The sequence below is a fragment of the Phyllostomus hastatus genome, unplaced genomic scaffold, assembly GCF_019186645.2.
Source record: "Phyllostomus hastatus isolate PE091 unplaced genomic scaffold, TTU_PhHast_1.1 phas_contig_40, whole genome shotgun sequence".
Classification (NCBI taxonomy): Eukaryota; Metazoa; Chordata; class Mammalia; order Chiroptera; family Phyllostomidae; genus Phyllostomus; species Phyllostomus hastatus.
Genome location: NW_025333872.1, coordinates 72,505,128 through 73,562,409, shown reverse-complemented (window position 1 = coordinate 73,562,409; position 1,057,282 = coordinate 72,505,128). Strand labels below are relative to the sequence as shown.

The following is a 1,057,282-nucleotide window of genomic DNA, read 5'->3' as shown; positions in this document are numbered from 1 at the left end:
AATGGCTAGTTAGTTTTGATCTGTTCCATAGATACAAGTCATTTCCTAACCCAGTCCCCCATGTTGTAATGTGTACTAGTGGTCACAAGTCTTAAGGTAAAAATTAAATCTTTCTATAGCAGTTTTCTAAGTGAATACTACTTGAAATCACCCTGCTGAGTCAAGTTTTTATTTTTTTAGCCTACATAATTGTGTTTCATGTTTTTCCAAATACAAAATGACATTAACATTGGTTTGGTTAGATTCACATTATTGATATTTATAAGAGCTAAGTTTGATTTTCTTGTTACTATTCTGGATGACACCAAAATGTTCGAACAGATAGTCTAATTTGAATCCTGGTTATATTTCTGTGACACATCTGCATGTAATCTTAGAATGAAGCTTGTGATACTGAGTGTAATTGAAATGCTGAGGGTGAAAGGAAAAGGGCATATTATTTATCAGATAAGGAAAGGATTATAATGTGTATCACATTCTCAACACCTTAAGGAAATTAGTATATAAAGAGCTTATGGCCAGCCAAGATGGAGGTATAGGTAGACACACTGTGCCTCTTTGTACAACCAAAAGAAGGACAACAGCAAGTTTAAAAACAAACAAACAAAAAAAACAACCAGAACTGCCAGGAAATCAAACTGTATGCAAGTTCAACAACCAAGGAGTTAGAGAAGAAACATTCATTCCCGAGCAGTAGGAGGGGCGGGGATGGGGCAGCTGGGTTGGAGAAGACAAACGGCAAGGCCGCAGCTGGAGGACCTGGTGAGGTCATAGCAGCTGGTGGACTGGGCAATCCCACATCTGTGTGTGGAAAAACCAGGAGGAACAACAAAAGAGCAAGACAGACCATGCAACCCAGGGTTCCAGCACAGGGAAATAAAGCCTCAAAGCCTCTGACTGAAAAAACCTGTGGGGGTTGAGGCAGCAGGAAAAACTCCCAGCCTCACAGAGGAATTCGTTGGAGAGACCCACAGGGTCCTAGAACGTACATAAACCCACCCACCTGGCAATCAGCACCAGAAAGGCCCAATTTGCTTGTGGGAAGCAGGGGAAGTCACTGAAAGCCAGGAGAGAGCTGAACAAGCAGCATTGTTCCCTCTAGGACCCCTCCCCCATATACAGAATCACAACTCAGTGACATGGGTTGCTCTGCCCTGATGAACACCTAAGGCTCTGCCCCTTACTACCTAACAGGTGCGCTGAGACCAAAAAATATGGCTCAAATGAAAGAACAAATCAAAGCTCCAGAAAAAAATATATCTCAGTGAAGAAGAGATAGCCACCCTATCAGAAGTAGAGTTTAAAACACTGGTAATCAGGATACTCACAGAAATGGTTGAGTATGGTCATAAAATAGGGGAAAAAGTGAAGACTATGAAAAGTGAAGTAAAGAAAAATATACAGGGAACCAACAGTAAAGGGAAGGAAACCAGGATGCAGATCAACGGTTTGGACTAGAAGGAAGAAAGAAACATTCAACCAGAACTGAGTGAAGAAACAAGAATTCAAAATAATGAGGAAAAATATCCCAAAATAATGTCTGAGACAACTTTGAATGTTCCAACATCCGAATGATAAGGGTGCCAGAAGGAGAAGAGGAAGAGCAAGAAATTGAATACTTATTTGAAAACATATTAAAGGAGAACTTCCCTAATCTGGCAAAAGAAATAGACTTCCAGGAAGCCCAGGAAGCTCAGACAGTCCCAAAAATGTTGGACCCAAGGAAGCACTCACCAAGGCACATCATAATTATATTACCCAAGATTAAAGATAAGGAGAGAATCTTAAAAGCAGCAAGAGAAAGGGAGACAGTTACCTACAAAGGAATTCCCATGAGACTATCAGCTGATTTCTCAAAAGAAACCTTATAGGCAGGAAGGGGCTGGAAAGAAATATTCAAGGTCATGAAAGGCAAGGACCTACATCCAAGATTATCCATCAAAGCTATCATTTAGAATGGAAGGGCAGATGAAGTGCTTCCCAGATAAAGCCAAGATAAAGGAGTTCATCATCACCAAGCCCTTATTATATGAAATATTAAAGGAACTTACCTAAGAAAAAGAAGAAATTAAAAATATGAACAGTGAAATGACAACAAACTCACAAGTATCAACAACTGGACCTAAAAAAACAAGAACAAAAATGAACTAAACAAATAACTAGAACAGGAATAGATTCACAGAACAGAGATCACACGGAGGGTTATCAGTAGGGAAGGGGGTGGGGGAGAATGGGGGAAAAGATACGGGGAATAAGAAGCCTAAGTGGTAGGTACAAAATAGAGCGGGGCAGAGGGAGAGAGAGGTGTTAAGAATAGTATAGGAAGTGGAGAAGCCAAAGAACTTACATGTATGACCCATGGACATGACCTGAGGTGGGGGAGTGATGGTAGGGGGGTACAGGGTGGAGGGGAATAAAGGGAAGAATAAATGGGACAACTATAATAGTGTAATCATAAAATATATTTAAAAATGTAAAAAATGAGGTTATCATTTGATGTGAATATTTCTTATCATTTTTAGATGCAAAAATAAATATAGAATTATGACAGACATATTCAAAAGTGTGGAATAATATGAGACTGTAAATCAACTCCTAAATTAGAAGGAAAAGAAGACAATTTTTAATTCTCCTTAACACACTCATTTAAAGCCTAAATCCAGAAGCCTCATACTAAATAATTAATAGTAGAGGGGAGAAGGCAGACTTAGAACATGTCTGTGATAACAGCCCCAGATACCCTTAGAGCCTGGATCTAGAACGTTCTTTCCATGTAACCTGGCCTCCTGACCACAGATGGCTGGTCCAGGAGTGGGCATTTGATCCAAGGACTGAACTGAGCAGCAAGGGGTGGCCTGTGAGTCAGTCAGCAGGAAGCACCTCTCCATATGAATGAAAATGATGAAATGGACCAGTCATATTCTCATGCGTGGCCTCATGAACTGGAAATACTGGAAATAAAGTTAGTTGATAGTCATTACAAAAACTAAATGATTCACAGAGAGAAAAAGGTAGAGTGCAGGTTCATTAGCCATTCACCATTGGAAACTGCATAAGTAGAAATCACAAGGTAGATGGAGCAGGGGTTAGCTAGCCACATAAAGATAATATTGCCAGAGCTGCACTGGGCTCTGGATGACTTCCTATTCCCAAATGCCTAGCCTTGGGAAGGAAGGTCATTCTATGGTCACTGTGAAGACTGCCTGCACAACTAGAACTTCTGCTTTCACTAGTATCACCATAATAACTCTCCATCCTGCATGGAAAATTGAGTTATTTTTTGAATTAAGTAGATAAAAGACCCCAAGCAACAGCAGCACGTATGAGTTGTTCTTTATAGCCTTACAGAATTAAATGGGACTAAGTCAAAGTCAATTTAGTCACTCCAGTACCCAACCACTTTATATATTCTTGTAGGGGAGCACACGGGCCAGATAGTAAAGGTCTAATCCCAACTCCGCTAGTTGCTAATATGTGATACTGGGAAAATTGCTGAAGCTCTCCTACCTCAGTTTCTATATCTGCAAAGAGGGGCTATTAACAGTACCTTGCTCATGGGTTGTTTGAGGGCTCAATGGATTAATGCAAGACTAAATCTCAGCACATGGTTAGTAATCAATAAATGTTAGCTTGTGAGTCATGGTCTTTGCCTGTTTTGTTCCCTGCAATATTCCTAGCACCCTGAATTGTATGTGTACACAGTTAAGTATGCAATAAATATTTATTGAATGACTTATGGAAATAGTACTGTGTGAATTACTACATCTGCTCTTCTACTTGCCCCTTTCCCAGCTGGTTACTAGGTCATGGGTGTCGTGCCACAGGCGCACTCATGGACAACATCCTCCTAAAAGTTCCTAAAAGCATGTAAACAGAGAGTGCTAATGAATTCATAGACCCTATTTCAAAGGAGCCTGCTGTTCAGAATACATTATCTTTATTTAGCATTTATATTACACTTTTACATCTTCTAAGCCCTTCTCAGTTTTTTAACTAAATATTTGTTATACCATTCCTTTATTATCTACCATAAGGGAGGTAACTGAGGTGTGATCCTAATCATCAATACCTATATCTGGAATAGAATTCATCACATAAATACAGTAAGTGTAACTGTACATAAAAAAAAATCTGGAACATTACTTCGTTCATGTAGAATGTCGAATGGAATGTCAGTGTTTGAGAAGACAATCTGTTACTTTAAATTATACTAGCTATGCCTTTCACTTGGTTCTATTTCAGAAACTAGAATCAATAGAAGGTTTTTAAACTGAGGTTTCTCAATGAGTTTGAAGTCTTTAAAGAATAAAATTTTTAAATTTGGTGTTGGAACATTTTATTATTTCCCAGCAATTTCCCAATCTTTTTTTTTATGAAAGGCTTCAAGAAAGTAGTTGTTTCCCTGTGTTACTATGTCGAGAGTTTCTGTATGCAAGCTCTTAAAATTAGTAGACAGTGAAGAATGAAATAGGTAAAAATCAGTGTACTATTGATGAAATTAGTCAAGAGCAATCTAGCTTAACGGTCTATAAGAGGGCAAAAGGGATTTGGTAAGTAGCCAAATCCAATCAAGTATCCATTGAGTTTCAGGAAAGTTTGAAAATGTTTTGGACCAAGAAGATACTGAGTTTTTGGTCACTAATCCATCTGATTGACTTCACTACAGATGAAAACAATCCTAAGAGTAGCCCCCAATAAACTATTCATTTGACTCTAGTTGACTCCTCCTCTTCCACGGCCCAACCAAGGCCAAATTCTCTGTTGGTTCCCTGTGTCCCAGTGCAGGCTCCTTCCAACTTTTCCCTTCCTCTTGCAAATCTCTCTCTCTTCCTCTCCTACCTCCAGGAGAAAATATCCCTGCCTGTCCTCCAAGCTGTCCCTCTAAATGTGCTCTTGATCACATTCTCTCTCTTTCCTCCATGAATTTTCATCATTCTCCCAAAATTTATAGTCCATTATTCTCCACTGGCTCGTCAATAGCCAAAACACATGTTCATATCTTCCCAGCCCTAAAATAGTTTTGGTCAATTCTACACCTTTTCAAATACTGTGCCATAATTTGTCCTTTCCATTGGTGCTCAACTTCCTGAACACGGAGTTTATATTTGCCGTTTAAATTTCCCTACATCCTATTTATTCCTCAGTCCATGGACAGGGCTGAGTGTGCTTTCCTGTCTGTGCAGTCTCGAGTGATATCCTAAATGTCAAATGCAGCGGCCACAGCCCACTTCCGATTTAAGATTCTAGAAGCATCTGGCAGTGTTAACTAATCCCTTTCTTAAAACTGTCTTCTCATGCATCTTCTTGGTCAGTTCACTGTTGTGGTTATTCTCGTGTCCCTCAGATCAAGTCCTTCTCCTCCGCCCACCTGATGAATTTAACTGCTTCTGGAATTAAGTTCTGGCTTTTTCTTCTGTCTTTAGATTATCTCCTGAGTGAACTCCTGGACTCCTTCTCCATCATTTGAACGTATCTTTGTATAAAGAATCCTGGACAATTTTTGTTCTTGAGCATTCTACAGAGCTTCAGACTTACATTTCCAATTTGTTGAGAGAGGAATTCACGTGGATATTCTAATGTGTTTAAACATAATGGAATAGTGTGATTAAAAAAAAATTTTTTTTTTCAAGCTTGAACTTTGGGGTTAGATCTGGGTAAGAATTCCATTTCTACCACTTAAATAGATATTAGTAACTTAATCTAACTCAACTGAATTTCCTCCCAGGTACAGTAACCCCTGCTTTTCTGGGCCATTATTAAGATTAAATGAGAAAATGCCTGTGAGATATCTAACACATAAGAGCTTAGTTAATAGTAACTATTGTTTTTGCCTGCTTCTTCTCCCTTCTCCATTCTTCATCTCACTTGATAATGTCGCCCCTGCTCCCAGTCACCGATTTAACTACAACTTCCTCTTCCTGCCACCCTCATCCAGCTGGTCGACAGGCCCTATTGATTGTTCCTGTATAATATTTCTCCTCTATTCTCTCACTTCTTCCCCTGCCACTGCCCTACTCTGTCTCCTGCCAGGATAATTACCTTATATTTATAACTACACCCTTGCTAGTATAATCTTCCTCAAGTATAGAGTTGGTAATATTACTCCCCTAAATGGTTTCTCATAACTTGAGAAAAAGTTTGCTTATCTCCTTGGTATGCAACTTACTGCCCTTCAAGCACTGGCACAGACTGGCCTTTCCGTCTTCAGCCCTGTGCCCCACAACTCCATTGTACGCCGTGTCAAGCAAGCCCAGGCCATTGTCATCCATCTTCACTTTTGTTTATGCTATTTCCTAAGCTTGAGATGCCCTCTTTCTGCCCCACACAGGACCCATCAAAATTTTTATCTCACTACCACAGATATTTGTATGCCCATGTTTATAGCTGCATAGTTACAATAGTCAAAAGATGGAAAAAGCAAAAGATGAATGGATAAACTATATACATATTACACAAATATATTGTGTAACTAGCTACACAAAATATGGTGAAATTAGTCAAAAACAATATCGAGTAGTTTGTTTTTAAAGTGGCAGTGCCATCGTAAAGCAGTGGCTTTAATGACTATACGGGAAAATCACACAAAAGCACATAGAAATATATCTTGAAGAGATAATATGCAAATTTTCATTTTTCCATGTGTAATTTCAAAATTCAGCTCTATCATATATGTATGTATATACACACATACATGTATATACATTTATACATAAGTTTAAATATATATAAGTTTATCCAAAGAACAGGAAGGAGATCCTGATACATACTGTAACAGGGATAGACCTTGAAGACATTATGCTAGGTGAAATAAACCAATCACAAAAGGACAAATAAAGCAAGATTCCACTTATAGAACATATGTAGAGTAGTCAAATTCACAGAGACAGAAAAATAGTCGTTGCTAGGCCTGAGGAAAGAGAAATGGGAAGTCTTTGTTTAATTGGTGAAGAGTTTCAGTTTTGCAAGATGATAAAAGGTCTGGAGAGGGATAGAGGTAATAGTTTTGCAACAATGTGAATGCAGTTAATGTCACTGAGCTGTACTCTTAAAAATGATTAAAGTAATCAATTTTATGTATATTTTATCACAATTTAAAGTTTTTCTAACTCACTTCTAGTTTGTTATATTAAGTCCCTCGGGAGATGCTAGATGCTAGGCACGGGGATACAGAAGGAGGTGAATAAAGTGCTGCCTGCCCCATTGAGAAAGAAGCTTAAATTCTACCGCTACCATGAACAACTCCAGGTGATTACACTGGAAATTTAAAGCCTTCTTCTGTCTCTGTATCTATTTTAACACTTGTTATATCTTGCTCTATATGGTGTCTGGTCCTTGTAAACGTTTGTCTCTCTTTGGAGATGATAAAATACCCTAAGGTCGGGAGCTCTGTCTTATCTATTCACTTCTTTAAAAAAATCTATCATAACGTTTAATACAGTTCATTGCACATAATGGGAGCTCAATAAATACTTGTGGAGTAGAACAGAATATAATGGAAGCTAAATTCAGACATCAGTGCGATTCTGTGCCGGAAATGACACCACCTGGTAGACAGGCCTTCCTCAGAACGAGTGTACGGACCAACAACATTCAACAAAAGCAACAACCCTTGAAAGGAGAGCTACGCCTCAAAAACACAATTACATCACGCGACACCTGGTATTCTAGCTGTTTTGGATTCTATTTATGATCTTTAGTAAGGGTGGCTATCATTGCATATCTGGATTAATTTTTTAAAATTCTAATTTAAAGCTGTGATTTAAACATGGATGAATGGGCTTAGTCACTGTCTGGATACTTACAGCCACAAGTGTGAGCCAGCCATTGAGAGTTTTGTAAGAGGAGGTTTGGCCACCAACAGTTGGCTTCCCTGCCTGACCCACTGAAGTTTGGAAGAGTCTGTCTCATAGCTGGTTTGGTTTTGAATACAAGGCAATAATCAGCACAAATAGCAATTCAGAATCTGTGACTTTCTATTCTCTGATAAACCTTTAATTATAAATAATTAGGTAGCAACAGTGACTTAGACCATTTTCCTGAATGCAAGGAAAAATTTTCCCTCATAAGATAGAACTTTTCATCTTTAGGGGATGTCTTTATTTTACTGTCTAGATGAGGATTGGGCCCCATGGTGCTTAACAATGATGGTTCAAGTTTACATTGTGATTACCGTGTGCTAAGAATGGTGCTGAGCATGTTATTCGTACTTTCATGTCTTCCTGACAACCCCATGAGGTAGCAAGGTGGATCTCTTGTTTGTGACTGCTCCCAACTTCCTTTTCTCTTCTCTCTTTAATAGCACCACACTTTCCCTTTAAGGAACTCCTGGCCTCATTCTATGTAGTCTGGGAGGCCTCTTGATTCTAAAGCTTTCTGACATCAAGAAGTGGATATGTGATGGAAGGGAGGCAATTAGACTCATCAGGAGTATCTGATTCACAGGCCAAGTGACAAGGGTATGGTGGCTGTAGGTAGATTATTTCCAAGTGCACTCCCTAAAATTCCTGGAGCCTGTTATCCCCAAGGCCTAAGCATTTATCTTTTCCTTCAATTCCTTGATGTACCAAATTTTGTTCCAGTAAGTTTCACCTTCTTTAAAAAGAAATCTAACTTTAGCCAGAACCAGTTGCTTATAACCTAAAAATCTTCCTAATAAAGTAGTATATTCATTTTCTATTGTTATGTACTACATTATGACAAATGTGGCTGTGGAAAACAACATACACTTATTATCTCATGATTGCTCTGGGTCAGGGCTCCAGGCACAGGTAAGCCGGGTCCTCAGCTCAGGGCCCCACAAGGCTACAGTCAAGGTGTTGACCAGGGCTAAGGTCTCACTGAGGTTTTGAGTCCTCTTTCGAGATCACCTGATTGTTGGCAGAATTCTGCTCTTTGAGGTGGTAGAAGTGAAGTCCCTTTTTTTGCTGGCTGTCAGGTGGGACTTGCCTGCCATTTGTTCCTAAAGGCCCCTGTAGTTCCTGCCATGTGATCCTGTCCCTAGGCTTTCCCCAACATGGCAGCTCACTTCTGCAAGCCCAGCAGGAAAGTCTCTCACTTTGAATGTCTCTTTTTACAGAAGCCCCGACTTCCTTTAAAAGGTTCACCTGATTAGGTCATGCTCACCCAGAATAATCTCTCTTATGATCAACTCAAAGCGAGTGATTTAGAACCTTAATTAGATCTGAAAAAATCCCTCCACATTTGTCCCACAACATAAACCAATCACCAAAGTTAAAATCTCATAGTCAAGAAGGGGCAATTATATAGAAAATATACACCAGTGGATGGGTGTGGCTTTTGAGGAGGATCTAACAATTTTTCCTAACACAAGTAGCTATTCTTATTATCCCCATTTTACAAATGAGTAAGATTTAGAGAGGCTGAGTCATCTGCCCAAGATTACAATCTTTTAAATGTCCATGTGAAGATTTGAACAGGCCTGTCATCAATGTATAAACTAAGTCATGATATTCTTGTTTTTTTAAACATTTAAACATTTTATTTTAGAGAGAGGGGAAAGGAGGGAGAAAGAGAGGGAGGAAACAACCACGTGAGAGAAAGAACCTTCAGTTCACTGCCTTCCACACACTGATGTGGAGGCCTGAGGCCAAACCTGCAACCCAGGCATGTGCAGTGCTCAGGAACTGAATCAGTGACCTTTGGGTTTATGGGATGACGCCCTACCAACTGAACCACACCGGCTGGGGCAGTCACGATATTCTTGAAATAATTTGAATCTTCATCTAAATCTTCTTAGTACTTGCAAAAACTTTTCTGGACTTTTAAGAATTTGTCTAGCTTCCTCTTTTCACATATTCTGAATACCTTAGTCCTCTACATCACACATCTTACCAACCACAGGGGCAATTCAATGAGAGACACTAAGGCATTTGATAAACATCTATGGAGCACTGGCTTACTTGAGTGAATGCGCTAGGTGGTTTGAAAAACACCCAAGGTAGGCCCATAAGGACCCATTTTCTTTCAGAAGACACAAGGATAATCACAAAGATATGGGAAGGAAATAAAGGGGTTCGCAGAAGAGGGAATAATGAATTCTGTCTGTAGTGAAAGAATGAGAGTGAAGTCTTCTCAAAGAAAATAAATAGGATTTTGCCTTACAGAAAAGTGAGGAGGTGGCAGGGAGCATGGAGGGTATTTTTGGAGCTCTATCTTTTTCTGAGTTCTTCCTCACGTCATCCTTACTCATTGTAAGTGGACACAGTAAGCTTTTTCAGAATTAAAAGATGGTAAGTTACCCCACATCTTGAGATTCTGTTTTCTTTTGTTGACCAAAGGCAGTTTAGGAATCAAGAAAAATAAATTAATCTTGATCAAAATGTAGAAAATAATTTCATGCTTAATAATACCATCTAAACCACATTTTCACTGGGCTATTATATATATATATCATACCAGTTTATTGATTTATCTTACCACTTTTCTTATGTGATTTATCTTATTGCTTCTCGGAGATTCCATTTATTTTTCCTTAGGCCAAAGATGCCATTAATGGCCAATAAGGTAAATGGCACTAATACCACTAAAGAAGGTAGAGAAAATAGATGAGAAAATAGCATCCTGTATAACATCAAGCCATAGTATATATCCACATTGGAAATATTATGTGTATTTGTATCACTAGAAATTTTATATTAAGCAGTAACTCAAATGATATTAAAGATAGTGCTGTTTAAAGTAGTTGCTGAGAGATTTGGGATTTTCAAATGAAAATTTCCGTATACCCAGAGCCTGTATTCCAGCTAAACTTGTCCTTCTATTTATTCATTATTTCAATAAATATTTATTTATTAAGTACCTCCTACATATGCCAGGCACTATACTAGGTTCTGGGAATAAAGCATTGAATAAGACACATATTATCACTCAAGTTAGGAAGTAAAATGTAATGGAGATATTGTCAATAAATAGGCATTATAATATGTTGTAACAAGTGCTGTTGTGGAGAAAGACAAAGTACTATGGAAATATGAAGGGACATAATTTTGTTGAGTTTAAGGGAGACATGAGCTTTTCCAGAGGAGGTGGTATTTAAGCTGATATGTGAAGAAAGAATGGAAGATATGCGGCAGCCTGTCGTGAGCAGATCAATGGGTTCCCCCTCCCCCAAAATGTGATTGTTATCTGGGAACAGGGAGAAGGTAACTGAAGGTTTTCATTTCTTTTAGCTATTTGTAAATGTTAAGATTTTAAAAAATCTATCTCCCTACACAAAGGTGCTTCACTAAATCACCAGCTCCCATCTGTGAAGTACACTGACTTACCTGCAGAGTCTACGCAAGAACTCCGGACATTATCTTGCTTATCTATGGCAGCCTTTGCCTGGAATCCACCTCCAACTGCTCTGCAATCTTGTCTCTGTGGCGACGAACACCCTCCTTTCCACTGGCCACTGTGAAGTCAGAATTTACAAACGCTGGGAACTCGTGTTCACTGGTGCATTCAGGGCCAGCTGCTTCACGGCCTCTGGAAGAAGTTGCCAAATGATTTCAACTATATACCAGGCGAATGCGAAAAACTTATGACTTCTCTCAATTTACATTTATGATATAGGACATTTATGGGAAATCGGTAATGTAGCTTATATATTACCATAAACCTGAGAGTTTTAATTTTTACTTTTTAGTCAACTTTCACTCCAAACATGTATAGTGCATGTGTTTATGTACATACCGTTCAACTCTGCTGTGTTCGCCTGACCACAACTTACATACAATGATGATGTAGTTTACTTTTGAAAAGTCATAATAGATAACATTTTTAAAAATGAGCTTAAGGGGAGGGGAAAAAACAAAAATTAAAAATAAGTAAAAAAGCGTGAGCTTATACATTTTGTGACATATATCAACATTACAGAAGCAGTTAAATCTTTGACCAGCATTTCCACCACTGTCCTATAGACCTTCACGTACATGCATGACCTGACATAGCTAGAAGTTTCCTCACTGTGGCATGGTCTATCTACAAGAACAAAAGAACACATTCATTGATAGGAGACTAGTGTAAATTGTGAAAAATTTTTATGAGAAGGCAATATGTAGCCATAAAAAAGAATGAGGAAGATCTATATGCCCTGACATGGAATAATTCTGAAGACAGAGTGTTTCATATGAAAAAAGTAGAATACACAAATATGCTGCTATAGACTGAATGTTTGTGATCTCCCAGATTTTGTACATGGGAACCCAATCCCCAATGAAATGGTATTAGGAGGTGGGGCCTTTGGGAGGTGACTGGGCCTTGAGGGCAGAGCTTTAGGAATAAAATCCAGGCCCTTATCAGAGACTCTAGAGAGCTTCCGTGAGTGAAGACACAGCAATGATAAACTCATTACATGTTAACATAAATAATGTTTTTATGGAAAAAAACCTAGGTTTTCCAAAATTAAAAAAAAATGAGTGGTGTATTTTTGCAAATATTTTGAATGTCTGCCTTAATAGAAGACATCTAGAATCTCCTATCTGCTTCTGCATTTGACCTATTGTGAAATGTTTTCAGGTAGAAGTATCAGAAGAAAATCTGGTTTCACACAGATTAGAAGTTGAAAACAAATATTTCAAAAAACTTTTTGGATAATTATAGCTATTCTTCTTTAATATTACACCCAAACTCAACAACTAGTAAAAAAAAAGATTTTATGTATTTATTTTTAGATAGAGGGAAAGGGAGAAAGAGAGAGAGAAACATTGATGGGTTGCCTCTTGCTCATGATCTGACTAGGGACCAAACCAATGACCTTTTGCTTTGCAGGATGACCCCAACCAACTGAGCCACACCAGTCAGGGTGCTAGTAGTTTCTTAAAATTTAATTGCAACATAGTTTCTAAAACTCTATCAAAGAACTAGTTATATACCATAATACATTGAAATTCAGTGGTCTGCCTTCCACTTTGAATGGTTCTTTTTTTACCCATGTATGATTTTTTAAGGGCATGCATTGGTCATTTGTAAAATATTGATCCACTAAATTATACAAATCTTTTAAAGGTTAACAGGTCATTTACTATATTAAAAAATTTCATTTGCTGCAATGAAAATTACAGCAAATGAAATGTCCAGGAACAGTTTCATCAGAATGTTTCTGGATTTTGGGAAGCTATTGAGCTTACGTTGTTAGATGTACATTTTCCAAAATTCTAATTTTTACTTACAAGCTCAAATTTTATAGTTTGTGGCTCATGCTGTCACTTTTTTTTTCTTGAATTAACAGGCACATTTTGTGCATTTTAAAGAAAAACGTTTGCTAAACATTTATATGAATAACCATACTTTGTCATTCTTTCAAGTAAAAATGGTGCTCCATGAAAAATGTAGCTGGTTGGGTTTACAACTCAAACAACCAGCAAGTGCATCTCCTTGAGACAGCCTGATTCTTTGGCGACAGCAAAGTGTTTTATATGTACTTCCCTATGCATCAGACAGAATATTAAAAAGGTACTCATGGGTCAAGGTTTAATAAAATTATTAGGTTTTCCTGCTTTGTCAAGGACATTCTTAAGTGAAACTGTAATGCTTTTGTCTGTGAGTTTATGGCAGAGAAGAATACAATGTGCCACACTGTCTTGATTCATGTCAAGATGTCAGTGGTTTTATCCACCATTATTTTTGGATCACCAGTGCAAATGCCGATGGTGAGAATGGCAAATCATATCTCAATATCATTATGAAAATAGTTTTTATCTCACAGACCCCTTCAGAGCATCATGGGGAACCCTCAGAGGTCCACAGAACACATTTTGAGAAATATTGGCATGAACAGTTTCTAGAATAATGTATTAGAAATTGGCAACATTATTTGCCTTCAATGAAGAGCACTGGATAATTAGGGGGCAGGTGTGGAGGAAGATCTTACTATATGTGCTATTTACTTTTTGAATTTGAACAAAGGGAATATAGTCGTTTCAAGATAAATTTAAAAACGATCTTAAAGACCATAAGAAATTTGAAAGCTGGACCAAGAAAAGCAAGGTGACAACTTGTACTTATACAAGGACAGTATTTTGCATGGGTGCCTCATTGCAAAGGGGTGGCAGGTACAGAACTCAGATGATTTTGGAATCTAGCTCACAAGGATTCATAGCCTAGAGTCATTGGTTAGGCTCACACTCAAACTGCTAATTGGCACATTTCAGGCATGAAGAGTAAGCAGGAGACTTGCCATAAATCGCGTCACACTTTCATAATAATAAAACTCAAGGAGGAAAATCAGAAAGCTATATGTACTGAAAACAATTAAGAACATGAAATAGTTCCTGATTACCATTGACTTTTCTCCCCCCAGTAGCCCCGTACCTACTCCCAAGTAATAAATCTACATGACAAAGGTTAAGTAGTGGTCACCCAGAAGTAGCTGCCCTTTTCCATAAACTAACCACCATGTTTACCTGCATCCTCATCTTGGCCTACCTGACCCAGCTTGCCCTTCCATCATCTAAAGCAACAGTCATAAACTAATATGCTCAGAGGCTCCCAGCAGGTAATGTCAATGCTTAAAGCAGCCTAAAAAAAGGAAATTCATTTTCCTCTCAGTCTGTCTTGCATATTTCTACTTACAATAGAGGTAGAACGTAGCAAATATGTTAGGTTCCTCATGACTCTACCGTAGAGAAAAACAAAAGTTCAGGTGTGACAATAAATGGGAACGACAGCTGGCCTCTGGGTCAGAAGGGTAGTGACTGGTGGGAACCCTGGAGAACTGGAGAGCATAGGCCAGTGTCCCGAGGATACTTGCTCCTTGGCTCTCTGTAGCAGCTCTGGATCTGGCGTTGCCATCGGAAAGGTTCATTTGGAACGATTATCATACCTCTCACTTTAAAAGAGGATGAAATCTAGATTGTCATGGGATATTTTCTAATTTTTTATTTAATTATTTGAGAGAGAGACAGACAGACAGATAGAGACAGAAAGAGAGAGAGAACATCAATTTGTTGTTCTACTTAGTTATGCATTCATTGGTTGATTTTTGTATGTGTCCTGACCAGGGATCAAACCTGCAACCTTAGTGTGTTGGGACGATGCTCTAACCAATTGAGCTACCTGGCTAGGGCTCCTAATTTTTAAAAATAAGAAACTAATTGAAAAAATTCTTTTAATGACTATGCCATCTTTGTATGTAGGTAAACACTATGTTGGCCAAAGAAAATGTGGCTGTGGGCTTACAGCTGGTCATCTCTAATCTAAATTAACTTTCTAATATCATTGTGAATACCATTTGGGCCTGAAGAGGATTCCAATGTAACTGACCTCTTTCTCTTCATCAGGGCAGCTCATTTCAGCCAAGGCTAACTCCTCAGTGAGGGAAAGAGAACCACTGACAATTAAAGTACTTTAGTAAATTAAAGGGGCTCAGGATCCTGATGGATCCACACCTCACTTGAAGGCTGTGAGTAGCACAGGCAGACTTGAGAGCTATACCTGCATCGGAGGAAGAGAACTCTGTTTTGATATCATATCACTAATAAGAGACAGAAGCTCAAACAACCAGACAGATATACTGCTCTATAAGACATAATACTAGTCCCTCGCAAGAAATAATCCAATATAAGAACTTGGTGATCTCTCAGCCTCAGAGTTAAGGAAGGCAATCCAAGGGAAGCCAACTAATGCCTATAGTGCCCAGCACTTGGCCAGTACCCAGGGCCCCCAGTAGTGTGGTCCAGTGACAGGAAAAAGACTTCTTAATCAAACCAATTAGATATGTATCTTGGCATAAAATGCCCACTCACAAATTCTGTGCCTCTGAATGTGGGGTCACTGTGGGCCACTGGAAACATTTAAAATGGTCCTCTGGGATTTCTGGTGACTCTGCCTTTTGTTTATTAACATCCAAAATACAAACACATATATCACATGCACATGTACAGGATAGGTCTACAGGTTCAGAATGATTATTTCCAGTCCCCCTGAGCCTTAGGCACCTTTAAGATAGTATCACTATATATTTTATCACTGACTGCTTCCCTTTTTCTTCATAAGGTACAAAATCATCTCAGCAGGAATAGATGGCCTCACGAAAATAACACATTATTTCTGCAGAGAAGGACTGTGCAGAGGTACTTCTCTCCCATGGCCTCCTAGCCACTTCATCTATTCAGACCACATCTGTATCTATCTATCTATCTATCTATCTATCTATCTATCTATCTATCTATCTATCTATAGTAAATCATGGACTATTGGGCAGACAGAAGGAATCTTAGAAAACACATCATCCTAACAAGACATCTGGTCTACCACACTTGCTATGCAGTGCTCACTACAACTTTCCACCAAGAGCACTCTCTTCCACAGCAACAGTTAAGTTCTACTCCTGTTACATCTTTACCTTACTGTTTCTCCAGCAACTGTTGGGTGCATAGAATCATTTCAAGCTGCCCAAGAGGAGCTTCAGGATGTCTTGAACATAAGACGGAAGAAAAAAAATCAAAGACAAGGGACCTAGAAGACAAAACCAGAATTAGAGATACCATCTGGCATTGTTTTTGACACTTCGTACTCCCCACCTTTTCAAAGTTGCTGGGAAAATGTTTCTCAGGACTGCCAAAGTCCCGAGAGCAATGGTCATCCTCAAATAGTAATAAGAATTATTAGACAAGGAATCCTCAACCCCAGGGAACTTCTGGTTTACTGGTTGAGCTCGAAAATGAATAGTCTGATATTGAGGCAAACAACTAAGTCATCGACAAAGAGAAAAAAAGTTGACATTTTCAACTTTTTTTAACTCAGCAGCTTCAATGCCAGAGACAATGGAGCACAGTAGAAAGAGTTCTGAAGTACAGAAAGCACGTTTCTATTTTATTTCTGGTGTCACCCCAATGACTTTATTAAAAAAGGGGGTGGGGAGAAGAAGGCACTTTTTTGGGCTTTCAGCTTGGAGGAGGCTTAGGTACAATCTTCATTGGTTGTCCTGAATCACCTGACATCAGTTGTGCCTTCACTAGGCCACCAAATTTCAACCCCAAGATGGTCAAAGTTGTATATCTGAGGTACACTCCTGGGGAAGTTGGTGCCACATCTCCCCTGGCCCCCAAGATCATTCCCCTGAACCTGTCTTCAAAAAAGTTTGGTGATGACATTGACAAAGCAATGGGTGACTGGAAGCATCTGAGGATGACAAGAAACCGGACCATTTGAGGTAGTGCCCCTGCCTCTTCCCAGGTTATTAAAGCTCTGAAAGAATGGCCAAGAGCCAGAAAGAAGCAAAAAGACATGAAGCATGGTGGACATATCACTCTTGATGAGGTTGTCAACATTGCCCTACAGTTGTGGCGCCCATCTTTAGCTAGAGAGCCCTGGAACCAGGAAAGAGGTGATGGGGACGGCCCAGTCTGTGGGCTGCAGTGTTGATGGCTGCCACCTGCGTGACATCATAGATGACATCAGCTGTGGTGCAGTGGAATGCTGGGCTGGTTAGCAATGACAAAGAAAAAAAGTGTTTTAGTTAAAGATCATTTGACAACAACAACAAAAATGAAACTACTTTTCTTTAAATGCTTTAAGTAGGACAAAAGAGTATTTTCCCAAACATGGTGTCATATATGAGTAAGTAAAAAGAAACATATTTAAATATGAAAGACCTCAGGAATTCTAATACAACTGAGTGAAGGCAAATATATTTTGTGACAAAAATCCAGCTGACTAAGAAATGAATCAAAATTAAAAACCGAGGAATGGATAGTGGGAGCAAAAGAACACATGGTGAGCAATTAACCCATTTCCTTGTAGAATACTGAAAAATACCAACTGAATATAAGTAGGGTGGACAAGAGTAGGTCAACAGTTGTTCATATGGACAAATAATATAATAATTAGTAAATAGTAATACAAAAATAAACTCTGTTTCGTGTTACTCACAATTGTAAAGCTACTTTTGCCCCTCTCTGTATAATAAATCTTGACAGTATAAAAATAAAACAATTTGCAAGCATGGCAAAATTAAGAGGGGGAGCTGACAAGAAGATGAAGTTCTCATTTTTTGTAAGGTTGAATCAGTTGATACTCTCTAAACCCAAAACTTTTAATTTAAAAAAACTAATTTTACCTCTTTATTTCTTTAACAAACTCTTTTTCAACCTTACAGAGTTTATTAAAGGAGAATGTAATGTATTCTGTGATGAACAAACACATTTGAAGTTCACCAATTAAAAATGTTTTTCTTCTATTAGTTGAAAGTATTACTTTTATTTTAATAATGAGACCACTTAACTAAGTTTCTCCATTCACCCATGCACAAAATTAATTATCCTTATCATGTGCATTTTATAGAAATCGTGACCACTGGAATGGTGCAATTCGGTAGCCCAGATGCTAGGTGTATATATTTTCTACACACCTGCTATGTGTAGAAAGATGGTTAGAATGATGATCCTCTAGTGTTAATGGTTATTTCTTGGAGGTAGGATTTGAAGTGATTGCTTAAACTTTCTTTGCATTTTTCAATATTGCTGAAGATTTTTTAAAGCTTCTACTCTTACAAAGATGACTTTTCCTTAAATAAAAACAAAAAAAATTGAAGTGAACAAATTAACATTGACTACTTGTTCATATGTGAGGCCATCATGTAGAACGTATGGTTGTGTTTACACTCTGGCTTCAATTACTAACGAACTCGCTAGCTACAAACTCTTGATTCTGAAATCCCAACCTTAAGTCCACCCCTGTCCTCTCTGTTCCAGGTGTTTACAACCAGACTTTCTCCTCTAGATTTCTATTCACTCTCCAAGTGTCCTGGAGGAATCTATGCTGCAGCTTTTGCTACCTTAAAACTTCTTAGAATCCGATGTGATAGCATGTAGTGAATGTAATTGTACTCAGAAATTACTTTAACAGAATGCTAGGATGTTAATTAATTTTACCATTACATAATGCTATTAGAAACAACTTTTAAAAAATTTGTCTACCTAGTACTGGAGCTTCTGCCTTTATTTGGGGCATTTTCCAAAGCAGCACTTTTGCTCCATGTGTATACAAGGATGTGCAGTCCAGAAGTGTTTCCACAGCCATCTCTCTCTCACAAACACCTGGACCTACGTTTTTCCAGTCACTTGAATCACCGAGATTTGAACCTAGGGTGTGTAAGGTAAAGAAATAGGGTAAGTGGAGAATTCATTCTAATGTCAGCAGCCACAGCAACAGTCATCAGGAACAGTGCCAACAGCAGAATTGGTGCCTTGTGCTAGTGGACGGTAAGCTGCAGCCTCTTTTGTGCTTAAACCTTCTTTTGTTCCTGCCTATTTGCAGAACCTGACATTTTTAGTCTTACTTCAAATTCTGTGGAAAACCAACAACTTCTCAATAAATTCTTTTTCTGTTTTGATCATTCTCCATTAATGTCTATTAAAAACTTTGATACTGTATTTACACTGTGATTCTCTCTATATATATCTACTTGTATTTTAACTCATTGGTATAGGACTTCTGTATAGGGCTTCTTGCGGACTCCCACGCAAGAAATAGAGGCGGGAGAAACTGCATGACCTGATCCAAATGCCTTTATTTGATGCTGAACTTTATCAAAAGAAGCAGGAGGGCTGAGTCAGAGTGACTGCAGGCCCAGGGGAAGGCAAGAGTGGGTTTTCTAAAAGAAAAAGCATGGGTGTGTTGGGGGGATAGGGGAGGGTGCTTGGGTGCATGGGTGACAATGACAAAGAAAAAAAATGTTTTAGTTAAAGATCATTTGACAACAACAACAAAAATGAAACTACTTTTCTTTAAATGCTTTAAGTAGGACAAAAGAGTATTTTCCCAAACATGGTGTCATATATGAGTAAGTAAAAAGAAACATATTTAAATATGAAAGACCTCAGGAATTCTAATACAACTGAGTGAAGGCAAAAGAAAAAGCATGGGTGCTTCAGAGTTTGGGGATGTGAGCTGGGACTATGGGTTAGGTAAAAGGCCGAGCTATTCCCAGGTACAGGAGGGTCAGTCTGACCACAGGCCATTCTGGCTGGAGTCAGAGGTCTGCTGTGAGCGGTGGGGGCTACCAAGCGAGTCGGGATAACGTGGGCAGTCCAGCGGGTTGGAAAACTGGCCTGACTGGGTCATGAGCAGAATGGCGGGCTGGGAACCTGGCCTTGACCCTTTCAACCTCCAGTTTTAAACCCAAATTCTGACAGTTGTCCATATTGCAAACTCAGTCTAGGCTTTTGACAATTCTCTCTGTGTAACAGAGTACTCCTCCATTTTAATTTTCTAGTAATTCATTCAACAAATACTTACTATGCTAAACATTGTACTAGAATCTGGGATAAAAAGGGAAAAGCAAGGCATTGTATTTACTACCAAAGCATTTGAATTCTCTAGTGAGGAAGGTAGATAAGATAATAACAGTGTGGAATGAGGTGGAACCGGGATGGGTGTGGGGTATTTCGGAAATACAAAGGAGGAGGACAGAAGAGTGGCATCTGAAGAGTTGGGAAGACTCTGGCCCATGAGGAGACCTTGGGGTAGTAGAAGTTAGAGAGGTGGAAGGCACAGGCAAACAGCACGGTAAGACGTGACACTGTGCTTTACTCGTGAAGCCTCATAGTGGCAGTGAAATGGGTATGCCTGAGGCCTGTGTTTCTCAGTAGAATCACCCAGGCTTTTTAAACATTAGACGTCTAGGGTTCTTCCTCCAGGGAATCTGATTCAGTAGGTCTGGAATGGGGCCTTAGGTGCTTTAGGTAAGTCCCATGGAAACTTTATCCCATGGAATGAGGTGGAGGCAAAACTCAGGAAGGGCCTTAAGGCTAAAAAGTTTGCATTTTATCATAATGGTGAGGTGGAGCCGTTAAGAGATTTTAAGCCTATTAGTGATAAGATAATTTTAGAAATTTCATTCAAACAGCAGGAAAAAAAAAAAAGGAGGAAAACTGCAGTTAGCTGTCAGAAAATTATCACCAGGAGGACCAATTAGATTGTTAGAAGTCTGCTGGCTTAAAGATACTATGGATTTGAACTAAGTCTGTAATCTTCAAAACAGAGAGAATGAGCAGATAGAATTTAGTGTAGCAGACTTGGTGACTGTTGGCTGTGGAGTTAAGAGAAGAGCCGTCAAAGATGGTGACTAGATTTAGGACTTCTATACCTGTGTAGATAGGGTGATGTTTACCTGGATGAGATCAAAGAGAAACAAAGCAAAAAAATTAGTGATTTCCATTGTGGCCACGTTACATTTGAAGTGCCTATGCAATGACAGTCTGGCTTCTGATACATATGAGTCTAGAGGATAGAACATGGATCAGGAGAGAAGCTGCCCTCCAGACGTATGTAGAAAGTAAGTCAATGTGCCATTCAAAACACTGGAATGAGGACAGTGGTAATCCCACCGCAGAGGCCTATTCCAAGTTGCATATAGGGCAGGGCGCCGGTTTCTTCTGAGTAAAAGAAGTTAAATAAGAGGTTCAGATTCTCCTATTTCGTGCACTAACAGATGAAATGTTCTAAGTGAATTTATTTGAGATTGTACCAGAAGCAAACAGAGGGAAAAATGAAGAATGCTGAGCAAACCTTGGGTTCCATGGTTTGGCAGGACAAGGAACTGATACTTAAGGGGAATGGAAAGGCGAGTTGGAAAGATAAGAGGAAAATCAGTAGGAATAGTACTGCGGAAGTTAATGGCAGAGAGAACTTCAAGGAGGGAATAATCAGTAGAGTTGCATGCTGAAGAAGTGTTAGGATATCTGGAAAATGTCAGTTGGACATAGCTCTTCATTCATGTTAGAAACTATTGGAGGGAAGTGTGCTATTTCTCCTGCAAGCTGCTTGATAACCACTACCCTAACCTCCTGATTTGTGAATGGCTGAGGGATTCTTGAAGTGTAAAGCTCATTAGCATCATCCTTTCTCAAGCCCACACTGCACAAGAATGATTGCAACTCTAACAGAAGCATCCAGAAACAGGCCTCTAAAATAATCAATAGGAAAGGAATAAAAGGCTGCCTGTGGACTTTAACTAAAGGGGTAAAACCCTATAGAGACTCGAAGGCTGAAGAGGGCTATGATTGAGGCATCCAGTTAGTCATCAAGTCTTCTGTATTCTAACTCTGCAATGTATCTCTTTTCCCCTCTCTTATCCCATTCTCACTCCCACTGGTCTTGTCCCAGTCCCCAGTGAACAACTCCTTCCCTCAATGTGCTTCCAGAGCCTGGCTTAGCCAATCCGTCCCTCACACTCACCGTGCTCCCACACTTCTCTCCTCCTCCCATGCCCCTTGGCATCCTATTCCCACCCACAATGAAACAACTAAGGACTTGAACTTTAAGATTGCCTTGGTTTGTGTCCCTGTTCTGCCTCTATCTGTCATTGTGACCTTGACACAAAAAAATTACACCCTCTCTGCCTTATTTTTTATCACCTGTAAAAAGGGTGATAACGGTGCTTATTTCATAGGAATATTATGACAATTAAATGAGCTACATATAGAAGGTGTGTGGTGATAGCTGTGTGACGGTAAGCAATTAATTTTGCTCAGATTCCTGCTTTCCAATCTATAAAATGCCTATGAGAATCTTATCTACTCATATTGTTACAATGATTAAATTAGAAAATGCACTTAAAATAAATCAGTATAGTGCTTAATACATACTAAATATCAAAAAATGGTTGCTGTTACAGGTTTTAACCCCAAGCAAATTGGGGCCTGTGTGTTATGAAGTATTTCACAATGTCAGTAGAAATAAATCACTTCTTCCTCTAAGCTCCATTCTTCATTTAAGTTTTACATGGCAGTTATTTTCCTCTCTTTGTCACTCTTTTTCTTTTCTATTCTTTTTTTTGTATTATTGTTACTTGTTTACATCTTCCTGCCTTCCAGATTACTAGATTCAGGAGAGACTGAGAACCATATTCTACTAATCTTTCTGATTGTCATACAGTGTAGTACAATGCCAGGATTTTTGTTACCATGCCATGACTTTTAAATTCACATTGTAGGCTCTCATTAATTGGTGGTTTAATGACTTTATTTTAAATACACATTGTAAATTTTAATGATAGTACAGATGCAGTGAAAATGCAGGAAAACTCTGTAAATTGGAGTGTAAATTGGAACAATCTTTTGGAATAAAAATATGGCAACTAGAGTTTCCAAAAATAAGATATATTAACATGATGTTGATATGAAATCATGTAGAATATTATCTATGCCTTATAAAATATATACACATACAAACATATATATACGCTAATACTGGAAAATCTCTACAATGTGTCATAAATATAAAAAAGCTATAAAGCAATGTAAATTGTAGGCTTCTTTTTCTTAAAATTTTCAAAAGATAGATGTGAATTTATGCAGATTTATGCTTTTTTAAATTAGGAAGTATAATAAGCAATTGTTCACTTGGAGAGAGTGGTGGGAGAAAGGAAGAAGGAAGCTGAGGCCTCTCACTTTCCTTTTAGTAACTTTCTCCATTATTTAAATTTTATAACCTTATACATGCATTACTCTTTATTAGAGTGTTGATGGAGAGGGAGATTAGGGTCTAGCCTTTTTGGTTGTTTTATTCTTTGTACCTCAGTGTATTTAAAAATATATATAGCCAAAATTTCCCCATAGTAAATGTTTTTTAAAACCGTATTTTAATAGGTGTATAAAATTCTATCATGTGACTTATGTCATGATGTATTAACCCTTTTGCCTAGTATTTAAATTGTTTACAATGTTTTTGTGGTTAAAGTACTGAAATGAATATCTGATTATTTCTTTAGTTCTGGAAATGGACTTGCTGAGGCAGTGGTAAAATTTGCCATTGGTAACCCTTCTAAGACCAGGAGGTTTAGAATACTCTCCAGAGTTCCTTAAAGGGCTTACTATGCAACTTTGGAATTAGAAATTTGGAAGAGCTGAAATGCTCTATACAACAGAGAAGAATTTTAAGCCTCCAGAGGCTATGTGGGAACAGGACAGCAGGAGAGACAGAAATACATCTTGTGTTATCTAAGGATGTGACCCCACCCCTATGAGTGGATTTCGGAGACTCGTGAAGAAGCTGAATGGTTGGAAAGAGAAACAAAGACAGCATACAAACAGGAGCCTGAGGCCAATTACACCACCAAGCATAAAGCTGGGAATTAACAGGAACCATGGGGAGGCTTTGGGAGTTTCACCAATCAGAATCCTGGGGATGGAATGAAATGTTTAACCAACTAGTTTTCCAGGGGGCAGAACTTTCCACCCCTCTCTTTATAGCACACATCTCCCCCGTGAGGGCCTCTGAGTTACTGGTAAAATAAAATCTTGGGAATCCTCTGACCACATTGCCTCCTGGAGAGGACGTCCATATTATGTTTCTGCCGGATGTGGAGGAATAGGCCTGAATTTCCTTACTGTCACCAATAGTGGACATTATAGTTTTAAAATCTTTAGCAATTTAATAGCTCAAGGTTTGTAGTATTATTAATAAAGTGGCTATAATTATTCTTGTGTAAACTCTGTGTAGGAATTTGCTTCCATTTCTCATAGTTAAATGTTTAGAATTAGAATTGGTAGATCATATATATAGTAGCACCTATTTAGTTTTTTTAAAAATTGTCAAATTCTTTTTCAAAGTGGGTTGTATCATTTTACATGAGAGTTCCAGTTGCTTTATATCTTTCTAAATACCTGGGAGGTCAATCTTTATGACTTTAGCTATTTTAGTGGCTATGTAGTAGTATTGCACTGTGGTTTCACTTTGCATTTCCCTAATGGATAATAATGGTGAGCATTTTTGTATGTTCATTTGCCATCTGTATATCTTCTTTTTATTGCTAAGTAGTATTACATTGCATGAACATACCATAAGTTTTTATACGTTCATATGTTTTGAAGTTCATTTATTAAGTGTGTACATTTGTTTCTTCCTAACAAATTGTGCTTTTTATCATTATGAAACACCTTTCTTTATCTCTGTTAATAAACTTTGTCATGAGGACTATTTATCTAGATATGAATATAACCATTCCAGCCTTCTTGTGCTGGTTCTTCGCACAGCCTATTTCCTATTTCTTCTATTTACTTTAAATCTAATTCTGCTTTTATATGTCAAGTGTGTCCCTTATAGGCAGATCTAATTGGGTCTCTTTTGTCCAATCTGAACATATCTTTTTTTTTTAGTTTTTAAAAAGATAAATTTCTTTATTTATTCTTAGAGAGGGGAAAAGAAGAAGAAAAAGAGAGAGGGAAACATCAACTAGTCGCCTAGGATGGGCCCTCAACCTAAGTACATGCTCTAACCAGGAATCAAGCCAGTGACCTTAAACTTTGCAGGACAATGCCCTGCAAATACCAACTAAGGTATACCAGTCAGGTTTTTTTTGTTGTTGTTGTTGTTTGTTTAAATAGGAGGGTATTTGGGCTCCAATTAACATTTAATACAATTATTGATATAGATGGATTTAGTCAGCCAGCTTTTTTTTGTTCCTCTATTCATCTTTTCCTGCCTAATTTTGGATTATTTTAAATTTTTTAGTATTTCATTTTAATTTATCTGAGGGTTCTTAAGATATACTTCCTTGTGTATGTCTTTTAAGGATTGATGTAGGAATTATTTTATCTATCTTTCTATCTACCTGTCATGTTTCATAGTGTACCAAAAGCTAATATTTTACTAACAACATCATGTAAAATATAGAAACCTTTCAACAATATAGACTGTTTATCCTCTCCATCATCTTTTCTGTTACAGATATCATGTATATTATATCTATATACATTGAAAATAACACATGACAATATTATAGTTTTTACTTTAAAAAGTCATGTGAATTTTAAAACACTCAAGAGGATAATATAGACTCTAATACTTATTTAGATATTTATCATTTTTGATGTTTGTCATTGTATCTGGAATCTAAATTTCCCTTTAGCATCATGCTTCAGCCTGTGGGACTTTTTTTTTTTTTTAGCATATTTAATAATGCATCGCAACTGGTAAAAAAATTCTTTTAGTTTTCCTTCATATGAAAATGTCTTGCCTTGGCTGGAGTGGCTCAGTTGGTTGGAGTATTGTCCTCTAAACCAAAAACTCACCAGTTCAATTCCCTGCTGGGGCACATGCCTAGGTTGTGGGGTCAGAAGGCAACCAATCAATGTTTCTATTACATTGATGTTTTTCTTTTTCTCTCTCTCCCTTCCCCTCTGTGTTGAATGAGAATAAAGTAAGCCTCTAAAAAAGAAGAAGAAGAAAAGAAATGTCTTTATCTTGCCTGACCCTGCAGGATATTTTGGCTGGATATAGAATTTTGGGTTGATAATTTTTTCCTTCTTTTAGCAGTTTATTGTTCCTTGTCACCTGACCTAATTTGTAGTCGTTCAAATCATTGCTACTCCATGAATGTTTTATTTTTTTATGACTACTCTTAAGATTAAAAGAGTCTTTGTTTGCAGTATGATCATGATGTTTCTAGGCATGATTTTCTTTGAATTTCCCCTGTTTGGAGTTCTTTGAACTTCTTGAATCTGTTAATTTATATCTTTCACAAAATTGAGGAAATTTTTGACCATTATTTCTTCAAAAATTTTTTATGTTCTACTCTTTCTTATACTTGGATTCCAGTTACAAATACAATAGATCTTTTGATATTTTTTCATAGGTTTCTTAGGGGTTTTTTTTGTTTTTGTTTTGTTTTGTTTTACTTTTTCTCTCTCTCTGTTCTCCAGATTGGAATTTATTTTTTAAGATTTTATTTGTTTATCTTTAGAGAGGGAAGGGCGGGAGAAAGAAAGAGAGAGAGAAACATCAATCTGTGGTTGCTGGGGGTCATGGCCTGCAACCCAGGCATGTACCCTGACTGGGGATCGAACCTGCGACACTTTGGTTCACAGCTCATGCTCAATCCACTGAGCTATGCCAGCCAGGCGGAAAATTTTTATTGATCTAGTTAAAGTTCACTCATATTTTTCCTGTCAAACTGTATTCTGCTATTGGGCCTAGCCAGTGAAACTTTTATTGTTTTTGTATGTTTTAACTCTAAAACTTTCCATTTGGTTATTTTTTGCAATATATTTCTCTGCTGAGATTCCCTTTATTTTATTCACTAGAGGTGTGTTCATCTTTACTTCATTGAAAATTATATTACTACTATGTAGTCCTTGTCTGATAAATCTGATATCTTGATAATCTCAAAGTTGGCATTTGATTATTGCCTTTTCTCCTGAGAATAGGTCAGATATTCCTGGTTATTTTTATGAGAAGTAATTTTGGATTGTATCTTGGACATTGTGACTCATATGATGTGTAGATTTTGGGTTCTATTATAATCTTCTAGAGAATATTGACATTTTTGTTTTAGCAGGCAATTAATCTAGCTGGGTTCAGATGGTAAGCTCTTTTTATTGTTTTTGAGTGGTGGTCCAAATCTCAATTTACTTCTTTGAGCCTTGGCCGTGCTGTTTTGTTTCTGCTCCAAGCATACACAGTTCAAGGAAATGACAGACTCTTAGTGTGTTTATAAGCAAAATTAGGTAATTCCCTTCTCCAGCTCTCTTCTGTTCAAGATTCATTCTCACTCTCTGGCTTGCTGAGACTACTTTCCATGTTTCCTTTACCAAGAAATATGTCAGAGTTTCTCTGGGGGATTTGGCTGTTCACCCTGTTCCATGACTGTGACTCTATCTTGGGAAACCTGCAAATGACAGCAGCAGCAACAGCAGCCATCACAGTAAACTCATCCCAATAGCCACAGTACATTTGTCCTGTGCCTGTCACTTCCCTATGTGTTATTGTTCTCCACAATCTGCCTGTTTTTCTTTTACTCTTTAGAACTCTCAGGTAGTTGTTTTAAATATTTTGTTTACATTTCATCATTGTTATCGATGGCAGAATAAGGTGTTAGGAGGTTTATATTGCCTTAGCAGAATTGCAATCAATTTTAATAATGAAGATCAGAAGGCTTTAATTTTGATGAAGTCTTCTAAATTTCTTTTTGTTTAAATTTTATGGTTGGTGGGTTTTGTGTCTTGTAAATGATAGCTTTGCCTATTGAGAAGATCATGAAGATTTTCATTTATGTTTTTCTTTAGAAGTATATTTTATGCTTTCTGGTTTCTCTACGATCTGTTTCAAGTTAATTTCTGTGTGTGGTACAAGTTAAGGATCAAAGTTTATTTTTTACCTCAGATGGATATTCAATTTTTTCAACATTATTTCTTTGAAAGACAATTCTTTCTCCATGAAACTACTTTTGGGAACTACTTTGGAAACTCATCAATTGATCATATATGTATAAATCTCCTTCTGGATTCTGGATTCTGATCCATTAACCTATATGTTTATCCACACACAATTTTTTTGGCATAAATATTTCCTTTGGTGTGAAATATTTTTGTAGAATTCTAAGTTGTCAGCCATTCAACTACCTCTTGTTTTTACAAGCTGTTTTTTCCAATCCTTTTGTCTGTTTTTAAAATTGAGCTTATTATATTTTTATTATTACTTGTAGGAGATTTTTATAGATGATGACTACCAATCCTTTATACAGTTTGCAGACATTTTCCTTGTTTGTGGCTTGACAGTTCATTTTCTTAATAATGTTTTTTGATAAGTAGTAAATTTTAATTTGGTCAATATTTAGTTTATGCTTATTGCCTCCTATTACCTAAGAAGATTGTGCCTTCCACCAGATCACAAAGATATTGTCATATGTGTTTTTCTAAAAGTATTATGGATTTAACTTTTATGTGTGGGTCTGTGACCCTTCTTGAGTTAATTTTTGTATATGGTGTGAGAGATGTATCTACTCAGTTTTAATTCTGTTAATTTCTTTAAGTGGTAGAAATTCTATTTGGTCCATTATTGTATCTGCAATATCATTCATTCTAATTCTTTTTTCTTTAAAAATATCTTCAAAATTTTTAATCTTTCTTTGAACATAGTGAGAATTGTTATTTTAGAATTTGTGTCTAATAATTTTAATATCTGAAGTATCTGTGTATCTCTGCTCTTTGTTGTTTCTGTTGGCTCTTAGTCATAGAGTTTCATTTCCTTATTTGCCTCCATATCATTTATTGTGTGTTGGATATGGTAATTTTTGGGTGTGGGAATAATCTGGGATCTACAATGAGGGTGCCTTCTTCTAGACAGGATTTATACATCCTTCTGTCAGCCTAAGGCTGTCTTAAATCACCACTGCAAGTAATCTGAACTTGGGTTTTAAATTTACTTTGGAGTTTCATTTTGTTTTAACTTCTGGTTCACCCTAACCTTAATGTACTAGCTCTTTGGGGTGCCAGGTTATTGTAGTGAGAGCTCCTATCTTGAATGAGTTATGGGTTTTGATTTCCTTTCCCTTCACCCACAAGTTGTCAAAACTAAACTTTTACCTTTCAAAGACCAGAAAATGCCCTAAGGGCAAAGGCATTTTTGAGTTAACAGAACTATCTTGGTTCTTATTTTCTTTCAATATGGGCCTTGACACTTTTTACAGTCCTATAATATTCTCTATGCTTTTAGAAAGATATTATTTTACATTTTATCTGGGCTCTGTGGTTATGTCTGTATGTGGTTGTTACAGGAGTTGATCTGAGGTTAGCTGAACAACACAATCTACAACTGCTATGTGACAATCTCTCCCCCAAATGATTAACCACTTAGTCAACAACATTTGTTAAAAAATATGTCCTTTCCACATAGGTTTCAAATGCCACATTTATGTTTTGCTCAACAAATACATTGGTGTGTTTTTTACCCTCTTCTCTGTCCCATTCACTTCTCACTATTCCCAGTGGAAACCACCACAAGAAGTCTTTCTATCCTGACTCCATTTTTCTGCCTTTTTAAACTAATAGACTAGACTTTTTGGGTGATGGGAAAGTGCTTGCCTCAAATGTTGGCCTAAAACACTCACATATTTGCTTGTGGGAATGCAAAATAATACAAGCTTTATTACAGAGAATTCAGCTATATTCAAAAAAAAAAAGTACTTAGGGATTATTGCACTGATGCAAAAATACCACTTCTAGGAATTTACCCAAAATTTAAACCTAGAAAATAAAAAATGCATAAGTATAATACTCTTTATTGCAGCATTATCTGTAATTGGAAAATATTGAAATTCCATACACAAGGAAATGGTTGGGTAAACTATTATAAAATCACACAGTGGAGAACTGTGAAGTGGTAAAAAAAAGAGTGAAGAAGAAAGATCTCTATGAGCTTATATGACTTCTATGAAATATAGTTAAATAAAAAAACACAAAGTGCAAAAGAGTTTATTAGTATATTACCTGTTTCATAAGATGAAAAATGAGAGCATATACATGTATCCACATATTTTTGCAAAGAGAAACAAAAAGAATAAACCATAAACTTAAAAATTTGTCTCCATTAGTGGTTGATGGAAACAGGGTGAACCATTTAATATTTTAAGTATTCAAAATGGAAAATTAAACTTAAAAGGGCCAACAGGTAAATCATTAACCAGTACGTAAATAGAAGCAAACAAACCTAAGTGAATGCCAATATAATAAATTAATCACACATTTGACTTCACTTTGCAGCACTCTGTACATCTTTGATAGGACATAATTTATCATAAAAAATTCTAAAATTGTCTTTGAACTACGTCTACCCATTTTACACCCTGGTACTCATAGTCGGTCATCAGTTAAATATTTCATATCTAAATACTGTCCTCTGAACCTTGTTTCTCTCACCAAAGCCTGACTCTCCCCAGAGGACTCAGCTTCCCTTGACAAGTGCTGCCTGTTGATTCTTTTGTGCTCCACAAACCACTTCGTCTTGGCGTCGGATGGAAGTCCACATTCTTGTTTCCCATTGCCATTTCTAGAAAAACTCTCCTTATTACTTAAAACAAACAAACATACAAAAATAACCCCTCAAGCCTATTGTTTGGAAAACACACGCCACCTGATTGAGGGTGACAGCATAGTGTTGTGCAGACAGGACCTGTGCAACACAATGTGGATGACGGCTGTGATCAGTGGGAGGGTGCCGTTCGCTAGTGTGCAGAGACATAAACCATCTGCCAAGCCTAGTTTAAAGCAAGATGGCAAGAGGGTGATTTTCTGATTTCTGTGAAGCCACCCACTGTATGGACGGGCAGCCACGCTGATCCACCTGTGACACCTCCTCACTGCGGTCATCTACAACGTTCTCCTCATTCACTGGAGGTTTTGTCGCTGACATTACTTCTCTCTCTGCCACTGCCTTGGTCATCATTCTTGGTGACATCAATATTCACATAGGGACCAAATACCAACAAGGTTATCACTTCTAAAATTTCAGTTTCAAGCATTTTGTTGTTAAACCAGTCTCTTACACCTTTTCAGATCACACCCTGTAGTATGCCTATTTCAACAACTCTTCTATCCCCCCAAATATCCTTTCAACATTCTCACTTTGGATAAAACCCTAGTTCCTAGTTAAATCTGATTTCCTGTTCCTTCTTTTTTTGCACCCCAGTTGCTGAATGTGGCTAGAGAAAAATGATTGGCTCTACAAATTTCTGGCAATTTATGTTAAAAAATACTCAGCTATGTCCCCAATATGAGTTGGCAATGTTATTATAAGCCTTGATCTCTTCACTCTCTGATATGTTTATAGCATACCTGCTCTTTGGTCTTTTAACTTCCAAACTACCATTCCCTCTTTCAGTCTTAGCCTATGACTTTGCTTTTTATTTTATACATGGAATGTGCTCATAATCCCATCACCAAATTTACCAGCCTATGTATCAAGGACTGTGCACGATCTGAGATTTTACCTTACTTTCGAGCTAACAGGTTAGCCTACTACAGTGTCTGCCATGAATGCCAGCAGAAAATACAAGACTACTGGGTCAGAAACAAAAACTTTATTACTCACAGCAGAAAGCAACATGAGCATTAGCGTATGCCCCCGTCAGTTTCCCCTGCCCCACCTCCCTCCCAGATGAGCCCAGATAGATGCCTGCACAGGCATCCCTGTATTATAGGAGAGAAATCTGAGATTAAGGACCCATATCTTTTATAATAGGCAGTGAGAATGACCACTTTTTCTTCAGAGGGAGAAAATAGCTTTTTCCCCCAAGGCTTTTCATTATACAAATACCCTTGAAAATATACTTAGAAACAAAAGGAGTCAATGCCCCTATTTGCATGTGTTGCAAAACTGTAAGAAACCTATGCACTGTCTCCCAATATTACTTGGATTTGAACTATAATTTCTTTTTTTCTGTGGCTCAACTGTCTATCCTCTTATCTAAGGCTCTTATGCAAGTTCTCCACTTATGCATGGAATGCCCTCTCTTTTACCTACTTCTTGGTATCTCTTAATTTTTCTCTGCACTGGATTATTCACACCATCAACCACAACTACATGCTGTAATAATTCTCATAATTAAAGAAGTGTTAAGAAAATTCTTGACCTCATGTTTTCCTCTAGCATCTGACTCATTTCTCTTTTCTTCCTCAAAAAGCCACCTGTACTCTATCCTCAGTCTCATTTTCTTCACACTAGTCTTGTTTTCTTCACCTTTTACCTTTCCCTTTCTCTTGAATCTATTCTAATCAGGTTGTGTTCCCACCTTTCCGCTGCAACTATTCTTGTCACATGCCACTGCTGACCTTCACATTGCTTAATCCAGTGGTCAATTCTCCAGTCTCATTTTAATGGACCTCTCAGCAACATTTGACACAATCTCATCCTGAAACACTTTCTTTATTTGGTTTCTAAATTCTCCTGACTTTCCCTCGAGTCACTGGCTGCCTGCCTCTCTTCAGTCTCCTTTACTCACTCCCGTGGTGAGCTAATCCTCTCCAATGGCTTTAAATACCACCCATACTCTGATGACTCCTAAATGTGTTTCTACAGCCTTAGCTTCTCCCTGACTAAAGATTTTTATATATAACTGTATACTTGCTTTTCCCTCTTAGGTGCTCAAACTTACACATGTCCAAAATAAAAGTCTTAATCTATGAATTCCCTCCCCAACATCCTCCGCAGATACTAATTTTCCTAGAGCCTCACCCATTTCAGTCAGATCACCACCATATAATGAGGTGTTCAGGCCAAAAAGCTTGGAACCATTCTTCATTTTTTCCTCTCTCTCACATTTCCATATATAACCCATCAACAAATGCTGTGGATTTGACCTCCAAACTGTATTCAAACTGCAGTTACTATCTCTACCACTAATCTTCTAGTATAAACTGCCATCACGTCTTTGGTAGATGATTGCACTATTCTCTTAACTTGCTCTCTACTCTATTCTCCATGCAGTATTCAGAGTGTTAAAAATCCGCGATGATTTTCCACCCCAGTTAGAATAAAATCCAAGGTCTTCGCCATGGTCTGCAAGGTCCTCCATAATGTGTACCTCCTGCTACCTCTCTGACTTCACTCTCACCCTTCCTCGCTATGCTGCAGCCACAGAAAACTCTCTGCGATTCTTCAAACACTTCGCACATGCTCTCTCCTCAGAACCTTTCCTTTTGTAATTCCTTCCGTGAGGAAAAGCCCTCCCCTAGATAACTGCATGGCTCACTTTCTCACTTCTTTCGGATTTCTGCTCTAATGCCTATTTAGTTGAAAGGCCTTTCTTGAACATCACATCCAAAAATAGTATAATCTACCCATTACTCTCTCTCCCCTTATCTGCCTTATTTTTCTTTATGGCACTTAGCACTGACATTATATAGCTACTGAATTTCAGCAACTCTGAGATGTTAACAGTTGAAACATATGCCATTATTTTATATACCCATTAAAAAAAAGAAACTCTGACAAATAAAATTCATATCATCTTTCTTATCACTTAGAATTTTATTTTATATTCATTGAAAGAGTTCTTTTAGACTTATTTAGACATGTTTTTTTTTAAATCATATGTCCTTCACAGAAAAAAGGAAACTGTAAGCATAATAAATCAATTAAATTATACCTAAGACATCTTTACATTCAGAATTTAATACTCAGATATATCTTCAACTTATACTCAATGTCAGTGTTTTCTTACACAATATCTCTCTAATAAAATGTAACACAGCTTCATCTACTTGTGGGTGTTTTCCTTTCTTAGAATCCATAAAGCAAGAAATATGGAATTGTGGCCATACTTCAAATGGTATTACTTGCTTCTCTAATAGCAAATTTATGTCTCTTTGCTCTATTTCTTAGTCCTGCTGCCTAAAAAAGAAGTTTTTATTTTTCAGCTATATAAATGTATCATCTTTTGAAGACAGTTTAAACAGTATTGAAACTGTACATGTATAGTACCAACAATACACATAACTTAATTGTTTTGTGGTTATAAACAGATACAAAACTAAGTTCAAGTAGAAAAATGACTCTGTGGCTGCCATTGGGCTAGGACTGTGGTTGTAAGATGCCAGGAACTGTAAGATGTGTTCCATTTTCAGAAATCTGAAAATGTGAGAAAGTGCATATCTTCAAATCAAATATAGTATGCGCTTGTCTCTCCCACCAGAATAGGAGAACTGGGAGGACAGGCTATGTTCTCATCGTCTAGAAGCGTATGTGGGAAATTGAAACTCAAGAAGTGTTGGCTGAAGAAATGAAAGGATAGGCACCCACCTCTATTACTAACAGCTCACTCTAGTAATTTGTACTTAAAATTCCCAAGACAGAGCACTCCACTGACTTAGTCACCATGTAGAATAAGGTGTTCCTGCTGGGGGTGAATTTGCCCTACAGAATGCTGACTGGACACCTGGTCACTTACACCTGTGGACATGGCCATTTTTGACATCGGCGCCCACCCTAGGACCTTGCCAGCAGTCACACGGTTTCAAAGGGAAACCTAGAAAAAGCAAGACAAATTGAGCTCTCAGAAACGTGAGGTTTTATTACAACTGTGGAGGCTTCAGAGAGGGTCAAGGCAAGCCCTTCACAGCCTCAAAGAAAAGAGTAGAGAAACTGGAAGGAACCTCATCTGGTCTGCCTAGTGATCACTGTGTTTTGTCATTTAATTCCCATGACAACCTTCTGAGGTAAAAATTCTTTTCAATGTTTTAGAGATAAGATAATTTAATCGAAAAAAATGTAGGTCTTTTATTCAATGTCACACATGACAGATTTTAACGGAGATTTCTTGTATCTCTATTTTACTATGCCTCTTCTAGGCACCAAGCATTGAGGATCCAAGGAATTACAAAGCCTGGCTACTTCTGTGAATGAAATAGTGTACGAGAAGCACACAGGAGAACAAACAAATTGGCAGTCTCCCCATTCAGGTGTCGTCCAAGCGGGTGGGATGCAGGGTCCTGTTCCAAATTGGTTTCTCCACATTTTCACACACAGGGCAGCACCTGCTCTGAGACTTGACTTGACTTTATTTCTTGCTGCTCAGGTGTGATGCCTCCCCTGTGCTGTTGCTGTGCTTTCCTGGGCGATGTGGGTGTCCCCGGAGGTATGTGATCCAGTCAGAGGAGGAAGGCCAGGGGTGCCAGGGTTATCTGATATTTCCTATAATTCTCAAATATTAAATTATGTTTCCTACAAACCATATTAAAGTGGGAAATGACATATACTTAATTTAATTTAATTTATATACTTCCTAATTCCAAAAGGAATTTAAGGCAGCTAAGGAATTTAAGGAAGATATTTAATCACAGACATTAAAACCAAGCGAAGTTGCTGCTTAACCTGAAAATTCAATTTAGCAGAGTGGTTTATTCAAAATGCTAGTTAAGCAAGATTTAATTGTGTTTGCATGTTTGCATTTACTAATACAACATTTGTTCTTACTCATACAATGGAGAGAGTTCTTGAATGATTTGTCAAGCTAGAGAGGACCAGGGGAAGTAGCAATGTTAGTACCATGATTTAAAATATACTACTTGGATCATTTAAAAAATAATGTAAACTAAAACATTCCACTTCATGTGGAAAGAATTGTACTAACAGGTTGTTTTTTTTTTAAATATTCTTAGTTTTAGCTGAGGTAACAAAGACCAACAACAACACAATGGTTTCCAAATCTCCGATGCTCTAAGCAGAGCTGCCTGACCCACCCCTATAAGAACCAATTGCTGAAACCCTTATTTCATTAAAGGTGGACAGAGAAAGAGAGCATTTCTTTGGAGAGTGTGGCTGCAAACTTTAGGGTATCTCTGCTCACACCTTGTGAGAGGGAAGATGGTACCTTGTCAGTTCTGCCTCACCTTCCACCAAGCTGGCACTGGACCAGCGCTTCCTGAAGCGGAGAGGCATGAATCCTGGTGAGGTACCCAGAGCAGCTGAAGGTGGCAGAGCAAGAGTGGGAAAGGGCTGTACTGGAGGCCGACTGCTTTGTCAGCAATGGCGGATCAAGATTCCTGAGTAGTTCTTGGGGGACTGGCTTCAGGCCACATTTCGGGGAGCTGGCTAGAGACTTTTGAGTCAGGTTCAATAGCAGTGCCTGGAAGGAAGTCCTGGTGGTGTGCTGTGACTGAGTTATGATGTGTATGTAGCCTGCAAAATTGGTGGCATTGCCTAGGTCTAGGCAGCTGCAGTGGGAAACCTACAGGGAGAAGTGCCTTCAAGGAATCCAGAAAATCACCCCATTAGAAGGTGTTATGCTTTGAATGTTTATGTATTGCCACCCAAAATAATATGTTGAAGTCCTAATGCCCCAATGTGATGGTATTAGGAAGTGGGACTTTTGGAAGGTACTTAGGGCATAAGGGTGGTTTGCTCATGAATGGGATTCATGCCTTTATCAAAGTGACCCCCGCAGAGCTCCCTAGCCCATTCCACTATGTGAGGATATGACAAGAATGTGGAAAAGGCCCTCATCTGACCGTATTGGCAGACTGTTTTGGATTTTCAGCCTCCAGAACTCTGAGCAATAAAATTCGGTTGTGTGTAAGTTACCTGGTCTGTGATATTATGTTACAGGACTAAGTGAGAGGAAGTATCACCATTGGGAATGCTCCCCATCCTTGGGCACCATGGCCTGATTACATCACTGCTAGCCCAGCAGAGTCTTCCCTGTTCCTTACCTCTTCTAGCTCTCCTCAACCCCAGCCTGTGGCTTACTAAGGGCAAAGGGAAAGGGAAGAAAGGCAGGGAATGTGGAAGCCTTTTGGGACCCCGAGGGCCTAAGCTGAGGTTGGGAAGCAACTCTAATTTTAAATGAATCTTGGAAACTAGACTGCACATTTTTTTAAACCTAAAATACATTTTCTCTGATGACTAAACCCAGCTTGAGTTCATCATCTACAAATAATGGGAAAAAAGCCAAGATCAGATTTGAAGGGAGAGATGGATGGATAATCCACCCAGGGATAATCAATTTTTTTGTCTCTCATCCAGTAGAGTTCTCCTTGTAAAACCACTAGAATTATCACTGCCTGATGCTGTCGAGACTTCAGTGTGCCGAGGCCTAATAGTCAAAACTTACTTAGTTTACTTAACACAATGTCCTCCATGTTCATCCATGATTGTTACATATGGCAGAATTTCTTTATTTTTTTGTGGCTAAATAATGTTCCATTGGATATGTATATTCCTATGGATATAGACACCACATTTTCTTTATCCATTCATCTGTCAGTGCCAGTTGTGTTGTTTCCATATCTTGCTTATTGTAAACAGTGCTACAAATAAATATGAGAGGGTATAGATCTCTTCAAGATCCTGATTTCAGTTCTTTTGGGTGGATAACCAGGAGTAGGATTGTTGGATCATACGGTAGTTCATGTTTACATTTTCGAGAAGTATCTATGCTGTTCCCATAGTTGCTGCACCATTTTACATTCTCACCAATAGCATACAAAGGTTCCAATTTTTACACACCCTTGGCATCACTTATCTTTTTCTTTTTTGTTAATAGCTGTCCTAATTGTACTAAGTGAAATAATCCAGTCAGAGAAGGACAAATATTGCATGTGATTGCACTCACAGGAGGTACCCACAATTGTGAAACTCCTAGAGAGGCAGAGTAGAAAGGTAGTTGCCAGAGGGTAGGATAGGGGTCAATGGGGAGTTGGTGTTTGATGGGCATAAAGTTTCAGTAATGCAGGATGAATAAATTACAGAATCTGCTCTACAATATTGTGTTTATAGTTAACAATACTGTGCTGTGCACTTAAAATTGTGTTAAGTGGCTTGATCTCATTTAGTTTTCTTACCAAAGACACACAAAAAATGTGTGTGGGGGGTTCTGTCTGGGTGGCTTAGTTGGTGGGAGTGTTGCCCCGCACCCTGGTTCCACCCTGGTTGGAGGACGGGCGGGAGGCAACCAATCGATGTTTCTTCTCACACTGATGTTTCTCTTTTTCTCTCTTCCCCTTCCTCCTTCTCTAAGAAGCAATAAATGTATTCTCAGGTAAGGATTTTTAAAAACGGTGTAGGGGGAAAGATGAGGAAACTTTTTCAGGTAATGGGTGTGTTTATAACATTGATTGTGGTATATGTGTATGTCCAAACTCATCAAATTGTATAAATTAAATATCGGCAGGTTTTTGCATATCAATTATACTTCAATAAAGCCATTTTTTAAAAAGACACACTTAGAGTGAACTCTGCAGATTAATAGCAAAACACGATCTAATCCCACCCTCCTTCCCAGTCGTACCACAATCTGACACTATTTCCTTGAAACAATATAAAATAGCCTTGAATGACTATGTAACTGCATAATTACTTTTCTTTGTTCTTTTTTCCAGTTTATTGTGTTAGATTGCCCAGGCTTCTTCCAACACATATCTTTGTCTTTTGTGGTCATCACCTACATACTTTTTGCCACCACAATGTGAAGTCTAGATAAATCGTGTTTTTAAAAAATAAACTATTTTCAGAACAGTTTTAGATTCACAGAAAAACTGAGCAGAAGGGAGTTGTGATATACTCTCTAAATATATATGTGTGTATATATATGTATGTAAAACATACATAACAACATTTACTGTTTAAATTACTCTTAGGTGTACAGTTCAGGACATCAAGCACATCCACAGTGTTGTGCCACCATCACTATCATCCATCTTCAGAATTCTTCATCATCCTAAACTGAAATTCTGCATCCACTAAACAGTTACTCCTATGTCCCCTTCCCTCAGCCCCTGGTAACCACTCTTCTACTTTCTGTCTCTATTAATTTGACTATGCTGGGTACCTAGCACCAGTGAAATCATACAATAGTTGACCTTTTGTGTCTGTTATTTTTCACCTACTATATATAATACTTTAAAGGTTTGTCGGTGTTGTAGCATGTCAAAATTACTTCTTTTTTAAAGTTGAATACTATACTATTGTATGTATATACCACATTTTGTTTGTCCATTCATCTGACAGTGGACATTTGGGTTGTTTCCATCTTTTGACTATTGTGAGGAAATTGTGTCACTTTAACTGAGAGTCTTCCACTCTGCTTCCTCCAAGCAGACTTCCCAAACACATTCATCCCTCACCATCTCTGCTAGTGGGCTCACTGAGGGCTTACTTGGGAATGAATCTTCATGTCCCACACAACACCTAGTTGTTCTTCATTCAGAACATTTCAATGGTTTCTTAGCTCATCCAGAGTACAAAATTGAATGCTTTATTTTTTCCACAAGACGGTACACCCTGGGATTTCAGAAAGAAATTAATGCCTCCAAAATGACAGCTGTCCAGTTTCCTTTTATTCTCCATAGTCTGGAAAGGAGTCGTTTGCTGCTTTGCTATGACAGAAAGTTTCTGCTTTGCCTCACACCATTTGAGGATCTCACTGCTCTTGGGGTCCCTCAGCCTGCCCTGCATGGGTGCTGCAGGAACACACCCCACGATCAGGCACACAGCTCCCTGGGGGCACAGCTCCTGCTGAGAAGCAAATTAGCAGGGTGGAAAATCTACTGGAAAAACATATCAGGACCCAGAGCAGGATGCTAAGAGGTGGAGTTAATGAAGGAAAAGAAAATAAAGGGCAAACCCAGGAAACCCAACGAGGAACTAATTCAACATGTGGAACTCCTTCTGGAACTCAAAAGGAGGCAAATTGGAAGTAAAAATTTAATTATGAGATGAAATTTCCCTAAGTATCAAGAGATGCAAGGGTATGAATGAACAGTTTTAGCAAATTTTAGGAAAGATTTATTTTTTTAAAAAAAGGCACACACTTTCACTTCTAGCTGTGTTGGAATTAGCAGAACTAGATTTACCCTCCCACACCAAATAACTAGAAAACCAGGCAATACATGAGCAACAACGGTGATCCCTGGGAAAAAGGAAATGTAAGCAGAGCTCTGTGAATGTCCTTCCTTGCTGCCTGGAGAGAGTTTATTATCTTACTGAAATTCCTGAAAAAATTCAGAAGACAGAAAAACAGAACTTATGGCAGAGTGAGGAAGTAAAACCATTCTAATTCTCAGGTATGAGGAACAGAGAAATTAAAAAATAAGGTATATAGAATTAGATATAGTTGTTATGTTCTGGTGTTGTAATAGATAAGTAAAAAATTAACTGTAGATTTAACAACCAGAACAATTTGAAAGAGAGAAGAAATTCTAAATTACTGAATTTGAAAAGGCAATGAAGAAAAATTTGACATAGCAGGACTAGGTAATAAAGAGAGAGAACAATAAAAAGATAGTAAAATATGAAGAAAACATATAACATAATGGATAAAATAAAAATAAAAGTACATAGATTCTCACTAAATTTTTTATCATTGCCATATTAAAAATAACTGAAAAATGAAACTCATCTAAAACAAAGTTGCAAAGAAATGTTGAAAATGAAGATGTGGGCAAAGATACGAAGCAAGTTCAAACAGTGCAGGAGTTAAAATACCAATAAGCAACAAGGCCAAAAACATTAAACAGAACTGAGACATTATTTAATGGTAAGAGATTCAATTCACCTAGACTCAGGAGAATTTTCTCCCATAATTTATGTGTCAAATTTTAGGCACAAAACAACAAGCCTTCAAATACATAAACAGGTTCTATAAGTACAGTTAGACCTTTGAAGAAATATAGTGAAAGAAATTAATATACCTCTTCCAGAATTTTATAGCTCAAGTAGATAAATAATAAGGGCATAGATTATTTTAATAATACAATCAACAAGCTATAAAAAACAATGTCTAACATCAGAGAACATATATTCTCCTCTTAGCTGCATGGAACACATACAATAATTAATAATGTTCTTGGCCACAATGAGGACAATAAATTCTAAAAAGTACAGATTTTACAGCCTATATTTGTGTTAATAATTCAATATAAAGATAAACAAACTTAACTCCTTTGAAATAAAAACGTGTTATTTTAAAAATCCTAAATCAAAGAAGAAATAATAGGGAAAAAATCTAGACCTCTCACCGGCCCCGCCCAGGTGGCTGCCCATGACCTGCTTGGTCACAGGGAATGAAAAGTGGGAAGGGGCAAGACAAGTACAGTAAACAATGGGGCTGTTTGGAAAAACCCAAGAGAAGCCGCCCAAAGAGCTGGTCAGTGAGTGGTCATTGAAGATAAGAAAGGAAATGAGAGTTGTCGACCGGCCAATGAGAGATATTCAAAGAGAAGAATAAAAAGTGAAACGGTCTGCGAAAGATGCCGCCAAGAAGGGTCAGAAAGATGTCTGTGTGGCTCTGTCCAAGGAGATGATCAGGTCAGGGGGGCTGTAAGCAAGCTCTATGCATCCACAGCTCACATGAACTCTGTGCTCATGGGCATGAAGAACCAGCTGGCGGTTTTGTGCATGGCTGGTTTCCTGCAGAAGAACACAGAAGTGATGAAGGCTCTGCAGAGTCTAGTGAAGATCCCAGAAATCCAGGCCACCAAGCGGGAACTGTCCAAAGAGATGACGAAAGCTGGGATCATAGAAGAGATGTTAGAGACTCTTTTAAAAGCATGGATGATCAGGAAGAAATGGAAGAAGCAGCAGAAATGGAAATCGACAAAATTCTGTTTGAAATTACAGCAGGAGCCTTGGGCAAAGCACCTAGTAAAGTGACTGATGCCCTTCCAGAGCCTGAACCTCCAGGACCAATGTCCACCTCAGAAGATGAGGAGGAGGAGGCCCTGAGGGCCACGCAGTCCCAGCTGGCCACACTCTGCACCTAGGGGCCACCCAGCTGGGCCCTCAAGCTCTTCTTATGGCTTATCCGCCAGGTGTGCGCACACTCCTCTGAAACAGCAGCCATTTATGTACCTCTTCCACTGCACCTCTGTGAGGAGGCTTTGCATTCTAAAGAAGGTTTTCTTCACTCCGCAGGGGTTTTGGGGATTGTTCTTGAGAGGCGGTGTAATAAACACGTCACTTTCAGGAGTATAAACAGAAGTATCTTTTTTGGAGGAAGGGCAAAGAATTTGGTCGTTTCACAAAACACTTCTGAGAATGGAGTTCATTGACTGAATGTTGAAGACTGTACATTTTTTTTGTCTGTAAAACACTATATAAATGGATTTTAATTAAAAAAGGGAAAAAACCTAAAATGAAAATGAGACCATTTAATATCAAAACTTATAAAACACAGTTAAAATTGAAATTAACTGTATAGTTTTAGAAGCTTTTATTTTTTATTTTTAAAAGATTTATTTTATTTTTTAGAGATGGGAAGGGAGACAGAAAGAGAGGGAGAGAAGCATCAATGTGTGGTTGCCTCTTGTGTGCTCCCTACTGGGGACCTGACCTGCAACCCAGGCATTTGCCCGAGACTGGGAATTGAACCGGTGACCCTTGATTCACAGGCTGGCACTCAACCACTGAGCTGCACCAGCCAGGGCTAGAAGATTTTATTAAAAGTAAAAACAATTAAATATAAATGAAAAAAGCACTTCTTTTTTATGTTAAAAAGTAGACTGAAAGAAAGCAGGAGTAAATAAGTTCCACAGGGGCAGAAGCTCTTTTGCTTATTGCCACAGGCTATTCACTTAGAACAGTACTGAGAAAGTAATATCAAGAGAAAGAGTAAGTAAAAAAAAAAACCTTGCCTTTATTTTTTGGTAAGGACCAATGTATGAATATCAGGTAAACACAGAGTAGGATAAAAAAGATAAAATAAATACACAAAATTAAGATTGACAAGAAAGGTGATTTCCAGTCAAGATGGCAGTATAGGTGGACATGGCTTGCCTCTTCACACAATCACACCAAAATTACAACTAAAATGTAGACCAACCATCACTCAGAACCATCAGAAATTGAGTTGAATGGAAGTCTGACAACTACAGAATTAAAGAACCACATTCATCCAGATTGCTAGGAGTGGAGCAGATGCAGAATGGGCTAGTCCCACACCAGTGTGTGGTGGATGAAATGTTGGTAGGGATATGTCAGAAGCAAAGAGTCCCAGCCCCTCACCAAGCCCCCATGCAGGGTTCCAGTGCCAGGAAGATAAGTCCCTGTAACTTCTGGCTGCAAAAACCAGCAGGGATTGAGTTGGTAGAAGAAACTTCTAGAGCCTCAAGCAGGTCCTCTTAAAGAACCCACATATGGTCATACCTACTCAGACTCACTCCCTCTGAGCTCTAGCACTGGAGTAGCAGCTTGAAAGGCACCAGGGGCATACTGGGAGAAACTGAAGTGTCTGACATCAAGACAAGCAGAGGCCATTGTCCCTTTTCTAAACCCTCCCCCAACAGAGCCAAAGAGCTGGCAAGCTGGTGCCATAACTGAGACTCAATCAACCTGGCCAAAAATGTTTGCCCTGCACTGGAGAGCCCCTGAGACTCTGTCCCAATCAACTTACAGGCCCACTTAAGCTGCTTTTTCATATGAGTGGCTGGTGTTGGCTCCTGGTTCACAACTTCCTAAATCCTCTCAAACAAGCAAAAGCTGGCCACAGTGAGCTCCAGACCTGGTATTAGTAGCAGCCAGCCTAGATTCACAGCTTGGCTTTGCCTGGGAATCTCCACATCCAGCACAAGGAGTAGCCATCTTAGATTGCTTTATAACTTAGGCAGGGTGGCTCCAAGCAAAACACAGGTGGGGGCTGACCTTGGCCTGCACCACCTGAGAAACCTTAGGGACAGTGTACCCAGTGGACAGCTACAGACCATGTCGGAGCACCACCACCCTGCCCCTGCACAGCAGATCCTCCACAGAGGGTGGAAGTTTGTGGTCAGTGGTCACAGCCAATCGTTTCAACTGAATGGCCTGGGTAAATCCCCCCCATTGATCTGCTGGGAGCAACCAAGGCTCAACTACAAGAGGAGGGTGTACTCTGCCCATATGAAGGATGTACCACAAATATCCAGCTTGGGGGATACTGTAGGCTATGCCACTGGACCCTATAAAACACTTACTACATTAGGCCACACTGCCAAGACATGGAGTCAAAACAGCTCTACCTATACATAGAAATAAACACAGAGAGGCTGGCAAAATGAGGAGACAAAGAAACATTGCCGAAATGAATGAACAAATAAAAACTCAAGAAAAAAAGCTAAATGAAATGGAGATAAGCAATCTATTAGATGCAGAGTTCAAAACACTGGTTATAAGGATACTCAAGGAATTTACTGAGGACCTCAGCAGCATAAAAAAGGTCCAGTCAGAAATGAAGGATACACTAGTTGAAACAAAGAACAACTTTCTGGGAAACAACAGTAGAGTGGATGAAATTGAGTATCATATCAATGATTTGGAATATAAGGAAGAAAAAAACATTCAATCATAACAGCAAGAAAAAAAAAGAATAAAACAAAACAAAAACCAAGGAAAGGATAGGGAGCCTCTGGGACAACTTCAAATATACCAATATCTGAATCACAGGGGTGCCAGAAGGAGAAGAAAAAGGGTAAGAAATGGAAAACTTATTTGAAAAAATAGTGAAAGAAAACGTCCCCAGTTTGGTGAAGGAAATAGACATGCAAGTCCAGGAATCAGAGTCCCAACAAAATGGATGCAAAGAGTCCTACTCCAATATATATCATAATTAAAATGCCAAAGTTTAAAGATAAAGAGAGAATCTTAAAAGCAGCAAGAGAAAAATAGTTAGTTATTTCAGGGGAGTTCCCATAAGGCTGTCAGCTGATTTTTCAAAAGAAACTTTGCAGACTAGAAGGGATTGTCAAGACATATTCAAAGTCATGAAAAGCAGAGACCTACAGCCAAGACTGCTCTATGCAGCAACGCTATCCTTTAGAATTGAAGGGCAGATAAAGAGCTTCCCAGACAAGAAAAAACTAAAGGAGTTCATCATCATCAAACCCTTTTTATATGAAATGTTAAAGGGACTTATTTAAGAAGAAGAATAAGATCAAAACTATGAACTATAAAATGGCAAAAATAGCCCTGGCTGGTGTGGCTCAGTGGATTGAGTGTCAGTCTGTGAATCAAAGGGTTGCCAGTTCAATTCCCAGTCAGGGGTCATGCCTGGGTTGTGGGCCAGGCATGGAAGGCAACCACATACTGATGTTCCTCTCCTTCTTTCTCCTCCCCTTCCCCTTTCTCTAATAATAAGTAAATATTTTTTTAAATGGCAGAAATACATATCTCTAACAATTGAATAAAAAAAACTAAGTGAGCAAGAAGGGAGACTGAATCATGGACAAAGAGAGCGTTTTGATGGTCCTCTGATGGGAGAAGGGTGTGGGAGAATTTGTGAGGACGTGAGGGGATTAAGAAGTACAAACAGGTAGTTACAGAATAGCCAGGAGGATGTAAAGTACAGTATAGGTAATAGAGGAGCCAAAGAACTTATATGCAGGACTCATGGGCATGAACAATTGTGGGGGGATTGCCCGAGGGAGTGAGGGATGCTTGATGAAAGGGAGAAAGGGGGAAAAGTCAGGACAACTGTAATAGCATGATCCATAAAATATAATTAAAAATAAAGAAAAAGATTGACAAGGAAGATATAATTATATATATATATATATATTGCATTGAAAATTATAAAAGAACATTATGTGCAATTCTCTGGTAATGAGTTTGAAAAATCTGTAGAAAGTAGATGACTTGTGAGTGAAATGTAACTACTACAGCAGAGAGATACTATTTTTTAAAATTTTTTCTTCATGGACACAGAGCCTTCCTGTTATGAGGTTGAGACCCTGAGACTGAGATCTGGCTAAAGGAGTGAGAATACAAGTGACATAAGCCACTTCCAAGGCCTGATACCTAAAAATGTCTTGTTCATCCTTCTAGTGCTCTTATGCAATGATTTTAGAAGACATACTTTAGATAGCAAAGCTACAACTGGAGAATGGTTCTCTGATCTACCTCAGACTATGATGTGAGCCAGAAGAAACTTTTATTGTATTAAGCTTCTGATACTTAGTGTGTTGTTACTGCAGCCGAGCACAGCGTATTCTTACTGGTCCAGCTCCCACCTCTGACCAAGAAAAAATGGAAACTTGAACAGAAAAAAAAATCCCTTCTAAGCATTTAAAAGGATGATAAAACAGCCATTAAAAAAGCATCAGTTGATTTTCAACTGATAGAGACATTTGAAATATTAATCATATTTTAATGCTAATGTCTATTTGTCGAAACAAACACAATTGTCACATTAATCATGAAATACTGGTGCCAGTTGAAAACATTGAAAGGCCAGGTCCTCCATAATCAATAGATACTCTAAAAGTTGAAAATCTCAACTATTAAAAAACTTTAATGTGGTACTCTCCTGGTTAAAAACTGTGAGTACTTTATATAGACTAAATGTATGAGTATGACAGCTTTCAAATATGTGTTATTAGTATCTCTTTTAAGTGACCTTTTTCAAATGTCCTAACTTATGATGGGGTCCATCTTCTGTCCTTGGGATCTCTATACACTTATCATGTGTTTTACATGAAACTCTCATGAGTCAGCCTTGGTTTTCTGATATGTGAAACAGCATTAGTTTTGTAATCCACCTGAACTGAGAAATATAAAACAGTTTAATATAATAGCAGCTGAAATAGAGGCCCTCTACCATACACATAAAGAATTGAAAAGACTAGTGCAAATAGAAACAATTTCAACATATTCTCTTATTGTTTTTTTTTGTTATAAATAGCTTGAGCCTTTGGGTCTCTTATAAGTCAATGTTCTCCACAACTATTTTTGTGAATTCCTCCAGGAGATAAGTGAAATTTTGTGAGAAAAACATAACATGTACAACAGAAGTTACTTATGCATTCATATTCATACATGAATCAAAGATGTTTAACCACAGACCTACAAATGTTTTCACAGAATTATAAAATCACATAGAATGTTTGATCTAAAAGGCAATGGAACTATCACATTTGACATTTCCCCAATAACAATAGGAAAATAAAATCAAATATGCTGTCTTTTTCTTTGGAGTGCCATTTCTTAGAGGAATCCTCAGGCCTTCACTGAGCTTCAAACCTGGAAGTTTCACCACATCCACCTTAGAATCTTCTCCATAATGTTCTTTAGGCATGTGCAGTCACATCTCAATCTCAGTGATGACAAAAATACTTAATCTTACACTGACACCATCACAACCCCCACACAAAAGAGGACATTGGAGATCACTTATAATAATTAGCACTGATAATATTTTGGGTTATATTTCTGGGCATCTAGGTACATGTGTGTATAACCCGAGTTTCATCAAATCACCCCAGTGTGGAGTTAAATCAAAGATCACTTCAACAGCATCACCTGTGTTTTGCTGCCTTGTAGTAAAAGTGCAGGACCTCACCTGCCTGGAAAATCTTGTCCTACTCCCAATGTGTTTCTACTGTTTCGAGTGGGAGTCTTGCAGGTGCCCGGGAACCGGGGCAGGCAGCTCCCACATGGCAAGCCCCAGACCCTGGTGTTATTTAGGCAGGGCCTGCTGCCTTTGGCTATCAAGAACTGCCCTGACACACTGAAGCCTCAAAGCTCCCACCAGGGAGCAGGCCAAGCAGAGCAGCAGCAAAGAAAGCCTCCCTTCAGATTTTCTGTTACATCCTGTTATGGGCAAACTAAGAACATTGTTGCTGGTGGTCCATGTTTTGCAAGGCTTTCATTTAAGTAGCTCTTTCTACCTTTGCATGCAGTCCTGTCTCCACGAACCAGTTCAAAGTCCACAGAGACTAAGCAGGGGCAGATGCAAAGGCAGTAATTGGACTCAGACTCCCATCCCTCGGCTTCGACTCATAGTCAGATTTGTTTTCCACAACTCTCTTTTCCCTCGGAGTGAGTTATTTTCTAGGAGGTTCCTTCATTCCCCCAAGCAAACCGAGAGAAGCCCAGAAGGCCACCCACCAGTTCCTTCGGCCTGTCCAGACTTGTTTACGTCTCAGAAGGTGACACACAGGCTCAAACTGATACAGCCCTCCCACAGCATCGCACTCAGACTGTTGTTTACAGAAGTGGGATCATGCTATAATGCACCGTCTTTATCCTGCGTTTTGAAATGGAATGCTGTGTCATGCATGTTTTCCACATCATTCAAAATGAATTATCATTACTACATAAAACTTTTGTGAACATGCCATCAACATGTAACTAGATTCCTATTGTTAGACATGGAAGTTTCCAATTTTCCCATAAAACATAATTGCAATGAACATCCCTTAATAAAAAAAATTTTTTGTGTTTCTCTCTGGTTATTTCCATAAAACAAACACCTAGGACTGTATTACTTTGCCTTGATTTGTACATCAAGTTTCCTTCCAGAAAGTTTGAAATAATTTGTATTTCTAGCAGCGTATAAGAGTGTGAATTCACTACGCCTTAGCGAACACTGGTTGTTGTTTTAAAATTTTCCAGTTTGATAGAAAAAATTGTATCACTTAAATTTATATTTCTTTTGGTAAAAACAAGTTTGAATATTTTCCCCAATAGCTATTGCTCAGCTTTATTTTATATTCGTTAAAAACATGTGCTTGTACTTAAAAAATTTGGAGACAGAACACTTAAAAATGTTAAGTACAAAGTGATAATTAAAATGCACAAAATTAATACATAATAATATGTCAATCACCACTTTATGGCCCACCCTTTACGAGAAATGAATATTAGTGGCAGAGTTGTTGGCCCCATGAACTTCTTCCTGGTCACACTCTTCTTCTCTACCCACAGAGGTCAGCTTTACGCTCTCACACACAAAATCCATGTATTCAGGTATCCACATGAATATTTTTCAAATATGATCATTTTCATAAGCTATAGTATACTTTATATATTCTTGTTATGGAAAATTTCAAACATGATACAGCCCCTCATGCATCTTTAAAAATGATCAAATCATGGTTAATCTTACTTAAGTTATACCTCCAATTCATCCACCCCCCCATATTATTTTGAAGTAAGTCATACATCATACTATTTTATCTATAAATGTCTTAGAATGTATTTTTGAAAAGTTATTAATCATACCTGAAAAATGGAGAATTTTTTTTCAGCAAATATTGTTTTCCAATTTCTAGTTGTCTTCACCTCTATTTTTTGAATTTTGTTTATTAAATCAAGATCCAAGTAAAGTCCATAGATTGTGGTTGGTGTCATGTTATTTATTCACTTTTATATTGGTGTTTTTATCCTTTTTATTGACTTAAAGAATTGTTTACACTGTATACATATTTCTTATGTTCATATTATACATATTATTGTGCTGTTTGCTTTTATATTTTCTTAAGTTTTTGATTTATAGGAGTTACTTTTAAAATTTCCATAATCAACTCAACTTTTTCCTTACTGAGATGTTTCTTGAGAAGAACCTTTCACCCCAAATATCAAATATTCATGTATGCTTTGGGCTGGTATTTTAATTAAGTTTACATTAAACTCTTCTTATATATAGAACTTAAAATTATGTATGTTATATTATGAATTAGTGCTCAAATAGAATTATTTTCAAAGTAGCTTCTTTGTATTTTTGGATGAGGAAATTGAATTTCAGAGTTGTTGTTTTTTTATACACAGCCAAATAAAGCTTAAAATTTAAACCTCCCTCTTAAACCAAGTCCATTACTCTTACCTTCTCTCATTTTTGTTTACAACCCATAAAGAAATCAGTGAGGATCTCAATGATCTTAACAAAGTTTCCCAGTTCAGAAGAAAGTTAACTTCCAGAACAATTGTAGAGTTTTTCTCCAGAAAACTGAAGGAATATTATTATTGTATTCTAAATCAGTGTTCATAACAAAGTCAAATATAAAACACATAACTTTTAAAAAAAATAAGTTTTGTTCTAGCCTTCAGTAAAACAAACCAAGAACTTCTTAAAAATCTGGTTAATAATAATGAACCCTAATTAAGTACTCACTATATGTCAACTACTATTCTGAGGGGCTTATCTGTATTAATTCATCGAAGTCTCACAGCAACTCTCTCTATGATGTAGGTTCTTTCTTTAATGACCCCCCCCCAATGTACAGGTAAGGAAACTGAGGCATACAGGAAATACGTAACTCATACCAGGTTTATAAACAGATGGTAAGCAGTAAAGCTAAGATTTGAACTTTGACAGTTCCTTTTTATAGTCTGCACATTTCGTCTCCTATAGTAATTGTAATATGTGGCCTCGAGGCAGTGGTCACAGGTGCTAATCTGGCAGAAATCGGGTTTGGAGCAATCTTGGGCTCTCCGTGCCTGGCGGATGCATTTAGTCATGCCAGGCCAGGGAGATCGATTCTGATTTCAGACAATGTGATGTCTTCCAGTTGCCTATTGACATACACACATGCTCTTTTCTTAGAACTAGATGCAGATAAGAAAACAAAAACCAAAAACCCAAAGACACAATATGACAACCTTTATAGAAAGCAGCTCTCTAAAGAAAACAATCAGAATATAGAAAATATTAACTACAAAAGCAAATAAATAATGAGAGCAATAGCAAAAGCAAGAGAAAGAGAGAGTTAGTGACACATGAAGCTGACAGTTTTATTATGACCCTAAGGGACAAGGGTTATTATAGGCAGTGAACTATACTGGCTTACAGTTTTAATTTTATTTTGATCAAAAGCAGATATTTTCTCAAGCAATTTCCAGCCACAGCCTTCTTGGCTGAAAGACCAAATGGCCAGCTACTCACAGACTGTTGAATGTCTGAGTATGTTTGGACAACTGAGTGCAACAGGAGAAAAGTCACAAGTCAGCCTTTTTTGCTCCTGTATCAGCAGAAGAAATAAGCTTACATAATGAGCCCATGAGATCGATAGGAAGAGCCCAAGTCCTAATGCTGCAGCAGGAAACCCCGTTCTGCATTGTCCTTCCACTGAGCTGGTAAACTTAAAAAAAAAAAAGTACGGAGATTATTCATCAAGAAGAGAAAAAAAGCAGTTCTATTTTGTAGAACTTTCTAACCACTGATGCCAGGTGGTACCCACTAAATTTCAAACTTGGACTATGTTACACATTTCAGAAGGGACCTTCTTCCCTCCAAAGCCTGTGGCTGAGTGTCTGGAGGAAGCGGAGGCTGCCAATAGCCACAGAGACTGTGATCCATTTAAGCATTAAATCCCAACCTGCCATTTCATATTGAAGTAGCAAAGCCTATGCAACACCAGGGCCTCTGTGAATCTGTGCACAAATATTCACAGCTTACAGTCAGGTGTCAGGTGAAGGTGGGGGAGGGTTCTGGCATCAGATAGAATCTTACTCTTTTTATGAGTGTTTTGGGGAACTTGAGAAAGCCATTTAACCTCTTTGGGTCCTGGCTCCTTAACACATCAAACAGGATAATTTAATGAGAACTTAGTTAATGTCTGTTCTCACATACGTAGAATCATTGAAGGAATAAAAGGGTAATGTTTTAGTACTTAGTGCCAAGCTTTTGTGTTCTCCGTCTGCTGCCCAAGGGGAAATAAATAACTTTCCTTCTTAAATATACCCCTACTCAGATCCTTGGTAAGAGGTCATTGGTTTTGCCCAAGGTGGGGAAACTCAGGGGGGTGGGTGGGAAAACATGGGTTCCCATACTTGGACATGAAGGTAGTGGGTGGGGGGATGACTCAACCCCAGGACAGAGCTGGATTTCCAATGGCTGAGAAGACAGAGGAACAGTGAGACCCTAGTGTGGCACAGACCAGCACTCTGCCATTGCATGACACTCTGGCTGGTTAGGGTGTGGGGTCCCAGGACTGAACACCAAAGGCGCCTGCCTTGAGGACCAGAGCAAGCATCATGGTGTCTGGGGCAGCGGAAAGGGAATGGGTGTGGAGAGCAGCTAAATAGCCCCACTTTGAAGGCAACACATGGTCAGTGAACACCTCAGTGGGCTACTCAAGGGGCTTTTAAATCAGGTACTAACTAGGGTTTTTCAGAGAAATGGAATGAATGTGAAGGGAACCAAAACTCTGCCACCCTACAACTGCCCTTTTGAGATATTGATTTTAAGCTGTTTATTAAGAAAACAGAAGAATCCTTTGACCCTGCCCTCTTTCCTGCCCAAGAGATTTAGACAAACTCGTTTCAGGAGAAGCTCTTATAATGTCAACTTAGCCTAACTTGAATTAATTACGGTAAGCAAGAGGGCTTCAAGTAGATGCTAGATACCCGCTGTGTCCCATTCCTTCTGAGTTGCCTAGCAAGAATTTGCCTGCCTTGTGGATTCTGCTCTCCCGCCACTACCTGTAAATCACCCCTTCTCCCTACCGAAATCTAGTGCCCCATCCCCCTTTCTCTCTTGTCCAAAAATGTCATAGATATCCAATGTTACCTCACTGTCTTGGAATTGTAATGCCTTTGTGAATTCCCCATGTGTATGTGTTAAAAACTTGATTTTCTTCTGTTAATCTGTCTCTGATAATTTGATGATTAGCCCAGTAGAAAGAACTTGGACAGCTGAAGGAAAAGTATTAATTTTTTTAGCCCCTACAAATATGTACCTACTCATATGATCATGGGCTGGTGAGTTTGAAGTTTGTAGAGCACACTGGCAGCCTGGAAATTCCGGGAGAGTCGAGGATGCAATGGTCAGAACTCTGCAGGCAGGAACCAGGCAGGATTTCTGTGCTTCTTCATCAGGAACCCTCAGTTTTCCCTCCTACTGCCTTCAACTATTTAGATGAGTTGGATAAACTACTCATCCAAATTTTGGAGAATAAACTGCTTTACTCAAAGTCTACTGATTTAAATATTAATCACATCTTTAAAAAATACCTTCACAGCAGCATGTAGACTGGTACTTAAGCAAACAAATGGGCACCATAGCTTTGCCAAGCTGACACATAAAACAACCTAGAGTCCTTAATGGGAGGCCAGAAGATCTCCCCTGGAGAACGCTGGACTGTGTACGACCCTGAGTCAAGGAAGCAGCCACTGCTCCAAATAACAGAATAGATGTTCAGTAATCCTAATAGGCTGTGGGCTTAGAAAGATTTTATTCTATTTGATTTGGAAATATTAAGAGATATTTTTTCATATGCTCAAGGGTCATGGAAAAAATCCACAATTGTACACACCAAATGGGACTAAATGATCTTCAGGGTAATTTTCATCTATAGACAACCCATGATTTCACAATGTTTTGTTGCTTTGACAAGTCTGTCCTGAAGCACTGGGTAGATTTTTCTGTTTCCTGCAGCAGTACTTTCTGGTTAAACTGGAATTACATATCTATTTTCAAAAAAAAAGTTGCTCTTTTTTTTCAAGTACTATTCTAAACACAGACTAGTGAAAGACTAATTAATTTAAAATGTTTATTGGTAACTACTTACCTAATATGGGGTAAATATATTCAATTTTGTCAAAATCTGAAAACATTCCAGATTCCTTCTAATAGTAAGAGGAACAAAGACACACACAACAGTATGGTGATTACCAGAGCGAGAGGGGTGGGGGAGGCGAGAGGAGGCAGATTGAAGAGGGAACAGCAGTGATGAATGATGACAGAAGGAAACTTGACTGGAAGTGATGAACGCACAATAAAATATACAGGTGATGTATTACAGAATGGTTCATCATTGTACACCTGAAACCTATATAATTTTATTTACCAAAGTCACCTCAGTAAATTCAATAAAAAATAGAAATAAAAATAAAATAAAATATCTTTAAAATACTAAGAGGAAATTACTGTATATGTCAATTAAAGTTTTATTCATAAGATAATGTCTTTTATGTACAATGTCAGTACGGCCTTATCTATATTATGTGATGTGATACTAATCCATTAATTACCATTCTGGGGTAATAATCACATTTATATTATTCTTTAAAAAAAAAGACATAAGCACCACAAACTTCTAACTCACAAATTTATGTTTAGAGTTTACATTACAAAAAAGTAAGAAAACACAAATGACAAGAAAAGCCAACAAAAATATTTTGCTGAGTTCAGCTTATCATCCATATTAAACATGTCAACCAAATAATGACTGGCAAGTAAAATAACATCCATTTACCTATGGTAAGATGTTGGTGAACAAATGGATTAACATCAAAGTGTATTTTAGAAAGATCACTTGTGATCACCACAATGTAGCAATTAGGTTCAAAACCCCATGGTTGTTATGCTGCTTGAACAAAACATAAAAGGACCATTTTAGCCTTCTTTGGAAAAATGACCATATTCTAGGAAACCGGTGGCTTGCCAATTCAGAGTTCTTCCTAACTCTGATGTTAAATTTTAAAACAACAAACAGCATGCCCTACACACTGGCTACCCACTGCAACCAATCCCACCCACCCCCTCCACAGCATTTGACCAGAATCTTTTTTCTTTGCAAAGGCACAAAAGGCCAGGAATCTAATAAAGTTTACAACATAATCAGGGAGGTGATATGGGCTTTACTTTATTAGTCTAATAAGGTACACAATAGCAAAGGAGGAAGGGGTGAAGCTATTTAAGCTACGTCCTGAAGCGCTAATGTAAGAAGTGATGTTTATGTGAGTTGTTAGGAATTCTGCCATTATCAACTATAGTCAGACTTCTTTTCACTTGTCTTTGTTTAAGAGACTATTGGAAGAAAAGCCTTGACAAAGCAAACAGCCTGAGAAACTTCATGGAAAGAGCACTCCAGTAGAAGTCAGCCTGGTCCCCATCTTAGTTTGGTCACTAGCTGTATAAATCTGCACCAAATCCTTCAGAGGTCTTGTTACTGAGTTTCTGCATCTTTTGGATTGTGCATAAAATAATATTATATTCATGTATCCATTTAACCAATGTTTATGGAATGCTTACTGTGATTGAAGCAATGTGGTGCCTTAAGGTTATAAATAGCATGTAAGAGGAATAGCATCCTTGTTCTCACAAGCAGTGATTTAAACCACAGTTACACAGGTTTAACTGTGAAACAATAGAGGAAATTCAGAGTGACATGAGAGCATAACAAGGGTGCCTAACTTAGTCCCTACTTTGTCCATCAAGTTATTTACTTATTTGGATTATTCTCTTTAGTTCAGTATAAATGTACTTAAAGAAGGGACCATCTAAAAATGGTGGAATAGTGTACAAGTACACATTCTTTTTCAATTCATTGTTTTAGGAAATGCCAGGAAAGGTTTTGTTTGTTTCTCAAGAATAAATCTGTATCCGTGATGGAAAATGAGAAAGGATGCCCAGAAAATTAAAGTTTCTAAGAAGATAAATAGAAACAAAATGGAATCAGGTTGGTGAAGAAACAGGGTAGAGAAAACTTCAGGCTAAAACACCAGGAAGAGAAATTTTATAGTGTTGAAGGAATTTCAGTGATTTTTTTCTAAGCTTAGAGTCAACACATTCTTGAAATAGCTAGGCCAGTTGAGCACCTTCTTTCTCTCTCCCTTCCCACTTATTCTGAATGGCAGGGATTAGCAGTGTTTGTCCCTGGATACCATCAGCAAAACCCTCTCTGAAGAGTGAATAATCTCCCACAGGAGGCTGAGGGCTCACCAGAGAACTACCTGGCCTTGGAAAAGCCCAACGGGCTGGGGATGACTCATTTGGAATGCTACCACAGATAACAGTGGGAAGCAAAAAGAAAATGTGTGTAAAGATACTAATGGGATCCATCTAAGTTTTGGCAACAGAACAGAGGAGGTCACCATCCTCTCTGACTTCTTCCTGCCTGGAATAGAACATGGAAGACGGAATGTCCTGCCAACTTCACATAGTGCATAAGTAGGTCTTTCTTTCAGGGAATGGGCTAGTGAGGGAAGAGCAGCAACACAATTCAGAGGAGACTTTCGCTAGCTTCCTAGGTTCTAATCAACAAATCTTTTGTCATATCTAATTAAGAAAAAAGTTGAAAAGACAAAATTATCAACCAGAAAAAATCATAAGGAAGGGAGGCTGTCTTATACAAATCTAGATAGAAGGAGAGGTTTTCTAGAGAATACAAGTGGTTGTGTTTGATTGAAGAAGAAATAGACAACCTGGATAACAATAACCTAGAAGCTATCAGGAGTCAAAGATCAGTATTAGAAAGGCACTGTTCCCAGATGGTTTTACAGGTGAGTTTTTCCAATTCATCTGTAGGAATTTTTCCATATTTGTCTCTACATTCAATGAAATTTTATTAAAAATTCCTGCAGAAGATTGCAAGAAAATTAGAAAGGAATCCAAAATGATGCCTATGGAACTTAGCTAGAAGAAATTTAAATTTTCTGAAAGAAAATTTTCTGAAAGAAAAAATATAAAAGAATGTCACGAAAAGTTGAAAAAAGGACAACTGTACATCAAAACATAACAAAGTTATGGCAAATGAAACAGCATACCATCGTGAAAACAGTAGAAAAGGGTATACAGGAAATGAGATCTGGAAAGAGACCCTTATATATGAGAATTCAATTTGTTGGAAGGACAGATTTTCAAACATGGGTAGATATTAGCTAACTGTATAACTGATCAGACAATTGGCCATTCATTTAGAAAAATGAACAGTTAGCTTCCACTTTACAACATAGACACAGATAATTCTAAATTGTTTTATAAATTAAACTTTCAAAACATAATACACAAATAGCTTCATATTGTTTTATAAGTTAAACCTTTAAAATATATCAATGCATTTATGAAAATTTTTCATAGTCTTGGGTGGTAAGGAATTCCTACAAAAATTCACAATATCTAGAAACCATAAAGGAAAGGAATAAAAGTACTGACAACTTAAAAACTTAAAACTTCATATGATAAAACCATCAAGAACAAACTCAAAACTGGGAAATATTTTCAAAATATGTAATGACAGAAAAATAAACTGCTCTTACAAATTGATTTAAAAAATATGGTAAAAATAATCCAAGATAAATAAAAGAAATATGTAATATATGAATAGACAATTAAAAAAGAAATATAAATGATAAATGAACATATAAAGAGATGCAAATTCTCACTAATGACTAGGGAAACACAAATAAAACAAGAGAATGAAATTACGTTTTTTACTCTTCATATAGGCAAAAATTACAAAGGATTGTTGACATCCAGGTTGGCGAGGTTGTGTGGAAGTCAACATTCTCATACATTATTATGGAAATGAAATTATTACAGCTTTTTCTGGAGGACCTTTTTGTAATACTGATTTTTTTTGACATAGAAGTCATATTCTCATATGTGCTTGAAAGAATATGTATAGCTATATTTATCACAATATTTTAATAGTGAAAATTTAAAAGCAATAAATATACACGAGTAAAGGAATAATTCAATTATAATATATCTATATTATGGAATGACAGGCAGAACTTAAAAAGTCTATATATACTTATGTGAAACCATCTGCAACAAATAGCTATGAATTAAAAATAGCAAAATTCTGCTTAATTTCTATACTTGTATCCAAATTATGTTAAAATAAAAAACCCCAATTATATATTGTTATTTGAGTGTATATATAAAAACACATAGAAAAATCCAGAAGAGTATATAACACATTGTCAATAGCAATTTTGAAAAAAAGCAAGTTAGATTGTTATAGAAGGAGGGTGTTGAAAGGGGATTCTATTTTTTACCATGCATATGTATTTTTAAATTATGTTTGTTAAGTAATGTGTTTTTAAATAATAAATACATATTTATGCATTAATTCAAGTTGCAGAGCAATATGTATAACCTGTGGTGCTAGCAAGGTAAAAATATAATTCAGGAGTTGTGTGACACAGAACTTTGACTTTTACATCCATTTGGTCTGTAGCACTAGATTTTTTTATGTGATAAAATGCACTTTTGAGTTACCTGTGGAACTGGAAGAATTATATCATTAAAAAAATATACCACTATAATATCAAAGACATATTTGTTAAGTGACAAAACAGAAGCAAATTGCAGAACAATACTTGCAGTCAGATCCCCCAAAGAAAAAAGTCTAGAAGTTTACATACCGTATATAAGGAATGTGTATTTGTGTGCTACTAATATAATCGTCTAAAATAAAAAAAATTAAAAAAATATCCTTACACCTATTCAGAAGCTACTGTTTAGTTACCTGGTGGCAGTCTTCAGTATCATAGGCATTGCTGGCCTCTGCCTCAGTAACCAGGGGGGATTCAGAGCACCCAGGTGTGTCCAAGGTGACTCTGCACCCTGGTCAGTTGATGGGCACAGGCTTGGGCACCTGAGCCCAGCTAATTACCTGGTGTCTTTGTTCATCTTGCTCTAACAGAATACCGTAGGCTGGCTGGCATAAACAGCAAGTACTGATTTCCCTCCATTTGGATACTGGGAAGTCTAAGATCAAGGTGCTACCAAATCCAGTGTCTGGTGGGGTCCTGCTTCTTGGTTAGCAGATGCCCATCTTCTCATGTCATCCTCCCATAGTGCAGAGCTGAGAGAGAGAGCAAGCTCTCTAGTGTGTGTTCTCACAAGGGTACTAATCCTAGATGAGGGCTCCACCCTCGTGACCTAATCATCTCCCAAAAGTTGCATCTCTACCTACTATCACATTGGGGTTTAGAGTTTCAACATATGAATTCTGGGGAGGGGACACAAATATTCAGTGCATAGAATCTAACAAATGGTAGTGACTGGAATTTGTTCCTCCTGGGGGCTGGACTTGTACTCATATGTATCTTCTGAGTCTTGGCACCACTGTTGGTGTCATCTGTCTCCTTTCTCCTTTGGGCTAAGGCACAGAGAAACTGCTGGCAGGAAGAGAAGCATGAATCAAGTGGCAGAGAGATGCCGAAATGAGGTTTCTGGGAAAGGAAAGGACTTCCTAGTTTTCTCAAAATCTTTGTAATTCTGGTTTCCAAACTTCCTGGTCCTCTGTTGTGTTTGTCCTCCTGGGTGGGGGCCTTCTCTAACCTACTATAAACTTCTTCCCCTCACTGCCACTTACACTGAAAGGCAATGTCAGTATCTCCCAGTCTGACCAGGAGACATATTCCAGTAGACTGGGTTTGTCAGACGTAATGGTCTCTGTGCTGTCTCTCTCCTCTGCAGGTAGAATCTGCTATGTGATACTTTTTCAAAGTTGAAATAATAGAATTACGGGTATATGTAAAATGAGTAATGCCCATGTGCAGGCTGCTCTCTGACCATCATATGCCAAAGTGGCAAACGATGTTTGAAATTTCACACTACACTCTTCCTGGGAAATTAAGAGCCAAAGTATAGGGCAAGCCCACCCCAATTCTCTTTCAGAAGTTAGTTGTTTTAGGATTTACTCCCTACAAGAGGTCTTGATTACTCTATTAGACATACGAAAATGTGTTTGGTGAGGGCTAATTAGTTTGAACCAACCTTAGTCAATTCTGGATGCTTATAGAAATCACCTGATAAAATTAGTAAAAAGGTCCATAAGGAAATTTAACATTGTTTTAGTTACTATTTTTTGAGGGGTGCAGTATAACTTCACAATTGTAAGTCTTGGATTAGTTACGAACAACACAAATCACTTAAACAGGAACGAGGTGGTTGTTTTGGAGACTCTCATAAATCTACTACACATAAAACAAATTTAAAAAAATAGCTGATGATATGGGGAGAAGTAACAAAGCATACAAAACCAAACATAATGGAATCCAAATTCAGTTTTTAAAAAATTGTAAATAAAACAACATACAAAAAGATTATAAATAAATATTAGTGATTTTCATCTGTTTAATTCTTTTTTAAATCTACTCTTCATTTTTTAAGAGAAAACATGCATTACTTTGGTAATCATAAGTTAGTTGTGAAATATTAACATAAAAATTTTGAAAATGTGATTTCAAGGGAGAATCTGCATCCTTGATACATGGGATTAATATGCAACTTTCATACAAAAATATGTTTTTATTTATGAATTATGAATTAAACATTAGAAGTTATTTGCTTTATATTCTGTTAGATATTTCTGTTACCATGAGAAAATTTGGGTTAATGGTAATGTTACAGAAAAATAATCTGTATGTAATCCATATGTAAGATTTATTTTTGATAAGGTTGATATATAATGTTTAAAATGTTTTAACTTATTTTTTAATTTTATAGAGCACAAAGTATTATTAAAATTGAGTAATTAGTGGTATTTTCAGAAAGTTATGGCATATGAAGTGAATGCTTAATAACTTAATTGGTTAGCAATTTTTTTGTATTTGTATCCCTAATGTAATTATGTTTTTCATAATAAACAAGCAGTTTATCTGTACTGAATTCAGATTAAGGTCGCTTAAAGATTAAGTAGAACAAATCTGAGGGGAAACCATATAGTGCTAAAATGAAATTTGATTTTTGATACTGGTTTGTGGATAAGATGTATTTTGTTGTATTTGAGAAAAGGAAAAAAGATTGAGCCATGACTCCTGGATCAACTACGTCCTCTCCAAAAGGCATGGGAACAATGTGGAGAAGCACACAGTAGGCGCTCAGCCCAGGCTGTGCAGTGAGTGGCCTGAAGCGCCGACAGGGTGCAGACAGGGTGCAGGGGTCATCCTGTTCAGCTTCTGACCGTGAGTCTGTGTTCACGTTGTCCCCTCGGCCTGAAATACCTTCTCCCTCCCTCTTACTCCTCCTCCAAAGCACCTGTCTCCCCAATCCCCCAGATAATTCTTCCCCTCTGGGAAGCTTTTCCTTCTGGAGGTTCCCTCCTCTAAAACCCCGTGCTCACCTTTTTCCTGACACTTAAGTTGTGTGATGTTTTTAACACAGGTATTTCAAAACCTCAGAAGACTGTGGTCACAGAGGGGAACAGAGTGGGAGATCTTGCTCCTTGTGTGTCTGGAGTGTCAGGAGAGCATGTCCCGTGTGCCCTGGGTGCGTGACAGGTCCATGGGGCTGTTTGGGCAGTCATTTGGATGCATCCGTGTTGAGGCAGCCGCTATGATGCAGCTGTGTTTGACTGGGACATTTTGATGAAATAGTTGGATGAAGTTTTATTTCTACTTCTTTTTCGCCTTTTAACCATTTGCACCACTAGGTAGTAGTGAAAAATAAACTGCTTCACCCCCTGCCTTGGAAAAACTCATCCCACTTTCCCCCTCTACTAATAGAAGGTGGTTTAAGTTGGAAGGGGCCCGAGGCAGGAGAACTGGGCTGGAACTTCTGGCAGAAGCACGGTCAGAAAAACCTTCTGTTTCCTGTGCTCACTCATCTCAGAAAAGGCCATCAATCGTGCCAAGCAACGCATCTGCTCACCTCTGAGAATTTACTCGCACCTTGAGCAAGCTGCACAAAGTTTCCTCGGCTCTCCCTTGAAGTTCGAGACACCAGGGGGAAGAACATGAGATCCCTTGTTTTCAGGACAAGAAGGCACAGCAATGCTCAATTAAATTTTTGACATCTCTCCTTCACCTCAATAATATCAATAAAGCATATTTTTTATTTTAAAACTTTATTATTAATGATGCATTTGAGGGGCAGTGCTAATTATTTCCTTAGCAGTTAACCCAGTTACATCCAATTATGGGTTAAGTCATTTTTTTTTCATTTATAAAAGGAGTACAAACCCATAACATTCCAACCCTACTCAATTAAGTGGAAAATGTAAATCTTTTATAATCTTGGTGTGCCTAGAGACCAGCAAAGGAAATTTTGGAGGCATGAGATGCACGGTTTGGGGAAACGCTGTGCTTTCACTGTGCTATCAGAATGTCTCCTGCATCAGAACAACCGGCCATTAAGCTGTATTGGCACGTTGAGCTTCATAAACATTTCCCGTGAAGTATCTGGGTTACACTTCTTCTCTTGTTTCACTCCGCCCATCACCCTACTCCTGAAACACCTCTCTTTGTCATAGTCCTTGGCTTCTGAAGGTAGCAGAGGATGTCTCAGGGTGGCCATAACCCAGATGACAGCAACAGTGTCCATGCTGATTCGACTACTTGTCAGGGCTTCCAAATCCATCACCTTCAAGGAGCTGTGCTAAGCTTTAGGTCCCCTTTTGTTATGTAAAGTACCTAGGCGGCACTCCTTGTGCTCCCCACGCCTCCCTTCTTCCCTGTTACTACTTGTCTAGTGCAGCCCTTTGGAAAAACAGCTTCTGCAGCAAGTAGTGTAGATAATCATTACGATGGGAGAGGGGCTTGGAGCTTATGCCAGATTTACATCCTGGCTATGACATTTGGGGCTGTGTGATCTAAGTTTAATTACTTAAGTGTTCTGTGCTTCAGTTTCCTCCTCTGCAAAATGGAATGGGAGCTCAAGTGCCTACTTGGGACCACCACATACAGTCTGTCTCAGTGTGTAGTTGTTGGGATGAACTCTTTTGAAGAAATGAGTTAATTAAGGACCCACAAAATCCCTAGAACAGAGTCTAGACTTGAGCAAGGACATGATAAATGTTAATTGCTATTTAAAAAGGAATAAAGAAAAAGCTAGTGGCCAGAGACAAGACTGCAGGCTGTCTCAGTTCCCACCTACTCCATTTGTTGTGCACCTGCGCACAATATGTTACCCTTGCAGGCTCCTCACACAAACTCGTATAACCAGACATCAGGGTGTATCCAGATGTGATGCTCTCCTCAACTCAGCCAGGACCATCTTGCTACATTACACAGTTTGTTTTTACTCCATCCCCACTAACCATTGAAATCAGGAACCTATCTTTCCCACCCCTGTTTCCCCAGCACTGGATGGCAATGGACACAGCAGCTTCAATAAGTCATGAATGAATGAATGAATGAATGAATGAATGAATGAGTAAATGGTGGGTGGTGGTGGTATTCATATATCTAAAGCCCAAAAAGCTTCCTCAAAAAACTTTCATTCAAGATACTCAGTTCTTAAATTATATTTAAATGATTTTATAAAATTGTATTAGAGCAGAATAAAATAGAACATACAAGAAGAGAACCTTCTTTTAAATGGGAAATTGAAAGTAACAATATAAGGAAGATACAGAATAAAATGCATGTTTTCCACAGAAAGAATGAACACCAAATGAATACTTTTTCTTCTATAGAGTTTTGTTTCAGCATCATTATCTTACTACTTACAAGATATGATGACTTATGGCCTTAAAATGAAACACTGTATCATTAAAGGCTTATTTTCATGAAGATATTTTCTTCTAATTAAATTCAATACCATCTAGTGAAAGAATAGCTTATTCAACACTATACATAGAAATGCTTTTCCGTGTAACAGAGAACTCAAATAAAGAGTTCATGTTTTACTGTGAACCAAGGAAAAACACACTCAGGTTTTATGGGCTTTCTTAGGCCAAGCATGTTCTCTTAAATGAACACTTTGGACCTTATTTCTCCAGTGAAAAAGAAGCCTGAAACCGATTAACTTATTGTTGCTCATGATAAAACATTACCAGAGGGATGAAAACAGTTCCCACTAAAATACCGTGATAGCAACGACTATTCTTTTAATTGGTGGCCCTGCAGCCCTCTCAAGCAAAATCAAGCAAATAAGTAACAAAAACAAATAAAAAAACATAAGAAAATGTTAGACACATTTACATTATTGATGATAGATTTTACCATATTCTAGTAGTTCCTATAATTTATTCAGCAAATGTTTCGGAAAGCTCTGGATTATGTCAAGCATGAGCTAAACCCTGGAAATGTGAAGATGATGGAGAAAACACACAGGTGCTGCTTTCAAGCGAATCACAGTCTAGTAATTTTGGCACATTTCTCCTAGAAATGTGGTCCAATAAGAAGCCTAAAGGGAAACACCTGTATGCATAGATACACATAGCTCTGTTTATTCACTACGGAAACATATTTGTTAGCGGATGATTTAGTGAAAAATAACATAGTGAGAAAGAGTGCATACATAATTTATAATTTTCCTCCAGAAAGCTTTTATCCTGCATTTATACCTGAGAGTGACAAAGCCTACAAATAGTGATGGCGGAGTGTTAACAGTAGCAATGATCAAAAATCATAGTTAAAAAGTGAAATAAGCCTTGTTAACCAAACTACTCTTCAAATTTTCAAGGCTCTTTAAAATTATCTCAGTTTTAAGATGATTAAGGCATGAAGACAAAAATATTTATGTAAACACGTGCAGAGAAAAGATTCAAAGTAAACAGAAACCACACCTAGTGCCCAGATCTTGATTTCTTATATCATTCTCCTAAAAAAGGAGCTGGAGCTCTTCGGTGAAATGGTTGATTCTAAGGCTGGGGCAGGACATGCACAAGGTGCGGGTGGAGCACGCCTCGCAAGGCAGAAAGGAAGGAAGTCTTTCAAAACCGAAATGATGGGCATGTAAAAGGGATGCACAGGCCAATCTGAAGGAGCTCCTCATGGAGTGCCACACCTGGAACAGTTTCAGCATTAGAGTAAGTAACATAGTGTTGAATGATAACCCAGAGTATAAAAATATGTATCTAGGTTCATATTTCATAAATAAATGACTGACAGCTTAATCAATGGAAGAGAAGAGAAAAAATACCTCATGCAAAAGACTTCCAAATAATTTATGTGCATAATCCCCACTTATGGAGGTGAAACGAACTCCCTACCTGGTAAGTGTGTGCTTTGCATAGCCACTTCCTTCTAAGGAGTACTGTCTAGAAGGAGGAGAAGCAGCGTAAGTGAAGAAACATGGCAAACACCATCCTGACCTGGCGATCAAGGTTAATGTCAAGAGTGATAAGTAAATGTGAGCAGTATGAACCCTTGATGTGATGCGATGAGAAAGCACCTTCCCTCTGAGGTCTTCTTCTTAGAAAACCATAACCTCAGTCTAATCATGAGAGAAGCATCAAACAAACCCAAACTGAGGAACACTTAACAAAATACCTGCACAGTACTTTTCAAACTTACCAGTCTTCAGAAGCAAGGAAAATCTGAGAAGTTATCAAAGCTAGGAGGAGCACGGAGACATGACTAAATGTAATATCATGCCCTCGATGGGATCCTGGAACAACAACAACAACAACAAAAAAGACATTAAGTGAAAACTAAGAAAATTTGAATAAAGTATGGACTTTAGTTAATAATAATGTAACCCCTCCTTCTTTTAGTTCTGACAAATGTACCGTAGTAATGTAGAATATTCACGAAGGAAGCTGAGTACAAAGTCCACAAGATTTGCCTTTGTCCTGTATTTGCAACTTTTCTATGAACCCAAAATTATTCTAAAATTTAAAATGTACTTAAAAATAAACAAAAATTAAATGTCTAAAGTGAGTAAAAGGTTGATACAACTATTTTCAATAATTAATAATAGATGCATAAATGCTAGAATAAATAAAAATTGACATTATACTAGACTGTATAATGAGCTTTAATTTAGTGTATGTCTCAAACATTCTGAAGACTGAACAATTATAGAGAACCCTATTACACTGCCTTGTACCTTTCTACCCCATTTTGACCCTAATTTCTCTGGCTCCTCCCACCTCCTGACTTCAGAGACTTTGAAAAGTTTTCCAACCATATAACAGTCAAAACTGCTGCATTTTACTTAAAATACATTCTTATAATACGAATGACTTTCTCTGATTATTGTGCTTTCCCCATTTTAGCATATGATTACTACTCTACGGTATAGAAACAATGTTGGAGGTCAAAACTATTCTGACCATACCTAGTGAGGTCGCATCTTTTTTGGAGCTTGAAATAGTGAAAAATAAGCATGTTAGAAAATTTCAATTTATGTGAAATATTTGAAATAATGTTAATTCTTCAAATTAATCGCTGAAGAATCGTAATTTGAAAGCTAATGAATCAAATACATTTAAAACTGTGTTTACACTGCCACCACATGGTGGCGCCACATCAGCTGGTGAATTGTAAATCCTTGACAAACCTCAGATCAGTCTTGAACTGACTGAGGTTTGAATTAATATTGTACATGACTTCATCAGGAACACAGCCTATATCCTAATTCTATCCTACATTTTTCAAATGAGGTAACTGGAGTCTGGAAGGTAAATTATTTCCCCAAGTCCACACAGCTGGGAATAGAACTGAATGTACTTTCTGTCACTTGGTTCTGTGCTCTATCTGTCTGTATTCACTTACAGATTAATTTCTACAACAAGAAAACCTTAGCAGGGAAAGTGAACCTCTTAATGTCAACATAAGGTTCATGCATATAAATAATTACATTTATTTATTAAGTGTATTTATTCAATACATTTATTAAATGTATTAAATCCAAAATACATTATTAACATCTTGACTAAGTACAATTATCCTTTTTTAAGTTCCTGAAAGTGTAGGTAGCTTTTGCTTAGCAAAATTTTTTCTGATACAAATAGGAGCCATTAAAAGAATGAGTTAGAACTATACTCATTCTTGAGTATAGATCTTGAGTATCCCTCAAGTTGACTTGGAGGGATTTTCATTGTTAAGTAAAAATATAAAAAATAAAAGAAAATTATGTTAGCATAATCCTATGTTTAGAAAGCAAATCACGACAAAAATTTAAATACCCTGCATTCTATGAATACAAGTGCACATGTCTGTAAATATATGTTTAGATAGAAGTATTTGAATACAGTGAAATATATAAATGATAAAGTCTTTAATATGAGTTATTTTTTTAAATTGAAATCTAGGGGTGAGCAAAAATAGGTTTACATTTGTTCACATGGAAAAAGACATGCAGGTTAATTACTACAATAGCTTTATCAACTCAAAAGAATGTCATAATGTAAATCTACTTTTCCCACCTCTGTATAATTGATGTGCAACTGTGTAAGTTTAAGGTATACAACATGTTGATTTGTACACATTTATATATTGCAATATGATTACCACCATAGTATTAGTTAACACCTCTATCTCATTACATAATTATCTTTTCTAATTTAAATTTTATTTTAAATTACAGTTTACATTCAATATTATTTTGTGTTAGTTTTAGATGTACAGCATAGTGGTTAGACAAGTGTATACTTTAAAAATTGTTCCTCCTGATATTTCCAGTACCCACCTGGCACCTTTCATAGTTATTACTATCTTTTAAAAAAAATGAATTACCTTTGCAGGGAGAAGGAAGAAGTTCACACGAGGGGGAAAGTAGAAAAGAACAAGTAGAAAATCAAACAAAAACAGAAAAATTGCACACACACGGCATTCTTATATTTGGTAATATTTACACATTTATATAATATTGTTTATGTGAACATATGTATAAATATATAAATTTAAATAATCCATTTAAAAATAAATATAATTTACTATAAATAAGGATATGTGAATACAACCTACTATAAAGAAAAATAAAAATCTAGAAAAATAATTTGTGATGAAAATGACAGCTAAGCTAGCTTATCTTCTAAAGAAAACAAACCTCCTACAAAACAATGAAAAATGAAGCAAAAACAATAACCAAATAGAAGAAAATGAGCTAAGACCACAAAGAAGCAGTTTAAATAAAAGAAAAAGACAAATGCTTTTATATAAAAATTCTTATTTCCATTTGTAATCAGCAAATGCAAATTACACCACAATGAGATTCTGTTTCAAACTCGTTGTATTGGCAAAGAATTAATCTCTCTGAATGCCAACTTTTGGCAAGGATATGAAACAACAGCAACTCTTCCAGACTGCTGATGAGAGTATAAATTGGGACAATTACTTTCAAAGGCAAACTAGCAATATGCAGTAAAGTTGAAGATGCCCAAATCCCAGGTATGTCTGCTCATGTGTTGATGAAGAGACTTTTACAGGAATGGTTACAATAGCATCGTCTGAAAGAACCACAACTGGAAACAAACCACATGAACATCGGTAGTTGAATAGACAAATTGTGATGTATTTTTTCAATGGAATACTGAGTGGTAGGATAAGTGAATGAATTTGAGCTACAAAGACATGAATGAATTCTCACAAAATAATGTTGTGGGTGAAAAGTACACTTCAGAGGAATGGAAATGACACTATTTACATGAACTTTAAAACAGGCAGACAAATGATACACACATTCATACAGTTTGGGAATACATATGTGTGTTATAAGACATAAATAAACACATGCAAATGAAAAGTATTGAATTCAGAGCGGCTAATACTGTTGAAAAGAAGAAAAGGGGAAATTCAGTTAGAGAAGGGCATTCGACGGTCTTCATCTGATTGATACTACTTTTTAAAACCAAACAGTGTGTGCTTGTTATTTATCATGATTATCATGATTATTAGTGTAATTATTACTATATTGAAAATATATTTATGATGCTTATAATTATTATAATACTTTAGTATAGTCATATTACTTATTAATAGCATTTAAACATATACTCAATGCCCTCCTATGAGGAGTGCTTATTAAGATGCCAGTGAGAAAGTATTTTTCATCTGTGACAACGGTAAAGATAAACATTTTGAGAAAATGGTCTGGCCCAGGGGCATGGGCACCAGCAGTGTCAGGAACTGTCAGGAGAACACGCTTGAAAAACTTCTACCAATGAGGCAGTTTGGTAATAGTGTTTAGCAAAATTAAATTCAGACACATACCATTGACCTAGCTCATTCATTTTTAAGAATATATTCCAAGACATACTGCAGCAAGTACTCAAGGTCATAGATGCACAGGTATTCATTGCCACACTGTCTGTGACAGCAGATGACTAGAAACCCAAGAACCTTGGTAACCAGGAGCTGGTTAAAAAAATTGTTCATCTGTACAATGGATATTATGCAAGACATAACATAGAATGGGGTACCATACTATAAACTGATATGGAATAATGGCTAGAATAAATAGTAAATGAGAGGGAAAAGGTGAGACAAAGAACACTGGTCTGGTAATCCAGTTTTTGGTAACACAGGTGGCCTCTGCTACTTGGAACTGGGGCTTGGGGGACAGACAGAAAGATGGATTTTATAATATTTCCATGTGTGTACTTAGAATCTTGTGTATCATGCATGTATTACCATTAAACAAACTTCCAAAGGCTCAGAAGCAAATACATTAAAAATAAATAAGACTAAAAATGAAAGTAAAAATAGGAGGTGCCACTCTTACATTTCATTTCAAAGATAGTATTGGCACAGATTTTAGTGCCATAATTAAGTTGCATCATCTGCTTTATATCCCAGGCATAAGGCTTCAATTAACTTAGGGAAGAGGACCAAAGAAGGAGTTTCCTTAAAGAGTGGCATTGTTTGGCAGGCCCTGGGCCTCAGGGAGGATCTCTAACCAAGGCAAAAGATTTCTAGCTCCTTCTCACAAGGGAGATAAGTACCATGAACATAAACTTCAGTAATTTGAGTGGGATCCCACTCTGTGAGAGTTTTAAAAATCAATTAATTAGCTATATACTGCTTGTTTTGAAAAGATTTAAAAATCAGCTAAGAATAAGCACAAAATATAGCAACAGAAAATACCCTCTGTTGTTTGCCCCCAACCTGTGAGACCCACCAGGGTAACTGAATCATTAGAAAATCTTACCTTCAAGCAGAGCAATGGAGCAATATGGGGACTACCTGGACATTTGGACACTATCTGGTGTTCCAGTTGATAGAGAATAAAGAAAGAATGAAATATTCTCTCTCTCTCTCTCTCCATATATATATAATTCATAGACTATATATTCAATGAATTAAAATAAGACAATGAACCAAATATTTATTTTAAACATTTTGTTCTTGTAATTCATATTAATTTTTATTTTATAGACTTTAAGGAAAATACAAATTTAAAATTCTTATACATTCCCTGCTAGTTTTCTCTGGTGGAATTATAGTTACATAGAAACTGGATATTTGAATATTTTCTACCCTGCACGGCCCCAACCATGCATTGCATTAAACTATGATGTGAGTGAGAAATAAACTTGTGCTGTGTTTCTGAGGATCGGAAGTTGTTTGTTTTATAATAGTTGACCCATCCTGATGATAGGAAACTACCCCAGAAATCTGGGCACGAGGCAATAAAGTCCTGACTTAGAAAGGACCTGTAAGTAGAGGGACAAGAAAGACATGAACCACATTTTGAATAAAAAATCCAGACTTGTGTTCAGTTAGATGTGAGAGAGAGGGGAGTCTATTACACAGGGTTGTTATAAGGATCAAGTAGAGAAAAGTATGTAAAAAGTGTTTAAAAACACAAGATGATGGTCAGCTGTCAGAAAGAGGAGGAGGTCATAAGAAAGAGGAGGGACTGACTCTCAGGGATAAGCAGGACTACCTGTCCCTGAGGCAGCCTTGGGCTGTCATTGTAGGTCACCCATCTGTCCTGTCCCTTCTGTGGTAGCACCTCTACAGGGTGAATACAATGGCCTGATTGGCAGTGTGTGTAGCTGGCTCTGGGCCTCTCCATAAAGCTGTTTGCGTGGTTTTGCTTTATTTCTACTCCCGAGAAAGAAAGGGTACCATGACTTATGTTTCATAATTTATGTAGCTAATTTAAATATTTTTTAAATTCAATCACTCTTCCAATAAATACTAACTTACTTTTTCCCCAGGAATGTCAAGCCATTATTATATGACGATGTGAGAGAGATGAATTCTGATGTGCGGATGCAGGAGACACTCCCTATACTTCCCAACACTGTGCTTATACTTGTCACTACAGCCTTTCTTTAGGACTCAAGTGATTGCTTGATTAATATCTCTCCCTTCCCTTTAGCAAAACCTAGCTTTGAAAAATGATCTGAAAGTTATTTTTCCTAAAATATAAATGATTGTCAACAGTTTAAACATGGCTCTTCCCAAGAATGTTTTTTATATTAGTAAGTCATAGCTTTAAGATAAAAAGGATGAAGATTTAGAAACAAATGCATTAAGAAACAGAAAAAAGAAATACTAAGTAAATCTAAAAGTTAATTATTTAAAAGAAAAAAAACAATAGAGAAGACATTAGCTAATGTTACCAACATAATAAGGAAGAAGTATGCCAGTAAGGGAAGAAAATGGGAAAGTAACTCAATACAGAGTGAATTTAAATAAAGGGTTATTTTGCCCGATGGTGCAAAAACTAATTTGAAAACCTCTGTGATATATAGCGATTTATAAGAAAGTACAAATTATGAAAACAAACCACAAAAGAGTTATAAAATAGAAATAAAAACAGGGAAATGAGCAAAGAGCCATCTTGTTCTCACCCTCCTCCCTAAAGGTGTTCAAGGCCCAGGAATTTCACCAGGGTAATCTCTGAAACTTTAAAATCAGAGGACTCCAGGATGATTAAACTCTTTTAGAATGTAGACAAGTAGGAAAAACTTCAAAATTATTTTTAAGGAACAAGAATAATATTATGACCCAAACCTGACAGATAATATAAAAAACAGAAAACAGAGGTTTATTTTACTTACAAGAATTGATTTTTAAAATTCTAAGAAATAAGTAAGTAAAATACATTGTATCTTAAAATAATAATAATAGGTCTTGACTAGATCAGGTACATATTAGAAATGCAAAAATGTTTCAGCATGAACAACTCTAATAACATATTTCACTGTTAATAAATCTAATAAGAAAAATAATATACTCATCTTTACAGATGCTGAAAATATATTTGATAAAATACTAACATTTGCTTATGACAAAAGTTCTTGCTAAAATAATACTAGGTACATTTAAAATTCTTTACTTGATAATTTAGTAAAGTCACTGGGATGTACTCTTTCTACAGTCACGTGCTACAGAATGACATTTCAGTCAATGATGAACCTAGTGACTTCACGGCTGTCATAACGTCACAGCTGTCATAATGTCACAGCGCAGTGAATTACTCATGTGCTTGTGGCAATTCTGGCGTAAGCAAACCTACTGCGCTGCCAGTCGTACAAAAGTACAGCACATACAATTATGTACAAACAGTACCTAACACTTGCTAATGATAATAAACAATTACGCTACTGGTTTATTTATTATATTTTTTATTGCTATTTCTACTTATAAAAACGTTTGTTGTGAAGCAGTATGCCCTGTTACCCTGGCGGCAGCCTCAGGCATCTCGTGTTCCCCTCCTCCGTGGACTGCGTCACTTTCTCCTGTGCTTGATTTACTCTCGTGTTGTTTGGTTCATCATGGCCCTGAAGCCTGTAAAATCCACTGTTAATGTTGCCAGTTAAGGGGCCACATGGAGTGCGCAGGAATGTCCTAAGTCTTCACGTTCCCTCGCTGCTCACTCACTGACTCACCCAGAGCAACTTCCAGTCCTGCAAGCTCCATTTATGGTATGTGCTCTATACGGATGTATCATTTTAGAAAATCTTTTATACCATATTTTTTATTGTACCATTTCTGTGTTTGGATATATTCAGATACACAAACACCTTTGTGTTACAATTGCCTGCAGTATTCAGCACAATAATATGCTGTGCGGGTCAGTAGCCTAGGAGCTATATAGGCTATATCATCTAACCTAGGTGTGCAGCAGGCTGTGCCCCATCCAGGTTTGAGTAAGTGCACTCTGTGATGTTTACACAAAGACAAATTCACCTAATGGTGCATTTCTTGGAACATATCTCTGTAATTAAGCAACACATTATGGTATATACAAAGAGTACCCTTTTGAAATGTAAAAGACAAACTGTAATAGCAACAAAAGAATCAAATACTTGAGAATAAACAATAAGAAATGTGTAAAACTCGGTAAAGGCAAGTTTAAAAATGCTAGTAAAGGAAAAATACATAAATATGCACAAGCTACATTCTAGTCTTAAAGAGAATAGGTAGGATATAACTGTCTCTATTGTACCTGAGTAACCTATTATTTTATCATGATCTCAATAACATTCCAATAGATGTTTTTTTAACTAAAAAAGCTTGTAAACATCAGATGTGAAAATAAGCATGCATGAATAATTAGAAAAATTATGTGAAAAAAATTCAGCCACGGGGGAAGGTTAGCCCTATCAATTATAATAATTGAAATAGTGGTGTACTGGCACATGCATGTATAAATAGACCAATGAAATAGAGTGGGTTTATAAATAGAATCCCCAAATAAAACTTAGTAAATGACAACGGTGGTATTTCACATCACAAGAGAAAAACATAATGTTCAATAAATAATTCTAGGATAATTGAATATCTGAAAAAATAAAGTTGAATTTTCATCTTATCCTTACATCAAAATAAATGCAGATGGATCAAAAATTCATAAATTAAAAAATGCAACATTATTATAAAAACTGGAAAGGCTTTTATGTAAACTCACAGAAACCTTCTCTAACTTTAAATACATTTTTAAAATATGCATGCCAAAAAATTCTTTAGCTAAAGATATCTAAAACTGAGAGAAAATATTTGTGTCATATTATGGACTGAATGTTAATAGCTTCACATATAAGTGCTACAAATGAATCTTTTAAAAAGATCTTTAAACTCAATAGAAAACAGATACAAACTGTTCAGTAATGAAAAAGGAAATGCTTGCAACCATTAAGCATTTAAAAAGATGTTCAACATCACTATTACAAAATCGCCAAGTTTAAAATGAAAATGAGTTACATCTCACTGTATTTCACCCTTACGCTGTCCAAGATCAACCAATTTCATAATATGCTATTTTGGCAAGTACTGTATGTGAAGAAATTCACACGTTGTACAGATTCTCTGGAGTCTCTAGCATCTTTTAAATTAAAAAATGTGCATGCAAATCAATGGAAAATAAATAAACAATGTAGTGCTTATAATAAATAAATAAATAAATAAATTAAGTGTTATATGCTGTTTGATATGTCATCACCATTTTTTGGTAATTAATTTTACAGGTATATATATGCATATTAATGAAAAAAAATACAGTAAGTTCTCACTTAAGGGCCTGTGACTTTAAGTGAAACAATGTATGACGAAACCAATTTTAAAATAAGCTAATGATGTAAACAAGAGTTAAGCCACTATGACATCTTACCAACATTACAACAAAAGAACACTGAACAAGAACCTGTTGTGTATACAGATATTCACTGTAGCACTGTTTTTACTAGCAAAAGACTGAAAACAACCAGAATGTCTAACAATGGCAGACTGTTAAAGATAATACCAGAGCACGATGGATATTTTAACAGAATAGGGGAGTTCTATGTTGTCACAAAATGATCTCCAAGATATAGTGTTACAATTCATGCACAAAAGTTAGTCTACAGTTACATATATAGTCACATATTTATAGAGTATCTCTGGAAGTCTGCAAAAGAAACTTGGTATCAGTCAAAGCCTTTGGGGCATTCCTGGGAGGTTGGGGGTTTGGGTCACAGGGAGGTTATTGTTTATTATATGTTATTGGTATCTTTTGAATTTTATACTATGTGTATGCATTACATATTCAAAAATCAATTTAATAGTAGATTTTTAAAGATATTCAAGAACAGATCAGGTTAGTATTGATAAGTAGAATGTTTCCTTTTTTCTGTTGTTATATCGAAGAATGGGATAGTAACTGTTTACTTTTATTTGGATCCTGAGGAGTTAACATCAGGAATAAAACTAGTATTGCTAGTATAAATAGGGACAGTGGAGAAATCCCAGCTAAGAGCGAGCCTTGGAAATTCTGGAAATCTACATTACGTTTTAGGTGTTATCATCATTATAATTCTTTGATCAAATATCTGGTGGCTCTGTGTGTGTGTGTGTGTGTGTGTGTGTGATATTGTAGAGAGAGGTGAAGGGAAGAAGAAAGAGAGGGAGAGAAACCTCAATGTGAGAGAGAAACAATGATTGGTTGCTCTCCAAAGGCTCTCCAACCAGTGACCAAACCCACAAGTTAGCATGTACCCCAACTGGGAATTGAACCAGTGACCCTTTAGTTTGCAGAACAACCTCCAACCAACTGATTCACACCAGCCTGGGCCTGGTGGCTTTTTCAAAATACAACTTTTAAAAAGAAAATTTATTCCCAAGTTTTCCTAACACTTGCATTATCTAATGCTAGCTAGGTCACTGTGTTGGTATATGCTCTTTGAATCCTATCTGCAGACCACGTTAAGAAATCAGCAAAACTAGCCATTGGTCTATCCAGAAGAGTAAGAAGATGGGGGCGGGGGCATCAAAAGTAATGTCAAATAACAAATGACTGAAGAAGATTACTTCTATTCTGTGTAGCTTCAGAGGAAAGAATGAGGATCAGTGGGTATAGTTACTGGAAGCAGAATTTGACTCACTGAAAGGAAGACATTTCCAGTGATGAGAACAATGGGGGAAAACTTACTGGGCTCCTTTATTGTGATTTGAGTGTTCCCTCTCTAGAAATGTTCAATCAGATCATATGACAGCAAGAAATAGCCGTGCACATTAGAAGTGTCATCAGTCCACAATATGATTACGTCTTTGAGCAATGTGTTAAAAATAAAGTCCACTCCCTGCCCAGTTTCTTATTCTATTACCTCATTTCTAGGTCAAGGTATCCAGAATTGTGACAGTTCAGCAATAAAGCAAATGTTTATCTCTTGTAAATTTAATTCACTCCTTTGACCTAAAAGGTGCCTGAATAATGCTATTATTGACATACTGGAAGTTCAAGGATGTGGTCAGCACTATTTGTCACTTACTGTGCTATGACCAAACTTTCTGAGGTTAATAGGCTCAGAAGACAGGGCATCATTCACCTGAAGTTATTTAGCAATAAAGTAGATTTTATTTATTCACATTTGAAATTTATTTAACAGGTAACCTTTTCATCCACTGTTCAGCTATATTCCAAAAGGAAGAAGTTTGCAAAGATCCTCATTTATAATTTAGTCTTGCCTTAGGAATTTTCTCTGCCCATTTACAAGAAAATCCAGGCAGATAATATCTTCAGCTTATTCTCTAAAGATCAATAATGTAATTCATCATAGTTCACTGCCCCCGCCCCCCACTTTATTTTGGCTAACAATACTACTTTTCTTCCAGATGTCAAGGCTTGAATTCTGAACTTCCACAGAAACAGTTGTGAGCCACGGTTGATAAGATATGTTTTGAGGTATCTGGCCCTTCCTTCCCAATTCACCACGATCTCTGAAGAAAGCGGCAGGCCTAGACTACTGTGTTCCATGTCGTGTGCCTGGTACTGACTCCGCCCTGGCACTGACCTCAGCTGTTTAAGACATATTGTCCACCCACATCAAGGACAGGCCATCCACAGTTGGCCAGTGATGTGGGGAGAAAAGACCATCTGGCCCAATCAGCTGTTGCTTGCTGGGATTTTAGAACTAGGAAGCTGAGAGACTTGTCAATTAGCTGGAGAAGTTATAGCTGAGGGCTTACATGATCAAGTCGGAGCTGTAGAATTCTGAGGCAAATGCGCAAGTTCAAGTTATGAGCTGGAGATCTCAAGCAGAGGAACGTGGTCAAGAGGGCATGGAAAAAGGAGGAAGCCTGTGGAGAGAGGCAAGCAGTGAGGCCTGTCTGCAGACCTGTGTGAAGCGGCCTTGGGGCATGTTGCAGTGTGGGTTTCTAATTTCAATTTCTAGGAGATCCATCTGAATTAGAGCTCTCTTTTCTAATTCTCATGAAAAGGCCTTCTGCCATAAAATACTCCCACAGATTTTAGTTTTAGCTGGCTTGAATGACTTTTTCCTCCTAGCCTCCCAAAGAGTTCCAGTTAAAACAATGTCATTCACAGCTATCCTGTTCCCTGTGTCTGGCTGTCACCGTAGTTTAAACCATCACGATCTTTCATCTCTTCAGTGAAACTATTGTAATAACCTCAACACTATATTCCTAGTGAACCTCCATGCTTCCAGTTTCCTGATTCCCCCCACCAGGCTGATCTTCAAAAAGCCCAACTTTAGCCCTGGCTGGGTAGCTCAGCTGGTTAGAACATCATCCCGATACACTAAGGTTGCTGGTTTGATCCCCAGTCAGGGCACATACAAGAATCAACCAGTGAATGCATAAATAAGTGGAACAACAAATTGATATTTCTCTTTCTCTCTCTCTTCTATCTTCTCTCTCTCTAAAATTAACAAATGAAAAAAATTTTAAAAAGACCCAACTTTAATGACATCACTCCCTTGCTTGGAAACCTTCCATGAGTCCCTATTGTCTCGCAAATGAAGCACAGAATACCTCCATCCAAGGCCAGCTTATCTCTGCTGCTTGGTCTTTCACTACTCACACACACACCGCACACACAGGTTCTCTCTCTTGTTTGATTGTTTTTGCTCTCTGGGCCTTCGTCAAAGCACCCTGTTGTGCTCACCATACACGCTCACTGTCGCCCAGGGCCTACAGAAATCTCCCCCATTATTCTTCATTTTTCTAGAGCAGTCTGATATCCTTTATTTCAAGTACCTATAGGTCTTTTCTCTAAATTTAAGCAGTACTTAGAAAATAATAAAAACTTATTCAAATTAGCTACTCAAAAGTTATCTCTCTCTATATATAAAACCCCTCCTAAAATTCTCCTTTTCTTTGAGACTTTCCTGATTAATAAAGTCAGCTCTGATTTCCCTACTAAAACCCCACGTTTCTTTTTCTTCTATGACACTTATTTTATTCTTCCTTACCTTAAGCTTATTTTCATAGGAATCCTAGCTATCTTTTCAGATTTAACGCCTTCAAAGTCAGGCCTTTCATCTTATTCACAGTGATGGCCCCTGAAGTACCTAATAGTGTTGTGTCCGTAATAGTAGTTCAATAAATAATTTATGCATAATTTTCCTTAACTCACATCGATCAAGTAGATATGAGTCTGGGTGGCATATTGTTAGTAAACAAAGCTGGTTCGTCTACATCTCTGGGGATTATATCTACTAATTAATAGAACAAACACACCAATTAATGCCAGTTAAAGTATGGCCAGGGCTGCAAATGGTACTGAGAAAAGTTATTTGGCTTATCAGCACATTTTAATCGTGTTGTTCAAAGCATGTACAACTCAGAAAATAAGAGTAGAGTGGATTCCAACGGATGTGATTTGATCAACGGAGATAAAGATAAATTCCACATCTCTTCTCTAACATTTACAGAAAGTGCCCTTGTTCACTGACTCCAGAATATTTGCATTTTTGCATGTCAATAGACCTGTTTCTGTGCCTACCAATCATGATAGTGACTTTGCTGGCCATGAAAATATCTGTGCCTTATTTAAGAAATATTTATCACCTAGCAACTGTTAGTAAAGCACTGGATTGAATCCTCTGCAGAATACGAAACATTTAGGATCTGTACTGTTTGCTGAAAAAAAGTGTGGAATCTAACTGAACAAAATATAGGCACCTGAAAAGACTGCACGTGGCTGCAGGGTTGGTCTACTCATCACTGCATAATAAACCACCTGTTACATAAAGAGCCAAAGATGGTCCCTCTATGTTGGCCCCTCTGTTGTTTATTTCATTACAGTAATCTGTTAGATTACAGCCTGCTAGCACTAACTCAAACATTTCCACATCAAATTTTTAAAAATAGAGCCCAAGCAGCATATTTTGGCCCATTTAGAGGCTGCCTGTTTTGCATACCCTATAAGCATCACTCAGTATCCGCTAGCCACACCTAAGGCAAGCCCAGGCGCTGTAAAAGACCCCAAACTGCCCCACACAGGGAGCTGCTGACAACATCATCTAAACATGTAAGTGTGCTCTCTGATTCCCGCCCCCGCCCCGGGAATCCCTGCATCCTCTTTCCCCTCTGGGGGTGGCCCTGGGTCACTGTCTCAGGAAGGTATCTTGCTGTGATTTCTCCTCAACTGGTCAGGCACCCCCCCCCGATGAAGCTCATGGCACACTAGTGTTGCTGCACGGTCCTGTTTTTTCCTTCATTAGTCCTGAATGTCTCAAATTCACCATACCACCCCAAATGTGATGGCTGAAAATGGCAAAAACATTTATTTGGGCCAATTTCCAATTTGAATAGAATGTAGTCAGGGTGCCTTATTTCTAGTCACCTTGGCTCTAGTTGGAGAGGCTCATCGGGTGAGCCATGCACTTCCAATAGCTTCTTTATTCACATGCTCCTGACCTGCCCACCCCCCACCCCCGCCCCAGGGCCTTGTCAAGTGTCTTGAGCCCATTTGCCACATGGCTGTGTCAGGGTTGTCAGCCTTGTCACAGGTTACTGGCTTTCCTAAAACCAGCATGCCAAGAGGCCCAGGAGGAAATCCCAGAATGACCCTCGAGCAGCCTTCTGTTGGTCACACGAGTCACTAAAAACAACTCCAACTCAAGGGGCGAGAATTAGACTCCACTTGTCAGTGAGAGAAATAGTAGCAAATAATTTGCTGCCATCTTTGATCGACCACAGTGATTACTTATTTATTAACGTACACTGAATCACACAAACAAGAATTGCTTACACAGCCCCACGGGGGTTAGCAAACTGCAGCCTGTGGGCCAAATCTGGCCCACTGCTTGTTTCTGAAAATAAAGTTTTGTTAGACCATGACCACACCAATTTGTTTACATATCATCTATGGCTGTTTTTGTGCCACACAGAGTTGAGTAGTCACAACTGAGACCCAAATACCGGCACAGTGTGAAATATTTACTGTCTCATCCTTTACAGGATACGTTTGCTAACCTTTTCTCTAACATGTGGTTATAGTATGCTAATGTTTGATTTGAATTGCTTTTGACAAGTGTGCTTGCTAATGACAGAAATTCCTTATGAAAATTCAACTTACAAACTTGCAACTTCCACTCCGCCGTAGGTGCACAAAGAACTACTCTCTGGAGCAGTAGTGAGTCTGTTTTGCCTTTTGCTAACAGATGGTGTCAATAGTTGTACTGTTTACTTTAGTTTGGACTACTGTCCATGTGAGTTTACTGCATATTTGCTGAATGCATTTAGTTTTAATACGTTCAATCAATAGTTACCTTGTCACAACCAGCAAGAGCAAAAAACAGTGTGTGTTAAAAAGAGTAAAAAGAGAGAATCCTAGAAGAAGCAAGAGATAAGGATACAGTAACCTACAAAGGAGCTCCCATCAGACTGTCAGCTGATTTCTCAAAAGACACCTTGCAGGCAAGAAAGGGCTGGAAAGAAGTATTCGAAGTCATGAAAGGTAAGGACCTACATACAAGATTGTTCTATCCAGCAAAGCTTTCATTTAGAATGGAAGGGCAGATAAAGTGCTTCTCAGATAAGGTTAAGTTAAAGGAGTTCATCATCACGAAGCCCTTATTTTATGAAATGTTAGAGGGACTTATCTAAGAAAAAGAAGATAAAAAACATGTATAGTAAAATGACAGCAAACTCACAATGACTAACAACCACACTTAAAACAAAAACAAAAACAAACTAAGCAAACAACTAGAACAGGAACAGAACCACAGAGATGGAGATCACACAGAGGGTTAGCAACAGGGGAGTGGGACTAGGAGAGAGGGGGAAAGATACAGAGAACAAGTAGCATAGATGGTAGGTAGAAAATAGACAGGGGGAGGGCAAGAATAGTATGGGAAATGTAGAAGCTAAAGAACTTATGACACATGGACATGAACTAAAGGGGAGAATGTGGATGGGAGAGGGTGTGCAGGGTGGAGGGTAGTGAAGGGGGGTAATGGGACAACTGTAATAGCATAATCAATAAAATATATTTTAAAAAGAGTAACAAAAAGTGACAGATGATTAAGACAAAAAGTAAAAATAATTTTTAAAAATGAAAGTGATATGAAATGCACTTGAATTTGTGCATATAGGATAAATCATTAGAAGGATAGGTTCTGAGGAATTAAGAGTGAATTATACAACATGTAAAAACTGCTTTGCCTCTGTGATTGACGATAATCAGCAAACGACATAAAAATGACACACTGCAAAAACGCATCTGAGGCTAAAGAAGCAATCTCACAGCTTTCCATCTATTAGCCTAATGTTTGTACAGGAGACGATGACTAGATTTTGTGAATCTGAAGGCCAAGTAAGTAAAAGGATGGTCTTGGAACTTTTGATGAAAGATATTTCTATATGTTCAAGGCCCTACTGAAGTCTGCACAATAGCAAAGTGAGAAGAATGTGAATAACACAGAAATAATTCCTTACACTTGTAGAGACCAACAAAGAAGGATGTTCCTCATCTCAGCAGACTTTCAGGGTGGACAAAACAGGTCCTTTTATGGAAAAAGATGGCTGACAACATAGGATCAAGAGGGAAAAAAGAATGCCTACTTTTAAGATACAAAGAACCAGCCAACTCTCATTCATTGAAAATCCTTCCATGAACTAAGAAGGTCTTTTGGAGAAACCTGATCTTTAATAATTTAAAAACATTTTTTTCTGAATTTCAAGTCATGTAGCTGAAAGAAACAAGGAAACAGACAAAGAAACCAGCATCCACACTTGAATGTGTGATGTTTGTCAACCTGGTGACTTCCACCAATGCGTTCACTTTCACCGCAAATCTCGGAGTCAACTTTTGATGTAGTTTTGTGATTCGCTGTGATTGTAAGCCCAGCTATTACGAAGACTTTTATTAACAGCACCTACTTATTTTTATAAATTGTGATTTTTCTCAGATCTGTGCAACCAGAATAAAATACAGAAATATTTTGAAAGCTGAAGACTTTCAGGGTCAACCGTAACACTCAAAGCTCTTTTTGTGTGCATCAGAATAGCCTCCTGTTTTTCACTGATTGACTTTATTGTAAGTTCTATAAAATACTACCTTCACCTGTTTTTTTTTTTTAAATGGGATTCTACATAAGGCATCCTGTGGGGGAAAGTGTGCTACTATTTAAAAACTTAAAAATTATGACTATAAATAACAGAAACTACTGAAGATTTTTGAGCAGGAAGGTTACATAATGAAAGTGGTATTTTAGGAATATATTAATCTGGTTATATGTCAGATGGATTGTCCAGAGACCAGTTAAGAAGATACTGTGAACAGTGTCCTGTGAAAATAACCATTATAATCCAATAGAAAATAGAACTACGACCTATTATAGCTGCTGGAAATTATGAGAAGCATAAAACAAAGTGGTTGAAAAATTATGTTTACACACAAATAGGTATATTGAAAGGCTTTTCACCTTCAAGCTTTGTGATTTCTCCTATTTTGTGTTCAAATAAGAAATGCAAAATGAGCAAAGAATAGTACTGTAAAAGTGTTCAAATAGATCCCTAATAAAGGAAAAAGCACCTAGCAATTGTTATTCTATTTCATCTAAAATGCCTCTGGTTGGTTTAAGAGCACTGACTAGATATGAGCTTCTTCCACTGAACTTTTAACAGTGAAACTTACCCTAGGCTCCATTTTAAACTTCAAGGTATTTTTTTCTTGATTTTGTAAAAATACTTTCAAAGATAACAAATGATCATTGTAGAAAAATGATAGTAATACCTATAAGTAAGAAAAAATAAAATTATTTTTAATTCTACAATCTGGATAGGATGGGTCTGAAGACTATATGTTTTTTAGTGTGTAGTCTCTGTGATGTTATTTTATACAAGTTGCCAATAAGCAAATAAGTTTTCAAATAGAATTGTACTCTACGTTCAGCTAAGTGTTTCAGAAATGTGTCCCTTATAAATGTGGCCCAAATATATTAAAAATTTGGCAGCCAGGAAATAATTACTTAATAAATATCAATGGCCAGACATTTAACATATAATTTTAAGCAAACTAATTTAGAATTTAAATTTAACTCAAATTATGGTCATAAGATGTGTATGATCTCCAAAATAAAATAAATTGTATATGTATCCAATCATAGGTTTTTAAAGTTGAATGTTTACAAATACCAGTCCCTTTTTAACTTTAAGATGGCTAGACACCCCATGAGTCCATCTGAGTATCTACCATAATGGAACTAAAATTGACTCTAGAGTATGTCCACTTCATTCCCCAGGTTTTCACTAGTCCCATATTTCCAATTGATGGTATCAGCCAGGCACATTTTTGCTCCTTTAAATTGGTGTCTTCTCACATACTCTTCCTTCCTCAGCAGCAGTCATTAAAACTTTGTTTCTCTCCATTCCTATTACTCTGCTTACTGATACTCCCACCACATGAGGATGCGGAGCCCTTAGCGAGTCAATGGCTGGCTCAAAGCAAGTAATCAGTTACTGGCAAATCCAGGACTTGACTCCTTGCTCCTGAGTTTTTCTCCTACCAGTGCTCAAAGCCTCTTGCCATCACATCTACTACCTCATACTGAAGGGTCAACAATATAAATCTTGGAAGCCTCATTAATATGGTTCCACTTACAGCACTGGTTCTGTGGCCCGAGACCTCAGGACAGTATGAGGTAAAGAGAGAGGTTACATTAACACACATACGTGCATGTCCCAAGAAACCACTTGCATTACTCAAAATAGCATGATATCTCTGTAAATTAAAACCATGCTATAGTAACCAACATTATTTTTTCAATGATCAGCTTGGCAACAATAAAAAAGCTGAGCAACAGTGTCCTTCCAAGGCCATGGGATAATAGCACTCTTATTCGTTGTTAGCTGGAGGACACAATGATACAACCCCCATGAAGGACATTTTAGCAATATTTTTAATAGCTACAAATGTATTTATCCTTTGACCCAGCAATCTTACTTCTGGGAATATATCTTACTGACAAATCTGCACACATCAAAATGATTTCTGCTCAAGGTTATTCACTATTGCTTTGTTTGTAAAAGCAAAACATTGGAAACAACCCAAGTATCTATTAACAGAGGAGTGTTACTCAAACTCTGGTGCATGCACAGGTGGAATATTAGGTAGCCGTACAAAAACAACGAGGAAGCATGAGATGCACTAAGAAAGAAAGAGCTTCAGGGACTATTGTTAAGGGTGAAACTCAAGGTGTAAAAGAGGGTAAATGTATGTCACATTTTATATAAGAAAAATAGGAAATATTACCAGCAGTGAATGTAAGTGGTTGACCATGAGGGAGTAGAGAGTGAGGTGGACAGAGGCGATGTGGTAACATGTCTTCTCAGTGGCTTCTTTGTTAAGCTTTTTCTCTTAGTTAAAAAAGCATTACAGTATATTACTGATTAAAAATGAAAACTAAAAAAATTTTAGAAGAAACACATTTTAGTTTCATTGTTTTAGTTAAATGAAAATTCAGGAAAAGAGGGCCTTAATTCTTCTTGGTTTAATCATTTTGAATAACAACATTGAGGTATCTTCTTCTTTTTTTTTTAAAGATTTTATTTATTTATTTTTAGGGAGGGAGAGAGAGAGAGAGAGAGAGAGAGAGAGAGACATCAATGTGCGGTTGCTGGGGGTTATGGCCTGCAACCCAGGAATGTACCCTGGCTGGGAATCGAACCTGGGATACTTTGGTTCCCAGCCCGCGCTCAATCCACTGAGCTACGCCAGCCAGGGCTGAGGTATCTTCTTAGATGAGCTTTTCTGCTGTAAGAAAAAAAGTAAAGAAAAATATTAAATCAATGTACTAGTAGATTCCCATAATAATCATTTAGTAATTTGCTACTATGGCCTTAAGAGTCTCAGAATATCCTAAGTAACACTGACTTTTCTCACTTTTCTAACTTTGTTCTGGAAAGAGTGATAGGTCATCAAAACCTATGATACCTAATATACCGTCAATGTTGTGCCTTAAAGGAAAGATGGTAAAACCATTCAAACTTTGGTGTGGATAACTCTTGTTTCAGTAAACACCACAAAATAGAGCAGGAAAATGTAACATGAGTAAGCTGAGATGCAGAGAATTGTCAACTATATAAGAATTTTTTTAAAATCTTGTTTACTCATCAAAGTGAAATAATAATTTGATCAGAATAGATGGTCCAATTAGATAAAACAGACATAATTCATTAACTTGACAGGATAATTTTCAAATAATCATTTAACATGTTACCAGATGACACATTTTGCTTCTCATAGTCACACTTTTATGAACCCTGCTTCAAAAGATTTCTATAATAAAGTTGAAGCCAAAAACACAATAATTTTGGTGTTGTAGATAAACTTCACATTAATGTTATATTATCAGAATTATAACTTATTATCATACGTATCATAATTTTTTAAAGATGAAATGAAGTAGCGGTGTGATTTTAAGAAGGCCACTTAACCATCTCTGAGTGCCAGTTTCCTTACTTGTTCATGGGGACAAAAACAGTACTTTGCTCGTAGGGTCATTGTAAGAAATAAATGAGATCATGTACTTGACAATATGCTCCAGTCATACCTGGTGCGCAGTAAGTGCTCACTAAATGGTGGCTATTATTTTGGTCTTATTTGCATGTCAACAATCTTATAAGATGGAATGTATTGATGTTTACTATTTAGTTGTATGACTAAATACATATGTATATATGTTATGATATAATTGTATTATTTTTGTAATAACAGAAGAATGCTTATGATATGTGAATTGTAAAATTGGGATGTGATATTCAATTAACACTATAATTGCTAAAATCCCTGGTAAAACAATAGCAAGAAACACATAAGCATATTAACAGTGGAAATATTAGAGTAGTAAAACTATGAGTTCCTATCCTTTCTTTTCTCTATTTCCTAAATGTTTTTAAAAAATATTTTGTAACTTTATAATGACGATAAAAATAAATATAATAAACTGGGCTGCGGGCAGGAAGAAGAGAAGTGGTCGGAAGTAATGAACTACCTTGATTCGGGTTCTAATTGAGTGTTTGTCTCCACCCCACTCCCAACACACAAATACCCTCCATGTACTACTGCAACTGAAAGTAAACTTGCCAGGTTTTCGACAGAAGACAGTGACTATACTGGAGGATGAAAGAGAATATACTGAAGATGAAAGAGAATAAAAATGTTAAATTTTTACTGTTGTCTCATACTGCTAGTTCCCTTCCCAATCTCCCCGAAATTGAGAACAGAATCTCAATTTTGTTCATGATGGCGGTCTGTTCTGTTAAAAAATACCTTCTTAGATTCCCTTGCAGCTAGGGCTGGCCATGACCCATTCTGGCTAATGAAGTATAATCAAAAATCACCAGGAGAGACTCAGGTGGGTTTCTGCCCTTTCCTCCTCCTTCCTGCCAGGAAGGCAGATATGTTGTCTGGTTACAGCAATCATTTTGCAATTGTGCTTATGAAAGTCACCAGCTAAGCATGGCGGGATGGAAGTGTGTGAGTGTGGGTCCCTGCCAGGCTCACCAAGGAGCTGCTTCTTCCTGGATCAGCCTTCTTGTTAAGTGAGAAAAATGAGTTCCTGTATGTGAAAGTTACTGTGAGAGTGCTCTGCTTTTTGCAGCCAAATAAATCCTAACCGATATACACGAATGTCCAGTTATGCCTAAAGCTGTTCAGAGGGAAGGACCCTTTTTGAATCTTGGCTTACGACACACAGAGTCAGAATTCAAAGGAGACCCGAAACAGGCCACACTGACTCCACTTAGTCATCGTGTCTTCGTTCAGTTGTGGGCTGCACTTAGCTGTGTGGACTCTGTTCTGGAATATCATGCAGGACCCATTGTACTTTAGACCTTTCTTTATTTAATATGGAAAAGTATACACTAAAAAGGCCCACAGGAGACAATGCCTTCTTTAACAGCCCGAGTCTTTATCTAAATACAGCCCTTGGACTGTGTGCATGAATGCTAATCAGCTACAACACGTGTGCTTCAGGCCGAGGATCTTGTTCCACAGTGTCACACAGGAAGTACCGCAGAACCAGTGATTTCTGCAAGCCAGAAGACACACTTCCAAGGAATATTCCCCCAGAAGCTCTCATTGTCTCCCCGCCAAATTTAGACTAGCCTATAAAACCCCTCCCATCACTACAGCAGAATGGAAACAACACAAAGAAGACCCAGAAAGACAGAAGTCATCATTCCCGAATACAAGGTAACTGTGATGTGCCTGTCACAGAGTGGAGATCTCTTCCAGCAGAGGTAGCACTTGTGTTGGTGTGAGGCTGTTGTCAGGCCATGGTAGTTGGAGAGTTGGGACTCACAGCCCCTGAGTCCCATGCTCCCACCACCACACAGCATGGCCTCATTCTCTAACTAACAACTGTGTTAAAGATGAACCTTAAGCAGTTACAGGTTAGAGATGAAGAATTCTCAGCATAACAACAGGAAACGCTGTCTCACACAGACCTGAGGTCTGTACCGACCCCCGCTCAGCCCAGCAGAGCAGATGGGACCTCGAGGTGTGGCACAGAGAGCCGCACAGACCAGGGCACACCGAGGACCAGAACCTGCGTTAGGAGAAACCTCATGTGGAACAGAGCGGCAGCATCTTCCCGTTCTTCCCACAACTGGATCCAGATCTCTGAGTCTGACCCAGTCACTACCACTTAGTGAGAGAGGAGAAATAGAATAACAATCACAATCCTCTGCACTAAAATAAATTAATACGCACAGACAGCTCAGCTGGAGAGACATTATCGGATGTGGTAATGGGGGAGCCTCACCTCATTTGCCAGGCAGGGTCCTGGCAGGGAACATATGGCACAATCAAAGTGAGTAATTTGAAGAGAGTTTAATAAAGGGACTAAATGCAAAGACATGGGCAAAGCTTAGGAAGTACCAGAAGGGACAGGACAACCCCCTGCCTCTTGCAGCAGCAGTGAGACTTACACAGCTCTAGGTCTAAAGGGAGAGAGTGAGCTTCCTGACGGGACCTAAGTCCCATAGGGGGGAAAGGCACTCACTTGGAGACAACCTGGCAGCTAGAGAAGGGGGATAAATACCCTGAGTTCCCTTTTCTCCTGCCTTTGATTTCCTGCTGTTATTTCCCTTTAGCTGAACTCAGCTGAAAGCTGTTGGCCAAGGGACTCCATTGGTAAATTCTATATGTTTCAGCTTCCTATCGCACAAAACATAGTGGGAAAAGGTGAAGAGTGGATTTTGAAGGGCAGGCAGAAGGCATCCAGAATATGCTAAATGAAGAGACTTTTAATGAAAGACTACCTACAGAGTTTGGGGTGGGATTAGAAGACCTAAGAGAGATGTTGGAGCACTCACAAACTGGCAACATCAAGAATTACCTCCACACCCCGCCCCAACTCTCCAGGATGGAAGGAATCAGTGGTAGAAATAGTGTTATTGTAGCTCAGTGAGCCCTGCAGGGTGGGGAGGAGGTGATTGTCATTTTAGGGAAATTCAGTCCTTGTCAGAGCTGTGGGCCTGAAGCAACCAGGAAGAAAGAGGGGAATACTTTTGTCTCTCCTATTTGCCCATCTCCTGCCAGTACCCCCTGCTGACCCAGTCCAACCAGAAACCAGAAAGGAAGGGACCAGAATGTTGACGTCTCACAAGGTTAGGCCTACCAGGACACAGAACAATTCTAGGAAGGGTACACAATGCACCTGGAGAATAGCAACTAGCACAGCACCGAAATGATATTAGTTATTCCCTCGATTGTATTATCTATCTCTTCTTTACTTTGAGAATTACTCATTCATTTGTATTCAACAAATATTCACCAGGCACCTATTATGTGCCAGCCAATCTTCTCAGCTGTAGAGATAGAACATGAAAAAGACACACAGGGTCTTGGATTTCATGAAGCTTATTATACAGTGGGATAGAGAAATAAAATGGACAAATACTAAAATAATACAAAATAACTTTAGTTGGTGAAAAGTGCTAAGAAGACAATAAAACAAGATAATACAATTGAGAATGAGGTGATACTTTAGATGTTGTCAGGGCACATCTCTGAGAAGGGGTCATTTGAGCTGAGACTAGGTGGTAAGAGCCAGCCATTCAAGGAACTGGGGGATGAAAAGCATTCCGGGCAAAACAAAGAGCAAGCACTAAGACTGGGGGGTAGGGGATGGGTGGACAGTAAGATCGATATATTCAAGGATCAGAGTAGAAAACAATTTATAGATAAAATTAGTGAGGCAAGTAGAGACTGGGTCAAGGACTGCTTTTTAGGGTAGGTAAAGGCAAAGAAAATGTATTAGCAGGCTTATTGCAGTATAGGGATGTGTTCTGATTTATATTCCCATATCACTCCGACTGCTGTGTGGAGAACAGACTCAGGGGAAGGTGGGGAGGAGGTGCAGAAGGGCAGCAAGAATGGAAGCAAGGGGACAAGTCTTCCCCTTTGGGGCTGCTGTAGTAGTCCACATGAGGAGTGGTGAGTGAAAGTAGTAAGATGTAATTGTATTCGGATATATTTTGAAGAGACAGGTATCAGGACTCACTGACAGATGGGATAGGGGGGTGAAAGAAGGAAGTATGCCTTAATTTATTCCTAAGCTTTTGGTTTGAACACGTGAGTGCATGGTTCTGCCACTTTGTGAGCTGAGACGGGAATGAAGAGTTCCAATTTTGAAACTTCTACATAGACACACAAACAAATACTCAAATCAATCTACTCCTGCTCTTTTGAAGAGGGTAACCTAACTGTATGGGGTCAAGCGGTGCCTCTCAAAAGTTCCTGTCCATCCAGCACTTCTGAATGTGACCTAATTTGGAAATACAGACTTAACAAAGGCAGCAAGTTCAGGATCTCAAAACAAAACCATCCTGGTGGGCCCTAAATCTGGTAATGTTTGTCCTTAGAAGAAGAGGAGAGGATACACAAAGACCCAGAGAGGAGGATGCCCTGTGAAGCAGTGATGCCACAGCAAGCCAAGGAATGTCAAGGATGGCCAGTAGCTGGCAGAAGCTGGGAGAGAGTCATGAAACAGATTCTCCCTTGGTGCTTCCAGGAAGAATCATCCCTGCCAACACCTTGACTTCAGATTTCTGACCTCCAGAAATGTGAGAGAATAAATTTCTGTTGCTGTAAGCCCCCCAGTTTGTGTTGATTTGTTATAACAACTCTAAGGAGCTGATACAGGTTTTGATACTGGGGGGGTAAGGTGCTACTGTAACAGATACTCTAAAACGCTATACACAGATAACTACAAATGTTCTCTTTTTTTATAGTGGTTTTCCAATTGGGTAATGAGTGCAGGCTGGAAGAATTTTAAGATGCTTAATAGGAAATCTTAGATTGCCTTAAAAAGACAATTAGTAGAAATACCAATTTTAAGCTTCTTTTGAAAACTCGGTAGGAAATGCCAGTTATGTCATTGAAAACTAAAGGAAAGGCAACCCTTGTTATAAAGTGGCAGGAAACTTGCCTGGATTGTGTTTCATGGATGGATGGAAAGCAGAACTTATAAGTGCTGATCTTGGATCTTTAACTGAGGGGATTTCCCAGCAAAGTGTGAAAGGTGCAGCCTGGCTCTTAACCGGAAAGAGGTAAGTCGGGGAAGGGACTGTTACGCGAAAAGGAATCAGGATGTGCTAAACCATTAAACAAATAAGAATCAGGAACCAGCATGCAGCTGGATGGAATACTAAGGGTGTGGCTGGCAACCTTTTGCTGGAGAGATTAGGTGCGTGACTCATAAAACCAGTTGCCCATCTTAGCAGAAACCAGAAATAGAGATACGGTCACCCAGGAAGGCTCTGGGCAGGATGCTCCTGTCTAATGATGTGGAACTTGTTGGAGAAGGAGAAACCCACAACATTTTTGATAATGTTCTATCAGCAGAAACACTGGCAACTTGGACTGAGAGGAACAGAGACTGGACAAAATGAAGAAAGGCCATTAGACTTTCGGGATTCTACAGTCAGGAAATAAGATAATAGAACTAGTCGGCTGTAAGCCTGCATTAGGATTCAGGAAAAAGGAGAATGAGTCTGAGAACACAGCTGTGAACACAGAAGCCAGAGAAGTGGGTCCCAGGGCTTCCATGGGCCCAGACAGTGGACTGAGCCACAGATGATGGTTGCTGAGTCTTGAAACTTAATGGAATTTGTCTTGCTGGGAACTTTGTTGGGACCACTGACCCTTTTATTCCTTCCATTTTCTCTCTTTTGAAACAGCAATGTCCAACCTATGTCTGACTCATTATTGTATTGTGGAAGAAGGTCATTTGCTTTGTAGTTCATACATCCATACATGGAGAACAATTTTCCCCTACAAAGGCCCCTAACTGGTTTGTCATTCATATTTGGTATATATGAAGAGATCTGGGGCTTTTGATGCTAAGATGAGTTGTCTTTTAAGGATGTTTTGCTAGGGCGAACGAATGTATTTTGTACATGGAAAGAAAGACATGAATTTTGGGGGATCAAAGGGAGGACTATAGTGAGTTGAATGATGTCCCCCCAACATTTATGCCTACCTCCCAAAATTTAAGTTCACATGAGATAATAAATTCTGTTGTTTTAGGCCACTTAGTTTGTGGCCATTTTTTATGGCAGCCCTATATTTATTTTTCTGATTGCTTCAAGCATTGTTTTTCTTTGTTTTTGGTGGTCTGCAGCTTCACTATGATATATCTAATCAGGTTTCTTGTGATTTATGCTGCTTGGAATTCTTTGGGTTACTTGGGACTCTCAAAATTCCCATTTTTAAAAAATCTGGCTTTGGCCTGGAAGTTCTTTATTCATTTGTTGGCTTTTCAGTGCTGTTGAGAGATTTTTAAAAATGATTTTCTATAAGTTTTGATTGTTTTAAGTGGGAATGTTGTTGTAATTAGCATAGCCTGGCTTTATCCGAAAGAGATGTTTCTGCCAAAATTATCTTTTAATAACCAAGTCAGGTCATGTCAATATTCTGATTACTATTCTTTAATGGCCATGTATTATATTTAGGATCAAATCCCAAATCCTATACCCAACCCTGGTGATCATCCTGGGTCAAACCCTTGTTCTTCTGGAACATTCTCTCCCTTGCAGGCCTTAATCCCCGCCATGTTCCTGCAACATCTGCAATATTGTTGCAGAGATTGTTCCCACTGTAGGGAACAATTTCTTTCTTTCTTATTACTATTTTTCCAGCTATTTCATATTTCATTTTTTAATATTAAGATTCCAGGAGATGAAAAAAGCTTTATCAAACAAATTAAGAATAGCTGGGAGAGTTAATATTTCAGGGCAGAAGTTTTCTCTGTATTTCTCACCTCATGCCATGCAAATATAACTGTCTCTACCTCACTCAGTAGAGTTCATTTCAATACACATGTACTGAGCACCTCTATATAGAAAGTATTGTGCAGAAGTTAGAGCGGCAAAGATCAATGTGACATAATCCCTTTGCCTCCAGGATTTCATAGTTTGATGAAGAAGACATATAATAAGAAAGTAATTTTAATATCTTTTTGTTAAAGATCTGCAGAAGGAATTGTGGATGCCTAGAAGAGGGAAGCTTAGCCAAGGCTGGAATTGCAAGGCAGACTTTCTCAGCAGCTTTCTACCTAGTCCTGTGCAGAGCAGTGCAGTGCACAGTTCTGCGTGAGAGTCTAGGGCAGAGTTTGGTCTGATTAAACCGGGTAGCAGAAAAGGTAATTTCAGAAATAAAGATGGTTTTGTCCTTCGACAAGAACATAATCATTTACATTACTTAACTTAACCAAGAGCTCTCTTTTTGCACACAGTAACTAATGAGTTGTCCATCCTGTCTCAAAAGAGCAACCTGAAAATAATGACATTATTAAGCCCATTAACTGGGAAGTGGACTTTGATAAACTTGTAAAGCAAAGCCTTTTCTATTTGTCTCAGAAAAGAACTACTCTCCTCAGAGAGGAGCAGTGATCTTCAAATTGGTATTGTGTGTGCCTAGGAGTGGTCCAGACACTTTCCAAGGCCCACACAGGTCCATGGTTGCAAGGGAATCAGTTTCTAGATCTTCAGCTTCCATATGCACACACTCCTGAAACTCTGTTAAAACTGTCTTCTGTGCTTTCCCATTTTGCATGTCTCCTTTTAGAATCCTCCTTCTCACACTTCGTAAACGAAAAGCAAACAACTCACCTTTCTTGAACTGAATTTTACTGTATCATCCATTCCTTGGTTGAAAAAACATCACCAAAATAATGACAGGACAATGATAAATATTGGCAGTGGTGTTGAGAGAACAAATAACTCAAATGACTGGTTAAAAGGTTTTTTCCAAACTAGAAATTTCCTTTTTTTTTTAAAAATCAAAATTCAATGATAGTCCAACAAAGTACTGAATCAATACACCAATTAAAACCTAATTTTGATGATAGATCATTATGGACTTTGTTATGTAATTCAGAAGAAGTTAAAGTAATTGAATAACAGAGCCACAGTGAATTCCTTTCCAGTTGTGTTTACTTATTTAGGTGAACTGTGTTCCTCAGTGCTCACATCTATAAAAAGGAAAAGTGGAAATACAATTTTCATTTTAATAATAAGTAATATTCATAGATAAATATAGCCCCATCTGTCTCATTAAAAGATGTATTTCCAAGTTTTAAAATATCCAATGAATATTTATCACATTTATAATAAATGTTGTTTTGATCAATTGTACACTAATAACCACAATGATAGCTAAATCTAGATGAAATTTTTAACACTTAGAGCCTCTGTTTACAGAATTTTAAAATTCAAGTTATATACATAAAGTATTATAAACTAATAAAAGACTTTTAATGATTAAGTATGCATCATTAATATATATGTTAAAATTATCATGAAGGAATAAATTAGAAATATGTCTTGCAAGAGAAAAAGGAAAGATGTGAAATTTCCTGCATTAAAGGAAGAGCTGGTCTATATATTTTATATTTATACGGGTAGATAAAGTTGCTTTGGTTAAAAAAATTCCATTGGATACAATTAAAAGAGCAAAGCAACTGCTTTATTTTAAAATGCTAATGTTTTCAATATATGAATAATATATGCTCTGCATTTTTTGAAAAAACTTATGATAGTCAATATAATAAAACAATTTAAAATATCTGAAACAATAAAAATATTTCAAAATTGATTAAGGGAGCTCATGAGCAAAATCTCTGAAGCTGCCGGAGTAAGAGATGCCTCTTGACATGTTCCCCGTACCACCCGGAGAAAGCTAAGCTTCCCAGGTGCGGAAGCTGGATGCTGTTAGAGGGAACCCAAATTCTGCCACCATGATGCTGCCTTTTTGAGATATTGATTTTAAGATTTTTATTAAGAAACAAAATACTAGAAATTACCTTTGACCCTTCCCCCTTTCCTGCCTAAGGTTCACAAAGAAACCTGCTGCTTCAGGAAGGAGAGCTTAGAATGCCACCTTAACCTAATCTGAATTAAATCTGGTAGATGAGGCCTTTAGACAGGAGACTGTTGGCTATGTTCCCTGTGCCCCATCAGTTCTGAGTGGCCTAGCAAAAAATTTGCTGCCATGTATGTTCTGCTTTCCCTCAACTCCCTGTGAATTGTACATTCTCACTTCCAAATCTAATACCCAGTTCCCCCTTACCTCCTTTGTCCAAAAATGTCTTCTATACCCAGTGCTGCTTCACTGACTTTGGACTTGTAATGCTTATGTAAATTACCCACACACGTATTAAAACTTTCATTTCTCCTGTTAATCTCTCTATTAAATTTGATTATTAGGCCAGCCAGAAGAACTTAGAAGATGGGAGAAAAAGTATTAATATTTTTTAGCCCCTCACTGTATATGACTTATGTTCTTAGTTCTCATCTTTGTAACATGTGAAAACTCTTTTAACGAATAAAACAAAGTGTTGCTGCTTGTCTTCATACTAAGTATTACTGTCTGGGGGAAACAGACAAAGTAAAGGGAACCAGTTTTTTAAGAAAGCACAACTCAAATCTAACTTGTAACACCTGTCCATTTCTATGACTAAGAAACAAAAAAGACAATATGTTAGTTAAATTGATTCTATTACTATAAAATGAAAATATTTAATACTACAAACCTTTGACATTTTAAATTACTCTTAGTAGAAATAAATGAAGGTAAGACCCCTCACAACTGGGTGTTTAAAGGAGACTAAAATTAATAATAGAATAAATGATTATTTGGTAATTTTAATTAATCAACAAAACTATTTCAATATTTACAGCTATGTAATAATTATATTAATTATAATTATTAGTAAACAAACAATCAAACTTCCTTAACTTACACAAGTCCATGTTGAATAAGAAATAACAGTTTATTTCAACTCTTGCTCTTTTTTCAAGAGATATCGAGTTAGGAAAATACATCAAGGAGACTTATGGTGACTTGATCCAAAAGCGATTGTAGGAGTGAAAGATGACTAGTGTCTAGCCCTGGCACCGAGACAGAAGTTAACTGGACTCCCGGCCAAGATGCAGGTGTAGGTAAATGTGCCTTGCCTACTTGCACAACCAAAGGGATAACAACCAATTTAAGAACAAAAACAACCAGAACTGCCAGAAAATCGAACAGTATGGAATTCTGAGAACCAAGGAGTTAAGAAACACTTGTTTAGACTGGTAGAAGGGGTGGAAATAGGTAGCCAGGGCAGAGAAGATGTATGGCAAGGCGGCAGCTGGTGGACCAGGTGGTCCCACATTTGAGTGTGGATAAGTCAGGGGAAACAACTGGGGAGTGAGACAGACCATGCAACCCAGGGTTACCTACAAAGGGGTTCCTGTAAGACTATCAGCTGATTTCTCAAAAGAAACCTTGCAGGTAAGAAAGGGCTGGAAAGAAGTATTCAAAGTTGTGAAAAGCAAGGACTTACATTCAAGATTACTCTATCCAGCAAAGCTATCATGTAGAATGGAAGGGCAGATAAAGTGCTTCCCAGAGAAGGTCAAGTTAAAGCAGTTCATCATCACTACACCATTGTTATATGAAATGTTAAAGTGATTTGTGTAAGAAAAAGAAGAAGATCAAAACTATGAACAGTAAAATGACAACAAACACAACTATCAACAACTGAACCTAAAAAACCAAAACCAAAAACACGCTAAGCAAACAACTAGAATAGGAACAGAATCACTGAAATGGAGATCACATGGAGAGTTATCAATGGGGAATGGGAAAGGGGAGAATAAGGAAAGGGTACAGGGAATAAGAAGCATAAATGGTAGGTACAAAATAGTCAGGAAGAGGTTAAGAATAGTATAGGAAATGGAGAAGCCAAAGAACTTTTATGTACGACCCATGGACATGAACTAAGGGGAATGATGGTGCGAGGGGATTACAGGGCGGAGGAGGATAAAGGGTAGAAGCAAAAGGGGACAACTGTAATAGCATAATCAATAATATACACTTAAAAAAGAAATAGCAATTTATTTAAATTCAATGACTTTGTATTTACTCTACAAATTCCTTGCATTTTAAAACAGAATTCATAGTAAATTGAACTGGGGCTTTAAAAAAATGTCCTGATGACCCCTGTGGCTCGGCTGGCTGGGCATCCTTCTGCAAAGCAAAAGTCTCCGTTTGTTTCCTGGTCCAGGCACTTGCCTGGGTTGTGGGTGTGGTCCCCATTAGGGGTGAGTGTGGAGGCAACCTATCCATGTTTCTCTCTCACATCGCTCTTTCTCTCCCTCTTTGGGTCTCGCCCTCCCCATTGCTCTAAAAGTAAATAAATAAAATCTTAAAAAATAAAATAATGCCCTGATCCTAATTGTGAGTAATGAAGTAAGTTTTGAATCTTTCAATTCTTTCCAAATTCCTCTGCTTGTGCCTGCGTGTTGTTTCCTAGAATGGCATATTTGTCAATTTTTCCATTAAGAAACTTCAGCTTTTTTTTCAATGCAGGAAATTAAGTCATAATTTGAGCTTATTTAGGTTGCCAATACATTTTTGGATGCCATAACTAACCAAGACAACCAACTAGTCAGCCAACTAATCGGTCAATCAATTACACATGTATACAGATTTCCAGAACCACTTAAAATTTTAAGTCTGTCATCAAAGAGTTTGCAATACAATTTGGCAACTACACTGACAATTCAAAAAGAATCGGGTCTCAATGTTACTTCTGGGGTCTGAAATGCAGACAGCAATATTTATTTAATACAGTACACACTTCAATCTGTAGGTACACACAGGCATTATCCACATACTCATTAAACCGATCATCCTCTCTGTGCCTGGCCCTAGGCTATTGTGAGCCAGCTGCTCCTACCCGGCAGTAGAGGGAGTAGAACAAATACAATCCACAGTGCGGATGATCTGTTTACAGATAAGCAACTTCCAGTGGAGAAAGGATCTTATACAACTGAGGGAGACAAGTCAGCCAGACTGGGGTTTGAAATGTGTTACCTAGGCCAGCGCTTTTCAAGATATGTTTCACAGAAGAATGTTGTCAGCACATTGTTTGTTGTTGGTCTGCAAAGATACATTCAGAAAATAAATGTAGGTGTTTAGAAAATTGCTGAAACTTACAAGCATGTGTTCAGTTCATTCATTTCAATCAAGAGGGTACACAACAGTTCTTGAAATCACATGACGAGTCTTACATGGGCTCATACTACATTGACTCGAAGATGCCTACTAATGGTGCCCTGTAGGGCCTGGGTCCAGCATGGTATTTTAAGGTTATTGTGCCAACTGCAATCCAGAGTGTTAAATCTATCATTTATTCCTTTCACTAAAAAATAATTTAACTATAAATCTGCAGAATAAATTGTTGAATCAGCTTCTGATGATTTATAAATATAAATTCTGAATATACAGCATCATTTGCTTCATTTTGGATAAAAGCTTAAAGTAAATATTCTGAAATTGCTGTAAAATCTTTTCTTCCATTCTTGTCAATATAGATCTGTGAGACTTGCTTTTTTACTATGAGTGTTATTAAAACAAAAGTAGATTAGATAAATTAACAAGTAAGAAGCAAGATAACCTGTCACATTAGAAAATGTGTGTAGCTTAAAGTATGTATATTGGTATTTAATTTGGGAAATTGCTTTTCATTTATAGTTTTTAGTCGTAGTTATGAAATGATAAAAAAGGCACAAGTCAAACAGTGATTTTCTATTTTAATCTCATATGTATATTTTCACTGAATAATGTGGCTAGTTTTTGTAATTTAAAAAATTTTAATGTGATGTTTGTTCCAGTGATATTAATTAACACATAATTAACATATAATTTTTGAATGCAATAATAAAAAATTAGAATTGTACTTTATATTTCTTTTTGAATTTGTTCTTTTTATTTGATTTTCTAGTAACTCATTTTTATTGTATTTTCTGAAAGTATTAGACTGTGACTAATGAGAAGAAAAAATACAAAAAAAAAATGGCTCTTAGCCACAAATGGTTTGAGAATCATTGAACTATAAAAACTTTCTGAGTCTCAGTTTCCTCTTATAGAAAATAAGAATGTCAATATTTTATGATTGAATAAAATCATGAGGAAAACTTTCCAAGACTAGTCATTCAGTAATGAAAGTTCTTATTGTATATACATTTAGACTACTTTAATAATAATATCTAAACACTATGATGCAATGCACTGTTCTAAATTCTTTATATGTATTAACTAACATAATCGTCCAAGTCTTGTGAGATAACTAGTATTATCAGCTTCCTTTTATAGGTGAAGAAACTGAAATTCATTTTAATAGTCAGTTTTCACTAGGAAATGCTTTGAAACAACCAACCTCTAAATTCCAGTAGTTTATAATACCACATATTTATTTCTCACTCATTATGCTTTGGTAGCTGTGAATCATTTTGCTTATGGGTCTTCACTATGAGTCTTCTCAATCCAGACCTAGAGCTGAAGAAGTAGCAAGTTCTTTTTAGGGATGCACCATTTTCTTGGTTGGGGGAAAGAGCCAGAGAGATGGTAGAAACCTACAACAGCTCTTAAAACTTCTTGCTAGATATGATATATGTCATGTTTCCTCATGTGCCAGAGCAAATACATAGTCAAGCTCAAGGTCAACAGTGTGAGGAAAGAGCCATTCTTCTACCAGAAGGGGGAATTATTATTTGAGAACAATAACACAATCTACCACAGTTATACAACTTGTAAGTAATTGTGCTAATATTTAAAGCTGACGGTATAACACCAGAGTCTGCATTCTTCACAATAGCATTTTATTTCCTACTTCCAAAAGGGTAGAATAAAATGGAGAAAGAAAAATCCCAGCATTATGTCTCTTCCTCTACATCCAACATGGTATAAAAATTGATAATCACGTAGAACCCATAAAACCAGACAATAAGTCCTAGGACAAGTTCAAGGTCACCCACATCTATCGTATTTCATCATCAATGTATCTTCAACAAGAGAGATATCTTATTAGAAAGTATGGATGAGATAAATATTAAATGTCTGTGTAACAGTTCCACAATAATGGCAAATGTTAAATTTTAAGACAAAATATCTGCTATCCTCATTCCCTTAAAAAAAAAGATTTTGCTTAAAACAAAAGAAAGCTGAATCATAAAGTGCATTTGTCACTTTGTACTATTTGCCACTCTTTGTACCATTAAGCTTATGTTTCCAGTGATAATGTCACTAACAATACATAGAATTTACTGTATTAACCAGAGATTTTTACACTGTCTAGTATAATATGCAAATATAATGTAGTATATTTATAATTTTCTTTTTTGTATAACTCTGTGTAGATTGTTTGCCACCTAGTGGCAGTTGTTTTCAACTTAAATATTAATATTCATGGCCAATTCTAAACACTTTGATGATATGCTTTTTCTTTTTTAAGGAAAGATCTCAAAGTCATAAAATGTTTAAAAGTGTTGACAATGACATTTTTCTGCTCTAGCAAACTTAAAAAAATACCTTGCATATTTGATTCTATTTAATCTTCGACAATGACAGATGAAGCAGTGTATTTAGAAGTCATTTCCTGTTGCAAGAAGAATTTAGAGAATGATAAAATGACAATTTCAATTTTTAGCAAATAACACTAGGATGTTATTTGAATGTGGTGATTTTCCGTTTTGAATTTAATATTGCTTAGCAAAGTATACACACACAATTGTAAAACTTATTATTATAAGCACATTTTGATCTGTGTGACTCTAGGGATGTAATTGTTATCTCTGGTAGGCAAAATACCATAAAATCCTGGGCAGCAGGGTTGAAATAATTCTCATGAGATCTTAATCCATATCATTAGACTAGCAAAAATTAGAATATGGCTAATGAAAAATTTTGGCAAGGATGTGGTATGCTACAGAGCCTCATGCATTGCTGGTAGGGGTGTGGACTAGTACAGTCATTCAAGCCAGCAATGTGACAACACCTACATATATATTTATTCTGCCTCCTCCTGGATTTATAATCCAAAGTCTACCTCACACAACTGCATAAGGGACATACAAGAAGATGTTCATCATAGTGTTGTTTGTTAAAGAAGGAAGTTGGAAAAGTCTAGGTGTCCATTACTGCAGAAGTGAATAGGCAGAAATGAATGAAATTTCACCATGAACAATTTAAAGACACAGCTATGTATATACTTATCACATAGTGAATCTTAAAAAACATAGTGCTGAGTAAAGAGGTTAAGACAGGAATAAATTTTACAACATAAACCATTTTAGAAATGAAAATACATAATATAAAACAAGCCACATTTTACACAAATATAAAATCCCCACATTATGTATTTAATGTATTTAAATACATTAGAATGGTTGAGGGATGGAAATAGAATTGAGAATGGACATAAAAGGGAATAAGTGAAGGAATAAATTAATAACTAAGCTAATGAGAAAGGATTTTGCAGGGATCAATGATGATAATATGCCTTAAACTGAGAACTCAGTTCTGATGATCAACCCAGTCTCTGAACAACCCAGTCTCTGAAATAATAATGATCTTGTGTCAAAATTAAGAATCATATTTAAAAGTTCTCAAAACAGCCCTGGCTGGCGTAGCTCAGTGGATTGAGGATGGTCTGTGAATCAAAGCATCGCAGGTTCAATTCCCGGTCAGGGCACATGCCTGGGTTGCGGGCTGCAGCCCCCAGCAACCACACATTGATGTTTCTCTCTCTCTTTCTCCCTCCCTTCCCTCTCTAAAAGTAAATAAATAAAATCTTAAAAAAAAATTCTCAAAGCAAAACAAAACAATAAAACCCACGCCAAAATTTTCTCTCCTAAGCAAAGGTGATATTTCTCCCAACCAGAGGAACTATCTATCTTAGCTAGATGATGTTTGTTTTGGGCTAATTGTAAATAGCCTGAGTTTATTTAGATTTCAAGTTCACTGGACATTGAGATTTTGAATGAAAACTAATGGTGAGCATGCTCTGTAGCAAAAGATGGTGGTGTCAGAACACCATCTACTCTCTGCTTTGCACTCACAGGGGACACGAGTACATTAAAGCCTCAGAGATATCCTGAGTTAAACAAACCTGTTGTCTTCTCCCAACTTAGTGTTTCTCGGAGTTGTTGGCTAAGCGTCTTTGGTTCTATGAAAGAAAGCACTAACATCTGCCAAGCTTGCCTTCCACGGCCACTTGGGAAGATGCTAATCTCGGCAGACTCCCTGTCACTCTCACTGCATTTTAACTCTTATTTCCCATTTTACCAGAGCCTTTATAATGCCTGTAACTTACACCAATTTCCTCAAAATACATACCCTCAATGGTAAAATGGTAGTACAGGCTTACTGAAAAATTGTAAATGATAAAGAAGCGTATTTATTTTTAAAGTGAGATCCTATCATTCATCTTGATCTATATCTCCCTTCTTCCCTTTAGTAGTAAGTCTTAGATACCCCTCCTTGTCAGGATATTCACATCTTGTATCTTGTCCTTTTTTCCCAGCCACAGTGCACCCAGAGTAGGAATGTAAATAAGGCCTGAGGGCAGGTTTTAGTAACAACACATTAGAACGGGGCAAACCCAGCCCACACAGGGTTGGGACTGAGGGGTGGGCTGAGGGTCATAGGGTGCTGAGCAGGTGTGAGGGAGTCAAGAAGCAGTTTTCAACAGAGAGGGGTGAGCATAAGGCTGCAAAAAAGAGAAATGAAATGAGAAGCAATAGATATTAAGGACAGAGCAGAGAGGAGAATGGCAGGTGCATAGAGGAAAAACAACATTAAATACAATGTTTGAATATTTGCCATATGCCAGGCACCAGCTAAGTGCTTTACATGTATGTGTGTGTGTGTGTGTATATATATATATATATATATATATATATAATCTTCACAAAAAAACTCTATGAAATAGCTCTGGTTGGTGTGGCTCAGTGGATTGAGCACTAGCCTGAGAATCAAAGGGTTGCCGGTTTGATTCCCAGTCAGGGCACATGCCTGAGTTGCAGGCCAGGTCCCCAGTAGGGGGTGAGTGAGAGGCAACTACACATTGATGTTTCCCTCCCCCCCCACTTCCTCTCTCTAAAAACAAACAAATAAAATCTTTTAAAAATTTTGTGAAATAGGTATTAATACCTTCATTATATCTCTGAGAAAACCAAGGATTAGGAAATTCAAGAGAATTGACATAAGTCATCATACTAGCTAATGGCAGACAGAGATGACTATCCAGTGTCTGACTTGAACAGGTGGGCCCCCACCTGTTGCTGCAGCTCAGGGCCAGCGCACACACAGGTGAAGGAGGCTGTGATTGCTTTTTCTTGGGTGGCCTGACTACGTGGCTCAGGACAAACCTCAGAGACAGATATTTTCAGTACCACAGGAAATGGAGGAATTTCAGAATGGAGGTGGGAAAGATGCTTCAACGCCCAGCTCTTCTTCTGAATGTAGAGGATGTTTTTTAATATTTTTTCCTTTCTTTTTTTTTTAATCCGCACCCAAAGATAGGTGATTTTAGAGAGAGAGGAAGGGAAAGAGAGAGAGAAATATTGATGTGAGAGAGGAACGGTGATTGGTTGCCTCCCACACCCGCCTCCACCAAGGATCAAAACTGCAACCTAGGATTGTGCCCTGACCACAGTGCAACCCACACTCATCTGGTGTACCTGACCATGCTCCAACTAACTGAACCACCTGGCCAGGACTAATCTCTTTCCTTTCAAAACCCTTTTAAGAACGCTATGAATCCATATGGCTGGAGGCCCTTTAAAATCACATTCTTCTGCTGTCATCTCGGCTCTCACACCTTCTCAAAAAAATCATCACTGGCCCTTCTGCCTTGACAGGGTCTTCGGAATAGGACTTCCCATCCTTCAGCTTCCCGGCATGGGCAGTTCTCTTAGCTGCGCCCATCATCACCACCCACACCTCCGTGCAGTGCTTCCCTGCGCTCCCCCCCCCCCCCCCGCCCCCGCCCCCGCCCCGGCCTGCTTCCCGCGCAGTGACTGGCGCGAGAGTAGGGGCTTGGGAATGTTTGTTGAGTAGATAGTAAGACACTTGGCCACATTAAAGGAGGAAGAAGAGACAGGAGTGTAAGATACACTTTTTTGATTTCCATGGGAAAACAAGAGTGGGAAAGGCAAAATAATGTGAATGGACATATGCTCTAATGATTCTCTGTGACACTAGCAGGAAGCTGTGCAGTTCACTTTACAAAGTGAAACAAAAAAGAATTTAATTTTCCCACTTTTGAAATGTTTTACTCAATCTTAGCTATCAATAGGTATGTATAAAGTACATAAATTATACTTCATATATATTGTACTTTTAAAAAGACACTTATAAAAAGCATACTTTATAAAAGTATAAAAGGTCAATAAGTATAAAGAGTAAACATATAAAAGTATACTTATAAAGTATATAAAGTATAATTGAGTCCAACCATATACCCTTTTTGTATTATAATATGTAATCCTATATATGTAATAGCTATATAGAACATACTTTATACACCTCCAATAAGCTTAATCACTTATGTCAAAAAATACACCTATTGCTGGTATATATATCTATAGTCATTGACATATCATGGTTTTATTTTATAAAACACTTCATCATAAATTAGTCCCTTCCATATTGAAGGAAGATTTCCAGAACAAAAAGTTCCCACAATAGAGATGTTAGTGAGTCACCCCATTTTGGTGACTCATGACACTTTGATTTGATAACCTTTTTAGTAATAAGATAATAGTCACGCTTAAATTGTACATGCCTCCACAGACCCCTGAGGCTCACATAGGCAGCGTGGAGCAGCAAACAGAGGCTTAGAATTTTAATTCCAGCTCTCTTACTCCTAAGGAGGTGCCTTTGGGCAAGCTCTAAATTTTAATCTCTATATGAATAAAGGATCTACCTTAAACAGCTATTTTGAGGCTTAAAGTAGGTAATTAACCAAAGAACCTAGCTCATATTATGTTTTCAAAAATGTTAGATATATTTTTATCCTTCTGCTTCTCCTCCCAGTGATCATAAAGTGTTAGGCAACAGGCACAAGCAGCATTTACATTCAATGAAGTTAAACCATGAATTTATATATATTAGCCTATGTTTGATTAGCGAAATGAGGCTTAGATTAGATGCCCACCTAGGTAGTACTTGTTAAAGGCAAAACTTGAATTTCTGTTTATTATCGAGGGTTTCATGTACAGTCTACTCTCACATCCAACCTTCCTTGTGAAGAGAAGGAAGGCAAGGAGGAAGGCAAGGAGGAAAAAAGAAGCATGGAATTTAGTATTTTAAGCCCTGACTTTTCACAGTAACCTGGTAGGGTAGATCATATTGAGTAGACAATAAAGCGAGACACAGAAAATTTAAGTAAACTTACCCAAGGTTATAACAAAGGTAGAAAACATGCGTGGGTAGACAACATTGGAAAACTGGTGTTTTATATTCCAGAAGTCTCTGTGGTTTCCCCTCACTGTCGTGACTCATTTGACATCCTATGGTTTGTACATTGTAACAATTTGCAATGATAAAAGGAAGATATATTGAAGGCCTTTTTGTGCCAGTCTCCAAATACTTCAATTCAACCAATGTTTATAGAGCGCAAACTGCACATGTTAACTAAATGTTTCCTCCATCCTACTCAATGCTTCTCTTGTTCTTCTTTCTGCTTATTGAAAACCTACCACTGGAAATTCAACCTGTGGATAAATGGTTTGTTCCTGGTTGAAATGCAAAATCACTTTTTTTCCATATCAGTATTTTTTTCCCCACCATCTCGGTAATTTGTGCTTTAAAGTGAACTAGCTTGCCAGGTCTTTGCCTGCTTTTTAAATCACGGTGAGGAAGGAATGTCACAAGACTGAAAATGAGAAGGACAGCCACAGATACATTGTGCAGGTCTTCCTCACAGGGCACCCTGACTTCCTTCTGTTCTGAACTAGGCCCTGAAAAACAGTTCACGATGTGGTGGTGTATGTACATGGCAGAGCACAGTGTAGTTATTAAAATCATATTTTCAAAGAAAATTTAATAAAATGATATAACACTCCTAATGTATCATTAACTAAAAAGAATAACAACAAAAAATTGTATTTGACAGAGGCATAGTGTATGAATCTTGATGTATATGTAGACATAATCTTTCTTAATAACAAAGTGATATTTTATTGCATGAATGACCACAATTTATACATCTAATGTCCAATTTATAAGTACTTAGGTTGTTTTCAGTTTTTTATTGTTATAAAACATTATTACAAAAATTACTGCACATATCATCTATCTCTGTGTAAATGTGCAATTATAGCTTCAGGATAAATGCTTAGAAGGGATGTTCCAAAATCAAAAGGCAAGCCCTTTAAACATTTGATAAATACTGCCAATTATTTTACAAAAGTTTATGGCAAGTTTTCTATTATTAACAGCCTATTTGAGTGCTTATTTCCCAGGTATCCAAATACTTTTGCTTGCCAATTTATCAACAGGCACTTGCATTTTTAAAATTAAAACTGAAGTTTGGCATATTTTTATTTGTTTATAGAGTGATAGTACTTTTTATTCCATGAACTACCTTTTATGTCTTTTATCCTTTGCCAGTTTCTCTAGTGAGTTTTATTCTTATTGATTGCCAAGTATTTTTTTGTTTTTTAAGGCTATAAGCCCTTGTTTTTCATGTGTAGTGCATGTGTATTTCCTAGGTTGGAGGAAGTTGGTGTCAGCCAAGTGAACATTGTGGAATCAGTGGTCTGGAAACTTTTGGCAACTGGACATCAACATACACAGTGATACATAATAAAGAAGTCGGGACAGCCCCAGAGCATAGAGGTGCGGAGCTGAAGGCAAGGCCTTGAATATGCACAACAGTGTACTCTGCCCAACCCTCCCAGAACTTCTCAGAGGGTCTGTGCCATGAAGTTCACCTCCTTAGTTGAGCTTCCAACTAATCAAGTACTTTGAAGGAGGTACAGTACCTTGAACTCAGAAGGATTATTTAATAATTGTGACAATTGTTCTCAATGGCAGCACAGAGCAGAGGTGAGGCACATACTTTCAAATCAACGTTCCTAAACTCAAACCAGAGCATTGATATTATTAGGTCTGGGCCAATTTTACAGTCTCTCTGTGCCTGAGTTTCTTCACTCACGGTTGGTGAAAGGAAAGTAGTAGTACCCTATATGCAGTACCCCTAGATGTGAGAATGATGTGCTGTTTTATGAGAACTGCCTCAGCCTGGGCCTGTGTGTAATGAGTGCTCAGTAAGAGAGGGGTTCCCACAGGGCAGCCAGCCCAGGAGGCTAAGAGGCGCATCTGATCCATATCCTTCATTGAGACAAAATACTGAGCAGAACTACACCAAAAGGGTAACAGCAGATGTCTCTGGCAGGTGGGAGTATGGGAATTTTGTCTTCTTTTTTTTTAACTTGTCTGCATTTTCATTAATGAACATTATACTTTTACCATCTGCATAAAATATTACTTTTAATAACCTGTTCCCTCCCAGTAGACTTTGTTTATTAACCTCAACTAACTCTGATTCCCAGCAAGTTCCTCTGATCTATCAATCATATCTAGCTAGCTGACTAGCTATCCAGGCACGACCTTTGTCTACAAAGAATTTATTAAACACCAAAGTAAAAACAGCTCCAGCGGAGGAAAAAAGAGAACACGATGTCAAAATACACGTAAGTATGTCCTAAGATCCAACAGAGCTGTTATATTTTGAGAACAATTTTGGCTCTGAACTTCCAGGAAGATGAAGGAAAAAAAGAAGAGAAATTATCTCATTTTCTTTAGAGAAAAAAGAAGTTCCCTAGGGAGATGAGCTTTTCCTAGAGGAAGAGGCAGTGGGAGATAAAGCAGGTAGTATTTCCAGGAATGGCAGCTTCCACCAGTGTTTCTTAAAATGTCTCTCAGTGAAAAGTAAGGTAACAACACAATCCAGTTAACACAATTTTGTGGGTCAGTAAAATAACATGGCCCAAGTACATGGTTTCTGGGTAGTCATCCATGATTAGAATTAGACTGTGTAGTAAGTACATGGAGACATCGTTTACCCTTCAAAGGAACCCACTTAATTAGCATTTTGAATCTTTACCTTAATGCTTGCATCTTTATACTCGTAACTCTTAATTGAGATGTTGGCTTGAGCCATACATTTCATATATGTATGGGTTATCCTGAGAACAGAATCCTATTTCCTATTTTTGTTTTGTTACACCACACATCACATATTTGGCAATTTGTGTTTCACTACCTGCTTTGATCCAGTGTCACATACATATGGCTTTTTATCTTTAGCTGTCAGCATATGAATTCCAAATGCAATTTATTTTTATATTTACTTTGGACAAAATTAATTAGATGATTTGAATCATATGAAGCTTTATGAGAGCACATTAAGGTTAAGGTCCATTTATTTCATGAAATTCAGAAATGCTTTACTATCAAAAATTGGGATTGAAATACTCCTTTAATTTACATCTTCCTATCACTTCACATATTTAAAAAACACTTCAAATTGATGAGTAGTTATACTCATCAGAATGCTTGATGTTAAAATTTAGTTATTGCTCTGATTTCCCTACATTGTGTGTTTTAAATCTGAAATTTAAAATAATCCTCCAATTTACTTAGGTATGATAAATAGGGAGTTAAGAATACACCGAGTCATACCTTTTTACATTTGGGTTAAAGCAAATAATCATAAATTATAATTACTTCAATTACTTATCTCAAAAATGAATATTATAATATTTTGAAAAAAAAATCTATTCTTCCCTAACCAAGTGGAGGCAGAGAGAATCTTTTCTCCAAGAGTGTTTTTTTTTTAATCCTGTTGATATAAATCTAGGAAAAATAACTTCCTAAAATATCACAGATTAGGATGGTGAGAGATTTATCTTTTATCTCTAGTATAATTAGGTAGGTAGGTAGATAGATAGATAGATGTAGATTCTTCTTGCATCTATTTTATTACTTGCCACCCTTTTATCAACTCCAATAATAGATGCTTTTAATGCCTTGAATTGTTTTAACATATTTCTTCTTGACATGGAAGACTAGTCCACCATCAAAATACTATGACCTATACTGGGCCATACTTGCATTTATATTGATAGCATATTTAGTTTTACTTTTATCACATGACAACTGAAGTAATTTAAGATGTGGAATTAAATTTTGGATACTAATACAAATTCTTTGTACTTGAATAACATTATTTTTACACTAAAGCCTTGCTTGTTAGTCAATTGCCCTGTGGAAACAGCTGAAGGAGCCCATTTGGTGTGAGTCCTTTTGTAATGAGGCATCTCTGCCTCCTTGATAAACTACTGGCCCTTAGAAGCAGCCCCAAAGGGAGACACACGAAGCTCAATTTCAATGCCATAGTGCATGTGTAGTCTAAATTTTTATTCAATGGAACAACTGATATGATGTAAAATAACTTTTCAAAACTAAGGTACAAATTTTAGGCCCTCGTGAAATTGAAGTTTATTTTAAAAGTTAATTGAATATAATTATATTATTGGTATAAGCAACTTTTTCAGTATTTTTTGAAAGCAGGTCTGGAACAAAAAGTTAAAGATAAAAATGAAGGCCTCTCTAAGTAGAAAAAAAGTTATTTAAAAAGTGAAGCAGATTTAACCATGAGACATAAAAGCAAATCATAACCGCTAGTCAAGATACAGAGCTAGAGGAAATACTACTGAAATAGATGCAATAAAGACATTAATCCAAAGGATCCCTAAATTAGAATAATTGAAGGGTCTTATGTAATAATTTTCTGCTATATTATGATGAGTATATACAATGACAGCAGCAGGTAGTGAGTGCTTACCATATGACAGGCGAGAAGTGCATCGCTAGATTCTCACATGAACTCTCAGAGGATGCCATGATTATTCACGTGTCACAGATGAGGAGTCTGACAGACAGAGGCCGAGCAGATTTCCCAAAGCCATGTGGTTAGTAAGCGGTACAAGGCCAGGATTTGAACCTGTAATCAGACTTCACAGTCAAGTACCTTAATCACCACAACAGGCTAAACTGGCTCACATCTGTATTGATTAGTGGTATTTTCTGGTTCTAAGTTACTGTATGACCAATTAAAAAACTGCAAACCAGAAAGGTTAAGGGAATTATCCCAAGCCATTTAGTTCATTAGTAGCAAAGCCAAGAATCCTGGTTTCCCAGCCCAGTGCGCTCCTCCAAACTGTGCTGTCTCCCACTGACATGATACGTGAAGAAAGCCAGAAAGTAAACTGAGAAAGATAACCTAGGGTAAACTGACCACAGAATAATTAAACATGACTAAAGTGATTTAATCATTTCAATTTACATTGCCTGTCTGGGTGTGTGCCCCTCCCCTGCACTTTTCTGTTCGTCAGGGCATTTAAAAAAGACTCAGGATATTGATCTGGCTAAATTTCTTAGACATGTGCAGTTCCGCCATCGTCCTGAGTTACGCCTGTGGAGAGGACACCGCTTTGGTTCACTTGTGAGTGATGTTATTAGAAGCCTGCTATTGTTCTGATCGTAGATTAAGAAGGTAGAAGCCTTCTGAGCTATTCATCTGATATCTTTTATTAATTTTAAATTAACCTAGAAATTAAACTGAGTAACCCTTTTGGAAAGAAAAATTGGCTTGGTAATTATCTAAATAGTCACTAGCCTGCATTTTATTCTTAGGTCATGTCTTGAGCTGCTCATATAACCTTTAGAAAGTCCATAAATTCCTCCCAGTCTTTAGATAAAAATTATGGAGCTTAATTTTCATCCTGCATTCTGCCACTTAGGCCTGCCTAACAATTCTCCTCTGTACAATGTGCTCCCCGTATAAGACGGTACGCGAGGAGCAGAGGAAACTGAAGAAGCGTGATTATACATGTGTTTAGCTGGGCTTTCCTCTCTGTCTCCTGAGTTCTGGGCCTCGGGCACTGCCCCTGTGAGGCTCACAGAGGCACAGTCGCAGGGCCTGGGACCCAAGTGGTGCAAAGAGCCCCACCTCACCTGCACTGCTGGTTATCAGTCAGACACCTTTCTAGAGGAACATACTCAGTACTCCACAGGCACCTGAAAAGCTGTGCAAACCCACATATGGGACTACTAATTCCACTTTTAGTAATTTGCCTATACAAAGATTCATTCACAATCATAAAAGAATTTACATCACAGCATCATTTAAAATAGTATAAGAGCAACTACTCCAACCAAACCTGTGTATGATAGAGTCCAGCAATAAGAAGTTTATTAAGTAAAATAGTACTTCCATACCATGCAGCCATGGTAAATACAGAATAGTTACTAGCACTTGAAAGTGTAAGAAGTGTATGAAATATTACCTTTATTTTAAAAAAATAACAAGAAAAGTTATATTCAAACTCTGAAATTTTATGAAGATTATATCTGAGGGGTGACATTACATATATTTTACTTTCTTCTTTGTGAATTTTCATATTACCCTAATTTATCTAATTTGACACATTTTCTGGTGTTTTCTCTAAGTGTCAATTCCAGGTTACCATTACATTTGGTTTATTTTTTTTTCTGATTCCCACCCTGGCCAGGGGCTGCTGCCTTTCCGTCTGTCCTAGGCAATGGAGGGTCAGGCCTGTTCTTCCTGGTCCGTGTGTGGCTGGGCTTGTTTGGAGTTCGTGTTGGTCGCTGTGATTTCATCATGTTCTGCTGGTAAGCTCAAGGGGAGAGTCTGATAGAATTGTTTTCCTTTCAGTGATCTTGAGCGTCTAACTCAACACTGTGAGTTGAGTGATTCATAATTTATTCAAAGCAAAACTTTGGAGTAACTAAAAGGAAGAGAAATCTTTCTCAAATGAGTTTGACTGATGTCATGTATGTCCAGGTACATTATGTTCTGGGGATGACCAGGCCTGTGAATGAATATTTACATAAACATTGGCAAGGAAACTGGTATGTTTTGAAAAAAACTGTTCAAAGTCTTGCTCTTTCTTATATAATGAATGTGCTCTCAACAGTAAGTGGGCATAAAGAACAAATTGTGACTTTGCACTTTGAAGGAACAAAGAACTTCTTATAAGATACATTTAAATTTTCTAATTGATGTTTAAATGTCAAAATACTACTAAACATTTAATATCTTTGAGAAGGGTACGGTACAGCTTTTGTGGAGGAAACTGGCCTGAGTAACTTCAGTTTTGTGTGGGTTCAGTTTTATGCAATTAAGTTTCACTTCCTGAAAATAGATTATTTTTTTTTACTCATGATGAAGAAACTGTGTCAGTTTATATCATAGCAATTTTCAGGCTACCTAATTTAATTAACATTTCCAGCCTGACCTCACCTGGCATTTTATGCAAATTATCAGATTGTCCAGGAATGTCATTGCTATATATAAACCTAAGTCCTCTCTGCACACAAAATTTCCATGTAAATTAAAAAAAAATTTCCCTATGTAGTACATTCTTTTTTACATTATATTTTATTGATCATGCTATTGTAGGTGTCACAATTTCCCCCTTTGCAGCCCTCCTTCCATAACCTCCCACTCCCTCAGGCAATGCCCACACCATTGTCCATGTCCATGGGTCCTGCATATAAGTTCTTTGGCTCCTCCATTTCCTACACTGTACTTTACACCCCCATGGCTCTTCTGTAACTACCTGTTTGTACTTCTTAATCCTCTCACCTCTTCACCCATTCCCCCACACTCCCCTCCTATTCAGCAACCATCAAAACGCTCTCCATATCCCTAATTCTGTCTCTGTTCTTGTTTGCGTGATTCATTTTTTTAAACTTCAATTGTTGATAGATATATATTTATTGCCATTTTATTGTTCATAATTTTGATCCTCTTTTTCTTAAATAAGCCCCTTTAACATTTCATATAATAATAGTTTGATGATGATGGACTTTCCTTGTTTTTTCTTGCCTTGGGAAGTACTTTATCTGCCCTTCAATTCTAAATGATAGCTTTGCTGGGTAGAGCAGTCTTGGCTGTAGGTCCTTGTTTTTCATGACTTTGAATATTTCTTGCCAATCCCTTCTAGTCTGAAAAGTTTCTTTTGAGAAATCAGCTCACAGTTTTATTGGAACTCCCTAAGTGGAGCTGCTTTGACTCCTAGTCTTCGTAGTGTGGCCTAATGTAGCAAATGTCTTGTAGGGTCCAGTGGCACAGCCTCCCCTATCACCCAAGATGGGTACTAGAGATGTGTCCCTTGTGTGGGTTGAGTACACCCTCCTCTCATAGTTGAGACTTGGTTGCTGTTGGCAGATCAATGGAAAAGATTTACCCAGGCCAGTCAGCTGTAAGAACTGGTTGTAACCACTGACCACTAACCTCTGCCCTCTGTGTGGGGACAGGTTGGTGGTGTTCTGACATGGTCTGTAGCTGTCCACTGGTGCATAGAGTCTGGGGTTTCCTGGGTGGTGCAGGTCAAGGTCAGCCCTGACCTGTGTTTTGCCTAGGGCTACTGCACATGAGCTATAAAGCAATCTGAGATGGCTACTACTTGTGCTAGGCTTGGAGATTCCCAGGAAAAGCCAAGCTGTAAATCTATCCTGGCTGCTCTAGTGCCAGGCCTGGAGCTTATTGAGGCCAGCTGTTGCTTGTTTGAGAGGATTTAGGAAGTTGTGAAGCATGAATCAAGACCAGCCATTCATATAGAAAAGCAACTTGAATGGGCCCAGAAGTTGGGTGGGACAGAGTCTTAGGGGATCTCCAGGGCGGGGCAAACAGTGTTAGCCAGGTTGATTGAGTCTCAGATGTGGTACCACACAGCTGGCTCTGTGGCTCTGTTGGGGAGACTGTTTAGAAAAGGGACAATGGCCTCTGCCTGCCTTTCTGTCTTGGAGAAAGCTGTCCCCCTGCTCTTGCCTTGATGGCAGACACTTGAGTGCCTTTCAGTCTGCTACCCTGGTGATGGAGCTCAGAGCAGTGAGTCTGCATAAGTCTGTATGTGGGTTATTTAAGAGGAATTGCTGGGTACTCTTATCTGTTTCTTTCACAACTCAATCCCCATTGGTTTTTGCAGCCAGAAGTTATAGGGACTTATCTCCCTGGCACTGGAACCTTGGGCTGGAAGGCCTGGTGTGCGGCTGGGACTCCTTGCTCCTGGGGTATCCTTCTTGAATTTTTATCCACCAGACGTGGATGTGGGATCAGCCTGTTCCCTCCTACAAGTCTGGATGGATGTGGTTTCTTTAATTCCATAGTAGTCAGACTTTCATTCAACTCAATTTCTGATGGTTCTGAGTGATGGTTCTTCTGTATTTTAGTTGTAATTTTGATGTGGTTGTGCAAGGAGGCAAACCATGTTTACCTATGCCACCATCTTGACTGGAAGTTCTATGTCAGTTTGTATGTATTTTACTCTATTCAGCTAAGTTGCTAGCCTCAGGAGCCTTTATGATTGAATTTCACAAGAACACCAGACTGGAAATGCAAATACAGAGCTTAGGTACTTATTTATGGAACCACTATCTGCAATGTGGCAGTCAGTATTATTGAATGGTTCTTTTCATGAATTTTGAATATGCTCAATTCTGTAACACAGTATCTGTTATATATCCAGTGGTATATTAGGCTCATGTATTTCCAGATAGTTTTCAAATGCTTCATATATGGTAAAACTCTAAAGAACTTCACCAAATATCCTCCTATTCCCACCTGTTTGGAACTGCGTATTCATACCTTCAAGGGTAATTGAATCCTTCTACAGATAGATGCTAAATTAACAATCATATTATCAGGGTGATGTTTTATCTGTTTAATTTCTAAGAAGTTGTAGAAATTATTTCACAAACTGCTGCTACTCTTTCTCCTCTTTGCCTTCTTTTAAATTATTGGAAAGATATACTCCCCGGCGCCAGGCAAAGTAAAATCTGGAGAGACTTAAAAATTTTTGTTTATTCTAAACTTAGATTTCATGAGGCTTTGAGTGGGTCTAAATTTGGTGAAAACTCTTCTCTCATTCTTACCATCAGCTTAGCTTGTTTTAGAGTCATTTGGACTTGATTTTCAGAGAGAAGAACCTGACGATCAAAATTCAGCTGCACAGCTGCACAACTTGTTGCCAACCCAACACTTTACAGGGATGTGCATGTGTGTGTGCGCACATGCATGTGTCTTTACATGAGAAACAAGCTGTACTTACACCTTGTGATTATTAAATCGTGTTTTAATGCTCTCAGCCCACCTCCCGGTGCCGACTGTGGGTTTGCACTGGATGGAACAGTGGAAAATTATCAGGAAATAGGTTTCAATGTTCCAAAACTTTTTTGGAATTATTTTTTAAGGCAGCAATTTATACAAAGAGTCATTTCTTTCTATAATTTATGGGCCTAAGTTACTTTTGAAAAAATGATGACAAAAATCACTTTTTCACAGTTGCTTGCACTGAACTATGTATATAATTGTTATTCAATAAATTTTAGTAAAGAGGATGCTTAGAGAAGTGAAAGAATGAATGGATGAATGAATGATCCCATCTGTAAAGATAGTTGGAATTTTCTATAATTAGTATAGTTTTGTATTCTCTTATGCAATTAAGTATTTTCATGTTAAGAATAAAACTTTATTTAAAACTTTTAAAAGTTTATAAGTATGAAAAACATTTAAAAAATTATAATACTGACTGCTGGAATTGATTTGCTTTTCTTTATTGTCCTTGGGCATCTTTTAAGCATGTTATCTACCCCAAATGTTAGTATTTAATGATATTTGCATTAACAAGCTTCCAAAATGGCCCCCCAAATGGCCAGCAGTGATCCACACTCCCTGGTATTTACACACTTGTGCCGTTCTCTCTCACAGTGACTCTAGACTAGGCTTGTGCGGCCAATAGAGTACAGAAATGACAGGGTAGGACTCTCAAGATTGTAAAAGGCATTGGGACCTTCCCCACCCCATCTCTTGGATCACGCACACTGGGGGAACCTGGCCTCCATACTGTGAGTGCACTACAGCAGCCCCTTGGAGAGGCCATATGGGGAAGAACTGAGACACCTTGTCGACTTGCCACACTTGTGAGGAAGCCGCCTTGGAAGAACATCCTTAGGCCCCAGTCAAGCCTTCAGATGACTGTCCCCCACCCCCCACCCCACCCCCCTGCCCATCAAAACCTGACTGCAGCTGCGAAGGAGCACGAAGTGACGACTAGCAAACAGGGCTACAGGGCTCTTCTTGGATGACTTACCTAGAGTTTGTGAAGGTAATAAATCACGATTTTATGCTGTCATGCCGTTAATTTGGGGTAATTTTTATACCACGATAGTAACTAGAATAATATTCAAATGTACATGTATCCAGCAGATTTATAGATTTAATTCTGACTTTTAAGAGAATAGACATTCAATAGTGATTCTAAGATCTAAGCACATGCTTAGATCCTCCAACATTCTTCTATCAAATTTCTTTTTTTAGTAAAGTTTTTATGTTGAGTATGTTCAATTCCATTTAAGTTCCTTACTGGCTTTTTGAGCCTTTAACTGCTTTGGTGGGTCTACTTCTTACCCCTCTCTGAAGACAGACTCCTTTAATCAATGTCTGCTGGTGGCCCCTGGCTCGGTGAACTGCATCTAGTGATGAGTGAATAAGGAATCACTGAACAACCACGCTAAATGTAAAAATCAATGAAGAGACTTCGGTGCCTCACATGTGTCAGGTATTGTGTTCAATGTTTTTGCATGTTACATTCTGTGTTTCCCCTTTACCGCTCTGTGTGTGTGCGGTCTTTTTTTGTAGTACTTCTCATGCATTTGATCCTAAATCCTATGTAGTCAAGGAAAAAGAAAGGAGTCTCATGGACAAAAGGGGCTTGTTAGTATTTAGAATCTTCTTGACATGATTTTCTTTTTAAGGATGTAATCAGTTTTTGGTTTGCGGAAAGAAAATCTGAGAACTACTCATTAACCAATAGCTTCAACTTCCCCAAAAGACACAGGCTCCTGTTCTCAAAGAGCTTCATTTTTATGAGGAAACTGGCAATCAACAAAAAGAAGAAAATTACTACATCTGTGCAGAGATGCAAATTAGGATGATACGCTTGAGTCATTAGCAGGCTGCTCTGGGGGTGGATGGCCCGAGCTCTGGCCAGAGGGACAGACATGAAGAGCAGCCTCACAGGCAGAAGGGGCAGAGTGCAGGGCTACAGATGGGGCAGAGCTTGGCATATTGGGGACAAAATAAGTGTTGACGGGCAGGAGGAGAGCAAACCAGGGTGGTACAAGATGTGTTCAGAGAGACTGGCCCTTTGTACAAATGAATAAGAAATCAGAATCTTTTTCTCTAAAAGCAGTGAGAAGCCATTGAGGATTTTAAACCAGCGATTTGACTGATATTTCTGAAGTATCCTTCTGGCTCCTCTGTGGTAAGTGGGGTACCGTGGAGGCAAAAATAAAAACAGAGGTTGTTAGGAGACTAGTACAGTAGGCTAGGGAGGGATGATGGTGGCTTGACCAGGGTTGCTGTGAGAGAGGGGAAGAAAATCAGATACGTGCAAGGCCTGCTTTGGAGGCAGATCCAGAGGACCCGGCTGAGGGACTGCCTGTGGGGTCCACCGCTGCCTTCCGAACATCAGCTGTCTGGGCACTACCACTTTCTGGCCTAGAAAGCATAGTTTGTACCCTCATTTTAGTTTCTACCAGCCTTTCTCTTATTGATTCACAAAATAGAGGTCAGAAAAAATGAAAATGTTAACAATAAAAGCATGGGTTTCTGACATGTAATATCTTGAGATATGGATGGATATCTTAGTAAGCTGAAAAAGGCATGTCTTACCTTCAATTGGCTTCTCAATGAAATTTAAAGTATTCAACAGTGTAGTCAATGTTGGGGAATAAAAGAAAATGAAGAATTTGTAAAATGGATTAATGTAACTGTCTAAAAGAAAAGATACATGTTTAAACTGCTCTATCATGTTTAAGCTTACTGTTCAACTTTTGTACATTCTCGACACTATTCGTGTTTTCCCTCTCTCAACTATATATAGTCCTTTATAAATATGACTTTAATAATGACTTTAAATGAGGACTTAATTTTTTAAAGATTTTATTTATCTATTTTTAGAGGGAGAGGAGGGGGGTGGAGAAAGAGAGGGAGAGAAACATCGATGTGTGAGAGAAACATGGATTGGCTGCCTCCCAACCAGGGACCAGGCCTGCAGCCCAGGCATGTGCCCTGCCAGGGAATTACACCAGTGACCTTTTGGTTTGCAGGATGATGCCCAGTCCACTGAGCCACACCAATCAGGACTAGTAAAGACTTTGAATATTTGAGTGTCACCCAGATACATTTATGTATGTATTAAAACAGTTGAGTTCCAATTATGTGGTTGGCATTTTCTTATGTGCTTCAGTCAGTTAGACACAGTATTTGCCTTCATAGGGCTTACGATCTAGTGGGGATAAAAATCAGTAAACAGGCAACTACATTGAAAAGTGACAAGATGGGCAATCAATATTCAGGGGGTCATAGGAGCCCGCAAGTAGAAGCACTAACTAAGAAGGCAGGTGACTTGGTTGGGAGAGAAGGGTCCCCTCAGTGCAACATCATTTCTTTCTCTAACATGGTACATGGAAGAAGTTTGATAAAGAGACAGAAATTGAACTTGTTTTAAAAAATAGGCCTTGGAAAAGAAGTCCATTGTGAAAGTTAATGTGGAAGTGAAGATGAAGTAGGCTGGTATAGGGAATTAATGGCTGTTAGCCGAAAGAACAAAACAAAACAGAAATCTCTGATAGATTGAAAAGTGGTGTTTTGAGGTTCACAGTGGCTCTGCTCTGTGAGGTAACTGATTTCCCCTGTGGGTTCTGTGAGAAAACAAGTCAAAGCAGATTGTAAAACAGATTCAGAAATAGTAAAAATATACTTACTAAGTGAGAGGTATAAATCATTGTGTGTCTGAAGAGGTATATAAAAGTTCCCATGTGCTTTTGGTTTTGTTTTGTGGGAAAATAGTATATCATGGGGGAATTCACAAATTTTGACATTCATGAAAGGATCAGGCCCTCCCTGCTAAAATATAAAGGAAGGCCCCTAGCACCTTTGCAGGGACATGCTATTTTTCTCCCAGGAAACACTGTACACAGCCAGCATTTGGATTATGGGTCTCTCTTACCATCTCAGGAGTGACTTTCAAATATTTCAAATGTTATTTATACAACTAATTTAGTTTGCCCAAGTTATAATGTACACACCCAGCAGGATCTGCTCCTTAAATGACTCCCTAGTTCATCTTGGATTCCACTTAAAAATTGCCTTTCTCACCAGCTTATTAGTCAGAAATTGAGGTGCTTATGATAGATCTCATTATGCTGGCAGGAGCCTTCCATCTGGGGAGCTGAAACCCAGCTGCAGAGTCAGGACAGGGAATTCACATGCCCAGGGTCAAGACCTAATTTGGAGTCTGTCAAGGTCTGAGATCATTGTTTGTATCATGATATAAATGTAAATTTTAGGCCCGCAGGTAAAGTACTACAAAGATCATCATATTTTCTCATCTCCGTCTCCACAGAAGCTCTCACTATGCATTCTATTGCTCTCCGCCTCTCTTTTTGACTAATCAGCAAATATTTAGAAAATGTCTATCTTTATATAGTTAGTGTCTAAACTATTGGATGAGTAATTATTGAATAGGGTCTTACAGGAATCTCTGTATGAATGGGATGTTGGTATTTGATCTACCGGAAAAGGGCATGGTAAAAAAATGTTACATGAAGAACTTTTCTAAGGTTGAAAGATATTTAGCACAATGAAGACAACAGAACCGACTTTTTGGAAAGTATTTTCCTCATAAATCATTTTGTTAATGCTTTACCCATGCTAACAAAGCAACTGGAAGCGTATTTTGACTTGAAAAAGTGCCAGAGTTTGTGTAAATCCAGCTCTGTCACCGCTGATAGTAGGGCTACCGGAGGCCATTACAGCGCAGCCTCAGCCCCAGAGCAGCAGCTCCTTCGTGAGCTGTGGACTAAAACCCAGCAAACGATAAGTCAGTAGTGCATCCAGACAAGCATCACTATGTGTTTTTCTCAATGTTTTAGTGATTCTTGTTGACTTCCATTTCATTTAGGGGAGGAGAAATGGCCACAAAAACAAAACCTTCTCTTGGAGCACCAGGCTGTCCTCCCGCTGTGCGTCTGAGCATTCGTAAACATCCCCCTGCCGCTGGGCCCTTGGACGTGCTCTTCCGCACCCTGCAGCGATCCCGGGGAGAGCTGGTGCTTATCTTGCTGGCCGCTGCACAGGCAGCATTCCATGTCTTCGTTAAACTACAATTGGGTCACTTCCATTATTTTTTAAATTGTAGTATAGCTTATAAAAATGAAAGAATTTGACACAGTTTTTGTGTTCACCAAAGCTCCTCAGATTATTTCTCAAATATCGGCTGGGTAAAATCTCAACTGTATCCTGCCAAGTGCCCTACTCTCCATGACTTTCAAATCCATGCAAATTTCAGGGGAAATTTAATCCGTATGTTTCTGATTGATTCACTCTTAAGTCATCATATTGTTGTTTTCAAAAAACAATTTTATATCCAAGAAACCCTGGGGGTATTTTTTAAAATATAATCTGTTTTTAGTCAAATTTTCTCCCAATTGGAACATGGGAGTTGTTAATTTTCAAGTATGAAACATTGAACTTGAACTTATTCCCACCCCTTTTTTTAATTTTAAATTATTCTTGTAAGAGGTAAGTTCCAATCAGAATACAGAGAATGTGAAGTGACTGCACATTTCTGCCAGCAGTTGCCGTGCCAGAACTGAGGCTGACTCAGTCAGCCCGAGCCTGCCGAACAAAGCCAAGTTCACCCCTTAATCGTCCTGTGTGCTCTGAGTCTCAGGAGAATTTCCCTCTGTTGAGTCACCCATTTAAAAAGTTCAACTCATAGATCTGAATTTTGTAAAAAGCCTGAGCTGAGGCATGTCTGAGCCCTTTTGGGACGAATGAAGTGTCACACTTGGTAGCCATTATCTTTGACAGGGAGGAGTAAAGTCTGCACTCACTACAGTATAGTTTGTTTACTTTTTACACATCATTTTAGGTTCATCAAATCACATTACAGAGGACTTTAGGTTTCTCGCAAAAAAACACCAAAATACTTTGAGATGCAGGACACATTAACAAGTAAATAACAAATACACGTTTATGCATTGGCTTTTAGGGGAAGCAATCTGGTTGGCGTTTTCTCAAGGGAGTTATTTAAATTTTAAATAGAACAACATCTCATTTAGATTTCTGCAAATGTGCTAGGGCACAGAAGTAATTTATATGTGCATGAAACTCTTCACTGAAGCACCTGGGTACTTGACAATAATTAAAATACAAAGTAGCCTTATTAACTTTTCCTTTTAACTTTCTACCTTTTTGCCTCTTCACTGATAGTGTGAAGAAATTCTGGAGTAGACTGTCAAGTACCAGGGGGTCATTTCTCCTACTACTCCGATCACGCCTGACTGCAGTGTACTCTTACATCTTTTTCTGTCACATCCTTCAAAAGCTATGCTCTAATCTTCCATTGCACATTCACAGTCTATTTTCAGAAACTGTGTGTTTGTTTCTCAAACTTTCAGTCCCCTTTAATCCAACTGCCAGGGACTGAACACTTATCTCACTTTAATGCCAGCAATATGATTAAGGACACAGATGATAGAGAATATAAAAATGATGGAAATGCTGTAAATCAGAAATTTCCACAGCATAGTTTCAACAATGACCTGGGTATGGATAATTCCCATACTTACTGTCGTTGGCCCCACATCTTCATCCCTGGAGGACATAATTTGAATTAGTGGTTTTCGTCATGTGGTACCCAGAAATGCAAACACTGGGTCCACCCCAGACCTAGAGAATCAGAAACACTGTGAGTGGTCCCTGAATTCCGTGTTAACAAGCCCTTCCGGGGATTCTGATGCTTGCTGAAATTTTAACTGGCCCTGAAGCTTAATGTGTTGAATCCAACAGTTTGCTTCTTTTATTTCCTATTTTATTTTTTAAATGTTTTTTAAAAATTAAATTTACTGGGGTTGGGGGTGACAGTGGTTAATAACATTACATAAATTTCAAGTGTATAATTCTACAATAATGCATCATCTGTATAATGGTTGTGCACTCACCACCTGTAGTTTAATCTCCTTTCATCACCATACATTTGACCCCCTTTACCCTCTTCTCTCCCTTAGCCACCTTCTCCTCTGGTAACCACCATCCTGCTGTCTGTGTCTGTGAGTTTGTTTGATTGTTCTTTTGTTGCTTTCTGTTTTACATCACACATTTGAGTGAGATCATATATGGTTCTTGTCCTATTCTGCCTGAATTAGGCAGATACTCTCAAGATCCCTCATATGGTCCAAAATGGCAGGATTTCATCCTTTCTTATGGCTGGATGGTATTCCATTATGTTAGAAATACGCAAGAGACAGAGGCAGGAGGAACCAGATGATCTGATCCAAGTGCCCTTATTTGATCCTGCACTTACAGGCGAGCTGAGTTGGGATTGACCCTAGCCTAGCCCCAGGGGAAAGCAAGCCTGGGGTTTTTAAAAGAAAAAGCTTGTGGTTTGGGGTGGGGGTAGGGGAGGGGTTAGTCTCTTGTTCTTTTGGGTGGGTAACTCAGGGTTTCAGGATGTGAGCCGGGACTGTGGTTTAGGTAAAGGCCGGGATGTTCCCCAGTGCAGGAGGGTCAGTCTGACCACAGGCCATTCTGGCTGGCGCCAGATGTCTGCTGTGTGAGGTGGGGGAGAGTTTCGATAAAGCCTCGGGCTACCAAGCGAGCGGGGATAACTGAGCCCTGGGTAGTCCTGCGGGTTGGAAAACTGGCCTGACTGGGCCCAGAGCAGTCTGGTGGGCTGGGAAACTGGCCTGACCCTTTCACATTGCATATCTATACCACATTTTCTTTATTTGAGCGTCCACCAAAGGACATTTAGGTTGTTTTCATATTTTGGCTACCATAAAAATGTTGCAAAAATGTTGCAAAAGACATAGGAGTAGACATATATTTATGAATAAATGTTTTCAAATTTTTCAGGTAGATACCCAGAAGAGAAATTTCTGGGTCATAAGATTGCTCTATTCTTAATTTTTTTGAGGGACCTCCATACTGTTTTCCACAGTGGCTATCCCAGTATACCTTCCCACCAGCAGTGCATGAGGGTTCCTTTTTCTCCACAACCTTTCCAACAGTTGTTATTTCTTATCTTGTTGATAATAATAATTCTAACATTATTTCCTGTTTTCTTAATCTTACCATTCTTATCAGTGGCATCACAATTGCCTTACTCTGAAGTTGCGAAAATCTTGAAGTCATTTTTACTCTTTAATTTTTTTTCTTTTTCAAGCCCTCATTATGAAGGCTGTCCATTTTTGTAACTGCAGTGTTTTTGAAAATCTAATTCTTCTTACTTCATCTAGGCCCACCAACATCAAATCACAAGGCCTTCCCAATAGACCCATAGATATCCTCTCTGTAGTCCTTTATTCTATATTGTTATTAAAATATTTTTCTTATATGCTGATTTTATCTGTCATGCTGCTACTCATCTACAGTGCTACTTTATTTTGAACCAAGATACAATTCTCTTCCTTGTCCTTTTGGCCTCCACAAATCAGCATTCCTCCACTGCCTTAGTTTCATTTCTCATTTTCTGGCAAAGCAGGCCTCATCGGCTTGTTCTTGTTCTCACTTCCTTTACACTTTATGTTTCTCTGCTTTAGAATGCCTCCCTTTCCCACCACTCTGTGTTCTCTTCTCATTGAGAATCCAATTCTTCTTCTTTGAATCAGGACACTAAATTTATCATTCAATATTTGCTTTTGCTCTGTGACCACTGTATTACATTTGCCCTTACTTGTATGTTTCTTTCCTAGGCATTATTTCAAGTTGATAAAATGTATGTGTCCCTCCAGCTCTTTTTTAAAAATATTTTATTTATTTATTTTTAGAGAGGGAAGGGAGGGAGATAGAGAGAGAGAGAGAGAAACATCAATGTGCGGTTGCTGGGGGTTATGGCCTGCAACCCAGACATGTACCCTGGCTGGGAATCGAACCTGGGACACTTTGGTTCCCAGCCCGTGCTCAATCCACTGAGCTATACCAGCCAGGGCTCTCTTTTTTTTTTATAACCTCATAATGTTCTTACACTCTGTATGGCCCATTCGAAGGCCCAGAACTGTGATCAACTAACTTTAAGGTAGGTAAGGTGAGAGACTGAAACTCACATCCGTATTTGCAGTTATTAGTGATCCTGGTTTATGTTTATGGGAGAAAGGACGAAAATTACTGTCTAATAAAGGTTTGGAAATTCATAAATTCTCAGCCATACCAACTGTTTTTTGATTTGGTGCCATTACTATTTAGAGGTGTTGTCCCTTAGTGTGACTTTATCTTTCAAGAGAAAGTTTATTACTCAATAAAACCATGAAATAAATGTGTAATTATACATGTATACATATATCTTCTTTTTAATGTGGGCCTAATCCCAAAGGAAACTCCATTAAGGACATATACAGAAAAAAAAATTACCTTGACTTTGATTGGTATTTCCATAGCTCTCTGAAATAAAATAGAGGTTGTTTGTTCTTAAGTTTTTTATGATTTAGTAATATCTTGTAGAGTACTATACCTTAATTTCAAAGAGGTAGTGACCAAGAAATGGGTAAAGGCCAGGAAAGAAAGAAATGTGTTAGAGAGAACCAGTAAAACTAAAAATATATAGTGCCAGGCTCCTGAGGCAAAGCCAGCTATGAGAGAAGAAGCAGATAGCATTAGTGGGAACTGGTTTCATTTAATCCTAACACTGGGGGCAAAAGAATTCTACTTTTTTACTTCTTATAAGTAATTGATTTTGTTAAAGTTACATCTTTATCATCATCACTTAAAATTTTATTTGAATGAGATCCAAGATGGCAAAGGAGTAAGTGGAAACTACACTAACCTCCTCCCAGTGCCAATCTAGAATTACAGCGAAATTGTAGAGAAATCATCTTGAACAACCAACTGAACACTAGCTGGAGAGAAGCCTTACAACCACGGACAGACAGAAGAAAACACTTCAGCACAATGTGACTGGTAGGAAGTGCGGAGGAGACATGAGAGGGCTGGCTGGGCTCCCAGAGGAGGCAACTGAGTGCCAGAGGGGTATTTCAGCAGCCAAGGGTTTCCCCTGAGAATGGTGGGATCTAACCCCCAAGCTGGGCTCCCTAGCCTACAGCACCAGAGCTGAAAAGGAACCCAGAAAACATCCAGCTGTGAAAAGCAGCAGAGGTTCTGTCTGCCAGGAAGAGATAGCTGGCAATGCAGAGAGTCTTTTAGAGGGCAAAAGAACATTTTTTTGTAGCCACTTACCATGAGTGCCAGCAAAGAGAAGGTAGAGTGGACTAGAGACTCTTGAGGAGAGTCTGGGGCCAATACCTCTGAAGAGAGAACTGAAAGAACAGCTGCTAGGATCCATGTACTGAGTCATTCCCCATACTGAAGAAGCCATCTCACTCAGGCAGAGCACTTCTCTCTGAATAGCATCAGCCTGAGGGGAAGCAGTAGCCCTGCCTACAAGAATTATTCTGTCCAATCCTGTGGTGCTTACACCTGACTGCTGATTACAAAGTGATTAGATTAACAGCTGATCAGATTAACTACCAATTAGTTTAAGGTCTAAGGCAGAAAATACAAAGCAGCCAAAATGGGAAGACAAAGAAACAGACTCCAAATGACAGAACAAGAGAATTTTCCAAAATAACTAGATGAAATAGAAGTCAGCAATTTATCAGATAGAGAATTTAAAATAATGATTATAAGGATACTCAACAGCATAAAAAAAGGCATAGAAATCATAAAAAAGGATCAGTCAGAAATAAAAAATGCAATATCTGAGGTAAATAATGTACTGGAAGGAATAAACAGTAGGCTAGATGAAGCAGAAGATCGAATCAGTGCTTTGGAAGATAAGGTGGAAAAAACAATCTGGCAGAGCAGCAAAAAATAAAAATAAAAATAAAATAATGAAGAGCACCTAAGAAACATCTTGGACAACACGAAGCATAAAAACATCTGCATCATGGGAATACCAGAAGGAGAAGAGAGTGGCAAGGGATTGAGAATCTATTTAAAGAAATAATAACTGAAAACTTCCCAAATCCTGTAAAGGAAAAAGTCATAGAAGTTCAGGAAGCTCATAGAGTCCCAAACAAGTTGGACCCAAGGAGGCCTACACTGAGACACATCATAATTAAAATGACAAGGCTTAAAGACAAGGAGAGAATCCTAATAGCTGCAAGAGAAAAGCAGGTAGTTACATACAAGCGAGCACCAATTAGACTGTCATCTGATTATACATCAGAAACATTTCAGAAAAGAGTGCTGTGAAATATTCAAGGTAATGAAAAGCAAGGACTTACAACCAAGTTACTTTACCCAGCCAGGCTATCATTTAAAATCAAAGGAGAAATAAGGAGCTTCCTAGACAAGAAAAAGCTAAAGGAGTTTGTTAACACTAAACCAATATTGCAACAAGTGTTAAAGGGCTTGTTTAAGAAGAAGAAGAAAAAGAGAAAGGAAAAACAAGAAAGAAAAACCAGAGGAAAAAGTGTAACAATAAAATGGCACTACATATATATCTATCAATAATCACCTTAAATGTAACTGGCTTAAATGCTCCAACCAAAAGACAGAGGGTCGCTGAATGGGTAAGAAAACAAGACACATATATATGCTGCCTCCAAAAGACCCACTCCAGATTGAAAGATACACACAAACTAAAAGTAAAGGGTTAGAATAAGATATATCATGCAAATGGAAAACAAACAAACAAAAAAGGTAAGGTAGCAGTACTTACATCTGATAAAATAGACTTCGAAACCAAGCCTATAGTAAGAGGCAAAGAAGGACACTACATAATGATAAAGGGAAAAGTCCAACAAGAAAATATGACCCTAGTAAACATTTATGCACCAAAAACAGGAGAACCTAAACATGTAAAGCAAATCTTGATGGACATAAAAGGAGAGTTTGACAGAAATACAGTCATGCTTGGGGATTTTAACACCTCTTTGACTTCAATGGATAGATCTTCCAGGCAGAAAATCAACAAGGAGACAGCTACCTTAAATGGCACACTAGATCAAATGGATTTAATTGATATCTTCAGTGCATTTCACCCCAAAGCAGCAGAATATACATACCTTTCAGGTACACATGGAATGTTTTCTAGAATAGGCCACATGCTAGGACACAAAACTAGTCTCAATAAATATAAGAAGATTGAAACATTTCAAGCATCTTCTCTGACCACAATGCTATGAAACTAGAAAATAACCACAAGAAGAATACTGAAAAACATGCAAAGACATGGAAGCTAAATAACATGTTATTAAACAATGAATGGGTCAACAATGAGATCAAGGAAGAAATCAAAAGATACCTTGAAATAAATGAAAATGAGGACACAACAATCCAAAATCTGTGGGACACTGGGAGAATAATCCTGAGAGGGAAATTCAGAGCATTACAGGCCTATCTCAAAAAAGAAGAAAAAGCTCAAATAAACAATCTAACTTCATACTTAAAGGAACTTGCAAAGGAACAACAGACAAACTCCAATGTGAGTAGAATGAAGGAAATAATTAAGATCAGAGCAGAAATAAATGAAACAGTCTGAAAAAAAATACAAAAGATCAATGAATCCAAGAATTTGTTCTTTGAAAAGATAAACAAGATCGATAAACTTTTAACCAGACTCATCAAGAAAAAAGAGAGAAAGGACCCAAATAAATAAAATCAGAAATGAAAGAGGAGAAATAACAACTGACGCCAAAAATACAAAGGATTGTAAGAAAATATTATAAACAACTGTATGCTAACAAACTGGATAACCTGGGTGAAATGGATAAATTTCTAGAAACATATAATCTTCCAAAGATGAATCAGGAAGAATCAGAAAATCTGAAAAGACACGTTACACCTGGTGAAATTGAGGCAGTAATCAAAAAACTCCCAACAAACAAAAGCCCTGGACCAGATGGCTTCACAGGTAAATTTTATCAAACATTCCGAGAAGAACTAACACCTCTCCTCCTCAAACTATTTCATAAATTCAAGAGAAGGGAAAGCTCCCAAACTCATTTTACAAAGCCAACATTATCCTAATTCCAAAATTACATGAAGATACTAGAAAGAAAGAAAATTATAGGCCATTGTCACTGATGAACATAGATGCTAAAATCCTCAACAAAATATTAGCAAACCAAATACAGCAATCCATCAAAAAGATCATACACCATGATCAAGTGGGATCTATTCCAGGAATTCCAGGTTGATGTGACATTTGCAAATCAATAAATGTGATTCACCACATAAGTGAAATGAAGGATGAAAAACACCATTATTATATCAATAGATACAGAAAAAGTTTTTGATAAAATCTAGCACCCATTTATGATAAAAACTCTCAGCAAAGTGGGAATAAAGGCACCATATTTAAACATAATAAAGGCCATATGTGACAAACCCATTGCCAGCATCATACTCAATGGGGATAGACTGCAAGTGTTCTCCTAAGGTCAGAAACAAGACAGGGATGTCTGCCTTTACCTCTCTTATTCAACATAGTACTGGGATTCCTAGCCACAGCAATCAGAGAAGAAAAAGAAATAAAAGGCATTCAAATTGGAAAGGAAGATGTAAAACTGTCTTTATTTGCAGATGACATGATACTGTACACAGAGAACCCCAAAGATTCCACCAAGAAACTACTAGAACTGGTAGATGAATTCAGCAAAGTAGCAGGATACAGAATTAATATTCAGTAATCAGTTGCAATTTTTAAATGCCAATAGCAAACTTACATATAGGGAAATTAAGAAGACAATCCCATTCACAATTGCTTCAAAAAGAATAAAATACCTAGGGTTAAACCTAACCAAGAATATAAAATACCTTTACTAAGAAAATTATCAGACACTGAAGAAAGAAATTGAAGAAGATACAGACAAGTGGAAGCACATACCATGTTCATGGATAGGAAGAATTAACTATATTAAAATGTTTATACTACCCAAAGCAATCTATAGATTCAACACAATTCCTATCAAAATTCCAATGATATATTTCACAGATCTAGAACAAATATTTAAAAAATTTATATGAAACCACAAAAGGCCCCTCATAGCAACTCCAATCTTGAAAAAGAAGAACAAAGTTGGAAGAATCATGTTACATAATATCAAACGATACTACAAGGCCATAACAATCAAAACAGCCTGGTACTGGCATAAAGACAGACACATAGATCAACGGAACAGAATAGAGAGCCCAGAAATAAACCCACACCTTTATAGTGGATTAATATTCAGCAAAGGAAGCAAGTACATATGGTGGGCTAGAGATAGTTTATTCAATAAAAAGCATTGGAAAAATTGGACAGATACATGTAGAAAATGAAACTAAACCACCTTCTTACACCACACACAAGAATAAATTCTAAATGGATCAAAGACTTAATTGTCAGACCTGGTACCATAAAAATTGTAGAAGAAAACATAGGCAGCAAAATCTTGGATATTGCTCATAGAATTTTTTTATCAGATACACTTCCCCAGGCAAGGGAAACAAAAGAAAAAAAATAAACAAATGTGACTTCATCAAACTAAAAGTTTCTGCACAGCAAAGGAGAGCATCAACAAAATAAAAAGACAACCCACAGAATAGGAGAACATATTCCCTGATACATCTGATAAGGAGTTAATATCCAAAATTTATAAATTACTTACAAAACTCAACATCAAAAAAGCAAACAATCCAATTAAAAAATAGATGAAGGACCTGAATAGACACTTCTCTGAAGAGGATGTACAAATGGCCAACAGACAAATGAAAAAATGCTCAGTGTCACTATCATCAGAGAAATGCAAATAAAGAACACAATGAGATACCATCTCACACCTGCCAGAATGGCTATCATCAATAAAACAAACAAAAAACAACAAGTGCTTTTGCTGGGAGAAAAGAGAACACTCCTGCACTGTTGGTGGGAATGCAGACTGGTGCAGCCACTGTGAAAAGCAGTATGGAGATACCTCAAAAATTTAAAATGGATCTGCCTTTTGACCCAGCAATCCCACTTCTGGAAATATATTTGAAGGAACCCAAACCACTAATTCTCCATCCACTGCACAAATCTTTTTTGTGTTTCAGTTGCATTTTTACCTGTCTTGAAATAATAAAGCACAATACGCCAAAAATGTTGCTTATTTTCTTCCATCTTCAATATTAAAATGGCTACACAAAAATTCACCCATTTTGATAAGTTTTTTTATATGCACACAGATATGACAGCTGTCACAATACAATCTGACAAAATTGTTTTGAATGAAGTTAAAGACAACTAAGCACTAGTAGAGCCATCTTATGGGGAAAAAAAAACAATAAATGAACTTTTTGGCCAACTAGTATATTAAAAATTCAGTGGCAACTTCAAAGGTGTCAAGTACAATGATGGAATCACACAGGAAGCACAGAGGGGACCCCTTCCTTAGTCTGGGGTTCCTGGTTTGTACTCTACTTCCCAAAGAGTATTGGAGTCCAACCTGAACTTGAATCTGCCTGCCAACCTGTCAGCCTTTGCCTCTCTCTGTGTAAAGCTGAACCATGTCACTCTACCCCAAACCACTGACTAGAACCCCACTTCAGCCAAGGCCCTACCACTATTATGATCATGAGTAGATATTGCTCTTGACCAGAAGAGGCACTCACACCTAGCCAAACTCCTTAGAGAAATGAATGCCAGTCCCAATGGTTCCTGATTAGACATAACATAAGCACCCCTATGTTCATCAATGTTATTTACAATCGCCAAGATATGGAAGCAGCTCAAGTGTCCATCAATAGATGAATGGATAAAACAACTATGGGACATTTACACAATGGAATTTTACTCAGCCATAAAAAAGAAAAAAATTTTACCCTTTGCAACAGTATGGATGGACCTGGAGAACATTATGCTAAATGAAATAAACCAGTCAGAGAAAGACAAATACCATATGATTTCACTCATATGTAGAATATAATGAACAAACTGATTTAACAAGCAAAAGCAGAGACAGACTCATAGATGGAGAACAGCTAGTAGGGTGTGGGGACGTTAGGGGGTGGAAAGATTGAGCAAAAAAGAGAAAGGACTCAGGGACGTGGACGACAGTGTGGTGATTGCTGGGGGGAGGGGGGTGTAAGGGGACTAAATGGTATGGAAAATATATAATCAAGATCATGTATTTAAAAAATATGTATTTGGAGTTTAGTCATTAACCCCAATCTTTAGATTCTTATGATTAAATTTGTTCTTGCTCACAATTGTTGTTTATGGAGCCAAAACCTAAGAAGTTCTAAAATTACTTTTATCTCTCTTCTGGTGGTAGAAAAGTGCTTGATCTGAGCTAGCTTGGTGGCAGAACCTTACCTGAATTGACATAAAATTATTTACCTGTTTTATTTATCCCACTTGGAATAAATATTCGTGTTTTGCCACTTGAACAATGTGTCTGAATACAGAGTAAAGTTCCAGACCCCTTGCATGTGTGATACGATATATTATATTAATCCTATTACTTGTCTAAAATTCAAAATTTTCTGGATTTAGAAACATCTGGCCTCAAAGATTCAGATTTGGTGATTGTGGACTGAAATTCCTTCTCCCATCTGCATTTATGAGGAAGAAGTTGTAACTTAGGTATTGTTGTCTTGGAAATCTCTCTTTAAAGCTTTTGTTTCAGAATGTCTCTATCTAGTAGCTAAGTTAGGTTTTACTAAAAAGAACTCTGGGTACAAATGATACAAAGGGGCTGAAAATACTTTAAAACATGATAAAATGTCAAGGAGCACAATTCAGAATCCAAGAATTAGAAGAGTTTTCCATATTTTATTCTTTCACTTCCATATGAGTGTGCTGAATAAAAAGAAATGTATGTATGTGCAGGTACATATATGTACATATACATTCATATATACTATTTACTTGTGTACACATTTTATCAGTCTGGTGGCAAACTCGGAAAGCAGAATTAGAGTGACTGAATGTACACGGCGTTTGTCTCCATATCATGCCTAACTTTCAAAACAGATCATAAGAGTCATTCAGATAAAAAGTGTTTATTGTTGTACTTGTAACCACACTCAGATACACACAATCTCTCCCCAATATGCTAATTTTTCTAATGTGATAATAGAAAATTAAAATCTCCTTTTTTTAATTACCATTTGTCACCACATGGATGGAACTAGAGGGTATTATGCTCTGAGAACTTGTCAAAGAAAGATGAGTACCATATAATCTCACTTCTTTGTGGAATCTGAAGAACAGTATAAATGAACAAACAAAACAGAAAATTATTACTTTTCAATATTTTATCCACTGGAGTGGTTGCAGTGAAATTAGTGTGGGCTTCCTATGTATCAAGAGGCTAAATCTTGGGTGGTTTCTGTTGAGCCGAAGTCCACTGGGATCTGAGCCGTACACAGAACACTGAAGGTGTTGAGTAGAGGAAGTGAAGCACAGGATCTGCGCTCAGCACTGGACTACGTCTCACATCCGGGGAGCTCTCTCTGCCCTTTTTAGGGGGGGAAAAAAAAAAAGCTGGCCCACTGCTGTTACAAACAGGGCAAGGCACAGGATCTGAGCAATCAAACCACATTTACTGAGGGTCCACTGTGCCAACATCTGAAGCAGATACTGGGAGCAGTTACAAAGTTATTAGCAGGCAGAAGAGGGAGTCTTTCTCTGCAAAAACTCACAATGTAAGCAGAGACACAGGGCACCTACAAATTAAAGGAATTGTCTGATGCTTATCAGTACAAGAACACTGATAGTGTTATTAATATACCTCATGAAACTCAGATTTAAAAATATTCCCAGAAGAAAAACAGTAAATCCTGGGCTTGTTGAAAACATATTTTGCAGAATGTACTCTGTATGAAAGTTAGGATGCTACAACTGGGAGAAGGACCACAAAACACAGGTAAATTCCCACCTACAAGAGGGTGTCTATCGAAAGAGGAAGGGCCTCTGAGATATGGTCAGGGAAAGACTGGTTCTGGATTGGAGCCTCGGGCCACAGAGAGACCTCCAGTACTGCACGTGGGCAGTTCTCAAAACATGGCACTGGCTGTAGCAAGGCTGCCATTTTAGAGCATGAAATCTTTCTGTTTTCCAACAGTCAGAATTTTTATATTGCTTTACCATGATGTAAGAGGGTTTAATGATTTCTCTTTCTGGAAGTCTGTGGTCCTGGGGAAGGAAACACAGGGGACAGGCCACGCTTCACCATGAATGGCAGCAGCATCCTTTGAAGACAATCTCAAGACCTCCTAACTGAAAACCCATGTTTCTAATTTAAGTATGAGACAGACATTAATCATACAGCCAGGGAGAATTTCAAGTCCTTGCCTATTTGCAGCAGTGTCTAAAAACAATCAGCTCATCTTTCAAATCTGACCAAACTACAAATGGTATGAGAACTCAGTTTTCTAATAAGGATGTTCATTTTGGCACTCAGTAGCTTACGGATGGCTCACAGATGGCTTCTGTCTCATTTTGTGTAATCCAATCATCCTGCTCTATTGCATCTCACGCTTAGTCTTCAAGAGTAATTGAAAAGCTCACAGTGACAATTGTCTCTGTTTCCAGATGTCGTTGACATAAGGAGTGTGGCTCTCACCACTTCATTGACATAGGATGTGTACATGGCTCTCCAGGTCAGAGTTGCTCCAAGCAAGGTAAAGAGAATTCTTCTTTGCATTCTCTCTCTGTTACTGCCTAGCACTGATGTAAGCAAATATGTTCTATAAATGTTCTCTCTTTCAGTAGCAACTTGTTTCACTTTTGGCTAGGTACTATGCAGAAAACATTTTGCAGCTCTCTTGCTGGTATGAGAATGGCGACCACAGAGCGGCACCTACGGCCCAGGAAGGATCTAAAACGTTTAAATAGTAGCGATTTTGAAGGGACCACGTTACTCACAGACGAACTTTCTAGTATTAGCACCTGTAGTTCAGCTCTTGTTTTCTGAAATCATGACAGTTTGTCTTCAGTCTTTTTTTGTGGCAAGAGGCAGCTTTTATTTTTCCAACTTCTAAAGGATGCACAAGATCTTTAGAGGCAAAGTATTCAAACATTTTTAAGCTGTAGCTGTGTTAGTTTATTTCCCCCCTCAGGCTAGTAGTGTTCATCGCTGTATTTTATTTCTGCATAAAAATACACCCTTTAAAAAAATCAAAACACCTAAAACAAGGAAACATGCAAAGTCTCAGAGCAGCTGAATGATTTCACACGAGCTTATAAAGACCTGGCCTGCAGGGAATTGACACTGGAAAATCAGATTTTTACTTAAAAATTAAATTATGATTTCAGATTGATGTTGTATTCATTTTAGTAAAACATCAGCACTGTGTGCACTTTCTCAAGTGTTTTCTGCTCACTGCCATCCTCACAACACACATCATCAGTAAGAATTGTGACGTATGGCAACAGCTAGGAAACATTTTCTAAATCAGTAAAAAAAAAATTGTATCAGGAAAGATATTTTAGATAAAAACATATTTTTAAAAGGATTTTAAACTGTTTATAATTGATGTATAGTTTTGGTATCAAACTAGCAATATAACTTGGCTGGAGAGAGAATAATTAAAAGATAATATCCTTTCCTTTAAGTAGCTTACGTAAAGAATGGGGACTAAGGACTCTATATTTAGTCTGGGCTTACATATGCACACCTTCTGGGGAAAATGTTTAGGTAATTGCTGCAGTTTTTTCACCTTTTTAGAATCCCAGAGTTTTATATGTGAAATCACAGACTTAGAACATTAGACCAATAGTGAATATGTTGAAAATAAGCGAGTTGTTGAAATTTCATCTGAACTCTTATGATAGATCCCTGTAAGTTATGAGTTAACTTTTCTTAAGTCCTGTTCAGTGTCAATAATATCAGCACAGGAATCACTGATATGCTCATAAATTAATAGTAATAGCAAAAGCAACCTTTGTCTAGAGAGAGTTCCAAGACTCCACAAATATTTATTGAGTGCATGCAATGTGCCAGGCATTGGGCTAATTAAATCCCCCCTATCCTTACATTTTAAATGAGAGAAAAGCTGACTCAAGGGAAAGACTCATGGCCAAAGGCCATTTAATTAATTTGCTGTCTGGGGAAATTGCACAGGAACTGGGAAGAAAGCCCAGGTATGAGGACTGCTACGTTGTTGTTCAGAATACAATGCATTGTTGTTCAGAACTCCAGTAGAATACACATTTCATAACTACATTAAACTAATATAAAATTACAATTGTAAAACAAATGTTGCAAGTAAAAATGTCAGAGGCACAACACGTTCCTGCATTTCCTAGCGGTTGTTGACCTGAACTGGAGAATTCACCAGTACAGACACTTTCAGAAGAGAGCACTGTTAGCAAACTGGATCCTGTGCTAGGATACTACAGGTCGGGGAGCCGTATTTCACGGTCACCCTAGGAACTGTCTGAAGAACCAAGCAGCAGGCTTTCATGTGGGAGAAGTAGAGGCAGGTGATCTGCTAAGCACATAGAGTACTTATGCTGGGAATTTCACACGTGTGCTGAAAACAGAACTCCTGCAAGATTTTACAGATGAGTAGAACAAAATGCAGAGTGTAAGTGGCCAATGTCATACCTTGCCAGTGAGGAACTGAAAAAGAAATCCTAGCGTTATCTGACCCTAGGGTCCACATTTTAAACAAATAGACTATAGACTAAGTGGGTTTTCATTGTTTTTCTTCTCTTCATTTGTTATTATTAAAAATATATGTATTGAACACTTACCAAGAGCTACACATTATTTTTGTGGCTGAAGAATCAAACTGATTAAATCACTGTCTCTGTCTTTGAGAGTCTAGAGAAGTGGGCACCTCCATAAACAAGTACGCCACAACACAGGTGATCAAATCTGTAAGACAGATGCACAATGCTATGGATGCAAAGAAGTACGGCAGGATCGATTTTGACCTTGACTTGGGGTGAAGTGTGAATATAACATTGAGCTAGACTTTGAAGAATATATTGTATTCCCTCTGTGGAGAAGAGTAAATCTGCCGTAGTTAATGGGAGCATTCTGCTTTGTAAAATCATGTAAGAGCTCCCAGGTTTCATAGACCAAGTACAAGAGGTTATTGTAAAAGAGGCAGGCACAGGTTGCACAGGGGAGTTCTCCTAAATCTGCAAAGGCCATATACTCCCAATGCTACTTCAATTATTTCTAAGTATAGAAAAGAAAAACTGCAAGATACTTTTATGAAACAAGCATTCCATTGCCATCTAAACTTTGTAAAGATACCACAAAAAATAAACTACACATCAATCTCACTTAACAATATGGAGAAACACTAGATGAAATATTAGCAAACAGAAGGCAAGAGCTCATTACAAAAATAAAACATCATGACCAAGTGATTTTCCTCCAAAATACAAAGATGGCTCAATGTTAGGTAATCTACTAACATATCCACCATGTATGTGAGTCTAAGTGGAAAATCACATGATTATATTTATAGAAGCTAAAATGGCTTTTGTCAAAATTTGAAAACCATTCCTAATTAAAACATTGAATAAAGTAGAAACTGATTATTTATTATTTAGTGTTAATATGTATCTAAAACTACACACACACATATACCCACAAACACACACACATAGTGCAGCTGTAAAGCCACTAAACTACCTAACAGAATACTGGAGGCATTCACAATACAGCCAAAAATAAGGAACAGACACCCACTAACTCTATTACTATTTAAACATATATTAGAGGTACTAATAATGTAATTGGGCTAGACAAAACAATAAATCCATAAGAACTGAAATAGAAGCTTCAAATAATAGCTAATTAGGTAATGTAACAGGAGATAAAACTTTGGTTATGTTGCTAGCAAAAAGAATTTAAGAATACATTTAACGGAAAGTGTATAATATGTGTTTAAGAAAAAATGAAGTACTTTTCAAAAGATACAAAAATATATTTGAATAAATTTGGAAATTTTTCTTGGTTTTGGATAACATAACATTATAAACTTGTATTTATTCCCATGTTAATAATACATTTAGCATAATCCCAATAAAAATAACATAAAGTTGTTTTATGGAGCTATTGAAGTAGATTTTGAAGTATATATGACAAAGTAAACATAAAAATAACAAAGAGAAGCCTGAAAAAAGAACAATGGGGAAAGGGTGTATTAAAACTTACTATAAAGCTTTCATAATTAAAACAGTGTGGTATTGATTCACAAATAGATAGGAGGCCAGGGAGATCAATGGAAAAGGATAGAAAGCTCACAAATAGAAAAAATGCAAATGGCAATACAGTGATGACATTTTTAGAATGCCAGGTTGTGAGAGAGACCAAGGAAGCACAAAGAAAATAATGAGGATGTGTAAACTAAACACAGACAGTATCTTGTAGTTGCTCAGACTAGTCAAATCTGGGGCAATGTTAGCATTAAGAGTTATGATATTAATGCATTATAGTATAAAGGAAAATAAAAAAGACCACAGGTTACCCAAAATAAACTAATAAACAATAAATACAGAACATCAAGGGTAAGAAGGAAAATATCTTTATGGAAGACTGTGTATTAAACCAAGTTTACTCCTTACACCAGCTGCTAAAGAACTGGGACATTCCTCAAATTTTCATTAATAAAACCACATTTTAAGGATTTGTAAATATGTTCACTGCTAAATAGATTTATTGAGAATTTTTATTACAAAATTATTATTGAAAAGTAAACATGCAAATATAAATATAATAGTATCATGAATTTCATTCACACGTCATGTCGTTCCACAATTACCAATCAAGTTCAACCTTGTTTCACCTGTATGTCCACCTGTTTTCCCTCCTTTTTATTTTGAAGCTACCAGTCATCATGCCATTATACTTGCAAATATTTCCATAAGTATCTTTAAAAATAAGGACTCAAAACCCCACAATATCACTATAACACCCTAAAATATTAATAATTCTTTAACATCATCAAATATTAGTCAAGATCAAGTTGTCAAATGTCTCATAAATGTCATCATAATTATTCTACAGTTTCTTTGATTTGGGATCCAAATACATTTTTAAAGAATAAAAAATTTGGTAGTAGCTAAATCTAGACTTACAGATTCTGATTCTTAAATTCTGGATTTTGCTAAAGTGCAATAATAATTGTTTCATACTGAAGTTTTGTGTTCAGTCATTTGGGTGGCGTCTAAAGTGTTTTTTCTTTAGTCATTCAGTACAATTATTTTTTTATTTTAAAAATTTTTTGTATTGTTGTTCAATGACAGGTGTCCCCTTCCCCCGCCATTACTCTCTCCTACCCTACCCATGTCTCACCTCCCACATTCAATCCTGAAGGGATTCTGAAGGGAACCTGTAGTCCTGGTTTCCTATGGCCTCTTAGGCCCAAGAGTTTGCCCGTTTTTAGATAGTTGGAACAAATAAGTTCGTGGTAAATCTGTACATTTGGTCCATTTGGCCAGTTGGTTGTTGTGTGCTCCGTGCCACCTCTTTCGTCTTCTAGCCTTTAGGGGAGGGCTCCTTGTGTACCCAGGGTAAAGTAGAAGACTTGGTAAATTTGGTGACTTGGTCATTCAGAGACAAAGAATACTTGTGAGGTGTTAAAGCATTGATTGAACAAAATGATTTTCTTTAAAGATCCAAAAGGGAAAAAAATAAACTGAAAAACCCCCATGTGACATACTGACATTTTTATTATATTCACAAGAATATATTCTAAAAGATTAATAGTAAAGTGCAGCACATTTTCAATTGTGTATTGCCTTTTTAAATGTTTAGGCAGGTAAACCCCCTATTTTTATATTTTGTCCATGTTTCTATTGGTTTGTCTTGTTTTTATTGTAAATATCAATCCTTTGCCTATGATACATGTTACAAATATTTTCTCCCATTCTATTTCTTGGCATTTAATACTTTAATGCATTTGAAGTTTATGTTGGTGTTTGGTGAAAGACTAGAATCTAAAGGAATTTTTCTATCTAGAAGTTAAACAATTTTCACCGTGCTATCTGTTGAATAACTCACCTTGTTCCCATTGATCTGCCATGCTTTTTTCTTAAGTTTTGTTAAGTGGTAGGGTCCATTTCAGGATCATCTATTGTGTTTCAGCCAATTGTTCTGTGAGTTCTTACATACAGGTTTAATTACTGTCGTGCTATTATGTATTTTTTGGTTCATATGTTTCAAAATTTCTTAGCCACCATCATATTTTCACTATTTTGACAACTGAGATTTAGAATCATTTTTATCATTTTTATCATCATTTATCAAAACATAAATATTGGCATTTAGGAAGTTTGTTGTGGTAGATGGAGGGTAAGAGGCATGGATCTGTATGTGGCATTAACCCTTGGTGCAAACGTGAAATATGCCAGCCCTGCTGGTCAGCAGCACTTTCACTGGGGTCCATCCCACCCCGTGCGTGGGTCTCCGAGCAAAGCCAGGCCAGCCAGTACTATGGAGTAGTCATTCATTGTCTCTGGTTTGTCCGACTTGTTACCAACAACCGTGGGAAGAAGCTCAGGCTCTTGGGTCTCACACCTGTCTTCTCTGCAGGTTGTTTTGCAGAACCTTCTCATATGTGTCATCCTCTTCTACACTGTATACTACGTGGTCCTCAGCGTGGGCTGCATGGCGCTCCAGTAAGTAGCACGTTGCCTTCACACAGCATTAGAAAGCTCAAGTCGACCATGGAAGGAGTTCATATTTAATACTTCACATGCCTTTATGAACTAGAGGATGCAGACTTTTAAAAAATGTGTATCTTCTCACTTTTGTAAAAGTGAAAATGAGCAAATGTACCATCACTGAAAATGATAAAAGTAACACTCATGAAACGCAGTGGATAGAACCAGGCAGGACTCATCTTTTTACCTCCGGAGAATCGTCATGGAAAAAAGTGAAGCTCTCACTCCCTCCGCGTGTGTTGGATCAGAAGATGTTTGAACTAGAAGAGAATTTAGAGATAATATACATTCAAAGGAAATATTTCCTGTATGTGCTGGAAATAGCTTTGGGTTGTAAGTTAGGAGATCTGCATTTTGGCCCAGGTTCTTAAAATCTTCCTGCTCTTATTGACCAAGTGATAGAGCTTCTCCGATTTCACTTGTCTTCATTTGTCTAATGAAGGTCATAATCCAAAAGGGGGTTATTGTGAGGACAAAGTAATCCATGTAATTTTAATACCATTTTTACTTAAATGTGTAATCTTTCCCCCCCCAGGAAATTTCTTTGTCTTGCTATGGTTGAATTTTGTCTTTACAAATTTACATTGTCAATACATTGATTTACTTGAAACACATTATGTATTTTGACAAATAATTCCCTAGAAATCAATTGTTTATACAATTTAATTTTATTTTGTGAGCAAGGAGTTAGGCTTTACCATTTCAATATGAAATTTAGTGCCAAAACTAATTATACCAAGTTTTGCAATGGGAAGAATGTTATGAAGCATGCTTGCCGGCAAACCCACTGAGGAAGCTTCTGGAGCTGACACACTCGCCTTAGCGGTCGCCTGGGACTGGAGGTGGGGAGGCTGTGCCTGGAGCAGAGAAGGGCTGAGAATCTTCAGGGCTCTCTGAGCATGGGGTTTCCAGGGTTTGTAGTTAATGTGAGTCAGAGGCCAGGGATTTGAAGTAAAAGCTCCAAAAGCAGCTAACTGATTGATCAGCTGCACACAACTGCAAACTTAGGTACAGCAGAAGATGTGTACTTAATAGACTCAGATTTTGGAACAGGAAGGGATCTCAGAGATTAATCGTTTCAATTTACAGATAAGAAACTAAGCCCAGGGGGTTCCGTGACATGCCCAAGCTCACAGTGAACAACTCCATCAGGATTAGAGCCTGGTTCTTGTTTCTAAACCCTGTGCTCTTGCCACAGTATTGGGTTTTCCTCCCACATTTGATGGAAGGGACTTCCAAGATTGCAGCGGGGATCTCAAGTACAATGAAATACACTTGGTGGACACTGTGGACTTAATTGGACAAAGAAGGCAATATAGATAAAGAGGTTATTTGGCTGCCATCCAAGTCAGCCTGTTTTTAAATGTGCCACAAAGAGGGTAAAGCTAATGTGTGTGAAGAGCACTGTGCAAACTTTGTCGTGCAAAGCCATGTACTGCCTGCTCCAGAGTAAACTGTTTTCATTTGCCACATCTTCAGGGTGTATGAACTCAGTCTCCTGGCACCGTTTGACTTCAAAACATGCCCCTCATGGCTCAACACAAGTTATCAAGGTAATCAGTTTTCATTTTGAATCTTTGTCAGTTAGTGAGCTAAATACCTCCAAAAATCAAAACAGTTTTCTGCTTTATAAAATGTTTTTAAATATCAGCCCTTTCTGTCAGCCATATGTATCTTAGACTGGACTTCACAATTTAATATGGGAAAGTGCTATAAAATTTTTTAAAATGTTTATTCCTAAAAGAATGGCATGGAATAACTGCAATAAGTAGATAGTACTATTATCTGAAATTTTATTTGGAGGCATTATGGGTAAAATTTTGTGCAGTAAGTATTTTTCCATAAAAAGGGAAGAATGATTTGATGTGAGGATATAGAAAGATGATTGTGAGGTATGAAATGGAAAATTAAGATTACAGAAGAATTTGTATAGTATAGTTATTCATTTTTGTAGAAGAGTAAAATTCATGGTGTCAGTACTAAGAAATTATGCAAAAAAACTGTTATTTTCCAGCTGGGATGACAGAGGTCTTTCATTTTCTGCTTCACACATTTCTGCTTTGTTTGATTGTTCTCCCCCAAATAGTATAAAACTTGTTGCAAAGGTAATGATAAGAAAAAATGTACTAAGAAAAGAAAATTCTTTTTTAAGTTTATTATTTTTTGAAGGAATAATTATGAATAGCTACTATGTTCATAAACCTTATGTATATTAATAATAACACCTGTTTGTATTGAATATGCACCACCCATACTTGTCTTAGGGGCATTCATGGTGAGTTTGCTCCATCTTTAGAAAAATTAGATTTGAATGTCATTTTCCATTATAAAATAATGCATGTAAATTAATGAAAGCTTATAAAAAGCATACAATTTCGGAAGATGGTTTGACTTTAGGTGGTGAGCACACAATGCAGTATACAGATCATTTATCATAGAAATGTACACTTGAAACCTATATAATTTTACTATCCAATGTCACCCCAGTAAATTCAATCAACACGTGTACACACAAAGGCAAAAATTAGTATAAAAGTAATGAGAGTTAAATGCATTCTTTACTAGTGTAAAAAATAAATATTTTCAGCAAAAAATAAAGTATATGCAATTAGAAAAGAGAAAAAGAAGAAAATCAATTCCAAACTTGCTTTCTAAATATCATTTCCCTTAACATTCTGTTAAATGTCTTTCTACTTTTAAGAAATAAACTGAATTCTTTAAACATTACATTTTTTAAGAAATTACTGGATGTCTTTTTTTGGAAAATATATGCAAAAATACAAAAATGGCCTGCAACCAAAGAAATCAGATTTCAAATGTGATTTGCATAGGAAGTTTGGTCTGCTGGAACTACTGAATTCAAACAAAATGCTTTAAAACAACCCCCTCACATGGGTAACATTGTTCAATCAACAATGGCACCTGGGACTTGCTTACTTGGTGGCTTGCTCATCCAATGGGCAATTGCTGGCTTGCTGGTTAATAAATTACTTCTGCATAATAGAACATAATGTGGTGTGGTGGTTTTTTTTTTTTTGCTTCTAAAAAATATGAGTTTACCTGCCTAGATTTATCGACTCCTGACCTATATGAACTTACCAATCATTTGCCATATTTAAAGAGAAAAGAGATAATAGTTATGGAAAGTGATATTATTATAAAGGGAACTTGGGGGTATATCACATCTATTTATCACTTTACAGTTTGATGAATCTTCTTTCAAACCACTACAGTCTTAAAGTTCCATGTTAAAAACAAAGGCAAACCCTTCGCATGTTGAAGGCTGTCAGAGAATTGTGATCCTGACCTGTATGTGGTCCTGGCTCTTCGTGCGTGTTCAGGGAAACCAGTCTGAGACAACTGGTGGGTTTGGAAGAGTGCCTCCATCCACATGAGTCCTTTGTGAGGCTTTCTTTCATCCACGGCTGTCGGTTATTTTTCCCAGGTGACTATCTGAAGGCACGCACCACTTTATTAAAAGATACCAAAGAACTTATTTCCGAGTTAGGTTATGATTGATATCAAAAACACCTTATAGTTTACCACATTTTTACATTTTCTTTTTATTTTTGAAAACTCAGAATTGAAGTTTTCATTAGTTTTTCAATACATCTTAAAAATGAGACTTGCAATCCAAGTACAGATCGACATGCATTGGTTACATTGTAACTTTTCTAAAATGCTAAGTATAAAGAAAGTGAAACAGAAATTATATATTGTTATTTTTCTATAAGTCTAATGATTATTTAAAGATGGAATATATGAAAAGTTCTTTTCCAAATCTGAGGGTTGTTAAGAGAAGGAGTATTAAGAAAATTCCTACTGAATTTGTTTTGCTGAAAGACTTGTAATAGTCCTGTTACTAATTGTATTTCAGAATTATTAGTTACTCTTATCCCAAATAGTTATATTCTTCTTTTTATTTTCAGTTCTTTTAATCTCAACAGAAGTCACCTACTTCATCTGTGGATTGCTTTTTGCTCTTATTGTGGAAGAATGGGTGTGGGATTATGCTATTTCAGTAACTATTCTCCATGTTGCCATCACTTCAACAGGTAAGCAAAACAAAATAAAGTACACAAAACTTTGTTGTATGCAGATGGTACTCTGATGGCTAAATAACAAAAAATGATGGTGAAAGATTTTCACCCCCCTCGCCTTATTCATCTTCCCCACCAAATTCTTCTATCACTTTCTCAGCAAGGTATTGCTTAGCTACATCTTCCAATTCAAAGCTGTACTGAAATGTAGGTGCTTCCAATTCTAGTTCCACATTCAACTTATTAACTTGTAGAGAGTTTGCCTGTGTTAAGAATACTCTTCTACAAAATCCTCCCTAAGGCAGAAATTGACCGAAGACTGGGACCTGGAACCCGAGACCTGTGCTCAAAGGATTGCAAACTTTTCAACACCAGATAGTTATTTTAGAAAAGTTACTGTGTTCTTAGACTGAAGGGCTTTTATTTCTACCTGTAATCTTTGGAGTCAGAAGAAAATGGATTCAAATTCTCATCCTACTTTTTTATTAGGTGGTTACCCTTAGGCAAATAACAGTATTGCTTACATTATTAGTTGCCTCCTCTACTAAGTGGGGGATAATTAGTGAAGTTTCAGTGAGGATGATAAATTATGTGACAGTGTTTAGCATATAATAATTTCTGAGTAAATGATAGCTTTATCCATTTCTTCAAAATTGGTACTTCCATTGTAACTTTTTCTCCCTTGTCTAACCATTTTTTTAAAAAAAGCATGCTAATCAAAGTATGGGTGGTAATCAACCACAAGTTTTAATTCAAAGTTATTATTACTAACAACTTAAATCACTCATATTTTTAGTGCCCTGGTCTATTCAAGGTTTAATCAGTCTTCAACTTAAGAACACACAATTTTCAAATGAATTGCTACATTCCCGCATCACTGCTATTGGAAAATGCCAGAATCTCCATACCCTAGCATCAATTTCCTGAGACATAAAACTTGCAGTAACTTGGAGGACCATTGAACTCCCACCATCTTCGATCTCTAATTTAGTTGGGGGCTTAATATTTTGTGGATGGTAGCCACAGGATACTCACAAAAGGGCTTAGGGCATCAGGTGGTTCAGTCTTCAAGGTCGAGATAAGCAGTTGATTCTGGATCCAGAAAAGTCACAAGTTAACTGCCTAACACGTGGAACAGAGAAAATGCTTCACAAATATCTCTCAACAGAATGGAGTTCACAGTGACACGGCATGGAACTTCAGAAAGAGCCAGGCATTGAGGGTGCAGGATGGTTTTGGGACCGTCCTCGCTGACTGTCCCTTCAAATCAACGTGGTGAGCTGGCCTGAGACTTGATCATTATAACGTCATTTCTAGGAGAGAAGTTTAAACTATCTGACTTGACAAATGACCTTTTTAGACTATGACTTAAGGGCAAATTTAGGGATACCTGATTTCATGGATGGAAATAAAATTTCTCTGTTTTATGTGGATATGTTTTGCCCAAACAGAAGTATTTCTTTATGAGTAACAAAATAATGTATGTTTTGAAAATGAACACATTTTTTTCTATTGCAGTTATGTTGGAATTCCCTTTGGCATCACACTGGTGGGCTGCTTTAGGTATTTATATATATGTTACCTATATAGATTTTATATATACATATATAATATTTGTGTAATATAAATATATATTTATATATAAACTGGGGGCATACAAATTCTTTAGATGGGTCAGGTAATTGAACCAAAAGACTGATCATAGGCTTTATCATTCTAAAATTACAGCGACTAAAACACTGGATATATTTTTGTGACATATTCTTTTGGGTCTTTTTCCATATGAATGACATTACTGTCACTTCAGTAGTCCAAGAAGAAGAGAAACTACTTTCATATTTTTCTCTGCCCACAAATTGAACAACTGAATTCATCAATCATATACCTAGCAAGAACATTAGCCAAGTGAATGTGGACTTTTCTAAAGCTTTTTCTTTATGTGAAGCCAGGTATTGACCACAAAATACTTCTTAAGTTTTCTCTTTTCAGTAAATTTTACAATATTTTTTATTTAATCAGTGTCCTTCTTAGTGATGAAAAATGGAAATGCAGCACTTCGCCACATTCTTTTCCCTGAAGCCGAGTGTTTCTAGTACCAGCATTAGCAATACTCACGTTACTTACCAATCTCTTCACTAGAATTTAGTTCTCTACTTACCTTGCGTATCCATATGCCTTAGATGTACACTTTTCTGCAATATTATTTAGAGCATACAAGAAACATATGTAGAAAGTTTTATCATTTTTATCTAATAATATTTTATCTTGTATAAATTGTTCAAAGTGTAAATTTTTAGTAAATTGGAAAAAAGATACTGAAAGACATGCTGTAATTGCAAGTGGAAATTATCTTTTCTCTATGAAAAACAGGAACTTCTTTGGGTTTTACTGGCAATGCCACAAAATTTACTGAGCCCTAGAGAGTTAAGTCATGTAACAAACATCACTTTGACATCAAGGAGAGTCAACTTTAGCATAGTGGAACAGCCAATAGAATTGGGTAAAACAGTTTAGTGACTACTTTAGTCTCAATAATCAGGGCTGGATTACTCAGAGGACAGTCATCAAATGATGTCTGAGCTCATCTTTTTTTGTTTTCTCTTGATTTAAAAATTTAGATAAAAGAATAGTGGCTCAACCTCTTGAAAATCCTGTCTCTTGGTGTCGCATTGGGTGCGTGTCCATGTCTGAGGAGTTTAGATGGGCTTGTTAGGCCTCTGATTCACTAAGGGCTCATCCCTCAGAGAGCTTTGTCTTTCTTTGAAGTCATACTCTGACTGCCATTCAGAGAACAACAGGTATATGAAAGCTCTGTAAGGCGGGATTAATATTTTAAAACAAACTGGAGTTATTGGGCCAATGAAACCAGAGCCAAAGGCATTTTCATATAACTAAATCACTCAGGTAGGTGAAAAACTCTGGGTGTTTATTGTTCCTAAAACTTTGGCCCAAGTCAGAGATAATTGCCTATACTGAGAATCCGTGCTGCAGAATATAGTATATCAAAAACATCGTTTTCTTTAAAATTAAGTGTTTGTTATACATCATTAAAATCATTGTTAGCCTTCTTCCCAGGTTTTAGTAAGCTGGCATTAAGCTTAAAGGATAGGAAAAAGGCAGATAGTAACTTCTTATAGATGAGAAGACAGATAAGTGGGTAAAACCTGGCCATGGTTGTCAAAAGGCATTGAACTATGAATACCTGCATTCTTCATTATAGATTTTTTCAAATAAGCCCCCGTTATGAAGCGCCTCTTTTTGGGGGGGGGGAGTTCTAACCAAGTTTATTGAAACAAATTTCATTGTGTTAAAGTTGATTTGACTCAACATGCAGAGAAGTCAAAGGGTCAAGAAGTACAATTTACCTACTGAAATACAAATATTTGTTAGGGAACTGGTTGAGCTTTGAAGCTTCCAACTTCTCAGAATGATTCTGTTTTTTAGAAGTCCATATTTAACAGCAATTTATGACAACTGAGATTTTGTACTAGGAACATCTATAAAGATTGTGCAGTTTTACATAATGGCTTGCGATGCAGACAAGAAAAATAAGTTTAATAATATGAAAAGTAGGGCAAAATGTGAGGTGGAAAAGATTATCTAAAAATTGGGATTTTAGTTGGAAGCATTTGTGTCAGACAATAATTGTAAACTTTTATTGTAAAGATGTTAATAATAACTTAGTTGGCTGCCTGATTACAGAGTTTCCTACATATTTAGTGACAAAGCATCAAAAATATCCAGAAACAGGAAACCCTCATGTGCCCTTACTGTTGATGTTTTATCTGGTATGATGTAACTCAGCTAGAATGGAAGTGTTTGTTGAGATGTTAATAAAAAGCTTAAAAACAGGACAACTGAATTTGTTGGCACGTGAAATAATAGTGGCTACAGAGAAAAGCTGGCGACCTTGTGTTGCTGTTTATACTGCGCTCCGATCAGACTAGCAACTAGACAAGTGGAGTTTTTCTAACGTGCCTTAAAACAATTATAGTTTGATTCAAAGACCCACTTTTTTTTAGCTATTATGATAAGTTGTTTTTGTTTTGTCGTGTTTACTTTTATACAAAGGTGGTTTCTGCTCAAGTGTTTACTTCTTTCATGTTGTAACTATTTTTGGTTCTTTTAAACTGTGATAGCAATGGTGACTAATGGTTTTCATTTTATTCAACTTACACAAAACAAGCCAGCATCTGATCAAAGTAATACTTAAAGTCTTCCTTGAACTAATGAAAGGTGTTGATGATTTACTCCTGCAGTCTGCAGAATTAGGACTGCGGTCAGTACAGTTGTCATTACTTTTCTGTGGTAAAACTTCTACTGATATTTGCCTTTCTACATAAAACATGTTGCCTAAGGATGTCTGCTATTCATTTTCAAGAGTTGTCCAGTGGGAATGTTGTCTGTTTATGTGTGAATATGAAAGTGCTTATTTTGTTTGTTACTGTTGGTTTTTTGTTTGTTCATTTTGTTTTTTAGTTTTTTGTTCTTCTCAGTAGTCTTGTGTTAGCACTGGGTAACCTTTGTCTCCTAAGCCAATCAAATGTTAGAGACTGTAGGCGTCTTCCCTTTTTTTTAATTAACATGTCATTGTTCATCTGTTAAAACTTGATCAGTGTTTCAAGAATGACTACAGTGGGCATTGGAAACAGACTTATCATTATTGATTTGGGGTTTCCTAGAGATAAATATAGTTCACAGTTAATTGTTGAGCTCTAATACAACTGATGATGTAAAATTGAAAGTAGTTTATTGTTTTGTAACAATGTCAGTTGTTAAACCTTGACATTTCAATTAAAACATGAATTGTAGTTACAACAATGCAAATTCAGCAGTTGCATTTGTAGTTATTTTTGCAAATAAATTTATTTAATAAAAATCTGAAAACTATATTTAAAATACTTCCAAGTGAATAAGATGTTTTCCTTTTATAATTAGAGAGAAATGCCTTATAAAATACATTTAAATATCAACAACACAAAGGAAAGACAGGTCTGAAAAGCTACAAGAAGAATTGAGAATTGTGAATTCCTTGGCACATGCTTTGACTTGATTGCCTTTGAGTTTCTGAGGTTTAAGAGCTCCCTACTATTAACTTGACAGAACCATGCACCTATTCTTCCGTGAAGGAAGTTTTGAATTTCGACAATTTACCAGCACAAAATATATACCTACCCTCTCTTAGCTCAATCGATAAATGCTATGTCAGTTTTAGGAACATTATCTTAGTCACAACAATTGTTCTTATTCATCATCTCACCAATGAATTATTCATTATTGGTAGTTAACCCAAACTTTCCTTTCATTACTTGCAGGATCCGGCTTAATTTCAATGATATGTGGGGGCCAAGCTTTAGCATGCTGTTTGTTCAAAGACAACTTTATCTATCCAGAGCTGGATGGTTTTTAACAGAAAGGCTGAATTAATTTGCCTCAGATTTTCTATATTATTATGTACATTGTGTCAGAATTAAATTGTATTTTTTGTTCACACCTATATTCAAGGTTAAATTTATTCAGGAGACTTTCTAACTATGAAAAGAAAAAAGAGAAGTTAATGGAGAGCAGAAGAATCCAAGTCAAGAATTCATGAGCAAAATGTTGCAAACTCATAAACGCAGTGTTCCTTAGTGTGTTCCATAAAATGTTAGTTCTGAAGGATGTTAATGATGCCATGCAAAGAAAATAAAAGTTTCCTTAAGTATATTTGTGGAATCCTGGGCTTAACTAAAACAGACTTATTTATTTCAGGACTTCTTAAAATCCTTAACATACTACTGTAAACACAGCAGTGGTAAGCCTCATGCATGGTTTCTCAAATGTATTTGACCAGGAACATACCTTTAGGAGATGCTAATGCATCTCTGGAAAGTATAACACAGAAGAAGGCAGATTCAAAACTGCAGCAAATCCCTGTAACCAGAATTCGATTCTATTATTATCTCTAATAACTTCTTCTGTGTTTGAGTATTTCTTATGAAATTATTGCTTTTAAAAACAGTATCTATTTATTTCCTTAGATAATGATCTTCTAACGGTGCTTTGCAAAATTTATGTACATTTAGCCCTGGCTGGCGTAGCTCAGTGGACTGAGCATGGGCTGCGAACCAGTGTCGCAGGTTCGATTCCCAGTCAGGGTACATGCCTGGGTTGCAGGCCATGACCCCCAGCGACCACACATTGATGTTTCTCTCTCTCTCTCTTTCTCCCTCCCTTCCCTCTCTAAAAAATAAATAAATAAAATCTTAAAGAAGAAGAGATTTAAAAAACATATGTACATTTGAGTCACCAGAGGTTCTTGTTACAATGCTGATTTTGGTTTTGAAGGACTGGGTGGAGGCTGAAAGTCTGTATTTCTAGCAATTCCTGGGAAATGCCTGTGTTGCCGGTTCATGTTGCTGCTTTAAGTAAGCGAGGTCTAAGGGCTTGGGACCATACAGGTTTTCAGGTAGTGTAGCTCTATATTGCCAATCACATGTTTTTTATATCACTGTTTTCAATAAATGCTTGTTGAATCACATTACAAATGAAGAGCATTAAATTTGTATGTGTCTTAAATATTTACCACTTTTTATATAGTTTACATATCTCCTGATACAAAAGAAGTGCATACAATGTTTACAGCTAAAATATAAATAGCATACACTCCCCAACACACACACACACGCACACACATACACAGGCTCATTCCTACATTCCTGCACACAAACATTCTGGGAAACAATTAGAAACCAAACAAAACCATCTCTAGATTTTTTCCCTAGATGACTCTAGGGAAATAGATTTTACCCTAAAGTCTATTTCTTTCACAAAGATATGCATTTTACCATTAAGCTATGTCTTGCTAATTATACATACTGCAGGTAACATCCCCAAAACTACCTTGTGTGGATTGGTGACTGATGAGGTAATTTAAGTTTCTCATGGACATGTAAGTATGAAAATAACAAAGCTGTCTCCGTTGCTGATTCTCATATTTACTTACTAACACATGTTGTCTTCTGTCCGTTATTCTCATTCTTCCTGTTCAATTTCTCCAAAATGTTCAATCACAGATGTATCAAAAAATATAACTCATCTAAACCAGTCCAAGGAATGCAAATTTTAATTACTAATAAGGATTATTTTTGTCTCTAAAAGAAGGCAACATAAGGTAGCTCTGAAAGGGTCAGCATTATGATCTTTCATTCTCCAGTTAATACCCATTGACAACATTCAGAAAAAAGTGTCTCATTAGAAACACAACAAAACTGAATCCTGCTCTATGGAAAATGCAAATATTGAGCAAACCATGAATACACTAATGACAAAGTCTATCCCTATAGAAACTCACACATGGAAGGAATTTACAGAAACACTGAAACTGCCTAAATAAATTTGATAATTAAAAAAAGATTTGGTTGATTAAGTACTTTTTAATATAATGAGAATTAAGTTACACTAGTAAATTAGAATGCAATCTCTCTAGATTCAGAAGACCTTAATGTCTTGTCATATCGTAGTGTAGCTTAATTAGCATGTTTATTTTTAGGATTAGGAATCCATCTGCTCAGGTAATTACTATTGTGTTAATCCTCCTTATTGTTTCTCCTGATCACAAGAATAATCTGTGGTTTTCTTCTTTTATTCATTAAAATGATTATTATTATCTATTTGATGACACTGCTTGACAAAAATTAAAAATACAATTAGGTTGCATATTTTAGCTTAAAAATAATATGTATCACACATAGCAACTAAATATTCACTTTAGTTTTTATTGCCTAAAGCTATATATAAACTTCTCGAAGAGTCAAGACCATTTAATTTATTCTTCTAGTGCCTCACATGGAATCATAAATTGGTAGGACCCTATGTGGTATTTTGATACATATTTTTCATATTTTTTAAAAAGGTAACACTTCTATATTGTGCATAACTTTTTTATAAGTATGCTTTGTGAATCAATTCACATATTCCTTTAATGTTTATTTAAAATAATTATCTTCCCAGTGAATGAACAGTATCTTTACTGTTGCTGACAGTAGTCCCAAAATCTCTCTCTCTCTCTCTCTCTCTCTCTCTCTCTCTCCATATATATGTGGACTCCTATCATATTATTACAAAGTTTAGATTGCAGAATCTAAACTTTAGACTCTAATCTAAAATTTTACAGGTTCTGTTCAACCAATTTACCCTTGTGGTTGAATTGATTGGGTCAAAAGCTGTTTGGTACCACTCTAGAGGCACAGAGATTATCATATAGAAGTGACAAGATATAAATATATACTATGAGATAGAAAATTTTATGACAAACATCCTAAGAGAAAACATAGTCACTTTCTGAAGTTGTTCCATAAACTTTAGAAACCTGAATTGCTAGCTAAATAAATCTATACCAAAAGCATCCATAGATATGGCTGTGGTGAAAAAAAAAGTCAGAAAAGGGAGGAAATACAATTTGGTTCATATGGATAAAAGTAATTCTTCAAAATCAAAATGCAATTCTTCAAATGAATATTTCTACTACAGAAAAAAAGCCCCATAAAAGATGTAAGGATTTGGAAATATTTCACACTTTTAATATAGGAAAATAAAGTTACAAGTTTTCTAAGTGTTATGCATTATTTATGTTAGCTGTTTCTTTTAAATTTTTCCATATTCTACTTAAATGTTCCTGGTAGTTCAGTAACAAGAAGACCAAATCACCTTTTAAAAACAGAAGGAGAAGTGTCTATTCAGGTCCTTTGTGCATTGTTTAATTGGATGGTCTGGGTTTTTTTTTGGTGTTGAGTTTTGTACGTTTTTAATAAATTTTGGGTATTAACCCCTTATCGGATGTGTTGGTGAATATGTTCTCCCATTCTGTGGATTTTACCCTTTGTAGCAGCAAGGACGGACCTGGAGAACATTAAGTTAAGTGAAATAAGCCAGTCAGAGAGACAGATAAATACCATATGATCTCACTTATGTGTGGAATCTAATGAACAAATTGAACTAACAAGCAAAATAGAGACATTCTCATAGGTGGAAAGCAAGTTGACAGCTATGGTGGGGGGCAGTTAGCGGGTGGAGGGATCAAGCAAAAAGGCAAAGACTCATGTTCATGTACATGGACAAAAGTGTGGTGGTTGCAAGGTGAAGGAGAGTATAAGGGGGATAAATGTTAGTGTGCAAAATACAATAAAAAATTTTTAAAAACCAGAAGGAATTATCACCTATTTTTCCTCTTGGTGAAGAATATTTACCCTCTACCCTAGGCCCAGTACTCCAAATAGGAAAGCCATTTGCAATAATTATAATAATAATGGATTCATCTAGTTTAAGGAGTAGTAGAGATCTTCAAATGATCTTTCTTTAATTGCAAAAGATAAAATATTATTACATTAGGGAAAACTGGCAGATACCACCTTAGACAAATGAACCAGGTTAACATTGCTAGTAATGGGGCTAACCAACAACATGTACCTTCTTGAACAAATATGAATTGAGAACCCAGCATCACTTCTGTGGCACTACTGCCAAAACTGAATAATTTGACTCTAACCTTAAAAGTACATCAGACAAGGCCAACATTAGGGGCATTTTACAAAATAATTGGGCTATACTTTTCAAAAATGCCAATATCATAGGATTTAAAGAAACACTCAGAAATGTTTCCAGATTAAAGAAAATTTAAGCCCCGGCTGGTGTGGCTCAGTAGTTGAGTGCAGGCCTGCGAATCAAAGGGTCACCATTTTGAGTCCCAGTCTAGGGCACATGCCTGGGTTCTAGGGCACATAGGTCCCCAGTAGGGGGTGAGCGAGAGGCAACCACACAGTGATGTTTCTCTCCCTCTCAGTCTCCTTTCCTTCTGCTCTCTAAAAAATAAATAAATAAAATCTTTTAAAAAAGAAAATTTAAAAGACACAATCTGGGCTTTTCTTTTGCTTTAACAGAAACATTAGGACAATTGACAGAATCTCAATACTGTATATTAATAATTGCATTGTTTCTATGTTGATTTCTTGATTTTGATCATTGTACTGTGGTTTGTTTTAAAAAAATCCTTGGTTTTTGAAAATATCATCTAAAGTATTTAGGGGAAAGAGAGCATGGCACCTGCAACTTAAGTGGTTCAGAGAAAAACTGTTACGTGTGGTGTGTGTGTACACAAGCACATGCCTTTATACAGAGACTGAGAAAAGGGGAAAACAACTGTGGAAACTGAAAACTTTTTGGAAATCTGGATGAAGGGTACATGGGAATGCTTTGTAGTATTCTTGCGACTTTTCTCTAAGTTTGATAAGTCAAAATAGAGAAAAATTAATGGAAGAGAGAAGAGATGAAGAATCAGAATTTTAAGAGATTGTCCAAAGTCATATAAAAGAGGCAGAAAGCTCTCTGGGACTGAAAGTCATGTTCTTTTCACCATCCTTCTTCCTCTTTCCCTCTGTGATGACATTTCATTCTGTAACCGTAGAAATATGGAAGAGGGAATGAACTGGGCTAGCAGCTGGGTTGCTAATTCTTAGAAAACCTGCTTGAACACTTTGTGAATCACACTGGCATTCTCAGGCAGCCAGCACAGGGGGCAGGAGCATGGCCAGAGCTACAGACACTGTGTTGGCAGTGTGCCTTGACCTCTAGAAGCTTGTCTAGCTGTCCAAGACACAATGTCTAATCAGGAACCATTGGGACTGGCATTCATTTCTCTAAGGAGTTTGGCTAGGTGTGAGTGCCTCTTCTGGTCAGGAGCAATATCCATTCATGATCATAATAGCAGCAGGGCCTTGACTGAAGTGGGGTTCTAGCCAGTGGTTTGGGGTAGAGTGACATGGTTCAGCTTTACATAGAGAGAGGCAAAGGCTGACAGGATGGCAGGCAGATTCAAGTTCAGGTTGGACTCCAATACTCTTTGGGAAGTAGAGTACAAACCAGGAACCCCAGACTGAGGAAGGTGCCTCCTCTGTGCTTCCTGTGTGATTTTCCATCGTTGTACTTGACACCTTTGAAATTGCCACTGAATTTTTAATATACTAGTTGGCCAAAATATTCATTTGTGTTTTTTTTCCTATAAGATGGCTCTACTAGTGCTTAGTTGTCTTTAACTTCATTCAAAACAATTTTGTCAGATTGTATTGTGACAGCTGTCATATCAGTGGGCATATAAAAAAACTTATCAAAATGGGTGAATTTTTGTGTAGCCATTTTAATATTGAAGATGGAAGAAAATAAGCAACATTTTTGGCATATTGTGCTTTATTATTTCAAGACAGGTAAAAATGCAACTGAAAAACACAAAAAAGATTTGTGCAGTGGATGGAGAAGGTGCTGTGACTGATCAAATGTGTAAAAAGTGCTTTGAGAAGTTTCATGCTGGAGATTTCTCACTGGACGATGCTACACCATTGATAGAACAGTTGACATTGACAGCAGTCAAACTGAGGTGTTAACTGAGAACAATCAACCCTGTGGAAGATAGCCAACATAATCAAAATATCCAAATCAATAAAGTTATTGGTGAAAGTGAAAAATGTATATTTTAGTTTATGGAAAAAAACTATGGGGACTTTTTGGCCAACCCAATATATGCTTGTCTTGTCTACTAGATTCAAGGCAACTTAAAGGCAAGCCTGTGCTTTTCATTGAACAAATAGGCATTAAGGCTGGTGTTGTCCCAGGCATTGTTTTAGGTACTGGAAACACATCAGGGAACTGTTCTCAGACAAAATCTGTATCCTTATGGAGCTCACTTTCATCACCGTCATCATATTCAGCACACAGTATCTGGAACATAGTAGGTGATCAGTAATAAATGAGAGGATGCCCAGTTGCAATGAACACTTGTGGTGACTAGGAAGAAAAGCTACAGTGTCATGGGCATTTAGAGACCCAAGGTGCTCAACTGACATGCTGGAAACTGAGCACAGGTCAGAAGACTAATTCCAGCCCCACTCTGGAGATGGCAGAGTTCCCAGGTCTGATATACTTGGGACAGCCTCCGGATCTGGAGGTTCAGTCTGCAGAATGCAATGTTTACCCCCATCGGCTGGGAAGTGCTCTAAGAATTCTAGGAAACTACTCAGTGCATGATAGGCTTGCTGTAGTTTCCAGAGTTGAATGTCAAGGACAGGAGGGGATACTAGAAAGCATGTACTCTCTCTTCTTGATCTTTAGAAATGCTGTTTCTTCCACTGGAATACTTTTCAATACACCAAGCCTCTTATCTTTACCCAACACCTGCCTTTGCAGCTACTCAGGCTCATCCTTTGCCTGGTAACTCTGCTTGGTCTCAGCTTGCATGTCCCTCCCTTCAGGAAAATCTCTGTTATGCCTTCCTTAGATCACACCACTGATAGAACCCCTTCTGTGCATCCACATAGCTCCCTAGTCTTTTTCCACCAAAGCATTTGCCATATGACACTGGAATTGGCTACACTCCTTATTACTCTACAACCTGTGAGGGTGGGAATAAGTCTGTCTTGTTTACAGAGGTGTCTTGGAGTCTAGCACAGTAGTTACCCTAAAATAGCTGTCAAGAAATAGTTACTAATTGAAAAATCATATTTCAAAAAATTATCTGACTTACAAATACATTCTCAAATCACAAAGGAAAGCTTATTTTATTCTCTAAAGGAGTAGTTTACAGTCTGCCTCTTGGAACACTGGGGGTTCCACGGAGATGCTTAGGGACTATGACAACGAGGACAGAGGAGGTGGAGTGGCCAGGTCAACTTTTTACTGCTTTGTGTAGTAAAGGAATACTTTTGCTGTTTTCTAAAGCTACACTCTCATATATTCCAAAACAGGGCATGTGTGCACATAGCTGAATCCTATTTGGGGCTACATGAATAGTGTATTACTTTCCTACTTCTGCTGTAACAAATTACCATAAACTTAGTGGGTTAAAACAACACAAATTTTTTTTCTTGTTTCTGGAGGTCAGAAGTCTCAGACAAGTCTCCCAGGCTCAAATCAAAGATGAGGCTGGGGACATCTCTGGGGACCATTGTCCAGCTTCCCAAAATGGGGCTCCCTCCAAAGGTATGCGGACACATGCATTTTCTTGACTGCACATTGTCAGAAAGATGGAAGTCCATATTTTCAAGAATTATCCAAAAGGGCCATGGACTCTTCTAAAACATAAATCACTATCCTAGTTAACTTAATAGAAAATCTATTTCAATTTATTTACATACATGGTTTCAGGACCCTATCCAAATGCACAAAATACCACTAAAATATGTTAGTGTAAACAAATTAGAGAGGGTAATTTGGCAAACTATATCAAAGTCGAAAACACACATATACTTTAATTCACAAATTCTACTGCTAGGACTTTTTCTTACAGACATAATTGCAAAGACCAAAACTACAAAAGGAGATCAGTTAGTTATATGACTTATAGCATTTATGCAAGAGAACATGACACAGTTATTATAAAGAATGAGGGTAATGTATAGGTGTGTAGAAAGAAAGACATTCAAGATAAATTCTTATGTGACAAAAATTCAAGACAGAGTACAAAGTCTAATACCTACTTTTACTTTCAGAATGCATATATGCTGGTTCCCAAACTAATTTTTGGTCAGGATACATAATGAACTATTAATAGAGAGGGATGGCAGAGGCTGGAAAAGAAGACTATTTTATGCTTTTCTACCATCTGTATTTTCTATGGTGGGTATGTAGTACCTTATTTTATAAAAGGTCAGAGGAAGTTAATAATAATAAATTATAATTATAGTAAGAGTAGAATCAGTAATGTTCACATGCCTCACACAATTCTAAGCACTTTACACAGATGCTTCTAATTCTCACATCTCTATGAGATAGGAACATTATTATACCCTCTTTTTATTGAATGTATTGGGGTGATGCTGGTTAACAAAGTTATATAGATTTCAGGTACACAATTCTATAATACATTGTCTGTATAATGGTACTGTGTGTTCACCACCCTAAGGCAAGTCTCCTTCCATCACCATTTATCCCCCTCGACTCTCTTCCACCCTCTTGGTGATGAGGAAATTCAGGTTCACGAAGGTTAAGCCAGTTGTTCAATGTCACACAACTGGTAAAGGAAGAGCTCAGATTACATTGTGGTCTATTTGACTTAAACCAGTGCTCTCAACTGTCGCTACTATTTTTGTTTACTTGCTTATACCTTTTCATGTTAAAATAAAAATTCTAATAAAGATGATCACATATGTTTTACTACTGGTTAAAACTTTCTCAAATGTCAAACTGAAACTATTCTTTTTCCTAACATGTTGTAAATCCAAACAGAAATGACTATATCAAAAAAGCTCTGAATTTTTTAGGTTTAATATGTTCAAAATATTAAAATACATTTTTTTAAATTTTTAATGAGAGGCATGACTCAAAATGACAGCATGCATAAACATTTTTAAGAAGTACAATAAAAAGTAGGAGAGGAGGGGGAATGTAAACAGGAGAAGAAGAATGAGAAAGGAATGAGAAGAAAATTTATGAGATTCTGCTAACTCTGGTGATTTACACTTTAAGAAAATGCTTTATAAAAGTAGTCTAAGCTATCATTTTTGACAGCTGTAATTTTTTTCCATTATATGTGCTAAATAAATACTCTATTTCCATTACAGATAGGATGAGGCTGGGGTATTTTTCAATGAGAAGATGATGCCACTAAGTTATATGTAACATGCTTTATTGCAGTTACTTCCATGTTCCAGCATCATTCATTTTTTTAGATAAAAAAGTAACAAATATAAATGAGCAACTCATTGCCACTCCATGTTTGTGTGTAATCTAAAAATAATTTGCCCAGACTTTTTCCGGTGAAAATTGTATCTTGTCCTATCCACTCTATTCAATGTTTCATAAATGTTCTGACAAGAACCAGTGATTTAGGGATGATCTTACGTGCATCCTTCACTCTGATATCCTTTGCCCTGGCTGACTCTCTTAGGTACACTTGCTTGCACTGTTGCTTTCCAAACGATCCCAGTGTGGTAGTAAGTGTGGTTATCAGGTAGTTCTCCAGCATCCTTTGGTTAACTTAGTGAACCCACATGCAGTTAGGTTAATTGGTTGACTTAGCAACTGTTGACCAGTCTCTGCAGGGCCACATGGAGCATATAAACATATAAACATAAACTATAAAACTATAAAATTGTTCGATAAAATATATTTATACCTTATCTTGACAAAAAAATCTTTAAAATAATACATATCTTTAAAAATGTGTTAAACCAACTATATTAAGTATAACTGAAAGAAAAAATTTCAAGAAAATGTAATAGTATTATTATGGCACAAATTTGAGTGTTTTGGTGATTGCTAGTGATGTTTGAATGAGTAATAAAGTGAAGATACTCCATAATTCATGAATTATTATATACTTATTCCATATAATTGATGTATCTTGCCTTCATTTTAGGAAAAAATTACTATTTATGTTGTTAAAATGAGGATTATCTCACAATTTGTATTCTATTAACAGTAATGCCATATCAGGTCACTCTAGTTGGTAGACTGGTGTTTATTTAAATTTGGAGAAACTGTTCAGCTGAGGAATGGCTAATGAAATTGTTAAGAAAATTTGAAATATGTATATGTGGGGATGAAAGAAAAATTTACACAATTTAAACATTACTAAAGAGAAATTTGTGATGTATTTTATCATATAATACCTATAACTTATATAGTGATTTTCACTATCCCCTACAGTAATTTCTTCATTAAATCTCCATTTATATAAAATTTCTGGGATTCCATTTGATTTACTCAAGTTGTAGATCTAATAAAAATAACATTACTTCATTCTCATTGTTTTGGTCAGTAATTAAATCTGCTTTTAATAAAGAATTTATAATGTCCTGTTTCCAAATTTTATGTGGGTCACATTCAATATAAATCTCAGTTTTATTGTTTCAAGTTCTTAAAAACTTGAGCAAGCTACCTCTTTGAATATTTTGTTTCTTTATGCTTCTTATTTTTTTCTCCCTAGCCCCACTTTTGTGTTTTCTGTTATTAGTATGATCTCCACATGAACTTGTTCTCACTAATCTAAAAGGTTAAGAAATAAAATGCAATTATATTCAAAGTAAACTCAGTTTAACTGTATTTTCATTAAAAATGTAAATTAAACTTCTGTTTATATGTTTTCAAAAATGTTATGTTCTAAAATATTTAGGAAGATATATTAAAAATTAAGATGCAAAATAAAATTGTAATCATCAATAGCACAAATTTTAATGTAAGTTATATAAATGAATCTAAAATTATTTATTTTGGGGAAATCAATAAGATTTTATTAAATACTTTCACAAACAAAATTATTTGCAATTTTAGTATTTAATATCCACTTAGTCATCATTAAAAAAAATCTAGATTATACTTGACTCATGCTATGTCTTGACTCATGTATCTGTAGATACATCTATAAACAGAAAGAAACATGAGAGTGATATAAACTGTTGAATACTGTATGTTCCTGAGGTACCGTGTGCAACAATGAGTGTGGACTAGGAAAGCAAGAACAGAACCTGGATGCTTGATACTACTTCATTAGGGGAGAGTCTAATGCAATAGCCCTACCTGAGAGGAAGGATTTAACAAATTGGCTAATTTGCCTTTTCTGTTTCCTAAGTGCTTACACATTCAAAAATCTTCCCTGCACTCAGAAGCAGTGTCAGTGACAACCCAGAAACCATGACAACATTCAGTGGTGGCCAGCATGTATCTAGGAAAAGAGGGACAGAGTGCTTCCCCGAGGATGGGAAAGTGTCACTCCAACCAGCTCATGCTCAGGATAATGGGTTCTGCCATGTCAGCACTGAGAGAGCTGCGTGAATCGTAAGTGATGGAAGTGCCCATGAATTCTTTCACAGAATTTTGTGATAAACGAGGCCTTCTGAACAGCAAGGCCCAGGGCAGACGCCTTTCTCGCCCAAGTCCTATCAGAGGACGACTGGAAATCCTGTCCCCATAGCATGACCCATCTATGACTGGAATGCTGAGACCTTCATCAGGCTGCCTTCCCCAGAGGTACACTGATCAATCACATAGAGTGTTTAGGGCAAGACACGATAACAAGTGTAGCTCTTCCATAGTGATAAGAGCTTAACATCAGTATTTATGTGTGTCTCTGATGTACCAGAAACCATGCTCTTTCTATTATGATGCAAGGGTCTGTCTGCCATTTCCTGCTGAGAGATTTTGGGCAAGTTATTCTCTGAGTCTTGGTTGCTTCAGACATAATATAGGCTCAATATAACTACTTTCTATTGCCCTAGCTGGTGTCGTGCAGTCGGTTGGAGCACCATCCCAAGCACCAAAATGTTGAGGGTTTGATTCTTGGTCAGGGCACATGCCCAGGTTGTGGGTTCAGTCCCTATTTGGGGTGTGCGCTTGATGCCACTAATTGATGTTTCTCACATTGATGTTTTTCTCTCTCCCTTCCTCTCTCTCTAAAATCAATAAACATATTTATTTTAAAAAAGCGACTTCCTACAGTTGTTATGAAGATTAGAGAAGTTGATGAATCATCAAATAAACTGTTCATTGTCTGGTAGATCCTATTATCATTATTCCCATTGTGGGATCTATCTCTCCACTCTCCATCCTACTGTTCAACCCATAAACTCTATCAATTCTACCCAACATACCCTCAAATTAAAAAAATAGATGGTCCTGGCTGGAGTAGCTCAGTGGATTGAGCACGGGCTGTGAACCAAAGCATCACAGGTTTGATTCCCAGTCAGGGCACATGCCTGGGTTGCAGGCCACAGCCCCCAGCAACCGCACATTGATGTTTCTCTCTCTCTCTCTCTTTCTCCCTCTCTTCCCTCTTTAAAAATAAATAAATAAAATAAAATAAAATAGATGGGAATTTTTTTAAAAGAAGTTCTATGCCCAAGAAATTTATTCTGTTTTCCCCAAACTTTGTAAGAAACAGTGATTGCCATTCGATGTCAACCCTGGACCAATTCAGCTTTCCCTTTCTCCCTGTCTACACCCTGACTGCCCCCCACTTTTGCAGCAGCTCCTTCAACTCTGCAGGATACATTTCTTTAAATTCATTCATACAACCTTACGTAGTAGGCCCTCAACCCAATGAACAATCCTGTTACGTGTTCTTGTTAGCTCGGTGACTATCTCAGATCTTGTCTGCCTCAGTCTCATGTTCTACCCCTCCTTATTCTCAGTAGATATCCCTGCCCCTTCAGTGCAAATAAATGCATAAGATAGGAGCTATCTTATCCAGGCTATAAAGTCAACTTCATTGTACTCACCATTGTCTCCACCTTCTCTCTTTTTATTTATTCTTATTTTTTCGACTTGTGCTCCTGATCACATCTCCCTCAGTGTCTCATGGATTTCCCATCATAAATTATTAGACTTCTGTACTTCAGTTCCTCTCTTTGCATTAGATCCTTCCAATTGATGTTTAGTGATATCCATGACCAATATTCCTTTCAAATAAACAAAAGGAAGCACTCTGTAGGACTGTCCCTGCTAGCGTCTACGCTCTTTCCTGTCCGCAAACCCTACTTCTTGAATGAGTAGTCTCTAGTCACTGCCTCACTTTCTCCACCCTTCACACACTTTTCAAGTCATTTCTATCAGGTTCCAGTACACTAAAATTACTCTCACCAGCATCCTCAAGGCCAGCTCCACAGGGCCAAAGCCCACTTTTCAAGATGTTGATTGATTTTGGGCAGCATCTAATTTTGTTGATCCCTCTTCGCTTCTTGAAACAGTGTTTTCTCATGGCTGTCATGGCATAGCCTTCTTTTCCTTTTTTTTTATCTACCCAGCAGCTTCCTCTCAGTCTTCCCCGAAGCTCCTCCTCCACTCACAGTTCTCAGCCTTGTAAGGTCGGCTCTTCTAGACACTGTCTTTATCTACTCCTCTCAGTCTCACATGGCAATCTGATCTACTCCCACTCACAAGACAGGGCACTGTCAGGGGCAACACAAACCACCTTTGGAAGGGATATTATCAGCTCACCTACCTGGGGAATCCAAAGGACAGGATTCAGCTCTATCCAGGAAGGTGACTAAGGATAGTTAGAATCTGTCCTGTTTTTGTTTAGTTGAATTTATTAGGGTGACATTGGTTCACAAAACCATACAGGTTTCAAGTGTATGACTCAATAAAACATCATCTGCATTTTGCATCGTCTGCCCATCACCCCAAGCAAAGTCTTATTCTGTTCCCATTTTCTCCCCTTTGTCCACATTCACCTAGCCTCTGTCCCCCTTCCCCTCCAGCTATCACCACACTGTTGTCTGTGTCTATGTGTTTGTTATATACGTATGTGTATTTTTTCTTAATCCCTTCACCTTCTTTCATCCAGCCTATCAGCCCCCTCCCCTCTGGCAGCTGTCAGTCTGTTCCATGTATCCATACCTCTGTTTCTATTTTGTTCAGTTTACTTTGAATTTATCCTGCTTTCCATGTCCCTTAGCCTTGCATTCCACAGTGTTGTCATTCTCAGCTCAGGTTTTTTCTGTAATGGCCAGAAGAACCACTGGCAGCTCCAGACTTCCATGGCCTATGATTCAAGAAAAGAAAGATACCAACATTCTCATTCTCCCCAGAGGTTTCCGTTAACACACTTCAGTTGACATGCTCACCCTAAACTGAATACTGAGGCCAGATGATGGGGAACTTCAAGGGTCCCACCCCTGTGGTAGAAGTAGAGCAGGATGAGTCCCAGCCAGAACATACGAATATCCTTACAGGAACTCTGAGGAAAAGAAGGAGTATTGGATCCTGACTGGTGTGGCTCAGTGGGTTGAACATCATCCCACAAACTGAACGGTCACTTTCTGGTCAGGGCACATGCCTGGGTTGTGGGCCAGGTCCTCATTTGTGGGCATGTGAGAGGCAATCAATAAATGTATCTCCCGCATGTAGATATCTCTCTCCCTCTCTTTCATCCTCCTGTCCCCTCTCTCTAAAAATAAATAAATAAAATGTTTTTTTAAAGAAAGGGATATTGAGCAAAAACCACAAAATATGCACCTATGGCTTTGTTTAATTACTGTTTGTCAATAATTTTACTGCCTATATTTCAAGTTTAATTATGGGTCTTGAGCTCCAGAACTACACGTCCAGCAATCTCCTAGCTATACCTCTTTCGAAAAGATATATAGGCCAATTAAATTAAACTGTTCTAAAAGTGAACTCATCATTTACTTCCCCCAAATTAGCTCCTTCCCTTCAATCCTCTTCTTCAGCAAATGCCACTGCCATCTATCCAGTTGTTCAAGCCAAGTACCTAGTGGTCATCCTGGATGCCTCCCCCATCACCCCAGCCAGAGATCCATATCTAAATGATTTTCAGGTGCTGTGACTCTTGAATAGTTCATCTGCCAAATCACATCGAGCATCTTTTCTGACCATAGTGGTATGAAACCAGAAATCAATTAAATATTTCATCTGTCCATTTCTTTCCATTTCTTCTACTATGACCCTAATTCAAGCCACCGTGAATTTTGCATAGAACTTTTAAAAAGTTTTCTAATTTATATGCCACTTTTAGCTTTTTATTTTCTTCTCCTCTTTACACTTAATTTTTTAAAAATATTGAAATTATGCATGCACATAAAATGACAAAAGTTTTCATAAAGTTTCTTATGAGAACAACACCAGTCCCCTATTCACACTTCCTTTATTCCCCTCCAGACAGCTACTGTCACCAGTTTGAGCTGATTATTTAGGTGTGTGCCTTCCAAATGCTATAATATGTTCCTCCTTTTTGGTATTTTTTATTGTAGGCATTTCCTGTTGACTTCCCACTAGGAAAGATGAGAAATTAACTTGCTTTCTTCTTCTCCCTAGACACACACATACTGTGTGCCATCTCCCTCCCCCCAGTATATCTGAATTATCACTCTGGCTTGATATTTTGGCTTGATTGTCAATTTTGTACATTATTAAAACTACATTAAAGCTATTCACGGCTGAAGATATTATTGATAGCCTTTTTTTCCTTCTTATCATTTAATATATATCTTTCCTAAGTGACTTCTTTCTGCTTTTTTTTTCTTACTTTTTTGGGTCTATGCCTTTCATCCCAGAGGCTCTTCTCAGATGCCCACTGATACCTGCCTGTCTGTGCACACTGAAGCGGAGGATGATGAGAAGCACTCAGTTCATGAGTGGGGCTCTGAACAGTGAGCATCATTGTCAGGAGATCGGGCTGGGCAATTTCATTGTTGATGTTGGTATTTTTAAGACCTTCCTCTGGTCCAGGAAGTTACCCTGAAGGAGAGACCATTTGACTTTTCTGCCTTATGAACAGAGGCCTGACTTTCAGCACTCTGGGAGTTCCAGTATCCAGTCTGCTTACACCTTCTCATTGGCCCATTTTTAGTGGGTTGCGCCTTCCTCTCAGCCATGCCTGTGTATCTCCCAGTCCAGAGTCACTCTCTCCAGAGAACAAGCCCCCAGACTTCCCCCATCTGGGTGAGGGTCAGTTGTCCAGATACATGGAATGGAGGAGTGGTTTGACTGCTTCTTAACAGTTGTTAGACTACTCCAGGTTATTAAATGAACAAATGGTGCTCGTGGCTAGCAAAAATGCAGCAAAGGGCTAGCCTGAACTGGAAGGGGTAACCCTGAGGACAGCCTACGATAAGTCAAAACAAAATTATGATGACACCAAAATACCAAAGTTCTAAGTCAGGGGAGACTAATGTGATGGAGAAATACAAGGACAAAAGTTGCAGGTTGAACAGCAAGTTTGTTAGATGAGGGAAGAAAATGTAATGAGACTCAAGACGCAGAATGGATTAGTATTTTCTTCCTGCTGCAAGAAGGGCCGTAACAGCTACTTTGTGGAGCCTTTGTGACAGTAACAGATTGTGTAGCCTGTTTTACATTTTAAGCTTTGAATAACTGGTAGTAGTATATCATCTTTAGTTAAGATGTTACCCCATGCACATTTTTTAGCAACAGGCATATTTTTAGGTTACAACCAAGAACACATCTGGAAAATACTTATGAAGGGAGATATATGCTTCTGGAAACAGATACCAGCAGTATATTTTAGCAGGAACTCATAGACATCTGTGTTTGAGATGACTCATTATGTTTCCCTTCCTGTCTGTTGCATCTCCAGTGCAGATTCAAACACTCGACAAGGGAGAGTCTAGATAGTGTGAGTCTTAGTGTTCACATCAAAAGGGTAGTGCAAGTAATAATAATAACAACAATAACAATAATAATACAACCCAAAGTTCCATATATGAATTCACACTTAAAAAGGAAGCATCAATAAAATGTGCAAAAATAAGTGCTATAACTGTGTGTGTGTTCTCTTAATTACTAGAAACTGAGTCACCTCAAGTTAGTATTTTTATACTTTACTTGCAAGTCACATTCTAGGTACAGTAATAGTTTTCAAGGGCCTGAAGAGAATGCTTTTCAAAAGCCTTTCTGAAATTCACTCTCCTTCCTGGACATCACACATGACAGTAGGCAGAAAGGCTGAATGATGCCCAAAACCTTCATCTCTCCCAGTCCCCACTTAGATGCAAGCAAAATCTTGACATAGGACCTCAGTTCACTCCAGTTTGGGGGGAAATTTGTCTTTTGAGTTAGGGCAAAAAACATAGGTTATTTTTTTTTGCTATATTATTCTATTTATCATGACTACCCAATGCTTTGTTTACATTTTAGTTACATAATGCCTTATTAAATGATTATCTCACTTCACTTTAGAGAAATTTTTTAATCATCTGTTAGTGAACAAAGAAATGTTTCTAATTCAGTAAGTGTTCAAAAATCAGTTACAAAACTCATGTTATTGTTTCATCCAAACAAAAATGATAGAAAAGAAGTCAGATTACATATTTTTTTAAAAAAGGAAAGATGCCAGGTGGGGATGATGTTGAGGGCCAGTCTATTATCTCCCTTATTGACTTGAGCTGCTATTGTTGTCATCTATATCTACGTTCTGTTCATTTTAAAACCATATCAATTTTATTGATAAAAATAACTGGGTTCAACTGAATTTTTAGTAGTATTAAATGCATTTCTGATATTTATACTCACATACCATTGAACATTTTATACCATGTTGAAATTTGCTAGTTTCATCCCAAAAATAAATAAATAAATAAAAATAACAGTGATCTAAAACAAAGAATTTCTCACTGTATACAAATGACAAAACTTTGTTCTTATCAAGTGTGATCATATGTGCATGTATGATAGCAAAAAACTTCTACAGAAGTGTCAGAGGAGAAATTGGCAGTCTTCCTTCTGTTTGTTTTCACATTGTTAATGTGGTGACCTTGATTTAATTGATTTTCAGTTTTAAATGATAAACCGACCTTGCATTTTGGGGCTAAGCTCAACTTTGGTCATGATGGCCTCTTATTTTTTATTTATTTATTTTGTATTGTTGTTCAATTACAGTTGTCCCCCTTTTCTCCTACTACTCCCCCCTGCCCTAACCATCCCCCACCTCCCACATTCAATCCTCCCCTTCTGCTGTTGTCCTTGTCCATGGCGACATTTTAAACAAAAGTGATAGAAAAGAAATCAGATTACATATTTTTCTATTGGGTTCTATTCTCTACTCTCCAAACACTCTTAATGTCTTGGAGAACATGAGAATGTAGTTATCTTCATTTTGGTAAAGTCTGTCTAATTTGGGGGTGAGGATCATGATGATGTTATCAAATCAATTTGGGATTCTTTCCCTCCTCTTCTAATTTCTGGAAGTGTTTGTGTATAATTAAGATTATTTATATCTAAGTGCCTGGTAGGATTTACCAGAGAAGCCTTTGAGCTTCAAGTTTTTTTGTGGGTACATTTTAAATGATGACTTTTATCTCTTCAACACCTATATGGCTTTTCACATCATTTATTTTTTCTTGAGTAAACTTTTTCAGCTTTTGTGTTTCAAGGCAAAAACTGACTTCATTTTAGTTATCAGATTTATTGCCATTGTGTTTTCCATAATAATTCCTTGCTGTTTTTTTAATATCTGTAGGGCACACAGTGGTGTTCTCTCATTCCCAATACTGGTGATTTGTGTTTTCTCACCTTTATTTTCCTAACCAATGTATTCAGAAGGTCTATTATCATTTAGAAAATGATCATAAAGGGATTTATTTAGGAAAAAGAAGACCAAAACTATGAACATTAAAATGACAACAAATTCACAACTATCAACAACTGAATCTAAAAAACAAAAACAAACTATGCAAACAACTAGAACAGGAACAGAAGCATAAATATGGAGATCATTTGAGGGTTATCCACTGGGAATGGGAATGGGGAGAATTCGGAAAAGGGTACAGGGATTTAGAAGCATAATTGGGTAGGTACAGAATAGACAGGGGGATATTAAGAATAGTATAGGAATGAAAAAGCCAAAGAACTTATATATATCACCCATGGACATGAACTAAGGGAGGGGATTGCTGGAGGGAAGGGGGGAACCACACAAAGGGGGCAAAGGGAGAAAATTGGGACAACTGTAATAGCATAATCAATAAAATATACTTAAAATAAAAAATAAAAAATAAGCTTTTAGTTTCATTGATTTTTCTATGCTGTCATTATTTTTATTTTATTAATGCCAGCCTTTGTCTTTATCATTTTCTTACTTCTTCATACTTTTAGGTTTAATTTGCTCTTCTCTTTTCTAGTTTCTTAAGCTGGAAGTTTAGATAACTGGTTTGAATTTTTTTTCTTCTCTTTTACTGTAAGCCTGTGATAAGTTATCTTCTTACCACTGCCCTTTCTGCACTCTATAAGTTTTGATATGTTGGTTTTAATTTTTACTCCATTCAAAATATTTTCTAATATTTTCTTGTGATTTCCTCTGTTCCATGACTTACTAGAATACATTTTACTGGTGTTTTTCAGTGATTGATTTCTAGTTTAATGTATTTGTGGTCAGACACCAAAATTTTGTAGAATTTGGATCTTTTTAAACTTATCAAAACTTGTTATATGGCTCAGAATATGGTCTCTTGTTGGGAACCGCCCTGACTGGTATCAGAGGCTGAAACCCCTGCCTAGCTAAAGCTAAGGGAACGCCCTTGGAACCGTAAGCGGGCAAGGAGATAAAAGCTTATCTTCCTGGCAGGAATGCTGCTTCTGCTGCTTTATTCATAACTGAACCTGAAAAAGCTTGGTCGGTTAGCCAAAGACGGGTAAGATTCCCCACGGGGGGAACGACCTAAGCCAGGCACGATCACTTTGGGAGGCCCCCCAAAAGAAGGACTTGGGGGGGCTGCAGCAAAAGGGGGTGATGGACCCTCGCTCCTCGGCTTTGACAAAGTCTGAGTTCTCATTGTCTGGGAGAAAATCTCCTTATCTCTTGGTTACCTAGTTCCCTTGCTCCACCTAAGCCTGAAACAATGACAGGGTGGTGCAGCTCGGTACTGAGAAGTGCGGATTTCCCGGGGTGATCAGGCCTAAGAAAGAATATGTAAATTACTGTGAAACCTTCTTTGTTTAGAATGCTCTCAGTTGAATGAGAAGGGTCTTAGGAGGAAGTTAGTTTGTTCCTCAGTCTTACAGGTTCTTTGACCCCCAACTCAATAGACCGGCAGAGTTCTTTGTTTTCTATAGTTCCTTACTTCCCCTAATGAGTACTGTACTTTACCTGAATTATTATGCAGCATGAGCCCAATAAAAGCAGGTATGGACTGTAAATCGGGGCGCTCCCCACTTGGGGGGTGGCCATTCTGTCCCTACTTCCCCACAGAAACTAGTCTGTCTCTGTGCATGTGTGTTGTTATTTCTCGCGTGTTTATCGTCGAGCCATCCACAGCGTTCTGTGGTCACTGCTGGCCAGTGACCCATGCGCAACAGTCTCTTTTGGTGGCTGTCCCTGTGCTCTTGAAAAGAATGTGCACCTTTGCTGGGTGCAGTGCTCAGTAAACCCTGATTAGGAGTAGCTGGCTGATGGCGATGTTCAAGTATTCTGTACCCTCACGATGACCCGTCTATGGTCTCTATCAAATGTTGAGAAAGGGGTGTAGTGGTGGTTTTGTTTCTTTCTTCTTTGAGCTTTATCATTTTTTTTTTGGTGTATTTTGAAGTTCTGTGTCCAGATGAATATATCTTATAATTTTTACATGTTCCTGCTGAACATTTAATGCTTATCATTAAGAAACATCCTTCTTTATTCCCGATATTTCATGCTCTGAAATTTACCTTGCCTAGTAGAAATTATCAATCCTAATTTTTCTTTGAATAATGTTAGCATGATACATATACTTTTTGTCATTATACTTTTCACCTCTCTGCTGCAAGTGTCATTGTCTTTATAGCTAAAGCAGGTTTTCTCTTGCAAACAGTATAGTTGTCCCTTGTTTTTTATTGAATCAAATAATTTTAACTATATGATTTATCTCATGTGCAGGATATAAAACAAATGCATGGACATAGGCAGCAACGTGGTGGCTGCAAGAGGGAAGGGGGTGGGATGGGGGCAGAGGAAGGCCTAATATGTGGTGACAGAGGATGGTTTGGCTTTAGGTGGCGGGCACACAGTGCATTATATAGATCTAGTATCACAGAAATGTACACTTGCAATCTATATGATCTTATTACCCAATGTCACCTCAGTAAATTTCATTTAAAAAAAAAAAGGAAAAAGAGCCCTGGCTGATGTAGCTTAGTGGATTGAGGGTGGGCCTGTGAACCAGAGGGTCACGGTTTGATTCCCAGTCTAGGGCACATGCCTGTTTTGGAGGCCGAGTTCCCAGCAGGGGGAGTGGGAGAGGCAACCACACACTGATGTTTCTCTCCCTCTCTCCTTCCCTTCCCCTCTAAAAATAAATAAATAAAATCTTTTTAAAAAAAGAAAGAAAAAATAATTTTTCCTCTTCAATGGAGTGCTAGGTCATTTATATTTAATTAAATAATTGATACATTAGTTTAAACATACTGTTTTGCCATTTGTTTTCTGTTTGTCTTATCTGATTTCTGTTTCTTTTGGTCTGCCTTTTTAAATTAATTTAGTAATTTTCAAGATTTCATTCTATCTCTTCTATTGATTTATTAGCTCTAAAATATTTTAAGTATTTGTTCTAAGTTTACAATGTAAGTATTTAATTTGTAGCAGTCTACCTTCAAATGACTTCTTAAAATGGTATACTTTCATTTTCTCTTCCTAGCCTTTATTGGAAACTTTTTTGTCATATATTTTACTTCCACATGTGTTATTAATCCCACAATATGTTATTTTGCTTTAGATCATTGGTGATCTTTTGAGTGGGTTTTTAATGGGGAAATAGTATTTTATATTCACCCACACTTGTATAATTTCTGGTGTTTTTCACCCCTTTGTATATATCCAGATTTCCATCTGGTGTCATTTCCCTCCTACCTGAAGAACTTTCTTTAACATTTCTTGTAGTGTAGGTCTACAATAAATAATTTTTTCAGTTTTGTTTGTCTGAAAAGAACTTTACCTCCCCCCACTCCCCCCTCACATTCTTTCTTTTTTACAAAAGCTATTTTCATTGGATAAAAAAATCTAGGGTGAGATTATTATTGTCCTCCTCCCATCACCCCCTGTACTTTAAAGATATGCTTCCTTTGTCTTGTGATGTTGACACAGTTTGGATGTTTGGATCTGTGAGATTTCCGATTAACATTCTTATGTAGGTAGTATGCCTTTCCTCCTCGCTGCTTTGAAGATTTTCTCATTATCACTGGTTTTCAGTAATTTGATGATAATATAACAGTATAATTTTCTTTGTTTTTTTTTTCTACTTGAAGTCTGTTGAAATTTTTGGATTTATGGATCTGTTGTTTTCATTATATTTGGAAATTTATTGGTGTTTATTGGTGACTTTTTCTATGCCCTTGTCTTTTCTGGGACTCCAATTACATATGTTTAGACAGGTTGGTATTATTCACATGTCACTGTGCTGTTTATCATTTTCTGTCTTTTATCTCCTTATACTTCGTTTTGGGTAGGTTCTGTTGCTAGCTCTTCCAGTTCACTATTTTTCTTTTTAAATCCCTGCAGTGTCTAATATGCAGTTCACTCCCACCAGTGTATTTTTCAATTCAGATATTGTTTTTTATATTTAGGAATTGTGTTCAGTGTTTTTATACTTTCAATTTCTCTTATCATGATCATACTATTTTTTAAATATCATATTTGTACCATATTTCTAGTATCATATTTATAATAGATGTTCAGGGGTGGGGAACAGTAGGTTTCCAGTTGTTCGTATGGAAGAAGACAGGCAGGTTATAATTATTACAACAGCTTTTTAACTCAGTGTTTTGCATACTCACAACTGGAAACCCACTTTTGCCCACCCCTATGTAATCTAACATTAATTGTTTCACTACAGAATTCAGTATTGTGCTGGCAGCTTTCCAATACTTAGAAATAGTTTTCTCCTATAGTTTTCAATGTTAGATATTTATGGCTAGAAGTTCATTTTGATTCATTACATCCTCATGGCAGAATTCCACATATTCATTTTTCATGCTATTATTGTATTCCTTTGTGTTGATGTTTGAGGAGCTTATGTGGGAAAGTTTCCTTGCTTCTAATATCTTTGTAGACACTTCATTTGTGGGGCGGCCAGGGTGGGAGTATACACATAGGAGAGGAAGCCTGTTAGATAATTAGGCCTATGGTTTCTGAAGGGAAGGAATCATATCTAGATGATTTTTTACTTACATAATAATCATAATGCATGGCACGTAATCAGCTCCTCCAACACTGTCGGTCAATGAACAAAAAAGGGAAGATATAAAAGAAGGAACATAGAAGAAAGCTATATCATTATAAGTACTATTCTTTTGTCAAATGATGGAAATATATTTTTAAGATCTTGTTACATATTGCCTTCTTACTCTTTAGAAAATGACACCCATTTATATTACTATCATCTATGGAAGCATTTACTCATTTCCTTGGCAGCCCGGCCAACATTGAGCTAAATCATCTTCATGTCTATAAGAACTGATGAACAGCAAATATCCAGAACCATGGATTTGTACACTAGACCTTTACATTTCTAGGCCAATTTTCTTGCTAGAATTAGGATCTCTTAATAAAAAAGTTTTCCTGCGACAAATTCAAGTTATTTACACAATTATCCCATCCTATCTTTTTTATTCACTGTTTTTCTTTGAAAGGTGGTAGTTACAAAAATTATGTATTACTACATTGTTTATTAACCTAATATCAACAACTTATTCTTTTCACATGAGCCATTTATTGGCCATGAAGCTATTAAAATACTCTCAGAATTAATGCCAAAGCATTTTGAAGAGTTTTTAAAGATGTGGGCAAATTAATGTGTTTTAAAATCATCTATTTTTTTCTGAAAATAAGGCAATAAACAGAAAATTTTTCTGACACAAAATAACAGAAATGATGAGTAAAATATAGGAAACATCATTTTAACACACACAACTATACTTTAAAACAAGTGACAGAAAAATCCAGAGAACAAAAATATGAAGGTAACTGAACACAAAAAGAGCGAGTTGATACTTCAGCTTTCTTAGTGGGTATGTGAATCTTGATAAAACAGAGGCTTGGAAATTAACTGAACATAAATCCATGCTGAAATAGCCTGTAGGACTATCTCATACAGAAAGATAAGGAGTTAGAAATTATATTCACATATGGGCAAAGGTAGATTAAAAATTATCTGTCCTGACCACAGGTGGGTGACAAGAAAAACTTTTGGTCTCAGCCAAGGCTCTAGATGAAAAAAATAATTTCCTGTAAATTTATCATCACAAACCTGATCACAAAAGTTTAAGGTTTGAAATGCCATCATCTCTGTAGGCTGGGAACTACATACCAATAAATGAACATAAATTTTGGTGCTAACTATAATTTTGGCAGACCTCAAATCAGGTCACATAGGATTAGCATACATAAAGTCCTGGAAGATAAGCTCACACAACAAATTCACTGTTGTACAGTTCTGAATTTTAACAAATGCATGGAATCACATAGTCACACCACCAAATACAGAATAGTTCCCTTTCTCAGAAACTTCTACTGTGCTCCTCCTTTGTAGTCAGTGATTCTCCGTACCCCTAATCACTGGTGACCACCAATTTGTCCAGCATCTCTGTAGTGTTGTCTCTCCCAGACTACCACATAAGTAACATCACACAGAATGTATGTACCCTGTTGCATGCGTAACACGCCCTATTGATATGCATCCATACTGTTGCAGCCATCACTACTCCAGTCTGTTTTTTATTCCTAGGTAGTGGTCTTTAATAATTCTAACATCTGGTCCACTCAGGGTTGTACTGTTCAGATTTTTCTAGTATTTTGAACATTATGTCATGAGGTCCTAGGTCCCATTAAAATTCTGTGGAGAGTGTTGACTAAAGTCAGCGATCCGTAAACATTGAGACTAAAAGTTTTATCTTGCAGTCTGTAGGCTGGGGTGCCAGTGTGATGTCATTTCAGTTTTCAAAGCTTTGCAGTGCTGTGTATGTCTACCAGGCATGTGCACCACCATGGGCCAGTCTGGGAATGGATACTGCTTTACATTACGGTTCAGTTCTCAAAGCCTCTGCTGTGTGTTTGTACACACACACCACACACACTGCCATGGACTGAAGTTGCACCCCAAATATAATTCATATGTTGAAATAACAATCCCCAATATGATGGTATTTGAATATGGGTTCTTTGGAAAACAGTTAGTTTTAGGTGAGGTCATGAGAGTGGGCCCGCACGAGGAGATTAGTGCCCTTATAGGAAGAGACACCAGAGAACTTGCTTTCTCTCTCTATCAGGTGAGAAGACATTTGAAGGTGACCATCTGCAAGCCTGGAAGAGAGCTCTCGCCACAATCTGACCAAGCTGGCACCATGAGCTCCGACTTCCAGCCTCCAGCGGGTTAAGCCATCCAGTCTATGGTACTTTATCATGGTGCCTAAGATGACTAATGCACACATCCTACTGATGCTGTTTCTCTGACTAATACAGGTGTCTTACCTTTTATGATCTGAAACAATTTAAATAACATTAAAATTCTCTGTATTCTGAACACTTAAAAGAATCGTCCACAAAACCATTTTTTTTTTTTTGTCTAGAGTTTCTTTGATTATTTTCTGGGTTTCTTACATGATTGTTGTCTGTTTAGCCTTTCTCTCTTCTGGGGTCAATTATTTTTAATTTGTAAAACATCATCTATTTCACTCAGGTTTTCAATCTGTATTGTTTTGTAAAGTATTGTCATATAGTATTTTATGCTCCTTTTTCAATTGTGATTATACCTGCCATTATTTTACCTTCACATTTAGTGTATCAAAGTGAGATTTCAAAAGAATTTTAACTGGCATATCTGTTCCTGTTCTTAATACCTTTGGTTAATTCCTGGATGACATCTTTCAAATATTGATAAATGATGCTACTGCCCCCCCTTGAAGGTTATTGGTGCACATTTTGCTGTTGTTAAATAAGTTTTGTCTTTCAAATTAACTCCTGTACCTCTGCTTCTATTCTGCTATATTTCTTTAGAAATTCTTTTCTTTCTTTTTTCTGTGCCTTTTGTTTCTTGACACTTGCATTACCAATTTATTTGTTAAAGATGAATGCTTTATATTTTTTAGCAGCCTGTGTATTAATTTAATGAAACCAGGTAACAGAAACTGTGAAGACTGACCTTGATTCTCTTGCCTAACCACTTAACATATTTAAAGTAGGTGTAGTATTTTATGCTTAATATTAATAACTATTTAAAACTCAGCAAAAAGTTTAATGATCTCAGAATAATAAGTTTTTGTGTAGTAGAGACTGCTAACTTTCTCTCAGTAGCTCTTCTTCCTTCCTTTTTAATAATATAAGCTCTTTTCCAGTAGCACCTACATTTCCCATCCTACCTTGCAAAAAGTGGTGACCAGGGGACAATGCTCTAGCCAATGGAATTGCCTGGAAGTGCACTATCATTTCCTTCAAGGGTACTAAATGTGGTACTCAATTTGGGCACACCTATTTGTCAGACCAAGTAAGTCTTTTAGTACAGGATGCTATAGTTGTATATGCAGTGTCATATTTTGATAGATGTTTATTAAACATATAATATGTGCCAGGCACTATGCTACACATAAAATATAAAGATCATTTTTTACCTTTGAAACTCTTATCTGCTGCTCATGGAAGAGACAAATGAGTGAAAAGATAATTTCAATATAACGTAATCATTTTTACAAAAGCACTGTGCCAGTCAGTTATCAATTTATTGCCTCTCAGCTCCAAGTCCATCCTTCACTGCCTGCATGTGATAGGGAAACATTTATCTCTTGCCAGCTGGCACAATGTTAAGGTTTGTCAGTAGAGGGCGCTGGAGGGACACTGCAGGTGGTAGGGATGTCTCTTCCTGGTTCTGTTGTGCATTCCAGCATTCCTGTCCCTGCTGGGCTAGCCTGCAGGACATCCAGTGGAACTCACCTTCACTGATTTCAGTGATTTCAGTGATTTTCAGCAGCACCCTGTGGAAGTCTTTGCAGTGAGATCCAAAAGTGCCCCACTAGGTTTTCCGGGGGTAAGTGTGGCAGTGCCTCCCGAGGCAGTTTGCAGGTGAAGTGCTACAGTCACCTTAGCTGGCTCTCTGTGGGGGAATTGGGTGGTATCTCCCCATCTCCAGGCAGCAACTTTTAGCTGAGTTCTGAGGGTACTGTAGCTAGCTTTACACTACTAAATTCACTGGCACTCTCTCCAGGGTGGGTTTATTACTGTGGGGTTTCTGCCTCCCTACCAGACCCTGACTTATAAGCACTCTTATCTTAACCATAAATAAACTAGTTGGCCCTAAATTAACAATGACACATAGAACACTATTTATATGGAGTTTCCTTATATGCCACAATACCTATATTTGCATGGTTTTCCTCTTTGCTTAATAATGTAGACTATACCTTAAATAATCAGTTTTTTGTAATTGACTTTTCACCCATAGGGAATCACTATTAATTTCTTTTTGTCTGAACAATGTACCTGAAAGATCCATTTGCATATCACCTAAAAATAAATTTTGAGAAAATAGTAGAGAGTGTATCATGCCAGAGGAACTTATTTTCTTAGTTAAGAAATGAGTGAATTATAAATTTAACCCAAAAGTTCAACAGTCCATTGGCCTTGGGGATTAAGTTTGTGAAAAATGGGTTATTGATCAGTCAACGCTCCACTTCACTGCCTCATGGATACTGGGGTTTCAGTATAGACCTTGTATGTGCAGACACAGGAGTTCAGGAGCCAGGTGAGTGAGGCTGAATTCATTGTTTCTTTAAAATATCAGTCATGGAATAGCATTTTACATCTTCTGGAAGCAAGTACTCAGGGATTTTCGAGGGGCATTATCTGTACTAATTTTGTAAAAAATTACTACTACAGCAGTTTGAGGCAATGCATTCCAGACTTCAGTTCAGTAACACAGCAACACTCCACATGGATCCTACAGTGTGAAACATACAGTGGGACACAAAGATGAACCTAGTTCCTGCCCTTACGGAGTTCATATTCCAGTAAGTAAGAGGCCATGCACATAACAAGGAGAACTTAGGACAAGGCCAAATGAGTGCCAAATGAGGAGTGTGGCAGCCATGAGAAAGGCCCTCCCAACCCTCCAGCTGCAGGGAGTTTAGCTGACCTAGGCCCTGCTGCCCAGCACTGACAGCCATCACAGCTTTTATGCTGAAACCACACTTTCTATGGGCTGCTCTCAGTCAACAGCTGACAGTGGCAGCGGTACCAAGGCAGGCCACTTCTGGGAGAAGCCACACTCCTGTGATGGAAGATGTTGGCTTGAGATCCTACCAAACTTTTCTTAGAACTGTACTGCATCCAGCTTTCCTTCCTTCTTTCTCTCTCTGCACTCATCTTAGCTGGCACTCCATGGGGGAGTTGAGTGCCATAGTCTTATGGCTCACCCAACCTCCCTGGTCTCCCTTCTCATTTTTTCAGAGATATTTCCTCTAGTAAAGATGTTGCACGTTTAATTCCATCATGGTTCTATTTCTTGGAAGACTCAGACTTACACACAGACAAGTGACATGTATGAAAATATAGACAGAAATCTTCATTCTGAAAATTCACTTCCAAGAAAGTATCTTTTAATTAGGACCCTGAAGGAAGAGTTGGATTTTGGTAGGAGAAATAAAGGACAGGCCTGGGTTGTGGGAGAGCAAACAACAGTTACAGCAAGTAGCTCATTGTGGCCAGATGTAAAATGTATAACAATAAAATGAAGACAAAGGTGTACAAAACAAGGTGGGTAATGGAAAGTTCTCAGAGATTGTGCTAAGAAATTTAGTTAATCCTTAGTCATTTTAGGATTCTGAATAGAAAAGCAGAATAAGCTTATCTCAGACAGGAGGCTTTTGGCTGCAAGGAAAACCCAATTTAAAGTGACTTTAAGACATCTGGTCAAACTGACAGCATAGGTAAACATGGCTTGCCTCCTCCCACAACCACATCAAAATTACAACTAAATATAGAACAACCATCACTCTGACTGGCAGAAACTGAGTTGAATGGGAGTTTGATAACTACGGAATTAAGGAATCCACAACCATCCAGATTGGTAGGAGGGGTAGAGATGTGGAATGGGCTGCTCCCACACCCACATGTGCTGGATAAAAATTCCAGAGGGATATATTGAAAGTGAGGAGTCCCAGCTCCACACCAGGCCCCACAACCCATGGTTCCAGTGCCAGGAAGATAAGTCCCTGTAATTCTGGCTGCAAAAACCAGTGGGGATTGAGTCAGTGGAAGAAATGTCTGAAGTCCCAAGTTCCTCTTAAAGAACCCACACAGGGACTTACTCAGACTCCCTCCATCTGAGCTCCATACCAGGGTAGCACCTTGAAAGGCACCAGTGGCATACAGGGAGAAAGTGAAGTGTCTGGCATCAAAGTGAGAGCTGGGGGACAACTTTCACCCAGACAGAAAGGTGGGCAGAGTCCACTGTCCTTTTTCTGAGTCCTTCCCCCACAGAGCCACATAGTTGGTAGGCCGGTACTGTATTTGAGACTCCATCAGCTTGGCTAACACTATTTGTCCCACCCTGAAGATTCCCTGAGATTCCATCCCACCCAAATTACAGGCCCACCCAAGCTGTTAATAGAGGCTATTCCATATGAATGGCTGGTCTACACTCATGCTTCACAACATCATGAATCTCCTCAAACAAACAACAGCCAGCCTCAGTGAGACCCCAACCCCTGTACCTCTTGCTAAGTGGACCCAGGCCTGGCACTAGCAGCAGCCAGCTTAGATTCATAGTCTGACTTCACCTGGAAACCTTCAAGCCCAGCACAAGTAGTAGCCATCTCACTTTGCTATATAGTTTGTGTAGGGTTGTTCTGAGCAGAACACAGGTGGGCGCTGACCTTGGCCTGTACCACCAGGGATACCCTAGAGCCTGAATGCCCAGTGGATGGCTACAGACCATGCCAGAGCACCACCACCCTGTCCCTGAACAGCTGATCCTCCATGGAGTGTGGAGGTTGATGGTCAGTGGTCATAGTCAGTCCTTGCAGCTGAGTGGCCTGGGTAAATCCCTCCCATTGATCTGCCAACAGCAATCAAGGTTCAACAGCAAGAGGAGGGTGTACTCAGCCCACATGAAAGGCACATCTCGAGTACCCAGCTTTGGTGCTATGGGAGGCTGTGTCACTGGACCCTACAGGACACCTACTACATTAGACCACACTACCAAGACATGGAGTTGAAGAAGCTCTACCTAATACATAGAAACAAACACAGAGAGACTGCTAAAATGAGGAGACAAAGAAACATGGCCCAAATGAAAGAACAGACCAAAACTCAAGAAAAAAAAAAAACTAAACAAAATGGGTATAAGCAATCTATCAGATGAATAGTTCAAAACACTGGTTATAAGGATGCTTGCAGAACTTAGTGAGGACTTCAACAGCATTAAGAAAGGTCCAGTCAGAAATGAAGGATACACTAATGGAAATAAAGAACAATTTATAGGGAAACAACTGTAGAGTGAATGAAGCTGAGAATCAAATCAATGACTTGGAACATAAGGAAGCAAAAACAACTAATCTGAACAACAACAACAAAAAAAGAATCCAAAAAAAACAAAACCCAAAAAATGAGGATAGTGGAAGCAGCCTCTAGGACAACTTTAAATATTCCAACATTCACACCATAGGGGTGCCAGAAGAAGAGAAGGAACAAGAAATTGGAAATCTATTTGAAAGAAAACTTCTCCAATTAGGTGAAGGAAATAGACATGCAAGTCCAGGAAGCACTGCGAGTGAGATGCAAACAAGATGGATGCAAAGAGGCCCACTCCAAGTCACATCATAGTTAAAATGCCAAAGGTTAAAGATAAAGAGAGAATCTTAAAAGCAGCAAGAGAAAAGCAATTAGTTACCTACAGGGAAGTTCCCATAAGACTGTTACCTGACTTCTCAAAAAATACTCTGCAGGCTAGAAGGGACTGGCAAGAAATATTGAAAGTGATGAAAACCAGAGACCTGTAGCCAAGATTGCTCTACCCAGGAAAGATACCATTTAGAATCAAAGGGCAATTAAAGAGCTTCCCAGACAAGGAAAAACTAAAGGAGTTCATCATCACCAAACCATTATTATATGAAATGTTAAAGGGACTTATTTAAAAAAAGATCAAAATCATGAACAATAAAATGGCAATAAATACATATCTATCAACAATTGACTCTAGAAAGCAAACTAAGCAAACAAAAACAGAGACAGAATCATAGACATGAAGAGCAATTTAATGATTGCCAGATGGGAGGGGATTGTGGGAGAGTGGGTGAAGAGGTGAGGGGATTAAGACATACAAATATGGAGTTACAGAATAGCCATGGTAATGTACAGTATAGGAAATGGAGTAGTCTAAGAACTTACATGCATGACCCATGGACATGAACAATGGTGGGGAGATTGCCTGAGTGAGTGGGGGATGCTGGGTGGAGGGGGCAAAGGGGAAAAATTTAGACAACTGTAACAGCATAATCAATAAAATATAATTAAAAAACAAAGTGACTTTAAACAGATTTTATTGGCTCACATTCAATTTAATTTAATGCTATTTTACAAGGACCCAGGTTTCCCACCTCTGCTCATCACTTTTCAAAATGAAAACACATCAGTGATGTGTTCTTTCCCCAAATCCCTGCAATGTCGAGGGCCCCAGCCAAAGAGCTAAACCTTTTCCTTCGCATTGTTTATCAGCTTGATGTTGTGTTAATAATTATCTGAGCTGAGACAAGTAACTAGAGCTTATAAGTACCGAGTGCTTCCTATGTGTCCGGAACTATTCTGAACACTTTGTATATTTATTCCTATAATGTTCTCAACAATTGTGATAGGTACCATTATTGTCATCTTTTTATAATTAAGGAAACTGAGGCCCAGAGGATGTAGGTTATGCGTTTCAAGTCACTTAGCTGTGAATAGTGGCCAAACCCAGGGTTCTAACCCAAGCAGCCTGACTAAAGAGACTGACTTTGAACCTCTAGACTGATCCTTTGGTATCAACAGGAATGCACTCGACACTCAAGCATAAGCTCAAAAGCTGTTATGCTCAAAACAATGCAACTGTTAAAATATTTTCCATTCTTTTTTACCAACATAGTTAAAATAGACTCTGTAGGTGTGAACACCCCCAAATTTAACTTGGTAATGAAACCCACCCAAACTAAGGTGTTGATGGGCAGTAGGTAGTAATATCTACCAACCAGATGTGGGGCCAGCTTGTTTTGAGTTTCGAGGCTGTAGGGATTTCATTTGGATTTTCATTTGGATTTCTACCCAAGAGGAGCTTACCCAGGATTGCTACTATGTAAACAATGATCAGTTTCTTAATTCCAAAGTACTGGGCTGAAGGCAGCGCCGTTTTTGAACGTGCAGTGGCTGCGGGCTTGGGGAGGGCGGGGTAGTGACCATCTCACAGTTTTGTTTGGCTTTCTCCTTTCCAGTACCTTCTCCATACGGAGGCACGGAGCCGCAGACATATCTTTAGGGTTGGCTGCAGCCCGAGGCGAAGCCCTCCGATGATGCTGAAAGGATACTTGAAGCAAGTCAGAATTGAGAAAAAACCCAGCCTGCCTGCACGCTCTTGAATCAGCAGCGGGGAGTGAGCCGGCGCTGCCATGGCGCTTGTGCTGGCTGGGGAGACCACGCCACCCACTCCTGCTCCCGCGGAGGAGCGCCAGGACGAGGAGGCGGGCCTCACCATCGATATCAGGAGCTTCCTCAAGCCGGGCGAGAAGACATACACGCAGCGCTACCACCTCTTTGTGGGCAACCTGCCTACGGATATCACGGAGGAGGACCTCAAGCGGCTCTTCGAGCGTTATGGTGAGCCTAGTGAGGTCTTCATCAACCGCGACCGCGGCTTCGGCTTCGGCTTCATCTGCCTGGAATCCAGAATGCTGGCTGACACTGCAAAAGCAGAGCTTGATGGCATCATTTTGAAGAGCAGACCTTTCCGGATTCGTTTTACTACACATGGAGCAGCCCTAATGTCAAGAACCTTTCTCCAGTTGTTTCCAATGAGCTTCTAGAGCAAGCATTTTCCCAGTTTGGTTCAGTAGAGAAAGCCGTTGTGGTTGTGGATGGTCGTGGTAGAGCTACAGGAAAAGGTTTTGTAGAATTTGCAGCAAAACCTCCTGCACGAAAGGCTCTGGAAAGATGTGGTGATGGGGCGTTCTTGCTAACAACGACCCCGTGGCCAATTATTGTGGAGCCAATGGAGCAATTTGATGATGAAGATGGCTTGCCAGAGAAGCTAATGCAGAAAACTCAACAATATCATTAGGAACGAGAACAACCACCATGTTTTGCTCATCCTGGGACATTTGAATTTGAGTATGCATCTCGATGGAAAGCTCTTGATGAAATGGAGAAGCAGCAGCGTGAGCAGATTGACAGAAACATCAGAGAAGCCAAAGAGAAGCTGGAGGCAGAAATGGAAGCAGCCAGGCACGTGCACCAGTTAATGCTGATGAGGCAAGACCTCATGAGGCATCAAGAAGAACTGAGACGCCTGGAAGAAGTCAGGAACCAAGAGCTGCAAAAACGAAAGCAAATACAACTGAGACATGAAGAAGAGCATTGTCGTCGTGAGGAAGAAATGATTCGACACGGAGAACAGGAGGAACTGAGACGACAGCAAGAAGGCTTTAAGCCAAACTATATGGAAAATAGAGAACAGGAAATGAGAATGGGTGATATGGGTCCCCGTGGAGCAATAAACATGGGAGATGCGTTTAGCCCAGCACCTGCTGGTAACCAAGGCCGCCCTCCAATGATGGGTATGAATATGAACAACAGAGGAACTATACCTGGCCCACCAATGGGTCCTGGTCCTGCCATGGAACCAGAAGGAGCAGCAAATATGGGAACTCCAATGATGACAGATAATGGAGCAGTGCTCAATGATAGATTTCCGCAAGGACCACCATCTCAGATGGGATCACCTGTGGGTAGTAAAACAGTTTCTGAAACCCCTCAAGCACCCATTAGTGGTGTAGGTCCTGTTAGTGGTGGTCCTGGTGGTTTTGGTAGAGGAAGCCAAGAGGGCAACTTTGAAGGCCCTAATAAGCATCGTAGATATTAAGCATTTCTTAATCATAACTAGAGAAGAAAATTCAGTGGTATGCCTTTACCCTTTAACCTGTTACCTTGGAAGAAATGGTTTAATTGTTAATGTATGTAGAATTTAAAGTATTTCTTTTGTAAAACTTAAGGTTTTTGTATTTTTCTTTATTTATGAGCTTTGTAGATTAGAATGGCAATGCTTATGCTCACCGTTGTGAATGTTAAAATGTGTTTGTGACCTTAGATAAGTAAATGTGCCATAGTACTGTGAAATCTATGTAGTTACTTCAATAAAGAAATAATTTTGGATAATTTACGAATGTTATTAGTGGTATTCTCTTACAGTTTTAATAAACTTTGCCGTAACAGTAGTACTTGAGTTGCTTTAACTAATCCCATTCATTTAAAAATGAAAATAAAAATGAAAATAGACTTTCTGCTTTTTAGTTTGTCCAAGTAGCACTAAAGATAGCAGCTTAGTGAAAGCTAACGTCAGTAAGGCTCCGGCCTGGGAGTTTACATGTGTAAACCATTGATGTTCTGTGAAATGAGAGTTGCTGTCAAATTTCATATAGATTCTGAATATTCAGATATTCTGAGAGGAATATTAAGGATATCTATGTCCTGTGCTGATTTTTTTTTTCAAATAAATCTTTCAGTCTTGGGAAAAAAAAAAATTTCCAAAGTACTTTGAGGCAAATAGGTTTTTTTTTTCTAATCCATTAACTTTTATCAGTTTATTAAATATGTGGGATGAGATCTGTGGAAGTGAATTCATAACTTGCTTTTGGTAAAATTCCATTTTCTGCAATATTTTGTCTCTAGATCAACAAAAAGAGCAGTGGTAATATCTTTCCAGAGGCAAAATTGGTCTGGATTTTTTCCCTCTTGCAAAACTTTAGACTCCGAAGAAATATTTTATGATGCTTCTTGAAGGAACAGGTACATTTACTGCCAAATAGCTCTTCATAAAAGACATGCAAATACAGCAGGGTAAGCGAGATAATTCTCTTTCATTTGAAAAACACTTTCTTAATTATGTGAACTTGTTTGGAAGAATATGAAATGCTATGCATTTAGTTCTGTAAGAAGTTTGTGACATTTATGATGTAATCATAGCCAGGAGTTGAAAGTTATATTAATATCAAATGTAAAACCAGTTTTCCTCTCTTCTTATATTTTTAATAAATGAAAATGTTAATTAAAACTGATCACAAAGAATAATGTTGGCTTCTTTACAAAGCAGATCCTTTCAAGCTGAAAAGATGTTCCCAGTAGCAATAGGGTCTACATGCTTATTTGTTTAAAAATGAGACATCAGTAGATTTTCAATCTTTTTTCCCTGAAGCCTGTTGTCAATTTGCCTGTTCTCTGTGAGTTACAATTGGGTCACATACCCATTCCTTAACTGATGAATGGCAAGGGTGTGGCATTACCATTAGACCAATCAGACCAGACAACTTCTCCTTGAGCAATTGGGCTATTTGAAAAATAAATGGATAAATAATTATAATGGGGGATCTGTTAGGAGAAAGTTGGGAAAACTCTGCCAAGGCAACCAACAGCGTTCACTAAAATGGAAGAGAAATTTCATGAAGAGACTTTCAGGGAGAGTATAGAAACAGAACTGAAGAGTCAGAGATTAAAATGCGTGGCTAGTTGGAAAGCAGCAGTTGCAAGAACTGATAACCAAAGTAATGACAATAAAATGAATAAATGGATAGGCTATAAACCTTAATTTAAAACACACACACAAGAAATACAGAATCAGAAAGGTATAATGTAAGAGAATTCAAAAGAGGAAAGACTTTTACAGAAGAGTGGGACAATGAGGCAGTTAAAGCCTAGGTTTTGGCGTCAGGCTGCCTGGTAACTGACGCCACCTCCAGCTTTAACTAGCCACACTTGCTTAAGGAATAAGTCTATGATCCAGATTGGCTAAGCACTGTGAACTTTGGCACCATGAACTTCACAGCTGACTCCACCTATTAGGTATGTTACCTTGAACTCTCAAAGCCTTGCTTTCATCATCAGAATTATATATTTTGTGTCCTTATTCATTATCAATTATTGTTTGTGGGCCTGTTTTCTTTTGACATCAGCAAACATTTTGTACTGTAAATTCAAAATGTACAATTGTGATATATGCTATAAAAAGATACTTCTTGTGGTGATGAAATGTGGTTTTTAAAAAGAATTTTAGCTGTGCTTGGCAGAGAATAAGGTGCCAAAGAAATGATAGCTGTGAGTTTGTCATGAAAATAGGAAATTGTTGACTTTGATGATTAGGACACCATGGGTAGCCTTTGAGAACCAGATTCACTGTAACACTATAATCAACAGGAAAAAAAAGTAGGAGCTAAATGAGGAAGTTGATGTAAGAAATCTCTGCTATAAAATATGGCAAGGGCAGATATGCTTCTATTTCTATTCAGGATAGAGAAGCAGGGATTAAAGACCACCAACACCATTTATCAAGTTGGCACAAATAGGTCTGCATCTTCCTGCCAAATTATGAAATCTTTGACTTGGCTACATTGAAAAAAACTATTTTTTTCTTCTGGAATCACTTGCTTTAGGAAATGTTTCCAACTTAATTCCTCCAATTTTCTCACTGGTCACCACAATTAGGACTCTCTCCCGTACCTCAAACTAACCTGAAAATAGAGGCGAACCAGCGATTATACAGATAGATACACTGACATAGATGTAAACAGCCAGTGTTGTCTCTAACCTTAAGGAATTTATGGCTGGTGGTAGCTGGGGCATGATTTAGCTAAAGGCCACCCCCCAAAAATGTGGTGATAAAAGTATGCACCGGAGACAGCACAGTGGAGGACAGCCAGGAAGGGGTTTGGGCTCTGGAGACACTCAGGTATAAGGTAGTCAGAGGTAGAGGAAGAAGGAGAGAGGGGGGGAGAAAGAGAGCTAGAGCAAGGACTTTCCTGGCCAAAGGGATTGGATCAATGGGCCAAGGTATCACCTGGTATGGATTCAAGAAACACCTGATCCCTAGTTCACCCATGTTTTCTGTATGGACTCTCACCAGCCCTTCTTTCAAGCTATAGCTCCATGAAAACCTGTTAGGTTCACCTTGCACAGACGTGGCAGAAATGATTAGCTAGAATTTCTCAAAAGGAAATAATTTTGTTACCTGCAAACCATGAAGAGTCAATGTCTTTGGCAGAAAGAACATGGTCTGGATTTGGCTCAACTTGGCAAAGAACATCTTAGAGGGATGGAAAAAAAAAGAATAGGGGACACCCTCAAAAACCACCACCACAACAACAACAACACAGAAATGAATAGCATATTTAAAAGCCAATTTGCTTATGCATTGGACACTTACATGACAAAAATTTAGTGTATTCCTATTTGCAAATACTTGGTCAGCCTCAAATGCAAAGCTGAGAAGCTCAAGAGTCAGAACTTAGGTCCATATCAAATTCAAGAACTCCAGCCTTCCTGGGAGTGCCTTTTACAGATTATCTAACAAACCCACAATTTATTCTCACACAGGCATTTATGGAGCACCTGACATTTACCAAGCCCTGAGAAAGGATTTGGGTTTAGTTACGAATAACCAGCATTCCCTGCGTTCACTGAACTTCTCATCTGAAAGATTTAAATTTCAAAATGCCTGTTTGGATCATTAACATTAAATTTCAAACATTGCACAATTACTTTATAAAATACTTGTTTTACTTAGAAAATCATTGTCTATAGGCAGATTTCCCTTGCGTAGAGATCAATTAATTTGTGACACATTGCCTAGAGTTTCAAATACAGGCAATTCCCCACCTAATCCTTGAGCGACAGTAATTTGCTAGGATTAAAAGCCTTTCGCTGCCTACACCACATACTTGACCCCAGAGGCAACTTAATTGTGCAGGGAGAGAGTTAAAGACTAAACACTACTATTAGCTTCCAAACATCTCCATAAATCTATCCATCAAAAATATTTACTAAGTGCAGTGCTATGTGTCATTTTCCTTTCTATATATTTTTCTTTCCTCCCTCTCTGTCTCTCTCTCCCTTTCTCTCTCCCCCCTCCACTCCTGCCCCCCTTTGCAGGGGGAGTTGGGGACGAGGTCATCTCCTTGTTCTAGAAATTACCTCCGCTAAATCTCACACGCTCTGCCCACTTCTCCTTTCTCCCTTTCTCAAATCCACAGAGAAATCACCTTTCCCCAACGAAAGGTCCTGGTGGAGCATGCTCAGTAGCTGGGGCCGCTTTCGGAGCTCGCGGCAAGCTTCGGTTGGGCTTGCTTTAGGCTTGGGGAACCGTCAGGGATCCAGCCGCAGCTGAAGATCCTGTGGCTGAAAAGCTGATCTTTGCCCAATAAGGAAGGTGCGGCTCTAGCATCCATCCTCAGCTGTAGCCGTGCTTCAGAGGGCTCCCGGGGAGTCCGCCAGCCCCGAGACAATTTGCCCACTCAGCGCTGGACTCAACCTCCTGGTGCCCGCGTTTCAGCCCGGTGCTTCTAGCAGCTGCTGGATGATTGAGCAGAAATGACAGGCTTGTGGTTAACTGTGATTGGCTCTTGAATGAAACTTCTAAATCAGAGAGAGGTGTGTCTCGGAAGAAAGTGCCCTAGGAATATTTTTGCAGCAGCTCAAATCATCGTTTCTTTCTTCACTTCTTGTCACCCTGCGCTTGCCCTGGGAAAGATGGTTACAGTAGTCACGAAGCTGGTGCATTGCTTTCACCTCCGGTAAGGAGAGCACCTTTGCGTGCTGTTCTCTTTTCAATGCATTTGTTAGCTCTGAAGTTCACAGATGGGAAAGGTCTTTTGCCTGTTGGCCTTGTTCCCACTTTACAAGTTTGTTTTTAACGGAGGCTGAGAAAAGGGGACTTTTTGTGTGATTTCAAAAATCCTTTCAGGTTGAAGTTAAAAATAAGCATTAGTGTTCTTTCTTACTTCGGTCATTGTTGACCCTGTTCTGGACCAGCTTGGTTAAATTTCAGTTTCTATTTGAAAGATGAAGTTGAAAGTATTTTTCTATAAGAGTCTTGTCATATTTTGGAAAAAGTTACTTCATGTCATATAGGCAAACAGATGTCATAATTGGTTCAAGATGAGTATGATTTCAGTTACAGCCAACAGAGAATAATTAATGATACTAAAATTCAGCATCACCCTTGATCAGCATTGAACTTGAACTGACTAGAAAGGAAATATTCATTCTACAGTCATCTGGTTGTTTGTAAAATCGAGTGTTCAGGGTTTACTCTTGAGATAAATAGGCGCTCGCAGATGTAAAGAAAAGTAAAATATTAGTACCAACCCCCCCCGTCTTCTTTGGGCGTCGAGCAGGATAGCTTCTTCCCAGGGGCATCAGTTCGGATGTAAAGAAACATATTTGGAATGCAGCTTTGTGGTTGCACACTGACATTTTCTATGGCAGCTGTGGAGCCAACATCTTCAGATGGCTCTTCGTGTAAAAGCAAAAAGAAAACAAAAAACAACAAACAAACCTTTTTGGAACATAAACCAAGAGTTTTCAAATAAATGGATTTAACTCTGTGCTATCAAGGAAAAACTATCTAAAATGTCATGAAATAATAGCTAGTTTTAATTACTATTAATTTGGCTGGAAGCTTTGAAAGGATCACTTTTCCAAGTAAATCCCAAATTAATAAGCAATAGTAGCTTTACAAGTATTGCTTGACATTCAGCAATTGTAATCAAATGAGGCAGAAAAAATGTTTTCTTTCTAATCTGATAGTAGATTTATTTCCTGCTTATAATAGACATAAATTTATTAGTAACAATTTATTTAAAACAGTAGCTATATGTTATTTCTCTGAAACAATAGAGTTTTTCTTATCAAAACTAAAACAACAGAATTACAAATTAGGCAGTGATGAAGAGGAAGATAAGAGACAAGAAAATAGTGCTGAGTGGCAAATATTTGACTGAAAAGAAGTTGGAATTTCTGGACAGGTAATTGCTTTTAAAGCCTTCTTTTAAATGTAATTTAGTGTTTGTGATACACTCTCTTGTGGGTCCCTTTAACTGTGGCCGAGTGAACAAACTCTAGTAAGAAAGGGTGAGGGATCAAACTGTGTAGAGGTAAAAATTTCTATTTTTAGTTTATTCTGTAAGGACTGGAATCCAAATGCATTCAGTCCAATAGGCCTTCTACAGTAGGGGCAAAGTCCTTTAAAGTCTCATTACTAGCCTGGGAGCTAGGAGAAATCCATTCTTTCACTCCTTTTCTGATAGAAGGACTTCAACTCTGTGCATTTGCAGCACCCCAAGTTCTGAGCTCTCAGCCAGCCTGTGGCAAGACAAAAACTGCCCAGCATTCTCTGATGTTACTCCTCTGGCTTCTGACCTTTACTGTTTCTTCTGGCTCACCTCAAGCCCACCCCAAACCAGGTGGCCCTCAGCGCAGGTAATATATGAAGCACCCTTTTCAGAAGCTCCCAATGACCCAACATTTTACTAAGGAAAACTGACTTCCAAAACCTGTCTCTACTTGTTCTTGGTGGTCTCATTATGTGAATGGTGTCTGGGAGGTGCTTCCCCCCCACATACTCAACAGTGATATAGTCAAACTTAAAACATGTTCTAATGCTAGGAACTGCCATTAGCAATCTCCTAGAATAGTGCCATAACAATCAGTTGGGAGAAGAAAACAGGAAAAAAGTTTTTCCCACATTTGGATATCAAGGAGTGGGTAGGCGGTTCTCGTTCTCTGCCCTCTCAGCCAAATATGACATGAGATGAAAAGTAAACCCATTTCAGTGCAAGTCACTCTGTCTCCCTCTCTGAGAGGTAAGAATAATGACGGGGCCATCGCACCCTCCGTGTCTGTCCCTAACCTGTTCCAACCTCACTGTCCACTGTCAGTATCTCTTCCACGTCAGAGAGACAAAAAGTGAGACTACAAATTCTCTTAGAGTGCTTTTGTCTGTGAAGCAGACACTTGAAATAGAATGAGTTTTATTTTTCCTTTAACAAGCAGACAGTACCAGAACTTAAGTCCTAATACGTATGTTTTTTTCCCTGCCTTTTCCTCCATTAAGGAGGAACTTACATTTGCTTTTTTTGTTTCTACCACTCTCTCTGATGTAGATTTAATTAGTGTTTAGAGTTAGATCACAGTACAGCTGTAGCTTATTATTATTATTATTCTCAAAACCTGGACCAAGATAATAACCTAAGTTTCAATATTGATATTGATATTTTCAGCAGAGAAGCCACATGCTCAGTAATGTTTTTATTTTGATAATAATAAAATATAGAACTTTCTTAGCTACCCCCACATCAGATTTCTTTTGCATCAACCTTAAAGGAACTAATCAACCCTATTTGTATAGCATGAAAGGTGTAAGCCCTGATTGCTTTTGATTTAATAAATGAATTTTCCACTACTTTGGGTGACTTCTAGCTTTGGATTTAGCAATGTGGGGAAAGGATAATTGTACCTGCACAGAACTAGAAATGCTCAAATTTTAACTGGAGTCTAGTCAAGAAGCCAGAAATATCAAGCTAGCTCTAGGGTTGATATATTCATGGCCAAAATTCCAGGGATTCTGTACCTTCTTCAAGGGCATAGTTAACTTTTAGCCCTGCCCGCCACTTTCAGGTAGTCAATGCTAGGAATTCATCTTGAGAATACAGAGACATCCTGAGTTTTGAGAAGATAAGACTGGTATTGTTTCTCTGTGACATTGTTTTCTGTGGAATGGGTGGGATAAAGCAGGCCATGACTAATTTCTTTACAATGGTGCAAGTCCAGTTGGACTCTGAATATCTGCATTTCATGGAACAAATCACTCCGTATTTCCCACTTCCTCCTCCTGCATCTTTAAGTTTCTTGTATTATTGTATTTGAATGTCTTGGTTATATCACTTTTAAAAAGTTTTAAGTCATTGCAGAGTTAATGTGATGAACCGCTTAGAGACCTTCAGTTCCAAGAAGTACCCCCAATAAAAGCATGCAAAGGAACAACCCTAATGAAATCCCTATTTTCTGCTTCCACTTCAGTATACCACACAAACTAGCAATGGTGATGTCATGACATGCTGAGAAAGAAGATGTGCAATCTCAATCACTTTCTTGAGCACATCATAAAATAAGCTTGAAGGCAGTGGTCAGATAAAATCCTTCCAGTTGATGCCTTTTTTCCTTCCCCCACACTTTCCTTACCATATGGTTATTGAGCACCTATATGATGAGCTCTGTAGGAATAATTAAAGAGAGACTTTTGAACAAAATGGCTTAGGTTCCTGGTCTCAAGGGTCTTGTATTAATTACAGTATGGTTGGAGAGGATGCTGGTTCTCATGGAGAACGAGACAATAAGTAAGATAATATTGGGGTAGTTGCAAGTGGTGTGAAGAGCAGACAGAGAAATGATTGAGTGTGACTTTCAGTGGTGTGCTCAGGGAAGCCCTCTCTAAAGATATAGTATTTGATCTGGGATGAGAATAGAACTGAAGTCTGTGTACATGTATGTTCCTGGTTGCTTGGTTTATTTTAGAGATGATGTAGCCAGAACAGAGAAAGGCACCGGGGATCGGGGAGGGTTAGGGAAAGTATGGTGGTGGAGAGGGGAAGATTTAGGGACCAGCATGGGGAGAGGGGGAAGTTAAGAGATAAGATTAGACGGATAGGCCAAAGCCAGGTCAATGGGTCTCCTAAGGCAGAATTTTTTAAGTGCATTGAACCCACTGGAGGACTTTTAAACTTTCAAGGAGCACTACAGCTGCTAAATGGATAATGCACTGTAGGGCTAAAAAACAGAGGGGAAAAAACGGAGATCAAGGAAGATGCTACAGCAGTAGATGGAGAGAAGATACTGGCAACTTGAACGCAGAAGGAAGCAGTGAGGGTAGAAGTCAGCACCTGCAGACTCTCTTTGTTAAGTTATATTTTATTTCCATTACAGAAGTAATATATTTTTGTGGTAGAAAACCTGGAAAATGCATGGAATGTCCCCCCGAATAGTAAATCATAATCCTACCACTCAAACTTAATCACTTAATGTTTTTGGTATCTGTCTTGTAGGAAACCTAGAAAACCCTGGGACCTGCCACCTCCAAATGAAATATTTTATCATCTTACCACTTAATTTTACATAGGATATTTTTTGTATCCTGTGAACTCTTTATGAAGCCAATATATTATTTTTATTTTTTAAGATTTTATTTATTTATTTTTGGAGAGAGGGGAAGGGAAGGAGAAAGAGAGGGAGAGAAACATCAATGTGTGGTTGCCTCTCGCATGCCCCCAACTGGAGACCAGGTCTGCAACCCAGGCATGTGCTCTGACTGGGAATCAAACCAGCGAACCCTTGGTTTGCAGATCAGTGCTCAATTCACTGATCCACACCAGCCAGGCTGAAGCCAATATATTATTTTTATGAAACTGATTTAGTCTGGATATTCTGATAAAACATTGCTTTTGGCTTAAATAAACTGGGAAACAGCTTGCTCTAAGTCTGGATGAAAAATAAATAAATTAATGTGCCATAGAGTCACTTTCTTCATTTGTTCACTAGCTACTTTACTGTACACCAGGTGCTGGGGTGCTATGATCTTTGGTGTACACTCCCTTTATTTACTATCACCTCCCACGTCTCAACTTGGTACCTCTACATTCCATGGGGCTGGGAAGACTGAATTTGACTTTCTGACTGTATCTGTAAATTGTATTGTTCACCATCCCTGCTTTTGTAAAGACTTTCCTACTGGAACTCCCGTGCCATTTTTTGGAATCTTCTCACTAGAAGCAGCCTGGTAAGAGGCTGCACTTGGGAGGTCTGCCCTGGCTGGTAGTGGGCCAAGTTTGGTAGTGGACTATGAGCACCAAACATTAATATTTTTTCTAGGTTTTCGCTCATAGACCCTTCACCTTTCAGAAGTACTTACCAGCAAGAAAAAAGAACTGGACTTCCTCCAGGTGGGGATTCCTGAAACATGAAAGGGAGTAATCTCACAGTAGTCTCTTGCAGCTTTCTGAGAATGTGCCCTTTGTGCCTCTTCTTCTGGTTTAAAAATGTGATACATTTTACAAGTGTGCCATATCTTGTTTATTGTTTAAAATTATTAGTAGTTTGTTTGCCTTGTGCTTTAAAGCTTTCAGAATGGTCTTATATAAGTTACTCTATAAAATAAATATTTGAGACTTCATTTGACCTTTTCCCAAATACCTGAAGTTCAGCAGAATGGGATTTATCTTTGTCTTCTAAGATGGGTTCTCCCATTGTCTTTCTTGACTCAGGTAAACATTTTACCTGTTCTAAAGTCTCCTGACTGAGAAAGGGGAGAATCTTTTTTCACTCATTTCATCTATTAGGAAAGAACATCTATGCAAGTTCAGAAAAGCCTCCCTAATCTTTTCCTCCCATCCATTCTGCTGAACACTACTTTGGTTCAATAAATTTCTTCCATCTTTAACTGGGTCTCTTAAGCGTTCATCTGCAATATTTGTTTGATCATCCTGTTTGATCCTCTGTGTTATAGCTAGAGTGATCTATTGGACCTTTTTTTTTCTTTTTTCTTTTTTTTAAGTATTTGATGATGACAATTTCCAAATTATATAATACAGTACCACATATCCAGATAATCTCTGAACTTCTGAGACTTACAATTGCCCTTCATTTTCTACATCTATCTTCTTCCCTTTCCCATCATTTCACCCCTTGGTCTAGCTATATTGATCTTCTCATTATTTCTTCAGTGTGTTAAATTTTGAACTTTATACCTTGGCACCTGCTGTTTTCTCTACCCAGAATATCTTTCTCCTCCTTCCCCAAGTTTCATAATCCTATTCATTCCTGGAGAGCCAGCCCTAACATTAGCTTTTTCAGAGCTCACCAGGCACCCCTTTTACATTCCTGGAGTAATTTGATCAGTATTAAAGTGTTGTTTCTTTTTTGTTTTTGGAAACCAATCAATGGTAATTTATTCATTCATGTTGTGCCTCCTATGTGCCAGATCCTATATTAGTTCTGGAAGATACAGGGATGAATAAAATAAGGACTTGCCCTCCATGAATATATGACAGTCTAATGACAAGATACCTACAAAGAGAGAGACTATGATAAGGTAAAAGCAGGCTGCCATTTGGGGATCATTATTGCTATTATTATGGATTTTGGTCCCTCTTTGTATCAGGCTTCTTTCTTCAGCCCTGTGGGCTCACTTAGGCAATTGGTTCCCCTAATCCTGGTATCATGAACTGAGATCTGTGAATTGATGGGCAGAGACTATGACTTACTGGAATTCAACCATCACCATTGGGACACCAATATAGAATCAGCTATCTCACTGGCAGTATTTTTACATTCTAAGATCCCTCAAATGGTAATCCTGTCAGAGCTCTGTTCTCATTCCCTGCATGAAGAAAAATTATTTTTATTTTTAAAGTGGACTTTATTTTTTAAAAGAACTTTTAGGTTCACAGCAAAATTGAGAGAAAGGTGCAGACATTTCTCATGTACCCCCTGCCCTCACATATGCCTAACTTCCCTATTATCAACATGTCCCACCAGAGTGGCGCATTTGTTACAACTGATGAACCTGCACTGATGCATCATAATCTCCCAGAGTCCAGAGTTAACGCTAGGGTTCACTCTTGGTGTGGGTTTGGACAAATGTATTATGCATGTATCCAAGATCATAGCATCATACATAGTGTTTTCATTACTTTAAAAACCCTCTGTGCTTTTCTGATTCGTCCTTCCCTCTCCCCAACCCCTGACAACCACTTATATTTTTTATGTCTCCATAGTTTTGTCTTTTCCAGAATGTCAGATACTTAAAATTATACAGTATGTAGTCTTTTCAGATTGGCTTCACTCATTTTGTAATATGCATTTGTTTTCCCATTTTTTTATATTTATTTTTTTAATTTTATTTTAATCATTGTTCAAGTACAGTTTTCTCCCTTTTACTCCCAATCCAGCCCACCCTCCCTACCCTACCCATTTCCCTCCCATTACCACCCTCCCCTTAGTTTTTGACCATGTGTCCTTTAAGTTTGTTCCCGTGAACCCTTCCCACTGTCCCCTGAAATTCCCTCTTCTCTCCCCTGTGGTCACTGTCAGCCTGTCCTCTGTTTCAGTGTCTTTGGTTATATTTTGCTTGTTTCTTTGTTTTGTTGTTTAGGTTCCTGTTAAAGGTGAGGTCATATGGTATTTGTCTTTCACTGCCTGGCTTGTTTCGCTTCGCACAATGCTTTCCAGCTCCATCTAAGCTATTGCAAAGGGTAGGAGCTCCTTCTTTCTTTCTGGTGCATAGAATTCCATTGTGTAAATGTACCATAGTTTTTTGATCCATTCATTTACTGATGGGCATCTTGGTTGCTTCCAGCATCTAGCTATTGTAAATTGTGCAGCTATGAACATTGGGATGCATAGGTTTTTTTGGATTGGTGTTTTAGTGTTCTTAGGATAGAGTCCCAGCAGTGGAATTGCTGGGTCAAAAGGCAGATCCATTTTTAGTTTTCTGAGGAAGTTCCATACTGCTTTCCATAGTTGTTTTCACATTTTCTTTTCATGACTTATTAGCTCATTCTTGCTAATGCTGAATGTTCCATTGTCATGGTGTAGCACAGCACACTGTTTATTTATTTCTAATTATTTGCTTATTTTTTTCCTGTTGCACTTAGGTTTGTGGGGGTAGGGCTTTGATGTTTGGTTCCAGGCAGGCACATAGTAGGAACCTACTTAGTATTTACTGTGTGAAAAAGTGATAAATGAGTAAATGAGACACAATGCTTTCTCTTTGTCTCCTTTTCCTTATAGTTTGTTCTTCTTCACCTGGAAGCAGCTTCCGTATTTATGGGTGAGAGATGATGTTTCATTTTGTTTCCTTCCCAACTAGTCTGCCACCATTTCTTAAACTCAAGGGTGAGCAAACTTATTAACCCTTTGGCCAAATCTCGCCTGACACCTGTTTTTTGTCAATAAAGTTTTTTTGGAATACAGACACACCCATTCATTGATGTATTGTGAGTGACAGAGTGGAGTGTTTGTGACAGAGACCACAGGAGCTGCAGGGCCTAAGACACAGACATCTGGGCTTTTACAGCAAAAGTTTGCTGACCTCTACTCTAGCCCAGGGAAGGAGCTGGAGGTCAAGATCAAAGTGGCAGATCACATGTAGGAACATTTCTACAGCAGCAGCCATTATATCCTTTTGTAGAGAAATAAATTTCTGAGATTTATTTTGATTTGTGTGTTGAATATAGAAATTATAAAAGAAGACCTGGTGAAAGGTCTGGTTGCTTTGCTTTAGTAATTACAGACAATGATTTTGACCTAATTTATTTTAGGATTAAAAAGCTGTTCTCAAAGTAATGTGAATCAGAATGACCTGGGGGCTCGTTAAACTGCAGAGTGCTGTCTCTCTCCCGGGATGCTTCTAATTCAGGAGGTCTGGGTGGGGATCTGGAAGCTGCATTTCAAACAAGTTCCCAGATGTTGCCAATGCTGCTAGTCTGGGGACCATGTTTTGAGAACCATTAATTGAAAACAATGGCTGTAAGCCTTAGCTGTCTCAGAACCATCTAAGGAGTTCTAAATGTTTTGTTTCAAAAATAAAATATGCTTGGACCTCACCCCAGACTTACCAGATCAGTTTCTTCAAGGTTGTTCTGTATTTTTAAAAGGATGATTCTGAAGAATACTTATTTAATTATCATGCTATTTAGGACTATCGTATGGGCTTCACTGCTTAAGATATACATAATATGTTTTGACTAATACATTTGAAGTACCAATTAGGTAGAGATTTTGTTACATCCTCAGTTTGAAGAAAAATTGTAAACTGAAATGTTGTTTGTTGTATGTACATTGCATTTAGCTATCAGTGGACTTTAAGAAAACTGTAGTCCAAAAAGTATGTTGTATTCAATTTAGCAAAATTCATATTTTCCCTAGTAAATACATTTTGATAAGTATTAGTTTGTAAGTTTAGTTTTTTCACTATGTAAAATTAATTGTAATTCTATACTTGATAATATCCCTTTCCACTTTTTCTGAAAGTGAGTGAGGCTTAATTTTGAAGGGAAGGATAAACATCTCACATTTCATCACCCATTCATGGTTTTATGGTAGCAAGTTTAAATGTACAAGTCCCTTCTAGAAGGAGCTAGAAATGGCACAAGAGAGGTTTTCTTTCCTGGCTCCTCCTCATGTGTGTGCGGGGAGAAAACATCCCTCAACATCTGGGTGAATGCTTTTTTAAAACATTATAAAGCCCTGTTGTTCTGGATGTGCTTTTGTGTGGAGATCTGCTTCTCCTCTGTCATCATTTCAGCATACCATATAGCTGTGTTCATTTTGTAATGTTCTAAAGCTCAGTATTATGTCAGAATACAAATCAGGAAAAACAACTATGCACACAGGAAGTGTAGAAGAACCAAATTTTTGGTACGTTGGCAGCTAATGTAGTAACCTTGCGACAATCATGGGCCATACAAAGAGCCCTTAAGCACCATGTTTATGAAGACCAAGCATTTTTGTCATGCTTTTGGTCTGTACATTTAAAAGAAACAACAACAAAACAAAGCAAAAAACCAACTGGTGTTTTGGTGTTTTGGCTTTAAAAGGATAGGAATAAATAGGAAGATTTGGGTTTATAGATCCCCAAATCCATATAACAAAATAACCATCAACTTCTCCAACTACAGAATTCTTACAGAATCATGAAGATTACTAACATGCAGTGTCAGAATATGAGTTTCACAACTAGCTTAACCAGAATAATGTTCTGAAGTATGAAAAGGCTCATTTTTAAGTACATGTGGATTAATTCAGGTTTCAAGCTGGCTGTCTTGAGTGAAAAATTTTAACTTTTTTTCCTACATTTCATTAGGAGATTAGAAAAGACATTTAGAAGTTATTGTGGGTTAAGCAGAAATGAAGACTTGTTATTCTTTCCCTTTCATGAATCCACAGATATCACTTGCTATGCCTCAGTCAGCTCTACAAAAAGAAGCTTTTATTCCTGAGGATTTATTTTTATAGCTTCTAGAAGGCAATAGCACCCAGGAAACACCCAACATAATGGAGAAGAGTAATTCTTTATCCTATGATTGTTATTATTTTAAGTACATTCATTGGAAATACAAGGACTAGTTATTCAACTAGAAGAATTGATTAAAATGGGGACTACTATTGATAATAATTTTGTATTAGCTCATCACTTTTGCCTGTATGAACTTCATTTCTCAGCTGAGAATGTTCTAGATTCCTCCTTCATACACAGGCAGGACCAGTGTCATGGGCATAGCTTAGGGCTCTGCTTGTTTTGAGAGCAAATCAACGTACTTCCTGTTTCTTTCTGCTTCACTCATAGGAATGTCACTGAGGTCAGTGGATTCCAAAAATGATTGTGCTTCAGACACAGCGGGCGGGTGAGTGGTTTGGGCAAAGTGGCAATAGTGAATGAACTTTTAAAGAATACAGATTCTCTGGCCCCACTTTAATCTTCCTGAATCAAAACTTTTTGAGAATAAAGGTCAGGAATCTGTGTATTTCAAAAGGTCCTTACGCACTTGCGTGCCTGTGCACAGATATGATCTCCGACAAAGCCCTGTAAGGCCTGCGGGTCTGTCTGTACCCGGCAGTGGGTATAGGTTTCTGGTTTATCTAAGTTTCGGGGAAAAGGCCTATTTCAGGTAACCTCAAGTAAAATTCAGGAGGAAGTAGAAATAGTGATACTACGAATTAGTCCAACACAGCCAAGTCCAGGATAATGTCGTGTGATACCAACAGAGCTACCGTTTGTCCAGTTGCTTCTGCCCGCCTTGGAAGGGATATGATACTCTGTGCAGCTCACGTTCACCAACTCACTAAGCAGGAGGGGAAGGCTGGCCTTACAACCGTGCTGCGGTGCAAAGCACCGGACCGCTCTCACTTGCTGGTCTCTTCTCAGGTCTGGCAGCATAATGAGACCTCCTTCCAAGTGGAAGTAATCAGAGGGGAATGGAGTATAAAAAGACTTGATGGTTAGCTTAGTGCCTTCATGTGTAGTTTGGATGTGGGCCTTGCCAGAACTACTAAGGATTTGGGGCATGGAGGTGGTGGTGGGGGAGATGAGTTAGGGGTGAAAGACGAGGCTCTGAAGGGTGCTGTGCATGTGGGCTGGTCCATCCCTCACAGTAGTAAAGGATTCCCAAGTTTTCATTTAGAAAGAGAGGCTTCAGTGTGGGAGTACATCTTATGTACATCATGGGGCAGAATGGGGAAGCTTATATGCATTTCAGTGAAGATGCTTATACAAACCTCAGCATATAAAGTACCTTGTAACTCCAGATATGATGGAGATGTACAAAGTCCATGTTGCTGAATGAGAGTATCTAGTCTATGAAAATACCTAAGAAAGGAGTTTCAAGAGGAGAGATGGAGCCATCCTTAAATGTCTCCTGCCCTGAAGGGAAACTGTGTCTTTCAAGGGCAAGCATCTCGGAGCTTAGGAGAGGACCACTACCAGCTCAGCAGTAAACCACCACTGTCTGTCCTTGTCAAAGAAGAGTTTTCAGGTTAAGACATACTTGATTTCCTGATGACATGGAACCTGGATTTTGCTGAGGAAACAGAGATAGTTGATAGACATGACAGAGTTATGAGTGCCGTGGAGAGAACACAGCTAGTGTTACGTGAAAGATTATGGGCATTGCAATGGGTGGTCAGAGGTGTGGGGATGTCCTCTTCCTTCCTCCCACATGTAATTATGACAGTTGTATGCCAATTTGTCAAGGGCTCAGGTCCCTTATCGTAGGAACCACTACCAAATTCATTCTTGGCCAGGCCACTGAGCATGGTTGGCTGGACAGGATGGTTTCTGAGGGCTTGGACCCAGTTTAGAACTGCCTGTTATGTCAGCTCTCGAAGAGCAAGTAGCCCCTTCCCAGCTGTGGGATGTGTGTTGGTGGAGGGCTAAAGACTATAAGGCTGCACTAACATTACTGTCTTCCTTTTTATTACAAACATGTTTGGCTGACTTCAGGAAGATAAAAACAAAAGGCAGCAGGGGATATTTCTTCTGCCGACGTTCAGGTGGATTTGTAGCAGATTTCCCCTTGTTTGATATTTACCAAAATAAAGAATTTGGGACTGGCTAATGAGTAAACAAAGAGGTTTTCACATTAAATATTTATATATTATAGAATAAGAAAAGAATATGTGGAACTAATCAATAAGCAATTTTTATAATATCACATAATTTGTTACAGATTTAATACATTGTGTATTTTTATTGAGATGCTAGGTCCTAGGATAACAATCATCATCATCATCATCATCTGAGTATATATAGATGTCATTAAAATAACCAAATGCAGAGCGAATATGTTATGCACATAAGAATAGATATTTTTATGCTTTTTGAATTCTGAAGTAAATAATATTGCATCCAACCTTTACTTACATGGATCTAGATGAATTATCATTTTTAGAACATCAATCCAAACCAGTCCAACCAAAATATCATGAGAAAATATATTTTTAAATTTCAAATAAATATATTTCCAGATTTATAAATCAGATTCATGAAGTAACAGTATTTGTTTTAAAATCTAGAGTTTTCAGCATCTTGGACCATCTAATTCAATCACTTTCATTTTATACCTAAGGAAAACAAACTTAGAGAAGTTAAGCAATTTCATTGAGGATCTGGGGATTACTTCACTTTGAAGTATTTAAAAGAGCATTTTTGTAAGTGGAGAGGCTAATTTACACAGTGGTTATAAACATTCCTGGACTGGGATTCTGGTTATTTATTTTTTTCCATACATATGAGCTCCATGAATGTAGGTAAGTTTCTTAATTTCTCCAAGGCTTTGGGTCCTCGTCTGTACAGTCTGGAAAATGGTCATGCCTCCTCCTCCAACATCGTCTTAGGGATTCGGTGCCATAATAAGCACAAGCGTGCAGCACAGTATGGGCCATAGAGAGAGAAATCGGGGAAGATTATTATTATTGTTTAGACTGCAACAGAAACATTGCTATCAGAGAGATTTATCAAGAAGATGACATTTGTAAACAATGTATGTCAGAAACACCTAGAGTATAGAAGTTTTCCTGGTTATTTCTGATTAAGGAAATCAGTGCCTTTATTATAGCAATCTTTTTCTTGAAAACTTAGGTTTAGTTAAATATCAATAGTTCTATAACCATTTTACTGGTACTTGTGCCAAGTAAATGGCTTTTGTCATTTATATAGCTTGCTATGTGCCAGGTACATATATGCACACACTTAATCCTCACCAAGAAACCAATGAGATAGGTATTGTCATTAGTGCTTTATGACAGATGTTACAGCTTTACCACAGAAATTCAGTCGGGAAGTCCGAGGTGCCTCGGCTGGTGAGTGGAGAAGCTGGGTTCTGAGCCCTGCCTGCCAGCGTTAGAGCTGCAACTCTTATGTATCACCCTGTATCACATGTGCGAGGGTGAACTGTTAGTAGAAAAGAGGATACTCCACTTATTATACAAATCTGAATTTGATTTGCCCGGATGGGTGTTGATCCAACCAATTATTGGCTACTGAGAACTCCATTTTATGGGGCTGCTAATACAATATTCAAACTAGCTGCCATTAAGCCATGGCTTCTGTGGATTGTAAACTCTACTAGGGATTTTATATATTCTTTTTCTTTTCTGCATAGCAACCTTCTGAGATAGATATGATGATGATGTAAATATGACGGTCCCCATTTTACAGATGATGGAATTAAAGCTGAATGAAGTATATAACTTTCTCCAAATCACAGTCATTTGTCTCACTCCAAAGCCACTGTATGATTTGTTTCTATAATGAACATGGTGTATATCTCAGTTCTATGCTACTGAAACTGTTAATAATTGATGATTAGGAACAGTAAAAAAGGTAAGTCAATAGGACATTATGGGGAATGCCTTTCGTTATCCCAAATTAAAACTGAATTCCATGCCTATCAAAAGTTATCTGTGTTTTACCTCCAGGAAGCAATGAGTCACTTCATACAAAAAAATGAGGGCTGGGCTCTGACTAGATGTTCTCTTTCCCAACTAAGGCGTTCCTTTTCCCAGCCGGGAGTGAATTTAGCTAAATATTTCCTTAAAGTAGCACTAGGTGGCGTGTGAGAACAAAAGAGAAGAGAGACGCTTATAGGATACAAGCAACCTCTTACTTCAATTTGCAGTAGAATTTATTTTCTGAAATGAATCATTAATGATTCAGGCCACTGATAACTAATGCGAGGAACACCTGACCTGATATTTTGCGAATATAAACCTCTGCATTATCTCCAATTTGGAGTACAACTTTGATAAACCTAAGTAGAAAGCCAGTTCCTTTATTTTTACAGAAGATTAACCAAATGGATCTCCTGGCATTATTTCTATTCAGTAACTCTGTCCTTGTTGTAGCAAAATTAAACCAAAAATATGAAAACATGGTATAGTCAAGGAACATTATAAACTCTATAAAATTAACTTTTATGCTTTTTTGGAATTAAAATATATGTTACCAGGAATGCAGGGCTTGTGACATTATGCAAGGCACAAAGAAAATAACCAAAAAGGGCACACTTTTATCCTCCAGAGATCTTTTTTTGTGGGGTCATGAAACTTCCAGACCTTGGGCTCTATTAACTCAATTTATTTGTATTTTCAACTACCACTGATATTTTTTTCCATTTCTCTTTTAATCATCTGTGCCTTTTTTAAGGAGTTGTAGAGCCTAGTGAGGCAGAATAGAAGAGGAAGAAAAACAAAGGAAAGAAATTGCAAGGGCCGAGGCAAAGAATGAAGTATTCAGTTTAGGTGCCCTACAGGGGTGTCCAGCTGCGGCCTGCAGGCCACATGCAGCCCAGGATGGCTATGAATGTGGCCCAACACAAAATCGTAAATTTACTTAAAATACTGAGCTTTTTTTGTTGTTGTTTTCGATAGTGTTTGTTGTGTACTTAATGTGTGGTCCATGACAACTCTTCTTCTTCTAGTGTGGCCCAGAGACCCCCAAATAGTTGGACACCCCTACATGAAACCCAAGTCAATACAATTTTGCCTCATTTTCTAAATGTCTCTAAATAAATAATAATAATAATAATAAAAAGTTGACAGAAGAACTACTTTAAGCCCTGTGCCTTCAAATTAAAAAAAAAAATTGAAAGGGACACATTAGTCTATGCGAGTTCTGTTTTTTTAAAAAAAATTATTTTATTTTTTATGTATTGATTTTAGAGAGAGTGAGGGGTGAAGGGAATGAGAGAAAGAAAGAGTTGCTGTTCACTTATTTGTGCATTCATTATTGACTCTTAAATGTACCCTGATGGGGGATTGATCTTGCAACCTTGGCATATCGGGATGATGCTCTAACCAAGTGAGCTATCCAACCAGGGCCTAGCCTATGCTAATTCTTAAAAACAGCTTTCCAGTAGAGAAGAAAAATAGCATCCTTAGGGGAAAAAGCCTCATGAGTGTCTCTACTTCACAGCTACAGAAACTATTAAGAGCTAAATACATGGAGTAAAGATGGACCACTTGTTTTAAAGCAAGTTTAAGAGCTAATTTATTGAATACTAACCATATGCCTAACATTTGCTGCTGTTTATTTGTATGATCTTATTTAATTTCCTGACAGTTTTGTGAGAAGGAGGTTTCTGCTACTAGCAACACTTTATGGATGAGAAACCTGAGGCTTAAGGAGGTAAAGGGAAAAAGCACAGGGTCTAACGACTACCAAGAGGAAGAGCCGGGTCTCTCTGATTCTTAATGCCTAACTTTGAACCAAGTCACATATGGCCTCCCCTTGAGAGAGTGTGGCATTTGAGGGCCAGACCCGTGCTGTAGTGTGAGTTACTTGAAATATTCTTTAGTTTTCCTCTCAATGTTCTCCTCTTTTCTCGCCCATACTTCTGTGTCCTCATCTTCCACTGAAGTGGTCCACTGTTTCCCAGGGAAACTTGGGCCCTACAGGTCACTTCAAAAAAATGCAGCGATGTCACCAGTTATTGTGATCTTTACAGGTCACATGTGCTCCAACCCCAGTTCTAGTGTAAATAGCCACAGAATGTGGACTTTCTGATGTTTAGAGGCTGCTGTCTCAAAATTGAACACACTCCATCTCATTACACTCCAAAATGGTATGCAATTCATTTTGTAGAGATGAGTAACCCAATTTTGATGACCCTAATTTTGAGAGGGTAACACAAGTATTGAGAATTTCGGGAAGGAAAAAAACATTTTGTTTAGGTTCCCACATCATCATCACAAGGCAGCAGACACTCCCACTTACCTACTGGCCTTGTGTCTAAGAAAGTTATCTATAAGTTAATATTTTAGTAACCTAGGAGATGAACGGGCAAAAGATTATTGTGAAATATGTTATTTTGGCACAGGCTGAAGTGAGACCTTGGAGAACAGGATGTGGTTCGTCGTGTAGCTGAGTCTGCTTCGTGACTAATATTGAGCACATCTCTGAACCTCTTAGTCTCTGAACCTCATCTGTAAAATGTGAGGGTGGGGCTCGGTGAGCTCTAATGGCTGTTCAAGCTCTAACCTTCTAGGATTTTTTTTAGGCTCCACACCTGAAGAGAGTGTTCGAAAGTAGGGCATGTAATTTTAATCACAGCCACAAATTATTTGAGGACAGTGTTATAATAATTAATATTAAAAAGTTCTTATAGGTACTTAGACGAAAGCTCAAAAGGAAAAATGATCATGGCTTAGAAAATTCACTGAGTAATTAATTGCAGATGACTAACGCTCTTCCTCTTGCCGTCCTTCCCCTTCAGAGGCACAAGAATAGGGTAAGCAATGCAAGTGAATTTCATTCTTTCTAGTGTGCCTAAAATAGCCAAAGGAAGTTTCTGATGTGATTTAGCATGCTTAGATTTGTATTCCTGTTAATTGTTGTGAAATATCATCTGCTTAATATCTTACCTCATTTGCAATTCTAAATGGTCTATTAACATCCTTTGTCAGCAACGTCAAATACCCGCAAATTTCCTTTCTCTCAGAAGTGGGCAGTACTTCATCTCTCCTGCTTCCTCAGTTCTATATTTCTTTATTGTCCCTGTACAGTCTCACGTATATGTGAAATTAAAATAAAAATGAAACTCATAGAACCAGAACAGATTGGTGGTTGCTGGGGAATGGGGGGGGGCAGGGTGATGGTGGTCAAAGGTACAAACTTCCAGGTGTAAGATAAGTACATTCTGGGAATAGAATATGTACAGAATAGTGACTATAATTAACAACACTGCACTGTATATTTGAAAGTTACTAACACAGTAGATCTTAAAAGTTCTCATCACTAGAAGAAAAATTGTAACTACGTGAGGTGATGGATGTTAACTGAACTTATTGCAGTAATCATTTTACAATATATATGTTTATCAAATTATTATATTGTATACTTTAACACGATAAATCAGTTACATCTTAATAAAACAGGGAAAAATTAGAGCAGATGTTTGGTCAGTCTTGTAACAGAGTGATTTTTTCTTCTAATGGGGGAGCTGGATAATGGTCACAAAAATTCACATTTAGTCTAATGTAGGGAAGCATTGTCATAGGCAGGGTCAGTGGGCTCCAAAGTGGAACTATAATTGGAGGGGATTAGACTGGATGAGGTCTTAAAAGTCATGTGTTCATTCTTGTTACCTTTTACGTATAAAGAAACTAAGGCCAAAGGAGTGAAGGTCTTTGCCCGTGGTCATATGATAGGTTACTGTTAGAGCCAGAACTAGAACCCAGGACTTCTGATGCCCAAGTTCAGAATTCTTCCTCCACACTGCATTGTCTGTCTTTTCAGTAATTGGATATAGAGAATAAAAATGGAAAGCAGATAATTTGCAACCTGTGGAATTCTGCCAAATTAGTTGATTTCTGTGGTTGACTTCTATTTTTGACACCATAATATTCAAAGTTCTGCTTTTGTGCATTACAGAGCATACAAGATCTGAATAACCTAATTATTAGTTTTAGGAGAAAAGGTGTGTGTGATTAACTATATTTTCTTCCCAGGGAAGAATAATTGCATTTTTGATGGGCTTAGAACATATGCTCTTGACATTAATATTTAATATTAGATATAGTAATAACAACTTCTAGTGATACATTTGTGTGGTCTGTATGTTTGTGTGGAAGTTAAAGTAAAACCAAATAAATTATTAAGGCAGGATGAGGAGAGCCATGAAGTGAGACAGGCTGGGTCAGTACCTGTCAGGACTCTTGCTTAAGTCAAAGGCAGCACAGTGCTGAGACGAACTCCGATTTCTACCGCCTGGAGCCTTTTAATGAAACAGCGTCCGTTATGGTCTGGTATCAAGTAAAGCAACACTTCAGAAAGGTTTCTTCTCAGTCCTGATCCTTTTAACTAAGTGTGGATGGATGCATGTTTGCTGTGGACCTGGAAAATCGTGTCAGTCTGTAGTAGCCCAAGAATACACTATTTTTCTTTCTTAAATCATGCTGGGGAAATTTGGAGACAAAGGGTTCTAGATCACAACCAAGGTGATGGAACCTTTGCAAAGGAAGTCTCATCTTACAGGATCTATGTCTAAGGCAGATTTTCATTTAGTGAGTGATTAGCAAAAATGGAGGGTGGGAGGACTCATGAGCCTGTTGTAGACTTTGTACCTGTTCTCACCTAGAATGCAGGGGGTTTCACGGGGGTCTGAATTCTAGTTTTTCCTCTTATATCTGTATAAAAACATGGACAAATTCAGTAACTTCTGTGAGCCAGGGTTCTCCTACACACGAGTTAACATTAAGGAAAGTAACTGATGCATGCAATATGTGTAAATGGTAACCACCATTCAACCTGTCTAATAAATGATTGGATTAGTAGGGAAGAAAGAATAGACTATGAGGAGGGGTAGCCTTCTGTTGTTGTTGTTAAGCAGAACTGAAATCTAAGGATTTAAATGTATTTGAAAAAGGGAGAAATGTGTTAGAAAAAATATTCAAGAATACCTGAGTGATTGCTTCTCAAGATCTCCAAGGGATTTCTGGAAAATTGTAAGAGCTGGATTCTTCTCCCAGGTTCCAGATCTTGTTGAAGTATTAGTTTGCATTATAGCAATATTATAACTTTTCTTTTAGAATGTCTTCCCCATTACATTTTTTCCCTTTTAAGTGAATTTTTTAAAAATCAGGACTTTTGTAGGTTTTTTTCTGTTTTTGACACCATGAGACCCAAAATTCTAGTCTTGTGCATTACAAAGTATACAGTATTTGAATAATATAATTATTATTTCCAGGAGACAAGGTGTATATAATTAACTATATTTTCTTCCCAGTGAGAAATAATTGCACTTACATACTTTGTAATGTATCATTGGAATTTAAAGTCCTGTAACCCTTGCAATTAATACCTTCCAATAAGACACTTCCTGTCTATTGTGAAGCCAATGGTTAATATATTGCTTTTACATCTAAACTATAACATCTGACAGGGATTGCTTGAATAAAGCACTGGCCCAGAGTTCAATACTGGCAACCCACCAGAAGGCAAGCTGGCTTGGATTATAAGTAGGTCTGTGGGCTATAGATTTATAAAAGCCGATGTTAATTTTCTATTAAAACAGTTCAGCTGAAGGTGGACAAGAGAGTGTGGAGCTAAGGCCAAGTGTTGCCAACTCAGAGTGCAAGTGGTTTGAAGCAACAAGTCTTTTGGTTCCCTGAAGAGTGAAATTTTAGATTTTGGGAATGAGATGGCAAAGGAGGTTCACTGCAGTCTTTCTGTAAGAGTGGGTCAGCAAGGATCAAAGGTCATTTTCATGCAACGTCCAGTCATTGATTTTTTCTCCTAACATTAGTGTCATAGTTTTTCTTCTGTCTTTTATGAACAGTAAAAAAAGAATACAAAATTGTCTTATCTCTCATGTGACTATGTAAAGTAATTCTCACTTTAAAATACTCAGATACAAAGAAATAGATGAAAGGAAGTAAAATTGCTCCAAGATAGCAACCATTAGCATTTTGATGACTGTCCTTCATGATTCTCTCTGTATATGGTGTTATTTATTGTGCAGCATTTTTCTAGCATGCAGTCTTATTTTTCCTTACCTCTTCCCCCATAACTGCATTCAAAGGAAAAATAATACAAAAACAGGTAACAGGTATTGACAACCTTTTTATTTCTTTCTTCATGTTCATATAATCCTATGGAGTCACATGGACATAATATATTTTGAGATGAATTGTTTTATAAGAAGTAAGGCTTTTATAATACTAGAGCTTAAAACCTTTTCTGACATGAGTGGAGAATTCTAGATTTTTACATATTTCCCTCTAATTTTTTATAGTTATCTTATTCTTACCCAATTCAATGGTTTTTATAAAAGATCCTCAAGACATTCAACTTAGTTTTCATGGAAATGGTTCTTTTTTGAACTCATACTTTAACAATTTAAATAATATGGAAGTAAATTAGTTAATTTAAATAATAAGTCTCACCTACTCAAATAGGATACTAATTCTTGGTAAACATATAACTCAGGTGGTGAGAAAAGAGCTCCACCACCCTTGACAGAAGCCCACAAGTTTCAAACATTCTGCTTCTGCCAGTGGCTTTACAAAGGGTTAGACTTTCTGTCCTCCTGACATGTCCGTTCTCTGCTAACGTGGCAGGGACTGGATGAGCTGTTGTGTGTCTTCCCCCACCACCACCCCATGCAACATTATCCGAGGATCCTTTCAAATTTCTGGTTATATGAAGAAAACAAGATATGTTGAGAAGAACCAAACTTACACTCCCTTTACTGACTTTACATACTTTCAATAATATACACAGTTCTTTAAATAATATACAATGCTCTGTTACCTGTTCCCAGTTTCTCTTATGCATTGATTATGCACCTTTTTTTTATGTTGAATCTGTAGGATCTCTCACATGTTTCACACTTACTAACAAGATGTAGTCATTCCCTTGATATATGTCTCTTCATGCACCAGAGTCCTTATTATCAAGTTGCAATCTTTGGCCATACAAAGGTGCCTATTTTCCCACCTCCCAAAATAGCTTAGAGAATTACTGCAAAAATAACTTTAGACCCATTATTTTGTGAGTTATCTAGTTTGGAAATTACAGTTTAAGTGAAACACCAGGGATGCCATTGTCAGCAAGAAAATGGGCTGGGCAGTATCCTAAGTCTGGCATGTCAGATGTCAAGTTTGGGGGAAATTAGCTAAGCTGTGAGTGATGAGCTGCGACTTAGCAGACAAATTGTCAATTCCACTGAATTAACAGGCAGAAATGAGGCAGAAATTCAAGTTCAGAACCTGAAGAGAGAGGGTCATGGGACCAGGCAGGGAAATGCACAGTGAGGAGAACGGAAGACCTGTATGCGTCCATGTGTCGGGATCCAAACACGAGGCTCTCGAGGTAGATGTAATGGCGTTTAGTACTGGAGCCATCTGGGGAAACCTATGTCCCCATGAGTGAAAGGGTGTGACAGGTCATGCAGAGCTGTTAATACATTTTACTTTATACACCTCTTGGTAGTTATTTAGGTACCTGCAAAAGCTACCTCTTTGGTCTAAGTCTTTAAAGGGGACAGAAGCTGGAAACAGAAATGAGAGGTGTTGATGATGTTCTGTTTGTGTCTGTGGAGCTCAAATGTTCAGTAATCGCTCAGTGGGACAAAGGAATGAGCTGCTGGCCGCTTGAATGCACTTACTTCTACATGCATTGGTTTCTTCTAGTTTATCATCCTGGATTATCTATCACCCTGGATTATTTAGTCACAAAAAATAAGGGGAAAAATAGATTCATTGACTCAGTGCACTCTATAGCAGATCACAAGGTAAAGATTAAAATTACATCTGCAATATTGTCAACAATAAAAATAAAGGTAAAAAAGCATTTCCCATAAAAAAGTACAGAAATTTTTGGTCTTAGTTTTAATAAAAACAATGTAACAGAAAATGTCAAATTTATTGTCTCTTGTCCAAATCATGAAGCTCAGGGATGATGCTTCTTTCTTTTTATCTTTTTCACATATGATTAAGAAAAACAGCAGCTACAAGTTACGAACAGAGAAAATTCTAGAACTTTTTTGTTTGTTTCAGAAAGTTGTTGCTAATGCTCTTTAACCTGCTATGCAGTAACTTTCTAGTAGAGTGTCTTTTGTTTTGGGCCAGGCACATTTTATGTGATTATTATGTATTAATTTCTTCTTCATTGATTGTTTTTTTCATTATAGTTTCATGTTACCTCAGTTACCTAGAGTGTCTGGAAAATCTTAGTGAAGCCAATTAAAAAAATGCTTTATTTTTTGAGAATGACAAAAATAAACTTACCAGTCTGATCTCTGTACTTATGTCATGTGACCAAATCAAGTTTAAATGGAGTTTATTTTTCTTCATATTTTATAAATCCTAGAGCTTTTGATTAAGGTTCTAGAATAAAGAAGCAGTTTGCCTATAAAGTTACTACAGATTATTCTAAAACAAACCAGAAACATTGTCCCCTTTGAAGAAAATTTATAAGGAGTGAATGCCTTGGGGATCCATTATTACAAGTTTTTCTCATAGATCAAAAGTATGCTGAAAACCCCTATACTGGGATATCTTTTGGAATGGGCTCATGAGTCACATAAAAGTCTCCCTCATAGACAGTTCTTATGTGGTATTAGAATGTGTTTTATTGTAAAACCAGTTAACTTACTTTATAGTCACATGTGAGCTGTAAGCTGTTTCTTGCAATTTAAGTGGTACTAATGGGGATGTCACTTGAGGTAATGTTTTTCTATTTTCTCTAATTAAGGAGCTCTTTGTGTTTTAATTTCATAATAAAATCAGGTATCTTTGCTTTATAAATGTTTTTACTTCTTTAATCCCCCCCCTCAGTTTGTTTTCAATTTTTAGCTCAACACATTTTAAAATTGCTGGTTTACCCAAAGAAAATGTTTTTTAAAATATAGGAATTGTATTACTCTACCCTGAAATACTTCTACCTCCCAATGATCAGAAAAAAACTTCTAAATATTTTATGATTCTATTTGCTTCTTAAAAACTTTTTAAATATGTATAATATCAAGTTGATCTCTTTAACCATTTTAAGTATATAATTCAGTGGCATTAAGTCCATTTGCTTTTCTACTGGATAAAAATATGGGGAGATCTGGAGTCATTCAGAAATGTACTTTTAGTAAGAAGTCTAACACCACAAGTTAGCTGATGAAATAAAAATACAGCTACATTAATCTAACCACTATTTCATTTTGATTTATATCATAATTTGCTATTCACTTTTCATTCATTTAACCAATTATGTTAAGAATCTCCTGTCAGTCTACCTTAGTAAAAGAAAAGAAGAAAAGGAAGAAATCCTACCACCTATGGAGGAATCTCACTTAGACCTGTGTGTAGGTAGTCCCACAAGAAGACAACCCATTATCATATACTGCAGAAATATCTAGAATGAAGAAAACAGGACTGTACAATGAAAGCCTCGTGGAAGGGTTGCACAGGCTTTCCTGGCCAGGCAGAGCAGAGCAGAGCAGGTTTTAGTCTCACATAAAGGATGAGCAGGCACTCACGAGCTAGGAGGGCCAAAGGAGGGTTGACTAAGGAAACAGCATGCACCAAGGTGTGGCCTTTGTGAGCTACTTGGTGTCAGTGGGGAGTGACTGCGGGCTTGCCGTGGTGGCAGACTGGAGTGTCTGAAGAAGAATGTTGAGATGATGTTTAGAGCGTTGAGGGAAACCAGCATGAAGGGCCTGATGAGCTGATAATACTGACGTTTCTAAACCATGGCCTTAGTCTGAGGTGTTCTTAGTTGGCAGTGGGAGGAGGGTGGCCCAGGTAGCCAAAAAACTTGGGAAATGTTCAGTTAAAACAAGGTTTTTGTTTTTTGTTGGAGGACTTCTTAGAGCCTTGCTTTGTTAGGTGAGTTCTGATTTTCCTCAGGTAAACCATGGCATGGCCTGGTTTCTAGCGTACACTGAGTGCAGAACAGCGGGCCTCCTCCCAGCCCTTACGGGGATTGCTGCTGCTGCACACCCGGTGACCCATTAGAGCACCTTCCCCACTTTCTCTGTAAACCCATGGGTTCTTCGGGCATCGAAAATTTACAAAAGCCAGTGACTACATTAAGGATCCTCAGTGCCAAACAAGTTTTGTTTGACTTAGTATATTTTCACGTGACCAAATTTACTTTGTAAATATGGTGGAGATCCTTATTCCTTTTATTTATTGTGATAAGTGGTAATTAAAATATATCTCAGTTCAGTTTCTTGTTTTGTTGTTTTTGATGAGAGACGAATTGATTAGAATGGAATATTTTCAACATTAAAGGGATTCTGGAATTTAGGTTAGAAAGTCCTCGTTAACTCAGGCATAGCCCAGTAGTTGGACAAATAATTTATTTAACCAGTATAAAAAAAATATTCTCTGGGTTATGGATAATTAGTTTTCTTTATGCTTATTTGGAATTACTATGTATTTGACAGTGAGTATTTACTGCTGTGTATTAAGAAAACATACTAATAAAGACATTAAGCTGTAATAAAAACAAGAAAATAACAAGGAGTGCTTCTAAAAGGTTGCCATTTAAATTACATTACTAGCTGTATATTTTGCTCTGGTCAAAAGAAATTTACAATCACAATATGTCACTCATTTCTCCCTCCTTTATCACATAGAGTTTTGCTGACTGCTGCACCTTCAGTGCACAGACTAGTGCCTAGTAGATTTTCTAAATGCTGCATATTTTTTCCTGTTCACTTTAATTTTTGAGACATAATTTACCAATGGCAAATAGTAAGCATGTTAAGTACACAGCTTCATGAATGTACACAAATGTACACACCTGTGTAACCATCAACCCAGATCAAGGTAAAGCATACACCTGTCATCTCAGAAAGTTCCCATGTGCTGTTTTTGGTCAAATCTTGCCCTGACTTCTCACTTATTCTGATTTCTATGATGATAGATTATTATTGTCTATTATTGTACTTCACTTAAAATGAAATACATGAATACTTTTGTGTCTGGCTTTTTTTTTTTGGTATCTGACTTTTTTAATATCATGCTTTTAAGATTCACCTGCATTACCTCATGTGTCAAGATCTACTTTTTAAAAAATTGTTGACTGAATATACCATAGCTTGTCCATATTTCTATAAGTGGGCATTTGAATGGTTTCCAGGTTTTGGCTAATATAAATAAAATCAGGGTCTCATCTAGGGTTAGATTATTCAAGAAATAAATAGGACAATGAAAAGAAAATATCACAGGCAATTTTTTTCATTCATTTAGTTGATTGGGAAAAGATGGATAAAATTTTAGATGATAAAGTTTTCCAGATACAAAGTTAATTAAAAATTTTAACAAATATTTATTGAACTATTTTTTCATGCTTCATGACATACAAAGATGAGTAAAGCTTTATACAAATTTAATCATCTATTTATAAGGCTAGTATATCAATATCCATAATAGAAAACCCAACATGATAAATGTAATAAGAGAAATATATTGCTATAGGGATCAAGAGAAGGAAACAGTTATGTTTCTTATGAAAATGATTGTATCATTTACAGAAATAGTAAAGTTTGGGGAAAAAGATACTTGAGAGATGGGGTTATTATGATTTTGCTTTTATTTTAAACTGAAGAATGAGAAATAGCAAGAGTGAGCAAGGGGAAGAAAGAAAAACATGTAAGAATGAGAACTGAATAAACAGAAGTTATTGAGTTAGAGATGAGAACACTAACAGCACTTTTTAAAAGGTTGACTTTCAATCTGACAACCTGAATGAAGCAGAGGTTCTTAGCATATGGTCCAGGAACACAAGTCCCTTAACATGTAGAATTCAGGGTGCCTACGAACTTGGACAGTTTAAATTTATTTTTATTAATGTCTCACTGAAATTGAACATTTCCTTTAAGAATGTAGGCAGCAAACCACAGTACTATTAGCAGTATATGCTTCCTTTGTCACTAATAGATATCACAGAGATCTTCATACCACACAAGAATTTTTGCAAATATCTTGAAAAGCTATTTGTGCTTATCATTAGTTTGATATTAGGGAGGTTATAAGAACTATCATTAGGTTTTATTAGTCAATGTACTAGTTAAAAGATAATTGTTACAATATCACAATTGTTTTTAACATTTTAATAACTGTTTCTTAAAGGAATTTATTTCATTGGTTATCCCATTATTTTACACATTTGTAAACATTATTTCAAGACAATGTCCACAGATTTCACTAGACTGACAAAGGGATTCAGGACACAAAGTTTGAGAACTTCTGACCCAGCTTTCAAAGCTCAAAGCCTCAGTTGCTCTATCAAAATAACATTCATAGAAGGCTGAACTAAAGATCAGAAGGCCAGCTCATCAATTTGCAATACGAAGAAACTGCCACACAAAATTTTCAGAACTAGAGGAGAAATGTACAGATCCAGAACTATGGGGAGGGGTGATTTTAACATGTCTCTTTGAGTAACTAATAGAATAAACAGAGATATAAAAGATAAAAACAACAACAAAAAATGACAAAACCCAGCAATGATGTATAAAATCTGAACAGCATGACTTGCAGAACTTGACTTAGCAAGCATGTATGGAGCCCAACAACTGCAGCACATACATGTTCTTCAGCTCATGCAAAACATTTATTGAAATTGACTATATACTGGGTCAAGGACAAGTCACAACAAATTTCAAAGGACGGAAATCCTACTGAGTATGTTCTCTGATCACAATGCACATAAGTTAGAAATCACCAGCAACAACAAACTATAAAAATCCCTTATGGTTGGAAATAAATATACTTCTAAGTAATTCTCAGGTCTAATCTAAGATGAGATAATATTTTGCACTGAATTATATAAAAATACTGGATATTACTATATGTGAGATGCAGCTAAATCTGTGCCCTGTGCCTTAGCAGGGCACAGAAGGAAATATAGAGCTTGACATGCATTGTTAGAATAGAAGAAAGTCTGTATACTAATGAGTTAAGCAATTCAATCTGAGAAATAGAAAAAGGACGAGCAAATTTAGTCTACAAACATAGAAGAAAAATTAAGATTGATAATAGAAATTAATGACATGAAAAATGAAAGTACAACAAATAACAATTATATATCCTAAAGTAGATTCTTTGAAAAGACAAATAAAATGGATAATCTCTTGGAAAGACTAAGATTAAGAAAAGAGAAGACACAAATAACCAAAATAAAGAAAGAAAATAAAACAACTCTAAACTTTGAAGACATTAGAAAGATAAAAGGATACCATGAACAACTTTATATAAATATATTTGAAAATTTAGTTGAAATAAATAAACTTCTAGAAAATATAAGCTGACAGAGCTAACACAAGGAGAAATAAAACATTGGAATTATCCTATAATGATAAAATAAGTTAAATTTGCAATTAAAACTTTCACCCATTGATGGACACTTAGGTTGTTTCTGTTCTCAATCTTATGCCTGTTATGAATAAACCTGCTTTAAATGTCTTTGATGCTTCATCATCTTGAATGTGCATGCACCACTAGGTCCTCATTTGGGGGAATCTGATGAAATACTCCTCCTTTTACTCAATAAGGAGGAGTATTTACCCACTTCATAGTCATCACGACTACAGGTTCTGTTCCCAACAACCTTAACTACCACAGGTGATGTGGATGAATATCCTCCATGCTTGTTGTGTCATTATTCTTATTTTTAGGAGCAACATGATGGTAGTAGTTGAGAACTGCACCAAAATAGTTGGAAAGGAAATTCCATTTCTGGTTATTTAATTGTGCAAAGTCTGATAAGTCACCTGACCTTTATGTTCCTCTTCTTTTTTGAAACCATAATGTTTGAAATTGCTTTTACTGACGAGTCTCACAGTATTTTCATTGCACCTTACTTTGAGTAATCATTGCTGTCTATTCCTGCCAAATTTATAAAGTGATTATCTGGCTTGTTTCTTCTCAATCTGTGCAATATCATGAAGGCTCTGTGACTCTATGAAGGTTATATGGCCTAGTCTTTAAATCTGTGAACTATGGAGCAAAATGCCTGGGTTTGAACACCGTTCTATCACTTAAGATACCTGTGTGATTCATGTCATTGTTTACTCTTGGCTAGAAAAAAGAGATTAAAGATACTAGTCGTCTCACACCATTGTAAGAAGATTAATTTAGTGAATATATGTAAAGTGCTTACAAGAGTGTTTGGCACAGTCAGACAGTAGCCGTTGTTATTTTGAGTGATAGTGCCTCTCCGAGACACAGGAGACAGTAGATGGGAAAGGGGCTCTTAGCACTGACACTTCCTTTTACAGTCACATCAGCAACTAGAAAGAGAGCAACTTGAGGCCAGGAGAGGCGTGATGTGGAGGAGCCACATGGCATGCAGTACAGATGGCCATGAGGAGGTGACGGGTGCACAAGTATTTCCTAAATAGATCACAGAAAAATACCTAAACTTCTTTTTAAAAATTTTTTTTGCTAAAAAGACTGAATGTTTGAAATGATAACTTACAATTCATTTTTTTCCCCAGTCTTCTGAAATCGCTTTTACTGATGGCTCCCTACAGTATTTTCATTCTGTCTTACTTTCACTAATCATTATGGCTCTCCCTGCCAAATTTACAAAGTGATTTTCTAGTTTGTCTGTCCTTAATATGACATCTCATGAAGGCTTTGTGACTATGCAGTGATTTGTAACTCTCCTTCTGAGCCTCAATGCATCAGTGTTTTCTGTACAATGTAAGATTACTTGGACATAACATGGTAAGCAAGAATCATGGAAGAATGGAGAGAGCATGTGTTCAAGATGAAGAAAAGCTGATGTGTGAGAGCTGGTTTTGAATTTGTTGTTGCTTTTTAGCTGTGGAATCTGAAACCAGTTAAAATGGTAGTGTTGATACTCAGGTCAGTCGCATGGTTGGGAGCTGATTATATGTAATAGTACATCTGAAGCACTTCCTGTCACTGGACAGGGGCTGGGCCTGCAGTGTGTGGGTTCTTGACTTCATGCAGGAAAGAGTTCACAACGCAAGTCCAGGTGATTTTGAAAGTATGTTTATAAAGCTGGGGGCAGTAAAACAAGGAAGGGCTTAGGATAGAAGAAGCAACAGAGGGTGCTTTGGAGACAGGTTCTGGGGGTTAGCCCCAGACGAGCTGCCACTGCCTATTGCCCCCTTGGTTGCAAGTCTTGTGGGGTCTCTTAGAGTTTAGGAGGTGCATGCCTGTGGGGAAGAAGACGGGAAGAAGACGGGAAGAGGAAAGGCATGGCTGGAGTGTGCAGTGAGTCCTTCATCTTGAGGGTTTTAAAGGCCGGGAGTTTAGGGGAGGTCTTAGGGAAGGACCTCAATAGAATATTCATCAGCTTTTTCAGGTGTATCCTTTCATGGTCGTGGTCACCGTTGATTGGTCGGCACCAAGGCAGCTTGTCCCTTCCGGGTGTTGTCCACCTGGTTTTGCTGCTTCTCTGGGCCTGGAGCTGAAATACATCTGAGGCCTAGATGTTATCTCTAGGGAGGAGAGGTCAGGGGGTCTAAATCGCATGGCCAGCCATATGCCAGGGAAGGAAAGGTCACCCTGGGGGCGAGTACTGGTACCTGTTTTGCCTGTTGCTAGGCACCTGGGGCTTTCAATCCTGATGACTTCTGTATCCGGCTGTAAATTGCTTGGCCAATTTGGCAATCTGTCTCAGTTTCCCCATTCCACTTGCCAACATATTTTTCTAGCTTCTTAACTATCCTGCCTCACTACCACGATACCTGGCATACAGTAGACACATTAAATATTAGCTTCCTCCCCCTTTATTAGATAATCTGACGTCACCCAGTCTGGCTTTGCCAATGATAGAGCATTCATTTGTTTACATTTGTCCTGGGTTACTAAGCAGTTTTTGTTGCAGAGGGAAGGTTTTGTCTTTTAGCCAGCAGGTGGCAACCAAATTAAAGCTAAAAAGTTCTCATTAAGACAACCTTTTGGTATCAAAACTTGATGGAAACGACAGGTGGATGAAAAACATCGGTGGGCTCGAAGTGGAGTCGCCCTGGCTAAGGCACTCTGACACTGGGCCCCAGATACAGGTTAGTTTCCCTCAGGCTGCTTTGCTTTTCACCAGAACATCATGTGGCACAGTGTTTAAAATAATGAATCTGCTCACTTTGATTTGACAGTTTAAAAGGCAGAGTAAAATGTAAAGTCATCAGTTAACAAAATAGAATGGTTACAAAAATACTATTTTTTATTTTTAGCTTGCTTTTATGTGACTTTTTTTGGAGGGGATTGCCCACTGTGGATTTGTGTGTGATTTTTAAACAAGGCACACCTTTTGACTCAAAAGACTTAAGGCATAAGCACAATAGAGACCTTTGTAAACCCAGGTCTTTGAGTCTTACCTTTGTTTTGTTTTTGTTTTTAACCTGCAAAGTGGAGATATCACCACATATTGTTGTAAGGATTAAGTAGATAATGTATGAAAGGCACTTAGTAAGGTGCATGGTGTGCAGTAAGCAAACATAATAAAATGGTACTGTTTAGAGGATTTATTACTGCTAAGCTTTCTAATAATATCACTATAATAATACTGACATTATTTTCATGGAGTTGTGAAGGGTGGAGGAGATCCCAGGGCCCAAGGGATCTAACACTTTCATTTACGGTGAGGAAACTAAGGCACGGAAAAGTTAACTTACACAAAGTCACAGTGCTGATTAGCATTGGCGTCGGTTCCAGACACCAGATCTCCTGAAGCCACTGTTCCTTTTAAGGCCCATATCCCTGGATTAATCATTAGCTCTGGCTGGAAGAGGATGGCTGTTGAGAATTGCCTACCCCTTTTTTGGGGACTGTGGGCAGGGCAGTGGGAGTGGCAGGTGTGTGATGACTGCCTTGACCAGAGACATCAGGATCAAACGACAGTCACCTGATATATATGCTGCTGCTCTGAGACAAAGCCAACTCTACACAGTAAATCCCTGATGCTAGCTTTCTTTTCCCAAGCAAGTCTCTGCTACATCACTTTTCTCTCTATAGGAAGCCCATACCTACGAACCATTATACTTGACGTATGTTTAGCATCCTGTGATTATCAGGAATGGCTAACCATGTTACAGGATAAAAGAATTAGTGCCTCTCAATTGCTAAAGGTATTATCTTTGAGCTCCCCTTAATGATTTGCAGTTTCCTCTAAAAGGCCTTTCAAAGAATAGAAGGCTAGAGGAGCAAACATTCCACCCCCCCACCCCTTTAACTTGATGAGTGCTGCTCTTCGCCATCCAGTATCTCTAGAGGTCAGGGATTTTTGGACACCATGCCTTAAATAATTAGTAACTATTACCATTATATCTATGCAACTTGCCAATGTGCCAAGTGTGGTCTATCACACCGTCAGGGCAATTCATGCACTGATATACCCCAGACTTATTCTGGAGCTAAAAGGAGCATGGAGTTCCCCGTGTGCATGGCAATGTACACATCAGAAGGCTCAGTGGGGCCTCCCTGGGCTCTCACATCCTGAATGACCACGGTGGTTTCTGCTTCCTGTTTTATCCCCATACTTATACCTGATAAAGATAGTTCTGTTGTCTGATTTCCAAATTTACAATACTTATTTGGTCAATTTTTGCCTCCTTTTTTTCCCTTCCTCAGTATAATGATTATTACAGGTGCTAAGAGGACTTTGAATGTTTCTTTTTATTCCTGATGAACCCTTTTAGTTGCTAAGCTATTATCAGCCAGTTCCTTCTAGAATGTGTGTACTTTGGTCATCTCCATTCTGTTTGGGATTGTTTGAAACCCAACCAAAACAGAAATGATGGTGATTCAAAGCTGGAAGGAAGGGGCTTGCACAATCTTCCATGCACTTGAGTGTATTCTGTAGTGCACTTGTTTCTTCTTTTCTGACACTTCTGTTCCCATTTAAGGGTTTCTCCCTGCTCAGGTCTTTGTTAAACCATTGGGGGTTGAATTTACCATATGTCCTGATACTATTCACATCAAAAATCATACCAGGACCACAGGGGAGCAACTGAAAGGAAATCTGAAATTCAAGGGGGATGTTTCAGGTATAATGAGAAGAGATTTGGGTGGGCAGCATACAAGTTGCCTTTTTAGAGATGCTCAACTCAGACCAGGGGATCACTCACTGCTCCTGACCCCTGGCAGCCTGAGGACAGGATCCTGATTACAGGACTGTTTCTAGGCCAGGTACCTGAGGCAAGAACACATGAAGGATGTTTCCAGACATGGAATAATTTCAAGTAGCTAAATTTGATAATGATTCTATGTCTAGGATTTATAGAGCAAAAGTCTTCTAAAATTAGATTCTCGTAATTTATAATTAGACTTAATTATAGTTGTTGATTAGTGATGCCAGTGGTAGTTTACTGCTGTGCGGCAGGGAATTATGGACTTTGAGTTCTTCACTTGATGCATTCTTATCATGTATTCTGAAGCTCAGCAAGATAAAGACAGGTTGGGACTATTGACAAATTAGTCAATTCTAGTGTGAAAGTGATTCTGGCTTCTTTAGGAAAGGGGAGGTCACAGACTAGAGTGAAAATGATTATTTTTTCCTTCCTGTTTCAGAATGCATAGTTGATGTTGCTTTTTCTTCACTGGTGATACAGTGTTTTATTAACAATGACGGATTCAGTAGAATAGTTTATTCTTACCACAGACTTCCAGCATTTATTTTATCAGCTATAAAACAAGTCTAGCAGAGACCCAAATCTACTGCATTTCTCTCTATTATGCTGTTCTGGCATTGCACCGACTAGTCTACCCCCTGCTGTGGGGAAGCTGGACTCTTGAGGCTTGTACTTGTGTCCTTGTTCAGATCACTGGCTTTTTACATGGCTACTTCGGCATGTCCACAAATACTACTGACTATGTTCAGACCTTCCTTTAAGAGGATAGAGGTGCTTAGAACTGTCTGCCCTCAAGAGACATATAATCTCAGAGAGTCCTCCTGTGTGGGGATGGGGGGGCGGGAGAGACAGTTGTCAGACATACAAATAAGTTCAGTCTAACAGGATGAGTGATAGCGTAAGTGACCAGACATATTCTACGAGAACATGTTACAGGTGAAATGACCACACAGTGAAGTGCTGCTTGCGCTTCAGTAGTCGGATGTTTCTAGAGAATGTCCAAGGGAAATCTAAGTTAGAACGTAGTTGTTCCCTGTGAGAAATAAAGGCTTTCACTTCATGCTCAGCTACGTATGTGTCTTAGTGGTACACATTTAACTAAAATGCCTAAAAGAGCACCCTTGAATTCCTCCTATAGTGGAACAAGGAACAGAGAGAGAAGGAAAATAAGCAAGTAAGTAAGTGCTTTGCTCCATAGCTGCCTTTTACATGGGAATTTAGTTATTGGGACCAGGTATCAGCTCAGTATACAGATCAGTCACTTGGGAACAATCCTTTGTTATGAACCCAGAATTCATTATAATAAGGTTTCAATGACTATATTATAACTTTAACTCATACAACGTCTGAGAAGTATTAATAGTTTAATTTTTCCCTTGAAAGGATAAGGCTACCTCATTACAGAGAAAATGTGAAGCACACTTGTATGATTAAAATATGGCTCCATGATGTTTCTTTTGTCAAATTAAAATAAATTTGAGGGTCTCTTAATTGTCTTCTTATTTAATTGAAAGTCTTAATAGTGTTCAGAGTACTGTTGCCCTAGTACCGGGCATGACTGCTGGTAATTTGTGCTTCAGGTTTCCATTAATGACACAACAATGCTCAAAACAACTCAAAACAAATCTGCCTGGGATTGGAACTTCTAAATGAACTGTAATATTTTTTAAACAGATGCTATAAGCAGCCTGCCTTAGTAAAAAGATTGGATGATTGTTTTAAAGCCAGGAGACCTGGGTTCGAATGTGAGTCTTGCCTGTTCTCTCACAAATTGCTTAATATTTCTGACTAATCTGTTAGTTGCTTCCCTCATTTGTCAAATAGAGGCAAAAAAGTAAAGATTAATTAAGACAACAGAAATGAAATAGCAAAGAGCAGTATGTAATTGGCATTTAATGAATGCAAATATATATATATTTTTTTCAACTGGGGGATCCAAGGATTGGGGGCCGCTAGCTTATTGCAAATTATTATTTTATTCTTACTCATCAATTTATTACCACCATCTAATACAGTGCCTGGCTCTAGTAGGTGCATGGTACAAGTATTTGCTGAATGAATCACTGATGAGTGGCTAAGAACACAATCTCATAGAACAATAAACAAATAAACTAACACTATTTATGCTATGAGTGATGTCTTAGGGCCAGTTTAGTGACCCTCACATTAATCCTGGAAATGGACAGTAAAGAGAGAATTTCCAAGCTATCAAAAGTTATTTAGGAATTGTCTTCTTTTATTTATTAATTTAGTTCACTGTCTCAATGAATGGGGCAGATAAGTGGCTTTGTTGTTATGAATGAAATGATTGTTTTTATCTGAGATCCATCAGGCTACCACGAGTTCATTGCTTGTTGTGGAACAAAAATTGAAAAGGAAGTAGCTGCATCCTTGCCAAATGATCCAGAACATGTCAGATGATTTCTAGGACTTTCCCGGGCCATTATGTGCATACCTAGAAACAATGGAATCTTGTCCTAACAAAACCAGCTCAGTGAAAATGCTGATATGTGGGTCACCCAATGAACAATCCCAGAGGCTTTTCAGCAGCCCCCAAACCAAGCTGTGGAACATGATGGGTATGGGAGTGACATGCAAAGTCTGGAAGAGTCCCGCCCTGGGCAGGTTCCAGTTAAGCCATGCCCCATTGCAAGGACTTCTGGGCCTCTCTGGAAGGGCCTTGAACCTTCTTAATATTGAAGAAGGATAAATAGAGTGTAGGTTTTCATATTTAAAATGAGAACTTTGCATATGAGGTCAGTTGTTTTGTAAGAGAGATAAGCAGGCAAGTAACTACAGCAAGTAACTCAACCTTTGTGTTTCCATGAAGAGACTGACAACTGGTTCCACTCCTGGAAAAACAGGCTACCCTTGCTTTGTGTTCCCTCTTACCTTTGCAGTCCTCTGTCCCCCTGCCCAGTCTGTTACACCATTGCCATCTTTTTGTAACATTAACATTTTCTGATAACATGTTTTTGGTAATATGTTTGGTAACTTGATGATATTTTTTTGGTACCATATTCTTTGGATTGAGACAGTGCTAACCACATAACAGTTAAATAACAATTACTGACTGAATCAATGACTATCAGTATCATTTATTGAAAACTAGATATATCTGGCAAATCTTAAAGGAACCAAATTTGTGACTTTCTGTGGGATTTCAATAAAATGGTTCCTTTTTATTCTCTTTCTGTTTCATCAAGTCTAAGTTGTATATTAGTTTCATTCTGGGATGCAATTTACCATTGACAGTGGTCCTAATTTATTGGTAGTATTTTTTCTTGACCAGTGATTTGCAAAATAATGAATGGTAAGCCTAATAAGAGTTAGGTTTCTTAGATTTGGTATATGATAATAAGACTGAACTCATCTTAATATGCATATGCAGCTTTATACCTATGGTCGAATAATGGAAAAGCATGGATTTTTAGATCAAAGGGATTTTATTGTGAATCCTGGCTCTGCCTTTATTTTTTTCTTTTTAATCTGAGCACAGAGCTGGCCCTGATGTTAATTAATCTTTGGGTTTCAGTATTCCCATCTGTATGATGGGCATGAAGCATTCATATTAGGATTCTGCTATATAGGCATTCAATGAACTAATTCAGTGAATGCTTCTTCCTTTATTCCCTTCACCACCTCCACCAGCTTGTTTGTACCTTAGAAGAGCTTTGTCTGGTAGGAACATGTAATTTCCATTTTATAGGTTCAGAAACAGAGGTTCAGTATCATGAATGAGTTAAGAGAGAGCTTTGTGGAGCCTCTGATTTTCCATATTTCTCCATGTTCCATTAAGCTGTCTTACAAGTAACTAGTAACATAGGTGAGAGCTTAGCTACTTTTTTGTTGATAAATTTCCTTAGGCAGCCTGTGTGACAGGTTTACACAATGCCTTCATAACAATATCGCATACTACATCCTTTTTGGAAAGGATTTTACCTCTTGTCCTCATCCTGTAAACAAGGATGGGCCTCTATTTAAAGAAAAGGAAAAGGAAGAGGGAAAAGGATATTATATCACCTGGCCTAGCATTTTTGGGAGCAGATGTTTTCCTCGTTTCATTGTTCATAGAAAATTGGTTCAAGATGGTATAAACCAAATGCTCAAAAATACTATGATTCATAAATCAATTCATACTACTTTTCTGTTTAGATATAAGAAAACTATGAGGACAGATTGAAGTTAAAGATTGGTACCGAAACCTCAGGTCTTGATGCAAAACCAAAAGCAACTTATCACTCCTGCACTATGATAGACCAATAGACAGTAGATGTTAGACCTCCAGGGCTTAAACATCTGAAGTGGAATCACTGGTAGGCGCTGCAGAAACTTGCTTTTATTTTTTCACAATTTGGCCTGAAAAATTTCAATGACCAGATTTGTTTTTAGCCTCAGCAGCATTTCCTTTCACTATTTGATAATCATGTTTTGATAATCATGTTTAAAATAGATTACAAATGGATCAAATAACAAGGAAATAGACAGATTTCAGTAATGAAATACCATCAAACTCAAATGAAGAGGAGATGAGTGCCTGTTGTTTGAAATGTAGTGGGGTTTCTTAGCGAGCCCAGGCCTGGCCAAGGGCTAGATGCATGATAGGTTCAGGGCACTGACGAATAATTAATATCCTTATAAATAAGATGGTGATTGAGAGAGAAAATATTTTAAGGGGTCTAGCAAATGTCTGAAACTTGATAGGTACTCAGTAAATTCACCTGTCCCGTCTTTGTTCTTCCTTCCTTTTTAATTTTTTATCCTTGATTAAACAGTTCTGAAATTTAATGGATCTAAGTGGACTCCCAGTGTGGAAATTAAGCATCCCTCAGGAATGGTAAATGCTCATCCATGAGGCGGGCATGGGGGAAAAACCTTTGGGAGAACTAGTTCTCTAAGGGACAGCTGACTAGAGATCCAAAAGCTGGAGAGAAAGCTTTCAACACATTTTCCTTACCTATTGGTGGTTCTACTCAGCCCTTTCCAGGTAACTTATTCAGAGCATCGCCTCAAGCCTTCCCGCTGTGAGACCTTATCAGACACAGCCTGTCCTCAAAGCATCTTTGCTTAAAGCATTTGTTAGGCATCTCCATTTATCTAGGTTAGAGCTCACGGGGTAATTATGAACCCCTCCCTGTTCCATTGTCACTTCTACAACTCTATCAGGTCCCAAAGAATCTATTGCCACAAGGTCTCTGTGCATTGCCCCTGAGTACGCAGAATGGACTAGGAGAGAGATGAAGAAGGAACAGGTCTGCACACTGCTGGAGTATTTAAGCTCCCTCCTAACTGGCACGCTTACTGTCATCACCTCCCAATGGATTGCTCTTCTCCGTTCTTTCCTCCCATTTCTGCTATTTATAGCCACCATAGTGCTCTTTCTTCTAGTAGAGCTGATTATAGTACTATCTTGTTCAGTAACCTTTCATTATTCCCCACTGCTTATGGAATACAAAATAAATACTTGCAAGGCCCTAAAAGGCCATTAAACACCTGGTATGAATTTACATGTTTTTATGTTGGGTCTTCCTATCCTGGCTTCCCTTGGCCATCTTGCATTCCTTACAGCACATTGGCTGTGAACACACCTTGACTTTGTGGAAGCAGTCAGGCGGAATTTGCCTTAGCTTCTTTTGTTTTCCCTCTTGCGGAAAGCCCTGCACAGCCCACCCTAATTCAAGACCCAGTGGGTTGTTATTACTTGATATATGTTTACTAGAATTTTCTCTAACTGTAGAATAATAAATGTTTAAAATGGAAAGCTCAGGGGGAAAAAATAAGCACACATGCACATTACTTTAATTGTGCCCTCTTTCTTAAAACCTGAATAGATCTTGGAATTATTTACCTCATTTTAGTTGTTTCCCTCAGTATCTAATCATTCTCTTTTACATTTGTTATACAATGCCTGGTGTTATAAATACAAATGGCCTTCGACTTTTGACAAACTCCTGGGGCCTGTGTTGTATCCCACTCCTGTATACGTCCCTCAGGTTATCCATCTGAAAGGAGCCAGTGGCTGCAAGATTACACCACACCTGACATCAGCGGAGGTGGGGATTTTTAGAGGCTGGCCTCCTAGTCTCCCTGAGACTTCTCCAGCAGACAGCTCTGGTGCCTAGTACCTGCTCCTGGGACGTTTGAGGAGTCACCATGTGGCTCATTTTGTGCCTCTAGTTCACATTGAGGTGGTAGAATGTTTTCACTGGACAGAAACCTTTGAAAAAGTCTTTTTTTTTTTAAATAAATGTTTGATGGTGGCTCTAAGTTTCTTTTTGTAGTCCTCTAAAAGTGAATGCTCATAATAGACTGCATGAAATACTGTAAAGACAATCTCTCTCTGTGTTTTTAAAAAAGATTTTATTTATTTATTTTTAGAGAGACAGGGAGGGAGAGAGAAAAACATTGATGTGAGAGAGAAACATCGATCAGTTGCCTCTTGTAGGTACCCCAACTGGAGACTGAACTTGCAACCCAAGCATGTGCCCTGACCTGGAATTCACTGTGCTTTGGGGGATGATACCCAACCAGCTGAGCCACACCGGTCAGGGCAAGGCAGTGTCTCTTGAAAGAAATAAAAGCTTAGAGGTCTCTGCCCATTCCATTTTGTTTTCTGCTGCAGGAGTATCCAATCTTTTGGCATCTCTGGGCCACAATGGAAGAAGAGTTGTCTTGGGCCACACATTAAATACACAAACATCAATGAAAACTGATGAGCCAAAAAAAGGTTTTAAGTAAATTTACGATTTTATGTTGGGCCACATTCATAGCCATGCTGGGCTGCATGTGGCCTGTGGGCCATGGATTGGACACTCCTGCATGTAAAGGATGTCCTCATTATCTTTGCAAGGAAAGACAAGTACTCCTTTAAAGAAGGGCAGACTGGCCACAAGGAGAATTCTGATATGTCTCATTTTTTTGACCAAAAATGTGGCTCTACTGCCTTGCTTCGAATGATTTATAATCGATAGTGGTGAAATTTCCCAGAACCTCACAGACTGTGATTTAAACTCAAAAAGACTGGGAAGGTCATATTCACCTTCTGGAAAAATTTGGAAAAACAACTTCTCTTTAAGAGGAAGAGGTGATGTGATATAATGTGTATGTGGAGAAACTGACGAAAGAATCTACCTTTGTCCCACCAAGGTGCTTTCTCTTCCTGCTTTTCTTCTCTGGCATGCCGATTTGTAATAAAAGCTGTTCTTGGTGAATATACCCGGGCTACGATGTCTGCGAGCATTGATGTGCGTATCAGATGTGTCGTGACATGCTGGGAAGGGTGATGGCTGGAAGGCGTTTTATTATGTTTATTGTTACGTATTCATCCTTACTGGCAGGTATTTGACATATCTGATATTAAGCACACAATTTCATTATTGGGAAAGGAAAAATATATATCTCATGTATTTTTAAAGAAAAATACAAAAATGAAATATAGTTAGTGGGAAAACAGGTTGATAGAAAATAATATATTTTCTATTCTATATAGTGGAATTCAAATTTTTTCACTACTTGGATTGTAGAAAACTTTATGGGATTCTTTGGTGGAGGTTGGGTAGGAATTTTGAAGATGTTATTTAGGAGTGATTCATAAGAGCTGGACATGAGGCCTTACAAAAGGCATTTAGATTGAGGCAGGGACTGTGTGTTGAGGTAGTCTCTGTGTTTGAACAGTTTCTACTGCAGAAAATGTTCTGGTGGCAGGGTATGGTGTTTTCCTCAAACCTTAAGAGTCCTGGCTCTGCAAGGATCTGGCCAACGAGCTGTTGCATAACCTTTTTTCCTTAGCATCTGCTTCTGTAAAAAAAAAAAAAAGAAAAAAAGTCCTTTGGACTAGATATAAACTTGGATTGGACAACTTCAACCCTGTAATTTTGAGTCTGTTTTAAAGTTTCAGAAGGTCAAGAGCCTCATGATTATAGCTATGTTCTTTGAATCTTTGTGACAAAATAGCTAGCCAAATTATTAAGTAGAATTAAGGCAAATAACTTTTCTAGATAATTTCAGAGTATATCAGGAGCATGAACAGTTTGGGACGCGGATATTATAGAAAGAGATTTTTCTCAGTCAGAGTGAGGCATGGGGCAAGCCAGACACCACGGCTTCTTTTACTTGACAAGGAGATCAGCCTCCTTCCGTATTCTACTTCAGGACAAGTTTTTTTTATACTAGAGCAAATCCAAGCATTGCTACAATTCTAGACGTTTTAAGTTGAGTCTTCATTTGTGCCTATGTCCAGAATGTGCTTCACTCTATCTAACTTTGTGCTTTCAATTGAAGTGTTTGCAACATGGGTCCCCATGTAGCAAAGAGAAAGAGAGCAAAGAGAGCAAAGAGAGCAAAGAGATTCAGTAGCAAAGAGAAAGCCAATGAAGAGCTAGGGTCGTTGCACCTCCTTGCCTTGACTGATTTCGAATATAGGCTAGTTTTGGTATAAGAGGTGGATTTGCCTCTTATACCAAAGCTAAGTGAAGCTAAGTGAAGTCAATTGAAGTTAAACTTTCAGAGTCTTGCTTTTGCAAGGCCTTTCTGTAAAATTAAGACGCCATAAATCTAGCTCTATCTCTGCCTCATACATTTTTAAAGGGAATGTTTATAATTATAGTGGTCAGAATACTTTTATTTCTGTGCGCAGAAACAATCTTAGATATGTTGGCATAATGATGATAACACACAGTTGTATGTATACTATGCCACACCCCCCAGTAATATGATATAAAAAAGAAGTGGCAAAGAACCAGAACAGAAACTAATAATGTGTTTGTGCCTGGCTGAATGTTAATCTCCATAGCACTGCATTTACATCAATATTCCATTTGGTTAAACAGTATAGATTTGCTGTAGATGATTTTACCTCATTAAGTATTCATGTGGATTTTTTCATGAACAAAACACAGTCAGTTCCAGGATAGCTGTGACCTGTAATATTTAAGAACTCAAGCTTAATGGTTACATTAATTCAGGTTTACATGTGCTGGTCTGCCACCTACTAGCTGGGTGACCTCATATTCCTCATCTGTAAAGTAGGCATAATTCTAATATTTACCTCTCAGTGCTATTGTGACAATTAAATGAGAGACTGGGTGTGCCATGTCGAGCAAAGAGTAAACACTTAAGTATTAGCTATTATTATTTACTGGTAGTAAACTCTTTAACTCTTTAATTGTAAGAAAGGTCTTTATTAGATATTTGCCAGAAAGCTGAAATTAGCCTCTGGCAATAGCAGTTATAAATTGTCCCAGCATGGACAGTATTTTCTCCCTGGAGGAACAGTTAAAAAAAAAAACAAAAAAACTACTGATAATAATGCAGAATTTTTAGAGCTGTCGGGAGGAAGGGAAAAGGTTTTTTCCTTATTGCTTCAGAGGCAGAATTAGTAACAATGATCCAGTTTCCAAGAAAGTACGTTTAGATGCAGTATACGGAATAATTTTCAGTCACAGCTCCTCAGGATAGAATCGGCTTGCTTGCAAGCTTACAAAAACTATTCATGAAAAGCTGTGGCAGAACAGCAGGTAGAGGATACTAGAACACGCTTCTTCATTGGTCACTGCTACCGTATAAATCTAGGTTTTATCACCTTTGTAAAACTTTAACTTCGCAGTTGATGATTAATTTATTTAAGTTCTTATTGTATTATTGTAAGTTGAGTTTAACTTTGCCAGTTGAAAGGTCAGCTTTCACTTGGCCTCGTGTCACTGTACAGGCTTTCCGACATCTTATAGTTTGAGTGTACACATTCTTCCTAGTCAATTCCATTTAAAGTGACAGAAACCGATTAAGAATAATTTTGATAACTATGTTGATTACATTGCAATCATGGTACCCTGAAAATAAGATTCCATATTACTTAGTAGATTTCTAAATCAAAATATGAAAACCAGTTAATAACATTTTTGATACTACCAAATTTTTTCCCATTATTTCTTTTCTTTCTTTTTCTTTACCCTCACCCAAGGACATGCTTATTGACTTTAGAGAGAGAGAAAAGGAGGGGGAGAGAGAGGGAGATAAACATCGATGTAAGAGAGAAACATAGATCATTGATCTTGCACGTGCCCCCACTAGGACAAAACCTGCAACCCAGTCATGTGCCCTGACTGGGAATTGAACTGACCTTTCGCTTTACAGGATGATGCCCAACCAGCTGAGCCACAGAGGTCAGGGCTCTCCACCCTATTTTTAATAGCTTATTTGGGTACATAAATTACAGCTTCCTTCTTCCTCCCTATGTCATCTAGTACACCCATTTAAAAAGAGTGAATAAAATGAATGTTTAAACTTCTTGATGTTATTTAATTACTTTGTAAGATGTTTCATAACAACAAAGTATTTGGTATGAGATTAATAGCTTAGAATATTAATATCTTCAAGAACATTAGGTTCTTGGCGTTTGTTTAAAGTGGTTGCAGAAGAGAGTACTTTAAAAAAACATATCTCTGTGAGGAAGGGTGGTGTGGTGTAAGGGATGAACTCTAGCTAAATCTTGGTAGTGTTTAGGGTGTGAAAAAGAAGAACCTTTCAAGAGATCACATTAATACTAAGGCTTGCTTTCATCGTGGTCCTAAGAAAATTCCGAAAACTTTTTAATCTACTTGTACCTATATGTGAAGCTGTTTATGCCAGGGCACAATCCTACCAGCTGTCTGCCTGTGATAGGTAATGTCCTCAGGGCTTACTCAGTGGGAGGGAAGGAGGAGGAGCCCAGGGGATTTCCATGTACTTGAAAGTTAAATTAGTATGATTCAAATTTTATGTTTTCAGCTATGCAAATCAATTTATGCCACATCTTATTGTCTGCCTCAAAAATGAAAAACCATGGTCATTGTGAACTCCAAAATTATTTTGAATGTGTAAAATAGTTTCAATGAAAATTGAAACTATTTCAATCTTCATATTGTGATTTATTTGTTATTTATTAGGTGGAGAGTATAAATAGACAAAGATACAACTTAATCATCATTTTGGCTAAAACTAGACAAAAGCTCCCTTTTTCATGAATTAGCTCAGAGTTGGCAGTGCTCACGGCTGTCAATGGGCACATGTGACAATAACAGGCTGAGGATATAGCAAAGGAGGAAGGAAAAATAGTATAAAAATAAAGGATGAATACAAAAATATCTAGGGAAGTAAGGGAAAAATAGAAGTGGAAGGGAGAAACAGAGAAGAAAAGAGTTTCCAAGAGAGTGTATGGCTTTCCGTTGATAATTTTACAAGGTGGGGAACGCCTGTATTTTTTGCATTTCAGAGCAGCTGCGTAAAAAAGAAGCGTGAACGTGGGGGTCGTTAACCATTTTCCACATAAGGACGTTAAAAATGACAGAACTCGTACATACACTTCAATCAGTTTCCCTCTTGCCCCCGTGAACGTATCATCATAGGTTCACACACTGGTATGGGCATGGAAACCACTTGTCTAATATTATCAATTCTAATTTTAAAATCCAGTATCCTTTCTAAGGACACATCCAATCCATTGAATTCATCATCCAGCCAACATTCAGTGAAGGCCCCCTGTGTCGAGGGATTAAGTTAGATGTGGAAAAGAAGAGATGAGAATGAGAGTGGGCCCAGAGGGAATGGTGTCTGACAGATGAAGATGTGGGTGAGGTAACAAGAACATTCAGTGGTCTCTTTAAGTTTGGAACTTGTTCTGGCAGTGATGGGGAGCCGGTGAAAGTTTTTTAAGCAAAGAGAGACATCATTAGGGCTGTGCTTGGTTGTGGTAACATACAAAACAATTTAGAGGAGAAGGCAGGGAAATGAGCTAAAAGAGCTGTTGTAAGTTTGAGCTAAGACTTAATGATAGGGTGTGGAGGGGCCTGGGCAATGCGGGGATAGAAAGGAGAAAACAGGTAGAGCCCTAAGAAGGTGGAAATGCAAAGACTGAATACCTAATTGTGGAGGGGGAGGAAGGAAGCTATGATATACTCTTTTTTAAAAGGAATAGTTTTGTGAATGACAGTTTCTTGTAGATATGAGAGGATTAAAAATCAATTTAAGTACTTTGTGTGTAAGTATGTGTAATTATTTCTCATGATAACTTTAAATAATGACAAAAGTATAAATCATATACTTATGGAATGACAAAGTTGAAAAGTTGTTCATGACGAATTTTAGATAGGTCATAAAGGTCAAAAATAACCAAAAAGTCACTTCAATTCAAGCTAGTAGGTATATAGAAGAGAGTGGAACTTTGTAGGGGAGAAAGAATAGAAATACCTTCTGTATTTTAAAAAAACTTTTGAGCTCATTTCCTGATTTCCAAGAAAAAGAAAGGGTGCTGGTTAAAAAGAGTGGAATTTAGCCTAGAACTCTGTTCAAATCCAGCTTCTGGCACAGAACAATTGTGTTATAGTAGACAAGTTAGTTACTTAACCTGTCCCTCCACTTCACTTTCGTCATACTTTGCAAAATGCAGATGGTGGTACCTATGTTGTAGGGTATGTGTATGGTAGAGAGATCAAGACAGACAGAGAGAACAGAGAGATTAAGATAGAGAGATAGAGCATTGAACTGCACTGAATGAGATAATACAGGTAAAACACCTGTCACTGTCACTGTCATGGAGAGAGCCTGGTATGTAGGTGCTCAACGAATAACAGGTTCTTTTTTTATTTTTAGCAATAGCATTTACATGTTGGTAGAGATGTGTCTCCTATTGATACTGGAGGGTGTTTTGAAACTTGGCATTGGCTTTTATGTGAAAGAAGAAGACATTACAGGTACACCGTCATTTTTATTCAGATATTTTAAACCAGACACAAGAGGTAAAGCCTTTCTTGTGACCTGCAATTGCACAGTTTTGCAGCAGGTTTATTAGTTTCTGCTATGGTTAATTTTCACTATAGCAGAAGAGGAAGGGGTTAAGAAATGCCCTTACTCATGTTACATGAAGTAGCAGAAATTATCAGATGGAAACAGGAATTGGGAAGGGAAAAAAGGCTCCGCAGTAACTCATTGTTTCCCAGCCAAGACGGCTTGTACTTAAACTGATGACAGGATTCTACAGTCCGACAGTCTAATCAGATCTGAATTTCTCCTAGATGGTGGCAACAAGTAATCCCCCACCACAAAGCCCTTAACTAAAGCCACTCAAGCTGGAAGGGCCCCGGGTTGAAACAATACTGAGTCACAGCTCTTCTCATTGGAGATCCCAGCAGCCCTTCAGTGCAGAGGCCCCGCCCCTCCCGTGCGAATCGCTGGCCTTGGGAGGAGGAGCTGGCCGATGCTAATGAACGGAGTTGCCGGGCGAGCCGGGAACTTCACTCCCCTCTCAGACTCAGGATCGCAGAAATTATGCCCCTTCTTTCACCATGAGCTGGCTCTCCAATTCCCAGGGAGTGGTGCTAACTGCCTACCACCACAGTGGCAAGGACCGGGCTGTGGCGGGGAGCCATGGCCAGGGAGGGGAGGAAGCCACCTCGAGGTAAGCCCTGGCATTTGAAAGCCAGAGAACAAAACAAAAACCTCTTACCTGCTCCAGGAAAAAAAAAAAAAAAAAGTGACGGGGAAGTTGACGCGGGGAGAAAGGAATGACTCCGCGTGTGTAACCTAACCTCTGCAGCAGCAGGAGTGCTTCGCGGGGGTTTTATTTACTTTGCATCTCGTCTAGTCCAAGTCTGAAATAGCCCGTGTAATTACTAGTAAAGATAGAGGGAAAAGGCTGGGGCCATGCCTGTCAGACTTGTTGCTTAGCAGGTGCATTTCAAATGCTGAAAGATCAAATGACTATATTTGAAACACTTCCTACGAGGTGGAATTCTTGAATGGGCTCAAGGCTCAGCGCTGCAACTGTTAGTTGGGAAAGTGTGCCAACACCAGGGGGCGGAGGAGAGGGGGCCGGCCAGCGGGCGGTTGAGGGGGAGGTTGCAGTGTTCACTGTACAAGCTGTTGTTAGAGTCTGGTGTTTCTCCAGTGTCCTTGCCGAAAGCACATTTCTTAGGCAAAAAGCCTAAGACACTGGCCTGTGGTAGTATGTTTTATGTTCTTTTGTGTTTGTGAATTTTGTTGCGTGTGTTGGGGGGGGGTGCATTTTTTGGTCAGGAGATAGTACTCTGAGGCCACCAGAAAAATGTGGTTAATGTTAAATCACTTTGTAGGTGAAGAGGGCAAATGTTTTACAAACCACTGAGGTGCAGAGTACCTTTCCCACTACCTGTGTACTTTGCTCCATTTTCCAAGGACTTTTTTTTTCATTTTTTTCCTAATGACCTTTTCACTAGACAGATTAATGTTTTCACCTTAGTCTGAGATATAAATTGTAAATATTGGCCTAAATGCTTGCAAAAAAACAAATGCTAACCTAATTGTGTAGGACACTAAATTAGTTGTCAGTAAGTATGTTTCCTCCTTGACTTTTCATGTGATAATAAAACCTTTGTTCTTGTGTAACTGACTTATGCTTATGCCTTAAGTTAAAATAATGCCTTCTTTCATTTGTTTTAAAATCCCCACATATGGGGGAGGGGAGTAAAAAATCAAAAGAACTGTAATGCTTTGCCTCAGATCCCCAGGCTGGTCAGAACTTCTCTTTAGATAGCAACTACAGTATGCATTCCATTAAGAGTTAATTCATTTCTAAAGATAAAAGAGGATTGCCTCCTGGTGTATTTACATCTTATTTTCTGTGGTTGTAAGTATTTTCTGTGAGCAGTCATCTATTTTTCTGTAGAACACCAGCCCCATAACTTTCATAACTTGGAGTCCACATGACAGTCAAGACTGCCAGAATTGTGCAAGCTTAGCATATTCTCCTGTGACTTTATTCTGGGTGGCCTGAGGAGCTGAGCTGAATCTTGGGTCTTTATTGTGAGAGTGGAAAGAACCTTAGGGACAGTGAGTCCAGACTTCTTCTGTTCACTTTGAGGGCTCCACCCCCAGGAGGGTGTTAGGTTGTTACAAGGTCTGTGGTTCTAGGCCTTTGCCTGGGGCTGCATATCTCTTTCTGGAGACTTCATCCTGTGTTAGTACTTTTGCAGCCTGTTGTGGGTGGCCTGTACTTGAGTGGGTTGAGAGAACAGAAGAGAGGAACGGATCGTTCTTAGCCTATGCGAAAGCTGAGTCCAGAGGTACTCATGTGGCAGACTGGGCAGGTGCTCACACAGGGAGTGATCCTTGGAAAGCGGCAGCACTAGGTCTGAGCCCACGTGCCTTCTTTGCTGGCTGCCATATTGCTCGTCCATACTGACCCCAAATCCTCACTACCGAGGTAGAGTCCTAGAGCTGAAGAAGCTGGGAGTTCTGGTTTGAAGGCAGGGAGGGCAGGAGGGAGGGGAGCCAGTCCTTGTTAGCTTTTACCCGTGATAAGCTTTTATGTCCATGTTGGGAGGTTCCCTGTTTGGCCTGGAAGGCTAGAGATACTGAAGTGGGAGGGACAGGGTGGATGCTGGGAGGAGTGATTTGAGGGTGGGATGGGGTCAGGATTTGACTTGCCAAAGACGGTGGTGGAGGAGCGGGTGGGTGCACATGGCTTAGGCTCTGGCTGGGTTGGTCAACTAGGGAAGCTGCTCAGAGGCACAGGGTTGATAGTTGCTGCCAATTTTAAAAAGCTCCTGAAAGGGCAAAACCAAACCAGAACAAATAAAACTTAAAAAAATGTTTATTGATTTTAGAGAGAGAAGGCAGCGTGGAGGAGAGAGAGAGAAACCGATTTGTTCCTCCACTGATTTATGCAGTCAGCTCTTGTGTGTGCCCTGACCAGGATCAAACCTGAAACCTTGGTGTATCAGTACGATGCTCTAACCAACTGAGCTACCCCATGAGGGAACAAACAAAAGTCTAAGAGAAAAAGTTAGACTCTGTCTACTCTCCCCCATCCTTGCCCCCATCACCATCTATTTAAAAGTTGTTGGAAGGCTCACAGAAATCTAACTTGGCTTATTGCAAGACTTTTGTGTCTTCAAAATAATATTCCCTTTGATGAATTATTTAATCAAATGTTTAGTTTAATAAGATGAACTCATGCATGTACCATTTGAAAAGTATAAAAGACTATGTATATGATTAAGAATATTTATAGAAAGTTTTTGATTTTAGTCTTGCCTTACCAAGTCCTATTTTATTTGGTCTTTAGGGAAGCTGAGAGAGTAGGGAATTAATCTTTTTATAAGTTATGTTAGTCTAAATTCCTCTCATTCCATTATCCCTCTTTATCAGGAAACACTCATTAGATGCCAGATAAAGGAATTTCTCCTACTCTTAATTAAAGCTGCTCAAATATTTATGGAATCCGTTTTTAATTTTTTTGTTGTATTTCCTCAAAACATTAGGATTTAAAGAAATATGCTAACATTAGTTGTTCTGACTGGCTTGTACATGGTCAGATATTTGCAAAAGAAACCACTTTATGAGTAGCTATATTTATAAGACTTCATTTACTTGTTAATTTTCAAGCAAATTTCTTAATGTTTGTTTCTGCCAAGCTGTTTTTCCAATAATACTGTATTTTGTCTATTCTTACTGTTCTCCCTGGACTTTCCTTCCATTTTAAGAAAAACTATTTTGTTTGCTTTGTTTCATTTTTGCTGATATTTTGGTAAATGTGAATGTAAAAGAGATTTTCCTTCTTAGTGGACCTTTTAGCTCAAGTTGATATATGAGTTATTTTTCATGTCTCTTACGAATAAATGTATGGCATTCGTCATGGAGGGTCTTGTTTTGTTGACCCCATTTGCCACTGGTGTTGGATAAGCAGAACCAAGAGGCACTATGTCATGGCGACATACACCCTGAAACTCTGGGCTCTGGGGCTAGTCTGCCTGGGTTCACACCCTGGCTCTGCCTCGTCGGCAGTGTGGTCATGGAGCAGTTACTTAACTCTCTGTTTGTGAATTGAACTTCATAATAGCTCTCACTTCATTGGGAAAATTAAGTGGGATGATCCATGTAGCCCACAAAACAGTGCTTGGCTCATAGCTAGCTCCTCCTTTCCTTAACACTAGGTAAACTAAAGGAAATAAATGTTTGAGCCTTGCAGCATATAAATATTATGTTACATTTTCATCAATATTTTGTTATGTGTTAAGAAACATGGGCGCGATCCATGTACTTAACTAAAAATGGCTTAACTGAAAATTAATCATAATGTAAAAGTTCAGGCCTTTGAAATTTGAAAGACCTTGGAAATGTCCTTTTGAACTAGAGAAACATAGACAATTTGCACTAGTGATAGCCACTTACAGCAGGCCTGCCTTGGGGCATTGGTGGGCCCCACTGAGGCCTGTGAACCTACTTTTATGGCAAGATGAAATGTGGGCAGGTCCTTTTTTGGCCACTGGACTTGTTACTGCCTCCACTGTCCCCTCCTCCTTTAGGAACTCAACTCTACTGCCCAGTTTGCCGAATGGAAGACGACCACCATTTTCATATGCTTAGCTTAGTTCTAGATTGTTTCAAATCTTTCAAGGTATAGAACCTGTTTCTGGGTTCTATAAATTTACTTAGCAAGTATAATCATTCGGTCACTCATTCCACATAATTACTGAGTCCAGGAGCTGGGGCTACAATGAAGACAAACACCTGCATGGGGGAGGTGGGGCCTGGGGTGGAAAATGAGGACCTGATGAGCCTTGTAGATATAGATGGGGTTAAGAGTTAGGGAAGAGCTCCCAAGGCAGACAGGGATAGGGAGTATAGAAGCCATAAGCCTGGTATTAGCCCAGCAGCAACACACAAAAACCCAGAAGAGCCAAGAGCCCTGCAGGACTCCAGTGGTGGGAGGAGGTGAGGGTAAGGAGGAGAAAACAAGTGGGCCAGGTAGATCTGATAGCTTTGTAGAGCGCTTGAGAATGGGATTGTTGCTCTGAGTGTGATGGGGAGCCAGTGGGGAGAGTTTTGAGCGTGGGAGAACTAGCATATTTTGGTTATAAAAGGTCTTTCTGGCTGTTTTGTTGACTGCAGACTATAGTAGAAAGGACACTAATCAGGAGGGTAAGGTGATGGTGCCTTGGGCCAAGATTTCAGTCATTATAGGTAGTGGAGATGGTGAGCAGTGAAATATTTTGAAGGTAGAGCCTGTAGGATTTCCTGACAGTTGCGGTGTATGAGCTAATGAGACTAGTTAAAGGCTATTACAAGGTTTGGCCTATACAACTCTAATGATTTAGATGCGGAAGACTCCCAGAGTGAAAGCGGGTGGATGGGGTAAGACCTGAAGGTCAGTTTTGGACATGCAACTCAGAAGGATCTTGAAAGTAGATTTAAGGAAAAGGCATCGCCTTTCCTGATGAGGTCAACATTTTTACATAAATTCATAGCACTAAAAAAGAAAACCTGTGCATTTTCCTTCTAAATTTGTGTATTATCTGAAATGATGTGTAATTTTGGTGAAGGAAGGGATGGTGAGGAGGTTTTATAATGCAATTATGTAATAAGTGAAGTAACATGTCTTTTTATTTTGTTAACCTTACCATTTAAGGGATGTTTTCTCATCCTAATTTTGTAGGATTTGGTGACCAAATACTTTTTAACCTGTCTATATAGATAACTATTTTCTAAATCAATCTAGTCCTCTACTTCATGACATAAAAGTACTTTTATAAAAACTTATTTTTTATCATGTCTTTTAGAAGCCTTATCTATCACTTCCTCTTGAATTGTAAAAAGACACACCCAGCATTCCAAATGGGCAGGTCTTACTTTTATTTAGAGTTATGTTATTTGACTTTTAACTGCCCTCATCTGTGAGGCTTATGATTTTTGTGGGCCTGTTTAAAGTTTTCTTCGTAAAACTTATGTTATCATTATCTCTTTCATACGTAAGGGTTTATAAATCTCAAGACACCCCTCCCCCCAAGAAAGCTGCTAAAAACTTTCCTTGTTTTCTGTGGCACACTTCTTCCACTGTCCGCCTGCATGGTGCACCTGTGTCTCTCTTTTCTTAGTGGGACTTGTGTTTATTTAAAGGTTTATCCTTGTTCTTTTTATGTTTTAAGTTCTTAGTATTTGTCGTGCTTTTAAGAATGCTGCAGCAAAACGACCTCATAACAATGGATGCTTTCATGATGCATAAGACTGCTACTGGATTGAATGGCAGTTAGGCTTAAATAGTTTTTAATCATTGGACAAGGAAAATGAATTATTTTATTCTCTTATTTTAAATTCCCTGTTAGCTACAAACATGAGTATCATTCACATATTAGAAAAAGAACCCAGCACTGGCCAGGTAGCTCGGCTGGTTAGGGCATCGTCTCGATGTGCCAAGGCTGCAGGTTTGATCTCTAGTCAGGGCACATAGAAGAACCAACCAGTGAGTGCATGGGTGGGTGGAATAACAAATCGATGCTTCTCTCTCTTTCTGTCTGTCTCTCTCTCACAAGTCAATGAATAAATTAAAAAAAAAAAAAGCACTAGCTGGTGTGGCTCAGTGGATGGAGGCTGGCCTGTGAACCAAAGGGTCACTGGTTGGGTTCCCAGTCTAGGCACATGCCTGGGTTTCAGGCCAGGCCAGGGAGTGGGCATATGAGAAGCAACCATACACTGATGTTTCTTTCCCTCTTTCTCCCTCCCTTCCCCTCTCTCTAAAAATAAATAATTAAAATCTTTAAAAAAAACCCATAAAAAAAAAAGAAGAAGGAGAAGAAAGGAAGAAAAAGAAACCAGTATCCTATAGGCCAAGGCTGCCCTTATCTCAAGTGGAAGTTCCCTGCACTCCATGGTCATGGTCAGAAGTCTGTGAGGTCCCACTCCCTTTGGTTGCCTTCTCTCTCCTGCTTCTTGATTTAGTCACCCAAGGGTCCTGAGAAGCCTCCCTGCTGGTCATCCTGAAGATGGCCAGGTGAGAGAGCGCAGAACTGCAGAAACTTGAGGCATCTGGGGTTTTTTCAGGGGTGGGATTGGTTTTGGGGTGGAGGTTGGGAGAGGGTAACAACATCATCCACATGCCAGGCTTGGAGATGTCAGTCCTCTTCTGAATTCTCTCTCTTTGGGGTGATTTCTGTCCTGGTCCAGACCTTTCATTTTATACAAATACTCTGAGATAGAACTGTTTGCTGTGAAAGCTTTAGTTGGTGTTGATATTTAATGAATTTATTCTTTTGATAGGAGGAGATAAAGAATACAAGTTATCTTATTTGAAGAGAGTGGGAGAGTGGATTAGGGCAGAGGGGGCAGAAGGGAGGACATCTAGATAACTGAAGATCAGCTCTTTAGACTTCTATTTGTGACTGTTGCTATAACCTATGAGCTGGCCAAGTTAATCCCCCACCTTTTTTTTTTTTTTTTTTGCAAGAAGTAAACAGAAACCATAGAGACCAGTGTGACCAGTTTCTACATCTGGAGTCTTCCTCATTCTCAGGTTCACTGAGTATCTGACTTTCTGTGTTGAGAAATGTGAAACATCTTCTCCTTTACACATGCTATTTGGTAGTTGCTTTTTTGGCTGCAAAGAACACTTAAATGTCTTTAGTGAAAATGAGGTTTCTTGCAGACATCTGGGCCATTGGGAAAGGAAACATCACCTGTCTTATTTCCTCAGTGACTGGTCACTGTAAGTGTTTGTTCTGTCTTAGAGACTGTTCTTTTCTGTCCAATAGCCTTATGATCTCATCATTCTGAGCCTGAGCATGGCTCTTAGTGGAGGCCCAGCCCCATTGCCCTCTCTCATCTCACATCTATAACGAGAAGACCCGTCTTGCTCTTTTCTAACTTCAACTTTTTGAAGGGGGGTCAGATTTTCCCAGTGAATCTTTTTGAGCTGCCCCAGGCAGCCTATGATATGACTATTTGGGATCTTTTTTTTTTCATTTGGGGTCTTTTTAGAGAAACAGAGTCTGTGAGTAGGGCAGATTCCTATAGAAGGGATGTGGCATCTTTGCCACGCTGTGTAGGATGTCATACCTTAGTATGACATACTATCATATCATATCTTACCTATGAAATGAGCATGACAAAGCTCTGTGCTCCACAAAGGTAACTATAAAGATGAAATATGTAGCTTTGGAGACTTTTCAAAAAGTACAGAGATGAGAAGTATTTTTATAAATCCTTTTCAATAGAGTATCTAAATTTTCCCTAGACATTTCACTAAACCAGAGTGATCATGCTAATACAAGTTTGAATGAATGAATGAATGAATGAATGAATGTGAGAGGGAGTGGGTGTAGTGATCACACACACACACACACTTCGGGGACAGACTGTCCAGGTTGGAGTCCTGGACAGGTTATTTAATGTCATGGGGCCTCTGTTTATTTTTCTGCTACAAACTGGGGATAACATACATTACTCGAGGGTTTATGAGTCTTGAATGAGTTAATATAGGTAATGTACTTAGAAGAGCACTTTATATAAAGCACAACAACTTGCTATGATGATTCAGGGCAGTCAAAAGATAGTTACCTGGTTTTGAATTGATTTGGAAGTACCGTTAGAAAGCATTTTTGAGATTGATTTGTGAATGGTTGGGAAGAGATTTGCTTTAATACATATGGAGTATAACATCTCAATTTTAAAAATAACATTTGTGAAATGAGTTATAAAAATATCTCAGAATATATTTATTTCAATAACTACTAAGAATACCAAAATGGTATCTTAAAAGGGCTTTATAATATTGAACACTAGGCCCAGGCAATTATTTTGAATAGCTTTTTATAGTTTAGTTTGAGCAGATGTAAATTTTTAAATCATTTGTTACCCTTAATAAGATGGAATATAATGTCATGAAGAGCAAGAAAAAATTATTTGCTTATGTTCCTCAAAGAGCAAATTGACTTTAGGTTATTTGAATTCTTGCAGGTAGTAGTAATCACTATAGCTGAAGTATTTGCAGAGAGGATAGTTTTTCTCACTTTTGTTCCCTTTAAACTCCCCTTAAAATGTATTTATGTACTTTATGAACAACTCTTCATCTCATAACCAAGAAGTGATGTTTCATGCAGCAGAGCTAAGTGTGCTATTCACGGCATGGATTGGGGGGATGTTCCCCCATCCCATTCCCGGGGTCCCTGTGTCCTACCCCCTTTCCCATTTAGTGCACAAATTTGAAAATTTTACTGTTGATTTTTCTCTTCCTCTATACTACACAAAATAAACTAACTGTAAATGCCTACTGTGCACTGGGCCCTGGGCTAGGAAACTGTTTGCTTAGCCAGTTCTTCTCAAATCCCTCCCTACCCCTGTACTTGAGGCTGCTATGAACTTGCAGCTCCTGCTTATAAATGGCTCACCAGAGCAGCCTGTTTGCTTCCAGCTCTAAGAGACTGGGGGTTTTTCAAAGGTGGAAGCCGCTAGAGGAAGGAATGAGATGGTGAACTGGAGGGAGGAGAGAGACATATGCCAATTAGGACTGCAGAAATCATCTTCCATGGGGGGAAATAGCATAAATGATATTAAAATTTGTGAAGCTGTAGCTTATCCAATGGTGACATTTTATGGATTAATATATTTCTTTTTACTAGCCAGAAAATTCCAAATGGCATTTATTTGTGGCATTGCTGCATGGGAAAATGTGTTTTGACTTCCCAAGAACATGCTTAGAAATAAATGTTTCAAACCCAAATAAAATCTTTAACTAAATAGGAGATTACTGTTCAATGTTTCTTTGTTGCCTTTCAGGACCTTTGTGTACTGAGGAGTAAAAATGTTTTTTTTTTCCTGCCTTTAGTTTTATCTTTTCATAGTACAATGTGTTTCCCAAGATATAGGCGAGCTCTGCAAACCCCAGTAAATATGTCTTCCACATCTCGTAAGCATGTGTCTGTCTTCCACAGGGATTATGGAAGTGTCATTTATTTTGGAAGATTTAAGAAGGTGGAAATTGCCCTGGCTGGTGTGGCTCAGTGGGTTGAGCACCAGCCTGTGAACTAAAGGGTCACTGGTTCAATTCCCAGTCAGGGCACATGCCTGGGTTGTGGTCCAGGTCCCCAGCAGGGGCACATGAGGGGCAACCACACATTGATGTTTCTCTCCCTCTCCTTCTCCTTCCATTCCCCTCTCTAAATAAATAAATAAAATCTTAAAAAGAAAGTGGAAATTGATCGATGTTCTTATGATGCTAGCTGTATCAGATTAGAACTAGGCAATGTAATTAATTTAATAAATAGGGAAATACATAGCTTGACATCTTGTTGCTGTCAAACTGGAAATATTTAGAGAAATATTGAGATTCACACTGACAGCAAGAATGTCGGCATTTGGGTGGTTTGGCTGTAGCGATCTGGTGTCTGTCTGAATGCTGGTGTCTGCCATATCCTGTTTCTATTTGGCGGCAAGTAGTGGGGATTATATATTGTTGGTGAGCAGCATAAAATTAAAATCCTACCTAGAAAGACAGCTGGGTAGGTTAGACAGACATCAAGGATATGTAAATATGGAATTTCTTAATTTTTAAATTATTTTTCAAAATATGTATTTTAACTAAACAACAGTGAGGGGTTTTGCTGGGTGTAAACGATAAGCCTAGAATGAAATAAATGTAAGAATTCCTGTTCTGAAGAGCTTCCCGCATAAATCGAATGGATCTAAAACAGCTTTTTCAGTATCATATTTAGGAAGCTACAGCAAGTTTCTGTCTTTTAAGGTATAAAGCGTCAACAGGATTTGTTGAGCAATTGAGATTTGGTTTGGGTAAGGAAAAATATTTGGCAACTTCAACTTGAAGGGAACTTTGGCTATTTATAGGTGGTCTAGAAACATGTAACTTGACCAACTTATTCTATAATTAATGTTTTTACTAGAGTTACTAAGTGTGTGTCTGTTTATTTCTCTCTGGTCCAAACAATGCAGTCAAAGCTATGACCTGTCATCTGATGGAAGTTATTTGGATCACGGTAGAAGTAAATTTGTTTATATTTTTACAACTAAATCATTGGTTATTAATTTTTATTTATTACTATATTTAAAATGTGGGTATACATACTTTAGAATTTCGAGATGAAAATTCTTTTGAATTATAGCATTTTTACATCATTCTGTGTGATAGTGTAATCACACAGTGTCATCACACTGGATGTATTTAGGCAATTATGTACGTGTATCTGTCCTTTGCTCTGGTTCTTTAGAGAAAGGTTTATATGCTAAAGGACAGAGGGCTGGTAGGTTATGTAATAAATGAGTGCAGCAGATGATTGAAAAATGTAAGCCTCATAAAAACTTGGGTTTTGGTAGAAAATATTCACTAGATTTTTCAAAATTTGGTGTAAACACCACCCACCCAATTCTGCCTGCAGGTGAGACCCGGCCAGGGCACCATGCGTTTGCAGAGCCCTATCCTGCCAGTCAAGGGGGCAGTCTCAGTTACCTGTTATGTAACACACCACCCCAAAACTTAGGGGCTTAAAATATTTTCTTTTCTTGGCCCTGGCTGGCATAGCTCAGTGGATTGAGCGCGGGCTGCGAACCAAAGTGTCGCAGGTTCGATTCCCAGCCAAGGTACATGCCTGGGTTGCAGGCCATGACCCCCAGTAACCGCACACTGATGTTTCTCTCTCTCTCTCTCTGTCTCTCTCTCTCTCTCTCTCTCTCTCTCTTTCTCCCTCCCTTCCCTCTCTAAAAATAAATAAATAAAATATTTAAAAAATATATTTTCTTGATTCTGGAGGATTATAATAAAATTGTCTCTTGGGTTCCATCCAGTAAAATGGGCTGAGATTGGGGTCATCGAGGCTTCTTACATCCAGGTTTGTTTGGGTCATCTTTCTCCTCGTGCACCTTGCCCCCAGGACTACCTTGGGCTTCCTCCTAGCAGGGCGGTGTCAGAGCATCAGAGTTCCTGCACTCTTGCTGGTTTAGCCCACAGTGAGCATCTACAAGGTTCAGGTGGAACCTGCCAGGCTTCTCAGGGCCCAGCTTCAGAAGTTACTCAGTGCCACATGGCGATATGGTATTGGCAACTGAATCATTGGCCAGCTCAGATTCAAGAGTGTGGAGTCAGTAGTAGGCCTCACCTCTCAGGGAGGGAATGGTTCGCACATAGGGGAGCCGTTGTCAGCAACAACTACTCAGTTATCGTTCCAGTCTCCTTTTGCATCTGTCCCTGTCTGCCTTTCCTGGGCTTAGTGTCTCTGTAATACAGAAACCTCCATTCCTTGGAGCTTGACTTCAAAATTCTCCACTAGTAATATGCATATTTTATGTGCATTTATCCCATTACCTTGCTTTGTTAAGTTTTCATTGGAGCATTTTTTCTTTTCATCAAGAACATAAATGCCTTAAGCATTTTTCTTTATCCTAGTGTTTGTTTATTCTAGTAATTATATAGATTTAGAATCCTATATTTAAGAATTGGTATTTGATATTTTGGAAGTGTTGGGTTTTTATTGTTTGCAGTTCAACATGGGACTATTTTTTTCTTTCCACCAAAAGCTTATGCTTGATTCTTAAAAATATTTTTCAAAGAAGATGCACATTTGAATTTGAAAAGAATAGAGTCCTGAGAAATGAAATACTCCTTGCAAAGAACATGTTCCTTTTATTTGATAGCAGCCAAGTTGCCAAAGGCCCTTATTTTGTTTACATCCATCTGGTGATATTTATACTCAAGGGCTCTTGGACACAAATGTAGTATTTTGGATTAGATAATATTTTTTGAGATCATATAGTACATATGGGAGACATCCCAGAGGCTATATAAAAATTAATTACTGGTGTTTGAGTTACTTGGTTTTCTCACTCCTGGTGTAAGTTGCATTTAGCAGTCGACCAGTGACTGTGGTCATTGAGGCTTCATACCTAAGTGTCATCACTATAGGGTTTCCTTTCTTCCTTGTTCACAAACCTGTGCTTTCTTGTAACTACTACTTAACTCTATGGGCTTCTCGCCACACTTCCTTCAAAGCAAGGAGGGAGATAAATGGCTAGGACAACCTCTAAACTCTGGGGGACTGGGCGGGGGCGGGGGGCAGGGGGGGAATTCCCTTACAGAAGGGAAATTTTTTTAAAACAGTGCCTTAAGATTAGCATATGTTTACATTTCTTTAAAAATACACTGAATCTCCAGGTTAAGGTTGCCACTGTTTTTGTGAGAACCTACTGCGTCAATTAAATTATTTATTTATAGAAAGGATTGCAATGTTTTATCAGATGACTCAATTAGTAAGACTTTGGCGTCATTTAGAGAACTACATTTTCACTAACTTTTCCATTCTTATACTATAGATTGATAATCATATCATCTCCATTTTGTGGGCAAAGGACATACACTGCAGTTGACTCCCCCCACCTCACCCTGGGGTAACTGGCATCAGATACAATTTATTAAAAGCTCTCAAATGAGTGATTTTATTCCTATCCATGACTGCAGACATTAAAAAAGCCATAACAACTGAGTACACCTTATAAAGTAAGTTATATAAAGCAGTGATATTCACAGCACAAAATAGTTCAGGGAGGGGCAGGAACAACTTCTAATAATTAAAATGTAAATGTGAAAAAATGGAACAAAAGTCACGACTTATTTCTACTTCACATATCATGTGATTAATATTTTACAGTGTCCTGTGGGTCAGTGTATGCATGTGTATAGGTCTATATATTGTACACATATACAATGCATTGTCTTTCTCACACATACATACACAGATAATCATTTTGCAGCTCATTTGAGGGCAATTCCAATATGCCGCTCTGTACAGTTGTTGGAATCATGTTTGGACCCGCTTTCTTTACAAAACAGGGGAGAGAGCAGGAAATAAAGAGGTTCATTTGGTATAACTGGATTCTTTTGTTTAACTGTACACTCTGATGAATAATTTTCTTCCCTACCAGTTCTGTGAATAGCTGACTCACTGTGGTTTTCATGAGACTTGGTGATGGATCACACACTCATTGTCATGCTAGGGAAGTACTTGGAAATACTGTCCATATCTCCTGAGCCTGAAGGGCCGTTCATGTGATGTGACTCCATTCCTCCAATCCACCCTTGGGTCCATCTGAATCAGGGCCTGTTAAAAAAAATTAGGCCTGTTAGGCCCACGAGGTACTGCATTCATTAATGGGCTGATATCGTCTCCAGAGTTGGCATGATGGGTGTTCCTGGAGGCCCTCCACCTCCCAGAAGACCTACATAAGTCCCAGGGGATGCTGAGGAGTATGGTATTGCACTGGCATTTGTTGGGTTTGGTACAGGTCTACCAACACTTGCACTCTGTTCATTCCAGGCATTCCAGGGCCACCTAAAGCATCCAGTGGGGTTCTCATGGTGCCTCCATCATTCTGAGGTCCTAAGGGCACCATTCCTCTGGGAGGAGTCATTCCCCGCATTTACCCACCCACTGAATGGAAGTAGTTGGGTCCACTGTACTTGGAAGTAGTTGCTGACTTCCTGGGACACCTCCAAGTGCCTGGTTACATATCCTGAGTGGGGAATTTGGACCTCCAGGGTACCGAGGTGACAAAAAAAGTTGAAAGGACCCTGGTGATACAAGACCTCACTGGCATGCCACCTCCCGTGGAATGTTTCCTAGCACTGGCTTGGGAGCTGCTGCGGCACCATGATCATGGAAGGCTTTTGCTTCACTTGAATGTTCACAGTTTCCTGTCTTTTTGGAATTGCACAGTAGAGACCCCAAAATATGTTCTGCCCAGAATGCAAGAATCCTGGTGGTTCTTCCCTCCCTACCACGTGATGTTTTTTTCCCCCTTCATCTTTTCATTGATAAAGATGTTTGGGCTGATTTCTGAGCTTCTACATGGAGCAGATGTTCATATACACAGATTGCTACCTTCTCCTGGGCCTGGGTGTCGGATGGGGCGGTGTTGCTGTTACTCTGACCTTTGCCCTGCGTGCTTGTGCCGAGGGCAGTGCCCACTGCTGACTGCTGTAGGGCATGTGTTTGACTTGCACAGGTCCACGTGTATGCAGATTTTTTTCAGTAAATATATTGGAAAAATTTTCGGAGATTTGTGACAATTTGAAGAATCTCATACATGAACCTTACGATTTTCTTAAAATTTTTCCTCTAGCTTACTTTAATGTAAGAATACTGTATATAACACATGTAGCATAGAAAATATGCAGGAATCAGCTGTTTATGTTATAGGTAAGACTTCAGCTCAATAGTAGCCTATTAGCAGTTAAGTTTGGGGGGAGTCAAACATTATAAGTGGGTTTTTTACTGTGTGGGTAGGGGTCAATCCCCCTAACTCCCCTGCCCCATAGTTCAAGGATCAACTATCTTCCCTCTTGAGCTTAGAAACCTGAAGCTTGAAAACACAGTCCAGGCTTGGTGTCCATAAAACAAAAGGCCCATTTTAATAGTTTGTGATATGTTTCAGAAGAGGCTAAGACTTTGTTAGTCTGCTTAATGGAAAATTTCATCAAAAAAGAAATCAAATTGTTAGACCTTTCTTTCCCAAATTGTATGTGGAACACTGTTACTAGGTGTTCTATTAAAAAAGGGTTTTGTGATCTAATATTTTGGTGTAAGCAAAGTTGACTGCAGGACTTCTTGAAGCATATCTTAGCATGTATTATGGATTTTTAAAACATTTTGTAGCAAGAAGCATATTCCTAGGAGCCTTTTTTCTTTTTTGAACACTTGTTACTGATGTTGCAGGGAACACAGTTTGTGAAATCCCAAAATCTTGCTTTCTGCCTACATGCAGAAGCATTGCACACTTTGGAATCAGTGGCATATTTTAGTAGCTGTTGACGTTAAATCTCCCTTCTCTGTCTGGTCACCAGGCATGTCACCAATGCAGGCACACACCCAGCAGGGGCTCCCTTTGGTGGACTTCTTTCCACCGTAAAAATATTTTTTACTTCGTAGTACCCAGGCTTCACAGCACATAAGTCTTTTAAAACAACAATTTTTAGCTTATTTTTTTTGGAAGGAACATTTATGTGTATGCCTGCAAACCCAATACGACATTTTAAACACAAATGTGGGAGAAATATCTCGAGTTACAATTCAGGATGATGTGGGCACCTTGACAACATGCTTGGTGTCAGCCCAGAGGATGCTGTCACGTCTCTGCCCAGAAACAGCACTTAATCTTACTAGTTGTTTGATCTTCGACGAGATAGTTTGCTGATTGTGTTGGAGTTTTGCTGTGTTATGTTTTAGAAAACTGGTTGAAGGTTTTGGACACACATGTGATATATTGCGTTTTCCTTTTAAAAGATTAGGACAACTTCAGCGGTGGGGTTTTTTTGTTGTTGTTTTTTGGCACGCGGGATTTTAGGTAAGGGTTACTGCCACTGAGTTAGAGAGGCTGCATGAACTCATTTAAGCGTCATAACTCCCCACGTGGGTGGTGATGTTATCTCCAGTTTATGCGGGAAGACAAGGAGGCACGGAGGGCACAGGAACTCACTCGGGATCCTACAGCTAGAACGGGGCAGGGCTGGGATTTGGGCCTGGGCAGCCTGTCGTTGGAGCCTTCACCTCTGTGCCGTGCAGGGGAATTGTTTCCAACTTTCGTAGGCTGAATGTGATTTCTAGAAGTATATCCGAAGCAAGTTAAACCAAAACAGAGCGCTTGATTGGCAGGTAGCTTGTGTTCATTTTTACCATAAAAACTCTGCCCTCTCTGGTGTTGGGGGAAGCTTGTTCTGATCTGGATTCTAAGCAGTCTGCTGGTAGTGAAAGAGGCACTTGGGGAGATCACCCTGACTACTTTCAGGCTCCCAGACACCATTTACTGCAACGTGGTAATAAGTAGTTTTACTAAATTCTGCCATTTAGTAAATAAGTTTGTGTGACCCTGAGGAGTCTTCTGGCATTTTGCAGTGAGCTATTCATGTAACTGGAGCAAATTAGATCATAGAAGAAAAGAAAAACAAATATTTATTGAGTACTGCCTGTGTTCAAATGTTTAAAAGAGAATTTGTTTAATCCTTGTAAGGTGAGAATTATTATCCTTGTCTTAAAGAGGAGAAAGCTCGTGTACATGGAGCTGCTGGCCTCGGACCACACAGCTTGCCTGTAGTTCAATTCTGCTCGGAACCCTGGTCATTTGCATTCTACCGAGGGGTGTAGTGTGAGTGTGGTTGCCGCCCTTCAGTTTTTCTCCCTTCAGAGCGCGCATGTCTGAATGACAGTGGGCCTCAGTGAGTGGGAAGAATGTCTTTGGTGGAAGGCCCCCATCTGGTTCTTTCAAAGCTGAAGTCTGGGTTGTAGCGTGGTCAGCAGGAACTGATGGGGCAGTAGAGGTACCTGCAAATAGAATGGAACAGAAAGCCCCAGGCAGGGGCCTCTCCTCTCTATCGGTTGACATTTATAAATTGGAAACTTCCTTTAAATGCATTAAAAATCTCCCAGGGCCAGTATGACACAGTAACAGGTATGTCTTTATTACAGCTACTAATTGCCACCAGCGCCATTGCCATTCGATGGCTGTGTTTTTCTACAAAAGCTGAATAATCAGATTGAGCCCTAGAAATAGGACAGTAAGACAGCAGTGAGCCTGCATTGTCTGTAGGTCTTCCCTAGCAATAGCGATGGTCTCAGCACCCTTTCTGTTGCATGAGAACTTTCCACTGAAGTCCACATGCACAATTCGCTTTCACTGGAAAAGTGTGGGAATGTCACAGGAGTGAATGAACAGCCCCTTTCCACTTAATAAAGTCGTTCAAATACTTCAGAAGCCACAAAGACATTAAAGGCTTAGCCTGCCACCAACCCAAAAGTATCAAAATAAAATGGCCTATTTGGTGTTTCAAAAGTGCTTTTGATGAAATTACAGAAAGTATTCAGGAAGGTAGTGAGTGAGGGCAGGCTGGCTGGAGAGCATATACTGGTAACCATCTTTTAGCCATGGCTATTTTTCACAGCAAATAAATTTTCTTAGTTTATAACTATGAACCAGGTGATCAACTCACCACAGCTGTTTCTGGAGCTTCCCCGCTTTTAGGCAAAGTAATTCGGAACTTGCCAGAAAGCCAAAGGCTAGGGGATTGCCTTTTTCTTGGTCCTAAACCTAGACCTGTTTTATAAACAGTTGATTCCCAGGCCAAGGTGTCCCTGAATGACATGTTCCCATAAATGTCCTGCTGCCACAAATTGCTAATCTTAGCAGAAACAGAATTCTGTGTCCACTCCAAGCTCTCCTGCTCTCCTAGGGATGCCATCCCTGTACTGCTTTACCAGGTAGAGTTCTTGGGGTGAGCCTGCATGCTTTCCTAGGTGTTTTCCAAGATTCTGCACATTTTTAAGCTTCCTGACAATATATCCTTATGCAATGTTGACATTATATCCATTATATCTGCACCTGGGCACATGGTTTGCATGGATCGATCTCCCAAAGCTGTCCAGTCTGTGGATCCAGTACAGGTAACACAGGGAAGGGGATGGAAACCCAGACTGTGTGCTGACGGGAACCCAGACATGATGGGGCAGCTTTGAAAGGGGCCCTTTCAGGCCCCTGAACACCTTGGACAACCTGCCTTTTTAGGGAGAAGAAAGGAAGGAAGCATGCATTTTGTAAAAAGTAAAACACTTCATAAACTGAAAACAATGGTTTCATAAAAGCCTAGGCTGCCCCATTCCCCCTTGTCTTGGTCCAGTGGGCCTAGTGGTCTCAGTCTAGGGAAGGAGGGGGTTCCTGGGCTTTAGGATCAAGAATGGAAATGAGCAGAGCACTAGAAAAGGAGAGCAGTTATGGAAGTAAGGGGCAGCTGCTTTTCTGACCTTGCAGAGATGCTGGCAGGGTTGGCACGAGGGCAGCCCCTGGTGGCTGCAAGAGGAGGCTGTACCTGAGGCACAGGTGGCCATGGAGGTGGCCTGAAGGAGCCTCCAAGGACTCTAGAAGCGGGCTGACCAGGAAGGCGTATGAACATCAGGTCAGTGGGCACAGCAGTTACCAGAGCTCTTGGCTGCAGGGAGGCAAGTATACAGCCTCCTGGTGGCTTTGTGGAGACCTAAAAACGGACTGTGGCTGGGAGCAGATGCCTGTAGTGTCCGCTAGAGACCTTTCATTTGTTGCCATTGTAGGGTAATTCACATCCTCTCAAATGTGCTTCCTGGGCAGGTGGCCACAGAAACACCTGTGCAGGTGTACCTTCTTTTATTTTTTAATTGATAATACTGAAATTTAAAAAAGTTATTATACTTGAAAACAATTAAAATAAAATTAAGAAAAATATTTATTATAAAAAATTTGTTCTGAGAAACCTTTGGCCAGTAAGTTTTAAATCTTGGAGAGAGCCAGTCTTCAAACTTTCACTTGAAATTTTAATAATTCAAGCATATTGAAGAAATGATTGACAGAGTGAATTTTATTAGGGATTTGTTTGGTTCCTCATGAATCTTCTAAATTGTGACATGTTGTTAGGCTCATGAAATCACAGTACAAAGTGTTTTCCTTCTTTTTGAGAGGAATATTAAATGCTACAAATCTATATAATGCTGCATTATTGATATGCATGAATATTTTCAAGCTGAATACATTATTTAATGTTTTATTTGCATTACCTCTTGGGTGAAAAGTAAACAAGGACAATATTAATTATTTGTTTGAAAATAAACCTTATCTACAGATGCTGAAATTGCACCCGTGAGTGACAGAGACAATCCACTGTTTCCTTACTTCCTGAATTGTCATCGTGTTTATTGCATTTGGAACATGAATCTTTTACATTTGGAGAATTTATATGTTATATGTAGTGACAGATGACTTGAGACTAGTGAAAAAATCTATCACTTTTGCTTAAGACACATCAGATATTTAAGAGTTTTTCATTTTAAGTATAGCATTTGCAGGAATATATGTGATAAGCATTATTTACTTCAGCAGTGATTTTATTCATTTTAATGGCATGTACCACTTTATGCACTGTACATATATGAAGATAATATTATGACTTTGTGAATAACTTCATCTACCGGTAATTCCCATATGGAGCATTTCACATGCATATACATTTCAGTTTTCCAAGGCAGGGAATTTGTGTTGATCTTGTGATGAATAAAATCTTATAAATGGACTTTGTAGCCAAAGCAATCCCATGTTTTCTTGTTACTAGCCTTAGAGTCATAATGTAATCCTATATAATTATTTTAAAAACAGACATTAACTAACCCCCCTTTTAGAATTAAATGACAAGTTGATTTAAATGGCCATACTCCTTGGTAGTGTTAGAATTCAGAACGGAAATTCGAATGCTGGGGTGCCAGGAGTGAGGCAGGTACAGCAAGCATTGTTTTTCCAGGGATGCTGTTGTCTCAGGTCCCCATGAGAAGTAAATGAAGAACTGTATAATTCTTGTGAATAATGAAAAAAAGAGGAATAGAAAGACGTCTATATGTATGTCTTTTGCCTTCACACTTAGCATGGCTTCTGAAACTATGCCAAAAGGACATCTTAGTGCAAAAAAAAACAAAAATAAAATCAACAACCAGACAAACAAAACATATGCATGGATTATCATCCCTGTCTCTTTCACTGAGGTAAAATTGAGGTCCTCTGGTGAAATTTTTAAATGTAAGAACATTATCTGTTCATTTTCCCTCCTGGGGGAAGCTCCATCTTCATCTGAGAGAATCATTGTGTTTCTGCGGTCAGTTTTCAGCTTGTTGTTGGCTTTCAGAATGCAGAGTGACCAGGTTGTTCCCAAGCTGCTGACCAGGCCTCAGAGGCTCGTCTGGAGAGGGATCATTAGTGGTAGCCACCGTTTATTCCTCTTGAAATTTAAGATCAGCCCCCTTGGTTCAGCTTGTTTGTTAAATTCCAGGTAAAGAAAAGTAAACAGCACATACATTTTTGGGGATGGAAGAAAAATTACCTAGAATCTGCCCCTTCTTAGCCTTGTGACATTGAGATTCTCAGGGAAGTAGAACATAGAGTGTTTCATATTAGACAGTAGTTAGATACTATGTATTAGAATGAGTCCTACAGAATCTCCAAACGATGGAATTATTGTCACTGGTAGGAGCTACATTTGTTTCATTATCCAGTACAGCTGTCAATGATGAGCCATCTGTCTTAAAAAGTGTGCTATGATGCCTCCTTGAAGTTTATTGAACAGATGCTCTGTGCTCTGCCCTCTGCTAGGAATACTGTGCTAGTCAGAAATCAGCTCCTAGAAGGTTTTTAATTTCTACTACAGATGATGAGCTGTGTCACATATCTGATGCAGGACAGGAAGTTACAACCACCATAACGGAGGTTAAAAAGAATCAACAAGCCTGCTGTAGGCATTTGCAGAAGGAGGACATCTTATGTTTTTAACCAAAAGGATCAGAGAAAGTTTCATCTTGTTGGAGGGGTTTGGGTAAAATTTGACTTCAGGGTAGGAAAGTAAATGCACTGAGGAGAGGGAGGTTCAGGTGGGAGTTAATTCTATGAAGATTCTAATTGGCTAGAGGACAGGATGCTTGAGAGAGGAAGAAGGAAAGGATGGAGAGGGAGGTTGAGGTCAATTTGTGGCAAGCCTTAACGGTCTAACTCAATGGAAACAATGGGATTTTTTCAGTCACTCTGCTTGTGGCCTGCCCACTTTTCAGAATACCTGACTCCTCTATCATGGACCCTGGGACTGAATGATGTAATGTAAGAGGTACAATGTAATGGCATTGTGGTGAAAAGAAGGAGCTCTGGATTGTAAAATACCATGGACTGTGTCTTGGGCCCATCACTAGTTATGTGCCATTGGGCAAAGTGCTAAACCTATCTGTACCTTGGTGGCAGTATGACGGTTAGATGAGGTAAAAAGTCACCGTGTAAAGCACAGAGGCCCCTTGCAAATAGCCACCAAAAAATGCTTGATCCCTAGTGGACTTGTTTTGCTATCTGAGACGGTCTCTCCCATCTGTTCTCCTATGAGTATAACTCACAATACATCTGTGAAGCAATCCAGAGACAGACCAAGTGTGAATGGAGATAGGGAGATGGTGGACACAGGTAGAGAGGTAGGGTAGAAGAAAGAATGGCTTTTTGTAGGAAATGTCAGTAGCTGCTTGTAAGTTCATTTCCTGTGGTAAACAACCAAGAGGCTCATCCCCTCTCTCCCCACACTCAGGGAAGAGAATGAAAGAAGTGTCCGAAGGCCAGGCTGCTTTGGTACCTTGAGCCTGAGCTGGGGCATCTTGATGAGTCCGGATTGGTGCCTGAGGAGAGGAAAGAGGTTATGGCTAAGGCAGGCAGAAAACACTTTCATAACTCCATGGAGCTGAGGCTTTATCCACAAGCTCTGTCAGGAGACCCTCAGACCCTTTGCATTTCCATAGTTGGCACTTGTAGTTTACCATCTGAAGTTACTGGGAAGGTTGGAGACTGGTAGTTGACAGTTCCTCTGAGACCTGTGAATTAGTGTTGCAAGTCCTGAGGATGTGGTATATAGAAGCTGGGCTGATGATCCCCAGCAAGTAAGCATAATGCATGCTCAGCATTTGTAGCCATTTGACATGGTAAAGTGATGAAAGTGTGTGTTTATGAAGAATGGTTTTTAGGAATCATTCAGTGACAGTTGACAATGTGACTCCCCTGATTTCTGAAAGAAATGTGAATCTGGAGAAAGCCAGAGTCTGTATAAATCCTTCTGTAGTTGCAGTTCTGAGGATTCTGGAAGTTCTCGGCCCATATTTTGCTAGAATATCCAAGTGGTTGGCTCTTCTAGTATCCCATTGAAGAGGCTGACTTTGGAAGAAATCAATTACCTGTGAGGAGCCAAGGGAATTCTGTGTAAGCCTCTGGCATTTGTCAGCTTACCTAGCAAGGAACCTGTGGCTTAGCATCTTATTGGTTGAGTGCTAGGCTAGAAACTACTCTCATTGGTCAGATTTGGTGGTGGACTGGGTTGGCTTTCTAGTGCTCCAAGATAATTACATGTAGAGTGCTCAGGGAGCCTCCAGTGAATGGGTGCGAAAGACAAGTTCACAAGGAGGAAATTCTCTGAATTAGGTTCTGGGAGGTTGTGTTGCAATGAGGGAGATTAGTTATAACAGCCTTTTGTTTTATATGTATCATATATACTATATATATATATACACACACACATATACATATATATAATTTTACTTTCTTACACAATTTTCTTTTATAGTGAGTCAACTTGCATTTGATTTTAAAAGTTGTTGCCAACATACTGGATTGTTGAGTAGAGAAGTTTCCTTGGTTTCCTAGGGGAGGGTTCAAGTAAGGGAGAGCATGATTCATTGGGGAGAAGACCACCAAGGCCTCTCACTCCTGGGGTGCCAATATTTTTGAGGAACTCTAGTATCAACCATATTAATTTTTGTATGTAGTTTGGAGATGGGCAGAATAAGAGGAAGTAAGAAGGGAAAAAAGCCACTTTGTATTTATGAATATGGCAAAACTGTATGAAATGACCACCAATGTGATGTCCACAGTTTATGGATGCTTTTAAGTATCATTTTTGACAGTGCTGGGCCTTTCCACATCTTGCTTTATGATGAAAAATACACAGCAATAGCTAGTCCTCACACAGTGCTCTGTATTTGCCCTATGTGCTTTCTAATAGTCATATATGGATATTGATTCCTATATACTTTACCTTACCAGGAATGTAGGAATAATTATTATCTCTGTTTTACGTTTGAGGCAACCAAGGCACAGAGGTTAAGAAACTTGCTCAAAATGACACTCCAGGAAATTGGTAGAAAAGGGTTCATAACCCTGGCAGTCTGTTTTCTAAAGTCTGTTTTCTTAATGACTTCACTATGTCTCCTGTCCACAGCCTGAGCTGGAGGTAGGAATAATTGCCATTCTCTATTTTAATGACCTTGCATGCTGGATCGGCCCTGTTTATTATGAAAGTGCCCATTCCACTTTATGACCACTAAGTACCTTATTTAATACTAGAAAATGTTAGTGCTGCTATCATCTATGATTCTGAAAGAGCTTCATACAGATCTTGGTAAGAAGTTCCTTGTGATATTGATCTGTGACATCGTCAGGCTTTAGGTTAAGTAACTTATTTATTGGGCTGACATTTCTTGGCTTTTATGATTAAATTTGGCTGCAGTGTGACCAGTATGTGTACTTCTGACACATGTTTTGTACGTGAAAGTCACCAGATGGCTGGCCACGATGATCTCTATGACATCCATGGGTACACTAGTGGTGTGAGTGCCCCCAGTGTGTTGAAAGTCCCAGAATACTTAAAGTAGGAGGACACATTTTATGTGTGTCCATGAAACTCCCAAACACACAACATTCTAACATGCAGTTAGAAAATTGAAGAAATTCTACCAACAAAATTTTATTTCCTTCTTTTTACAGTTATTTATTTTTCCCATTTGAGAAAATTTGAAAAAACATAAATAACAGAGAAAATAAGGAGATAAAGGTCACATGCACTACTACTGAAGAGCTGGCCACTACTGAGCTCCACTTTCCCACAGGATATTTATCCCTGTTCACACGTTCCTAGACGTGCTATCCCAGAGCAGCTGTCTGTGTTGTCAACGTGCTGTTGTTCTCCCAGTTATATTTTAACTGAGGTGTAGCATGCAGGATGCATTTTTGCTGGAGAAACCACAGAAATGTAACTATTTATTACGTTTCCTAGCTATCGCACGCATCATTTCCTCCCTTACTTCCTCCCTGTCACTGGCGGTCCCCGCTGCCAGCCTGCCTGTTCTCCACTCGTGACGTCTGACTCACTGCTGACACTCAGTCCTCAGGCCTGCTCCGGGGGCCTGTTACTGAGCTGGCAACTTCTCTCCTCGCAGTTCCTCAGATCTGCACTTTGTTCTTCCGCGGCGGCAACCCTAGCCTGCACTTCACTGCCTCATGCTGTCAGTGCCCATTTCTTGGCCTCTGGCTTCTTCTCGTTTTCCGGCCACTCTTAAAAAGGACTTTTCTTGCAAGTGTTTTTCTCAGCATTCCATTCTTAGCACAACTGTCCTGTGGTAACACCTCTGTGTTACTTTCCAGTTATCCCAGCATCACTTTAGGGTTCTTCATGGTGTCTCCCTTCATCTCATGTGCTCCATGCGAGACAAAGACACACCTTGGTTCTTTGTTACTGCATAGCTGAAGGTAAATTGGGCTGGCCCTGGAAAAAAGTGTGGAAAAAGAAAGATCTTTGCCATCTCTAACCTCTACTCTCCATTACATTTTTGACCCTTCAGGGTTTCTCTCTCCTCCCATTTGTTACTTAGTCTTCTTCTTGCTCTATAATTCACACTTTTAACCAAATATGAAAGGATCTGATACTGGTGGTTTATACTTGAATGCCTGTGATCACATATTCTTTTTTTGTAATTGAATGTCTTAATTAAATAAAGCTAGTGCAATTTGATATAGGTTTGTTTTTTTTTTTAACCTTTTGGCAAATAAAAACTTTCCAGCTCTGTGTTGATTTCCTCTACCCCAAATTAAAAAAAAATTTTTTTCTGGCATATGTAAGTCTGAGAACAACTGTTTTAAATCATAGAAGTAAGGAAGGAAAAGAGAAGCAAAAGGGAAAGAGATGAAATAGAACAGCTTATAGGGAGAGTAATATTATTAAGCTATGTCCTTTGATAAAAATGCATTACTATGTTTTTCTTTCATAAAACTGCATTATGTGTGTGATTAAAAATGTATTTTTTTGAGGGGGGAAGGTGGGGAGAAAATACATACAACTGTAATTGAACAACAATAAAATAAGTTAAATAAATAAAATATATTTTTTGTGTGTAGTTGCTTGTTTCTTCACAGCCACGTGCATGCATTTATTGTATCCATCTTAGAAGATAGACCGCAAAAGCACTGAACATCTTATTTTCTTTATTTATCCTTGAATCCCACCATCTAGACAATGCCAAACATGCTGTGTACAGTGAGTAAGTGATTGCTGATTATATGACCGTGTTTTGAGACATAAATTTTTTTCTTGTATCTCCGGGGTTTTAGTGTCCTGCTCCCTGCAACAGAGAACGAGAGAATTTGATTCTCTAACACCAGTGTCAGGCATTTATGTTTCAACATCTACCCACAGATAATCACATCTGGTTGTCCATGAGAAGATTTCATTTGCAACCTGTGTTGGTGGCAGCTGTCATTTCATTTCTCTGGTGCTGCTACTTGGCTCTAAAACCTCATCTTTTGCTTTGGGAACTGGGCCAGAAAGGGAAGCTAGCCTGAGGCCACATGGAAATGAGGCAAGCGTGCTTCAGGGGCCCTGTCAGTATTCTGGCTGGGGTAAGAGCAATTGCATGGGTTGCTTTATATTCCAAAACTGGAGTTACCTCTTCTGTGACCCTGGCGTGCTTTCATACTTACAGATGCCAATCTTGTTCTCTGCTTGACTCAGCCAAAGTTGGGGAGGTGGGGAGAGGTGGAAAGACTTTGGTCCAGAAAATGTGACGGGGCTTGATGCACATCTGCTTTCTTACAGTGGTTCTCCAGCGACCTTTCCTTTTAAAAAGTCTGATTCTGTAATTACAGTATATTCTATTGGCACAATTGTTGCGTTACAAGTCCAGTAAGTTAAAGTGACTTCTATAAGAGAATACAGGCTTATATAGTCCACTGGAGTAAAAGAATGATGCATGGTGGGATAGGAGAGAGGAAACAATGGGGGTCTGATGGAGTGACCTAGAACATCTGCTGCCTGAAGGTAAGCCAGTAAATGAGGAGGAGGAGATGACAGGCTGCATAACTGGCGAGCTTGCTCACCCTATTCTGAAAAACATGTGAAATGCAGTGTTTTAGGTTTTTGCACTATCCCATGGGGCTTGTCCTACATCAGACAACTATTAACTAATATGGTGTGGATTTTAGTTTGTGACTCATTTTGCATTTTCTTTCATGTTGCTATATTTTAAGGCACTGCAGCAATGAAATTAATTATTTTAGTTATTCTGTTTGCAAAAACAAAACATGCTAATAGCCCAAATGCAATGCAAGTATATTTGTAATGGTGTCATCATGGTATGATGTGGTATTTTTATTCTTGCTTGAAAGGCTAGGGGTTGAGTTTATGTGCTCGTGCACATCTGGAGTGGGAAGAAAGTACATGGAGTTTGTACGCAAGCAATTACTGATTGATGTCAGCTTTTCTACATCAGGATGTTTTCTTTTGCACAAGAGACTGTTTTGTATTAACAATATTAAGAAATACTTCTGAGTGAGAATTTTGACAAAAGATCACTGGCTTAGTGGATTCTAGAATGTTACCTTCTTTGGAAGAAAGGTCTTTGGAGATGCAATCAAGTTAAAGATCTTGAAGTGGGAGATTATCTAGGATTATCTAGTTGGACCCAAAATGGGGGCACAATCATCCTTGTGAAAGAAAGGGAGATCTCATGCGCACACACAGAAGGCATGCGAAAGGAAGCAGAGACTGGAGTCTCGTGGCCACTAGCAAAAACAATGCTGGTGTCCACAGATGTTGGAAGAGGCAAGGAATGGATCCCTTAGAGGCCTGGAGGGAGTACAGCTTCACTGACCTCTTGGCACCAGTGGTTCTGATTTTGAACTTCTAGCCTCCAGGACTATGAGAGAATAAACTTCTGTTATTTTAAGTCACCATGTATGTTGTCATTTGCAGCCACATGAAGCTAATACAAAAAGGAAAGAAATAAAAATGTAATGGAAAGCAACTCAGTCAAGAGGACTATATTATCAAATTTAATTTTTAAATACAAGCATAATATACACTTTTAATGCAATCCTGGTCTAGGTCATTTTAATTTTGATCATCAAATTATCATTGCAAAAGCAACACCCTAATTGTTTTATTCATGTTTGTATTCCCAACATGACCATAAATGGGGGATCCTGTCTGGCTTGTTTATAATTGTACCCATGTTACTTGGTGCATAGTAGGTTCTCAGTAAATATTTTCTAAAGGAATACAATCTTAAGTATGAATATCTTTCTAATCAGGGCTCCAATTTACTCTCACAGCTATGTTTCTCACTATTCTTTTTTTTATGTTCTTGCCAGGAAAAGAAAAATCAAGTTGGAGGGATATAAATAATGAATAATAAGTACAGTTTCCCTTATGAATAATAACTGTCCAGATGACAGATGGCACTAGAATAGACTGAATTGTATCATATTGATTGGGAGGTTTTCCTACATCTTTAGGAGAAAGAAGCAAATTAGGACAAATAAAATATTTTATATTTTTATTTTAAAATGCAGTTTGAAGTGTGTTTTTAGGGTCCGTACAGACACAGCCCACAGGCTTCCTGGGCCTGCAGCACTCAACGGCGGCAGTCACTATTCAGAGCAAAGTCAGTGAGCCACTGTTATTGCAAAGATAGGATAATTTTGGACTAAACCCTTTACAAGCATCTTTAAATAAGCATGGAAACAAAAAGAGTTTATAGTAAAATTATCTCAGTACGTTGAAATTAAGCTTCTTGGTGAATTCTGGAACAGGTCCTATTCTCTGAAAGTAGTTTTCTGCTTGTGAGTTGTAGAATTTTGTATTCAGGCCCATATCCTGTCTTAGATGATCAAGTGAACAAGACGATTGATTTTGTTTCCCCAACTTTAATCATGAAAAATTTTAGCGCTTAGAAATGTTTTAAAATGGATAATGAATACACATAAATTTTACAGCTGGAATCAAAGTTTGAATTTTCAAAAGCTTAACCAGGGGTGTCAAACTCATTTTCACCTGGGGGCCATATCAGCCTTGCGGTTGCCTTCGAAGGGCCAAATGTAGTTTTAGGACTGTCTAACTGTACTACTCCTTAACAGTTAAGTGGGAGCTTGGCGCTGCCGCCGGGTAGAAAGCAAGGTGCCGGGCTGGATTCAGCCTGTGGGCCTCGTGTTTGCCACCTGTGGCTTAAACTTTCAAAGCTCAGGCCAAACTCCAGACTAATTAAATCTAAATCCCTGGTGGGTCGGCAGCATCAGTATCTTTTCTGAAGGTCCTTGGGTGATTCTAATGTACAGGCAAGTTTGAAGACCACTGTGCCATATACTATTATCACAACAAAGGTAATTATAGCCTAGTACTCAATCTATATTAAAGTTTCCACAATGTTTCCCCAGATGCCCTTTAGAGCTGTTTTTGTTTCTAAACCACAATGTATTTGGTTGCTATGTCTCCACAAGGGCAGGGAATTTTGTCTGTTCTGTTCACTGCTGGGTGCTGCTCAGGGCCTAAAAGAGAGACTGGGTGGAGTAGATAATTGGTAAGTATTTGTAGGTTACATGGATTTAATCAATAGCTGGGCATCTGTTGAGCGTTCATATGTCTAAGTGAAGTCTTTACATGTAGAGTTTTTCTTGAGCACAAATGTGTCACCTGGATGTAGAAAGATTAACAGAGAGCTGCAACTTTTTCATCAATGATTCATTTAGGTTCAGATATATGTGCAGAGTTGTAAGGTGGAATTCAGTTTTGTGTTTTGTGTACACATTGCTCAGAGACCCAAAAGGGCTTACCTGTAGCGATGTCTGGGGTTCAGTGGGGCAAGTTTGAAAACACCCTGGCTTGCAGGCTGCCCCTCCCTGAGAACCAGCTACTCTTCTTATCCTCGTGGGATCACCTGTCTATTTTCTTACAACAACATATTTAATCCCACATTGTGGGAATGTAAACTATAACTAGTAAAGAAAATTTAGATGGCGCTCAATACACAAGTTTTATTTCTTAACTTTCAGTGATTGCTTCTGACATCTCCTTTCCCCCTCACACGTTAAAATTGCCCATAGCTTTCAGAGTAGTAGTATTCCTGTGTGGAAAGGGTACGCTCTAGTTATTGGTGGAAGTGGCAGAGTTTGGGGAAGAGGTTTTGTGAGGACAAGAAAACCTGATGATAGGAAGAAGCAACTTGTGAATGTCATTGGTAACGGACGAGAAGATTGGGATTAGGACTTCCCGTAAAGATGGCAGCATCGGCAGACACGACTGGCCTCTCTGCATAACCACATCAAAATTACAACTAATATGTAGAACAGCCATCACTCAGAATAGTCAGAAATTGAGTTGACTGGAAGTCCGACAACTATGGAATTAAAGAACCCACATCCTTCTAGCCTGGTGGGAAGGGTGCAGGTGTGGAACAGGCTGGTCCCACATCCACCTGTGGTGGATAAATATTCAGGAGGGATATCTCTGGAACAGATAAAGAAATTCCCAGTTAAGAAAAAACTAAGGGAGCTTATTATCACCAAACCATTGTTATATGAAATGTTAAAGGGACTTATTTAAGAAAAAGAAGAACATCAAAACCATGAATAATAAAATGGCAAAAAATACACATCTATCAACAATTGAATCTAAAAACAAACTAAGCACAAAAGAAGAACAGAGAGAATCATGGATACAGAGAACATTTTGATGGTTGGTAGATGTGGGGGGGTGTGGGGGAATGAGTGAGAGGTGAGGGGATTAAGAAATACAAATAGGTAGTTACAGAACAGCCATGGGAATGTCAAGTACAGGAGAGGAAATGGAGAAACCAAAGAACTTGTATGCATGACCCATGGACATGAGCAATGGTGGGGGGATTGCCTGAGGGGGTCGGGATGCTGGGTGGAGGGGGCAAAGGGAAAAAATCCAGACAACTGTAGCAGCATAATCAATACAGTATAATTAAAAATAAATGGGTATTAGAAAAAAAAAGACAAGATTGAGAATGTATATCTAAGGAAAGAGACAGTGAGCCTTTCAATGCCTCTTAGTGTTGACAAAACTCTGGGAAATATTATAGCCATTTTTACTTTGTGCCATCACGAAATATTCTCCAAGCATCAATACTCAATTTTAGGACAGCTCTGAAGTTGGACAAATAGTACACATGAATCTGATCTAACCAAAAGGTAGAATCTAAATGTTTTGAAACTGTGCCTCATTTATTTTAGAACCAGAATTTTCAGTTGTCTATCATGTTTAGTGAAAGAAGGCACCACCAAACCAGCTAAAACTCACCCTTGTAAGCAAGTATGGTTTTTATGCACAAGAAAATAAGGTAGTAAAGAGCATATTGGCCAACAAAAGTAACTGTTTATTTAAACTTGACCTTTGGGACTAGGACCCTGACCATTTCTCTCTATTTTTTTTAAAATTTTATTTTAATTGTTGTTCAAGTACAGTTTTTACAGTTTTAGATTGGCCTTGTGATTTATTTATGCAGGTTTGGCAATATAAAAATTCGATGGTGTTATTGTCTCAGAATATTTTATTTTCTTTTAAAAAATGTACAAGCAATTCCTCATCTGTTTTTAGATAAATCACTGATTCATAGATCATTTCAAGGATAGTACTTTTTCCTTGTTATGGATTTTTGTGTTTAAGGGATGTGCAGTGTCAATTGGTCTAACTCTCTTACACATGAGGAGATGGGGGTTGGAGAGGTAAGAGAACTACTCAAGGTAACACAGAGCTAGCTGGTGATGGAACCAAGAAGAGAACCTGGAATCCCTGATGAGTGTTTAATGGCTATTCAAGGTCTCTCACATCCAGCTGGTGTTGGAGGGACAGAACCCCAAATCCCTGATGAATGTTAAATGATGTGGCTACTGCATGCATCTTGTTTTCCAGGCATTTTAAAGAATATTATTGCAACCCTATAACATTAAAGGTCTGCAAAGTTGTAGTATTATAGTTATATTGAGTTTGATGGATGGGTAGAGTGTTTTCATTCCATCTTCATAAAGCATGGAAAAGAAATGTTTCCTAGCATGATCTCTAACTTTGGGAATGCTGAGGGTATGAGTACATGGCATGCATACCCCTTCTTAGAGAATCAGTAGTTGATTTTGGATGGTTTGGTGGTTGCATATACTTGCGAATATTCAATGACTAGATATTGACACCTTGAGCCTTCTTTAGTGGATTACCCAGTGATGTAGGTTTTAGTGGTGGTGTTTGATGTATTGCCCCCTTTGTGGCTCGTGCAGGTCATTTGACCTTACGGGTAGTCAGAAAGCAGAAGTAACCATCGTTTCCACTTCCACTTGTTATGAAGACACTGGCTGCTTTTGCTGCTGATTTATTTCTTTCGCATCTACTGCAGAACACTGACCAACTGTATCAGATGTGAGGAGGCGTGGCCTCATGACCTCTCCCCATTCTCTCCCATTTTTCTCACTGTTGAACAGCCTCTTCTGGATACAGCCAAGAAAGAATCAGAATTTGACACTCGATACACTAAATCAAGTACCTGACCCCAGTGACACTAGCCAGGTTTCTTTCTTTTTTTTTTTTTTTTGGTGGATCTGTTTTATATTTTTGGCAAAAAAAAAAAGCTGCCATTTAAAATGACCCCTGGCCACGTAATTGGTCAGCCTTTACATGGGACATAGTTGCTGCTCCAGTTGTGGGTGAGCGCTGAAAAGGGTGAGGTGGAGTAGGGGGGTGTGAGGGGGCTATTGGTTGAACTTGGGTGAGTTGGTCTGGAATTGAGAGCTATTTGATTGGCAGCACAGGTAATCATAGGGACGTAGGGAGGAGAATTGATTATAAGTATTGTCCAGAGAACAAGGGGTGAAGAAAACAGCTAAGTATCTGTCTCTTCTTCCTCATAAAATACTTTCTCATACTCTCTCAGGGCTGGAACCAAGGAAGCAGCCTTGGTTATGCATCCATTTATACCAAGTAGGGCAACAGGCAGGTGGCTTAGCTTCATAGAGAAATGCCAGTCTTTTTAGATGTCTGTGGTAAATATAAACTTATATGGACTTTCCAGATTAAAGCACCATGTAGTGGAATGCTAAAACTGCTCCAACATCCACTCTTACTGCAGATGTTGGAAATGTGTTCCAGGGTTACATAGCTGGTTAGTGTCAGACTGAACTAAACTTCATATTGCCGCCCAGCCTTTTAATTACATGTAGTAAGGTGGAGAGGCTAGCCTGCATGAGCTGAAGGTGCATCCCTGGTGTCCAGGTAGAGCTTTCCTATGTGTGATGTAACCTTGGGGGTTATTTACCTGTACAAATGTTTAAAGAGCTCCGGGCTGGTGGTGAGGGCTCGGTTAAGTGCAAGCTACTGCTATTGTTATTCTGTTTCCTCCTGGCTACTTGGTCTCTTTACTAGCAATTTTGCCAAAATTTTTAAGATAAAAAGAAATGACATCTTATGAAAATAAAACTTGTGAATTATTTATAGATTCAGTTGGCCACACTTAATAAGTGATAATTAGCTGATGTTATAAGCAAAGGGGATTCATAGTTTAGCTCTTAGGCAATGCCTCTATTGAGAGGCCAAATATATATTCTTCATTTAGGTATGTTACAGAAAAGTGTTAGTATTTTTTTTTGTAATTGCTCAGTACCATAGAATTTCAAAACTTAAATGTTACATTTAAGATGCCACACTCACGTTCTGTACTCCCTTGACTGATGAGAAAGGAAGTGGCCAGAGAGAGAAGTGATAGATTACATGGTTAACAATAGAGCCAGGCAGGCCGCCTGTGGCGCCTCTCTTGTGAGCCACAGACAGGTATTACAGATCTTCTAGTGTATCACCTGCTCAACAAACATCTTACACTACTTTGCTTACCTGGGTGGGTGTAATAATGAGAATTTTACCGACACTCACATAGATAGAATTTCACATGGATAAAACTGGAATTTTTAGACAGTTTATGAAATACTTCAATAAGGTGTATTTCTTTAATGATGAAGGAGAGATTAAAAGCTTAAAGCAGTTGGGAAGAAGCTAAAAACCAATCGCTGACCTTTTTCAAAGAGAGAAGTGTGTGTGTGTGTGTATGTGTGTGTCTGTGAGAATTGCTCGGTGAATCTACAGATTCAGAAAATGAAATTTGAGACAGTATCTTTGAAACCTTTCCCTCTTTTGTTGTTCAGCTGAGTGGCTTTGGGAGAATATCCACTTTCTTTTTGCACATTTTGATTGTGTTTAATGTAGAGCATAAAATAGCTTAAAATGATAGAAGTTCTTCAAAGTATAGAAATAGCAGATTTTTAAGGCTGGTGAAGTGCATTCAGCACTGTAACAAGTACCTGGTGGTCTGAAATGAGACTAGATTTTGAGTGTGATCTTCTCCTCAGATACCATTAGAAAGAGTCAACTGATGATGTTTAATTTAAAAGAAGCAAATAGTAACAATAAGGTCTTGAAAAGAATAGCAATAATCTAATCTGACCATTCAGATGTTTACCACCTAAATGGGTGGAGGACTAAAAAATTGCAAAGAGACAGATCAAGAGTTTAAAAATATGTTAATCATTGTTGACTAATTAACAATAGTTAACACATACAAAGCACACTTTTAGAAATTTCAAAAATGATTTCAGATTAAATGTGAATTTTCTGTTCTCTATTCTTCCTATTTAGTCAAAAAATAAAGAGGAAAAACACTCGTAAAATAAACCTGGTTTGAATGTGAAATGAAGTAAAACTTAAAAGCTTCATTTAGGACATTCATTTGGCTACTCCATTGAATATTTTTGGCATGGTTATATTGTCCTGGAAAGCAAACTAGAGATAGGTTTTGACTTGAAAAAAAAATTGAAACAAATAAGGGAAATAGGAACAGGACTGAAGCTGTCCTACTTCAGGGACATTATGAGAAGGCTGGGGTTCTCGGAAAGACAATGATGCTGGGAAAATAGAAAGCAGCAGGAAAAGAGGAGGATGAACTAGAAGATGGACTGACTTCATAGGAGAAGCCGTAGGCAGGAGTCTGAGGGAGCTGAGCAGGGCCGCTGGTGATGGGACTCTGAGCATCACTCATTCACAGGGTCGGCAGGAGTCAGATCTGATTAAATGGCGTGGTGCAGAACATATTTGCATTAAATTTTCATGTAGTATGAAAATGTATAGCAAATAAAATATTTCCATTTTAGAATACTGAATAAATGACAGTGTGAAGCACAGTAGAACTACCTTTGTAAAATTTCCCTAAAGCATGTTTTTAAAGGAAAAAAGACCTAATTTTTTCACAAGGAATGTTACATGTTATCAGATTATTCATTGGCATATTGGAAGGAAACCGGGCCGGAAGAGGGAGACCCGAGTTGCAGCCTTGTCTGCAAACAACCGGTTGTGTGACCGGAGACTGTTTCCTCACCTCTGAGTCCCGTTTCCTTCATCTGTGAAATAAAATGATTTGACTGGGTCATCTAAAAATTTCTTTCATCTCTGCAAACCTGTCATTATTAAATAATTTGAGAATTCAGAAATCCAGATGGCCAAGAGCTTGAAAGCTTTACTGAGGATATTAATAAGAACCAGATTTTAAAGGAAATATAAAACTTGGTTTTTCAAAAAGAGGGCATTCCACTTGGACAAATGGCGTGAACAGAGACATTATTGGCAAGACCTTCTCTTAACTTACTGCCTGATTATTATAAAAGCAAAGTCCTTTACTCTATAGGTAGATAGAATCAAGGATAGCTCAGCAGATTGGGGACAGCCATTAAAAAAATCTTCTAGCTGCTGGAAAGGACTACTTTGAATACAGTTGTATTGTAGCTGATGAATAAGAAGTATCTTAGTTCTGCTGAGATAGGGACATTAGCACACTTTCCAATTCTGTGCAGAGAGGACTAAAGAAAAGTTGACTGTGGGCCATGGGAGCAAGACTGAAGACATAAAATGGGCAAAGCTGAGGGAGCAGCGTCGAATGAGTTCCAGGTGCTGAGAGAGGGAGATGTGGGAAGGAAGAGGGACTGACCTAATGGACTGGCTGGGAACTGGCAAATCCCAAAGATAGGAAGGAGTTTGGTCATGGGTCAGGAAGGGGGACACTGAATTAGAGAGCTTTGTGATTTGCGTTAATAAGGCTCAGGCTTTGACGGATAACGGGACTTGATGTGCAGTGGGGACAAGTCAGCATACACAATTAAGGAAGAAATGTGAAGTGTGGGGTCAGAGTGACGCAGATGTTGAAATTGTAAGGGTGATGATTACAGAGGGCAGGGGTGAAAAATCTGGTCCCCGAATAGGAAAGAGAAGAGAGGGGAGGAAGAATGTGCATGGGGACACGTGCGCTCGTGGGCACGTGTGCCTGTGCCTGTGGGTGTGCGTGCGTGTGTGCGTGTGGTGATTATGAAACCAGCTGTGTCACCATCAGTAACCTGCTGTGGATGTAATCACCGAACCTCTGTGTGTTCTCAAAAACAAAATGAGGGTGAAGAAAGTTGAATTGTGTCTGCTTCTCAGTGGGGGCAATGTTGCGCTCTCAAGGGCATTTTGGGAATTCGTGGGGGTGTTTTCTGTTGTCTCATTGTTTGCAGGGCAGGTTCCAGTTGCATTAGACGTCCTATGGTTTCAAGACGGGCTTGCCAAACAAAGAAATTGTCTGGTGTTTTCTCTGACTTTAGAATGACTCAGTGGGCACTCCTGAAGGATGTCATATTAAAATGTCTCATCTCTCCTTATCTTTACTTAAGTTTTTAATTCCATGCACCACCTTCCCTTTATTCTCTTATTTTATGTATTTTTTAAAATAAGGAGTGTTTTCTAATCTTGTTTGTTTCCGAATCTAAGCACATTCATTATTAGTAGATTGAAGCGGTTGACCTCATGCCTTGCCGTCTCAGAGCTCTAATTCATTTATTGAAGTGCATAATCCTTTAAATTATATTTCTTTATTTCTCTTAATATGATTGAGGGCTTGTGTACATGCACACATTTTCTTGTATTAAAATTACATAGAGATAAATGATCTGAATTTCACTTCCGTATGGTAATGATAGAGTGGATAAATGAATATTATGTTAAGAGCAAGTCTGTTAAGGTTAAGGATCACTTAACTAGTTGATCTCCAAGGCCTCTCACTTTTGACATCTCTAAAATGCTGCAGCTTCATGAATATTAGGATTTGAAGAAGTAGAGTTTACCATACTGGAAAGTGTTTCTAACAGGCAGTGTCAGTATGGGTACTGGGTTGAAGTCAGCAATTCCTTGTGAATCTAGGAGGGCTGAAGGGCTGAAGAGGCTGAGATCTGCAGGGGAGGGACAAGATGGGCTTTTGGGGAGGACCTGCTGATAGATGACAGCAAAGGGACTTTTGGTTTGGCAGCTCAGAGAGGAGGAGGCTTTGAGCAGAGGGCTCAAGATGAGGAAGGCATTAAAAATATAGGAATTATTGAGCGTGGGCTGCGAACCAAAGTGTTGCAGGTTTGATTCCCAGCCAGGGTACATGCCTGGGTTGCAGGCCATGACCCCCAGCAACCCCATATTGGTATTTCTCTCTCTTTCTCCCTCCCTTTCCTCTCTAAAAAATAAAAATAAAACAAAATCTTAAAAAAAATACAGGAATTAAGTTATGACTTCACAGTCATTGTTTTAGCTGCATCTGGATGATCCTCTGTTTGATATAATGTAGGTGATGTAAGAGGTTTTTCAAATAATCTAGCTGCCCACCAATGTGTTTTTTTCTTTAGGAACTTTACTTTTAAATTATGGTGTTATTATCCATCATTAGTGTGACGGTCCTCTACCAGAACGCAGGAAAATAGTTACCCATGCCAGGTGATCTCCCTTTTTATTTTAACAGGCACACGATTGCCACGTCAGTTTCGAATTACAAAGTTTATTTTCTATATGAAAGATTATATAATATATTAAAGAACGTTTAAAATTTCAAAATTGCAAGTGATTGTACAACTTGCTGTATGAGAAAGTAGGAATGTCAAAATGATAAAACATCTTTTAAAATATAAGGTGAGATCTTAGGTTTACTTTTATTTCTAAAGTTGGTTCCAGACCAGAGAAAGCTTGAACTTGATATTGAACGTTAACATTCACTATGGTCAGAAATGAAATTCTGAGGAGATATTTTGGAGTTAAATTTAAAGGAGACTTTTAATTAAAAAATTCTTGTTCTAGTCTTGAATAGGTTGCTTTATGTAAATGTGAGTGCTTCGGGAGAAAAATCAGACAAAGTGTGAAAGGAGAGATGGGTGTAAAGTCAAGTGAAACGGAAACAGTTGTTAATGTTGTTTATGTTTGTAATGTGTGACGAAGATTGGGGCTCCCAAATTATGGTCGGATATTGAGTACATTCTGCATAACTTATGATAATTGTTCACTCTGGAAGATTTAGTTAGTACTGAAAAGCAGAACTAAAATGCCAATAAAACCAGTGCCCAAAGATGGTCACATTCATGTTTTGGTGAATGTTATTTTAGTCATTTTTTTCTGTTGCTCTTTGAAAAGTGCACGTTGGTGGTGAAGCATGGTGGTGGAGCACTGCTTCAGGGAGAGGAAGGGACAGACCCTGTTTGCCTGGAGTCCACTGCTGGTGCCACAGCCACCTGTGTCATTGCTTCATTTCAGTGGACTTGAGGCACTCACAGTGCCATTTCCTCTTTAAACCATGATCTTCATTTACTGAGTATCCACTCTGTAGTATTTGGCCCTTTACAAGAATTATTTCCAATCCTTATAACAGTCTTACAAGGTAGGCATTGTTATTTTCATTTGAGGATAAGGAAAAGGAGGTCAAAGAGGGTAGATGTTTTGCCCAAGGTTCTACATGCAGTGAGTGGCATGCAGGACTGTTGGACTCACACCTGCATTTGTTCAAAAACACTCATCTAAAAAGATATATGAGCCCCTATGTTCATTGCAGCATTACTTAACAATAGCCAAGGTATTGAACCAACCCCAGTGCCTATCAATAGACAAGTGGATAAAGAAGAGGTTTTATACACAAACATAAACACATACACAATGGAATAATTTTCAGCCTTAAGAAAGAATGAAATCTTACCATTTGCAACAGCATGGATAGACCTAGAAAGTATTATGCTAAGTGAAATAAGTCACATAGAGGCAGACAAAACCATATGATTTCAGTTATATGTGGAATCTAAAGAACAAAATAAATGGACAAACCAACTCTTAGATACAAAGAACGAACTGCTGGTGGCCAGGTGGGATAGGGCGTGGAGAACTGGGTGAAAATATGAAGGGGTTAAGAAGTACAGACAGGTAGTTAAGAAATAGTCATGGGGATGTAAAGTGCAGCATAGGGAATATAGTCAGCAGGGTAGAGTTATATATGGTGCCTGCTGGGCACTAGAATTATCAAGGGATTACTTTGTAAGTTACATAAATGTCTAACTCCTATGTTATACACCAGAAAGAGACTAATAGTGAATGTCAAGTGTAATTGAAAAACATTTTTTAAAAGCCTGCATATGTCCCTGTGGCCCCAGACTCTTTGAGGACGGGTATCTCCTCAGCATTGTGGATTGCATCCAATGGCCGTGGTGTTCCTTAGGAACAGCAGGAAGGGTGTGAGGAGTGGGAACTGTACAGAGGAGGCTCCTGGGGCAGGAGAGGCACCTGGGTCAGGCGGGCTCAGCAAGCCCAGCACTGTTGGACCAGTTGGGTCCTTGAAGAGAGGTGTGGGAGATGGACCTCAACCCAGATGGGAGAGAAGCTGGGGCAGCAGAGGATTTTGGATGGGAGGTGGTCTCGGAACCGATAAAGCAGGTTGTTCCTGTACTGACTGCTTTCATGGTTTACAAAGTGATTGAAAAGAAAAGTTGGAGATGAAGATACCCGTTGAATTTAGGATGTTTTTATATATTTCTGGGGAATACTTGGATAAAATGATGGTTTGGGGACAAATGGTTGAGGATGCTGCATTTATTCTGCATGTGTTCTCCGCATTGCGGTGATAACCTTCTTTAACAGGAAAGGTTGTTCTGAAATAAATGATGGCTGAAAACAGGGGGTTGAGATCATGTCTGGCTTGGGAAGCACAATTCCCCTGTCTCTAGTAAAAGACTGTTTGAATGAAAGAAAATGAACATAAGCAAGACTGAATAAGCTCGTTGCATGATAGCTGTAAAAGGATGGAAGACAGTGACAAGGGAACTTGAAATATCTGTGGTACCCGTAAGTCGCAGACTTGCTCGAATTCCCAAGCCACATTTGAAGTGCACAGAAGAGAGATGGACATTGTTCTCAGCCTCTTTTCTCACTTTTCACTTTACTTTTTTTTTGCTAGATGTACATGTCTTTTCTTCCCCTGGATGAAAAGGATATCACCAATGCTTCCTCCTCTTGCTTGCCCATTGTTCCATTGTTTGACCACCTCCTCTCCCTGCTTGTTTTTCAACTTTGCTGCATACACCTATTCTGAATGCCTGCTAACCTTCCTTCTCTTGGACAAGAGCCCAGGCAGACTTTATTAGCCTCCTGCCCACGGCCAGGAGCCTGCTGGGAACCTCTGAAGTTCTTGTCAGTTTCTCTTTGACCTTCACATATGTATTGCCTTCTGCCCGGCAGATCCTGACCTGAGTAGAGTAGCCAACCCTGTCCTAGATAGCTGTGTCTCAATAAATGTTTCCTGAATGAGTTCATTACTCACTGGGAGAAGAGAACCCCATTCATGGGAGGACTTCCTCTTTAGGTATCTCTGAATCCAATATTTATCTATCTATCTATCTATCTATCTATCTATCTTCTTTTTTTTGTAGACCTGTTTGATGCCTCACTCAATATTGTAGGCTTTTAATTATTTTAAATTTGTAAGTGTTCTTTGCAGAAAGCATTTATTAAAGACGTAGGGGACTTCTGGCTTCTGGACCAAATAGGGGTTGTAGTTTAATTCCATCTAACCCTGAGCAGTATTCGTAGATGTCACAGTCACCAGGATTTTTTAACACATTGAGCAATAATGCCCACAAGATGGGGATATTATTCCATGGTGGGGGAGGGCTGTCCTTTTTCTTGGTAAAATTGGAGCAGTGTGGGATTCTTCACTTTTCAGAGTGAGAAGATCTTTTTTTTTTTAATCTGAAAATAAGGAGTAAAAATAATTTTATAACATTATCATAATTTTGTAAGTGCTTCAATATTTTGTGAAATTTGTTGACACTGATTACTTTATGCACTCTGCATGGGAATTTGAATCTATTTTTCTTAACAAAAGAGTATTTTTTGATGAATTAGATACTTGACCCTCAATATAAAAACTGTGGTACATCCAAGATTTAAAGGAGTTACTAAGCATTGGCAAAGAACAGGAAACGAGCTTCTAACAGGTACAGGAGAAAAGGACATGTTCCCTGTCAACAAGGAGTTATAACCTCATTGGTGTGTTGAGATATACACACATTAAATGATGAGTGAAACAGGAAGTGTCATTTATAAGCACATATGCATTTATTTTTAATCTCTACCCTGTGTATTTCCAAAAGAATTTGTGTCTGTTTATATTTGCATATATATATAATCAGGGTGTAAATCAGTTTATAATGAGGTCTCTTGTAAGGGAATTAGCTGGGGAAGGGAAGAAGCAGGCGCCAGACTCAGGCTGGAAGGCATCCCAGAGCAGGAGCATCTAGGATGGGGCTGAGCAGTCTGGAGAGGGGTGGGGGGCATTCTGGGCGAGATAAGGTTCATGAGCAAACTATTAATAATACATGCTTCCAAGGATGTGTATATTGTAATAGTGGTGTGATTGGACCCCTGCCTTTTTGCTGCTTTGGGGAATTTCTTACTTCCAGAGCTTTGCTAGGAGGGAGGGCCCCCGCTCCCTGACAAACAGGGTGATATCTAGTGCTGCAGGCACAGGGGGTTGAGCTGCATCATCCACTGCTCCAGTGTGCCGGGACCACCCCAGGGCATGATTTGGGGCACTATTCCTGGCTTCTGGACATTTGGGGAGCCAGCCAGTAAGATTTTAAAACAATTCTCTTTTGTTTAATCAGCGCTAATGTCTGTAACTTGCAAACAGAAGCCCTGATAGAAATAGATACTCATCACTCGCTACTATCCTCTGGGCCAAGAAAGTTCCAGGTGTTTCATGGACATAAGCTCACTCAGGCTGCACTACAACCTTGAAAAAGAGCTAACACTGTTACCCCTCCATTCACAGGTGAAAGACAGATTCAGAGGGGCTGAGTAACTTGCCCAAGGTCATACAGGCAGCAGCAGGGAGCCCGGATGTCATCCAGGTTGTTCTGGCTTGGAGACTATGAGGCTAGCCTCTCTGCTCTGTCCCCGACTCTTCGAGAAGAACAGATCATAAATATTAACTACCTGCATGTATATTGGAGTACTTCATTATGAAAGATTTTTTTTTTTCCTCAGAACACAGCCAAGGAAGGATTTGAAGCTCTTTCTTCAGTATCAAAAATAGGAGTTGACAGTTGCAGATTGTCATTGGTTAGGACATGGAATGAGAGGAGAGGTTTTTTCACCTTGGTTTGCTTTACTTCTGTCTTCGGTGTTGATACAAAGGCAGACAGTACCTCTTGAGGACTATACCTGTTTAGAGGAAGGAGAGTGGGGGGTTGAGGGGAGGGAGAAAGCAGCGTATCACAAGAATGCTTTCAGGAGTTCTGCTCACCACATCATTAAGTTTTTACAACTCCTAGAATAATCTATACCCAATTTATTTTGCCTGGGACAATTATACCCAAATATCTGCACGGCTAAGCCCCCCTCTCCCCCCCACACACACACTTCATTCAGGTCTCTGCTCCAGTGTCTTCTCAGAGAGATCTTCTCTTCCCATCTCTAATAATCCAACCAACTTCTGCCTCCCATCTCTTAACCCACCTATTTTATTTTCATAGCATTTCTTACCATCTGGAAGATTATAAGTATTTGTTTATTTTCTGTCTCCTTGCCACTAGAATGTAAACTTCATGAGAGCAGGGATTTTACTCCCTGCAGAATCCTCAGCATTTAGAAGGTATCTGATACATAGTAGATGCTCAATAAATTATTTTGAGTAAATGAAAGAATGTGAGAGAACCGAGGCTCGGAGAATTTTAGATAACTTGCCTAAGATCCCACAGAAGATGCACAGTTATATATAAAATTCTAGTCTATGTGACTGTGAAAATTCCTTATGTTTCCCCTTCACTAAGGTCCCTCTATCTGGGAAAAAGCCTATATTTGTATACAATTGGACATGTATACATGACAAGAGACATGTCACAGGATTTTTTTTTTAAGTTGGAAAAATAAAAATCTTAAACAGCAAGTCCAACCTCTCTATTTTACAAATGAGGAAATGACTGTGATCCATTGAGGTTAGGTGACTTGATCAAAGTAATATCAATGTTTACTCATGGAGGAAGGACAAAAATCAAGATACAACAATCTCCCAGGTCAGTCCTATCTCCCTACATCCTGCTGCACTTACTTCCTTCTAGATAAGTGAGCCCTATTTTGATGCAGAATTTAGATGTTGATCATTGGTGATAGGTTTGAAATAGTGAGTCATGTTATCTTAATGCCATAATATTAATGCAGGAAAGCAGAGACTGCAAACCAGCTGCCCACAGGGACCAGCAGATTGTATAACATCCAGATAGTACTGGTGGGAACTGTGACAAACTAGAGGTACAGTCCATCCTCGAACAATGTGGGGATTGAAGTGTCAACCACCTGCACAGTTGACAATCTACTTATAACTTAAGTTAGCCCTCTGCATATGTGGATTCCCAACTACAAATGAAAAATTACATCCCCCTGTTCATAGGGCCCAGTCCCCTAGCACCTGCTGACTGCCCAGAAGAACATACTACAAGAGAAAAATGTGGTAAGCCAATCTAAAAATGTCTGAAACACCCTGCTGGCCAAACAGACATTTCTGCCAACCCGATCTAGCCAGAAGCTTCCCAGCGACAGCTTGAAGTCTTACTATTAACAGTTCTGTGCCTTCCAAAGCAGTTAGTTTTAAAGGTGGGAATATACTGGCGAAATTGTGAAGTTGTATCACTGTGGTTGATTGTTTTTTAGACTAGCCAAAGGATCAGTGGTTTAGGCTCTCAAAGTTCACAGAGGGAAAATAATTATCAATAAAAGAGTATTTATTGCCTGTCCTTATTATTCTGGTGATAAAGTTGGAGAGTAATGTGTTTTCTCTGTCATAATACCATCTGTCCTAATGGAAGGTGGTTGGTTATGTTATTTACTGACTGGGAATCAGAAACCATTTTAGAGATTTGGTGCAGCAGTTAACTACTTGAATGTCACTGGGCAAATCACCCAGTTTTCTACTCTGCCATAGTCCCATTTGAGTAATTAAAACCTGGACTTTACGAGACCTGGAAAACTAAGGATGCAGAAGATTTTATGCTGGACTTGAGCTCAGTTCTTTGTCTGTTAAAAAAAAGCCCAGATTAGAGAAAGACAGATTGGATTGCTTGCATATATCACTTACGTCTTTAAGCACATCGGTAATTCCAGTGGATCTGCTGCCCCTCCCCTCATGATCCAGCTGGGAGGCTCAGACAGGTTAACAATGATTTGACTTGGTGATCTCCAGATTATTCTAGTTCTAACTCCATCATATTTTGAAGACCCTTTCTGAGGACAGGTTTCAGTGGCTTTTGTCACATAGAGACAGAGAGCATGGGGCTGGGCTCTCGGCCTGGGTGGTGCCCTTGCTTTCCTTGTCTGGTCAGTGTCTTTCTCTTAGCCTCAGTCTCCTCATCCTTAAACTGGGGATAATTGTGGGGACTACCTCATTGTCTCATTGTGATCGCTGTTCCTGGCAAATGATCAAATGCTCCTTTAATTCTTATAATGCAACAACTGTGTGCTGTAGATAATGAAAATTTAATAAACATTTACATTTGAAATAGAGAGTGAAAATTCCCCCCTTTCCCAGCATATTCAGGGATTTTCGATTTCTTTGTAGGAACTGAGCTGTGTTGGAAATAAAAGTGGCAGGGTTTGTGTGCCTCTGTGTTCAAATGGTACCAAGTAATTAAGGCTCAGAGGTAAAGACAGATGAATCATGTGTAAGGTGGGTGTGAGCTGTAGCTATCCTGGATGTTAACTGAAGAGCTAACTTTTGGACAAATGGCTAGGCAGCCCTGCCTGGGACCCCATGCACAGTGGAACAGAAGAAGGCTTGCACGCGTGGGTTTGGTATCACTCAGAGGAGACCGTCTGATGCAGCTGTGCTGTGGCGGGAAGAGTTCATTGCAGGAGAAGATGCTTCTGTAGCTTTCACATGCTAATGTAAGGGCTTCTGCTCTGGAAGAACAAAAACACCTCTCTGGATTCATATTGGAGCATGATTGAAGGCAAGAGGATGGCAACAGATAAATTGCGCTCGCTTCAAAAGGAGAGTGCAGGTTCACATTGAGTGCTCCAAGTTGCCTAGGAGTAGGCATCGTGCCCTGATGGGCCATTCACACTGGGCCGCCCTCACTACTGAAAGAGCAGCCTGTCCTTGTCTGCTGCGCTTTCATCTCTGCCGTGTTTGTATTCATGTGCACTGTTCCCCACATGAAAGTACCGCATGCTGTTCCTGGCTTGGCTTCTGTGACCTGCAGTAAAACCAAATCTTAAAAAATATTTTAAGGCTTTTACATGGAATGCTAATTATGCACAGTGGTATTTAATCATTTGGCATCGCGCCAGAAGCATTCAGAAGGTCTTGCAGCTCAGGAAGCAGCAGCAGTGTGTATAGGGCATGGGAGGGGCTTTTGATTGCAAGGCCTCAGCCCTTTGAGTGTGTGCATGGCAACAAGGGATAGTGGCGTCAGTGTCACCTGGGAAACAGAGGACACAGAAGACCTCTTGGTAGGCTGAAAATCAGCTCTGCACACTGTTGGATTCCGAACAAACTTCAGGAAAGTTGTTCACTGGGTGAGCTTGGTGGGATGAGTTGGTTGGAATGGGTTGAGACTGGGAAATGGAACACTCTCCATGGTATTGCCAAGAATGCTTTGGAGGCCACATGTGAATCTTGCCTTTAACCAGTTTAAATTGTAGCCTTTCAGAAGTGGACATCTTGTTAGAAGAGAACGTCTTGTTTTCTTGCCCCCTCATTATACAGCAGGGTAGACCTGCGTGCAGGGGTGAAGCTGGCCTAGAACCCGGGCCTTCTGATTCTCTCACAGGTTCTGCTGACTCTGCCCAACAGGCAGTGGCCTTGAAGCTTCTGTTTAATTCTTCCTTCATTAACATCAAGTATGTTTTTCACAAATTTATTGTTCAGTAGCCTTGAATATTCAGGAACATCAATATGAGTTTATCTTTAAGATAAATAGAAGTTCTTTAAAATTTTGATGTACTCCAACTTCTTTTTTTAAAATATATTTTATAGATTATGCTATTATACTTGTCCCAATTTTCCCCCCTTTGCCTCGCTATGCCTGGTACCCCCTTTCTCACCAGTAATCCCTCCTCAGTTCATGTTCATAGGTATTGCATATAAATTCTGTGGCATCTCTATTTCCTATATTGTTCTTAACATCCCCCTGTCTGTTTTGTACCTACTTAATCCCTGCTCTTTTTCCCCCATTCTTTCCCTTCCCCCTCCCAGCCGATAATCCTCCAAATGATCCCCGCATCTATGAATCTGTTCCTGTTCTGCTTGTTTAATTAGTTTGTATTTTAGATTCAGTTGTTGATAGTTGTGAATTTGTTGCCATTTTAATATTCATACTTCTGATCTTCTTTTTCTTAAATAAGTCCCTTTAACATTTCACGTAATAATGGCTTGGTGATGATGGACTCCTTCAACTTTATCTTTTCTGGAAAGCACTTTATCTGCCCTTCCATTCTAAATGATAGCCTTGCTGGATAGAGTGATCTTGGATGTATGTCCTTGCTTTTCATGATCTTTGAATACTTCTTGCTAGTCCCTTCTAGCCTGCAAAGTTTATTTGAGTAATCAGCTGACAGTCTCATGGGAACTCCTTTGGAGGTAATTGTCTGCTTTTCTCTTGCTGCTTTTAAGATTCTTTCTTTATCTTTAACTTCTGGCATTTTAATTATGATGTGTCCTGGTGTGGTCCTCTTTGGGTCCAACTTGTTTGGGACTCTCTGTGCTTCCTGGACTTCCATGTCTATTTCCTTCACCAAATTAAGGAAGTTTTCTTTCATTATTTTTTCAAATAAGTTTTCAATTTCTTGCTCTTCCTCTTCTCCTTCTGGTATCCCTATAATTTGGATATTGGTAAATTTGGAGATGTCCCAGAAGCTTCATAGACTATACTCATATATTTTAGTTCTTTTTTCTTTTTGTTCTTCTGATTGAATGCTTTTTTCTTCCTTATGTTCCAAATCATTGATTTGATTCTCAGCTTTATCCTCTCCATGGTTGGCTCCCTATAGATTTTTCTTTATTTCACTTAATGTAACCTTAACTTCTGCCTGGGTCTTTTTTATGCTGTTGCTGTACTGAGTGAGTTCTCTGGACACCCTTATCACCAGTGTTTTCAACTCTGCCTCTGATAGGTTGGTTATCCTCATTTCATTTTGTTCTTTCTCTGGAGTTTTATTTTGTTCTTTCATTTGGGCCATATTTCTTTGTCTCCTCAATTTGGCAGCCTCTCTGATTTGTTTCTATGTATTAGTAGAGCTGCTTTGACTCCCTGTCTTAGTAGCGTGGCCCATTGTAGAGAAGGCACCTGTAAATTGTGTGGGGTGGAGCCTTAGGTAATCACCTAAGGGTGGGGAAACTCGCTTAACTGCTTTGTGGCTCTGTGTGGAAAGGAGAACACAGAGAGGGGGCAATGTTGCTGCCTGGCTTCTGAAGGTTTGCCTGAATGGAAGCTGTCTCCCAGCACTCACCCTCTTTCCAGTCACTTCACTTTCTGCCAGTATGCAACTGGTGCCCTTCCAGCTGTTGCCCTGGTGCTGAATACCAGAGGAGATGGCTCTGTGTGAGTCCTAAGTCCATGTGGGCCCTTTAAGAGGGGTGTCCTGAAAATCCAGGGGTTTCTTCTGCTGTATCTACCCTCACTGTTTTTTATAGCCAGAAGTTATGGCTATTTATCTTCCCATAACTTGGTGCTGGAACCCTGGCCTGTGTGGTCTGGCCTGGGGCTGGGATTACTTGTTTCTGAGATAACCCTCCTGATTTTTATCTACCGCATGTGACTGTAGGATGGCCTGTTCCTCCACCTCTCTTGCCACACTGTGTCTCTGCGCCTCTCTGCCTATCTTTGTGTCTCCGCCTCTCCTACCTGTTTGGATGAATGTGGCTTCCTTAAATCCTTGACTGTCAGACTTTCATACAGCTCAGTTTCCTGATGGTTCTGGGTGACATTTGTTTTGTGATTTAGTTGTAATTTTTTCTGTAGTCGTACAAGGAGGTAAAGCGTGTTTACCTGTACCTCCATCTTGATCGGAAACCCAATGTTTTTTCTTTCTTACTGAATATATTGAGGTGACATTCGTTAATAAAATTATATAGGTTTCAGGTGTACAATTCTTTTTTTTTTTTAAAGATTTTATTTATTTATTTTTAGAGAGGGAAGGGGGGGAGGGAGAGAGAGAGAGAGACAGACAGACAGACAGACAGACATCAATGTGCGGTTGCTGGGGGTTATGGCCTGCAACCCAGGAATGTACCCTGGCTGGGAATCAAACCTGGGACACTTTAGTTCCCAGCCCGAGCTCAATCCACTGAGCTACGCCAGCCAGGGCACAATTCTTTAATATATTATCTGTATATTGTATTGCGTGTTCACCACCCCGAGTCAAATCTCCCATTACCATTTATTCCCTCATACAATCTTTTACCTCCCTCTACCACCCATTCCCCCTGGTAATTGCCATACTATTATCTGTGTCTATGTTTTTATATTTCTTTTCTCCTAAATCTCTTCACCATTTTCACCCAGTCCCACAACCCACCATCCCCTCTGACAGCTGTCAGTCTGTTCTCTTTCTATGAGTCAGTTTCTTCATTAGATTCCACATATGAGTGAAATCATGTTGTTTTTGTCTTTCTCTGATTGGCTTATTTTCCTTAGCATAATGATCTCCAGGTCTATCCACACTGTCACAAAGGGTAAGATTCCCTTCTTTTTTCACAGCCAAGTAGTATTCCATTGTGTCAATGTACCACAGCTTTTTTACCCACTCATCTACTGATGGACACCTGGGCTGCTTCCAAACCTTGGCTGCTGTAAATAACACTGCAGTGAACATAGGGGTGCATATACTCTTTTGCATAGTGTTTCAGGTTTCTTCAGTTAAAGTCCCAGAAGTGGAATTGCTGGGTCATAAGACAGTTCCATTTTTAATTCTCTGAGGTAACTCCATACTGTTTTCCACAGTTGCTACATGAACCCATATTCCCCCCAACATGCCAAAGGGTTGTGTTTTCTCTACATTCTCTCCAACACTTGTTGTTTGTTGATTTATTAATGATAGCCATTCTGACAGGCCATCCTGACAGGAGTAAGGTGTTATCTCATTGTGGATTTAATTTGCATTTGTCTGATGATTAGTGGCATTGAGTATCTGTTTATATGTCTATTGGTTATCAGTATGCCCTCCTTGCAGAAATGTCTATTCGGATCCTTTGCCCATTTTTTAATTGGATTATTTGATTTTTTGGTGTTGAGTTTTGTAAGTTCTTTATAAATTCTGGATGTGAACCTCTTATCAGATATTTCAACAAATATGTTCTCCTATTCAGTGGGTTGTTTTTTTTTTCCCCCGCATTTGGGAGGATCGTCTTTATTTTAATTGGATAGCACTGCTGTAAAATGACAATTTACTGTCACAGTCAAAACAACTCAGGAAGATTTCCTGCCACTGCCCAATTGTCTTAAGAGTCTGTCAATTATTTAATGAGTTGGGTGAAGTTTTTAATTACTATGACTTATTGATTTGAAAATAAAATCATGTATGTGAAGGTACTACAATTGCATCCAGTTCAAGTTGTAGTGCCTTCTGAGACAATCCTATTGATTTTTACTGAACTATCAAACTGAATCCATGACCCCCAACCCTACTGCCCACATAATTTCTCACAGCTTCTGCTGGTTCAAAAATCATATCATTGCATATCATCATGAAAACCACCTATTTAGTTAATTTTTCATATGTAAAGCCTATGGATTCTATAACTTTGAACTTTTAAATTTAAATGTGACGTGCCTAAAGCAGTTGTTTTTCTACTTTTCTGTAGTCATAGAATCCTTTTCCAGAGCATTCTTAATTGGATTTCCAAATAACAAATTGAAGTGAAGCTGCCATGGTTGAGGGGTAAGTGAGGGACCTAGAGAGGCCCTTCCCCACCCCACCTTCATTTCTCCTTTGAAAAATGCAACACTTAAGTAAAGTGGCAGGTTAAGTTAAGGCTTTATAGGTGAAAAATTAGTGTGAACAGGTCGGAGTTATATAATTTTTAGAATTCGAAGAGGCTTGTGATATTACCCTTCTTTTTGTAGGGTGAGTGTATCTGCTGTGCTCACACAATGCACAGTAGAGCTGGCGACAGCCCAAGTTCTGCTGTCTGCCAGTGGAATTTTCTTTCCTGCACTATCTGGTGATAATAACCTAAGAAATGCTCTTTCATGGTACATTAGTATGCACTGAGAATGATGGCAGCACTGCAGGCGTGATTAAGATCCTGTTAGAGATAAGGTGAGGGGACCTGTGCTATGATTCACGGAGATCAGCCCAAAGTGAGAGCTAGGTGAATGCTTAGATGGTAGCCAGTAACTGTCAGTCTTTCTTTCCTCCTGTGTGCTTACTCCATAGCTTATTGCAATTCACTGATTAGGGTTTAAAATGATGCAATGAATTATGCAAAGCTATTTTTGCTGGAGGGGCTGTCTTGCAGCCTAATGCAGTGCAGATGGAAAGATCCTCTTTTAATTATTGTTCTCGCAATACTTGGAAGTTTTTTAAGGAATAAGCACTCAGAAGTGAAAGTGAATGGCCTTCAACAGTAAATGAATTCCTTTTGCAGAGGGGAACTGAAATGTATTTACAATGCAGATCGCTGCCCTGTGTTTGAATGTTCATCCTTGTCATCTGAGAGTCATACTTTGAAGCAAAATGTCTCTTGAAATACTTGGGTTTTAGATGGTTCCACTGGAGAAATTACTTCTGCCCAGGCTGGCCCAACATATATTGTTATTCTTCAGAAATTGTGACAAGTATTTAAATGTCGATTTACTCTAATCATGAAAATATGTAAATTACCCCTCTTCCCTTTCTCTGTCTCTCTGATCCTTAGTTACTACTGAAGAGGCTGAATTAGTTAGCATCCCCTTACTTTTATTAGCATAATATTAATGTGAATGATCAGCAAAGGCTTTTTAAAAAAGAAAGCAGAACCATGCGGAACAATAGCAATGCTCACTTCTTCAGTGAGGAAGGAAAAATATTTATGATTAGGTTTCTAGCTTTGATGTCTGTGCCAAGGACCACCCACGTGGGCCTAAACTGGTACTTGTTTTTAAAATCAACATCGGCTTAGACGGTTCACTTGCAGAGCAAGAGCTAATCTGAGAAAGGCCCAAAGGGAAAGTTTCAAAACAATGATAATATGCTATTATCTATAGGTAGTTCTTCATGACTCAGATGCTATTAAGAATGTTTACTAATAGGGTATATTTCTAAGACACCGCTTTGTAAAACAGAGGAGGAAAAAGAAAAGGAAGGACAGTCACTGGACAATTCAAGGTATAGCAAAGGACTGACTTAATGTCCTTTCCAGCAAAGGGGTTGATGTAAAAATGGCACTGATTAATTCTTTATTTGCTCAGAGGAAATGGACATAAATTAGAGGAAAGTGAATCATATAACAGGAAGACATTGTAGGCTCTGGAGAGAGCTTTATACAATTAGAATGAGGTATAGCAAGGGCCTGGAATCTCTCTTCTTAACTTCCTCTCACTGTGCTACAAACATGTGCTACACTCCCTGGCATCTGCGTCGGCCTCTGTTTAAGTGGAAGTGAGCACCGCCGCACCTGCGGTCTGCACCGCTCACATAGTCTGGAGCCCGTGCTGCCCTGCATTGTCATTTTCCTGCGTGATTCATTCCGCCAGAATGTGGACTCTCAGGGATCAGAGGTGAAGGCTTGTCCTTCTCTGGACCTTGGACATCAACACGGATAGCACCTTGCTATTAATGAGGAGTCAGTATTTACTGAATGAATGTATGAATCACCACTTAATTATATGTTTATTATTAACAAGCAAGAACCCGAGCTCCATAGCATCACTCCTTCAAAACTCTGAAGTCCTGACTGCACTCCTGTGTCAGTGTTCTTTCTAGTGTCCACTTCATTGCTTGAAATAGAAGTAGACTTTGTTATGGGGCTTAATTCGATTGCTAAGCCATAACCATTTGATTTTTGAAAACAAAACTTACGGAGTTTTGACTGATATCTGTAATGAGGAAGGCTAATGAATGAATGTATGGGTTGTTTTTCAGTGAAACCTTCTATTCACTCAGTTACTGGATTGAGAAATTAACATTCTTGTATTAGATTTGTTGGCATTACCTAGAGTTTCATAAAAATTTCTTATAAAAGGTATGCATTTTACTTTACAGAATTAATGCTGAAATGCAAATGACTAAAGTCCTTTATGAGATGGGCTTGTTTCAATTCCCACATGGAATGGCATTTTGGTTGTCCTAAGTCTCATGTGAGCCTGAGACTCAGGGGCTCCTAAGGTGACCAGGATAGGAATTAAACTAGGACAGTTACAGAAACTGCCAGTTTGGGAGATTGAATCCTCCCAGAACTGCATGTGCTCCGTGTGCCCACAACTGTGTTAGAGTATGTGGCAATGCTAAGGAATAGCATTAGTTATGCTTTCTTATTAAAATCCCTTTTTTCCCCTTTACCTTCTGTATGTCCTTTCCCCACCCACTGCAGGTTTCCATTAATTTCTTTCTGTATAATCCTTGCTCATGCCTCATGGTCACTGCCCTCTGAGCACTGGTCTTGTCCTCTGAACAGAAAGCTCAGTGGCTTTTACTGAAAACACTTGTTAGTTGAGCATTGTCCTGTATGCCAAAAGGTTGCAGGTTCTGTTCCCAGTCAGTGCACACACCTAGGCTGCAGGTTTGATCTCCGGTGGGGATGCATACAAGAGGCAACTGAGCGATGTTTCTCTCTGACATCGATGTTTCTCTCTCTCTCTCTCTCCCTCCCTCCCTCTCATTCTGTAAAATAAATAGGCATGTCCTCTAGTGAGGATTTTTAAAAAAACCCACTTGTTTTTGTGAGATTTTACATTTTTTTTGTTTTTTCCTTCAAATGTGAAGCTTGAAGTCCTCATCTCCAAGTACTATTTTACAATTGGAAATAGCATTTGTTTTTTCTGTTTCATGTATCTTTTAGGCTACTTGCATTCCCATCTGTCTTGTGCTGGGTCAGCTCAGATTCTAAAACATACTAAGAAAGAAGCAGCCTTAGATAATCACATTTAAAAAGGCAAAATTGTTCTGTAATATTCACATATTCTACTTCGTAACTGGCTTGCTGAAGACATTTAGAGGAAGACATTATGGATGAATTGTTCCCAAGCTTGACTCAATTATTTGATTAGCTGGAAATTATTTCTCCACCCCTTCCATCTTCTCAGTAGAGCTGACTTTTAGCACCTGGCTTATAAAATGCTTCCTGGCCTTCAGTACTTATCAGTGAAGCATTGTGGTATTGGAAGGTCGTTTGGAGCTATCAGTAAAATTACTCTTTGCTGTTCCTGTGAAGCAGCTGTTGTTGCTGTTTCCAGCTCTTCTACTCTGACAATTCACCAGCATTACTTTGAATAATGTTTAAATGTCCTCTCCCTTTTTCATTGTGTAATGTAAACACAGATATCTTTCCATCTTTAAATAATGATTTTGTCCCAGTGTTTCTCTATGGTCTTGCTTTGCCTGGCTGGTGGAAGTTTGGTTTTATGCCTCTGTGGCCCACTGAGATGTGAGATTATTTCTCTACTTTATTGCAATAAGTAATCACAACAACTAAGAAGAACTTAATAATAATGCCCCCATCTCTTCCATAACATGTCCACTTACTTAGCTTTAGTGATTATTCAAAGGTTTTTTTTTTTTAATCCAGTTTTGCCTTTTGTCCAATGTTGGTGTTAATATGGATATAAAAGTCTTGGGGAAGGACAAAAAATTTGCCCATAGGAAACAGGTAAAACCAGTTGTATATCCAATACTATTCTAAGTTAAGGTAAAATATCAGTTTATATTTTTGTATGATATTGACCAATATATTGTTAGAGCCCATATGATGGTAGGCACTAAGAATCAATAGCAACCTACTTCACAAACGGGAGAGGGTATCAAAAAATGGTAATTTGTCAATGTGTGTTCAGCCCAAATGAAATTCCTGGCCAACAGTTAAACATCTATCCTGGATTCCAGATCTTGATGTATATTGTTACGTTTAGTAAGTGAAAGAGTTGCACACTGGTGAAAATGTATCTGTATTAATATTGTCTAAGGTGTATAGGTTGGTAAACTGTAATAATGATGTTCCAAGCTCATAGAAGGAATGATAGAGGACTTTTGAATGATAAATTCAAGAATATCAGAGAAGATGAGAAGACTTTCGTTCTTTGTTAGTGAATCCTTTTCTGCATTTCACCACAGCAGATGTATTGAGAATTTTATTGATTCTTCAGAAAGAACAGAGGAGCACAGATTTGCAACTGAAAAGGCAAAAAATTTGATTAGTCAGGAGCACTAAAGATAAATGGGTAAAATGTTGGTGAAAATTTGGGGTGCTGATAACTACCTTTAAAGCCCCGTGACTGCTGTGAAACAAGAACCAGGTACAGACAACTGTTGGGGGGAAGCCAGCCCCCAACTCTGGGAAGAACAACCCTAATAATGGACCAGTGAGTGAGTGCGCTTCAGGCAAGCCCAGGAGGACTGTGAGAAACAGAGCAGGGAGAGAGAGGGGTCCTAGGATGGGTTGTAGAGGTACCCCTCAAATTGTTGGTCTCCATATGTGGAAATGAGTGAGCAGGGGGTGAGGCGGCGGTGAGGGGGGAGCAGTGTTGGTCAGGGAGGAAGTGAAAGTTTACTGAGGAAGGAATGGTGCACCACAGCAGGGCCTGAATCGTGTTAGAGACCATCTGAAGGAGAGGTCATGACCCAGAGGCGCCTGCTGGAGAGTTGTCTGGGCCACTAGTTGAGTGAGGAACTGGAAAATTTTCCCCATACTTGGTGTTAGTGTCGTGTATAATCTCTCTCCTGACAAAGGCTCGAATAGCTTGGCTGAACTGACATCTCAGATAAGTTGCTCAATAGGTAGTTGGTATCCAGTAAATAGTTTAAAATTTGTTTTAGAGATTAAGTTGACAGCTTGGAACCAGGGAATGTATCTTAACACACTGTATGCCAGTGTTTGTTTATGACTTGATATTAGATAACAGTCTGATATGAAATCAGCCCCCTCTTTGGTATGTTTTCACTCCCTCATACAGAAGTCTGCTTTCAAACTAAACACCCAAGAGTTACAGAGGCATAGAACAATTATTTACTAATGACCTTTTAGGGCTTCCTGATGACTAATTTCTTTACTGTCTACTTTTCATGGCCCTGTCTTATTAATTTATAATTTTGTGCAATTAAATTTAAAAAAACCTTAGGAATTAAGTAGAGGTGGTTGTTCTGGAGGTAGCAATAATTAATTGGACAATGGCAAGCTGTTTGCTGAACCCAGGAATGCCTGATGAAAAACACTTGCCCCAAGGAACACACAGTTTAGGTGTAGAGAGACAAGTGTGAGCATCTCAGCACAGGATGTGGTGAGGGCTGTGGAGAGACTGACGAAGGGAGGAAATGCCTTTCTTTATTCCATCCCCCATGGAGAAAGGTACCAAGTTATGAAATTAAGTAATGACAGCTGGAAGACAGGTCTAGCTGGAGAGCTCAAGCTCAGAATGCAAACTAACTGCTTATATCTAATCTCTAGGTAGCGCTCTCACTAAGCAGAGCAAGAAATGGAAAGAGTTTTGGAAATGAACTTGCAGGTGCAGGTGTCAGGTGGATGCAAGTTGTGGTGATAAATTTTTTTTTTTAATGGTAGCAGCATGGTTCATTAAACTGTGCCTTAGTGCAGGCTCTGGGGCTTGCCTGTGGTGTTCTTGATGTATACAGCCCGGACATTCTGCCAGTTCTCTTTGAGCAATGACACAAGGAAATTGACGGCTAAGTGGATGTTGTATACCAGCTCATCATCTGTCATCTTCATGCAGCTCACAGCTACTGCCAGACACAGCCCCCTCTTCTGGAACTTGATCAAGAGGTTTCATTCCATGACTTTGGCCACATGGTCTTGTTGCGGGTCAGCAAGGTCCAGAACCTGCCAGCCTTATTTGGGCCTGGGCCCAGGTTTTGTGGGATCTGTTTGGTCAGAGACTCCGAAGTCAAAAAGTCATCCTACTTTTTGACCAGTGTCTTGATCAGTTTCTTCTTTTTTTAAATCCTCACCCAAGGATATGTTTTCTTTGCTATAAAAGAGAGGAAGAGAAACATTGATGTGAGAAAGAAACATTGATTGATTGCCTCCGGTACCCACCCTGACCAAACTTAGAGTTTAGGCATGTGCCCTGACTGGGAATTGAACCAGCAATGTTTTGGAGCACAGGGCAATGCTCCAACCAACTGAACCACCCAGCCAAGGCCCAGTTTCTTATTCTTGAGTTTCTTCAGCACCTCAGTGCCCATGTGGAGGATATCCATGGCATTGGCCTTGTCGCAGTGCTGCTGGTCCCTCCGAACACAGAGAACTTGGGGGCAGGGAGTGGATGTAAACCTGATGGTGCCCAAGAAGTGTTTGTCCTTCTTAGGTTCACAGATCTTCAAGCTGATATGCATCTCCACTGTCTCCAAAAACTAGAGCTCATGCTAGTTTCTGTGCAAGACCGCCTCCTAGAGTGTGTCCCAGGAAACTTTGTTACTGGTGGTTCCTCCCACAGCAAAAGCCGGAAAGGAGTGGTGATAGATAACTGAAATGTATAAGCACACTCAGTCTGTTGTGCTGAACCAGTGCTCCAAGATCTTGATATTGTATGTCAAAGCCCCACTGCATATCCTTTCATCCTCTTCTTAGAAGAAGATTTTAATGTTAAGATCCCCTGCCTCTCACTTAGCTACTTGTTTTCCCCCAGCTGAGGAGGAAGAACTACCTCCTGAGAGAGATTTGGGGAACAAAGAGGATCTCACTTTTACCCAGAACTAGAGCTCTGAAGTAGGAAAGACCTATGTCTGGTGGCCAGAGATAGCCCCTAAGTTCCCCTTTCTGTGCCCTGCGCCCACACTTAAATGGGAAGAGAGTGTTTCCAACTTGACTTGACCACCTCTGGGCCTTCCCACATGTCTTTCCGTCTGGTGCTTTCCCTTCTTTTTTTGTTACTGGACTCAGGTGGTGCTCCCTGCCTATATCCCTATTCTTTTGCTGATGTTCTCATACAAATTGGTTTTGCCATGGTTTCCTGTAAAAGGAATAATGCCAGGTTTTCAAAGCTCTCTCTCCCCAGGGTCCCTAATGGTCTCTCAGTGTCACTGAGGCAATGTTGTGTTTCTAAGAGGATAGTTCATTTGCTCACTGATTTGCTGTGTGGCAAAGTTGAGTGGCCACTTTGAAAGACCAAGTGCTATACAGATGTAAAGTGACTTTTATTTTTAAAGGAAAAGAAAGGTGAACAAACCAATTGGGAAATTTTATTGTTCCCTCCAAATGAAAGGGATAATATACGCAAAAAGTAACAGTAAGTTTCCTTGAAGTATGAAAATCAACATTGTATCTTTTAAACTGTAGCACTTGGGTGGCATAGAAGAGATGAGGAATCCTTTCCCTGCTTTGCAAAGGCAGTGGGTCGGTCGCCTGGGTCTGAGGAGGGGCCAGTGTGGTTGCTTTCTAATCACCTTCTCACTGCTTGCAGGCACAGTCAGTGTTCTTTCTTCCTGGTTGTCAGTACCACTTCTCATAATTACTGCTTTCAGCTAAACAATAGTAAGCATTCACTTCCAACGGGGTAAAAATGACTTGGGTCATTCATAGGCTGCAGCTCTTCATAGTCATTCAAATTCAGTGTGTTCTGATGGACGGGGCCATTACAGAGTATTAATAGCTGCGCCATCTCCTGACGGCCGTGATTACTCTTTTAATGTCACTGCCAAAGTGAAAGAGAAAAAGCTCCGTGTCAGAAATACACAATGTTTTTTTCCAATATAGAGGTAATGTAGATGGAGAAGCAGAATGAATTTTTAAGAACAAATTTTAGACATCTTCAAACCAGTTTTTTAAAAAATGGTACATTTGAAGTTATGCTCCAGTGCGAACGAACCATATTTTAGAAAATGCATCGGAAAAGGTTTCTGTGCGTTGTAGAGGCATGGTGTGATGTTCAATGTATTTTTCTCTAGATAAGTGCAGTGGTCATTCAAAAACACTAATTATAGACTGTTAACAGGATCGCCTTTTTTTTTTTTATGTGAAACACAGACCAGAGAGATTGGAGCATTTGATACAAAAAAGTGAATTCCACTCTTTCTTGTCTGTTTAGTATAATAAGATGACCACTGAAGAGGAAATGAGAACAGTAATCTTGGATCTGCCATCACTTTGCTGGATGACTTTGGGGAAAATATAACCCTGGGGCCTCATTATCTTACCAAGAAAATGATGGGATGGGTTTAAATCTCTAGGGTCCAATATCATTTTAAAGTGTACACATCAACAGATAAGACTTTATCTAAAATATACTTGGTCATTATGGCTGATGATAAATCTAATCTGAGTAAGAACTTCTTTTCAATATTAAAAAGAAAACAACATAAAATAAAAATAAACCTTTATTTTTGGTCTTTATCTCCCAACCCAGTCACTTCTTTTCCTGCTTTGGAAATACATGTAGGATAAGGAGCATGAAAGAAAGTGTACCTCTTTAGGAAAAGATCTTGTAAGAAAACAAACAAACCAACAAACAAAGAAGAATCCTAGCATCAAAAGACTTCAAGGAAGCAGACTTTGGGCCACAGAAATACCCTGGAAGGGACAGAACCAGGAGACTGAATAGGAAGTGCAGTAACAAGACTCCTGATAGGGTAGGTACATTCAAAAAGTAGAGATTGGACCGGACAGTTCAAAGAAATTCTCTAGTTCCAAATAAGTCTGCCCTGAGACAGTTGTAGGAAGAGATATGGACGACTGAGCAGCATTAAGGAAAACACACACTTTCAGATGCACTGGCCAAAAGGGGAAGCTTAGAGAGGGCTTCTTCCTCTTATACTGGACAGATAAAAGCAAATGATGAAAGACGTTAGCATGGCAGGGGCTTTAACTGACGTTTTTATTCCTTTTCACTGTAGTATAAATTATCTATGGATATATAATTGGAGTAAGTCCCAGCTTTGATGAAAGGCTGTAAAACTAAACTAAAATAAACAAAGAAGTAGGTCAAGAGTCAGTAGGAAAACATGTCTGTTCCTTTCAGTAAGGCTTTCTGGACTGTTGCCCACAGAATTAAAAAGTGCTTTTTGAGATCCATTAGGTATTGTTTTTGAGAAATCCTAGAGCAGCGGTTTTCAAAATGTGGTCCAGGAACAACTGGGGGTCTCAAGACCCTTTCAGAGGTCTAGCGATCAAAACTATTTTCATAATAACACCAAGGCATTATTGGCCTTTTACACTCTCATTCTCTCATGAGAATACAGTGGAGTTTTCCAGAGGCTACATGACATGCAATATGGCAAGAGATTGAATGCAGAAGCAGATGTGAGAATCCAGATGTCTTCTATTAAACCAGGCATTAAAGACAGTTTCAGAAATGTGAAACAATCCTACTCATCTCACTATATTTTTTTGGAATGTAAAACATAGATTTTTCCTCAAAAAATGTTATTTATATTAAGATGTTTATTGTTATTAAACTAGTAGTTAATTTTTTCCATTTTAATATCTAATGGTATACAGGTCAATAAATAGAGACTCGATAAACAAAAGCTCTTTGGGGGTACTTTAAATTTTTGAAGTGTGTGAAGCAGTCCCGAGACCGAAAGGTTTAAGAACGGCTGCCCTAGAGGATAAATACATGTCTGAAGCTTTGAGGAGGGCAAAGGTGACCTTATGAAACCATGGGAGGGGGAGTTCTGCGTAGTTTGGAGTTATACAGATGCTAGCACTGACACTGACTTGAGTGCCCTCTCCATGCTTATCTATGAGGCACTTCAGGAGAAATTCTCACTTGATAACTGAAAAAACAAAACAGTCGAGTCTTTTGGTACTCTGGCCATTTTATAGATGGAAAAAGTTAGGATCAGGGAAGTTAGGAAATTTTCTGAAGTCATGGAGGTTATCATAAACAGAGCTGGAACCATTTGGTACTGTGGCCCCGCGTCTGCATGTCATTTTGCCGATTGCATTGGTACTAGGATGACTGTTCAGTCAGCTTGTTTTCTTCCAGTGGGGCTCAGCGTAATCTGTTGCAGCCTCCACCTCTTTGTGAGGCAGACCAGTTTACTATTCTCTATGACAAAATAAATAACAGGCACTACTAAGACCATGAATAATACCAGTTCATTTGAAATTCACTGATCAGGTGAAAAATAGCACAGAAAATATCCTGGGGAAAATATAGGGAAACAAAGACTCACTTAAAAAAATAAATAAACACAGCATAATGGGCTTATGCTAGCAAGATGGAAAAGAAAGAACATTTCTTGAATGAGGGTCTGTAAAGTTAGGCTTTGCTGGTGATGCTCTTGCCCATGAAAAAAGGGCAAAGTAATCACACTGTGATGTGTGGGAATGCAGGTTGCATAGGATCGTGACTTCTGCAGTTAGCTAGGAAGCAACTTCTTTTAGAGGCTCTTGCTGCATTTTGTCGTTGTAGTTGTAAAAGATGAGAAATGAGAGTGTTTGAAGTGTGGCAGTGGATTAGCACCTCGGACTCTGGAGGAGGGAGGAAGAAAGAATGCAGACCCGTCGTTTGCCAGTAAGTCAGTGTGGGGAACTGGTAGTTGCCTATGGAACAGACTGTGTTTCTTCGATTTCAGCACCACGTGTTGGCTTAGATCTTCTGGAAATATAAAATGTATCTGCTCTGCACTTCGTTATGTGTGGCAGATGTTGCTTTATGTTCTTGGACCCAATTTGCAGAATGAACATGGTATCATATAACATACTTCTAAACACAGAAGAGAGGAAACTGGTTAACTGGCCTCTTACCAGGACGGCTTTAAGAAGGGCCAGACTTTTAGCCATTGCCTGTCTGGGGTTCAGAAGTGGAATGTATTCGGAGAATAAAAGAAGTGACATGACATGTTTATTGATATAAATTGTAATTAAAGAATGTTCAGCCCTGGCTGGTGTGGCTCAGTGGACTGAGCGCTGGCCTGTGAACCAAAGGGTCCCTGGTTCAATTCCCAGTCAGGGCACATGCCTGGGTTGTGGGCCAGATCCCTGGTGAGGGGCGTATGTGAGAGGTAACCACGCATTGATGTTTCTCTCCGTCTCTTTCTCCCTCCCTTCCCCTCTCTAAAAAAATAAATAAAATATATTTTTTAAAAGAATGTTCGGTTACATGGCATGCTGACCAAGGAGGGTAGTCTTATCACTGAATGGTTGCCCCTCTCCAGTCCATTTCCTCTAATATTAAAAAAAAGAATGTTTTCTTGTAACGTTTACCAGTGATCAAAAAAAAAAAATCCATCTGTCCATGACTCAGTATCTGTTTCAGGTTGTCAAAACAAACCTATTCAGCTTTTGAATCTTATTAAAGTCCAAATATTCACGGACAACAGTGTGGTGAATGTGGGCAAGGGGGAGGGGGAGGTGGGGGGAGTTAGAGGAGGGGGTGGGAGGATAAATGGTGATGGAAGGAGTCTTGGAGTGGCCAACAAAAATTAACTAATAAATAAATAAAAGTAAAGGCCAAATATTGAGTGGATTCATCAGCACAACTGATTATTGAATCTTTGCTTTGTGTATGTTCTGAAAGCAGGGCTCGATAGAGAAGTTGTTTTTATGTAACAATGCTGTTGTTCAATGCCCTTGCATTTTTTTTGCATGTGTTGTCTTAATGGAAATTTACTGGAAAGTTCTTGCCAGAATAAACAGACTCTTTTAGGAGTGAAAGACTTCATGTACTTCAGGTTCAACTGCACCTCTTTCCTGTGAGCAGATAAACCAAACTCTGGCACTAGTCATAATAATTTACACATCCCACAGTACTTGTTGTGGCCTCCCGTGGGCTGAGGGTTGTAGAAGACAGGAAGAAGGTAAACAATCTTACATTACAATGAGACAAAACAAAAACAAGGGTGAGGTCTCTGTATAATGGACATGAGGTAAATCCATCTGAATCTGGAGACATTCTGTAAATTACCTTAGCCACCCTGGCAGAGCAGAATTAAGGAATATGGCTCACGGGGAAGTCGAGCTGCTGATCACAGAAATTGAAAAAACAAAAAACAAAAAATAATAATACACTTTGTTTTGAAGAGAGAGAGAACTTTCTCATTCACTTTTTTTAAAAATATATTTTTGCAGTTGTCCCAACTTTTCCCCCTTTGCCCCCTCCACCTGGTACCCCTGATTCCCTCTGGCAATACCCCCCTTAGTTCCTGTCCATGGGCATGCATATCCTATCCTGTTTTTAACATCCTCCCGCCTATTCTGTATCCTTCACAATTTAATTTAAGAAGCAGGAGTGTAAACTCTCAAATGGGGACAGTGACTTCATGGAAGCGAGAGAAGGGGACCAGGCTGGGATACAGGGATGTAAACAGGACAGTTGGGGCAGGGAGGGAGGAAGTGCCCCTTGAATTAGGGGATGGGGGAGGCAAACAATGCACAATGGAGACCGGAGGAAAGAGATCACACAAACAGGCCTGGACTTCTTCCTGTTGGCCCTTGTCCTGACACCCATCCATCACCACTCCACCGATGCTTTTGAGGAGAGATCCTAGCCGTTGTTCACTCATTAATGCAACCAGCACTAATAAAGTGCATAATCAAGGCAGAGAGAACCATCCTTAAAGGAATAAAACTAGCCTATTAGCATATTACAGTTTAGCAGTCAGTTAGATTGCAATTATTTGTGGCAATAGGGAATTAAGTTCTTTGACTTTTGCTAAGAGACCGTTGAAAGTTAACTGCTGTGTAGTGTTGACTAGAGTGCAGTGGCCCTTCCCCTTAGGTGACATTAAATCTGACTATTGTAAGTAATTATAGGAAAGGCCAGTTTAAATGTGGAAATCTTCACATGCTATTAAAGAATTTTGTTTTATTGTATTTCTTTTTATTTCTCTATGTGCAGTAAGTAAAACCAACCTAGCAAAGTATTACTTCCTAATATCTTTTTGGGAGATAAAAGAGCAGCATGAAATTAGGATAACAAAACAATAGTTCAATTATTGTTCCCACTCAAATTATATTTTTTTTAAAAAATTCTTAAATATAAAGGGAAAGCACCATAACTCATAATTTTCATCTTTTAAGTAATTAGGCTTTGTCCCTCTATCTCAGTGTAAGTGATATGAAACAAGAATTTAATATTTCTAATGTGTGTGGGTTTTTATTATAAAGCCCTTTAATTCAATTTCAGTAGAAGGCAAGATGTGACTTATACCGAAAAAATATAGTTAACTTGAAGCCATAAAAATGCCTTCATTTATTCAATTTATCCTTTTCTTCATAGGTGATATTTGAGATAAATGTTTAAGAGGTAATCCTAGATATTTATTCAGAATCACCAATGAATGCATTTTTCCAATAAGTGAAGTTTTATCACTTTTAAAAATACATGTTAATGCATAATTTATAAGTAAAGATTAGACGTTGCTTTCTATAGTAAAATGTAACAGTGAATTTAAAATATCATTCTTCTATTTATGTTTTGGTTTCAAGAATAAAATTTAAATTCAAAAACTCCTTAACTTATTGATTACAAGTATTTGCTATATAAAGGTTGGCTGAGTTTGGTTTACAGATATAAATGATATATATAAAATATTGCATAAAACTGCAATCCTAATTTAATTAACTAGTAGCCTCTAATCAACATTTGGTCTGTTGTTTTATAGGAACAAAATTTTAGGCTTAAAGAAGTCAAATAATTTAAGTGAAATGGAAATGGAAAAATTATTTCTCACACTGCTATTGGTGCTTCACCGTACTTCTTTTTCTTGGGTGGGGGGCGGTAAAGAATAAAACTGTTCCTTCTACAAGAATATTGTAACTAGTAGCATCTCAAGGTAAATAGTTTCAAATATGTACCTCCAGTTTTGTTAGGGAGAATTTAAGGAGTTCCCAGATTTTTTTAGCTCAGTGCTGGATACTTTGAAATTGTGCTACTTCCTTATGTAATAAAATGAACCATGTTTTTTTTTTTTTAATTTATAGTCGTAGATGTGGCCAGTACACTATGAACCAAGAAATCACCAAAGCAAAAGAGAAGCCTCCATTTGATCGCTCAAGTTCCCAGGATTCTGTGGATGAACTACATATGGAGGACTACTGGACTGAAGTGGAAAATATCAAGAAATCTAGTGAGAACAGACAAGATCAAGAGGTTGTGGTTGTCAAAGAACCTGATGGTAATCACTAGTTAGACATTTTTTTTCTTTTCCTTTTGCTTTTTGGTTTGTATATATATTTATGGGAGATGAATACATGGAAAAGAAGAGGAGAACAGCAATAAAAAATTAAAGATAGAGCAACCCCCCAAAACATAATGCAGTTTACCTTTCAACTTGAAAATTACGGTTTGTGGCAGATTTATGAATGCGGCTGCCAAGTACAAGTGGCACAAGTAAATTCCTTTAGGCTTATGTGGCTACAGGCTTGTTGGCTAAGTGCACTGTATCATAGAATTTTAACATTAGACTTGATATTTTGAAATCATCTAACATCTCTTTGAATTCTTGCTGTGGTAGCCTAGCCAAATAAGCTCACAGCTTTGCAGTGATACTGTTTCTCTGCTGGCCAGTCAGCTCCAGTTGTTTTGATGTTCTATATGTTTTATTGATTACAATCTGCTGTATCCCCTTTGACTCACATGCTGTAGTTTTGCTTTTTGGAAGAGCAGAACGAATCTGTTCTATTTTTACCTGATAGCATTTCATATGTTCGAAGGTAGTTATTCTGTTGCTCAGCAAGTCCTTTCTGGAAGAGAAAAATATTCACATGAACCATTCCTTGTAGGTGATTTTCCGAACTATCCCAGTCCTGGTTCCTCATATCTTTCAAAGTATAGTACCCCGGATTGGATGCATTGCTAAGGTTTAGCCAGCTTACCTAAGTGTATAGATCTGAACAGTGGAAAGATGGAATTAGCATTATTTTTCAGCCTCTATATTTGTTTCTTCCTTGTGTTTGGTCCATATTTTTTCTCAAGTCTCTTTCCAGCTGTATTTCCCACAGTCTCCACTACTACACTTGATATCCTGGAAGAAAAATGTAAAACTTTTCTCCCTCCCTACCCTTAAATGTCATACTGTTTCTTTTAATCTTTTAAAGTCAAGCAGTCATCAAGTTTTGATGGCCAATTTTGGCATCTTTTATATGGTTTTCTTTTGATGCCTTGGGCCAGTCCTAAGTTTGTAAGTATGTCTTTGATATATAAGTTAATATATATCCCAAAACAATAGGAGCCACCCATATTCAGTGCCTTATGATCCACTAATAGTGATCTCCTTTCCAATAGATTTCTGAATTATATAACTTAGCATTGAGATGTTTTAGCAGCAAAACCCACCTAAAAGGGCTTTTGTCCTTTGCTATAATGTTGCTTGAAAAATTTACCAATAATACTTTAAAAAGTTGGAGGTTTTTCTTAATTTAACATTTCTTACTTTTGTAGAAGAAAATTATAATCCATTTGTTCTTTCTTTGGGGTTTACTCTCATTGTAGTCTCGCTTTGTTCTCACTTCACCAGCAGAGTCAGGCTTGTTTGTGATAACAGTATCTCCACAGTTCTGCCTCATCGCTGGAAGGTGGACGCAGTGTACCCGTGATCTGCTGAGGGAGGAGAAAACATGCTACAGGAGACAGCATTCGGGCCTGACGCATAGCTATGTGTCATTAGCTATTTCATAATTTTCCAAGATTAAAATGAATTCATAGACTGTTGTTCATTATGTGATTATCAAGAAGAATTGGAAATGTTTTTACATGTCCATGACTTTTCTTTGACTGTAAATCGAGTTTTACTGCTACTTTTAATGGAACAAATGATTAAATATTGTAACATTGTTTACTTCACCTGCTTTTTTTCCTGGCAGTTTGGTTTTATGCACTTTACTGAGTTCTACCTTAAGAGCATTAGCAATAATGGCTGACTTGATGTCAGTAGTAAACAGTTTTTGTTCCCTGGCATGCAGAATGTCTGGCAGTACATTGTGTTTCTTGAAGCCAAGGTTATTAATACTTGATTTCTACCCTCCGGGAGTTTATATAGAAGGATAGACAGGCAGAACCAGTCAGTCCTGCACCACGTGACGCAGGCTGTAACGGAGCCCTGCCGGCTCCTCCCCTGTAACATTCTCGCTTTCCGTCATGAGGCAGCCGGGACAGCTGTGCTGCAGGTTACAGATGAGCAAACAAAGTCAGCTTGTGGTCAAGTGACTTATCCAAAGTGACGTGGCTCTCAGGGTGCAGAAATGGGATATGGATGCAGGTCTTTTGTGTCCCAAGTAACTGGTCTTTCACTTTCCTCTATGAACTTGGTGCTTGGTGTGAATCTATTCTAGTTACTTTTCTGTTTTTCTGTATTTCTTATTAGAGCTCCAACAGTATTCGCTTTACCATTTACATCTCTGCTTTTAGTGTTTTAAATATATCTAGTTATATAATTTGTTGCCTATAATAATAAGATACTTTTTTTTGCTTGAAATAGTGGTGTTTTTTAATTTGTAAAAAGATATGCATAAGTCTGATGTGCTGACTAGGGGAATTAAAAAAATTAATTTGAAATTGATTAATTCCTAATGTTCAGATGCTCTCTGCTTCTTTGTCACACTCCCCATCAGGGACAGTGAACAGTAAAAACAAACCTTTCCATCAATTAGTGTTGAACTCAGGGACATGGAATTTAAGCCAAGAAACAGAGCTTTAATGAATATCTCCAGAATTGACTTCCTTCTATAACTTGATGCAGATAAGTTATATTTTCATTGCTAGCTCATCTCTGGAAAGGGAACAGTATTATCTTCTTAGTTAATCTGCAGAGAAGTTAAAGAGGTTAATTACATGTGAAGTCATTTAAATTTTTTAATTGAGTATGTATGAAATGGATCTACAATTTGATATCTCTGTAGCTGGAATTTATGGCAGTTGTCCAAGTTTCAGATAATGATTCTGAGCACTGTGGTTTGGTTGCAATATAAGAGTTTCAGTAAGAGTATTTTAAAAGCTTAAAAATGTGCAAGTTCTCATATTGTGTGATCTTATATACCATTTTTCTCTACTGTCTCAGAGGGCGAGTTGGAAGAAGAGTGGCTTAAGGAGGCTGGTTTGTCTAATCTCTTTGGAGAGTCTGCTGGAGACCCCCAAGATAGCATGGTGTTTTTATCAACATTAACCCGGACCCAGGCAGCAGCTGTTCAGAAACGGGTAGAGACCGTCTCCCAGACCTTGAGGAAAAAAAACAAACAGTACCACATTCCCGACGTCAGAGACATATTTGCTCAACAGACAGAGTCAAAAGAAAAAGTAGGTTTTCTTTCTTTCTTTCTTTCTTTCTTTCTTTCTTTCTTTCTTTCTTTCTTTCTTTCTTTCTTTCTTTCTCTTTCTTTCATGCTAAAGCAAATGAATAATTGCTTAGGATTAACTAGACTGATCCAGGTTATTTAAATCACGAAAAATATAATGAGCACATTGCATGGCAGGCACTGAAGCTCTGTGCTGGCAGGGATCTAGAGAGACTCAATCCCTGTCCTTCTAGAAGTCAATGCTGATGGTGCAGAAAATTAAACAAGTTGCAATTCAGAGAGATAATCCTTGTGCGAGGTGTCCTCGGAGCACCAGGAGTGGCCCTGTACCTCACCCCACCCCCAACAATGTGACTACCAATTGTTACTTACAGAAAAGTAGGAGGTAGGGGATTCTTCCTTATCTGTTAACTCTTGGAGGGATATTTGCTTTTTCCTAGACTCATTTGAGGGTGATTGGAAGTGAGGTGGGAGGGAGCTCAGTGCAGCCTAATCACAAAGCAGGGACCCTGAAACATGAAGTAACTTCCCTTCTGTGTCTAGCTTTTAGCATGCTGCTTAGCACATGGAAGGTTTGATTAAATATTTGTCAGGATGATTAATTTATTAGTGGAAGCTGTTGGAGTCTGGTCGAAGCTATGGGACTCATGAATGAAAAGATGTCAGGGAAGACATGGTAAAGCAAAGGACCTACACTGCCTAGAACAGTACTCCTCAAAACAGCCAGCTGGTGGGCTGTGTATTACTGGTGCATGAGGACATAAGGAGCTTGCACAAAATATAAATATCATTGCTCTTTCATCTGGAAAATCTTACTACCAAAAAACAAAACAACAACAACAAAGAAACAAAGAAACAAACACAAAGAGAACTGAACTAAATGGTGTTGGGGTTAAAGATGATTTCTATTCCGGCCTGTTTTCAGATGACACTGAACAGCTCTTGCCTAGAAAACCCAGTAGGGTGGTTGGAATGAGAGCAAACAAAAGGGATTTTGAACAATGATGGCAACGATAGTAGTAGTAATGATAGTTGCCACCACTGAACACTTACTGTGCTAACTATGTTCCTTGCCTTATTTCCTTTAATCCCCATGGCTGTCTTTTGAGTGAAGTATTACCATTTTCATCCTTTGGCTGAGGCTCATAGTCTTTAAGTAAGTGGCTCAGTGTTCTGTAGATAGGAAACCCAAATTTGTTTGTCTCTATTATGAGCTTTTAACCACTACGCATCCTGCTGTATTTGGGTTTTCATACATGATTCTGATATTGAGTAGTCTTTGAGACTCTAGTCACACTGTAAGTAAAAATAACAAATGTTTCATGGCTCTTTACAGAATTGAAGTAACGAGAGGACTTGTTTTTGAGGTATCTTTCTGTCACGTAGAGGTTTTTTGCTTTTTGTAGACATTTCATTCTTCTAAGAAATCCTGATTAGCTGCAGATTTCTGCTCCATTTGCGTGGTCGATTGTGGATCAAATCCAGTCTACTTTACAGTTTGGGGTCACTGGATGGTTCCAGGCAAGTCTCTTGCTTACCACCCAGTGGTTATTTGGTACATCCCCTGGAATGGAAGGACTGTACTAAGTGTCCAGCTGCTAGAAAAATAAATGGTAAGGAAATGTATATTGTGACATTTCCTTCCCAACTAAAGGAGGTAAGAGGAAGTAAAAGTGGGGAGGGGCAGAGAACTGAGACCAAGGAAAGTATCAACACATACCATGGGACTGAAGCCAGTTTCCAAGAGGATGCTGCTACTCGGTGCTAGAAGCAGGATTTTTCAGGAGACCCCTGATAATGCCTAAACTACATGGTTTCAGGCCAAGGCAATTGGTGGGTTGTATCATTGGGTAGAGTCATGAAAAAAGAAATAGCACAAGTAATTTAAAATAATGTGGATCTGCGTACACTGCATGCCTTTAATTGAAACACTGCCACCCGTTAGAGCCACCCCTCCATCCCTCCCTCACTCTGGCAAATGTGAGCCAGCCATCTTCACCTGCAGTTCTCCCATTCTCAGACAAGTACATGTTCATCTCTTCCATTTCATGTGCTTCCTCATGAAGCCCTTGCTGACACTAGGAAATATAATACAGAAATGAGTACCATCTGCACTGTCAACTTCAATTGCTAAGGGAAACACTTCCAACCACATGCTCTAAAATATGTGTTCATGTGTAAGATTAGAATCACTCGCTGTGTTCGTTGTGCTATACAGGGCTAACCTCCCGTGGGCTTGTGGGCAGAGGAAGGAGGGTGGTATTGCTCAGTCCTGTGGGGGATTGAAGTAGTGCCACGATCCCCATATCACACCTGCCATTTGGTAGTCACCATACACTGTCCCGGCTGCCGTCAGTCTCTGAGCAGTACAGTAATGGTCTCTGTGTACCTGACCCTATGCTTTTCTAGCCTCTTCTTAGACTGCAGAGAGGGAGGAGTCCTTCTTGGCTCACAATTCAAGGTGAAGTGTATGGTGAGGACAACTACAAAGGCCACCCTTCTTTTGTGTAAAGATGAAAATCCAATCGAATGATATTTAAAAAATAATTCATTCAGTTAGATGTCTGTGTGTGACCGATTTTCCCTTCCTGATTATTGAGTACCTCCTGAAGCCTGACTTGGAGAGGAGGAAGTACTGCCTGGCCAGTACACTTACTGGTGAGGAGAGTCAATGTGTTTTACTGAGTCCGTAATCCCTCGGAGGGTAGCATTCCCCAAATGTCACTGTTTTGACCCCTTGACAAAGGAGCTCCCTTGCCTGTCTGTGCTCTTAAGAACTGTTTGCTAATTTAGTTTTAGTTGATCTCACATTTATCACTAGCTTTTAAAAAAATTTTGAAGATTTCTATTTTATTAGCTACATCTTACCTTGTAGTTTTGTTTTATAATAGCCCTATGGAGATGTAAGTCACATACTATCCAATTCACCCATTTAAAGCCTATGATTCAGTGACTTTTTAGAGTATTCACATATTTGCAACCATCACCACAATCAATGTTAGTACACTTTCATCATTCTCAAGAGAAAGCCTATACCCATTGGCAGTCATTCCCTATATTTTCCTCTTTACCCCCTAGACAACCACTAATCTGTTTTCTGTCTTTATGGTTTGCCTTTTCTAGACATTTCATGGGAAATGATGTTTTCAAGGTTCATCCATGTTGTAGTACATCTATCAGTATCTTTTTATTGCCAGATAATATCCCATTGTGTGGATATATCATCTTGTTTATTTACTTATCTATTGATGGATATTGCTAGCTCTTTGATATGTTTGTCTTTTCCCCTCAGCTAAGTAGCGGCACCCTTTGTAGCAGGGACACTCTCGACATTTTTCCTATTCCCCATGCTGCTTAGTATTGTGTCTATTGAGTTGTGAGTAATCAAATATTTGTTGATTACAAGCATAGTACATTTTCCCCTGTGATCACTATAATTCTGAATACATTTCTTACATTCTAAAGGTTAGTAATGGAATTACTCATAATTCTGTTCTTCTGGTTGTGTGTTGGAGATGACTAAATGGCCCATTTTCTATCTTTAGGCTCCAGATGGCACTGAATCGCAGTCAGTCAGAACAAATGAAAACAAATACCAAGGAAAAGATGGTATGTTGGACCTGTTCTCTTGTATTCTTCTGTTTATTAGTATGACAAATAGATACAGCCTTTTAAAACATTCACTTTCAATTCTAGCAAGAAAATGACACTAAAATAGTAATATAAAGTACCCAAGTAGATAATTACAGAGGGCTGAGCATCTGAGATCTGTCCATGAAATATCCAGCCATGTACTATGAAAAATGGAGACATTTATTGAAGAAGATAAGAGGTACAAGAAACACTGTACATAGGGCAATGATGCCTCAGTCCCCTTCAAAGTAGGTACTTTGGGACCTCACACAGTTCTCTCAATTGCCATCAGCTGCCCCGTCGTATTTTCCTGAATCTCACTGAAGGTCTGAAATCTCTTCCTTTTCAAAGGTGATTTTACTTTTGGGAAAAGACAGAAGTCTCAGGGTACCAAATCTGGGCTGTAGAGGACTGAGTTACCTGAGTGATTTGATGTTTCACCAAAAAACTCTGCATGAGACATGATGCATGAGTGGGCATGTTATGATGAAGCTGCCAACCACCAGTTGCCCACAGCTGTGGCCTTCTGAATGATCCAAATAGTTTCCATGGAGGAATGTTTGAGCCTAAATGCAAAATTTGATGCAGATTCATTGATCTACTCGCTCACTCGTTTTGAATGCAACAGCCACAGAGTACACATGTTCACTGAACAGAGTCTGTCACCCCCACTGACTAGTATAGTGATGTCATCATTGTTCACACATGTACGTTCCAGTGCACTCTCCTTGGCTGCCAGGTTACATCAGTGTGGGGCAGACTATTCTTGTTATATTAACAGTGGTTGGATTTTTTCTGGACACACCTCCTATACTGAGCCTTTGATGATAATGATGTTAATTGTTTTATATTTGTGTATCTGTTCTAACATCTTTATACATAGTCACTTTTCCCGAATGCTTACCATGTGCAGGTACTATGTGGAGATGTTCACCTAATTAAATATACTCAAGAACCCTATATGGAAGGTATTGTTCTTAACGTATTTTACAGTTGAGAGAACTGGTGAAGTTGCTTTCCGAAGGCCATAGAGCTGTAAGTGGAGCCAGTGAATTTGAGGCCTTGTGCTCAAATCATAAGGTCTTAATTTATAAGTGAATTACTTTTCAGAAAATTTAGAAAAACTTTAAAGAATACTTAAGATGTTTTGGACAATTGATTATAATTCTCCTTTACATGACATACTTTTCCTCTTCTGTATCTGTTACCTGAGAAATGGATTAGAAATTCAGGGCATGGATGAAAAGAAATATTAAGACTTCATTAGTACTTACCAAGAAAGAATCTATAGCTGTTTCATTTATTTACAAAAAGGAAAAGCATTCTCAAAGTAATAGACTTAAGGTTAAAAATTTATTTTTTAATGTGTTGCTGCTTAAAAACTATAAATAAAGGTGGTCTTTGGGACTCTAACTCGGGGACTTGTTTTTTTGTTTATGTTCTTAAGACTTGGTGCCTGGAGGGTCCAAGCCATTAGTATTGTTGTGTTTTGATTGGAAATAGTTGGGCAGGAGGGATCAGGTAGACTGTGGAGAACTGGGAAGGGTACGCAAATGTCCTATAAAAATTAGGAGTTAGTCCAAGATTATATAGAGCATTTTGGTGTCTTGGAGCATCTGGTATATGTATTTTTTCATTCTTCCATACTTTTCTGAGAACTCTCCTACACATCTGTGTATATATGTAATTGTATACGTGTCTATAAATTTATATCTATAGAAGCACTTGCTTCTACTATTCTGCAGAGGTTTCTTTAGTTGCATGTTTTTTATCAGGATGAAATTAGTAGGTGTTTCCAAGTCTACATACAAGCAAATAGTGAAATGGTAAGTGAACCAGAAAGCCTAGTGCTGGCCTGCTAGAGAGCTAGGTCGTCAAGAGAAGCAGATGAACCTTTTGTGCCAAAGTCAATATGCTTTAGGCTTTGGGCAACAGTGACTGGCAATCTCTAAATGAACACTGAGGAAATATTGTCTTTTCTAGATGTTTTCCTCTCTTGCCAGAGATGGTGATGAAGGCTGTATAAATAGATGTTCCAGAAGACAAGTTCATTATGTGAGCACTTTCCAGCCTAGCTTGCAGCAGGCGAGTGAAGTGTGGCAAGCTTGCCGCCTGATTCACATCTGCCTTTGCTGGAATGCTATGAAGGGCCTCCAATTCTGATAGAGCCTCTAATCAGCATAATAAGAGAGTGTGTGTAATGCCATCCAAATCACTGAGTATTTACTACTGCACCTGTTCTGGGCAATGCCATGCTCTTTCTCTAGCCAGTGAATTAACCAGTGTTAGGCAAGCATTGAAACTGTCTGAATGAAATGCATGGAAAACACTGTCTAGAGGTCGAATGTGGAGCTGTTTCTGCTCAAAATCTGAAGGCATGCATGACATAGTCTATTGTAAATGTTTCCCCTAAACTTGGGCTTTTATATATGCCCCATGAAAGATATTTATTCTAAATGAAAAGATGCAAAGTGGTAATGTTGCAAGTGCTGTCACATTTCAAATTAACCTACTGTTAAATAGTAATCTTAACTTTTCATCAAATCGTTCAACTCTGTGTATGTGAAACACCCAATGTTTAACACTTGCATTTAGATATATTAATAATACCCTACTAATTTTTAAAACTTTCATATTAATAAGTATATATTTTTTCTCTCTCTCCCTCTTCTATTTTATTTTATGTCTATGGAGAAATGAAACAAGTTTTTTTAAATAAGGGCACTTGAGCTATTTTGGACAATTGAAAAACTTCAAGGAGTTTTGTAAAATATTTGTAACCTAGTGCTATTGACCACTTCAAAACCAAAGGAGAACAGGTTAAAGAAATTACATCCTGTTGAGGACTTTGAGAGCTAGAAGTGTTATCTCAGCATTCTTTTAACTTTTCCCTTTGAGAGTAGGTAATTGATTCAGATACGTTTGTCAACCGATTAACTACCCATTTCTTGTAGCAGCACCCCTACTTCACCTCTGCAACCGTTTTTTCTGCTATCTTCTCTGACTTGATTTATCAATTGAGCTTTTATGCTTTTATTTACCTGTTTTTATGTCACATTTCACAGAAAATCTATGCTTTAAATATATTAGCTTGTGACTTGATTATAATTTTTCTACTCAGTTTTTAATTCAGTACAGGACATGGGTGGGGGATGGTATTTATTGTAAGTCTACCGTGGGGATGTTGAAGAGAAAAGGGAATAGTTGTACAATTCTTATCCATAAACAGTCACATTCTTGAAAGGTAGCTTCTAATTCAAGAAAATGGCTAATCTTTTTTCCCTCTTAAAATGGTCTCTTAAGAAAACAACGTACATAGTCACAGTAAAACATAAAGCAGTGTAAACCAGTGGGAAAATAAAACGAAAATTGGGCTTTGTCATTTTAAGTTAATACTGTGAAATTAACTGAATGAAGGTCTAGTTATTCTAACTTAAAAAAAAGTCACAGGCTATTGAAGAGCATGTCACCTGGCACAGATGAGACAGCAGATAAATACAGTCAAGGAGCTTCCAATTTATTTCCATTTTTGGAATTAATGTAGGTGAATTTTGGTTGCTTTCTTAATTGTGAGATACTGCTGGGACCAAGTTTGCAATTCGCAGGGCCCAGTGCAAACTGAAAAGGTGCTTGTTCAGACTTTAAGATGTAACAGCAGAGCACCGCCCCCACCCACCCCCCGGCCTGTGCAGGGCCTCTCTGAGCCCGGAGTCCTATGTGGTTGCTCATGTCCCACGACCTTGAGCTCGCCCTGCTCACCAAGTGGAAATGAACTAGGCTAGATTTATATTTATTCTTAATTTTCTTTTGGGTAAAACAAACATTTTTTATTTTAAATTTTAATGACTATAAATATATTTTTTATACTTTTAATATGTATATATGACATATTTACTAAATTTTAAAATTAACTTTACCTTTCATCACCTTATTGTATTAGTATATAATATGAAAATGTACCATGTAAGTTTATTTTGTAATTCACTTCTGCTCCACATGAATTATAGGTCTGCAGTGAGAAAATAATAGTAGTCCTGTCATTGCTCCCAGGGTTTCTTTAAAATGTGAGTTGCATTAAAACCAAAAACTTTTCAAACAGTAAAGTTTAGAATTATTTTCTCCAAAGCTCAAAGCTGGTGTGTTTGGCAAAGAGGTTTTCAAATATATTTTTCCCTGTAGAATTAACAGCAAACAAACAAACAAAATATTTAACTTATATTCTTGAAATGTTGATGTAAATGTCTGGAAGTTATTTGAGTAGCTTTATAGTTGTAGGTCCTTTTATCATCTTTGATAGAATCAGATGCCAAATCTATTGATTCTTGTACCAGGTACCTCCAGAACTGACTCCTACAGTGATAAGTTTTTGGCAGTAACTCTTGTTTTGAAATTTTTGCTATGATAGGAAGGTAGCATTCCAGAATGAAAAAAATGCAGTGCATGAGACAGGCCTTATTCCAGGAATCTGTTCTGTGAGGCAATGAAATAGCATATCACTAGTTCTAAGACAGATTACAACTAACTTAAATAAAAGAACAATTAAGTCTATGCAGTTTTTGTGAGGTTTTTCATTCAGAGTTTGAGATTATCCAGCAATGTTTTGGAAGTGGACCCAGTCTAAGAATTGGGACCTCAAAGAAAGATTCCACAACTGAACTATGGATTTCTACTCACCACATTTCTCCCTTACATGCCCCCCAACTTCCATTTCTGCTCCCCCATACCCTACCACACACAACCTGCACCATTGGAAGAATTCCTTGGGCATGCTTTTCTGAGAGGTTTTTATGTAGTCAATGTACTAAATATATAAAAAAAGGAATAAAGAATGTGAATTGTGTATTTGTTTTTTCCCCCCTCAGACCAGGCATCTGGCCTAGTTGATGGTGAAAAGAAGCTTACACCACTGGTGCCTGAGGAGGCACCTGCTTCTGAAACAGACATCAACCTGGAGGTATCGTTCGCGGAGCAAGCTGTCAATCAGAAAGAGAGCTCCAAGGATAAGACGCAGAAGAGCAAAGGCCACGATGCCCCAATACCTGTACGTAGTGCACGATTCAGATGTCACTGACCAGTCTTTATTTTTAACTAGCTTTTTGTTTTCAAAACTTCACCATAGAAAAGTTGAAAGAATAGGATAGCAAGTACCCATATCGTGTAGATCCATTCATCAGTTAGCATTTTACAACCTATGCTTTCTCTCTTTTTACATCTACCTGTGCATATGCTGTGCTATCAGATGTGAACTAACATTTTTTGGTTTAACAAAACAGAAATATAATACTTAAGAAATTGAACAATAAAACAAAATTATATTTATAAAAGGTAATATTCAAATTTTCCTAATTGTCACATTTTGCTTTATAGCTTCTCCTTTCTCCACCTCCATCCAGGTTCAAACAATGATTATGTGTTGCATTTGATGTCATCCTTTTGTTTCCTTGAATCTAGATCAGATCCCCTGCTTTCTGTTTAATATTTTTGAAGACTCCAAATCAGATTTCTGATTTTGTTCCTTTCTTTATTATTAGGTTCTGGTTAAACATTTTTGGCCAAATACTGCATAGGTGATGTTTACACCTCCAACTACATCATCAGAGGAAGGGCATGATGTCACATGGTTCCTTTATTGGTGATGGAAATTTGACCACCTGGTTGAGGAGATGTTCCCCAGATCTCCCCATTATAAAGATACCTTTTCCTATGTGTACCTAATGTTAATTTATGATCCTTGAGACTGGGTGAATATCCTGTTTGTCAGTGAAAATCTATTCCTCAGAGAATTCATCACGCACTTGTCATTCCTACCTGAAGCAACGTTTAAACTGGTGTGCAGAAATAGTGATTTTCTAATTTGATTATTTCTTTTACATGGATTGGCTGGCAATCTGCTGTAATACTTGGTTTTTCTCCCTTTTCTCTTTTTTTGTGATTGAATATCACTGTGAATTGAAGGCTTCCTTTTTTCATTCAATGTTTTATAAATCATTATTTTTTTGATGTCTAAATTTACCCAAAGTTGACCAATAGGAGTCCTTCAGTGTAGTCCTGTGTCATTTGGCCTGCCCCCATCATTCATTCATGACTTGACTTTCCTGGTATGAGATGTTCCAGGCTCACCTTGTGCTTTTCTCCCCTCAGACTTGAGGAAATCCATTTACTTTTAGTAATAGATTGCATTTCAAAATGAAGCTGTATGTACTGAGTGTTCACATTGCTACTGAATGTCTCATTTTTTAAAAAGTATTTATTTATGTATTTTGTAGAATTTCACACATGCAAGCATTAAAAAGAATAGTATATGTAACGAACCCCAAATACTCATCACTTAGCCAACATTTATTAACCCATGGCTAGTCCTGACCTATCCATACCCCTAACAAGTTTCCTATTCTGTATTGTTTTGAAACACATCTCTGAATTATATTTTATCTATAAATTTTTTCAGTATATATTTCTAAAAGCGTAAAGAGGGGTTTTTAGAAACATCTATATTATCATTATGATAGCTAAAAAGTGCTAACAATTCTCAATTTAAAATATTCAGGCAGTGTATAGATTTCAAATTGTATTACTCATTTTATAAGTTTTAAACACTTTGTTTGACTCAGGGATCAAATAAGATTTATGTATTGCAGTTGGTTGATATGTCTTTAAGACTTTTTTAAATCCCTCCTTTCCTCTCTCTGCTCTGTCTCTCTCTGTCTCTCCATCGCTTACTCCCCTCCTCACTCCCTTTCATTACATTCCGTCTTATTCTCTATTCTTTCTTTAGCTTCTCCTTCCCTCTCTCCCTTGAAATTTATTTGTTAAAGATACCTAGTTATTAAGTCATGGACAGTTTCCCCTGTGCATATTTCTTTTCCCATTTTCTTCCATTTTCCTGTTAATTGATCAACTCTAGATTCATAATATTCAAGTTCATTTTTGTGTGTGTATGAGAACTATTTCAAGTGTGACTGTGTATCGAGAGACACAAATGTCTGGTTGTCTTCCTCTTTGTAAAGTAGCAGCTCTTTCTGATCAATGCTTGGATCTATTAGTTTATTAATGGTTACACAATGATGTTCTCATTTCTTTTTTTAATTTATTAATTTGAATAATTCTTTTAAGAAAAACATCCCCAAAGTGGTTACTTCCTTTGCTTCACCACTTTTCAATTTTTCTTTGTTCCCTAGCATCTTTCACTAGTGACCAATTAGTGTCATTTTATTTTAATTTTCTTGTAAAAATAAGATCTTAATTCATGGATTTAGACACATATAACATGACATCAGAAAAAGTTTTCCATCTGTAGCTGGTATATTTTATCCTGCAGAGCTAAACTTGTCTGGTGTAAGAAACGTTGGTTCTGTTTAGTAGAAATATACTTTATGACTACGATCAGGGCACTAGGAGCATTCCTTATCTGGGCTGCTTTTGCTTAAAGCCTTTTCAGAGGACAGCAGTATATCTGGATCTTCTTTATTCCATGCTGAGAATGGTGGTTCTTAAGGACCATCAGGTAATACGATTAGAGTGTCACAAAATTACTTGTTTTATCTTCCATTAATATACACAGAGTATTCTCAAACAATAATACTAATACTGTCATCAATGATATGATTATGAGAAAACAGTTTAAACTTGCTTTTCTTTTCTTTAGTTGTTTGTATTCTTGGGGTATATCTCAAAAGGAATATAACAATAAAATTTCTGTGTTTTAGGTTTCTTAGGATAGTTATTCACCGTGTGGTTAAATCACCACCTGCATACCTGGTTGGGTTAACTTGTGTCATTTTATTTACAATTCTTAAGATAGATTTTTAAATTTATTTAAATTTATTTAAATTTAAATTTATTTATTTACATGCTTACTTTTTATAAGCATGTAAAATATTTACATGGTCCAAAAGTCAAATCTAAAACCAAGGTGTATTCAAAACCTGGTTTCTATCCCTGAGCCATCGCTCTGTTCTCTCCCTCCCCTCACAGGTAAATTTCCTTCTTTAAATTTATGGTTTATCCTTCCGTTCTCAGATAAATGGTACCCACTATGCATACTTTTCTCCACCTTGAGTTTTTTGTTTGTTTTGATTTAGTGTTATGTTTTGGAGATTACAGTATAGAGAATAGTAGTATGGAGAAATATTTCTCATTCCTTTTTATAGTAGATACATTACACTCTATTGTGAAAATGTATTATAATTACAATTTATTCACCAGTTTCCTAATGGTGGACATCCAGGTAGTTTCCAGACTTTATCATAGATTTTTAACAAATGCCTTTAAGTATTTTTATGCTCAGGGGGGAAAGTAAAGGACTATGCATCATTTGGCCTAAAGACATGATCCACACTCCCAAACTATTCTTAGCAAAAGTGTCTTCTGAAAGTGACAATCTTCATCTCAACAGATGGAAAGGTTTCAAAGTGACAGGAAAGTCTAATTAAACAAAATGAAGACATTGTTGACTTTTAAGTTGTTTCAAACAATGGAATGAAATAAATTAATTATTCTCCTTTTGATGGACTTAAAAGCAAAACTTCCTCTATGATTTTATTCTCCACTTATTTCACTAATCTACTCTCTGACACCCTTTTGATTTTATTCATGTAGTGTCTCACGCTTAGAATGACCTTCCTATTTCTACTCCTTTGTTGTTCCACGTTTACCAAGGAAACCTTAGCCAATTCTTTGTGGTCTAGCTCAGCATTTGACTTTACTCTTATAAGTCTTTCCTGACTGAACTTACATTAGATGAAATATGTAAAATCATCTCTGAAATTATTAGATGCCATGCTTTTGATAATCACTGCCAATTGATCCATGCATTTATTTATGCATGTATGCATCTGCTCATCTCTAGCATTCAGTTATCCATGTGTCTTCTTGAAGGCATGGACAAGTAAGGTGTCCACCTGTCCTCAGCATGGTTAATGAAGTGAATACTCATATTCACCATCTGAGGCAGGTATGTAAGCAGGTAAAAGCTTAAATTCCATTTCTATTCCATGCTCCTCTGCTTCTGTAAATTAGCAGTAAACTTTATGTAATACATTGTTCTCTGTTGACCTCATTTTATATTCACTTCCTTTTTCTTACATCAAGCTGTTTTTGTTAATTCTTTATGATGTCACAGTGGATTCAAATTTCTCTTAAATTTGGAGATCACCTTTTATAACCTTGAATATGCTTTAGTTTGAAAATTTAGCTACTATTAATTGTGTTTTTGTGCACCCACTAAATCTCAGAATGTATGCTCTGTAATTATTTCATTTCTTATCAAATGATCTCTATGTGGTAGATATTCTGATTCTTATTACTCATTCAAGGCAGTGGGCTAGAGATGTTACATGCTGAGGCTTGGTGTCAGTGACTAAGTTCTTTCTGGAAGATTGTGTTGGCTCCATTTAATGTGTCCTAAAGGTATATATGCATTTAATTTAAATTTGTGAGTTTGTGTCCTTCAAAAAATATTTATTTATTTAATTTTTCAATTAGTTTCCATTTACAATGGCATGAAGCTGGAGGGTAGTATGCTAAGTGAAATAAGTAAGTTAGAGAAAAACAAATACCATATGATTTTGCTTATATGTAGACTCCAAAGAACAAAACAAACAAACAAACAAAATTAAAACAGACTCATAGATACAGAAAACAGATTGAAGTTTGCTGGAGGGGAGGAGGGTTTGGGTAATGGGTAAAAAGTTGAAGAGATTAAGAAGTACACACTGGTAGTGATAGAATAGTCATAAAGATGTAAAGTACAGCACAGAGAATATAGTCAATAATACTATGATAACTATGTAAGGTACTAGAACTATCAGAGGGAACACTTTGTGTTATTGTATTGGAGTTATTGACAACTTATTTAGGATAACTTTGAATGTTATGTAAATAAGATTCTAGTTTCTTGGGTCTGTCATATAAAATAAAAATTTAATATCACGCCTTCATTCTATCTTGGAGACTAAAACCATTAAGGATTTATGTAGGAATTTTTAAGATCATAGCTTTAAAATGATCTCTAAGATAACTATTTGTATTCTAAATACAAGTCTGTATTTTAATTCGTAGGTTCTTTTTCATCAGTCTTTTGGACTCCTATTGAATTATGTTTAATTCAAATAGATTCTCATTTTATAACAACTTTGGTTGTCTGGCAACACAACTAACTCTGTGCATACTGAAGGCCAGAAAATTGATGTGGGGGCCCAAGTTGAGAATTTGCTAGAGAATGAAACAGCTCTGGAGGACACTGAAGGACAGCAGAAGAAAAGGTGGTGCAGGACTGAGTTAGGAAACTGAATATCTAAGGCAGACACAGACTTGTACACAATATAAAAATTAGTGTTTAAAGTCATAATCCTGAATTGTCAAGAAAAGGTTAAATTATGGCTATTGCTGTCCATTAAGAAAATATGAACATATTAAAAAAAAACTGCAAATATGAAAGATTCCTAAAAGTTCATTTATCTAGAAAAGTATCCATTTTCTTGAAATTACAATGAATGAAATATTATAATAAAATCACATTTTACACATGAAAAGAAATCTTAAGTAAGAAATGAATCTCCTAGCAGAGGATATGAGAGTCATCTTGTGGAAATTGCCCCACGGAGAGTAGATTCCCTTTCTTTCCAAGTTGAAATTCAAGTGACTTGATGAGTGGAAGAGTCAGCTTCATCATAACTAATGAGATGCCTCAGGGACCCCTCGTATTGCAGGGCCTACAAAAGACCGATGCAGCCCCAAAGGCTATCTGATGAATTTACGGTAACACATGAGAACCAAAGACCTTATAGTTTTCAAAAAATTATATTTCACTCTTTTCTTTAATCACATTTTTCAAAAGATAAAGAGCTTCCTCTTCCTGAAATTGCACTGCCTTCTCTTAGCCAACAAGCTGAACCATCTAGCCTGTTAACTAAACAAAATGACAGGAAGCTTCATAAATATTTAATGCTGCTATGAATTAAACATTGGGATAAAAAAAACTAAGTCCTTTCATTAAGCACAATGTTAAATAAATAAATAAAGCTTATGACATGTATTGCTAGGTAAATCAAATGTTTGAACTAATAATATTTCAGGTTTCTTTAAACATTTACCTCGGGTAATGCTTTGAATAATTATATTACATGTGCTTGGATTATTAGACCAAAAGCAACTAATTTTAATGAAACATTTAGGACTTAAAAAAAAAAAGTAAATGGTTGTTAAATAGGATGGGGTCTAGTCCTTCAAAAACAAAGCAATTAGCAGAACTCTGGGGCCAAGCATGAGGAAACTGTGAAGAGGTTTGTGTAATTTTAAAGGCGAAGCTCAGTACAAATCACAGGAGAGGAGGGGAGCCGCCAGCCAGTGGTCCTGCCCCTCGCTGAGTCTGATTCTGCGCCTTCTCCCTGAGGGTGTCTTCATGCACTGAATAGACTGGGACTCAGCACCCACAGTGTGCCAGGCCTCTGGTGCTGGAGGGTCGCAGAGCTGATCAGGCCATGGCTCTTCTTGAGGGCCTCACAGTCCTCTATCTACACCCATCAACCTAGATTCCCTTCTGCATGCTGTGGCGGATGAAAAAGAGGAGCAGAACAGCATGATTACTGGGCTTAGGATTTAGAAGATCTGAATTTATATCCTTATTACGTCACTGGCTGCTATTGAATTCTCTTTACTGAGCTTCAGTTTCCCCACTTAGAGTATGCTGTAATAACACTTATCATATGGGGACTTGTGAAGGATAGAGTGAGAAATCGTTGATCAAATTATGAGTACTATCCTTTTTTCTTACCTTCCAGTAATATTTAGGAGAAAAGGAAAACCATGAAATCTTGAAATTATTGAGAAAGTTCTGTGAAAAAAAATGTAGTGATAATACTTTGTGCGAGCTCAGTGTTTGCCCTTTGATCCCCACCACAACCTTACCACACAGGTTCTATTATTATTCCTGTTTTATAGATGAAGAGGGTAAGACACAGAGGTGATGTAATTTGCCAAAGTTCACATAGGTAGTAAGTGATGGAGATGAGATTTGCCGCCTGTCGTCTGGCTCCACATTCTCAGCCCCTTCGCACTGCACCTGGAGGCCAGTAACTCTTCTGGCTGGAAATTCACATGGGACCCACATTGAATCGTGTCTATTACTCCTCATTTAATGTTCTCACAAGAAAAATAATTGTTACAAAATGTTAAGAAATAACTTCCTTCTCCTATAATGGTCTTAAAGGTTTTTTCTTGGAGCTGAGTTTGCTTGAAAAAAATTAGCTGCTCAATTACCAAAAGTGGTGGGGGTTAGGAAGTGCTCTAGGGCAGCGACTCTCAATCATTTTGGTCCCATAATCCCTTTAAGCTCTGAAAAACTACTGAGGACCTCAGAACGCTTTTGTTTTATCAGTCAGGAAGGATGCTGGTGTTGAGAGTACCTACCACGGTTTCTAGCGCTTTGACGAAACCTCGGGTGTGCGGCCTTTCGGCCTGGTGTCTCCAAATTCGTGTTGTTAGGGCATTGGCTGTCTCCCTGGGGCTTGCAGCTCTCTAAGTCTGTGACTGAACCAAGAAAGAAGGCATGTGAAGATTTTTATAGAAATTATGAGTTCACGAAGGATTTTGAGAATGGTGAATAAGACCGGTTCAAAGTGATTTTGGAATGTAAAGAATTTCTTTGGATTGAGTTCCATGGAAGGTGCTCACTGACCTGGGGATCTTAAACTATGAAAGAGGAATATGTAGGCAAAGATACAGTTCTTTGATAAATAAACAATTAAAAAATGGGAGGGCAGCTTTCATTTATCTGAGTTATACCTATGGATATTTACCATATTAGAAATTAAAATTGAGAAATTTAAAAAATGTTTATTATTCCATTTAAAATGCAATAGTGCAGTTAATATTTTTATGAAAAATAGCTATATTTATAGAACAAAAATTATTAAGAAATGGTTTCACCCTGGCTGGCATAGCTCTGTGGATTGAGCGCGGGCTGGAAACCAAAGTGTCCCAGGTTCGATTCCCAGCCAGGGTACATGCCTGGGTTGCAGGCCATGACCCCCAGCAACCACACATTGATGTTTCTCTCTCTCTCTCTCTCTCTCTCCCTCCCTTTATTCTCTAAAATAAATAAAATCTAAAAAAAAAAAGAAAAAAGAAATGGTTTCATATTCTAGCCACTTCTTACATCTACATCTGCATTTTCAGGTGCAATAGCACAGGTGTTGTACCTCTGGAAAACTCCACTGTACATTCGTGGGAGGAGGAGAGGGAAAAGGCAAACAGTGTCTTAATGTCAATTATTAAAACACTTTTTGACCTCTTGGACTCCTTGAAAGGGCATTGGGATCCCCCAGTGTTCCTTGGATTATGCTTTGAGAACTGCACTTTAGGACATGTCTTTTGCAATAGTTTTTAGATTATGAAACACTAATGATATGGCACAAAACTGAGCAAAGCAAAGCAAATAAAAAGAAATCAATTGAACATCCTTGGCCATTAAATTAGGGAGTCAAGGATAAGCCCAAAAGATATCAATCACCTTGGTAAGATTTTGAACAAACAGAATAGTTATTGTTTTAATAATCAGTAAATACAGTGGGACTATAATTTATATTAAATGTTTTCTTATATTTAAGGTATTTAATATTAAAACAGGCAGAATAGGTAGTAGATGATACTTGAGAAAAGTAAGCAACAACAAAAATACCACTTACCTGCCTATGATAGCAATATCTCTAAGTCTCAGTTCACTTCCTCAGTGGTGAAAGTAGTAATAAAAGCAACCACATAAAAGTGCTTTGGAAGTGTCAGGCAATTAAACCTCACAACAGCCCTCTGAATTAGGTTGCTTTCTCCCCTTCCCTCCTCCTTTCCCTATTCCTCTCTTCCATCCTTCACTCCTTCTTCCTTTCTCTCCCCAGCCCCTTCCCCATCTCCTCCTCCATCCGCTCCTCCTATTTTGCAGAAAGGAGGGTTAATTTAAGCAATCCCCAGACATGACAGAGCTTAGTCATTGGCCAGATGACTGGTAGGCGGTCTGGCTCTTAAGTCCATGCTCTTAAGTCTCCCATCTGCTCTTCCCTTCCCCCATGTTATACAGCCCCTCCCCCATGCTATACAGCCCTCTGTATCTACTGTATTTGGGTTTTAATGACAATATTGCTATATTGTATTTCATGTTTTATATATATATGGCACTTAATAATAATGTAGGTAAAGGGCACCTGGAACATTGTAAGCACTCACCTATGGCTACTATTCTTTTTTCTTCTTCTCCTCTTTCACTTTTCCTCACTCTTCTTTCTCTTCATGGTTTGTACTGGACTCCTAATCCCCCTGGTTCTTGAAGGTCAGTTAACTAGAGTTCTTTTTCTCCTTTGGGTTTACTGTCTCTTTTCTCCTCTTAGCCACTGGTGTGAATACGCCCAGTACTTGGTCTGGTTCCACTGTTTGTCTGACTTCAGAGACTGACTCCTGAACGCCCCGAGGTCTGGGGCACGTCATCGGGGCAGTGTCGTTCTCTATTCTGGCTGGAGAAGGTGTGCCATAGCTTTGCATGTCACTCTTCTATATTTATAATTTTAATTTAAGAAAAGGTTATTGTACTACTGATATTAATGATACTAATAATGTTACTGTACTGTTACATTAAGAAAAGGTTACTGTACTGATGATATTACTATATTAATAGTATTTACTTTAGAATTTACTATATCACACCTTTACTATATTAACGATATTTATTTTAGAATTTCAGAGTGCCAAAAGACAAAACAGGAACCACCAGGATTGGTGACCTAGCGCCCCAGGACATGAAGAAAGTTTGCTATTTAGCCCTAATTGAACTGACAGCCCTCTATGATGTACTGGGTGTTGAACTGAAACAGCAAAAAGCTGTGAAAATTAAAACAAAAGGTAAGTTGACATGAAAAACAGTTGGATTTACTTCTAAAGGAGCAAGGATGAGACTGACTTTTAACAGTATTTTTAAGGGCAAAACATCTATAGAACAAACACTAAGATAGCCTGAAGTTTAGACTCTAAAACATTGCCTTAAAAAATTTTATACCTTGATAAAAATGCATTGTCTTCTGGGCTATAGAAAATAAAGGCATGATCAAATATTAAATTACCATAGAGGGAATTTAGAAGGAAATTTGGAATCAAGGAATGTTAACTCACATGCTTACTCCTTTAAAACTGTACATTAAAAATAATGCATTTGTGCCCTGGCTGGTGTGGCTCAGTGAATTGAGTGCTGACCTGAGAACCAAAGGTTCACCGATTTGATTCCCAGTCAGGGCACATGTCTGAGTTGCAGGCCAGGTCCCCAGTAGTGGGTGCACAAGAGGCAACCACACATTGATGTTTCTCCCCCCCACCCCTCTCTCCTTTCCCATCTCTCTGCAAATAAGTAAATAAAATATTTTTTAAAATAGGGTATTTGTTACATATATTTATTTCCAAAATGAGATCTTGAAAAATGGTTGATCCTGATCAATTGCTTTTGCTTATTTATTTGAGGGAAAATACATAGGGTAGTTAGTAATCATTTTGTTCATTAACATTCTACTTCTAAATATTTTGCAAACACATTCTTCACTTTTAATAAAATAATGCCAGTGTGGCACAGCACTGCTAAATTGTATTCACCATGTATATGTGCAGTTTTTCTTTTGTAATCAGCTTTATCCATTTTATAAAGTTACTATATATTTTTTATAATGTAATAAGAGAACAGGCAGCTTCTCAGTTTTTGTTTTTCTACAACATTATTGGTCTGGAAATCCAGATAATTCTCTGTTGTCAAAGCTTTACTGTGTAGGAATTTCAGACCTCTTGTTTAACCTTAACGGTATTTCCTAAGGAGAAACCAAGAAAGAATGAGGAATTTTGAGTTGCTATGGTAACATTAGCAAAGACAAGTATTCACCTGATTTAAGTTTTGGAGGCAGTGTCTCTGTAGGGCTGAAATGTGCCTTCCCTTCAGGCCCTCTTCCACGCTGGGCCCCAGAAGACCTCATTCCATGCTCATTTCCTTTGAGTATTTTAGCTTCAAGCACGGAAAGGTGAATTTCTGCGTTAAATGATGCTTCTGGTTTTCCACAAGTCCATTGTGGGTAATGAAGACATCAGATCTTTCTTTAGAAGTTTATCACAAAGCCTTCTCCAAATATAAAGCAAACGTAATTTGAATATCTGTGCTCAAGACTTTAAATTTGGCTTGAAGAGGTTTTTTTTTTATGTTTTAGAATTGCATCTTAGCACTATTAAGCCAATATTAAGAGAAGTATTGTTGTTCTTATTAAGAGTCTCACTATTAATACATTTTCTTTCCATCTTTTTGAGTATTTTTTTAAAAATATTTTATTTATTTATTTTTTAGAGAGGGAAGGGAGGGAGAGAGAGAGAGAGAGAGAGAGAGAGAGAAACATCAATGTGCGGTTGCTGGGGGTTATGGCCTGCAACCCAGGAATGTACCCTGGCTGGGAATCGAACCTGGGACATTTCGGTTCCCAGCCCGTGCTCAATCCACTGAGCTATGCCAGCCAGGGATTTTTTGAGTATTTTTTATCTTATCTAAGCTATTTACCTCATAAACTAGGCTTGAGTATTCTTGAAGATTGCATTGTTTTCTTAACTTTTAAACTACAAGTTACTTACTGGATTACTGGCATCCTCTTGAATGGCATCTCTACCAAGTGTCGTAGTATGCAAAGTCTGTGTTCATACCTTGAAGATCATTCCCCTTTCCACATTCACAAATGACTTATCCCTCCCCCGGATGATGTTGTGACACCTCCGTGCTAGCTGTTCACTCAGTCTTGGGGGTGGGTGGGAGGCCCTGGGTACAAGCTATACTCGTACCAGACTTAAGGCTTATGATTTTAATTTAGACAAATTAGAAATTATTGTCTGTCCTTTCTGGAGTTATTCCCAAATCTATAAAACTATGAATTTAAATTCAAGAATACTAAGTATCTACTGTGTTTTCTAAAAGAAAAACTTTTGTAGAACAAGGTCATAATATTGGCTGATTTCTCAAAAGGCAGGTATTTATATTTTGATGTATTGTAGAATGTTAAATGTCAATTAAATAGGTAAGAGATGAATGATATTTACTTGAAGTCAACACTTTTAATTTGACTACCTTTAGCAAATGTTTGCATATTTATGTACTTTCACATAAATTTTAAAAATAAATATTCTTATTTCTCTTACGTATCAGTTTATACTTTTCTAGTTATTTCAGGGGGATTATTTGCAATTATTTGTCCTGTTATTTTTCTGCTAGATTGCTCTATAAGGCAAGGGCAGGATTTTTCTATTAGGGTGTATATGCCTAATGACTAGACAGTGTCATTCACTTAGTAGGTGCTCAGTAATTAATCTGATTGAATGACAGCATCAGGAATCCTGTGCCTGTACATTTTACATTCATATTTTATGGATTGATTGAAATGAAGAAATTTTATTTTACTTTTTATTGCAGATTCTGGCCTTTTTTGTGTTCCATTAACAGTACTGTTAGAACTTGATCAGAGAAAAGTACCAGGAACTCGAATACCCTTGATATTTCAAAAAGTAAGTAGGCCTGAGTGGGTCAGCGTGGAGAGAGCATACTTCAACTAATAGTGTTTTTATTTTCAGTTTTACATTCATATTATTATAATATAGTTTTCCGATTGACATGCTCTTTTATTTTGTACTTTGAATTTCTATTCAGGAAACAAATTTGTTTCAAGGGCTCATAATTTTTATTTCATGGAGGTGCTTTCTGTGTTATTACTGTAACAGTGATTACCTGGCATCATTTTCCTGTCTTCTATTAGCTGGCTTTGTGTAATTGAGATTTCAATTCTATAATACATAGAAATGGAAACTGCTTATAAATTTCTTGGGAATTGAATCCTCATGAATATTTCATGCCTGTGTGTATTTCCCAGGCTTTCTTATTTACAGTGAGGATGTCCAATTTAATTTACCAATGTCTACTTCCAAACTAGGCAAAGAAACCATAAAGTAGAATCAGAAAATGATTGCTAAACTGTCAAGTCACTTGTGTATCCAACACTCAATTATTCATAAGGGCATTACCTATGGCAATGTAAGAATTTCGGTCTAACCTCTGAGCCATCATTATTCAGAAACACAGATTACACATGATAAAAGCCAGGGAATGCACAATGAGGAAGGCAGGTCAAATCAGTTATGGACAACCCAAGCTATAGATTCTTTGCAACACCTGAGGTATATCACAGTTTCAGGAAGTTCTGGCAATAACAAGAGTGGCAGTGGGAACTTTGACAATTGATTAACTCAATATACTCATCGATACTAAAGCTCAAATAGACTAGGCACTGACTCTTCTTGTCACTTATTCTTCTGCTATTCCAAGCCAGGTGTTTACCTGTCTTGCCTACTAACCTCTGATTCCTTTATTCTTCATGTTCTCTATTACATCCAAACCTGTTTCTTAGTGTTTCTCCTGATGAACAGTGCTCTACAGAGTTAATCTTGCTCATCAGCCTACTAGCCACTACCAGTAGAACTTGTATTTGTTTGAATAGTTGTCCACAGTGCCAGGGATTAACAGAGAGGTGCTAACAAGTATAGGCCATCTATTCAAGTTCTTTTAATGTTAATAAAAGGTGCCAGTTACTCTGCACAGATGACTGTACAAAGAAGCAAGGATCTCAACACCATCCCTTCTAAAAATTATGTGTGTGTGTATGTGTGTGTGTGTGAATATATAAATGAGAGTTATTTTTAAAAATTGGCTTATGCAAGTGTAGGGTATGGCAATTCTGCAATATGTAGAGCAGGCCAGCAAACTGAAACTTGGGCAGGAGTTGATGTTGCAGTCTTGAATTCACTGACTGCCAGTTGAAATCACAGGCAGGGTTCCTATGTCACTGTCTTGAGGCAGAAATGCTTTTCCTTTAGGGAACCTTGGTCTTTGCTCTTATGGCCTTCAGGACTACATGAGACCCATTCATGTTATGGGGAGTAATCTGCTTTACTCAGACTCTACTGATTTAAATGTTAATTACAGGTAAAAAAAAAAGTCACAGGAGAATCTAGACTAGTGCTTCAGCAAACAACTGGGCACAATAGCCAAGCTGACACTTTGAATTTACCATCCTAGCCATGAAGGGTAATGTTCCATCTCCACGAAGGTTCAGTAATACCTCCTGGCCAGATTCAGGATTGCATCCAGTCCCTTGTTGTTTTTTCTTGAAGTTGTTTTCTTATGTACTTAGTTATTTTACATTTGTGGTTTCTTCTGGAGATTCTGACTGCCCACCAGTTTGAGGTTATTAGACAACAGCCCTGAAATATTTTGGTTCATTTAAAAAGTAAAAGGGCATATAAAGAGCTTACTATTAGATAAACACTTATCCGTTTGTATCCTCTCTGAATTATAAACAAAAAAAAATCACAGCGATTTATCACAAAAAATATTTTTTGGTTGATAAGCTAAAAAATTGGAACCCAGTGATTTGCAAAAAAGATTTCTTAGTTGTCTTTAGAGTATCATATTTTCTCAATTATTGAGACACATACTCAAAAAGGGCTTTATCAAAACTTATCTGTGAACTGTGCCTGTTTTTTTTTTGAATCTTCAGAAGCACATTGTTTAAACAATATTTTCAGAAAGATTTGGGGAAATAGAAATATTCTTAATTTTTATCTATGAAAAAATTTTGCCTAACAGCAAATTCTTTTCTCACTGTCAAACTAATCAGCCATATCAAACATATGTTGTGTCAAAAAGTCTGACTTCATTTTCAATTTGTTTTTTAATTCATATAAGTATGTTGTATATATTTTGGAAAATGCAATGTAAATTGCTGATAAATGTAGAATGTATCCAGAAAAATAAATTACTAAGAGCATGTTGATTAAAATATATAGATTAATATATTGCTCATGTCTCTATTTTGTCTTGGAAATGAAAGAAAAGCTGTGGTATGTGATTATGTTTTAATAATGCAATATAATGTAGGGCTAAAAATACGTTATTTTCAAAGTAAAAAATGTGAGAAAACACATGACATTCCTTCAGACAATATACTCATACCCATACCTCAGTTCAGTGCTAGTATTCAGCTTTAGAGAATAATAAAAATGACAACTATAAAAATTCAGAAATTACTCTCATTGAGTTATTTAGAAATCATGGCCAGTTTTTCCTTTGTATTTAATGAAAGCAAAAGGTGTATGCTGCTACAAACTAATTTGCTCCAGCAGCTAGCATGTAACATTTTCTATTGAAAAAATGTTCTATTGAACATTTTAAACATTTTATAAGATTAAATAAAGGAAAATTGCTTATACATTAAATAACTTTTGCATGGTATTATTTGATAAATTTGGCTTTAAATACTTTATTGAATAATACCCATCTAATGTAGGATAATTATGTAAATTACTTTGATGTAGGTTTTTATCCAGTGTAATTTGAAAAATAGTGTCTTGGAAAATATTTCAGTTGAATTTCAAAAACTCTTGTACTGCATTGATTGGTTGGTTAAAGCTACTTCTCTTGTCAGTGGATAATAAATCCTTGGGAACATTTTGAAACTACTCTTTGCTTTATTCTTACCTGACTCCCTCAAGATTAGTTCATTCTTTGGCCATAATCCAGGGATAGAAGAGGTGAGGTCATTAAAGGAAAATTTCCAGCTTGTCCAGTGTCTACATGCTATACAATACAGCTGATTTCAGAACATCCAGACAAGGTCAAAAGACCTCATTTATGATGCCATGCTTTGCTCCTGAGACACTTTTATAACTAAGGGGAAAACAGTAAGCTTTATGTAGTTTGTAGAGCCTTGGTTAATCATTAAAGGAGGTTTCTTTGAAAAAAAAATTGCAATTTTAGATTCTTGGCACTCTGGACGATTTTATGGCTTAGGGTGTTTGGAGAGTACTGTTGAAGGGACAGTGATGAGTGAAGAGTATATCTGGCTTTTATAAAGCCAGAGAAGGCTATTCTGAAAGGAGGGTGAGTGGTGGGAAGGAAAACCTACATGACGCGAGTAAGTACCTTATATTGAAACTGAGGAACATGGAAACTGATTTTCTTAAAATAGCGGAGTGCCCCCTGTAATGTCTTTGTGCACTGCCTAGGGAATGCCTATTACAACCGGAAGATTGCTCTGCCCAGAAACTAACCGCTCTTTTCCCATCTTCCTAGCTTCTAACAGTATGCTCTTGCAGTGTCTTCATTTACCTTATTCTTGCGGGTTTCTGCCTTATTTTTTTTTTTAAAAGTCTTTCTTATTCTCATGGGGTCCTGGAGGTAGAAAGATCTACATGCATTAATAGGGCATCAGGTATGATTTAGAAACCTTATACAAGAACTGTTTTTTACTTACTTTTACCACCAAAGCTTGCTTAAACACTTTAAAATGAGTATTTGTAGTTTTTAAAAAATTTCATATCATAAATAATTGTTTTTTTTGAACAAACTGAAAATGAGATGTAAATGTGCAAATACTAGAATTTCATGTGATGTATTCGACTGTGGAATCGTATGTTTTGGGAAGAGCAAAAGAAATGGATGGTTTTAGTTGCTTTTAAACAATGAACATTTTTAGTTTCTGTTTGTTTGGAGTTCCACAGCTGCTGTGTGAAATTATATACGTCTGTTACAAAGGAGAATGAGACCCAACTTTTTCTAAATTCTAAATTATAACTAAAGTTTTGGCAACTACTGGTTAAAGCATAGTGGTAGTGCAATTGCATTCAAAACTTATAAAATCCAGTTTGTGTGTCATTGTAATCAGTCTTCACTGATTTGTATGTGAAACAGATGTTAAATTTGGAATTGTACCTGTTAACATATACCTAAATCAGCATGCTCTTTTGTTTATACACAGCTGATTTCTCGAATTGAAGAGGGAGGTTTGGAAACAGAAGGCCTCTTAAGAATACCTGGAGCTGCTGTTAGAATCAAGGTAACTCCTTGGTTGTACTCATATAAAACTTTATTGTTTAATTACACTTTTGCATTTTTAAAAGCTAACTTTCCCTTCCACCCCCTTTTCCCATTGTTAGTGGATTAAATATAGCAATAAAGCCTCTTGACATTCAGCTTATATTTAGTTATTCTGTAGTCTTTTCTAAATTGTATTAAGTTTTGATTTTTTTTTGGAAAATCACCACATTACCTATAATAATACTATGATAAACAAAAGGGCAGATAATCTATGCAAACATAACATAGGAACAGAAGTCAACAGGCAGAAGACAAGAGTAGTTTCATCCTTCTAATGAGAAGAGAACATGATGAGTCAAAATATTAATAGGGGGCTGGTGATAGATTTAGTCAGCATGAATAATAGCAGTTGAGTTTTTTAAAAAGGTAGGATGATAAACTCCATTAGCTGAGCAGAGTAGGAGACTTGACATAATTCGTTTCAGTGAGCTGCCAAAATGAGACTCTGTCTCAGCCACTTTCCTGACTTGTCTCACTGGGTTCAGGGCATCGCGAGTCTGGCTTGTAAAACAGGTCATTCCCAGAGGTCCTGGGTGGAACCCCCTCGCTCCCTTCCCCCACTGCCTGTTCTCGCCACAGGCATTTCCTTCTCACTATCTTAGGATACTGTGTATGCTCCTCCCTTTCTCTCTGTCGCCCAGCCCCGATCCAGGGAATAAAACATCCAATGTGTGCATGGTCAGGGCTGCCCCAGAGACGATGCATAATTCACATGCCTATCAGGGAATTTGCACTTCATGGAGCCTCTTGGAAATGTAGCTTTGTCTGGAAACTTCATCTAGGAAAGTTTTGATTAACAGTCGTTAACAATGTTCTTTACCTTATCCTCCAAATTCAGCTGTGGCTCTAAACTGAGATAGTACAAGTCACTGCCCACATTCAATATATTGTCTTCCTGAGTTTGCAAATCCAAGAGAAATTGGGTAGAGGGAAGAGATTTTCTCTGTCTGTTTCCTTAAGACCTATCCCATATGACATCTTTAGTGCTGGATCAGAAAGAAATGACTCTTGTGGGGTGCACACCCTCCTTGCCTGGGACTGTGGCCGTGGAGCTGCCAGGAGTGGAATTACTATTCATACGTCCCACATTTCCATCACCTGCTTATTTTGATAAGCTTCCTCAATTTAGGAGGCTAGTTTCGGCCTACTTGGCTCTTACTGCATCGCAATCTCAGTTTAATTGGCTCCGAGTAACCTGATATATCCTGCTCACAAATTTCATTCAGCCCGTGTCCCCTGGGTTTGGTGTCTGGTGCACAGAGGTCCCGAAACGGTTCTGGTACTCTGTGAGTTTGATAAGTTGCCATTGTCTCTATTCGTTTGCAAACACCTACGGCAATTTCACCACCAGTCAATCATGGACATGGTATGTGATTCCGAGATAAGTTCTGTTGAGAAGTACATTCTCGTACAGAGACAGACTCAGAAACAGGTAATGCGACTTCGTATTACCCCTATCAGCAAGAACACTTCTTCTCAGTTCACTGTTCACAGCATTCATTAGCAGAATGTAATGGCCAACTCACAAGTCATAAACACGTTTACTTAAGTACACAATGGCAAATCTAGAGTGTGTTGTATAAATATTTTGACTGGGTTGCTGGCAGAAGGATGAGTTCAACTGAGTGTAGTTTCTGAGAAGGTCAATGAAATGAGCTCAGCCAGCTGTGCTCTTCAAGTCAGCCCCGTGTCACAGACCAAATTATGCAGGAGTTGGTCCTTTTATAAATAAATAATATGCAAAACTTGTGGTTGTCTTTCTCCCGTGCCCCACCAAATTTCTTAGACTCTTCTCCCTTTCTGTGTCTCTCTCCCTGCTCCCTCTTTTTTCACCCATCTCTCCGCCCACCTCTCCTTCTCCTGCTCCCCATTTTCAAGTTTACCTTTATGTACTCACCAGTTATAGAAATAATTGGGGTAGAGAAGGGAGTTGAATTGGAAAGAGCAAGTGTAATAGATTTACCTTATAAAAAGAACAAAGGACATTAATTTGGGATAACAGTTTCAAATAATAGAAGAAAGTGACAGGGACTTGGAAAGATTTCTGACATAATAAGATTTACACCCCAGTAAGAAAGCATATAGAAAATAGTGATTGTGGAACTAAATTGATTTATTACTAATAATTTGTCTGGCAAAACTCATAGAGTCCTTGAGGTAAACGAACTAGATATTTCTCATTCTACATGGATCAAACTGCTTTCTGCAGCCGGCAGCAGGGTGCTACGTGACTTAAGGCCCCTGCGTCGAAGACAGGTGTATTGATGTCTTTCATGCCTCATTAGCCACAGAGTTTGGTTTTCCCTCTCCCAGGGGTGACTAATCAGAGTAGCCTTCTGCTTTAGGCCCAGGGATGGATTATGCCTTTTGCTATGGAATGTACTTCTAAATGACTTAAAACATATACTGGTTTTTTTTTAAATGATTCTTTTAATTTAACAAAAAATTATAGCATCTAAATAATACCCCCTGACGTAAAGATGATTTTAACTAATCTTTCAATTAAACCTTTAACTGTTTAAGGTTTGATTTGTGTCCAGAAATATGTAAAGTTTCTGAATTCGGGGGTGGGGGGGTGCTTAGGTATCATTTTTATTGGGCGAAGCACACCGGGGGGTAGGGGAGTAGCACTTTGCTGCATGACAGAGAAGTGTTGGCCTTTGGTACTCTCAGATGTCTTTCTAAAAAGTAGAATCTCTTGTAAAGTGGGAAGTGGATCACATTCTCAGCAGGAAAAAAAAAAAGAATGCACTTACTGGTAGCCTTTTTATTTTTCTTCTGCCTTTCAGAATCTTTGCCAAGAACTAGAAGCAAAATTTTATGAAGGGGCTTTTAATTGGGAGAGTGTCAAGCAGCATGATGCGGCTAGCCTGCTGAAGCTCTTCATCCGGGAGCTGCCCCAGCCGCTGCTCAGTGTAGAGTACCTCCAAGCTTTTCAGGCGGTCCAGAGTAAGTCTTGTCTCTTCTTGAGGCAATCTCTGCGCTTCTGCCATCCTTGTTAATTGTTTTAGCAACATTTTGCATTGTAGGGAATGTCACCAGATATATTTGGGTACACATATTGACTCACTGATGTCAACGGGTGCCACGCGATCCCCTTTTCCTTTATAAATACACATCTCGGAGTAAACAGAAAACAGAATGTTCTCTTTGGGTACAAATTAATTACATGCACTTTAAGCAATACAGTATATTTTCATGTTAAAACTTGGAAGCTTCACATTTCTCTTATAATAGAATGAGTCACGTAAGATCTCTGATACAGTTTCCTTGCCAAGTGTTAAAAGCAACATTTACTGGAGAAGCTGTGGATTAACAGTTATCATAAAAGCATGAGAAGATGGGGCAGCATCTGTGGTTATTTTCTGAAAAATTAACTCTCTGAAATGGCCCTGCAGAAACACGGAACAAATCACGTGACTGCCTCATTGGTGGACGACAAGAGACTTCTTAAATCTTGCCATTTTGTACTCTTGGGCAAGCTCCAAATTAATGTTTCAGATAGTTCTCAATTCCTTTCTACTGAACACAGAGATCATATGAGATTTATGTACTGGCATAATTATGCCTTATAGTCCACAGAGGCCAACAGAAAAGGAAAGATGTCACATTCTGGTGACCACATGTTTCACTTGCAAATTTGGACACATTTGAGAGTACAAACGGGCCACAATTAATGATTATGATGAGCTGCAGTGTCAACCAAAACCATTCCCAGCTATTCCTTTTTAAAATTTTATTGAGGTACAATTGATATACAATCCCATATTAGTTTTAGGTGTACTAGGTAATGATTCAATATTTGTATATGTTGTGAAAGATCACTGTAAGTCTAATTAATATCCGTCACTATACATAGTGAGGACATTTTTTTCTTGTGATGAAAAACTTTTTAGATCTACTCTCATTATCTTCCAAATATGCAACACAGCATTATGAACTGTAGCCACCATGTGCCGTGCTACCTCCCCGTGATGTATTTATGCCGTGACTGGACATTTGCATCTCTGGAGCCCCTTCACGCATTTGTCCCTGCCCCAGCAAAACCCACCCATCTCTTCTCCGTACCTATGATCTTGGCTTTAAAAAAAATAGATTCCATATATAGGAAAAATCATATGTTACTTGTCTTTCTTTAACTTATTCCACTTAGCCTACTGCCCTCCAGTCCATCCATGCTGTGCAAATGGTGAGATGCTAGTTCTTAATGACCGCATAATATTCCATGTGTGCCTGGCTATTCTTAAAGCATGTCACAGTGGGAGGATTCCTGTGGGTCATAGCATAACATTTCTTCAGAACTTCCAGGGCAGATGTTACTGAAACCATCTGCTTAAAATATTTCTTAATGGTTGAGTTGTGCTATTTTACATGCATTCTTTGGATGTGGATTAAAGGACCAAATTTATCCCTGAAAAACAAATGCCAGAATGACTCCAAAATCTGTAAGTGTTAAGCAGGATATAGGCTACCCAAAATGATAAATGATAAATGCCTCCTCCACTCTTTCATTGCTGGTTGGTTTCCCTGTTCACTCCACTGCTGTTTATTAAACACCCGGTGTGCTCCGGAATCTGTGTTCCACATTCCTGTAGGAACCAATGGACTTTCACCACTGATTTGTGCACTCGCCATTAAAAGAAACAGGCTTGGTTGTTACGGGTTCACCCTGACACCGTATCATGCAGGGTCCGGTCTTCCAGGCCTTTTTATGGGGGAAGGATGCCCATGCAGCAAGTGAAATGATTGTCCACGCACTGTTGTGTGTCAGCAAACACCAGGTCATGGGGCACGTGATCATGTGGGAACTGAGGATTCTGAGAGGGAAACTGAAGCAGCAGCTGCTACCCCTGATCGCCCGCAAACATTCTCACAGCAAGGCTTGCTGCTCGGTCACTTTCTTACAATTCACAGAGACGTTTATTCCAAATAACTTTTTTTCTCACAAAATGAAAAAAAGAAAATAATGGAAAATGTTCAGTAAAGAAAAGAGTTCCAATTTGTTTAATCTGTCTGCAGATCTTCCAACCAAGAAGCAACAGCTACAGGCTTTGAACCTCCTTGTCATCCTCCTGCCCGACTCGAACCGAGACACACTGAAGGTCAGCAGGCCCATTTACCTTCCATATCCCTCCGCTGGGAGCGAGGAGCAGAGTCCCTTTTCCTTACTGCAAAACAGTATGCTATTGTCATGGAAATAATAGTAGTAATGCATAAAGAAAGGACCTGTTTTTAAGAGACGGTGAAAGTCTAGCTCTTCATTCATTTACGCACTATGTTAGTCATGCTAATGGTATTTTGTGTTTTAATTTTTACTATACCATTTCTTCTACTGAAACAGATGATTTGACGTTTATTTGTTAATAGGAACATGGGATCTGTCTACTTTTTTCCCTTCTTTCTATTTTTCTGCATTTTCCAAATTTTGTTTAATGAATATGTATTAGTAAGGTGAAAAAATGAATGTTTACAAAGAAAATCCTGAGTCATCACATAAAACCCACTATTAACTAAATGTTACATTTGTTTGGAATTTGGAATAAGCCATCATGTTGATTTTTAAAATGTTTGGTTAGCCAAAAGATAGACCAACTCAAATAAATTCTACTTATCTCTCTAAGGGCTTACCCTGAGTTGCTGATTTATATCATGATTTCAAAGTGTTTTGGTCTAATATTATACAATTTAATACCATTTATTATAAGTGTTATCATAGTCTTTTATAATAATCAGTGGATTGCTCCACATTGATTTATTTTCCTTAATGACAAGAGTTCATAGATTTATGAAGCATTTAGTTATAAACTTTTTAAAACAAGAGGAGAAAAACTTCAAAAGTATAATTTACCTTAAGTTTCACTGTTGCCTTAAGAAGATTTTTTTTATACAGTTAAGAGGGTGACCCTTACCCTTTTACTCCCTACATTTCTTCCTATTTAAAAAGAAATATCATGTCAAGAAATTTCATGTCAAGGAAACAAAACCACCATTTGGTAAATCTTGGAAATGTTTTCCTGTATCTCATTGAGATTCCTTGACTTGAAACTAGGTGAGTGGTAGGTACTTCTTGCATGCCCTGGGAATGAACACTAGCACTGCACTGATCTGGATTAAAGCAGTGTATGAGGATTACGGTGTGGAAACACTGCATCGCTACAGGAGACCTTCCAAAGAGTTACTCCCATCACTAAGTCAGGAAAAAAACTCCCAAACAATCTGTGGCTTAAATGATTGTCAAACAAATCACTGAGAATGCAGCTTTGGGTGATGTTTTGTTCTTGGGGCAGAGGCCAACTCCAGAGAGGGTCACTTTCAAATACTATGTGGCTGTGCAGCTGGGCAAGGAGGTACAGTTGGTGGTCAGACAGGAGCATCTGGTCCAGGACAAAGTGGGGACTGATTTCCAAGTCTGTTCTCTGCTTGCCAGCGGTGCCCTTGAAACTCAGGGCTTCAACTGCCCGGAAAGAGGAGTTTAATCCATTTTTTTCTTATTCACATAAAGGTGGCTGTCTGTGTGCGCCCCTGTGAATGACCAATATAAGGTGGGGACTCAAAGACACATGATTGACTTAAAATATGCCTGCATTCAAACGAGTTCAACCAGTCATGGGAGGAAATGCTTATTCTGATATGGTTACTGTTAGGCAAGGCTGGTCTAGAACTCATTTTTGCACTTTACCTTCAAAATCTGAGGCACATTATTTTAAAAATTTTGTTTCAAAATATATTTTTAAAAATGTTGGGTAGTTTTAATTTTTGTATATAAGTTACTGGGAGTACAATTTTATAAGCAAGGTTGGAAATACTTTGGTGGGGGGTGAAAAATCAGAAAACGCGAACAAGTCATTTTACTAATTTACATAAGCTTTAGGAGCTTAATTAGCCAGCTCTGATGAAGGTTTCAAACAAGAATTCTGATAATAGAAACACTGAAACAAGCATGCCATAGGTAAGAGAATAGACCACTTAAATTCAAGTCCACAGGAGACCAGGGAAACTCCATTAGAAGGTCCTTCCAGGACACGCAAGAGGAGCTTCCCCAGTGTCTGCAGCCCTCACGCTGCCCCTCAGTCGCATTGGGAGGGCCAGGGTTATGTGCGGGACAGGCGTAGACTATTCTACAGCACACTCAAGGGTTCCGAGGCGCCGTGTGAAACACCACACCCTTGTTTAAGCATAAAGCTATGGGTGTCTTTGGGCAAGTTGCTTGACCAGGGATTTTTTTTTTTTAACCTGGGAATATTGTGCATTTGGATCAATGATCACACCTTTCTTTGACTTAGAAGAATAACGAAGACTGATGTTAAGATATCAACAATGAATCCATATAAATATAATGATTGGATTTATCCTTTTTATAGTTTTTTAAAATATTAAGTGTATGGGGTAACATTAGCCAATGAACATTATATGAATTTCAGGTGCACAACCTCATAACACAACATCTCTGTGCTCTGTGTGTGCTCACCTCCCGACGTCCAGTCTCCTTCCATCACCGTGTACTTGACCCCTTGCACCTTCTTATCCTCTCCCACCCTCTTCCCCTCTGGTAGCTTCCATTCTGTTGACTATGAGTTTATTTAGTTTTGTTTGTTCATGTGTTGCTTTTTTATACCCCACATATGAGTGAAATCATGTGGTTCTTTTCTGACTTATTTCACTTAGTATAATACTCTCAAGATCCATCCATGTTGTCCCAAAGGGCAGAATTTTATCCTTCCTTATGGCTGAGTAGTATTCCATGGTATACACGAACCACAGCTTCTTTAACCAATCATCCATCAGAGGACACTTCGGTTGTTTCCATGTCTGGGCAGTTGTGCATAATGGTTAATGGACACAGAGGTACATCTGTCTTTACAAATAAGTGTTTTTAAAATTTTTGAGTAGATACTTAGAAGGGGATTGCTGGGTCATATGGTAGCTCTAGTCTTAATTTTTTGAGGAAGTTTGTTAATATACATTGGGTCCATTAGTCCTGGAAGGCTAGGAGATTAGTATTTCCACCTAGCCAATGGGAAGGCTTCAAAGAGCAGAGATATCAAAAAGATACACTAAAATCACACAGAGCGAGTAAGTAACTGTACTGGAATTTAAACTAGGTTTTCAGAGAGTGTGTCCAGTGATACTATAAAATACCAGACCAATGATAAATACTTTTTAAAAGCTCAGTTCTTAAAGTCCATTGGAAGACAAAGTACATTTGAAGATGAAGTTCTTTCAGCAAGGGCTAGGCTAACATTTTATTAATTTTATATCTATACACACATTCTAATATTCTAAGAGTAATATTTTGAATAATCTTATTGTATATGCATACCATGATTAAAATGGTTCATTACCTAATCTTTGTAATTTATGCTCATAAAGAAAGAGATACACTGATCCCTAGGTAATTATTCTGCCCTCTGGAAAAAATTAAATATTTTTTCCAAACCTCACCAATTAATCTTTTGTCCTCATTTGAGAAGGTATTACTTCTATAAAACATCATGCACAGATTACAATTTAACTTTCTGAGTACTGCACCAGAAATTAGATACATAAATCTTATTGTTAGATACTAAGGCTATGCCTTTAATTTGTTTCAGATTTTTGAGATCTATATAGCAGCCAAATTTCACTCAAGATCAACGTGCTGGGAGGTTCCCCCCACCCCTCTCACCCCCCCACCCCGAAATGCTGTGAAAGATGAATACTTTCTCCTGCTTTTTTCATTTTGGTGTAGTTTACTTGACACTTTTCAGGTAGGGGTTTTAAGCTAAATCAGAAAATGTGATTCTTTTACTAGCTAAGAGTTCAGAAACAAAAGCCCAATAGACCTGACATTAAATTGCTTCTCCACCGTTAGCTCGCTATATGACCCCCCAGTAAGTCACGTGCACTCGCTCAGACATTGCTTTGTCATCTGCAAGTGGGGGCAATCGCAGCCTCTCTCTCCAGGAGGGATTAAGTGGGATGAGCTCCCTGATGTGCGAAAAACAATGCCTCGCCCCCAGAGAACATTGAATACCTGTGCGGTTTTTGCTGTTGGTCTGGACCCAAATAATTCAAGAAAGAAGGCAAAAGAAGAACTTAGAGCTCTAAGCCCTATGAGGAGGAGGGTCACCTGCCTGTGGCTTTGGGGGCAGGACAGGCTCAGAGGACACCTGATGTTGGCAGTAGAGGTCAGAAGTGGGTGGCATCAAACTGAGGATAAACTAGCTCATTCTGGTGAAAAAGTTCCTTTTTACTCATTTGTTCATTTTTTAAGACTCGCTCCTTTGTCTCTCTTCATTCACTTTTCACCCCGTCATAATCTCCATTGTTTCAGATTTCATGTCAGCTAGCTATTGGGTACCCCGAAGCAAATGAAATTGAGGTTAAATGAGCCTTTTTAAGGGAATCTTTTTTTAAAAAAAATTCCTGGAGATAAAAGCAAACATTCCTGAAGCAAGTGAATAGTTGTATGATATTCTAAATGGCTTTTCAGTGCTTTATGGCTCTGGGAGACTATTGGTCTGACACTTATCCATGCCTGTCCCCACCTCTTGGTTCAGACGTGTGTCTTCTGCCCTGTTCCCCAGCAGCACGGCCCTAGGCACGAACACAGCACCTGCTCAGGGCGAGTTAACTGAACGGGGAAGCTTTGGTCACAAGGCCTGCTGCATGTCAGCTGGCTGATCATGGTTTTGCACAACTTATTTTTTTTTTTAATAAAAATCCCATGTGCTGCAGTGCTCTAATCTCTTACCTTTATGTACAACACAAATCTCAGACTCATTTCTGTTTTAGGTCCTGCTTGAATTTCTCCAAAGAGTAATAGACAATAAGGAGAAAAATAAGATGACAACCATGAATGTGGCAATGGTCATGGCCCCGAATCTCTTCATGTGTCATGGGTTGGGTTTGAAGTCCAGCGAACAGCGAGAATTTGTAATGGCAGCCGGGACAGCTAACATCATGTACTTACTGATTAAGTATCAAAAACTTCTTTGGACAGTAAGTATATTTATATTTTTAAGCTCTGTTAATGAGTGCTGATACCTAGATTCTGAAGTCTTTTTATTAATTATTATATTCTCTATAAGGAGGTAACCAGATAGGTGATTTCAAACGTGATTTAAAAAAATTAATATCTATTTTTTAAATGGCAACACTATTTTATTATTTCTATTTGCTAAAATATTTTATTTGCTAATGTAATTTTTGAGGACTAATTGTTCCTGGATTACTGCTAGACACCTGTCAACTCCTGCGTATTTGTGAGTTTTTTCTTTCTCTTTTGCCAGGAAAGGCTAGCTGGCCATTAGAAGGGGACTGTGGGTTAGCTAGAGGCTAAGTTGTGGAAAGGTGGCCCCTGAAGGGACCAGCCACCAAGGTGGTGGCTCCCATTGCAAGTCACCTCAGCCTGTCTCCAGCCTTAGCATACCAGGCCTAGATGAAGGCCACTATGTCCTTGAACCTCGCCAAGCCTCTCTGGGAACCTACACAGATCAGTGGTAGACTGCGTCCTGTGGACGCCCTGGGCACGTGGTGAATGGGCAACACAATGCCTTTCGTTTGACTGGTTTGATGAACAGTGCACGCACAATGGCACAGTCTCGTCAAAGAGACAAAGCCTTTACTTCTTCCGATTAAATAAATAAATGTAATTATTTCCATATTTTGTAAATGGTGCCGCTTCTCTTTCCTCTCCAAACTTGATTTCATGTCTCCATAGATTCCCAAGTTTCTTGTCAACCAAGTGAGGAAGCAAAACACCGAAAATCTTAAAAAGGATAAAAAGACAATGAAGAAATTGCTGAAGAAAATGGCTTACGACCGAGAAAAATATGAAAAGCAAGATAGGAGTACAAATGATGTAAGAGAAACTTGAAGCTATGTATTTCTATAGATTTCAGTAGTGTTTTCAATGTCCCACAACAGAGAGTTCTCCATGTTTTTATTGTATGGCTTTGCACACTCACTAGGTCCTGGAACCACTTGTCAGGTAAAGGTACCAAGAGTGAGTGAGTGGTAAGTGCACTCCTATGAGTCCCAAAGCTCAGGCTTGGCGGTGGCTCAGAAGGGAGATGTGAATTGGTAACGAAGGGAGATGAGAGCGGAAAGTCTCAGCACCCACCCACCCACACACAGACAACAGCAAAGGGCTCCTGGGAGACTCCAGCCTCCCAGTGGATGGGCAATGTCTAGCCAGTAAGGAGTCCCTTGTGTGAACCATTGATCTTTTCTCTTCAGTGTTCTCATCTGTAAAATGGGAAAAAATAACTTATCCAGAGAGACAAATAGGCCAGTGTTTGTGTTGTGCCTGGGGCACTTCCTGGATTTTAGTAAGTATGTAAAGGTTCTAAATTGGATCCTAAGAAGAATTTGGAGAAAGTTAGAATAGAGAAAATTACAATATTTTTAAAAAGAAATACCTAAATATTAGTATTTACACACTTCTGGAAGAATACATTAAAAACTGGGTTTAAAATAATGAAGTATACATGGAAACACATTTACAAAGTGAGCTACCAAAGCTCTGACTTGAAACCTTAGCATGAAATGAAAGGGTTTCCATTGTTCTATTTTTGGTGAAGACAGCCCCACCACTTTGCCATTGAGGTTATTCGGTTACATGCTGCCATCTTGTGGAATAATTTGGAAATTCAGTTATCAGCCTTGGATATTTCTGCCTTGGCCTACTTTAGGGATCCAGTAATTGAAAACAAACAAAAAAATCTCTTTTATTTATTGACAGCTCTCACTGTTACAAAATGAAGTTTTCTTGTTTATTAAAGATTTTTTGTCAATTTTTAAGTATCTTTTTAAGAAAGATTTTATTTCTTTTTAGAGAGAGGGAGAGGGAAGGAGAAAGGGAGAAAAACATCAAGGTGTGGTTGCCTCTTGTGCGTCCTCTGCTATGGACCTGGGCCACAACCAAAGGCGTGTGCCTGACTGGGAATCAAACTGGTGACTCTTTGGTTTGCAGGTTGGCACTCAATCCAGTGAGCCACACCAGCCAGGGCTCAATTTTTAAGTATCTTTAAGAACAAAATTTAATAAAGGGAAATTATAAATAGTGTTCATGTTTTTCGAGAAAAGGCTTGATATCATAGGTCAGAAAGGATTTTTGAGATAAATCATTTTTGTTTAACAGAGGATGTTTGTTCCTTCTAAAACCATTATAAATATGTGACTTCTTGTTTAGAAGCCCTGCTTTTCGAATTAACTTAGGTGACTTCATAACCTTGTTTCTTTTGTAAGGCAGTTATAGCGTGATATTCTAAGGCCCAGTATATATCTAAAGAAACAAAATTTGTGTTTTACCTTTTTAACAACAGACTTTTAAGTAAAAATTAAAAGTTACCTTTTCGGTAACATTTCTTTGAATTTTTTTAGTTTTTACTTTGGGTTAATAAGATGTGAGCTGGTCTGAGATTTATCTCTGTACTAGTTAGAAGCTGTGTCTTCATTTTAAAGTTTGGGATTTAAACCTAGATTGAAATCTCAGTTTTATCATGTATTAACTGTGACTCAGTTTATCCGAGTTTTGGTTTTCTCTCCGAAGAAATTCAGCAATTCTTTTCTCCAAATGCTACTAAGTACCTCCTTGCTTCTTCCCACACTCCCTGCGAACTCTTAGAAGGGGGATGGGGCCGGGGCCGGGGCTGGGGCTGGGAGGGCCTTGAGCAGAGGGGCTGGAGGTGTGCGACGTCAGCCTGACCCGGGAACACTAGGCCACAACACGGAGTGGCCTCTGGAAGCAGCCTCAGAGACGCTTCACTGGGGAGTGGAGCTGAGCTGCGAGGAACGCACAGGGTTTGTTCAGGCAGCAAATTGAAGAGCGAGGTCGCGCCAGCAGAGGAAGCTGTGCGCAGGGGCGTAGCCTCTATGTGATCCTAGCCCACACTAGAGGTTTGTTTAGGCTGTCGTTTTGGTTGAGAAATTTTGATCAATTGCTAGGATTTTGTTTTCAAGTTACTATTAGTTTATTAGGGGGAACAAATAAACAGAACAATAAAGTACAAGATAATGTCCTGTAGTATAAATATGTGGTAAGTCACTAAATCATCTTCTGCATACGTTTCTATCAGTTGCCAGAGTTTTAAAACAAAAAGACTTAACATAAAAGCCTGGATTTCCATCTTAACTTGACAAATGGGATGTAGGAGCATACCCCTGTGTCCCCTTGCAGTAGGGGACCTGCTTTCCTGCTGGGTAGCAGTTGTTTGGGTCTGAGTAGCATCGGTTCCCTTTGGTGGAACTTGGTGGCCACCTGCTCTGCTATAAGCCACTGCACACCCCCCTTTCTGGCTTGTTGCTGTACGTTTCTTGGCTCTTTCCCCACATCATTTAAATATGCAGCACAGAACTATAGGGCCTGAGACTGCCTGGGCTATTTTATTTTATAGTTCTTAAACTACTAGTCAGTGTGTGCCTACTGTGTGCCAGTCAATGTGTTCTGAGCACTTGTAATATATTATGGAACAAAGCAAATAAAGATCACCGCTCTTGGGCAACTTAAATTCTATCAGTAAAAATAAGTAGAATGCATGATTATGTGGTATCTTGATATGTGGGAAAACACTCTAAAATAATAAAAATAATAGAGCAGGAAAAAGGGATCTGGTGGTAGTGGGGGGGCCCTCTTACAGTTCTGACTTGGGTGGTCCGAGCACTATTCAGCAGAGTGGGGTGTGAAGCAGGGCAGGGCGCTGAGCTGTGCTTGTACCTGAGGAAGCACATTCCAGGCGGAGCAAACAGTCTACGCAAAAGCCCTAAGGCAGGACGTGCTTGGGATATTTAAGGACCAGAGAGGAATGATTGGGGCTGGTGTGGCGCCAGCAAGAGGAACAATACTAAGAAATGAGGTCAGAGGGGCTGGAGAGCCTGATTGTGTAAGGCCTTGTTAGGAATTTGGATTTACCCGGAGTGAGATAGGATCATGGCAGGATTTTGAGCAAAGGCTTGAAAATCTAAGCTTTAAAAATGATCTTTGGGGCTGTTGAGTTGAGAATGGATTCTAAGAGAGTAGGTATAGAATAAGGAGACTGTTTAAGGAGTCTGTCCTAATCCCAGGGAGAGACCAGAGTGTTTTGCCCTAGAGGTGGAGAAGTGGTCAGATTCTGCGTATTTTTTGAAGTTAGAGACATTGGGATTTCTTGATGCTGAAATGATAGGAGGTGTAAGAGAAAGAAATCAAGAATGACTTGAAAGGTTTTGTCCTGAGAAATTGGAAGGGTGGAATTGGCACATGGGGAAGATCACGATTTCAATTTGGGGCCTGTTGAATGTGAGCTGCCTATCAGATATGTGCAGAGATGTTTGAGTGTGTGTGGACGGAAAGTTAGGTTGGATTGAGTGGACAGGGAGATGCATGAAGGGGCAGGGGCGGACGAAAGGCAGGCATGGGACCCAAGGGGGAGCTGGGCTTCTGTTCTGCACGTGACAGAACTGCTGAGAGCTGTGCCCAGAGGGACATGATTTTACAGGTGACCCTTGAACAACACAGGTTTAAACTGCACAGGTCCCCTTATATGCAGATTTTTTTTCCCAGTAAATACAGTCGGCCCTCTGTATCCGCTGGCTTCACACTTATAGATTTAACTAACTACTGACTGAAAACGGTATTTTTGACCTGCAGATGTGGAGGGCCAACTGTACCGACTGTTCCGTGATACTTTATATAAGGGACTTGAGCCTCCTTGGGTTTGGTATCTGCAGGGGGTCCTGGACCTTAGAACAGTTGCTGTGAAGGCAGGTGAAGGAAGTGCTGGAGGAGTGAAAGATAGGAGGCTGGGGAGGAGACCTCGGCTAATTCCATTGTTGACGGGCGCATACAGGGTCCGGCAGAGGTAACGCCACCGAATGTGGTGGGTGGGGTACCTGAATGTCTTACGTGAGTTGGACAACAATCTGAACATTTCACCTGGAATGTCATAGGGGGTGCTTGAGTGTGATATTGTTGTGTTGCAGAATTACATGCTTATAATTTTGTAACAAAAGATGTGGTATAGATCACCAACTCATAAAAAGGGGTGTTATTGGTGCTGGACCCCGTATGTATGAATTTGTAGAATTCCTCTGGTGAGCATTTGGCATGTGGCAAAAGCCTGAAAACCATGTTCCTCATTGTACTGAGAGATTCTTTCAAAGGCAATAATACGACAAGCATGCAAACAGTTACGCCTGACTTAATTGCCATTTTCTTTATACTGGCCCGAATTAGAAATCAACCAAAAAGATACAGGTGGTTAGGTAAACATGTTATGGCATATCTGTAGAATGCAATACCAGGAAAATGTAACAATGTATGTATATTGACCCTGGAAGATATTCATAACATGTTGAAAGAAGCTTTAAATTGGTAAATATTACATTGTGATAGTTGTAATAATTGTCATTATGTTGACTGCTTACCACAGGTCAGCAATGATGCTAAACATTTTATGAACATTACGTCATTTAATACTCATGTAATTTGATTGGCGTATATTGTTGTCTCATGTTTTACAGATTAGGAAAGTGAAGATCAGCAATCTTAAGTAATTTGTGGTTATCTAGACAGGAAGTGGTGGAACTTGAAACCAAATCTATGTGACTTCATGTCCAGGTTTCTTCACTGTTGCCCTTCATTTCCCCATAGAATGCAGCAAACTCTAAGAAGCGATGTACACCAATCCTGGACTTATGGGTGGTGATACAATGAACATGTATTATTGCCGTTATAAAATGTTTAACGTAGAGCTTTTAAAAAAGTCCTGGGCTAAGCCAAGGGCCAGTAATAGGAATGGAAAAAAGTGTTAAATATGAGCCAGTAGGATCCACAAGATGTGGAAACTGATTGGAGGTGAGGAGTGTGGAAGAAGGACTCTAGAATGACTCACCAATTTCACCATGGGTGATTTTATTTCAAAAATTTATAAGGAATCACAAATGGCCTCACATAGCAATAGCAATTCTGAGAAAGAAGAACAAAGTTGGAGGAAACCTTTGATATGATGCCTCATATCAAACTATACTATAATGCCGTAGTAATCAAAACAGCATGGTACTTGCATAAAAACAGACACATAGATCAATGGAACAACATAGAGAGCCCAGAAATAAACCCACACCTTTATAGACAGAGGAAGCAAACACATACAATGGGCTAAAGATAGTATATTCAATAAATGGTGTTGGGGAAATTGGACAGATACATGCAGAAAAGTGAAACTAGACCACCTTCTTATGCCACATACAAAGAATATATTTGAAATGGATTAAAAACTTAAATGTTAAACCCAAAACCATAGCAATCCTAGATAAAAACATAGGCAGCAAAATCTTGGACATTGCTTGTAGCAATATTTTATCTGATGTGTCTCCTTGGGCAAGGAAAACAAAAGAAAAAATAAACAAATGAGACTACATCAAACTAAAAAGTTTTTGCACAGCAAGGAAACCATCAACAAAATAAAAAGACAACCTGCAGAATGGGAGATTATATTTGCTGATACATCTGACAAAGGGTTAATTTCCAAAATTTATAAAGAACTTATAGAACTCAACAGCAAAAATACCCAATCTAATTAAAAAATGGGCAAATGATCTAAATAGACACTTCTCCAAAGAGGACATACCAAAGGCCAATAGACATATGAAAAAATGCTCAACATCACTGATCATCAGAGAAATACAAATTAAAACCGCAATGAGATACCACGTCACACTGGTCAGAATGGCTATCATCAACAAATCAACAAGTGCTGGTGAGGATGTGGAGAAAAGGGAACCCTTTGCACTATTGGTGAGAATGCAGATTGGAGCAGTCACTGTGAAAAGCAGTATGGAGATACCTCAAAAAATTAAAAATGGACTTATCTTTTGATCTAGTGATTCCATTTCCAGGAATATAGCTGAAGAAACCTGAGACACTAATTCAAAAGAATATAAGCACCCTATGTCCCTTGCAGAATTATTTACAATTGCTAAGATATGGAAGCAGCCCCAGTGCCCGTCAGTACCTGAGTGGTTAAAACAACTGTGGGACATTTAGATAATGGAATACTCCTTGGCCATAAAAAAGAAGAAAATTTTACCCTTTGTGGCATGAATGGACCTGGAGAACACTATGCTAAGTGAAATAAGCCAGTCAGAAAAAGACAAATACCATATGATTTCACTCATATATGGAATCTAATGAACAAACTGAACTAACAAGGAAAATAGAGACAGACTCACAGAGAGCAGGATGACATCTAAGAGGGGAGAAGCTGGTGGTAGGGGGACTGGGCAAAAAGGAAAAAGGTCATGGGCATGGGCAACAGTGTGGTGACTGTGGTGGGGAGAATGGTATAATGGGAATAAATGCTAATAAGAAAAAATACAATAAAAATTTTCTCAAAAAAAAAAAGGCACCATGTAAAAGGGACAAACCCTTTGACAAGTAGTAGTTTGGGGTTGACTGGCCTGTGTGAAAGTTGGCTGCATGGGCTGGCCTGAGGGGAGGTGTGCATTTGGGATCAGCATGGAGATTGTAGTTGAAGCCACAGAGTATTTCCTGTTATACAAAGTGAATGTGTTGTGTGAAAACACGAGAAGGCAAAGACAGCCCTTGCCTGTGGGGCCACCAGTTTTCGTAGTTGGCCATGGGTGAGAAACGGGTAAAAGAAACCAACAAATGGGAGAAAGTTGGAGGTTGTAGTGTCTCAGATGCTCGGGAGGAAGAGTAAAGAAAGGAGCTTGGTTAGTAGCACCAAATTCTGCAGAGAAGTTGCATAAATTTGACACTGGATAGAAGACCCTGGAATTTGCATTTGAAAGGTTAGTTGTGACTTTCTCCAAAGCACTGGTAGTGAGTGTTGATGGAAGAAGCCAGGTTGTCAGAGATTGAAGAATGTAAGAGAGGAGTCATATTGTTTCAAGCACTCTGTGTGCTATTAATGCTAACTGTATATAATCAAGGACTTGTGTTATTAAGACATGCTTGACTAGGTAAATAAATAATATAAACCAGGTTGTATGGGACACCCTCAACCTACTTAATAAGGCAAATATTTTTAATGACTACAGCATATTGTTTGACACAAACATAAATTCCTGAATTTCTTCAATACTAATGAGATTCATCTCTTAATTACAGCAGGAGGAAACACTTGGTGAGAAATAACAAAAATGTAGACTATTACAAATAACCATTTAATGGTAGCCTTCAATTTATAGTTGGTGTTGATATCATACCCTCCCACACATAAACACACCATGCAGGCATGTATACATACACACCACCATCACATATCAGAGTCATGTGCTTGGAGACATTAATGACAAGTCACTTTATGTCTCTAGACCTCAGTGTCCTTCACAGAATGAGAGGGTAAGACCAGATTAATGGGGCTTAACCAAAAGTATGGCTTGCAGTATCTTGTACTGTGATATTCCTGTACATATTTATTATGAGATTATTCTAACACACAAAAATAGAATAGCGTATGAACTCCCATAAGCCCATCGCCAATAATTTAACTAATTATTCTGACCATGTTCCATCTTGTCCTCTACACCTTTTTTCCTTTCTGTATTTTTAAGGAAATCAGAGACATCCCATCACCTCACCCATCATCGCCTTAGATTGCATCTTTGCCTGATAAGGATCCAGGGCAGCTCTGATGGGCATCTGATTATGAATTGCCAAATCATGCAGGTTTCAAGTTCATTGCGGACTTAGGCTTGTGTGATTCTTTTTTCTGTCAGTCAAGCTCACCTGTTCAAAGTGAAGGGAAGCTGTACCTTTATGAGAGCACGTGGGCACAGAGCAGGGCTCTGGGAGATTCTGTGGAATAAGCCAAACGACTCAGCACATTGGTCGAAGGAGCAAAAGTTCACTCTCGTGTGGTTACCTTGTTGTTAACTTGAGTTAACACCGAGTGTCATACTCGTCATTTATCGTTGAGGAACTCCAGTTTTGGAGAGCTTACATGGCTTGCCGAAAGTTCCAGAATAGTCTTGTAATGTTGGAAGGTTTAGGGCTTTGGACGTGGAAAAGAAGTCTGTTGCTGCCCCCTTTTGCTGCTCCCTTTTGCTGCTCCCTTCTGCCCTTCTTCAGGAGAATCTTGGAGCTGATAGCAGTGCAGTGTGGGCTCCAGATTGTTTGTGACGGGCTGTGTGTCTTCAGTCACTTCTCGTCTTAGAAAGTCCATCTCTGATGTCACTGACTAGCCCTGACCTGGGGCTGTGCTGCAGGTAGCGTTTCAAGCATCTGCTTTGGGTTTGAAAACAGTGTTTGGATCTACGTGGGGACCCATGTGGAAAATCAAATTACAATATCAAGCACAATATCATGTTTCTGTTTAAGATTCTTTGATTCTTTTTATAGTGCATAAAAATACCATATTAAAAGAGGAAAATATCAGAGCGCATTTCATTGTAAATTAAATGCTTATTAACTCTGGAAATTTATCTGGATTGGTGAGTTAGGTAACAGTTTCAGGATTTGGATAACCAAAGCCCAATCATACCCAAAACAGAGACAGCTCAAGGTAGTCGAGAATGCCTTCTATACTTTTACTTCCAATCAGACTAAGGTGATGAATATGCCATTCTAGTTTAAGATAACTTGCTAGAATGTCCTTGTTTAATCTTCTAAAATATGTGTTATGATGTCTGCCCTTTTTTTGAGGTAGCTGTATTTCTGATTTGCCCTTTTGAAGATAAAAGGTTTCTCTGTAACATTAAAAATGTTGGCTTTACATTTAAATTAGCTTTTAACTATAAAAGAAATTAGCGTTTCTTCTAAAGCTCTGACATTACATTTCTAATGTCTAGAATGCAAAAAAATATGAACAATGTAGTTCTTATCTACCCCTTATGAAAAACATCATTGTTTATTTAACCAAATAATAAAGAATAAAATCACATTTTTAAAAATGTACTTCAGTTCAAAATGTAATACATGTAAGGACCCTTAGCAGATCGCTTTCTCTATGATAGTAGTCTTTGCACAATAAGCAATTAACTGACATTTTGTAAGTTGTAACATTCTTGTGACTCAATTTTCATGGTGTGTTAGTCAAATACTGGTCTCCTCCAGTCTTGCTGCACATCACATAACTTCAGTTCACAGCATAACAACAACAAAAAAGAAATGAAAATGGAAGGGTGCAAAGATAATGTATTCACAGATTCCATTATTATTATGGCTGAAGTTAAGAACAGACTGTCTGGCTTAATGATCAGGCGTGTTGTGTCTGTTCAAAGCTTGGCAGCTCAATGTAATTTGTATACTAATAGCTTTAGTATTTGATACAGCATGATTCTGGAGCTTAATAGTAATTGTCGTACACCAGAGTTTAAATGAGAACTTTGGCATATTTGTTGTTTATCATCTTTAGGAGATATCATTTGGCCACCCTTGTCAAGATATCCAGGAAAAACTTTCCAGAAAAAAAACTTTATCCTTGACCGTTGTCTACCAGTTAAACTCTGACAGTAAAGGAACTGAGTCACCCTTAATCTTTATATTGTTGCGAGAATTTGGCTGGGGTGTGTTACCATAGCAATGAACACTCTGAGAATTATTCCTGTCTCCACCCCCGATGCACACCTTCCTGCTGGACCACAGGTTCCCCAGTCATCAGGGGGTGTGGCCAGTCCACCCAGGATGGGTCTACCGTTATTGGCTCAGTGAAAAGATTTCCAAGGGCAGCGATATTCCATTACTGTATGAAATGAGTCCAAACCATACAGTTAGTCACTCAAGAAGCATTAAACCTGTTCCAGAGCCAACCTAGCTTCACCCCTGCTTACTGAGGAGAAGGTGTGAGAAATGTTTAATTTCTGAGCCATAAGGTACCTGCAGAGACGCCACTCCCTGTCTGCAGGCCAAAGCCATAACATGGGAGTCATGTAACATTTCACCCATACACTGTGGAGGATACCGGCCAGCAGCAGTATCCATCTTAGCTGCGGATGTTCGTCAACACGCAAGAAAAACATACACAGAGACAACCAGGTCCTGTAGGGGAATAGGAACAGCAGGGCCACTCTTCACGTGGGGATCACCTTGGCCACCCTCTCTCCTGGAGGGCATGATGGCCACTCCTCACGTGGGGAGCACCCCGCTTGGTCACCCTCCCTGATGGGGAGAGCAAGTGCCATTCCCCCTCTGGAGAGGCTTTTTATTGGTTTCATTTGAATAAGAATTCAGGTAAAAGCTCATTACTCATTGCTAGGAAGTAAGGATCAAACAATAGATAACAAGGAAGTCTGAGAGCCTATTTTGAGTCAGGGTCAAAGAGCTGTAAAACTTTGAAGAACAAATTTACTTCTTCCTTGGACCCTTATCATTCACCTGAGAGCATTCTAAACAAAACAGGTTTCACAGGATTTTACATATTCTTTCTTAGGCCTGATCACCCGGGGAACCTGCCCTTTTCAGCACAGAGCCGCACCACCCTGCCATTGTTTTAGGCTTAAGTGGAGCAAGGGAACTAAGGCAACCAAGAGATAAGGAGATTTTCTCCCAGACAACGAGGACTCAGGCTGTGTCAAAGCCGAGGAGCAAGGGTTCATCACCCTCTTTTGCTGTAGCCCTCTAAGTCCTTCCTTGGGGGCCTCCCACGTGATCGTGCCTGTCTTAGGTCGTTCCCCCCTTGGGGAATCTTACCCGTCATTGGCTAACCGACCAAGCTTTGGGGTTCAGTTATGAATGAAGCAGCAGAAGCAGCGCTCCTGCCAGGGAGATAAGCTTTTGTCTCCTTGCTGTCTTAGGGTCCAAGGCCACTCCCTCAGCCTTAGCCTAGGCAGGGGTTACAGCTTCTGATACCAGGCAGGGCAGTTCCGAACAACACAGGAGAACTCTGAGTGCCCTTGGAAGCTGGTGTCGGGACCTCTTCCTTCCCAACTCTGATGATCAGAGAGGCTCTGGATTCCTGTGTCAGCTGTGTTGCTTTTGGGGGAGACCCCGATGCCACACTGACCTTAGGGCTGCGTGTTGTAAGAATCCATGGCCTTACTCTGCGAAGGATGACCCCTGAGCCCACAGAGAAAGTGAAGGCTGTGGTCGTATTAGTACTGGAGGCAGCAGTTCCCAAGATGTCTGGGGGCAAAGGGGCCTGCATCTGTAAGCAGACGCCTGCTGATGCTGGTGGCTCCCTGCAGGAGTGACCATTATCTCTGGTGGCTTTGTTTTTTTCCTCTTTTTTTTACTGGTGTTCAAGTACAGTTGTCTCCATTTCCCCCCACCACCTCCCCCATACCAGCCATCCCCACCTTCCACCCTTGGTCATACCAGCACTTTGGCTTTGTCCCTGTGTCCCTTATACACTTGGAACCCTTCACCACCCCCATTATCCCCTCCCTTCTTGAATCCCTTTTTTCCCACTCTCTTTTCCCTCCTGTCCTCAGGAGTAGAGGCAATACCTTGTGGTTGACAGAGAAAACTGGTGTTCTTTTAGACAATGTTCCTAAAATTATTTTTTACTATTAAGGAAATATGCATTGATATAATTTATTTTATTTTAGAGAAATTGTACTATTATAAGCATATCAATTTTGAATGGTTCATTTAATCAATAAACATTGATAGGTAGCTACAAATGTGACTCCGACATTGGCATGTGACTAGAATCCTGGTGACATATATTAGGGTCTCCATTATCAGACAAATTCAGTGCACATTTTAGTGGAGGAAGGAATTTCCTTTCACCCCATGGATCATGGAAGTTTCCATGGAGTTTGAGGTATTTGAGCTGGGCCTTGAAAATTTATAGTGGGGTATTTCAGAAATGAAATAGAGCATACATAAAGATAGGAAATTGTGGTGTTTGTAGTGAATTTTGACTAGCCTTTTTTTTTTTAATTTGAACAGTAGAATGTGCCACATAGAATGGTGGGAATAAAGGCAGGGAGGAGAGTAAGGTTGCCGTGTGTCTGACCTCTCAATGATAATATGTCATTTTTCTGGGTCATTTTGGCTCTTATAACTCATTTATTTGCTGTCTTTCTGATATTCTAGGGTTGGATAAGATGAGGTTATCAGAATAATGTTTGTCTATATTGTTTCGCCAAGAAAACCTATATGTAAGAGTATCGGGCTCTATGACTCTAGCAGAGAAGCTGACTGTCTGCAAACCCTACCTGCTGTTCCAGGCCCTCTATAACAATAATAGGCTAACAGAACCCAGAACACCAAAATTTGTTTCCTTGAACAGAGTAGACAAGGTGGATTAGGTTTATGGACACAGGCTCTGCGCTTCAATTGTCGCTATTACAATTTGCACTCCAGCATTCAAGTGGTCAGGGCCAGCTCATTGTTTCCCACGTCCTCTGAGGAAACACACGGTGGAGGCCAGGCCAGCAGGTCATGAGTTAGAGCGGAAACTCTTAGGAGAGGTGCATGGAGCGTAATCCCTGAGTTATAAAATACACCATTAATGTAACAACTGGTTTGTTACATTACCTTAGAAAAAGGTAATGCCACTCCCATGTGAAATGCTTCATCCATTGTAAGAAGCAGCTCATTTTCAAAAATGTTACAAATGAAAATAAAATCTGTCACAGAATTAAAGAAAAAGGTAAATTAGACTTGTGTTCTGGAAGCAAGGTGGAGGTCAGAGGCTAGACTAGGTGGACGGTGCTACAATACGTACCTCAGGAATTGGAAGTCAGCAAACCATGTCAGGGGCCCAGGCTGGGAGGGAGAGGTGAAGCGGGAGATGGGGGATCTGGGTACTGGTTAGCACTGAGACATCTTTTGGGAATCAGGTTGAGCACAAAACCCCCAGGGAGCAAAGTTTGACGAGGATGCTAGGAATGCAGCCCCTCACCCAGAGGATAGCGACTGGACAGCCGCAAATGCTTTGTCTTTGTCCAGTCAGGGGAGGGCGGCAGGGGGTCTGCGTTTGGCGCCAGGCTGTGCACAGTCTCTCTGCAGGTGTGACAGGTGTGTGCTGCGGGGGGTGGGAGTGGGCCTTAAACAATCCCATGCTCCCTTGTACCCTTTTGTGCGGTATAGCTTCTTTTCTTATTCCCACACTACATATTTCAGATGTTACTGAGAAGCAGTTTTAAATCTTTTGGAGACACCTACATTTTTATACAGCCTAATTCTGAAGCCAGTCCTTTTTTTGTTGAACTTTGAAATCATGTTAATTCCCCCTGTGTCATCCCATGCTTTATGCTAAAACAAGCACCCCCGCCCCCGCAAAAATAAAAGCAATGCAAGACCAGGTACATTAAAAAAAGATAATGTAAGCCCCAAAATAATAGTGTTCAAGAAAGGATCTGTATCTTATTTATCTACTAGATAAGTAGATCTAGCCCAATGACTGGTACTTAGTAGACACTTAATAAATTTAAGTTTGTTCAATAGGACATTTGTAATGTGTAAGGTGTTATCTTTAAACATTTGTTCATGCTGTTCTAGAGTCTAAGACATATTGGTTATAAAGAATAAATTAGAATTTATTTTAGCAGAATGATTAGGAGTTAGATAAGCCCAATATTTCAAATGCTATGGCTGATATTTTGATATCACAATCCTCAAAATATTTCCTTGCTATCCCTCCAAACACATAAAATGTTCTTAACATCAATTAGCAAAGGATTTAGAATTGGTTATCCTAAATTTAAAATGTGTGGTCACAGGGTAAGCTCAATAGGAAAGCAAGAACCAGACACAATACCAATGTATTAGAACAGTATGTTTCTTTCTTTCTTTCTTTTTTTTTTTAATACTCCCAGGAACAAAATTTTTTGTCAGGTTTTATAAATTTGCTGGAAGATTTTAAAAATGCATACATTGAAATAACACACAAAATAACTTTTCTGATTCAATTTCATAAATTGCTACATGAAGAAGCACCCTCTAGTAGATAATACTCTGAAATCAGCACTTAATATGGCAGTAATGGTTATTGCTGTCATTCTTTACATCTTTAAAAATAATTAAGCATTACTGCACAGGCATTATAAAGTTCCCCTATCACCATTAAGAGGATATTTGAGGTTTGATGTAATTTAGCAAATTACATTATACAGTAGTTAAGGTTTTTATGTAGTGAAGTAAAATGCGTAGCAGTTAAGCACACTTACCATATAATGCATTGTACAGAGTCCCATGTTCCAGCTGCTGCCAGCTTTGTTCCAGTGTCATTATTGCTTTGCAGGCTGACGTTCCTCAGGGAGTGATTCGAGTGCAAGCTCCCCATCTTTCGAAAGTTTCCATGGCAATACAGCTAACTGAAGAACTAAAAGCCAGTGATGTACTTGCCAGGTTTCTCAGCCAAGAAAGGTAGAGGCCTGTTTTGTTTTAACTATTTCATGGTATAAGTCACTTGTTCCCTCCCTCCTCCTTTTTTTTTTTCCTTAGCTATGGGTGGTGTCATATGCATACAATTTTGTCTTTTCAGCAGAAAAGAGAGAAAATTTAATAATTAGACTGTTGAAATGAGTTGAGTTCATTTGATGCAGTTCATGTTCAAGTTGAGCCTGTTTCATGCAGGATGCCTGAGCATCCCTTCCCGGGCCTGGGCCTGTGGTGGGCCTGGCACCCGAGGCCACCCAGTAGTCTTTCTGGAGTATGTTGATTAGAGGTTAATTACTGTGTGTTAGGATAATCACTAATTAGGATACAGTGGGATTAAAATAAACAAATAAACAATACAACTATTCCTATAGCATATAATGAATAAAAAAAGGCTTATGTTTAAACACAGAAGGTATAAAGGATTAAGGGAGGATAACCAGTCCCTTGAGCCCTAAAGTCTCCAGGACAAAGCACAGTGCCCTTGGTAGGGATGCCCACCCCCCCCTTTATTCTGGGGCAGGGGCGGGAGGAGTCCTTTGAAAGCGATTGGCATTCCTCTGATGACATTAGAGCTTACACTTTACGAGATATTTGCAATATCTTTTCTTGAATTTTAAAGGTTCAAACAAGTGTACTAGGTTTTTACTGTGTAGCCTTTGAATTCTTATTTTTAGCTAAAGTTATATTTAATGTTCCCCCACCCCCCATTTCTGATCAGTGAAATGAGCTAACCTGAGTTTTTATAAAGTCTGGGAAAGCAGGGGCATTGCTGTCTTGGCTTACAAATACTCCATTTTAGCCTCCCATAGAATTTTATCTCTTCATTTTAACATTTAGGGGCCCCAGTGCAGTTTTCTTCCAAACCTCTCCGATTTTAATACAGTACCACCAGTACCTTATATGTCTCTGCTCCATTTAAGGCCCTCTGCTAGATGTTGGAAGGGGTGTTATGTTAAAGTGTCTCCCCTCAGGGTTCATAATTTGGGAGAAGAGATGAGCCTATGCCATGAACAGATGGGGATGAAATAAAAGAGAGGCTCATCAGTAACATCTGGGCTTTCAGTAAGCCAGCATAAACTCCCCTCTCAGCGACACTCAGAAGTCAGCACTCACAGTACTTCTGTTTTCCTGATAAGAAAACAGAGACTTTCCAAGGTCACACATTTCATAGGTGGTGGAGCCGAATTCTGGATCCGTGGTGTCTGTCTTCACAGATGGCCCTCAACCACTCTCCAGCTTGGCCAGGGGTTCTAGAGGTCATCACGGATCTGGGGGTCATTGATGCAGAGTCTGGGAGTAGATGGAATTTTAGTGGATAAGGTTCAGAGGCAGTTGGAATTTTTCAGGACAAAGTCCTGGGAGCAGTTGGAATTTCTCAGATGTCTTTGCTCCCCAAAGGGTGTCTGATCTAAAATGAAGTCAATCGGCTTCCGTTCTACTCCCTGCCATGACTTAGTAGATACCAGCTGTTGCTGTCTTCCCACAAGAATGTGCACCTGAGGTTGTGGCCAGACTTCAGATGGAGGCCGTTCTTCCAGGCTAGACCTGTTAATTTACACATTTACTTTCAGGGCCCAAGTGCTCTATTTAGTCAGTACTTTTGTTCCTCTACTTGCAGATAATATAAGATGTGACGATGAAGTTGCACAGTAGTTTCAACTGTGACTTTAATATTTACGGTACCAAAGGACAGCAGTAGTCATTACATGGTTGGTTAGGAAAGCTTCTACCATACCGTATTTTTCATAACAGTTTGGATAAAAGTCAGGCTTGGTTTTCTCTCCTCAGTTCCAGGGAATGTGTCTTCAGGGCCTTATATCAACGGTTCACAAACTCTTTTCCGTGCATCAGAATCCACGATAGAGCATTTAAAAAGATTCTTGGGCTTTACCTAGACATATTAAGTCAGAATTTCCAGAATTCTGTAACTGAATTTTTAGCAGATTTTTCAGGTAATTAGTATACAAAGAATTTTGAAAACCACCAGATTTCACCAATTTTTATTGTTTGAACCTAATGCCTGGAAGAGTTTATTTTATTGAAGAGTTCAAACCTGTAAACACACCCTACTTGCAAAGTCTTCATAATGAGTATTTGCTTCCACTTTGAGTGCATACACCTCCCACATTTGGACAGCTGACTTGGGGGTCTGAACCACGCCCAGTTCTTCACACCACCTCACATACCAGTGGGGCTGTCAGTACAGCCACCCGTGCTGAATGCTCATCAAATAAATGCACTGGGAAAATGAAGGCAAAAACATTTCTTTTCACAATTTTATGAAGACCTTTTTGGCCTCTATGCTAGTAGATAATCATATTAGTAATTTCATTGGCAACTAAAATGTTATTTTCTTTCTGATTTTGCACATTAAGATATTAATTTATTATTTTGACTTCAGATGTATGGTTCCATTTATTTCCATTTACAGGTGTGACATTTTTATTACCTATTAGGAACATTTAACAGATGGGAAAATACAAATGTGTAGATAATTACAGCTTATCTAAGTTATGAATTTTCCATACAAGCTAGAATTCCCCAAGCACATTAAAGTGATGTACTTGCAAGCTGTCTGATGATATAACTAATTGGTTTGTTTTGCCCCTGATAGTGGGATTGCCCAGACTCTCAAGAAAGGGGAAGTTTTTTTGTATGAAGTCGGAGGAAATATTGGTAAGTGTGTGTTTTCTCTTTATACTTCATATGCTGATTTGACATTGCCAATGTTTATTATTTATATCTACTAGGGGAGAGGGACATTAGTAGAAGTAAAATATAGCCCACTGCAGAGAGTCGATCAGTATTGTAGATTTGTTTAGTGGTCTGGCCTTCCTCCTCAGACTTTGTTTGTTCTGTACAAATTTGTTATGTGCAAATTCCCAGCTATGCTGAGTTTCAGCCAAGGCAAGTTCCCTAAAATTGATACAATTTCTTGAGTGGTTAATGAAGTTTTTCAAAACTTTTTCCTCTTTTATATGCTTATATCACATTTCTTTAAAATAATGACAGTTTTTTCTGACAATTTCTTAACAGATTTTATTTATTTATTTTTAGAGTAGGGGAAGGGAGGGAGAAGGAGAGGCAGAGAAATATTGATGTGTGAGAGATACATTGATCAGTTGCCTCTTGCATGCCCCCAACTGGGGACCTTGCCTGCAACCCAGGCATATGCCCTGACTAGGAATCGAACTGGTGACCTCTTGCTTCACAAGCCAGCATTCAATCCACTGAGCCACACCAGCCAAAGCCTTATGTCACGTTTTAATAAAGGAAGCAGCTGAGCTTATTTAAGACCAAGATAACACTTTTATTGTGGTACAGTACTAGATATTCTTAGTGAAAGCAGAAGTTATTTTTTGCCATTGTTAATTGTCTACTAAATAGTACACACACACACACACACACACATTGGTAATTTAGGAACTAGAAATAAGATAAATGGATTAATTTTGACCATGTCTTATATTTTATTTGCCCATTTGTCATTCTCATGTCTTTATTAAAATTGAAAATAAACTTTTTCCCCTTTTTTTGACCCTTATATGGTAAGAATAAAATTGTTAACAAATAAATGAAATTGTGTTCATTTCAAAATTATTGAAAACATATTGTGGTAAGTTTTGCAGAAGTTTTTCTGAAACTTAAAAACATTAGTAAATATTAAAAGTTGAATTCAGAAATGTGAAGACTCATATTTTAAATTTAAAAACTACTAGTCCATTAGAAACCTGGAATTGTTACCTTTATTAGTAAGGATTATTTAAATGTTAATATATTTGATTTTATATTTTCCTTCTAGACTTTGGGAGTTCAGTGTGATTTCTTTCTTAGAAATGGATTCAGAACTGTTGCCACTTTAATAAAGGGGAATATGCTTTTAAGGAGCCCTTTGAAAGTCTAATAACACAAAGTATTTTCAGGTCCCTAAATTAATTTGAAACTTGTGCATGTATAGAAAGGCTACAAGAGTGACTTCTCCAATATTTTTGGCTATGTTTTATACTACTACAGGAGATAACAAAGAATGGAAAACATTTGAGTCTAAGACCTAGGCTTAGGTTTCAAAGTGCATCATCACGGTTGCCCACTGTATTAAACAAATGCAACACGTCTTTCCTAGGGGAGCGCTGCCTCGATGATGACACTTACATGGAGGACTTGTACCAGCTCAACCCGCACGCTGAGTGGGTGATCAAGTCCAAGCCGTCATAGAAGCCTTAGGCTGCGGATAACCACCAGGACTTCCTTCGTGATGCCGGCTGGGCCACAGTTGTAAATAAAAGAAACAGCAGGACTCTTATTATTTGAATGTACTGGACCGTGGAACAGTGACACTCTCAAGCCTTAAGAAGTTATAGATTTGTGCTGCTGCCAGAATTGTGTTGTTATTATGAATATTATTAGAGAATAATTATCTCTGGAGAGAGGAGAAAGTGGTTTAATTAGCTTGTAGTCTGTTTTCATATACTCTGTCAAATGTTTCCAGATGTGACAGTTTTTTTATATATATATATATGAAATATACCCCTCTTCCCTTTCACTTTTTTTTTGTAAAATCATATATACAGTAATATATGCTTTCTTCTCTTTCTCTCCTCCTCACATCTGCATTCCCCCCGATTAGGTTTGCTTTTTAACTAAAATGGTAACAAATACTAGGTATGGCAAAGTTGCGAAAACAGTACATCCTAAAGCAGCCCCCATTCAACAGTATTCCTGTGACTACGGAGTGCTGAATATTCATCTCTTTGAATCATTTGCTCAAACAATAACATTCCGCTTCTCCCTGCTGTATTGTATGAAGTGATTTGCATTTTTTTCCGTTCATCTGACATATGTGCACAGAACTGTATCCACTATCAAGAAAATAGAACTGTCAGAAACTGCCAGTTATTACTGAACCATTAAAGACTTGTATACTAAGAATAAATAAAATATATCCACGTGGAGTAACTGGATTATGGATAATAAGAGAGTGAAAGCCAAATCACTGCATGGATGCTGCCCTCTTCTAATGAAATCTAAAAAGTCGTAGCTAGCTTTACCTATTGTCATACTAGCAAGATAAATATGCATAAGCGTCTAATCCAGTAATGGGTAAGAATATATTCTACAGAAAGGTATTTTTTAAAACTCATAAGTAAGTCTGTAGGAAGAATTATTCTTCTGGGCATGATACAGTCAGATGGACAAGGTTTTGTTTGCGTACTTATTTTCAATAACCAGAGTAAATTTATTAAAATGCTGTGGAAAGTACTATTCCCAGGGATTTTAATGAACAAACCATACTGTGACAAGAGATGAGCCTTTGTACTGTAAATAAGAGGAATAAAGTGAGAGAAAAGTGTTCAATATTTTATGAGTTTAGAGTGTAGTAAATAAAAGGTGATGTAAATGAATGCTGCACAAACTGTGTTTGATACTTTCAGTAGTACTTTAGGAAAAATTACACATTCTCAGAAGCTCTTGATGTCACTCTAATTAGGGAAAATGCTGTTAATGGGAACAGTCATAAATTTTTAGCATATATTACAACACCAGCCTGTGGATATGATCATTTAACATTTTGGTGATTTGTGCCATTGCTTTTTTATTTAAAAATTTTTTATAATTAAATGCATTTTTCTAAATTACTTTCTCTTGGAATTATTACTTTTCATCCTATGTGTTCATGGGTGTTCTAATGGGCTATTTTTGTTTTTGTTAAAAGCTACTTCTACTCTTTTATTGCTTCTAGTGCTCCTGTGTAATTTTTAAAGTGGGAAGACAGGTGGGAGATAAAAACTTGTTTCTTTCTTTAATTTTTTTTCTTAGCAAATTTCTGTCCTTTAGGATTTTTCAAAACATACTGTATCCTGTTTCTGATCTTGACAATATATATTAATTTCCCATTCAGCAAACTCTTTTTATGGTTTAATTTAATGAAAACAATTAACAATATAAAAGCAAAATCAAGTGCTTAAAACAGTTTAGGTATACAGCTTCAAAAAAGAGAGTAGTAAATATAATGATTTATATAAGTGTTTTCCTGAAGTATTTGCTAATTTTCACCACATTTATTACCCATAGGGAAGGTAGGGGAGGGTTAGGCTTTTGATAATAAAGAAGTCCCAGATCTTGGTAGATAAATATGAAAATGTCATTTTATTTGGAGTTTTTTTAGAACTCATGACCCATGTTCATTGACATTGAACCATATAGCATTTAAATAACCAACATAGATGTCTACCCACACTTCTAAAGAGGAGAAACTTGAATGTGTAGAGCCTCATATGTAAATGCGCTGGAATTAACTTAGATGCTTTTCCTGTAATTTTCTTTTTCTCATAAATTTTAAATCTCAGGATAGATTAGTTTTGATTTGCTTGTGTGTGAGGGGAAATAAAAATGACAAATATATTTTCTTTGAGTCTCAAATACCCTAACTTTTAAGGGAGTTGCTGGTGAAAGTGGAGAGACAGTATTTACAGAAAACTGGTTGCCCTATTAATTTTTCAGAGATGCTGCTTCTTTTTGAAAGGGGTTTTTGTAATTCTTTATGATTTCACAGTATTTGTTTACAGCTGCAGTAGGATTCAGTGTACACTCCTTGTTAGCACTCTGGGAAAAGCAGTTTATTTTCTGACTTCCTGGGATTTTTTCATTATTGTCTTTTCCTACTTTTCTTTAAACTGGGCTGCACTTTGAACCTCATTGTCCTGATTTCTCACCTATTGATCAGTAGGTGGCAGTATTGGTCAGGGATTCCTTTGCAGTTGAACTGAGAAGCTTTGAAAGTGAACTTGAGTTCAAAGCTAAGTGGTTCAGACTCAGTGCAGGCACCTGCAAGGCAGTTAGGTAAGAACACCATTGGTCTATCATTTTGATCACCGATTCTTAAAATTGTAAATAATAATTCATTTCAGAATTTTTGTGTTCAGTCTCTTAGTGTGCTTTTATCCTTAACCTGATGAATGGAGAAGGAGGAGAAGAGATTTTTCTGAGCTGGAATTAAACATTTTGGCAATGTCTGTTTCAAGCAGAAGGCTGATAATGAGAAAATACTGCACCAGGAAGGTGAAAAGAGGGATGCCTAAGAAGCACATAACGGCCTCTGTCTTAATTTTAGTATATACATGTTTGTTTTTTTCATTTAACAAATATTTACTGGTCACCAACATATATGTGCCAGGCACGGTGTACCCTTGAAGTACATCAGTGAGCAAAATAGCTCTGTTGTCATAGAGCTTACAGCCTAGTGGAGGGAGACAAATAATGAATGAAATAAAATGGATTAATCAGTAAATACAATTATTTGTATGTTGAAAGGATGTAAGTACAATGGAACAACAACAACAACAAAGATGAGCTCTAATTGGGTTGAGCATCATCATCCCTCAAGTCAAAAGGATGGTGGTTCGACACTCAGTCAGGGCATGTGCCTGGGTTGCGGGCCAGGTCCCTGGTTGGGGGTGTGCAAGAGGCAGCTGATTAGTGTTGCTCTCCCTCTTTCTCTCTCTTGCTTCCCTCTCTCTAAGAATACATAAGTAAAATTTTTTTTTCAAAAGATGAGCAAAATTAAATGGGACAAAGAGAGGATGGATAGGCTTAATGCAGCAGTAAACAAGATCTCGTTGAACGTATAACAACTGAGCAAAGACTTGAGAGAAGTGAGGAACTTGCCACATGGATGGCTGGGAGAAGAGAATTCCAGACAGAGGGAAAAACTAGTGCAAAGGCCCAAGGGCAGGTGTGTACCTGGCTTACCAAAGATTAGCAAGGACACCAACGTCACTGCTGGAGTGAGGGCCAGTGAAAGTAGTAGATGAGGTCCAAGAGATTACAAGGGTGGTGATGGGGGTGTGACCATGGGGAGCCATGTATTAGGTGGCTATAATTTATTCAAACTGGGACATTTTTGAGAGTGGGGCAGAACACTGTTGGTGAGGACAGTAGCTATGGAGTGATGAGAAGTGGCAGACTCTGGATGTATTTTTAAAGGCAGAACCTACTAGTCTGGTATCAGAGAAAGAGAATGCATTTTTAATGGAGCATGACCACCAGATATTTGATATGAGCAATTGGAAGGATAGAGTTTTTAACAACAGAAATAAGGAAGTTGAAAGTAATGCAGGTACTCGGAGGAAGGAGGGGTTTAGGATGTGTTGAATCTGAGGTGCCTATTGGACATCCAAGTGACAATGCCGAGTAGACAATTATCTGTGCAGAAGTTTGGAGAGAGGTCTGGGCTGGAGTCACTGGAATGTAATGGACCTTTGACTTGGACCATGAGCTTGTGTGACATCACCAAGGGAGTGTGTCCACATGGATATGATAAAAAACATCACCAAGAGGCGAGCCTTGAAGCTACTCAGCTAAGGAAGTTAGAAAGACCAGAAGGAACCAGCAAGGCAATTGAAAGAAGGGACCATGGAGAAACCAAGAGATTGTGAGGTGCCAGAGACAAGTGAAGAAAGGCTGTCAAGGGAAAAGGAGCGATGTAATGTCAGATCCTAATTATAGCTCAAGTGAGCTAAAGTGGAGGAATTGACCCCGGCTTTGCCTCTGTGGAGGTCATTGTTGACCTAGCTGAGCAGTTTAGGTGAAGTGGTAATGATGAAAGACTCATTTTAGCAGGGCTGAGAGAGTGGGAGGGGAAAAAAATCAAAGACTGTGAGTATGGACAACTCTTACAAGGACGTTCTTCTGCTACACAAAGGCAAATAAATGAGATACTAACAGGCAGAAGAAGTAGGAGGTGTATTGAGGGTCTTGAATGCTGGGTTCACTCGGTTTTTCAAATCATGCAGTTAAGAGAGATTTTAAGAGGAAACATAGGCACTGTGCTAGACTACCTGGGTTAACTAATGTGACCTACACTTCTTCCTTGTACCTCATTTTCTACTTTGTATAATGAGAACTAACAGAAAATGCATTCCATAGAAGCTTACTAGAATTAATCAATATAAAGGGCTCAGGCATATATTTTCCTGTTAGTAGGTATTCAATACACTTCAGTATTTTTATAACTGGGGCTATGATCAATATCATCGGTTATCAATGCTATCTCTATCTCACTGAGGACTATTGGTTCTCGTGGCATGTTACATTACTTTTCCACCTGGAAATCGGTGCCAGTAACTCTTCCTCAGGGTGTCTGTGACACTGTGAAGGGCTCGGAAATAATTCCAGAACACTTTTTCTCTATTTCAAGTGACATCAACCCAACTTTAAATGTAATTTCAATCATTGAAGGCAAACATACGGGCATAAGGGACAGAGATCTCTCCTTGCATCCCAGACCAAAAGGCTCAGGAAGAAACAAACTCCTACCCAGTGTACTTTCCATGCTGGGGATCTTTTTCACTCTTGGACTCATCCGGGGTATTTTCCGTTGGGGCTATAGGTGCCTGCTGACAGAGGTCCCACTTCACTGTCTTGCTTCTTTCCGGGTCAGTAAGTTTTCAAATGTTGTATTTAATAAATAGAGCAATAAAAATTTTCCCTCCGTTTCAATTGGCCTCACATCTTAGAATCTGGCCTTGGCACCTGGCTTCTTTTACACGTCTGACCTAAAGTAGTGAGTGGGGCAACTTGGCGCTGGTAGAAAGGGTTTTATATGAAACATGAGAACTTCTTTGAAGGGTTTCATGAATTATTTTCACATGTAGCTGCAACACTGTATGAGGGAAACAGATTAGTTGCAAGAAAAGCACTGCTTCTATATTTCCAACTAAAGCCAATGCAAACTGGCTTTATTACCAGCAAGCTTTTTATCTTGAGATGTGAAGTCTTGACTTCTCAGCCAATGGCGCTCAGATCAGCTTCAGGGAAAGCAGCCCCACTCTTTGTGGTTTCACTCCTCGTTTGATGCCCACCTCTCATTGCACCGCAGGAGTTCAGTTCTGTTTCTTGTTGCATCTCCTATAACCTTTACAAATTGAGGGCTTTCATGTAATCTCTGACTGAAGTCCCATTTCAGGGCTGCAGTGAAGAGGAGTTTCCCCACCCCCAGGAGAGAACTTCATAAGGACAGTTACAGAGAGTGGTCCAGTTCTGAATAAGTCAATCAGTTAAAATTTTCTGTCACCTGACAGTAGCCTTCTCACAAAAACAAAAAGGAAATGATTTCACCATTACCTGTGCCTTTAAAACTCATTTCAATGGGAGAAATCTTAGAGCATCTTAGTTTTGGTTGCTTTTATTACCCAGTTTGTATTTGGCAAAAAAGAATTCTACTGAGGCCTCAAAGAGTTAACTATTGAGCCCTGACTGGTGTGACTCAGCTGGTTGGGCATCATCTGGCAAAGCGAAAGGGCACGGGTTCTATTCCCAGTCAGGGCACATTGGTTGCCGGTGTGATCCCCGGTTGGGATACCAGAGGCAACCAATGTTTCTCACATCAATGTTTCTCTCCCTCTTTTTCTCTCTCCCTTCCCCTCTCTCTAAAAAATAAATACATTTTCAAAAAAGAAGAATTAACTACTGAGAGATTATGTATCACCTTTTGTCCAGGAATCTTGAAACACATTTAAGAATGTGCCTTTCCATTCTCATCCTTGTCTTCATGTTAAGGAGGAAGAAAGGATTAACATTCTTGATTGCTAAGAAATTATTAGGCATTACTCAATAATACCTTAAGAAAATGTTGCTATGATAGGCATACTTTAAAGGTTCAGAAAGAAACAAGGTTATCCATTTATTCCACTTTCTTCCCTGTCTTACCTGTGTCTTTCCAAACATTTAAGTACTTGCTGTGTGCTACACTGTAGTTTAGATTGTGGTGATAAAAATCAATTGTATTATGCATTCCCAGAGGCGATTAGATTTAGATTTGTCGCCAGCATTGATACAAACTGGTGATAGGGAATGTATTCACAGCAAATGGACTCTGATTTGCGGGAGGCAGAACAGGTACAACTAACTGGAGCATAGAGAAAGGGCAGCCTTAATTGGATAATTGTTAAAGGAGGCAGTGGTATTTAAGCTGGAAGCTGAGTTAAGATACCAAAAACTGGACCAGGCTGGAAAGGATGAAACTCAGAACTAGGTCTATGGCAATGAAGATGAGCAAGTGTGGGTTATGCTGAAATTGCAGAGTTGGGGTCCAAAGGACATATGTGACAGTTATCCTGGATGTAAAGAAATGAGAGAGGCAGATGTTAAGGACCCCTCAGAGAACAGGGAAAGCCCTGGTTTTGGGGTAAAGGGATTGGGACAGAGTAAGGGGGTATTATGGGTGTAGAAGGGGGAAAATGAGAACTTTTATGTTGGGCTTGAGGTGTGTGAAGAGCCTGAACAGTTAGAAATTAGACCTCTGTAGGTAATAGAGCTTTGAAAGATATGTTGAAATATTTGCGTGGAGGTGATCGTTAAAACCATTGGAGCACAGGGACGGTCACCTGAGAGTATAAGGACAAAAGAGGGCTAAGGGCAGCACTGAGGTGTGTTTCCTTTCACTTAAGGAATGCACAAAAAAAGAGATTGTTGGAAGGAGCAATTCACACCATAGTAGTAGTGTCAGAAGAGTAAAAATCCTAGATGCCAGGAAAGATAGGTGTAGTGGAGGTAATGGTCAACTATGCCAAATAGTGAGAGAAGTAAACCAGACGAAGATTAAGTAGAGACCACAGGAGCTGAAGTTCGTAAGTTCAGGGCTGACCTGAGAGCAGGTTGTTTTGGATTGATGGAATAGCAGCTGGTTGCAGTTGGCCAGAATGTGGATAGGTGTTGGAGGTTATGAATATTTTGGGGGGAGGGGCAGAAGGAATAAGGTTTATCAGGGTGTTTTTTTTTTCTTTGATATTCTGCAGAGAGGGAACTTGATCATAAAATAGCTTTCATATATAATTTCTAATATTACCTGAATGTCTAGATTTAGTTATTTCAAGAGCTTCTTATTCTGTTATCAAAAATATTACTCAAAGTAAAATAACTGAATCAGTCTTGAAGAAAATTGACCATGCTGAAGGTGAAAAATCTTCCAAGAATTATGCCAATCCTTAAAAAGAGATAAGTTTTATTTTTGTAATTTTTAAATTTAAGGCTGTTTCCTAAGTTTAAAACAACTTATAAGTTCAAAAATATGGTGCTATGCCAAACAAGATTTCGAACAAGTGTTATAAGCTTTGTTTCCAAATCCTAATTATTGATAAGCAAACAGAGTGCATTAAAGTGCTGGATAACTACTGTTTTCATTTTTTTTCATTTACATACCCTCTAAAATGATTTTATACACTATATATCACCTGGCATAATTTTTAATTTAAATCTAAAATTTTTCATTATAAGTTTAAATATTGCAAAGGACATGTTGATATTTTACTTCAATTGGAATTTTAATACTACAGTGACTTAATGCCTTATTATATTTTTAAAAATGCATGAGAGTTCTTAATTAACAATAAGAGATTTTACATTGCTTCTTTCTTTCTTGAACACCTACTTCCATTGTATTTTCTCCTTAGAAATTTACCCGAAAGTAATATTTAATGGTACAAATAAATTACATTTTTCCTGCAATAAATTAAATGTACATATTGAAGTGATAGGTGATCAAACAACAATATTATATCACAAATTTTGGTAAAGTTAATAAATAGCAAAGTTTAACTTTATTGATATTGGAATTCTTAATGAGAACAGAGTTTTTAGGTTTTCTTCCTTAGTTTTACCATCTATGGTAAACTAACCATCTATCCATCATGAATGGGTAGATATTACCCATTCCTAATAAATTTAGCATCAGACCTACTTCTATTTTTCAAATATATATGTATACATATACATACAAATGTAAATAGGAATTTTAAAACTTAGTTATAGCAGTGTCCTAGTTTTTAACTATTTTAAAGTTCATAACATACCGAAAATCACAATGACCTACCATCAAAATGATTTGTGGTGATCTGCTCCCTAATAGGTCCTTCTTCATAATTGTTGAGAGCTAACAATTTGAAGCAATCTGACTTATACACAGATGTGTTGCCCAGCTGTTACAGTAATCCATTTCCCCAATTTCTGAAAAGTATACCAGAAAATGATTATTGGCCCATCAGAAGGAGTATGGTCTCTCACCGCAGACATGGTTTTGTACTGCACCAGTTTACATCAACTGAAAACCATCCCAAGTGAGGGTGAAGAGACATTTGAGTAGAGGAAAACTGGTACAGGTATTTGATATGGAGAAGTGGTTTCTAAAACTTTTATACTCATCTATATCTAAGTACCAGATATAGCTAAGTGCACATTTTATAGAACTGTCCTAATCAGTTGGTTAGCGAACTACCTACTGTGACAATAATAAAGAACAAGAAAAATAAACTTCTCTATGCAGAGAATGCAATGACTAAGATTCCAGGATATATGGTTAGTACCTGAAAATTAGTAAAAAACAAGGCCTTTGAGTTCTAGGACAACATACAACTCTTTTAGAATGAGGACCCTTTGGTACCTGACATCCACTATAAGAGAACTTGCAAATCACTGAATGGGTACAAAGGTAGCAGATGACCTCCTTGGGTGGTAAGCCCATGGTAAGCACAGAGCCAAGGATCAGGGAGAAATGTTAATTCAAACGTAAAACATAAAGTGTATTACCCTGGATCTGAACTTAAAGTAGACATGTGATCCGATGCTATGTAGGTTGTTCCATGAAGAAAAAGAGCCAGTGATCTATTCTGGCCAAAAGCATACTGAGCACCTAGGCTTATCAGAGGAAATACTAACCCCGCAGAAACTATACTCCATGGAGAGATGGTAAACCAATCCATATGTGAAGTTGTGGATACAGTAAATGAGATAATCTGTATAAACACACTTTGTCAGTTGTGTGCATCACTGTGTGAGTATCAGTCATGAGGATGGCAGGGGTGATGATGCTGTCTTAGTGGAACCAGAGCAAGTCCAGGGTAAGGCTTGCAGTAGGAAGAGCTCTGTCATTTGGAAAAGATCAAGATTCTTCAGTTTGAGAATGTTAATACTGAGAGGTGAAATCATTACAAATTATTAAGCTGTGCAAATTGTGGATTTGTGTCTGTGAAGTGAACATGAACTAAGTGTTCAAGTAAATAACGCACCCAGCAATGAGATTGTCAGCATATCGAGAACAGAGTCTGTTTCCTTCTCATCTGGCATGTTCAGTGTTTAATGCAGTAATTGGCCATGGTAGACACTCAGTGAATGTTTGTGGCTCATAAACACCTAGAGCTTATGAGCATTTGATTTAGGTAGGGTTCTAAAGTGATTCAAAGAAAATAGGCAAGTCTAGCCACAACAGAGGCATAATTATCTAAAACGAGCTGATATCTTTGTCATGTTTATCAGTTGTCATAAGGGAAGATGTCTATGTCATAACACTAGGTGGGACTCTGGGCTAGATGGCAGGAGGTATTATCCTGGTGTGGCCACTTTTCTATTTAATTCACTCATTATTCTTGTACTTAGTATATGCAATGTACTCAAATAGCAGTAAGATATAGACTATCTTCTCAAAAAATAATAATGATGTTATTAGCTTTATTAGATCTGAATGATGTTAATAGATTTATTGGGTAGTTATGATGTACCAGGCAGTGTGCTTTATATACACTGCCGTTTAATTTTTACACCTCATGTAAGCGGGTGATATTTTTATCCCTATTTTACCAGTGAGAAGCTTCCTCCACTAGGTCAGTTAAGTGGCTGTGCCAGGATTCATACCGACAACAAAGCACATGCTACTCACAATGTGTCATAATGCTCCTGACCTAATCCGGAAGATGAATCCGCAAATGCTCTGGGGATAAGAGGGAGCTATTATATCACCTGAATGAAGAAGAAGTGTCTTCACAAGATGCTGCTGAGTTGGGTCCGCGTGGCGGGTCAGGCCTGTCACACTCAGCATCTCGGAGGCCCCGCAGTTCTGCAGATGAGTAATCACTAGTAGCTAGTTGTCACTCTGCAACTATATGCTTAGTCAACACATCAGTGGGGACTCATTCAACAACATAACACTGGTGATCTTTTTAAGAAAATGCTGTGATTTGAAAATGAGTGGCTGATTAAATGATATGAAAATACCCCAGGACCAGGCTTCCATGACACGTATGCTAATAGGCATACATGTTTCTGGTAAGGGACCAGCATGCCACCAACCACACGTCTTGTAATCTTTACTAAGATCCATGTCTTTTAAGTTTACCACAGTAAAATGTGATTGAAGATCTTTGAGTCTAAGTTTTTATTTTGACCAGTTCCTAACCTAGTCCTTGAAAGGTGCATCTGGTCTGTTTGCACCAGGTAGACCGATAGAGAGAGGGCATTCCATTGTGAGGGCACCCAGAGCGGGGAGTGGTGGTACCCCTCTAATGTGGTGGAGTGCAGGCAACAGGAGAGGAAGTGAGGGGAGAGGTAGGCTGCGCACACTTTGGGCCCCCTACCAAATTCACAGTTTCTCTTCCCTGAGGCATGTTTGCGGTGTGTGACTTGCCCCGTCTATTTGGACCAAAAGTGGATGACTGAATTGAAAATGGACAGTCAGTTTTTCTTCAGAATTTAGAATTTAGACTGAGCATCCTTTTAGTAGTTTCTCCACCCAGTAGGGATTGTACTCAATCATGGGGGGCGGGCAGCAGAGAAAGAGAAGCTTTTCCAAAATGAGGGCAAGGAACTTGTAATCGGTAGGCAATGGGGAGCCACTGAACTCTTTTTTTTGTACGAGAGTGACACGTAATCAATCATATCTATTCTGCCAAAGACATGCAATACTTCTTAGTTCTAAAAATTGCTAAATTCATCTTATGACAGCCATTCCAAGTGCCTGCTCTAATGTATTTGCTAAGATGAAACCAAAGTACTTCTCTTCCATAGAATTAAATGCACTCATCTTTGCCTGAATTCACAAGGCATCAAAAGAGAAGATGTCAGCCAGGCTCGGTCATGTTGACATCCCTTCCTTTTCTTATTCTTGACTTGCACTTACCCCCTTGGCTTTGGAAAATTAGATTATCTCCTTTTTTCTTCCCCCCTAACCATATGTAACTTATAAACCTTGGCAGTCCAAATCTGTTGGAAAGCTCAGAAACATGGGCTCTCTTAGTCTTGATAATATCTAATAAGATTTTCTTTGGAATTTTATTTGTTGACAAAGCCATCATGTTATTTTTAAGTGGTTCTTTTTCATCTTCTGACAATGCCCGCTGGAGAAGGCTACACACAGCTTCTCACCGCCTTTCATTTAAGGAGGGTTAATGTGGCTGTGTTTCCACAGAGCGGGCAGCTGCAGCCCTGAGAGGGCAGCCAGTGTTCTCATTTATCTTCCCCTTCCTCGCCTGCTGTCGAATTCCCGGGGACAGTGAGCCAGGCACTCCAGGAGATGAGCTTCTCTTGGCGCGTCGATACAGTCACTCTCTCTCTGTTTGGCACCCACCTACATCTTCCCTTGCCTGCTCTTAGTCTGCTGTTTGCTAACACAGTTTAATCCTTGCTGTAACCGTAGGCGAGCATGTTCTGTACTTGGTAGAGATGACTGGGCATTGACCCTGACATTCCCTGTGCTGCTTCCTTGCTGGCCTCTTTTCTGCCTTTCTTACCTTTCGGGATGCTATTTGCAATTCCTTGAAATATACTGGGCATAGAAAAAGGCTACCGCAATGAATAACATTCATAATAACAATAACAACCATTTAGATTCCCACTCTACTCCATGCACTTTTAGCACTTCATAGACACTTTCTCATGAAATTCTGACCCATGTGTGAGGTATTTTATATTTATCTCAATTTTCAGAAAGAGTAGCTGAAACTTAGGAAGTTTGCATGACTTCCAGAGACAAACCTACTAAGAGATAGAGCCAGGACTTGAACTCTCTTGTCATGCCCAAGTCCATGCACTACTATCACAATGCATGGGTTGGTGACACTAACAACAACACTTCTGAGAAGGCTCCATGTTCTTAATTTTTATAATAGTTTTTGGCAGCCAAAACTCCAGTGGTGATTTTGTTTCTCCTTGTTTCACTGTTGTTGAAATCCAGGACCCAAAGTTCTCTCTGAGCTTTTGGTCATCTCTTACCTCCTTCATCAGGAGGCATTGCCAGACATGTCTTCTTGACCTAATCAGACTGTGTAGAGATCCTCCCTTGATCCCACTGTGCTTATGCTAATGTTTTATTGGTTTTTAAATACCTTGCGTTAGATATAAGCAATACCTCATTTCCTCTTAAGCAGTATCTCTGTAGTTTTCTGTTAGGAATGGATAGCTGAGTCTGGCTCAGTTACAATGCCAGTAGCCAGCAGAGTTTCCATGCCCAACACGGTGCTTTATGTGTATCCCTGTCAAATCATTGCAATAGCCGGGTGAGACTGGTAACAATATGATCTTCATTTTACAGAAAGGAAACTAGGCTCAGTAGAAGAGCAAGCCACTGCCATCTAGAGTACTGCATCATTCTTTCAATTGGTCTTTTCACATATCCTCTTGCTCTCCCATTCTTCTTCAACTTCATTGCAAGAGAGATATATTTTAAAATGTAAATCTGATCAGGCCATTTCCCTATGTACATTCCCTCAGTAGTCTCCAATTTCCTTTAGAGCAAAGTCCAGAATCTTTACTATGGCTTAGGAGAATTGCCATGTCTCACCCCTGGTTAAATTCTCAGCCTTATATCTTAACTCTTTGCTTGAAACTTTTCTAAACCAATTCTACTGGTTTTCTTTCCTTGTCTAGTATATGCCTACTTAAATAAATACTGTAGTGTCTTTCTCCCAAGTTATCTGACTAAAATTTGATCTCTGATTTGACTATTACTTATTGAGCCTCATATACTGGCAAATACTGTAGTTTCATTCACATCTCTTCAGCTGTTGCTTAGTTATGCTATGTTTCATATACCCAACCCATAAAGCTATCTTCCACATATTGTGGGCTGAGTTATGGTCCCCCGGTGATGTCCATATCTTAGTCCCCAGGAACAGGGATTGCTACTTTATATAGCAAAAAGGACTTCGCAATGTGATTGAATTAAAGATCTTGATTAGGAGATTGTTTTAGGTTATCTGAGTTGGTCTAATGCAATCATATAGCAAGTAGAAGAAGTGACCACAGAAACAAGAGGTAGGAGTGATTTAAGGAAGAGGCTATGAGCCAAGGAATATAGGTAACCTCTAGAAGCAAAAAATGGCAAGGAAGCAGATTCTTCCTCAAGCCTCAAGAAAAAACACAGCCCTTCTGACACTTGGATTTTGGACACCTAACTCTAGAACTTTAAGAGAATACTTCTGGGTTGTTTTGCACCACTAAGTTTGTGGTGATTTGTTAAAGTAGCATTGGAAACTAATATACCACACTTTCAGGATTCTACATAACTGAGAGACTAAAGTCATTCATTCAACGATTACATATTGCGTGTCAGGCACTCTCCTTAGGATATTGCCCTCCTGGTCCTTATACTCTAATAGAGGGAGACAGAAAATAAACAATAAATATCACATTGGAATTACAAGTGTTATGCATTTAGAGAGAAAATAAAAGGACAGGAGGAGAACTGTGATTTTAAATCAGGTGGTTAGTGTGGGCCTCATTGAAAAAAGGAATGATATGAAGGTGTTAGCTATATGGACTTAGAGATGGTCACTCACCAGGCAGTTAGACAAAAATGAACAAAGGCCATATGAGGGGAATGTGCCTGATGTGTTTCTAAAATAGTGAGAAGGTCAGTGTGGCTGTGGCAGAGTGAACTAGAGTCGAGTAGTAGCATGATGAGGTCGGAGAGATGATAATGGAGCCAGGTCTGCTAAGAATTTTCTTGGAAGAAAATGGGTTAGGCTTGGAGCTTTTGAACAGAGCTGTAGGGTGCACTGATGCAGGCTTTAAAGAATCACTCTGTTGCTGTTTTGAAAATAAATTCCAAGTTGATGGCAGGGATGAGGGATACAAGGATGAACACAGAGATACCAGTAAGAAGCCTGTTATGGTAACCTAGGCAAGAGATACTGTGAACTCTGACCAAAATAGCAGCTGTGGGACTGGTGAGAGGTAGTCAGATTGAGGATTTATTCTGAAAGGTAGGGCCAACGAGATTTCCTGAAAGATTGAATGTGGAAATGCAACTCCAAGATTTTTGTCTAATCAAAGGGAGAATGGAGCAGCCATTGACAAACATGAAGAACACTATGAATAAGTGGGACTTAGGGCAAAGATCGGGAGTTCAGTGTGGGGAATAGTAAGTCTGAGTCATGTTAGACATCCAAGTGGAGGTAAGGAGTGGCAGTCAGATATTAATGTCTGTCCATCAAGAGAAGTCTGAGCTGGAGACATTGTTTGGGATTTGACAGGAGGTATTAACATTTTGAATAATGACACAAAGGAGAAACAGGTGATGGAGGCAGGATGGGGGGATCCAGAGGCCCCCTGGGTCGGGGGTGGTTAGAGTACAAAAACTAAACAGTGATCAGAAAGTCTGAATTTCAAATGATTGCCACATGTATAGAAAGAAAGTATTTTGCCTTAGAAATTTAGCTGTCTATTTTAAATAGAGGGGGATATTCATTCTCTTTGAGAAAAGACAGTTTTATATAAATTTTTGGGTTCTTTTACTAGTTAACTCTAACAAAAATGCAATGCAATGAGTCCACTTAAATATCAGTATTTGTGTATTTTTCCTATACTTAGAGCAGTAGTATCATTTTCCAGAGCCCCATTAATCTCTACACATTGTCACTGAAGATATCTATTCCTTGAGAAGTAAAAAGAATGAGAACAGTGACTTGAAACGGGGATAATTTTGTGGGTTGGGGAGCGAAACCCCCAGTGCACACTTTGTCATCTCACACCTCATCTGACAGGCTGCCCTTCCACTCTAATCTTTTGCTGGAGTTGGATGATCGCGCTTACCATGAGTCTGGCACCTTATATTTTATGAAGTGTTTTCACATAAACTTTCACTTATTCCTCATGATAGTTTTAGGAAGCGGATACTGTTATTCTCGTTTATAGAGGAGGAAATTTAGGCTCAAAACAGCAAAGCAATTTACCCAAGGTCATCAAGCAGATTTTTGACTTGGCTCAAACTTAGAACCCCCAGTTCTTTTTTTCCCCCAGGATTTTTCCATTTATTTGTAGAGAGAGGGAAAGGGAGGGAGAAAAAGAGCGAGAGGAACATCAAAGCAAGAGAGAAACATTGACCAGTTGCCTCACGCAGTCACCCCAACTGGGACCAAACTGCAACCCAGGCATGTGCCCTGACCAGGAATCACCGGCGACCCTTTACCTTGAGGGATGATGCCCAAGCAACTGAGCCACACTGGTCAGGACAGAAGCCCCAGTTCTCTTCCTATTTTTTAAAGATACATAGTACATAGAAACCTTTCAATTTATTAGCTTTTTTTAAAATGTCATTTCAAGATAAGAAAGAGAATAAAGAACATTTTCTGAGTGTGTTAGAAATGGTTTCTAGTAGCCATTAACAAGCTATATAAGGTTGTACAGAATACCACCTAAAGAAAACTAAGCTGCTATAAATTTCTTTTAGGAACATCTCTTTTAGTTCTTGCATGATTGCCTCTTGCATAGATTAGTTGGCATATAGGACATAATTCCTTGATTGTTCCATGCTGCATTGACATTGGTTGAAATTGGAAAGCATGATGTAATGGCCATTGGAGAAGACTAGTTGTATACCTCAGCTCACTAAAATGAAGTTTGCTAAAGGTCTCAATTAGTTCATTTTGTCCAAAAGTTCCTGTACTTCTTCTCTCTTAGGTTTTCTCAAGTCTTTACCATGTGAATACCTTAAAGAAAATTAAAAACAATATCTGAGAATCCTTGGATACATCTCTGAGTATTGCTGAGAAGAGAGCATAGTACTGGAAATAAGTGGTACCATTATTGTTATAAGCAAGTTAGCAGGTGGGTAGATTTCTAACTTGATTATTTGCTGCCATGGGCAAAAAGTTTGGCTTTATGAGGATGAAGAAAAGGGGGAGGCTTTGGGGAGCAAAAGGGACAGGACAGATAAGCTACTCCTGATGGTTGGGAACCCAATATGTAGAAAGTATTAAAGTGTGACTCTGAAAGGAGGTGGGAATATGGAAATAATATTTATTAATAAGGTACACATGCAAATGGAGATGAAAAAATATACTTCAAGACAGTATCTAGGCATAATTAGATGCTTCCATGTAAAAAAAAATGAGATGCCAGAGACTTTGGTGACAGTGTAACTCAGGCATAACCATCATAGAGAACAGTGAAAAAAACAGGCTGCTGTTGGGGGCACATTTAGAGTCTTAGAAAGCATCAAATTGAGTGTATCTGCTTTCTACCCCAACACCCATGGGAGAATGCCATTGGTGCAGCATAATCAATATTCTCCATGTAGACAAAGCAGGATATTCCTCGAAGCATTAAATGGGTACTTTATGGCACTTGTAGTCACCAAGGAGTCTATACTTACTTCATTCTTTTTCCTAAGTTTATCTGTGGCTGAAAATAATAAAAAAGTGATATATTTTTTGGTTAGGTTGGAAAATAGTAGAAAATTATAATGGTATGCAATCAAAATTTCTATAAAAAGTTTGTTCTATTATAAGAAACAGGAAACCAAGTCTTACGAAGCTTCAGATGTAGTATTTGGGAGAACATTGATTTGCGAGTTAGAAGACCCCTTACTGCTGATTATTAGTCTGAGTATATTGAGCAAGTCATTTGAGTTTTATTTTTGTCATCTATAAAATGAGGACAATAAGCCTACATCAGTGAGTTGGTCCATTCAACAAACATTTCCTGGGCAGCCACGGTGCCAGGCCCTGTGCTAGCCATTGGAGATGCAAAGCTTATCTGTGTTCACCAGGACTTCAGGATTAACTGGATGATAGGATGGTTATAAAGAGAAAATAGGTTTAATGAGATGCATATAACAACACTGTGCACATGGCGGTGAATCACTACAGAAATGGAAGATAGTACTATTTCTGTCAATGAGCGCTCATTAAGCACCAAATGTGACAGACCCAGCACGCTGTAAGCACTCTAGAGTCTTACATTGCTTCTAATTTTACTTCCTGTTAAGTGCTTGTATTTCTAACCATAACTTCCTTGAAAACAAAGACATTCTAACACACAATTAGAGTTTCACACCCACACCATGGCCTGCTATTCATTAGCTCTCTCTTTTTTCTTATTTTGAAAATACCCAAGTTGAGGGAGAGAAACTGCCAGGAGGAAGGGCCAGGCAGGTGTCACAGCACATGCTTCCATTTATGGAAGGGCAGAAATTCATAAGCAAAATGCAACTCTGGTTATCTTTTGAAGGTAGAACAAATAGGATTTTCTGGTGAGTTGGATATAAAGCATGAGAGAAATATAAGGTTCAAGGATGGTTACAATGATTTTGGCTTCAGAATCTGCAAAGATACATTTGTCATCATTTATGATGGGGGAAGCCTTGAGGGAGAGAAGGTTGAAATAGAGTGGTAGAGATCATATTTTCTGTTTGGGATATGTTATATCTGAGATGTCTATTAACTTCTAGGCAGAGATACTAATTAGGGAGTTAACATGTGCAAATCTGAAGTTCAGGTGAGGTGTGGGTTGAAGATGTAAATTTGAGAATCATCAGCATCACCATTTTTCCAGTCTAGTAGTAATCAAGATTATCAGTTAAGGGTAAGGGTAGGGATGCAGTGTGGGAGGTTTAAAGAATGAATAGGTATGAAATAATCATTCAGGGGAGTAGAAGAGTGAATGGACCAGGGAAATACAGTGTGATTGCAAGGTACTATCAAGGGCCCATTTTTGGTATGATGTTTCCATTTGCCCAGGTCCCAGGGGTTTCTGGGACTTCGACTTCCTGTGCTAAAACTGGGAGAGTTGTGGACAAACCAGGGTGGTCACTCACACTAGCTCTTAGTCATGAACTGAAAGAATTTGTGGTTTGTTTTTCTGCAACCATGAATAGCTGTATAAGTGCAGGGTTAAATTAGGTAGGTAGAGATTGAGATTTAATCAGGGTTGTAGTTCTGTTAAAAAAAAACTAGACAAACAATATGATCTACCAATTCCACTTCTAGGTTTATACCCAAAAGAATTGAAATTGGCATCATTAAGAGATATTTGCACTCCGATGTTCACAGCAGTATTGTTCAAATGCCCAAAAGGTGGGAGTAACCCAGGTGTCCAGGGACAGAAGGGTGGATACACAAAATGTAGTATATACACACAATAGAATATTATTAAGCTTTGAAAATGAAGGTAATTTGGATACATGCTACAACACAGATGAGTCTGAGGACAATGAGCTACGTGAAATAAGCCAGTAATGAAAAGACAAATACTGTCTGATTCCACTTTTATGAGGTGAAATCTGGAATACTCAGAAAACCCTAGAATAGTCAAATTCATAGAGAGAGAAATTTGAATGGTGGTGTCTGGGGTCCGGGGAAAAGGGGGAATGGGGAGTTATTTTTTAGTGGGTAGGAATGTTGGGGTCAGATGGACCAGAGAATTGGAAAGTTGTGATCTGAGGGACCATCAGTATTTGGGAAAGCAAGGAGAACAAGCAACTTGGCCTCAGAAAGAAGTGTGTCTTTGATTGGAAGCTGTGATCTTTGTGAGCAGCCAGACCGGTTCACACAGTGTTCTGTTCTCCATGTTGGTAGAAATGTTTTTCACTGGGAGGGCAGCAGTGTGGCTGCTTCTCAATAACTCTGTGTGGAAGGAGGAGAGAATTAGATTAGCTAACTGAATATTCCTGTTCAAAAGAACTTATAGAAATGGAGTCTTGGGTGCAGGGAACTTGGTGACTGCCAGGAAGAGGAACCAAAACACATCCATTGGAAATCTGAGTCTGAATGGGAATATTCAAAGGAGCAAAAATAGGGCACTAACCAGCCTGAAGTTAATGAAGTGAATTTACATGAGGAGTCAGAGCAGACCCTCAACTCTTGGTGTTTCTCAGCAATAGCTGCTTCCTCCATCACGTTACCCCATCTCAAACAGTAGTAGCTCCTCCCCCAGAGTCCCTAGCTTAAAATCTGAGTAATTTCCATCTTGTCCCTCTTTGCTTTCTGTTACCATTGTCTCTTCTGTGAGACGACTGTGCTCTCTCTGCAATCCAGGGACACTCACTTGTGTGCTGTACCAATGGTGCCTTTTGGAAGTGTGTCAGTTGGGGTGCTGGCCTTGGGCAACATGAGGAGTCTGGTGTGCCTAAGGTGGATTGAAGGGGGGATCAGCAAGAATACGGTCGTCATAAAAATGAGACTTGCATTTGCAAGCACATTAATACAATATCTGTGCAGACTTCAGGAACTGGATTCATGCTGTACTCTCAAACAAATAATTGTCAAATACAAAAACACAGTTCTGCCCCTTTTATCTCACACCTGTGAAGCAGAATCTGGCCATGCATTTCTGCTATTAGAAAATAAATCTGTTGTTTATTTCCTATTTTATAATCAAGTTTTAATTTTTCAAACAAATCACTCTCTCTCTTTCTTTTTCTCCTCCCCTCCCTTTTTTAGCTGAGACTAAAGTTACCTAAATCTGGAGGAATAATTGGAACATACTTCTATTTGGTCCAAGAGGGTAAACGTCAGTAGAAGGAATAGATCAAAAAAATAACTGTAGTGTTCATTTCAGAATCTATAACTTTAATGTCTAACTTACCTATAGGCTACTGCACTAGAGTTTCACAGTGCATTTCTTTTATTTACAGTCACCATGGGAAGTCAATTTGTCAGTACTTTGGTCAGACACTGAAAAATTATATAATGAGTGCTGACTTTCCGTGTGCCTTGGTGGAGATGGATTATCGTGTCAAAGTCAGGCCACTGTGGTTGCAATACTGCCCAACGTGATTCGGAAATTCCTGACTGACCTTCACATTATGAACAAATTTCTGCTGTGTCTCAGCATGATTTTCCTGGGACTTTCACTAACTTGGCAATTTGCAATATTGATCAAGTGAAAGTTCTATTTAAGTCTCCGCTACAAACCATCAAATTGTGAATTTTTTTAAAGGTCAAGGTACAGGGTGTACCACAGTGCATTACATGTAGAAATTAAAGTGATCAGGAAGATCACATAGTTATGGAATGTCTAATCACTGGGGTGTATAACCGAAACTAATGCAATAATGTTTGCCAACTGTAATTTAAAAAAATATTTAAAAAGAAAACAGTGAAAAAGAAGCACACAAAATATCTCAGTAATAATTTTAAATATTGATTCCTTGTTGAAATAGTATTTTGGCTGTATTGGTTAAATAAAATATATTATGAAACTAGAAAAGAAATACAGTGATTCTTCATACTCACTCGCCTTACGTGTGTCTAAGAGGAGCAGAGATTGGGAGAAACCGCGAGTGGGGGCCTCTAGGTAGGAGCCCGTAGGGGGCCAGCGTTTGAGTTTCAGCCAGTGAGCACCATCTGCAGAGAGCAGCCAAGGGGGCAAGGGTGTGGTTAGGCAGGTGGCCCTGTGGGGCAGAAATGCCAAGGATGAAGCAGCTTTTCTTTCTTTGCCACCCTGAGAACCTCTCTCCCTTCCTTCCCACTGAGGGACTGTCAGTCTGTCAGTCGGGGCCCGACAGGAGACCAAACACACACACACCAAGTTGAATAGAGAAAGTTTAGCGTGAAGAGTCAACAGAGGGTTTCAGTCATGGGGGATTGGTTAATCCAAGCCAAGGTATCGCTAATAAATACAAGACCAGCAGATACAGAAGCAGCCGTCACCCCTGGTGCGGAGATGAAGCACCCTGGATGGAGGCCTCATCTCTGGACGGAGATGAAGCCCTTTATGAAGGGCGCGCCGTCGAAGCTCACGGGGTGGGTATTCGAAGTTTGCTGGAAATCTTCTCTCTGGAGTGCTGGGGGAAGCCACCCTCAGAGACGTGCTGCGCTCAGAAATCTGCAGGCTGCAGGAAGGGGTGGGAGTGGGGAAGCTGCTGAAGTTGGGAAAGTCACGTCCACCAGTGCTCCTCCGTGAAGTTCCCGGTGAGTGTCCTGTGCTGGGAGATGCCGAGAGGCTGATCCCAGGGAGACACGCATTTATGGACAGTGCTGTGATGTCTTCTGAAGGGAGAGTGCTGCGGAGGCAGCCACAGATGGGGTCACTTTCTGCAGGCCGCTAGGCATTGCTGAAAAACTCGCACCCTCTGCAGAGACCCAAGAAACTGAGTACTGCGCCTCAGGTGGAGAAACCTCTTCCTCCTCCAGTGTCCCTCTCCTGACCGAGTCAGACACCGCGCCAGCCGACAGTGGCGGACAGATGAGCAGGATCAGCTCCACTTCATGCAGAGCCTGGAACGAAAGGTGGATTTGGAGATGGAAGTAATAAATACCGAACTCACATTGTGCTGGTCATCTCCCAACCACCTCTCGTTCTCCAGACGAGGGTGACCCTGTGCTCCTTGCTTCCTGGAGAAATCCCGTTGGAACGAAAAAGTCTGCTGCCAGGTTGCCCTCTTTTGTGCTTAAAGCCTACCATGAGATTCAAGGTCTCTTAATGAAGAAAAAGACTGGCTGCACAGTGTAACACGCCCTGCACGTGAAACAATTGCCGCTCTCTGCCAGGGGCCAGTACCTTGGATAAGCTTTCCCCACGCCACCTCGAGATTGATCTGCGGCGCTGGTAGAGAACAGCAAGAAAGCAATTTAGAAAAGCAATAATAAAATAAATGGTGGTGGCCAAAGTCTATTCATGGGGAATTACCTTAAATATATTCGCTGTTGTAGTTTTCTCGAGTGTTTCTTTTGTAATTACATGGAGGCCTCTTAGGAGCTCTAGTTTCTTTATCGCTCCTTCAGATTACATCAGTAGAAGACAAGGCAAACAGTTCTTCAGGTGAGCACAATTTTCATATTTATTTTCCATGTATATTTTTTAACAAACAACGCAAAACAAATGACATTTAGTCCTTACACAGAAAAACTGAAATCTAGCCTAATAGGATTCTAGTCAATGAAAATCAAGTCAGAATCTATACTTCCTCATCTACTTGGATCAGAGACTGCTGCTCTGGTAGATTTGGTAGATGGGCTAGTCTTCCTTCCTTCCTTCCTTCCTTCCTTCCTTCCTTCCTTCCTTCCTATCTGAAGATCCCCCCCTTTCTGCACCCTGCCCCAGCACACTCAAATGTCCATGAAACAGTAAAGCTATAGGAGTCGCTACGTGGATAAGGAACCTGCTCACGCAGATATTTGCTGCAGAAGAGGACCCGCAGCCCAGGTGCCGCATGGCTCAGCTCTCTGGAAGGAGAGTGAGGGGGCTGTCAGAACTGGAGCTGCTACTTCCCTGTGAATTGGGAATCTCTGGTCCACACAGAATGATTGACCTGCCAGCCTTTTGCTTTCAGTACACTGGGAGATGATGAAGAAGATAATCCAGAATAAAAGCAGAGGAAGCAATTTCCTCTTGGCTTAGAGAGGAATTTGTCTCACATCTTTTAGACATAAACAAGGACCCACGAGGGACCTGTTCAAAATAATCAGCACATAGTACTGTGACAATGGTCAGTTTTAGCACTTAAAAGCACAGTAAATTTTATGTTTTATGTATTTTACAAAAAAAAGAAAGAAGCAATCAAAATGCGGGCAGCTAAAAAGGGAAGAAAGAATTGTGGTGGTTGCCAGGCAGTTACTAATAATGCTTTTTTTCTGGATTTTGTGGTGTTTGTGACTGCATCAGCACTTTGAATCTGTGATAATTTCTAATTCTACATATTTATGTTATTAAGAGAAAGTATGGATTAAATACCACCAGAAACCCCAGTAACAGATTTTCCTTATATGAATAAATGAGGATAAAATGAAAATAAAATGAGAGGGAAGTTTAGAATGGGGGGGTTGGAGATATGGGAGGGACATGAATAAGGTAAGGAAAACAAAAGAGAACTCTGGAAGTTTTACAGCCTTTTTTCTTTGGGGCAATTATTTATGGGGAAATACAACTAATTCTAGGGTCTAAATATATATACAGCTGAGAAAAGTTTTACATATCTTAATGTTTTCAGAAAAAAGTCACTGAAGAATCAACTCATTAGCACCTGTTAAATTTATCTCTAGGGAGATACATCACTTAAAGAAATGGCAGTCTTGGGTAGCCAGCGGGATAACACCATTTCTCAAGAGCTTTTGAGAGATAAATAATCTGATACTATATCCCTTATCTTACCTTTTTTTTTTAGAAATAGATTGTGATGCTTTTTAATTAGCTCATTGTAAGATTTTCAAAAATATTATTATTATTGCTATTACTATTATTTTTTTTATCATAGAAAGACAGGATGGCTTCAGGGACTAATAATCAGCTGAATTACTTTTAAGGTGGCCTGGTACCAACATTCCCAGTCTGCTAGTGACCAAAGCCCATTACTCTTGGACAGTCGTACATTAGGTTTGTGTATATTTATGCTTCCCTAGACTCAAGCCTGAAACAGGAAGAATATTCTGCCTTAAGAGCCACTCTGATCCTTCACTTTTCCCTAATTGTTTGCTTTCCCTAGATACCTCTGATTTCTGTTGTTTGCTGAAGTACCGCTTTGCTATAATCACATGTGCCATGAAACTTGGTCACTTAGCAGAGTTGTCATATCAAGTACTAGGAGGGGATGTGGAATCAGATGTGCACTGGACCAGCTTCTCCTGATGTACAAGCTGCACCCCCAAAGGGAGTTAGGCTCACTAGGAGCCTGTAATAATCCATGCCACTGGGGTACCACTTCATAAATTATTTCTTCTTGGTAAGCTTTTCTCTTCAGCTGCAATTTCCTTGGCTGCTAGTGGTGACTGCCCGCAAATTCCAAAAAAGAAAGTGGGACAATGACAAGCAAATAATAGAAACAGGATCCAGAGCTTGGAATAGTGTTAGAACAGCATTGCTGACTGTAAAACATTGTCTACTGAGTGGAGTAATGTTAGATGTTTTATCCATCCACCCATCTGCTCATCCAGATGGCAGAATAAATATTCTAGAAACAACTTGGACATTATGAAGGGAGAGTTGTAAGATTCAGTGTAAAAAGGATGCGTATTAACTCCACATTTAGGTGTAAGAAATTAATCATACAATTGCAATATGGAGGAACGCCTACCACGAACACGTGCCCATGTGTGAAAAATAACAGGCGATTAAAAACTTAACATTAGCCAAACAGCTGCTAATAAAAACTCTGTGATTATGTAAACTGAATTAGAATGTCTATCTCAGTGGTTTAAGAGTCATGTTTTCCTTGATTGTGTCCCAGTTACATCAGCCATTGGATCTGAGCACCACATTTAAAAGGAGCATTGTACATGGGAATTCTCAAGCAGAAACTAGTCATGAAGCTGTTGGACTATGGCACTAGGAGCTGCTGGTGCCCAGCTTCCCGGTTATACAAAAATACTCTCTGCGACCTGAAAGACTGACACTGATGAACATAGAGACAGATGTGGCTAGTCAGTTTTCAAGTATCTTCATCGGGAATCTACATTGTTACAAGTGGGTGGTTTTTAGATATTATGGAAATGCTCACCTGAGCAGTATAGTTGCTGTTAGTTTAAGGAAGGGATGTTAGAAACAATTTTTTTCATTGGTAAAGTAAGCCACTTTCGAAATAGATGTTTGGTTAGGAACACTGTGCAAGTACAAAGTATAAAAATCCAGGTGGCTCAGGAGACTTTCACAACTGTTACAGAGCTTGAGGTCTACAGCACCACGGGTCCTATGCTCCTCCGGTTCATGGGGGACCCAGCCACCTGAGTGGACCGTAATTCTAGGGACTTCTATCATGAGAATATTGTTTCCATATTGGAGCAAGATATTCATTCATACAGGTGCTATGAGGCAAAGACTGCAAGCATTGTAATTGTTTTTGTACTTGCTTGCTGATAAATGTTTGCCTTCTTATGTGTGGGGAAGATGTTAGCAGAATTTGGCTCATGACTTGCTTTCTTTGAGTTATACCATCTGTTATTGATGCTGTGTGTGTAGTATATATGTATTTGTGTTTGTGTGTGGTATCTGCTGTTACCTACCCCCACCCATTGGAAGATAACATTTACCCCCCAAATCTACTATTTGCTAAATGACCAAATTGTCCCATGTCCATCGCAACAAGGGTCTAGGTTTTAGTAACAGTGTAGAGGTAGTATTGAGACCACAGGCCCCACGTGCAGCTGAGTTCTAGATCTGGGCTCTCCTCATAACAGTGAACAGCCAACTGCCCCCTGGGTGTGCCCTCACCAGCCAAGGCCCAGGGACTCTCATTCCGATAAGCACCCAGCCCAAAACTGCACAACACTCAAGGCACTCTACCCCTGAGACTGTGAACTGGCACATGGGAACATTCCTTGTCGAGGAATTTTAGATAACAGAGCAACCTAGAATAAATGAAAGTATAAATATTTGTTAAATTCTTAGTGATACAGAAGAAGAAATTGAATACATTAGACAAGCAGAGGGTATTTTTTCTTTAAAGTTACAGGAAGGTGTGGAAAACAAAGTAGAAATTTCAGAAATAAAAAAATTGGCATTGAAATGAAAAGTAGTAAGTGAGATAAATAGTAGACCATCTTCACTGAAAAGGAAGTTCATGAAATGCAAAATGGAAATGAAGAAGTCAGAACACAGTGGGAAGAGATAAAGAGCAGGACATACAGAGAGGTAGATTTACCAGATTTATAGTGAAACAATGCTATTTAGATTTGAGACCCTCCACTTGTATGGGCTCCTTCCAGCAACATGCACCCCTCCCTTAGCAATGTGTTTATGTGATTATATGTTTCTATAAAATTTGCAAAAGTGAGATTTTAAATAGCAATTTTAAAATTGCTATATCTTTCCATTCCACTTGGCTTGGATATGTGTTCCTAGAGTGTATCACTAGAGTGACTGTACATTTTTGGGAAAGTTGACTTGGGGATGTTTTGCTTTGTTTGTTGGGATATATTTGTGTAGTTTTCAGTAATTTCTCTGTGGAGCTATTATTGCAGGCACCCTAGTACAGGACTGGCTTCCTCTATGACCATAGGAACTCCTCTATGACCATTGTGCCAAAATAACTAGTGTCGTGTCACTGAAAGACAGGGCCAGAGGTCATTTCATGGTAGGAAAATGACCTATAGCCCCTGACTCTGAGACAGTAGGGTAATAAAGAAAAAACAAGGCTTGATATAGGTGGAGTCAGCAAATACTCTTATAGTTTATATACAAAAGAAACTTGCTAGTGGTTTCCCTGTATTTGGCAATAACCTTAAATATAGAAATTACTAATGCTGAGTTGTGGCACTAAAAAACATTTTTTAAAAGACAAATTATCAATAATAAGAACCAGAGAACAGACCAAAATATCTTTCTATTCCCTCAACTGAAAAAGATATCAGATAATTGTAATCTTTGCACATGTGTGGACTGCCTTCTGACATGAAACCCTGCCTTTCCAACACACGTGAACTACTTTTAACATACTCGGCTGCTTCTCATTTTTAGGTATCAGTATATGGGTCACCTGTTCCAAAGTTGGTTCCCATTGGTTTCTCTCTGTTTTAGTCTCTTGTTTGGCTTCTTTATAGCACTTATAATGAGGGTTTTTTTGTTTGTTTGTTTACTGATCTACTTACTGGAAGAATGGAAGGAACAAGGGATTCCATCTGTCCTACTCAACATAGTGTCTCCATCATCTTGCTGGATGAAAGAGGAGGGATAAACTTTTTTTTATTTAAAATTTTTAAAGATTTTACTTATTTATTTTTAGAGAGAGGAGATGGGAGAGAGAAACAGAGGGGGAGAAACATCAATTGGTTTGCCTCTCATGTGCCCCACACAAGGGACCTGACCTGCAACCCAGGGATGTGCCCTGACTAGCAATCGAACCAGTGACCTTTCATTTTGCAGGATGACGCCCAGTCCACTTAGCCACACCAGCCAGCGCTTTTTTTCTTATTTTAAATAGCCATATCTAGTCATCTCAGTCTGAAATTTATCAAGATTAGATTTTTTTTTTAATGAAAGAATGACAGGGCCAGAGGTCATAGTGGAAAGAGAGAAAAGGGGGAAGACAGAGTAATAGAAAACACGGAAGAGGCGTTTTATAATGAATATTCATATCTTATTTTAGGATTAATTGAAAAAAATCACTTCTGAGAATCATAATGTTTGATCCAGAAAGCATAAAGTTCACTATATGAGTTTTACAATGTTTATTCCATTTGAGTGGGAAAACAGTTGTGTTTAGTTCTGCAGAGATGATGTGATTCCGGTGATCATATTCTGCTTGTATGTATTTATAAAGGCTTTGCAGATAATGAGAAAGAGGTTACTGGGTAATTATTTGCTCTCAAGAGATATTGTATTTAATGTCTGTCTTATTGCATTAAGGAAAAGTAGTTTTTATTAATTTTTCAGAAATACATTAGATTGAGTCAATTATAGCCCTTTCATTAAGAAAATTAGATTTTTTTCATATTTGCACTATGTGGACTGCAATAAATACACAAATCAAACATTTTGAGTAGACACTCAGCCTTTAAATTATGGAGCAATTTAAATTGATTTATCAAGCAGAGACGGCTGCCTTGAAGCAGGGAAAAAGAAGAATTTCAAAAACTCATTATCATTTAATCAATGAACAAATATGTTTTAGGTGTGGTGATAAAACTCTCATTTCAAAACCACTACTTGGTTTAGAAATTTGTTTATCATCTGTCTTTTTGAAAAGATTCTAAGAGACACCACATAATTCTTACAATCTCTTTGGGAATATCAAAAAGTTCTAGTTGCAACATGTCAGTTCATTTTTTCCAATGTCTGTTTCTGTTGTTACACATTTTATTAAATATGATACTTTCATTCGTCCAATCATTTTCTGTTAAGTATCCCGGTTTTAGATTTCCCTATTTGGATTACCTTTCTTCCTTCTTCCCAAATCCCTGTGGCCAAGTTCAAGTCTATGATACTGTGATTTATAATTTGGTCTTTCCTCTTATTTCTGGCACAGAGCTCTGAAACCATTGGAATTTCCTAAGCGGTGAGAGTGATAAAGGTGTCTTTTGTTATTTTGGTATAGCAACCGAGAACTAGCGCTTACGTGATTTAAGGGAGGAGGCCGTTTGCCAGGAGACCCAACATGTGCCTAGAGGGTTGAACCTTTCAGTCCTGTGCCCATCCCGCCCCTCTGCCACCACCCGGTGACCTCCAGGGAGGGCAGAGAGACTGGAGGTCGAATCAATCACCAATGGTGAATGATTTAATCAATTACGTCGATATGATAAAGCCTCCATACAAACCCAGAAGGATGGGTTTCAGAGAGCTTCCCGGTTGGTGAACATGTGCAGATTGGGGGAGAGTGACACACTGGAGAAGGCATGGAAACTGCATCCTTTTATAATAAACCAGTAAACTAGTAAGTAAAATGTTTCTCTCAGTTTTGTGTGTCGCTCTAGCAAATTAATCAAACCCAAGAAGGACGTCATTGGAACCTCTGGTCGGTAGTCAGTTGGTCAGAAGCACAGACCACAGCCTAGATTTGTGACTTAAAGTTCGTGTCTGAAGTGGGTGGGGAGTAGTCTTGTTGGACTGACCTCGATCTCCAGGTAGGTAGTGTTAGAACTGCATTGAGTCGGAGGACAGCAGGTGTGCAGAGTTGCTTGGTAGTGTGGAGGGGAAAACTCACACACTGGAATTGGGTACAGAATTGCCATTGGTGACCAGAAGTAGGATCTGGGTTAGGTATTAAAGCCCCATTAGGAACTCAAAGCTTCTCCTGGTGACCCCACAGAAACCTTCTCCCATGAAGTCCTATGCATCCTGAATGTAGCACTGACCTTGTCTTGCTGCTATGCTACTGTCAAACAGCCTTTTGAGTTTTTGTGCAGCCAGATTCTCTCCTCTCCAGGATTGCTCCCACCTTTTAGCCACTGTGGAGCATTGCATCCTCATGTGTCTGTACTACCTGGTCCTTCCCATGGCCATGCCAGTTGGATCACAAGAGGTCAACGCTTGATTTATGCCCAGACAATCGTGGTTTTTTTTTTTAAGGGAATTTAAAATTTGGATTGAGAGCAACGTGTGCCTTCCTAATCCTTCCCTGTGGGGTTCCTTGAAAAATAACTTTTCTAATCAGAGGTTGTCTATTTACATGCAGCCACAGCAGGGAAGTCCACCTGGACAGAGAGAGTCAACACAGTGGGAAACAGAGTTGGAGGCAGAAGAGTTGCTGGGGAACCTGATGATTTTCAGTCCCTGACCATGTCTCTATGAGGTCAGGCTTCTGTTCTTTCCTTGGTTTCCATGAAAAACCCTGATAGTCTCATAATATACACCGTTGCGCTGCTTCGGCTGGTTTGACGGTTTTACTTACATGCTAAAGAAAGTTGGATAAGATATATGTCTCTCATCTCAACAGTGCCTGTGCAGTTTAGGATTTAAAAATATTTATGAAAAGAAAGGTCACGAATGATAGCTTTTACCTCTCTTCTCAGTGAGAACAGCCCTGGGCTCACAATATCTACCTTTTAACCTAAATTCCATCCTGCAAGTTCCTTTTTACAAAGTAACATAAGTTTAAGAAAAATAATAATGTAAGACTTTACTTTCAGAAAGTATTGAATCTAATGTGACTGTTTTCAATTTAGAATTCATGGTTCCAGCAGTTCCTGGCTGGGTGGCTTTGGGCATGTCAATCGTGTTAAACATCTTTTTTTTCACATATAAAATGGGGATGAGAACGCTGCTGCCCTAAGAGCTGTTGAGAAGATTAACTTGGAGGCTGTGTTTTTAGCACCTGGCGTATTATACTGTCACGTCTATCAGTTCGAACTAGTGTCACTAGTGAGAGAAAACTTCAATATTGTTAAATACAAGAATGACCCTGGCACATGTTGTTGAACGGGCCAGAGTTAGGACAGCCTTCAGATGAGGTTTTGCTTGCTGGATCTATGGGTTCTCCACTCTGCTTTGTGCAACGTCAGCTTCACCCTCGGGTTCCATTCTGAGGTCCCTTGGTAGGTCTGGGCTCCCCTCACTGAGTAGCAAATTGGATGCAACGGCCCCAGCTGCCATGTCCTTAGGCACACGGTGCCTAGCTCAGGAGAGGGGTGTATGTTTTCAAGTGGGCCTGTCAGAAAACTAGTTAGTTCTGATTGGATTCCTTATCACCTCAGGCTCTGTAGGTAGGACAGGATGGGATTCACTGGCAAAATTGTCAGCACCCATTTCCTCAGTAGGAATAGTGGGAAGGGGATGTTCAGTCCCAAAGAAATGTAGGGAACTCTTCCCAGAAGTAAGGTAAATAGTTATGGGGCGGATGTCTTCTACAGCTCAATACATTTCATAAATGTGCCTCTGTTTTATCTTTGAAAAGATTAGAAAAACCAACACATAATAATGTGTATTATCTTCCCCAATATTTCATTATGTATGAGTGCTTACAATTGTTGCATAAACTTTCATTAGTTCTGATTTTTAGAAAAATCCTGAGAAATATTTTATTCTCAATTGAAAACTTGATCTAAACAACTTATTCTTTATCTTTTTATTTGCTTTTGTTTTCTTTTGACAAGGGTTCTACTCTCCAGAGTAAGAAAATGGGATTTTGCCAATGTTTTAATTTAATAAAAAACTTTTCATTTTAATGTTCTTATTCATCCTGATGTCTTTAGTTCCTGCTCTATTCCAGTTTAATTATTCCTTCAAGAGCTTTGTTTTCCCCTGACTCTTCTTTATTGTCATCACACCTTTTCAGAGATGAGCTTCTGGACATAATTGAACCTCTTGGTATCTGGTAGAGTCAGAGCAATCACATTTGGAAAGCTATTTCTGAAGCTACACTTTAAAATATAATATTAGAGTATAGTTTAAAAATTCAGATTAATAGTATACAATCTGTTGGTTTAAACCAATATTAGCTTCTTAGTACATAATTTTGACAAATTTGTTATTCTAACCTTTCTGAAAAATTCCTTATTAACAATTTCCTCCATTTTATTTCCCCATATTATTATTTCTAATGATCTCTACCTCAAAATTTTAAAATTTTAACCTACAGACATAAATATGAGTTACATACAGTTAACATTGTGCCTCAGCATATATACATATTCACACACACATATAAACAAGTTTCCCAAGACAATACTCTACAATGCACCTTCCTGTTGTCTATTCTGTTCTATGCTACTTCATTCTATTCTACTTTATGGTATAAATTGCTCTCTTACCATTCTGTAATTTGATTTTATGATCCACTTATACATCTCAATAATACACTTTGAAGATTTTTGCTAAAGTAGTGCTTCATCAGTAGTGGTTTTGTACCATCAGGATTTTATGATTGTGCTCAGGACAGTTTTTATCTTTGTAAGGGCAAAATGACAAGGAGTGTTATTTCTGTTTGAAAAGGCATTATACAAAATAAAATTATTATTAAACATTTTCCCTTAATAACTACACAATTGAGGGCCCACTGAAACACAGCAAGTGAGAGTGCATGACAATTGATGAAAATGAGATAAAAGTTATCATGATTCAGTTACTCAGTTGGATCACTACCCAATGAAGTGATGCTGGATACCTTGACATTTTTGGACTCTTATAAAATTAATTTCTGCAAATTTGCCTCATAGGTGCATAATTTATATTTGTGATAAAAATTTTATATGATGCATCATAATCATCTCTAACACATTAGAAACCAATTTATAAGAGAAAATAAACTGTTATACTTAGTTTACTTTTTTATACTGGGACTAAACTATTCACAGTAACAATATATTATTTTTGAGAAGTGTCTGCATATAGTATTGTAAAATTTCCTTTTAAGTGTCATTGAGAAACAACAACAAAAAGAAATGATCAATTGATATTTTAAAGTACAACATGTAAGAATTGTAAAAACCAAATCATAAAGTTAGTTTTGGTCCATTTTCAATGTCATAGCATGCAATTAAAATTTTAATTAAAAATTATTATATAAAGAGGAAGTAAATATGTGCCACTCTCAGGAACATTAGAAAAGGGATCAGAAATCATCTGTGTAAACTGTGACCCATAGGTCAGCATTCTACCTGAAGTTCAATAATTGAAAAATTGCAAGATATGGCTCCTGGTCAAGGTCATGAAGTAGGTAAACGTAGTACTTGCCTCACCCCACAACCACATCAAAATTACAACTAAACTACAGAACAATCATCATGCAGAGCCATCTGAAATCTAGCTGAACAGAAGTCCTATAACTAAGGGTATAAAGAAGCCACATCCACACTGGTAGGAGGGGAGGAGATGCAAAATGGGGGGTACCCCACTCAGTTGTGGAGGTGAAAAATCAGGAGGGGTACCTTAGCTGTGGAAGTCCCCCTGAGGAGCAAGGAGTCCCAGCCCCATACCAGGCCTCCCAGCCCAGGGTCACAGTGCTGAGAAGTCCCTGTAACTTCTGGCTGTAAAAATCAGCAGGGATTGTGGTTGAATGAGACCAAGGGCTATTGGAGTCCCAGGCATTTCCTCTTAAAGGGCTCATGCCCAGAGTTACTTGTACTCATTCCTTCTGAACTCCAGTGCTGTGGCAGCAGCTCAAAAGGCACTAGCAACGTATGGGGGAGGAATGGAACTGTGTGGCATCAGGGTGAGAGCTGGAGGAGCAGGTTTCTCTCAGACAGAAGGGCTGGCAGAGGCCATTGTTGCTTTTCTGAGTCTTACCCTCAAAGAGCCAGCAGGCAGATATCATACCTGAGTCTCCATCAACCTGGCTAACAAGATTCACCCCACCTAAGACATTTCCAGTGGCTTTTCCACACAAATGGCCTATCTTGGCTCATGCCACTGACTTTTCTAAAATCTCTCAAACGAGCAGCCTCTGGCCACAAATGATCTGTTCCTAGCTCCAACATTGCCAAGCAAGTAAGATGATTTATATGTGCATGTGCAGAAAAGCTGAGACTGAGCTTTCAGGAGAGAGTAATTATCAATAAAAAGTAAAATATATAGCTATAACTCTTTTCTTAAGCTTTTAAACATTATTTTAACTTTCAGAAGTAATATTTACTTTGCAAGAATATAGCAATGGAAACATAGAATGAGGAAATTGAAAAAATTCAACCATAAATGAACAAATTGTGAGGCCTGAATTTTAGTTTTAAATTGAACGGGGCAAATTCAACTGGTTCTTTGCTCTACTTCTCTCCTGCTAAAGTAGAGTTTGTTTTCAAAAGGTTAAATTGACTTTCAAGTAAAATATAATGTGAACACATTTCAAAAATTTTATTTAATTCATTAGTTAATGAGAGAATTAATGAGATGTTAAAACTGTTCTAAAAAGCATTTGAGAAGATACACATACACACACATGAATATTAGGAAAACATTTTTATGAATAGAAAATTGTTACCTTTGGGGTTATCACTTCCATTAGACAAAAACTATTTACATCTCTACTGCACAGAAATCTACAAGAAAACTTTGACCCTACAGAGCTGTGAAAAGCCCAGTCAGTAGAAAGTCAGGCCCAGTACTGCACTGAAAGAACACCCAATGATTTCTTTTGCCTATTTTCAAGTTCTGCATTATTTTTCTAACACCTGTACTCTCAATACTTCTAATGTTAAAGTGTCCGCAGTCCTCCACATATACTCACTCCTTTAGTGATTTCATTCAGTCTTGTGGCTATGAATAACATCAACAATCTGATGACTCTCATATTTATATTTATAGTTCAGACCTCTTTCCTGAACTCCAGACTCATATATCCAGCTGCCTACAGTACAGTGCACTTAGATATCCAACAGCAAGTTTAAATTCAACATGTCTACAACTGTACTCCTGGCTTTCCTTTCCATAAAAAGCCTAATCCACCTCTATCCTCCATCCCAGAATATTGGCTACTCTTTTCTTTTAGATGATCAGCAGTTATCAGTACCTTATTTTTCACACTCCATAGGCACTATTTTAGGAAACACTAATCTACCTTCAAACATCAGAATCTAATTACTTTTCATCACCTCTACTGCTACTACCTCTTTCATCTAAGTGTGTCCCTACAAAAGGATCCAGGGAGTCAACTTTCCATAATGAAGCAGACTTTGATCTATCCAAGAGTGAATGAATATATTCTCTAAACTGAATATACAACAGCTCTCCCGAAAATCATTTCTACTGAAAAGTTCAATAGCTAGTGTTAAGTAGAATGTTATTTCTTTGATTTATAATTGCTGTATAGCTATTCCTAACATCCCCAAGCACATATAAAACAACTTCTTTATTCAACTACATTGTGAATATTGTTTTTTTTCTATTTATTTACATAAGTGGTAATGGTCACTGTTCAAAATTTCTCTGATGTACATGTCACTCTTAAGAGATCCTGAAATGTGTTAATGCTTTAGGTATGTGTGTGTATGTATGCATATATATACATATGATTTAGTAATCTATTTTTTTATGCAGGAAGGCCCTATATTAACTTTCTAGAACTGCCATAGCAAAGTACCACCGACTGAGTGGTTTAAACAACAAATTTGTTTTCTTACAATTCTGAAGGCTCAAAGCCTGAGTTCCAATATGTCGGCAGCATTGTTTTTTCCAGAGGCCTTTCTGCTTGGCTTGTGGATGTCTGCCTTCTCTGCGAGTCTTTACATGGTCTTTTTTCTATGCCTGTCTGTGTCCTCTTCTCTTGTTATAAGGACATCCATCAGTGGAGTTGGATTATGGCCCACTCATATCACTCTATTTTACCCTTATTACCTCTTTAAAATCCCTATCTCCAAACACAGTCACATTCTGAAATACTGGGGGATTAGAACTTCCAAATATGAATTTAGGAGGGATATCATTCATGCTCTGACACTTACACTTCAGTAATGGGCACCAATGTCATTCTCACATAGGTAACTGGCACAAATGCCAAAGAGTGAGTCTCTGAATATTGCTGTCCTGAATGTCAAGGGCCCTGAATGTCAAGGGCCCAACCAGTGCCGCCCTTCCCTTTAGGTGCTCCTTAGGTCTAGGGTATCTAACCTCAGTCAGACAAATGACTATAGTATCTGTGTTTGTGTCTCTCTCTTGATTCAACAGAGATGAAAAGACATTGAAAAAGAGATAAAAGCTGCACCAGCTGTAAGTGATATCCTTAGCAAGTGGTAAGGAAAAAGAATATGACTCTTTGCTTGCAGAAATTCACTGGTGTGTTTTGTTTTCATGTTAATCATGGAAATCAATTTTATATACAAAATAATTCAGAAAATAATTCACACATAAAATCAAGAGATTTTCAACTTGTCAAAGTAGTCTTTTCCTCTGTCGTTAAGCAGAAAATGTAGGAGAGTTTTGTAGTTAGGGATAATACGTTAAATCAAAGAAGAAAATAGTTGTGATTTGTAAAATCACTAATTGAAACTTTAAGTGTCTGACAATATTCTGGCGATTTGGGGCTAAAATCTGCTCTGTTCCTTATTTTCCTTTGTCGGTGGTGTTCACCATGGTAACTTCAATAAAACTCTCCTTAAAAATGTTTTTCTTCTAAAGTACAAAGCACCTTCTTAAAGAAGAAGGCTGACAACCTGGTAGGAGTATGTGTTTGGAAAATAAGTGAGAAGTATTCAGCTTTCTTCATGATTGCTGTGAGTGACAGGAGATGAAGAAATTATTGAGGCAATAAAGTTGGTTGAAGGAAACATTTTATCTTTTGGAATAAAAATTTAATCTAATTTTTGAGGTAGAAAATGAATTTAAACTATGCTAGAGAAACTTTTCTCTTTTATCAAATTTCCACTTTGGAGTATGGATTGGTACAAGACAAATGTAGCCAACACCTGCTTCAGTGAACTCTGCTGGGGTTTGATCAACTTTCTTGAGTCTACTTGGAAACATGACTGACGCCAGACTTTGAGCACACCATCAAACCTCTCTGGTCCCTTCTAGTCTCTACCCCCGAAAATGTGGAGGCAGAAGCAGCCCAGGAGTCCTCAGCCTCCACTGCACGTTAGGATAAACGAGTTGTTTAGAAAATGCCAGAGGCAAGGCCCTATGCAGAGATTATGCCTTAAAGTCTGGACTGATATCCAGATGCAAGATTTTATTCTATTTTCTTTTTTTAAGTGCCCAAGGCAATTTCAATGTCTAGCTAGAGCTGAGAATCACTGTATTTATTGATCTAAAGAGCTGTTCCAACTCTACCATTCTAAGGCACTTATCTACAAATTGACTTCAGCTGGGTTTATCTCTGATAGGCATGCCAATTAGGTACTCCAGCTTTCATACTGCCTTTCTGTTCAGGATTCAGGAAAGAAAGGCATTAGCTTTTAATTTAGGAACCTAGCATCTCTATTCCTGTATATTCCCTCATTGTCCAGAATAAGCCCAAAAGTCATGTCAGTGTCCAGTACAAAGTAATGTCTTCCCTTTCAAAACACACTGGTTTTCAAAGAGTTTTATTATGTAAAGGTTAGGCATTAACTAGATTCAGTAATGTCCGTGTGTGTGTGTGTGTATTTAGGTGTATGGAAATGGTCAAGATGAAGTTAACAGTAGGATTCTCAAATGACTACAACTCTTTGTTGGCATAGCAGATAATTTTTCCCACTAGAACAGTGGTTCTTGTCCCCGATGGCATTTTAGAATTGCTTAGGAAGCCTTTTAAAAGGCTTCATGCCCAGAGTACGTCCTAGACCAAATCCAAATTCCTGACTGAGTACCAGCTTTTGTGTTTTTTTTTTTTGTTTTCTGTTTGTTTGTTTTAAAGCTTCCTAGATGATTCCAAAAGGGAGCCGTGGTTGAGAAGTGCTTGGTCTAGACTGGGGGGAATGAAGATGTGTGGACACATTATATCACGCACCTGGCCGATGCTGAAATGCTAACAGTGTGTTAGCCATTTCCGTGATTAGAAACAGCACCTGCCTTCCCCCTGAAGATTACACTTCTTTGGTTAAAATTACCATTGTGAGGGAAGTTGTTCTGTTCAATGTTCTACATTACTAGACTACAACTATTTCTTCTGAATATGGCGAATGAAATGTTTTCTTCTTAAGATAATGAATATGATTGGGGCCATTCTTCTCACAGGCCCTCCCTTTTGAAGATCATTGAAATGCTGGGTAAAATAAGCACAAAACACAACATTTTGTAGGGAATGAATTCTTTAGGTCACAGTGTAACTAAAAAGATTCAATAATATATGCCTTTTAAGTTATTGGTTTATTGACTTTTGGTAAGTAAACCATTAATTTTAGTATTATTTTTCTCCTCTTAGTGCAGATTGTTAAATTCATCAAAAACTTAGAGCTCAAAGCCTCAACACTGTTATATAAAATGTGTGCTTAATTGTCATTCTGGAGCGTAGTTCTGGTATCTACCCAAAGCCTATAAATCATTCTCAAACAAGAAAATCAAGTAATAAGCTCTCTGGCCTGAATCTGATCTACATTTTCTACCTTCAGCATAGAAATGTATTCACTCAAATAGCTAGTTAAACGCTCTCTTAATGAACCTGGATCACAGGAATGATTTGCTAATGCTTTCACAAACACAGGGAGTATGGCAGCTGATTTCTTCCCAGTCAAATGTGCTAAAGCCACTGTTGTTTTCAGTGGTCTGGACGGAAAGCCGAAGTTGACATACATGGAAAAGGATGATAGAAGTATTAATGGGAGTTAGTGAAAACAAACAAACAAACAAAACGTTGCCTTCACAAATTACATCTGAACTTGTCTTGAGATGACTCTAGGACGTGTTGTAAATTCAACAATTTATGGTCAGTTGCCTTTTATCCTTAAAATCACACAAAACAAGTGATTATTCAGAATGAAATAGGTGGTTTAATATTCATCGATTTGAGAAAGAACTGGAATTAAAATTCAGTCTGGGGTCTGAATTAGCACCATTTGAATATAGAAATAATTCAATATACATGCACAAATTACTTTTAATAACATACACAGGTAAAATATATTTGTTTTACTTGATATACTTGTTTTGAAGAAACTTCTTGGGGTTAAACTTATTTTTATTGTTTAGCTGGGCATGATACAGGTTGAACGCCCCTGAGTTCCAGGGCCTTAGCAAAATTAACTTCCAGGGGCTTGCCCGTGCCTTTGGTGAGCCTCAGGGACCGGATGCAACCTCGGAACCGAACATTGGTTGTCAGGCCAAACTGGTTAAGGTCATCTGAAAAACAAAGCCGGGAGGGCTCAGTTTTGAAATGAAGCCATTATATGTAAGAGCATGTTTTTATAGCGGTATAAAATTTGAAGGCATACATTTTAAGACATCAAACAAGTAATTGGTTTGGACTTAGAATTTTAAAATTTGTAACACTTTCATAGTTATGACTTACGATGATTAAATCTGATTTAATAAAACAAAGCAATTGATCAAGTACTGAATTAAGATATGGGCTTTTAGTGGATTTTATTCCTTTCTTACATTATAAATACACATTCCAAGAGTTAAATTGGTTGAAATCTCACACAAAATCCTCCTCCCATTGAGGAGAGATTCCCTTCTCTCGTCAGGTCTACAAGGTGCTAACAGGACATCATTTCACAGACTGTGAATGAGGAAATACGTTATCCCCTTTACACTCTCTTGGGATTTATCCTGAAGCTGAGGTGGGTCTTGTTAAAACCCACTTGTTAAAAGAGAATCAACTTTGGAAAGAAGAGCTCTGAACTGGTCCTCATTATTCCTGTGTCTTTTCCTCAGTCAATCACTGCTGAATACACCTCTTGCTTGTTTTGTTAAGCAGAGGTGTACCATAAATGAGAACAATAGTTTCTCTTGCCAAAAGGCTGAAAGACCATTCTAAGAGCCTGTGTTATTACAGCACTTATTAAGAGGCACTTGGCTTACTTCTCCTCAAGTTGGGTCCTCTTGTTTATAGGCACTTGAGGTAACTCTCTGTGGTTCCCATGCTATTTTTAATGTGCTGAAGAGGAATTTCAAATGCAGATTTATTACTTGGGTTTCCTAGTAATATAAATATAAATTCTAAAATAACCTATGGGGGAAATTAGCTACATTTAACCCAATGATTTCCAGAACTTGAGGAAATAAGTTCCATAACATTTTATGATTCCTTGGGTATATTAATATTGAAGAAATCAGAAAGAACACCAACTCTGGCCCTGATCACTGCTAAATGCCTCATATCTTTTATAAGCCAAATATCCTCCATTGCCCCATGAATGAAACTTTGGGGGTATAATGAAAAGTAATGTGCTCATTTTATGCACTGGGAATTTCAGATAAGGTGTTATTTATGGGAACAGGTTCTAAAGCTAGAAAGCAGGCACACTTAAGCATTCTTAGATACATTTATAGAAATATAGATATTTTAAAAATCATGAACTGAATATAGCAAAGAAATTGTTATCGAGCTAGACAGTGCTCACCTGGGAAACCTCCAACAAACACAGGGTCATTTGTGTCCGCTGATGTAGATGCTGGGTTTGGGCTCTGGGCTTCCACCTGGTTCCCATCTACTGTCAGCTCAAGGCGGTGTTTGATCTTGTTGGCCATGACTTTGTGCCATTGTCCGTCACACAGACGCCCTGGGACCCCGGCATCATAGACAGCAGTGAATCGGCCAGCGCCATTGTCCACATGAAACATAATCTAGAAAGCAGGAAATTGAACAGTCAGACGGTTTCATTAGAAGGGTATCATGATGGGTCACATGATAAAAACTGTCAAGTCTATAGGAAAGGCATCAGCTGGAATAGTTTGAAATGAACATAACTGGGGCATTAAAAAAAACTTCACAAAAACTGAAACAATAATTTAATGACCTGGAGTCACAAATTGTGTTCTTTGCTTTTGAGCATTGTTGGGAGCAGTAGGCAAGATGTGTGAGGCTAGTAGTAATTCTGCTTTTAGAAAATGTGAAATATAATTTCAGACTAGCTGATAAAAAAAGGACCTAGTATAAACAGGGAAAATTCTACCATGGATCTTTTAGGCTATGATAGTTCTTAGTGAACCTTATAAAATTTTCTTAAAAGATGTTTTGAGTGATTCATTCATTTGGCTTACAAATTCATTTAAAAGGTTTTTTTTTTCAATTTAAGCTTTGGTGTTTTAATCATATGTATTTTTTTCCTTTATGGATTCCATTTTATACCCTGGATTGAGAGTTACATAAATTACTTGGGGGGGTGGGGAGCAGGCTTTATGTCACAGGTGCCAAAGACTCTGAGCCAGAAGGCTGGTTAAATTCTTAACAATGAAGAACTTAGATTGGTAGTTCTTGTCTAAATGAGAAAAATCTGTTTTCAGTAACATGGAACGGTCCCTGAAATTTGAGATGACAGAATTCTTTTGAAGCTGATGAAGAAAAGAAACATAAGGAAATACTAAAAACAGTCAATCGGGCAACACGTTTGGCAAGGTAAAAGAAATGGGAGTTTTTAAAAGAAGATTAAAAGTACAAGTAAATAGGTGAAAGGTTTGTAAACTATACAGTGATGGTATTATGATTTAAGATTTTACTATATTAGGTGGAGCTTGTGATAACAGGATTTTGCACATAAAGGGAGCGTGGTGAGAAATCCACATGCATCATTATGGAACTTGATACACTCACTGACAAGTTGATAGTAACTGCGATTATAAGCAGGTGATGAAATGAAGCTTATTCCAACAAGATATAAGAAAAGTACGTTTTGAAAATCTGGCAAAACTATTAAACATTGCTTATTTGTTCCCCTTTCAGCCTCTGTGCTCTGGGATCTTTTTGCTGTATTGTCTTTGACGATGGTTTGAAGACAGGGGAGGGAGGGAGGAGGGAAAGGAATGCATGTTTTAAGTCACGATGCAGTGTTTCTTCTTGGGAGGCAACAATACCCTGTGAATGGAAATATGAACAGAACTGAAGTAGGATTTGAATTTAATAACCAGAAAGAAAACTTGTGAAGTTTCTTGCTTTGCCTTCCTCATTTTACCTGTAGTATAAAGTATGTACAAACAGGTCTGTCCCACTGCAGGTGGCTGTTCGTAGGCAGTAAAAAGGTTTTTATATCAGATTATCCATTGTAAGCAAATTTACAAAGTATTTTAATTTATACTAATAAAATTTATTATAAATTTCCTCTTTTTTGAAATGGTATCTATGCTTTTAAATAAAAATTGAGAAACCAATATGTCAGCTAGCCACCTGTTACTATAAGAGGAAAAGACTGATTTTAGACAATCCAAGACCCTTCCTTTTTCCCTCAACTAAAATTAAGAGTTTCCTAGGCTGTGTTCACAAAGAGAATAACTTGGTCATACAAAAAGAGCTTGAGATCTAAACCTGTTCAGTCCATTACTATTTAACCCATTTGACTTACTATAGTATTAGCACATTTAAAGCTTACATTGGTCCACAGAATAAGTGTGTTGAAACCATGAATAATTGAGATAATCTAGAAGAATGAAAAGAACAATCGAGCTTTCTACCAACAAAGAATCAAGATTCAAAATAAAGGTCTACATCTGAACAAAAATATCATGAAGAAATCAGAAATGCTTCGACAGCTGATGGCTTACTTTTTCATCGATCATTTCAATACCCATTCCATCCATTTTTTGGCTGCTGATTCCCAGGAGAACTCCTGTGGTTCTAGTTGTGCGGAATTCAAATTCTACAAGAAGGTCCAATCCCACTTTGAACCCACCAACTATAAAATAAAGGTGTAACAGAATATTGTTGATTAGACTTTAGGGATTGTTAAATCAAATTTGTATAATGGAACAGTTTTACTAGATTTCAATTCAGATGTTAGCCAATTAAATAACTAAATTCCAGACTCTGATGTGACTTATACTTCCACTATTATAGTATAAAACACACTTTATAGTTATTGCTTATTTTCTTGGCTGTCTTCCCTCCTAGAATGTAAGTTTTATGAGGGCAATGACTTTTATCCATATTGCTTCACCATTTTTTTCCCTGTGCCCACCAAAATATTTGGCACCTAGTGGAGGTTTAATATGTATTTGTTGAATGGGCGAATAAAGAACACACACTGAGACTGACTCAAAGAACCTCACATCCAGGTATGACTATGTTAGGAGTCTTGCTGGGGGGCATTTCAGTGATTAGTCAGTAAAACTTTACTGGGCTACTCCAAACGGTGCTACAGTGACCTGAAAGAGCTCAGTAATAAGGAAAGGAATTGCAAGTACAATTTTGAAGAGGATTCTGGGACAAAAAATAGACTTTTCTATTTTATCCAGTTTTTTCTCTATAATTTTCCATATTTGATTCATTGATTTATTTGATCTTTTAGCAAGTATTTAAAACATGCCTCTTAGAAACAAAGTGATTCATTACAACCAGACTAGACCCTACCAACTGCATGGAGTATTAGGGAAGAACTCATGGAAGGTTTCTCCATGTCTTCTATTCATTTGTTTATTCACCAGAAAAAAAAATATGCTACGTGTAAACACAACTGAAGAGTGGCACCTGTGATGTGAACGACTTTTATTCTTGAGAACCTTGATGGGTTTGGATGGGCAAAGATGGGTTTAGAGTGGATTTTAAGAGCAAAGGTGGGGAAAGCTGAGTGTTCTGCAAGACAAAATAGGAAGACTTTGTTTCTGTTCCTGAAAGGGAGCATTAAGGAGAAGAGACGAACAACCTGAGACAGTTCAGTGGAGGACAGAGCAGGTAAGGAGGCCATTGAAACCCCCGTGATTGGGCGGCTGGAAAGCTTTTAGAAACAATGATGTCAAAGGGTTAAATTGAGGTTGTACATTTTCCAGTGACATTACCTCCTCTGACTACTCAGGTCTCATAAAGATTGTATTACACGGTGAGTGGCAGGGATGGTAGGATTTGTTGGAAACTGGGGAAGAGACTAATTTTCGGGCCCAGTTTGATCCAGAACCAAAGAGCCCAGGAAGGATGGCAAGTCAGTAACTGCAGAAATGGAAGCTGAAGTTGACTGTCAGTTCTGACCAAGAGAGTGCCAGCCATCTGTGAGTTTGTAGAAGTCTTGCAGAACACTTTGGACTTTCATAGCACATGGAATTTGGGCTTTATCTTAACACGCAATATTTCAATGTGTAACATGTCCTGTACTTTTCTGTTGTCTGCTTCTGCATAGGTGAAGTTCTCACCTGCTCTGTGTTGGAAGGCCCTGCTCTTCTCTCCCTGACAACTTTGGCATGTGAGCATTCAAATCATCTTTTAAATTCTCACTCAAATATCAGTTTCTCTGTAAAACCTTCCTGATTTCCCAACCAAAATTAATCTTTCCTATAAATCTGCACATAACCTTTTTGCATATCTTTTATAGTTTTATATACTTTACTTGCTTTTTTTGTGATTTATAAGCATACAGAATTTTACCCATTGATAGTATATTCTTGAAGAAAGAAACATCTTATTTACTTCTGTTGGCCAGAATGACTTTCTACATAGTTTGTGCTTAGTAATGTTTTTCTAACAAACAAATGCATATGTCTGTGGTAACCGCTAGACTGAATATTCTGTCTTAATATATGTTGTCATATTTTTTGCTTCTATAAAATTTATTTTGTATTTTTCTTTCTAAATTGTGCCTTTACTCACAGTGATTCAGACCTCCACTGGAAATGTTCATTGGGAAGGGGGAGATACTTAAGGAAAGTCAGGGAAAGGGGTCAGTTACCATCACTATCAACAAGAAATGGGCACCAGCACGTGCACTGTGTGTGTGAGGCAGGGGGGTGGGGGACCACGAAAAAGAGCCTTGCAAGGAACTGAAGAAAGAAATAAAAAAACATATTATCTCATCTCCATGAAGGTAGACAGGGAAAACTTAAAAGTATATAAATTATATGGTAGACACATATGAACCTTCTTGCAAAATTACATTTATTTTGCTGTTATTGAGCTCCAGGGAAGAAGATGAAATAAATTTTCCAAATAGCCTTTTACTTTATTTCTTCTATTAGTTCTTATCAGGATCAGATACATTAATCTTTAAGAGGCAATTTTTTTATTACTTCTGCATGTTTTTATTTCTGCCTTAAGTAAGGGATACTAGTTTAGGACTTCAGGGACTTTTATGCTTCTGCACAAGTAAAAAGTTATTAGTTGTACCTCATTAATATGCAACAGGAAGTAAATGAAAGCAACTCACCTGTTTTGGCAAAACCTGTTCCATCAAAATATGTTCCTTTCTGAGCATTTGCAAAACATGTCCCAACATGGAAGCTGGAGGTTGGCCGTTCAAGATCAGCAGGGGCCTCTGCCATCTGGAGATTCCTGATGCAGCCATCAATGCTGTAGGTCACCTTTCAGGTCAGAAGAAACAAAATCAGGTTTTTGCCTCCATGTGGAATGCAATCACTTGTGAGGAGCTCCAAGTGTATAATTATCAGCCATTTGTCATAAACCAAACTGCCTGAATCTGCACTACCACCTCAGGGTTCACAGCAGGAGCGCAGAAAATCCTGTGTTGTGCCTCTCGACCGGGATGGATCCAGCCTGGACATGATAGTGCGGATACTCTAAACACTGCACAGGGCTATGGGCCCATATGGGTATCACAACTTTTCATTAGCCTATATTTCTTTAATAGTTTTTTAATCTTACTCTACACACATTTTGTCATAATCTGTGTTCAAATCCTGTTTGAAAAGATAATTAGGTTTGGTTCAGTGTTTCTTCCTTATGAAAAGCTAATGAAAGCAGCGAACCTTTTCCTAAGAAAGCACATATATGTACATATAAAACTTGAAAGCCTGCAACAACACATCCAAAGTTTAGGGACTATAGAAATAAATCAATCACACCCTGCTCCATTGTGTTTCATCTGGTTTTAGGGATGCAATTTAATCACTGTTGCATCCCTAAAACCAGATGAAATATAAAATATAAATCTCACTGCAGAGGCTTGCATTTGAAAGGCTTGGGTGGCATATCCAACTCCATGAAAGGAAGGTAATACTACAACTACGATGAACAATCGTCTGTGATGACGAACAGCTCTACATCATCACGTGTTCTGATCTGAGTACAGAAATGTATCACACTTGTGTGTGGCATGTTCTCTAAAAACACAAATCCCCTGTGCTTCTTAAAATGGGGAAAGAAGGGGAAGGATTGTCAAGGAACACGTATAAAGGACCCATGGACAAAGACAATGGTGGGGGGGAGGAGGATTGACTGTGGGAGGTGGGGGTGGATAGGGCAGAGGGAGAGTAATAGGGGGGGATGGGGACAACTGTAATTGAACAACAGTAAAAAAATAATGCTTTCCAAAGCAAGCCAGGATACACATTCTGACAAAAAATTATTTTGTTGTACAAAATTGCTGGGACTTTAAATTCCACATCCAATATTGAATAACTATAATCTCAATGCTGCACCTCTCAATATTCGCTAAATCTCTATTTCTGAAACCATGCTTTCAATACTATATCGTCTTTCTTGTCCCGTGCTTTCCATATGCCTGGTACTCTTCGAAGCATCTTAAATACATTACCTCATTTAATCTTTACAGCAACCTTGCTTGTTTGGTATGACTGTTATTCTATTTTTAAAAAGAGGAAAATTTGTCAAAGAAAGATTAGGTAAATTGCCTAAGATCACAGAACTAGTCAATAGTTTAGCAAGTATTCCAACCGAGGGAGTCTGGCTCCAGGATCTATGCTCAGTTCTGTGATGCCGCCTCTCCTAGTCAAATTTGTCTAGAAGACTTTCTGTCACTTCTCAAATGATTTCCTAACTAATTATAAGTGATTATTAGCCAATGTGACCTAACACTTAAAAATACATACATGACTCAGTCAGATTATTTAGGCTACAGGAACAAACTAGACACTCACTGGACCGATTCTTCGGGTAGTGTAGTTGATGGGTAGCCCACCAACATACAACATTCCCACAACATCCAGGATATCAGCTTTCTTGGGACTGACAGTTTTGTTGGAGGCATCATCCACATAAAGAATTCCTTCTTGCTTAATTCGCGCAATCTTAATCTACAGAAAGAAAAGGAGCCATCAATGCCAATCATTGATAAATTTCAAATACGCAGAGGATAAGATGTAAGAACTTTATAGATATTCTGTAGGAAAAGCAAAATAACTTACTGAGTGCCTAGTATGTGCTAGACCCATAGTATAAATGAAATTAAACCTATTTTACAGAAGATCTCAAACTCTGTTGTTTTTTTTTTTTCTTTTTCCCATTACTGCCATCTCTGAAAGAGTACAAAATCTTCCTGGGTGAGTTTTAGATTGAAGACTCGTCTATGGGTTACCAAATAAGCATGTTGTAAGGAACCGGGCAGATGGAGGGCCCTGTGCTGATTACGTGAGATGCAAAATTCATGTCTGTTTTTAAACATGCATTAATTTGATCGAGCAAAGCCTGGTCTCCCCAGCACAATTTCAGATACGGGGCATCCCTCTGCCTCACAGCCCTCCGCCTGCAGGACTGCGGGGAGCGCAGCCCACCCAGGCCGCACTGCTCCTTCTGCAGCGGCCGATCAGTACCAGGTCAGGAGGGAGACGGAAAGCTGACTGAGGCTGAAATTGCAGCAGTTGAGTGAAATTATCTTCTGGGGTAGAGTGAGGAAAGGGGGGTGAAAACTGGCTTGAGCACAAAAACCTTGAGTCTGAATTTAGAAAAAGGAGCGTGGAACCCTGTGACATGCTGGAATACAATGATGGCTGAAAAATGAATCAGGATGAGAATTTAAGACCTCATTTTATACTTATTCTGGTTTGGGAGGTGATTTTTTAAAAAACTTTCAAAAATGAAATCCCCTCTTAATGTGGCTCTTTGTTGAATTGGAACTTTCTTTTTTTTTTTAAAGATTTTAATTTTTGATTTATTTTTAGAGAGGGAGGGGAGGGAGATAGAGAGAGAGAAAGAAACATCAATGTGCGGTTGCTGGGGTTATGGCCTGCAACCCAGGCATGTGCCCTGACTGGGAATCGAACCTGCGACACTTTGGTTCGCAGCCTGCGCTCAATCCACTGAGCTACGCCAGCCAGGGTGAACTGGAACTTTCTTAATCCCAAATTGTGGCCCGAGAACATCTTTTTCTCAAGTGTCACATTTATTATTCCAGGGTGTCCAACCCCCAGCCCACAGGCTGCATACGGCTCAGGATGGCTGTGAATGAGGCCCAACACAAAATTGTGAATTTACTTAAAACATTGTAAGGTTTTTTGTGATTACATGTCCCAATGTGTTTAATGTGTGGCCCAAGACAACTCTTCTTCTTCCAGTGTGGCCCAGAGATGCCAAAAGGTTGGACACCCCTGCAAAGATGAGAATAAACCTTAATGAGCATGCCTTTATAACGATCAATATTTGCAAGTCATAAGCTCCCAAAGAAACAGTGATGATTCTGTTTTTTAATTTCCAAGGTAACAAATTGGTTGACATTTCATTTTTATTATATATTTTAGGTTCTTTAGATTTTCACATGATATGCTAATCACGTAAAATGTTAAATGAGCACTTAACAAGTCCAAGTATGTTAACATATAAATTACAACATCTAATAACATTATACTTTAAAAATTAAACATTTTATTGGTCTACCTAGGGAAGCTTTACTTAACAGGCTATCACAGGTGTAGAAACAAACTCTGAGTCTTCGTTTTAATCAGGCAGTATATTATCTACTTGTAGTCATGCCAAAGTGGAGAGTAAGTTGGCAAATGAGCCTCCTGTGCCCACAATAGTACCAGCTTCTGGGTGTAAGGCCAATGTTTTAAAAGTCGTTCCAAATGACTGTCGGTGGATATGATACTCTAGAGTCCTTTAAACATGATATAAGAGATCCCCAGACTGTTGGTTTTTATAGACCAGTATGGGGTGGGACAGGAGGGAAGTCTGGAGGCCCACTTTAGTATTGCTAGCTTTTAAGTTTGTGAAATATAATTTCATAAAAAGAGGCCATTTTGCTACCTTAAAAGTAGAAAAATATTATCTCAATAAGTATTATTATTTTAAATTGATTTTGTAGAGCTTTGTGATGAATATGCTTCATTTTCCATGTTTCCCACTTCCAGTGGTGCGAATGCCTTCAACAACCTGGCCCACATTTGCAGACAGCTGTTTGGGAGGCACAGCTGTACAGCAATGATGGCATCCTGTGGTACCGCGATGAGGCGCGCTAAGTGTTCGAATACAAACCTACCCAGGTCTGATCACATTCCCAAGGCTGGCAGTTGTATATAGCACTTGCTTTATTTTTAGCCTCAGCCAGCCGTGTTCCAGGAGCACCAGGTCAGAGTCTGCACTGGCAAAACAGTACTGGCACCGGGAGAGTCCCGAAGGCTGCCATTGGGTACCCGCCTGGCAGGGCACTGCCAGCTTCCTGAGGACCATTACCTTGTGCCACTGGCCATCATTGATTTTGATGGGGATCATGGTGTTGGTGTCACCACTCCCTAAGTCGTAACTGAAGTAGGGAAATCCGTTTCTCAGCTGAACTGTAGCAAAGTCAGCATGATTGATCCGAGCCATGTAGAAAAGCAAGCCTGATTCGGCTTCGGTTCGCACTTCAAATTCAATTGTGAGGCTGTGAAATAAAAACGTGCAAAGTAAAACAGAAGAATGATAGCATTCTCATTCTAAGAGAGGGTGACATCCGATCTTGGGTGAATTTTCATACAGGGCAGTTAAACCCTTCCTGAGATGAGGACTTTCCAGGTCTGATGATTTCCTAAGCAGAGCTTCTCAGGCTCAGACCAAAAATTGTATTCTTTACTGTACTCAGTGAATTTTGAAAATGCTCACTTCATATATTAATAAATGCAGTTGATTGAATAAATGCAAATACTCAGCACTTCCATTCATTGGTTCTTGTCTCATATCCCAGAATAGTACATACCGGTTTTTTACTTTGGTGTCATCAAATGCAATTGCAATGTGACTGTTTTTTGAGAGCCCAAACTGCTTGCTCCCTATCAGAAGAGCTGGTTCTGATTCTACAGCACAAGGACCCTGTAAAACACCAAGGAGAGAAAGAGGGGACATTACGGACTCCGTTCTTTAAACATGCGATGCTGCTCATTGTTTCTTATGTTTTAATGGTCCCACATAATCTATTTTACTTCCTTAAGAATGAAAGCAGTCTCTTACCCCTTTCTGTATTCCACTACATAGCAGGTACTTATTATTAAATGTTCCGTGAATGTGAATCAGTTTTCTTATATTGTACCTTTGAATTGCCAAATAAAAATTCATTGATTTATTCATGTTTTCATTATCCTCTAAAGGAAAATGTTGTTTATATTTCTGAGAAAACTGGAATTCCCCTTTCAATTATGAAGAGTTTTATTCTTAGAAGATTGAATAGGAAAAATGACAAGCTAGGCACTGGGTTGTAAGAGTAGAAAAATGTGTTCCCTTTTGCCCTCCCCATATCTATCTCCCACTATATTACTTTTTCCTGAAAATTATCGGTCTACTAGAAGGCTTCCATGAATTTAGACTTTCAAGATGGTGTATCTAAACTTGCAAGTCAGCCCATTCAGGTCCTTAAGCAGTTGCTAGGCAACCCAGCACTTTTAAAAAATGTAACTCACCATACACCATTTCAACTGCCACTGTTCAAAAATCAACTTCCTAGGGTGCTTATGAGGGAGAGCTTGGTGCAGGACCAGCTTCTGAGGCACGGCGCCTGTGCCGCAACTCGGTTTCAGGCTCTGTTGTCACGAACTTGAAATTCTTAGTCATTTTTGAACAAGGGGCCCTGCACCTTCATTTTGCTCTGGTCTCTGCAAATTGTAATAGTCATTCTTGGCGAGATGGACCATATTTGGCTACTGTATCCCTCAGCTCAATAGCTAATCAAGGCTCCTCAAATTACCATGCCACGCCACAATTCCTGTCTCTGTTCTCTATTTTCACATAATAGCTCAATGCACAAGCTGCTTAGGAAGTCTTTTAGAACACACTGTACATGAGAAAATAAATAACCTGCACGCTTTAAACAACACATCTGTTTTTAAGATCTGCACTTAATGGCTCTGGATGGGCCACTGCCCCAGTGAGCGCTGACTCAGCATAGGTTCTCAAACAGCCCAAGGCAGGCTTTGGATGCAGAATGTTCTTTCCAAATAGTGTGCCTCTGAGATGACTCATCGGCACACAGGAAATTTTCACTTGATGAGGAAAAGCCTGGCTCTCTTTTCTCTTGAGCTTAGTCAAATGGAGCACTCTGCCACAGCAGGTGAAAGGCTTTAAGTGTTTTGAAAGGCTATAAAATTGGTCTTCATGGAAGTAGTATTTCCCTTCTGGCTTTCCAGGAGACGGTCAGTTAACAAAGGGCAGGCTGTTGCTGAAATTTACACGGATATGCAAAAACCCAGTGGGTAGAACAGCAGTGTGCTACTTATTCACACAGCTGAGTGGCCTCTCTTGGAATCAACATGTGGTACCTTTCTTATTACACTGCCTGCAAAATGAGCCCAAAGAGCAAGCCTTTGGTAGCTTAATGTTTTCAGCCTTTAACGATGCTATTAATAGAATTGAAATCATTTTTCATCTTCTCACAATATTTTCCGTGCAGAGGACCGTCAGGACGAACATAAGCAGCCAGCCTGCAGTCCTCCTCAGAAATCTCTAAGAGAATCCTACCTGTGGGGAGTTCATCCGGGGCAGAATCTGGCTAAAACATCTCTAAACCCTCAGCTCTGGAAATCGAGAATGGAAAAGGTCAATGGGTACTGAGGAATTAAGGACAATAATGTGCAGCTTAAAAGAAGCCCACCGGCATTTCCGTAGTTTTGTAACCACTGTGGTCATTCGTCTAGTTATTACAAATAAATAAAATAACTTTTGTAATATAATTTTTTTTTAATGATCAAAGTGACAATTGTGAAGATTAGGTATTGGGAGCAGCGGTTCACCGTGGAGAGCTTTTGACTTTCCACGTTTGGGCCATTGTGGCCCGGACACCCTGCCAACCTGACATAGGCAGACTGGACAGGTCTGTCCAACACTGGTCCTGGTCAAGCAGAAAGTGGTTCTTTGTCCATGCGATCACATTCTTTAGATTAAAAAAAAAAAGGCCCTGCTTACAGTATTTGAGAAAAACCTTTGCCCAGACAAAAGGGGTTTTGTAAGGACTTTTTAAAGAAAGCATGACATGACACACCCACTTGAAACTTGGGAAGAAGAGCACCTCTCGGAGGAGGTCCTGCTTCCCGTTTGCACCAGGCAGCTCTTGAGAAGCAGAAAGAAGCAGTAACTAATAAAACAGTGTCCTCAGATTGGCCAATGTTATGTTACAGCAGAGAGAGAGATAACAAATGGGTCACTCTACTAGGTAACCTCAGAGTATCAAGCTGTTATGCTAAATTCATTGTTTGTTAAGGACATCCCAATTGATGTTTATGATCATTAATTTGCAGTGGGATGGATATATGGATAATGCTTTTTAATAAAACTTCCATTACCTTCCTTTATAAAACTGGCAGTTGGAAGAGGACTGAGAAGGGCCAGTGTAAAGGTAAGAGGGTTTATGTTTATCTACTTTAAGATTTAAATGGGAAGGCAGTTCTCCAGCCTCTAACCTGGTAATGTTTTCATTCAAGTGTTTTTCATGTTTTTCTGCTCCTGCTTGGTGAGGGGAGATGGGCCTGGCTGGCGCTGCCCGGGCACCCGCCGCGTCACTTTCCCCTGGGTGAATCTGAAACCAGGGACAGCCTGCCCACCCCTCCTCCTCCTGGCCCCTGCAAGCCCCTCAGAGAGTGGAGCTGTTCACCCTGCCTCTCAACGGTCTTTTTTCCTTCTAACATTTTTAAAGGGGAATTTGTGAGATGGAAGAGACAGTGCCCTGTGGTTTCCACCACCATAAAATGATCTTTTCATTAAGGACGTTTTCAACCCTGTTTCCCACAGAAATCTAAGCTAAGGAAGAAGGGTAGGAGGAAGGGTCTTCTGATTTGAAGGACCCTTCGAACAATGGCTGTTGCAAGATCAATTTTCCTGCTCTAAGCCAATGTGAGCTAGAGAGGAGGCATCATCTTTAGGGCTGGGATACTGTACCTGTGTTATTTTGGAAACACTGATCTCTGAAATGTGTTAAAACAACAATGATAGTAAAAAAAAAAATTCCATCTCAGTAGAGGCTCATCAATCTCAACACGTTACAATCCTGCCACCTTGTGGGGATTGTTTAAAGTACTACAGGACAGAGGAGGAAAATGTGGTGTGAAAGGAGGACACAATCTGCTAGCTTCCTGTTCGTCTCTGCTTGGCAGGTGACAAGCTGTGGACAGACAGGACTGGGGTGGGCAGTCTAGTGTGGCAGTGCCCCTGTTGGGGGGAGCAGTGGTGTGGTCAGAGAGGGTTCTGAGGAAGCAAGGCTTCCCAAAGCCACGTTCAGGAAGGACAAAGTGCTGCCGATTAGCAACAGAGAGAACATTTTCACCCTCACACTGTCACTCATCTAATTTCAGGTCAGCACAAAGCAGTGGTCATTTCCAACTGCTGGTTGTTGGCTGACATTTGGAAATGAGTTATTGGCTTCAGGATAGCATATGACTGGCGGGTAAGCCTTCCTTGGATTTAGATTGGTCCTGAGCAGAGATTTAAATTGCATTTATCACAACTGGCACCTTTGTTCTTGAAAGCACCAAATGACAGATGATCATAAAAATTGCACCGTTTTCTTTTTTCATGAGTCAATAACCTCTGTAACAAATGTGGGTGAAAATCACATCTGAGAAGTTGGGTGTTTCTTTGTGGATCTTGTTTATAGATGAAAACTAAGTGGAAGATACTTTTTGCAGCAGTGACTTCAATGTTCTGAGATATAACATCTCCACTCAAACTGTTTATTGAAAAACTGAATATGTTAACTCCCTGCCCATGAGCTCTTTTGTTATGTATTGGGCATTTGCAGTAATATTTACACACTAATGCCTGAATAGAGATTGTCTGCAGTATGGAAAAATGTGTGTTTCCCCTTTAAACACATATCAGTATCCAATCGATTTATCCTTCGGTCTGGACTATACTTGGCTTTAAAATTCGTAGCATTAAAGCTGTCTGAGAAATAGCTTTTTTGCTGTTTTTTCCTTCTCTGCTCACTTTTTTCCTCCAATTCCCAAGAACCCTTAACAGCACAGGGACCCTTCATAGCTACTTACATTGCTCCTCTTAGTGTTCATATTTTAAACTTGGAGGTTCTAAGTTCAACATTCTAATAAAATTCAAGTGTGAAAAAATGTAGTCAGCTTGTCCTATGCAAAACCATGCAGGCGGTGCTGTTTATAAAGACTCACGATCAACACCACAAATACTTGCAGAGAATGTGTCACATTTTGACAAATTTTGGTAACACTGCAAGCCCAGGCTCTTATTTATGCCCCCCTCCCCATACTCCATGGGCAACATCCACAGATACAATATATGCAAATGTTTTATTCATCTCTAAGTGGGCCAAAGATTAAGAGAGCTGTATGAAAAGGAGATGCTACCACACTACCAAACGAGATAATGTGCTTAAAATGCTCTCTGACCTGTGGTGTTCTGACGTGTATTAATAATAGGATTGACATAATCCATTTCACAGGGTAGGGATCTCTCAGGATACTCTGAAACTGCCCCAGAGCAGGTGACTGCCCTCCTGCTGTAAGCTGCTGGTGGGAGGGGTGTGATAGTGAAAAGGAAATGAATGAACCGAGACTGAGGAGACGCTCCTGTCAACCATGCTCCAAGCAGCGGACTCATACACAGGCAGTTCCCACCTCAGGAGTTACCTTGTAAGTCTTAACTCTTAAATAAATTATTTTTTTAACATAAGATTTTATTTATTTATTTTAAAAGAGAGGGAAACATCAATGTGTGGTTGCCTCTGGTGCGCCCCCAACGGGGGACCAGGTCTGCAACCCAGGCATGTGCCTTGACTGAGAATGGAACTGGTGACCCTTTGGTTTGCAGGCCAGCACTTAATCCACTGAGCCACACCAGCCAGGGCTCTTAAATAAATTCTTAAATCTAAATTCTGATTTAAAAATGTTTCCCTTATTTACATATGTCATAAGTATGTCATTGTTTTATATTGTTTCAATGGAAATATTTTAAAATAGAACAGTGTGGTGACATATTAAAATTTGCATTTGATTAACCTTATTTCACACTCGTAGGCATCACCAGCCATTTTGTTTGGATACAGTTTAGTGGTGTCCCTTTCAATCTTGGAAGCTAGTGGTTTCTGTTTGCAGCCTACACTTAGCACTAACCTTGACTGACCTCCACACATATGTGTGTACTGTGTGGTTTATGTTAATATCTCTTTTTCAAATCTCTGTCTCTTAGCCTCTCCCTGTCTCTGTCTCTTTCCCTCTCTCTGGGTAGTAAGATGGTATCTTACCTTTGCATTTAGTAGGCTCTTAATAAATACTTGTTATAAGTGAATGGTCAAATCTTTAACATTTTTAAAATTTTATTTTTCAATTACAGTTTACATTCAACATAATTTTGTATTGGTTTCAGGTGTACAGCATCGTGGTTAGACAATCACACTTTACAGAGTGTTCCCCTGATACTTCCAGTGCCTACCTGGCACCATCCGCAGTTAGGACACTATTATGGGCTGCACTCCCTGTGCTGTACTGTACGTCCTTGTGGCTGTGCTGTAACCACCCATCTGTACTTCTCAGTCCCTTCACTGCTTTCACGCAGTCCCCCAAACCCTCTCTCCTCTGGCAACCATCAGTCTGCTCTCTGTATTTATGAGTCTGATTCCATTTTGTTTGTTTATGTATTATCAAAGGACATCCTTATATAATATCTCATTTAATTCTTACAGTAACCCCATGTGGTCAGCAAGGTAGGTGCACTATCCACATTTTACAGAGGAGAAAATGATGTTTGGGGTAAATGACTGGCTTTCCTGGAAGATGATTATTTGGCTTCTCATTTAATCAGAACTTCTAGTGGCAAGGAGCACACTTCTGTACAGAACTACCAATTCCAGCACAGAAACTGAGGAAGAGAATAAAATATTCAAGAGTTTTCAAAATCTGCAGTCAATATAACACAACCCATCAACTGGGGAGCATCATAAATGTGATGCGTGTGCTGTGAAGGGCGGGGAGAGATCCGTGCTCCGCCGTACACCGATAGTGAGAGTGTAAATTAACACAGCCTCCAGACAAAGCAGTTCAGATATGCGATTCGGGAGCCTCAGGCATAGTCATCATTTGGCCTCATAATTCACTGCCTAAGGATCTATTTTTAAAAAATACATAATCAGAAACAATGAGAGAGTTTGTTGTACCGTGTTCAACAGAATGTAGTTTCTAATAGTGAAAAAGTGAAAACACTCTAAGTGGTCCACAGTCAGAGGAAGTAAAATGAATTGTAAAGACAGAGTGTGGCGGTGATATGGAATGAGACTCCAGGGTCAGACCCCCTGGATTGAAATTCTTATCTGCCATTTACTGGCTGCAACAGTGGGTGAGTTACTGAAGGCCTAGCTAGTTCTTACCCATACAACTAAACATGGAATTATATATATTTCACAGAGCTGTTATGAAAATTACATATACTATTGAATGGAAATTATTTAGCTCATGGCTGGCACATAGTAAGCACTTAAAGGCCATCTTTATGATCATTACTATATAGTAATTTTGTCATTTATTAAGTGCTTAGTATATACTAGGTGTTTAACAAACATTACCGTTTTAAATCCTAACAATAACTCTTTGGTGTATGTGTTGTAAATATCCTCATTGTACAGATGAGGAAACCGAGGAACAGCTGGCTAAGTCAATTTCATAGTTCATATGGACAGTAGGTGAGAGTGCTGGGATTTGAACTCAGGCAGTCTGGCTCCAGAGCCCCTGCTCTCACAAGGATATACCACCTCCCACACTCTGAAATATTTTGTGTCTTTGCATACACACAGATACACACATAAATACATGCATAATCATATTTATGTGAGGTTTAGAAACAGTTTTAATTAGGTATTACCAGTTTTTAAAAGCAGAATACCAAACTGAGATCTACTATGTAAAATGAAAATAGGGTTGCCTCTGTTCGGTGGTATTATAGGTGGATTTGATTCTTGATCCTGAAGACATTTCTGAGCTTTCATCGGAAAACATGTGCCATTTTATAAACAGGGAAATTAAAGGAGGACAGATATACAAACAAAAGTAAGCCAAGGAGTATGTAAGGAGAATAAATTTTCATAGGCAAGTTACCCATCCTCTAATTCCAGCAAGAGAGAAGAGTAAGTACCCTGGATGACCTTCCTTCTTAGAATGACTAGAAATTAGAAAGCAGTAGGCTATAAACACTTACATGTGCCAGGCCTGGGGTGGGCGCTGGGAGTGCCGGGGTGGGAACCGGCTCTGGCTGGGTAACTATTTCAGCTGGAACTTCTCCATCTCCATCCTCGCTGGGTTTCTGATGGGCACAACGGCCAATGTCTGCATTTTTGAAGGATACAGGCCGTGCAAAGTCCATGGGGCTAATGAAACATAATTAAAATTAAATATTTCTTGTTTTTCTGAATATTCATCGTTTCACTTCCTTACAATTAAATCAACCCCCTCCCCCTTTTTAATGGCCTTCAGTGCAGTTTTCTAAAATTTGACGGTCCTCACTCTTTCCTTTGCCCCATGGCTTTGGGCAGTGTGGATGCAACAGAAGTTCTCATATAAAAAAAGCAGCAAGGAGACTCACTCACATGGAGTTAATAACAAGGTTCCATACACAGCCTTCAAAAGGAGGAATATTTCTGAGTGAAGAAGGTTGAAACTCAGGTGGTGCACCACCAACAAAAAGCTTTTTCACTTCAATCACCTGTTCTATTGTCAGGTTTTGCATATGCCTTCTTTCTTCATCGACTTGAACAGTAAAGATGCTGATAAAACATTTGAAATAAACAAGTATAAAAACACTTAACATCCAATACAATTTGAAATCAAACTCTTTCATTCCACCCTCATCCCTCCCTCCTGTAGCTTTTTAAGTGAGCCTGAATTTGGTGATTAGGTATTCTGCACTAAACAAATCGTACTGTTTCTCAGTATCTTGTTTCTTGCCTCCCTCGTTAACTCTCCCTGAGAGTTTACGTTAAGGAGGCAGTAGTGTAGCTGCAACATTAGCCTCTGGTGGCACTGACAATCAAGGTCTACAGACCAATACATGAGCCTGTAGAGTGAAGCTTCTGTACTGTGTAGCCACGTCTAATCGGATAAGGCTCAGTGAGTTTAGCACAGCATGGGGTCACTTTTCATTTGGCTGTTTCTTGGTTCGTGCTATTATCTTCTTGCTAGGGGACAAAGTGTACTCCTGAGAGCTTCGATTGCAGGAATTGACAGCAGACACAGGACATTTTGTAAAGAATGTAGCTACTGGCTTTCGAATAGAAGAGGCAGGCAAGAACACCAAGTTAATTGTTCCTTGAGATGATTTTCCTCAGTGGCTGTTCACTAATTTTCCTAATTTGCTTATGAGAGATAACTCACACACTACTAATTGAGAAGCTCATGCTACTTATTCACAATCCTTGAATCCTGGGGCAGAGAGTCAGAAGCAGACAAAGCGTTCTGATGATGAAAATGACCAAAGGCATTTTCTCTTTTGTTCTAGAAGGAGGTTTTATTCTTCAGTACCAGTCAGCATGGGGCTATTAGTCATCAGTGTTAGTCACTGGCCCGAGGACTGTAAATGGATTGCTGAAAACTTACTTCTTATCTGGGGAGAAAACCAAAATACCTAAGTGGAAAACAGTCCTAAAATGCCAACTTACCTGATTTTATCAGGAATAAAACCCACATGTAGAACTAGAAACACTAAACCAGGGCAAAGATGCTCTGAAATGGCACTGAGAAATTGGTCCACTTTGGGACAATTCAAATGTAACAGAATGGAACAAAAAATGGATTATGATGTGGCTCAAAAATGTCATGGTTCAGGGGATCTAGAGGAGGTAGGTCGAATTTAGTTTCAAAGGAAAAAATAAGGGAAAATGACATACAATTTCTTTTTAACCAGACTCTGGAAGAGCATGTTGGCAAAATTCAGGAACTTCAACCCCATTGCTAAGAATACTGGTGGTTTTATGAGACTTAGGAAACCACTCACTTCTGGGTGTGACTGACTTAGTAGTCCCACTGCCTCCTTCTAGCAATACCTTTTATTCTCTTGCTAAAAGCATCCTTTCACTAGCATGATAGAGCATTGTTCATAAGGGTTTTCATGAGGGACTTAAGGCACTATTAAAGATGGTCCAGTGAGAGCAAATCTTTGCTCTTGGTTAGAATTTTTAAAGAGCCAGAGGCTCTTCTCTTTCTGACATAGACTCTCTAGTCTGGTTCTGCCCCCAGGACCATAGCAGTGGTCCTTTCTTACTAGATCACAGGGTAGAAGATAGAACAAACATGAGCTTTCAAAAGGAACAGACTGAAATTAAGTACTAGTGTGTAAACTTACTGACTGTGTGAACTTGGGCCAGTTATTTAATTTTTCTCAGTCTCAATTCACTCATTCGTAACATGGAGATACAAATACATAGTTCAAACAGTGGAAAACATTACAGGATTGCACTGAAGCTGTATTACTTAATAAGGAAATTGCCAGAAGACTATAGCTAAATCCTGCTTATAATTTACATTCTAGGAGCATCAATTATAGATCATTTATTTAGTTCTTTGGTAAAGAGGGACATAATCAACATATTCATTATGATTCTGGTATGTTTTCTGTTTTTCAAGTTATCCATTCAACAGTTCTTTATTGAGGGCCTATAGTGTAAAATACACTATAATAAAAAATACATTACTATTTGTATTATGATAGTTAAGCTGTATTTTCTTATAACTTTGATGGTTGATTCTTGGAGTTTCTGTTTTTTGTTTGTTTGGTTATTGGTCTAAGATTTTTTTTTAAACCACCACCAATTGTATTGTACATGTGAAAGAAGATATTAAGAGAAGTGCCCTAATATTTGTAATTTACATGAAGAACAAAATTTGAAACTTTTTTATTATTAAACATACTTTGGATGGTAAGATAGAAATATCTGGGCTGTCCTGTCCAAATCATGATCTCATTCTGGAAAACCCAAAGTACTCATGATATATCCTATCCAACTTTGTGGTCTTTAGCTTAAGCCTATACCTGTATAAAGAATGCTCTCACAGAAGAGCGTAAGCAGCTACTCCAGGCTCTCAGGGTTTAATGTTTTCATTCAGTTAAAACCACTGGCCATTTCTGTGGACTCCAAGAGAAGGATCAGAGGGCAAAGCAGCTATGGAAATAGGGTCACTGGAATACCACGGAATTAGATACCAGAGTGACTAAAGTGAGATTCTTGCAGACTAAAGGATAAAAAGGGGGGAGAATGAGGGAGGAGGGGTAAAGAAGGGTAGAGAGGGAGAAAAGAGGCCATGCATAATCTTGAAAAGATTGCTTTTTACGACAGTGGTTGGCAGAGTGGGTGGTCCCACATTTGCATGTGGATAAACCAGAAGGAACAACTGGGGAACAAGTTGGACCACACAACCCAGGGTTCCAGCTTGGGGGCAGGGGTAATAAAGCCTCAAAATCTCTGACTGAAAAATTTGTGGGGGTTGTTGCAGCAGGAGAAACTCCCAGCTTCACAGGAGAAGTCGTTGGAGAGACCCACAGAATCCTAGAACATACCCAAGCCCAACCACCTGGGAATCAGCACCAGAAGGGCCCAATTTGCTTGTGGGTAGAGGTAGAAGTGACTGAAAGCCAGCAGAGAGCTGAAGAAGCACCATTGTTTTGTCTCGGACCCCTCCCCACACACAGCACCAAAACAGTGACGGTGGGTTGCCCCACCCCGGCCTAGGGCTCTGCCCCTTACTACATAACAGGTGTGCAGAGATTAAATCAAATGACTCAAATGAAAGAACAGATCAAAGCTCTAGAAAAATACAACTAAGTGATGGAGAGATAGCCAACCTATCAGATGCACAGTTCAAAACACTGGTGATCAAGATGCTCACAGAATTGGTTGAGTATTGTCACAAAATAGAGGAAAAAGTGAAGGCTATGAAAAATGAAATAAAGAAAAATGTACAGAGAACAAACAGTGACAGGAAGGAAACTGGGACTCAAATCAACAGTTTGGATAAGAAGGAAGAAATAAACATTCAACCAGAAGAGAATGGAGAAAGAAGAATTCAAAAAAAAATGAGGAGAGGCTTATGAACCTCTGAAACAACTTTAAATGTTCCAACATCCAAATCATAGGGGTGCCAGAAGAAGAAGAGCAAGAAATTGAAAACTTATTTGAAAACATAATGAAGGAAAACTTTCCCAATCTGGTAAAGGAAATAGTCTTCCAGGAAGTCCAGGAAGCTCAGTGAGACCCCAGAAAGTTGGACCCAAGGAAGCACACACCAAGGCACATCATAATTACATTACCCAAAATTAAAGATGAGATCATCATAAAAGCGGCAAGAGAAAAGGAGACAGTTACCTACAAAGGAGTTCCTGTAAGACTATCAGCTAATTTCTCAAAGGAAACCTTGCAGGCAAGAAGGGACTGGAAAGAAGTATTTGAAGTCATGAAAGGCAAGAACCTACATCTAAGATTACTCTATCCAGCAAAGCTATCATTTAGAATGGAAGGGCAGATAAAGTGCTTCTCAGACAAAGTCAAGTTAAAGGAATTCATCATCACCAAGCCCTTATTTTTTGGAATGTTAATGGGACTTACCTAAGAAAAAGAAGATGATAAAAAATATGAAAAGTAAAATGACAACAAACTCACAATTATCAACAACCAAACCTAAAAAAAAAAAACCCAAACCAGAAATGAACTGAGCAAACAACTGGAAAAGGAACAGAATCACAGAAATGGAGATCACATGGAGGGATATCATCAGGGAAGGGGAGGGGAGAATGGGGAAAAAGGTACAGGGAATAAGTAATATAAATGAAGGCAGAAGATAGACAGGGGGAGGTTAGGAATAGTATAGGAAATGTAGAGGCCAGAGAACTTATACGTATGACCCATGGACATGAACTAAGGTGGGGGAATGTGGGTAGGAGGGTTTGTGCAGGGCAGAGGGGAATAAAGGAGGGAAAGTGGGATAGCTGTAATAGCATAATCAATAAAATATATTAAAAATATTGCCTCTTAATTTGGCAAAAATCTAATAATTTTGTGATATGATATTAAAATTACCATCTTATCTAGGGTTTTAGGAAAAGAAATGATAATTGACATTTATGGCCTGAAAAGTGTTGGAAGAAAGCAAATGTTTCCAAAGTAATAAGAGTATCATAATCAACACAAAGCAGTACAAATCTCTGAGGTCACAAAAGCAGAGTACAAATAAATAGTTGGCCAGTACAGATGGAGGTGTTAATGTCATATGTACATACATACATACATACATACATACATGAATTTAATTCCTGACTGTATTATTTACTAGATATGTGATTTTGAGCAAGTTAGTTAATAATTCCTCATCCATGGAGAAGAAATATTAATACATGTCTCACATACATTAAACAATTAAAGGACATAATTTTTGTCTACTCTTTGACACAGAGCATGCCATAGAATAGGCGTGAAGCATTAAAAATGTTTGTAGGTGAAGTTCTTAGGGTCGTTAGCAATCTCCAGTTAATCAGTTAATTGTAGCACTCGCTTAAAGGACAGGTGATGATTGTTTTTGACCTCAGAGTGCTGAGTGAGACATTATGACAGCAAATGTGTTCTTCCTATGCCAGAGGGTTCAGTGACTGCACTAATATGTCCAATACATTATCCTTTAATTAACAGCAAATGGCAAAACTGTTTGTTTATATATCCAATTAACTGAATGATCAGTTTTCAGTGATGTACTATACACTGAGCTTAATCAAATAAAGGTTGAATTGATGGCCAACAGCTGTGAAGTTGGCATAATCAAATGCCCTTCTTGAAGAAACACCTGTTAAAAGGACAGCTTAGCGCAACATTGTAATGCACTTGGGAATGTCTGGTGTACGAGATATGTAAAATCAGTACTTTAGAGCATCCCCAAATGAGAAAATTCAGTTTGCATTTCTCCTTAGAGACCGTGACTGTAATATCTGGCTATTAGATTAGTAAAAGTTCTACTTTGTCCAAATATTGATCTCTCGTTTGCCTTAATCATGGTTCCTAAACATCCCAGTCAGTAGACACTCTGCACGCATGCCTACTATCGATTCAGCTCACAACCTAAGGCTCTACATAATAATGAAAAAATGAGCCAAGGAAAGCTTTATCATTTACTTAGAAGAGAAGGAATTCTGTGTACTTATCTAAGCTGTTATCCACAAAGAGGATAATCAGAAAATGTAGGTCTTTGATTATAGAATAGTGTCTTCTTACTTGAACTAACGCTACACGTGCATACTGTTGCTGTATCTAAAACTGTTCTCTGTGTTCTGAGGTTTCATCAGATTTGATTTACAGTTCTTTTCTGTGTTTTCATTCTCACAAATGGATTGCTGGTTTGAAAATCTGATGTCTCTGGGCTTCTATATTCCTTTCCTCTAATTTTCCTGTTAAACAAATCACCACTCTGAGTTGACATACAACATTTGGATGAAAAAATACAGATGACTTCCCCAATAAAGTAAGTACTAAGCTTTCCAAAGAAACGAGAGACCAGCATATAGCACTGTTCTGTCCAGTCCCCTGACTCAGGGCTGGGAAGCAGGTGCTCTCGCAAGCCTGCCTCCATGCACTGATGGTGGGACGGCAGCCTTTCTCTTCGGTCCCTCAACTCCACTCCCTCATGAAGCCACACTGCAGGGACCCTACACACCCTGGAGGGGGTCAGGGGTGAGGCACATGTGGAACACTGCTCAGTAGGCCCTGCAGCTGCTGCACGTTCTGTATCTGTGGCAGGTTTCTAAGCAGCTGCCATAACTGCTTTGGAACCTGAATGAAAGAGCGGCTGCCAAAGGCTGCTGGCTCCGGCTGAGCTACTCTGTGTGTTTCATTGTGTGCATACCTTATTTGAGAAGGGAACATTTGAGAGGTGCAGAGGGAGGATTTTCTTATCTATAGCTTCAGAAGATACATTTGCTTTTTCCCAAGGTGGAGAGGGGAATGGCACAGAATAAAAATGTTAAGAGTAGAACTCCTAAGGGCCAAGGTAAACGAGTACAAAATGAAGTACAAAATGTAAAGAAGAAATTAAGCTACTTGATAGTTTGGCAATGCATCCTATGTCCATACACACAGAAGCCCAGCCAGAGACTAATGCTGCAGAGGAGTTCATGTTAGTTACCACAGGAGGTTCTCTAGGGCTATCGTTACCCTCTAGTTCTCTCCACATGAACGGAATGTTCTCTCCCATCGTGAAACAGACTCGGCTCTGGTTTGATGACAATTTTCCTCATTGTTCGTGCACCTGTGGAGAGATGTACTTCCAGACGGCCCTTGTTCAGGAATATCGCATAATAGGCCTGGAATAGCAAATGGTCATTCAAGATTAAAGAGGAATCTCATCCATGACTTAGCATTAGAGTTCTCTGACAGAACCATAGATTCATCTGCTAGGAAATCTTACTGGAGAAGTTAAGATTCAATATTTTCTTAAACACAGTATTTAAAGCAGCTGGAAATAGTTTTTTAATCATTCACCATTTCTGCCCGTTAGTTCATATGGAAAGTGGGTGTAATAATATAGCAGTCTCTGCAGAGCAGATTTGCGATGCTGAAGGTAACAGCTATGCTTGCATTGAGTCTCTAACTCATAAAACCCTCCGGGGAACAAAGGGTGTTAACAAAAATCCCTTTTCCTTATATTCACAAGTGGACAGCCAGCTTCTAGAAATCAGGTGTGACTCCCAACCTCATGGCATTTTGAATGTTTAGACTTCAGTTTGTTCTCTGAGCTGGTGGAAAAGATTGCTATCACCAATCTGTAACTTGTCTCCCTCATTCAGAAAGAAGGAAGACAATTTTTTATCCACAAACATGCCTGCTTTCTTCTTGCTACTGTTACTATAGCAACCAGTATGGCTTTGAGATCAGATCAGGCACCCCACGGAGCTTGAATGCAGTCCGCGTCCCCAGAGCTGATTCCACGTGTGTGCCCTTTCTCGTGGAGCATGGGCGCACTTGCTACACAGTGATCACTTGGTCCTCCACGCGCCACCTGTGGCGGTGGCAATCATTCAGTCAAACATCGTGTCTCCACCGAATCGTCTCTATAGCTGTGTGTCCAACACAAAATGTCCAGAGGATGAGATCAGTACTCACCATCCATCAAAGAAAGGGGCCACTGCAAACTACTCACTCAATTAAAACTTTCTTAGCTGATTGATTGTTTGGTGTCTCAAACCCCATTAGCAGAATATAGTCACAAAAAGCCCTATGGGTATCAAAACTGTTAGCTTAGAAAAAAAATAAAATATGTCAATGTAACCAGCATTGATTCTATGATAGGCATGAACTATTTAACATTGATTTCTCTTTCAGATAGAATTTATTATGAGGTTTTTAATAGCTAAATGTACGTTGTCATTAAAATGTTGAAACGTAATTTTTAATTTACTTTCTACTATAGTACTTAATATTGTCTCATTTTAATTGTTTTAATAGAATCATGTTCTATTTTAAGTATTATCTTGAAAGCTGGTGATTCAAGTCCATTTATTTAGTCCTGATGAGGAGCAATTTGAGCCAATAAGTTGGTGCTTAACTATTTGATCAATATCCTTCAGTGGAAATGTATTTCAGAATGTTTGATCTGGTTCTCTTGTTATAACTAGTTGATGATTTGGAACAGTGAGAGAAGAATTTTACTTTTCAGGATTAAAAGAGAAAGAATTTGAGTACATTTATATTTTTATATATTTAGTGCTTATGTACAGTAAGGAATTAGATAGAATAACACTTTTTTTTCTTCCTTTACTTTTAGAAAACTATTTTTATTATGACCATGTGATAGATTTCTCATAATGTAAGGGACATACAGCACAATTTGCAATTTAGCGAATACCTGAAACCCACCATTTAGGTTAAAAAGCAATACTTCTGCATCTCCTCTGAGTTTCTCCCCAGCCCCATCCCTCAGCTTCCCCATTTCAGAGGTAACCACTAATGTGAATTTTATTTCCTTGCTTTTTTAAAAATTGGTATTATTATTATTTGGCTTAAACAATAGAAATTCATTTTCTCATAGTTCTAGAGGCTGGAAGTCAGAGACCGTGGTGCCAGCACGGTCAGGTGGTAGTGAGAACCCTCTTCCTGGCTTGCAGATGGTCGCCTTCTCTTTGGGTTCTCCCAGGGCCTCAGCCGGGCACCTGTATTCTCTCAGTACAGGTGCCCAGGAGAGGGCGTCTCTCTCTTCCTCTTCTTTGCCTTTAACTGAGGTGTAGTTGACATACAACATTATATTTGTTTAAGGCACACAACATAATGATTTCATATTTCTCTATTACCATGAAAAGATGACCATGGCAAGTCTAGTTAACATTAATCACCATATAGAGTTACAGAATTTCTCCCTGTGTGTGTTGAGAACTTTTAAGATCTACTCTCTTACTAACTTTCGAATATGCAGCACAGTGTTACTCACTACACTTGCCATGCTGTACATTACATCCCCGTGACTTACTTGATTCATAACTGGGAGTTCGTACCTCGGAACCCCCTTCACCCGTTTCACCTGCTCTCCACCCCTGCCTCTGGCAAACACCAACCTGTTCTCTGTATCTATGAGTTTTTGTGTTGATTTTTTTTTTTGGATTCAACCTGTAAATGAGGTAATATATTTGTCTTTCTTATTTCTTAGCATAATGTTCTCAAGGTCCATCCATGTTGTTATAAATGACAAAATCTCATCCTTCTTATGGCTGAATAATATTCTTGGGAATGACTATATATATGTACATAATGGGTATATATATAATAGGAATATCTACATATATAAAATAAGAATACATATATGAGGTCTGTCTGGAAAAAGTGCAGTCATTATTAACATGATGAGAATGCTTTACATGACATCAGTGTAACCTGGCAGCCAAGGACAGTGGACTGTAATGTGCATGCGTGGACAATGATGACTTCACTGTGCTACACAGTGGGGACAATAGTTGCCATTTAAAAAAATATGATTAAAAGTAGTGAAGGAATATCAAGAGAGTAAGGATTTATGGTGCGTAGATTTGGGCAACTAAGAGGTAGCTTTTAACAGAATCAGATGCTGGGGTGTATGGAAATTGAAGCTTACAACCTCACAGGCAGACGCTGTGTAATGTCATGAGGGAGACTGAGCACGGACTGTGTCCAGGCCTGGTTTGGCTGTGCTCTGTTTGCGTCTCCTACCTCAGGTCATCCTCTGCCTTCTCTGCATCCAAAGAGGGTGGAGCAGGTCAGGCTCCAACAGAATGCATTGTGTTGGCTAAGGATACTGGGGAACTGATCCTAGAAGAAATTTAAATGGAAGGGACCCTAGGTAGATAAGGAACTGGACTTAGAGAAAAGAGATTAATATAATTTAAATATATTTTCAGTTGTTTCTCTTTATATGCACATGATAAACCCATATGAAACACAGCTGCAAATATTACAAGTGTGAATGCACCTGGAATTGACCAACAGGAAAATCTTAGTGGAGATAATTGTCCTAAGAAGATGATAATGGAAATAAAGAATGCAAATCTAAGAATATAAGAGCAATTTATAGACCCTCAATGCCTCACCAAGCTCTTTATAAATGGATTGTTTTATATCCACATTAGGTAAAATGCATTACTGACTAGGTGTGAGAATACCTGTCCAGTTTGCCTTCGTTTTCTTCGAGGGGGCACCGGTGTCCCTCCACTGCCCAAGAGAATGATCCCGGACTCGTTTTTAGTGCTGAAGGACAGGTTGATTTCTGTTCCCACATCAATCGGTACAGGGGCCAGCTCCACAAAACCAGGCTTGGGGAAGCTAACTGTGTAAACATTCTGTAGCACATAGGAGAGAAGAGAAGAAAACATTAACAATGAAAATTTAAATTAATTTCTCCCTCTCACTCACCCTCCTCAGTGTACTTAACATTACGAAATACATGATAGTTGTTGAAAGCCTGGAAATCCACGGTCACATGCAGAGCTTAAGAACAACCAAAGAAATACCGTTTCAAGCTCTAACTTAAATTTTCTGGGCAGTCTGGGTTAAAATAAAAATTCTGGCCTCTGTTTCTATCTAGAACTTTTGATGTAAAATATGGAAGATTATTATTGGTAGGTAAATTTTCTTTTGGTTTAAATTTATCTTGCTAAATTTCCCTTGAAAACAATTAACCTCATGAATATCATCCGTCAACTATTTTTATATTTTATAGCTGACTCTGACCATGGCCTTGCTCTGTGTTCCTCCTCAGTGATGAACCCCAGGTAACGATGTTCATTGCTATCAAATGTATCAATATGTTCTAGAAGAATTTAAAAAAATGAGATAAAATATAAATGTTAAGAATAAATAAACCAAACATTTCAAAGTACAGTTTTCTTCTCAAAATGAAAATAGTATCATTGACCTTGCTGATTATAAAATTAAAACATTAGCATTTTAGACAGTAACACAGTATGAGAGGGATAAGGTAAAAATCCCAAAGCTGTGTAGGAGAATATAGCTTTTCATCATTCATTCGTTCATTCATTCATCCACTCATGCATTCTTTCATTCACCCACTAATGCATTCATTCATCTTCCACAACTTTGCCCACTTCCTCTCTGCATTTAAACTGAATCATGATAGGCACATTCATTTGTAACTTTTTTTCATTACGTATGTGGAAGATAACTTTCTGTCAGTAAACACAGACCTGGTCATCATCTTTAATGGTAGCAGGACATTCCATTTATGAATGTGCTAGGATTTATTTAAGCCAGTTCATGTAGTTAGCAATTTAGAGTGCTTAAAATGCTCATTTTAAAAGTCCTGGATTTTGCTGGAGTAAAAGTAAGGATCCTTTAATGCAGGGCATCTGTCCCAGTTAAGTGACATAAGTATTGTAAAATATATAATCTATCTTCCATTCCAATTTTCAAATCACAAAGTTTTGGATAATTCAGATAAAACTACTGTGCAGACTTTTCAATACTTATCCACATCAAATTTGTACCTCATATTTTAGTTGCAAAATAATTCCTGGTTACTGAAAAGTGCCTTTACAGAATCATCATTTCCACATACACAAGGCATTCATTTTCTGGACAGTTTCCCATCATCACGTGTATATCTTTTGCATGTGAATGAGAGTTAGCCTTTGGAAGATTAAAACTCCCAGTAAAACTTTCTTTAAGAGCCTAGTATGGATTCTTAGAGATTCAATCCTGTATGTATTTCCTTTTTCCTTATTCCCAGACTTCTCAAGGTGGCTGTCTATGGCTAATCCCAAATCAGAGCCCGTGACTGTGCACAATGAAGACCCTGGAAGTTCTGTTCCAGTCGTTAAGCCTGATGGCTCAGTGGTGGATCCAATTATTCTTTTTCCCTGTTCTCTCTTCATTTTCCATCAAAATGCTTTAAAATAATTTTAATTCGCAGAAGCTTGAATGAATAGTTGCATCATATCAGGGCAATTAAAATTTTATAAGATTGATATACTTAACATTTATTTTTTGGTAAACAATCTCATCACTTTTAGAATTCCCATAAAATTCTTACTAATATTTGCTAATGACTATTGGCTTCTTGCTTATAGATCTTTTAAGAGAGCAGAGCTGGGGCCTATGTTTCTCTCTCCTAGGGTTAGCCCCTATTGACAAATCAGGGCAGAATTGTAAAGTGGAATCAGGGGGCTGCTGGGTTGCTTTGGCAACAAAGAAAAGATGCCGCAGACAGCTGATACCAAGGGGCTTTGCAGTCATGTCAAAGGTAAGACTTTGCCTATGGTTCCCAGTCTTTGCTGTTTTCAAAGACAAGGCAGTTTGACTTCTAAGCTGTAGACAAGATGCTATGCACTAATGATTAGGGTGTAAATTATTACTAGCTCTTTGTGTAAACTAACACATTCCAGAAAAGTTATATATAGTTCATAAAGATAAAATAAATCTAAAAGAGATGACAAATGTGAAGAAAAGGGAAAAGTAGTGTTGGAAAGGCAGAGAAAACCATAAAAGAGATGAATATTAAAAGTACATTCTTTAAAGTACTATACATGTGGGAAATTGGCTCACACTTTGGGGTCTGCATAATACCATTTCCTAAGTTTGGTGGATCACAGGAATTTATAGAAGTGCTTCAATCTTGCTTTATCAGCCACACATAGCCTAGACTAGGGCCAGTAGGGATTTGAAACACATTAACAAGGGACTGGTCTGTGTAAGAGCACCCAAACTAAGTAGGTGACATCCGATGTGAATGTATTCAGGAAGCCAAGATACACTAACCAACCTCCAGCGAACATCCTTTGGTGACGCCAACATAGTCAGGGCTACTGAGTATATTATATGGTGTTCTTGAAATTTCGATGTCTTTGAGGCAGCCAGAATATTTCTTCAAATTTACTTCTGGCCTGTTGAAAAGTTACATGGAAAGCAAAAACAACATTAGTAGGTCAAGGGCAGTGTCGCATCTGTGACTACTGGACACAAGCCACACAGAGCTGACTGACAGACAGGCAGGCACCGTGTCTTGCGCTGTGCACACGTGCGCACATGTCCCCAGCAAACTATGCTTCTCCCATTTTCTACTGCATGGATAAAGTGGATGTTAACACCATCCTGAGAGGGAGCCTTTAGCTAATTAGTCTTCCTGTCCTTTTAAAAAATTACCTTACCCACTGCATTTAAATACTACAAGGTACAGGAAACAACTGACTTCTTTCATTCTTCGTATGCATAAGAAACTGTATTTCTTTTCCCCCCAAAGAGCAGACAGTTGTGGAAGCAGTATAATCAAACCACATCCCCAAAATGTTAAGTAAAATATTGCTCAAAATTTAGGAAGAAAAATCTGGAAACATTTATTTAAAAATAAAATATTTCTGTCATTTTGACATTTTTTTTTTTTTTGGTGGACAGGGGTGTTAGCTAAAGAATAAGATAATATTATATTTCTCTTTAAAGCTTTTTAACTAAAAGCCTAAGAAACATTCTTTTGGATTACATGGTCTTAAAAAAAACATACTTTAAAATTGGATTTACAGATTGACCCCCAAAATTCTTCTTCTATATTGGAGCAATAAGAAAATAAAATAACCGAAGCACAAAACGTACTTCAATTTTTCCAATAAAGTTCAAAATGGATTCTATACCCAGATGACACCTGAATGTTTACTCTTAACTTACTAGTGCTTAAAAAGGGATAAGCGCTCAATAAACAGAAGCTAGCGGTACATTAATAATCAAGAAATTTCCTTGTTTAATCTGCAGCCGTGCTGTCCAATCAAATGTTGGGAGATGATGGACATACCCCTCTGTTCTGCAGTGTTCAGTCAGTAGTTACTAGTCACATGTTGCTTATGCGAATGAGAAACTAATTATCCTTATTTCATTTTATTTATTTTAAAGTTAAAAAGCCACTGTGGTTAGTGGCTACCATATGGAATAGTGCAGGTCTACATTAATAGGAAAAAAACACTATTTTTGCATCTGTAAAAGCTGTCCAACCAATACCAAAATATTATAATTAATAGGATAATAATTAATTCCCTGCACATGGTTCAGTGATGCCAGGATTCCCTTTTCATCTTAACAAAAAGGACATGGGCACAAGGAAAGCAGGCGGGGAGCAACACAGACCCTGGCAGGGTGTGTCAGGTGACCAATGTCGTGCCAGGTATTTGTTCTGTTTTATTTCTCTTTTTTTTACTCTCTCTGGAAGTGCTTTATTTTCTCTGATCATTTCCCCTTGTTCCCAAGGTCTTCTCCTCCTGTTCTGTTAGTTGGTTATTTTGTACAACATGCCCAGCTGGAGGGTGAGGATGTTGCCTGTATTCTTACTGTCGTAAGGGAGGAAAGGGGTCGATTTCTCTTGCAGTGTTCATTGGTTTTCCTCTTTCCCTTTCAGAGGAAGACTGATTTATCACAGTTTTTCAGAGGTCTTATCAATAAGAAAATTACTCCTATAAGTTACATAGTTCATTGTTTCATGGAAATACAAGAACCACTTCAAAATACGATGATTTAGCAAGCTCAATGTTATGACAATCACAGGGGATAAATGATTGCATATGGTGATAAGACTCCTAATGGTAACCACAGGCCTCTGTTTCCTCTGTTTGCCTCAAAGATGAAATGACAGAGCTACAACGTGTCATTCCAGAGTTCTATTAGCACGTATTTCCATTGAACACCAGCCTTGGCCTGTTCACCTTCTCAGCAAACAGCTGGACTGGTCTCACTACTGTATCATGATGAAACAACTTGGGTTGTTTATTTTTATACTTTCATTTCTACATATTCTAGTTTCTGGTATTAAAAGTCTAGTTTTTGCTTAAAACATTCCTTGGATCAGTTCATCTTCATGATCTCCTTTTTAGAAAAATGGCACAGTTCGGCTCTGAAATACCAAAATGCCATACATGAGCCAGCGTGAGTTCTAGCCAGCGTGAGCCAGCCTGCACATCCCTGGGGTTGGATGGGCCACTGACAGGGGTCTAGGGGTCTGCTGCTCACAGTTTTCATGCTAACACCTCTCTGCAAATAAGGATTAAAATGCTCCCGAGAAGCTCCTCTTCACAAACTTCTTCACTATTGATACAACACTTGTAGTCAACAGTATTTCCAGAGATTCTTTTTTATCTGGCTCCCAGGCTAATTCTAAATAAACACTGCAATAAATAAGCAGCTTTGCCAAGAGGTGCAAGGGCCATGTAAACGTTTGCAGATTTGCAGGCTTGCGAAAAGCAACAAGGCAGTGGTAAGCATGTGGAAGCACAGGTTGATTGTTCAGCAGACAGCATGGTACTACAGAGACTAGAGTCTGGGGGTCAAGCCAAGAGAATGGTTTGCTCTCTTCCTGATAACTAGATTCTGCCCATAAATCTGACCAGCTGCCCTTCGCGCGTGTGTTGCTGAGTGTGGGCACCAGGGGGCGCTGTGCGTGGGCGGTGGAACAAATAAGCAGCGCAAATTCGTCGTCTTGGCGGGTAAAACAAGTCCACTTGCAGCCCAGTTGATGATGGGTAAGCAGCAGCGTCTTTGTGAGCAAAGGGCGGCATGAGAACTACCTCAGGATGCATTACTTGCTCATGAAATGACCTATGAATAAAGCTGCAGAGTTGTTGCTCTGATTCCGCACCGCCGCTTTATCTAAAAAGCCACATTTACCCAACCCATGCACTTGAAGGCAGCATGCATAAATTTAAATTTTACCTTGCTTTCATACTAGGTCAAAGAAAAAAGAAAAAAACACAATTTACTTATAATTGCATTTTCATTTAGTAAAATAAACTTCAATTATAAATCTTTCTGAAAAATATCTCACAGGGATTGTTAAAGGAAAGGAATTTAAAAATCATCAGAACAGAAAACAGACATACACCCTTGACCACAGTGTAATTAGAATCTAATATGCTCATTTCTCACACTATTCTCTTGGAAAATTTGTATTTTGGAATATGAGTTTTTAAAGTACTCAGTCTTATGAATAGAAAAATGCATAATGTTGCTATGCTGTAGTATTTATGAGTAGTATATAAATATTGTCTCTTCAAAACTTGAACTTAACATATGTAAAAAATAATTCATGTTTAGCACATCTTTTAACTTTAATATATTAAGATCCTGTCTGTGGGCAAAATGACACCTAACTATGAATGCATGACTCCTTGATTAGTCACAAATGTATGTCTACAGATTGTTCTGAAATAATGTGCCATGCCATGGAAATATTATATTTATGACTGCCGTATTGTGAAAGTAAAAACATTTTAGTAATAGAGACTCATTAGTTATGTAGTCTGGAAACTAACACCTACTCATCTCAATAAAACTCACATATACATCTTTGCAGATAATTCTTAAGAATCACTTCATGGTACTTTAAAGCAAGTCTTTACTAGAATAAATGAAGCTATGTTTGGATAGCCTTATTCTGACTACGTATATTTAATTCACTCATCTAGAATTTATGATCTTGCAAAGTAAATCTTTGATCTGAACAACTGCTGGATCCCTAGTATTTATCTAGTTGCCTGAGCGGATGCTTAACAAACACTTGTTGAATGATGGGAACTATGCCACTACTTGAATACATTTGATCTGCAATGATTTTTCTGATGAGGCATTTTAATCTATATTTCTGACACAAAAACCTTATACTGTAGACAAATGCAGAACCAGTTTATTTGCACCACAAAGCTTATCAAGTTATACCCTTGAAAGACTGGATAATTACACAGTTATCTGGTCTGTGGGTTTAGATATGGAGAGAAGTCTGCATGCCAGGTGTCACAAAAAGAGACCGAAGTTCCATTGCCCATTTGGACAATATGGGAATAATTCATCACCATACATTTCAGTTATTCTTAGATTATTCCAAATGTAACATGTCTTTTTAGAGTAGTAACATGTAAACAGGACTTTTTTAACCATTAAAAACTAACTAAACAAAACAATACAAAAATTAAAAGCATGGTAGTTTGTATTTGTAGTAAATGGTTTAACCATACCAATTCACCCCATTTTAATTAAATTCAATGAACATTTATTAAGCACCAACTACTCTATAACTTTTATTTCTTATGTTTTTATAACAAGCAGTAAGCTAAATACCATGTGAAATACTTTCTAACCTTTTTTAGTTACTTGTATTTATTTTTTGAACTAATCAAATTATGAGATCAATACATCTTCCCATCCCACAATCTAAAAAACATGTGAAATTAAAAAAAATATTGGCATGGCATGAGGATAACTAATATAGCTTTAACATTAGGCATATGGGAAAGTCCAATTCCCATTATCATGCTAATGCTTAGTAATAAAATAGGTTCTGCTCACAGCATCCTGGAACACTGACTAATTTTCAGAACACTAAGCAATGTCAGCGTCATTATCTCCAGTGAATGTGCAAGGAGAACAGCAATTACAAGATCCACATTCAACTGTAGTCTCCACCGTTAATTACTTCTATGATTCTTTTCATCAGGTGGATGGATGGAAAAGAGTTATTCTCATCTGTCTCTTTAACAAAGATAGCAAGTTAATCCTCTGGTTTCTAAATCCTGGTGTTCTAACATGCAAGATGATTTTTTTATTACACCTTTCTGCAATTAAAGGTTATATGATATTACAGAAAAAAAATTATATGATATTCCTGTTGTAATTAAACTGCAGAGCTTCAGTCAGCATAGTGGCCACTTAATTAAAACTTAATCTAGCTCTGAATAAATACTAAATTACCTCAAGTTTCTCAGTGTTGGCAGACCACCAAAATATATTTTGTCATCTGCTTTCAAGTCAAGACCAAAATTATTTCCAGGAGATGAAGTTGCTATGTTCTCCTCCTGGTTAGTGTCTATATCTATAATTGATATGTTGGCTGTAAAAGAGAGAAGAAATTTAACATTTTATTTGAGCAATACCAACCACATCTATATCACTGCTGTTACTGCAAGATAAATTTACTTTATTTCTCAGATTAACATTGACTTTCTTAAGCACTTTTACCATATACAGCTATTTAATAATTACAGAAACGAAAACATCAATGAAATACATTATTAAACTATTCACAAAAAGAGGGTGAAAATGACATCATGAACACAAATGAAGGCAAACCAATCAATAAAAGGAAGAAGTTCTGATAGGTGAATGTCAAAGAAACATTTGACAGTTTTCTGTAGTAGAGATAAGTAGTTAAAAAAAAGATAATTAACTAATAAAGATAACTAAATAAAGATAATTAGATAGTAAGGTAACTATCTAATTAGGAGTTAGATTATTAATATACTGAATCTGTGGCTCCTTCTGTACACTTCAGTATCCGCAGGAGTGCTGGGGCTTTGACTCACCCACAAGTAATGTGGGTGGGACAGTTGTGCACCAAAGTGTTTGGTTTGCAAGATGATGGGGTCCACACCCATTGTAAATTACATTTTAGATGAAGGGTGCTGAGTGTTGTGAGAGAGGTACAGTCTTCATGCCTTATTGCTTTCTCTCAGGTCTTAGAGGTGTTTCAAATATGATGAGTACAAAAATTCAGAAATAGAAAAAGGGAAAAAGAGGCACTTCCCTGTTGAAACTGCTTTCTTCAGCAAGTGGAAAAAAAAATCCCTTCTCTCATTGATTTTCCCCCATTATTCTGAAGAGTCAAGCCAGGCTTTCTCTGAATGATGTGCTTCTCACCATAATATTTGTTTAGGCCCAGACTTTAAATGCTTCATGTACCGTATTTTGGCCCCTTGATGCATATTGATACATTAGTTTATTAACGTGACAGGTTTGGCCTCCAAATCTTTGCTTGGTATAGGATCTGAATTAGCAAGGGTCTGAAAATGGCCATTTGAACCAGATGGATTATAATGGTATTTCTAAATGTTTATTCTTTGGAAAGCTAGTTTCTTGAATGTTCCTAGTTCAAGTAAATATAATGAACACTGGGTTAAGAAAAATAAACATATATCTTAGTTTTATGACCACCCAGATCTCTCAGTGTGCTGATATGAAACATAATGCTCCAGCAGGGACATGCAGCCAGAAGTATTTGCTACATTTATTTGACCATGGACTATTTTTACTTTCCCTCAACACATCATCTTTTAGAATACTGTTATTTGGAAGACAAAGTATTACACTCCAAAATTCCATTGTAATCTGTCGCCCTTCAATTCCAAATGGAAGTCTCTTCATAAAACCAAGCACAATTGCCTTTAAAAATGACCAAAATAAAATACCCAAACTTTATTAAGACCTCATATCCTCAAAGCAGAGTTTTGTAAAATCATACAGACAACAAAAAACCCTAAACAATAATTGTCTTATTAAAAATATTTAGCAAATTATGATTTTAAAATCTAATTACTATTATATACATAGTCACTTCACACACATATATTTTTGACCTGACTGGTTGCTAAAATAAAAAAAAATTAAAACACTGTTTTCAAGACTTTCTCATACATATTCCTTTTTATTCAGATCTACAAAGTTTTCATTTGGGGCTGTTGCCTGGAACACAAAGATAGCCTCTTTCTACAGACAGACCAGGTACATATTTTAATGGTGTCTGTGAAAATGAGATTCTGCCTCTATCTCAGACAAGCCAGTGACTGGAGGTAGTTTTCCTTCTTATCCCTGAGTGAATGCATACATTTTTAGAAGTCATTCTAAGAAGAACTGGTTAAAGAGCAGAAACACAATAGAATTGAAACTCACTGGCCCAAGCATTAACTCTGGCAGAGAGACATAGGTTGGTATATTTTTACTGATTTAGAGGAAGGGTTCTATCCTTCATGAGGGATAGTGATGAAATGGTTACTGCATTGAAATGCTAACACTTGCGTTTACTTCTTGCCCTACTTCTTTCCCTTACAGAATAGCTATTAACATAAAATTTTAGTGTTGATGAGTTCAGACATCATTTATGGGTAAGCAGGGAAATAAGGGTTTTATTAACTACTAGACACAGAGTAATGGCCTAACTAGCACTTTACAGTCAATGCGGAGTCATTATAAACGAGTTGTTTTTACTTTGGTAATTCCTTCCTTCTCTTTCTGAGTCCATTGGAGGTCCAAATGATCTTTCGAAGTCATACATCTGTCCATCTGAATGCACTTGTGGGACCTGGAGAACTTCTACTGGTAGTGGACTGTGGTTCTATTAAGTGACTCTCAGAGGCAGGGAATGCTACTGAATGAAGGAAGCGTTGAATTTCAACGGACAGTACTTTTACCAACTAGTAGAGAATGATTCACGTAAAACAACTATTCTGGTAGCTGAACAGGAGCAAGGGCCCACCTATCTGCAGCCTTGTTTGAATTCCTGCCCCTATCCTATCCATGGAATCTGATCTTGCTCAAATCCAAGTGACCTCCTCACATCCAACAAACCCAACAGGTCCTCCTGTCCTTAGTCCACATCTCTGCAGCATTTGATATTGTTAAATTTCCTTCCTTCTAGAAAGTTTCTCCTTTTGGCTTCCATAATATCAAACTCTCCAGCTTCTCTGCCATTCATCACCAATGTCAGTCTCCTTCCCAGGCCCTATTTCTTCGAACGCTTCTGAAATGTTTATGTTCTCTAATGTGTCATCTTTGGGCCAATTCTCAGGTTTTAGCTTTCTGGGTACCCTCAAGTTTATATCTGCTTCCCATATGATAACAACTTGTATATATATATATATATGGCCTAAACCTGGTTTTTGCCTAAAAATCCACATTCAACAGGTGAGACAACATCATCTGTATACCTACCTCTTTGGTACTTCAAACTAAACATATTCCAAATCAAAATGACCTTTTCATTCCCAAATATGTATTATTCATTTTATATTGTGGCACTATGGCCACCCCCCCGCCCCTACTTAATCTTGTAAATTATGGTCATCCTGACTTTCTCCCACCATTCCACACATCTAATCAATCAAAAACAGAGCTATTAATTTCGTCTTCTAAATAACTGTAATATCTGTCCTATTTTAAAACAGTTTTACCAAAGTAGAATTGACATGGTATAATTTGTTCATGTTTAAAGTATATAATTTGACAATTTTTTGAATATGTATATCCCTGAAATCATCACAATAAAAAATGAGTGTATCCATCACCCCAAATATTCCCTTATACCTCTTTGTCGTCCTTCCTGTCCCTCTCGACACAACGCCATCCACACGTAGGCTGTGTCTGCTTGCTGTGACTGTAGGTTAGTTTGCATTTTCTATATAATTTTACATTGATGTACTCTTTTTTGTCTGCTTTATGGTTCATCCATATTATGTATACATTAAGTTCATTGTTTTTATTGCTAGATATTATTCCATTGTGTGGGAGTTTGTAGATCCATTCACTTGCTGATGGATGTTTGAGGGTTTTTTCTTTTTAATTTTTTTGAGCATCACAAATAAAGGTACTATGAACATTCTGGTACAATACAAGTCTTTGTATGAATATATGCTTTCATGTGTCCTGGATAATACTTAAGATGGTTCATATGGTAGGTATATATTTAACCTTTTAAGGAACTGCCAACCTGCTTTTAATGTGGCTGTACCACTTTATGTCCTTGTCAATAGTGCATAAGAATTCCAGCTGCTCCACATCCTCGCCAGGCCTGGGTATGTCCAGTCCTGTTTGTTTTAGACATTCTAATAACTGTATAGAGCCATCACACCATGGGTTTATTTTTTATTTCCCTAGTGTCATATCTCCCTGCAACTCTTGTTTGAAGCCATCATTCACCTTCAGCCTGGACTATAATTGGACCTAATTGGTCACTCTGCCTCCAGTTTGATCTACTGAAAATCTACCTTCCTTTTTTCCTCCTTTCTCCATTTATTCTTTACAGCCCCGTTTGTGGAATCATCCTTTACCGTACTGCTTCAATACTGCTGTTGGCTCCAGGGCTCTGGACCATCTTATTCTAGATATGTCAGCTTGGTTTTTCCCATCCTTATTCAGCTACAACTATGGAAAACATGATGACAGTTCCTAATTACTCATCTCTCTCCAGAGCTCTGCTGATCCTCAGATACGCACAACTAACTGCCTGCCCATTTCATTACACAGCTTCCCTAGGCTGTGAAAGATGGTAAGAGTACTACCTGTAACATAACATGTTTAACATAGAACTCAGCATCTCTTCCAGAAAACCTATTCATTTTCCTGTAACCAACAGCTTGGTCAATGGTACAGCCATATTTTTGTTATTTAAACAAAAACAAAACGAACAAAAAGGGAATCATTCTTGATAAATTAACAGCATTCACACTGAGTATATCACACAGCTCTTTAGTTTTAAAATGCTTAATATCTTCCTACTCCATTCTTTCCTCTCCATTCTCCTGGTTTCCTTCTCCTCACTCTTCACCTGCTTTACTGCAGACTGCAGAAGCATCCAAAACTGTCAGGAATCTCTCTGCTGAATTGCTGCTAAAGAAACATTATTAAAGTACAAATCTGATGGTGTGATGGTATCATACCCTTGACTAAAACTCTTAGTACTTCTCTATAGCTTTCACAATAAACTTGAAACTCATTAGTTTATTTTATAAGACCCTTTATGAACTGGCTCTGTATCTCTCTTGCCCTATTTAATAATTTTATATCCACATTCATCCTGTTAGCTTGTGGATTTACTTGTAGTTACTAAAGCATTTCCCAAAATGCGTTCAGTGGAATGCTAATATTGTGGGAATGGAGGGATTCTGGTAATCAAAGATGTTTGAGAAATGTTGGGTTAAACAGAGTTAAATGTTGTTTTGACTATGCAGAGCCTCCAACATGCAATGTGCACTATGTCTCTCTTATATGGGGACAGTATATTGAGCAGTATTCCAATCTGTACAAGCACACAACCAGTTTTTATACAAAAAGGGGTTTCTCTAGGGTTTCGTATTCCAGGGAAAAGCAGTTGGAAAACAATGTATTCTGTATCCTCTCTGAGGCACTCCAGACTCTCACTTTACTTCTCTGAAATGTTAAATGGTGCTCTTCCCTCCAGCGAACTCCTCAATTTCTGATTGCACCTCAGGGGTATTCCCCTGGGCGATGACCTCTCTGCTTGACTTAAATGTCCCTGTCTTCTGAGATTCCTAGCCTGCTAGACATATCTCTAGCAATTAGCTTCCTGTCCAACAACCGTCGATTTGCTTAGCTATTGCCCCATTAGATTAAAAGCTCCTTGAAGTTAAGAAATTGTCATAGACTTTATTTAGTTCCTGCATAGTATTGGATTGGCCAAAAATTCCATGTGTTTTTTTTTTCTATAAAAGACATATGTTTCATTTTGACCAGTAACTTTATTGATTTTAATATTTTGAGTATGTTGATTATCTCCAATGTGGTATAATGTTGATTGTCCTCAATTAATGTCTCATTTGATTGCTATTAACTTCAACTGGTCTACCTGACCATGGAGCACAGTCCAGTGAGAAATCTCCAGAATGAAACTTTGTAAACCACTTTTGACACATTCAATCCATCTCAGCACCTTCTCCATACACTGCACAAATATTTTTTTTGCATTTCAGTTACATTTTTACCTTTCTTGAAATAATAAAGCATGATATACTGAACATGTGTGTTTTCTTCCATCTTCAATATTAAAATGGCTACAGAAAAATTCAACTTTGATAAGTTTTTTTTAAAGCATGCTGATATGACAGCTGTCACAATACAATCTAACAAAATTGTTTCAAATGAAGTTAAAGACAACTGAGCACTACCAGAGCCATCTTACAGAAAAAAGACCAAATGAATTTCTGGCCAGCCCCATACTTAGTAGGTGCTTGACAGGTATTTGTTAAATGCAGGAATGAAGGACGGTGCAACATGCAATGTTACACCTACCATATTTATGGACCATAAGATGCACCTAGGTTTTAGAGGAGGAAAATAGGAAAAAAATTGAAGCGAAAATTGTGGTAAAATATTTAATAACATAAATAACATAATATTTCACCAATATAAATGTAAACAGAATTCAACAGCAGCATTAACAACCATTATTCCTCCCAAATTTGGAGGGGGAGAAATGAATCTTACAGTCCAAAAAATATGGTAAGTTTCCATGAAATGTTACTTTGACATGGTCAAAATTAAGTAGGTCTGATTATATAAACAGAAGTATCAAAGTTTCATTTGCAGATATTAGCAATGTGATAGTACACAGAACTGGGAAACATATACTTAAATAAAAATAGCAGCACACTAAACCTAATGGATTTGGATTTCTGTCTTGGTTGTAACAATGTATGTACACACCTGTGATGTTAAAGTCTACGTTTCCCTTTCTCTAACACCAGAACAAAATACCTGCTGATACGAACCAATTAGATAATGTTTGGAAACAAGTTTTTAAAACGTCTTGTAACCATGAAAATGTTACATTATTCTTAGTCATTTATTTGCACACACAAATTTTTGGCATTTCAAAAAGCAAAGGATGGGTAGCTGTGATCTAACAACCTCTACAACTCTACTTGGGGGGTCTTTCTAAAGGAAATGTCTTAGCAAAGGAAGAAGAAGAAAAAAAGCACACAATCTTTTCAATCCTACTACAGGATATAATTTTACAAGTTGTAAGACAATTTTATGCTTTTAAATTAAGCTCTCAGTTTCAAAAGAAAATGAGAGAGAACCATTTGGCTCTTCAATCAGTCATGTCTAAGCTAGGCCACCTGTAATCTAAGCCAAAGAAATGACTGCACCAATTTCTCACAGAATTTGTGAGTACCTAAAATTACAGACAGGGTCTTCTTCACGATTAGGTACATGAGAGCTTTGGAGAACATGATTATGGCTCACAGTGCATTATTGCTATAGAAACTCACCTTGTTTTTGAATTCTTGAGAGGGTGAATGATTTCCATTTCCCATCATTATGGTTTTGATTGCTGACAACGGAAGCCATTCCTGAACCCAGATCATAGCTGACTTTTATGTGCCCATCAGTGAGCTCTACACTCATGAAATCTTTCTATTAATAGAGTAAAAATACGCCAATGATTACAAACACAGAGATATATGGGTAATCACTTTCTTTGTGGGGTTTATAATAGGGTCTTATAGCTAAATTACTGAATGTATTGATTGGTAATTAAACTCCATTTTGAAAATAGAATTGGTATTACTATTTTGTGAATATTTGTGGGGGTGATAGTATGGTCCAAATGGTCACAACTAAATTACTAAGATGTATCCTTTTATGACAGGAGTATAAAGTGGGTTCTTTTCAAAACATATTAAGCAAATGAAAAAATATGCTCTCTGAAAGAATTTACTAAGAAATATTGACCTGGAAAAAACAGTGAGCATATTTAGAATCATCTTTCAACTTAGGTCTATAGAAGAAGAGTAAGGAAGAAGTTTTGCTCCTTCATGATTCCATACTGGGGTAATCTTTACTGGGTGCTTATCTGAAAGGGTTATATGGGGAGTTATAATGAAAATAAGTAATAATTAAATTATATCTGCAATTAACATTATCCATGAAAATATATATGTGCTATCTGCATCACTCACTCTTGGCTATCACAGACTCTTCAAACAATAATGGACAATTTAACAATAACTAATAATTGTATTAGAATACTAGGGAAAAGAAACAAAAAATTCAATCATGGAAGATAAGCTGTGGGTATCTTTACCAGGTCTTTTGTGGCAAGGTACATCAGGAGTGCACTTGAGGAAAATGTTCGGAACTTGAACATGACTGTGGAGATGTTGGGGTACCAGCGAATGGGGCGGCTGACCATCGCATAGCCTTCTCCATCAAACTGAATTGTCCCCTCGCTGTCTTCCACTTGAGGGCTGAAGAGAGATATTTCACATGAATCAGACGGATACTTGGTCTATCAGTATTCAATACATCAAACTATCTTCTCAGGCTCAGTTGTAAGCTGTTATAGGGCAGAAACAATATCAAATATACCTTCTATACTTACATGTCTCTCTGTCTCCATGGCCACCATCCTAGACTAAGTAACCACCATCTATGATTTGTTCTTCATTAGATGTTAAGTAACTAGGCCCCTGATGTTTTAAATGGTGTATGTTTTACTAAAGTACTTGGTGGATGATTATATTGACATTTAATTATGCCTCAGTGGATTGAACCAGTGGTGTTTTTGAATGGGCTAAAAATGGGCATTATTACATTTCTAATATACACAAAATAACAGTGAGGGGGTTGGATGAAGTGAGTGAAGGTGGTCAAAAAGTACAAACTTGGAGTTGAAAGAAAACATAGTGGAATATAGGTCCCTACTCCCTGAATACTTAATATCCAATAGGTTTTTCTGGGAGAGATTAAATTCAGGCAGTGAAGGGCACCTCCCTTTATTTGTGCGTATGTTGATCTGTCCTCTTCACTAGAATATAAGATCTATGAGACCAACTAGAAATTTGGGCCAGGCTCCGTGCCAGATACTAACTCTGTATCCAGTATGATACTGGCTAATGAGATTTTGGGATAGCAAATTGCCTCACAGAAACTACACTGGTTGAATAATTAAAGAATATCTAAGATAAGTCTTGTAAATTTAATATTTAAAAAGATTTCTTTATAAAATGAGAAGTTATATATTATTTATCTATTATCTAGCTATCTAATTGATATTGTTACAGAGTAATCTCAACTGTGGAGAAACTTTTTAAACTTTAAATATTTGCATATTAGCACATATTTGAATCTCTAAAGTTGGAGAATTATAATACCTTGAGGGTAGAGAGGAGATATTGAGATATATTACGGATATGTCATTGAACCATAACAAGAGCCTAGAATATTATTTGCATGAAACCTTGGTTAATGAGAAAAATAATGGTGGAAAAATATTAGGGACTTGTGCACAGAGAGCTGTTACATCTTTTAGAGAAGTTGGCTTTCTGTCTATTCTTGGACCACAGAAGAATAAAATTCTCCAGACAAAAGGAAGGAGTCTTATTATCTCTTTCATAATTAGGTCTTTGTAATTTTAAGGTATATCTAATTTGAAATAAGATCAAATATGTATATTTTTTTCTAATATAAACTTAAAGATGCTTTTCAATTTTCATGGAAAGTGCTAACTAAAAGTTTGAGGAACTAAAACAACCTATTAACAGTATAATCAATCGCAAATAAATTGGTTATTATTGGTCTTCATTATTACAACAACTTTATTAATTTCTGGGTCATTACATTTGAGAAAAGAGGATGTTGTGTAGAGTCCACTAAAAAGTTTCTTTGGAGTTCTCAAATACTAGAATTGTGCATTGTATACTGCCGTGCTACCAGCAACAACCAGAAAGGGACATAGGAATCACTGTTGACAGTTTTCTGGATGCTTTGACTCAATGGATTGTTATTTATCACTTAAAAAACAAAAATAAAAACAACCTAAAACCTCAATGTCAGGGTAAGTATTAGAATCAAAACAAAAATATCACATTTTAATTTTCTTATACAAAACTCTGAGATATTTATACCTTGGTGCCCTTATGTCCTTGATCTATTTATTCCCTCAAAATAGCATTTAAAAAAAGCAAATTAGATTCAGGGATTCTGGAGTCTGACATGGAAGCTCACTAAGGCCCTGCTATAAGTCACTCAAAACTTCAGGTTTCAATTTCTCAAACATGAGCTGAAAGAATTAGATTACTGAATGATTTCTAAGGCCCCATCCTACTCCAATGCTATAGAACATTCTCGTGTTTATGCAAAAGACAAATCTGCAGGAAAGAGTTTTGTGCTCAGAATAGCTAAATGTATAGATGTAGCACAACCTACTTCACTTAATTCATTGGCCACAGCCAGGTAAGTCTGGTTTTAAACAGGTGACATTGAGAAGCAGAAAAAAATGAGTCTTTCCAGGTATAGTCTGTACTACTTCAAAAATGTAACATTATACTAGAGGTTTTTTTTTCATTCACCAAGAAAAGTAACTATTCTTTTTATTATTAATAAATGCTAAGCTTCTTAACTTGTCTTGGTTTCTCTTTTGAACCTCGATGTCTGGTCAAGTTGGTGAGGATAGGCTATGCTACTTAGAACAGCCATGCCCTCCCTCATGTGACCTGTTGACCATAGAAGCAGATGTATATAGGGTTTAGTATATTAACACTTCATCATCATTTCAGTGTTCAGCTAAATAAATTCTACTTGTAGCAGTTATTCTTTTCTACTTTAATCTTAATGTGATTTTCAGAAATTAAAAAAAAACAGTAAGATACACTTCTTTTTTAATATCCCTGAAAGGTTACTCTTTACAAAGCATAACAACAATTATATACTTACTACTGACTCCTGGATAGATGTGAATTTCTACCACTGACATTCTAAGATCATCTTTAAAATTTCCTCAGTCTATGATGTATAGCCTCATCTTTTTTATCTTGCTGATATAACCATCTCTTCCCTAAAACTAGAATGATTTGTTTTTATACTAAGTTTTGATCTATGTTCTCCTGAAAAGAAAACACACACCAAGAGTCCTGTCAAAGTTATTTCTACAAACACCAAGGCTTATAGGAAGATAGGATTGGGCAATCATTCAAAATTTAGGCAACTTTGTAATCAGAGAACTAAAATAAACAATAACAATCTTGGTTGAAATACTAGCATCATGTATAAAGGTTGTTGAAAATAATACATGATTATTTTAGTAAACATGAAATTTTACCTTAAAAGGCATAGGTGAAGGCAGTCTGATGGCGAGAAGTGTACATAAGGGCTGACCCTGTGACTCACAGATGCAGTGAAAGTGCAGGGGTGCCTTAGGGAGGCACCCCTAGGGATGCCTCCCTAAGGGTGCCATAGGGAGGGGTGTTGGGAAACTGGTGAAGAAGGTGAAGGGACTGGGAAAACCAGATTGGTCGTCACAAAGCAGAAATGGGGCTATGAAGTACAGCATAGGAAATACAGTCAACAATGTTGTAATAACGAGGTATGGTGCCAGTTGGGTACTGGAAATATCAGGAGGAACACTTTGTAAAGTGTATGATTGTCTCACCACTATGCTGTACATCTGAACTAATATCAAACAACATTAAATGTCAATTATGATTTAAATGAAATTTTAAATGAAAATAAATAAAAACAATTTAAAGCACAATTATGGAGGATAATTGGGGGTTGAACACTTCTAAGACAGAGCCTTGGCCAAACTCAGGGCAAGTTTCTGAGTGACTGGGCACTGTGCGCAGGCTGTGTTATGGGTCCAGTGCTCCTGAGCTTGGCATCCGCAGCTGTATGGGTATGCTTCTCATTCATTCAGCTGCCTTTACTCATGGATGCAGACATTAATATGCTGGGAAGAACTGTGTAAGAACCTAGATGACTTCTGCCCCTTTCTGAAATCATTTGCTCATTTGCCAATCCTGTATGAGCAAATTCACATTTATGAATCAAGTGATGTGGCAGGACAGATTTTACTCACTCTTTTCTGTGAACTCACCGTCTTTCTGGTCTTCTTAACTTTGTTCTCACTAGTCCCTGGGACTAGAATACTCTTCACTTTCTATTTGCCATCTCTTCTTCTGGACTCTTATTCTATGTTAAGGCCCATCTCAAATATCACCTCCTCCATGAAGCAGATCTTGATGCTCTTAACTCAATGTGAATACTTGTGGTATACTCAGAATGCACCTTTTTAAAGGGATTTTTATTATGCCTTGTATGTTGATATTTTAGTGTTTCTCTTTTTCTCCTTTCTTGGCTATATGTTTCCTGATAGCCACTACTGGGCTGATTCATCCTATCAGGAAATTGTAAGTATAAATCTCTGTAACCCAAGAAAAAATCCTATGCCTATATGTATGAATATTACTATATTTGTACTAATTTGCATAATATTTTATATACTGAAGGCATAGAGATCTTTGCAGAGTTGATAATTTGTAATGTTGTCCTGATACATGATATGCACTCCTGAAGAGACATTTAAATGCTTTTGATTTTTGTTGATAAATAAGCTTTCAAAAATGTTACTTATAAATTTACCAAAGAAATGTCCAGGGAAAGTTGGTGCTGTTTGTGAGTCACAGAATATTAATGTGGATTTCATTGTCTTTGTTGCATTGACAGAGCTTTCAGAGACAATGTTCTATATTAGGTTTTATTGGAGGTTATTAACCAAACCACTTCAAATGGGTCAGGATTGCAAATGGCCCTCAATGCCACATTGACAAGTCTTTAATGGCAAGAATAAATAGGAAGTTGTAAGTTAAACCTTTTAGAGAAAGAAGTTGTAGGAGGGCTACTTTCTCCTCTGAAAATATAGAGATGCTGAGAAAAATATGTAATGTGCACTCTTCCACATTAATGGGAAATTTGGGTCCTGGCATGTACCTTTAAAATTAGAAATAAAAAATGTAAACTCCTTAGCACCTATTGATTTTAGAATTGCTATGCATATATATTACATTTGTATCTATTTAATTTAATATAATTAAAACTGTTATAGGCACAGTTGAATAGTGAGCTCTAAGTTTTTTTGTGCTGAGAAATCTTCCATTGATAGCTAATTATTGTATATCCTCTATTCAGATGTATTTAAGAATATGTATTCTCCATATATCATTTGTTTGCTTGTTAAATACTTTAAAATACCTACAGTCTAACCTCTCTGTTAATTGATGATATGTATCATGGCAATTTCTCCTGACTTATCTTGACCCCATCTCCTCTGCTCTTAAGCAGAATCTTTAAAGCCCATGAGTTTTTCTACTTGAAACACTTGGAGAACCTTAGGTGTTATTTGAAAAATCCTGTAGAAGCTAAAACTTGCACTAGAGTTCAATGTTTTGTTAAAATCGGAAGGGGTGTGAATCCAGGCTTAGTGAGGTCTGAAACTTAATTAGTTTGAAGAAAATCTCTCTTCTTAATAGGAAAAAAATAGGATTCCAAGATGGCTGCAGAAGAGATGGAAGCTACACTCACCTCCTCCTGGAGTCAAACTGGATTTACAGCTAAACTGTAAAGCAATCAACCTCAATAACCAATGGAAAGACAGCTGAACAGAAATACTACAACCAAAGGTTTACAGAAGATGCCACATAAAGACTGGTAAGAAGGGCAGAGATATGGAGAGGGCTGGCCCTGAAGCCATGTGCTGCAGCTGAGAAGCTGGAGGGATAATTCTGCTGTTAAAGTACTCCCTGAGGAGTGTGGGGTCTCAATCCCAAGCCAGAACCTCCAACCCAGAGCACCAGAGTGAGAAAGAGGAACCTTCATAGCATCTGACAGTGAAAATCAGCAGGGATTCTGTCCACCTGGAAGAGAAGGGAGTCTGCTAGAAACCCAGATGTTCTCTTAAAAGGCCAAGGCAGAAGATCCTGCTCTAGGACACTCACTTGCAGCTCCATTACAGGGAGGGAGACTGGGGGCAAATAGGAGTCATTAAAAAGAAGATCTGGATCGTGTGGCCCTGAGGAGAATCCTGGAGGTTCAGCCATGGTGTGGCTTTGGAATGGGGGCCAGTCTTGCTCTGTGCCTGTAGGATTGGCAGGTACCACCCCTGGTGGGAGACTTTTTTGATATATTCTTCTAAGTCCCACTGCCCCCAGCCTGCTGAGCTCAGTTCCTCAGGGGGAAAGAAGTGCTCATCAGAGCTGGGACCTTTGGGACATGTCCCTCTCCAAGGCTCTTGTTGGGGACTCAGAAAGCCACTGGGTTGTACTGCTGTGGATCGGTGGGGAGGGGACATGTGTGCCTCCCTCCTGCAGGCTCAGTTGGCACCACCCCCAACAGCAGACTCTTTTGATCTGTCCTTCTGAGTCCTGGTGGCTTTGCCCTGCTGTGCTTGCTCCCATATTGGGGCTGGCTGGCTGCACCCAACATGAACCTATCGTGCGCTCCTCCTGGTAGAGCTAGGTGGTTTGGCTCCAGAGTAGGAAATACTTTCCTCCTACTGAGTGCCTAACCATGCTGCCCTCAAGCAGGAGACACAATAGCCCCATCCTCCCCACCTGGTCACCCTGTTCTACCTGGCTCATGCCTTGTGGAAAGATTTGTGGGATGTGGCCAGCCTGGGACCACTCTACAGTCCTTCAGAAGGCTCTGGAAGAAGATTAGGGAACCTCCAGGTGGCAGAGTAACTGATAGGTGGAGGTGGACCTCAAGGAGCCTTAGAAGTTTTATGGATCTGTCCCTGGTTCAGAGTTAGAGGATGCCAACCCTTGCATACAACTTGGCCCCTCCCATGCACACTCATCCCAGTACATGCAGCCCCAAACAGTGAATGGTGTGGCAGCTCCAGACAGGTAGCCTGAGGCCAGTTACACACAATACTTAAACTAAACCTACACCATAGCCTTGCCCAAGAAGACCCAGAATGAATATAACCAGTGGTGGGCTTCAGTTGCCCAAGCAGCAAACCCAAAAGAGATTATGGCAGGCACCAGACTCTGATAGGAACAACTCCACATTGCAGGGCAGCCCCTGCAAATGACTCATACATGGTAATTGTGGTCTATTCATATAGCCAGCCAACCTAAGGGATAACACCATTTATGAATGGGACAACAGCATTCAAGACTTAACTACAACAAGAGGGCACAAATAACCCACACAAAAGTCATTCCTGGAATATGCCCCAAATGAAAGAACAAGAAAAATATCCAGAAAATTGAATGAAAAGGAAGCAATCAAGATACCAGATGCAGAATTTAAAACAATGGTTATAAGGATGCTGAAGGACCTTAGGGGGAGAATGGATGATCTCAGTGAGAATTTAAACAAAGAGATAGTAAACATTAAAAAGGACATGAAAACTATAAAAAAGTCAGAAATGAATAACACAATATTGAAATGAAGAATACACTAGAAGGAATCAACAGCAGGTTAGATGAAGCAAAGGACTGAATCAAAAGCTTAGAGGACAAGATAATAGAAAATATCCAAGCAGGGGAACAAACAGAAAAAAAAAATAACAGTGAAGAATGTCTAAGGGACCTCTGGTACAACAGCAAGCATAACAACATCTGCATCATAGGGATATTAGAAAGAGAAAAGAGAGCAAGGAATCAAAAACCTGTTTGAAGAAATAATGGCTGGAAACTTCCCTAACCTGGCGAAAGAAAAAGACACACAATCCAGGAAGTGTAGAGAGTCCTGAACAAGATGGACCCAAAGAGGCCCACACCAAGACACATTATAATTAAAATGGCAAAGGTTTAAGATAAAGAGAGAATCTTAAAAGCAGCAAGAGAAAGATAACCTTTGAGGGATCCCCCATAAGGTGTTCAGCTGATTTCTCAACAAGAACACTTCAGAGCAGAAGGGATAGGCATGAAATATTCAAAGTGATGAATGCAAAGAACTAAAACCAAGACTACTTTATCCAGAAAGACTATCATTTAAAATTAAAGACAAAATAAAGAACTTCCCAGAACAACAATAAAAAAAGCTAAAGGGGTTCATTAAAACAGACCAGTATTGCAAGAACTTTTAAAGGACCTTCTTTAAGAAGAAGAAGAAAAAAGACTATATATATAGAGAAACATAAGCATGAAAAAAGAAATAGCAATAAGTACCTATTAATAATCACTTTAAATGTAAATAGATTAAATGCTCCAATAAAAAAATACAGAATAGCTCAATGGAAAGAAAATAGGACCCATATATTTATACTGTCTAGGAGAACAAAAGATACTGGTACATACAGACTAAAAGTAAAGAAATGGAAAAAGATATTCCATGCAAATGAAAGTTAAAAAAAAAAACCTTGGGCAGCAATACTTAGACAAAATAGACTTCAAAACAAATACCATAACAAGAGACAATGAAGGACATTATATAATACTAAAGGGATCAATCCAACAAGAAGATACAATCCTTGTAAACATACATACACTCTACATAGGATTATTTGAATATGTAAAGAAAATCATAAAGAGAGAGATTGATAGTAATACAGTCATTGTAGGAGATTTTAATACCCCATTGAATCAATGGATAACTCGCAGAGATAAAATATCAACAAGACAAGAGCAACCTTAAATGACACACTGTAGGAGATGGATTTAATTAATATTTATAGAATATTTCACCCCAAAGCAGCAAAATATACATTCTTTTCAAGTACACATGGAACATTCTCTAGCATATACCACATGTTGTGACACAAAACAAGCCTTAATGAATTCAAGAAGATTGAAATCACATCAAGCATCTTTTCTAATCAAAATGGCAAAAAACTAGAAATCAATTACAAAAAAACCCTGAAAAACACTCAAACACATGGAGGCTAATTAACATGTTACTAAACTATGAATGGGTCAGCAGTGAAATAAAGGAAGAAATCAACAGTTACCTTGGGACAAATGAAAATGAACACACAACAATCCAATATCTATGAGAAACAGAAAAAGCAGTGCTAAGAAGGAAATTCATAGGATTACAGACCTAACTGAAGAAGCAAGAAGGTTTTCAAATAAACAATCTAATCCTATATCTAAAAGAATTAGGAACAAAACAACAAACAAACCCAGAGTAAGTAGAGGAAAAAATAATACATATTTGAGCAGCTATAAATGACATAAGGACTAAAAAATTATACAAGAGATCCATGCAACCAAGAGCTGGTTCTTTGAAAAGATAAACAAGATTGACAAACCTTTAACCAGACTCACCAAGAAAAATAGAGAACCCAAACAAATAAAATAAGAAATGAAAAATAGAAGCAACAACTGAAACCACAATAGTACAAAAAATTGTGATGACTATTACAGTTACATGCTAACAAGTTGGAAAATCTGGACAAAATGGATAAATTCCTAGAAGCATACAATCCTCCAAAAGTGAATCAGGGAGAATCAGGAAATCTGAATAGACCAATTATAACTGATGAAATCAAAGTAGTAATGAAAAAACTCCCAGCCAACTAAAGTACTGCACTTAATGGCTACACAGGTAAATTTTACCAAACATGCAAAGAAGAACTATCTTTTTCAAACTATTCCAAAAATTCAAGATGAGAGAAGACTCCCAAGCTCATTTTATGAGGCCAGCATTATCTTAATTCCAAAACTAGATAAAGATATCACAAATAAAGAAAATTGTAGACCAATATCCCTGATGAACATAAATGCTAAAATCCCCAACAAAATATTAGCAAATCAGATCCAGCAATACATTAAAAAGATCATACACTATGACCAAGTGGGACTTATTATGGGGATGCAAGCTTGGTACAATATTTGCAAATCAATAAATGTGATACATCACATAAACATAAAGAAGGTTAAAAAGCACATGATAATATAAACAGATGCACAAAAAACATTTGATATAATCTAGCATCCACTTATAAAAAAACTCTCAGTAAAGTGGGAACAGAGGGAACACACCTCAATATAATAAAGGCCATGTATGACAAACCCACAGCCAACATCATACTCAATGGGCAAAAACTACAAGTGTTCCCCCTAAGATTGGGAACAAGACAGGGGTGTCTTCTTTACCCTATTATTTAACATAGTACTTGAAATTCTACCCACAGCAATCAGATAAGAAGAAAAAAAAGGCATCCAAATTGGAAAGAAAGAATAGAATTGTTACTATTTGCAGATGATATGATAATTGTATGTAGAAAACCCTAAAGGCCCTACTCAAAAACTACTACAATTGCTAAATGAATTCAGTAAAGTAGCAGGGTACAAAATTAATAATCAGAAATCAGTTGCATTTTCATATACTAATGATAAACTAACAGAAAGAAACTAAGAAAACAATCCCATTTATAATTACAACAACAAAATAAGGTACCTAGGGATAAATTTAACCAAGGATGTAAAAGATCTGTACTTAGAAAATTATAGCATACTGAGGAAGGAAATTGAGGAAAATACAAACAAGTATAAATATATATTGTGTTCATGGATAGGAAAAATTAACATCATTAAAATGTTCATACTACCCTAAGCAATCTATAGATTCAATTCAATTCCTATTAAAATACCAATGGTATATCTCACAGAACTAGAACAAATATTCCAAAAATGTATATGAAACCACAAAAGACACCAAATGGCCACAGCTATCTTGAAAAAAGAACAACAAAGTTGGTGGTATCACACTAGCTGATACTAAATTAGATTACAAGGCCATGGTAATCAAACTAGCATAGTACTGACATAAAAACAGGCATGTAGACCACTGGAAGGGAATAGAGAGCTCAGAAATAAACCCATGGCTTTATAGTCAATTAACATTTGACAAAGGAGGCAAGAACATGCAACAGGGTAAAGACTGTTTATTCAATAAATGGTGTTGGAAAAGCTCAACCAATACATGCAAAAATTAAAACTACACCACCTCCTTACATAATACACAAGAATAAACTCAAAATGGATCAAACATTTAAATGTAAATTGCAAAACCATAAAAATCTTAGAATAAAATATAGGCAGTAAAATGTTAGACATTTCTTGTAGCAATATTTTTTCTAATATATCTTTTTGGGCAAGAAAACAAAATAAAAAAAAAGAACAAACAACTGAGACCACAACAAACTAAAAAGCTTTTGCACAGCAAAGAAAACCATCAACAAAATGAAAAGTCAACTCACTGAATGGAAGAACAAATTTGCCAATGATACATCTGATGAGCAGTATTTTCCAAAATTTACAACTTACACAACTTAACACTAAAGAAAGACAATCCAATTAATAACTCAGCAAAGGACTTGAATAGACACTTCTCCAAAGAGGACATACAGATGGCCAATGGATATGTGAAGAGATGCTTGATGTCATTAATGGTCAGAGAAATGCAAACTAAAACCACAATGAGCTATCATCTCACACCTGTCAGAATAGCTATCCTCAATAAATCAACAAGCAACAAGTGCTGGCGAGGAGGTAGAGAAAAGGGAACACTTGTGCACTATTGGTGTGAATGCAGATTGGTACAGCCACCATGGAAGACAGTATGGAGATACCTCAAAAATAAAAAAAATGGACTTACCTTTTGACCCAGTGATTCCACTTCTGGTAATATATCTGAAGGAACCCAAAACACTAATTTGAAAGAACATAAGCACCCCTATGTTCATTGCAGCATTATCTACCATAGCTAAGATTTGCAAACAGCCCAAGTGTCCATCAGTAGATGAGTGGATAAACAGCTTGGGTACATTTACACACTGGAATACTACTCAGCCATAAAAAGGTCACTCATACCTTTTGTGACAGTATAGATGGATCTGCAGAGTATTATACTAAATGAAATAAGCCAGTAAGAGAGATACATACCATATGATTTCACTTATATGTGGAAGCTAATGAACAAAATAAACAAAATAGAAACAGATTCATAGATATGGAGAACAGACTGATGATTGCTAGAGGGGAGGGGTGGTCTCAGTGAAAAAGGTAAAGGGATTAAGTAAAAAAAAAGACAAGGACAACAGTGTGGTGATTTCCAGAGGGAAAAAGGGGTGGGAAAAAGAGGTGGGAGAAGGCATATGGGGAATAAATGGTAGTAGAAAGAGATTTGATTTTGGCTGGTAGGCGTATGCATGATGCAGTATTCAAATGATATAGTACAGAATTGTATACTTGCAACCTGTATCACTCCAATAAATTCAATAAAAATAAAACTAGAATATTATTATTAAAAAAAGAAAAAGAAATTATAACTACAGGATATCTACAGACACTAAAAACCTCCTGGACATGAAGAGAAGTTAAGTGGAAAGAGACAGTAGTCTTAACTAATTGGGGTTAAAATACCTGACCTTTGCACATTTTACAAAACCATGTGACCATGCAAAAATGATGCTAAAGCACCTTCTAGAGCCTTGGAAAGTGCCTGCACAAATTGGGGGAGGGACTTGAATTTTGACTGGCATCATGTTAAATCTACCTCTGATCGTAATCACTTCAAGCCTGCTCCATATCATCCATGTGACAGTAGAATAGTGCACAATAAAACTGAAGCTTCTGTGATGCACAGGCCAGACCATCTCAACTAACCTGACGGTACATCCTTTGCAGTCACCTTCTATTTCTCGGAAATTCCACAACCCTATGGGTTTGCTGTCAAAGTATGTCTCTCCCATACAGCCAGTGAATGTAATTACATGTACAGCATCAGCCTTCTGCAGAGAGAAATATATTTGTTAGAATTTAGAATTTCACTAAAAATCTTCAAGCGCCCATAAGATTTATGAGCAGCAGAATGTGGAATAGTCACTACCCACTCTTTCTGATATTCTTCTTTGTGCACATGTTCATCTTTTAACCATATCACATCCTCACAGATCCTGGTTACTTTGTGCTGTATCAGTGTATCACCATTAATAAACAAACTCTTCCTAGCTTCTGACTTGAGGTGAGCTACTTACCTTCTTTGAGATGCTATTTTGTGTGTGTCTAATATGGATTTTTAGGAGGATTAAACTAGATAATTTACTTATGGTTCCATATAGAGTGGCTGACATAGAAGGTATTTAACAAATGTTTGTGCTCTTCTATCACTAAGAAGATTTCTTCCACATAAAAAGGGGTATTAACTAATGCACCCTTTGTAGATGAGTTATTCACCCTATGATAGTGCTGTCCCCAATTTTTCATTTCCTTTAATACCCAAGCAGGTTTCCCATGCAGAAGAATGAAGGAAAGAGTAAATTTGTAAGAAAAGGGGCCATGTTGGTACAGTCTGCTGGTAGACACAGCCCAGGGCCTGACATCTCCTAGGGGCTCAATACATATTTGTTGAATGACAACCCTGGTGTCTTTCTCATAGGGAAAGGTCTTTAGCCTGGTACATAACACAGTCACAAAGAGGGGGAAAGACACAGTCCATGGTAGAGAACCTTGCTGTAATTTAAACTACTGTTCCTCTTGATCTTGACATATTATGCATAAATTCTATATTCTGGTGCCTAATAGGTGCCTATTCTATAACTTTAGAAATACTTTGACAAAGCTAATCCACATTTCTCTAAACAACCTTGGGTTGAGGGGGAGTGAATGGACATATTTGGGTTTTAGAACATATGTAAGAGGATGGTCACTGAATAGGTAAAATATGTAGCTACAGTCTTAGAGTTAGTTCATCGACATGCACACCTTCCTCTCACCGCAAAGAAGAGGTGCACTGTCAGGTTGAAAAATGTTGATCGGAGCTGATGGCATTTGTAAGTCAGGCAGCCCTTAGAATTCTCTGCCGTTAGTCAAAAACTCTCTTAATTTTCCAGAGGTTGATTATCCTACTTGTGGATGCTACTTGCTTTTTGCGTTGCCCTCCTGCCTCCTAAGTATATACTTGTATGTATCTTCCGCCTCCTTTGGATTTTCATCAGCATGTTGATTTAGTTACTTGTTTTTAGTTTTCAGTTCATATTCTGGTGTGGCAGTTTCCTTGAAACTCTTGGTCAAAATCATTAAGATTTTCTATAGATTTCATATGCGTGTTTTATTTTCTCCCAAGATTGTTGTAAGAAAGTTGCTTTGTGCCAGTGACATTGGCTAACAATAAAAATGATTTAAGGTGCAATTTAAGGTGTGACTACCATGCCTTAGGCATTTGTTATAAATTGGGTGCACATAACTTCCCTACTCACTGTGGCCATGAAATATGGTAGTGAAGAGTGCAGACACTTGTGCCTATAAACCTGTGTTTAACTGCAGCTCTATTACTAAGTGCTGTGTGACTTTGGTGAAGTCATTTAACTTCTCTCTTACTTAGATGTCTTAACTAAGGGGAAGATACTACCTGTAGTTTGGGGTTGTTGTAAAAAACAAATAATGCATGCAAATGACTTAGGACATTATAGAACACACAGTAAAATCTATATGAGTGTTATAAAATGTATTATTACTATACAGGCAGAGTAGATATTCTCATCCCCCTTTTCCTATTGACATAACTGAAGCCCTAGGGGTTAAGTGGCTTGCCTAAGGTCATATTTTAGTAAATGATAGAACAGAGAATCCAACCTGGACTTGATTTCAAAATACATGGGTTTTGCACTGCTCTGTGCTACCCCTATATTCATCTTTCTGGGGAGAAAAGAAATTGGACAATATGACCATATATTACTATGTACTATATATATATTTATATGCAGTTCTAAGAAATGAGAATGATTTAGTGTATAGTTGCAGAATCAATTACAATACTTTGGAGTCATATCTTGTACACAAAGCAAATAAAACAAGGTCAGTTATAAGAAGGTTCAGTTCTCATAAATCCAGGATTAACCTGGCTCTTCACATTTCCTGACTAAATCTCATCCCGGGATGATTCTGACAACCTCAGGATTAGCCATTATATTTGGTTGTTCTCTTACATTTCACCCACAGGTCATTTTCCACACCTAATTCCTTTTAATCAGCATGAGCTTCTTGAAAATGCAGGCACTCTGCAATTTGAAATGTACAAGGACCTGCCATGAAGCAATTATGAATATTAAGTACATTATTCTATAAGAATGAGGAGAGAAGCAACTTAAAAACTTTTAAAATCAGATCACAATTTAAAAGCTTACGACTCCTATGACATTTCCCAAGGTATTCATAAACCTTTAAATTAGATGTGAGTTTGAACTTTATAATACTTTATATCAATAAATCACAAGTTGATTGAGGAAGTAAAGTACATTTAACAATCACTTTGCTTTTGAGGCAAATTAAACAAGAATGCACAAAAATTGATGCCACAGATTAGGACAACATGATAAGTATTTAAGTAAATACACATAGGTTTAAAATATTGTTCTTCCACTATTAAATATTCAAAGAAGAAACTCCTTACTCAACATAAGTTCCTCTTTTCAAAAATACAAATTAAGCAAAAAGTGGTTGAGCTTTTATGGAGTTTTGTCATGCTTCTTCCTAAGTAATCATGTCCGGAGTTGTCTACAAAGATGAGGCAAACAGGATGGGGAAAAACACATTACCTTCAATTTCCCAGTCAAGCCGCCAACGAAGAGCATTGCATTTGCATCCACATCTAGAATCGTGTACCCTGGAGGAGACACTGAATGGTGTGTACTGGGCAGAATGCTGGCTTTGGGTCCATCCAGGGCCCTCACAGAAATGGTTCCATTTCTCCCAGTTCTTTCAGGGTATGTGTTGAAAGGAAGTGGAAGGAAATACAGAAAATGAATTATGTACCACCTTTCCAGTAGCTGCAGGTTGAAAAAGTATTAAATGTAGAGACTTGTTTTGGAATTTGAGGGTTAACTGGGTTATTTAGCTTCAAAAATGTCTGATTCATTAAACTGCAAATCAAAACCCAGGGTCTGATCTTCGCTACATGCTTCCTGTTGGAGTCAGCCAGGACCAGGGAGCCACATGCCCTGATCCTGGGTGTCCATTGCTACGGAATGACACAGCAGCAATTAGCTGATGGAATGGCTGTTGGTTAAACAAAAAGCCTTTTTCCTATGGCTCACAAAACAACTTACTATTTACCAATACATATTATTTAAATAAATTTATATTACTTCACTTAGCATTTTGTCTAATTTAATTCAGCAAGTGAACACTTCTGCATTATAGACTGCATAATTTCTCCTAAAATTCCTTATTATATCTTGGATTCAGATTTGCTGAAGTAGTCTTCCTGGAACTGTGCATCTTTTATTGTTTGGCACACCATCTTAAAGTATATTGTATAATATCTAGTCTTCAGAGCTGTGGATACAAATTTTATAAAAGAACTTCACTTTTAAATTCAATTAATATGGTTTTGAAAGTTATTATTATTGTATTTCATTTTCTTTTTAAAAAGTGATGGATTTCCATGAATTGTTAACTAAGAAAATCTGGTCTCTTTTCTGAGACAAGCTGTCATAACAAAACTTCAGTGTCATATTTCTCTCCCTGCTGTCTCATTTTAGTAATCTTTTTATCTTTGAAGGTGCAGTATTAATTGAAATACATAACAACAATAAAATTAATTTATCAAATAAGAGTCTACCTATTTAACAGAATATGTCTATTCTGATAAAAGAACCATACTTTGTGAATACAAATATTCTTACGTTCTTAAAAAACAGAATCCCCCCACTCTTACCCCCACATATGGAGGCACATTTTGTCGGTTGGTCTTTTTCTCTCTCTTTCATACACACACACTTTTCTGAAGATCTTACAAAGGAACTGAAGATATTGTTTCTCATTAAGTTTTGTTTTAAAATTTTTATTATGGAAAAATTCAAACATGCAAACACAGAATGAGATTCTATGTATTTATCACCTAGATTCAACAATTACCAGATTGTTGATCAACTGCCTCTCCAGCCCTAAGCCCTTAACAATACCTCTTTTAACTGTTAGCTGCCTAGGGTATAGTAAGCAATGGAGAATAAAGACAAAAGAGAAGTTGAGGGGGAAGTCTTAAAGATAGGAATGGTTTCTCTAAGTAATCTAGACACTGCTAGAAGTTAATCAAATTACGGCTTCAAAGACAGAATTAATCAATTTCCTGTTGTTGTCCATTTTAAGCATTCATGGCAGCATTTAGACAGTGCACATGCCAGTAGGTGAGGTTGCTGTATAGATTGTGTAGATAGACTAGCAGAGCAACTGTGCACACCAAGGACAGGCATTCAGGGCAGTTCTTAGGCTCTGGCTTGTTCTGAGTGAGTTGTCTCAGCACTTCTTCCGGTGCAACTGTGTGGCTGAAAACAACCTCAACATTTCTATGGGACAGCCAGACAAGAGGTCCAAAGCAAATAGTAAATCTGGTCAAGATCTCTAAGGTTTCTCAGTTCCCAATAGGTGCTACAAAGATAGCAATTCACACATGATTATGCACATACTCATAATTACATTATTATATATATGTGTGTGTGTATGTATGTATGTATGTATATATCTCTATTTCAAGAAGGTAGGAGTTCTCTTATAAACTTGTAGAGTACCTCAAAATTCTGTCATTTATTTTAATCTTTATTGATTTAGTTACCTTGATGCCTCAATACGGTACCAATACGAGTCATCAATAGTCAAATCTGGATACTCTACTCGTCCAACTCCAGATCCAACATCCCAGAGAAAGCTTACTTTGCCTTTACGCATTTCTATAGCCAGAAAGTCAACCTAGTTCAGAGAAACACAAAAACAATACATATCATATACAAAGCACCCAGAAAGAGAGGGCCAGCAGAGTTCTTTTAACAGGTGCCATTTACAAATATGTGAAATAATTAGAAGCTGCATGATAAAATTCCCAAACAATATGTACTCTTATTACATATGGTTAAATAATACTTTATCATTGTATCTTTAAGGCAACACAGTTGTCCATACTGCTGAGGTGTATGTGTTGATTTAATCAATTCCAGTTAGGACTAATTTTGATGTTTTCCCTGATACTTGTGGTAGAGACAAAGCAAATACTTGGATTCATAATTCATTGTATTCTCCAAGAGCACTGACATGTTTGAAGGGCCAGCTATGAGATGACCCTGAACTTCTCACCTGAATTCCAGGTACTGACTTATGCGATGAGTAGTCTGTTGAAAAATTATATTAATTTTGGAAGGTTGTCATGCAATGCAAAGTCAAATAGTTTAAATGAAAGGAATTAGGACTTTTTTGGTGGGCTCTGTTAGTCACAACTTCTTTGAGTCATAAACTCAACATGAATCAGAAAAATTTTCATTGGCAAAAAATGAGTACACAATTTTGCCATTTTCATTTACCATGAAAGTTCATTATAATTTTTTAATTAGAGAAAAGTACAAACAAACAAAAAAAAAAACCAAAGAAAACAAAAAAAATCCAAAGCTTTATTCCTATTAGTTTTTCTTTTTAAATAGCTGGATCTGGACAAATAATTCAAAGTGAATGCTGGTATACCCATGAAAGCAGATGTGAGTAAGTACTACGAAAAGTGTTCTTCACTTCATTTGTCTTCTAACTTAATTGGGCACGTCAGAACTTTGTGAGGTAAGACTCCGAGGTTTTCAAGTCTGAAAGGCTGTATTACACGATTCTGGGACCATGTTATTGGATTCCGTACATTTTCCTCACCACCAGGATTAACCCTAACTGTATATATACACAATAAGGCAAAAAAAGCTGAATACTAGACTTACAAATTTGGCACTTCCAAGATAAAAAAGGAGGTTGTCAGCAACAGGTGTCTTTACATTGACAATGATATTGTTGTAGCTTCCTTTCTTGATTTCTGGCTTGTACGTTCGGATGCAGTCACCTCCCGAAGACACAGATACTTTGATCTTCAAGGAAAACAAGGTACAAAGAACCAAGACTAAATCTCTCAGAAAGTTTAAATAGCTCCCAAACAACCACACAGCCATCATCATCTCTTCTTTGAAGTTATTTTTCTATTATCAAACACTGTCATTAAATGCCCATATGCAGACACTATTTTACTCATTAAGGAGGGCAGAGAAGAGCAGCTTTTCACCAGCATTTTGACAATAAGCTGTTCACGGCCACATGTCTTGTTAGCACACTCATAGTTTTGGAAGCATGCAACTAAAAATTCTTCTCTTCATACTTTACTCCTTTATGAACATGGGAACATTTTCAAAAGTTGATTTTACATGCAGCTAATGGTAATATCTTTATTAGGTTGTTTAATGAAATTTTGCAATTCAAATTTCAGCCATTTTAGTATCATTTCAAGTAGGAAACTATTTTTTCTTACAGTTTTCAAGTGGAAATTATCTACCCTCTCATGTTCTTGAAGTTGAAAGAGGGCAAACAGGTTTTGTTCTAGATGTTCTAACAATAAGAGGAATATTAATCATCCCATTCAGAACATACATTTCAGAACAAATTATATCTTTTTATTAAGTTTCCAGGAAATGAAACAAATAATTTCCAAATGGCTATTACTACAAATGTATTTAACAGCTCCCTTTTGTGTTGACTAGATCTTTAAAAATTACTATAAATTTCAAGGAAAAGAATTCCTATGTGAATAGAACTGACACCATTCATGCCAATTTTTATGTCTATTACAGAGCCTTACTTCCATCACAAATAACACTAGCTGATTATTTGATTTCATTTCCCTTGGTTCAGATGCACCATCAAAGGGCCCTTTGAGGACAGCAGCATTGTTGCTTGGACTCTGAGAGAAGCTGTTACTCTGCTTGTGACAGTGCTCAAAGAAGGAGGCAGAGACTGGGAAAGATGTAAAACTTTTATTTGCCACTGATTCAAATACAAGCCTTCAGGAAGCCTCTTGGTCCTCATTAGCAGTGAATTTCTATTTTCTTAATCAATCTTTCTAGCACTTTGTGCTAGTTATATTATTTCCACAATTAAAACAATGAACATTATTGTTACCCTCTCTATGAAAGGGCTGTGCAGACTCCAAACCAGGTAGCCTAGGACACCAAACAAGTCTTTACATTATGGTGACATGAGGAGGTGTCTCCAAGAGTTTAGTTAGGGTGTGAGGCAGCAGTGGGACTCGGAGAGTGATATAGATTATACTCAAGAGGTGCTGAATTCAATGGCTATCATCAATAAATCAATAAACAACAAGTGCTGGTAAGGGTGTGGAGAAAGGGGAACCCTTTGCACTGCTGGTGGGAATGCAGACTGGTGCAGCCACTGAGGAAAGCAGTGTACAGATACTTCAAAAAATGGATTAAAAAATGGATCTGCCATTTTACCCACTATCCCACTTCTGGGAATATATCTGAAGAAAACCAAAACAGTAATTCAAAAGAACATAAGCACCTTATGTTCATTGCAGCATTATTTACAGTTGCCAAGATGTGGAAGCAGCCCAGTGTCCACCAGTAGGTAAGTGGATAAAACAACTCTGGGGCATTTACACATTGGAATACTACTTGGCCTTACAAACAAAGAAAATTTTACCCTTTGTGACAATATGGATGGACCTGAAGAACATTATGCTAAGTGAAATAAGCTACTCAGAGAAAAACAAATACCATATGATTTCATGCATATATGGTATTTAAGGAACAAACTGAAGTAATAAGGAAAATGGGGACAGACTCAAAAATGAAGAGCAGGATGACAGCTAGTGTGGGGGAGGTGAGGGAATGGAAGGACGGAGCAAAAAAGAAAAAGGACTCATGGGCATGGACAACAGTGTGGTGATTGCTAGGGTGAGGGGGGCAGAAGGGGACTAAATGGTAATAGAAAAAATACAATAACAATTAAATTTAAAAAGAGGTAATGATTTCAACATTGGTTGGATTTAAAAGAGAAAGCTAAGGAGAGGGGTTTTGGCTGTGACAAATACATTAATTCCTACATGTTTGAGCACTTCTGGGGATATGGCAGATCTCCTGTAGACTACACATAAGTCATGTATTCATACATGGTTTCCTCAGCTAATATGCTATTCAGGCTATATCTCAAGTGGATGAAATCATGTGTTTGAAAGAAACAGGGGCTCACCCTTATGGAGCCCTGTGGGGTGGCCTGGGGGAAGAATTGAGAAAGCCTACTGCTTAGCCTGCTTTCCCAGTCCTTGCCTTCTTCCCCAAAAGGGTGGGTCCCTGTCTGCTCACTGAGAGGCACAGTACTGGGGTCAATTTTGGTCCCCAGAAAGTCTGACCAGTGTTCTGGAGAAGATAGTCTTTTCTGGTTTTGTGGTTTTCAGCCAAGATGTTAGTTCTTTGTTCCACAAAAGAGGGAATTTCCCTTTCACATAAAATGCTAGAATAGGTTAATCAAAATAAATCACAAAAAAAAGCAGAACTAGGAAATGTACAGCTGTTCTTTGGATGTCAATACTAGTCAGCAGACATACAATGGGGGTTGTCAGAGAACATTACATGATAGAGGAGCAGCAAGCCCTTGGATATACAAAGCTTTATCCAAGGGCTTAGAGATGAAAAGGAGAAGTACAGCAAGAGAAAGAGGCTATAGTAGAGGGCAGGTAGGAGAAATGCAGTCTTCAGATGTTGTAGTGTTTAGGAAAAGATATAGGACATAGTGAGTTTTTAGAAATTCATAGCAAGTGAACCAAAAGCATCAGGGGAGAAGAACTTGGCACTGAGTAGATTTAGTATGTGAGGCAGGCTGCAAGTGTCATTGACTTTGTAAAAAGATCAGAGAGAAGAAATCAAGATCTGACTGGAGTTCAGGAGTACAACGGATTGAGCTATTTCTAGCAGGAATAATATCCAAAGTTCTAGTGGGGCTGGATTACTAATCAAAAGAAACTGTGTGTGGTTTGTTTTATCTTTATTCCATATATGCTTTATAAGCTTATGGCAAGTTTAATCACAAGTAACTCATTTTTGTTTAAAGAACACAATATTATAATACTCCTCAGTTACTGTTAAGAGAAGAAATGACTGAATACGTGTAGAATACAGGACTGTTTGGTCATGGGAGGAGTTTCTGCCTTGCTTAGGTACACCTGGTAGAAATGATAGGGGATTACATGATTGGTGTGTTAACAAGAGGGTGACCCACTTCTGGTCAAGATGGCAGCATAGATAAACACAGCTCATCTCCTTGCACAACCACATCCGAATTATAGCTAAATACAGAACAACTATCACTCAGGACATCATAGTTATACCCAATATGCCAACAATTAATCTTACAAAGTAACCTACTGGCCAACTCTTAGATATTTATATGCCAAATACTCTGGATTTTCCCTTTTCTGGTTTCTGGTTAAGTGCCTCAAAATTTCAGGCAGCCCAAACTGTTGGTAACCAGTCCATATCTACTCATTTCTCATCAAAATGTTTTGTGCTTTTATTTACAATTATAGATATTTATTTTAACTGCCTTAAATTACATAATCTAAGTATGGCATTGATAAACTTCTCTGGAGGGGCAAGGTTTCTGAAACAAAAATGTCCTCAAGATACTAGGTTTTATCAACTGTTGTTATTTCTAAAGTGAATCCTTAGTAAGACTTCTAAACAAAAATCACCAAACATTAGGTATCTTTAAAGCATTTCTCATAAACACTGTTTACCAATTTATCATCATGAACTCAGTTAAACATTATTGAAGATCCCATTATTATATCTATTGGATTTCCATGCATTTTTCATCCAACCACTTGGTCATTCATTTTAAAAGAGCATCAGCCACTCAATAATGCATATTTGAAAATAATAATTTTCAAAGCAAAAAAAAAACTACTTTAAAATAAGTGTCTTTAATTTGCTTGGTCCCATTGTATATGTGTTAAGGCCGCATCCAGACTTTCACACTAGGTTACAAATATGTTTACCAACCAGCCAAATGTCATCTTCAATTTGTATAAAACTCATTGAAAAAATTTGGCTGCGTACATATTTCTAACATCTTATAAAAAGTAGGACACTTCACTGTGACTTCTATATCCAGAAGTGATTGAAAATTTCCTTAAAAGCCATAGGCATTGACCACTTTTTCTAGCATTACTTTTATACCTGTCTTTCATTTTGTGTCTGGAGACAGGTTATATACATTGACATGCTAGAATTTTAACTTTTTCTGCAGGGGGTGGGTTCGAAGTAGGGACATGCTCAAACTGATAAATATATGGGCATATTTCAAAATTTCTTTACAATGAAGATACAACAAAAATGTCTAAATGGTAGTTATAATCATGGGGATGTAAAGTACAGCATAGGCAATAAAGTCAATAATATTCTAATAACTATGTGTGGTATCAGATGGGTATGCGGACTTATCAGGACCATCACTTAGTAACTTATATAATATCTAATCATTGGGAAGTAAACCAGAAACCAATATAATACGGTGTATTAACTGTACCTGAAAAATAAAAAAAATTAGAAAAATGTTCAGACTTTCCCACCTGATAACTAAGCAGAGTATGTGGCTGTGTGATTCACAGTAGAATATTCACTACTATTGCTTCTTCAAACTTAACATGCCAAACACAGAGGTGGTGTATCAGTCTGTTGTTTCTCCTGCCATGAACACAACTGGCTCTTGCAATGCAAAATTCGCTTCCTCCTTTGTAGTTTTTCTCATCTGCCCCACAAACTACTTCCAGATTCATATTCAAAATGCTCAGCTCTGATTATAGTATAGTTTATAAACAGGTCCTTTTAGCTTCCCCTCACCAATAATGTTTATTTCAGGTACAATCACAGCTAAATGAAATTGATTAACTTACACTCTCCAGGGCCTGACAATACCTGGTCTCTACACACCTTTCCAGTTTCAAGTTCACTTTACCAATAAATAATCTTGGCAAACTAGACGGCTCCTTCAGGAAACCCTACAGCTTTTTTCTCTCTCTGCCTTGGCTCAGGCTATCCCCCCTTCTAAGAATGTTGCTCCCCCCTGCCTTTCTGCTCTCTCCCATGCCCAGCACTAAGCCACTTTACACCTGGCTCAAATCCCTCACTTCAGGGAATCTTCTGGTCCCTATCAGAGGTGATTTTTCCTTTAATAACTTTATAGCATTTCCATTGTTCATACAATGCAGTACAATATTCTGCATTAGTTTAGAGTTATTTGAATACATGTCTTATTTCTTTTACTACAGTATAAACTTTGGGTGTTCCTTGTTCATTTTTGTGTACTTCATAGAAAGTTTCCTTGAACCCAGGAGATGGTTTTTCTACATTCGTTAAATCTTAGGGAAAACGCCAAATCTTAGAGTGAGATCTGATTTATTTTTGCCTGGTGATTCACATAAACAATGATCACCTGTTCTCCTACTGCCTACATGATTTTCATATTGTACCTCAATAAATATCTTCTCAACTGTATCTGCTGTTTTTTTTATTAAGCTTATGTACATTATCCTCACTAGTCTTTTTATTGTTTTCTAAGTTTCTTTCAGTCAGTCATGGATTCTTTTTCAAAGAACACCTTGAACTTATTGTCTTGGCCTTCTTTAGAGGTGTTAGATATGTAGAAAGGAGGACCATGGATATATTGTCACTTGGCTTTTTATTCCTAGTCACTATTAGAAAAATATAAATTGATGGATTAAGAAAGGTCATTTCTAGTCATTGTTGCTTCCCAGCTGTCAGGAAAACAAAATTTGTGAGATGGAAGACACGGGTACCTATAAACATTTGAGTTTAAACATGACAGCATGAAAACTGTTATTTTTCCCCTTCTATTTCTAAAAACCACCATGGGGATAACTTTACTCAGCTAGATAAAGTTTCATAGTGGCATTAACAATTCTGCCATCATTTATTACAATGTTATTTTCTAGAAAGTTCTGCTTCTATCCTAATAGTCTTCTAGTTGTTAATAAAGACCAAAATTTTGAGATAGCTAGGTATTTCTTATTCTTCCTCCAAAAAAGAAACTGTAAAAATTTCTTAGAAACTTCTTTTTACAGAGAAATTTTACAAAATTTCTTTTGGTTACAGAGTTTGCAATCAAAATAATTTATGTTATTGCTTACACTCAAGCAAAAAAATATACAGAAAAGAATGGCTCCTCTTTCCTATTACTTCATATAACCTTGTTCATTAATTCCTACTACTTCACCACTGGTTTGCCTTTTTCTGCTTTCGTCAAGAGCAAGGCACTCTCATTCATACTTCTTTAGTATATGAAAATAAGGTATTCTTACAATTTGCTTTACTCTATTTAAATAATAATAAAATACATAAGAATTTCAATTTATAAAATAATTAGTGGTGATTATTCTTCTCAAGAGTTATTTTGAGAAGATATTTGAAATATATCTTGAAATATTTTTTCAATATCTTGAAAAAACTAAAAACATTTAACCTTTCATTCTCCAACTCCCCTAAAATAACTTCAAGTAAATAAAAAGAAACAAAAATCAATCAACAATATATATTGGGGAAGACATTTCACCTGGAAATAATACCAAACCACAACCAGTGACTGATATTGCAAATAAAAACAGCTTACAGAATTGGCTTGTTTCCGGGCTTGGTTTATCAGTTCCTTTATCTCAGAGATGTTTTTCTTCAGGTTATCCTCTAGTTCCTTGATGGGTTTGAGTTTATTGATCAGTCGATCAGCTTCTTGTTCTAGATTTTTCACAGTGGCATCTGCATCTGCAACTGCACGGGACAAGGTTAGCACATACCACACACACACACACACACACATGCATACACACATGCATCCATGCACATACATGCAAGTGAAATTGGCAGCATGCTTAACTAAATAATTAAAATAATTTTATCTTATCCACATGACAAAAGAAAGACCATAACTATTGCATCAGCTTGTGATGGCAAACAGGAATATTTTAGCTGGGACTCAAGCAGGCCAGAGGAGGAGCTTTGGGAGGACGAGGGCCAGCACGGGCTTTGTGAGGAAACTGGAAGTTAGCATTGAAGGTTGAAATATGCTAAACTTAATTCAACCCTTCATTTCTAGCCACAAGCCACAAGCCAACCTTTACAGAATAGAATTTTAGTCATAGAATCAGGGAAATGAAAGTGTCTTTAAAATGTCACCTAGTCTGTCCAAACCAGACTTGTATTTAAATCAGGCCTCTCACACAAAAGTGGTTTTCTTTCTTTTTCTCACTGTCTTTATTTGCACATCTTAAATGGAGAAGCTATCAAAAATGTCTTTTGAAAACCCTTTAATGTTGAACAACCCTTAGACTAAAGGCCTATTTCATACTTTAATTAAATCTTTCATGATGCAGATCATTTTCATTTTGAAGAATAGTTGATTATCTTGCTCTCTATATTATATTGAACCATATTAAACTGCCATTGTTATAGATAAAAAAAGTTGAATATTGACAATTTCAGAAGGGGTATAACCCCAAAATGACTGAAGTTTATCACCGATCCATGGACATCCAGAGTGTGCCTTTCATAAGAGGACAAATGACACAGGGAAAACCAATTATTCTCCTTCTAGCATGCTGGCAGTCTTATCCAAACTGCATCCTTTATTATCTGATCAAGCATATATCGTTCTGTTTTCTGTCATTGGGACCCTGATTAAAAAGTGAAACTGCTTAAGGTCCAAGGCTATATGCCCTGCTGGACTAGGAATGATCTGCTCTCTGGCTGACACTGCTCCACTGGGGACTAATCCTCGGGAATTAATCAAAAGTGTTCAAAAGGAAGGCAATTATTATTTTAAACTAAGTTTAAACTAAGAATTTTGAACTCATATTCATAACTATGAGTCATATTGTTAGCAATGTTTAAAAAGACATAGGTATCTTATTAACATTAACATGGGGTCTCAGGATCATGAACATAGGGTTCCTGATGTAGGGTATTGGGGTCACAGCCCTTGTTACATAATTGTGTAGATATTCAACATAACAACACGTGTTCTTTCATTTGGTACAACTTTAAATAAAACACTTGTCAATTTTTCCTTCTTTTAACTCTCTAATATTACTCTGATATTTGAAAAATTATTCTAGAATTGAGGAAAAATGCTTTAAATTCCTAAGAAAGAGAGAAGAGGGGTTAAGCAAAGACTACCGAGGCTTAGGCAGTAAATAATAGATCCTTTCCTTCTAATCCTCTTAGTAGTTTCTAGTAACTGTTTTAAAATGCACTCTGCAGGCTTCCACGCCCCCTCCCCTTTTTCTCCTCTATCTTTTGGAGAAGTTTAAAATCATATGGGAATTATCTTCTTAGGCCCTGGCTGGGTAGCTCACTTGATTAGAGCATCATCCAAAGTTGTGGGTTCGATCCCAGTCAGAGCAAATACAAGAATCAACCAATAAATGCATAAATAAGTGGAACAACAATTTGATGCTTCTCTTTCTCCCTCCCTCTCTCTCTCAAATCAATAACAAAAAAATTGTCTTATTGAATGTTTAAATTAAATCATCTGTGATATTGAGTCTGATGATTTTTTGTGTAGTAGTTTTTGAAAGCTTCTTTCTGCCACAACTATTTGACTATTAGATTTTTAAAAAACTTCTGAAGATAAATTTGATATTATTTTTATAGAAAATCATCTCTTTTAAGCTTTAAAATTTATAAGCATAGAGTCTGCCAATTATCATTTTATGTGTCAAATTTACTCTTATCTAGTTATAGCTCCTTGAGAACTTTGTCTATTTGTGCTTTACTTTTCTTGATTAAGTCTGCCAAACATCTAAAATATTTTATCTTTAAATTCCTAAAGATCCACCTTTTGGGTTGATCAGGTCCATTTTTTTTTTGTCTTCTATTTCAGTCATGTTTTTTCATATTCCTTCTTTTAGTTAAATTTGTTTTGTTTAACCTATAGAATTGGTTAAATTGTTTATTTCAATGCTGGTTTGGTAATGTAATTGCACTCATTTCCCACTGAGGACAGTCTCTTAGGTTTTGATATGCTGGATTTTATGACTATTTTCTATTTTGCAGTTTTAATATTGATTTTGAATTAAAACTATGGGATGTTTAAGAAAATATTTTTATAACCCAGTGGTTGCTTGTTAAGATTTAATTTTATTTTATTATGAGCTTCTCTAAATATAATTCTCTGGAAGCATATCAAATATATTCACATATTAATTTTTATAAAGAAATATTTATTTTACATATATATAGCATTAATCTTGTGATACTGGAAAGAATACCTATACCACGTTTAAGGCAATACTGAAACTTAACATGCAGAGCTGAAACTTTTTGCGATAGGCAATCAAGCATAAAAGTTACTGAAAGGTATGTAAATAAATATATACATACTGATTTCTGCAGGTAATTTCATGTGGAAGTAAAACAAAAAGAAATTAGAAAATTCATGAGGAAATATTTTCTTGACACTTGACTATCACAAAATGATACTTTTTGCAAAAGGTATTAGTTACACAGGTATCCCATTTTAAGTCAAACTAGTGTTATCAAATAAAAGCACACAAAAACCTGCCATTTTGAGGCCTATGTTCATATTAAAAGATATTTTACTATAATGTTCTAAAAAATATAAAACAGACCTATTTAATTAATTTTATACATAATTAACTATCTTCATAGAGAACAGGATCAAAAAAGGTAGAGATAAATATTATGAAAAGGCCACTATCAGCTAAGAATCAATCTGAAACTGAAGGAAATGATATCTTAAATTATAAAATAAGTGAAATAGTGATATTTACTTTAAAATATATGTTCATTCCTTTATGGGGGGGCAATATGATTTGCCATGCATCTGAACCATTTATTCTGATGGATTTTTGATCTATAGGGATAAACTATCTCTAGCCTTACATAAGAATAAATTAAGAAAACCAGTGTATCTTGTCTTTTTCTTTTTTGAAGAAATGGCTAGGCATAAACCCTTCTTGGGTCCGATGTGCACGCTATATTTATTTGCACTCTTCCTGCCCATGAAGGAGTTGTGCTAGTAGTGTCTGTTATTTCACAGCATCACTGGGATTTGATTTGAGGCTGTGGTACTGAAAAATCGGGCTTCATCCCCCAACCAGTATCTGAATTATATAGTGTTAATGTCAATCACAGGGCTTTTGCTGTACGCTACAAATATTCTGATAATGAAAACATTGGTATGTAGAGAAGGCTACTACTCTCTTGAGAGTAACAAGTCCAAAAACATCAGTGTCTCTTTTGGTGAAATCACATACTGAGATGACATCATTTCACCAAATGGAAAAAATATGGAAAAACCTTAACTATATTGACTATACTTAATAATTTAAATTATTGTTATGTTAAGTTCTCCTATGTTTCTCAGTAAGTTCTTATTAACTAAATATAATTTGATGTGATGTACAAAAATGTGAACAAATATTCTGGGTAAACTAAATAAATGCTTTAATTTCCTGAAAATGTTAAACAACTAAAATCTAAATAATAAAATATTAATATTTTTTAATGTTAATGATTTCAAGTTGATACCACTTTAATATCATGTTCTAATTGCAATGCTCCATGACCTCTATGTTCCAGGGAACGTCACCAGCTTTGAAGATACCATTTCCCCAGTACAAAGATATTTTCAATTACAGTGGAGGATTAAAGGTATTTGGCATTGCTATACCAAATGTTAGGCAGACTTTGAGAATTCCTAATTTCCCCTTGATTGGACACAGTGTGGAGGGAAACAGCCATGGTGCAAAGCTGGGAGACTTGGGTTCTGGTTCCAGCTCCGGAGCTTCAGAAACACTCAACCCCTGAGCCTTGTCTATATAACGAGGAAGACAGGCTACACCACGATGAGGTTCTCTTCCAGCTCTAACGGTACGAGTCTAGGGTATGTTTTTAGTGTGAATAAATAAATGACATAATCAAAATGAGAAAGGGGATCATACTGTTTTTTGAAGGATCTTTCACCAGAGCATTGGTTTTGGCTACGCTGTCTGCTAGTTGATTATAATTTTTCTTCAGGCCATCGAGGTTCTGGTGGAGATCTTTAATCTGCGCCAGTACATTTTTTGCTGTGTCATTCGCTTGTCTTGCTTTGTCCTTAACGGCTTGTAGTTTAGCAGCTGTATCTGTCAGCAGAAGGCATGAGAAACAAAACCAAGGGTCTGGAGTTAGTGGCTTAATCCACGTTTGCCAAAGTGAGGCCACAGCTGGCTGACCTCGGCAACACATGCACCTCGGCAACACACGCACCACGGCAACACACGCACCAAGGGAAAGGCTGAACTTTGGCTCATTCGGTTGTATCAAATGAAGTAAAACTTCAGCTAAATTCAATTTTCTCAGGGACCTTTGCTATGAATAGCTGATTAATTCTTAAGAGAGCAAAGTGATTATTCTAAATGTTCACTGTAAAGGGGTATACTGTGATTTGCTGTTGCACATATTAAAGAGAAATTTATCCACAGGAGTCTCACAGCTTCATAAAAAGTAGGTTTAAGACTTAATCTGCCCATCCATGTTGGGGGGTGGGTGGAATCGATGTATTTTAGTTGATGGGTAGAGACAGATAACAGACTTTTCTAGGTATGTTAGACTATGTGTTCATGTATTTACATTTGTTTACAGCCCTGGAAATTTACTATATACTTTCTTACTACTGAAGAGGTGATATGAAAATCTAGAAAATTATTTGGATTTTTCACATTAAAAAAAGTAAAAATAATTAAGATTTTATTTTTTTCTGCTTTGTATAAACATATGCATTTGTTTTCTTGATCACATTTGTATAAAGAAAATATACTGTAGACATAGACGCTTACTAGTATATGTGGATTACTGGTTAAGACCACAAGCTCTGAAGTTAAGCTGTGGGGTGCAAATCTCATATATGTCGCTTTTAACAATGACCTTCAATATCCTATGTCTCAGCTTGTCATCTGTAAAGTGGGATTAATAGTATCATTCACTTCAGGATTAGTATGAGGAGTACATACACTTGAACACACTGAGTAAGCACTCAATAAATGTTAGTGACCCTTGTTATTATGTCACACTATGAAAAATATACATAGAGTAACCTAAAGAATAGTGTTTTTGGTGCACCAAGCAATCACTTCAAGTACTTGTAATAGGTAGGTTGATATTACAGACATGGTTCAGCTGTTAATGGCTTTGAAAGCTGACACATTTAAGAAATTGAACTTTGCTGAATTATGCATTGAGGCAGTTGACTCTCACCTATTAATGCAGATACAGTAACAACCTGTGATTTTCTGGTAGTACATCAACATTTCAGAGAACAGTGTCTGTATGATTTTATACTTTTCTACTAAAGTAAAATTTCCTGGGCTGAAGCATGAAACAAAAATACAGTAATAAGATGGCTGTATTTTCCTTTTTGTAACATAGCCTTGTGGATGTCAGCTAAGGTAACAAATGATAAGGAATATTGCAGTACAAAGTATTGTTTAGTTTCTTATTATCATAAAGAAGAATTAATAAGAAAATAAGTGTCTGATGTCCCAACAACAGTACAAGTGTAATGTTAGAAAAAGTGCTAAAAAATAAAACATTCTTTAAAAGTTCAGCATAGCTGACACGATTTGCAGTGTCCTGAGAGCTCACCATCTGGAATTGCTGATACCTTCCCCAGAGTGTCATTCAGGGCTCCCAGGAGATGCCCGTTTCTAACATCGGCATCTTCTAATCTGGCTTTCAAGCCATTTAAATGGTCATCATTTACTGTAAACAGAAAAGAAAACAAACAACAAAAGATAAAATAATTTTAATAATCTCTGAGCTTATACCTGTATATACAATTTCAGGTTACTGTAATGCAAAGTTTCCAGAAAGCAAGACAATCGATTTACTTCATTTAAATTTATTTAGTTTATTGGCATCTATCCATAAATACATGCATTTCAGAGCATAACATAAAATATGTGTGTGTATGGCCATTTGACACTTCAACATGTTCAACAATTATGTCTTCTTGGTATCTGATTTGAATTGATTCTTTTCTGTGGAGGAAAAATTTCAAAAGAATCAGTCTTTTACTGTATTTGTGATGATGTCCTCCTGACATCACTCCCACTGTCACATTTTAAAAAAATTATTACCAAAATGGAACATTGGACTAGCTTTAACAAATCTCAAATTGATAGGATTGTTATGTAGAGTCTCCTGATTTCAGTCCAGATCACTTATTAGTACTTGTTTGAAACAAATATAAATCAAAGGAATGGAAAAACAATTTCTTGCATATTTCTGTTAAACTGCCCTACTTTTTAAAAGAGAAAACCATGTTGTACAAATTGCCTTCAAATAAGCTTTATGTAAGTTTATTTCTTGCTATTTTAGCATTCTTTCTTTATCAATGAAAATGTCATTTACTAGATGTAATATTATAAATGTAAAATTTCCAGTTTCTTTCCACTGGGTCTTAACATTTCTCAAACTTTAGGTTAGTTTGTATCATAATACTAACTAAGCAGTTCAGTATCTGAGGGTAATAATATAAAACATAAAAGTTATGAAATGTTTTAGGGGAAAGAAAATAAAGATCTAATTTGCTGATAAAAGAATATTCATTTGAACATTTTAACTTAGATATGTATCAAACTCCAAATGTATATAAATATTGACTCTTGTCTTCTCTTTCTTACATTGTTTATTAGTGAACAATGGAACCGAATAAATGAAAGATATAAAACTCTATATTTCCCACAATACTTTTTACCTCCCCTGACTGAATGAAGCAAATTGTTTCTTGAACATATTCTATCCATTGGGAGATGCTTGCTAATTGATTAAATTAACTGCCCAGAAATCCAAAACATAAATTGAAGGCAGAGCCCACAATTAGGGAAGCACACTGAGAATGGACCAGGAAGGAGGGGATGCCCTAGTTCCGCCTGGTCTGGTCTGGCCAACAGTTAGTGTCAGGAGTGACTGGCAGCCGCTGAACATGTGTACGTTCCATATTTAGTGCTTGTCAGTGTTGTTGGATTAGTTTACTTAATCCTCACATCCTAACTTCTATGATGTACACACTATTATCATCTCCAATTTACAAAGGAGGAAACTGAGGCTTAGAGAATTTAAGTAAGTTTTATAAATGTACATGGTTATTAAATGGCAGAGGTATGATTCAAACTCGAGAAGTCTCATTTCAGAAATTATGCTTTCAATTACTGCATCTTACCAGGGTTGGCAGTCAAGCAAGGATTGGTGGAGTACATTAGGCAGGAGTGTTCTTCCCTGCCTCCCCGTCCTTTCTCCCTGTCTCTTTCCCCCTCCCTGTCTCTCCTCTTTTTTCTTTGTTACTCAAAATAATTGGTTACAGATAAGGAAATCTTATAACCCTCATGTCAGCAATATATATATTTTCATATATATATGAGGTCTGCCCAGAAAAAGTCCAGCCATTGTTAATACAACGAGAATGGTTTGCACAACATCTATGTAACCTGGCAACCAAGGAGAGTAGACTGGAATACACATGCATGAAGAAGGACCACTTCACTGTACTAGTCAGTGGGGGGAGGTAGACACCATTGAATGAGCATGTGTGCTTTGTGGCCATCACATTCAAAGTGACTGAGCAAGTAGAGTAACAAATCTGCATCAAATTTTGTGTTAAGCATGAACATTCTTCTGCACAAACTATTCAGATGATTCAGAAGGCCACAGCCATGGACAAACTGGCGATTAGCAGCTTCATCACAACAACGTGCCCACTCATGCATCACATATCATGCAGAGTTTTTTTGCAAAACATCTGATCACTCAGGTGACTCTTGTGGCACTTGTGGTTTCTGGCTTTTCCCAAAACTAAAATCACCTTTGAAAGGGAAGAGATTTCTGACCATTGATGAGATTCAGGTAAATACGATGGAACAGCTGATGGGGACTGGGAGAACTGTGTGAGGTCCCAAGGTGCCTACTTTAAAGGGGACTGTGGTATCATTGTCCTGTGTACAATGTTTCTTGTATTTGGTATCTTCTCCAACAGATGTCTCTATTTTTCATATTACATGGCTGGATACTGTCTGGACAGACCTCCTGTGGTCAAATTGGAATGACTGAGAGAGGGTTAACAATGCCTACATGAAAAATGGGAGGCAAATGGGCAAATTGTGCAGTGTTTCACATTTCAAAAGATAATGAGCAATATATAGTAATCATAGTTCACAATAATATAGAAATAATCACAGACTTAAAATAAAGCAAATAACTTTTCCATGACTAAACAATTGTAAAGCCAAGGAACAGTGAAATAACATTTTTCATCTATCAGACTGGGGAAAATAAATGTCTGATAATACCATGTGTTCACAAGAGTTTGGTAGAAGTGCAAATTGTTGTAATTTTTTTGAAGAGCAATTTAATAAGTTTATTAGAATTTTAAATAGATATGTATTTGAGTCAGCATTTCTACTGACAGAAATTTACCCTACAAATATACTTGTAAACGTATATCAATATATATCTCCCAGGATATTCATATGATTTAATTATTTAAATAATAATTAATGATAATAATATGCTATTTATTTATAATAGCAAACAAGATTAGTATTGGGGGATTTTTATATCAATATGACATATCCATGCAGCAGTATACTGTAATTTTTAAAAAGAATTAGATGAGTAGGGGCTGATATGAAAAAGAGAGATTCTTAAGAACTTTCTATGAAAATAAGCAAGGCAGAACATACACAGACTGATGCATAAACAAAAATTGGGTAGGTGGGGGAGAACATACCAGAGAATCCTGACTTAGATGGGAAGTGGGAACAAAACAAGCAAGGGAGTTAATGGTGTGAAGGGGGTGTACTAAAACCTTTCATTTCACACCTGCTTGTGCTGGCTAAATTGTTTTCACTGTGCGGATATTTTTGTTCTTTTATTTAAAATAGTTGAAAAATATACCTAAGCAACTTTAACAATGGGAGGCTATCACTTGCCACCATCAAGGCTGTTATTTTCATCACCTTTCTGGTACCCAGAGTGGGCAGACCAGGAGAGACTACATCTAGCAGAACAGAGTCCAAACAGCCTTGATTTGACTGTGTGCCCATCCCTTTTAGAGTTCATTATTCTGGGTTGTCAGAGGAACTGAGCAGGCCTCTGGCAGTGGGAGAACAATCTTCATTCACTGGCTTTCATCTGGGAAGAATAGGGAAGGGAAATGAAGATAGAGTACTCTTAACTGTCAGTGTTTTGGATCTGAAGAAGAGTACTGAACATATTAACTAATGATCCACTTCATTCCGTATAAGAGTTTTACAGGCAGGCAGATTAAACCACTGTTATACTACAGCAATATAGACACATAATATTGTTTATTGCATCTGTTTTTAAGTTCCAAGCCAAAGACCTGACCTCACTAAAACACAAAGTGTCAAATATTTCAGCAAAACAAAGCTTTAAAATATCAATGTGCCTATTTCAGTTACTAAAATATTATTTTAATGCTAATTCTTCAAAATATACTATCTAAGAAATTAAGTTTCTCCTTTGTCAATCACAATTTATCTTTTTAAAAACTTATGTTATTTTTATTGTCTGGACTAAAATAAAATCTTTGGAGAGGCTATGAAGGTATACTTTCAGAAATTAAGCCAGTCTGATGATAACTGTGATATTTATATTAATTCCTTGAAAATAGTTAAAGGGCATATCTTTTTATATTAACTTGAAAGTCTTCATCAGTTAAGGAAATGGAATGGCATAAATTTCAGTTCTTAGCTTCTTGATCAGACTTGATTGTTTAAATGATGAAGTATTCAAAACGTTCTGAGATGAAGGATATTCATGAACAGTGAAAAAACATCAAGTTAAAGAGCATCCCTTGGTTTAGACTGTTGTATGTATTCTGATAGCAAACACTGAAGAGATTAGAATTGTGCCAATCATTCTGAAGCAGGACTGATCTGAGAAACATTGTCAGTTCTGTTCTTCAAGTACCAAGGCAGTAATTTTGATCCTCTGTTTTCTGTACTAAAAAGTCAAAATATAAATACTCTGACTGGCCTGATTTCAATGTTTTAGCTATTTGACCCCAATTCCTTCTTAAATCACCCTTTCTTAGGTTCTGGTCATTTTTGGGAGTAGTTTTTAGAATTTCTCAAACCAAGTCTATACACTCTATAGCTCTGTCAACAGAAACAGGGCAGTAGTTGTGTATAGAGAGGGATTCCAGGTTTTAAAATAGAAAACTCACAAAACTACAGTAATGAAAACCTAGAAAAAAAAGAAGCACTTGAGGTGGCTGTAAATGGAAAGATAAATGAAGTGGCATGTACCTATAACCAAATGGGAGGGGAAATGCTTGAGGTCCAGTTTGAAATGTAACATGGCCCAAGAAACAGAATCATTGATAGTTTTTAAAAAAATCCAACCCAATGCTTTTCTTGCAATTTGTGGAGATCAAGAAAAGGATCCAGTTTACAATCCACAGCAACATTTGGTAGAATTTCTCCAATTTCTTCAGCTCTTGGGCCCATTAGCTGCAGCTAAGTCATTCTCTTTACTTTTTCTGTAGGTATCGCACCACTGAATCTCAAAGGCTACCTACACAGCTTCTTCAGCTTTGGTTCCCCCTTTCTGATGCTGTCTCACACATTGGAACGACCAGTATGCAGAACTGGCTTTGACAGAGACAGAAGTCATAAAGTGAGGGGAAAACACAGGGCAGCAAAGGTGGACAGTGCACACGCCCTGACAATATCATTTCCCTTTGGTGCCTGACCATGGACAAGACAGACATACCCGTATTTTTTGGACCATAAGACACACCTAGATTTTAGAGGAGGAAAATAGAGGAAAAATTTTTGAAGCAAAAATATGTGGTAAAATATTTAATAACATAAATAACATCATATTTCACCAATGTAAATGTAAACAGAACTCAACTGCACCATTAATGACCATTATTCCTCCCAAATTTGGAAGGAAAAGAAAAAGAAAAAAAGGGCATCTTATAGTCCAAAAAATACAGTATTTAGAATGAAATTCACTAGACAGAGTTGTAAGTTGCTTCCACTTATAATATATATTTACTCATGTTTTCCATGTTCCTAACACTGTGCTAAATATTAGAGTTTAGTTAAATTAGAACTAATAATATTGAACTCTTCCATGTAATACATCATAATAAAGCTGTTACCAATAATTTCTTTAGTCATTAGTAATGTTTTCTTTTCCAAAACTTTAGCCTTTAGAAAAAGCAGTGTAGTGCCATGAAATCAATAAGGTTGTAGAGTCGGAAGATGTGAGTTAAAATGCCTTCTATCCCTTACCTTTTACATGGATCAAATGAAAATAACACCTGCCTTCATATGACTGATATGAGAAATCAATGGTAGGATATATAAGAAAGCACTGGGTTTATCATAGGCAGTTAGTAAATGGTAACAAAATAATTCGCAGTAGTTTGATAATTCACATTGGTTTGATAATTGCCCTGGTGTATTGGCCAGTTCTCAATAATGCTATCTATAGTTCACCTTCTACTTTATTTAAACTTCATGGTCCAGAACTAATTTTGCTTATTTCTCTTTTATAGTTTCTAAACATATGTATATGGTCCTCATTTTCAACTAAAAACAAGAGTGGCATTTTCAGATTTAGCAGAAATACTTTAGTTGACTATTCAAAATCATCTAATTAAGTTCTTCAAATGAAATTTTATTTTGTCTTAATATGAACAGGGCACAAATAAATACTTTGAGAAAATTCCTCATTTACAAGGGTGAAATTTGTAGACCTGCTATTAATTTTGAAAGTTTCTGGTTAAATATACTCAACCACCAAATTGCCATCTAGATAACATTTTGCAATAAACTTTTTCATTTCCATGACATTTGTCTTATTATGAACCACTACTTGTATAGACTCATTATCACTTCCTATTTGCTCCTTTACAAAAAAATGAAGAAAGATTCTCTCTTTAGAATTTCTTTGTAAAACAAAATTTAATTAATCCATATAACTTCTGTTTCCTACAAATGTGCTTCATTTTTTTTTCCAGACCCTCTTTTCAGAAGGGAGAATAGGTTAATCTCTGCAGTGATTCTACCTGTAGTTCTGAAGCAGAAAGTCTGGAATAGGTCAAGGATCTATATGGGATCACCTGGAAACCTTGATTTTGACCTTCCTGGTAATGAGGAACTCCTTCTACTCTCAGGTATTCATCCACTTATTCACTCACTTATCAAACATTTGTTGGGGCCATGAATGTTAATGTGTCACCTTCTGGACTATGGCAGAAGCCCAGAGTTTTTGTCCAGCAGTGGTTAAAAACACCAACTTTGGAGCCAGACTATTCTGGGCTAAAGTATTGTCTCTACTACATAAATGCAGCTTACTCAAACTGTTAATATTTCAACTTACATGACTGTTTTTACATACTACAGGCAGCCAACTTTACTGAATTATATGACTACTCTTTATAACTTATTAATTTCCTTATAATACATTATATTTTTACTTTTGAATATTTTAAAAACATACAAAGGTACAATTTCCCTCAAGCCACTTTACTATAACTTTTCAATGTCTATAGTCCTTTGTCTTCTTAATACTGAGACTTCTAAAGAGCCTGCTGCCTAAGTCAGTGCTATGATCTGAACCAGGCTCCTGAGATATGCACAGAAGCAATAGCAGCTGTGCGAGGAATAAAGCTGGGTGAAATCGAGAGCTGCAAGTCTGTGCCAAGACACCTGTCAATACATTTGACAAGGCTGCCACACTGTCTTTCCACCTTTTGTACGTCTTACCCTCCTTCATGTCATTCCTCTGCTTCCCTTTCTCCAGTTACTGTCATGAGACTGGGACGTGTCCTATCTCTGACTGTCTCTTTTCCCTGACTTGTGTGCTAGAGTGACCATGCCTGGAGACCTCTGAGATTGCTTAATGTGTTCATACAGACAGATGTTACTAAGAAACTCTGTCGTGATCCAAAAGTGCCAAATTAGACCTTGTTCAACATGGGCGCAGGGTCTGACAGGCCCTCAATAACTGTTTCACTGCAACTGAATATGTTCTTCCTCCCAGTGGAGGGTCATAGGAGGAAGCCTGAGGAGAGGAGGGAAGGACACTTGTCTGTGGCAGGATATTGAAAGACTTAAGACATTAAGGGAGAGGGAAGTCCTCTCTTCAGCCAGTGGGATGAGAAATCAAAATGACCAGACATCAGAACTGCATATGGCTCCTCTCGGACAAGCTCTAAAGCCTGGCAGTGTGTCTGCAGGTCTGTTTTGCTTTGGTCAGCAAGGTACTCTAAAGGAGACTGAATTTGAACGCTGTTAAGTAAGACAAGTACCCTTTGGTTTCAGTAGTTCTCACCTTTCCGTGTTTGCCAGTTAGTATTTTGCCACTTTCCATTTTAATTCCTAAAGTGAGTCTGACCTAGTTTTATTTTCTTTATTTTCTCTATTTACACTCCAACAGAGGAACTCCTGATACAACTCTGTATCAGGAATCAGCAATTTCTACTAAAGAGCATTGCTCTGTTCCCTGGACTGTGGTAGGCTTGAGGATACTTGAGGATACTTGATTTCACCCATACATTCCAAAAAACTTTCTTTTTTTTAATCAATGGGACAGATCTTGTTTGTCTTTCACCTGCTTACTTATGGAAAGTCTCACTCTGGCAAATGGTAGTATATGAATTCAAAAGGAGTGGACCTTTAATGATAAGAGAATGCCTCAGCCAAAATTTAACCTGTGTATCATACTTTGGTTTAACATCACCACGGTATTTCTGTTTACTCTCCTTTTGTAATCTAAAATAATGACACGGAAACTTAACAGGTCAGAAATTGCAAGTGCATTACATGCATGATTACAGAACCTTTCTGATATAACTGTCTGGACTGAGTGACTGAGTGTTTGGAGGATCACAGTATAGCAGGAAAATATTGATTTCCTGGATAAAAAATTAATGTTGCAATAATTTTGGTGCTGTTCTCTGCTGGACAGCACTGCATGTGAGGCAAGCTGCTGATTCAATATTTTTGGGTGTGGGAATAGATATTTGTATCTCATGTGAGTGTCATCTATTTCAAAGACATGTTATCTGTTTGTTCCTAAGTAATTAAATAATTTCACTTAATTTGGGCAAAGACAAACATTCAGGATAAATTAAGAAGTAAATAAAATTGAAAAGTTACTCTATATATGATAAAGTATATACCGTAAAATCTTAGTATTCTCAGACTTGTAATACACTGTCCTCAATTTCACCCCTTGCCCTGTGTTGGAAACTACCCTTCCAGGTTTCAGAAGCTGTAACCCCCCATGGCTAAGGCTTAGTAAAAAGATCTTGGGACCATAAGCCACTAAGGAGACAAAGCCTGTTTTCCCAGCAGGGGTGCCACCTCTGCCCCCTTTACTTCACCCTGCTTGGCCCCGGTGGATGACTGGTTAGCCAATGATGGGAAAGATTCCTCAAGGGAGGGACAACCTAAGATAGGAAGGTCATGATGGGGCCATCAAGGAAGGACTTGGGGGGCTATAGAAAAAATGGGTGATAGGCCCTCACCCCTTGGCTTTGACATAGCCTTAGTCCTCATTCTGCCTGTAAAAAATCTCCTCAACTCTTGGCTGCCTTACCTCCAGTGCCTGACTTAAGCCTGAAACAATGCTGGAGGGCAGTGCAGCCCTGGGCAGGAATGGGTGGTTCCCCAGGACAATCAGGCCTAAGAAAGAATGCATAAAATCCTGTGAAACCTGCTTTGCTAAGAGTGCCCTCAATTTTCTGATAAGGGTCCAAGCATAAAATGAGTTTCTTTCTCAAAGTTTTATGGCCCTTTGGCAATCTGTCCCTGACTCAGAATAAGCCCTCATAGTTCTTGGAATATTATCTATTGCTTGATCATTACTGCCTGACAATGATTGATGAGCTTTACACCCTGTATTCCTATGCAAATTAGACCCAATAAAAGCCCATTGAGGAATAGGCTCAAGGCCTTTCTCCTCTGAGAAACTGGCCACATTTCCTCCCCAAGCAGATCAAGCCTTGGTAGACTTATTCTCATTCATGCGGACTGGGTGGGAGGGGCCTCTGTGGGTGGAGCCCCCCACATCCTGTTCATATTGTATAAGAATCTCAACTGGCTATTATATTGACAAAATCTCTTGTCAATCTGAAAAGTAATGTTAATTCATCTCCTAACTCTTACGGTCCTCAATTGTACCAAGCCCCATATCCATCAACAAAACTATTTTTGTCTCCACAGACATTCAGTCAGCACAATCTGAACTTCAAATCTAACTTCAAATCTGAAATGAACAAAAGGGCAGATTCACTTTTAACAAATGTATATGCAAAAATTAAAAGCCAAACAAATTGCTCCCGGCAAGTCCAGACTCTCTCAAGGCAAGAACGGCACGAAAATGGCCAGAAAGCAGCATTAAGTCTAAAGTTTTGTGACTAAAGCGCACAGACCGACTGGACTGGACTGAATTGAACTGAGTAAAACATTAGGAATATGGAGGATATACCTTGTACTGGCCTCACAATTTTTATTCCTTCTAACTTGAGGCGCCATAGAGAGAGAAATGACTAAACCTCTATTTTAATAGCTGCTGTCAAGAGTGTTGCTCTGTGGGCTTATTTCAGCAGCTCCTGGTGGTGATGTATGGCATTTCCCTGATTAACAGCCATTGTATAACTTCTGTAATTGGCCACAAATCAGAGGAATGTCATAATGTAGCAAGAAAACATTCCCATCTTTGTCAGAGGTTGGCTTGGATTTCTGGAGGAATTATGACTTGAGTAGTTTGTGGGTTTCATTACTTTAAATAATGTACTACCTGAAGTACAAAAAAGGACATTTAAACTAATGAACATTTCTGTCTCCTAACTTGTTCTACAAATCCTACCCTTAGATTTATTTTTTTCTTGAAAAAATCCCTAAAAAGAAAATTATTTCTTCATTTTTATAATAGAGGCGAGGACAGGGCAGGGAGCAGGTTGAGGTAACGGAGGCATTCTCAAGTGTAAAATTTGAAGGGGCACCAAAAAACTCAGTATTCAAGATAAAATGACTTTGACATACTTAAAAACTGATATTAATTAAAAAAATATCAATGATGAACAGAACATTAAAATCTTAAGTAAAAAATAGGATCTCGCCCTGCACCTGCATGACTCACCTTATGCACCTCACCCTAGCTGCAGCTCCAGCACGGGCGTCGGATAGGGAAAGGTGGCCACAAAGTCATGAGATCAACCCAATTTGTCCAAAAGGAGAACAGGTCTTGGCTCATTATAGTTACTCTTCAGCTTATAATAAGAGCAGTCTGCTGCACAGAATTATGTGTATAGGAAGTCTTGTTTCACCAGTGATACACAGTCCAAAGCATTTTACTATCAAGGTGCCATCTATGCTGGAGACAAAACTTGTAATTCCATAGCCTTTATTGGAGGCCATGGACTATTTGTTTAGAGAAAAACAAATATAAATAAGTATAAAAAAACCCTTTCTCTTTCTAAGGTTAGTAAAGATGGCCACCATTCCTTTATTTAAAAACCATGCTTATTTCCTGATTTGAGCAGTAACTGCAATATTATACATTAGAAGTACCAGTTAAAAAGATCTTGTGTATATCCTCACAAAGATGAAATGTATGCCCATGGTTGCAGTGGTTTGAAGCCTATGAGAAAGATATGATGAACAAAAATGGGGCATGTCATTTAGACAGGGTGTTAGGTTTTCTAGAGAGGATAACATTTGTGCTATATCTTGTAAGTCTGGTAGAAGCTAGTTTGATAAAAAAGAAAGAAGGATGATGAGGCATTTATGCTATATCTGCCTGATTCATTCCTTCGTGACTGACTTCTTGAGAGAGAAGAAAGTAGGATTTTGTGTGGTTAAAATTTTATTACACTTTCATTTAAAAGTTACTAAACTTTAGATATAGATAAAATGATGCTTTAAAAATTAGGTTTAAAATGATAAACTATTACCCGATGCAAGATGAAAGTGAGGACAAAAATACAGTAAAACTGGTGAGATAGTTTACTTGCAAGAAATTCAGATAATAAAAATAATAATAGAAATCATGCTGAAACTATAACATTTTTCTAATCTTGTAATAAGATATCTTACCAATTGTAATTACACTTGACCTGAAAATAATAATAAAAATGGGTCACTAACCTTTTACATTATTTGCTAATTTCTTGGCTTCATTAAGAATCCCGAAGCTTTTCTGAAGAGAACCTTTAGCATCTTCCTTTAATAAACCCTGAGGACCTGTTGCCTGAAGGGAAAAGAAAGAGGCGTCACAGCCAAACCGTAGAATTATGGAGACATATCTAGCACGTAGTTGCTGTACAGAGTTTACTTTCAGGATAGCGTTCTGGACTACAGATTTAGAATAATAAATTAACAGTATGTATTGGTGATTAAAGTTAGCAGACTCTTTATTGGGAGAAGGGGAAGGCCTAGAAGAGAACTCTGAAGATTCCAAAAATTTAAAGGTCATGTATAGAAAGTGAGGCTGGCAAGGTAACTTGAGATTCTGGAGAGGACAAAGTGAGACTATGATAGCATACTATTATGGAAATGAAGAGATAAAGAAGTATCTGAAAGCATGATGGCTGGCAATGTTGCAAGGACGTACCCGGTCAGTGTTATCAAGGGCTGAAGAACAGTCAAGCAAATTAACATCTAAACACATCCACTGACTTTATCCCTAAGCACATTTCACTTGCATCGTGGGGGAAGGGCATTTCCTGTCTCTTAGGTGTTGAAATGAGAAAGAACATCACTCCTTTTCTAAACGCATCTCAAAGTACTATGGCAAAACAAAATCTTCTAAATGACAATCTCTGAACCACAACCATCTCTCAGCATAGTGTATTTGGTGAGCCTTGGATTAAAAGAGGTGACACAAAGATAATAGAATGGTATGGAAAAAGAATAATTTACTTTTAATGTCTAGTTACCCATTTTAATAGCGTTTGCTCCTCAGCAATACATAATACATAGGTATTGTATTACATACAATGCATAATCATTATATAATACATTATACCAAGAGAGAAATCAAATAAGATCTTATGTTACATTTTAAACTGGGAAAGTGTTTCAGGGTGCAGGAAGAGCTAGAGAATGCTAAACACTTACTGCTGAAGTTATAAATCTGAATTCAGGTAACCTCAGACATAAGACTCTTCAAAGATACTTGCAGGGACTTAATAACATTTTTTTCTTGTATCAGTCACATTATTTGAGCATTAAACTAGGAAAGATTACAGAATTTCATACTGTTGTAGTAAAATTTATCTTAAGTTGTTACACCAACAGCTTTCATTTAAATAATCTATTGCTCACAGAACAGATTGATTGCAGAATGCTATGATATCTACAAATGAACATATTAGAAATATCTATATAAATAAAAGGGACATTGTGCATATATATCTAGCATTTGGAAAAGAGATAATAATTCTGGTAAATTATTCTATGGAAAATGAACAGTCTCTTCAATGGAAAACACAGAAATTATTGGTCTTATAGCTTTCCTTGGAAGTTAGATACAATAACACCACATAAGTGGCATTTATCTTGAAAAAAAAAAGCAAGAGTGCCAATGTAAATGGCACGAATCCAATGTACCTTATTAAAAAAAAATAAACCTCAATTACCCACTCAGGTTCTATATTTGTTCCAAATTTATATGCCATTCTTACTTCCTTGGTTATAAGTTTTCTGAATCAAAACAAGTTAGAAAGAAGAAATTACAAAAAAAGGAGGACAAAGAGTCTCTGAATAGGCACTTGAAAACAGCAGAAGTGACAGCTGAGTCTGTGTGACAGGAGGAAAGAGAAAACGCACACGTGAAGAGAAGAGACTTGAGGCTCATGAGCTGGAGTCAGTTTGAGTAGGGACAGAGTAGGTTTTGGGAGATAACTCTGCATCATCACAGTAATAGGGGGCATTCATGAGACTAGATTGAACAGGAGAGAGAGAGCGAGCAGAGAAAGATTTCCTTATAGCCTTGAGGTATGAATGCCTTTGCACAGAAACGATCTGACCAGAAATTAACAGCCAAAATCTTACAGCTAATCTTGGATATGCAAAGTGAGGCATAGGGGGAAAGGAGAGAGAGAGAAAGAGTTGATTTGCTGTGCGTTAGAAAATTAATGCAATGCGGTAGAAAGAGGCTGTATTCTAGGCTGTGGAAATTGTCAAATGACTATGATGTCCAATATCCATTTTTCTCTGCTTTTATTTACATTTGTCAAAAGTTATATTAAGGCATAAATAAACCTGACATATTTACAATTTACGATTTGGTAAGTTTTGACATAAGCTGAAACCATCACCACAAAGTAGAGAACACTTCCATCAGTTCTTTTTACTCCCTTCCTTCTACCCCTCCTGGTCTTCCCCTCATCACCACACAAACACTGATCTGTTTTCCACTGCTACTAGTGATTTATAATATTTTATATCAATGGAATCATCCAGTATGTACTCTTCCTTTGTCTGGCTACTTTCATTAAGTGTAATTATTTTGACATTCACCCATGCTGTGTGTGCATCTGACTTTTCCATGTGAATCTGATTTCTTCTGTTGGTGGGAAAGGAAAACGGGGACACCTTCAATAGGTGTAGAGTTTCAGTTGTGCAAAATGAAAGTCTAGAAATCTGTTGCACAAAAACATGCATAGAGTTGACACTACTGCACTCTTAAAAATACTCATGATGGTAAATTTTATGTTATGTGTCTTCTTCATCACAATAAAAGAGCCTTGAAACCCTCCTCCCTCCAAAAGAAATGTGATCCTTTCTTTTAATTTATATAGATAGGCCCCAATCTAATTATTCATTCACCTGTTGCTGGACATTTGGATTATTTCTAGCTCTAGCTATTCTAAATAGAATATGTATATGAATGTGTACAAACCTCTGTATGAACATATGCCTTCATTTATCTTGAAGTGAACACTACAAGTGGACTGGCTACATGATATGGAAGGTGTATGTTTAAGTTTTTAAGAAACTACTAACCTTTTTCGAAATTTCTTCCAGCAGTTACATTTGCCTACATCTTTGCCAATTCTCCAAGTAGTCAGCATTTTTATATTTTAGACATTCTAATAGGTGTGCACATCATTTTGGTTTTAATTTAAATTTTCCTTGTGAGTAATAATGTTGAACATATTTTCATGTATTTATTTGCCATCTTTTTTGGTGAATTGTTTGTTTAATGTTTAATCTTTAATGAATTGTTTGTTTAATGTTTAATCTTTTGTCCAATGTTTATTGGGTAATTTGTTCTTATTGAGTTTTGAAAGATATTTATGCATAGTCTAAATATAAAGCCTTTATCAAATATGTAACTAACAACTATATTCCCCTAGTTTGCAGCTTGTCTTAGGAAGTGGTTGCATTTGATTTAACATTGTCAAGAATTCTTGTACCCTATACATTTCAAGTTTTTCTAATGTTTTTGTCTGGTTTGCATCAGAGTAACTCGCCTCATAGAATGAGGTGAGACATGTTTCCTCCTCTTCAATTCTCTGAAGAAATTACTATTTTTCCTTAGATATTTATTGGAATTTAATGGAGAAGTCATCTGGAACTGAATCTGTGTGTGTGTGTGTGTGTGTGTGAAGGTTCTTAAGTACAAATTAAATTCTTTAAGGAATTTAAAGGGCTATTTGAGTTATTCATTTGTTTTTAATTGTTTTTTACTGTATTTTTTCCATTACCGTTTATCTCCCTTATGCCCTCTTCCACCTCCTCGTCCTTGCAATTCCCACACTGCTGTCCGAGTCCATGAGGCCTTCCTTCTCAATCCTTTCACCCCCAAGCCCTCCAAGTGCTGTCAATCTGCAGTCTATGAGTCTTTTCTTTTCAAGTTATTTATCTGTGAGTTTTGATAGTTTTGTGATTTTCAAAGAATTTGTCCATTTCATTCAAATTGATGAATTTTTGGCATCAAGTTGTTTATAATATTCTCTTATTAACTTTTACTGTCTGCAGAAACTGTAGGTTTGAAAGTTATTGTTTACTTTCTATAAATGAGGTTTTCACCACTTTTATTCCTGATACTAGATATTGCTGACTTCTCTGAATTTTTTTATTAGTCTGCCTGGATGATTATCAACTTACTGATCTTTCACTGGACCCTTGCACCTTCATCCAGCAACATGGCTGAGCTCTGACTGAAGTCCATCTGCTGATAGACTTCCCTGCTGCTGGTTTCCTATCTTCCTGCATTTATGAATATCTCCTGCCTTTTGCTTCCAGGCACCTTCTCTTTCTTGCATTTCAGGAAGCCAGTGATTTCTTCCTGGATCCTTAGTCAACCACTTCTTGCTCAGATAATAATAGCAATAAGATCAGGAAAGGCAAGGAGGCTCAGAATTTTGATGTGTGGATGAGAGACCAGTATTTCGGTTGAAAAAGACTGTGGAGTTTATAAAGGGCAGGGTGAAGAATTTAAGCTATGAGGTGGATTAGTGTCAATTTCAGAAGAGTGTAAATGTCTGACTGAGGAAACAGGACAATAAACAATGTTGAGCTATTGGACGTTTCTGCGTAGGTGTGCGTGATCAGAGCCTCAGTCCAAGAAGATGAATTATGCAGCTGTGTGGGAGGACAAGGATGCATCTGTTGGCTATTGCAATAGTGTAGTCCACAAAAAAGACAGTTGTAACCTCAGGCAAGGGCAGTGGAAGTGAAATGTTTGGGTTCAAGAGATATGGAGGAATAACACAAGTTGCAATGTTTTGAGAAGCACTCCAAAATATTAAAGGGCTGATGGCATACAAGGGTTACTTATGAGCAGGATACCAACAATCCAGGGTTAAAAGACGAGCCTTTCATATGACAACAGGAACACACTAACGTGTTATGGATGAACAGAACTGTTGCAACTCGTTGGAATTTGGAGAGTTCTTTTCCCAACATCGCCAAGTAAGGCACTGAAGCACATCAGCACTATCAGAACAGGTGATGAAGAAGCATTTTCCAAGCTAATTATACTTCATACATATTCATAAGCATCACATCTGAGTTTCTGAGCTGTGTCTACAGCATATGTGAAATATAAATGAGGTTTTTAGAGTTGCAAGACATGTTTCTTTTTTTAGAGATTGTATTTTTGTAAGTTCTCTCTGTGTGTATATATGTATGTATACATTATATATAAATTAGATAAAAACTTACCGAATCACACATAGTAAAATATTATTATATATAAATCATTGTATGTTTTGTTAGTAATCATTTATAGAAAATGTGAAATAATATAAGATAATTAAAGAAGGAATGATATAGACAAATATGTCTAGAAAGTTTTAACAGAGGGTTTGGCACTTAAATAGCTTTTACTACATCTTAGTTTTGTTCTTCTTACAATTTATTAAATATTTATAGTGACTTTTGTTAAAGCATCATGTCACTGATTAATAGATGAATGAATTGATTAATTTACCCCACAAAAATTTTTAGCAGTCTCAAGAGTAAGCTCTGATTATTCGAAGATGGAAAGACTCTGCCCTTCCCCATGGAACTAGAGTGAAATGGAAAGAAAAGCAAAAAAGTCCTTTACAAAGAAGATGATCACTGCCATAATGGAGCACAGAGATATCTAAGTATTGTCAGAGGGGCTCTGTTTGGAGAAGATGTGAGGATAAGACCTGAAGGTAAGTTTTCAGGATGGTAAACCTGCACCCCAGTGATTTATTACTTAAATAAGTAAATTTGAAAGTTATTGTTTACTTTCTATTCATTTTTAAATTGGCCCTCAAATAACTTCTTAATAGAGCTAAATTTTCTAAATTCATTGAAAGAGTTGGCTCTAAGGAGAGATGCAGAATATTTCTTTTTGGTTTTGTTTGAGGGTTTTTTGTTTTTGTTTTTTTTTTCTTTTTAAAGAAAGTAGTAACTGAATATTGAACAGAATGATTTATGACCTATCCATTATGAGATAATTTTTTTAGAACATGAGTCTTGAACATTTCTGAAGAAAATAATATGCTGAGATAATATATAACTTATATGATTTTAAATTTAAAATCCTTTAAAAAGATTTTATATATTTATTTTAGAGAGGGGAAGGGAGGGAGAAAGAGAGGAAGAAAAGCATCAGTGTGCTATTGCCTCTCACATGCCCCTCACTGGGGACCCAGGCATGTACCTTGACTGGGAATCGAACTGGAGATACTTTGATTTGCAGGCTGGCACTTGATCACTGAGCCACATGAGCTAGGGCTAAATTTAGAATCTTCTTAATAAAGAAAACATTTCAAAATGTGCAGGGGTATATGTAAGGGTGGTCATTAGCTGCAATGTGTTTATGTAATATATAAATGAAAGAAATTTATATTTGGTATGTTAGACTGTTGATAAAAATCAGGGAGAACTTTCTTACTATAATAAAATTCTCAGAAGAAATGGTAGAATCTAGATTATATACATTCTAAAAATTTAAGAATATAAAAAATGTGCATGTAATATTGATATATTAAGCTATAAAAACAGATAAAATTACCCATTTGTATGTAAACTATTTTCATAAGAAATGTGTGGACAGATAAACAACATTTTTAAAAGTATTTGTGTTTGGTGGGACTACACACATTTTCTCTTTTCTCCCCCTTACTTGTCTGTATTTCCTATTTTTCTGTAACAGACACAAACTGTTTTTGTAATAATTAAAAAAGTCATACAAAATTTTAAAATAAGAAAGTAACTGTGCATTGATTTTAAATGTATTTTACTATAACTTATATTTCAAAACTGCTACAGGATAGTAAACTAAAATAGGGAATAAAAGGGAGTCAAGAAAGAAGTAAGTTTGTGATTATAAACAGATTAAAAATACTTTTTGTGTTAAAAATAGAATTTAATGCAGGTTGTTTGAAGCATATGTCTTCCTGTGATACTTTGATATAATAAAACAACATTAACCAAACACTAACCCAATCACTAAAGCAATTGTGATTAACTGATAAAGTGATTAACCGATAAAGCGATAAAGTGATTAACCAAACCAATCACTAAAGAAAGAGAAGAAAATAGGAAAGAAACAAGCCACAGTGCTGGCCTTGGTCCAAAACCTGTGGAAAGGCTGTAGATCCCAGCATTGCACACTACGTCCTAAAGTGGGAGAGGGATTAGACAAGTCTCTGAAGAGTGAAAGGAACTTAGCGCAGAAAGGGGACTTGGGGACAAAATAGGAAATCCTCAAAATCATGAAAATTTGGTATTAGTGACTGAGTATTCAGCTAGATGAGAACACTGAAAAAGACAACCAAAGGAAGGTTTGGAAATCTGTAACTAAGTGAGAACGGGTTTCCACCCACGGTGGCACGCCAGCCATTGCTCTGGTACACGCGCACGCCACTCGATGGCTGCAGAGGCAGGGACCGGAAGAGCTGTTGGGGGGAGGGTGGGCGGGCAGCACAAGGACTCTTGATTTTGAGTAAAGGCAGTAAAGAAGTGCCTGCCGAGTTACACAGCATCCTCAGAAGGCACAGGTTTTCCTTCCAGTTAATGTCCAGAATCAAACTCAACATGGTGATTTTTCCTCCTAATTATTCCACTGCAGGGGGAAATCCTAAATAGCAGATTTCTGTTGCATTGTAGCACCATCCCAAAGAGTTTCTGAGTCCTGACTAATGACACACACTTTGAGTTTTAACATTTGGTGTCCTGCATTTTCAAATATGTCTAGTGCTGCATCATTAATAGCAGTTTGCTTCTCTGTTTCCAATAGATTTTTTCAAGTTGAGTCAAACGAGTGTACCCCGTACAAAGAAAATCACTAAAGTCAGGGTGGCTTAATGAACACTGTTTTCCTACACAGATTATTCAATATTTCTTTAGGTTGCTTAGATCCTCACTGACTTTTTCATAGTTGTTATTATTGTGTGAATCACTCGGTTTGTAGATAAGTTGCTGAATTGTTGATGTAGAAGAAGAAATGCTCACTAGCTTTCTTAGCAAATTCAATTATATCAATTATGCATTTATATCATTTTGCCATTAATACTACACTGGTATAAAATTAAAATGCCAGTGATTATAGATATTAATAAGAAGTCAACATTACTGTTTGGCTTTCAAGTAGTGGAGGACAGGATAAAATAGAAGGTGTGTGGGGATTAAAGTTTACAGCCTGAATGACTACATGAGTATTTCATGGGGCCTTTTGAATGTACTATGTACTCTGCCAATATTTGCCCAGTTCTCTATGTAGGATTTAAAAACTCAAAAATGACCTTGCAAGGGTTTTTTATGCATTTTGGTTCATCCAATTACACAAAGTAAATATTAAATAAGACAGACTGAAGAGATTACATTACCATATTTCTAAATAAACACTTATTAGAAATGCCTTAATGTTTAATCATATGTAATGTTTAAACAAGATTTATAGTGTTTAACTATATGATTTATTAACCAACAGCAGTGATGTCAGAAGAATCTTGTTACATAAGGACTCAAAGACTAATAAAAATATTAGAAATGATATTAATAATATTAAAGAAAAGGATAATAGGAATGAAAAGAAAATTTACAATAAAGGGAAAATGAATTATGTAGGTAAAGGTTGGAAAGCATTTCTATTAGCATGATAAATAACAAACAAATGATTATTACAGGTTTGAGGGCAAGTTAGAATTCTGTTCATCTCTGATTACCCTGTGGGTTGTGTTTCCTAATGGCATTTACACAGTAAGTACATTAAATGTGTGGTTAAAAATTTTAAAGATAAATTGAAAATGTGTGTATGCTTAGTATATCATATTTATCAATAAATAGTTCATAAGCATCTTTTATTAGCATCCTAACTGATAAGAGAAAGATATGAACTGGTGTGATTGAAGATTAAACATTAAATTAGATGAAAAAATTAAGTTCTAAGCTCGGGAGAGTATATTATAGGAATTAAGCTGAGGGAGGGATCAGGATGGACTGTAAGATGTGCTAAAATTTAAGACAGGTCCTCTAATTCCCCAATTCAGATATGCTATCTTTTTCCCCCAATTTGATTTCAGAAATTCCAGCATACCACTATAGAACCTAACTGTTACCAATTAAAAAAATCCTACATGACATCTGTATTCAAAGAGATATATAGACATTGCCACAAACTAAATAGTGAAAGCAATTTTATTTTTCTTTTGAAACGTTCTTCTCTTCAACTTTTTTATCTTTTGTGGAAATATAAATATCTTGCCAATTCTGAAAATCTAGAGCATATTAGCCATTCTAGACTCCAGCATCAGCTTTTGGAGATGGGAGGAGTAATCTACATTTAGTGGTCACCTGCTATATATCACTCCATATGTTAACTCTATGAAAATCATGGACTATTGTGTGTTGAATAGTGAGAGTGAAACACTCAGGGGGTCATTTGTGGTTATCCATGTTTCTGTCCACTGGGGGGTCTATTGTCAGCTTAAATTTTATTTCTGGAGATATTCTTTTCTGGGAAATGGAAGTAGAAATAAAACAAAACATCACGGTCACCAAGGTATGAAACGGTGGCAGCCACCATAGGAGCAGATTGCACAGAGCAAGCAAGAGACTAGATAAAATGGGGTCTCTACTATGCAGGAGGGGTTAGTGGGAACTAAAACTCTGATGGAGTAAAGAGAAGATAAAGGAAAGTGTGTGACTCCACCAGGGGACTTGTCCCTTTAACAGGGTGGACACTTCTTCTAACCACACTGACATAAGCCTTTAGACACTTACTCCCCTTCCGTCCTTAGCACTTGTACACTCGTGTTGTTGAGTGGGGATGAGTTAGGAAGGTGTCCCAGAGAATCTGAAAAAGGTCAGGCCTCAGAAACGACAGATAAAGTAGAGGATGCCAGTCATTCCTGGAAATAAAGATGGATCATTCACTGCAAGTCATCTGATGGCACTGAGGGCCCCTCACTCCTCCACTCTTGCACAGAGCAACCTTATATCAAGCGTGCCCAACCTTTCCCAACTGAAACCATCCTTTTCTGGGGCAGGTCAGTCTTCTTTGTGTTTGCCATTAGCCATTTAATAAACCAGTGGTTCCCTATAGCACTTACTTTGTAATTTTTCATACATGTAATTATTTTCACACGGTTTACGGTAAGAAGGGATCATGCTAACAAGGGGACATGCTGCACTGCATTATGACCATCCTGGCTCTGTGTCTGAAGTGGGCTAGCCTATCACACATAAACATAGTGGTGAGGAAAAGTGCATATCTCATGCAAGCATAAAATTGGGACTCTCCCAAGTATAAAGTGGTAGTATTAACTTGGGGTGAAATTAAAGAGCTCTTTAACATAAAATGTTAAAAAGTGTACAAGGCTAAAACAATGACAATAGTGAGATTAAGATTTTTAATGGTACAAGAGATTGTAAAAGGCATGAAAAATGCCAGTTAGAATGACATTCACTCTTTCATCATTCATTCACAAGTGCCTACTATTTGCCAGGCACTGTGTTTGATGCTGAAAATGGTCATCCAGTAAAGTATAGGTCAGATGAAAATGAACTTAGAAATTAGGGTCTTTAAAATAGAAAATTATCTATGAGAAGATGGATAAAGAATCTAGTTTGGATTTAAAAAATAGATTGATTTTCAAAGGATTACTAAGCATAGGGAAGTTTCTGCAATAATTGTATCACTATTTTGAATAAGAAAGAAACAGAATGTAATGGCAGTAATGGAACTCATTCCAGAGAAAACTAAACAGTAATAATTGCTGAAGGAGTATAATGTTTTCATTATGACCACAACATAAATGTTTTAAAATTGTGGTGAATAACTCTAATATCCCTGAGATCCAAAAAGCATTTGTGACCAATACCAAAGCAAAAAAACCACAAAACTGATCTGTTTCTTTAACACCAATTATTTATGCATATTTCATTCAGAGTCAAATGTTGATTTGGGTTATTTTTTTCCTGAAATTTTGATGTATCAAGGAGATACATCAAAAAAGGAGATAGTTCCTTTTATGTGAAACTAAAGGAGTAAATAATGGTTATGCACACTTTGACTCAACATGTGCTTCCTATCGCATATTTTTGACCTAAAATATTAGTACCATGACTTATCACGTGACTTATTTACAAAATGTTGCCCCATGTAAAGGATGAAGATTTCTTGCTGTTGAAGACACTCAGATAATGTGCTATATACTTGTAGCCCTGAAACTCTAAAATTTTAGTTTCAAGTTTATTTTGAACAATGACAGCAGCTAAGGGTGGCTTTGAAAGCAACAGTTTCAATTAATAAAAATTGTATAAATATTTTAGAAGCATATGATCTGATGCATTTTGTAACAGATGCACTTTATAGTCAAACTTCACAGGTAAGCAATTTGTGTGTGACTATAAGCAATGTCTTAATTTTCAAAGCACTTTAGCACTGATGGCATGTGGAATAATAGTAACAAATTTCATTGTCCAATATCTTATGTTTGACTATTTTTCTTCTGTGATTAGGTGGAACAGACCTACTTGGCATTTGTCGTAATTTTAAGACCTTTATCAGTACTAAATAGAGATGACAGAGAATTCTGCTGTGATTACAGTACCCAGAGAGTTTATTTTGGATAACATGTAAAAGAAACCTTTGGAAATAATTCAAAACGAAGATTCTATTTCACTGGGATTTTCCAAAAGAAAACAACATTCAGAGTTGAGAAATTTAGTTTAGGTACTTCTTCAAACAGATGGACCTCCATTCTCAGTACATAACATTATTTGTTGCTTACCAGTTTTGTAGCTTCTTGTGCAAGACCTTTGGCTTCTTTGGCAATTTTCTCAGCTTCATCAATATAGTCCTTAATATTGGTGTAAGCTTTGAAGGCTGCCGTGGCATTGAAGGAGATGTTCTTAGCCTCATCAAGGATTCTGTTGGGATTACCCCAAAAAAGAACATCGGAGCAGGTAGTCAAATGAAGAGCACCCTACTTAAAACAAATATGGTTCCCAAGCAACCATGGCCAATAGAATTATGATAATTTACACATCATAGTGGGCTACCTACTTACTGCATTATGTTATACTTTTCAATTTAAACACAGCTTTCTAAAACATTCAGCTATGAAAGCTTATATTACTGGCAGATCGTTACATATGCATAGCGTCCCCCAAAGCTTCTGTAACCGTGTACATCATGCAAGTGTGTGCAGCAAGATGCTCCTTCGTATCATTTGTAAAGAATGCTACACATTTCAGAGCACTTGTACCACATTTCATCAAATGGAATTTTATGGAATAAATTTCATCAAATCTCTCTAGGGCAGGTGTATTTTTCTGATGAGAATAAATGACTGTCAGAGGTTAAATAGTTTGTCTCAGGTCACCTGTCCAACACGTTGCCAATTAAGGGCTTGAGTCAGCATCTGCTGACTTCTAGTTTACTGATCCATCTACTGCCCTTTATGCTAAATTGGCAAAAGTTTGTTATAAAATGAACTGTGCATGAATTATGGGCCTTCAAACATTAATATTTTCCTTTGTATCACTGAGTATTACATAGTGGAACAGAACACTACACGTCATATATGAAATACAGATTTGTTTGGGAAAATTATTCTTCGGGCTAATAACACCTCTATAATTGTAGGGAAGCACACCAGTTTTACTTAGAAGGCTGTTCATAAATCAGACACACCTCCCCACTTGCCTCTCCCTCCTTTGACCCACATGAGAATCCCAGCTCTAGTGAGCTGTTATTTCACAGAGGAATATATCGTGTCTCCCTGGAGTCTGAAAATAAAAAATGACTTAACGAGTATGCATGGGGCCACATTTTCAAAAGCCACCCTTTAAACCATAGATAGTTTTGGTTTCATTAAAAATATAAAACTGAAACTTGCAGCAGACTGTGTGCTTATACATTATTATTTAAAATGCTAATAACGCAACGGTTCTGTTCTCTAATGAAGAACAAAGCCACGTCTTCTAAGCGTGGCCTGGGGCTGTGTTCACTCCCTGCCCAGCCACACTGGAATCCACTTTTAGCTCAGATGTTTGATGCTGCTCCAGTGGGGCTCTGTCCAGACCATCCTAATTAGGCTCTTCCACAGAGAGGCCACGTAGCTCGTGTGCTCATAATTACAGAAATCAAGATTTGAAAGCAATTCTCTACCATTTCTGAGAGTCAGAACCGTTGGACGAGTGTCAGGATGCACAGACATTTCCAACAACAGATGACATACCCATCAAGGACAGCAGATGAGTCATTCAGCTGAGCGGCATGGCTCTCAGCCTGGGACACCCTCTCAGCAAGCTTCCTGTCTTTCATTTCTTGGGAGAGGTCATCTATTTTATCTTTCAGCTCCTCAGACATGGGTGGTAATTTAGTTTGAATGTCTTTAACATACTGTTACAGAAAGAAAAAAGGGTATTTTGAGAAACTGAATCCAAGCCTTTTCTCATTTACTAATTAGTCTCTGAGATAAAATTACACATCTTTAATTTTTTATGAAACTTCAAATTTACCAACATAGCAAAAAGAAAATAGAGAATAAAAGTTGTTATTTAATGAGATTAGAAAATACGCAATTTACATCAAGAAGAACCTACCTTTAAAAAAATACTGCTTCACAGGTATAAATGCTTAAATGATCCTCATTAGAATCTTTTAGACCATTTGTTTTTATTACCATATATTAGTGTCTACTGCATTAGACAGTATGTTAAAAAGTCTGTTTGTAGATTTGCATTTCTCTTTTAACTAATGTTACATGAATACTGAGACAGATTGTAAGTGCTGTCCTAGCAATAAGTAATATCTTTCAGTGTGGAAAAAATACAGGTGTGTGGGAGCGGATGAGAACCCTCACACAGACATCCTTATCTACTGGAGAACAATAGGAAGTTCTAACTGTTGCCAGTAGGTGGGCTGGGTCACAATACAAAAATGCAAAAATAACTTTTCACCCACAAGACAAAAAAACATGAGCATTTGCTTACATTACTGAGATTTCTCATTGATTCCCATTTGTGAAAGCCCACATCATTACCATCTTTCTTTTTACTTTAGGTTTTATCAAATACTCACGTCTATGCCTGAGTTGATTTCATCTGCAAGACGGTTGGCCTCATCAAGTATGTCTTTGCCTTCTTTTAAAGTGTTCTCAGTTTGTCGTCTGCCACTTTCAATAGCCTCTTTCTTTTTCTGTAGTACAGTATGAACAAAACATCAGAACGCCTTCGGGGAAAACCCTATGAAGCCCGAGTTCCTGACTTCCCTGAGCTGTCTAACAGAGCCATGGCAAACACGGTATGCCATGTGGACAATGAGGCCAGGTAAGAGTAATGCAAACCACTCAGCCAATCTTCCAAGGGTTATTTTACTTAAATGCCTATACAAGTACTTTCTTCACCCCACTGTGAGAAAGTCATTCAAGAGAAGAAAAGTTATGTGACAGTAGCTGAGGAATTAAAAACTATTTTTAAAGCAAGATGAACAACCTTTTTTTTTAAGTAAAATGTAAGTGCTGAATATGTATTACTGAACATGGGATAGTACAGTGAATTACATTGGAACTAGATATTGAATTTCAGAATCTAAGTTCCAGTGAGTATTTTATGAGCATATACACAAGCAGATTTATTCCAAGGGAGTTCTTGAAAAATTGAAAGAAATTGGATTTCCAAGGGAATTTAGGGAATGTACTTTTCAAAAAAAAAGAAACTATCATATGGAAGAATAAACTTAATGGAGACTCTACAAGAATACAGCAGACTCTAATTTTCTTTGTAAGTGATAGCTTGTCTCAACACTACATGAAACTTATCCCAAAATTAGAAGAGTAAAATCACTGAGAGAGACTTAGTGCTATTTCTTTATTTGGAAAATGACTTTGCCTATTGTTTTTTCTTTTTACTTCTGACTCATTTATATTCTTCCAATCACTTTTTTGCCTGTGGATTTTACAGAATCGATTATAATTTTACGCCTCTGCCATTTATGTTTTTATATAAATAATAATGTCACTTTACTTATTCAGTTTGATCTGAATATGTGTCAGGTAGTTTTATAAACTTTTCTTATTTAATTCTACATTAATTCAATGGATCCAGGGTTTATTACCTTTTAAAAGAATAGGAACAAACAAGGAAAACAAAAACTCACAGACACAGACAACAATATGGTGGTTACCAGTGGGAAAAGTGGGTAGCAAAGTAGTACAGCGTCAAATACATGGTGAAAGAGGAAGATTTAACTTAGGGTGGTGAACATATAATGCAATATACAGATGATGTGTCACAGAATTATACACTTGAAGCCTATAGTATGTTATTAACTTATGTCACCCCAGTAAATTTAATAATAACAATTAAAGAACAATAAGTAGAATAGAAAATAAAACAAGTCGAGTGATTCACCCAAGGTCACACAGTTAGTACAATGTAGTTAAGATCCAACCCTGGTCGACCTAATGATAAAACCTGGGCCTTGAGCTATGAAAGTACTGACTCATCTGCTGTAGAAACTGCATTTCTTGTTTGCACTGGGGTAGCACTAATTCACACCCTTCTTTCCCTACCTTTTCCCCAACAGTGTCAGTGTGTTGCCAGGTATATATACATCTCATCTAATATACCCTTGTCTCTGCACCTGAGCCTTTACATTTGCATTTCCCTTAACCATGTGCTCTTCTCCAGTTCTTTGTCTGACTTCCTCCTTCATTCTCTGCTGATGGTCACTTCTCTGATCACCTATCTAAGACAGTACTCCTCTTTTTCTCAATTATTTCCAATAGACTAGAGGGCTGTTATTATGCACCAGACTCAGGCAGCAGCCTGCCTGGGCTGGGATCCCAGCTCCACCCATGCTCACAAACAATGAAACCTGGGGTGACTAATTTAGATTCACTAAGGTTATGTGCTACTCAAAATGTGGCCCATTGACCAGCAGCAATAGCAGCCTCAAGGAGCATGTTAGAAATGTTTGATCTCAATGAGTTTTGGGAACTCTCAACTCAGAATCTGAATGTAACAAGAACCCCAGGCGATATACACAGTAAAATTTGAGAACTAGCTTAGAACACTGCCTGGAGCATAGTAAACACAATGCAGTTGTTGACTATTATATTACCTTATTTTGTTCTTCTTCTTAGCCCTCATTTATCTAAGTTATATTCTATATTATATAGACATAGACAATATTTTATTTTTTCTATAGATTGAACCATCTTAATTGCACATTATTTAAAAATCAGCAACACCAATTCATCACAATATTCATGCACAAGGACTAGTGAAAACCCACAGCTGAACTGTATGTAGCTGATGGAATAACATACTGAATGCATCATGCAATGTCACTAAACATATCACTTACTATTATATTTACCCATGCTCCAGAGTTCATGGCCATATATATATACTACTTATTTATTGCTTTAGTGACTATTTCCATCACTCTAATATACATTCCACAAAAACATTCTTATGTATCATCATATCTCTAATATCTAAAGGAGTTTCCTCAATAAATATGCTTGAATGAATAAATGAAATTAGAGCCCATTCCTGAAACTTGAACTGGTGACACTTAGCTTACCAGCCACTGCTATCACTGGCTAATACAGAGAAAGTTTCAAGATGTCCTTTCCTCCTTCAGGGTCAGTGAAGACAGGGGTAGTCCCGATGCTCCTGATTACAAGTCATATTTTATCTTCCAAGGGTCTGACATTCTTTTACATAACTACTAATTATAGCCCTTAGTTTTCACATGAACTGATTTAAAGTTATACCGTGTACAGAGACATTCAAGAATTTCAGCATGGCTTGTTTATATTAATGAATCAAGGTAACTTAAAATGCTGTACCAATGGAAGGGAGAACATTTCCACATGTACATTAGGCAAAAAGAATCTTTATAAAAGCTCTATTCAAATCACTTTGTGTTTTGAAAATGTGTTCTTTATCATGCTAAAACAGAAATAATGATCTTGAGACTCAGGAGATTTCAGAGGTGGCTAACTTTCAGATCAGACACTGAGAGAACCTAACTTTGAGCCAAGGGAAAAAAATGGAGACTTGGAGCACCTAAATATTAATAAAAGGTATATATGTAACATGTTTTTGTGTTTGTTTTATGGTACTTTATTTATTCATTGGAGAAACGAGATTATGGCAGACAGTGTTTGGGCCGGGATAGAGTGAACAAGGGGCTGTGTTCCTCATGACTTGCCTGGAAGAGGGACAAAATGAATGAGAAAAATTAATGTATATTTTAAGCAATGATGAATGATATAAAAGTAAATAAAGAGAGGCAATGAATAGATAATGATGTAGGGTATAAAATTCCTAAGGTAGACAGCTTCGAGTGTCTGAGGAATAAAAAAGAGGACCATATATACAGAATTATTCCCCCAAAGTATTCTGTAAGCATAATTAAGTGATTCCAGTTGAACACCACAGTTGACTATAGTTCTACTTTTAACTTTTAATTAGATCTTAATTTATTCCAGAGCTCAGTAAGTTTAACACTTTGTATGTGGGGGGTTGGCGAGGGTGAGGGTGAACTGTGTGGGGTGGACTGAAAGCTGTGAAAGCTACCTTCCAGTCAGTCCTTTGTCTAGCAACTCGGTCTTAAGACCTTCATGGCAATCCTGTCTTTCGCAAGGTCGTAATGATAGAATGGAGACAGCCTGTTCAATACATGCTCTTTTGTTTCACTGATTTGCTCATCTTCTCTTTGCTCATTGGCACAAAGTTCCTCCGCCTTCTCTCCATTTCTGGAAATGCTCTTCTAATCCCATTGGCTCCCAGAAGGCTGCATTCAAAGCCTTCTCTGATCTCTTCCCAAATCTTCTCCTACAGACTTTTATGTAGCTTATGAATGAGCTTTACTACTCTATGTGACATTTTTTAGAGTGATTTACATTTTTAGAGCTCTGTGTTTGGGCCCAAGATGCTTCATCATGTCTATCAATTTCTCTCAATTTCTGCTATGATGCTATTATTTCTGTTATGCTGTTGTTTCTACTGTTTCGCCATTCTCCCAGCCCCTATTAACCATAGAATTACATGTAGTAAAAGGTTAAAATGCTTGAATTTTGGGGAAATTAAGTTCTATGAGTCCGGGAATCATTCCTGTTCAACCTCAAACCCCCTGGTTACCAGTGGCACCATGAGATGGTAGATGTCTAACAGACTTTAAATGTTACCCTGGCCTGTTTTCCTAGCCTTGTATCACACTGTTTCCCAACACAAAACCAATTCTACAGTTTACATGAACCACTCACAATTCCAAAAATGTAATTTTAATCCACGATTCCAGTACTTCGATTGCATCCAATAGCTTTCAGAATAAAACCCCAAATTCCTTGGCTTAGTCTCAGAATGCAATTCTCTTATAACGCAAAGCCTGGCTCTGTCTTTGCTGGCTTTCTATCCCCTCACTTGTTCACATGCAGTCTGCATTTCAGTCCTATCAAACCACTGAATTGCCCCAGAATGTCTTACTCTTTTCTTCTTCTGTATTTTGGCATATGTTCTTTTTCCTATTTCTGGAATGTTCTTCCCCTTCTGTTGTGACTAGCAAGTGCCCCACCCTTTAGGAGTTAACCTGTGATGTGTCAGGTACCCTGTGAAGCCCATCCTGAGCCCAGTAGTGACTGAGATGTTCTTTTTTCTCTGCTTGACTCTATAATTAGTCAAGTGCATAGGATGGTTTACTTGTGTGTGCCTCCCAATCAATACAAGCCACCTAGAGTCATCAGACATGGCATTCTATTTTAAATTAAGTTCTCAAGTGTAAGGCTGCATTTGAATAACTGGAGGAATTTTTAAACACACATTGTTGGGTTCTACTCACAGTTTCTCAGTTGCTAGTTGTGGGTGGGGTCCTATAATTTGCATTTTGAACAAGTTTCTAGTTGATGCTAATGCTGCTGTTCCAAGGGCCATACAATGCGGACCAGTACTTGACATTATTGATTTTTGTGTTTAGCACATCTTCTGAACTTAGAAGGGGCTTGTTAAATGTTTTTAATAATAAAAAGTACATGCTTAGATTAAAAAAATAAATTTAAAAAACCTATTTTTTAAAGATTATTTTCAGAGAGAGGGGAAAGGAAGGAGAAAGAGAGGGAGAGAAACATCAATATGCAGTTGCCTCTCCCGTACTCCCCCACTGGGGACCTGCCCCGTAACCCAGGCATGAGCTCTGACTGGGAATCGAACTGGTGACCCTTTGTTTCTCAGCCCATGCTCAATCCACTGAGCTATGCTAGCTGGGGCCAAAAAATCCTGTTTGAGCTAAGTCTTAATTAGATGAACCCCTTGGTGGACACAGGTACAATAAAGCTATTTATTTAAAAGAACAACTCATTATTCAATCAAAGGGATACAATGTATTTTTTGTTCTCAGACCAGTATGCACATCAGATTAACCCAAGAAAAATTTGAGGATATGGATCCTGGGCCACACCCTGGATCAGCCAACTCAGTCTGCGAGTCCAAGGAACCCGTGTGTTCGACAAACTCTCTGGGCCATTCCTTTCTAGCTAGTCTAGCGCCAACTGGGTCATCAACATCAATCAGCCTTGGCAAATAGCCTTAAATATGCTGTGCCTGACTTATATTAATTTAATCAGTTTATCTATTCATTCTAGGCAGTTTTTAACAAGCCTTTACTTAAGCATGGCATATGAAATGAATATACGAAAAGGACCACTTAGAACTCCAGTACTGACTATGTAAACTCCAGGCATCTCTGGGGAACAGGGCAGGGGTGGGGGAGAGGGTAGGGCAAGAACAGTGGCTCCTCGTTTTAAACATCACTAAAAGGAAGGAATAGCTAAAAGCACCATTTACTGGGCCACCATAGCTCTTCTTGAACTATTTCCTAAATGCTTATTATACTTTCCACACAGGTAATTTTAATTTCTTCAGCTGTTGCCACAAAGGGAAGAGGTACACCTCTGGGTAAGTGATACCACTGGCATGTGACCAGGCAGGATGAATCGTGCTGGAGCCTCTGGCAAGACAACGGCCCAGCACCCTGCCTCGTAAGATGGAGCTCTTTCTTTAATATTGCCAGCATGTCAGTGCACTCTAGATTGGTTCAGATTAGATACATCAGTTAAGGAAAAATTGAGCCTCTTCAATCTTCTATCAAAATGACAAGGTTAATTCCCAGGAGAGAGATCTGGAAAAAAAACTTTTAAAAAATTAGTTTGTCTTCCTCTTAATCCAAAGAAAAATGGATAGAAACGAGTAGATAAAAAAAATCCAGATTCATTTTACTCAACTGTCATTCCACAAATATGCAGCGAGAGTTCAGTCATAGCTGAAGGTGAGATTATCTGTTGGAAGATATTTAGGTGTGCTACTCTTTTCATAACTGTTGAGGGTCAAATAAATACTATGAAGACAGCAAAGGTAAGTTTGTTTCTGAGAGAAAGTTGTTGCTTTTTAAATACCAAATACAGGTTTGTGCCATTGTTTGGACAAAAATTTACTCTTGGGAAAAGTGATCAATTTGCCATGTTAAGTATTAAGAGAGAGAATGAGAAAAAGAGGAGAGAGAGAGAGAGAGAGAGAGAGAGAGAAACACTGATGTGAGAGGAAAACATCTATTGCCTCCCATAGGTGCCCTTTTCAAGGGTCAAGACTGCAACCTAGGTTTGTGTTCTGACTGGGAATCAAACCTGTGACATTTTGGTGCATGGGGGTGACGCACCAACCTACTGAGCCACACTGGCCAGGGCTGAGAGACTTGAATTGACTTGCCCAAACTTGTACTTCTAGTTAGTGGCACAGCTGTCACTGAGACCAAAGTCCTTTGACTCCCACTGAAGAGCTCCTTCCTCTGCACTGCACTGTTCTTAAATCTTCAACAGTTTGAGTTACTTACATTTTATTTGATTTTATGGGCCATGATCATGGATTTAAAAAGGAGAAAGAGCATTCCCTGTTCTGCTTCTCGGAAGTCTCCTTTCAGACTTGTCATTCCAGATCTCTGTAAGGGAGCTAACTCAGCCACCATGTTCCTTCGACCCCCACCCCGCAGCCCCAGCTGCGGATGAAACAGCCCCTCAGACTCACGTCCAGAGCAGTCATGTTTTTCTGGTTTGTTGCAGATAAGTGATTAGCTTCTCTGATTTTATCCGTGGCTTCTCTCAAGAGGTCCCAAGCATCATCAAGCTTGTTTTTGTAGTCTGTTAATTTCTCCCCGAGATCCTTCTCCACTTCCTCGTTTTTCCCTCGGGGCTCTCCAAACAGCCTCTGCACTTTCTTCAGCAGGCCTTCCGCAGCCCTGCAAACACCCCAGCCCAACCGCACACAGTGAGCCCTGACATTTCCTCAGGGTTTATTGGTATTAAACTGTGTTACAAAGAGATGCTAATATGAAAAGAATGGAAAAATAAGACAATGCTTAAAGATGACTGGCTATATGCTAAACTAAGTTGAAAACGGATGCCTGAAAAGGTTATTACAATTTATTTTCAGGTTATTTACAGTTAAAATTAAACCCCAGTCCACAGATTTTTAATTTGTTAGTAATATAAAATTTCAATGGGAAAGGACCTCATTCTCATAATCTGACTGATGAAGTGAGTTTTATGATTTATTTCACATACCAATAAAAATGCTACCTGATTCAACATAATGCAACATTTCCTGTCACTTTAAATATAAGGTATAAATATATTGATATGTTTGGTTAGAAAAAGTGAACAGAACTCTTATTGACATGCTAGTATAAAGCCATGTTTTTAACCTACTTTTCTTTTTCTTCTGAGTAATCTGGGAGTTTCCTGGGATTAACAATAGTTTTCCTAAAGTGAAAATATCTGAGCCCTTAAAAAAGGCTGAATACTGGAAAAACAGTAGTTCCGAAACTAACAGGCATCATAATCCTCTGAAGCAACTGTCAAAACGTTGCTGGGCCCCACCCCCACAGTTTCTGACTCAGTCGTTTTGGGGTGAGGTTTGATCATTTGTATTTCTAACAAGTTATCGGGTATTGCTAATGTTAGTTTAATATACATTATTAAAGTATTAATAATCCCATCACTTTAGCTATAAATGCAAAAATGTATTTTTTTATTGAGTGTGTGGTCAAATGAGTTAATTTGCATCAGTAAAATCACTACTATTATTATTCCCACCTCAAATTCCTAACCCTGATATCAAGGTATTAAGCATTTATTATTTGATGACTCTTTTGTTTAGCATTTTGTGAGATGACAGAACATATAGGATGATCTGCAAAGTTCATAGCTTTATGTATTAAAATATATTTTCATCAAAATAAAAAACTGTTGATAGTTTAAATGTTCCAAATACAGGCAATTAATAAAGCAAGCCCACAAGCCTAATTATAGAGGGGACAGCACCAGAAAAGTTCAATTACTTGGGTATTTACATATGGGCAAAAACATATTTTCAATCCATTTTAGAGCAAGCTAAATTATAACTAAGTAAATAAAAACTAAACAGCAAGCAATGTATCTTATACTCACGTGTGTGATGGAAAATTTGGGAAACTGAACAATCTGGAAAGCTCAGTTTATCAAATGAAAACATGACAGGGAATCTACTCACACCAACTCATCTTCAGCAACTTCTTTCTGCATATCTAGATTTTTCCTCCTCAATTCGCTCATCATCTGATCAATCTCTTTCTGTAGCCCTTGCAAATTTCTCTCAAAGTCCTTGTCTTGAATTCCTAGAGTTTCATTTAGTTTTATAGCTTTTTCATTTACAGCTGCAGGAGGTAAAACAAATTTTACCAATTAGTAAACAAGAATGCCGCATGCAAAAATGCCACTCAAATCTGCTCTTCCCAACCATCTCCAAGTGAAATGTAGTCCGTCATGGTGCTCCTGCTGGGCAAGGGAGGTAGTTCATACAACAGGCCTGAACTAACAGGGTAATGCAACACCTCTCTATACTGTTCTTCTTTTGGGGGGCACTGTAATTAAAGCAGGGTGTCTATGCCTCAGAAAGGAGAAATACAGAAAAATGTGGCTCAAATTCCTTTCAGGTGAGGGGAAAAAATGAGATATAGCACAGCACTTGGAAGCTGAAAACATAAGGTCTACATCATTAGTAAGACAACCATATTCAGCCTTTTTGAAAATATTGAGTACAGAAGCACTATCAGTGAGGAGATATCTAAAAACAAACCTGTCTTTGCACTTCAACGCAGTTCTGTGTTCATGTTTTTAAAGGAGGAAAAGAGCACTGGTCCAGGGACAAGTGTTACAGATTAGGGCTCAAAGATGCCTTCCAGCAATAACATCCATCATCAGAGTCTGTGTTTATTATGCATTAAGTGGGGTCTCAAATTGTGCTCTCTGGAAATCTAGGATTCTCTAGGTGCTCCGGGTATTCTAGAAATGATGTCTATTCTGCCAAGAATTTCTTTTACAGGTTGGTATTCTGGGAAAGATTTCATGTGAGAAAAGAATTCTATGTCAAATAAAAATTTGAAAAACTGGTGAATTGAAACATTCTTGCAGTTCTACCATTAATTTTAGACCAACTTTTCCTGAAGTGTGTTCTATGGAACATTAATTTAACAAGTTGCTATAAGATATTTTTCTTAACTCTTTTGTCTGCCAAACCCTTACTTCTATAGTATTACCTATGAAAATCCTTAGAATGAGGGCTCTGGGTTGCCAAGGAGCATTTTCTACCATTCAAGGCACTATACTAAGACTTCTTTAAGACATGAAAAATCCTGACATCCATTTCTATCTTAGAGAAACTTTTCTGATTGGCATTGGTAAGAGATATTCCAAGGACAGTATGGGCCAAGCTCTTAAAAGTGGTGCACCTTGTCAGACCACACAGAGCAGCCATGGTGGGTGTCCTAAGGCTGGGGAAGTACCATGACTCTGAAATGTAGTCCCCTCATGAGCAGCATCAGCACTACCTAAAAACTTGTTTAAAATTCAGATTCTTAGGCCCCACCTCAGACCTACTGAGTCACATATTCCAGGTGATGGGAGACCAGCAGTCTATGTTTTCACAAGTCCTCCAGGAGCTTTGGATGCATGCTAGGGAGTTTGAGAATCACTGGATTGGTAGAAGAAATTGAGTTTCTACTTATGATTCTACCCTTTCCATATGCATGTTTCTAATTCTATTTTCATGATAAATGTCTTTGGTTAGAAAGTTTGCTGAGTTAGCCCTTTCCCCTGAAATAGCCACAGTTTAATTTGTAGAACAATTTAAATCAGGTGTTTTGAAGAACAAATATGGGCATTCCTAGCCCCTTTGGTAGAAATACCTTTGGTAGAAATGACTGCTCAGGTGCTGTATTCCTAGAAGGCAGAGACGATGGCTCCGTCTTGGTCAGCTGGCTCACAGTCAACCTTGAAACATGCCAAAGAGCCTTCTCAAGATCTCACCCCATTATCAGCAATATACCACCTAGGCTGTGTCATGTTTGTTAAGGGACCATAATGACCGTGGACTGATTGATCTGAAAGCTCCTTGGTCTAGTATATTATGTGGGAATCACGCTAGAATGATGAGGACGATATCTGAGAAGGTTTCTACTTCTTAGACTTCGAGAAAAGCAATAGCAGATTTGGCTGTGCCTGTCACACAGCTCCTGTTTTTAGTCTGAGTGCATGCCTCTGTGCAGTTGATTTTGACCAGTTGTAGCATGTAAGTAACCACTGATTTAATTTGCCACCACTTTTTTTTTAACTAAAGGGATGAACCCCAGTTGCCAACCTGCCAAAGCTGCTTGTTAACTGAATTTAGGTTTGGGGCATAGGTGGTACTGAGGGGAGCAGCGATGTGAGCTGCAGCCTCCTTTTTCTCTCGTGGACCATTCTCAAAGCTGAATTTCTGCAGAGAATAATCTGGTGGAAAAAGGATGGTATCAGAAAGAGAAAGGAAAATATGGCTGTACCTTTTGAAATGCATCATTTCTTTTAAACTAAAGCAACATATAAGCAGCCAGGAAAAATTATTAGTGTACTCAAAAACTGCTTCAGAAAAGTAGTGATTGCTCCACAGCCTCTATGGACGTTAGAAACTCTCTGAACACTTTTAAACTAAAGGTGATTGTGTTAGTCTCTTATTCAGACATGTACACTACAGCTTTGGCATGGTTTTAACAGTACTGAAAGATCATTGTAATAAATATGTTTTTTAAATTTACTCATTTCTACCTTATGTCAAAGAAAATTAGAAGTACTTTTAAAATTTCTTTAAAATAAGATAAAATCAACCTAAAAGGAGATAGTAAAGATTAAAAAATTAATGTAAATCAGAAGAAATGCTAACAGGCAAAAAGTCATGCCATAACGTTCAGTGCAGTGAATCCTAAACCTAGAGCCAAGCATCTTAGTAGCCAAGGCATAGTGGGGGGGAAAAATGAGGTAATTAAAAGGTATACAGTATATGTAAATACAAGTAAAATAATTCCTCAAGAGAAGCACAGCTATTGTTTATAATGAACCTGAAAAAAAGTTCTCTGACAGGTAAATTTATCCTAAATAACAAATACCACTGTGATCCAAGAAACAGAAAACAAAGGTGCTTGACATTGACTAAGGCCCATTATATGTCAGGACATACACTGCTGGGTTTATATATATGTTCACCCACTACTTCCTATAGTGTGTGGAATGAAATGGAGTTTATTCATAACCTAATCAGGGGTCACAGCAAAGTATACTTCAAAAATTATACTGAGATAAGAATGCTTTAGATTAATAGATGTCGATTATCTGTAAAGAGGCCATGACTTATGACAGAAGATAAGGTGAGTTAGGTATTCCATCTATCTAAAAATGAAACTGAACAAGATAGTGCCAGGCTGAAGCACTCACTCTTCCCAGAAATTTACTGCCACTAATGAAACCCAAAAGTACTGATAATTATTCTAGTTATTGTCATTTTAAGAGAAAAAAAGGAGTGGATGTGTTGCATTACCCATCGAAAGCGTCTGATGAGCTGCCTTTTTTTACTGTAAAAAATCCCCTAAACTACAAAGCCTTGCAGCACATACACACATCTCAGTTGGAATTTAGTTTAACTCTGGCATATTCAAATTTAAGTTTTCATGAAATTTTAACAGTTGGATTAATTCTGTCCAAGTTCTTTAAATAGGGGTGTGGTGATGATTTTTGTAAGCATATATGTTAGTACTTGCCAGGGGAGAGAGTAGTATTCACATATTCCTCAGGCACAGAATCCCAGCTACCCCACACGCCCCTTCACGTGAATCCGAAAAAGGTGCTCGCTGTGAACAAACACAACCAGACTGCTTCACTGCTATACACTTTCAGGAATGGGAGACACCTTTGATGATGCTTAACCCCTTTCTCTGATGCATAATAGTGGATGGGGAGTGAAGCCCGGTTGAATATCATTTACACTCTGCCCCCTGCTGGTGGCCTTTGTGCAGTGCACAGACAGGGAGGTGGAGGGCACAATGCAGAAGAGTAATCAGTGTTGGTAATCGAGCCTGCAGAAAACATGTATTAACATTTATTCTTATGTACCAATGTTTGATTGAAATGATAACAATAGTTCACAGGATAGGCTTCTTGGTGTCGAGTGTTGGAGACTGATATGGAAGGAAAAGGAATGTTTCTTGAATAGTGACGAGTGCCTTCCGGTGCCCAGGCACAGTGAAACTGCAGTGGGATTATTTTTCCCCCCATTGGGGAAAGATGGGCACGCTAGGTGGCATTAGTGGTCAACAAAACTATGAAAAGTATAACTTCATCAGGCAGAGGACTGACCACATGAATTAACTGAGAATTTTCTGGTAAGAGTAATTTCTGTTTCAGATCCTGACATGTTTTGTCTCAGATTACACCTGAGATTAAAATTCTGTTGCTTCTTGTAGTGGGGAACTTTGGGGAGTTTCTGTCTCTTCTTGGCGAATGATTCCTAAGAATTACCTGTCTGGATCTGCCTTGAAGTTCTATATCATGTCCTGACTTACTCGGCTATATTATAAAGCAAACTATATAAAAATGCATAACATTGTAGAGTAATAAAAATAGCTCACTTTTTAAAAGGAAAAAATAAAACAACCAACAATGACAAAACAAAAAAAAATCCACCCAAACCCTTTTTCTTACTTTCTAAACATGAATGTACATTTATGATATATTAATAGATATTTAAGAACTATTTTTTTAAACCTGTTTTTATTAAGAGTGTCGCTCTCTGGGCTTTTGTCCAGAGATGGCTTCCAGTCTGATTCCCAATCAGATTGGCAGATGTCAAGAACTAACCCCTAGAGAACTGGGGGCTAAGTGTGGTGCAGCTTCTGGTAAGGTAGCACATCCGAATCCCAAGCAGCAGGTGTTCATTAAAAACCAGTCCTAAGTGTTTTAGAAGGCAGTTGGAAAAATTAAAGTGCTGCTTTAATGTACCAAGTAGATAGATAAAATTAGCCTTAAAAAATTAAACATCTTTAAACTAGATTTTAATACAACAATAGAAAATCATAAATTGCCCATTAGTTATTTAATCATAATAGCCATTCCTTAAAATCTGAAACATTCATAAAGGAGTATATTCAATTTACTGCTATTCTGCTCTCATAATTACTGATTTACCGACTGTTGTCACTAGTTTAACATTCTGGATTGTAACTTCTCAGCAGATAATGCCCTTGAATAACTTGACCAAAATGCTTTTTAAAATCCAACCATCACATTTAGAAATGACATCTCTTACTAGAGCATTCCAGTCTTTGTAATCCCTTTTTCTGTTTTTCTGTTGGGAGAAAAAAACGATTGCACTGTGACTTCTGTAATACCTTCTGCATCCCGGACAAGTTCCTTAATGAACTCTCCTAAGGAGTCTGCTCTTGTGTTGGTCCTCTCAGCATCCTGTCCAGTCTGCTCGCCATCTGCCGTCACTTTGGTAGCCTAGTGATCCAAATTCAGGAAAAGTGTAATTAATAAAGATGATGAAGCTACTGTTAGATAAATCCCCACTGGCTACATCTTCTTTCAAATACTACTTTGAGCCAAAGGCAATCAATGAATTATTGATCAGATGTACTGGAAGTGACACCCTGTGTTCAAGTATACAATTAAACTTTATTGCTTCTTCCATTAAATGGAAATCAGAGAATTGTATTTGGTCTTTTTAAAACCCTCGTTACATGTAATGGCACAGAGGAAGCAATAAAGCACAATTCTTCTTGAAATATCTTTAAGATATTGTTGGCAAAAGTCTTAAATTCTTCCATGTCCACACGCTGCAGTTTTGTCCATATTTTCTTTACTGAAAAAGTGTGCAGTGTTAGCAATGACAGAGGCTCAGGCTGTCTGTCTCAATAAGCTCTATGCTATAGATTTGGTTTAGATCAATATATTAATTAAAGAAACAAAGAGGGGGAAATGCTTAGCTACTAAATAGTAAATACTTGTTTTATAACTCTCTAAAGATGCCAGTAAAACATTAAAGAAGAATAAATGCTAAGTTTTCCCATATGTCATCACCAGAAAAGATGGATGTTAATCACAGAACCATAAATTATTGACAACAAAATAAAACAGAACCCCCAAACTGCCTCACCTTCCAAAGAGAATCTGCATATTGTTTCAGCTTTATTCACATTGAAGATACCATTTGGACACAATGGAATCAATTTCACATGTTCATAGTTAAGATGCACCATATTTAGTCATATGAAAATGGCATGTACAACATTAAAATTTTCTTAAAAGATGCTACAAGGTTAAGAGCAACATAAAATAAGTTTACATTTCATTTTTCTGTGTATGCATATGCTAATAAATATGACTTCTTTTTCAATAAAAAGATTGGGATAATCTAACTACAGATAATTAATCAAAGAATCACAGATTATTTCAAAATAATCTAAATAAGGTCTGAGCTGGCAGTTATTAATACCAGACTGTTTGCATTCTAGATGCTCAAAGAATCTATATAAAAGTGGGTTTTAAGTAGAGCTTGAAATAGAACTAAATGTCTGGCCATCACAGAACATGGTTAGAGATACTACAGAAATATTTTGCATTTTGTGATTTCCCAGGGGCCAGTAAGAGGTTTCATTCATGCAAGTTTCCAAGTTTTGTATAGAAGGTAGCATATAAAGTCCAAGTATTATCATCCCCATAACCTGCAAGTGTTACTATCGCCAATAAAAGGATGAAAGGATAAGAATCCATGGGAAGCTTTTAAATTTCCCCTTTACAGTTTACAGTATACACACACGATGGTTTGGAGGGTGTTAGTCGATGCATTAGAATGCTCTGAATGAGCTCCTAAAACAAAAATAATGAAATTATTTTAACTGTTAGATTTGAGGCTCAGATGGGTCAAATAACTTCTTACATATCCATACCCCGCATACGTACACATGTATAATTTTAAATGTTTCCTTTGAATTACTAAGGTCAATACCTTAAGATTTTGGCTGAAGAACCTGCTTTAGATGCTTGTCTACTCTGGACTGGACTGCACTCTATGATATCATTCTTATTTTCGCTGTCACGGGAGACTGTCACAGGGGACTCGATCTACATTACAGTCATCTTTCAATATCATATAATAAGAATTACTGCATCACCAGCACTAGTATTTCTTACCACAGAGAAAATGTACATTATCATTTGAACATAACATTATTTTTGCTTTTTTAATACCTCTATTACCAAAAGATCATAATTTACTTCAATATTCACACCTTCGAGTTTAATGATTCTTAATAGTTCAAAGCATTGAATTTTTTAAAAAGATTATATTTATTTATTTATTTATTTATTTATTTATTTATTTATAGAGAGACGGGAGGGGAGGGAGAAAGAGAGGGAGAGAAACATCAATGTGCGAGAGAAACATAGAAAGGCAACACCAGTATGCCTTGACCAAGAATTGAACCCATGACCTTTCAATTTGCAGTTCGATGCCCAGCCCACTGAGCCACACCAGTCAGTGCAAAAGCATCAAATTTTTGAAAATCAATGTATCTCAATCCACCTTCCCTTTTAAATTCTGGATAACCAAGATATAATTCACTGTCTTGACTTCTACTTACCTAATTAATTTATACAGTAAGTTATAAGTGTCATCAACAAACTCAGTACTGATTATATGAGTACTGCAACATTTAGATGTCAAGATTTTTTTCACGACCCATACTTAGAAACAAGTTAAAATGGTTATGACTAAGCCCTCTGCAATCAACCTCCCTGGCTTCCTTTTAGTATATGAAATGTGTCCAACTCTCCCCTTCTTAGGGCCTTCTTGTATCTTGTCTTTGCCTGGAATGAGCTTTTCCTCTATACTTTCAGTGACTGGATCTTTGCCATTCATTAGCTTTCAGTTTATAAGCATCTCTTCATGGCGTGAGCATTTGCAGGGCACCTGTCTAGGTTTCTTCACTTTCTGCATGCAACAAAACACCTTCTTCACAGCACCATGCATTGTAGAATTACTTATCCATATGTTGGCTTATGTATTTATTGGCTGCCTCCCTGACTGTACGGTAAGCTCTTAGAGGACAAGAACTTGGTCTGTTTTGTCCATCACTTTATATCCAGCTCCTGGCACAATGCCTACCTTATAGCAAATATTGAAGGAATGTTGTTACATATATCCACTAAACAATTTCTTAAATAATCTTGCCAACCTTATCACCATCCTTATTACCTACCTCTCTATGAGTATTCCTCGAAAAAGCTTTTGTTCATACTATTGCTCCTTAACTCCTCTCCAATTATCCAAAATAATTCTAGCCTTCAGGATTCAGTTCCAACCTCCCCATGCTCTGTGAAGCCATCCCTGATCATTTTGTATATGCTCCCCTTTCTTAGATATTAAAAAAGAAACAATGATCATGACTATTTTGAGTAATTACTTTGTTAGGCATTTTGCTATATCTATCTAGTCTCCATCCTTGGGGGATGGTGCTCCCTCTCTTGATATGCCTTCTCAGTACCATGCAAACCAGTCATATGCCTGGTGCTATGCTTGCCAGTGAATGTGGATGGCTGGGCAGTTTTCTGGGCATTTGTCAGAGCCTCATAGAAAGCTGCTGCTGAGTGCTTGTGAGGAGAGCCAAGACTGAGAGCCTCTGGGTTCCAGCACACTGCGTTCTAGCTGGCTTCATGGTAATTCAAAATTAGCCTGATTACACACCAAGTTCCATGCTGGTGCATGTGGGGTCAGAGGCTGGGGGTGGGCAGAACTGATCAGGGCCAGCAGAGTCCTTACTGTGCGGGAAGATGATCTTCCCTCTGCACAGATGATAACAGCTGCCTCTCTTGGATGGACTCTGGGAGAGGAGAGGATGTGAGGTGCCTGGCACCAGAAGGTATGGACTTGTGGCATCAGCACTCTAAAAGATGGGTTACACAGTCAGGATCAGTGGTACCCAGACTAATGTGTGGGATCAGAGGGGCTTATAATACCGTCTTGTGCCTCATTTACTCTTCCGGCCTTTAGAGACACACAGAGGGTATGCTGCCTGGCTCTGTACTGGTGAAAATGAAGATGTGGAGGGGTTAAGTGACTTATCTAAACTTACACATACAGGGAATTGAGGACAAAACAAATTTTCTGTCCCACAGCTTTATATTCTATCTGTATCAAACATCCAGGAAGACTAGGAAAACACAAGAACAAGTTGAACATTCTGGGTGGGAGGAGGGACAGTGCTCCAACTTAGGCACCACTTTATGTGCCTAAGCTTCTGGTTTAAGTAAATTCATATATTTTAAAAACCCCTATCAGAACAGCATATAGATATATTTTTAAATATCATGTCTCATTACACAATAATTAAATTAAAGAGTCTCATTTGTCAAACCGCCCTTTGTTGAGAGACTCCACAAAGAAAGCCTGTGACAAATGCACTGTCACCTGTGGGGAGCGGTGACAGGTAGCAGTATTCCTGCAGGAGTGAAATTACATGATAGGCTATCGATAATGTTACAGATGAATGTAAATAGTGCATGATAGGAGCTATCTGTCTGGTACAGTTTGGCTCTTCCTGTGTTTTATTAAATTACCATCCCTATCCCTTAATCATTTTTCCTCTTATTCACTATTATCTTGTCCTTTGAATGTTTGACAGATGTCTTCTCATTTATCCTAATATGTTGTACAATCTTCCTTTCATTCTCTATCTTTGATTTTATTTTTATATCCTCTTACCTCTGTCCTATAATCTTCCTGGTGTTCCATCATAAATGATGCCTTATGCAGTACCTCGTGTGTACCTGTCTTACTTTTGATTACCTTTTTTCCTTTACATTCAAGTTCACACAAATAGCTATGTTTCCCTTTTATTTTTTTCTAGAGTGTGTATACCTAGGCAGCATGCATTACCGTTGGGCACACATTCATTTACTTCTGAATGATGTGGCTGTTACTTTCTTGCTTTAGCTCCAGCAGTTCTCACTGTGCCTCTTGAAATCTGCACGTAATTTTCTTGGTTGATATTACCAGTGTCTCTCATATTCTGCCTTCTTTGTGTTAAAACTAGAATCTAATGGAGCAAATCTAAAGAGCAACACTGTCTACTGAAGGGACAGCATTGCTTAGATGCCATCCACCTTTGCATTTGCAGACTTAACATGGTTTCCTGCTAAAATTAACTTTCAGATCTAATTATTCATATATTTTCAAGTGTCGTCTTCAAGCACTGCTTGTTCTTGGTACCTGTCAGTGAAGTATTCCTCAGACATGCTGTTAGGACAGACACACAAGGGAAGAGACAGGGAGCACCTGGCTGACCCTCTGGAATGATAATAAGTCAGTTCCACGTGGAATCCTCCCCTAAATATGGCAGGTGTCAATTCTGAAAGCTCCAAGCCAAACAAGTATGATTTGTCATACATTACATCTCTTTTTAAAACATAGTAGAAGAAATATTAAAAAGAGGTTCTCAGCAACTTAAAACTTTTAAAATTATAAACAAGGCCTTATAAACATGTAATGTTGTTGGCACTTAAATTATTCAGAAACTAATTTTATCATTTTGGAAATGCTTAATTTTCATTTAAATTTGATTTTTAAATTTTACATAGGCAGTAAAAGACAATGTAGACAAAACTAAACTTTGATATTTTATTTAGGCCAGTCTAATACATAATTAACTTTCTCTTCATACAGAATATAAACATTTAAGAGATATTTATTAAAGAAAAATACCCAATTAATAGAATTATAAATATATTCCTGATTTTAGTACATTTTAGAGAAATTCAAAATCAGTACTTATTTTGGGTTTCCCTACCTCTCATCTGGTTGTTCAAATACTATTATTTAAATTATTCACAGTTAGTCATTTGCTTAACTAAATAAATAATGACTGAACACCTACCATGTGCATGGTAGTGGTGAGACTATGGTGAAAAAAAGGCACTTCCTGTCCATTTGGAGTTTATGGGTTGATAGGGCAGAAAGGTATTTATCCAATGATCATGAAAATATATTTAAAATTACAAATGGAAGAAAAAACAGCGGTATAAGACAATTAAAGAAGAAATCTTATCATACCTAGAATGTCACAGAGGGCTCTCATAAGACAGGCTTCCATGAGCTAAGGTTTGAAAGCTGAAATGAAATTAACACAAGGAAACAAGATGTAGGAGGAGGTAATTTATTTCAAGACAAAAAAAAGTGTGTGTGGAAAAGCTCAGTGGTGAGGTGAGGTAACTGAAGGACAGTAAGGCTGGATGGCCAGGGGCACAAGGGGTGCAGATGTGGCCAAAGGGAGGGTTTTGGCCTTTATCTAGGAGCAATGAGAAGTCAGGGGGAAGAGTTTAAGCACAAGGATGACATGATCAAATCTGGAAGAGCCAAAGTGCATTCTGGCTATACTCTGGAGGACAGACTGGGAGGAAAACAAGAGTAAAAGCAGAGGGACTAGCTGGAAAGGCAATGTAGTAATCCCAAACCAAAGATTATGGAGAGTGAACAACAGGTATGGGGATTATAATGGTCACAGAAGTGGAGCCCAGTACATTCGGTAAGGGGTTAGCTAAGTGGGAGGACAATGTGGAAGAACAAGCCATGGAAGAGAATTTGTAGGATTCTGGCTTATATGTTCAGTCTGCCAGGGTTTAGGTGACCAGACAATGAGTCGGGGGGCGGGGGCGGGGAGAGATGAGGCTGGGGAGTCAAGTGAGAGTCGGATTACAATGGGAGAACATCACCTGTCATCCTGCACAAATGGAGAGCCCTTGTAGAATTTGAAGGAGAATGACATGATCAGATCAGTGATTTAGAAAGTTTGCTTAGGGCCCTGGCTGGGCAGTTCAGTTGGTTAGTGCATCATCCTGATACACCAAGGTTGCAGGTTTGATCCTTGGTCAGGGCACATACAACAATCAACCAATGAATGCATAAATAAGTGGAACAATAAATTGATGTCTCTCTCCCTCTGTCTCCCTCTCTTTCTCTCTTTCTCTAACCCTCTCACTTTCTAACAACTAATGAACAAAAACAATGTTTGCTCTGCCATACGACCATTTGTTGGTTGGAGTTGAATAAAGTTAGAGACAGAGGTCATACAAAGGAAACAAATTGGGTTGAGGGTGAAGAAAAGGATAGAGTGAAGGGAAACCTATTAATTTCTATTCTGGGAGACACAGTGGAGAATAAATCACTGAGGCGCTCCAGGAGAAAGTATGAGTTTGGGAGGAAATTATGAGTTTAAATTTAGATGTCCAGTTGGTAGTTAGGGACACAGGAAAGGAGCAGAAGAATAAAATGTATCTTGAAAACCCAGATTTTTGAATCAGCATATACATGGCAAAGAAAGAGTTTACAGAATGAAAGGAGAAGTGGACTGCAGACTGGACTTCAAGAAAACCAACTCAAAGGGATGGGCAGAAAAAGGAGCCGAGAATGAAAAGTCAGAGAATCAAGAGAAACACAGACAGAAGAGAGTATGTCAAGAAAGAAAGAGTATTAGACCTTGCAATTATTACAGGGAGTTCAAGCAAAATAAAGTTTCCATTGAATTTAGTGACCAACTTGTCACTTGGTTATCTCATGGAAATAGTTTCAGTAGCATGCTGGGAGTGGAAATCTATACTGCAGTGGAGTGAGAAGTGAATGCAGATCTGTCTCTGAATCTTTTTAAAAATTTGGCTGTGAAACAGAAGAAGGAGCTGAGGGCAGTACAGAGGAATATGGAATTGTCATAAAAAAAGCATCTCAGTGTTCCACATGTATTGCAGGACAGCTTGAATATATTAAGTATAATTTCCATATTTAAGGAATTTATAGTCTGATGGGGAAATAAAATGATAAATCAAAATACATTGAAAGAGATATCTGGTTATGTAATATTTTGCTTATGCAATATTTACATATTAATTAAATTATATAAAATACAAGTTAAAATGTCTGTTTGGGAGAGAAATAGTATTTTCTTTATCAAGGACTATTAAAGAACTGGGTTGCTCCATGAAAAAAAAAAAGCAAGCACAAAACATATAAGCACTTAGAGGAGAGAGGGCAGTTCCCCCACCAGATGCAGGATGAGACTCGTCAAATGCTTTAACAAATATAAAGAATGTATTAGTCCTAAAGCTACTGGTCAGCCAACAAAGCAAAACACTGGATGCACCAGAGAAAGCACTGTCCAGAGGGAAGGGGGCTGGAGCCATCAGATAGCTAATAGGCTCACAGTAGTTCTCAGCCTTGCCTGACATCAGAATCATCTGGAGAGCTATTAAAAGTCCCAGTGCTCATATGGCATCTCACCTCAGTGATGTCACAACCTTTAGGGGTGAGATCTGGCATCAGGTAATCCCAATGTGCAGTCCTAGTTTAAGGAATTGCCTCCTAATGTAGCTATAACTAATACAAAGTCATGGCCACTGCACTTCTATTCTGGTCCAATTGCTGGGTCATTCATGGTTGTGAGTTAAAGGTATTGGTGACCTTAGCCATTGGATATTTAAGTCATCTAGCCCTCTAGTTATGATTCTATGTGCATCAGTTCACCTTTTCCTTATCATGTGGCTTGAACGCAAGGAAAGAAAGAATTTAGTATTTAGTATTTAAAGTCTCCATGAGGGTTATGTTTATAATTATATATGTGGTAGGGACAGGTATGAGAAAATTTCTATTTCCTTCCCACTTCCTTCACCAAGGAGATCTTTGCTCTTAGCAGTCTTATTTCTAGGCTTTTGTGTTATAAAATCTGAAGAATAGGAAAGTAAAAATGGTGTTGGAGTATGGAGAAGGGAAAAAAGAGTAGTTTTACAGTGCAGAAATCTGGCAAACAGTATCTCAGCCAGGTGATCAGGATAAACATATTGATTGCATAGGACTCAACATGATGTGATAAAAATGATACTTTTCTTCCATAGTCTTTCCCACAATAAGCCTATATCTCCATTCTCATCATGAGAAAAACATGAAGCTAACCTCAACTGAGGGACATTCTATGAAATACATGAACTTATCAAAACTGTCAAAGTCATCAAACACAAGTAAAGCCTGAGAAACCATCAGAGTCTAGAGGACACAGCCTAAGAGCACATAATGATTAAGTGTAATATGGTACCCTGGATGGGATCCTGGAATAATAAAAGGACATGAAGTAAAAACTAAAGAAATCTGAATAAGGTAGCCTTTAGTTAATAATAATGAATCAATATTAGCTCACTAGTTGTAAGAGATATATGATGCCAACACAGTAACAGGAGGTAAAACAGTGTGGGGTATATGGGGAATTTCTGTCCTATTTTTGCAATTCTTTACAAATCTAAAACTATTCTAAAATAAAAAGCTTATTTAAAAATAATATTGAAATCATTTCAAATTGTGCCATAATATAAAATGCAAAACTATATGTATAAATAAAAAATATAAAACTCCACGATAACACGGGAGAAAATTTAAATGATTTGGGGTATGGCAACGACTTTTTAGATACAATACCAAATGCATGATCCATGAAAGAAATAATGATAAGCTGGACGCCATTAAAATTAAAAGCATCTGTGCTATGAAAGACACTGTTAGGAGGATGAGAAGCCAAACCATGGACTAGGGGGAAATATTTGCAAAAGATGTACTTGATAAAGGACTTATCCAAAATATACAAAGAACCCTTAGATGTTAATAAGTAACTTCTAAGACAACTTCAATAAAAAATGAGAAAAATCTTGTCTTGGTGCATTTGGGCTTCTATAATAAAATACTATATACTAGAGAGCTTATAAACAACAGAAATTTAGGTCTCACAGCTTTGGAGAGTGGGAAGTGCAAAAGCAACTCCCCAGCAGGTTAGGTGTCTTGTGAGGGCCTGTTTCCTGGCTCACTGATGGCATCTGTGGACTGTGTCCTCACAGCCAAGGAGGCGTCAAAGAGTCTCTCTGGAGTCCCTTTTGTAAGGGCACTAATTCCATTCATGAGGGCTCCACCCTTACCACCTAATCACTTACTAAAAGCTGTATCTACTAATATCATCACCTTGAGGGTTAGGATTTCAACAGAAGTATTTTTGAGGGGTCACAAACATTTGTCCACAGCAAGACCTGAACAGACATCTCACCAAAGTAGATATATAGATGACAAATAAGCATATGAAAAGATGCTCAACATTACATCTCAGTAGGCCATTGTAAATTAAAGCCATGATGTGAGAGCACTACATACCTATGTGGAATGACCAAAAATTTGAAACACTGGCAACACCAAATGTTGCTGGTGGGAATGCAAAATGGTACAAACACCTTGGAAAATAGTTTGGTGATTTCTTACTAGACTAAATATCCTCTTACCATATGATGTAGCAATGGTGCTTCTCAGTAATTACACAGATGAATTGAAAAGTTATGTACTTGATTCATATTGGCAAATCTTGGAAGCAACCAATACACCTCTTTCATTAGGTATGTTAATAAAGTGTGGTATATTCAGACAACAGGAAAATATCCAGTGCAATGGAAAGATACAGAAGAACGTTAAATATATTATTAAGAAGAGAAAGAAGGCAATCTGAAAAGGCTACAAAGTGCGTAATTCCCATGATACTCTGGAGAAGAAAACTATAGAGACAGTATCATTGGTTGCCAGGGGTTAGGGTGGGTTTTTAGGTCAGTGAAACTACTCTATGATACCATAATGACGGATATGTCACTAAACATTTGTCAAAACCCATAGAATGTACAACGCCAAGAGTGAACCCTAAAGTAAACCAGGAACATTATCACTTGATCATGATTTGTCCACAGAGGCTCATCTGGCAGAACAGTTGGGCCCTTCCAGTGAGGGATGCTGATGACAAGGAGGCTAGGCTTATGTACGGGCTGGGGGTACATAGAAAATTTGGGTATTTTATAATCAATTTTGTTTTGAATCTTAAACTTCTGGAACATAATGTCTATTTTGAAAGCTTTACTATGGGAGAGTCTGCTGGAAAAAATCAAGGATGAAGGCTAAGACATAATGAAGGTATGACTCTCCTAGTGAAATACCTCCTGTGCCCAGGTCATTAAACCGTCACCAGCTCAGTGAGGGCAATGCCTGTGTTAGTTTTGCTTATACTCTGTCCTCAGCATCTGTCATTCCATCTTAGTGTCTTACAGGGGTGTCCAAACTTTTGGTGTCTCTGGGCCACACTGGAAGAAGAAGAGTTGTCTTGGACCACACAATAAATTCACAAACACTAATGAAAACTGATGAGCAAAAAAACAAGTTTTAAATAAATGTACGATTTTGTGTTGGGCTTCATTCATAGCCATCCTGGGTCGTACTCAACCTGCAGGCCACTGGTTGGGCACTCCTGGTAGGGCATGGAAGAACCCAAATAAATATTAACTCAGTGATTGAATAAAATGATACCTGTTTCAAGGAATTTTCTCTAACACCTTTATCAAGATTAAATTATTCCATATGTATGTATTTCTCAGGTACATTTCTTTATTTTATCTCAAGTTGTATGTTTACTTGCGATTGTTCTATATGCCTAAATGCTTTCATATACAACACACACACACAACCCTGTAAGCTCCTTGAAGAAAAAGACTGAGTCTTTGAATTTCATCAGCCAGCACCTAGCTCAGGCTTTGCATGTCCTGAACATTCATATGTGCTGGTTGAATTGAGTTTACTCTGCTATGATCTGTTTAAAATTTCTTATTTCATTGTATTCCCATAACAAATACAAAATTATCAAATATCCAGTCAATATGAGATAAATGCACTCATTAGTCTAATTAATGTCTAACTACATTTGGCAAGAAACCCTATTTTGTATTTGTACATTCCACATTGTTTGGATGAGATTATGGAGAAGCGTTTAGTATGCTATTCGTAACACCAGGGCCATTGTTTAGCATTGTGTGCTTGGAAGCCCATCTGATTTCCCTGTGGAAATCTTCCTAAACCACATTGGGGGTAGGAACAGTATCCGGCCAGTGGGAAGCCAAGGACTGGGCCTATCTAGGTCCCTGGATTTCGAGAACTATACGCATATGTACTACCATATGGCCTGAAGTATCTCTTCTTTAAAAAATGTACTAAATAATCTGTAAGAACCCTCTTACTATAATATTCTTTGTCATTTAACGCTCTTAGATGATCAAACTGGGTCCCTAAATGACAGGCCAGGTTTCCTGTTCATGCATTTTTCTGGCCACAAGATGGCGGACTTTATGTTGTTTTATTCATTCTCTCCCAGCAAAAAGAACCTTAACCTGCCTGCTTTAAGACTCCCAATTCCTTTAAAAGCCTGATCAATGCAACACGGACTTTCCATTCTGATTCTAAAAAGTGTCTTGAATGCTTTGAATTTTCACAATAAAGGAGATTTCTCCTTTTGTGTGGGCATACTGATACAGACTGCATTTCTATACAAATGCAAAAATCCCATGAAGAGATCAAAGAGACCACAAGTATTTTCATTTTTTCCCCTTACACAGGCAAAGACAGTGCTTAAAATTCAGAATTGATGAAAACTGTAGCACAGAGGCTACTAGATAGAGTTTTCAAAATATCCTGTCATTCTGGTATTTTTAACCATTGTTCTTGACGCTTCGCAAGTACTCCAACTTTTTTCGTGCCACTGGGTTCTCAGATTTTATATGAGGTGGAAGTAGCAAATCAAAAATACATCCATTTCATGCACCAAAAATGGGAATTCAGAAGAGCGAGATTTGCATTTCAGAAATTTGAAGTAATTTTCCTTAATTTACATGATCTATCTCCTTTAAGAAGACTTCAGATTTTGCCAACTTACCCTGGTCAGAAGCTCATTCATTTCCGTCACGAGCGTGTTCACATTGCCCTCTGCCAACTGAATGAGCCTCTCTGGGGCCCGCTGAGGTGAGAGCAAGTGCTGAAAAAGATCGCATCCATTTGTACATTTTAGTAAATGTTTTTGCAGGGATCATGAGCTTGAACTTTGAGCAGAACACACTTTTCCTTTATATACAAACCCCCCCCCCCAGCCTTCTCACCTTTGAAGAAAAGAGGAAGAAAGCATTTCAATTGGGCATGTATATACACAGAGCTCTGTGGAATATTCTGACAAATAATACAAATTGCAGTAATTTACTGAGAAATTACTATGTTCCAGGCTTTTTTTTGTTTTGTTTTGTTTTGTTTTTCACTTAATTCTTATGACAGTTTTATGATACATATGTTATTCCATTTTGTGTATGAGGAAACTAAAACTTGAAGAGAGTTATAACAATATCACGCAGCCAGTTAAGGGGAGGAGTCCTAATGAAGTCTGACTCTTTAAGGCTCATATTTCAGCCAACAAAGATTCCATTTACAGGTTAGAAAGGGGACGGGAGTCCTGGCAGAGGGAACTGGCCAGGCGCTAACTACCTGGCCTGACCTCCGTGTTGGTAGGGGCAGGCCTGGCATGCAGCAAGGCCATTTTCTTCTCCTGTTGAACGTAATCAATCTCACAGAACACCACCATTAGACAGGGGCACTCTGTGACAGTGATGAATGAAACAGAAGAAGACCACTCCATAATCTTGTCTAAGCACAGGCAACACCGTGGTCTCAGTGCAGACCACAAAAATACCCAAATCCCATTTTCCGGCTGAGATGAGTGACCACGGCCTCCTTCCTAACGATGGCTTTAGCTTCCCTTTGTTCCTCCTTGCTCATAGATGAGGTTCATTAGCAGAATACTCCGTTGTGGGATCATTCCCACTACCTCATAGCACTTAATCCAATGCCTGGCACAAACCCTAATGCCAATAAGTTATTTCTAACGCCTTCTTCATTGAGACACCCAAAAGTCCCTATGGTGTGCAGTGTCCTTTTTTGCAACAAGTTAGTAAGCCCAAATTTGGACTACCACACGTGTGTTCCTGGTAGCCTCTGGCTGGGACCCAGGGAGCATTAACACAGGTAAAGGAACTAAACAAAGAGGGTACATAACTTGCTTCAGGTTTAAATATATCATAATGGGATGTCAAGTATCCAGATATTAAGTGAATTATGGAAGAAGGCAAACACAGAATAAGAAAGATTGGAATTTAAGGAAAATGAAGGTCATTCTGACAGGCACCCAGCCTTTAGGATGTAGTGACTAAATCCCCCAGCTTAGATCATGGCCACAGATTACGCCCTCTTTCACAGAGCCCTTTAAGTGATTCATCCATTGCTGAAGTGTTATTTTTAAAAAATTATGTATTTGCTTTTCTAGGTTATTTCTTTTTGTATTCATTCCATGTATAAGGAAAATAACTGATCAGCATCTTCTCTATTAAAACTCTTCCCATTCCTGATACTGGGCCAACAAGGTAAACTAAGATCCCTCTGCCTGGCTTTCAAGGTTGTCTCTCACATCACCCTGCACCACTCAAGTCCCCAGCATCATCGTCTACTCGCCTGACTTCTAACGTCTGTCAGACAGGCCTTGCTGATTCACACCTGCCTCTGCTATGTGATTCTCTTAGTTTCGGTGGCAAAAGTCTATATGGGCTGGGGGTCAGGGAGATGATCCTGGAGCAGACTGATTGCTCCAGGGCAAGTTATTTTCTCTCTCTGAGATTCGCAAAGGTGGCTTCATTCTCACAGGCCCTAAAGCAATGTGGCCTCTATCAGAGTCCCAGCTCTACAGCTACCAGCCGTGCGGCCTTGTGTCTCTCATGGAGCTGCTCCAAGCCTTAGTTTCCCTGCCTGAAATAATGTAGATGATATGGTACTCTTTTCTTAGTCTTTGGAATTTCTTTCAGATTTATGAATAATAATTCATGGTAAAACCAGTCAGTTGCCTAGCACAGAGATATTCCTCAACAAATGTTAGTTATTGCTATCATCATTATTGGTTCCTTCTGGAAAATAGAGATAATGATGTTTGCCTTAAAGGCCATGATCTGAATTAAAGAATACTTTACCTAGAGGAGTGTCTGCCAGTACCTAGCAAATAAATCTTAGACTTCTTCCTCCAGTCCTCACCAATGCTTGTCTGCCTATTGAAATTATGTCTATGTTTCAATGTCCAACACAAATTGCACTCTCATTAACAACGCATTCTCTGATTACTCTGAATCTTACCCATTTCTCCAATCTTCGTATTCAATTGTATGTTAAATTCTGATAAGGCACATAGTAGTTATGTACTTTTGCTAGTTGTTTGATTAGGTTGTTTAATTACTATAATTTTTAAAACCATAAACTCTAAGCTTCCTGAGGGTAGTGACTACCTCACAGGAGTCCCAAAGCCCCCAGGGAACCAAATGTAGTTCTGGGGCATTCCAGAATTTCTCAGTAAATGTCTGATAATTGACCAATAGTGTATATGTAGTTAGTTTTCATCTTTTTCCTCAGATGAACCCCAATTTCCTTAACATTTCCTTCTATCCCATTTAATACTGAAAGCTTTAACAATGTTGTAGAATAGTTTCCTAAATTAGTTCTTACTGAAATACTTTCAAAGGTCTACTTGTTCTCTAGCACAAAGTTTTCATCTTCTGCTTTCATTTTTATAAGAAGCTGAAAGACTAATGTAAGTAAGGATTTCTGGAACCCAGGCTAGGCACTTAGAGACGAAGGACCCCCTGACTGCAGCACCCACATTTGCATGCATGTTTGATCACGTGGCAGACTGAGCACAGAAATCACCCAAACTTGTCACATGATCCCAAATGCTATTTGAGGACCCCTTGCAAGGAAGGGGTGTCCAGGTAATGTTGTGGAAAGGTAATATTGTGTCCAGGTAATACTGTGGAAAGGCTTACCACATGGCACGTGCTGGCGAAGACGCCTGCGGAGAAGCCGTCTGTCTCACGTTCCTGTTGCTAGCAGCTACTTGCGTTTAGTGAAAATCATCTGTTATTTTATATTAACATTTTTAATTTGAATTTTATTTTTTTTTAGGCTTTTGGAAGAATTAATCTGTTTAGACTTTATGGAGCTATAAGTATAAGGAGTTCATACCTGATTTTATGTTTGCACCTATTTCAGTAATGTAATACAAGTAATTTAAGCCCAACATTGTGGGTTCATGGCTCTCTTTTCCTTAATAGTGATCTGTATATTATAGTTCTCAAGTTTGAAAAACACTGGCTAAGACAGCCTCTGAATTTGAGTTAATGGGAAGAACATTATTCCCATGATTAAAGAAGCTTCTGTCATTTTCCCCCTGGCTCTTGCTGTTACTAGCCCAGCCTACCTTTAGTTCCTGCGTCATGTTTTCAAGGCCATACAGCGTCTTGTATGGAGCCGGCAGCGGGCCTGTGAGGTTGATGCTTGTGGCCATCTGCTCCAGGCGGGCCAAGTCACCCAGCAGGATGCCCGTGCACTCATCTCCGCAAACTGTGAAAGGGAGACAGCAGAGAACATTCACTTCTGCTGAGCAACCCTGGGCATATGCTCAAAGGTTTCAGCTCTGAAGTATTGTATGGCCCAAGTATAATTCTGTAAAAGATGATGCTACTTATCTCAGATAATGAACACTTCCGAATGAATGACAGCTGAAAACAGATGAAAAGAACAACAGGAGGGAGCATGCTTGTCGCTCAGAACCTGAACAATCGATGATGATATAAACTGTGGAACCAGAGAGAAGGAGCACGCCGCCCATGAGGGTAGCACGTGTGCTGCAGAAGGGTTAAAGCACAGGTGAGATCTGAAATACAACGTGATGCCCCAGAGATTTCCACAAGAGCAATCTAGAGGAAATCTGGAAGTAGGGAATAAAAACACGCTCCTGAGTCCAAATGTGTATGCAAATGTGTGAGATGCTACATTAGGTTTCACTGTGGAGTGTCTGCAGCAACCCTGCCTCCACATGCTTCATGCATTACATATTCACAAACAGCATAAATTTTTAGCTTGACATAAATTGAGAAGTTTTTTTAATTTAAAAGAATTTTTGATTTTATAATTTCTGTTTTATCCCTCATGATGCTATTTATTTACGTATTTACTTATTTGCCAACCCTTCCTCTTTAATCTTTCAGGATGTTATTACCTAGGATGCAGTCCCACAAATTCCCGCTGCAGTGATTAACCTAATCTGGTCTGGTAGAAAAAGAATTGCTAAGGGCCCGAAAAAAATTATTTTTTATGTACCAAGAGTGCTAACATTATTTTCATAATCTTTTCATTGATTAGAAAGAGGGACTATTCAAATTTGGTGGTTGTGGAGGGGGCCTGGTGGTAGAGCTGGTGAAATGAAAAAAGGGATTATTTCTTCATTATCAAATTAATCGCATATAGTCCAATTTCTAAAATTAAAATAGATGATTCTTTTGGAAGATAAAAATATACATATTCAGTTACAACTTAGTTCAAATTTTTTTTACTCATTGCCTGCCATATTCATAATATGCATTCAAGTAAAGAGTTATAATTTCTAGTTTATATTCCTCAAATGGAGTTATTGAAACTATCCACATGTTGGAAGAGAGGAAAATACATAACAGAAAACATGGAGATTTGGAGCAGCTTTGGATCATGCCCAAAACTGGCAAGGATTCAATTAGTTCTCTAAACAGCTCTCCCCTGAGATGCCTAATGGAGAGAAAACCATTAACGGAAGCTTGTAAACAAAGAGAAGCAGTACAGAGGGTGATTTTTTTGATAGAAAAGCAGTTAGAGGTGAGTTACAATATCCCTACTTAGGGAATAAACTGGCCCAGCAGGGCTTTCAATAAATCACGTCCTTGCAGGTGACACCTGTGACTATCGAGCATCACCTGCAGGGAATTTGTAAGCTCCTGGCGCCTTGCAAGCTGAGTGAACAAAGGGGCTTTGGAGGCAGGGGCTGGAGTCTGGAACTAGAGCCGCAACTCTTCCTTTTCTAACCAGAATGAAAGAGAACTTGCTCTGTGTGGCGACTGAGTGAAAGGAGATCACTGTGGCTTCGCACTCTCAGGTCAAAGCAAGTGCTTGAGAAGCTTCAGCAGGCCTGTGTACATAAAGCAATGATAGAAAACACAACCTGCAGCACAATTAGGTACCAAATTAACTTTGTCTAAACGCTAAGACACAGTCTGGTTCTCCCACTGATGTAGGTCTCAGCATCATTTGAAGGACATTCTTGAACCATTGGAGGCTCCACCATACCTCAGTGTTTCTAGTTCAAAAGGTGACCACATCACCTGGTTTATGACACTCTAGCTGAGAATGTGCTTGTCTCACTGATACTGATACCACAGGTCTATACACCACAGTTGGAGGAGCAACTGGATCAGCAGCATTGGCATCACCAGGGAATTTCTTACAAGTGCTTCATCCTGGACTCACCCCAGGCCCAGTGAATCAGAATCTACATTTTAGAGATCCCCACCACGTGGTTTATGCATGCTAATGTGTGAAAAGCACTGCTGTAGGGCAGTGATTCTCAGTTTGGGCTGCACATTAGAATCATATGGGGACTTTGAAGTAGAATCCAAGTGCTTCCCCTTGCCAGCTCTGGAGAATCTGATTTGCTGGGTCTATGATAAGGCCCAGCCATCTGTATTTTTTAAAGATTCCAGATGATCCTATCACACACAGCCAGGGATTAGAAAGAGTGGATCAGCTGATCAACTTTAGGGCTACTCACCCAGTCCTAAAGGGAGCAAGGATTTGGAAGACATCATTTTGCCTGTGGTCTCCTCTGCCCAGAACACTTCTCCCTCCATCTTCCCCTATGTGGCCCCTGGATGCTCAGGTCAAGTGCTCAGGAGTTACTCCCCCAGAGGGGAAAGCCGTGATGACTGCAGTTACTGTGCCCACAAAACTCTGCAGTATTCCCTTTGTCCTGTTCCTGTAATACTCATGTGTGTGTGGGGGGGTGCATCTTACTGCTTTATTTATGTATTGTTTCTCCCTCACTGGAGAAGGGACCTTACCTACCTTTGGTCATAGTGCCTAGGAAACTGTCTTCCACATAGTAAACAATTAATAAATATTTTGGAGAACACCACCAGCGAGTTAGAAGGAAACAATTGAGAGAAAGAAAGGGAGAGGGAGAGGGGGAGAGAGAGAGAGGCCACGTAGGAAATATCTGAATGTGGGAACATAATAATGAATGATAGGACATGGAAAACCACACAGATGTGTGAGGAATAGGAGAGCAGGATAGGTTAAAACAATGGTTAGAGAGAGAAAACTGTCTCATGACTGAAGAGGCAGGACTGACTGTCATCAACGAGGTGACTATTATGATATCTTCATGAGGCAATTCAGTTTTGACCCGGGAAAGAGTGGAGGGGAAGAAAGGAGACCCAAAACATTATCAGAGAAGGAACAACCCAGATGAGTTACTGAACAGACAAAGGCAATGCTCATTTCTGGGGCACAGTGGAAATGGTTACCACTTTTTTACTGCTCCTCCCATGAAGAGGGAGAGTCCATTGGCCCCCCTTGAATCTGGCTTGTCTGAGTGACTCACTCTGACTCACAGTGTCAGAGGGATACGGTGTGACTCCTGAGCCTCGGCCTCAAGGGGTTTTGCAGTGTCTGCTTCCACATCTCAGATCCGAGCTGCCTTGTAGACAATCCCAGATTAGCCTCCTTGGGGAAGAGAAGCAACCTGATCTTGAGAAAGGCAGGCCCAACCATTCCTGCTGAGGCCCCATCGTGTGAATGAGGCCACCTGGGACTCCCCAGGCATGGCAACAGCAGAATCATCCAATGGAGCCCAGCGCAAATGGCCAACTATAGAATCTTGGGGATATATTCAGCATTGCTCTAGGCCATTCAATTTTGGAGTGACAGCATGGAGAACTGATAACATTTCCCCAAATTTTGCATGTGTGATCTAGAGGGTAAATTCAGAACAGGGGCAGGTTGCAATTCTTAAGTTAAAAACAGGTACTAGTAACTAGTTCATCATTGTTTAAAAAGTTCCACTTAACTTCTGGTGAAGATGTATTTTGGGCAGATATCCCAGGAGGTAAGCAAGCAATGTTCCTTTTTCAATTTCAAGGTCTTGAAAGATACTCAATCTAACATCTCGCCATGCCTTGCAGGGCAGTGTCTTCTTCAGGAACGCTTTGCTAGTTTTTTTTTCTAATTTAGTATAATTTATAACCTACTTATTTCCAAGAAGGGATTGAGTCAGCTCCTTGATAATGATATGGCTAGAGCTCCTTACTGATGGTTCCAGAAATTTCCAGGGAAAAGGTTTGTTGGTTTTTATTTCATACAAGAAGAAATCAGGAACTGTATCACAGAACTAGGTCTGATTTACAATAATAGACTACAGAGTAAATTGGTGGATGAGGGTGCCAAGAGGCATGATGCATACTAATTTTGCTCTCATTTATTCTACCCCCTGCCCATCTGTTTTGGTTTCTCGTCTTCAGTTGTTGAAATAAAAATGTATTTAGTTGCTCTTTCAAGGACTTATACATTCCATTTTATGTCTCTCTGTCCAAAGGTCTATTATTATCCTGTGTCTTATGGTCTCTGCATTGGCTTTTTGGGGAACAAAGTGCAAGAACATTTTCATAATTGAAGGGTAACTTTTATATATGCTCCAAGTAATGTACTAACATCTGTCCAAATGGGTCAGAAAGACGTATGAATATAACAGCCATGGGGATTTTTTTCAAAGCTCCTGTATAAGTCTAGTTCATGTAGTTATAAGATAAAAACATGGAGAAATGTGCCCTTTACATAATGACTTGCTATTTTATTCTAACACAAAATATTTTACTTACAACACAAGCTACTTTCATTTGCCCTCAAAAAGTCTGAAATGTCTGGTAACAAACACTGGAAATGAGATGCAAATTAAAACCACATTGAATTCATTCTCATAGGGAAGATCTGAACAGTGTATGGAGACACGGAACATTCACATTATGTAAACAATTATTTTTTGATAAGGGCACAGTAATGGTACAGTGTAAACTAACACCTATCTTATAATCAGGACCACCCGTCCAAAAAAAAAACCCCTCTCTAAACCATTCTCCTAAACAGCAACAGAAATAAGATTACGAAGTGAGATCCTTCCTAAGATGCATGGGAGCAAAAGCAAATATTTCAAGACTATGAATATATTTCACATGACTAAATGTTTCTGAGGCTTTGCCTATAAAAGTGTCAGGATAAATTTGTACCTAATATTAACAAATACAGTACTAAATTCAGATCGTTATAGCTGGGCACACAGAAAGGGCAACTCATGCCACTGATATTACAGGTCTTTCTGTTAGCAATTAGTACAAAACACTGCACTCCCACCAGGGTCCCCCACGCAGAATACCCACGGGCTTGCTGTCCCAGAAAGCTCACACACTGCATCCCAACCAAAGAAGCTGAAGCTGCGATGAGTGTGTGGAGTACTCTTGAAAAGTCCAAACCTATGAGCCAGTTTTAGCTAAAGACACATAAACTGTTAGCTCTAATCAAATGGGATAAAATGAGTAAACATATATTTCCAACAAAAGACAAAATTTGTGTTACTAGGTGTGTTCTAGGTGAACTCTTCTACATAAGGCCATTGATAGTTAGTTCCTTGATATGGGTTTATATTTCTTTTTTCCCTTTCCCTTTCAAAAAGAAAGTTTTTATTAGCATATATTTAGAGCTTATTCTTATATATAAATAAAGAGCTTCTAAACTAAAAATTTGGTTTGAAGCTGATTAAGAAGGCTTTTTGTTTGTTTGTTTTCCTGTTATTTCTTTGAATAGAGATAAAGGTATCTGGTGAGCTTTAGGTGAGGCTGATGAATTTGTTCATGTACCAAGTTGTGATATATATGATATAAATTTGTATGTTTTAATTTCAAATTCTATATGTACATATACATTTTACTTAACATATATGTTAAACAAAATTCTGTACATAAATATATGTGAAAAACATATTCAATCTGGTTCCAGTTTGGTGTACCTTTTCCAAAAAATAGAAGCTTTGGTAATACTATCAATAATAATGAAATAGCTTTTATCTATACAATATTCACTATGTAGCAGGTAATATGTTGTGTCTTACCATGATTACCTAATGTTTACAGCAATTTTATGAAGTACTATTAATGTCTTCACTTTGAAGATGAGAAAAAGAGTCACAATCACTGTATTTACAAATCTATAAATAGAAACTTAAAGAGATGAGAAAAAGTAAGATGTTCATAAGAGCTTTTCAGTGACTTGAAGAGTCTAGAATTAGAGGTAATTATAGAAAATCAAAATTTAGCCTAACCTAAACATTTCATCAGAAACTGATGGGCTTCAAAAAATACTATGCATTTGAAAAAATGATCAAATAATAACAACCATGAGATAATAATCTTATTAGAAAAAATTTTCTGGAATTTTTCGAGCATCTAGTATGCTTAAATATTTTGCATGCATGCATGTAGTATTTTATTTCCATTTCACAAAGAATGAAATGAGGTTTAGAAAAGCTAAGTAATGTCATACAAGTCATATGTGTCCTGCAAGGATGCAAGGTTGCTAGAGCCACTTGACAACAGTGTGCTTCCTTATGTCAGAGAAGGTGGTGGTTAAAATCATGTAACTCTATTGTTCTGTGAGGTCAATAAACTTCCTGAATCTAGCAGAGTAAAAACTGTGATCAAATGAGTTTACCTGTAAAATAAAGCTTGATGGAAAATAAAAGAAATTGTAATCAGCCTCCTTTATATGACAGTTCACCAGAGAACTCCTTCAGTCCATTAACAGAACAGCTTTCTCAATGTGACAGACAAACAACGGAGACTAATTGCCAATAACTAGGAAAATTATCTAGGGTCAGAGTATTTGCTCTTCCACAGAGTTGTTAGCCTGTACCTATTCTAAGGAGGTTGACGATAAGAAACTCAAAGCACCTTTTACTAACAAAATAGATACAGAGAAGGTCAAACAGGGTGAACAAAAGTTTCTTTTATAGCTTCTCTGGTGCCTGGATTTGATCAATATGCCACGGCTTAAGAGTTGTAGAACAGTAGACTAGACATACTGGCCTTTGAATAGGAACTAGTATTGGAGGATTAAGTGGGGACAAGGATAGGATGGCATGTAAGGGGCCAGGCCAGAGGGTGATCACACGTCCAATGAGCAAAGTCATAGCTCTTTAAATAGTATCTGGAGGTCAACTGATGATTCTTCATAATTTTTTTATCATAGAAAATCCCATTTTCTTCACAGTGATGAACCACATTCCACTATTTTGTTCCTGTTCTCATATACAGGGAACAATAACTGCCACTAGTAATCATCTTTGATTGTGAGTGCAGCCCTGTTCTGGGGACAACGTGTTAAGGGTCGCTGCATTATTGTGATAAGATCCTTGGTGGCAACTGGCAAGTAAAACTAGTAATCTTGATTGTGTCTCTGCAGATCAGTATCAAGTTTGGGAAAAACTTTAGGCTTCAGGTTTTCCCAAGTGGCTGGAAGGTACATATTTTGCAGAGTTAAGGTGTGTTACCACATTTAGCGAGGTTTACCTTAGGTTGCAGGTAAAAAACATACTTCATGATTGCTTTTGCAACATTGGTGAGCAAAACAGCATCTTCAATGTCATATTTGAGGTAAATTGTGATTATAAATAATAAATCTGATACAGTTCTAATATTTCATATGCAATGAATACAATAGGAAGCATCAATTTGATATTTATATAAAATGCTATTTTGGCACTCTTTATGGAATTACATCTTGCCAACAGCTTCTAATTTTGATTTCTGTCCTCTAAGAGAGTAATGTATTTTACTGTGCCACTCATAATCTATTCTAAATATCATGTGAGTTGTTCTGTGTTAATCACGTGTCTGTAGAAAATGGGACATGAACAAAGCCAAGTTCTTTGTTTAACAATATAGAACTTTAGTATTAAACAAATAACAGCTTTCTTGCTCATCTTCCAATCTTAGAGAGGCAGGTAGTTGTTCTCATTTCATAAAATGACATGCGAACTATGAGTTCAAGTTGAAGGAGGAGATGAGATTCGTATTAACCGAACTTACTAAGAAGAACCCCTGATTTGGGAAGTTCGGGAAAATATCCACTCAGAAATCATCAACGTGCACTGGGAAGTACACATTGTGGAGCTGGTCCAAATTATTTCTATTACAAAAAAATTAAAAAAAAAAACTGAAGGGAATCTGAGCACTAGCTCCTGTATCTTTTCACCTGCATAGAAGATAGGCCTTCACGTGACAATTTCTGATGACTAAGGCTCTATCATAGCAATCATATTGACATTATATATATTTAAAATTTTTCATCTTTTAGCCCATTTTATCTTTATTCTTGATTGAGGTAATGTGGGTGAAGAAGCTTTTCTCAGATGCCATTTCTCTTACCACACATATATTCTCTCACCTGAAGCAGACTACCTCCATCCACTCCCACCCATGGGTCTTGTAAAATTCCACTCTAGTCACATATCATAAAACAGGCCCTGCAGGTCAAATATGCCAGGTGAGTCCATTCTTTGTTCTCTTGTCTAATGTAGCTTACGGATACAGAAAGATATTAAAAAGAGAATTGAGAAAAAGTCAGAGTTAACTCACTTGTATGTAGTGTTATTTTCTCATTTCAAAACTAGAAGTAGTAACCAAGTTCTGGGAAAGGCCAACATAACAGAACTATGATATATTTTCCACCATAGGAGAAATTTTATAAAATGAAAAAAAAATCTGAAGGTACTCTGTGTAACAATTCTTATAGTTAAGCTAATGCAGGGTAAAGTTAAACATCTAGCAGTGAATGAAAATCACTAATTTAAGAGCAGCATGAAGAAAATCTATACATCATTTACAAAGTGAAAATATTGATTTTAAGTATTTTTAAATATAGAAGAAATATTGTGTTTATTGATAAAATTGATATAAACAGTTAAGAAAAGATATCTAAATAGTATATAATCCTCCCGAAGAATATTAAAATTTTCTGGACATAGCAAGCGGACTGAATATCCTGTATAGTAGTTGGAAATACAAAAATAATGCAAATGGACAGCATCAAGCTGGTATAACCTTGTAACCGGAGGATTGGCACTTAGTTGTCTTCACAGGAGCCAGCAGAGATGTAAGATTCACGGATGTGACAGGGAAAAATGAGTTGAGCTTTCTTATTTATTTAGATGTGAATTTATTCAGATGTAAATAAAATATTACTTATCAACAGAATAAGAACTTAGAACCCTTGTTATTGATGGGCAGAATGACAACTGCCTTTAGAAGAAATGTTCAGAAAATAATCCCGTTATTTTATCTCTCACACATTTTTAATGTTATTGCAATATTTTGTGCTTCACATTGAATGTGATCTTTTTATTTTAAGTTTACTTCTGGATAATTAATAAAGTTGATGATTTAAAATTAAAGGACTGTTTAGTATCTTTCAATTATCTAATTAAATATATCCACATTAATAATTAAACTTGGAAACAATATTAAAACTTAGTTGGATTATGTTGGAAGCCTACTTAAATTATCATTAAAATATGCCATTATATTGGAGAAGAGTGAATATGTATACATCATTAACTGAATATGATAATGTCAATGTGTATTATACTTAATCTCTCTCCCATTAATTTTGACATTTATTTTTATTTTAGCTGTAATACATTTTCATTAAAGATGTTTGAAATACATAGAAAAATAATTTAAAAATCTACATCCCTAAACACATTCAGTCTTTATTTGTCAGCATATTTTAAAAGCCATCCTTAATTTTTGAAGTAACTCTTACAAAACTAGAACACAAACAAAAATTCTAATTAAGATGCTATTAAGAGTTAGACACACATAAGATGTCAAAACCAGAAATATTAGCATGGATAAATACACAAAAATAGATAAATATTGAAATAAAAGAACTGAAATATTATTTCCTCTTTGTTAGAAAGAATTAAGATCATCAGTGTAAATTCCCTCAAGGAAAAGAATACCATAACATAAGAGTCCCTGTCTAAACTTATAAATGACCTATTTTAGATTAGAATTTGTATAAGATCCAATAGTCATAGTACATTTCATGTACTTTCAATATGGCATTACTGAATCCAGAAGCAGGTAAAAAAAGAGAGAGAGAGAGAGAGAGAGAGCAAGCTAACTTGGTCTTCATTTGTCATACATGTTCTTGAGTTCATTGCCAATACTTCCAGATTCTGTACTTCAGGAGAAAGTTAGAAGCAGTAAGCCCACAGAATTCTGTAAAAGCTAGGAAAAGTCCGTTCTAATTCAAGGCTAAAAGTGTCTGTCCAGCCAATTACAAATTCAGGAAGATTCTAAAAAATTAATAAACCCAGATCTTTAATCTATTACAAAGACAATGCCAACTTTGAGATGGACAAAATAAAAACAAAATATGCCTCTAGGAGCTTTGTTGTAGGTTTTCAATGAACTGACTAAAGCATGTCAATTTTCTCAGCTGTTCTTGGCTCAGTGGGATGGAGACAAAGACAGCAGGCAAACGGCACAAGGTGGATACAGAGCACCAGAAAGAATGAAGCACTAGCTATTGCAATATATATACACACATATATTTTTTTTATGTTTTAAATATATATATTTAAAACATAAAAAAAACCTCACTGGAAAGGAGACAGAATGGAACAAAGCCCCCAGAATGAACAGCTAAGTTAGTATACGTACAAACACACTCCGTGCCCTCTCGTGCATGCCAGTGCTCGCAGCCATCACACTTCGGCCCCGTGGCTCCAGGTCGGCACGTGCAGAGCCCTGTGACAGCATCACAGGGGACAGGCATTGAGCCATGGGGGTCACACTCACATTCTTGGCAGGAGCCTCTGGGACTGCTTGGGCTGCCAGTATAGCCAGGGGCACACCTGGATTGAAACAGTGACAAAACAAAGGGAATTGATAATGTCTAGTCTCTGGATTGCTGTTGTGTGTGTTGTTTTAAATGAAATGAAACTGATACCAAGAGTCAGTAGATCAGGGGTCAGCAAACATTTTCTGTAAAGAGCCAGATAATAAATATTTTAAGTTTTGTGGTTCAAGAGGCAAGATGGAAATCATTTATTGAGAGATAAATAAAATTTCAAGCTTTTTTGGTTGATAGAATTCAAGATTATAATGATAATCTACTAAGTAAAACCAATCTACCGGTGAAAAGAATAGAATTCTTGTTGACATATCAAATGTATGCAAGTACAGGTCAAATGTAATGCTTCCTATCACCAAAGTGACTGGAAATGTTTGCCTGCAACAATTGTTCTTATCTGGAGTGTCATACAGAATCAGGTAATGGGCCAAATTTGGTGGACTATAGTTTGCCCATCCCTGCTCTAGAGCATCAACTATTTTTTGAAATCTTGTTTTTTTTTAAATTAGAAGTAAATGAAATTATATATTGACTCCCCAGCTTTCCTAGACTCATGTATTTTAGATATCAAATGACAGAACCATTCAAACTGAGACAGGCTGAGCCTCTCTTCGATGGACGGGAATTCCTTCAGTTACTTCTCGAGTCTCTCCTACAAGTTTACGGTTTCCCCCCAAGCATTCCCCAAACCAATGTGTTTGTGCCTGAGCCAGTAAATGCCAGCTCATGGTGGGAACCTGCAGACCAAAGAGATCCACTCTGCGCCTGCACAGAGGAAACCAGCACTCTTTAAGCAAGACCCCAGTAGCAGTTAGGAGAGCCATACTCTGTCAGTGTCAAGTTCCCTCCACCCTCCTTCTCCTTGTCACCTAGTTCTTAGTAAACATCTTCTCTTTTGTATCTGTTTAACTTCCTCTCTTGATTTCTGTCTTGAGGTGGGGCAAGAACACGTCTGCCAGTAACAAACCCATTAATTTTATTAATGAGTGACAAGAAGGAAGTTAAGTGACAATAAATTAGACTTTCTATTTAGTTCTATCGCTCTTTCCTTTCTAACAGACCTTTCTCAAGATGAATTTTTTATTGTGTATCCATGGAAGTGGGATAATATTTTACAAATAAAATATATAACATCAGTTTGAGAAATTACAAGGGAAATCCAACTGGATAAACCCAAAATGCAATCCACTCAATGACTCTTCCACCCATCCATGCATTCATTTGTCTAAGAGTACACCCTTGGTTATGTGATTAGAAGTGGTAACTCTACAAAATGCTAACCAGACCAGATGCTCTGGTTTACCAACAATGGTCTCAGATTATCTATTGTCCTGGCTTAATTATTAAAACACTTCCTGTTATTCCTTCAGGTATCTTTGATTGGACAATAAATTATACATAGTCAGCCTAAATATAATCAACAGTCAGAATTTTTGTTCAAAGGCAAGCATGGTAGGAAGTTGAGAGACAGGAGGATGTTGAAGCCAAAAGTCATTAACACTGGGCAAATAATCCTGGACCATCTTTATGACCTGGTACCATGAAAATTTGCATGGCTGATTATGAAAGTTAATTGATCTTGTCCTGGTTAGAAAAGCAAAGCAAGAAGAAATTTTTTTGCAATATTAGGCTTTTATACAAGTATGGTTGTAATTGTTATTTTATTTCCAATATAACATTATACATGCTCAATAAAAGTGTCATTTAAATAAATGCACTTAAGTTATTTCTTAACATCTGCAGGTGAAAGAATTTATTCTATGCAGGTTCGGATTGATTAAATGCCCAAAGAGTTTATTGCAAGAATAACTAAGATAAACCATGGGGAGGGTTCTCTACACTTCTACAGGGACACTCAAGACATTTAAGCAGTTTTAGATATGAGCTGATGAGTTTGGGCAGGTCGTAAGGTGATTTAAATGATTTAAGAAGCTCTCAGAAGTGGAACAAATTTATTTGGAAGGTTACAGTAAAAATTTAACCAAGACCTTTGGTTTAATTTAGCTGAATAAAAGTAATTTTTCAGGGAAATATATCCTGATCATTTATGTTAGAGATGATAAATGTAAAGCTGCAATGTTTGAAAACTGCAAAAACAATTCAAGCCATGCACATGTATGACCCTGATCACCAATGTGCTATATAAACTGTCAACTCTTACTTCTTAAACATTAATGGATATTAAAAAGGTAATTTTTCTGTAATCACTCTGCCTTAAGACAATAATAGACATTTCAGTGTACCTTCCAGTCTTTTCTATACACATGCTATCATATATGGTGGTAACTTCAGTGTAGAAATGTAGCTATGCTATCAAACATTTTTTTCCATAAATTACTGCAGATAATTTCCTTGGTGTTCAGGGATGCTTTTAGTTATCCTACTGGAGTTTACAAGGGCATGAAATGAATTTTAGCCTAAGAATGAATACCAAAGCACACTGGTGAATATTAAAATATATTCAAGTGATATTATATATGTGTACATATATATAAAACAAATGGAAATAGTTTTGAATTTTGTATTGCTTTGAGTTATTTAATTGCTGCTAATTTCTGTTGATATGGAAATTGTGAATGCACTGTAATGTACATGCAAGTATTGCATATTATGTTTAGAGTCACCACTTATAGAACTATTTGGCAATATATTTTGCAAACATAGAAACTGCATTAAAATTTATAAAACTTGATTTTAATGATTTAGTTACCTACTTATTTTCATTATTAACACAACCATCACTGGTTATATCAAAAGAAGATTCTTAAATGAGCGATGATAAAATTAATATGGGTTTATATTTGCAAAGAGAGTCATAATTTAGGAAAGTGCTCCTAGGAAAATCCAGCAGAAGAGTGGGTAAAGCAGGATATGGAAAAGAAATGATCCATGCAATGGTATGATTCTAGGTAATATTCAGCCTAATTCCATGAAAAGCTCTGTAGCATAAATAACATCTCAAAATTTGTTCAATTTTGGGGCAAAGACGCTAAACTTTTGCACTCTCATATTAGTCATTGACTTGAAACCTCTAGAGGAAGGTGGGATCAATTTTGGGGCCTTTTTGCCTTTCTTGTGAAGGAGGAGGCTTCTATGTGGGTGTTTAGGCAAGGCACCTACAGTATCTTCTGTGGACTTGATCTTCATGTTAGTTTAAAGTAGATAGAATATCACCTCTTCTGATATTAGAGGTGAGAAAAATGGGATTCAGCTAAGCTGGTGGAGCTAGGCTATGTCCATGGGTCTTCATAAAAATGTATAGTAATCAATTATGCAAAAATAATCATGTGTGTAAAATGTTAATAGTTAATATCAGTTACTCTGTTACTTTAGAGATGTTACCTAAAACATATGAAAAATGGTAGCGATAAGCTTGAATATCCAGGATACTGATGTTAGAGAAAACATGGATCCAGAAAATAATAATTACAAACTTACTAGATAGTCAGTCTGAAATTGTGCTTCTTAATTTACCATTTGTATTATAGTTGGCTTCAATTTAATAACTATATACATCTGTTATCAGATTTTGTAAAGAACATGGTGAGAGCGAGCATTTAAATATTGTTTGCCTATTGAAAAGGAGGGCCGAATAACAAATACTTTATCATTTGGGTTATTCTAATTAAGAATGTTTGATACAATTTATATTCTGAATTATGTATACACTTGCTGGCATAGTGCCATAGTGCTCAGAACAGTGATGTGCATGTAATTAGTGCCAGCCAATATTTTCCACTTAACTGAAATGAGAATTATGTACGGTCAGTTTTTCATTATTGTTAACTACTTAAAAACTTTTAGAAATTGATTTATTCTTTTAAAACTTCTCTCTCTATATATATACACACATATATACTATCATATACTATCATACTATCTATATATATACTACATGCATCTTATCATATATGTTTATATCTATTATATAAATTATCATGTATGTGTTTATATTTATACACTAAAATAGATTAGAAAATTGTGAAATACTTTGTTTCTTTGGAGAGACTCTAAAGGTAGAAAAACCATTTTGAAAGCACATAAATAACTAGTGAATATGAAAATAATGAAGTTACAAAAGCAGTGAATGCTTTTCTGTTACGATCCCCTATTATACCATCGCTAAGTGTCAGCACCATCTGTGCACCATGGCTGCTCCTACCGTTCACAGTACTGGCCTTCATATCCACGTGGACAAGCCGTGCAGCGGTAATCATCGGGGCCTTCCATGACACAAGAAGGGCTGAAACTGAAGCAGAAAAATAAAATTGTAAAACATATCTCCACCTATTTATTTTATAAATGTAAGTGATTCTGTCCACGATCTAGATGATTGGAATGTCACTTATTTTTAGGTGATTTTAAATGCCTATTTATAAGTTCCCATGCAGGGGTAGAATATTTTAACTGAATACTACTAATAATAGTCAACAAATATATATGGTTGATTTTGAACAAATTAACAATGCATCACATTGACCATGTTAAAATTTTAATAATTACATGACAACCATGAAAATGACCATTTTTCATGAATCAAAAAAAAACAGGACTAGAATACATGTTACTAAATATCTTTCAGGTAAAAAAAAGAGAGGACATAAAAGCTGTATAATTCTTTTTCTGAAAACTCAATTCAAATTGCCACTGGCACTTTAATATATGAAGGCTGAATAAATGTTTCACTTAAAATAAAGAGTGCCTTTTCTAATTTACATACAAATTTCAAACTACATTTTACTTGAAACACAAAGTGATTTTGTGTGAGAAAAGAAGGGAAGCTTTTACATGAAATGGGTAAGATTTTCTAACAATTTTATGATCTTTGCTAATAAGTAGGTCTTACATAACTTGCCCTGTTTCTATCATGACACTGTGTAGATCACAGCCAGGTAGGTTTGCTGCTGGACTTGCTAATCATCCTACCCTACAAGAGAAAGACCTGACAAGACTTGAAATCTAAGCTGTATTAACATGCACTTTGTGAGCTGGAATGAACTTCTCTCAAATGTAAATGTTGCTGCATTACCACCGGATAAAACTACATGGTGTACTAGAATCTTTGAAATAAAAAACATATATATTTGCTGCAAAATGGTCATGCTGCAGACACCATTTTTCCTTTTGTTGGTCTGCTAACTCAGGCAATGCTAAAGAAGCGATAAGGTGCAAAGATGACAGTCATAACTTCTGTTGGTCAGATAAGGTGCAAAGATGCTTTCAGGGCCTTATTTTCTCTCTCTTGTAATGTATAAATCAATAGTATATGAATGAGTAATAACTCTAACTTTGCAAAATATGTAAACAAATTGATCTGCTATTCACAAACTCATTATCCAAAACTTTTATTTTTTGCCTTCACAAAAATAGACCTGCAAATAGACCTACATTGTCAGTTGACACATTTTGCAAACATTTAGCCCTTTAATTCATAGCTCGATGGTGAGTGCATCTCTGTATGTGCATCTCTAAGTGCATACACAGGCACTTAGAAATAGATTGTTAGATATTTCAAGGGAAACTCTAGAGAGCTAACATAATGAAATCATACTCCTTTGCAGTAACTTATTTGTCTCAATTATAATGTAGGAAGGTTATAATTCTCCTTGAATAGTTGATATAAACTGTTTTTGAATTATGATGTTGTGGTGGATTAAACCTTTTCCTTGTATCACACAGAAGGATTTATGAAAGAGGAAGTAGGAATTACATCTTACTTGAAGTTAAGAGTTTTTTTTCTGCTCACAACTCCTTTATATGCACTCGATTTTCATATTATCTACAGGGCCTCTCAGATATTCTTGAACTTTTCTCCTGGTGGTCATCTTTTACATTTCCTATGTTTGCTAATTCCAAACTTGCCTCAACAGCTTTTTTATGATTTAGAGTCTGCTCCTATGTGCGAGCCCTGTGGACACTACTGAGATAAATGGGCCATACAGAGGAGGACAAAGGGGGGAAAACTGGGACGACTGTAATACAATAACAATAAAGAAGGTATGCTATGAGACAGATAGACAGTTACACATGCAAGTGTTTGTACAGTAGGTTATGCTATAAAAATGTATTTCTTACAGTGACTGCAATCAATAAGTTTGAAAGCCACTGAACTAGCCGCTTTTATTTGGTGTTTTTATTCTCACAAGGCCCTTTACATAAAAAAGTGTACTTAAATTATACAAATCCTATATAAGAAAACAAACTCTTTTTTTATTCTAAAAAATCAAGGCAGTACTCTTTCTTTTCCTTCTTGAAATTTCTTAAAGTGGTAAACTCACACCCTTGTAATCTAATGTCTGATTTCATCATTGTCAGAATTCAGCAATGACCCTCACAGTTTATCAGGTTTATCACCACTATAGGTACTGAGTCTCCCTCGAACCAGGAGAACCTGTTGCTCCTTTACTGCTGCTCTTCTCTTTTGTGGTGCCAATGGCAGTGTGGCCCTGGTTTCCCTGTCCTCTGACAGCTCTTGTCTGTTCTTCTTTCTCTTCTGGCTTCCCTAATGCAGACAGTCTTATGTTTCTTTCCATGTGCTTCGCTTGGGTCGCAGTACCCTGGGAAATCTTACCTGACTTTCATTCATTTGTTAACATATGGCTTCCTTCATGTGCCCTTCAAATTTTCAGATTTCCATTTCCTGTAGCTATATGCATGCCTCCCTTCACACAGATCCTTCATATAAATTTCAACCTATTTGAAAGATAAATTGTCTTTCTTCTCTCTGTAGCTCTCTGTTATTTTTTCTATTTCAATTGATGGCACCACCATATGGCGGGTCAACTTGGCTAAAAACCTCTGTCTTCTACTCTGGCTTATTGGTTTTCACTTCTCATATCTAATTAGTCACCAATTCTGTAGAATTGCATTGAACAATTTTCCCGCATGCATCTACCTGTCTCTATTCTTGTTACTATTATGTAGCTTTAGGTTCTAATTATCTTTTGCCTAAGCTAATGCAATAGCTTTTTAATTGGTCTATTCACTTTTTTCTTTGCCTGTTTCAATTCATTATATTCAGCTTTATTGTAATAGTCCTAAAGCTCTCTTCACATCAACTTTTTTTAATAATAAAAACTTGCAGTGTTTTTTTTATTACATAGAAAATTAAACAGCAATTTCTTAGACTGGTATTCAAAGCTGTCTACAAATGGTCTCCATTTTCCCATTTATTTTCATCTGCAATTATGATACTGTTTGAAATCCTGCTCCAAATCCTCTTACTTACTAGTTCTTAAACATGCCTGGTGTTTTCTATTTTCCAAGGTTTTACTCACAAAATTTCCTACTGTCTGTACCAGTAAAACTCCTTCAATTCACTGTTTAGGATCCATTATAAATACTGTTCCTTCTTTTAGTATGTTTTCGAATCCTCCAGAATCAAGTGCAATATTTTGTGCCTTTGAATTCTCTTTACATTTAAGTTGACTTCTCTTAAGATGCATGTTTTGTGAGCTCCTCCAAGAGACATTATGCTTCTCTTTTATATCTCCTACAGCTTTTGTTATAGTTCACCCAACAGTAAATTATCAATTAATTGTTGAATTTTTCTAATTCAAATGGTTCACATTTTAATAAGCAATAAAATAAATAGCTTTCTCTTATTTGAATTTGATGATCAGAGGGAGATTAGGGAAACAAAATGAAAATAATATTATTTTTCACAACCTACCACTTGGTGCTTGGATGGAATAATGAGATCACATGTATTATCAGCATCAATATCCAACTTACCTCAACATTTACATTTGATTCCCCATAAAAGACCTGTGATTCTGTTCAATGAAAAACAAAACAAAGCAAACAAACAAACAAAGAACCAGGAACTTGCAAGAGCAAGGGAGACAATTTACAAGAAATGTTTCTAGAATGTATACAAAGGCAAATATACAAAAAAAAAAACACAAACCCCCCCAAAAACAACTAAGCACAGGTGGAATGATCTTTTTAGCTGAGCTGCTTAGTGGTTCTTATATACTCAATGCAAGATGTCCAGGATTCTAATTCTGAAGTTCTACCCTGTTTTCAAGGGAAAATATTTAGAGAAAAACTGCCCTACCCTATAGAGGTTGAAGTCTATAAATCACTTCGCAGAAAGTGGAGACAGCCTTAGCAAAAACATAAATGAAAACACTTAGGGGTTTTCATCAATACATAAACCAATGCAGAGAGTTCACACAGTGCTGAAATAAAATATTCCAGATTCGCTTCCCCTTGTGGCTGTTTCTATGGTATCAAGCCTGGCCTATCTTAACAGAAAAGAGGCTGTCTTTCTGGGAGACACTGACGTATTTTGGAGCATAACAATAAGTCGCCCTGCTTCAACTATACCGTTTTTCAATTATTTTCTTGGTAATTCTTTACCAATCATGAAATAAATACAAAATGAATAGAAACAGCCCCAAAAGAGATATCATATGCACCCAAACAATCCTTCATAGCTGGATTTATGGTGGACCTATGTGCAAACACTAGACATCTATAAAAATACATAAAGTTATGTACATTTGTACATATTTATTTCACAAATGTATGTTAACATTTACATGTCCATCTTAATTAATAAGCACTATTTACTTGGAACAAGGGTTTAAAGGAAAAATGAAACATAAGGTATTACATGTTCACTTTTGTCATGTTTTTATATTGTTAAAAAAATCTCCATTTTAAATGGAGGTTTTTCTCTACATGAAAAATGTAGCCAAATCTGAAAGCCCATGTGCTAAACAGATGGTGTTACTGATTGGGAAACATGGTCATATTTCTCAATCTTACTTGTTGCTGGAAGAAATCAGAGGGCAAGCACACTGCTGACAGTCATTTGGCAATCCCTTGACAATCCCATAGTACCCGAGAGCACATCGTTCACAGAAGTCACCAGCAGTGTGATGCTGGCAATCCTGTAAAGGAAAAGGGAGAAATTTGCTTTTAATTCAAGAAGAGTTATAATAGAATTTATGATATAGCTCTGTACCTATGAGTGTTCTTGTGAACACACACACACACAACATCTACAGAAATTCAGTTCTTGATACACTCACGTATATATGTATATACGTGTGTGTGTGTGTGTATGTATATATATATATATATATATATTAGCTATCTCATTGAGAAACTAACACTGGGCTGGTGTAGCTATACTGACAAGAAGAGTTTCTGTTCTCATTTCCCTATGTGAATCTCTATACATTTTTCTCTTACTCTAATATCAGGAATAAACTTCACAAATTTCTAGAATTTATTATATTCTGGCCATTGATGTTTCTTCTTGACAAAGCACTAGAAAAATGATAAAATTTCTGGGACCTGGTGTGTGCCCATCAGCGGGCTTTCTAAAACCAAACCAAACATAAGTTTCTCAAGCAGCAATAGGGAAGCAAAGGTCAGTTGAGTTACCACCTTAAGAATGTTATTCATCTAATTCTTGCCAAATGTTGATGGTTCTTCATTGAAAGAGAGGACACAATCTGAAACTAAGAATCAATCTCTGGTCAATATTTTCTTTTTCATGCATGCACAATAAGAGGCACTATGTAATATGCTCTCAGACATTTACATGAGGATATTAGAATAGTTTCAGAATACTGTGTAAACAGTTTTGAAACTAAAATTTTCACAGAGTAGAATTGTATTTAACATATAGGATTCATATATGCAATAAAGACTGAGGAAGAGCCACACGCCAGGCACTGAGATAGAAACTGAGAGTAATCAAGTGGGGAAAAAGGTAAAACAAATGCTACCACCTGGCACCATACACAGTTATTACAATATTATTGACTATATTCCATATGCTGTACTTTACATCCCTGTGACTATTCCGTAACTACTGATTGGTGCTTCTTAATCCCTTCAACATTTTCATCCAGTCCTCCAAATCCCCTCCTGCTTAGCAATCATCAGTCTATTCTCTGTAACTATTTTGTTTATTTATTTTGTTCTTTAGATTGCATGTAAAGAATGTAATATTGACTGTCGATTAGTGGAAATGTGACATTTGACTTTGGAAGTTGAGAAACAGGAGAAAATAGAAGGCATCTAGAGTTGAATTTTAGCTTGATATTATAAGACACAATTTGGAATGGTCAGAAGGGTGACATAAAAAATATCAAATGAAAAGTCGGGAAGTAAAATAGTCAGATTCAAAATAGAGGCACAAGTTAATGAACCAATCTCCAGATCAAGTCAGCTGCAGCCACAGGGATACCTATAGGCTTTATATTGAATGTGGACCACGTCTCATATGCTGAGTTCTTTGCCTCATTCAATCTATCATTCAAGAAGCACATACATATTTTTCAAGTGTTCTCCAATGGCTACACAACTTTTGGTATGGTATGTGTGGTTATTTACAATAAACAGTAGCTGACATTACCATGGAATTAAAATTATTTTATAGAACTTTTATTAATTCTTTTTTGAGAGTTTATTCTTTTTCTTGGGGGAGAAACCATGACATTACCTCATTGAATTTTAGACCATGGGGTTTTCTTTTACCTTTTTAGTGATATATTTGAAAATATATCATGTCACTTATAGATTTATTTTATGTCTTAATATAAAATCAAGTTTTTTAATATAGTGGAATACAAATCTCAAATATTCTCATTCTCGCTTCAGCAGGTGATTACCCCTACTGTCAGAAAGAGTCCTCATCTGGGTGCTCCCTTAAAGCCAACAGACCTACCATCTTGCCTGAATTAGTTTCCATCCCCTTAATATTTATTTCTGTCATAGGACATGGCATTCTGTCTTTTGTCTAAAGCTACTTTTTTCCTAAACTCTGATTTCCTTGCCCGCCTGCCTCTCATTTTCTCCAGCATCTGCATCTGCTCCTTCTTTGCTGCCTTAATCCCCCTTGACATTTGAGGTTGGTCAAGCTTTTTGTACCTTAAAAAAAATCTCTGAGGTTTTAAATCCCTTGACAATTTTCATCCTATCTTCGATAAGCTTTTTAAAAGCACTGTTTGCATTCCTGGTCTGTACTTGCTCACCTCCTATTCATCCTTTCAAAAGTTTTCTGATTTCACCATTAAAACATGATTCGAGGCTCCCACATAAAACCTCTGTTGCTAAATTAAAATTTACTGACAAAATAATCAGTCTTCATAGTATATGGACTTTCTGTAGCAGCTGACATTTCTGGCCACTCTGAAATTTCTCTTCCTGTGGTATCTTAATACCAGTGTGATTTATCAATTTTTCTCCTACTTTTATGGCTTCTCTTTTTTATTCTCCTTCATGGGCTCTTGCTTCTCTTTCTGTTTAGTAAGAAGAGGCGTCCTTGATTCTAACTGTGGTTCTCATCTCTTTTTTTTCTATACATTCTACCTTGTGATTTCACCCATTCCTGTACTTCAACTATCATCTATGTGGCCCCAACTGAATATTTTATACAATCAGACTAGATTCCCTAATGATTTCCAGACTTATATTCCAAATTGCCTCTTGGATATCTGTTATTGTATAACATAAAAGCACCTTGAATTTGAAATGTTCACCTTTTAAAACCTGCAAATATTTCTGCACTTCCAATTTATTTTGGGTCACTTTCAGCCTCTGAATTACCCAGGCCAGCAGTCTGGAAGCCTCCCTCCTCCCAAACACCTATTCGATCACCATATCCCATGACTCTGTCATTCTGTTTCTTTATATCCTTGTTGCTACTGTTTTTATCTGGCTACTTTCATCTTTTATCTTATTAGAACAGCCTCTTAGCTAAAGATCCTACTTCCAAATTTTCTCATCCAGTAATTTCCCCACATTACAATCAGCATGATCATTCTATAGAACATATCAAACCATGCCATTTTCTTGCTTGAAAGCCTGCGGTAGTTCCCCTTTGCCCTCAGGAAGAGTAGCAAATGCTCTAGCGGGGCAAGAAAGACCTTTATAATCTGGCTCCTACTTACCCCTCTAGGCACAGCTACTGTACCTTTGCACACTATACTAAACCATATGGCACTGTCTGAAATTCTAAAATTATGCAGCACTCTCTCTTACCTCCGGGACTTTTCGCATACAAACTCCTTGTTCTGAAATGTTTTTTCTCCCTTTTATCTGGCAAGCAACTATTCATTTCAGCTGTCATGTTACTTTCTATGATAAACATTCCCTGGTGCTCTGAGTTCGGGCTAAATGCTCCTGCATGCTCAACACAGCGACTGAAACATGGTGGGCTCCAATGACCATTTTGAATGACTACCTGAATGAACACTCTTTTTTTGAAATACAGATGAGACTGGTCAGGCTTCTTAGGAGGAAAAAGGCCAAGTTTCAAGTCTAATTATTTGAACAGAAAAGGTGGTTAGCAGGGCAAGATGATTTGTTGTATTTTCATATTGATTTAAGTACCATAATCCTCTCTCATTCAGCCATCCAAAGGAACCACCATATTTTAGCAATAAAACAGTCATTCCATATTTAACAGTAGCATGGAAAGAAATAATGGTTGTAAGAAAAATAATTATCTATGAATTCCAGCCTCAAATCATTCCACATGGTGTCAGATGATGTTAACTGGGGAGTGTTTTAAGCACATATTTTATAGTTATAGAAACGAACATATGCCAAAAAAATACACGGTATCTTGAACAATAATTATCAGCATTTTACTTTTGTAAAAGATAAATCATTATTTTATGCAACCTAATATAACATTAATAACCGAATACAACTCTCAAAGATAATGTTAATCATAAGAAATATAGAGATTCAAAAATACGGTTTGCTGCTGTCATACCTACTATTCGATATAATTTCTTCACAGAGCAAGCAAATATTTTGACCTTCTCTGGACAGTCAATCTTTCAGAGCATTGCTGACAGACCACACTTGGTTAACGGAATCAAATGTTATGGTTAGGTCTGCAAACACAACACATAAATCATGGTGCCATTTTTGAAACTTTTTGATGTAGACCTTTCATATGACTTCCCTGTCTACTTTGAAATAGGAGACATTTCTGAAAAAAGTTTCTAAGTTTTAGTGGCTTAATGAGAAGTTCAATTATATTCTCCACTGTGCTGTGTGCTAGTATCTTTTCAATAATCTAATAAAATATATCATATTGGTATTTTTTGCACATGGTAAAATTGGAAATACATTTTCCTGTTACTAAGTCAAATGAATATAATATTAATAATATTGTAAGTTAGACCTAATGTTAGAAGTTACTCAGTCTAAGCTGCTTTCTTTATAAGGATGCCCCCACACTTTCCTCGATACTGTATTAAATGTACAAGTCAGTCCTTTCCTTCTCATGCAACAAAAAGCTATGAAATTTCCCTTATGGTGAACAAAGTTAATTTTACTCTGACTTTTCAGGCAGTGATCCAAGTCGTGCCATCTGAAGTTATGTAGATTGAATCTAATTTCCATTTCTCAGTGAACGAACGTCCTTAAATATCTAAACAATACTATTACTTCCTAAATCTTTTTTCAAGCTAAATATCTTTTTTTTGAAGCTAAACACTTTACAATCCTGATTACTCAGGATTTCTCTTAAAATAGAGATTATAAGTCTCTTCCCATGATTTGCAAATCTATTGAATGTATTTCCTCCCTTGACCTGGATTTATAGAAATGAATCTGTAGTCAAGTAAAAACTTCTATTTCATAGGAATTGCTATTATGTGTCATTGCCTCTGTTCTTTTCCTTAAACATGAGACTATAAGCTCCCAGACAGCAAGTCCCAAGCATTTCTCATCTTCATATTCCTAGCACCTACCACAGCGTCTGTAAATTGGAAATATTAACAAATACCTCAAAAATGAACAGACAAGTAAACCTGCCTCAGTTCAAAACCTTTTTAAATTAATTTCATCTTACAGTTTCACCCGTCAGGCTCTTTTTAATTATTGACCACCCAACACATCAGATAATACTTCCAACTTTATATCCTCTGAATATTTGATAGACCTCATCCAGATCACTGATGCAGACTGTGTACACGACAGGGTCAAGCACGAAGCCTGTGCTTCATCACTGGGGACACCTCTAGGGACTATCCCAGGCCACGCTGTTCTGCACCTGCTACACCCATCACACCTGTTAACTGATTACCATCTGGCTCGTACTTTTATCCTTTTGAGAAGATATCGCAAACATTCTGTTAATACCTATGTAAACATACCAGTTTGAATCTGACCCTTACCAACTTATTACTTGAGCAAATTATTTAGTTTGTCTCATCATCAGCTCATCAACTGTGAACGAAGGAACAATCCTCATAAACTGATTGTAAGGACAACTGAGAAAAATCTATGTACAGTAGCCAGCATTGGTCCTGGAACATACATAGGGCTGGACACATGGTAGCTGTCATTGTTTCTGCTGAATTTGATGTATGTTGTATCACACTTTCTGATGAATTTGATATTATAATGGGATTCGGGAAACAACAGTCTCAGATATTATATACACAGTAACCCTTGCAATTAGTTCGATATGTTCTATTTTGAGGGAACGTATTCTGCTTCCTGCTGAGCACTGTTTATTTTCCCACACTTGACAGATATTGGTTAAGGAAGCAATTCTTAAATCTTACTGGAGATGAAATTCAGTCTGTTTCCACTTTCATTTATAAAATCTGGAACGGCATTTAGCTTGTTTTTATCCTGTGACAAATTTTACATTTTCATAGTTTTGCAAATATTTTTCATAGATGGCTTTTAATCATATTTGTAGATTCTATCAGTACTCTAGGATATAAGTCACCTGGGTCTTCAAAGTCAAACTCATTTAATTAGCTGAGAGCATGTAGTAGCATTTTATAGTGGATTTCAAACCTGATTCTAATATATTTTAACCAAGACTCCACAGGCTACTTAAATTTCCTCAGCATTAATCTTCGGGGTTGTAATAAAATGCCAATAATCCCTATTTTGGTGAGGTTGTTAGACAGACTAAATAAGACTGGGTTTACTTAACCACAGTAGATTCTATTATGAATCTATTTACTCCAGATAGGGCTAATTGCTTAACCACAGATACTGATAACATTTAAGAGAGCAGGGCACATCAATAATGTAGACTGGTTTTTCTTTGCATTTTAAAATGAGTTGTAATAGAGTAAAAATATACTTTCACAAACTATTTGGTCTTGAGAAAGTTACTTCAGCTAGCTGAGACTTTGATATTCCAGGTGTGAAATACAGGAAAAACACTGACCATGGATAGTTAAATGAGACTATATGTGTGTAGAGAAATAGAGAGATAGAAAGACAGATACAAAGATAAATAGATGTGTTATATATAAATTCTGAAAATCTATCTGTCTGTTTGTCTATCTGTCTATCTACCTACCTATTATGTCTGTGTGTGCACTAATTAGTGTTAATTCACTTATTTTCTCTTCCTTTCCTCTCTTGGAGTTCAGAATCACTAACATTTTACTCTTCCCTTCTGAAGAAAATTTTCCTTAAGAGGCAATAGTCACTGAGCTATTAATAATAACATGGCTATGTGTAGGATTTACTAATGTCTAGGATGAAGCACCACCTCTCTTGTGTCATTATGAATTATAAAGAGAATAGTTACAAAATCATGTGCATTTTCTTTAGCATTTGAAATAGTCTGTAAAGTTTTCTCTAGTTTTGTTTCTTCTCTACCCCATATTCTTGAAGAAAGGTATAAAGGAAAAAATAGATAAGTGAAAAGATGTAGCAGGAGATAATAATTTTTACCTGTTTTGATTAATTATCATCTTATTGATTCTTAGACTATAAATTGTAGATAAAATGTATACTAATAATTATTATCTTTATCATCATCATATGTATCATTATTACAATCACTTCTGTGGAGCTTACCATGTGCTAAGTACTCCACTGAATCTTTATAAAAACTTCATGACTAAGCACCATTATTATCTTCATTTAATAAATGAAAAAACTAAGACCCCAATTAGGTTATATAAATGGCCTGTGCTTCCACAGCCCACAAGAGATGAAGCAAGGATTTGAATGAAGGCAGTGACCCCAGAGTCATGTTTATGACCACTGTACCGGAGCACAGGGCACTGTATTGTGCAATGGATATGATGTTAAACTGGGATCCACACCACTATAGAAATCAGCATGCTTTAGTTTCCTCAGTCATAGTATCGAAGTAGTAATAGTTATTTCCTATTTGCCTCAAGGGGCTGTTTCAAAGATAAACAAAGTTGTCTAAATTCAAAAGTTATAAGTTCCTTGAAGTAACATATAATAAATCAGAGCACAACAGTTTATACAAGCTGTGCATATCTGATGCACATATGTATTTATTTTTCACTTCATCCAGGGTTATCTCAGAAAACAGATCAGTACTTAAGATTCTTAAGGCACAGATGCAGCTAAAACAGCCAACTGGTCCAAAAACCACAGCAGATACACAACAACTTGTATCCTAAAACATAAAATTAAAGTGTGTCCTGTATGAATTATTCTAAATCAATCACATAAAGTATATATGCCTCTGTTAAAAATAACTGTGAAGATTGAATAACTGTGAAGATTGAAGATAGGAAAAAGAAATACATTTAATTTTCACTTAAGAATGTATACTTGACTTTGTGTGGTAAACTCACAATGAAATATACAGATGATGTGTCATAGAATTGTACATTTGAAACATATATAATTTTATTAACCAATATCACCTAATATAATGCATAAAAATACAGGAAAAATAAAAGTGATAGAGATGGTATTAGAATTCTTGTCTGGCTTCTCCAAGTTTGCCCTCAGTGTTGTTTTCTGTAGGTTCATGAAAGCTTATTCTCATTAATAAAAAAATAATGTATAAATTAACCCCTCTCCTAATATTATCTATTTAATTTTACAAGTTAGCAGACCAGCAAAACAATACTACACTGAAATCAAGAAGTAATTATTTTAGGAATTCAAGGATGGTTAATATAATCTAGTCAATATTATCACTCATTATTCTATGTAAGACAAAAAGTATATATAATCATATCTTAAACATATCTTAACTTCCTCTACATTCCTCACAAATAAGCATATGATATATTTAATAGCCAACTTGATTTTAAAAAGAAATCATTTTTATTTTTAATCCTCACCTGAGAATATGCTTTTATTGATTTCAGAGACATACAGAGAAAGAGAGAGAGAGAGAGAGGTTGGCATTGATATGCCTAGCAATGGGCAAAACTGGGAGAACAAGGACCTTACCCCAGGGTAACCTTTCCTCCTCTAGCGTATTGCTTGCTGGTCATGCGGTTTAACCTCCCTGCCCTTTTATATTGCTGGTCAGGCAGTTCAGACCCTTCCCTGACCTTCCTCCTGGATATGTTGCTAGTCATGTGAGTTAGACTTCCTTAGAGGGGGATGGAACAAAGGGGCTGAAAAGTAGCCTTTAAGCATTAAGACCCCAGGACAATGAAGTTGACATGCATCAAATACAGCTGGGCCTTAGTTGTGTTTCAGCTCCAGGCCTAGAAAAGCAACAAAATTAGCCAAGTGACACCATGGCTGACATCAGAACCCCATGCTTGGCACTGAACAATCAGTGGAGACCATGACCCTGAAAGGAAACACCTGGAAAGCTGATGAATATTCCATTGAGAACCTCCCCTGAGACCTTCCCTAAAATCACCACCCTAAAAGCCCTTAGGACTGAGGACTCAGCTATGCTCTAGCATGCCCACACCTTTATGCAACCTCGTTTTCCTTGCCTCTCCCTTTCTTCCAAGCACCAAGGACCTTTCTTTTGTCTCTGCAACTTGTTTCCTGAGCCTATTTCTTCTATGGCTCCTTTTTCTACCTCTATGGCTCTCAAAATAAACTGTCTCTTATAGTTTGAGTCTTGCCTCTGAATTCTTTCTTAGCTGGAACTCATGTACCGATCCAACTTCACTGGTCTAACACCTGGTGCCATTTCACCCACCAGTAGGAACATACCAAAATAACCACCTAATAAGAGTAGCTGGAATTCTAAGGGAAATGGTTAAATTATGGAATATCCTATTAAAGATTGTAAAGACTTTACAGAATATCTAGTAATATAATATGCTTACAATGTATACATTAAAAAACAATATAAAACTGTACCTATGGTATTATATAAATCGTATTTATGAACACATACATAAAATTGATAGGAAATACCTAACGCATAAAATGTTTATCTTAAGTTGAATTTTGGATGACTTTAATTTTTTCTTAATACTTCTCTATAATTTTCAAATTTCTCATAAAATACTTATTTTTGTTTATAATCAGAAAAAACCCTTGTGTGATTTTTACATAAATAGTGGTATCCTTCATTGTTATTCTAAGATGCTGTTAATATTTTGTATTTTGACCTGAGTAGTAGTTTTCCCAATTATCATTTTTAAATTACTTTTAAAAGTGTGTAATCTGATAAAAAAAATCATGCCATTTTTTCCTGCATGTTTTATTTCACACACACGCGCGTGCCTTGCAGGTCAGCTGGCCTCTGCTCACGGTGTCTGAGCACGTGTAAAGAGAAGTGAACACCCAGACCTTGTTCAAGAAAAGCTCCAGTGAATACCTGGCAGATGGAGGTTTCAGGGTCACAGAGGCTGCTGTGTCCATGACACTGACATGGAACACAGGTGCCCAGAGTTGGCCCAGGGGTGCGGCCGCCTGGCCCGGAACGCAGTCGATAAAATCCTGGTATGCATGTCTGAAAGAAAAAGAAGTCAATTAGAACAACCAACGTGGAAACCTTGCTTTAGCAATACTTGGGTTCTCGGTGTGGTTAAAAAGGACTCCTTCCCCCCTCACCTGCATTAAAGGCAACATGACTTCCAAACACAAGCGGCTATTTTGATTCCTGACGTGCGGTTCTGCCTGGTCCCTAGAGTGCACAGGCAGCATCTGTGTCATCATATTTTAGGGAAGGAAAGTGGTCACTTGCATATATCACCCAGCCTGAAAATGCTTCCAATAGTCCTCTTTTTCTTAAGAGATTTGTTTTTAAATAAAACTGTTCTATGAAGAGAGAATTCCAATATTTTTATAACCTAAAATCTGCTTCTATTGTGCTTGATGGATAACTAGCAAGTATCCAAAAAGACTCAGAAAAATCAAATAAATAAAAAGGTGTCATGGTTGCAGTATTTATATTGGTATAATTTAAAGGCTATCATAGTAAGAAATTCAAAATAATAAAAGCTCTACATGTCTTGGAAATATTAGGCCACTAATAAAATGTATCTTTCCCTAATCTTTTTTTTTATTTTGCAATAAAAATCTGAGAGCAAACAGAAAACTGCTGGCAAAGCTGACATATGCAAAATGAAGACTTCATCCTCATTCGAGTTTATTACGTAAATGTATCAAAACCATCTGACTTTCTGGAAGGAAGCCCACAGCTCTTCTTTTCTCTGGAGAATGAGAGCAGTCTTCTGTCCTGGGCTCGGGCTTCATATGTAAAGCTGCTCTCTTTATCAGACTCTGATTTATGAGTAAGAGGTCGTTGTTCAGGTACCACTGAAGATTACAAAGGGACTGTTTTATCACTGTGGCTTTGTAGGATTTTTTTTCACAGGCTATCTCGCTCCCATTGTTGAAAGAAAAGTGGTTGCTGAATAAGCAGGGGGAAAAAATGGATTAGGAACTTCTTAATGCCTCTGCATCCTTTGGGTTCTGAACCCCATCCTCCCTAGTGGAATATGCAAAGAAGCTCCTTACAAAGAGAAAAAGATCAATAGTCAGCGCTCCTTGTTTATTTTGGTTCAGACAATGTGAAAGAACCTCAATTAAGCACTTAAGAGTCTGTGCTTTTATCACAGCCTATAAAAAAATTCTAATGAGATTTAATAATGTCTCAGCTTTGAGCAAGCTAATAAAACCAGGAATAGTATTCCAAATATTTTGAGCCTCACTTGTCTTCTTGTCTTATGGTGGATGTAATGATATATTTTAATAAGTTTATTCATATCATTAAAAATCAAGATTGATTTTTCCATTTTTTACCAAAGAAAGTCTTGAAATTATGGCTGAGGAATTCATTTAAGCATAATGGAAGAAACACTTCAAGATGTGTTTAAAAATACTACAGTGTGGATTGTTCCAATTCTTTAGCATGCTGACTGTAAGATAAAATTGGATTTTCTTTACATGGATTTCATCCTTGGACACCTGTGTAATTATTATTTTACTGGTATATTTGTTTGGTGTGTGTGTGTGTGTGTGTGTGTGTGTGTGTGTGTGAAAATCACAGATGGAAAGTCCTTTGCCCCACTGTATATCTCAAGCAAAATTTTAAGACATGTCCTACAAAAAAAAAACAAAGGAGCACTTTCATTGAAGAATCATATGATATTCAATACTATAGACTAAAATTCTAAAATGAGTGCCACTGTTAAGCTTTACTGTAACACACACTCAATTTCCCCTCTTACTGTGGCTCTCCCTGGAAAAACAGTAGGACCCGTACTGGGAGCCCAAGTCAGACCTCTGTGGAGAACCTTCCAGACCTATCCAGATGGTTCTTAACCTTGGCTGAACAGAGAATCATCTGAGAAGTTTTAAATACTGATGCCTGGCTTCACCTCCAGAGGTTCAAATTTAATTGCTACAGAGCAGGGTCAGGGTTTGTTTTAAAACTCTTAGGAAGGTGTAATAAGTAGCTCGGATTGGGACTTGCCTGCATGTTCCTCCTCTGTGAGTCTTTAAAGGGCATGCAGACTCTGGTAGTGCAACACGAATGAACGTGGAAGCCCTGCCTCAACAAGGTAGTTTGTCTGGGACACAGGCAAGTCTTGTGGGGTCATTAAGACATAGTTCCCTCATCCCACATGTGAGCAGGTATATGGCTCCAGATGGTTTCTGAAGTTTCATTCAGTTCTAACATGCTAGATTAATTTTGTTTCCTTACAGATTAGATTTCTAAGAGTGATCAAAGAAGATCACATGGAGGGTTATCAGTGGGGAGAGGGAGGTGGGAGAATGGGGGAAAAGGTACAGGGAATAAGAAGCATAAATGGTAGGTACAATATAGACAGGGGGAGGTTAAGAATAGTATGGGAAATGGAGAAGCCAAAGAACTTATACGTAGACCCATAGACATGAACTAAGGTGGGGGAATAATGGTGGGAGGGGGTGCAGGGTGGAGGGGAATAAAATGGAGAAAAAATGGGACAATTGTAATAGCATAATCAATAAAATATATTTTAAAAAGAAAAAAGACTTCTATGATGCAATAGTTAGAAACTTTAAAACACACTTTTTAAAGGAATGGGGCATATTTATGTCTGTTTAATCCCCTTGTTTCCTGAATCCTCTTTGTATTTATTCTTTCCATTTAGAAAACTTTTTTTGAGGGTGTTTTCCAATAGCAGACTCAGTGGACTGGGAAAAATTCATGAGAATAATTACATTTGAGTTGGGAACAAAAGAGGAATGATAACAGCTACTCTTTATTCTATTTTATTTATTCTTTCTTTTTTCTTTTTTATTTATGTTCAAGTACTTTGTAAAATCCTGTCTAAAATCCTTTGTGGAACAAAACTGAGAATTCAAGAAAAGCAAATAAACAAACACCGTTCTAATTTTTATCTTTTTTTCTAATTCAAACTCTTTCAAAGTTTCCTTATGCTAAAATTATTCATCCCTCAATTTTCTTCTGCTCCCTTTCCATATTTAATTAATTTTCATAATATGATATCTCACCAGAATGTTAGAATCAAGTTCCCTCAAATATGTGGGAGGGTGGACAGAAGGGAACATGAGACAAACACGGTGACGAGCCAGTGTGCTGCAGGAGCAGACGTCCGCAAAACACCCCCTTCTCTCCACAAGAGCGTGACAACACGAATAGATTACTTGTACCATTGAACATAAAAGCACTATCTTGTATGTTTACAGGGGTTTTACAATCAGGCAATCCTGAGTTTAATTCTTGTTTACCACTTACTATGCATGCTTTTGTGCACATTTTGAATACGGTGGGCCTCACTTTTCTCACCTGGAATATAAGGGTGTTGTACAGTGTAATAGGTGGATATAAATGCTCATATGTCTGGGTGTTCTGAAACAGACACATCTAGGTTCAAATTGCAATTTTGCTGTTTTCTAGCTGTGGGATCTATAAATGCTTGTATGTCTGGGTGTTCTGAAATAGACATGTCTAGGTTCAAATTGCAGTTTTGCTGCTTTCTAGCTGTGGATCATGGACAGGTTTCTCAAAGTGCCTGGGCTTCCATTTCCTCACCTGTCAAATGGGGAGCACATCACAGAGTGAGTGATGTTGGTGTGAGTGTATTAGGAAATACGCTTGACATTGTGAGGGAGATAGTAAGCACTTGATAAAGGGTAATTAATTCATTTTTATAGGGTTGTTATGAGGATTAAATGAGATAAATGTATCCTTAGTGCTTAACATATAATAAATCAAGAGGGGTACCTCTATCCCAGATAATTTTTAAAATATAGTCATTGAGAATATATTAAGAATAAAGGCAACAGTGGTTGTTCTAAGTTGCACTGGGAAACAAAATTACAATGTAGGTCATTTATCCACACCATTTCTCAATATTTTATGTACCTGCACCGTCTTTGGATCTTCCATGTGCAACAGAAATGATAAAGTTATCCGAAGAGTTGTGCATGTGTGAAAAGAAAAGTCTGTGTTCACTGTTTTGTCTTCTGAATTTAATGAGCTGAGCATAGGTATAAACTGTTGGGGGTTTAAAAGCAATAGTTTTACTAGACAAAAGTGACAGCTTCTAAGTGAGACATCAGCTAATTTAGCTGTGAGACAAACATCCTATCAAACCTGGGGGAGGGGAAAGAGGATGAAATGATCAAAAGATGACCTACACATTTCCGTTTTCCATAATCCTATTTCTGAGAACAACCTATTCAGTGGTGAATATTTTCCATTCCTCCACACAACCTAACCTGAGTTTAGGTCAGTTTAGGCAGCCATGTTAACTGAGAGGATGTTGAGAAGTAGCTTAGATATTAAGTATGTTAAATTCAATGTCTCCCACACCAATTTGTGTGGTGAGGAAACTGTGCCCTTTATTTCACTTCTAAAGGTAATATGGTCTCTGCTTCAAATCATAAATTGTAATAAGGAGGCATTTCTAGAACTGACATTTTCAATGAACAGGCTGCAATGTCCTAACACCTCAGGTAATAGGCCAAGGCTAAACGTCTTCCCACATAGCTATATTTTCACTGATGACGAACACTTCATTTTGTTTGTTTGCATCATATCTTGGGTAAAAAAACATGAAATGAAAATCTCATAATTGCAGACATCTCTAGAACAGCACACATTTGGCAAAAATATGGTAAAGGAATTGTTTTGTGTATTCATGACCCAAAGCATATGTTCCTGATATGGGGTATGTTCTTTACAACCTGTCCTTAGCTCTTGCTTTGATGATTAGATTTTATGCCTGGGCAATTACACTTTTGAATCAAGATGAATTATAAATAAGATATATAACAGATTAAAAGCAATGGGTTGTGGAGAGCACCTCAGGTACCTTCTTATGAGAGATAGGCCTTTATCCCCATAATCTCTCCACTCAGATATTACTGCACTCATTGTCTGCAAATAGGAGCACAAGTGAAATTCATGACGAGTAGGTGGAGCCGCCAATGCTGGTGGTAATTTGCATGTATTCCTAGTTTTTCTTGATTTTCTTAATTTATCATTTGCTTCATTTGTGTTAATGTATATTTTCATATAATGATAGAAAATTATTAAGCATAATGGGAAAGCATGTTTTAGAACATACTATTTTAAAAACCTACTGATCACAATAAGGAGAGATTTTAACATTTAAAATACGGAATGAAGGTAGACTAATTAAAATAATTTGCTATTCCACTAACATTTTCATTCATAAGTAAACAGTAGTATTATTTTATATAAATGTAGAAAAAATACAGCTGGAGTAACTTTCTCTATAAGATATTTATAAGTCAATCTTGACTACTTACTGAATAGCAAAATAATATTGCAGAATCAGAAAATTTTAGACCCTCAAAAGACAATCACTATTTTTTTTAATTGGCTAACTATATAACCACTAAGGCCCATAGCAATTAAGGAATTGACTAAGGTTACACAGTGAGTCAGAAATATAGCCAAATACTTCTTAAGATAAAAAAATAAATTAAAAAAAAATAAATTCACTTCTTTTCTAGAAAAATCCCAAGTTCTTTCTGTCTCTACCTTTAAATCTTACCCACTGATGGGAAACATAGCATATTTCATATGTACCATGCTCACTATCTCCTTTTTCACATATACACTGTATGTGCATATGTGTATTTGGGTGGGTTGTATATATAAGTGCAGTATATATACTTACTGGTATGTGTACAAATACATATATACACAAATACATATATATGTACATATATATTTGTATCAAATATATATATACATATATTTGTATATATGTGTATGTAGGGGTTCTTATTTAATAATGAGATGGCTTATTTGATGTTATTGGACCAAATGGACGCATTCAAATGACTATTGTCCTTCAGAACAGTCACAAGCAAAGCTATAACATTATTCCAGGGATGTTTCACAAGAAATTTGCAGTTATTCTTAGGAAATTGTCCTCTGAAAAACCTGGAATCCCAGTGAGGTTACTAAGTTGAATGACACTTCAGTTGACAATGGGGCTTTCACACTTATGTTCTCATTTATATGAATCCCCATGATGACCGTGCAGGTCAACAAGCTGGGGTCTGGAGACAAAGAGAGCAAAGGCCCTGCCCAGGTGGTGCAGCGAGGCAGGATTCACCAGAGCCAACCCATTTTTCCTTTTCATTGCACTGTGCCACCTCTCAAGGGGTTTGCATTTATCACTTTTAAGCTGTACTTCACTTTTAACCTGGTGGCATCACATGGCTTCTCAAATCCTATTTACAAAAGAAGATGTATAAAATTATTTGTGTATAAATCAATACACAGATTGATAACTACTTAGTCCACTCATAACAATACTAACCTACTGCAGCTTCAGTATCTCTAATGGGTCAGAAGAAATGGCAGGAAAATAAACCAGATGTAATAAATGGGCCTTATGAAAACATTATTTTCTGACTGCTCCATATTTTTACAGATTTTTAAAGGTTTATAAAATATTTCCCTTCAGATGCGACTCCTACTCCTAGGTAAGAACAGCATCCTCCTCCTCTTACTGTGTCTCTCACTGTGAAAGGAAGATCAAGTAAAATAGGGTGAGAGTAGGCATGGAAGTAATGACTGCAGCAGCTGAGAGCATTTCTGTTTGGTCAGGTAAGAGAGCTGGGCTTAAGCAGGTAGGCAGGGACCAGCTTACCTCACAGGACAGACCAGAGTAGCCCGGAGGACAATCACATTTTTCGATCAAGCGAGCTGCAGGAGTCACTGCTGTTACCCGTCCTTGTTCAGCGACTTCCATTGAGATTTCGGAAATGCTGGGCACAGCAAACATACAATTAGATCACCATGCAGTAGGTAAGATCACCTAGCAAACAGTCAATCCTACAACAAGAGTGCCCTCAGGTTTTTGTCATTCTGTTGCTTTGAAGCTGTCTAAAATTTAGGAACTTATGCACTACACCTGATTCTTGCATCTTTGTTTTCTCAAAGGTTGAGATTATACATTTGCAAAATATTTACATAAATCAAAAGGAGTTTAGTAAGTTAGATGTCTGATATCCTGTTGAGAAGTTATTATAAAGATCCCGCCCCCTCAACTTTTAAAATGAGAGTGGCTTCAGGTAGACCTGGCCAGTTAATAGATTTTCAGACAGACAGCCATGGTTCTTCCCCGTTAGAACCGCTCCTACAGTCACTGGTGAAACAGCTTTTCCTTTACAACTGACGCTGATATCTTCCCCTTGAGTTTCTGAATGTCCTTCTAAAATGTCAGAAAACCATCTAGAAAACAATGATTGAGCATAATCGAATAATATTGATCTTCTGATGATGAAGTATTTTCAAATCAGTATTTTATTTAACTTTATTAAATAAATCCTTCAAGTAACTTAACTCATGCTTCCTATTGGTGGAAAGGTCCTTATAATTGAAAAAAAATCACAGCAAAAACATTGCTACCCTTTTCATTAATTTGGAATTATGCATAAAAATATATACAGTTCATAAACTCAGACTATTTCATGACTAATAACATGAAATGTTCTGAAAATAAACATCTAAATGAGACAGTGAACAGTTTTGCTTCAATAAAAGGCACCTCTGGTGGCTTAAGCAGCTTGAATCATAAACTTTATAGCAGGTATAAATAAGTTTTATTGACACTGAGTTATGAGTGCACATTTTGACTTCGCCAGCATTGGAATCTGCAGTCTGGGGATCAGTCAGCTTTTGTGAAACACACGTTCAATTCAAATTCAGAGTTTGAACAGAGCAGTTGTGACCTGCAAACCCTTCCCCTCCTACGAGAACGACTCTATCTTTAGATTCCCCGGGGTTCTCTGTGGAGATGGAAAGGTAGCTTGGTGTTTGTGGACAAGGCAGCCCCGCTGGCATCTCGTGGTGTTTTATAACCTGTGAATTTACCAGCAGAGTCTTTCCTCTCCTTGCACATGCTTGTACACAACCGACTTGTGAGTATTTAAAAAAACCAAGTGAAACTTGAATGGGGTCAACAGTGGATGTTTCTATAATACATGGCTTTTTTCTCAGGAGGTTAGAGAGTAACTGATTTTCCTGAATCAGGGATTTAGCTAAATTCAAGCTTTTATTCAAATGAAAACAGAAATACAAAGTTGTTATATCCTTCAAATAAATGTAAGAGAAGACAAAAGCAGAGAAAAAATTCAGCATTGAAAATATGTACAAAATCTGAATCTTAAACCACACGTGTAATAAGTTCAACTCTCTGCTTCTGACACTACTTCAGTTTGCAACTGAGTGAACCTGCGGGGTTTTGTCTTTGCTACTTTGGGGGCCAGAGTCAAAATTATTTTTTTACTTTGTCACAATTCCACTGTCTTAGAAAATCAAGGGCTAATCCCCTGCTTTACTTGTCCTTATTGGTGCCAGATGATGACTCTCATTTTTACTGAACCTAGAGGAAAAGTGGTCTTTATTTATTTTGAAGTTTCAAAAAAAATGATCTTGTAAGCCAAAAAATATTATTTAGTGAGGAATGTGAAATAAGGTCATAAGGGAAAGAGACTTATGAGGAAAAAAGACATGCCCACAGCATAGGAAGATGGGACCTGTGTGAGAGAGCCAAAGAAAGTAAAATGAAAAATGCAGGGCAGCACTGTCAGTTCTGCTAACAAGGGTTCCGTGCGCCACCACGCTCTTTTACTGCAGCACAGAACAGCTTGCAAGTTAATTTGCACACTCACAAAGTCCTTTGCTATCTTCTATGACTGTGAACCTGCTTCAGCTTCTACCATCTAATTTACATTTATTTGACACTTAAATTAATTAACAAGGTAGCTGACAGTATATATTTGGTACATGTTTTGTATTATTTCACATAAAATAATCTCTTGGTAGAAGCACAAGCTATGAAAGGACAACCGAAGGAATACAGATTTGAAAGTGAATGTTGGCCCTTGATTTATCCTTTTGCTTTTGGTATAATCAGAAAAGCAATACAGATCTTCTGCATGAAAGACAAGGAGTTCTGTTATAGGGTTAGCACAGTGTAAACATTGGAAATGTTGTATTTTTATATTCATTGGTTTGCCATGAGAGGTTACATAATTTTTTTGTTTTCTCTCTCTGGACTGGTCTACAAATTCATTATACAAGACTGCTTTCAAATATCTATCGATTTCTTATTCTTACAGGACATAATAGAGAAAATGAAATGCCAGAGAAATTGAGAATACGTGTATGAACTCAGCTCAACTTTCTGCCTCCACCGTATAAAAACCTCTGTGTGACCCCTCACTTTATCTCATCGGGCACGTTGCCCCTTCCACTCAGGGAACTTGACTACGTGTGCTCATGATGTTCAAGCCTCACGGCGTCTCCACTATTTGCCCTCTCTTTATTCCATGATTTTTAAATGTATTCATTCCTTGCTATTGACTTCTTTCCCCATTGTATGTAAACACGCTTACTCCTCTTTGAGATTTAACCATCATCCCTTGAACTTTGAGATTATTTCATTCCTCCCTTTTATAGTTATGTTCATGGAAAACACTAGTCTGTACTTACAATATTAGGTTCAATGTGTCCCGCTTATTCCTCAAAATGTTGAGACTATTTCTTCCAAAAAAGTGCACTAAAACTGGCAAAAAGAATGTCACCAGTGTGATCCTAAGTGTCAATGTCAGAAAGTCTCATTTTTTAAAAGATTTTATTTACTTATTTTTAGAGAGGGAAGGGCGGGAGAAAGAGAGAGAGAGAAACATCAATGTGTGGTTGCTGGGGGCCATGGCCTGCAAGCCAAGCATGTGCCCTAACTGGGAATCGAACCTGCGATGCTTTGGTTCGCAGCCCAAGCTCAATCCACTGAGCTACGCCAGTCAGGGGCAGAAAGTCTCATTTTAATGGATACTTTGTGTCATATTAAAACAGTTCCTTACAGTATTCATATCCTCTGGCTTCCAGTATTTATTTTTGTTGTTCTCCTGTGCTCTTTTCTGTTTGCTGTGATTCCCAGTCTTTTCACATCATGATGCACAGGAAAATGACAGCATTGTATGGTGCACTGGGGTGAACTGAACAGATGACAATGCATGTGGGTGAAAAAGTTGGGGCCGACTTCTCTCTGCCTGGTGGCCCTGAGGGTGTAAGGGGCTTATTTTCAAAGCTGTCTTGCAACCTATTTATAGCACCACAGCTAATTATCTCTACCCTATCGGACATCATCTCCTGAAGTTCTGACTGGTATCTAAAACTCACTGAGTCAAAGGTCAGTTCACCATTTTCGCCCCTTAAACTTACTTCTCAACCTATTTTCCTTTTGGGGGAAATGGCAATAACTTCCACCAGGTGACCTAGAAGCCATCTTTGATTTGTCTTCTCTCCACATGCTCCCAAACACTTCTAAATTTTTCTTGCCTGATGTCTTACTGATCTTCCCTGTAGACTCTAGAATAAGAACTTAACTTGGGTATTTTCTATCAGCGTTTACCTGCTTTGTCTCATCACATTTCCATATGTAGCCTTGATAAGAATATAATGGATATCATAGAGTACATTCAAGAAGTCTTCACGGGTCACAGTTCTACTGACTCGAGGATCATCACCATAATATTTCCACTCTTTCTGTTAACAAGAAAATGAATGACTTTGGTGAAACTGAGTGTAAACCCATTGGCATACTTACACCAAACAACTAGTAACCTTACCTCTGTCATTTCAATTTCATGCCTCGTCAGTTGGCCGATTAGAGGAGCAGCCATATGCCTGATGATAACCCTAGCATGAGCTGGAGTCCCACCTCGAATGATAACTTGAGGATTATATGTAAAGAAACCTGTCTCTTCTCTTGCCTCAAAGTAGATGGTATACTTGAGTTTTCCACCATAGGCCATCAACTGACAAAATAAAGTGAGGGGCAAGGAGTTAGATAGATCTCCACATGGAGTGATTTCTAAAACATATTTTGCTTTGTTCTCATGTGACTTCAAAGTTCTTGTCCTTACCTTCTTTCCTTCAAATTGCTCTGGAAGTTTCCAATAAAAAGGTTCCAAACGGAGATCTTGCCTCACCCGATCCATGTTGGCAACAATCTCTGGATCTTGAAAATCAATGCCTTTGGTAGTTGTGTGCTGCAGGGCCTCATCCACCAGGGGCAGAATGGTCTGCTCCGGCGTCAGAGTCACCTGCGAGGGATCGGATCACAGCAGGAGGTTGAGTTCAAGTCTTTGGGGCACCCCTTTAAAACCAAGTTATGGACAGCATGTCTACCTGCAGTGCCATCCCCATTCTGATGAGCAGTTTTCCCAAGAAACAGAACTAGAGCCTAGTGAGCAAGTAGGGCATGGGAGTAAATCTTTCTGACTTGCTGGCACAGGGAAAACCACAACATCTGTGAAAATTAGAGACTTTTACATTGACAAAAAGTATCATTTAAATGTAGGAAGAGTTAAAGGAAAATGTAAGTAAAAATAAACATGCTTCCACCCTAAAAATCTATGATTCTCTAAGGCTGGCTGGAATAAGTGTGCAAGGAGCCTGGTGTTCATGACTGCATTAGCACAGATCAGGATTCATGCTCCGGAGTCCTCACTCTTCAGAATGCAGCTTCTTCCAATCCCCACACAAGTGTCCCTTGCAAGGTTTCCCCTTCTCTCTTGGCATCTATTTCTTTATAACAATAAATGAACTGTTTTTAAGGAAAATTAAAAAAGGCATTTACTCCAACCCTCTAAAGGCACACGGCCCCTTTACCATTTTGAGATGTGCACAGGGGAAAAGGTTGCTTAAATGTTTTGCCATTTCCTCCCAGCCCTCAGTGCCCAGCTAAAAGACGCCAGCAGGGATAACATTATACCATTACATGGCTCAGCAGGTCCTCACTCACCCTTGTGCGGATCAGTCCTTCCGCTTCAGAGCACTGAGTAGTGGCGCCAAAGCAATAGCAGCTGCTGCAGCCAAGTGGGTTCTTGGCATCGAGTCCGAATTTGCCAGACCGGCACCTGTCACAGTGGACACCTTCCACATTCACCTGAAGAAAGATGGGAGTCCCTCAGTGTTCGTAACAGTGAAGTGACGAAAGAAATAAACTTGAGAATAAATACCAGGGGTATGCGTTTTAAAAATGGAAAAAAACCCAAAAAAGATCACTGAGTATCATACTCACATCTCAGATTGTACATGTAGATAATCTCGTTGACATTGGGTGAATGTAAAATATGCCTTATTTATACATAAGGACATTACCAAAGATATTGTATATTGTTTTTTAAATCTAAGCAGCACATTTTCTACTATTCTGCTGTGAACAGTATGAGTCATGAGAATTTAAAGTGCAAAATAAAAACATCAATTCCTAAACAGTGATGTAATGCAAAAAAAATAGATGTAAAAAGACAAGATATTAAAATGTAGATTTATAAAATTACTATTATATAATGTATGTATAATCATATAATATGCATTAAATATAAATGGTAATGGAAACATAAAAGATTGAATAAAAATAAAATAAACAAGTATAATGTGTAGTTATAATTAAGATACGTAACAATGCAGCTTTGTATTTTGGGTTTGTTTCAGGAACCCGAGTGGCAGAGGCTGCCTTTTCTTGAATTCTCAAGATTGTTCTAGCAATCACTCCCTGGATGTCATCCTTCTGTGTTTCTGTCCTTCTCCATATTGACTTTTTCTTGAAAAGATACCTGTGACCCAGTCTTAATTGCATTTACCCTGAAATTGATTTTTCAGATACATCTAAGATGGGGAAAAAAATCTCTCTTATCCTTTTTAATGGGCTGTTTTTCTACATCGTTTAACAATATTAATGAAGGCTGAAATTCCCACATAGTCACTGTTTGAAATGTCAGTGTTTATATGTGATGAAATTTTACAGAACTTCCACAGCATTAAATATATTTTTCAGTGCACAGTGATTGCAGATTAATTTGAGGAGAAATGTTTTTTTTTATAAGCCTTATTATTTAGCTCTGATTTTCTCTGTTGTTGCTTAAGAAAACTGTCTTCTTTCCCCTCCCAGACTATTCTTGTTTAAGAAAAGTGGCTGTGTAAAGAAAAATTTACCATTAAAAATATATCACATCTACCAACTAGAAAAAAAATCAGGCTTTGGGTAAAAATAAGTTCTTAAAAAGCAGTGCTTATCCCTATGCTAATGCACATACATCAATAAAATCTCTGTGTCTGTCAGTGAGTTTTTGTTTTTCTGTTTGTTTAGCCCAATGACGCAGGAATAATGAATACAGAATGAAGTTAATACTGAGCTATGAAAATAGAATTGAGGCAAGTTTTTCCTCAATGTATTTTGGCAGCACATACCTTACAAGTGCATTGCCCCGTTCGATCGATACAGGAGCATTTTTTAGTCTCTGAATCACAGGTTGCCTCCTGAGTCCCGGGCAGGAAGCAGTCACAGGGAGTGCAGTGAGGGTGGTTCCAGTGACCGCTCCTGCACTCCGTACATTTGGCACCAGAGAACCTTGGATGACAGTTGCACTGGCCCGTGTTTACGTTGCACTGGAAATCCAAGGATCCCACCGTGTTACAGTCACAAGCCTACGGAGGAGGCCAAAACAGCAACAATTAACACCATTTCCTGGGAAATAGCTTAAAATTTTAATTCTAATGTTTCTTTGCTCCCATTAAACACACATTAATCATGTGTCTATTATATGCTTTGTACTGTTCCAGTTTAGTCGCTTGGGAAACATCAGTGAACATAACACTAAAATTGCTTCCTGCATTTACTAAAATATATGAGTGTCCAGCAACCATAACACTATTGAATATGGAAGAAAATATACTTCCTCTGCCTTTTTGTGGCAAGGAGGAATTGGATATGGGTTTTCTTCAAACCTTTTATGTTTCAAAGACTGAACTTAAAACAAAGTCATTTTACTTTATCATCTCATTTTCATATCATAGCACTTAAGTTGTACAGAGACATACCTTACAGTTTAGTGCAGGGAGACAAGTAAATATGTAAATAGAACATAATGGAATAACATTATATAATAGGAAAGTGCAAAATGCTATGAGAACGTACAAGATGCACCAAGCCAGATGTGGGGAAGCCAGGGAGAATTTAGAGAAGAGACAGGTAGGGTGTTGTTTTGGGCATTTCGTTTTTCAGACAAGCCTGATTTGAGGTGCTTTGCTGGTAACTATATATACACATGATTTTCTCTTTATTTGTGTAATTACGAATTTTAATGGAATTTTTTAATTTTGAAGTTCTTTTAATTAATTTACTGCGACATGGTGAGTTTTTGCAGTTTGATAAAAAGCTGTTTCTGGTCACAGCGTTATTTCTTCAAATTCATGTTTGATATTTACTTCTGTTCTCATTGACCAGTTTTGTTCTTCAGGATCCCCTGTGATGCCTCCCCACTTCTGTCTCTCAGATCTGTAATGTCCTCATGTCTTCAGCAGTTATTTTCTTATTTGCCTCTTAAATTTGATTCTCTATTTTATAGCTCTTATTTTACACAGGAAAATTCTTTTGTATGTATATATCCAATGCTTCTTTTAATTACACTATTGCATGTTTAGCTTCTTTTCAATGATTTATTTCCTCTCTTTTTTGGTTTCTCCTCATCCATGTGACTGTTTTTCTTATATTCTTTAAAATTTTTTCTGTTCCTGACTTACAAAGTTCATATCTCCTTGCAATGTAATAGGAGCATATGTCTAAGAGTATGTCTAAAATGCCATTTAGAATCTTGGAATAAATAAATGATTTTCAGAGACCAGCTGTGCCAATGATCAATCTACTGTTGCAGAGCTTTAAATTCACTCTTCCTTGCCCTGATTTGTGATGCTAAGGTTAGAACCTACACAGCAGAGAGAAAGGAGGAGCTCTTCCCCTTTGCAACAGCATGGATGGAACTAGAGAGCATTATGCTAAGTGAAATAAGCCAGGTAGTGAATAACAAATACCATATGATCTCACCTTTAACTGGAAAATAATCAACAAAGAAAAAAACAAACAAAATATAACCAGAGGCATTGAAATTAAGAACAATCTGACAGTAACCAGGGGGGAGGTAGGAGGGGATAATGGGGGGAAGGGTTTTCAAAAACAACTATAAAGGACACATGAACAAAACCAAGGGGGAGGGTGGAAGCAAGAGAGGGAGGTCAGTTTGGCTGGGGTGGGGGGGAGTAGTTGGAGGGGAATGCAGACAACTGTAATTGAACAACAATAAAATATTAAAAAAAAAAAAAGAACCTATAGACATTTCTCCAGGGCCTGGTAGGTGAATGTTAAGCTTCATCAACAGAGGGCGCTATAGAGACCAAAAAACCCTCAGTGGTGGGAAGAGACTCCTGTCCTGGGTTACTCTCATTGTTATCATTATTATATTATTTATCCTGAGAGCCTAGAAGGTCAGAATGATTCTAAATGTGCTCCTAAGACCACTGTTCCCAGATTTCTAAGTAGCTTCGGTTTACACATAGCTCTGACCATGACAGGCTGCTTCTAAGTCATTCCCATAGCCCTCAGCAGTGGTGGGCAGCTTCCTTAGACTAGCACTTGCACACAAACCCCGCCAAGTGTTTAGTCATTGTTTGTTTTACCACAGGCAAGCTGTGTGGTCCTGTGGTATCCACCCTCTCTTCAAATAGATCCGAATCTCAGCCTTGGTGGCGTTGGGGAGTGGGAAATGTGTGGCCTGTCTTAGCCCTTGGTTCCTTTATGGTCCACCCTCTGTAAGCCTAAAGCTAGCTGGTAGCTTTTCTTTTGTATCTGCTACTTCAGTAACTTTTCAAGGAACCGTCTTTTACTGGTTAACAAGTCTTTATATCCTACTTTCCCTGTTTAAATAACTGGTGTGGTTTGTCTCCTGAGTGGGTACTGACTTGCTATCCAAGTGGGTACCACGCCTCTCTGTGTCTGAATTTGTCACCACACAGTATCTATACTTAGTCTGTCACCTGACTCTTCTTAATGCCGCACTACTGTTCTTCTGAGATCTACAACTCCATGGCAAACTCATGTGCACAGCAACTTGCCAAATTCCCAGATCTAGTACTGGCTGGATTTCACTTTGTATTTCTCACACGTTCATTGCTCAGCTTAATTCTTATATCCACCACTGCTGGGGATATTTCTTCTTCTGCCCCTGCCAAGAAGGCTTTACTTATGAGACTACTCTTTCTAGAATGTGATGCACAATCACTGGCTTCCCATATATCATCTCTTTCCTGTCCAAATGCTTGGTGAAATATTTTCCAAGATTCTGATACAAAAATAATTGCCAGGCCTTATTTTGGATATTTTTATGATTAAGTATTTTTTATGTCTTCACTGCTGTCCAGTAAAAAGTGCTGGATAGGTGATGTTATTAAAAGTTATTTTAGACCTTGAATGAAATTATTTATTATGTTGCAGACATGAACAGTTTCCAAGCATTGAACAAGTCACTGTCATCACTCCAAGTAATTCATCCTTATAGAACATCAAGTGTAGAATGAGATTTCAAAATAAGGATGATTGGCTTATTCGTTTAAATATTTTTTCCTTGACTCAACCAAAATGAGCTATGATCAGAAACAGTAAATTAGGTATGGATGGAAACTGTAATCATGCAATAAATTTAAAAAATGCCTTATGAGACATCCTTATCATTTAACTAAAATATAAAATGCCTGCTACCTAATTTATTGCATCATTCTTAAAGACTAATTGACAGTACCAATAGACATTGACACCTTTCCAAAGCAGGAAGTATATCCAGCAAGTTATAGTAAAGAGTAAATGAAACCATTAACCATATGTTTAGATAGCACTTTAGTCGACATCAAACCTGAATCATAATTAGATGTAATGTTTGTTTAGCAACAGAGGGTTTATGCACTATTCCCCTGCTAGCAAAAGATGGCAGGCTTTCTATTCTTCTTTAATAAACGCTCAAATGATGTGTGTGCTCACACCTCGGCACGGAGAAATTATCCATGACACAAAGAGAGAAAGCCATAAACTCAAATCACTGTAGATTTAGATTACAGTCATCCAAGTTTGTAAAATAAGAGAATTCATGCTTATAAATATTTGTGAGAGCTCTAAGAATTTTTAACTGATCATAATGATGAGGTTATTCAGAAATTTATATTTTTAGTAGTGGTTCAAAGTAATCAAAACAACTTCAAACCACATGATGGTCAATGATCATTATATAATGACATCAAATATATAACTACTTAAAAAAGCTTGGTCTATAATTTATCCTGATCTATAGTTTGAACACTAGATATCAGCTGCAATTTCAGGAGCTTTATTAGAATTTGGCCACATCATTAGGTTTTGTGGCTAAATGGAACCCTCCTATGTCTCCTTATGGCTTGTTCGAGAGTCCAGTGATGAGACAGATACTTGGATTCCAAGTGGAAAATGCAAAAAGAGTTATAGAAACTTGTAACATTGTTCACACCCATCTAAAATTTTGGAACTTTTGAGGAATTTTTGTTTTGTTTCCAAAAATGTAGCTCTCTGAATCTTCAAACTGGATAGTTACTTCTAGTAACTGATGCTGCATATATTTCTCTAAATGTGAGTTTGGCCGTGTAGCTTTCTAAGGTCCATCTATGGAAACAATTGAGAATTTTTCTAAGTGAAAGGTTGTTAATAAGACTCTTCAGAACTTCTCAACTATTTACTAGAAACTGAAACCTAGTCATAATTTGAGGGTAATTCGTACAGATTTTTGGCAAATTCCTTTAATTAGTTCCTAATTTGCTTGTACTTTGTACTCTGCAAATATAGTTCATTGTGTGTAAGTGGGAGGCTCTGGCTCTTTCCATTTTATTACATGTTTATTTGTTCTTTTCCCACCTTTTTGGTAGGTATCATGGATGAGGTGGCATAAATATGTTCTTACTTCATTATCTTTCCCACAAGTGGAATAAATGTGAGATATTGATCAATCACTGCAATCACTCCATAGTGATAGTTCCACATTGTTTTGTAATATAATATTGGATTTGAAATGCCCAACTATAGAGCTCTACCAACACAAAAAGTCTTTCAAACACATTATCAGATGAAATAAAGCGACTCACTCACCTTGCAGCCAGAGATGATGCTGTGGCCCCAGGTACGAGGTGCGCATTGAGAACACTGATCTCCAATGGTATTGGGAGGGCAAATGCATCGCCCAGTCGTTGGGTCACAGTTATTACCCAGATGAGAACAGTTACAAGCTTCACAGGTGAAAGGAGGAATAAAAAAGTAAAATTTTGATAGAAAATGCGATTTGTGTTGTTTTATTTTCCATACTATAGCTAAGGATCCTTGAAAGTAAAATCTTAATTCATTCACCTTTTATATCACAGTGCAGTGTACTTCAGAGTTTTTCAACACATATATGTTGTAATTCACTCAATAGTTTCAAAAGGTAAAGCATTTATAACTTTTCAAATATGCCTAAGGAAACAATGAGCTGGTGTATCAGATTCCATGTTAACTGTATTATCTTATATGCGTTTCTATATTTAATTCATAATTAATTTTCTATACTGTATAGATTAACAATTCCTTCCTATGATGATTATGATTTGCAATAAAAACCATTAAGCTTAATAGGCTTCCTAAATTCAGTATATACTGATACCCATATATATATCCTGAGAGACATATATATACACATTTATAGGCAGATAAATGTATATTGTATATATACCCTGACATATATAAATATATACATTTATAGATAGATGCTTTTGAGTTTTATTTACCACCTGCCTTATTTTTTTTCAATACATTTTTAATTTTCTATGCTCCAATGCAATACATAAAGAGCACAAATTCACCCCACCGATGCACTGTCACAAAGATTGCAAACACAAGATGGAGACCTTCCAAGCTATCCAAGATAAGGACTATATGCTGCTTATTACATAATAGGTGACCTAGTTACTGAGTATATTTTAGTGCAGTGTTTCATATTAAAGAGAGAAAGCAAGAGAAGAAAAAACCAAAGAACTTGAATTTAAATAGAAGACGAATGTTACAAGAAATCTTTTAATTGGTTATATGATGATTAAATCTTTTTAACAAAATACATTTGGGATATTTGATTAAGTTCACATTGTAAGGGATTATAATTATCATAGTGCACAGCATTTCATACCACCTATGAAAAATGTTTAGCATAATACCTGATATAGGGTAAACACCAAATAAATCTTAGCCATTATTTTTATTATCATTATTATCATTGCTGCTAATTTTCAGCCAAAGGATTTAGTTTATATGCACTATTTATTAATAAGTAAAATAGTTCATTTTGTTTTTAAATTTATGTGTTAAAAATGTCTCTGACAGTTCAAATCATTACCTGCAAATAGAAATTCTCTAAGTTGTTCTTTAATAGAATCATAACACTGACTTAATAAGACAAATGAGTAATTAGCTTGTTTTTATTTTTTGTTAAAATAGAATGTGTATCACATGGATAATGCCTATATAGAAATAATGATAATAATTATAACAATAACAATAAATACTTACATGGCACTTATGTGCCAGGCGTTCCTCTGAATATTGTATAGCCATCAATTCAACTAATTCTTACAAAAACCCAGCAAGGTATATACTATTATTTTTTTAAAGATTTTATTTATTTATTTTTAGAGAGGGGAAGGGAGAAAGGCAGGGAGAAAGAGAGGGAGAAAAACATCAATGTGTGGTTGCCTCTTAAGCACCCCGCTACTGGGAACCTGGCCTACAACCCAGGCATGTGCCCTGAGTTGGAATCAAACCAGCAACCCTTTGGTTTGCACGCCGGCACTCAGTCCACTGAGCCACACCAGCCAGGTCTTACTTTGTTTATTTAATAGATGAATTTTGCCAAGGGACAGGGAAACCAGGTCATTCAATTAACTTCACATAACTGGTCACCTGTGGTGCCACTAAATAAATTTAAGCTCTTTGGAGTATGTCATGCTCTCAAAATATTGCTATCTTACCTATTTGGTTCTTGTTCTCTGTTCTGTTTTTCTGGGTTAAATGCTACTATGTCTGAAGTTCTAAAATGTTCTCTATTTCAATATTTTAAATAAGGTTTTTGGTCTCTTTTATAATTTTTGGTAATGGATACATTTGAATATATAGCATAATTTCATTTATTTCAATTACATGAAAATGTTAGTGAGATTTAGATTAAAACAGTATTATTTTATTTTATTTTTTAAAGATTTATTTACTTATTTTTAGAGAGGATAAGGAAGAGAGAAAGTGAGGGAGAGAAACATGAATGTGTGGTTGCCTCTCACACGTTCCTCATTGGGGACCTGGCCTGCAACCCAGACATGTGCCCTGACTGGGAATCCAACCGGCAACCCTTTGGTTTACAGGCTGGTGCTCAGTCCACTGAATCACAGCAGCCAGGGCAAAAAAAAACAGCATATTTTAAAATTCAGCTTTAGAATTTTTGGTATATACAGATATTGACTTAGAAATCACATGCAGAGTTTTGGAGGGACTACAATGATAACATTTAGAATAATTTCTAATGGCTTAATTTATAATCACAACTGTATATCATAAGTGTTTGAGAATAATTTCAAATGTTATTCCTGATACTTTTCACATAAATTTACTACAGTAGTCCATAAAAAAGTCTTAAAAAATCTTACCATGTACTTATCATGGTACTGAGAGTATAGAAGTATCATCAATATTGAATCAGTGAGTTTAGTAAGCAAAGGTTAGTAGGTTGGAATAAGGGTCAATTCCATATTAGTGGCACATAAATCGATGCTAATGTTGAGTCTTTACTTTCAACTATTTTGTGCTAATTTTACTCTCTGTACCAGGATTGTCAGAAGGCTGTGGCTGGACATAGGAGAATACTGCCTGGGCAAATCATGTTAGAAACGCCTGCGTGCATTTTCCTACAAACTGAAAAATATCTAGAGCCAATCTGTTTCTTTCCACAGTTTTCAAGACACAGTCAGGAAAAGACAGAGCAGAACTGGGGTTTGCTGATGCATTTGTATCTAGTACTTGCAAATTCAGTTATCTCTAGGGCAGTGTCACAAATTGCAATGTATTTCTTTTGCTAATTTATTTAAAATAAATATATATTTCTTATTAGGTTAAATATTTTGTAGCATATATTTGTTATCGGATGCCTCTTCTTTAATATCGGGGACCCCTGCCCAACAAACTTGCAAGACACCCCGACCAGAGAGGAAGGGGTAGGGCTCAGGCTCCTTCAGATTGCAGACCTGTGCATCCTCCTTCTTGGAAGTTGAAATGACCATGGGCGCAGTGGTCACATTTCTTTCCTGTCACTCCAGGCTGGCACCAACACTGACCACTGTCATCACAGTCGAATGATTTAGACCCAAAGGAATTGCAGTTGCAGGGAGCACACCCTCTTGATGACTGTAGGCCAAAGGTTTCAGGCTGCCATGGAAAGGAAAGAGGAACATTAAATTTAAATCAATTCATTCACTATAGAACAAGATGCAGAGTACTAAAACATCAGGCAGGGGAAAAGGAGCCTAGCGGTTATGAAGGTTTCCTCACTGGTGTTATGACAACTGAGTTGTCGTTCAAGCTAATGGAATGATTTTTATAATAACCAAAGAGAAAAGTTCAATTACTTTAAATTTCATCAAGATAAAAGCAGAATTAGGGCATTATCATTCAGTCAGATATATTTTCACTAGCTTTTCCCTATACTTCCTAAGATTCTAACAGCACTGTGGAAATAAGTTATGGCTGGTCTTTTTATTTTAATTAAAAATTTTATTTGCCAAAATCCTACTAATCTGCATTGATTACTTTCAGATCCTATGAACTCTTTCTACTTGGTAAAAACATTTTCAATATTGTTACTTGCAGCCTAAAATTAAAATAAATTATTCCCTCTAATATTTGATCTAACATTTTTTACATATTCATAAATACTTCTAATAGTCACTACAGGGCTCACATTATAAATATAATTTACAGCTTATGACTACACTGACAAAATAATTGGTTTGACAAACATCTAGATTCTTGGGTTTCATCCTAACAATAGCAATTGATTTATGAAGACATACATCAAAGATTGGGTAAGTGAAGGAAAACTTTTATAGTCTGATGAGTTATTCATATGCATATCTCACCTATTTATAACAAGTAAATTTCTTTGGTCACACTTTCATTACTAGCATTGGATGACTTTCTTGAAATACATGTTATCAGACCTAGAGTGACTGTAAGAAAATCTTGATGGGTTAAAAATTACTCCTATTACAAAGAGGGAAGCACATATCCTATTTAAAGTACATAGAGGTTATCCTTTTAAATATAAAGTATGTCACATGATTATGATATTTTAATCTAGAAAATCAGTCTCAGTAATTACATTTTTCTAAAAATAATTCCTATTTAGAAAATCATACTTAATAATTACTTCTTTGGGAAAAAAAATCTTGCTACTTAATGTAATCCACTCAAAGAGAAGTGAATAAGTTGCATTATGTATTTTTACCATTATTGTTAACAGTATTAAAAATAACTTGTAGAGAACAAAATTACACTAAAAATTATTCTTTTAAAATGACTGTAGCTAAGAATAGTTTTGTATTTAAAATATAAAATAGGTTGAATAAGTTTGATAACCATTTTACTTAGTATTTACTGAGAACTTTATTTTTATTTCTTGTTCTAATTCAGATTGCACTACACGATTAAAGAGAGTGTACATCAGTCCTAACAAATGACCTAATGCATGACATTAACATTAAATTCAATTATATTAAAAAATGTAATTTTTTTCAAAAAATAATTTAATGTAAAATTCTAGATATCTGGCCTAGAGAAATACCCAGAATTGGGAAAATGGTTAAAATACAAGCATGCCCATTACAATATTATTTAGCATAGTGAGAAACCATAGAAGCACTGGAATGTTCAATGTTAGAGCCAATTTGAATGAACTAAATTATGATACGTTCATACTAGGAAATGATATGCAATCATTAAATTCTGTTTTGAAGCAGATTTAATGACATGAATATGCTTAGTATATAGCATTGAGCAAAATCTCAGAAAGCAGAATACAAAATTATATATACACTGTGATTCTAATTACATACCTATAATGACACATCTACCACTCAGGTACACACAAATAGAAACATATATACATAATATAGTAAAATATTTTTTAAAGTATCTGAATCACAGAAGTAGTACTTTGCATTTGCTTTTGTTCCCTAAATATTCTTGACTTAGAAATCTGAATTATAGAGATAGTACTTTATATTCATCTCTATATCCTAAATTTTTCTTTACTTAGCATATTTATCTACATGCATATAAAATAGATACACATATCTATTTTAATGGGCAAATTAATGCAATATTAGGTAAGCTTGCAAATCATAGTTACTAAAAAATTCCAAACTTGATATATAGAGAAATGTACAAGAAGACATGTCTCCATCATACTTTTCTGTTTAAATGATGCAATTTTAAAGGCTAAGCTATACAAAAACAAATACTACTAAATTTCAGTAAGACAATTTTAACAAATTTAATGTTCAAAATTATATTTCAGAGACTAGAAAAATCCTCTGAAGTAAACAAATTTAAAAAGCAAATATTCCTTGTCAGTCATCAAAATTAATGAGGTGAAACAAATATGGGAGAGAGCGCCAGTCAGTCTCACCAGGAAGTCTGTCGAGCTCCCATAAATTATTCTTATTGGGATAGTAATAACAACTAGAACTTACATATTGTGCTATGTGCCTAGCACTGTTCTAAAGCCCTTTATAAACAGTAATTCATTTAATACTCAAGACAATTGGGAGATGAATATAATCACCTTTTTACAGAGTGGTGACACTGAGGCACAGAAAAATCCAGTAATTTGCCTAAGGTCACCAGCTTGCCAGTGGTGGAGTCAAGATTCCCAATCAGCCTGCCTGCCTTCTGAGTCTGTACATTTAACTCCCACTTACTGCCTCAGGGGAAATGTGGTCTGAGGACAGTACACTGCTTTCTACAACAGTGCTGTAAGGTATGCAGGAAAAGAGCATGAATGGGAGTTGAATTTCTGATAAATTTACATACTGGAAACATTGTGATCAGTTACTATGCCTTTCTTTTACTTTGTGTATGTATTTCTTATTCAAAAACATAATCTTGTGTGAAGATTTCTTCATTTAGTAACGATAGTATTCATGATACCTAGGATTTACAAGGAACTCTCCACGTCTGCCTGGACTTTACGCACTGCTCTCAGGACTACCCTGAGACAGTCACGGAGGCGTCTGAACCACCCACCCTTCTTGCAAGAGAGCCTGCAATGAGGTGAGTCACTGACGGACACCTTCCAGCGTCCATTCTTCTGGAGCTCACACCAGGGCTGGCATCTTCTAGTCAATGAGTGATTACAGTAAAGTACTAGAATCTTTTCCCCATTGGCCTGGCCAAGGATTGGGATTTGGGCAGAATGCACCAAATGAGGCTTTTCTACCCATTCTTTCCTTCCCTGTCTCCCTTCACATAGTCAGACCTGCACTGCAGCGGCAGGCTCCCTGTATACTATACTCCCTCCTCCTTCCCCCTTCACACACATTAATCTCTTGGCGTCTGACTCCTGGAAAACCCAAAGAGATGCAATCCCTATGAAGCAGGCCCTACCAGAGATGAAGACACTGAATTACAGGATGATTTAAGGAACTGTTTCATAGCTAGAAAGTGGTGAGGCTGCAATTTGACCTGAGGGAGTCTGAAATGGGAACTTGTTTTCTTAAAAATGTCAATAGAGCCAAGAAAAAAAAACATGCTTTGCTTCTTTACTATGTACTTCCTTCTCACTTTCTTCTGTCCCCTACACTCAACTCCCGTGCAGGCCCTGATTCCACACTGGCAAGTCTTGCCTCCACTGCTCTGTGGATTGGCTGCAGAGCTAGCCTTCCCTCCCACCTTCCTCTCTCCCTTCCTGCCATCATCTGTTTTGTTTTGTCTTGTAATAAGAAGGTGCCAAATTATGTAGCAGAAAATACGCTCCTTACTTTATGTACATTGTGCATTTACAGTGTGTAAAATGCATTTCTTGTGTTTGTTGTATACTATATCAAAATTAGGGTGTGGACACGTAACCCAATCACTCATTATGCTGAAATTGTCAGGTCAATGGGCTGAATTTTCTTGGGCAAGTTCACTTTCTTTGCTAGATTTCCCGTTTTTTGTTCATTCATAGAACAGAGTATGCTCCAATGATGCCCGAGGCCCTTTGTACTTCTGAGACTATAGGTTCCTACACATAAATTTTTCTTTGTTTTCTACACATGCATAATTAATTGAAACTTTATTAACCTATGAACTTGAATATACTTTTAAAAGCATGGATAGCTATTTTTAAAAGGCAAGGCTTCAATCAAAAGCCGTCTTGTTTTGGCATTTGCAACTGGCACGCTTAGCAACCATTTTTCAGTAAAATGGCATCAGGGATTGTCAGCCACAGCACACAGGACATAACATGCCAGGCAAGAGCCATGCAGCGCTTCTGGGATTACCCGAGCTGCGGGCCAGTAGGCTCCCCGAGGACACCCGCTGGAGCTGCTGGAACCCCACCTCTGGGGAGACCCCAGCACCGGCTGCACTCTCCGTGGATGCTCCTCCTGTCGGTGCACCTGCCTGCCCAGGTTGCACTGTTTCCCTACGAAGCCTGATTTACAGACACATCTTCCTGTGGCATCACACTGTGGTGACACAGAGCCAACGGGACTGCAGTCACACAACACACAGAATCGTTTCTCTGGGTCCCACCACATATTCGACTTCAAAAGCCAAGAGAAACATAAAAACAAACAAAAGAAAGAGCATACAATATTATTTAAGAGATAGAAGCAGACGACATTTCCATACTTCCTACAGAAAGGCCCGTGTGAAGACATCTGAGAAATGCTTGTTTCTGTTTACCAGTCGAGAGCACCACAAATACATAGTTAAGTGAGAAGTAGTTCAAATCCACCTGCTCTCCCAGAGGAATCTCAAGGTCTTGCCCTGCTGAAAGGAAGGGCAATTTGTTCAAGAATAGAAAACAAGAGATTTTTTATTACTGTTTCACTTTAGCAAAGGGATGTATCTAAAAACCACTGGAACTAACATCTAAATGATGGAACTAGAACAAACAGATTGCTGAAAGCAAAAGGTATGGTGCATTTTATCGTACCAAAAATGGAAAGGCAAAGGAAGGAATATTTTACTCTCTGTAGGCTAGAGAGTAAATTTTACATCTTCCTTGATTCAGAAACATCTGAAGTACAGTAAATATTGCACACATTCACTGCCAAGGAAATATAGGTTGAAGGGCAAATGCTAGTGCACAGCGAATTTTGTTCCATTTTGAGAAGCCATTTCAATGATCACAGTAATTTCACACATAGAATTAGATGATCCCAAGCCTTTCTTTCAGTACACTAAGGTGTATGTCATCGAAAGCTGATGAGACTGTTCCAAGCAGCAGTAATTCATTGCTCAGCTCCTACTTTTTACCTTACATCTGTCACACCGCTGGCCCAGCACGTTAGCTCTGCATTCACACTGTCCTGTCCTAGGGTGGCAAATCTCAGAGAGGGAGCCATTGGGGTTACAGTGACAGGCTGTAAAGAGAAGAGAGATCAGTCACTGGGAAAAACATTTTAATAGCCTTCATATGCTCATTACATAAAAATATCCCCAAGATGATAACACGGGCAACGATCTTTTAGAATAGAATGTTTTCTGACTTGAGAGATGATCTGTCAGGCAATATGCCATTTGATCCTTACAAGTCTACAAACCATACTAGTAATTCATGGGAAGATTTAGCATAGTACAAGGCTGCGGGATGGATAGGTGATGTAGCTGAGTCCCGCTACAGAACCTCAGTCCCGCGACTCCAGGTAAAAGTTCTCTCAATCACTCCTCTATCTGTTTCACTTCTTTAGAGATATATTCTTGTAACATTTAAAATACTATAATCCCATTTTAAGTAATGCATATTAGCTTTACAGCTAAAAGAATTTTGAGATATTATCAAAATTAATAGCACCAACAGGATAATATTAATACCATTATTAATAAAACAGTATTAATTACTTTTTAAATTTAGTAATTGTTTACTATGTGTGTGATTTGTTTACTATGTGCGTGATTTCCATACTTCCTACAGAAAGGCCCGTGTGAAGACAGCTGAGAAATGCTTGTTTCTGTTTACCTTTTGAGCTGTTAAGCTCAAAATATGAGCTTGAGAAGAAATTAATATATATGCACATATGTATATACACACACATATACCTTTAAGATTAGAAAGTATATAAGATAAAGACATTATTTCAAATGTACTAGGAATTAACATTAAAATTTTTTGAAATAATTTTTATTTTACAACTTCTATACTATCTCTGAAGATAAAAAAAAATACATTGGGTTTAAGTAATCATTTGTATTTTTGTGTTATGAAGTTGGTTGATATTATTCTGAAACATATATCAGTCTAAAAATTAAGTGGCCTTTTCATAAATGTGATAGTAATTAATGGCTTGCTTGGTATTCTATGAGTATATTTTCAATGGTATATATAATTGCATTGATACCAGGATAAAAAATGTAAGGGGGAGGTGATATGGGGATTTAGATCATTATAGATGGTTTTGGTAAATGTTCTATAACATTTCATGTTTCTGAATACTTTGATCTAAGCATAACTTATAAATACAGTATAAATAGCTACTCCATCAGTTTATGCTGTTATTCTGGCCATCTTGTTCCAGATTCTACTTAGTTTTATTGCTTTCCTAAAAACCGATGGCTTTCTTGTCCATAGTCTGGCTGCCAGTGTCTGCCAGCTTCACAGCAGTGAGTGAGAGGGCAAGTGCTTGAGTGGGGAGGGCCCGGTCGGTCTGCAGCCTGTCGCTTCCCACAGGCAGCAGCCCAAGGAGAGTCGGTATTGGGGGTGTGAGGAAAGGCTGAAGAGAATGTTTTCTTCAACTGTTGATTTTATCTGAACACAAGAACTGCTGTACATATTTTAATTTTTTTATGAAAGTTTCTAATGTATGTTATACATAAATGTTTTTAAATCTCAATAGCTTAGAATCTAGAAGCCACTTTTCCTTAGAGTGGGAAATATAAGATTAAATTTACCAAAAATTGTCATCCTAAAAATAATGAAAGCAATACAGATTTTTAAGTGGTATTTTTAAATGAAATGTGTGACATTAGTGTCTTTCTTAATTAATAAGTATTGACAAATTGAAAATAACAAAAGCACTATAAAATTTTAAGGGGCATTTTTAAAGAAATGTATGGCACTTAGATACTATACATAAGTTTGAAAAGCAGGACATATTTCTTTGCACTAGTGTACTTTTCATGGACAAATCTAGGAGAATCTAAAGTAATGCTTTATTGTGACTTTCCTTCTCTTGAGGGCTTCCCCCTATGCATAAAGAGCTATTATATCTATAAAAATTATCAAAATGTATAATAAATGAGTTTCTTATATTTTTAATCTTAATTATATACTGAGGAGCATTAAAAACCATAATTATGTCTATTGCTAATAGCAAGCAGTATAAAAATTGGTGATGATTCAAAAATATTTTCATACGATGTGCTTCTATGTGTTCATAAAGCTTCATGCCACAGACCCCCAATTTACCCAGACTTTGTTTAACCAAGGACGATGCAGCTGCAGAGGAGGCCATCTTAGCTATTGCTCAGATGTCAGCCAACTGGTGATTATGTGCAGTATCTTGTTTAAGGGAAGGATCTGCAGTTACTAATGTCTTGCAAACACCTGCCAACCTGTATCTTTGTCTTTATTCCCACAGAAATATTAAGGGCTTTTCTTGCTTTGCTAACTCCTGACAGTGTAATTGGTGCTGAAAATAGTTTCACACTTAAGGTCTGCTTACACTCACTAATGTTCTGACCCTTAGGTGAGCCACTTTAGGATTTTATTTCCATTTCTGCCCAGAAGGTATAAATACCTGACATCTGTCCTCAGACAGTTGTAAAGGCCTAATGAAATAGTAGAGGTACATTTAGGTTATGTGGCATTTATCTAAAGTATTTCAGGAAAGCTTCAGTGAAAATATCATAATTAGAGATCCTGAGTATAAGGTGATTTATAACTCTTGGCATAAAACAAATTTCCCTAGGGGAGAATCTTAAGAAATTTCAAAAAGGTAACAAGTGGCATTTTTGAAGTATTCCACAGAGACTACTCTGCATTTGAGGTTCAGATCTTTTAGACATTCTGCCTTCAGACCAGTCTTGGGCACTCGTGGTTTAGTGACCACTGTCGGTTTTGTTTCTGCCAATAAAGTCTTTATTAGTTACATGTTGTCTTTTTAAAGAGTTGTTTTTTACAAAGCAAAAAGAAAAAAGAAAAAAAAGTGAAAGAATCTTAGATTTTTGGAGGGACTTATTGGGAAATAGAAAAACAGGTTCAATCAATGATTAACACAGTCCTAAAATGAGCAAACCGCGAGTACTCACGACCACCACAAACACTGCTATGGAAAGGGCTACCCCATGTGAGCACCCCAGGCACCAGGAAGTTCACTGGCTACTGTCTGCAGGAGAGGCCTTAGACCCCACAGACAACTAGGACCCTTTATGTAAATGAAAAAATGAGTCTCAGTGAGGTCAAATGACTTGCCCTGGCTCACATACTAGAAAGTGCAGATCCTCGATGAAGTGTTTGAGTGGGACAATTTCTTAAGCTCCTTATGATTTTACACAGATGCCATAAACCTGCAGTGTTTAAAACTGAGCCTACTGAAAATCTGCCTTAAAAAATCATCCATTTACAGATGATACTAATAAATGTCCATTGTTTCAGAGTGATTTGTTTTTGATTCGACAAACTGTCATCTTCAAATGACAAAAAGCTGGCACTCACCTAACAAATCTATGAGGAGAAAGATGCCTTTCTCATTGACATGGGCATCCTATCAGGTCTTTGGCGCTAACAGCAGAGACAATGACAGAGACTACATTTCCAGTGGTTCCTATATTTTTGCAGTTCCTGGGACCTCGTGAAATGATTGGACAAGTCCTTTCTTACCCAGTGCAGCTGGCAGGAGTAAACTGCTGGGCTGATACTTGTTCTGCTTAAAGATTATGACAGCAGATGAAGCTGACGACGGCAGCGTAAAGCACCTGAGGGCTAATGCAGGCTGACATTCCATTCCACTCTCCACAGCAAGGCCCCCCTCGCATAGTACATTAGCACTACGTAAAGCTTTTGTAAACTCTTTAACACCCTGTATAATAGAGCTAAGGAGGGAAACATGAGGAAGGGGTGTACTGACTAATAGGAATGAAGCCCTACAATAGCTAACTCTGTGGAAGCATAACAGATAACATTCCGTGTATACTCCTAAGGTGAAGGTTAATCAATTAACTATTACAAATACCAGAGTGTAAAAACACTGGCAGAATTTTAACACCTATGATGAGATGTAAAAATGTGAGTTTCACATATGAAAGGAATACAGATTGATAACTACTGATGGATACTAATAAAATAATATGGGCAGATAAATTTATGATTAAACTTGAGGTAAACAATAAAAGTAACTAGGTCTTACCCATTTTCCAAATTCTTCCTTTTTTGCTATGGACATAAGTTTATTTTAAAATCTTTGGTCCACATGCAAACAGAAATATGTGTATCAGTTGAAAAACAATGGTATTTCAACAATGCATCACCTTTCAAATGCTGTACTTTATCAGTTAGTAAAAAATATTTTAGGCTATGCAGACTCTGTGTATAGGCTGTGCATCTATCATACATGTATCACACATAATTTACTACTCTCCCATCCTACTCAAGAACTCATCAGCCACTTTGATGCACAATGCATCAATTCTGTCAGGGGCATCACTAGTTCAGGACTTACGTTGACAGTTCTTTGCATCAACTGCGTCTCCAAAATATCCATCAGCACAGAGCTCACAGTACCGGCCTGTTGTACCTGGCTTACATATCAGACAGGCGCCAGACAAGCTGTCACAGCTGCCAGGGATGGAGAAGTCAAGGTTGTCATTGCACTGGCATGGCTGACATGATCCTCCACGTACAGAAGGTTGTCCAAAATAGCCTTCTGCACACCTAAGGTGAAAAATTTCATCAGTGAGTATTTGGGAAGAATTAATGAAACCCATCGGGGTAATGCTTCTATCGTTTTCACACTACCTCTCTCCCAGGATATGTTTTCCTTTTAAGTGTTCCTTTTCTCCAATGCAAGGTGATTAAAAAATGTTTTTTCCACAACTGCAGTGTAGATACAAGATGAAATCCTGCCAGCCCCACTAGTAATTACATTTCAGCAAGAAAAAAAAAAAACAACCTTGTTGCTGGCACTGAAGACGAGACCAAAGTGTAATAAGAAATCTGCTCCTGGGAATCCGGGTCCATGTTGGAAAGCCTTTGTAGTACAACACGTCACATGTATATACTCCAATTGGCTTTTTTCTGTACAAATGTGTAAGGTTCACATTTCCTTTTTCTGTTTGTGTTGCAGCAAGAGCTTGTTATGAGAAAACAGGCTCACAAAGAAATTCAGTAGTGAGAATTCAAAATTTATTCAACAAAAAATTATAACTCAAATGATCTCACAATTATTTGTGTGGAAGCTATGGGTATCTCTGCCTTAATAATAGGGTTGTATGTATTTGCATATCCACACAGAGGCAGATTTTCACTGAGGAGTCTTTACCAAGATGCACATATGTCTGGATATTACAGTGACATGCCAAAGGGTGATGCTGAACAATGCCCACAACTCATATTAGCAAACTCTAGTTTTTTTAAAGGGCTACACAATATTTTAGGTATTATTGGGAAAACAAAAGTTCTTTATGAAGCATGGCAGGAATTTTAAAAGTAAAGTATCAAAACATCCTTTTTTCATGTTACATTTTCAATTGCTACTTTGGGTCATAGATGCACAAATACATCTTTATTGTAAACACCTATTTATATTCTGCTCTGTCCTCTATTTCAATTGTTTGCTCATGCTTCCTATTAAGCCGCACTTGGCAAAAGAGAAGCAAAAGAGTGTATCTGAAATGTTATGGTCAGGGTAGCTCTGTTATCTGTGCTGTCTTAGCAAAATAAATAGTCTTTTTCAGCAAGGCTCAAAATTGAAGTGGAGCAAAAACCATGTGGAAGAATATAATTTCTACAGAACACTACTTTATGCTCATGTCCTCACAGATGTGTGAGTCATTGTGTAGAGAAATGCTCTCTACCACTGGAAGGAGAAATGGTTTAAATCCAGTACATCACATGAGAATACTTTAATATCATCACAATGATGGCACTAAATCATTACTTTGGTAAGATACATTAATTATTCTAAGTTTTCCAGAAGATTTATAGATGCCATAATAGTCTGGCAAACTTAAACTTTTTTAAAAAAGATTTTATTTATTTATTTTTAGAGAGGGAAGGGAGGGAGAAAGAAAGAGAGGGAGAAATATCAATGTGCGGTTGCTGGGGTCCGTGGCCTGCAACCCAGGCATGTGCCCTGACTGGGACTGGGAATCGAACCTGCGATGCTTTGGTTCGCAGCCCGTGCTCAACCCACTGCGCTACACCAGCCAGGGCTCAGATTTAAACTTTTATCATAATTTTTAAATGAGATAGTTCTTTAAATTATATTCACAAAATATTTTATGAATTGCCAAAGTCATTGTATAAATATTGTATAAATATATTTGTGGGTGGAAAAACACTGCCACCTACAAATATAACTTCTCATTAATTATCTTTTGTAAGATATGAACTAACATTTGAGTGCTTAAAATTCCCCTGAGATCACTTCAGGAGTAGCTTTGCCAGAGATAATAGAAAGATCCTTTTAAATTTTAACCCAATTCTTCTTGCCTCACTTGATATTCAGAGCTTGTAATCACATCCACATACATTCACATCTCATTTTGTTTACCATTAGGAAGTGACTTTGCTCCACTAGAATAACGATATACAATGATCATTATCACAGCCAACAAAAACCCATTATTTTCAACTCACTTTCCTCAAAATGACTGACTGCCCTCAGCAGAGATGGTATTATATAATAAGACCCGCAGATTTTTATCAACATAGATACCAATTAGTAAGTCCAAAATTCTCCCACAATAAAAAAAAACCCTCAGTCCATGAGAAAATAACTATAATTAAATAGAATAACTGAAGAAGCATCTAGAAGCATCTGCATTTTCTTTTGTGGTAGGACACATAAGAAAACTTACTGAATATACATGATAGATAATTCATATGCCACTTTATTGAAAGTGTGCATTTAGGTTTTATTACTGATGCATGTAGGTGTATGTATTTCTACCCATACAATAGTATTCTTACATATTTATAAAAAAGTTTCAATAGAAATTCAGAAGTGATTCCAGGGTCAGTGAATGCAATAGTGCTAATCATATAACTTTTATTAGTAATAATAGTGTTGTATAGTTTGATCACGTTGGACTCAGCTAGTAAAATTTACTGTAAATCACAGTCCTTTGGACCTTTTCAGCTTCTCAGAAGTTCCCTCCACCAACATTAGTTTTAATGTAAAATCTCAAGTCCTCTCATTTTCATGTGCAAAGTAGAATGAGGACTTTTTTATTAGTAAAAAGAGTTTATTGGATTTCTTGCTAGAGAGGAACACCTTGACATGACTAGGTCACTGTTCTTTTCTACATTTGTTAACTTTTTAATCCAATTACAGTATTTTAGAAAAAGACCTTTTAAATGTAGATGACACTCCAGATAACACCTGCAGTTATGGTTGTTTCTCTTGATGACTTAGGAACAATACAGAGGAAGAGAGACGGAGATAGAAGGTAGAGAGAGAGATGATGGAGATAAAGGTAGACATAGAAAGAATGACAGAAGTGGAGCGAGAGAACAATGAGAAGAAAGCAACACTGGTGAGGCTTTTAGCGCGCTGTACTCCGTTGTTTCTTTGACAGCATTTGCTTGAAATCTGTGCCCTGTGTTTCTATTAGCTATGGACTGAAAACGGTGCTTCAGTCTCCCTAAGCACATTAGTAAAGCTCTTGCTTATTCCCCTCCCACCCTTCCTCAAACATCTACTGAGCACTTTTATATGTTACTAATATAAATAAGGCGCAGTCTTTATACTATGATCTATGAAGAAAAAAGACATGCTCAAAAAAGTGGCACTGAACTGCTAGAGATAAACAAAAACTGTTATGGAAGCACAGAAAGGGGCAACCAACTCAGACTGGCATTAATTAAGGGCACTTTCAGGATGATAGAACTGAATTTGAAGAGTTGAGCAGACAGAGGAGTGGAAAGGATGCAGTGTTCCAGGCAGAGGGAACAGAATTGTCAAAGACAGAGTAGGGATGGCTGGAGTATAAATGTAAATGGCTGTGCAATAATTCTGTATTCTTACTATCTTCCATTTGGCTGAATCAGCTAAAGACTGCATGTATGGTGTCTTTCTGCAAATTAGAAAAGAAAAAGGACCCCTCTGGGCATATGCCAAAAAAATGAAGAGATAGCAGACACAGCTGGGCACTGAGACACAATACAGCAGGTGTTTTGGCAAAAAGAGGGCTCACTAGATCTGACCCCCTAATCTCGCCCTTGACTGAGTCCTTTTGTATAGTATGGAAACTGTGAAAGCACATGAGTAGCCCTTTGAAACCTCCCATGGAGTCACAGTTTTGCTAATAGTACAATCAGGTTAGTATAGGTGTCTCTGTTCCCTCCCCACCCCGAATCCCCATGCTCTGTACCCAGGTTCAAGGGCTCAAGGAGACTGAAACACGAGTAGAACCTCACCAGCACAGTGATCAGATGACAATTAGACTAGATTCAAATTTGGGCATTTCTGAAGTAGAGAACATCTTGTTGGAGTTTCAGAATTAAAATTTAAAAAACAAAAAAGAATTCTTTGACAATGAATATGAATCATGTGGACAAAATTGTCAGTGATTTTTCCAAATATTAAGCAATTAGATTCAAATACCTTCTGCATTCTCAGTAGCAATTGTGCAATTAATCCTGACTATCACCTCTCTCCTCACTTAAGGAGTTGTTAAACGTTGGCCAGCTAGGGAGGGACAGGGTTTAAAGAGTCCACACACCCCATTAATTCTTGTGTGGATCTGTGGATCCCACTGGGTGAACTTGCCATAGTCTTTTTAGTGTCTTTCTCCATGGTGTGTGATCTGTGGCTGAGGCTACAAAGTTCTTCTGAAAGTAGCTCCAACCCTAGTGGAGCAGGTATCATTAACACTTAGTTCACTTTTTTCTCCTTGTTCCTTTTAATTTCTCTCAATGCTCCAACGCTTATCCCTTTTCGCCTATCTAGATACTGTCTCCTTGTTTTTCTATTTTTCTCCTGTTTTCCGGAGGATAAAAGACTACAATCCTAGCAAAGTGCCATGATAAATACCTGTTCACCCACTATCTTCTTATTTATTTGGTTTAAAACATTTCCCAGAGGAAAGCAGTGATATCTCCAAATGTGGGCACTTTAGCTGCAAGCAGGAGTTTCCCAAAACTCTAACTAGAACTCTACAGGTAACAGAATAGCACTCAATATTTTGTCATAACTTGTTTTACTCTTTCTTCTTTATCATGATTTTTCTTCATTCTCTCAATTCAAGCAGCAAGGCCATCTTGTACTATGTGACAGAGTGAAGGGATTGGACGGGCAAGAAAGAAGAAGCATGGAAATATCTGGGACTTCAGCCTCCCAAGTCACTATTTTTATGAATTTGGCACCTCTTTCTGCAATTCAACCCCAAAGAGAAAATGGGGTGGAGGTGGAAAGGCAAAAGAAGAGCAGTGAGGAGAACCGACTATTGGAGAGTCCCAGTGTGGAATGAAAGCAGCAGAATGAGCCCTGTGCCCCCCGAGTGGTATGAAAAGAGTGGATGGAGTTGCTAGACCTGAAGGGAAAGTAATCAAGAGGACGTGGTAAAGGGAGAGGTCAGCAGAAACACACCTGGATTAATTACTCAGGGCAGGTTGGCCCCACTACATGTTCATTACCCAAAATACACACTCAGCCACATATGTGTGCATATGTGAGTGCACATGCACACACACACTCAAGCATTCAAGACTTCTGGTACTAAGTATGCTTGTTAGAACTTGGGTTCAAGCCTGGGAAGTGGAGAGAAGGGAAAAACTTAGTTTTTAAAAAGACTGAGATATAACTGACATATAACATCGTGTAACTTTAAAGATTACTTGACAGGTTATGTTCCAACGTTCTCACAGCTTCTACCTGTGGCTAACTAAGTATCAGAATAGAAATTAAATTGAGATAAAGAATGTAAAGTTATAACTCCTGCTCACCTGAGCTGTACTCTGAGATGTATTCTTGCAGTCTCTTAAAAGCAGGAAGTGCATGGTGACATAAAACTTGAAAACATTGAGTTCAACAAATTGAATGGACTTCCTCACTCCAGGAGGTGTCAGACTTTTAACATGTTAATACATACTTCCCAAGCTTATGTGACCCCAGCACTCTCTTCCAAGGACATCTACCACTTGGGAAACACTGCTTTCATCTCCCAATGCTGATTTTATGTAGATGATGTGCATAACATGATTACAGCAATCACTTACAGAATAGTGCTGATGATGAGATTTTAGTATTTCCTCCTCACCTTAACTCTTATACCCCCTCCCTTCTACTGAAGCCTACACATTTCAGAAAATGTTTCTCCTGAACGTTTTTGGACCCAACTAAGGGACTTTTTCAGTTATATAAATACAGAGAAATGATAAACCCTAAGTGTCCTTGGAAAATCCCAGTCCAAATTCTTACTGGAAAAATATACAACCCCATCCTGTATACATTAACCATTTAAGACTATTTTTGACTGCGAAACTTGGAAATTAGATGTGCCATTTGATAAGCTGCATGGGAATGTTTCCATCTTTCTTTAACCAGGTTAGCAAAGACCTGTTTAGGGTTTAGACAGGAAATCATGCCCTTTGTCAGCTATTTCTCTCCTTAATGATTTTGATTATTCAGATTAGGATTCTCTCCAGAACCCATTCAACCATTCCCACCCTTGTTAAAGATGTGAACTGCGTGAGGACAAGGATTGTATAGTGCACATCTGTCCGTATGCTCTGTCTATTCCTGGGCCTAGCACATAGTAGTTGCTAAATGAATATAAGACTTTAAACTGTAGATGGTTCAGAAACTATTGTCTACCATGCACAGAAAATGCAGAGGATGAAGCAAATCAACATAAAGACATCAGAGACTATACTCAACTATGTAAGTGGATTTAGTGGCTTTACATGACAGAACAGCTGTCATTTTCTAGTTGCTCCAAAAAAAAAAGCTGCCTGTCGTCAGCTGGAGGGCATGTGGGGGTGGTGGACATTAGGCATTTGATGTAATCTGTCCTGGCAATGATTTGTTCTGCAATTATTGTAAGTAATATACACATGTCCTCTTTAAAAAAAAACAATTAAAGACCTCCAGTTTCTTGATTGTGGATAAATCCTTCCTACTTCATTTCTGTTCTCCCACTACTAATTTGCAGTTGCTTCCATACTCACAAATAGTACTTGTTGCTGCTAGTAACTGTCACTGGCACTTTGTCCACAGACTGCTAGCTGCTGGCTAAATGCACTCTGGGAGATCAGTTCCAGCTTCATTTATGCACACTGGTCAAATAGGGGTGATGATTGCCAAGAGGACAGGAAAGGACTGGCAGAAACAGCCCTCTGTGGTGCTCGCCTGGTGAGGGTGGGTAAGATCAGGTCACACCCTCTGTTCCCCAGCCTGCTCCCCAGTGATGGCAGCAAAGGGGACTGTTTTAAGTGCCAAAATTAGAGGTGTTGTGTTTGCCAATGATATCAAGGGAAACATTTTGTACCATTTTCATACTGAAACTGAAATCCATTTGAGACTTTCCTTCAAAGAGATTTTAGGAGGAAAAATGGTCACAGGAATTATATATAATAATATCTACAATTCCATGGCCAGTCTACTAAAAATCAACCAGAATTAAAATACTGGCTTAGAAGTACTCAGAAGAGGATATAAATAAGGCTAATAAATTACATTTTATTTCTATTTTCAAATTATAGTTAAGGTAAATTATGAACCACTTGCTGAACTATGAACTACACATTTAAGGCACATTTTAAGGATAAAAAGCTAATTATGAAAAATAAACGGTGCCAATGTAGACAGTCAGATAAATCTTAAAGTGCATGTCTTTCCACTCGAGCAATACTTTCTAGAAAGGTCGTAGGCTAATGCTTAACCTTTAAGATTAAAACATGAATCAAACATTCTCAAGTGAGTCAAAATTTATGGAGCAATTTCTAGAGAATAAATAAACTATAAAAATATAATGCATTTGTATGACAAGCGTGTTGAGAAACTTTCTTTCATCTCTCCGAGTGTGGTGGCTTTTCTGGGGCAGTGCAAAGGATGATGATGCCTGTGGTTTTACAGCTCCCAAGGCAGAAATCATTTTGAAAGACAGTGGAGCCCGTGCTTACCTCTCGCAGCGTGGTCCTGTGTACCCGACAGGGCATTCATCACAGATCAATCCAAGACTTCGGTCTAAATGGCACGTCGGGCTAAAGCTATGTTGATGTTGGCGGGGAGCAACAGGGACAAGGAAGAAGCACATACACAAAGTCATTAGCAGCACATTTTCATTTCTCTTTCTCCAGGACTGCTGTGACAAAAGGGGACAGGCTGGTCATTCTCGTCTCACAGACAGAGATTAGGGTCTGGCCAATTGAGGATGAAATGACACTGCTATTTCTGCAGATGTGAATATAGCCCAGTGGAGAGCAATATTCCAGTGATATGTTATTAACTGACTTTTGACTGTTCTGGGTCTACAGTCATCAGTAACAAGTGGACTGTACTGCTCCTCTCTAGGAATTCCCCAGGCCTTGCAAAATACAGCCTTGCATTCTTTCTTTCCAGCCAAGTCCTTCTGAAATTGAAGCCTCCCAGAAAAATCTGTTAGAGATTTTGGAGAACTCAGTATATGGCAGTGAAAGTGGTGGTAGTAGTGATCGTGGTGATAGTGGTGCTGGTGGCGATGGGGTCCCTACTTCCAGTGTTGCTACCACAGGTGTGTGAGTGTGTGTACATGTGTGCACACCTGCAGGCTGCTGCACTTATGTACTCACGGGCACGCTGTGAACACAGAAGGAAGCCTTCGAAAAGCTTTCACTAGAGATCAAAAACATGTATTCTGCCTAAATTTATAATTTAGAAATCAAAGAAACCAAAACAATCTGTCCATTTCTCAACTTCTGGTACGTTCCAAAGTTTACCTCTCTTTTTACACCTATTTCCCATGAGGGTCTGAAGTAACAGAGTTGACCACCGATCCTGAAAGCAGCCAAGTAACTACATGTTAGCTTTACCCTTCAATGACATATTCAACTCTGGCCGTACTTCTTTGCCTTGTGACACACACCTCTCATACGTGACGCCTTACCTCAAGATTGATTGACATGATGGCTCTCTGAAGGACCATATACTATTTTGCACCCTGTGAGTTCTGCTGCTCTATCATTTTAAAAGGAATTGCCCCCTATTAATCTTTCTCCCATTATGTCATCTCTAAATAGATTTATTTTCTATTATTTATGACAGGACAATTCAGGAGACGCTTCCTTGATGGCTAAATGAATTAAAGAGAGAACAACAAATTAACTGGTGCCAAGTCCTGATCTCGTTCCGCTCCTGACACTGGCATGACTTTGGGATACTTTCTTAACTTGTGCAGATCAAATCACTGGCACTATTTTGAATAGTATTTTTCTGGCTTAACTCATAGTCATCCTGCAAAGATTTAATAATCCTAATTTTTTTATAGTAGCAAACTATCAGAACCAAGTAGTTCTATTATTTTAAACATTTCAGCTCAGTGGTAAGTCTAAATTAATCTGTTACAGTAAGGGGCAGGGGGAAGGGCTCTTGGTCTGCTGTAAAATCTTAAGTTTACAAATACTACCCAGATAAAATATTTCACATTAAAGGGTTCTGGTGGCTTCCATACATAGCAGAACCAAGACACACCCAGTCTGTGCTCTGTGAGGAGAACCACCACTTAGAGGGCAGCCTGTGGTTTGCCCCCTGCAACCCCAGGGAGCTCACCGTGGCTGATAGTCTTGCCAGGTGTGCGTATGCACCGAAGAGGCACGCGTCAAAATGAAAACAAACAGGATTTCCCCTCCCTCGCCCTGTGATTTGCTATTGTTTTCAGACATAAAGGGAGAGACTAGATTTTGACAAATTTCTAGAATCTGTGTTATGTCTTCTTTTAAGACTGGAATTCTATAAATATTTCATCATATATGAAGAATGCCTCTAACTAGAAACTCTAGGTTTCTCACTAATGTGGGACTATAGTGACTGAAAGAAAACCACACAAATTATTTTTTAAAATCCTAAATCAGTTTATCATAAGTCATATGAAAGGTACATGACAAGGCTTCTGACACTTTAAAACTATTTATAAAATAGATTTCAAACTTTAAACATACCCATGCATTGCTTGAAACCAATAGAAGTAAATTAAAATGCTGTCATTGACAAAAGTCAAACTTTTTTTAAGAAATGACAATATATTCTATTTGACTAGCTTTTTACATATCCAGAGTGATTTTGCAAATATTTTATTACACTTTTCCAAAATTGTATGAGTTGGTTGGGGCAGGCATAATTTTTCTTGCCCAAGGTCATAGCCAGGAGAATTTATTTAGCATGGGCTCCAGGGACCCAGGGCTTCTGAATTCTAATCTGATGCTCTCTTCTCTCTTATCCAACCAGCCTTCAACCTACTCGTAAGAATTAAGTGTGATTAAACTTTTGGTCATATAAATACTTGACAGGATGCATTTAAATAAAAGTTCCTCATAAAATATAACTGTATTTGTGCTTCAATGTTCTTTAATCAATGTAGACTGAGGGTTCACTCCCTTATGGCTATAGTTGAAATTATAGTTATGAAGAAGATGGCATTCAAAACCAAAAGTAAAATGAAAGGAAGAAAAATTCATGGAAAACAAAAAAATGTCTATAGAATTTGTACTGGCAAATCAACAACTTGACCTGATTTTTGTGCATATACTATGTATGAATAGTATGTATGTGAACATATGTGTTTGTACTTATACAGAGAAATACATACATATAGATGCAACTAGCTTTGCTCCAAAAATAATTTAATTCTACCTATCAATATATGTACATTAAGATAAAGTGAATCAATAAAGTAAAGACAAAAAAGTACTAAAAAATAAGATAAAATCAAGGGTATGTTTAAAATGCAAAATGCATTTTTCACGTATGTTCATTTGATGGTGACAATCAGCATATGGCTTTCCTCACAGCTATAGCAAGAAGGAAAATTGTCTCTTGGGACTAAGATGTGATGGGAAATTAACACTCTTTTCATCACTGGCATACCATTTCCATCACCAGGGTTAGAAAATCAGGGCATGTCCTGTGTTTGCAGGCACCATGGGGAAGGAGAACTTTTAACTCATTGTGACCTGGAACACGTGGGTAGGGAAAGAGAAGCCAAAAGGGACGAGACACTGCAAACAGGTGAGACACAGCAGAGGACTGAGAGGAAGCAGAGACAGATGAAGGGAAGACTCATTTACTTCATGACTTTGGTTTGGGCCACATGAATTTTTAAAGTTTCTCCATATGTGTTTTCTTCTCTCAGTTTGGAGATCTCTGTTTTATACATTCTTAGGAGAATCATTAAGCAAACATATATGTCTCTAATTATCTTCGAATACTATGGAATCTGAATTAATGTCCATAGTTGGGTTTTGTAATTAGAATTGGGCTATTTTCCGTGCCTTTGGATACTATATTTCTCTAAGTCTGAACTTCTCATTCTTCAAAATGAGATAATATGACCTACCTGATAAAGCTTTTCATACTAAAAATATATGTCGGCAAATTCTTTGCATAGTGGCACAATAAATCATAGCTGTGATTTAATACTTTCGAATGTTTTGCTGAATTACATAGATTGTTTTTTAAATTTTAGGGTGTTTATTCACTTGTTAAATAATTAAACTTAAAATTTCTCATCCTGCTCTAGTCCTTAGTGTTGAGTTAGTGTAACAGCTGCCAAGTCTGAGTCATTTCTGTGGTGGACATTTATAGTTTGTCTAACACTAAGTTCTATTAATTTTTTTTTTTTTTTTGCTTCTCCTCAATGTCTCTGGAATTGTTTCTATTTCTATAGCCCCACTGGAGGAAACACAGAGAGGTGAATATATATGGGTTCTAATATTGGTTCTGCCACAAGCAAGCTCTATGATCGCAATCAAGTCATTTAATTTCTATGGAGTTTAGTTTTCTCTTCTGGTTTAAGGGACTAGTATAATATACCATAATCACCCATATGGACATAAAACACTATGTAGGAAAGTGCTCTAAATTATCTAATACACTCTAAAATTTCTAAGAAATGTTGAATGTTTCTGTAAATTTACATTGTGCCTTAGAATAATGTTAGAGAATAAGATTTCCTGTAAGAACTACTCATTTTAACAACAATAATTCAATGTGGCCCCTTGAGTGAGTCCATGAGTCAGCTCTAGAAGTGTTCCTTCCATTCTTTCAGAAATTTAAATGTTAGCATTCCTGAGGCACACAGAGAAATATTCATAACAATATTAATAGAGAGAACTCACTGAGTACCTGCCCTCTGTCCAGCCTTGTGCCAAGAATATCTCTAATTTTATTACATAACTGATAAAAAAATCTATGATTCTAATAATGTTATCTATTCAAACACATGCGTGTTCAAGGGCAGATAATCATATCTTTTTTCATATAATATTTAATCTATAAGTTATATGATATCAGAAATTAATGAATATACAACATTTGAAATATTTACAATTTTATTTACCTCTCTAGTTATAAATTTCACCACCCTGTTACACTCTATAGCTAGAATACATACTTACCAAGATGAGAGGGCTAAGCAAATAGTGGACACTGTGAACAGTTGATAAAGTTGATACTATATGTATAATCTAATTAGTATATGCTTGTCTATAGTCATACTTCAAAGTAAGTGTACGAATCTATCTCTATCTCCCTATATATTTGTTTTATTTAGCAACATGATTAGAAATTTAGAGCCAAAACACTTGTGATCTCTAAATTAATGATCAGGGATTAATAAGATAAATTATTAAGGTAAAATAATCACTAAACTTTACACTTATAAATGAAATTTGCTGATTTCTTTTTTCTTAATATGATACAACAATCATATATTCATATCAATGTATTAATATTTAACATATTCAATATATTATATTCAATTTATTCCTCTGAGTTTCTAACTCAGATTATAGCAGTAATGACTATTTAAAAGCTTTTTATAAAGGAGAATTCCCATAAGGCACTGTGCACCATTATTCAGTGATTTTCAATGAAAATTCAGGTTATTCGATTAAAATGGATTTTTCTCATTACAATTGTAAACTATATAAATTTCCAAGTTGTTCTAAACTTATAGGACTTAATAACTCTGAATATAAACTTTTAGAACTTTTAAAATAAATGAATTATCACAGTCCCTTCTTTCTATATGAAAATGCCCCATTTAAAGATGGAATTTAAAATAGGTTACTGTTCACAGAGAATAAGTAGCATAGGTGGTAGGTAGAAAATAGACAGGGGGAGGGCAAGAATAGTATGGGAAATGTAGAAGCTAAAGAACTTATGACACATGGACATGAACTAAAGCGGGTGGGAGAAAGTGGGTGGGAGAGGGTGTGCAGGGTGGAGGGGAATGAAGGGGAGAAATGGGACAACTGTAATAGCATAATCAATAAAATATATTTAAGAAAAAATAAAATAAAATAGGTTACTGTTCTATTCCCAGTTCTACTTGTAAGGATAAAATTATTAGTTAATAATTTAATAATTATCTAATGTGCATGTAACCCAGTTTGAAAATTAACAGACCTTTAAATACTTGGTGTAACTATTATTGATATTATTGAATTGTCTTTGTTTTTTTTTTAAATCAAAATCTGCTTAATTATACAAAATTGGAATACATGCACTTGTGGAAATACAATCATTGGGCCCTGGGACCTACATCCCTGTGACACTGATAGACAGTGTCTTAGTGCTTGCTGGCTTTCTTTTTCCTTTGAAAAACATTTAGAACCCATTGTTAAGGTAGAAGCAGAGTAAACAGAGAAGAATGCTCTACAATTGAATGCCTACAATTACACAAAGTTGTCTCCCTAACAATGCCTCTGCATTTATAGTCACGGTGGTCAGACTTGAGGAGTAATCCACAAACTCTACATATTCAATTAATTACATAATTTAAAAATGTATTAGGCTAGGATTCATATGGTACTATGAACGGGCAGCTCTGCTGGACTGATTCCTCTGTGAGTCCCTATGACTTGTGGATGAGAAGTGCAAAGCAAGTGAGGGGACAAATGCAATCCCACTGCTTTCTTCAGGGAAAGGTAGTGCTGAACAATGGGTTTCATGTATATTAGACGGTTCCAGAGAATTCATTCAGCCATAGTGAATAAGTAGGTCCACTACTACGTAGTCTAGTCGTTCAAAAATATACCCGAGAGCAAGGTTTGTGCCATATTACAGCCAACATAGGCCTGAATAATCATCAATTGCGGAGTTTAATTTGTCCTCCTATATTCATTATTTCCCAGTAGATTTCCCTTTTGCCTTCTTTCCCTTCTCTGACAACCTTGATTGCCAAAGCATCTTCAGTATTGTATCCGCCCAGGCTCATGCCCTAAACTCTGGAAATGATTTGGTCACTAATACAGATTAACTCAATTTCCCATTTAAGTGTTTTTAATGTTATCTCTTAAAATACAGTGTGTTAAAGAACTCCACAATACAGACTGTAGACAACTGGAAAGCACATGGACTTAAAATTCCAACTCTGATATTTTAGCATTTTATGACTTTGAGCAAATTACTTGATAATAGTTCCTATTTGGGGCTCACCATGTCCAATCACTGTTTTAGGTGCTTTGTGTCTTTTCTAATGTAATTCTCACAAGGGGCCTATGAGAGGATCCTATTATTACAGGACCTATTATAATGACAAAACTGAGACACAGAGAGTTTAAGTACATTTTCCATAGTCACACAGCTAGAAAGTATGGAACTCAGTTTTTAAATCCAGAAATTCTAGTTCCAGAATTGGTACTATAGTGCTATTTTCTCTCTAAGAGTCTTTTAAAAAAATCTATAACATGCAGGTTATAATACTTATTTTATTGGGTTGTTTTTGAGGGTAAATTAATACTAAATATAGTCCTTGACCTTAAGCCTGGCATATAATCATGTGTTTTCATTAAATATTACTTCTTTCTCCTTTTCCAAAAGGTGGAAAATTCTTACACAGGTGCACTGTTGGGAGGAGGATCAGGGTTCTATGTGGGCTGAAGAGTAAGAAGCATAATTCTAATGAGGACCTTAAACTTAACGACAGAATTATTCTTAAGTCTTTAGCTTGTAGTATTCACTGACTCTGGTTGGTAACAAAAGACTGTTTTCATTAGTAGTATCTCTGGAAAGACCTCAGAATATGACCAACCTGATAACACTTTCATATTTAAAAAAAAAACCTGTAGTGGACAGATTTCTTTAAAACACCATTATAAATTTTTCCTATGCAAGCATTATGACAGCATTTAGAAATAGTTGGGAAGTGCATCCCATAAAACAAAGTTTATTGGGCACTAAGCTTACCTTTAAGAAGCTTCTCAAAAAGTTCCTTACATATAATATTATAGTTATTTACAATTTTTAAGTAAAAAAATGTTCATTTTGGTTCAACATAGAATGCCCCATAAACAAATTATTTTGGTTTTAAGTTCCTGCATAGATATTTGTAAAGATGGCTCTCCTGAGGGAATGTGAAGTAGAGCAGTGGGAGCTGGAGTAAGTATTCCCTGAAAAGGTAAGGGAGAGAGGCAGATGGTATAAGAGGTTACTGTTTGGATGAACAACAGAAAAAAAAAAAAAAAGAGAGAGAGAGTGACAGAGAGAGGGGGAGAAAAGAAAAATGAAAGATTAGATGCTAATCATCATACCTATTTCAATATTCATATAATTCACAATATAACCCTTATCAATGTTTTAAGATAAGCTTATATATATTTAAATTGATATTTAAGATAATATGATAATATGATAACTAAGGAATAGGCCTGGTGATTTAAAGTCTACTAGATTGATCTCTCTTACCTTTTTGAGAGGTTTGTGACTTGTCCAAGACTCAGAAATCAATAGTGTGAGGCTAGGACCCAAAAGAGCAGTGGACTTACTAGTGGTCTTTTTATTACAGTGTAAAGATATGTGTGTTTCTATGTGCCTATGTGTGTGGGTGTGGGTCTGTGCAGGTGGACACGTGTATATGTCTGTAGAAAATACATCTGTTCTTTGGAATTGGTTTAAAAATTCTATTTGATTTCTGTCCTTAGGTACTAAATTACCTAAACTAGAGCTAAAGTATTAAAAATTTTGTTGAGTAAATAGCAATAACTTTAAATATTTTATCTTTTAAAAACTTACATTACTTTCCTGAGAATTTTGTGCATGTATTTATAATTTATTTATGAGTAACAAGAGAAAGGGTACATCCCATATAAAAGTACACTTACAGAATTGGATGGCCAGCTCATTAGAGGGGTCAGTTTGTTACTCACTTATTGGATGGGGTACTGAGTGGACAGGCACAGGGCTGACAGTCTTCAGAGGTCCCTTTAGTAGGATCGCCATAGAAACCAGGAAGACATTTGTTGCAGTATGGGCCACCTGTGTGATCCTTACAGTTCTGAGAGAGAGATGCACATCAAAGTTTATTATTTTGGTCTCAAGCAATAGCATGTTACCAAAAATAGGTCCACAGAGTCATTAGTCCATTCCCTGCCAGGATGAATAATTTTCCACATTAAATGGTCAATTTTACAGCTGGGAAATAGCACTGAAAGTTAATTTAATATCTAGCTTAGAAACTACATGCTAGTTTCAGTACATGCATACTTACACAAAGATGACTAAAACTTACTATAAATTTTTTTATAATACAGTTCTTATTTCCCTCTTTCTTTAGATTGTAATTCTTTTCTTGAGGAAATACATATGATTATTCATGCATGTGTATGCATGTACAACTATACAGCCTTAGTAAAAATGTTCAATGGAAACTGCAGATGATTCTAGGTAAAAATTCAATTGTTCAGCTTAAAACTGCTGATTTAATAAGAACTGTGCTAATTATACAAATCATCTGGGACTATAGCCCTCCTACTTCAGAGATTAATTTGGACCTCAGGGGACTCTGATGATTTGCAAAATGCATTAATGTATTACATCTGTGAGGGGCTTGTTTGACTCACATTTAAATAATAAAAATAATGAAACAATTTTAAATATATTCTAATACATATTGAAACCACAAGGCACATAACAATTTCCCTTAGACGAATTTTTAAAAACTGAAACTGCATTTTTCTGTCAGTTAGTATTTATTGAACCCATGTCATTTTCAAAAAATTAAAAAAATAAAAATAATTTCCATCTTGATTTATTCATGTTAATTAAAGTGCATTCATCAGTTCAGGCTCTGTTCGCAAAGCTCATCAAGGCTGGTTTAAAGGTGAACAATCCAGTTAATCTAACAACGGAATTATCTACAAAGTTTCCAACGGCACAATTTGATAAATTTGTATCATGTTTTGACAACCTGTGGACATAACTTACTTCTTCAGCCTCCAATGGTACAGTAAAACATAGCTGATACCTACTAAATATCATATAGTATGGATTTGTTATGACCTGAAATGCATTTTTGATTTTACAAACATATAAAATTATGTTTCTTATCATGTTGAAAAGACTTTGTCAGAGCTTAAGGGTATAAACCTTTATTTTTATGATCAATGAACAAATAGGAAATAGTTAAAACTTAAATTCATTTTTCAAAAATTTTAAAAAAGTTTTTATTCATTTATTTTTAGAGAGATGGGAAGGGAGGGAGAAAGAGGAGAGAAACACTGATGTGCAAGAGATGCACTGACTAGTATTAAAATGCCTCTTTAAATTAATATGTCTTTAAGGTATTTTAAATTTATTCAGTAACCATTTTTCAAAGACAGCATAGGGTTAATGTCACTATCAACTGTTGCATAAATAATAGTATATTGGATAGAATGTGCAAAACTTGGCTCAATTTGAAAAAAAGGCTTCTTTGATTTCATCTTTGAACTAGTTCCTTTCAGTTTTCAAGTTTAGCTCAAGTTGCCTATTACTAAAAATATATATATTCTTTTTGCAATATTACCTATTGTCAGAATGATATAATCAAAACTGTATCTTCAAGGACATCTTAAAAAATAAAATCATAACACTGTCTGAAACTTACTGAAAATGGTATTTCTAGAACATAACTGTAAACCTTGTGGGACCTAGAGACATTTTTGTTTAACTACTGAATTTAAAGGAAAATTAGCATGTAGCAGCTTCTTAAACTTCCTAATGTCATATTTCATTTCATGGAAATAATCAAACTAATTTTAAACTCAAATTTTTTTTCCATTGTAACTGCAAAGCAGCCTTAGACAACAACATAATGGAAACCAAAACTGTACAAGATGAAAGGTTCACTCTGATTATTTCACTCTGGTTACTTTTACACGTGCCCTACTACAAAAGTGCTTTTCAAATGTCTGTTCATATCATATATCACAGGAACAATGAGAAAGTGAGAGTATGCAATTTTCTCATGTGGCTTTGAATGTTTCCTGGGTCACTTCAAATGTACTCTGAGTTAAAATGACTTTTTTCATATAGGCCCACACACACTATAGCAGAGTTCTGGGTTTTGACCTGATATCAAGATATACTTTAGTTAACTTCTAATCAGATTTCAAAGTCAAGGTAACTAAAAAGCAGTTTATCTATAAATTTCATAATGTATCTCTTTAATGGTAGGGGAAAAACACAAGCTAAAGAATGGATCCACGGAATAGTAAGAATGCCCTCGATGGGCATCATTCAGATATTTTTTTCTTTGTGGATCCTATCAGAATCAATGTGCTCAAAGTGAGATGTCAGTGCTGACAGAGCAACACCATCTTACATGGAGCGCAGTGGGAAGTCTCCAGAAAACATCTTAAACGATCATCTGTTTACCACCTACAATGGAAACCCCAGAAAACACCAGATTCTGCTTGTCATCAAGATCTCCCCTGTTTCTTGAAGGTTCCTCTGTTATTTGAAGGTGGGCTTCTATCTCCCTGTCCAAGAAATAGTCAATAAACTATATGTTCTTAGTAGAAAGCCTCAAATAATTACTGCTCCCTCCCTTTCACTCCTAAAATTATGCTGAATTAAACTACTTTATTCTAAAAAAAAAGCAAAACAAAAAATAAAAATGACTTTCATTCTTGGAAATATCACAAAACCAAATGGGCCAACAGCATGATCTGATTTAATACTAATGAATTCAACATGAAATATTACTATTGGGAACATTACAAGTCTAGTACCATGATATATTTATTTTTGTCTTTTTAGGTTTAAGTAAAGCAAATCCATATCAGTTTTAGGCTGAATATTTCCTACTGCATGTCAGTGAAGTATTTAAGGGTAACTCAATATTTTTCCCAAGGTACATTTTAAAAGTCTTACGGTATAATTAAAATCAAAATCACTTAGTCTTTCTATTCATGAAAATGCCATTTCAAAAATCTACTGCTCTGCAAATTCAGACTATCATGCTTTATACCTCAATGCAATTAACAAAATCTTATATAGGGAAAATAGAAAGAGCATCAATAATCCTAAATGCCACATTACATGGAAACAAAAGCCCTGAATTTTCATTCTGGATTTTTCCCAGAAGCTTTTAAGTGGAAGGAAAAAAGGCGGTGGGGGAATGAGCAAGTGACAGAAAGAACATTAAGAAATACAGAGAACAGAGTCTGTCTTAGATTCTACAGGGAGATGAGAGTATGATATCCTCCTAAACTGGCACCACTTCACATTGTGTTTCTGCGAGACTAATGAAATGAGAAGTGCCGTTTCAAGCTTCATGCCATGTCAGACAATATAAGACTAACATGCCCTTGAGTTGATCAGAATGGCCTATTCAGCATAATTCTCTAGCCCAAAGCCTTCTTAGCAGGATAGAAAGTGCTTTGGAGAGCTGTTTTGCTTGTTAAGAGTTCGATTTAATTGTACAAGTAAACAGCTCTGATGAATATGCATTGCATATATTTATTATTTTTTATCTACATATGTATTTAATTAAATGCTGAACTTTTAAACTAAAAGAACATGCTATATGCTCTCATTTTCAACGTCAAAAATTATGCCTAGTACATAGGTCATATTTCACTTTTCATGTTATGGGGATATAAATCATTTCCTGCTAGAGAAGTACAGTCTGGTTTTGGTAGATTTATGGTAGGGATAAAACCATCTACATTTATGGTAGATCTGTATTTCAGTCATTAGTTATATTTTATTTTGATGTATCTGACCCTAATTCAATTTTTAGATGAAGATGAGTAAACACTTCCTAATACCTGTTATTTAGGGAGAGTACAAATGAAAGACCACTCTCAACTTGCAACTCAGTGCAGTATAATGATCTCCGTCAAATCATTTCTTGACTCAAGGGTTTAAGGTCTGAAAGGCAGTGATGGGATTGGATTGTAGGACCTGTCGAGGTGACATCAGCCTTGTCTGCCAGCATCCACAGAGAAGAAAGCACTTACCAGGCATTCTCCGGTAATATCGTCACAGGACTCTGCGTGGCCAAAGCATTGACACGGTTCACAGATGCCACCAAAAATAGTGCCATTCACTCGTCTGTGCCTAGGCCAGCAAGACTAAAGGAAAGATAAGGTTTGGAGTCAGTTTCAGATTTTTTTTTAAGTTTGTCTTGTCTTTTTTAGATAAAGAAAAATATTTAGGCAGCGAACTCAACAAATGTGCTTGTCAAAGCATTGTCGTTGTTGAAACATTGCCACAGAGCTATTCCTCCTGACTTCGAGGCTTCGTACTGACCTGAGCGTTATTGGCAGATATGAGATTAGAGGAAGCATTAGCTTGGTGTCTCTTCTGAAATGGCAAAATAAAGCAGAGATATAAAGAACCGAAATGTGACAGTCTTGAAGTAAAAAGCACAGATAAAAATAGAAGGAAAAGTATGGGGAAAAAAGCAGCTGACATAAAAGGATTCTTAAGAGAACCTTAGCCTATCTTAGCACGTAAGCTCATCCCAAGGAATGTCGATTCTCTGGAATGCACTGCCTTTCCCACATACAAACTGCCCTTAACACCGCCACTTTCAGAAAATCCTTGCAATGATTTGGAAGGTAGCACCAACTCTTACATTTGATCACATACACTGCAAACTTCTACACGTATATAAATCCTATCTTTCATTCTTAATTTCTTTCATCCTATTATGCTATCTCAACTTTGCACCAAATAATTTATGATTTATTTACCATATGTTCCCTTGTTATTTTGTTTTATGGTGTTATTCTACTAGCACTCTTGTATTCATTTCTTTTTTTAAAGTATGAAACACTGTATCACATGAAAACAGAAATCTGATTTAAAAAGAATATTTGGGTCTTAGAATACCTCTGTGTCAGGGCCAGCTCTAAGAACACCATTGCCCTTCATTACATTTCTCTTCTGTAGGGGTCACTACAGACTGAACGGGGCACGAGATTAGGCAGGTGGGGTGCAAATACTGCTGTCCTCTAGGAGCTTTTAATTTCCCTCAAGTTACAATTGCATTCTGTGCGTTATTTACTTTATTTCTGGGTGGGTAACTACAACATATCATGAAAAGGCCTTTGTTCCCAGTTCAAAATGAAAACAACAGAGAAATCATTGAAGTAATAAAGTACATAGAATTGTATTGTGTATTGTTAGAAATGTTCCTTCTGCCTGAGGATATGAGGACTCTTAAATTGGAACATTGATAACAAACACATAAAAAAGCGATGTGCTCATACTTCTTGTCTGAAAGAAAAGTAAAAGTAACCTTCCTCTTAATTTGGGTAGGTCAAAAAGGAGGGGTTAATTTTCTATCCCTCTCTAATAATTTCTCCCCACTAAAAGTTTTGCTACCCTATAATCTCTCCTACACTGTAGAAGAGATTTCCCTCTGTAATATATATTTGTAAAAAAAAAGTGGGGAGCTAGGTATTCAGAAAGAGGTAGAAATTAAGGGTGTTGATAATAGGGAGAGAACTGATGCAATGTTTTTAGGACAGATACGCATAGAATTGTCATTAATGAGCTTTATTTTCATACTTTGTAAATGTACTACTCATATTAAATCCTCTTAAACTTCTAAACTCCTTAGCTCTCTCTCTCTCATCCAGTGATTTCACCTCATTAGTCACGGAGACATTGGAAGCCACAGGAAGCCATCCTTCCAGAAGCACAAGAGTTTATCTCATTGCCCATGTTCCCCTCTGGAGCATGGGGGTTGGGGCTGGCAGGGTTCCTTACCCTCTCAAAGGAATGTCACCCCACTTGTGATCTTTATCTATTGTTTTCCTAGTACTCCCTCTGTGCTACATCAGTAATAGTTTTCTTTTCTATTGGATCATTTGAAAATATGATCTAGTATCCCCACCAAAAATTAACTAATGGAAATAACAAAAATGACAAAATTATTTCTTTAATATCCCATAACTTTCCAGTTACCTGCTGGCTTTTCTTTTCAGTAAAAGTACTCTCAAAAGGCTTTCTTCCTCACTTCCCTTTCATGCTTCTTTATTCTATGCTAACCCATTTTGTGCAGCCACCACTCACTTAAAACTACTCTTGTGCGTGCCACCAAATTTCAGGTAGCCAAATCCAATGGGCAATCCGCCCTCTCGTCCACATTGGTTTAGTTGATTCCTTTCTCCCTCGACACCTTGTTCTTGTAACTTTCATGACCTCACAGTCCCCAAGTTTCTGACCTATCCCTTTGCTGTCTCTTCTGCTTCCACTTCGCTTCTCTTTGTCAGGAGCTCCTGGAGACATAGTCATTTTTCTCTTTTTTATCACATGCTCTGCTAAGGAATTGTACGCAGTCCCACAGTTGATGAGGCCTTCCAAACACATATCTCTAGACCAGACAGACATTCAAAGTCCAAGACCTGCATACTCTAATTGTACATTGAAACCTATACTTCATAGGGTTTTTCATCCCTAATATTTCTAAAATGGACTGCTGATTTCAACCCCACCCCTCCAGCTATTCTTCACCCAGTCTTCTCCAGCTCAGTAAATGGCACTTCCAATTCCTCAAGCTAGTAATCTGACTCATTCTTAAATTCTTTATCTAACTTTCCGTTGGCATTTGGTCTATAAAACACAGGTAGAATAAACACATCTTCCCACCTAGCCTGCCATTATCCCAACACAAACTATTATTATTATCACTCTCTTCTGCCACAGTAGCATATTAACCATTCTTGTCCTCTATAATATGTTTTCATACTGTAGCTACAATAACTTTTTAAAAAAAATGTAACTCTGATATGGCACCATTCAGCTTAAAGCCTTTCAATGATTTTCCATTGCACTTAGAATAAAATCCCATGGATGCAAAGCTCTGAATGGCCTGCTCCTCCAAACACACCTGCACCACTCTCTCACTTGCTTACTAAGTAAGCACCAGCCAACTTGCTCCATTTCAGACCCCTGCAGACTCCAAGCTCTATTCCACTTTCTCATCAGCTCCTTTTGTATAGCTGACCCTAAACTCAGGTTAGCTGTTACCACCTCGGAGAGCCTTTCCTGATGACTGTTTATAAAGTAGTACTTTCCATTTAATTTTCTGACAGCCAATTTTCAGTATCTCTATGGAAGCACCTGTTTACTTTCTTCATGGAGTTTTATCACATTTATTTAATTCGATTCCTGGCATATTGTCTAACTTTTCACTAAATGTAATGTCCTGGAAAGCTGGGACCATATCCACATTGTTCACGTTATCATCCATGTCCAAGGTCTTGAATGTCTCAAAATACGTGACCATTAATATCTGTTAGCTAAATAGAAGTATAGATACTTCTATGAGTTGGTTAATATTTCCATCACACAGAAGAGAAAACTGAGATTTGAATTTAAATGCTTCTTTCTTTTCAGTATCTCACTTTGCTTTCACTTTCTCACTTGTCCCACCTGTCAAGTGAAATAAATTATGGCGAGACTGGAAAACAGAAAGTATTTGAAAGATGAACTGTAGAGGAACTTGTAAGTCAAGTAGAAATGAAAAAAAAATGCTTCTGAATAAACATTGTGGCTCCAAGTAAAAAAAAGAGGATAATTTTATAATGGGGTCACTTGATTGGTTTCTGGCAACCTAGTTGTTAAGGCATCAATGGTCTGTGGAATTGACTCAGTTCTTGAAAGGTATGTGGGTACCAGTGATAACAAAGCTAGAGGTCCTGGCCTTATGAACTCAGTACAAAATCAAATAAAATCAGGAAAGGATAGGAATGACTAATAGTGAGTCTAGGGATAGGAAGTTTTGATAGAGAAGGAATTACTAGAGAGTAGAAATATGGCAGTCTAACAGAAACTCTAGAGTTCCAGAATTCATCGCCTTTGATTCAATTACATTATTTTGTAGGCTTCAAAATAACTTTTTGTATCAAATAATTATTATGTGAGAGGCAGAGGAAGCTTTTCTTATTCTTCCAAAATAGAATTTTGACTCTTCTATACTTGCATGCTACTCTCTTCCTACCTAATTGTTAGCATTTGTTAGCTACAATTTCAGGTTTTTCACTCCAGGATATTTTCTGTGACATCTCTCTCCACTGGAATTGTTCATGTCTTTGAATGACTGTTGCACTTATGTTCTATACCACTTACTGGCCTCCTAATTATATAGTGCTGTAATCCAATTTTGCGTAGGTATTTGTTCTTTCTCCCTAAACAGATTGTTAGTTCTGTAAGGACAGGGATTATGATGTAATCTTCTTGATAATCCCCTCAGCATCCAGTGAATCATTTACCAAAGGCTCTCAATAAATATTTTTGAAGAGGGGAAAGAAGAAACAAAAAGTATAGCCAATTAAACAATTCTAATATTCAGACAATTTTGTATTAATGGGCATTTGGAACTTGTATAAAAGAAGATGAAGAATTACTGAGAATTACTAATGTGGGAATAAGTGTTAAAGCAAGAATAGGATCAAGGTATTTATTATTTCAACTGAAAAAGGAACTTAAATGTTCAAAGAGAGTTTTCTGGTTTGAAATAAAAACTGGTTGGCTCAATAAAAGAATATGTTTCATTAAATACAGCATGTATTTTAAATGTAAAATTAAATTTTGGTTGACAGAGCTAATTCATTTCCATGATTATATTTCTCTTCTTTACATGAATTTTGGGAAAGTGAGTGCTTCAATGAATTACATTTAGTTTTATTCTAGATAGGTACATCTGAGCCCCATTAAAGAAAACACATTTTGTCACAAATATGAATCTAAACCCTGTGTATGCTCTTGAAGCATGTGTTATTTTAAAGCACAAGAGAACTGACAAAGCAACGCCTAGAGTATTTCTATAAATGGCATAATGGGGTAGTGTGCTGAAGTGGAACATCTTGGCACAGTCAAATGATTCCTTAAAAGCTCCATTTCTAAGAATTTAAGCGCCTATTTATCTGCAAGCCATGCTTTCTATTAGGAAATTGGTGTTTGTGACTTTTGATCAGGTTTCAAGTAAAATCAATTTTCAAACTTCCTAAAGAATTTACATTGAAATAAATAAAAATTATTACCTTTAAATGACACATTGTGGTCATTAAGTAAGAAACATTAATATCACCATGAATCTAGAATATTGAGACAACAATAAACGTCTCGAATTTTACCTAAATGATAACAAATCAAAGACCTGTAGGGAATTTTCTAGATCAAGGTATTTCTTCCATGTAGTATGCTCTTGATATTTTAAAGATAGTGTCCTTTTAGATGACTGTGATTTTGCTGTATTCTTAGGAATAAAGTAGAGAGAGAGAATGGCACACAAGAATAGTAAATGGAGAAAAAGCAAAAAAAAAAGAGTGCTAAATTTCTGGCATTATGGTGGAAATAAAGAGAAAATATTTTGAAACATATTTGTTATCATCCATTCTATTTTTCCACCAAATAGGGAACAAACACTTATGAAAACATCACATTTTCAGCTACAGTAAGGCAACATATCTCCAAAAGAAACATAATTTCAAGAAGACATTATGTGAGTTGCACTCTGTTTGAAAGCCATGGCTTTTTGGCAGACATTCCATTTCCTTCAAGTAATATACTATCATTTGTTTGGGCCATCTTGAGTATAAAAAAACAAGCAAACTAGCCTCTTTTTAGAACAGTTGATTGAAAGACATGATGAATGACCTTCGAATGCACTAAGGACATATTTCAAACTTACTTCACAAGAGGATCCAGTGTACCCCTGTGGACACTGGCAGACTTCCACAGCTGCTGCAAAGCTTCCTTCAGTTGGATAAGGCACAGCAGACTCAAGGCCAACAGAACTCAGCCTGGGGCAGAGGGAAGAGGACATGGTAAATAAGAAAACAAGCTCCTAGGTATTATACAGTTTGCGGAATAGTATAGTGATATTGATGTAAATATAAGCAAATTCTGTGCTGAAAAGGCTAAAGAATGCCCACAGTTTGAAGCTCTGGTCATTCATTATATTAGGTGAAGCCTGCCCAGTCAAAAGTGCTCACAACTACTATCACCATCAAATGTTGAAGAGATATGAGATTATTCTTGCTCATTTCTTATTTTTTGGGTGTGTTTTGTTTCCTTTTTTTTTTGAGAGTTAAAATCACATGTTTGGAAAGATACTTAAAACATAAAACATTCATGTGACTGACTTATTTAAACCAGAAAAGCAGAAGGAGACAATAGGATGAAGTAGAGAAAGAGCATGGTGCACAGGATTAAAACATAGAGAGAAAGCATGAAAAGCATATTTAGTCTCAGCCATTCTTTTGAGAGAAAAGGTAGGAGAGAGAGAGAGAAAGTTATATGTGTTTGTTTGTTTTTTTTTTCCCTCAAAAATAACCCTGGCTGGCGTAGCTCAGTGGATTGAGAGTGGGCTGGGAACCAAAGTGTCCCAGGTTCAATTCCCAGCCAGGGTACATTCCTGGGTTGCAGGCCATAACCCCCAGCAACCGCACATTGATGTTTCTCTCTCTCTCTCTATCTCCCTCAGATGTTTCTCTCTCTCTCTATCTCCCTCCTTTCCCTCTCTAAAATAAATAAATAAATATATAAAATCTTAAAAAAATAAATCTGCACACTGGTAGGTAAAAGACAAGCATTCTCAAATGTTTAGTTGAACTAATTAATTTGTCTTATGCTTAAACTGAATTCATTGTTTTCTGTGTCTATGGGTTTTATTCTATCAGTACTTCTTTCCAGTCTGATTTTAGCAGAGTGATTTGATATAACTTATTAGTTTCAGGAAAAGCCAGTTTGGCTAAATTGAAAAATGCTGTTACATGAGTATATGCATATTGCGCGTGTATTTCCTTCCAAAAAATTATGCAAATGATATACAGTCACAATTTAAATAAATGTTATTGTGTAGTATTGGTTTTTCTTCACTTTAAAATATAAGATCTTTTTAAACACTTCATCTTTAAGAAAACAAACTCAGGGGTCAGACCAGGATTCATGCCCTGTCTCTGACATTTTCCAGTCCTGTAGACAAGGGGAAATTACTTAAACTCTCTAGGCCTCAATATCATCATCTAGGTAGTAGAGACCATATGAGTCCATATATGATGAGCTTGATAAAAGGATTAAATTAAATAATGAAGTTCTTGATATAAGACATAACACATGTGGTTGATTATTAGTAGGTATTTTATATTCTCATTTACAGTAGACACAGAATAGAATACTATTTGTATCCCCCAAACTAGCTTTCTTGTCATTTTAATGAATCAAAATAAATTTTAAACTGAAGAGCACAAATTAAATGACTGCTATTGATGCATAATGATAATTATTATTTAAAAAATGCTTGCTAGACCTCCATATCATATCACATAACATCTTTTAAACATAAGAAAGATGCAACTGACTCTTGCTAGGGCACACATTTTTACTTGCTTTCTCCAGAGTGGTGGTAGATTTTTATTGATTGGCAATTCGCTGTTACCAAAAAGCTTGCCAGTTTTGGGAATGTACCCTATAATCAAGCTAGAGAACAAAGCTCATTAAATGTATCCAAAAAAGAAAAAAAGAAAGAAAGAAAACCCTCTAACAAATCTGTAAGCTTGTGGGCAACAAGTTTCTAAAATCTTTGTTGTTATTACCTCCACTTTACCAATCCTGGACCTTTGATAGTATCTTGAAATATATGTATGAATCCATACAACATCAAGAAGCAGAAAATAAAATGTAGTTCACATTTGAGAAAACAGGCATTTGGATGTCATAGCCAAGTGTTAAAGTGCTAGTTGGCATCCTTAAAAGACAAGCAGATTATTTTAGCTACAGATTAACTCACGCAGCACTATTTTTTTGAATGCATTCTTCTCTGGGTTACAGCTTGGAAAACCTGGCAGAAGGTCTGAAACTGGTAAGGATTAAAAAATCACTGGTTTACAGTGATCAGGTTACATAGAGATTTTTGGAAAATCTCTGAAAGGTCATTTTTTTCCCGTTAAATAACTTGTATATGAAGTGTCACCAGAAATTCTTTCTTTTTTAAAAAAATTGAGGTGAATATTCATATAAAATAAAATTAATCCCTTTAAAATGTTATTTAGCCCAGTCACAATGTTGTTCAACCACTAACTCTAACTAGTTTTGAACAGTTTCATTAGCTGCAAAGAAAACCCTATTTAAGCAATCATTCCCTGCACCACTCTTCTCCAACCCCTGGTAAGCCTAAGTCCGCTTTCTGGGTTTTCCTCTTCTGGATATTTCATACAAATGGAATCATATAATATGTTATTTTTGTGTTTGGTTTCTACTAGCACAATATTTTGAAGGTTCATCCATGTCTTAGTATGTATCAATATCTCATTCCTTTTTATGACTGAGAAAAACTGTATTTTGTGAATACACCATGTTTTGATTATCTATTCATCTGCTGATGGATGTTGGACTGTTTCCATTTTTTGGCTATAAAACAGTACCAGTGTAAACAAATATTTTTTGTACAAGTATTTTTTGAGTACCATTTTTAATCCTTTTGGGTATACACATGGGGGTAGAATTTCTGTATCTGGCAATTTTTCTTACCACAACGTATGCTTTGGAAGAGTTACTAAACTAGCAACGGTTTTTGCGTATGTTTACGTGAGCTGATGAGCTACTCCTTGAGAGCAGAGATCCTGTTGTGCCATCTATATATCCAGCTTGATCATCTCCATATATGCTAAGTGCACTTTTGTTGGATTGAGAGATAGACAGAAGGATAAATAAATGCTGAATACATGGCCAGATGGATGAGTGAATGGGTGGATACAATACTAAATACGTACCTACATATATTCATGAATAAGTGAGTGGATAGATGAATGGAATGCAGTTATATTACTAATAACTAGTAACATACTCCATGACAAACAATACACTGAGCTTAGTATCCACATTTCAGATGAGTAAAATGAGATAAATAGAAGACATTACTTATTTGATCAGACAAAGAAAATATACTGAACTGTTAGAATCAGGTCTTCAGGTCAAAGGCCAGAACTCATATGAATGTATTGTGACACCTAATTGCCTGCAATTAATGGACTGTCACATGAAAAACTTATATTTATGATCACTGTAATTTCAGAATTACATGATTTTATGATTACTATACTAGTAATTTATTATATGAAAGACTATCACAATTTACTAAATAGCAGATTAGTCAATTGTATATAGTTATAGTCCCAGGGTTTTCAATATAAAATTGACAAGGAAAATATAAGGAAAGTATTAGAGAGTTACAAAATAAAATATAAGTAATTGAGTACTTTAAGAACAATTTAAAATATAACAAAACAAAAACAGAAATATATTCAATGAACAGACAAATTTCATTTGTCTTTGAGCAACAGATGTTGCTTTCTTTAATCTATGAAACCATTTTGAGCTATGAGAAATTTCATCACGTAAACATCTTTCCCAGCAATATCCCATATTAGCATTCACTGAGCAATCCCAATGTTCATTAGGTTCTGCTATTTGTTAAATGAGATTTTAATGTGCTTTACAGTTTTCAGTGTTACTCATGAAGAAGGCTACAGTTTTAGTTTTTTTCCTTTAATATGGTCATTTTCTTTTCTTGAGACCAGGCTGCATTCATTTAAATACATAATGCTGATAATAATAAACTACTAAAGTTTAGAGATGCATGAACTATAAAAAATTTGCCAACTAAGTCAAATGTTTTAGCTGGCTATTTCTCCTTATTATTACAATGTAGATACACAGATGGGCTGGTGGATGAAGAGAAAAGACATAGATATATTAGTTAGTAATAAAATTGTAGAAACATTGTCTTGTACTGACTTAAAGGTTGTTCTCAATATTTTTATTTTACTACATTTTCCACCAAAGTTAGATATATTATGCTTCATTAAAAAGTAAAAATTAAAAAAAAATGAAACAAGATTTTTATCTTAAAACTTTGTAAATTAATATTTTTTCTATCCATTTTTAAATATTGACCTTCATTTAATTTTATTTAAATACATGTTATTTTGGGATAGCCACCATAGATACACATTTTGTGGCTTTGTTCTATTTTGTTTTGTCAAAACATAAGGTGGTGACTCAGAATTCTTTTTAGCCTCTATCTTGCATGGTCTCCACTAGGTACTGAATTTGAGGAGCCTGATAATTTCTACTCCATTCCTAAGATGGTAAACTCATTCAGTGGCCCTGGCAATGCCTGAGTGGGCCAACTAACAAGGAGCTAAACATTTTCCCCAAGGCTTTTCAATCCCACATCAAAGCAGGGAAATAATGAACAGAATTTGATACTTTTGCAGCTCCTAATCAAAAATATATTAAATATTAATGTCAGAATTCATCTCTTCCTACCTTAGTCCTACCTGCGTGCACTCTGCACACTTCTATTACACTATTACACTGTTGTAAATGTATGTCAGCCTTTCATATTGGGCTTCACCTTCTTTGAATTCAATGATCATTTATCTATCTTTGTATCCCCTTTACTTAGCCTAGAACTATCACATCACATTAATTATTATGCACTGAGTGTCCGCTATCTTCTGTGCATTATAATGTAAGCCTGACAGACATCTCATTTAAGGGACCATTGAACCCAACATAGTAATTGTGTTCCTGTCCACATTTACAAATGAAGAATCTGGGTCTCAGAGAAGTGCTGTGTCCATATAATACAGATAGCAAATGGTGCAGCACAAATCAGATCCAAGTGTGACTCCTAAACCAGCGATCATCATGTTACCTTATGTTGCCTCCTAACTCATGCCGGATAGCATGGCAGGTGTTTGGGATACATCATTTTCTTACTTAGCCTTCAATCTTGAAAGTTAAATATTGTTTCTGCTATTTTATAGAAGAGGGAATTGAGACTTTAGAAAGATACACAGGGAAGGTGCTCAGTAAATGTTGGCAGATTGAATGAATACAATATTTACAGAACAGATTTGGGAGGCAGTCAAAGATTATGGGGAGCAAACACAGGTGGGCTTAGATCCTGGCTGAGCCTGTTACCCACAGTTTGGTACTTAGCAATTGCATGCATTTATCAAGTCCTAGAGTCCTCATCAGTATAATTTCTGCAAATTATACAGGTGGTCACCTGCATCATTAATTTCAAAAGAAAATATTATATTGACACTATTTCTGTAATCAGCAAGACCCTTTTTTATATGGTATTTTTCTAGATTATTTACTATATAAATATTGAGAAATATTTTTGATACCAAAAAGTCCTCCAAATTTACTCTGAAAGTGATGTAAAAACATCTTGCCTTAAAAAATTATGTATTTATTTTAAAGCAAAATAGGTACATGAGAGCATCACAATAAAGTTATGATGGCTCAGTTATGCTGTGGTAACAACTCTAAATTCTCAGTGGGTTAAGAGAAAACAAAAGTTTGCTCATGCAAAATCTTCTGTAGTTCTGAGTGACTGTTCAGGGCAGCTGATCCTTATGTGCTATCAATATTTCAGGCTGTTTTGATCTTCTGGTCGCTCTCTAAGATTCAGAGGAGCTCATACTGGCAATTCAATCCTTTTTTTTTTTTTTGGTGGGGTGGGGCTGATACATCACTTCGGCTTATATTTCATTAACCCGACTAAATCATATGATTACATCTGCCTTCAAAGCTTAGGGAAATAAAATATTTGAAAAAAGAGATTAAAAATTTGAAGAACATACTCATGTCTCCTATACGGTAAAAGAAAAATATAGTTTTTTTTTGCAAAGTTCTGTATTGAATAGGTGTTAAGGAAAAATTGAATAGGCTCCTTGCTTGCACTACATATCAAGAATGCTACTAAATCTAAGGTTTGGAGAAGTTGAAAGAGAAACATGAACACTTAGGTTAAGTGTTTTTCTCTTACATTCTTGAGAGAAGGATAAAAAATTTTCTATATGTATCTTCATCTCATGAAAGAGAACAATGAGAAGGAGACCAACTAACTTTATGGTATGGGCCTCTCAGAATTCTGGAAAAGAATGACAGCAAAACCAACACAATTTTAGAAATATTAGTACATGCTTTATTCTAGATGTCTCTGAGACTTAATGGAATTTGGAGACAATATTATTCCTTGCAATGATGCAGGGCAGATAAAAATGTGTCAGATTTGTGTGCTGGTTTGCCATTAGCAAAGCACTTTTGCAGCCCTTTTGTTCCATTCCCATGGGAAACTTTCAGGCCAGCAGCAATCCTCCTCCTCCTTTCACAGATGAGGAGACCGAAATCCAAAAAGGGCAAGGCTACTTTTATGACCAAAACGATGCAAGAGCTGAGTGGAGAAGAAAAGCCAAAATGCTGACCTGCACACAGTTTTCTTTTCACTATTCAATGCCACCTACAGTAGTTTACCCTTGTCTGCAGTTTCTCTATCCACGGTTTCAGTTTCTGAGGTTTCCATCACCTGTAGACCCTCCATGGTCTGAAATATCAAATGGAAATTTCCCAAAATAAACAACTCTTAAGTTTAAATTGCATGCTGGTCTTGATAGGGGACACAAGACTGGGAAAATTTTAGCTTAAGGTAAAAAGTTATGAGTCTAGCAAATAATGTGTATGTTAAAGTTTTTGTTTCAGAAACTACAGATAAGGCCCATCCTGGCTCCTGGGAAAAACAGTCGACCTCCTGGGGCACTGATAGAAGATTGCCGCCTGGGGACATTCGAACCTTTGTTCCAGGGAGAGCAGATGACCACCCCTTCCCCCTGGGATCAGCTAACTGCCCAGGACAGGAATGTTGCAGCTTCTGAATCTCAAAGCCCTCACCGTACCTTGTTTGTCCTCCCCCACTCCCTTATAAAAGATCTGTCCAGGAAAGAGAAGGGAAGATGGTTTGTTAAGGTATGAACCCTCCATCTTCTAGGATTGCCAGCCATCTGAATACAGCACCCTAAAAGATTCAATCGCTGTCATTGCTTATTGGATTTGGTAGTGACAGGCAGCCCAAACGCTGGCGGTGTCTTTTCCAGTTACATTCTGACTCGTGTGATGAAGTATCCCCCTCTCTAGCTCTGTCCTACCTGGGATGTGAATCATTCCTTTGCCCGGCACACCCATGCTGTGTACACTACCTACCCAGCAGTCACATAGTAAGATATTTCTTGGTTATCAGATTGACTGTTGAGTATCACAGTGCTTGTGTTCATGTAATCCTCATTTTACTAAATAATGGTCCCAGAGCACAAGAGTAGTGATGCTGGCAACTGAGACACTTCCAATAGAGGCCATCATGTGCTTCCTTTAAGTGAAAAGGTGAAGGTTCTTGACTTAATCTGTGGCAAAGTTTTGAGCCAGAAAGCATTCAGTCTTACGATGACCTCAGCAAAGGATTCCCTGGAACAGGCGACACCAAGCCATTTACTGCAGATAAGGGACGGTTATACAGATGGATGGAATAGGTTTGAATTGAAAAATATAAAAATTACTGTGGAGAGAGAGAGGACTAGTTTTCCATAAATTTTGTCACAGTATATTATTTTATTTGTCCTATGATTAGTAGTTATTTTTGTTAATCTCTTACTATACTTAATTTCTACATTAAACTTTGTCTTTGGTATGTATGTATAGAACATCGTATATAAGGTTTGATACCATCTGTGGTTTCAGGCATCTATCTACTGTGGTCTTGGACCATATTCTCTGTGGACAAGGGGGGACTATTGTAAGCATGTAACCGAAGGAACCTGAGTCCATTTTCTGAGAGAAGTATCACAGAAGTAAATTGTACATAAATCACTCTAAACATGCATTTTTGTGGAGATAAATCAACTTATTTGTGCTTGCACACGAACTGTATACCCAGCTAGAAGCCCACTGTGCAAGACAAGTTGAAATCAATTCACACAATGTTTTACAAATATAAGTCAACCTGTTAGTAGATCAGAGATAAATAAAATATAACAGCTTACTGACTCGGGATTCACGCTGACTTTCAGTTCACCTGAAGTGGGTAGGAGTTTCAAACCTGACGTTGGCTTTTACTTCTGAACCAGAAAGCAGCCACCTGCTTGGATTAGCTCCTGGGTCAGTTCACATACCATGCTCTGGGAACGCGTCACTCATGTGTGAGAAAACTTTGAAAGACTTCACATGAAACCAATGATTTTAAGATGGGTAGACACTGAAATTATCTGACATAAATCAGGGGGAAATGCCTTTGGATGAACTAGTCTGAGAAGCAATGCAGACAAAACTAAATAAGCCTCCTAGCTAGTTTTTGTCAATTTGGTTGTCATTCATTTTGAAAGCCAGAGGACTCATTTCTTTATACTGTTTAAACATCATGACAATTTCTATTTACCAAATGGAGAAAAACATAACTAATTCCTAAGTGCTGCTTCACATCTTCCTGGCATTTTAACCCAGCTTCTAGCAGAATTTCCTATGCAAAGGGGTACATGGTTTGGCAATGGCTCTGTTTATAACCCTGCAGTTCTGTCCTTTGGGAGATGGCAATGATAATTCCATGTAGTTGAAAGACAAACCAGGCATAGGCATCACAAGCAAATGATGGGACTGGGGGAGCATCATCAGCAACAACAAAAAAACCCTCTTGTAGATAAAACGAGATTGGAGACGTTGCTTGGTTAATGGGTAGGCCAAATCGTTGGTTCAGGGTCAAATTTAATCATTTAATTTAATCTGATTTAAAAGATGGTTGACATGATAGCTTGTTACTCATTATTAGAATAGAAAAGGAGAAAGAAACAGCTCATTCAGACACAGGTGAAGTTTACATTTTGTCAGACAATTGTCATTGTTTTAAAGGGAAAAGTCCATAGTAAGTCAGACACAGGCACATTTGGTTCAAGTCAGAAAGTTCTCTCTTTAAAGAAAAAAAATTGGAGAACACATACCACATTTTGCTGGGTATAATATGTACTTTTGCCCAAATTTTTTAGGGAAAAATGAGGGTGTGCATTATTTTTCTACCCAAGTACTACATGGGCAGCACTAATTTCACGTATATATAAGTGCTTTTAATTCTTTTATTTATGCTTATGTGTTATAAGTGCAAATCTAGAAAGCAATAACAATATCTATATGCAAAGTAATACCCTGAAATATAATTGGTTTTGTTTCTAAATATAAATCAATTAATTAATTGAATTAAAAATTTTCCCCTGTAAGTTTGAGCCAAAAGTGTGGGTACCCATTATACATGGCAAAAATACAGTAACTTTGACCATGACCCTGAAAGGCAGGCACCATTTTCTCCACTCTATACTTGAAGAAATCAAGTTCCCACAAGGACCAAATACTTGCCAAAGGTCACACATACAATCAGCAATGGGCTTATTGAATTCTTAGTCTGGTGGGCTCCAAATCTCCTCTTTCTTTTACACTATGCAACCATTACAGTTTTAGAGTGGTTTATAAGGAGACTTGAGGCTATCAAAATGAAGGTGCTTACATTTCTCATTACAAAATTACATGATTAAGTCAGAAACTCATTAATTAATTAATGGAAGAAAATATTTTATACACCACTCTCTAAATATGGGTATTCTGGAATTACATCTCTTTAATTTCCCGCTGTCTGAGTAATCATAAAGGAGACTTTATTTTCCAATATAGCATTTCTCAGTTTAGGGATCATTTTTACCCCATGTTCTGGCAGAACTGCCAATGATTCACCTACACCAATAAAGGACTAAGACGAATTGATTCTAGGTATTTAAAATTTTAAAGCCCTAATAGAAACACTTTTTAGAACCCCAGCCCTCCATTATTATCTACAGATTGAAGACAGTAACTCCCCGAGATCTTCAAAGCCACCCTAACACAGGCACGTTTGCTCCGAGGTAACTCTGTAAACACCGGGAGATGCAGTTCCTGAGTTTACCTGAAGATGGCATCCACCCCAAGGCTGTCTGTGATCTGTATGAGGACTCTCTTTAAATCCGCAAGTACTGTCATGAACTCTTTTCTACTGACTGGAAAGTGTGTGCCGTGTCTGGTAAATAAATCTTCTTTGAGTGACAATACAGTATTATGGTCTTCGTATGGTTTCAGATACACCTCATCTTGGGCTGTACTGATTCTCAAGCCATTTCCCTAAAAAGGAAAAGAAAGTGTCAAAGGGTAAACCTGCAAAAAGAGGGTAAAAAAAGATAAAAAGTGTCTATAGCTGAATTCTCCACTTGGTGAGAATTGGTTTTTAGTTTCAGGTTGGCTTTCCCTGTCATTCAGCATATATGTGATACATAAATGAAAGACAGAGAAGGCAATTGAAATCACAGCCTTAATAAGATACATTACAAAGGATAAGCTTCTTGGTTATGCATGACCTTCCTTCCGCCATCAATTAAAATAATAGTTCCTGGAAACTCATACACAGATATGATTACAAACACTTTGGTTTTATACCAGTGTACAATTGTATATTTCAAATATATTATTTTATGATGAATAGGGTTGTATAGGAAAATAGGGAAGAAAACTTTGAATAGAGTATGAAGTTATTGTTTTGAATGACTTTTCTACATTGGAAAAAACAAGAGAAAACTGTGCATAGGATAATGGTATCATCATAGGAAATATCTTGATTGATCTATGACATTTAGATTATCCTTCTTATTTTAGTTCACCCATATTAGTGACATGTAATTTCTCACCATTTTACATTTAGAGAACCCTTTTATCTTAAAGGCATTCCAAGCTTTACTTCTACTTTCATAGACACATCCACATCCACTTCATCTAATATTGGAAATATTCATTTTGGAGGAAAATTTGTGTCATTGATTCACATACATGAAAGGTCCCATTAAGAACAACAGAGCCTGGGGCTCAATCAACATTGACCCACTTGGGATCATAAACATGTGTGCATGTGTGTGCCTTTGGCTGTGTGTGAGTGATGGAGGGTGGGGTGTGAGAGAGGATGGGAGAGGACCTCTAAGGTAACTGGAAGCTTCCAGCATTTCCGAATTGCCTGTGGCCCTCCAAATCCTGACAGCGGCTTCTCCTATGTCTTTCTTCACTAAATTATGAATTTTGAAGTCAAAATTTAACTACATCTAAATAAACAAGTTTTCTTTTTCACTTACTTCTGACTAACGTAAATGAAGTAAACAAATTCTACTTGGAAGCAAGGAGAGATGGAAAATAACACAGCTATGTAAATCAGCATTTGCCTAAACACTTTCATCATATTTATGTTCTTGGGAACACGAACATTATGTTTTTAATTCAAATTCCAAGTCTAGTCTGAAGGTCTTCTTTATCATTGAAACCCAATGAATATACTCTGTTTTCTAGTGAGACATAAGACTGGCATAGGGACAAATTTCCAAGATATGATATTTTTCTATCACATTTTGTAAGTTAACATCAAATCAACCAAGTAAGGAATAACCTCAAATAACATAATAATGTAAAACAGTTGAGTATAAATGACGCTCTTCATACGCTACCTCTAAGATAACCATAAGCTGGAGTACGTGTTCTGTTTCTTCGTCTTCTTCCTCTTCTTCCTTTTCTTCAAGGTCATACGATACAGTAAATGATAATCGTCCTCCAACTGCGGTGAGCTACCAGCGAGGAGATATGTAATCATTACAAGACAGGAGATGGGCTATTATATCACATTTTACTTATTATTTTTAAATCATTTTATTGTTCTAGAGGGCAGAATTTGGAAAACGCAGAAATCCCAAGAGTGCAGGGTAAGAATGACAGACATTTCTTTAAGAGTAACCTTTATATATAAACCTTAGCAATCAACAGCAAGCCTGACACAAATATCAATTCAGGTATTATTTTTCCCAGTATTGCAGACTTGCAGAAATAGGTTAAGTTTCATGAAACCAAACATAGCCCTTTCTGTCATTTTCCTGGTCTATAGCTTGAGCTTTACAATTTCCAGACAGAAAAGGATCTTTGTCAAAATTGGGAGATATCTAGCCACCCCTGAGGGTCACTCACTTTTTGTGGGTCTAAATGCTTTCACCAAAGACATCATTCCATTTGACAGGCATTTTGCATAGACAATAAGCTAAGCTGAGAAATTCTTTTGGTCAAAGAAATAAAAGAATAGCATCAAATTTTACATTATGATAAATGCAATCAAAACTCCCAAAGAAAATACATTTTACTGTGTGCAATCAATTATGCTTAGCTTGAATGAATGCTATTACCCCTTTTCATTAAACAACTGTCTTCCAACATACATGCTAAGCCTCATACAAAGTATACTTGAGGTTTACATTGCCTGACATTGACAGTCACCTTGTAGAAAAGAAAAAAAAATAGGAAAGCAAGATCATTTATAGGACAGGAATCAACACCGGAGTTTGAGTGACAGATTCAATGCAAATCCTATTTTCCTTTTGAAAAAAATTCCACTCCAGCATTGTAAATAAAGATATTCATAAAATAAAGCTGATGATTTATATTCTGCTGTTCCCTCCATGCTGACAAGCAGAGACACAGCCTTGCAGCCATGGGCTCTACGTGGCCTCACAGGGCGCAGTCTGACCACAAAGCACTTCACTTGGAGGCACTGGATGGAGGAGGAGGAACCCGATTCCTCCCAAAGTTGTTCCACAGCGAATCCCCCAGAGCTCACTCTGACTGATTAAACGGGGTTTTTAAATTGATGCTCTGAAATGTCTTCCAAGGGCTCATTATGTGGATGGAGCTCTGTAAGAAACTAAAATTCAGAAAACATTTATTCCCCTGACTCCCCTAAGAAAGAGCCTTACTCTAATGTCTTCTCATGTATAAAATAATAAATATCTGCCTGGACTATAGCACTTGGTATTATTGTGAGTAATGAGGGTAAACTCTATGTAAAAGGTTTTTGGTTCTAATATGATAAGCATCCAAAGTATCACATAGCATGCTTGTTAAAGTTAGCCAGATATTTTCTCAATGAGAGGTGTCTAAAAATGCAGCATAAAAAAAACATACTTCATACATTTCAAAGAGGACTGAATTATTTAGAATTTTCTAATTTAATAAAAATATTTAGCAGAAGGTAGGGATTGAGTTTGGGAAGGATATTGGACATAAATCTATAATGCTGCAAAACATTTGAATTTCCAAATACATTTCAATTAATTAAAATTTGGATCACAATTTTTATTTTTCTGGAATATGGCCTCCACTACCTCCCAAAAAGGAAGAAAAATCAACTTCAATTCTTATATTTAAGAAATTACCATACATATCCAAAATAAAAAAAAACTTAGAATTAAAGGTAACTGGAGGTAATTTCCATTTTGCCAATAAAAGAGCCACACTGTAATTTCAGTCTCCAAGCTTTTAAACTTTAGATGAAATAGAAAAGTGTTTGATTTGTTATAATATTAACTTCATTAATGTTATTTCCATATGCACTTATAATACTTATAAAAGTCATATAGTATATAAAATAGTATAATATGGGAGAGGAATGAGGTTGAAATTTAAGAAAAGGAACAAATAACTATGTCGGAAAAGAAAGGGGCCTTATGCGGATTGACGATAATATAAAACATAAACTAAGGAGTAAGATGAATTCAACCTATTATCCTGAGAATTTATACTACTAATAGTAACAAAAATGAAAAATTATTTTTTCATTCATATTTCATAAAGTCCTTTTCTACCAATTCTTTCATGTGATGCCCGTGTTTTGGCGTTATTAGAACAGTTGTTGTACCGTCTACCAATGTTCATAAGTGAATTCATTTTACTTCCACCCAAGGCATGTGAAAAATAGTTTTTGAAAGATGTATACTATCCTCAGATTTTTCTCAAGCCACAAGTACACATTTCTATATTATTAGAATCACTATCTTTTTTATTCATCCTAGAGGTATATATTTATGATCACCTCTATATAGCTACTTAGTCAAAGACTTAAGTAATATTTTAATATGATTGTTTAAGATATTACCTTGCAACTCAGAAGCTGTATCCCTAAGAATAATTACTTACTCTCTTTTAAATTCCTTTGTCTCTATATTCTTTTTAATTCCAAAAATCTTTTAAACCAAGTATTTCCTGGTGTTGTTTCCAGCTAACATCTTCCCCAAAGAGGACATAACCGTTGCATGAAAGTCTTTGTAACAAGTCAGTTATAACACAGCACTTCTTTTCTGAGGGATGGTGTTTTGGGAAGAAAAACTTTGAGAATATTCAGAGTATAAATTTTCCTTTTGTATAGGTGTGGATGAAGAATCCTCTGCCTCTTCTTCATCCAGCTCCTGCTCCATCTCTGAAATGCCACCTTCCCTGGACTCCTCCACATCCTTGCTTCCCCACTCTCCTATAATCCCTTCAAATATCCCAATCTTCAGTCACTCCATCAAATCAAATGTGCACAGTGCTGCCAATCATCAATAGACTTTACTGTCTCCTCTAGGTATTATCTAAGGTTATGTATGTTTTACTGTCAAGCTCTGTGATGGGGGTATTAACACTCATTGTCTTCATTCCTACCCATTCTCTCTTTCTTATTTTATCTACCGCACACCTAGTGCTCCATTAAAGTGCTCATTGAAAGGTCATTTATCAACTTTATCCAGCAACCACTCATGGACCTTTTGTTCAGCTTTATTCTTTATATTTATGTGACATGTAATAGTTCTTAAGATTCTTGACTTCTTTGTCTTCTATTGCACTAAACTATTCTGAGACTTCTTCAGCCTGGTCATACCTCTATCTCATTTATAAATACATTTTTTTATTGTTTATTCATTGTACAGATGTCTCCAAGACTCTTACTTCATTTTACTTATTCTTTTTCATTGACTTTTCCATTCCTCTCATTGACTGAAATATGTGTATACACGTTTATAGCCGGTTCCTCAATCCCTATCTTCCATCCTGTGCTGTGTTCCTATATTGCTTATTCTTCCATAGCAAGTACCAGAGACTGGGTGGCTTCAACTCCAGAAATTTGAAATCAATGTATCAGCAGGGTAGGTTTCTTCTGAGGCCTCTCACATTAGCATATAGATGGCCATCTTTGCCTTGTGTCTTCATGTGGACTTCCTCTGTATTTGTGCCTTAATTTCCTCTTCTTAAAAAGACACCAGTAATATTGAATTACAGACCATCCTAACTACCTCATCTTAACTGAATTACCACTTTAAAGAGCCTTTCTCCACATACAGTCACATTCTCAGGTTCTAGGGGTTAGGAATTTAACATAGAAATTTATGGATAGGTGCAATTCAGCCTTTAACAGTCGTATATTGAGTGATTGTTCAATAATGTCTCAAACACTCAAGGTACCCACAGTTAATCTCATTATCTGGATCTTCCTAGGAAACAAACTTGATTATTTTCCCAACTCCCATGATTTGCTCAAACCAATTGCTTTATTTCTCTATTTTATAGATGGGAAACTCTAGGTGCAATACAATATTATTTTCACTTTGTTATTTATATCAGATTACTGCCTCAATCCTACTCTCTTGAAATTCTTCTTGGCTAACTTTCTATTCCCTTTACCACATCACACTCACTAGGCCCCCATCAAGCATTTGAACTCAATTCTCTGACTTCAGTCTCCTTGTTGGGGAAAGTTTTATCTATTACTTCTGTTCCTGTACTTCCCTAATGAAGACCCTCCAGTAGTCTGGTATCTATACCATCATTCAACTTTCTGTGCACTTAAACACTCTCTAGGATCTGTCTAGCCCTTGTTCAGAAACTCTGTGCAGAGGTGCCCCGGGGCACTACAGTGAACTCACAAAGGCACTGTGGGATCCATAAATGTTTGAAGAAAATATACCAAACAACCAGCTCAAGCTACCTCTCAATTTTAACCTTAGATAGTGCTATATTCCTTTAAGAATGTTGTTAGCATTTGGAGCTGTTTTAGTTTACTTTAATTTCCAGCAATGCTGTACCTTTGTTAAAAAAAGTTTTCAGTGGATGCTGTGATAAAAAGCCAGCTGGCAAACAGACCCCTTAGTAAGCAATTGAGGTTATTTATGAAGAAAAGAAATTATTATACTGTCTGAATTTATGTGCATTATCTTTTCTTAAGGATTTTATTTGCTTTAAAGAGAGGGGAAGATTTTATTAGTTTTAGAGAGAGGGGAAGGGAGAGAGAAAGGTAGGGAGAAAAACACTATTAAGTTGCCTCTTGTATGTGCCTCAACCAGGGATCAAAATCACAACCCAGGCATGTGCCCTGATTGGGAATCAAAGTGGTGACCATTTGCTTCTCAGGATGATAACCAACCAACTGAGCCCCACTAGTCAGGGCTGCATTACCTTTTAAATGATAAATAAGTTACTAAACAGAATCATTTATCATGTTGTTTGACCCTAAGTACTGTGGCATGTTTCAGTTGCTTTAGAAGGCACTGTAAAAAAATATGGAGACACAAAGCATGCCATGAATTGAGAAAGTATGGAAACTTCCAATCTAGCCTCTTCATATATCTGTCTATTCTGCTAGCTAGGTTTGCTTAAACTAATATCCCTGCTGAAATTCTCATTCCTATAGCACTCTGACTATTCAAATGATTTTCTTTTCTTTTTCTTTTTTCTTTTTTTTTTGCCTGGCTGATATCCCACTGGTCAGAAAACTGAGGGAAAAAAGGGTTTTTCAATAATATTCCCAAAGTCTACTGAGGAGCCAGTGGCAACCACAACAAATAAGAGAGCTAACAGATTCTAGAACAGGTAGAGGTCTGTATAAACCAGCTTATCCATGAACACTGAAGAAGTCTAACAATATATATCACATGACATCAGAAAGTTACGGGTAGTGTGCACAACTAATTTTCCACAATTTTAGACTTTGTAGATTCAATTTATTAATATTATCTTTGGGAGTTTCAAATTAGTCCATTTTGTGGACAACATTGATTACTGTAATTTTACAGAGCACTGCATGTACAGCCACCAGAACATTTCATTTTCCTCTGCTATTTAGAAACTGAACTGTCATCATTCTACGGGCTGAAGAAATATGGTCTTCCCCAAGTCGAAGTACGTGCCATTCCAGTTCACTCTGAGGCAATCCTTACATTTACTGGATAGATGAGACTATCTTTACCAGAGATGAGAGTTGTATTCCTTTTCAATTCAAAGAGAAAGTGAATTTAATGAGAAGAGTTCATTCTAGAAGGGTCCCCAAGGACCTAGCCTTTTACCCTTCTCCTTATATTAAATGAAATTCTTTACAGTGAGATTCAGATATTAAACTGAGAAGACACTGCAGGGAAAGTAGCAGCACCCATTCATTCCTGGAGATGGTTCAGTGCTAAGCCATTCACTCTCCTGATCCTCAAATTTACTCCATTAAGAAGAAGAGCAACACAAGTAGTTGTTTCTATGCGTACCTGTTTAGTTATACCTGCAGGGCAAAGAAACAGCTTGTTTGCAAGTAACATTGCAGTTACTCTGCAATATACAACCTAATGTCACACATAATAATGTAGCGTGCATGCAGCACATTGCATTAAAGACTTAATGAGGCAGAGAAGTTTTCCCTCATGAGTGGAAAAAGGCTAAAAGTAATTCATAAAATTCAAGTATTTAGAAAAGTATTTAGAAATGAGCTACTTGTGCTGTAGTCTCTGTTTTTCTCAAAATCTCAAGAAACATGAATTGGGGGGGAGGGTTGGGTGATCTACAGAGGACAATATACCTGGGAAAAATTATTTTCATGAAAATAAGCCTGGAGTATTTGGTTCTCTGATGTCAGGATATCATTACTCTTACTCCACTAAATGGGGTGTAAAACCTAATATTTGCTTTTGCTTACTGGAGTAAATATTTCAGGGGGAATATACTAAAATCAAATGAGGGAAAGGCTTCGTAATATTGAACAAAATAAATGAAACATATCTGTCAATTTCAATTCAGCAGCACAAACAGAGCAAGTGATTCACTGTCTAGATTCCAAAGCCCCAGAGGCTTAAACTCTGAAAAGGTGTCCCTCCCACATAAGTGTTTATTAATGCATCTATTCATGGAGCTGTCTTTTACCATAGAAACAGTATTCCATTTCAGGTGTTGTTATGCTTTTCTGTACATTTAAAACACTGAGATAAGAACATGTGTCTCTTCTTGCAAAGTTTGGTAATTATCTGAATAGAACCATTGCAAGAAGATGTTGAATTAGAGAACAGGTAGAATTATACATGAGAAGTCTTAAAGTCTTATCATTTTTCATGCATAGAAAATGAACTGGACGTTGTAGGTGTCAAACGGAGACTATGCATTCTAGAAAGGTTGGTTTGGAAGGCAAGAGGCCCCGTTATATAGTATAGGAATACAAAGAAAAGAATCTTAAAGAACTCCACTGCTTGCCACTTTCACTCCTCCCTTTCTTCTTTTCTTCCTCTCTGCTTGCTTTTCCTTCCTTCCTTCTTTTTACTTATCTTTTCTTTCTTCTCCTCCATCCCTTCTGCCTCACCTTTCTTTTTGTTTTTGGCATTCAAAGTAGTTTCAACAGTATTTATTTTGCAATAACAACAATGTCCATTTACACATGTGATAATGAAAACTAATTTGAGGAAAGGCCTGACTTCAGGACTTTTTTCCTTTTAAACTAGGCCACTTCTAACCTGGTGAGATTGCATTGCATTCCTTTGTATGCTGCATCACGTGAATTTCATGAGTATCCAAAGTAATGATGAGAATTATCAACGTGACAGGTCCAAGGACAGAGGTCTGTGGCAGCCCACCAGAGACAGCCCCCTCAGTGCAACACTCACTGACCATCCAGTGTGCTTGCGCCCCAGACCTCCCACTGCTTACGAATTTTCTCAATCTCATTTATTCTCCCCAGCTTTCACCATGACTTTTCAAATCCTTACAACCTTCCTTCTAGACAATATTTATAAATGATGTTTCTTACTGAAAATGTCAAGAGATATCCATTACAGTGTTCTGAATGGCAGAGTGAAAACTAAGATAGTTGTGAGAGACATATCTAGGGGAATTGAGACACCAACATAAGTTTCCTATATAATTTTTTTAAAATTCATAGTTTATTCACTCAAATGATACCAACCTAAAGCTTCAGTATAAGTTTTCCGTCTCCTGTGTAACAAGGTAGGGTCCAATTATACTTTCCCTATGCTCACATGATCCTTTTGCTTTTGTGATCTGAAGCAAATGGAGTTATAAGGGTTTATCAGGTAAGACAGTTTTCGGTTGTTTGAAAACCAGATAATGAGGGCTTCTCATAAATAAGTGGTCCAGAGGTGGACAGATGGAATTTTAAAATACAACAAATTATTTTCTCCTGTTTCATGTACTTTCTACAAATAATTAGATCCATTTGTGGACACATACATAAACACCCCATGAATAGATTTGCTAAACGAAAGATGATAAAAAGCTTGGAAGTACAACATACCATACAATCAATTAGTGTTTGGTGTTGATATAAGTCTTCTGACTTAGAGAACTATGTGCTACACTGTGGCATGTGCTGATCAAGTATTGAGTTGAAATAGTTACAATCTGAACAGATGTCAGTAAATGGTAGCAGCCAAAATTCTCCAAACTGCTATCTGTTATGAAGCCCAGACTCAAAAACAGGGTCTTTGCAACAGCTGTTTCTCTTCTGTTTACTTACTTATGTTTAGATGGAATGTTCCATTAGTACTTTTGCTGTGGGTCACATTGATTTATGTGTAAGTATTCAGCACAAAAATACATGTAATAATTAAACATTGGTCTAATCAAATAATGAATTGTGAATTTATACATACACATGTTTCTTATTGACCCAGTCTTAATTTTTTTAGGTCCTCTGACAAGAAAACAGAAAACTACATGTACGTGATGTGTCATATTGATGCTGATCAAAATAACAGGACATGTTTTAATCTAAGGTCCATTACGCTAAAGGGAAACACGCTATTTTCACACAAACTAAAAATGAATAAAAACAAAATATATGGTACTTGTGTGAAATTTATGAGAACACTGTGAAAAAGGATACCATCATTGTTATTTTCTGTTTGAAAAAGAATTTTAGTTAGCCTTTCTCTCTCTGCCTAACTTTTCTGTCTTTGAAAGATATTTATTACTTGGGGTAGAATGCAGCTAGTGCGTAGCCTTTTCTACTTTTCCTGCAAAAGTAGGGGAAAGAGTGTTAAAAAACAGAGCTCTCATCTTGCCCATAGGCAATCTTCAAGGATAAAACACTTAAGGACTGAATGTGGCCAGAAGACCTGTATGTTTAAATAAGGTTGCATTATTTAGATAAAGGTTATTTTGAAATAGCAGTCAACTATTGTGGGAACAAAAGCAGCAGCCAGAACACCAGTCTTGCAATACTATTCTGATTGGATGCTAAATTGACTTACCACTGTTCCCTTTTCTCTCTTCCCTCATTTGTGAACTCTGCAGGTGAGTTGTGACTACAGCAGTAGAAGCTGGTTGTGAATTTCAGAGGAAAAAGTTCCCAGACATGCAATGTAAACTAAGTTGCACCCCAGAAGAGCATCAACAGGCCAATAAATTCTTCCATAATGAGCAGATCGAGTTATGTTAGTTTTCTGACATGTCTATTAATATAAGAAATATAATCCACATGAAAGATCAAGCTCGTACCTGGAGATTTTCTAGACCTGAATTTGGATTGTGTTTCTGCCTTTAAATGCTCTATGGCCCTTAGGAAAGTTATTTATGTTTTCAGAGCCTGAGTCAATGTTCACTAAAATGAACTAAATTACACCTATCTCAGAAGTTTGTTCTGAGGATGAAATGAGACAATACACATAAAATTCCTCACCTAGTACCTAGCACATAGTCTATATTCAACAAATTTTGTAAGTTATACTGTTTCAGTAAAGATCACTTACAAACTTAAAGCACCATACACACTTTACACAAAACTAATCATAATAAGATTTATTTCAAAATTCTAAATGAAGTTTAAAGTCTTAGAGCTGTTGGAAGAGATCCCAGTGATGGCAGAATTCAGATCTTATTCATGTTTGAATGTTTCCCTACAGTACTTTACACAGGCAACTTACAAATAATACATGCTACGTAAATACCTGCTGAATTTTAATCAAATTCAACACTATATAGTACTTCAATGAATTATAGATGGAGAAGACATAAAAAACTAGGACAAATTTGCACCACCTCTGTAAGAGGCTTTGTGGTTGTTATTGAATTAGGTCTTTATTGGTTTCTCTATTCTTTTCTTTATCAGTTCTAAAAAGAGAACAAAGGAAATATATCTAGGTGAGCTTTTTGGTGATTTGAGTTTATTATAGGAACTTACTTTACTACTGACTGACAAATAATAAATGTTTTTCTAATAAGAAACTTTAAGAATTTTGGAATTTTGAGCTGCAGGTAAAAGGAAAAAAATATTTAAGTCATTTAGACATTTATACACGTAAAGGAACTACTGTATTTTGCCGTGTATAATGTGCACTTTTTTGCTCAAGTTTTTGAAGGGAAAATAAGGGTGTACATTATTCATGCATAGTACTAATTTCATATCTATATAAATGTTTTTAATTCTTTTATGTATGCTTATATGTTAAAAGCATAACACTAGAAAGCAATAACAATATCCATATGCAAAATAATACCCTGGAATATGATAATTGGTTTTATTTCTAAATATAAATAAAAAATTGAATTAAAAATTAAAATGAATGATTTTTTTTCCTGACAGTTTGGGCAAAAAATGTGGGTACATATTATATACAAGAAAATTTGGGTATATGTTATTACTTTTTGCCACCTTCTATATGTTGGAATAATAGTGTAAATTCCAGCACCCACTAATACATATTTTTAAGCCATAAATACATTTTCAGTGTGTTCTGATATAGTGGCAAACAACACACTCTCTGCATTAAGAAGACACCTAGCATACTTATAAAAGGAAGCAATGATCCCACTACACTCAGAACTTGACACAACCACTTAAGAGGGGAGTTGACACATTAGAGTTCATACAAAGAGGTATGACCAGAATGTTGATGGCTGTAAAAGCTGAATGGGAGGTTTGGAAAGATCATGGAAATATTTAACTCTAAAAGGAGAAGACTTAGGGAAAACATGATTGTTTTCTTCAAATATTTGAAGGCCTATCATATATAATAGGAAGAAAATTTGCTATTTGTAGCACAAAAATAGAACTTATATGGAGTGGAAGGGAGGAAATGAATGCCTTTTGATCCTATATAAGAATTAACTTCTGATATCTGGAACTATTGATAATGGAATGTGCTAACTCCGAGGGTCTCTAATTCACTGAATACATGTGAATCGAAGTCCATCTGTCTGAGATGATGGGGAAGGGATGCCAACAACTGCCGAGAGGGTGGACAAGGTCTGATATCACTGGACAACTCCAATGCCAAATGCCAAGTTTTGGAGTGAATTTATTAGTACCTGGTTAATTAAATATAAGGGTAACTCTTTGCAATGTCTATTGTTGAGTACCAGAATAGTAATTTGCTTTCTACACACCTGCTGCCTAATCTGTGATGTTATAGATAAAGCATTTATCGGACAGAACAACACACTCATTAAGAGAAAACTACTTCTACAGACAAATTTAGAGAAACAGAATGGCACAGTGGGAAAGACTACAGCTTCTACAGCTGTAGAAATCTAAAGATTTCTGGGAAGAAAATAGTCAGCTCTGCCTCTTATTGGCTGTGTGTAAGGGGGGTAAATTACTTACTTTCTCTTCATCTCAAAATTTCATCTGGAAAATGGAGATAATACAGCAATAAATAACCTATTGGGTTCTTGTGAGAATTCAGTGGCATAATCTAGAATAGCGCTTGATGCTTTAGAAATGTAAAATGAAGGTTAGCTGCTACCATTACACTTGTTATTGTTACCATTGTATAAATCAGTCTCCAACAATTTATAACCACACAGAGCAAGATTCTCTCACTACCATGTCATTCATTGCAACAAATCCCTATAATCTGGACTTTTAATGTTTTAAAACAAAAATTACCACTTTTAAAATAGTGACGTATAGATAATATAAAAATATAATTGGTTTCAAAAATTAAGGGGATATAATTACTGAGCCATATATAATGAAGCTGGCATTTGTATGAAACTTCAATAGTACTTTGCCATGTCATTTTTTAATCTACATAAACTGTATAATGTAGGTTTACTATTATTATTTATTATATTGTATAGATGAAGAAATGGAGGTTTTTTCTCTCTTCTGAGCTGTGATTTCATCTGCCTTTTGTGAAGATGCAGTTCAAACCCATGGAGATTAACCCCAAAATTTCAAACTAAGTGCTGGCCTGTCTGGGGTTTGCCCACCAGAGGCTTTGTGGACAGGCTGGTGCTGCAAGAGGAGACTCTGGGCTCCATGAGGTGCCTGCCTGCACATTGCTGCTGTTTCCATCCTTTGAGAAAAAATAGATGAAGAACTGAAGGGGTAACAAGTCAGTCCTACAGTGTACTTCACGAAGCAGACCATTGGGAACTCCTGTGGTATCATTGGACTTACACATGCAGTGGTCAATAATCAAGACAAAATGGAATTTGAGGATGAGTCAGTCCTGACACAGTTCCTTTGTGAAGTGGAAAAGTTGTCTCCTAAAGACAGAGCAAAATGCTTTCAAAAGAATGAACCCCTTCTGGCAGCCCATGATGCTGTGGCACAGGAAGGTCACTCTCAGGTAGATGACAAAGTGAACTTTCATTTTATTCTACTTAAGAATGTGGATGACCACCTCTGTGAACATGTAGGAAAAATGCCTTTCCCAGTGAACCATGGCACCAGTGCACAGGACTGGCTGCTGCAGGAGTGTGAACAAATGAGAGTCTGCTTTTCCGCTGGGACTCTCTGCAAGGCCACCCAACACCCTGTCTCAAGGTACTAAATTTTTCCACCTCTCTTCTTAAAATGCTTCCATTCTTGTCAGAAACGGCTGTTCTCTCTTGGTTTTGTAGTTGTACTTACCCTCAACCACACCCAAACACCAGCCAAGCTGAGCTGTGATTAAGCAATTTGGTATAAGCTTCAGATGGCAAGTATTTACCCCATTGTATGGCTCATACCTCAATATCTAGTGCTTTCACTAGCTACTTTGGTTTGTATCTGTGAGCTAAGGCCTTGGATGTGGTTTAAATTGATTGTATTAATAAGGAATAAAACTTTTCTGCTGATAAGAAAAAAAAGGGACTGAGGCTCTAAGAGGATGAATTCTTCAGAGTCACACTGTTCCTTTAGTGATATTGAGACATGTTTTTGACTTTTATATTTATGTTTTTAAATACTCCCCATGGATTCTCTTTCTCTCTCCCCTGCCTCTGACACCACACCCCCAAGCACTATCAGCAGCTATCAAAGATGTTAAACATTGACTCAAATGCTACACAGTGAGGTTAAAACCTGGTTTTACTATCCACCAACTTTTAAAAAAAAATTAAATTATTTTAGCCCTGGCTGGCATAGCTCAGTGGATTGAGCGCGGGCTGTGAACCAAAGTGTTGCAGGTTCGGTTCCCAGTCAGTCAGGGCACATGCCTAGATTGCAGGCCACAGCCCCCAGCAACCACACATTGATGTTTCTCTTTCTCTCTCTTTCTCCCTTCATTCCCTCTCTAAAAATGGATGGATAAAATCTTTAAAAAATTTTTAAATTATTTTATTGTTGTTCAACCTACCAACTTTTTAACCTTGAGCAAATCATGTAATCTTTTGATGCTTTTCATTTTCTCATCTTTAAAATAAATGTAACAACAACCATAAATCTCATAAGGCTGTATGAGTATGGTTTTGAGGATTAAATATTAATATACATATATAGTCACACTGAAGAGTGTTTGGCTTCTCCATTATAATTATTAATGTGTCTATGAACAATCACTATTGATGGATGTCTATTTTTAATATTTTTCCACTACAAATATTGTTGCAATGAATAATGATGCACTTAGCTATACCCTGTATGTGCAGAATTAACCGGTGAATAAATTTCCAGAGATAGAACTGCTGTGTCAAAATGTATATGCATCTGTAATTTAAATAGATATTGCCAAATTAACCTTTAAGATTTTGTACCTACAACCAGCAGTAAAGGAAAATACTTGTTTCTCTTAAACACTTGCCAATAATGTTATCAAACTTTTGGAGCTGTGCTAATCTAATGGGAAAAATGGCATTTTAGCAAAGTTTTACTTTGTTTGTTTTGTTGTACTAATGATGGTAGTATATTTTCATGTTTAAGAAACAATAGTATTTTCTATACAAGCACTTAGACTCAATTTAACAAACTTATTTGAATTTGCTGAATTCCTTAATTAGGAGAGGCAGCAAGATAATGTTTAAATTCTATAAGCCTGCTAGAGAATGTAAAGAATATGTTTTACCTAGTTCCTCTCATGAATTTCTTATAAAAAACCATCAGTGTAGATATTTTCATTCTCTTTTAGATATAACACAATTTATACTTCAGAACTAATGTAATTTACCCAGAGTCCCGCAGCAAATATATGGTCTAAGATTAGAGAGAGGATTAGTGTTATTCTGAAGCAGATGAGCTTTAAAATCATCATCTTTACTATAAACACTTCAATGATTTTCCTGTTTATTTTATTGTGTTATTTTGAAATACAAAGTAATATTAACTTATTTTGAAAACTAAACATATGTACACTTGTATTATTTAATATCTTTTTTAAAAGATTTTATTTATTTATTTTTAGAAAGAAGGAAGTGGGGAGAAAGATGGAGAGAGAAACATCAATGTATGGTTGCCTCTCATGTGCCCCCACTGGGGATCTGGCCTGTAACCCAGGCATGTGTCCTGACTGGGAATCAAATCAGCGACCCCTTGGTTTGCAGACCACACTCAGTCCACTGAGCTACATCAGCCAGGGCTTATTTAATATCTTAAGTTCTCAAATTCTCTAAGATAAATTACAATAGAAATTTGATGCCTACCAGATAATAAAACTTCAATTAAGTATTTAAGACCTCTTGCTTCACTAGGGAAACTCTCTAAAATGCAGAAATTATTGCATTCCATTAAATACATTACAGAGTATTTTAGATGTGTCTTCATTTCTTTTCTTTTTAATAGGTAAGTCATTAGAAGACAATAACCTCACTAGAATCTACAAATGTCACCAGATACACATTAGCAGTAAGTCAGACTACAGTCTCCCTTGGACAATAAAGAAACACAAAACCAGAAGTAAAAAAATAACTGTGGTCAAAGTTTTGAAATATAGCGGAGCATTTCATAGAAGCTATAGGGTTTTTCTACTAAGTTCTCCAATTTCCCCAAACCAGAGGCACCCTTTTATAGAAAGAGAGTACAAACAGTATTCTTTACTATTTTCTAAGAAAACAGAGTTCCTGCCATACAAAGGCAGACTGATTCTCAGGACACTCCAAAGTTCCTGCTAAGAGTTCAAAGTGGTGCATAAAAGCAGTCCTATCAATCACAACATGAAACACACACGTTCTCACACTCTCACAGGGGAGCAAATATTTATGCAGCTTTGGACACTTATTTTCTTCATGCACTTTCATGTCAGCATGGCAACTGCATACTTTTTGGCAGGGAGCAGCCTTTAGACATCCTGTGAACTTAACACATTGCATTGAATTTTGTAGTATGTACTTTATTCTACATATTATTTCTTTAAAGTTTTAAATTTTCTGTTTTTCTTCTCAATCATAACTGAACATCCTTCCCACACAGACCAGCTGTTTTTCTACTTAAAAGAAGGCAAGTAATTTAACATCATAAGTACCAAATTGCATCTCAAGGTCAGAGTCAAAAGCTTTTATGTCTCATTAATTTTCTGCCTCCTCATCAGCTTTTCTCATTGAGTTACCATTCAGATGTTGGTATGTGGAAAAGCATGGGATTTGTGTTATCAGTTAAAACACAAAGCTATCTCCAGATACTAATGACTAACATAAAATATTTCCAATTAAATATACAGTGCTACATATATTTTATAAATGGCAACAGAAAACCTTTGTAAGATTTCTGTTCTACATAGCAGTGACTTCTCTTTACCATGGAGAAGTCAGCAAGCTGGGTAGGAGGAACGTTTATTCATAAAAGCCAAGGAGAAGATGAATGCAACTTTCCTCACCTGGGTATCTAATAACAGGGGACCTACCTATCGAAGGTGGTCTGTTGGCCATATGTACTAATAAGAGTCAACAGAAGAAGAACAGCAAAATTTTTCCCCAGAAAGTGTCAAAACCATACTTTTGATTAGTTTATTTAATTCACTGTGGTAGAAAAACTACAACTCCAATAAATGTATCATTTAAATTAAAAAATACATATACAACCTATTTGAGTTCATCTATACCTGAATAGCGAGACATAAACATACTGACCTTTATTTCTCTTCTGAATCAAACCATTTAGATCATGCACATAATTCTTGGAAGTGATAGATTTAATTTGAAAATATTAGATATTTCTTAGAAATTCAAATGGATAATGAAAGAAATCTACATGTACCACCATTTGATCTTTAATAATCTTCCCTCACTTTAGAGTCTACATCAGTATTTCTCAAAGTAATCATGTATAAAGAGGTTGATTGAAAATCTTGATTTCATTTATTTCCTCTATCAAAGAACGTAGACTTTTTTTTTACCCCAAAGCACTTACTTTATCATTAAGAAAACATGGGGCCAGAGAAGATACATTCACTGCCCAAGGCTAAACCACAAACACTGGCAGAGACTGTGGGTCCTGGTTTTCAGTCCTGCGTCTCCGTATGTGTTCATAGATCCCATTTGCTTAGGACAACATGTTTCCTGATTTATTTTATTATGTCCTTTATTACATTCTCAATAGTTTTCAACTGTGATGTTATAGTTTAAAATCCCAGTGAGTGTCACTGGGGTCTCTGTCCCTTCTCTAGAATCCTGCTGAGTTTATGACTGCTTTGACCACTGCAATATTGCATGCGACTTCTAAGGTAAGATCATAAAAAAGCATTGGGCTTTTTGCCTTGTATTCTGGATATATATTCTATTGAAACTCTGAGCTTCCATGAAGCTAGTACCCCTACCCTGCAGCCATCTGCTTTGAGGAAACCAAGCTACCTATATTGGTCACACGTGGGCTGTTCGGTTGTCTGTCTCATGTGAGTCCAGTATCTGAGTTATAGCATTTCAGTTACTAGATATGTATATGAGAAGCTTCCAGCCTTTCTTTTTTTTATTTTAATCATTCTTCAAGTACAGTTTTCTCCCATTTACTCCCATTCCAGCCCACCCACCCAACCCTCTCCACTTCCCTCCCATTACCCCCACCCCTAGTTTTCGTCCATGTGTCCTTTAAATTTGTTCCTGTAAACCCTACCCATTCCCCCCTGAGATTCCCTCTTCTCTCCCCTCTTGTCACTGTCAGTCTGTCCCCTATTTCAGTGTCTTTGGTTATATTTTGCTTGTTTCTTTGTTTTGTTGTTTAGGTTCCTGTTAAAGGTGAGATCATATGGTATTTGTCTTTCACTGCCTTGCTTGTTTTGCTTAGCATAATGCTTTCCAGCTCCATTCATGCTGTTGCAAAGGGTAGGAGCTCCTTCTTTCTTTCTGCTGCATAGAATTCCATTGTGTAAATGTACCATAGTTTTTTGATCCATTCATTTACTGATGGGCATCTAGGTTGCTTCCAGCACCTAGCTATTGTAAATTATGCTGCTATGCACATCGGGGTGCAAAGGTTCTTTTGTATTGGTGTTTCAGTGTTCTTAGGATATAGTCCCAGCAGTGGAATTGCAGGGTCAAAAGGCAGAACCATTTTTAGTTTTCTGAGGAAGTTCCATACTGCTTTCCATAGTGGTTGTACCAGTCTGCAGTCCCACCAATTCACCCACAAACATTCCAATCTTCCTAGCTGAAACCCAAGATAGCATGGAGCAAAGACTAGCCATCCCCGGAATGCCCTGTCCAAATTCCTTATTTGAAAAATTTGTTAGAGTAAAATAGTTGTTTTACACTACTAATTTTTAAGTGGTTTGTCACTTATCAATAGATAACTGAAAAACTCTCAGACCTTAATATTGTTTCATTTAGGTTCAAAACACTGGCTAGTTTGATAAATTCAGCAACTGCCCATCAAAAAGCTATCTTAAGTGATCTTTATTTGAACCTATTACTATTCCAAGTTTCACATATTATTTTTATAAGAACAGAATAGAATGGCTTTTTGTGCTATTGCTTTTACTGGACAATTATTTTTAAAAATGTTATTCACTCATTCATTCATTAAATATTTATTGAATATATAATCCAAGTTTTAAAAATGGATAGATTTGGAAGGTACAGAGATGAACAGACTTAAAGATACTGCTCTCCAGAGGGGCTGGAGGAGGGGGAGGGGTTGGTCGCTCAGCACAAAGAGTATGGTAAGTATTGTGACATATTTTTTCTAGATTCTTGAGTTAACTATTTGATTAATTTCTCCTCTTTTTTATCTCTTCCTCTTCTCATTTATAATGAAAGCAGTTAGGACTTCAGATTTACTCCTGAATATTGCTTTTGCCTTACCTCAGAAGTTTTGCTTTATGATACATTGTTTTATAAAGTATATGCAGGGTGGGGAAAAATAGGTTTACAGTTATTCATATGGAAAATAATATAATAAATGATGATACAAGAATAAACTGTATTTCACATACTCATAACTTTAAACCTACTCTTGGCACACCCTATATAGTTATAATTTTAATTTCTTTTTGTCAGAATAAGTGCTATATAAAATGCTCTTAAGGTTTTAAATGTTTTTTTTTTATTATTTTAAATTTATACTTGACCACAGCATGGTCAGAGAATGAAAACTAACCATTTCCTGGTTTTAGAATTTGTGTATGGTGTGTGTGTGCACATGCATGTATTTGTGTTATACGTCATGAGGCTAATGTCTAAAATATTGCCTTGGTGTAGGTCTTGTTTTTGAATATGAAATGAAGAGAGTGGTAAAAGAGAAATACCATATGCTGTCACCTATAAGTGGAAACCGATCAACAAAACAAACAAGCGAGCAAAATAGAACCAGAGACATGGAAATAAAGAACAAACTGACAGTGACCAAAGGCGAAGGAGAGGATGGGGATAACTGGGCAAAGAAGGGGAAGGGGACATCAAGAGATGTGTATAAAGGACCCATGGACAAAGACAAGAGAGTATGGGGAAAAGGACTGAATGTGGGAGGGTGTGGCAGGGAAGAATAATGGGGGGAAAATGGGGACAACTGTAAGTGAGCAACAACAAAAAACATTAAAAAATCAATGTGCCTCTATTGTACATTTTATCAAAATAGCAATCATATTTAAATGCATACAGTTAATAAAATTAAATATTTTAAAATAATAAAATATTATTTTTCATTATTTTAATCTTCAATAAGATTTATTTGGTGAATGTGTACATTCTGTTTCCTTACCTTTCAAAGGCTGTTTCATGTATTAAAGTCTACCATTACTATAATTGTTTATTTGCTTGTAGATATAAGAGTATCAAGGAATATGCAACGAGCACTCCTCAAACACAAGAAGAAATTCGTGATGCATTGTCAAAGTTTTTAATGATAACAAGGAAGTGCTGGGGAGAACTAATGGTATAAATAATTTCATAGCAATAAGACAAAATTAGGAGCATTTCTAATTAGCAGCTAATTTTAAGAAAATATGCTAATAAGAAAAGTCTGCCTCCCAATTTAATCATTAATTTATTTACTGAAAATAATAAGTTAAGAATCAAGTAGCTAAACAACACAAAACAAGCAAGGAATTTTACTCTTTCTAAAAAAGTTGTCAAATAATATACTTAAATACATTAAAAGGTTCAAAAACAAGAATAAAGAGAAAATCCCAGGAAAGTGTTCTTTATGCAAGGTAATTTGCATAATACATTTTTAACAAATTGAAGTCATAATAGATATTTTTAGACTTACATTGTATTTAACTAATGAGAACTAAAGAAACGTTAATGTGTGTCATAATCATCAGGCAAGCACATTAATCATTTTATTAACTTTTTCTATTACCTTATTTTATACACTTGACATTCAAAATTTGATCATTTTCTAGACCAAATAAAATTCTGTTATAATTTTACTTGCCATTATGTAACTCAATAAGCATATTTACACATATAACTTGGTGTTAAGCTTGACCTTATGCAAAGCCAATATAAGTCTAAAGATATGCAAAGAGAATAATGTATTTTTATTTTTAGTGTAATTTACAAAAATATAAATATCTATTTTATATCAAGGAAGATATAAAACAGCTTGGTAGCTTTGTCAAGGAATGGGAAAAGTGGGATAAAGTGAAGCTTGTCCTCTTTTGCAGAGCTGCTGACTGTGCTCAGAAAGGGCACCAAAGGGTCTTTGAATCATCTTGTGAAAGCTCATGGCTCCTCTCCCATGGCTTGATAAAAGCAAAATGAAACAATACAAACTACTGGATACCCTAGTAACATAATAACTGGGAAGAAGCCATTCTTTTTGTCCACAAACTCTGTATGTGTAAATACCTAATGTTTATTTTGTTCTAGTTCAGGTGGTTCTATGCTTCCCAGTCCCTGGAATTTTCTTGCTCATCATTCACGTTAACATGAGCATTCAAGTATAAAACCCGCCCAGATGAGTCAAAAAGTTCTTTTAAAGGTTAGAATTATAAAATTATGTTTTTAACATTTCAGAGTTAAAGATTTTACTTCCAGATCTTTTAAATCATACATTTATGTCCAAAATAAACTACAATAAAAGAAGATTAACTTAATCTATTGCATCTCATTCACTCAAACACACAAGCCACAATTTGCAGTAGAACTACTGATACAAACTCGGTTAAATCAATACCATATTTTTCTTTCCTATATGTAGTTTTATAAAGACAGAGTCAATGATCAACTTTATGCCTCCCAGTACAGGACCAGGGTGACTTAACACTGAATATTTAAAACACATTCCATGTGACTAAATTTTATAAATAGCATAAAAGAACACATGCAATTGACAATGAGCATATTAACTTTGACTTATTTGTATCAAAATGGCTTAATTTTAAAAATACAGTTTGATTTTGCAACTGTTCATGAATTTAACCCAGAAATATTTTGCTGTTTTAATAAAATGCACTTAATTGGAAGTTTATTAATCTTAATGGATTTCTTGTCATCAAATAGCTTCAATGAAACATGTATGGAGAAGAAATGCCATTATTACATTCTCTTCTCAACTCATTGCTCATTTTTATTATATCTTGAACATCCTGCCTCTGTGTTCTAGTGAAAAACTCAAAAAAGTCAGCAAAATCAAGGGCTTCTGCATAACAAATAGTGAGATTGGTAGAATTATTAAGATGAATAACTCACATTTTGGGCTTTGAGGTTGATATATGTGGCATTATACATACCTCATTTAATATGGCTGAATTTTTGGACATTAATTACTTCAGGCTTTTCTAATAATAAATATAGTCTTTTTATGTAATGCGCATCATCCCAGTTCTCACAAACCTGTGGGTAGAAATGAAGTCCCACTGACACTGTTATCCAATAAGGATATTCTTAGGCCCCTCTACATCTGCAAAGCAAATCTGCCCTGGTCCCTTATCAAGACATGTCTTCAGTAGCAGTTGCCAGTGCTCATAGTGGGAGCCAGTTTCATGCAAAGTTGCCCTTAACCCTCAGGATATTCAACCTGCTCTTGGTCAGATGTGGGTAGTATGGCCTTTCCTCAACTCTGCATCACAACGTATCTCATGTTTTTCACAAAAAAATGTCTCCTTTCTTCCTGTCCTCTATTTTTTCCTCTATTGAAGTTTCAAACCATTTCGTACATCACACCCTCACCCCCCAACACCAGAAGGGGAGAGGAGAAAAAGGAAAAAATGTGATGACATCTTCTCCATTGAAGTTTTTCATCCTATTCCTCCCAGTCTTATGCACAAAATAACTCCCACCCCCTTCTTTTCAAAGACACAAGCCTCCATATACACTGCATTAGTGTCCCACTGCTACCATAACACACTCAGCAGCTGAAAGCAACACCAAATTAGTTCACCTTTCTGCAAGTGAGAATTCCCACGGGAGTTTCACTAGCCTAAAGTGCCTAAAATCTTGGTGTCAACAGAGCTACAGTTGTTTCTAGAGGCTCTAGGGGAGAATCCATTTCCTTGCTAGTTGATATTATGGGCAGAATTCAGCTACTGTGGTTGTAGAACCGAGGTTCCCATTACTTTACTGGCTGTCAGCAAATGCCCATGCCCAGCTCCCAGAGGTCATCCATATTCTTTGGCGTATGGGCTCCTCAATCTTCAAAGCCAGCAATGACGGACAGAGTCTCTTTCAGGCTATGACTCTCCTTTCCCTTCCTCTGTTGTCACATCACTCTGACTCCCTTTTCTGCCTTCTTCTTCCACTTTTTTTGGCATTTAAATTTTATTTTTATTGCTACACTATTACAGATGACCCCACTGTTTCCCCTTTGGTCCACCTCCATCCAGCCCTTGCCCCCACCTACTTCAGGCTATCACCACATTTTTTCTATAGGTTATGCATACATGGTCTTTGGCTTATCTCTTCACCTTGTTTCATCCAGTCCCCCTCCCCCTTAGATATGATGGGCCCTTCTGGATGGATAATCCAAGATGATTTCCCAATCTCAAGGTCCTTAAACTTAATCATATTTGCAAAGTCCTTTTTTGCCATATAAAGTAACATATTTGCAGGTTCTGGGATATAACAAGAACATATTTAAAGGGATCATTATTAAGTCTACCATATATGGTATATCAATCAATATAAATAAATTCCCCAGTGGTCACCAGCTACCATATTTGGAAACAGACCCAAAATTCCAATTGAGAATCAGTTACTGTGATAACAATTTTGCAATAATAAAAATAAAACATTTTGGGGAGGCAAGGTATGGAGGAGGAGAAAGGAACTTGCATAAAGATTTTGTTCTAAAATACAGGAAGCCTGCACAGTTTTCAGGGAGCAATATGAATTAGCAGATTAAATCATAACATCCAGAAAAGGAAGGCTTACATTGAAAATTCTGACAGGTTTCTAACAGAACTGTAGCGTTAGCAGACACAGCTATAATAAGAGCATATACTTTCTCTATATATCCAATGTCATTTTGCTGAATTTCAAGCAAGAAGAAGCTGAGATTTCCTTAGAATATAAATTATGTCAAAAGTAATAAATTCCAAAATAAATTAAGTAAAATTTAAAGTGACTTTCCTATGCCTAGCACATATAGACACAAATTAAGACCATATTGTACATATGCTGAATGATGGTAATATTCTGCTAAATAAGAATATGTTTCCTTTAAATAGACAGCTATATTTTTCAAGTATTGAGCTGAAAGGAAAGAACATTGCATAATACAGTTTCAATAAAAGGGACCTTAGTGACAATTATTATTTCGATATCACTTTTTATAATAAAATTTGGAACTCCATCTATATGGTGTTGATATAGCAATGGTAACTACATAGATGCAGAGGACATCTATTCATTTATAAGTAAACGTCATAAATCTAATGACATCCCACTTCCAAAGCTGACAATTTATTTAAGTAGTTGAATCATTCTATGTTTAAAATGCACTAAACAATATTTTGGAGAACATATGTTTTACTGGCTTTTTTTGTTAAAAACCTAAGCTCTCTATTTTAGTCATCAATGTGTAAGTAAAGCAGAAGAAAGTTCATGAGAGTCTGAGGAATTAGAAAACAAAAGAAGAAAGTGTCTTTATGTCTGGGGGAAAGAGAAAGGTAGACACACTTCCTTAGCAGCCTAGAACTATGCAATGTCAACACATACAGATGGAAAGTGAAGAACCATATTATGATATTGTAAACATTCCTTCATTCTACAGTTAATAGGCACATTTTTACTGTTTGCTATGAAATGGAGACAGTGATAATACATACTTCAGAGCACTGTGTAAAGATCAAATCAGATAATGCAGGTAGAACAATCAGCACTGTGTCAGGTATGCATGAGAACACTTAATACATTCCTGACATGCATATGGATAGTAAATGCATTTCAGTTAATGCTATGATTAATGTATTTAAGAAATAAGATGACTATTTTTCTCTCTTATATTGAATTTATTGGGGTGATGTTGGTAAAGTGGAGGTAAATAGTGAGGGAAGGAGATTTGACGTGGAGTGGTGAACACACAACCATATACAGATAATTTATTATAGAATTGTACCACTGAAACCTATATAATCTTATCAACCAAGAAATAAGACAACTTTTGAATGATTCATAAAAATTCTTTGGTGCCAAGTAAAGTATAATTTTTAAAACATTAAATTTTTTTTCTTGTTGGCATACTTAGTACTCAATATAACAAATGAATGATTGGCTTGGGTTTTATGCTTGCATAAGTGTTTCAATGTTACATAAGTTAGCTTCACTTTTGGGGCATGCAGCAAAAAAAGTTCATTTCAAGAAGGAAGAAAATGCAATGATGTAAAATAAAAACTGTCAAAGAGCACGTGCTGTCCCTCTAATTTTGGTGAAGTGCTGCTGATATTTATTGTTTAGGGACCAAGGCTGCTAAATGTTTTTCAATGCCCTGTATAGTTCTATGAAACAAAGACCTGTCTTACCTAAAATAGCAAGAGCCTCTTTGAAGGAGGGAAAAATGGAAAATTGCTACGGCCTGAGGCTTTTCTATCGCCATTGGGAACTCCACGACCAATGACTTGAATCTCTCCTTTGCATACAGTTTTGACTCCTTTGCCTCTCTCTAGTTTCATGGCACTTCCTTAGCTAAACCACACCCTAGTTAAATCCAATTCTCTACTTTCACTGTGCCTGCAACTCTTGAGCTGGACATACCTGAATAAACACATACCACCTTGTTGACAGACCTTGCTTCAAATTCATGATCACTACACTCATGTGGTTCCTTAATACTGCCTGGTCCATTTTCTCTCCTATGTTCCTGCAGGCTTACTTTTTCTTTTCTTCTTAAAACTTCAAAATTCTCCTTATATTCAACTATTTTCTATTTTTCTAAGGATATATGGGCGAACAGAACTTCAAGACTCTCAGCACCACTTCAGTTCATGCACATGCATATGTGTCCTCATTTCTTTCCTAGGAAAAGGGGCCTGTGCTTCCTGATTCCAAATCCTTTCCTCTCATTCTCTCATAAATCCACTCCTGTCAATTTTTGTGTCCATTGCTTTACTAAAGTTCTCTTCAAGGCCATCAGTAGTATTCACTGCTAAATTCAATGGTTAATTCTCATTCCTTACTTTATTGTACCATCAATACTATTTGACAAAGTTGAACACTTTTTAAAAATATTTTATTTATTAATTTTTAGAGAGGAGAAGAGAAGGAGAAAGAGGAGAGAAACATCAATGTTCAGTTGCCTCTTGTGCAACCCCTACTGAGGACCTGGCTTGCAACCCAAGCATGTTCCCTGACTGGGAATCAAACCAGAAATCCTTGGGTTCTCCAGCTATCGCTCAATCCACTGGACCACACCAGTCAGGACTGAACACTCATGATGAACACAGCTGGCTTTCAATACACCATTTTTCTGGTTTTCCTTGTATTTTTGGCCACTGTTTCTTAGTCTGTTTTCTGGTTCCTCCTCACTTCCCTGTCTTCTGAGTGTTGGAGTGCCACAGGGCTCCATTCTCAGATCTCATTCTCTTGGTTATCACATCTAGTCTCCATGCTTAAATGGCATCTGTATTGATTAAATTATTAAACGATTACAACATTTAAAAAATCTACAGTGTAGATTTCCCTACCACCAGCATTGAACTTCAGACTTGTATGACAATTATCACCTTAACATCTCTTCTTGGATACCTCAAGGCATTTCTAACTTAATCAAAGCAGGTAGACTGAGCTCCTGATCTTCTTGCCAAAGGGGATCCAATATTCCCAATCTTCCCCATCTAAGTAAAGAATAACTTGATTCTTTCAGTTGTCCAGGCCTATGCCTTTGATGTCATCCTGGACTCCTTTCATGTTTCACAGCCAACTTGTCAGCACACATTTTGTGGCTTTACCTTCAAAGTATATCCAAAATCAAATCACTCTTCATTCCTTCCTCTGCTACCACTCTAGTTCAAGTGATCATAGCTTTTGATATGATAACTGCAAAGCCTCTGGTCTCCCTATTTTTGTCCTTTTTCCCTTTCAGTCAGTTAGTATAACAATCATATTGATCTTGTTAAAGCATGTCAGATATTATACTTTTGTGCTCAAATCACACCAATGATTTTCCGTTTCACAGTGAGAAAAATGTAAAGACATTACAATGGCCTCAGAGCTTATAATATTTCCAACCGTCCTATCTTCTTCTACTCTCCCCTCAATCACCCCTGCTGAATGTTTTTAGCACACCAGACTTTTCACATCTTAGGACCTTTGCAGTTGTTTTCCTCTAAGATCCTTCTGCTCAACATATCCAAACAGAGTGCTCCCATAGCATCTTCAGTTCTTTGAAGAAACATTCTACCTAAAATTTGACACCATTTATGACCATCACTTTTCCTATCCCTTCCATACTCTATTCTTCTCCTTAGCATTTTATAACCATGTAACATACTACATTTCATGTGCTCACATAATTAATTTTCTCTCTTCTAACTAGAATGCATGCTCTAGAAGGGCAGGGTTTTTGTCTGTTGTGTTCACTACTCAGAGACTAGAAAGTTTCTGAAAAATAGTAGGTGTTAATGAACACATAAATCAGTCGTCAAATGGTAATTTGTAATGGTAATACTCTCAAGTGTCTATCTTCAGCACTTAAGATTATATAATGGTATAATTAAGCAGAATAGAAGAATGTTATATAACTCTCAGGACAGCAAGAGCCTCAGTTGAAAAGATGTTAATTGTGCATGAAAGAGAAATAGATTTTTCTTAAGGCTCAGTTACCTAGAGCAGTGGGCTTTAGACTTTTGGTTTTGCAATTTATCAATAAAAATGTTTTTTTAAGGGTTTTTATACACAGATATATGAGAGTACATGTGTACATACATGTATCTACACACCATATATGTGTATTTATGTAATATATAATGGGATATGACATGAACATTTATTAAAAACAAAGGTTTAAAAGTATTAAAAAGTATACTATTTGAAAATATTAAAATTGATTATTGATATAAAATTCTTTTTTACTCAATAATATAATGGTCTTTTTTTTTTTAGAAAATATGACATAATATGCTTTTCTAGATTTAAAACCCTTGGTTTACTACTTAGTGATATTATCAAGTGTTAAAGTTTTAAGTTCTGTTTCTAGGTTCAGTTTAATACTTAGTATTAATGGTTTTCACAGCTTAAAAGAGATACCACACACACAAAAATACACAGGTCCCCTATAAAAATTACATCATTGTCTGAGTATACTAAATTGTGATATATATAATCCTGTAGACCAATTATCTTAGGTTTTAGTTGAAATTTGGCTAGTAAATTCTCTTTTGATAATAGCTTTACTTGAAAATTATTTTTGAAAATGTGGCACTTTAATATACTTAACAAAAACCTTCAAAGCTCTCTAAAACTATGTTCAGAAAACTCTGAAAATAGGTTAGATAATTCTGTTTTCTAGTTACAAAGTACAGAAAAGAGTATTTGTGGTTGATAAACTAACATTAATTTGAACCACAAAATGATAGGAAACTTTCTGAACAATTGCTTTCAAAATTGTTTTTGTATAATAAAAATTATTTTTGCAAGACAATTAATTTCTCACTCATTAACCAATTTTGTGTCAGGTTTGATGTCATGTATTGTGGCTGGAGGGAAACTCTTACACAGAGAAATGGTAAGCAATAGTATTTACTTGTTCTTTGCTTATATATATATAGTCAATTCCTCCATTACTGTGGGGATATATTAAATCCATGTGTTCCTTTGGTGAGTCCTCATCAGTTGGAAAAAAAGGTGTTATAACTGATAAATCAACTTAGCTGAACAAAATTAATGTACAGTATTTCATAATGCATCAATTAATGAACAAATGATGTTACCACTAACATCATTTAAAATCTACCCAACTTGTGAATGCTAATTTCTCACTCAGAACATCTTGAGCATGGTAAGTAACTTTATTCTTTTTTATTTTTTAGATTAAATAAAATATGTATATAGAAGTCCTGATGTTTCTCCTACAGTCACTTCTATAGAACACATAGTTCCTGGGTTCTTGAAGACCGATGACTTAGAATGTCATTTTTACCAATATACTTTGACATATATGATTTAGAGCATTATTTGTTTTAACACAAACTCATGAAAACTAGCAAATTACCACAAATTCTTAGAGGAATAATTGGCCAATCTCTACTATACATGGGTACTTTTATCACCAACACTGTTAAGTTATATATGTTTGATAAATATGTATGTATCTATATTTACTGATGTATATATAAATATTTAATGATTTTAATAAAAATGATTAGTTTTAAACATATATTTAAGCATCTGTAAGTGAAAATATTATCTTTCTATATGATATTACTCAACATAAAATATAGAAAAAAACACTAAAGGATTTTAGAAATATAAATTCATCTTTCCCCCAAATTAAATGCTTTTTATATTTGTAACACCATAACTCTCTCATTTATTTTACCTATGACTAGATGACAATTTTATAATGGCCAGGAACTTTTTGTTATAATCAATTTTCAGAATGTACCAAATTACAATAGGCATTTAATGAATGTTACTGAAAATGAGAAAATCATTAATTTAACATGGAGCCTGTTGCTATTTTATGTTGTAGGAGTGGTTCAAAACTAATCACATTTTCTTCCCTAGAATTTTAACAACTAAATATATTTTAGCCAGTTTGTGAGAAAGGCTTTATAATTTGTACTAGTATGCTGAATGTGTAGCAAACATTTTACACCCAGATTTTTATAATTTAATTGGATACCCTAAATATGGTTTAATAGCTATCTATCTATCTATCTATCTATCTATCATCTATCTATCATTTATCTATCCATTTTAGAGGAGGGTGGTATGATGGTGGGGGAGAGAGACAGAGAGAGAGAAAGAGAAGGAGATAAAGAGAGATTTCTTGTATGTGTTCTGACCAGGGATCAAACCTACATCTTTGGCCTATGGAGATGATGCTCTAACCGACAGAGCTACCTGGCCAGGACTGAATAGCTATGTTTAAGGCAGCATGGAGATGGAGGGTCACCACCAGATGAATGAACTACACTTCCTCTAATAACAAAGTTTAAAGTAGTGAGGAGGAAAAATATTGTGCACAAATGAATCATTTTCACCATAAAATAAGATATTTCAACTGGAATGTCATTATATTACCAACATTATAAGAGTATACTTGTGGTTTTGGTACACTAAGTCGATTGTCATGCCTTCTGTGGTACTAGCAAGGCTGCCCTTAATGTCATCTGCAATAATGAATTTGGGGATATTATCTGTCTTAATCTAGTTCACACTTTATGTTTCAGAGCTTTATTGCTTTGATTCATTACCCACAATTTCTGTACTGTGATTAAAATATGTCATGACCCTATGACAATGAGAATTTAGTGTTTCTGATACTGCGGGGGGGGGGGGGGAAGCCATCAAATCTGATGAATCCTGGAAGTGTGAACCAAGAACTTTTGGTTTGGAATAAGGCTGGTTGGCCTACACATAACAATAACATCTTCTTTTGTATACTTCTAAGAGCCAAAAAGAGAAAGATACTTCTTGACTCTACTAAGTTAACACAGAGTCTTTGGGAGCAAAAAGAACTGGCTACTCATCCAAGTTTATTTTTTTAAGGGACTTTTAAATACATTTTGTGAAACTTCACAAGATCCACTTGTGTCTAAGCTTCAGAACTACTTCAAGTTATAGAGGCTGAACTATCCCAAGCCCTTAAATAGGAAGTTGTCTTTGTTCGTGAATGACAGTCTAGAAGAGATCACATTTGTAGCTTCTCAGAAACTCTGACATTTGTTTAAATCTGTCTTTATTTTTCTCTATGAAAAATATCCAAAAGCATCTCAATGAGATCTTTTAACCATCTTGTTTCACTGAAGGAAATGGAGTATTTTGAAAAGAAAAGGTTTGTATTTACTCACAATGTGGTGACAGATAATCTCCATGGAAAGCACTGTTGGAACATTTACAGGAAAAAGATCTTGTGGTAAACCACTGTATAGCTCTCCATATTACTATGGTGGTCTTATTGAAGGTAGTTTGTTGACCCTCTTCTCTAATTTAAGTGAAAGGCTGAATTCTACCCCCCAGGAGAGTAGATAATTGCCAAAAGATGTTTAAGATTGACCAAATGATTTGGTATTCAAATGATGTGCATTCACAAATTAACATAATTACAATACATTCCTTGTAGATACAAACTGATTACAGAAACCAAATATTAGAACTTATATACAAAAAGAAGTAATTTAAAGTTTAAAATTTAAAAAATACACATACATTTTTATTAAAGTATAGTTGATATACTGCTATATTGTACAAGTTTCAAGTACAGATCATAGTTATTCAACATTTACATACCTTATAAAGCAATAATTCTGATAATTTAGTAAGCATATGTTATCATACAGTGATTATGTTATTGACTATATTCCCTATGCAAAAATGCATATTTTGTGTTCAAATCACACTCTCTATATTTACCTGCACTTTCCTGCTTCAAAATCGCATTTTAAAACAAGGCCTTATTATATGTTAGGGTGTAATATTTGTTTTTGATAATTACAACTTCTTCAAAGCATTCTCAATGACATTATAGTATTTTCTAATTGTGCAACATAAATCATGGATGATAAATAGAATATTAAGAACTGTACCTTATATTAGTGTTCTTTTATTATATATTAATTTAATATTCACTGTATTAATAAAATAACCTCTGTTAAGAGTGAAAATGCATCTTATATATCCCTCCATGATTCAACACTAGCATTTACCATGATAAATACCTCTAGTTGTAATATAGATGATCACATAATCTTAACAAAAAATCCTTTGTATTTCAACCATTAATTAACACCTACTTGTAACATAGCATTATTCACTACATATTCTAGAAAAGTAAAAATCTACTTATTGTAAGACTAGCTCAAAGCTATTCAGGTAATCGTGTGCCTCCATCCTCATTCCAAGAAACATCATTTTAATTAAAGGGATTACTTAATATTTATACAATGTGCTAGAATATGCTCTGGGCAGCCCTAATGTATAAAAGGCATGTTATGCCCTCAAGATATCCTTTCTCTTCAATTGACATGAAAACAAAGGAGAACAGTTTTCATATCACATAAACAATACAGTTCCCACCTCTGCAATGGTGTTTTGTCTGTGACAGGTAGCTGCCAAGGACTGTAGTTGTATAAAACCAGGGCCTCTGTTTCCTAGTTGCTTTGTATGATATATAATTTTAAAACAAAATTTGATTTCTGACTTCTATCATACATTGAGATCACTTTTGCTCTGCACAGTACAGCATAGTCACTCATTCTGTCCTGGTTCACACTGAGTCAGTGGGCAGAAATTTGTTTGTAGTCACTGATTCTATTTCTTTCCTAGATGGTTTCTTATTTTTTAAAAATATTTTATTTATTTATTTTTAGACAGAGGGGAAAGGAGGGAGAAAGAGAGGGAGAGAAACTCCAATGTGTGGTCGCCTCTTGTGCACCCTGAACCAGGGTCAGGGGGAACCTGGCCCTCAAACCAGGCACGTGCCCCAGACTGGGAGTCAAACCAGAGACTTGCTAGTTTACATGCTGGTGCTCAATCCACTGAGCCACACCAGCCAGGGCCCTAGGTAGTTTTTTTAAAAACAAAATGAAAAAAAGTAATAAAACTTCCTCTACATTCAGTTAACAACTGGAATCTATCATATAATTTTGGATATTGAATCAAGCTAATTTTTTCAGGAATATAAAAAAGGTTTAAGTACAGCAATTATCCAGTTCCTATTACAAACCAGATGTTTAATGTATTATTAAGTAAAATCATCATGACAATTTTATGAAGTAGCATTTATAGTCTCTTTTTAGAGCTAAAATGACTAAAACTATGAAGTAAAAAAAATTAAGATCTCACAGCTAGTAAATGTAATAGGTTTAAAAACATAATCAAATTTATTTGACTCCATTATTTTTGATACTGTAACACAAAGCCATGAGAAATTGGTACAGATTGGGTTTCTTAGCATTCTTCAGAAATGCAAGGTTATGACATGGGGTGGCAAAACAGTATCTCTAGTTACTTCTTATGAAGGAAAAAGAGAGAGAGAGAGAGAGGAAGGAAGGAAGGAAGGGAGGGAGGGAGGGAGGGAGGGAGGGAAAGAAAAAAGAGAGAGAGAGAAAAAAGAAAGCCTTCTAGTTAGGAGGGAGTAGTCTAAATCAGAAGTTATTATGTTGGGTTATTTTTGCAGCTAACATACTATGCATAATGCTCTAGGAAGCCATTTGGAATAAAAAATTTCTGATTTGAGTAATCTCTTGGGGCCCTACTCATTCTTTAGATAATATGCTTTACAATAATTTTGTAGATAGCATTTTACCCATAACCTTAAAATGCATAGGTTATGGTTCTAGAAGTAAGTTGAGAATTTTCAAGATATTCATTATACCTAGAGCAACATAGCCTCTTTCTAAGCCATTTTATCTTAAGAAGAAAATCATAAGAAAGTTAATTACTTCATTGTATATCAGCAATAAAAAATTGAACTTGAAAAAAACCCCACAATATCATATACATTAGCACCCCAAAATTGATGTGTTTAGGAACTGATCTAACAAAATATGTCAAGATCTATATGAAGAAAACTACAAATTTTTAATGAAAAAAATCAAAGAAGAACTAAAGGAAAGATATTACATTATCATACATAGGAATATTTAGTATTATTAAAATGTCAGTTATTTTCAACTTGACATATAGATTTAATGCAATCACAATCAAAATCCCAGAACGTTATTTTGTGGATTTGAAGACATTGATTCTAAAGTTTACATAGAGAGTCAAACAATGAGAACAGCCAGCACAATGTTGAAGGAGAATGAAGTCAAAGTGATGACATCATCCAAGTTTTTATAAAGCTACAATAGTAAGGACAGTGTGAAGTGGTACTGAAGCAAGAATAGATAAACAATGAAACACAACATGAAAGCTTAGGGATAGACCCACATAAATATAGTCATCTAATTTTTGACAAAGGAGCAAAGGCAATTTGCTCCAATTCTTTCTCTACTGGGAGAAAGAATAATCTTTTGGTACTAAAGATCTAAATGCAAAAAAAAATGAATCTAAACATTGACCTTATACCTTTCACAAAAACTAATGCAGAATGGAGATAGACCTCAAAATGTATCTCATAAAACACAAAACTATACAATTCCTTAAGGATAACATAGGGGAAAATCTAGAGACATTAGATTTGGCAATGATTTTTTAGATACAATACCAAAGCATTGCCTATGAAAGAAAAAAATGACAAGTTGAACTTTATTAAAATTAAAATAATCTCTCTGCAAAAGATTCTGTCAGGGGAATGAGAAACTAAGCCACAATTTGAGTGAAAATATTTTTAAAACAAGTATCTGATAGAGAACTTGTATACAAAGTGTAAAAATAACTCAATTCTCAGCAATACAAAAATAAACAATCTAAATTTAAAAAATAGGCAAAAATCTAAATAGGCTGCTCACCAAAGACTGCATGGAGATAGCATATGAAAAATGAACAGCATCATACATTATTAGGGTACCACAAATTAAAATAAAGAGATGCCATTGGGCACCCATTAGAATGCTTAAAGTCCAAAACTGACAACACCATGTACAGGCAAAGATGCAGAGCAAGTGGACTCTCACTCACTGTTAGCAGGAATACAAAATGGCACAGTTCGTTGGAAGGACACTTTGACTGTTTCTTACAAAATTAAACATTCTCTCCCACATGACCTAAAGAACTTGAAAACTTAAGTCCACACACACACACACACACACACACAATCTATGTCCATAGATGTTTATAGCAGTTTTATAAATTATTGCGAAAATCTTGGAGGCAACCAGATGTCATTTGGTAAGTGAATGGAGAAATAAACTGCGGTAATCCAGAAAATGGTGTATTACTCAGCGCTAAATAGAAATGAGGTACCAAGCCATGAAAAGACACAGAGAAACCTTAAATGCATATAACTAAGTAAAAAGAAAAATGACGTGAAAAGGCTACATACTGTATGATTCCAAAGACATGACGTTCTGGAAAAGGCACAAGTACGGAGATGGTAAAGAAGAAAATGGCTCAGCTCATCTTTGTCACTTTTTTTAAACTGTCCTGTCTGCTCAGGGGATGCAGAGCGACAGAAAGAGAGCCAGAGCTAGGACGTCATAATAAACATTAGGAATGCTTTAAGATGCACACACTTCTTTCACAGACAATATTGTGCAACCCAGCAGAATAAATAGTGTTAAGTCAAACATTTAAATTCAAAGCCACAGCTGACTAAATATTATTGTATTTGTTTATTTTATTATATTGAAAGGCAGCTGCTTCCTAAGTGAAAGCAAATTAAACTTAGTTAACAAACTTCTTTAATTTGATGGCATGAACTCTAAAGTGATGTTTGAAAACGTGTCACAATTTACATACCTTGACCATAAAGTAAACAGCCTACTCTTTTTCACGTCTTCAACAGAAAAACGGAAAGAGATCTGCAGTGGAAGTCATGGTGTCATGAATCTAACGTCACCCTGGTCTCTGGAGAAGCTGTATATCTTTGTTCAAGTGACTTAGTCTTTCGTGGTCTGTTTCTACGTTCCATTCCATGTACTCTCAACATGCAAAACAGATAAAAACATTCCAGTTTAAGAGGAAAAGGGGCTCCCTGTCTGCTCCATCGTACTTCCTGTCCTAGCACAGGAGGACCACACAGAACACAGTGTGAAAATCGATTACTAGAGTACTGCTCAAGTTCTTTCCAGTTCTGAAATTATTTGTTTCTATATAAATATCCAAAACATCTTAACTTCCAATTCACAAAGAACAAGACTTTTACCCAAACAATGCTATTCGGGCTCATAAAATTTGAGGGCTAGAAAAGAATTTGGCAGACTGCCAAAACAAGTCGTCTGCCTTGTTTTGAATAGTTGTGGCCTTAAATGATCCTGGAATTATTTTAAAAACTATTTAGAAAAATACAAACAGGTTCTTAAGAAATTCCAACCAAATACTTTCTCTAAGGATTCATTTTTTAAGGAGAATTCTATCTATATTGCCTCTTGTCCATCTTTTATGGAAAGAGAAATAATTACTATTCACACAGAACATCCATTTATTCACTCAGGAAATTATTAAGGAAATAATTATTAAGCTCCTGTGCTGCCCAGAGCCATCCGCTAGCTGCTAGAGATACTAAGGTGAACAGAATCCAGTTGCATTCAGAAAAGCACAGATCGGGGAGGAATATTTCTGTGTGCTGGGTGGTGAGAGGTCTCAGGGGAAGAGCACAGGGGGCACCTAACTCAGCCTATCCTGGGAGATGGGGTAGTCAGAAAAGTTTCAGGTCAACCTTTAAACAGTATTGTGAAGGATGAAGAAGTTAGTCACTCAGGAAAAGGGTAGAAGTGTTCTCAATAGGAAATCATGAGATGGGAAAGTATGAGAGGACACAGGATCCTTGCGGGCATTTTAATGGCTGGCCCACAGGGTTCCTTCCTAAGCTACAAGTCCAGAATGCAGCTCCAAGTCTAGAATGGTCTCAGAGATTTCACCATATCCTTCAAACAGTGGATTTTAAACTGGGGATTGAAAAAAATCAAATTTGAGTTTTATAAAGGTCTTCCTCCATCAGGTAGGTGAATAAAGTAGTATCGGATTGGGGAGGTGAGAGGTAGAAACAAAGCTGGATGGGTTTTTCTGAAATCTAGGTAAGAAATACTGTTGGCCGAACACCAGCTGCTCAGTGTCTTGAGTCACTTTGGTTACTTTGCTCAGACATATCCCTCATTTTCCTATGGCCAGGCTTATGTATCATCAATGCCTCAGATATGGACAGTAGCTGAGAAACAATTCTTTCTCAAATGTTGAGTAGTCATTTTATCAGATTTTTTATAGTTATTATTTCATTGTCAGTAGTCAGATGATTGTGTGATTCCATGTGGTATTAGAATCATGAAACTGCAATTTGCAGGAGACCTTCTAATTCATCTGGTCTGTGTTCATACCAGATTTCTCCAAAACCTAGGCTTCTTTGGGAGAACCACAGGTGAGGCTGTGGGGATATGATGTAGACAGAGCTCCCAGCTCTGCCACCTAGTACCACAAGGACCAGCCCTGCCAATCACCGGATCAGTGCCATCCCTGCCACCTGCCATAACTGCACCAGCACGGTCACCCACTGGAACCATTTTTCTTGTCTTTGCATGTTCTAATCAAGACTTTGTTTATAAAACAGATATTGTTGCTAAAATTATTACTCCCTCTCCACTTCCCCAATGAAGAATTGAGGCCCAATGTAGTTTAAGGTTTTCACTGTACTTACACTTGAATAGTGGGTAGCAGGGCTCAAGTTACAAAACTGTTGACACATATTCAGGAAGAGCTGGAACCTCTTCTGGAACCTGAAACTGGCCCTAACCCTCATGTAATGTTCTGATCCTGCCATGAGTCCCCATTCCAGATATTAATGACAGTGCATTTCACACTTCTAATTTCATAAAAAAGTCACTTTCTGAGATTTTCTTCCTATGTAAATGTGTATTATTTGTGTTGTGTGTTTCTGTGTGTAATGATATGGATAAACAGATTTGGATTTGTGTATTTTGTGGTGGCTAAAAAGGGTAGTTTTAAGGTCCCCTTGTACAGGCTAAACTAGTGGATAAGAAAGTGAACTTCTGAATTCGGACTAAGACATGGTGCAGAAATTTTTTTTTTGCTTTGGGAAGATTAAATTTTGAGAATCATGAACAAATATTTAATTAATTATCAGTAATTTTAATAAGCAATAGTAAAAAAGTGGCCCTCAGAATTTTGTGGTTGAAATATCACTTGGGAAAGTAGTTAAAAATGTAGATTTCCACACATTTCCTCCAGATGTTTTCATTAAGTGATTCCAGGATAGGGGTCATTGATCTCCATTTTTAATAAAGACTCCCTATGACTCTAAATGAGACTGATTTGGCTAATAACTGGATTTAAAAGAAGGGGTTAAGCCCTGGCTGGGGAGCTAAGTTGGTTAGAGAATCCTCCCCATATGCCAAGTTGTGGGTTCAATCCTTATTCAGGAGGGCACAAGCAAGAATCAACCAATGAATGAATGAATGCCTAAATGTATGGAACAACAAACCTCTCTCTCTGCCCCCCCCACTTTTGTCTGTCTTGAAAATCAATAAATACAAAATATATTTAAAAGAAGGGTTTAGTTTAATGGCTCTGCTGAAGCCCTTAACATGTTTCCTTTAAGTAAAAATATATGAGTCAGGAACATGGACTCAAACCTCAGCCCTACTAAATCTTATGGGATCACGCTGTCTCAGGGTTCATTCCTAGCATAGTTTACATTCGCCTTAGCCTAAGTGTCATATGCTAGGCACAAAGTTCATGTGTTTGCAACAATAAAAAATTATTTCTTTTTTCAAACTTATTCCAGCCACCATTCCAGCCACCATTATCTAAATAACAGCTAGATGATGAGACAGGTTAAATTGTTCTATTGTCTCCTGTTTATAAAGTTTCAAAAGAGTTTCTAAGTTAGAGAAAAATTACGAATAAACACTAATCAAATTTTATTGCTATATTTGCTTTGAAAGAAAAAGTAAAATAAAACATTTTGACCTTTATACAAAGTCATCACATCTCAATTTAGAACTACTTGATATAAGAAAAATATGCTCTACTCACTTTTTTTTTCACTGTGATGATGAATAAAACTAAGCTTAAGGCAGTAAATGGCCTGGAGAACCTTTAAGGACCTGCAAAGCTTTTTGTTTGTGGGTTGTTTCCAATTCCATTCCATTAAAGACTTATTTCCAGAACACAGAGGCTGACTACTTCAAGCCCAGGCCAAGATGGAAACTGGAGAAAAAGAATTCACTGGATGACCAGACCACATCTTGATAGATCTGGGCTAAACGAGAGGTGGCTCTGTGGCTCTATTGATAGTTACTTTCTAAATCAAAATACAGTAAGAAAAGAAAACAATATATATGGGGAATTTTTCTTATTCTTTTTTCTTTGCTGCTCTATTTATTTATTCATTTCCTTTCTTCCATCCATTCCTCCCCCCACTCCCTTCCTTCCTTCCTTCCTTCCTTCCTCCTTCCTTCCTTCCTTCCTTCCTTCCTTCCTTCCCTTCCCTTCCCTTCTTTTTTTCTTTGTTTGTGGGGAACCTTTCTAAAATTTCCATGGATAATGTCTGATCTCAAATTAGGCCCAGCTGGAGTTAGTAATAATGACTAATAGTGCTTATTATTTATCAGGCACTGTCTTGAGTGTTGTTTATTTGTTAATTCATTTAATCCTCATAATAACTCTGTGAAGTGAGTTATTATTATCTCGCTTTATGCAAGAGGAAACAGTGGCACAGAAAAACTAAGCTACTGTAGTATAATCGCACAGCTGTGGTCTATAAGAACTAAAGTCAACACAATTCCTGATTTCTGTGTTAAAAAATGCTGCAGCAAGCATAGTTTTCAACCCCATTTTTAACAATTCTGCAGAAGTAGTCCACAAAAACCTGGTTCCTGAACTGTGATCCATGTAAACTAGCTAACATATAGTTACATACAGACTAATTGCTTGCCCTTCAATACCTGATCCAAGACTTTTGCCTTATTCTTGGGAGATATCCAAGGCTAAGTTATTCGTAAATTCAGCCCAACTACCTACAGTGCAAGATCCCCTTAAACTCATGACTGGCTTCCCCTGATCTTTGTCTTTCAAGACACTGCTGAGACCCTCTCAAGGTGACTATTTTTCCACTTACTGACGTACTTCATGAACTTAGTTTTGCTTGGTCAATAGGTTATTTCAAGAATATATTTGGCAGCTGACTTCTGTCTAATACTTGTGAGGAATTAGAAGATTGTATTTTGTTATAAATATGATAAGTAACTCACCTCTAATTCTCTTCCAATAAAAAATATCACTATAGCAGAACAGGGAAATTGATATCAAACTTCAGTAACTAGTTAAAAAATGTTGGTATTTTCTTAAAATAAGAAATCAAAAACTAAAATATTTACACCTGTGTGATTCTCAAATCAAAAATCTTTACAAAAGTTCTCTACAAATAAAAATGAGTCTCTGAGTGGCTCCCCCAGTCTGGTAGAATTTAACCAGATTAAATTAATGATTAAAAAGACACATGTGTGTATATTACAAATTCCATGTAAGAAAATATTTTTATTCTTAAAATTTACTCGATCAGGAGACCAAAAAGAATGAAGAATTCAGACACCGAAGATATCAAATAAAAATGAAAAAAAGAAAAGAGAAACCTAGTTATATCACAATGATGTAGCCAGGAAGGAGTTCGTTATAAAGGACGCATCATGTGGTGAACATTTTGGGTGTGGGCACACAATGCAGAGGAGGTCTCATTTTTCAGAAGTAGCTGTAAATACATTCATCTGAGTAAAACAATCATCTGAGTCTAGTCATGCGTGCACACTCTCTGCTCTCACGGCTGTCACTGCTGCCGATCTGGAGTTGAGAGGTAATGGCTTCATGATTCAAGGAAACTGCTGAAGTGTGTACTCAGGCTTCAGTTGGAGAGATGGGTTCATTTATCATCATAATAAGCTATTACCATCGAGAGGTCACAACTCATTGAAGAGACAATCAGTCTAATTGGCTCAATTCCGTTAGCTTTTGACGTGCCTCGAGGAGATAAGCACTCTTTAGCAAGTAATTTTCAATCACCCAACAAAGTACCTGTTTAATAATTTATCACATTTCCAATTGGACTCTTATCGCATAGCTCCTTTCTCCATGTGGCAAATGTCAGATTGTAGACCCAGGTAACGGAGGGAGAACTTCAGAAAAAGCAAGGTGAGAGAGCATTTGCTTCGACTCAAGTACCACTGTTAGAAGTGATGAGAAGATCTCAGGAATAAAAAGTTAAGCTTTATGCTTCCCCAGAACGTCCTGGTGATAATAAGAATTTCCTGAAACTTTCAAAAAAAAGTCCTATTTGAATCCTTGTGATAAATTAAACATGCCAACCAATTTTTAGCTTATAAGACTGGGGTACTTACCACTTATTAAGTAATCATATCAAAGCAATAATTTTTACAACAAAGTCTAGAATAGAAAAATAATAGTTTGTAATAGATTAATATAAAAGTAAGAGCTGTTCTAGTTAAAAATATCTTATCAACAGTCTGTTCTTAAGTGGAGCAGTAGGCAGTCTCTGAGGCAAACTCCCCTCAATTCAAATGGTAGCTGTTACTCTAAAAAGCTAACTAACCTGACATCTACAAATACATACTATTTTTCTCCACTACTTTTTATACAACAGATGGTCACATATACACTATTCTGCTTCTAGGTTTAGCTACTTAACCATATACCTTGGACCATTCCATATCAGTATGGAATGCTTCTTATTTATTTATTTATAGTTTTATAGTGTTAGACTGCATGTATGTACCCCAAACTCTCTGTCTCTCAGTGATAGACATTTTTGCAGCTATCACAAACATTTATGAATGGATAACTGCATCTTACATATTTATATATACCTGTAGGATAAGTTCCCATAAGAGAAATACATAAGCATAAGCATATTTGTAACTTTAGTGAAGATTTCTAAATTGGTATAAGGATCTTCATCTTCTTAAAGTCTCAGTAATAGCATGTTATCCTTTTTGTTGACATTCCTAAAATAGATTACAAATGATTTCTCAGTGTTATTGTCATATTAAAAGTCAGTTTGAGTGTCATTTCATATATTGAAGAGCCACTTGTATTTTCTTTTCTATGAATGGTTCAATTCATATCTGTTGCCCATTTTTCTGTTATACAGTTGGCCTTTATCTCATCAGTTTCAACAACCTCTTTAGGTACTAGAGAGATTAGTTTTTTGTTTGCTATAAATTATAACAACAAAAAATGTATGGGTTTTTAAAAATAATTGATATTTTATTATTTACGTTAGTTTTCTAGGGCTGCCAAAACAATGTACCACAAACTGAGTGTCTTAAGCAACAAAAAGTCACTGCCTCACAGTTCTAGAGGCTACGGGTCTGAAACCAAAGTGTTGGCAGTGTGGGTTCCTTCAGAGGGCTGAGAGAGAAGGATTTGCTTTGTCCCTGCTTGGCTCGTAGATGGCTGTCTTCATATTCACATGGCAATCTCCCTAACTGTATCTGTCTCCAAATTTTTACTTTTTATAAGGACATCAGTCACATTAGGTTAGGCTCCACCTTCATGACTTTGTGTTTAACTTGCTACATTATAGCTACAGAGTATGGATGGTGCTCATTAGATTTATAATATTGATTTCTCTAGTTGCTTACTGAAGGGCAGAAATCTCAAATTCCTTTAAACACTAGGTTTTCAGTGAAGCAGGAAAAGTGAGATACTTATCACATCATTTGCATGCAAAGACATGAAGCCATGAAGCTATGCTTATTAGCTTTATTTTGGTGGCTTCAAGATTAAGTGCAAAACACTCTGCAGGTCTCACAAAGCTAGCTCACTGATTTAATTTTTCACGTTGCTGCAATGCTTCTATTTAAGTCACATAATCTGCATACGTGCTAAAATTAACTAGCTGTGATTGTCCAGATGCTCTGTCAGATAGTGATAAAGAGGCAGGAGACAGAGTTCTTTGGCAAATGTACTTATTGATATACTCGTAAGACTACCTACAATATAAATGACTGCAGCACACAACTACAGAAATTCACAAAGCAAATGACATTTATTGAACAGCTTCTGTGTGTGAAGGCCATTTTTGAGAATTCTGAACATTCTGAGGGAATGTTGGAGTTCTCATTTTGCAGATAATCAAAGTAAGACAACTAAATTATGGACTATGTCCAAGATCACAGAACTAATAAAGTAGCTGTCCAGCATTTGAATCAGATCTATAAAAGGCATAAGGATCAAAACACAAAAAATAACTGACCAGGGCCTCCCCTTGCACAAATAATTGTTTTCAATCAAGTCTAATTAGGAAAGAAAAAAAGAAAATAATGTGTTACTTTGCTAGTCAATGATGCAGGTGTCAAAGGACTGGTCTGTTCTGAGGGCTATGAAGGAAGGTCTGTTCTAGGCTTCTGTCCCTGGCTGTCTTGTCCCTGTATCTTCAGGCCATATTTCCTTTATACCTGTAACCCATTCTTCCCTACCACTTCCTTCTTTTCCCACTATTAACAATTAACACAATGAACAAACAAACAGATAAACAAAAAGTAGCAGTAAAAATGCTCTGACCACGACAAATTCAGAAATGGCAATAATACTGCCCCACTGAACTTAACAGTTGGTGATTCTGCTCTACTAAGGGCCAGAAGACAGATGCTTGGGGTTTCTCCCCCAAGGACTTGGGCTAGCACAGGAGAAGCAGAAAAACATTCGTTCCCTGTGGTTCTCTGCACACAGAACACAGCTGTAAAATGTTACCAAAAGGATATAGCAAAAAAAAAGTAAAGTTTTACATTAAGATTTGTTTGAACTCTTTTATAGTGGTGCTGGTTTTGTTCTCTTTAGTTCTGAGGTAAAAATAGTGGTTGCAGAAGGAAGGCTTTTTTATGCTCTTGTTAAAGCATAGTCTTCCTTTTTACAATTTCAAAGAAAACTTGATACAGAAGTACCTGGCTTTCTAATTTAAGTGCGTATGTTTTGTTATTCACTCAATAACTATTGTGCTAAGTCATGCCCCTAAAGAGATGACTATTCTGGACCCTGTGTTGGGTGGCAATCAGCCGAGAAGCATTATTGTTTAGCTTTTTGATGCTCTTAATTTCTTTTGGTAGGAAAAAATTTCAATCTGGCATCATAGTCCTTTTACCAGAAGAACTTTCTACATTTCTTCTAGTGTAGATATGTTGATGACAAAGTATCTCAGCTTTTATTTCTAAAACAAATAAACAAAAACTCTCTTTTAGGATTTTTCTCTTCATCTCCTTCCTTCCTTCCTTCCTTCCTTCCTTCCTTCCTTCCTTCCTTCCTTCCTTCCTTTCCCTTCCCTTCCCTTCCCTTCCCTTCCCTTCCTTTTCTCCTTTCCTCCCTCCCTTCCTCCCTTCCGTTTTAATAATTTGATTTGGATATACCTCAGCGTGATTTTCTTGTCTGTTTTAATTGACCAACTTTTCTCCTGATCACAGTTATTATGCTACTGTTTCTTTATAGGCCTTGTAATCTTTAATTTGAGGCCCAACATAATGAATTTACATATTTGGGTGCTGGATTTTGTTGTAATTAATTACATGGTAAAGTACTTGCTCTGGCATGAGTTCCTTTACTGGGAATCAGTTGGCTTCTTCTAAGGCTTGCTTTCAAGATTTGTTAGAGTGAATTTGGAGCAGTCTGTGGTCTGGGGCTAGTTCAGCTCGTCTACCTAGATGACACTCTCTGAGTGCTTTAACTGATGGCTTCTCTTTTATGAAGATAGTGGGCAAATACAATATAACCAGCTCTATGTTAGTTCTGGGAATTGTTTATCTTACCACTTTTTGACATTTCTATCACCAGATCTGGGTAGTTTTTCCCCATCCAGCTTAACAGTCATCCATGCTGGAGGTTTACCTTTACACCTTTAGAGATATCTAGATCTCTTTCTCTCTCTCTCCCCAGCTCCCTCTTCTCTAATACTATTTCTCACAAATCCTAGCTTCCTTGGCTCCCCTGAGCTCCAAGCTCTGTCCTTCAGACTGTGCTGGTTGGGTTTTCTGGCAACAACACATTTCACCTTGGAAACTGCACCCAGCCAATAATCTGGGGGAGTTGTAGCTTTACTTCATTTGTCTGTTTTTTTCTCAGAGATCACAGTCCTACTTTATCTCTTGTCCAGTGTCTAATAACTGTTATTTCACATTTTTTTCTCAAGTTTTCTTGTTGTTTAAGGCAAGTAAGTAAATCTAGATTTCATTCTTTAATCATATTCAGAAGCAACGATTCTAATGTATTGTCTCTACAAATCTCTATTAGTATGATTTTTTAAACTGTAATCTTTGTTTCAACTAGAGTTTATTTTTATGTGTAATGTAAGGTATGAAGCAGAAAGTGTTACTTTTTTCTCTTTGGATAACTATGGAACCAGAACCATTTGTTAAACAGCTGATCCTATTATCATTGATCTATAATATCTATCTTGTCACAAAGCAAGTATTCATATATGCTTGGAATATTATTGGGCAATTTTTCAGTTCCACTGATCTTTTATACCAACTAATCTATTTTCACACCAACCATGATCCGCTTTAATCAAAAAATCAAAACTTAAGTCCTAAGTCTTTATACTAGGGTTTTATTAAAATTCCATCTCCAGCTTCTTTTAGGAATTCATTTGATTATTCTTGACCTTTTGCTTTGCCATGAAGACTAACTCCTTGGTACTTCCAATACTTGTTGCTATTTTAAAGGACTTCTTTTTAAAGTGGTTTTTAAACTGATTTTTGCTGATGTAAATAAATAAAGTTGAATTTTATATATTTTGCATATAGTTCTCTGATTCACTTATTAATAATTTATCTTTTAAGTTCACAAAGCAGATAATCATATTAGCTACAAATTAGAGTTTTATTTCTTTCTTTTCAATTATTCCATGTTCTACCTCCTATCTTTCTGCACTGACCAGATCTTCTAGTTCAATGTTGAATAAAATTGGTCATGGTGAAAATTGTTTCATGTTTGTGATCTTAAAGAATTCTTTGAAGATTACGTATTAAATAAGATATTTAAAAAGTTCTTTGCTTTTGTGTAAATACTCTTCAGTAGTTAAAGAAGTGCCTCCCAATCCTAGTTTGCAAATTTTTAAAATATCATGAATCATTATTTATTTTCATCTATATCTTTTTATGTATCTATTGAAATATTATTTTTCTCTTTCTTTGGCCATTCAATGTGGATGGATACTTAACCTGATTTTCTGATGTTAAAACAACCTTGAACTCCTACAATAAAATAACTTGGCCAACTGAGTTTTACCACTTTTATACACTGTGGATTCAGATTATTTATGCTTTATTTAGGATGTTTGCATCTATTTTCATGAGTATGGGTAGCTGAATTTTGTCAGTGATGTATTTTGAGCAGAATCTGTATAACCATTTCCATTGACCTGATAGGTAAACTCTTACCAATGTAGTTCTAGATTATGTTAGTTTTGTTGGTTCCATGTCACAAAGTCAACTCATGCTGAAAGTACTGTTAAGGAAACTTCCTAATTTTTCTTACCAAATTGTTAAACTGAATGTTCCCCTATTTAGTAATTATTCAGTTGACCAATTGTAAAAGCTGATCTTTGTACCTGTTGTAATTCATTAGAAGGCACTGTAAACAGAATAATGCATATGGATATCAAAATTATTTTTCATAATAATTTGAGATATTATAATTAGTACTTTATAAATTTCATTAGGAGAAGTATAAAGATAATATTATTACAAGGATATGTGAGATTGGGAGATTTTTATATATGATATTGAGTACTCATAAGTGGGCTAACTTTGTGTACTAGACATTACCATAACTATGATCGATAAATGAGTTCTTGATTTTTTTTGTTTTTAATAAATATATTTTCTCATGATGCCTAACAATGCTTTTGGTTTATTCTAGGCAATAGATCTTTTCTCTGGTACTACTCCATTATCACATCATTCTTGAGGAGCTCTGAGTCATGGAGTAAAAACTCATTCGGAGCTTATTTTATTCACTTTAGGGTCATGCCATTCTAGGCATACATAATACCCTCTGAATTAACCCAATACTTAAACTGGAGGAAGTTAAGGATAGGGAATAGGGTTCAACTTTAACTTTTGAATAATTTCTGAGGATTGTGGAGCAAAGAAGTCACAAGTACAATTTCTGCTGGGAAAAGGAGAGTGGATAGTGCTTGTTAGTGAGTTTTTAATTTTTTAAAACCAAGATTGAAAGCATCTTCCAACTTCCACATAAACCCCAATTCAAGAGTCATTTCTGAGGAAACTTATTAAAACTATTTTTTGTCATTGTTAGGTAAGTAGCATTAATCACAAAGTATTTTTAAGCTCCTTTTATGTGAGGAGATCTACCTTGTCTTATAAATCTCAAACATCACTCTCCTTCAAATCCATCACTTTAATTTGGGATCTGAGAGGTAGCATTGAGAGTCAAGCAAGCACAACAAAGAAGTACCAAAGATTACTTTTAGCAGCCAGATGCTGTTTTGTCAGCAGACTCATAATGTGCATTTTAAGCTAGTCAATGCGTATACTTGGCAACTACATGAAACAGCCTAGAAGCTTCTTTAAACTAGAAACAGAAAAAGACAACATAATGTTGTAGGAAATAAGCATTGTTTTGTAAGGAACAAATCACATAGGATTAATTTAATAATGCTCAGAGACTCAGAGACAGCACTTCAGACCTTAGTGGGATTGCGGGAACAGTAGACAGGCAAGCCAGATTCTCTGGGAACTTTACAGCGGCGATGAGAATTGCTTTTGGAAGCTGCACTATTTCAGACCACTAGGGTAACCTTAAGTAAATGATTATTTCAGTGTTCCAATAGCACTTAGTTTACTAAAGCAGTAAATTATTCCAACTCTGAAATTCACAACTGCTCCTAAATAGCTGAACCTTGTAGCAGAGCAGCAGGACTCTGTCCTCCAGCTCCTTCCATTTCTGCCTGGTCCCATGCTTAAACAAATGCCCTAAAACCCAGCATTAACATTTCCGAGCAGTTTGAAAAGGAAGTGGTGCCTAATACAGCCCTGCGGGTACCTGACTTCACTATTTAGAATGAAGAGAGAAAATTAACACTTGATTGTGCCAATGGTGCTAGGTATTCATTCACATATGAGAGAAAAACAAACATTTCTCAAGATCGCTATTAAGGAATTAACTCACAGTTAAGATCGCGTAAAGTTTTTAAATGAGCAATATAAAACTGTGCTAAGTTTTTCTAGGCCTCATCGATCCACATACACACGTAATTCACTTATGTATTCCTCATAAGTCCAAAAAAGAAACTGCAGTCAATAAAAATGTTCCTTTGGTCAAAAAAATATTCCTTTGGTAAGCTGCCTACTGTTCTTGAGTTTTATGACAATCAGACAGACCTCTGTGCTAGCAAAGTGTATCCCTCGTCAGAGGGGTTTTGTTCATTGGGGTTAGGTTTCCAAAAATGGAAGAAGGGCAAGCAGCATCTTCATCGCAGTAGAATATGCACAGCACAGCACTTCCCCTTTCTGTTATACATAGCCTCGTAACCCAGTGGCTGACTGGAAACATGTTTGAAAATTGGTTATATAAATATTTAGGAGATGCTAATAGCATCTCTTAAATATTTTTTCAACTTAGAAATTAACACTAAAAAAGCAGAGGAGGAATTATGTACCCACAGCCTCCTCATCATTAATGTAAATGAAATTCAGTATCTAAGCAGATGCACTAGTTTCTTGATATACTATTTCTGTCAGATTCTGGCAATGGCTCTGATTCGAACAGCAATTACTGATAAAGAATTTAGCCTCAACTCTTTAGAAAAGTGGTTTTATTGAATTTACAAACAAGGTCCTACAATTTTCCATTTCCTTAGCAAGATAAGAAATCAACCAAGCTAAGCATGTCATCATGACTATAATTTACGTGATGTGACATGACAGTTAAGATGTACTGTGGTAATTTGTGAGAGCTTGCAGTATTATTGGTATTATCAAAAATTTATATGGTCCAGTTATTAAGGCAAATTGTTTCATTCATACTGAGGTATCTGACAGTAAACCACTGAGGGCTTCCACATTACATTAAGAGATGTCTTCCATATTCAAACAATTTGCATACCCTGTTACCATTATTTTGTTCACTGAATGGAAATTGAAGCACAGGCGAGCACAGCTTTTTGATGTGGAAATAATCTGTAGGGGAATGTGAAGTGCTTCATTGTGGGTGGTTATAGGGAACAGTTTAGACAGGATAAGGAAAGTTATCTTTGGGAACCAACAACTATGAACAGGATGTCCACATTCTTTGCTCTGATGTTATTTAATATCCCATTTGATTGTTTGCCTTCTGTCAGTTTGATTTTCAGCCAACAGAAAGAAAAAGCATATGACCAAAGAAGAAATGCTCAGAAATAACAGTAAAGAATATTCTATTATAAGCCATCTTAAAATAAATTTCACTACATTGAGAAAAATAAGACCTCTGAAACTCATCTTATTTTGATCCAAGGCAGTTTATTAAACTCCTCAGAGCAGGAAAAAACAAACAACTGGACAGTTTATTTTTTGGGAAATTTAAGCTGTAGACATTCAAGTCTTAGGTGCTCTTTAATTCTTACTGGGAATATAGGAGTTTCCTAAATAGGAAATGGAATGGAATGACTTATTGTAATGGACCTTGCAAATAAACACTTAATTAGTTTTTTTATTGCAGCTGTAGAATTTTATGCAACATAGACTGTCTCTTTTAAAATACCCATCATTGAAATCCGTGTTTTATTAATTTATATATTTTGCATAGTAGCATTGTAAAGACTGTTAAAGATAAGAAAACTGGCCACGAGCTATAATTTCTTCAATTTGCTAAAACCACCTGTTCCCCATCACAAATTAACATAAGAACCACTATTACTTTTTTCCATCTCAAGACTCACATGCCATGACAAAAGAACCACTAATTCTAAATGTATTTTTACTTATTTAACCAGTAAAACTTTCTTCAAAAGCAACTCTATATCTTTATAGGTAAAAACTACACTTAAAAAGCATTAATTTGCTAAGGGATTTTTCTGTGTAATCAGGATGATTTAACTATCAGCTGACAAGGTATTACCTTCCACAGAACAAGCAAGTATTCACATTTAATAGTGATTAAATTCTATAGTGATTATACAATCACTATATCAAATTTTGTTTCCAACAAATTAATATGCAAAATAAAATAATAAAGGCCAAGGCACTGTCTAGGTAAAGTTAATTCACAACTGGAAAAAAAGTGCCTGCACTTCTGAGGCTACCACGTACATTTATCTGTGCATGTTTTCATTGATGTGTGTGTGGGCTTTAAAACAAACATGTGCTTCCAATCTGGCGTGTCTTTTAGGGTAGTTCTCTTTCTGAGCTCCAGAAAATATGTTGTTTACATAAGCTTCATGCACGTATTAAATTAGTTCTGTAATAAATTTCATTTCTAATGAATATTCACATAAGATGGAAAAGTAGCTCCCTTGAATCTCAGTATTGAAATGAAACAGAAACAGATGAAGACATCAGTAAGTATCCCACCACGGACAACTCTAGAACAACAGCTATTTCAGTAAAAACAAACAGAGTCTTCAAATATCTATAATTTGTTTTGCAAGAAACTAATGACCTCTTTAATTTGTTTTTTAATTTGTTGATAGAACAGTTTACACAGAATGGCAACTATGCAGAGCGGTGAACAAGGGATGCCACAGCCCACAGGATGTGGGAAAAATGTCCAATTAAATCTAATTTAGTTGGTTCTTCCCATCTAAAACTGCACGTGTTTGATAGTCTTATCCTTCTTTAAACAAATAATAAATACACCCATTCTTTTACTGATCTGTTCAAGCGAAGCAGCAAGCACCACATGGACTTACCTTGTTTCCCAGATAGGGAGCTGGCGCGCTCCAGAAGTAGTCCCGAGGCAGTGCTCTGCGGGCCTCTGCGCTGCGGATGCTGATCTGCTCGGGGAGCTCGGGGTCGTGCTGGGGCGCCACTCGCACGTGGCCGGAGATGTCCGTGAGATGCCAGCCTCTCATGTCTTGTATCTTAAAAAAAAGCATACACAATCATCATTACTTGAGAAAAATAAAACGCATCCACTTCTTTTCACTTTCACATTCCTGAAGTATTCATTCATTTAGAAATTAAAAGAAAAACAGCAAAAACTATACAAAAATGTGAGATTGGTGAATATCACTAAACTTGTCATATGTGTTCAATATAGGTTCTTATTTTTTCTTTTGATGTTTGTAGGCATTTAGTTGGTACTTGCTATATAATAATTTGTTTTTATTGATTCAATGCTTTTTTTAAAAGTGGGGAGGGAGGGGAAGGGTTGTCAAAGAACATGTATAAAGGACACACGGACAAAGCCAGAGGGGGGAAGCATTGAGGGTGGGGGGTGGGGTGGGGGAGTAGAGGAAAGAGGTGAAGGAACACGGAGACAACTGTACTTGAACAACAGTTAAAAAAATACCCCCCAGAGTCATGACTCCAAATACTCTTCCTTAGTAATAGAAATCCATTCAAAATTACACAATGGTTAAAATGCTATATTAATTATCAGATAGTCTGATTTTGAATTTCATATTTTTCACTCCACTAGTAATTTCCTATTGTTTATAGACTAAATTATTTCAAAAGGTGTTACCTATGAATTCGTGAAGCAGAGGAAGAAAAGAAATAAAATATGCAAGCACCTGAAAGATGGCTTTTCATTCAGTATTTCCTCCCGTCCAATTTATTTAAATTTCAACTTTGAGACTTAAAAACACTTTAATGCGCCAAACTGTTGCTATGGCTACAGCTCACAATACTGTACCTACTCCTTCCCATGGAGTCCGAAGTGCTATGGGAACCCATATTCTTGGATCCTTGGCTCAGAAAAGGAAGAAGCTGTACAGAAGGATTAGGAATATATGATTACTCGCTTTTCTATTTTTATACTCCAGCAAGGGCCAGGCATAAAGCTGTAATTCTAATTTAAACTGTCAGGTCTGGATAAAACACTGGGCACCGAGGCTTACAGCTCAGGTGGTCCACTAGACCTGTGTGAGCTGCTTGGTGTTGGAGATGATAAGGAACAAACTGGTAATGGTGATTATGTGTGGATGAAATATTCTTTACAATGTCTTTATGTAGAAGTCATTTGATTCTGTATCTCCCAAAGCTGCGGAATTGCTGAGACTGCCCCAGTCAAAAGAGAAAGAGAGGACCTGTGAAAATGTCCTTGTGAGCTGGACAACAAGATATACATCACTTTCTTTTCTTCCCTTTCTAACATCACCCTCCAGACATTCTCAGACAGCCCAGCAAGACTGAGAGGAAGTTCTTCCCAGAAGACTAACTGAAGTGCAAATATCAACGGCCCCAGTTTCTGAAGACCAAAGCTGAGTGCCTCCTTTGTTCTTCTGCTAACCATAAAACTTTGATATAGTAATGAGCCTGTCTAGAACAGGGGCGCTGTAAACAAAAGGAGGAAGTTACACAAGATGCCCATTTGCTGTTGGTTCTATGTATTCTACTCCAAAAGTAACACATTTGATAGCGTGTGTATAGGTTCAATTTTAGACATGAGAGAACAATCAGAAACTACTTACAATATTTCAAACTTGACTTAGCAGTATAGACAGAGAAGAAATGCAATAGTTGTATTAAGGATTAGTCAGCTGATTAAAGTTGAAAGGAAGGAAGACGGTTTGCTGAAACAGTGATCTTTTTAAAACACTACTCTCATCAGTCTTCTGCTTAAACCCTTCAATGACTCTTTAGGTGTAAGAATCCAACTACTTAGCATACTAAACCCTGGATGGTATAGTTTCTCATTCCCCTTCTTGGCTTCTCTTTCTCTAGCCTGTTTCGTGCTATTTGGTGTTCCTCAGAGCAGCTGCACCCACCATTAGTAATTCCCTGAAGGTCCCATTTCCCTCTCATTGCCTTTCCTGTAAGAGGACAGATAACTGTCTCTGCACAGTGGAAAAGACAATGGGGAGGAAATGAGTGTGGTGGGCATTGAAGGAAGGAAGGTAAACATTTTTATGTTTATGTTAGAGGGAGAAAATTCTAGTAACTACCAAGTAGGCAATAATTTGAAAAACTTTAAATTGACTAAGAATAATGATATTGTCCGAATTCAGTGACCCACTTTTTAACAATGAAAGGACCCACCCAACATCAAATAGTAACTAAAGGCTGGTGGTATTATGTAGAGAAATAATAAGCAATTTTTCTTAACTTGTATATCAAAAATATTGGTGAGTGGATAATGTTATTCTTCATATCACAATCTGATGCTTTCTCTATCGAATCACCTTCCCCTGGGGCTAGAAGAACATTAACTTCATTACTGCTTCACATATTAATCACGGATACTGAAAAGGCTTTTGTTTACTTATTCTAAGAGGTTCCAGTCTGCACACTATTACAAATAAAACCTTAAAGGCTTTGATCAAAATACACAAATAGCATTTGAAAGAAAATCACATCACTCCTGCATGATTATTTTAAGTAGAAGCTTACTACAAGAAAAAAAATAATTTCTTACAAAAGAGCACAACAACAATAGCAAGAAGGCCTGTGGAACAGAGTACGGAATTAAAAGCCTGCTGCTTACATTGCCATAGGTCCAGTAGGAGCTTTGACATCTGTTGGAAACCCCAGAGCAGAAACACTCGTCACATCCTTTATGATTATCCGCTTGCAAGTTGAAAAAGCCAGGTTTGCAGCGGCTGCAGTCTCCTCCTTCAACATTCTCCTAGAAGTAGAAAAGTGTGTTAGCAACAGAGGGGCCCTTCGAAATTAAGAATTGTCTTTGTTTCTGTGTAAGGAAAATATAAACTGCATAGTCTTCATTTTACCTCTCAAAAACATTTAAAGTCTAACCATATTTTTTAAAATCCCGTTTGAAAGTTCCTTAGTAAGCTTTATTCTTTCTAATTGCACCAATGGAAGGAACACTGAATGCTAACCTACAGTAGTGAAAGTTACCGTTTGGTTTTCCTGCATGTCAAGAGTGTGGGGTTAATGTTATGATAAATACAGCAATAAGTTAAACATACTAAAATCAGTTTGGTTGACTAGTGGCTATCAAACTGCTTTGTCTTAGAACACATGATGCACGGCAAAACATTAGTTCAAGACATTGACCTAATACATGGATATATAATAGAACATTGATATTATACATATAGTAAAGTACTTTTCACACCCTATATTAAAAATGCATACATTTGAAGAAACATAAGAATCTGACAGGTAGAGAAACTGGGGCAAACAGTCACAGGATTTCCATAGAGAGGCTAAGTTGAAAAGGAGGGAATTTGTCCCTGTTTAATTTTGACAGTCTTTTCTTTAATACAACGGTTAGCCAGTTGATCATACAGTGATATTACAGGACAAAACAATCCTCAGTTGGTGCTTGTTCTTCAGATTAGTTTTATTAACTCTACCCCAGTATAGTGAAGTTATTTGTTTGTAAGTGCACCCGCAATGTGGGCTTGCCCAGGGAAAGCTGTATAACAAAAAATAGAAAGGTAAAAACTTTCCATTTAAAGAACAAAATTGGCTAATAACTTCTAAATGAAGGTTGCTTGCTTTCCATGGAACAGATTTTTAGTATTCCCTATGTATATATTTGCTCTACATTTTTCCTTTGCCTCGAATTCCCTTATTACCTCAATTCTAAAACTTTCCTTTTCCTTAGAGAACTAACTACTTGCACAACTGTTTTCATAGCCCTTTATACACTGCTCTATTATAAGCACAGAAAAAGTACAGCTATTTCTTCTAAGATTGTTCACTCCAGCTATATACCATAATCTATTCTGAAGTAGAACCCCTATGTTTACCCTATCTTTAGAGTACCAGCATTCCTAGTAGAACACTGAACATCAGCTTAACAAAACGTTATTAAGTTTAAGTGGATCTCTTAGAGGGTTTGTTTTTCATGCATAGGAAAATGTTATGCACATAGCAGATGTTTAATAAAAATACTTTATAATAAACCAAGATCATGTAGGAGATAGGGATGATTGAACATGATTAACAGGAGGAAAAATAAAAAGGGCAGGAATAGCATGAAAAAAGAGATAAACAGAGTGAAGGAATAAACAAATAAAGAAGTTCTCCTTGTATCCAAGAGAATAGTTTATTTGAAATCAACTTTTTGACTCTTAATTTCTATGACCCACTTACAACCTCAACCACCGCTATATTGCTGGGGCCTAAACAGAGCGCTGTCTCTAGATCTGCCTCACGTGTCAAACTTTAGCATGTTGATATGTACACAAATTCAATTATTGCCCCTGAAATTCTTGCTAGCTTTCATTTCTAAGGCAGATTTCAGATATTTTGAGATGATGGATGTGAGCGAAACTAATCAAACTAATTTCAGACCTATGGTGACAAATAAATCCCCAAAGCCCTGAGGTTGAAAGCATCCTCAGAAGAGTACACGGGCAGGAAAGATGAAACATTTATAATTATAATTTAGCTTATCCCACTGAGGACACAGTACAGCTGTTCTGTACACTGTGTTCTTACGTTTTTGGTCTAATCTACCTTTCATTTACTCTAATTTGAAAGCTTGTAATATCACCTTTCTGAGATTCAGACTGAATTCAACAAGAGATTTGGAGACAGCAGTTACACTTTTCTTAGCTCCATTTTACACTGGAAATATGAGCTTGAAAAAATTATAATTAAATAATTGCAATATTCGATTTTATCTAATGACCTAAAACAACAAATCAGGGTGGGAATTCTAGGAACTACAAAGAATGGTAGTTCAAGGTCTCTGTACTTAAAAGCCAACATCTAGAGTTTGGTAAAAAGGTAATTTATAATCAACTGTAATGCATGGTGGACCACGATAAGTGCATCTCAGAAATAAACTAAATTAGGAAAACACAGAAGCGAAGGGGCTAAAATGCCTGCTATGAAGGTTTGAAAAGGCTTTATGACAGTAGCAGAATTTGACCAAAACCTTGAAGCATGGTTAAAATATTCAGTCTGTTGCAGGAGATAGAATGAGAAAGCCATGTTATCAAAGATATTGGGAACAAGAAATAATCCAAAGAATAGAAGGTTCATTCATTATGTACTCTTTTGAAACACATGTATTCAATATTCCCTATATGCCAGGAACTTGGTCCTTGGGTTCCAGGGTTCCTGACCTCACATGGTGAACATTTAAGGCTGCCTTAAGAGATTTGTACAGTTTCCCTTAGGAACTGGTAAGTCTTTAAAGGTTATTCAGCAGGAGATAAATCAACAGAACTATACTTGGCATACTTAAACTGGTAGTAGCAGGCAAATGTCTATGAAATGTGAGACGCCGGAACAAGGAAAACTTTCATTAGCATATTGGCTCAGTAAGAATTAGTTCAGCAGGCTTGAACTGCTCAAATCCTGCACGATCCAAATTGAAAGTCTGTCCCTTGGCTCATGGGAGGTAACCTATAAGCCCTTAGAATTTCCTACCTGACAGGGCTGTCTTTGTACACCAGGCAGGGGGTCACACCAGGTATTTTGTGCAAACATGTAATTTATGGTGGATGCCTGGTTTTTCAACTGAGGCCTCGGCCACATTGTATCAGTTTGACCTTCGGGGGTTTTGGAGACTGAAGAGTTAAGGTCAATCATGTAAGTGTTCTCTATCTACCTGACTGACCTCCAGTAAAAGTCTGGACACCACGACTTGGGCAAGTTTCCCTGCTTGGCAATACTTTACATGTGTAATCACACATTGCTGCTGGAAGAATTAAGCATTCTCTGTACTGTTCTAACATTTGTACTTAGTCTCTCCTGGACTCTTCCCTATACACATTTTCTGTTTGATGACTTTAATCTGTTTCCTTACATTCAATAAAGTAAAACCATGTGTACGACAGTTTTTCAGGGTTTTGTGAGTCCTTCTAGTAAATCACTGAAATTGAGTGTGGTCTTGGGGACCCCAACATACCATGGTAAAGATAATAGGATGTCTATACTTATAAAAAAACAAGTTACCAACTGGTAGTTTTGTTTTGCTTATTATGACATTCTTTGAGTCGATATGTTTTAGATCCTGTTACAAGTTCTCAAGCTAATCCTCTTCTAATTCCCCACACCCAATTCACTGCACCCCTCATCAAAAGTAATTATCAACTCAAGATTTGAATAGACCTCACATACAGTTGCAAAGCAAGTCAGCTTAAAGCCACAACCTTAAGTTACCAGATTCCTAATTTTTTAATCCTGAGTTTGTACCATACTTTTTCTTTAGTGAGTGTGAGTGGCAGCTCCTAATCATTCCATTGAAAAGTGCTTGGTCCTAATTTTTCTCAGGCTTCATCACAGACAAATATTAAACCAAAACTAAATAGTAAATATGGTGGATGTAGTGCGTATTTACATATCTGTTTTTATGACCTACTTGAAGTACTTTTGAAGCTGGTAGGAAAATGAAAATTAAGGAGAAAATCTGTTTAGCTCACTAGATCTCTGCTTCTGGACACGTCTCAACATGTATAGAATTAATTAGTGATATCAGGTTTTACTTTCTATTTCCTTTCCCAACCTCCCTTGAGGGGATAAATATGTAAACAATTTCTTACTTTAGAACTGTATTTCCAAAGTTTCCTTTGAAAACAATAGTTTTAAAACAGTGATTACTAGAGAACGTCAAAGTTTGATAATGTGATTTAGATGTTTTACAGTGGCACAATTCAAACACAGAAGCATAGTAGTCAGGATTTTTTAATTGCACATTCATAGAAACAAAGTTCCCACCTTCTAGTAGTTTGTTAATATGCATGACCTTGGCAGCTTGGGTCTCAATTCTTTTTACGTGTTCCCAGGCGGATCACTGCTGTTTCAGAACTTCTCTGTGACACAGCAGCAACTGTCACCCATGAAGCCTCCCCTGATGGTATTCCTGATTCATTCTTGGAAGACTTGATATGACTGGTTCAGGACTTAAATTTTCCAGAATGAACCTTCAACTTTATGGGCAGGCTTTTATGAGAAATGTCCTTTGATACCAATAAGGACAAAATTTGTAATTTAGAAACATATTCAATATACTCAGCTGAGTATCTAACTAGATATGTTGTGGACTACCCTACAAAAAATTTATAAGAAATGCCCTTTCTTTCCTTTCTTACTCTTTCCCCCTAAAAGCAAAGTTGAATTAGGAAAACCTTAGTAGGTTTTTTTCTTCTTGAGGTTAGCTACTGTTGGGTTGACATCAACTTTCTCTTTACTATAGTTCCCTCAGGATAGCTTCCCCTTACAGAAATAGTCACAATAGTTTCCCTTTATTATTGCTCACCAAGCCGCATTCTTATCAATTAGGTACAACTTCAGCAGAACATGTTTAACTGTGATTGTTAGCCAAGTGGGAATTCTATTGACAAAGTTACCATAAATACCTCTAGTGACATTTAAGTTAATTTTGTGATAATTGCTTCAGGAATTTTGCAGTTATTCTTGTTTTTACAGGGTGTGTTTGTAGTCACTTACATATATTCCTTTGTGATGGCCTCATTCTAATGCATCCTAGTATTAAACAAAGTTAAAAGAAGGATAATTAGCTAATTAGTGGTATTTGTTGAGTGCTTATTTTTTAAATCCTGTTTCAAATTTAAAAAATAAAAGTTGCTGGGTGGCAAAGAGAAAGATAGAATGAAGTAAATTAAAATTAGCTCTCACTTTTCAAAAGCTCAACTTTCAGTATTACAAATTGATTAACATAATATTTTGAAGTGTAGCTGTTGCAAGAGACAAATTCCTACATGTACTTTTTATGCTAAAAAATTTACATCTGTAACTTAAATTTGGGATCAAATACATAAACTGAATTCCTTCTGTAGAAATACCTGGCGTCCAAGTCTAACAAGATAATGAGGTGATCATTCCAGTGCATAAATAGAAAAGAAGAGGGAAATCAGAACACCCATAAAACTGTTAGCACACACCATGAAAATCCTATTGGGGGAAGAGAATGTGAACTTATTTCTATTATAAAATGCAATATTAACAGACAAAAACATAAAAATAATACAGAAGGCATTTATGACATACTTTATGCTTATACAAGGCTTCCATGCTGCAACTACACCTAGAGTTAAGCAGCTAAATTTTAATGTCATTATCTTCCAGATTACAAAACAGGAATCAGACAGTTTAAAAGACTGTCAAACTTTCATGATTGTTTAGTTTTCTTTATTCCTCCTTTTTTATGTCTGAGCCACTGGGTTATCTTTTTATAGTGCAATGATGAAGATGATACATAGGATCCATAGCATCACAGAGATGAGACAGGTAATAAACAGGATTGCAAATTTTGAAAGGATCATAAAGGAAATGAAAAAGATGTTTCAGGTGATTATGGCAGAAGAACGATTTGTACTGGGGGATCAGGGGCAGCTTTGCTGAGAAAGAGGATCTGAGCATTGAAATAGGTAAGATTTCCCCAGCAGCTTCAACAGAATCTGTAACATTCCAAATTTAGAAAGAGTTTGGTGATTCGAGAAACGTAAGGCTGGAAAACAGTGACCATAGCTCAAGAACATTCTGGAGAGTTAAGCCAAAGTCAGATCCGTAATCTTGTAAGTCAATATGGACTTATGAAAAGGGCAATAAAAAAAACCTAAAGCAAAGCAAGGTAAAAATACAGACTTTGATTTCTAGTCTTTTATGTCATTATTCATCTCCTTATTTTAAGACTTTCATAAAAGTAGAAGCACATGTTCCTGCCTAGATCAAGGTCAATCTACATTACTTTTTCAGAGCCTGCAATCCAACTAACCTTTAATGGATAACATGACACCAAACTTCAAAAGAGCCAGTTTCTAGCATGTGGTACTTAAAATAAATATCAAGAGACAGAATAGCATTTACATTCAATTGACTTGTTATATATCTGAGATTGGCTTCTCTCTTATAAATTCACAAAAAGCTATAGATATCTAAAAATTTTTAATAATGCGCAAAATTAGTAAATATTATTGTGTCTTCAGCTAGCATTGTTTTCATATTTTTAAATATAATTAGGATAATGTTCATTAATATAATTGTTTAAACAAGGATATAACAAAAAATCTTATGTGTAAAGGTGATACTAGTTAATATTATATTAAGAATTTCTTATACCTCTTTTTAAATAAAGAAATCTTTGTTTCTTTTAATTATAGAAAATTTAAATTAGGAATTATTTTTAAAGCACCAAAAATAAGGTTAAAAATTATCATTTTTTTCTGTGAGCTTCAGATATACTTTTAAAGAAATATTATTTAGATATATTTGACTCTCCCTTCACTTGCATCCTATTCCCTTCCCTAGTTCTCTAGAGTTAACTACTCTTCTGAAATTAATACATATGTCAGTGTATTTAACATTTTTAAATTTATATGTGTGTCCACACAATACAGACTTGTTTTATGTTTTACACTACATAAATGATAACATAATGATTTTTGCTCTTTTTTTAAGTTTCTGAAATTTAGCAATGCTTGCACATGTGGATCCTATTTCACGCCCTTGAAGTATTTCTTACATCAGTTTATATAAACATACTATACTTTATTTTTCTTATTGATTTGTGAATATTTAGATTTTTTCTAATATTCATTATAACAAGTTGTCCTATATTAAACACCTATTATATGCTTCTTTCTACATATTATATGAGATTCTTTAGGGAAAATATCTAGACTTGCAGGCTGACAGGGTTCCAATATTTTAATAATGTTAGATAATGCCCATTGTCCTCCTCAGATTGTAGCACTAGTTCATGCTAATAACAACAGTGGCAGGCATTTCTGCTTTCTGAGATTTTCATCAGCACTTGGTGTTAGCTATCTCCCCAAAGTTTAGTCTTTGATAATCTTTTAAAAATTTATCTCCATTTAAAAATACTTATTACTAGGCATCATATAGCTTTGTGCTATTCCAAATATTTATATTACATTTACTAATTGGTTATCATGAGTGTGTAGAAATGCTATTGCATTTTACAGATTGATTCCCATATTCTGCAATCCATTAGCATTATCTTCTGGGTTCAATATTTTCTTTTGTGAGTATATAATCACTAAGCATTTTTTCAATGAAGTTAGACTGTGAATGGTAAATATTAACAATGATCTGATATTTGTCTGTAGCTTTAAAACTTTTTTTCTATCTTGACAGGTGGTCAGGTTTTCTACTATGAACCCCTATGGGGGATTTCATTTTTCTCTTCTACACACTGAGGGTGTATAATTCTTATTTTTTTTTAACCCTTGCCTGAGGATACGTTCATTGATTTTAGAGAGAGAGGAAGGAGTGAGAGAGGGAGAGAAAGAAACATCTACAGGAGAGAGACACATCCATCGGTTGCCTCCCCTATGCACCTGTGTCCCCACCAGGGATCACACCTGCAAACTAGGAATGAGCCCTGACCAGGACACCCTGCAAACCATTGGTGCATGGAATGATGCTCCAACCAACTAAGTCACCCATCCAGGGATTCTTTAATTCTTAATAATTTTTTTCTCCTTCATTAGTCCTTAAATATTATTTCTACTCAGTTTTATCTGGTCTCTTCTGCAGCAACTTCTGATAAACTTACGTTGAATTTTATCATTCTATCAATCAGCCATGCCACTTAGCATCTCATAGTTTTATTTCTTTATCTCCCTACATCAATTCGCAGTTAATTTCCTCATAATCTGTATTTCTGATTTCCTATCCAGCAGTTTCTAATCTCTTGTTCAACCATTTATTGAATTTTAAATTTCAATGACTGTGTATATTTTTTATTTCTAGAAGTAAATTTTACTGATTTCCAGGTCCAGAAATTATTATTTTATTTTAATATAGTGTCTTATGTTGTATCATTTTCCCTATTATTTCTTTATTATCTTATTTTCTAAGCATATTTTTATGATTATACATTTTTACATACTTTTATTTCTAGAATTTCTATGATTACACATTTTTATGTCTATATAATTTGTCAGTTGAAGCTATACTTTCTTTCCTATGGGCATACAATTTGCCTGACCTGTTAAGAATTCTAGCACATAAGAAGAGAATAAAACTGACCCCACTCCCATGTGGCACAGAGGTTGAGGGCCTTGATTCCTCATAGTGTGCTAATTTTTCCCCACCAAGAGATCCAAAGGAAAGAGAAAATTTTCTAGCTGCCACTCCTGGCCTGCAGGTGAATTTTGTAAAGCCTGTTCCACTATTTCACTGTCAAGAGACATTTCTATAGACAAAGCTTAAGTGAATTCAGTTCCAATTACCTTTTGTGAGGCCAAATCCTAGTTTCAAGTCCTGGAGAGGCCACTAATATTTCCTTCCTGCATCTACATGATTACAAATTTATTTGTTCTGTTTTACCCAAAATACTGTATTTGAAATGGCAGAAATGAAAAAAGTGGTGCCCACTTTTCTAAGTATGGTTTTTTACCAGAACTCTAGCCATTTAAAACTTACAATAAAAAGAAATTTAGGCCTGAAGTTTTTTAAAATGTCTATACACTCAGGAGATAATTTCTTTATAATGAGAAATATGAAAACCTACTTTATATTATAGTGTGAGGGAACAAATGTGCAAGATGAACACATGGGTATCATTTTCTTTGAATTTAAGTTTTAAGCATCTTAGCTTCTCAATGAAGTTCTACTTATTAAATAGCATTTTGGTTTATGTTGTTTTTTATAATCATTTGACACCTATGTCTAATCATGTTTTTGTGAAACAGAAGGAACTACCACATTTAGCTCTACATTAGTAAATGTCGTTTCAGTATTTCAATTGTATGCATACTTTGTTGAAACACTGTGTATTTATCATTCTTAAAAACAAGAGGCTACAGGCACTTAATCTAATAAATTATACACACAAACATTGTGATATAATTCTTTTTTGCTGTATGCATATACAGCAAAATACTTATACAGCATATAACTTTTGGGTTTTAAGATTATGTAGGTATTTAATGAACCTGTTTTTTTTTCTGCAAGTTTTGATCCTAAAAAACTAGTTAATAAGAGTTTATAGTCATCTATTTAAAATATACAGTTGAAGGGCATCTACTTAATGATGCTAGTTACTTCATTTTTCTTCTCTTTTATGATTTCCTAATTGCTGTTTATTATTGTGCTTTAATTATCTGTATAGAGCAACAAGTGTCTTAGTAGGAGGCATTTTTCCAATTAGGACTGTAATCACTCTCAGTACAACACTGAGGCGGGCGGAGAGCAGGCAGTGTTTTCCTGGGAGCTCTGCTAACGGCCACAGTTCTCCTGCTCTAACCTTTCCCACTATAGTTACCAAAGACAATGAACAAAATGAGGCCTGCCTCCCTCACTCAAGTTCCTCTTTCCTTCACAATACTAGGTGTCCCACTGAATGCACAGTAGGTGTATAAAAAACATTCCCTTTCTCTTTTTTTTGCAGTTTAGTTTCTTATATTCTAGGAATTGAGGAAGTTTCTCTTCCCTTTTAAGCTCAGCTTGACCTGTCCTTTATTTGAGTAAGTGATAAAGAATCAAGATTTCTGTGCAGTATAGAGAAGGAATAAAGGATATAGGATATGTTTGGATAAATATAAGGGAAAATTTACTAAGAGCCTACAGGATTCCCCCAAAAGACTTGACGGATGAAAATGGGAGGTGCCCTTAACAAGCCATCACCAACAGACCACTACACCATCTGGATCTACTAGAGCAATTTTTACATTGCAGATAATATTTGAATGAGATGTATAGCTTCTGTAAAACTATGTCACAGTACATAACAATGTCTTCACATGAACTGTGGACTTTCTGCTGGTTTACTGTCTAAGATAATTATCTAAGTTCCCCCTGATAGATAACATATACCTACTATGTAACTATTATAATATTTAGCTTGATATTTTATACATTCTTGTCCCCAAAATATACATTTAACATTAATACTAGTATTTACTCCTTGTGTTATGGGTAGGTTTATATACTCATACATACATGCATAACTTCAAATGTATCATTTCTATTGCTTAGATAACACTAATGAAGTAACAAAGAAAGATATTAATTGGGCTCCATCTATGACTGAAAACAAAGAAAAAAGTAGAACAAAGGAAAAAGCAATATTTATTTTTATATCAGTATGGCATGCTAAGTTTTCAATGGATTTTTCATTCTCTCAGGTAATTCAGCTAACACTGTCTGATCCAAACATTTTGTTAGTGATTATTATAGCTAAAGGAAATCAGTTTTATCATGTAAGACTTGCACATGCCTCTGTGTTTGTTTTGTGTGTATAAGCTGCAGGTGTAATTCATCCTTTGGTGTTAACGTGATGAGCTATTAGCTGAGGATGTGCAACAAATGAAGTTGCATTTCTGAAACTGCTCTTGGGAGGAAATATTGAGCCTCTAATCAATTCCACTAGGGCTTCTTACATTTTTGGTAATTAAATGAAAGAGTTTGAATATGGTATTTTCAGACCTATCTGGGATCAAACTTCAGAAGATTAAAAATCCAGAATGCAACCCTTGAAGGAATCATTTTCAGAATTCGGTACCAAGCTAGAATAGATTCGAGGGTACTAGAGCTTTAAAGGGCTGCTATTTTTAGAGCTGCATAGTTTTAAATTACACTAGATTGGTAGTGGGGAAAAGTGTTTTTGCCATAAAATGACATAATTCTTAAGGTAACTTGTCCTCTATCTGTTGGTTTTTAGACCCATGGCCAGTATGTTGCTGCAGTGAACCCGTAAGCTTCTAAACACACATGTAAGAGTGCCACATACAGAATAGGAAGTGGATATACACTGGAGAAGTTGTAACAATTGCTTAATGCCAGTAGACAGACCAGAGAAGCCAAGGAAAACAACCTTCTGTTTTGACAGTGGGGCGTTACTGGAATAAACAGTGTACCTTGCAGTTACAGGGTCCGAAACAAGGGTCCTCGTTTGCGCTTCCTTCACCACTGCAGTTACAGGGTTTGCAGTCTGGGTAGCCAGTGTAGCCCCGGGCACACCGATCACAGTTGATGCCTCCAAAGCCAGGTTTGCAATGACAGGACCCGGGGCCCAGACCTAAGAGAAGACGAGCCACATATCAACATTTTTCAGGTAAATATATAATATAGCCCCTAAGGTTTTAATTATGGTAGCCTTTAAAATCCTATTTTCACACAAAAATTACATTTGTGGGGTAAATCAAAAAAGAACAGTTGAAACCAAAGAATATAAGGTTTAATTAAGTTGCCTATGACTTGCATACATAGCATTTTCTAAGTATTTTTTAAAATACGGAGAATTATTAGTATTTTTTTAGAGACTGAGGAAGGAAGGGAGAAAGAGAAGGAGAGAAACATTGTGAGAGAGAAACTGATCAGTTGCCTCTGTACATGCCCCGAAGGGGACTGAATCACCCAGAGAATTGAACTGGGGACCTTCTCACTTTGTGAGATGATGTCCAACCAACTCAGCCACACTGGCCAGGGCCTAAGAATTTTTGTAAAAGACGAAATTGCATAGAATTTACCAAAATTAAGGCTAGAGAAAACCCACAGCAATGATCAAGGAAAAATTTCCGTAACTCTGACAGGTGACACTGGATTAAGACTATGTAAATTGTGTGTACCTGTTGGCTCACAAGCCCCCTCAGAAAAACAGAAAAGGCTTTGGGTGTAAAATTATACTACTTAAAACAAAAGTTTAGCAACAACAATATACGTACAACATCACTCAATGCCACTAACAAAACACTAAGTGTATTCATGGGAATATATATTTGGGGGATAAAAAATAAAAGAAGGAAAAGTGAGCAGTTTAAGTTAATTTTTTTTAAAAACTGGAGAAATGCAAAACAGTTTTCTTCATGTCTTTAATCAGAAAAATAGAAAAAATATATGATGAATTAATGGATATGTTATAGATCTTCAAAATATTGAAAAATAAAGGAGTGAATCAGTAAACTGTAGTCTACTGAAAAAATAAAAGGAAAAGAAATGGAAACGTTACGGTGACAAAACTAAACACAGAATGAGTGTCAGACACACATACTAGCTGTATAGAAGTAAGTTAAACAATATCACTGTTTCTATTAAAAACATGGGCATATATTGTTCACAAAGGGTGCACAAAATAATGAGAACTATGAAAAATTAAAAAATGAATATACATTAGGTAAGCACATAGAAAAGCAAAAATTGTTGTAGTAATATTAAGGTACAAAGTAACATTCAATTAGAATAGATTCAATTGGATAAACTCCCATTTTACATTGATAAAACCCCGATAAAACCATAATTTAAGTATTTATACTTATGCTCCAAGTAAGCACTAATTACAAGTACAAAAATGTACAAATGACAAAAGATATTTGAAATCAAAGAAAAACTGTCCAAATTCAGTGTTTGAGATGACATTACCATTTAAAATACTTGTAAGTAAATATAAATAAATTAGAAGATATAATAATTTGAATTATATAATAATATTTAATTAAATAGTATATGGTACACAATATAAATATTTATTGTATCTTATCCATGACTAATCCACAAAAATGTTCACTTTCACAAGCAGAAATTATCTAAGGTTTGTTTTTTTCAAATGTTTTATTTATTTATTTTTAGAGAGACAGGAAGCGAAGGAGAGGGGGAGAGAAACATCAATGTGTGGTTACCTTTCCACTGGGGACCTGGCCTGCAACCCAGGCATATGCCCTGGCTGGGAATTGAATCAGCAACTCTTTGGTTCACAACCTGGCTCTCAATCCACTGAGCCACACCAGCCAGGGCTAAGATTTGTTTTCTTAAATGACCTCTAGATTTGTACCAAATGCTAGAAAAATTAGTGTTAAATTAATTATGAATATCAAAGGTAATGAGAGACTTTTATACAAAATTAAACCCATCTAAAATTAGTAAATAAATATTTCTCCTTAGTAAATTTGAGTTAAAGAGAAAAATCAAGATTTCAATTCCAGATTAAATAGTTCTCTAAATAGAAAATAACAACAATGAAAAATAACACCAGTGGAGAGTATATGACGGGCCTTTTTCTTAGATTAAATAGTAAGACCTCAAGAAATGGTGTCTATGGAATTCTACTCAGTCATTAAAAAAAAAAGAAGATTTTACCCTTTGCAACATTATGGTTGGACCTGGAGAACATTATGCTAAGTGAAATAAGCCAGTCAGAGAAAGACAAATAGCATATGATTTCATTCATAAGAGGAGTTGAATGAATAAACTGAACTGACAAGCAAAACTGAGACAGACTCATAGATGGAGGGCAGGTGACAGCTAGTGGGGGAAGGTGGCAGGAAGAGATTGAACAAAAAGGGAAAAGGAGTCTTGGACATGGACAATAGTGTGGTGATTGCTGGGGGCAGGGATCATAAGGAGACTAAATGGTAATGGAAAAATATAATAAAGGAATTTGTTACTAATAAAAAAAGAGATGGTACCTAATTTTAATAAATCATGAAAAAGAGATTTAAGCCTTGTTTTTAATACAATAAAGATACCATAGCAGAAATACAGAATAAGAATATATGAATGGTGGAGGTAATGAAAGCTGTGGTGTGAATGACACATTTCTTTGTCTTTAAAGATGAAGGCAATATTTAACAGTGAGTAAAAATACTGTTAAGAATATTATTCAGATATTGTTGGGAAGATAAGTTCTTCCAAAAGAACTTAATAGGAGAAAAGGCCCAATGTGATTGTATTTGGAAATGAGACTGGGAATGAACAGGTTTGAGATGGCACTATCGCTATTTATTTTATTCCTTTCCTATTGTTAAAATTTTACTTTATTACTATTGTTTTATAATAATCAAAATATTTTATGCAAAAATCTTTACTACAGCTTCATTAAAATGAACAAAGATTGGATATAAACTTAAGATCTATATAAAGTTGAGTATATAAAGAATTTATGGTACACCCACACAATTGTGTATTACTCAGGTGCTAAAACTAAATTTCATAGAAACTTTTAATACATACCAGGAAAAGCTCATTAGGTAAAGTTAACACAAAAAATGGTAATAGCAGTGTCTGTGCTGAATTACCACTGCACTCATTACATACTTGTTTTTCTACTTTTTAATTTTTTTATAACTTTTAAAACAATAATACACATTTTTAAAGTCAAGAGTAGAAAGTTAAGTGGTATTACTGAAAATAATGTAATTTCATTAAAACTATAAAATTATAGGATGCCATAAAATGAAAAATGACCTTAATAATTCACCATTTGAATATTAAAATAATCTTAAAACTATATGGCTTAAATTGATAATCCTACCATTTTGTGGAGAAAGCAGGGAAGCTGAACTGTGCCAAGGAAACATTGCCAGCTTTTACCTTGCAAGTCTTTGTGGGAAAAACCTAAACTGTAGCCGTAATCTATTTTGGTGTTTCCAAAGGGAAGAATCCACTCTTAAAAATGCAAAGAAACTGTTCCAGATATTTTCTATGAGTTTTCTACTTAAGCTTGGTCAGCAACTCTCCTGTAGCTCCTGAACATTCTAACACCAAGGAGTCATTCTAGCACTTGATTCCTGAGTGTTTGGAGTTCAGCATGAATTTCCATCCTCAAAGAGAGTATTTGGCATAAATTAGTGTCAGCCTCTTTCCCTTCATAAAACCATGACCAATACCTTTAAGTACACTTCTTCATGTACACTTCTTGTTTTCCATAGTATCTCCTCTAAGCTCTCTTCCCATTATAGCATACACATCCCTCAATAAGCCCTGCCCTTTGATAGTAGAAATGATTGAAGGTGCAAAACAATCCAATAAACAATAAGATGCGAAAAATGACATGTATCACTGATTTTTGATGAACAGATGATGCATTTGCATAGATATGTAAATATGTACACACATATGTAATGTAAAACAAATTAACTCTTGCTTTGAAAGCATTAAAAGTAAACATACACTTAATCATTGAGATGAATAAAAAGTTGGTTCTTGGAAGGAAGTTTGAGAGGTTTAAGGATAACTTTATTACATGAATGAAATTTACTGTAAAGTATTCTCTTAAACATTCCTATTTGGCTTTTAGTTGTCGTTTCATCAGGACAATGGCTCTTCACCACGGCTCTCACCTGGGCGAGCATGTTTCTCATCCTTGACACAGACTTCACTTACGGAACCGACTGGACCACAGTGGCATGGCTGGCACGGCCGTGGATTATTTGGAGATACCTAACAAAAATATTAAGATGCCTTTAATCGAGTATAAAAAAAAGACCAATATTTTTAAATTCAGCAAACTTTTAAGGGCAAATTAACTGTAATAATGGTTGGTAATAAATTATATATAGAAAATAATAAGAATTTACCTTCAGTATATGTTTGCAATTTCTTTTTTTAAGATTATATTTATTTATTTTTAGAGAGGGAAGGGAAGGAGAAAGAGAGAGAGAGAAACATTAATGTGCAGTTGCTGGGGGCCGTGGCCTGCAACCCAGGCATGTGCCCTGACTGGGAATTGAACCTGTGATGCTTTGGTTCGCAGCCCGTGCTCAACCCACTGAGCTATGCCAGCCAGGGCTTGCAATTTCTAAAATACATTTATTTTAAATGAATAAACACAAGTAAAGAGAATAGTTCAATAAACTCATATATATTTGTTACCTAGATTTAACAATTATCAAGGTTAATTATTCAACAATTACCAACACTTTGCTATGTAAGTTACATCAAATCTCATCCTTTGCTGAAGTTATTAAAAAACATCCCAAAGAAAGTGTATTTTAATCCCTATACGTTTCAGTATGCATTTCTTTCATTTATAATGACAGTATCATTATCACAACAAAAATAATATGTGCTTGATATTCTCTAATATAATTCCCTAATAAAATCTTTCTGATTGTTTTTTAATTACAATATGGTTCAAAATTAGTAAATTTTACCCAAATTTATTTTTAACAATTTATTCACATTATATAATTAATTTTTAAATTTTCATATTTTTTAAAATATTAAATATGTAAATTACCATATTTTGCCATGTACGGTGAACACCCACGTTTTTGGCCCAAACTTTTGGGGGAAAAATCTTTTGTTTTAACTTTTAATTCTATTTTGTATTTATTTATACTTAGATACTTGTTTTTTTTGTGTGTTATAAAGGAATTTTAGCATTTTTTTAAACAGGTATCATTATTGCTTTCTAGATTTACACTTTTAATGCATAAGCATGCATACAAGACTTAAAAGCATTTATAGAGATATGGAATTAATACTATCTATGTATAATGCACATCCTTATTTTTCCCTCAAAAATGTGGGCACAAAGTAGTGTATTATACTCAGCAAATATGGTAAAACTTGGTTTTCTAGGATACAGTACAACCTGGGAAGAAACAATGCAGGCTCCATATGAGGAAAGCTGGAGTTCACACCCCAGTGTGGCCGCTCATTGGATATGTGGCCTCCTGTTACTTAATTACTTCCTTGCAAAACCAGGATAATAAGAACTACAGTGATGTTATTAAATTAGAAAGAGGATTAACTTATAAGGTCTCTCATATACATTAAATATTCAATATAACTAGTAGCTTTTAATATTATAATATTTTTATTAAACAAACATAGTCTGTACTATTATACTGTATAGATGACATTTATTTTCCAAAAAAATAAACTAAATTATTTGCCTAGGAAATACACACACTTGTGTGTCTTCCCTCTTTCATTCAACATGACACTTTAAGATTTATTCATGTAATATAATCACTAGATCATTTTTTAAAAATTGCTGTACTGTTTATTTGCATAAATGTACCATAATTTTTAATCCACATTGGTGAATATTTGGGTCATTTCCAGGTTTTGGTTGGCTCCTATAAAACAATTTTATATGTCTTTTTTGTGGTCACGCTTTATTTACCTTGTGTAAATATCTAGGAATAGAATGCTTGTTTTATAGAGTAGGTGTATGTTTGAATTTATAAGAAACTGCCAACATTTTGCCAAATAATAACATTATACATGTTCACCAGAAATGTATGGGAGTTCCAGTTCTTCCATACCATCTCCAATATCTGGTGATTTGGTGCTGACTATCTTTTTGAATTGGCCCTTCTAGTGGGTATGGCAAGTGGATGTTTGACCATCACTAAGCCATTCCCACCATGCTCAGTCCTGGAGCAGATCTGCCATTATGAATTCATAGCAGACCTTGCTATGAATTTAATTTCCATTTTAAGTGCTTATTGGCTATTCCTATATCCTCTCTTAATAAGTGTCTGTTTAAGTCAAGATGTTCTTTATTCTAGAAACATTTTATTTTATTTTATTTTATTAAGCTTCCTGTCTACAGAGCATGCACAAGTAAATCTTTGTGTGTAGTGGGGAATGATGATTGAGATTGACAAGGTTAACCTGTTGTTCCAGCACCATTTTTTTTGAATAATACTTTCTTTTTCTCCTCTGAATTGCTTTGAAGTATTTGTTGAAAATCAGTTGATCATGTGGGTCAATTTCTGGGGTTCAATTTCTAGAACCCCAGTCCTGTTCCATGGATTTCTTTGTGCACCCTGTGCTGATAGCTTACGACCTTGATTACTTCAGCTTTATTATCCTAGAATTCAGAAATGTAAGTGCACTAACTTTATTTTTTTAAGAATATTTTGGCTATAATAGTTTCTTTAGATTCCCATCCAAATTTTAAAATCAACTTGTCAATTACAGAAATATTTGTTGGGATTGTTGTATAGAATCTAAAAATAAATATGGAGAAAAGTAATACTTTTACAATACTGAGTCTTTTAATCAATGAGTATAGTATATCTCCCCACTTTTTATATTATTCACAGCAATATTTCCAGTGCACTTTTCCAAGTACAAAAGACTTTCAGGTCTTCTATTAAACTTAGTCCTAAGTATATTCTTATAGTATTATTGTAAAAAGTACCTTTTAAATTGTTTAATGTTAATATTAGAAAGATTGTAAATATTGATATTGTTTATTTTTATGAAATTCACTAAGGTGAAATTAATTTATGTTCTCAAAATAAGAACAGTGTTTGTCTGGGGGTGGGATTTGGCTGGAAAGAGGCACAATGAAACTTTCTGGAGAGATGTAAATATTTAATATTTTATCTTCAAATATTTACATCAGTTCCCACTCTAAAACTTTTCTGGCCAGCTTTTAGAATTTGAAGTCTATCAAAATTATTTTTCTATATAATATGCCTTTGTATGAAGAAAATAACAGTTAAGGAAAGAAAAGGCATGCTTTACCCCTTTGGGTCTGAAGAAACCATCGACACACGTCTCACAGTTTATACCAGCAGTGTTGTGAGTACAATTGATGCACACACCCCCTCCAATGTATTTTCCATGTATGTTTAAGCTCAGATTTCTTCTGGCCACATTTTCATCATAATAGCATTCTTCAGCTTTCCCATGACAATTGCATGCTGCATTAGGGGAAAAAAATCATAAATATTAGTTTCAGGTTTCAGAGATACTTAAAAATCATATTCTGTATATAACTGATTTTAAACTATACAAGGATATATAATCAGTATAAAAGTATCTGAAAGTTATTTGGATTTATTGCCTATATTAATAAATTCACCCTTTTAATGGAACTTGAAATAATTAAAACATAAATAAAATTGAATCATATGAAATCGCCAATATTTGACTGATTTGATCTAACAAAAATAAAATTTCATATGGTTCAACCTATAATATCCTATTATGACAAATAAATATTACTGAACTATGGCACTGAATGATTAACATCCAGGTAATCTGTAGTGAAAAATGACTATAATCTCTGTGATATATACTATAATTAAAAAAGAATGTTTAGAATATAGTTCCTTTCTTTTTACTACTACTAGTAATTAAAATGTAACATTTTTCTGTATGCCATATCCTTTTCTAAATGTTTGATGTTTATTACCACTGATTTTTTTCCTCAGTATACCTTATAAGTTTGATACTGTTATTAACCTCTTTTCACGTATTAGTAACCTGAGGCCCAGAGAAGTGAACTAGCTTGTAAAAGCAAAGCAAACCAGTGCTACTACCGCTGGGAAATCAGGCTCCAGAGTCTGCAGAGCTAACCATTGGTGCAGCCCCTTCGAGTTGTATCCTATGAGAGAGATAAGATGTATGATAACTGCCAAACAATTAGGACAAAATGAGAAGCTTGCTTAGTGGTTAAGATCAAGTTATTTTGCACCAAACTTGGATTTCAGTGTTCTCTCAACTACTTAGTAGTCATGTGATGTAGGGAATGTCTTGATTTCATTAAGGGTCAGTTTCCATATAACACATAAGTGGTTAATAATAATTATCAGATGTTTTTTAAAAAATGCAAGTTAAATCATTAGGACAATGCCTTATAAATAAGTTTCAATTGCTTTCTCCTCCTCTTTCTTTGCTTTCTTCTCTTCCTCCTCCTTTTCTTTTTCATGCCACTTTATAGGAGTTTAGGAGAGTGAAAAAATTACTTCTCCAGAAAGAACTGGGTAAAGCTTTGAGAAATGGATAGAATTAATTGAGGATGGGAACTAGGGAATAGATATTACGCTGAGTGTCCTGCCTCAGATGATGAGTTTCTTAGGTGTCTTTACATTGATTTCAATGTATATACAAGTGTGTGTTTGTGTGTGTGTATGTCAATGCTTAATCTTTTTTTTTTCCACAAAGGACACTTCTAAATACTGTTCTAGACTATTTCATTTTCACAGAAAATAGCATAACTCTTTCTCTATTAGCATATGTTTCCCCTAAGGCTACACAAGCTACTTTTTAAATGGAGGAAAGAGGCACAATGAAACTTTCTGGAGAGATGTAAATATTTAATATTTTATCTTCAAATATTTACATCAGTTCCCACTTTAAAACTTTTCTGGCCAGCTTTTAGAATTTAAAGTCTATCAAAATTATTTTTCTATATAATATGCCTTTGTATGAAGAAAATAACAGTTAAGGAAAGAAAAGGCATGCTTTACCCCTTTGGGTCTGAAGAAACTGTCGACACACATCTCACAGTTTATACCAGTGGTGTTGTGAGTACAATTGATGCACATACCCCTTGTGTGCATCAGGTCCCTGTTAATGGGTAGTTACATTGTTTCCAGATTGTTCCTTTCTAAATAACACCGATACACACTAGGAGCATGTGGAGGTGGGAGTAGGAAATGAGAGTGGGAGCAGGGTTCTAGTGTCAGACTGCTTCACATTTGCCAGCTGAGTGACTTGGAGAAGAAAATTCAAGCCTCAGTATCATTTCAGTACTTATCTCTCTTATGGTTGTTTTAAGAATGCAAGACACCTAGCACAATGTCTGAGCCACAGTAAGTACTGAGACCCATAAATGTTAGTAGCAGCAAATTAATGACACGGATTGTGATAACATGCTCTGTATAGCTATACAAGTATATCTGTAAACTAGATTCCTACAGGTATATAATCTTGTCAAGAAGCATGGAAAATCCCACCCCCCCAATACTGTCAAACTACTCTCTCTCTCCGACAGATATGATAAAACTCATTCCTCATAGCTTCACCAACACTACACGTTATCAACCATTTGAACCCAGTATCTGGACATAGTATGCATTTAAGTATTTGCTAAATGGAAGAATGAACATTTTGAGTTTATAAAGGGTATTTCCATTGTTGTAGTTGGTACTTTCTTAATTAGAGTGTGGTAATATTTTTATGTGACTATGTCATTTTTCTTACTGAGAAATATGTTTCCATCTTTTTTCAATTTTAGCAGGTTTAATACATATTCTTATTGTTAGGTAAGCTCTTAATATAGTAAAGATACTATCTCCTTATTATTTGTTGCTAATGCTATCCCCAGTCTGTTGACTTTTGATTTAGAATATAGTATTTTTGCTACATTGATGGAGAATTTTCAAAGTTCATTCTAGAAGTCATGTAGTAATAAATGTAAATCAGTAGGCATTAAAAGCATTTTTATATCTTTAGGACAATGCACAAGAATTCTTAAAAATCTTGTTGTAAATATATGTTGCAAGAAACAGCCAAGCTTTCTGCTGTCACCATAAATAGAGGGAAATAGAGAGTAATACAACTTTATTCTCACACTATCTAGAATTAGTGCTGCTGCGAGTGTTTACAACCCTGAGCTGTGTAGGTAACACACTGGCTCTTGAGCAGCAGTTGTGTTCACACACCATGAGGAGAGGGTCCTTGTCTATAGCCCTGGCTGCTGTGTAAAGGCCCTGGGCCAGCACGGCCTCAGAGGAGTGGGTAGCGCCTACTCCCAAACAGCCATTTTTGCTCTGTCATGGACAGCGTGCTATACCACGAACGCTCAAGACATAAAACTAAAATGGTCCTTTAGTACAAGCTTAGCAATATAATAAATATTCTTTGTTCCTTAAAGATATATCATGCCTTAAATAACCTAGACTGATGAAAATTCAAATTGAGCTCAGATGAACTAAAATGTGATTATTCATTTTCTAGAAGGCTGTGTCATGTCACGAAAGGATTTTCCAATCCCCTATACTAAGGGGATTGGAACATAATGCAACATGGAAAAGAATATTTTCATATAAGCTTTTAGGAATGCATACATTGCCCAGAGCATGACATTTATATAACATTTTATGGTTAAGACCTCTATCTTTAATTTAGGGTTTTAAAAAGCATTTATTTTTCTATTTGGTAATACAGTCTCCCAACTGCTCCACAATCAAAGATAAAATTGTTTCGTAATTGAACTATTTAAAAAAATACGTAGCAGAAAGTGGAAAACCCCTTTCAAGTGGCTTTGTGCACCCCTGTTGCTAACGAGTTCGATCTAACCTTTTTGTTTCCTTGTTTAGACACATGGGCACAAGTGGAGAGTGGTAACAGATTTTGCAGGTGCATTGAACAGTACACAATTATAATTGTGTGACAGAATCTCAGAGGCATTGGGGAGAGTCACTGCCCTCAAATGCTACTTCTGACTGCTGATATTCCACAAGCAAGAGAGAAACAACTAAAATTTAAAGGAGTTTGAGAGCGAATATCCACGGGAGGCAGTTAACTTAAATTCATGCTTGGGAATGAATGTCTGCTTTTCACTGGGAGAACCCTAGGGTGTTGGCGACGGGGTAGGGCCCCTGATGCCCCTGTAGAATATTTGGTGGTGGGGGGCATTCCACCAGATATGTCTCAGCAATAACGGGTGATTTCTAAACCAAAATATATCACATGCAGGTAGACACAGATCAAAAAGCAAAAGAAGTGAGTGCAGAAAAATGAAGGGACCTAAGACATGAATAGTATATGCAGAATCTTAAACTAAAAAGAAAATATATTTTATGGTAGGGAATATTTTGAGGTTAAAGTTTGCTATGATTCAATAGTTTTAAAGACCTACCATGTCTGACGCCTGATAAAGGATAAGTATTTTTCATTCAGTAACTATATATGGTTGGTATTAGTTAAAATTTGGCTACCAGGACTATATTGGAAGTCATGTATACCTAGCAAACTAAAAAAATGTGGTTAGGGCTGAATGATTAACCAAAATACTGTTATTTGCTTTCAATTGAATTGGGACTCATGACCAGTTTGAAATTACAGTCCAGCATGAGCCTTTGTGTTTAGTCTTGTCTCAGCCTGAATCTGTCTCTAGAAACACAGGTTTCTCTAATGTCCCTGTCACCCTGCTGGGTCAGTTGGCAATTTTAGGCTATATAGTCATCTGCTCCACATCCTGGGTATTTCTGTTCTGGAAAAACTAGGCATATGGATTGTATTAAAAATGATAATAGTAAAGTAAAAAGGTTGTCTTACTGTTTTTAATTACTGGCTTTCTGTTTGGTTGCTACTGTGTGATAATTGCTATGGCATAGTTAATGCTAACAATTATCATGATGCTATTTCTAATATTAGCATTTTATACTGTTATTAATGAGAAACTATTAATTTAAAATGTTAATGCCTATTATTAAAATAAAAAATATTTTTTCCATAAATTTGATTTCTTACCATCTCTGTTACCTTTAACTCTCACATTCTTCCAAGCTACTGCCCCCAAACACCTTAGTAAGTTTAACCAATGAATCTTTTTTTTTAAAAACTGTCGGTACCCTAAACTATAATGTACAATCTCTCCCTTCCGGTATTTTCTTCTGTATTAGATTGTGGATACTTAAATATATTTGCTATAGAGGGGGGTCAAGCAAGGGGCTGCAAAGAAAGCAAGTAGAAGTCGCAGGAATTATATGGGTTTCAGAACCATTTTATAACATTCATGTTTAGAAATCTAGTCTCTATACAGTCCAGGTTTCACTGAATGTTTATTTACATTTCTATTATTCTATTAGTCTATGTATACATTATGCCATAAGCTTCAGTTTCACCCTGATGACAATAAGGGTATACTGTGCTTTTATCTATTTATCATCATCCTCACACAGTGATAAATTCATAGGGGTTTGGTAAATATTTCTCAAGTTAAAAAACAACAACAAAAAGCTGAGTAACTGAAATATCAGGGTAAAAGAGATGACCAGTTATTGCCTCGAGTAAAACTTAGAAATTGAGAAGAGTGCTTGCCCAAAGTCACCATGTTTATATTACCAGTGTCCCAGAAACGGAAGAAGTACATATGCCAGAGGCTCCTCAGAAACTCACCCTCACATTCGGTTTTGGTCAGAAAGGTCCCAGCTTGCCAAGGCTTCTGGTGGAATCCTGGGCAGCAGCGATCACAGCTGTCTCCGCACGTATTGTGTTCACATTCACAGCGGGATTTCTAGTCAAAGTGGGAGGGGAGCATACTTTTAGCAGTCTTTAGACCTATAAATAAAAGGCTTTTCCTAAAGTTAAAATGAAGAGAAAACTTCTAAAACCCCTGTCAGTCTGGGAAGGAAGAGGTGCCCATCTCGGAAGCAGGTATATCTAACCAACACCAGATTACAAATGGAGGTCCAGGCTAGCTCTGAAATCACAGGGCTTCAGCTTGGAACAGAGTAGAACCCCCTTTGGGATTAGCCTTGAAGACCAAGATCCCCTTTTGACACCTGAGAGAGTTTTCACGGTTGGATGTATCCATATTAAGGCTTCCCTCAAGGTACTGTGAACATTTGGGAATGCGGGCACAGGGGAGAGAGTTGATCTAGGCATCCAGGGGCATGATTATAATAGAAATCAAATGTCCTCTGACTGAATCTCCTGTGTGTTTTGAGCACAGTCTTTTACAAAATTGTTACTGAATTTATTGGGATAACATTGGTTAATAAAATTATATAGGTTTCAGGTGTATAATTCTATAATAGATTACCTGTGTTGCATTGTGTGTTCACCACCCCGAGTCAGGTCTCCTTCCGTCACCATTTATGCCCCTTTACCCTCTCCCACCTCCCCCACCCCTTCTTCTCTCTGGCAACCACCATAATGTGGTCTGTGTCCATGAATTCCTTTTCTTTGCTTAATCCTTTCCCCTTTTTCACTCAGAGCCCCAAACCACCTCCCCTCTGACAGCTCCCAGTCTGTTCTCTGTATCTGTGAGTCTATTTCTACATTGGTTATTAGTTTATCAAGTACAGTCTTGATTCATTGCATGATACTGGCCTTGGAGGGTCCTCAAGGCTGGGAAAGAACTGCTTGTCATGATACCTAGTACACAGACACACCTTCTGCAGAAAGCAGCACCACAAACGCGCCCCGCTGAATACACCAGGGCATTAGAACCTCCCTTAGGAGGCAACATTATGATGCATTAGTCAGAAAACAAGCTTTCAGAGAAATGCCATTTGCATTATTATTTTAGGAAGAAAAGAAAAACAATCTGTATGCAGGTAGCTGTGTTCATGGATCTTACTATTCCATCTATATCTCCCATATGCTATACAGCAAATGATTTTTTCACCAATTTGTGTATGACAGAAAAAAAAAGATGGTCATTCATCTTTTGTTGAGGTCATGATCACTTACCATGTTGTCATGAATGAAAAATTTGTCCCAAAAGCACTGGAGCATTTCCTGGCCCAGCAGTTTCGGTGCTGTCTTGAGCACTCTCCTCTGCCACGCCCCTCACCGCCACCGCCCCCGCCCCCGCCCCAGCTGGTCCCCTGTTCCATGGCCGTTCATGTTCACTCTCAGGCATGTTGTTCGCTTGTTTGCATTAGTTTTTTTTATTTTTATGAAAACTTTTAAAAGAAATGGTGAAGTAGATTGACGGCGGGCATTCTCTAAAGCCGAATCATACAGCAGACTGTCATGGCTAAAGAGGTTTCAGAACAGAAAGAGCAGTTTGGAGTCTTTTGGGGGGCGGGGGGGGCGGAAACGAATCTGGTTTCTGATACTGTGACGGCTGACTTCGGAGTCCGTCATGCCAACTGCCCCATTTTACTCCTGGGTGGCTTTCTGTTACACTGTCTCTGCAGGGACCTGATTCCGGTTCATGCCATCCCTCGCGGCAAAGCCTCTCCTAAAACATTTTACAGCTCAGAGCTTCATTCTGCCTAACCATCCGGTCAATATACATACATTTGCCACTGGATCAAGTGGACACGCCCTGGCATGACCGTAGCAGATGCACATCCCTCCAACGGAAATATCCTTGACCGAGTAGTAATACTGCAAAAAAGCAATCCAGAGAGAAATCCTGGTGAGATGACGGCAAGATGACAGTAACAAGAGGGGATATTCAGTTAAGAACTTTACTCTCCGCTTTTGTCTTTAGTTTGAAGCACATTTGTGTTTCCACAGGAGAACTGAGGACTCACGGAAGTGATCAAGGAACTCCTTGCACTGCGGTTACAGCCCAAAGAAAGAGTTCATGCAAGGTGGGCATTTTACAGTTTCTTTCCCACAGACAGTACGGAGTCCATGCCGAAGTATTTGTTATTGAGAACAAGTTGTTATAATTCTTCGCCAAAGGTATTTTAGTTTCTTGAAAGAAAATGTCTTTCATTGTCATTAGAGAAGTGTCACTTTCCATGAATCATATGTGGACTGTTTAATTTGTTGCATTTGAAAAAGAATCAACAGCTTTAGCAGAATGTGTTCATAATAGTACATTTCCTAAACTCTTAAAAAAGGAATTAAAATGTAACTAACTGTAAGATTAAGTTAACCTAATGTGAGGAGTAAATTAGGTGGGCAGAATATTTGCGCTTTTTTCATTATTATGTCAAAATGTCCATGCAATTACTTCCTTATATGAAATTAAGATAAGGGCTATGCTTCTAATTTTTTAAATCTATACAGGTATTTTTAAAAGATTACTTTTAATTATACAATAGAACTGAACTATTTTTAAGTTTTTAATTATATATATATAACATTTTATAATTATGAGATATTTCACATTATTATATGGAATCCAAATAACCATCTCAGTGGTATATATTCTACTATTAGTTCTACTATTCTAATTTTTCACATTAAAGAAAACATATTTAGACAAAATAAGTAGGTAGGCAAAAATCTGAGTTCCTTGACTACATAGTCCTCTTTTCCATTTACTTTTGTCTTTTGTTTTGTTTGTTTGTTTTTGTTGTATACCTAGTATCTTCTGGAATATTTTTGTGACTTACCTTACTTGATATAACTAAACTTTGAATTCATGAAACTTGTTAGGAAATTTAGTTAAAAGTCTGCATTTCACTAACTCCATCACAATAATCTAGATACAAAGAGGGATATTTACTTGGAAAGCTGATACCATAGTTTTTGTAGATGCTTTTAAATTGGGAAATGTGTTTTAAATATAAATATGTAATGCTCTACTTTTAAGTCATGGAAAGGAGCTGAAATTCAATATCATATTTTTATGTGTTTAAATTTACATGTAGGGTTTACTGAGCTTTACTTCAAAAAACATACTTAATTATTGAATTTCACTGCACTAGGGTAAAGGCTCATGTACAGTAAGATTATAAACAATAGGTGTGCAGCCAACCCCCACTTTGCCTTCTGCAACAGATGATAGAAGAAGCACATTTATTTGCATTGATTTTTTCCCCTATGATAAATATACTGTCAGGAAAGATTAAATTTCCCTTCAAAATTATTGTCTTTCTCGATATATGTTTTTTAAGTCATGTTGAAATTAAAATTAAAAATGATTGTTTTTAAAGAAGAGTCTACCATTGCTATAAGATAATGATTACTTCTGCACAAAACAATTTGCAATATGCTGAGGGTAAATTCATGGTAAAATTATTTTTTGTTGGAAAATATGTGGCACTAATGCAATGAATATGTGTTGATGGGGTAAAAGTTATTTTGTGATAATGGAGAGAGTAGGTGAGGAAAATTTAAATAATAACAAGAGAAAATATATAAGGGGTATCATGAACCATGAAAAGTGCTGTCCTTCAATATTCAGCCTAACAGTTCAGCAATTTGGCAATTGTTGGCAATAGCTGGGGATTGTTGACCTTAGTGGGATCATTTTAGAACTAAGAGCTTTTCCCCACAATCTTAGTTTCTCCTTATAGTCTTCTTGTTACTTCTCCTTCTAGTCACACAGTAGCTATTCTCTTAGTGTGGATTTTTTTTTATGGCTTTGCAGCTATATCTCAGTTGTGTTGCAGCATGTAAGGAAGGTGACACAACCTGGTGCATGTGGTAGGAGAGAGATAGAAGAAGTACAACTATCACCCACCCAACTGGGTGGTCATCCCTGTCCCAATCACATAAATTCCAGTTTAACCCTGGAAAACAGCACTTCAGTTAGCTTGTGTTTCAAAGATCTGTTGGAAGAATGATTTTCTCTGATATTCTATTCATGAAGGAAAATAAAACAATATATAAAATCAGTTTTTCTGTGCAGCACTGCTTTTTTTAAAACTATGGCTTATGATTTATTAGTAAAGCATACAACTAAACTACCTGATGGGACAAAATTATCCACAGACCAGCAGCATTGACATTGCTGGGAACTTGATAGAAATGCAGTTTCTCCACTCAGCCTTAGACCGCCTGAATCAGAACCTGCCTTTCTGCAAAATCACTGGCTGATTCTATGCACACTATGGTTTAAGATTTACTGCTGAATGTGTGGGTGTATGTGTGTACTGGGTCATGATATAAAATGTATTTCTTCGTGTTGGTTGCAGCCAAAAAATGTTTCAACTTCTTGATGTTACTCCCCAAAGCCAATTATAATAGTACAGCTCACCCAAAGAGACAAACTAACTCAGTCCTCAAAAGTAAGATGATGAACTAGGCATTATGAGCTTCATTTTACAAAAGAGGAAATTGAAGTTGACAAATGTTAAAAAGTTTGACAAATGTTACATATCTAACAAGTGGCTGAATTTATGTGAACAAAAGGTCTATCAAATTTTAAATTCTTTGATAATAACTACCCCTACAAATCATGGAAAGATATATTTTAAAATGATTTAACACACATTTAAAAAGAAGGGTACAATATCATTCACAGGCTGTAACATGACTCATTGTAACTTACTCTTCGTGTGACAATGGGGTCAATTTCTCTGGGGTCTTTGTGAGCAAACATCATCAAATCAGCATTCAGGGTGCGTATCCTCTGAAATCTCAGGCGAATATAGCGAGCAGAGGTAAATTCTAGCAGTTCAGGAGAAGGATCATCTGCACTTGGTCTCCCATTGATCAAAGAGATGTGAATCTACACAATGTGGGAAATAACGTAACAATTAAGTTCACCAAAAAATAAATATCTGGTTTGGTTTTGTTTCCTTGGAAAAATTAAGATAAGCTCTCTACTCCTAATTAATCATACAGATACAACTTCATGTTTGCTAGAATAGAGTGAAGCAATTGAGGGATTTTATGGACATTTTAATATATCTACATGCAATACATTTGTTTATATTTTAGGCATTCTCTCTGTATTTTAGGTGTCCATTATCCTCTGTTCCAAGGCACAGCATCTACTTGACCTTCCTAGGAGTTCCATAAATTTTTAAATCACACGCTCTGGCTGGCGTAGCTCTGTGGATTGAGCGCAGGCTGCGAACCAAAGCATCACAGGTTCAATTCCCAGTCAGGGCACATGCCTGAGTTGCAGGCCACAGCCCCCAGCAACCACACATTGATGTCTCTCTTTCTCTCTCTTTCTCCCTCCCTCCCCTCTCTAAAAATAAATAAAATCTTAAAAAAATTAAAAAAAATTTTAAATCACTTTATCTTTTTCTGAAAATTATGGGCCCTAAAATGATTTAAGAATATGGTATACAGTTGAAAACCAAAATATTGTTTTTTAAAAAAGAGCTACAAAACAGACAAAAACAGGACTGAAAAAGTACTCAAATTAATTCTAAATTGGAAAGTATCTAATTGTACAGCCTTAGTATATAGAAAGCAAAACCTGACACATTGCAAGGAAAACTGACAATTGTACAGACACAGTGAGAGATTTCAATTGGCTGTTCATTTTGTTGTTGGGTTGTTTTGTTTTTTTTTTTTGAGTACTTGTAGATCAACAAGACAAAAAATATTAGAAGTATAACACATTCTATGAAAATACATTAAAACCTGCTGGAATGATATATTTGTTAGGAAAATAATTTAGCACAATTGATACCCAAAGAAATAAAATCTGTCTGGCTGGTGTGACTCAGTGGACTGAGCACCAGCCTGGGAATCAAAAGTTGCTGGTCCATTCCCAGTCAGGACACATGCCTGGTTTGCAGGTCACGTCCCTTGTAGGGGGCGCATGAGAGGCAACACCACATTGATATTTCTCGCCCTCTCTCTCTCCCTCCCTTCCCCTCTGTCTAAAAATAAATAAATAAAATCTGACTGTACTATTTTTGATGTACAAAATAGAGAAATTGCAAGGGAACTCCCCCTCACAGGTGCATGAATCCCATGTGTTCTCATAAAGATTTTACTAGAGTAGAAAACTCTAATGAATAAACAAGTCTAATAAGATAGAAAGAACTCCTATCACATAACGAAACTGTTTCTCGCATACTTAAAGAACTCTATATCAACAAGAAAAAAGACCAACAACATAACACAAAAAAGCAAACAAAAGATATAAGGGAATTATTCAAGGAAAACATAAATGACAAACTTTTGACGAGATGGTGAACCTCACTCATTAATTAACAGAGAACTATTAATTCAAATCACAATAATAAACTTTTTTCACTTTTTTTTCAGGTGGCCAAACCCCCCTAATATTAATAATACTCCTTGATGGCAAGACTGAATTAGTGCAGGAATTTTTATGCACTTATATGTCTGAGTATAAAATGACACAAACCTTTATGAAAGTGTGAAAGTGACTTTAGCAGTAACTATCAAAATTACATATGCCTACAATTTTTGATTTAGAAATTCCACTTTTGAAAAATTATCCCACAAATATTACACGTACATATTATTATTATTATTATTTTTTAAAGTAGCCTGTTTTTTTTTTAAGATTTTATTTATTTTATTTTTAGAGAGGGAAGGGAGGGAGATAGAGAGAGAGAAACATCGATGTGCGGTTGCTGGGGGTTCTGGCCTGCAACCCAGGAATATACCCTGGCTGGGAATCGAACCTGGGACACTTTGGTTCCCAGCCCACGCTCAATCCACTGAGCTACGCCAGCCAGGGCTACACGTACATATTATTCCTAGACAGCATTTTTTATAATAGCAAAAGACTAAAAACATGTTAATATTCATTAATGTGCAACTGGTTAATTAAATTATACTTCTATATACTAAAGTAGTGCACCATAAAAAAGAATGAGGAAACTCTTGATATACTGATAGGAAGAAGTACCTTCACTTTTTTGTACTTTGTCTTTGTCTATGCACTATTACCTATGAAATACATTAAATCAAACTTATTTAAAAAAGGGAACTGAGGGGTAGGTTTTGGGCTGAAACCTCCTCCCCCCCACACACCCACACATGGGAAGGTGCACACATGCACAGGAAGCTGAAGAGACAGGAAGGCCAGTAGAAAGCAGTCCTGTGCTGGGCTGGCCACTGTCCAGGAGCATGACAGTCCATGCATGAACTGGGGGACTGTGACTTGAGGTCACCCACTGGAATTTTCATTCACTTTTGCAAGATCATATATCGTGGGTGTTTAGTATACTTTTTGACAGGAGGGAGCAGGGGTATGTGTTTCCATTCCTACTATCCTGCATTTAGATAATCCCTGAGAGCATTTTACAAACTGACTGCCAGTAAACTACTGAGTCACCAGAGAAATAAATATAGAAACTCTGAGTGAGAAACTCATTCTGATTTCACAAAGAATAAATTCAAAATGCCTCATGATAAAAATATGAAGTATCCCAGCTCATTGAGTTTACCTTGGATACTTAGTGAAGAATAAATTCACTTAACACATTTGAAGATGATAGAATGCAAGGTCTGCTACATATACGGAATCTCAAAATACTGGATACCCTCTTTCTAATGTCAAATTTCTAAAAGAGTAAAGTGGATTTTGTATATTCCACAGCTCAGGCATCTAGCAGGTGAACGAGAAATGTATTTAAGTTGTCTGTATTACTTAAGAAGGTATCAATTCAATGTTAAAGGAATGAATAAATAGAAACATGAAGCAATTAAAATTAGTTTCCTTAGAGATTAATTTGGCATCCAAAAAATCACCAGTGCCCTTCACTTCATGCTTAATTTCTATTCTTACCAAGCTCTCCCTTGAGGTGTTCCTAAAAATGCTGTTTGAAAGGAGGAAATCATGACATGCCTAGGATTAAAGTTTCTGAAAATTATTGATTCATTTGGCATGAATTCTATAGTAAACTGTATTTGTGGTTGTACATGAAATTAGCATGTCCTTCATTGAAATGCACAGGAAATCTGAAATAAATGATGTACGTGTTCTCATTTAGGTTAATAAACCATATGATAGCTACATAAAGGATTCAGCAAAAGAACACTTCTCACAGCTTTGGTATTTTCATCAAGCTGCTCTGCCAAGAGATCTTGTGAGTACAGTTAGTCCCAAGCTGTTTCTGGATTATAAAACCAGCCAGCTGTTTGGCCATGTTGTGAGCAGCTTCCTTCCATCATTTTTTCTTCCTTTTTTTTTTTTTTTGCACTCCCCTTTAAAATAAATCATAATATTGGATAGGATATTTCCACTGACATGATGCTGTGTAATTCCAAGTGCTCTGGCTATTTAAGCATACTTCCTGATTTCCTGTGGGGTGACAACTGGAGGGTGTCTATCTTCAAAAAGATGAAAAGTGTCAGCCCTCAAGACCACCACAGCCTTGCTGTGAGCCTCGGGAAGCCTGTGGCAGTGCAGTGTCTTCTGAAATGCTTTCTATTACAAGCATGTTGGTGGGTGTATGTTCATGCTGTCAAAGGAATCCATTCCAATGGAAAATATCAGCATGACAAAGAAATGGTTCTTTAGATTTCAAAATTACCCTCTTCTTTGAAATTAGCTATCACAGAAAAATAGAGGAAAAGTACCCCATAGGTTTATGACTAAGGCCCTAAATCAATATTGCACTATACTCATCCAAATAATTCCATTCTTATCAGTGTAAGCATACTACATAGACCAGGTTCCCACTGCAGATGGATAAATATTTGTGACTCTGTGGCATTTTTACTTCTATAATTAAAATACAATTTTAAAATGGTTTATGCAGCAGATAATCAGATTTCTAGTATGAATAACTGTCTCTTATTATTATGTTTTTCTATTTACATTAATACAACTGCTTTGGATTTCTTGAACAGGCAACCTCCTAATACCCTGCCCAGCGATACAGATTTCCTGAGTGGCTTGAGAGAAGGAGGGCTGAGCGGTGTAAGTGGATGGAGTTGACAGCATGGTGGGCAGTGTATTCTCTTAGAACAGATTAAAATACCATCTGAATTATCAGTCTCTAAATTAGCCCCTGAAAGTTGTATGACAACTTATAAGTAAGTTATCTCTAGGAGATAAAACAATAAAATTCACATGTATAGGATGAGTATAGCTAGGTATAGATGTACCAAAGAATCTATAGGTGTGGATGTACATGAGTGATTGAGACGTGTAGGAAACCTCTTAAATACAATCCTGGTTAATATGATATTATTTCAGAGAGGGAGAGTAACTTTGAAAAATGAGCCTAATGATTTTTATTTTACCCTGCGTGAAAAGAAAGACAGACATATTTGAAGTGAAGAGGTGATTATATGACTGTAAGGAAGAGGGGACAACATAACAGTTTGTCATTGGGTTTCTAGCACAGGGCAACGGCTCTGGCTCTGACTCTGAATGGTCAATAGGAACCCTCAAATGATGATATTTAGTTCTCTCCATACCTGGTCTATTAGCAACATTTGAAACAATTCGATATTCCATTTACTTTCACAACACCACACTCCTTGTTTTCCTCCCACCTCTCTGGCTACCCCTCCTCAATGTTCTTCATTACTTACCACTTTTTCTCCTCCCGAACTCTGATGCTGGAGCATCACATTGTTCACTTTTAGCCTTTGGTTATGTCTATACTTAGTGATGTCATCACAGCCCACAGCTTTAAATACCACCTATACTGAGGTCTCCCACTTCTGTATCTCCAGGCTTTGTCTCTCCTCTGAAGGTCAGGATGAAGAACCCAACTGCCTTCTTGATACATTTATTTGGCTGTCTAATAGGTATACGAAACTTACATCTCAAACTGAGTTCCTTCCCTTCGCCCCATAGTCTTCCCAATTTCACTAAATAATTTCATCCTTTCAGCTACTCAGATCAAAAATGAAATCATCCTTGACTGCTTTTGTTTTCTTGCTGCTTACACCCAAAATGTATGAAAATCTTGGTTTACCTTCAAAATATATCCAGCACCCAAACACTTCTCACCATGTCCACTAAAACCATCTAACCACAAGCGTTCATCATCACCTACCTGGGCACTACAATAGGGTCAGAACAGTTCTTCATTGCTACCTTACCTAACTCCCTAGGGTCTGTTTTTTTTTAAGTTTTTAGTAAATGTTTCCATCAATTTATTCTTTGTATTCCTTAAAACAAAAGCTACAAGTTTAGTATAAACAAATTAAAATACTGGACACCAAAGGAAGCCAACTTTTATTCATGCTTCAAGTTGGTTCACGTTCTTTTACTTCTGTTTACCAGATGATCTTCAATTTCCACAGAGGTTCCTCTTCCATAGATCACATGCACGAGGTAAAAGATGGCCAGCAAATTTACGAAAACAGTGTGAACCACAGCCAAAGAGGTCCATTCCAACTCAAGTGTGTGTTACGTGCCATTGAGTTGGCCCCAACTCTTGGTGACCCTGTGACTGAATGTGCGATGTCCGCAGTGTTTTGTCCTCAACAGTGCTGCTCAGCTCCTGTAAACTCACGGCTATGGCTTCTTTTACAGAGTCAATCTATCTCATATTTGGTCTTCCATTTTTCCTGCTGTTTTCAATTTTCCCTAGCAATACTGTATTTTCCAAAAAAACACTACCTTCTCATGATGTGCCCGAGTAGGACAGCTTCTGTTTTGTCATTTTTGCCTCCAGCAAAGTTTCAGGCTCAATTTGCTCAAAGTCATACTTGTTCATCTTTCTGGCAGTGCTGGGTATTCATAGAGCTCTCCTCCAACATCTTATTTCAAATGAATCATTTTTTTTACCTATCAGCCTTCTTCAATATCCAAATTTTGCATCTGTACATAGTAATTGGGAATGCGAGGGTGTGCATGATTCAGCCTTGGTCTCTAACGACACATTTTTGCTCGTGATCTTTTCTTATTCTCTCACCGCTGCCCTTCCAAGTATCAGCCTTCTCTCTATTTCTTGGTGGTAGTCTCCATTTGAATTGATGACCAAACTAAGGTAAGTGAAATCTCTAACAATTTTGCAATTTTCATTGTCTGTATTAAAGGTGTATATTTCTTCTACAGTTGTGATTTTTGTCTTCTTGATATTCAAATGCAGTAGTCCTGCTTTGGCACTTTCCTGTCTCTTCATTTCAACTCACAGTTACTCTCTTCCAGCATGAACCCGTGCCATAATCACATCCATTATTAGCAAACTGCACAAAAGTCATCATTTTTTTAATGGGAGCACAAATTCTTACTCTCTCCTCACCACTTGGTGCTGCAACAATTAACTTGTCAATTCTTGTGAAGTTATATTTTATAAATATTCTTTGTTGTACTCAACATTATGTACTCAACAATATGTACTCAACATATTCTTTGTTGTATTCAATCATGACATTTTCCCCTTACAACATTCCACATTCCAGTAATTTTCTATTTCACTGCCAATAAAAGACATTTTATAACGAACTCTGAGATCCTATATAATCTTTAACAACATGTGCTACCCCCTCACATTGCCACATGAGAAAACAACAATCTTTTGAGTTTCTTCCTACACCTTCCTTCCTTCACCCTGCTCCAGCCAGGCTGCCATCTTTGTTAGGGAGTGCCAAACAGGTTTTTACTCAGGGCTTTTGAACTTGGGGTCCCTTGCCCGTAATGTTGTCCTCCTAGATTTGCAATTCTCACGTTATCATCTATTTCAAAATATTGACCAAATTCATTTTGTTAACCACAGCAAAGTGGACCTCACCCATTGGTTAGCTCTTTCTTTGTGCAGATCACATCCTGGCCATTTTATTGCCCAATATATAAATTTGATGTATTACTATTTATAAAAGAGTTCATTAAAATAATAGGCTATATTAAAATTATAAAGTAGATTACTTAAACCCTATAGACATACAATAACTACCGATAAAGCTATCTAAGAGAGTACCTTGCTTCCAGAAGAAAACATTTTTACTAAATATTCATTTTATGGATTATTATTAGCTTTATTATATGTAACTAAATAGTTATTGAAAAATAACTTTCCTTAACTCATCAAAAAAGATTCATTGCAGTTTCTAAAACTTTGTCAACATCAATGGACTATTTTTTAAATCTTACAAATAGGAAAATACATGAATATATGAAAACTAAACCATGTATAATAAAAGTATACTGGGTAAATAATAAAGGTTGAATAATATGTCATTTATAATGCAGGTTAAATATTTAAACATTTTAGACTAGGATTTCCTTATCAAGAAGTTTTAAGGCCATAATGAGGAAATTGGGTATTACAAAATCAATATATTCACAGTCCATTACTTTCAGTAATATCAGGCACAGTTTATTAAAGTCTTCTTTGCATTTTTCTACAGCCTATATTTTATTTCCTCCAACTAACAGCTGTTATGTTTATAATCATTTTTATTAATTCAAATGCTACTCATTTGCACATCCAGAAAATGAAGTATTCTGAAGGCTAATAAACACATGCTTACAAAGCTTTATCTCTGGTCTTCTGCATAGTGGAATATTTTTAGTAGTTTGTTTAGTCAGTTAGTCACTTATTCATTCAAAAATATTTATTGGATGCCTTAGTATATTCCAGGTCACTGAATCATTTTCACTTTCCCTTTTGTGTTGCCATCTATCTCATCTCTGTGTTCCTCTGTCAAACACCTTTTCTGCACCTGTACTGTTTCCATTTGCACAGATACACTTCCTACATCTTTTAGTTCTCAGCTGGGATGATGTGAACATGTCCTTCCTTCGATGAACATGTCCACGTTCTGTCCAAAAGTTCTTCCCAAGAATTCTCTGAGCTCCTTTATTATCATTGTCTGCTTACTAGACTGTAAGTTCAATGAGAATAGAAACTCTGCCTTATTTATACTTTCAGTGCTTAATAAAGTGAGTAGTACAGATCCTCAATAATTGTTTGCTGAATGGATAAATCGGTATCAGTGTTCAAATGTTACAGGCTGTGATAGAACACCAGTGAATTAACACTTTTCCCCAAACACTTATAATTTTTGTATATCATTCAATAAATAACTTTGTATATACTTTAAGTATATTTTAGCTATATTTATAATTCCATTAATTAGATGCACACAAAAATTTTATTTACCATAATTGACTAAATATCAGGAGAGCTGTAATAATTCAAGTACTCAAAAGGATATGATATGGTTATCTCTGTAGCCTCGACATTTGAATAAACCAACAAAAACTAGTAAAGGAACTAGTGGAGTCATTTCCAAAGATAAAAATAATGCAATTTACTAGCACAAATGGATATATCCCTTCAGATTCTTCAATATTCCTACTCCATCAGGACTGGAAAGATGTTCTTTTTATGCAGAATGCACTGAATTAGTTTGGAAGGCCCTTAATAAATGTCACGCTATCATTACCAGTTTACAAACCCCACTAAAACAACTTCTCCCCCATGGCTGATGTCTACCGACCTGCTTGAAAAGTAGTATTTTAATACACAAAATGTCAAGGACTGTGAATGACCTTAACTTCCTTAACTAACTTATTCCAGGAAGACAAGGAAATGTCAGCGTCATGAACTGTGGAGCAGATAGGACCGCATTACTGACAACTCCTCCCCGAGTCTAGTCAGAACAGGTCACTCCCGCTCCGGGAGGTGACACTGCGTTTTTGACACTGCATGTTTCTGGCTGCCCCTGAAACTTAGGTGGCTTTTCTCCTGTTTTTTAGAATTACTATTCTTGCCTTTTCATTTCTGGATGAGAGCTTTTCATAAGAAGATTCATTCTTTTCAAAGAGTATTCATCATTTTGTTTTTATTTTTGTTCTCATAGTGAAAACAGTTAAAATATTGTGCTTTAAAGATTTGTGTAGCTTTTCTCCTGGTCAAATAAGAGCCTCTCTCTCTCTCTCTCTCTCTCTCTCTCTCTCTCTCTTTCATTTTGTTTCAGAGTTATCTATTTTTATACCAACAGTAGATTACATGTAGCAATGCTTTCTAACTTTTATGAAATTAACACATAGAAGGGATAAGGTGTTTTTTTCTAATGATCAAGAAATAGAAGCAATGTCTTAGCTCTTTAGGAGTTTTCATTTTCTCAACACCTCAAGCTTGGTATGGTTCTTCTTTTCAAAAAGTTTCTGGTGTCTTTTTTCTTTGTACAAGTCAAAGCAACCAGCAGAGTATTTATTTCTAAGCCCCTTGAGCTTAGGTTGGTTTTATCTAAAGCACGACCACATGGGTGACGTGTAATCCATCATAACAGAATGGAAGATCTTGATATCACTCCCACTGGTCCTGATAGATAAAAGGAAGAATGATAACTAACCACCTGAAATTTTCAAAAAGAGAAAAGTCATTGCTAAATGCAAAAATCCACCCTTTCTTTTCTCTAAAAGACCTTGTCACACAGGTGCTCATTTTATATCTGTTTTAAAATTTAAAGGTATTTTTCCCTGGCTGGCGTAGCTCAGTGAGTGGATTGAGCACAGGCTGTGAACCAAAGCATCGCAGGTTCGATTCCCAGTCAGGGCACATGCCTGGGTTGCAGGCCACGGCTCCCAGCAACCGCACATTGATGTTTCTCTCTCTCTTTCTCCCTCCCTTCCCTCTCTAAAAAAAATAAATAAAATCTTAAAAAAAATTAAAGGTATTTTAAATTGATAATTTAAAAAATTACTCCAAGTTAAAAATGCTTCATTTATCACTTGTGTTTTTCTTTATCCACATAAAGCATATAATATTTGCACAGATAAAAGAAGTGTTGTCCAAATAGGTTTCCTCAATCTCTTTTGGGAGCCTCTCATTTAAATTTTATCAAATGCAGATGTCATTACAAAATCTTTGTGCTGTCAAGCTAAGACAACACAGGGATGCAAACATCATCTGAAATTCACAGCAGGGGAGAATTTAAAAGCAATAGCTCCAGAACGGGTCATGAGGCAAAATCACCAGAACAAAACTTCTCTTACTCTCCTCAAACATTTGCTTAGCTCCAAATTTTGTTTTGGGCATGCTTTAACCAGAGACAGACTAAGAGAACAGAATCATTAGTCATCTATTCAACTTCATAGCTTTTTCAGAAGTATTTTTGCAATACACAGGGCCTTGCACATAGAGCCAAATGTGGTTATTGCTGTGTATTCACTGGATACCAGACACTCTTGCATGTGATCTATGTACACTAAATCATTTAGTATTAACGACAGCTTCATGAGGTTGGAGTAATTATTAACTCTCTTCTAAGAAGAGAAACAGACACTAACATTTTAACAAGTAAGGTGAAGTTCATACAGCTAGGATATGTTCCAATTCATGTCTTACTATTGAGGATACACTGGCTGAGCTCCTCAGTACCCCTGTGCTTCCTCACAGAGGAGGGTTTTAGTAAGCATTTGCTGAATGAATAAGAGCTGGTTTTCTAGGCAGTATTTGGAGATTTCTTGCATCATGAAGCTCACTACTAGTGAGAGAACATTTTTCATGCACCCTCCCTTCATTCTTTTATGTGCTTTACTTCCATTCCAGCCCTGTGTGTAACTGACCTTAGTATTTTTGTTCATTTTTTTTGTTCATTTTCCTGTTCCCACTCCTCTGGAATTATCTGTATGGTTTGATTTTTCCAGCTCTTGATTTTTCTTAATGAATTGGGGTAGTATATATCTTACTAGTGTTATCCATTCCAGACTTCCTAAGGTAAACTGCTTACCATGCTGAAAGTCACCACTCAGGACCAACCACCAGCTCAGATGGTGACAAGGCTACCTGAGAACAAGAGTGAGCTGTATTACTGCACAAGGACCACTAGGCAATAGTCTCAGACCTGATTAACACCTCCTGGTATGGATCCATATCAGGAGAAATCTTCCATATAAATACAGCTCTACATTGATCAAAACCAGACCTGGAACATGTCCAAGAGTGAAGGCTAAAGCATCAATTAACCAGAAAAAAAACAACAATACCTGAAGTCTTACTAGCATCATAATATACAACATTGATTATGATGGGTTTAGTACTTCAGCATTTTAAAAAGCAAAAATGATTCACAGGTGTGCAAAAACTTAACTTATACTTTATGGGAAATTCTACTAAAAAGGAAAAACTCCAACCTCAAGTTGTGGGGAGAGGGGAAAATAGTATATTAACACCCCAAATAAATATCTGTTAAACTACTAACATGTTCTTCCTCAGGGTGGAGAGCTGTGAGGGAAAGTCCCAAATAAGAAAAAAAAGCAACTGGGAGCACAATGACCTACATTGGTAGGAAAGAACAATCAGTACACTTGAAAGACATAATAACAGCACAAAGGAAAACTTAAGCAACCTTTTCCTGTTTTGTTTTCAGTCCCCGTGTGAGAACACTTGTGTAAAATTAAAATAAAATCTTGGAGCATGAGGCCGAAATATGGTGCCAGATCCTGTGTCATCAGATTGGAATAAAATCAGCACGCATATTTGCAAGAGAAATTCAGGCGCTCTTTCACTCTCATTCTCTGACTCAAGGGTTCCTCAGAGAAAAATTGTAAGTGTATGTATGTGTTGCAAGTATATAAATGAAAGCTAGATTAATTTGATTTTTTCCCCATTTACATAGAATGGCATTTTTGGATGGCCACCCCCAAGCTCAACCGATTTAATTTTCACAAAGGCTCAACTTCAAACAAGATGTCACTGACTTTTAATTATGGAGACATACTAATACTTAGATGTAGGTCCTCAAGATTGAGTGTATTCCGTAAGCTAGCTGTATTTTCTTTTTCCTTTCTTTAAAAATTTTTAAATTGTTCTTCAATTACAGTTGTCTCCCCCACCCCATTACTCTCCCCTGTGCTACCCACTCCTCACCTTCACATTTCGTCCTTCCCCACCCTGCGTTGTCTTTGTCTATGAATGTCTTGGTCCACACATGTTCCTTGACTCGAACCTTCCCCTTCTTCCCCCCATCCCCTCCTCCCCTCTGGGCTAGCTGTATTTCTAATATCCCTAACACATGTGTACGCAAAATACAGTTCCCGTGCTGACTATCCATGTCCCCCCACCTTCCGACAGGTGTCTGCTGGCTCCCAGCCCTCACTACTACAGACTCATTCACTGAACTTTCCTTCTTTTGCCACCTTTTTCTCATTGTTCTTTTGTTATTAATTTTTGGTGTCTCCTTCCATATCTTTACCTGTTCTCCAGTCACCTCTTATTTTTTTACTCTTATCCTGTTATATTTCATCTTTAGAGTGAAATTGTACATCCATGGTGGATCGAGTTTCTATGCTTTCAAGTAAAATCATGTGTTTCATTGTTCCAAATATGGCTTCTGGACAATTTTATAAAAGCAAACTACAGTCCTACCTCTCAAACTTAAGATTTTTTTATTGTACAAAGAGTAAATATGTAAATAAATAGATAAATAAATATTGGTTTTTTAGAGAACAAAATTGTATATTTTCATAACTCAGGAATTTTCATTTCAGTGGTCCACAACCTGAGGACCATTGGGTCTGTGTGTAAGACCACAAAATGGGCGTACAGACAAGCTTTTCTAATTTTGTCTGACACTGTGCCTGATGCTTTGTGTTTTTGCCTGATGTCTGTGCATGCATGTCTTCTTGTGTGTTCAGATTGTTAATCACAGTTTAAGATCATGTATGTTAGAGACAGAGACTACCTAGTTTCAAATTCTGGTTCTTACTATTTGTGTGAACTTAGAAATGTACTCCATCTCTCCATGACTCAGTTTCCTCTGTAAGAGACAAATAATAATGCCGATGTTATCATGCTGGATTAAAAGGAATACTTCATATGACCTGGCTAGAATAATACCTCATGCACAGAAAAGTATTAAGTGTTAGCTGTTGCTATTATTATCCTTGAGAAAGTAAGAAAAATACTATAAACGGTTGTGTGTCCCCCTGCGAGGCAGGATGTGCTGCACCCTTTCCTGTAGTTACCTATTCCCAACCTGGGCAGCCTCGGACAATGTAAGGAGCAGTGACAAAGTTCCCACCCTCAATGGAGACATGATACTGGAAATGCTAAAAAGGTTGAACAAGGGGAGACTATGCATTAAGGAGAGCAGGACATGTGCCTGAATTGTGCCTTCTAATTTATATTCAATTTCATACAAGCAATGAAGAGAAGGAAAGATACTGGTTCAGAACCTCTCCAGCTCTGTGTCAGGGTTGTCACTCTAGGGAAGGCCTTTATTCCCATCCCCTGACATGACAGTCTTTAGGGCTAAGGACAGAGTAAGTGAACAAGGGCAGCAGGAAGAAGAGGTTGTAGAACTACTGACATCTGGGCAGTAGTTTGTAACAAAAGAAATATGAAAAGTTAAAGAATATTGTTGCAAATGGCAGTATTTCATCTTTTCTCGTGACTGAGTAATGTTCCCTTGCATATATGTACCACATCTTTGTCCAGTCCTCTATGGAAGGACACTCTGGTTGTTTCTTTGTCTTGACCGCTATGAACAATGCTGTAATGAACATAGGGATGCGCAGATCTTAGCAAAAGTCTTAGCAAAATTTTGGGGGTAGATAACCAAACAAGGAGTTGTTGGATCACACTGTAACTCTATTCTTAATTTTTTGAGAAACCTCCATATTGTTTTCCATAGTGGTTGTACTAGTTACATTCCCACCAACAGTGAGTGAGGGGTCTTTTTTCTCCACAACCTCTCCAACACTTATTACTAGTCTTGTTGATAATTGCCATTCTAACACTTGGGAGATGGTATCTCATTGTAGTTTTGATTTGCATTTCTTTAATAGCTAGTGAAGTTGAGTGCCTTTCCATAGGATGAATCTTGAAAATATCATGTTCAACAAAGTAAGTCAGAAAGAAAAAGTTAAGAACCACAAGATTTTATTCATATTTGGTATATAAAACTAAAAACAACAAATGAACAAACAAGACAAATAAACAAACACTCATAGACACAGACCACAAACAGTATGGTGGCTACCAGAGAGGGGGTTGGGAAGGAGGTAGTACAGGGTAAAGGGGCTCAAATATATGGCGAAGAAAGGACATTTGATTTTGGGTGGTAAATATATAATGCAATGCACAGATTATGTATCATAATACTGTACACTTGAAACCTATACAATTTTATTAGCCAGTGTTACCCCAATAAATTTAATTTTTAAAAAAGAATGTGATGTAGGAAGAGACTGTCTACACATCTGATGGCACACTTAGTTGTTTTGGAGTCACCTGGTTTCCAGTGTATCACAGTGATGTACACAGACAGCTAGATGACAACCAAAAATGTCAAGTGATAATTTTACATGCTGATAGAAAAACAGCAAATGTGATCCATGTCAGTAGTATCTTAAGTTCAGGTTCCTACATTATTCTGTGCAGGGTTGAATCACAATCATTTATTTACTAGGTTTGTAGGATATTGGCTCTACACCCCCCTGACATCTGCACGGCACCAGCAGATCTCTAGTCCCTTCAAAGAAGCGGATTACACCAAGGGACTTCTCCTCCCACACAGCCAGAAGATGGGGATTTCTGTAGATTTACTGAGTACACAGTGTTCTTGTTCTTTTGCTAGACTCACTAATAACTGACCACAGGAAGCTGCAGGGCCATGCCCTTAGAGAAGCTCAGATACAGCTTGTGTTGTTGGTTAGCTGGCGGGGGGTGGGGGCATGTTGAAATCCAGGGCTTCATTTTCTGCAGGCATCCATGTACATAGCAAATATTTAGAAACAGGAAAACTTGGGGAATATGAATATACAACTGATTCAAGGTCATTGATCATTATTGTAGGTTATTTGTCTAAAGTGGATTTTGTTTCCCAACATTCCCCTTTCCCTTCCCTCTTGACAAACACTGCGTGAATGAAAGGTAAAGGGAATAAAACATTTAATCAATCATCCAGGGACCAGGGCTAAATTGCTTTCTGTTATACATTTGCTGCCAAGTTCACAGAATCAGTTTTGTTTTCAATTATTTGTAATATGCTTTCCCAGAAGAATTTATAATAGGCTGTTTAGGCACTATTCCCTTTTCTATTAATGACAAAAATACAACTGTTCCTCCTTAGCAAAAAAGAAAAGGAGTTAAATTAGGAAAATTGCTATGGATGTTGCTGTTGGATTTAAGAGATCTTTGGTTTATTTGTTTTCATTTTAAACTCATTCCAATGAGAAACAGCAATGACACTTCCTTCTTCCTTCTCACTGTATGCATTTTGAAAATAAGATTCTAACAATCTCTATTTTGAAATAGTTTATAATAATACCTACAAAATATTTTTAAAAGCGTATGTCATGATTATCCATGCTTTTATAGTTAAAATAGCTGTAAACTTGGTTCCTTGAAAATAAGGTACATTGTAAGTCCTACAAATATTCTTTTGTCAGATGCAATGCTTCCCATCTCTGTAATTCCTAAAATCACCTTTTCTCTCTCATCTGGGACTTCCTTGTAGCTCTTCTCTGGGACTCTTGTGTTCCACCACTATCAGCATCCCTGTCATCTTCCATATCTTCAGTTTGATAAGGTGATAATTGAAGACATACACTTGTTATTGGGAGATTCCTTATTAGCTAGCTAGCTATGGCAGTCTTTTGAGAAACGCAAGAAAGAATCCCTGAACTCCCATTTGTAGGCATCCCAATGGGCAGATTATCTACACAGAAAGATGATGTATAGACATTGTGAACCCAGTCATTTCACCCCATGATAGCACAGGGCCGGAGACCACAATAGTCTTACTCCAAAACATACCTTTATACACACTGAACAGAAGTACATCCGTAGAAGTTGGTTTTGAAAACTCTGAGGCTTATTACTGGTGTTAGCATGGGCTAGGGTTTGTTTTATGTTCTTCTGAGAATCTGATCAATATTCAGGACCTTTATTAACTTCATTCCTGAAACTCTACCTTCTTTTCTGTTTCTAACACTTTCTTCCCTATCATGAATAAGCTCTTTCACTGATCTATCCCACGACCTTCCTATCCTCCAGTAATGTACTTTAGCTGAAATAATCCTTTCTCTTAACAGCTACATCTATGCCCCTGCTTCTCTAAAAATCCTTGACTGGGTCTCCAATGTATGTTATTTCTTTAAAATGAAATTTAAATTCTCAATTTAAATGACCATCAAAAAGATGGTCAAACTTTTTTACAAGTATGACTAGAAGTTAGAATAAAAAATCTAATTTAAATTCTCAATTTAAATTTCACAACCATCTTGTGTTTAACTGAATCCTTTTCCCTTAATCTGTATATTCTTATTTCCTTCCAGTGCATATTTAAGAAACATGATGGTAACTACAAAGAGAAAGGAAAACATTCTCTAATGGCACAAACATCATCATCATCAATTTATGCAATCTGTACAGAAATACACATATACCACCGACAATTCTTTCTTCATCAAGTAAAAAGATGAAAATGCACATAGGTCAACAAACTAGTGAACAATTTTAAAACAAGCATTCCAAATGAGTGTGGCTCTTTCAAAGTAACTATTTTGGGGCGTTCTAAGTAGAGAGAAAAATATTGCCATTTCTTTAACCATCTTAATATTTCTAGTGTTTTTCATTATTCCTGAAATTTCTCTCTTAGTGATAGGAGGTAGACTATTTCAAAAGCAAATGTTTTGGAGGAAAAGAAAATGGTTTATGATAATTAAAGGTCAGAATAGAAATAGGAAATTCAAGCTGGAAATAGAGGAAGGTACAGACAGCAAAGCCTGCCCACACACTTCTTTCAAAACCCAGAATTCCAGAGCTCCTTTAACCTTCAACATTCCTTAAGAATCAACTACCAGATACTGGGAAATACTAAAGATATGAGAGGTGAACTGGTAACCAGAGATCAATTACTTGAAAAACATTTTCACTCATTATAAAATCAAAGCTTTTTATCTGTCAAAGGGGGTCATTCATGTTGTCAATGTCACTTATAAAAAAAGACTTAGTTTTAAAGAACTGTGTATAATAATATTCTTGAAGCTTAAATATAATTTGTAATTCTGCCTGCCGTTGTTTTCAGTTATTACTAACACTAAAACACAACAGGTTAAATCAATTTCAACACATTATCATTTTAGCCTAAATTCTCATATTTACAAAGTAATGTACCCTATCATTACACATCCTTGAAAGGATTATGTTAATAAGTTTTACTTCTCTTTAACTTTGAGAAGCAGAAGAACAATTATGGGTCATCCAAAATGTTTTTCCAGCTTGTGAAATAGATTGGGTTTGTATTTCAATGAACATCTGTTTGAAAAACTGAAAAGTTAATAATGATTTATCCTTTCGATGACATTAAATATCTACATAATAATAAACATTGATGACAAACTATGCTTTTCAGTTTCACCCAGATGTTTGGCATTACTTAAGACACCACCTTATTTTGACATAAACATATTTCTTGAGTTTTGGCACATTATAGTGGAAAGAAATCTAATATGAATGATGTGGTAGGTCCATTATTTTTGTCAATATGTACAATTCTACTGGCAAGACTTTTAAAATATTAATGACATTATACTTAGAAATAAATGTCATAACTGTAAAAAAAAAGTACCATTAAGTGAATTGGGGAAGCCTGTGGGTGTAGCAAGTTTTGACCAAGAGAAATGGAACTTCAATTCTGAATATGTTAAGCTTGAAACATGTATTAGACATTATGGTGAGATTGAATAGATAGTGTATAGTATTCTAGAGTTCCATTGAGAAATATTGCTTAAAGACATGAATTTGAGAATTTCCAGCCATGAGACTGCACGAGATCACCAGGAAGTACCTGTGACTGAAAAGATGGTCAAACTTTTTTACAAGTATGACCAGAAGTTAGAATCAAAAATCTAATTTTATAATTTATATCATAACATTTTTTCAGAGCATCTCTAAGTTCAGAGTTTATCCTTCAGATCTTATTTCAATAATGTACTATATAACCAAATTTGATATACACTTAAATACATGTTGATATGTAAGATCTGACATGAGACTTGGAATGTGAATGTGGAGGGGCATAAAACATATATGCTAGTTTGTTGGGGTTCTTTTTTTGCTTTTATTTAATGTACAGCAAAGCTGGGGGTTTCTCCATACCTCTCCTGGAAAACTGATTCAGTCCTTCTTATGAGCCTGGAGCCCCCTCCCCTGGCATTGTCCATCTAATAGCATTTTAGTTTTTCTGGGAATCAAACAGAATTAGCCAACAGCCAGTTGCTTATCACATAAATCACACCAAGTTCTGAGTGCACATTTCCGAAAAGATTATTTTCACATCTTGTAACAAAGAGAATATGTAACACTTGGAATATTCTTGCCAGAAATCTCTATGTTCAAAACCTTGTTTGCTCTTTGAGTTTGCCGGTCTCGCCTCATCTTTCTGACCTCGAAAGGTTGCAGTGCCCCAGGGCTCAGTCTGGGGCTGTTTCTCTTTTCAGTCCCAGGTACTCCCTGGTGATCTTGTGCAGTCTCATGGCTGGAAATTCTCAAATTCATGTCTTTAAGCAATATTTCTCAATGGAACTCTAGAATAATATACACTATTCAGTCTCACCATAATGTCTAATACATGTTTCAAGCTTAACATATCCAGTTTGGATATTGAAGTTCCATTTCTCCTGGTCAAACCTTGCTACACCCACAGGCTTCCCCAACTCACTTAATGGCAATTCAATCTTTCCAGTTGCTCAGGCTAGAAAACGTGGACTCATACTTCACTCAGCCCATTCTCTCACTCCTCAAGGAAAATCTATTAGCAAATCCTCCTGGCAGATCCAATTGGTCAGGAAATCCTATTGACTCCACTTATAAAATATATCTTCTATATTTTCAAATGAGACAGTCACTGCCTTCACTACTGCCACCGTGTTCTAAGCCACTGTCGTTTGTCCCCTGAAATACTGTTAAAGTCTCCTTAACTGCTTTCCTGCTTCCCTCCTCCCTTCTATGCTCTGGCATCAACCCAACACAGCTCTGGGGGTCGGGGGACAGGAACGATTGGTAACGTGTTTAGGGTTTCTTTGGGGGGCGTTGGAAATGTTCTAATATTAAATTGTAATGATGACTGCCCAACTGTGCGAATATATGAAATACAACTACATTGAACATTTTAAATTTTGGAATTTTGTGGCTTGTGAAATATCTCTTAACAAAGCTGTTTTATATTTTTTAAAAAAGACTGTGAAGGGTCTGAAATTTTAGATTTTACCCTATTTGCCACATAACAAATTGGACTGACACGGTCTTATGGATGTGGCAGAACACATGTGATTGCTCCAACAGGGAAAAAGGACTTTGTTACTCAAATCACAGGAGGCAGCTTGCGCAGCACCTTATGTGGTGCCTGTCTCTGAGCCTCATTCCACCGAGAGAGATGAGGGCCAGCCAACACCTGACTCCAGGGCTGTGTGACAAATAAAGATCCTTGAGCATAAGGAACCCAAATCTTCTCCTCTGGGTGGTAAGCATGCTTGCCCCCTGCTCTGGAGGGGGACACCATCTATATTATCCGAGGCTGCAAGCACACCCGCCTTTGCTTCACAGGCAGATACTATTTCTAAATGGCCTTGAAGCAATCATCTGCAAAAATGATGATCTGTGCCTCTAGTTTCAAAATTTATAACCAGTTTGCCATGGTTTGTCATCTGAATTTAGTCCTAAACTTTTGGGCCTGGTCTCTTAACCAAAATATAACTCTTCTTTCAAGAAAACACCACATAAATTAGATAGTTTTAAGTTGTAATTTTAAAATGGGGATTTATACACTGTTTTTGTAATTTAAATGTATCTCATTTAATTCTAAGTGTTAGCAAGGTAGTACTCTATTCCCCATTTTGGCAGTTGAGGAAACAGGGTCAGTGAAGTTAGAGAACTTGCCCAAGTTAAAGAGCAAACAGCTAGTCAGCGAGAGTCGGGCATTCTCGGGGAAGCTGTGTGGGCTGGCCAGAGAGCCAGCCCAGGGCTGCACTCTGCCACAGACAACCGCTCTGCACAACTCCTGTCTGGCCAAGCTGGAGCTCAGTCCATCACCATGCATCACAAGTATTCACATAAGCACTATTAGGGAAAAGTCAGGTGGTGAACTTCATTATAATCCTGATTCCCCATGTTCTACATAGTGCTATAGAGCCTCCCAAAGTTCCCAAAGGTGTGAAGCAAAGAATAGCATGAAGGCGTTCTGGGTTTTTCACTTTGGGCCACACATATTAAATAAGGCTGCGTTTGGATTATGAGCACATTTACAAACTGAAGCTCCCCAGAATGAAATCCAGTTGCCTAAGGGAAACATAGAAGTCTGTATCGGTGCTATCTCAGGCAGGAAGACTTGACAAATGGAAAAAAAAATGGATATAAGATTTTTTTTTCAAAAACATTACAAATGTTGATGTATAAACGTGGTTAGAAAAAATATTTCCGTCAATATTCTATTAATTGCTTATAAATTATTGGTTGATATGAAGAAAGATTTACACAGGATTAAGCCTAAACTTTTCACAGGGCATTTAGTTACCTACTGAAACAGAGATTAACTGGGTTGGGGGACTTTTAAGTTCTGCTTATGTAAGTGTTAAGGAAAACTAAAACATTTAGTGATGTCTTTGCACATAATTTTGAGGCTTAACCATAATTTTGAGGTTTAACCATAATTTTGCAATACACATAATAAGTAATAATCACAAATTTGATTTTTTTCCATACTGATTTAAGAGTGAAGCAGCAAATAAGATAGCTTTCCTTTTTCTCAACTGAAATGATTACTTCAGGGAAGATTTGGGATTTTTAGGTAACTCATAAATCTTTAATAGTTTGATGCCTTAGAAAATTAACTCTGGCTAATTTTGATTATAATTTCAAAATATATTATTTACAATTTGCTGCCACCTTATAATTTCTTTGATCCACTGCCTTTCCCATAATTTTCAGGATATAATCTTCTTACAACTGATTTATAATGGTATTAGAAGATTAAACCTAGGGCTTCACTAACAGGATGATTTTGTTTTTGTAAAGCATACAATTTCCGGATGGAGATTATTTGTTAGCGCCTCCTCCAGGGCTCCCAGCTATAACTCCAGGTGCCATGAGGCTGCCAGTTCTCATGTGCATAATGTGCGAGGAGATCTTGGAACACAGATACACCATTGAAAACACATAGAAGGTATGATTAGATATAACTAGAATGGAAAGCTGTTAATCCACAGGGATGACTCGTGCTGAATGAATATACACAAATTAAGTAAAAGTACATGGTAAAAACAGCATCTCAGGGGTTTGAAATAAAAAATTGGAAGTGTATTTGCAGGAAGTGTATTTGCAAAGGACTCTGAGGTCTTCAAAGGAATCATAAATGTCTTTTTTATTAAATTGGTAAATCTCCTAATTAACAGCCTAGCAGACAAACTTCCCAAACCAAAGAAATACAGTGAAGAGGGTGATTCATTTGTTTTTATAAGTGCTCTGTAAGCAGTTATTTCTGAAAATAGATCCCAGGCCCACCATGGGCACAGGACAATGGGGAAGGAGGACTTTGTCTTGAACTCAGCAGGGGCCTCTAGGCTAGCATGCGTTCCCACAGGCTATGACCACACTACCCAGTCTGTGCAGTTTCGCTTCAGATATTGTTAATCATTTCAACATTTGGAAAGTCTCCTTGAAAAATCCTCCTGAAGGGCCATACTGATTCATGTGGCTCAAAATACCCTCGCAGTTCAAAAGCTACTATTTGTTGGGGGTTTTTTTTTGGTGAGAAGATTAAGATATAGTTTATTTTTTAATTACTTGTTGTTCAAGTACAGTTTTCTGCCTTTTATTCCCATCTCAACCCTCGACCCCCACCAGCCCTCCTATTTGTTAAAGGCAATAAGAAAGTAGCATGAGAACACATTAGGTACATTTGGATTCTTCTAGAGTGCTCACTTCCACATTTTTCCTGTGTATGTTGCCTTTGTTCACAATCACAGCAAATGCTATAGATAAAAACTGTCAGGACCCTTGAGGACACAAATTTCCTTAAAGATTTCTCAACTGTATTGGAAGAGACATGCTGGAAAGCCTTAGAAAGATCACTTACCAGAGGATAAAGAAACCTTGGAACAAAACTGCACTGGAAACAAAAATGAAGTCATCTGAGAAAGAAAGGTCTGACTGCTAAGGCCACAAAAATCACATCTAAATCCAGGAATTTTGCGGTGTACTAATCATAGTATATTTAAGTAAACACTAGAACTATTTCACTTTTCTTGATTTTTTATTCTGATATACTCTAATATTTTTATTTACCAAATAATTACTCATTTTTAAATCAATATGATCTTCATACATCCCAGGAGTCCAAAATTACATGTTCATTAGTCCAATCATGCCAATTTGTCTGCTAGACAATGTTCCACAGAGCAAAGCTTATTTGCTTTTACTTAAAATTAAGTAAACTTTCCTTTTGTAATGATAGATTATTTTAAAAAACTATAAATAGTTACATTCTGGATTTCTACTAATTATATTTAGAAATCCCAAAATATTTAAAATTCAATTTTCAACCCTGGCTGGTGTAGCTCAGTGGATTGAGCATGGGCCTGCGAACCAAAGGGTCGCTGGTTCAATTTCCTGTCAGCACACATGCCTGGGTTGTGGGCCAGGTCCCCAGTGGGGGACGTGTGAGAGGCAACCAAACATTGATGTTTCTCTCCCTCTCTTTCTCCCTCCCTTCCTCTCTCTCTAAAAAATAAATAACTAAAATCTTTTAAAAAATTCAATTTTCAGCCTTACCTTATTGTGTCAATGGTACCTGTCTTACATAGAGAGTCTTAAAGATTTAGAGAGAATGAATTTTTGTATATTTAAGTAAGTTATTGTAATTTAAAAAAAATCCACCAAAATAACCTGGAACAGCTTGTCCATTAACTGGATGCATGTCTTTCACCTATGGCAAGAATGTGTGGACACTGTATTTGTAGACTGCTTTAGAACCTGCAAGTGTACGCACGTGCGGTATTTTATTTGGTATCACAATAAACCTGGGGGGTAGAGAAAACAGAAAGCTTAAACCAATTTATTAAGACAATTGGGGTTGAATAAGGCCCATCAAAGGCCCCAGAAAAAGGAAACACTAAAAGGCTACAGAGACTAAGAGTGGTAGGCTGGGGATAAAACTCTGTTTTTATTTCTCACTTCAAATCCAGTGCACCCTCCATGAAACCATGTCTGTAAGGTGAACACTCTTTTCCAGCCTAAAGCCATGGAATAGGTTAATCCATCCATTCAACTACTCTAGGATACATTTCTTACCATCTTCTATCACAATGCAACTGTCTCCATAATCAGATACTTGGCAGGGAGTCACAGTGATGTGTTTTCATGGTTAAAGCAAGCAAATTTTAGTTATTGTTCCCCCTATCTTTATATGTTCCTTCTATAGTATATGAAAGAGTTTAAAGTATTCATTCTGCAAAGTCCACATAATAACCCAAATTCATGGGCAGATTGAGGGTAAGTTCACGAACGTGGCTAAGCACATGACATCGGCCTGAGTTCAAATCCTGACTTTGTCTTTTGTTAGCTAGGTAATATTGCCCAGCAGTTTCCTCATTTGTAGAATGGAAACAATAATAGTGTCCACTTCATGAGGTTATTAAGAAAGTTTGATGAGTTAAGAGATACAAAGCATACTACTTGTTGCCTGACAATGCACTCTTGTGTGGCAGCAGGTTAGCTCTCCATTTGGTTAGTAGTACTTAGTCTATGTTAATCACACAGATGGCTACCTAGCAACAAGGAATATTGATGCTTAAGTCCCTGCCAAGTAATTGGAGCCTGAGGATTTGCCTGTGTGTTTGACATTTGAGAGTGACATCAAGATGGGCACAGCACACATCCATCCCCAGGGCTCCTTCCTGGGTTAAGTCGACTGTCACAGAATGATGAGACTGGATCATATTATTTCAGCTCCTCAAAGACACATATATCATTACTGAGTAAAAATTTCAATTTTCTATCCTTAGCTTTCCTATGTGAAAGAAATAAACAAGGAATATCATCCCCTGTATTAGTTATGCTTGAAAATCGTATGCTTTTTGCTATCTGACATCTTTACATAAGGACTGCAATACAATTTTTCCCAAGAATTCATTGCCAAGAAATGTTTGTCTTGAAAATTTGGAAGCTCTACTTTGTCAAACAAAGAAACTACATAATTTAACATTTTCCTTTTTTTGCCCCAATTGTCTGGAAATTCTGAATTAAATTAAGAATTCAACTATAATAACTAACTCATTCCAGATGATCAGTAAATGTGACAATTTCTTTAATTCTTTTTTTGTTCAGGAAAATTTCATTTTTTATTGACTTTTTTAAAAATTTGGGCCTTTCAAAATTTTATTTATTTGTAACAGCTTTGTTGAGATATAATTCATGTACCATACAATTCACCCAAAGTATACAATTCAATGGCTTTTACTATATTCACAGAGTTAACTTTCTTTTTTGTTGTTGTTGTTCAAGTACAGTTGTCTCCATTTCTCCCCAACCACCACTCCCCCGACCCCAGCCATCCCTACCTCCCACCCTTGATCCTGCCCCACTTTGGTTTTGTCCATGTGTCCTTTCTACGTGTTTCTTGATAACCCTTCCCCCTTTCCCCCTCTTATTCCCTCCTACCTCCACACTGGTTACCCTCAGTTTGTTCTTTATTTCAGTGTCTCTGGTTATATTTTGCTCATTTGTTTGTTTTGTTCATTAGGTTCCACTTATAGGTGAGACTATATGGTATTTGTCTTTATCTGCCTGGCTTATTTCATTTAGCATAATGCTCTCCAGATCCATCCATGCTATAGTCAAGGATAGGAGCTCCTTCTTTCTTCCTGCTGTGTAGAATTCCATTATGTAAATGTACCAGAGTTTTTTGATGGGCACTCATGCTAGTGATGGGCACTCATCTGATGGGCACTCATTTACTGATGGGCACTTAGGCTGCTTCCAACACTTGGTTATTGTTAATTGTACTGCTGTGAACATTGGATGCACACGTTCTTTTGAACTGGCGTTTCAGGATTTTTTTGGTATATTCCCAGAAGTGGAATCACTGGGTCAAAAGGCAGTTCCATTTTAAGTTTTCTGAGGAAATTCCACACTGTTTTCTACAGTGGCTTCACCAGTCTGCATTCCCTCCAACAGTGCACTAAGGTTCCCTTTTCTCCACAATCTCACCAGAACTTGTTTGTTGATTTGTTTATGATGGCCATTCTGACTTGTGTGAGGTGGTATCTCCTTGTGGTTTTAATTTGCATCTCTCTGATGGCTAGTGATGCTGAGCATCCTTCCATGTCCCTGGGCCATTTGTATGTCCTCCTTGGAGAAGTGTCTGTGCTGGTCCTTTGCCATTTTTTTTAATTGGGCTGTTTGTCTTCCTGGAGTGGAATCATATGAGTTCTTTATATATTTTGGAGATGAAATCTCTGACCAAGGTATCACTTGCAAATATATTTTCCCATATAGTTGTTTAATGTTATGATTTTTATGTACTGAATTTGACTGTTTTCTTGGAAGTAATTGGAGGTATTAAAAGGGATATCTTTTTAATGAAAAACAGTAATAAATTCATTTATTTTATCATCTCTTTATTCATTCACTCATCTAGCATTATTAAGCACAAACCTTGCTAAGTATAGGGCAAAGAAGAAAAAAAATAGACAAGCTAAACACCTCCAATTTCTTAAAACCCCCAATTTATTTAAGATAACAAGAGTACAAGAAAGAATATATTTAAGAAAATTATTGGGTTTTCAGAATCTTGTGTGAAATCCATGTTATTAAAATCATTCTTCTGATACTCTGTTAACTCATGTTCCTTTGAAAAATGTCATTTAATCTGTGAATGTAAAATGAAGCTGCTAATTTTTAACAAAGAAACAAAAATGTACAACAATATACATAAAAACCCTTTACATTAATTGCCTTGCTTTTACACATATCCCAACAATATGCAAGAGATTTTGGAAATACTTTAGAGCTGTGTTCAGAACTTTAGTACATTCATTTGAATAACTTAATATTATAAAATTTCATCTTTGAAGGTGAATAATTTTGGAGGGGGAATGAACAAAAGTCATTTACAGTCAAGACTGGTAAGTCAACAATATTAAAATAAGGAACTCCAAGAAATTCCAAAACATTTTGGACACCATTTCATTTGTGATAATGAATTTAGGACTTATTCTTGTCACCACAGTAGCTTGAACTTACAGATACTAACCTAGTGTACAAATTCCAAAGCACTGCTTAAAAATTCAAGTTACATTGCAAGTACAGTGCATAGCCTGTGCTACAGCAGCCCAGAAAGGAAGTGTTCTCTGGTCTCCTCCATAATGTCTTTAGCTAGCTTGATACCTCCCTTCTCCTTCCACTCATGGTGCAAGTTGTTCAAAAACAAGATTGTCACAACTCCCAGAACTTTTGTATAAATCGCCAAACTGCTAATTGAACACATAAAAGTCCTACACGGTCAGAAAAAAAATCTTACTTGCATTCTGAATGCACAGAAATAAATGATAACAGCTGCCATCCATTGAGTCCTCACCTTAAGTCAAATATTTTATATAAATCATCTTATTTAATATGACCAGTGTTGAGAGAGATGTATTTATACCTCACCATTTTGAAATAAGAATACTGGACTTCAAAGAGGTGTCCAAGGTTACACAACTATTGACTGCCAGACCAAGATTCCAAACCAAGCCTGATTTCAAAGGCCCATGCGCTCAATGACACCACCTGTTACCATTCAAAACACTCCCTTCTAGACAGATCTCAACTACTAACATGGGAAAAGCTTGTAGGAGAGAAAATAGACTGACAGGACTTTGTATTAAATATGCTTTGTGTCTCCTCAGGAATTTTAGAGGCTGCTACACTCATTTAGCCATGTCTCTCTGAAATGAATAAACAGCAGCTGCGAAAAATACATGTCCTACAGAAGTATTCTATATGCATCAATGTTTTTTTTAAACCTCAATTCCAGATGTTAACATAAAATTATCCAGATGCTACAAAATGATCATCCAGAACACCAGAGGCGAAAGAAAAACAAACTGGAAATTAACTTCAAAAGAGAAATCGAAGTGGAGACACCAATTTAGTTTTGTGCTAAGTTATAGGAGACTAGCTATTTCTCAGCTTTTTAGGAAGTACTCTCTTAAATAATGAAATAGAGCTGCAAAATCAAGTGTTTCCTGACTTGAGTAATTAATACACTGTCTGAAGGATAATATTCTGGGACCTCTGCAGCATTTTGTTTATATGTTATTTTTGGACTGAAAAAGTATAGATATCTTAGGTACCCCAAAAGATGAGATACATAAAATAATAAGAATATATTTTGCCTGTTAATATTCTTATGTGAATGTTTAAATTTGAATCCAGAATAATTGACAACCTTTTTGTCCTTGATTTTCCTGGGAGGTTGGGATAACTCTAGCACATAAATAAATGACACATGCAAATACTATCAATTTCTAAGGTGTTACCTTCCTGTCACAAATTTAAAAGCTAGTTGGTTCATTGACCAGGACAGTGAAACTAGAGAAATCTCAGGCATGAGTGATATGATTTGGCTGTTGGCATAGAAGACCTTACATGTGTGTTTATATGATGTACACCAAGGAGCGGGGGGATGCACAAAATGGTAACTCATGGTCCCCCCCCTCATGGAATTCAATAGCTTTAGCAATGCCCAGCACATAGGAGGGTCTTTCAACTGCATAAAATATTCCATGAAAAGACAGTGGGAAAAGATTTTATGTTAAACTATAGAGATAATTTTAAAAGCAAATACAGAAGACTTCTTTCACTTAATCTTCATTCATATTATCTTATTTAAAAACAACAAACAAGCAAATGGTATTTGTATTTCTATCTCTAGAAACACCCTTTTGTAGTTTTCCTCTAGGAAATTGTATGAGCAATCATATCACTGGAAGCTAACAAAAATTTCATTAAGTTTTGAGTCTTTGCTTGTTCTTTAACCTTGCATTCTTCTAACAGGATTGCTTGTTTATTTCTCCTTCTGCAGCTGTGAGTTCTGGACAGAGTCATGGTGACGTTATTTTTCAAAATAATCCCAAATCCTCATTCCAGAGCAGAATATCAAAGTCTTGTTTGGTTTGGCATATATTTTATTGATTGCTCTTGACCTAACTATTTTCTGTCTTTCAACCTTGACTTGAACTTCCCTTATGCTTCACAGGTCCCAGCTTTATATCTATTTTATGTAAACATAAAATACATATGATTTTCCTATTTGTAGTTATTTGATCTGCTTCCAATTTTGAAGTCTAACTTGCCTGGAGATCCTGTTTATTGTTTTAAGACAAATTTTGGTGTCATCGGAAGCACTGACATCAGCTCCTCTTCACATTCTGCCTTTGTTTCCTCTTTTGATAAAAGTTTATTTGGCTAAAAAATCACCTGTGCTATTTTCAGAAAGGAAAGTTAGACACCAATTGTTCTATTTTCCAGGGGTAGGGATAAAAAGCCCTGAACCACCTCTTCCCTCAGCCCTAATGCAGGGCCTTAGTCAGGGCAGGGCTGAGCGAGACTCGCATCCTAAGCTCCCCTCCCTGGGGTGCCTCTAAGATACCAGTGCACCTTGGAAATTTTAGCAGAGGGGCTCTTTGGGTAAGAAAATGGATATAAACACATTATGTTGCCAGGACACCAGTTCCCACAAATTAGGACATTTTGCTACTGTCCTAATAATTTGGCTTTCTGAAAACATCATTTGTAATTCTCTGTCCAAGTTTAAATAGTGTCTGTGGTCACAGAGAGGTGTTTTTGAATGTTCGTTCATCTACATTTAACTTAGTCCATGCAAATAGTTTAGCCTCATGGGCAGTAATCAAATGCTTAATGAAACTAACTAGTACAGCAGAGACTATATCGTAGCACTCAAACAACACACTGTAAGTGCTGACAAAACAAGTTGCTTTGCTTTTGGCTTTTCTCTCTACAGTCAACTTCTCAATGGAAAGACTGATAAAAACACTAGCAAAAGCAAGGGGCTAAAATATTGCAACTTTGGCAATAGGTCCCTCTTGCTAAAGAGGGAACTCTATGTTATGTGAATCTTATTGGAAAACATTACGAAACAGAATAAATTTTGTCAGCAAAAGCAAAAACAATGCTTTCTTTCCTGATGCTGATAAACATTCCTATTATTTTATTTTAACCAGCACTTAACCATAATTATTGTACACAGAAAGAATTCTGCTACCCTGAAATCTGATTCTGTGAAATGTTTCTCCCAGGCTGGTATTTGGAAATTTTTTTCCTAAGGGTAAGCTTAAAATTGAATTTTCTCATTCTAAAACTGTTTTGCAACTCAATACAAACAGCCTCCCTACTCAATTTATTCAGATATTCAGGAGCTGAAGTAATCACAGTGAGTCAAAGCAATTTCAGTGAAGACAACATATCACCCATCATTCCCTCCTACATTTATTTTCTATGTGGCAGACCATGCAGTTCCCAAGACACTACCATCTTTCTCTCTCTCCCCCGCCACCCCCATCTTCTCTCTGCAACCAACACTCTTCTATGCTAAGTATGCCTTTATTACCTTGTCCAAGACTTCAATATATTTTTCCTGATTTATTTAATCTCTTATCTCCCCAAAATACAGAATGCCCTTTATTCCTACACCTGAGACAATATTTGCCACACATGTGGTGATCAGTATTTGTTAATGGAAAAATATAGCCAAGGTTGAGGACTACTCACTGGCTGTATAAACCAATGAAATATACTCATAGTATCAAATCATTTGGTAGTTGAACTAAGACTGTATCCCAGCTGTATTTCTTATGTCCTGTCTTTTTGGTAATGCATTTGCTTAGTAGTGATTAATGTGTGAGTTTCTCTACTGCAGCTAATTCAACACAAAAGTTTATCTTGTTATAAGACAAATGGTTGCAACACAAAAAATTGTAAGAAGGAAGAGCACAATGTTTTTCATCTGCTGATAAAAAGAACAAATGTAGAGATAAGGAGGAAAAGCAAAATGAAATCATTCCTATAATTTTTTCTTAAAAAAATCAAACCAGCTTTTTTTCCTTAACATAATTTTTAAGAACGTTCACCAGTAGTATTTCAATAAGGTAATTCATCCTGAAAAGATTAGTGGATAACTGCTGTAAATTGGGCACCAGGTTTAAAAATATTTGAAATGTTTCTGAGAAGGTGGTTGCTGTCACTTTGGATACAGTAAACATCTACCCACAATTACACTGCACGAATAAGGTACTGGAATGTGTCTGTATAGAAACATTTACACACACACACGCTTTACGTTCTGTGGGCCAGAACAACACAGTTCCCAATCTCATTACTTGTAACCAATATACTTTCAACTTCCACAGGGGTGTAATGCCTGATTATCTATGAGAAAGGGCTATTTGTTTTTCTCCCCATCACTGAAGACTGGAAACAAATGCAGTATGACTTATTTTTTAGCTTAACATTCACCATATCACTGATACATAAAGAAAGACCTTCACAAAAATAACTAGTATAAATTATTATACTTATAAATTATTGTTTCAGTGAAGGGACTTGATTTCCCTTTAATAGTTTTGCTAAAATAATGTGTACATGTGAGGTTATGTTTAGAAAATTTTATATCTCTACAAATGTTTCTATTCATGCTTTGGCATATATTAATCTAAACCCTAGGTAACTGCATTTTTATTGACTAAAAAGAGTCAAATATTGGCAATTTTACATAGCTCAACCTAATGGTAGGCTTAGCTTTAAGAGGCATTTATCTGTTGAATAAGAAAATAAATAATTCTTATTACTGAATGAAGCTAAAGAACAAATTTACACAAGGGGAATGTAATTTTCTAACTTGTAATCTTGCCAGGGTTGCCATTCTCCTTTGCAAATGGGGATCATAGGATTTTTACTACACACAATTAGGATTTAAATTATATGTCTTATGTGATTCCCAGGTAGCAGAATCCAGCCAAGTCATTCATTTTCGTACTTCCAATGAAAATATTTGGCTGCAGGTGGTCTGCCAAAGTGCAAAATAGTACACATACTCAGGCTAGAATGGTGTGCAGTAGATTTTTCTTCAGTTTTCATTTCATAGCAGGTAACCTAGTAAAGCAGCTCCTAATACCATTTTAAGTTTGCTTGTAAAGTGTAATCATAACCATTCTACTCCTGGGTTACTTGACTCAAGGACTTTTGATGATAGCTCTAGTGTTTAAAGAGTTTCCCTAAGGATCAGAGGCTTATTTTAATAGCTTCAAGATCCTTTGTTGTATGTTCAAGTATACTTCTGCAATAAAGATACTAAGTACATTATCTTTGCTGGGTGAGACTGATTAACTGACACCCTCAGGATCTCCCCAGCAGAGATGGTGGGTGGCACTTAATTATCCTCACAGCATCACACAGACCTTGTGAGCAATGGTAAATACACATTTAGGATATGTCGGATTGGACCTAAGGGGGTGAGTTTATGAAGGTAAATGGTTATGTGGTTTGCCATTAAGCAGATTTGAACTGGACTTGGGCCAGAGATTAATTTTGAGTATTTACCATTATGTGACCACAGGCAAGTTGTTTAGCCTCAGCCCGTAAAAGGAGAATGCTAGGAGTTCTGGTTTCAAGTATCTTCAAAATTTTGGTGATGATCAGACAAAAGAATATAGGGCAAGTGATTTGTAACTGATGAAGCATCATACACAAAATGGTTATTGCCAATATCATGGGTAACAATAACAAGTTAGTTTACCAATCCTCTTCATTTCTGTCAGATTTGCATCTCAACTGAAAGACTCAGTCTCTACTTTGGTAATGGGGAAAAAACAATACAGCAATAGCAGACCCAACATGGCCTGCCACTCCATCATGGGATGTTTGCTCAGGATTTCAGACTTGATTTTAAAAGTCACAGATGAGTTGCAATAGTCTCAAATGTTTCTTATAAAATCCAATGTGTTTATAGTTCTTTTTTCATCTTTCTGTGTACAACAAATACCATCTCTGCTTCCCAATTTTGAAATCACAGTATGCTTTAGATTTGATACCCTCAAAACTGACAATTTAAAATTCCCAGATCACAGAGCTTGAGTGTAGACTTTCTCTATGACAAGTTGCAGTGAGTGTAAAAAGTGGAACTTCATTTACCCAGATTTCTTGAGAATCTTCATTGGCATAACTCAATGCATTTGTTCTTGTCCCTACAATATTTACATAGAAGAAAAGCATTTTTTTAGATGTATAAGCTATAGGCTCCATGTATTAAATCCTACGTCATCTTCTGCGGGTATCCTTAGAGACTAGTGGTTTTAGTGTTGACCCAAAGTGGAGTATATGAACATAGTGATCTCCAACCAGCCTAAAACATAAAAACTGAAATTATTCAGAGTAAAATTGACATAATATTGAAGAAATGTCCAAGATACCAACAGGTTAGGAAATAAGAGTATAGGAGGCCATCTTTTCTGATAATGAGACAGATGATGTCAATTTAGTTCAGATGGAATTTTACTTATTTAGATAATTAACAATAATAGTAGCAATTTGAAAAAATAAGCATGAGAAAAAATAAAAGATAAAAAAATTTTAAAGTTTTGATGGAACAAAAATTATAATTACCTGGTCTTTTCCTTAATTATTTTTGATAAACTTAAAATTACTGTATCTCTGCCAAATGTAATATTTGATATAATTATCCACAGTTTGAAGAAATAAATCTCTTAAAAATCATTTAAAACCTAGTTTCCATAACCTCTCTTGTAACATGTATAAAATGGGTAAACATTTTCAAAAATATAATTGCTAATTTTAAAGGCTTCAAAAAAGATTACTGTATTTGGAAATTTGAGGATTTTAGTTTAAAAAGTAATTATGTTATTATTATGGATCTTGAGTCTAACATAGCATTGTGTTCTTCCTCATACAAATGTCCAAAGAATTAAAGGATTCCTATATTCAGAGGGCTTTTGTTGGGGCATTAAAGTTTGTAGTCAAAAACTAAACCACGTATATGATGCCGGAGGAATTCTGGAGTTTTAAATGCACTTACACAGCACAACAAGGGTCCTGTTGTTTACTTGTAAGGGTGACCCACTGTTGCAGACTGCATGCGTTTATCCCCAGAAATTCATTTATTGAAACCTTAATCGCAATGCGATGGTATTTGGACATGGGACCTTTGATGGGCAATAAGTTCACGAGGGTGGGGTCTTCATCATGGGATTAGTGCCCTTATAAGAAGAGACACTTATTTTTCTTTTTATTCTTGACACCATTATAGATTTCCTCATTTCCACCTCCTCCACCTGCCTCCAACCAGCCCCCAACCCCCCTTCCCTCTGCCATCACCACACTGATGTCTGTGTCTGTAGGTTATGCATATATGTTCTTTAACTAATCCCTTCACCTTCTTTAGGTTTGATAAAGAGTTCTTTTTCTGCCTTCTCCACCATTGAGGAAACAGGACCCAACCATACTGTCACCTTGATCTTGACTTTCCTAGGTCCAGAACTGTGAGAAAAAAATGCTTGCTGTTTAAGACAGTCTATGGTATTTTTGTTACAACAGCTCAAACTATGACACCTACATAGATTCAATGGATTATTTCCTTAAGAGGCTTCTGGTGAGGAAGCTTCTCTTACCTGATTTGTCACTGGCCTACTTACTATGGGGTGCCCCCTGGAACACCCATAACTAGAACACTCATCCCATTATTATGCCTGCAAGGAAGTTATATTCAATAGCTAGTGCCATATTATATGCAAATTAAAATTTAAAAACATTTCTTAAAACTCTCTTTAAATAATTTCTATTAGATCTCCTATGATGTAATTCATATTAAAATCAAACCAGATATGTGTTTTGAGTACCCTTCTCTGATTAAAATTTGTACTATCTTCCTTATGTGCTTAAAATATTTGTTCAGTATTTAACCAAATAACAATTTAGAGGAATAACTTGTCTTTGGAGCTTAGAGACTAAAAATAAAAAGTGCTATAAAAGTTATACATATAAATTAATATTATAATCCTGAGAAGAATTGGGCAGTGGATTTCTGTTGCTGTTAGTTTTTTGGAATTCAACACTGAAAAGAAACTACATTTTGGAGAAGCTATTAAAAGAACAGCTGAAAAAGGCTGCTGGTTGTCTACACTGGGGAATAAAAGAGACAAGGGCCTCTCTTATTTTGGATTATTCTCATTTTGGTTACTCTTGTGGTCACTACGATCACATTTCCTATCAGCCAAGTGAAAGCAATAAATAAAAACAATCACATACAAGACACACACAGGGTAATATCTAAAGCATACATGTACAAAATAAGCTAAAAATAGAATGATAAAAAAGTAAAATGCCTTAAGCCATTGCTACCATAAAATTGATGAAATCACAAGAAAAAATTATTTAACGAGTCAAACCAGATTTAGAAATATTTGAAGATAAAAAAATGACAAGTGTACAACATAATTGAAGCCCATCTAATACTACAATCAAAAATTATATCTGCACATCCATACCTGTATCTATCTACCTACCTGCATATGACAATATAAAAGAAATACAAATCATTTACCAGAATAAAGTTTTTGAAAGAAAAAAATGTGATAAATATAAATGTAGAAAAGGTAAGATTCTTAAAACCAGAAACCAAAGACCATTAGAAAGATAAAATACATGCAAATAAATGTTAAGAAAATGAGAAAGTAAAAATTTTGAAATCTATATTATAGAAAGAAATAATTTACCCATCAAAAAGACAAAAATGTATATGATTTTTTCTTAAAACATGAAAGAGTTAAACCCGGACAAGCCGATCAGAGGCAAGCACAGCCTGCTAAGGAATGCGGACACCTGATCTCGCGATGCCCGGTGGATTTTCCAGAAACCCCCAAGCACAGCAGAAAGCTGTTGTCCTTGTGCCTTTCTGGTGCTCAGAGGACACGCCGGATTCAAACACAGCTGTGGAATGCTGGGCAAGCATTTGACCTCTCCGCACAACCTTTTCCTCAAGCGTAGAATGAGAAAAGTAGTAGTACATATGTGTTTATATTTGTAAACTCTTGGAGCTATAAAACAGGTGTGCAGGAAGTGCTAGCTCTGATTGCTACTATCTTCCTGGCTCCAGGCTAACCCATTTCAGCAGACTCTCATCTGCTCCTTCTGGTCCTTTTAACTTCAGCAAGCTTGGGGCTTTTTGCTTTGCTTATTCTTTCAGTCCTGTTTGTCCACCCCCATCTCCTCCAGGATTGACCTCACAAAACATGACGGCATGGCTCTGCCATTTCCTGTGCCCCAACCTCAATTCTGGTGAAGCTAGTTCAGTAATCCTCAATTGAGGGGTGGGCTTATGCCAATGCTAGCTATTGAACTAGAGAATTTGCTATCATGTTATATATTTTACAAGGATGCATTGCCATAAATGACCTAATTTTATCTTCATTATAGTCAAATGAACTGGCTTGGGCATGTAGTGGATACTTTATTCATCTGTCCAAGCCCTACGGTTAATCAGTGGCAGACTGTACTTCAATGTCCTATAAGACAGCAAGCTGCACCTCTGCGCCTTCTACAGCACTTTGCACTTCTGTACCCAGCTCAACAGAAGCTTACCCTTCTGCACCATTTTAGCAGATTGTGTAGATCCAATTCCATGATACTGAGATAACCTGGTCTTACCTATTAGTGTTATCTCCTTAAGATTCCATCTTAAGATTCTCATCTCCTTAAGAATCCTTTGGTTTCTCTGCCCTGCATGACATTTCAGCAATACTATATTAATTTAATAAGGATTTACTGGTCTTCCTAGGAACATTGTTGGAGGAAGTCTATAAACTGATCAACAGAAAAGAATAGACTCTTCTTAATTGATCTTTATTTTATTATAAAGGTGTATTTTTTAAAGATTTTATTCATTTTTTTTAGAGGGGAAGGAAGGGAGAAAGAGAGGGGGAGAAACATCAATGTGTGATTGCCTTTTGCGTGCCTCCTGCTGGGGACCTGGCCCACAACACAGGCATGTGCCCTAACCGGGAATCAATCCAGTGGACCCTTGCTTCGCAGGCTGGTACTCAGTCCACTAAGACACACCAGCCAGGGCTGTAAAGGTGTATTTTCAAATACAAATAGCTTAAATGAATCACAGATTTTATGTGTGTTTATTCCAAAATATATCCAGTGCTCTGTGCATTTCTACTGGAGTTGACACATTCTGTTTTTTGAAAAATGCCATGTAAACCTCATTGTAATGAGGCACTTTCATGCTGCTGTTCCTGGCACTAACTGGCCCCATGTTGGTCAATGCAAGAATTACTTACAGAGAAAGGGCATCTAAAACCCCAGATAATTATTTCCATCAATATTCAAAACGGATACAAATTAGTGATACCCTGCTGCTTCTCTGTAAAAGAGCAACTCCAAGGGTAATTGAGAAAGACTAGTCCTCATTTCCATTCCCACATTTTCACATAAACTCACACATGCAATCAAACTATATACCCTTAACAATATTACATTAGAGAAGGATCTCAGAAATATTTCCTAATAATGTCTTGTGTTTATTTCTTCATTCCCCAGTCTTTGCAATTCTAAGGATCACCATAATGTGAGGTGACAAAAAGAGGAAGAAAAATGTTCTGTATGTATATATAAAATTCTGTCACATAGGAAATCAAACTAATATCAAAGCTCTATGTAAAATTCACAGGAAAAAAAGGTGTATTTAGGAATTAATGATGGTTTCTCCAGGGAATTTTATATAAGCCTGCCATGTTTCAGATGCAGAATCAAAGGTGAATCTAAATTCCATTTGAGTGGTAGTCAGGGAGAATGGGAGGAATTGTGGTCAGAAGGAGAGGAAATCATATATAAATAACTTAAAGGTCTCTGTATGAGGAAACTGAGCAAAAGTTACTATGGCAACCATGCATACTTGGTTAGCAGTCTAGTGACATCCCAAAGAAATTAGAAGGAAAAATCCCAGGTACACAAAGGGGAGACTCTCATATAACAGAAAAAGCATGTATCACAATTTTAATTCCAGGACCCTGAAAGCAGTGCCACCAAAACAGCCCATCCTTGTTAATATTATTAACATGAGTTTCCTCTCTTAACCACTTCTTCATACTAGGGATAACTTAGTTAAAGCTCACAGTTTATTTATTCAACGAAACCCACCCAGAGATTCAGTTCACCAAAGCCAATCATGTTTTTTTGACAGAAAAATGTTAGTCTCTTTCTTTATTTGAAAGTAGTTGGAATGATTGATACTCTCTCTAAAAAACTGATACACTGTTCTTCCCCCAAGTTTGGGAAGACTGGAAATATCTGAACAATAAGCTGGGAATGGAGAAATGAAAATCACCAGGAGTACGTTTTAAAATTACACACACAGCTTCCTGTGCCCTTCCCAAATCCACTAAATTTAAAGCCCTGGTCCTAGAAATAGTTATCTTTCAAATGTTCCCTGTGGTTTCTCAGTAAAGCTAAGTTTGGGAAGACCCACTGCTGTAGCGCAGTTCTCAGCGGTGCCCCCAAGTGGCAGTTCTTCTTAGGAGCTCTCAACAGAGTCTAGACAACTGCTTTCCCCAGAGGCAGCAATTGGGCTGATAGTAGCCCTGGACAGAGTAGGCTCCCTGCAGCACTGCTGGAGAGGTATGTCTATGTAGGTGTTCCCACCAAAGTTTTTTTCTTTGGCTGGCCTCAAAGTGATGGAGGCACCTTGCTGCCAGTTGCTTCACACCCTGTAATTCCTGTTTGGGAGCTCAGCATAATTCTATACAAGCAAGGGAGAGCAGGGTCCTTGCTGAGCCCTCTCTTGGCTATAATGATACAAAATTGCCTTTCTGAAAAATGAACCTCTCTGAAGGCTCCAGGTCAAAGCCTCCTTCTGTTCACAGGCTGGATAACAACATAGTGGTCATACTATTATCCCTGTAAAGTTTGTCATTATCCCTCCTTTGCCAGGCAGGTCCTCAGACTTGATCATAGCTCAGAGTGAACCTCTCTTTTTCCTTTGAGTGCAAGCCCAGGATGCTAGACCACAAGATTAATCTTTCTGGGGAGTAGTTCAACTTAGTTCTCTTATTCCTTTTGAGTTTATTCTTGTGTGTGGTGTAAGTTAGTGATTGAGTTTCATTTTTTTCATGTATCTGTCCAATTTTTACAATATCATTTTTACATCTGCTAAGGGGTTACTCTCCAAGACATATGAAGAACTTATACAACTCAACACCAGGAAGACAAACAATCCAATTTAAAAATGGGCAAAAGACCTGAATAGATAGTTCTCTGAAGAGGACATACAAATGGCCAAAAGACATATGAAAGAATGCTCAAGTTACTAAAAATCAGAGAAACATGAATTAAAATTAAAACCACAATGAGCTATCTCTTCACACCTTCCAGAATGGCAGCCATCAATAAATTAACAAACAACAAGGTGCTGATGAGGATGTGGAGAAAAGGGAACCCATTTGCACTGTTGGTGGGAATGCAGACTGGTGCAGCCACTGTGGAAAACAGTATGGAGTTTCCTCAGGAAAGTTAAAAGTGAAACTGTTTTTTGACTCAGTGGTCCTACTTCAGGAAATATAGCCTAAGAAGCTCAGAACACCAATTTGAAAGAATATATGCACCTCTATGTTCATAGCAGCATTATTTACAAATAGCCCAAGTGCCCATCAATAGATGAGCAGACAAAAAAGCTTGGTACATTTACACAATGGAATACTACATGGCCATAGAAAAGAAAGAACTCTTACCCTTTGCGACAGCATAGATGGACCTGGACATTATTATGCTAAGTGAAATAAGCCAGTCAGAGAAAGACAATATCATATGATCTCAATTATATGGGGAATCTAATGAACAAAATAAACTGATGAACAAAATAGAAACAGATGCATGGACACGTGGAACAGACTGACAGCTATCAGATGGGAGGGTGGAGGGTAGGCCTAAATGAAAGATGAAGAGATTAGCCAAAGAACACATATGAATCACCCATAGACACAGACGACAGTGTGGAGATGGCCAGGAGGTAGGGGGAGTGGAGGCTGGAAAGAGGGGGCGAAGGGGTGGGGAATGGAGATATCCGAAATAATGTCAATAATAAAAATAAAGAAAAAATAACTGTGAACCTATACTTTTATACCCAATAAGAGAAAGAACTCATAGACAGCAGTTCCATGATTGCAAGGGAAAGGAATGGGTGAAGGTAGCAAAGAGTATCAGGGGATAAATGGTAATGAAAAAATACAATAAAATTTTTAAAAATGAAAAAATTCCTTCAGTAATGGAGGTGAATTCTGTTACATGCTTAGTTTAATTCATCAGACATACTGGAGATGAATTTGCATGCTGGCCTTGATGCTTTTGAGATACTATGAATTGTTTGTTTTTTTGTGTGTGTTCTGAGAAGTCATCTTCTAAATGTGACTGTTTAGCTCACATGGCAGGAGATTTACTCATCAGTGTACATACTTTTGTTGAAGCATTTATACTATCACTTTGCATTTATTGGTTTATGTGTTTCTCTTACGTGGCTGTCACTTCCATGGAAGATTTTGAACATAGCATGTAACAATTACATTTAAGGTGGTATCCAAAAGTGCATTATTTTAAAGCTTAAAGTTAATGATAGTAAGATTAATTTCATAGTCGTTTGTCTGGGAAATATTGGAGACAGGTTTCCAAAAAATTTAGAATCATCCCACATGTTTTCAGGAACTATAAAGGACACATGGACAAACCAAGTGGGAGGGTGGAAGCAAGGGAGGGGGCTGGGTTTGAAGGGTGTGGGGGAGGGGTGGGGAGAAAATACAGACAACTGTAATTGAACAACAATAAAATAATTTGAATTAAAAAATAAAATAAAAACATCTAATGCAGGAAAAAAAAAGCAAAGAGCCTATGCACTCTATGTTCATAGCAGCACAATTTACAATAGCCAAGTATTGGAAGCAACCTGAGTACTCATCAGTAAATGAGTGAATCAAAAAATTATGGTACATTTACACAATGGAATACTATGTAGCAGAAAGGAAAAAGGAGCTCCGACCCTTTACAAAGCATGGGTGGATCTGGACAGAATTATGCTAAGTGAAATAAGCCAGGTGGTGAAAAACAAAGACCATATGATTTCACCTGTAAGTGGAACCTAATCAACAAAACAAAGTAAACAAAATATAAACAGAGACATTGAAATAAAGAACAAACTGACAGTAACTAGAGGGGAGGGAGGAGGGGATAATGGGGGGAAAAGGGCAAGGATCAAAAAGAAAGAAAAAAGAATCATCCCACATGTTATATTTTAGGCGATATCCAAAATTATATTACTTTAGAAGGAAAGATAACATAGGACAATTTATGTATTAAACTAATTTGTGTATTAAAAGAATCCAGTCTCAGAGAGATTAAGTAACCTGCACAAGATCCCACAAAGGCTAGAGCCAGGGCCAGACCCCAGTCTTCTAATGTTAGGGACACTCTTCTCTATCATGGTATCTCAGAATTAGGACTCTTTCTACTTATACTAGATTCAGCATCTCTATGTTTCTCTAAAATAGTTTTGAGTTTAGCAATTACCAACGATTTACAATTAACTTCCAATCTTCACTGAAGTATGAAAGAAACGTGGACTTGGGAATCAAGGGAACTGGACACTCGGCTCAGCGTTGTTACCAGCTCACTGGGTATCTGGGTGAGCACCACCTACCTTCGCTGGACCCGCTTATTTCACAAAGTAACATGTTTCACAGTGTCAGTCACAGAATGAGGCGGATAGCCCAGGAGAGGTCAGAATTTAATTCTCACTTCTAAATACTGTCATTCTACTTCAAATATTTTCAGTTACTTTCTGTTTGTAATCTCATTTTCCTTCTTAGGAGAAAAAAATTAGACATAAAAGCATGTCACAGAAAAAGTTGAATAAGTTATGCTTAAGAATCACTGTTGATGAATATTTTTGGTGAATGTGAAAGAGTGAAAACAATATAGCTGGTTAAATAAACAGACAACACGTCTGTTTCTTCCATGTTGACAGACTGCTGTGGTCTAAAAGGATGGAGAATCACCATCATCATAGAAACAATGATTCGATGATATGCATGTAACTTGTATGTTACATGTCTATCTTATATTATTTTATATTATTCAACCAACTTCTGAATTCGACCTTTTTAAGATAAAGGGAAGCTTTATAAATATTATATAATTATTGGTCCTGAGTAAACACTAGATCCAGAGGTAAAGTAATAAAAATTCAACTCAAATATATTCTCTCTGCACTCATCCCTACTCCCTTACCCTCAGGCCAATCTGGCCAGGAGCCGGGTGTCTCCCGGCACGATGCAGATTGAGCAGCTGTTTGGTACACTGCATCTGACTCCCTGTCATTTAGCAGATTGAGATCTCTGCTGAGAGCATCATTTGGAATTTTTCCCCAAAAGTGATATTTTTGAACATGCAATTTGAAATATAGTGATGCACTGATACATGTTCATAGAATAATAGTGTCACAAGACAGTGATAGATTTATGTCAAAAATCTAAATTTCTCCCAGAAGTGTTTAAGGAGATAACCTTAGATTGGCTGAGCTAGGCACAATGGAATATGAGTATGGGCTTTCTGAAAATGTGAATATAAAAACGATGCTAGCTTCAGGTATATAGATCATTGAGAAGAGAATATCCGATATGAATATAAACCGAGATGTACATAAGCAGGCAGGACAAAAGGAGCTAGGTCACATACACTGAGGGAGAGGGATTCAGGAAATATAATCGGACAGTCCAAGAGAGTCACTTAGCTAAGGTCTGGGTATTTGAAAGAAAACTAATAATAATAATAATAACTACAGCATAGTTATTATTATTATTTCAGCAACAACACAAATTATTAATGCTTACAGAGCTCTTAGTGCTTATGTCAGCCCTGCTCTAATGTTTTAAATATAATAATCCATTTATTATTCTGACAAACTACGTGAAGTAAGAACTAATATTATTGTTTCTCATTTATAGGAGGCAAAACTGCGGCACAGAGTGGCTCAAAATAAAGCAGCTGGTAACAGGGAAAACCATGGTTTCAATCTTGTCCTAGAGCCTGTGAATGAATCTAAAAATCTTAACCCCAAGATAAAAGATGCTACAGAGAAGCAGAACACTTTTGAATTAAGCCTACATTCAATATGTAATGAGCGCACCCTGACCACCCCCGGTGGGCTAGTGGTTAGGATTCAGTGCACGACCTGACCAAAGAAAAGATGCCCCATATGTGGTGACAGCAAAATATCAAATTCCCTTTTATTTAGGTCCTTGGTGAGAATTTTATGTCTTTCCAAATTCACCTTTTTGTCCCCACTTTCAGACCAGAGTACACACGGAACTAAGACTTCCTTTAGGGTCTCAATCCTTCTCCAATCATTAGCCATCCTCGTCAGAAAAGTCTCTTTATATGTGAAATTAATCACTGACTTCCCAACTTAAGCCCATTTCCTCTTCTAGGATCTTTATTGGAGTTGGGAGACATACTAGATGAAGGCAGTGACAATTCTAATCACCTTGGGTTTTTCCTTTTTATTTAATAACTCACTTAAATATACTTCTGTGAAATCCTATTTTAAAATCTCCCAGACATCAATTACCGATATATTCAAGTCTTTCTGGCAAGCCTGTTTGGCCATCTTAAATGTACTTACGGTGAGTTTTTTCATCTTACCTCTCCATTCTCTAAAGGGTGTATCTTGGAATAAAATGAGGTGCAGATGACCTCGTCGTCTTTGGCATATGACGGTGGTCCAGTGCGAGGGTAAATATTGTAGAGGGTTAGGCACTCGGTGTCTGTCACAGCATGATACTGCCAGGGCTTGTATTCAACATTATCCAGTGAGCGTTCCAGGATCCAGTTTCCAGGCCGAGGAGAGTTAGCTGCTTTCACAATCACATACGCAATCTGGAACACCTGGGTAAGAGGGACAACAACAATGTGTAACTTTGAATCCCAAAGCATTCTCATGATTTTATATCAAATATAAAGCTTAATGCTCCAATGGATATTATTTCAGATTTTATTCCATAACCCTTTATGTTCTCTGAGATGATTTTACTGTTATGTGTTCATATTTAATAACTTTTGCAAAGATGGGATGTTTCATTTTGACAGCTATGTCTTGGAAAGACATAGGTAAAGATTGGATTTTAGCTCTCTAACAACTCATTGACACCATTTCACCCAATTTTTAAAATTCCATTACATTTATGATCACCTAAAGCATTCATTACATACCAATTTACTCATCCTACTGTGCTAGAGAGTACAAAGTATGAGTAAGAAATTCCATGTGTGAGCGATAGTGCTTGAGAGTTTAGAAGATATGCTTACTTATATTACCTAATCCTCCGCAAAGTGCCACTTAGGTGGAGTTAGTGTGATGCAGCAAAATCAACACAGAACTTTGGAGGCACAGTCCTGTATTCAAATTGTGGTTTTAGCATTTATGGGACCTCGGACAGATTACTTTGTTTTTCCAACTCTTAGCTTCCTTTCCTGCAAATTAGGGTCAATAATAAGTATACAACTGAGAAGGAATTTGGACTAAATGAGATAATGTATGCAAGGTGCCTGGCAAAGGACTTGGTGGTAAAAAATATATGTCACTCCCTCTAAATCCCCAAATAGAAGATAACGGAGAAGAAATTCTAGTAGAACTGACAACTGATGCAAACTGGAATATATTAAATGAAGGATATCTGTACCTTCTGTACAATAGGTAAGTGTGTAAAAATAAAGAGGAGGGACAGAGAGAGGCATCAGAGTGACAACAGTGGGAAATGTGGCACTCCATTTTCAAACCAACATAAAATTTGAAGATGAAAAAAAATACCTGGATGTGTTGTGATAGTGCATATGTGTGGCTTCACTAACACAGTCTGAAAGTCAAAAAATAGTGTACAAATATTAATATTTATCTTCAATGCTTTGGGTGGAACGATACATACAAACTAATTTAACTTACAGTCCCACCATCCATGGGATGGTAATGTATTGCAATAATGAGACATAAAAATATACTAGTGACAAAGCAACATGACACATTTATGCTCCAAGATGTGGGGGAGCTTAACAATGCTGAGCTCTGGCTGAGCGCAGTAACTGGAAGGGTACATCGGGAGGGCAGACCCAGTAAACGATGTCATTAAGGGGTCTGCTGGGCCACAAAGGAAATCCTGAAAGAGATGTTCTAGAAACAAACTTTATCTGTTTCATAGTTTTGGCATGAGACTTTAATGAAGACATAAATGGTATTTGTGGTAAACTCTAAGAGACTGAATTTAGAAATATGAAATGCTGGTACAGAAGGGGCAATACATGTGGCTTTGATGCAGGTCCTTTGAAATGGTCTGAGGTCTTTTGAGATCTTTACTAGAAGGCCGCACACTTATGCGCCATTAGGGAAAAACCATGAGCCATCAAATGATTGAAAGTAGGGCTGAAAGTTGCTTTTTAGGAACAGCTGTGGAAAAATTGTGGTTAACATACTGAAATACTTCTGTGCTTGTTGGTGAACTGCTGTGGCCCAAGACTCCCCAAATGCCTTCCCTCCCCTGAGACCATCTGGTTAACCGCAGCAGAGCAAAGAAAAGCCAAGACATCTATTCCAATTGGTCTGGACCTTGTTCTGTTTTGCTGAATATTACTCTGTGTGGGAAATACCATGCATCTGTATACATGGTATACAGATAAGTAAGTTGCAGACAGGCACACATACCTATGTTTGTGCATATAAATATTTAAATACACTTAGACCTCTTGGGCAAAGATATACATGGCATATTAAGTGTGTTATCTATGGGGTTTTAGAATAAGCAATCAAAGGGAGAAGGAGAAGAGCTTTTACTTTTCATCCCATATCATGCTGTATTCATTTATTAACATAAACATCATACTTCTTAAAACATTTTTTTAAAGATTTTATTTATTTATTTTTAGAGAGGGAAGGGAGGGAGATAGAGAGAGAAACATCAATGTGCGGTTGCTGCGGGTTATGGCCTGCAACCCAGGCATGCACCCTGGCTGGGAATCGAACCTGAGACACTGGTTCATAGCCCGTGCTCAATCCACTGAGCTACGCCAGCTAGGGCTAAAAATTTCTTTTAAAATACAGGAAAAAAATGAAAGCAAATGAGTATCAAGAAAAGGATAAAAAGAGGGGTAACATGGAAAATACTCCGTCGACCACTATCCAATATATTTGCTATTTCTTCATTTTTAAGGTGTTATTCATGAGGAATTATATTTGGCACTCCATATTCTACGACTCACTCACCTGACATTTTTATAAAGAAATGCACTGAAGAATATACCCACTGATTAATCTGACAGAACACAGAGAGGTAGTTGCCTCTATTATGCATATAAAACACCCTGGTCCTAATTTCTAGTAATCCTAAAGTATTCATGACATGGTTATTAAAATGATAAAGAGCACAAATAACTAAATTCTGAGCTCTTGAAGGTCAGAGATTCTATAACCCTTATTATAACTCATTTGAAATAGTGGGCATTTGATATTTATTAGACTAGTTGAATAACCAAAATCATTGTAATATGCTTCCTTGTAACTTCTATTTGCATAACATTGTTTATTTTCTTCTGTTTGTCTGATTTTGACTCCCTTTCAACACTAGCCTATTTTGTCACTTGTAGCAACTAAGACATACATAGTGTTCATCTTACTATGTTTCTGTGAGCTCAGAAAATTACTTAAACTCTTTTGTCGTCTGTTTTCCAATGTTTCATTTACAAAGTCAAAACCAAGGAAGAGATACAGAGATAATGAATACAAAACACAGCATGTTCTCTGGAAAAAAGAACCTATAAATATTTCAAATTAGCATCTTTCCTTCTAGAAAAAAAATTTGCAGACATTATAAAAATAGAAAACAAAAAGAGAAATAGCAAAGCATAATTAGAGAGCACAGGTATCCAATAAGAAAAATAAAGGTACACTAAAGATATAGCTAAAGAATTTTGTTCAGAAAGCAGCTTAACAAGCAAATATGAGAAGAGGCCAAATTGTCTTGGAGCTTCAATGTGGATATATGACTTAGGAGTTTCTGTGTTGGCTCTGGAATAATAGATGAAGTCCATGAAATAAAGTTATAGCAAAAAACCCCACAGACTCTTCTTATAATTCAATATAATGGTCAGCATTAACTGACATGGAAAAGCAGTCATTACCTTAGAGAATATTAGAAGAGCCCCATTTCAAAACAATATCTCTCTTTCATTTGTTTTCTATGGATTCTTTCACATTCTATGCAAAGTTAATTAAATTAGGTGGCACATAGTATTTTGAATAAACTTTTACAAATGTGGTAGACAGCATTATTGAAAATCACAATGAATAGAAGTATTCTTTGAAGGCATCAGAGAATAGCTGTGAACAGTTTTACAGTGGTTTTCTCAGTACTCCAATTTTAATGAGCCTAATGGAATAATTCTCTTCATGTACCTACACTACTTTCATTAACTATGCCTTCTTTTTTTCAGCATAAAGTCTCTTCAAAATCAGGAGTTATAAAACCTAATTTCCAGGTGATTAAAAACCCTAATTTGTATGGTGGACAATAGGAAAGCAAACACCTCATTATGTGGAGTACAAAAAATACTATGATGGCTAGATTTGATGAACCTTAGGTGTCAATACATAATCTCCAAATTTTCCTCTGTTGAAAGGCACTTGTTTACAATCCTGGTAAATGAATAAAAAAATCCAAAATAACTTTTGAAATGCTACCAAATGTTGGACATTTTATACATAACAAAGTGAATTTTCTATTTCATTTTTCATTTGTATGTCACCTAACAAAATGTCATGTAATTATTTCACTTATGCAGAACTGAATTAGGTGTTCCTGCTATCCTAAGCAATGTCTTAAGACTTAATCTCTTTTAGGGTGGAATTGCAGAATAGAGTCTTTCTAAGAAATCCTTCAGTCCCAAAGTAGCAAGAAACATATAATGACCATCATATACAGTGATGCTTTCCAGTCTTTTCTATATCATGGCAGAGATACAATATTGGTACAGCACTGGGATAAAAACAGGAGACATCACAGACTAAAGTGAGTATCCTAGAGGTTTTGATGAGTCGGGATGCTATCCAGGGGATGAATATCTTAGCTAACTTATAAACAATTGTTCTGACATCTGGGACCAATTTCTAGCCCATGCATTTCTGGGTTTGGATTTTTTAAAAAAATATTCTCTGCTGTGACTCTAAGGAACCCACTTTATCCTCATTTTTGTGTCCTTAGAAGAATCACAGATCTAGAAAATGCTACCAAACAATATGTGTTTTAGAGATTTCACTGAGGCTTGTGAGTCACGGGCACATAATTAAGAGAGTCAGGCCAAAGTGTGGCTCCTTAATGATGTAACAAAACCATGAGACCTCTTTCCTATAGGCTGATCCCCAAGAAAGCCAAGAAAATATTAATGAAGGTCATTCTCTATAGAAGATGACACTTTGCCTTTCTCATAAGGCTTGAGTTATGTCTTCTATTTCTTCTTTCCTAATCTCTCAAGAGAACAATATTTTGCTATTGAATCTCCTTGCTGTCGAGCTTTGTCTTGTTCCCCCATGAGGCTAGCGGCTGTGAATTTTCTACAGCAAGTCCACATAACAAAACTTCTTAATTTTGAAAGAGGCTTTGCAATATTTTCACACCCACTCTTGACTGTAATTTGAATGCTAACATTTCCATGTGCTGTGATGCCATCTCTAACACACTTTGAAAACTCACCTCTATTATTAGTTTAAATAATTTGCTTGTCAATTCTCACATTTATCCATATAGTCATATTGTTTTTCAGAAAGTAATGAGTTATACAATATCAGAACCAGAAAGGATCCTAGAAATCATGAGTTTTCAAGCTTAGTACCAACTGGAATAATCTGGGAAGCTTTATAGAAATGTGAACATGTCTCTGTGTTTGAGGTGATGGATGCAATTCATATTATCTGCTCTTTCACCTGAGACTTGAAAAGAGAAAATATGAAGAACTAAAATGGAAACCAGTAACAACAAAGAGAAGAGGATGAGGAGAATTCAGCGTTTTTCTAGAACATTCATGGGTGTTGGCTAAGGGAGAGCAGAGATCATGGTCTAAAGCACACAAAGTAGCTCTTGCCCGGGCAGTGTGGGGATGGGGGACATCTCGTAGAACCTCAGAGCAGCAGGTCTGACAGAAGCAAGGGTGAGTAATGGGGCTGAATGCAGGGAATTCATTGAAAGTTCAGAACAAGAAAGGATTCACTCAAAGACCCATCCCCACCAAACTACGCGTCACCAAGTTCTTATTCTCCAGCAAACCTTTCTGAGCAATTGCAAAAAATGACTGGCTCATGAAAATAATCTTAAAAATTCTTTGAAGAGATCATTACACAGATTTGAACAGTATTATTACTGGACCTGATTTTAAGTCAAGCTCCAAAATAAGAAGTATTTAAATAATAATCTAAACTTTAAAAATTGACTTGGAAATATATCCAATGATTACTTCCTGGATGTGTTTTATGGCTCCTTGTAAGTTTGCACTTACTTTAAAAAACAGAATAATGTCATGGGAAATTCTGAAAGACAATTTCTTGGCCCACCTGTACTTTCTTCCAGACAAGTTCATTTACAATAATTATAGATACTGAAAAGACTTGTATTTGTCTTTCAGGTAGAATGGGCAGTCCACTTATTCCCTCCAGCCCTCCCCAAGTGTGTACTACAATTGTTGTGTGTGAACTTAATGAGTGGCAGGTGAGTAAATGAGATATTTCACCTCAGGGTAAGGAGTTCCCACATTGCCAGAGGAACAGAAACACTCTGCCCTCATTTAAAACAGATTTTTTTTATACCCACATTAAATTCATGTAAAATTTATACATTTGAAAATTAATTACTCTACCACTCCAGTATTTCTAAGAAATGATAATCTAACTGGATGACTAATGATAATCTTTTGAAGATAAAATGTTCAATTATTTGGTGAAATTGTTTTTTAAAAGGGTTTTAATCATTGCTTAACCACTCATGGGAAAGTGTTTGAAGGATTTCTCTACCTCACTCTGCAAGAAAGAAAATTTCAACTTCTAGTTCTGAAAAATAATATTACTTTTCAGCTCTTTTAAGTTAAAATATAGATGTAAAGCAGTTACCCTTTTTATTAAAAATATTAGATTTTTTTGTTTCCCTAGAGCTGGACAAGTTGATTATAAAGTGGGTTTGGAAGAATTAACAAGCAAGAATAGCCAAGGAAACCTGAGATGGAAGAAAAACAAATGGAGGGCTATACTGTTAATTTTTTTTTAAAAAGCAACATGAAGAAAATTGCGGTTCTATAGGATGTTATTGTTTACAGTGAAGTGGACTCCCAAGTGATGGATCTATGGCCACTGACATCTCCCAGAGAGAAACGCCTGGGCATTTTCCGCAGTGTGATGCAGCCATGCTGCACCATTTATAAAGTACTCCCGCCAAAAAAGTGAGCCTGAATTGGAGCAAGTCTCAGAAATTCAACTATCATTTGTATAAAACACAGTAGCAGAGGAGCAAATAAACAGCAGCACAAGGGTACAATTAGCAAAATCTAGAATGTAGACCTTCTATTGGACAAGCAATGTGATTTCTTAAAAAAATAAGTTGCAAAGAAATAAAAATAATGAGATTATAGATTAAGAGAGATTCAAGACCTGTATCAAACAAACACAACATGTATGACCAAACACAACATGTAACACATCAGGTGCATTCTGATTCAAACAATCTTTTAAAAATTTGGAGGCAAATGTGATGAATTTGAATTTGAATACTTTCTGGATATTTGGTCATACTAAAGAAGATGTAGTGATAGCATTTAATTTTTAAGCGTGACAATTGTTTTATCTACAAAAGAGGCTTATCTTTCAGAGTTAAATAATGAAATATTTATAGAGAAAGTGGTATATATGGAATTTGTTTCCAGATAATCTGGGTGTGGGGTAGGGTGTTGGTAAGCATAGAATCAATACAAGAAAGTCATGAATTAATTCTTAGAGGTAGGTGTTGGGCACATCTGGATCTGTAGTATTCTCTACTCTTTTGTGCATGATGTGAAATTTCATAATAAGAATAAAAGGAATACTAATACATCTGATTTAAATAAACAAATAAATCTCTTTCATGTAACGATTTTACCACTATTGGTAATTTAGTGCTTGCTATTAAAAAACATTTAATGCATTTTCTTTATTATCTTGATAAATGAGTACCTCTGCTTAATTCTGTGACCATACTGATTTATGAGCTAAAGAAATAGATATTTTTTTCTTTTTAGGTATTATTTACTTATTTTTAGAAGGTTGGGAGAAAGAAAAGGACAGAAACATCAAACAACCAAATGTGGTTGCTTCTCACGTACCTGCTACTGTGTACCTGGCCTGCAACCCAGGCATGTGCCCTGACTGGGAATTGAACTGGCAACCCTTTGATTCACAGGCCAGCACTCAATCCACTGAGCCACACCAGCCAGGGCTAAAGACATACATCTTAATAATTCTTTCAAATTAACTGTTAAATCAAAGGGCATTTCTGGCCCAGAAAGAATCAGCATTTTAATCCAATCTTAAGAAAACTAGTAATACAAGTGAATAGAACCCAAATTGGAATGAATAAGGTCCTCTCTTATCAATGTTTTTAGTATGCCAGGCTACATTAAGTGACTACCTTTTTTGACAACGTTAGCGGCAGGTAACACGAAGGCAAGCGTTTTCCTTCTCTTTTGCACTGCCCTTGACATCAGTCCTCTCCTCACCTATTTCTTTCTCATTTGAAACAATCTATGGTTTCAAAAGATTGACCTGCCTCCTGTGAACCAGCCATTGGCACAGCATGGCTTTCACACCAGCTACTGATAAAAGAGCAGGTAGTCTGAGTCCCCCATAGAACATGACAGTCCTTTCAATGAAGCCATCACAGAGCACAATATTGGTGTGAATCACAGACAATCAGAAATGTGACAGTTTAAAGCTTGCCTTCTAAAATTTATTCACCCTGGAGAAATACCTGGCTTTGCCTTTGTTTTTGTGCTTCTATAGTTACCAGGGTAAGAACCTACACGCTCTCCAATTTATGACATTGCCGACATGAATGAATCACTCTATTTCAAAGCATTTGGGGAATAATAGCAAAGATTTGTAGTGATGAGAAGAGCTAGACATATAATGTTAACAGTGTAGAATCGCAAATCAAAGACAGAATGAAACTTTCTGATCTTGGTTCATGAATTCTTTCAACAGATCAGAGTCACTTAACATTTATTCAGTTTTAGCTATTACAAATGAAATAGCTATTTTCATGCTTATATATTGCCCCACTTCTGTGTCCTTCTCTAGGGACATTTTTCAAGACTAGCCTGTACTGACTGTTGTTTCTTACTTTCCCACCACCGTAGCCCACACACTACCCACCACCCCACTTTAATCACTCTGGAAGAGTTACAAGCAACCTGGTTGGAGAATTTATATTTTTTCTCTCCATTTTCATCTTCTTTGAAGTCCCTATAGCCTTCGGCTATGCTGCTCTTCCCTTTATCTTTAGAAACTGGTATTTATTTATAATTCAGGGATTTTTTTTAAAGAAAAATATGTTTTCCTAACACAGCTTTTGCCTAGAATGGAAAGCAAGCAATGGCCGAGGAGGGCATGAAAGCAGAAGGAGTACTCAGAAAACAGCACTGTCAGAATTTCTCCCCAAGTCCTGTGTGGGTGCTTCTGCTCTGGCTCTTCACAAACTTGAGTTTCCTTAACCAAGGTCTGTCCAATGTTTTACTTCCTAATAATCTTTTCTGTAGGCAAAGTAACATTTTATTTAGTGCCTAGTTTTAGCCAGGCACTTCAGCATTCAGAGGTTTGTTTCTGCTAACAAGAACTCTGTGAGATACATAGGAACTGATCAGAAAATTGAAATGACAGAGGATAGGCATGGCAGAAAGAATGGTCCCTCACAGAGTAAGATTATATCTTAATCCTAGGAACCTTGGACTGCAGGTATGTTAAAGACCTTGAGATGATAAAATAATCCTGGATGATGTTAGTGGCCCCAGTATAAACACAAATGTCCTTAAACATAGAAGAGGGAAGCAAAAGAGAAGGTCAGAGTGATGGAACATGAGAAATACTCAATTCATTTGTGACTCTGAAGATGGAGGAAGGAGCTGTGAGCCAAGGGAGTCAGACAGCCTGTAGAAGCTGGAAAAATCAAGGGAATGGATTCCGGAGCCTCCAGAGGTAACACAACCCAGCCCACACCTAAATTTTAGCCCAGTAAGGCTCATGTCAGACTTCTAACCTATTAAACTGTAAGGTACATCTGCATTGTTTTAAGCCACTAAATTTGTGGTAATCTGTTATGGCCACAATGGAAAATTAATACACTAGATAACTTGTTCCAATTCACGTGACTAGTAAATTAGAAAGCAAGTTTATAGATCCAGTTTTGTCTAATTTTGCTTTTTTAATAATAACTTTCATGTCTATGAATATTTCAATAAACTTCTTTATACAGATATTTCCTACATCTTAATTTCTAACCTAACCACACTCTTACATATATTTTATATTTCAAACTAACAACTGAACATCTTTCATTACAATTTAATTTAGCCTTCTTTAGGAACAGCTTTGGCCATATTACCAGCAAATTGCCTAAGTTATAAGTTGCTAGCAGTAGAAACTATAAAATAATCTATAATTGCCTTCAAATGTCTCACACAATAGATGCTAAATTATTTTTTATTCATTTGAATAGGTGATCAAAGAGATAATGCCAACTCTGAATGATTTAAGAAACCTCAAGGTAATTTCTATGCATGTTATGTGCCCCAGAGTGTCAGCTCTGACTCCTAGCAATTCTGTGAATGAGAGATGTTCACAATGTCCTGTCCTCAACAGCCCTGCTCAGCTCCTGTAGACTCATGCCTATGGCTACTTTTAGAGAGTCAGTCTATTTCCATAAGGCAATTTCTACAAGCACCTAAAAGGGGGAACTTACCTAACTACCTTATAACATTAATAAGTGTAGCTCAGGGGTGTCAAACTCATTTTCACTTGGTGGGCACATCAGCCCAGCAGTTGCCTTCAAAGGGCCGAATGTAATTTCAACTCCTTAACTGTTAAGGAGTAGTTACATTTATACAGTCCTAAAATTATTCCAGCCCTTTGAAGGCAACTGTGAGGCTGATGTGGCCCCTGGTAAAAATGAGTTCAACACCCCTGGTATAGATGACATATACATCATCATAGACAGAGGGGAAATTCTACCAAGACAACAATTTTAAATGTAGATGTAGACATCTACATCACACATTCTCCCTCTGAAATAAAAATCTGCACAAGATAGCATTATGCCAAAGTTTGTCAAGCTGGCCTTTATGCCAGATTTTAAAGAGGTGACCTCACTTGCCAGTGAAGTGTGAGGAGTGTAAATGAAATAAAAAATGAGAAAGCCTCAGAACCTGATGTCATTCTGGCTACAGTTTAAAAATAAAAATAGCAGATGACACTCATATAACTATGTAAACATTTTCTAAGAATTGAGTGCCAAAAAGTTATGATGAATATTTTTGAAAGGCTACCATTTTAAGAGGACATATGATAAAGTTCTTCCAACAACCACCCTAGATTTCTAGTCTGCCTAGATTTCTCCTGATTCTTTTTGCCACAAACCCACCAAATCATAATATAACTGTGGTCAAATCAAGGACTGTTTATGAGGTACCAAGAACTAGTTTTCTGAAGTTGCAAAAGGATCCATAGCACACAGAACATTTTGAGAGTGCCTCTGTTTCCTCTATGTGGCCTTCATGGATATGCACCCTGTTTACAAGTCTGACTGCTCCTGAACTTTCCAAAGCTCTTCATGTAGGACTGATGGGCTGCACCTGAATAAGTTTTCTGTTTTTTTTTAAACCCTCACACTAAAGAAAATCAAGGCTAATCAAACAAGGACTTGGCCTGTAGCAGGGGAAAATATAACTTTAAAAGTTACATCGGACAACTATATAATATTGAAATTCTTCCTATTAGGTGGGTTATGGACATCACAAAACGTCATGGTTAGAATTATCTGGAAAAAGAGCCGATGCCGTGGGACAGTTTCTGCACTGCCAAGTGCCTGAGGTGAGCATTCTGTCAGCCTTTGACATCATTAGTTTATACAAAATCCTTTACCAGAAAAACCCTACACACCTTTCCTCTTAAAGTATGACAATATGTTGTTGTCACTGAATTCTGACTCTGAAATCACTATCCAGTAGAACATTTAATCACAATATCTAGACACAAGGCTTAAAGGACAATATATCCTTAGGAAACAGAAGTAGTAGTTCACCAGTATGGTATCAAGCTCTATTTCCTCTGTGATACTCAAGGCATAAAACATAATAATCCATAAAAGTTTGATTCAACTACAATTACTCAACATCAAGTGGTAATGCTGTGAGATCATCAATAGTAAAATCTGACACTCTAAATTGAATCCATCTAAACAACAGAGAATTTATGGCAGGAAAACACCCATGCCATTCGACCACAAGCAATGTGGAGGGATGATTGTAAACAGAAACACCATAAACAACAATCTAATGAAGTGCTTCATCAGGAAGCCAAGATCCTTGTTCAATCTAAATGTACTCTGGAATAGTTGCTAAAGAACCATAGCCACTGGCAAAGCATTAGAAAAGTCATGAAAGATAGACATTTAACTTTTTCTTATTCCCGGCTTCCTATCTGTCATGGGTATAGAATAGTATTACAAATAGTGAGCCTAAACAGCAGGTAGTAAATACAGATACTTTTTGAAAGCAGACTTTACATATATTTTGTAAGGAGGAGATATTTCCAATTTTTGCCTGTTCAGCATAATATACTATTAAGTATCATTACAGATAGAAGTAAAGAATAGCAGTATGGTTATTAAAATTCTTTAGTGTAGTCCTTTTTGTGTTTAGGTCATAGACTTTATTATTATAATGCAAACCAAAAGAAGGTAATGATTTGAATTGTAGATATTCTTGACATGAACATCATAGACATGCATCAAATGCTTAAAGTACATAGCATACCAGACTAACTTCAAATAAATTTGTTCAGTCTAAATATATATGAGATTATTGAAGTATGAACAGAATACATTTAAATATCCACATTCTCAGTAATCTTTTTAGGATGGTTTAAAAAAGAATATTTAAAGAGGGACTGGGGTAGCTCTAGGATTAAGAAGGTAGGAAGGATACTAGTGTTACTCTAACCTTTGGGTTTTCCAAGATTCTTATACAGATTCTACCATTTTGCACTTCCATACATGTATTTTAAAGCCACACAGAGTAATATATTGGTTTGCTCACTGATTTGTTCATTTTTCAAATCTGATTGAGCAAGTCATTACTTATTTTGACAGTCTTTAACCTAGGTGTTGAAATACAATGGTGAAGATGAAGTTGCTCTCTCAGGTGGACTATAATCTAGAAACATAGCCAACACTGGATGTACTGGAACCGGCTTGCACTGGTTTTCAAAAAGCCAATTGTGTGTGTCTCATCTTAATTCCTTTTTGAATGACGTCATGTTGGTAACTTAAAATCAGCTCTGATGGGAATATTTACACCATGAAAACTGGCTAACACTATAAATCAGGATGTTTTCCCCTCTCTGGCAAGCCAGTTGTTAAATATTTTCCAGGAATTTCACTGCAACAAATAAGGTAAATGAGTAAATCATGCAATTTTAGGTAGAAGTTTCTGAAATTGATGGTTATCAGAAAATGATTTTCTGAGGTGATGTTTGAGCTTCCGGAGACCTCATTCACGTAAGAATGATGGCCTGCCAAAATCTTCGGAAAGGGCATTGCATACAGAAGAAACAGCAAGTGTAAAGAGCCTGATACAGATGGACTTGATTCATCCCAAGAAGGTCAATGTGGCTAGAAGAAAATAGTAGCAACAGATCGTGGTCAGCTATGATGTTGGAGGAGCACACAGGGCCCGGTCACACGGGCTGTACAGGAGGTGGCAGGAGTATGGCTTTCATCTATGCACGTGAGGAAGCCACTGGAGGATTTGGGGCAGAGAGGGGATGAGAACCAATATATGTTTTTAAAAGATTGCTGTGGGCAGTTTTGTGAGTAGGCTATAAAGAAGGGGTGTGAAAGCAGAGAGAGTAGTCAGGAAGCTCTTCTGTTAGCCTAGTGAGAGACGATGGAGCCTTAGATTAAGTGGTAGTGGTACAGGCAATATGTTAGATTCAGGATATACTTTGTAGATTGAGTATACAGAACTTGGATAAAGGAAATGAAGGAAAAAGAGTAATCAAGGATAATTCCCAAGGATTTTATTTCTTTTTATTTTTGCTTAAACAACTAGATTAAGAGTGGTGCAGTTGCTGAAAAGGTACATATTTTGGAGAAGGAAATCATCGGGGTTTCTGTTTGGAGCTCTAAAGTTTGCCCTCTTGTGTTAGAGGTGCAAGCAGATTTGCTCTTTGGGGGACCATAGATGCAGTGCATAATGTTCAATGGCCTCTGCCACTTTAGAAAGTTCCATAACCTATTTGTTTCTCATTTTTTCCCATCTGGAAATAAAAATAATAACACGCCTCTACCAAAAGTTGTGAGGATTACCAAATATAATCCACATGAAGTGCTAAGAACGGTGTCCAGCCCATGTTAAGCATTTATTAATTATTATTTATTATAATCAGTAGCTATACTTTCACCTATTTCTTTGCTGATACATAAGATATAAATTTGTTATATTTTTTACATAATCTTGAAAGAGAAAGAACTTTGCATATGAAGTTGGCAAGAGAATATAGATCTATTTGGAAACTGTTATTTTAGAGAAAAGGAGAGACAGATACACAGAGACAAAGAAAAATTAGATTAGTGGACAAATATCTTCTATTTGGGGTAAAGTCTACCTGAGTCCCTATTCCCACCTATCTTTGCAATTCTGCCAGTAGTCATTTGGTTCGGGAATTTTTGCTTTGTTTTGGTTGGGTTTGGTTTTATATTGTACTGACTAAAGAACAAAGAGAAGGGGTTGTAAATAATGCAATACTAGAATATATTTTAATTTTTTTTAAATTATTGATACAGACTTATCACTTGTTTTGAAAGGTTATATTCCTTGCTCCTTTGCTATTGGCAGGCACCATAAAGTCCATGGAGTTTCCTGGGACTCTGCCTGTTGTTACATCTCACTTGTATTACCCTTGCACTTCAGAGAGTCCACAGCCTTGAGGAGGTGTGGAAGAAGACACATGGTATGCAGTTTATTTTAAAATAACTAAATGTCTAAGACTATATAATTACATGAGAAAGATGTCCATAATGTCCAGTTAACAAAATTTAAAAAGGATATAACTCGTTGCCTAGAGTAGACTACCAACTTAAAATGCATGTGAATTTGTGTCTGTATGTATGTGTTGAAGAGAAGTAAAATAAAATAAACCCATTTTAATGCTGTTAACTAACTTTTGTAAGACAGTTAATTAGAATCTATATCAAAAACTGAGTTTGTGAGAAAAAATCCATGTACTCAGCTATACTTGCCATTTAACCCAGGTAAAATTCCCAAGGTGTATATAGCAATAACAACCAGTAAGGAAGTGTCAGTGGAAAAACCAAATGTTTCAAGAATAAAATTTAAAAGTACTAATTTTAAGTCATACTGTAAATAATAGAATGTAATGATTTTAAAGATAAATAAAAGCATGTTTGATAAAATTTACTTTTAAGTCAACATGTAGTTCATGAATTATTTTACAGTTAGAAGTTTTAATAAAAAGCAAATGATTAAAGCTGGTCAATACAGTCAGCATACAGACAGGAAATAAAGATTATTCTCAGAAAACTGACAATATACCCAAGTTTTAAAAGGATTGTATAGATAAGTCTATTTTTTTACAATTTAGAATATCATCTTCTTTAAGTAAATTGCTAACAGAGAACCTCTATATTATATAATCAATACATACAAGTGTTTTTGTTGAAACTGAACCCTTTTGGAAACTTGAAAGTGGGCTCCTCCAGGAAAAGCCATACATTACATCCTAACTTCATTGGAACTTTAAAGACTTAGATTACTGAAGAGTTGATTTAAGTCTAAGAGGTTGGATTAGCAATTTATGCTATTCTGAGCAAGGTATCATTTATATAAGTTTACTATAGCAGAGGGAGATCATATAATAAAGAGAGTTATTTCATAGCAACACAAAGAAAGGTCAGAGACAAGGAGGCTGGGCAAAGGTGTCCATTTATTGGACCTGTTTATGCCAGTCACCAGCGTCCACATAAATGCCAGAATAGTAATAAAAATTTGTAGAGGAATTACCAAGAACTCTTACTAAACTCTACATTCAAATTGTGTAATGTGCACTCATGACTTTTAATCCAATCATCAATACTAATTTCATTTCAAATATAAAATATTATTTTATCAAGTTCTTACTATGTTTTTAGAAATATTTGACTGAAATATATGTTTTTAAAATGCAGGTATTTAACATACAGACCAAGCAAGTTTATAGTAAACCATTTTGTTCTAGCAAGTTGTTTTAGCACTTTAACTTTCATTATCTACATTTGACAATATTATAAAAACATGTAATTTTTTGTATTAAAATTATGCTTATTTTCTATTTTTTGTCTTCAAAAATGCTTATTTTGCAAAATGTAAAGTATGTAATTCTATTTATTATCTATGAGTGATAAGGACTTTAAAAGCTGTGGTGATTCAGGCAGGCTTTTCATTGTGATTATAAGACAGAAGTTAAATGTGCTTCCTTAGGAAAATCAATGAATCACACTAAAAATGACGAAATAAGGATTTAAACTCTGAAAATAATTTTGACCAAATTGGATCAATAATAATCTTTCTCAGATCTTCTAGCATAGTGTTAAGTCCATTGCAATTGTAACTGCCCCCAAATTTTCTTATCAAAGCCCTACAGAATTCTTTATGACTCATTTAAAGAAGAGTATTTAAATTGACCAATAGTTAGCATTTAATAAGGCAATAACTCTTTCCAAAATATCTTGAGAAGATCAAGAATACCAATAGACATTTAAATAGTAAAATCAGTATTTCAAGTTATTTCTATACATATATGTTAGAGGTTAGTAATATACTTGATAAGTCTTAATTTTAATTTACAGGTAAGATTTTCTAATTTTCTGCTTTTTATATTAATCTATTCTAGTTTTTAGTGATATTATCACAATTTTTAGCATGTATACATGCCAAAATATATTATATACAGCAGAGAAGCACTGATACTCTTAATTACTTTAATGTTCAAGTGAGGAATTAAGTTCCATGAATGTTTATTGGAGTATTGAGGGCAGGGTCAAAAATAAAAAAAGAAATGGGGTTGGGCCCTGGCTCTATTGCTTACCAGTTGTGCATTATAAGCAGATTGCTAAATCCCTCTGATGCAAAATGTTCTCATTTGTTATAGCATCTTTCTTGAGAGTTGAAACAAATTCTGTAGGATAAATCATGTCAAACATTTTGCCCACTACCTAGGACCAAACAGGTCTTCAAAAAGTACCATTATTCCAGCCCACTGCTGCAAGACTATAGCACAGAAATGGTTAAAGTATGAAGAGAGAAAGCTAAATTGGGTATTTACTCTGAATCTTGAAGATTATTCATCTTTGCTTCCCAACCTGAGTTATTAAATTAATGTAATCATAATGACCCAATGCAGAGAGGCAACTGCTCATTAATGTTTTGGACTAATTTCCTTGGTTGCACTACATCACGAAGCTGATTTTTCCTTTAGTTGTGTTCGTTGTTTCAGCTAATTTGACATTAATCTACCATGACCTTCTGACAACAGAATTGTCTGTAAAGCCACATTAAAATATTTGTAAAACAAACAAAACTGAGGTATTTTGACAGGGAATATATTACTTTTAATATTTAGATTCAAATTGGCTAATAAGGATGCTATATAACCTTTGTTTCTATACAGGTTTATTACCTACTACTTTAATTTAAAAATTATGCTATCAACATTTGCAAGTTTAAATAAATAAACAGAACACTGATAGGTGTTGTGTGAGAGCTTCCAAACTAAATCTGTGTTTGGAGCCATTCACCTTTTATTAAAGATTCTCTAATAAAAAACATTGTTACTGAAATTTGATTTTTTTTATGTTCTGATATTTCCAATATTGTAATGGTTTAATTCATCCTATCAACCGCCGTATTGCCAGAGGTGACCACTCGAAGAATAACATGGGAGAATACACAACATCCCTCCTACATAATGAAATGCAATTGTGTTTTCTGTGTGGAAGCCAACAGAGAGTTGCGAAGAATTGCCCACATTCTGTCTATTTTAGGCAGTGCTGTTCAGACTTTCCATAACAGGATTGGTAAGATATAAAAATTTTAACAGATCTTTCCCCACGTATTTTAATAGGTCTCTTTCTTTGTATAGTTATTTCTGTTTTTATATAATCCTCTAACTTATTTCCTGGTTTGAAGGATCATCTGCCAGGGCACTCATTGGGACACTGTTTGAAACAGGATTTGCATCTCCAAATGTTTACATGTTCATCATATTGCTAGTATTTAGTTTACCAGCATTTTATATCAAAATGCATATTATCCTGCCTACGCTCCTGTTTAAACACCATCACAGTCACCTTTCCACCTTTCTTACATTTACAATTTTTTCTACTAGGAAATAATGCAATATCAATTAAAAAATTATAGTCCTAGATTTCTTTGTTTTAAATGGGGAGTTAAATTGATTAATAACTGCTTTTCCCAAATAAAGCTATAAATGTGGTAAACACACAAAGAGTGACAATTATGACTAAAGTTCAGAACATATTTAGAAAAAGGATCACTAAAAAAATTTTACTTCATGATGTTTAGTCTGAGACTTAGAGGAAAATTTATAAATTAAAAATGCACAGCATATTTTATCCTAAGAAACATGAGATTATTCCATTCTCAAGCTTTAATTCAATTCTCAGCTTTAATAAGATTCTCACATTATAGATTGCTGTTTTGCATTGTTCATTTATTCAATAATTTATTCATATATCTAAATTTACCAAGTGACTAATATGCTGGGCACTATTTAGAATGTAGCAATTAAGAAAAATAGGAAAAATGTCTCCACTTTCATGAAAATTGCATTTAGAAAGGCAAGGTAAACAACATTTAGCACAAATAGCAAAATGTACATAGTAAGTTATTTTCTTCAATATATTTTATGGAGAAAAATAAAGCAGGGGTGTGGGTTAGGAAGTGAAGAAGGGTTCACAATTTTCAATAGAATTATCAGAGAGGTCCTTGCTAAGAAGGTGACACTTGAATAAAACCCCAAAGTAGATAAGGACAACACTGTATGGGAATTGGGAAAAATAAATTCAGACAGAAAAAAAACAGTGTTGGTATAAAGGCCTTTACCACCCAAAGAAGTAGCTAGTGGGACAACTGAAGAGGGAAGGTAAGGTCAGAGATGAAAGACAGGATAAGGTAAAGATCCTGTAAATTCTTCTGGGTCATTGTGCTTTTCCCACTGCATGCAATGGAAAGCCATTTGAGTTTTGGAAGAAGGAGTGATATGATATGATTTTGTATTAATAAGGCCAATGTAACTACAGTTTAAAACTAGACTGAAGGAGAGATCATTAGAATAAACATTCTGTATAATATAGACACTGAAGTTGATTGCCAACTTTATTAATGATTAAAAGGTCAGTGCAAATTCATTTAGAGGAAAAATACATTTTCTAATTAACCACAGATCCTACTTGTGACATTGAATCAATGATCTTAAAAAAAATGAAACTAAGGCAGGTAAAGAACTGTCATTTTAATTATATTCTGCTATACTAAACAAGATGTATTCGTATAGGACATTTCCAACAAGTAGATTATAATCTCCTCCTTAGATAATTTTGTATTCATCAATTTAGCAGTAATCCAAATAGTACCAAGAAAAAATTCAGTGATTTGAAAGCAGCTGTAGACCATTCTTTCATCACATCTGCTGAGTTCCTGTTAAATACTGAGGATCATGATCAATATAAACAATTATATCCCTGGGTGGTATGGCTCACTGGATTGAGTGCTGGCCTGCAAACCAAAGGGTTCCTGGTTCTATTCCCAGCCAGGGCACATGCCTGGGTTGCAGGCCAGGTCCTCAATAGGGGTACACATGAGAGGCAACTACACATTGATGTTTCTTTCCCTCTCTTTCTTCCTCTCTCTCTCTAAAAGTAAATAAATAAAATCTGAAAAAAAAGTAAAAAAGAAAAAAAAGTAAATAAATAAAATCTGAAAAAAAAACCATCATAGACCTCCAACTTCAAAAACTCACAATCTGGTGGGGATATAGGAAAGTAAACACCCAATCATCATGCCATGGATTAATGTCTTACAGAGATCTGTCTGCCAAAGGAAACCCTTACATCAAATAGACTCTGTTGAATAAAAGCGTATTTAACTGGACTATTTAAAATTTAAATCTTGCATGGCTTTTTAATAGCCATGAATGGCTTCTATTTTTATTTAGATAATGAGATATTAAATGTAGGGATATTGTGTGTACTCCTTTCTACCTGTTGAGTGATTAATTATGAATTGTATCTATCTCATTTTTTCATTATTTAATGGGAGAAGCTAATAATTCTTTATAAGCTATAGAACAAAAGATTCTATTAATAGGAATAAGTAAGAAGAGAGTGTAAGGAAAGAATATACATGAGAAAATGATAATTTTTTCTCAAGATTGAAAATTTGAATACCCTTATTGTGTTTAAACAAAATAAATTTTTAATATGTGAAAATTTTGAATACATTGAAATACCTCAATGTATTTCATGCTTTTTTTATTACAGAAGAGTTCAATCATTAGATTAACAGTTCAAGGCTTTAGAAAAAATGCTTCTATGCTATTAACATAGATTCTAAAAGTATTATAATATCTGCATATAAATGTTAATCCAATCTCATTTTAAAACAAATTCTCATTTAGCATTGTTAGCCTATTTCACTAAATATGTCTCTGTGAGGTCAGTAAATAAAATATTTATGTCAAGAACATGTGGAAATTGATCTCTAAAGCTGCAAGATAACATTTCATGATAATTACATTTTTAGTTTTGGAAGATAAACCAGAAAGAGAAGGAAACTATTTATTGAGGAAAGGGATTCCTACATATGAACCCACCTAATTCTGTGACCTATTGAATTATACAGGAGTGAATATGACCTCAATATGTGTTAATGAACTCTATCTAAAAGCTGCTCCTCTGTATTTTACCCCACTTGCTAATCAGCTTTCTTCCTAAACAAATCAAAGGGCCTACCTGAGAAAATGGCCCAATTTAAAAAGTCATAAAATGAGATCAGATATCACAGCACATCTTGTGGCAAAAATCTGGTTGAAAAGGCACTAAAATGAAATATTTTAGACATCCTATTAACTTTTAAGCCCCTATTATTGTCTTTTAAATTGATGCATACATTTCTTTGTTAATATATTGGGTTTTTGCATACTCATCGTTGGAACAGTTAACCTTCTCTTGAGTTTATGCCTTCACTAGGACATTAGAACAGCTACAATTGCCAGATGGAATTTAGTTGTTATATCACTATTTTCATTATTTCAAGTTTCTTGCCATGATTTTATACTATTTATTTTTGCTAATCTAGTAATTGGGGCACAGCATGATTAAATCATTTGCTCACAATATGCTGTGAGTAAATAATAGAATTGGGAAAAGTTAATAATCCCTTAGTAATAAAAATCTAAAAGCAACCAATTTATAAAGTAGCTACTACTTCTCAATAAATTGTTATATTTTTCTGGTACTTACCTTGAATGTTAAAACATAAAAGAAATGTTCCAGTGTAATCTGTAATGATTTAATCAAGGGAACCCAAAGGTGACTGTTTGTATTTAAAATAGCTTAATAAATGTGTTTCACAGAGAAGCCAAGTACATATCAATAACAAAAGGTAAACTGGCACTTGTTAAATTCATGCATCTCAAAATATATAGGAGGACCAATAAATGGTCAAACTTCTTCCTGAATCACTGACAGTGAGATTTATCTACCCATTGTAAAACTGCTGCCCTTGACTCCAAATTGCCCTTGACTACTGTGCCAGATAACCTACTAATCCTTCCTGTTGTAGAGGTGGAAAAGACAAAGTTATGCCATTTTAAAAGCATACTAAAATGTACTAGAAAATGAAAAATCTAGTCCCTTATTATACTACAAAACAAATGTTGAGTATATTCTTCTGTCAAAACCAGATCATAGTGTGACATTTCTTGAACCTGAACAATGTAGCTCCCCAGGCTAGGTCTTCATATCCCAGTTTAAGAAATACTGGTGTAGTTTGGGGTGTGAACTGAGGGTACTCAGGCTAAAATTCCAGCCATGCTTATAGTAAACTTTGCTAAGAAGACCAAGTCACTTAGCTTTTCTAAGTCTCAGTGCTCTTCGACTATTAAACAAGGATAACAATACTAGCTGCTTTATAGACTTACTGTGAGAAGTAAATAAAAAATAAGGATACCCATATATTCTCTGTTGCCAGTGCATTAAAATATTCATTACTGAAATGTTTAGCCTTAGTTAAGTTCTCTGAACTTGTTCCACAGTTTGTTACTTCAAAGCCTAAAGCCAAATAAGAGTTCTAAAGCCCCTTCCTTTCTGAGGAACTCCACTGTAAATGACTACAGACCTGCTTTACTTTTTACATCATTAAATCACTGACAAAATTAAAATCTGAGTCAAGTAGAAATATGATTCATCTCATTTGATAGGTTATGTTCCCTGCTCTTGAATATGAAGTAGGTTGGCTTACAGGAAGTAGGAGAGGGCTGAAGTAAAGAAGGACAAGAGTGGGCACCATCCTGGGATCTGGGAGACATGAGGTCACATCTCCACACCACATCCACTAGGTGTATTTCAGACTCTGCAGTCATCTTATAAACAGATTCCCACCCCTTGTTATGAAGACTGAACTATAAAAGAAAGATGTCTTAAGTATTCACTCATCTTAAGGTCATGAAACTAAATGGAAAGATAGAACAGAAAAACAGACCTGCATAAGTCCTGAAATACCATGTGGGAATGGATGAGTAGGGATGCAAAGCAAACTTAGGAAAATATAAGTGACTGAATTAAAAATGGGTGTTCAGGTGAAATCTTTGACCTGTTGAATGAATAAGATACATACGTTGGATAGAAATTATTTAGTACAAACTTGTGATTGTACCATGTAGTGTGCCATCACCATTGTGGTTGAGCTCAAATGTAAGTTGTTTATGCCAATTATGTCAATAGTTTACTCTCTTATTCCATGTGCAATCTAAACAAAATTAGGCGGAGAGGAAACCAGAACAATCAACCGTCCCTATTTATTGATTCCCTATCCCAGGAAATGACCTGAGGTAAGAGACAGCAGACTCACTCCTGATTGGGAAAGCAGGTATTCAGTGACCACATAAAGGGGGAGAACTTCTGTGACTGACAAAAGACCATGTTGTCTGTATCAGGAGAGGAATGGAGTGCATTTTGAAGCTAGAATTTGCAGAAATTCATGCATAAGTATCCACTGACTGAGAGTATGGTTGATCAGTGTAATAGTTTGATCTTCCATTGCTGGATAGTGATCTGAGACTTCTTGAGAGATCCCTCTAACTCAAAGCTGATATTTCTCTGCTAATATAAGTGGAAATAAGTCCAGGGTAGTTGGTGATTTCATTGTGGCACTGGACCACTGCTGCTCTCCAGTTGTTTAAGTCCTGAAGAGTCCCAGGTGGGTGGAAAGAGGGTCTGCTGTGAAACCCACCAGCCAGCTCTTTGCAGTTCCTAAACATGTGTACCCTGGCCGAAATGGGTCCAAACCCTGAAAAGGGGAAGCCATACTCCCATTGAGGAAATGCCCGGGGTCTATCTGGCTCCATGAGAGTGTGACTAACACCCAATGACTAGTACTTCCTTCCACTATGGTCACCTGTGGAAAGAAGACCTGTACATGGTTTCTGTCAATAACTATCTTGGCCATTCCCTTTCTCTGACTCCAAACTCCCTTACTGCTCTATCTCTACTGGGCTAGAGAGGAGTGGATAAGAGTCTTTCCCATGCTGACTCCAGGGAGTAAGAGAGAAACAGACTGAGTTAAAGAGTTTACTGTCTCTAGTCTCAGGCCCCAATCAATTAAATAGGCTTTTGCATTTGGAAGAAAAAAAAAGAAAGAAAAATATGGGAATATTTTTCTAGATCCCATAGTACTTGCAAGCCTAAATAAGTTGGGGTGATGGTGACTCTTGGTTAACAACACCGGCCTAACATGAATATTGTGAAGAGAAAGGAGAAAAAAACTAAGTGTGGACGGTACCTAGGCTTCCGCAACACAAACCTGAACCACTTCCAACATCAATTTCGTACAACTACAAGGCTTGTTATCTCATTTAGTGTCCCAAGTTTCATTTAATAATCAATTGCCATAGCTTGCTCAACTCTCAATAATGAGGTAAATTTCTCCAGAACCTTGTTATCTAAGAACCTTCAGTACATGACCAAGAATATAGTGGAAACACTGTATTCTTTTAAAAGTTAAAAACAGTAGGGAATTTCCTCAAAAAACTAAAAATGAAATTGCCTTTTGACCTGGCAATTCTGATGCTGGGATTATATCCTAAGAACCCTGAAACACCAATCCAAAAGAACCTATGCACCCCAATGTTCATAGCAGCACAATTAACAATAGCCAAGCATTCGAAGTGCCCATCAGTAAATGAGTGGATCAGAAAACTATGGTATATTTACACAATGGAATACTATGCAGCAGAGAGAAAGAAGGAGCTCCCACCCTTTGCGAAAGCATGGATGGAACTGGAGAGCATTATGCTGAGTGAAATAAACCAGGCGGTGGTGAAGGACGCATACCATGATCTCACCTGTAACTGGAACCTAATCAACGAAACAAACAAGCAAGCAAACACTGAAGTTAAAAACAATCTGACAGTAACCAGAGGGGAGGTGGGAGGGAATAATGAGGGGAAGGGTTTATAGAAACAACTATAAAGGACACATGGACAAAACCAAGGAGGGGTGGAAGCAAGGGAGGGAGGTAGGGATGGCTGGGGTTGGGGGGGTAGTGGGGGGTAAATGTAGACAATTGTAATTGAAAAACAATAAAATAATTTTTTAAAATGGCACTACTGTATTTCCTTTATGTAAAATTTTATTGATCTATATTTCCATCATTAACTCCCTTTAGTCAAAACAAAATCAGCATTAGCTAAATTTCTTTCTTTCTTTCTTTCTTTCTTTCCTTCTTTCTTTCTTTCTTTCTTCTTTAAGAGTTTAGATTTTATTTATTTATTTTTAGAGAGAGAGGAAGAGAGGGAGAAAGAGAGAGAGAGGAACATTGATGTGAGAGAGAAATATCAATTGGTTGTTTTCATTAAGGGTCCTGACCAGGAACCAAACCTGCAAACCAGCCATATGCCCTGACCTTGATCCTAACTGGTGACCTCTTGCTTTGTAGAATGATGCCCAACCAACTGAACCACACTCTTCAGGGCTTAGTGCTAAACTCTTTCTGTGAATTCATTTTAACTGTCTTTTAGAAATGAATGCCAAAAACTTTAAAACAACAGCATACTAAATGAATAAACCTCTTTGTTCATTGTATCAGGAAAAGAATGGAGGATGATAAGAAAGAGTATCTTCTTGCCAAAGAACTACTAGTGGCATAAAAAGCAAAACCAAAATACAATTTCAAAGTGGAAAATGAAAAAATTAAAATTAAAAGAAAAAGAGAGAGTCACTAAAGCTGGTTCAAAAAAAAGGTGAAGGGATTAACAAACACAAATTGGTAGCTACAAAATAGTCATGGAAATGTAAAGTACAGCATACAGAATTTAAAAAAAAAAGAAGGAGGCACTATACCTGTTGTAAATCCAGCGTAATGGTCACGTAATGGTACTCAATTCCATTCTTAATACTGGGACTCTGCCACCACGTGTTCTTCCCATCAATAGCATTTGTAATTGGGTGTCTCTCTAATGAATCAGCAGCAGCATGTGAAAGGAGGAGAAAAGATCACATAATAAATGTACAGCTGTTACTTTAAAGGAAAAAGTTAAAAGTGAGTTAAAACCATGAGCATTTGACTATCAAACATTAAAATAATATAAGAGAGAGCAACTCATATCTTCAAACCCATTTATTTAATGTCACCCTTTCCATAGCACTCTAAACAACAGCGTAAAATGGCTAAAACTTCGGCTATAAAAGAAGAACCTGCTCAGCACTCTGACCATGGACTAAAATGGGCAAATTGAACGATAACTACAGAAATTCAGTGTGAACAAATAATATTGAAATCTAATTGATGTGTCAATCATTCAAACATTAAAAAAGCAATATCTCTACTGTTTGGGGTGGCTCTAGTATGCCATCAACTCTGTTAACAGAAACATAAAATCCTAAATTGTGATTTAAAGGTACCTGCAGACTTGTCCTACTGACTTGTCCTACTGACAAATTCATTACCAAGACTAGGGCAATTCAATATGTACCTGGTTTTAATACAAAGGGCTGTCAAATCCATCTTAAGAGGCTTTTTGTAGTTAGTTCTAAACTTGCCAACCTTCCACCTCTATTTAAAAATATAATAAAAGATACTCCAAATCTTCCAGTCAGCATTTGTCTGTTCCCATACTCCCTAACTCGGTGGAGAAGTCTGGACAATAATGGCAAGAGGACTGCACAGGAAACTCCATCCTGCCCACAAAACATGGCTCTTGCCTTGCCTTTACTCCAATATATGAGAACGGGAACTTTTGTGAGAATAAAAGAGAGACTGAGAATAGCAAATAAATACAAGGTATGGACAATCATTGTCCCCTTCCCCCACAGGCCTCTCTTAAGTCCTTATTCCTTATAATCTTCACACCTCACATTCCTCATCTCCCGCTGAGTTCCATGCACCTCAGAACAGCAGCCATTACCTCTGGACTGCCAAAGCCCTCCTTCCATTTCGGTCCTCAGTCATGGGTCTTTGTCTGAAATCTGTGCTTCTCATTTTCCACAACCTCTGTTCCTTTTCTCCTCCTTTAAAAAGGCCCAGCTCATGCACCAGGGAGAATGGCAGAAGTGGAGAATGTGGGATGTTCCTATTTATAGCCTGAGTGCTGAATTAAAGGTAATTAACATTATAACCTCTCATTTGCTAGTCAGGATATTTTCCCAAAGAAACGAAAATGAAGTGGGGGTTAGCTTGCCTGCTAGGTCTTCTCTTCTGTTGGAATGAAGGATGCCTTGGGGTTTCAGTCTTGAGAACTTTTATAACACCACTTCTCTGAAAAGGTGTTTCAGATGGATGGTCTAACAATAACCTTTTAGATCAGAACACATTTTGGGGGTATAAATTGAAGGAATACTTCAAAAAAAATGAACAAACCATATCACTGTTAGAAACAACTATGGACTTTGGATGGGCCTACAGTAATCCAGGCAGGCATTCTATGATGACGGTGACAGAAAAGCACACAGTTTGGAACATGAAGAGCTGGAGTCTGAGGAGCCAGACGGTCTGCCTGGTCTGACCATTTAGTTCTCAGTACACACCTAAATTCTGCATGTCATACTTGAAGTAGGGATAACAACAGTCCACTCACATCAGTGGTTCCTGCATTCTTAACTTTCAGAAAAAAATACATTTTTAAAAAATGGGTTCAAGCTTTTTATTTCTCTAAGAGTAGCCTTCTCTCTAATTTTACTCTCAGTTAATATGCCATCACTATTGTTTAATTAAATGAAGGCCATTTAAAAGTATTTTTAAAAAAACATAATATCAAAATGAAGGATAATTTTTAAGGTATTCCTTTTTTTCTATTAAAAAAATTGGACTTTTTTCTCATTTTCTCATTTTGCCATGGACCAGTAAAAATATCTTGGATGGGAACTTTTGACTCACAGGGTTACCCAAGGAACATTACAGCTATTGATATTGTAACCATTATTTATGCATATACATGAAATTAATTATATATCTGTTCAAAACGTACACTGGTCTGAATATTAATTGGAGACCAATTACATTTAACAAAAAATTTGAACATAAAAATCAGGCAGAATGAAGCCCTTGTTGCAATACAGGTATAGTAGTAAAGTAAAATCATCTTCAAAAGAAAAAATATTAAAAACTGAATATTCAATAAATATGTCATTTTCAGATTATGAACACTTTGTTACATATTAACTTTAATAACTTTGTTTCAGTTAAATAAGGTAGTTTGCTATACCTTGTTTAACTGAAAACATAAAGGCTTATGTCTTTGAGTTGCTTATGGTAATATGAGTTATAAGACAGGACAAAAATAATTAATTTTTATTGGTAAATTACTTAACTCAACTGAACAGCTGTACGGACTTTGTTTTATACCAAGTCTTTTCACATTAGCCATCCACATAACGAGGCATCCAATCTCATTAATGCAAAGTAAAATTGTTGAATATATTGCCTAATTAGCACTAGTTAACTATTTCTGTTGAAGCTAGGGAAGGTGTCAGGTCTTTAAAACAACAACAAATATGGGAAGCATTACTGATATCAAATAAACACCCTTGGCGTTGTGAGTGAGTGATTGAGGAAGTCTGCCCACTGGGAATCAGGACTCATAAATGAAATATTGCTCACATTGCTTCTGAAAAATAATAGATATCACAGTGAACATTTCCTCAAAATCCTTTTGAAACTTCTTTACAGATTGTGTGATTAATTTGTGGTAGAAAAACAGATGCATAAAACCACACATCCAAATCAAATTTGTGGGTCTTTAACAGCTTTAAAAGGAGCTGTCTAATTGGAAAGTTTGATATCTGCCACCTCGGTTCAAATTGATATGACTTATTCACAAAAAGGAAGACTGAGAGATGAATTAACAATTAACCCTAATCCCCATTATGAAAGTTTAATCATAATTAATTTGTAAAAACTGATTAATTGGTGGCATAGTTCCCGTATTTACAAGATAGAAATGTATAACATCCTTAACAGGCATAGCTATGCAAGTCAATCCTAAGCTAACTGCATCTAAAGTTTGGTGAGAAAATTCTTGATAAAGTAAATCTTTCCAACTGTTAGTTTTTAATTAGGAAGCACAATCTATTAACAGTTGAAAGTTCAAGTTTCCTTTTCTTTGTATGGTAATTAAGTATAGGCTTTCCAGATTTATTGTAGCTGTTCACTGAATTTGTGGAATTTTATCATCATTTGCTCCAACTTTTCCTGGAACATATTTATGTGGGTTAGTCCTAGATTTTTATTCTTGTGGAGTATTATGCTTTCTAAATGTCTAGTTCTAAAACAGGAACTTAAAATGTAATAAAGCTGGTCATTTAAAATTAATCACACAAAGTAAATCTAGGCTGTGATAAATTTTAAAAACACTACAAATGAATAAAAATGGGAAATATAAAATATATCACATAGTTACCTGCTTCACTGAAAAAATGTACACTTTTGGCCAATGTGAAAATATGGAGTAAGGCTGTCTAAATATGAATGTCTTCCATTGAGACAAAGAGACCCCGAATATAGAACTCTAAAGAGGGAAATAAAAGCCACTCTTGGCCTCAATTTAGTGGATGCATCTCATCCATTTTTCCAACCGAAATTCTCCACTCTTTTTTCTAGCCCCATTTTTGCACTTTATTTCTAACCTGTCTCTCATACCTGACTACAGTTCCTTTTTTTCCTTCCATTACTGAAATGCCTTCCCCTCTTTTCTCAGGTAATTCAGCTTTTTAGTGCCCTTCTAAGACTAACCACCTCCTTGGAACTTTCGCTTGTTCCTTCAGTTCCAACGGACGCTTTACTTCTCAGAAATTCACATCACTTATAACATGTACCCCAGGTATAGTCTTGAATTTACTGTTTTCAATATGTTTACTTGCTTTCTATATCCAAGCCTTATTTACCCTAACATACACTTGCAGTCAGGAACTATAAAAACAGGTTGGGGCAAAAGTAGGTTTTCAGTTATTTGTATGAAAAGTAAAACAATAATTAATAAATAATATAAGAATAAACTTTCACATATAACTGTAAACCTACTTTTGCCACATCTTTTTATGGATTTATATTTATATACATATATACACATATGTAGGCATACATGTATACATGTATCCACACAGACACACATTATTTTACATTCTTTAACTCTCCCTCTCTGCCTACCCCATCCTAAGCACCATCCATACAGTCTCAACACCAACCCTCCACTCCCCCTAAAACATGTCCATGCCTCCAGGCGTTCTCACATCCTTTATGAAATCATCAGGGCCACCAGTTCCTGAACCAATGGCAATTTCTCCCCACCTTCATCATCTTCCCTAATGAACCTAAAAGCTCATAGTCCATCAAATGATTCCTTGTTTGGCCCTTATTTCAACTTTCTTGCTTCTGATGTTTTTCCAGAGCTCAGTTTAGATCCTTTGTTCTTATCATGCTATATAAGAATAGCAAACAGATGGGATATGTGACACCACCTCCCCCACCCCTATGCCCATAGCATGCCCGCCTGCACCACAGAAAATAACTGGAGTCATTAAAAGGCAAGGGAGGTTCTGGTGGTTGCCATCTTTGGTTTCTTTACCTTTTTTTTTTTTTTGTAATATTCTGTCTCATATAAGACCAACAATTTCAATCACAAAAGTTCCAACTGTCCAAACATGTTGTTTTCAGGATCTCTAAATTAGATAACAGAGAGGGGACTATGCATTCTTTCTTTTAACCAGCTGTAAGAAAGAATGCACAATGCCTCCCAACTTTCTTTTGATACAAAAATTTAAATCATGAAACCTTTTTTGTATTATACGTTTTACAATTTAAAACAAAAATAGAAGGAACATTAACCAAATTTAAAAGTAATGTAACTGTGAAGTTTAATTCCCTTATAACTCACCTCATTGACAATATTCACTTTATTAACCTCCCCAATATATGTATTTGATGACTTCCTAATGCATATTTCTAAATCAACTGCCATCTCCCACCATTCCCCCTTTGCCAATAGAAATGCTTTACTGCTTGAACTAAATTACTTGTAGTTCTCTGAATATATCATGCTGTTCTATATCTTCAAGATTTATGTATGCTTTTTCTTATATAATATCTTCCTCCACCCTGGCTGGCGTAGCTCAGTGGATTGAGTGCAGGCTGCAAACCAAAGCATTGCAGGTTCGATTCCCAGTCAGGGCACATACCTGGGTTGCAGGCCACGGCCCCCCGCAACCGCACATTGATGTTTTTCTCTCTCTTTCCCCCTCCCTTCTCTCTCTAAAAATAAATAAATAAAATCTTTTTAAAAATTTTTAAAAATATCTTTCTCCAGAACTGGCTGGTGTGGCTCAGTGGACTGAGAGCTGGCCTGAGAACCAAAAAGTCACCAGTTCAATTCACAGCCAGGGCACATGCCTGGATTGCAGGCCACGTCCCCAGTTGGGGGTGTGCAAGGGGCAACCAATCAATGTACCTCTCACCCACTGATGTTTCTCTCCCTCTCTTTCTCCTTCACTTCCTCTTTATCTACAAATAAATAAATAAATTTTTTAAAAAATATTTTTCTCCTTTTCATTTTACTATCTCTTAGTTTTTCAGTATACAGGTTGCCTTCTCCTAGGAATCTCTAGATGTTCCCTTAGCACTCAATTTACTTTTCTTTTCCCCTATTTTCTCCTCTAAGTCCCTTAAGTCAAGGGCCTTAACATTGTATGTATGTATGACTAAACATTATGCTTCAGTACAATGCATTGCTAGTGGCAGGTGTTCAAATGCTTGAATAGGTACAACACTCTTCTGGTGGGGGTTAAGACCCTTCATTATCTGGTTCCTGCCTATGCATCAGACTCATCTCTACCTTCTGCCCTCTGACACCCTCAGTTCTAACCCCTCCTAAATACTTGTAGTTCCCAGAGTAAGTGAGGTTTCCTTTCTTACTCTGATTTTTCCTCCTGGAATTCCTACTTTTCCTTTTTCTCTCTTCTCTCTTGCTCAGCCCAAACTTGTCCTTGAATCTCAGCTTAGATATCATTTTGTTTGCTAACCCTTCATTTATACCAAGTCTGAATTTGTGACTATCCTTCTCTCTCTATGCTCATTCTTTCTTTCTTTTGTACTTACCACACTATCTAGCTAGCAATAGTCTGCTTTGTTTGCCCATTTCTTCATTCATTGAAGCCAGGGATCCCCACCACAGTATCTGGTACATAAGTGACCAATGAATGACTAAAGCCTAAATTAACAACCACATCCTCAGATGCTAGTTTGGAGATAGTAAACCTAATGACTGCCATGGGTCTTCAGCTAGAAAACCCCACACCAGCGCTGTACCTGCTTCAGATAACGAAGTCCAATGTTTGTCAAGTGACAGAGAAGGGCTGTAAATAAGCTCACAGTAGGTGAGAATGCTAAGAATCTTGAGGATCATAAGCCCCTAGACTTTGAATGCAGATTTTCTGCAAAATCTCTCTATTATAAATCCTCCCCATTGCCATGAGAAACATATTCAAATACATACGATTTGGATTGCTGCTGTTTTGGTTGCAGATTCGACACTGGGGGTTCCTCACAGGCTGCCCAGGCACGTGCTCCACCAATTTGCAATACATTTCAGGTTCTTTTTCTCCACATGTTGCATTTGTAGTGATGAGAGCATTAGAAGCAAGATTCAAGACAGCAGGGAATAAACCTGAAAAAAATGGAACAAATGAAGGTGTGGGGACCAGAAGCAATGTGCTATGATTTTGCTGCATTTTAAAATGAAGTTAAGATATTTTTCAGAGCATTAAATTAATCAAAATAAAATAATCAGTGATAAATATCTGACTTACATACAATACATACATAGCATGTATTATCAAAATAATATTTTTCTTTTTGCATCTTTAACATGGACTTTAAAGAAATCTTCTTAATTTATTAACCTCTACTACTCAATTAGAAAGTACTGTCTCTAACACATACTCTTTAAAAATCTTTCCTTCCTGTTATTGGCAAAAATGTTATTTTATCTTTCACCTTGCATTTCAGCTCTTATCTAGTACAGAGATTTTCAACCAGTGTGCCACAAGAATTTTTAAAACATGCAATACCTGACTCTTTAGTCAGGGGTATGACCTCTTTTCTATTAGACTGTCAAATAAAAAAGATGAAAACAGTCAACACACCAATACCTATCTGGTGTGAATACCCCATCTTGAACCATAAATATGTAAGTCATATAACAGAGTTGCATCTCATTGGTCATGTCACATAATAAGATTGTATTTGATTGGCTAATTCTTGGTACCAGAAATTCTTGTATATGATTATAAAGACTTGATTTTTAAAAAGTCACTTTTGAGCAAAAAAAGAGGTAATTTCTATTATTAGTCCTTTTTGAATCAATCAAAATTATACCTATTTTTGGTCAGATCAGTGAAAAACATAATATTTTTTTGGTGTTCTGCAGAATTTTAGTAAGTAGTTTATGTGTTCCATGAGATGCAAAAGGTTGAAAATCACTGCATCTATAGTAAACTATCATCATATGTAAATATTTTGCACAACTATGCACCTATATTTTTCATGGTCATTTTTCTGCTCCAATTATCATTTAATCTAAAGGGTTATTATAAGTCCTTTATATCCAGACTGAAGAAGATTGGAAATGCTGAAATTTTTTGAAAACCATTCTTTAATACCTTCTCTGCTATGCAGCTGTATTATACATCATAGTAATTCATATCATATACCAAAAATTATTTGTTAGATAAAAAAAAGTACTGGCTTCCTTAGAAACAACCTTAGAGGCCGATTTCAGTGCAGGACTGGGAGGCCTTTCATTCCATGAGAAGCCAACTCAGGCTCTTTACTTTCTGGGACTAACTGTCAATTCTGCTTCATACATGTCTAGTATTTGCATCTGATTGGCCTCTTTTCAATGATAATATAGTAAAATTACTCAGCAAAAATAATTCTTTAACTGAAAAACTCATCTTGAAGTATTTGAGATCATGGATAATTTGACTGAAGTTATGTGAGGAACATACTAACTATCTAGGAGGTTTCTGTTCTATACAGGTGCCAAGTAAATCTACAAAAATTCAACCTCTAAGCAAATGTCCTTTCCTGACTAAATCTTATGTCCTGATGTCCTGCTGAGATCCCTAGAGCTTTGAAGTCATTTCTGTCTTATCTTCAAATCTCAGCACATGCTGGATACAGAGTAAGGACTCAAAATATTTCTAAAATAAATTAATTCTAAAGTCTGGCCTCATAAATGTTCTTCTGCATCTTCTGAATAACAAAAACAACAATACATAGCATTAACGAATGTTTATAATGTGCCAGGCACCATTCTGTCAGGGACTCACACTCTACGTCTGCATGGACTAGCTTGCTACACACAACACCTGTATGAGCTACACACTACTATTACCCCTATTTTCTTAAAATGTTCACAATTTGCCCAAGAAGACAACTAGCAAGCACCAGAGCTGTGATTTAAGCCCAAGCAATCTGGGTCCAGAGTTTATCTTCTTAATCATTACACTGCATGGTTTCAACAAGTGCCATATGAAACCTAATAAATCTAGCACCAATTTGTGGTCCTGTTTAAGCTTAGAATTTCATTGAAATATGCAATAGTACAGAAAATGGAAACTAATTTTAATAATTTGAGTCCCTATTGTAATTGCTTTCAAAATTTCCAGACAGGTAAGTGAATTTATGTGACTAGGCCACACGTCAGTTCTCATCTTATTCTCTCAGAATCCCAAAAAGCTGCCTCCAAAGAATCTTCTCTGTATTCCCTCCATCCTCATATTAAGTTTCTAGAATCCCTCTGATTCTGCTGTTCCAATCCAGCCCCCACCAACCAACCGCATAGCCCTCTTGCCTTGTGCTTTTCTCGATCTTATTGTTTTTTGAAATTTCCAATTTGCCTGTGTTTGCCAGGAGTTCAGAACTTACTTTTTTCTTATATAACAGAAGTCATAATAAAACTCATTCTTCCTGATGAATTCGCCTCTCCCAGGCCACCACATCACCTTTATGCTCTAAACCCAATTCCATGGGACATCCTGTCAATGTGATGTGAGGTCAGCTAATACAGTTAGATGTCATAAATATATTAGCTGCTCATAAAACTGATATTATTCGTACTATGAGGAAATATAGAGTGTTTTTTAAAAGTACAGTGCTATACAAAGGTTATTTATCTTTTTTTTTAGTTTTAACTGATTGTGTGTACAAGGGTTATTGGGAACAATTTCAATTTTGTTCTTGCTGCCCCTGCAGAATCAGTTTAGGTAGTTCAACCCCTTCTAGCCCCTTCAAACAAAGCCAACTTTCTTACACAAACATTCTTTTGTGCAGGAGCCAACATTTCTAAAACCGTACCAGGACATTGTCAGTTTTGCTCTATGTTTTTTGTCTCCTTTCTCATCTCTGACTAGTGCTGACCTTGACCCTGACCTTGGGTTCTGCTTTGTAGGTATGGGTCAGAATTTCCACGCCCTGCTTTGGGGCAGTCCTGTGGGACCCACCTAATTTGCACTGGTCAGACCTATACTTTCTCAGATCTAAGTAATCATGAAAGGAGTTTAAAACAGAGAAATAGCTACTTAAAATTATCTTACTGTATATATATATATATATTTGCAAATATAGAATTGAATGACATCCCAATTCCCCCACAGAATTAAACAAATAAAATGTGAGCAAAATGACATGGCTATAACAGAATTTCAGGTATAGCCCTGGCTGGTGTGGCTCAGTGGATCGAGTGCTGGCCTGAGAACCAAAGGATCACCAGTTCGATTCCCAGTCAGGGCACATGCCTGGGTTGTGGGCTAGGTCCCCAGGGGCCACATGAGTGCAACCACACATTGATGTTACTCTCCCTCTCTTTCTCCTCCCCTTCCTCATTCTCTAAAAATAAATAAATAAATTATTTAAAGAAAAAGAAGTATAGAAGTATCATTCATTCAAAAACTATTTCATATTCATTAAATAATATGGTGTAATCCCCAGTAACCCCATTGGATGTGTTTTATTACTCCCATTTTACAAGTGAAGAAAGTGCAGCTCAGAGAAGATAAACAATATGCACAATGTTATAAATTAGTAAGACTAATAACTAATTAGTAAGATTTGAAATCAGCTCTTTAACTCAGATTTATTCTCTTTGAGCATGAAGAGGAGCCAAAACCCAGTCCTCAGCAAAGCTTATTAATTTATATATTTAATAAAAGAAATACTCAGTTCCCATTCCTTTGATGCTTTATTGAGTTTTTTACTCATAAAATAACCCATTATTGACATTTACATTTGTTTTTCTTGTTTTTTTTACATTGACTTGTTTCTGTTATACTTATTGATCATGTACTCAAAATTAACCCTTGCATAATTTAATTGCCTTGGTTGGTGGTCAGAGAACAGTTGCATACTAAAACTTTATCAGCTCTTTTGCTGCTTATTTTGTTTAAAAAATCAATGAAGTGCATTGGTCAGGAAAGACCCCAAATCAGTTGCTAATGATTAATTTGAAGAGTTAGTCAATATCTGAGCTTATGTTCAATCTTTAGCAGGTTGTATTATAGATTACAGACCATTTTCATTAGATATTAGCTTTATTAGGCTGTACCTATTTATTCCCATTCAAAAGCAGCAGAGCAATATTTATTGCCATATTCAATATGGGTTACTTGGTTAGGATTATGTAAACACTGCAAGTGTAAATGAACTACAAATAGTTGGTGAACCTTTATAGAGTATTGACCTAACAGACTCTTTGTTCAACTTGAGGTCATGTAATGTTAATGACACAAAAGCCAGTGATCATTATCCATACAATTATAATTGACTTTTTTTTTCTGAACAGTGGCTAGAGTAAATAAATTGTTGGATTTGTGGCTTAAAACCCAAAACCTAAACAAAACATAAATAATATTTATTCTCTCTATATTATATATTCCTGCCAAAGATGAAAATATATATACTATGAAGATAATATATTATATTCTATAATATATATTTAGTAAGCAGATGATCTAAGAAAAGTCTGTCTACATAATATAAAAAATAAAAATTTTGCTATAATATGGCAGACATCTAGAAAATTTACTAGATTTCTAATATTTTTATTTTGTATATGCTTGCTCAAATACTATAGTATGCTCACACAAGTTTTTGTCATTTCAGTGATCAACACCCCATATTCTAGATTTAAATGGCAGAAGCATTTTTAAACCTTCACATGAAGGTTCTACTTTTAATAATGTGGATTATCTTCTATTGGACCAAATCTTTCACAGATAACAGCTATAAAATAGGAACAAAATATATTTTTAAAAACCCAATATATCTGAACACATGGGAGACTAAACCCAAAGCAGGTCACCCAGGAGGGATGTGTATGCTTAGAAGAAGGAAGATACTGGAAGTTCTACAGACTGCACAATGCAAGGTGGCTAAAACTCAAAGGGAAACTCAATAAGCCACATAGCGAGGGCCAAATACCATATGATCTCACCTTTAACTGGAACCTAGTCAACAAAAGAAAAAAGCAAGCAAAATATAACCAGAAACATTGAAATTAAGAACAATCTGACAGTAGCTAGAGAGGAGGTGGGAGGGGGAATAATGGAGGGAAGGGTTTTCAGGAACAACTATAAAGGACACGTGGACAAAACCAAGGGGGGGTGGAAGCTAGGGAGACAGGTGGGTTTGGCTGGCATGGGAGGGGGAATGGTAGGGAGTAAATGCAGACAACTGTAATTGAACAACAATAAAATAATTTTAAAAAAGAGAGAAAGAAATCCAAAGTTTTACACTCTCTTTTTTAGCTGTCCTGAAGAACCAGAGGACAGAACTAAGAGCAACCATGGCTGCTGGAAAGTGAAAACAATGCTGGGAGAAACAAAGCCACAGGAAGGGAGCCTCAAAATAGATGTATAAACTCCTCCCAAATTCCTTACTGATGCCAGATATACATATGCCCTAGGCAGTCTCAAAGTACCCCAGTTGGTGCTAAAACAATGATCACAGTTGTTGCATACCACAAGAAATACAGGAGTTTGGAGCTTGAGTGCAGATAATTTAACCAACTGATGTAACAAGAAAATGAAAGATGGATAATTATTCTTCAGAAGGATGTAAAACAATCCCTATTTCTATAATGTATCTTTCATAATATCCAGAATTCAATATAAATAATGCTAGACATTAATGCTAGACATACAAAGAAACAATAAAATGTGATCCACATTTTGGAGAGAAGCAGTGAATGGGGACCAACATCAATATTACCCAGATTCTGGAACAAGCACAGAAATATTTTAAAGAAGTTTTTACAACAATGATCAAGGACAACTCAATATGATTATAAAAAAAGAAAATGTGGAAATCTCAGAAGATGACTAGAAACTACAAAAAATGCCAAATACAAACTAAAAAAAGTACATCAACATGAGTCCTCTCCAGGAAGACAAACAACCCAGTTAAAAAATGGGCAAAGAAGCCCTGGCTGGCGTAGCTCAGTGGATTGAGCACGGGCTGCAAACCAAAGTGTTGCAGGTTTGATTCCCAGTCAGGGTACATGCCTGGGTTGCAGGCCAGGACCCCCAGCAACCACACATTGATGTTTCTCCCTCTCTATCTCCCTTTCTTCCATCTCTAAAAATAAATAAACTCTTTAAAAATATATTATTAAAAAAATAGGCAAAGGACCTGAACAGACACTTTTCCAAGGGGGATATATGGAGGGCCCAGAGAAATATGAAAGGATGTTCAGCATCAATAGCCATCAGAGAGATGCAGATTAAAACAACAATGAGATACCACTTGATACCAATCAGAATGGCCATCATAAATCAACTAACAAGTGCTGGTGAGGTTGTGGAGAAAAAGGAACCCTAGCACATTGTTGGTAGAAAGGCAGACTGATACAGCCACTGTGGAAAACAGAATGGAATTTCTTCAAAAAACTAAAAATAGACCTGTCTTTTGACCCAGCTATTCCACTGTTGGGATAATAGCCTAAGAATCCTGAAACACCAATTCAAAAGAACCTATGCACCCCAATGTTCTTAGCAACCTTATTTACAATAACCAAGTGCTGGAAATAGCCTAAGTGTCCATCAGCAAATGAGTGGATCAAAAACTGTGGAACATTTACATAATGGAATGCTACACAGCAGACAGAAAGAAGGAACTCCTACCCTCATGACAAAATGGATGGAACTGGAGAGTATTATGCTAAGTGAAATAAGCCAGGTGGGGAAAGAAAACTACCATATGATCTCACCTACAAGTGGAACCCAATGAACAAAACAAACAAGTGAGCAAAATATAACCAGAGATATTAAAATAAAGAACAAACTGAGAGTGATTAGAGGGGAGGGGGAAGGGGAGTAATGGGGGAAAGAAGGGGAAAGGTCAAGTCAAGGAACATGTATAAAGGACCCATGGACAAAGACAACATGAGGTTGGATTGAATGTGGAAGGTAGGGAGTGAGTCAGGCAGGAGAGGGTGATAGGGGAAAAATGGGAACAACTGTAACTGAACAACAATAAAAACTTTTTAAAAGAAAAAAATCACTGCAGGAATTTAATAGAAAATTGAAGATAACAGAAGAAAGTGTAAGTATCCATGAATATAAATCAATAGACTTTTCTCCTAAATTCTCCAAATACATTTCAATGTTTAAAGAAAAACTATAATATTGCTTTGAGGGGGTTCAACGTATGTTCATTTAATATATATGGTGATTATAACAAAGGAATAGAGGGTGAATAGATAGCAGTAAATTTATATATTTACAAGGTTATTTTGCTTTAGAAGAGTATAATATTAAAAAGATTGGCAACACCAAATGTTTAAAAGTTTGTGGAGCAATGGAACTCTACTCTATTGTTATTAGTTGTGTAAATCAATACAACCACTTTAGAAAACAGGCATTTAAAATAAATTTCAATGTAGAACTACCTCATGCCCCCAAAATTCCATTCTTAGGTTACTACTCAGTAGAAATAACAGTACCTGTCCCTGAAGAGACTATACAAGAATGTTCACAGAAACTTTTCTCGTAGAAGTCAAATCTGTAAGTAGCCCGTGTTTCCATCAATGGAAGAACTGATATGGAACCTAGGGTGTATTCATACAATGGAATACTATCCCACACTAAAATGAATGAAACTACTGATACATGCGACAACAAGATGATGCCAAAAAATAGAAGTTTTACCAAAAAACAGAGAGAAAGAGTGCATACTCTACTATTCATTTAAGTGACCTTTAAGAACAAGTAAGCCTAATTCATTGGGAAAATAACATATTAAAAAAAGGTTGACTCTAGGGGTAAAGACCAATTATGAACAGGCATAAAGGAAACTTCTGGGGTGATGCTAACATTCCAATAGGAGTTTGTATAATACAGATTATATATGTATATATATATATGTGTGTGTGTGCATATATATATGTTAAAATTTTAATGTTACTTTGTTAAAAATTTTCTTTGTTAAAATTTTAATGTTACTTTCAATGTATTTGTTAAAATTTTACTACTACTTTCAATGAGTAAATGCTACATCCAGTGAAGACTTGAACATTTCACAATAGGCATATTTTTCCTTAAAAAAAAAGGTAAATCATTTTTGAACTTAGTTAATGATATTTAAGATGAATTGCTTAGTCATGAAGTATGCAATAGATCAAAGTTTAAGAGAGATTTATGGATAGTTATGTACAAAATGGGTAGATGTATGATAAAGCAAATACAGCAAGATGTTAATTTTTAAATCTAGAGATTAATATAGGTGTTTATTGTATGATTCAACTTTCTGTAGGCAGGAAAATTTTCTTAATAATATTTGGCAAAGAATCTATAGAAATATATATACAAGTATATATGTGTGTGTGTAACCATGTATGTGTACATACACATATGTACATATATGTGTGTATGTATATGTGTATGATCTATCTCATTCTCTGGGTTTTTAGAAGTTGTCAATATCAGTAACAGTAAAATATTAAATTCACATTTCTTAAATCAAGTGTGAAAACAATTATTGGATACTCCAAAAGAAAACTTGCAATCCCATTCAGAATCAGGAAAACAGGAAATCAGGAAAAGAAAAATAAAGTACTGGGTTAGCAAAACAGTTGACAGTCTCTTCAAGACACCTGCAGGCCAGATATCAGCAGGTGGTTCTATTTTCCATGTACAGTTTTCCGTTCTCCTAGCTTTTACTTTGCAAAAATGAGCAACTCGAACTTAGAGTCATATTTAATACATAAGTGTTGTCGTTTGAAGAACTACAACTGAGTCAGTGAAATGCATCCCATGTATGAGTAAGTATCTGCTGTGCGGCACAATTCAGATTTGTTCTATTAGACTTACGCAATGTTTCTAAACTTTGGTTTCATCTCTAGGTGATAAACAGGAAGATTGTTCTGGTAGCCAAAAAAAAAGAACTCAGTTCAAAGAACCCTAGTTACAGCATTACAAATAAATAAAATAATTTCCAGAACCTAACTGGCACAGCTAGATTTCAAACATAATTATTGCAATTCCAAATAAACCAAAATTAATTTTAATATTAAATTTCCACCCTGCCTCCTCCCCTCCCTACTCTAAATGAAAACCATTTTTTCCTCCAACATAAATCCTGACTCTTACGCTATCTAGTTTCCCTTTTCCCTTCCATATTCACACTCACAGGACAACTTCCATCAGAGTTTTATAAGTCATATAATTTATTTATAAATTTCCCCATCTTAAGAAAGCGCCCTTCACTATTTTTAATGAAACTGAAGCCTTAATTTCCTCTGACAATGACACTTTTGTAGCTTTCCCCAGTGGACCCTAGAATCACTGAGAGAGGGAAACTAATCTTCTGGCTTCCACATACTACCTACAAATCAGTTCCACTTGTGAATCACAACTTCTTTTTTAAAAGTCCAAATCATCCACCTTTCACACCTCCATTATTGACTGGCTTCATGAAGACCAACTACAAAAATATTGGTAATTACTTCCAGTCAAGATGGCCTCATAGGTAAACATGGCTCATCTCCTCACACAATCACATCAAAATTACAACTGAATTATAGAAAGAAACATCACTCAGAACCACCAGAAATTGAATGGGAGTCCAACAACTATGGAACTAAACAAACCACATCCATCCAGTCTGGTAGGAAGGGTGGAGACATGGAACAGGTGGGTCCCACTTCCATGTGTGTTGGATAAAATTTGAGAGGGATATCTTGGGAGTGAGGAGTCCTAGACCCATCCTAGGCCCTCCATCCCAGGGTTTCAGTGCCAGGAAGATAAGTCTCTATAACTTTTGGCTGCAAAAACGAGTGGGGATTGAGTTGGTGGAAGAAACCTCTGGAGTCCCAAGCAGTTCCCCTTAAAGAAACCACACACAGAATTACTCAGACTCAATCCCTCTGAGCTCTAGCCCTGGGCCAGTGTATCAGTTTGAAAGGTATCAGTGATATACACAGAGGAACTGAAGTATCTGGTGTCAAGGCAGGAATTGGGAGACATCTTTCTCCAGACAGAAAGGTAGGCAGAGACCATTGTCTCTTTTCTGAGCCCTCCCCCTAAAGAGCCACAGAGCTGGAAGGCAGGTACCATATCTGAAATTACATCAACCTGGCTAACATTGTTGGCCCCACCCTGAAGATCCCCTGAGACTCCATCCTGCACAATTTACAATATCATCCAAACCATTAACAGTTACTTTTCCATATGAATAACTGGTCTTGGCTCATGCTTCACAACTTCCTAAGTCCTATCAGATAAGCAACAGCCAGCCTCAGTAAGCCCCCAGCTACTGTAACCCCTGCTAAGTGGCCCCAGGCCCAGCACTAGCAGCAGCCACCCTAGATTCACAGCATGGTTTTGCCTGGGAATCACCAAGGCCAGCACAAATAGCAGCTATTTCAGAGTCCTTTATGTTTCACACAGAGGGTACCTTGAACTGTACCACCCAGGAAACCCCAGGGCCTGTGCACCTAGTGGACAGCTACAGACCTCATTAGAGCACCACTATGCTGCTCCTGCAGATCTGATCCTCCACAGAGGGTGGGGGTTGGTAGTCAGTAGTCACAGCCAGTACTTGTAGCTAACTGGCCTAGGTAAATCCATCCTATTGACCTGCCAACAGCAATCAAGGCTCAACTACAAGAGGAAGGTGTGCTTAGTCCACACAGAGGGCACACCTCAAATACCCAGCTTGAGTGATAGGGGAGGCTGTGCACCTGGACCCTACAGGATACCTACTACATTGGACCACATTACCAAAACAGAGAGTCATAGCAGTTTTACCTAATACATAGAAACAAACACAGGGAGGTTGCCAAAATTAGAAGACAAAGATACATGGGAAGAACAGATCAAAACTTCAGAAAAAGAACTGAACAAAAAAAGAAATAAGCAATCTATCAGATGCAGAGTTCAAAACACTGTTTATACAGATGTTCAAGGAACTTAATGAGGATCTCAGAAGCATAAAAAAAATCTGGTCAGAAATGAAGTATTCACTAATTGAAATAAAAGCCAATTTACAGGGAAATGATAGTACAGTGGATGAAGCCAAGAATCAAATCAAAGATTTGGAACATAAGGAAGCAAAAAACAACCAATCAGGACAGCAAGAGGAAAAAAGAATCCCCCCCAAAACAAGGATAGTGTAAGCAGCCTCTGGGAGAACTTCAAGCCTTCCAACGTTTGCATCATAGGGGCACCAGAAGGAGAGGAGAAAGAGCAATAAATTGGAAATTTATTTGAAAAAATAATGAAAGGGAACTTCCCTAATTTGGTGAAGGAAATAGACATGCAAGTCCAGGAAGCACAGAGTCCCAAACAAGATGGATGCAAAGAGGCCCACTCCAAGACTTATCATAATTAAAATACCAAAGGTTAAAAATAAAAAGGAATATTTAAAGCAGTGAGAGAAAAGAAGCTAGTTACCTACAGGGGAGTTCCCATAACACTGTCAACTGATTTCTCTAAGAAATTTTGCAGGCTCAAAGGGACTGGAAAGAAATATTTAAAGTCATGGAAAGCAGGGACCCACATCCAAGATCACTCTACTCAGCAAAGCTATCATTTAGAATCGAAGGGCAGATAAAGAACTTCCCAGACAGAAAAAAACTAAAGGGGTTCTTCCTCACCAAAACATTATTATGTAAAGTATTAAAGGGACTTATTTAAGAAATAGAAGATCAAAACTATCAACAGTAAAGTGGTAATAAATACATATCTATCAACAATGAACCCCCAAAACAAATTAAGCAAACAAGAAGAATAGAGACAGAATCATGGATATGAAAAACACTTTGATGATTGCCAGTTGGGAGATGAGTGTGGGGGAATGGATGAGGAAGTGAGGGCATTAAGAAGTACAAATAGGTAGTTACAGAGTAGCCATGGGGACGTAAAAAGGGACAGCACAGGAAATGGAGTAGCCAGAGAACGTATATGCACAACCCATGGAAGTCAACAATGGTGTGGCAATTACCTGAGGGAGTGGGGGTGCTGAGTGGAGAGGAGCAAAGGGGGAAAATTTGGGACAACTATAATAGCATAATTGGTAAAATAGAATTTAATAAATACTGGTAACTGATTCACAGCCATCTTTATCCCCTAAATTTCTGCCATTTTTACTAAATAAGTGAATATAAACCAGCCTTAATAAATGTTATTCCACAAAAAAAAAACCCCACAGAAAATGGTAAAAGGTACTTTGAGGACAAATATGTCATACTTTTCACTAATCTAAGACTTCTGCTTCCAAACTTTATCTCTAGATTACCATTATCTATGTGTCTATATATTTATCTACCCATTATATATACTTTTGTGTAAGGATATCCTGCCCTCCTTACATCTACTGCAAAAGCATCCTAACTAGTCTTCCTTGCATGACTGCACTTCTGTTCATCTTTCACACTGCCACAGAAATTTTATTCCTAAAAATTAAGTTTGATCCCATCCCTATCTTGTTTAAACACCTCTGTGCATTGCCTGTTGCCTATGGCATAACAGCCAAACTCCTCAGTAATCTAAACATTTATAACCTGGCCGCCATCCACCTCTCTAAACTCACCGATTTCCAACCTCTTTCTTGCCTTCCTACACATCCAATGTACTGACATCTGGTTAAAAATATACCAGGTGTCTTGAAAATTCTTTGTCATAATATTATCATGTCTATTCTACAGAATGTTTTCCTTTACTTCCTTTTTTTAAAAAAATAGAAAATAAAACATAGTTATCTACTTAACTTTCATGACCCAGCTCAAGTTGCCCCCGCTCTGTGAAACTGTCCCCTGACCTTGTCACACAGAGTCTGTTGTTTCTCCTTCTTGGTGTCTACATAATACTTAGTTGACATTTTATCATAACCCTCACATGGAAAACTGTATCTTTTATAGTGTATCTCTAGTCTGTAACATTCCTAAGTTTAGGGAAAATACTAGCTAATATATAATGGCATTCAGATTTGAGTTTATTGAATAAGAGTAACTAAATGCATTTGTGTCATCATTCCAGAGAGAAATGTGGCAAACAAAGCCATTAAATTACTCAGACCCTTGATTTAGTGGAAATGTAGAACTATGTTTTGGTATGCTAGCTCAGCAAAATAACTTCCTAAAAACTAAACTACCTGAAAAAATGTAATAAACCCTTATCACTTCTTGGCTGTGCAGACATGCAGCCTTCATTTCTATTATGGCATAACTGGCCTTGTGTATAGCACTGAGGGCATTCAGGACCCTACCTCCTACCAAGGCAGTGGAAGTAAGCAGATCTTTCTTCTCCACTCCCTTTCGCAGTTTGAGGATGTATATATGACTTTGGTCTAGGGGTCTGAATGTTGAACATTTGAAGTGCAAGATTGGGGAGATAAGTAAAATAAGATCACAATAGTGAAGGAGAGAATAGTATCGGTGAGGGTGGGAGAGGAAGAGGTAACAACAATGTCTGCAAAGGAACTGTGACTAGATTATTCAGTCAGTGAAACCTAGGAATGACCCTGATGTCTGTCATCTCCTGAGCCTGGTTTTCAAATCTTTCCGATGCTTCTTCACGTTATGCCAAATGATTCAAATACATTTTTACTATTAGTGACTTCTGTTGTTTGGCATAAATAGCCAGATGGATAAAAAGAATCATATAATTGCACATACCCACGTAGACTCTCTCTCTCTCTCTCTCTCTCTCTCTCACACACACACACACACACACACAGAAGTACATAGTAAAAATAGGAAGATCAAGAGAGTAACTTTATTGTATCTGAAAAAGTGGATAAATATGTATAGAATGCTTCATTTAAACATCTTTAGGGCAAAATGTGAAAGAACAGTAGTCGTGACAACAATCACTTCTTACACAAATACTTATACAATAGAAGTGGCCACAGTACCACTTTAAAAATTCTTTTCCGTTCTAGTGAAAGTTTCCCTCTAGTTGTGTTTTGTTTTTCTAATGTGCTCTTTATTTTGATTAACTTTAACTATAAATCATCATTTTAAAAATGACCACAATCTAACTCATACCTTCAAAAAATCTTTTTGAATTTTTGTAGTATGGCAAAATAATTTATAAATATATCTTCTTGTTTTCATCAGTTTAGATATTAAACTAAATGAATATTGTCAAGTGTCTGTCTTTATTGCCTGTGCCTACAGCATTATAATATCATCATTCACAGTCACAGATAATGATATATGTTTATATATTGGTATGCACAATATATGTATTTTAATTGCACAAATAATGTTTCTCGTTACTATCATCTAGCTTGCAAAGACCCTCATTAATAGAACTGATAACAGATGGTACTGAAGAGTTGCTATGGAACAGTCATGGGTCAATAGAACAATTTTCTTCAATATATTCGATTTTTAATCACTTTTAAAAATCAATACAACAATACATTTAAACAATACATTACACTTCTCCCTTGCTCTTTCTTTTTTGTCTCTCTCTCTCCTGTCATGCTGGTCTTGGTACACAGTATTTCTCCTGTTCGTTCATGTCAAGCCCCTATCTCCCTCAAAAGCATAAGAGGAAACTGTCTGAATTGTTGTAACTTTCCATTTCAGTCTTCTCTGTCTGTGGAGCTTTTTTTAAAAAAAATAATATTCATGCGTGCAAACAGAGCTGTTTGCAAGTACTTCACTATTTTGAAAGACAAAGGAGAATCCGCCAATTTAAAATGTTCTGAGACATGTCAAGGAAGAAAAGGAGACTCTTGTCTGCTGCAATCCTCAGCTATGTGGGTGTGTAGGAACACATTAGTATAAAACCAAAATGGGACAAAACAGAATGTCGCTGAAGAGAATCACTCCCAGCTGTGTACTGCTGGAAGTAACTCAGTGCTCTTGATCCATGATGCAGACAGGGAGTTTTACAGAACTAGAAAGTCAGTCCAATTTGAACAAATATCCGTCCAGACACAACAATGATTATAAGGTGAAAAAAAAATAATGTTGAATCCAGTTGTTCAGACAAAAAAATGGAAAGCACAGATTCTGTTCCTAACTCATGTTCACAGGCCTTTCAAAGTTGCCATCTACTGTTGTTTAGTTCTGTCCTTCTCAGCTTCCAAATAAGATGAGATTTTTGGAGGCTTCTGGGTCGGTTTTGTCTCCTTCGTTTGTAATCATAAATAAGCAGTGCATGTTCCTCTTTGGAATTAATTTTTGAAATACTTTGGTCTTTCCAAATAGACTAAGATGGAAATTTAAGTATTTTTATGATCATCAGAAACAATCCAGATGTAACCATCTTCAATGGATCTTAATCAGGGTTTGCCTGTTAGAATACCCATACTTAACTCTACATAGCAGATATTCTGGCTAAAATATGGACTAAGAGGGCCACTATGAACCCAAATGCCATTGTAGTTCTTTGGCCCAGGCAAACCATACAACATTTTATTAAATTCTTGACAAAGGACATCATTAATCTCATTAAAACAGCATTACACTATAAATTTGCAGTGGTGGAAAACTTAAACCCACATAAGAAAATAACTGCCATTATAACCGATTTCTGGCGAGAACACTAACAGTTACACCAGAAGAGCAGAAGAGGGCATCTTTCTGGCAGTGAGTGCAAGTAAGGCATTCGTACTCAAAGTTCTTCAAACTCCTCCAAATATTTTTTGAAACCAACTCTAACCACTCTAAATTTGGCAAATTGAGGTTGATCACACTACCTCTCAAAAAAGATATAAAAAGCAATAAAGACTTCTTGAAATGCAAAGCAAACAACAAATTTTGCAAAATATCTCTATGGCTAGACTGTATAGATTATCTAATTTCAAAAGTATCTCCCCAAATACAGGTCCCCACTACCCCCATTTCCAATATTTTTGAGTACCTATTATCTTATGGGCACTGGTCTAGTCGCAAGATTTTCAGTCCTTATGATTTGCATGGAACTCTTACCCATTATCCATTTAAATTCAGAATTGCCAAATTGCTTTTTTTAATGTGCCATTTATAGAACAATATGGAATCGTCCTAAAGGTTTTTAATACCATATGATACAAAATAACTATTATAGCTAGAGCACTAACTTAGAATGTTCTAACATAAGAATACCCAAAATATTCATTGAGGGGGTGGCAGTTGGGGAGAATTAGACTGCTTCCAAGATCCTTCCAATTTCACTTCATCAATATCAGCAAAACATATGTTCAGTATCTGCTCTCTTCCGCCTGGGTTCCAAAACCAAGCCTATAAACTGGATGTCTCTTTGGCAGGTCTGCCTGAAAGCTCAAAATGAGAAGTAAAAAAGGCAAAGGAGAGGAAATGCAAAACAGTTTTAAGTCACTGAAAATGAAAGTATAGCCTTAATTAGGCAATTACTCTATAAGAAGAGTGTTGGTAAAATAAAAAATTTACAAATTGAAACGTTAGGCCTGCTAACAATCCAAAATATAAAAATAAAAATACGGTAAATCTCTCAGCTAATTGCTATGCAAGGAGCATTAACTGGTATTTACATCCCTCAATCAAAAAGATAAGAAGGAGCTCATGTAAGCTTTGATGCATACAATGGCAGCAGAAAGATGCTGCTCCCCATGGGGCCCTGCTCTTTTAGAACTGGAAGACAGTTTCTTATCTCTGATGATGAAACACACAGTAAAACAACACTGTTTTACATTGTATTCCCCCTGGCTTAAAAGACCCACACAAAAGGAAAAAGGAACCATTTACTTCCCTCTTTTTCATTTGTGTTTATCAGTTAGATTTAGAGTTCCTTGGGGCAGATCTCAGATCCTTTTCTTGTTTCATTCTCCTCCCCAGATAATTTCTTGCATTTCTAAGTCATTTACATACCATGTGCATAGTCAACAATTCCCAACTTATATCTTTAGGCCAGATATCTCTTTGAAGCTCCAGGCTTACTTATCCAACTGCTGGGTTGACATCTTCACTTAGATATTTATTGAGCATCTCAAATTTCATCTACCCAAAACAGAGCAAATGATTTCCAGTGCTCCAGCACCACTGCCATTTCCCCAACACACACACACACAACGAATAGCTTCTGAGTTCTCTGCAGCTCAACACACTTTATCCACCCAGTGTCCCATACAGAAACCTGGGAGTCTTTGCTGATGCCTGTTTATCACTATTCTAACTTCAACATTAATTTCAGGTCCACCTGCTTCCCTCCAGCACCAGTGCCAACCTTGGGGCAATGTTGCAAGCATTTAACATCCTCATAAACAAACTCCTGATTATCCTTTGTCTTTCTTCAGTCCATTTTTAACAAAATGGATTTTCTTCTTAATGCAAATCTGATTAGGTCACTTCTTTTAAAATCTTTCAGTGGATTATAATTACATCTAGGATAGATTCAGAATTACTATCCTGGTTTACAATATCCTCTCATCATATTAAAAGAATACTACCTTTAAACAGTTTCTAGAACTAGGCTCTGCCTTTTCCTTCCTCAGGATTTTGGCTAGAAATCTCCTCTCCTTAACTTCCCTCCACTCTTCATACCTTCCTATCTTTCACAAGTGTTTCTTCCTTATATCTTATTTCCTCTGAAATCTTTCCTACCCACTGGGTTGCTTCTGGAACTTTTATATTTCATTATCCCTTTCAAATTGTACCAGGTCTTAGCCTGATCCATATGGCTAAGAATGAGGGTTATATTAAAAAAAAATACTTCACAGCTGACTCAACATCTAATTCTGTTTTGTGCTTTAAAAGCACATTCTATGCAGCTTCCATATATTTATGGAAATACTTGTTTTATAGACAAATTTTTTTGAAGCGAGATTTGACAGTGTTTATGGCAAAACACCTTGTTCTCTAGCAGCTGTTTGAACACATAAATAAATATGCAGAAAGCTCACAAATATTATGCTTGCTCTTATAAATACTTGAAGTAAAAAATCAGCATTTTATAGTCATTTAGCATACAATTGCTAATAATAATATTCATTTACCAAGCACATACATATAAAAATCTCAGATATGAGTTTTTGTCATAATTTTGTTTTGTCTTTTACCAACATCCTGTGATCACTAACCTGCAAGTTCCTTGAAGATAGAAGTCATACTTTATTAATGTCTTTATTGTCAGAGATGACTAAAGTCATTAATATCAAATAGGTACTCAGTAAATATTCATAAAAGTAGTAAATGACTCCAGAGATTCTGTGCCTTAATTTAGTAATCAGTTCAACTTCTTTAAAAAAAAACCGAAAACAAAAAATCTCTGCATGGAGTAAGTTTATTTGTTCTAGTTCAGCTGATTTGAAACAAGCAAAAAAAAAAAAAAAACGAAAAAAAAAACAGGAGCTTCTGTTGCATGGTATGTACTGTAAATGTCTGAGTAATGCAATTAATTGATCATTATAAATGTGTAGCACTGAACTTTACAAAATATTGTCACTTATCTTGATTCTCACAATGAAACTATAAGATAAATGGGACATTTATTATCTAAATTTTATAAATAAAATATTGAAGATCAGTAAGGACAGATAATTTCCTAAATCTGGAACTCGTGTTTTTCAAATTCAATCCCAGGTTTTATCTGACTATATGTGACACATATTGATGGAATTCCTCCCACTGTCCAGGCACTTAGCTAAGCAGTAATTATACAAGAATGAACCATGCAGTTAAGGGCTCTGTCCTTACAAAGCTAGATAAATTTTGTTAGAAGCATTCTCATATCAGAAATAGTGAATAGTGGACCAGAAGTATGGGTTGACAGCAAATAGTAGGAGAAAATTTGAAAGGTACTCAAAGTGAATCTAACCAGAGTTCAAGTCCAGAGCGTGAGCTAAGGCAGGACTGTATCCAAGTCCAGAGAAATAAGATTCAGCTAATGTTTACCTTACATGCCTAGGCAAAGATCTGTAACCTAGGTTTGGAGATTAAAAAAAAATTAAAAATAAGGGTCTTAGAGAAAGGATCTGATTCGTAGTCAACTGCTTTAAAAGGGGAAAATTCTATGTTCTATCCCAGAGCCAGAGGTGGATTTTAGCAAGCAGATCTCTAACAGGGTACAGCTAGGGGGCCTCCCAAACAGAGATTTGTAATGGGGTCTAGAGCTCAGGGTGTCCAGGAAATATTAAAAAATATAGGATGTCCTCAACCCCACAAGTCTGAACTGGGGGATGGGACACATGGAGCAGGGCCATTGAGAGCTGTTTTGCGGAGCAACAGTTTCGCAGATAACCTCAGGAATGATCATTTAACATATCTATAACTTTTAATGGATTTCATGAATATGTTAAATAGCTGTGGCTAAGCTTTGAGCTAGGGAGATGAGAGTGACTTCAACCAGGACATACCTGGGAGGCAGTTCCCCTGGTTGCAGTGCCTGCAGGGGAGGTTGGAGAAAGGAAAGGGACCACAAGGCTTTGAGATTCCCTTTACCACACAGCTTAGGAAGCTGGGAAGCAAGATACAGCAGTGATGTAGAGTTCTCTCTTAGCAGCTGGGAAGAATGCAGGAGAGATACTGCTTAAAGGGAAGCGGTGAAAGGACCCTTGTTGGTGGGCCAAGAGAAGATGCCACATGATTTTGGATTAACTGGAGATTGTGGTGGCAACACTGATGCTGATGGTGCCAGGAAACTGAGGGGCTACCTGAGCCATGAATTTCTATTTCTTTTCCTGAGATACAGTACTCCAGACTGGGCAGAGGGAGAAGGAAGGACTGTGTGCGTTTGTGGGTATTCTAAAGGACTTTAGGATTTTAATGAAGACATTAAGTCATAACTCTAAGTCTGTATAACTTCTTGAATAAATCATTCCTTTCCTTTGCACCAATCTCTGGCATTGGGATACATCATTCCCTGGTGGCGGGCAAGGCAAACCTAGTACAGGGGGACCCTGGGAGAAGGGGGGGTTCATTTGGTAATAGTATTTTGTCCCTGCCATGAGTCCACTCTGTAACAGATCTGACCCAATCAGTAAAGGCAAAAGGCTCTATAACTGGTTGCCATTCCTAAAAATCAACTTATGCCTTTCAAAGCTAGAAAATTTTGAAAAACTCCTTTTAAAATATGACCAAAAGTAAATTGTTACTGCTTATTAAACACATTTCCAAAAATGCCCTTTGATTTTGTGGGGTGTGTTTTTTTCCTCACAAGTCATGTATTTTATTGTTCTCACAATTCTTTTTTTTTTAGAACTCATGTAATTTCTCATAACTCATGTACTTGAAAGCATTTCTCTTTTCTCCAATCATTAGTAGGCATTAAGGAAATAACTCATTATCAGCAGTTTTAGGTTCTTTGATAACTTCAGCCCCCGTAAACTTTCTAATGTTCTTTAGAGTTCCCCAGAATAAATATCATTATAAGTATTTTCATTCCAAGAATTTCCATATTTTTAAAAAGTGTTTTATCTTCATTAGAGTCAATGAGTTTAGGGCACAAATATAGAAGAGTGTGATTCTTGATAAGGTGGAGTGGTTACTACCTGTCCACCCTGAAACTTACCAGTTCCCAATCCCGCCTGGCAGACAAGCTGACAAAGTCTAGAATACGTGTTATGGGGTGAAGGAGGACATCTCCATAGGTGTCCAGGAATGATAAGCTTTTGGAACACCAATCTTACAATAAGTATGATATCCAAAATGAAACATTCTTGCTTGAAAGATGTTACGTAAGATGACTTACTGCCTTCTAATTAAATATTTCTTCTAATCAGCTTCCTTTTTCTAGAGCATCATTCTACTACAATTCCACCCACTTCTGAGTTTTCATAAGCTGGCACATACGATACACTCGTATTTATACTCTCTAGTTACTTTAATTGCATTGTAGTTAAAGCTCTTCGTCTCTTCTGTATAATGAGCTCCCAGATCACTATGGTATCACAAGCTATTTTTTCTCCACACTTGCATGCAGAGTAATCTCTTCATCATCTTGTTTTAGTGTCATGAGATTTTCGCTTCCAGAATAAATTGCTCTTTAGTTTTATGCATGAAACTTCTGATTTGTCTCCCCATTTCTCTAACTTGTTCTCTCCTGTGTTTTAAATAATATTTTATCTATTTTTTGTACTGCTGGTTAATTTAACAATATATTGTATCATCTAAAATCATATCTAGATAATATGCCCTGGATTATTTTGGAAGTGAGCTACATATTTGGTGGATTTGGTCAGGTCAAAATTGTCAGTTTGGTTATTTTTTTCTTATTGATATTGAATTTTGTGATGGCCACTAGATTAGTTTATGACTAGAAAAAACTGGTAAGAGTAAAATATACCAAAAGTAATTATTTTATTCAAAATATTAAATTGTTGATAAGTAGTGTACAATACTAAGAGTAAACTTAGAGACACAAAACAGATTAAATTTCAGGACCATATCAATTCCCTCAGACTTCAACATTTATTCAAAACTCAAGGAGTTCAACTTATTGAATAAAATGTTTTCAGTATATATATTTATTCACTCACAAAACTCTAAACGTAACTGGTCCCAAGCATGTTGAAACAAGAGATTTAAGTAAAATTTTTAGAATACTGTATATTGCTGAACTATAATAAATATGCCCAGTAATGCATTATTCTTTTGTGAAACATGTTTTGCCTGCCCTGTGGGTAATGAAGCAGGCATGTAAGTCCTGCTTACATAAGTGATAGATACAGGGCCTTAAGATTTCTGGAGACACACAATAATATTTGTTTGTCTCTATTTTTGTAAGCTAAATTGAAAGCTTATTTAATAACATCTTTTTTAATGTAATGCAGGACTCAAGAAAGTATTTTAAAATTTGATAAATGACTCAATTAATGCACAAAGACATTACTTACCTCATCCACATTGTGTTAATTATTCTACTTTAATTATTCTCCATTGATCTAAATTTAATGTTTCCTTCAAAATCAGCTCAAAATACATCCTCTTGATTTAAAAGTGCCCCATTCTTTTCTATTGATCAATTCATCTATATCATGAAATCTATCATTTAAATTTTTTCTTTATTTTATTCTTTTTATGTAGATATTGTTTTGAATCTCCAGAATGCCTAGCATACTAGTAAGTGCATAGTTAATGCTCAAAAGTTCTCATCAAGCTCTCTTTCATTCACTTACAGCATATAAACATACATAAACATGCATGAACATATGTGTGCATGTTTGCACACATCTCAACATATTAAAACCTATCAGCTTTTTGGAGACATTTTCTACAAATAAGCAGTCTATTATGTAAGGATTCTAATATGTTCATTCATTCTTTCAGCAAAATTTATGAAGTGCTTAGTGTATACAAGACAAAGGCAACCTTAAACTAGTCACTGTGCAGTGACTCATTTCTGGACCTGCCTAGGTTAGTCTAGCTAGAGCCTTGCACATAATCAAACCTCAGTGAGAGGATGAGGGTCTCTGTTCTCAAATAGCTTATTTATTTGGTGTTGTTATTTATAAGACATTCTCTTTTAACACAGCAGGTTATTATTGAGCCAAAGATATGTATTACTTTTTTATTTTTCATACTGAGTACCAGTTTTCTGTTCTCTTACACTCAAAACTACCGGGAATTTTCCACTTTGAAAAATGTTGAAATTTAGCTATGGCTGAGTAGAGAAAGTAAGGCCTGAGCAGATGGCTGTCAAAACACCAATGACTACATACCATGGCTGAGAACTTGCACACAAAAATATGCAACTTGTTACGCAGTAGACTCCTTCCATGTAAATGCCAAGGGACATCTGGCTTGAAAACTCAGCAAAAGCAATTTAATGCTATTCTATATTTGCTCTGTCTTCCACGAATATTAAATTATACCAGCATCTGCTAGAATCCATGACAGGAAAGGCTGTGTCCCCAGAACAATTTTAAACCTCAGTGTTTCACTTTCCAATACCAGAAAACAGCTGGAAGCTGAATCCTAACTTAGACAAAGCACACCACTTGTATGAATGAAGTTATTTGGAAAATAGAATCTCTATGCCTGAAAGAGTTAATGCATCCCCACTCACAATAAGTTCTTCTTCTAACAAAGCATGGATATACTAATTGCTCATAAATGTCTTTATTCTTCAAGTATTTTCCTAAATTTGTAGGTGCTACATTCATTTTTGCTGTTAGGCTCAATTTTAATGTACATTTATGCAATGGTCCAAGGCAAACTGTTTACCACTGTGCTACTTTCAATTTCAAAATATTCATTTTAATTAGAATGTTATATAAATTAACATAAATAAATTTTTACAAATTTAGTTGATATAGCTTATATTTAATCAGCAAAGATACTTTTTATTGAAATTGATTTATTTTTTATTATTTTATAATTTTTTTCAATTACAGTTACCTTCAATATTATTTTGTATTAGTTTCAGGTATACAGCATAGTGATCAGACAATCATATATTTTACAAAGTGGGCCCCTTCATATTTTTAGTTCCCACCTGGCACCATACATAGTTATTACATTGACTATATTTCCTATATTTTCCATGACTATTTTCTAACTACCATATGCAAAGATGTTCAACATCACTAATCATCTAAGAAATGCAAATTAAAACCACGATGAAATATCACCTCACTCTTGCCAGAATGGCTGTCATCAATAAACCAACAAACAAGTATTGGAGAGGATGTAGAGAAAAGGGAATCCTTGTGCACTGTTGGTGGGAATGCAGACTGGAGCAGCCACTGTGGAAAGCAGTATGGAGTTACCTCAAAAATTAAAAATGAAACGGCATTATGACCCACAGATTCCACTTCTAGGCATAAATCCAAAATGAGGACAACTGTAGTTGAACAATAATAAAAAAAGAAAGAAAAAAAGAATATATGCACCACTATGTTCATTGCAGCATTGTTTACAGAAACACTTTTTTATCTGGTCAAAATGCCTGCTTTATTCTGCATGATAGAAAGATTGTTGATATCATAATTTTAATTTCACACAACTTTTTATTCTATTTCCATATCATATTAAATGTGAAATTATGAATGCATTTTAGGTGAAATAGTTTAGAGAGCAATTAAGTTAAAGATTTTGTTTATTTTTAGAGAGAGGAGAGGGAGAAAAGGAAGGAGAGAATCATCCACGTGGGGGAGAAACATTAATTGATTGGCTGCTCTCGCACTTGCCCTAACTGGTGACCAGGCCCACAACCTAGGCATGTGCCCTAAATGGGAACCGAACCAGCAACTTTCCACCTTGTGGGATGATGCCCAGCCAACTGAGCTACACAAGTCAGGGCTAAGAGAAAGGCATTTCTGGTAAAGTGATTTAAAATTCAAACTGAAACACAAATTCTAGTTGATGGCTAAGTGATACACACAAAGAAATAATGGTGGGTAAATGTTGCATGTGTGAGTGTGTGCAGGTGTGTGCATAGCAAATGCATTTCTCTGACTAATCATGCACTGCCTGGTAAATGTGGCTTGATTTGATAATGAATCTGTATGGAAAAAGAGCAAATCCTTTGTTCCACTAACAAGAAATTACTGTAAATTTTCTTGTGGCTCTATAATGTAGTTAGAATGTTTCAGATGTAACTTTCTAACTGAGCTGAAGCTGCCACAGCTATGTGGTACCCTGCCTCCACCCTGACCTCAGAGCTCACATCACTGCTGTGCAGCGGCTATGAAATTTCCCATTTCCCATTTAAAATGCATGAATTTGCACATCATACTAAAAGTAGAGATAAATGCTTTCCTTGATTTAAATTTTTTCCATTTAATTTTAATTTTGATATGATTGGTCTCTTTACTCCATGGACCCTTCTTAGGTATAATTTCTCCTTGACCTACTAACAAAGCAGTTGATGACAGGAGTAATTGTAGCTATATTAAAGTAAAATGTGATGCCTTTGCCTTTATAAAAAAAAATCATACCTGTTCTCAGATAACTATTTCTTTAAAACATCCTTAATAAAAAACAAAATTCATTATTTAAGTTCTTGATTTTTTAAAATAGTAGCCTGTGTATGAACCCGTACTGCTTTAAATGCAAAGACAGTACATGTATATTTTCACTTTTCTCAGAAATGTACTTACTATAGCAAACAAGCAACCCAAGAGAGGGGAGTAAAAATGACTTTTTTTATAATTGGAAGGGAAAGGTCTACCTTATGCAAAAATAGCAAAGACGTATGTTTCACTTAACTCTCCACACTTTATAATACCTCAATTCTCTCCTTTCCTAATGATTCAAACTAAATTAAACTCTCCACCTGATTTACTCGGACATGGACATTTACTATGTGTAAAGGGAAATAACTGCAATTGCAAGATTTGCTTCTACACATTGTGAAACCCCAATTCTATAGCACAAAATTAATTTTTAATTTTTTATATTAAAAGAACATCTTTCTTAAGGTCCTTCACATTTTATTTTGATACTCTTTAAGCAAACTTCTGTCTAATCAAAAAAGGGAAGATATTTGCATATAGCACTATTATTATGACATGTTCTGATGCAAATTGATGTTACAACACAAACTGACATGTGAATGATAAGTGTTGGGAAGGAGTTTAGAGAAGTGGACTGAGTGGGGTTCGCAAGACAAGGAACAACACAGGAAATGAGAGTGCTGCTCCAGCATTGCAGGCGAGATATAACCATGGCTGAAGCATACTGACAATAGTTACAGAAAACTCTAAGAGGAAAAAATTAAGAGATATTAAAAAGGTAAAAGTCTATGAGATTGAAATTTCTTTAAATTTGAGGGTAAGAGAGAAGGAGGACTCAAGAACAATCCCCAAATTCCTCTGTTGGCATTCAGGTGAGAATACAGATATAGTAACAGAGTTGGTTGAATGTCTAATCCTGGGTCTCCAACATACATTTGGAATAAATGCCAAGAAAGTGCAGATATACAGAGAAGCTCTATGGAACTGAGAGAGAGGGAGAGAGAGAGAGAGAGAGAAGCAGTATGGAATTCAGAAGCATATGGGCATGTAAGAATTATACAGAGAGGCCAATAAAAGTTACCCAGAAGAACAAACCCAAGATGGTAGAAAAAAATTAGAAAAAAAGTATTGTCTCAGAAGTCAATGGAAGAGAATCCTCAAAGAAAGGGGAGTGTTCAGACATGTTAAATGTCACAAAGAATTCAGGAAAGACAGAGAAAATCTTCACTGGATTCAGAAATTAAGGGCTTACTGGTGAACTGAACTTAATGAGAACAGCTTTATAAAGAGATGAAAACAATGCAGATCATCACCAGTTCAGAAGTGAATGGATATAAGGCAGCAGATCCATTGCATACATGGATGCAATGGATGGTAGTGTATCATTTTGGTTTGTTTTATCTTTAAAGAGGGAAAGGATTACACAAGTGAAATGCTGAAAGGAAGAACAAATAGAGTGGCATATTAGGAGAAAGTGGATGGAGTGGGATCTGATTATGGATGATATTTAAATTCAAAGTATCAATCGATGTTGGCGTATGGATGGAATTACTGTTCTCAAATATCTAAACTAGAAGTACTAAACAACTTTAAAATTCACATTACATTGGAATACAAAAGTATTTCTAAGTTACTGATTTTATTTATTTATATTTGAGTTATTATTCTGCCTCCTGCAAACAATTTTCCTTGAATAGAAGGGTGGGAGTGTGCTTTCTAGTTATCAAAACTCTTTTCTTTCCTATTTAAAATTGACTTCTCATTGACACATATTAATTTCAGGTACACAACATAATGATTCAACATCTGTATCCACTGCAAAACAATCATCACATGAAGTCTAGTTATCCTCTGCCCCCATGCAGTTACCAAAATATTTTTTCTTGTATTTAGAACTTTAAGATTTACTTTCTTAGCAACTTTCAAATTAGTAATAAATTATTATTGATTATAGTCATCATGTTGTACATTATATTTCCATGACTTACTTATTTTCTGTTATTATTGAAAGGGAAAGTCTACAGCTGTGAGTTATGTTAAGAAAAGCTTTTGAAGTATGATGATTTTATTTGGATTCTTATGTATCTATCTATTGATTTTGTCCACATTTATCAAAATCTAAGAACATGCTGACATTGTACGTCAAAGTACTGTTTTTGCTAAACTTTTGACTGAAAGTGATTAAAGTATAATTTCATAAGCACCAAGAACATTTTGCAACTGAGAATGAATTTATAACATGAATATCATTGAACACTTAATTTCAGAGTAAATGAAGGTTTAGAGTGGTGATGAATACACAATGAGAGATTGTCAATGGACAGAATTTCTTCTGAGTTTCATGAATAAGCAAAAATGTAGAATAAACAAAAATGTAGAATAAGCAAAAATGTGCAGCATTATGACATTCCTTTTAAGAAAAACAAAATAGAATCCCAGCCTTAAAAAAACCTCAAAAAATGTATTATGTTATCTTAAAACTTCCTGAAAGATTTTCTTTTTTTGTCCTTGCACAGTCTTATTTAATACTAAAAATCAACAAGCAAAGAAATAAGCAAATATCCAGAGCAAACCATCCAACAAACAAGACAACAAGAACAGCAAAACTACATAGACTCTGACTCTCAGTAATTTCTTACTGGAGAGATGGTAAGAAATTTCCTAGCATGGTTACTTTTTACTGCTGTTTCCCTTAGTGTATAAAGCACTGGAGAACTCTCAAAAGTATGAAATTTCTTAAACCTTGATGTTCATAAAGCTACCTGATAGGTCTTGTTGCTTATTTTTGGTCCATGACCTACTTAAAATCACATTCTACAGGAGTCTTTTTCTTCTGGAAACAGGTAAGTAGCATCCTAAATTAGTCTTCTTCTCTTTGTAAAACCTGCAGTCCTTAAAGAAATAACATATATTTAAGTGAAGAAACACAGCAAGCTTTTCTAGCTTTCTTCCCCTTGGCTATTTGCTGTTCTCTTGTTTCCTTATCCACAAGTTCTTATCAGGGTACAGCATACTTCCAATTACAAAAAGTCACTCATAGTTTCCTCCTGGGATAATAACACCTGTTCTTGCCTGCGCTATTCAAAGAGATGCTCAGGGCATTCTTTCTTCTACATTTTCTCTCCAAAGCTGCTGCTAATTCTGTGGCTGCAGAACTAACTACACTGTATATACTTATGTATGTGTGTTTGTAGCAAAATTACAGGACAGCACTTCTAAGCATTTAAACATTAAAATTTCCAGAATTATGTGCATTTTCTGTATAATTTTTAAGAATAACTTCCATTACATGAAGCATATATTTAATTCTACCAACCTATGATATACTTGAGATCAACGAAAATGTAATTTCAGCATCTGAATAATTTGTCCAAAATTATTTTAACTTTTGTAAAAAGAAAAGTCAACATAGAAGAGTAATTGAGTCCTGGCTGGTGTGGCTCAGTGGACTGAGTGAAGGCCTGTGAACCAAAGGGTGGCCAGTTCAATTCCCAGTCAGGGAACATGCCAAGGTTGCAGGCCAGGTCCCCAATAGGGGGTGCGTGAGAGGCAACCACACATTGATGTTTCTCTCCTTCTCTTTGTCCATCCCTTCATCTTCTCTCTAAAAGTAAATAAATTCTTAAAAAAATAAAAAAAAGAGTAGTTGATGCATAGGTGAAATATTTTGGAATAAATAAGTGATAAATAAATATTTTGAAAAAATAAGCTTAACATTCAACATTTTATTTGCTGTATGAGATATTGTAATTTAGCAACCAGGCCTCCCCTATGTCAAGTGGACTATAATTCTAAAGCAGGGATTTAAGCCTTCTATATATTGGAATACGAATCCCAACAAGTGAAGATTCAGAGTTACTAGGGCATCAAATTTGTGGTGTTTTGTTTTTTCCACAATTCAGTCATGTGAAATAAAATTTGTTCCTAAGATGGGGTTGTAGTAACATATAATTTTAAATAAGTGACGGACACTTTTCTATATGAGTGAACACTTCTTCTACTTGTGGCCAAGAACACTTGTGTCCCCAAATACTTGTAGCCACCTCTCTCCCAGAGCTAAGTATGAAGGTTACCTCTCTGGAGAAACGATATGGTCCCAGAGGGAAAATAAAATCTATACATTCTTGCATTTGACATTACCCTAGCAAAACAGCTGGCTCTCTACCTAATCACCTTATGGCCCTGTCCTCACAACCCAGAGTTTTAAATCACCTCAATTAGGTCTTCAATCAGGTCCTTCCAGGATCTCAAAGTGAAAGGTTAATTGCAAATAAAAATATGCAGATTTTTTAGCAAAGCATACTTTGTTAAATAAAAAATCTGAAAGGCAAAAGATTATTCAAAAGACAGATGATAACTTTCAATATAAATTTTGGAAGATAGAGTTCAAGATGTTTTCTACCAAAATATGAACTAAAGCAGGAGAAAGATGATAGAGATTATCAATACGAGAAGGCCAAATCTGGCTAGTTTCAAAAAGACAAAATGGAAAAACTACATAAAATTCATACTGACAAAATACAGATATTACCCAAACTTGAAGGAATAAATATATAGACTAAAGAAGACTACTATGTTGTATAAAGAATGATTTGAATATAGAAAAGGTATCAAAAGACTTAGAAAGTTTACTGCTCATGCAACATTTCTTAAGAAACTATTTTACAATGTGCTCAAGCAAAATGAGAAAGTAAACCAAGAAAGACAAAGGTGTAGATTCCTAGACAAGGTGGTTCCACAGTACAAAAAGGTGCAGTAGGCCTGGAGAACAATAAACTCCTGGTCAGGCAGAACACAGATAAAAAAAAAGTGGGACTATTTATACAGGGTGGACAAAAGTAGGTTTACAGTCGCGAGCACACAAAATGTGCAGTTTATTCTTGTATTATTATTTATTATCACATTATTTATTTGTTTTACAACTGTAAACTTATTTTTGCCCACCCTCTATTAAAGTACTTTTGAGGAAGGGAAATAATATAACAATGACAAATAGTATAAGAAGTACATGAAGGATTAGAAACCAGTAAAAAGAAATAAAGAAATTAGATTTCACAAATAAACATGAAAGAATAAATATTTAACATTAGACATTATTTGTATCATAAAAGATATATACTTTTTAAATAAAATTATGATATATTAGAGGGATAAGCAAGGAATATGGGTTATAGGAAAGGTACATTGTGATTTCTAAAAACAAAATATCAATTGAGTATCTAAAACTGATGAATGGAGAAATATGAATAGAAACCTATCATTAAAAAGCGTCAAAAGAAATAGCTAAAAATGTTAACATTAGACATCTAAGAGGAACATGACTAGAAATTGGGAAGGGGTGAGTAAATGTGTTTTATCTTATATCAAGTGTCTTAATTTTTTGTATTTATATTTGCTTTATTTGTAAAAACTAAAAAATACTGTAAATCTCATTTAACCTCTTCCTTTGACTTTCGTATCACTCAATCACATAATGGAAAGAAATGTTATCAGAGACAAATGGCTGGTTTCAGGACTTTAGGTATTTCTGTGCATATATTTAGATCTCCAAGATCCAAGGTAAGATAAATGCACTTCCTTTAATCCCCTCTTGATGCTAACCTTTTAAAAGAATCTTTAAATATCTCAGATGACAGCCATCAAAGGATGATGTTCTTTTAAAATGGTCAATTTTCCCCTTTACTAGGATAAATGCAGTAATGGTTTTAGGGAAACCACTTCATCAATTTTAAGGCAGAAAAAAATTTTCTTGTTTAAATTAACCCTCTCCAGAAACACAGGTATCCTATGTGTTCTGAACCAGGGTATTACGTGACTGGCACGTGGCCTCTGCCTAGTAAAGGGCAGCTATTATGTTGGAGGATTCACTCACGCTGTCAGGTAGGTTGTTTGTTCCTTCTTACTGCTTTATAGTATTCCTCACACGGCTAATCCACAAAATATTTATCTATGCTAATATTGATGTTATCAACAGCACTGCTGTGAGCATCCTGGGGTATGTGTTTGGTGCATAGGTACACTCATTTCTCCTGGGTATGTGTCTACTAGTTGAATTGCAGGATCTTAAAAGGATGCTTATATTAACTTCAGGAGATAATGCCAAAGAGTTTTCCAAAATGGTTCTATGTGTACTCTTTTTTTCAGTTTCAATGAATACTTCTATTATTTATTGAATAGATCACCAACTTCATCTCTCTCCCTCCCTACAATTGGAATTGCATCTTGTTTGCATGCTGAGTGGCAAGACAGTGACACAGCTAATCAGAGTAAGCTATCCCCAGAAAAGAATTATGCTAACAGTTTACTTTAACAGGCAAAAGATCAATATATGCACTCTAGAGTGTACAGGTTTAGCCACTAAGAAATTCAAATGGGATCCTGAAGAATTGAGTCGAAACCAGGGTGCAGTGAAGATGACATGAAATGCTGCTATGCAGCTGTGTTAGGTGTTCCTGGGATGCATTTCTTGGCCACTAGTTGCTGAATCTTGCCACAGGGAAGATTTTAGCCAGAACCAAGTAGCAATGTGGAAAGCACCAAGTTGAGTTAAGGGATGTACCCAGCAACCAAAAGGCAGGAAATATTGCTAAATATTGCTAAATATTGCTGAGAGCATCCACTCCAGGAAGGACTTTACCTTCCAGGAGCTCTAAACTGGCACCACCCCCCAGTGCTGATGTGGCTGACTCTCTCCTCCGTGTTCCATTTAGTGCAACAAATGGCAGTGTTTCCACCACCTATGACGGTGATGCAGCCCCTGGAAGAGGCTTTCACCACCTTATCCTTGAGGGTGTTGGACCCTTGGGCAAAAGTTTCCTGTTCAAATACACCCACAGGTCCATTCTACAAAATCTGCTTGGCCCTAGCGACAGCCTCAGTGTACTTCTTGCTACTCTCAGGACCATTGTCCGAGCCCATCCATCCAGGAGGTATGGCAGAGGCCACAGTGGCTTGTCCAGTCTTGGCATTCTCATGAGTGACAAAGTCAACTGGCAAGGTAATCTTCACACCATTCTTCTGAGCTTTGGACATCAGATCTTTGATGATCTTGGCTCCCTCTCTATCAAACAGACACATGCCAATCTCCATGTTGTTGAGCACCTTAAGGAAGGTAAAAGTCATTCCACCACCAATAATCATCTCATTGACTCTGTCCAGCATATTATTGAACAGCTGGATCTTGTCTGCAACTTTAGCTCCACCCAGGATGTCCAGGAAAGGTCACACTGGGCTTTCCAAGGCCTTGGCAAAGTAGTTCAGCTCCTTTTTCATCAGAAAACCTTTAGCTCTCTGTGGAAAATTGACTCCCACCATAGAGCTGTGGGCTGGTGAGCAGTGCCAAATGCATCATTGACATAGATACCCCCAGCTTAGAAACTGAAGCTTGGAAAGAGTCTATTTAAGCTGGCTCAGCTTTAACCTAATTCCCAAAAGCATCTTTTCTCTTGCCTTCTTTCTCCATAGGTAAGCAAAGGTTCTCCAGCAGGATGACAGACCCAGCAGCTGGGTCAGCACAAGCTTCCTCCACTTCAGGGCCTACACAGTCCTTAAGAACAGAACATCCTCACTCAGCAGACATTTGAACTCTACAGCAACAGCACCAAGGAGTACTTGTCATGTATGGGGACACCATCAGCCTGACCCAGGTGGCTCATGAGAACAACTGACTTGGCTCCATTGCCCAAGCAGAATTTTATTCTTGGGATGGCAGCCTTGATTCTCTGGTAACTTGTTATCTGGTTGTTCTTCATAGGAACAATGAGGTCCACTCTCATGGCAACTTACCTCCCCTTCACATCCAACTTGTCCAGAATCAGCTTGTTAGAAAGCACTGTCTTGGCAATATAGCAGCAGCAAGAGGCCAAGGGATCACACAGTGAAGGAGACAGCAGCAAATGTTTCATGTGTAATGTTAATCATAGAAAACTTTGGTTCTATTTGGTATTCAGATAATGGTTATCAGGTATAATAATTTAAAATTGTATTTGCCTTTATTGCTACTATTGTCACAGATGAAATCTTAAACCGTTCTTCTGTTAAAGAGAGGATTCTATGGCATTCAGCATTTATGCCATGAAGGGGAAAAGAACAATTTTTTTGTCAAATATTGTATACCATGCAGATGATAGCACCTGACTCTTGTAAACAAACTAAAAGAAAACCTCCTGCCGACTGAAGTACAGAGAAAAGTGGTAGTTTTTCTCAGTTGGATATAAGCCTATATATAGTATATAACAGTCCCTCTTGTCTCCAATCTAAATTTCTACTCCAATCAAAAGCTAGAATACAGAATCCAAAAGGTGATTTTAAAATGCACATGCCTTCAAAAATAAGCAAACCCAAGATGCATAAACAACCCTGCAAGTTAAAAAGCTTTATTTTATTTCTGGCCAAGATGGAGGTGTAGGTATTTCCTTGCACAACCCTAATAAGGATCATTACTCATCTCAAAACAAAATACAACCAGAACTGCCAGAAAAATAGAATTGTATGGAAGTCCAACAACCTAGGATTTAAGAAGAAATATTCATCCAGATGATAGGAGGGGCACAGATGGGGAGCTGGAGTAGGGAGGATGTGGTGTGGCAGTGGTGGCGAACAGTGGCAGGGGTGGCTGGTGGAACAGGCAGTCCCACATTTGCCTGTGGCAGATAAAAAACAGTAGGGACTCCTGGGGAGCAAGCCATACCAGCCCCAGGCCAGACTGTGCACCCCAGGACTCCAGTGCTGAAAAAATAAAGCCTCATAACCTGTGGCTGTAAAACCAATGGGGGCAGAAGAAAATGATAGTTCCCAGGAGAGTCCATTTAAACCCACACAATCCTAGAATGTATGCACACCCATGCATTCTGGGATTCAGCCTCGGGGCAGCAACTAAAAGGGTGCCAGTAGCATACAAGAAGTGGGGGGGAGTGACTGGAAACAGGGTAAGAGCAAAGCAAGTGGGATTGTTTACTCTCAGACCCATTCTCCACGCATAGCTCCACAAAGCAGTAAAGAGGGTTGCCACACTCTGGCAAATACGTAAAGTTCCACCCCTTACAACATAACAGGTGTTCCAAGGCAGAGTCAAAGAAGCTCTACCCAATATATAGAAGTAAACACATAGAGGCTGCCAAAATGAGGAAACAAAGAAATTGGCCCAAATGAAAGAACAGATCAAAACTCCAGAAAAAGAACTAAGAGACATGAAGATAACCAAGCTATCAGATGCAGAGTTCAAAATTCTGGTGACAAAGATGCTTAGAGATCTTTTTGAGTACAGCAAACATATAAGGGAAGATATGGGGGCTACACTGAGTGAAATAAGGAAAAATCCAGATCGAACCAACTGTGAAGGGAAGGAAGCTGGGATTCAAATCAATCATTGGGAACATAAGGAAGAAATAAACAGTCAACCAGAACAGAAAGAAAAAAACTAGAATTCAAAAAATCAAAGACAGTATAAAAAGGCTCTGGGACATCACCAAATGTGCCAACATCTGAGTTGTAGGGATGCCAGAAGGAGAAGAGGAAGAGCAAGATATTGAAAGCTTATTTGGAAAAATAATGACAAAAAACTTTCCTAATATGGCAAAGGAAAAAAGACATATATGTCCAGGAAGCACAAAGAGTCCCAAACAACTTGAACTCAAGGAGGACCATACCAGAACACATCATAATAAAACTGCCAACATTTAAAGATAAAGAGATAAACTTAAAAGCAGCAAGAGAAAAGCAGAGACTTACATACAAAGGAATTCTCATAAGATTATCAGCTGATTTCTCAAACAAAACTTTGCAGGCAAGAAAGGACTGGCAAGAAGTATTCAAAGTGATGAAAAGCAAGACCTATAACCTAGATTGCTCTATCCAGCAAGCTATCATTTAGAATGGAAGGGCAGATAAAGTGCTTCCCAGACAGGGTAAACCTAAAAAAGTTCATCACCAATCCATTATTACATGAAATATTAAAGGGACTTGTTTAAGAAAAAGAAGATCAAAAAAACTGTGAACATTAAAAGGGCAACAAACTCACAACTATCAATGACTGAATCTAAAAAAATCCCTAAGCAAACAACCACAACAGGTACAGAATCATAGATACGATGATCATTTGGAAGGTTATTAGCTGGGATGGGGAAGAGGGTGAATGGTGGAGAAGGTACAGGGATTCAGAAGCATAATTTGTAGGGTAAAAAAAAATAGGCAGGGGGGATGTTAAGAGTAGTATAGGACATGAAGAAGCCAAAGAACTTAAAAGTAGTATCTTCCATCAATAATCATACCAACAATAAAAAATAGAACATATTTTTAAATTCTAGGCAAGGCTGTCCAAATGTTTGGCGTCTCTGGGCCGCACTGGAAGAAAAAGAGTTGTCTTGGGCCACACATTAAATGCACAAACACTAATGAAAACAAAAATATCTCATAATGTTTTAAATAAATTCATGATTTTGTGTTGGGTTGCATTCATACCATCCTGGGCCTCAAGCAGCCTGGCAGGCTGGGAGTTGGGCACCCCTGTTAAAAGCATTAGAGTTGGCAAGAATATAGTCAATAAAACTAATTATAAAGAGGAAATTATTATAAAAGTTACCACAGGAAATACAGTCAATAATGTGGTAATAACTATGTATCACATCAGGAAAGTACTAGGCTTCTGGGAGAGGTCACTTTATAAATTCAATAAATGTCTAACCACTATGCTGTATACCTGAAACTAATGTAATATTAAATGTTAACTGTAATTTTAAAGAATTTTAGTAAACATTTTTTAAAAAGGGGATTTCATATCATAGCCTGATATCCTTAGATAATACTTCAAAAAGGGATGGGGATTTGCTGGTATTTAAAAAATGAGTGTGTGGTGACACTCAGCTGGCTATTCCAGGCCACAGCTTTGCATTCTAGAACCATGGCCTAATTTGTGCATAATCTCACAAAGAAGGCTGCAGTGCTAGTAAACATTGCCTTTACTTACTCAGATCTTGGACTGGCCCCTTGTTGACACCATGCCAAGGTCAAACCAGTTCCTCAAATGCTTGCTAAGATTTCTGCAGCTATTCAGAGCTTGAAAAAAAATAGTCAATAGTGCTCAAACTTGTACCTCAAACAGCTCACAGTTAAGGAATCTCTGCCAAAGGGTTTAGTGGTCACTGAGGTGTGTGGATGTGGTTTTATTGTTGACGAGATCACAGGCAAGCAGGGCATCATTGGCTATAAAGTTTGAAGGCCACACGTTCACATCTGTTTCTTTTGAGTATATTTATTTGAATGCTCTTGGGCCATTCAAATGGGATCAGATGGATATTTGAATAAAATATGTCAAAAACAATGTTTTCTGTGTAAGACACTGCTTAGAAGTTCATAATTTCTCTTGGCATCAATTTGAGTTGTCTTTTGTCTTAATAACATTAATATGACCCTAAATGCATGTTTTTGCTTAACCTAAAATTGGAAAGGATATATGAGAATAAACCAACCTGGTACCTATATTTATGAGAATAACATTTTAATTTGAAGGTTGGAAATGCAATGTTTTATTTCCAGAAGAGTTGGGGAAAAGGGCTTGAGAAAACCAGAACTTGCCAGAGTAGGAGGAATAGTGACACCATGTACCAAAGTTAAATCATGTCAGTAAAGAGTAAAATCTGTGTAGTTTCTCTTTGCTAAAATCAGAGAAGGACCTTTTTGGCAACATTGGGATAGTTGGTGGTATTCTATGTATGTCCCTTTGTAACTTCTTTAATGCTAGGGCAGTGCCATAACCTGCATTTTTAATCTAATTTTGATGTGTGCATTATTATTAATCTTTCTGGTTTTATGAGTTTTAGAACTTCTCTTTGCAAATATAAAATACTTTGTGGATGTTTAAATTTAAACATGAGTATAATATGATTATGTTAAAAAGGAAGGATTACCACACTTTCCTATTTATGGTAAATATTTTATATTTTATTATATATAAATAATGCATGTGCCACTGATTCTTAATACAGCCTCCAAAATCCACATTCCACAGGCAAAAACGTAATTAGTGAGGGCTGCCCATGGCAGGTTTGAAAGTGATTTTCTTTTCATTGCCTTTTAATTCATTTCATAAGCTAAAATACATGACTAACTTCTTTGTCAGTGGAGCATTTATTTATTCTTTATGAACCATCACCTTGATAAGCCAAAACAATGCAGTTTACCCTCATTTTCCAGTGAACAAGCATAATTTACAATAGCATCTTTCCTCTAGGACAAAAGCCCATTAACTCTAATAAAACTGCAATGATTTTGAGAGACATGTAAAAATGATAACTGGTTATTTTCAGTGAACAGTCAGAAAAGGAAGCATTCTGAAAACAAACAAAAAGCCTTCTTTATATTAAAAATAAATGTGCATTTTATTCATGACAATCCTTTTCATTGTATATATAATTATTGTATTTTTAATTACAAACTTCAGGGGTTTTGAAAAAAGAAATTGAGTGATGGTATAGGAATCTGAGGTTATTTCCAGAGAGTGAGAAATAGTTTTACATAAACTAACAGTAAATTATATTATTGAATTCAAATCAGAACTACAAATAGAATAATGGCAGATGATTTATAATACTAAGTAGATTTTTATCTATATTCTATGTTTAAGAATGCAGGTAAGTGCAAAATATAGCTTAAGAAATTTTAAATGTTCCTGCTGAGAAATAAAAAATATATATATATCCCCTAAGGGTTATGGATGGCCAAATTTTGAACTACAGTGTTATCTTTGCTTTGCAGAAAGACAAGGTACAGTACGAAATTGCATGAAATGACTAAAATTAATCCTGAGAATTTCCAATTGAGTCCTGGGTATGAAGGAGCAAAAGGGTGTCGAATATAAGCAAATTAGAGGAACCCAGTGCTGCCTTTGCCCCTTTTAACAAATTTTCTGTATCAGTGTTAAACCTATTCTTGTCTACACAATTTTTGTATGTTAGCAGATAAAATTTATGAAAAAAAATGGCATGATAAAAGAGCCTTAGAGCATTGAGAGTTCTATCCATTATCTCCATCCTTGTACCACTTAAAGTGAATTACCAGGCACATGTAACAAAACTACTGAAAACAGTTTCAGAAAGAAGCCAGATTTGTTGAAAAGCTTTCCGGCTGACTCCGAAAGTCCTAAAGTAAACAGCACTTGGAAAAACAGGTGCTCCCAGAATAGGAGGTTTGAAGAGTACTCTCTGTACAGGTCTTTCGTTTGCTCAGTCTAGTTGCCAAGCACACTACTGATAACTTTCATGATTGAAGACTCAGCGACAGACAAGCCACCTGGGCAAAGAGTAGGAACAGCCCCTCGACAAGAGGTGGAGCCTAACCTTATTATACGAAGGTTTGAAAAAGACAAAGTCACAGTAATTTCATAAAGGGGGAGGGGTTGAGCTCCATGTTTTCAAATAGAACAACCAGATCTCTTTTCTCCACCTGAAGAGCTTGTGTAGCATTTCCTGTCTCTATTAGCAGCAGTGTACGTGGTTAATTTCAGTTACTCTTCAGAAAGTGGTCTTGTATGCCTTAGTGGCTGAAGGCTCTATTAGTGAAGGATAATAAGAAAGAGAAGGAAGGTGTAAGAACAGTGAGTGGGTTTGCAAGTAAGGTCGGCTATTCTCCACATAAATAGGATTAAGAGTAAATCTGTGCCACATGATAACTCTATTTTTTATTTTTTGAGGAGCTTCTGTACTGTTTTCCATAGTGACTGTGCCACTTAACTTTCCCTCCAGCAGTAAATGAGGGCTCTTTTATTCCCCACAACTGCTCCAACACTTGTTATTACTTGTCTTGTTGATGATAATGATTCTAACAGGTGTGAGGTGGTTTCTCATTGTAGTTTCCATCTGCATTTCCTCAATAGCTAGTGAAACTGAGCATTTTTCATATATCTGTTGGACATTTGTATGTGTTCTTGAGAGAAGTGTCTGTTCAGGACCTTAACCATATGACCCAACAACTCTTCTTCCAGGTATTTACCAGAAGAATTTGAAAATATTTATTCATAAATATATATATATACCCCTATGTTCATTGCAGAACTATTCATGGGGGCCAAGACATGGAAAAAGCCAGAGTGTCCTTCAACAGGTAATTGGATAAAAATGATGTGGTACAGACATACACTGGAACATGATTCAGCCATAAAAACGATGAAATAATGTCATTCCTGATGATATGAATGGGTCATGAGAATATAAGTCATGGAAAAAGCTAAGAAACATATGATTTGACTCATGTGTGTGATATAAAACTTAAAGCAACAAATAACCAATAAGACAAACAAACAAACACTCAAAGACACAACAGTATGGTGGTTACCAGAGGGAAAGGGGGGATGAGAACGAGGTGGTAAAGGATCAACATACATCATAAAGGAAGGGGATTTGACTTTGGGTGGTGAGCAGGCAATGCGATATACAGATGATGCATTATAGAATTATATACTCGAAACCTATATAATTTTATTAACCAATGTCACCCCAATAATTTATTTTAAAAAGAATAAACCTGCTTTTCTTGTGAATAAAATTGCAATATGAAAAATGAACACTTCAATTTATATGGATGGATATATATGCACAGGTAAAGATATAGGTCTAAAAAATAAAATATTATACAAAAAGTCATAATTCTTGCTTTAGCTCTATACCACCCACCTCCCTGGCAGGACTCTTCCCAAATATTCTGGATTTTTGAGATTTTACTTGAGGGAAAACATACATTTAGAGAACCAGGAATGATGTATTGTATAAAGTATGTATCCATAACAAATGATAAAGTCACAAAACATATTTTTCTCCTCCCTATTTACTCATGAATGTTTCTCCCTAATTTGCCTTAATGTGAAATGTCCTATCAGGGAGAGAGAAGTTAATCCCACATTATGACCTTAGAGTCACATTTTTCCCTAAAAAATAGGAGAATTGTACATTGAATTTAAGTAGATCATGTACGTTTTTATATCCGTTCTCCCTTCAGGAGGAAATTCTGTAGATTAGTGAAAATTGATTGCATCAAGTCCACTATGTATGTGAGCATTTGCCATAAGAAATTCTAATTATCAGAGCTGTATCTTCCATTTTACTTGAATCAGAGGCAAAATGTTTACGAAAACACTGTACCCTTCCTCTCTGTTCAAACCTGAAAAGGGAGGCCTTCGGCATCGCTGTATTTCTGGGAGAAAACTGTCCTGGCTGCAGTGAATGTGTGCTCATCGCCCAGATTCAGAAAATATAAATGGGTCCCAAGATATATGCAGGCTCATTCCGGTTCACCACTTAGAATGAACAATTTTTACTATAAAAAGACTTAAATTTTGTAAACCAACCCCTTCAGTAACCAGTTTAAATCTGATTTATTATTGTTGCCACACTGTTCCTCACAAAGAAACCTGAAATAATCCCCAACAGCTGCTGGCCAACAGGTGCTGCTGAATAACACTGAAACCCTGAGCCATAAGCTCGGATCCGTTCTGCCTCCCTCACTGTTACCATCAGCAGAGCAGAACAACTGGAGCTTAACCTTACCTTTAATATCCTTCAAAAACAGAGGTGGGAACAGGACTCCACCATATCATCAAGAAAGCACATCCCTTATCATGATAATTGTTCTCCAGAGCAGGGCATTTTATGAGTCACATATAAAACTGATAGGGAAGGTCATCTTCTGAAATCAGAACACAGCTGGTAGGCAATAAGAATCACAATGTATCTATAAAGAACTCACTCTGTGCCTGAGATCTCATATTCAAAGGTTTAAATTGTAAGTAATGCTCATTTGCAATCTATGAACATATATCCAGGCAATTTAAACTAGTTATGTCTTCTGGCCTTGAATCGACATTCATATCTTTTCCTTTTTGATTACTTCTATCTTTTTAAAAATGGACATTTGAGAAGCCACTCAAATAAAAGATAGAATATTTAATTAATGATTTCATGTTTTTTAAAAATGTATTTCTGTATTTGTCTGAAGACTCATCCTAATGTCTACTTTTCTGCCTGGATTTTGGAATTAAGTACATCGTGACTTTTTAAAATAACTATCCTAATTAAAAGAAAATGTGGAATATCTGTCAAAATATTGAGGTTTGTGAGAAACTAATCACAACACTCAGTTTTTACAGAATCTGAGCCATAATTCCAAAGTGCTTGGAAACAGAAAGAGAGAGAATACCTAATAGTTACATGAGAGATTATAGTCTGGATGGGAAGATAGTTAACTTTGGTCTACAAAGTGGCTCAAGCATTTTATAGACTTTTAAAATAGAAAATAAGTATTTTACTAAAGAGTTAACATCTATATTCTCTAAAGACACCCAAGGGGGAGGATCATTTCCTGTTACCACCAGGTGAGATCCCAATGGCATTATGTCTTTGGTGGAGATACAAGTATGTTTAATGTGACTGAGGATATTCTCTTGTAGGAAAGTATTTGTTTCATAGTAGAAGTGCTAGAATCAGCCATTTCTGTCTAGGTCTTTAGATTTAGATTATGCATGCCAAAACAAAAGTCACAAACCACACTGCAGTAAGCACACTATATCCTGGGTACAGTGTGTATTTGTGGTCCCTAATGTTTTCCAAAAGATTAAGTTGATTCTGTGTGAATCATCTGGAAAATTCCTACAAGGGATTCTACCAAAAAATCTCTCATCTTACCCAAGTTCCTGGCAATATACAGATCCTGACTCTATCACCATTTCAGAAATAAATGAAAGGACTGGACATTTTTGAACATAGATTTTTGTCAACATTCCTTTACTATGGAATATTTTACATGCATTTTTTTGCATGTAGGTTTAATTAAGAGCACAAATTAAGTATGCTTTGATGGGAGACTCTATAAAGTAATGATCAAGGATATGTCTTTGGATTCAGGTAAACTTGGGATCAAATACCAACAACCCTCTTATAGTCTCTCATTGGCATAACAGGATTAACAATACTTCCACTCCCCCAGAGTTATGATTAAATTAGATAATGCATATAAATTAAGCAACAGTGACTGGACTTCTGTCTCTTGTGTGACTTTGCACTCTTAATTGTTTGTATTACAAGAAAATGAACATCTCTTACATTTACTAACTCTGCATTTTTTAAAGTCCAGCAGCCTTATATTACTTAATATGGCCCCCAAAATCTTAATGGTCAAAAAGATGGACTTACATCAATGAATGCATGCACAGTTTCTTCAGGCTTTGCACAAAGATTACTACCTGCCTCCAAGGCGGCACCAGTGTCCCACTGTGTAGTTAATGACACCAAGTGCAAGAGAAAAATAAACATGTTGTCATCATCTCCATTATCTCTGTCCTGAACTATCCTGTATTGTATATCTTGGTTCTTTTCTTTCAAATTGTACAGCTACTAAATAGTGAAGGAAGTTTCTTCAGGATGTATTTCATTAGGTTTAAAACCCATAAAATCTGACAATTTGTGTCAGTGCTGCTGCTGGGAAACCAATAAAGCCCGCATAGCAAACCAGGCCACACAGCCGCTAGCAGCATCTCCATCTTCTGATGAGTTGACTGCACCCCAAAGATGAATTAATCAGCACAGACCATTTTACTGACGCCCTGTATTTCAGAAAGGCAATTAAGGTATGTGTGAGGTGTTGCAGCTCTTAGGGAAAAAATGCAGCCCAAAATGGACACAGCAGGCTTTTAATATTTCTGACTTATTCCTCCATCAGAAAAGCACTGGCCAAAGAAGTTCCTTTCCCTAAATCTCCGTTAGTGAATGGAATGTTACATGAGAAACTCATGCAGTACTACCTATAGATGGCAATGGTTGGGTTTAACTCCCTCTGAGTTCACACATATTAATCAAATATCAAAGATCAGATATTTCATTTGCAAAAAATGTATTTTAAATAGAGACTGCAAAAATTACATTTTAAAAGTGACTTAATATGGGCAAATGAATACTATCTACAATTCCCTATTCACCTAATACTTATTAAGATCCTGCTATGTCCCAGGCATACAGCCTATTTGCCAGAGACACTAGGTGGTGTTCAGATGACAAAGATGGTGGTGTCATACAGATGACAGACACAGTCTGTTCTAAGAGCTCACTCTACAGTGGAAAAAGCACAATGGTGGTGCTAAGTGGTGTTCAGGATTCTCTCATACTTTGCGTTTTTCCAATAATCTCTATGGGCTTCCCTAAAACTATCTCAAAGAAATATAACCTAAGTAAAACAGAGCTCTACCAAAGTATCTTACAGACAAGGCTCCTTGGCCTGCTTCCCCTAACACTCTGCATAGCTCCTCAGACCCATGATGGGAAATGAACACCTAAACCTTCAGTGACAATCCCAGGTGATCAATGATACATGTGCAAAAATCTCTGTAGCTCAGAGTGCTGGGTGTTTAAGGATTAGGATGTCAGAGGTAATTTCAGGGAATTCTTAAAAAGTGAGGGCACATTAGCCATGCACATGATGGGAAATTTAGGAGAAGAGAGGCCAAAGGGCTGTTTGCAAGTTCACCACACAGTAATTGCAAAGAGTTCATTATGACAGGACTACAGTGTGTCAATAGGAAAACTATCAAGGAACGGTTTGGACTGATAAACAGAAGTCACATGACAAAAGGGATGATGATTGCCTTGTTGAAAGTTTCAGCACAAATTTTATATCAAGGCCATGGAATCCCTAGAAAACTATGGAGCAAGCATGATAATGAGAATATGGGAAGAGACTGTTCAGAAATCAAGGCAAGAAATACATAGTTTCTGAATGAAGGTACTGGTGGTAGAGTGGGGAAAAGGACAGAGTTTAGAAAGATATCAGAGCCAACACCCAGAGGATGTGACATCTAAGTGGAAAGAGGGTGACATGAAGGGCTTGTGGCATGAAACGATAGGTGATGGCGCTGTTTGCCTCGGTCAGGAGTCAGGAGGAAAAGACGAGAGGTCAGACTGTGTGCGTAGTGCCCAACCTCTAAGACTGAGCAAGTATATTTAATAAAATAAAGCTGTCACCCATTTCTTCCTTAAAAAAATCTATTGACAGAGTAGTGAAAGGATACTAAGCTCTATCAAAAAGCACCTTAAAACTTCACATTGGAATTCTACAAAAGTGTTATGCAGAGAACAATATTCCTATGTGTAGGCACAACCACAAATGACTTGTCTCCAGGTCTATATAATTAAAGATTACATTTTAAAGACTTTACAAGTTGATTCTTATCTAGGCCATGACATTTGTCACCAGTATTATTCATTTATTTAATTACGGATTGATTTAACATTGATCTAACCATGATAAACACCTAACAAAAGGTTTTGATTAGAGGCACAGATAGATGTTTTCAATCAGAGTTTTAATTTTTTTTACCAGAACTAGGGAAAATTATATGATACATATATCTTATCTTTAAAGATACAATAAATCCCAAACTGATAGTTCTGAACAAAAAGTACAAAAATAGAGAAAACTTAAAATATTATTTCATCTAACAAACAAAATGTACTGGAATTAGCAAGTAGGTAAGTAAGTATATAAAGAGGCAGAGATATGAAAATTATATCCTTTCCTTTGAGTTGAGATACCATTGGATCAATCTATAAAGCTTCAAAATAATTAAAAAACTTTTCCAGCTCTGGCCAGGTGGCTCAGCTGGTTGGAGCATTGTCCCATACATTAAAAGGTTGCAGATTCAATCCACGATAAAGCCACATACCTGGGTTGTAGATTCAATCCCCAGTTGGGGTGGGTACAAGTGGCAACACATCAATGTTTCACTCTCACATCAATGTTTCATTCTCTCTCTAATTCTCATTCCCTTCCTCTCTAACTCCTTCTTTAAAATCAACAAAAGTATCTTTTGGTGATGCTAAAATTTTTTTTTCCAGAATGTAAATATTGTCACATTCCCTCACCAATAATTGGTCTCCATGAATTTAGCATAAGAGCTAGAATTTGATTAAAATTGTACATGTACTATTAAATTACTGAAATTATTTTCAAGTAATAAAAAGTAAAAAAGTTATTAAAACCCATTGATTTGGTAAATTATAAAATGTCACAAAATAAACAAGTTTCTTTATATAATGTTATTATAGGAAGCACAATAGAAAATGTTAGTAAATCATTTTTTGAAATTTCAAGGATGAGATATTAGAGGCTAGGAATGAAGCAATCATCATCCACCCTTCCTCCTATGAAACAAAACAAGCAAGATATGTGTATATTTAAAAATTAATGAAAGAAGGAGGGAAGGAGGAAGAAAAGAGGGAGAGCTTAAAATCACTGTCTGATACAGATCTAACCTCCATGGCCAACATATACTTAAAAATAAACTTTGGGAAGAAAAAGTTAGTATTTTCTTTATAAAAAATGACAGTAAAATCAGAGCCTATGGTTACTTTCATTAAAAATAAAACACATTAAAGTACCATAGTTGAATTTTATTTCCAGTATATGTTTCTTTCCCTAATTCAGCAGATGTTTCATAAAAATTTTGAACATTAGTGAAGATTCTTATAATTCCATGAAGTTCTACTTGAAAGTTTACATCATATAAATTGAAACCAGTATGAAATAGTGTCAATTAGTAATAACTATAAATATGTCCAGAAATGTGTTTCATGAGAAATGTGTCAAATGCCAGTTAATAGAATATTATAAAGTGTCAAGAAGATATTAATTAATAGTATTTATAATTTGACAATGACTTGTCAAAATAAGAGCATATACTATAACAGCATATAACAAAAAAACTTAGAAATAAGGCCAGAAAAAAGAAAAGTATATTATTTTTAATTTGCAAATTAAAATGAAAGAAAACAAGTTGAGTTTATAATTTAATCAATTGACTTAAGTCAACATGTATTTACTAAGAAAACAATACGTTAGGCCTTGATGATTCAACAGTCTGCAAAATAAACTTAATTCTTGTCCTCATAGAATACATTTTCACTAAATAGTCCAGAAGTCAATATGGGTGCAAGTCAGTGAATACTGAGACATTTTTTTTATGGAAGATAAGTTTTTGTTTTAAGATTTTACTTATGTATTTATTTTTTTTTAGAGAGGGGAAGGGAGGGAGAAAGAGAGAGAGAGGAACATCAATGTGTGGTTGCCTCTCACACGGCCCCCACTGGGGACCTGGCCTGAAACCCAGGCATGTGCCCTGATTGAGGATCGAACCTGTAATGCTTTGGTTCGCAGCCCGCACTCAATCCACTGAGCTACACCAGCCAGGGCGAGACATTTTATTTGAAGAAAAATATCCACCATCATTCCAATTTGGCAACTTACTTTTCTAAAAGTCTTTCAAGACCTAATAGTAGCTTACCTGTTGACCTTCTCCTCTTTGCTGCTGCTACCAATTCAGTTCTCAGCTTCCCTCCCTAAAATCTTAGCTTGGTTGAAATTTCTTTCTTCAGGCTACACCACCTACTACATCTCCCATTGCTTTCATAAAACCACCCTGCAGACATTAATGAAGGACTTGGTTTCTGGTTCACCATCATCCTTTCAACATCTTCTTGTGTAACTGCAAAATCTACACATGGGACTTGGTGTTCAGGTCCTGACCTCCTCATCCATCTCTTTTCCCCTCTCCACCTCAGGCACCTGCTCTCATCACTCCTCCCTACACCTGGCGGTCGCTATGCACCTCATCCTTTAGACCTCCTCACTCTTGTACTCCACTACAAGTCACTGTCCTTTTTCTATCCATCACTTCCTCCCTGCCCTTATTCCCTTCTGCCTGGCTTAATGATTCCATGGTCCATCATTAAAAATCACTGCATTACAAGCCTCCTCAATTCCTTTTCTCTTCTAAGAAACCTGCTTCATTCATTTACTTAAAACACACTGGAAGATGTGAACTTCTTAAAACAGATATGAATTCTTGAATAGCTACCTCTTATATACAGTTCCATCCTTGACTCATATGATTTTTCCTAACCACATTGGCTACTTCTTGAACTCACCAAACAAAGCCTTTCTTACCATGGTGCCTATCCACTTTTTCATCACTCTGCCTGTTGAGAGTATCTCCTTAGGTTTTGATATGCCAGCTTCTTTCTCATCTTTCTTACTTCAGTTACAACATCACCTCCACCCACAGCCTTCTCTGACCATTGCATCTAAAATGGCCTGATATGACTACTTTTTATTGCATTGGCTTATTTCCTTCATAGCACTTATCAGACATATAATTATATTGTTTAATTAGTTAGGGACTATCTCCTGCATTAGACTTATAAGCTCCATAAGGACAGAGGCCTGATCTGTTTTGATTACTTTTTTATATTATTAGCAAAGAAGAAATTCATATACAAGTTAATAGAATGAATAAAAGAAAAGAGAATACATTTTGACTAAAAACCTGTCAAAATCTAAAAATATTAAAGAAAAAGTTTAACATTAATCCACCCATACCAAACAAATTAGTATATGCCAAGTCTACTGATTCTGTCCTTATTTTATTTGATATAAATTTAAAAAATTAAGCCACATAAATGCTTTTTCATGCCAAAAATTGATAATAACTGACATAGAAATTCACTAATTAAAAAGAGAAAAATTAGTAAAATGAATTGTCTGATAGCATATAATAAAAAATGGTATTAGAATTCAAGTTTTAAAAACTAAATTCATAGGAAGTGTAAGTTGCCAGTTATAAAAATTGTTATGAAGGTATAAAGAACAGCATAGGGAATACAGTCGATAATATTGTAATAACTATGTATGGTGTCAGGTGAGTATTACACATCTGAGGATAATCACTTTATAAGCTCTATAACTATCTAACCACTATGCAGTACATCTAAAACTAATGTAAAATTGTATGTCAATTGTAATTGAAAATTAATTTTTAATTAAAAAAATAATTCAAAGTAGTACAAAAGAGATAGATCCCAGAAACCCATCTATAGGAAAATCAGATTTAAATTAATAAATCCCCAAAATATGCTAAATAATAATATTTATAATGAATTCTGAGGTTCACAGATCATTAATCAAATGTGACACTGAAGAGTCACAAATCTCAGGAATCATGAGATTTCTCTATAAAATAACTGGTTCTTTCTTACTAACATCTCTCACCTTCACCCTACAAAGATATTTTTAAGTACCCAGGTATATAGTGTATCATGCTAAGTATAATGAAAACATGTTAAATAAATGTCAACAGACATGCTATTTATAAGAATTTTACTCACAAAATAGTTTCTATTGACTATATATAGTTCATTGTGATAAACTTTTACATGCTCTTAATTTTTCTCTGCCCCAAAAACTATACCCTTGAGGATACATTTTAATTATCTCTAAATTCCTACAGGGTAGAAGATTATATTCAATATATAACCATGATTCCCATAATAAATGTTATTTTTAAAAATAGTCTGGAGGACTTCTGATCAAGATGTTGGCATAGGTAGAAATGCTTCACCTCTTCATGCAACTACCAGAAAAAATTCCAACTAATTTCTAAACAAATAACATCCTAGACTGCCAGAAAATCAAGCTGTATGGAAGTTTGACAACCAAGGATTTAAGCAGCCACACTCATCCAAATGAGTAGGAGGAATGGAAATGCAGAGTTAGGGTGCTGAGGCGAGGAGGTGCAATGTGGTGCAGAGAGGCAGCAGCAGTGGGGGCAGAATGGGCAGTCTTACATTCACACATGGTGGATAAAAATTAGGAGGGATACCTTGGGAGCGAGGGATCCCAGCTCTAGGCCAGACCACAAAGCCCAGGGTTCCAGTGCAGGAAAGATAAAGCCCCGTTATTTCTGGGTGTAAAAACCACAGGGGATTGGGGCAACAGCAGAAACTTCCAGTTTCTCAGGAGAGTCCATTTAAAGGGCCCATACTGACTTAGAATGTATGCAAACTCACCCACTCTGGGCTAAACACCAGGGCAACAGCTGGAAAGGTGTCAGTCACATACGGGAAATGGGTGAAATGACTGGAAACAGGGTGAATCCCCAGCAAACCTCCTGACGTCAGGCATTGACATTAGTTCCTCTCTGAGCCCTCCCTCCACACAGAGCCACAAAGTGGTGAAGTAAGTTGCCCCACCCTGCCAAATACCTAAGGCTCAAAGCTAAGACAGGGATCAAAGCAGCTCTACCTAATACATGGAAAAATATACAAGGAGGCTGACAAATTGAGGAGACAGAAAAATATGGCCCAGAGGAAAGAACCAAATGAAACCCCCCCCAAAAATAACTAAATGAAATGGAGATAACCAACCTATTGGATGCAGTGTTCAAAACACTGGTGATCAGGGTGCTCCGAAAACTCACTGAGTACAGCAACAACATAAAAAAAGAAAGGAAAGTTACACTAAGTGAACTAAAGAAAAATCCATAGAGAACCAACAGTAAAGATAAGGAAGCTGGGATTCAAATCGATCACTGGGAACATAAGGAAGAAATAAACATTCAACCAGAACAGAAAGAAGAAACAAGAATTAAAAAAAAAAAACAGAGGATAGTATAAGAAGACTCTGGGACATCTCCAAACATGCCAATGTCCAAATCATAGAAGGAGAAGAAGAAGAGCAAGAAATTGAAAACTTATTTGAAAAAATACTGAAAGAAAACTTCCATAATTTGGCAAAAGAAAAAGACATATATGTCCAGGAAGCACAGAGAGTCCCAAACATGTGTGACCCAAAGAGGACCAAAGCAGGACACATTGTAATTAAAATGCCAAAGGTTAAAGATAAGGAGAGAATCTTAAAAGTAGCAAGAGAAAAGCAGAGACTTAACTACAAAAGAGCTCCCATAAGATTGTCAGCTGATTTCTCAAAAAAAACTTTACAGGCAAGGGCTGGAAAAAAGTATTCAAAGTCATGAAAGGTAAGCACCTACAACCTAGATGACTCTATCCAGGAAAGCTATCATTTAGAATGGAAGGACAGATAAAGTGCGTCTCAGGTAAGGTAAAGCTAAAGGAGTTCATCATCACCAATCCATTATTACATGAAATATTAAAGAGATTTAAACTAAAAGAAGATCAAAACTATAAACATTAAAAGGTCAACAAACTCACAACTATCAACAACTGAATCTAAAAAGAAAACAAACAAAAACTACCTAAGCAAACAACTAGAAAAGGAACAGAATCATAGATATGGATCATTTGGATGGTTATTAGCTGGGAGGGGGAAAGAGGTGAATGGGGGAAAGGTCCAGGGACTAAGAAGCATAATTGGTAGGAACAAAATAGACAGGGAGAATCTTAAGAATAGTATGGAAAATGGAGAAGTCAAACAACTTATGTGCATGGCCCATGGACATGAACTAAGGGGGTGGATTGCTGGAGAGAAGTGGGGTACCGGGTGGAGGAGGTAATAGGGGGAAAATTGGGACAATTGTAATAGCATAATCAATAATATATACTTAAAAAATAATAATCTTGCCCTGGCCCATAGCTCAGTTGGTTAGAGCATTGTTCTAATACACCAAGGTTGTAGGTCCGATCCTCAGTCAGGGCACAAGCAAGAGCTAACCAATGAATGCATACATAAGTGGAACAATACACCAGTATTTTTAACTCTCTCCCTCTCTCTCACTAAAATCCACTTAAAAATTAAAAAATAATCTTGACATAATATACAGTAGAATTTACAGTCAATCTAATCTTCAATTTGAAAGGTGAAACTATATAGGTTCAAACAAAGTGAAATACCTTAAAACAAATGAACAAAAAGCACTCAAGTAAATATTGATACAACCTATTGTAAGTGACTCAAAATATATCAAACTCTGCACATATCAGATTCTATCTCTCTAGGATTCCTTTAGCGGGAAGGTCATAAGCTTCAGCCTTCTGTTGAATGGTTGCATAATCTTGGTTTGATGCACTAAAATATCTATTCACAAATTTGGACCATTCAGCTAGTAAGAATTTTATTACTAAGGTAATAAAATTATATAAAACCCAAATCCTCAGAGTCTTCCTTGAAGTAAAAATTCTGATATTCCTTGCCCTTCTCACAAAATTAGAGGTATGCCATCATTCCACAAAGATTCCTCATCATCTTTTTGATTTGGGCCATCAATTTTCAGCGGTCTCTGTCATCACAACCCATTACACACAACTCATTAAAGCTCTTTTGTTAGACGTATCAAATTTCCTGGTGTGTGGCATTGACATAACATTAACTCTCAAAACTTGATTTACAAAACCATTCCAGTTCTCAAGTATAATACTCTCACTTGAAATTACTCTACCATTTTCTAAATATCGGAGAGTATTGTTCAAAAAGCCCAAGTTGATTAGTCTTTAATTCAAACATCCACAGTTCAGACCTTTAATATCTCATTGGATTTAAGTGTCCTATTAATTTCTCTTCTGCATCTATTAATTATAATAATTAAATGAGAAGAGCCAGGTGGAGCTAAGACACTATATCTTTCTTACATGGATTTCTTATTTTAGAATCTCTCTTTTTCTCACTCTCTCTCTCTCTCCTCCTCTCTCTCTCACACACACACAGTATGTAGCCTTTTTTGATGCAGAAAGAATGATTGTCTTAAAAAACATATAAGCTCTGTGTGTGTGTTTCTGAGACAGAGAGAGAAAGAGAGAGAGAGAGAGAGAGAGAGAGAGAGATTATATAGTAAAGGTTATATATTTTTAAAAATGATCATTCTTTTTGCATCAAAAAGGTTTTGTATTTTCTTTCATATACCCACAATAGTCAACCATAATGATGCATATATTAGGGCTACATTGATTTTCAGAAAAAAAGGGAAGGAAGGATGCAGGCAGTCTTTCATATATTCTGAGAAGTTAACACAAAAGACAGAAAAGAAATGTACAACTAGCCTGTAATGACATGTGCAACACATTTCAATATAATATGTATAAAATCTAACATATATAAGTAAATTTGAGTGTAAATTCTCCATCCTTTTTTGAGTTGCCTAGCAACACAGTGGCACCAGGAACCACCATTAAGACAATGTTACTGAAATTTGCAAGAAGTAACCATTCACTCATTATTAAGTCAGTACCTATCTACATTCTATCTAAATTTTTAGTAATATTTTTTCAGTTCCTGCTGGTCAGTAATTTTTCATATGGAAAAGAGAGTGCTTTTTTATATTCTCTTCAGCTTTCCAGTCAGAATGTTTTAGGCATGATCAAAATATGTGCAGAGAAATGTGGTTGTTGTCATTTAAAATAAATAATCTGTAGCGCTCACTGCTGAAGTTAAGTGATTTCATCCACAGAAATATTTTGCAATGTATCTTAGGGATAGTTCTCATTGACAGGTAGAGAAATTATATAGCACCAGTGATGTGCTTGGTATATAATACTCAAAATATTTTTACTTAAAGAAAGGGTTCAGCAATCTTAAATGAATTTAATGAGTTTTCCATTCTTCTTTGGAATAACCCTGTATGTAACAAGGAATTGAACCTTACTCTGACATTGTCCCAACTTTGTAGTTGTCTCTTCAGACCAGCAGATTGATTCAATGAGATGACATACATAAAGTATCTGCAGCAGAACCACCAATAAGAAGTGAAGACCAAAAGGACAAAGCTATGCGGGACACTGAAATGTCATCACACAAAATAAATACACAATTAGTATCTTCCTGCCTTGACCTAGCTAACCAAGAATCCAATTCTTCATTCTCCCTATACACAATAGACATAATTGGATACTATAGAGTACAGGCATTTTATTTAAATTTAAATGTGAAAGCATGATGTGTGTGTATATATATTACATAATTTTTTCATGGTATCCCTAGGAAATATGTGATGCCTGTTACTATATGTTATTTTTAAGAATCTGTCTGCAATTCAGTTTCAGGGCACAGAAGAGGATTATACTATTTTCAGTTTTTAAATTTTAGATCTAATAATACACCTGGGAATATAGATTGTATTATATAATTTGTAAATGCTGATTTTTGAGTCCCATACTCGGTTAACCTGAATTGCAAATATATATATATATATATATATATATATATATATATATATATATATATATTTATATATATATATATAAAAAATGATAGTTATTTGAATGCTTTGCCAGTTGCAGACTATATCTACTTTGAACATTTCTCACTTCGTGGGAGGCTACATCTTCACTACTGAAATAGTCTGACCACAGAATAAGAAATGTCTTCAACTTCAGTAAAACCATGACATTCTTGAGGAAAATATCTTGAGACTGCAAATCTCCAATTACATGAAAAACCCCAAAGGACTAGCAGTTGAACTTCACTTTAGGTACCAGTTCCTGCTATGAAATACAGTTTTTAGTACTTCATAAGTGTTAATATCAATTTAAGGTGCCAATTAATAGACAACCACCTTACAATGTTGGTTCTGGATAGTCAGCCGGGCTCACTCACTGGTTGCTAATGATTTGCGGCAGGGCCCAAATTCCCATCTTTAAAAATTTCAGACTGTATCACACATTTTTGAGATTTCATGCAAATGTCTGAAACCAAGTTTTAACTATAAATGATGAATCTATAAATGCCAAGGCTTTATGATTGTACCAGAATTTTTAAACTATTCATCAATATCTTACACTATATGCTACAATATTAAAAGGATTTTGTATCTACCAATTAGCTTCTTAGTCCCTGGACCTTTTCCCCTATTCACTCCCTTCCCCCTCCCAGCTAATAACCTTCCAAATGGTCTCCATATCTGTGATTCTCTGCCTGTTCTGGTTGTTTCCTTTGGTTTTGGTTTTGGTTTAGTTTGGTTTTTAGATCCAGTTGTTGATAGTTGTGAGCTTGTTGCCCTTTTGATGTTCACAGTTTTGATCTTCTTTTACTTAAATAAGTCCCTTTAACATTTCTTGTTGCTATTACAACATGTAGTATAAGTTACATAATTCAAAAATAAATATGCTCTAGCCAGAAAACACAGTAGCAATCCTATGCTCTGATTTAAAATAAGATAGCATAAAAGAAAATGACTAGACTATGAATGTATTTCTCAAGTTGATACTCAACAAGACTTACAAGATTGTGAATTCATTGGAAATTAAACACATGTACAGAAATCAAGAGTACATAGGAAATACTCCTGAAAATTAAAACAGTTTCCCCAAATAGCTCATCATTTAATTAGATATGTAATTCCAATATCATTTTGTTTTGGTCCTAGCATAGATTTTGCAGCCAACCACAAGTTCATTCAAGGGTTTCTTAAAGGAGCAACTATCACAGACTTGTATCCTAAGAAAATAGAAATCGTTTTTAAGAATCATTCTTTTACTTTACTGTTAGTAGGAGAGGTAGATTTTTTTTTATCTTTCCTAACTGATTGGAAAGAATTCAAAAATGAGTTTTTATGCAGTTACTAATTTTACTTTGAAAAAATTTGTAAAGCAATTATGGAGATGTTTCTACTTCCATAATACATTGCAGTACTTTTATCATCTACATTTTGGGGAACTAGTTGTACCAAAAACAGAAATAGTGTTTCATGTTTCATGACTGAGATCAACAGTAGAAGGAAAAAGGACTGTGTCAGTTGATATAAATTTCTGTTTGGAATCCAGTCATCACTGTCAGGAAAAAAATAATAGAAGGAAGCAAATCTAGGGGAATAAAATAATCTTCCCAACAGGACATCTTTCTCAGACTGAAAAAAATAAAATCACAGGAAAATGATTTTTCCCTTGTATGAAACAGATTGTTCAGCATCCCAAATCCCAATAATTTACTCTTTAAATCAAAATCCAACCCAAATAACCATCTCTATATTGATATTTATTTATACTGATTATATCACAATCTGCTGTCCAACACTTAAAAAACGATGTACTTGTTCCCTTATAACACTAAAGACAAATTTAATACCTGCATCCTTAGCTCTGTAGAATAGTTCTTTCAACCTTTAAAAGTAGGGACATATGCGGATTAAAATATCACCTTTATGCATGTAAAGGAATATAAATATTGTGTGATGTGTGTAGTGGCAAGTCATCTCTTTTAGCTCAATTCAAAATATTTTTAGCTATTTGTTTTAGGCAACAAAAATACATAAAATGAAACTGTCAGATTAAAGCTTTTCAACAAGCCATGAATTCTCTGACTAAGGCAAGGTAAGCGTCAAAGTGTCCTCCTTAAAAACAAAACAAAAATACAAACTAGTCTTTTACCATGTGCTTGGCTTAGGCAAACTGATAAATAGTTATCCACCTTACCGCAAAGAAGTCCACTTCATCCCAGCCACAAAACTCTAGCAGGGGTGTCCAGCCTGCAGCCCACGGGCCCTGTGCAGCCCAGGATAGCTGTGAATGTGGCCCAACACAGAATTGCAAATTTATTTAAAACATTATGAGGGCTTTTTTTGTGTGATTATGTGTCACAATATATTTAATGTGTGGCCTAAGACAGCTCTTCTTCCAGTGTGGCCCAGAGATGTCAAATGGCTGGACACTCCTGCTAGGGTGCTAGTATTTCTAGCTGTGGACCCAAAGCTCCACTTTCAGGATCTAATATAATAGGACGTTGAAGCACAGAACAACTTGTTGGGAGCTTGGACAGGCTCTGATGCATATTGGTTTTGAAGATGTACCTGCATTCTGCCATGTACTATGTGCACCCACGTTTTTTATCTGAACTTTCAGGAAAAAAATCTTTCATTTTAACTTTTTAATTCAATTTTTATTAATTTATATTTAGAAACAAAGCCTATTATTGAATTTCAGGGTATTATTTTGCATATGAACATCATTTTAGCTTTCAAGTGTTACACTTTTAATGCATAAAAATAAATAAAATAGCCCTGGCTGGTATAGCTCAGTGGACTGAGCATGGGACTGTGAACCAAAGCGTCACTGGTTCAATTCCCAGTCATGGCACATGCCTGAGTTGTGGGCCAGGTCCCCAGTAGGGGGGCTCAAGAGGCAACCACACATTGATGTTTCTCTCCCTCTCTTTCTCCTTCCCTTCTCCTCTCTCTAAAAATAAATAAATAAAATCCTTAAAAAAGAATAAGTAAAATAATTTAAAACATTTATACAGGTACAGAATTAGTACTACCCATGTATAATGTACATTCTGAGTTTTCCCTCAAAAATTTGGGCAAAGAAGTGTGCCTTGTACATGGTGAAATATGGTATGTTTTTTTTTGTTAGATACACATTTATGAGATGTTTCACATGCATCCCATTTATTGTTTTATTCTTATGAGTTAAAATAAAATGAGTCCCCATAAATAATCAATAATTAAAGTAATTGCTTCCTTCAGAGAACGAATAGGAAATACAGGAAAGAATAATATTTTTCTGAAATAGCACAGGCCAAAGACCTGAAAAACAGAGAAAGTTAACCACATGTTTTATGCTGCAGAAGCCTGATAAAGATTCCTTTGAAACAAAGCTGTAAAAGATATCCCCACTGGTGCTGGAGCTTTTTGTTTGGGTCTGTTTTAATAGTAGCCATAATAAATAGAAAGTATTTTTAAAATAATATATATTTATAACTAATCTTAGTTCTATTCAGAAAATTATCTAGAAAAAATGGGGTTTGTAAATATCAACAAAGCCTGAGGTGAAGTGAAAAATGGTAAGTTCCGGTTTATGAGCACTTACTATGAGCCAGGTCCTTTATATGTATTATCTCCCAACTCCTGGGCAGCTCTGCAAGGCAGAGATGCAAGGGACAGAGCACCTGAGGCAGGAGAGGAAAGTGTTTTGATGTCCAGTAGCTCAGCTAGAAAATCTACATCAAGAATTTCAACACAAATTCAAAGGTCTATGCTTTGTAAAGCCAATGCCGACTATTTGAGTGCTATTTTGTAAATTAATGTTTTATAATCTTAGCATATATGAGAATTGCACATGATTTCACATACTATAAGCTAAAGTTCACATGATTCTTCTCTGCATTATTCCATCCTCATACTTTAAATTTGACTATTATAATTTTTAAAGTTTAAGTACCCATGTTTCACATATATTATTTACAATTCAATTGTTAGAACTTAACAAAAAATGGAATCTATTTTTTAGTCACTTTCAAAAAGTTTTTAATTAAAGTATCAATAAACCTGTTCAACTAAAGATTATAGAGCTAGAGAAGCTGAATTCAAACATAATCAAAACATCTAGATAATTATTTTTAAGCAACCTACATCCACACACCACCACCATTGCCATTCTTTTTAGAATGTTTTAATGAGGACAAAAAATCCTTTGCTGTTCTCAAAACTCAACATATTACTTTGTAAAATAATTTTGTCCTCTTTTCATTTAATTTTCTAGGAAAAGATAATATCACTTTTATTCAGTATCCTATTAATTTCAATTGAATCTAATAGACTTGTTTCAATGAACAGTCTTAGCCTGAAGAAACATCTGAGTTTTCTAAATCAAATGCTTCAGTTTTAATTTATTTGGCCCATCTCAGATGAAATTTAATCTCCATCAACATAGAAAATAAATGTTAAGAGTCAAATTTCTCTCAGTCCTATTATTTCAAAGACTTAAAGAACAAAATATTCCTAATATAAACTAAATTCTAAGAACTTCTGAATACCGATAACTATTTTTAAAAATACTTTATTTACTTATTTCTAGAGAGAAGGGAAAGGAGGGAGAAAAATGAAAAGAAACATCAATGTGTGAGAGAAATATCTTATTGGTTGCCTCTTGTACATTTGCAACTGGGGACTTGGCCTGTAACCCAGACATGTGCCCTGACTGGGAATCAAACCAGTGACCTTTCAATCCACAGGCCAGCACTCAATCCACTGAGCCACACCAGCCAGTGCTGCCTATTTAATCCTCCAGACACTGCATACACAGGATTGGGCTCCCTGCCTCCTGAGTGCTTCTCATGCAGAGAGTAGCATTTGTGCTGTACATTATTCTAATACCTTAGTCTCATAGAGGCTCAACAGGTTTTAGTAGCTAAAACTCCCTTAGTAAAACAGTTGTCCACACAAATATTTTACTCAATATGCCCTCTTTTTTTAACTGAAAAACTCTTTTGCCAGAAAAAAAAAAATACAATGCTCTTTGTCCAGGATCACATATTCATAGCCTCTGTGATGAATTGGCCTTAGCAGCCGATTTTGTTAACATCAAGTGGACATTTTTCCCAGTAAATTTCTACTGATCATACCCACTCTTAAAATCCCTTCACTTGGACTCCTATGGCATGCTGCCTGGACTAAGATTTCAGCTGTTGGGTATCAGATCAAATGATTGGCAGTACTTGCACAAATCAAAAATTAAGGAACAAAAGAAAACCAAGCTATTTGTTAGGCCAATAGACCATTTACTCTGGGTCCCTGATTTTTCCTTTAGAAACTGAAACACTGATACAATTTGAAAAGACACTTTCCAGTTGAAGTCAATAACATTTTTCTCTGAAACAAAAGGGTGAAACAATATGAATGCAAAAAATATAGGTGAAGAAGGACAAAAGTATGGTCGATAAAATGGCAACAAACACATATCTATCAACAAATGAATCTAAAAAATAAAATAAACAAACAAGCAGAACAGAAACAGAATCATAGATAGAACATGTTGATGGTTGCCAGATGGGAGGGAGGTTGCAGGGTGGTGGACAAAAAGGGTGAAGGGGTTAAGAAGTATACATTGATAGTTACAGAATAGTCCTGGGGATGCAAAGTGCAGCATAAGAAACAGAGTAGGCAAAGAACACACATGCATGACCAATGGACATGGACAATCGGGTGGGGAGTGCCTGAAGGAGTGGGGGAATTGGGTGGAGATGAGTAAAGGGGAAAAATGGAACAAATGTATAGCACAATCAATAAAATATAGTTTTTTGAAAAGTGTAGGTAAGCACTCGACTTAGCTGAGTATTCTGGTTAAGCTCATTTTCTTCACTTCCACCACAGTGGCAATAGACCAATTAAAGGTCATTCACTCATTCAGAAAACATTAAGTAGCCAGCTTGTGCCAGGCACTAATCAAACCCAGGAAACACAAGGATTGCTAAAATGTAGGGAATCAGTGACCAACTTTGAGAGTAGCCCCAGCCTGAGCCCCACCAGGGACTGAGGTTCTAGGAAATATTTCCCACAACTGTAGGCTGGATCTATCCCCAGTTATTATAAAAAAAAATTAGTGGACTACAGGAGGGTGGTGTTTTCAATGGTCTTTTTTTAATACAGAAAAGAAGACTAAACATTGAACATCTATAATATTGCCTACAGGTTATAGCCTCTTTTTACTCACAAGTAGGGTGTCTTTTCAGAATGAAAGTTGGTGCTACTAGCAATTACATCAGGATATCAAGTATAAACCCGCATAGTCCTGGACATAAGAGGATATGTATTCTATACTATATACCTGTAAGGCACTGAACTGGTTTTGATTTGTTGGGCTAAAGCTTTTCTTCCTCCAACGGAAACACTCAAACACACACACATTTGCAGACTGCTAATTTCAAATATTGACTTAACCATAGCAGCCATATGATCTTGGATGGTTACTAAGCCTTTCTTACCCAGCTTTCTTATCTGATAAAATGGGGATAATAGCACTTATATTATAGTTTTGTGATAATTACATAATTATTAATATAGGTAAAGTACTTGGTGTGTTGTTTTGAATGTAATACGTATTTACTATTACTATAATTACTGTTTACACATCAATTTTTGGCCTTTGGAAGTGGCACCAGAAGTCATCATGGTATCTAGGTTTGTGGTAACCCTAAAATTATTGGCCAGTTAGAGACATTGCTTATTACCAGTGAACAGTCCTACAGGCTGAGAGGTCTCTCATCATTTCCCACCAAAAGGAGCCAGGTCTCGTTGGTGAGATGACTGTTTCTAAGACTATGGTTGAACAAATGAAAGACAATCCTGCAACATCTTAATATACTAGAAAGCATAGAAAACATGAAGGAGCATTGTGTCGAAAGGACTAAGAAGTTAAGTCAAAGGCATTCTGCCAGACAAGGGTGGAACAATTTGACCACTAAAAAGAATGACTACAATGAATTGAAGAATATCTAATATGCTAAATATCCATGAGTTCAAAAAGATATAAAAAGTAAATTATTCACAATTAAAAGATACTAGTGAACCAACTCACTTTTTTTGAAAACTTGGGAAATAAAGGGAAAAGTCAAATATTTATTCTGGTTTCCTGTGTGAACTCTACCTGAGGGAATAGGAAATAGTTAATGATGGTAAGCCTTTATTTTTATAAGTATACCAGGTAATAAAAAAGGAGTGTTAGATCATTACTGAGTATTTGATGATATGAAAAAATTATAATGGTATTGAGATTATGTTTTTAAAAAGAATCTTTGTTTTTTAGAGGTGGATACTTTCAAATTACAGATTATATGATATGATATCTGGGATTTAGTTAAAAAAATCTAGTGTAGAAAGAAGGGAGTTGGTAGGGTTACACCCTGAAAAACTAGGTGATAAGTGGTAATTATTGAAGAGATTAATGTGTACATGAGACATACTTTATACTGTATTCTCCGTTTTTTATAAGTTTGGAATTTTCTATCATAATTTTTTAACACTGGAGTATTAATACCAGATCATAAGTGGCTCTCAACTGAATTTTTTGTTTGCCATTTTATTGACATTTCTAGATCTTAAAGGAGAAAAAAATTCTTTTTTAAGATTTTATTTATTTATTTATTTATTTATTTATTTATTGTTAGAGAGGGAAGGGAAGGAGATAGAGAGAAACATCAATGTGCGGTTGCTGGGGGTCATGGCCTGCAACCCAGGCATGTACCCTGACTGGGAATCGAACCTGTGACACTTTGGTTCGCAGCTCATGCTCAATCCACTGAGCTATGCCAGCCAGGGGAGAAAAAAATTCTTGTTGAAGGAAAGTCAACCTCTCCAAAAACATCATTCAATGTTCTTGTCTCTACTTTTGCTCCACTTTCCAGTAAAATGTCTCCTCCTGCCCCAACATCAGAAGACCAGAATTTTGCCATAAGCACTGAATGGTTTAAAAGTACATAGTGGTGAATTACAGGCTGGTAACAGCACTGCAAACCTTGGCTAATCCATATTTTAAAACAGCACCCTTCAAAAGAGTCCAAGAAGCTACTCAGTCTGCAGTTTCTCCTCAATCTGCACAGCAACCAACTGACCCACTTCTCTTCACAGAAACCCATTCTACATTCAGGACCATGCACATTATAGACAGAAGTCTAAAAAGAATGAGGCAGGCTATGAACAAGAGAGGCTTTTATTAGCTATACTTATAAGACACTATATTGTGATTTACATCAAAGGAATAAAAAGTAATTGCACAATAAAAATCATGTTATTTCAGACTTACCAATGAATTAATCTGTAGATCTACTACACAGAGGAGTAAGAAAGTGATAGGTCTAGTAAACTAAAATATTCATGAATCTTTCTTTTATTTTCTGTTCCGATTCAATACAATTGAGTGATTCCCAAGGTGTATCTAGGCAACTTATGTTGTTTGTAATACAAACACAGCCGCAGGTACTCCCCCAGGAAAACTAAGAAATAAAACAACATTTAACTAAACTATGTTTGTTACCATCCAAAGTGACTATCAAGATTAAATTACAGAGGAATTCAGATGAAAGCGAGTAAGATTGGCAAGCACCGTCGCCCTTTCCCGTTGAAAAAAATTCTTTTAAATTCTCATCTCTACAAAGAAACTTTGTTTCTTCCATAGGAAAATGTCTTTTGGTATGAGTAATTTGTAATTGGATCATGTAGAATTTGTGAAGTCACAGCCTTCTGTGTGTTTGTTTTAGAGGTCTCTAGTAGGTTAGACAATGGCAATGTTTTGAACAGTGAAAATGGGTTTAAAGATTAGGAGAGTTCACTTTAGAATAGCAGTCTATAATGATCTTCATGTTTAAATACATATGAATGGGTCCTCAAGGAGAGAGGTAAGTTTTCAAGTACCTACCATGAACAAGAAGACATTAGTCAAATCGGTTATACATAGTGACTACAGCACAGCAAGAACATGAGTGGCTGTTGAGTAGTAAAACATCACATCAGACTACAGATGAGTGTTTGTTAGAAGTTCTGAATTGCAACAGCATCACGGTGGGGAACAAAATAAAATAAAAAGATGTGGTAGGTAAATCATATTGGGGGCATAGGAAGATGAGAACGACTTAAAGGTAAGAAGGGTTAGGGTGGGGTTTGCAAGAATGACCATGCTCTTGCAAATGCAGGTAGTCATATAAAGGTGACTATTATATTTTTTCCTTGTACACTTTTTAAACGTTAGCATTGGGTATACCATGGTTAACAGAGAACAATGGTTAATAGGATCTGATTGCCTTAAATTTTAGTTTAATGAAGGAAAATAACTAATATCAGCAGTATGCATTAAATAAATGCCATCATTAACATTTACACTATGTGCATAGAATACCTTTGTCCTTGATCCAATTCAAATCACTGAAATTCAATTTCCCAAATAAATCACAAATGCAGCCACTTCTTTTCATCTCCACTCTCCCTGCTCATTTCAAACCATTATCATTTCTTCTCTGATCTATAGCAGTATTTTTCTGAGTCATTTTCCTGCTCCAAATCTCCTCTCTAGAGCTCTGACATCCAAAGCACCCTTCACAAGCTGATTCTTTAAAACTCAGCCCTGAAGCAGTTGCTTCCCTAGTTAGAGCCCATCAATAAGTTTCCTTCACCAGAAGATAAAACCCAAGCTTCTTAGTTCTGTGTTCTTCCATCTTCCTCTCCACCCTATTCCTCTACCACTCATTCACAATAAAACGGGCACTAACCACACTGCCTGCCTATGCACCTTAGAATATACCTGCTCTTCCTCAAGCCTGTGGGCATTCGCTCTTTCATTCTCTGGTGGGGAATGAATTTATAGGAAATTCAGAGTTGGGAACACCTGAATGGCCAAGAGGAAGAAACTCTATAGCATTATTAATTTTTAAAAAATTAATGCCCTGGCTGGTGTAGCTCAGTGGATTGAGTGTGGGCTGCGAACCAAAGCATTGCAAGTTTGATTCCCAGTGAGGGCACATGCCTGGGATGCAGGCCACGGCCCCCAGCAACCGCACATTGATGTTTCTCTCTCTCTCTCTTTCTCCCTCCCTTCCCTCTCTAAAAATACATAAATAAAATCTTTTTAAAAATTCATGCAATAGTATACCATTTTTACTAAAAAAACTGACAAAAATTAAACTTCATATAATATTCTATTCCAACATATTCAATCAATATTACATTTTAATCAATACATATTGACATAAAATTGCTAGTAGCTTATGAAAGATATGAAGCCATTTTAAAAACTGGAAAAATATAGGTATATAATATATACAATATTGGCTGTAGGTACATAATATGTACATGAAAATATTTTTCATGGACAGGACAGTGATGGTATTTGCCTATAAGAGAGGCAGAAAAGGAGTAGGACTTAGGATAAAGATAGAAGTGAGTAGTATTTTGTTTTTTCTTACTTAAAAATAAAACAAGGCTGTTTTATTTTTCTGAAAAATATAACAAGGCATATCAAACGTAGTTATTTCTAAGAGAGGATAGTGGGTATTTCTCATTTCTTTTTTTCTGTATTTTAAATTTTTCTCAGTATGGGTAAATGAGTAAACAAAGAATACACAGTTGCTATTCTCAAGGAGAAATGCCTTGAATAGGACAAGTAAGTAAAGCAACAATTTGGTCATGTGTGTGACTAATGCTATGTTAGAAGAATAGACGGCGAGGAGAGCAGAGAGGTTGTCTGCCTAATTTACCAGGAACTGCAGAATGGCTTCCAAAATGGGTCACTAATAATTAAGAAATGAGTAGAAGTTGATGAACTGGGAACTGGAGGGTATGTTTCTGTGTTGAAAGAATTCAGAATAGTATTTACAAAAAAGAGCCAGCAGGAAAGAACATGGTATTTTTGAGGAACTCGAAGTCATTTTCAATGTTTCAGCTTCAGAGGTTGTATAGACTAGTGAGAGATGAGGCTAGAAAGGCAGGCAAGGGTAAGATCCTAAAAGAAAGTGTATCCAACTCTCAACATTTTGTGCTCTCTCTGGGTTATGAGAGACCACAGACACTTTCGGTTAGGAAAATATTGCTGGTGTAGATTATAGAATGATCACTGTAGGGAGACTGAATACCTTGATCTTCCAATAAGCTGCTGGAAAAGAGATGATGACCTGAATTAGAGGAGAAACAGTAGAACAGAAAAGAAGAGAATCCAGAAGTATTTAAGGGCTGGAAACTACAGGACTAATTATATGTGATTATGGGGGACAGAAACAATGAAAAGATGACTACAGGCTTCTGACTAAGCTATCTAGATAATTAGGATGTCCTTCACCAAACTAGCAAAATATGGGAAAGGCTAACTAGTTTGGTTTGGACCAAGAGACCATCCCAATGTAACTGGAAAGATAAGTACTGAGAATTTCTGAACACTATCTTACACTGATTTACGTTTAAATTAAATTTAAAAATCCTAAATTTGTCAAATTATTGGTATACCAGAAATATTTTCATTCTATTAGTATTGACCCAAAGAAATCTTAAGATATATACATTAAAATCAAACTAATTTTTTGTTGTTGAAAATAGTTCTCAAAAAGTAAGAATAAATTAAAATATTTACTTCAACTTTCTAAAAGAGACACACAGTTTTCCTAAGTATTTGTGGGAGGAAATATTAGAATAACAATCATGATATTTCAGCTGGTAGAAATATTTTTATATAAAAGTCTCATTATCTCTCTAGCACCATGGAAAATTATTTATTTATAGATGTGAAATTCCTTTAAATAGACATGTGGACAACTCAGTAAACACAAGTTGTCTAGACTTAACCTAATATGACCCATTGCTCCATGAGAAATGTCCCTCAAAAAAAAAATTAAATCCCAAAGAGAACGTCTTGCTTCCTGTGAATGTTAATAAGCATCCCTATAAAAATTCAACCTAGACATTCTGCTAATAGCAATCAACATGAAAATCTATAACCTGATGGGTTATTATCTCCAAGGTATTATGAGCCAATATGGAGTATTGTCTTTTAGTGTGGTATATAGTGAAGAAAGTAAAAGTGTTTATAGGACAACCAGCTAAATATTGTTAAATGATCCAAATTATATTGGTGTTGCAGACAAAAAACTATAGTGTCTGTGACAGCAGCCTAGAAAAGCACAGCAACCATTTTTCTCTTGCACTGTTCTAACATTTGATATCAGAAATGGCTGTTGACATCAATTCATACACTATTTCTTCTAATAGCAGATAGACCCTTCACTGTTTTGTACCAGAACAGCAGTAATAGCTGACAGTTGCTGGGTCCAGACAGGATTCTGAAATTCCAATCTGTTTCTTCTTTGACACTCTTTCCTACTATTTTATCATCATACCATGTACATTGATCGATTTTGCAAACCATGACTGAGTTACTCTATCCCTTTTCAACATAATTTTCTTTCTAGTAAAACCCCTATTCAGCATAAGACTCACAGAGTCGCAAAGGGTCTCTCCTAAAACTGCATATAAATGTTTAGGCCTTTTGTTGATTAGGCCTGTTCAGACTGTCTGTGTGGGAGAAGTGGTGGCCTCCAAACATTCCACCTGCTCTGCCACATCACTCACATACCTTGCATTAGGTGAGGCTATGTGATGGGTTCTGGCCTATGTGATGTGTTTAGGTAGAAGTGGCATTTTATCACCCAGGCCAAAGCATGAAAGAGAAGCAAGGAACTTCCAGGTGTCCCTACCACAGTCAAGGTGACCAGCAATTTTCCAAGAGCATCTCTTAGGTTCAGTCATAATGTGGTTATGTAGATCAGGGTCCCTTTTTCTATCTCCATAATGATCCAAGTTGGACAAGTAATTTGAGAGAGATAAACCCTTCCTGTATGAAGCCACCAAGACTGGGGAATGGGGGTGCTGTTTATTACAGCAGGAACTAATACAATAACTCCTGAGGTCAAATGTGCAGCATCTCAACATTCTCTCCTGTTATAGTGGGAAACAGATGGCCATTAAAAAATTAGTCTCAGCTCCTTCTAAACTGTGTATGTTTCAAAGAGAGATTTTTAGGGCTATGATTTTCAGTAGTGATTTTATATCTACTTCGAGAATAATATTACATAAAACTCACATTTCTGAAGACCTTGATCACAAGAGGGGTACATTATCTTGCATGGTCTATCGTCAAAGAACTAGATTAGATAGACAGCTTCATTCACTTTACAAACATCTATTTGAGTCCCCCATTGCACTGGTCAACGTGTTAGGCACTGAGTAGAAGAAGCTGAGCCAAAACAATCACAGTACCTGATCTTATGTTTTTCCCCACCAACTTGACAACATAAGCATTAATAAAACAATTTGCATAAAAGCAAATATAAAACTGTCTGTGATGCTCTTTAGAGCTATTTGCCAAATTGCCCCAGCTTTCTACTTTCTGGACACATGAATAGTAAGGCTGTGACTCACTATAGGTGAGTGGAGGCCATTTGACTAGTTCTGGCCAATGCATTGTGAGAAAATTAATATATGTCATTTCCAGGCCCAGCATTTATTCCTTCAAAGCTATTGCTTTCCTTCTGTCATGACCACCAGTGACATTGCAAGGATGACTGCTCCATCTGTGACTATGATTAGTAGAGCCTCTGTGATATGTTGAACATTTCCTGTGAGTGAAAAAAGAGTTGGTTGCTTACAATTGCTGAGATTTTGAGGTTGTTCGTTATTATAGGATAACCTAGCCCATCCTGTATATCTTCTCCAAATTGTGCCCAGTGTTATAATTCCAAAATATTTTAAATACACTACGCAATTTTCACAAGTACTTTATAAACTGGTCACTTCACCATAATAAAGTTACTCAAATAAGTTAATACTATGGTTATAAGGTGGAGCCAAACCCACTTTTTAAAAGTCTTTTTAGCTTTTCCAGATCCCATATGATCACTTTTATGACAGTCCCTCATTCTCTACAGCATGAGCACTAAATTCAATACTTTTCAAGTACAGAGTCTGTTGTCTACAGAGACCACAGGTGCTGTACATCACATGAGTTGGAGCAGAGCCTTGTAATACAGTATGTTCCTGCAAGGGGCAAGTTAATGCATGCTATGAATAAGTTCATTTCCCAAGTGATTCTTGCTTTTCAAGAAACCTTTTTAACATTTTCTTAGCACTCCTCCCCTTTAGTAATCCAGTTTCTGGCATTTCATTTTGTCTTATATGCTCTTTCTCTTGGCAGATGAACCAGCATGCTGCTTTCCTTGTGACATGACTTCAAAGTAATTCAATTTTTTTCTTAACCTAATTCTTAACATACAAAGTACATTGATGCTTGCTGACTAGGCACTGCTAAAGTCCCCAAAATATTCCTGCACCAGTTCAGACAGAGGAACTTGGAAATAAGTCAGTAATTTTTGGATTGATCTAATCAGGAGTCAAAAACCTTGACTTGTTTTTGTAAACAAAGTTTTATTGCAACTGCCACACCCACTCAAACACACATTATCTCTGCTTGCTTCTCTCCCTTACAAAGAGCAGGATTGAATAGCTGCAACAATATGTTTACCCTCTGACCCTTTACAAAATAAGTTTGTTGCCTCCTGAACTAGTCATCATTATGTAACTAGTATAATGTACCAAATCCTTAATATAACCTTTAAAGCCTTGGGTGAATTGAGACTGATCCTCAATTCAAACTCTCTTGCATCACCTTTGTGCTTCAGCTACAATGACAATTTGAGATCTCTGAGGGTCCAAGTTTCCTCCAGAGTGTTCCAGGAGAGGACCCATGTTTATATGGATCTCTCTCTAAACACCTTCCCCAACTCCTGCCCCACCCTAACTTGCCCACCTAGGTCCTCCTCAATCTTCCCAGAGTCACTTTCTCAGAGAAGTGTCTCCTGACCGCTGTCTGTCCCAAAGATCACCTTTATTGGTAATACACTAGTGAGAAGCCCATTCCTCACCTAAGCTCATGTTGAATTATAATTAAGTAAGCTTGGTTATTTGATTAAAGTCTCTTTCCCCATAGACTGCAAGTGTGTTTAAAGAAAGGACAGGTCTGTTTTCATTCAGTGTCTGTGCTTAAGGCACAGAGTAGACAGTCAGGAAAAAATGCTAAAAAAAATAATTGGATTCTTGGCATACAGAGACTTAACATTTGAATTTTTGACTGTTCACAGGAAGCTCCAAAATTCATTATGAATATTATTGGTATTCTCTGCAGGCCCTGCTTTAAATGTCAAAATTGTTTAGCTAATGTCTGCATCAGTTAGTTAGTTAGTCTGGGACTCAGGTGGGCGCCCAGGGTACTTATTTTATTGCAGGCTTGCTACTCCACACTTCTCTCCTCTTATAGAGTAACTCAGGGGGTGATTTTTTCATGTTTTAACAAGTTAACTTATAATTTTCTTTAAAAAAATGTTAACTAATAATGAAGGTATTTAGCTAGAATGTATACTTTTTGGGATTCATATAAAGGAAACCATTGATTTTGCTGTATTTTCAATCTAGGGAGGAAACAAGTCAACCATATTATCTAAGGCAAACAAGAAAAATTTTTAAAGTCCTGAAATCATTTCAATATGTTTTTCTTGTGCTATAAAACTATTTATCAAAGCAGTGGTAAAACGAGAGGTTGAAAATAAGTTAATTTTGTGAAGTGAGGACATACTCAGAAAATACTTGTCTCAACAGAAACCTAATTCAGGTAAAATCCAAAATATATATAATCACTCCTCTGAAGTAGCAGAGGCTGAAAGTGGCATTGAAGCTAAGGTAATAGCATGTAACCATCGTAAGTACAGTTTAGTTCTTTTAGGTTAAGAACCTCTCTTTAAGAAGGAAGGAAGGGAGGGAGGGAGGGAGGGAGGGAGGGAGAAAGAAGGAAGGGAGGAAGAATTAAGAGGAGTGTCTCAAAACTGGTCATGTGACATTCTTTCTCACCAGAGGTGGTCATAGAGAAAAGGTTACAGGCCAGAAAAGGCATTTATCACAGATACCACCAGGATGAAATGTATCTGTGAGCATATTCGAAGAGGAGAAGGTAGACAAATATGGGTGATATCTTCTAATTGGTAGCACATGGTAATCTAGCTTTATTATATTAGTAACTACCATACAAAGAACAGGAATCATAATCTATTTCCATATATTGGCATTGGGTCGCAAGTCCACTGTATGAATTGACTTTATAAATGCCATATCTGGAGAATATCTTCCAACACAGAAGCATAAACTTAAACTAAAATGATATTCACAGATTTGAAGGTCCCAAGACACATTCCTCACAAAATTCAACAATATTCATATCATACAACATTTAATTTCATACATTGTCATGATGCTTGTTCTGAAGAAAAAACTTATTCACCTTCAATCAAAGCATCACTTCTTTTCCCACATTGAAGTTGTTTGTACTGTTCCTACTAGGCCTTCCTTTCACTCTACAAATTTGTCCTGGGCGATACCACCCATTCCTTTGGGTTCCTATGACTATTTATATGCTGACATTTCCCAAATCATTATTATCACCTACAGTTCTCCCATGAGATTTGACTGTAAATATTCAAATACTGCTTAGATACGTGCATACAGGTATCTATCAGGCACTGGAAATGAAAAATAAAATCCAAGTGGAAACTCTTGTTTCCTCTCAAAATCTGTCTTTACACGTTTCTTTTTAACCAACTTAGAAATCTGAATGTCATTCCTAACCCCCTCTTCTTCCCCACATTTTACATCTAATTAGTAACCAAGATCTTTTGAGTTGAACTACTAAAAAAGTTTTGGTCCATTTATCCCACCTGTCTCCATTGGCATCATCCAAGTTCAGGTCATTACCATCAATCCCTTCAATTACCTCAATAGCCTCTTAATGAATTTTCCTGTCCTGACCCCTCTGGTTCACATTTCTCACTGCCATCAGAGGGATCTCCCTGAAACTCTTTAACAAGGCTAATAAGGAGGTTCATGATCAGATTCTTACTTAAAATTTAACCTTCCCACTCCCCACTCTCCCTCTGATCCCTGCTTCCTCCTTATCCTCCATCACTGTCCCCACACTTTGTAGTCCAAGCATTCCAAACTTCTTTCAGCTCCTATAATAGGTCATACACATTTTATCTTAGTGCCCTCCTGATAAGCTTAGGTGATAAATTATTTGCCTAAAACAATCTGCCCCATCTACCCATCCTCAACCTCGTTGCAAAATCTACTTGGTCAAACTTTTACTCATCCTTAAAAATCTCAGATTAGTTTCAACCTCCTCCAGGAAGTCTTCCTTAAGTCTTTTAAGAATCTGTTGTTTCTTTATCAGATACTCATACAGCATCTGGTTTAATTTGTTGTACTTACTCACTATATGCTATTTACTTAAAAAAAAGCGTTCTCAGTTGATTGTGTCACAAGGTAGATACAATGCCTCTTTGATTAATTTTTATATTCAAAGTTAACTACAAAGTATTTATTCTGTAAGAATTAGTAAACATCTTATGCATGGATGGATGGTTGCATGGATGCATGGATGGATGAACAGATGAAAAGATAGATGGATAAATCAGTGAATCTACAGGCTCATTTTCACTAGCTTTTCTAATTGATTCACTTCTCTGAAAATCAATGAGTCTAGGACAGTGCTTCTCAAACTTTTCCAAGACATTATACTGTTGGCAGAAGAGTATGAACTGGTATCCCAGGAAATGTATTAACTTTGGGGGTTTACCTAAAACCTGCATGTAAACTTTCAGTTTTGTCCCATGATAAGTTTGAATATATTTTAATACAAAACAGTGTTTTTCTTACTCTATGCCTCATCAAAGTCATTAAGTAAAATTTATATTCTACAATATGGTATCACATTTGTCCTGCCGTTGTGGCTATTTCCCGGCATATTGCTGTATACACCAATAGGCAAGAGTATTTGGGTTTAAGGTCCCATTTACCTACAGAATTGACTTTTCCACAAGTCATGGAGGCATATCTTTTGTTAGAAATTATATATAATCAAATTGTAACAAATATTCTGTGATTTAAAACAGTATCTGTAGAATACAGGAACACCTTTTTGTGCCATTGTGCCCTCTTTGACAGCCAAGTTTAAGCTCGATAAAGAAACCTGATACGTTGCTGGGTTAAGCCAGCATAAATGGAGTACCATGAATTATAGGGAAGGCCAGCCAGCATACTGTGCACAGCATGCTGGTGTCTCACCACTTACCTTGATTGGGCTAGCCACTGTGTGATATATTTAGGCGTTTTAAATGGTGCGGTGGGTCAGTATTAATGTTCAAAGTTTAAAAACCATTTGAGGATGAAAAGGAATTTACTTGAAATGTGTGTCTGTGTTTGTGCTAGAAAGCAATTCCCATGATCATTTATGGAAGGGGGCACTGGCCGTAAGGTGCCACAGCATGGTCCCCACAGAGCAAGAACTCCATCCTCTCCCATGGCGGCTGACCATTTGTGGTGTCATCTTTGTTATGTACTCATGGGAACAGGTAAAGCAATGCGGTTAACTCTCTACTTAAATAGTCTTGTCTCTGTGAATCTAACTTTCGACCTTCTGGCAATCAGAAGCCACTTCAGTAGACTGAAAAATCAGTCTCTATTCCTCCCCACCACCTCCTTTTTCCTCCTCCTCTCACCTCCAAATTTCCATAAAGGAAGTGACAAATTCTTACAATTAATATTTCCTAAGGGTAATTAAATAAAATATTAAGCCATATAGTAGAAAAGTACATCGTTTAAAGAAGTATTTAAAAATCATGCCATAAATACTGTCATAGTGTCAGTATTTTGATCATCGATGGTGATCTTTAGAGTATCCTGAGGAAAACAGTAAAAAGAAAAAGACATAAAACAATATATTTCAAACTGAGTTTCTATTTTTAAAATAAATTCCTTGTTCTTTTTTAATTCAACAATTATAAAGTTATACTGGCAGAAAAAAACATTATAAAGAATGTTAAAGTCTGTTATTACCCATGTGCTTCTCTGTGTGTGACTATGTCATCGAGCCAAAGCCAGAGGTAAGGATACTGCTCAGCAAAGGAATCGTGAATCCTGCTCTCAAATGAGCTCTAATGTCCTGAGCTCATTAGCACTGGAGCCAAGCTATTAAGAGATCTGTAGCATCTTATGATGGCTTTGATTTAGGATTGTCCCACATAAAAGAGACTTCAGCTATTAGGGCAGCAATAATTGAGTTACCAGTCTTAGAAAATAATTTTTTAAATCCATTGCAATGTAGTAACTTCTTAGAAACTGCTTTTAAATTAATAAGCAAGTCAACTGACTTCAAATTTGTAATTTTCCTATGTATTTTCAACTCTGACATTCAAATAAAATTTTGTATCTCGAGAATGAAAGGATATTATTTTTTGATCCACTCATTTACTACACAGCAGAAAGAAAGGAATTGATAGCCTTCACTACAGCATGGATGGAACTGGAGAGCATAAGTGAAATAAGCCAGGCAGTGAAAGACAAATACCAAATGATCTCACCTATAAGTAGAACATAACCAACAAAACAAACAAGTCAGCAAAATATAAATAGAGACATTGAAATAAAGAACAAATTGACAGTAACCAGAGGGGAGCAGGGAGGGGGATAACAGAGGAAAGAAGGGGAAGGGTCAAGTCAAGGAGCGTGCATAAAGGACCCATGGACAAAGCCAAAGGGGGAAGGATTGAGGGTAGGAGGTGGGGTTGAGGTGGGGGGGGGAATGGTGGCAGGAAAATGGAGACAACTCTACTTGAACAACAACAAAAAAAAATTAACAAAAAGAAAAATAGGCTATTAAAAGGAAAATTGCAATACCACTATCATAACTCAAATGATGCTAATACTTTTCATCACACATTGGAAAGCCATTAGAAGAGACATAGAGATAATTTGGAATTAGAGCTGTTCTCAAGGTATTGCTAAAATCAGTTCATATTAATAAACTTTTATTTATAGTGAATTTTATTGGCATTCTAATATATCAATAAACATCCTTTCCAATACCATGTATTTTCTAATTTAGGATAAAGATTTACTTTTTCGTGATGAGGTAAAGGAGGTACCTGAGGGCACAAAGTTTAAGAAGACACCCACTCCCAGGCCAAGTAAACGCGAGTGTGCCCAGGCATCTCGTTCACCTCACCCAGTGCCAGCACTGTCGATAAACCCTGAAAAGAATCAAGAAATATTCATATTCTCAAATCCTTTTACTGAAAGAATAAAAGTTTTGCTCATTTGAAGTGAAGTGATAAATACCATTCATTGAACATGTTCTATGCAACAGGCGCCGTGTGGAATGCTTCAGATGGATTACTGAATTTAATACTCACAACGAGCACGAGACAGAGATGATTACTCACATGTGACAGATGGAATCTGAGGTTCACACAAAGCCATGTATACAGCAAAGTGCAAAATCAAGGTCTCAGGTCAGGTTTGTTCAACTTGAATTCAAATGTTTTTAGTCAATAAACTGTCTATATGCTCAGAAAAATTAATATGGATATTTTAAAGTAAGTTTAAAAAAACACTTCCTTCAAATAGCATAAAGGAGTAATATCTAATGATTAATAAAGTATTATCAATTAGAAGTCTTGACAAATCTGCATTAATGAATACTTCCCAGCAAGCTGGTCTCATTTCTGACACCTAACATTCTATGCTACCCATATGTATTTCCCCAAAGTAGAAAATTTTCTTGGTGCCATGCCCAGAACCCTTTCCCATGCCCAAGCACACCATGTCTCAGCTGCAGGAGGGGTTGATTTCCAGCAGCTTGCAGCTCCACTATTCCACACACCTGTTCCCATGTGAGTGAGAGCCACCTCACACTGGGACACCCAGCAAGTTACATCACTTGTATATCCCACACCTCTGGCCTGTAGGCAGGCAGTGACTGATGCTGCCTATAAAACCCTGGCCCCCATTCCTTAAGTAGAAACCCCCTCCTGTGGTACAATTCTCTCTTCAGACTATACCTCAGGCTGAGACTTAACTTCTGAAATGGCGTCTTTATCCAGTTTCTTTCCTGACCTTTACTGCTTCCCTCACACTCACTGATTCCTCCTAAGAGTACTCCTTCAGTTAGTAGCTTACACTAAATTCCGGTGAGGGGCTCTGCTTCCACAGACTCTGCCTGAAAGCTCTGCCTGCCTTCTCTCTAGCTTCTCTCTTCCTTAATCCTAACACATCCTCCCTTCAAGTCCCAGCACCAGTACCACATCTTCTAGAATGTTCTGTTTTCTCATCTGGCAATCATATTCTCCTCTGTATTCTCACATCACCTAAATTCCCTATGTTAGCATTTACTTATTAATTTTATCTATGAAAATATTCATTTTTTAAAATGTCTATCCATAATAAGATTATACATTTTCTTGTGGGCAGGTACTCTATTTCATCTATATCTACAACACAAAGTACCTACAAATATTAATAATTACCTGTAAAAAATTATGTGTTGAGTTTTAAGTTATCAATATAGGTATCACGTTAAATTATAAATACAAGTAACAAAATGCTTTAAAATAATTCTGCTATGGCCCTAGCTGGTGTGGCTCCAGGACTGAGTGCTGGCCTGTGAATCAAAAGGTTGTTGGTTCAATTCCCAGGTGAGTACACACGCCTGGGTTGTGGGCCAGGACCCCAGGAGGGGGTGTGCAAGAGAAAACCACACACAACGTTTCTCTCCCTCTCTTCACTCTCCCTTTCCCTCCCTAAAAGTAAATAAATAAAATATTTTTAAAAATAAATAAACTAAAATACTTCTGCTATGTAAGATAATAAATCTTTGTCCCTTCAGTCTTCTCTGTGCTTTTTTTAGTGCCAAGCACAGGAAGGCAAAGGAGATGGGCTCTTTGTGACTGTGAAAGCCACAGACACTTAAACCTGCTGGAGTCAGATGAAAGACTGGTGCAGAGCAGGAAAAGAGGATACCGCATGCCAGGAGCAGAAAGCAGCAGCTGGGCTTCCTTGATCACATTCCCACATGGCCAGTGGTAAACGACCCCCACCACAAATGAAACCCGCTTCAAGACACATGCAGAAGAAGAGCAGCACCTCTCGCTAGAGACATTTAGCTACCGACGTTCATGCTTAAAGGCTACCGTCATTCTAAATGAGAACTTCATTCATTTCACTGACAGTTTTTGAAGTCAACGCAGTGGGGAATGATCAACTGAGTGATGATAATTCTATCACTAATCATAAAGCACATTTTAAGAGGGAGCATCATGACTAAAGAAATCAGAGAGGGGACCCCAAAAACCTGGAATTTATTGATAAAAAGTTGTGTATTTATTCTTACATGTTTCAACTTCAGTCACCTTCAAAGCATTCTCCATTTGATTCAGTACACCTATTGACACATTTTTCTCCTGCTCGAAACAGTTTTTGAACTCGTCAATTTCAATGCCTTTAAGTGCTTCTGCCATTTTTTATTTCACCTCTTCCACATCAGCAAATGTTTCTACCTAAGGACTTTTTTCATCTCAGGAAACAAAAGAAAAAGTTTGCATGGCAAGATGGGGTGAATAGGGCAGGTGGGGCACGGGGGTCATGCCATTTTTAGTCAAAAACTTCTGAACATTCAGTGTAGTGTGGGCAGGTGTTCTCACACATCACCCATCATGAAATGGGCAAACATGTTGAAAGAATCTTCAAAAAAATTCACTGAAGCTGAATGCAGCCTCTCACAACAACACCAGCTGGTACATTGACACATATGGTTTCCTAGAACACTCACCTAGCAGGGGAAGTCTGTACTACCAGGGACTCACCTTCCAGAAGATAATTCTGCATTTTTTTCTTTTCCCTTATAAGTTACAAGAATAAGATAGAATACCATTTCCATTAACTGAACTTTCTATTTTGTAATGCAAGTTTACTCATTCACATTCAGTAATTAATTTTAAAGAAAAGTTGCTTGAGCAATTTAAATATATATATTATTTACACTTAATTAAATTTGCTTATATCTGTTGAACCCTTGAACCTTATATAATTTCAATTACAAAGCCTCAAATAAGTCATCTTCTGCATTATGTCTACACAATTTGATAAAATCAAATGCCACTGGAAAAAGCTTTCAGAGTTTTAATATTAGTATGTCATGTAATATAGATGAGAACTATTAAAAGTGATAGAATGCTTGAAGGATCTTTACACTTTAATTTCCACTTTTATATCTTAAAGTACAATTCCACTATGTTTTACTCAAGTAGAAATTTTTAAAAGTAACTTGTAGCACAAGAGTCATCCTAAGGGTTCATTCTTTCAAGAATTGATTATTAAACAAGACAGAAAGACATGGCTAAAATATAACATAGGGTTCAGAAGATTACTTTAATTTTCATAAAAATTAAACTTGACCATCTGCAATCATAATAATGCTAGTGGTTTGCCATTTATAACATATTTTTAAATGGTATATTTTCTTCCTAAGAGCAAAATTCTTTATTTCACTCAATTTGTTTAATCTGGAAATAAAAATTATTTCCATTGACTTCTACCCAGATTCTTTTTTTCTAGTATTGATGTTTATTGTCACTTTAGATCTCAAAATAATTGCAATACTAGCTATAACTGTATTTCATGTTGCTATTTACCCAGCATTAGACCAGAACCCACCTGCATGGCAATACCAAAAGAATTCCTAATGATGTAATTATCTTTCATTTTTTGAGTACTTTAATTTTTCTTAAAGTATTCAAACAGTACTTTCAGTAACTACAAACAGTAACATTGTTCTCATGAATTCCATAAACATGATATTAATTTTCTTTAAAATAACAGGAAATATTAGCCCAAGTAGTTAAAACTAAGTAGAAATTTGTAATACAATAGCTAAAACATATGCTCAGAGAACTGGGAGTTTATGTGAACTGCCTTTAAAAATTGGAATGTCAGTGATAATCTAAAATTTCAACTTCTGATTAATTGTATAGATTCAATTATTATATAGTGCTATGGCCATCTTATGGAGACCAAAGGAGAAGTTAAAAACAAAGTAAAAAAGTTACCCTCTGTTGTCTTCCTTAGTGTTACATTTACCTGATTCAACTAACCAAGGTGTCAGCCACACTGACAGTACAATTGGTTCCAAATTTTACCTCTTCAGGGACCTTGGCCCATAACAAATAAAAGCAACTGAGGAAGAAGCCTCTGTGGTCTCCAGAGTCTGGGAACTATGGAAACCGAACTTGACAAAGTCCCCTGTATAGTCTTTGACTAGAAGAATTGCCTTCTTCCAAGTCTTGTCTCTGTACACTCTGTTTTCCAGACAGCAGACAGAGTAGCACAGTATCAAACAAGTATTAGTTTCAAAATCATCTTATCGTTTCTCATGAACCTATCATAAAACTCAAACAGAAACACACTGTTTACAAGATCCCGCACGACATGGTCTCTGTATGCCTGCGGTTCTGCTTCACACCACCCACACCTTGGCTCGGCAGATTAGAGCCTTCAAGGCTTTGTTTCTGCTCCTCAACTACAAGTTCTTTCCCACGTGAGACATCCATTCACATCCTCGGGCCTCTGAATTCCTCTGTCCATCTGAAACCACCTGCATCTCAGATCTCTTACAGCTAGAAAGTCCTTCAATCGATCAAATAACACATTGCCTCTTTTAGCAAGGCCTACCCTGCCCAGCCAGGCAAACAGACTCCCATCCTATGAACTAGCACAATGCCTCTTTTATTTTCCTCTCACTCCTTATCACTATATAAAGTGATCTGTGGATTGGCTCTTGCTCCTGGTCCCCATCCCTTCTACAATGTAAACATCTCAAGAACAGAGAATTGTCCACTCTTGTTTTCCCACTGCTTAGAGCAATGGTTGCTGCATAATAGGAGCTCAGAAATATCTGCTGAATGAATGGGTGAATGGAGAAATTAATTAATATGCTTTAGATCCCAGTATGTTTACTAAGCCATATTCCCCCGGAAGACCTGTGCATCCAGGATCAGTGCTGCTACAGCTTGATTCTGTCATTGTGAGCACCTCCCACAACTGCCATAGCAGCAGCTGCTCACCAGACTGGAGAGAAAGCCTTTCTTAACCAGTTGTTTCATATCAATTTCCTTTTGTTAGATTCAATAAACCTATTTTCATTTGGGGAAAGGAAACAGAAAGAATGATTTGTTTAATGCAAATCCTTAAGGAGTGAAACTGGTCCTCACGGTTTAGGCTGGAGGGATGTAGTACAGGCACAAGGACTAGGAACTTATCCTTGAGCAACAGTGGACCTGGGGCTGGGAATCTTCAGCTTTTCAGAAATTGAGTAATGGAAATATAACCTGAGATACAAATCTCACACTCAAATTTTCACCATCCACTGAGCACATCCATCCGCGCTTCCCTAGAGTAAGAGAACAGGGTCTTCTTCCGGGCAGCCCATGCAAACTTGCTCCTGATTTATAGGGCATCCCCTGCACTCCTGAGCAGAAATAACTTTGAAGAGTTAGACAAAAGACTCATTAGGTATCAGTCAGTATAGATTCTGGTGGTCTCCTCAGCACACTATCAGACAGAAATCCGAGGGAGCGTGAAGCGTGGTCAACAGTGTGTCTGAGAGCCTGCCATAGAGCAAGTGGGTGCCAAGGCAAAGCACCTGAGGTCAATTTAACAGTACCCAAATAGATTCTTTACCCAAGAAATATCTCATGAAATGATATTGTTTTTCTTTGGTGCCTTAAAATATTTCTTCATTTTCTCTTTTAAATTTTATTTTATTAATATTTCTCTTTTAATCAGTGTTTCATTAATACTTTGTATTTGGGGGCATGGTAGAGAACTTGAATGTATGTGTTCATTAGCCGTAGTCAGAGAAACCTCATGGAGCATACACGTAAGTAGTAACGAAGACGGTAATGAACATTCCCTTGATGCTGCTTTCTGTCTCAGGGCAGAGCTTAGGCCTGAAAGCTTTGCAGTAGCAAGGATGCACAGAGGCTGTGGAAGCCTGGGCACACCCTTCCCTGCTCTGTATCATAGAATATTAGGTAAATTTTTCTTAATGTGCATAAAGTTCATAAACGCATTTTCTCATCTACATTTGAGCTAGTCAAAACCTGGACCTTCACCAGTATGTAACGAGGAAGAATCTTGCCCTTGAAATGTGTTTTATGCTATGTGCCTGCAATGAAATTTAGTAAATCAATTCTAGATTCAAAACCAAAGGGCACTTTTCCTGTGTGTAGTACTTTCATTATCACAAGTATCTTATTTGCTGAGCTGAACTTTGCTCTTCTTATGGAATACAGAATCAACCATTAGATAAAGAAAAGATCATTTCTTAGAGCGTTGACCTATTTTACTCTTAATTTACCTCATTTTAAAATGTGAGTGAATAGATACTCTTTATGATTATTTAGCATTGAGACAACAATTGAAACATTAATCAGAATAATAAGGATTTTTCAATCTATTCAGCTAAATGTACACTTTATATTCAATGCCTTTTTTAAAAAAGAGCTTACATGTTCACTGAGGCCTTGCCAAGAAAATCCCTTGAGTTCAAATAACTTTTTTTTGTTTCCAGTCTTTTTCCTTATGTACTGTTTTAGTCCATTTAAGTGCCAGTGTGTAGACAAGAACAATGGAAAAGGCCTCAAGAAGTTGTCCACAGAAGGTAAAAATTATAGGGAGAACACATTTTCTAAGAAAATTTGACTCAGATATTCAATTGCTCTTAAATAAGTGTCTAACCTCTCAATTTATGCTAACACTGAATATAAAGAACATAAAGGCAGTTACACTTTAAAATCCATGACCAATTTCACAGACTAGTGCTTAGCAAAAAAGCAAATCAAAGTATTTACAATTCAGATACCAGGTTGAGCCCAATGTGAGGTCCTGCTCATTGAAGAGGTCTTTAAAAAAATATTACTTCTGATCTACTACTATTCAAATATCAAGAATATCTCAATCCTTAGTGACAATAAATACCTATGAAGTGTTTTACAGCAGTCAGATTTTTGTAAGCATTTAAAATGAAAAAAAGCTGATTTATATGCTAATCTTCCAAAGAACTAGCCATATTTCAATATAAAAAAGGAATTACGGAACTAGAAGTATAGATCTTTGTATATTAATTTAATTTGCGTCTCTAGACTAAAAAAGGAAAATGTAGAATAAAAGATAATTTTGGAAGGATTCAATAGTGTTATCTGAAGGTGGAGTAATACTGGAAATCACTTCATTTTTAAACATTATAAAATACATGTAACTCACCAGAAGACACTTTTAAACTATTTGAATGTAACTATAATGGCCTAAACACTGACATTAATACTGTTGGTTTACAAAAACCCACACTCAAAAACCTAACACTTTAAGTGACTTCTCACTTACCTTTTGAGATCTTAGCCTCTCTGAGCTGAGAGATGAATGAAATAAATGGTTCAAATAAACAAGAAACAAAATAACAGTAAAGTAAAAATTGGCAAATCCCGATGATCTCTCACAGAGATGCTTTTTGTAAATGAATAAATGGAATAGCACAATTGATGACCATGTTACTGATGCTGACGCAGACAGAGTTTGTGTTTCCTGAAATGCAAATTGATATGTAATGAGTTTTGTCAAACTTTCACAAGAAAACATAAAATGACACTGGCACAGCCATCGGGGCATCAAATGTCAAACAGAACAAAACACTTCGCTCAGAACAGAGATCACTGTCCCACTTTCCTTAGTTTTCTAATACATGCACAGCTCTGTACTCCTAGAAAATGTAAACTCTTCCTTCCAATTGTTATTTACAAAAATATACACTTGGAATAAGATGAATAAATCCTTGAAAGTATGTTTTTTTGTGATTTAAAGGACCTTAACAACACACCATTTACTGCAGTTGCTTGTACTATTGCTGAACTTCATTTTACGATCCTCTCATATAAATTGTTCATGAGGGGACTCCTCTTATAGACTCTTGAAATAAATGTATCCTGTACATTTATGTTACAGGTTTATTATGATAGATTGTTCTTGCCACAGAACTGAAAACTATCAAGCCAGTTTATAAAATCTATTAATAAAAAACAGTTCTCACATTGAAGTAGACTCATTTACCGAGCTACCTGACATATATTCAGTTTTCCAAATAAAATCAGAAATGTCCAGCTATATGAGAAGTGTGTGTATTATAATACGAGCAAACACTTTTGATTTTGATTTTTCTTATTAACCTTAAATGAAGATGAGTTTGATGAATGGCATGTTTTTTAGATCTCAGGTGATACATCTGCAAAATATTTAAGGTTGTATTTCCAACATAATTAAAAGAGACATAAGACTTAGCCTATAATGTATTGCTTGAATGACAATGTTCAGTTACTTAGATTCAAACTTATTCTTCAATGTTTGCTTTAGTGTATTGACATTTGAAAGTAGAGATTCAAAACACCGTAGAAATTCTGTCCATGATGAATGAAATGGGAGCCAAATATGATGACAGCTGAGCAGTGTGGAGTCCCCTGTCCTATAAAATTATGCTAACTATGGGACAGGCGAATTGTATGTGACAACATATTCCCAGGCAGTGTGTAATGAACCTTGAAACTTCAATTAGAACCTATCAGAAAGAAAAACAAACACAATTTCACTAAAATGCTGCCTTTGTAAGAAAAACAAGTCAGTTGGAAAACACAGCAAGTTCAACATCATTGACCACTCACCAAGCACTCCTTTCCCATGTCAGGTATCACATAAAATGCAGATGGACTCAGTAATAATAGAGATCATTCCCATTTTAAAATTGAAGGACATTCAACTCACTTGACACCCTTTGACTTACCAACAATTCTACACTCCAGGCTTTAATGATTTCTCTTTTCTACCACTTACCTCCAAGGAAATAGATTATTTTTTTAAAGAGCATTGAATGACAGTATTTATGAAAGTTGATCAGCACATTCAAAGCTCAAAATAAAAACACAGCCTCCTGGGATACCACACATGGAGCATGTAAAAGCATCTGCATGTTTAAATTAACTTAGAAAAATGTTGAAGGTGTATGCCCTAAGTGGGATACACTCTCGGCGGGCTGTTCAGAGTATTCAGATGATGAATATCTCAGTGCTTCACACAGATAGCATTTCAATAGTTATTTTGTCAGCTAAAATGCAATAGCCTGCCTGTTTTAACCTCCCTCCTTGCCAGTGTTTATTACTAATTTGCAGAATTTTGGCCATGGGATAAGTGTACGTGAATGGGCCAAAGTGGTAAGTCTAATTAGCTTTTAAGCTGGGATAACAGTTCTGTCTTCACTAACAATTTCAACAGATGAGTGGAATGTTTGTTTTGAGGTTCCATAAGGTTCTTTTGATGAAAGTTTTCCTTTGATGTAACATTTTGATTTAACATTTTTAAATATTAAACAAAGCACTCGGTAGAATGAACTTGGTGAATTTCATATAACATAGGGTCTAAACATAGCCAAATGTGAAAAACCTGTCATGTGACAGTATTTCCATAACATTTTTCCATGGTTGGAAGTGGTAAGTGTCTACTACGTAAAAAATAAGATTGTTAAGAAAATAGTCCACATTACCCCAGCACTTTCTACCTATATTTTTACAGTAGTAATATGATCATATGGTATTATTATTAGCATGTTTGTCGATGATATGCAGCAAAATATTCACCACTGGTCTGTGAGTCAGTTGAGAGCAAGAGTCATATCATAGTACCAAGAAGCAAAGAAAGGCAAAAACCACACTAAAAGGGAGGGAGAACAGGAAGAAGGGGCTTTAAAGATGACCTAGTCCTACAGTGACCTGTGATCACACTTCAGAGAATAAATCCTGCAGTTAGGGACAGAACTGCATCAGAACAAGGCCATTTGTTTCTCAGGTTGGAATTCTTTCCCCAATATGGCCATGTATTTTCTTTTTTTAAAAACTAATAACAATTTGCAACACAACAAAGACACTAGAAATAATTCACTCAATCTCACTTCATCATTTTATTTTTTTCAGGAGGAGAGAAAATGTGGGCATTTGTTGACCTTTTATTATTAAGACATACTTGACCCACTTTCTCTTTGACGTCTCAGAAGATTGTGTTTTCAATAAAGAGAAATAGAGCTATTGAAGCTGAAATAAATTGTATTGGTTCTACCTCTTCCATCATCTCAATAATTAAATACATGAACCTTACAAGTTAATTCTGGATATGATTTGGATTTATAGGCATAGGACCCACTAGTCTACATCACCTGAATGGTGACATCTTGAACGAAGTCACTCAGGGCCCTGTGCCTTTCTAAACTCATGCTAACAATAAGCTTTACTTCACTGTTTAATAATTAAAATCCACTTCCTAACTTCTATGAAACTCAACATAGTTCTTTGCTGAGTTTGAACTAAATGTTCATTGTCTTTGTCTCTGTGGAAATGAAGAACTCGAAAGGCTCCTTCTCACAATAATGATGTAGTTGAAATACCTGTTAAGCTACCATACACTTCTCTGTATTAATGTAATGCACATAGAATGAAACAAACAGATTGACAGTGTTGGTGCATAATTTGATTGAACACATATGGCATAGAATCATGGACTCTCAAAAGTATAAGAATAGAAACAACATATTCTGTTTTCACTACACATTCAAAGACCCATACCAGGGTCTTTGGTTAAAGGTGGCCATGAACACACACATTTAATTTTACTTAACCCACAAAACCTTCAACAGTTAAAGTAGTAAAAATATATATAAACTCAAGCTAATGCGGCAAAAGATGACAGCAGAAGAAAAATATCAAGTAATTCATAGAGGACAGAAAGTAGATGTTGTGACTGGTATAAGCCCAGAGCAGAGAAAGCTGGGATGACTGTGTGTTTTCAAGAAAGAGGAGGGAAACCACAGCAAGAAGGACAGTGTGAGCTACTGAGACTGAGAATGTCTCTGAAATTTGAGGCATCAAATAATTTATAAGGCAAGAGTAAGGATTGAGGATTGAAAAATCTGTCTTTAAAGACAAATTAAGTTACCAGATGCCCTCACCAGCCCATTAAGGCTAACTACTACCCCGTGAACCCCTGGCAGGAGGCAAGGGTTTATCCTTTAGAAAAACTGGACAGAAAGTCTCCATTCTCCATGCAGTGAAGGATAGAGATGAGGGTAGAGTTCCATATTGAAACCAGAAAAGCAAAATTCAACATTCTAAATAGTGCAATTATGCTTACGTTAACCCTTATCCTATTTCATTTCCAACAAAAATGCTGAGCAGACAAAAGCTTGGAAAATACCTGTCCATGAAAAGAGTCTACAGAGAAGGTTTTTGGGAGCCTCCCCATTATAGAACAATTTGATCATACTCTAATAAGTTAAGATTTTCTGACACCCACAGAGCTACAATTTTAGTGTGTTGGATAAATATGATTGGCTGACTTTCGCCCGGCACTTTTCATGCACCATGAAAAATGTAAAGCAAACCAGAAAGGTAAAGAGACTCAGGAAAAAAAATAAGATAAAAACTTAAATTTTTTTCATATATATATATATATATATATATATATATATATATATATATATATAACTTATTATGCTCTTACACTTGTCCCATTTTCCCCTTTATTCCCCTTCACCCTGCACCCCCATTCTCACCCACATCCACCCTTAGTTCATGTCAATGGGCCATACATATAAGTTCTTTGGCTTCTCGATTTCTTATATCATTCTTAGCCTTCCCCTGTCTATTTTGTACCTATTATTTATGCTTCTTAAATGTTTCAATACCTACAGAGAACTAGGAAAATGTACAGCATGCATGAAACAAGCACAGAATGATATATTAATATTTAAAAATAAAATCACAGTGATAGAATAAATTATAAACAGTATCAAAATAAAGAGAACTAACTGTATGGGAAAACATATTTGCCAATGGAACCTCAGACAAGGGTTTAATCTCCAAAACATATAAAGAACTTACATGACTACACTCTAAGAAGACAAGGAACCCAATTAAAAAATGGGCAAAGGACTTGAACAGACACTTCTCCAGGGAGGACATACAGAAAATCCAAAGACACATGAAACGATGTTCAATATCACTAGCGATCAGAGAGATGCAGATTAAAACCACAATGAGATACCACTTCACACCAGTCAGAATGGCCATCATAAACAAAGCAACAAACAACAAGTGTTGGAGAGGTTGTGGAGAAAAGGGGTCCCTATAGTGTGTCACCTGTTGGTGGGACTGCACACTGGTACAACCACTATGGAAAGCAGTATGGAGCTTCCTCAGAAAACTAAAAATGGATCTGCCTTTTGACCCAGCAATCCCACTGCTGGGACTATATCCTAAGAACCCTGAAACACCAATACAAAAGAACCTATGCACCCCGATGTTCATAGCAGCACAATTTACAATAGGTAGGTGCTGGAAGCAACCTAGATGCCCATCAGTAAATGAATGAATCAAAAAACTATGGTATATTTACACAATGGAATTTTATGTAGCAGAAAGAAAGAAGGCGCTCCTACCCTTTGCAACAGCTTGGATGGAGCTGGAAAGCATTATGCTAAGCGAAACAAGCCAGGCAGTGAAAGACAAATACCACATGATATCATCTTTAGCAGGAACCTAAACAACAAAACAAAGAAACAAGCAAAATATAACCAAAGGCACTGAAATAGAGGACAGGCTGACAGTGACCAGAGGGGAGAGAAGAGGGAATTTCAGGGGAGAATGGGAACGGTTTACAGGAACAAATTTAAAGGACACATGGACAAAAATTAGGGGGAGGGTGGTAATGGGAGGGAAGTGGGAAGGGTTGGGTGGGTGGGCTGGATTGGGAGTAAAAGGGAGAAAACTGTACTTGAACAATGATTAAAATTTTAAAAAAGAATAAATTATAAGATAAAAGTGAGAAAGCCTCCCAGGGGAGGAAAGAGAATAAAAAGAAAAGGAGACCAAAATATTAGAGGAAAAAAACAAAGATTTAGAGGGTCTATCCAACTAAGAGTCCCATAGATAGATAATACATTGTGAAATAATTTTATTGCTTAGCATTTCCTTGAGAAGATGGCTCTTACTCTTAGGTCTTATAGGTTTATCTAGTTCATGATGATCATCTCCTGACTCACTGAAGAATGCCCACTAATACTGTTGAAATTTAAATTCATGTGAAGAGTAATAAGAATGATAAAGAAAATTAAGTTGGAACACACTCAGATTTATCTTGTACAATCTTGTGTTTGATGGTAGAATATCTCTGTTTTAAACTGAAGTATTATTGTAAAAGCTCTTATACAGAGCCCCTTTTATGATTTTGTATTTTTTTTATTTAAACGTGTTATATCTGGCTATGTAATAGAGCAAAAAGAGCTTTGCTGAAGTGTATATATTTATTCCATATGACAGGCCAGCACTAAGAGTAAAAATTAAATCATGGAATCAGTAATATAAAATGACATGACCCCCACCTGCATAAAAACAACTGCTATGTGTTTAAGAAATATTAAACAAGATTAAATATAATGACTGTTAGCATTCTTCTGCTGATGCAGATATTCCTTTTTAGAGATCTATAAAACCCAGTCTTCTTTCACTAAGACAGAAAGAATTTCCAGAGCTTGCAATTTCTTCCTGAAATGATATAGCATAAAAAGCAAATCCTAATTTAAATATTCATGTCTTCACTTTGTTTAATGGTATGCTGCTATGACTGTAGATACCATATTTTAATGCTCTGTGATGTTTCTTTCTGTTTTATAATAGCTGAAATAAAGCCACCTTCAAAAGTAATATTATAAGGCATCATTATGAGGTTCATATTTTTCTTTGAAGAATGTATTCTGCTACTAATAATGACAACATGCTGATACTCAAAATAGACATCTTCAATGTGCATGCTACATTTTTAAAAATTATAAAATAACCTACTTGTCAAAGAGACAAATTTTGGGACTCAAGTCCACCTTCAAACAATCTCCATCTAACACCCATGTACAGCAGAAGCAGAATAGATGAAACACGAAATTTTGCACAGCTTAACAACAACAGCAACAACAACAACAACAACAAAAACCCTGCAGGATGTAACTTGGTCCCTGAACATTTTTAAGATAAAAAAAAAAATCAACTGGGATTCAACATTTAAAGGATATTGCCAATAAAACCTACCCAGAATGATGCAAACGTGCTTTGCAGGATTGTCATTTTGACTAGAAATAACTGAAAAATTAGCTTCTTTTAAAATTGTCCACAGAAACGAGGAAAAGGGGTCATCTCCTTTAAACCACACAAACACAATTGTTCCTTACTCAGTGTGGAACAGTGTGGAAGAGAAAAAAAGGAAACATTCAACCAAATTATCATAGTGCCTCAATGGGCTAACATTATGTTCTCTCTTTTTCTTTTTCTTGCCCCTGCACACACTCTGTTCAACACATACATACACATATGCTGACAGACACACACATCCATGCATCCATGTGCACACACATTCACATACAAAAACATTCTACAGGCTCAGGTTTTTGTATTTTTTACAAGGGTTTAGAAGGCATTAAATAACACAGGGTATTCTAGTAATTTTACACAAATTATATCTTTCTTTCTTAAAGATTAGATCTAATGAAATCTACTGTACGTAAAAGCTAGAGTGGTTTTTTTGGTTGGGGAGAAGAAAATATTACAGGGACTTTTTATTGCTTTTACTCAAAAATGAGGAAAATAGATTTTTCACACCAAATTAAGGAAACAAACCAGGAAGCAGTTTCAACTGAAAAGTACTTGTAAAAGCAGAGTGATTGTTCAGAAGGAGCATGCATGGGTTCCAATCCCAGCTGTCACTCACAAGCTGGGAATGCACATCAGGCAAGTTCACCTATCTGATACTCAGGGAGATGCAGCCTGAGGTGGCCAAGGCACCTTGGCCCCTGTGAACACTTGGTTGGAAGTGTGATCCATGCAGGGCCATCGGAGATTAATGGCCATCTTGGGGGAAGGAGGGCTCTCTCCCCTGGGATTTGAAGTGCTAATGGCCCCCATTAAGCACCTTGTGGAGAAAGCTAGAATGAAATTAAAGACAATAAGGAGGGAAGCAGAGAGGAGATGGGGAGAGACCTGATGTAGGGACTGCAGTCCATCAGGTGGCTAATTAAGGCTTTTAAAAAACTTTAAATTGAATTTATTGGGATGATATTAATTAATAAAATTATATAAGTTGTGGGTGTACCATTCTGTAATATATCATCTGTGCATAGTACCATGTGCTTATCACCCAAGTCAAGTCTTCTTCCATCACTATTTCTCCCCACTTCCCCCTCTTCAACCCTTCCCCCCCCTCCCCTCTCCCTCTGGTCATCACCATAGTGTCTGGGTCCACACGGTTTTTCTTTTTTTCTTTTTCTTTTCTTATTCTTCTGGGTTTTTTTCTTAATCCCTTCACCTTTCTTGCCCAGCCCTCCAACACGCCTCCCCTCTAACAGCTGTCAGTCTTTTGCACTCACTGGACAAATTAACAGAGGAATCCATTGAGGCTAAATTTGGATCTCTGTCACCTGTTTCTGAAGTCTACTGTAAGAAAAACAACTTATCATATAATTCTAAGAATAGATGTCTAGGGCAGTACCTAAAAGGTATCCAGTGATGCTAATAATTATTATTACTATTAATACAAAAGAGTGATCCTTCCTCTTTCATAAGGGGTGTGGCCAGGTTTTACACCATAAAACATCTCTCAAACATAGATGCAATTGCATTCTGGATAATTTTGTTAAATTCAACAACACTTATTTGTTATGGTGCCTATTTTTCTCAATAATGAAATCCTCAAGGGCTGAAATTATATCTCAACAACATTTACACCTTTAGAAATTATATCTCAATAACATTAGGCCTTATTTGTGGTAGATGGTAAAAAAATGATTTGTTATTGATAATGTATGAAATTAATTTCTACTCCTGTTGGCTAACATCCAGATTACCATAAACATTCGAGCACGTAAGTGAATTTTCAAGAGTTGTTATAGTACAATGCACTATGGGAAAAGCATTTATTTTTCCATATATTTCAGGAAATGTTTTTATTCCAATTCAGAAAATTAAATTGTTAGGATTTGAAGTGATTTTTAAATAGTTTTGAGGTTTGGGGTTCTTTATGAAATGTAGAAATGAAAAAGGATGAAAAAAAATTTAATGGAAAAGCCAAAATGGATAAATAGCATTTCTGGGGCATGCTGAGCTAAATTCAATATCAACAACTTTGAGAAGATATGAGTTTTCCTCAGTACAGGAGAACTCACTTTGATGGCACTGGATGGAGAATACCAGCAGAATTTATCCTACAATCTCTTGCCTTGGGGTTTGCATCGCTCCTTGGAATCACAGTAGATTACTTTGTAATTCAGATTCTAAGCTCTACCTTAGTAGATTTGCTTGATATGTCAGTAACCTTATTTAAAGTGACTCATTTATTATGCATTATAAATGAATACCTTTAATTTTAGACATCTTGCTGGAAAGAGATTTCTTATAAAGGATTTTCTCCCATAATATTTAACAAGGATTTTCATTTGGAAATCATGCCATATCTCCGGCAATATCTTCTTTTTAATAACAGCTCCCATTCACTGCGGATTTATCTGTGCCACTCATTCTGCTAGTCACTTATACCTGTTATCACATCTAATCCTCCTGACAATCTTACAACAAAAGAGTCCCTATTTTATAGATTTAAAAAATAGAGAGCGTTAAAGGCACTTGCACAAGGTCAAACAGCTAGGAGACGGAAAAACTACACTTCAGATTCTTACCTAACTGATTGCAAAGTTGATGCTTTTTACAGGCTTGATGGAAATAACACAAAATACCGTCACATTACTGTTGGAACAGTCTGGTAAATCTCAAATATTATGCTACTAGATCCCTCCTCCCTTTCTCTCTCATAAATAGCCAAAAACTTGATAACATTTCATTAGTTTATATTATCTTTGCATGCCTTTAGTGTTTCACCATTTGAGTGTTTCAGATGAGCTAAATCATAATATCTAACATTTAATTCAGTGCTTCTTCAGTGCTAGAGACTCTGCTAAGTACCTTACATGTATATATCTGCATATCTACATGTATGTACATATAGTACTATAATAATGTATGTATAGATAATCTTCATCATACTCGGTATGATAGGTACTGTTATTACCCCAATATACGGATAAGGCACAGAGAGGTTATGTAACTTCCCTGAGGTCACACAGCTGCTAAGTGGTGGATGGGGAACCAACCCTAAGCAATGTGGCTCTGGGACCCATCTAAATCAATCCCCAGCAGTGACTCTTCACATGTCACTGACTGCCCAAGTACTGGGCAATATTTGAAAAGCTAAGAACTTTCTACTAAAAGTTAAGTAAATGAAATGTTAAAAAGACTTTTAGTAATTCTAGTACTAGTAGAGTTTAGATGGAGGAAGGTTGGGACAATCAGGTTCCACCCACAGCCTCCACTGAGGCACTGCTCTCCTTGGCTCCTCACCCATCCTCTGACCCGTGTGCTCCTTTCCTAGCTCTTTTGTCATGAGTTACTTTAGAAATGATGATGCTTCCTAGAGCCTCACTTTTCTTAACCAATCAACAATGCCCTTTCCGCCTACTGCCTGTGCATATGCTTCCTGGAGGGTCGATCCCAAAGCTTCTCCCCTGGCTGCAGTGCCTGGTACCCTTTCTCTGGGTGCCCAGGTTCACTAGTGGAGCAAGCTCACATCATGTTATACTTTGTTTTAAAAGCTATGCTCTTTGAAGTCAGCAATCATTATTATATCTTGGTAGTTTTAGCATCATACACAGTACCAGCTATATTGGAAGGAAAGTACTTAAACAATGTTCTTAAATGTTTAATTCCCTCAGTTTTCTACATGGCATTTGCAGATATTTGTTAAAGATTAAATTTATCAGAAATCATCCAAAAATAATAGAAGCTCACATTTTAATTTTTCCTTGACTTACAGCCTCTTGTTCTCTGCTATTTTCTTACTCTGTCCAATTCATAATGATATTTAAATATTATCCTTCACAATATTATAATTTTCTTCAGGCTAACTTCTCCCTGTGCCTCTCACAATCTCTCTCCATCTTTTCCATCATAATCAAGTAACAAAAACAACAAAAAATGGAGGAACACTTTCTCATATTCTCACTTTAATGCACTCTCTTATTTTAAGAAAGTTTATTTTTTATTATAAAAGTATTACATGCTTATTATAAAGGAAAATGTGATTTTTAAAAAATCACCCACAATCTTATCAAGGATAAAAATTGTTCACCTTGTAATTAAGTTACTTCCAACTTCTTTTATATATATATATTACATTCATATGAGTAGAATTTTTAAATTGAGATCATACTGAATATCTAACTTCAAAATAATGCTTTTGTTCATTCAACATGACACTGAAAGAATTTTTCATAGTCACTAGTTTTCATTGTTTATTTAATTCTTTTCTTACACATGGAAACATACACAAAAGGAGCAATTTTAATGAAAGAATTGACTCTTGAACTTAGGCAAAAATGGGAACCATTAAAGACTAAGGAAATCCAAATAAAGCATAAGGAAAAATGTACAAACTTGGTAGCTAAAATACTCTGGTATGTTTATTTATGTTTCTTTCCCTGACACTACATTAAAATGTTCTATATAGGTCAGGGATCTTATTAATCTTTGTATTCCCACACCTAGCACACTATTTGGCACAGAATAGATACCTAATCAAAGATTGGTGAACAAATAAATAAAGTTAATGTGCTTACAACTGCAGAAGCTATTTATGACATAACACTTTACTTTCCAGCTAGATGTCGAACAACTTAACCAGCCACAGAAGGTGCAGACCATTAAACGATTATTAAACGACATGAATTGGGGGGGAAATAAATTGACATTTTATTTTCCTTTTTCCTTTGGCTAAAAGTATGTCTCTCAACTGTCGAGGCCACCGACCGGCAGTGACCATGGAACGCTGCAGATGGCTCGTCGACACGCAAGAAAAACATACACAGAGACAACCAGGTCCTGTGGGGAAGTAGGAACAGAATGGCCACTCTGTCTAGTGGGGAGTGCCCCCTTCTCCCGCTGGAGAGGCTTTTTATTGGTTTCGTTTGCTTAAGAATTCAGGTAAAGCTCATTACTCATTGCCAGGAAGTAAGGATCAAACAATGGATAACAAGGAAGTCTGAGGGCCTATTTTGAGTCAGGGTCAAAGAGCTGTAAAACTTTGAGGAAAAAACTTACTTCTTCCTTGGACACTTATCATTCAACTGAGAGCATTCTAAACAAAGCAGGTTTCACAGGATTTTACACATTCTTTCTTAGGCCTGATCATCCGGGGAACCCACCCTTTCCAGCACAGGGCTGCACCACCCTCTGTCATTGTTTCAGGCTTAGGTGGAGCAAGGGAACTAAGGCAACCAAGAGATAAGGAGATTTTCTCACAGACCATGAGGACTCAGGCTATGTCAAAGCTGAGGGGCGAAGGTCCATCACCCCCTCTTGCTGTAGCCCCAAAGTCCTTCCTTGGGGGCCTCCCATGTGATCGTGCCTGTCTTAGATCGTTCCCCCCCCCATGAGGAATCTTACCCGTCATTGGCTAACCGACCAAGCATTGGGGGCCAGGCAGGGTGAAATAAAAGGAGCAGAAGCAGTGCTCCTGCCAGGGAAATAAGCTTTTGTCTCCTTGCTGGCTTATGGTCTAAGGTCGTTCCCTCAGCCTTAGCCTAGGTGGAGGTTATAGCTTCTGATACCGGGCAGGGCAGTTCCCAACACTCAACCTCCTTAAATAATTTAATTTTGGTATTCAATGAGACATACTTAACAAATGTTACTAGAGAATTACCAATAAGAAAAACTCAACCTCCAGCAATTTACAACCTGAGAATTAAAACTAAGCAATATTTAAACTGGATGCTGATTTGTTGATACGTAAAGTTTGTATGTGTGTGTACGAGTTATATATTATGCAAAATTTTTGATTCTGTTATCATTCAATCCTCTTTTAAATCAGTAATTATAGACAACATATATAGAACTTTCGTGCGTTAGAGAAAAAAAGTTAAATGTTTGAGAAATGGGTTATTGGCTGGTGGTATGATTTTTTAATTGTGATGTATTTGGTTTTACTGCCGTATTAACAAATGACCACAAACTTGGTGACTTAAAAGAACACGCATATGTTATCACACAGTTTCTGTGGGTCAGGAGTTGGCAGGGCTCAGGCTGGTTCAGTGTTCGGGGTCTCACAAGCCTGATTCCAGGTGGTTAGCCAGCATGAGCTGTTCTTGGTGCTTAGAAGCCCCCGAAGTTCCTTGCCATGTGACCCTCTCAAAAGTGGCTATGGGCTCCTTGAAGGCCAGCACCAGAATCTCTCTGACCTCTAGGTCCTCTTTTAAGACCTGACCTGAATAGGTCAGACCCACTTGTGACAATCTCTGATTAAATCAAGGTAATTTGATCAGGGACCTAAATGTTTTCTAAAATTTCCCTCTACTTTGTCATGAAATGTAACCTAACCATGGGACTGAAGTCCCCTCATATTCACAGGTCCCACTCACACCCAAGGGGAAGTGATTACATAGGTTGTGCTTCCCAGACTTGGGAAGTTGGGAGCCATCTTCCAACTACCCTAAATAGCCTAATTGTTCCACACAGGTAACACGATTAAAAATTACAAACTCCACAGAGATGAAACCTAGTTACGTCTCTGTTTTTGTCTCTTGTGAGTTTGTTGGACCTTGGATATATTAAGAGTGGTACAGTGAAAATATCTGAGCTGTGAAACTGAAGCCCTGGCAGACGTATGTGGCAGAAGAGAAAGTCAGAGGGAATTGAAGCTTGACTTGGTTCACCACTGCTGGAATGGAAGATGGTGATAAAGAGACATGAGCCAAGGTATACAGTGGCTTCTAAAAGATGAGAATGACCTCTGGCCAACAATCAGCAAGGAACTGGAACCTCAGTCCTACAAACAAATGAAGTGACTCTTCCAACATCCTGAATGAGTTTGGAAGTGGGTTTATCCACAGAACTTCCAGAAATGAGGATAACCATGTGGTACCTTGGCATCTGCCTTTCAGACTCTAAGCAAAGAGCCAGCTGACCCGTGCTACACTGAGAAGTCAGTCTTCAGAGTTGAGAAAATAAAGGTGCATTGTTTAAAAAATGTTCAGCTCTAAATCTTTATATGCCACTATTGAAATTTACATGAGTAAATCAAAACGAGTTGTGATTTAAGGTCAAACTCTTGTAACAACTGCTTTCGGTAAAGTGCCTGTCCCCAGTGATTGGCACCTGGAGGCTATGACAGCAAGCAGGAGGATGAAGTGAGAACAGAGCTGTCCTCTCCTCGCTGATGGGTTAGTGCGACAAAGTCAGATGGGTTTGCAGGCAGCCTGTGTGGTCAGTCCAACGGCAGCTATGCTAATTAAAACCCTAAAGTGAGAAATTCGCTGTAACAAATGTGTCTTACTGACATACATTTTTTTCACAGGTTAAGGTATTCAAAATTCTAACAGATGGTCACTAGAGGGAAAAAGGCACAATTAAATCTACTAAACTGCATATTTTAATCAAAGATTTAAGGTTAATAAGGCACAACATATAAATACACTTCTTACTGATATCCTCTCAGATGTGTGGAGACAACTGGTGTATCTTTTCTGAGCCTGCTCTGTTATCTGATAAATATTTGCCATCACCCCAGGCATTCCTCACATGAGCCATCAATGCCTCAAAAATTAACCTGCTTTCCTCTATTCTTCTAGAGTATGGCACCTGAAGTATACATTTTCCAGATTTAACTGAGCAAACAGAAGACAGAATAGGGCTATCACCTTTCTTATTTCAGATCAGTGGTTTGCCTTTTGGGGGGCTACATGTAAGGATTTTGGTAAAAATGCAGATTTCTAGACACAAATCCAGAGATTCTGATTAATTTATTTAGTCTGTGGGATCCCTCACATATGTACTTTTGACACCCTGGGTGACAGCTCAGGTGAGCCACAGACTGCTGTTTGAGAAACTGTGTCAACTGCAACTATTAAGAGCCCATGAGCTATTTTGTAATCCCGTCAGAGGATGGGCACCTAATGAGTTTTCAGTTCACTAAACTCCATATGATTACGTAGATGAGTTCCCAGACTACCAGGTTCTGGGGAACAAATCACAAGAGCTTTTACCTATCATCATTAAATTACAACATAACAGAGGTATCCCTTCTACCTGTGAAGATCTTTTGAAATCTCAGTTTTTGTCATACATATATGTACATAGAAAGACTGCCGCCAGATGTATTTACAAGTGGTCTCTGTACATCTTTCTTAATGTCAGGGCCTCCTTCTTCACAAGGTACCTCCGAACTGAAGAGCCTGTTGTTTGCCCTACAGCGGTACTCTCACCATGGGTACATTTTCCTTTCTCTTCTTTACCTGTGCCATGAACCACATTCTTTATTTTCTTATACTTATTCATGAATAGTAATGTATTTTTAATATTATTTCCACTATTTTCTCTGATAAGCTAGCAAGTAGAAAAAACTTATGCAATGCTCCTTGTTTCCTGGTCATTTGGAAAACAGTGTTATACATAAGCCTGCATAGAATATTGTAGTCACCTCTAAAAAACATAAACTATTTATGACACGTTCTCTGATAAAACAGAAATAAAACTTAGATGCCTTTAAAAATGAAGTTTGTGCCCTGGCTGGCATAGCTCAGTGGATTGAGTGTGGGCTGCAAACCAAAGTATTGCAGGTTTGATTCCCAGTCAGGGTGCATGCCTGGGTTGCAGGCCACTACCCCCAGCAACCGCACTTTGATGTTTCTCTCTCTCTATCTTCCTCCCTTCCCTCTCTAAAAATAAATAAATAAAATCTTTTAAAAAAATAAAGTTTGTGTGTTTTGATTTTTTAAAAAAGGAAAAATAATATGAGTACAAGGGGGGGGCCCCCCCAAAAAAGAATCCTGGAATTATCTTCTGGAGGGCGGGCCCCTTGTAGTACAGTCTTCCCCCAGTAAGTGAGTGTTCCAGGAACACATTTGTATTAGTGTGTCAGTTGGCGTTGTTGTGAGATGCTGTGTTTGGCCTCAGTGAATTTTTTTTGAAGACTCTTTCAATGCATTTGCCATTTCATGATGGGTGATTTACAAGCACCACACTGCATTATCATTCCCAGTATACCTAACTGAAAAAAATGGTTTAATCTCCACAACAACAGTGTTCACACACACACATGCAAACTTTTCTATTTAAATGAGTCAATTCATAGTTCTGAAAATTAAATAAAAAGGATAATTTATTCAGTGTTTCTGGCTGTTGACCTTTATTTTTTTTTTTCATTTTCCTTTTAAACTGAACTGGAAGGAAATAATTTCTCTAGTCTTCATGAGTTTCCAATAAACAGTAACTTAAATGACAATCAAATAGACATTTTTAAATGCTACTGTAGACATATGGCTATTTTAAAAGCACGTGAGTGAAAACCTTTGTTGATAGAGAGTTTCTCGAGTTTCTTTTAAAAGAAAATAAAAATAGATGGAGAAAATAATAGATGGAATGGGTGAATAAGCACAAGAGTTATGGCTATGAACAAAGCTTGATGTTCACAGCACAACCAGGACAAGTAGCACTGTGAGAGTAGAAGTCAAGGGAAGGTCACACTATTTGTGCTTCAGTTGTTTGGTTTGCTTTTAATCATATACCTTGGAATTGTTTTCTGAGCTTATTTTAATGAGATTGCTTCTTGCTGCTCTTCTGTGATAGAGCATTTTAACCATGGCTAAATTTAGATAGTGTTCTCCAGTGATGTTCTTTTCAAACTAAGATTAACGGAAACCAGCATTGTCCCCCTTCATCGTCTCCCTCTGAACTTCTCAGTGACAGAGGTGTGTGTGGGTTATGTGATGATCCTGGGCTACATGGTATTTTGAAAAATCACCATCAGTAGTTTACAGCATGCTGGGCATAGAGAATAACACCAGCATCCACCACATGAGACTATGTTTGCTTTTCATGTTGTGAATTGTTAATGAAACTCATTATCATGTTTCTCGCTTATATATTTATCATCTCCTTTTTTCTTTTTAGTTCTAAGCTCACATGCTATTTATTTTTTTATTTCTGAATTTTGAAAACTGTATTTTAAAAATCTCTTTAACTGAATATAAGAGAACCAAAGAATCATAAAGTATAAAGTCAAATTTTACAGTCAAGAGAACCAGATTGAATGAGGATGCGCAGGATATACACAAGAAGCATGACTAGTTTATTTATTTTTTCATTTATTTATATTCATTCAACATACCCCTTCCTTATCCCAGATCTATCTTTCAAAAGCTTTCAGATTAATCTTCCTAACACAAACTTTGATTATGTACTTTACTTTTCAAGAGCTCATAATAAACCTCTCCCACCTCATTCTACCTTGACTTCCCTAGCACCCAATGTTATGTGGCTGGTAACACCATTAGACATTAAATCTGTATTTGTTGAAAATTTGAAATGAATTCATTTTGTCTAAATTGTTCTTCCAGATTCTAAAGACTTTCCATTCACTTGCTCTGCTCTAGCAAGCTTTATTTTCACCATTGCCCAAAGAAACCTCTGCTCAGGAAACTTATCTTAAAAGTCTCGTGGTTATTTCATACCATTGCTCTTGACTTCTTTCTTTAGGCAACTTATGGTTGTGTACACCTGTACAGAAGGTCACCAACTGAAAGTAAGGCCACCCAGTGTGGAGTACATTTGAGAGTCAAGTTGATACGTGCCTGCCCTTTCTGCTGACTCTTACAATCTTCCCCACCCTAAATGTTGGTATTCCCAGACCTCCCTCTTTTTCCTTGTGGTACGTAAGAAATCACAAAGTGATGTTTACAAACAGGCAAAACACCCATAAGTAGGAGGATGAATACATCTGAGAAAACATCTCTGAGAAGTCTGAGTTTTAAACTTTAATGTTTAAGGCCTTAATCCTTCCTATCTCCATGGAATCCAGGCCCTGAACTCTCTCTCTCATCTGGGTCAGCAGATGTGGGGGTAACGCCCTCAGCTTCCTGTCCTAGATGAAAAAACCTTGTCTGTGTAACAGCTCCTCCATAAACTAGCTGATAAAAACTCAACTTCTGTAACCTCTCAAGTGTTTGTACATCTAAACAGGGCAACAAAACTTTCTTTATGAGATTATGGTGACGATCAAATGAAATAGTCCCTATAAACAGTGCTTAACACTGTAAGGGTCTCATAAAGCATTAGTCAAAACTAATAATAACAAACACTGTATATTATGCCCTATTTTAACTACTTTTTCCTGACATTTTATTTGATCATCACAACTCAATGAGGCAGATATTATTAATGTTATGACCACCATCCCCATTTTTTCAGATAAGGGAATTGAGGCATCGAGTTTTAGTGACTTGCCTAAAGTCATATAGGTCAGAAGTGCTGAAGCTCTAATTAAAGCTTACGCAGCCTGGCTTTACAGATCCTAAAGTTCCCTCAAAGATCCAGAACATCCTTTTCTAATCTCAGAAGTTTCCGCCAAGTGCTCACCTGCTGATGTCTGGCCCTGCCTAAGGACCCCTCTCCTGTACCATTCATGCCCCATATTGACTTCTCTGTGTTCTCAGTTCTTTCCACTCATAGGGTGCAGAGAGCAATTTAGAACGTAATCATTTACAGCATCCATACACTTCTCTGTAATGTATGAAAGCGTTGTCTTAAGCACAAACTCTTGAGGCAAGATGACATCCCATACTTGGTAGTCTCCTTAGTAAGAGTTTCAGGCCAGACTATAAGTAAACTCTCAGTAAACACTTGTTGAGTGATTGATTCTCAGGCTTCAGGGCATCACTACTGAAATAAGAACAACTGGAGAGACTTGCATAAGCCTGGTCACCCCTACTGAACATTTCACACAAACAAAAGTACAGTCAATGACACTGAGCTTTACTTTTGAGAGTGTTGTGAAGGGCCCAAACAGAAGAGGCCTCTTGTAATGTGTGATGAATGGTCTAATCTTTTTCTTTTGGGGGAGAAAGGCATTGGTCCATATCTTGCATACTCAGGAATCCATCTGGAAGATCATATGTCTCTATAGCATGCTGACCTGTGCACTAGCTTTCAAAGGACTCACTCTAAGAGTTAAACCCATCACTTCTGTCCACATTTCATTGACTATAACTATGCCTAACTTCAGGGAATAGGCTAATGAAATCTTACTATGTGCCCAGAAGGAGAAACATAGGAAATATAAATGAATGGCACCTGTGACTACATCAAGAGATGACTGAGGTCATGCAAATAAAAGGTAATGAGGATGTAAGCAGTAGGGATGAAAAAAAAAGGAGAGTAAATGAAATAGAAATAGAATTGAGACCTCACTGGGTGATATAGGAAAGAAAGGGACCTAGTATGACTGTAAGGCATACACCTGCAAGACTACTGGTATCCTTAGTAGAAAGCAAAAAAATAAGAGGAGAAACAGTTGATTGTAGGGGTGGTAGTGGAAAGAACGGGGGCCTTAAAAAAGATAATGCTTAGTTCTTCCTTTTGAACCATGTTAAGTTGTAAGTCTTGGCAGGGATAAGTGAGTAAAAATATCCAAAGAACAGTTGAAAATTAGAAGCTGGAGTTAACAGAAGAGTTTAAATATGAAAATAAGGATTTTAGAGTCATTGACATAGAAGTAACATTTAAATTTATGGGCATAAATGACACAACAAATTTGGCAAAATTAGATTGACCTTATCACATTATTTTGCCAATAGACAGGATGTTGATTTTCATTTTGTTGGCTTCATATTCCTGGAAGAAAGTAAACTACCAATGATAAAAGTAATGCAGACAAGAATTTGCAAAATTGTACAAAAAATAGACTACTATTTTAAGTATTAAAATTGATGATAGTTATAAATTTTGAATTCTTCAGGAGTCTCTTATTAATACAATGTTACAGCTTTTGTATCTCATTCCTAGAGGGCACCATGCAGATATGAAGACTGTTAATCTTCACTGAGATAATTATAAACACATACTTAAAGATGATTCTTTTATGGCATTGTAACAGTTTTGCAGTTTGTAAAAAGGGAGCTTTTCTTCCCCTTGCTTCAGCACATACAGACATAAACTTTTAGTAAAAAAGCAAGGAGGCAAAGCCTTTATGAAGAATTTCAAGCAAATTTCTTGAGAAAAGATTCCTGCTCACAGAAATGTTTTGCTTGTCTGTACAGATAATTAGGAAGTGGTCCGTTACTTAGTCAACACATTTTCAAATTATTCTCAAAATGAAGTTAAATATATAAAAACAAAACACTCTGGAAAGGATTTTCCAAATTATTACAATCTGGAAGTAGATATTGGAATTCATTTAGCCGGTTAAAATTTGTATTAAAAATAATGAATATAGCCCTGGCTGGTATCAGTTCAGTCTGGTTAGACATCATTCCACAAAGCAAAAAGTCACCAGTTAAATCCTCAGTCAGGGCACATGCCTAGGTTGTGGGTTGGGTTAGGGTTAGTGGGGGGACATACAAGAGGTAACCAAGCAATGTTACTCTCTCACATTGATGTTTCTCTCCCTCTTTCTCTCTTCCTCCCTCTCTACCTAAGGAAAACAAGAATATAGAGTAGAAATATTGGATTGCACTGAATTCAATAAGTTGAAGTGTTGTTTGAAGACATTTTATGACATTTTCATTTTGTGTGTAGGTTAGAGAAAAAACTGTTGATAATTTAAATACAGGGTGGGACAAAAAGTAGGTTTACAGTTGTTTGTACAGAAAATAATACAGTAATTAAAGGATAATAATACAAGAATAAACTCTGGTTTGTATACTCACAACTTGAAATCTACTTGTGCCCCACACTGTACATGCCTTACCAAGACAAGAGTTTGAAAGCCGTTGTAAAGGAGTGAGGAGTGAGGAGAGAGTGTGTGACCCAGGGAATGGTTTAATCATTTTGGTAGTTAAAGACAAATTATCAACTATGAATCCCACTTCCGTAGCCTAGAACATTCTCAGTTCCTTAAAATCCACCAGGTCTTTAAGTTCCGCTGCCTTCTACTTCACCATTTTATGACTTATACCCCAAACTACACCTTAGAGAATGAATGTATCTAAACGGGATGTCAGCCTTAATCGGGTTTAGTGTATACATACTTAATTCTCCAATTTGTCTTTGTTAGCAGAGTTTAGGTGTGCAGAGATTCATTTCACAATCTCACTGATAACACTACAATATTATATCTGTTGAATTTAAATCACCTTATCAACTCTGATCTTTACCACTATACTAAATATTTCTCATTGGCAAAGTGATCTTATCTACCTCAAAAGAAGAGAGGAGCTCATAAAATAGGTCAGATTTCCAGAATTATCTCAGGAATTACCAATTTTAAAAAAGAGCATAAATATTCAAAATATGGCCTAGAATAACTTTTATTAATCAAGACAATATTAGTATAAAATAATGTTTGAATATGAAACATTGCATTGTTATTTTAGATTTCCTTATGTTGAAACAAGATTTAAGCTTTCAGTAGTTTGGGAGCCTATTAAAGCATTTGAGTTTTATAACTTTTCTTTCCAATTCTTCACCTTTAGTTCACCCTAAATATTGAGAACAAATCGTATTACTAAAGTATCACAGAAATACCTGAGTAATTTCTGGGGACTATAAAGCTGGGGTCTGATATGTTCTGATCCTTGAAATTGTAAATTTCTCATATCTAAAGTTTAGAGAACTAAAGGAGAGCTAATATTTCTACTCCAAACCCTATTCCAACTGCCACTGAAAAGGATTTTTAAAGAAATTCCACACTCAAAGCTGAGGCACTTTGAAGAGTTGCAAAACGATGTGACTTTGGCTTTGATGCCCAACACTGCACTTATACCCAGATGGAGACACAATCTTCAATAGGATAAGAAATTTTAGGAGAAGAAATATGGAAATGGGAAAAGAGGTAGGTAGAAATCCTAGAGCTGATGGGCAATTAAAAAGTCCACAAGAATGGCTCATTAGTGAACGACAGATGGAGAAAGCCTCAGTGCACAGCATTCCAGAACACAAAGAATGTGGCAGAGAAAGGGATGAGAGGCCTCTTCCATGAGGGCCCAGGCTCCTTCTCTCCTCCAACTCTCACCGTTCACACCGTCAGACATGCAGAACAAGAAGTGCAGTAAGACAGGTTTTATGTGGAAAACAAACTGATCAAGGAGTAAACCATGCACATTGCTGTATTGCCATACGAGAATGTGCACTTACGTAAGTGTAAGAACAGACCTCATAAATGAAAAATAAAGACTGATTTTCTCAGGGTAGAGCACTAGGAGTGCAGATGCTCTGTTTAAATTTTACTACCTCAACCAGTTAGAAGCGTACAGATGAACAGCAATGAACACAGTTATATTGCTGTGGAACTCTCAGCACCATCCAGCTCCAGAATACTTTCAACTCAACTGAAACTCTGTACTCAATAAACAATAATTTCCCCTGCCCTCAGCAACTACCATCCTTTTTTTGTATAGCTACAAATTTGACTACCTCAAGTGCCTCATATAAGTAGAATCATATACGATATTTGTGTTTTCTGACTGGTTTATTTCATTTAACAAATGTCCTCAAGGTCCATACAGGTTATAGCATGTGTCAGAATGTCCCTTTTTGAGGCCAAATAAAATTCCATTGTCTGTATATACTAGGTTCTACTTATCCATTCATCCCTCTTTGGACATGTGGGTTTCTTCCACCGTTTATCTATTATGAACAATGCTACTTCAAATGTGAGTGTACAAGTATCTTTTTAAGCCCCTGCTTTTAATTCTTTAGGGTATACCCAGAAGAGAAATTAGGGGATAACGTGGTAATTTTATTTTTAATTTTTTGAGAAACTGCCATGCTGATTTCCATAGCTGCTGAACCATTTTATATTCCCATCAATGGTATATAAGAGTTCCAGTTTCTCCACGTCCTCACCAATACTTAAGTCTGTTTTTTTAAAGGTAACCATCCTAACACATGTGAGGTTACATTTGAACTTTGTACAACCAAAATATATTTATACATTATTTCTGTAAACACATATATGTCTTAAAAATATGTTGTGATATTCAAGCATGTATATTCTGTAAAAGGCTTTCTGACATTATCTCTAATTGAATGGTTTTCTTCCCTAAAAAGGGGGGTGATCGTGTAAAGTCTAATTGCACCCAGGTTGATGTAAAGGAAGAGTTGACCAGCTGGTAAGTCAGATGAAGCATCCACGTGCTGGAAAATGACCCATTTGTACCAGTTGTACCTACAAATCTAAGCAGAAGTTAGGGGGCTCCCTAAGACCTGTGCATTGAAATCTTAACAAATATTTAACAGAGGCATATAAACTATTCATACGAAACAAAGGAGAGTTTGTTAAAGCTTTAGTTTGTTTCATGAGGAAAATTCTTTCCGGGGGTATATTTTCTTGAATTCTGAGAACTGATAATTCAATTCATAGATAAAGTAACACAATTAAAAATTGGGGGGGGAGGGCATTTCTTTAAAAACTTCAGTGGATGCTTCTACCTCCACACTCCTTCCCCTCTTAATTTGCCTCTTTTTATTTTCTTTATTTTTCCTCTCAACTCCTCCTTTTCCTTTATCATAAGCAGTTCAAATATGTTAAAACTGAACATTGATGAATGTTTAAATAGGAACTAATTTGGGATGGAGAAAAATTTCAATTAGTGTTTTCAACAGTTCTGGCATGGACAATTATAACACCATGGCAGTGGACCCACTTGTGTTAACAGAAGTATATATGTGTAAAGAAGCTTTTAAAAGACTATTACAAGGCCCTGGCCAGGTGGCTCAGTTGGCTGGGTGTCATCATCCTGTACGCCAAAAGGTTGTGTGTTCGATCCCTGGTCAAGGCACATACTTAGGTTGTGGGTTTGATCCTTGGTCAGGGTACATACGGAGCCAAGCAATTGATGTTTCTCTCTCACATTGATGTTTATCTCCTCTCCATTTCTTCCCCACTCTCTCTAAAAATCAATTAAAGCATGTCCTCTGGTGAGTATTTTAAAAAAATTTAAGGGAAAAAATGATTATTACTTGAATAAAATAAAACCCAATGAGGGAGCAGCTAGAAGCTCTGAAAAGACAGTGCAATTACATTGATTTTGAAGAATGTTTCTTTTCATTTATAATTAAACAAAGATAGTGGTTCTCTCCAAATATCTTTTGTGTCCCCTATACTTCTCAGCCCCCTTGTAGTTAGGAGGGGACAATCACTATTTCTTGATAATAAAAAGCAGATCAGAGTGATGTGCATGACTTCCTAGATGGAGTACTGAAGAACTGGAGTGCCAGATTCTCCTCATCTCCTTCTGTGCCATTGCAACCCTGGAAGCCATTTGCTGAGCTGGAGACGTCACAAGGGAAGAAGAATGGGGACCCTGAGTCCCTGGATGGACCTGTATTAGACGTTGCACAATTAAGAGCTAAACTTCTGGAATGCTAAGCTTTGGGGATTTGGGGGTTTATTTCTCTCTATGGCATGGCTTAGCATTGATCAGACTACTACAGCAGAGGCGTTATTAAAGAAATCAGCAGTGGGACTGATAACAGTGAGAACACAAAGCACATAATTTAAATCCTAAATAACTATTCCTCTGATCATTCTACCATTTCCATCTCCACCCTTTCCAAAGCAAATTCATTGGATATGCTTATTTTCCCCTCTTTCAAAATAAGCTATACTGGTTTTTAGTGTTCTCCCAACAAACTACTACAAACTGCATGGATTGAAACAACAGTAATTTTATTCTCTCTTGGTTCTGGAGTCTAGAATTCTGAACTCAAGGTCTCAGAAGAGTTGGTTTCTTCTAGATGCTGTAAGGAAGGGTCTATCCCATGCCGCTTTCCTGGCTACTGGTGGTGGCCAGCAGTCCTTGCCATTCCTGGCTTGTGGCCACATCACTCCAATCTCTACCTGCATCTTCTCATGGCCCTCTCTCCCTGTATCTCTGTGTCTTTGCTCCTCTTCTTACAGAGACACCAATCATTTTGGATCAGAACCCACACTAATTCAGTATGATTTTTTTTAACTTGATTGCATCTGCAAAGACCCAATTTCCAAATAAAGTCACATTCATAGGTACTGGGGGTTAGGAGTTCAACAAATCTTTCTGGAGGACACAATTCAACCCACAGCAATATCTTGCAAGCAGCTTCCCAGTTTTCATTTTCTGGAAGTGAATGCCGTAAATTGGATTTAAACAGCCCTTACTTTAAGTTACCATTTCAGAAATTGTTTTGTTTTTATTTAACATAACTGTTGCCAACTTTAAAAAGGAGAGATTATTTTAGTCCAATACTTTCTCAAATTCAAACATAATTACTTTCTGCACTTGCTGAAAATTATGTTACTATATAAGAAATTCTAATAAGTTTGCACACTGCAGGCAAAATGTAATGGCTTTCAGGCTTTTTAAGTGCCCCTGCTAAGATAAGTGGGAGCGGCAGCACAGACAGAATCAGATGAACAGAAATGGAATGAAGGTGTCCATCCAAAACGTCAGTTCAAAGCCTCTCTGGTTTTTTTTCCATTTGTCCTTTCCTGGATACTCAAGATTTGTTTCTTTTCTGGTCTCTTTTCTCTTCTTCTACCTTGTCATAGTGCTCCGTCCTCTCTTAACATCTCTCTCCTGATATAAAAAGTCAAGAGCAATTGTCAAAGCGCCAAGTCACCCTAAAATTACTTTTATCTCATAAATTCATTCAACACATATGTATATTTTTAGTAGCACCAACGCAGCAATCAACACTTCTTAAGCCTTGGGGATTGGGGTGGTGAATCAACCAAGTCCTATCTTGCCAGAACTAATGCTATGAAAGGAAGGAAGCACAGAAATGCTATACCAACATGCTCCGGTGGGAAGAAGATTTGACTGGGGATGTACAGAGCAAAGGCAAGTAGAGAAAACTAGTCTAGAGATCGGGAAGTGTATCTTACAGAAAGTATGTAAGTGCAACTGTGACAAATTGGTAGGAATGAGGCAGGTGAAAGAAAGGAGGGTGTGGAGGTAGCGACACCATCATGAGCCCAGGTTCAGAACTGAAAGAGAGGGTGACATGTCCCATACATCCCAGGGAGTTCACAGTGGCTACAGCTCAGACTGCACCTTAAAATGTGGGAGACGAAGTGGTGAGAAATGAGGCTGGAGGGAAATACAGTAGACAAATCAGGAAGTGTCTTATAAATAAAGTGATCATAAAATTCATCTTCCATCCCCGGCTGGGGTGTTCAGTGGATTGAGCACCAGACTGCAAACTGAGGGGTCACTGGTTTGATTCCCAGTCAGGGCACAGGCCTAGGCTACGGGCCAGGTCCCCAGGCATGTGAAAGGCAACTGCACATTGATGTTTCTCTCTCTTTCTCCTTCCCTCTTCCTCTCTCTCTAAAAAAAATAAACAAAATCTTTAAAAAGAAATAGAAATTATTAAAATAAATAAACTAACAAAATCCATCTTCCAATCAGGCCACATCTGAGAATAAAAGAGGTACCTTTAATAATTGGGCTGGGGTAGCAGGTGTAAACCAGGGGTAACTGGAATGTATGGTCACGTGACTTAAACTACAAACACTAAGGCCAATCAGATACCATTAAAGCATTTTATGTAGAGGAATGGCTCAATATTATTGTATTTTATCAAGCTTACTCTAGCTGAAATATAATAAACAAACAGAAGAGGGTGAAATGGGAAGTAGGATGATCCATGCCAAAAGACCACTGTGATGGCTCCTAGTTGTGAGACGATGGTGGCCTGAATCGCTGCAATGATTGTGAATCTGCAAGAAATTGGTGAGGTAACATTAGGCCAAAATTACTGCTACTCACCACTTTTAACCTGCGAAAGTGGCAGTTTCAAAAGGTTCAGCTAATAGATTTACAGGAAATAGGGTTGATTAGACTTCTTTGGTAAGTGTGTGCTAGACAAATTTACAATTTGAAACATTAATGTGTCTCATGTTTTTCTCCCATGTGACCAATACTGGCTGAATCTTAGACTATGAAGACTATAAAATCATTTTTATTGTGGGGAATCAGAGACTGGGGGCAGGGAAGGAAGGGAACACCAACAAAAAGATCCAAAATCTGTGGTTTCTGACTCCAAAAGGTTATAATTCAGGTGAGAGTTAACTGGGGTATTTTAAAGTAAATGGAATTTGCTCTGTGCTGAGTAGGTTCCTTCACAGTCCACCATCACAAGCTCCTGGACTAGACCAGCCCCTGGACCACAGATGACAAAAGAATTGGCAGGAGGGAGAGGAGGAGAGTCAAACATGTAGGGTCCCCTGCAGGATTTTGAGGTCAGGAGTGCAGACTCTAATGTAAGATTACCTGGGTCTGTCACCTAATAAGTATAACGCTGGGTAAGTCATTTAACCTTATACCCCAAGTTCCTCATCTACTAAATGAGAATACTACCTACATGATTGCATTGTTTTCAAAATTAAAGTCAATATGTTTTTAGCACTTACAACAGTACATGGAAAAACTTAACCAGTATATAAGTGTTAGTAGCAGTGTGAACATTATCATTATCATAATTGAGTGACATCAATTAAAATTTACATACATTAAACTATAAAAGACAGGGCAGCCAATATTACTACCTCTAGATATTGGGAGAACAGTTGATTTCTTATGGCTTATGCATAAATAGGCACAAGCAAGGAACCAACCTGAATAACAACCTCCATGAGTGCCCTTGGTTCTCAATAGGGGAAGCAGAAGATAACTCCAATACTCTGTTTGCCTATCATTGAGAAAACAGAGTGGGAGACAGCTCATTTGCTAGAGACCACCAGGGAGCAGTGCAACGTAACCAGCAAAGGAGAAAACTGTGGACCAGATGGCATGCACACTCCAAGCTCATACTGAAGCTGCTGTGAAAGAACTGAATCTGTACTAGGAAGGATTTCTGAACTTCACAGCTTGCTGAAATCACAATATATTATCCAAAATATGCACCTCCCTGTCCTGATGCCATGATCTTACCTATGTCCCCTGACCAAAATTTACTAGATTAAACTGAAATTATTTGAAAAAACTTAGATTAGGTTGCATACTCCTAGGCAAACCAAGCTCCAAGTCACAAATCATGTTCTTTTTTAAATTTTTTTTATTTTAATTGTTGTTCAAGTACAGTTTTCTGCCTTTTACTCCCATCACAGCCCACCCCCCAGCCCTCCCTCCCATTTCCACCCCCCCCCCTTGTTTTTGTCCATATGTCCTTTATATTTGTTCCTGTAAGCCCTTCCCCTTTTCCCCTGAAATTCCCTCACCTCTCTCCTCTGGTCACTATCAGCCTGTTCCCAATTTCAGTGTCTTTGGTTATATTTTGCTTGTTTGTTTGTTTGGTCAATTAGGTTCCTGTTAAAGGTGAGACCATATGGTATTTGTCTTTCGCTGCCTGGCGTACTTCACTTAGCATAATGCTTTCCAGTTCCATCCATGCTGTTGCAAAGGGTAGGAGCTCCTTCTTTCTTTTTGCAGCTGTTCTATACTAGAAATACAAGACTCACTCTTTTTTTTTTGCACAATATCATCAATATTATACCTATTACAAGGGAGTGTTGGCTGAAATGGACAGAATGAAAAAAACAAAGACTAGGGTGACTACTAGGCTTCTAACTGAACGCTGGGGGTGACAGTGCTTTTCTAGGTATTTGGTGGAGAAGAGCTGGAAGGAAAGTAGAAGACAATAAATGTGCAAATGCTAACTTCCAACATTCTTTCATTTCTTTTTATTAACTTCAACCTCTCTCTAGATCACTCAGCATTATGTAGGTCTCTATGATTAACTTTTTTAATTTATTAAGTTTTTAGAGAAACATAACCATTACTGCAATGCAAATGTATGTACATTCATTCAAGTTTACTTAGCTCCTGAGTGTATGTTTCCAATACTTTTAAAATCAAGCATAGGATTTTTATAGTATTATTTGAGTTATAAGTTTAGAAGATGTATGGTAATAATACAAGTCTTTGGTAAACATCATGAAGTTGGGGGAGATAATTACTTTTGTTTACTTGTAAACCTATCACTTAGCAGAAAATACCAAAACTAAACTTTTTCTCACACCAGGTTGGCTCATTCCACTCTATAAAAATGTGGTTAAAGGAAAGAGAATAAGGAGGAAAAATGAAGAATATTAAGATAAAATCAAAGGTAAAGTAAAATAAAAAAATAACTTTTAGAAAATGAAATACCACTCAACATTATACACAGTCAGTAAAGGGGTCATGGTGGATTTAAAGTTCCCTTTAGAACAAATTGTCCAGAGTTCTTACCTCTATAACTAAATATTTTAATACATAAATCCTAAGGCAAGTCAGGGAAACCTCTTTCTCCACTGAGGTTAATAGGCCATTTTAAAGCAAATAAAATTTCTCTTTTGTAGCATGGAAAAAGGAATAAAGAAGAAGGTGAAATAAAAGAAAAAGTGACTTTCAAAAAATTGAAAATGTAGACCAAACATTTAAACTGCTAATAAAAATAAGGCAAAATAAATTTCTCTATAGATAATTATAATTCTCCAAGATGCTCAATCAATTTCTGGTATGAAATAATAAAATGTTTCTCTTTGATTTTGGTTATATGTAGCTTTTAATTGTAATGAGTTAGTAATAAACATATGTTGCTTCTATTGTCAGATGTTTTTAAAAGTGGGGCTTTAATCTTCTATTTTGTTTGTGAAGGGAAGGAACAAGGAGAGGCATTGACACAGCATGAGGTAGAGTAAATGAAAAGAAATCAAACACAAACTGAATGAGAGAAAGAACAAGAATTGGGCGGGTTGAGGTAAAGAAGGGGGAATAGTAAACACAAACGTAAAGATAATCAGGGGAGGGAAAAACAGCCAAAACTTCTCATTTGTCTTAAAACTAATGCTTAAGAGGTTCCACTTCCCCAAACTCTGTCCCTTCAGATCCTATCTTACCTTCTGCACCACAACTTATTTATATCATTTGTGCAAAACCAGAAAAAAGATCCAGCTTGAAGCTCAATGGGTGTCTACTTTTACTTGACTGTTCAGATGAAAAAGAAGTTGGGTGGAAAGGCTGTGAGTCACCTCTACATGAATCACCTCTCGTCCTAATTCATGGGCTGACCTCACAGCCACTGTTGACAGAACACAACAGCCTCTCAGAGTTGTGCAATGCTTCCCAGACTTCTCAATGTCCACACTATTTGAGAAGCCCCACCCTATAAGAATAGGATCTGGAAGGATGCTGGAGTTGTATGGCAACCAGATTCTAGCTTTAAAGGCAATCATTGGATAAAGGTGAATAAGTCACAGGGAAGAAAGACTTAAAATGCTAGTTATTTTACAGAAACACCAGAGTGGTGTGATTTTTCAGATTACAATATTCAATTGGCATGCACAATTATAAGAACATTGCATGCTCCATTTCAAAAGTAATATAGTCACAAAATTAGTGAGGTATTCACAGAGCAGAAGCCCGGTGATTAACATACCAATTGTTCAATTGCTAAAATCAGTATCTACACCTAGTGTTCCCTGTGATTATAACACTTTTCTAGAGTGTCTATAGACTCAATGAATGGAAACATGAATCAATGGAATTGTAATCTTTCAAAAATTTGCCAAGGACTTTGAAATGTTTGGCCTCCATTTCCACATCGCCATTTAGCCAAACAGCCTCTTTGGTTACCTGGTTATTATGCTGCCCAGCTGGAACCATGAATTCATTACTGAAATTTTCCATAACAAGAAAAATTATCATCACCAAGGGTGATGGATGGTAACACACTAGCAGCAAAGACGAATGGCAGAGCAGTTAGGAAATAAATAATGGCAGCCAAAAAAGTACATAATTAGGCATTAGGTACATATGCAACTAAGTATTTCAATTTCAATGGAAATTATATTTAATAATAGTGAAATACTATCATATTATACATCTTACTTTAGAAATAAAGAACAAGCAAGTTGTTTCTCGTCATGCATACTTGATGGACTATGGCCAAATGATTGAGTTTAAGTTATTCTCCCACAAGGAACAATTATAGTTTTTCACTGCAAATATCCAAATAAAGACCAAGATTTTCTATTGTGGCCTCAGAGGTCCATTCTTTAAACTACAAATAACTGGCAGGCTATCCGCTTGCATAAACATCATTCCAAATTGCGATACAATTCTAGTCAGACAATGTTTTCACACTGTTTAAGCAATGCCCCCATTGAGTGGAGTTATATAAGACACTGCCGAGTTTACCTGCAGAGAAACACACTTTAATAGTTCTCACAGAGTGTGAAGGCATTTATCATTATTCAAATATAGAAGAAAAGAGAAGGTTCTGATGTTTTCGACATTATAACTGGCTTGTGGTAAACAGCTCTTAAGCAGTGTCCAGTGGACTGTGCTTACTCCAAATAATTGGAAGAGATTTCACATGTTATTCCACAAAAATACTAACAGAATCAGAAGTGCTCTGAATGGAATTCTTTCCTTAGCTCTTACCCTTTACTCCCACACTTCAACCACAAACTAATCTGAAAAACACATTATTCATTAAAAGGGAGAAAATACACAAGTGTGTAGGTATGTGTGTTTTTATATAGGCATATTTTTTTAAGAAAAGAAATGTGTTTTTTTCCATCACCTTTTCTGTCTTGATCATGTGAGTGTCAAAGTAGAATGTTTATAAAATGTTTTGACAGAGGTAAATATAGGTTGATTTTCAGAAGTTGGCCAACATTGAATACACAGCACTGGCACTTGGGCAAAGTTCTATGTGAAGCAAAGTATTTCAAACGAGACCAACTATTCTCCTATCTCAACCTTATCTCTACCACCTCAGAAGGTCTAGCAACAAACTGCTCAAGTAGAGCTATTCATAAATGCATATAGCTAATTGTTTTATGTTCTGTTACTCAAAATCAGTAATGTGCATTTGGTATAGAGCATTTTTGGGGGAAATGTTTTTGTTGTTTTTAGTAAAATTTAAGGTTCAAGGTTAATGACCTTGAGAAAAGAATAAGGAAGTTAGCTTTTGAATTTACAATTTCTAAAATACTGTACAATATGAACATCCTACTAAATTTAAGAACACACTATAACCCTGGCTGGCATAGCTCAGTGGATTGAGCTCGGGCTGTGAACCAAAGTGTCACAGGTTCGATTCCCAGTCAGGGTACATGCCTGGGTTGCAGGCCATGACCCCCAGCAACCGCACATTGATGTTTCTCTCTCTCTCTATCTCCCTCCCTTCCCTCTCTTAAAATAAATAAATAAAATCTTTAAGAAAAAAAAAGATGTTATAAATTAAAACATATTTATGTTCAACAGCAATGAACTCAAGAATGACTAACCCATGTTCAATTATCAGTCTGTTTTAGAGAATTTGCTGTTTTTACTTTAAGGCTCAAGTAACACTGACTTTGTTATCTATCTACCTTGGGGGTATATCTTTAAAATTAAAGCAAATGAAATAAAATAAAAAGAATTTTTTTTCTTTGAAGTGAACATAGCTACAGGGTCCAGCACAAATAATATCCTTTATTACATAAAATTATTTTATTACAAAACCATAAGCATGTAATTCTGTAACATAACAATATCACACTCAAGCACACCATATGACATGTTAGGTGAAATGCTCAACTTGCTGCCCTTCTTGTGTGAGATATTCATGTACCCTACCAACCACACTCAATGGTGTTACTGCTGCCGGACCCTATATTTCAACAGTATTAGATTGGACTGGGATGGAGAGGGCCCAGGGGCTATGTTGAATTGGAACAAGTTATTACATATATATCATGGATGATTACACAGTTAAATTATACAAGTTAGCTCTTATAACTATCTTTTTTGCTCATTTCACATTTTGGTTATTTAATTCAATATTCACTTTTATAATAAATATGCATATATTTCCTAAAGTGCAAAATCAAATGCATCTAAATATTATTTAAGGAACATTTATCTCCTTTTTACACAAGGAATCCAATGAGCATAAACCATTTGTTTGAAGTATCAGATTAACATAACATCCCAAACATGTGGCTTTTGGGAATTGTGACAGTTAAACAACTGGAAAAAACCTTGAGCCACATCACAGTATTTTAAAAATAGAAATAAATTCCCTTCCCATGTTTCCATAACTATTAAGGTTGAAAATGACTCTGGTTAACAACTTTGAGAAAAGGAAGAATGAGGAAGTCAACTTTTCTTTTCTCTTTTAATGTTTTTCTCTTCCATTTCTCTACAATGCCTTTTTACTTTTCTAATTTGGGTATACTTTTGCCGTATATTTATATCCACAGCAGGAGAAGGCAGCTGCACTCAATGGCACCCACACTCACTATCAAAAGATCTCTAAGGCAGCTGTGATATTAAAAGCATGTACATTCTACATAACAGGTAAGTTTTCTCTTTCCTTGCACATAAACCTCAATTACAAACTCATTTAATTTAGATTGACTATGTACTGCAGTAATTCCATTACATTAAAAAATGTTTATGCTTAGCATATTTTGACTATATTTTATTGCTAATAAGCACATCTAGTCTTCTCTGAGAGCTTAACTGTGATTGCTTTATCACTGCAGTTATAAAATATCCTGTAGACAATGCCCACAAAGCAGATTCCAGAGGTAGAAGTATAGTAGCTTTAGTCACTATGTTGCAACAAGCCACAAGTACACAAATTTAAAATAAATTTTGCATTAAAGTATGTCTAGCTAATAATAATAATAAATAAAACCAAAGTATGAATGTTACCAAACAGCTGAAGTAAAGATATGGCTTAAGTACATGTGGATGTTCATCCAATATGAAAAATTACAACAAGAGGCCTCAGTGGAGAAAAACTCTCCTTCCACATACATACTGCCTGTATTAATCTCATTGTACCCAGGGTCCAGCACAAATAACATCCTTTATTTATTACAAAATCTTTTATTACAAAAGCATTAGCATGTACTTCTATAACATAACAATATCACATTCAAACACACCATATAACATTTTAGGTAAAATGTTCAAACTAAAGCTATAAATTATTACACCCATATCATTACTCTACCAACCACACTGAAGCAGGCATTACTTCTGCTGGACTGTGTATGTACACTTACTTTATTCTCTACTTACACAATTCTTGCAGAAAAAAAGTCTTGCACATCTTTGTATGTACAGTATAGAAAATACTTTTTCACTCATAGTACATGTTCAACATATTTGTGCCTAATGAATAAATTGGGACTTTCCCCATAATTATTATTAATGCTTTACCCATGATGATGATACTATCGAACAATTACCTAACAAGTTACTAAAACACCTGCTCTAAAAGTTGAACCAAATCTGTTTATTCTGTCTTGTATGCACATGTAGAATTTTAATAGAAAAAAATTGCCAGAAAGCCTTTTAAAGAATAAAATCACCTGCCCTGGCTGGTGTGGCTCAGTGGATTGAGTGCCAGCCTGTGAACCAAAGGGTCACTGGTTCAGTTCCCAATCAGGGTACATGCCTGGTTGAGTCTGGGTCTCTAGTTGGGGGTGTGCCACACACTGATATTTCTCTCCCTCTCTTTCTCTCTCCCTTGCCTTCTTTCTAAATATAAATAAATAAAATATTTTTAAAAAATTAAAAAGAATTTTAAAAAGAGAATAAAATCATTCCATATAAAACAAATTTTTATCATTATTTTCTTACTTGTCCTAAAGAGAAATTCAGCAAAAGGACAGATTAGAGAAAAAAATGACCAATTACATGGTCATTCTTTGTACTGAAAGCTAGCCTACCAAAAAAGTTATGTTGCTAAAGTAAATATCACTAGATTAAGATCATGCCTTTGTTTTGGAAAAGTAAAATGAAACAACCACTTTGGAAAACAATTTTCCCATGTATTATAATATTTTTCATGCAACCCAGGAATTTTACTCCTAGATAAATATGAGAAGTGCAAACATGTTCATAGAAAGACTTGTACATGACTTGTTTATTCATAATAGCTAAAAACTGGAAACTGTCTGAATGTCATCAACAGGTGTTAAATTAAAAAAAATCCTATGTTGGAAATTCTTAGAAATTAAAAGGAGCAAAAATAGATAAGCACAAAAATATGGATGGTTTTTATAGATATTTAGGCTGAGTGAAAGAAGGCAGACTCAAAAAAGTACATAGTTGGTGATTCATACAAAGGAAATTCCAGAACAGACGAAGCTAATCAGATGAGAGGTAGGGTGTGGAAGGACACTGCAAAGCACAAGGGGGTGGGGCTTTCTAGGAAAGTGAAAATCTTCTCATTCTTCATAAGAACATGGAGTGGCAGTCACAGGAATGTATACATTTGTCAAATGTCATCATCTAAACGTATACGTATGTATTAACTTTATTGCATGTAAGTTATAATTCAAAAAAGTTGTTGAAAAAAGAGATTGTGCCTATATGATGGACTGTAAATATCTTACAGTCCAGAGGAGCCTCGTTTCCTCAGCTAGAGAATGTAACCACGAGAACCCCAGTTCTCAGGGATCTCAGGAACAGCTGAAACAAAATGAATAAAATGTCTGACATGTAACTGGTGCCACCTCTATGACAGAACAGACAAGTAGTTAAAGCTTGTGAAAGCTAAATGGGAATAAGAGGTTTAAACTCAACATACAAAGTATATTTCCCAAAGGAATCTTACTGCACATGTCTCCATAAACGTGTGAGACCTAGATAACAACCAAAAGGAACACAAGGGAGAACAAATGTGGGTTAACTGCAGGACATCCGCTAGGCCAGGGCTCTAAATAATCGTCGCCATTAACCTTGATTTGAGAAGCAGAATCATACTACAGGAAACTATGATCCAAAATATAATGTGGAGTAAAGAGCAGTGATTTTCAACCTTTTTCATCTCATGACACATAAACTAATTACTAAAATTCGGTGGCACACCAAAAATTGTATTTTCTGCCATTCTGACAAAAAATAGGTGTGATTTTGATTCATTCATCATGAATGGCTATCGTGATGGCTGTTGTCATTTTTTTTTTTAATTTGACAGTCTAAGGGAAATGAGGTCCATATCCCTAACTAAATAGTCAGGTATTGCATGTTTTAAAAATTCTTGCAGAAAACTGGTTGAAAATCACTGATCTAGAAAGATTTTGAAAGTTATCTGGTTTCTAGAACTTTAAATCATTACTCAGAAGTAAACTTGTCAACCAATTTCCAGCTAAACCATAAAATACTTAATTATTCCATTTAGCTCACGACTTCCTTCATTAATTAAAATTTTCATATAAGCAAAAGAAAAACATACACATCTTGGGAAAGAGACATCATTCTGTTAACTCCCACACATACACAACAAGGCTAATCTTAAACAGCTGTCTTTTTCTTCAACTAAATTAACAATGCTCATTGTATTCTGGCTTCCAGATGCTGAACAACATGTTTCGTGTCAATATGCCTCATTTCTGACCTGGCAATAATGCTGAGAAACTTAGCAGGAATTCTAGCCTCCAGATCCTCTTATCCTGAGATATAAAAACAAATGAAAATGATGATCCAAATTACTTTATTGTTGAAATAAAAATGCTTATTGAAAGTGTTGTAAAGGCCATTTATACTCCAAAAATGTCACTCTAAGTTACAAACAGGATGCTTCCTCACCAAGCTGAAGAACTAAGACTGCGGGTAGTATAATGATGGAATATAAAACTGTCTTCTGAGGTGGTTACCATCTCTGTGACCCTTCACCCTCCCACAGGAAAGAGCAGGAAAAGTAGAAGGAAGAGGAGAAAAAGTGGTCAGGTTTAAGCACATAACATCTTGACCTGGATGAATTTAATATGTTCCTCCCATCAAAGTAGACTGAGTAGCTGTGGCCTCAACATTGGCCAGCCCTGACTCTCAGACCCTTAGGGAAACAGTGGTTCTAGAACTAACAGCTTTGGAACTATTCTAGGGCAATTTCCCCTGTGGGTCTGGTGCTATCAAGGGTCCTTCTGAGCCAAAAGGGGATTCCCTGCAGCTAGATGCTTACTGTCGAGATCTTCTAGGGATAGATAAGCAGATCCCAACACTAGGTCTCATAGAATCAAAGTCCAGTGTCTTTGCCATCTTTTTTAACCCAGGCCCCTCCTCCTCTCCCACATCTCCAAGCCAGGAGTTCAGCCATAGGTCCGAGAAATACGAATTCAGATGAAAGGTCCTATTCTAACCAAGCTTTATCCCCTGAGCTTGAAACAGACAAACAAAATAATAATAATAATTTCACTTTTTAAAAGAGAAAGACATCCTAAGCACTGCCTAAAATACTTAATTTTGTTCAAGAGTATCAAAATAAAGTATAGAATAGAAGAAAGTTTCAAGAGAAAGCTACAGTTATAGCTTAAGAACCACAAAGCCTTTATAAAGTCTTAGAGCCCTGGCTGGTGTGGCTCAGTGGGTTGAGCACCAGACTGCAAACCAAAAGGTTGCTGGTTTGATTCCTAGTGAGGGCACATGCCTGGATTGTGAGCCAGGTCCCCATGTGGGGGCATGCAAGAAGCAACTGATTTATGTTTCTCTCACATATCAGTGTTTCTCTGTCTCTCTCTTTCTCCCTCCCTTCCCTATCTCTAAAAATAAATAAATAAAATCTCTTTTAAAAAAGACTTAGAAAGAACTCAGAAAAATATTTATAATCCACATGTTTTCTCTCATTTTTATCCAATAACTACCAGATAAAACACATTGAGAAATTCCAAATGATATCAGAAAAGAAAAAAAGCCACCATGAAATCAAGCAATGGAGTTTAACAAAACTCTTCTATACAACTATGTAAATCAATAGTACTTTCTTTGAAAGAGAATTAAAAGCACACATAATGCATTTTAATGCAGATTATACCAAGACACTAAGATCTGTAATTCTACTAAATGTCAACAATACTATAACCCACTTATTGTGGATTCAGATATAATGAAATTCCATTTATAGTGAAGTATAATGGAAGTTTTAAATTACGTCAATGGAATGTAATATACAAAATACAATTCCAGTAATGGTGAATGTCTTATTAGAAAGAAATCTTGGTGAAATGATGACTTCATTGTAAGTCACCCAGATCCCTCAATGGGAGTATTCAAAATAACATTAGAATTTAACAGCAATACTGTACTAACTGAATTGCAATAAATGCAATTTATAATTCCCAAATATATGAAACCACACACAATTCTATGAAGAAAGACAGGAAATAGGTGTGTATAAATATAAAACAACACAATAAATAAATTCTAAGTTACGTTTGGCTATATTTATATTAGAAAATGAATTAAATACTCCATTTAAGTGGAGGAAGAGGTAAGAATTATCTTAAACACACTGGTAAAATAAATAGATGTTTCCTCTAGAGAACATGAAAAATCATCATTCTTTGACTAAATCAAAAAACATGTTATAGATTACCAATAGATTCAAATTTCAACTTTCAAAACCCTACTATCTATCCCAAAATATTATTTTAATGCTACAGTTTCCATATTAGCTTTCTCCTTTCTTAAGAAAAATTGCTATATTCTACATTATAGAGAGTTCATATAGAACTAAAATTCATGTCTAGGATTTAGAAAACCAGGGATTCTATTCTTGTCCCTTATTTTTAGCAGACTAAACCACTCATGTTAAGTATCAATCTCCCTTTTCTCCAACTGTAGGGGGTTTACTGTACTGCTTTATGCCACCATACTCAAAGGCTTTGCATAGATGCAATGAAATGATGGTAAAACAATAAAACACCCAAGATGCCAGATGCTCAGAAATGTAAACCATATGATAGCTGCATGATGGAAAAGGAGGCTGTAACTAAGACTATCAGATAGGATTTGATTTTCTCTCTCCATGGAAATCATAATTATGCTATGTAGATACTTAAATCTAGATGTTTAGTTTATAGACTCTGCTCTATCTACAGGTCATATTAGCTAATCACTGAACAGAAATTTTTTAAATGTGTGATAGTCCCAGTTTTAGTAGAATACTTACAGAAATTTGCTAGTATGCTAACAATTCCATAGTTGACTGCAGATTATTTTCCTTATTTGATCACATTGTCTTTTCAATCACTTTACTTTTCTTTATCTAAGAAGAATACTCACCAGGACAATAAAAATTACAGTGCCATGCCACTGTTCTCTCCCATTTAAGTAAATGCCCAATTGAAAGTGTTGTAATGACCTCTTGAGTTCACACAGAATTCAATCCCTAGGTGCTTCAGTTGATATTTTAAAAAGAAAAAAAAAACATAGATAATATCAACACAAAGCCCACCTCTCCCATAGCCTCAGTACATGAATACATAAATCAAGGAAGAAAAATAAAAATTCAAGTACATAATATGATGAAGACTTGTACTATATATAATGATCTGTGTGGTTGAGGTGACAGATGTGACCAGATAGAAGTGGATTCATCACTGAGCACATGGAGGAAATTAGTATTTCACTTCATCTTAAAAGAGGTGGCATGGTGTGCAAAAGTGGGTGTGCTAAGGAAAGAGGAAAGTTTTGTGATGGTTCAGGTAGCTTAGTAAAGACAAAGAGGGAGAGAACTGTCTTTTGGGAAAAAAAAGTGAATGGAAACTTAATTTGGAAAAAGGAAAGTTGGAATCTTCCAAGAAATAAGCTTGGAAAGTATGGATGCATCAGGAAGGAAACTGGTGGGGAATCTTGAATATTGGCTTCTATGATATATTTAAAATGAGGGCTGGAAAACTCCCCAAAGCATCACATACTTAAATATTTAGTGGGAACATCATGTTTTAGCATTCCAAGATCTCACACCTTTTCTTCATGTCTTGCTAATTCTACCTTTGGTTCTCTTTTTCTGTACTTGAGTAGAAACTTTAACTGTCTACTGTGGATGGCATAATGCTCTTAACAATCTCCATAATTTTCAATACCTATAAGTATGTGTCCTTTCCTAAAAGTTAGCTTTCCTTTATTTCATCATTCAGTATTCAGTGTGACCACTCTGTCTGCCAGGCTCTGTACTATGCAATGAGGGTAAAGTACTAACAAAAGAAACGTGGGCCATGCTCTCAAAAGTCCTATGCTGTCCCACCTTCTCTCAAATTCACTTCTATAGGAAAACAAAAACAAACACAAAACCCTCAGTTGCTAAGGGATCAGCTCTGCCTTGCTTTACATTAGAGCTCCGTTCTTAAAATAAGAATAAATGTGCCATGTTTCTTAAACTACAGATCTCTTTTATTAATTCTAGGTATGTAACCATTTTGACAATAACTTTAAGGAAGAAGCAGCATCTAAGCACAGTGCATGTATTATTTGACATATTATGAATGCCTGGTGAAAAGTTTTCTTAAAGTTTTTTTTTTCTGAAATAAAAAGGACTTTGGAAATGTCAGAGAAGAAACAAAGAAAAATGGAAACACATGACAATGAAGGCACCTATTTGAGTTATATATATTCTATCTCAAGAATTTACATCTTGAATGGACATTTTAATTTTACATATTGTAATTCTCATCCAAAGTGTCCTTACATGTAAAAAAAGTTCTGACTCAGCCAATAACTATGCATACTTAAAAAAAATTTTTTTTTGTTTATTTTTAGAAAGAGGATAAAGGAGGGAGAAAGTGAGGGAGAGTAACATCATTGTGTGGTTGCCTCTTGCATGCCCCCTATTGGGGACCTGGCCCACAACCCAGGCATGTGCCTTGACTGGGAATCGAACCAGTGACCCTTTTTCTCACACGCCAGCACTCAATCCACTGAGCCACACTGACCAGGGAGTAGTCTTAAACCCAGAGCTTAAAAATTGTACAATTCTGCCTGGAATATCCTCAGGTAAAAAAAAAAATGTATCTCAAGAAGCAAGATAATTTAAAGTAGCCTTTCTAAAATATTTTATTTATTACTTAAGTGGTATTATAATAATATCTTATATCTGTATACATTGTGTTTCAGTACTTATGAAAATTTATGTTTTATAAAAATATTCATTCACACTATAAAAGCATTAAGAAAAAAGTACATGGAAATTTTTTAAAAATGAAACCATTTAATCTGTCAAAAAATGATGTCTTTATTCATTTTTTTTAATTGAGTAACTACCATATGTCAGAATAGAGACTGGAGATATAGCAGTAGATAATAATAAAAGTCTTATTATTTTAAAGTTTGATTTAGTAATTTCTAACTGTTAAATATCTAAAGATCTTAAAAGAGTAACTAGTTGATTAAATGCCCTTCTAGCTTTTTCCAACAGCAATAGCTCTTGAAATTTGTCTAAATGATTGTTGGACTGGTTTTCAACTCATTGCTTAATTGAAAATAATAAACAGTACAGATTCATTGCATACATGAAACATCTTTGACCTGATCCATGGAATTATATTCAGAAGAGCCTAAACACAGTTATGTGTTAGGTTCAAAAATTTTTATGGATCTCCTAGAACCTGAAAAATGCCCTAAGAGGAAAATGTTTTGTCTAGAGGAGTTAATATCCACAGATGGATAAGAAACTTTAGGGTAGTTTTGCTTACTCAGCACATTTTAGGTAGTATGTCAGGAACCCCATGCTTAAAACCAGTCTTTGAAAGTTTAGTGGGAAATATTTTGTAGGAGCTTGAGGAAGATATAGTAAAGAGAAATAGTAAAAGTATTTTTGAAGAATTTTTAAATATACTGTTATCCACAAAACAAATATCAAATATATACTTTAAAATATTTCCTTTCCATATCAAATAATGTTTTCCTTTTTTAAAAGATTTTATTTATTTATTTTTAGAGGGAGGGGAAGAGAGGGAAAAAGGGAAAGAAACATCAATGTGTGGTTGCCTCTCATGCCCCCCCTACTGGGGACCTGGCCCACAACCCAAGCATGTGCCCTGACTGGGAATCGAACCACCAACCCTTTGGTTCACAGGCCACCACTCAATCCACTGAGCCACACCAGCCAGGGATCAAATAATGTTTTCTATGTTACTGAGAGGTATATGGGGAAAAAATATATATATATATATATGTGTATATATATATATATATATATATATATATATATATATATATGAGAAATTTTTTTAAAGGTCATGGGAAGGAGGATTAAGCATGCTATTCAGCAGGACATGTATTCCACATTATCTGTTACCTTTGTCTAATCCTATATGATTTTTATAGAAAAAAAGACAAATCTGTTAAATATAAATTCTGACCAGTATACAAGAGGGGACACAAAAAGAAATAAACTAATCTTCCTGAGAAGGGGTCCCTTTTAGTACAGGTTTTCCCTGCCCAGTGAGTGTTCTAGGAACCCACTGATATCAGTTGTTGTGAGAGGCTGTGTTTGGCTTCAGTGAATTTGTTTTTTTGAAGACTTTTTCAATGCATTTGCCCATTTCATGATGAGTGATTTACAAATGTACCTGTCCACACCATGCTAAGTATTCAACAGTTTTTGACCAAAAACAGCACTACCCCAGTGCCCCACCCTACCTATTCATCCTTTCTTGCCCCCAGAACTTTTTTTGTTTGTTTCCTTAGATGAAAAATGTCTTCAAAGGGAAACAGTTTGCCCTTGTGAAAGAGGTAAAACAAAAACCAGCAGAAGCACTAAAAGGCATCAAAAATGACGAGGTCAAAAACCGTTTTGAGCAGTGGAAAAAGCTCTCGATAGGCGTATTGCATCGAATGGACAATATTTTGAAGGTGACTAAAGTTTAAACATGTAAGAATAAATACACAATTTTTTATAAATAAACTTCAATTTTGGGGGGTCCCCCTTGTAAAACCAGTCTAATGATTAAAGATAAATGACACTAGAAAAAGAGATGGTAGGTTGAACTCGAAACACATGATCTTCAAAAATTTAGTCATTTAAATTATGATGCTAAAAAGGTTCTAAGCAAGTTGTCTACTTAGTCTATAAGAATATTACCACTGTTCATGTTTTAACACACCAGTGTTTGATAACCATGCTCTACAAATCTAAATTTCTTACCTATCAGGGCAGTGGGAAAAAGATCCTCCAAACAGTGAAAATTCGGGTTAGAAGGTGAATCCTTCAGTTTCTGGACATCTCATAACAAACCAAGAGAAACAGTTTAGATCCATCATTAGACACCTACATAACAATTTTGACAAGATGGGCACAGGATAAAGGATCATATTTTGGGTTCCAAATATTATAACCCCTTTTGAATGCTTTTCAAAGCAGAAAACTTTCCAAGTTTTGGGGGTGGGGGGTGGAATGAAAGAAAACTCATTATTTCAAGAGACACATGAGACATAGTGCTTCCAGCAAGGATACTCCTGAAATGCATGTCCATCCCGATGTGAATTTGGGAGCTCATTAAGGCCTGCTAATTCAGGATTCCAAATATTAGTATTCTTCCTTTGGGTTAAACCTCTGTCACAAGTTCACTATTTAAATCCACTGGAGATGATCCTATTTCTCACCTTGGGCAAGAAAACTATGTCTGCTTCTAACTGGGCAAATGAAAGAAAAGAAAAATGTGAAGGTGGCATGCAGATATTTTGAATTTCCCTAAGTGTATATGGCTGATTTTCACCATTCCCTGCTTTTCTCTCAACAGAAGCTCTCTGGCTTTGTGTTCTTTGGGGGAAAACATGGTATTTCTGTCCTGGAGTAAAAACTGAAATATTTTAGGCTCTTTCTGATTACAATATTAATTTTTACATAGCAATGGTCTTTGAAGATCTAAGGAAATCAACTATAGTCTACTCTGTAGAGCTAAAAGTATAGTCCATAGATCCCTGTGAGTCAGTATTCAAAGTAAAAATGCTTTTCATGACAAGACTTAGTGGTTATTTGCTTTTTTCACTCTATTGACATTTGCACAAATGGTACAAAAGTACTGGGGGTAACACTGATGATGTGTTAGCATGAACAAAGGCAAACTATGCTAGTGGTCATTTTAGCCTTTACCCACACACACTCACACAAGAAAATAAAAAAGTAGTTTGACAGAAGAATATCCTTGATGAAGAAGAAACAATTATTGATTTTATTAAATTTTGTTCCATGGGCACATCTTTTTAATATCCACTGTAAACTGAAATATAATGGTTGATTGGAGAAGAAAACACTTATACAAGGGTGGGACAAAAGTAGGTTTATAGTTGTCAGTACATGAAACACAGAATGTATTCTCATATTATTATTTATGAATTATTATGTTGTTTTTCCATATGAACAACTGTAAACCTACTTTTGCCCTACCCTGTAAAATTGTTTGTGTTGCATAGTAAAGTAGCCATTTTTTTCATGAAATATGCTTTTTACCCCAAAGAAAGTTGAACAAACTATGAATTCTTGAGTTTTAAAAATGTCTGACTTAATGGACATTTTGTCAAAAAGGAATTAAGTAACTGAAGAAAATTTGTTGCTAATGATTACATTTGAACTTGCAAGTGAAAATAAAAATTTTGGAAAACCTGTTCCACCACTCTAAGATTAATAGCTGCTGATATTTAAAGATCTTTCTAATGCAATCAGTGGTAAGTAAAAAACTCTTTCCAAGTGCAAGAGAAACCAGTGGAATTTAATATTATAGAATAAAAAAGGAAAATTGGTATAGTTTTAGATACCATACTGTAGCCAATCTCTAAAAACATAATACATATTTAGGTAGAATAAATGAAAGACATATAGCTACCTTAAAGGGCATTGAAATACTCGTCCATTTTCCAATAACATGCCTGTATAAGTTATTTCTTCACACACTTTAACCAAAACAACATATTTCTAATAATTTGCAGAAGCAGAAATAAGAAACTAGTTATATTCTATTGAACCAGACATTAAAGCAGTTTGAGAATATAAAAACAGCATCATTTTTCTCACTATGTTGTCTTGTTTTGGAATATAAAATTCTTTTTCATTAAAACTATGTTGTTTGTCAACATGTAATTATTTCTATTACTTTTCTTTTAATTGATAAGTAAGCATACTTGGGTTTCCCAATTTAAATTTCTAATACAGAATAATTAGCTTGTTATTTTTAAAAGAATAAAGAAATCTTAATGAAAAGCTTGAGAACCACTAGACTGAAAATAATAACAAATGTTTATGGAGCACTTACTATGTGTCATATATTTTTCTAACACATTACATATTTTAAAAAGGTCTTTAAAAATAGTTTATTAATCCCTAAGAAATCCATGTCCAAAAATGAGAGATTCTTAGAAAAAATGTTTATTATATCATATGAAATATAAATAACCGCAAAGTACTACTAAAATTCCCATCCTGTTGCCTGTTTAAATCACTTCTCACATTGAGCTACTAACATAACTATTAGCTAATTATAGGACCTTGTGTTTCTTCCCGTCTCTGCTGCTGACTTGCTGTCTGACCTTGACAGAATTCTTCAGTCTCTCTGCAGTGACCTAGTTTGCCATGTATATGATCTCTGAGGGTCTACTCAAAGAAACTTTCATGTTTTGCTTTTCTTCAGAAAATGGGATGTTGTCTGCATTGCAAACACCACCTTTGAGCTTTGTGATCAAATAACAAAGGGGAAAGAAGAAAAGAGCTAAAATTTACTGATGAGCTACCAAGTATTTTCACGTATGTTATCTCACTTAATTCAACTCTAAAAGTGTAACAGGAAATTTAAACTCTGACTCAGGTTTTTGCTCTTAGTGAAAAAAAATGTGGTAACATGGCTATGAAACCAATCGTTTCCACCTCCCAAGTCTTTACTTTTTCTACTGTTCAGGGTTATGTCCAAAACAGAGGAATGTATATAGAAATTCAAAGTATAAAAAGGTATAGGCTAATGGGTATTCTGTGTAGGCTAAGCTATAAAGTTCATAACAGCAAACTATTAATACAAAAATTTCAATTAAAACTATATTTATTTATTTGTGTTTTTAAGTATATGAGCAAATTCTTTCATCAATGGCCTCAGCTAAATTTGTTTTACCACTGTAGTGGAGAAAAAGTGCTGATTTAAGCAAGAGAATTTCTTGGCACCAAGTCAGTCTTTAGACTTAATTCATTTGAGGCATTTTGAAAATATATGTATACTGAGGCCTTAACAGGTGCTGCACACTTTCTGTTCATTATTTTACATACTCCTCCCAACAAGCCAATGAGATGAAGTGGCTACCTGAAGTGGCAACCACACTACCTCATGTTCTCCCGTGTACTGTCAGCCTCATCCAGTAACTGAAAAAGGCAGAGGAGGCAATTAACCAGAAAACTGTGGTAGCTATACAGGCTTTGGATAAACTGTATTTGATGTGGCAAACTCTTACATGTTACCAGAAACTTAAAAGAGATTTCACCTTATGGTTGTAATGGTACAGCTATCATACTAAAAATATAATGATCCCATTTACAATTTATTCTGCAGTCTGTAGTTATTTATCAAAGCAACTAGACTTTTCTGCAAATTCAATTTTTAGATTCTCTTATTCTAATTTTTTTGATAAAACTGAAAAGCTAATGATTTTAAAAAACAAATCAAATAGGAATATACTAAATATACCAATAAGGTGCTATGAATTCTGAACTTATGAATAGTACATACATAGATGTAAATATATGTATATCCACAGACATACCCTCTCCAAGTCTAGAAGGTATGCTAAATTTTCTGTCTTAAGTGAGAGGTCAACTTTAAATGGAGCTCTTTCCATCTTTTTGTCAGTGTTTTATACTTTTTCAGAAGGAATCTTGAGATTAACTTGACTCTTGGGTGTATCTGGTTGAGTCTTGCTCTTTTCATTCACTGGTATATGCATTGAACTTTTTTTTTCAAAGAATTCAGTAAATAATAAATAACATTTTATGTATAGGTATACAGATATATACTTGATAAATAAACATCTAGTTTTAACTCACCATGTAAGGTTAGATTATGCCTCAAAACTATCTTCAGATAGTAATTATCAGTGGTGTTTAATAAGATTTAAGTGAACTTTGCTTCACGTATGTCTTCTTAAAAGTTATATCTGTTAGAATCAAATCTTTAACAACCATATTGTATTTACAAGAAAGATACTAAAGGAAAAAGGAAAAAGAAGGAAAGTAGAAATGGAGAGTTAAAGAGGAGAGAATGAAAGAACAAAGGGGAAGAAAGGAGGAAAGGAGGGAGGGAGAGACAGCAGAGAGAGGAGGGAGGAGGGAGAGAGGAGAGAGAGAGAGAAGAAAAGCTAAGCAATTTCTTTACCTAAATTTCTTCTAGATAGAATCTAGTCAGGCCAAAATTGCATTACTTTACTCCAAAGGTTACTACAAGACTTATAATGATGCTTAAGGAAGTTATAAAAATCGAAACAAAGCATAGAATAAGTTTGTGATTGTAAAAACAGGTAACATTTCAAAGCTTATTTAATAAAAGAAGCCATCAGATCAATATATCATTGTGTCATTTTCAACAATAGTATCTAAACTTTAGCTCTGAAATGAACAATGAGAAAGAGAACTCTAACATACACACATATTCATGTGGGGTTATGAATAATTTACTTTTGTTTTAACATGCATATTAGTTAAACTCTCTCTAAGAAAACTATGGCATAGTTCCAAGAACAATGGGGCAAGATAAAAGGATGTGGAGAAGTTCCCTGAGTCATTTTAAGTATCAATAATATTTTAATTGTGGAATAGAATCGAGATGTCAAAAGTAAAAAAAAAAGTTTTACAAAGATTCATTTGAGCTTCCCAATGATAAGACACATGAAGTAGAATACAGCACATTCTGGAATGAAATCACTGAAATATGCTCTATAAATGGGAGGTTTGGGCCAGGAGATAAATCTAAAACAATCCTGCTTTTGGAGTACTGGACTAGTCCAAAGGATTATAGCCTGCTGGAAGAAATAAATAGTAAATAGAAAATAAATATTAAATAAAATTTCATTCATTCATTAACTCTGCTCAAACCTCTCCAATATCACCATCTCAGACGGAAAGGTGATCCAGCCCTCATTACTTCTCTGGGCTTCTCATTACGTGCCAGCTTAGACCTGTATAAACCTGTTCCCTACGCGGAGGGTACTTATTCTCCCACCTGATATCTGTATGAAGCACTCCCACATCACTGTCAAGTGTTTGCTAAAGTGTGACCTTCTCAATGAGGTCAACTTTGATCACTCTATTTAAAATAGCAGCTAACCTCCCTCCACTCCTAGAACTCCTGACTCTTCGTATCCTGCTGCGTTTGATCATCTAGGCACCTCATCACCCGCTACATTCCATAAAACACTCTTGTCCGTTATATCACTGATGCATTATAGATTCATCATACTTTCTGATTCCTCAACTGGAATATAAACTCCACAAGAGAGAGGATAATTTTTGTCTGTTTTACTTACTGAACACATTCATCCATTAGCCACATTTCAATACACGCAGGTCCAGCCCCACCGATCTCCTGCACGGATTCTCCTTTGAACGCAGTGTCAACCATTGGTTCAGCATAGGACTAGTCTTTTTTTTCTGCCTGTCTGGCCACATTGAGTCTGGCATGGGTCTTGAGAACCATGTGCAATTGAGTTCTGTCTTTCTCTAACTTCTACTTTGTTTTCTCATCCACCATAACTGGGCTTCTGCCTAAATTCCTGCTTAGCTACCCAGTTAAAAGTTGTGACCGTGCACACATCCTAAACCTCAATCTTCTGTTTTACCATCTGTCAGGGCACTGATAACACTTTTCTTCTGATCTTGTTCACTGTCTCCAGCAGATAACCTGGAGTCACCATTCATCTTTATTATTATCATTAATTACCCTGTTTGGAAACTCTTCCAGCCATACTGTAACCACACAGCACAATCCCACTGGAAAAGTAGGTTGCCTGGAAACAATTGTGCATTTGATACATCCTTCAGACTGCATAACTTAGACAGCTAGCTACCCCAGTGATCATACTGTGTGTGTATAGGCCGGGTTGAAGTTAATTTCCCCTATTCTGACCCCACTAGGTCCCAATTCCCCTACTTCTAATGTGGTCCAGAATTGTGACCCCATGGTTGTAAAGCAGATTATGAAAGATGTGCGACATCACATGATGTTCAAGTGAATTTTTTCTTATAGTTCACTGCCAAATCTATTCCAATCAAAAGAAGGAACAATGATTCAGTCTCAGAGATCCAAGTAGAAATGTCTAGCACATTAGTCATTGTTAATGAATAATGGGTATTTACTAAATGTATGAATAAAAAAGTGACAATTATCTGCATTATATAAGTGGAGACTGAGAAAAATGCTGTGAAATAAGATCTACCCAAAAGTAAACTTTTTGTCATACCTACTGTGGTACAGTTGAAAGGTATAAGAATTAAAAATCCACCTGCTTCAGAGATTCTTCTTCCCATTTAACTAAATCCATCCTGTAAAATATAGACTCATACCTTCTTCAACAGTTGTACCTAGGAATAACTCTTGGAATATGTATTTAAGTTTTGAAATAGTTATATTTACAAAAGGTAAACACTGTAGTTATTTGTGTAGGTGTCAATCATCCCATATTTTAGGATCTATGGTAACTGAGATGAATTATGGAAGAATTGGCAGAGCACATACATAATCCCTAGCAACTCTTTGAGTTCATTTTGTATGAAATCCTAGTATAAAAGCTTTAAAAATAAGATAGACTAGCAATTTGCATATACTGATATATGAGAATAAAAATCATAATATAAAATTTGTCATTAAAATTTTACATACTTATAACATAATAGTCAATGTTGAATGTTCTTATTCTCAGCAATAAATTTATCTGTAATTAATGATTTTTTTGAAACTATTAGACTAGTATGTAGTAAATGAGCCAATAAGTTACATATGAAGCAAAAGAAGATACTCCAAAAAATTAACTTCAGGTTTATAGCTACAGTAAATCCCCTGAAAAAATTCTCAAGTAATTTATAAAGTGTTCTTGTATTTTATAGCACAGGATGTTTTAGAACTGCAATTGATGGTGAGGTGGAAATTCCATATTAGATTTTGAGGCATGCTTGCCAACAATATGTGAGGACTGTCTCAAACATGTTTTTATTTTAAATCCCAAAAGGCATCTAAAACAGTTATGTACATTTAGTATTTACTTGACATTTTAAAGAATTCAGAAGGTTAAATGCAAGTTTGCACTCCAAAGACAATAGAATGCAATACTAGAATGCTGGACTCAGAAAAGGACTGGGGACTACATGAGTCCTAACTTCTTTGTGGAGGCATTCCATACCAAAGCATCCCCCCAAAAGCTGTGCATCTATTCACCGCATGCACATTTCCAGAAGCTAGGTGCTCTCCCAGTTATGTCTGAACAGATCAGAATGGGGAGAAAGGGCAGGATTCCTCCCATTTTATTGAACTTAAACAGTCCTCTTGGTCGTATACTTCTATGGATCTGAGTTTAGGCTTTAGGAAGGGCATTTAGCCTCTCTTGCATATAACAACATTCCAAAACTTTGAGGATATCTCTTGGATTCTCTCAATCTTTCTTTCTCTAAATTAACAAACTATACTTGGAATTTTCAGATTCCTAACTATTGTGTTCCAGCTCCTCTGAATTCATATCCATTTGTCAATGAAGCACCCAAATGTGTTTTAACAAACCAATCTGCTTTTATGAGTCTTTTAAAGGTTTTATTTATTTTATTTTTAAAGAGGGGGAAGGAAGGGAGAAAGAGTGAGAGAAACATCAATGTGTGGTTGTCTCTTGTGCACCCCCTACTGGGGACCTGGTCTGCAGCCCAAGCCTGTGCCCTGACTGGGAATTGAACCAGAGACCATTTGGTTCACAGGTCAGCACTCAATCCACTGAGCCACAACAGCCTTAGCTGCTTCTATGAGTTTTTATAAAAGTGAGTTGGTTAACATTCCTGTCACACTACATGTTCACACTGAACTTACTGAAATTCAGACTTGTCCTTTCTCATCCTGTCTTTGTATTCATTCCTATGCAATATAAAGCAGACAACAAATTTCCAGAATAGGGCAAATGAAATTATTTGATATCTAGATACAAATAATAAAACCAACTTCATGTATGTCCTATTCGTGGTACACATTACAGAGTTCTTTAAAGTTCCTGACCCTGTTTTTTACCAGCTTAGCTACCAAAATCAATTTTGGACCTCCTGAAATTCTGATAAGCTTGGATTTCATGTTTTTCATCAAGCCATTACCAGGACAAATAAACATAAGAAAACATCTCTCACACTTCTAGACACCTTTTTTCCAGATTAACTTCAACCCATTATGCAATATTCTTTCGTAACTATTTTCAATCAGTTGTGATTTACCTACCATTACATTACCATTGCCACATACTATTCACAAGAATGTCAGGAAAAGACTGTCTTACTGAAATGCAAAACCACTTTGACTATCATTCTTCTATTTTGTCACTAAAATCTGGTTAAAGGATTTCCTGGAAATACAATTCTTTTTGAATCAATGCTATTCATACCACAATTTTATATGCTATAGAAACCACACAAGATTTTTAAAAACAAACAAAATATCTGGTTAAGTTTCTAATTCAATTCAACATTTAAAAATGATTGCTTCATGTCAACATTCTCAATAAATTGGCACTGTATTAAAACAAAAAACAGAGCATATTCTCAACAATAGTGTTTGGCCAAGAATGTCAGGGCTAGTATAATCAAAAAGGAAAAAAGTGATGATAGCCAAGAAAACACTTTTATCAAATTCTATCCAATGATTTTCATTGAGAACTTGACTTAGCACAGCACTAAAAAGGAAGTATGCCTCAAAAAATAAATAGAAAGAAATCTTGGTATCATAAAAAGAGAATTTCAGCATAAACAAAACTAAGTTATTTCAGTTCCTAAAAGTAACTTTATTATCAGTTGCATTAGCTGAAGTCACAGCTACTCCAAACCTCAGGTTTTCAATGTGTCCAGTAAGGGTAACAGTAGTGGAAGGTTAAATAAGCTCAGGCATGTAAGGCATTTTTAAGTTATAAAGCACTATACAAACTTAAGGTATTATGAAATATATATATATATATATATATATATATATATATATATACTCTTACTATTAGCAGGTTTCAACCATTTATCCTTGAATCAATTCTAAATATATTATAAAGAATCCATAAAAATATACAACAGATTCTAGATTGTATACAATTTATTCTAGATTATAGCAGTCTATATAGTACACTCAATGTTATATTTATTTTACATAAAATCCCTTATTGTATATAGCATCTGAGTTTTCTTTCAACAAAATGGCAATATAAAAGTTCCCTTCTGCATTTGCCTCAAGGTATACCTAGACCATAGAAATCAGAGTTCATTTTATTTGATGGTGGGGAGAGGAGAGGAGAGGAGAGGAGAGGAGAGGGGAGGGGAGGGGAGGGGAGGGGAGGTTGAGCTGGAAGGGTGGAGGTGAGAGGGGTGAGGAAGCAAAGAAGAATGAGAGGGATGGGGAAGGGGGAGGGAAGAGGAGAGAAGGGGAGAGGAGGAGAGAGGAGAGAAAGGGGAAGGGAAACGCACTAAGGAAAATTCTGAGGAACTACTTGGTCCCTACTCTGCAAGTGACCTGAAGGATTGGTGCTCCTGGCCTCTCTCACTCCCAGCTGCCTGACAGTATTAAAGGATTGTGTATTGTTAAAGCATATTTTATAACTGAGCACAGCTAACACTTAAAAATAGTATTTTTATAATCAGCTGTCAGATCTATTCTCAAAATCACTGTCTCATAAATGCTATTAATTAAGCCACATTGACCTCATTTTACCTCTCAGAGAAGGAAAAGCAAAAATAGAAGGAAAAATCATATGGTGAACTTAGATCATTTTTATTCTCAGAATTTTAACCAGGGACGTATTGTAACAAGAAGCTTAGAGTACTTTTTAATTCCTTTTTAAATAAAATAGTAATGCTAGAAACTCTAGAATACAGGAGGAAAACTATCGTAACTACTAGACACAGCTTTATTTCAGTTAACTGGAAGAGGAATAAGTGTATTCCAAAAATTTGGCAGACACAGCCTCATTAAAACTTTCAAAAGTGGCTAACCCCTATGTTTTTTACTCTTAGGGTAAATTCTATGATATAGGAGAACAAACCTTAAATATTTCTTAATTTTTCCTTTGATGCATGTTTTTCAATTTACAGAAATGTTTGCTGAAACTGTATACTATAAATTGTGTTTTTAAAACACTGCACATGTGCTTCTTTTAAAATTCATAATCATAAAATAACTCTTCAAAGGTTCCCCAGAGTTTCAGAAATGATATGCGTATAAACATTAAAGCTCTCTGAAGAGAATAAATTTGAGTTACATTAAACACAACTGTTTTGCAAAGTCCCCTGCAGTTTATATCTGGTCATTTTGGTCTTAATTAAAATACAGATGACATCGCAGTCTCCTCTGTATTTTAAACGAGGCGAAAGTTCACTGTAATAGGTACCTGAGATAGGATGTGGGTAAAGACAACGGGAGGCTGGAGGTGCTGTTGACATGAAAGAAAAAATCCACGTACCTAACCACTTTACAAACCTTGTTCAAATAGTTACAAAGTCCCTTAAAAAAAATCAGCTGCCTTCCATAAACTTTCAAGATGAGCTGCAGCCTGGGAAACCTTTCTCTGCAGGGAAAGAATCTGGTTTGGAGAAACTTTTCAATTGGTTAAAAGTTTGCCTCTTGGAAAGATTTTGGAACTCAATTTGCAGGATGGATAGTGACAGTAAGTTCTCTGAGAAACGAATGAACAACGAAAAGCACTTCATGTTCTCTGAGAAAAGACAGGCGATTCCCTTTACCCAACTCAGGGAGTTAAAAGTGAACTAGCTTCAAGCTTAGACCCTCTTGCCCCAAAGTGCACCCCAAGGACAGAGCAGGAAAGCGGTCCCCTGCCGGCAACTGTCGGAAGAAGGGACCAGTGAGCACCCTCTGGCCGACAAAGTTTGTTATCTAGAGCCCATGCCTCGACTGTACCTCTTTGCTGATGCGCCTGGGGCAGCTGCTGCAGCCGATGCTCCTGGCCGTCCCCGAGGCCCCCACTGAGCAGCAGGACCAGAAGGACCCTGGCGGCTCCTGGCATCCTGGTGGCCCCGAGAGGATCCACTTCTCAGCAGCCGGAGGATTCTCTGCCGCTTGGTCCCCTGCCCTGGCTTGTGAGCCGAGTGAGCGGCAGCTGCTGAGTAAGAGGAGGAGACAGCCCCCACTGGCTTTGGCTCAGCCGCCGAGGGCGGAGGATGGGGGGTGGGAGGAAGAGGACACTCCCCCACCCTCCCCTTCGCACGCCCTCGCCCCGAGGATGTCCAGGCACAGGCCCTTAAAGGGTCCTCGGTGAAAAAGGCCTTTCCTGTAGCGGTCCTGCCCTCTGAGGAGGGATCATTCCCTGCTTGATCTCTTAGCTGAACTTGTAAGTTAGAGGAAGTAACTGATGTAGGAAGCACTTCGTGATCTGTAAAATCCCTGCTCGTGGAAACATGACTTGGGGAAAATGTGCACAGTTAGGAACTTCGCCAAAGCTGGGTAAATGCACCTCCTGAGAAAGGCCTGGCAAGGCTGTACTGGCACCTTGCATCCGGGTAGTTCTCGTGGGTGACAAGACCTTCCCAAGGGCCGGGAAGACGTCGAAGTTAACTGCAGGGCCGAAGGTGGTCCCGGGGAGGCTGCGAATCAGGCCACGCGACTACTGCTGGCAGAGCGCTGGCGGGGCAGCAAGGGCAGAACAGAGTAGCATACACCCGCTCGCTCCATTGCAATGTTCATGATCGATGTGAAGAATAGAATTAGGTTTTCAGTTCAGTCACCAGGCAGTTCTTTAAAGATAAAAAGGCCTTTACACGTGTTTCGTTTCAGACTAAAAATTGTGTCTCTTCCAATCCCCATTTCTTCCCTTTAATCAACAGAATTTTTGGAAGTATCTTTTGCCACTGAAGGTTCAGATGACAGGACCTTACTAGTTTGTTTGTTTGTTTGTTTGTTTGTTTGTTTGTTTGTTTGTTATGGTCTGTGATTCACAGGAGGTTTAAAACCGCTCCTGACTGGGTTTTTCTGAGACTTTCAGGCTCTCTTTCGTTTTCCTCGGTGATTGGTGATGCCACCAACATTAGTGTACCAGAGGCCGGAGTGCTGCTTGTCTCACAGTGGGTGGGACAGTCCCACAACGTAAATTGTACTGCGGGGACTTCTGGATGGGCCACTGAGCATCCATTTAGGTTAAACAAAACAAAACAAAACAAAACTTGCATTATATTTGAAGCCTAATTTAAGTCTATGTTGCACATAAAACTTTTGCATGAATTTTATTTTCTAGGATGCATCTACTACATACACTGAGGAAATAATATACTTGGTGTTTTTTTTAGCTTTACCAAATCTTGTTTCCCATTTCAGAAAATCACATCACTGATAACAACTTTCTCATGGTATTGTCTGCAGGACACTATCAATGTCCCATCTGTCATATTAATGGTACCTCTGGGAATAGGTTTGGGCTTCTGTATCATTTTGTCTATTAAGGTGGCTTTATTCAAGTATTTACATATTGAAATACATAGTTTTATGTAGATGATTTATTTCCTTTTTATTTTATATGTAAGACATTGTATTGATTTTTTAAAATATTATATTGAAATTAGGTGATTATTTAAAATACCTCCTTTATTTTATTGAAAGGATATTCATTATAGAATTGATTGAGAACCACTGGCAAGATGGTGATGATTTAATATCCCTCATTATTCTGTCTTCATTAGTTCTGTTAATGCTAGTACTAGGGAAATGTATAATCATTTTTTCTTTTCTGTGAAAATTATAAAATGAAATCTGGCCCAAATCTTGAGATAAGACTACAATCTCTAATGCCAACTCTTCTTGTCTGACTTAACATGGGGGGGAGGGACACAAAATTATTTATCCAAAATTGAGATACAGAACCAGTATTTTCAGTGCTATGTTTTTCAAATAAACTTACTGGAGGAACAATACACACAAAATAAATGTACCCACTTGATATGTTTTAAAAGAATAAACTCCCATTTACAATTACCCCCCAGTTAATATATAATCTATTCCTATTATTCCCCCAATTTTTCTATTCTACCCTTTATAGTAATTCCCCCAAACTCTAACCCTAGACATGGGCAACCACTGATCTGATCTGTCACTATAGATTATTTTAGCTATTCACAAACTTCATATGAGTGAAATAATAAAATAACAGTCTTCTCTGTCTGGTTTCTTTCACTCAGCTCACTGTTTTTAGGGTATAGCCAAGTTGTTGCTTTACATCAGTGACACATTCCTTTTCATTACCAAATAGTATTCTGCTGTGTGGACATATCACAACTTGTTACATGTTTACCTATAGAAGTACAGTGTGTATTGTTCAGGTTTTGAGCTATTATGAATAAAGCTACTATGAATATATGAATGTTGTGTGTGTGGACATATATGTATATCCCTCAATTTCTAAGAATGATATTATTGGGTTGTTTGATGGGTGCATAATTATAAGAAATTATGAAACTGTTTTTCAATATGGTTATATAATTTTAAATTCCTTCGGTGATATGAGAGTTCCAGATGTTTTGTATCTTTACCAACACCTAATATTACTTAATTGTAGCACTTCCAGTGGTCACACAGTGCTATCTACTGGTATTGTTATTTGCATTTTCCAAAGATGCTAAAAAGGTTTTCATGAGCTTACTGGGAATTTCTATTATTTTGTGAAATGCTTGTTCATGTCATTTGCTCATTTTTCTAATTGTTTTATTTGTTATATTAGCATTAAGTTCAATGATTTAAAAATATATATTTTGGAAAAGAAGTCCTGTGTCAAATATACTTCATATAGTGCATATTGTCCTCAGTCTGGGCCTTGACTCTTCAGTTCTTGGCAGCTGTTGGAGGTCACTGAGAGGCTCTGGTCATCGGTTGATGTGCAAGCTGGACCCCTCCCTATGCTGCTCTCTGCTGTCCTTGGAATATGAATTCTTCCTGCCTTCCCTGCACTAGAAGCTGCTTCAAGGACACAGCCTTGAGATAGTAATGTATTGCAGAGACCATCTGGACAGTGTTTGTGACTGAACCCAGTGAAGTCTTTGATATAAACTTTTGAGGTTCTGGGGTGCAGGCACAGAGATTTACTCATCTTGTGGCCCTGTCACCTCTTACATAAGTTTCCTTGCTTATTAAACCTGCCACCTACCATCTGGAGTGGTCTGCTTCTTTCTTTGGTCTCTCAATGCTCTCCAAGTACAGGGGCCAGTTTGTGAACCAACAGCTGCTTTAGAATAACAGAAGTGTTTAATTCTGGTTAAGTCTGATTTGTCAGTATTTCTCATGTATACTTAATACTTTTGTGTCCCATTTCAGAAATTGTTGCTTATCCAAAAGTTGTGAACATTATCTTTCCTATTTTTCCCTAGAGATTTTATAGTCTTGGTGATGTAAGTTTATGATTTATTTCAGTATATCTTCCTGTTTTCTGGGAAGTTAAAAAGGCTTACTTCCCATCTGTTTCCCATACAGCTATCCACTTATTTCAGCACCATTTGTTGGGAAGGATATCATTCCCCCTTCAAATAACCTATGTTAGTGCTTTTTTCTGAAGTCAGTTGATCATATGTAAGTCTATTTTTGGACTCTTTTTTTATTGATTTGTATTTTTATGCCAATATCACAATCTTCATTACTTTAACTTTATAGCGGTCTCAAAGTTAGGTAATGTAAAGCCTGCAATTTTGTTTCACAAAATGTTTTGGATTGTTCAACATCCTTTGCATTGTCACACAGTTTTTAAAAGCAGCTCATCAATTTCTACAAAAAAATGTATCAGGGAATTTTATTGTACTGGGTTGAATCTATAGATAAATTTTGGAAAACTGATATTTTTAGCAATATTTAGCCTTCCACCTCATGAATATATCATGTATCCACTTGTTTAAATCTTGAATGTTTTAATCAGTGCTTTGTAGTTTTCAATGTATGTGTCTTCGGCATATTTCCTTAAACCTCTCAATATTTCATTGTTTTGGATGCTACTGCAAATACTACACTTTTAAACTTCTTGAGACTTTTTTTATTCTAGCATATGGTCTATTTTAGTTAATGACTATATTCAATTAAAACCAATGATAGTCCGCTGTTCAAAGGTGGAATGTTCTATAAAGTTTAATTAAGTCAAGTTGTTTGATAGTGTTACTTTTTATAGTTATTCATTCACTGTTTATTTGTTGACCATGTGCTAAGAGATAAATGTTACTTGTAATTGTATAATACCTCATAATATGTCTATGTTTCAAATTTCTATAATTGTAAATATTTCCATTTCACTGTTCAGACCTTATATTAGTTATCTGTTGTTTCATAATAAATTAACCCAAATTTAGAAACTTATCATAGTAAACATTTATTATATTAAAGTTATTGTGGATCAGAACTCAGAACAGTTTATTGAGTGGTTCTCTTCACTTGCATGGATGTCTCGTGAGGTTGCAATCCAGACATTAGCCAGGGCTAGCATCGTCTTCAGGCTCTAATGGGGCTGGAGAATCCACTCCTAAGGTGGCTGTTGGCAGAAAGCTTCAGCTCCTTGCCACATGTATTTCACCATAGGCCTGCTTTAGTGTACCTATGACATGGCAGTTGGCTTCCCCTAAAACATGCGATCTGGGATTCCTCATGTGAAAAGAGGAGGAATCGATGATGCCATTTATGACCTAGTCACAGAAGTCACACACCATCGCTTCTGTCAAATTTTATTCATTATAAACAGGTTAATAAGTGTAATGCACACATGAAGGATGATGGATTACACTTTACTTTTTGAAGGGAGGAGTATTAAAAAGTTAGTGGATATATTTTAAAACCACCACAGTCCTGTAAGATTTTACTTCATGTAATAATCAACTTCTATCATCAGTGTATATACAGTATATTAATATTGTTGTCTTCTTCAAAATATAATCTTTTATTACTATGAAATGTCTCTTTTGTCTCTGTTAATATTTTTCTACTAAAATCTATTTTCCTACTATTTATATACCCCCTACATATTTTTGATAATTAACGTGTGCTTGACATACTTTTTTATCCTTTACATTACAATTTGAGTTTTTCTGTATAAAGTGCCTCTGATAACCACATATACTTCAGTCTTGATTTTTTTTCATCTTGACTAATAAGTTTTGCCTTGTTTTTGGAGTAATTAGATCTACCATGTCCAATGCACTAACCACTAGCCACATATGTCTATTTAATATATTAAAATTAAAAAAAAAATTAATTTGAATCTTCAGTCACCCTGGCAACAGTTTAAATGTTCATGTAGAGAATATAGACTATATGTAGACAGGAAGCCTGTCTCTTGTCACTGAAAGCTCTATCATACAGTTCTGGTTCACATACTTCACACTTAATAAAAGTATTGATATGATTGGATCAAGTCTACTGTTTTCACATTAGTTTCATGTTTAATTTTATTTTTAAGTTATAGTTTAATTTTAATATTAATCTGTATTAACTTCAGGTGTACAGTATAGGGGTTAGGTAATTATATAATATATAAAGCATTTCCCCAATATTTCAATAACTAGGGTACTATATATAGTTATTACAGCATTATCGACTATATTCCTTATGCTGTACTTTACATCTCCCTGCTTATTCTGTAACTACTAATTTATACTTCTCAACCCCTTCACCTTCTCTCCTTTCCCACAAACACCATCCCTTCTAGTAACCATTAGTTGGTTCTCTATATCTATATGTCTGTTTTTATTTTGTTTGGGGTTTTTTTTTGTTGTTCTTTAGATCTCATATATAAGTGAAATCACATGGTATTTGTCTTTCTCTGGACCAACTTATTTTACTCAGCATTATGCCCTCCAGGTCCATCATTGCTGTCACAAATGGTAAGATTTCTTTCTTTTTATGGCCAAGTAATATTCCATTGTCTATATGTGCCACAACATTTTTATCCACTTGCCTATTAATGGGCACTTGGGTAGCTTTCATATATTGGCTATTCTAAATAACACTGCCATAAACATAAGAGTGCATATATTATTTTGAAGTAGTGTTTTGGGTCTAAGTGTTCTTTTTTTACCTTTTCTATTTGTCCCATCTGTTTTTTATTCTTTTTCTGCATCATTTTTGAATAATTAAATATTTTTTAGTATTCTACTTTAAAAAAATTTTTTTATCCTTTAGAGAGAGGGGAAGGTAGGCAGATAGAGGAAGAGAAACACTGATGTGCGAGGGAAACATCATTCAGTTGTTTCTCAGAAACCTTTAGCTGGGGACCTGGCCAGCAACCCAGGCATGTGCCCTGACCAGGACCAGGCTGTGACCCCTCAGTTTGTGGAATGACACCCAACCCACTGAGCCACACCAGTCAGGGCTTTAGTTTTCTACTTTTGCCTGCACTATTTTATACACATACATACACACACACACTATATATATATATATATATGTATTATGCAGAAAAATATGTGTGTATATGTATATGTATATATATACACATATGTATATATATATATGTATACATATATATATATGTGTATATACATATACATATATGTATATGTGTATATATATACATATACATATACACACATATTTTTCTGCATAATACATTGACACAAATAACATTATTATGCATCATACCATATATTATTATATTATACATATATTACATGTATATATGTCATATATGCATACATTTGTCATGATATGCATCTTTAACTTATCATTTCCACACATTGTTATATTATTGCAAATATTTTATAACAGTATTAAGCAGTATATTTTTATACCCCCTTCTTCCCTTACTGCTATTGTTATATATACTTCTTCTACATGTTATAATCCCTATGATATTTCTTATATTCTATGATAATTAATTATATTTTGATAAGAAATTATTTTTTCTTGTGTCAGCTGAAAGAAAAATCTCACATGATATTTTTATTTCTTTACTATTTTAGAGATCTCCTATTGTCTTCTGGAAAATAATTGCATAATTTTCAAAAAGTCATCTGCAAAAATTATTATCTTTCTTTTTCTATTTTTATTCTGACTAATTTTAGGATTATTGTGTGATTCCTGGTTTTTAGAAATTTTATTACTGTATGCCTTGATGTGGGTTTCTTTTATATTTATCCTGCTTAGAAATCATTGAGTTTCTTGGATCTGTGAGCTTAGTTTTCTTAAAATTTGGAAAATTTAAGTCTTTTTTTCAACAATCTTTTATGTCCTCCTCCCCTTTTTTGAAATCAGTTCTCATTCTATTCATTTTTTAAAATTAGTTTTACTCTCTGTGCTTTAGTTTATTTAGTTTCTATTGATGTACTTATGTATCTTATATACAACAAATTACCATAGACCAGGTGGCTTATAGACAGTATAAACTTATTTCTCACAGTTTTAGAGGCTGAAAGTCTGAAGTTCAGGTACTGGCAGATTCAGTGTCTGCTGGGAACCCCCTTATTCAATTATAGATTGCCTTCTTCTCACTCTGTTCTCACATGATGAAAAAGCAAGAGATTACTAAGGTCTCTTTTATAAGGATTCTTATCCCATTCATGAGGGGTTTGCCCTAAGCGCCTCCCAAAGGTCCCACCTCCAAGTACCATCGCATTAAGATTTAAGTTTCAGGCCGGGTTTGTGTGGTCAGTGGATCGAGTGTCAGCCTGTGAATCGAAAGTTCACTGGTTCTCAAAGGCAGCCAACTGATGTTTCTCTCGCACAGCAAACTTTCTTTCCCTCTCGTTCTAAAAATAAATACAAATAAAATCTTTTAAAAAGATTTAAATTTCAACATATGAATGTTGGAGGACATAAACCTTCAGTCTAAGCCGGAGTGTCCAACCTCTGGCTCACGGGCTGCATGCAGCATAGGATGGCTATGCAGGTGACCCAATACAAAATCGTGAACTTACTTAAAGCATTACAAGATTTTTTTTTCGTGATTATGTGTTGCAATGTATTTAATGTGTGGCCCAAGACAACTCTTCTTCTTCTTGTGTGGCCCAGAGGCGCCAAATGGCTGGACACCCTTGGTAACATTATGTGGATTTATTTTTCTTTCTAAAGCATCTAATCTGCTTTCAAGCCCATCCAGTATTTTTTTTTATTTTTTATATTTAAGTTTCTCAGTCTAGACATTCTATTACTTTTAATTTTATGGTTTCCTTTTCTCTTCTTCTTCTTCTTCTTTTTTTTTAAAGTAAACTTTCATTCAGAAACAGTGAAAGTTTTTTTTTGTTTTTTTTTTAAGATTTTACTTATTTATTTTTAGGGAGGGAAAGGAGGGAGAGAGAGAGATAGATGAGAGAGAGAGAGAGAGAGAGAGAGAGAGAGAGAGAGAGAGAGAGAGAGACATCAATGTGCAGTTGCTGGGGGTTATGGCCTGCAACCCAGGAATGTACCCTGGCTGGGAATCGAACCTGGGACACTTTGGTTCCCAGCCCGCGCTCAATCCACTGAGCTACGCCAGCCAGGGCGTTTTCTCTTCTTCTTATGTTCAACTTTAATTCCTTGAAAATATTGAAATGTTTTGAAAGAGATGTTTTGAAGTTCTTGCCTGCTTATTCAAACACCTTGTCATCTCTGGTTCTGTTTCTATTGATATATTTTATTCTGATTAGTGGTCACATTTTTCTACTTTTTTGTGTGTCTAGTAATTGTTGACTGAATGTTAAGTATTATAAATCTTATGCATTGAGTATCTAGACTCTGTTATCTTCCTGCAAGGAATGATGATCTTGTTTTGTCAATCAGCATGATCACATCAGTGTTAGTTTAAAGCTTTGTTAAGGTATTACTAGAGTAGCCTTTACACTGGGTATAGTTTAGTTCTCCTATTAAGAATGATGGTTAGCCCTGGTTGCTATGGCTCAGTGGATTGAGTGCCGGCCTGTGAATCAAAGAGTCACTGGTTCGATTCCCAGTCAGGGCACATTCCTGGGTTTCAGGCCAGGTTCTCAGTAGGGAGCGCATGAGGGGCAACCACACCTTGATGTTTCTCTCCCTCTCTTTCTCCCCACTTCCCCTCTAAAAATAAGTGAATAAATTTTTTTTAAAAAGAATGGCTTATATAATTAATGACTCCTCCAGGATTGTGATGATAATAATAAAATAATGTCTCTTCTCTGAGGCTGGTTGGAAATGACTTGTCTCCCAGTCCTTTTATTCACCTTCAAGTCTCTTGTAGTTTTTTTTTTTTTCATGATTTCACAGAGTTTTAACTTTCACATGAGAAGTTTGATATGTAGTTACAAATCCAAGGGGACGCTCACACACCCTCATAGATTTCTGGATCTTTATCCATCATAACTACCCTCCTCCTCTGCTATGTACTGCTTGGGTTTTCTCTCCTTGCCCTGAGGTCATAAACTGTATGCAGGCAAAAAGTTAATCAATCTCTAAGCACATCTAGTGTGTTTTTTTTTCCCAAGGCATACAGTTTTGTACCATCTATTTTTCATTATCATAAAATAGCATTTTTATATTTTTTCCAGTGTTCTAGTAGTTTATATATTAAAAAAGTAAAACTCAGTACTAATTAGTCCATCATGTCTGGGAGTAAAAGTCTTAAAGTTACACATTTTAAGTAATTAAAAAAAGCCACTAAATACAGAGATAATGATAATTCATCTTAATGATCTAAGAAATGTAATGAACTAGAACAATTTTAAAAATCATAGCCTGAGTCTCTTCTATTACTCTTCATATTAACAATGTCACCTTTGAAATGGATCACAGGCTTTAAAAATTTTTTCAAATTATGTTTTAATAGCTCCTCATAAGTTGTACTTTAAAAAATATGAAAAAATCAAGAACAGAAAAAAATTTTCTTAACCCAATTAATAGTTTTCAAGAGCCTATATAATTATGTCAGGTTATTAAATTTATTATTTATAATATTAATAATTAAGAAGTCATAATACTATTTATTAATAAGCTAGGGACTTATGTACTAAAATACATTTCTAAGTAATTAATCACAGAATTACAAATTGGCAATAAATATGTACAAATTTATTTTAACAAGTATCATTAAAGGGTAGAAAATTAGAGTTGATTTACAAAGTAGGATATTCTCCCCTTAAAACAGTATCTCATCTTTATATAAAAAGCATATATAATTTTAAAAACTGATTTAGAATGAAAATGTATAAGTAAAAATACCATATACCTGGAAAGGACAATGAATTAACATTATTAAAACATTCTAAAAAGAGTAAAAGCTTCAAAATATTGTTTTATATTTTATCTTATAAGGAAATAATTAAATTATATAAATAAACTGTATGGGAGAATGTAACAGTTTTAAAAACTTTCAATATATTATAGGGAAAAATGGTATAGGATCTATTTAAAATGAACTACATGTTCAATACATAATTCTAATATCAATTATATATAATTTTTAAATTATTGTTGTTAAAAGAGGGAAAGATACTAAAATGTAAGTTCTTGGATGTTGTCACATGAAAACATGATCTTTGGAAGAGTAAATGACATGAGAGAAATCAACCCCACAGGCTAATAACAAAATACAGTAATTTTATGTGGAAGCTGTATAACTCTATCTAGAAAAGGATAGTACTTAACTAGATTTTAAAATATAAAAAAAATTAAAAATTAAAATGTAAAATAAAAAACACAAAGAGACATGGAAAAGAGAAAAAGAATTTAATGTATGAGGGAAAATGAAGTCAAAGACACCTATGAGAAAAGAAATACAATCTATACAGATGTATGGGGGTTTTAAAACTCTAACTCTATAGAGAATCAGTTTTTTAAATTGCAGAATTTAAAACCAAATATGAATTTTAAGATTTTGACCTAATATTGTACATTAAATTCTACTCAGAACCTCATTTAAAGTTTATTTTAAAAAGTTCTACCACTTTTGTACAATAAGCTGAGGAAATTAATGTTTATCTTATACTTAAAGTTTTTAAGCCGAGAAGGAACACGGTCAGGTCTCTGTTTTTTTATAACAGTTCTATTTGTGTAGATGGTTGTTTGGAAGACAGTAAGGGAAATGGAAGCAAATGAACCTAGTAAAGAGCATTGTGTCATTTATCCTGTAATTCTTGTAAAAATCATTAGAGAGTGCCCGCTATGAGCTAGAAACTGGACACCGCGACTACTGTAACGAAGTAGACAAAGTCCTGCTGCATAGCACTTACATTCCAGTGGAGAAACAAATAGTAAAGTAATAAAATTTTAAATAAGTCATTAGGAATGGTTGTAACACATATGAAGGAAATGAATAAGGTGATATATCAGTCATTGTAAGGTGAAGGCTCTATAAATAGGGTGTCAGGAAGCACTATCTTAGGAGGTGATACATAAGAGGAGATATGAAAGAGCATAGGGCTCCAATGAGTGCAGGGGCAGTAGGCAAGAGAGAAAATACTTTGGAGATGTTTGAGAGAGTGAATTAGCTAGATTTGCTAAGGAACCGGATATGGGGGTTTAAGGATTAGTCTAAAGTTTCAGGTTGGAGCAACTGGCTGTCTGGCAGCATTAATAACTGAGATAGGAAATACAGGAAGACCGCCAGGTGTGAGTTAGATATGTTGAGGTAATTGACATTGGAGATGTCCAGTTGGCTATATCCAGTTCTTCTGAAGGCATGTCACAGCCATCCCATGAACAGACCACAAAGACAAGGGAACACATTTCTCTATGCAGTTGAGGAATGGATGTAAGGGAAAAAATAAGAAGACATAGAGAGCCTACAAACAAGAGGAAGTATACAAAATAATATGCTCATTTGTACCATAAATTAATGAAAAAGAAAAGAAATATTCAACTGTTAAGACTAACACAACCACCTGAGCATATGGAAAAAAAATAAAATTTAATTAGATCTTTACTAAACACCATACATAAAATTACAAATAACTTTAATGATAAAGTGTACAACAATGACAGATTATTTTAAGAAGTGACATATGACTACAGCAAGGAAGATATTAACAAAATAAAAAACCATATTTGTGGTATATACCAAGAATAATCAACTAGAAAGTGAGAACTTAGCTATACTTGTTTGGAAAAATTCTATCTAGAAGTTATAAAAATAAATTAGTAAGACTGATAGGGAAAACAATATTTCTAAAAACCTCTCTAACCTGAAAAGGAGACCTAAACAGAGGGTTTTACCGTAATCTTGGATAAAAATACTAAACATTATAAAGAGTCTCCACAAATTAATTTATAAAACTAATGTGATACAAGATTATATATGCATTACTTACAAATAAAAAACATTTATCTTGTTTTCTGTTTTGGCTTGTCCATTCGGGAACCAACCGTTATTTGATTTGTGGTAGAAGGAGCCTTGTCTACCAGTAAACAGATAAATGGTTCGTTGGAAGCTGATGGGAACAGGACGGCTCAGCATTGTCACTCAGGTGCTCCCACTGAACAGCAGGTCCTCAGACAACATCATTTTGTTCAATGTCATTTTGTTATAACACTGATAAAATGCCATGGGAACTTAACTCTGTACTATTAGCTTATGATAAAATTGGTCTTGTTATACCTCTTTTCCAAGAACCTATCAATGACACTAAATGAGGACTTACTGTATATGGCAGTACTGTTGGAGAACAGGGTACATTACCACATAATCGTGTGTCCATGAGTACCTCTCCATTCCCAAACCTCTAGTTCCCCTCAGTCGACTTGGGGGAACTACAAGCATCAGCATCCCCACAGAGCCCACCCAAATAAAGCTTACTATGGGGTAGAGAACATAAGCAGGCAGGCAAATACCTAAAACAGAAAAGCCTTAACTTCATGTGCCCAATTCCTCCTCCCCAAATTATCTGCTAGAAATTTCACCCCTCCTCCCATGGAGAAGAGAGAGAGAGGGGACAGAGAGGCAGGAGTGTTAATCCATGTCCCGACATGGACCAGGAAGGCAAGTGACCACAGGGAGCCACCCCTTCTTCCAGAGCTGGAAAAGAAAGTAGAGATTTAAATTTGTCTTCAGGGTTAGTCTACCACAGAAGAGATAAAAATTTCAAAGAATACTTAATTTTGCGGTTATTAATATAAATTATAAAGCATATTGTAAGAAAGTTTCTACCACTTTAAAGGAAATTTGTTCTTTTGAGACTGTAACTTCCTCAATAGGCAAACTTAAAGCCCGTATATGAAACATAAAATGCATCATTAACCTCATCTTAAGTTTTAAGAATATAGAATGTTCTCCCATCAGCACTCTTTTGAAGGAGAAAACCAGGGTTGAAATTTATATCGTTAAGTGTCAAATAATGTTCTTTAGAATCCAAATATTCTACCAACCTATTTTGCCTTACATTATATCATAACTTAATAGATCAAAATGTTTCCATAATCTACATGAAGGCAAAAATTATAAAAGGGAATATATAAAGAATGAAAAAGTGCTTGTAGATTCATTATAACTAGTGTAGTGCTATGGAAATTTTCAACTGAAGGAACACTTACATCAAAAGAGGTACTGTGAAAAAAATGATTTGACAGGCTCTCTTAATTTTCAGTTAGTGAGCAAAATGCACTTACATAATTCAAACACCCTGTTCTTGTCAGAATAAGTACTCTCAAAACACTCTAACTGGATTAATTTGGGGAATGGCTAGAGGTGGTACTCAGGAAAAAAGGTGAATTTTAACTTTTTTACTTATTTGATCTTTTCTCCCTGTTCCCACAGTAGAGAAATAGCCAGCTTAATATGACTAAAACTCTTCTCTCCCAGCACATTGAAATTCAGATGCAGGCCAGAAGGTCTGACACCTCTTTCAGTTGTTTTGGTGATGAGTGCTTCAAAAATTATTTACGGACCCTATGAGTGGGCAGATGACCTGCACATGGTGTAGAACTCAAGCTTGCCATGGGACTTGCTCTGGCCAAGTGAAACAAGAAATGCAGTATTTGATATGTGTCGTTCTGTGTGCTTCACCTTGCTTTTCCCTGACTTTGTCATGAGGACTAGCAATATTCCAGACAATCCAGTACCATGGGCCTAAGTCCTGGTGTGATGTGTAGTGTAAAATAGAAATATTGATGCAATTCAACCCTGAGAATTTGAAGTTGCTGCTGATTGCACCAGACTGTACCTATCCCTACAGATACCAGGAATCCTAGGAGAAAAACAGCTTTCTGTCTACTTTCTTCCTCTGGGTTCGAAGTAAGTTTTAAAAAAAAACCTTTCTAACTGTTTGACTGATTAAAATAGAAAAATGATCATCTCATTTAGTAATCTCTATACCTAATCCCTTACCATTGTTGTTTCTGTAAAAGCTGGTAATTGCTTACTAAATATAAAAGCTTCAGTTTAGTTTTGTCTTTAAAAAAATCATCTGATATCTGATGGATATGTGAACGTGAATAACCATTTATTAAAATAAAACAAAATAATGCCCACTTTTTCCCACTAGAAGAAAAATGCATTATTCTCTGATTCCTGAATCAAAGAAGCTTCTATTTATTTTTACTGTGAACAAGCATATTTTAAATTAATAAGAGAATGAATAATAATGGTGTTTTTAGAAAACTATGTAATTTTTAAATGAAAAACACTAATCTTAACGCTTTCTTAGGCAAAGAAGTTTATGGCCTACTAAAGTGAGCTCAATGCTTTCAATTAAAATAACACTGTTAAAAACAGTCTCTACAACCTTTATTTGAATTGTACTTCTGTTGCAACAGAAAAGCTGCCAAATATGTCTGGAATTGATTAATAATAAGAATAATTGCCTCCTACTAATTTTAATCTTTTGTACCATTTTGCCTCTCATGGGATAAACATGAGGACTGTGTGGTTTTATCATCAAATCTGAAGCTAATGGTTCCCTTGCCAGCAGCCAATGAGGTGCAGGCACAAATTAACTAGATTGAGGATTATATTGCTTGGCTGTTTGAAAATTTATATTACTGCAAAGCATGCAGGCAAAGAGTAGCAGATGGGAAATACTGAGCAAAATTTTCTTTCTGGATATTGCCCATCTGTTTCCCTTTTTGCATTTTGAAATTAAAGTACTCTAGACATCCTAATTTTTCTTCTTTCCTTCTTTCTTGTGGTTTTATAAATTATTTACTCACATTTTCAGTGGTAAACTAGTAATACAGAGTTGATGATTTCCATATAAGCAATAATAATTACAAATTTATTTTGTGTGCTTACTAGATTGCAATCACTCTCCTAAAGCTTTTAAATGTCTTACTATTTTCTTAATAATCACTAAATAGATAACATTTATCTCCACCTTACAGTTTCAGAAATTGAAGACTAAGGAGTTCAAGACAGTTACCCAGTTCACTTTGTTAGGAAATGGCAGAACAAGGATTTGGTGCTGTTGTAAAACATCAAGCCTGGAGAAAAAAATTATTTTGCTCTAACATCTAAGGCCATCTAACATCTATAATATAACATCTATTATTCAATTTTAAAGTTTTCCTTATAATCAAACTTAAAATATATTTTGTTTAATTTCTCTGAAATTGATCAAAAATTTTTCAAAAACCAAATCATTTTACATGTTTTAAAGATTTGTAGGATTTTATAAGTGGTGAGCTTTTAAGTACCAAGCCACTGAATTTCAGATTAAGAATGGACATTAAACATCATCTTATGTAGCACTTGTCAAAAGTCTTAAACAATGAAACCCTTCCTTCAAATAAAGTCTGCAATAAAAATTGAATCTATCAAAGCAGTAAGGTGTCCAGTTTGCAGCGCCTGAATATAACTGGGTGTGCTGGGTGTGGGGGAAGGGTTTGTGGTAGGAGGGAAGGGACCTGGAACGCTGCCCATCAACAGCTCTCTGTCCTTTTCCCTCTCTTTCCCTAGCAATGGTCTCTGATACTCCTTTCTGGACCCGCAATGAATCAACAATTCCTACACAAAACTCATCAAATGTTCTGATAACAATATCTACTTAATAAAAAGATAATGTTTATTTTATAGGCCTCAGTTTAACTAAAACTTAATTTACAAACAGTCCCAAAATGGAACCACCTACCTTTACCTATTATTTCCATTCTCAGAAGTCAACCTATGCTACCCAAATGAATCTGTAACACAACCTTAAAGGTTTTTGGAGGAATCATGTATTTAGAAATGCAGAAAAGAAGGAGTCATAGAATGTAGAACTAACCTTGGGGCCAGGCTCATAGGCAGAGCCAGCCCACCAACATGGTGTTTCATCAACCCAAATTTAAACCCTTCCCACATTTACATGCAAATGCAGTGTTGTAGATAATAGTGTGAATTAATTAAAAAGAGGTAGATAATATAAGCACATGGATCTCTTTAGATCTTGTAGTGAAGTAGTTCAGTGCTACACTTCAATAACTAGGTTAGTAAATTAATTTTAGGCAAGGAAGTAGAAGCGCCAAAGGATCAGTAAGTAGGATGGGAAAGTGTGTTTTGTTGTTAAGTCCTAAAGACAAGAGAACTCTCTCTTTTTTAAAATCTCCTACCATATTTCATAGCTGTCTCTCCATAGGACTGGAAACCCACATTGTGCTGTCATCCTGCAATAGGACTAAGTTGGCTTGTACAGGTTGGCTTAGTAACCAACTTAATTAAGTTCACAATATGTTTCTCTTTAGAAATTATCCAAATCCAAAATAACCAATTTGTAAGTGGATTATTAGAAATAAATCTGTTCCTATATTGGTGTTGTCCTTACACACACATAGTGTTATGATCCATTAGGCTTTCAGATCTAAAAAAAATGTTAAGGACTGATCTAATTCTTGGCATACACATTACAAGCATGCCCCTCATCTATAATAATTTTCTCACATACACTCTATCACAATGTAGCTTGAGGGGATTGGGAGCATCTGGACATTTCACAGAACAGCGTGTTGTTTCCCTCTATCCAATGATATCATGCTAAAGGGGCTACAAAAGCAACAAGATACAACCACATCAGAAGCCTTGGTAAGACAAATAAGCCCCAGAAGGGGAAAAATAAATTATGAAAATTTGGTGGTCTACTATATTAGTTAAATTTGAGGGGTCATTGGTCTGGGACATGCCTGCATGTCCTTTTGAAGGGACATTGTACCTTATACCTCCCAGCACTGAAAAGGAAGCACAGATGTCGGTGAACCTCTTGGGGTTCATTCAGCTTTCCCCCTGGGAGAGAATGTTGGGTTCAAGTTATTATCTTGCTATGAAAGGAAGGCACTCCCTTCCACTTGACCCTTCCTATTATAGTAACCTGTGTCGTATTCCATGGTTCAAATGAATAAATAGGAGCTGTTGCTAGTTATTTTCATTTATGTATGTCAGTCACACACTCAACATCTGATAGAATATGAAAGGATGTGCAGAACTTATTGGTTGACAACTTAACAATCATCCCCCACTCCATTCTTGCTAACATCCTCACTTTAATTCAGGGAGCAGTGTGCCCAGCCCAAGTGAATACATCATGACAAGCCTTCCTTGTTTTTCCTATATCGCCTTATTATCAGGGTGGATACACACAGTACAATCCTAGCAATATCTTAGTAGAGTGTGCCAGATTGATGTTTTTTCTTATAAAAGTGATTGCTTTATAAAAGAAGAAATAGGCAGCAGATTGAGCCTTTTTCCCTTACCTTGACCCTGCCTTGAATGTGAATGTGGAGAGAGGAACTGCAGTGGCCATCCTTTAACATGAGGGAATGGGAAGGAGAAACTGAGCACAACCTCTGGCACTGCAGAGCCGTTGAACTCATTGACAGCTACTTACCCCCCCGCCTCTTGTTATGGGTGCAACATGAATGCTACTTATCTATACCACTCTAGTTGGATTTTCTATTACTGGCAGGCATATATAATCTTAATGAATACAAATGGGTTCATCCGGGCCTACAATTTTTTAAAAAGAGACAAACTAAAAAATGTATTTAGCAAATTTTTGAAAGTATTTTTTATTGATTATGCTACTATAGTTGTTCCATTTCCCCCCTTCATTCCCCTCCACCCTGAACACCCTCTCCCACCCACATTCCCCCCCTTTAGTTCATGTCCATGTGTCATAAGTTCTTTAGCTTCTACATTTCCCATACTAGTCTATGTAAACTCTAACCTATGTAAAGAAAGGTTTACATAGGTTAGAGTTCCATTTGTCACCTAACTAACTCCCTGGAGTCTTAGCTCTTCCCAGTGGCTCATCAGCGTGCTATTCCCTTACTATAAACCAGTGTTTGTTTGGGCTATTGTCTAATTGTTCCTGGTGATTCATGAGGGAGTTTCTTTTTTCACATGGCACGTTCCTTCTGGTTTAAGGTATCTTGTGTATTTGTGCTTTTTCTAAGAAGTTCTTCTTCCTGGGGGTCTAACAACCTTTAATCCAGGGGCTGAGGACCTGGGAAGAGATGGAGGACTTACACACTCAAGCCAGGCCTCTGTTCTCCACACCCAGAGTTTTCAGTACATATAAATTAAATAGGGCCCTAAAAGAGTGTCCATCTTTTATCAGTGCTAAAAATTCCTTGGTAAATTAGCCACTGCAAAACAAGGACAATAACACCAAAACACCTTTTTGTATCACCATATATTTCAAAGTTAGTCCTAATGATTTCATGGTACCCAGCCCTAGTTTGACTCTGAAAATGAAATACTTCTGTGGCTTCTGTAAATTAAAGAGTGGAGGATGTGACAAAGTAACAGGGATATCAGTGTTTCATACACACTAAATGTACTACGAAATGTCTAACTTCTTCTACATTGACACTTTTTCCTACATCATACTAAGGAATTTCCTGTACCTTACTTAACGTAGTGACAATACTGAGTCTAATGCAAAGTGAAAGTAAAAAAACTTCAGTCACTTTTACCAGCTCAAGAATTGCTGTATGGTCAGTCCAAATCAGTAAGTTTAAGCTGACTCAAAACTCTGTTCTCTCCTCCTTGCCCTAGACTGGCAATCTTCTGCAAAAGTCTGACAGTAAATATTTTTGGCTTTCATTGTGGGACAGCCTGTGTCACAACAGTTACACTCTGCCATTGTAATGATAAAGCAGCCATAAAGAATATGTGATCGAATGAGCAGAGATGTATTCCGATAAAATTTTATTTATCAACAGTTGGTTGAGCAGATTTTGTCCACAGGCCACCTCTGATTTAGTTCCTCAAATAAATCGTATATATATTCATGAGATTTTTACTCATATAAATTTGCAACTTCTTGCAACTTGTTTGTGTGTGTGCGCACAAATGCATGTAGTTTTACCAAGTTTGACTCTGTGACTGTGCCCCTAAAGCATGCTATAATCTCACTTCTTATTGGTTTAGAGATGAAGAAACTACAGGGACAGGGCATGGGTAGAATTGGTTTCCTCCTGCAAGTAACTCCCTTGGGTGAACCAAACAAGATGGGCAATTTCCTCAAAAGGGTTGAGAGGCACCTTTCAGGGGGCAAAGGGAGAGAGGGGGCTCAGAAAGCATTGTAAAATCAGGTTTCTCTGAATTTTTCATATATCTCAATTTCAATTATGGGTAGTTTTTTTCCCCCAAGGAACTGTGCCATCTTTTTTTTTACTGTCTGTGCCATCTTTTTAAAGATGTTCATGTACTTAACAAGAAAAACCTCTCATACTCATTGAATTGTCCGTCACACACCATTCAAACAGCCACTGGTCACTCACAGCCCTGCTTTGATTGTTATTTTACAGAAGATGACCTCAGGGGATAATTTAATGAGTGGCTTGGGTACCACATGCTATTGGCTACCAAAGACCTGTTCTTTAATATTTGTTAGAGGTTTCTGCCTTTAGGCAAGTTAACAAATCCCAGACTTCTCAACCTGTGTGTATTTCTGTGCTATCTTCACACTCCCATTTTCCCTTAGGCTTGTTGGTTGCAAAGATTTCTGGTCCTAATTTTTATTAGCCTGAGATCTTCACTGAAAGCAACAAATACTGACACTGGCTGAATCCACATAAAATAATGTTTTGAAAGACATTCCAAAGGGATTGGACAACCAGACTCAGAGGCCCACAACCAGAGCAGCAGCCAAATTATACCCTCTAAACTTGCAACTCCTTGGGCCACTGTTAGTACTACTGATTGTTCAAAGTCACAGAAAGTACTGCTAACAATTCTGGATGCCACTGTCAGAACTGCTGCTATTGCTGCCCCAGGAAGGAGGTTGTGCTGCTGTAATTATCTCATTGTCTCTGTCTTACCTCAAACAGATAGATTCACTTCTGTATATCTATACAGAAGATAGATAGATCGATAGATAGATAGATAGATATCTCATCATTATCTCATAATTCCAAGTGCTGGCCACATGCATTTGATTTCAAGACTATGTTCAAGAGAAGCTATACATGCAAACATCCTGAATACTTGCCATTTAAGCTTGTTTATATGAGTCAACTCTTGCTCCTCCCAAGAATTTTTAGGTGAATTCCCTGTGTACAGGAAGATGATCTGTATAATGAACAACTTAAACAAACAAATAAGTGTAAAGGCAATTAGTCAATACTGATTGTTAATATTTACCAAGTTCTTGTATATCCAGGCACTGTTATGAGCTTTCTATCTTTAAATTAATTTAGTTCTTTTATTACTTCATTTTTCTCTACTTTTTAAAGAGGAATCTAAAATACAGTGAGGTTAAACAGCTTCTCTGAAGTCACAGCTACCAAGTGACAAAAAATATTCTATTTCAGGAGGGGACAAACCCACCCTCTTACCTATTATTGGCATTGTTTGTAATTACACAATTAGCTTCTAACAAAGTCCAAAGTATATAGTAATTTTAACATATAATATTGTTTATCTTTTGGAGAAACTGATAAAGTGGTAAAGAAATGTCATATGAAAGAAGAATGTAAAATGTCATTGAACGTAAGCCTTGACTCAGATTAAAACTCTTGCCTTAGGCCTAAAATTTCTTAGGATTGTAAAATTGGATCAGAAGACTCCAGTTATAAAATTCTACTTGACTTTAGAACATATTGTAAACCTCTGGCTAGACCTTGGTAATCATTTTTTCTGCTTTGGAACAATGACTCAATATCCTGCTTTCTGGATAACATTGACAAAGATAATAAAAAAAGTGATGTTGCCAGAGGTAGTTTTCTCTTTACTGGACAATGCAATAGCAAAAAATATAAGTTCTGCAATTGATAGCAGCTATGTTATGGTGAAATGCTAACTTTCAAGGTTTAAATAATTTATTTCACATAAATTTTCCTTTGTTTATGAGTATTTTTACATTTTAGATTAATAGTATTTTTGTATGCATTTTGAGGTAGCTTAGCCAAAAAAAAAGGAAAGACAATAATGAAAAGACCAAATAAAGTAATAGATTTGTATTATTTGTCAGATATAATGGTCTCAATCCTTCTCACTAAGAGATATGAAACAAAATAGATGTTCTGTAATTGTTTATTCATTGAAGAAATTTCAATACTTTGACTCGTCACTGATCATCTGTCTACATTATTCTTATCAGGTTCTCCCAGCCTCTTTTCTGCTCCACTCAAGCCTGCGTTTTCTTGCCTCTTTATCTCAGCAGTTGATTTTCCCTTATCGTTTGTTGAAAACAGGAGGAACATCTAACATGAACTCCCAGCATTCTTCCTTTTCCCTTTCGGTTTCCTCCTCCTCCTACTATTTCACTTTGTTCCTTCTGTCTCCCTTTCATTTCCTCTCTCTTACTTCTTTCTCCTCTTTCTTCTTCATTCTTCCTCCCTTTCTTTTTCTTCAGGAAAATCCAGGTAGAAGAGCAGATTCAAAAAAAAATAGTGATAAATTGGAAGTCAGAGTCATAGGTTTGGGTTTCAAGGACAAGATTTCTGTCTCTGAAAAGGAAGCTTAACAAAACAGCAAGGTCAGATACCCCATGATCCTAAAGGAGCCAGGGGACTAAAAAGGACGATTAAGGAATTGGATGACACAAAAGATAATCTCTGTCTGTTTCAGTAGCCAAGAATTTATTGAAGGGCCATTATGGGTGAAATCAGCCCAAGAGCATGAAAATATAAAAGCAAATAAGATACTGCCCTTGACTGGAGCATCTCACAGTCCAGAAGAGGTGGCAAACCAGATAAAAAAATAGTAAATGCTCTATAACAAAATCTTCTAAAAAAACAAAGAAAGAATATGTGTAAAGTGCTATGTGAAAGCATATGAAGGAATGTAATTATTTCAAATTTCCCTTAAAGTAGACCCTAAGCCAAGAATTCAAATGCAAGCAGCTTTCGCAGGAAGGAAAAATGACCACTAAAGAGTATATTATTAAGATATCACTATGGAAAAAATGCAGGAAACAAATCAAAACACATGCCTCAAAATTATCCCAGAAAAACACATTCCTGCACTGCATAGGATTAATGTGATACTTAGTAAATAAGGGCTGTGGCCAGATGGATACTAATTCCCAAGTATCTTTGTACTTTATCTCTTCACCCCAACTCTTATTTTGTGAAGTAAACTCAGCAGCAGGATGACAAAGCTTGTTCAACTCCCCAAAGGCCACCATCTGACAAAAGCAGCCATTGTAAATCAGGCCATTATGCATGGAAAGAAATGGCGGAACTAAGGGGATATGGGCAAAACACCAACAACATTCACTGCAAAAAGAAAGGGTCAGAAAAACTACAAACCAGGGTGAACTTGGCCTTGAAATAGAAATGGGAGTTTTTCACCAATAAGCAATGGGGGATCATTCCAGGAAGAGAATGAAGAAATCTGTAGTTGGAACATATAGTTTTCATCTATGAAAGAACATAGACTTTAGAGTAGATAGGCATATTTATGAGGACAAGCCTGCAAAGGTGACCTGGGGTCATTGTGAAAATTCTGATATGCCACAGTACAGATACACTCAGCAGGTTAAAAGAGACTCATCATGGGGTTCAGATCAGAACCATGTTTTATAATAGTCAGTATCATTGAATGCTTTCTTCTAAGTGCCTCACACATATTTTCTCTACTATTCCTCACAGCTAGGTCCTACTAGCCTCATTTATATCATGGGAAACTGAAGCACAGAATGGCTAAGCAACTCACCCAAGGCCAATAGTGCTAGAATTTTAACCATGTGGTTTACACTGGGATCAAGACTCTTTGCCAACTACACGAATTAACTCCAAATCCTCTGGGAGTGGCTTGAAAGATAAATTATCAATGGAAACACAACAGCAATAGAAACCTATGAAAGGCAATACCAAATGACCAGAGAAAAGATGATGGAATTCTTAGACTAGGAAAACAAGAGTTAGGATGAACAGCTTTTGGGGGAAAATGATAGAACTCACACAACTATATGTAGGATATGAGGTAGAGGCAAGAGTAAGGACAGTTTCAAACTTTCTTACTTGTATATCCATGTTTGTGGTGTTCTGAGGTAGAAAATTTTGAAAGAGCATACTTTTACCCATAAAAATAATGAGTTCATTTTATTTACACATACATACTACTAACATGAGCAAGGCAGAATCCAAGTTTTCAGAAATATAAAGGCAAGAGCCAGATGAGTGGTCATGTTATGATACTGAGCCTCAATCAACTGAATAAGTGATTCTTACTCTTTCTTCCCTTGGGTTTAAATCAGTTCTAGAACAAATGTGTACAGGCAATGATTGTAAGAAGAAAAAATGCAGAGTCTGAAGAACAGTCCAACCCTGACATCCAGCTCAACACTTTAAAATAATGTTGTTAAACCTGTATGTGTCTTTTAGAATTCTATAGAGTACATAATCCATTTTATTTCAATGTCTTTTGTTCCAGACAAGGTTCTTGACTGAATACCTTAAATTAGCATTCCTATTATAAGCAGAACAAGAAGTATGTTGAAAAGCCATTGTATAACTCACATACTTGAAATTTACCTTACCAAAAAAATTTCTACTAAAAACCATCAAAAGCTTTAGAAATAGGGTAATGGTAGAGAAATCATTTATGCCAACCCATCAGACATTACATATTTTTCTCATGTCTGAACTATATTAACTTTAAACAATATAAAGAATTATTCTCTAAATACTTCCAAATGTCATGCTAGTCTTCCACAATATAAAAGAGACATGCAAGCCTCTCTTTATTCCCTTAATTATCCATACCCCAGATGATTGAACTAACCTCTAAACTTAAAGTAAGAAACCTGTCACACAACTGAGTTTAGAAGTAACATGCAAATAATGTAGGAGGGAAACAGGCCTTGAAATCCAAAGCATATGTGGAATATACAATCCTTTGTCTTGGTATTCACTAATCATCCTTTTTGTTCACTTCTTTTTTGTTTGTTTAGTTTTAAGATCATAGAGCTAATAAATGGGCTATTGTCTGCAACCCTTACCAACATGAAATAATCTTAACACTAATACCTCAAATACCACTGGATTATTATGCCATCTGTCTGAAATATAATCAGCACCCCCACCCAGTTCCTCACATCCTCTTATTTAGCTCATATAAGCTCACAGACAATTTTCTGTTCTTAGTACCACATTTGCTTAAAGTTTGCTATCTACCAAGGCACTCCGTATATGGCCCCTCAACTGCTGCTTGCCATCTGTGCCCTTCATGAAAATATAATTTGAGGATGAGGGTAGCTTCTGTTATTGGTTAGAAGGCTACAAACTCACTCAAGAACAAAATGACACCGAATTTCCTCTAGTCTTCACTACGTCTGCATCATACTGTGTTATCGAGGAAAAAATAAACAAGTGGAATGTGCTGGTCTCTCTGTCACACTTTAAACAGACCACTGAATTGACATTGCTTGAGCCTCCCAATGTTCATGGAGTCCTTTAGAAAACAAGCCATATGTGTCTGTCTGCACCTCAGCCACCCCAACCAAATACAAACCACTTTGACTTCTCTCTACTTCCGGTAAATAAAAAAATGCATAGGCTAAGCAGTAACTCCTTTAACATATGATATACACTATCTTGACTATCCAACTATTGACTGAGCCTACTCTTCAGGAAGATTTTAAGAAATATTAGAACCATAATCTTTTTAGAAAATTTTAAGCACGGTTTGATCTTAAGATAGGTACATCATTGAGACAGTCTTCCTAGAATCTAATGTAAGCTACATAATGTTTTCTATATTCCTAATCTTTCTAATTTTTCCCCTCCAAGACAATCATATACACACTCATGTTCATTTGTTCTGTGTAGTTGTAACATGTGAATAAAAATATATAAAAAATAGGCTTTACAGGAACGAGTATAAAGGACACATGGATAAAAACTAGGGGCGGGTGGAAATGGGAGGAAAGAGGGGAGGGCTGGGTGGGTGAGTTGGGATGGAAGTAAAAGAGAGAAAATTGTACTGCAACAACAATTAAAATAAAATTTTAAAAAATCATGATATTATCAAATATGGCTGATAAGAACATGCACAGTATGTTTTATAAATCCTTTAATAAAGAAAAAAGGAGTAAAAAATGTATAAAAATGATAAATTTTGGCTCTAAGATCTTAAAAAGCTTGGAGAAAACCCTCACTTTATTCATTTGAACTATAAATAGAATTGCTTTCTCAATGCCTAAAGAACTTACACCATCAACTTTTAACACAAACAATTCTGAGCTTGTATTGTAATATCTGGTGTCGTTTTCTCAAGCTTGTGCTAACTGAAGTTTTCCCTTAGCCCATCCTAAGTGATTTGCTGAAACCAACAGACAAAAGAGAAACATTAACTCTTCTTTGTCTCTTCACACACAGTTGTCAGTTCTGGAAGTCTGTTTGAAATAAGAAAGTGTGGTTATTGCTAGATTCACAGGAATTGGAGAGATAAAACCATCTACAACTTTAATATATACTATACTCTAGCATTCTTAAATCTTTCAGTATTCAACCAGGTCTAAGGATGCAATATCATTTCTGCATCCAGATGAGAAGGTGTCCAAACTGAGCATGATGACACAGGACAAGTGTCTTCCACATGCTAGCAAGAGCTAAGTTAGCAATTTTATTAACTAACGTAACTCCCAATAAATTCAATAAAAATAAATAAATGATAAAAAACTTAAAAGAGTTAAGTTACCAAGGGGTGTATTATCTTCTATATTTATTTTTGTTTTTGAAAAAGAACAAGCCCACTTTATTCAGCAGTGTATTCTTTCAAATAGAGAAGCATATTCAAACTAAGAAATGAATGTTCAGTCTATTACATGACAGGTGCTCTAAAAGTTTCTAAAATCTATGAGAAAAATGTGTCTAGAACAATCTACTTTTAGTCTTTAATCAGCTTTTATTTTATTATTTTATTATTTTGTGCTATTACAGTTGTTCCCTCTCTCTCTCCCCTTCTCGCCTGCACCCTGCCCCACCCTGCCCCTCCTTCAGAACATCCCCCCAATGTCGTCCATGACCATGGGTCATGCACAAATGTTCTTTGGTTAATCCCTTCTCCAACTTACATCCAGTAAGAGGTATATTTTCAAAACAAATGTTCAGTTCCTGTAACTGATAATGGTTTTGTCTGGGACACATAACCCAACACAGGCAGCCACAGTCATTAAATATTCTTGGATCTCAGATCCATATACTTCAGTAAAATGTACAGATAAAAACAAATTAAACCTCTGGTGACAGAGGTTCTATTTGAGAAAAAATGTCAAGCAATTACTTTAATATCTATGGATAGGGTCTTTAGATGTGCTTTAAAAAATTTTTATATATGTAATTTAAGGTACATAGTTATATTTACAAAACCCCCAGGGTTGATCTTCCATGATTTTTGAGATTCGTTTGCTGACTTTGATAAAATTGACTGTAGTGGATTTGTTGGTTGCCTGTGGGCTCCTTTCTCTCTCCTAAGGGCACAGTTAAATTCAGTTTGGGTATCTATAATTCCTCCTTGCAGCTTATGTGTTTTGGGGAAAGTTATATTTGATAAAGCAGCATCCAATTGCACGAAGCCCATCGGCACATTTCCATTCTCCTGCACTGTGACTGTTCAGATGGACGTGACTTTGGCCTATCCAAGCAGAAACTGATGTTCAAGAAGCAAATTTTAAGACTCTTGCTTAGAACTTTGAGAAGGAAACACTCCTATTTCTGGATGATGTGTGGTTACAAAGATTGGGACTGCTGCAGCTGTTTTGTCAATATGAGAAAAGCTTTCGAATAAACTTGACAATGGAAGCAAAAGTGAAAGAACTGGGTTTTTGAAGATACCATTAAGTTGCTGAATCAAAATGAACTCAGCATGCCTCCAGGTTTATATTTTTATAAAAGCCAATAAGTCCTCTTTAATGTTTAAGCCATTTTTTACTCAGACTTTTTTTTGTTACCTACCACATAAAGAATACAAGACTACAGCAGAGTGTGGGAGACAAGCCAAGGCATGTTCACTATGGATGTGGATTTAAGATCTCTAGATAATTCTCTCCCTGAAGGTTCTATGTTTAAAATATGGTTTTGAGGAAAATGGCTTTAATCTTCTGGCATTTTATAAGATATACAATATATTAGTCTTCCTAATTATTTATCTTACATTTTAAATATTTCTAAATGTAGAAATGATAATAATTTCTCTTAAACTCATATCAGAATTGTTGAAAGCCCCATGATTTTTGCTTTACCTTGAAGATTACATATACCACCTGTTTCACTAATGGTGGAAGGAACAGATGGAGATATTCCTATATTAGAATATCTTGGAATTTTACTAGACAGTTCCAAACATTTAGGGATATTTTCTCTCCAAAATCTCACCCAAACTATTGTTATTATGTGTTTTAATGAAGAAATAGACTACTTAATATTAAAACTTTATTTATCAAAAGTCATCAATAATAAATTATTTTAAAGACCAATAATTTTAAAAGAGAAATAGTGAGTCTTTAAAATATTTAATTTTAAAATATAAATTATGGCTGGACACATTTCAGAATTTCTCCCCATAACAGATACTTACAGTTGTTACAAATATACCTTTGAGAATACAATTTTAAAATTGTTTCCCCTAAAATTGTGCCTAAATCTTTTTTTTACACTGTCAGTCCCTCTATAACCATATATTTAGAGACTACCAACATTTCCAGGACTACAGTAGGAACAAAGAAAATAAAGGAAACCTGATTTCCTTTAATTTTGAAGGTTATTTCTAAACATCTATTTGCAAGTCATGACACATAGTCCTATAGCAGTGATTTTCAACCAGTACGCCACAAGAATTTTTAAAACATGCAGTACTTTAGTCAGGTGTACTGACCTCTTTTCCCTTAGATTGTCAAATTAAAAAATGACAAAAACTAACACAACAATAGCCATCTGGTATGAATGAACCAAAGTTACATATTTTTGGGGTCATATTTTTTAGTGTGCCACAAAATTTTAGTAATTAGTTTTTGTGTTATGTGAGAAGCTGACCGATTTATTTAATGGTGGCCTAATTATTTTTTCCTGCACTTGTGCTCAGTGTCAGGTAATTCCAGGACTGATTATATTTTCCGGTCCCTGCAGTGGCTATGCCCCACTGGAATCTATTTCTTTGAGAAGCTTTTGACAGAAAGGTCTTGGAAGTATTCCTAGGGTGACAAAGTCTTTCTATCTTTGGAAAGAGTTGTACAATTTCAGAAACTGCTAAGGTAGCTGGGTGGTACTTGGATTCAATATAATTGGATAGTATTTTCAGGACATTGTGTGAGTGTGAAATATATTAAATGATAGGGTGAATGGACCCTAGTAAATGGTTGAAAGTCACCAGGTATTTATGAACAAAAAACAGCAAAAAATGTAAGTAGTATTATGAAATATATCATTTATCAAAATAATTAGAATAATTGTAAATAAGAAATCTAACATCTGATCAATTTACTCCCATCTCTGTATAGTTTATTGTGTTTTAAAATGCAACATATTATAATTGACTAGAAAATTAATTATTCAAATAGATTCTAAAACATCATCTTTTCAGACAAATATTTCTAAGTTCAATCTATAGGAACATACAGACTCGGTAACTCATTATTTTTTTAGTGTATTATTTGTACAAAATACACATCACTACTGGGGATAATTCTGTTCATTGACTGTTTATCATCTGTCTCCCATGCATTTGTATTAATTTTAAAATGTTATTTCATTAAATTTTATTTTATTTTAAAAGATTTCTTTAATTTACTGATTTTTGAGAGAGAGAAGGAGAGAGATAAATGTGTGGTTTCATTTATTTATGCATGCATTGGTTGCTTCCTGTATGTGTCCTGACGGGAGATCAAACAGCAATCTTGGCTTATTGGGACTCCTCTCTTCACAAACTGAGCAACCTGGCCAGGGCTATACTGCATTTTAAGTTGGAAAAGATCTTATGTGCTGGGAAGAATCACACAGTGATCAAACCTACAAGCTTGAAGTTGTATTCCATGGACTTGGGCCTTGGATCTTCACTAGTTTTTACTCTGACCAAATTATTGAAATTCTATAAACCTTAGTAGTTTATCTGTAAAATGAGAAATAACAACAGTATCTGCATGCAAAAAAAAAGGTTATAAAGAATACATGAATTAGTTACTAATTGAAAAATTTAAATTAGTATTAATAGTAGTAGCATATATAGCTCATATGATAGACATTTCAAATATCTAAATAATGATAATATTTACTTGTTTATCACACTCCTGGAGGTTTATGTAACTTAATATTATCAATCACAATATAATATACCACATTCTTGTACTTTAAAAAAAAATGACATGGTTATATAATTCAGTGTACAATATTCCTAAAAATAATAGTTAATTAAATATTTTAAAGGCTTACTGTTTCTCTTTTTAAAATTACTGTAAAATCCCATATCCCAGTATCTTGGAATGTAACCAATTTGGATGAGGCCTTTAAAGAGATAAGTAAGGTCAAATGAGGTGGGACAGACGAAACCTAGTCCATGTGCCTGCATTTGGTGACAGGGCCTTCAAAGAGGAGATTTACTTAAAATGAGGCTGATAGGGTGAGTCCCTGATTCCATAAGACTGGTGTCATTATAGGAAGAGAAAGACGCCGGGAATGCACAGGCACTGAGAAAAGGCTACATGAGGACACAGTAAGGAGGCAGCCATCTACAAGCCAAGAAGGAAGGTTTACACCAGAAATCAACACTCCCTGCCCCTTGATCTTACACTTGCATCCTGCAGAACAGTGAGAACTATATTTTTGTTGTTTAGGCCATCCAATTTGTGATATTTTGTAGTGGCATTCTTAGCAAATTAATATATTTTAAGTCAAATTACCTTAATTTATAAATAAATACTGCTTTATTTCTAACAGAAAAATTTTAACTGACATAAAATGATGTAGAAAAATGAGATTGCAGGTAGAAGCTAAACACTGTAGACTATTTTGTGATATAAAGAAAAGCTAGACACTCATTCAGAATAATTTCCTCCAGTAAAGACAATGTATTTTCCTGTTCTTTTTCCAGATTTTGGCTCATAGTAGGAGCTCAGATTTTTATAGAATGGTTGAACTGCTGACTGAATACATTCATATACTTTACAGTAGTGTTCTTAAAGTGTGGCTGCCAGGCCATCAGTATCAACATCATCTAAGAACTTAGAAAATCACATTCTCGAAGGTAACTACAGATTTCCTGAATCCATGAATGGTATGGCCCTGAAATCTGAGTTTTAAAGGCCGTGGGGTGATTCTGGTACTAAAGTTAGAGAAACACCGCTCTACAACACTACAAATCTGACTGTCGCAACATTAAATGAATACCTTTGGAAAAGTACCTAGGGAGAAAGAGTTCACTATCTCAAAATGAATCGAATTATTTCCTTCAAGTAGCCTTTTACTAACAATTGATACTTATGAAAATGGAAAGTGTGTCATTAATTATTATTTGGACTCTAAATCCTACAGTATTGCAGAGAAAAACTTACTAATATCATAGTATTTAAATATTAATAATACATTAATAAGTTATAGCTACTTAAAATCTAATTATTAAGGAACATCTAAATATTTAGAGTGATCTTTCAAAAACATACAAGGCAAATATGTCACACTCAATGCAATGTATCATTTATCAAGTATAAACTGTATCCTAGTTCATCCAAAATTACCCATCTCATTGCCACATACATAAAGACTTAAACACAATACAAATGTCTAATTTTTTGTCACCTCAACAATTTAACAATCCTCAACAACTTAAAAACTTTTATTAACCTTCAAATAAAATAATAAAATGGAATTATCTCTAACAAAGATAATATTTATTCCCTGTTCATTATTTTCTTCATTTCCAAGGTATGGAGATTGGAGCACTGATTTTTAACTGATTTAGACTTGTCCAAAGAAATGCATCAGAATCTACTTCAACACATACATTTTTTAAGAATTCTATCATATATGTAAACAGCCTTCCTGAAATTGTTGCTTTACTAACTTTTTAGTATGTGAATGTTTTTATTTCATAATATAGACAGTGTTCAAAGGGTAGTAGAAAAAAATAAAAACAAAAGAATCTCTATTACTCACAGAACTTAATACCAATGAATAATCCACTATACAACTGCTTATAGTCATAATAAAGTACATTAAATAGCAAATACTGTATTTGCCTCAACAGTATGATGTTTTAAACTTGCTTGGTCTGCAATCATAGCCTGTGAATCCTTTTTGTAAGTCACTCTGCCCCTGAGTATTAGCAGACCCAGGTTTGGCCCTAATTGCCCAGCCAGATTTGCAGACAAGAAGACTGATTACTTGGAGTCTAACGGAATACCTATTAACCACAGTAAACTTTTAGAGTAGTGATGAAGAAAAATACCTTTTCAAGGCTTCTGTAATTGCACATGGTATGAACATAAAGATTTCCATTTGTGACCAACAGAAATAAAAATCTATATAGTAATGCATTACTTCTGTGATTTGTTGCTTGTATTCAATATGAAGGAAATGCTAAATTTCTATTAGGTGTTAGAGAATATAAGGATGTCTTTTTTTCCCCAGCCCATATTCACAGACTTCCTGAATGACATGGATTAGGGACTCCCCAGTTAAGATCCCTGGTATGCAGGAATATTATACAATACCACAAAGTTATTATCGGGCAAGAAAAGAGTGTGGAAAATTCCACAGGACATATGCCCCAGTAATTTCAAAAAAATATATGATCTATAACAAATTTGTTTAAAACGTAAGAAACACTCAACCAAATACAATGTTAATTCCCAGTTCAAATAAATCAACTTTAACATGTATTTGGAAACTATCAGGTGAAAATGAACTTAAACAGGGTTGGGTTAAATTTATTTTCTTAAGTATAACAATGATATTGCATTTAAGTTAAAAAATTCTTATCCAGCAGAGATATATACTGAAGTTATTGTGGATGAAAAGTCACATGTTACCTTGGGTTTGCTTTAAATACACCTGGATGAAAGTGAAGGGAGGTGATGAAATAGTAGCAGAATATTCGTAGCTGTTAAAGCTGGGAATCTGGGGCTCTATGTTACAATCCTTTATAATTACATTGATTTCTAATTTAATAAACAGTTGCTTGAGGATGAAAAACTGCCAGAAGCCCTTAAGATAGGAGAAATTTAACCAAATTTATTTGGTCACGAAGCCCCTAGAGAAGGTGTATCAGGCACCTCTTCACCACACCTCACATCCACTTACCGCTGGCCCCAAGGCACCAGGGCAGTGGTGCTGGCCGTTTGGCTATCCCAGTCAGAAACCACGCAGTGCTTCCCCTAAGTGGAAAAAAAAGTGAGGGTTCTTGACTTAATAAAAAAAGGAAAATAATCCTATGTTGAATTTGCTAAGAAATTGTGAAATTGCAAAGGAGGAAAAAGAAATCTGTGCTAGTTAATTGAGAGAGAGAAACCACATTCACATAACTTATAACTGTCCTATTTTATTAGTTATTGTTAATATATTATTGTGCCTAATGTATAAGTTAAACTTTATCATAGGTATGAATATATAGAAAAATATAGTCTATGTAGGATTCAATACTAACCAAGGTGTCTGGCAGTCACTGGGCTCTTGGAATGAATCCCTCACGGTCTAGCAAAGAAAAATAAGCACAGATTATGTTTTTCACAGACTGGTCCTCATTTCAAAAAGGGTCTTTTCTTGCTTCTTTAAATATGTCCACTAACAGGAAGTCAGCCATTAGAAAGGTGGTGTGATTGTACTTGAAAAATAAAGGATCTATTCATAATTAATTAAAGAGTTCTCTTAACAGTTATAAAACTTGTGTAAGTGCACCACACACAGTCTTCTTATAAACCCCACTTTACGCAAGTTGCCATCATAAAAAAGCAAGCATTCAAAACCAGCATAAGATATATATGTCTATCATACCGAATCTTTTTCCTTTCAGAGTTCTGCCTCGCTTTATCTTATTTAATCAACTTTAAGTGGCATTTAGAGAGCATACGGCTGCATACTGACCACTCTTAAACTGATCTCACCAAGTATTTCCAAATAGTCTGCCCAATATGAAGAAATGCTCACCTATTCAGTTTGGAGGTAAGAACAGCCAGGAGGTGCTGAGGGGCTTAGCTGAGGCACTAGACCTGAGGCTGTGGCAAAGCCCGCGGGAGAGGCCTCATTTGCTCACAGTTCCCCATGGCTTTGGAGAGACTGGTGGAGTTATTTCGTTTTTTTTTGTTTTGTTCTTTGACTTTGAGAAAGCTTATAAGTGGAGAAGAGGGCCTTTAGGCCATTTCTTTCGGGAGTAACAAGCACAGATATTCTTAGAGAAAAATAACTGTCTGTCTCTTCCCTGTCACAACTCAGGAAGCAAAATTTTGCTGGGGGCTTTAAAAGTAAAAACACAGTTCTGCCCAAAGAACACACACAGAAAACATATCATCATGAGTTTTATAATATTCTAAGCTACTCATCAGAAAAACAGTGCCATAATTGAGTTAATCATCAATTAATTGTGTACATACTTATTTGCTGTTTAGAAAAATAGAAAATTAGGTACTCAGAAAGCTCCATAATAAGAGGAATAACAACTTTATATCAACAGTCCCATTTACTAAACTGACCCTTTTGTGCCATATTTATATCATGAACAGGTGCTCTTGCTTATTTTTCTACCCCTATGGAGCACAGAAAGAAAAGTGCAACCAAGCACTATTCCATTTTGTATTTATATGGCAGCAAAGATCCTAAGATATTTGATAACCAGTTGACTAACCCAGACATGAGAGCTAAGTTTATACTTAGTTGTTGCATTTATATATAACAGAGTAAAATAAAAGCAGCTATTTATGGTGACTGCTTCACCAATTCTGAGAATAAATTTGTACGGTCATTTGTGCATTGTGTAACTGTTCCATTTTTGTTGTGTTCAATAATACACCTAGAACATTCCAGTGATTAGGGGTTTGCCATATCACATTACCTCATGATGAATAGCACCTCTTATCCAGTGATATGCAACACATTCTTTCCATGCTTACTTCATGTCATTTTATAATCATTGTGATCCTGTAGATGCAAAGCCAAGAATATCCTTGATGGCAGAAAGAAAATGTAGACTGAAAAAAAGAAAAGTCATAAAGATGTCTGACAGGAAAGGGAAGTAGAAGAGACACCTCCCAACACCAAATATTCATCAGCTAACTACTCACTGTTAGGAAAGGTCCAAGCGTTAATACCATCAAGATTCAAGAATCCTTCTTCCACCCACACATGGTCTCTCTGGCAAGTACCAGCACTTGTGTGTATCTGTCATGTATTTAGCTTTGGTTTAGCACTTCGAGGGATGCCAATACACATAAAGATCTGTTTGTGAGGGAGTTTACAATCTATCCATCATGCCAGAGCTAAACTAAGACACAAAATCATTAAGACCTAATGAGTGCTACTGATCTAAGGCAATTCAAACAAGCTCAGTAAGGCTTGGAGTATGTCCATGAACTAGGTAGGGGTCGTGGTGGGACTTAAGGATTGTCTAATATTTTGTGAGACTAAAGGCAAATCAGTATCAAGCACAGGAAATAAACACACAGGATTAGGTTGATGTTAGGTATTCTGCTAGAGAAAAATCCTCAGATTTTTAATGGAATTGATTAATAGGGCTTACTGAAGAGAATGTGGGTAAGCATTTTAGGAAATGGATAAATGTTGTCTACAGAGGAAAAGAGAAAGATCAAACACCAAATAAGAGCAGTGAGAGACAAATGAATACTTGTGATGATGGAAATATTCAATTGTATAGGGCAGAGGAGATAAGGTAACTAATATTTATGCACAATTCTTATGCCTAAGCAATGTGCTAAGTGTCTCACCAAAGCATGACTGCATTAAACATCAACAGCTTTATTGCAGTTTCTTCCAGGCATTCCTGATTTTTTTCCCAAGAGATTGTCTTCATATTCCACAGTCAACCAAGACCAGGCTGTAACTTTGGACATAACTCCCGCTAAAGAGTGGGCCACAGTGGACAAGGCTATTTCATCAGTCGGAGACTTGCACTGTGATACAGAGTAGCCCAAGACCTAAGGGCCTACCTCCTCCTGTCCAGACGCAACCTAGACTCCACCCTCAAGATCTCTCCTGGCATCCCCAAGTCTCAGAAATTTCTCTGCTCTGGTTGAAGTACCCATTCAAACCTTGTGTAAACCAGATTTAAGAGAGTATTGAAACTCACTTCCTTCAGGGGAAAATTTCAAGCTAGTGATTTTCTTTATCTCAGCAACTCTTCAATATCCTCCAAATTTCTTTTCTTTTTTTCTCACCACTGTACTAACGAGGATCCTCCAAATTTCTGATCCATCTAAAATGACTCCTGCCCACCTCTTCAGTTTTTCAGCCTTTAGAGACTTCATCTTCTTCTTCAAGGCTGGCAGCCACTATTGGCTGTTGACCATACAGTCAAGCTGCTTTACCTTTCTGTGACATTGGGCACATTGCTGTTCTGTTTCCCAGTGTTGTGTAAAGAATCAGCTCATGTATCACCTCCACTATGAAATTTATCCTAACACTGAAAGGCAGATAGTTTTTTATCATTTTAAAAAATCTTGAGGACTCGTCTATGCCAATCACCATTCTAAGAACTGAAATTATAGTGCTGAATAAAACAAGGGAAGTATCTCTATGCTCTACAAATTGAGCATTCACTCAGAGGACTTGCAACATAGGAGTTCTTATACCAATATTTCATGTTTTTACCATGCACACATACTTTTTGGTTTTCATGTCTCTGACTATATTATAAGCAACTTAATAGCAGGTACTGTGACTGACACCTGATGATCTCTAGTGCATAACATCATGCTTGGAACATAGTCCTGATATTCAACACCCAAGGGCAGTATTGCCATCAGTCAGTGTTTAATAAATTGACTTTTTCAACTACCTAAAATTTATTATTATTATTTATGATGGCATGTTTTCCAAGACCAGCTCTTGTTATATTCCAAATGTGCATGTTAAACCATTCTTTAAACTCAACACTAAAGAGTATATTATTTTTCTTCTAAGGACACATTTCCTCTATAAATACTTTATTAATTACATAAATATAGTAAATCTTTTGTATGTGATTTCTTAATTTATATTTATTTAATTCTGTCTTCCCTTTCAAGTACTTTTTATTTTTAATCATATCAAGTTTATTGTTTTGTTTTTGTTTTGTGTGTGTGTGTTAGTGGTGGCAGTTTTTCCCTTGATGCTGTTGTTTTTCTTGTTTTCTGACACTTTGGTCCTTCATCTCTGGAAGCTAAGCAATGACCCAGAGAGAACAAAGAATATCAGTAATCATATTACATGTTCATTCTTTATCTTCTTTTTTAATTATTTTTCATCTAAGTCAACAGTTTCTTCTTACCTTTTCTCTCTGGTTAGGATATTTAGTCTTTGCAAACTTTTGTTTCTTAGTTTATGTACTCTAAATTATGAAAGAATAAATGACTTTTATTTATCCAGTTGTATCTCCATCAATTTTCTGTAACTTAATCTGTCACTTTCTGCTGCTGAGTCAAAAATGCTCTGCAGGAACGATAACAGCTTCTGTTCCTCGCCCTCTCTTTTGCACATGTGAGGGGCAAATGCACTGTGCCAAAAATAGAGACTTTAGGACATTATTTTTCTGGGGCAACAAAACATGTTGCTTTGTGTTCTTTCTAGTCAATTTACAATCTGTATATTGGAATATGTTTGTTATTTCTTATTTCTTTTTTTTTATTGTTGTTCAGGTATAATTGTCTTTATTTTCACCCCACCATGCCCCCCTTCCACACCCATCCCTGCCCCCACCCTCAAGCCTACCCCCTTTGGCTTTGTCCATGTGTCCTTCATACATGTTCCTTATTTCTTTATATTTTGATATATAATTATGGCATACATCTTTAACTAAAAATAAGCATTTCTAACACCCCCTTTAACTTTTTAAATCTCAATAATGGGCCTGTATCTCCTTCTCAAATATCATCTCCTTGTTGTTTATATATTGCACTATGCCATTTAACTTTCCAGAGTTGCTCCTGCTGTATTTAAGCTAAACTGCCAAAGTTCAGTGTTAAGGTCTTCTTGTCCACAGCCACCCAACTCCAGTCAAAATGAACCTGTCCTGGGTGAAACTCCCTAATTGTCAAATCTGGTAACTGTCTATTTGAACTCATAATTCACATTCAAATTTCCATTTGTAACATTTACTGGTAAAACTTTAGCAAATCAATTTCAGTTGTCAGTACACTATTGTTGTCTCTATCACATACGAGTCTCAAATTTTGTTTTTTACTTTAAAGCAATTTCATTTTTTATTTTAAACATTTTTATTGTTGTTCAAGTACACTTTTCTGCCTTTTCCCCCCACCCGCCCCACCACCCCAGCCCTCCCCACCCCCTCCCCTGTTTCCCCCCCCTTATTATTTTCCATATGTCCTTTATAACTGTTCCTGCAAACCCTTCACCCTTTTCCCCTGTAATCCCCTCCCCTCTGGTCACTCACCTTTAACAAGAACCTAACCAACAAAAGGAACAAGCAAGCAAAATATAACCCAAGACACTGAAATTGAGAACATTTCTTTATTTTGAATATCAATATAGTACTGCTCTGCACGACAGAAGTGGAGCTTTTTGTCCTCTCTTTTACCCATCTGCTGCGACTTATCATTGCCACCAGCCAGGTTGGCTATATTTGTTCTTCCTGCATCTAACATGAAAGTGCACTCAGAGAGATTCCTAATTTTTTATTTGAAAATATTGCAGGATGATAATCTTCTCAACAACCACATAGTGCTGGTGAGGATGTAGAAATAGGGGAACCCTAGTGCACTGCTGGTGGGAATGCAGACTGGTGCAGCCACTGTGGGAAGCAGTATGGAGATACCTCAAAAATTAGAATGGGATCGTCTTTCTGACCCAGCAATCCCATTTCTGGGAATATATCTGAAACAATCCAAAACACGAGTTTGAAATAACATAAGCACCCCTATGTTTATTACGGCATTATTTACAATCGCCATGATATGGAGGAAGCCCAAGTGCCCATCAATAGATGAGTAGATAAAATAACTATAGGACATTTACACAATGGAATTCTACTCAGCTATAAAAAAGAAGAAAATTTTACTTTTTTCAACAGCATGGATGGACCTGGAGAACGTTATGTTGAGTGAAATCAGCCAGCGGAAGACCAATGCCATCTGATTTCATTCATATGTGGAATCTATTGAATAAACTGAATGAACAAGCAACACAGAGACAGACTCATAGGTGGAGGCCAGATGACAGCTAGCAGGGGTGAAGATTTGGAGGTGGAGGGATTGTGTAAAGAGGAAAAAGGACTCATGGACATGGGCAACAAAGTGGTGATTACTGGGGGGAGGGTGACATAAGGGGACTAAATGGCCATGGAAAAATATAATAAAGATTATATATATTTTTAAAAAGAAAAATAAAATTTGAAAAGAAGAAATTACAGGGTAAGTAATTGTCTCACCACTTTAAATGGAAGGAGCTGGGCCACAAATAAAAGTGTGCACTTTTTTGTACAAAAGAGTCTGAAGCTGATTTGGGAAAGGAGCCCAGAGAATTTGCCGCCTGTTTTAGCAAATCAGTCAATAGAATAATTTTTATTTTCATTTAAGATAAAATCATAGGGCTGTAAGAGCCTAGTTTTAGATATGTCCTAGGCAGAATCCTGGCAATGCTATGCCAGAAGAAAGGTTAATTTCACAAATGTTTACAGAAGAATTCTTTGTAATAATAATTCCATGATTTTTTATGTTAAATGTTAGAGTCAGAAAACTGTAACTTTGTGTCTCAAAACAGAATGTAGACTAACCAGGAAAAATGGCAAGGAGTTCTTTTGGAAAAGGAAAATAGTCATTATCATTGTGGTTTCATAAAGTTTTCCTAGGTTCGAAGTTATCTTGGTCCTATGTTGTCTTTATTTATTAACTCATTCAACAATTATTTACTCAGGAGATACTATGTGCCACCCCCCATTAAAAAATTTAGACAAAATTCCTTTCTCATGCAGCTTACAATCCTTTAGAGAGGACTTACACAGTGTTTTAATTCTTACTTTGGAAAATGTACAAAGTTCAATAAGAGCACATGGTCAAAGCAACTCAATAAGATGTCTGAATTCAGTGAGGCTTCCTAAAGGTAGCAATACCTTAAACTGGGGCTTGAAAGATTTAAAAAAGAGTAAACCAATCAAACAGGAGATAGGGTAGTTAAGGAATATTGCAAGTACAACAGCACGAAAGCCACAAAAAGAAGACATCATGGTATGCTACATAATCTTTAAGGTCAGCATGGATGGAGTGCAAGAGTGTGAAGTGAAAGAGCTAGGGCCAGAAAAACACATGGGGCCAGCATGGAAAATAAAATAGAGCAAGAGTTGGCAAACTTCCTGTTAAGGGCCATGTAGTAAACATTTTAGGCTTTTGTGTACCACACAGTCTCTCATCTCAACTACTCAAATATGCGATGGTATAACTAAACTCACTTATTAGTTATCATAGATTTATTTAGGGTCCATAGAATATTCCACAAAGATGAAGGTGAACTAAAAAGACATTCCCACAAAGCATTTAAATAATTAAACATAAGTCCAAAGAAATTATGAAATTGTTACAAGCTATGAATGAACAACTTAAATAATAATTATACAAATTTATAAATCTGACCACTGGACCAAATTATGATTTGAAAAGATTGCTGACAAAACTTAGAATTGTAAGTTAAGAAAAAATTATTTCAGAAATGAAGACTAAACTGAACATGATCACACACACACATGAATAATGTTTTAAGAGAAAGAAAATATGGAGAGGAGGTAATGTTTAAAAATAAATAAATAAAATGAAGGGAGAGATAAAAGGGGATTCAAAAAAAAGTAGAAGAGATCACTGAAAGACAGGCAAAACCCACCACAGGAAAACGAAGATCATAAAACAGAACACAAACCAAAACCAGGACCCAACAAAACTTCCCTGAGAAAAAGAGAACTTGGCAGTTCACGTTGTAACATAGTCTGTATGTGACAATAAAAGATCCAGAGCAGAAAACACCCAGTCAAGTTTAGAAAAACAATTAAATGTTTTAAAACTGGATAAAGGGGGGGAGGGTGAGAGGAGTTTCAGCATTTAGGCAAAAATATCAAGATACCTAAAAAGAGAAAGGAAATTGGATCATTGATAGACTTTCTGACATCAGTATGTTATACTAGAAGATAATATACTAGGGGGGAAATGCAGACAGCTGTACTGAAACAACAATAAAAAAAGAAACATATGTGAGAAACACAATGAAGAAAATATAAGCCAGTGATTTTTATATTTAGGCAAACTCCTACATGTACATACAACAATAAGGTACACATACAGATAAAAGCATGCAACTGTTAGGGGCATCAAGAACTGGACAGCATTGCTTCCACAAGCACTTCTGGAGAAATCTATTAGAGAACAGGTTTCAGGTAGCTTAAATAAATTGTGAGCCATCAACATGATGTCTAGAAGAAGCTTAAAGTATGTATTTACTTCTAGATCTAAAACTAAATGATGGCTATAAATAAAATAATATAGACACAATAACCACATTCTCTAAAACTATAGATATACTATGATTATTTTATACTAAGTATGGGAAGGAACAACAGATAAATGAGGTAGTCCAAGATATGGTACCCAGAAATAATTTGAACTAAATTCTGAGCTTCTGTATCTTGAGTTCCAGTGTATAAGAAATAATACAGATACAGAAAAAAGTCAAATAACACCACAGAAAGAAATGTGCCAAATTTCAGGACACCTGACCCAATTTCTTCAACCAGTCAATGGCATAAAAAACTAATGGAGAGAGGACCATTCTACATTAGAAATAACATTAAAAAACAATAACCAAATATGGTGAGAGTCCCTTGCTTGGATGAAATTCAAAGCAGTTGCAAAAAGATATTTTTAGATACTTGGGATAATTTTAATATAAATAGAATATTAATTATATGATAATAAAATTATAATTATACAAAATGTGGTGATGGCACTGTGGTTATGTGAGAAAATGCCCCCTGCTTTTGTGAAATGCATATTGTTATATTTAAGTTGAAATAACCTGAACCTGGGATTTGCTTAGAAATGCTTTAGTAAAAATAATTAAAGGATAGAAGTAACAAGAATGTCAAAATGTTGATGGTTGTTAAAGCTGGGCGATGGATGCTTACTCATAATAAAATTTTGAAAGAAAACTGGCACCTAAAAGATATCCATTGCAAATCCCTGGAACCTGTAAATGTTACTTTATTTGGAAAAAAGGATCTTTGCAGATTTAATTAAAGCAAGGGCCTTGAGATGAGATTATTTTGAATTATCTGAGTGCGCCCTAAACCTGAAAATGAGAATAATATAAAATGCAAACAAAGGAGAACAGACAGAAGAGCAGGCGGTAATGTGGCACGCAGGCAGACATTGCTGTTTTGCAGCAGAGAGAAGCCAAATACCACCAGGAGCTGGAAAAGGCAAGAATGAGATCTTCCCTGGACCTTGTGGGCCTGCTGACAGTCTGAGTTGGGACTTCTGGCCTCCAGAACTGTGAGAGAGTGAATTCCTGTTGTTTTCTTAAGCCACTAAGTTTGTGGTCATTTGTTATGGTAGCCATAGTTAACAAGCGCACTAAATTCATTGCTACTCAGAGTCAGAGTAGAACACCAATGGGCAATAATGACAAAAAAAAGGCACAGGGATGGTTGGAATAAGAATATTTTATAAAGCCATTGACATATAAAGATAACCATTAGAACATAAATGTACATATTTCTAAATATCAAAGGATATGCCAAATACAAAAAAGGTTAAGAGAGCAAATAAAGTAGATAAAATAGATAGGATTTTATGTTTTCGTGTATGACATACTGAAGTATAAATATAGCAAAAATGATATTATGGAATTAAAGACAATCATATTAATTGCATTGATCACAGTAAGTGAGCTTAATTTCCCTACTTAAAGAGTGATGCTCAGATTTGCTAACAAAGCAGAATTCAACACTATGTTACATTTTAGAATCACTTAAAGAGTCTGAGAGAGGTAAAAATAAAAAAAAAGTAGACAAAGCTATACCAGGAAAATGAATTTATAAGAAACAGGGGATATCAATCTTTGTTTTTGACAAGGTGGAATTTAAACCAAAAATCACTGAAGGAGACAAAATAGAACAGTTTATAAAGTTGAATTTTACAGTGAAGAAATGACACATTAATACTGATGAAACCAGTACCACAAGAAAAACTTTCATGAAGAAGAAACTGCAGGAGATTTTAGAAGTAATAAAAATAAGCTAATAGTAAGAAATTTTAATATACCTCTAACATTCAAGACAAATTAAGTAGAAAGAATTGATAAAGATTGAACTGATATATGCTACAAAAACTCAATGAATTCCAAAAATAGATAAAATAGAAAATTAGATATAATAAAATTATCACTTATCACACTGCACTAAAGGTAAATATAATTTTATTGAAAGTTTTATTAAACTATAAATTACAAATATGCTATTAAAAAGAAATATGAAAATATATTAAAAATTTGGAAATTCCTGGCTGGCATAGCTCAGTGGATTGAGCATGGGCTGTGGGTCAAAGTGTCCCATGTTCAATTCCCAGTCAGGGTACATGCCTGGGTTGCAGGCCATGATCCCCAGCAACCACACATTGATGTTTCTCTCTCTCTCTCTTTCTCCCTCCCTTCCCTCTCTAAAAATAAATAAATAAAATCTTAAAAAAAATGTTGAAATAACAAAAGTAAACACATATATACCAGAATATATGTGATATAGCTAAAACATTTATCATAGGCTAATTAATGGCATTAAATAATTACTGGTAAATAAAAATGACCATGAAAATAAACAAATTGAAATTTTTATTTTAAAAAGTTAAAGAACCACGACTTAAATCAAAAGTTGCAAGCAGAAGAAATAAATTAATAAAGATAATTTAATAAGAAAAAAGAAGTGATAAAAAAGAAAATAGTAGAACTAATGCAAAGCCTGGATCTTTGAAATTATCAACAAAATAGATACAACACTAGCAGAAATAATTTAAGAAAAAAGAGAAAGAAATGACAGATACATGAGAGAGGAAATACCATGAAAACTGAGGGTGATAAACAGTAAAATAAGTGATTACTTTGCACTATTCTCAGCCAGTGTATTTCTTCTAGATAAAAATAAATAATTCCCCAAAAGTGCAACTTAGCAAAATTGGCCCCAACAGAAAGCTTAAAGATATCATTTGTCAAATATAGAAGAGAAATGATTAGAGGTCACCTGGAACCTATTTTAAAAAATAAACAAAGCAAACTAAAATAAATAAGGAATTCTACCAACTCTTTATAAAAACAAAATTATTCTATTGCAAAGGATAGAAAAAAATCTTCTAAAGTTATTTTATGAAAGAAGTATAGCATTGATTCCCCAAACTGGCAATGATTAAAAACAAGCAAAAACAAACTACAACCTAGTCTCAATGACAAATATTAAAGCAAAAACCAATCAAAATATTATCAAAAAGAATATAAGACACTTAAAAGTAATACAGCATAAGCAAGTGAAGTTAATTTCAAGTACCATGTCAGAAAAACCTCTATATAATCCCTATATATTTTGAGCTTAGAAGAAAAATTACATGGTCACTTACACAGATAAGAGAAAAATGTATTACAAAACAAACAAAAACTGGCTAACCTTATTCATGATAGAAAATGTGTGCATTGGTCTACAGCCATACCACCCTGAATATCCCCGATCTGGTCTGATCTCAGAAGCTAAGCAGGGTCGGGCCTGGTTAGTACTTGGATGGGAGAAAATGTGTGCATTTAGATTAACAAGTTATATACATAGATGTAATAATATACTTATGCATACGAACATACACATAGACATCGAGAAGTATATGTACACAAGAAATACACAAAACCTACACACAGAAACCATGTAAGACACAAAAGTAAACTTGGACAGGAAGACTCAGTGCCATAAACACATCAGTCAGTACTCTCTAAATTAATTTATAAATTTAATGTAAACTCTATTAAATACCTTTAGGGCTTTTTTTCTTGGGCTACATAGATGATGATGCAATAACGGGATTTCCTTAAAAATAATTCTGAGTGGATAGTATATAATAGTAAGGTTGTTCATGAATTGATAATTGTTAAATATATGATAAATACATGGGAAGTTCTTATGTCATTCTCTCTGACCTAACATTTAACATTTTCCATAATAAGCAAACATTTTTAATTATAAATGAAAAGTAATGATGAGTGTAGTGGGAAATAAAGAAGTCTTTGGTAAAATCCCACAATATTAAATCTTTAACATGAAATATAATTTCTTAAAATGATATTCCATATTTTTACGTCATCCAGCTAATTAGCCTATCAAGAAATTTACAGCGATGAATAGCCACGGACTGGAATGCTGTGGTATTCAAAGGATTGTTTTGTATGTGAAGGGTCGTTTTGTGCCTATCACGTTGGACGGATGCCTGATGCTGAACTAAACTGTAAAAATGAATAATGTCTTTATCTTCAAAATGAAAAGCCCACAATATATTAATTGTCTTGTTACTACAAAATGTTCAGTTTGCAATCCAGGGTTTTTTTGCATTTTAGTGAAGGAAAATCTCTTAATTATGCAGTCCCATAAGTAGAATCATAGCATGTTACAATTTTTAAAAAGTGGAAGGGCATTTAACTTTTGCATTGAACAAATGAGGAAGCAATATTTTGAAGTTTCCAAAGCACCATTGACTGAACTGAGACTAAAACCCAGAACTTTCCCCTCTTAATCTAGTGCTTCTTGTACAACCCAACCTAAAATCATGCATAAGACCGTTTACCTTCATTTATCTGCATTTACCTCCCACCACTGCAGTTGTCAATGCAGACAACTGTACTTGAACAACAATAGAGTAATTTTTTTTAAAAAAAGATAGTTTACCTTCAAATAAACCTATGTTGATTGTTAATAATGAAAACTCTCCAATCAATTGTGAAGAAACCTTTGACCTTGCACAGTCCTGTCTAATAACTACATCTCCACTGCTGTCCTAACATCCAGTGAATGCCTTAAGGAGCCTTTGTATCTGCTATTTTTATTAACCTTGATCATTCCCCAAGCTCTACTACAGTACCTGACATACAGTAAGCGGTTAATTAATGCTCACCTGAGAATAAAGGATGCAGCAGATCAATATGTCAACAGTTGCAAAGCTTTATCAAAATGGCACTTTTTACCAATGAGATGACATAGGTGATGTGTTTCTAATATATAGACATAATTAGGTTTGGGGCACTGTTACTGGTGTAATTTTTTCTTTGTTTTTGTGCATTTTGAGGAGCATAACAAAACTCTTTTGCAATAGTCCAGATTGGTGTGTGTAGTATGTAAAATGTCTCTTGATAAATGTACAATAAACAATTTTACTTAATATAAGTAATGAAGAAAAAGTAAACAATAATGTTAACATAATGTATTAAAATTTTACAGTTCATAATTAGAATATATGTTTAAAAGCCATCACTATTTCTTCCAAATAATTAAAAATACTTTTTAGATAGAAAAACTATTAAGTGTCAACAAAATTTTAAAAAATCCCTGACTAAATTCATTTTCATGTGTAAAAGAACATATGAAAGAGTTTTTAAAACAATAATTACTCATTGTAAATAAATTCCTTTCTGTTGTATTTTATTTGTGAGGGGAATTCATTCTTTCCCCCCTGCACACACTGTCTCTAACAATGCAGGAAAACCCTTTGAACATGAACACCTGCATGTGAATCCAATTGAAACATTTCACTGCTATGGATGTACGAGTTACAGAAAATTAAATAACTGATTCTTGTGTTTATGAGGGCTTCTTAGTGCACCCTTGTGGTAAAGAAATAAGTTACAAATGCAGCCTTACAGATTTCAGTTCACAAAGTTGGCCCTAACAGGAGCAACTGTAAGTCATCTGTCATGTGCTTTCAGGAAACAGAATGGTCCTACTTGACCATGAGAAATAAATTTAGTTTGAGTTTTGTTTTGTGAAAGGACAGAGAAGATAAATGATTTGAATATGAAAGTTTAGGACAAAAAGGTCATCTCAAATTAAGTGTGTAAGATAGGCCATCGAAAATGGTATCATCGTTAAACTGATATCACTGGATTCGTTTCCTCCAATCTGCTTGTGCAGCCTCCCATGTTTTATCACGTGAGAAAAAGGTATTCGGACAATGCCTCTTCATTCTTCTCCGTTTGTCAATCCAGTCACAACTCGTGCCTGTCCATTTTTAGTTGAACACGATAGTTCATTGTCCTGTGCAGAAATGGATGTTGCATTCACATTAACTGATATCAACTGAGCTGCAATATAATGTTTAGTTTTTGTTTTTTAATTTGGAAAAAAGAGTGCTGCATGTACCTTTGAAAATAAGGCAACAAAAAATTGCAGGTTAAGTGTAATCCTTGGGCAGCAAATTTGGTATGTGTGAAAGAATTAACTTTCAAAAAGAAATACTAATATTACATTTCTACACACATGCATATTATAATAAATAAAATTTGGTATACATTATTTTTTATAATAACAAAATTCATTCTAAAACATTTTTATTTTTCCTAGTAACTTTTAGGAAACTTGTTAACTCAGTTAATTTTATATCAAAGGCTATCTATTGCAAAGGTAAAGCAGTTACATATACAGAATATTTATATTAGTAATTTTTGTAATAGTAAAATTTATAAATAATCTAAAGTACACTGACAGGCAAATGGATGACTAAATTGTATATTCACAAAATACAACAATGTCAAGTAATGAATAAATATTACATAAAACAACACTAATGAATATAAGCGATCTAAATTTAAGTGAGAAAATTAAGTCCAAAAGTTAAAATAGTGTACAATGTATTTTTGCAAAACTAAAAACATTAAAATAAAAAGTCTACTTGCTAAGGACACTTAGCAATGACTAAAACATATTTTTAATAGCAAGGTAATGTTTATATATGGTCCAAGATAATAGTGAGTAAAAGGTGATGAGAATTAGGCAGTGTTAGTAATGGCAGAGACCAGATCATTAGATGTTCTAGTTTCTAAGCTGGGTGTTAGTTTCACTGGTGTCTGTTACATCATTGCTTTAAAACAAAAACAAACAAGTATATTATGCAAGAACCAAGGATGAGAATGTGTGATAAAACAGAAATAAATATTAAACCAATTCTGTACCCCTGGGATACAAACAAAGACACAATAGGATAAAAAAGGAAGACAGATTTTATTTAACATGTCAGTTTCTTAAAAGTGCAAAAAGTACCCTGGCCTAGTAGCTCAGGTGGTTAGAGCATAATCTCAATACTTTAAGGTTATGGGTTTGATCCCCGGTCAGGGCAGAAACAAGAAGCAACCAATAAATGCATAAATAAATGGAACAACAAATCAATGCAGCACTCTCTCTTTCTCCCTTCATTCTCTCTCTCTAAAAAAATCAATCAGTAATTTTTTTAAGTCAAAAAAATATTTGCATGCAATATAGCTAGGTATTATAGGGGTTCTAAAATCTTATAGTTCAGCTCTGTACCAATAACCTGTCTTCTAGTGATCTATTCACACATAAATACATCAGGCAGAGACCATTGTTGATTCATCATTTATCCTTTGTGTCCCCAAAATTAAGCACAGTGCTTTCTTTGCATATAGCTATACTTAATAAATATTTTAAAACAGATTTATATTTTATTCTAATATTAATCCAGATTATATTCAAGAAGGCCCCAAACATTTAACACAGAGAAAAATATTCTTCCCCCCCAAAATCACATGTACTTTAAAATCATTTAAATAAAAGATAATACATTTGAAACATATTACAAAGTACAGTTTTACATGTTAATAATTAATAACATCATAGTTTTTATGAGAATATTCTCCTGAGGATCTTTGTCTAATGTGTAGACATAAGATGTTTTTATTTGGATCCTTTGATTTTATTAAATTTTAAATGTTATCTTTTCTTTCTTGTTAAATAATTTCTGCTTCATGGTTTGTAATAAGACTAGGAATCCTGCCCACCACCAGTCAAGAGAAATAGCCTTTGCCTCATTAGAGAATCTGGTGTGTTATGAGAAAAAGCCAAGGAAAGAGGGACCGGGAACATGAGATGGGCCAGGAACATTGGCAAGGATTTTCAGAGATGCCAGCTGGCCAGGGAAAGGAGTAGAAGGGCCTTTCCTGAAAGAAATTTTCAATAATTATGTCAACCTTGAATTGGGTGAATTCTGGCACGAAATAGAAAGTTCTGGACAAAGGCCAGATGACTCAGTGGGAGTGATGAGAAAGGAGAAGGCAGCTAACCTCTGCTGCAAACTTGGGTTGGTGAAAACAGCTACACTTGTAAGTATTCAGTGGAAATAAAAAAATATTGGGAATGTAAGCAGTGGTAGCATAATTTTACTCAGAATGCATTTGATTTTAAAAGTAAAATATCAGAAATATCCAGGATTAGTCTCTATTTTCAACTCCATCTTCTTCCCCCATAAACTCCAAATAATATGCTGCAGTAAATATTCATTATGTGACTGTTACATGCTAAACACTGAGTTAAACCTAGAGCAAGTATACTTTAAACAAAGAAGTGAATAGGTAGGGGATGGCTAGGAGAAAGCGACAAAGATGTGTGAACATCTAAATGATGCAGGGATGTCTCACACCTTGGAAAACTCCCCGTTAAGTGGCTGGAGGATGGGATATAAAAGGAAGACTTGGGAGATACTGAATGGGAGGGACTAAAGACAGATTTGGATGAAAGACCTCTAAACCATATCAGACTTTTATTAGAACTGATTCTTCATGCTAAAGGCCCTGAGAAGCTATGAAGGTGTTTTGAGCAGAGTTCTTGGTCAACTGCATATTTTAGAAGTATTACTTTGGTTGCAGAAAAATGAATTTACTAGAAGAGAGTGAAAGTAGAGGGAAGGAGTAGATGGAGAAACATTAAAAATGTCCAACTGAAAAATAAAATGATGGGACTTTTCCATCTGGACAAGAAATAACAGGGATAGAATTAACCCTCCTAATTGAAACAATTGAAAAAAGCATGCAAAAATATATGAAACAAGATTTTCAATACATCCGGTGAGGGACGATGATCCCTGAGAGATGGAAAATGAGGTTTGTTCAACTGCCTCAGCTTACTGCCTTGCAAGACCTTCCAGGATTCTGCACACAGAGAATTTACACAGACGGACATTGGCAGACTTCCTGGGTAGAGGAGAAAACTGAGCTGACAATCCGGAAAGACCAAGATGACTTAGAGTCAAAGGAAAAAGTACCAGGGAGACAATAACTTCACAGAGAGTAAGTCTCAGAGAACTACAGAAAGTTCACTTCTACTATTGTAACTAACAAGTGTTTGTTGGTGCATAAATGTGGGGAGACAGCCAACACCCAAGAAAAAAAAACACCACCTGATATAATTAGAAGAACCAGTACCTGGTGCTCACCCAGGACCAGAAATAGTGCCTGTTCCCACCAGCTAGACTAGGAAACCCCATAGCTCAAGGTGCATTGTGTAAAAATGCTAAGAAGGGTTTTGACTCAGCAATAGAGCAAAACCAGTCATAGATGAAATGCTGCTCTTGTCTTGAAAAACAAAGTTTAAAAACAAGACCAGAACAAACCAAACTGTTTCCAAATAACTGCATTGAGAATAAAGAGCAAGAATATTTCTAACAATACAAAAGCATATGTTGGGAGCCACTCTGCCTGGTTTCAGAAGCTGTAACTCCCCAGGGCTAAGGCTGAGTAAAAAGACATTGGGACCATAAGCCACTAAGGAGACAAATCTTATCCTCCTGGCAGGGGTGCAGCCTCTGCCCCCTTTACTTCATCCTGCTTGGCCCCAGGCAGATGACGGGTTAGCCAATGACAGGTAAGAGTCCTCAAGGGAGGGATGACCTAAGACAGGCATGGCTGTGAAGCGACCATCAGGGAAGGACTTAGGGGACAATAGAAAAGGGGTGATGGACCCTCACCCCTTAGCTTTTCAAGGTCCTGAGCCCTCATTCTATCTGTAAAAAGTCTCCGGGTGGGGGCGGGGGAGTTCTGTGGGTGGAGCCCCCCCCACATATAGCCAAGTAACATGCATATTTCCAAGTAACATTTATATTTCTTGTCATTCAATTTTTTAAAAAAGCAACAAGCACCCAAAGAAGTAGGAAATTATGTTAGGAGAAAAATCAATCAATTGTAACTAACCCATAACTGGAATAGATGTTAAAATTAGCAAACAGAACATGAAACACATTCATCACTATAATTGTATTTTTATATATTTAAGAACCAGAAAGAGTGAGCATGTTAAGTAGAGATATAGAAAGTATATGTATATTTTTTACTGTGTATTAAAACATATATACAGGGGTGACAAAAGTAGATACACATTTGTGAGTTACAAAAGAGTTTACTCTTATACTAACATTTATTATTGTATTATTTTCATAAAAAACAGCTGTAAACATACTTTTGCCCACACTTGTATTTTATAGCACATATAAAATACATGTATTTTAGTGTATTAAAATTGGGTAATTCAATTCCTCTAGCTTTATTCTTCTTTTTTCAAAACTGCATTGGTTATTCTAGTTCTGTTTTTTTTCCATTCATATATTAAGATACATTTGCCTATGTCTTCAACAAAAAAATCTTGTTCACAATTTGATGGGATTTGTATTTATTCTATTGGTTAATTTGACATCTTTATTATATTGAGCTTTCCAATCCATGAACATAGTTTCCCTCTCCATTTATTTAGACCATCTTTATTTCTTTCATCATAGGTTTGTAGTTTTTAGCCTGCAGACAGCAATAAATTTTTTGAGTGGTGTGAACTAGCCTCGCATAGCTACAATAAAATACAATTGAGCCCTGGCTGGTGTGGCCCAGTGGATTGAGTGCCAGCCTGTGAATCAGAGTCACTTGTTTGATTCCCACTCAGGGCACATGCCTGGGTTGTGAGCCAGATCCCCAGTAGGAGGCATGTGAGAGGCAACCACACATTGATGTGTCTCTCCCTCTCTTTCTTCTACCCTTCACCTCTCTCTAAAAAATAAATAGTCTTTTTAAAAATACAATTGATCATTATGTATAATTTTAAGTGTATTGCTGATTCAATTTGCTAATATTTTCTAATAATGTTTGTGTCTATGTTCATAAGTAGAATTCCTTTTTTGGTATTAGAGTGATGCTAACCTCAATAAAAAGTGTTAGAAACCATTTCCCTCTCCTTTGTTTTTTGGAAGGGATTGGTAGAACTGATATTCTTTAAGCACTTGGTAGAATTCTTCAGTAAAATCATCTAGAAATTTGTTTTTCAGAAGCTTTTAAATTACAGATTCATTTCTCTGATATTCACAGAAGCATTCAAATTATCATTGCAGTCTTTGGTGAATCTGAGTGGTTTGTGGTACTTGAGGAACTGGTTTAGTTCACTGCAGTCTGCTAGTATCCATCTCCTGGTACGAATAATACACTGGTAAGATGCCACCGCTGACAGAAGCTGGATGATGGGCACATGGACACTGTCTGTATTTTTGTAACTTCTAGTCAGTTTGTAACTTTTTTTCCAAAATGAAAAGGTGAATAAGAAGCACCTATACTTTTACAGCATTGGTTAAACAATTTGTTAAACTGCATAAATTGATGTAACTTGTCTATTTCTATGAGAGAATTTGTACCATGTCATTCTTTGTTGTTTATGTTTTGGATAGCAACCATTTCTGGTTTAAATGGCAATAAATAAATAAATAACTCTGTCTTTTCTATCTCCAAATTAATTCAGTAGAAAAACACTTCACTACTGCTGTCTGTACTTCTTGTAGGTAGTGCACAATATAATTGTGTTTAGTTAAGCTCTTTCAGGTTGGAAGTAATCTTTTAGGCTATGCTGATATTCTCTCAGTTGAGAGGGATTTATTTTAATTAAACCTAGTATTCCCAAGCCCTAACAGACTGATTTTTAAAAATGGAGAGTTATTTAATTATGAGTCATCCTCCTCTCTCCCTTCAGTCTACGCAGAAGAAATCTCCCCTCTACTTGTTCTCTAGGTTTTGAATTGTTTCCTGGAAGTGCTCAAAGGATGTTTGTTTCATTGTGCCTAGAAAGCAGTCCGTCAGCTGTAGCCACCATATCACATTTACACTAATCTTCAGCTCTCCTTTTGGGCTCATAATGTTCATCTCCCCTGCTTGCAGAAAGCATCAGTAGAAAAGGGTCACTTCTTCTAGCCATGAAAACTCCAATGCCCCAAGCATTAGGACTGACAGTAAAGGACTAGAACGATGTTGTGTTGAATGCCAATCTGGGAAAGTAACCTCTTCACTAACTGCGGGCCACACTTCTGTGAGCACAGACCCTGCACTGCGGGGCCCCTGGACTCACAGTACCTACACAAACATTTCCGTTAGATCTGGTCTTAATTTCTTGTGCTGGATACCACACAGTTCTTTCAATAGTATGGAGAAAATTATATGTCTTTCTAACCCCTTCTGCTGAGTTTAATTCCCTGTTAAAGGGTAATGAGCTCAGAATTAAAGAAACATTTTCTTTATTCTCTTTCTGTCAAATAATTCCTACCCATAATTAAAATCCTTCTTCTCTAATTACAAAACAAAGATATTTACATATCGAATACTGGTATTTGTGATAGGTAGGATTAGAAAAAGTACTAGCAGCTTCTCTGGACCACCTTAACTAGTGAAAATTTTTCTGTCCCAAAAGAATATATAGGAAGAAGGAAAATATGAACAACAACAAGCCAGCCTTACAGAAATTGCAATATAGGCCTTGGCTGGTGTGGCTCAGTGGACTGAGTACTGGCCTGAAAACCAAAGTGTCAGGGGTTCAATTCCTAGTCAGGGCACATGCCTGGGTTGTGGGCCACATCCCCAGTAGGGGGCACAAGAGAGGCAACCACACATTGATGTTTCTCTCCCTCTCTCCCTCCCATCTCCTCTGTCTAAAATCAAATAAATAAAATCTTTTAAAAATTGCAATATAGTAGTAGCTCTAGTAAAAATCAGGTGCACCTGACTCTTTGTTCTATAAGAAATGTTTGGAGCCTGTGGTGAATTATCAACATTCTGATTCTCTACCCTGAATTCATGAGATTAAAGATTCCTTCTCAGTATGCCTGATATTCAGATGTCCTAAGAGAAAGTTAGGAATTGTCCATTTTATCACTATTACTCCTGTTTGAAAGAATTCATCAGGCAACTAACTGACCATCCATCCGTGGATCAGGCCTTTACCCCTGATGTGCTCAGCCATGGAAGACTGGCCCTAGACAGTACTCTTAGATACACAAAGTTCCCACCCAGAACACCGCAGATACTTCTGCAATTGAGATCTTTTCTTTCTTTGTTTTTATTGTTGACACTATTACAGATGTTCCCATTTGGCCACTTTTGCCTGCCTTCACGAGATGGAGATCTGATAGCTGATGGTCATGTTTAATGTCTCAAGTACAATACCTTAAATAAATACAAGAAGACTGTTAAGCCAGTTCATTGTTGGCACAAGCCCCAAAGTCAGACAGATCAAGGTTTCTACACTGTATGTGTCTTCTACCTACAAAATGTAAGTCTGATATTTATGTCTTGCTATGTAAGTGTTGGTTTATTGAGTGAAATGATCTAATCTATGTCTGTTTGTTTATTTTTAGGATAAAAATAAATGGTAGTAGTAGAGGTGTCATAGACTGAATGTTTGTGCCCCCCTAAAATTCACATGTTAAAATTCTGGCACCTAACATGATAATATTAGGGGGTGAGGCTTTCAAGGAGCAATAAAGTCATGAAAGTGGTGCCCTCATTAGTGCGATTAGCTCCCTTATAAGAAGAAAGACGGAATCTTGCTTACTTGCTCTCTGTTCCCCATCACATGAAGTTACAGGAGAATACAGTCACCTACAAGCCAGAGTGTGGGTCCTCACCAGACACAGGATCTGCCAGCACCTCGATCTTGGACTTTCTACCGTCCATAACTGTGAGAAATAAATGTTTGTTGTTTAAGCCACTCAATCTGTGGCATTTTGTTATAGCAACTCAAAACTGACAAAAACAACAGCTAATGTATAAACAGCATTTGGGAATTAGTTAGTAATGATAAATATATTACTAATGACAAGCTATTAGTAAGTGCTACATGAAAAAAGGATATCAAAGTCAATGCATAATCACAGATGGTTTTTTGGAGCATTTCCATCAAGTACTATTAAAAGCACTTCACATATATTAATTTATTCAATCACCACAAGAAACCTGTGAGGCTTTAGATTATGTAACTAAGAAACAGAGAGCTTAATAATTGGCCCAAGGTCACATAACTAGAAAATGGCAGAGACCAGATGTGATCTGACTACAGACCTTGAGCTTCTAACTAATACACTAAATTACCTTTAAAATAAACTTAGGAAATATATGTCAAGCAGATTTCTTCAATAAGACATATGAGAGAGTATTATGCTACAGTGTACTGAATCTAAACATGAGATAGAGTTTATATTTATTATACTGAATTTATTTGGTCATAAAATGCTTTGTGTTTTATGAATCATTCCACGGGATATTCTGGGGGTTTGTTTTGGAAAATGTTGCTCAAGGTATAAAAATTCATTCCATAAAAATCAGTTTTATTATCCTTTATGGTCAATTCCCATTCATATGAAATTCCTAAAATTTGAAAGAGGAAGAATTTGATGCATGGCACCAGCATTGTGCCATTATAATGTCTTTCACATAAACAATACATGTGAGTTGACTTAGAAATTGGTAAGAGGCATAATTCCATTAGAAGCTTAAATGTTTGTTTGTTCACATATTTGTTTCAAAGGCATCAGGAAAGAAGTAGTTTGATATTCGAGATCATTGAACTGGATTGAGTTCTATCATCACCATAAAGGACATAGAGAAGGATCATGATATGGTGTCCCAGAAAATGGGGACAATAATGCTGAAATTCGGCAGGGAGAAGGAAAGAGTAAAGTTCCTTCTAAGTGGCACATTTCAATACAAAAGTAAGTTAAACATTCTCAAGTAATAAATAACCCAGGTACCAGACTGGCAGTGACTGTCTAATCTAGAACAGCGGGATACTTGTTTTTCCTGCAATGCTCATGCCCAAAGACAGTTCAAACCTACTAATAATGAGAATTTATAATATATGTGTTACCTGTAAATTTGATACTTCTTGCATGTAATCCTCAAAAGGAATTTCTCATAGAGGATCTGTTAGAGTTTTAGGAAGCTACTTTGAAGGTGTGCAGTGGAGAACCAGGGGACAAAATGCCTCAAATATTCTGGAATGGCACTCCCGAGTCCTACTTTCTCTGAACAGGAAACATGAGATGATATGAGGTTGAAAAAGGAAGAAGTGAATGCCTGGGGCAAGAAGGAGGTAAAGGGGCAATGTAGGGTAACATGGTGTGTGAAGCATTCATGCCGGTTGGAACTCCTGAGCTAGACATCAGCCATGATGTTAGAAGAGGGCTTTCGACATTCTTCAGTCTCCCCACTTTCCTAGTCTCCTTTGCTACCCCAGGAACTTCTCTCTTTCAAACACCTAACCCGGTACAACATTAGTTTTCTCATGTTTCAGTAAAGTACAAGGGAAAGGATCAAATTAAGAAGGAAAAACTATAGTTCTGTTTTCTCATTGATTGAAAATGTGGTAACATTTGTGACAACATTTTTCTGTTGTTAGGCTTGATATGTTGCTCATTTGATAGAAAATATGTAAATACAATAAAGCAATATTTTTAAGCTGGAAAATATTGATATTATACTAACATAAATCATAATAATAGCATGTTATTATTAATGTCATAAAATTTATAGATCATATATTTATTTATTAAGAGCGTACATGCTGTATATATTATCACCTTCAACACTGTATCAAAATTAATTTGATCTTTAGGAACATGTGGTTTCAGTGAAGTTAAAGAAGGTTTTACATAACTCTATACTAAGAACACAGAGCAATGTGTTATATTACAGATGCTCAGTAAATATTTGTAGATTGAATAAATGATCAAAGTTCAACAAATCCTTCTAGAGTCAAATGAACAACTTCTCTTTTTTCATATGTCTCTTGCATTTACATAAGGTTTTTAATATTTATATTTCTTTCTACAAACTTAATTTTAACTGTAACTTTCATATATGAATTTCTTATATCTCTATGTAATATTATATTCAATTTCAAAACTTCATACTTTTATTGGAATTTTGTTTTATTTACTTAGTTCAGTTCAATCTCCTACATAAGTTACTCAGTCTTCAGATATATACTTTTATTGCTATAATATTGAATCAAATCAAGTCCTCAATATCATCTCCTACTTCCTCCTCAGTGCAAGTGGGACTCAGGAGTGCCATTCTCAATTATTATGTAGAATATTCATCTTAAACCATTAGATTATATTTAGCATTTATAAGTTTAAAAGTATTAATATTACTTTGAATTTGTACAAGTTTTCTTACTAATGGCTCAGATATACAAATTCATCCATTCATCTACAACATAGCATAGAGAAAATAAAACTGTTTTAATAATGAATAACTTCTTCAGACTAATATTTCTTGTCCTTCATCAAATCTAAACACTACTAAATAACTAAATTCAGAATAATATCTACTTTACATTACATTTTTTAAATAAAAGAAGAAAAATTCTGGGGATTAATGACATTAAAAAAATATACAACCTTATATTCCTATATTATCATCATAACATATCATACACATCAAATACAAGAAAAGAAAAATAATTACTGAGTATAGCACTATAAGATTCTAAAATACATTTCAAATTGTTTGAAATTATTAATAAACTATTAGACACTTTCTTAAGTATAAGCAAACATATGAATAGAAAAGAATGGCAATTCCAGAAAGAGATATAAGTATACTTGAGAATTAATTTTATGATAAAACTAATATTGTGTATCAATGAACAAAGATTTTAAATAGCACTCTGAGAATTCATTTACTACTTAGAAATGGGAGAACTTAAATCTTTATCTCTTATTTTAACCTCAAATGATTTTTAGGAGTTCAGCTTCTGACCAAGGTAGAGTAGCAAACACCCAACTAGCTCTTTTACCATCAATAGAAAACTGGGCAAAAATATATGAAACAGGTGAGGGACAGGAAACAAACCAATGAGCCTTGCATTGTCCTGGATTTCTGTTTGTAATCACAGTCTAGAACTTAGCTCATGGTGAAAATTCCGAAAAGAACACAACAATTTTATTGAATGGAAAAGTGAAACTAGATTTCAGGAAGTTCAGGTGTTTGGAAATTGCAGGACAGCTTTCCACAGATAAGGGATCTATCTACACAGAAAAAAGCTCCAGAAATATGCACAATGAGGTCCTTGATACTTTGGCTGAATATATGGAAAATTTGTATGTTAAAGACTTCAAAACAATGTTGGACAAGGTTTTAATACCTCTAAGAAATGAAGAAATATACTATGTTCATGAATTCACGGATTCCATATCGTTTCGGTAAGTCTCCACACGTTAGTTATAGCTTCAATATTCAATACAATTCCAGTAAAACAAGCAGGGTTTTTGTGGTAATTATTAAGTTGATTGATTCTAAAATTATATGGAAATGCAAAATGAAACAAGATTGACCAAAATAGTGTTCTTACAACACAAAGTTGAAGAACATGCATTAATTTCAAGAAAATTACAGCTACCAAATCAAGACAATTTGTCATTGGTATAAGAATCAACCTATAGATCAAAGTAACAAAATACAGAGTACTGAGTAGACCTACACAATTGTGGTTAATTAATCTTTGACAAATATGACAAGGTAATTTAATGGGCTAAAGGTAATATTTTCAATAAATGGTGCTAGAACAATTGGATATGAATATGGAAAAACAAAAACATTAATACTTACCTCACAGAATACAAAAATCTAGCTCAATATGAATTATTGACAAAATCCTTAAATTTGTATACTTAACATTTCAATTAAGAAAATATAGGACACAAATATTGACAGCAATCTTGAAGAAGAAAAACAATGTGGGAAGTATCTCAAACCATACTGCCAAACTATAGTAATTTAAACAGCATGGAAGTGGTAAAAAACAAACAAAAAGGTCAATAGAACTGAATAGAGGAAACAGAAATAAACAGACAACTATACAGTCAGTTAATCTCTGGAAAGGAAGCAAGAAGATACAATGGGGTAAAGACAGTCTAGTCAATAAATGATGTTTGCAAAATTGGACAGATACGTGAAAAAAATGAAACTTGACCACCTTCTTACACCATATACAAGAATAAATTCATAATGAATTAAAGATTCAAAAGTAAGATCTAACACCACAAAAATCCTAGAAGAAAACATAGACAGTAAAATGTCTGACATTTCTCTTACCAATATTTTTCTGACATATGTCCTCAGGCAAGGGAAACAAAAAATAAATAAATAAACAAATAGGACTACATCAAACTAACAAGTTTTTGCACGACAAGGATAGCCATCAACAAAATGAAAAGGCAACCTACTGAATGAAAGAGGATATTCACCAACAATATACCAATAAGGGGTCAATTTACAAAGAATTTAAACAACTCAACACAAGAAAAACAAGCAACCTAATTAAAAAGTGGACAAAAGACTTGAATAGTTATTTCTCTAAGAAAGACATATGGATGGCCAGTAGACATATGAAAATTACCAGTCACCAGAGAAATACAAATCAAAACTACAATGAGATACCACTTCACACATTTCAGAATGGTTATCATTAATAAATCAAATCACAACTAATTCTGTCAAGGATGAGAGAAAAGGGAACCCTCATGCACTGTTGGTGGGGATACAGATTGGTGCAGCCACTGTGGAAAGCAGAATGAAGTTTCCTCAAAAAATTAAAAATGAAATTGTATTATGGACCAGCAATTCTACTTATGGGAATGTAGCCAATGAAACCAAAAACTAATGTGAAAGAATATACAAGGGGGCCTCCAAAACTAGAACTATCTTCTGGATAGTGAGCCCCTTGTAGTAACAACAGCCTTCCCCCTGCTAGGTGACTGTTCTAGGGACTTATCTGCATTAGTGTACTAGCTAGAGTTGTTGTGAGATGCTGCATTTGGCTTCAATTAATTTTTTTTTTGAAAACTCAATGAGTTTGCCCATTTCATGATAGGTGATATGTGAGTGCAGCTGCCCACACCACTCTGAGTGTTCAGTGATTTTTGACCAAAATGACCTTCATGCCCCACCCTCCCTATTCACACAATCATGTCCTGAGAGACTCTTTTCCCCAATGAAGTAAGTCCACAAAGGGAAACATTTTGCCAAGGTGGAAGAGGTGAAACAAACAAAAAATGTCCCTAGCACTAAAAGGAGTCAAAATTGATGAGTTCAAAAACTGTTTTGAGCAGTGGAAAAAACATCTCAGTAGGTGTATTACATCAAATGGAGCATACTTTGTAGGTGACTGAAGTTTAAACATGTAAGAATAAATACACAATGTTTTATAAATAATTCCTTTCGGGAGGTCCCCCCTTGTATGTTAATCTAACTTGCTTTCCCATTGCCCTTATACACAGGAGAATGAACACTGTTAAAGAAAGTTACAGTCATAAATTTATATTATTTAATTGTGCTTAGATTCTGTTTCCTAAAATTTCATTTTATAGCTTTCTAATCAAGGTTTCTAACCAATTATTTCTTTGTTCTCCATAGTTGTTGCAGATTTTCTTCACTTTTCTCATTCTTCTAATTCTTCCCTTTCTTCTATTATTCTTAATATTTTTATCCTTCACATTTTATTTAGAGATGAAAAGCAAAGCTCAAGAAAAAATCCTTCTATTCCCTGTAAATATGCCAACAAATTCATCTTGCCTCAGTTATTTTATTTTCCCTTGCTTTGTCTTCTCAGTTACAAATCTTCCCGCCTGTGTTCTAGATCCTATTTCTCTTTATCTTCTTGTACTTTTCCTGGCTCCACATTTGGTTGATTATTCCCCTTATGATCAACTTTTTTTCTCTTATTTGCATACATTGAAATTTAAACATGTTCAAAGTACTAATATTACTTTAAAAAACAGCTTTCTTTAACACATACTGCTTAACCTACCACTTTATTATTCTATTCAATGATGATGAACAACTTTTTTACACTTCTGAAAGAATGCTTTATTTTTCATAGTTATTTCTGGGACAATTTTGCTAGAGCCAGATGCAAAATGTAACTGAGAAGTTTGCATAATTACAAGATAACATAAATGCACAGACTTTCTAAGTATCTAAGTAACCTGTTGTGACTTGGCCATTAATGAAGAAGGAATAAGACCTGAGACTTAGTTGACTCAAATGCAGCATTTCAGGTATTCCTGTGTGGACAAAAATAAAATACCCATGTTTTGCCAATTAAATGAATACTTTTTTGCCCAAATTTTTGAGGGACAAGTAAAGATGTGCATTATACATGGGTATAATGATTACATACCAATTGGGTATAATAACCCTGTGTATAATGTGCACAAAAATGTGGGTGCAAAATACTGTAGTTCCTTTTTCTGGTTCTGAGAACATTAGCTTCCTCTTTCTTCAATCTCTTACAATATCCTCACTTAAGGCAATTACCTGTTAATGGGATACCTAATCGCCCCACCTTGTTTGGGTTTTCTATTGCTACTATAACAAATTACCTTAGATAGTGGCTTAAGACAACATCAAGGTTAATCTTACAGTTCTCTGAGTCAAAAGTTCAACAGGAGTCTCAAGGGGCTACAATCAAAGTGGCAGCAGCGCTTTATTCCCTTTTGGAGACTCTAGGACAGGATCTGTTTCCTTGGCTTTTCTGACTTCTCACAGCTGCCTACATTCCTTGGTTCACGTTCCCTGCTCCATCTTCAAAAGCAGCAACGGAGTCCCTCTCACATCCCATCACACTGACCTCCTCTTCTGAGCTCCCTCATCCTTTTTAAAGGAAACTTGTGATTACAGTGGCCTCACTGGAATAATTCAGGACACAGCCCAGGATCCTTGATCACATCTGTGAAATCCTCTGCTATGCAAGGTAACATGTTCTGAGGATTAGAATGAGGACATCATTGGGGGCCCATTCTCTGCCTTGTTGCCACTGGATCCATAACTGTGGTCATGAATAAGCATGCCTCAGAGTGGCAGGTACAAAGTACAAATGGGGAGGGAATAGCTCATTTACTAAAAGAATGACAAGATTTGTGTAATGTATATCGAGCATACCTGATGCGTAGATGTGGGCGTGCATTTTCAGAGTATGAGACCAAGGTGGACAGAATATAAGAGGAGATGGTACCAATTTTTTGAAATGGGTAAATTTGCCAGATACTCTAGATTGTATATGTTAACTTGAGAAGCTAGAAATAGCTTTAGTAATTTGTTTTGTTGACAATTGAATGAGATTCATATGCCAGAACTTCCCCAGTACAGTGTAGAGAAAGGAGTTCAAAAGTTTAAGGAAATAGGTGTTTGAAATATTTATCATTTATAATCTCTGCACTCCTTATCTATTATATATTCTAAGGAAAACTAGAGGATCGTTGCTTAACTAAGGCATAAGAAACGAGTGTCCTTGAAAGCCCTGTGGTGACTCTCTTCTGTAGGGCAGTGATGACCACAGGGGAGGCTGCTGGTGAAACAGGTTCCCTAATTGTATTAGGGATGATGGGATGCAGAGTAACAGAGGCTAAGTATCAGAGCCCAAGTAGAGCCAAAGAGTTATAATAATGGGTAGCAGGAATAGGGTGTAATGTAAATATTGTAGCCAACTGTGATCTTTGGAGAGGGCTAGTCTTTTAAAATGGTACGTACCTAGGATGCATTTACTTATTGATGGAACCAGCAGGATGACAAAGCTGATTTTAAAAACTATAGGGTAGATATAATTATTTATAGCCATGAGGACAAAAAGAATGTTAGATTAAGATTTCTAAATTACATACAAAAAATGCCAAAGTCCTATAGTGTAGACAAGGTTTCCAATGGCATAAAAATTATTTGTCCTGCATCTCTACAGGACAAAATCAATCTGCATCACTCTAGAAACAAAATCATCTGCATCACTACCTGTTTTCTACTCACCCACCTACCTTCAGAGATTTTCAAAATACTACAATCAAACACACAGGTATCTAACCCTAGGGGTTAGATAATCCTTGTTAGATAAACCTACTACGATAAGCTGTCCTATGAACCTGATGTTCAGTGATGTTGAGCATCTTTTCAGGTATATATTTCCAAATATGTCTTATTTGGAAAAATGTCTATTCTTATCTTCTGCCCATTTTTATCTTCTATTCTTCTGCCTATTCTTATCTTCTGCGTATTTGTGTTGATATCCAAAAAAGGGGGTTCTATGGAAAGTAACCTTGAAGGGAGATCTGATCATAAATTCCCAACTGAGTAGCTGGGTAGATCTTGCCCCAGACATATAACTTCTTTATTAAATATTTATCTTTGCCTTATGCAAGCCCTTTCCATTCTTTCTATGCATTTAGGTTAACATATCATTGAAATGCCCCCTTTCAGACCCCTCCTTTTAATATTGACCACTTTTTCAAACCCTTCCTTCCAAAGGGTGTCCATGCTCGACAGAGCACATAATTTTAACTATCCTGTAATGTGGTCTCATGTTGCTCCCTGCCACCTCTGTGTAATCTTGTTCATGTTTTCTCCTTAACTTCAAGGGCATGGAAGACACTACAAACTGTCATTTCTCTGAAGAATTTATATCAATCCATTGAGATCTTCTCCGTGTATCTGTTGTTTGACTCAAAATGATGTTTATAAACATTCTCTACAAATTTGGATGTTACTACATGATATTTATTGTGTTGTTGTTGTTGTTATTGAATTGTATGAGTTGTTAATACATTGACCCTTCATCAGTAATACAATTTACAAATATTTTTATCTCATTCAGTAGGTTTGTTTTTCATTTTGTTGATGGTTTCTTTTGCTGTTTAAAAGTATTTTAGTTTGATATTGTTCTACTTGTTTATTTTTGCTTTTCTTGCCTTTTCTGTTGTTGTCAAATCAGAAAAAAAATCATTGCCAAGACCAATATCAAGAAGTTTAGCATCTATGTTTTCTTCTAGGAGTTTTGTGGTTTCAGGTATTACATTTAAGTTTTTAATTCATTTTGAGATCATTTTGTGTATGACGTGAGATGAAGGTTTAGTTTCATTCTTTTCAATGTTGTTGTCCAGTTTTCCCACTGCCATTTACTGAAGAGATTGCCTTTCCCCATTATGTATTCTTGGCTTCTTCATCATAAATAATTTCACCATATTTATGTGTGAGTTTATTTTGGGGTTCCCTATTCCTTCTCTCTGACATGAATCTGTTTGTATGTGAATACCATACTGTTTTGATTACTGTAGCTTTGTAATATAGTTTGAAATCAGGGCACATAATACTCCCACTTTGTATGTTCTTCTTCTCAAGACTGCTTTGGCTATTTGGGGTACTTTGTGGTTCCCTACAAATTTCAGGATTATTTGGTCTATTTCTGTAAAAAACTGCCTTTTGAATTTTAATAGGGATTGCACTGAATCTGTAGATAGCTCTGGGTATTATGGACATTTTAACAATATTAATTCTTCCCATCATCAGCATGGAATATATTTGCATTTATTTCTAATTTCTTCAATTTTGTTCAACATCTTATAGTTTTCAAGGAAAAAAAGGCAGATTGCTATGGGAGCCTACTACTATATCAGATATTAATATAATATACAAAATGTTATGTCATTACTGGTGATATTTACATTCTGGTATGCTATTATAGTTTTAAGTCATCACAATCTTCAAAATATGTATACAGCCCTGGCTGGTGTAGCTCAGTGGACTGAGCGTGGGCCTGTGAACCAAAGGATCACTGGTTCAATTCCTGGTCCAGGCACATGCCTGGGTTGCAGGCCAGGTCCCCAGTATGGGGTGCATGAGAGGCAACCACACATTGATATTTCTCTCTCGCTCTCTTTCTCCCTCCCTTCCCTTCTCTCTCAAAATAAATAAATAAAATCTTTATATATATAAGCAGTTTACTCTGGCAATAAAATATCCTAGATTTTATGAAATGCAGACACAAAAATTAAAAAAAAACATATGTTGAGAAAAAATTAGTCTGTTATACAAATGTGAATAATTTTTTTATAATTTTCTACTAATATTATTTTTCTAATCACACTGTGTATTTTTCTGTCAGTATGAGAGATATCAGTTTACTAAGTCATCCTTTCTACTCTCCTTTCTACACTCAGGTTCAAAACAACAAATATTTTCCTTCTAATTAAAATTAAAATACATAAATAAATTTAAATTTTGGGATTTAAACATTTAGTACTGATTTACAAGTCAACAAAGGGGGGTGGGGAATTCCCCTTTCTTTGTACTAGCAAAACGATTGTGAAGTCAGAGGATCTGTGGAAAGACTGATCATATTCCTGTCAGCTAGGGGTTTTTTTTTAGGTGACACCCATCCCCCAAACCCACTTAAGTAGTCATTGTTTCTGTCTGTCAAGCAAGATACTTCCTAGCCTTTGTGAATATTTCCCTAATAGCTCCACCAATCATTTTTTATCTCTGCTGCCAACCTGAGCTTTCATTAGCAAGTGTAAAAAAAAATGCTTGTGAAGTACGGTAACATAAAATGGTACTGAACCAATTCAGTCTTTTGAAGGAGTTTTTACTTGTATGTAATGAGAGTTGTTTCACTACTAGGGAAGGCTTTGGAAATCACTACTCATCTAGTATTATTTTTCCCTGTCAATAAGTTGGTCATGTCTATTATTCCAAGTTTTCAGCCCAAAACGAGGAGGAGTTTAGCTTTTCTATCTCTCATTTCAGTATAGAAATTATCAGAAAACCCTATTGGTTCTATCTTTAAAGCATATTGGGAATCTGACTTCTGTACAATCTCACCTCAGTTCAAGGATTATCACCTTGCCTGTATCATTTTAACAGCCCCCCAACAAGTCTATTTGAGTTCCACTGTAAATCTATTCTTTATACCTCATACATAACATAAACCAAATTATGCCCTTCTAAACTCAAAGCCCTTCAGTAAATGCCCATTTTACAAAGAATAAATTCCAAAGTCCTTATTAAGGCTGACAAGCCCTGGATGTCCTGGGTCCTTACAATGTCTCAGACCTTGTCTCCTGTCACTCTGCTGTCACAGTGCTCCTGTCACACCACTTCTTTGTAATTCCACAAATATGCAAAGCAAGTTCCTCCCTTGGCCTGAAGTGTTCTTTCCTCAGCTATCACTGGGGCTCACGCCATTTCTTAATTTATAGCTCTACCGAAGTGTTGAGACATTTCTTGACTGGTTAAAATAGCAGTCTTGTGAAATTTTTTGTCCCTTTGTTTACTTTATTTTTTTAAGATTTTATTCATTTATTTATTTTTAGAGAGAAGCAGGGAAGAAGAAGGAGAGGGAGAGAAACATCAACGTGTGGTTGCCTCTTGCACACCTTCCACTTGGGACCTGGCCTGCAACCCAGGCATGTGCCCTAACTGGGAATCAAACTGGAGACCCCTTGGTTCGCAGGCTGGCACTCAGTCCAGTGAGTCACACCAGCAAGGGCTGTCTACTTTATTTTTGTATTAGCACTTACCACCAAACACACACATACATAGATATATGTATATAGAAATGTATATTTGTGTGTAATATGTGTATACACATACATAAAGTATATGTAATACGTATACATAATCTTTAGCCACAAGACTATAAATCTATAAATTCCAACAAGATTATAAATTCCGTAAGAAGAAAGACTATTTTATTGACCATGCATGTAACAGTGGGAAATTGTAACCCACCCCACCGTTGTTTTGAACAATGTTTTCGTTAAGTGCTGACTCTGATTAATGTGTATATAGACAAACAGCGTGTTTATACAAGAATCCTAGGAACTAACTTCAGAAGATACAGACCTTGACCTTTAGGCATCCTAGCTCTGGGAGATTTGCTGACCTTTAACCATGCAGCCAGGATGACATGAAATCAGCATGATATGAATCCCAGATGATGCATCCTGGATTATCACTTGCTTTATTCGGAATGGACTGTGGTCATCTGCATGTAAAGAACTTTTTAACCTCCTTTCCTTGATATCTTTGTTCGGTTCCCCCTTATAAACACCTCTGCCTCCACTGAGATGTGGAGATGGGCTTTGAGACATGAATGACCCATCTTCCTGGAGAGATGGGCTTTGAATGAGTCCCTCATCTTCCATGTGGCTGGCATTTGAATAAACCACTTCCCTTTACATCAGCACCTGCCTCTCAAGTATTAGCTTTCGTAGTGGCAGGCAGCTGGAACTGCATTTGGTTACATGCACATGATCCAAGGCAATATCTGGCACATAGTAGGCATTCAACAATTTTTTAAATAAATGTATTCCTATCAGCCCTGGCTGGCATAGCTCAGTGGATTGAACGCGGGCTGTGAACCAAAGTGTCACAGGTTCGATTCCCAGTCAGGGTACATGCCTGGGTTGCAGGCCATGACCCCCAGCAACTGCACATCGATGTTTCTCTCTCTTTCTCCCTTCCTTCACTCTCTAAAAATAAATAAATAAAATATAAAATAAATAAATAAATAAATGTATTCCTCTCTAGTAAAGGAATATAATCTTGATAAGAGTTTATATATATAAATATTTAATAGATAAAAAGAAAATCTGAGATGTATCAAAAAATAAGAGTACCTTTCAAAGCTCAGGCATTGAATTGAGGGGTGTGAAAGAATTTACGTAGTGTGTATGTAAAGGAAAGAGGATGAGTCATTTTGACCTCAGATTGTTTCTGAATGAAGCTCCTGAAGGTTCACCCAAGAAGGAGGTGCACTGAGCAGGGACTGACAGATCCCAGCTGCATAACAACTCTTTTTCATAATCCACTTTCCCTACGACCAGAAGAGGGATGTGCACCATCGCTGTCTGCCAGTCCTCCAGAATTATCTTCCCAGTGATAGTACAATCTGAACTCACCCAATTAGTGAAACCACAGTATGGAAATGTGGACAAGAATGGCTGGATGAATTAATCAAAATTAGTCATTAGCGCGAAAGCTCTGACATTTTTCATCCTCAATTACACATTCTAACAATATGTGCCAAAACCTAAAGATAATTTAAAAAAGACAAAATCTGCTTAAAAATTGGTAAATCTGTATCAATACCTCTGAATTTGTCAAGAAACATCAAGCTAAGAATAACTCAGTCAATTCATATTTGCCTGTGTCTCTGCTGGAGACCATGACTTATAATGGTTAAAGGAAATTAGTTTTGTTTTTTTTTAAGAAGGGTCAGAGAATTTGCATTGACTTTTGGACTGAAGTGATAAATTGTTACTGACACTAAGATAATTTTAAGAGGGGTGTAGTAAAACATGATACATTAGAAAGGGCACTGCATTGAAATTGAAAGACATGGATTTCAGTTCCATCTCCTCACCTCATTTTCTGAACAATGTTGGATGAAACTGACTTTCAATTACCCACTGAAAAATATAATTATATTAGATGCAAGATCCTTAAGGAAGGGATATGAATATCAGAATTAATTGAAGGACTTTATCAAATCACTCATGTCCATGTTGTCCTTCACCAAGAAGCTAAATTCCACCTTTTGGGGAACAATTCTAGTAGTTACCTATAGGAATCCTCCGAATTCAACTTTAAATCTAAGTTTATGAATAAAAGGGTTCCCATTATCTCTAAATGCAAATATTCATGTAGTTAGAGGAGTCATTTAAGTAGCAGTTTATTTCTTCTTAATGCCAATTCTATTCTATTTTATTTCTTGATTACTGCTTACTTTAATAATGGAGAAGTTGCGATATTCAGTAATCATATGTGATCTGGAGAGGGAAGATCTACTGGTATGAGTAACTTCATGGGGTTAATAATTGGGTTGAATATGTCTTCACTGAGTTTCACTGAATTTTTAGAACCCAAGACAGCAAGCAACCATTTAAAATTTTTAAATTTACAAGAAAATTTTTCAAAATATTTAAAAATTACAACACCAAAAAAAAAAGGACGCAAACCTTTCGATTGTAGTTAAGAGCAGGCAGGTAATAAGCACAAAGCCAATATGCTAGTGGTCTGAAGGACCGGGAGGTGCTCATCTGACAGGGGTTACTAGTAGCCACATTGCCGGGCTTTTTGAAGACTACAGATTTTTTCCTTGTTTTTTGGAAAATATCTTTGACTCTGGCAGTAAAATGCATACATTAATTTTTTAATGTTGGCAAAATAAATGCCTCACAGTTAGATCTTCAGCTACTTTGTCTATTAAAAAAAAATCCATTGTAAATCTCAACAAAAATCTTGTATTAAACAAAAGAAAAATCAATCATTTCATCGCAGTCTTAATGATTATTATGAAGTTAAAATTAATTCATGTGACAAGTTAAAAATGCAACTACTGATTCAATAACAAATCAAAGGCAAAATGAAATACAATAAAAATTTAATATGTATTTCATCAGATATGATTAGCATTTAATATGATGTTTTAAACTTTTTAATTATCTTTATTTTGTCATACAGAAAGGTGCCTTTTGAAAAGGAACTTAACAAAGTAAATGAATTCAATGCTTTATGGAAATAATTTTTCAGCACTAATGTAATAAGGATATTGAAAATGGATAACTGGTGAGAGGTTTTCTTTAAAGCTAAATGGGTTCAACAAACTAACAGAAAGCATAAACTCTATATATAAGATCTAGCAGTTTCTAAATAGCCATGTTATCTGATGCTGAGATGAAAATAGATAAATTCATGGATGAATGTAATTGTTTTAAGTGTTATTTGTAAATTAAAATGTAAAATAGAATGCTTTCATATTAAATTAGTATGAATAATCAAGAGTAGATATTTACCTTAAATTTACTACTATAAGATACATTTTATGTGTTATATTCTTATTGTTTCTCACAAAATATGTTCTACATTTAATCGAGCTTGATACTGCAGCATGTACCTAATATATACAAACAGCCTGTGAATTCAAGTTTATGTTGTGAAAATAGTCATCTCTTCTGGAGGCATGAGTTGTGATCATAAATGAGAGGATTATAATTACTCTTTGATCATTTCACTGTTAAAGTATGAGTGATTTTGAAAAAAATTAGAATTTCAGCACAAACTCTTTAAGTACACACATTTTTGTTTTATACTGTCTCATGTCAGAAGAGTAAACTTTGGAAGGCTAACCTAAATCTTGAAAGTTTAACTTTAGAATTCTATTGCTATTCCAAGCAGAATTAAAGGAGGATTCATAAAAATTCCACATATAAAACACTCTCACCAATATCTTCTCTTTACTTCGAGGGTCTTTTAATTAAGTTAAATTCATTGTAAATACGTTAAAATACATAGATATTTCTCAATACAATGCATGTACTTCTTCAACACATAAAGTGATTGCATGACTGTTTTCAACTTGTGTTTATCATTTTAGTGACATGTACTCCTAGATAAGTGACTTAGCTGAAAGTTTCTACGTGATGGCACAAAATACATGGCAGTTCCCTCTCCACACCATAGCTACCTCATTAAGTCTATTTAATTTTGAATATGGTGCAGTATTACTATGATGGTAGATAAGCTTTGTTTATAAATGCATTCAAAAACCTTTCTGTGACAGAACTGTTTAACCGTCCAACCAAAATTCATGATCTCTCCTTACTAAGGTAAGAGTTCCTCTGGAAGGCCTGTTACCCATCCAAAGTCTACAGTTCAAATTTTTTGACACCTGTGGGCAATGACAAAAATATAATATGAGTGAAAATGATGTTGCAGGTTGAGAAACAACTCTGCTTTATTCACACAGTCTATTTTAATCAAACTAAATGCAAAAGATTTAAGTCTTAAAAGATGGTGGAAACAAGATGCAATCACTGATACAAGGCTAATTATCAACAAGGGCATGTACATTGGATTGTAATTGAGCAGTAAACAATCTTCAGTCACATAAACCAACCAAAACTCTCTTGTGTTTGTGTGGTTTGAGAATTTGTGCGGCATGAGTATTATCTATACTCATATTATCTAAACTAATGCAGGTATTAGTAATCTGAAGTGGGGGACTTCTTTTCACAAACACTTTGCCTGAGTAACATTGATTTAGTGATCAGGCAGCAGACAGCGAGGAAACTGATGAGAAATGGGAAAGATGGATGACTGTATTATGCACGGCAAAATGTTTAGTAAAGCTATCAGCAGCAACACATTGGAAGTCACCCAGCTTGCAGCTCTAGGAAAAGAAGTTAGAAAAAATGAAAATGTAAATATTAAACTTGATTATTACCCCTTCGTATATTTTGTATTGTATATTTTAACTCCACATATTTTAAGCTCCATAAATCATTACTATTATTGCTGTTTTGTATAAACAGTATAGGTTTGAAATTTCCCACATATTTATTTCACCTTGCGAATTTTCACAACTCTATCTGGAATTATTTTCCTTCTGCTATTCTGAGGAATTTCCTAAATATCTGTTTCTTCAGAACTGCTGGCAGTGACTTCTCACTTTTTGTTTGTCTGTAAATGTCATTAATTATTTTGTCTACATTTTTGGAGGATTATTTTGCTTGATATAAAATTCATGTAGGCATGTCTTCTCTAGTGTTTTTCAGATGTCATTCCATTGATTTCTGGCTACAATCATTCCCACTGAGTAAGTAGTTGCAAGGCTTTGAAAATAAAGGGCCTATTTTACTTTTATTGTTTTTAAGATTTTCTATTTGTTTTCAATTCTTATGGCTTTCCTCCAACATGTCTGGGTATGATTTCTTTGTATATGTGTTCTGCTAGAAATAATCCAGTAGAGATTCTCTTCAAGCCTTCCATCAACTTTACATAATTCTTGGTCATTGTCTACTCAAATATTTTCTCTGTCACATTTTCTCCCTCTTTCTAGAACTCTAGATCCTATTCATCTGTTTTCATATGTCTCTGGTGATACTTCTCTTTCAAGGATTCAAACTGGATTTTTTTTAATTGAATTATGTCTTCTATTTCCATTCTTACAGAGTTCTTAATTTTAGCCCTATTATGTCATTTTTTTCCAATTTCTAATTTTATAACATTCTCTAACTTTGCATCTTTTCACCCCTGTACTTTCCTCTGTTTTCTTTAATGTATTCATTATTGTTATGTTAATGTTCTTAACTACTAACTCTGATTACTACATCACCTGTGAATCTGTTTCTATTGTCTCTTTTTTCCTCTTTATTTCTGATTGTATGATCCTATCTTATAATGTCTAGTATCAATGAAATAGCACATATTGTATGTCAAAATTGCAGCTCCAGATAATAATTACTTTCTCTACAGAGGATTTTTGTTCTCTCTGCCCAGGTACTGAGATAAGTAGCATCTAGTTTATAGTTTTATTAAGATTCCTTTGATTTTTGAATCATAAAATGAGCTCCTCAGCATGTTCATCTGAGATCCATGTGTTTATTAGGCCTCTTCTGCTGGTGGATCTTGAACACTGTTTTTCTGTAAGAGAGGTAACCATAGGCCAGGTTATGTAGGGACTCTGGTTTTTACTCAAATTGAAATGGGAACAAATGCAGGTTTTTAGTAGAGAAGTGACATAAAATTAATTATGTTTTAAATGGATCACTTACTTGTTGCAATGGGAAGAAACTGCAAGAAGTAGGAAGCCATTTAGAAGTCTGTTAAAAATGTCTAGTCTGTACATGGTGGTTAAGAAAGAGAAGGGGTTAGATAGTATATATACTTCGAAATTACTGCTAACATGGTTGTCTGATGACTGAATGTGAGATAAGGGAGAAAAACAGGAGTCGAAGATGAATCCACATTTTGGGAACACAGCAACTGGGAACACAGCAAGATTCATGCTATCATTTAAGATAAAGATGACTTTTATGGGGTTTGGAAACAGTGGCATTATAGGAAGATGAGCAGATTAGGAGTTCAGTTTGGGCATCATTAATTGTAGGCAAATGGGTATATAGCCTCCAAGTGAGGAGAAAGTTTGGGTAGAGAGAGAAATTGTGAGTGGTATTTACCAACTGAAATCAATCTAAGGAAAAAAAAAGAAAGAAACCCCTAAGTGAATAGAATCAAATTGAGGAATGAGAATATTTATTGTGAGATCTTTTTCTCTCCATTCCTATTATTTGAAAGCTATGTTGTCTATGACAAGCTGAGATAGCTGCCTAAAAATCCAATAAAGAGAATTCAGATTTGCCAGAAGAAATGAGCTAATCAGTACTCAAACTGAAAAAAAAAAAAAGAAGCTTTCAATGAGTTATTTTTCAACTGTCAGTATCTGCCAAATTCAAGCTGATGTAAAAGACATTCAGGACAGATTTCGATCAAGGAAGATGGCTGGATTTTACCACTACACTACACACCTTTTTCTTGTATTCATTTTAATCATTTTCATCTCTGTCTTTTCCATTTTCACACCATTTTTTACAACCTAAAAAATTTGAACATGCCTTTATGTCAATAGAAGGCAATAAACTAGTTATGACATAATTTTCAATTGTTTAGAAAGAAAATAACCTACTCAAATAGAAATTAGGGTAAAGGAGGAAAAAGAAAACACAAGTACCTTCTTAAAAGAGGGAGTCAAAGATTAAAGAGTAGCATTATGTGAAGTTGAATGATTTTGACAACGATGTTAAATAGGTTGTTTTTCAATTTCTGACAAGAACCGGCACTTAGAGAAATGGGGGAAAATGTAAGCTATATCTGCAAACATTTCAAAATACCAGCCTCCTCATTTCAAATAACTTGGTAATAAGAGAAAAGAAATAAAGTTATTATTAGTTTAGGAAGGCTCATTTTAAAAAACTGGAATTATATGATATGTATATGTATATCACCTTTTTAAATAATGGTGTTTATTTGTAAAATAAATTTTAAAATTAAAATTTGGCATAAATTACAGTATTTCTATAATTAGTAGATATGTTTATGTTCAAGGCACTAAGAAATGATACACCATAGGAGAACCAAGCTCATCTTAAAAACTAATCTACAAATAACCTGAATATATCACTCCTAGCACCTATCTCTCCAACTTTTTTAAAAAATGAGTTTTTTGGAGTGAGTATAAACCAGATAGACTTTCAACACTTATTTTGTAATAAGAAAGAGTAATAAATTATACCTAGAAATATTACAAAGCAATGGTAGAATCTTTCCCATGTATGATTTCTATCTTATGCAAAAAAAGACTACTTTTTAAAAAATATTTTATTTATTTATTTTTAGAGAGAGAGGAAGGGAGGAAGAGAGAGAGGGAGAGAAATATTAATCAGTTGCCTCCCACACACCCCAAGCCAGGGCCTTGACCCACATCCCAGATATGTGCCCCAACCGGGAATCTAATGCTGGCAACCTCTTGGTCTGCAGGCTGGTGCTCAGTCCACTGAGCCACACCAGCTAGGATCAGACTATTTTTCAAAAAAAAGATTCAAGGGCTCTGCCTTAAAAAGATGTCCATAATCCTACCAGGCAAAATCTAGGGCCTGAATCACTGTCATTTCTCAACTGTTTTATTTCAATAGTCTCCCAACTGTTCTTTCTACTTTATTCTCTGGTCAGATATATTTTATTCTCAGCACAGAACACAGAGTTATCCTTTTAAAGTGTTGATACAAGATGACTGTACTGCTTTGACCTCCCTTTCTAACAGCCACTTCAGTCACTCAGCTCCTGCCTCCTGGGCCCCTTTCCATCCGCCCCCACACACCGGGTACATGTCTACGCAGAGACTCGACTAGTTTCCTCTCCCCACCATACCTACAAACCTGACTTCCTTGCTCTTTCATGTTTTTGCCCAATATCACCTTCCAAAGGGTACTTACCCAACTCCACCGTTCCCTTAATGCTCCCACCTCTCCTGTTCTCCTCTGCTTCCTTTCCCACAGTGCTTCTCATCTAACATACTATAATTCACTTACTTCTTATGTTCGTTTTTTATTGTACATCTTCCCTGCTAGAAGGGGAGTTCCAAGAGGTCAAGAGTCCTTGATGTTTTACTTATTGATATATCCTAAATGCTTAGAAGTGTGCCTGCCACTTAGTGTTTTACTGAACATTTTATTACTACTGGAGAATATTATGCTAATTGAAATAAGCCAGTCAGAGAAAGACAAATACCACATGATCTCATTCATATGTGGAATCTAATGAATAAAGTGAATTAGCAAGCAAAATATAGACAAACACATAGATAGAGTAGGCTGAGAGCTATGGGGAGTGGGTTAAGGGGGAAGAGGGATCAAGCAAAAAAGAAAAAGGACTCATGGGCATGGACAACAGTGTGGTGATTGCAAGGGTGAGGAGGTATAAGGGGGACAAATGGCAATGAAAAAATACAATACAAACAAACAATTAAAACAATAAAAATAAAAAATAAGACCCTGGCTGGCATAGCTCAGTGGACCGAGCGCGGGCTGTGAACCAAAGTGTTGCAGGTTCAATTCCCAGTCAGGGCACATGCCTGGGTTGCAGGCCACGGCCCCCAGCAACCGCACATTGATGTATCTTTCTCTCTCTCTCTCTTTCTCCCTCCCTTCCTTCTCTAAAAATAAATAAATAAAATCTTTAAAATTTTTTCAAAAAATAAAACACATGGAGAAAAAGTTCAGCATCAAGTTGAAAATATTATGAAATATTTTCAAAAAACAGGAGAATTGACATTAACTCAGTATGACCCAAAATGAAAAAAGATCAAGAGACATCACACAGCATGTTCCTTCTGTTTCTTACTGAATCCAAGACTGTCCCACCAATTAATTCCCACACATACCAGCGATTTTGCTTTGCCTAAAATTGCTTCATAGGAAATCACAATAGCAACAAAAGGAAGACCACAATTACATTGAGTCTGTTTTGGTAAAGAAATAGGAAGAGGCAGAGTTGGAAAAATAGTGTTTTATTTACTGACACAGCAGGAGTATTTTAATGAATGATCACATTATGTACGTTTAGTGTTTGTCTTTACTTAAAAGGATCCATAGTCTTTCTTTCTTTTGTTCACAAGGTAAAATAAAATATTTATTCTAACTTTCTTCTTGACTTATTTCTGAAACACTGTGTGATAATATGGCATAAAAGAAAAGTACTGAATAGGTTTAATAAACCTGTCACTGAAAAGAAAATGTTTGGAAAGTTGGCTTGTGGTACTGACAAAAGTAGTTATAAATAAACATAGCCCTTAGTATTAAAATATTACTGTTTAGATAAATTGATAGTGATCTATTTAAATAGGCTAAAAGCCACAGCATTTATTTTTTTCTGGGAGAAAACATTCAGTGTGCCAATCAAAAAAAAAAGAAAAGGTGATAGCATACTTAATTGTACTCCTTGCCCCAATAATCATAATGTAATAACAAATATATGAGGGGCACTCGGTCTTCTTGACTGGCTCAACACAGCAAGCTACTCTCTCCATTTCTACCATAAAAATCCTGACAAATGTCACTGCGTCCTGAATGCTGCTGACTACTATTTAAGTGTCCTTAAACTTCTGCTCAAAGCACTAATGCTGGAGAAAATCTTCAGACAGAATAAATACTTTGCTTGAAGAAAGAAAAAAAGTCATGACTGATAGAAAAGTAAAGGAAGAGATTGGTCATGTCTTCAGATAGATCATATATCTTTTCACCTCCAAAGAGTTCAACCTGGAGAAAAGCCCTTTGAATGCATTGAGTGTAGGAAGGGCCATAAGTTTTCACTTCAACACTGGGGACTTCAGGCGAGGAAAGGACCACAGGTAGGTTGTGAATGTGGAAAGGTATTCAGACAGAGGACAACTCTGGTTTGTTATAGTTATTTACTAAACTGCTTATTTACTAATCTATGGTACTTCTTGGAGCCGGCCGGGATTCTCATCTGTTTTATCTTCTCTTGTATCACCACAGCGAAACACACAGCTTGATACACCTAACTACTGAAGGTGTTCAGAGCATGCACCCAAAAATATGCCACTCTGACATATTGATTGTTTTGAGCTAAAGGCAAATGAGAAATAGAAGATGCAGGAAAAGCTTTCTGATCACTCCTGCTCTTTTCTACCTACAAGCAGGTCATAAAGTTTCCCGTGACAATGGAGTCCTTCCTCTACCAGGAAGAAAAGAGCATTCTTATTACCAGACACCAAATCCGACCTGTATAAGCAAACCTACTGGGAAAAAAAAACTTTTTTCCATTAATTTCTTCTGTATATTTCCTAGTCACAGTAGCACTGTCGCCCTTGCCTTGGTGCATTGTCTAGTCACATCCTCACGATTAATTTTTCTTTGTTTAGAAAGATGTATGAGCTTCTAAGCCTAAAAGCTTGTGTAAGCCTTTATTTTCCTTTTGAAAACTCCCATGTGCATGTAAAAATATTTTTCAGAATGTGTGATTTTCTCCTGTTAATCTGCCTTGTGTCAGTTTAATTTTAGGCCTAGTCACAGAGTGTGAGAGATAAAAGTTTCTCCCAGGTAGTGTTCAGCAAATTCTGAGTATGCACTCCTACCAGTAGACCTGTGTGCTTACCAATATTCAGCTGAATTTCTTGTTTGTGCCAGTTGTACTTTTTACTACAATCAGATAAGTAAATAAATTATATGCAAGTTGATGATGTCATTGATGATTGATATGCTATGTAATTTAAGTTAAATGCTTTGAAAGATTCTGTAATTGTGGGTCACCAACATAATCTCTGGAAAAAAAATTAGAAATTACAGGCTACATTACACAGGTGATTATATTAGTAAGAAGAAGTACAGCCCTGGCTGGTGTGGCTCACGTGGTTGGGCATCATCCTGCAAAGCAAAAAGTCACCAGTTTGATTCCCAGTCAGGGCATATGCCTGGGTTGGGGGTTCAGTTCTTGGCTGGGGGAAACTAACTGATGTTTCTCTTCTTTTCTTTCTCCTTCCCTCCCCCACCTCTCTAAAAATAAATAAAATCTTTAAAAAAAGAAACAGTACAATTTCTCTCAGCTGACCCATCAAAGCAAAGGTCTTGGAAACCCATTGACAAATAAATATAAAGTCACTTGTTTTAATGTAGAATAAAATGTTAAAATTTTTCTTATATTCCACTTCAAACAATTATTTCAGTTAACTTTTCACCTGTAAGACCTAAGTTGAGTAGGATGAATATTTTTATATACTGTATAGAACGTGTAACCTAGAGCACACTTTGGCAAGTTTATGTGTGTGTGTCATTATTTCATGTTGTCGATGAAGGCAAACAAGTTCTGTCAATCATAATGATTCTCAGCATAAACACATCTTAGTTTTATTCATGCTTTATGGGTGGCCGACTACTAATATTCCCCTTCCTCTGGAAACGTTAGCTCTGATGAAAACATCGTTTATGTAAATGACTGTTCTAGACAATCAAAGTTTCCAAGGAAACATGCTTCAGATTCTTCAACAGAATATACAAACAAAAACTCCTTTTCTGATTAAATTGCCTCTGAGTGAGGGAAAAGGCCTAAAACAATAAGCCAATTCAAAGAGATGAAAAGAAATAACTGGCAAAGTGATTGTAGTGGCTTTGTTCAAAAGCCATGAAAAGCATTCTCTTTCATTTTATAGATTTTAGTACCCAGTATCAATATTTGCCTATTGAGAGATTAAACATAAATTAGGTTTAAATGCTCCAGAATTTTCTCAGTGGTGCCTTTGCTTCTGAATAATATCCATTTAGCTGGCTGATTATAAAAATTAAATTGTCTAAGATTTGGGGGCATTTTTTAGCCTTCTTTCTATAGGAAAAAATCGATGTGACTTCCCTGCTGAAAAAAATGGAAATAATGGAGACCCAAAAAAAGAGGAAACTAGAAAGTTTCTTCCAGTTGTAGTATTATAAAAGTTAGTTATGTATCCAGATTACATTTACAAATATTTATCATTTTAAACATTAAATAATCACTTTATCACTATACAAAATGAGGTGGAGGAAGAAGGAGTAATACAAGATGCCACTGCTTCTCAACCCTATAAACTTACCTTCCAACCATACCATCCACCACTCTGAAGTCAAGCAAACAGGTGTAGTTTTCTATCCTCTAAACACACCATGCAATTACACCTTTACCAGTACAAAATGAACTCACAGAGTCCATGTGGGAAGAAAAAGTTTAAAGTTTGTCTATGCCTGCTCCAAACTGCAAACATGGGTTATAAAGACTACACTGTGAGTCTGTTTTTGTTTTTTTATCACAAGCTTGTAGTATTTAAAAAGAGAGAGAGAAAGGGAAAAAAGGCCAAAAGAAACAGTGTGTTAAAGAATACCAGACCTAGACAGTAATTAAAGTGGTAAAGACATTTTACTCAGAACTACTCAAATAGAGGGAAAGAAACCTCTACAAAGAAATGGACTCAATTCCAAGTATAACATTTATAGCCAAGGAGCTGGAGTGGGAGATGAGGGATGATCAGTGGGTAAAAAAATTACTAAGAAGAAATACATGGGTTACATAAGGAAGAATTCTAGGTAAACTGACCTCACAAGATCTGTGGGGAAGACAGGCTGGATGACCACACTGAGATACCCCAGCTATCACCTGGGAGATGGTGGAAGATGAAGAAGCTGACCTGATATCAAGGATAATAAAGTACTGAGAGTAGGGGATTCTGGCTAAACTGGCTTAGCAGGGTTCTTGCTAAAAGTGGGCAATGCAAAGAAGAACATGGAAGTCCAAAAGTTAAGGCCTTGCTGGGAAAAGCATGCAGAGGAGCTGGACTAAAGTTTGATCAACAAGAGATTTTTGCCAGGCCCTAAGCATAGATAAGGAAGAATTTTTCTAAAGGGCACAGCTAGAATCTTGTCCCTTTTGCAAAAATAGGGAAACTACACTGAAGGTGCAGGTGAGTAGTTTGGCACATAGAAAGAGGGTATGTGTAGAAAGAGCAAACTAAAGCATTCAGGAGGGATAGCCAAATGTGCTGTCAGTGTCTGTCATGAAATCAAATAGGAATGGATGAACACCAGTTAAATATAGCACATAAGCAAGATGGTTGATACCTGAGTTTGAAATACCCCAGAAGCAAACCCCGAAAAAGGGATTAGAATATAGAATAATGTGGATTGGGAAATGACCCAGGTAAATGCCTATAAAAGGGTGAAGAGAAAAGAAGGAAAGGAAGGAAATAAAAGATACAACACAAGTAAATCATCACTGGGAGTGTCTGAAACTGAATGTCCCTGAGGGACTATGGGAGAAGGTGTAGAATATACTTTGGAGTTATCCCAAATGAGGGACAGGAGCCTGTGATAGTCACCACATCTCATCCAATATTTCTGAGGGCCACTTCTAGCTGCATGAACAATCCAGCACTTTTGCTTTGTACTGCATTTGGAGTCAATCAAGCCACTGCACCCATGAAACGCCCACAAGGGGAGAGTCGTGTGTGTTTGCAAAAAGCAAATTTCAGCATTTTGAGTGAATACTAAGAGACATGGGTAAGGCACCAATAGCAATTGCCAAAGTTTGAATAACTGTGATGAAATCTTGTCATTCTTAGCAAGGACACATTCCCTAAAATTAAGAATCCTGTTGTAGGGTGGCTAGAATAGAGAGTCCTTAAAATGGGATCTATAGTTTTGTGGTTAAAATTTTTTAGAAATGCTGTATTTTGGGGAAGATGCCCATCAGAAAGGAAGAACGTAAGATAAGAGTAGAATATGGCACAGAACAAAGTGCAGAGGACCAAGAAGTGGTGCAATAGTGACTCAACGGTAACAGAACTACTGCCAGGACAGTGGCCAAGGTTTACAATTTAATAGCTTGAGGCTGAACAAATTTAAAAGGAGCTTTAAATACCAGCTGCAAGACTTTCAACAGGTCTTTGAAAAGTCTGAAAGGACATTTTGAAAGAATTTTCAAATATTACCACAATATCAAGGAGACAATATATACATCGGGTCGGGAAAGCACAAGTGAAGAGTGAATACTAAAATGGGCCCTGGGATGCTGCTCAAAGGGAGCCCCAAGTTCAGTTCAAATTTGTGTTGGGTGATGATGGTGGGACTGAAAAAACTACATTTGTGAAATGTCATCTGACTGGTGAATTTGAAAAGAAGTATGTAGCTACCAACAGAGGACTCCTTAAGTTCTCTTTCATTTCTCTTTAAGTTCTCAACTCTTTAACTTCTCCTGACACACAAATTTGGTGGACTGAGAGATGGCTATTACATTCAAGCCCAGTAACTTCTAGAGTTACTTGTAAGAACGTGCCTAACTGGCATAGAGATCTGGAATGAATGTGTTAAAACATCCCCATTGTATTGTACGGCAGCAATGTGGATATTAAGGACAGGAAAATTAAGTCAAAATCGTTGTTTTTCACTGAAAGAAGAACCATCAATACTATGACATTTCTGCAAAAGTAAGTACAATTTTGCAAAGCCCTTCCTCTGGCTTTCCAGAAAATTATCTGGAGACCCTAACTTAGAGTTTGTCGCTTTTCCTGCTCTGCCCCACCTGAGGTTGCCATGGGCCCAGCTCTGGCAGGAAAGATGAGCATGACCTAGAGGTTGCTCAGACCATTGTTCTTGCAGATGAGGATGATTACCAGTGAGAAAGGGAAACTGGAGCCCAGCATCAGAAGTCGAGTTTTATATGCAACTGTTTCATGGTGTCAATGGTCCAGCATTTTGCTACTTTATTTTATAGCAAAGCAGAACATGTGCTTGATCTTTGGGATGCTGAAGGAGATGAATGGGCTTTGGAGTGAATGTGACACATAAAAAATACCTTCATTTTGGACCCTGCATATTTAGTTCTTTTGGAATGCAGTTGTTTTCTTATTGAATTTCAAATATAAGACTGCAGTCACATGACAATATTCAGTGCTGAAACCTTGTTTGTTACTGTCATTCCCATTCCCCTTCATTCACAGTCAGAATAAACTATATTTCAAATATCTAAAAAAGAAGAATGAACAATGAGACTAATAAACAGATACATAGCTCAAAATTGTGCAGAGGGTATTTCCTTTAATAAACTCCCCTGATCCTTCATAAATACAAATAAAGTATAAAGATATCAAAATAACCTAGCCACATTCACTCAAAATAAATATCTACATTGACCAGAAATGGAAGGCAAATGTAAAACAGTATGAGAGCCTGATGTTTTGTGACTAGAAAATAAACGAAAAGATAATACAACCTGTGGCAGGAGGCTGAACTAAACTATTCACTGGTTTTGCGAAGGATCTAATATTTCCAATATTATCACTGGCCCGGAATGACATATCGTCATTCTACGACCTGGTTGTGAAACAGAGGATCAGAAGGTCAGCAGGGAAGTGTGGCAGAATGTGGCAAATTGGGAGAAAGAGAGAGATAGAGGAAATGAGGAGGGAGGAGAGAAAGAGAGAGAGAGAGATAGGGAAGTTCTAAAACACACAAAGAAATAGAATGTTAAAAGACAGCCAAGAAAATCAATAATTAGAATGTGAATTCATTTTAATTAATTTGAGTTCATTTTTTTAATTGGGCACATTTTAAATATGTTGAAGATTTTCTAGGCAAAAAGGAGTCGTAGCTCCCTTTACACTTAAAATTTTTAAAAAAATTGGAAATCCTTAAGAAATAAATTAAGAATATTAAAAAGATCATTCAAATATACTACAAATGAAAAGCAATGCCATTATAATGAAATGCAAGACACATGATTAACAAAGAAGTCGAAACAACTGCAGAATGGCTAGAAAGGGGAGCAGAAGGGAGAACTCATTCAGAGCCCAGTTCAGAGGAAAAACAAGCACCACAAAGCAGAGAAGAAATACAGAGGGTGGACTGAAACACTAAAGCACTCATCTAACAGGGGACACTGACAGAGAGAGACATAACATTTGAAAAGATAACCACTTGAACTTTTCCAGAACTGAAGAAAAGCATGAGCCCTCGGATCTGAAATGCACTCTGACTTGCTAGTAACATCCATACATAGACACAGTCTACTGATGCTGTACAGCATCTGGCACAGAAGTGACACTTTTGAAAGCTACCAGAGCAAAAAAGACAAATTACAATTGATAGTCAGATAGAAGGCATACTTTTTATCTTTGACAATGCATTGCAAAATCATATCCAGTGATGGAAGAAAAAAAGAAAATTGTCAACATAAGATTTATATTTATTATTCAAGAATGTAAGCAAAATAAAGATGGTTTCAGACACAATATCTAAGATCATTTACTCACTAGCCATTCTTTGAAAGAAAACCAAACCATCTATTTTATCAAAACAAAAGTGAACAAGGAGTTAAGGTAGGGAAAATAGGGGGAAAAAGATGACTACTGGAAATAACAAAAAATATTCTAGTAAATTTAATTAACTATATCTTAAAATAATAGTTTTGTGTTTTAAGAAGGGAAATTAAAATTCTTAGTTAAAATAACAAAATGAGGATATTCAGGCATTGTTCACTGAGCAAATCATACTAAGTTCTCCATTGTTATATGGTTGGGAAACAAAAATACTAAAAAATTATATATTTGAATTAAAAATTTTAGTTATTTATGCTAATTTAGGATTAAACAAAATGACAATTTTAGCTGCCAGATACATACAGGAAAAAATGTAGACACACACATACACACAATGCCTGTCTGCAAGCAGTCCAGCCATTGTTAATGTAATAAGAATGGTTTGAGTGACATCCATGTAACCTAGCAGCTAAGGAGAGGGGCCTGGAATGTGTGTGTGTATGTTGGGACAATGACAACTTCACTGTACTAGTCAGTGGAGGCAGTAGACATCATTGAGTAAGCATGTGCACTGTGTGACTGTCATATTGAATATGACTCAGTGAGTAGAGCAATGAATATGCATCAGATTTTGTGTTAAGCTTGAACATTCCTCCACGGAAACTATTCAGATGATTCAGAAGTCCACAGCCATGGGCAACTGGTGATTGGCAGCTTCATCATGACAACATGCCTGCTCATGCATCACATTTTGCTCAGAGTTTTTTGGTGAACATCAAATCACCCAGCCCCACTACAGACCAGATTTGGTGTTTTGGGATTTCTGGCTTTTCCCAAAACTAAAATCAGCTTTGAAAGGGAAGAGATTTCAGAATGTTAATGAGATGTAGGAAAATAGGACAGGGCAGCTGATGGCAATTGGAAGAACTATATGAGGTCCCAAGGTGCCTACTCTGAAGGGGACTGAGGTGTCATTGTCCTATGTACAATGTTTCGTGTATCTTCTTCAGTAAATATCTTTATTTTTTATATTACATGGCTGAATACCTTCTGGACAGACCTTGTATATAATATAGAATATACGTCTCTCTGTATAAAATATAGCTGAATGTGTGTGTGTGTGTGTGTGTGTGTGTGTGTATAGAGAGAGAGAGAGAGTGAGCATGCTACATTCCACTTACAAGCACCATGCTTCAAACATAACCACATAAAAAGTTTGAAAATAAAGGGGTTAAAAAGTTACAAATTTTATGAAGCAATATTAATTTTGATATCATGGAAATAGACTTTTAAGCAAAAAAATTAATAGGAATAGTTTGCCATATAATCATAAAATAAATAATCTTCCAAGAAGAAAAAGAACCATATATTGTGTGTACTTAACAATATAGGCCCAAAATGTAAAATTCAAAATCTGCTTGAATTATAAGTAGAAATTTAAAAATCCACAAACATGGTAACAATTTTTAACAAACTCTATCAGAAATTGAACAAGCATAAAACACAAAAGAGAAACTATAAAAGGCCTTGACAGAACTATGGTATTTAGATTATCCATTACATATAAGAAATGAGGCAGCCAATTAATTTTCCTCAAACTAATTCTGCTATTGTCCCTTTAAAATAGAATTAGGATTTTTATGTGAGAACATGTGAACTCTTTGTTTTTTCCATAATAATTCAATAATAAGTAGAAAAACTGAATAAACCAGTAAAAAGTATAGAACTTGATTTTGTAAATATATATATATGTACATATTTATTTACTTATTATAAGTCTATGTGTATACAATAAATATGTCCACACACATATTTATTTACTTATTTTTTATCCAAAGAGGTAGTTTTCATAAAATACGCAAGAAATGATATCGAAGTATTCCCAAGACAGAACATTCTCCAATTAATTGTATGTGCCTAATATATCCTTAATGCCAAGATAGTGTAAGGACAGTAAAGAAAGAGGGAAAATAAAATTAAAAATCAATATCTTTTATGAGCATATCTCAAAAAATTTTAATAGCAGCTAGTCATAGTTGGTAGTGCCTTAAATGCTCACACACACATACACACATGTTTAGTTTGATTATGCCATAAGGGTAATTGAATATTAATATAAGATAGCATTGTCTCAAATCAACAATAAACCCATGTAACAACCTCAGTAGACATTGGGCTGGGCCAGAAAATCTGTTTGTTTTTTCCCATAAGATGGCTAGAGTATTGCTTAGTTGTCTTTAACTTCATTTGAAACAATTTTGTTAGATTGTATTTTGACAGCTGTCATATCAGCATGCATTTAAAAAATTATCAAAACTGGTGAGTTTTTGTGTAGCCATTTTAATATTAAAGATGAAAGTAAACATTTTTAGCATATTATGCTAAAATGTTTTACCTTTTAGAACGAAAGGTAAGGTAAAATGCAACTCAATGCAAAAAAGATTTGTGCAGTGTGTGGAGAAGGTGCTGGGACTGATTGAATGTGTCAAAGTTGCAGGCTGGAGATTTCTGGCTGGACAATGCTCCATGATCGGGTACACCAGTTGAAGTTGATAGCTATCACATCAAGACGTTACCTGAGAAAAATCAACATTATACCACACGAGCAATAGTCATCATATTCAAAATATACAAATCAAGCACTGAAAATCATTTGCACCAGATTGGTCATGTTAATCTCTTTGATGTTTGGGTTCCACATAAATTAAGCAAAAAACCCTTCTGGACCTTATTTCTGCATGTGACTCTACTTAATTAAATGTAACGAAAATGTTCTGTTTTTTAAAACAAATTATGAAGCAATGAAATGTGGATACCTTACAGAAATGTGGAATGGAGGAGATTATGGCAAGCAAAATGAACCACCACCAACCACACCACAGGCCAGTCTTCATCCAAAGAAGGTAATGTATACATCGTATACATCATGTGATTGGAAGAGAATCCTTCATCACGAGCTCCTTCTGGTAAACCAAATGATTGATTCCAACAAGTACTGGTCCCAACAAGACCAACTGAAAGTAGCACTTGAGGAAAAGAGTCCAGAATTAGACAACAGAAAATTCATAATCTTCCATCGGGATAACACAAGACCACGTGCTTCTTTGATGACCAGTCAAAAACTGTGTTACAGCTTGGCTGGGATGTTCTGATTCATCTGCTGTATTCACCAGACAATGCACCTTCAGATTTCCATTTACTTCAGTCTTTAAAAAATTCTCTTAATGGAAACCATTTCAATTCCTTGGAAGACTGCAAAAAGCACCTGAATCAGTTCTTTACTCAAAAAGATAAAAAGTTTTGGGAGGATGAAATTGTAAAGTTGTCTGAAAGATGGCAGAAGGTAGAGGAACAAAATGGTGAAAACATTGTTCAATAGTTAGTGGTGAAAATGAAAAATGTCTTTTATTTTTACTTAAAAACCAGTGAATATTTTGGCCAACCCAATAGAAAAATACATTTGACCAATTCAACATTTATGTTTACAAAATAAGAAAACAGAATTAGAAGAGAATTACTACATCCTAGAAGAAAACACCTTACAAAAATTCATAGGAAACATAACAGACATTGGCATTGAAGTCAGAAAGAGAACAAGATGTCTGCTATCAATATTCTATTGAACTTGATATTGGTGGCTTTGACCATTTCAAAATGATAAGAAAATTAAAGAGTTACAAAAATGTAAGTGGAGAAAATAAAACTGGACATATGCCATATTTTCTGAACACATGATTGTTTAATTAGGAAAAAAACAAATTCAATCTAAAGAATTCTATATCTATACTAAAGAATTCAATCTATATTGTTAGAAATAATAACTAAAAATAGTATCAGTGATCTTCCATTATAAAATATAATATAAAATGAGATTCAAGTTCCAATAGCAGTAAAAAGTAATTTATAGTCTCAGTGCAATTCCAAACAAGATCAAGACAAATTCCACGGGACTTGATTTTATGTTCTTTTTTTTTTAAGATTTTATTTATTTATTTTTAGGGAGGGAAGGGAGGGAGAGGGAGAGAGAGAGAGAGAGAGAGAGAGAGAGAGAGAGAGAAACATCAATGTGCGGTTGCTGGGGGTTATGGCCTGCAACCCAGGAATGTACCCTGGCTGGGAATCGAACCTGGGACACTTTGGTTCGCAGCTTGTGCTCAATCCACTGAGCTACACCAGCCAGGGTGATTTTATGTTTTTAAAATCAATGTAGAAAATGAATACTTTTACCAATAAAAAAGTTTTAAAGAAGAAAAGCAAGATAGAGATACGTCCTTACTATCACTTTTACTAGAAAACTAAAATAATTACGCTAGTATCATCTCAATGCAAATAGAGACAGATCTTCACATGTATGGAAAAGAGATATAGTACAGGTAATACAGATCAGTTGGGAATGATAACATAACCAACACCGAGTGTGTCCAGCTCCTTGTCTTTAACATCATTCTTGGATGTTATTGGGAACATCATTCTCTGTTAATTACATCTGATGTGGCAATGTACTATTTCTTTAATATTCATTTTATTTCCTTGAACTATCAATTTCTGGAGAAATGTGTTTTCAAGTCTTCTACTATGTAGTGGACTTATTCATTTATCATTTTAATGCTTTCATTTTTATAGTAAATTTAGCACCTTATTCATATAATAATGCTTTTTGCCTAAAACATCAATATTGTCCAATAACAACACAGCTTAGTTTTTTGGAGGGGTGCTATCTTTTTTCTGAATTTTTAAATTGTGTGTCTTCATAATGAGGTATCTTTTTATACAAACAGCAGATATTTTGACTTTTACTCTAAATTGATAATATTTCCATTAACTATGATTTACTTCAGAACTAAATTAACTATAATTTAGTTCAATTATACTTACTGTGATTAGGGCTGTGTTTGGGTTTACTTGTATCATAGTGTTGGGAACTGCCCTGCCTGGTATCAGAAGCTGTAACCCCGGCCAAAGCTAAGGCTGAGGGAGTGGCCTTGGACCATAAACCAGCAAGGAGATAAAAGCTTATCTCCCTGGCAGGAGCGCTGCTTCTGCTGCTTCATTCATAACTGAACCCCAATGCTTGGTCGGTTAGCCAATGATGGGTAAGGTTCCCCAAGGGGGGAATGACCTAAGACAGGCACGATCAAGTAGGAGGCCCCCAAAAGGACTTTGGGGATTATGGCAAAAGGGGGTGATGGACTCTCGCCCTTAGGCTTTGACAAAGTCCGAGTCCTCCTGCTCTGCAAGAAAATCTCCTAATCTCTTGGCTGCCTTACTTCCCTTGCTCCACCTAAGCCTGAAACAATGACAGGGTGGTGCCGCCCTGTGCTGAAAAGGGTGGGCTCCCCTGGTGATCAGGCCTAAGAAAGAACATGTAAATTCCTGTGAAACCTTCTTTGTTTAGAATGCTCTCAGTTGAATGAGAAGGGTCCAAGGAGGAAGTTAGTTTGTTCCTTAAAGTCTTACAGCTCTTTTACCCTGACTCAAAATAGACCCTCAGAGTTCCTCATTACCTGTCGTTTGATCCTTACTTCCTCGCAATGAGTAAAGTGCTTTACCTGAATTCTTATGCAAAACAAACCCAATAAAAGCCGGTTTGGGCAGTAAATCGGTGTGCCCCCCACTAGAGGGGGTGGCTGTTCCATCCCTACTTCTCCACAGAAACTGGTCTGTCTCTGTGCATGTTTTTTCTCACGTTTTGATGAGCCATCCGCAGCATTCCGTGATCACTGCTGGCCAGTGACCCATGCATCATCCTAGTCTTATTTTCTTTTGACATCTTCTTTATTTTTGCTGAATGATTTTTTCAATGAATTTTTAGCCTTCTTTTGAGTTAGAATCTTGTTTTCCTCATGACATTCTCCTGTTAGTTTGGGAAATATATCCTTAGAGTTTATCCCATTTATATTTATTATGATTACTACTCTTTGGGTTTATTTACCATCTTTTTAAGTGCTTCCTATTGACCTGAATATTTTTTCCTGGTTTTTTTTTTTTGCTTTACTAATTTTTTGTAGTCTGAGATTAAAATTTGGTTTTCTTTATCATATTTTTCCTTCCAGTAGAAATTATATTGTCACTATACATTTTTTTTAGCAATCTTACTATTTTAAGATTCATGTCTAACATAGTCTAGAATGTTGAATGTAATTGTGAAGTCAATTATTTTATCTGGCTCTCTCTCCTATGGTCTTTTAAATCTGTATGTGTTTGTGTGTGTGTGTGAGAGAGAGAGACAGGGAGAGATTGAGATTTTTTTAACTTTGCCCTCATATTTCTGTGAACTTGATATGAAAATATTCTTCAAGGTCCTGTTTGAAGTTGTATTTCTCCAGAGAGGAAATATGTTTGTGTTTGGAAATTACCTAGAAGCACTACCAACCCTAGACAATTCTAAACTATATTCTTCATTTAAATCATTTATATTAACATAATGAATTTGGACCTGAAATCTGGTTGAAGATTTTTTTATATGAATCTTTATATTATTGCATTTCCTTCTTTCCAGAACAAAAAAATGAGACTGGAAAATGCCCTTGCTCTCCCCTTTGGCACTGTGAGTTCTTTTCTCTTTACCTTTATACCCTTACACAAGGGTCTCAGTTTTGTGCAAATGTCTCCTGTAAGATTAATCAGCATCCTGCGTGGGCTTTAGGTTTTATACCCTCTTATCTGTGCAACAGGCACCCTTCCAAAGGTAAGCTTAAGATTCTTCAGAGTGAAAGCAAGTTTTGTCTTTTCTTTACCTCCAGGAATTTCTGCTTTCATTTTTAGTTTGTCCTTTTAAAATCCCTTTCCTTTTGGCCAGCAAAGCAATATTTGAGTATTTTAAATTTTAAAAAAAGTATTGTAATTTTTTTTTTTTATTTACGAGGCTCATTTGGAATATCTCACTTGCCATGTTTTAGGAAATAGTAGTGTGAGGTACAGAAGCACTCACCCAAAGATATGTCTCTGTGATATGCAGATTAGTTTGAGCTAAAGGAAATTTTTGCTTCAGGCTCAAGAGAAACCTCTGCCTTCCACCCACTACCTTAACTATCTAGAAGAATTTGAACTGGGAGTCTGGATAGGAGTTACCACCAGAAATGACTTTTCACTTATCTATATGTCAAGGCAAATTAGTAATTGAACAAGTGCGCTTCCTGTAGTGACCTACTGAGGCCCCAGGGTGCATTACCTCACCCCTAGATCAGGTTATATACACCTCGATCCCCTTTCTGTCCCTGAACTTTTTGTGCACGTGGGGTCTCTGATGCTCTCATGCATGCAGGATTCACATACATATACATGCATTAGATTTGGCTATTTTCTCTCTCTAATCTGTGTCATGTCTATTTGATTATTAGACAAGCCAGAAGAAACCTGAGGGTAGAGAAAAGTTTGTTCTTCCCCAACAACAGCAAACCTGTATAATATGATTGAGAGTAATTAGTTTTTATTTTCCTAAATTCCCAGTATAATTTTGTAAATCAAAATCTAAAATAAATTAGACCAAGTGAAATTTCTAGAGAGATAATTATATTAGTTCCAGTTGGCAGCCTGAATGTGAATTAATAAATCAGTAAACAAGTTTTAATACATGGCTTCGAAATAGGAGATAATCCTGCTTGCATAGCCCAGCGACCTTGAAGTTCACAAGTCAGGACTAGATTTCCCTGTACTTCTTGATTTTATTTCTAGATCAGAAATAAGGGGATGGTAAAAGTCCTAAATTCTTAGTATAAACAAATTTAAATTTAGCTTGCTATTTCTAATGCTTTAAATATTGTTTATTATTATATCCTGGTACCATAAACATAATAAAAGAAAAGGGTACTTAATAATTATTTCATTTAATAATTTATACCCTTAAAAGTTGGTCATTCTAATTCCCATAACAAAATATTCAGAATTAGTAATTTATTCCATTGAATTATGTGTTTCTACCTATGACTTAATACACTAATAATTACATAGGGGTATAGGTTTTGCATTTTAATAAATCCATTTAACTTTGCACATTTGTACTACTGTGATAAATCTGGACTGCCAGTCAATAATTTTTATTGATGAAGAGGTAACTGCAAAACATAAACGCAAAAATATCCTTCAAACCAAGATTGTGAATGTCAATTTATTCATTAAAAAACACCAAAATAATGTCATTAGACATTCTTTTTATTTTCCACTAATTTCTGTGTAGTTGGATGCCATAAAGGAATTAATAAGAATTTACCCTGGTATTTATTTAGAAATATTGCAACATTGAAATAATATAAAATTATTAACAGTTGAAATTCAGCCTTCCTCTGAATTTTCTGGGTATTACTGTGGATTTGGAAAACATTTACTGAAATAGTTAGCTGTGCCTTTTGTACTGGCTCATCTCTTCCTTAATTCACCTTTTCACCAATGTATGAATCTGAGTGGAATGTAGAGTCATTCAAAATTGCTTTCACTTTGTTAACTCAGTTGATGAATGAGCAAAGTCTGATGTACCAAAAGGCAAGCTTATAAAACAACAAAAATCAACAGACTTTAGAATAGTTTGCCATGATGTTAGCACTTTCCTTCAACTACCCATTAAAATAAAGTCAAATGAAAACCTAAGCAGAACTTAATAGCATTGTATACATATACATTTGGTAACAGATTCATCTATTTTTAGTTGAAAATTTAAAATGTTTTTCTCAGAAAGATGGGGAGTAATAATGGCTGAATGGTGGACCTATTCATTCATATCTACCCTACCACTTGGAGGCCCACTAGGTGTGTAACTATCTGCAGCTCTTTGCATACATGACCAGAGCTAAACACTGAAAGCAAAGGAAGAGACAATAATATGATGGACATGATATCAGAATATCACATAGAATATAGGATATCATGTCTATTATTGTTTCTGGCTGTGCTAATGATGGTAAGTAATAATTGCAGAATATGTACTATGAGCCAGGTCTTTTCCACAAATTGATTTCATTTACAACTCAAAGAGCCAATGGGATAGACAGTAGCATTAGCTCTATTTTATAGAAGAGGGTACTTGTCCAACCTACACATGCCATGCTTCTTACTTCAAAATAAAGACTGAATTTTTAAAAATCACATGATATATATCAGAATATTTGTGATTAAATAATAGGAGACCAACCTAAAAGATACCTATTAGCCTATCTAAAATTAAGCCAATAAAGAACTATTATGAGCCCTGGCTAGTTTAGCTCAGTGGATTGAGCATGGGCTATGAACCAAAAGGGCATTGGTTTGATTCCCACTCAGGGCACATGCCTGGGCTGCAGGCCAAGTCTCTAGTAGGAGCCACGTGAGAGGCAACCACACATTGATGTTTCTCTTCCTCTCTTTCACCCTCCCTTCACCTCTCTCTAAAAATAAATAAACAAAATCTTTTTAAAAAGAACTATTATCAGAACAGTTGCTTAAAAAGAAGAAGTTGAATTACACCTACAATTCAACAGGGTATACTTTCCTAAATTAAATATTTCTAATTATAAAAGTAATATGAGATCTGTCCAGAAGGTATCCAGACATGCAATATGAAAAATAGAGACATTTATTGAAGAAGATACAAGATACAAGAAACATTGTACATAGGACAGTGACTCCTCAGTCCCCTTGAAAGTAGGCACCTTGGGTCCTCACACAGTTCTCCCAGTCACCATCAGCTTCCCCATCGTATTTTCCTGAATCTCACTGAAGGTCTGAAATCTCTTCCTTTTCAAAGGTAATTTTACTTTTGGGAAAAGCCAGAAGTTTCAGGGCTCCAAATCTGGGCTGTAGGGGGGCTGAGTCACCTGGGTGATTGGATGTTTCCCCCAAAATCTCTGCATAATATGTTATGCATGAGTGGGCATGTTGTCATGATGCTGCTGCCAGTCACCATTTGCCAATAGCTGCAGCCTTCTGAATCACCCAAATAGTTTCCATGGAGAAATGTTCAAGCTTAACACAAAATTTGATGTTAGATTTGTTGTTCTGCTTGCTTAGTCACTTTGAATGCAATGGCCACAAGAACATGTACTCACTCAGCAGTGCCCACCACCCCCACTGACTAGTACAGTGAAGTTGTCATTGTTCACACACAGTCCAATCCACTCTCCTTGGCTGCCAGATTACACAGATGTCATGTAAACCATTCTCATTATATTAATAATGGGAGGACTTTTACCAGACAGACCATGTATATGTTCAATTAAAATTTTGAAAATGAACCAAAGTGGAAAGTAGAAAACATCAATCATAAAATAACCTTACTTATCCAGGGTAACCACTGTTAACATTTTGCTACATATACCCTTTCAATCACATGATTATATACATGCCTTTTAGATTTCCTATAAAATTGGCTATATGTTATTTTGCAACCTTGTTTTCACTTAATAAAAATATTTTAACATTCTCCCTTGATAGTAAGTATTCTTTAAGATGATTCCTAAAGCTATGCAGTATTCAATCACATGATAATATCATAAGTGTATTTCCACAATCCCTTATTATTGGATCTTAGATTATTTCTACTATTTGTAATAACCATTTTTGTGCATAAATATTTGAGCATGCCATGTACATTTTCTTATGGCAAATCCCCAGAAGTGGAGTTTTTAGGTGAATGGATACACATTTTGGTCTTAGATAAGTGGATTTTTTCCACTGGCCTCCTACTGGCAAAGCCAATGTGTCCAATGTAGTATGATAACACAAATTATGAGGGAGTTTTGTGCCTTCTCTGCTTACACTCCTGTCATCGCTGGGCTAGAAGAGCAGGGGAAGATATGGACAGTTCTATAATCTCCCTGGTGGTGGTCCTCTAATCCTACAGGCCTCCCGCTCTTCCACAGTCCCTCTGCTGCCCACACCAAGCCAGGTCTTGCTCTCTGCTCGACCTCTGAATATTGGTTCTTTTTCTCATTTAGCCAACAAGGAAGCTTCCCCCTTCTCAGGACCTAGCTCTATCACAGTGTTGGGTCCCTGAAGATAGTTCTCTCCTTTCATATCACTGGCCTTTTTCCCCGACAACAAAGGCAGTATTAAGTAGACAGATCGATGTCTATTGGACCATTAGGCCGGCCCATGCATGGACTCTATACCTAGACTCCTAGATGAGCATCTATGAGCTACTTCCTAGTCTTTTCCTAGTTCCTTGGAAGTTGCAGTGTATGACCAGAGAATGGTGACCACTAGGGGGCAGTATTGTCTAAAACCACGAGCTAGCCTGACCCGCTGACTTTGCCTAAGTATTGCCTGCTTTCTAGTAAAGATATTGTATATAGAAGATCCATATACTAGATCGTCAATTTCTCCACACCTTTGCTAACACTGTTTTTTTAACTAATTTGAAAGAAAACAATGGTATCTCATGTTATTTTAATTTGGATTTCCTTAATAACTAATACGGTTGTACATTTTTTAAATACTTCATTTTAAAAATTATGATTATACAAATAAAATATACCCTATAGAAAACACATTCACACCAATTTTAAATGCACCAAGAAAGGACAGACTGTTATATTTTCACCTCCAGAGGAAACCATTTTTATGTCTATATTTCCAGAGTTTCTCCTATGCAAATGTGTATATATGCATAAACAAGTATATTTTATGCCTCAACACATAGACTTAAACCTATCTCATTATTTTTAATAGCTACAGGAAAGTTTTACACAATGGATACCAAATCTACTTAACCAGTCCTATTATGACGAAATTTTTGCTTGTTTCTAATTTTTCACATGACTAACAGTGCTATAATGAATATCGTCTTACACAAACCTCCGTGCACTTTGTGCAAACACTTTTGAAAATAAATTTCTCTAAATGTAATTATTGGGTCAAAGGGTTTACACATTAATTTTGACAGAATAAAATTCTGTGAGGTCAGAGGTTTTTGTCTGTGCTCACTGCTCTAACCCCAGCAACTAGAAAAGTCATTGGCATCTTGAAGGTGCTCAACGAATATTTTTTAATGAATGCATGAAAATATTTTGCCCAATCTTCATTTTTTTACCTATTAACCAATAGCGTATTAAAAAGTACTGGTTTATAGATGCCATTCTAGATGTTATTACGTCTTCTGACCTTTACCAGTGTGGAAAACAAAAAGGAGGCTATTTTTCTTCCATTTAATTATCTTGAGGCTAAACATTATTTATTTGTTTATGGCCATTAATATTATTCTAGTAATTGTCTATTGTCTTTTCCTCCCTTTTATTCTATTGTTTTTCTTCAAATTGTATACTAATGTCTTTAAGCATTAAAAATTTTATCCTAAAGTATTGTCTATGATTAGTTTTGTTTATATTTGCATGTCATTAAATTTGACTATTCCTTATGGTTCCTATGATCCTTTCATGAGAAGAATGGTCTTTGCTACCTGAAGATTAGAAAATGTATAGATATGTCTATATTTCCTTTGTGATCATTTTCCTGTACTTAAATCTTTAATCTGCCTCAATCTTTTGTTGTTATTGGCAAGTATGAAATAAAGACCTAATTTTTTATGTTTTTTATCTTTCTAATTTCTTCTTCATAATTTTGCCCATTTCTCAAGTTGTTCATATCCTTCTTATTGATTGAAAGTAATATTCATATAATAAGAGTTTGGTTAGGATCTTTCAGGTTATTAACGACAGAAAGACAACTGAAAGTCCTGTACAGGGGACAACTTCTAAGGACATTAAGAGAATTAATTGATTACAAAGATTACTAAATTAGGATGAAAAAATAGGAGGAAAAGTATTGCCATTGGCTGTTCCAGATTTACATGATCCTCCAATTGATAATATCAAAGCAAAGAACAAGCTTCTGTGACCTACACTTCTACTCAACCCACACTCAGCTCCACAGCCCCCTTTACTAATATCACAGGCTCTCACATGGTCCTGCCTTTGGATATGGGAAGACCCACAAGAGCCTTCCTGTGGCTAAGAAGAGAGTGGTCTGACTCAGGCCAGGCCTGGGTCAAGAGCCCACCCCTCTGACCAGGGGATCAGAGACCAAAAGTACCAAGAGAAGCACACTGTCAACGTGGGGAACAAGCAGCTCTTCAAAAGGAGAGGAATAGTGTGAGGCCACATCAGAAACGAGAAATACTAGTAAACTAAACAAAAGCATTGAATGTCAAACCAGTCCTGGCATACAGATATCATGGGAAAAAAATTCAGTTTGTCACTTGGATTTTGTCTTTTGTATGTCTCTGAAATAACATTTTGAATTTATGTAGTAAATTTATCTATCTTTCTTTATGGTTGGTTTCTTTTATATTTATAAATATTGTTTAAATTAGTGAGTGAGGTATATCCTAGACCAAGGCAGGACACAAAATCAATACTTGAACTGTTTTAATTATAAAATGGGATATGGTTCAACTTTCAGGCAGGATGGTTTTTAGGTGTTGGAGTTGACAAATTAATAGTACCTGGGTTTACTATTAAAGACAGATCAACATTTGTTTTTCCATTATCTTAGGAGCTGAAAGAAACATGAGGAAATTCCCAGTAAGAATGAGAAAGACTGGGTGGAAGAGAAAAATGGGTCCTTAAAAAAAGATAGTTTTTAAACAGTATTTTGAGTAGGACTTACATGTGAGATATTTATGCAAGAAAACCTACTAGATGTAGAAGAGATACATGGATTTAAGAAAATGATTCAAGAAAGAAGGTATCTGAAGAGCTTGGTGAACTTCTCATGAAACTCAGACTGCCCGCAGATGGAATGAAAATTACATGAATCACAAAATGTGCACGTAGCCTGGAAATAGAAAGGCTTCAGTTTAAAACTATATTTAATGCACAGCAGTGTGAATGTACTTGATGCCACTGAATTTCACACTTAAAAAATGGTTAACATGGTAAATGTTATGTTATGTATATATTACCACAATAACAAAAAACTAGATTCTGCCATTTCCTGGAGTGGTGACACTGGGTAAATACTTAAACCATGTGGAGTTTTAATTTTAGGTTTGTTTGTTTGTTTGTTTTAACATATTGGCACACATCATAACTTGATTAACAAAGAACTGTTTTAATCTCGATTTTCCAACAAAGCCCTAACACCGTACATCAAAGTCAGATACAAGACCATCAATGGGATTTGCAGAAAATGGTGAGAGGCACCGGTCTGGTGGGTCTTCAATTCCTACTTGCACTGGGTATATTAAAGGGTGGGAGTAATGTAGTCAAGAGTTTTTGCAAGGGGACTGTGCTGTGCTCCTCCCCTAACCAGGGAAGGCTCTTAGTACTTTACCAGGGAAGGTAAAGGGAATTAGGGGTTCTTTCATTTTCATGTCAAAAACAAAGTGAGGGCCTTTGAAAAAATCACTCAAAAAGAGCGGTGTCTGTCTGAATATGAGGCCGAGAAAAGAACTCTCCCTTGCAGGAAAACTCCAGGTGTGAGAACCTCAGCAATGGAAGGTGGAAGGAAGGAGTCTGTGAGGAACCCACAAAAGTGTCTTATGAGAAAAGGTAGTTTGCAACAACGTCTTCAAGTCCCAGGAAGCTCAATGCCAGTTCAGGAAAGCCTCAATCAAAAAAAATAAGAATTTTCCTGTTCGTCTCTCCCTTTCTGTCCACTGGCTATGGCCAAAGCTGTATGAGGCAGGGAGAAGCATTTACTCAGAGAAAGGAGGAGACAGAGATGGGATGGTTTGAGAGGATAGTGAAGCCAACAGAGGGGTGGGCCTGAGATTGCTCTCCATGGCCTCGGCAGTCCTAGTGAGATGTCTAACCTAAAAAAAAAAAAAAGTGACGGAGATGCTTCACTGTGCTTCTAGATTGCAAGAGGATGCTTCCTCAGCCCCCAAATTGAATTTCAGTCAACTCTGAAAATGAAGTGAGGAAAATTTAATTGCCTATACCAAACAAAATTTTGCAAAATAGTCTTTTAACCTTAGAAGTACAATGTCCTGTCTGCCATGTAAAAACTGACACAGAACAGCTACCTTGGTCCATAAATACAGCAAACCCCTTCCCTTTTCAGAAACTCAATTTGGCCTTGCTCTCTCTTTTTGCTCTTGTATAATCACCTATAACCTGCTGCAATTTCTAGCAAATGATCCTTGTACACCTCAGCCTCAACCTCTATCTTAGTGTTAAACAATATTCTAGTCTCATATTGCAAAATAAGCATGATATTTTGCTGTATATAATTTGCAACCACGTTTTTGTGTGTGTTATACATGGGATTATTATACCCATGGTATGTAATCATCATATGCACATATAACATAGATCTTTATTTTTCCCTCAAAAATCTGGGCAAAAATGTGTATGTCATACGCAGCAAAACACAATACTTTAAAAATTGAGAGCTTCTTTCTTCACAACCATTTTTTCAGGTTCTCATATGACTGACATCATGATACATGTTGGGCCTGCCAGAAAGAACACAACATTGTCTCACCTGCGGTGAGTTTGTAGATTAGGTGTGGGAACAGGAAACTAAAAATAAAACTGTGCGGTATTAAGAAAATACAGTAAAATGTACATACAATTTGTTATAGGAACACAGAAGAAGGAGAAATATGTTCTTCCTCTCAGTGTGGGGAAAGCTACACACAGGGAAAAAATTAGCTGAAGAGCCCATTAAATGCAGTTGAATTCCCGTTTAGGCACTGCCTGTCTTCCTCTCCAGCACACTGGAACGTCACTGCGAGCAAGCGGTGACAGGAGCGCTTCACCTGGGTATTGCCATGGAGACTGCTGCCTTGCTTACCCGCTTGAATGAAATTCTTCCCTCCAGGTTGACGTGGCTCCCTTTGTGGGAACAATTTAGAGTGCTGTGTGATCCTCACTGTACCCACATAGCTGCCCTACCGATTTCACTACTGGGTCCAAAAAGCCACTATTAGAATCAACTGCATCGCTATCTTCAGAGGACTACAGAAAATCATACACTTGCCACCTGATATTTAAATATGTGCTCTTAGGGTGTTTCTCCACGTGTAACTGATTTACAGTGATGGTCAGCTGGCAATCTCCGCAGAGCCTACACTGTGCTTCCTGTAGTCAGGCAGCCTCAGTGCAGATCCTACCTCTGGCACTCTACTTGAGCCCCTGTGCCCAGCTTCTTTGTCTATAAAATGAAGATGACTGAAGACTTAATGCCTCGCACAGAATAAGCATTCAGTAGCTGAAAGCACTGCCTTAGGCATTATCCAGATGCCTAAAATGAAAGATCAATGAAAATCTATTCAAAATCAGAAAAAAAGTATAAAGGAAGAGGCAGAGGTAAGAGTTTATAAAAGAAAAAAAAAAGAATGTAAAATTATTGATCAGAATTACTGAAAGAAAGAGCTCTCTTTGGGATTCTGGGTGATCTTTTTTAGGACCACATTATGTTTCAAATATTCCAGCTGAAAAAAGATAGGGACCAAGAGAGACAAGTGTCCTAATAAAACTGTAAGATCTAACTTCAAAATTGAACTATGTAGCAAATCAATGAACTAATGATTCCTATCCTACAAATTTTAAAGATTTTATTTATTTATTTTTAGACAGAGGGGAAGGGAAGGAGAAAGAGAGGGGAGAAACATCAATGTGAGAGGGAAATATGGATCATTTGCCTCTCATATGTGCCCTGGCTGGGAACTGAGCCTCTCACATGTGCCCTGACCCACTCAGGTGCCCTAACCAGGAATCAAAGCTGCGACCTTTCACTTTGCCCAACCAACAGAGCCAAACTGGTAAGAACCAAATTCTGTGCATTATTTTAAATGAAAATATTCTTTTATGAGATACATACACACATGCACACACCCCAAAGAAAACATAAACAAACATTATATATAGCTCAGCAGGCGCTTTTACCCATAATTTCATCTCAGATAAGTTTTATGAACCCATAGTTAGGATATGTATGATCATTAATTACCTAACTCACCCCATTTCATGGTATAAAACTATTTGTACTATTTTATTAGGCAAAAAATGTTATCACATATATAAGTAAATTATCACATGAAAAAGTCATTTTTAAACATAAGGGTTTCAAGTATTACACTAAATATTGTACCCTAAAGTGCTTATTGTCTAAAGAGTCCTGCTTCAAACCAAGTTAATTTTTGTTCTCAAAATATTTTTTGCCCAAAAAAGCTCAACGGCATTCCCTCATTCATAAGTGTGTTACAACAAGGCAAGGACAAAAAGGCAAAATTACTAGCACTCTTAGAGTCAAAAGTCTTTTTGCGTTCCTTTGCAAAATTGTTTACTTCTAAGATTAATGGACTGTCAGTGAATGGGTGCCGGGTGATGGCTAAAACTTTAAAATAAGGAAGGGTGACCCCTAGTGTTGGTCTTTAGAAACCAAACTCATATAAAACAACAGAGCTCCTAAACTGTGGGGGAGATTTGGTAGCATGCATTATAAAACAAGTCAAAATACCTAATTTATTTACCCTAATTGTCTGTAGACAGATAAAGCACTATTAGTTAAGATGCAATTAAAATACTTAAGAAAGTCTTTCCAATGATACCACAGTTCCTTCTATATAAACCCCCTTTCACTCACAGCAAGTGAACAAATCAAAAAAGAATAAAGAAGAAAAGGCACGAGATCTGCTTGAATGAGCAAAGTGAAAACTAGCTGAGGGGAAAATAAAGCCTAAACATTAACTTCACATTGCATTGAAGATGACAAATTATACTTAAACTACAACATTAGACTCGTGTGAAGTATTTAGTAAGAAACTCTTGAGATAATCATTTACTTCTTTACTAGATTTTGCATAGAAAAACTCACCTTCAACAAGCTCAAGGTCACCAGTACTGCAAGAAAAGGGAAATAGTTCAGCTGAAACACCTGTCATTTGTGACAAAATGAAATGAAATGAGAGGTCAGAAGTGACTTACTGCATCATTTGAACCCATTGTCATTCAACAAGAGGAGGCTTTGGCAAAAAGAAGACATGCTGGGAAAGGGAAACCTTATATGTGATGGGAAATTCTTCCTGGAGAAAAAAATACAAGGTATGGAGAAAAACCCTGAAGTTCTTTCCTATTATGTTTTATTGCCTTTATTTACTAAAGCCCTTGACTGGAGCTGGCTTGGCACCAGCACAGAGCTAAGCAGAAACTAGACATTTAATGCTCTCCTTTGTGTTTCAGGTGCCGAAGCGACATAAGAGTCGCCTAGGCGCAGTGTGTTCCAAGGACAGCTCTGCCATGGATTTGGCATTAAGACCACAGAACAATGGGGGAGATAAGGAATACAAAGGCAATTGAATATGCTGATGAATTTGCCAATTTAATAGGAGAGGTAGAACTGAAATGGATGACAGAATTTCAGCTGTTAACAGTGACTGCTGGCATATCACCCATTACCAATACAACATATTTAGTTTTTAGGAGGCTGATTCATTTTCTTGCTTTGTTCTAATTAATCCGTAAAAAGTGAGCCTTTTGCTTGGTAAGACCTTCACAGCTAGGATCTTAAGTGCCAGTTCTACTTGTAAATGATTTCCACTGGTCATTTAAAACCTTCAAACCTTACTGAAGTCCCCGAATTTTGTTCAAAGTAGATTTCCCTTTTATTTTACTCTTATATCCTCTGATTTTACCCTTCACCTTTACCAAGAAAAATATCCCTTTTTTTGTTTCACATAAATGGTTCCTAGTAAACATCTGTTATCTAACTTATAACTGTAAATTATTTAGAGCACACATGCTAAATTATTTAAAATACTGCTTTGAACAAATTGTATTTATATACCGGACTATAGAGCAGGGATCCCCTGAAAATAGCAGAATGTGTTCCCTACCACCCTTGATTGGGAGGAGCGGGAAGTGCAGGATACGGGATTTAAGATACTTTGCATAACAATGGCAAGTGAATAGCTGTGCCTTTCCTGAAGGGAAGAGGAGGAATGCCGCCCAGGGAGAAAGGTGTGCTGACTTTAGGAGCGTGTAGTGACTCCTGACAAAGCCAGGGGAGGCAAGTGCTCACCCCGGATGCCCCTGTGCCACAGGGAACTCTTGCCCTAACTGAAGATGGAGCAGAAAGAAGGTAAAAGATACTGAGGAACTGACAAAAATGGCAGACACTAACACACCATAGGAGGGGCTGGATATGAGGTCACATAAGTACTAGGCAGAGCATTTAAATGAGGGTGGGCTGAAAGGATGCAGGGGAGAGCCCACCACAGAGAGAAGAGATCCAAAGTGAGGGAGAGAGATGCGAGTGCACCTTGAGGTCGGGAGGAGAAGAAGGTCAGACTAGAGATGACCATGGCAGCGCTGATGGAGCTGCGGAGACCTGCCTAACCAAGCACGGATTCCTGGGAGATGCTTGGAGCTGACCTGTGACTGAAACTCCTGAGTTGCACACTTCGGCCTCTCTGAAGGATGTACAGAGAAGTCACTCTCTTGGAACTGTGCCTCCCTGGACCCCACCGTGACCCAGTATAACATGGCACATGTTTTCCTGAACCACTGCATGGAGGCCGACGGCAACGTGCCCCAGATCCTGAAGGAGAGAGGTGCTGCCAGAGGTGGTGACTCTGAAACCTACAAGAACACCTTCCAGAGGTGATAGAGACCGGTTTGTGCTGGTGGGTTAAGGACAGATAAGGAAATAGGGAACTTCTGGGCATGGTTTTGGTTTGTAGCCTTTTGAGGAGCAAGGGAAGTGCTGGTTCTCGCAGGAGAGGAGAGCTCTGAGCGAAAGTGCTGTCAGCAACCACAAGATTAGAACCCTGTTCGTAACAGCCTGTTTCTTTCAACACTAATTGTTGGGTCATGTGTCAAGGTGCCATATGGCCTGGCACCCTGGTTTGCTTGGTTACTTTTATATTAACAACAACAAAAAAGATCTTACCCTCCAAGATGACTTATGACTAAATGATTTGTTTTATTCCTTTTATTTTTTTTATTTCAAACATTTGGAAGAAAATAAAATACCCACTTTTAAATCTACATTTTCAATATATTTGTAAAAAGAATTCATTCAAACAAGTTGCCTAGAGTTTCTTTTGCCATTATACTCCTCAATCAAGGACTTTCAATTACAAGCAATACATCTCATAAATTTTTCCATTTATTTAGCAAGAAGGTAATCTTTAATAGGTGCATACATAATTTCGTTTTGTACGACTGATTTACCTGCCTACTGATGTTCATTCTAGCAGAGCATTAGCCCTCTCTGGGAACTTTCATTTCTTTTAAAAGCTGTAAATTAAAATGTCTTCCATAAGACACTGAAATAGCTTCTTTGAAATTTAGCTTTTGAGAGTGCACAGAATCCTAAGAAAGAGCTTATGCACATGTTTTGCCTTTCTTTACACACAACTCCTAAAAGTAAGCAGAACAGGCGCCTTAGAAATGTTGGAAAGGTGATTTCTTCTTGCCAAATGACAGTACAAAATGATGCCCTGTTCAAATACACATACACACTCCAAACCCAGATGCACGTGAGAGTTAAGTGGTAAATACTGTGCTATGGGAGGGGGTTTGCAAGGAAGCATGCAAAGGGACAGTATTAACAGAACACATCTTTTTGGAGATGGAGAATCAATTTTATAAAGATTTGGTGGAATAATTCATTTTATTCCATATTTGAAGTCATAATTTTATACTAAAATAAACATGTTATGAAATTGAATTGGCCAATGCTTGATTATAAAGATTAAATGTGAAACTTTGAAGAAATTTTGTATTAGTTGGGGTGCTTTAAACTGTTTTCCCAAGCCCTTTGGGTTTATTTATTGATTGATTGACAATCACTTGATTGATTGCTTTTTCGAGAAAGAAAGGAAGAAAGATAGAGAAACATTGATTTGTTGTTCCACTTAGTTATGCATTCATTGGTTGGTTCTTGTGTATACCCTGACTTGTGATCAAACTCATAACCTTGGTGTACCAGACAGCCAACTGAGCTACCCAACTAGAGCTCTATTTCCCCATGTCCTTCTGTAGGAGGGTGCAGCCAGAGGGTCCCCAAAAGAAGGATTTGTAATGGAGCTCAGAACCCAAGGTGTCCAGGAAATATTAGAAAGATATATAGGATGTCCTCACCCTCCACCCCAGGTGTGAGTTGGGGGAAGGGACACATGGAGCAGGGCCTTTGAGAGCTGTTTTGCATAGCAACTAACCTTTGCAGCTAACCTCTGGCATGGTCATTTAACATATCTATAACCTTTAACTGGTTGCATAGATATGTTAAATAGCTGTGGCCATGCTCTGAGCCAGGGGGATGGAAGGAACTTCCCCTAGTTACAATGCCTGGGAGGCAACTCCCCCTAGTGACAGCACCTGCACCTGTGTGAGAACTTGGAGATGATTGGTTCCACGACATGGGGCCACCCCTGTGCAGACTCATGGATGGAGCCCAGTAAAGCTGGAAGGATATTTAAACCCAGATTTGGCGGCCACTGGGGAGAGAAACATGTGGTTTTGGCTGAGTGGAGACTTCTGCAGCCGTGTAAGGAGAGAGCCACTTAGCTGTGGCAGTGGAGAGAGAAGCACACTGCTGCAGCCATGTAAGGAGGACCATCACTTTTGGCACAGGGGGATCCCCCACCCCCGCAGCCATGAGAAGAATCACCACGCGGCTTTAGCAGAGAACCACTACGCAACTTTAGCAGAGAATCACCGTGCAGCTTCAGCAGAGACCCACCGCTCGGCTTTAGCTGGAGATCCCAGCAACACAGCTGATGGTGCTGAGAACCGAGGAAGGCCTACCAGCCGAGCATGGATTACTGGGAAGAACCAGGAGCTGCCTGAGCCATGGACTTCTATTTCTTTTCCTGAGATACGGTACCGCAGACTGGGCAAAGGGGGGAAGGAAGAACTGTGTGTGTTTGCGGGTGTTTTAAGGGACTTTGGGATTTTGACAAAGACATTAAGTCATTACTTTTAGCCTGTATAACTTGAATAAATAACTCCTTTCTTTTTCACCAATCTCTAACATGGAGAGCTATAATTCTCTGGCAAAGGGAAAGGTGAACCTAGTACAGCATGACCCCAGGAGAAACGGGGGTCAATTTGGTAGCATTGTGGGTCCCTTTTCCCTGACCAGTCGGGGAGGATCATGGGAGACCACATGTGGAGTAGCTTTAAAATAATACAACTACTTGTACATACTCAGTAAAAGCCCACCAAAACTAGTCAGGAAGGATCCGCCCTGTAAGAATGGAGTCCCTCCAGCCCATGAGGTCAATCTCTGCTTGGAGTTGGCCTGCTCCATGTTCTCTGCTATAAACTCTGGGTGTTCGGTTCAATTCTTTATCCTGATCACTAAGAACCTGGTTACCTGTGCCCACCTGTGACACTTTGGGTTTACAGATATTTTCTGTAACAATGTTTTAGATAGGTTCCATAATTTTACCTACTTTCCAGATGAAGAAATTGAGGCATAAATCTATGCCCACTTGTCCACATCATACAGAAAGCAAGTGGCCAATCAAGGGTTCAAATTCAAAGTCTGTGCTCTTAACCTGTATGCTATAAAAATCAGGCAATTGTTAAGGTTTTTTTCAATTGCAAAATTAACTTACTTTGTGAATGAAGAAAGTCTTTCCAGAGCTCAGCAGCACAAGTTTCAGAGGTGGGTCTTCTCCCTAGAAAAATGGTGTTCAAGAATTACATTTAAGGCCTGGCTGGCATAGCTCAGTGGATTGAGCACAGGCTGCGAACCAAAGTGTCGCAGGTTCGATTCCCAGTTGGTACATGCCTGGGTTGCAGGCCATGACCCCCAGCAACTGCACATTGATGTTTCTCTCCCTCTCTCTCTCTCTCTCTCTCTCCCCCCCTCCCTTCCCTCTCTATAAATAAATAAATAAATAAAATCTTAAAAAAAAAAGAATTATATTTATGTATTTCCATAGGAATGTATTTGATTGAAATATCACTTATACATTACATTGTTATTTTTTCAGCAGTACAACATAATGATTTGATATCTGTAAAGAAATGTTAAGTTGCAAATTAAAGTTTTCTTTTATAAATTTAAGTAGCAAAAATATAGTTTTCTGTATATTATAAATATATGACATAAAGAAAATAATTCTATAATTTAAAAATCTATCTAGTGGAATCTCAATGCCAGAATGATTTGACACCCACCACAATCCATTTTTCTAAAAAGCTTTTATAAGTATACAATTTACATTATTTCTTTTTTCCTTTTTATGTTTCACTTGACCCCATAAAACTTTATACCAAGGTGATACATGTTTTTATGCTTCAGCATTTTTTATTTATTATCCTTTAATATTTTCTGCAAAAAAACTATGCCTGTAAGTTTAATGTTTAATATTTTGGACTATAAATTTTTGTGTTGAATTATTTTTTTATTGAATTATTATAGTTACTTGTTGTCAGTTGATTTAAACAACAAAAATCAAAAACTTTATCCCAGTTTGCAAATAATCTGAATAAACTTTTTAAATTTCTTTTTAAAAAATCAAAAACATTGATAATTATCAATCATAAAATATAAAATTTAATTGAAAATGCACTTCTTAGTGACATAGATGGGACTGAAGCTTTTCTGTTTTTTCCATTTATTCTTATTCATATATTCATTGATAAATGTTATTATTGCTTAAATATTCCTATTTTTATTTTCATAGATATAAGTGTTAGAAAGCTTATTCATATAAATTAATAACTGGTCCTAGAAGGAGTTTTGACATAGCAATATTATTCAATTATTTGAACTCTATTGGTTATATGATAAAAATTACCTAGTGATGTTTCTTTTAAAATTATTTTTAATGATTAATCAATGGAAATTGTATTAGGTTCTCCTGAAATTTTATTTAGTCCCATGAGAACAAAATCCCCTGATTTGTAAGAGGATTTGTTCCCCGGTCATTAGGCATTCACTTTCTCAACACCAACATCAATATTTCCCACTGTTCTTTGTTGGGCACCCTGGTGGTTTTTACACACTGGTACAGTTCACTGATGGAGTTATTCAGGATGCCTGAATGAGGTCTATGGCTTTTTCATAAAAAAGAAAAAGGCAATTGTGAAAATAAAAATGAGAAAAGAATACTTGGAGTACATATGGATGATAACGATGTAGAAATTTGTTCCCTTTACCTATGAGTCCAAGTACCTTTTGGAGAGTCTGCATGTATGTTCAGAATCACATCAAAGACCACTGCCCTCCTCTAACCACTGCCTGCTGAAGGACAGAGACAGGATATGTCTCATGGTACCCTCTGAATCTTATACTATGTGACTAAATCATCATTTAGACTATGCTAAAAGATGATAAGATGTTACTAATGGGGGGAGTTAATGAAAACTGGAAGAAAAATGTATAGGTTATGGAGTTTTGGTAGATTTATGCAAGGTGGCAGGCGAGAAGAAAACATTCCAGAAGACTTAAACAGAATGTGTAAAAGTATAGAAAGTGGGAGGAAAATAAAGAACATGCTACTGAATATTTTATGCAAATTTTTATCTTTGGGGCCCAGTTTACCAGACAAAAAATATACCTTTCTCAGTAGGGCAGAGGAAGCTTGTTAAGAAATAATGAAAAATAATATTGCCTATGAAGAGTAGAAACAGATGGAGGATTTTAAAATTCAAGGAAGAAGTTTAGCTTTGTTGTGCTAGGAAAATGCAAGTCATTGAAGGTTCTGAACAAGGGAATGGTATGTTCAGATGAGCGTTTAAGGAGGATTATTCTACATCATTGTAATACATGGATTAGTAGAACTAAAATCTGAAGGCAGGTCAGTCAAGTAGATGGTATTCATAGCTGCTTTCAAAGAAAATTGGAACCTAATTAGGAGAGTAGTTTTAGGTTAAGGGGGGAACAATAGGGTAAAATATTTGGGGTTTTGTTTGTTTGGTTTTTTGTTTTTAATCAAAAGGATTTGGAAAATGTCTGTATATGAGGAATGGAGAATTGATAGAAAGGTAAATTCAATCAACTGATACTCAGATGCTTTTTATATATAAGCCACTGTTATTCATGTTTGTTCATGTAATTTAGGATTGTTCATCTAATAAAAAATGCAAAGATGTAAAAATCCTGATTCCTCTGTTCAAGTGCTTGATTGTAATCATTGTTTACATTTTACCAAGAATCTTATAGTCTATGAACACCTTTTACAAAAGTAATTCTCATCCCACAAACGCACTTTTGAATTCTAATTCACCCCGCTGTACAGAAGAGATAATAAAAGTACTAAGAATTTGGGTGTCATGACCAGGTTGCAGTCCTGCAAAGCCAAAACCCAAAACTGTGCAGTGAATCTTCAAACTCCAGGTTCTGCATACTTTTCCCAACACTATGAGGTGAGTTAGCCAGTCATTTTTGAACACTTACTATGTCCCAGCTATGCACATTAAGATCTCATTTACTCTTTTGAAGCGTTCCGCAAATTAAGCATCATTATTTTTGACATTGTTTACCACTGAAAAAATGAAAAAGCTTCAGAAAGGAATGTGACTTACAACAAGTTATTCACCTTGTAAGTGGCAACAGGAAGATGAGAGCACAGGCCTGCCTGACAACAACACCTGAGCTCTGAGCACTGCTCCAGTCAACAGTATCAGGAAGGCAAACACGAGCTGCAGGAACAGGGAGCTGTGGGAAAATTCCCAGAAACATTGGGATCAGGTAAAGATTCTGTGAAGGAGTGAACAGTTGAATGGCCGTGTAAAGGATGAGCCGACAGGTAATGGAGAAGGTCTCTGTGATATTGTGATAGAATAAGAAATATATACATTTAGTCTTCATCCCTATTCTACTCACAGAGCTTCTAAAACCCTTGAATTTTCTGAGTGATAGGGGTGAAAGGAGTATCTTTTATTATTCATAAAAAGCCCCTTTCAACAATATATGAGTTTATGTTAAAATGGTGATTCTTGATGGGCCCCCAGATAGCTTCAAGATGGGTGTTTGCCAGAGGAACCATACACATGATTGAAGGGTTGAGCTTTAAGCCCCGCTTCATTACCTAACCTCTCAGCAGGAGTGAGGTGCTAGAGGTTGAGTTAGTCACCAATGGTCAATGGTTTAATCAATCATGCTATGTAGTGGGACCTTCACAAAAACCCTAAACAAAAAGATGTGGAGGGCTTCCAGCTCGGTGAATGCAACCATGTGCCAAGAGGGTGGTGCACCCAGCCTTCATAAGGACAGGAGCCTCTGTGCCGAGGACCCTTTCAGACCTTGCCCTATGTACCTCTTCATCTGGCTGCTCATCTTCACTCTTTATAATACCCGTATATATGTAATATCCCTGATAGTAAGTAAAGTGTTTCCCTGAAGTTTGTGAACCATTATAGCAACCTGAGAAGGGGATCATGGGAACTTCTGCTTTGTAACCAAATTGGATAAAAGGGTGGGTAACCCGAGGACCGACTACATGTGCCTGGTACCTAAAGTGAGGGGCAGTGACGTGGGAGTGAGCCCTTAAACTGAGAGGTCTGTTTCAACCCTGGGCACTTAGTGTAGGAAGTAGATTAAATTGTAGGACACCAGATGGTGTCCACAGAAAACTGGGGATTTCTTGGTGTGGGAAACCCACACTTTTGATGTCAGAAATGCTGTGGACAGAAACAGATCATAGTAGCCATCAAGAAATAATGGTCCAATTTAATTCCATTGGAAGCCTCTTCTGTTTGAAATCAAACTTAATGCAAGGATTGTGAACTACATACTTGGCTAATAGTTGTATTATTAACCCCCACTGGAAATCAGAAGAGAACACTGGCAGGACATAAAATCGATTGTAGATTTAATTTTGGGTGTTGCTGTGCTATATTGAATGCCTACAATACATATCTAGTAGACTTTTGATAAGTAGCCAGATAGCTGGAGGCTGAAAAATAAGAATTTAAGAGTCTATAAAGTGAGTATAATTGTATCTACCTCACAAGCTCTTATTAAAGATTAAATATAATTATGTGAGGGAAACTGTTTGAAAACAGAAAACCATTGCTATTTTATGATTTTTCAAACAGAAGGGACAGTTGTAGGCCTGGGGGAAATGAGATCTCTAAGGAATAGGGTTTAGTAAAGAGAACAACAGAGAACTGAAAAGGAATATTGAAAAGGACTGAGCATTTAGGAGACAGGAAGAGAAGAATAATTTGAGTAGTTCAGAGCAATGGAATGTACTTTCCCAGAAGTGAAGGAGAAGAAACTTTAAGGGGTAAAATGTATTAAAGAATCAAGTAAGCTGAGAGTGAATAAATGGCTATTACAGGCGACAATGTGTAGATCTTGAGAGGGTGATCTCAATAGAATGAGAAAGAATACAAAAGAATTGAATTTAAAACCACATGGGTAGAGATGAAAGGGGCACTAAAGATGTTTGGCAATAAAAGAAAAGAAAGAAAGAGTGCAGTAGGTAGAGTGGGGTATGGAAATAAATGTGTAACTGGAAAAACAATATCTGTGAGAATGACATCCCTTATATAACAAGAAGAGCAAGGTCAAGGACAAAGAGACAGTCTGGTTTTATAGCAGAAACATCTTTTTCTCTAAAATTGGAGGGATCACGAATTGCCAAGCTGAGGAGGACAGAAAATGCCCTGAATCTTTAAATAAATAGGAAAAATAATGATTTCATGAGGAGTAAGAATGAAACTTGAGGAAGAAGGGGATATGGAATTAAAAAAATAAAAGGAAAGACAACAAATATTCATGGCAGCTACTCTTCTGAATATTTTGTTAAAGAACTAGTAAGAAATTTAAAAGGGTGGGGTGTGGGGATGGCCCAATGGTATGGGTTCCCTTAAAATTAGCGTAACAATTCCCTGATTCAGATCTGAGAAACTCCTTGTGTTCTCCTTACAGACTTTATGCAGCCAGGGACAAAAAATCAAAATACTTCCGTAGAAGAAAACCCTGTAATAAGAAAATCAAGAGTTTGTGTCAACCTATTTTTTCCCCCTGTAAATAATGCAATGAAGTTAGATTCTAGATTTCTGCACATCAGTTTTATTATGAGATTTTTAAAAATCAGTTTGTAGATGATTCTTGGACCAATTACCAGTCTTTTAGTATTGCTGCAAAGGAAAATTATTTCAAAAATTTTTAAATGATGATTTTATAAGTAAAATTTTTAAATCTCATTGCCAGATCAATGACTGCCTGTCACTGACTAAAGAAGTTGGTCTTTGAACATTGTGTTATAAAGTAGTTTAAGAAATAAGTTGTGATATTTTCATATTTGCAGTTTTATAGTTGGAACATAAGAGAAGTATTATAGGGAAATCCAGTTGTGACTATATTTCAAGTTAAAATAAGTCAATATAAACATTTTTTTGTATAAGTAAGAAGCTTTAAGGAAAGAATGTGACCACAGAGATTCTGAATTATTCACTATAGTTTGTTTCTAAAACTATGTAGAATTTGTATAATTTTTTAGGCAATGAGAAAAATAATAAATTTAAATTAATATTTAAAATTTTCTTAGATTAAAAACTAATGCATACAGATACACACACATAATGGAATAACATACAATAAAGATTAATTTAAAAATTAAAAAGTAAATGGAAGGACATTAGTAATCTAAAATTCCCGGAGTGGAAACATCTTGTTTTGTGGCAGAAAATAATTTTGGTGAAAAAAAGAAAGCAGAAAGAAACAAAGAAATAAAAAAGGAGAGGAGAGAAGAGTTTTAAAAAATGAAAATAATCATCCCTGTCTGGTGTAGTTCAGTGGATTGAGCTCGGGCTGTGAAATCAAAGGGTCGCAGGTTTGATTCCCAGCCAGGGTACATGCCTGGGTTGCAGGCTATAACCCCCAGCAACCACACATTGATGTTTCTCTCTCTCTCTCTCTCCCTCCCTTCCCTCTCTAAAAATAAATAAATTTTTTTTTTTTATTTATTTTTACGGAGGGAAGGGAGGGGGGAAGAGAGAGAGAGAAAGAGAGAGAGAGAGAGAGAGAGAGAGAGAGAGAGAGGGAGAGAAACATCAATGTGCGGTTGCTGGGGGTTATGGCCTGCAACCCAGTAATGTACCCTAGCTGGGAATCGAACCTGGGACACTTTGGTTCCCAGCCCGCGCTCAATCCACTGAGCTATGCCAGCCAGGGCTAAAATAAATAAATTTTAAAAATCTTTAAAAAAAAAAGAAAGAAACCTTGTTTAAAAAAACAAAAATAATCAGAAAGGCAAATATTAAAAAATTACTCTAAACAACATAACACTTATCAAATAAACATTAAATCCAGGGCTGGTCATGCCCTCTCACCTTTAACTATATTTTTCTCAATTTTAGTTTTTTCCTGAATGGTTCACTAATATCCTCACACATTTCCTATATTATACTTATTTTCCCATTAGATTCAGAGGGGAAAAATGCTTAGAGTATAACCAATTATCTTTCAGACACAGGCTTTTGTGAACTTAGTGCATACCACTGAATTTATACAGCACCAATATTTACAAAACTCTTTAAGCCAGGCATAGTTCTAATTTTTAAGCTTTATAAAAGCATCGCCTCAAAAAACCATTACAGTGAATTTAAAAAGAACTTTGCTGAGTGTAATGGAAGCTTTCTGCACAAAATATTAAGCATGAGTCCAATATTTCTTTTTAATCTTAGCAAAATAAAATATTTTAATTTAATAGCTTCTAAGTGACTAGCTTATTAGCAAATAATATAAAATTAAAAAGCTTCAGGCATATTCTCAAGACTTCTTAAATGATACTTTACTTTTAGGTGCTATTAACTCTGACCCAGACATAGTTTTAAATCCAAATAAATGAATCATTTATTCATTTATTCATCTGCAATTTTCAGCTTTAAAAATATATATACATAAATATAAAATTAAACCTGATCCCAGATATAGACAATGAAAATTGTTTTTATTATAACAAGCCTATTCCTTGATTATGAAGTCTAATTCCCTAAAGCTGTTGATATATGTTTTTAATCATATCAGCATTAAATTTTAAATAGGAAATTTTCTTCATTGTTTTACTTTCCTTTTACATCTTTTCATGCATATAAGTTTGGGGGGATTGGCTGTTGGTAATGTAAAAGTTTTAAACTTGTGGTTAAGCAGCCTTGATTTACTAAGACCACAAAAAGCAGGCACTCACTTGCAGAATCTAGTGCTTAAAAAATAAAAATAAAAACATATTTGTAAGCACAAAATTCTTGCTAATGGGCTTAACTACTTTTAATGTAGTGCTTTTGTAATGCTACTTGCTAATGTAGTACTTTAATGAAGTACTTTTAATTACTTCTCTCTTACTTTCTTTTCCTTTTTTTCTCTTCCATGTGGACAATTCCCATCTCTCCTGGCCTAACACATACTTGTCTCGATATTCCCATTACTGGACCTGTACTTATCCTGTCACAGAGCTTGACTGTTAAATGAAAACTTTCCAATTGCACGTCTGTGATTGAAAATAAAGAAGGGTAGGCATAGACCGAGAAGCTCAGATGATGAGCTTGTCACCTGGTGTAAGAAGCTATTACTCAAATGAGACCAATGTTATTATCAGTATGTCTGGGTTTTGAATTATGACTTAACATTCTGTAACATCTGGTTAGGAGTAACTTGTCAATATTCAGGATTTCATCTGTTTGTGGGCATAATTGAGTGTGCTTTTAAACAAGTATTTAAATAAATTTATAAATTTTTACCTATTTGTGAATTTAACTTATCTTAAAGTTATACCTCCATTCATGTAATCCTGTATTTCAAAGTGTATCTAAAATGGGGATTATATTTTAAATGCTGATTCCTTGTGTTTATCCAAATTTTCAAATTTAAAACAAAGTTTAATATTAATTGACCATAGAGACATGGGTTTATTTCTGGGCTCTCTATTAGACAAAGTGGGCAGAAGTATAAAATGGAGCAAAAATAGCCTCTTCAACAAATGGTGTTGGGAGATCTGAACAGCTACATGCAAAAAAAATGAAACTCAACCACCAACTTACACCATACCCAAAAATAAACTCAAGATGGATAAAAAACTTAAATATAAATCATGATACCATAAAAGTCCTAGAGGAGAACATAGGCAGGAAAATCTGAGATATTCCATGCAGCAATATTTTCACCAGTATGTCCCCTAGAGCAAGGGACATAAAGGAAGGAGTAAACAAGTGAAACGTCATCAAAACAAAAAGCTTCTGCACAGCTAAAGAAAACATCAGCAAAATGAAAAGGGATCGAGAGTGGGAAGTGTGGGTGAGTGGGGCAGGGGAAAGTGGTAGCAGGAAAGCAGAGTCAACTGTACCTGAACTGCAATAGTGAGTGAGTGAATGAATGAATGAATGAATAAAACCAAGTTCATTCTGTTTACTTTTTTAGTCCATTTTCGTTTTCATGGTTCTTACTGTCTAGCCAAAATATATTAGGAATCCTTAAAGAAATTCATAGTGTCCAGTGAGTTTGCAAAATAGGGTGATAATTTTCAGTTGTATCTGATAATTTTTTTCTTTCACAAAAGGGAGGCCATGTTTTTGTTGAGCTACACATTCTGTCTGTCTAGTTACTTAAGAAGGCTTTCACACTATATGTTTGACCCAAGGAAGAAGACCCAAAGAAAAGGACCATTAATACCTCTTACCCTTTTTTCAAATGCCAGGGAACCTGGACCTTATCATGAGTACTCTGCTAACTTCTCCCTTTACTTCAATCACCTGTGCAGAAATACTTCATACTTTGACATTTTAGTAGCAGCGGTTTTCCTGCACAAGCACTGATTTTTCTTAAGAGTTATTCCATGTAAACTAGGCTTATGTCTCTGCCACACTGCACCTGGAAAATGGGCCACCAAGGGGCAACCATGATTTTGACACTTTCCCTCACTCGTTCAACTGAAGATAAGGGAGTGGCTAGTGTAGGTGATTCTTTTTGTTGATATGTAAAAACATTTATGTTTTATAGGTGTAATTTATAACCTAAAAGAAAAATATGTACAATAAAAGGAATATAAGAAAAATACAAAAGAAGATGACTTCTCAAATGCTAAAATTTTAAACACTTCTTTGAAAAAATAACTTAAATGCATTTTATTGTATAAGCTGTGCCCTGGGTGACCTTGAAATTCACAAAGTTTGGTAGTCAAATGAACTCTAGAATTGTTGAAGGAAAAATTAAGTCAAATTAGTTTCCATATGTCAAGTGAACCAAAAATTATATTAGATTGATTTTATGTTTTGCCAATAATTATATTTATTATAGACACACACATACACTGAAGTTTTTTAGTTCAGTGAACCACACAAAGCAAAATTGAAAAGAATAATATATAAAGAACTCTTATAATAATAAAAGACAAATAATTTTTTAAATGGGCAAAGGATCTGAATATACATTTTTCCTAGAAGATATAGAAATGACCAACTACCAATTGAAAAGATATTCATTATCAGGGAAATGCAAATGAAATGAGATAGCACTTTATCCCCACTAGGATGCTATAATCAAAAAGGTAATAAGCGTTGACAAGTTTGTATAGAAATTGGAATGCCCATGTACCACTGGTGGAAATGTAAAATGGCACAACCTCTTTGGAAAACAGTCTGGCAGTTTCTGAAATGATTATTCATAAAGTTACCATATGATCAACCTCTAGGCACATACCTGAGAAGAGTAAAAATATATACTCACTTAAAAACTTATATGAGAATATTCATAGCAGCATTATTCATAATAACCAATGAATAGAAATAACCCAAAATGCCTTTTAACTGATGAAAGGATAAATAAATTGTAGACTAGAAACAGAATATTAATTGACATCAAAAAGCAATGAAATGCATCCAAACTAATGTTATCCAATGTTGTTCAGCTCCAGTGCAGCACTGTGGGGCATGGACTAAGACCAAAAACAGACATTTATTTAATAAATCTATAGTTAAAGGGTATAAAATTTTCTAATTAATTGTTATAAAATTCCTCTAGCCTATTTCCTGAGATTCATGCCTGTGTTAGGAAACTTTCTTGTTGGGAACCACCCTGCCTGGTTTCAGGAGCCATAACCCCCCCATGGCTAAGGCTGAGTGAGCGACCCTCAGACCATAAGCCACTAAGGAGACAAAGTTTATCTCCCTGGCAGGGGAGCCACCTCTGCCTCTTTTACTTTACCCTGCCTGGCCCCCAATGCTTTATCGGTAAGCCTAAGATGGGTAAGATTTCTCAAGGGAGGGATGACTTAAGACAGGCACAATCATGGGGGCCCCCAGGGAAGGACTTCGGGGCTACAGAAAAGGGGTGATAGACCTTTGCCCCTTGGCTTGGACATAGCCTGAGTCCTCATTCTGTCTTCAAGAAGTCTCCTAATCTCTTCGTTGCCCTACTTTCCCTGCCTGACTTAAGCCTGAAACAATTCCTTAAGCCTCAATCAATGCTGGTAGTGGGTACCTCCCTGGACTGGAAAGGGCAGGTTCCCTAGGGCGATCAGGCCTAAGAGAAAATAAGTAAAATCCTGTGAAACCTGCTTTCTTTAGAATGCTCTCAGTTAAATGATAAGGGTCCAAGTGGGAACTGAGTTTCTTCCCCAAAGTTTTATGGCCATTTAACTATCTGACCCTGACTCAAAATAGGCCCTCAGAGTTCTTTGTATGTTATCTATTGTTTGATCCTTACTGCCTGATAATCATTAATGAGCTTTATGTATACACTCTGTATTCCTATGCAAACTGAATCCAATAAAAGCTTGTCAAGGCAAGGGTCCAGGGGCTCTCTTCTTGAGAGAGAAGTCACACTGTCCCTTTTCCTCCACAGGACTTGTAGTATGTGTGAATTTATTTCATCTCATCCATAATGCCTCAGACACTGCAGGCTGGTGTCCATATGACTGTCTGATTAGTTTATTACTGTTACAATTAGTTCATTGTTTTAAATGGTGAAGATATGGTTCACTTTTCTTATTATATAGAACAATGCTAATTGGATTTCTTTCACCTAGCAAAAATTATAATTTTCCAATTTATAATCAAGTAAAGCAAATTTAATAAGCAAAATATAAAAAGAACTTACAGTCTTAATTCTTAAGAGATAGTAAGTAAAAATATCAAAGTAATTTTTCCCACACTATAAAATTTACTATGATAAAAAGCAATTCATAATGGACTCTATTAAATACATGTCAGTATTTCACATTAAAGCTGTGAGTTAACTGAAGTGATTAAAATAATTTGAAATAAATTCTCACCTTGAGTAGTGTCAACCTTTACTTAATTATATTAAAATCACCCATCAACATAAACTTGGACCTACAAGGGGGAGCTAAAAATACAAAACAATTATCTTCTGGGGAGGAGGCCCCTTGTAGTACAGGCTTCCCTCATTAGGTGAGTGTTCCAGGAGCCCATCTGTATCAGTGTACCAGCTGGTATTGTTGTGAGGGGCTGCATTTGGCTTCAGTGTTGTTTTAAGACACTTTCAGTGTTTTCCCATTTCATGATGGGTGACCTATGAGTGCACTTGCCCACACCTAGCTGAGTGTTCAGCTGTTTTTTGACCAAAAATGGCATGAACCCCACTCCTCACCCTGCCTATTCACCTGGTCATGCCCCAAGCAACTCTTTTTTGTTGTTGTTTCCCTTGATGAAAAAGTCATCAAAAAGAAATGTTTTGTCAGTTTGGGAAAGATAAAACAAAAAATGGCAGAAACACTAAAAGACATCAATATTGACAAGTTCAAAAACTGGTTTGAGCAGTAGAAAAAAATGTTTCAATAGGTGTATTGCATCAAATAAAAAGTATTTTGAAGGTGACTGAAGTTTAAACATGTAAGACTAAAAACATAATTTTTGGCAAATACATTCCAAGTTTTGGGGTTCTCCCATTATATCTGTCATTGAGCAACATACAATTTATCTACTGGTAATAAGTTATGCAAACCTGACTTTGAAAGAGTCTAAGAAGTATTTAGAAAAAACAAACAAACAAAGAAAACCCTAATTTCTTATCATTGTAATATAAGCAACGAAAACCAATTTTAAGTCATATTTTTGATATGTGAAGAGCAGAGGCCTGTAGTTAAGTATAACAATTGAAAGAATTTTAAAATTAAACTTTTGTACAAAGTTACGAGTATCTCTAGAAATTTTAGTACACATTAACAAGGAACTGTGGTTTTCAGATGTCTGCAAATTTATTTAAATAACAACCTTTTTCCTTAAGAAATAATACAGCCTTTTTATTTTTATGCATTATGTACAATAAAAGAAAGAAGCACTGTGCGGTGATATGGTTGAAAGGTTATTATTACTCCAATGACAGAAACAAAAGTATATTATCTCTTGGATGATGTCAATGAAAGGGTATCATTACTTTTTCTGAAAAGAACATTCTGGTAAGTAAACACACAAGTACTCTATTTATTGCATTTTATTCCATATGTATTTCCAAGGAAATCAGAAGAAGTGCAATTAGTTTGTGATGTTGGGGGGGGGGGAATCTTTGGTTTTATTTGTTCAACAAAAATTTTTGAATCACTTATATTTTCATCAAATTTCCCCTTTACACCATAGCATTCTATTTTGCTATCCACTCTATATTTCTCACACACATCCCAAAGTTATCTTGCCACAGAGAGTGAAAATAAAAATTAAAATTCTAAAAGAAAGTGATTAAATGTCCAGTGTTAAGTCTATTGAAGGGTTATGTATATCATACAAAATTATGTGTACTGCAGCTCTATAAGTCTCTGCAAATAAGCATGTTATTCTAAGAAATGCCATTGTAATATGTAAATAAATAAATATTTCCAAAACATTAGATTATTGTAAACTAAATTAAGCTAATCTGTTACTTAAATTACTTTTTATTAATGTCTTGGAAATCAGTGGTCACTGTTCATTGCATTTTTCCAAGTGAACTGTCAGGCTTAGAGACTTTTAAATACCATTAAGATGCTATAGGTACAACAGATCACACCTAGAAGAATGTAATTTAAAAGGAGAATTCTTTTTATATTAAAAAGTAGCAATTGATTCTTGAAGTATATTAACACTAGGGTTTTCCTCACCAAAATTCTCTCCAAATCTACAAAGTATCAATGAAAAAGAAAACCACAAATTCCAAAATACAGGCATGTCTTACCCCTTTTATCAGTTTGATATCTCAGATAAAATATGTAGGTTCTACATAGACAAATCTTTCACCATTTAAGTTAAGGACAATCCAGCTAGGTGTGCTGGCCAAGTGACATTTTCCTGTTGCTTATTGTAGTTGTCACAAGAAGAGAAAGCATCTATGTGAATAATGGTTAGGAACATACACATGCTTCCCCTTGCAATCTCACCGATCCTGTTTGATTAAACTGATGATGGGTGGATCAATTCAGAATAATCACTTTCGTATTTCTTTAGCCCCTTCTTGGAGATTTTTTTCTTGGGTCCCCTGCCACATAAATGTTAATTTGCCTGTTCTTTTTCTTTTCTCCCTCCTCGGATAATTTGATTTCATCATTATTGTTGTTGTTGTTGAGTGTAGGTCCCATTTATTTTCAAATTTCTAGGACAAAGATCATAGTCATTTCCCCTATTTTAGAATAGGTATAGCCTCAGCTTTCTTCACAAACTGTAAAAATGGACCATCATTCACTGTAATTATGGAAAGAATGAATTTCCATCTTTCCCACCTAATTCTTCTATGTCAACCAAGTGTGATAATAGCTAAATTTTGAGGATTATGTGGGAGGCACCATAGTAAGCACTGTATACATCTTAGCTCATTTAATTTTCCCAACTATGCTCTGAGTTACGTACTATCATTGTTCTTATTTTATATATAAGGAAACTGAAGTACAGAGAGAATAAGTAATTTTAACCTGTTCACACAGTTAATATAACACAGAGCTGGAATTTAAAGCTACCATCTTTAAACTGTGGAACTGCTGCTTTAACCACCATATCACTATCATTTGTTTCTTTCTCCTAAGCTTCCATTAAGCTCAAAAATTATACCTACAGAATACGGACTTTAAAGTAATTAATGGAATAGTTTAATATTTGTGGCTGTAAAGCATGAGGGGAAGGAAGCAATGTCTACTGAGAGGGATTTCAATTAGCATTGACCAAAGGGCTTAAAAGAAACAATACCATAGTCAAATTAAAATGTAAACAAACAGCACCATTCTGGGTTCTTTTGGCTACCACCATGCACACTAAAAACATGTAATATCTCTGCATTTCTAAATATTGAGAGGTGGGCACTAAATTGAACTTTGGCTCCCTCTTCAAGTTCTAAACAATTCAGAAACTGAAGCAGGTATCAAAGAGATAGGTATCAGAATACCATCTTCGTTGTCAACAGTACTAGGTTGGAGGACAGAGTTTAAACCTGTAATTTTCTGGGCTTGCTGGTGCTCCCCTCTAAGTATAGGCCTTGATACTCTGCACTGAAAGATAGTTCTGTTCTCTGGGAACTGACAACCTCTCCCAGCCAGCTGGAAGCAGAATTCTAGTTTTAACAACTTAGTGAATTACAAAGGTAGAAATCAAATGGGTGAGTAAGGTAATAGCCAGCAACACTAAGCAATGATGTTATACCCTAACTTCTCACCATCAGTTAATCACTCTGGTTATTTACTTATTTATTTATTTTTTGCAAATGAGATTAGAGTTAAGGTGGAAGAGAGTTACTCTAGATAATATACATTATTTTATATGTCTGTGAAATTTTTTTAAAGATGTTATCTATTTATTTATTTTTAGAGATACGTGAAGAGAGGGAGAAAGAGGGGGAGTGAAATATCAATGTGTGGTTGCCTCTCACCCACGACTGGGGACATAGCCTGCAACCCAGGCAAGTGCCCTGACTGGGAATTGAACTGGGGATGCTTTGGTTCACAGGCTGGCACTCAGTCCCCTGAGCTACACCAGCCAGGGCCCTTGTCTGTGAAATTTTTACAATGCATATCAAGTACAAAATGACAAAGAATGTTTTTAAAAATTCAAGAAAATAGTTTTTTAGATCATATTCTTTTATAATAATGCAGTAATACATTATATATGCTATATATGGCTATTATATAAAATATAATCTCTAAGAAAGACAGCACTCAGACATATATACTCATATGTGTGTGTGTATATATATACATATTTTAATAAACATTTTGAAATTGTAGACTATTGAACAAATTTTTATTTTATTGACTTCTACCTAATGGCATCTAAGTGGTAGGAAACAGCTAACTTCTGTTACTTCTGCTTAGACATACCTGTTAGGGGGAATCTTGCATTTAAAAGAACGTGTGCCACAGTGGCATATACTTAGCATAGTTGTATCGGGACACCTAATATTTGTAATCCATATATATGTTTATATATATATTTACACACATACACATATATTTACACACACATATGTTTACACACACACATATATATTTATACACACATATAATTATTTTGTTAGTAACAAAGACAATGTTTTCTTTAATTTTTTGGATAGTATTAACACATGACTCATGTTTGAATTCCAGATGGTACAATGAGGACCAGTAGGTGACACTTAAAATATTTTAAATCCACAGAAGAAGACTTGAAGCATTTGAAATCTACATTTTAGCACATGTATCCTGATGCGGACCCTGGCTCGTGGGGTCCTTGACAGTGTGGATGGGGGAGAGACATTCACACGGACTACAGAGTCCTGTGGAGGAAAAGGGCGAGCAGCTTCGCTCTCAAGAGCTGCCAAAAGCCTCAGTCTCCACCATGACAAGACTTGATTGCTTTCTCTGGGCACATTACATGATGGTCCTTATTTACTATGCACAAGCTGGCTTTAGGTGGTTACCTTTTACAGAAAACAAAAGAGCCAACGCTGCTAATCACATCACAGAAGAGGGGTATTTGCAAATGAAAAGGGAAAAGTAGTTGAACCAGTTACACTCCATACTGGGGAGTTTTAGCATGGATTTTAAGAAGTTACTTTGCAGTAAATGTCCTCAATTCAGGGTGAGGGAGTTTTTTAGCAGAAGCAAGACTCAAAGCGGCCCAGGCACATTGCAGGCCTGATTCCCCACGGAAGAACCTATCCATGGGCGTGGGTCGTGTGCATCTCTGAGTGGGAGCTGGGCCCACACCACGAAGAACGGTCTCCTACTGTATCCCAATAAGGACATGTTTCTACACAGATACAACACCACTATAACGACAGAAAATATGAATAATAATTTTATAATGTCATCTAATTCAGTTGTTACTCAAATTTCCCCAATTATGTTCAAAATATATTTATAGTTTTTTTTAAACTTGAATATCCATTCAAAGAATCATATATTGCAAGAAGTATTGTTGTGTCTCAAAAATCGCCTTTAATCTGGACTCTTCCTACTCTTTTTTTTTTTTTAGTATAAAATTTTTATATTTACAATTAACCAGCTGGACTCAGTTTAGATGATCCCAATTTTGTTGGCAACCTCCAAAGCATCATAGTTTGGAGCTAGTCAAATATATGCCTTCTTCTCCCCATCAGGCCTGATCAGGGTGTTGACCTTGGCCACATCAATATCATACAGCTTCTTCACAGCCTGTTTGACCCGGTGCTTGTTGGCCTTGACATTCACAATGAACATAAGTGTATTGTCTTCTATCTTCTTCATGGCTGACTCAGTAGTCGGGGGAACTTGATGATGGCATAGTGGTCAAGCTTGTTTCTCCTGGGGGCGCTCTTTTGAGGATATTTAGGCTGCCTTTGGAGCTGCAGTGTCTTAGGCCTCCTGAAGGTGGGTGATGTGTGGATCTTCTTTTTGTGGCTGTGGACGCTTTTTAGCACTGCTTTCTTTGCCTTCAAAACCTTTGCCTTGGCTTCGGCTTTGGGAGGGGCAAGGGCTTCCTTCTTCGCTTTGGGCACCATCTTCGTGAAAAAGGCAAGCCTTCCTACACTTTAGAGAGTATTATTTCTTTTTTCTTGACTTTGACTTTTTAAAAAGTCCTGACTTGAGAAGTCCTGGTTTCAAATTATGGCTTGTCTGATTGATTCATAATGGTACCATTTAGTTTGTTTCTCTAATTATAATGCTTCTTGTAAACCACAAATTGGGGAGATGCTTTATTCAGAATAAACATTATTGGCAAAACTGCTTTATTGGTAATGATTTATAGATTTTATATTGCATAGCAGAGGACGCATAGCTGTCAGCTCATCCTATCATTAGTAACTACTATGATTAACCTTCCTGGGTTGGATAGTGACTGCCAGATCTTTTCATACTAAAGGTACATTTTACCCTTTACAATTAGTAAGCAATCTATGTAGTGATATTTTATCACTGTGAGGCTTTGATTACTCCCAACAATCTGTTAGTCAAAGATTTTATCTTCCATTGATGCTCCTGCCTGAATATCAGATATCCCATCAGTGCTGCAATAGTGATTTCTAAAATCATTTTTTCTATATTTATTAATAAAATACTGATTACTCAGTATCAACTATGTATCTCCATTGGTTTCCTTGCCTCATTGCCTTCTTCCCTTCTTTACAATGCATCTGCTAGAATGCAGCACAGCTGTTTTTGACCCACATCACCTTTCCAAAACATTGTTTGCCCTGAAATCAAATGTACCAGAAGTGGAATTACACAGAAAATACCAAAATGGTTCTCAGAAACAGCCAAACCTCTGAAGTGCGCCATATTTAAAAATAAACAAATCAGCACTGGCTGGTGTGGCTCTGTGGATTGAGTGCCAGCCTGTGAACTGAAAGTTTGCTGGTTTGATTCTCAGTCAGGGCATATGTCTGGGTTGCGGTCCAGGTCCCAGTCGAGGGCGTGTGAGAGGCAACCTATAGATGTATCTCTCACACATCCATGTTTCTCTCACTCTCTTTCTCCTTCCCTCCCCCTCTTTCTGAAAATAAATAAAATCTTAAAAAAATAAAAACAAACCAAAAAAAGAATAAAATTAAAAATAAATAAACCAATAAATAAGCTAACAGATAAATTCTTCAGTAGATCCTCACACATCATAATATGAAATTTAAACTTTTCTGGATTTCTTTCTATGAAAAAATCTTTCTTTAAGTATCACCATATGAGCATTTCTCAAGTCATGTGTTCCGTACATAACAATGAGGTCCTAGAGGGGTATTTGAGGAGAGCTAAATAAAGGACATTTTATAAATGTGCAGACAGGTTCATAAAGAGACAGAGTGTAGAATCCTAAGATTTTCAGCAACCTAGGAGCATTGCCAGCCCTAGAATGCAGCTCCGTGAGAAAAGCCATCTGAAAGAAGCTGTGGTCTTCAGTTGAGGAATGCAGTAAATCTGCGGTGACCTTGTTACTGCGAAGAGGGCACCAAAGAATGAGTGTACTCCCTGCTCTCTCCTCTCACCCTCCCCTCCTTGGAGTGCACGTGTTCCAGTTGGGCCAAACATAACCAAACTCCAACACAGGGCGCTAGAGCATGAAATCCATCAAGATCGCCATCCTGGCCAGGAGCTGTATGGAGAGAAGTGGAGAGTAGATCTGGAGGAGCCCACAGTGAAAACTATTTGACCCATCATAGGTTAGTAATAGTTGTTACATGAAAGGAAAGAAAAGGTAACTGCTGGAAATTGACAGAGTAACTGCTGGCTGAAATAGAGCCTAGTAGATACAGATATATCCATTTATATCTGTTTTACATAGTTCCAGGATATGAGAAAACATATGATATGTTTTCAAAACTTCATTTTTAATCAACAGTTTTTAAAGACACTAAGTAGAACTGGTTTTCACAGAAATTATGGGACAAAGATGCACTAGATGTACAACAGTGTCTGGTTTACCTGACTTTCTCCAACTAGGTTGTAAACTTAAGAGCAAGAACTGTGTCTTTCATATCTGTGTTCCCATTGCCTGAGATATAAACATTTACTGAGTGAGTGAGTGAGTGTGTAAAATGAATCAGCTCTAACCTAATATTCAAGGCTCTCCCCCTAACACTTTGAATATTACGTACTCCTGTTTCTCTATTCCTGCCAAACCATTCCTGATGCACATCCTATACTTTCTCCATGTGGTAGCTTTCATTATCCTGTGTTTTCTACCAAGAACAGAATTTCTCAATCTTGGCCCAACTGACATTGGACCAGACTGCGCTTTATTGTGGGGGCTCTCCTGTGGATTGCAGGATGTTTACCAGCATCTCACTAGATACCAGAAGCACTTCTTCAGCTGTGACAACAAAAATATCTTCAGACATTGCTAAATGTCCCTAGAGGGTAAGGATGGGTGTGGTTCCCCATTGAGAATCAGTGTTCTAAAATATCACTTTTATGGTTTTTTCTATTAAATATAAAGGAAGCTTTAAGGTGCTACATTTACATAGATTGTGTCTTTCCTGAAACCATATACGATGCTTCTCTTTTCTCAGCCATTGTAATACTTACTTTTAAACTTCTATATAAGCCTTGTTACTTTCCACTGAGAATTTAATTACTTGAACTCTTCAATTATTTTCTTAGTTGAAAGGGCCATGAGAAGGAGGATGCTTTCATCTTCCCCAGTTTACCTGGTGACATCACCAGGTTCTTTTTTGTTGGCTATAGTATATACTTGATAAGTGTTTTCAAATGAATAAAATCTTGCTTTTTCCATAGCAGAATTGCCATCACATAGTCACAATCTCTCTTTGTATTGAATAAAGGTTTTTAGAGAAAGATGAACCAAATAGGCTCTAACATGGTAAATCTATTCTCGTAATTCAGAGCTGGGAGGAATATTTGGTTCACTTGCTGGAATATGAGAGGCCTATGACTGAGAAAACAAAATTCAGAAAAACAAGGTATTCATGATTTCACAGTGTAAATATTGAGATTCAAAGAAGGATTCCATGTCTTTTTCATAAGTGTTATATTAAAATTCTTAATTAACATAAGGATCCAAATGAAACATAAAAAATATATCGAGGAGACTAAATGCATAATTTTGGTTGGTTAATATTTATCATAAAACTTTACCTTTAATAATGAGGCTTATAAAATTGTTTTCATCTTCAAAGTGTTTAAGGCATTAATTAATTATTGCAAGACTCCTGTGCAGTAAATAATTAATTATTACTATCACTGTCTTTATTGATGGGAAAATGAAACAAAATTACTTCAAAACTTTAAGGTATTTAGGTCAGCTACAGTGTTAAAGATCTAATTTTTTTCGGTACACATTTTTTTTCACTCTCAAACGTGATTTAAGAATCGTTTTATGAAATATATTTTTCTAATATCAGAGATATAAATAATAAACTCTCTTCTTTCCACTAAATATTAAATCAACTCCAATCTTCAGTATTCCAGTTCATGAGCAATAAAACTTTAAAAAGTGGTGACTTCTAGAAATTACATTTTCATTCCTTCAGTATCATTATTAGTAACTGCATGAACATTTTCTTCAAGAAAAATATGTAATGTTTTCAAATTCTAGCTCAAAAAGAAATGAATTTCAAAACATAGTTTGATGATATCCTGGGGTTTACAAACCTAGCACGTCCCTTGGAAATTAAAATGACACAAAATTTATTATGTTCTGTCATATTTTATAACGCATTCAGAAGTAAACGCTTGGAAAAGTTTTGCATATTTCTGTCAGTGTTGTTTGTGACTTTTCTGTTTCTTTTGAATTATAGCATATATTCAGAGATTTTGGAAAACAAATTATTTGTCCTTTTAATTCCATACCAGGTATGGGTGTGTGTTTGTGTTTGCACAGCTTATTCATAACATGGTTATTTATAATGACATCTTCAGCTGCACAAATGAATCTGTGTTTCCTCTGGAGTGTCAACCATTTGTGCTTCTTCTTCAAAGTGGTCATTGAAGTGGCAGCTTCTCACTAACCACCCGATTTCTACCATCGTAACTAGCCTTCTTTTGAGTAGTAATTACTTCCACGTAATAAGTCAACCTACAATAGTTCTACTTCTTAAGAAAATATAAAGTATTTTATCATGTTGTAAATTGCGCCCATTAGCTGCTTAATAGTTTGGTGCTACAATGCAGGAAACATTTAGGATGGAAGGAAGGAAAGAGAGGGAGTGGTAAGAGAGGACCTGTGTCAGCACTCACCATTTCAAATAAAGGGTGTCCGGTTAGTGGGAAGGGAGGCAGGAGAGAGGGAGGGACATGATGGAGAAGTACTAGGAGTTCCTCTGTGGCAGAGAGTCTAGTTAGGAGCGATTATTGTCAATGCTGTTATTTTTTCACTTGTGGGATGACTCCGAACTACTATCAGGGAAGTCTAGAACTCTGCCAGGAGAGGTGTGGGTAATCTCCAAATAAAGAGCCACTTCAAAATGCTGCCCTGAAACAGCCTTTCTTTTGCTATTTATACATTTCTAGTCATCTACATGCTTGCCACCACTGTGACATTAATCAGAATGTGTGGGTGCATGAAATCAAGACTACAAGGAGAAAATACTTTTGAGATGATACAGAAAGCAACCAACACTAACATTTCCCCTAAGTTTACACTGAATATGCCAGAATGAAAGTTCTTCTGTCAGAAATACTGCTCCTTTGTTTTCCTGCAGAGTTATCTGAGTCTCTGTTGATTGAATACAATTTTGGCAAAGCATGGCTTGAGTTATACTAAAATTAGACCTTAGATTAAAATACCATTGCCTCTATTAAAGTACAAACATTTTACTTTGAAGAGATGAAAAGGAAAAAAAGAGAGCTAGAATGATGGATAAAAAAAAGGATAAAGAACTTTCTTTATTACCCACCTACTCCATAAGATGCACCTGTTGCCTATTTTTATAGGTGTCTTATCATTTAACTCTCATAGCATGACTATAACATATGTATTTATATACCAGTTTTATAAAGAAAAATTCATGCCCAAAGCTGTGAAGTAAATTGCCCAAGATTACTTACCTAATTTGATTAGTCATTTTGCACCAGACCGAACTCTGAAGAGAAACCTTTGTGTACCTCACAATTCTAATTACCTTATTACTCATTTATACTATTTAACACACAATTTAATATCTCAGTGAGAGCATTGAAGCCAATGAAAAGGTGGCAAGGAATAAACAGTGGGTGAGGGGAAAGCATTCCAGAAATAGGGCAAAAAAAGAAGTTCTAGAAGAAAGTTGTACCCTTTCGGAAAAAAAATTCAGAATAAAGAAACCAGTGTGGATCAGGGGTCTGTAAAAGCACCTTGCAACCACCAGACCTGTGAAATGCACCTTCATGAAAAGCAAAGACATTAAAATAAACAAAACAACCAATATATGATTGATTCATTTAGTTTATCATAATTAATCAAAATTCTTGAGCATAACACTCTAACATGCCATATAGATTTATTTATTAATTGGCTATAATACCGCATAATATTATTCTTTCAGAAAACTAATAAAAATGTACTGAGAGCAGGAGAGAAAAAGAATCATCATAAAAAAACTGACTTGTTTCAGGATAGCCCTATAATAATTCAGCACAATGCCATTAATCCCACCATGTGTTTAGCACCAGCAGATAGTTTCAATTCGTTCAGTGCCACTCATTTCTCAGCCAAAATGACGGTGCAAATTCAAATTAATTTTTCACATATTTCTTCAGGTACTTTTAATGGTTTATTAAATTCTGGGAAGAACATATTGTATCTACTGCCTTTCCTCTATTCTCAAAATTGGTAATTCTACATGAAACTATCAATCTTGACATGATTTATCCTTTATAAGATCATGTTACTTATTTCTCATTAATTCCATTGGCCTCTAAATTGCCCAAGATTTTATATTTTTAATAGCTTATAAGAAGAACAAGTTTGCCAAAATCATATGAAAGTTTTTATATTAACATATATACTCTTTTTATTTCACCTTCCATAGTATCTGTACATTTCACATAGACATAAGGACCTGTAAATAGAGCCATTTCTGTTTTCTTGAATTGTTATTTTCCAGAGACATTGGTTCCTTAAACACCTAGAAAGTCAATAGCTTACTTATCCTACAGAAAGGAACATAATAGAGAGCTGTAGAAGTTTCTTTTTTTTAATGCTCTTGTTAAAATAGATTATAATTTGGAGTGGTTTGAAAATGACGTAAAGCAAAAGGTTACATTTTCTAGGGACTATTTTGTGCTGTTGTTATCACAAAACTCTAATGCTTATCTGGAAAGAACCAGAGGTACAAAGTATCAAATCTCAGTGTTCCATGGAGCCATTTGTGTTAAATGTTGTTATTCCTTGGTTTACTATCTGGGATTTGGACCACCTGCATGAGACAGAAAACAAAAATGAACAGTGGCCTGAATAAAATAATAATACAATTATCTCTCAAGTAAAAGAACTCTGAGAGGAAGGCAGTCAGAGCTTTGAGAAACCCAGACTTCTGTCTTCTTTCTCTACCATCCTAATGCATGCTCCTCATACTAAAGGTCAACTCTGGTTTGGTTCAAAAAGAAGAAAAGAAAGAAAAAAGAGGATAAAATGCATACTTTCTCTTTTTTAAGGAGACTTTGTAGAAATCCCACATTCTATTTCCACTTACATATCCATGGAAAGAAATTAGTCATATAGTCATACTTGACTACAAGAAAGAGTACAAAATAGCCTTTTAGCTGAACAGTATATCGGAGTTTCCTCACAAAAGAAGAAAGAGAAATGGGCATTAAGAGGTGATTAAAATTCTATGCCACACCAGGTTTTGCTCTTGGTCCCTCAATTTTAAAACCATTCTTTAAATCCCTTTTCATTCATTTTCTATACTCTTTCTTTGGCTAATGGTTTTCATTACCCAACATCTAACTAATCAACCCTATATCATTGTCATGGTCTTCCAAGTCTACATTTATCATTCTATCCTCTCTCCTAAATTCTTAATTTCCAAATACCTATTTCTATTTCTACATAGATATTCTACTGTATGACAGAAACAATGTTATGTCCTCACTAAACCCATTCTCTTCAGGGGAGCATATAAAAAGAACATATTTCTCAGCCTCCCTTACTATTAAGCTGAAGCCATATGACTAAGTTCAGGCTCATGGACCACTGGTAGAAGTGATATATTCTTATTAGGTCCCATTTGATAGCTCACTCCTTCTTCTATATCTGAGGCAGGAAGTGATGGGCTCCACGATGGCAGAGCTACACAATTGAAGGGGGTTACCTCCCTGACTTAAAGCTTAGAAATGAGCAGTCCCAGAAATACCTCTGTCCAAACCCAAATCAGACTTTATATTAATCCATAATATTTGCAATGTTACTTGTTCCAGTAGTATTAATTACACTAGTTAATATAAACAGCTATCAATAATTTAAGGCATCACTATATTCTTTAGTGATTCAAATATAGCATATTTGTTTTGAAAAAAGAACAAATCATGTTTGGAATGACTAATTTTTTTATATAAACAAGAAAGGTTAAAGTTGAATATTAATCACAATTTAAAGGTTAGAAAAATTGGGAGGACTTCTGGTCAAGATGGAAGCATAGGTAAATGCAGCTTGCCTCGTCACACAACCACGTCAAAATTACAACTAAACTACAGACCAAAGGTCACTAACAAATGTCAGAAATTGAGTTGAATGGAAATCTGACAACTACAGAGCTAAAGAAACTGCATCAGTCCAGAAGAACAGGAGACTCAGAGATGCAGAACAGGCAGGTCCCACACCCACGTATGGTAGATAAAAATCAGGAGGGATATCTTGGCAGTGAGGGGTCCCAGCCCCACACCAGTTTCCCCAGCCCAGGGTTCCATGCCAGGAGGACAAGGCTGCATAACTTCTAGCTGTAAAAACCAGTGGGGTTGGAGTTGATGAAAAAAACTACTGTACTCCCTGGCAATTCCTCTTAAAGGGCCCATATGGAACATACTCAGATGTACTCTCTCTGAGCTCCAGCACCAGGGTAGCAGCTTGAAAAGCACCAGTGGCATCAGGGGACCTAAAGTGTCTGGCATCAGGGCAAGAGCTGGGGGACAGCTGTCTCCAAGACAGAAAGGCGGCAAGAGGCCATTGTGCCTTTTATGAGCCCTCCACACCACAGAGCCACAGAACCAGGAGACAGGTGCCATATCTGAGACTCTATCAACCTGACTTACAGTTTGCCCCACTCTGATATGTACCTGAGGCTCCATGCAGCCCAATTTACAGGCTTGCTCCTAGCCCTGTACCTCTGGCTAAGTGGCCCCAGGCCCAGAACTAGCAGCAGCCAAGTTGGATCACAGCTTGGCTCCACCTGGGAACCTCCAAGCCCTGCACAATAATAGCCATTATATGGCTTTGTAACTCATGCTGTGTGGCCCCAGGTGGAATCCAGATGGTGGCTAACCTGACCTGTACCATCCAGGAAACCCCAGAGCTTGCACACCCAGTGGACAGATACAGAAACACCAAGGAACCACCACCCTGCCCTGGCACAGCTGGCCCTCCACAGAGGGAGAAGGTTGGTGATCAGTGGTAACAGCCAGTCTTTGCAGCTAACTGGCCTGGATAAATCCCTTCCATAGACCTGCCAACAGCAAACAAGTCTCAACTACAAGAGGAGGGGGTACTCAGCCCACACAGGGGGCACACCTTGAGTACCCAGTTGGGGTGATAGGGAATGCTGTTCCACCGGAGCTTATAGGCCATGCTACCAAGAAGAACAGAGACAGAATCATGGATATGGAGAGTGCTTTAATGGTTACCAGATGGGAGGGTGGTGGTTTGGAGGAATGGGTGAAGAGGTGAGGAGATTAAGAAGTATAAATTGGGTCCTGGCTGATGTAGTTCAGTGGACTGAGTGTGGGCTGTGAACCAAAGGGTCGCTGGTTTGATTACAAATCGGAGCACATGCCTGGGTTGCAGGCCAGGTCCCCGGTGGGAGTCACATGAGAGGTAACCACACATTGATGTTTCTCTCCCTCTCTTTCTCCCTCTTTTCTCTTCTCTGTAAAAATAAATAAATAAAAATTTTAAAAAGAAGTATAAATTGGTAGTCATAGAATAGCTATGGGGACATAAAGTACAGCATAGGAAATGGAGTAGCCAAAGAACTTATACACAAGACCCATGGACATGAACAAATATGGAGGAATTGCCTGAAGGAAACGAGGGATACTGGGAAAGAGCAGCAAAGGGGGAAATTTGGGACAATTGTAATAGCACAATCAATAAAATGTTTTTAATCCCCCTAAGATCAGGAACAAGATAAGAGTGTCTGCTTTCACCACTTCTATTCAACAAAGTATTGAAAATTCTAGCCACAGTGATCAGACACAGTAATCAGAAAAGGAAATAAAAAGCATCCAAATTGGAAAGGAGGAGGTAAAGCTGTCATTGTTGGCAGATGACGTGATAGTGTACATAGAAAACCCTGTAGACTCCACCAAAAAACTACTTGACCTAATAAATGATTTTGGCAAAACAACAGGGTACAAAGTCAATATTCAGAAGTGAAAAGCATTTTTTCACACTCACAATGAAATACAAGAAACAGAAATTAGGAAAACAATCCCATTTGCTGTAGCAACAAGAAAAATAAAATAGCTAGGAATAAACTTAACCAAGGAGGTGAAAGAACTGTACTCAGAAAAATACAGAACACTGAAGAAAGAAATTAAAGAAGATACAAGTAAATGGAAGCATATAATGTGTTCATGAGTAGCAAGAATTAACATCATTAAAATTACTACACTACCCAAAGCAATCTATAGATTCAATGAAATCCCTAACAAACTACGAATGACATATATTACAGATATAGAAAAAATACTTCAAAAATGTATATGGAACTATAAACAATGCTAAATATTATGAGCAATTTTGTGAAAAAAGAACAAAGTAGGAGGGATCACAATACCTGATATCAAACTATATTACAAGGCTACTGTAATCAAAACAGTCTGGTACTAGCATAAGAACAGGCACATGGACCAATGGAACAGAACAGAGAGCCCAGAAATAAACCCATATCTCTATGGTTAATTAATATTTGACAAAGGGGGCAGGAATAAAAGGGAGTAAAATAGCCTCCTTAATAAATGGTGTTGGGAGATCTGGACAAGTATATGCAAAAAAAAAAAATGAAACTAGACCACGAACTTACAACACACACCATGCACCAAAATAAACTTAAGATGGACAAAAGACTTAGATATAAGACATAACACCTAAGTCCTAGAGGAGAACCTAAGCAGGATAATTTCAGATATCCCACGCAGCAGTATTTCTACCAATATGTCCCCTAAGACAAGGGATATAAGGAAAAGAATAAAGGAATGGTACTACATCAAATTAAAAAGTTTCTCAGCCCTGACTGGCATAGCTCAGTGGATTGAGTGCGGGCTGCAAACCAAAGTGTAGCAGGTTCAATTCCCAGTCAGGGTACATGCTTAGGTTGCAGGCCATGACCCCCAGCAACCACACACTGATGTTTCTCTCTCTCTCTCTTTCTCCCTCCCTTCCTTCTCTAAAAAATAAATAAATAAAATCTTTAAAAAAAAGTTTCTCCACAGCTAAAGGAAACGTCAACAAAATTAAAAGGGAACCAACTGTATAGGAAAACTTATTTGCCAATAATACATCAGACAAGGGTTTGATCTCCAAAATATATAAAGAACTTGCATAACTCAACACCAGGTAGACAAACAATCCAATCAAAAAGTATACAAAAGACCTGAACAGACACTTCTCCAAGGGGAACATACAGAGGGCCCACAGACATATGAAAGGATGCTCAGCATCACTGGCTATCAGAGAGATGCAAATTAAAACCACAACAAGACACCATTTCATACTGGTTAGAATGGCCATCATTAAATCAATAAACAACAAGTGCTGACGAGGTTGTGGAGAAAAGGAGACCCTAGTGCACTGCTGGTGGGAATGCAGACTGGTACAGCCACTATGGAAAACAGTACAGAATTTCCTCAAAAAACTAAAAATGAAACTGCCTTTTGATCCAGTGATTCCACTGCTGGGATTATACCCTAAGAATTCCCAAACACTAATTCAAAAGAAGCAATGAACCCCAATGTTCATAGAAGCATTAGATACAATAGCCAAAAGCTGAAAACAGCCTAAATGCCCATCAGTAAATGAATGGAAAAAAAAAAACTGGTACATTTACACAAGGGAATACTATGCATCAGAAAGAAAGATGGAACTCCTACCCTTCCTAACAGCATGGAAGGAACTGGAGAGCATTATGCTAAGTGATACAAGCCAGGCAGTGAAAGACAAATACCATATGATCTCACCTATAAGTAGAACCTAATCATCAAAACAAACAAGCAAGCAAAATAAAAACAGAGACATAGAAATAGAGAAAAAACTGACAATGACCAAAGGGGAGGAGATTGGAGGATAATATGGCAAAGAAGGGGAAGGGGAAAGTTAAGGAACATGTATAAAGGACCCATGGACAAGGACAATGGGGTGGAGACTGACTGTGGAAGCAGGGAGAGGGTGTGTGTGGGGCAGGGGAAAGCAACTGGGAGAATGTGGGACAACTGTAGCTGAACAAAAATAAAAAATAAATAAATAATTTTTAAAAAGAACAGCCATGGGGATGTAAAGTACAGCATGGCGAATGCAGTCAATAACATTGCAATAATTACTACATATATAGTGCCTGGGGGGTACTGGAAATATCAGGGGGCACACTTTGTAGAGGACATGATTGTCTGACTACTATGCTGTGAACCTGAAACTAATACAAAATAATATTGAATGTCAACTGTAATTAACAATAAAATTTTTAAAATAATTTTTAAGAAGGTTAGAACAATTATATATAAAAGCATAAAGAAAAACATCCCAATTAGGGCAAATTTGGGGGTTTCTTTAAATGTCTGATAATTTGGATTAGCATTTTCTCATTGATAAGTACATATACTGTTCCTATTTCTCGATTATAGTATCCTTGTGATTAGATCTGCTGTTTAATGTCTGTTTACAGCACAAATATATGGCATCTCACTTTGTGTGGAATGAGTGTTCAAAGATAATAATTATAATGATGAACACAGTGATAATGACAATGCTGATAGAATTGATGTAAAATGTACACTGGTGTCATTATATTAAGATTAGTGAATATGTAATAAAGAGTACTTTCATGCCCTGGCTGGTGTGGCTCACTGGATTGGTGCTGGCCTGCAAAGCAAAGGACTGCCAAGTCTATTCCCAGTCTGGACACACCCCTGGGTTATGGGCCAGGTAGCCAGTAGGGGGTGCGCAAGAGGCAACCACACATTGATGTTTCTCTCCCTCTCTCCTTCCTTTCCCCTCTGACTAAAAGTAAATAAATAAAAAGTCTTAAAAAAAAAGAGTACTTTCAAATAAGGTGTTTGGAATTGGAATAGTTAAAGCTATTTCTCCTCCATTTAATTTTTTTCCACTCTCGGGGTAAAATTTTGAATAGTATTAAATTCAGCTTTCTTTTTTTTTCTTTAATTTTTGGTTGCCTCATCTCTTTTATAGATTCCAATTTTATCATGTGATCACTGTCACCAAGACCTTTAATTTTGGGCTGTCTTCTGACTTTGTATTTGTGAAAATGAAACAATACATTATAAAATCTTAATTGGCACCACCATCCGCTGATAAAAACAAAGTGCCTTCCTCAGAAATCCAAATGTCAACACTTGCTGCCTCACTATTTTTTTCCAGCTGACATGTAAACAATTAGTCTTCCAATGTCTCCAAACTCTGAGAGTAGTCACAAGATGGATTCCCTACTCAAATAAAGAATTAAGAGTAAATAAGCATTATTGCTGAGACAGGCTCTGTGTACAGTTTGGGGCACTTAAACATGAATTGCAATACGTACAAATGTTTTTAGATGAGAAGTAAAGGACAGCCTTTTTATACTGTGTGATCTGTGCAGAAATAGTAGCAATATTTATTCTAGTTGTTTGGGCAGAGATCACGTTCAAGTCATATATACACATAAGGTGGGATGACCCGAGGAATGAAGAGAACCTTTATACAAACATAATGGACTTCTTTTAAAAATGTCTTTAGGGAGACTTAGAAAATGTGTACAGCTACCTAAGACAAGAAAGATAAAAGGTATTAGTAAGAGAGGGAAAAGGATGAATACAAGTTTTCTGTGTGTTTTTTAAAGTAGCGTAAAAAGGAGATAAAAAAAATTGTAAGATATAATACAGAGCACAGATAATAAAGGGTCATTGCACTCTACTTTCTTCCAATTTTCCCTGGAAAGAAAAATGGTCCTGAAAACAGGAAAGAGCCGGGGAAATGCCAGGGGGAAACCATTAGGAAACAAGCAGGCAGCGAACTGGACACTACCAACTGCGGAGGAAGATCGTTCTGAGTACAGAGGAGAAAACAGCCTGTCTTATTTGATGACAGAACACTCCTCCCCGCAAAAAAAAATAAAACATATTTTCATGTTTGAATAGAAATACAGCCAGATGGTAAGGAATGAAAAGGGCCTGAAAGTGCCTCCTCTGTGTGGCTCTGCCCTCGTTCTCATTTTCACGGCCTTACCCCCAGCCCCCAGCGGAGCTCCCACCGTGTAGGGGGGCACAGAGCAAACTGCCATTAGACGTCTGAGGAAATGCTCCTTAATTCGAAGTGCTGTTGGGTACAAAAAGCTTTCCTTATGCCTAATGATGCTTTCTGTTTCGGAAACTGCACTGAAGTAATGTTATATTTATGTACTTGATTTTCATATTTTTGATGAAAACCTTTCTCTACCTCGAAAGACACCTTTAAACGGTCCAAAATGCAACCTGGTGAAGGACGCTAATGGAATAGTAGAGGAGAAAAGAGATAACCAGAAAACAAACATTCAGCCAGTTTATTCCTTAGCAATTAGTGGGCTGACAGATGCAGTGCCAAATCACCAATACAGCCACAGAACCGGAGTGGTACTTGTCAGACGTGCTGCTGTTTCCATAGACATATTGAAGGACCAGGTTAGGCATTCATGATACAATCATTTTTTTGACCTGCTGAGAGTGATGTGTAGGCATGAAATAAATATCACAGTTGGCAATTCTATCAAAAGAACTCATCAGTTCCATGTGATATGTTACTCAGAAACCTAGAACGTCGGAGACTTGTTTATCTGGCATAAAGGAAGATAACAGGGAGTTCTAGGGTGGGGTTTTTTTTCTTTTTGAAATAGACTATAATTTTGAATGGCTTGACAATGAGAAAAAGCCATAGGCTGCTTCTTCTATTGGTTCATTTTGCTTTTGCTATTAGGTTCCTCTGATGCCCACCTTGAAAAGGTCAGAAATATGCAATTATCAAATCTGGCTCCAGTGTGCCATGGAGTCAGGTTGAAGCATGCTCAAGATTCCCAGGGTTTAATCTTTAAAGGATTAGCTTTGGAAGAACAATGTATGGACCATGTAAATCAAGGAAGTATGTAGCAAGGCATGAAGGAATAGATAAAAATATAATGTTTTAAAAAATAAAAGGAGCAAAATCTCAACTTATAAGGACCCCAGACATGGGCCCATAGGTTTGTCCCTGTGACCTCACAGAGGGTGTATTTACTCACTGGAGAGATGATGTTGTTAACCTAGGGAGCTGAGGGGAAAGAATTTTTCCCTGAGGAAGCTGATCAGAGCTTTAAAGGGGGATATTTCCACTGACCTGTGCCTCTGGGAAAGAAAGGGAATCAGGACTTTAAATTCTCTTCCTGCCTTGTGTCTCCTCCTCTCTGGGGTTTTTGGTTTTTTTTTCTGAAACTACAGCAACCTGTTTCTCCGTCTAGCTTCTCTGACTGTGTTCTCGAAAACCAACAACTCTCTGTTGTAAGATGTTTTTGTGGAATACTTGTGACAAAAAATCTAGTTATACACCTTACCGTCGTTAACTTTCTATAAAGACCTTGTTTCTGGACATAGTAATTTTAACTATTAACCTACAACACTATATGACTTACATCTGTGTGATGCTTTTCATTTTTGAAGTCTCCTTCATTTATGTTAATTTGCTCTGTGAGATCAGAGAAATGTAATTTCTCCTGAAGCCCCAAAGGGTTGCACAGCTAAGTCTAAGTATATAACATACCTCATGGTTGCCAGCTCACTAAAAAAATACAGAAGTTAAATTCTCTACTCTGTACATACCCCAACCCTCAGCCAGCTGCACATTTCAGCTACAATACTTAACCTCACTGGTAATTAATTATAATAAAACATTTTAATTACTTTTTTTACCATCTAAGAATCAGTTCCACAAGTCCATTTTGTTCACCATCATTACTCCTGCACAAAGTATAGTCTCTGGAACTTTAGAGATGTTTGATAAACACCTATTGCAGAAATGGATGGATGGTTTATTTTTCATCAAGTGGTACTTAATATTTCTTCCTTCAGCTAATTGTACTTCAACTATATCACCTGCAGCTCTTTGTTACACTTAGATATCTCTGCAGGTACACATTTATTTCCTTCTACTAGACTGTAGATTCTTAATTATCTAGGGTCATAAAGGCTTAATACAGGCATCTGTCCTGCAGTGATATCCAATAAATGGTAGAGAAAGTGAAATTTTTCTCCATGCAGTTTAGGAAGCCGCTAGAATGCTATGATCATTTGTCTGAGACAAGCCACCCAACAGTAAACCCTTGATGAATTTCAGGATATCACATCCTGTACTTACAACATTTTCTAAGTGAGTGAGTAATTTTCTCTTGGTTTGGAATCATGACACGTGTGATAGAAGCCATGGCTACTGCATATCAATCCATGTGAGAACACAATGTTCTGAGAGAGAGAGAGAGAGAGAGAGAGAGAGAGAGAGAGAGAGAGAGAGACTCCTTTCGCCAGTATTACAGAGCAGCAAGTAAAGTAAAAAGTGACAAAACATTCACAGGCGCCATTTGAACTCTGACATTTCTTGTCAATATGTCAACTTTGCCAGTAATTGCTGTCAGATGGGTACTAAATTTCCTAAATTAGGTGGAGAGTTTTTTTTTACAAGTGCTGCCTCATATTTTATATGGACATCAAGCTCTTATGCTTAAATGTGAGAGATGCAAATGATAAAAAAAAATTTCACTTTGTGAATTAGAAAATGAATATTTCCAAAAGATTTCTACCACACCTCAAGGGACAAAGTGACATTCTCAATCAGGAATGAAGTTCTCCAATTTAAGAAGGGAAAACAGTAGCTTTAAAGGTAAGTAATATATAACATAAAACTAAAGTTTGTGAAGAAAATCACTATTTTGAAAGGATGAAGCTATCCACTCAAACTTCGAATATGCTAATTAAAAATGTCTTCAGAAAGAAAAATTGTTAAGTCATATACTTCACAAAATAGTCTACTTTCACTGAAATTCAATTTCATGTAACCAGGAGGTTCTTAAATTGTCATTCAGACCTACACAAATGGTAGTGGAAATGAGAAATTTTTATTGATCATATGATACAAATCTCTGGATTTCCTTACTCCAAGCTTTATTTATTAAGGGTCATACTTTCTCTCCCTTTTATGTCTGTTCTAAGGGACAGCTGGAGTCATCCACTTCCTTTAACTTCCCTACAAGAGCGGATTTATTTTGTACTGGAGAAATAGCTGTGTGCCCAATCTGTCACTCATTCTTGATTATTTGCTTTCAGTCTTTCTGTTTTTACTCGTGGTAGTCATAAAAATAAGAAAAGTGTCTAATTATAAACTATTAAAGCCTAAGTTTAAAATCTGCTTGTGAATTTTTTGTAAACTATTTTAATTTTTTTTTTTTAGTTCTCAACTCACTTATCACCTACAGCTTCACTGTAATGATGCTTAAGATTTGGTTTTACTATAAACACAAAAAGCATAATTTCTAAGTATGTCTAACATCAAAACTAAACCCCATCCAATTTGCAGTAGCTCCTAGAAAGCACAAAGTGTTCTCACCAGCCTGAACAAAAGGCTCGAGTTCAACCTCTGGGAACATAAGAGCGGGATATCTTAGTCAGTACACGTTGCTGTCGCAAAATCCCATACTCGAGGTGGCTCTTAAACAAGCAAAAGTTTTCTCACAGGATTGGATGCTGGAAGTCTGAGATGAGGGTGCCAGCATGTTTGGGGTCTGGTGAGGGCCCTCTACTAAGTTGCACATTGCCAACTCTGTTGTGTCCTCACGTGAAAGAGAACAGAAAGGGGGAGCCATCCCTCTGGTGATTCTTCTAAAGGCACTAATCCCATCATAAGGGCTCCACTTTCAAGGAACCCATCTAATCCTAATTATCGCCCTAAGTGTGCGCCTCCAAATACCATCACTTGGGGGGATGTGGTTTCAACATATGAATTTGTTGGGGGGAGACACACAAACATTCAGTGCATAACATGGAGGAACTGCCATGTTAAGCATGGTGCTGAACGGGATCAGAATATAATGCCCCCAAACATGTCGCTTGACATGAGCATTATTTGAGCTAAAAGCAAATGAGAAACAGCAGATTCAGAAAGAACTTCCTTGGCTCTCTTCCTTTTTGCCTAAAAGGCAGAGCACAAATTTCCCTTTGTAAAGGTGTCATAAATTTCCGTTTGTAAATATCTTCCCTTTTCTAAGACAAGAAAAACAACACTTATCTGCATAAGTGTACTCAACAACACTTATGTACCGTATATTTCTCGGTCATCTTCCGACAGTTTTACTGCCTGTAGGACCCTACCCCCCCTTTTTTCCTCTGTCTAGTCTCTTCTCCACAATTTACTGCCTATTGCTAAAATGGTATACATGCCCCTGAGGTCCAGCTGTCTCCTTGTGTTTTCACTGCTTTTCTGTGTGAGGCCTAGATGTACATAAGAATATTAACATCTTTTCTCCTGTTAATCTGGCATTTGTCAGTTTAATTCACAGCTTCTCAAACACTGACACTAAGAGGATAGGAAAAGGGGTTTTTATACCAGGAACACTTTTGGCTGCAAGAAATAGAAAAGCTGTTAAAACAAAATTGGCCTCTGTAAAATCGTTTGTTATGTCGTACAAGAGTTCACAGCATGACAGGACAGGAATGGTGAGCTGGTTAATGTGTCATCCACTGTACCACGAAGGACCCAGGTTGCTCCCACCTCTTCCATACTGCCGTCCTCTGAGTGTAGGCATATGTCCTCAAGCTTGTCTTTTCATGATAGCAAGATGGCAGTAGTAGCTTCAAACATTGTATTTTCACACAACAGTATCCAAAAGCCAGGATGAAAAGAAAGCATATTCGCTTCAATTCGCTTCCTTATATCCTTAAGAATAGTTAAACTTCCTAGGAGCTGTCCAACTGATTTCCCTTCACATCTCACGTGCCAAAATTCTGTCACATGTCCATGCCAGAATGAATCACTTGGCAGCGGTATAGAATTACCATAATTGGCTCTGACTAATCAAGCTTCACCCCTGGAGTTGGAAAAGAAGCCAAATTCTCCTGATGCTCATCGTCCCTCAACAGACAGAGCATGAACGAAAGCAGCGAATGTTTGTGTGCAGGCCACCAACCTACACTGTCTGTCACGCTTGCTAATACAATCTCTTTGTTCTGCTCAGGCATTCCTTTCTCTCCTACTTTCATTAATTAGTTAAAATACTGGCTTATTTGTTTTATTTTTCACAACCCCAATTTCGTAGCACCAGCTTAAAGAGTTCCCACCAGACCACTTTGTGGCATGTCTTATAAATAGGCTACATTCATTTCACAAAAGAAGCACTTACAAGCACATTAAGAAATGCAATTGTCCATTAACCTTCCTAATCTTTGAAGATCAGGAACATAATTCACTCAAGATACCTGGGGGTAGGAAGTAGCCACAACATCACTCAGCAGATTCTATTACTTTAGTTCTTCAAAATCCAAGATCATGATGTTGTGGTACCTGATAAGCTCCTCAAGAGCAAGACTCTCAACTCCCACAGTGATGTTATGGGCAGTTAATAAAGACTTATTGGATAAATTAATAAATTAGCGTTATTCTTTTTGTGACTCTCTTCTACAGTCTGACAAGATGAAAATTGCCCTTTGGAAACTCATTAAACCTCCTATATCTATTTACAGTCTGATTTTCCTTTACCCCAGAGATTCTAGATTTCTCCTGCAACAATGACCACTTGCATTAAACTATATTAAATTAATAAAATCCATTAAACTACACCATCCTATTTCACAGCACTTTACAGATTTGCATTATTGCTTGACATATTATGTTCAGGGACTATAATAACAATATTATGTATTCTTACATTCTGGGTTTCAAGGAGTCAACTTCAGATGGTTATAATACATGCTGTGGTGTTATAAGGCTTTCCGTGGGCTGGCCTTGGCCACACTCCAGGGTCATGTCATGACTTTGAACAGTTCCAGAAGCATTTTACCATTCAGTTTTCAATTTCCTTAATATTCTCTACTTTACACCTCTTCCATGCATTTTCTTGTACAGTTTCCTCAGCCTGAAATACCATTTCCTCCCTGGTCTACCTTTGGACCTTACCTTGAGATCTTCTTCAGACATAGTTTGCCAGATAGCTGCAAGCAAAATTTAGCACCCTTTTTCTAAGCTCTTTTAACTAGGTTTTTCTTTTTTTTATTTCAAAGAATTTTATTATTGTTTTAATAGGCATGTTTTGAAGCAGTTTTTTAAAAACATCACAGCAAAATTGAGAAGAAAGAGCAGAGATTCCCCATATAAACCAGCCCTCACAGGCACATAGTTTCCCCCATCACAGTGGTGGTGTGCATGCTATGAGTTTGGACAAATGCATAATGACAAGTATCCACCATTATAGCATCATACAGAGTATGTTCGCTGTCCTAAAATCATCTTTGCTCTCCCTATTCATCCTCCCCCCACCCAACAGCCAGTGATCTTTTCTAGAATGTCATGTAGTTGGAGTCAGATAGCATGCAGACTTTTCAGATTGACTTCTCTCACTTAGTAAAATGCATTTAAGCTTCCTCTGTGATTTGTAATGGATTCATAGCTCATTTAGTCCTTTAACTCTGTTTTATTATAACTTCACTTTGGTTCATTTAGGCTCTTTGACATGCTTGTTTCCTTTTTGGATGGTGAATTTCTTGAATATGGATTTTTTCATTTTTGTTTTTTAATTTCTCTTGCCTTTTATAGTGACTTGAACACAGAAAGTACTTATTAAATTTTTGCTAAATTAAAATTTTGAATTGGATGCTAACCTATATCAACCAAAGAATATTTATAGTATCGCTATAGACCTAGTGTCTTGTGTGAATTCTAGTACCTTAATTTCAATCCTTTCTTAGTGCTTACTACAACTACAGCTAGTCTGCCCCATTGACAGAAATGTCCTTGAGGGAAACATATTTCTCAGGGTTAAATCTCACTATTACAGATTTGAATGGGAAGGGCCATATACTGAAGCCTTTTTTGTATGTTTACTACCCCATGAATTCAGTGCTGCTGTTTGGCTACCCAAAACACTTTAGATTTTTTCCATTTCTTTTTCTAGCTTTTTCTTTCTCTTTTTTCTTCTTTTCTTTTTCTATCAGAATATTGTAAAGCATCCAAATAAATGATGTGTAAGATTTTTATAAAATAAATTGTCAATATACATTATCTTTACTTTATGCTTTAGTTCAAATGGAATAGTAATGGCAAATAATATTATCTCTTTAAAATTCCAATAAGTAAATATTTTTATCTACTGTTTTTACATAAGAATTTAGAAACAGCTCCACACTTTGTAACCATTTCTCCTTTCACAACTAGCATTCCAGGGCACCATAACTATCTTATTCACTAAGGATTTTTAATTCATCTCCTAGAGTGTAAATACTTCAGGAACAGTAACTTTTCCTTCTTTACTGATATACTTCAAGACCCTAGAAGAGTGCCTGGCTCATGGTACAGGCACTTGGTCACTTTTTGTTGGGGGGAATGAATTTACCCATAGCTCCTGTATCCACGCATCTAGTTGCGAAGACCTTTGTATTTTTTCTCACCATTTTCTTTCATTCTTGTTTCTTCTTTTCCTTTCCCCTATTCAATCTCACATGTACTTATACATGCAAAAAAAGAAAATCTAACACTGAATTTATCTCTTTTCACTTCCCAACCTATTTTATACCCCAAAGTCAATTTTAACTTTCAAAATCCCCAAAATCCCCATTCTACCAATAATGTCTTAATTGGAATTCAAAGCCTTTTATAATTTGGCCCATGTTAATTCAGCTCTAATTCAACCTGGCTGCCTACTCATCATTGCTGAACAAATTTACTTTACACTTTCCTGCCTTCTGTCACCCACTCATACCCTTGACTTCTCAGAGAATGCTCTCTCTTTTCTTTGTTTGTTTCCACAGACAGGCAACTTACAAATTTTAGGCCCAAGTTACCTCACTTCCTCCAAGAGATCCTCCTTGATTATTCCAAATGAAGCCCCAATAATGACAGCAATTATGGTTTTAAAGTATGAGGAAAAACTAATGGAATGTACAAATTCTTTCTACAGAGAACTGTGTATATTCACATCTGCCCACAATTCTCCAAAGAAGTCAAAAATACTTTTAGTCACCTGTGCCACTCACAGACTAGCTTCTATCTTCATGGTTTCAATGTATTTTTTAATTTTTTTCAACTAAATTATCAGTCTCTGCAGGGTATGAAGCATGTCATGGACATATATATATCTATATATGTACCACGATGTATTGATTAGAGCTTAAAACTTTTAAAAACTTAGAAATTTGTAGTTTATTGAAGTCCATCTTATAAACAATTTTCAGTAAGACAATTAAACCTATATATTTTAATCATACTACCTATTGTACAATTAATTACTAATACATGTGTTCATAATTACATCTTTTAAATCTCAAATCATACTTAATGCCATTCTAATTTCAGAAATTCAAATGACTTAAATGTAATTTTGATAATACTTTGATTATATAAGAAAGAAAAAATAAAGCTGTTCTCTGGAGAATATTGGGCCTTAGTGGCCCCTTGTCCTCACCAGGCCTTACTCCTCCCTCTCCAAGGCCAGTCAAGACCAGTCATCACGTGTTGTGTCTGTGTCTGTGATCTAAAAACAAACAGATACATTTCTTTAAGTCAAAATTGCAGTAAAATGCATCAGTGCCAAAATAAAAATGTGATGGGGGCCAGAGAAGGAAATCACAGAGTGGTAAATGATGCCTAAAAAGGAGAAAAATAATTTCATGTCTTTAATTTTCGTAGTAACAGGTAATGAAAATACATTTTTAAATCCCTAAATGGATTTATTTTATGTCATGAAATACTCCTCTCTCAAAAAAAACTAAAATCCCTTCTCTCTTATCTTATCTCTGCTATTAAATAGGAAATATTGTAGCTTTTTAATGTACAGCATTCAATTTGTAGAGAATTCTTAAAATCAAAGATAAAGCCAATTTCAAAGGAATAGGTAACCATATTAGGATTCTTCTGCAAGAATGTACTTATTTCACTCAGATTCTCCAGAGGAAATAAACACAGTTGGAATATACAAAAAACCATTCATCATTTTGTTAAAAGTATAAATAATCCACTAGAGGGAAATGTGGTGAGAAAACCCAAGAGCAATATGGAATACAAAATTAGCTTGGACAAATCATTACAAAATGTACTGCAAAGCATAATCCTTTGTTCCCCCACAGACTGCACAATGTAACAGAGAGAGAAATTCACATTTTGGCATCTAATAGGAATTTCTCCTAGAATAATAGAAAATAGGAATCAACCTTTCTATAGGACAATTAACCATTTCTTAATCAGCATTATCCTCCAGCTTCTACAAAATATCTTCACATTTTTAGGACTCTTCAAATAGGTACTTTATGGACTGAAATGTGGAATAAGACTTTAAATCTCAAAAAGTCTCAGGTGATACCCCCTCTACACACACAAACACTATAAATCACAAGAACCAGCTATTCATTAAAGAGCCAGATATGTGTAACATCCTCTGAACCAGCTCTAAAATCCTTTTAGCTCTTGCGTTTGACTTGTTTGCTCAGTCTGTGGACTCATGTGGACTGGTGGCATAGTATTTTTCTCAGAAGTCTCAAGGTTCCTAGGTCTTAAGATTATGAGGTCTACTAGAAAGAGAAGTTTGGTTCAAATTTTGCTAACTTGAGAATGGATTTGGTGTCTGAACAGCTTTTGTCTTTTCAAATAACAATGTAAAATCTTAGATTCATTTAATACTTATATGACTGATATTATAAGCCATCTGGGCTAACTTGACATGTCTGAGCAAGAACTGAGTTGGCCTTGTAAAACTAGAGGAAATAAATGATAGATCCATGCCTTTTTTCACATACCACAAGCCACGCTTGTAGTCCAAACTCTCATTTCCTCACACTGGCACTTTTTTTTCTGTAATGGTAGTATTTGTCATTTCTGTTATGAGCTATTCATGCATGCAGGCTTTATCTAATTCATAAAATGTATTTAACAACTGTTGGCCAGGTATTACTCTAAGCCTTTTGTAAGTATTATTTCAATTCATCCTCAGTACAATTCTGCAACATGTGTACTGTTATTTTCCTCTTTTTATTTTGTTAACTTAATTGTATCTTTCCATGACCATTTATCCCTCTTATATCTCCCTCCCCCCTCCACTGTGGTGATTATATGGCCTATTGCCAAAAGGCCATCTAATCCCCATACTGTTGTCCACGTCCATGAGTTCTTTTTCCTTTTTGCTTAATCCCTCCAGTCCCTAAACCCCACACCCAGAGTCATCAGCCTGCTTTCTATCTGCGAGCCTGTCTAAATATTGCTTGTTAGTTCAGTTTGTTCACTAGATTACACATATGAGTGAGATCATATGGTATTTGTCTTTTTCTGGCTGTCTTATTTCACTTACCATAATGTTCTCCAGGTCCATCCATGCTTTCAACAAAGGGTAAAAATTTTCTTTTTTTTTTTTATGGCTGAATACTGGGGCACAGGGAGATTAAATTATTTTCCCCCAAGTCACATAGTTTGTAAGTAGTGAAAGTGAAATTTGAATTCAGGCTGACTCCAAAGTACATGCTGTTAATGACCAT

The 1,057,282-nt window shown here is 36.9% G+C and overlaps 3 protein-coding genes and 8 pseudogenes across 12 annotated transcripts; 6 read left to right on the top strand and 5 right to left on the bottom strand.

Annotated features, from left to right (window-relative positions):
* The first annotated feature begins 41,298 nt into the window (after positions 1–41,298).
* LOC123822166 lies at positions 41,299–41,978 on the top strand (annotated as a pseudogene).
* A 73,887-nt stretch (positions 41,979–115,865) lies between these two features.
* Positions 115,866–173,609, top strand: TMEM244 (transmembrane protein 244). 4 transcript variants are annotated; one of them, XM_045843786.1, is made up of 7 exons: positions 115,867–116,193; positions 132,496–132,584; positions 138,461–138,546; positions 140,071–140,144; positions 142,521–142,646; positions 144,150–144,194; positions 173,361–173,609. In XM_045843786.1, the coding sequence occupies exons 2-7, from the start codon at positions 132,552–132,554 to the stop codon at positions 173,420–173,422; spliced, it is 426 nt and encodes a 141-aa protein (XP_045699742.1). In that variant the 5' UTR covers positions 115,867–116,193; positions 132,496–132,551; the 3' UTR covers positions 173,423–173,609. The 4 variants fall into 4 exon arrangements, with proteins under 4 accessions (XP_045699741.1, XP_045699742.1, XP_045699743.1 ...); XM_045843787.1 differs by lacking the exon at positions 173,361–173,609 and adding an exon at positions 149,495–150,543; XM_045843784.1 differs by lacking the exon at positions 173,361–173,609 and adding an exon at positions 147,947–149,367 and having other exon boundaries at positions 115,869–116,193.
* A 6,061-nt stretch (positions 173,610–179,670) lies between these two features.
* On the top strand, positions 179,671–182,185 carry LOC123821894 (annotated as a pseudogene).
* A 50,266-nt stretch (positions 182,186–232,451) lies between these two features.
* ARHGAP18 (Rho GTPase activating protein 18) lies at positions 232,452–355,904 on the top strand. Of its 3 annotated transcripts, none has more exons than XM_045843658.1 (15): positions 232,452–232,674; positions 296,090–296,283; positions 299,164–299,399; positions 302,944–303,007; positions 307,894–308,072; positions 317,752–317,917; positions 320,496–320,587; positions 324,892–324,969; positions 327,800–327,959; positions 330,030–330,112; positions 334,785–334,991; positions 335,713–335,853; positions 350,129–350,253; positions 352,883–352,944; positions 354,392–355,904. In XM_045843658.1, exons 1-15 carry the CDS (start codon positions 232,562–232,564, stop codon positions 354,481–354,483), a joined length of 1,992 nt encoding a protein of 663 aa, XP_045699614.1. In that variant the 5' UTR covers positions 232,452–232,561; the 3' UTR covers positions 354,484–355,904. The 3 variants fall into 3 exon arrangements, with proteins under 3 accessions (XP_045699614.1, XP_045699616.1, XP_045699615.1); XM_045843659.1 differs by lacking the exon at positions 232,452–232,674 and adding an exon at positions 292,576–292,679; XM_045843660.1 differs by lacking the exon at positions 350,129–350,253.
* LOC123821427 lies at positions 246,001–250,965 on the bottom strand (annotated as a pseudogene).
* LOC123821426 lies at positions 287,792–289,823 on the bottom strand (annotated as a pseudogene).
* Positions 355,905–392,988: 37,084 nt separating the features above from the next.
* Positions 392,989–910,829, bottom strand: LAMA2 (laminin subunit alpha 2). Of its 5 annotated transcripts, none has more exons than XM_045842659.1 (67): positions 910,641–910,829; positions 776,811–776,981; positions 770,170–770,282; positions 744,851–745,093; positions 701,782–701,961; positions 698,847–698,936; positions 696,993–697,110; positions 691,605–691,783; positions 688,457–688,556; positions 684,260–684,420; positions 672,973–673,113; positions 670,235–670,405; positions 620,919–621,035; positions 619,346–619,557; positions 609,209–609,320; positions 603,814–603,867; positions 603,522–603,635; positions 599,445–599,572; positions 591,225–591,311; positions 583,600–583,811; positions 579,200–579,306; positions 578,218–578,481; positions 573,922–574,102; positions 570,755–570,891; positions 566,008–566,244; positions 564,557–564,700; positions 563,676–563,855; positions 563,379–563,567; positions 563,162–563,295; positions 559,391–559,508; positions 552,619–552,753; positions 542,868–542,992; positions 538,255–538,341; positions 533,900–534,093; positions 523,519–523,661; positions 520,117–520,215; positions 507,691–507,802; positions 502,491–502,653; positions 500,988–501,198; positions 493,981–494,097; positions 493,136–493,299; positions 491,684–491,822; positions 480,105–480,207; positions 468,556–468,672; positions 466,875–467,057; positions 465,292–465,297; positions 462,527–462,681; positions 455,779–455,922; positions 454,644–454,777; positions 452,629–452,788; positions 449,699–449,823; positions 437,389–437,551; positions 436,574–436,718; positions 429,486–429,624; positions 427,455–427,466; positions 424,531–424,651; positions 421,916–422,092; positions 418,446–418,594; positions 411,849–412,025; positions 411,461–411,629; positions 404,022–404,134; positions 403,520–403,709; positions 400,993–401,148; positions 399,303–399,456; positions 396,718–396,848; positions 394,584–394,806; positions 392,989–393,357 (listed from the first exon to the last, which is right to left on the bottom strand). In XM_045842659.1, the coding sequence occupies exons 1-67, from the start codon at positions 910,744–910,746 to the stop codon at positions 393,197–393,199; spliced, it is 9,696 nt and encodes a 3,231-aa protein (XP_045698615.1). In that variant the 5' UTR covers positions 910,747–910,829; the 3' UTR covers positions 392,989–393,196. The 5 variants fall into 5 exon arrangements, with proteins under 5 accessions (XP_045698615.1, XP_045698617.1, XP_045698618.1 ...); XM_045842661.1 differs by having other exon boundaries at positions 534,038–534,093; XM_045842662.1 differs by lacking the exon at positions 578,218–578,481.
* LOC123821425 lies at positions 632,671–633,308 on the top strand (annotated as a pseudogene).
* LOC123821339 lies at positions 808,276–809,502 on the bottom strand (annotated as a pseudogene).
* Positions 910,830–991,204: 80,375 nt separating the features above from the next.
* Positions 991,205–991,818, top strand: LOC123821853 (annotated as a pseudogene).
* A 40,927-nt stretch (positions 991,819–1,032,745) lies between these two features.
* On the bottom strand, positions 1,032,746–1,033,209 carry LOC123822042 (annotated as a pseudogene).
* Between the last annotated feature and the right edge of the window lie 24,073 nt (positions 1,033,210–1,057,282).

Coding starts and splice junctions, on each gene's coding strand:
- TMEM244 (XM_045843784.1), top strand. CDS start 132,552: ATGGCTCTCCAGGTCAGAGTTGCTCCAAGCAAG. Junction 138,547..140,070: donor GTGGGCTGCATGGCGCTCCA/GTAAGTAGCACG, acceptor CCACATCTTCAG/GGTGTATGAACTCAGTCTCC. Junction 144,195..147,946: donor ACACTGGTGGGCTGCTTTAG/GTATTTATATAT, acceptor CATTACTTGCAG/GATCCGGCTTAATTTCAATG.
- ARHGAP18 (XM_045843658.1), top strand. CDS start 232,562: ATGAGCTGGCTCTCCAATTCCCAGGGAGTGGTGCTAACTGCCTACCAC. Junction 232,675..296,089: donor GGGGAGGAAGCCACCTCGAG/GTAAGCCCTGGC, acceptor TTTAATTTATAG/TCGTAGATGTGGCCAGTACA. Junction 352,945..354,391: donor TGAAGTCGGAGGAAATATTG/GTAAGTGTGTGT, acceptor CGTCTTTCCTAG/GGGAGCGCTGCCTCGATGAT.
- LAMA2 (XM_045842659.1), bottom strand. CDS start 910,746: ATGCCAGGAGCCGCCAGGGTCCTTCTGGTCCTGCTGCTCAGTGGGGGC. Junction 507,803..520,116: donor TGAATGAGCTTCTGACCAGG/GTAAGTTGGCAA, acceptor TTGGATCACTAG/GCTACCAAAGTGACGGCAGA. Junction 422,093..424,530: donor CCAAAGGATGTTCGCTGGAG/GTTGGTTAGTGT, acceptor TATGTGCTACAG/AATGTTTACACAGTTAGCTT.